This window comes from Chroicocephalus ridibundus, chromosome 6, assembly GCF_963924245.1.
Source record: "Chroicocephalus ridibundus chromosome 6, bChrRid1.1, whole genome shotgun sequence".
NCBI classification, from domain to species: domain Eukaryota; kingdom Metazoa; phylum Chordata; class Aves; order Charadriiformes; family Laridae; genus Chroicocephalus; species Chroicocephalus ridibundus.
The window spans coordinates 38,871,459-39,933,957 of record NC_086289.1 but is presented as its reverse complement, the minus strand read 5'-3'; the positions used below and the strand labels follow the sequence as shown (position 1 = coordinate 39,933,957).

Genomic DNA, 1,062,499 nt, shown 5'->3' with positions numbered 1-1,062,499 from the left:
TTATGCTGCTTTCTAGACAATAAATGCTCCCTCACAAGTTAAATAACCCCCGGATGCACGCAGGGACCATTGTGTTTATTTAGGTTTTGCTAAATTCTAAAAACCGATGCAACTTCAGGCAGCAAATGCTCAAACCAGGGATAAAAATATTGCAGGATATTTGCCAGCGACCTCACCGAAGCTCTCATCCTTTTCACGGGGCGGTTGCCAGCTGTGCTTGGCTCAGGTGCAGGGACGGTACCCACCTGCCTGCGCGGAGCTGGAAAACCCAGCGGGGAGAAACAAAGCAGGGACTGAATCGCCGGGAAAGATGCGCAGCATCATGCAGGGGAAAAACCAGGCTTAAAACAAAAAAACAAAACAAACAAAAAAAAGGAATAGGTTTGGGTTTCTTTTGGGACGCATTCCTCCCAAAGCGGTAATGTATCACCGAAGAGCAGCATCGGCTCTTTAAATACGAAGCAATGGATATCACATTTTTTTTATATTGATACTTTTTAAAATTATTGGTTTATGTTGATTTCGTTATTTCCTTTTTTTTTTTTTTTTTCAAATATCATTGGGTTTTTTTCTCTATTTCTGCTTAAAAAAACCCAAAAGCAAGCAGCCCGTTTCCATTGGGCTGCCGGGGCGGCATCCTCATCTGGGCGGCAGCTCCTCGCCGCAGCCCCGCGCCGCCCGACTCGCCGGCCTTGAAAGGCGCTGGCGGGAGAGCTCCGACTTCCTCCGAAAAGCCTTTGTGCGCTCCGGCGAGCCCATAAATCAGTCCGCTCACGCTGCGTGACCTTCTGACATGACCAGCCGACAGGAAGATGGGGAGTGCGAACGACAGCGCCGCTCAGCAGGTGACCGCCGGCGACGGAGCTATAATTTAAGCGCCCGATTAAAGAAAAAAAAAAACAAAACACAACAACGAAACGTCGAGATGTTGCACAGGGGAAATGAGATGCTGCCCTTCACAGCGTCTTCACCTTGCTTAGCTAGAAAACACAGGTGATTATTATTTTTTTTATTATTATAAAGGTTTTAATTCAAGGTAAGACCCTACACACCGCATGGACCAGATGTAATTCACATTGGTTTTCTTGCTGGCAGCAGCTGGGGAATTCATTGACAGCGACACCCAAAGATTGGCAAAGCTGAGAGCAACGCTGGGGTTGTGTTGCTACTCCAAATATTTGGAATTTTACCTCTTTACCATATTGCTTTCACCCCCAGTCATGCCCCCTCCATCTCTCCTCCTAGGCACCGAGGCTCCTGAGCTTTTTCTCAGCGATTTTGGGCTGGAAGGAAGGCAGAAGAAGAACTTCATAAATTCTTCCTTAAAGAACCATTGCCTATGGAGAGACTGCTCCACGTCCTGCAGCGTCCCGGTGGGATTGCCTTCAGCTGAACCACATGCCGAAATTACAGTGTTCAGATTGTTCAGAAAAGCAATAGAAAAACAAACCTCAGTTTCTCAGTGCCTCTGTTTACACTTTGGCTCTCCATGTTTTGTTTTTTTTTTTCCAAATGGGAAAAAGTCCTGCATTTAAAACCAATATTGCCCTACCTATGGGCAGCCAGTCACTGCAGGTAGCTCAGGTGCATGCACACGTGTACGTTCAGCTCCTATTTCCACAAAACCCCTGCGGGAGGGTTGATTTTTTCTGTTGGAAATGGCATATCAAGGCCAGGCATCTGTCTCTGAGTTTTCCCAGTAAATCCGGGTCCGGGCAGCAGCCGTTCAGCCCATATCGTGGGCAGCATCCTCACCCCACACAGAGCATGCCCTGAGCAGCGCCGTACTTCCCTTGCCCTGGGTTTGGGGAATATGCACCATTTTTGGGTGGATGTCCCCCCATCGCCAGCTTCCAGTGCTGCTTGCGGACATCAGCAGTGCAAAGGCTTGTTCCCACCATCGGTCCCCATTGCTTACCTTTCCCGCTCGGACGTTAATGGGATAACGTTAGCCAAGTGCTTTGAAGACGAAGAAGAAAGACTAGGCAAACAAGGGCAGATAAACAGAGTGCTTCATCTTCTGCGCGGCGCTGGGCGAAGAGTGCTTCCAATTATTTTTCCCAGTGTCTCCACGTACTGGAGGACAGGTCACAGCGGAGCTCTCTTTCCCCCGCAACCCAAAACATACCATTTGATCTGTCCCTGCAGGATGCTGCCGTGAAGCACACACTGATGCATCGCTGGAGCTGCCGGTTAATTCAACAGCCATTAACCTAAGTAAAACTATAACCCGCTGAGTAAACATTTCCCTATTGTTTCTGGAGATTACTGTGCTGGGAAGTCATTAATAACCTGGAAGTACATTCAATTTATCTTTGTTTATTAGCTGCTTTTGTCAGACGAGAGGATCGTCCTCCCGCTATTGAAGTATCACACTATGACATTAGCCCCGACTACAGCCTCTGTAAAGTCAACAATCTGATATGGTCATTAATCTCACACTTCAAAAGGGGAGGCAGGAGATTGAGTAGGAAGACCTCACATCTGCTCTTCCACTTGCCGATTGCTGCGGCCTGACATCAGATAACGGCTCAGTCTAGCATCCTCCTCGCCTGCTAGACCCTGCCAGGATCCCCAGATTTTCACTTCCAGCCAAAGCAGACCAGCAGATACGACACAGGATCTGTAGGAGACCTGTATCCTGAGCAATAGGAGCTGGAGGTGTTCCACATGACCCACATCACCTCAAACGACTGCATTCAGGTGACCAAATCCCATCCCTAGTCCCTAAGTGTAAAGCTCCATGGGTACTCCCATAGATACTTCCATCTCAGTTTTGAGCTAAAGCCAACGCACCTTGCCCCAAATTCCAGTTTGGTGCAATGGTCCCTGGTGGGTCCAGAGCCCATCACTGTGTCTGTGGGGTCAGAGAAAGCTATGGCTCACCACAGACATCCCAGGAGCTGAGGGCAAGGGAGGACCTCAGCTGTGAAGGTCCGTCACTGCAAAGGTTAAATGATAAGCATCGCCTCCTCCAACTTAGTGTGGAGCCATTCCTTCACCTGTTTTCCAGCCTTTTGAACAAAACAGAGTTAGAAAACCAATGGGCTTGCTGGAGGAATGGTTCTGCATGTTGGAAATGGGTCGGTGTAATGCTTAACCCCCTTATTATTTTGGAAGGAATGACTCAAAACGCTGTTAAAATAATATATTCTTTACTAATAGCAATTTTTTCATATGCTTTCACTACAGCTAATGCTGCCACATGTCTGGGACACAAGTTATTGTAACAGATGGAGCAGGAGAAGCCAGTATGTAAAGTATCCTCTGTGGTTAAAGCAGTGGCACATTCAAGCCATCACAGCCAAACCAAACCCAGCATCATTTTTTCTGGGCAGTGTTTCCTAAACCATAGAATCATTGACTCACAGAATCACAGAATTGCCTAGGTTGGAAGGGACCTTTCAGACCATCTAGTCCAATTACCAACCTAACTCTGACAAAAACCATCACTAAACCATAGCTCTAAGCCCTATGTCTACCCGTCTTTTAAACACCTCCAGGGATGGTGCCTCAACCACTTCCCTGGGCAGCCTGTTCCAATGCTTGATAACCCTTTGAGTGTAAAATGTTTTCGTAATATCCAGTCTAAACCTCCCCTGGCACAACATGAGGCTGTTTCCTCTTGTCCTATTGCCTGTTACTTGGGAGAAGAGACCCTCTCTACAATCTCTTTCAGGGAGTTGTAGAGAGTGAGAAGGCCTCCCCTCAGCCTCCTTTTCTCCAGGCTGAGCAACCCCAGCTACCTCAGCTGCTCCTCATAAGACTTACTCTCCAGAACCCTCACCAGCTTCATTGCCCTTCTCTGGTTTGGGTTGGAAGGGACCTTAAAGAACATCTGGTTCTAACCCCCTGCCCTGGGCAGGGACACCTCCCACCAGACCAGGTTGCTCCAAGCCCCATCCAACCTGGCCTTGAACACTTCCAGGGATGGGGCAGCCACAGCTTCTCTGGGCAACCTGGGCCGGGGCTCACCACCCTACAGGCATTTGCTTGCTGAATAATTTCTTTCCTACCCAAGGAATTGCTTCATAGCACAAACCACGGATGATAAAGCTTTGCCCTCTGTGTACAGAAACCACCCTTCGCTTGTCCAGGGAATGTCACTGGCAGCTCTTTCATGAGTAAGAGGAGTTATTTAATAGCATAAAAAAGAAAATTCGTTAAAAATGAAAAGTTCATTAAACTTTATGAAACTTCATTTAAATCCTGGTTTCAACAGGATACTATTTTTATTTACTTACCTTTGGGGATAAAATTGAAGATGCCAACCTCTTCTTTGAAAGAATGACTTGTATGACCTACAGGAACACTATTTTTCTTTTTCCTTTTCATTTTAAAGAGAGGTTTTTGTAAATTTTATTTTATGCTACCCAGCCCTCTAGGAGCTGTGATGTGGGGCTGAGTGGGTGTGGGGGAGATCTCTCCTCCAAGCCAGCTTGCCCAGCTGCCTGGACACTCTCCTGATCTTGGAGATTAGGTCCAAACCCCCTCCAGGCAAGGAGGAACTTCAGTGTGTACCTCCCACGTCCTAAACGGATGCTTTAATCACTAAGATACTGCATAAGGAGAGGGAGGAGGCTGCCTTTGGGAAGAAACGATCTGGGTTTTTTTATTTATTTATTTAAAAAAGGTATTAGGGCAGCAGTTTCAAGACCTCCTGAGACCTCCAGAGTGACGAACCCTGCCTGAAAAGGCATTTCTTTGAGCCTTAACTATGCTTGTCTTTTCACCATTTTCTCCTAGCTGGTTTACATGAGTCTTCATCTACTCCTCTCCAGATGCCCCAATTTTGGATCTGGGTGCCTGCTGAGGTGGCTGGTTGAGGGAGATCCAACTCCTGTAACACCTTTGTCGTAATATCAATTTTTTTTGTTTGTTTTTAACACTCCGACACTTTTTTAATGATGGGCACCTCTACGTAAAACACATTACATACCATTCACGACTTAAACACTGAGAGCTGCAGCACGGCTGGTAGCAGTATTCACTTTTATCACACACTTCATACATAAGCTAAAGATGTTGTTTATAAAGTCGTATTTATCGGTAGCTATTGCCCATGCAGATGCAGGGTGTTCCATACCATTGCAAAGGAGAAATTAAAATAGTCTTTTGATGAAAAACTTCTTATGTTCTTTTGTAAGATGCTCTGTGTGTCTGTGCATCGCACTTTTCATACCTGTCCGTGGAAGACGCTATTTTCACAGCACTTGTTCTGGGCTTGGTCTGTTGTGCAGGACAAGATCAGTCAATGGCTTGGCAGGGCATTTTCAGGAAAAATCAAGCAGTGTCCCTTCCGTCATGTTAAACAATATGGTTTCGTATTGAGTATCCTTCAAAATTGTGGTTGCACACAATGCAATATATTTGGAATCACAAGCCTTGGAAGGATTTTGCCACTTTCATCATAAGCTTATGTGGGCAATTTAAAAAACATTAAATTGCTGTATGTCATCTCCATCTTGTATGAGAAAAGGTTTCCTCTCCCACCCCTCTCCTAGATTTTTTCTTTGGGGAAATGACCACGGACAAGCACCCGACCTTCACGCGAGCGTCATTTAACCATTTGCTCTGTAACTGGGGAAAGACTTGCACGGGCCGGAGAGGGCTCGGTGTCTAAACCCTGCCACTAGGTAAGGGCAGAAAGAAAGGAAAGCGAAATCTTTGATCTCGGTGAGGTGCTAATTTGTAAGGTTTGGGGGTTGTTAGGGCCTTAGGAAGCGAGGGCCAGCTCATACAGCAGGGTGCTTATCTGGCAGGGGATTAATGACGCATTACTATCTCCACACTCGGCCATTTACCCAAACGTTTGAAGACAAGCCTACGTGTCAATGAAGGCATTAGAGGGGACACCTTGAGCCCATCGGGTTTATCTGGCCACTGCTGACAGGAACAGTAGGTGACACCGAGCCAGGCAGCAAACTTCAAAGTTTTTCAGGCTGAAGTCTTGCACCGAAGACAAACAACCTTTGCTGCTGGGGCCGGGACAAACAGCCGGGTGGGGAGGGCAGCTGGGAGATGAAAGGCTCGTCTCCTCATCGTGTTGGCGTCCGCACCGCCCGAGCTGGCCTTCATTTAATGGGGGTGGTGGTGGGTGGGTGGGTTGTTTTAATGGAAACTTTCATCTCGGCCCTCCTGAAAGCAATAGTGTTTTAAAAGGAGGAACAAGAGGATTTGGAGCGGACGAAGACCAGAGAAGTCACCTGCTGCTTGGGCAATCACAACATCCAAGAGCAGGGACAGTCCCTTGATGTTGTTGTTGGGGGATAAAACACAGCATTTATTTCCAAAGGATGGGATGTTCTGTACAGTGAGCCCACGGGAAGGGAATAATGGAAGGAAAAGAAAAATATGAGAAGGAGAGGCAATTTGCCCAGCACTTCTCTGTTCTTCCAAATCTCAGTTTCTCTGATAGATGCTGTTGCCTCTGCTACAAACCTCACCCCTTCTACTCCTGCAGACCTCTGCGGTTACAACAACCGCTACTAAATCTTGCAACCAGCTTGAAAACATCACCGAACCTAAAAACTGTATGCTAGCTTTCAAAAATTTCACTTTTAAATAAATGAGATGTTTGTTTAAAAGGCAGGGAGGTATTATTTTCATGGTGAGGTAAAATGCTGGTCACTGAGGCTAGGATTAATGTTTGAATCAGTGAGCTTAACACCTTATGGTTCGTCTCCCTGGTGTGATTTTGAGCATCCCTGGGATGCTTGCAACCCAAAGATTTCTCCAGCTAAAGCCCAAGTTTTTTCTCTTCAGTGCCAGTCATATTATTAACAGACCACACCATTTGATTGCAACACGCTGGGAGTGGGAGAAGCAACATGATGAATGTCACACATTTCCAAAGGCGTCAGATAAGGTGCTGCAGGGCTGGCGGCAGGTACTGGTGGGTCCTGAAGCCACCTCAATGCCAAGTTGGGTTGGAAGGGGCACCTCTGCCCTCTTCTGGGACAGCCACAGCCTAACTTGACCTCCACAAGAACTTAAAGCCCCTTTGATACACAACATCATTTGTGATGGTTGGAGGAGGACAGCAGCTATGAAGCTGTGTCTGTTAGAACTTGCAGCTCCTGCACAAGACCTGGACATTTAAATCTGACCCGGGCTCTGGGACTCGGCACCTTTATGGGGACACTTGTGGTGAATGCTGAGAAGGGGTCCATTGCAATGTGTGAAGTCCCCCTAAAGCAAGCGCATCCTTCCCTGTGGCAATCGGCGGACGCAAAACTCACTCTTTGGCGCACGTCTCGATCTCTCTCGCTTGTGGTCCGGGCTTGCTTCTTTTTTTTTTTTTTTTCTTTTTTTTTGGCTGCCTTTAATTTGTGGCCATTCAGTAACCGCTAGTTGCAGGCCTGCTGGGCTCAGCCCCCTTTACAGAAGCTGTTCGCTGCAACCACAACCATTTTAGAAAAATCAGGATGTGATGGAATATTTACTCTTTGATTGTTTAACAACATCTGAGAATTCGAGCAATTCCCGTAAGACCCCGAGGAATGTGGAGCCAGAGGAGGGAAAGCCGTGCCAGAACCAACTCCTTTTCATTTCTTTTGGACTGCGGAAACCGGAGCCGAAGAAAAGCTGGGATAACGAAGTGTACGGTGGTTTTAATTAGCTGCAAGCTGGCGCATTTCTGGAATGCGGGGGTTGATTGTATTTGTTTAATGATGAATAAATATGGAACGGTGTGGGTGGGTGTAGAAGATAATACATAATGCCATAATGCATAGGGAATACAAGGAATGTCGCTGCAATATCACAGCATGGTCACATAGCCCATGGAGCTGTGCTCTTCCCAAGGGAAATCCCTTTGCAGGGCATTTGAGGAAGGCTCTTCGGGTTTGTTTCACATGTGCCAGGGAAGGAGCTCTTTTGGAAGACGGTATTGCCCATTGTTGTGCACTTGCAGAGGAGATGAGCACAGGGCTGGATGGCTCACCTGGAGCATTAGGCAGGTGGTTTGCCTGGTGACATGCTGCACAAAGCTCCTGGGATGCTGCAGGGTGTTGACACCCTCTGTGTTTCCCCTCTTCCATTGGTACAGCACGCACCTCTGCCAGGGCTGAAGCAGAAGTATTCACCACCACATTTAGAGAAGCAGAGGACTATCAGCATGAGACAACGAGCCCCCATGGTGAAAGGCTCTCTAAGAAAGAAATTGGTGCAGGGAACACCCGCCCTCCATACCCCAAACACTCCCTGCCGGTCAGTACAAGGGACCGAAAGTCATGAAATTCTGATAGTGTTTTGATCCCCAAATTAGCACGAGCAGGACAGAGCCATTGGGCCATGCACCTTGCCAACAGCCCGTCTCTTGCTGGTACTACAGAGGAGGGCAAAACCCCAGGCAACCAAGCTAAGATGCAAAGGATAGGAAAAACTCCCAGTCTTTGCTGAGTGGTAGACATCTGGGATTAATACAATGTGCGCACACATATATTTACATATATATATGGCATAATAAACAATAATCAAATCTTATTTGGACCGTGCCGGAGGATATCACAAGCCACACACACCAAGAGCCCAGCTTTAACGTTGATCTGCCGGCCCACCCTCCCTCCAGCCGCACGTCCTCTCCCGGATCAAGCGCGGGTTGGGAATGGGCTCTGTTCCTTGCTCCCAGAGCCATTGCAGAAGACCAGCAGAAAGATTTTAGAATTGCTTTGTTTAATGAAGTTTTACAGCTGTGATTACACCGTATTGGATTTCTAGGTGTTATTGGTAACGGTAGCTGCTTTCTGCATGATTGCACTTGATTTAATGGGCAGTTTGGTCAAGTGGTGAATGTGCCTGAGATTGAATCCTGCATCCAGGGATTTCAGCAGGACCATCAATGGGCACTCTGCGGGTCGTGCTGTCCTCTCTGCCCCATTGCTCTTGCCTTGCTAGGCCTGCCTGAACCATCTGGAAACCCGCTGGACACATCAGTAGGGAGGGAGGATTTTGCATGTCTTCCTTGCCAGCCACCTCTGAAGTGTTCCTGGTACAACAATCACAACTCTGAAGCATACGGCCATGAGAGCTAGTCTTGAAAATATGCTGGAAAACGTGCTAGGTTGAAACCAAAATGCAAAAGCACTTTTGAACTGTAATAAAAAGTCTTTCAGATACAAAGGCACACCAGATTTAAGGCAGGTTTCTAAAGCTTGGTTACCGATATGATATTCTTTTAGTCTCCACGGGACACAGTTATAGTTTGCATAAAATGGATTAGACCTAAAATCTTGACCTTCCTTTTCCCATCTCAGCCTGTTTTATCCTGAAACTCATGGCAAAGCCCATCTCCAGCAGCACGTTGGAGCAGAGAAACTGCTGCTCGTGTGAACAGGAGCGGTACACGCTCCCCACTAGTGCTGGCTGTTGTCATCAGCACGTGAGATTGCAGCCTGGAACACTAGACAGGCCCTGTGAACTGCAAACCACCACCGTGCCTCAGCCTTGCAATGAGGTAACCCCATGGATTTCAGTCATCATTGCGGCTTGAGGAGGTCAGAGCAGCCACAGGTCCCATCTTGCTTGAAGATGCAACAACTAGCCTCGTACCTTCAGCATCATTTCCCTCTCTGGCCGCATCACTTTTAAATTACATAAAGAAATTCCCTGCCGTGGTGAGCCAGTCCTTTATTATCCTTTTCCTTTCTGCTGCAGCAGCCAAGAACAAGAGTCGAGTCCACCGTTATGGGTCTCTCTGGAAACTCGAGCATCTGGTGTTGCATCTCGTGGCATCCTTTCAAAAGATGAGCCAGGCAGCTGCCAAGCACATGTGCAAAGGGAAAGCGCTGCCTGTTAGTTAAAGCGGCGCTATAATAAGAGCATTCACTCTCAGCAGCGCCGTTGTTGCTGGGGGCGGCTTCCTGGACCCTCCAAGCTCTGCGATTTCAGTGCCGTATAAAGCAGCTCCCACACCAACGGTGAACGTCAGGCTGAGTATAGGGGCGGGGGATCATTTTGTTCCCGCTACAGCACAATGAAAGTTTAGAAAGTCACTGAAAGATGGAGATGCTCAGATTTGTGGTTGTGCTCTGAAGTATTCAAGCATCAGATGTTGCACTGCCCGCTCGTAGGTCTCCATTTTTGGGTAGAGAAGCCAGAAGGGTATGGCAGAGCTTTGGTTTGGCACTGCCTTTATAAAAAAGGATGCCTTGGAAGTGCCCAAGTCACGCTAATGTCTGGAGAAACAGTTACTCAGGGGGTGTGGGCAATGCCTGGCATAGCATGTCCACGTAGGAGCATGTTGGGAAGCACTGCACCCTGGGCATTGCCTCCTGCCAGCTGCAGAAGAAGGACCTGCTCCCCTCACTGGGCGCAGCGCTGAACATTGGTAGATGCCCCCAAAACATCAGGACTGAGCCATGGTAGCAGAGGTGCCACCCTGAGCTTCTGAGGCAATGCTGTAACAGCTTCTAATGTTAGGCTGCAAGTTGGGCTATCTGGGCCAGGGAAAACCCCATTTTCTAGGTGGGCACTATAGCTTCATTTACTGCATTTTCTCCTTATGGCTTAGGACATTTTTTTGGCACATGAATACAGAATCACAGAATCATGGAATGGTTTGGGTTGGAAGGGATCTTAAAGATCATCTAGTTCCAACCCCCCTGCCCTGAGCCGGGACACCTCCCACCTGACCAGGTTGCTCAAAGCCCCGTCCAACCTGGCCTTGAATATCCGTCTTTAGTCCCAGAGAAATCCGAGATCTTCCTGGAGATGAAATTACAATGTTGCATAAAAATTATCTCCTCCTATCTCCACTGCGGGTGGCTGATTTTGGGCAGGAGGGGGAGATCATCCCTGTCCCCCGAAACAGTCCAGAGCATCAGAAGTTCATTACATCCCCCACTTGCTCCGTCCCACACCCACCCACCCGCTCTGGCCGGCACTGAGATGACTGAGACGCACAACTACAGCATCATCACCCCTGTGTTTCTGCGAGTGGGATGATGCTGGGACACACAATATTCCAAACACAGGGCTGTTGCATTCCGGGGGAAAGCTAAACAATACAGTTGTGAATGCTAGATTAGGTATCAAAGTGCTTTCGGACAGAAACAACTTGAACGTGTGGGAAGATTTTGGATGTACAAGGGCAGAATATATCTGCAGTAATCCCAGGCTCGATTACCCAGCTGATATGTCTAAATACAGCATGTGCCTCAGAGAAGCGCTGGGAAGGCAAGGTATGCTTCAGGAAGAAGCTTGCATTTGCTGAGAGCTTGAGCTTTGCATCTCTACCAGGGCTGGGAACATGTCGATGTGCATCTCACTCCCTTTCCTTTGTCACTTTTCCCAATTGAACGCTTTCCCTGTTCCCCAGCCCCGGAAGGACAGAGCACACCCAGGGCGTACAGCAGCCAGGAGGGAGGCGAAGCCTGCAGGAGGCAAACAGCTCCCGCAAGGAGAAGACCTTTCCTTCCTTCCCACATATGCCCACGCGCATCGGTCTCTCAGATGAGCTGATATCCAACTTCCAGCTCCACAGAAGCGCAGGCTGGCCCAGCTTTCTCCGGGGTGACGGAGAAAGCGTTGCCATTGGCTCTCCATCCTGCAAAGGGTTAGACAGGGGCGAAACCACGTTTTCGCTGGGGGCAAGCGGTGCAACGCGCAGGATACACGGTTAAGCGCGTGCTTCAGCTGCTGCAGGATATGGGGTTTGCATCGCCAAAAAAAAAAAAATTAAAAAAATAGGAAGAGAGAAAGACTGGAAGTCTGCTCTCTCTTTCGCTGGCTTAATTCTCATGGCACTAATTTCGGCGACAGCAGCCCTGCTTTAGCCCAGCGCTTTGCCTTGCACGAGTTATTCCCCCGAACCCAGTATCTCACTGATGGGCAGATACGGTCCTCCCGTCCTTTCGGCTTCCTGCAGTAGGGGGAAAAAAAACACTACCAGTTTGCAAATGCTTAGCACCCCGACCCAGCCGAGTTTAGGATAAGTGCTAGAACTAATGTAAACAGAGAATTACACTATTACAGCTGCATGTGGTGTTATAATTACACAAGAATGCAGCTCAGCCGCTGGTGCATCATATGCGCCACACTGTCGCCAAATTTGCAGATGTTCAGTCTTACTTTTATTAAGCATGACAATGCCCAGCAGGATCTATTTTCTCTGATTATACTCAAATGGAGAGGAATATTAAAAGGCAGGATAATTAAAAATATATGCCTAAACAAAGGATGTGTCTACAATTCTTTTTCCTAGCGCTTTGAAATAGTTCAAATTTCTCGGCTGGCTCGTGTATACAGGGAACCAAAAGGATGTCTTAAATTCAGACATATGTCTTCATTCTGTTTAATGTGCCAGAACAAAAACATAGCTCGAGACCACCATGAATTGATTTTTAAGTGGCGGCTCCTCGTTCCACTCTGCCAGACTCCAGGGCAGATTTTGCAGCTAGGATATAATAGTTTCCTACAAGAAAAGAAAAAAAAAGATAGAGCCTATCTGCTGAATTTTATGGTGGGGATGTTGCATGGGGAGTGTGACCTCAGTTCAGGTATTAATTCTGTATTATTAAACATCAGTTTTTAAAACAGATGCTCAGAGGAGCACAGATGCAGGGATGCTAAGCAGAAAGTCTTTGTGAGCGGCATTTCACTAAATTGTCTCCGACACTTAACGGCAGGTCCCAAAATAATCATCATGCTCCGAGTTGGTTCGGAGGATGCGGATTTGAGGAAAGCAAACAACCTGATTTGGAGGACAGCCAGCTGGCCGGTCGCAGGTCAGGGGATGGGAAAAGTAAAGGCACTGATGTAGCGCAACTGGGAGCTGGGAAATTCAGAAACGGTGTGTTAGAAATGGGAAAGGGGAAACTCAGGCTGGGAAATAGATATACAAAAAAACCAAAAAGGGCTCAAGTTAACCTTTCCAAACCTTTCAGGATGCAGTAAAGTGAGGTACAGAGAGCGAAGGAGCCGGGAGCGACCGGGTGGTGGGCAGGAGCGGTGCTGCTGCCTTCAGAGCAGGGGACAGTGGCAAGGACAGCTGGTAGGATGAGGGACGAGGCGCCAGAGGACGGGATTTCCAATAGCTGTGGCTCCGTGGGTGGTGCTGGATGCTGCCTGCGGAGGGAGAGGCAAAGCTCTGTCTTGTGTGAATCCGCCTCCACCCCCGAGAACCAGCCACCCCAAACCAAAACCAAAACCAAATAATTCAACCGCTGCTCTAAAATAATTCAACCTCTGCTCTATCTATACACATTCCCCAATGTCTTGCCACCTAAAGGAAGCCATGGCTCCTAATCAGCTTGGACATTTGGGGCAAGGAGGGAAGAAAAAAATGGCAAAACTGGCTGCTCATGGCAAAACTGGCTGCTCATGGCCTGGATGAGCATATGATCTGCTGGATCATGCACTGGCTGGATGGATGGTCCCAAAGAGTGGTGGTCAATGCAGTTAAATTCAGCTGGCAGCCAGTCACAAGTGGTGTTCCTCAGGGCTCAGTGTTGGGACCATTTCTGTTTAACGTCTTTATTGATGATCTTGATACGGACATAGAGTCTATCATCAGTAAGTTTGCAGATGACATGAAGCTAAGCGGGATTGTTGATCTGCATGAGGATAGGGAGGCTCTACAGAGAGACTTGGATAGATTGGATCGATGGGCCAACGCTAATGGAATGAGCTTCAACAAGGCCAAGTGCCAGGTCCCGCACTTGGGCCTCAACAACCCCATGCATTGCTACAGGCTTGGGGCAGTGTGGCTGGAGAGCTGCCTGGTAGAAAAGGACCTGGGGGTTCTAATTGACATGAGGCTGAACATGAGCCAGCAGTGTGCCCAGGTGGCCAAGAAAGCCAATGGCATCCTGGCTTGTATGAGAAATAGTGTGACCAGCAGAAGGAGGGAGGTGATTGTCACCCTGTACTCAGCACTGGTGAGGCCACACCTTGAGTATTGTGTCCGGTTCTGGGCACCTCAATACAAGAGAGATATCGAGGTGCTGGAGCGAGCGCAGAGGAAGGCAATGAAGCTGGTGAAGGGCCTGCAGAATATATCTTATGAGGAGCAACTGAAGGAGCTGGGACTGTTTAGTTTGAGGAAGAGGAGGCTGAGGGGAGACCTCATCACTCTACAACTACTTGAAAGGACATTGTAGAGAGGTTGGTGTTGGTCTCTTCTCACAGGTACTTAGCGATAGAACAAGAGGGAATGGCTTCCAGCTGCAACAGGGTAGGTTTAGACTGGACATTAGGAAAAAATTCTTTGCAGAAAGAGTGGTCAGACACTGGAATAGGCTGCCCAGGGAGGTGGTGGAGTCACCATCCCTGAATGTGTTTAAGACTCGTTTAGATATGGTGTTAGGGGATATGGTGTAGGGGAGACCTTTGTACAGTGGGGTTGATGGTTGGATTCGATGATCCCAAGTGTCTTTTCCAACCTAAATGATTCTATGATTCTAAAAGTTGCCAGAATGAAGGGAAAAAAGCCCCAAACCCATCATAACTTCCCTCGATTCAGCACAGCCTTGCGGGGGCTGTGGGGACCTGGCAGCATCCTGAAGGTCGGGGTGGAAAGAGAAAGGTAGAGTCAAGCTGCCTGCAGGGAGGGGTCAGTCATGATTTGCTGGGCTATAGAGGATGGTTGGCACTGAAAATATCAAAACTGTTTTTTTCCTTCAAATGCAGCACCCCCACCGCTCTGCAAAACCAGATTTCCAAATCTTTGTTCAAGTCGTGGCCTCTGTTTTTAGCAAACCTTGAGCGGATGAGCCCATGTGTCCCCTGGTGCCTCCACCTTGGAGAAGCCACTGGAACACTTCACTGATCAAAAAGCTAAAATCAGCTTGAAAACAGGTCTCGGTGCCTAAAGTGGAAGTTGGGCAGCATTTACATGCTTAAATCCCAGCCTCCGGCCTTGAGAATCCCCAGCCTCCTGTTTTATCTAAGGGGACCTAAACGCTGCAGGCACCTTAGCTGTGATCTGAACCCCCGCAGACACCCCAGCATCGGGCGAGGGCTCTGTATTCCACCCAGCCACTCTTTGGTGTCAAACATGCCAGGAGCCCTCGGGGTGGGAGGCAGGATGCTCCTCTCCCCCAGAGCTATGCCAAAATAGCCCAATAGTCACCGTGCTTTCAGGTCTTGTCCACAAAATAGATTTTATGTAGCGAGAGCACAGAGCAGCTTCCCGGGGGGGCAAAATTTAGGTGCGTGGCCATTTGCCTTGGTGACGGAGGCTCAAAAAACTAGTTTTGCCTTTTGGAAGTGCCTAGTGCTGTCATCCCCAGAGGGCAGCAGTGCTTGTGGACCATGTTTCTTTACTGTGATTTAATCTGGAAGAGTGCAGCAGCTTCCCGACGTCTCCTCATATAAATGGGATTGCCTCATCCCGCGGCAAGCCCTGTATTAATCTAAGTTTGTGTTTCCTGACGTTTTCAATACTTAAGAGTCTTACAACATCCCGGCAGCGATGCCCAATTTAATGATTTTACGCTGCCTGGGAATGGCCTTGCTCCTCCAGACTCTTTGGGCCATGGATGCCCAGAACGGGATTTACAAATGACATCCACTGTTTGTTTTCTCATCCACTATTTCTTTTCTAGAAATAGCCATTGCTCAGCATTACCAATGCTTTAGGGGAAGGCCGTATGCTATGTAATCGGAGGATGCAGTAAGAGCGGCAGGGGAGGCCTGGGGAGCTGTGAAATGGCCTGGGAAGGTGAGGCTGCCCGGGCTGCCAAGAGGAGCGGGAAGGCGGTCTGATATCCAGCAGCAACAGCTGGAACTGCTCTTGCCTCTCCCATGGCAGAGCTGTATAGGATGCTGAGGGCTCCCCCCACCCGAGCAACAAAGGAAGCGAAGAGAACAACAGCAAGCAAAAAATAGGTTATGCCAGGAGGAAGTCTGGATTAAGCAGCCAGATTTCCTATACATAAATCTCGCTGTGAAATGACTCATTAAAACACAAGCTCTTTCCCCGCACTTCCAAACACATCTCTCACTCAGAGCGGTTCCCCGGGACCATAATGAGCTTCGAAATGTTTGCAGCCCCTTCTGGACAGAGCTGCTGGAGCTTGGGGAAGGAACTCTGCCCTTGCCCGACCCTGGAAGCCCGGCAGCCTCACTCGGCTCAACCTGGTGGGCACGCCCCAGGAGTGAAGCGGTGGGTCTGTGTTCTCAATTAACAAGTGGTCCTCGACCTTCTGGGACACCCCGCTTTCAAAGGCAGGACCCATCCCCAGAAGGACCAGGCAAACACAGAGCACCGTTTGCAAAGCCCCGGTCGAAGCCGTAAGACCTCATGTGGTTCCTGCTTCTCAATTTTCAAATCTCCTTTCAGGACCTTTGGCACCTCATTACAAAGGTTTGGGGTTTGGGGTTTTCCTTGTGCTTCTTGCAACCAGCCTGGAAATAGTTTGGCTAAGATGGGTTCATTGTGACTGTCCTGAAGTGAAGCAAAGCCGTGTCTCCCAGGGTTGCAGAACACACTTCTCGTAGGGTCAGTTTCCTCCCTCCATCCTCGCAGGACCCAGCCATTATCATGGACCAATAACTATCTTGGCACACATACGTACACACATATATATATATATGGATTTCCTATACTTTTTTTAGACCGTATCTATTGGTACACACTCAATATATGAGATCAAGGAGAGGAAAAAAACACAAACGAAACCAAACACAGCCCTTCATGCTTTGTTTTCTCCCACAATCGTTAAGTGTTAAACCAACATCTGGATGCTCTATAAATGTGTTATTTAAGGAGAGAGAGTTCCCCAGAAGTGTTTATTTGCAATGTCTTCGTCCCTGTGGCAGAGTGGCTTTTTGACGTGAGGCTCATTGGCAGCTCATTGCATTGAAGTGACTCTTTTGTAGTCTCAGTGTCTGTACAATTGCCAGAGCCAGAAGATTACCACATTAAAAATACACGTCAGTCTCATTAAGGAGCGGTGTCTAGCAACATCCGGCGGGGAGCTTGCTGGTGGAAGCCTTGATTTAAAGGCAGGATTCACTCGCTCAGACAGGGAGGGAACTTGTGGGATCGCTGGCAGAGTTATCCCTCTCCCTTTTTGTTCGGTGGCCAGTATGGGTCTGCTTGGCGAGGGAGGAGGGATGCTTAAGGCATCTTTTTCTCCATGGCTTGCTCTGGTCCCCAGGCTCTGGCACGACTGGCCCAGCACAGAGACCCCTTATTCTGTGAGGCGATGGGGGGCAAAATGCTGTGGTTGCTTCAAAAGTAGTTAGCACGCTGCAGGCTTCTGCTGCAGGCCCTTTGTCACCTTGAAAAAGTGACCCCGGTGGCATGTCTCCAGGGAGAGCCAGAAAGCTGGGTACCACCACGCCTCATCGCATTCATGACACCGAGGGGTGGATGTGGGGTGAGGAGGTGCAGGGTATGGCCCCGCAGGTGGGATGCAGGCAGGTTTTAGCTGCTTATCTCCAGTACAAAGATCCGGAAAAATCTGTGGATTAGCTCTGGTTGGTGCCTAGTACTTGTCAGACCCCTCCTAGCGTGAACATCCGTTCCCATGGCAGCTTTGAATTGTCTTGAAGGACCTCCAAGCCCAAGGCTGAGTGACAGGCTGCAGCTGAGACACTATATAAATTGCAGTGAAACAGCACAGAGAGAAGCCTGTCCTTCCACATCCTCCTCCATTTCACCATCTTATGGAGGGGAAGAGCAACGATGCTTTCTCCAAACCTGAGAAACGACTTTGCGGTGCATAAACTGCATGGTGGGAGATTAAAGATTAAGCATCGGTGACTTGCAAGGCAATAATTCTCCTGGACATCATATAAAACAAATTGACAAGCAAAAGAAAATAGTGTAAATGTGGTGCACTTCTCCTGGTGCACTGGAGTAACATTGGACTTCAAGGAACGGCAGGACAGACTGCTGGGAAAAAAAGGAAACAAGTTGCATGGAAGAAACCAAATGCAATCACATTGCTGTGAACATGGTTCCAGCTTAAAATTTACATCTAACTTGAAATACATGATTATATTTTCTATCGCCAAGTCTAAAACTAATTGAAAACATGTCAGCTCCATTAAACTGAAGCTGGGTGGCAAGGGAAAATATGACGTGCTGGATGGAAACACTGCTGTTAAGCACGGCTGTTTACAGGAGATGAGATGCTGCCGTCCTCGGTCGGCGATATTTCGTTGAAAACCCTACGGGGGAAGGAAGCAAAGCAATTAGCAAACTGCAAACCTTAAGAGAAGAGGTTTAAAATAAGCTCGAGTGTCCTGTTTCCCCCAGTGCTCAAGCTGTTGATGGGTTTTGGTTGGCATGTCCTTGCTGTGTGCCAGGATGGGGTGAGAGCTGCTCCTAGCTTGTTGCACTGCGGGAAAATCTGCTCTCTGCCGTTCGCTGCCATCAATACAAGAGGAGGAAACAGCTTGTGAGTCAGGAAAAGGTGTCGTTTGTACAACAGGCGTGGTTTGTCCTGTAAATAATAATAATAAAAAATAAGCCCTCCTTAATTAGTCTTAGGCCAAGAAGTTGCACAGCGTCAGGGCTCATGCAACGCACGCTTTTAATTATCTCCTGTGCAGACCATCTCCATGCTCTGGAGAGAAATTAAGAAAGGAAGGAATTTTGTGTGATTGGATTTTATTTTGTTTGTTTGCTCCCCCCCCGTCCCCCCCCAACATATGGGAAAGCACATAATTTTGCAATACCACTATCATATATTTTAAAGCAGCCTAGCTACAACCAGATGTGCTGCCGGGAAAGGATTTCTGTCATCTTCTCTTCTCTCTTGGCGTTGACTTGAGAGGGAACCTGAGAAAGTCAGCCTCATGGAGGGAATGCTGGCCTTTGTGAGTACCCACCAGTCTCCTGATGAACCTCCTTCATCAAGCAACTTCCCTACAGCCTTTCAAGGGTATTAGGTATGAACAGACTCACCATGAATAGACTTGGTTTGGGTACTACATCCAACGTAGCTGTTGGATGTAGTACCCAAACTGTGGAGGCTTTATACAAAAAACTGTTGAGGATTTGAGAAGATAGGTAGCCCATCTCAGAGCTCAGGATGCAAACCTTTGCTTCTTTTCTATTCCTAGCAGCGCCTTTGAAAAACGTTTGACTATAAGAAGGCTATACTACGTTGGCAACAGATGCAGTTCCAGCTGTAGCTTTGATGGCGTCTTTGCAGGTTTAATATCATTTAAGCTGGGTTAAATCTGCACAGTTCACACAGGAGCAAAATTCTGTCCTTTCTGCTGAGAAAGCTGGAAGCAAGTGAAAAGCTGGTGAGCTGAAAGCTTCCTATTTGATCAACATCTTTCTTCCATTTTGAGATTTAAGCAAAAACAAATGAGAATTAATAATACGCTTCTGCTTCTCCGCTTTTTTTTTTTGGTCGATTTTAAATGCAACGGCATGTAAGTTGTGTTTGTGCAATTCTGAAAGGAAAGCCCTCAGCAAAATTTAGCACAAGCGTATTTTTTTTAACAGGAGACATTACATTCCTCCAGGATTTCCAACCATCTCTAACAATCCCATTCAAGTACAGGAAGGAGAATTTCATTCTCCTAATAACTTACCACTAAGACATTTCTAGCATAGTTAGCTATCCCGAACCCCTTGGATACCCTGGCATTTATTAAAACTGCAGCCAGCTGTAGATGGAAAATGAGTCTGCTCTCCACCTCTCCGACAAAGTAATCTGATAAATTTTATGACGTGCTCCCCATTTTGCTTTCCTACTCAGCATTTCAACGGGATAATACGTGTCTGCCAAAACTGCAGTAAATGACCAGGAAAAAAATATGCATTCCCTTGCTCCAGGTGTGATGCCTCTATTTAATTCCCAAAAGCACCATGTTTCTTTTTTCTCCTGGAAATAGCGAAGTAAAAAAAAAAAATTCAGCTCAGGCCACTGCTTTACCTTTATTACTGGTGATCAACGAAGTCAATGAGCCTGTAACTGTCAAGTATTTATTTTATAGAATCGTAGAGTCATGGAATCTTCATGGTTGGAAGGGACCTTTGGACCTTTGAGATCATCGAGTCCAACCAACACTGCTGGCAAGAAATAACTTGCCAACAAATGGAGCCAGATATATTAAATTCCTCCTGTGCTCATTCACACCGAGTGTTATATCACGCTTCACCCTCTGCCACAGAGGCAGCGTTCAACAAAGACGGGAGCTGCGACTCTGCCACTTTACTCCCCAAACTGGCAAGTTACACTAATTCATGGCTCTTTGCACTCAGAGGGTGAAAGCTGGAGGGGTAGAAGAAAAGTCCTCCCGGTGGTCCCTGATCGTCTATCCTTTAGTGCTGTGGCATCATTTAAACAGTCCCACGTCTTTGATGACTCTTTCTCCTGGGTGCATCTTAGACACCATTTTGCATTATTGGCATAAGGATGAACATGGACGGGGGTTCAAGCGCTGGGATTTTCCAGCTCAGCAATCAAATGGCTTAAATGCGGACAACAAGATCCAACTAGAGGTAACAGTTTGAAAAACACATGATTTGTGAGAGGGGACAAAACACACAATGGGGCAATGCCAGCTTTTTTGCCCTCGCTTACTTTCTATGACCTATCACGATTAAATGGGTATTTATAAGTATACATTTTCTTAATGTTAACATTGGAGCAAATTTTTAAGCATCCACGGTCTACCATGCTTTGGAAAGGATTTGAAAGCAAACAGCTTTTCGGTAAAATTACATTTTTATGCATGGTAAGTGGTTTAAGAACTCCTGAAAGACTGGCTCAGCCCTTGCACCTCTTTGGGGCACCATCACTTGAATGTCATGGTTTTGCTGCAGCAATTTAGTTTTTCTAAATTGTATCTTTGATCAAGTTTTAAATGAAGATAACAGATTAGCTGCTGTTAAACTCTCAGACCTCTTCTACCTGCAGTTCTCTGCTGCCAAAAGCGTGGTCTCTTGTCCAGTGAATACGTAATGACTTTGTGAGGACATGAAAAAGAGCACATTTAAATAGTGAGTCCTGGGCTGGACTTCACAGCGACAGTCAACGTGTTTTCAAACAACCCAAAAGAAGCCTCTCATTTCTTCCAAACCATTGATTCAGCTCCTTCTAGCCACGCAGTGCCTTGAATTTTCTATCAGGTGTTACCGCTCCGGTGGTGATCTCCTTAAGCCAGAGCCAGCTGCTTTATTGCATTAAACTTAAACTCCGTTCCTAAGGGGCTTCTAGGATTTTCACGCTTCCAGAGCCTGCAGACTCAGCCAAAACTCTGTCGACAGCCCAACGCTCAAACAGTATTTCTTCTGGATTGTTTTTTTGAAACTTCATAGCTAACGGAGCATACCAAAAGTTTCCCCTGATTATCTCTCTCCTATATTCAGTAAATATTCATCTTTCTAATACCCTCCCAGATCTCGGGCTTACGCTGCACCGTTCAAAGAGCCCCTTCACATGGTCCTGGAGCTCAAGTTAGAGGTGGGCAAACTTTGCGGTGTTTGAGGTTTTGTGAATTTGGCAAAGTCTGTTTCAGGTTCACGGAGTTTGCTTGCTAATTTAGGGTAGAAAAGTGTATTTCACCACCATTTCAAATCATATTGTTTTCGTCCAAGGTACACAGTCTACAAAAAAACAAACATATTTTTCTACCTCGGGGAGAGCAGAACATCTCTCAAAGTGCACAGCAGCACAAACAGGCGCTCTATTTATTGACCTATGTATATATAGTTCCCCCCCACACTTTCTAAAGTGCATGTTTTTTTACTTCACCCGTTCTCTAGGTTTTTTCCTTACTTTCCCCACCTTTAGTTTTTCAGAATTTAAGTGAAACACAAAGTGAACCGCATTTTGATTTCAGTCACTAGACAAGACTGAGCAGATTCTTGCTATGGGCTACATCCACTATCCTGCTTCATCCCCCAAATATTCCAACTAAATTAAATGAAGATAAGCTCAGGTACCTGGGAGTTGCATCTCATGAAGAAAAATGGAGAAAATAAAGCATGATAAGCCTTTAGGGATACATTTTTTTACTCAATGTATCCACGGAAAAAGTAAAGCGCATGAGGTTCCCCTGGTAAAAAGTCAGGGCTGGCTCAATTAAGATCATGGTTTGTCCTTCAGGTACTTCTCATGGTTTGAGAGCCTGCCCCGCAAGCCCTGAAGGCAACCGGAGTGACTCTAAACCCCATCCCTAGTCACACCACCAGCAGCACTCGTATTCAGCGACAACCATTAATCAAGGTAAATGCCACACGCCTTTTTTTCCCGCTCAGAAAATCATCAGTCATTTCAGGATCTGGAAGGCATGAGAGCCGGACCAAGGATCAAGGTATCTTTTCACTTGAATTCGATGGTGGAGATGGTCCCATCCTGCACCACTGCAAGGGAGCAGCCACCCCAATGGTGCGGGGGGGACACGTACCCGCTTACTTACCTACAGTCTGTCTGAAGAGTTGCCAGGCCTGTCATATTTATTTGCAATGTTCACAACCAAAGGATTTACCACATTTTTTCAGAAGGGAAGCTCCTCCAGTGGAAGTGGTGTGAGACGGGGGGATGATTCACAGCTTTATTTAGGCGCCGTTGTTTTCACAGTCAGCTCTGCAAGCAATATATCATCTCTTGGCTTAGATGGAGCTGTGTCCTCCCCTTACATGAAGTGTCTCCATTTGCCTCGCCTTGTGTTTTGCCTGCCAAACCCTGGCCTGTCAACGGGAGCAGAAAGTAATTAAGCCAGAGGGTGGGAGCATTGCATTCGTTTTCCTCTTCAAGCCAATTTGTCTTTCTGAACTGACCAGTTACACCATGCGCTGTGATCTCAGTGCTGATATGAGCTCAAGTTGCTTGCAGAAACCTGTGCCCTTTCTTCAGAAGATAATAAGTACCAGACCTCTGAGCATCTGCTATAAGGAGGAGAAAAGCTGCCGTCTGCTCCCCTGTCCCCTTGGGTGCCCGTGTGATCGTTGAAGAGCAGATGGACCACGTGCAACGGTCCACACTGCACGATGGCACACGCTGTGTCGAGGGACGCAACGTCACAGCAGCTCCTGAAGGGCTGAAATCCCTGATAGAGTGAGGCACTCCCATCCGAGTCATAGTCCAAGGAAGTAAATGCCTCAAATTTGCCATTTGGGTCATTAGTTAAACTAAGTGCAGCTATACTCTCTTTAATCATTTTAATTTCTGCTTTAGTGGGTATGGATATAACAAGCTTATACCTAAGCCTTACCAACATTACCTAACGGTTCACATTCCCAATGATTTCGGTACTGGCTCTGCAGATGCTGCTATTAAAGGAGATGGGGGGGCAGAACTCGCCAGTAAAGATTATGACTTGTCCTTGGAGCTGGCATCAGGTAGAAAAGTCCTTTTGGAACAAAAAGCTAAGCATTAAAAAAATGTTAAAATGGGGGGAACGCCCCCCTCCCCCCATTATTCTGCTTTTTTCAATTGCCACAAATTGTTTGGATAAGCTCAAAAATACATTTTGGATGGGAAAAAAGGTTCTGACAACAATATTATTTTTTTTTTTTTTAGGTTTCTAGTGATGCTTTCACCAATATTCTACCACCTCAGCTTTGTGAATGCTTGCAATTGAGCCATCCTCTCTGAAAACACAAAATGTTCTTTTTCCCATGTTCAGGATTGGGCTACAGCTGGCAAAGGAAAGAAAGGCAAAGGAATAATGTATTGTAGGAAACACGATGAACCTACTGCTTGCAGAAAATGCGACGAGCCTATTACTTAATGCCTCCACACTTCTTCCTGCATGCTGGCTTGCACCCCATGGAGCCCTTCTTGCCTGCATGCGGCAGAGGGGAGGATTTCAGCCTGTGGACATGACATCTTTCTTAAGACAGTCTTCAAGTGTACCGATAAAACATCAGTGGTGGTGTCGTACCGTTCTTTCAAATCATTGGGGAATGTTAACAAGGGCGTAAAAATATATACATTCCTAGTTCCAAAATAATTACACCGACAGTAAAATGGAATTATCACTGTGGACTTTCATAGAACAAATACCCATTTTAGCTTTGTGATAAGAAAATGTGTTTTCTCCTTAGAAATGTGTTGTGTACCTTCCACTTCCACCACAAAATTTCTCAGTAGAAAGGGACGAAAGGTTTGTTGTTCAAGTTCAACAAGGGCAAGTGTAGGGTGCTGCACCTCGGGAAGAATAACCCTATGCACCAGGACAGGTTAGGGGTTGACCTGCTGGAGAGCAGCTCTGCAGAGAGGGACCTGGGAGTCCTGGTGGACAACGAGTTGACCATGAGGCAGCAATGTGCCCTTGTGGCCAAGAAGGCCCATGGTCTCCTTGAGGGCATTAAAAAGAGCATGGCCAGCAGGTGGAGGGGGGTCATCCTCCCCCTCTACTCTGCCCTGGTGAGGCCACGTCTGGAGTTCTGGGCCCCCAGTTCAAGAAGGACAGGGAAGTACTGGAGAGAGTCCAGCGGAGGCTACAAAGAGGATCAGAGGACTGGAGCATCTCTCTGATGAGGAAAGGCTGAGAGACCTGGGGCTGTTTAGCCTGGAGAAGAGAAGACTGAGAGGGGATCTCATCAATGCTTAAGAATATCTAAAAGGGGGGGTGGTGTCAGGAGGATGGGGCCAGACGCTTTTCAGTGGTGCTCAGTGACAGGACAAGGGGCAAGGAGCACAAACTGGAACACAGGAAATTCTGTCTCAACATGAGGAAAAATTTCTTTCCTTTGAGGGTGGTGGAGCACTGGCACAGGCTGCCCAGAGAGGCTGTGGAGTCTCCTTCTCTGGAGATATTCAGAACCACCTGGATGTGTTCCTGTCCAACCTGCTCTAGGTGACCCTGCTTTGGGAGGGGGGTTGGACTAGATGATCTCTGAAGGTCCCCTCCAACCCCTACCATTCTGGGATTCTGTGTTTGGTGAGACTTTCTCATCTAGTCTGAACATAAAGCTGAATTTTCTGCTATTTTCCATCAGTAACTTTCCTCTCCTGTGATTCCCTTACATATGCATTGGGGACCAGGGTCCTCTCAACAGGAAACTCTTTTGCCATTTCCTAAAAATGCTTCTGAAGATAGACAAGTTTTGGCTCTTCCAGTGAGGCCTCTTGAGGCAACAGCGTTTGGTCAGATGAGAGTTGGTACTGTGCTAAACGTGTGCTGGAGAAGTCAGGAAGAAGATGCCCTCCAGTTGAAGGCACAGAAAATACTAATCGACTTTAACAGGAATAAAACCAGATATTGATTTTTCTGCTCTAGTACAATTTGAAGTTTGTCTCATAAGCGAGGCTCCCTCTCCTGCAGCTACAGTTACTTGAGTAGCGGTTCATTAGTATCTCTGCCTGATACATGATGCAAGTAACATAATTACAGCTCGAGACCTCATCCTGTATCATTAGCAGGAGCTTTTGCATTTAACGCTGAGAATGATTCAAGTGAAGAATTGCTTTCTGTGACCTGTCATAAATAAGGGACCATTACAATCAAAACCCCAGCCTTGATTTATACAGGCTGTTTGCTCAGGCTGCCAGGATTGAGCCTCTTAATACCTATTGTTGCTGAGGGATTTTTGGGGAAGTTGATCTAGTTTAATCAAAGACTCGCTGCTTCTAATAAGCTTTAGAAAAGCAGCAAGAAACAAAAGCAATCCTGTCTGAATGGATTTCTCCTACTCTTCATGTTTGCTCCAGTCTCGGATTATTAATTGCTATGACTGTGATATGCTTTGATTTATTTAAATCAAAGCATGCTTCTTTGGCTTCGGTTGCTCTCAGTTTAACTTTAAATAGACATTGATACAAGACATAGTGATATAAATAACATCTGGTTTTGATAAATGACATCCAGAGATGCATGGGACTACTGAATGCAGAAAGTCCCCAAATATCTGCAGGTTGCTTTGCATCATAATACACACATTTATTTTGCTTACAATACCAATAGCAAACCAAAAGAATTTAGTACAATTTCCACATGAGCACCTGGACAGTGTAAGAAACTAAAAAGGTCTCTCACAAAACTTTATTAAACAATGGGGAGGCCGAATCTCACACAAACGACTGTCCCCAGATACTACTCTGGCCCTGCAAAGGACACTAAAGTATACATAATTATGGTTATATTGAAAAGGAGCATAATTGTTCATACTTCCTCCTCAGTTGGCTGCAGTGAAATGCAAATTCCAAACCACAATATTACTTAAAATATATGGAAAAATTATTCTCTCTAAGGAGGAACCCTGGGCAGCATTTTTCTTTGCTGGCTCTGCAGCCTTGGTGCAACACTAGAGACAGGACACACTCCCCAAGATGTCTAAGGGCTGGGCTGCTCCAAGTGACTGAGAGGACACATTTTTTATCTTCTAAATATTAAAGAATATAACCCTACAGACTGAGACAGTGGGCTCATGGCCAGCTATCTCCCACACTTCAGTGATCCCTCACATGCTTTAGTGTGCCTTTGGCTTCCCCAATGCACAATGCAGCGCTGCACTGTTGAGCTAAACCAAAAGAGGCTTGGTATTTTGTCAGCTCCAGAGCTACGTCCAAATTTCCAGGGGTGGGAACTGTGACGGACAGTGGGAAGCAGGATTTGCTAATGATACTGGAGGGGAGTCTGGGTTAAACATGGTCTCAAGGCCATATATTTCTGGCTTTGTTCCACCTTTAATATATTTTTCTTATATTTGTATGTTGCAAAATGCTAACCAGACACACAAAACTTTGGTGAAACAAAGACAAAAAAGATATATTTGATACACCTGATGTTCCTCTCAACCATATCGGTTATTTTCTTTGCTTTATACCAAGCAACTGGTTTGGAGGAAAATCTATCAAACAGCCCAAATGGTCAGTGTTTCCTTGATTTTAGAACTCTGAGTAAAAGGGTTAAGTTGTGCAATGTTATTGGGGTGGAATTTCTAATCCATAGCATTATTTCCTTGTTTCAGGGTCTCCTGGGTCCAGGAGCTGGTCACTGCAATAACGTAACTCAAATACCTTCCTCCTGTCAAGGCAGAAGAGAAATGCAGAAAGTGGGACACTTTGCAGAAGCAATCCTATATGGCGCTGGCCAAGAATGATTTTTTTTTGCTGAACAGAAACAACAACTGTAATCTGCAGGACACAATCAATAATGGATAAGGATCCCAGCAGCGGGACAGGAAAGTCCCGTAAGATAACTCTGGCAGTTCACAAAGGCAAAGGCTGCACAGAGAAATAAAACGTGCCGTAGGGTTCACCGCCCATCACCCGATTCTCTCTGAAGTCATGGAGCCTCTGCCTAATCAGTTGACCAGATCACGTCCTGGAGAGCTCTTCTCGTTTTGATGAAGGCATTGGTTTCTCTGCAGATTGTTTAGTGTCTGAACTAATTAGCCTCCTTTATAAAGTTATTAATGCTATAAGCAAGGGGAGCTAAATTAAAAGCTGGACAAGCTAGAGATGGTTTTGCCGCAATCCATGGCAACATATTATCTTCTTCCAGGTCTGAATGTGGTTTGTCATTTGCAGATAAGGTCAAATCCAAAAAATAACGCTTGGCTGTTTAGAGACATAGAGGAATTAATAAGGCTGAGAATTTGTCTAACACGAGGCCCTGGGATACAGGGAAGTGCAATACCCACAGTTTGCCAATACCCAAGATCTGCTGCTTAACTTCAACAGCTGTCAGCCGTCCTTGGCACAGAGCTGTCATCCCAACCGGGCTGTGATCTATTCCCTGTCATCCCATGTCTGGAGCCTCCTCTCTGATGCTGGAACAACTTCAGAAGCACAGCTGAGGACACAAATTAAAAATGCAATTAATAAATACAAGGGAAGCAGAGCACGAAAACACAGAACACGTTATTTCTGCTCAGATGTTTTTACTGTGTCTTTTACAGCATTACAAATATAAAAGACTACATTGTATAAGCACTTGGGTACTTTTACCTACCCAAACAAATTCAGCATCGTTGGCTCAGTGCAAGATTTTGTCATTTAAGAACAGACAAGGGACCAGAGTGCCTTATTGATTCTGTCCATCCCACAGCGTGTTCTCAAGTATTTGATACCTGTTGTTGTCACACAGAAATGTTTCAGGACACAAAAATGTGCCAGAAGGGTCAGGCCATGTTTGGCCAAGAACAGTACAAGGAGTTGGTTTTGTACTTTCAAACCATTAAAACAAAACCACCCCATACGCTTAATCTAGAAAATAAAGAGGGAGGGATCCATCTATATTGGAGTGACTGAAGTCCCTGCCAACGTAAGGGACTCTGAAAAGGGTGTTGCAAAGGTGATGAGAACAGTGTCAGGTTATGGTCATAGCGGATGGATTGTGGTGGGATTGTCCTGAGACAAGGAAGCTTCACATCAGTAGGAAACACCATCTGTAAGACCCTGAGACCCAGGAATTGCCCAGCAGAGGTGGGCGACTGCAGCCTTTGAGAACAGGCTGAGCTGGTGTGGGGGCAGCTCCAGACCAGGTAACTTTCTGGGGTACCATGTACCTTTGTAAGTCTGGGGCAGACAACATCCACCAGCCCTGGGCAAAGGAAGGAGGATTCTCATGATCTTGTGCATTGCGTGGAAGAAAATCCTTCCCTGACTTTGAAGACGGGCCTGTGGTGTGGCTATTTGCATGTACATATTCAAGGGGTTTTATCCAGCACAGATATTTATTTATTTTAGCAGAAATCCTGAATCCCAAAGACTAAGACTAGCTTATCTCACACCTTTCAACCTATTCCCATTATTTCATTGTTCAGAAGTATTTATAAATCTGGGTACAGAGCCACACCAGCAAAAGCTCAGGTGAAATCACCTAAGACTCTTCCCACAAATGGTAAAAGGAGGTTATATCCTGTGAACCCCAGCTTATTTCCTTTGCTAGGGGATTGTTTGGGTAGGTAAGGATTGTTGAAGATAACCAAACTAGCTAAGTGCATGCTTACTTAAGTGCTTTGCTCAGTCAGAGACTTAATGGACTCAGCAGACCTAATACTATTTAACCCTTAGTATACTAAAACTAAGGTCACGAACTGCACCAGCCAGGTTTTAAGATTGCGGTAGCGAATGATCAGATGTCACCGCCTGCTGGGCTGAGGCCCCAAGAAATGGGCCACAGTCTGGATGAGCAACTTCTAATTGAGTTTGTGCGGCAGTCCCACACATCATTAATTATCTGCGCAGCAGTCCCTGAAGGGCACACTCCGAGTTAGAAACTGATGCTACCAATTTGCTTGGAGAGCTGGGAGCTGTACTTTAAAGATACACTGCAATGCAATGCAATCTCTTGCCAGAAGATTTGCAGGTGTAAGTGGTTCTGAGAGTCATATGTCTGATTCCGAAAGAAGCTGTGAGCTGATCCCATCACAACCTCCTCATGAAAGCACTAGCTGTCAGTGGTCTTCTCGCACCATCACCATGAGCTGTTTCTCTGCCAGTGCTTTCAAAAGGTGTTAGCCCTGTAAGAAGCCCAGCTACGGCAATGCTCAACGTTGCAATGTTGAGTAGTATAGTATTTAGGTAGGACTGCAATGAAGTCATATATGTATTTTACCAAAATGTTACTATGTGAAATACTTTCCAACAGAAGCTGTAAACCAGGTCTTCTGCTATTGTGGTGCAGACTCTTCAGCCCTGCGCCAGCACACTTCTGAACCCAGAAAATGCTTTATTCTTTCCAAGAGGAGGGAAAAAAGGAGGAAGAGATGGTGAAATCGCCTATGCCTATAAGGGATGATGAGCAAAACAGTGCCCATTGCTATCTGCTTAGGCAAAAAAGGCAACTTAACCTGTTTCCCCAGACCTGAGGAGGATGTTTGTCCCTTGGGAGGACTACCTTGTCCAGTGGTCATCTTTTAAGATGAAGCAGAGCTCAGGAGAGCATTTTCTGCTTACTGTATTTGCCAGACGTCTCAGAGTACAGCACCGGACAGTTGTTGTGGTTTAATCCTGGCTGGCAGCTAAGGCCCACACAGCTGCTCCCCTCCGGTGGGATGGGAAAGAAAATCAGAAATGTGAAAGTGAGAAAACTCATGGGTTGAGATAAAGACAGTTTAATAGGTAAAGCAAAAGCTGCACTTGCAAGCAAAGCAAAAGAAGGAATTAATTCACTACTTCCCATTGGCAGGCAGATGTCTAGCCACCCCTGCAAAATATCCATACAACGTCCTTTGAGTTCACTTAGTCCATGTCTTCAGCGTTATGGTGTTCACTCAGGACAGGAGGAACGGTCTGTTACGTGGTGTTACTGGGCACCAAAGCCAGCTCAGGCTGGGTCACTGCTGTATTTGCACAACTTCTTGCAACGCTTGTCCTCCATTGGTTCAAGTGGTTCCTGCAACTCAGACCATGAGTTACAACAATGTAATGGTATATCCATTACTATTTCCACCCTTCGTCCCTTTGGACGTGGCCATGGGGTTTAACATTGCCCCTGCTCCGGCGTGGGCTTATCCATGGGCCACAGTCCCTTTGGGGGGTATCTGCTCCAGTGTGGGCTTATCCAGAGGTCACATTCTCTGTGACTTGGTTTCACACTGGAGTTCCAGCCGGTTCGGTACAGCAGCCCAGGAACACCAGCAATGCCCTGGCCCTGGCACCTGGCCATTGCTGTTAACAAAATATCCTCAGGCACAGCAGAGAAAGATGATAAGCAGCACAGCAAAAGCCAAAAGTGGCCACTAACAAGCACTAGACTAATACGGAATAAGTCAAGCAAGCCCCCTGGCAAGGGCAGCAACCTGCCAATTGGGAGCTAAACAGCTATCACAGCTGGACATTTGGTCTAGCACACTCCAATCAAACCTGTTGTTATTGCAAACCCTTTAGGCCCCACAATGGGTGCCAAAAAGACTGTTGTGGGTTAACCCTGGCTGGCAGCTAAGCTCCACGCAGCCGCTCGCTCACTCCCTGCTCCAGTGGGACGGGGAGAGATGGGGTAAAAGTGAGAAAACTCATGCATTGAGATAAAGACAGTTTAACAGATAAAGCAAAAGCTGCACGAGCAAGCAAAGAAAAATCAGGAAATCAATCACTATTTCTATAGGCAGGGAGTTGTTTAGCTGTTTCTGGGAAAGCAGCGCTTCATGAGGCCTAGCAGTCACTTGGGAAGATAAATGTCATAACTCCGAACTTCCCCCACCCTTTCTCTGTCTTTCTCCCAACTTTAATTGCTGAGCACAACATCATATGATACAGAATATCCCCTTTTCACCAGTTTGAGTCAGCTGTTCCAGCTGTGACCCCTCCCAACTTCTTGTGCACTGCCCCCCCTCGCCCCCGGCCTACCTCCTGGCCAGGCAGGGTGAGAAACAGAGGTGTTGATGCTGTGTAAGACCTGCTCAGCGATCGCTGAAACAGTATGTTATTAACAGTGTTTTGGTCCCAAATCCAAAATATAGCACCATACGAGTGGCTAAGGAGAACATTAACTCCTTCCCAGCCAAAATCAGTACAATCACCTTCTGTGATGAAATTAATAACTCGGTAGAAAAGGGAAGAGTAGTGGATACGGTCCACCTTGACTTCAGTCAGGTTTTCAACACCGTCTCCTATAAGCTCTTCACAGAGAAGTTGCTAAGGCAAGTGGATGAGCAGACAGTGAGGTGCATGGAAAACTGGCTGAATGGCTGGACCTGGAGGGCGGTGAACAGTGGCATGAAGTCTAGTTGGGGGCCAGGAATGAGTGGTGTACCCCACTGGTCAAAAATGGGTAAACTCCTGTTCAGTATCTTCATTAATGAGCTGGATAATGGGACAGAGTGTACCCTCAGTAAATTTGCTAATCACACCAAACTGGACATGAACCTGCAATACACCCTTGCGGCAAAGAAGGCTGATGGTATCCTGGGCTTCACAAGGAGGGGTGTTGCTGGCAGGCTGAGGGAGGGTATCTTTCCCTTGTACTCAGCACTGGTTAGGCCACGCCTGCAGTACAGGATCCAGCTCTGAGTTTCCCAGTACAAGAGAGATATGGAACTACTGTAGAGAGTCCAGCAAAAGGCCACTAAGAAGATGAAGGGACTGGAGCATCTCACCTATGAGGAAAGGCTGCGAGAGCTGTGACTGTTTGGCTTGGAGGAGAGAAGGCTCAAGACACAGGCCAGTGTCTTGGCTCTCGGAATACCCCATGGGACAGCCTGCCTTGGTCCCTGGGCACCTGCTGGTTCCTCTTGTGTGGCCAAGAGGGGAAGTGGCAGAACCCATCTGGATTTCTGGAGTGACAGGGGCATACCAATAGTTGTCTATGTTGGAGGCTGAGATGAGCCCAACAGAGGACAAGTGGCAGAAGCATCCTATTGTGACCAGCCCAGAGACCCTAGACTACCTCAGGCCGTGGGAGTACTTCAAGGACACAAAAGGGTACTGGTGAGGCTTTGGTGAAGCCACCCTGGATACAGAGAAGATGAAGCCTTGCCCAGCCTCTCAGAGGATCCTTCTGTTGTGGGGTTCCTGCATGTTAAAGAACAGCATGTTCTAATTGTTACCATGATGGAGCACCAACAACATCATCACAACAACTGAGACTCCTTGGTTCCCATCCATGAGCTAATTTGTTGACTTGAGGGACAAGGACCAATCAGCAAGGTCACCCTTTAATAGTCCCATATGGCCAGTGCAAAAGTCTGGCCCTTCAGAGTGCCTTCACCAGGCTTTGATAGGGTCCAGGTAGGGCTCCCGGTGTCCTCCAGAGTGAAGAGCCATGCAAAACATGCTCCTTACTGCATCCAGGAACATGACCTCACCTAGAGCCTGTGGCAGAAAACACCTGAAGAAACCCAAGGTTGACCTCTAGGGTTTTGGAGCTGGGTTACTGAGGATCTGAACTGCACTACACCCCAACTGAAAAAAGATACTAGCAGTGTATGAGGGGGGTTTGAGCCACTTCAGAAGTTTTTTCAGAAGCACAGGTCTTGGCACCACGACTCCTGTGCTGCACTGAATGTTCATGGTCCCCTCTACACATCATGCAACCAATGCTACATGGAGTAGGTGAATAGTGTTGATCACACAATGGGTTCAAATGGGGAACCCCAACTGCCCAGGAATCCTGGAAGAGATCATGGACTGGCCAGAAGGCAGAGATTTCAGAGCATTGCCCGAGGAGGTGACTTGTGCCCAAGAGGCTCAACCACACAACCTTATCAGAAGGTGAAAAGGTCCTGTGCTCTGTTTACTGACAGATCCTGTCATGTTATAGGAAACCATTGGAAGTGGAAAATTGCTGTGTGGAGTCCACCCAATGAACATCAAAGCTGCCAAAGAAGGTGGTGAGTTAAGTCAGTTTGCAGAAGTGAATGCCATCCAGCTGACCTCAAGATTACTGAACACGAAAAGTGGCCAGTACTCTACGCTGTCTCTGTATTGACTCATGAATGGTGGCAAATGTCCTGTGGGCGTGACTACAGCAATGGAAACAGACCAACTGGTAATACAGAGGTAAACCCACATGAGCTGCTGAATTGTGGCAAGACGTCATTTCCCAGGTAGGAAACATTTCTGTAAAGATATGTTATGTAGATGCTCCTATGCCAAAAAACTGCACTACCAAAGAACATCAAAACAACGAGCAGGTAGACTAGGCTACCAGAATTGAAATGGATCAGGCGGACCTGGACTGGGAATGTAAACGTGAGTTATTGGTAGCTCTGTGGGCCCATGAATCTCGAGAGACGTGAAACATACAGATGGGTTCATGATTAAGGGATGGACCTGACCATCTAACAAGTCACCCATGAATGCGAAACGTGCCACAATCAAGTGATCCATGTCAGTATAGTCTCCCTGGAATAGAGGGTGATGGATAGGATATCGACATGGTGAGACCAGCCAAATTGACTATGTTGGACTGCTGCCACAAACTTGTCAAGGCAAATACTATGTGCTCACCATGGTGGAAGTGACTACCTGGAGGCTGGAAACATGTAACCATACCACCACCCGAAACATCATCCTAAGCCTTGAAAGGCAAGTTCTGTGGTGACATGGTACCCCAGGAAGTATTGAGTCATCTGATGGGACTCATTTCCAAAATAAGCCCATAGACTCCTGGGCCAAGAAACACAGCACTGATTGGGTGTATCACATCCCCTGTAAATATCAAGAGGATACTTAGATGTATAGCTAATGTGGAACCTGAGCATGATGCAAATGGTACGGTATAAGGGGTAGAGATTGTACTGTCTCTGAATGGGATGGAGTTATGATGTTAACTTTCTTCATAGCAGCCCCTATCGGAGCCCTGCTTTGCATTTGTGACTAAAACAGCGTTGGTAAGACAACAGTGTTTTGGCTACTGCTGAGTAGGGCTTTCACAGTGTCAAGGCTTTCTCTCTCCTTCCCACTCCAAAGTCAGTAGGGTGTGGGCAAGAGCTTGGGAAGGGACACAGCTGGGACAGCTGACACAAATTGGCCAAAGAGACACCCCATACCATATGACATTGTACTGAGCAGTAAAAGCTCATGGAAAGCAGGAGAAAGGCAGTGGGACACATTCATGGTTATGGCATCTGTCTTCCCAAGAAACCACTACACATGCTGAGGCCTCACTTCCCAGGAAGTATCTGAAAATCTGCCTGCTGATGGGAAAGAGTGAATGAATTCCTCTTCTTGCTTTGCTTGCATGCACAGCTTTTGCTTTTCTTATTAAACTGCCATTATCTTGATCCATGAGTCTTTCCCCCTTCCATTTTCCTCCCCATACCCTGGGAAAGGGGAGTGAGCAGAAGGTAGGGTGGTTGGTTGCTGGCCAGGGTTAACCTGCCACCCTGGCTGTGGACCCATTGATCTGCATCCTGACCGTGACTTGCCTGTGCCTGGCCTCAGCCTGTCCCCACAGAAGAGCCTGATGTCCCCGGGCTGGGGCCATCTCCGGCCATGCTACCCCTGTTGGCTCTACCTCAGTGAGTCCCTGGGTTGGGTGAGACCAGGCAGAGAAATGACAACTGCTTCAGTTCCCACACATCAGCTCTGTTCAATATGTTCAGTTGCACAAATCTGTCTGCTTAGCTGTAAATATTTGGGGTAAGGCATCTGTGTTCACTCAATCTACATAATACTCAGCAGTGTTCAGTGATGGAGCTGCTGCCCAAAGCTATACAGTTGTTAAACAAAATTACGGCAGCTGTATTTCCAAAGTGAAAATTCACTTATGGCACTGCTAGAACAAAATAGGCTGAGACGGGTGGACCTTAACAGAGAGAGTATTTTGATTCTACATTTTATTTGATCTTTCTCTTGATTTTCTTTTAGCATAACATCTTTCTAGGAGCTATTTTTTTTTCCCTACTGAACTTTAAGGCTCTGGTCTATCACTCTGACCAGGTGTCAAGCAGGTGCTGTTCAACTTCACAACAGGTTCGCAGTCCTGACACACTACAGTTCAATCTTAGTACAGTATATACAACATATATAAATACATACAGTTCACAGACAATGAAATTCAGGAAAAAGGTGGGGACGAGCACCTGCGTCTGTATTCATTAGCCTAAGGCATTGTGTATTATCAGTCAAGCAAGTGTCTGAAAGATGCTAAGCAAGCTGAGAGAGTTTGACAGCTTCTGTAGCCTCATCTGCTCTTTTCAAGACGATATGAAAGCCATGTGATGGAAGATGGATCTATGTCAGAGAAGACAGGGATGTGTGTAAGTCAGCTCTGTCTATCCTTTGTTCTCAGCAGTGCTGGCCTCAATGGCTCAGAGGTGCGATGTGTGCACAGGCAGCATAAAATTGATGGTCACCCCTTCAGCCTGTCATGCAAACCCAAGGTCACAGAGGCATCAACGTGACATTCTTGTTTGGCTCTACATTTATTAAAAGACGTTAGAAAAAATATTTTCACTCATCATATGGCATCATCCATCTGGGACAGCTATTAGGATCCAGCAGACTTAGGTGAACTTGATAGCTGGCGGATGACGACTCCCTCTGACTGAAGTTTGACTTAATAGCAGTTCATGTGGCCCCCCCATTTTATCAGCAGCTGCTGATAAAATATTGGCTGGGATGATGTGCAGGGAATGAATGAGGATGCTAGTGCCCCGTCATGACTGCTGGGGTGGGCTGTGCCTGCTCACGTGGCATATCCAGCGGACTGGGAAAGGAAAGTGTGCTATAGGGGCCCCAGCATTGAAAAAGGAAGAAGTTTTCATAGATTGACTTCATGAAGAACATCACCACAGCAGCTTTAACGCTGGGCAGGCAGACAGATGCACAGTCAAATGAGTATGCAGGGGTAAAACAACGGTCAGCAAAGACAGGGTGCAGGCAAACGAGCCCGGGCAACATGGTTTTGCCCAGGAAAGGCAGACAAAGGAAGAGGGCTGGCTCCTTCAGCAATGTTAGGAGCATGGGGCCTGTGTGATCAATGGGGGATGGCTGTGGCTATAGGTCAGCTGGGCATGTGGGACTGGCAAGGGCCAGCTGAATTTGCTGATTATTTAATTAGGGAGTGGAGACTGGAGCCAAGGGGGTGGGTCTGCCTCCAAAACAGGAGAGAATAAAAGGGTGGTATCTGCCTAACCTGGAGCTCTTTGCATCAGTTTGGACTGAGGGGCAGCTCTGGTGAGAACCTTGTAGGAAAATACATGTGCTTCAGGTCAGCTCATTTCTTTGCATGCACTTGCTTATTATGGGTTTGTTTCAGCAAAGCTTCATCTTGTTTTGTTGCTAGTGTAGTAGGGCTACAGCAAGGGGCAGCTGATGCCTTAATTGCTTTCTCAAAGGGGAAGCTGAATTAATTTGATCCTTTAAAAAATAATCAGAGCTTAGAAGAGGTATCAGTCCAGAGTAGGAAGCCCCTGGGTTCTTGCCCAGGGCTCAGTGTGCATGGTTAGCAGTTGAGTCTTGGGGGATGAGGTGCTCTGGGACCTGAGGATGGGGCTGTTCCCCTGGGACCAGGGTGCTTGGGCAGCTGCAGACCAGATAGACATCAGCCTCCCTTTCTGTGGCCTTGGTGGCTGGTGTGGGGCAGCCCCAGCCCTGCATGGCCCCTGCTATGCTGAGGAGGGGGAGCCTGATGCCGGGAGGTGGCTGTGCTGGTGAGGAGGGGGGACCATGCTTTCCCTTGAAAGCAGCATCCTTCTCCTGCACTGAAGGAATCTTTGGGGTCAGGATGGGGGATGAGTGATGCTGGTTGTTGGCCCCAGGAGAGCCAGTGAGCAGGCGGCAATGCCTGCCAAAACAAGTGTACTGACACAGTACAGTGTTGGGTTGGGTTTGGGGGAGCTGGGGACCCCATGGATACTGATGGCATGGTGGGGAGCAGGGATGTGCTGGTGGTTCAGTGCTGGCTGCTAGGCAGGAGCCCTGTGGTTGCCACTGTCCCTCAATCACTGTCTGTCCCTGCTGTGAGGCCCAAGGGGCAGCAAGTGCTGGGGCTTGTGGCTTGGCCAAGGAGTGGGACAGAGAGCCTTTGTGATGGGGGACTCTGTGCATGGGGAATGGGCCACACTGTAAGTGCCCCAGGACTGGGTGCTGGCGCTGGGGATGGCTGTGGAATTCGGTGAGAAGCCAGGGAAAAGCTGCTGTGCTCAGGGGAGCTCCTGGTTTGGGCTGTCAAGGAAGATGTTTCTGATGTTCAACATGTCTCAGAGTGGGACAGGTATGAGCAACACAACTGCAATAAATAGATGACAAATCAGACTGACTGCAGTGCCAGGGGAGTAGGATGTGCAGCTTTAAGGGAAAGGGTGAAGGCAGACCAGTGCAAGGAGCCTGACAGATAAGACGGACTGTAATACCTGATATGAGATGCTAGCCTGGGTACAGTCAGGCTCTTGGACCTCGTGGAGGGAGGACACTCAGCGGAAAAAGTAGTTGTCAGGCTGATAAGTGTCCAGGAGTATCACAGAATGGTTTAGGTTGGAAGGGACCTTAAAGATAATCTTGTTCCAACCCCCCTGCCCTGGGCAGGGACACCTCCCACTAGACCAGGTTGCTCAAAGTCCCTTCTGGCCTGGTCCTGAACACTTCCAGGGATGGGGCAGCCACAGCTTTCCTGGGTAACCTGTTCCAGTGTCTCACCACCTTCATAGTGAAAAATTTCTTCCTAATATTTAATCTAAATCTACCCTCTTCCAGTTTGATGCCATTACCCCCCATAGTAGAGGCACGCTGCATGGAAGAGTATGCGGCCATATGTCTGAAGGAGGCCTATAAGCAAACTGGAGGCTGCTCAATATCTACTGTGTTACAAGCCCAGTTAAAGCCCGTGCTACAACTGAAGAAGTCCCCTGTCCAAGAAGCCCCTGCATGGTTTATCAGGAAAGCTCAGTGTTCAGTAATGGGAATCGGAACAGGGATCTCCAAGTGGGGCAGGCCAGGTGCTAGCAAAACATGAGGAGGGCTGGAAAAATTTGCAGAGCACCTTGGAAAGGGTGATCAGGTGATGGCAGACAGTCTTGCATTCTTCAGAAGCAGAAAGAGAGCCTGGGAATCAGTAGGACCACTCAAAAACAAAGGTGTAAAAGAGAAAATCAGGCTGAAGCAGAGAAAATAGCAACTGTGTCACCTTCTCTCTTCCTGAAAGTACTGGAGGCATTACATGTGTGCTCTGTAGCAGACCAGCCAGGGGGGCAAGGTCAGTTTGAGTGTTACACCAGAGAGATGTGATTAAGCTCCAGGATTAAATGGCATCACCCAAAAGTCCTGAAGGAATTTATCTGTGAGACTGCAAAACTCCTAGCCAGGATGTGTAACCTGTGACTGCAAACTGCTGCTGCGCCAGGCAGCCAGAGGGAAGGGCCGAGTGGGTTCCCTTAAGCTGTGGAATAAAGGCAGGCCTATTGATAACTGGAGAAGGAAGCAAGCAGTGAACTTCCCAGGTTTATGGATGACACTGAGCTCTTCTGGATAGTCAAATGCTTTGCTGATGGTGAGAAACTCTCTAAGGATCTCCCACCCCAGAGTGAAAGGGTAAAAAGGAGGTAGAGGATTGTCAGTGCAGATAAGCAATCTACATAAGCAATGTATTTAAGGACAAAACAAACCAGAGCCTACTCACCTAACGCTGAGCTCTGAACTGGCAGTAACAGACAGAAAACATCCCAGAGTTAACACTGATGGCTTTCTGAAACCACGGATCAATTTACAGTGCCAGCCAGATAACAAACTCCTGAGACTTGTTGCCACCGGATGCAGCATCAGCAGGTTCAAAAAGGGTTAGATGAATCTGTGATCGAGTGCTTCTCCCCAGATACTGTGGATGGACCTTAAAAGTGCCCGGGCTCATGTGCTTGCCATAAAGAGGATTTCCAGTGACAGCACCCTGATGGGCTGCCGATGTGAGCACAGCATTTTCTTATGTCTCACTGGCACTCCTAAAGGCTCCTTCAGCTTTAATGAGGAAATTGGCAAAGCATAATGTACAGTTAGTTACTCCAGTACCTCGTCAGGTCAAAGCAAAGCCCTGTCTGGATTAGTAGTAATTTCTGACAGCAGTTGACAGCAGACACTGTTTTATTTGTGTTTGGCAAACTCCTTCCAGTAAGCTTATGCATAACAAGTGTGATATCTAAACTCTGATTTGGGAACCCTGCTGTACTAGTGATGAATTGCTGGGAGTGTGCCATGTTAGATCATTTAAAGCTACATATTCTACTGGGAGCCTGCAAAAGCACAAGAGAATTTGATGGAACTGAACACAGATCATATGCATATAGTGAAATATAAGTTATCGTGTAAACTGACGTTGCTAGATGGTTTCTGTAGACATTAATTAAACCATATAAATCCAATTTTGCTATTATAAGGACTGTACCAAGAATTAATTTCAAATGCATTAGAGAAGGGTGCCTGTATGAGCATGTAGAAATCCATAGGCAGTACTGGCTTGAATTTTTCTTTAAAAATGAGGAGGTGTCGTCACGGCCAGTTTGTTCCCTGGGAAGTGACCTTAAATCAATTAATTTTTGTTTCTCTGGTCTGAGAAAAGCTTGGTAACACTCCTAAACAACCATACGTGTTATAAATTACCTAAGTTCTGGAGAAAGGTTTCCTTCTTAAATCATCTAGTTTCTTTTTTGCTTATTCATATGTGCATAATAAGACAAACATAACGTGGCATGGCACTTTAACTTTAAAGCAACATTTAAGTCCCTTATCAGCTACTTCATTATGATAAATAATAAAAATTAATAGCAGCTATAAGACCTGTAATTGCCATAACTGCTGTAAATTAGCTCATGAACTATAACTACCAATTCTTAGGACAGCCTTGAGGAACACATGAATAAACTGTGCAGCATAGGAAATACCTGAACATGTCTCAGCAGTTCTTTGCAGATGTTATGGTACCAATATGTTTCTTTAATGCTAATTTGCATATAGAGAAACATTTTATTTAATAGGGAAAAAAACCTCTTGGGCTGAGTCAGATTTTCATCTTGTTTCTTGTGTAACATCTTGTATATTCAGTGGAGCCTACACTGCATACAGGGATATCCTTATGTAAACTTCCCCTTGTCATTTTTTGGGAATTGGTCTGACATTTCACCATACAAGCGTTATGCAAGCACAAAAGCCATGTCTTCCCTCCCTCCTCCGTAGCTTCCCCACCAGCTATGATGGTGTGGAGTAGCATACGGGCTGATGTACTGCCAAAGGTCCCGTGGGCTGTATGTGGTACTCTGTAGGACTGATGAACTAGCTACAGCTCATTTTATCACTGGTCCATTGCCCTGAATCTCTGTGGAGTTGCAATGAACCTGTCCTCCTTTCATTATCTTTGGGTCCGCTTCTAAACAAGGCTTGTGGAGCTAGAGAGATGACACCTTTGATCTAGGTGACATCTAGGGAGTTACTGATACTCTCCAGTGACAATTTCTCTGAAATATCATGCTATCTTTATTGTGTAAAATAGCTTAATTTTCACAATAAATTCAAACTACAAATTGTAGAGCAGACGTAGCAAGGAAAGGGAGGTGATGTCTGACGAATACAAGCACAAAAAATTCTTAGTACTTTTCCTCTTTCCTTTCACATGTTGCTAAAATTTATACTTCTTGTAACAGACTTTTTTATAATAAGCCCCCAAACTAAATAGAAGGAAAGATTACTTCTTTTCCAGATTTTTGCAACAAGTGTGGACTGCTGGACAAGAGACAACACTCACTTATTTGCAGGATGTAAACTCTTTAAAAGGAAAGAGTTGCATACAACAGCAGTATTAATTTCTTATTGTAAATGTACAGCACAAGATACAGCCTAGGGCTTGGAAGATGTTCCAACTTGCAAAAAAACAAGTGAGAAATAATACAGAAAACATGCTAGTATCAGAGTCAAACTATCACGCAATGCTCTGTATATTTGTGTATATATAAATAGATGAGCAAGTCACTCACTTTTGAGTGTAAAGTTTCTCAAACTTTATGGCTTTAGATCTCTATGCTTACAAACAAATACCAAGTAAAAATCAAATACTTGGCACAGGAAGAATCTGTGCTTGTACTTACTAGCTGATTACCAGTGTATCATGCTGCCCAATAAACAAAACCAGTTAACACTTCAAATCTAAGTAAGGACTGATTTATGCTTCCATTTACCTCAGAGGCAAAGTTTCTTCCACCTTCAATGGAAGTGACATTGGTTCTTCAATGTTTACATCACCCAGGCAGTGAGGCTGTACTTTCTGGTGCTGGCATCAATGGCAATGGAATCAGCTTGAGAGCAGCCATGTGTTGGTTCTTCCAGCGTGGCATGTAATGATCGTCTAAAGGCCCTCCAAAAGGGGACGAGCAAAGCTGCCAGAAAAAAAAATTGTTCTTTGTTTTATCAGATGGAGGGGGGAGGAAACATGATTTCTAGACTTGTTAACGTGCAAGATACTTCATTCTGGGTCAAATGTATTTGGTCTGTAAGGAAGAAATGTGCTGGTTGTGTTTCTCAGCTCTGCCCACCTCCCATCCAGAGGCTGTTTTGGAAGGAGCAGGAGGGCTGACCAGCAAGGGCCAGCTGGACCACATGGAGGCCATCAGAGAGGTGATTCTGCCCCTCCACTCTTGTGAGACCCCACCTGGAGTACTGTGTCCAGCTTTGGAGTCCTCAGCACAAGAAGAACGTGGACCTGTTGGAACAGGTCCAGAGGAGGCCATGACAATGGTCAGAGGGCTGGAGCACCTCTGCTATGAGTTGGGGCTGAGAGAGTTGGGGTTGTTCAGCCTGGAGAAGAGGAGGCTCTGGGGGGACCTTATAATGGCCTTCCAATACCTAAAGGGGCTCCAGAAGAGATGGGGAGGGACTCTGGATCAGGGAGTGGAGCGATAGGAGGAGGGGTAATGGTTTTAAACTGAATGAGGGGAGATTTAGATTAGATACCACGAAGAAACTCTTTACTGTAAGGGTGGTGAGCCCCTGGCCCAGGTTGCCCAGGGAACTTGTGGCTGCCCCATCCCTGGAAGTGTTCAAGGCCAGGTTGGACGGGGCTTGGAGCAACCTGGTCTAGTGGGAGGTGCCCCGGTCCAGGGCAGGGGGCTTGGAACTAGATGTTCTTTAAGGTCCCTTCCAACCTAAACCACTCTATGATCTCCGGCGGCAGAATGCTGCAGCCCTGTCTGAAGCACCGAGGCCACCCTTCACCATCTACGTCCTCTACCAACAACAGCATACACAAACAGCACCCTCCTCGCTGCCCAGGCTAGATAATTGTCTCTACCACTGTACAAGATTCCTGTAGGGATGGGGCAAGAATCCTAGTATAAGCTGTCTGATGGGGAAAAGAAATCTTGGCTACAAGTTACGTTTTTAGGGGTGTCTCTATAGCATTTTTCCTTCCCAAAACTGCTTTTCTACTCCAGAACACCAGTGCTGTTAGGGTGAGAGACACGGTGTTGGGGAGAACAAGGGAGGATTTTCTACAATTGACACTTGAGATTCTGCATATGGACATGAATGTTAAAGAAGGAGATTAGGTCAATTAAATAGCATGATTTTTATTGTTACTGCTTTCTTTTCTTGTAGCCTGCAGTGCAGACAGCGAGCAATCGGAAAGACCGACTGGCAGTGAGAATCGTAGGGATGAGAGGAAAAGGAGACAAGGAACATTTAATGCTCCAACGATCCTCCCCACCTCCAGTGTGGGCTTTTCTTGGTCAAAGTTCCTACCCCACAATATATTGTAATTTATGTGTGTTGGAGGCATACAATAATGCTGAGCTAATGTGGTTTTGTACTTAAGTAAACATGTTTTCAGAGTTACTAATGCATGACAGAAAGTGCTGGGTTGAAGTCTCTCCTGAATTAGGAGAAAAAAGAAAACCAGCTGTATAAAAGGAGCAATGCCTCTCTCTGAGTAATGGATCAGAAAGTGCAAATCAGTATCTTAGTCTTTGATAAGGAACTATTTTTTGTAATTATGGGGCTGAGAAGCAGGCATCCCATTATACCTGGGCTCTTCTGCAGAGCACGCAGCTACTGCCTTGGAAATTCTTATCCTGTTTCTTACAGCAGTAAAAGAAATACTCCACCTCCGGTCTTGGGTCTGTAAGACACAACCATCCCAAATGGGTTTTAAATGAGGAAAAAGCACATCAAAAAGTTTACCTTAGTTGACCATGATGCACATTAAATACTACTACTTATTTTTCTATCTAGTGGAGTCTCTGCATTTTTAAAATCTGACTATGCACCATCATTAAACTAAAAAGACGTTATTTCTCATGCTAAAAGAGCTTTTTTATAAGATTTCTTTGGAGACCTATTTGGGTAGGGGAGTTTATCTGCTTACAGGGCAACACACAAAGTCCAAGTCCTTATCACTGGTGGTGCTTTCCTACCATTCCCTTAATATGAGAGTGAACTATAATAACAATTTTGTTTGATGTATTTTTAATGTATGTTCTAAAGGATCTCGTCTGATAAACTATCATGAGAAACGGACCTTCCACAGCATTTCCTAATACAGCACATGGTTTTGATCTATAAAGTAAACCACAATAAGAAAACCACGTGTTAACAGCGTGGGAACACCAAGAAGAGAGACCTTTCTTACTGTGTTTTGAACATGATGAGATTTCTAGATAGTTTCGTACCACTGACGTCTCTTTCATCAGTGAGATAGATCCCAGAGCCTGGTCAGAATAACAAAAGCAACTTGAACCAGGAAAATCAGAAAATGGAGGCAGGCAGGCAGTGAACTGAGATAAGCTGGTAAGCTTTACAGATATTTCATAGGTTTATGTGAGAGGATGCATCATGATGGAGCAGTTTGAAACTCAAATGCGTATGTATCCCACAAATCTCAGAGTAGAAACCCAAGTGGCAGGAGCTCTACTTCCACAGAGTTATGACAAACACTGGATTACATTAAGGATCCAGATATCCAGACGCAGACAGAAATATGCGCTACAGACAGTACCCACAATACCTAAATGAAGCACTGCTTTCTCCGTCTTGAGTAATGCCAGCACTTGCTCCTGCAAGCATTTTCACTGTTGCCAACTGAACTACTCAAGTGAGAGTTTCCTGCAGGAAGGAGGACTCTTAATAAGGAAAAATAAATACCTGGGAGGGCAGGAGATGAGAGTGCTCAGCGACTGCTTGGGTGGCACGGAGAAGAGGAAAGGAGAACTGTAATCTGCTGTCTCATGCCACAAAAGCCAGGTGGTGTCACACAGAACCAGGAGACAGCAAGTTCAAAACAAGCCAAGGAGACGCTCTGTCATACCACGTCCCATTAATCTGTGAAACTCCTTGCTGCAAGAGCGGATGCTTGAGCTCTGCATGCATTGAAAAGCATTAGACTGTTTCCAATAAAAGTCCACCTCGTGCAAAAATAACATTGCTGGCTTACGAAATCCTTCAACCTCCCAATCGCTGGGGAAAAGGGAAGAGTATTTTGGAGAACTATCACTGTATGCTCAATCTGATTTTATGTTCTTCCCTAGGCACCCACTGCTGAAGGCAGAAGAAATGGACTTGACAGACCCTAAATGACTCAGTAGGCTGCTTTGTATCTTTTCTCCTAAATGTAATTGTGAAAACAAGCTACAGCTCAAAATTTGCAGATAGGGAAGAAAGGGGCGTAAAGAAAACGTAGCAGGTGATGGCCAAGACAGTGTCAGCTAGAGCTTCCTCAACTGCGCTCCTGATGCCAGCTGTGAGAGGTAATAATCTCATGACAACATAAAACGTCATAGTCACAGAAACGGTAAAAGTACTTCCTAAACACACATACACAAAATACAATCAAACCATGCAAGTACACGGACCACAATATTTTCTGCTGCTATTGAAGTGAATGAATTCAACAAGTTTCACTACAGTAAATAAAAGTATCTCAATGTAAGCACACGCTTATGTTTATTAAGGCACTTAAAATGAGGTGTGTGCTCAAGAGCTGTTACTTGCACTGAGAAGTGGGCTTAAAGCATTTTCCTGAGCTGGGACTTTGCTGCATTGATAGTCAGCCATGCAACTGGAGAAAAGAGGAGTAAAACCTAAAATAGATGCATACGCACACAAAAATGCAGAAAGAACGTTTCTTTTTATGTCTGTCTGCTAAGCTTAGTGGGCTTTCTTGGCTAAGTCTGAGCTAAATATTACTGAAAATAGCATAGTACTATAGTTATTTCAAAGCACTGTCTGTATTTGTTCTGTGCACTGGGTGGGCAGGAAGCTTCATTTCATAAATCACTTTCAACGAGACAGTAGGCTATAAAAAGGGAGGGTTTTTTTCCCTTTAGTGTTTTTAGTTCTGAAAGTTCTGAAGTGGCACAGCCTACATACTGTGAAAAGTTCAAAAAAATATGTTTCTCACTGCTCTGCAGACCTTCTCTTGCACACAGGAGACGCCGGGCAGGCACCCCTATGCTCGTAGGTCGCCTGGGTCACGGTGCATAGACTGGGTTAAAACATTCGTCAGCAAAACTGCTAAAGCATCTTCTCATTCCCAGCCCCATGCAAAGCCCTCCGCAAGCAGTTTCACAGAGCGCTGCCAGCCTAGGGAACCCGTCTAGTGGAATAATTGCCCAGAAAATAAAATGGGTTAGTGTTCAGGGGAGTCTTGGGGTACACTTTTGGGTACAGTCATGCAGGGATGTGCAGCAGGACAGAACAGTAGAAGGAAGGGTGTGAGGAAGAGGGGAGCAATAAGCAGGTAGAAGAGCCTACTTACTCCAGTGATTCTGCTTAAAAGATACTTGTTAAAACTTTGTTAGATTGATCTTTACACTCAAAAAGGAGCTAACTGCAGATTAGGTTGCTCCCTGTGGTAGATATTAGGAACAACAGGATAGGAGAGCTACAGGGAGTCATCTGCCCTCAGCAAGGAAAAAGCTGCTGTCTGGTTCAACTCACTGAATCACGACTTTTCCCACTTACATTATAAAAAAATGGAGTTCTGCACACCAGTACCTAAAATGTGCCCTGCAATTTTGGTGCTAGCTGGACATGGGCTTCTAAAATACTACAGAGGAGTAAATGTCACTGGGTGAGTGTTTTTTTTTAATCTGGGTTGGTTGTTTCTCCGCAGCATCAGCAAAACTTGCACAAACAGGGTTTAGGAAGCATGGGAAGCTCACACCTGCTAGATGTCATGCACTGAACATAGTACAGAACAGCTACACCGAGACAGCCCTCCCGAATCATCTGCTCTGGCCTCCGTTTCAGGCTGTCCCCGGCACGGAGGGCCTCAATCAAACATGACCAGCAATTTTAGCACCAGTCTTTCCCCGGGCTGCCCTCCCAGCTTTTGGCGCTCCAGAGCTTAGCAGCTTCCTGATCTAAGGGTTGCACACAACTGGCTCACTGCCTGCAAACCCACTCCCTTGTAGACTACCTCACATCTTCCACGTTTGCAATGAGCCCCTGTGCCAGGTCAGCCTGATCCACTGTCTGACATGAGAGAACCACTGCAGCCCTGCTCTGCATTCGAAGAACTCGAGGCTTGGAAATGCATTCCTCGGCCACAGCTTCTGTCTCTGCTTTTGCAGTTCTGGGATGAAAATGGTTGCAAAGGCTATACTCTGATCAGGGTTAACCTAATTTTTTCTTTTTTCTATAAAAGAATAGATTGTTCTGGCTTTGGTGGAAAAATAGCAGCAAACATGTAATGATTTGTTTTAAAAGCAGGAGTTGCCACTCTTTTTATGCTACAAACCCAGCCTATGAAAGGGTAAAATATGGTTGCTTAAAATAGTTGAAAACACTCCTCCAGCAGGAACCAACCTGATGGACTGAATACATATGCAGAGTGTTAGTTATGATACTATCCATATATGAGAGAAGGAAAACTAATTAAAATTCCTATCTGAGGCTACGTCCAATTTACTGTGAGAATTACATGTAGGATTGCCTTTTAAAACCACTGCAAGATTGAAAGATGTGTTTTAATCCAAATATCAATTTTTAGGACAGTTTTAGATGGGAATTTTGGAACTGGTAAGCAAGACAACCCAAAACACTGTCTGTGGAAAAACAGACAATATTTCTTCCCCTTGGGAACACTGACTTTGCAGGCAGCCATTTGTATATACTGTTTTGTGGACATCAGAACAGAAGCAGTAGCCAAACGTTTAACCTAAATTCTTTTCAGTTGTGCTGATGCAAGTATGCATTCTGCTTTTGCTACTTGACACTACTCCAGCATGTAAAAGATCTTGCAGAGAGTTTATGATGGTGGAATTCATGGCAGATTATGGCCCTTCAAGTTCAGATTAGTGCTCCACATTATGCATTGGAGGAATAATTCTTAAAAAAACAACTCCAACCAACATTAGCAACTCCAAAGGTTTTCCCAACACGTGGTGGTACACTCTGACCCGAGCCAGTATTTCAGTGGTTCTCCACTGTGGTTCGGATTTCACTCTGTTGTATTAATTGATACTGCCTTAGAAGAGAACATCAAATGCTGGGAAGGCGTCTTTTATAGGCGGATTAAATCTTTTAATTTTCCATGGTAATTATTAAGATGAATCATTAAACTAAAGCTGCCAGCTGCGCTCCGTTAGATTGCAGTCTCCCATGTTCAAAATTCTCTAGCTGATTTTAGCTCAGTAAGTAAGTTTGTCATTGGATTTCCATGAATTTGCTGAGTGTTGAAGTTTGCTTTGAAATTCTCGCAATCATGCAAACCACACAATAAGGCTAACCATTGTAATTTGATTTACAGAAAACGAAAATGAGCTATCTGGAAAGTAGTTCTAGTGGTGCTATATTGGCTAAGTTCATTGTGGCTCATTTTGTATCACTTTGATCAGAAACAAAACAAAATCTTTGCAAATTAAGGCCAGAAAATGTTTGACCCAAACCAAGACTCTGAAATGTATTGGTTCAAGCTGAGTGATAAGTGGCAAAAGTTCTCTGGTTTTGCTATTGTTACATATTTAAAGCTAAAACTTGCTATATCTATATATCACATTTCAAAAAGAGAGAGCTCTGCATATCAGACAACAATATTTCAGCTCTTCTATCTTTTAGACATGGATTTCAGGCCACAAAGGAATAGATGCCAGACTGTAGATAAATAATACTTTGCATAGTAAGTGTACGCCATGATCTTGATGAGTGGGGTGTGTAGCTGTTTTTTCCACTACTCTCCCCAACATGGTACAACAGTGGATTTACAGTCTGAATTTCCATGTGTCTGTAACATCAGGCATTCATCGTACCCCACAAAGCTGTCATGTTTCAAGATGAGGACATGCTACACCGCATTCTGTTTGAACTCAGGTTGGCCGTAACCCTTCTCTTAAAACCACCACTACCCGAAACATGTTGCAGTCTGGAAAACCTACATGTTTTATCTTTGATGCATACAGGGGACTTCATCAGAATTCGTGTGAATAGCACAAACCTTACTGAAGACCTTTAAAACAGCACCGGTGAAAGTTGTCTGCCGAGCCAGTCTCACAAGGCACATCGATTGGAGATGGTGTTTCTCAAATGTTATCAAGCTGCAGCTTTTGCCAGCCAAATTACCTGCATTTAAAAAATAAAAAGCAAATCAAAGAGCTGATGCTAAGGGAGCTGTAAATCCTCTCCCATCCTTGGCTCACCAGCAGCAACAGTACCTGTAATACATGTATTTTTAGTAAGAGAGCCTCTAGGCCAGGATGCTGTTGAGACCTACTGCAGTGCACCCCATGCTTTTAGGGTTTGGTCCAGACACATGTTGGAGATGTTGACTGATGCTGGAAGACTGCAGACAGATACAAACCAAGCATGTGAAGACACTTGGCAACTGGTGACTGGAAACTTGGCCAAAGTCTTGCAAAGAACTAGTGTGTGAGGAGAAGCTGGGGACCCCAACTGAAGGATGGCGTGGGATCGCAGGGTAAGGTGCCAGGAGAGACCAGCTCTGAACAGTGAAGTGTGCAGCGTGGGCAAGCTTCCATCAAGGAAATGTGATTTGAGTCCCTCCACAGGACAAAACATCTTCTGTCAGGGAAAGGTCAAGAGGATTACAGCTTTTCTCACACCTTCTCTGCCCAGGAAGGCTGTAAGGAAGCCGTCGTCTTTTTTTATGAGGAACTATGAAATGATGCTACGGAAGCAATTTACGGAGAGAAGTTCCTGGGCTGTGGCTTCAGGAAAAAAACCATCTCTCCCATGCAGGCTCCAAAGGAATTGTGTTTACAAGCTGTGCGCCGAGCTCCCCTCTGGCTTAGCTGTGTGGAAGAAGATGACCAGTCTGAACACACAGTAAAAGGAGAGGCATTGTGTTGCAGCGTGTAGCCTGTTTTAGGCAAGACTGATTAGATGAGGTGGACAGAAAGGTGACACGGCTGGCTGAGTGGCTTGGTCATCTTTAAATCTGTATTATACAGCTAGTTTTTCCAGAACCTAAGAATTTTTTTGAACTCTTTCTAAGCTTGATATAATTTTCCCATAGAAAAGTGCTCAGGACCTAAAAAGGTAAGAGAAAGGGCCTCTTAAATCATCTACATAATTCATTCTGTAAATGCAGGACTGGTCCATAAATCTGCACATTTCAAGTCCGTTGCCCATTTTCTTTAGTTTAGCACCCGCTGAGCCAGCATCCTGCTCTTGATGCTTAGCCCAGCATTTCATACATCTCAGGAAGACCCCAGAAAACTTCCATTTTCATTTCAACCCTGTTTAAGCTAGGTATAAGCTAGATATAATTAATGAAATAATACCTCTCTCCCTAAAAAGATGACATCCCCCAGGCATCTCTAATCACCCACATCTTTCCTAACAAGTGGATCCTAGTTCAAGACACATAATTACACATTAACACGTCTGCTGAAAATAAACTCACACTAAACAAGCTTTTCAAAACCACCTCTGGCACTTGGGGCTTACATCTAACTAACTTCTAGTGGGACTTGGGAGCCAAATCCTTCAGATAGATAGCTTAAGAACAAAAAATCTCCATCTTAATAAGCGTTCACTCCCTTTTTTATTTTATTTTTACCGAACGGAGTGACCAACAAGCTTTAACGTGCTTCATAACTTAGCTTGGTTCGCTTTTCTGATGAGCTAGAAGATCACCATTTCTTTCTTCTGCAGCGTAGCAGTATTTTAAGTGGAGCTAAGTGCTCATTAGGATGAGTAGATGATAACCTAGCTGCTCGCTTACATTTTCTCACAATACAAAACACCACAGTAGCAACCTATCTCTTGTATTTCCTTCTAAAACACATGGAGCCGTTTTGGAAAGAGTTAATGCGAACTTTAAAGTTGCCGGTACTTTTGGAAGCTGCTGATTCTGCTCTGGGCTACAACAGCTTATGAAAGGAGGACGACAGAGACCAGAGCAGAAAAGAAAGGAAAAGGACAGGGAGGTGATGGAGAGATGGAAGAGCTGTGAGGCAACACATTCTGTAAACTGTTTCCTTCTGCGACTTGCTGGAAGGTATAATCAGTCATCTGCTGCTGGCTTTTGTGTGTATGGTGTGTGTGTGTGTGTGTGTGTGTGTGTGTTTTTTTTAACTTCCTTTGCAATCCCCAAAGACTACCCTCCTGGTTTTACTTTTTTTGGTGGTGAATAGTGTATGTTTGTGTAAGGGGTGTCAGGGGACTGAAATTGTGATACCAACTAGCAATTTGGGTGTGTGGGTGAAAATTAACTGTTGTAGTTGGTTATTTTATGGGCCCAAAATATGGCTGTTAAAAACCCCAACATTCACCATATGAGCTTTCTGTATCCAGACCATAAAATGTCTGGGATACATAGATGGGATCCAAGCCGACTTCCTGCCATGAAATTGTGCTTCACTAATGATCACTCCAGCCTGTTTTCTAAACTTGGAGACCTCTTGTTTTCCCCAGAGGATATTATATTGTTTGTCTTTGGCAAAAAGTGTTTGTGTGCTACAATTATGAAGTTTATAGAACTTAAAAATTCACCTGAAATGGGACTACTACTTTACACACAGTTCAGCTTGGGTACAAAAAGAAAAAAGCTACATTTGAAAGCTGCAAGAAAGTACAAAGGTAAGGGATCATTTAAAAAGCTAGTTGTCTATCAAAAGCTATATTTAAACTCAATACTGAAAGTTCTTTTCTGGGTGGGGTTCTCTCTCCTCTCCCTCATTGTCCCCAATTCTTTTCTCAAGTGCAGAATTTCCCTGGCACCCCCAAACACTGCTCTTCTAATCACATTTTTAAATAGAATATATGCTATTTTTTGTATCAGGGCAGGTTTTGGTACTGGTCAGAACTGTTCAGTGAGCGTCAGTAGAGAGGCTTCTGAAACCGTATCTCCACTGCCTGATGCCTCCCAACAGAAAGATCCACGTTCAGAGTACTCATGCTATACGTAAAAAGACTTGATACAAAACCCCCAGACATTAAACTGAGATGCGATGGAAAGAAATGTGCATTTACAAAGTTCACTGAGAAAGGTGTTTTTATGTTTCACCATCACCCTGGTTAGGACTAGTTTCTCTGAGCTGCCTTTGAAGAAAAGTCATTTTTAGGTGCATGTGCCTGGATTACTGTGGAAGGCTAATAAATGTGGATTTGAAAGAGGACAGATTAGTCTCATCATCAGGGTACCTCAAAGATGTCATTACCAGCATTTCAGGTGCTACCTAAAAGCTAACCGGTCTTTTAATCCTTTTGATGAATCAGAATGTTCTTCTAGAAGGAAAAGTAAATATGACTTGTATTTGGACTTCAGCTCAGTGAGGGTTTTGAGGATCAAAGCTGGGATTTTTGGAGTTCTTTGGAATGGAAAGGCAGTGTGATTAGTGTGATGCGTGCCTGTGACATACTGACTATTGCAACGCAGAGCAGTAAACACGGGTGACACAGCCACACTGCATGAACTGCAGAAAGGAAAAAAAACCTTCTTAATCCCGTTCACAAATTTAAATGTCACTATTTGAATTGCATTGGCTCACGCGTGGGAGTGTGAATGTCAGCCTCACGCATGAGGCTCAGTAAAACACAGTCCTGTTTAAGATAGTTCCCTGCTTCCCAGGGCACATACACTTGAGGAACAAAAATGTTTACCAGCAACATATAATTCAGAAGCAGTTTAGATGGGATTTCTAATTTGGTCACTCCCTCTACTGGAAGCTTTTTGCCTAGGTCTCAGGCAGTGATCACATTACAAATTAATTAATTAATCCTCATAGGCTGTTTTTTTTGTTTTGTTTTGTTTTTTTTTAATAATTTCTTTTAAAAAGACAAACAAAAGTGCATTTAAATTTTGTGGGTTTTTTGGTAGCTTCCAGAGCACAAGCTGTGCAGGGCTGGCAGAGCTGTACGTGCAATGAAACACACAGCATAATTGCCATGCAGCCTGTCAGGACTCCGTCCTAATACATAGTCATACAGGGAGGCAGTGAAAGATGGTCCATGCGAGTTAAGAGAAGTTTGAGAGCATGCTTTCTCTACAAGAGTCTTTAAAACAGAACCTTATTTTTAGCTTCCCAGTATCTGCTTGGGGGGCCACACACTGTCGGGATGCTAATGTTTACTAATGGGATTTTTAAAGCCAACTCCCACGTCCTTTTAAGTACTGTTTCATAAGAACCTGAAAATTGAGAAAAGGGCATTGCAGGATACTTCCCAGTAGGTTTTAGCTTAAGGAGCAGAGGTGATGGGATCACTATGAATTTCAGTAACCTATTCAACTTCCATTGCATAAACCCAGCAGATTAAGAGTATTGCTTTGAAGGTTTTACAGTGCATGCATAATATTTAGTTTGGAGATGGGTCTGTAAATAGTAAAAGCTTAGACAAAGGGTAAGAAAATGTAATTCCAGCATATTTTGCTCAGGAAGATTAATAAAATGCAGCAATAAGAAAAAGCTCCATGAATGGTCAAGATGCACCTCAGTAAATATAATTCATTCCTAGCTTCACTAAGCGTAATCTCAGAAGCAGCATGAGACTGATGCAAGAACTTTTTCCTGCCTTAATCTGCTATTAAAATGGAAAGGCTAGGGTAATTAATGAAAAGTTTTGCTGGGAAGTGATTTCTTTCCATTAATTCAAGTCCTTGTCAATAGCAAAACACAGCATTTCTGCTGTCGTGATGTATTTACATTTTTTTTTTCTTTGGTGGCTCTCACTACAACACTAACCATGCTCAGAAATTGCACGTCTTGAGCACCGCAAGCTTTTCTTAGCTAGGTTTGGTTAAGCAAGGACTGTGTTTAAGCCAGGGGCCAGCCTCTGTTTAACACGGGCATGCATTCCAAACTCTCTTGTTCTCAGATTGCGGTGGAAATTTTCATCTCTCCTGTCTGGGTTTTGTTCAGAGCTGCCTGTCACAGTTCCTATAAGATGGAACAGTTTTCAAGCGGCTGGTGAAAGTCCCTTTGTTTTCCCCCTCTACATCTCTCCCATTTCTTCTACTGCTACTCACTCTTTGATCTGGTGGCACCGTTACCTGGGAGAGGTATTAGCGAAAGGCTGGGTCATCTAATCAGACAGCAACACGCTTGGGCTCTAACAACTTCTAGGAATGAGCTCTGTGCAGAGAGACCTTCTCTTGGTGAAGACACCCTGGTATCAACCACTCAGCTCAGTCCCATCTTGAATTTAGCATCATTTTGGAACACCACCCTCTTGGAGTGGAGGAAAGTCTTGTATTGCGTGTATTGTTAAATTTAATGCAGCCAGCCTCAAGTTTGAAATTAGCAATAATTCAAGTAAAAAAACTAGGCTTTGTTGTGCAACAACATCAGGGGTCACTACAGAAACCTGTAATCTGTGAAGTTTACACTGTGTGTCACAGGCTTCTATCTTGCCTGAGTCACAGGACACTGCAAATATTAGAGTTTCACAGAAGAAATAGGGGATTCTCACATTTCTATTCAATGCAGGATGTAACCTGGTGTGGAAAATTTGGGAAGAAAAGGTAAATCTGTGCCTATGTTCCCGCTACCTTTGGTTGAGAAAAATCTCAGAAATTAGGAGTATGGGATAAGCGTTTCTAGTCAACTAAGCATGATCTATTACACATCTGAGGTTAAAATGCAAACTCCCAAGTGAACATTGAAGTGTTCAGAATATCATGAAGAGATGGCTAGGGGAAAGAAAGACTGAAAGTGTTGAAAAATAGGAAATGCTAGGGCAGTACCGCTATTTTAAATGACGTCTAGCAAAAAGGGTATGGTATTTTTAAGAGCTGTTGAACTGATATTTTTGATCGTAGCATCCAATAACCCAAAAGTTCTGAAATTTTCTGAGAAAATTGGAACCCGCTTAATTCTTCTTGATAGCCATCCAAAAATGGCTCCCTGGCATGCTGGCCTTGAAGATGTTTGTTCATGCATAGTTACAAGAGTAGGTGGCTCAAGGTGATTGAACAGCGTAAGATTTTTCCAATTACACCATGATTACAGCAACATCCCAGCCAAATAACCTTCTGATGAATCAGTGTGAAAAATCACAAGGTCAAGTCCAGGCCTGCTGTGCAGGTGGAGCCCTGCTGTGTGCTGACATCAAGCAGGAATTTGGCTGCTTATCAGGCTGGTTTGTTGCATATTTAGTAGCTGCAAAACATACAGAAGTTTTATGTTAGGACACTTGAAAACACCACCTGTACTACTTCATGCTGACTACTGTAGCTTTAAAAAAAGCCAAACAAGCTTTAGATAAAGAGAAGAAAAGCTCCAAGTAAAACACAACACAAGGCACAGTAGCATTGGACTACCTCAAAATGATGTCCTAAGTCAGAAAGACAAATAGCAGAACCCCAAGTAGCGTGGGGTCAAGTCAGATTGACTAAGAGAATCTATGGAAGTGTCTTTTGAAGTCTCCAAGTTTCTCTTGGGAGCCGAAAGTTGATTTCTCTACCAACAAGGGTATAAAATGCTGCACATTGTTTCACTGTCCGGGTTGAAGAACATTGCCTGAGAGCACGTGGTGTGTTCAAACAGTATTCCCCCTTCCTTGTGCCTGAAATCACGGTGTTCTTACCTATGAAGGAAAGCAGCAACCCATGGGCTCTGACACACAAACAAAAGGTCAAGAGAAAATTTTCAAGGTTCCCTCAGCTTTTATGATCTAGCTCTACCTGTTGCTAACAAAAAAAATATAATCAAAATAGAACGAAAATGCAATTTCTTAATGTTTCTGTCTCCTGGTTACCCACATATGTGTTACAGCCCCCCCCCGCCTTCCCCTAGCTAACAGCATTCAGATCAGACATGGACGTAAAGCTCAGCCAGCATATGAGCCAACATTGCCAATCACATGCAGCCTTTCAACATCCACAAAGTTACAGAATAAAGATATTTCAGCGTTGGGTTTTTGTTTGCTCCCCTCCCGCAACTTGTTGAGAATCTCAAACTGAAAAAGTAGGAAAGAGGAGTTGTGAACTATCAGGCCTAAACATGTCTGTAAATCCCAGTAAAATGGATTAAGTAGACCTTCCCCTCCCCCCCCCCACCCCCCCCACCCCCATTGAAATGAACTCTCTAGGCTGCTGTGGATTTTCATATGTACTTCCTCAATTATAAGAGTTTTCAGGCTCCCTCATCTGTTCCCAGCTACATCCTGTAATTTCCAGTGCTGCACTCTAAATCTGGTCAGCACAACTTACATGTACTTATCAGTGACTCATCCACATATTTGAAGATCTTAAGAATGAATCACATCTACATGTTTGCTGAATTCCTTCTGCTGCCTGCGAAGGAAGGCTCACACTGATGGACTGTAGAACAGAGCTCAAGACAAGAGAGACTTTGATGTTTAGGGACTTTAGACGAGTGTGCACTCTTGGAAGAGAGGATTTAAATCAGTTTATTAAATCATGCTGACTTTGTTGTCAAGCTCAGGCAGTGACACCTCAACAAAACGCATCCTTCAATTTTTGAGGCAGTAACTGAACAGGAGGTATAATTAAAATGTTTGTTTTTGAATCTGGCATTTAAAATATGTTGTTGCTGCTGTTAGAATAGCTCTCTGTCAAATCAGATCAGAGGAGGAAGTGTCACTCAGCACAACAGGCCACAGTCTGCGCATATAAATTGCCTCAAATCTTCCCTTTCAAATGTCAGCTGACAAATCAAAATGAGAATAGGCTATGCAGCATAAATACCAGTTATACATTAAAGACTTAACACAGGGCTCCTGTCTACTAACGTCTGAGAGCTCCAAATGCAGAGAAACCACACAGAGTTAATGATAATTGATATCATATGGTCTTTATCAAAGCTTCCTCAAGAAAAGCAGCTTAAGGGAAAATCCGTAAATGTGTGTCTTGACCACAGTCTACCAATCTTCTTCCGCATTGGAGCCTTTAACTAATTTGTTGGTTTAATTACTGAGGCACTGGAAAGTTTGCAAGAGTGATAATTGCACATTCTTTGATTGCTGATCATTACATCAAGTGGTCTTTATGAATTAAAAATAAACCCTGAGTGTAATATGTGAACCTGGGAAATCAGTCTGTGCCTAAATCTGGAAGTGTAAGCCTACTACTCCTGTCTGACAGGAGCAAAAAAGCAAAACAACAACAAAGTCCACAAAACCTGAAATTGCTGTGACAGACGCTTAACTGCAGCCTACGAAAATTTGGGATTCAAAGTGGGTCGAGCAAGATCAATGAAACTATGGGCTCTCCTTTGAGGGGGGTTTAGAGGCTTGTTAGGTAACTTCTAATGTGCCACATACTTCTATCTTTAATTGGAGGGGGTAGGATAGCCTACTGCATGGTTCTGAACTAGCGCCGGAGGAATTACCAGAAGGTCAAACGGAAGAGAGAGGCAGGGGGAGGAGGAAGTAGTAATTGAAGAGACAAGAGATGATTGTGAAAGTACTTGGAGGAGTCTGTGTGTCTGGCAAGATGCAACGGGCCAAGCTACAAACAGGAGGCAAGGCACTTACTGGAACAACCTCTTTCCTCACTTCCCTCCCAGCCTAGAGCAATGCCGTCGCTAACTGTCCACAACAGCTGCCGAAGCTACAAAGCGCAGTAGCAGCTAATTAACTGCAGTTATCCATCCCAGTGTAACAACAGAAATATTGGCCATACATACACAGCTATCAAGCATGTAGCTACGGATGCCTCTGCTGAAACACCTCCGTTTTCCAGAGATCAACTATTGACGACATGTTTTTACTGTCATCTTCTCATTTCAGTTAAACGGCCTTCCTTCTGTTCTAGCTCAGTTTACAGTAGGTCTTCTATCTCCTTTTTACTGTTTATAAAATAGAGCATCTTACAAAAGTTTGCATCATTCTGCAATAAAACTTGGTCAGAGCTTACCTAGGAAACAGGCCAGGTCTTCAGTCATCAGCATAGCTTTCCACGTCCATGAAAAACTAAACACAGCTTGAAAGATAAATTCAGAGGAACTGTTCTAAGCAAACTGACCTCCTTTTTATTTTTATTTTTTTTAAATAGCCTATCAAGAAGATAAGAGGGTGACAAGTGGTCCTAGGATGGCACTATGGACATAATTGAAGGAGTTCAGAGTAGAACCTGAAACGCATATGGGAAAGAGGGACTGCAAGTGCATAAATCAGGCCTTGCGTCACAGACAACTCAAAGTGCAAAAGCCTCATAGGCAAAAAATGATTGCACTAAAAAACAGGGGTGAGAGAAGAATTTGGGCAGTAACATTACAGATTGTCTGAGGCACAGAGGTGGTAAGATAGCCCAAGAGACATCAAGAGAGAAAACGGCAGCCCTTACAATGCTGTAGGATGACACAAGAAACTGCAATCGAAATAAGAGACATCAAGAGTCTGATGATTACAGTTCATCAGACCAAAGAATAATGAATCCAGAGTAGGACAGATCAAGGAAGGGGTCTGAATAAGGAGAAACCACATGACTGAATCAGTCACGTGGAGAGACAGAGTGGATCAGGTGCTGATGGTGGCTTATAAAGACACTGGTTTTATTTCAGATGCTGAATAATCTGTCTGCCTGATTGGGAAGGAAGCGTTTGCCTAGGAGGAAATCTGGCATGTTCTCACCCCACTTTTACAGCAACGCTTATTATATATTTCTTGGATTTCAAAGAACTCTCTTGCAGATTAAACGGACTCAGTGTTTTTATCAGTTTTGCTAACCATTGTTTACTAGTGTTACCTTATACCTGAAAAAGGTTCTTTATAACCCCTCAAGACATATTTTTTAAATTAGTGCAATCTCCAGACTATGTAGTTAAAATACTTCATCTGCTCTTTAGATTTTCTCCTCAGATCTCCATGCACCACCTTGTTCTTATATATATACACGTCCCCTCTGAAGAAGCTATTCTGACATGCAATAGTAAATTTGAGATGCAAAAACTGTATAGGGAGAGAGAATGCAGAGTTCCTTACGCAGCACACCAAAACTTGATTTGCAACATTTCGTTATTCGAAAGCTTCAAGAAAATCGCAACAGCATTACAGCTCAAACCCCTATACTTTTTGGATTATTTTTTTCACCTATAGTCAAGGAGGATGAAATACATCAGCAAAAAACTCGTTACTTGAACTTTTCTGATAGGTGCTTCAAGATCAATTTCAGTTTTCAAAAAGAACATACATTCATAATTAATACATCATCTGTTTTTAATGAGGATTTTTTGGTGTAACATGTACCTTCAATACAGCTACAATATATCTTTATAATGCACACCATTTGCCAAGACAGACATTATAATCATAAGGAAAGCATCTTAAAATGTTTGTGTAGTATTTTTAGAGCAGTATTGTGAAATGCAAAGCCACAACAGTTTATCATTATAATTCAAATTTAAAGGCAAGAAAATTCAATATTAAGTACTTTCTTCTGCAACTGCTCCGAGACCAATGCATTGATATTCTGCTGCATAAAAGTATAGACAGTACTTCAGCTAATGGGCTTTTAAAGTATGCACCAAACCTTAAACACTTACAGACATACCAGCTTTTTGCTTGTGATCCATTCCACTCTGCAGTGCCATCACTCACGGGCAAAAGGTATTGGCAGACCGAGACCAAACTTGGAGATCTTGATCAGAACTTGGACACCTGGTTACAAAGGGAAAAAAAAAATTACGCTACTGAACAGCTGGTCTGCAGTCACCCTCTTTGCGACACTCCTTATTTCATATAATTCTAAAATATCTTCCCAAGCGTTTTTCCAGGCTGATGAGTCCTCCTATTTAGTCATTGATGATACAGAAGTCACACCAGACCTCAGATTACCCCATCAGCCTCCTCTAGGCTTTTTCCAGTTGCCCACATCCTTTCGGGAACGAGGGGACCAGAACGACACAGACTGCTCTATACCGACCTAAACTAGATTCATTGTGTTAAAATCATCCTCAATCCTGACATTTGATTTCCTCCTTCGACTGCTTTTGCACTCAGACAGTGTTTTCATGGCACTATTAGCTACAACCAAGATGGAAAGAGTCAGCTTAGAGTTCTAAGTGTGAAGGTGAGAGCGCTTCCCCCACAGCCTCTGTCGTACTGCCACTTTTGCTGCTCTTTATGTCTTGTCATTTAGTTCCAACATCTGTTTGCAGCCCATCGTAGTTGATCCTCAACCCTATTCCCCTGAAAAGCTTGGTATCATCAACAAACTTTATCACCATGTGGTTCTCCCACTCATTTCTCAGTACATTGAACATGAACAAATCCTTGCACAACCTGCTGGTGATCTCTCTCCTTTCTGACAGCTGATTACTTACTCCTGCTCACTTTTTCCTGTATTTTAACTAATTACTTACCATGTAAATACCTTCCTTCTTATCCCAAAGTGTCTTCAACTGCCAAACATTTTTTCGAAATCTGTAGGAATTGGGTGTTGCGACACACACAGCAATGGCGTTCCCTCAAAGAACTCAAAAAATTTGAGACTTGACTTGCCTTCGCAGATGCCCCGTCGGCTCCTCCCAGATATGTGATGTTTATTAAAGCATCAGCTAAGTCTGGTCTAGAGCACAGTCCCTCCTTATTTGCCCAGTTCTTATGTTAGTCTTTCCAGCCTGCCGTTCCCTGTAGCGCTGCTTTCCCCATTCTCAAAACTAGGTGCCCTTACGTCACGCCTTTGGAGCTGCCAGAAAGACAAAGCTACTTTTCAATGACCGTTTTGTAAAAAATATAGTTCCCCTTTTGATACTGAGTGCAACGATAACAGATCTGGGGATATTTGCTGCACGTACAAGAAAACTGAATTAACCTGCATTATAGTTGCTGCTGAGTAGTTTGGTAGTGCCCTGGTATCCTTCAAGGTTTCTAATATTGGAAAGGCTTCAAAATTTTGTGAGCAATTCCATCCCTCTCCTCACTCTCCTACTCTGCTGTCGTTTGTGGGTCTCCAGTAGGATGCAGTCTTTTTCTTACTGGCCCCAGGACTTGTGCAATTACAAAACTGTAAGTATTATCTTTTCCCTTTCCTTCATTTCTATTTAAAGGCACCATCTTTCCCCTTCCTTTATGTTCCCTCCCCTCCTCCCCGCTGGCAATTTGTTAAAGATCCTGGTTAGACCTTTGTTGTTTTACTGTGGAACAGCCTATCAATACCATCTGTTGATAACAGGACACAGGGGCTGGAAGTATTTTGTTTTGGTATTTTTGATGTTGAAGTTGAGCCTCATCGGCTCCTGGCAAACAAAGATCTGGATGTTGGTTTCACATCTTGTCTATACACAGCCCAGAAATCAATGTGACTGCTTCTCCCAAATCCATTTGAATATGTTGGAGAACAACAGGATCACAGCTGGTGGAGAGATTTCTTAGGGCCTCACAAGTTTCATGCTGGGCCCAAATAACTCTTTCAAATGTAATGGTAGTGTTAAGGGAGCCAAACAGTACTTACACCCAATGTAAGAACCATCTCACAAATAGTTTATGTGCACACTGATATGCCCTAGCTGTATTTGAATGGTTAACCTTATTCAATGTACTAACAAAATGATCTAAGCAGAGAGATGAGACAGTCTGCTAACGACACTCAGCAATTTAAGATAGTAAGGGCTGATGAGAATTGTTGAAGGACCATATGGGACTGAAAAACTGGGCAATGAAATGTCAGATCAAGTTCAACACTGATACATGTAAAACAATGTATAAGGGAAAAAAAATTTTCTAACTGCATACACAGAAAGACTATAAGACTATAGACCTCAGCTCTCAGTAAAGAGGTCCACAAAAACATCATCCCAGTGTTCACTAGAGGTCAAAAAGCAATTCAAACATTAGGAACTATGAGGAAGGAAACAGCAAATGAAACCAAGAACATCATCATGCTGCCAAATCCAACCTGAATACTCTGGTCTCCTCATCTCAAGAAGGCTGTAACAGACAGTCGCGGGGGTGTAAGTCAGAGCAGTTTATAGAAAATTCAGAACAGCTCCTGGACAAGGAAGGACAGTGTAGACTAAGACTCTTCAGTTTGGAAAAGAAACTGCCAGTCATCCTGCAGGAGCCCACCGAGGAGATCCCTACAACGAGAGGAAGCTGTACTTGAAACCATCTGGTAGTGAACAAACTGGAAGGTGAGCATTAATCTAAGCTTTAGTAAAACATGCACCATCACGCATTGGTTTAAGCTAGCAAATACTTCCATGTTTCGTTTCTCGGGTGTTTTTGTTTTTTTTTTTTTTCTAAATGCGCTGCCTAGTTGCTTAGTGACTTGGGTCCTGCTTGTTCTTTTGCAGAAACAGAGGAAGACTGGCTCACAATCCTCACACAAGCTGTTTCTTTCTTTTTAGCTTCTATTGTCTAATCTACAAATTCTTCTCCATTGTAATTCTCTGGCAGGGCATGGCCAGACTTGGATGCCCTGAATCTTGGCAGAGCAAGAGGCAAGAAATAGGGGGGAGGGGGATTGGGACCAGCTCAGTCTCTCTTAATACAGGTCTCCCGCAGTTTGGAGATGGAAACACAGGGCGGATTACGTTTTACAGCAGCTCTCAGCTTTTCCTTATTTCTTTGGCTTTAAATAGCTCTGCCACCTGCTTGAACATTTAAGACAGCTCATCTGAGGAGGCAAGATAGACCATCTCAGCCTGCTCCACACCAGTGGACCCCTGGCAGATCACAAGCTGTGCTTCTGACACTGAATTTCCATAGCCCATAGTCTCCATAGGGGCAGACACACCTAACCATGGACCTGCTGGCTTAGGAGGCCGAACATAGTTATCTATGAAGAAAGGCTTCCACTACTCCTTTAATGCAGTTTGATCTCCCTGGCACTGCCAGGGTAGCATGGAGAGGGCTTCACAAGAGGTAGAAATTGAGCAGGAGCATTTTCCATGTGTTTCAAGCTTTTTCATCTGCAACTGAACCACTAGCTACATGCAAAGCATGCTTCTGATGCTCCGCAGTGGGTATCCATAAAGACTTGTTGCTTGTATTACCACAATCTTGTTTACCTCATCCTTAAACGAATTCAGTTACATGAGCCTGCCAAGGAGGTCTGAGTCTGAGGACTCTGCGTTTGCAACATTCTAAATGAACGTTCTAAATGGACCCGATTTAAATTGATATTCAATGGAAGAAGTTAATCATTAATGATATCCCTACATCTAAAATCAAGCACAGACTGATAGGCTCCCTATTTCAATAAGCTTATGCCATCACAAGATGGCAAACAGGGCTGTAAGTGGGCATAAATGTAAGTTAAAAGAGAAAAGTAACTTATATGGTTTAGCCTATGTACCTACCCGGGCAAAACTGAAATGCTTTTCATGCTGTCTAGCCTGCACTGTGGAGATGAACATCTTCATCCCCCACATAAAACATCCTCTTGATATGACATATCTAATGGGGTCCTGAACACAAAAGAGGACCAGCTCCCCGTATTCCTGCAGATTAAGAAACAGACTAAAATCCCGATGACCTACTACCATAATCAAAGAGCAAATATTTTCCCAGTATCTCCCACCATTTTCTGCAAGTGACGTGCTTTCTGTCACAGATAGGATAAACTTAGTGGGCCGGATGCCAAGTGCATGCAGCAAGATAAAGAATTAGCTCAGTCATAGCCAGCACTTCACTCTCTAAAGGTGTTTAAATTGAAACAATATGTAGCAGGAATCAGGTTTTCTTAACAGTATTTAAAAAAAAAAAACAACCCAAACAAACAAACAAAAAAACAAACAAAAAAACCCCAAAAAACCCAGCAAACAAAAAAACCAACCCAAACCAAAACCCCACAGCAAATACACGTATGTTTGATTTTTATCTTGCTGCCCCTCGCAAAACTGCCATAAAAATTTAGTCTTCCCCCCACCAAGCCATTTTATATTGAGCCAAACACACACTATAAATGAACTCCTGCTTCCTGTTTGTACCCAAATACTGATATGACATTGTTTCTGGAAAGAAACAGTCCCATTCATCTTTTACATTAAATTGATTAATTGTTTTTCCATTTGTATTCTTTGTGATGTTCCTCCAAACACTCCACAAATTATCCAGCCCTTAGAAAGCCAGAAGTTGTTTGGCTTCCCCCCCCCCCCCCCCTTTAAACTTGAATGCAGCTTGAGAGACTTAAGATCTCACATTAGTTTTAACTGCTTCACTGTAGACCTGCTGGCACCATTGACAAAAAGGGAGGGCTCCGACACACCACGAAGATGCGCTCATTTCAGTGGCCAACAAAGAGCCAAAGGCGACCCCTGTTATTAGTGCTAGTGAGACTAGATTTACCATATTATTAATCATTAAAGTCTGACTCAAAATTCAGGCTGGCTTGTACTTACTCCATGGGTCAGGGAGCTTTACCAGAGCTCATTAACTGCGCTGGGCTACTCATTTACTCTTTCTGCAACAACCATTTTCCTAATGCATGAGGGGAAAAATGAAATACAGGTGATTTTTCTGTTTGAGGAGTGTTTACTGCTTGATCTCAACAAATAGAAGCAGCAGGAGTATTTTGCTTGTCAAGAGGACAGTAATTCTTCAAATCCCTCTAAAGAGATAATGAGTGGCAGCGTAATGCTTTTGATCTGTCATAATTATAAAATAAAAGAGAACGGATGCAAAGCCCATGTGCCACGGGAAGGTCACTCACTTTTAAACGTCTAGGATTCCCTCTGTGGCTAATCCCAGCATGTCCCGAATGCGGGCTATTTTTAGGCACGATAGAGGGTCCGTTATACACCCTGTCCCTATAAAATGAGTGCCTTACTGGTGATTCTCCCGTAGGGCAGCTAATAAGTAGGTAGGAAAATGATGTCTCTCTACTCTTGACTTGCATGCTATTGCAAGGAAGGACAGCAGGAACGTCTCCTCTCTGGCGTCAAACAGTCCCCCTGCAGCATACATGCAATTTAAATTATTACAAGGCAATGTTACAAGTATGAACCCTGGCACAAAATAAAGTAATTACATTTAATTAGGCAGCCCAAAAAAGTGATGGCCTGAGACTCACTGCCTTAGATGTAGCCTTTTGTTGACTTAACACAGGACAGGTAATGAATGAAACTTCAAAGTGTAAGCAACTAAATTGCTACTTAATTAGTGGAGCCCTAGTCAAAAACACAGCAAAACAAAAAAACAAACCCTCAATTTTCTTTTGTCAAAGGAATTCAGACAAAGATCCCACGTCTCAGAGAGGCCCTGAAATTAAGGATTATTCTATTAAGTATGCGTTTGTGTTCAAAAGCGAGTTTCTGGTTTTGTTAATGCAGAGCTCCCAAAAGGTGCTAGATGGCAGGCCCGGAGCCTGACACTGCCCAAAAGGGAACTCAGTGCAAACAAGTTACTAGCTCACAAATCTCACTTGCCTGCTAAAAGCATCAAGTACAGATATTTAATCCTTTGAGTACTCTGATCTGCTGGTACACCCCACACTAAGCAACCTTAAAGCAAGACAGCTTTCAGAAGGCAGAAAAAGGAAAGCAGGTATCGTAACACTAGATTTTTATGTACAACCTCTTCTCAGTTTTGCCGTTTCATAGCCAGGATTGCACAGTTTGCCAGAGCCCTCTCTGGAAGACTCTTAAGCTTCCATAAGTGTCCTGCTGCTTTCTCATACAATTAAATCTGAAAAACAAAAGTGGGTCTGAATAGCATGATGATTTACGCTAGTCTGTCATCTCTGGGCCAGCATTTTATTCTAATTTCAATCAGAGATGAAAACAAGCTATTTACTGTTCTCATCCCATTCCTCACATGCTTAGATCAGACTGTAAGTCTCCACTCCCGAGAGGTACTCAGGATGGATTGGCAGAAGCCACAGCAGCTGAAGGAGCCTTTATTTCATCTGTCTGCCTACAACCGTGTATTTACTGGTAAGAACAGCTGGAAGGTAAAACAATATCTATTATAAAGATTTCTACCTGGCTCAGGTTTTCCCTCTCAGCCCTTTTAGTGCAACACAGTGCAGGGCAGGAAGCAGTTCCAGGAAAGCTTGACTTGGTTCATTGGTTCGAGTAGGGACACCAAAGGAAAATGCACAGTGCAGGACCTCACAGTTAGGTAATACAACGTGCTTACGGCAAGCCTCGCATTGATTTGGCACAGTTCTCTCTGTTGAGTGAAATTAAACTTAGACATAAGGAATACTTCCAGCTAAGTACAAGGGTCTTGTCCATATTCAACTCTCAGCTGCCCAGCTAATCTCTTTCACTTTATTATTTATGCGAGTTCAATGATTTGTAAAGGTTATTTGATCGGAATGATCTTGCACTATCTTCTAACACCAACCACACCAACTGCTTTTCCTTTAGGCTGTGTACAGCACTCATGTCCTCTTCTCCACTGTTTCCTACACTAATATCCACTGAGACAACAGCATTTTTGTCCAAAACCACGTCATACCCACACCCACCAGTTTTTGGTTTTGCTGGAGATCAAAACTTTTGAAGGAGGCATGTCCTTCATTCTCCACCTCTCACCGAAACACTGAACGTGGACATTACTTCCTGCAGGAGTGATTTAAGGATCAAAACCACGTGCTTGGCCGTCATGTGTGGTTTTCAGTAGAAGGCACAGCAGCACTCGATCTGCTCTACAAAGATGTAAAACCTATATCTACAGTAAGCAATATTGTATATTCAGTGGCCTTTTTCCTGTCACTAGGCTCAGCACTATGGAGTGCATTAGGCTTACTGCTTTATCTATTAATATACCCTTTTGCCAATAAAAGCGGCAGTTCTGAGATAATTCAAGTGTTTCACTGAAATCAATAGGACTATCTTGTAGTCCTCTGCACTGTTCCTTTTTAGGACAGTGTCAGAAAGAGACCCAAGTGTAAAATAGAGAGAAGGGAAGAAAAGAAATTCAACAGAATTTCATCAACTTTTGGAAGAGATAAGCAAGCACCAGCGGGACACTAAAAACAAGCATGGGCCTGCTGAAATTGAATTTAAATTAGATTCATATCTTTCAACAATACATAGAAATGATTGTTTTAATTATTTAAGATAGATTCTGAAGTGCTATTTGAAGTTTTGTTTTCCAGATATAATTAAAATGCAAATGGAGGGAGAGCGCATGCACACTTCTGCCTCTACAAATCTGTGTTCACTGAGGAGCATTGTACTTGCAAAAAGAGATAAGAGGTTGGAGCAGTCCGGCCCTTTTTCCCCCAGAGTCACTGGAATAGCAATAGAAATAAATCTGCTTGGACAGTGCACATTAATGCACAGGCTGAGCTGCGACATGTTAGAGATTAAGAAAAATTCAGAGAATGCAACAAAGAATATTTTTGATGACTTGTGCTTTTTAGTATCTAGCTAGTGTCAAAACCTGTACGCCTCAAGGAAATCAGTATGTCACCACCTCACTGTCTTTCCAATGGCATGCAGCCATGGGCTCTTCTCTAAGCTGTTGATTGACTGCATTTACATTTATGAATTACATTTGCAAATAGTTACAGACCAGCTGCTAGCTATACCATTGTTTTGTCTAAAAATAGACTGAAATATTAACGGTAGCATATCAGAAATCTTTAGTGAAAGAAAACATACCTGAATAAATCAGAAATTCTCTTTCAAATCCATTAATAATCCTCTCAAATCTGTGCATAAAGCTACAGAAGCACGTCATGTATCCTATGTCTTCAGGCTACTGTTATGTCAAAGTATTCCTGATTCTGTAGCCGTTATATTTCTACTACCTTTCTTGATAAAAATCTCATTTTGCAAGGCAATACTTTCTAGAGCTAAATACATATAAACGTCAAGTTCCCAAGCTGGTCTCTTGAAGACACAGAGAGCTTGAAGAGGTCCATAATCTCCCAGCCTAGTCATCATATCTGATTAGTGACAGATAAACCTGAAGACCTTTCAGCAGAACCAGTCCTGAGCTTTCCAACATGGGATAAAACTGACTTTTGCTGCTTTGGGGAGGAGGGCTCAGGGACATCCTTCCTGTCCTGGGAACAGCAACAGTGATATTAGAAATTTGAAAGACCGAGAGGCAAACACCCTTCACCATAGAACTTCCCATAGGCCTAGTGTAGAGCCATTAGATTCCTTTCATATTAACAAATTTTATCCTCTCTCAGTCAGCCCCTGTGGTTGTGGCACCTTACCTGCTCGGAGGCATCTGCTGGATTAAAGGAAATACAGATATAATTGCTCCTCGCTGAATAACCTAAAGAACACTAATCCCAAAGCAAGACACAACAAACTCCCACATTCATACTTCCCAGTTTCTGCTTCCTCCTCTCCCCAGGGCATTCATCACACAGAGGATCCTTACCCCTATAGAAGTCCAGCCTTTTCTGCATAGTTCAGAGCTCATTTTCTGAACAGCGGCAATTTTACAGCTCACTTTTCTTTCTCCTAACCTTGCTCCGGCTGCTCATCCTTTCGCATTTCTTGCCCAAGGCATTCTGGCATTTGTCTCAACTTTCCACGCAGCTCCCAGTTCCACACCAGCCATATCAGCCTTGTGACCTTCTCCCCTCCCAGAGGTGCCACTGCGCATTACTTCTTCCCCATCAACAAACCTGGCCAGGCTCACTTTCACAGATTCCTGCTAGTCCACTGCCTCAAGTGGTTTATTCTTTGACAGCCTCCCAGCCTCTCTTCCTGGTACACACAGAGCATTAAAAAAAAAAAAAAAAAAGACACAAAGCTCATTACAGAAACAACAATTTCATGAATAGGACATAGCACGCACAGGTCATTTGCAAGTAGATCCCAAATGCAGATGGGATCGTCTCCAAATGTATTTTTAAATCAAAGGCTATCTTCCTTTTTTAACACCATGCCTTTGGCTTAAAAGCAGCTATGACTTGTCAGAAAAATAATGTACCTGAAGTCGTGGTTTCTGAAGGCATTCATAAATACAGTTATTCTAGAGCACACCAAGATATTTCATGCACTGTCCCATAAATTTCATGATTAAGTTGAGCAATTATATGTACATTTTCACAAGCATTCAGCTGAATCATCTGTACACACGCACGCTCCCAGAGGCCAGGCAGTAAAAGTTTCCACCGTAAGATATTTTGATGAAGGCTTCTAACTTGCTTTAATTTTTATGCTGTAACAGAGGTAATAATGCTGTTGGTTACTGTAAAGAAACATAAAAACCCAACATCTCTGCTCTTAGCTATTTATAATAGCATTAGAAGATGGGGGAAACTAATACTACTCTTTGAGTGCCACCATTATAAATGGGGATACAGAGACAGTGTCTTATTTAATCACACATGGCACAGCTAAAGAAAAAAGCTATTTTTGGTGTTTACTGAAAATAACTGGGGAGAAATCCAGTTCAACAGGCTTCTTAGAAGCCTGCAGAAAATGGGACTCTCAACAAGAGGTGGTTTCTGGACAAAACGCGAGCATTTCAGGATAACAACAGTAATGTTTTGGGCATTCATAGTATCCTAGTGCCTCTCTGACACTGAGCCTTGTTGGAACAGTTAAGTGAAACATTTTGCATGTCAAAAAGACGAGATGTGGCCCTTCTTATTATGTCTTTATGAACGACAACTTCCATCAGTGTTGCCTTCTGCATCTCTTTCAGGACCATAACTACCTCCTCAAACACAGTTTATTAACTGAACCTGCCCTTTCCCTAAGAAGGCCAAGGTGCCAGTCAGGCAAGATTCAAGGAATCACCCGCAAACCCCAGTAGTCTCCCTTTGCTTTGCTCATACCTAGTCCACATGCAGGCTAGAGGAACACCCAGCCCCACAGGAAGGCTTCACTTCCAACACAACCTGAGAATTGCAAACCAAGGAAATACTTTGATACTAATATAACAGGCAAATATATAAAATACCAGAGGAAAAACTCACAGCAAGAAGGAATGGAAAAGAAACAGAAGCAGAAGTTTGCGTAGAAATAATCTTTTCCTTGCGTATGATAAATTTTGTGATATGTCAGGGTTAAAAAGAAGGCCCCATCCTGAGAGAGCAAAGCGCTGTGATCCTATATGCAGCTTTAATGAACAGATACACAATTTAAGTTAGGGGGATTTCAGTTGTTGGAAATCCACTGCTCAGCACTTCAGGGTGGTAGTAAGATAACTGCTTTGCTCACATTTATTACAGTGTTACAGAGAATGTTTTTGTCTTCTACTACGAGACATTTGTGGGGGAAGAGGAGGTTTGCAGCCAGGGAAGAGCTGAACTGCGTAACAGCAACACCAGTTACAGCCCACGCATAATCTACAACGAAAACCTAATTCCTTTCACAGCCATCAGCAAGCGTTAAGCCAGCCTTGTGCTTTAGGGAGAAGAAAGGCTTAGATCACGTCAAGGACAGGAGCAACCTCCTGGAAACACCTCAAGAGACATCCTGCCAACAACACAGAGCCATTACAGAGCCTGACTCTCATTTGTCAGTACATCCACACTGCTGAAGGTGGATCAATACCACCAGGGATGGATCCATGTCTATCAGGTGGAGGAAAAAGATTTTACGCAAAGCTATCTTAAATAAAAATTACAGTAGCCTGTCTCACTTCTGTCTCAAATATTTTTTTCTAGCTTCTTTACAAATAAAATAAATTAAAGGTAGCCCTTTTCTTTCCTCTCTGCCAGCTTAACTTTCAGCTAGGAAAGGTTACGTTCTACCATGAACTATCACACTGTATCAGGGAGATCTCTGCCAGAGCACAGTATCCTGTATTGCACAACACCCTTCCTGGAAGGTAAGAATCCTCTGAAGCGAGTCCAGAGTCCTGTGGCATCCATCTGGAATAGCCAGACTCATCCATTCCAGGGTACTCGGAGAAGGGCTAGACAGAGGAGACACACAAGAACAATCTTCAAACTGATAAAAAGCCACTGCAGGCGCCAAGGAAACAGACTGCCCATTCTCTGGATCTGCAGTGGATAGGGTAAGAAGTAACAGAGAGGTTAACAGAAGGTTTTTAATTGAGAGGTAATAAAGGGAGAATGTCCAGGAACTGTCTTGCAACGGAAATGATGCAAGAATCTCACAAGAATGGCTTAGCTGTAATCATTCTTGACTTTAGGCAAGGTGCTAGACTTACCAACCGCTGGAGGTCCCTCCCAGCAACTGTTCTTCCGTAATACTATATTCCCAGTGTTTAAAATTTCCAAGAACACAGGGAAATACCCACATCCAGGCAGAGTCACACCTCAAACAGAGGGTATTATGTGGAACAGCTTCCTTGACACACAAGGGAGACTTCAGTACTGAAGGCATCTCAGCCCCAGGGGTAAAGTTCAGTTTTGCTTCCGCAGCAGTTGAATGTATACTGAAGGATGCAGCAGAGGTGAGGAGAGAGCACTGGGATTAAAAGCACAAGGGAGGAGGAAAGCCTCCTTCCCATCACTCACTCTTACCCTCTTTCCTTTGTGGGATACACCAGTAGTGCCCTACAAGTCCCCTACCTGCTTCTTCTACAAAGATCCACTTACTCCACCCTGACCTCCTTAGCACGAAGGGATGGGTCAGAAAAATGAGAACAGAGTCCCCTTCCTCCTCAACATGTAAGAGATGAAGGACAGAGCTGAGAGGAAAAGCCATCAGCAGTATTGCACAGAAGGGCATTCCCTACTCCTGCTCCTAAGGTAGGAGGGCAGCAGCTGCTGCTGTCCTACCTGAGCTCTTGCTATACAGGTAGGACAGATGGTCTTGCATGGGTATCGTGTGAGTAGTCAGGCACACACAGTAGGAGCTGCCCTTCTGATACTTGGAGAATTTGGTTTATCTCTCCCCCCTGAGTATTTCTATGTATTAAAAAATATACAGACTCTCTTGTTGAAGTAGTGAATCCCTTTGTAGATTAGCAAAGCCAATGCTACGTCAGAGATGAGCAGATGTTTCCAAAATGATCTGGGTACTTGCCAGAGAGGTGCAGACAGGGCACAGGCAAAGAAGCAGGGAGGTGGCGTGAGCAGCTTCCGTAACAGAAATATTGAGCAAGGGATGCTGTGAAGTTACGTTAAAATACATCATCACAGAAAAATGTGTCCTAAGCACGTGACTTTGGGAAAGGTTATTCTTTGATTCCCCAGTCCACCATAACACCACCTTTTTAATCTTCCTTTACTTCTTCCTAATCCAAATTTCTGAATGTGGGACACAGCACAAGGTATGGTTGCTTGGAAAGCAAGAACACAGGAGCAGATGTTTTCAGTGAATCAGTCCTCCTTCAAAGCCAGCCCAAAGGCATCTTAGCATAGGCCTGTACGAGCAAGAGGGAATGATTAGCAGCTCAACCTGCCCTCGGAGCAGCCAGCTCATGTCTTCAGCTGTGGACAAATACCGCAGCTTAATTCCCTATCCTTTGCTAAAGCCAACTCTGAGCCTACTATCAAAAACTATGATTTTCTCTTTGCAAAGAATACCAAAGCATACTTAGCTCTGAAATGCAGCAGAAGTCAGGTTTGCTAGGAAGGAATGAAGCATGGAGGTAAGAGCATGCAGACGGCCAGCCTAACATTCCCATGTAATTATGGATCATTTCCTTCTTCCCAAGCAGGTTGCAGAGAACATGCAGCAAGGCGCCTTTGAGGGATGATTTCAAAAGGTGTTTTCCCAAGCTGCTTGTTCTAATCGCACAAGTATCCTTTCAATCACGCTTGCTACAGTGAAGAGTTTGTTCCAAATAACTGACAGTTTTAACATTTTACCACATTGCACTTTTGGGAAGAAATACACCTCTGCCGGAATTTGACTGGTATTTACAGCTGTGATTACAGAACCAGGGTACTAATAAACCCCTCAGTGATACTTTATCACATTACTGCAGACTATCTCTTTTGTTACTACAACATGGAAAGACAGAATTAAAGCGGTGGTTTTAGAAATACTTCCTCACTCAGGAAAAAGCAAGGAGAAGAAAGCAGGTCTCGGGAAATATAAAGTATATAAAACAAGTATTTTCAAGTTATTGCAAGGGGAAACAGTCCAAACCGTGCCTTTTAAAAATAGCTTATTGCACCTTTGAAGAACCAAATTAGAGCATTTCTCTAAAAGCAGAAAACAGAAAACTACGTAAGGTCTCAAAGAGGTACAGGAGAAAAGCAAGCAGCTAAGTGGAAAGCCAGACACCACAAACTCTTTTAACATTGCAGACAGGGTACGACAATCACTTAAATACAACCCACGGTGTCAGAAGCAGGTACTAGAAGAGACAAAGATAAAGAGGAGAATGAGGCTTTTCAAGCTACAAAATCCAGAATAGCTCCTGTTCTCCACCATAAAATTTAGAGAGGGGCAAAAAAACTTAGACAGACTTTGTAGATTGAAGACAATGAGCTCTCTGCTGCAAATCAGGACACTCTTTTTTCATTTAATTTAATATTAGAATTAATTAATTGTTTCCTTTCAAGCATTTCTGTGGATTATGTGGTTTCATAGGCTTAACAGCCCAGATTTGTTAAATTCTGAGTATTTCATAGCTGTCATTGCACAGCTGGGCTACAGCTGTGAGCAAGCATATTTTGAAGTAATTAGTCTGAAACACACCTGGGACTTGCCAAATGAAATACAAAATAGTCATTATTAAGAAAGATGTAGCTATACTTTCCCACTCTTAACCTCAGCTTAAAAAGTTAAACACACACATTTGTTCTTTGAAACATGCACGGTTTTATGACCACTCAATAATCCTGTTAAGAGACATCTTACCATTGCTGCAATAACAATGAAAATACAGAAAATGCAGATGGTATACCACAAGAAAGGGAGCTTGCTTCTTATTGACCAGTGAATAGTCTCCATTGAGATAAGACTTTAACCAGGCTGCCACATTATTATCCTACGCAATTACTTACCAAACAGAAAAGGTGATCACTTGTGTCAAAGACCACTCCTGAGATCTACCAAAACAGACAGCCTGTCTTGTAGAAACCAGAGCATGTCAGCTGGCACAGCCATCTTGGCCGTGTGGAAAGGCGGAAAGCAACAATAACAAAGAAACCAAACACCTATAATATCCAGGCATTTCCCCCCTACATGGGCACTGCTACAGAAACTTCTGGAATGTAGATTTGGCTTTTGCAAGCCAGCATTGTGCCCCCACACACTCACCTTAAATATTAATTTTGATTTGCCTTATTTGAGTATAAAGAACCACACAGCGGAAACATTAAGAACCAAAACCCTAAGGTCAAAATTCATTTTCTCCAGCCAATATTTTCATACCGTGAACCAGTACTCACTGAGCAGGACAGTATTTGGTGCTTGCTGCTCCCATCAATTTCAACAGCGTCCTTCATACCAAGCAATTTTTACCCAATCCTTGTCTCCTGCTCATCAGATTAAATACAGGTGTTCTTGCCTGGCTGACATCATTTGGGCAACCCAGGTGACTCATTACTGCTCATACAAGTCCCCAAAAGCTCACCAATACCCACAGAACAGGGACAGATGAATACCAGTTAACTAACATTCACAGGCCACTGGTCAGACTTAGGCTGCCATTGATAGAGAGATGCTGGAGCTGCCTCCAGCTCTAACAAAACAGCGTCAGGGGCTGAGATACAGCACTCTGTACCCCTGGGAGTATTTTAAGGGCCTGCTCAGATTTACCAGCAGAGTTGCAGCAGCTATTCCCTCTAGGAGCAGCACCAGTACCACACTCCCAGGTGCAGGAGCACCAATAGCCCCGGCTCAGGCTCCCCAGAGCCAGCACTGCAATCCAAGCTTCAAAGAGCATCGTCGCTGCAGACAGGGAGTTGAGGGAACTTTATTTCTTCCTTCACTGACCATCTTACAGTGCACATGAAACTTTTTGCTGCTACAGGAATTTGAACATGGATGATACTTTCACCCCATGGATGCTGTATTGCTGAAGTCTCAGCTGCGCTATCCCATCGTCTAAGACCAAAGGTCATGGGTAGAGCAGCCTGCCACCCTTTTTAATGGGACCTCAGAGCGGTGTCTGCATCCGAGATGTGATCAGTCACATTCCGACTGCTGCGTTGCACCTTTTGCACTACAAATTTGGTACAGCTTCCACAGAGCTAGGGTTCAGTTTTGTTTCATAGTTTTTAGCAGTTTCATGCCATAGAGCATGAAGTCCAGCCAGAAGACATGGCCCCCTAACCAGCAGATGGGACCACATCAGTGTTTTAGCTGTCTGTAGTGAAATCTGGATCAGACTGAGGTCTCTCACTTGTTCTGTGCCCTAAAGTCCAGGCTAACAACAGTGTCCTCTCAATGTATGACTAACATATCTAATTGATACCTACCCGAAGCAGAGCAGGTTGGGAATATCCATGGGGATCTCAGAGCGCTGTTGCTAGTCATGCATGCTCCACAGCAATGGGCAGGAGGTTATGCATTCCTGCAGAGGATCTGAAAGCTATGATGGAGCTGCTATTATCTTTAGCTACAAGTGGTTGTGCAACGCCAGTTTTTAAGCACCAACAGAAACAAAACAGCCCTGGCCAACACATGCGCAGAGCTAGAGATTAGGAACCGCAGGAGTGTGCAAGCCATAAAAGGAGCACAGAAATGCAACTGAGGTGATATTGGTCAGCAAGGTAAATTGCTTTGCAGCGGCTGCCAAACCACTTGTTTTGCTGTTTGCATATTACAGCAACAGCATTCATCACCTCCGCAAGCTTTACAGAAACACCTCAATTTTCTTTTCCCGGACGACTTCTATTTTTCTTCTCTCTCTCTCTTACACACTTTGCCTCATACTCAAATGACAGTAATAAATTATTATGTGGGATCTTCATGCACATCTTTAGACATCATGGCAACAAAGACACTATTGACAGTCTTAGTGATGGATGCAGCTAAACTTGAATTAGCTCCCAAACAGAAAAACACGCAGAAGTCTTATCTGAGAAGCTGCAGCACCTCTGGAATAACAAATCGATTCCACAGAGCAGAAGTGTGTTAAGTTTCTTGTTGTCCTAGGAGCATTAATATTTAGGCCTTCCTGCCTGAAGCATTTGGAAAGTCTGATTAAAATTTGTTGAACAAACCAGGCTCCACAATGTCTGTTTGGAAATCCAACCATCACAGCACAGGAAAATGGCACATGGGGCAGAAATGTAAAACTTACTTCAAAAGGAACAAATGAGTTTTTCACCACACCACCACCCCTCCAAACTGAATCCGCAGCACATGATGCACCATGATTTTCTTGCCAAAAATAAGGAGAAAGCCATGGCACCAATTAACAGCTCTGAAGTAGCAGCACGGGGCATTCGTGCTAAGTTTACATGAAAGTCTGGTACAGCAGCTAAGAAAGATGTAGCTTCACAGCCTGCAGTTTAAACAAGGATTGTTGAAAGATGTGTTATAGATTGCAAGGGTTGGTAGAACACAGTAGTAGGTCAGTCCACCTTAATAAAGATCCTTATTCAGAGCAGCAAGCATTTTTGGCCTCATCACTGCACCATAACAGCCACAAAGACCCTTCTCAAAGGCTGATGTCTCACTATGATGTATCACTGAGCATTAAAGAGGTGATTTATACTAAATCGGATCATCAAACCACAGAGCTTTTACTATGGCAGCTGGTAAGTATAAACACACACACCTCTGGATCCTACTTCAACCACAGGATATTAAGTAGATATTGAGACCTACAGTTCATCTGAAGAATGGGGAGGGGGAAATATCAGACTGGAAATTTATTTATTGCAGTGGGTCATCAGAACCAGGAAAAGAGCTTCTTCATCACCAGGAGGCCTGTTGCCATTGGTAACTCTTACTTATATTTCACCCACTGAAATGGCTGCCACTTTGGCTCACCGCTGCTCTCTATGGAAAGCAAAACACCAGTCTGCATAGTAAAACCTCAACTTTTTTTTTTCTTCCCATCAGTATCTGGGTCAAGCATATAGCAAACATGTCACTTTTCGCTGAGCTCCTCTCCCTGTGCTACACAGGAGGCACCCAGGAGGATGGCCATACTGAGCCTGGTGAGGTCCACATAGTTCAGTACCTTGCCTCTGCCCACAAGGCAGAGTGACCATGTAATGAAGAGGAAACAGAGAACCTCCGTACATCAGCATCCACTGGGGTATTACTGCAGAGAAGGAAAGTTCTGCCTCGTGATAAGCACAAGCTGTATAAACAAACACATACTTTGGGCACACTCCTGTCAGCTCTATCAGCTCTCCCACATGCCAAGCATTGTCCGAACACTGCTTGAAGGAGGACGGATTTCTTACAGGATGCGGCTCCCACAAGTTAAGTAATGTGCCCTGGGTGCATGCAGAAAGCACTGAGGTCCATCTCATGTGTCTACAGCAACCAAACAACTGCTTCTTTCCAATGCAGTGCTCTCATAAGTTTCTTCATTTAATAGTGGGGTTTTTTTTAATAACAAAGTAAAACTCAAGTGAAGCAATGGATGCTTTATCTGTCATTTCATTTTCTGAGATCTCGGTTCTATGCAATGGACTATGCCTAAGCAAAGAAAGCTTTGCAGTTTCTCTAGTTATTCTTTCCTGAACTGTTCTCACAATACCCTGACGTGACCATGGCAATGCTTCCCAAATCACCAGTAACTGAGCCCTGGTTCAGGAAAAGCCCCCCTCACATTACAAGTTTACACATCTTAGATTGTCTGTCTTCAACATCGCACCCAACAAACTCTGCTTTAACTTTTGCTTTAGGCAACACTAGTTGGAAATAGAGCAGAATTTCTATTCAGAAGATGACAAAGAGATCACAGAACTGGCATACGAATCCCAGGTAATTTCCTCACAGATTCAGATACCTGAGTTGGTTGCATTTACCTTATGTTTTTCAAGGTTGCTTTGGACCAAAGATTTTTTTTTTCAAAGGAATGAGAAAGAAAGAAAACCAATGCTCTGGAAAGCAACACAGATTTTTGAGGCCTGTGAACAAACCTTGGAGTCCTATTTATCCTTCCTGCAGCAGGTCATCTCTATCTTGAGGGACCACTGACCTACATAATGCCTATAGAAAACTAATTAGGAGGAAATTAAGAAAGTGGATTGCATTTAAAATGGATCCCATTTCAAAATAATCCAGTGGCAAAGCCAGCCATCAACATGTAGGAAGAATTACTTTGTAAATAGGTGACATTTGCTTTGTGCTGTAACAATAAAATCACAGTTCATATTTTCTATCAGAAAAGTATAGTTCTGCTGCTTTGCCTCTAGTAAGTTAATGATAGACTAACGGGGTGTTTGGTTGGTTTTTGTTTGTTTGTTTCAGGAAAACAAAAGCACCTTATTGAGTAACTTTCCAGTAAGGGTGAAGGGACTTTACTGAAGACCAGTGAGAATAGCTGTGAAGACCACCAATTCATGCAGCCTCACTGCTCCTCTCTTGCAGTTGGCAAGCTGACTGCAGGCATCCAGTCTGACAAGACGTCAATATTTTTGCTGGGGCATGGTCGCAAGCACTGTATCAGACAAGTCGCCAACATCCCTTCCTGGAAAAGCCTCATCGTTAAGAGCTGTAATATCATGTATGATGTTCTAACCACATCCTGCTATTATGATTTTACAAAGAATATGCAGTTGGAGACAAATGGACAAAACAAGTTCTTGTTAGGAACACGACCTGTAACAACCTTGGTGTCTCAGCATTAGACAAAATAGGTAGGTGCTAGTAACTGCATTTTATCAAAGTTAGACTGTTTATTAAATTATTAAATTATAAACAGTGGTTAATTTTACATCGACCATTTACATGAAAACTGACCAGTAGCTATCCACATGTGTTTTCAGAGGCTGACTACTCATCTCATACCATAAAACTATTTTAATCAAGTTTATTAAAATTTTTATTATTTTTCTTGCCAGCTAAGACAGTTGAAATTTACTGATAGCTTAAATAAAGTTGCAATTTTACCTTTCCATTGTATACAAGCTGGACTACAACAGTCAAAAAGCCTCATTGCCTTCTTTGAATGGCAGTGCAACAGAGTGCTACAGCAAATTACTTCATCGCAGAACTGACTATCAAGGTCAAATTTAACCTCAGGATAAGTGAAGTATACAAAAGTGAAGTATACAATTCAAGTCAGGCAATATAATAGGCCTGCTTCTTGTGTGTTTTCTTTTTTCTCCCTGTGCTCCTTCACTGCTGTAGTTTCCTCTAAGAAAACCTGTTACTCATTTCTGAAAATATTGTCTTCACAGATAATCTTTTAAAATGTTTCTGCAGGTTGTTTGCGAGCAGAACAAATAATTTTTTTATTAAGATAGACAGCTATCACAGTTCTAGCCTATAATTTGGTCCTTATAGGAGTTGTTAATTTTTATTTGTATGCTTGTTATAAGGGGCTTCCTAAATTTGCCTTTCTCCTGGTGATTCACACATCAAGGACAAGCAGCATGTGGGAATATTTTGGAACTTTTAAACAAGAAATACGTGTCTAATTCACCAATAAAACATGAACTTCTGCATGTGGTGGAAGTAAGCAACTGGTTGTTCAAGTAACTTTTTAACCAGAAGTAAACACAACAGTCAGCCTAGAATAATCAAACTCAAACATATAAACCTACTTATCAGCTAGAAAACTCCCAAAACCCAACTTAAACACTAGTATTGCCAGCTGGGTGACAGTCAAATAGCTGAAGCCTTCCTTGTCTCTGGTCTCTACAGCTGCATGGTCAGACAAACCACTACAGAAGCAATTCAGAGGCATGGGCACAAAACCAAACAAAATGGGAGGCTAAACTTTACCTCTCATTTCATTGTAAATGAAAATAATCTCAGCAGTTCTGCAAAGGAGAGCCTCATGGCTGAGAAACTTTACACTGGAGTTCAGAATCACAGAAACTCATTAGGCAGCAATCCTTTAAAGCACACGGGTATAACATCCCGATCTAAAGTTAATCAAGAAGAATCATCCCCTGAAAATATAAAGACAGCGAAGAGGTAACGTTGCAGATACTCAGACTAGTTTGCAGAGATGGCAGACTCCAGCAACCAAGATTCCCAACCTCTATACAGAAAAATAAAAAGACACAGATGGTGCCTAGAGTCTTACATCCATGAACGTGAGGTTGGCTTCAGCCATACCAAGCTTCTGCTCCTGCAGCCCTTCAGCTGGCAATTATGTGCCAATAATAGCCAGAAGCCTGACTTCCAGTGCGGTTTTCTGCTGTGTCTCCGTTTTGCACTGTTTAAGATGGTACTTCTGTATGTCCTTGCAATACTTCTCCAACCCTCTCAGCTATATAATACCTGCTCCAAATCATCACGCCACACTTATTTGGCATCCTAGATACACAACTTAATCTAACCTCTTGGCTGTGATGACAGCTTTTTGATCACTACAAGACTGATGTGCTTCAAAATGCTCTTGAAGTTTCCATCCTGCCATTTAACAGGACACGAGTCCATGCGTTAGCCGCACAGGAATTTGGACAGCATGCTCTGCCACCCAAACTACAATCAACCCTCTTAAAAGCAGGTTTTGTGGCTGTACACAGCTATTGTTTTTGCTACCAATGCTAGCTTGGGTACCTCTATGTATGCATTATGCTGTCCAGCCATATTCAGTGTACGCACAGGATCCTGGGGAAGAAAGGGGAATTTTTTGCAGGTAAAAGTGGGGATTGAGACCAAGCCTAACCAAGACTAACATTTCTCAGCATATAGCAGCTGCATCAGGGACTTCCATGCACACATGGGTTGCTGTTAACCTCATTGAGACTGTTTGTGTAAGTGAAGTCTCATTAACAACACGGTAGGCTCCAGCATCTGGCCACAAGAAAATCAATTAGTTGCCTACCAAGTTATCCAGCAGAAAACAAAGGCAGACTTCCAATGTTCAAATGAAATTGGTTTGTAAAAGAACTAGGCTACAAGGTCATGCATTTGGTGCCAAGTCTATTCTATGTTCACCAGGTTTGCTATCGGTCACAAGAAATAGAGGAAACAGAGGTTTGGCTTTCTAACAAAGAAACATCCTTTGGGACCTAAAGAAAGAAAAAACATTTCCTGTCTGCCAGTTAAACTGAGAATACAGAGCCGGTCTTGAGAAGTCTATATCCTTTCTCTAGGAAAAAAAAAGACACTGCTATACTTACTCTTCCTTGAAATATTACATCTTTCTGTATTCAATTTCCATAGTTTCTGATTGTAGACAGCTCTGCTGAAATTACTGTAATTGAAAACAATACAAAAGGAAACACAGAAGAATTACATGAAAGTGGTATTGTCAATCAAAAGCCCTTCAACAGCTGTGAGTACCTCAGAGATATTTGCAAGCCTCATGAAACCATTGTGAGTTAGATGCATCAAGACTGATTTTTCTTAACAATAGGGAAACTACCCAAGACAAAGAGTAATTGCAGCAAAGAAATGAGCTGAACCTACTCCTGTAGCCAGTGAATTAAATTATTTTAGTTGTTCCTCTTCTCTGCCAGCAGAATTGAAATTCAGCACTGGAAGAATTAAAATCCATGGCCAAAGGCTTGACCCCAGATAAGTCACTAACACAACTGCCATGATTTAAGCAGGCATTGATTTCATTGCACGTCACCCCCCCGCTATTGTCTGATTCCTCTCATACGTACTGGCAGCAGGATTTTTGGTGAAAGTGGAAAGGGATCCCAATAACAGCTTTGGGAGAAACAAGTGTGATTTTTGGCCCTGGCTTCAATGGAAGAGAGACTGCAACTTTGAGATTCACCAGAAATGTAGCCATAGTGGCTATTTAAGAACTCTTTACAGCTAAGCATATGCTGCATTATCCAGATTCATTGGGACACATCATCTTTTCCAAAGGATGTTTTGTCCATATACAGGTTGCGGGCTTGAGACATTCAGATGACCAAGATGATCAGCAATGTCCCCAGAGCAGCCCACTGCACAGTTGTCCCCACAGCACACGTGCATGACGCGTGCCCAGCACTGACCAGCCATACAACATCTGCTGCCCACGTGCTGCGCAGACGGCCTACGCGTGCAGAGCAAACCCAGGGCATTCAGGATGCATCAGCTCTGGGTGCCAACTCCCGCACATGGGAAGGCCCAGCTGTGCAGCACATGGGCAGTACAGCCAGCTCATCCCAAGGCACCCTGGAGCCAGCCCTGACCCCCACCAACCGCTGCACAGAGTTTCCACATGTCTGTGCATCTCTCTGCCTAGGGGATGTCAGACAAACGTTGCCATACTGTCCCTGCTTATGACAAAAAACAGCAGGAGAACAGCATCTTCTTCAGGTTCTTCCTTGAAACCCCACTACTGGCCATTGCTAGGGATGAGACATTGGGCTGGAAAGACTTTTGCCAAATTTTGTAGCTTTCTACCTTACAAACACTAGTGCAGATTCAAACTTCTTTCTGATTTGTGTTTTTATTAATGGCTGATGTTCTTGCAATTAAACTGAAGGAATTAGATTAGGTTTTTAAATGAACTTGTATTGGCGAAGTTGGGTTTCTGTAAGGTATCTTTGTGTATTTTACATAGAAAATATTAACAGAAAACTATTTTGTATTCCACAGAAAATTGTTTTTAAGCAGAATTATACAGGCAAATTCAATGAAATTTTGCTTAATCATACATAAGCCTGAAGTGAGAAAAGTAAGCCAGATCCAGGCTGGCTGGGCAAGTGCTGGCAGAAACATGCCAAACACTGAGCAGAAGCTTACCCAAGCAGGTCCACAGGAATTCATTCGGGACTGATTAAAAACCATGGAGACTGAAGTAGGAGAATTAGTAAAAACCAAAGAAAGCACAAGCCAGCGGTCAGCAGCTCTGCCAAGAAGCAGAGACAGGCTCCCTGTGTATGCACCACCTGGAAAGGCAAGACTGGAGGTTACGAGCAAGGAAACAAACTACAGACTGAGGGGATCCTGCAACAGCAGCCCCAGTCTCGCTGCTGTGGGTAAGATAGTGGACCTGAGGTAACGGGTGTTAAGATCCAAAATCAACACCAATGACCTAGCAAACACACTCGCAACACAGTCCTATGTTTAAATCAGAATCAGTTCCATCATTCTTTAGCAATTACAGTTTTTCTACCTCAAAACAACCAATGCGTTTGGCTCCTTGGTGGTAACCACTAGTCACGCTGCTGTATATGTGGAAAGTTATTCACAAACAACATGGAAAAGGGGATAAATAGTAACTCACAAAGTCTAGTAATTATGTTATTCAAGCTGGTAAAAAGAAGAGCAGATTGTAAAGAGCTGCAGGAGAACCTACAGGACTGAGTAACAGTGTTAAAATGACCGATCAGCTCCAATGTAAAGTGACACAAGTGGAAAAACAGCCCTAACTTCACAGATACAGTTATGGGGAATGACCTGCCAATTTCAATTCAAAAGTGAGATTTTGGGCTTAGGCAGGATATCTAACACATCAGCACATCAGTGCAGAGTCATCAAAAATCATTCAGCATTCTTAAAAAAGGAAACAGACAACATCATTATGCTGCTGTCTAAATCCACATTTTTGTCCAGAACTTGGACAATTTTTGCAGCTCTGGTCCTTCTCACCCATCCTCAGCAAGATTGATGGATACTGGAAAAAGTTCAAGGAGGGACAACAAGGATGGCCAGTGGTCTGAAGAGCCCAACACCTTCATACAAAGAATGACTGCATAAACCAGGACTTTCTCATCTAGAAAAGATGATACAGGAGAGCAACAGATATCTGTAAAATCATGAGTGGCAAGGAGAGGCTGAGTGGGGGCCAGCTATCTGCCTTTTCCAGCACAAGACCTGAGGGTTATGGAATGACACTAGCAGGTAGCAGGTTCAAGAATACACATAAGAACGTATTTTTTTCATATAATACTCAGTTAAACCATATAATTCCTTGCCACAAGATGTCCCGGATATGAACAGTTCACATGTAGTCAGGGCGGAGATGTACACGAACATGGAAGAAAAGCTGAACAAGCTTCTTTAGCACCTAGAAACCATGTGGTGCTTAGGAGGTTCCTTGAGGTGAAAATGACTGGAAGCTGTGAGACTACATTTTTTTCTCAGTATTGCCCTTCTTATATTACGTTCTTACAAAACAAGCATCATGAGGACACAAACCTATATGTAACAATCAGCATCCATGACGCATAATTGAAGTTACTTCTTTTTAGAGCACTTGAAACTGCAAGTTCTAAGCCCTTCGACAGGTAGCAGCCCCAAAACATACTTTTAATTAATGCCACAAAATCTTGAAACTCTGTACTGGAAACAATATTTTACTTTTGCCCTCCTCAGGGACGACCAAAATTAAGCTACTATTTTAATCTTTTCACCTAGAAAACTATTTTATGTGAGATCACGGCATATTTCCAGCCACTAGTTAATTAGTTCAGAATTTGAGACATTATATCAGAAAAAAAAATTACGTCTCTCACTAGATTTTAGTCCTCTAGCTTGTATTTTGAAGGTATTGTAGGAGCAAAAGACCTCTCAGCATAAATCATGAATTAAGCCGCTACTCTTGAAAATTATACCAAAATAGGAAAGTGGACCTATTTTGAAGTGCCATTGCTTGGCAAGAGAATGACATTGTAATATAATTTTTATATTACATTATATTATATTGCATGAATGTACTAAACTGCTCCAGCAAGTTAAATTTATAAGATTTGCTAAAATAATAATTGAATAGCTCATGGGCCTGGACTGCTTCACCTTGCTTATACGGTTTTAAGCCACTCATGAACTAGCAAGGTCCCACATATTACTTGACCAGGGTCCCTTTTTGGTTCTAATACTGGCAAGTAAACTCAGTCTGCTTAAAAGTTTTCCCTGGCTTCACAGAAGATCACGTGTTCCAAAACCCAGCACTAGCAAAAATCCCAAGTCTACCACCAGAAAATACAGCAGCCTCACAAGTTCTGATCCTAACTAGTACACATATATAAAAAGGGCAACCTAATAATTGCCATAGGGGCAATTTGTTTCATCATCCAGGTTGCTGATGAAGATATTGAATGATATCAGCCCCTGAACCAACCCCTGAGGTACTTTACTCCTAACCAGCTGCTAGCTTGACATCTGGCCTGTCATCACTACCCTTCAAGCCTAGCAGCTCAGGCAATTTTCAGCCCATCTGGCTGTCTGTTCTTCAAGCCCATACCTTCCACAGCTTCCAAACGAGAATGCTGTGATAGACCCTGTCAAAAGCCTTTCTAAACATCAAGGTAGTTTGTGTCTGTTGCTTTCCCCTCAACCATACAATCAGTCATTTCATCAGAGAAGGCAATCCAGCAGGTCAGGTACAATTTGCTCTTGACAAATGAATCCCTGATTAACCTCTTGCTCTTAAAATATTTGGAAATGGAATCCAAGAGGATGTACTTTTCTAGGGACTGACGTGAGGCTGAGCAACCAAACAGACAGTCTAGGCTGTTGTTACTCCACTACTGGCTGTCCCACCTTCTCAAACACAGGGAGGTCTGGGCTCATGTGAATCGTATTACTCTAACGGGGAGGCAGCTTTTAAATATGTCCAGTTCTCATTCTGTTAACACAGCTAACTCTCTGCTGCATGGAAAGTAACAGGAAACCATTGCTCAGAAAGTTATCAATACAATCTGCTGGAGCTTCACATTTTTATACATACATACAGTTTGAAGTAGTTTAAGGATTATATATTTTCATCCTCAAGTGCAAAACTAGTTGCTTGTCAAGCAGTGTCACTGCTGACTTCTAGCCCATTCCCTGACCTACTTTCTGTTCTGCTGTCCACAGAGAAGCCAACCCACTGTATTAATATGGGCTCCAAATTTTACCTTAGTAACAGCATACACCACTGGAAATGTACAGTTCCTCAAATGTGAAATGATGGCACAGCCCTCTGGGACATCAGATTTCTGAGGGAACCTCTGTGTGGATTTGACTGGATGCTTCTTTTAAGTGAGCTTTTTACAGACTTGCAAGAAACCCTCAAAGTTCAGGAATCTGTGGGAAAAAGACTTGCATGTGTTTGGGTTGCACATTTGCATTGCTTTCATGCCTCCTGTCTTTTCTCTAGCACGAAGGAGTCACGGTTTCTGAGACCAGCCCCTGTATCACAGGATGAGAACATGGACTAGAGTTCAGCTTTATCAAAGCCAAGTGCTGGCAGAACAGGGTTTCATGAGATATCTATTAGAAGCCTGTCACCCATTTGGCTTTGGGCTGCCCTGGAGATGCACATCTAGAAGTGTGTTTTGCAGCTGATAAGCAATTTTGATTAATGTTAACTAAGGCCATTTACATAGTGGAAAACATGTAACATTTGCTGTCTTCACAGAAAAAAAAAAAAGCATTTGCATTCCAACATCTGATAGTAGACTAGACAGCTAGAATATTAGCCTATTATTTACACATTGAAGTCTATGTGCCTGTTCCTTGCAGAGCTGATAAATCTAGGTGCTTTGTTAATAACAATGCAAGCAGCCCTCATGTTAATCTTGGAAAAGGAGCTATTCAGATACACAGAGATTAATTTCTACATAATTACATACAGGGGACAGATGCCAAGGACTTAGAAGGACATTGCTGTACACAAGCCATCAAAGATGAGGGGAAATTTGAGACAACTCCTGAGGGAATTTGATGATGCAAAAGATGCGCCACTAATGAGCCACTTAAATGGAAATACCTCAACATGAAAGACTTATGTGAAGGACTGCAGGAGGCATTTCACCCAGTGATTCATATGAACGCTCGATACAGTACAGACATCTGCGCCAATAAACCCACTTCTACTCCGCTCATTAATCCAGCTCCAGCTTGTCCAACCACTCGGCTGCTTCCAGCAACTGTAAGTTTGGCAAGACTTGGGCTAATGGTTTGGGGTTCTTGTCATTTTCATAGAAAGAAGAGGGAAGGGATTTTTTCCTTCTCATTACAAATACCCAGTTCCGTTCCTTTTTCTTAGCTCTCCCTATAAATCATATTGATTTGGGGCAGAAAGGAATTTCCATTCAGATATCGAGGCATTTAATTAGGTGAGACTTTTAGGCGAGACACTTAAGTTGGCTGTATCAATTACCCAACTAAAAGTGGAGTTGTATAGACTTGAGAAGAAGCATTTCCTACCATCTCCTCTAGTCTCTGCTAGGACCTAAAATAGTACACCCAAAAGTTTAATTTTGCCCTGGTTATAAAAATCTGGCCTGGCCAGTTTGATTAGAGGCCACGTGGTGGACATACCTCAGAGCAGTGTTCTGTATTTATCAGGAAAAAAAAAAGAGGAAAAATAACAGCAATAGTTTAAAACAAAATCACATAGATAAAAATACAGTTCAAGATCTATGGCAAAAATGGAGCGCAGTTCCATCTTTTCAGCTATAGTTACCTTTCCCCCCCTTCTCTCTCTCCCCCTCCTCCTCCTTTCTTTAGATTTAATGGACTTTATAGACATTAGACTCCTATAGATGGATCTCTGGTCCTGCAGGTAGCATTTCCGGCTTGCATCAGCTCAAAGACAGAAAGATTTGTGCTGGCACTAACCCTCACATAAAACACCTGGCATAAGGAAAAAACCTAGTTTTTGTAATTTGTAAAGCTGCTGCAACAAATGCTGAAGTCATTTAATTTATTTTGCTCAAAGTTTTCTTTACATGGGAAAGCTTATGATTTGTCATTAATACTTCTGCCTTTCATATTCAGTTTACTTAAGTAATAGCACAATATACTTTTACTTTATTTCTTGCGTCCCCATTCCCCAAAGTAATAGAATTTGTAACTTTTCTATGCTTGACAGAGAAGACAAAAGTGACAGGGTTAAGCATTAGGGTTTGGGTTGAATCCTTTTCTTTCAACAGGAAGTGACTGAATAATTGCTTGCTTTTATTAAAAAAAAAAAAAAAAAAGGAAAAAAGAGAAAAAGGGAAGGTTTTGATGGGTTCTATTCTACCTCTGATTGAAGATCTCAGAAGTCTTGAGAACTTGACGTTTTCTACAATTTAGGATCACGTGTCAGATTTGGCAGCTCTAGTCCTGAATTTGCTTAGCCAGCTCCCAGAGGCTTCTTGCTGCCTGTAAAACACCTCCTCCTAGCCCAGCTACTTCACTTTTCAACATAGGCCACAAGATCAAAGCATGAGTAACAAATGGAACAATTTCGTTACAGCTTCAAGATAAACCTAATTTGCAGTAAAGCTGGAAAAAGCAATGAATAGCCGTACACTTGGTTTCTGCACCAGGCACAGCTCAGGAGATGCAAGGATATGATGTCACGTCTGCACGACCCCACAGAGCAACGTGGGGCTGAGATGAGCTATAAAGCAGCACAGCACCTTTCTACCAAACCTCGTGTCAGATTTCAGCAGGTAAGTTAGACTTAGATACTTGGGTGTTTATACTTCTGGATTTCTAATCTCCAGCTGCTAGTGACAGGATGAAATTCAGTACAGAGGAACAAAAGATCAAAAGATATATAATCTGCCTAATTCCAGGTTTTCGCTCAGGATCAGCCACAGGAGCAGAGAAGTCTCAAGTCAGCCCTAATAAAGCAGTTCCGGTGGTCAGTTCATATATTGACGTGTTAAGGAAAGGTGGAAGAAAATTTACCGCATCTTTGGGACCTGCTATTCCAGAAGGAAAACAAGTTGCAGGTGAGGCCGTGGCTACCAGGTGTACTAGATGTACAGGATCTGGACTATGAGGAAACGGGATAAAATTGAAAGAAAATGGAAAAAACCCCATGTACTCAGAAAAATCTCCAGATGATAAGAAGGCAGAGTGCATATAACAGGTGCTGGAGGTTGCTTTTCTTCAGTAGCCAATACATGGTCGGGCCATCTGCTCCTGCCCTCACCTCAGTTGCTCACAGTACCACTCTAGTTATCTCCTTCTGCCAGTAACATAAAAAATCCCAACCCCGAACCAAATCATTCATATGAACACTATGGCACGCAATATTCCAGGACCATTAAAGGAGAAGGGAAACAGCCATCAATAATGCACCGCAAGTCTAAGTCCAATATCAGTAGACAACCCCTCATATTGTTCAGGTTTATACAAGGCCTGCCAGAGATGGTGCACCTCATTGGCATTATTGAGCCCTTCTATATACACACATTTCTTTTTATCCTGCAATAAAAAAAGCTCTCTTATTACAACACAATCTTTCTGTCAAGAATTTGTGAACAACATTTATATCTTACAGCACTTGGTCTGTGAAGGATTAAGGGGGAGGCACTTTATACCTACCTGATGTTTTACTGACAAAGTACTTTGGACAACATATGTATTCAGAATGAGGTACTTTTACTAACAGGCTTGTTATGGGTTTTGATACATTTCCACAGTCCCCAGAAAATACTACTCTGCATCAGATGCACATATACACAACAGGACTGTAGTCCTTTGCATGGAAAAAAATCACCCTGTTTGGCTATTTTACTAGGAGGGTTTTGTTTTCAGATATCATCTAAACACCATTAACATTGAACATTTGTAATATCCTTTCCAGGACACAACATTTCAGCAAAACATTCTATTCTGTAAAGGTCCACTTTCATTCTCTAGCTTTACAGGGGATTTTTCAGCACCTTGTAACTTGTGGTTTCCTACAGGACACGAAGCCAAAATCCATATGAATTCCATTACCTGGAAAAAAACCCCACACTATAGTTCCAGTAGTGCATTGGTTATTATGTCATTGCTATTATGGAAGGGAAACATGGAACTAAACACAGCACTTATGACCATGTCTCTACAAGGGAATATTGACCAACGTTCAATACAATGTCACAGACAGCAAATCGAAGGTCATTCCCATCAACACTTAAGGCATGTGGCATATTGAAGAGTAAATGTGTCTCAGTGAGAAAAACCTCAGTTAAAATCTGTTCACCTTTCTAATCTGTTCAACAGCACAGTAAACATTAAGAGAACAGTTAAGCACATATTTAATCGATGTTGTATTATGTCCTACTGTTTGCAATACTGTTCTGAGTCAATAGCATATTCGTTCTGTTTACAAGTAACCCGCTAATCCTGTGATATTTTAGTGTCCCGGACACGCTGGCAGGCCAGGCACTGAAATAGTGCAACTGGTAGCTCTGAGAGCACTTCTTTTAGATGCTTAGAACATGGATGGAAAAGAACAAAATGTTGTCATATATGTAACATTTAGAATGACACTGGCTTACCACAGCAGGACTGTTCTGTTGTTCGTAGTATTCATGACACTTTGTCTTATCAACAGCAAACATGCTGACACATTAAGCACAAAAAAAACATTGAAGAAACAGCCCTAAACCGCAGAAAAATGTATAAGATTTGATTAAGTAACTTCTCACTCAAAGAAATTGCTTATGTGCGTGTATTATAGTTGCATCATGATGTATACTACTAACTGGGCTATTTTACCCATATGGCTCTTGTTCATTGCTGACTTACCTTTCCCACCTCTTCTACATTTATGTCACATTTAAGATTGGGTCATTACCATGAGGAATCCACTATTTGGACCTCTCGTATCTCTGTATAGAGGTATGTGGTCGCCATTTGTGACTATTTGAAAACAGAATGAAATTTTTGCCAAGATGATAAAATATGAAAAGCCACTCCAAAGGCTTTTAAAAAAGCTCATTCTATTGAATCTAGGACCGCAAGCTGCACAGTGAAGGAACTGAGGTCACTCCATGCTTCACATATACTCCATACATTAAAACCAAAAAATAAACATAACCCAAGGTTAACTTCCTCACGTGCCTTAGGCTTTTTCCCATAGTAGATCTCACTTGGCATCCTCTCAAAACTATCCTCAGCTTCCAGCCTACAATTGTGCTGCACTGTCTGCCTGAAAAACAATTTCAGCACCGTCTTCCACCCCCAGCAGCAGAAAAATGAAGAAATGTGGTATTTTATTGCAAAAACTAAAAAGCATGTGTATTTCACGAGCCCCCTCTACTGTCTTTTTCTGGAAATATCACTATGGTTAAAACAGCTCTTGAAGAAGCATAGCCAGACCCTGTAAACTCATTCCTCTCTCACTAGTCTTTTAAAGAAACACACTTTACAGAAAACAAGGACATTTTTAAAAGCAAACTGAAATTATTTTCAATGCCTGGCACTGTATTGGGAGAGAAAGAATTCCAGACCAACCCACTAGTACCACCACTGTTATATCAAGCATGATTCCATACTTAAAAGCAGGTTTACCAAAACGTTCACCAAAACCAGTGAGCTAGCTTAAGAGAGAGGTTGGTTTCTTCCTGGAACCTGCTGCCCACCTGCCATGTAACTTTGCAATTCCAAACGCATTTTGACTCTTTTATCTCTCCTGGAAATGTAAACGGAGTGCTACAGACAGTGCTCGTCCGTTACCTGGGTGGCACAGTGACTATATCCAGCCTTTTGTACGCAAGCTGTTCCCAGCCACCATTTCCCACGCCAGGTCTTTGTTCCTACACTATATGAACTAGAATAAGCATTCTCAAAAAAAACCCAAACCAAACCCTGCCCCAAAATTAAACCCACATTCGAAGGGAAGGTGATCTTCACCCAGCAGCAATCTAAAATACCAGATAGCAGCAGGACTGCTAGTCACTACTCCTGAGAAGCCGAATACAAACCTGAACTATACAAATCACTTTCGGGTAGGTCCTAGATAGGTTTGTGCATTTGGTCTTTCCTGCACCCTAGGAGAGAGGTTCACAAAGTGGAAGGTACACTACTGCCAATTAAACAAAGCTCATCCTAGATTAAGTTTTACACATCAGCAATTTGATTCTGAATTCCTATTATTTTCCTTTTCTCTTAACACATTTTTCCTTGGCCTTTACAAGTCACCTTGTGGGCTTATGTAACTCAATGATACACTTATCCTGCTCCAATTTCTCATGTAACCTTCAAACTTCTTTTCCTGGGGGAAGAAGGTGTTTGTTCTGAGCAAACCAGAGTGAGAAGTAGGTGTGAAACTTCAAGCTTTGGATTTACTCAGGACAGGAAGCTTTACCCACTAGTCTTCATAGACATTCTAGCTTTATGTCCAGAACTAGTCTTAGCATGTACGGATTTGGATATAAACCTCAACGCAGTCCAAATCACAGTTATATCACACTGTTTTGGACATGAATTTTATTCTATTCTTTATGCTTAAATTTTTCTCAGGCTTTACATTTACTAGGTGTCTTCAAGCCTAATAATAATTTTCATGATGTTGTGGGTTAACTGATATTTCCAAGGCATGCCCTCTGGGAGCCCTGCCTTTCCTGACCTTGCTAATTCCAGTTTAAATTCCTTGGATCCGCAGCTGAATTTGAGTGCTGCTGGCCTTGACTCCTGGCCCTGAAGTACGGTCTCCAGGCTTCACAGTGGGAGTTTTGTGTTTGTTTTTGAGAGCCAGAAGTTATCAGCATACCAGTTCGCCTACACAACAGACAAATCATAGAATCATAGAATACCAGGTTGGACGGGACCTCAAGCATCATCTCGTCCAACCTTTCTTGGCAAAAGCACACTCTAGACAAGGTGGCCCAGCACCCTGTCCAGCTGAGTCTTAAGCGTGTCCAACATTGGGGAATCCACCACTTCCCTGGGAAGATTATTCCAATGGCTGATTGTTCTCATTATAAAAAAGTTTCCCATTGTGTCCAATCAGAATCTCCCCAGGAGCAACTTGTACCCATTACTCCTTGTCTTTTCCATGTGACTCCTTGTAAAAGGGAGTCTCCGGCTCCTTTATTGTTTTGACATGCACAATATTTGGGCTGTAATAAAGAAATCAGAGCTCACAGTAAGCATTTCTAGTGATGTCACCAAAGAAGGCCATGTGAACTACATCACACTAATATCCCTTTCGTAGAGGGATATTACGCATAACAAGCAGTTCCACACAAAGCGCGTGTTTTTACCTAGTACAGTATGAGTACACACAATAGTAACAGCATTTAGATTGCTCCTTTATGTTACATTCAATATATGCAATAACCAGGAACCCTTGAAATACCTGTTTACAGAGAACTGCAACATCTGAAAACGCGGCCTTTCCTACTTTTTTGGCTCTGTATAGAATTGAAATTTTGTGACCCCACAGTTTTAGTTTCACTAAGTTCATTAAATCTCAGTACACATTTTTATGTCTATTAATGTAACTTTTAAAACATATCATCAAGACCTCTACATGTAGCCTGTATCTGATTTCACTCAGATTTAGACGATATTCCAAACATAACATTTTTACAATAGGCAGAGAAGTCCGGAACTTAAACTGAGCTTCAGAACAAAAACCACCAACAACAAAAAATCTGCTGCTTCCATACGCACACAGTCTTTCAATAGACACCCTTGTACATCAGCATATAACCACCTGCACACCAATAACCCTCCTACCACCCTTTAGTGCAACTTTTCCCCCTACATCTTCAAATGAGGAGATGAAACAGCAGCACCAACAACTCCAGAAACAAAACCCCAAGCTACCTGAACTTCATGAAGGAGGCGAATCACAATCAATACTATTTCTGGCTGCTGAAAGCTCTCACTCTAAAGTCTTCCACGGAGAAGTCTGTGATTCCCCAATAGCATTCGGCTGCAGCCTAGGTGCCCCGCAGTTATGTCTGAAGCCATTTATGGTCAACAGTTACATCTTGAACATCACAGGAAATGAACCTCTAGACTGTGGCAGAACATCAGCGTATGTCCCCAACCCTCCTTGCAAACATCAGCATAGTGGCCAAATTCGTGGTACTGTTAGACACAGACAGACCTAATTTTGTTTCATGCATATTAGTGCAGGTTAAGAACTGATGTTTGCTGGGATACAGCAACGCCAAAAATCTGCATGTATATGGGAACCTATACAATACTAAGACACGTGGGATGGGACAATCAAAGTAAGTTTTATTCAGTTATCTGTCAGATGACTCTTCCCTCCATGTCCCCACAAGTTCACACACTTCCAGGCTTTCCTCAACTGTCTTTCCCTGAAGCTGAAGCTGCAGGAGCATTCATGGAGATTTTCAGCCAACACATGGCTCCTCCACCTTGTAAGCCATTTGGAAATTGCGAAGACATCCAAACATTTAGCAACTAGAAACAAAGTCCTTATTGACTAGCACTGAAGGTGGGTGGAATATACTTCCATGAGTGCGCAGCACACCACTTACCTAAGCAACCAGCAGAATAACACTGAGCATTTTGCAAACAAATCTCCATACTCCTTCCCCTAACTAAGCCTTTCTAGTGACAGGCTGAATCTGCTACATTACTTAAATAACGTGGCGGGCCTCAGGATAAACGACCCTTGGAAATATGACTCGTCTGCGCAGAGGTACAAGACTCTGCAGATAATGTGAATTTTACAAATTAATTCACAACAAAAGTGTTACACCCGCGTTAGCTCTCTAAGAAGGGAGGGAAGGGATCATTTAGGCTTCGCCATGCCTCTCCGAAGCCAGACAGTGACCAGAGAAAACACCAGGCCTCGCCCGCCGCCCCCACAGCTCCCTCAGCGGACCGAGCTTTCCCCAAACACCGCCGGTGACCCGACCCGCCTTCCCCGGGCACCGCCGGCCGCTGCTCACGCAGCCAGCCCCGCGTGGCACAGCCCACCCGGCCGCTTCTCCTCGACGCCCTCCGCCGGCAACTGGGCCCGGTGGCGGCCCGGCCCCGCCGCTCCCCTCAGGCCGCCCCGCACGCGCTGCAACCGTTACCTGGCAACCGCTCGCGCGCCTCGCCTTCAGCCGCCTAACGGACCGTTCCAGCTCCCCCCCTCCGTCACAAATGTCGCGACAGTCGCGGTGTTTGTCGCCGCGGAAAAGGCGGGAGGCAGCTTTTAGCACCCGAGGAGTCACGGCTCCGCCAAGGAACGCGGTAAGAGGGGTGGAAAGGTTTCGCTTTCCCGCCCAAACGTTGACTGGGTCGGGTCTGCCCCGCAGCTGGGTGACCCATGTTGGGGACTGGGCTGAGGCAATGGGGCCGAAGAGACGGGCCCGGCTTGCTTTCTTTTAAAGCTAAAGAGGTGCTAAAGCTGGCGGACAGCCGGCAGCGAAACCCAGAAGTTTGTGAGGAAAAAGTTCGGAGGGGGGGGGGGGGTGTGTGAAGAAAAAAAAGAGTATTTTCACTCTGAAAATATGCCAGCTCTGGCACCAAAACAGCCCCCAAAAGCATGTCCTTCAGAGAAAAACTCCCAGTACCAATTCAGTTACTCAACACTTGTGCCTTTGCCCAGCCACTTCTTGGGAAATGAGAGATGAGATTAATCAAAAGAGAGGAAAAGAGGCAGAAAGAACTTTTTAAAAGTTATTTTTTCTTCAAGCCAAGTCTTACAGAGTCTCAAAAAGCTGCCCTTCATGATCCCTCCCCTCAGGCTGCCCCTCTTAGCGCAAACCATTTTCACCTGCTCTGGCACCAGAAACCAGTTAAATTTCTGCAGATGGGGGTGGGGGAGGTTTGCTGAAGCCTCTAGTTATTTTTCCAAACACTTTTCTACTACTCACCTTCACATTGTTATGGTTTTCTCTCATGCGAGTTGTGCCTCTTTGTTTTTTGCTAGTCCTTACAGACCTAAGTGACAGGACTGTGCAAGTTTTCCTCCCACCACCTCTTAAATTCTCAGTTTGCCTTTGTAACATCTATTCTAGTTCCCTGACACAGAAACAAGCTATCACTAATGACAGTTCAACAGCATTTGGGGCACTCGGATATAGGCTATTCTGCAAAATCTTAATTGGACCTGGTTTCACTAAATCTGGCACAAAATACACTCCTTTTTGGACAGACTATATTTATTCAATAACACTCCTGCAAGCTATTTAGCCCTTGCTAAACCCTTTCTTCCCCTGACGCTGAAATCATTGTACGTTATAAATGATCAATTCCATGCAAGAGATGGCAAATTTACCTCATTTTTTATTTCAATAACTTCACAGGGGAACTGATGGAGTGACTATCTTCTGGGAAGAAAAAGCAATTCTGGCTTGATTGTGTTAGTTCCTTCAAAATATATTTTCAATGCTAATTTAATACTCAGTTTGTATCATTTATACCTGTTATTCCATTTTTTTAAATGGTGTGAAGTATAATAGAATCCCTCAACTTGTTGTACGATTAGCTGCAATTTCAAAAGAACCAAATCATTCATTATATAAATTAGTACCAAAACAGAAGAGCCAGAGAAATAACCACCTATACAAAATACAGTTAGACTATTGAATATCTTTGATGATTCCCTATAAAATTACTTCAAATTCTGCCTCATCCATTACTTGCAAATGAAACTAACATGCTGCCAACCTGCACATCTGATGATAAAGGATCAACTCAGGAGAGTTATCCTAAAAACCAGTTATGAAGTTCGGAAACCATTTTGCACCAGATACGCAAGAACACAATGAATAAGATCAAACCCATGGTTTAAAGCCACGACAGAGGCCCTCGAAAGAGGAGAAAAAACATTTATCTTCTCCCTCATACTGAAGATACAGGATGATTTCCAAATTGTAACAGCTGCCTTGCAGTGCCTTATATTATCTGGAGTTAACTCTTTTAAATGACTTTTAAATGATTCGGATCAGCACCTTTGTAATCAAGCCACATAAAGGGTGTCACATAAAGGGTGTTTTATTGCCAGGTAAATAGGCATAAAGGGGCGTTAGCCCAAGGTTAAATAATGTTATTGCATCTTAAAGCTGTGAATTTAATTCTAACTATAGGAGGGGGAAACTACCTCTCTGGGAACCTGTAACCACCCTCCAGAGGCCTAAAACATTGCACTTGATCAAGGGCTGATTACATTTACAACATTGATAAGGAGCTGCAGTTATCAGCGAGTAGTTGTCAACATTTTGCCTAAGATCAAGACTTATTCTCACCTTTGTGAAGGTCCTGTGAAAAGGATGCCTCTGTACGAATGAGTAAACCTGACACTACTTTCCCAGTGGGAGGAACAGCATGCGCAGTGAATGCTGTCATGCAAGAAGGTGCTGCATCACCACACACTTTGTAGTTGGACATTTTATAGAATTCACAGTCCAGACACGTGGCTGACTTCAGTTTACAGTGAGGCAGGTCCTCCTGAGCAAACCCCGATAAGTAGGTTTCCTACAGAGCCCTCCTGACAGGTCAGATCCTGCTGTTCATTTCCAATGCAATCATCTGACCTGTGAGTTAGAGTGAGTGACTGAAAGCCTCTCCTTACCTGCCCTGGGATTCCTGTGCACTTGGAGGGTTTCTTTGCTCCTTATCCACAATGAAGCTAGAAGAGGAAGTACCTTCTCCTTTATGCATTGCCTAGTTAGGATCCTCTCTTTGGTCCCCAGTCCTGGTTTTTCCATATGTATGCTGTCCTGAAAACAGTACCAAACAATTTAGCATCAGTATTCCTAACTCTGTATACTTTTAACCACAAATGTACACATTAATCAGTATAATTACAGTGCAGTGCAATTATACTGATTAATGTGTACATTGTGGTAAAAAGTACACAGAGGTTCCATATTTGATAGAAAATGTTTGTTTCAGTGCTGCCAACCCTCATGATTTTGTTGGGATTAGGGTTAATGAGGTAATAACAATGGTGTTAGATTTTCACTGTTCATTAAAAAACAAAAAGTAAACACAGCCTTGTGCGCAGAGACAAAAAAATACATGCCAGTATCACTGCAACCTTGAAGCATCCTGAACAGGCTGTTCACAGCGTATGATTTACAGTTACTGGGGTTGGCAGTGCTTTTCTTTTTCTGTGTCTACACGAGTACCTAAAGGAGCTTTAGAGGAGCCCAACTCACCTCTGACATTTGAAGGGCAGAACAGACAGTGGCTCACCAAGGCTGGCTGCTGCAGTACTTCGCTCACCCACATCAGAGTCTGACTCCTGTTTGAACTGTACTGTTCGCTTTCCTAAATGGTCTAGTCTCGATTTAATACCACATGATGTGCTCTTTCCTGTGACTTTAATTAAGTGCCGCAAATGATTTCGCAGCCCCACTGCTGAAAGTTAATTTTATTGATTAAATTTTTGACCCCATCAGAATAGATTTCATACTTGCTTCGCAAGAATTATTTTTCACAAAATGCCTTTGATTGGTGTTAATTATGTTGTCTTATGTCTTTCACTGATTGCATCCAGCCATATCTTTCCAATATTCAGCCTCAGACTCATTCTCAAGCCAGCCAGCCTATATTGGCCTTTTTAAATACTTTAAATACTAATTTTTCTTTACTCCTCTAAAACTTGTCCAGCATGATAAAATTCAAAAGAAATCAGTTCTAGTGATTTAAAGATTTCCTTTAAATTTGCAGGAAACTTTATAACCCCAGTAGATACAGTTTAAATCTGTCACTTCCTTAACATATTTTCTCCAAATAATACCAATATCTTCCTCCCAGAAATCTATTGATAAAATTTTCCATGTAAAAAATAAATGGATAAATTTAAAGTACATGAAGATGCTATGTAAACAGGGAAACTAAAAATATCTAGCCAGACTGGCTAATAACAGCACCATAGCCAAGAGGCAAGAACAGGTCAGATTATATGGTAAACATTTACATTGTAAACATAATTCTGTTTGTATAGCTCCCAGTTCTATATATAACCTTTTGAATTCCCACATTAAGTGTAAGAAATGCCCTTAAGTAAGAAAATACAGTATAATTTATTGCAGCAGAGAGTCCATTTGGAAGATTTGGGTCTGGTCTCTAACTCCTTTAAGTCAATAGCAAAAGTTCCACTGAATAAACACTGTCAAGATCTTGAAAAAAATACCAGGATTTAGAGATAAAGCCTGCTTACCTTTTCTGAGGCCCTATATTTCCAAAACAAATGCTAATTTCAAATGAAATTTAAAGACAAAATATTTAGATATGGGCAGATAGGTAACGTACGATGTCATAGAATCATAGAATTGTTGAGGTTGGAAGGGACCTTTAAGATCATCGAGTCCAACCTTGTCAGAATTCTGGTTTTTGCTGTGGTGGACTAGAAAGCTGTCAGCATAACACAGGATGCTCATCCAGTAAGGAAAAGTCAATTATATGAAAACACGAGGAACTCATTCCTGAAAAGTGTATTTTTTAGACACACAGCAGTATGAGGCCTCCTTGGATGTACTTGCTTACCTTTGCACAAGACAGCTCAGCTCAGCAGCAGAGCCCCACTGAGCTGGGTCCTCATGGGCAGACAGCACAGCTGCATGCACTGCAGCCAGACAAGAAGACACATTTTGCCCTTAGTAAGGAAATAAACACCTGAGGTTGGCACCTAGGTCTTAAAACTGCCAAGCTTTTACAGCTTTTCTTGGAAAAGGCCATTGCCATCTTACACAATTGCTAGGGAGGAAAGTATACGGCACTCCGGAGACATTTGCATGACAGACAGAGCAATTAACCAAGAGGTGGATGTGTATTCTGCAGTTTGTACCTACAGCCAACCTTCACATTACACTGAGGTTATGCAGGGTAAACTGTTTGGAGAAACAACCAGAGAACAGTGAGCATTGGCACATGCCAGTGCCCCACTAAAGCAAGTACAAACAACCCACCCTCCTGTAGAGAGCTACTGTGGCCTTGCATATAGGGCTTGGGCCTTTTAAACTGAGGCCACCTGTAGAAAGGGAGATTCCCACACTGCTTTTGCAGGAGCTGACCCTGTGCTATCCCTTTTCTCACTTCCAGCACTCAGTAATGTGTTGTGGCAGGACTGGCCAAGAGCGGCTTTCCCAGTAAGCACCAGCTGATAGCTCCAGCTGTAAGGTCTCCAAAGCTGATTTGCTGTGAGGCACGGGAAAGGAGCCAGAAGCTACATGTGGTGCTGGAAAAGCCAAGGGATCACAGGGAGAATGTGCTCAAAAATTTCTTCAGGATAAAGCCTGAGAGAGGCACATGAGTCTTCTGTGCTAGTCTGACCTGGGGAGAGGGAATATGTCTTTAAGTTTCACCTAAATTCAAACTGTGGGGTAATATAAATACACATGTTTGTGTACACATCTACATATAAACATGTATATGTACACTTTTAAATATATACATGCGTGGGTACTTATGTATATGTGTACAAAAACATAAGAGCAGATTAACATTTTAATCCTTTTTCCTACAAAAGCAACACATTGCAAAGTATACAACAATCTCAAGCAAATTTCACTTCTGTGGCATTGCTGCCCTTAAGGATTCAACTATGCAAATGATCTGTAGATTTCTAACAGATAAAAGTCTTTCCCCCGCCCCCCTTTCTTTTTCCTAAAGTATTAATTTCTGGATTTACAGCTACATGGCTCAATTAAGAAAGAAAATGAAAGAAGCAGCACAGCAGAAAGCTCACATCCGAGACAAGGCTTGAAGAATTATGGAAACAGTGTGCTGAAAGGAAACTATATTGTAATTTTGCTCATCCACTGCAGTATTAGATGCTGGTATTAAGTTTTTAAGGCATTCAAAATGTAAGCCTTGGAAATAACAGCTGTGCTGTCCTCATGCACACATTTCACCTACACACCTTGGCAAGTTCCTTTATGTATATCACTGTCACCTGATTTTTTCAACCTTGATTTCCCTAGCCAATATAATATTCTTTTTTAAATAAGAGGGGCTGAAATCTTTCAAGTAACTAATTTCCTCTGCAGATCTTGATGCTGGAGTCTGTTTTCCTTCTCCGTGGACATCATTGCCATCTAGTGTGATGATGCTGCAACTACACTATTTTAGATATAGAAAAAAAGGGTAGGAAGATGGTTATTAGTTACACTGTAAGTCAGTAAAGATGCTGTCAGCATAGAATGAAAGTACAGTATTGAAACATGAGAGTTAAAATTACAATGAAGCTAAACTGAACAGTAGTTCAGTGAACTACAATGAAACTAAACTGTAGCAGCAGTTATCAGAGAACCACTTCAAAGGCAGATAGTTGAAACAACTGATTTTGCAATCCAACAAGGACAACAGCTTTAACTAGGTGACTGAGTTACCATACTTTTCACCTGCTACATTTAGCTTCTAATTCAAAATATTAAGTTCATACCTTTGGACTATCTGTGTTCTTCCTTTTTTTTTTTTTCTTCCCCCCCCCCACCCCCCCTTTATGCTAGCTAGGTAAAAAAGAACCCTCAAAAAAAAAAAGGGGGGAAAAAAAATGTGTTATCCCATTCTCCAACTTTTGTCTGTGTTTCGTTTTGGCTAAATTGTGCATCAGTCAGTCCTACCTACAGGCCACAGAAGGCAGAGCCTCTTTCCTGCCCACAGTAGGCAGCACCATCAATCAGGAATCTCATTAGACACTTATTTTGCCCTTATTATCTCATCCTGACTGCCAAACACAGATGTGCTAGTATGGCTGCAAATTTGGAGGGTATGCAGGCACTGAGAGCAGGCAGAGCTAATGCATGACTGTCTGCACTTGACCGAGAAGAGAGGTGCTCTTCATGGGAATGTGGTGAGATCAGAAAGTGGAGTCTGAAATTCTCCTCTGTTGTCTCACAATAAAGACCTCACTCATCAGGGTATAAAATGAGATAGCAAATACTTTCACCTAATCAGCAGTGTATAGAAAAGGAGAGATAATCCCATAACCCCCAAAATTGATCGATTTATATTCTTGCTGGTAACCAGATAAGGAGAAAAATTATTTTTTCAAATGTTTGAGATGCTGCAAGTATTTTCAGTGCATGAGAGAAGACTGGCTTGATTTCCTGTGCACTGGTACATAGTTAACAGAAGAAAATGGTGCCATAATGACTCCACCACAAAGCATGTGAGCAATTACGGCTGATCAGATAACTTAATTTCTGAAGCTGAATCCTTGGCTTTGCGGCCCACCTGTTTCTTTTAACACAAAGTTTTTCAATTTGGCTTGTCCTCCAAAATTATTTGAAGTGGGGACATGTATTTTTGGGTTTGTATTTGAATGAAATTCTCCTTTGCTGCACAAGCTTTTCTTTGCTGATGTCTGTTACAAAAGCATTAGTTAGCTTTGGAAAGAATTGTCAGGGATGTATATATTGAGTCAATCTGGAGCTATAGATACCATTGGGGAAAGGCTCTATTTATAAGTATTAGTTATTTTTAGCTTTTATTAATATCTTGGCCTTTTTATTTGCTGCAAGTTTGTGCGCTGGTATACAAGCCTGGTGAATTAAAACATCCATATGGATGAATGTGGGCTGTGTACCCTTGAAGTGCCTCTATCAGGAACTGTATCTCTCTGTCACCTTCTGCCAGAAAGGGTTCCTGTGCTGTGAATTTATTTGCACAACTGCAATATACCCTGAAGACCTGCTAACTTGGACTGTGCATTTCCAGGATGTCCCTGACCTTCCCATAAAGGCTGTGCACAGCCTCAGGCCCAGCACAGTGGCTTGTGACGGTGTCTGCTTGCAGCACTGGATTAGTCTTAAATTAGAGCGACCACAGTGAGTTGTTACTTTGATGGGCTCTCAAAACTCAGCTGACAACGCAAGCCACAAAATAGGAAAAGTTGTATTTGAAAGCTATGAGTCTCAGGCCTAAACACAGGAAGGAAAAAAAAAATCACACCCATTGGGACTCTTTCCCTGCTGCATTGATAAGGCTTGCTACAAATAAAACGCAACTTTGCTATGGCTCAAAAGTAAATAAATAAATAATAGATAGATAAATAAATAACTTAAAAAACTGAACCTAAAAAAAAAGCTCACAACTTTGTCCATTTACAAAGCATGTGTTATTAAGTAACTGTCCCTGCACCTCACGTGTGATTTGAAGCCTAGGGGACAATCTGCTTGATGTTAGCAATTTTGCAACTGCCTGAAAAGTAATCTGTTTTGAGCTGTCCTATATTGAGTGGCTTCTCTTGAGATATATTTTTATTCAAATAGCACCAGTGAACGGAACACATTTCAGAAATCAGGTCATGTTACAATGTGACCCAAAGGATGGTGGTGGCCCGGAGGAATGAGGTGGAGAAACAGGCAGCAGCTGTGAGTTGTAAGAGCCCAACTCATGATTGCTTTTCTTACAGCCTGCAAAGTGGGGATATGCTGTGTTGAAGGCAGCTAAGGGATGATAGCATAGATAGATCTAAATCTTTTCTGCTGTAACTGAAATGTTGTGACAGTTTTGATGTGCAAACTTGGAAAAGGGGAGTCGCAGGCATAGCGTTAGGGACAATGTGCAACATACCTCTTTCTTTCAGCATGTAACATAGCATATACATTTCTTCCATTATTATGTTCAAAGTCCTAGTACTCCTGGCAAATGAGAAATATAACTCACTGGGAAATATTGTAGAGATTGGGATTTTCTACAGAAAAAAGCAAGCAAACCTGCTTGAAACTACTATGTATACACATGGCAATTTTTGCAAGGTTCTGGGTAGGATGAGTTTTACACTCTGATCTTCCGGTGGACTAGACTGGAGACTCAAGAGTTAAGTAAGTGCAAGCAACTAAAATATATCTGAGCATACAGCTGCAGAACTCATAAAGCTTTTGTGGATGCCTGTGTCAGTCCCAAGTGGATTGCTTTGACACATCATGGATATACTTGTTTGCATCATTTTTTATACGCTGACTTTGCAAAAGAAAATGTTGCTTTATTTATTTGTGCATCATTGTTATGTTTATAAAATGACCCTTTAGCTTTCTAGTAAAAATGAAAAACTTGCTAAACTTATGGCAGGAAAGAGGAAATGAGAGGAACAGCCCCAGAGCAATGGAAAAACAAGAGCAGGACACTGCTTGTTTTTAATAAACCCACTCATTTGACCATCTGACCACTCCTTTTATGGAGAAAAATGAGTTTTTTCCCATGACTGCTTTTGTGACTGTTCAAAAATAGTCTTCAATTTTGTCTTGTAAGTTGCTTATAAATATCTATTACAGAATGCAAATCTTTACCAAAAAATCCTCCCCCGAAAGAAGTGTTGCAAACACTACCACACTTTTGTCTTTTCTCTTACCATAATTGTGTTAATGTTCATCTGATTATTAAAAAAAACACCCTAAAACATTTTTCTAAATATAAATCCAGCAACAGAAACCCTAGAGGTTACTTGGGCTGGTTATTGCATAGATCTAGCACTCTCCTGTAAGATTTGAGGCTCTCTCCTGCTTTCCTACTGTCCTGTGGTGACATCTTCTGGGCCTTATTCAGACTGCACAAAACCACCTCCAGCGACACTGGTGGAGGACAGCCCAGAAACCCTTCAAATTCTGGGCACTGAGAGGTTTCTAAACTGGACAAAAAAAAATCTCTCATCTGTTTTCCCACAAGCATTATTATCCTTTCATCCTTAGAGATTTCTTGTCTGGCCAAAACCCCACCCAAATAACAAACCCCTCCCTGTTCCCTGACTCACTTTGCTGTTTTTATTTTGCACCACTATTAAGCTGTAGCAAAAGAGGGCTCAGATTAGGGTCTGGGGTATAAAGCACCCCTCAGCTTCACGAGTTTTATGTAAAGGCTACTTCAACTTCCAGAACTGGCTAGATCCCCAAATAAAGCCGCCTTTATTTTCAGGCAGAACAGGAATGCCCTGTCTATATGCGTTTTTAGGGGAATCTAAGAAAATTACTCCAACCTTTGGTCTGCACAGCTCTTTCAGGAAGTACGGAGGTCTTCTACTCCCAATGCCTTCACAGCATACCTGAGAGGTGGTCTGACCAAGAGCTTAATGCCCCTGCCTCACCTGATGCGATGGTTTGATCCAAGGGTTTGCCTTGTCTTCACACGGACGTGCGTTACAGCTGAATATTGAGCAACTGCCCCTCAGAAGGAGCAAACAGATTTGGCCCAAGACACATGAGCAGGGAGGCAGCTAGACACCAACTCTGCAGATGACCTCAGGACAGCCCCACAGGTACCCTGAATCACCCAACTCCTCCCCAAATGCCCAAGTGACTCTAGAAAAATTGCATTTCTCCTCCCTCACCTTGAAAGACAATGGCCTTGCAGTGTCACAGACTCCTCACAGGAGTCCAGGCCTTTTCACTTGTTAACGCATGCCCTGAAACAGCCACCCGATGGGGTCCTGGGCTGCCTTTGGGCTCAGCCTCTGGGCATGTGCCCCAGGACAAAGCTTTCTGCCCATGCAAAGCTGTACCTAGGAACCTTGCCAAAACCCAAGGAAGCTGCTAAATGATGCTACCTGCCTCCGGGGTCACACGGTTGCAGAGTAGGAGGTTTTTGCAATATAGTTTTAGAGTTAGGTCTCTTATTTCTACCATTTCAGTTTACCTGCATCCTTTTGAAATTGGGCCTTTCTGGTTCAGATGATCAGTAATTATTCACTCAGCCCTCATCTGCTGTAGCCTCGTGGATAATGAACTGGAACAATGCAAACACAGAGGTGAGGAGTCCAGTATATTTAACAAGTGAATACACACAACTCTTTCAGCACCTTCCCATTCAATTAAATAAACCTGTAGCACAGGAAATAGACTTCACAGTACATAGAGAAGTCAATGATAATTTAAAAAGTGGTTCTAAGTGCTGCTGACTTGAATACAAGTCTTGTCACACAAAAATGATGTCATGTAACCGAATGCCAAATTAGCTGTTTCCTGGAGAAGGGAGCATTAGCACAGATAGTCTGGTATTCAGTTCTGTCACAGGGCACTAATTTTTATCCGTTTTCCTCCATATCAAGCCAAATAGCTTGGGCTGGAAGAAAGGCTGTTGGTCATCTGGAGAGTGTATCATGTGTGTCCTTGCACAGAGGAAAATGAGAGACTGAGCTGCTGCTCTCAGACTGAGCCGCTGCTCTGCACTGACCTGCAGTAAGCATGGGGTGGTGGGAAGAAGTGAAAAAGGCCCCATCCATTTTGCATCTCAGATCTGGCAATTGGTCAAGCATACACACACACAAAAATCACCTCTTCAGTGCAGCCATACTTAAAATTACAATCTTCCTATAGCATCACAGACAACTGTCCAGTGGTCTCATCTCAGTCTCCCCTCTCTTCCTACTTTTAAACCCTTTTGACAATTTTGCATCCAAGAAGATGCAAAATTTTCTGCACCCTGCAGATCAATGAATGAAGCCTTTGGTTGGTTTCTGAATGCAGCCCAACAAATACTTGTTTATTGTTTTGTTGTTTTTTTAAATGGGAGGTTGACAAGATGGAGAAAGCAAGAAATCTTAGGTAGTTCTTATGGTACCCAAATCAGAGAGCCAGATAGGAAAAAGTTATGGGACCATTACATGCCCAACACGAGGCATTCCATGGAAGGACTTTACCCATAAAGGGGAGAACATTACTTGCTATAGACTTCCCTCTTTTAGCTGATCAGGCAAGCCATGTCGGATGCCTCCCCTGTTCGCACAGGGAGGTAATTCTGGGTGTTCATATGCTCTCCAGCGCCTTGGGTACATCCAGTCCACTAGAAATCATCCAAGCTGCAGCTTTCTCCTGGTCACCAGAGAGTATCAGACCAGGCGTCCTCCCCACCCCATCCCATGTGATAAATTGTCCCAGGTGAAGGGAGAGACCAGGTATCCTTACAAACAACTGCGTGTTTGATGAGTTAGGTTTATAGCTCTTAAATGATTCCAGAGGGTCTGTGTGGCCAGCCCTTGGAGTGGGATGGTTTGCTATCCTCAGTTTAATAGAAAGGACATCCCTTTTAAAGAGCACCCTACTTAAAGTGCAGAATTCTTGCATAGTTTGGGCCTCGTTTTTTGTTTTCTCTCACAGTGCACAAACAGTTATAATCAAACTAGGCTTTACCCAGAAATGCTGCTGCATCTACGTTGCAGGGTGTTAAGCCTCTAAGCTATGAATTCCTCCTTTACTGTGCATAGATAACAAATGGACATGGGAGCAGCAACTGCTGCAATTGAAAAAAAAAGAAAAAGGAAAAAAAAATAGTGTGGTGTGAGCCCTCAAAGGAGAGAGGAATTCTTTTCATCAGTAGGTAAGACAGCCTAAACATTAATTCAACCTTAAAAACATTCTACAAAAACTACAGTTCCTTCTTCCTACCATCTGGAGCTGAATGCACCCACACTTGTGCTGGGGACAGAGCGACCTGACAGAGTCAGAACCAGCCGCATTGCCAAAAAAATCACTGAGCTCAAGAAAGCCCTCTGCCTTGCGAGGGAGATGGAGCAGCCCACAAATCACAACTGCCCTGAACAGCTCATTAGTGGTAAAGTTATTAACACAGCCACAATGCAGGAGTAAAACAGAAAACACATTATAAGATGAACAACATGCAAATGATAATTCACAGCTCCATAAGCCATCCCACGCAGTACTCAGGGTTTTGTACACTTCAATAAAAATAAATTTGAATACATTAGAGAGAAGGAAAGTGGCAGTGACTGGAAGAAGAGATGCTGCACCTTCTCCCAGAAGACTAAGGGACAAGTTCATTACTGACAGCCACACTGAATAGCTCTGATCTTCCCAGCACCACTGGGATTTCTGGAAGTACAGTCCCACTGACTTGTTTCCTCTCTCTGACTTCAACTTTTCAGACTTGAGAAAAATCCTGCAAAGTGCCTTCTTCACAGCTTTCTTACCCTCTGCGCTCACCTCTCCAGTACTGCATTTTGCAGAAGCCGTGATGAAGCCCCCAGCTGACAAACTGCATTTAGAGCTGTGATAAGTGGAAGAAAATCAGTCTCAATGTCTTTACTTTCTGGTGTTCCAATACCAATTGCAAAACTCTCCAAGAAAAAGTCAGGGCACACTGTGATTTGTTAATATTTCCGATCTAATAGAGCACTATACGTTTAATCTGCAGACCAGAGGGCAAAAATAGACCAGATAAAATCACAGTACTGCCTGTTGCTTTTATGGTATATACCACAAGGGGGACTCTTCTACAACTTTATAGGGCAAAAATAATTTCAAAGAGAAAGGAGAGGATGAATAAATCAGTTCAGCATCTGAATGTGCAGAGATCATTTTAGGCTTTAACTTTTTAAGCTTGCAAGAGCTGTTAATCTGCAAAATTCATTTGCAGGTATCAGTTTATGTTCACGTCCAGCTGCCATTCTGGCTCCTTTCATCTCCTGGTTTTATACTGGAAGTTGAAAATTGCAAATATCCTATTAATCTTTTTTTAACAGTAGGGAATTTAAGAGATTTTTGTTGATCCACTAGATAGAAACCACAAACAAAACCCCTGACCACCCATAGAAACCTCTGATTATATTCCAGGGCTGGGAGAACCTGCTGGGCTGTGAGGCCGGACGCTGGCATGTCCGCAGCGGTGCACAGTGCAGGAGAAGATGGAGGATGGCATAGGTGGAGGGTGCAGAGAAAACCTGAGACAGGTACAGGTGCGGGTTGGGGTTTGGGCATCAGCGCGGGAGAAGGGGAGTACACCATTGTAGAGTGGTGGGAGGGAGGGAGGAGGTGTGTGGCCCAGTGCTAATGAATTTGAGCCATCCATGGAGTCATGTCTGCCTTAGAATAACACATTATAAACTGCCAGAAGAAGAACAAAACCCACAATTTAAGGTTTCTGGTAACATGCACATATGTAACCGTGGTTTGCTGTAGTGCTTACTAATGCTCAGCGGTCATGAAAGCTTGATATTGCAGAGCTGCATATGTCACTTTCTACCTCAGATAATTGTTCTTACTCAACGTATTAAATTCCTATTATATCTTCAAAACATGAACTAAAACCAAAAGTCAAAGGTTTTTAAGTCCCTGCTGGAGGACAGTGCTTGTAATGTTCTGCTAGTCAAAGTGCAACAGCAACGAGCACATTGGCATCTCATGGCAGATGTACATATCAGACAATGATGACTGGCTCTTTAATGCTTTTTAAGATCTCAGCTGTGTATCACAGTAGGAAAAGAAAGTAACTTGCACCGTGAGTGAAGAAAGTATTTGGATTTCTCCCATCTGTCCCTCTGCCATTCACACCACAGTCACATCAGGCGTCCCAAGGCCACCAGGACACCCCCAGCGGTCACTGAAGAGCCGGGTGCGTCCTGGCTGGCCATCTGCTTTTAGCCAACTGAACGGGTAATGGCTGAATTCTCGTCTTCCTCTGGGGGCACAGAAACATTAATTCGCTTCTCACTTTCCTGTACCCAGCTGTCAATTTTCCTGAAGCTTGTGGAAACTTAATTAATTTGGAGACTGCTAACCCTCCTTCAAATTTGGATGAAATTGGTCATTTCGTTCAGAAATTATTCAAAGCAAGAGGGACAGGTGGGTGGGCACTGCAGTCACACAAGTATTTTTTCCCTAGGAGATCAAACTGAAAACAAGAGAGTAACAACAACGTTAGAAAAACAGAGGTCCTCAAATCTTAGGAGAGCTAATTAGTATCTAACAACTGTTTGAGGACTAATTGTTGATGGACTGGGTATGTGGGATGTACCAGGTGATAAATGCACATTGGTGTAGTGATGCTGCAGTGCTGGCGGTGAGCACTTCCCACAAGATATGGGCATGACTATGGGTAATAGAGCTCTTTGCCAAATACAAAGAATGCAGTCAAATCTGTAAATAAAACAATCACCTAGAAAAGAACCTGAACTCCTGAAAGTAATGGTGATCATCAGCAGCTAGTTGAAATACTGGCCAGACTTCAGCTGTCTGTGACATGTCACAAAACCAAAGCTTTTTAATGCAATCTGGCAAATTTCAGGACAATAGAAAGAGGGCACCACAGAACCACGCCTTAGAAGTGATGAAGCAGGAAGTCAGTAGGAATGATATTTCTTAAAATCAAACTTGGAAGGTTTTCATGGGAGGAAATAGGTGGTTTGGACACTGAAGCAGAGAAGCAACAGTAGCGATCATGCCAAAAAAGAGTATTTTTATAACTCTACCTTTGAAATTTAAAACTAATGAGAAGTGCTATTTAAGAAATCTTTTTGTTTGGTTGGTTTTGGAGTTTTTTAGTGATCCTGTAAGATCAAAACTAATGCTACTGTCTCTGGATTCAGCTAGAAAGAGTCTGGAAACGTGTTACTAAGCAAGACTGTGAAACTTAAAAACTTCTTTCCTATACCTTTTTCAAAAGATAAGTCTGCAACTTTTATTATAATATAGAGTAGGAAAGAGAACGAATCCATTCTGTCTGGTTTGCAAATCAATAAATTCACAGGCTAAAACTAGCAATGTTAACACAATAGTCTGTAGAGGTAGGGTCATCAGCAGAATGCTTGCTGAGGCTGAACTTTTAACAACATGGTGTTTAAAATGGAAAAAAAAAATCAAACTACATTATAGCATATATCTTTTCACAAGAACTTCATTAGCCCATGTAAGCAAAGTCACTTGCAGGAGCACATGAGATTCTTGCTTCTATTCTCCACACCTTTTGTTGCCTCAGTTTTTCCCTGCTGGGTTTGGGTATTCTATTTGCCTCTTCAATTCAGCCACACAGAGCTGCATGCAACTGTAAATAAGATCTCCCCAACACTACCTACCTGACCAGACATTTTATTTTATCTTTTACATATAATTATAAACTTTCCTAGAAAGATGGAGAGGGTTTAAAGACCAGCAAAAGTCTTACATTATTTATTGCTAGAGTGCTAGGAATGTCCCATATTTGAACCAAATGTTCAAATACAAATAAATGCTACTGTCACCAGTAACAACACAGAATCCCTGTCCACAAAATGCTGTTTCACTCCATATTGTGGAATACATTTAAAAAAAAAACAACGAAACAACAAACACAAAGCAAACAAAACCAAATAAACCAGTAGTTTTGGATAGTCGAATGCCACAATGATGCTGAAGTACTCCAGAGAAACCTCACAGAACTGAATGAGTGGGCAAAAAAGGGAGGTAGGTGACTTTCAGCAGAGATGAATGCAAGGAAATGCATCTAGGGAAAAATAATCCAAACGCTACCTGCAAGACACTGAACTCTGAAGCAATAGAAGAAGAGCTCCTGGAGTCATCACTGACAGTTCTCAGCAATTGGGGCACAGCACAACATCTATCAGTAACCAAAAAGGGTAAAAATAATTGGGTATCTTCAGACAGGCCATGGCAGAGACGGCATTTTTCCAAATGAAGCTAGGAAAGGCCAAACACTCCATCCATGCAAATTCTGCTGCAGAAGTTGTTTGCAAAAAAGACAGAGAGAAGACTGCCGTGGATGGTGAACCTTCATTAGAAAAAACACCTTTCACTGAAAACTCATCTTGTTTATCAAATGTATGCTGTAGCCAGGCTGCTTTACTAGCACTAACCAATATTTCTGCGTTCCGGTTCTGGCATTCAGTACAGATGATCTGCTTTTAAATCCACGTTTATAGAAACGGCAGTGAATCAATGCCCATAAACCAACCTGCCAAAAGGGAAATGTGAAAACAAGAGTGGGACCTACAGCGGGGAATCAACCTGAGAAGTTACATATTTACACTTAAACATAATATGGCCTTAAGCCCTGAGCTCTGCAATACAGAACTAACATGGCTCAAGCTAGCTATGCATGAAAAAGACCAGTTGTGAATAGCTTCCATAATGAGCTTACTGTAAAAAAAGCACTTCAAACCAAGTCCCATGTTACAGTGTTTCTCGTAGTTATTTCAGTGCATTCATGAAGACAGTCTCCTTTTATAAATCCAGGTAGCATTTTGCTGCTTGAATAAAAGGAAGGTTCCATATTCCAATGGTTATAAACCTTTTCATTTATTATTAAAGCTTTTAAAATATGTATCAGTAATAAGAGCCAAGGCCACATTCTTATATGAAATGGCCTCACAGAAGTCCCCTTTGCTAAGGCTATGTAAGAATTGATTTGTCCCTGGATGGTTTTTTCTTCTGTGCTTTATCGAAGATACCTACTCCCCCATTTTTCAAATGCAACTAGAAACCTGCTTTTCAGCAGCAACAACAGCAAGCATTGGAGGCATATTTTTCATTAGTTCCTAAACCATTCCTCTTCTTGGGTGATGGTGTTCCTGTAACACACTTGCCATCAGTCAGAATTCATGTTGATGCAGTGCAGAGGCACATGTTCCTATATGGAGGTATAGGAATGGTTGGTGTGCGCGTCCACTGAGCATCCTTTGATTTTAACATCAGTCCTGCTCAGAAACTGCAGTGCTACGGCAGCTACTACATTTCAAAGACTTTATCGCTTTAACAGCCTGCACCTAATTGACTCAGACAGAAAAGATCAAACCTGAAGTACTTGGTGATATTTTCTTGTTAACCTCCAATAGCTAATTACTGCTTCTTTAAGCCAGCCTTTCATTTTCCTACACATCCATATATAGGTGTTCAATGTAATCAATGCAGCTGCTCAACAGCTATCAGAGATCTCCTGGACAATGGACAAAAAGAAAAAAAAAAAAAGGGAAAAAAAAAGAGCAGTTAGCAAGAGAAAGTGGGTATGATGTTTGGAGGAGAAGATAGGAAGGACGGGAATCAAGGGTGGGCTGGCAAAGGTGCCAGCGTCCTGGTAACCTGTGCCCTCTATGCAAAAGGAATCACCACATTCCCAGCGATCTGCAGCGAAACCAAGACTAAGGCTCAGCGGGCAAGTTGTACTTGGGCACTTACCCTGGCTACATGCACGCAACAAGCTTGGCCCTCAACTACTATAGTATACTACCAGCACAAAATCCCAGCGCATGTTAAATATATTCAATACAAGTTTATGTAATTCAGGAGATGGTTTGATTTTAATCAGCAAATTTACACCTTTTTTTGTCCAAAGCAGGAAGCTTCCTCAAGACAGACTTAAGGTCTCCCTTCACAGCCTATCTGCAACTAACTACCCAGGCCTCAAGTATCAATACCATGCTCTCCTCTCCCTTTTTTAAAAAAAAATAATTTATGAGCAGTCTATAGATCAGCAAAGGAAGGTCTAACATTTGGAAAAGATACACACATACAGCTGTAGCAGACACAGTTTTGCACTTCCCTGTGCTCAAAGTCCTGCCAACAGCGGGGTGGTGTGCTTACATACCGGCAAAGTCTCTGCTCTTCAGTGGCCCTTAGGAGGACTGTAGGCCCAGCTGCTGTCTCATATGATTTATTACATTTTATTGCCCCAAAATTGTAATAATAGAGCATATTTTCTATGAAGGCTAAACTAGCATCGCTCAGATGAACATATATCACAGCCTAGGATTAATTCATTTCTACAACCTCTCCGCCAAAATTCCTAAAAAGCAAATCTTGTCCTCATCTGATTTCTCCTGCAGCATGGCTAGTGAATGGATGCCGGGACAAAAGCACAAGAAATCAAGGTGACACATCCTGCAGTAGCAGCAGATGGGGTGTTTCATTGTACTTGCAGCCTGTTACCTTGTTTTTAAATCTCAGAAGCTTTGCTGTCTTTTCTTTTTATACTTTTTTCCTTTAGTGACTACATCTTCATTAGTTTGAGGACGTGGAGGTTATCAGGAAGGCTGGAAAGCTGTGTCATAAACAGAGCAGCTGCTGAAATCAATGTGACTTTTCTGCTTGCCTTTGTGGAGCCTACAGCTGAGCACTTTGCCTCCTGCTAACCCAAACTCATTTGGCACAAGAAGCTATTTAGCTGTGTTACCTTCACAGTGGCACAAGCAACGTGCTCTGGCTTCAATGAGAGCTACGCCTCATGCCCGTCGGCACAGGGCAGCAGACAGGCAGCGCTGGGTCTCTGTTTCAGTCACAGACAGTCAGCTGTGCCCAGCATGTGGGACCAGGAGGGAAAGGCGCTGCACCGCCATGGCACGACTGCTGCTGCAAAGTCCTCCCAGTGCGCACCACAGCACTGAAGCCATGTGGCCCTCCCCACTTCCTGAGCTGCCAGGGTCTGGTGGTCACAGTATTGCCCAGTGATAGCAAATGCTGCATGTTACATCATTTTGCTCTTTCTCCCACTCCCCTTTCAGATATATTAATTTTTTTTTAATCACAATTTCCATCTTTCGTGAGTCTCCCCTTAGCCATTAGCTTGTTTTAACAGGAAGATCTATTTTATCTAATAGTCTATGTCGTAGCTATACATTTATAGTCGGAAAAGGATGATAGACAAGTGGGTGCATGTGTGTGTACAGATACACAGGCGTATGTACACAAAGAGTGCAAGTCCCCTCCAAGCAAACAAGGGCATGGCTGTTCTCTAAGTCCAGAAAACACGGGACTGCAATTTGTCATCTTGGCAGGATAATTAGCCTGGGCAGCACAATGCCCAGCGTGGCTGTAGTCTGGCAGCCGTGCTAGACTGGGTATCTCTCCGTGCACTGTGCAGAGTCCTGTCTCTCCTGTCCTTGCTCACCTTTTTTAAAGAAATAAAGAAGGAGTCAGTGGCCAAACCAAGTGTAGCTTCTGAACGTGAGATGTGGGAGCACGACTTCTGTTCTCTTCCTGTGCTTCTAACTCACTTGGACTTAGCAATCCTTTCCACAACCAGGGCTTCACCACATTGTGAAGGTCTTTCAAGGTGCCTACAGGCCACTTTGTGCCCTGATGTCTACTCAAAATTCATTTATTTATGCATATTGATAGAGTAACTGTGCAGATTGTTCAGACTGCAAGAGAAAAACGCGTATCACAATTAAACTGATGGGAGAGACAAATATTTACTATTCTCACTTGGCTTGATGATATTAAGTTTTGTAGTTTACTGCATTCTTACACTTTGTGTTCCTATTTAAACAGTGGTGATTAATCAGCATTCACCATCTTGTTTACCGCCTGTTCTACTAGCATGCTGTGGTAGCTTTTTGTAACTAAATCAGGGCAGACCCTGCTTAATATTTTATATATTTTAAAATTGCACTTTCCTTTTTCATTAAAACAGCCTCTTACCAGTATTTCTGAGGTAACAAGCTAAAGTAAAATAGCTCTTTGTGAATGCTGTTAGAGAGGTGCTGTCTAGGTCTAATTTCTAAAATGTAATACATTAAAAAATAATAATCTTTCTACCTGTGAAAAATTAATCAGATTAAATAATGACCTTAATACAATTTCCCGTGGTGACCTTTATTGAGGAAATAAGAAATTCTTTCTTAGATACTAAAAGTAATCATGGCAAAGTAGAGTTTCTCTAAACCCTCCTGTTGGCTTTCTGCACAGACATTAAGGAGAATCTAAATCGTTACCTCAGCGAGTAGCAGCTAAATCACAGCAGTGCTGAACGCTGTGGTTTTGCCACATTTTTCTCAGAAAACCCAGTAACCCACTGCTAAATTGCATGAGGGCACGGCTCCGAACAACTAATTATATCACATAGCACATAACTTGCCAGTAGGTCCACAGGAACGGCTCAGTCTGACAAATGGGAGCGTGTCACAGAACGCGGTACCTGCGAGAGGTTGGGCTTGACTCTCACACGAACGAAATACCATCAGCTCCAAACCACATGACCGGTGGCAAATTACGGCGCTGCAGGGACCACTTCTAGCAGACACCTGGCTGCAGGGTGCCAAACTCTTAGGAGACCACTACCCTCTGAAATGGAAACTTGCTAGCACCTGTATTTAAGGGACCATCAGTTAGTTGGAGACACAATGTGAGACATTTATATGCCTTCAGAGACAACAGATAATCTTCGGGCAGCCAGAGATGATGCACACGCGTACTGCAAAGCTAACTGGTGAGGAGAACCAACAATGGTTTTCACCAATCACCCATTAACTGTTACTCTCAGCAACCCTGATATAGAACACAGCTTTGTGGCATTATCAGTAAAAGGCTTATATTCTCCCTGAACTCTTCAAACAAAACTAAACCTTCCTCCAGTGTAACACAACATTCAGTTCTGCACCAAAGCTGCCATTCTCTGTAAGCATCCTGTCCCCGGCTCCCCAAAAATCTCCCCCAAACCCTCTGACTGGACTTCTGAAGCACTCACAGGGCTGCCAGGAACACCTCACCTGGGAACAGGCACAAAGTTTCTGATAACTGCTGCAATGAGATAAGCCCCATACCTGCCTCGGATTTGGCTTTGCCAGGTACCACGCCCACAAACTTCTAGGAGTAGAGAATAAAGTCTCTACTGCACTAAAAAAGGCTAATTTTACCTCTGTTGCCTAAAAAACATGATGATATTTTCTGTTTTTTACGCATTTCAGCAGAGCTTTGAGGATGATGATTTTTGTTTGATGCAGGATCTTGTCCTCGCTCGTTCAAGAACTGCAAGAGCCTCTGTACAGACACGGTTCCTTCCTCAACGCACTTCTGAATACAGCGCAAACAACTTACCGCTGTTATCCGCTCCAAGCAAGGTCAGCCTGTACAGCGCTAGAATTTTAATGGGACATCCTTAAAGGCAAATAGGCCTACACAAAGCACGGTGACTCCAAGGATCTCCACCACATTTCTGCCCACAGTGCCCCGGTGGATCCACTGCCTGCGCAGTTCTATGTGGTTCCCCCAGCTCTCTATGGAAACTGCTGCTTCTTGCCAGGGTGAGAGTATACAAATTAAGCTTCTTTGGGATAGAACCACTTAATATTTCCAAGTAGCCCTCTCCACATAACTGGGATCGAGAGCTTGCATCCCCTTCTGTTGAACTCCAGCACAGGCCCCCCATGCCTGCTCACCCCACGCTGGCTGCTTAGACAGAGCCAAATGGCAGCTGTTCTGAATGCCACGGCCATCTATATGTTTCTATGGCATCTGTACGGGGACAGGCAAACGCTCCTCAGGACGTTGCAACTCATTCTGGGAATCACAGCAACATTGTGGACAGCCGTTGCTGAACAATGTGCTAACAGTTTGCAGGGTTGGCGTTGCTCGTGTTAGGTGGCTTGCAAAATGAACAATAAAATTTTATTGTGTATTGGTAACGAGCAACAATCAGTGCCAGAAAGATAAATTCCTTTCCGGCTGTCCAGGCTGGTGTCACCCTGCAAGCTTCAGTTTAGTTATGGTGAATTACCTGATTCTGCTCATGTTTGCTACACTATTGACCCAGGCCTGTGCTACAGCTTTATCATTTCATCATCTGGGCTTAGTGCTCCTAGTCCAAACAGTGAAATCACTGAAACTCTCTTCTTTCAATAATAAAGAAAAACGGTAGTATTCCTCAGTACTCCTCTAATGGGCTTCTGAGAACCAGCTGCCTTCAAAATTCATTTGACAAACAGCACCATTCTTTGGCTTTATCAAACCTTGTGGTTTATCAATACTTTGTAATAAATGCAAGCCTTTCTCAGACTATAAACAGTAAGACAGTCAATGGTAATTTCAAGTTACTATTTTTTGTGTGCACCATTTGAAGGGTCAGCAAGCAAGGGTGTGCTGAGCAGGAGAAAGCTGTTGCCCTTTTTATTTCTGGCTAGCTGTGTGTCTTTGCACAGCCAGGAACTAAGGCTTGATGAGAAAGCATTCAAATTTATACCCCCATTTGCAGCACAATTATAAATCTTACAAGGTAAGAAGCATTTATCACCATCCACCAGCTGCAAAACAGACTTGGTTGTAAAGTTTTGAGTTACAACTGACATTTGCTGGAGGCAAAGAAATGTAAGAAGGATAAGCCACTTTCCAACCACTGAGATCATCACACAGAAGCAACTTGGGGGTGACCACCACAAGAAACCAGAAGAACCACCATGGCTGTGATCCATTAGACTTTTTTAACTATCAAGCTGTATTCCCTTCGGAGTGTGTAAGACTTTCCAGGAAGCCCTTTCATGGTTGTGACTGGCCCAAAATATCTGGTTCCCACTATGTGTTTTTCCACCACGTAAGCTGAAATTTGTGTAAGAGACTGGTGCTGTTCTCCCATTGCTAGTAATTCAGACTTTTTTTTTTTCCAATCTCTTTTCCATTTTTCTGAGCGTGCAAGTTTTCCAGCTACATAACCAGGCTCTGGAAGGGTTCCAGCCAGGGGATGCTGAGTGATCATGCTGCGACATCACTCTGCTGGCAGAAGGCACCAAGATACACATCACCCACCACAACCACATTGTCTGTTCCCCGACACCCACTCAGGCAAATCCTAGGTGCAAGAACTACCTACCATTAATGCATAAATATTTTAAGCTTCTTAACAGGTCCTCAACAGATCTGCGGGGCTTTCTTTGCAATCTTGCTCATTCTAGTATACACCTAAACAAAGGGGGAAAAAAAAGAGTTTCTGTTTTTTTCCTGACAGCGCTTGTTCTGCCTCACAGCGGGCATTACACTGCTCTTCTACAGCCACAACGTCGGTCATTTGATCCTTGCTTATACTGAAAACGTAGCAGATGCCATATTAAACCACAAAACTATCAGTGCCTGCTTGGAGGAGTGTACAAATTAAATCAATGTCAGGAGCAATGATTGTCACCTTGATCGGTCAGCCAGTGAGTAGGTCTGCCACCCAGGGGAAAATGCTCATGCCTTGCATCAGCTTTACAAATCACAGTGGTTAAATAGCTGTAAATTATATCCCAAGACCCAGATACTTTATTCTGCTTACTGTATCCACCAAAGCCATGCTTAATACTTCACTTCCCAGCGGAAAAGTAAAAGTGAGCTTTTTTTATTGAATCGGTCTGTACTGTTATTGCTGTTGGTTCTGGGACTACTACCTGCTCAGTCTAAAATCTGTATTAATTTACAGTATGGCATCACCCGAAAATAAAAATTTGAATTCTGTAGTGATTTACAGTATTGCATCCACAGAAAATAAAAAAAAAAATATATACCCCCAAATCTTCTGCACCTGTGAAAGATTCCATGAAGCCCTCTCTCTGCCAACGGTATTCACAATTTTGAAAGTCACTACAAGTTTAGCTAAAATCAAGCTAGATTTTAGATAAACCCCACCCATTGCTGAAAAAGTGAAATTTCTTACGCTCTTTGCACTGTGGGAAAAGTTTTGAGCACTTGGACAGCACAAAGGGGATGGTATCGTCAAGTTTTGCCTTTGACAAGCGTACATACAACTACTGACTGACCACCAGTTTTAGGCCTGACAATCCTTCGCAGAGCTAGGGCTGAAGCTGGTATAGCTCTGAGTCTAGAAAAAGGAACAGGTTTATTTTCCCCTCAGAAAATTGAGAGAAGCTGGGACAAAATGTTTCCCTAAAAAGCACGTGCCCTTATTGAAGTACTCAGGAAGAACTAAACTGAGAGATCTTGCAATAAAAATTATGTAGTCAAATAATAACAGTATCTTAAACAGGATTAAAATATAACATTTTACTAGTTATTTCAAAGAATAGATTTTTTTTTTCTTCCATCATTCTTACCTATATGTTCAGACTCTAGCTAAACTCCAAAAAGCTATGTTGTGTTAGGTACCAAGTGCAAATATGCCAAGATAATAGAGTTAGGAGAAAGAAATACCCGGTCTTTTTTTTTTTTTTTCCCTTGTGTGGTAGGCTACATAGCAGTTCTCATGCCTAAAAACAAGCACTGTCTTTCAAAATATTTGGTCGGAAACCTCAGCTTGAAAAGGAGGTATTTGACAGAAATGTCACATTTACATCGGCATAACACGCGAACAGCTTCTAAAGACAAACATTAAGAGGAACCTCATGGAGGAGAACCTGTGCAAAGGGAAAACAAACACAATCACAGTTGCGGAAGTCCATTTCCTGCCAGAGCAGAACCAACAACCATCGCCATCCAGATCTTGTGGTGAACCTTCAACTATAGCAACAGGGAAAGAATGAGGAATGCCAATCATTTCCTTACTAATTGCACACATTTATCTGTCAACTCTTCCTATCTTTCGAGAGGTATCCACATTGTTCAGCAGGTTTATGTTCAACACTATTGGAGTGGAATGGTGGTTGTACCATTTAACCCAACAGCAAGCTGGGCTTGAAAATGTATCCATCCCCTTCCTATTAATTACTCTTTAATGCCTATTTCTATCACACAGACCCATGTATCATCCTGGTTTATTTCGGAGGAATATAGCCATAGGATGACAATTATTGATGGAGCATAAAACCTGGAGCTAAAGACCGTATATAGTTTGATCTTATCCTGAAAAAAGAGTTTGTGTGATACAACAGGACACTTTTCTCATGTGAATATGTACCTTCATTTTTTTCTTTCCTCTATCACATTGGACAAAAAGACTTTGCTCTGTATTTTAACGTCTTTTTGGTGTTGGTGACTGTGAACAGTGGCATTTCTCAGCTCCTTATTCAAGTTGTAACACAACAGACTCACTACTTTGAGGTACAAAAAGAAATTATAAGCAGAAGCCAAAATTTACGTAGTGTATTTTCAAGTAATGCTTACTTCAAGTTTTTGGAACAATTCTGTGTGTGTGTTCTGACACCCTTTGCCCTTCACAGATCCGTTTATGCATATTAGCCTCGTTGAATATTCACTTTTTATCCTCTTCACCATGATCCATTTGTCTTTTCAGCAGGTTTACGTTCAACGCTATTGGAGTGGAATGGTGATTGTACCATTTAACCCAACAGCTAGATGGGCTTGAAAATGTATCCATCCCCTTCCTATTAATTACTCTTTAATGCCTATTTCTATCACACAGACTCGTGTATCATCCTGGTTTATTTCGGAGGAATATAGCCATAGGATGACAATTATTGATGGAGCATAAAACCTGTAGCTAAAGACCGTATAAAGAAGAAAACAGAACTGATGTGGGAAGAGAGGAAAAGATGAAAAATTGACTAGAGAAGAAAATTGGAATGAGCTAATTTACAAAAGAAAATGAACAAACCATGGCCAGGTAACTCTGAATAAGATTAATTGCTAGCCATTTCCTTCCTCTTTGCAATTTTTATCTTATTTAATCTTCTATCCCACTTTTCTATGTAGCACTGCTATACTCTTATAAACTCCAATTCCACTCTTGCTTAAGTTTGGTAGCTGGGCGTTGAGCGAGATCCTCTGTTTGCATAAACTGGTATATCACTATCGACTTTGGTATTGTTACTTAAATTTAAGCCAGCCGAGGATTTGCTCTGTTGACTTTCATGGATTTATTTTTAATTTATTACTCTGAGTTCAGAATCAAGAGCTCTGGATATAAATCTTGAACATAAATAGACAATTTCCAAATCTAAACAGTATAGCCACAAGTACCATACAGAAAAACAAGCTAGGCATGTCTGAAAAGTTCATGTCTGAAAAGTTAACCAAATGTTGCTGTGCATTTATTAGTAGTTTACTGTTTATTAAACAATAAATCGAGATCCAAAAAACCTAATTAATTTAAATGAAGTATTGTTTAGTGAAATGGGAGCCTGTCAAAATAGTTGTTGGGGAGGACAATTAATTGGTACAAATGTGAGTGCAAATTTTGTTTTTAAACTTTAAAGCGTGTCATTTGTAGTATACAACGTATGTGCACAATACAAATTTCATACATTTTCCTCAGTGACAATAAAAAGCGCAGTTTATTATAAACTGAAGTAAAAATTAAAATAAAAAAAAATAAAATCACAGTTTTGTCATTGGTATGTGAAGGTTGTTCCAAGGGCCCATCCAGAGCTCCTCTTCATCTGACTGTGTGTGTTCACTGTGCGACTCCAAGGGCTCTTTGACATCCTCGTTATCAACAACCGATTCTTGCTCTTCTGTGCTTTTCATTTTGGAGCCCCCTGGCTTTGTTGCTATATTTTCGGCCCCTGTAGTAGAGGAAGCAAATGAGACACTGCAAGGTCTTGTGTTCATTTTATCACTAGAAGATGGTCCCTTTGACAATGTGTTCAGTGGGACATTCTCCTCGTGCGTCACTGCAAGCTTGTCCAGTTTCTTGAATTGTTTCCCCAGCCTCACTGGAGATGTGACTTTTAAATTATTACCAAGGCAAACGCGACGGGTTCTGACAACAGAGCCATTCTGTGCAATGTAGATGTTACCATTGATGTTGTTTTGAATATTCGGGTTATTAAGACGATTCCTCTGGCTGGAATCGGGAGCGCTGTCTTCTCCAGTGGAGCTGGTCTCATACTCTGGGTCGACTATCAACTTGATCCTTTTCTTTCTGGCCCACTGTTTGACAATAAATAAAAATGTCGTTAAATCTCAGCACTACTTCTTACATTTTCCTGCCCTTTTTCTATCTATCTTGTCTTTTATCTAGACACTCACATAAATTTTTATTAACTCGGTCTTTTGTATGCTTCCTCTTAGGTTGTACACAGATATTTCTTAGTTGTTTTGATTACCACTGTGTGCCCCTATCATATACCTATGCTTCAACACGCAAACAATTCTTTGTACTAAAAAGTTCTAAGACAGATAAATCCATTTTAGTTCATGAACTGCATATCGCGAGTCAGCTAGAGTGTATAAAAACTGTGACGTTTTTCTTCAGGTTTGATAAGTAGTGACAAATTTGGGTTGGGTTTAGTTTTTTTTGGCTAAAGATGCATTCAGCCGTGCTCCCATTAAATTGAAGTGCACCTTCTTTAGAGAATCCTGAGAATGCAGACGTTACTTTTTGAAGATTTACTTCCGTAAATCACGATATTGGTAAGCCAGTCATATTTTGATAAAGCAATCTCTCTTACACAGAGAGATGAAAAACAACTAGATAAATAAACTCCTTCTAACAGAAACTGGGAGGCACTGACGACGAAGCCACTGCGTGATACTTCTACGAAACTACTGTACTAATGGGTAAATGCTAGGAAGGCCGTAGAAGTTTTCTTCCAGAATACTACTACATTGTAAATTCAGTGCAAAAATGGCACTGAGCAGGTCTGGTTTACATGCAGAACACATCAAGCAGAGAAAGGTCTCAGGACCTGCACAAGGGAAATTCACAGGCATGATGTTGGAGAAATTGTCTGGTTAAAAAAAGAAAAGCTTTGATGTAAGGCTTTGTGCCAGTTCCAATCTAGTGGGATCAATGGAGATGCTTTGCTATTAAATGGAAGATGGTGGAGAAATGAGACTTTAGATTTTATATCGTTTCTATTGTTTTTAAAGACTTAATGCAATTTCCATGTTGCTGTGACTTTGTACTAATCGTGATTACACAAAACTCATTACGTATTTTAATTTACAATTGGTGTTTATAAAATAACTGCCTCCTTCCAGTACACTGAAAAAAGCTACCATCATTCTTGAATTAATAATGAAAACGCTGTTATTTCACTAAGGCAGCAGATACCACCATGGTTAACTCCCACTGCAATACATACGCATGCATGCAAGAAAAGCCAATTTTGAGAGAAAGAAAATCATGCAAGGTACAAGCGGGTGATGATTACTCTTAAGCTTTTGAGAAGTTACACTTTTACAAATTACTTAAATGCCTATTCTTTTATTCCTGATAAAGACATACAATTTTCTTCCCACAGATACATTCAGGTGGATGAAAGGACTGACTAATTTAAATGGGATTTACGTTAAAACACTATGTGCAGCTACAACTTTGCGCTATATGGGAATACAAAAGTAGGTAAGTGATCAGAAATCTAGTTCACATTTCAACTGGAATTAAAGACAGTAGTCAAAGAGTTAGTATCACACTGTGCACCTCAACACCAATTGTCCTGCAAGGGTAACTCCACAGCAGGCTCAACTATCTTAAAAATTGGAAAATTTTTCTCTCCTCCATCTAACAGAGACTTCCTGGCAGACCTTTGGCGCATATGCCAGAATTTGCACTAGCTTTAAAGTACTCACTCACAAGACTAATCCAATACCGGCTCAAAGCTTTAATTTTATTTAGGCTTCTTATGTCTTATCTGGATAAATCTAGTGCTTAAGAAACAGCTCTGTGGGTTTTGATGCATGGTAAATAAAGCACACACAGCCTGTGCGTACACACAGCTTGCACACTCTGCATGCTGACAGCACAGATAAGAGCTCCATGAGGAGGTACATCATGCCGAGGTTGCTTCTTACAAGAAAACACAAAGGCTACTTGCGCTGTCAATAACAGAAATCCTTCCTATGGAATCATGCTCATTCTGAGCGGAACTGTGCTAATGAAAGTGCTACAAGATTTCTCTATTGAATGATATCAGCTATTAGAGGTTATTGAATTTTAAAAGGCAGATAACAAAATATAGAACACAGGTGATGGTTACCTTCATGAATGCTTTGCTATTAAGCATCTCAAACTTTTACATAGATGTTTAAAAAAATAAAATGACCGCACTGTTAGGTGGGAAGGGCAGAAGTTGGAAAATGTAATCCGTTTCCTTTTCTGACCAAGTTCAATTTGTACACCTACCTCTGCATTCCTGTCTCGTACATCCCTGGTACCTGAAACCCGAATCCCATGATCCAGAAAAAGTTTAATCCCAGCACTGCTAGTAATACTCTGCAGTTTTGGGAGTGTTGCTTTGCTGCAATTTCAGTTGTCCTCCCTGAAAACAGGGCTAAAGTTTACAGCAGAGAACTCATTTGAAGAGTAGCAAATGTTGTATGGTAGGGGAACATAAGGTGAAACCATGTATGACTTCTAAGTCTCTTCATCTTCATCAACATTCCTGTTCATTCCACGTTTTATCCTTTTTCCTTCCTATCCATTTCGTGACAGACATAATCTGCACAAACATAGGGCCCTTAATAGATTTGTGCCACCAGGTTTGTCGAGCTATCCATCACAGCCAATGCAAAATGCTGTGTTACTTCGCTTCACAACGTGCATAATGCAAAACAGATTAAATCTAAAAATCAACGCAATGCCTCTTTAACTACATTACTGAAATTAGCAGAGAAAAATAAGTAGTCCTTCCTGCCATCGCTCAATGAAAACTAATCTTTCTATATCCACCACTAAGTATACCTGAGTAGTCTCTCAGAAGAATTATGTTAGTTTGGTTTTCTACAGTTCTATCCTTAAGACAGTATAAAGGGTTCAAATGCTGAAGCAGAAAGGTTTGACATTTTCTTATTGTCTGTCTCTGGTCAAGTCTGTATTGCTTAGGAAAGATCACACAGAAGGCACAGCAAACAAGATCACTCCTTACTGCAAAACGTCCACCTACTGTTGCTCCTTTTTAAAAGGATGTAGAATCACCAGTAGTCTCTGACTCTGCAACAGCAGCATCCAGGGTCTCATCTGACTGAGACTGGCTGTTTTCCTGGGACGTCTTTTTTCTTACTTTCTTTCTTTTCACGTTGGTGTCAGAACTTTGATTCTCAGTATCAGGGGAAGTAGCATTTTTACCAGAAGTGGCACTTGTTGTGCTTTTTGTCCCTTCAGTACCTTTGGAGGTAACACTGATTTCACTTTCCAGGCAAGAAGATTCGTTCTTGCTGATAGTTTCTTCCCTGTCACTAGCATCTGTACCAACCTCTTCTGTGCTTTCCTCCGCACTATCATCGCCATTAATAGCTGATTTTCCTCTCTTGTCTACTTCAGTAGCAGCAGTTTTTGCATTGGCAGATGTTTCAGAAACTCCTTTATTTGAGTTATCTACTGTCTCATCGGGGCTTGCGCTGACTTGCTCCGCATCCTCTTCTTCATCTTCTTCTGACACCTCTTCTATCGTGTCTTCTATTTCCAGGCTGGCAGAGGAGGTTTTGCTCTTATAGCTGGATCCTGAAGTTTTCCTGTAGCTCGTGTCCCTGTCACTACCTGATGCATTAGAGTTAATATTTGATTTCTGGCTGGACCGCCTTGCTCTGCCACGAGAGCTACCTCCCTGACTTTTTACACTGGACCTTTCAGTGCTTCTTCTACTGCTGGATTTACTAGTTCCTGATTTGCTGTATGAACTTCGTGTAGATGAGCTCTTTGACAGGCTACCATCTTCATCACTGTCAGAGTCTTCCTCATCATGGTCCTCTTCAGATGAGTCCTCCTCTGATTCACTGCTAGAGCTGGAGCCAGATTCGTCATCAGAATCCCCAAAATCGTGCCCAGATTCTTCATCCGAGTCCACAGTACTTTCAGTGGCTTCATCTTGGTCCAGAGTTACTTTCAGGTAGTCTTTATCTTCCGACTCTGAGCCAGAGCTACTACTCTTCGTGGATGATTCACCTGAAGTGTATTTTCTTCTCTTCTTTTTCTTCTTCTCATAATCACTATCCTCATGTTCACTCTCTGCTGTGATACTTATTGAAACTCCTGATTTTGCTTCATCTCTTTCAAATTCTTCCTCTCCTCCTCTCGCATGCACTGAATCTTTCGTAATAGGCTCTTGAAATTTTCTGGAGACACTAATGCGCTTTAACACATGATTTAGTTTTCTCATTGAAGGTCTGTCATCTGTCGATTTCTGGAAGTAACTTCCCCTGATAATCATGCTTTTGTCACCATCCGCTTGGCGAGCTGACATTAACTTGGCGTAACTGGAATCCTTCCTACCGCCTTTCACTTTCTGCAGAATCATCGGGAATATCTTTGCTTTCCTCCATGGAGAACGAGCAGACTCAGTTCTTCCTACTGGTTTGTGAGCACTGACTGCTACGCGACTTAAATGCATTGCTGCTTTTAGTTTCCTTTTTCCCTGGCTGGTCCTATATGCTCTTCCAGTACCATGTCTTAGATCCATCCCACCACCTACAGGTCTACCTTCTATTTGAGCCCCTGCTCTCTGGCTTATACCTCTGCTTGAAGGACCTCTGCCTTGACTCATCCCCTGCAAATTATGAAAATGGAACTTGATTACAATTTGAAAGGTAGTTATTGTGAAAACTCGTACCCTAAAATAAGTCAGTAGGAACAAATGCGACATTTTTTCCCAAAAGCAAAACTAACTTACCTGTTTTAGAATAGCTTTTTACCAAAATTATGGGGAAAGTTCTAGAACAGGCTGCAAGTGCACAACTACCTTACTCCACAACAGGAAAAATGTTATCTCTTCTCATTTAATTAAAACCCATGTGATGGATTAAGAGTCTAGTATCTCTGAAAATTAGATTTAAAAAAAAAAAAAAAGGAACATTTACATCAACTTTCTTCTGGCTGCCACTGACATTTTAAAATTTCTTTACATTCCGTTGTGAACTTTATGATAAATGAGTTTAGGTGACTGCTTTTCTCTGTAGAAAATCACCAGTTATAGGCTGAATATTAGTAATACCCTATTTGGTTAACAATATAAAATGGAATTACCTAAGGCTATGTAGATTTTTCTTTGAACTAGAAATCTACATTGAGGGAAAAATAGATGTGGATATTAGAAGAAACTTTGCAATTCCTTTTTATTTCTAGAAAAAGGGAAACAGGTGCTGACACAAACTTTATCGGTCATCAGAAGGGCAAACAATGATTAGCATTGGAACAGCTGCTTATTTGATCTATACAGAAAACGATACTCTAATCAATTACAAAATACATTTGACAAGGTTTAATGGTCCTTCCTCTCACTGCAGAGACAGAATCACCACAGCAGAGACGCTTACCTCTTCTGCTGTTGGTCCATGCGGACTATAGTAGTAGCCACCGTCATTCTCCACGACGACTTCCCCATACTCATCGTACATCCCCGAAGGAGACAGCAGGCGGCGGCGGCTCCCGTATTGAGGCAGTTCATACCTGGCAAAAACACCATCGTCTCCTCATAACGTGCACTGGTATGTCCACTCATGTCTCCGCACACAGCAACAAATGCACATGCTCACACCCCAAAGGGACAAGGATTTCTTTGCTCTCTTTTTTCTCTACCTTTGAGGAGATTCTTTTTTCCTTAGTGGTAACACAATACAAAACCTCTTCCTACTGCAATTGGCTGCAAGCCCGTTACAACTGGAGGGCAACCAGAATTGCGAAGTCTCTGGGATCAGTCAAGAATGCCCCAAGTGCAATGCCCTTCTTTCCAGGTACCTGATTTTTTTGGGGATCTTTTTTATAACTAGGGAATGAAAGAGCAGGTTCCCTGGGATCAGTTCTGGAGAATCCCTGTGAGCTTCTAAGAACAGCAATCATCCCTGAAGTGTTTGCAGTCAGAGGGGCATTATCAGAACAAGGCAGAGTGATGGTTTTCTAGGTGAAGGTAAAAGGCGAGACACTGGCTGGGAACCGTGAGCAGAAAGTATCAGTCACTGAACTCAGGCTGGTGAGCCACAAAAGGGGGGCAGATGATGGAAATTAATTTCCAAGACAGCAGAAATATGCAAATAAAAAAGTGAATACAAAACCGGCATGATAGATGGGAGTATACACTCTGCAAGCGTAATAATTAGATTTCTAAAGAAGCAGAGAGTTATACAACGCCCCTTTAACTTTTAAAGAGTTTTGTTGTCAGCACACACTTTCATGGACACAAAGATTAAAGTAATCCTGTGGTGAAGGGAAGTCTCCAGATTAGATGCTGTAATAATAAACATCACCAACCTGGAAAAGCAGCATATTCAGAAATATATAGGAAAAATGAAAATATACCCATGCTCGTAACTGTAGTAATCTTGCCCATAATATTCCTGCCCTGGATCAATTCCAGACTCCATACTTAACTCCTGTCAAAAGAGAAACACTGATTGAAAGCAAACAGTATACACAGTAATGATGCATGAAAAAGGCACAAAGAACAGTTTCTCAAAGTGCAAACAAGCAAAATAAAAAATGATAATAATTTGAGGAACATTGACAGCTGTCAAGAGCCATGATGAGAAGCCAACAGGAACTTTAAATGACTCCTTCTCTGATGTATTCCCTGAGAGTGACTGTTCTAGGTCAAATAAATGCAGATGCTGTTCTGGTGTGGGACATCTCACTTATCCTGTACAAAAGCCTTACTCAGTAAACTGAACTCACAGCAAATACGCCGTCACTTCTTGCGCCTCTCTCAAAGGAAAAAGCTGTGTTGAAAGATTAGGGATATTTCACTTACAGTGGCTGTCTTGTTTTAATGTTTTCTAAACCACCAACAATCATGAACAGCACTGGAACAAGCTAAGTACTTGTCTGTATCCTACAAAAGCGCCAGTGTGTCTATAAGCTCGTTTCATGCACTGTTTGGTATTAGGCTGCTCTGTAGAAAACCTCTGAACTGCAGAATGGACACAGAGCACCAGAGCTTGGGTTTTGGCAAGGGATGGCATGTTGTCTCCATCTCACAGCCTCCTAGAGGTTTTTCTCCTTTCCAATGAATTTAAAGTTGTGTCAGAGCATCTCATTGTAATTACTTACACAAACTATCACTATTCTGTGCTACAAAAATACCATTGATAGCAACGTCTCACAAAAGCTACATTTGCTCCATTGCTTATTCTGGAAATGATAGTGCACCTAAAAGATTTGAAATAGTAAGCATTGGGTTTATAATCCAGAGCGGCCTTTGCACTTCATAGCAGTGTGCTAATGCTTTCATTACCTTGGCAGGCCAACTGCTTGGTTCATCTCTTAGGTACAATAATCACTTATCAGTTGACTGACATCTGAAAAAATAGATTGCGGTTGGACAGCAAGGAAATTATTCTCTCTGTGAATCTGGACAAGAAACTAGGAAAGCTTTTGGTCTGTGTGATGAAGTCCATGGGAGCAACTAAAAGATGCTCAAGGGGAAAATACCAAGATGCAGTAAATTTAAGGTATTTAATTAAAACAACATAAATGGGGCAACAATGTCAAGACTTTCCTTTTCATCTAAAACAGTCAGAAGGAAAAATATTACCTACGACAGACAAGGAAATTATGTAAAAGCCATTAAAAAAGTTACAGAATAATTAAGAAATGAAAAAATAGGGGTACCTCTGGTCTGAGAAGAGAAGGTCTCAGCAACTGCTGTTGCTACAAAAGAAAATGAGAAAGGGATTAATTAGGCAGCAACAATTAAAGTGCAGGTCATTTGTGTTTGAGTTAAGATTGGAAAGAAATCCTAAAAACACAGGTCCCTTCAGAGCCTTTTGTACGGCAGCCACCTGGATACTTCCACAGTCGGTGAGAAGTAGAACACTGCTAAGCACCTCATGTAGTAAAATCACTTTACAGTCCACTATTTTGTTTGCCTAATATAAAAGCAAATTTCCAGTTTATCTGTTGATTCTCTAAATTATTTAACTCGAGAACTTCTGTCAGAGCCCAAGAACACTATAGTGTGGTGTGTGTCGGAGACGGCAGGGAGACAATGGCAGACAAAAAATGATCCCCACTAGGTAGAAAGGAAATCTATGGGAATCTGCAATAAAGTCTGTGATTCAGCTATTAAAAACCTGACGTGATTTGATTTCTTATGCTTCTACTGCAGTATCTTCGCTTTAATTTCTATATATTTATATACTTCTGTGGCTTTTAAATGTGTAGTTCCCAACCACAAATATACTTTAATTCACAATACCAGTAAGACAGAGAAGAATTCTCTCACTTGTTTTCTTTACAGCTTATGTATGATTTCTTTCTGTATGCAGCATGCAGTGAGAAAAGCACGCTGATGTGAGGGAAAAGACCCTGGGAGGCTGCACAGAGAGGACCGACAGGACGATATGGCTCCTCTCAGGTACGACACAGCTAAACATGGGTCATTTTTGGTAAGCATGTTGTTAATTACTCTGCACCTCCAGTTTTCTGCAAATGACATGCCGATGCACATTGCTTGCTGTTTTGTAAATTGGGATCAGATTTTCTCAGAAAAATCAATACCTTTGTCCCCACGCTCCTCCCAAAACTTGGTGGCACTATTTCAGCCAAGTTTCTTGGCCAAAACTAAACCCTGGGAGAGGGGGAAGTTCTGTATCTGAATTAAGAGACACAAATCAGCTCTGCAAAGGGAGGAAAAATCACAGCAGAACAACAGAAAGATTGCAGTTTGTAAAACACCACTGAATAAGGAGCAGTAAGCTCCAGATACACACCTCAAGATTAGCAAAACCGATCTAGTTCTCAGCAGTAAGTACCAGCCTTTATGATAGAAAGGTATTTTGGAAAACTTTCTAATTATTAAATGAGTTCGTTCAAGTTTCTGGAGGAAACTCCGTGTTACTTGTTGCTGGAGAAAAACATGCTGCAAGAACAGATTACAGTGAGTTGTAGAGAAGGTCTGTGCAGTCCAGTGCCAGGCCCACGGCAGTCAGCAGCGGCAGATGATGAGACGTGCCATAAAAAACCACAGCCAGTGTGGAGGGAAACTGGTTTTGGCAGTTTGTCAAGCAGCAATCTCCTAGCCTGGAGGTTCCCTTTGTGCCATGATGGTTACTATCCCCCAGTGAATCTATGCCTCGTGAACTTTTTGAACTGTTTCATATTTCTGGCCTCTAAAACACCCAAGCAGCAATGAGTTTCACAACACAGGTTGTATGGGAAAAGTATGCTGTAATTAATATTTCAAACATAATTGGGGAACAGCCTTACCTCTTGCTGTGCATATCCTCTCCTAGAAGTCAGAAAAAGAAAAAAAATAAATTAGTATACTTCTCTGAGACTATATAAAGATGCACATTGCCATTCTTTCTGGAGAGAGGTGAAAAGATAATGTAATTAGAAATATTACTAGCAAGAAAAGAAATACATATCCACAATGCAAAATATGTTTTTCTTTAGATTTGCTCTGGACATACGAATTATTGCATGAGAAAGGCTAGTGAATCTTTGGGGTCTTTTCTTGCTTTAGCTTGCAAATGAATGAGAAGAAATCCCCAGTCCCCAAAAGCCAGAGAGCCAGTGCACCCAGTGGAACACAGCAAAGGGAAAGGGGGTGGATGCTGTGTTTGGTTTTCCTTGCAATCCCGTGAGAGAGGTCTGGCCCAGTCGCCTTCTCTTTTGCCTCAGAGACCATCTACAAAGAGACTCTTACTTCACGCATCTGCTTAAGCAGTGAAACAGTTTCTCTTCTACTTCTGGACTTTCTGTAACCACTCGGGACTTGCCAGAAGTTGGCCTGGAGCTTCTATTCCTAATTTCTTGTGACAACATTATTATTAAAACTACACATTTCTTAACATTTCCTCTGCAGAGGGGAGTTAAATTCTTTTGCTATCTATGATTATTTTGCCACAGGCTTTGTGTTTTTGATTTTATTGAATTTTTTTTTGTTGTTTAATTCATTTTCTTGGAGCCATTCCTATGCATGACAAATGCACTTATGTCTATCAAGTTCTCTATTTTCACATTTTGTGCCAGAAAATTAAAATGGTTTAGACAAAACTAAGGAAGAGCAATTTAGGTCTTACCGTTATTATTAAGGATAAGCCTGGATTTTTTTAAATTTCTTTTTTTAAGATGGGAAGGGTAAATGCTCAAAATTACACTGAGCTTAAGCTGGTACACAGACAGGATAGTCTAGGGAAATTCTTTAATTACACTTGCGCAAATAATAAAGAACAGAGTAGAAGTCCTTTTAATTCTTTAATATCACCATCTATAAAGTTTTTCTATTAATATTCAACACATGGAATTGATTATCAGCATTAAATTAACGCTGTTGCCCATATAATAAAAAAACTAATGAACAACTGAAATGAAGATTTATCATCAAAAGATGATCTGTGACTTTTCAAAGCCCACTTGAGGAACGCTGTATTTAGTTTCCGTATCGCCTACCGCAATCTTCAGATAAGGAAGGTCTTGTGTTGCACAGAGGATAAGTAAGCCTATTAATCTTAATTGCTCTCGAGTAGTCACTATATTGCAGATTAAAAGCGTAATGTAAGTAATTCTCATTCAATTTGGAATTCAACTTTCTTAAAAATAGCACCATGCTGTGTTTTGAGAGATGCTTATACTTCTCTTAGAGTTTTGTGTGGCCATGATTAGAAGAAAAAAAAAGCCCCCAAAAGACAAAAAACATCCATTCACTCAATACAGCACAAGGATCTATTCTGACAAAAAGGCAAAGGTCAAAACAACATCATTTGTTTCCAGGAACGGATTAAAGCTCTCCAGCGAGGGAGGAATTGCTTCTGGATGAACATTATCAGCCAGACTTCACTGCAGTCAGTCAGAGAGAAATCTTCAATGCAAAATGGGAGGCAAGGACATAGTGCCTATGAGGATGCAGGATAATATGACAGCTAGTATGTGCCGCTCGTACTTAATGTGAAAGATAAAACAAGAATGAATTTACATGTACAAAATATGTCAACCTTTCACAGGACTGCATTGCTAACATAGGTTAAAGGAACTGTGATTTGCCTAAAGCAACAATTTCCCCAATTACTGGCATCCCAGCAGGCATTTACTATTTCATACTTTATAGCTGTTTTCATATTAAAAGCAAAAGCATTATAAACCCCAAATACTACGGATACTACTCAGAGAAGGCAGCTGCTTATCAGTTTGCTCTCACTCTTAAAATTGAGGTTTCCTGCCGTTCATGTCTGGAACCAAGGAGAAAGAATCTGGAAGGGAGGCGAGTACTGACGGGCTACTGCTCGGTATCAGCTTTGCAAACCGGTTTGCAAAGAAGCAGTCTCCACTGATGCAATCTCTGCTCCTGCTCAGAACTCAACCCAGTCAAGCTGATGATGAAAGGATGAGACATGTCCAGGGTCACTTCTGACCCTAATTAACCCAATAAGACAACCTGAAGAGGAGGCAGTAAGTTTACACATGCTCAACTTCTTACCAACTAATATATTGGTTAAAATACGCTGTAGTGCTGCAGAACTGCAGTAGCATCCAGACATCTCAATGGGACAGAACTTCCCTGGGGTAGGTTAAAAATACGTGCTATTTGTGTAGTTTCTTTCCTGTTCTAATAGAATGATTTTTTTTTAAACAAAGGCTAGCCAAAAAACCAGCAGGAGAACAAAGGTTACATTAATTCCAGACCAAATGAAACTAGGTTTTGTGAACTTTACCACTTAATAAAGGTTTCCTCATTACTGAAGAGCTGATTACCATGACCCCCCCGAGACTCTTCTGAGACTGACGAAACAAAATATTTAAAAAGGAGCTCCTGTGTGATGGCCATTCTTTCTGCTTAAGGAATGCCACAAATAACTGTAGCCAGATAAAACATTTGGAGTTTAAGCTGTGAATAACTAAACACCTGCATCTTTGCTGCATGACACTAGAGACTGCAAAATGAGGTCCTATTTGTCTAATATTTCACTAATGATGTCATGAACTTCACAAAAGCATCTGTTACGAGTCTACAAGCTCTAAAGTGGGATTTGGGTACTTAAATTCAAATCTCTGCCTTGAGGGTTGATCCACTCTGAACACGCTTAGCCCAATAATGTCTCATGCTCATCTCCGCACATTTTCCACTGTCCCACTCTCTCCATGCCTGGACCATCGCAGACACACTGAAGCAAGCAGACATGTAAGCCATCTACAAATTCTGACCCTTAAATCTGAAAAGTTTCTCTACCGAACAGCTGCTGAACCTTTGACAATTCGCTGCTGGTGTTACCGTCGTGCCACTCTTGGAGAATTTAGCATCATCAGCAGGTATTCTACATGCGTGTGTCTCGTAAATTATTCCGATTCTGTTACAGCAAAAATCAATAATCATTCCCCTCACCCATTTAGCAACGACACGTGTCTTGGAACTACAGTCTAGCCCAACAAGAGTTCTAAGCAAAGAGAAATTCTAATGTATCAAGCAAAAGTTGTGTGATGGGAGTTCATGGAGTTTGGCTCTGGGACAAAGAAAGAGAAACTACCTTCATCAGTTTCCGACTGAAGCATCCATACATGTCCTAACTGCAGATTAAAAAAAAAAAAAAAAAAAAAGAAAAGAGAAAAAGCCAAGCACCATGGAAATGCTGAGTAACTCCAGACAGTATGATAAATAATTTTTTTTGCTCAGGCTTACAACATTTGATACTGAACTGGGAGTTTAGTTTTTCTTCATTATGTAATATCTGCCTTTCCCAATATGTTTTTAAAAATTCTCATATTAAACACAAATATTTTGAATTTTGGCAGAAGACTAAAAGGGACCTGGCAAGTTGAATGAAACTAACATTCATTGAAATGCCAGAACTGCTTTTACTTACCATTCTTCTCAAAGGACAAGCTAATTTACTATAATTGACATATTTAATGTAAAGGTCTGATTTAGATGTCTGTGAGCAAAAAAGCCAGTAAGTAAATCCATATTACATGGATTTTTACAAGTACGCGAAAAATCTTCACTTGGTGACACTAATCAGAGTGACTTTATTACCATTTAAGATAAGCAAGATGTTTCAGCTGTAAAGCTCATGGCAAACTAGCATGAAAGATAAAGAGAGATGCCAACAACAAGCACATGCAAAATAAAAAACAAACAAATGCTCTGTACATTAAAGAAATTTACAAAATAAAAACTCTTAACATGCAGTTACAATATAAAAAAATGCAATGGAAGGCAGAACATAGGTAACAGGAGGGAAGACGGCCAGGTTTACTGACAAATCAAGACAAACCCCTTCTTCTGACTTGAGATGCAAATGTGAGCTGAAAGAAAGCGTGCCAGCATAGCAGAGCGCTGCGTCACCTCCCACCGAACACGAAGATGCGTTACTGCAATAACTCCAGCTCACTGTCGCTGAGCCCGCTTGCTACCAGTACTTGCTTTCTTTGACATCCAATATCTGACAGTAAGATTCCTCCCAGGTGGTACATTTTAGGGGCAAAGCAAGAGATTCCAATTACAGCTGCAGAAAAACCACTCTGCTTACTGATAGTAGTACCTACAGTGAAGGCTGCTTAACATAAAGCAGTATCAAGCCCTCTGCCGTTTATGACCGATCCTTGGGTAAAAATGGACAGTTTCCCCCAAGTCTTTTTGGTAAACAGACTAAGAACCAGCATCATAGAACAGTAAGATGTAGCTCTGAGAAAACAACTTGTAGAATTATTATACATTACAAATTTCCGAGGGAACAGGAAAGACAATGTCTCGCAATTTGGGATTAGGACTGAATAAGTAGTGATATACAGCAGAGAAAGGGAAAAAGGTCTGAATTTCTAGAGAGTCTGAGGCAGATACCATGTGCTGCATTAGAGTCATCTCACTCAAAACATTACATGCAGAAAACATCCAACCGTAAATATTACAATGCTGTCGACTGAGATGGAAAGCGTTTCTCAAGCTCCTCCACAACACAGCTCAAGTTGCCATTCTGCTGGTTGGGCTCAGGCAGAGGTTCTGGGGTTGGCAGCTCTGGTGTTGCAATTGGTTTGAGCTTAGAAACGTGCTTGGGCAGGACGTGGTTTTTGTCTATTTGGCTGTACATGTTGGCCACAGACTTTTCAATCGCCGCTAAATTCTGAATGTTTTTAAGAATACCTTTCAGCTCCCTACGGGGAGGAGGCTCTGGCACTGTGGCCGGTGGTGGTACAGCTGGCTGTTTGGCAGGGGATTTTGAATGCTTGGCAGGAGAGAGGTGCTGGGTGGTAAAAGGAGATGAAGAAGAAGAAGAAGAAGAAAGAGAAACTGTGGGAAGAGGCGGAGGATGTGGTGGCAACAGAGGAGGGGATGGAAGTGGTGGTGGCGGTGGAGGTGGCAGCAGTGGAGGTGGGGGTGGGGGAATTTTAGGTGGATCTGGAATGCTTCCTGTAACTTCTTTGGTCTGAGGAGCTAGAAAACTTTGGCAAACTGATTTCTTTATCCTAAAAGATGGAGGAGTTGGTTTGCGCGTTGGTGGAGGAGAAAGTTCTTCTGGATAGTCGTGGTGAGTGACGACTACAGAGGGGACCGCAGAGGCCTCCGGTTCAACTACTTCAGCACAAGGCGTTGGAGAGGACAGAGGAGAAGAGCGAAGGCAAGGAGAAGCAACCACACTTTTAGGAGACTGCTCTAGTACGTTCTCTCCTTCTTGGAAACAGATGCTGTGTGTTGGTGATCGGATGGATTTCACATCAGGAGATCTCACTTGCTTCATTTCCTGCAAAGCCTGCTGCTCAAACTGTCTGGCCTTCTCTTTTACAGTTAACTTGGGGCCACTTAGTTTTTGAAATAGTGGACTGCTAATATCAACACTGCTATGCTGATCTTCGGTTCCTTCATTCTCTGCTTTGAGTCTCTCCTGTTGCCACTGAATGGGGTCCATGATAACTGGCCTACTCAGAGAACCAGGCGCATGTCTCTTAGTAACGTGAGTTGGTACCGTCCACGCACGGTGACTGCCTCCCAAAGAGGCATCTCTCAAGACTAGTCCTGAAGGAGAGAGAGTATCTAGAGTATCATTTCTTTTCCGTAGAAACTCAGCAGCAGCGGGACTTTGAATGACACCTTCCACATACAATGGGTTTTGAGTAGTTAATGGGTTCTCATCAGATAAAAAGGTAATGTTACTTGAAGATTTGGGGAGATTATTGTTCAACGATCCATTGATATTAGATTGCTTGTGAGCCTCAATAGCACGGGAAGCAAAGCTGCTTATAACTCTCTGACGGTCTCCTTCTTCTAAGACTGACTTTTTTCCCCTGCTTTGTTGGAAATGGTAGAGAAGAAAAAGACTTGAAAGAAAAGAAGATAATCACATGTGAGGAAACATGCATGGACATAGATACTTATGAGAGAGAAAAAAATAACTCATGATATGAATCAGAGCCATTAAATTACTTCTAGCAAGCTACTACTATCCAACAGAAAGACCACATTTACTAGACTACTGGGCAAGACATTTACTTTTACATCTTCTTTAAGGGAGAAGGACTTGAGGAGGGAGAAAAATTGAAACCAGTTTTCAGCTATTCAGCAAGTTCAAAGATAAGCTAACCTCTTTTTTTAAAAAATCCCTTAGATTTCGAAAGTATCAGTCAATACTGTACCCTATCTCCCCAGTGACACAAAATATCAGTGCTACGTAGTTATGCGATGCGATTTATCTGTGAGATAATACGGATTCATATGTATACCATGAGTCACATATACATATATATACACACATATTTATATATGTATGTGTAATTGTGTCTCCATCATTCAAATGGCAGTGGCACTGTGCTGCCCTGCACACAGCCAACACAGAATATTCGCGGGGATTTTTATGTTAAACATATTCTATAATAATTGTGCATCTAAACTCTGCTATTCTATAAACCACGTGTACGATTAGGCAGTCTTTAGGTGTGCTTGCATTGCCTGTTAAGGACTGGCTGTAGGTGACACACAAAATTGGGACCGTGGTTTGAGCCGATGGTGAGCCTGGAACTGCGTCCCCAGGAGGAGCCAGCGGTGCACCCGGGCACACCTGAAGCACAGACCTGTAGGGTTGCTGTGAGGTGGCCAACAGGAGCTGAAGCCAGTCAGCTGAGATGCACGTCAGACCCAGACCATTCTCCTGACACTGACTGTTAAAGAATTACCAAGCTGGGCTTTTTTTCTTGCATTGATGATACGTATACTGATGCAGAAGTATCAATATATGTATGAATTTCATCTCTGCACCACGTTAAACTAAATGAAAAAAACTCTGCAGCTGGATAACACTGAATTTCTACACAAGAAGTAGGAGGTCTCACCATTTTCTGGAATTTGTCTAACACCTTCAAGTGCCACATTAACCTACCTTCCTCAAATATTTTTAATACCATCAGCTTCTGAGCAGATTTTAAGATAAACAGCATTTTAAAATCAATATCCCCAAACCGCCTAGTAGAAAAGTATGCCCTTAGAGCCCTGTTTTTAATAATGCTCACTTGAGGCTGAAAATAAATTTATTTCCCCCCAGCCTGTGAAAATTTAAGACATTGGCCAATGTCAGAGCTGAAAACAAAACCCTTGTCCTTTCAAAGAGATTACCCTCATCAGCAACGAGATAGAATCAAAACGCATTTCCATTGCTGCCATATACAAATTAATTGTAACTAAACAGACGTGCTGTCTAGCATGGGGATGCAAAAAAAACCCAAGTCAAAAAAAGAGTCTTAAAAAGGACACCTACTCTAAAAGCTCTCTGAAACATTAAATGCATCTGTAAGACAGGCTACGATGAGAACACGATGGCGTAAGGGAAGATAATGGTAGAAATGGGGTATAAAGACTGAGTTCCAGTTCTGTGCAATTCACTTCCAGCTTCACTGCCTCTGCCTCATGCTGGTCCTCTACATTTTCAATGCCCTACTTAAAATCTTCCTATTTCCTGCAGTTAAGCAACTGCAGCTAAAGTATAGCATGAGTGGTAACGACTTCTACACACACATGCAAATCAAATTACCATATAAAACTACTTTTAGTGACTTAGTGCTGTCCAATAGTTTCAAAAAGCCTTCTCAGTTAAAAACTCTCAGTCTTGTCTTACGAAAATTTGAGTCATATTCTTTAGAATTTCAAATAAAAAAGGTTAGGCTTTATTAACAAAGGAATAGGGGGAAAATTACATTTTCCACGATTACATGAATGTTGTAAGACAAAGTTTTAGATCTCATGGCCAGATCGTTCCATCTTTTTTAGTGTTGTTTTTTCATATCTCAGAAAATATTACCAAATCTAAATTAATGGGAATTTAACCTCTAGTGAATAAATATTCTCTAGCAAAACTGGAAGAGAAATTTAAATAACTAGATACTGGACAGGAGTTAATTAAAAGATATTAAATCCCCTCTAAGTTATTTAATATGTAAAAGCCCCCCAAAAGCCTGCATTTGGTAATGAAACACATTTGCTGCTTAACTTTTGTTTCTTGTTTTGACTGGGAGATCACCCACACAGAGGTACTAGAGCTTCCTAATGGTCACAGGGACCTGAGAGGAGGGATGAGAAGCATCACTGCACTGCAGGGATCGCTCTCCCTTTGCAAATAACACCCAGCAAAGCCATGAAGGGTTATACCAGTGAATAAACTCTCCCCAAGCACTGCAGTTCTCCAAAAACCAGCATGCCTAAGGCTTGCCTTTGGGCAGAATATAACTGTATGAAAAACAATTGAATTCACACTAATAATAAACTAATTCCTTATTCTAAAGCAGCATACTTGGAGGTTGGTCAAGCACCCTCAATCTATTCAGAGGCGAGAGAAAGAAGTGATGCTGAACTTGAAGGAAACCCTCCAGTAGAAGGCTCATGCAGGATGACATAACCTTTATGCTACTGGAACAGATTATTTCAAAAGCTTCTCAGTTCCTTCCTCGCTTCACAGGATGGCTCTCAAGGATGAGGTTATCCTGCAATCTTTTTCTGTTTATATATAGGTATTTTAATCAATGAGAAACACCAGCTCACCAAATTGAAGAAAAAGTCCTTGCCTTGCAAGGAATTGTAGACAGCAGACAAGAAAGATTTTGCTTCCATCCCATCATGAGATCTTAAATCTATGAACTGAAAGCAAACCTCTGTGCGTGCACTCGGTGGTGGTTCTGTTTGGCTTTTCTAAGGTAGTAGGACTATTTGGCTTTAGAAATAATACCATTCAAGTTCAGTAATCATACTTCATCTCTACTTCCAAGAAAAGGATAAAGAAGCACAGAAGTATTGAAACTTCACAGTAAATGTCTTTCCTGTACTTGATCAATGGACAAATAAGCTATGAGTTACAGACTGCAGGGTTTAATGGGAATTACTGAAAGGAAAATTAAGTAGCATTTCTACTAGCTACAAATACTCAGACAATGAAATGAGCTTACTTACTGATGCCTATGTATCCAAAGACAGAGAAAAATGAAAATTATGAGACAAGGCAGATTTAAAACTGAAGAGCGTAGTTCCATTTCATTTGCTATAAACACCAAATTAAGAAAACAAGAGACAAGGCAGCACCGCAAGTGAACGATGACTATCTTAGGACAACTAAAGACAGAAAATACTGTACTAAAATTCATGAAAAATGTTAATAACAGGTATTTCCCAAATAATAATTTCCTATGGTTTACCAGTGCTTTGAAATCAAATATTTGACAGAAAAAAAAAAAAAAGATTATTTGTAATTATTTTAATTGAAGCATGTTATTTTCTTAAAAATCTTAAGGATTTTCATGTATCTTGTAAGGATTTTTACTAGGTTATGTTTAACCAATTCCTTAGCATGATGGTTAGATCTTAGCTGTATGCAAAGACATCTAAGAGAAAATATTCCAAATACGGCATCTTCTTTTCTGCAATAAAGCCTATTTTTAGTCAAAATGGACATAAACCTAAGCCTCAAAATCAATACTGCAAATCTGTATATTTGCAGCTATATGTTGCAGTACTAAACATAAAAAAAAAATTTGCAGGTAAAAACCCAGCAAAATGAGGCTTGTTCTGGGTTTAGCATAAGGTATTCATCAGTACAAAACGCAGAGTCATCCGTTGGGATATTCAGTTCCCACAGACAATCAGCTTAGTATCACTGCCAGAAAAATTAGTAGAAGCGAGTCATTAATTTCAGTAGAAACTGAGTTCAAAAGAAATGGGAATTTTTTCCAGCAGGGTACCTCACTGCATGTGTAAGTGTGTACAGCTGTGATCTCAGGTGGTTCACAAGCAGATACGCTACTGTCAAACAAACGTTTTTCCTCCCTTCCTGCCCAAGCAGTAACACGCCACGAAGGTTAAAGGCACAGGAGGAAATTCAGGAGTCCTCCCTTCACATATAGCACCTCTATTTACACAGAAAAGCTAAAGCTCCGGAATTATTTCGAGCAGAGGCTGCACTCAGATGGCCAAGAGTTAAAGCAGCAGTGATACGTTCTGTCATGCCTCCGTAACATTTTATAAACTCTATCTATCCAGCATCTAGAAAATTTCAACTTTCTGAGCTAAAGAAATACTGCTTGAAAACAGAGCAGGAGCTGGGCAACCCTCAACACCACCAGCAGCGCTCTCTCTACCTGCCTCCAAACGTATTATTAATGCTACGCTCTTCAGCGTTACTTGGCTTTAAAATACGAACTTAGATGAGTAAGTGTGGCAAGCTTATCAACAAAACCCCCCAGGATGATATGAATGTTAATTGGCTATTCTCCGCTGTAATATTTTCATACTGAGAGTTAAACTGTTATTGGAGTCCATAAACTTCAGATTTACGGAAGCATGAAAAAGTAGGCATCTTTGCCATATTATCATTTCAGAGCATGTAAGAGGAAAAAGATACCTTCATTGCACTGCTAGTGGTTTCTCTATTTTGATAGTTCCTTTATCTTTAATTTCAATATTCAGACAGTTTCAAATTTAGAACCAAAACCCCCCCACTTTACCCAATAGAATATTTCTTACTAGAGCAAATGGGGACTTTGGGGCAGCAATTTCATTGGATGTGTTTAGTGAACAGCTTTGAAAGCTGTGGCAACGCTGGCCTGGATCTGCCAAGGCACTGAAGGAGCCCAGTCCTGGCTCACGCTGGCAGCAATGGCCTGCTGGAGGCTCTTGCTCTAGGAAAAAAACATCTGGTTATACCTTGCTTTCTGCCAACCTAAAACCTGTTAGAGATTCCCCCATGCGCTACAAGAAATCCCCGTTAGCAGGTTAAATGGTTTTTTCTCTCCTTACAGAGTCATCCTATTTGTTTTCTGGATATTTGAGAACCCCAAGCAGCCGGGGAAAGACCCCTTCGGGAAGAAACGCCTTTTGGACTTAGACCGCATGAAGCGATATCCCTGGAAAGTGAATCACGGCTTCTTCGCTCACTATCAGTTTTATTAATGTATCACAAGGAATACTCACATGGTGCTGTCGCCAAGCTCTTCGTAGAGGTTATTGGCAGCAGTGCTTGCTGGTTTGCCTGCTGGTAAAGCCATCTGGATTCTCGCAGTCTTTGCACATTCAGCCTGTCGCCTTTGGTAAGCCACGTAGGGAAGGAGAAATACTCATTAGAAACACTCTATACACTAATGCAAGACGTAAAGTTATCTATGCTTTTTCCTGCAGTTTTCAAAACATGTCATCTTCGAAGAAAAGTAATAATGTGATAACCTTTTCCTGTCTTTTTCAGCTCTCTGTTATTTGTTCTCTCTTGATGGAATCACAGAGCTTCCCCCCGGACAGAAGCCCCCTGACCAGCAGCATGTCACTGCTGCAGAAGGTATTTCCCAGGAAATAATGTATGTGCGAGCTTTGACACTGCTCTCATTAGGAAGTTTATCTGTTCTGGCTGCCCAAGACTAACAGTGGAGAGAGTAAGCTCTTGGTCAAGTGCTTCATCCAAGTGCCAAGAAACTGTAATTTTAAACACAAAGAAAGTCTCTGTCAAGGTTTATCACTTACAACTCCTTTCTCATTAGAGTTGGCTGGGCAATTTCTGTCTCAATGAACAGCCTTCCTGAAAAAAATTATTTTCACTATCACTATGAAACAAATTTCTATTCTCTGTCTAGAAAACAAAGCCTGTGGTCAGTATGTGTAACCTGGGGAGCGCCACTGAGGTGTCCTGACTGATGTACCTCCCTTTGCTTTTGAGGCTGGTCGATACCTGACCATTTGTAGGGAAGTTTCTCCGTGTGCTCTAGCCTGACATGCACTCGCTTGCTTGACAAATACCACACACACGAAAATATCTGCCGTTTTCTCTGCAGGGAACAGGTGATTTCCTGAACCACGGTATCCTTAATGTGTGCTAGCATGCAGTAATAAAATACACTGAGTAGCCATAGAAGTAACTTTTAACCTCGCCATACTGGGTGTTCAGGAACAAGCTGGAGTACAGGAAGTAACTCTCACTGAATGTCAAGTACCCCTTCTTCTTAAAAATAAAGACTGGCAGGTTATCAATATTCCTATGCAATCTGTTAGAAACAAAGCTGAAAAGAAGTACTTACTCTTTGAATCTGTTTTGTTATGCAAAAAAAAAAAAAGAGATAAAAAGGAAGGTTAAATGAATTCTGTTTGCAACAATTATCCTAAACAGTGAACCTAATAGGAGTAATAAACTAGATGCTACTTAATTATTCCACACATAAAATTACAGAATTAATGACATGTTTAAAGAATCCTCATTTCCAGAGCTGAGCAGTGTTTAGCTTCTATTTGTGATACTCTTGAAACAATTTTGCAGTCAGCATAAACATGAATTGCAGCGGGGAAAACTGCTCTGGGCGCACAGAAAACAACTCCCTGCCACGCACACGCACAGAGAAAAGAGTAAGACGTGAAAACTTGAATGTACCTCACAATATTTCTTTAACAGGTGGACATTATTAGGGGGGCATTTTTATAACTCATTTTAACGTGTTTCAAGAATGCTATAGAAAACATCTTCAAGAGTGAAGTATTACTTTTGGTTTTATTTAGACGATGCCGGTCTTTGTGATTAATTATTTATAGTTACCTTATGGGGTTGTACAGGATGGTGTATTTCAAAGACACTATTTAATAGAAACGTCTAATGATAGTTTCTGGCTTGTTTACAAATCATAAATGTAGGCACTGAGCTGCACTTTAACAGTGATCATTTTATAAATTAAATGAGTTTTCTTTTCAGTAACTATTATTTTTACAAAATTTCGTAAGCTGATCACTGTATCTGGAAAGCACTGAAAAATGGACCTACTGCCCATAAAAAGGTTTAACAGTGAGAAAAATCTTAATATTTCCATTATATGTGCTGTGGGTATGACAGTTACATTTATCCCACTATAATCTCGACACTCGGTGGCAGACTGGAGCACCTACTTTGACAGAATGTTATCAGGAAAAACACCAAAACTCCTTTTGAAAAGGAGGAAAAAAGGCTGTAATGCAAAAACAAACCATAAGACTCAGGACAGGCTTTTGGTGTTGATATTAACACTAAAATTCTTTTTATTTTCTTTGGCACTCTTCAGTAATATATTTTTCATAAAAGTATAGTTTATTCACATTGATCTGCTATAAATCCAACTCCAAGTCATACTTCTAGACAATAAAAATGTGGGGTTTTTTTGATGAAATGAAGTTAGGCAGATTCCTTAACGCTGTTAAAAGAGACTGATAATCTGTTGATAATCTAACAGATGCCAAGGAAAAATAGTGCTATTAGATTTAAAGAAACAGGCAATTTGGGTAACAACAAACACAAACTAACTGTCATTTTGAGATGCACTATCATCCCAATGGCGCAGAATTTTGCCAAGCTCTTTCAAACACCTTTAAAATTTTTATTCCTTTGGCCCAAATTGTTTGGAGAAACTGGGATGTAAATATAATCCAAAGTACAGTAACCATCAAGAAATGGCTATCCTTGGCAATTTTTGCGATGCCAGTACACAGAGTGCTCGCAGGCAGGCTGCTGTTTTTTCATGTAGGATATGCTTTTTAAATGATGACTAACACAGCGCTTGGCTAACTCCTCACTGCAGTGCAGAAAGGAAAACTGCACCGTTTGAATCTCACCTGGAGTATTGTACCACATCTACTGCAGCATTCGGACTGTAATCGCTTGACCGTAACACATGTGTATCAGCTCTTCCGTGCCCTCTCCTCCCACAGACCGATGCAACACTGCAGCAGGAGTCTGCAGAGCCACTGACACCTTGTTGCCCTCAACACAATGAAGGGAGGAGATGCCACAGCATTTTTCATAGAAACAAAACAAGCAAAAAAGAAAACCAACCAAACAAAAATCCAGCAGGGCTCTGGGTACCCCTTCCCACATGGTCCTGTGGAGCAGAGGTTTTCCAGGATGAGGGCACATTACATTCCAGCTAGTTCACCAATTTTAAAATGAAGTTAGAAAGATAGCGTGGTACAGACCGATATATGCAGAAGTTGAATGTAGCCATTCACTGGGGAAGATGCACAGAATTATTTATATGTTGATTCTGTAATGACTGTTAATTCTTTGAGTTCTCAGAGCATGCACGTGGAATTAGAAATCTTCCATGAGAAGAAATTAAAGAATAAATATACAGCCTTTAAGTCCAAATGCATTGATTTTAAATATGAGTGGACCTGAAAAGGCGTAGTTGAGAAGAACTTGTTAGTGATGTTGATCCTTTAATTAGTCTATTAGCCCAATTACATAAACCTCTTGAGTCTATGAGAGGTGAGTGGAAATATCAAGAAGGTTCTCTCTGGCGTATGCTGCTTTAGATAGTGCTAAAATGGCACAAAATCAATTCTTCATGAAAGATTTGCAATTAAGAAGCATACTGCTAGGGAAAAAAATATAACTGTGAATATTGCAGGATTTAAACAAAAAAAGTCGAGTCCCCTTATCTGGCCCGAGCTACACAATTTTATTTTTGATTAATTTATTGAAACAGCACCTTTTTCCTCTTTTGTTTTTTTTCGGCATGGAATTCAGCTCCAAATCTACACTTGTGTTTCAAACTTCTGGCTTTCAATCTCGTGTTCTGGCACGTGTTCTAAAACTGCACCACAACTTCAGAACGACGGCAAGATGCACTTCCCATGCATTTTCTCTTTTCATGCACCGCCCACATCGAGCATTGACCAACTCTTGTGGCAAGAGGGAAATTAAAAATATTCCCCTGTATAATAACTTCCTTGCAATGAAGGATCATTTTCAAAGCAGTTCTGCTAAGAAGTGTAGCATCCCTACTACAAGGCTGCTACCAGAGAAAGGAGGAGGAGTACTTACTGTCTGTAGCTGACCATAACTATTAAAATCGCTGGCATACAGCAAAGGATGATTATGACGGCCAGAGCGAGTAACGCGCCTTCCGTGTAGCCTACGGCTTGTGCCTGCTTCTTGACGTTTGCCACCACGTCTGGGGTGCGGATCTCCAGGATGCGCCCCCCCTGCCCCAGGTACGGCTGAAACTCTTTATTGATATCCAGCAGTTTGCCATCCAGGAACCTTCAATGTCACAAAAGAAAACTATTACAGCCAAGTTCATTAACTGTGTTTGAATTGCTGCATAGTTGGGTTAATAACTGTAGTCTGATAAAGCACATACCTCTTCTTTATGTGCTTAAGAATATTAGTAATGCCTCATAATCCCTATGTCAGTGATAACTCCAACGCACTTAATGCCAGAACACAGTTTAAACACTGAAAAGGAGAGGTGAGCTGAAGCTTATCCTCATTTCTAGGGGCAAAAAGTTCTCCATGCCATTGAGAGCAGCACGGCAAACCGCTTGCTTTGTGCTTTATCCTTCAGTGGTGTGTTGCAGAGGATTAACTAACCCTCCTGCACGTATCTGTAAAGACCACTCCAGCCTAAACATCAATTTGATCCTACTCTAAAAGCAGGTAATTATTAGAGGACCTTCCTCAGCTTCTCAAGGAAATTCTTCAACTGGAGGGATATCCTACAGTTTGTTCCCTTTTGACTTCTCTTTCAATATTAAAAAGAACAGGGATTTGGAAAATCCCTATTAAAAAGAAAAGGGATTTGGAAAAACTATGCTTTTATTAATATCTTCCCCGCCACCAGCCGCATCAATTCTGAATGTCATTCTCCCACCTGCTCTCTCTACTCAGCCTCTGTGTCTCTGCTGTTTTCTTAGATTGTAATGCTGGTAATACATATTGAATTATTTGAGTATGACTTTTCTCTCATAGCATGGGCTGTTTGATGGCAAGAGGAAAACACAGAACAGTGATCAGATGAACTCCTCTCCAGTGGGAGTGAACATCAGAGCAGCTGAAGGATGTGCCCTCTTAACGTTTGGCACAGTGCTTGAGGGAGTTTATTCACTGGCTCCCGGCTATCTGACAGCATCCTCTCCATCACGGGCAATTTTTGGGTGGAATCTGTAGCAACCTTCCTGAGAGACACAGGACAGTTGTAACAAGGAAAACGTAACATTTTAGAAAATGCTACATCATCTGTATTCATTTCCTTAAAGTCAAAGTGGAGGTCACAACAGATGACAGACTGAGATTACTGTAAACTGCATCCTCTTTTTCTTATTTTGAGAAGATGGAAGCCATTTCTTCCAGAGTTTCACACATCTTCTAAAAGGAAAAGCACTAATTGCTTAGACTAAACTGTAATTTAATCTTCAGGGACTCTCCAAACACTGCCAGATACCAGAAAAATCTTGATAACGTTACTAATTACAGGAACAATAGAATATCTATACAGCTATCAGAAAAACGCTGGCTTCAAGTAGGCCTACACAGGGCACAGTGTTAAGACAGAGTTAGGTCCTAGGCAAAAATAGGGTATTAGCTAACGAGGAACCGCACGCTGTTGTCACTGCTTGCAACCGATAGTAATGCCCATCTTCCGTTTGGGCATCACCTAGGAGGGGAACTTGGAACAACGCAGTTACCAAGCACAGGACTGCAATGGCCCCTGAAAAAGCAAATGCAGTGGAAGAAGTTCAGTATCTGATCTGATAATTGGCCATTTAAAGACAGGTAGCCAAATGTAAACCCTAATCAAATGACCTAATTTCCCAGATGACGGAAAATTTTCTATTGGATGACTTTTTGATAGCAAACAGTATGTTTGCTTAGAAGCTTACTTTAGGAGTTTGAAAAAATATTTTGGCCAAGGCTTTATTTGAAAAAAGGTACTGGCCAAGGCTTTAACTTCCAAAGGAAAGTAAAAATTCTTGGATCACTTTTGAAGTGAGGACTGACTGTCTCACGAGCTGCCAAGGAGTAGGCTCCAGCTCTACAGATCGAAGATGGAGGCACCCATTAGGATGGAGGAGGATCCTGCTGGCTCTTAGCTATAGCAGAACCCACACCCTTACCTCTACAGCAGTTCTCTTGGAGAAAGTTAAGTGAAAAATACTGAGCTTAAAAAAAAAAAAAAACCCAACCAAAAAAACCAACAGCTAAAAAAATACTCTGAAAGGACTTCTGCATATAAATTCTGGATGTCTAAAAAAAAATCTGAAATAGCTTTTATTTCCTTAGTCTGATCATGAGACAGAAATTACACTCCTAAAAGACCATTTCTTAAATGGTGTTCATTTCTCACAATCTATTTCCTCTCAAATTAATTTACTGATAAACCCTCATAGCATTGTTTGTCCCTGGGTGTTTTTGAACTTTAGGGAGGATGCAGTCTGACCTGTGCATGTAACCTATTAGCCGGATCTCATAACAAGCAGAACAACTCTGCCTGAATGACGAAATGGTGCTGGTTTCGTGATGCTAACTTCAAAGAGCAGCAGTGGCTGCTCACTCCCAGACCCACACGGTCACAAAAACCAGCCCAAGGTGTTTTAAGGAATAATTTCCCTTTGTATTGGCATGCTCTGCTGATATTCACAACTAATTCCTTGATTTCTTCCTTAAAACATTTGCTGGATATTTGAGCAAAAATCCCTTTTCACAGCTTAAAGACCTGCAATGATGGTTCACAGGACATAAACCGAGCTCTGATTCTTTTGTTGTACGCTAGATGTCACTGGTGCGTATTACATGTCCTTTGAGTTGGCAAAAGCATTCAGGTAGGACAGCATTAAATCTCTGGAAGACTTTAACAATCTCTCCGTTAAAATTCTGTTAGCATTTTCTTGACAAACCCTATTTTAACAGGTTCGTAACTCAACCGTGCACATTTACACCACGATGAAACATGACACATTGTGCAAAAGATTCAGAAGGGGTAAGCATTTTATTTTTAATGGTGGACATTTTCCACTTAATATATGCAGGAGAAATTTCCTGGATTCAATTGTTTTTTATGCTCCAATAAATCAAACCCTCTTTCATATAAAAGATAAAAAAGAAGGCTGAGCGTTTCAGTCTGTAAAATTATCTAAGTGGCCTCAAAGTCTTTCAGGAGTTTGTGGTAGAGGGAGAAAACGACAAAGCACAGTTACTATTCAGACCTCTTTTTCTGTGTAACCAGACAGATTCCTGATTAATAAAAATGTCAGGTAATCAGTCATAACAGTCCTAAGGAAAAGTATGAATCTCTTGTTGCGTATCAGTCTTACGAAGTACAGGACAGGGAAAAAATCAGCGTATCTTGAGAGACACATGGGTTTTTCCCAGCTGGCAGTGAGGAACACAGCACGGCTGTTATGTCCATGACTTTTAAATCATGTCTTTGTTTTCCAGCCAAACAACTTACTTGAATGCAAATACATGGGATTGGGCTACTCGTTTGGGACTCCTGTCCCATTCAAAACAGCCGGGTAGTGAGTATGGCACCATCTGCGCATGTGCTGTCGCTGTGAACATCAGCATAGGTCCAGCATACCCAGAGCACACTGCTTTTCCTTCTGTCTCTTCACTTCATAAACGACTCTTGGACATGACCTGACGCATTGGAGCAACATCTCCCAGAGGTGATTATTGGAGCCTCAAAAGTTAGCCTTGGTTTAGTGGGGTTTATTACTGGTAGAAATGCAGCTCTGCAGCTAGTCACGAGTGTGACTTTGCTCGGCTGCTGACGGGCATTAGCTGTCGTGACTGTCCCTTCCCCCAGCTCTGGTGTAAAGCCGAGCACCTTTGGGACCCCAGCGCTGCCCTGAGTTGTGCCTGGCTACCAGCCCCAACCACGAGGAGTCACAAGTGACGTTCGTCTGTGTGCTGGCAGCACTCCATCTGCAAAGGCAAACGGGTTGCTCTGCTCCACTCTGTCCTCAACTTACCCCCACATTCCTTAAGAGACCTCCGCAGATATTGTTTTCAAACAGTGACAGGTTTAACATAAACTCCTTTAAAGTCAGGGCCTGCACTATGTTTTGTAAGCAGAAACACAGCAGGGTGTTCCCAAAAAGCTCATTTAAGAAAAGCCACAGGTATCTTCCAATACACAGTCATTTTATAAGTGGTGTTAAAACCGCAACTGGCAGAATTCATGGGTTAAATCTGTGTTGGTACCGTTCTCTCTTTGTATACATCATGAAATTTTTGAACACTTGGAAAATACCTTGGCTAAATTTATATTCCTTATTCCTAATTAAATTTTTAAACTGGGGGGCTCCATCTTTTTCTGACTTTCTAACCTTTCTCCCATTGTATCCAACTTATTAAATGATCCTTTCTCCTATTGATCTCTTTTCTGCTAGGATCTGGAGCAGATTCCTGGCTGCCAGAAGGATCGTTGTGGCTCTTGGCAATCTCTTCCCAATAAGGGGACAACCATTGCTGCTGTGTCCTGTGACCGGGGCAGGAAGAACATTGAGCCGTCCCTCTAAAGTTCAAAACTCCAGGAAAGATGGTCACAGAAGGAATTTCTTTTTAGACTTGGGTAAGCACCTGAGCTGAGCCAAACCTCTTGAGGGTCACCCACTTGCTAGCAAAGACGTGTTAACTCAGATGTCAAGCTACAAAACTCTCACTTCATCTTCTCTCCTTACTTTAGTAAGCTGACACTTACTCACCTCTACCCTCAAGCCATGAAAGCATTCCCTGGGATTTTGCTGATTTAAATATTTAAAAGCTTTTGAAGAGAGAAAAAAGAAGGAAAAAAAAGCTGAGTATGCAGGCACATGGAGCATTTTAATGAGTCTGCTTCTAAGCCGACACCCCATACATTTTCAGACCAGTCAAATGAATAACCTTCCCTTCACATTTGAAAAACTGCTTTTTAACCTATCTTAACTCTGCTCTATTCTGTGTCTGTCACTGGACACACAAACATCCCTAAAAAGACATTCGTGTATTTTTAAAGGGCACCAAAATGAGGACAGACACATTTTCTGTCTATGAAGAGAGTCTGCATCAGAAAAAGATCCTTTTAATGGAGTTGAAAGGGCTAACTGCCTCCATGCACGGATACTAGCTCACTTTCATAAACTAATAATAGTAGGGTTGCAGAGAGCTTTACAGAGTGAGGAGTAAAAGGGCATCAGGATTTTCAACTGTCATTAAGGTCATATAAATTTTCTGAACCTGGACAGCACTGAATACTGTCCTTTCGACCTTGGGCATTTCTAAGGGGATCCCACTTTGGCCATGCTCTAAACTGGCTATCACTGGAAGAAAACACAGACCTTAAAAAATTTACAGACGGCAAAGGTGGAAAACTAATGATAAAGAAGGATCAGTAGGTAGCCTGGGTAAGGTGGTTAGATACATTTTAATAAGACTAGTTTTGAGAGTGGGTTGGGGAAACAACAGTCACTGCAAGCAGGTTAACTGGCACTTTTCCTTAGAGAGAAAGGAAAATGGTTATCTATCAGGGGTTTCTGCTCGCTTCCTGCCAGGTTTCCTTAATTTCACTTCCATTCCTGAATGAAATCACCCATTCTGGGTACGATCAGCAGCTCTGGCAGTGGACAAGTGAATACTATTTCCCGGTGCACCACTGAGACCTAAAAAGACAGTATGACCATGGAGACACCTACAAACGGCAAATGGCCACCAGAAGGAAGGAGGCTGTATTGACACCGCTCTGCAAGCCACCGCTGCTAAACTGCAATCTGATTTTTATATTCCTAGTTCAGAAAGTGATGCTGAGAGACTGGAGAGGGTTCAGAAAAAACTGTAAGTGATTGAAAGAATTAAAACATAGCCCAGAGTGCAGAGGTCAAGGGACTTCTCAAGAAAACAAATTAAGAGGATGATGTGATTGTAAGCCTAGACCTTGGTGGGAACCAGAAATGAAAAGCACCGATTGGATGCTTCAATCTAGCCCCCGAAGTTATAATAAAGCTTTATCACTGAATCTAGACAAATTAAAAAAAAAAAAGAACTAATTTTTGACAGTAAAAATAATTACCATGCAATAACAACACAAAGGTTGTAGCTGATTGGATTATCTTGAGCAGTTGCTTTGCTGAAAGACATGCTCAAAGCAGAATTAGTTTTGGAAGTTCCTATGGTCTTTATTATACTAGGTCAGACTGATCACAGTGATCTCCAACCTATAAACTCTGAATATATGCAGAGCTTTAGTATGCTATAATTCATCTGTTCTAAATTAAGAGCTCAGAAGAACAAGCCCTTTTTCAATCACAGACCACCGACATGGCTCACAGACGCTTGCTATTTAGGCCGCTGACTGACATGCTGCTTTATACCATCATGGAGCAGTTTGGTCTAGTTTTCACTGAGATAAAAAGCAAACACAAAGGTGAAACTCATGCAAAAAAACCCCAAAAGATAGTGGCCGCTTTATCAGAAGAGCCTGATTAGCATTTTCATTGGTTTGAATCATATGCAGAATGCTGAAACACAAAAATACCGTTTCTAACAAAATGATTCTACAACCATATTGATACATCAGCAACTGAACGGGTTGAGATACTAATTCTGTCTTAGAACCTACTTGCCGCTAGTGATGACTCAGAAAAAACATGTAGAGAGATTACCTTAATTGCATTTCCTTACCCATGTAATCTTTGGTTTCTCTTCTTATTGCAGGCAGAGAGCAGAGTTACCGCTGGCTCCCAAAGCAGCAGCTGGCCAGAGTGATACCCCACCAGAGCTCTGCTAAGGTGCAAAAGCCCAGGTCCCCTATCAAACCGCTCTGCTGCAGTGATCACAGCTGGCCCATTCATTGCCAACATGCTGTGAGTATAATCAGGCAATGAAAAGCCGTCTCTTATGTTTTATGTGACACTCATTGTATGATACAATTTAACTGCTAATTTGGAAGTCAATTGACAAGGCAAACCAACATTGAATTATGACTATAAGTGGCCTGTCTACTGCTGTTCACCATCTCCTCTAGCAGCTGGTGGGATGCTCACCCACTGGGCATCTGCACGCACTACTGATTTCCTGCATGTAGGTGCACACCACCTCTCTTCCTTCCCCTTCCCTTTCTTTTTCTCCTTTGGTCTCCACAAAAAAGAAAAGAGAAAGAGATATGCTCCAAGTGGAAACTGCAGAAAGCCTGAAGGTCAACGACTGGAGCACCAAAGCCTTTGCTTGGAGATCACAGAGAAGTTCTGGTACATTGCAAATAAGTTCCTTCAGAGGCATTCAAACTGGAAGCTCCTCCACAGGGTAGACAAAATGTATTGCAAGCTCTCATGGTGACAATGTCTAAATCATGCGTTCTGGGGCCACTCAGCTCAAGGGAATGGGCTGAAGCTGGTAGAGCTGTAAACTCCCAAGCTGCACATAGGGTAGGTGTAGGGGCATGCACTAACTGCTTCAATAGGTTTTTCTGTTCCTTATGTATTGAACCACTTGCTGAAAGAGACAGACCAACAGGCTTCCAGTCCATACAACTATGGGAAGAACAACAAATAATATACTCACTTAAACAGTTCATTCCTCATTATAGCTCTGTTTGTTTGTGGGTCGATTGCGTAGACCATGAGGTCAGACTTGGTGTAATCCTCTTCAGAGTAGCCATCCCCAAACCTCCGCGCACCAATGGATTCCACCACGACTGTTGCACCGGGAATCTGATCTTGGACGTAGCGTTCCAAAATCCTAAAGATGAGATGGAGCCAGAAAGCTGCAGTGATTTATTTGCGCTTATCAAGACTGACAACAGCCCAAGCGAGATACTAACAGGCAAAACCCACAAGCTTAGAAGGATGTTAAACTTCAGAGCACTTAAAAAAAAAAATCTCTGCTCCAATATAACCTCTTAAATGGTGAACTCTTGGGAAAATCTTAGCAGTGTTAGGAGAGGTCACCAGAAATAGCGTCCTTAAGTTCAGCTCTTTGTATTTATGACATCAGCTGAGTTTTAAATGGCTCACGGGAAACACCATCTATATTTCACAAAAAACCACTGTCATCCTTTTAGTTAAGCTATATGATTTCAGAACTCTTCAATTCCAGCCTTACACAGGGTGCATACAATAAATTCCCACGCACAGAAACAACTACTTCAACCATTTTCAGCAGGATATTTCATCTGGCCCTCCAACGTAGCACAACATATCAGGTGCCAGAACACCTGCTACTCCAAAAGGCATGAGCAAGTTTTAAAGCCGGAAGAAAGTTGAAATATCCATCTGACATATTTAGCACAGGAAAAAAATAAAATAAACTGCAGAAGTTCTACAAGCAGAAGAAAGACAGTTGATAGAACTGAGCAGCAGCTATGCCCGAGATAACAACGCCAAAACAACAACAATAAACCAAACCAAATCTGTTCTTTTTCCAAAAAGAGGGATTCACTACAAGCAGCCAGAGCACAGAACGGCACACTGTGTATAAGTATATGCATCACAATGTGTTAATACGCGAGATAAATGCAATTCTGGGGAATGAAGATTTATTACAGAAGATGACATTTATAGGTAATTTTATTAATTCTTGTAATGTGACCAATTTTCTTCATTACTGAATGTTCTTTCCTCCTTTTTTTGGCAACTGAATGTCCACAGACATCTTAGTATTGGAAGCCTTTACTCTAAATTCAAAATCTCATATTTTACTTCAGTTTTCCACGCAGAACTGTTTATGGGAGAAGTCCAAATATGTGACGTTATTCCTAAATTGTTCAAAAAGGCAAAGGGAGAACAGCTGTTTGCTGAATGTCCCTCCAAACAAACAAAAAATGCTTGTGCCTGTGGCAGGTTGAAACGCCTTCAGCATGTCTGCAGAAGCACCAAACCTATGGTGAAGAGGACCTCACTGAGCACCTCAGAAGGTTCTGCACAGACAGCAAGCACACTTGTACCTCAGGTATGGAGTGTTTATGGGAAGTTATAAGCATAACTCACTACTACTGTTACAAATTGCTTTAGGAAAGACAATATCTTAATAAAGCTTTAAAAAAATATATTCCTTTCCTTCCTCCTTGTCTGGACTACTGCTTTAGTGGGGCCCATGAAATCTCCTGAGCTCCTGTAGCAGGAGAAGTTCTCTATCTGCTGCACTGTGGAGGCAACGAAAAAAGGAGGTTTAGAAGTATTTTACAGCTTGGCTGGATGACCTTTAAATTACGTACGCGACAGGGAGAGCCGGTACTGCCACTGAGACCTTATCTGGGGCTGGCAGCCAAGATGGTGAGGACCCCGACTCCGGCAAGAATGGATAGAGCCAGAACGAAAATGGAAAGCTGCATAGACAGTGCTATGAGAAAAGCTTTAACCGCAGCTGCCGGGCAAGAACAGAACACATCTCGGAGAAAAGGGGAAGAGTGTTTGCACACAGACTTGCTAACGGCAGGATGACGTTTCCAAACTGGGACAAAGAAGGGTTCAGTTAAAGCCCACAAAGAGTTTTATAAACAAAGGCATAAAAGCAAATATCATCAATACTGGATACAAGGGCAAAAAACCCATGGAGGAATAAACAAGAGAAGCTGGAAGTCTAAACACTCCATCAGAACTATGAGTTATGGGAAAACACAAGATTTTCTGGGCTAATTTATGTGATTGGAACATCAAATCAAAAAGCAATAGCTGAGTTAGGAGGCAAAAGCAAGGGAACGAGAGGGAACGTGCTGCCTGATACATCAAGGCTGCACTAGGGCGAGAAGAAAGACAAATCTCATAAAAAAGGACATCAGTGACTTGAAGAAGTCATTGCTGTTTTAAACAAAATCTTTTGCAGTTGCTGAGGTTACATTTTGCTGTTTTTTCCTGACACAACATCTACGAAGTGAAGTAATGCTGTCAAAGCAGTACCACTATCTCATAATTTTTCAAGACCACTGAATCACATTTACCCATACCGTTCCTCTGCTCTTTGTGTGAAAGTTTAGTGTGCCCTTAAAATAGAAGCTTTTCTATGAGATTTTGAAAGATCCAAATCTGTCAGACTCAGCTCCTAGCCTAGCAGTGAATATATACTCTTAGCGCAGAGCCATTTCTGTAGAGAAAATAAGAATAGCTAGATTGTCTGACACATTGTTTGACTGGTGTCCCCTAAACAAGCCCTCCTGTTACTTGCAGATATGGTCAACTCTACTCATCTCTGCTTCTGGCACGCGCTTAACTGGCAGCTAGGGTGATAACCTGTCACAGGCGCCTCATTAACAATAGTTCTTCCGGGTAAATATGCAAATTACTATAAAACAACTATAAGAAACCATAACCATCTTTAGAATGGCATTTTGCACAAGGATTCACACGGACCAAATACATAAAAGATCACACGGACCAAATACATAAAAGATTTACCTCCCTAATTAGTATACAATCATCGTCTGTTGCTGCAGGGCAGGGATGCTCCTGTCTGCTTGCACAGAACTATTATTTCACCCAAGACACAAACTCCCTGTAAGGCTGGAAGGTTATAATGTAGGGTCATTTTTAGCAGCACTAGTAACAACGTACCCTTTTCTCAGAAATTCCTGGCATGGCTTTTGCCGGAATTCATTGCCTTTGAGAGTATCTTTGTCCAAAACGTGACTAAAATCAAAGAACAAATAGCATACTACTTTCTGACATTGCAAAACCCACCACAAAGTATAGTGGAATGACAGTAATATTTCATCTGAAACACACAAATTGCATGTTTTAGGTGGAAATATATAATAAAACTGCACCGAAGACTGAAAAGCAGCAATTAAAGAATGCACCTAAAAATAGGGCAGTCCCCCATAGAGTTATTTTAAATAAGTCATTCAGCTGAAGTTGTGATGCTGAAAACACTGTAGCGTTTTAGAACTCTCCTGGAAGCGGCCACCTGCTTGTAGTACTACTCACAAGAACCGATTTTTAATATGCGTACTTCAAGTAGCAACAGCGTCTGCAGTTCTACTGCATTTATCAGCAAAAGTTAGCTTAAAATTAGTCTGTCACTTGTTAATGCAACGAGGGTAATTACCATCCTCCCAACAGCGTTGTAGTTAAAGGTGGAACCAGCAACTTAGCAGTCGATGAGACTTTCCTCCTGCTCTAACTCCGTGTAGCTCTGCAGACCTAATGTAATGAACAGAGATGCCTCCAGTGCACCTTCATTACCATCGCTTTCCGAATTGCCATCAGTGACCCATCAGTGACACCACTGAAATCAGATGAAGGACAAGAGGATTCTTCACTGTCCTTGAGGGCATAATGTGGCCCCAAATATCCTGAAAATTTGGAGATGATTTTTTTTTAATCCTTAGATGCAAAAGAAACGGAAAGGCAAAAAAATACAGGTATGTTGGTTTGTTGAGCTGTCCCTTGGCTGGTGGCATTCAGCTTCCCAGAACATTTCTGAAACCAGCAGACCAAACCCCAAAATCTGGGATAAGGCACCATGTTCCTGGGCTACTCTCAGTGCTGTGTCCATGAGCTGATACGTGCTCCTGAGGCATCACATCGCATGGCCGGGCTGAGGCTGCTGCACCCTGTTACAGGCAGAGAAAGACCCTGCTGAGCACAGGACTAAATTAGGGGGTGTACCCTGGCATCACAGCATCGTGCTGCTTTCTCCCCACAGCTGCACGAATCCGGCATGCCAGACGCATGCCCCAGGATGGGATTCATCCAGCATGGGAAAGATGCAAAGGACCACTTGGAAGCTTCTCTGTAAACTAATGTGAAAGTCCATATGAGTCAGTTAATTCACCTCAAAATACGAGATACGGAATCAGCCGCATGAGAGCCCAGCAGCAATGGCAACTCAACTAGACTAACACTCATCCTGTGAGACCTGGGAAGTCAACAGCAAGGTTTAATGACCCTCCCTTGTCTCTGGCGGAGAAGATACATGACACGGCCTGAAAGAGCACTGCCAACGCTTCAGTAGTTTTATACCCTTGAGCTGAACTGCGAAGTTGTGTGCGCATCCTCTGAATCAGCACTCAAACAAAAGAAACAATTCAATTTACAGAACATTTTAGATCCTCACCTGGACCCGAATTTAATTACTCCACAATTTTCTTAGCAGAAAATTCTATGGGGAAAAAAAACCTTTTCAGTTCTCTAGTAATTTGATAGCCTGCTGTGTTTGTGGAGCACATAAAAATATTTTAAGAAAGAAAAAAAAAAAGAAAAGAATCCATTCTTTCTTTCAGGACTACAAAGTAACATAGACTTGGAGCTACAAGTGTTGAAGACGAGATATCCTGCATAACTTTTGGCTCCTCCTCTGAAAATTCTAGTTCCCCAAAATAACTGAGTAATAATAATGAATAATGAAACATTTACTAGTCAGCTAAGTTGGCCTGCTTTTGCTGCAATGTAGAATAAAAAAAGGCATAAGTAGGGGTTATTTCAAGCCTAAGACTATTCCTTCTTTATAAAATAGCCTTTTGACAAAGATTATTTCTACTTGTATATCACACGCAAGGCATGTATCTAGCAGGAAGGAGCACCACTGAGCCAATTTACTCTGCATACAATACCAGCTAAATTATTTAGAAAACAACCCAGAGACAATGTCCATACTTACCCTAATCCTATAAAAGCATATTGGATTGCACACCATAAAGGCAATGTGCTTTCTCACATATTGCTAAAGTTTCTTTTCTTCTTTTTGCATTCCTCACGTATAAGCCTGTCCTCCCAAAAACCTACGTGCACTCCAACTTTTTATTTCAGTATCATTTTTCCCACTCGCAGAAGGAACATTACACCACACTCACCCAAGAGTAATATGCAGAGACAGCCTGACTTCGACCCAGAAGACCTATCTTCAGATCTCAGCACAAAAGGGCTTTTACTGCAATAGTAAGCAATTTCTGAATAAAGCAGGAGTTTACAGCTTTATCTGAGAAGCCACGCACTGCGTTACAGTGCTTCAGAGAAAGTGCACGAACAGAACAACGTTTGGAATTACTGAGAGGAGGGGGGAGAAGATCGCTGAACCAGTGCTTCCCAGCTGGCAGTGGAAGTAGCAAGTGGAAAAGCTGGAGTTGAATAAGCTTTGGTGTGTATTACCTAACTTAATAAAGGTAGCCTAATCACGGAATCACGGAATCTTCAGAGTTGGAAGGGACCTCTAGAGATCATCTAGTCCAACTCCCCTGCTAGAGCAGGACTGCCTAAAGCACATCCCTCAGGGCTGCATCCAGGCGGGTCTTGAAAATCTCCAGAGAAGGGGACTCCACAACCTCCCTGGGCAGCCTGTTCCAGTGCTCTGTCACCCTCACCGTAAAGAAGCTTTTCCGTGTATTTGAACGGAACTTCCTATGTTCTAGCTTGTGCCCATTGCCTCTCGTCCTGTCGCTGGGAACCATTGAAAAGAGCCTGGCTCCGTCCTCCTTAAACCCACCCTTTAGATACTTGTAAACATTAATCAGGTCCCCCCTCAACCTTCTCTTCTCCAGACTAAAGAGTCCCAGCTCTTTCAGCCTTTCCTCATAAGGGAGGTGCTCCAGTCCCATAATCATCTTGGTTGCCCTACGCTGGACTCGCTCCAGTAGTTCCCTGTCCCTCTTGAACTGGGGAGCCCAAAACTGGGCACAGTACTCCAGTTGTGGCCTCACCAGTGCAGAGTAGAGGGGGAGAATGACCTCCCTCGACCTACTGGCCACAGTCTTCCCTATGCAGCCCAGGATGCCATTGGCCTTCTTGGCAACAAGGGCACACTGCTGGCTCATGGATAATTTGCTGTCTACCAGGACCCCCAGGTCCTTCTCCTCAGAGCTGCTTCCCAGCATGTCCGCCCCTAACCTATACTGGTGTTTGGCATTCTTCCTTCCCAGGTGCAGGACCCTACACTTGCTTTTGTTGAACCTCATTAGGTTCTTCTCTGCCCAGCTCTCCAGCCTGTCCAGGTCACACTGGATGGCAGCACGGCCCTCTGGAGTGTCGGCCACCCCTCCCAGCTTGGTATCATCAGCAAACTTGCTGAGGATATACTCTGTCCCCTCATCTAGGTCATTAATGAATATATTGAACAAAATTGGTCCAAGTATTGACCCCTGAGGGACACCACTCGTTACAGGCCTCCAACTAGACTCTATGCCGCTGATCACAACCCTCTGAGTTCTGTCACTCAGCCAGCTCTTGATCCACCTCACTGTCACCTCGTCTAGCCCATACTTCCTCAGCTTCCTAATGAGGATGTTATGGGAGACAAGTGTCAAAAGCCTTGCTAAGGTCAAGGTAGATGACATCTACGGCTCTCCCCTCATCCAGCCAACCCGTTATAACATCATAGAAAGCTATCAGATTGATCAGGCGTGATTTGCCCTTGGTAAATCCATGCTGACCACTTCCAATAACTTCCTGTTCCTCTACGTGTTTGGAGACGACATCCAGAATGAGTCGCTCCATTACCTTCCCAGGGACAGAGGTGAGACTAACCGGCCTGTAGTTCCCTGGGTCCTCCTTCTTGCCTTTTTTGAAGATTGGAGTGATGTCTTCAAAAATGTTATTAATCATTAATGTTATTAATGTTATTAATCATTCTGATTACAGAGGAGGGAGCTAAGAAATGGAATGGGCTCTGTTAAACGCTGCACAAAGCGGGAACTACAGGACATGCATTCTCCAAGCAAAGCCAAACAGAGGGTAGATAACGAAATACGATGCAGCCGGTTGGTGGGAAATGTCCCTCTAAACTCATTATTTATTTATTTGCTAATTTTGCAATTGAATTTAGAATCAAACAATGCAGTGCAAAGAAGTGAAAGGGAAAAAGGCAGAGGGGAAGCGGACCAAAGGGCCAGGTGCAAAACGAACCCAAACAACAGCGTCAGAGAGCGCTGAGGCAAAGACCAAGGCAGCTACAGCAGTACCTGCGACTAACGAACATTTAATAATGGGGAGGAACGTAAGTGCTAGCTCTGAAGAGTGCTTAAATGGCAAGTTCACTGCCACCACCCTGATATGCAGAAAGTCCAGTCACCTGTAATTTGGCTTAATTCAGTAATTATGTGGCAAAAATCATAAAGCAAGCAACAGAATGGTACTTCCCCTATGGGAAAACTAACGAGTCTGAGTGATTTAAATACTGCACCTACATCCAGCAGGAGAGACGCGCTCATTTTCTACAAATTCGTGGCTGAATATTTTAAGCCTGTCGGGAGCGCTTGCAGCAGCACTGCATTTCCAAACCGGTGCCTCTAAGGCGGCCCATCCGAGGGGCAGCTGTGTCTGGCTTTGCTGAAGGTACCGGGAACGCTGGAACCCCAGTGATGCCTCGTAACATCTGATTTCATTATACACAGCCACAGCTTGATAAATACGCTACATTTCAGAGGCGTCCACTCATCCTCCCAATTACTGAACACACCGGCATTCTAACGAAAAAGCAAGCAGGAAGAAATAAATAAAATACAATGATATACACAAGTACCATGTAGAGCACTTGTGTCAGCTGTCCCTATTAAATGCCACCAACTAGCTTCTGCACCTGAGATTAGAAAATACCATTTGCTATATTGTCAACAGCCAAACACAACTGACGGGAAATCATCCACGTTCTGAGCCACTTCCCTAAAGAGAGGGCTGTGCATTCCAGCTCCTATATAAAAAATAGATTATCTCATACACTACAATTATACATAAGATTATATATGATGTACAATGTACATTTGATGTGTATTATGATACATAATTTATAGCAATATATATTACTATAGTGTATATTATGACATTTCTTTTAAGTGGACCACAGTTTCTAAGCAGCAAAGCAGAGCAGACACTCCTTTGAGAAATGATGGCAGTCAACTTTATATATGCAAACTAATAAGTCAGCAGGATGAATATTCATATGCTTAGACTCCCTCAGTATATATCTGAGGATCAGCACTTGATTTTACGTTTGGAGTTCCTAGTAAAAAACCTGCCTGGTCACTTGTACATCGCATTAGAGTTTTGAGTGTGGATTTTCTTTAACTATGGGACTGCTTCATTCTTTTATAAACGTTAGGGTATTAAAGGAATGCAGCCTATAACAGGCCAAAATACGCATGAAGAAAAGTTCCCTGGAATTGTCACATGTGCTATTTCCAGTATTTTTGTCTTGAAAAGTAGGGAACAACCTCTATTAAGATACACACAATACACATGAACATCCAGAAGACAGATGAAGTTGCTACCCAAGAACATTTGCACTTGGATTCCACATCGAGAGGTGGGTCTGGCCAGGAGGCTGCAGGCACCCAGATTCCTCAGCCCGGGAAGGAAAGGTGCCAGGGCGATGCAGAGAGAAGGCAGCTCAAAAGCCGACCAGATACAACTAGTCAAAATATATAAAAAGGGAATCCCCACCGAGACCACACCGAAAAGACACGAGACTACAGAAACTTCTTGATGCGGGAAGTCAGGATTTCAGTGTTTAAATTATGTAAGTTGTTATTAAATAATAAAGTAATTACCTATTGTTGTATCTGTGTACATTTATCAGCAGTATGAGGTGATTTCGATCAGACCCTCTTTCCAATGAAAGATTCCTACACCACCGTTAAAAGATTTTCTTTATACGGATGGAGAAGAAACTCCCTTTTCACTAACGGGACAAAAGAAGAACATGGGACACCTCGTATGATTTTTGAAAGTGAGGAGACAATCCTCCTACCACCCTTCAACAACTCCAGGGCAGTCCCAGTGTAGCTAAGTAAGTTTTCTTTACCCACCTGGTCGGCTCAGAAAGCACACACAATGCAGAAACCATTAACATTGAAAAAGATGCCCAAATGGTTTTGGCTAGCTCTAGTTCAGGAAAAAACAGAGCTCCCCGAGCAGTATTATCTCAATTTTGTGGCATTTACAACAGCCTTTTCAAGAGGAATATCTATGGAGAATTTCATCAAAGCGCTCATTTTGAGCCACTCCATTATTCCATCTCCGAGAAAATGACGCGCCATGTGTAGAAGTGCATATAGAAGAATTTAATTCACAAGATATTTCTGTTACCTATGGGATGAGAAACACAGGTCTCTCTTGGCAATGTGGTGTTTCTGATTTTACCTGGAGGCTTAAGTTTGCAGTCACGTGAAAAGCAAAGAACTAAATGCTCTGAGCATGAAGCTGGCTATTTTATTCCAGTGAAGCTGTTCCTTGCCCAACAAGGAAGCACTCACAAACATTGCTGTGTTTAAAGAACACTCTGTCGTCCGCCTTCACCAAGTTTTCTTGAAGGAGAGGAACACACACTGAATTTTCCACTAAGCCTTGCTCCATTTTCTCTGTCATCTTCCGTAGCAGACATAAATGGACCTATCTGAACAGACATAATTAGAGTTGGGGAGAGAAATGGCAAATCTGACATTGATGTGCAGTCCAGAGGAGCTGAAAAGCTTGTTGATGAAATGAAAGCTGTTGGAGGAAAAGCGAGGTGCTGACAGAATGACTGCAAAGCATCATGCCGCTATCAGAAACGTCAGCTGAAGACATACCCATTGTAGCCCTCAAAAAGCCCAAACGCCTAAACCAAACAGATAATGATGTTTTAAATCTTTTCTTCTGTGGTTTGCTTCCGTTATTTGGACCATTAAGCAATATACATCTCAGTGCTATGCTGAGTAAGCCTTTCCAGTACGGAAGAACTGAATTAGATATTTCTTAATACCTTGTACCCACTCTCTAGTGAAAATTACAGGCAGCTGGGGAGAAGCTGTTATAACTTGTTGCCTGAAGTTGTTTAAATCACTATTTATTTTATTGTGAAAAATCACTATAATTTCAAAAAGTAACCCAGCTGCCCACTTCCCCAACGTGCCCCATCACCAAGTGTTGCAATTGGTGGTTAAATGTTGTATTTTCAGAAATTAATATTTACCGTCACTCCAGTGCCAAAAAAAAAAAAAAAAGAGGAGAAAGAGCCAAATAACTTCTGTAGTGACTAATTTAATGACATACTCTTTTTATCTGTTAATGAATTATACAAAGTGTTCTAATTTTATACATTAGTGCATTATTTGAAATGGCTCAGAAACCTCTCTGAGTGAAAATACTTCTGCCAGAGGTGGTCTCCAAATTATATGTTTTCCCTTTGCCTGTGATTATATCTTCTGTATAGTGCAGGAAAAATCACAAATTCCTATTGTTTTTATGTCCTGCCTGAATTATTAAAGCATTTATAAAAACAAGGAGATGGCATTCTTTTAAACTTTAGGAGGAAAATCCAAGAAATTTGAAGATAGCAATGAAACAAATACATTTCCATGTGAAACAGACAAGTACACACATGCAAAATTTATTTCTGGGACTTCTGCTCTCTGCAAGTATTTTCAATAAAGGATGCGACAATTTTAAGACAAGCTAATGCAACCTTTGCTTGCAAAGTTTGTCCTTGGAAGCCCATCCTCAGAAGTTAAATTCTTCTGCTATACTCATTTGCTGGCCTCACGGTGTTTGGGAAGGTAAAGGCTTCCCAAGCTAATTTTGAGAATTCAAAACCTGGCCATGTTTTCTCATTTTCATACTCATTCAAAAAGCTTCATTCGCTGTGAAATATTTACACATCTGTCAGAGACTTTCATGCGCAAGGGCCAGAACAGCATGAAACAAGTTTTAGAAGCCTCCAACCTGGCAGAAAAGAGTTTTTTGGAGCACGGAGACTGAGGAATGTGGCTCTGGGCCGTTTTCCAAGACCGTGGCAGGATGTGCCAGCTCCGGGCCCTGGAGGAGAAGAGTGAGGGTATGGTTATGGTACGATTTATTGTTGAGGCACTGAACACCGCGGAGACCTGCTGGGGGCTGGAAACAAGCCGCTCCTGTGTTTGCAAAAGGAGATTTTTGCAGGGATGCACAAGGGTGAGACGGTACCTGCTCCTGCCATTCCTGCCGTGCCACCCACTGCAGCATTCACTCCCTCGGTCCCACAACACGCGTGTCATGCATTTGACACTCTTCATTCAAGCCAGGCTTGTCCTACCCTGCTTTCAAACCACCTTCTGTAAGAGCCCTCTGCATTTTGCTGGTGGCCCCTTTGGCTGCAGGACGGTCCAAAACCGGGAAGATCTCAAACACAGCCTAAGTCCAATTTCACACGAGCTCCGTGCCAGGTCATGTAGAAACACAGTACTGAACATATCTTCGTCTTCTCCACTCAACAAAACAGATGCCCAGGAAGGCTACACATTACTGTGTGAGGAGAAAATTGTACAGCGCGGCATGGTGAGGTGAACTTGAAGGCTTAGCAAAGCAAAAGCTAACTTTTCCTATTACTGTCACTAAAATATATATCTTTCTTCATCTCTCCAGTCCACACCAACACCTGACCCTTTTGGAAAGCTAGATCTTAAGTGGTAAGCAACAGACTTCTTTATTATTCTTAGCTCTAGGAAATGGAGTCCCTGTAAATACAGACTATTGCCTGAAAAACTTAGTGTTTCTGACTTTAGAATCTATCAGAGCTAATTTACACCTGGCTCAAAACAGAGAGAGAAACGTGGAACATGTCCTAAATCTCCAGAAGCAAATTCATCGATATATTTTCCTAGCCCAATGAAGACGCGAGCCATTTGGAGACAACACACTTCTTTTTCAGTGAGCGATTATATCATCAACTCTAAGGTATTTCAATTTCCGAGAAGTAAGGCATGACAACTCTCAGGATGGAACGGACATGTTAAAATCTGAGAAATGCCATTCATCACTGATTAAAGTGACAGAAAAGTACAAAGATTGTTTTTAAACAGTTTCCTATAGTATTTTCTTTCCCGTGTGGTCTAATTCATGGTTATATATCTAATGACACCAAGTATAAAAAATTGTCCTTGTCTTACAAAAAGGAGCTAAAAGTGAAAACCTGACTCCTGGAAGCTGATGATGTTGTGGTGAATGAGCGCTATTAAAACATTTTTTACCAAAAGGATTTTAGCTGGCTTCCAGTATGATAAAATACATCACTTCTATTGCAAAGCATTAATGTTTCCCACTACCCACCGTCCATCACAACATTTTATACCTGCTAGGCCTGAATAATGACACCCTGCTACCAATTTTTTGCAATTAAAATTTTATGTAATGATGTTAGTAGCATTAATTGTACCAGTATAAATTTTCTAAATTCTGCTTTCCCTTACAGCTATGTCACCCAAATAAAACAGCAGTGAAGCAATATGGCTCACTGAGACACAATGCCGCAGCCTTTCGGAGACATGCTCTATGCATTTCACAGCCTGGATTTTGACAGATGCAGGTTCTGCGCTCGCAGTTTGGAGGCTCCACTACGGTCTGTATTAGGGGCAGCTCGGAACCTAGTTTCAGGCCGCAAAGCGGGCAGATGTGCAAGCAAAGAAGTGCTGTACCTCTGCCTTCTCCAGGGGAAGGGGAAAATCTGGATTGGGGGCGGGGAGTGCAGTGCTGTCACTCAGCCAGTTGTGCTCCTCGTCAAAACACCCGCTTGCTCATTTTCAAGTCTTTTGGCAAAAAAATGGGTCATGGCATAAAGGGAGCCCTCCTTGTGGAATCTAAACACAAACCAGTGAATTGTCTGATATTTGTAGAGTAAATAAATGTATTACCCTATGAGTTGATCTTTATTTTGCTCCACAAGGGTGGGAGGAACATTAGAGACGATGACTTGCATATCCAACTGATTGACCACAGAGACCTGGAAACAAAAGAGTGAAATTGAATTGGCACTCCCATGCATAACATCCTCCCCAAACAAAAAAGAATGGAATAATTACTTTTCTCCCTTCATAGCCATGCCCTGATGTACGGATTTCTCATTTTAATTCCGAATAAGAGAGCTGGGAAATCTTGCTTTGCTTGGTAGCCAAAACCAATAAACAGCAGGCAAAGATTTAACTAGAACTGTAATTGCAGGACTGCATCAGAATTAGAGATTTTTCAGAGAGTGACTACAAAACCTGTTCTTCGTAGTTTAGACTGTACGTGCCATATTCAAAATCACTTATAAGCATTTTAGTATTTTTGATGACTTGACAGGAAAATCCAACCTTGGAAATATGCAGTTTGCACCAACATAAATGCAAATACCAGATTAATTCAACTAAATCAATGATACTTTGTTAGAAAATCTCAAAGGAAATTGTTCATCTATTTTGAAGTCTTGAGTGTTTTAATCTCCAATTTTTTTTTTAGGTTATCTCTCTCTGCCATAAAATTGCATAACTATGTGCATTTTACCATTGCACTTTTATTTAAAAGGACTGGAAAATGCCTGTTTAATGCACTCAACACTTGTGTGCTTTGTTTAAAAAAAAAATAAATATCTAGAATTCCACGAAAGAACTGACTGACCTCAGAACAAATCTCTCACATTAGCATTTTCTGCTGCAAAAGCAACGTAACTCCTCTGTTTCTCAGCCACAGGTTGGATGGTCAGGGAGCAGAAGGAACTACACGCGTGCGTCAAATTCAGCAGAGTTGGCAAACTCTGCTTCCACATCTCCTGATGTAGTCTCCTCCAGCTATTTTTATCCCAAGAAAAGGCTGCCTTCCAGTAAAATGATTGCATGCTTTTCCCTCCCTTTTAAATGATTTTGCATTTGTAATAGCTCTTTCTCCACCAGCACAGACAAGCTCCCCTTGGGTTGTGAACGGAACAGTTACTTCCCGTACCGGTGGAGAAAATAAAACGTTTCTTAAAACTTGCCTCACGTCCACATAGGCATGACAGCAAACGTTATACTCCAAACCTATACTCCCTATGGAGGATTCTGGAATTAAATTTGGAAAAGTAGGACAATGTTAAACCCAATAAATTTAAAAATCAGAGTTAGCTGATTCAATTCTGAAAGAAAAAAAACAACCCCTGATTTTCAAAAGAGAAGTCTGAGCCCTGTAAAGCCCTTCAGCAGACAAGCCATAATATACTTTCACATCAAACACCGATTCACCAGCTTTGAAGCTTAATTCAACTTTAAATATTTAAATGTTCTTGAAATGTCATCAGATGCACTGATCAGCACGTACAGACTACTGTGTAAGAAAAACACAATTATAATGAACTCAAAATAAATTTTAGACTAAGATCATTGAAAGGAACTCTAAAGCAACAAACAGCGTAATAGAATTAACTATATTAGCCAAGTCAAGCAACCACTCTGCACCTAGGTACTGAGTACTGCACAAATGCAACACTTAAAAAAGGCAATAGTTCTTTTGATATTCAAGGAAATCACAATTATAACTAATTGTTCGAATACAAAAATATGAATAAACATGCATTCATGACAAGCTATAGTAAAACAATGCTGTCGAACAAAAAAATCAAGAAAAAGTTAAGGTTTCCATAGTAACATTAACTTGCTTGCTATCCACACTTGTAAAAGCTTCCATTTTTCAATTATTAAAAATAGCATTGAGTTGAGGAACTGAGTCCAATTTAACTACATTGTAAGAAAAGCTGTAGGGAGAAACTGTTCCCTTCCACTCGAGGAGAGATGGAAACATGCTGGGGGCAGAAGTGGAAGGTGTGTGAAAGCAAAGGCTCTTCCTGAGGCATCACCGTGTTCTGGAAGCATTTTGGGGCAGTTACCAGGGATCTTCCGACCCACCGTTCCTTAGAAAGCTTTTGCTACTTCCAGTCTACTGAGCAAAAATACAGCCAGGTCCCATGATGCTAATTAGCAGGCACCAGCCTAAATTACAGGGCTGGAAGTCAGCGTGTTCAGATGTCTCATGTCCATAAGTATCTGAAGAATACATTGCTAAAAACGAGTGAAGCTCCAGGTTTAATCAAATTAGCACAAACTGGAAGCTTGCAGCAGAGGCAGGGAAAGCATATGATTCTTGATAACCACTAGCACATAAGCGATACCCCTTTGTATCCCATGCTTCATTCACCAGGCACTTTCCAATTTTTCAATCAAGCAAGGCAGAGCCCACTAACAGTCTTGTTCGTTACATGGCACCAACGGATTCCCGGCAGTAGCTTATGCTGAGAGCTGAATGAGGAATGGGCCGTGGAATCCCCCCAAACCCCAATAAACGTTTGATTAAAGATCGTATCATAGTGAATATTCACTGCCCACATTTACATAGTACCTTTAAGTGCTTACTTGCAGCAAACTTACTTTAAAATGTAATTTGTTATTTCTTCTTTTTCTCTCACAGAGGCTAAAAAGGGAAATCCCATCACATGGAACCAAACCGTAGACCTAGGGATGTCTAACTTGAGCCATCCTGCCAGTCCCCACCATCAGGAACAGACTGGTATCCTTCACATGGACCATCCCCCATGGCATGAAAACATTTTACCGGTGCAGTCGGCAGCTTATGCTGCTCCCAGAGCTGTGCAGCACTCTGAGGAAGCATCCTGGCTCAAATTTTGGAGGATACCTTGCTCTGCTCAGGTTCTTTGCAGTACTGTCCCTCTGGTGTTGCCCCACGTCTTCTCCCTAGACCTCCTTCCAGTGCAATCCTATCTTCTTCCCCCACATCTTATTCTCTTGCCCGAGAGTAATTAAATTCATTTCCCTTATCTATGTGCACTCCTTGAGCTTGAATTGAAAGGAATTAACACCTCCCTGTCTCAGCACCTGAGACCACAGTGTCAGCAGGATAAATTCTGTTCAAATCACGAAGCCCAGGAACAGCTTAGTTTAGTTAGAAAGGATCTTCACATATGGATCACGCTTAGAGCAAACCCAAACTTTCATGGTAGGATGGTGTCAGTCTGTAATTGTATCTGCAGCTACTCTTAAGCTTTCACATCTTGCTCAAAAACACCGTACTAGAGCAGTCATCACTCACTCAGACAACCTAAAGATACCTCTATAAATTAATGAGACATACTTCACTTTCTAATTTTAATGTCGATACCTTCTGGCTATATTTTAATATACTATTACTGCATAAATTGCATGCGAATGCCCTATCATTTTGGGAGGTCAAGCATGAGGACATCATACATTATGTTTATTTGCTGAATTCCTGTATAACTCAATATACCAAGTATTATGGCTATCATCTGTATCATTTGACAGCGTTCCCATGAACTAGATAATGCACTTCATCCCTATGACATTATGCTAATATTAATCCAATCCATCACGTTATATAGGCTTTAAAGAAATTTAGCTTTGATGGTTTCTGTGACTGGACTAAGTCAATGTTCTTTCCTCGGCACAAAAACAGGAGCTCAAGGCCTAAAGCCGGTGCCATTTTTGAAACGTCGCTTCCCTGAAAACTTAAAAAGTACCGTCTCAGCCCAAAATTGTGTCTCCCTTCCAGACACGTGCAAACAAGACATGGCAACCTCGGCTTTCCCCACTAAGTCAACTGACTCGCAGCTTTCAGGGACTGTTTGCTCAGGTAGTTGCCTGCACCTCAATACACCCGATCTAACTCTGCCCCAGCAGCTGGGTGCTGATGTTAACACAGAGCACAGCCCAAGTCAGGAAGCCTTCAGCTTGGCTTATTAACCAGGGTTTCCTCCCATGCTAACGCTGCTTCACAGCTCCGGTGTGGGAGCTGGCTGCGCCTGGCTGGCTTGGAGAGCAGGTGGAGATGATCTCTAAATACTTGTGTCCGACCACACAGGTGTGATCTGCTTTATACTTGTAACGCACAAAACCAGCACCTTTTTTGCTGCCGTCTGGGTCCAGAAGACGCAGAACATAACCTAGGGTCCATGTCTAATGCAAACAATTAGGATCGAAATTGAACCATTAACAATGGCTCGTTGAATAAATAAAATACTGAACATCATGTCTAGTGTGCTAACTGAGATGAGGGCTCTGCCATGAAACATGAACACGTTTCATATGGTCACAAAAGCTTTTGGGTTAAAAAAAAAAAAAGGTTTATTTCAGTGACTTAAAAAGATTTAAGTACACACAGTTTATGGCGTTCCTATAGGTCTGCCTGGAAATAAACTTCATGTAGTGTTTGAATTTCCTCAGGAATTATTCCATGACGATAATGCCTGGCTCATACTTACAAGTACTTCTGCTTTGCTGCTCAGTCCTTTTCCATAATCGTCAGTTGCAATGACCTGAAACTTGAAATAGGATCTTCTCATATTTTTGAACAGCATAGCAGTTTTTATTAGCCCTGTGTAAGCTTCAATCACAAAACCTTCTTTACCATCCTTGATTGGAGGAATGATGAGTCTGTATTGCATGGCACTGTAATTCCCAGTGTCTTTATCATCAGCCTAATAGGAAAAAGAAAACAAGCAAAGGCAAATAAAGTAAACATGCATGCAAAGAATCATTAACCTTGTCCTTTAAATAAAGTTGCAAGTTGGTCCAGCAAATTTCTTCCACTCTGACGTTTAAAACATTAGATCCCAGAGAGCAGATATTACTACTACTTTAAGCGGTTCATTTAACCTTGCGGCATACAGTTTTGCTTTTCCAGCAATTTCTTTCTCCTGTGTTGGCACTAAACTGCTCAAAAAAAAAAAAAAAAAAAAAAAAGAAGAAAAATATAAATGGACTTTTCAAAACTGCAACAAACCGAACAGGTAAGAACAATTTAATTCCTAGAAACCTCCACTGCCAAATTCTTGTTGATAATTAAATAGGAAAGAAAAAACCCCCCAGCAACGCATTCACAAACTTACAAAACAAGAACATTCTCCCTCTTCTCAGCGATATTCTGCACCCTCACTGGTTGAGCACATATATTTTTGGAGTAATTTAATCCTTTTTTTTTTAAAATTATAATAAACCAATTAATAAATAAATAAAAAGATTGACTGGCATTCCTGCAATGCTGCACCATGGACGCGATGTACAAACCCAGCGTGGGACACGGAGCTGCCCTGGCATACTCTCATAGCTGAGCTGCTGCAGAATTCGGACGCAGGCCCGGCACTGATGAGGCAGCCCCGGGAGCTACGTTATTTGGCCTGCCTCGTGCCCGACACCTCTGCCTAGCCCCGTTCTGGCCTCTCCAGATCCACTCCTTCGCACCAATCATGCTCCCGTTCAAAACACAGGACCCATACCCAGATGGGAGTGTTTTTAAGGACCGTTATAATGGTTTTCACGTGGCCCGTCTAGGAAGGGGTCAGCGAGATGGTAGCTAATTACGGCCTGTACCTTTGCCCGCTCATTAGACTTGAGCACTGCCTCAGCACCTGGGACATCTCAGCATCTATTAGCAGAGTTTTATCAAAACACTGGCACAATTTCTTCAGCCTGTGGCTTAAGCTAACGTTGGGGAAAAAACACCCTTAACTTCAAAAACGTGCAGGTCTTTGGGTAAAATCCATACTTCACCAGGACTTAAAAACAATAATCACAGCCTAGTCAGGGCTTATGGCAGAGCAGAGTTGTTTACCAGGATACGCCACTGCCATCTAAAAAAGCATTATCTGTGCAAGGTCATTAAGCCTTCAACAGATGACCATTAATCATCATTACCTGCTTCCTCACCATCAGCGAACAAGATCTATAAGGTGGAAACTTTTACTAACTCCTCTTTTGTCTTTATTTTCTGCTAATTTGGAGGGAATACCAATGAGGAGATAACAAAGAGCAAGTCTCTGCAGCACACCGATTGCATTGTGCACCATCAAGAGATACCGGTGCCAGACGAATGATCCAGGTACTCAAAACTGTGTGTGCTTTCCATGCTGCTCCAACTGCTACCAGTCCAGAGATACAACTACACAGCGCTTAAGCGGTAACACCTGGGCTGCTTTAGCTAGAGGCAGGAAACATGTTTCACATAGCACACCAATGTGCTGCAGCCGCCCAAAAGATGACTCCCCCAATGACACTGGCTGCCACTCATCCCAGAGACAGGACTGTTTAAGATGGTCCTTGCATCCTTTCTAAATGTTTTGTTTTCCTCTAAATTGACAAAGCTTTATCTGGCTTGGCTACGAAAAGCATAAATATAAAATGTGTTGAAGTGCTTTTGTTCTCTACTTCTATGATTTTTTTTTTTTAAGGCTTTTAAAATTTAGATTACTACCTCTTGGGTGATCTCAAAGCCTTTTATTAGCATTTTTACGAAAGATGGGGAAGGTTAAAAGCTTTCTGAAATCTACCCTATTCTGTCAGTCAAAAGGTAAAGACAGTGATGAGCTTTTCCAGAGCACTCCTGCTATCCAACAGGCACAGGTAACTGCAGCCCCAAAACATGCCGGAGCCAGCAGACAGGAGCTTGACAGGTAGATTTTCAGGACCAGGCTCATTTTTGGCTTTCCTTTTGACAAGTAAATTGCTGAAGGAATGAATAAATGAAGGCACAAGGAAGTGAGGAAGTGGCTGGACCTAAAAATCAGGTTGATAGGCAAGTGCTAACAGCCATCACTGTTGGAGCGCTAAATGCCAGCGCTCAGCACCGAGCTCAGCCCAGCCCTTCTAAGAAGTGCATAAATGCCCAAACTGCACAAGGGGTCACCTTCATTGCTCCAGCAACCGTGCCAACAGCAGTGACCTCATCGGACACTTACTCCCACCACTGTTTCATCTGAGGTATTCTCAAATTAGCGTGTTGTGGTGGGTTGACCTTGGCCAGCTGCCCGAGGCCCACCCAGCCGCTCTCTCACCCACCTCCTCAACAGGACGGGGGAGAAAATAAGATAAAAAAGCTCATGGGTTGAGATAACGCCAGGGAGTTGTCAGTCACCGTCACAGGCAAAACAGACTCAACTTGAGAAAAATTAATTTATTGCCATATAAAATAGATTTGGATGAAGAGAAGCAAAGACAAAAATTAAAACCCTACCTCAGCTGTGCCTGGGTGTGGGGCTGTTGGAACCGTTTGTGCCCAGCCCAAGGCAGCACTGGCCTCCCCGCACAGAGACCCCTCGGCTCCTGCTTGGGCACGGGCACCCTGTACACATCTAAATATCAAATATTTCATTTCAAGTACCTGTTCTTAACCAAATGCAAAGGAAATCTTAAAATGACAACTGAAAGATTCCACGGGATTACTATTACTACTAAAATTATTCTTACTAAAGAAACTTTTAAAACCAGCATAACAGCAATAGAACATCCTTGACAATATCAAACTATAGGTTACAGAGACATTCAAAGTATCTTCTGTTGGTGCTTTTTGGATCAATTTTGCCTACATTCTCTAGGAGAGCTTTACATCCTCCATGTACTCAAAAAAGAGATCAGGAAGCGTTTGCCTGTAGGAGCAGGGATAACATTTGGGACAATCCAACCGGAAGAGCACCTACACGCTGCTCGACAGACAAGAAGGAAACCTCTTTGGAAAGGATTTCATGGTGATGCAGAGCAGCCAACTTTCAGAAATAATCACTTCTTTGCCTCATAGCTAACAAGTCACTGCGTGGGTGCATCTAAGACCAGGCAAATACAGGTTGTACAACACAGCTCAGTTCAAAGCCATGAACAACAGAGAAAAGACTGGTTTGACAAACCCCACTAGCTTATCCACGCTCAACTTTGCATGTTGGTAATGGAGCTGGGGAAGACAAAAAAAAAAAAAAAAAAAAAGACTAATTCCTGTAACAGCATGTGTTCCGGCACATGAGGCACAGGTAGCAGAGCACTATCTGATCCGGCTCCTTTGGGGACTTCACCGTAGCGAGACGGGATTTACAGAGACTGTCCAGCTAACTGCCGCAGGCTCTCTGGAGGTGCCCTGCCAGATGAGCACTACGCCCTTTCAATAAAAAGCCAATTTCATTCTTAAAATGGATTTATTAGATTGGTTCCGCTGGGCCGTAAGCCTATCATTTTTTTAATATCAGCAAATTCTATCTCAATAGAAAGATATGACTTTTAATAGTAGTTTGTTTCAATAACAACAGAAATCAATTTCACCTTCAGTATTTCACGCTTGTGTATGTGTGCAACTGAGGACAGCCAAAATTTGAATCCAAATTAGGGTATCAATATTGCAGGCAGAGACATTAAATAAAGTCAGCCGTTCTGAAAAAATGTCAGGCTAGTGTAGTTGCTCAGAAGTAATGGTACGATAAGTCTTGCAGCTGAGTTTAATGCATGAAACTCCAGTGAAAGAGGCATTTTGAATTTTAAGCATGCAGCCTCTAAAATCCTGCAGTTGAGATGCCCAAAGCTGGTAGACAGGCTGCAAGCTGATTTTCAGAAGTTCTGAGAACTCAGTGGCACCCCCGAGAAACTGATGGCCTCGGCATCATTACAGCTCGGGCTATTTCCATCCCAGAAACCATCTACGTGCAGACGAGCAAAGCCAGGTGCAAAATGACCTGAGGAACTTGGGAAAACCATCAGATTTCAATTTCAAATATTTTAACTTTGTTGTTCCCATTTCCCCCCTTTCCACCGCTATTTATACTTTGATCAAACCTAATGACGCTCAGCGTAACGTTCAGCTTTGCAGGACCACCAGAGAGAGCCTGTGAGCTGCCGACACTAACGTACCGACTTCCTTAATACACAGTAAGAATGTTTGCTATTCTTGTAATTTGTCCTGAAGGTAAATATTTTTGACACTTCATTAGGAAGAGATATACGACATCTCAAGAGTTGCGTTATGACTGTCAAAGAAGAGAAAGAGCTATAGTTAATCTTAATATTACAGCAGTATATCTTCCTTTTGTTATGTGCAAGAAATACAGATGTCTCCTAAATTCTGCTATGATTGAGTACGGATAAATACGTAGGATTTTAGGAACTACCAGGCCAAATTCAGCCCTCCTGGAACTGAAGGTAAGTGTGCCCACACAAATGGTGTTTTGTTGGCATTGCTGTGCACCGCCTCCAGCCCTTACCTGTCCTCTCCCACGGGGAAAGAGGCGCAACTCTTGGTGTCCTCCCTAACCCCACCATAATAACACACCACACCAGCCAGGCATCAGCTGAAATACACTGCTCTAACATTGAGGGTATTTACTGCAAAGTCATTAACAGTTATTTTTTTTACAACTTTATTGGCAGCTATCTCTCCTGGAGCAAAAAGACCAATAAGCCAAGTGTCCTCGGTGACTACATCTCCTATCCATGGGTTGCCAACAAAACGCGCAGCAAGTCATTAAGAAACGTAAAAATTCCTGGCACAGCAGAGGCAGCAAAGAGACGGATGCTGTCAGCGCCGGGTTCCCTCTCAGATAAGCGATGTCTAATTCAGCCCAGCACTGCAGAGGCAACGGGATGAAGGGTACAGCTGCTCTCCTGCCAACAAAAAGTGCTTTCAACACATGAGTTGCCTTAAAACAGAGAGGGAGCAGAAGGGTACTTTGTTTTGTTTGGTTTACAGCTTTAGGAGGATTGTGAGGGGAAAAAAAGTGTAGCTTGAGTATGGGAATATATAGGACTCACTAGAGGCGAGTCAAACTGCATGTCTGGAAGCCAAGAGATGAAAATATAGGAGCTGAAAACTGTCAGTGACAGAGATCCCTTTAGTGGTGCCTCTGTAACCAGTTACAGTTTGTCCTGGTATATATGTTTTTTTCTGGTGTAATTAATTAACACAAGACTTGGGTTGCGTTTGAGCACTTCACACAGCAGCTGTCCCTACCGGCCATTCAAATTCTTATGGCTAAGAATCCGGTGGGAAGAGGTCTGTAAAGGACGGTGAGTTTGAGGAGCAGATGCCAGGAGATGCAAAGCGATGGAATTCTGCGGCAGCTTGTGGCAAAAACAAGCTGATGACCCTGAGTTCCAAAGTGCTAAAGACAGGTAACCATGTAAAAAAGCACAGGAGTGAAGAAATACAGGGGAAAAAAAAAGAAGAGGAAAACTGCAATAGCCACAACAAACTCACTGGCGTAAGCGACTGTGAATCACAAAGCAAAACCGCCTCTAAAACAGTACAATGGCAGATGTGGCTTCAGAACTGAAAATATTCAACAATCTGTAAATTCCTACTAGCAAAAATGGTCTGGTTCTAAAAGCTATTTTATGTACCAGCATCTAATTGGAAACAGTTGAACCTGCCATCTGCTTAGTGGCACTAAGCGAGGGAGAAGGAAAAAAAAACACCCGGCCAGTCCCATTCGTTTTCCATACCCCGTTAGCATCCTCGGGCTCGTGATTAAGGGTGACCCTGCTAGGGAGACTGGAAAACATTTAAAATTAACAATTGCATTTAACTCTAAGCAGCTAATTTGAATTTAGCTCATGCTGAGAATGATATTTTTATGTATCGCCTCATGATTATGCAATAGCTTCAGGAGCTACAGTTCATGAAGATTTTAATGCTCATCCCAAACAAGCCACCACCAAACACGTCAGCCCCCGGGCAATTTGGTGGCAGTATCAGAGTGTCACTGCCACATGGCATTGCTTTCACAAGTCTCTCTGGGTGAGGGGACGTAATGCTGTGATTGTGTGGCCACACAGATGTGCCTCGCACTACAATATTCCCTGTGGAAGTGTGCAGACTTCAGAAATGTCACATACTCACCTTTCACAAGGGTTGCAAGGAGCCAAAGATTAATTAATTTATCCTTTAAATGCATTGTTTATTAGGTGTGATTACAACAAAGATGAAAAGAGCGGACTCTGCTAAGCGTATCGCTGACTGCTGCCCAGCCTGCTCCAAGTAAGCCCCAGCTCCACAGGGACTTCTGAGAAATACAGGTAGTAGAGAGAAAAAAAGTAAGTGAGAATTATTCACTTCTTCCTCCAGTGGTGACAAAATGGTGCCATGGTGTGGAAACATGGATCAAATTGGATAGGCTGTCTCGTGGGAAAAAATGTTGAGGAAGAGGTGTTCCCAAACTCGTATTCTGAAAAAAAAATGTTGATTTTATAGCATTTTCCTGCTATGCCAATAGCAGTTACTGCTCGATATGGTAGGTTTATGTGAGTGTGCTGGGAGAGAGTGCAGACCATGCAGCTGATCCGCCATGGGATGGGAATGATCCAGCACTGCCAACACTCCAGGAATCCTCACCTCTTCCAGCTCCTGCGGGAGTACTTTACCCTGGAAGGCACGTGCAGGACTAACAGTCTTAAAAATGTTAGAAAATAACATACTAATTGAAATAATCTAATATTACATTTGAAAAAATCCCAACGGGTAGTAGAGTTTTTCTGAACATGGCCAAAGGAAAACAATCGTACTGTTTTTTATAGTAAAATGTTTAGTAAGCCAACATATTATCTAGAGGTATGTTCTTTGAAAGAAATTACCTGCGTGCTTGGAATTGCTGCAATATTATTCTTAGCAGGGCAAGCAGCTTCCTGTCAGAGGCCAGATGTTACAGCAGCTGCGCGTGTTTGAGGGTGCGCTGCTGTCACTGCAAATAGGCTTCAAAGTAGATTTTTACTTCTACCAAGTAAGTTTTTCCCCCTGCAGATGACTCTCTGTGATTTGCAAATCCTGTTTTAACTAATACAAGATTGTGACTGGCAAAGCAGTTCACTTTTACACAGAAGCTGTTCTCTTGTGTAACACGCAAAAGCAAACTTAGAGAAGGGACCGCTTTGTCTTTCACAGCAGAAAGCCCTCTCAGGGTGCCTAGGGTTGAACGTCACTTCTATAGAACTTGCCACTCTGAAGATTTACTTGTCGTCCCAAGGGAAAAGGAAATATCGCAAGAAATCTAGAGGTTATGGGCATGAATAGAAAATAACTGGAGATTAACATGGAGAAATGCATCTGGGCAAAAAAGTAATCCCAGTATTCTCTCTATATGTAACACACATCCATAACCGGGAATTTTAGACGTGTTTTATCAATTGCTTTAGATCAGTATGCAACTCCTAAGATAGACTGCTTTCAAGGATTATGGTTAAGAGTAATTCCTGTTCTCCTGTGTGTCATCGGGGTAAAAACCTGTAGCAAAAAATGGCTTCGTTTTATTTTGCAGTTCTGTACATTTGAGATATTCAAAGAGCAATAAAGGACGAAGTTACGTTATGAAGCCCATCAGAAAGGGGCACAAAATGCAGGTCCAAAATCAAAATTTGATCAACCGTGTTGTAAGAACAGAGTTTTCTTCAGGATGTAACTGCATTTCAGCCCCTCCGGCTCCCATTAGCACCATCAGCCCGCTCTGCTGGCTTCAGTGTGAGCCTCTTCTATCAAACACAAGTCCAAACACTGGCATTCGCTGGCATTTATTTGGCAAGCTGCCTTCTCTGCAAACATTTTCAGGACAAAAATATACCTTTATAAACTGAGCAGTAATTTAGGAAAAAACTCTCCCTTTCTGTACTTGACTTAGCACCTCTGATATTTCCTCATTTAAATGCACTTCAACAAACAAAACTAGAGAGATTAATATAGTAAAAAAAAAAATGTTTAAAAAGAAAGGGCTAATAATGCACCATTATAGCAAAAAGTCAATTCCCGCCAGTAATTTCCCTAAAGATTGTCTTGATTTTGGTCTTATTTTTATAGAGCAGATTGAAAATAATTGTGCTTGTGGCTAAAGGAGGCCTGGCGCTAATTCTGAGGGGAAAACCAGGAGTTACATGAAAATACCAGTGGCAAAGCAAAGGAACTAATTCTAATAGAATGAAATGCAAAGCAAATCTCAAACCACAAAATTCATAAATTAGTAGTTATGAGCACTACATCTGTTTTTAATTAACGTATTCATAACAAAAAGCAGGAGAAGGCCTTTCATCATGCAAATGGGCTCTTATATACATTGAAACTTGTGGAAAAAAAAAAAGAGAATTGCAGGAAAAGCAAGAGAATAAAAGGTTATTGCAACACCAATCCCCATCAGGACTGTCCAACACCTGAAGCCTTTTTCTGAGCACACCAGAACTGTAATTAAAGCCATTATCCAGGTTGCTGTCCCAGCACCGCAGGCCCAGTGCAGTGGTCGCAGAGTGACAGGAAAACCCAAATAACCAGGAATCCGGATGTCCTGGAGCTTCCCACCCCCATGGCTCTGCCCACCCTTTGGCCTGGCATCACATCACCAACCGGGACTCAACCGATCCCATCGGGGCATCCTGTATCTTGGATAGGCTTTGGGGGGAACGAGTAGGCTAAAAAATACGGCGGTGGGAAATTGCCTGTGGATTTGAGATGCGATAATCAGCCTCCGCTATCTTTTCAAGAGAAATGGTATTTAACACAGCTCCATGTTCCCTGCAGAGCTATTAGCAATCTAAACATGGTCTTTAAGACGCAAGGACTAAAGCCTCGGTCAAAAAGTGCCATTTTTTTCTTAGAGACATTAGTCCTTAGCAGCCTTCAGATGACACTAACCCTAAAACAATCATATTCACATAGAATAATGCATATGGCATATCATTAACCAAATTAATTCTAATTGAAAGTGACTTTTTGCTTCACAAAACATTTTTCAAGAGGGGAAGAACTGGGCTTTGGTGGGAGGGGGGAAACTTTCTTCAAGCCACAGAGTACACAATGATTTAAGCAACTGGAGTTAAACATACAGAAGTTCAGCAGTATATTTGTGACAAATTTGTCTAAAACTAATTTACATAAATTGCTATATTAAAAATTAATGACTAGAGCAAATCATTAAGTACTGTTTAAAGAGGAACTAATTGTGGTTACTTTTTTTTTTTTTAATTTGGAAGCCATAGTTTTTGCATAGGGCCATAAAGCTTATCGTCTCATTATTACATAAATTACACTCATCAAAAATGAGCCGTTCTTACGTAGAAAGACAGAGCGCTAGTTGGGAATAACTGAGGAAACACCAGGATGAGACAGCACCGGAGGGCTGCCGCAGCCTGAGGGGGTGTCAGCAGGACACCCATTCCCCGGGGCAGAATCTGCCCCTCAGCCCCCGGTTCCCTCTGGGGAAGTGCCGGGACGCAGCTGGGCAGGAGGGCTGTGGGCACCGGGACACCCGCCTTGGCCTGGGCCGTTGCTGGAAGAGGCCACCGCAGATCCTGGTGTGGCGGGATGACGTGGAGGTGAGGATCCGGGCGCTAGCAGAGCCGCTGATCCTTTCCTGCCATAGAAGCACCTCTCCCTATTCATGCCAGCGCTGTTCCAACATTTCAGACTGTTTTTCTTTTTGAACTATTGCAAAACTAGATACATTTAAAAAAACTTAAAATATTGTTTACCTCTTGCTTATTTTAACCCATACACTCTGTGAAATGAAGACACAGTGAATTTCAACCCAGATTATAAAGTAATTTTGAACCTCCTTAGTATCTACACTGGTAAACACCTGTAATTAGTACTTCCTAGCTAACGTCTCTCAGCTCATCTTCTCTATTTCCTATTTGATGAAAAGGAAAAATTATATTAGCTTAAACTGCCACTAAACGGTAACTGCTGGCAAGTGCCTGCCACTGTGATTATTATGCTTAACGAATGTAATTACAGCAATGGCAAATAAAAGCAGGCATGCCCTGTAAATCACATCTAACTGCTTGAGCCATATCAAGATCTAAATACTGGCCATTCCCATTACTGCAATTAACCCACCCATCCAGTGATCTTTTCCCACGGTTATTCCACCAATGGCGACTGGACAAAGCAAAGGCCGTCTCCAACCTCTCACAGACAAGAGGAGCCGGGTCAAAGCAGCGCCAGGGGGTCCAGAAAGACCTGCCCACTTGTGAAGCTGCCCCAGAGCTTTGGCAGACACATCTCTTGACCGGTGCAGCCGCGCTGGTGCCATTGCCCTCCCAGCCTCAGGAATGTGTTGGAAACATCAGGAAGCTGAAACTGAAGATATGGGAACATAACAAAGAACTGTGTGGTGGTCATCCAAACCCTCTGCTAAAGCCACCAACGGCTTTGACCTTGAGCTTTTAGGAGAAAGGAAAAGTTTCAGGATGAGTCTTGGATTTCTGTCATGATACTTTCCTCAAAAATGGATGCATGAATAAACGGTAACAGAAACCAAACCACTGTCTGGCACTTGGGCTTTAGATGGAATTCCAGACTCTGACCTTCCGATGTAAAAGGCTGAAATAGATACAGGCACCCAGAAGCTGAGTCGTTACCTCAACTCAAGTATGATGTACTTAAGCTCCCCTTTGCTTCCAATGCAAATAAACTCGCAATGACCAGCTTCTTGCCATAAATCTCACCCTTATTTTCAACCAACAATATCTCCTCCTTCTGCCACACCAGAAAAAAGACATTTCCCACTAATGGACACAGCGCTGGTGTTTCCAAAATCCAGGCTTGCAGAAGCAGCATCCTCTGCCAGCCCGTCAGAAGGCCCTTGTTGGAGAATTTTATGGTATCCATTGAGGCAAATCAAACACACATTTGTGCTTACAATATAAAAATATAATTAATGAATGTGATTTATTTTCTCTGAAAGTCTGCTATAATACTGGTATCTCGTAAATTCTGCTATAAAACTTGTGTTATACATAACTTTTTGCTACTATATGAAGGCAATCAAATAGAGTGCCAAATGGTTGCCTGCCCTTAACACTTCCAATGCTTGGGCAAGGAGGTCACCTCAAAAAAAGGAGAACTTTGCCATATTTTATCACTTTCACATGGGAAAGGAAATGTAGGTGCTCACAATGTGAGTTATCTTCACTTGTGACTTAGATATCCCTTTCCGTGATCTATACCAATTTATGGTACATAATGGTTACACAATTGACAAGAGTCATGAGAAATACATCACCGTTAACTTGAGTTGCATTTTTATGATATGAAAGCAGAAGATGGATCCTACCTCACTCTGATCAAGTGGGGTTTTTTTTCTTCTTATTCTCTCTTCATTGAATTATAGAATCATAGAATCTTCATAGTTGGAAAGGACCTTTGAGGTCATCGAGTCCAACCATTATTAGGAATTAGGTTGTCCTTGTTTCTCTTCTGATACACCCTGCTGCTTTACAGATCTCATGTATCCCCTGTGCAACGTCTTAAGCATCTCCCCTCACTTGGAGAACCAAACCTTGACAACTGCCTCTACGTATTGACAGCACAGTAAATGCCCCGGTAGAAAACCATGTTCGGACTTACAGCAGCCCTGTCCATGGGTGCGGGAACTGACATGGGTCATTAGGAGCATGGATAGTCCCGTGAAGGGATACAAAAATAAGGGACCTGGAGAAGGATAAGTAGAAGTTCGTATTAAACATAGACACACACACACACGGTGACTGATATGGAAAAGGTGGTCCGGGAATTTTGAAACATCTGACTTGACTATCCAAATCATCCACTACTAATAGAAGTCTTTGACTTTTCGGTTTTGAAGCAAAATCTGTCACATGCAGATAAAAATCAAGAGAAAAAACCAAAGAAGCTAGGAGTTAATCAACAGAGTCCCTGCCGTACCTCTAGAATGCCTAATTTTGTTAATACAAAGAAAACACTGGCTCAAAGTCTATTCTTTTTTCAGTAACAACAATCTTACACTTTAATTTAAAATAAACACTTTCTCCTTCCCTCAGGATAATGGAATGTACATAAGAAACCAATTTAAAAGTTAACGTCACTGCTACACATTTAGTACCTATTTATTGCTGCTATCTCCTTGAGGTACAGGGGAAAAACCGGCAAGTTTGGGTCCTAGTATGCAGGAAGTCTTGTGTACGTTTTACAGCAGTGACTGCATGGCATTGCTGTGACAAATAACATGACACTAGTCGTAATCAGAAAATGTTGGTTCGCTCTGAGATCCAATAACAATGATTTCAACCACGTATAATATGCAGTTTTACATCTTTCGGTCATAAACTTGTTTTTGCTAGTCCATGTTCAAGGACCATCAAAGTTGTTGTCAGTGGCAGAATGAGAATACACTCAGAATATCAGTTTCTTCTCAAAATGACTCAGATGTCGTGAAAAAATTTAGCAACTGCTAACGAATGCAGAAGATGAAAGCAAATGCATTTACAACTCCTACTACGGAGGTTTTTATTACAATAAAAATTTGAATAATAATGAAATATAAATTCTAATAATTTTTATTACAATAAAAAATTGTATCATTTCTATGCGTGTACTTTATTAATATTTTTTAAAATTTCAACTTGGAAAACTACTCATTTAATTCTACTCACCTGAACTCTTCAAGAATAGACACTAATTTGATTAATTCTTCTTAACACTAATTGGAATGGGTATCATATTTAACTAACAGAGCAATTATTTTTTTTTCTAAAGGACAGAAAATACAACTGCCGAAAATGCTTGGTGCTAGAACAATAAATTACAGCCTGATTTTCTGCGACAAGCACTTCTTAACTGTTTCTAATTTTACTTTAACTAAGCATGCAGTTATGTTTGATGCCATCCATTAGTAACAACCGTCTTATACCTTCTTCTTTTTGCTTGTGAGCAAAGTCAGGGAGAATTCTGTCGTACGTTTTAACAGAAGGAGGTTAGAGACACATAACTGTAATTTCTTTTTTGTCGCCCTTTTCTGTCCTCTGCTCACCTTTCTTGAGTCAAATGTTTCTGAAGGGTAAAAGCGGATTCCCCTCTTCACCCCGAAACATCCCTTGCCTGTGTGGCTGCTCTTTTTCACACACTTCTTAATTAATATCTGTGCCAAAGAAATCACGAATGCCTCTGTGAAAACCAGGTGGGATTTCACAGTCTGTTCAAGTTTTGCATGATCCACTCAAAATGTAATTTTACATTTCTGTCTTAGGTTTCATTTGCTTTCACACACATACCACTCCTTGATCTAAGTAACTTTGTTATTCACTACTCTTTATCTACTCCAGCATATTTGTGCAGTTCTGTATCTTCAGCACTTCTAAAGTTTATGGATCTGACACAATTTTTTATCTCCTATTTTTGAGTGTGCCAGAGCTTCAGTTTAAGGTTTGTAGCCAGAAGCAATAACTGGCAAAATGTCTGGAAAAAGAGACGTTAAGGAAAATACTACTTCTGCCTTCAAAACTCTGCTCAATCATGGTCTCAGATCACCCTAACAGCGACACGACCACAATGTCTTTCATTTGTGCATCTAGAATTTCCTTTTCATTGACTCAAGCCCATTATACAGTTATATGTTAGCATCTATTTTGCATAGAGCAGAAATCTGGTGTACCTTCAAACTTCAACATAGACGCTGGATGAAAACAAAGTGATAAAAGTAAATTTCGCGATTCATTTTCTGCATGCATTCCTTCCAGCACACAATGCTGCTTTATTATGCACTTTGTAATTTCGTTATTCGTGTGCAAGTAAATCTTCAAAGTAAACACAGGCGTTGCACATGCTAGAGGACTTTTTTTGGCTTCATTTACAAAGCTCGGACTCCATCTTCACCTCGAGGTTGAAGCTGACCAGCCCCGTTCGGCAGGTCAGTCCCTACCTGCCTGCAGAGGAAGCTGGGAAGAACTGGTGGAGGGCAGATTCAGACACTGTAATGTTCCCTTTCCAAGTTCTCTTCAGTAAATTCCCTGCTGTTTACTCCGACTGCTGCTGTATGCCTTTCTAGAACAGACCAATATGGACACTCTGGGGACAAAAAATTGCCTACGATAAGCACTGTCTTAGAACAAAAAAAAGAAAAAACAAATACTCTGGAGGAGTGCACAAAGTAAACCAATTTCATCTACAGAGGCTTCTATCCCATAGTCAGTCCTTAACCACGTCCCACTTTTCTGCCATTTCTGGGCTTAGTTTGGGAAGGACTGCCATAAAACAAAAGCAAAAGACAACTTTAATAAGCTCTGATATTCTCTATTTCATTCCCAGGGCTCTAAACACATCAGGAGGTCAGAGCAGAACTCTTAGCAGGTCGTATTTCTGTGCCCTTTCATGCATAAGGTAGAATCAGCAACTTCCAAGCTATTCCGCTAACACCTGAGGTGAAAAAAAGCTGCAGGAATCCTGCTGAGGGCAGAAAACACAGGCAGAGGAAAGAAGCTGACTTGGAAAGTCCTGGCAACTCAAGCTGTCTCTGGCACGAAAGATTGCGTCACAAAGCGTGTTACAGAAAACAAACAGCTTTCATTCTAAGCTATTTTTCTGTCTATACATTTTATATATTATATTTCCTTGAATTTTCTCCTGGTTTCTTTTTTTTTTTTTAATTTTTTTTATTTTAAAAACCCCCAAAACCTACGGGTAGTCAATTTCACTCACAAATTGCATCACAGTGCACAGACCTCAAACACAAACTGGTTTGTTTTTTTTTTAAAGCATAAACAGGCTGCTGCCCAAGAGGCAGCTGAAAGAATTTAAGGTAAAAATTCACTTTGAGCATAAAAGAATCCTCTAAATATTAACGTCTCTGAAATGATAGCTACACATCTTCAAATGAAAAACCAGCTCATAAATTCAATAGAAATAAAACCTGCAAAACTCTTCTAAGCCCAAAATCAACCTTGCACCAGTAACTGCTGGAATACCGGAGTGACGCGTGTCCATCATACACACACGAATGCAAACCATCACAGGCATATTCATACTCAACCACTGATTCTGTGAGAAGAATTACTCCTTCTGTGCTCACTATACTCGGTTATAAAAAGACAGAAAACGGAAATTACTGCCCGTGTCTGAGGAGCTCAAGCAGTTTTAGGACAAACCCATTTTGTAACCTCCTGTGAAAAATCAAACCAGTGAGTAAATATTTTCCCACTGCACGTGAATGGGATTTAAAATACATTTCAGTCTTACCTTAACTTTAAGCACAGAAGAAAACATTTTGGCATCTTCAGACACTCCTCCAATGTACATTTTTTTGGTGAAGACAGGCACGTGGTCATTTTCGTCCTTTACTTCAATAAAAACCTTGGCTGTATTGCCTACAAGAGCAAATGAAAAGTATACATAGAACATTTGGCAATAAATCTTTAACACCCACTGGAGTTCAAACATTTACAGTCAAAAGGAATCATGTAAAATAAGTGAACGGATAACACTGTAAAAATAAACGCGTTAGAAATAATAGCACATTTGGTATGAGAAGCATGAACTTGAAAGAAGTAAAGAGATTTCATGTATTCTTTTTTGTCACTCTACCTTCATCTTTTCTGCATTTGCCATTTTTTCTGAATAAAAATCCGAATCTTGAGCTGAAACTTGTACATTTATGGAAAATGAGTCCCATTAGCTGCACACCTGCACTTTGCTATAAGGACGATGTGAATGTGCCTGTACGCAAAAAGCTGCCACGGCTTTCTTTAGGAAGTGAGATATTTGGGGAAAATATACAAAAAGACCTGTAACTAATTTTTCAAATAAATAGAAAAGCACAAGCAAGACTAAGAAAAAAAAAAAAAAAGGGCTAAGAAAAGACAAGTAAGACTCCCCGGTTCACGGAGGACAGGGAGCTGCTGGAGAGGGGACAGCAGAGAGCTACAAAGATGATTAGGGGACTGGAACATCTCTCTTATGAAGAAAGGCTGAGGGATTTGGGTCTCTTCAGTCTGGAAAAAAGACAACTGAGGGGGGACCTCGTCAACACTTATAAATACTGAAAGGGTGGGTGTCAGGAGGATGGGGCCAGGCTCTTTTCAGTGGTGCCCAGGGACAGGACAAGAGGTAATGGGCACAAACTTGAGCATAGGAAGTTCCACCTAAACACGAGGAGGAGCTTCTTTCCTGTGAGGGTGGCAGAGCCCTGGCACAGGCTGCCCAGAGAGGTGGTGGAGTCTCCGTCTCTGGAGACATTCCAAACCCGCCTGGACGCGTTCCTGTGCCACCTGCTCTGGGTGACCCTGCTCTGGCACGGGGTTGGACTAGATGATCTCCAGAGGACCCTTCCAACCTCTACTATTCTGTGATTCTGCAACTAATGTACTTCAATAAGTCAGATTTTGGTCACTTCACATTGGTACACTTCACATTTGGTAGTTCACGTTGCAGGTCAACACAGCGTTTTCTATCCCTGCCTGAGCCATAAAGCACAAAGATGTGACGGGTCTGACCACGCGTGTGCTAATCAGCCGCAACACCTAACGAACGTACTGCGGCAACTCAGCGCATGCCCGAGTCTGTCTTCATGGCAAACCTGGCCCAGGGGAACTCAAGAAGTGTCACCTCCCCCCTGAGAGGTTTGACACCTCTTCAAGCACAATACAGCTGTTAATTTGTGGTTTATTAAACAGTTACTGATCCACCCCCTTGAACATCTCTCTCCTGCAAGGAAAAAACATCCAGCAAAAATTACGGACCTAGTGCAAAAAAGACTCAACTGTGCAGTAATTGGTACCAACATCTGTTTGTCTCTTTTGGAATTGTATAATCCAGAAAGATTGCTGGAAATGATGCTATCCAGTTCATTAAAACCACATTTTCAAATCATAAATTGCCTCATTTCAGAGTTGGTTTTCCCAATGTGTTTCAGTGCCAGGGTAATTTAGATGTTGTGCAGGTGCCATGCTGATCCGAGGTAGCTTCAAAACGCAGTCTCATTTAGGGAGAGCTTTGTAGCTGTATCTTTAGAGGACAAAAAAATTAAAACCCAGACTATTTCTTAGACTGCCAAAGTCACCACCAAAGATACTCTATATATCTGATGGTCCAACTGATGGGAAACAAATGAGGATTTCATAAAGGTAACTGAAATCTGAGAAAAACATTTAAAATGCCATCCAATGTATGAGAATGGAGAGAAGAAAAAAAGAGAAAGGAAAAAAATAAAAGGGAACTACACTTCCTCAGAGGAATAATCAATTATTCACCTTCCCCACTGATCTGTGCAGATCTGTTAAACAACTTGTAGGTGCTGTTCCTTCATGGGAAAATGACTTCATGACAAGCTCTCTTTTTATGGATGTGAAGAAAAAGCCATAATCCAACATCTAAATGTGTGCAACATGGCCATAATGGTCTACTTGTAATCATCTCTAGTTTGCTTATGTTCATTTTAAGAGAACGCTCCTTACCTTGGCTACATTATTTATTTACAGCAAAGCAAAATTTCAAAGAGGTACGGTGAGGTCCTATGAATAGTCAAATCTCTCTCTTGCTAAACCCGATCCATAACGTTTCTGGCTGCAATACCAAGTTACAGCTAGAAACTGCAGCCCTGTTGGGATAAATGAGATTCCCAGGGAGGCTTTTTCACCACAGCTGCAGCCTTTAGGGAAGAAGGCGATTGAAGCAGGATTACAGGCACCGTGGGTAAGTGGCCTTGCCCTGCTGAGCTAATAAACAGTTCCATCAATGGCTGGCACCAGAGGTCCTAACTGGGGAGATCCTAATTGTATCACCTTTGGTGCTGGTAGGACTAGGCCTTTCCTAATCTGCACTAGCTCTCTCTAATGCAAATTAAACATCTTTTGCATGGTGCTCACAATCTCCCTCATTTTAAGCCCGTTTTTGGTGAGGTGGCTTAGCCTCGCACAAAGTTTGCTTTGCAATTTGCTGAAAGGCATTTGTTTAATTTGCTGGTAGTTCTCTGAGCTGCCAAAACGCCAATTTGTTTAGCCAGGGTTGAATGCTTTGAAAATGAGAAATGAAAGTTATGAAAATGAGAAATGAAAGTTATTGCGTTAAGCATGACGCAAATTAAATAGCCTGCATATATGCATACTAACACTAGCATCGCTAACGTTAAATTAAACATATACCTTCATTTTATCTTAGTGCCTGATTTTTACACACAGCTTCTATTTCATTCCTTCTGGTGGAGGGAGGGGAAGGCGGCATCTGTGAACCCCTCACTGCCGCCTGCTTTTCATTCCATTCCAGCCCACTGCTGGCCATGGCGAGTGACTCCCAGCCCGGCACAGCCGTCGCCCGACTCTCATATTGGAAAACCCTAAAAAGCACATTGAAATCCCTCACCAGAAACCATGCCATGCCTGTGAAGGTCGTGCCAGAACCTTTGCTGTGGGGATGTCCCCAGCCACTCTGCTTGGCTCAGATACCCAGCCATCCCCTGCCCGCGGGGCACCGGGGGACACGGGGCACGGTGCTCCTGCCCACCCCCTGCACCACCACTGCCTGCCCAACTGGGAAGCCACCCAGCCTCAGCATGTTCTTACAGGCTGGTGCAGACTCAAGCACTAGACTCTTTTTTCCTTCACATTCCAGATTTGTTAATCTTGTTCTAAATATTGTTTGTGCGTGGCTCTAGCCCTCTCTTCTGGTGCCTGAAGGGAGGCAACAGCATCCACTCTATAATGCGCACTGTTACTGATAATCCCGCAGGTAGGACAGTGAACACCAAAGGACACCAATATTTACAGTCACCTTCCAGAAGTGAAATTTTGTACCCCCATGTATGTAAAACCTTGCTCCGTTGATATTCTAGACCTGGAATCCAGCTCCAGTTACATTCTTTTTTATGGATTCCAGAAGCCAGAACCAGAATTTACTCTTCTGTGGTACTTCTTGTGAGACCTCATGCCATCAAAGTATAATTCTTATTACTGTGACTGAGCTACCTAAATAGCTGAGCAGGTGAAAGAAGAAAGCGTCTTTCCCTGGACAAGCAGCACAGGACTGCCAAGGTGGCCAAAAGGGGCAGAGAACATTGACTGAGTGCTACAGCTGCCTTCCTCCAGCTGTAATGGAAATGCTTCTCTGCACACAAGGTATGCAGATAATATTTGATACGCAAACAGCTTCTTTAGTTTTACTGCATATTTTTATTGCTAAAACATGTGTGTTGTCTGGATTTTTCAACACTGATTAGTTCAACAGCCACGGAGGTCCAGTCAGCCCCCCAGACAACACACCACAAAGGAATTTTCTGCACCACCATCTCCTGCAATGTCTCCTGTGTCCCATTTGCCTCTGCTCGTCTAGACCCCCCTGAGCTGAGCTGCAGTGTACACACTATACAGAACTGCAGTTGCTTCTAAGTCATCTTCAGAGCTGCCCAGAACCGAACACATTGCATGCACTGCTCCAGATAAACAATCATTCCCAAGAGCAGAAAATGAGGCATTTGGACCTTGCAGCTTCTGTGATTTAGTTAAGGAGAGTGAAAACATCCTGAAAGCTGCTCTAAAGGAAACCTGGGGAATGTCTGAAAGATCATGAATGACTAACATAGAAACCAAAAACCACAACAAAAACTCCAGGGAGCTGGTCAGAATTGGTGTGTACCAGCACTTCCAGAGGTTCTTCCCAAACACGCTTGTTGAAAACTCTTTCCCAGTATCGCTGCTTACCTAAGTCGTGCTGATAACGTGCCCGATTCATGTGAGTCCGTAGCTTCTTGCCAGACTCCGAAATTAAGCTGAACTAAAGCAATGCTTTTGGAACACTGAGATGGCGTCAACTACGCTTTCAGTGTTACCAGATTTGTTTTACATCATGCTTTCACCAATGATACTGCACTTCTGTAATACTCCGAACCAGCCATTGATACAGCTGCTCTTCATCCGTCGGTCAATTTAACAGAGAAAAACCACATCCAGCTTAAGCAGGGGCTGTTTGCTCTGCAGTAGATAACAGCAGAGTTTTCTCTTTTAAAAGTTCATTTTAATCAGACTGGGAATGAGAATTATAATTCGACAGGGTTCAACAGCACTTTGCTTTACTACTGTCTTACAAGTCTGTCGAGCAGACTTTGTGCTTTGGCAGCTAAAACAAACTGAACTGCAGCTGCACTCCATCTCGCCTTACTAAATTTGGCAGAACCAAATAGGAGTCAGCACCGAATATTTTTCAATGGCATTTTGATCTAAATCAGCATGTGCCCATAAAGCCTGAAGAGGCTCATATGCCGCAGCTGAGCAAGAACAGTGCAAAAGGAAGCTTCGACGAGACGCAAACAGCAATGTATTTGGAGCAGCACTGATCCCAGCTCCGATTTAAATGAATATAAACCATCTTTTTCTCCCAAATAATTAATTGAAAGGGAGCTCACATTTTATGCAGTCTCTAAAATACATTGCTTTGGTGCCCAGAGAAATTTGCAGTTGGTCCCAGTGGCTTCCAGGGGACCTGCCCCTGAGCCACGTGGCGGAGGCGGCAGATCGGCAGCACTTCAGGCTCTGCAGCGCGTTGCCTCCATGCCACATCTCCCGGAGTCAGGGGCTGGGCACGGCAGCAGTTTATGAAACACCAACAGCACCAACTTTTGCAACATGTTTGAAACTAAAAATGTAAGGCTACTTGGGTAATTATTCAGAATTCATTTTCATATTTGAGTCAGTAAAACTATTATTCCCAATTAGGGTGGGGCAGTTGCAGAATTTTGGTGGCAAAACTAGTTTTACCCCTTTTCGCTTTATGATTCCCAAAGGTTTATTTTGTGATTAGAAACCAAAAACCACCACAGGAGAGACAGAACTGTTCTCCTTTGACCCTCCAAAACCCACAGCAAAGCCTCACAGCCAGGATTAAAGAAGCGATTCAATAACAGAAATGTCCCTCCTCAGGGCAGAGCCTCCGCACGCGTCGGGGGAATTGGTCTGCACCACTTCTTAATTGGGGCTGTGTCAAAGGCCAAAAAAATAGTTCTAACTGAATGAACAAACCATGTAAATAATAAATTGAAAGGTGCATATTTGCTTAAAGATCTGTCGATACCAAAAAAAAAAACAAACAAAAAACTCTACCAAGTTCGCATATTCACACCTGGCAGCAAATATAATATTTAGGCACAGCTGATTGAAATGAAACAATGTGGAAGTGAATTCCCCCCTCAGCTGGTCTAACACTACTGAGATACCTTACCTCCTTCTCATTGAATTCTAATTCTAAGTTGATTTTTAATAAAAATTCATGCTACTCTGAATTCTGCAGCACCCGTAAGAGTTTGGAGGGACAGCTTGTTTCAGCTCTCCCCACTGCCAGGCTGGGCACAGACACAGAGGGGGCACTTGCAGTCTCTGAAAAGGAAATCTGTTTATCAAAACAGGGCAAGCGCAACTGCAAAACACAACAAATTCATCGTTTGCGGTGCTTTTCCTTTCTTTTGGATTCCTCTTAAAAGGCAGCAAAGCCCCCACATGGTTCTGTCATTATTCTTGCATCTCCAGGAACGGGAGATCCGTGCTTGCTGCTCTGCCTTTCCCTACTCTTTAATTAGAGCCCATCAAGTCAGCAAGAGTGTAAGAAAAATTAAAGAGGATGCAGGAGAGATGACAGCAGGACTAGGAGTGATGCCAGAATTTTTGTAACAAAGATGCAGGTGACAAGCTCAGGGATGTGGGGGAGAGTTCCACTGCATTTACAAGTCCATGACACAAGAAACCCCCCCCCTTTCACCCCGCCGCGAGAACACGATGTACTTGGGAGGCCCAGGCATCTCACAGACGGTCTCAGAGACAATCAAAACGAGACAAAATCTGCAGTAGAGCAACCTGCAGTCAAAAATACTCCCTCCGGTCTCCCTCTCAACAACCCACTGAGCAAGAAGTTGTGAACACAGGTAACTTCTAATGAAGACAAACCTTTCACGCCGCACTGTGCCAACTGCTAACACCTTTGCCTGAAAGGTTTTATTTTTAAACAATCTCTTTGCGTCCGGGTCCATTTGCAGACAGACCCCGAAGAGCCTGGAGGTCACCTGGCTGAGCCGGCACAGAGGATGGGTGAAGCTTTGCGCGGACACCAATGGGAACTCAAGAGCAAATGACAACTGCTGTCGGCAGTGATTCAGTGCGCAAGAGCGCGGTGACAGGCTGGAAGGGTCACACGTAGGGAGTCGGGGAATGAGAAGATAGGCTTTTCTCAGCTGCTGGAAACTGTGAACACCTGAAAACACTATACGGAATCCTCCACTTCCATAGTCAAAGGAATTTGGGGGGCCCTTCTGTCCGTGGTGTTGAAAAGCAAACATATTCTGGCTCTCTTGTAAATACACCTTTCTTTCCAGATCCAAGTGGGAAGCCCTGGTGTCTACCACCAGGGTCCATGTTTCATCTGTCTGGCATGGATGCCCAGATGCCCACTAATGCTTTGATTCTTTAAACTGGGACTATGCGTACTTTGGTGGTAAAACCCTTTCTTTGCTCCTTCTTGTCTATACCGCTCCGTTGCTTGCTCTTACTGCATTTGTCAGCCCTTCCTTTTCGCTGCTGTCTCTGGTTTCCCGTAAACCCCGCTGCTGCCTCCTGTCCCTTTCTTCCTTCCCACAACAAGGTTATTCCTCTGACTGCATTTCCCTGGGCATCAAACTGCAGGATGGTGAGATGCTGATGAAAACTTTGTGAACAGCTGACAGCGTTCAAACGAGGCAAAAGATGATGTTCCTCCTGTTCTTGTTCAAGGATTACTTCTGGTTTAGTAAATGATTAATTGTACTGATACATTCCCTTCAGCTCACTAATTCACAGCTCTTTTGGGAGGATGGAGCTGCTGGCTCTGTGATAGATCACAGAGCAGCACCTTCCAACTGCAGAACACATCCCAAAACCCACAGTTTTGGGATGTTCCCCTTATGTATCAGTTTTTCTTTTTTTTCATCTAATCCATTGATGGAGAACTGAAAGCTTCTAGCTGGAGGCTAATAATCACAACCCTAATATGATTTACCGACTACTAGACTACGGTCTATTGTGCTAGACAATCTAAGAAGCAAAGAGCCAACATTAAAAAAACAACAGGCTGTTAAATTCAACTGAACTGGAGAAGTCCATTAACACTGAAGGTCTTTCAGGGCTCAGCATCACCAGCTGATGATTCTTCAAGCCATAATTCCAACCTTTTAAATTCACTATCATGAGAAAACCTAACTCTTCTTCCCTTCAAAAGAAGTAAAAATGCACTGCAACTTCATATTATAAAGCTTCAGTTAAAGTAACTCATTTAAGGAGTTTGATTTCACTGAAAGTAAGAGTGTGATTTCGCATGATATAGCATGACATTTAAAAAACCCAATTTAAGTCACCAATTTTACGTTCTTATACTCGAGAGGACACCTCGATTTACTTTCTCTCCTCATTTATTTATTCAGCTATTACTAGGCTATCAGTTGGCACTATCACTGAATGACAACCTTAGTTACACTTAATGCAGTATCATCCACATTTCCACTGCACAGATGAAAACTCAAACTCCGACTTGTATATCATTATCTTCTATAATACCACATGGTTAAAAACAATTTGGTACCTAGTTTCTGAGTTTCGTAAAATTCAGCGCTGTTTTGTGGCTGAGCAGTTCGTCAGTGCTGCGTTATTTAGCTCCAGCAGGGCTCATCATTGCAGCTTCAGAGTGGGTCATCAATTCGCTGCCAACAAATTCCAGAACGGTTCACCGATTCAGTGGTATCTTACATCGGAACTGGCAGCAATTCATTGCCATTGAATGTCAGAGCAGTGTATTAATTCAATGTCACATAATTCTAGAGAAGCGCATTCGAAGTCACCTCTCTCCAAAGTGGGTCATCATTTCAATGTCACCCAAGTCCACAGTGGTGCATTAATTCTGTCTCGTCTCCTTCCACTGTAGTTCATCAATTCAGTGCCCCGAAACTCTGAAGTAGTATTTAACCTGATTAAAACTCATCAAGAAAGAAAAAGGTGTAGAGAAAATGGAAAGACATACATCTCACAAATGTACGAATCAAACCTAGAGGTCAAGAGATTTCCATTATAGAGACATAAGGGATTTAGTTAGCCAGATACTTGTAAAGTACTTAAAAAATATACATCTACCAAATTCTTCAGCTATCCATCCAGCATAGTGCATATTCAAACCCTAATACACACGTGGATATCCAAACACATACAGTAAGTGCGTGTCTTCCTTTCAATCAGACCAAATTCAAACTCCAGTCATTATCAAGTAGCCCTGAATAAAATAATTCGGCCATCACCTTTTTAAAACTGCTGCCCAGTTGGAAGAACTGGTCTAGCGCAGACTGCGAGGAAGAGGGACAGAGAGGCCACTGCTTCCCTGAGCGGTGGAACCTGCTGACTCCCTCGTCTGCTCATCCATGCCAGAGAAGGACCTGAAACAGGCTGTACGCTACACAACGGCCTCATCTCCTCGCTGTGTATGGCCTGGCCGCGTCATACAGAACCGAACCTTACCTGGACCTCTCCCAGACACAAAGAAGTGCAGTCAACTGGCACTAGCTCGCTCTTTCGCTCCCTCCCCAGATACATCATCAATGGTGGCTGTGACAGCATCTTACATGGCTTTTAATACAATTCAGCTTCCGACCACTGAATAATCCCTACATGTTACACCACACACATGCTCAGTTCTTTCTTAAAGAGAAGAAATATCCACGATAATACACACACAATTTCCAAAAATCTTCTGCTGGTTACATGGGTAGTACTGGAAAGCCCGATGAATGTATTTTAAGTGCCACCCCCCGCACAATGTCTCAGGCTATCGTCAATCCCCCAATTTTATGGCATGCTCCCAAATACTTAAGCCCATCAAGTCTAGTATCGTTAAAAAGTTTAAAAATCGGTAAGCAAATTTTCATGAAGTACCAATTTCAGTATCACAAGCAGGTTCTACAGCAGTATCTTTACACAGAAGAAACAGACTTACGTCCCGTTTAAATTACTATCCTGAAAAATCTGAATTTTGATCTCTACTGTATATACAATACATTAATGCTTTAAACCGGCACTGAAATAAACTGGAGATGTGTTCCCTAATATCCATGGCTATTATTGTATGCATCAGAACAATAATTAAAAGACTAATTATAGAAGGAGGACAGCAGAATCAGCCCAGTTAGTTAAGGGCAGCCCTTCCTTTGTCACTCTCAGACTATTCACTCTGTGGATCACAACCTGCAGTGTGGGAAAGGCTCTGTCTGTCACAGAACAACTCTGTCAGCATTGACAATAACAGGGTGGTGGCACTTTTTCTCTCTGCCTGCCAACGTGCCAGCTAAAGAGCCCAGAATGAGGAGGAAAAGCAAGAAAGCTGACACAGCTCCCTTCTCCCTGCAGCAAGGGAGACAACGGGGATCACGCCAGGCTCCGAGTCCTAATTTGCTCAGTGCTCTCTGTGCCCGGCCACAGAATTCTCTCTTACTGAGGGCAGGTGGAAAGGTGACAGTCTAATATTAGTGACAGATGGAAATTGTTTTGCCCCTGGCTTGCCATGCAGCCCTCCCTGGGAACAGAGATCAACCCAAAATCCGGGGCAGCACAACCCCTACAGCATCATACTGCCAGTAACGCTTTAATATAAACCAAAATCACTCGTTATATTACTGGCGGCTCCCAAAAATTGTAAGAAGGTTTTATTATGTATACACGGATGTTTAGGAACAATCTGGTACTGGCATTTTGTGGATGGTATCTCCCCCCACCCGTCTCCCTTGACTGACAGGTAACTAAATACTGGTTATCTGCATAAAACTGAAGTCTGAAGTAAATTTGACCTCCATTTGTACTCCAAGTACCAACGTGAGGTCCTTTATTGAGTGAATGATACACACACACCAATAAACAGCAGGTAGCCAAAGCCTGGCCTCCTGGGGAGGCCTCAGCTCACACAAGGGCAAACACAATGAGATGGTGCAGCAGCATCTCTTGGGCAGGCATTTATAAATGAAAGAGGCTGAGGTTTTCCCCTCAAACTATTAGATCATGGGCTGGTTTTGGTCAGAATGAGCCTGGTTTTTTTCCAAATTTGCTCTACAATTAACACTGGTGGAAGTGCGGAGGAGAAAAAAGCTCCAGCCACCTGCAAGAGATCTGGCCCACAGCTCATACTGGAATTACTGTGACTGCAGATCAAATGGCTTGAAACTATCTTATATTCAATTTGAAATGAAAGAAGGTAGTATTTTTATAGCCTTTAAACAAATGTTCAATTCCTCGCTGCCCTTTTCTCAGTGCAACAGTCCACCGCCCTGGGCTTATTTTCATTGCATCCATGATGCTCCTCAGCTACAGCAGCAAAAAACTGGGACTCACAGAGACCAAAAACACAGGGAAAAAAAGCTGAGACAACAAACACAGTCCGTGTAAAAATGTGTAGCAAAATGCTTTTTGGTACAAGATTTGGGTTTCTTTTTCACTAGGGCCCAACTGTGGCTTAAATAGGAAGTGTTAGAGGATGGGACAGGACTCAGAGTGACACCCAGACCTTTTCCTTACAGAGAGGATGATAAAAACCATCCAAAGACCCTTCAAATTACTTTTATTAGGAAAAGAATTAAAGGGAAAAAGAAAACGCTTACAATGAGACAAAGACATTCCCCCCCTCAGGGGAAGTTCAGATTAGATATTAGGAAACATTTTTATTTTTAAAAAGGGTTATCAAGCATTGGAACAGGCTGCCCAGGGAAGTGGTGGAGTCGCCATCCCATGAGGTATTTAAAGGACGGGTAGACGTGGTGCTGAGGGACATGGGTTAGTGGTGGTTTTGTCAGTGTTAGGTTGATAGTTGGACCCGATGATCTGAAAGGTCCCCTCCAACCTAGACAACTCTGTGATCCTATAAATAAATTCCTTCCTGCCTTGAGATGCTGCAAAGAATGTTCTTGTCTCTGTCAGAGCAGGCCCTTGCCTCCAGTTTGCTCTCAAGTCAGGGTTGCAATAAACTCCACGTAGACCTTCAGGGCTGCTGAAGGAGTCTTTTTCTTCCTCTCACCCTCGCTGTGCATCTGTTCCCCATTCCTCTCCGTGTTGTCCCAACACTTCCCAGCCCAGCAGGGAGGAAGGCCGTATTTGGGCTGTGCAATGTGTTTATGAAAAAGTGACTGCGACATTCCATCACAAAACCTCCTAATTACACTGAAAATGTTCAATTTGTGTCATCAACTCTCTGTTTATATACAAACACGCCTTTTGGGTGTTTCAGTGAGACCTACAACTGTGCAATATCGACATGATTTGCGAGGGTTTAGCTCAAGACTGATCCATGTATGGAAGGCAAGCACAGAGCTCCACAAATCCACTCTCTGCTGCTCACGCGCCATCATCGCCTTTGTATGTCTGGTAACAACACAAGGTCACTAGCTACAGCGCAGTTATCCATAGCTTCAAAAAATAACAACACGTATGTGTATTAAAAGGAGACTTAAAAATAAGTGTTTTTAAACTCACTTTTGGAAGGGACACGCAGATTGGATCGTACCACTTGTAAGGAGTCCGCTTGAACTCGAAGCTCGTAACTTTTCACGCTTTCATAATCCAGAGACTTTTTAACTGAGATCACGCCTGTTCTGTTGTTAATAGCAAACACACCTGAAATCCAGCAAAAACAGAATTAACTTTCTAAGATGCATAAACACTTTTTTTTTAATGCCCAAATGCTTCTATTTTGGTGATGACACTATTCTCCTACACCATCTTCAGAAATTTGTTTCCCATCCCTCCCTCTGGCCTCTAAAAGCCCAGGGAACTCCTCTTTGAAGCTGTGATGACCTGGTAGGGCAATAACCAACTTGAGGACACGTTGGCAAGAGCAGACAAGACAAACAGCCCTGTCTCATGAAAAGGAGGATGGGATGGGGAATTATTATACTGCCCTCCAAATAATTTAGCGTCATTTGGGTTAGAGGTTTCAAGGTGGATCACGGAGAGTACCCAAGAAGGATGCAAATGGAGGAATGATGTTTTGTTCAAATATCAGGCTCTACTCTAATACTTGTGGCTACAGCATGGCAAAGTCTATAATGCCTTAAAACAGATATCTAAGCAAGAAGTGCAACTCCATCAAAGCTATTTATATTCTTATTCCAGGATGCCATGGATTCACACCATGTGGCACCGCTGTGAATTTTCACATCAGGGAAAATTTCAATGTATTTTTATTTTCAGTGTAATTCTGCTAACCGATCTGATCTTTAGCTGATCTCTAAAGGCTGAATGATGGCAGACCCTCCTGTTCATACACGTGAGGTGGGATTTCACCTCAGCAGCTTTATTTCTAAGCCCTATTTCCTGAAGACTTCTGATGCACACACTAGGCTCAGCAGAACCACTAAGGCTGAAATATTAGTACTTACCCTCTTCGTTTCCCGAAACAATCGAATATACGATTGTCTGGTTCAAGGCGGCCGCTGTAACAACTGTGACCACGGTTCCTTTCGGTGCACTTTCACTCACTGGCGGGGGTCTGCAGAATTGAACAGAAGTATTTGTGTTACCTTCCAGTTGCCTAACCGGCAGATTACTGAAATTTATTCCTCAGGTTAGCAGTTTCATCCATCGATTGGGCTGCCAAAGCCAGGTGATCTGTTATTATGGAAAGACATATTAAAAACTTCTGCAAATGCAAAAAACTGTAAGAAGTCTAACTGACAAGAGGTGACAACAGAAAAATATAACGGTTCTTTGATATGAGAAGTGGAAAAGCAGGGAATAATGAGTAGAAAAGAACAGGAGCACAAGAACCACCACAGATTGATGAACTGCAAGTAAAATTCAGAACATAATAGCTCCTTTATAATACTCACCTCTACTAAAAAAGCTCAGTAATCTATCAGAAATGCATGCAGGAAAATTCATTCATAGGTAAACCTCTAGCATTTAAACGGTGAGCTCTTTAAAGCCACCTCCACAGGACTTTCTACCTTTCAGAAAGATCAAAAACATTTCCTGCAAAACCATTTTGGTACTAAAAGCCAAGATGCTTTTCAGGAAAACAACTGGAACCCAAGTACACATACACATCTTCTAAGCGTTCAGTAAATTGTTTCTGATTCACTGAGCACTGGTTTGTGTAAAGAAAGAAAAAGAAAAAAAGATTACGCTGCTAACACATTGGTATCTCATGTTCTCCATACCCTGCAAACACTGAAAAATAAGCATCTCTTATTCAGCATAGTTTCATCGTGTATAAATAACGAGTTTCCTCATGAAACACAGCAAAGAATTACTCTTTCTCTCCTGTTGTTCAAACGTGATCAGAAAATGTGATGAGGACCATTTTGAGATGCTGTTTCCTCAAGGAAACCGTAACTACTTCAGAACGAACAAAGAGCCTGTGCTAATGGATTTAAAGCAGCAATCTAAACAATTTCAACAAGGAGAAATGAGACTCTTGAGCTAATCTCAAATCAAACATTCAGATTTTCATCAAAGCAAGTAAAGGCTGAATTCAAGCTGAAAACTATTCATGCTAGTGAACAAATAAATTGGTAAGGGAATTTTTGCACTCATCCATAAATGCAGATACATCTTTGTTAAAACCAGCATTATCCAGATATTTTCCGTTCTTTAAAAATTACACTCATTTGGTATATAACGAAATAAAAAACAGACAAGGATATGTTGAGATAGGCTCCTAAATAGGAGTGGACTTTAAAGAGTATTTCAGTTGTGCACTGATCTTCAAAATTCTGGACAGAATCTACACCTGCTTTCATTTCAGAGAATATTTTATGACTTCCCTCTTTCATCCTCCAGGTATTTTTCAAATACTCCTCCCCAATACCATGTTTTCCCATTCCAAGGGCAGAAAGCCAGGTTGCAGTCCTGACTGTTGAACCCAAACCTCTGCCATTGCGTACCACGAGACCAACAATCCGCCCTTGAGCTCTGTCTTGCAAACATTTTCTTTGGGATGAATATGGGTTCGAACATCCTAGAAAAGTGCTAGATAATGACACTGAATATAAAGTTTAAAAGTTTCAGTGGGTAAATTATTCGCTATTGTTTAAAAAAAAATAAACGAACCCAGAAGATTTGCTTGCCTTCATGCTTCGCAGCTTTCTGCAGCAACTACCTTCTGCCTACCCAAACGCTGGTCAGAAGTTTACCTACCCTTCTGCCTCTTCCCTCGAGTTGCTATTTAGACTGACTTCACCCCAGCCCTACATTCTCTCTCCACTCCCTTACTTTGCCCTAAGGGCTGTAATTCTCCTGCTCTTCCCAAGTTCTTGCTCTCAGCTTGATCCAATTATGGCACCGTACTGCTGGCTTGCTGCATGCTCCAGATCACACCACCTGTAAAAAAGATGCCAAAGGCAAACCACATCCATGGCCCATAGGGCTAAGATGCTTCCTTCCCTTCTTCTAACATCTGCCATTGCTTTATTTATTTGGTTTGGTTTGCTTTCTTTGGAGGGCCCCGTCTCTCTTAAATTAATCCACTGTATCTCACTTAGCTTGGTGAGGTATTAATTCTTCTGAGCATTCCTAGGCCTTCCACTGTACAAATAATGGGGAGATAATCCCGTTCCAGGCTGAGCCACACTGGATCATGTAGTAGTGGCTGTACTGAAACACAGACCTCCTGATTTTTTCAGAGAAGATGATGACGGTAAGTTCGCTTTTACTCAAACACACAGGCACAGACCAGATCACTCTGGCTCCTGCCCTTCTGCCTCAAGTGTGCTATCAGCAGTGAAATAAAATTCATTATTGCTACCTGATTTATTAAGCGGCAAAACCAGTGCTATAAAATGCTTATCAATGTGCATTTTACAAATGCAAAGGTTAATCCTAGAGATGGGGGGAAAAAAGGCTGTCAAACCTGAAAGTATTGCAAGCTGTAGCTCTTTTGATGAGGTCAGAGATGCGGGACAGCAAGGAAAATAAAGACCCATTTTATGTTGCATTATCTATTACTTTCTTTTCTTTTTCTTCTGAAGGCACATAATTTGGACAAAAAACCCTCATGACTGTGTACACACAAACCCCACATTTCATCCAAAGCACACTTTCAGTATATTCTTTTAATGGAAATGGCCTTGTAACTTCCCCTCTGACATAGCCAAATTCAATGAATTGACAGATCAATATCAATTAGCAAAGGGCTTTTGTGTTGGCTATGAGAGGCGACAGAGGGAGCGGGCAGAAAACCGCCACAGTAATTGTATTGATTTCATTTCCCTGATTTAACTAAGGTGATCAGGTTCAACGGGAGCAATGCAGCAGCTGAATTAAAACATACAGCCGGTCTCCTAAGAACATTTTGCTGAATTGTAGAGAAGCGAACCAGGAAAAGACAACAGTATTCAGCTGACAATACACTGTTCTTTATCCTGTACTACAAGCTCTAATAAGCTTTCTTGGGGGATAAGTTCATTATTTTTCAATTTTTGAATGACTGAGATGTACAACAGTGCTTTTTTAATTTTTTTTTTTTTTTTGGTACGTGGTAGACATACTATTTGAAGTTGTTTTAGGGGACAGGCAAGGGCATTTTAATGCAATAATTTTGCATTGCTGGATGATAAAGGCTGGTTATTTTTGCAAGGAGACATGACACCAGCAAAGCGGCGCAATCCAGCCCCAGCCCCCCAGAGATGGCTCAGGAACCCGCCAGCGTAGTGAGAGGGAAGGGTACTGCTGTGACTCCAACACATCATTAGGATTCACAGCGTCCGCAGGTATTTTTGTCTGGTAATGTTTGCAACGCCTTATTGAGCCTCTGAGTGCAACTGCCAATACGGTGATTACCCCGCCAGCCCCCGGCTCTGACCGTACCTGACAGTACATTTCTGTCACTGTCACCTGCCTGGGACTGGCACGCCAATGCCCGACGGTCCAGTGCTGACTTCTTTGAAATACTTCAAATAAAACGCTCCCTTTCTGCGCTTCTGAACAAAACATCTTCTCAAATATGTAATTTCTGATCTTCCACCCTTCCCAATACTTCCATGCACAGGTACCCCTGTACATACAGTCACTGAATGTAAGAAAGCCCCGAGCATTGACACGATAATCCACTCGCACCGCATAAATCTTAGGGTGAAACAGGATAAATAGCAATTAACACATACTTCAGCTACCTCAGCTGCAACTCAAGTCTACCCATAGTCTTAAATCTCCCCTCCTAAACACTTTCCTTCACACAACTATCTTTTGCCCACGGCAAAACAAATAAATTTCTACACCAGTGTTTCATTCATTCACATGGGACTTTTCCGTAACCGTCACCGCAATGTGCATATTTAGGTTGGTCAATCTTCACTTGACTGTTTTCACAGAAATAGTGAATGGTATCTTGTCAGCATCCAGGATGGGATGGATACTGGTCCCCATCACCCTGGTGTAATGAAAACCCTGTAGGATCCCTGGAGTCAGGGTGAAGCCACCCAACTGCCCAAACCCTTCCTGAGAAGCTGTGGTGGGAACAGAGGACATGAAGGCAGCAAAGCGTCAAAAAGGAGCAGCCTCAATCTCTTTGGGCCACGCTGAGATAAGATTAGTATCTGATGGCCTCCAACTTGGATTTGGGAAGAACAAAGTAATTTAAAATTGACAAAATAGATGTTCAATAACAAGTCTTCTGTCCCACTCTTCCGATTTTGTTACCCCTGAACAAGTTGAAGATTTGCTGGTGTTTCTTTGAGGCCCCTACTGCATCGCCTCCTGCTTCAGAATGAAACCTTGCCACAAAATGTGTTTGCCCCTCAGGAAAAAAAAAACAAACAACTCCAAACTAGAAGAACAACAGGAATAAAATAAAGTCATTATTTACATGCAAAAACACTGACAAAGGATACAAATCATAAGAGAACAATATCTTTTAATTAGGTATCTCTCAGTTATCTGTATCTTGATCAGAGGGGGAAATGGAGACTGAACACATACCAAATACATCACAGGGCATAACAATTTTTAATGTCCAAACCGAAACTTTAACTTCTCCTCTCTTCTTTTCTGCTTCTTTTTCCCCTTCGCTAAACACGTCAGACTCTCATCCATTTTTCAATTTGCCTGATATCCAATATACTTTAAATTCACCATGAAACCTTTCTATCTCCAAAAGCATGAACATGAGATTTAATCAAAAATTAAATTTAAAACCAGCAAACCCAATAATAAATTGGAAAATTGGTTTAGTGCTGAAGTTTAATAGTGTGATGTGTATGTACTCTGTATTAGACACTTCAGTCGACTCTATTTTGCGGATTACATTTTAGTTCATGGAGGTCCATAAGCATACCTCAGAACTTAAATATTTTATTTTTTTTAATTACATTGCTAGGATTCTTAGCTCAAATTGATTAAAATGTCATTTGGACCTCTTCTGGTAAAATCATCTCCTTATTTTCTGTCACATTACAGCTTCTTAAAGTGTTTTGGCCTTGGCTACTTTTAACTCTCAAGGGTATTTTACCTGAAGCTATTCCATCCTCTTCTACCCGAAACACAATTCCGAGCAGTGCACCCATTCCTGCACACCCTCTTTTCATCCAGCTCCTCCTGGGAAGTCATTTCGTTTGGCTTTTCGTCTGTCTGATGCTTCACATTAAAGAGAAGCTACATAAGCCATTAAAACCAACTGAATTTATATATTTTTCTGCAGAAAAGTCAAGCGTAGCCAGAGCACTCCAGTGTCTAAAATGAGGTGAGCTCACGGTGAAGTTACACGGACAATAAAATTGCTAATAAAAGCTCTGCAAACAGACACACTTAAATTGGTCTGGCTATGCAGCTGAGTTTTTAAAATTCTAAAAAAAACCGTACAAGGTTCTAACTGGCGTAGCAAAACAAAAAGTAAAGAAATAAGGAAAAAGTAAACATTGTGATGGCAGCTCTTTTAATCCTTTCACCGACACAGCCAACTATTTTTGGATTCCTGTCCTTGCTCAGAAAAAGGAGGACTTAGCCACATTTTAGAGCAATAATTGATCAATTTTTCACATTTTCAGTTTCCTGTATGTGCAACTGTAACAATCTGAACAGTTTGACAGAGACAGTGATTCTTAATTAGACATATTTTTCAAGCAGTTTATCTTCAAAGTGTCCTGAAAAGGATACTGTATTCCTTACTGTACTTAAAATCCTCACTTTCTGTCCCAATTCTCAAATTGGTCCAAGACAATATGACCTTTTCACAGTATTTATCTCTAAAACAGATGACAAGGGAGTCTGGATGTTGTTACGGTGGGCCCCTGTCATAACCTATTATCTTTTCAACCAGATGTCAAATTTTGTTCCCGTGATCTCCCTGCCATCGGGCATAATGCATTTGTGTGATCCCACCAATCTTCCTAAATTAAAGCAAAGGACATGAAGACATGAAAATTTGTCAGGATTACTACAGAAGCAAAAAAGGGAAAAAAAATAAATTCCCATCAAGCAGAACGTAGGCCTCACTCCCATACTGGAATCAGTCAGATGGATGGGCATGGATAGGATCAGTTCTAAGACCAAGGCTCTGCACTCTCATAATACACTGCCGATAGGGTTTAATACTACATTTGTGTAGTATTTGTATTCCAGATTCACATTCCCAGAGTGACGCGGTTCTACGTTTCATTAAACCGCAACACAGTGTTGAAAGCTCTGCCCCAGTACAACAAAGGCAGTCTCCCTGCGCGGACCTGGACCCCTCTTCTACTTTAACCAGGTAGCATGCAGCTAGACTCATTTCACTGTAAGATTTCATCGAAAAAAAACCCCACATAAAATCAGAGTTTCCTTTTCATTTGGTAAAAAGAAGAAGATTTTAATAAAATGCAATGTATCACTCCTACAACAAGGAAAACCAGAAAAATAAGGTGATCCTTCTACTACACTGCAATCATCTGCTAACTCGCACGCTAATTTTTCCATGGCAAACCATGCTTTAATTTCCTAACTTTTATAAACCATATGCTTTCTTAATTTTTATTACAAAGCCAAAATAAGTACCAGGAGAACGCCACCATAAGACATCAATTCCAAAGGCAAAATCACACATATTTTCCTCAAGCCAAGCTGCCTCTGAGTTAAAAACGCATGTTGTAACCTACGCATCATTCCCCTAGCTTCAATTTGAGGAAAAATATTATTTTTTCCCCCACCTCAGAAATGCTGCATCAAAAATGTTGCTAGTATTGCACTCTTTTTCGTGTCTTTCATTCATAAAATGTGAATGTAAATTCCATTATGGGAAAGGCGGGAGAAGCAGCAGTAAGACTTGGATATCCTGGGAAAAGGATTACCCAAATGGATGCTCTAAAGCTACCACCATTAAATAAAATACTTTTGAGGGATAAAAGTAAACCCCTGTGCTCTCTTGTTACAAAAAGGGGGAAATGACCCCCTTATTGAGCACTAGTTAAAATGGCAGTGAGCTCTAATAGGAAAGAAAAGAGAAGACTTAAGTCAACAGAGGCTTAAAGAAATACAGATCACGAGCCGCCTGAAGAAAACCCAACTGCATCGAAGGCCGAAGTTTATATCCTGCCACTTTGGGACACAGTTTCATTTAGGAAGCATCTTGATTCCCTGAATAGTACCATTTTACTTACAGGAAACAAGTTATGACTTCTCAAATTACTTCTCAAAGCAACATGTCAGAGACAAGTCAGTCAGTCAGTAAGAAAACAGCTTTGGAAACCTCATTGTTGCCCTCAACCCAAAAGTGTTCCCTTCCCCTCCAAATCCCTGGTGTCCCCTGTTTCCCCCCTGTGCTGCTCTTGGTTTGAACAAAGGACATTCTCAGCAGCTGTCCTCATTTCTGAAGAGAACTTACCATTCCTGATGTTTTAAGACATGCATACATTAACCTTTCCCTCTCCCTGGAATAACTCCTTTCTCTTAATACTTGTCTTTTTCTCTCCTGCTCTGTAAAGAAGGATGACCGAATCAGTAGGATACTCATGATAAGAAAAGCACAGTTGCTTCTATGAGGCCTCAGCTGTTCACAATGTTGTGGATGCTGTTCTGTACCAAACGGCACCTTTTTGAAGGAGGCACCGAATCAGAGAGATTTCAAACATGAAATGCCCCCCATACCCTCAGTGCCTCTGTGCAGATTCCCCATTCCCCAATGAGAATAACTGTCTGACTGAACAGCAGGAAACCAGAGAAATGGGAACAGCCTCTCGGAATAACGCTTCCAACTGACACCCGATATGCCTCCATAATTTTGTTCTGTGAAATCCGATGATACATAGCTATTTGCTTGGATGATATCTGCCTACAGTGTTGATGGATTTAATTAAGTGGAAAACATTACATCGTATCTTCTGCTGAGCGAGCGAGAGGTCCACATGTCACAAAGTCTCATTTTTTAACCAGAACACATTTTCACAGCAGAGTGTTGTTGCTAGTAGAAAGATAAAATGCCACACTCCATTTACATTAAGCAATATCCTCAAATTTGCAACTTCACATTTTTCCTTATAAATTGGAACCAAACTTCAGATTACCGTACAACTGGACACATATTTTCGAACAGGTTGGGGACCTATAATGCAATACTAACAGAAGCTAAAAGTTTTCAGTATTTTCCTTCTTCTGCTATGAAATGGCTGAACACCTGTTTAATGTGCCCACAGGCAATAATTAGGAACCAATGACGCTGTTTTCAGTTAACATTTCATTTCCTGCTACAGCAGCACATTGCTATTAGCAATGACCTTCTCGTTGCAGAGAATGTGATATTTATTAATTAACAAAACAAGAAAAAGATCCCAAGTCCCTTTGAACTTTTACTTTTTTAAAATGAGAACCTACTCATGAAGGGGACAGGCTTGCAAAAAAAAGAAATAAAAAATCTCTTTATATTCATCTGAGGTTCACTTCACATCTGGTCTTCGCTGTTCCATAGCGTTACTAATTATGATCTGTTAATTAAGAAATGAAAGTGCTGCCATTACCTGTTTGGAAGAAATGGAAACTTCTGGATCAATGACTTGCTCTGGAGTTCAATCAAGAGGTGACCTGGATGGAGCCGTCGGGACAAGAGAAATAATAGCTTGGGAAGGGACCACTCAAAACAGCCGATCTGATTTTCCCAGGCAAGTGATTTATTGCCAGAGAGGTGGCTGTTCCGCCAGCACTAAGCAGAACAAGATCAAAGTCAGCATTAAAAAAACTTCATAAACTGTGCGAACAGCCATGGCCTGTTTTGGGCAGTGATGCAGAAAGTCTCACATGCTGCGTGCCTTTCGTCATCCCCTTGCTGTGCCCAGCACCCCCGCGGCCCTGCTCTCCGGGCTGTCACTTTGGCTGGAGAGGGGCAGTGGAAGTGGCAGCTCAAGGCCTTCTCCGAACACTGCTGATGACCACCCCGTGCGCCAGGTTCGGCACACGTGCCTCCTCCTGCCATCAGCACTCTGCAGAACCAGCAAAGCCTGACTGCCTGCCGTGCACCCCGTGGGGAGATGCGGCGAGAAGAGCAGCACAAGCAGTCTCCCTCCCTGGCAGCAAAAGGTCAAGCAGGCTCAGAGGTGGACCAGCCATCTACAATTAAATGTCTGCATGTTCTAGGCCTTTGATTCTTTTTGATTTTTGCCTCTTCACACTTTGCGTTTTTGTGGAATGAGCAAACAACACTTGGTTTGGAAAACACTTGGCTTAGCCGGCACTGCGGCTGTCAGCTCTCTCAAAGACATATTTAATATCCGTGACAAGGATCGAAACAGAGAAGGATGCACATTGCTAACGCAGTTAAACTCTGCAGCTTCACAACAAAGGCCCAGGCCAGGAGCACAGGAGTACCTGCAGTGCCAGCTGAAGTGCGGTGAAGGCAGTTCGGCTCCCATCTAAGGATACATGAGAGAGAGATCTGTGAGAGTTGCAGTGTATCGGCTTCCCTAGAAGACAGTCACGTTCAAGGAGCACCAGGAATGGATCATCTGGCCCTTACTGACTATGCTAACGGCCTGCGAGCCCCTCAAGTGGCGTCTTCACAAGCCGCTGGACCAGATCCTGCGGAGCTGCTGGACCAGATCCTGCGGAGCTGCTGGCTGATGCTGCTCTGCTCCTAAGAGGGTGTGAGCGCGTGGAGGAGGAGCGTCCCACAGCACGCTGACCCAGGCTGCTGGGATGCGTGGCCTTGACGTGCTACTTCCCACCAGAAGAGCTGACTGGTTGCAGCAGATATCTCTCTGATGTACTTTCACGGTCGTCTACCTCAGTCATTAGGAAGGAACTATATTTTATCACTCATCACAAAGTAACAGCTCCATGTTGTATTTTACAGTTCTCGGAGCTCTTAGCTTCCTTTTGCTGTTTTGTATGTATAGCGCAGCAGCATTTAGAAGTCTCCAGCATAATTTACAATCCAAACAAAGAAGGGGGGGGGGGGGGAGAGACTAATTAACTTGCCCCAAATTATGGGATAATGCAGAGGGAGAGGCAGTGAATAAAATGCAAATTTCTGACTCTCATCTACTTGACTGCTGCCTCCTGTGGCATTCACTTTAAATCATGGATACTAATCAATCAAAGCCTCCCGGAGCCTGGACAGGACTGCAAGTAGATATGCTGGTGTCCTTCTGAGAGAGCAGGGAGCTGCCAGACCCACGGCTGAAGGCAGAGCTGCACTTTCATCTTCCCGTCTGCCTACCACGGCTGGGCCTTTCTGATGGTGCCATCTGGCCCTCTCTTTCCTGTTTTTTGTATTTATCTCTGATTTGTAATACATGCTGCAACTGCGCAGGTAGCTTTATTCTGTAAAACTGCTCAACTGTGACCTTTTTGAAAATACACAGAAATGAAGTTTGTAAAACAGCTAGAAAAAAATCATCCTGCTGGAATCATCCAGATTATGATAATTATGCAAGCAAAGATCAATACTAATCCACTCTAAGGCCACTAATTCTCAATTCCGCAGAAATTCTAGTGTCCACATTCAACAGTTTATCATTTTGCAAGCAGCACCATTACTCCGTGCTGACATTTACCCTGAAGATATACTCTGTCACCTGAAAAATAAGGTTATATGAAGCCTGCCAGTTTCGGCTCGCATCACTGTCAAGAAACCAAACACGAAGTGCAGTTTGCAGAGTGTGACAATCCCTGAAAAACCTTAGGAATCAAAACTAGTCCTGCTCCAAAATGTTTGAGAGGCTCAGAGCTGAATCAGAAAGTTTTAGGGTTGTTCTCATTTAATTTCTGACATTGAAGAAAATGAGTAACTGCCTTTACTGCCCCCAAAAGATTTTAAGAGTTTATTTTACTACGGTGTGCATGAAAGAATTTACCAAGAATGGAGTAGCGCTGTTTCTTTGGAAAGAGAAACTGGGCTATTCAGCTAATCCTGATGAGTTCGCAAGGAGGAGAAGGTAACATGGGTTATTCAGTTGTCATCTAAGGGTGTTAGGGGATATGACCCGCTTTTTACTTTAAGCTTTCTCCATTGTAGTGAAATAAAGTTCCCATAAAGAGGCCTCAGGAAGCGTGAGCTCAGTTCACTTTTCAGAAGGTGATGCAAACTCCACCTGTGCTCCTAAACGCTGAAGTCTCTTCTCCCAATCCTGCAAACAAAGACGCTGTGCTGGTTGAGGTGAGAACCGCCAGATCCCCCTTTTACCTCGCAGAGGTGGAGCGCAGCGTGCCCTCAGCACTCCTCAGGCTGGATTTGTTTGAGGCACTGTGGCTGCGCTGTAGCCTCTCCCAAAACAACGGATAGCCCAGAGCGTGTCACGCTGCTAAGGGATCGCATTTGTCACCAGGTAAGATCCAAGGACAAGCTCCTTAAAGGTGAAGGTCATTCGGAAGAAAGTTATAAAAGAAAAAGGAAACAAAGTGCACTCCTAAGTAAGCCCTTAGCAGTGACCCCCGGCTGGCTCCTGAGTCTGGATAAATTACCTTTTATAATTTACCCCAAACATGGAGTATCTTGGAAAAGTCTTATAGTACCGTATTTTCATGTCATTCTGTTAAACATCGCTAGACATTGTTTTTTCCTCACAGCTACGTATATAGGACCTGTTCACTTTTTTTCCTGAAAACAGTAATACAGAAGGTTGCGTCTGTTACAGAAAGGCTTTAAATATTATTCAGAAACCGTACGCTTTCCCACGATAGCTGAAGTTATAGAAACAAATAGAAACATTTTTATTTAAAGGCCTACCTTCTGCTACATCACCCAAACTACACCTCGTACGTTTGAAGATATCTAATAAAATATAGGGAGCAGCAGGAATAATCTCTCTTAAGAACATTTCTTCAGCAAAGGATTATCATTTGCACTACCATTAAATGCAAAGTTTTTAATTTTGCACTGTTCTTTCAGATTTCATATTTCTGTTTCAACTTTAAATACAAAATTAGTATTTTGCCATTTTTCGTTTTAACGTACTCCTTCAAAATGCTAATATCCTAATCGTGAGGAAAACCAGAACGCACTTCATGAATTTTTGTCTAAACCCCTTAAAATAGCCGAGCAAGTCCTCTCGTTAGGCTCTACTGAGGCCAATAACGTTCCCTCCAATTTCTGATTTCCTGCAGTACTTAGCTTTAGAAATATTTGTACAAAATTATATTCTGATACTGATTACGTTGCTCCATTTGAATCACAACCACATATTGCCGCAAGGCTGTGACTTCTAGATATCAGGAGGCTGCGTGCATTGATCCTGTTATTTCCTATTACTGTACACATAGCAGAAACCATTTATGAACTAATTCTGTGTAACGAAATTTAACAAACTAATCAGCCTGTGTACCACCTATCTTTTTTTTAGCTTAAGAAAATGGGGTTGATTTTATTAAATTGATTTTATTACATTGTCATGTAAACTTCATCAGCCCATGACTCTGTAATAGAAATAACTATCATCTGACCTTCTAACACCAAAGACGTCAAGCCTGAACCCTCTCATGTCCCACATGACTGGTGTATGGAATCAAAACACACTCAAGCAGACCGGAGGCAACTTAACCTAGAGGCCCGGTGATCCCAGATACGACTTCAATGCACAGAATTTTTGTTTATTCATATGACTGACATTTTAAACATCTTCCAAGAGGGTAATTTCAAACCAATCTCTCCTCACCGTCATCGTCACCTACAGATCTTTTCAGTTGGAGACACTGGAGACCACCTGTTAAGACGGTATAATTGCACCACTATCGGATACGACTAGGGAATGGCTGGCTGCCAAATAACTTGTTATTCTAAGAGAAATTTTATTTATCTTCTTTCTAAGAGAAAGAAGCGGCTCTGAAGTATTTTGCCACCCTCCCTTTTTCAAACAGGAGTGCTGTGGAAAAAGTCCTGCATGTAATTTCACACTGTCATGCTTGTGGGGGACTTGAGCGCTGACTGCTCTCTCCTCAGAGCAGCATCCGATTCTTCTAAAGAAGAGTTAACATCAGTAAATACGTTATCAGCTCTAAGTACACAAGATTTTTGGTGCTTTGGTTCAATCCTAATTTTTGTGCCTTATTTCCTTCCGTGAGCCAAAGTGAACAGCGGAAGGAACAGAAGTTGAGGTATACACAAGGGAAGCACTTCCACACTGACAACAGAGTATTTTTGTAGCCCACATATCTCAGACTAGCATTCAAAGAGGAACTTATTTCAACTTAAAAAACAACAGTTACAATGTGAATGAATAAATGCCTTACCTGTATTCATCCTGTGTAAACCGTGGAATTACTGAAGGCTGCAGTACAGCAATTTCTACGGTAGTGGTGTTGAACTTCACAGGATCCCCATCATCATATGCGATGACCACTAGCTATAAAAGATACAGAAAATCACTCTCTCAGTACAGGCAAAGGCATTTTTTACGTTGACTTGCATGTTGACTTCTTGTATTTGCAGGGTCTAACAAGTCAGACGAGATTTTCTTTCACTGCACATCATACATTGTGTAAGAACAAAACATAGAGGAAAAAGGCAACAGCCATCCACAAGTTGAACCATCTCCCAGAAAATGTAGAGAAACACCTGAAACGGGACTTCAAATACAACAGCCTTCTACAAATACCTCTCCAAAACACCCTGCTGGCTTCAGGTACATTTTTCAGGGGATTCCCTTCACACCTAACCACGCACAGTGCTTACTCAGAACTCCAGAACCAATTTCAACTGCTTTAACAGTATATGGTTCAGTTCTACATTTACACGTTATTTATTGAAAAACCACCTAAAACTCCCACTAAAACAAACAGAAAAAGTGCTAGCCAAGAATTCTGTGTTGATGATATTAATAACTAAAACCGAGGTCTGATATCAAAATGAAAAAAATTAACATTACCTCCCCTCCAAAAAAAAAATCCTCTTAAGAAAAGAGATCCCCTGTATGCTAAAACATGGACAAGACCAGAAGACCTTCTCCAAAGGTGGCCTATTATAAATCTTTTGATTATCTGATTTTTACTGATGTCTATTTGCTTATTTAATCTGTGCTTTCCTAATGCAACAAAAAGGTTCGCCTGTTTTCAGCTTTCATATGAAGGTAAGCTATCTGCTAGCAAAAGGATGAGAGATCAGCCCACTGAAGAAGGAGTAATGGACAGTCTTCCAGTTTCCTATTTCTCTAAATCTGTCCTTATTTCGAGAGGTCACTAAATGGAGCAGGTCAGCACCTCATTCTAGTACAGAGTTTTCAACTCATTCCTGCTAGTCCAAGCTATTCTCAGAATACGTCGGTGAAGAGACAGCTTAAAACAAAAGAAGACAATTTTTCAGCCAATATAACGAGGAACTCAGCAGTGCAAGATATCATAATTGCAGAAAGTATGAGTGGGTTAAAAATTGACTGGACAAATTCACAGAAGATTCAGCGACAGATACAAGCCCAATGGTCTAAATGCAAATACTAACTCAAAGTCTCCACATCACTGATTTCTGGAGTCTTTTCTGCGCTTCTTCCCTAAGCACCTGTATTTTCTGAAAAGCATCGCTCTGCTAAATTTACCGTTGGTCTGCCCTAATATAGAGCCATCTTCATATAGAAAAGTAGCTCCATGTCCACATGCACGTCACAGCTGCAGAAAACAGCCACACAAAATAATTACACTCCTGAACGACCATACAGAAGGCGGGCTGCTTCCAAGTAGGGAAATTACATATAAACACCCACATATTACAGATACTTTTTTTTTTTTTTGCTTAGTGACACGCTTTAATTTTAACTTTTAACTGCCCCTTCCACTCATGGATGTCAGAAAGGAGATCTGTCCCAATGATTTTCATCAAAATCGTAACTTACTCCACATTAACTACACTTGAGACCCTTCAGCAACAATAACACCACAATAATAACTTAAGTCTCCCGAAAGCTAATGTTTTACATTATAGCACTTGCGAACAGAACGTCCCCAACTATCCAACTGCGCAGTAACTTTCTCTACAAGATTTCTTGCCATTCTTATAAAGTTCTCAGAAAATTGGGACACTGACAGCCCCACTAAAACCAAGGAGATCAGCAAGGTAACTTCCAAAAACTGAGGTTCGCTTTAGCTGCCTCCCTGTTTCTCCTGCCCTTGTAAGAGCCGCAATCACAACCATTCGAGATACTCCTGAAATCAAAAAGGCATGACACGTGCCAGGAAGAAATTAAAGAAACAAACAAACAAACAAAACTTTCACTTCTTTCTATGCAATGTAAAGCAACACGGAGAAACACAAAGGTAAAAGGAATTCTACCAAATGCAGTCAATATCTACTGACAATGTACAGCTATAGGAGTTCATACCTTAAACACCGTGCTTGGCTCTTCATTGAGGTTTACTCGGGTTACTACACGTCCTGAGTTTTCCTCCACATCAAAAATGCTGGCACTGTAAGGGAACTGGACAACGTCGACTTTGTATCGGACTCGACTTGCTGGTGTGCCCTGCAAGGCAAAAACAAAGCAACTTGCATACTTCTGTCTTTTTACACCTCTCATGAAGTTATTCAATGATTAAAATGCAACATTGCTAAACAGACCACCACAAACAAAACTTGCAGTTTACCTTCCTCAGAACTGGGTTTGTTACTAAGCAGCCCCCCTGTCACCCCCCCAAAACACCTTACAGTGACATCCAAGAGGTCCAGTAAGAAAAATGACTAGAGGTTTGGAAAGAAGAAAGCTGAAAAACCCATCTACTGAAATACAGACAGAACCAGTGGTCTGTTTTATAACTACTGCCATTTTTAAATGACAGAAGATGGACACGGCTTAAGGCTGGTTACTCAGTTCTCAACAATGTTTTACAAAACCTCCTTTGAAGTTCAAGAAACTTCTAAATACTCTAAAATCTCCAACACTTATTCAGCTTGTCCTGAAAGTTACAGTGTCTTGTTCCTGAAGATGGGAATATGTACGTTGTATTATTTTCTGAAGAGTCGGAGTATAGTTCTGCGTATACAGGACAGCGCAGCCTACGGGTCGTTCACAGGCTTCTCTTTTAGAGGAGACGAGGTGAAAACAGCAGTGTTTTGCCTGGGCAAACCCACCACGCAGCCTAAATGGGCTGGTTTACACTGGAGTCAAGCAGCAGCATGTGAAGGCTTCACTTTTCACCAAAACCAAGTGATGAAGAACCGCCACATTTCAAAATCCCCATCTCTTAAGCAGTAAAACACAGAGATTACGTGTTTGGAACCCACTTCCAAACATATTCCAACACAATGCTCTTTCTGTGGCTGAGCTGTACAGGGTTTTAAGTAGCCCTGTGATGAACCCTCCCCACTGTTCAAACCCTGTTCCAGTGACAAGGAACAAGCAGAGACAGCCCACGCACATGTCAGAAATTGTCTGCGTGCATATGCACCCTGAAATACCAAATTAAAAGGGGAATCAGAAGAGACACTGCCAGAGGGTATAATAGGTGAGTTTTTCAGACCAGTAACTCAGCATTTTCTAATAGAAGGCTATTTACTTGATTTAACTCTTTTAACACTAACTGCCTAAATAAATAACATTTATTGTGAAGAATTAAGTCTCTTCAAGTATCCATTATATTCCAATGATGAAATTGCAGCAGACACCCTCCAGGGACCTCCTGAGGATGTGGAGTAACATCATGCCCATAAGCACAGCCTAAGAGACAGCTGCTCCTATGTCGGAGATGGGAGGGCCCTGGCAGCTTATGGTGACCCATGTCAGTCCCAAAAAGCAAAACAGGTGGCAACGCTTGTCCCTGGGATGCCCACGGTCCCACCGTTCCCTGGTGGCACCCCAGGCCCTGTTCCAGCAGCCGCTTTCCCGCATGCGTACAGAGGAGCTTTCTCTGGTAGTGGTGGGATGGTTCATGGCACCCACCTAACTTAAAAGCAGCAGACACTCATGGAATCACAGAATCACGGAATCTTCAGAGTTGGAAGGGACCTCTAGAGATCATCTAGTCCAACTCCCCTGCTAGAGCAGGATTGCCCAGAGCACATCCCTCAGGGCTGCATCCAGGCGGGTCTTGAAAATCGCCAGAGAAGGGGACTCCACAACCTCCCTGGGCAGCCTGTTCCAGTGCTCTGTCACCCTCACCGTAAAGAAGCTTTTCCGTGTATTTGAACGGAACTTCCTATGTTCTAGCTTGTGCCCATTGCCCCTTGTCCTGTCGCTGGGAACCATTGAAAAGAGCCTGGCTCCGTCCTCCTTAAACCCACCCTTTAGATACTTGTAAACATTAATCAGGTCCCCCCTCAACCTTCTCTTCTCCAGGCTAAAAAGTCCCATCTCTTTCAGCCTTTCCTCATAAGGGAGGTGCTCCAGTCCCATAATCATCTTGGTTGCCACTCCTGGCAGGAATCACCCAAGATCTTTTTTGGGTGAGATGAATTGTACCCTCGACCAGTTACAGAGGATGTCTGGGAGGCATTACGGTTTAACAGGTTACTTGCATTCTCGGCGAGTGTCCCCTCACTGGTACTGACAGTAACCCACTGTTTTCAAAGATTAACAGGTGACGTCGCAGCACATTATTAAGCAGTGAAGCCTTAAATAAAAAACACGTACTAAAGAACTGTGAGAAAAAGGGGGAGCAAAGAAAGGCTTTAAAGCAAAGAAAGGGTTTTTTGCACACTGATGTCTGAATAACTATTTTTCAGCAGACCAAAGTCTGTCTTACCTGGATACGTAGGCACCTGAGACGTTTCACAAAATTCAAACTAGGTTATTTGTGAAATATATTTAGGAGTAGATTCAGAGAAGCACTTAGAAACTCAGGTCCTATCATTGGTATGATTTCAGTTTCTTAATGCTGCTGAGGTTAGACCTCAGACTCGGTTTTGATCTTTGCATTGTATTTAAACAGATAAAATACCAGAGCCCGCAGTTCCATTAATAGCAAATTGGCAACTTTCATCTGTATTCAATAACGTGGTATAAAGCAGCTTTATTGTTATTGAAAATATATTCAATGTACCCCGTCAGCTACTAACTACAAGGAAACATTAAATTTACTTTTGTAAACAGTAATAGAAACAGCTACAAAAGTGGCTTCAGCTCACTAACTCATATCAACATTTTGTTGATACCACAAAAAGTGCACTGAAATGCTCAGTCAAAATACACCGTCTAAACTTAAAGATTTACTGGAACGTATTTAGCACAGGTATTTCACATCATGCTAATGCACGCTACAGAGCTGTTGAACATAGTGTCACATTTTGCCACGTTACCTTCTGATGAGTAGTAGGATTACTCAAATAATTAACTATACTTCAATGTGAGATAAGTGACCCTTCAGCGAAGAATATTTATTTGAATTAAAAATTATAGGTCGCTCGTAAGAATTTAATTGGTGGTATCAATTTCACAACTGTTAAAAGGACAAGAATACTTAAGTCTAATAGCAAAAGAGTAAGACAGAGGACAAGGCAGCCAGGCCACCTCAGCCCTCCTCCCCATCAACCCCTGCGCAGGTAGCACCTTGCGCGTAAAGAGAAGCGAGGCAGGGCTGGATGAAACCCGGGCACTCGCAGACTTTGCAGGGAGACGCGCAGAGCTGCTCCGCTGGATGATGGTCACTGCAGCGGCCACGAGGACATTGCCTCTTCCAGCCCTCCAAGGAAATCCAGCCCAGGAAGGGTTTATTAGCCAGTACACTGCTCCAGTGCCGCCAGCAAGCCAGCACCTTTAATAATTCAAGAACTGGGTCCGCCAGATGCATTCTGGTGTTCAGTGAATTAATCTGTGAAAGGCCACGTTAAGAGTTAAAAGTACAAGACCATGCATACTAACGAGTGCAAATCGTGAAAACGTGAGAAATTTCAGAGATCATAGCATAACAGAGGTGATTATACTACTTTCCCTCTGGCATTCTCCGATTCAGTCATTTTTCTTCAACGTTATAATTAAGAGGAAATTGCCTGCTGAAATCCACCCTATTTGGTCTCCGAGTAATGGTCCTCACATTTGCTTGGAAGACTAAAAGCTATCATCATCATTAAACCTGCACACACCAGGTAATTTGTTATTAAATAAACAAAAATCTCATCAGGTTATTGTTCCTGGTATGACTATCAAGTATGCTTTTTTCCCTGTCATTTCTGAAAATAACAAAACAGAGATTTATTTTTTATTTACTATATTTTGGCACCAATGTAATTAGAAAAATCTCCAGAGAGATTTCCCAGGGAAATCTATTTAGAAGCAAGTTTTAATTATCTCGAATATTAATCATCTTTCGCCTCTGTTCTAAATTAATTTAGATGCATTCCTATGTCTACAGCAATACTCGAATATAGCAGGTAATACTCTCAAAAAAACCATAGAGCAAGGATTGTATTTGGCAGGAACCAGCTCATTCTTTCAAACCAAAGTTTTTCTGGGAGTTCAAGCCTAATATGAAACTTAGATGTAAAGCTCATCCAGCTTCAATTATTTCTTTTATTGCCGCATAGTTCCCTAAGTTTCCATTTGCTCTGGGGGAACGCCATTTCATTTGTGACACAGCTGACAGGTAGGAAAATGTCCCCAACGTTTCCACGAGACGATGAGGCTGCACAGGAAGGCCCTGGGCAAAGAGGCGGTGGAGGCTGCACATCTGCGCTCTCCAGATAACTCTCAACTGCCATAGACCGGCTGCAGAGAAATCGGAATGCGAGAAAGCAAGGAAAAACGGTGAGAAGTGTAACACAACAACAACTTCTGTAGGTTTTCACGTATCTCTCGGCAAGCAATTCAAAATGAAGCTAGGAATCGCTACTTCTACTATCCAAATGAGTAACAGAGGTACAAAACCAGAATGATCTGGCCCAGGGAAGAGCGGGGAAAAACTGCATTTCACTTTCATTTGCAGTCTACTCGTGAAGATCCCAGATGTGCATCTGGTAAATGATCTGGATTGTACTAGTTTGGAATAGCAGCCTAATGAATACAGACTTATTTATCAAGTCCACTTCCCGACTGAAGTCGGAAAACTTCTGAGGGTACTATAGATAAAATGTGAAACTGGTAAGGAGTTTAATAAATTATCTCTATCTGTATATTTCAATGCAAATCCAAATTATCTGCATTGCGAAGAGTTCACTAAGGCAAATTTTGTAAATTCTATGAAAGAAATTGGACAAACCCCAAAATTTACAGGTGGCTGCACATGTTCTTTGTAACATGCTCAAAGTAAAGCAACCAAGAAAGACGGGTCAGACCCCAGAGTGGTGGAATGATGTTGGTGGGTCTTATACCAGCTCTAGGTTGTGAATGGTGTACTCATGTACGTTCACCCTAAATTAACTTCTATAAGCTCTAAAATTTGACATATTTTATTCTTTAGCATGTAACTCAACCAGAGGGCCTGAAATTCTGAATTACTAAATATGGAAATTCTGATTTATTAACTGTAACAAGCTGAACACAAGAAGAACACGAACTTTTAAAGCTATGAGATAAAATTACTTTAAGAACTCTGAATTTGCAGAGTGTTTCCCATATACAAACCTCCAGCAGACACTATGAAATCCAACAGTAACAGGTTTTAAAAGATCAAGCTGTGGACTGCCTGAAAATGCTTTTATCTCCAATTAAGTATCTGTGAAATCTCTAATTAAATATCTGTTAGCATCTTTCTTTTAGTGGGTGCCTGTAAAACAATCAGGACAATTACTCTCAATTTCACAAAAGGGCTCCATTGAACAAAAACCTTACAAGGTGTTAAGAGATTGGAGCAACCATTAAATTGGATGTTCTGGAGCTCTGGAAGCTGGCTGCTCGTTAAAACTAGTGTTCTGCATCTGTTTCTATTGACATTTCAAATCAACAAAATCAGAATATGCAGGGGAATTGCTCATGGAAGAAATACTCAAGCTTTTACAGCGATAAACCATACAAAAAAAAGGCACAGACAGGAAAAGCAAACATCTCAAGTTATATCAATCCTGGGAATATTCACCTTCTGATAAACAAAGCGAGCAAACTAAGCATCTATCAAATCGCTCATGGTGCTCTCCTCTCAAAACACGTGGAGGGCTAAGAGCTTCGAGAACACAGCCATAATCATCTGGTGTCTTTCATCACCACGCCACTTCAACAAAGCATAAACTGTTGACAATGAAAGAGACTCCTCTTCTCTCCAAGGATGATCTCAGGTGTCCCTGGATGGCTCAGGTGTGTGTACAAACCTGCTGAACAGAAGCACAGGGAGCCCCTTTGCCAGGCAAAAAAGCAACCACCGTACAAGTCCCTCCACACGCCATTGCCTCATTTCGCATACAGATTTGTAAATTTTGCTACATAATAGGAAATAAACCAGGTTTAAAGCTCTTTCTCGTCACCAAAACCTTCCCAGTCTTGAGACTGATCAAGCTTGACCTCTAAAGTTTCAGGCAAACCACTGATCTGCTGTGCATTTGGTTTGATCGTTCCGCAGAGCCACATGAGTCCTTTTGCTTTCCTTTCTCTTGCTCCCGAAGTGACTGCCCCTGCCATTTTAATTCAGACTATACATTAGTTTGCACAGGAAACGAAGACACCATGCCCTTTTTTCAGGGCCACGTACAATATGGGTTAGCATTTAGTTTTAGTTTGAGTTAAATCGAAACCCAAGTCGAAGAGCAGCAAGAGGAAAGCAGTTCAGAAGCAGTTTCAGCTGGGTGTCCGTAGAGCTGCCGAGTGCAGAAGCAGGGACTTGCCCGGATGGCCCAAGCAGGGTCTAGACCCCAGTTCCATGCGTTTTCACTTGCCACTCCTGAAGCATTTTAAGAACTCTGCTTCTAGGCAAGGCCACTTGTCATTCTGTGAGAGCTAAGCTCTCAAGCTGAGCACTGAGAGGGGAATTACTATAAACAGTCCTGAGGCCTCTTAGAGCTAACCGACATTGAATTGAGGGATTTATGCATCTGTACCAACCCTGATACAGGCCTCAGCTTTCTTCAGCTACAAAGGATCATCTATTTGCCCAAACAACAGACAGTGACAGATGCTGGCTGGGGATACTCCCATGAGTCCTGCGTCCAGCTCTGGAGTCCCAACATAAGAAGGACATGGACCTGTTGGAGCGAGTCCAGAGGAGGCCAAGAAGATGCTCTGAGGGCTGGAGCCCCTCTGCTATGAAGACAGGCTGAGAGAGTTGGGGTTGTTCAGCCTGGTAAAGAGAAGGTTCTGGGGAGATTTATTATCTGCCTTCCAGTACCCTAAAGGGGGCCTACAGGAAAGCTGGGGAGGGACTCTTAATAAGGGAGTGAAGCAACAGGACAAGTAATGGCTTCAAACTGGAAGAGGGGAGATTTAAATGAGATATCAGGAAGAAATACTTCATTGTGAGGGTGGTGAGCCCCTGTCCCAGGTTGCCCAGAGAAGCTGTGGCTGCCCCATCCCTGGAGGGGTTCAAGGCCAGGTTGGACAGGGCTTGGAGCAACCTGGTCTGGTGGGATGTGTCCCTGCCCAGGGCAGGGGGGATGGAACTAGATGATCTTTAAGGTCCCTTCCAACCCAAACCATTCTATGATTCTATACTAACGACTGTGCTAATAAAATTCAGAAGTGTCTCGATGAGAGAGTCGGACACTAACTTCATCCAGCCTTTGGGGACTTGAGGTATCTCTCCCTGTGAAGACTTGAAAATATCTCCGAGAGAAACCACAGCTGCATACACTTGTGTTAGCTACAGCAAAACAACACCTCAAAAGAAATATTTTTCTACAGGATATTATTACATCTACCTTAGTTGCTAGAAGCATTTCTTTGGCACCTCCATCAGAGAGGCAGCATTTCTGTGGTTTCCCAGGCACACAAAACCCTTGCAAAGTTATGCACCTCCCACAGGATGGATACCTGCTTGCACCTTTCACCATTTTTGACTTTGTCTTTTGGTCGCATCACGGTCTTCAACACAAAAGAGTCGGTGGGGAAATTAAATAGGGTCAATGGAGTACTTCCAGGAAAGAAAGCAAGGAGTTTGTAGTGGAAAAAATCATCCCTCTCGCTTAGTTTTATCGTGTTTCTGTCTGGGATTAATCAGACACCCGATTACACTGTATGCAGCAGGGCAAACCCATCTGGGATTCACTGGAGCCACTTTGGCAGCCCTAGGGCAGCAGAGCCTGCTTGAGCGACTCTGCACACTGGGAGCTTGGGAAATCCGAGCGCATTTTGGAGGCACAGCTTCACTGCACAGGGCTCCAGAATCATCCTGAACGTGACACTTGACCACGATGTCCAAGAGCCTAAACGAATCCACTCCTAGATACCAAGGAGCCCCGGATAAATAGACAAAGCCCTTAAGCTCCAGCTGGACAACACTTCTGGAAAGAAAACTCAAGATAATAATGAGGGAAACCCTCGACACACAACCGTCTCTGCTGTTTCCGACCTACAACCTACACAGCGCAGCCTCTAAACCCAGTGTTTTTCTCCTTTGAGCTCAGTGTGCCCAGTGGCTGTGATGCCTCACCCGTCTGCTTCTTCACCATTACCGCCCAGGCAAACGCTACAACTTTTCTCAGCTGGTCTACCTTCCAGCTGAGAAGCTGGAAGCTTCCTCCCTCTCTTCTTTCAGATTTCTGCACAACACAATATTTGGAATATATCAGTACTTATAACTTAAAGGGATTATTCAAATGCTGAAGAGAAAGCATGCTCAACTCTCTCAACAATTTCAATTGCGATGTTTGTAAAATTGAAGATTTTGATTTTACTCAGGTATACCAGTTATTCAAAAATAATTGAAGATGTACTCAAGCCTTTCCTTGGCAGCCATATAACCATGGCTCTAGTCTATTACCATAATTCCCTCTGGCTCCCTTGGCCTGTTTTTGTTGCTTTCTGCTCAGTATTTTCTTACCCTTTACACGTACCATGCCTGGAATTAAATGTAAGCTCTTCTGGGAGAGACAGGGTGAACAACTACAGGATGTACCACGGAATTTGAAAAGTCAGATGCCACATAACTATTTTAAACCTGTAGAAAAATATAATATAGACTGTTCCAATAAAGCAGAGGGCAATATGTTGATTTACCATATTCTATGAAATACACGTAAATCAAAATTTACCAGATTTCAATGACCAGAATGGTATTTCAAATTAGACTGTTTTAAACAAATGTAAAAGTAATTTCTGAAACATAGCCTATATTCCCAGTCACTGCAAAAAAAAGTGAATTCGAACTGGAAAAGAAAGGAAAGCAATGGAGAAACTGGTAAGAAACTGACATTTGCTCAAGACAGCCCTTCAAATCCTGCTCCGGCCTTTAGTGAAAAGCACTGGTTTCTATCTTTTAATTGACATTTCACTAAGGACCTGAAGGAATAACTATCAGATATCTCTTACGCCTTTAGGCCATGATTTTTTGACCACTTTGAAATCCACGGGTCAGAATAAAAACATAATGAAATACCAACTTGGAAGCACTTGAATCTAGCATAGATAATTTTTGTTTTGAATTAGTAACTGTTAACGGTAACCAGAAATCCATAGGTTTTTGCAACCAAACCAATCCTATTATTAACAGTTGCATTCTAATGATGGCTTAATGGTTTAGGCATTAGGTTTGTACAGTTAAATTAAAAAAATTACACATCTTCATTCCGACTCAGCTATTCATTTGCTCACATATATACATTCATACATGTAAGATACACTGAGTCGCAAACAATTTACTGCATGGAGATTTGATGTGTTGGGGTTTTTTTAAACGAAAAGCCACAAGATAAACTTTAATCTACATCTCCAATAAACCAATCAAACACTTCTTCATTTAAGAGTAAACGCTCACTCTCACTCCTTGTGACTGTTTTGGAAGCATATCCTAGTCACTCGTAGCACTTCCATATCTATATGCTCTAAGTTTCTAAATCACTCGGGAAATACACTGCTACTGCAGACCACAAAACTCCATGTCACAAGTCTCTTCCAACCTCTCAATCTTTCACCTATGTTACTTTTTGTACCCTTGCCACCCTCACTGACCATTTAATCCTTGCATTTATATTAATGACTTGTCCTTTAGAAGTCAAAAGCTGCAGATAAAGCCATGATCTTTTCTCAGAAACATCACTGAAAGAGCACTTTCACAGCCAAAAAATAACACAGTAAGTAAAATACCTGGATATTTTGCTACAGATGATGACTTATTAAGGTTGGCCTTCAGTGGCGTGAATTTTTTTTTCTACCACTCACATGGCTGTCACCTTTGCTGTTGAAGGACCAGAAGGAACAACAGGGCAACACCAGAACAGCCCCAGTCCGGCAGCTCAAAGGACGAACGAGCTGAGGATGGTGCCTGTGGGCTGAAATGGAGAGCCAAACTCCACTGGCCCCACGAGCTTTTCAGTTTGGATTCTCAGACCATCTATATTAATTTGACAATGCAAAGCAAAGTTGGGATTTGCTGAGAACAGTGGCAGTCTCTGAAGAGCTGATTAGGTCTGAGCAGCTTTTATTGCAGACGATGAAAAAAATCTAGCTTGACTTTTATTCTGAGCGGAGTTCAATGTTGACAGAGGAATAGTCTACGTTACTTGTAAAATGACAACAGAAAAATTCAGGCTTGAATACTTCGAATTATTTTGGCTCTTACTAGACCTCTCCTGATAATGAGACGTGTTTTAAAGCTGTATGTCTTTTTTTCTTTTCCTGAACTGATAAAATAGATCTATTAGGACTGGGGAAATAAAATTCCATCAGGTTAAAACACCCAAAAAACCCAACTAAAATATTGATGATGATAGCAAAGAATAGTCTTTCCCTTAAGGCAAGTTTAGAGGAAGACACTCTTGCTGAACAGAGAAAAGGTTGTGTGTTTTTTAAAACAATATCTGGTGAATTCATATGAAATACTTTGTGACACCGCTTAATGCCAAAGCCAGATCCAAATAAATAGGGATTTGCCAGTAGCACAAAACATCTAAAAAGGTTGTCTCAGTCGGAAAAAGAAACAAAGTCATTTATGCCTAATAGTTTTCTCTATCTTCTTCCTTATTTTAAAAGTAAAAACCATCAGCCATTAGTTTGAAATAAAATACCAACTTTCAAAAACTATTTTAAAAGCTTTCCTCTGTAGGGGGCTAACTTTTATGGCTACTGTATTCATTAAATGCCTAAGGGGAGTTTTATTTTTAAATCTTCATAAAAATCAAAGAAATGCAACAGTTGATTTCAAAGAACGTTATCTTAACATTACTGTCATATGCATTTATGCCTGTTATAACGGTAATAAACAGGATCCCACATTCAGTGATTTTGATCTCCGTCATGCATGTACCTTGATTTCTCCACAGAAGCGATCCGTACATCTTTCAAATATAAAACACTCAAAACCATATAAAAGAAATTCATATAAATATGGGAGGAAATCACAAGAAAGGAACCTGGGAGACATAAGCACTTTCGCTAGGTTTCTATTCTCCCATTCTTATATCACCATTATTACCCACTGTAGAAAACAGCACATAAGCTTATCTGTGTCTAGTTCCTACATTTATGTGTTTGGGTTCTTTTTTAAATGAAAAAGGGAAATAACTTTGCATTAGAAAATGCTGATTCCACAGGATTAAGAATTGTTATAAATCTACATTAATCAGTTTCTGAAGTATTTTGTTTCATTCAGTATCTCAGGAATATCTTATTCTTTAAAATTTAGACACTTTAAACCTAAGGATTATGAAACGGAGCTTATATCAGAATGGGCAAATACTGTATCAACACCAAAATATCTTGTTGTCAGGCAACAGATACTATTAAATAAAAGCGGCACAAAAACCAAGTAAAAAGTGATTCTCTGGCACCAGTGAATAATTTTTTTTTTTCTATCTTCAATAACCCATTTACGTTGAAATTTCCACAGAACAAAAATTCAGCTTCTTGCCCAGTTTCGTTGATCCTAAACATCCTTTTCTGCAAGCTTTTCTCAAAGGTCAGTCTGATAAACCGGCTAGGAGCAAATCCGTACTGGTGCAAGGGGCAGAGACAGCTCGTAGGATTATGACTAATGAACTTAGTATTTTAGATTTCTACTGCGGCAGACAAAAAAACTCACACAGTTTCAACAGTCACGCACAGCCAGTTTTCCCCACTCTCCACTGGCAGATCACTCTGAAGTGACTCCACTCGTGATACGGGCAGAGTGTTCCCTTTTGAATTATTTGCTGTTAGCTGCTGAGGATGAGAGCTCTTTAGAAAAATGGTGTTTCCTACCTCCATGGTTCCCAAGTCATTCCTGGGCAGAGCATCAGAGAATCTTCTCCAGCTAAGAAGCATCTGCTCATCTCCCTGAAGTGCTGAATGCAATTCAGACCCATTAATGTGAAGGCAAGCTTTACTAATTTGGTGGTAGTACTCCAGCAGCACAAGTGCTTTGTTCAGGAAGAAATGCTAGCAAAATGAGCTAATGCCTTTGTACAAAGTATAGCATAAACATAACCCTTGCAAACTTATAATGCCACCCAGAAACTCTGCCCACTTTGATCTCAATTTCCAGTCTGTAATTGCTAGGTTATTGTGCCTGACATATGGAAGAATAAGACATTCATGAACCGTGACAGTAAAAGTCATCCACAAAGTGGAATTAAATAGTCTTAAATCAATTTTAAATTGTTTTCCAGCAAATAGCTATGAGATTTGAGCAATCAAGCCTTCTTTCTTCCGCAAATCTCTGTTTTAAACATGATGGTGGAAACCCAGGCCTGGTGTGCCCCAAGGAACAGTGAAGGAGGTCCGGCAAAAGCACTAGAAGTCCCACAGAGCAAAAATGCAGTCAGAGCAAGAGTGTAGGTAGGACACAAAATTACGAACACTTATGAAGCCTTCTGAAGGGCTACAGTAGGCAGCTCTACATTTTAGACTTCCACAGTGCTACTAGAGATATATCCCCTGGCTTAGGTGTAATGGTTGAAGACCAAAAAAGGACCAGGTGATGTGGGTACAAGTCTGGTTGACCTTGTAGGTCCTTGACCTCCACAGGTGCTGCAGCTTGTTACCTTTATAGCAACTTCCTGGCTTGGAAGGCTTCCACACACCTGTAGATATGCCTCAAGTTTGCCAGGAACTCTGGCCTTTCCTGGTAGTTAAGATATTTTACATGGAAATAGAGGTAAAGGTTTGAATCCTTCAGTCAGAGGAAGGAAGGCATCCCAGGCCTCTGATATCCCACGGAAAGGCTTTTCTTAGCACAATTAATATAGCAAGATGCAAAGGGATGAGAGCAGGCACTACCACAGCATCATCCTTCTCCCGCTGCATGCTAAAAGCTATGAGTGCACGCGGATGGGACTTTGAAGGGGAGTGTAGGTGCCTGCCATGAAGCGAACAGTCCCAGGCTACACAGTTTTAAAAGTATGTCTAAAGCAAGACACTAGAAATTCCCTCTGGGCTCTACGGATCAGTCTAACACATACATGTGCCGACTATTCTACTTTTAATTAAGCAGATTTGTGCTTACCACGTTGGCTGGTTGGGACCCTATTCTAATGTGTCTGTGCTCTATGGAAGGAGCTTAACACACATCTCGGGCTCCGTTCTGCAAGCAGAGCACCCCAAATCAGGCACAAGCATCTCTTAATGCTCCCCTTCAAATTGCCCAAGACTCGACATTAAGGCACAACTCTCTCCAGTTCTTTTGGTTACTGCTCAAATAACATTTATGTCCTCTGCTGCTGCGTTCCTTAAATACTCTGTAGCACTAATAATTGATAACTACTGCTATTCATTACCTACTTGACGATACTACTGTCTTTCATATAATTTAAACAAACCATAGTCCAGATCTGCAGCTGTTATAAACTACCTTAAAAGCCTCCAAGCTCAGTAATACCCTACTGATACGTATCACCTGCAGGGGATTTACTTAACCTTTGTGTGGTAGGACTTTTTACAGGGGACAGCAGGACTGTCCTTACAGAAATGCTGCTTTAACATTTCTGTCCTTGGGTGGTAAATAAATTACTACGTAGCATATTTAGCTAAGCTACAGTTGATTTGTGTCAAAGCACCGCCATCAGCTTTTCATGTGCACAGCACGTTCTCTCTGAACCCTTCTCCCTGAGGATTATTCTCCTTAATATGCCAAACGCTACCAATTAAAAATTAAACCTGGCTGGCAGAACATCTTTGGCTTTTATTGTCCTCAGTGTATCATCTGGTCACCAATGTTCATCAACCTCTGATTACAAAAATTGATATTACCCTTCAGAATAGCTAACAAGTCAAAAATATGTGCCCAGTTCTGTCAATCAAGTGCTTCACCAGGGAACAGCGATAAAAGTCAGTGGCAGAAATAAACTTTATCCCCAAAACAAAGGCACTCGGTTCAAATGCTGCAGATCCAATGGGGCTGGCTGCTGAGCTGCACATTTCCACATGACCCTGGGATGTCTCAGACTGGAAATGCACAATGACTGCGAAATCAAGAAAGCAATAATCTTACGAAGTTGGGGTTTGTTTCCTCTTTAAACTGCAGAACTCTACCAAAGACAGGCACGGCTTCCCTTCCTGCCTATTCCTCCTATTTATCTACACTGTGAAGTCCAATAAAGAGCTTTCCAAAAATCTTCCTGAGAGAAAGGAGTGGTATCATTGATTTGCCAGCTTCAGGAACAATCGTAAATGCAGCCTTTGTCCAGAACGACAAAGGACAGGCCGACATAAAAAAGGTATGAGTTACTGCTCTGCAAAACTCATAATAATCACCTTCGTTGTTAAGAGAGTTAGGTCACTTATGAGGGTTAAAGATTTTTCCCTCTTGGGTGCAGACTATTAATAGAACCTTTTTGCTTACCGGAGGATCTTGATCCTCAGCTGAAACGGTGGTGATAACGGTGCCCTTGACTGCGTCGGGAGCAACCATTCCCCTGTAGAGCTTTTTGCTAAACACTGGAGAGTAATCATTCATATCCTGCAAAACATAATTAAGAGTTTAGTTCTGCAGTTCAAACAGAATTATAGACGCATTCGAAATAATTTTCTTCAAACTCTACCCAATCACTCCTTCCTCATTAGGAAACCTATTTGCCATTCACAGTCTCTCTCGGCGCTCAATTCCATTACCACCGCACAAAACCAGCACACAAGGGGAAGGTGCCAAAGTTTCAAAAAAAAAAAAAAAACCAAACAACTTCATGTGAGGCAGATCAACAGAAGGAAATTCTGCAAAAAACCCACACAGTCTCACAAGTAAACAAAGCAGAGATTTCCATGACACCTGCTTCTCAAGCAGCGGGCCACACATGGCTTTGCTAATTTTCTAAAATGAGCGAGCTGCTGTTGCTTGACAGTGTTTGTTACCTCTAATATGCAATAAATGGAGGGAAAATGTAATATCAGATTAGTATCAACACCTCATGACAGCCTAAGAAGGTGTTCTTCAGACTGTTGTTGTCTAAAAGAAGCTTCAAAGGCCCAATTTCATTGACACAGTAGTGTATGGGTGCACATACGTATACTTTCACACCTATACAGAATCATAGAACCATAGGGTTGGAGGGGACCTCTGGAGATCATCTAGTCCAACCCCTCTGCCAGAGCGGGGTCACCCAGAGCAGGCTGCACAGGAATGCATCCAGCCGGGTTTGGAATGTTGCCAGAGTTGGAGACTCCACCACCTCTCTGGGCAGCCTGTGCCAGGGGCTCTGCCGCCCTGTGTGTGCACAGCTATATGCATATATATATATATGTACACCTCCTTGTGTGAAAGATGTAACCTCACCCAAACACCGGGCTGTGTGGGACTGTGTGAGCCAGCACCAAAGTAGATGCAGCAGTCAGAAGCACGCGGCTCTCAGTGACATGGTGCTCCATGCATCAGGAGCCATGGACATTTAGAAACCCAACCAGCATCACAGGTTAGTAAAAAGGCTTTCTTTCTGACTGTCGTAAGTTCTCTCCCAGAGAGTTCCAGAAAATTTATCTGGATGTTCCTTTAAAAAAATTAAACACACATCTCTAAATCACAATCTTTATTCTACTTATAAAACTGATTTCCTTTTTTTTTTTTTCTGTAGAGCCACTGCCTTAGCCTGAATTCCATTGAGAACAGATTTATTCATTTTTGTACACTACCATTTCCATTGTTTTGCACATATGGATAACATTAAATTTTCTGGTTTTTTTTTTCAGAACAAGTAAGAAGCATCATATGCCTTCAGCACACAAGAGTGACTTTACTGAACCACAAATGAAGAGCAGACATTTTTTCCCCAGAAAGCAGAATGTGTGCCTGAACTCGGGAGGAATGCAGGTGCCACCCACCTCTTGGGTAACCCACGCACAAAGTTTATGGAGTGATGCCTCTGCCTGTTGTCACAGCTCTTCCCGCTGAAAACGCAATATGCTGATACTGGCTAGCATGCTATATTGCACTACCACTTCAAACATTCATCCATACCTCATCAGAGGAAATGACAGTATAATAAACATCTATGAAAAAATAATTTCCCGTTACAAGTCCATGTAATAAATGCCTGAATAATTAAGCATTGTGTTCCGCAGAAAGGTCTGCAATTTAAGTCTTCAAGGCACTGGAAATGCTTTTTCTCTGATTTTCAGATTTTCAAAGAGACAACTGGATCATCAAAAAGTGACTCCTAGGCAATTCAAACTAGGAGAGTATTCAAATGAAAACATTTTGGAAAAACATTTGAATTCAAAGAGATTAGCATTTTTGTGTGGAATTACAGGCATTGAATGTTGTCATTTCCATTTCTTGACCTGTTTGCAAGAAAATAACTTGCTTCATCTGAGAATTTAATACCCAGAACTATTTTACATAAACAATCTTGTTTCACATGACTCTTCAAAGTGTTATCGTACTTGTAAAATAAGCTATCCTTTGTTCCGTTTTACCCCCAGAAACTCCATGCTAGAACAATAGATCGCTGCGGCAAAGAAACCAACATCGTAATCTCAGACCATAAGACTCCATTCACAGCCGATCTACTTCTAAGAAAAGATGGGGAATCACTTTATTTGAAGCAGACATGAAGCAGCTATGAGTACAGAAATCCTAGGCATTTAGGGATGGAATATTAAAAATCATCTCCGGTATGAAAGGAGCTATGAGTACAGAAATCCTAGGCATTTAGGGATGGAATATTAAAAATCATCTCCGGTATGATAGGAGAAATGTGATAAAACACTACATGCACAGGTCTTACAACTGTGTAAATCACCGTGTTTGAAACTTTTGGTTTGTAGACCAAAGTTTTCCAGTGGGATACACGACCTTTCACAAACTGCATGCACACAGAGAAGACACCTTCTCTCCTTCCATATGAGGTCTCCATCTGAGGTAATGACCCAATACTACGCTTACGATAATTTTTTTTTTTCCCCATCTTTTGTTTCCCATGATCTGGATGCTTATGGTCACCTCCATGAAGGAGGTGAAGTTTCTAGAATAACCCAGCATTTTATCTGTATTTATGAATTTTTGAACCCATCTCTCCCTGTGCACCTGCAAATCCACAGCCGTATCTGGTCTTTTCTCTTTGGCGTAGCAGCAAGAGATCACATTCTGCTATTTGCTCGCTTGCGGGGTGGGGAGAATCACCGTGTGACGTTTTTGTTACCTTTTGAATACCTTTATGTGACCTTAGCACCTGAAAATCTGTGACTTAAGGTACTGGAAAGCGTAATCCTGTTTAAAGATGATATATTACATCCTCTGCTATAAAAAGTGATTAAGTCATCCTACTTCACACGCCTACACGTGGATCAGTACAAAATACACAGGAATACAAAGCAAAGCATAAAGTAGGACAGAAAACCTTCTGCCTCTCTAACTTATCTTTTCTCTAAGAAAAGCTTTATGCACAAAATTGTGCCTCATAAACCTCAGCCGAGCTGACCGAATAGGCACCAAATGTTTCAGTCATAACTAGACAGAGCAGCTCCACGGACTTTTCTTCCTGGCTCATCTCTTCCTGAATCCTACAGCAGCCACTAAGTTTTTATAGCAGAGTTCAAGCTTCAATGTTTCCACTTTTATCCAAATAAAAGTTCCCCGTAAGAATCACCACAGGTCTTCTCATTACGCAGCTGCAGTAATGAGAAAGGCGATCAAGTCTCGTGTCCTCATCACAAATGTCTACCACGAAAGCCTGCTAGAAGCAGAACGGGGATTTTTGCAAGCAGAAGGTTTACACGCAAAACATGCCGATGACATAGAAATGGGCTTTTTTTGTTTGAAATTACTCTTCTGGGCAATTCCTATAAGAGGAAGTAGAGATTTTGTTAAGAGACATGTTGGAGAAATTCATATATTATCATCTCCTTCAACTGGTATAATTTCTCTTTACACATTATGGGCACCTAAAGGTACCAAAAAGGTCACAAAAAGAAATTACTGATTTTCTAGCAAAAAGCACCACCACCAAGGATGGAATACAGTCTAGATCTGATTTTGTTAGAGCACAGAATGAAAGCACGCTCGCTATTTTCTGCGAATAGCTGAAGAGACCCAGCCCATCCCACCCCCAACACCTGCGCCCCTGTTACTCAAGGTCTCCAATCCAATTTTCTTCATGGAAGCGGACTTAACAATGAGTAGTGTTCAGCATTCCCCGAGAGATACAGAGACAGAGTTTTCAGGTTTTCATCACAGAGAGACTTTGGGCAAAAAGAGGACATTTAGAGAAAGTACTGGGCTTCTGTCACGACCAAAGACCTAGACGTGTTTTTGCACAGCTAAATGAAATAATTTAAGATTTCTCCATACCTGACGGCTTCTGCTTAAAACACCTCTAAATCTGACTTTGCATAGACATGGATGCAGCAGATGAGTGCAATCCTTAACCACGGGTCAGGAATAGGGCAGTAACCTTCCTCAAAGTGGTAGTAAGCAGCAGTGTGATCACCTTTTAAATCTGGGGCATAATCCTACGCAGGCTCTTGTGGCCAAACTGCAGCATCTTACAACCCTTCACAGTTCATTGCTTCACTCACATAAATCCAGGCTGCTATTAACTATCAGACACACACACACATATGTAAATGGCTAATATTGGTAATGAATTCTCTAGATATCTCACTTTAAAATACTTGGGCTGTGTGTTTTGACAGTAAGGTAATAGCAGTCACGTATTTATATCTAAATACACAACAGCCTTTGTATCGCTGCTCATCTAGCTGCAGATTTATTATATTTTTAAACATCTCTGTTTACAAAACCCCCAAAGCTTTGTCCCTGTCACAGATGCTTCTTATCTACCACTTCTTGTTTGGTTTTGTTTCATATTGCTCACACCGGTCAGCACATAAAAGCAGAACAGGACAAATCCTGACATCTTTCCCTTGCACAAAGATTAGGAATCAAGCATGAAGGACGCACAACATGGAAGGGCTGCTCAAGTATTATTCTTCTTGAGAATTCACATTAGTACCTTCAAAAGCAAAGACAGATTACGAGATTTCTTGATGCCAACTCATTTGTTAGCTCAGACGTCACCCTTAGCACGTGAAGGATCCCACTCCCTGACAAACTTCCTGACCCTCTGCACAAGACACATCTCATTCACAGGATTTAAAGGGTTGTTATTTACCAAACGGTTTTTAGGAAACAAATATTGACCTGTCTGCAAAGATTATGAACAAAAATGTCGGTGAATTAAGATAGTCATCTAGGAATGCCAAGGCGGAGAAACAAAGCATGGGGGAGGAAAGGCATTAAGGAGCAAATCAATATGTAATTTAAAAATCATTAAGACAGTCGCTAGCGGTACTGCATTAATACTAAACTAGGTGCTCCTAGACAGGTGGTGACCGCTGACGTGGGAGGGCGATACATGACTAGAGCAAGAGAAAAATACCTGCAGTACACTGTTCCCACCATAAAATTAACTTGTAAACTTAAAGAGAGTTCAGAGATTCAAATATTTCAAGTATTTTTGATTTCTGGGGACGCCAAGAGACCTTTGATGCTTGTACTCCACTAAGTTAAGAATAGAAGCATTTCACATCTGGGTGAAAGAATCTCCCTCTTTGTCCTCGCTCACTAATCTGGGAAACATAGACATTGGATTCAAATGTCTGCCTTCTTCCGTGCCCTGTAACTTCAGCTGAAGTGCTACAGCTCTGGGCATGCTGCGTACGCCCAGGCTACCCGAACTCAGCCACTGTGGCAGCTCCTGCATCCCAGAGTCACCAGGATTTACGACAGTCTTCGTCACAAACTGAAGCAGTCCCCAGTGCTCCTCCCTGACTCCGCAGTGGATCCTGCAGATCCACCTCCCAAAGGACCGAGAAGCGTGGATGAAAATAAAATCCCACCCTTCCAAACCAGCAAAGCCGGGGGAGGTCACCTGCACCAGGAGTTGCAATGGTGGCTCTAGGATACTTGGAAAACCCTGCCCGAAGGAAGGAGCTGGATACACTGGGATTACAGCTCCTTCCTGCAGGTTGCTGAGAGCAGCTGTGATGAGCTCAGGATGCGGCCCCGTCTCACTCCAGTGAACTAAAGCTGCAGCTCCTGGCTGTCACCATGGTTCAATTAATAACACGCAACATCACTACGAGTGACAGACTTGTCTGATTCGAGTATTACCACTAACCTAAAGACTTTCTGAAGAATACTACTTTTTTTTTTTTTTTTTTTTGAAAATGTGTTTCGGTAGAAATCTTGTTTTGTATGAGAAAAACAAAGGGCAAAACCTAAAGTTAGTTTTTCACCAGCTATCTCCACGCAAACAGAAGCAACTCCAGCTGACACTCCAATATATCTGATATATATTTACATGTACATAGATATATTTATGTATACACGTCTATATCTATCTCAGGCACAATAGTTTGTGCAAACGCCCTTTTATCCTCCAAAGGGAGCCCTTTTACTGCAGTGAAAAACTGGCTGCCTTTAGCCTGCAGTGCACTAGAGGGCAGCCCTGCCAAAGGGGAGCGAAGCTTCTCCTCCCCAGCACCCACAGAAATCTCCCCATTTCCTTCTTACCAAAACAGGGTTATACTTTTTTACATCTAGTCATCTAGGTTTTGGTTTGGGGTTGTTTTTTTTTTCAGCTTATAAAATCAGTCTGATTTCTTAATTCCTGTTTTTTTGCAGATTGAGACCTAATTGTAATCAAGTATCGATTCTTTATTAAAATAGCTGTAATTCTGTGACAGCAAAATCTAATTATTAATCTGCTGAACAGCTCCAGAAGGACAAAGTCCTGTCAAAGAACACCAAAACCACAGATTCTGTTGATTTATCTAGACCACTAAGAGAATCACACTCTTTAGATAATTTTTACCCTTATCAATAGAGTACGCGTGTCGAGGTGCCTGCCTCACAAATGCAATTTTGCACAAAGCTTCCCTTTCTTCTTGCCTCCCTCCTCAACTGCTAAGCAGAAAGCATCTTATCACAACCATTCTAAAAGTCTGAGGAAACGTTTTACTCCCCTTTTTCTGACCTGTTGAAAAAAAAATTTTAAAAAATCACTCATTAAATTTGTTAGCTTCTTAAATATTACATTTTCTTCGTTTGTAAATAGTTACAGAAAGAGTTTATAAGCACATCCATGTGTTTTTCCTACCGCTTTAGGACCGCACTCTTTGATTATACCTGCTGATACCAAGGTTTCTAGTCAACTCTAAGTGGAAACCAACGTCCCCTTGCTATAAAAACCAGCATGACTGAACACCCTCTGAGCTAATAAATGCATATTAGGCATTTACAGCTCCTTTTGCTGTCTGCTGGCTTTTATCACAAGTGTAATAAATAGGAAAAAAAATGTATTTTAAAAGCGATCCCTCCTTCCGCTCATGTTAAATGTACATAACATGATCCCAACAGAGGGAGAAAGTAAAAGGGTTTACTTCAAAGCATCGCATATGTCACACACTGAAATTTTCAAACCTTCCCAATCTTTTTCTACAACTGCAGATACGTATCTGCAATTTTCTGCTGTCATTTTGTTTTGAACATCTGCCACTTAAGTCTACGTGCACATTACCAGAGCTGGTGCCTTCCCATCTGAGCTGCCTCCAAGTGTTTAATAATCCCCTGCTGTTTGGGGACTTCGAAGGGCACATTTAACGTTCCTCTATGATATTTGTGAAAAATCTCTTCTACAGAAAGGAAAGGGGCGTTTTGGTAGCACTGTACTTGAAAATCATTACTCCTCTTGGGCATTCTTTAACCATAGAAAGATGTCATTCCGCAACATATTTGAAAAAAAAAAAAATCTAAAATATTTTATTACGAAATAAGCAGAATGAAAAAACCCTAAAGGCCACAGGATATCATGGCCCTAAGGGCATCCATAGTTCAGAGCAGCCTCACCCAGGCCCCCCAGCACCCTGCCCCTCGGCCCAGGAGCCCATTTCAGCCCAGCCAGGACCCCTGGTCCTGCTCCAGTGATGCCATAGGACACCAGTCTCCAGCCCTGCTTCTGGCCCCATCCCCTCACCAAGTCTGGGGCTGTCAATGGACCCTGTTGGTGCGTTCCCACAGGGACAGCACTGCCCATGCTGGGTCACCCTCAGCTCCCAGCTCATCCCTCCATGCGGAGCAGTCTCGCTCACACTAATCTCTCACAGTAATTTTTAATTTCTTCACCTGTTAACTACCAGTTCATGACAAAAGCATGAAAGGGGGAAGTGAACCCTTTGTACCAAGCAGCCAAGGCCCCACAGATCTTTGACCCTTGCCACAAGGCCTCACCTTGCCCTTTAACAAAATGGTTTTTTGGGCCCAGATGAGCAAGTGTTTTCATTTTGATGCAACTGTGCTTTGCAATGGGTCCCTGAAGCTCTGCTCAGCTCTAAAGGAAATGCCAAGTGGGGGTTATCACTCGGCAGAAACCTCTCCAGCATGGTGCTCATTGATGATCGCACAGGATGAGATCTTTGCTACCATCACGACATTTCAGCTACAGCATCTCTAAGTGCCACACTTTCTCACCATCCCTTCCCTCTGGTCCATGCTAACTGGCAGTAGCCCTCTAGTGCCCTCAAGTCTTTCAGTAATTTCTCAATTTCTGCAAATCCTCATTTGGGTATATTTCTATTATTAAACTTAATAAGTTTCCTAAGCCTTTCAATATGATGCTAATCAGCCTTTTACAGAACAGTACAAATTTACAAATTTAACGTTAAATACTAAAATGCAAACTTCATATGCTTTTATGCCATAGTCTAAAAATAAGTTCTAAAGCTCTACTGAAACAAGGTCTCTGGATTTGGTGTCACAGACTCAGCATTGAAACAATTGAAAATTTGAGCTGTGACTTCAGAAAACTATTTTCTCAACGGGTGAATTTATTTATCTGAAAGAAAACCAAAATGTTATTCAACTGTAATCCCTTCACTAGAAGATTATCTTTTCTTTTCCGCTTCCCTTAAATGTCTACCATGCCATGCACACAGCAACAGCAAAATGCAACTTACAACAGATCTGTACTTTGAGCCAAGAGTTGATTGAGAGAGAGATACATATATATTCATGCGTGAGTGTAAACTGTCTATTCTTTCACAAAACAAACATTGATGCAATCTGAGAGGATACAAGATTATTCTCCAGGCCTTAATAACCACTAACAATCCCCTAAAGGACTATTGTAGGCAGTTAACATACTATCTAGAACTGGGACAATAACCAGGATCTTAAGATTTCAAGCAAGCTCCCATCCTTCAGCTAAAAGACTGGCATTATTACCTGAAATGAGTGATTCGTTGCAATTTACCCAGATAATTCTGTGGAGTGGTTCACAGCAACAGACTATTACACATCCAAGTATATCTAGCCTTTTAAATTGATTGCAAAGGGATTAGGAATGAGTAACTGTACAATGGCTTAAAATCATTGAGGTAAAATAGTTTTCTAAAGATATTTTCAATTTTGTTTCCTCTGTAATTCGCGCTTTCATTTCATCAGTCAGTTTCTGTGATTCATACAAAGAAGGTGAGCACAGAACAATTTATACTTCCTAATGAATACGATAACAGTAACGGGGAAAAAAAACCACTTATCTCACTGATTCTTAGCTTTAAAACCGTTTCTTTTACAAATGCAGTAACAAGTTAATTTTAATATCAATAACCATACATGTGATAGAAAAACTACTGTGATTATTCCCACCTGAAATTACTCACGTAAAAGAGTGCCGTCAAAGTTTTGACTCATGAAAAATGCAGCCGGCGGGGAGGGAGACAAGTGAACTCATTACATGGCATAATATAGAAATACCTAATTTCACCAGATACTGGAGCATCAAGAACTTGAAGTCCTTTCTCATCTTAATGTAATCTCTTGGCCTCTTATAATAAACACATACCACCCTTAAAGGCCCTCTCCTTTAAGGTTCACGTGTCTCACCAGCACATTCATCCCCCAAGATATACAAAAAAATTTGCAAGTCAATCTTTCTTTGTGAGCCTGCATTTTGATCCGCCAAGGTATTGTTTCAATTTTACATTTACATTAAGTCCACTGAAGTAAGCCACTACTTGAAAACCGCTCCTAGCTTTGCCAGAAGTATTTAAAATACCTTTTAGATTTATGTATCAACGACAGTGACTAATTTAGAAGGACTGAAGTTATAGAAACAAGCAATTTTGAGTAACTTTGCGCAGCAAGTTCAAAATCTTTGTGGTGATGCTGACAAGATAATGTGACAAACTGGATGAAGCGGCACTGAATTCTGGCTTTAATTGGGTGCAGAGCTTCTTTACACAGGGCTCTTTGTTTGAAACTATACAAAATACAGGCTTGTTACCATGGTATAACTGTCTCTTTTTCATATTTAGTGCTCAGCAAGCCCTAAAGTAGCTCATCATATAAATTAAGGGATAATATTCACAGTGAAATATACGAGGCAATAAATGACTAGCAGATGATTGAACAGATAAGTTGAGACTGGAAAAAAAATAGATCTGTTTACTGGCACTGTAGTCCAACACCATGCCCTTTATTCATTTAATGCTACTAAAAAAGAAATAAATGAGCAGTAACATTTTGGAAGCAACACAGCTAATTTTTTGAACTTTGGTGTAATTTAAGTGCTGCTGCGCTGGACCACCCTGTTGTTCTTTAAAAGGGAAATGGTTTTTGTTACATGTTAGAAAGGAAGGATTAACTTCATGGATGTAAATTTATTGAAAAAACATAACTTAAACTTTATTTCAGAAATATTAGAAACTGATGACTTGTTCAACCTTAACTTAACTGATGTCTTTTATCTTCCATGTATCCTTTATTACCTGCATAATTTCTGGCAGAAAATCTTCATTATTATTGTAATTAAATCTCACCATAACATGAAATCCCACCATAATGAAGCATTGATGTATTCCTGCGCACCTGCTCATTAGAAACAAGACTTGAGTGAATTTCTAGGGAACACCTGCAGGAAGAGAAAGCAGTGGCAGCTACACACACGCATGGCCATTTAAACAGCTGGTGGAGCAGGGGTTGAACCAAAATGTGCCCCCCTCTCCCTAATGACAACCTGTGGATCCCTCTTTTCCCATTTCTCCTAGCGATAATTTAAGCATTTTATAGTGACGAAAGCCCCCAGCACTCTGCAGCAGTACAGCAAACGCGCTCTGTGAGAGGAGAGGGTCCTGCAGCACCATTTTATTCCAGCTGCCCCAAATTCTAGGTTCCTGCTTACTTTCCCGAACTCACTTTTATTTTCTTTGCTTTACTATTGGCTCAAATTGTTTGGTTTGAGAGGGTGATTCATCGACAAACACGCAGCTGCTTCTAACCCTCCCACCCTGGAAAAGCAAACAAATTCTATTTCTCCGTGTTCCGACTGAAGGTTTCGGTTGTCAGAGAAACAAAGGGAGCAGGTTGGAGATCTGCACGGCTAAGAATCATTACAACGAGATCCTGCCAACTTGAATATGAAGGACCGCAAGAACGGGGTCATGTCGATGAAGGACCATTCAGAGGAACCAGGCCAGAGATAAAGCTTTAGCTGTTACACATTTTTGCATGGTTGGCTTGTTTCTTTTATGCAAAGTTGCCAAGGAAGGGAAGACTCAGCATAGCGAGGATGAAAGATTCCAATTCACCCCCACAAGAAGTACCACTCAACGCATATAACGCCCCATCTAAGGCATATGATGACCTCTAACTTCTCTTGGAAAACTAGTTTGACAGCTGCAGTTTGTGTACTCTCTGATGACAGCGATATCTTTACTGATACTCATGTGTAAAGTCAGTTTTACTATATCTGGAAATTTGTTGTATAATGTTTATAATGGTCCACTGCGATTAAGGCACTGTAGGAATTTTATGAAATATTTGGTTGGCAGTCTCATAATATGGCATTGCTAGAAACATAGATATGTTTGTATTTCTTCTTGTTGCTCTATCCCTTTGACTCATCAGACAGAGATAATGGCCTTCATCACACTACACACTCTCCCTGAAAAAACTGAAAAGAAAACCAATCCCAGAAGGAGGAGAAAAAGCAATTATAACAAACAAGAAAGAGACATAAAATAATACAAAAAATAATGTTGGTAATAACAATAAGAGGAGGTCACAGCATAAAATATGCAAGTACCTTACAGGCCCCATGATACAGAAATTCTTATAATATGTATTTAGGAATACATTACTCATTTAACAGCAATATAAACTGGAAAAAGGTTAGTTCTCTTTCTGTTAAGAAGCTCTATTACCATAGTAATTGTTTCCAAATGCTAAATCCTAATAATAAGCACACCATTTGAACAGTAATGACTTCACTTCTTCCAATACTGGGAAACATTTATATTGTGAGGGGATGGTTGTGCGTCCTGCAATATGCACTACAGGCACTCTTAGGTTTCAGCCCCCTCAGACACCGAGCGAATGCAAATCTCTGCCATTCCCATGGTGAGAGAAATTACGCCTTGACAGTGGCGAACCACTGAAAAATAGCACACAAATTGTTTATTGGAGTTCCAAATGTTTCTATCCCTTAAACTGTGTTTTCAAGACTGATAAAATTTGCTATGGCTAACCTGTATAATTATATATCTATCAAAAAAATTCCAGATGAAATAAAAAGTTTTGTGTTCTTGATTACAGAACAGATTACAATCGTCAGTCCTTCTGGACAAACACTTGCGCAATCTCCCATGCCATCCCACGACAAGATGACTCATTACCACTTTCAGGTTAAGGTGAAAAGTTATGAAAGCAGCGAGAGGGATCTGAGAACAGGGGAAAAAAAGAAAAATCGCAGTCCATTTCAGGTGGTTTGCATCTTTCTGGCAAGAAATCAAAGCCACTTACACTTTTCCTCCTCAGTAATGCTAGAAAGGATGCAACAATTTAGTAATTTACCTTTGGCTTGCTTTGAAGGAAGAGCCATAAGACATCCCCACAATGTAAAGGCCATTTGGCTGCAGCAGTGGCCAATAATCTATTTCAATACTGACATGCAGGTAACGGATTAAGTTCTTTTTTTTCTGCCGTGAGTATTCTGTTATGCAATCTGTGTTTTGATCAAGTTCAGGGAAGGTTAATACAAACTATTTGTAACTTGTCATGCCAAATGCTGAAAGCGAGAGTTTAAAGAAAGTCACTGTGTGTATCCACCCTCCTCCAAGCCCGAAAGATCAGTGTGATTATGGGGATACTGCACTGCTGCTCATTCAGTTTTATACCACATAAACGATGTATGACACCATCAGATGTTGTCCGTAGCTGGTAAACAGAATCCTATTACACAGTAAAAATTACAATGCATTCGGTTAAAAGCTGAACTGGGGAAAATGACAAACGTTAACAGCATAAGCCCCAAAAGACTCGAAGACCTCTGTAATACAAATAATGCTGTGAGTATTATAGGGTCTGAATCCCTAACGGTGACGTGTATTCCCTGCTTGGACCCACCATTGCTGTAATGCTTGCTTCTGGCTTTCTCTAGTTCAATTTTGTGTTTTTGAAGACTGCAATCTGCACAATTTATGTTAGGGCCTCCGGTGTTATCTGCAGTTGGATTATTTCCTATTTGGGGGTCACAAACACCGTATTAAAATAATTACTCTAATATCACCTTCTAAATCAAGTGAAAGCAGTAAGATGAAACAGACACATCCAGTTCCTGGTCCTGAGCGGGAGCAGAATATGGGCTGTGTGGGAGGGACCAACTCCTCCAGAGCCATAGAATCACAGAATGGTGGGGTGGGAAGGGACCTCTGGAGATCATCTAGTCCAACCCCTTGCCAGAGCAGGGTCACCTAGAGCAGACTGCACAGGAACGCGTCCAGGCAGAGATGTACATCCCCATGCAGAGCCACCCTGTCCCTGAACACAGGCTCAGATTTGGTAGATGGTCTGGCAGAAATCGTTATTAAAACCCCTTCCGTTCCCTGTGCAGACATCTTAAATAGCCAACAAAAAATTATAAATGACTCCCAAGAAACAGTGAACATGCTCAGCAGGAGTTAGCTATTCAGCTAAGCCCTAAAGCTCGGACAGTGGTTAAAATTGCAGAGGAATAAAAGCCTGGAATCAGGCAATACACTGTGCGTGAGGCTCCAGACTGCTACATACCACACGCCATTTGTGCCATCATGCATTCAAGACCTAGGGCCGGATTCAGTGCTCCGCAAACATCCTCACTGAGCTGCTGGAGAGAAACCAGTTCCTTCTGCCAGATATGCTGATGCTGGCCCTGAACAAGGGCTCTCCCCTTGCGTCTCTTCCATTAAGAACAAACCCAAGCTGCATTGCAACACACTTTCTACTTCTGTATTCACCGCCAAGGCCTGCTCTTCCCCTTGTTCTCACTCGGCTTCCAAGACTACGCACCCCTCTCCTGCTACTCTGTCTCTTGAATCAACCATTCCAGGTGTCCTCTCATGGTTCCTTCTCATCTCAGGTAGGGGTAACACAAGGCTCTGATTTCAATCTTCGCTTTTGCCCTCCACACCCCACCCCCCCCCCCCCATAAATTTTGTATGTGGAAAGTTCACCTATAAGCTCGAATTAAACCATTCTTTCTATTCCAGACATCTCTTGTGACCAAGATTCTAAGTTTCTTCCATCTGACATACATCTGCCCAACAAAATGAGGTATTAAAAATATTTTTTCCACAAGCCCTCCCCCATTCTCTCAACTGCCATGCAAAATGCAGTGGCAGTTCCACCTGCCACTCAAGGCTGGAACCTAAGCATCACCTTCATTCAGCAATATATATATAACATCTAATTACGTCCACTGATCTGTTGAAAAAGTCAGCCTGTCACTGAGTACAACAATACTCACTTAATAATTTACTTTATTTGTTTTCTTTCTCATTTGAAATACAAGCTGCTTGTCCTCGCTTTCAGGCCCTGGTCTGCCCCAGCCTAACACCTTTTACTGCTGAAGCTGTTACTCCTGGCGCCAGCCTACAACTCCAGCCTCTTACATTCTGCCTTTCCAAACAAGTATCATCACGCTCCTTTTGTTGCTCGTGTATGGGAAGAGCTTCCCTGGAAAGCAAGAAAGGTATTTTTTGGATCCTACTAATCCTCTTCTTAAATTCCCTATTCCCGCACCACTTCCTTTGACAATACACAAGGTGCTGTTACACTGAGGCCACCAAGTGGAACTGTACTGCTCCTCTGTACCCCGTCATCAATTAATACATTAATTAATATGTCAAACGCACAATTGTGCAGCTGGGTCAGCCCTGGGATGCAACCGACACCTTTTCTCTGAATACATCCCTATTTGAAAACAAGTACCTTTGAAAAAACCAACAAAAACACCCAAACAAACCAAAACTCTTAATTCTTTCAAAAATTCACTGTGCTGAGGGAAAAGTTTCTTTTAGGAAAACAACAGGTTTCAGCAACTTCCTCCTTAAAAGTATGACAGAAAAGGCTCGGGGAACGACGTTAAAAGCAATGTTTTTCTTTGATTCACTCAGAAACTGCCAGGGAAGCGCACAGAGTATTAGCAAACTGGTGACCTGCATCTCAGTCTGAGAAATTTTGCAGAGACAGAGAGGTATTGTAGAAGCCTTCTTACATTGTCATCGAAGCTAATAATCGGAGACATTTACTGTCCCTAAAATAATTCTGAGCTCACTAGAGACTGACAAACAGAATTACTCAAAATCATGTGGCAATTCATAGCATCTGCAGATACACAGTGAGCTGAACACAAGACTGATTCATATATGCTAAATACTTTCCTCAGACTTACATTTAAACTGAAGTTGCCAGATACGAAGTTCACATTTGTGAGCTACGCTTTTGTTCCTGCTACAATTTCTGCTTCTTAGCTAAAATACGAGTAATTAAACTCTCTTCTCTCCCCCAGCTCACAATTCTTCACTGACAAAGTCAACAAAAAAGAAGCAACTGCGTAAAAGGACTCGACTGCCTGGCTCCAGAACTGCACCTTTGTAAATGCAAGGCGGCATGATTTAGAGCATCTAAAACATCCTCTCCTCTCGGACATGAGTATGTCAACCAAATTAAGATGGGTAAGTGCTAATGTTTCAGCTACAAATGCTTTTCATTTGCAGATCTTTACCAAACAGAATACCATTATCCCCATGTTACCGGTGAGATAACCAAGACCCAGAGGTGATGCTGTAACTCACTGCACCAACTCATGGTGCTAGACCACTAAATAAGCCTGTTCCTTTGCAGCTCTGTATTTCCAAGCAGCAGAATCTGAAATACAGGATGCGGTGTGCCACATCAGCACTCAATACACCTGAATGGTTCATAAAATTACAGTTTATGAGAGCTTTAACTAAAATGTGATGGTGTCATTATTGCAAACAATTCCATTAGGTACTTATTTCTGCCTTTCAGGGATTCTAAAGGACTAAATGTTTATGTATGTCTCAGGTATTCTTGTACTTCATAAATCTATGATCCAAGATTTAACTACGCAATTGCATATAGCAAAGAAATTATTAGCTGTTATAAAGTGCATAACTGATCAAGTTGCTGTCAGAAAAGGGCAGCAGGTTCGTACAAGTGAAAAAACAGGAAGGCAGACATACTGCTTCCGTGGTCTGGTGTTTCACCAGGACACCTGTAAGAGTTAACGAAGTAGTTTGTAACAAGAAGGAGAGGATGCTATTGGCTGGCAAGTTATTCCTCTTACCTTTACTCTCACTGTAACGGTAGTGAGCCCAGGAGGCATAGTGCCCTTGCTGTCGAAGGCTTCCACAAGGAAGGTGAAGGTTGCTTCTGTCTCAGCGAATGATTCATAATCCAAGGACTTCAGAACCGATAACTCGCCTGTGTATTTGTTCAGAGCGAAATATTGTAGTGCTTCCTGTGTCCGTATTCGATAGTTAACATCAGCACCAAGATCAACATCCTTCGCCTAGAGCATGCCATACAGAAGGAAAAAAAACAAACCACTTAAAACCAAATAAAATGCATTTTCACAAAAAATCCCTACCAGATTTCAAGAACATAGAAAAGCAAGCAAACAAATTTAATTTTGTTATATTATTCTAATAGCAGTTGATGTACTTAATACTATTGCACAAACACCAGGAAGGCAAATCCACTTCAGGTTATAAAATCCAGAGATACCTGCCACAGGAAATGAGCGCAATATTCTGGGCAAGAGTCACTGGAAGCACAATGTGTTCTTGTTCTCTTCCCTGGGCACCTGCTATCGGCCACTGCCAGGGAGAAGATGCTGGGCTAAGCAGATGTTTGATCTCACCCCGATACGGCAGCACGGATGTTTTAATTTCATACCAGTATTTAGACAAAGAATATTGATTTTCATCAGGATAAGGAGTATTGTGTGATGGCTTTAGCTGTAATTTGACATTAGATTTCTCTGCAGTCAGGTTCAGAGAAAGCCATTCTTGTTCAAATTGTCTCAGGAGAGATTCTCCTCATTAAAGGATGCTGACCAAAACACCAGGAAGATATATAGACTGCTTGCGGGAAGTGAATCTCAGCTGTCTTCAGAGACCTAGCTCATCCCTGAGCAATTAACTCTCACTTGTCTGAGTATCATTTATAGTCAATGAAGAGAAGACAACGCCTCCAGGTGCCCACTTTACTCCAGCTATCTTAGATGATGATTTTGGTATTGGATGAATTGCTTGTCCAAGCAACTATTTATCTCCATTAACTATAACGTGAGGTTAGACACCTAGGTTTGACTTAAATGTCTGAAGCAGTTGAGAGCTCTCTCTTCCTACTAATGTAAACAGGTAGGAGCAGTATGATGAGTTTTCAAAAACAAATCAAAAGTAAATGTGTACGATATTCCAAGAAATGACAATAGTAGTGTAGTTTTTGCTGTTTGTTTGGTTTTTTTACTAATTACTCTTATTTCCAAATGAACCTCAGCTTCAAAGTATTTTTATGTACCTGTCTAAAGGCCACGCATTTTTCGATCTGTTAAGTGTTATAACTTCCCCCACTCCAGTTCGCAACCTTTTAGTGCAGTCGCGCTGACAAGTTAAGCAAGAACATGCTCGATATTGCAGAACATTTACAAAACATCTTCTTCCCTCTATAACACTCTCCTACCTCTAATTGTAGGAAGACGGTGCCTGGCGGTAGGTTTTCTGGCACGCAGACAGTGTAGGAAGCATTAGTGAAAACTGGGCTGTTGTCATCGATATCCAGCACCTTGATGGCCAAAGTTAGCGTTGAACGGCGGGGGTCCACAGCTCCGTCTGTTGCTTCAACAATAAGTTCATAATAGTCCCTTACTTCTCTGTTGAGTTTAACTGCCGTATAAATGCTACCGTTTGACGTGATTCGGAAAAGGTTGTTGAAGTTTGCCAAACTGTAATGAACTTGACCATTAACACCAGCATCAGGGTCTGTAGCCTAAGGAAACAGAAAAAAGAACCATGTTTTAATGCACATTTTAAATATGAGGGACATACCTACATGGGAGTAACGAGGTAGACTGGGTAATATTCTACAGAGTACTAATGCTTGTGTGGTTATTCAGCATTTCATGTCTACAGCAGCTTGCTCCTCTCCGATATTTCGCTGAAGGTAAAATACCCTACAGAAACAAACCTCTGAATTTGCAGTGACAGAAGGCAGGCTTACTGGATCCCAACTGGACTTCAGGAGAAAAGACACGTTTAGTTGCTCAGCCTTGGACAACTGTGCACTTAAGCAGAAGATAAACGAGATGCTTTTAAAGTCAAGCCCTCAGATAATGCTGAAGTACCTTCAGGGTTAGGTGGTGTCTGGGGCGAGTTGTTATTTTACGCTGTTTGATTTAGGTGTTCCATTGCTGCCCAAATCATTCTGGAATACATACTTACATGAAAGATGGATGCAGTCAGCAGATAGCTAGAATTGGACACATTAGTTGGAAATTTTCTTTTCACTTAACATGTTTGTCACATTTCGTGATACTTTAATCATTGCTCTCTGAAGAACTACTTAACTTTCTATAGTTTATGCTGTTCTTCAAAACCAAGTGTTATCAAATTTAATCCTTATTCTTCTACACTCAGAAGAGGCAGATGATTGCGACAGAACACTGTTTAGATTTTGTTCAATTGCTATCCTTGTTCTCACGTACTGAACTAAGTCTCACAATTTCAGTATCAGCCAAATAAGTCTTGCTATTCCATAAATGCCCTTACAGGGATGAATAAAATCCGTATGTTTTTTCCTAGACCTACCAGGCCCTCAATATAGTCTGAATGCTGACCTGTTATTTTTCCTCCTCTTAATTAAATTATGGCATGATGAATAAGGTTATGTAAATTAAACAAAGGGCATTCTGCGAGCAAGGTATTTTCATTTATTTGACTTCACAAATGAGGCTACAGACATCTGGGAAGATCGTAAGAGATTTTCATGTTTTGTTATCAGAACGATTGTCAGGAAGTTTCCACGAATGTTTAATTCCAGTGAAGCTGTTCATTGTAAGACTTTGTAATAAGACTATTTATCTTCCTAGAAATCAATTAGAAGTTAATTAAAATTGTTAATAAGAAAAATTGCCCGGTGCTTTCCCCCAGCACTACATCAATGTGCTAAGTAGTAATGGCTACAACTTCATAATGACCAGTTTACGGATAACACATCCTTTTCATCGACGGCTTTCAACATATGCTTGATTTGCTCAGTTTAGAATCAATTCCTCTGTAGAAATAACTGATCTGGGGCAGAAAGACCTCCTAGATGACACGCTGGCAAACCACCAGAAAGCTAGTCAAGGAGAAAAGTTTAAAGTATACAGTAACAGACACTTAGCCCCACTGCAAGAAAAGCAGAGCATAGGAAACGCAGAGTAAGTTGCAGAGATTCTGGATAAGACGCTACCAGCACTACTTACCTTCACAGACACAGATCTCCAACGCACACATGAGGTCAGCCCTTATACTTAGCCTCTAATTTAAGCCAAAGCCGTATTATAGCGATTAAATTGATGCTAAACAGCTGGAGTTAAAAAAACAACCAAAAAAACCCACCAAACAAATCCCCCACCTAACAGTAATCTGAAATACCACAACCATTGGAATCCATGAGAATAAACCAGGTAACATTTTTATTTAAGATTAATTTGGGGGAATGTTTTTGAATAGATAAACTTATTTTCTAGGAAAGCAAATTGAAATTACTTTTCAAATATGCAGCAGGCTTTGCTATTTGGTTCCCAAAACCAAGACCATGTATGTAGTAAACTCATTTGTGTACATCCTTGGGCATAAACATCTTTTCCATATTCTGCAGGACTGATTTGTTCCCATGCGGAGTAGCAGGCAAATCATCTTTATTAAATCCAATTAAAGTAGTTGCTATAGTACCACCATAACACTGGTGAGCAGCCAGCCAAAGACACGTGAAGACAAGCATTAGCTCTGTGCATTTTGACCTGTCTTAGTCCTGTGCTTCCACAGCACGGTGCAAAATCAAATTTCAGCTGGATGTTCTGACTGAACCATCAAATTGCACAAACAAAAGTTTGCTGCACTTGGTCCACTAAAATTTCTCCCATATGGATTCTCTGATTATCTATTAGGTTAAAAAAATCAGCTTTGCTCCCAACTCCCTGCTCTATCTTTGGTGTTACACCAGAGACAGCTATTGCCTATTTACAACGCCGCCATCCCATTGCTCGGGCTGCGCTTCGTGTCACCCATTGGTGACGAACCCCGGGCAGAAGCCCAGCCGCTGGGGAGAAGGGCAAAGCTGAGAAGTTACAAGTTGTACAATCACTGTCCAACCTACCTACAGGCGGCTTTGTGACCCCGACAGAGACTTGGGAAGGCCAAACGTCATATGTGGTGGCTAACAAGCCCATGCCAGGGGCTGCCTTCTCCAGCCCAGCCTCCCCTTTGGCAGAACAGAGGGACTTTTATGTCCCCTAACAGCTCTTCCCTGTGCCACCATGGTCTCCCCACAGGCTGCAAGGAGTCTGCTCCGGTGCTTGAAGCTCCTCTTCCTCCTCAGTGCTTGCAGGGCTGGTCCGCACTGCTGGGAGAACTTTTGTCCTTTTTTAATTCGATATCCCAGAGGCATCACCGGCATCGCTGAGGGGCTGAGCTGTGCCCTGTGGGGCCACTGGAGCCAGCTGGAACCAGCCCTGTCTGACCTCTCCCCATAGAGACCCCTCACCCCGCTGCCAGTCCCAGGCACCGGCACCCTGCACATGCATTTGTGTGTTTAAAATTGAAGTGCATGTTTTTATAGAATCAAAATGGATTTTATCGTGAAAAAAGCCTTAAGAAAACGCTGTTATTTCACCAAATTAGATCGCTTTTACAGTTTAAGACCTCCATTAATTAACATTTTATCACTACAAACTTGAACAGAGATAATGCACTCTTCACGAATATGAAAGAAAAGGTGTTTAATCTGTTTTCTAAAAGAATCCTATCTCAAGGGTATACAAAATTAACTCTTCCGACATGGAAATAATTCCACAGAGGCTCTTGGAGCCTGTGGGCAGCAGCTCCATGGAAGGACTTGCTGGAGGCATGGTTACTATCTGTTCCTGCTTGCAGCTATTGCTTTGTGCCAAAATGGATGACTTCAGGTCATCCCAATTTCATCCCCACACTCTGTCTCCAACAGACATGCAGATGTTACAAGCCTTGAGCAGAAGGTAAGGGAGGAGGAGGTCTGTACGACAAGGAGCTGGGCTTTCAGAAAGTCCTACTTCAAAAATCAGCCCTGCTTGGACTTGTCACTACCCTTAAAACAGAAGCCAGCAACATGCCAATAAATTTAATAGGATTTGCTCATTACCAATGCTGAGCTGAATTACCTGGGTATGCAGTTACCAGAGGTGGAGAGAAGCAAGCAAACACTTCCATTTCTATATTACTTGAGTCCCAAGGAAAGCCCCAAAGACAAAGTCAAGGAGACTATGGCAGGCCTAAAAGAGGTAAGAGCACACTCGTATACCCGATGCATCATGCAAGGCTTTCAACCACAACTCATCCTCACTGATTTGCACATAAAAAGCATGGTAAGAGTCTTGAAGCTTTAGCTGGCTAAAGGGCCACCAGATGATAGGAGATCTTAAAAGGAGCTATAGGTCTATTTACAGGCAGAAATGTCTTCACAGCCTTGCAGATGTTGCTCATACAAGAAATGCAGGCTTTGTAGAGGCAGCAGAAGCAGCAGGTGTGATGGCTGTAGGCAACACAGCCCTCAAAGGCCACAGGGGAGACAGATATCATAGAAACAAACAAACAGAAAAAAAAACAACATGAGGGAACCAGCAAAATGAGGGAAATTTCAAAAGCAGCAGAAAAGATCCCAAGAAGGGACATCTTCATCACACATCAGTGCATCTCAAACACTCGAGGTGGTGAGAATTAGCACCACTAATGGCTGAGAGGATCTGAGAGACAGAGCTACGTGTGCTGCTTCTGTCATCTCTGCTACACAGTACTGCATGGAGGGGAAGACACGCATAGGACCTCCCCCTGGATATGAGTGAGGATGAAAAAACATCCCACTACAAGAGCTTCATGGAGGTACACCATCTGCATAACCAGATGAGCACTGAGAGGAGGAGAGGGGAGCTGTTTGGGGTGTGCATGTCCTCTCATCGAACCCCTTTGTTTTATTGCCTTGAGGTTATCTGTTCCCCAACTAGTCTCTGAGCCACATGCCCTCAGCCAGTCGGTCAACCCACAGCAATCTTGGACCACAGCAAGTCTCAGGCTTGTTTCAGTTCAGACCAAGTTTGGTGGTCCTGGGATTATGACACACCAGGCCCTGTCTGAGCTTCTGCATAGAGACATCACGGGTATGAATCCAGGCTTTGTGGGCAAAACTGGCCGTGCCAAGCTTTCCAGAAACAGACACAGAGTACCTGTTTAAAGTACGAATCTCTGCAAGCTAAGCCACAGAACACTACAAATTCAGATCAAGAACCTCTCACTGACATCTTGACTTTGCCATCTGCTCCTGACGTTTCTTGTCAGTGCTTTGTCCAATTGCTCCAAAAATTTATCTGCTAGGAGGTATGAAAGGTTGTCAGCTCTGGGGTCTCTCCAGCAACCAGTTGTCCCTTGTCTGTTTTAAGCTATAACAATGAAATACAAATCACAGATACTATTTTTCTCTGGGCTACACCAACACTGTCAATAATTTCTTCTATTAGGCAAGGTCCACTAGGAGTAAAAAAGATCAAGGCAAACACTGAGCACAAAATCAGCCAGATTTCTTTCTATTCCCCATAGGGAAATCTCTGCCTCATCCCCGCTTCAAATGCCTACGCATTTCATCTTGCCTCTACGTGTAGGATATGTGCAGAAGACATTTCCCCCCTTTACGATAACCAAAGCTGTCAAAGTTGAGGGCAGCACAAGTGACAATCTGCATTTCCAAAGACGATCCCTCACTCTTCCACAGGGGGATGTCAAGACCAGGCAAATGAAGAAAGAACGTACTCACTTCTGCCTTCTTTTCCTGCTAGAAGATTTTTTTGTTGCATCCAGCCCTAACTCAAGTCCTCCTTCCCCTCATCCATACAGTGGTCAAAGGGAAGGAAAGTATCAGCTCAAGTGGCTGCAGAGGCAGGGCTGGGTGACACGCAAGAGAGCCAAGGAGCCTGAGGCACTCCCAGCCATCACACCAGAGCTACTGCAGCACCTGAGATCCCACCCATCGCATTACCCCAAAATCTGCCAACACACTCAGGTGTTTAATCACTCGCAATACACTTGCTAAATTTGGATAGGAAACTAAGCTGATTTTGCTATTCTGCGTAAAAGAAACATTTGGAACCACCCCTCTGCATGCTCAGAGGTTTTCCTCTGTTCTTATTGAAACTGGTTCAAGCAGCCCGTTGCTAAATTTTCTACACCAGTGTTACACAACTGAAGAGCTCATAAACTCCCTTAACACAATGTGGCCTAACCCAAAGGGATTTTGTCAGGACAGAGGAGCCTGCTTTACATAGGTCTAAGGTAATTTATTTTCTTTATACTGAGAGCACCTGCAGGAGTATAAATTAGACTGAAAAAATGGAAAGAAACAAAACAACCCCATGCTGACTGGCTCTTCTTGGCAACGTTGCAAGAGATGCGGAAAGATGAGATGCACATTTCTACCATCTCACTATGTTTATTCGGACTTAGGAAAAGTATGTTCCTCTGAAGGGTCTCTGGTAACTACTGCTGTCATTCTAGTAACTCCTCAGATCTACGTGACTGCTCTCATTTCCATCTCTCACGGGGCTAACTTATAAAGTACTGCACGATAACACAAATCTGGAAACCTAAGAATATAAATTAATCATTACTTTATTTCCTGAAAAATACATCCCACATTTACTGGAGACACCATAATTGACAAGGTGATAGCCTTTATTTGTGGTGGAAAGTTCAAATTTGCATTACCAACTATGCTTCAACATTACTAAGAAACCCTCATAAACATAAACCGACAGCGTTCCAGAGTAACAAATTATCTTCCTCCATCTCGAACAGCTTGAAAATACAATTCTGGGAGATCTGAATTACTAAAATATCTCTTGAAGGATCATTAACTCTGAAATATAATGACAAGTGCTTAAATGTCAACAATATTAATTATATCATTATCATTCTTTTCAAAATAAACCTCTTGCTAATATCCACCACTCTTGCTCACAATGGGTAACAACAGGATTTAGGCAGGTTAATTGAGGGTTTATGCTCGGACTGCTGGAGCCGGAAAACAGCAAAATAAGGCAGCGTGTTGTTATTCGTACTTGTCTATAAAGCAGAGACAAACATGCCAGGTATCCCCTCATTAAAGCTACAAGCTGAAACACTTCTGAGGGACCACTTTGCCACCAATTCTGAGGGACCACTTTGCCACTGAGGGACCACTTTGCCACCAATTCTGAGGGACCACTTTGCCACCAATCCACTTGCCACCAGCTTCCCTCCAGATGAAATCCGTCAGGCCTTCTTCAGGGACAGGAGTTCCCCATGATCCATACCCACCCCAACCAACGCTCCTGATCTCCCACAGCCTCTCCAGTATCCCAGCAAACCCTGTGGCTTAGGGGAGGGATGGAAAGCGTGCGAGAGGATACAAAGGATGCTGTTGGTGGGAGTTGGGTTATTGTCTTCATGGATGATAATGTCATTTTTCTATTATTATGCGTTCAATGTGTTTATTATTATGGGTTTAAAAGATTCCCAGGCCCCTCAATTGTGTCAAATAGCAAATCAAGTGTGGGTGGGAGTGCTAAATTGGATTTTGTACTTGTTTTTCAGGGAGATTAGTCTTTGGGCTCATAGGACAAAATTAACATCTCCCAGATGCAGTAAGAGGCCACAGATATTTGAAACATTTCTGACCTCTTGGTATTTATTTAAAAATATTTTAAGAAGGGAGAATCATTCATCCACAGAAGTTTGGAATTCTTCTGCTCTACATTTCCGAAAGGCTTTTCTACCCTCTCTTTCATTTATTTTTGCCTGCTTTTACATGGTCTTTCATTTCCCTATTTCATTCATTACATGCTCCAAGCAAAGGAAAATATTAGATGGTACCAAGAGTTTAGAAAGATTTCTGTCAGCTGGTCTCAAAATAATATCGAAAGAAGTAAGAAAACAGGAAATACTTTCGTCCTCCCAGTGTTGTCAGCAGTTTTGCACACACTTTTCTCATTTCACGCAGTTAGATCAATAAATCATGCTCCTAAACATACGTGTCATCACTGTATACCCATTACAGATAGTTGCAATACTCCCTTCTAGCCCCCCAAAACCCAACAAGAGTTAATTTCTACAGAATTTCCTACAAAACTGACATTTAAATCACATTATTCATGTAAAGACAAAAAAATTCATTTACAGACTTGCAGGATTGGAGGACTGCAGGGTTAGTACAAGTTTCAGATAAGAAATGATACAATGCTTTTATTCTGTGCTCACGCTCAACCAAAAGTATATGGAAGGCTTTTCAACTCACTTGATTCTGCTATAGAATTCCTGAAATGCCACAAAACTTCATATTACACTGCAAGAAGAGACAGAGGCTTAGTTACAATGTGTGATAAATCTTTTCTGAATTATTTGCCTGCATAAAAAAAGACTTGATGAAGAAAGATGATAAAAAGAATATGCAATAAAATTGGACGCTGTAGCATCAGGGGGCAACTTCAGTGATGTGTCACTGGCTGGGGCAGTTCAGTCTAGAAAAATTGGGGAGGCAAAAATGAAACTCAGAGGCAGCACCCTCAAATTTTGACTATCTTGAAATTTCAAGGCAACTCCTACTTCTTTCAGAGAACAACCTAATGCCCTACACGCAGATGCTTTTGAAAAACACTGCAGGTGTTCTCTATATCCTCCAGGAACTTTTCAAAAGGAAAAATACCTTACTGAACTACAAGTCATAACAGCTCATCATTTTTCTCATAACTACTCCAGTAATTTGTTAGGGTAAAAGGTAGCACATGGTAAAATTTCAAATACCGACGTATTTTAGCCATTACAAAAGATGAGAAAAGGTTTGATAATTACTTTCATAGTCAATCTAATTCCAGTGCATCTGGAGGGTTAGTTCAGAAACCAATTAAATGTGACTCTAAATAAAACTGTGCAGTAAGAACATTTAAATGCTACAAGCAAATATAAATTACAATAAATGAAAATCGGAAAGCTCATGGCTGCAAAATCATGATTCAATGGACTGGTGAACCTCCTACAGAAGTTAATCACCTTGTAACACTTAAAAAAAGACAAGCTTTCTTCAGCCTGGCACACAACCAAATCCTAAATTTAGAGACTTGCACTGCCTGTTTTTATTTGAAAGATGATTAAAAATTCAGCTTTTATGATGAGTATGTTCTTTGGCAATGATACGATCAAGCTATTCAGAGATTAAACCAATTAATATACATGATAGCAAAATACCCAAAGCTTTCTACGTCACAGATGAAACATATTTGTATTGTTTAAAATCTCCACGTTTAGCTGGGCTCCCAAACATTTCTCTGATACGGTAATCCATTTTAAAGTTATTTTTGTCATTTCTGTAGACTGCTGGCTCTCTTCATAAGCCCACCTAATTAGAGAACGTTAGAATTAGAATCCGAGCTGGATCATAACAGTCAGCATTTGGACTTGAAACTACTTATCTCACCAGTCAGACTCTTAAAACGCTCTCGGTTGTGTCCTGTTGTCTTCTCTTGTTCACAGAGTAATACTTAAGGGAAATTAGTTTTCTTCTATCAATTACAGACATCGAGGTCACAAGGTCTGAATATTTGAAAAAAAGTTAGACAACTGATATGTAATCACAAGAAAACTCCCCAACTTCTCCTTCTACCAGGCAGTCTTCAAAAAAGGATCATTAATCTAGACGATTATTCAAGTCACAGAAGAATATCTATAATGAGAGACTGCAGTCAAAAGTTAGCGGGCCCAATATCAACCACTCTAATTTGTGAGCTCGGCAAAACCGTAATTTCTTATCCCAGTGACAGAAATCTGAACAGCCAAATCTAAACAAACGGAATCAGCCATCAAAATACGAAATGGGCATGTATTAGAGACATGAAACCACTCATTCAGAAGATTTAGTATGGCATCAGGCTGAAATAGATGAGAAGGCTTAAAAACGCACTGGGATGCAAGGTGTCAGGCAGACAAAACCAAGTATTTCTTTCATACAAAAATCCCTGGACTCTCAGTGATCAACTACCGTCAACGTGAAAATGGTTGAAATGTTTCTCTGATAACAACTATCAGAATTTCCAGTGCATTAAAGCACAGATGTTACTATTCTGAAGACTAAGATGTAAATTAATGCATAGACAGAATATCGGAAACAGGAAAACCAAGAGCATAGCTTTTGAAATCCATTTAGTTTAAAAAGTCACCCCATTTACCACGTTATGGGTGGCAAGGAGCTTTTTAAAGCCATTTGATGTGTGCCTTAAGCTCACCTAAGTTCAAGGAATGGCTGTAAAGCAGAGGGAGCGTAGCTACAGCCACAGGCAGTGAAATACCCTCCAAGGAATGATCTAAGCCCTCAGGGGCGTCAGCAGAAAGAAGCTAATCCTGCCTAGCACTGCTGGTAAGAGGGGAAAAAAAATTCACAGATCTACAACCACATTTATTTCTTCTCATGTCACAGGTTTGGACTTGAAACCATGACATGTGTCTTGTTTTAAAAAGCTGAAGGAATTTGCTGGTTAACAAACAGGTGAAAATCCAATTAGAAGCACACGGAATGACAACATGGACTTCAGCAATGGCTGTCATTTCATTACTTCTCACCGTCCAAGCAGAGATGCAGCCTTTAATAATTATTGTGACAGCTATTTATAAAATCTGAGAGACTATAAGGGGAAAGAAAGATAAAATTAACTTAAAAGACTTTACACTAAAGACTTTAAAATAAGTGAAGACTATTCATAGAAGTTACCGTTTTCTGCATTTCTCATCCTTCTTACACATCCCCTTCCAGGTCAGAATGAAAATATTCCCCAGGACTTAGCATTTTGAGGAACGCAAGGAGCATTTAGCTTAAACCAAAAGCAAATCCTGGCACCTCTTCCGTGCACGCCTTTAAGCAGAGTCCAGGCAAGCTGACATGAGCTGTCACGTGCACGCAAAAGATGAAAGGCAGACTCTGCGGATGCAGTGAGTCAGAGAAGCTACAATTCTTCCACCCTCATTAGGTAATTAGGTCCTGACAAAACTGATACGGGCTCGGTGAGAAGCAAGAATAAAAGCGCTTGCAACAGGACTTGAGCACACCCATGCCCTATTGGAAATACTCTCCCCTCCGCACACCTCGTCTGGTATTACTAGGGAAGTCTTCATATCGTCAGCATCTCCAGAGGAGGATCTTAAGGGAGACGGTGCTGGAAGCCTTACTAAAGGTCTCTCCAACCTACCACGTAGACAGCTTTCTTAATAAGCATACAAGGAAATGAAACCACAGAGATCCTATTGAAACGACCTTGTGATGATCCCATCACTTACATTTTATGGAAGTTACAGAAATGAGCACAAACAGAAGCTCAAAACTAACAGTTTAATAACGATTTTGCACTGGAAGGTCGCACCTCATTCCTATGCACACAGATACAGTGGTGGTTACACCACTAAATGGTAACAGACACATTAATGATACAGATACACACATTGCAACCAGAAAGTCAGAATTTCCTCTGGTTGTGGTCCATCTCCCATGTTAAGATTCTCCGATTCTAAATTCCAATTAATTTTTTATGGATTCTTACTCCAAAAATCCTAGCTGCTTATATTGTTTTTACATATATTAGATGAATTAAAAATATGTTATTAGGTAATGTATTATGCAGTGAGCAATAATCATGGACTCGCTGCGGGTATTTGAGATTTACTTCTGAGGCCATGATTTTACTCTTCCCCAAAGGTTTAATTCCTTTCCCTCAAAGACTGTCCTCTCCTGCCAATAAATGTCCCTCTTTTCTGATCATGTCCTTTTTCCTCCCCCTGTAATTTTCCTACAAGTTGTCTGAAGGTATAGAAGACCTGAGAATTTAATTTCAGAAGCTGGTATTTTTAATGCAGGTGTAAGGTGTAATCTACAGTGCAGGTTGTGGGAAACCATACCCTGTTCTAAAAGCCTTCATGCAGAAAACGTGACAATGGTGATTTAGGTAAAGCAAGATTCCTTTCCAGGCTTTTAACAACAAAATCTTGTAATGTAACACCTCATCAACATTTGAAGCAGTTTTCCTGTACGCAGAAAGACAGAATCATGTAGTTATAAGGGATCTCCAGAGGTCATTTAGTCCAACACAATAAGCCTTAATGACATCCTTTAAATTTAAACTGGGCTTTAAATCATGAGACTCGCAGGGTTTACCCCCTTAGGAATTTAAATAAAAATAGAAGCTTCTAAGAATTCACTGATGCTCACAGACAGAAAGTTCTGTTAGGGAACTGGCATCATAATTAAATTTCATCAGCACTCAAAAGCGATAGTTTGCTTCATTACACAACACTTCTATACCATTAAAATATCTAGAATCAGTAGACTGGTGCCTTACAGGCCGCCTCTGTCTCACTCGTCTTACAGTTTTGCCTTGCTTTGTTCTGTAGTGGACAGATGCTACTGGATGTATACGGCAGGTAGGAATTTGCATTTATTACATACATAGGAAAGAAAATATTTCCATTGTACAGTACAACCAAAGGAAGTTCTCCAGAGCTCGCTTTTCCAATAGGCGGAATGGCTTCATCGTAAAGAGCCGTGTTGCCATCCAGCATGACCTAGACAGACTGGACAGCTGGGCAGAGAAGAACCTAATGAGGTTCAACAAGGACAAGTGTAAGGTCCTGCACCTGGGGAGGAAGAATGTCAGGCACCAGTATAGGTTAGGGGTGGACCTGCTGGAAAGCAGCTCTGAAGAAAAGGATCTGGGGGTCTTCGTAGCCAGTAAATTACCCATGAGCAAGCAACGTGCCCTTGACGCCAAGCAGGCCAACGGAATTCTGGGCTACACAGGGAAGAGCGTGGCCAGCAGGTCAAGGGAGGTCATTCTCCCCCTCTGCTCTGCACTGGTGAGGCCACAACTGGAATACTGTGTCCAGTTCTGGGCTCCCTAGTTCAAGAGGGACAGGGAACTGCTGGAGAGAGTTCAGCGAAGGGCAACTAAGATGACTGATGGATTGGAGCATCTCCTTATGAGGAAAGGCTGAGAGAGCTGGGACTCTTTAGCCTGGAGAAGAGAAGACTGAGGGGGGACCTGATTAATGTTTACAAGTATCTAAAGGGTGCGTTGAAGGAGGATGGAGCCAGACTCTTTTCAGTGGTTCCCAGTAACACGACGAGGGGTAAAGGGCACAAGCTGGAACATAGGAAGTTCCGATCAAATATGAGAAAAAACTTCTTTACGGTGAGTGTGACAGAGCACTGGAACAGGCTGCCCAGGGAGGTTGTGGAGTCCCCTTCTCTGGAGGCTTTCAAGACCTGCCTGGATGCAGTCCTGAGTAATGTGCTCTAGGGAATCCTGCTTTAGCAGGGGAGTTGGACTAGATGATCTCTAGAGGTCCCTTCCAACTCTGAAAAATTCCGTGATTCCATGATTTCTTCTCTCATTTAAAAAAAGCAGCAGATGACAGAGGTATCACACACACTGTTTACAAACCGCTTTCATTAGTGGAGTTTATTTATACTGTCGCCATTTTAGGGAAGATCTAAGGTCCAGTGACACTTGAACATCTGATTAGGGGTTGGCTTGTCCACTGCCCGTATTTTCCTTCTCATTCCCTTTCATGTCCCTACCTCCCCTTGATACCAACATGTTCATGTTGGAGATGTCAAACTGTGCTGATCAGTGACACAAAAATATGCCTACAAGAAACAAATGGTGTGTGTGTGTGAAAGAATCTGGGTAAATATAGGAAACAGATGAATAAAAACTTCAGCCAAGTGGTTTGTTTCCTCTCCTGGGCCCCATCAGGTCAACAGCTTCTCATTCAACCACAGACTGCATTTTTAAAGTCTGTAACAAACTACTCAGGACTGTCTTTTACTGAAGAAAAATGCAGACCTTTTGCAGATTTTACAGTCGATACATCGATCCCCATGTAAATTTCTTTCCACTTTTTTACCCCCTATGCACCTGGTGTTGATAAACAGCACACTGTACAATGGAAATCATTCAGACACCCCGTCTTCGGCAGGACCTCAGCTGGTTTAGACTGCAACAGGCAATAAGGTGCCCGAATTTCATTTTCAAGCTTCCCATTTGAAGCTTTTTCTTTCCTGTTGGTCCTTTGTAGAGAACTTCGTTTGGCAATTCTCCTCCTGTCTTGCTGGGGGATCCCCATGATCAGACATGAAAGAACAGCAGGGAATCTAACACACTTCCGACTGCTCCAATTTAGACAACACTGTGTAAAATAAAAGGGATTTGAAATACATCCGCTATACTTTTAGCCTTATTCTTTCTAGCTTTTGTTCTTTTAATCTTCAGTATGCTCCTCGAATCCCCACAGGCACCACTCCTACACTGGGTCCTTTGGGAGCTCCAGCTGGCAGAGCAGGAGCTATCGGAGTGGCAGAGGGCGAGCGCACTTCAGAGGGGGAATACTGCCTGCCCCAATAACCCCTGCCTTTGCCAGAAAATCTTTCATCGCCCTTGTTCTGCCTCTCCCTGGCAAACTAATTCCCAAACGTTACTGAAGCCCTTATGGGAATCCCTTTTTAAGCCCAACTTTCCCACTCACACCAAAGTAGAGCACAGAAATCTCTTGTCTGTGGCAAGAGTTATTCATGGGAGTGCTTGACCTCATTGTTTTATATCCCAAATTGCTTATAACCTTACCTTTATTAGGGGAGGGGGAAAAACGGAGGGTGTGAATGGGATTCATCACTTGTTTACAACAGATGAGTGGACAAGAGACACGAAGCTTTGCAGTCTCAGGAGAGGAAAGAAAGATAAAGCCCATGTAGACAGTCAAGAATAGGAAAAACATTCCAACAGCTCTTCACATGTTATCTAGACTATTTCTAACACTTTAATAAAGGTACTGATAAATTTGTTATGGCTTTACCTTTCTACTTATTGACATCATAGAAAATATACCCAGACTTACCAGCATTACTACCATGTCGGCGGCCAATTGTAAAAAAAAAAAATTTAAAAAATAAATAAAAATAACAGTAGCTGCTGCTAATAATCCAACCACCTAATAATTGGTTTGGGTGGATCTTGCATGAATAAAATAATGGATTTCACTATAAAATATATTCAAATAGTAAGCTGATTAGAAATAAAATAAATTCCGTTGGGAGGGACCTCTGGAGGTTGCTTCGTTCATCCTTCAGCAGCCAGGTCATTGATTATGACTTATTTCCTTAAACAGTCCATAACTTCATCAACTTCTACTGCGGGTAGTGCCTTCCTTCCCCAGACTGACACTGGGCTCAGGCAGCTGATGATCCTGACGCTAAACCCTACCACTAAAAAAACCCGAGGCACCAAAGTAGTTGAGCACCTTTTCCATACATATCCTTCGTGCCCAGGTCCCCTGCCTTAAGGAGCAGCAGGGCCTATATATTCTTAAGTCTTAAGATAAAAATCTCTTGCTATATTTTTCCTGAAGCTAACATACAAAAGGGAAAAGGATACCACAAAAACCTGTTTATTTTTGTTTGTCTATTATTTTATTTTCAATCCTCTATGTCACTGCTTACTCTGGTGGATTTCAGGTTTCTGTTGGAAATGAATACAGTGAAAGACACTCTGAAAATCGGGCTTGCCAGCCAGAGGCTTAGTTCTTGGTAGTGGAAACACAAGACAATAAGGGCTACCTTCTTTTTTTACCAGGCTATTTTCGTCTAAAATGGGTCTTTGTACTTTAACCACATTACAGCCTCTATACCAAATGTATTCCCATAGAAACGTCTCCCAGACCTACTGCGGTTCTAATGTACTGTGAAGCACAACACCACGACAAAAGCTACTGGGGGTTTTTAAACAAGAATACCCTCAAACAACATAGCTACACCTAAATGTTCATCATCCTTATTTCACCAATCTCACTGAAGCCAGAAAAAAATTCCAAATACCAACATCACTCCCTGCTATACTATCTATTTGCGACTATGAAACAGTGGAAACTACGTGCAGTATTTGTGCTATAAAGAGAAAGCTTTTTCCGTCCAGAGACCAGGAATTAGGACTGGTGATAAACACAACAATAAATGATATAACCAGTTTTGCCTTTCCACAACCAGGAATAAGCTATCACAAGGCTTCATTAAATATTTTCATTTCCATACAATTTAGAAATTATACTTATTTATAAGATAGAGAGGTTCTGTTGCAATGACTTGTTTTATTTTATAGTCCCATCTAAGCTAAAAATAGAGCAAATCTAGTGTTTGAAAAGATTATTGCACCTTGAGGGCACCCAGCAAAATACAAAATGGATTTTAAAGATATATTGTACTGATTTGAAATATCATGTCCCTACATTTTAGGATGCAAAATGAAAAATGACCACATAAGATGAACACAATGACAAAACCCAAAGCAATAATTTATCAATTTACAGAAACTGACTAAGTTGCAGGGATCCTGATTTCTGTGTGTCCAAGGCTTCAAAACAGCCTTTGACGTGGCTGATATTTCAGTCTAGCATAACAAAATTAAGCTTTAGGAAAAGTGTAACCTTCACCAATGCTGACAAAAGTTATTTCCCTTGAAAATTAGACCTGAGCTTGGCCAGCTTCCGAGCAGTACCCACCTTTAATGATCCCAGGTTACATGGCAAGGAGAGCACAGACACATGTAGAATCACTTCGGTATAAGTGCAAATGAAACTGTACTGAAAAAGCCTACAAAATGTAAAGTATAACTTGGAGGAAATCAAACTTCGTGAATACGTAATGAAATCGGAAAGAAACAGAAACCTATCCCAAAGAAGCATTTTTTCAATTTAGAAATACCAGAAAACAACTGAACTTCACACGTAAAGAACACAAAATTACCAAGAAAGGTGACAGACAAGAAACACCGATGAATGTCTTACTGAATAATATGAATTTGGAAAGAAACATGGTTATTATGGTTATATGCTACCCGATATGGTTCCCACGCTACCCAAAATGTCCAATTTTCTGAGGGTACCGCTAATACGACAGTTAAGGAGCTCCCATTTTCTACTGATATGGTTGCCACTGGAAAGAAAGGCAGTTTTTTCACCAAAATTCCTGAAAAAACATGCTCCCAAATTAATCTTTTAGCTACAACTCATACTGCATCCAACCTTTGTGCTAACTCATCACTGAAGGAAGCATGAAACAACACACTAAACTATTAGTTCAAAAAAACCCACCTCACTCATTCTTCTTTCACCTGATGTTAGGAAAAACTGACTTTGACCAAAAAAAAGTGATATATGTTTCAAGTGACTGAATCTGCATTCGGTAGTCCAGAAGACCCATACACATTATAAAAATTTACACAGCTTCAAATCACTCAAATTAACAATACCCCAAGCATCATCTGTTTTTATGACACGTAATCAATTATTTCAGTCAATAGTTTAACTGTTTTTCCTTTTAATGGCCTTAAAATTTTCTATATGCGTGACAACTTTATGTACTTATGTGTCACCCATTCAGTATTTTAGAAAAATATTTTAAAAGAAATCAGAGTATAAAAACATGGCAATAATGTTGTAACATCGTAAATCTGTTATCAGCAAGCTTTTACAGTGGTGCGTGTCTTCAAAGACAGTTTTTTAAGAGCTACTTTTAAATGAAAAAGCCTTTTTGGCTATTAAGCATAGAAAAGAAGAAAATCAATTCTATATTTTAGAGTCCAAAAGATGACTTTGATAACATAAATGCATCTGACAGGAGACACTTTGCATTTAAACCCAAGACGTTTTGATGTGAGTTTGTCTAAGGTACAATTATTTTGTGCTCTTTCCTAATAGTCAGGACAGTTTGGGTAATAAAGAATTTAACTCTGCACAGTTAATAACTTACCCGTACTTGACCAACAAAAGCATTGGCTTCCTCTTCCTGTACGGATAGGTTTTTAGGTAGAAACATATCAAAAATGGGTCCGTTGTCATTTACATCCGTCACCACTATATTAACAGTAGCAGTTGAGGTCTACAGAGAAAGATAACATTATGAACAAATTACCTTCATTTTACAATTCCACAGATGACAACCCATCAGCAACCTTACTGCTGTGTATTACACCCATCAATACAGAATCACAGGTAAACAGATTATCGATTACTTTTTCGCATGTTTTTGTGAAAGAGAAAGCATTATTCATTTGAAGAGTATATTTTTACAGTTCTTATAAGACAAAACAGGCTCGAGACTGAATAACATATTGGAGAGGCACAAAGGACATCAGGTATCTTTTTTCTTATATGGTCTTTTAAGGATGTAAGAAGTAAGTAAGGAAGTAAGAAAGTAAGAACTTGCATTCTGAGTGGGGAAAAGGCTAGAAATACCAAAATTTGCCAGAACTACAAATTTGCAAAGAAACTACTGATTTTACTAACCAAAATATGCTAGTGTGATGATTAGCGCAGATGGTTAGTCAGCCTCTTAGCTGGCACAATCATGCTACCACAGCTCTGTGGTGAGCTCAGCGATCTCGATCATCCTTCACCCACATCACGCTGACGTGCTATTACGCATTAGCACATCAACTTTAACAGAGAGGTGCCTACTGAGAACAGCATAATTAACTATATTTAACACACAAAGAATTTCAGCAAACACGTCTGTGCTTCCTACTGAATTTTTCTATCCAAATCAAAGCAATTGGAGAGTGAAATACTTTGTCTGCAGATCTTCACAGCTTGAGTCAGACCTCTTTTCACTGCTCCTACATACCAAGCATTTCAGACGCAAACCACCATATTGTTGTATTTAATACATTATTGCAATTATACATTATTGCATTTTAGATCAATTCGACAAATGCTAACACCTTTGCTATCAGAGATATTTTGATTCCATAAACTCCAACCCAGCAGAGCAGCAAGTACCATTGTGAATTGTAGCTTCAGGTTTATTACAGTTTAAGATTGTAATAGAAACAGATACATCAGTTAACACCAGCTACTTCACGCAGTTAGTTATTGCAGAATATGCCTAAGCATTGGCATCTCTTAACTTCTCCATTTCTCAAGTTTCACAGTTTCACATTGAGGTGAAATACGTCAGTTTGAGCCTCATGAATTTAAACATTGTGGCAAGAGCAATAGAAACCATGCCTTTGTTTTATACCTTATAAATATAACAATGGAAGAGCTGAGGCCAATAATGCAAGTTTCTGTGGCCGGTGACACGAGTTGCAAAGAGAAGGAATGAACAGTACTCTTCATCCACCAGGGAAAAGAGAAGCACTATTGGGCAAAACCCACAGTAAGGAAGATTGTAGTTTTACACGAGGAAAGCCTTTCATCGCAAGAACAGAGAAGCACGAGCGCAGACAGCGCAGGGAGGCCACACCATCTTCCCCAGGAGCAAGAGGCATTGGTATCTGTCACGACAGTTGCAGTGTAGGCTGCTGCAGAGGTGGAGCAGGGCACGGGAGACTGACCTGGTGTTAGAACACTGGGTCATTGTCTATGAAGGCTTCTTTCAGTGTTTTATTTAGTTCACATGCAAGGAAAATAAAATTATCTTATTCTATAAATACAGCCTGTTAGACAAGTATTCTAAGGGAGACAGATGGTAGAAAGAGACACACGTGAAGTTTAATACTGATGCCTCATTGCTGCAGATTGCTAATGATGGCTGTCCAGGCTCTGCTTTGTACTCTTCCCCCAGTGAGAGTAATATTTGTAACAATGTTTATGCTGCAGCCACTACTGCTGTGAAGCGCAGTGTAAAATCAAACACTGCAGCAAATCGGCTTTCCTGTGCCATATCTAGATGCCTTCTGATACTGAGCTACTTTGTGTCAAGCTATGCTGGGGGAAATCTATATGGCATTGCACAGAATCACAGAATGGTAGGGGTTGGAAGGGACCTCTGGAGATCATCTAGTCCAGCCCCCTGCCAGAGCAGGGTCACCCAGAGCACGTGGCACAGGAACGCGTCCAGGCGGGTTTGGAATGTCTCCAGAGACGGAGACTCCACCACCTCTCTGGACAGCCTGTGCCAGGGCTCTGCCACCCTCACAGGAAAGAAGCTCCTCCTCGTGTTTAGGTGGAACTTCCTATGCTCAAGTTTGTGCCCATTACCTCTTGTCCTGTCCCTGGGCACCACTGAAAAGAGCCTGGCCCCATCCTCCTGACACCCACCCTTTCAGTATTTATAAGTGTTGATAAGGTAAGGTCCCCCCTCAGTTGTCTTTTTTCCAGACTGAAGAGACCCAAATCCCTCAGCCTTTCTTCATAAGAGAGATGTTCCAGTCCCCTCAGCAACTTGGTAGCTCTCTGCTGTCCCCTCTCCAGCAGTTCCCTGTCTTTCTTGAACCGGGGAGCCCAGAACTGGACACAGTGCTCCAGGTGCGGCCACCCCAGGGCAGAGCAGAGGGGGAGGATGACCTCCCTCCACCTGCTGGCCACATTCTTCTTGATGCACCCCAGGATGCCATTGGCCTTCTTGGTCACAAGAGCACATTGCTGGCTCACAATTACAGTTAACAGTACTTACACAGTGCGGATGTCACCCCTGAAAGAGCCCTTTGCTTTAGGCACAAGACTAACCGATCTGTTAGGAAGTGGCACCTCACAGGTTTCATAGCAAAGCCTGTGAACAACCTCCATTAAAAAACCAACCAAAAAGTCTGAAGGTATTCTGCATCTTTTCTGAAGCACCTTCTGCAGTATGTCCCATGAACAAACCTCAAGCAGATTTACACCGTCACAGCTCTGTGCAGTAACTGCCCACAATAAATGCAGAATATCGTCTAATTTCTATTAAGGGGCAAGCTCCTTGTATCTGACACATGGGAAAAGCACTTGCAAAGGACAACTAATGCACTCAAAACCTACTCCCTATCTTAATAGCATTTGGTCACGCTTTCATTGCTGTGGCGCCAGTTCAATCTGATAACTTACTCTCTGCAGAGAGATCCTGTAACAGGTCAATCTCCTTCACCTTCCAAATCCTCAGGCTTGGCAAGGGGCCCAGTTGCCGGTACTGGAGCCAGCCGCCTCTCTTCCCGGTTGTCAATCTGGCTGGTGCGTTTGCAGGGTCCCAGGCATTCAGTGGGGTGCTACCTGTGCCAGCAGCCTTCCTTGGCAACCCCTCCTGATACCCACACGGCAACGGGCAGATCCCAAACGCACACCAGTGGCATAAATAACTTCCATGCACCAGACAGCTCTTTCAGAGTGGGTTTTTCTACAGCTTTTGTACGGAGGTAAATGCAGAAAGAAAATCTGTTCCACAATAAGCAACATACAATAACTTCTTCATATTTAAAAAGTAACAAATACAGAATATCTTGAAACAAACAAACAAAAAGATGCTTTCAGGCTGGCTTCTTATCATAGAATCACAGAATTACAGAATTATATTATATATGATATTTGCTTAGGCTCAGTTATTTGCTACTGGTTTCTGAAACTGCCATTCTCACGTTCAACTTACATAAGGAAAATGCACTTTACAGTTTATGCCTCATTGTCAACACAAAACACAGTCCAGAACGTTTGCTATGATGATGTGCAACACACACTGAATGTAAATCAATCTCCTGAAGCTAACTTGATTTTACAGAATATAGGGTAATAAAAACTCCTAGATTTAATAAACTGAGAGAAATATGTCTTAAAAAACACTGGTTTAAGACAGTGAGTACTTCTCATTTTGAAAAACATTTCCATTCAGGAGAATTTTAATGGGATGTGCCTGATAATCTGCAGCGTGGTTACTCCTGCCGCTGCTGAACCAAGCCCCAGCAGCTCTCAGAGCAGCCGCCAGAACCCGGCTTTGCATCCGGTAACTTCTGAATCAAGTGCTGGAAGTCAAATCACTGTTGTGAATTACTTACACATCTAGCTTTTGGCCGTAAGTGCGTGCCAGTGGGGAGGGGCTCACATACTTTTTTTAAATAAACGTAGCAACACGTTACAAGGGACTCCTATGAGCACTTCTCCTAAACAGCAGTGTTCTTCTAAAGCCAAGCAACTCTCTGCTCTGCAAGCATGCTATTAACAACATGACCCTGCAGCAATACTTTTACATCTTGAACAAAAAAGGGAACTTTTCTTGCCTTCAAGCCTTCTTGAAACCCAATCATTATAATATTATTAGAAATACAGAGCTTACTGAAAAACTGGAATGAGTCTAGAAGGGGTTATTTGAAGATATATCAAAGGAAACTCAGGTTTCTCCTAAAAGCAGACCGTGGCGGCAGCAGGGAAGGCTGCGCTCTGCTTAATACAACCTGGATTTTAAGGTGAATTTTAAGATCCTTTCTAACATCTTTATCAATGATTTAGAGGAGGTAACAAAGCACAGTCTCCTTAAGTTTGCAGGCGACATCAAGCTGGGGGTAACAGCCAATATGCTGGAGGACAGGGCTGCCGTTCAGAAGGACCTCAGCTGGCTGAGACACGGAACCCCGTGACGTTCAGCAAGGACAAAAGCCCAGTCCTGCCCTGAGGAGGAAAGAGCCCTCGGCAGGGGCCCTGTCCGGCAGCAGCTCTGCGGGAAAGGCCTGTGAGTGTCGTCAAACAGCGAGTGGAGCAGGAGCAGCTGCGTGCCCTTGGCAGCAACATGCGACAGCAGCTCCTGGGCTGTGCGGACAGGGGACCAGCCTGGAGACCCAAGAAGGGGACTGTCCCCTCTCATCAGCCCTCATAAGACCTACATACTCAGCAGAAAAAATGGATGTAAACTGAAACAAGAGAGGTTCAGACTTGGGCACAGGCAGTAGCTTCTTCCCACTAGGACCAAAATGAGAGTATTTCAGCATGATGAAGCAAAAGTGTTTCCTATCCACTGTGCTCGAGCTTGTTTTCACACTGTAGACAGGTACTGGGAACCTGCTCTCAGCACGTCCTGGATAAGAACATGAAGAATCAAGTCTGACGCCTTTTTGTCATTAGATAGGGGTTACCCGAAAAAAGCAATAAAACAACTACCAGCCTGACTTATGCATATGAAGGCTAAAAGCTTTCTTGAGTGATTCTTCAGGTTATTCTGCGACATGCAGTAGGAATTGTCGTTGGTGCTGAGGGATCCCAGGTCAGACTAAATCCCCGGACTAACAAGAATTGGAAAAATTGCAGAGTTTTCGCTTGGCTTAGTTTTGCAAGAAAAAAAAGAAAGTTTGTGGGGATTTTATAAGAAGGAAGAGAGGGAGGAGGTAGGGGAACAGACATTTGGAATTGTTTCCCAACTCTTCAGTTACCTAAGAATTTTAGTATTTTTCAAATTGATAGCAATATTCGTATTCCCCTTAAGCATCCCACCTGCCAGCCAGCATGGCCACACAGGACAGTGCTCCACTTGTTATAGAGTCTCAAGTCATACTTAAACTTTCACTCATGAATTTAAAAAGCAGTATTTTTGCAAAGGAATGGTATTTTATCGACACGCCAAACAGGAAAATTATTTTATAAAATTAAGTTTCCTGTTCTTCCTAAACTTCCAGGGGTACTAAAATAAGATCCTGTAAGAAGACCAACATTTCAAATAATATCCTCATTGTTATATTAGTTCCAACGTACCAAACTATCAAAAGTGGATACATTCAGTGGCAGGATCACCAAGAGGAGCATTCGTAACAAGCTCTGGGTTAGCAGCAATGCCCTGGTGTTCTCTTCCTTCAAATCAGTAACAACAAACTCTGAAACTGAGAAAGAATATCCCACTGACAGAGCAATGCCAACCTTTTATATAAAGTGGTAGTCAGTTGCCTACCTTCCTTTCTTTGAGATGCATAAAGCAGGAGTTCTGCCATTAGCATCAGAAACTGCTATAATCAAAGATGATTAAATAAAATCAACATTTTTATATCCCCATTAGGTGGCTCCAAAGATTTGCTTAAGCTGTGGCTTGCAGAGAGCTTAAGACCGACATGCTGTTCTGAAATGGCCTTTATTAGACAACTAGAATAAATGACAGCAGCTTATTCACAACTGCAGTACAGGGCAGTATTGGTAACATCATGATCATCCGTCCTGTGGATAATGTAAAAAGTCACCAGCAACACTAAAATCACATTGGCTAAATAATCATTGCTTAGAAGTTATGTTCAGGGCTAGCCATAACCTTTTTTTCGGTCTGTCACTGGAACAGAAAAGAAGAAAGCCAAGTAGACTATGGGTCATGGCCGTTCCCACAGCAGCCAAGTTAACTACCTGGCATGCTAGTCAACAGGCGAGAAGGACCACAGGTAGTGAATGCATGCTCTGAGGATAAAAGGCGCCCCGCGGAGAGGATAAAAGGAAACACACTGAGAAAGGGTTGCTATATTGTGTATGAAGCTCAGTTTCTCATACTGTTAGAGAAGCCTATCATTTCTCATTACCATTTTCAACTGCAGGTAGTGGCAGCTGCTCCCACTGTCACGTAAACGGCACTTCGTTTTCTTTGTCACTAGCTTAAGTTTTTCCGCCAAGGAAACCTCCAGCAGACAGATGGAGAGGTGGTGATGCTTTTAACTTTGTCACAACTCATCACATTGAAATTTTTAAATCATTAATGAAGAGCGTGAGGAACTACAAGAGTAATTCTCGCCTTTGACTACCAAAGCAGCAAAAGTTATACTTAATGACAAATTCTGATTGGGTGCCCATTTATTTCTGCAAAGCCAGCTTTCTTGTCTTGTGTGGGGAAAGAGCTCTATTTCCACATCTCATAGTCTCAAGATTAGAAAAAAAGATTTAATTTCTCTTCATTCACTAGTTCTCATACTTCCAAATGCTGTAACATATATCTGGAACCCATGTCCCAGCTCCCTACAACATTACCGTCCTCTTCGTTTAGCTCTAGTCTCGCACCCCTGCCAGGTGACCTGCATTTGGCAGACTAAAATTAAGAGACAATGCTTACAAATACCAGCAGCACAAAGCAAATTTTTCCTTGCAAAGCCTGGGGAAAACAAATAGAGAAAAAGATGATATTTGAAGAAAATCAGTTGCCAATATCATCTTTTAATTCTCCTACTTGATTGTATACATGCTATTTTGTTCATTACATACTTCAGAATGAAAACAAATAGTATCACAGATTTCTTAAGGAAATGTGAAAAGTTGGAGCGTTTTGTAGAGAATCCTAAGAGAGAGAGTAAAACAGCGTGCTCTCATGAAACAGAGCTGCTGTTTTGCTAAAGCTCTTGCCATATGTTTAATTACCACTAAAAGTCTTAAAACAAACTTGAGTGGTTCCCCAAAGTAATGAGAGACACCTAGTTCACAACCGGTTTTGTGTATCAACTGAATGGATACTCCTTGTGCAAATACCAAGATAATACAGTTAAGAATACCTAAAGAACTGCCTTGGCTGCTTTAAAACTAGGCATTTCTACTAAAGATTTGTCAAGTATGGTTCGGAAATGAGAGTTGAAGCTATTACCAGAAATTCACGCAGGGGAAAAAAGCAGTAGAGCCTCACATCAGGCGTTTCCTATTTATTACTGAAGCTAACTGTGTTTACTTCTCTTTTATAATAAACATAAGTCAAACAAAAGATCAACAGCTGCAATTTATAGTTTTCTTAGGGCCACTAAAATAGTTCTTACATATATAATTCTTCCCTTAGTAATAACTGTAACATTTACATCGCCTCCACAAATATCTTTTGTCCTAAGCATGCCAGGGTCTGACAAATGTTATGGAAGATAAATTTGAAGGAAATTTCACTCCTGACTTATTTTATTTGTACCCTGCCATTTAAATTGAAGTTGGGAATTGATGAGAGCATTCTACGCCTTGGAGAGGAAACATTCTTAGCTCTAATGTCAAGCAAGTTTATTAATTTAGACAAACTCTAAGACAAACGCTATCAACTCTAGATATAACTAGTTTGCAAATAATAACATCTGAGGGAAAGCCCAAGGCCTTATTTCATCAAAAAAGAAACTGTAAGTAATGCTTCTGATCTACGTATCAGGACTTGTCTATAGTCAATTCAAGAAAATGACACTTAAATGATGATATCCAAAACAAGAGCTATTCTTTACCAAGTAGAGGAAACAGCTGCTCAGATCTTAAAATACTGGGAGTGATAAGGACCAGAATCAAATACACATGAACTACAGAACAGGTAAACTGCCATGCTGTCCAAGCTCAGCGCTCCAGGAGAGTGACAGCCTGAAGAGTGACGTTGCTAACGGGAATCTAATAACGGCTGGTAATGGAGGATGACAATCAAGCGCCAAAGTCAGATAAAATGATGGGTAAATGTGCACAACTGGTTACGGCCTTGGTCACTAACCTTTTTGAATGCAGAGAAGCTGCATAAACCACATCCACCAGGCCATGGGGAAGGAGACCATGTTACTTTTTTCCGGTCTGTTCCTATCAGCAAGGCTGCAAGCCTCAGGTATTTTCAGACCTTGTTTCCTTCCAGTGCAGGGCATGAGAACTTTAAAAGCCGTATCTATCGACCCTCTAACACCCCTCCAAGTTATAAAGAAGTAGCCAGCTGGACTGCAAAGAAATTTAGGAGAGAGAAGAGACTGAGGCTGAAGGGAAAGACAAGGCTGGAGCTTGTCAATAATTTCATTAATGAAAAAAGATCAGAAAAAGCCTGGGGAGGAGATAAACAGAAAAGCTGTCAAATACACAAATGCAAATCCCCAAAGGAAACCCTCCAAAACCAAAACCTCACACATCCCAAAAGAAAATAAAAAAGATGAGAACTTCAGTGGGAAAGGAAGAGAAAATCATGAGCTGTCAGTGTGCACTAGCAGCCCAGGAAGCCAATTGTATCCTGGGCTGCATCAGGAGAAGCATGGCCAGCAGGTCGAGGGAGGTGATTCTCCCCCTCTACTCCTCTCTCATGAGACGCCACCTGGAGTACTGCATCCAATTCTGGAGCCCCTACTGCAAGAAAGATACGGACGTGCTGGAGCGTGTCCAGAGAAGGGCCACGAGGATGATCAGAGGGCTGGAGCACCTCTCCTATGAGGACAGGCTGAGACAGTTGGGGTTGCTCAGTCTGGAGGAAAGAAGGCTCCGAGGAGACCTTAGAGTGGCCTACTGGTATCTTAAGGGGGCTACAAGAAAGCTGGTGAGGGACTTTTTAGGATGTCGGGTAGTGGTAGGACTAGAGGGAATGGATTAAAACTAGAGATGGGACGATTCAGATCGGATGTTAGGAAGAAGTTCTTCACCATGAGGGTGGTGAGACACTGGAACAGGTTGCCCAGAGAGGTGGTGGACGCCCCATCCCTGGAAGTTTTTAAGGCCAGGCTGGACGGGGCCCTGAGCAACCTGATTTAGTGGGAGGTGTCCCTGCCCAGGGCAGGGGGGTTGGAACTAGATGATCTTTAAGGTCCCTTCCAACCCTGACAATTCTATGATTTTACATTGACGAAACGTCCTTGACAAATGGATGGGATTGATGGGAGAGGTCTCCACGCTTATGCCGCTCACTAGCCATGTAACGGCCAGGGCTATAAGCCTGCGTGTCTATTTGAGGAAGAGGAAGAGTATTGATCTGCGCTCCGAGCAGCTGAAAAGCATCTCAGTATTACAGGAATGAAACATTGCTGTTTCTATGGGATGAACCAGCAGTAGCTGGTAGCGTACATCCCAGGCTACATGGTTCAGGCTAAACAACCCAAATTTAGAGCATCCTGTGTGCTACGCATCACCTACCACAGTTGGAGGCTAACGTACAAAGTAGCCTGTGTTTGCCCTGCAGCCCAGCAGGGACAAAGATGCGGAAAAATTGGTCTGCATCTAAATGAAAAGCTCAGGATTCAGTGTCTTACTCACAAATAAAGCTGTGGCAACTACCAATCTTTATACCATAAACCAAACCTGAGAATTTCGGAACAGGTGAGGAACATGGACTGCCAGAGCCTTCAGCTGCAACTCGCCTAGCATTCCTGCATGGGTTATCGATATACTGGAGACCACGCTGCTGTAATAAAAGGAACAGAGGTTTCTCTAACCTGCAAGACCCGTCTGAGAGGCACACTCAGCTACAGAGGGGTTGAAGGCAAGGAGCTTTAAGAGGTGTCTGCTTTTGAGCTCTCTTTGCACATACAGTCCTGGCTGAAAAAGTCTGCCCAACTTACGCTTTCCAGTCTAACTAGAATTCATGGCCATGGTATTTACTGTCAAGACTGTGCTATTATGGAATATACACAGTAACATAACGTATACTCAGTGTTACACTATACATTACTGCTATTGTGAACTCTCCTGCAAGATCTATTTTAACATGGTTCTCCTTAAGCTTATTTATTTTGGCATACAAAATGCTTCAATAATCCTTGGTGCAGAACTGTTTCTCACCTTAAAATAATTGAAGTCATCCTTCAAAACGGAATTACAATCTGCTTAAAATCCTTGATTGAAAACTGTGATGAATCTTTTTGTTTATGAGGATTACTTAAATCATCCCTTCCCTCTTAGCATTTGAAATCAAAGCCTTTATGACGAATATTGAGCCTTTATGAGGAATTCAGTTTGGGAGTCTCCTAAAACTTGCCCTAATAACAGAGGGTGCACGGAGATGCCAAGGCATGGAGAAAAGCCTTCTCTCACAGAAGGGGAAATCTGGCTGGACAAATTCTTCTCGTGTAAACTGAAATGTACAGATCAGCTGGATTCTTTAAGGCTTTCTCATGTGAAGTACGTAACTTTTCAGGGAAATAGCAATAGGCAGTGTTTCTCTTTAGTTACAGTTTGTAATCTTGAAAAGAAAATAATTTGAGGATGAGTTCTTTAGAGGAGGAAGTACAAAATCATTTATCTGTTTATATCATTCCTTTTCATGTATCTAAGAACTATTCCTTCCCACTGCACCAACAGATCAAAATTAATGCTACCTTAATGTAGCACGTTTAAGTTCCACAGTATGAACGGATGACATTGATTTTATTTTTTTGGGCAATCTTGTTTTACAGTTTACAAAAAGGTCAGTTAAGTAGAAGCCTTTTTCAATACAAGCCTCTTTGTACACAAAATCTCTGTTCAGTGAGTATGTACCGAAAGAGGCACGCATGGTTAATCTTGATAGATAATGGAACTGATGTGGAGCAGATATAAGTAATATTTACAGGAGTAACAGAAAATTTACTGTAGTTAATTAATTCTCTGTACGCAGCTCAAGCAGTAAATCTTTGTCTAAATTACCTTGATCTAGTGCTACCTGTTTGCTTTAAGGAAAGTAATTTATTCAAGTGTCATGGGAGATAGATGCTCTAAATTATTAATGATCTTCTAAGACGACTGAAATACCGAAGTCTAACTTACACTAAGCCTAACTGCAGCCAGGAATATGGTTTTCAGAGCTTCTAAATTCTAAGCCCCACTGATTTAAGCTCCTGTACTGAGTACGTTGCAAATCCTTGAAGGTTTTAACCACACTTAAAGGTTGAACATTGCAGCGTCTCACTTTTATGCACCAGACATCGCAGTGGAATTTGGAATCCAGTGCTGGGTACCCAGAACCACATGTAGAAAGCACAGAAAAATATTTAACATGTCTTTAAAAATGCCAATTCAATCCCAATTTGGCACCCAGATGCTCTGGGCCAGCCCAGACAACCAAGAAAACGGTTCTCTTTCAGATGCCTTTCTAAGGGTTGCCTGATGGTGCCTCTGTCTCCTCAGGAAACATGGCTCCAAATCAGTTTTGGGGTCTGCAATGCTAAAATTACTCCATTTTTTTCCATGAAGTGTTCTTTGCAGAAGAAATGGTCACAGTCTGAGATTAACAGGCAAGATCAAACCCTCCCAAAGCTAGGTCGCCTCTGATCTTTCCTACCAGCAAATCTCAGATTGAACAGCACAACTTCAAAAAAGCAGACGGACAACAGCTATTTCTGGACTTCCAAAGTAGTTCAGTGGCCTGGTGGTTAAGACACACTCTGGGAAAGCAGGTTAAGTAAACCTTGAGTCTTCTAAGACCTAGAAGAGAATATGAACCTTCATCAGTATTTTCTGGGTGCCACAAAGTGAGCGTGACAAGGGACATCAATGTTGTTGCTCTCCTGCAGGAAGGCTGTAGCTGCCTGGAAGGTTGAGAACAGCCCTCCTGGATGACTGACAATTTTTAAGAATACCTAATTACTAGTTCCCAAATGGCTTTGTAAGCTAGGCACTGAGCTGCTCACTTTTGCAAAGACTTGGGCAGAAGCACATTTCTGAAGCGCTGGGTGAATATTTTCAAGACTAGGCATCTGTATTTGGAGGTTTGAATTCTGCTTAAATCACACCATACACACTAAGACAACACAATGGAGCTTCCTGTTTTATCTATATAAATGGACTGACAAATACACTCACACAAGCCAAAAATAAATAGCACAGAAGTCTTTTTCTTTCTTCTAACAAAAGTCATGCATATTTATTTCTAACTTCTCCCTCCGAAATGCAAAGACACAAATTCTTGCTTTGAAATCCCATCCAAACACTATGATTCGTGAAAACAATTTGAGCTCGACGTGTTTTTTCATTCGCGTCATTCTTCTGCCCATCTACAACTAAGTCTCATTACTAGGGAAATAAAAATATTTTCCTGACTACTCAATTAATGCGTACTTAATTGTTTGTTGTGTCATATTGTTAACAGTGATGGGTGGTAGGTCACGTTATTCCAAGGTCAGAGAAAAACCACAAGCCTGTTAATGCTCCAGGTTATAAATCAGACCAACAATAACTTGGGAAGCATAGTCAAGCATTTTAAACAATCAAGAGCATTATAAGGCATGCAAAAGTGATGAAATGGTGTCAGCCAGGCCACGCGGCTAAATGGAAAGCCATATTGCTTGGTGAAGGCATAAGTAGGTCTGTATTAATTTTGATGGAATAAGCAGTCCCCAAAAGTCAAAAGGCGTCAATGTGGCTGTCACCGCACAACATTAGGCAGTTAAATAAGCCTTGGGGCTTAGAATACAGAAACCTCGACTACTTAGTGCCATAGCGACATTGTTAAAAGTCTCTTTGACCCTTTATTAACGACACAGGAAAACGAGCAGGAAAAAAAACTTCCATTAAACCACCAACAATTTAAGGTGTGTGGGACCACAGCCTTTTCAAATGCAAAAATGTGTTCAAAAGACTTCATGGATGATGATGGGGAACAGTTAGTTTTCTGTCACAAAACAGATAGAGAACATTGCAGGTAAAAAAGGAGGGCCAATGCTGTATTGTATACTGTGTACTAGGCCAGTATCTCATGGGGTTTACAGCAGAGTGTGGGAAGAGCGTCAGTCCCTAGAAGATCAGGAATCCGGTAACTTGTGGGTTTGGAAAGGTAATGATTCATACCGCTATGATTACGGGAAAGGCACCCAGAGGAAACGTTGCTCCCCAGGAGACTGGGGCTGGAGGTGCTGTACCAAAGCAGAAGGGTGATCCCTTTTGGAAGTGTCCTGTGCCCAATGTGCTGACCTCTGAGCTCCTGGAGGTGCCAAAAGTGGGGAAAAAGATCCATTTTGGCATGTCTTCCCAGGCCAAAGAAGACTCTTGTCAGGCCTGGAGATGGCAATCAGTGAGTGAACTGGACCAGTGTTAAAGGCAGGAAAGATGCTAAATCCTTCTGGCCCTTTCTTTCTGTTTCCTTCAGGTGAGCTGATCCCAGAGACTGCTGACTCGATACTGAAATACAGGCTTCACAACGAGCCTTACTTATCTCTACGGAGAAAAACATTCTTAGTTTTAAGAGAACAATGTTGAAGAGACAAGAGAGTCATCACCTTGAGACAGACAACTATTTAAGCAGTGTGGGATAAATTTTCTGAAAGCTTCAACAATTTGAAAGCACAGCAACATTTCCCATCTGAAGTACTCCATCTAAAATGCAGTACTTTATACACTATTATTAATAATTAAAAGAGCTGAAGTTACGCCTCTTTGAAACCTATGTTATAATGGCTAAAAATCTTTATTCACAACAGAATTTAGCTGAAAAATATAATCGATACTGAAATGTCTTGAGTGCCGTTCACAGTTTCTAAGCAAGTTCACTGGCTGAAATCACAAAGACTGAACTTTCTCAGATCCGTATGAAACACCAACAAAAACATTTTATTTTTTCCAGTATGTAAGAGTACTCACATGGCTTTTTATGCATCTTTATACTTGAAGGCTGTGGAATTAAATAACCTGCTCCATAGTTAAATGGTCAGTGCAACCACAGCTGTCTGTGCGTGAGAACAGGCTCGAACTACATCACCTCTTGAGATGCCATGCAACCTGAATTATCCTGCAATCTTACGACTGTTGTCCATAAAACCTAACTAATAAAATGACCAAACGCTGTATTTTCATGTTGTAACTGAAGAGGAAAGCTCTAGTTAAAAAAAGTTTTTAAAAAGTCAACACCACCACCCCCCCCCCCCCAAAAAAAAACCAACCCACAGTAATAGTCTTTTCCCTTAAATGCCTTTCAAATTTTACAGAAACAAGCAAATACAGAAAAGGCTGTACAGAATACAAAAGCTTATTTTAAGTATATTTGACTCTAATAGCTAGTTTCCAACAGCCCACTGTTGGATGGAAAGAAATCAATTTTTATATGTTACCAGCTAAAATATGTTAACGTCATTTTAGTTAAGTTGTACCTGCCTGTGGAATTAACTTTGTGAGTTTAGGGAAACTGAAACAAGTTCTTCAATCAGATAACCGGTTTTCTGTAGGCACTAATCGAATTGTTCCAAAAAGCAAAGCTTGATGACAAGTGGATGGTGAATTATTTGGGGAGCCGTAGTTTTGTAATTGTAGGGGGTTTATATTTTTTTTCCGTAATGCGACACCATTGCTTTCTGATAGAAACTAGTTAAAAAGAAAAGGTCCTCCATGAAATTTCACTGACTTATTGAAATAAACATCCATGCCCTTAGAATAGTTTGGCATCTTACCAGCTAGCAACTTTAAATGAGTCCCTGACCCAGGAGGAGCCTGTCAAATAGCAGAGTAAGTCGAAATGAGCTGCAAATCAAAGCAATTCTGCAAAGATGCAAGGAAGCCTGGCAAATTAGTCAAAACCACTGTTTGCTGGCACGGGAAAGGCATAGAGATTTAATGGGTTGAGCTGCCCTGTTTCATCTATTTGTAAAATAAAAGCCGAAAAACTTATACAGCCTCATTTGTGATACTGGCAAACCAGGCCAAGTCCTAACCTTCATCTACTGCCACCAGAGGCTTAGGGTGCAAGAGCAGTCGCCAGCCACACTGCTGGCCAATTTTAAGAAGAAAGGTGCCCCACCGCTGGCAAAAAGTATCGTAACAGAAGAAAACAACTCCATCCAGGTTAAGACAGAGTGATGAGGACTCCAAAGCAAGGAGCAGTAAAGAGAACGCACACAAGCTAGAGAGTGTGACTACATTTCATCATGAGGACAATTAACACGCACACCTGCAGAAACAAAACTCCATGACAAAACCTGTATGGTATTAAGGGAAGAAAGCAGATTGTAAGATAAAAGGGAAGTGGATTTTTAAGTGTATATTGTCATTACAGCAGCAACAACATGACAACACCATCCATCAAGAGCATTCAGTACCAAAGAGTCAAGTGACCTGCTGCTGTTTTGCTCATCTTTCTGCTTGTCAAGCACCTGCTGTACCAGTAAGAACTGCTATGCTTATTGAGAAATGATGAGTTTTATGTGCCAGCGCTGGGAAACCACAAATACCTTTCATTGGTGTTACAACAGTTCTTCGGGCTCTAATCATTTAGTTTCCTTGTAGGATACTCTTGATACTTTAATTAAAAAAAAAAAAAACAAAAACAAAACACTAAAAAAATCCTTGAAATTTGCATATTGTTGCAATTACTTTTGAGAATGCTACTGTTTTATTTGTATTAAAACACCTGGAGAAACCGCTAGCCCTGTCTTCACTGGGCTAGGCAATGCATGAAGAATAGGACAGTCCATTCCCCCAACAACAGGGCCACTTCTTGCTCCAGCCTGGCTACTGAAGTGCTCGCAGACTGAAGCACCAATGACTTCTGCTGCAACAGGCAGTCCACCTTACATCAGTATCATTCAGAGACAATGCTAACAAAGTCCTCCACACTTCATTTTTGTTGGTTTTTACACAGTTGAGCTTCAAAAGCCATATCTCACCTTACATATAAATATTTTATGTTAAGGAGCATGCCACAATTAAGTGGATTTCTATTTAAAAAGTAACTGTTATCTTCTGAGTGTTAAAATGGATCACATATCCAGCTAAGTTCCAGGACGAAGAGAATGAATCTTTAGATGAAAGGAAGAGGAAACATCTTTTCAGTGGCCTTTCTATGCCCCAGGTAGCAGCATAACATAGTCTGAAACAGAATGCAAGTCTTTTATTTGAATCTTCACGTTTCACAGCTGGAAGTTAGAGATGAAAACAATTGAGCTCATAGTTATCAGGAGTGGAGAGCACTTCACAAATAACAAAATTACAAGTATTAAGATGAATTACTGAAGATAATGGTAACCAGATTTTTAATGGTAAAGGTGTAGGCTCTGTTATAGTTATTCCATATTGCCACAGAATTGTATAAAGGCCCTAAAACTTTGTCAATACTTTGGGGAAAAAAAAAAAAATCTAAGTAAATACTGAGCAGGAAGGCAAACCTTATACACTAAAGAAGCTAAAATAGGGAAAAGCGCATACGACAGAAATAATACATAAGATTTTCTTCTGCTGTGGTGAAGACAGGGTAGGGAAGGGTTCAAACCACAGAGCTTTCGTGACTGCTCCATAGCAAGCTGTCAAAGGTTTCTCTGTTTCAATCTCAAAGCTGAACACTGCCTCCTAGAACAGCTTGGATAATGTGCATATATTATTCTAGATCTGCCCTTATACACTGTAATTTCAAGGTCCAATACATAGAGACTTTTCCTCCACCTACGCTATCATTCCATGGCACAAGTCCACAGCAGAACTGCTGCACTCCCATTTACCTCACACAATCCAACTGCAGTAAATTCCCCCTGCTGGGATTGCTGCAAACTTTCAGAAAAACTAATTCTATTGCCTCTGCTTGATAAATAAATACATATCCTTAAATCGCCCTCCAATTAATATGGAAATTGAAAACCACAATTTTGTTACACTAAGCACAAATGTGAGCAGTGTGTTGGTTTGATTGTCGGGTCCGTGCACGCCTGATCAGTGCAAACACAGAAGACTTAGAAATACCTCCTGAAAAAAAAAGTTTTATTTTCTTAAGAGAAGAGCCATGGACACTTTTCCAGATTTTTTTTTTTTTGAGAGCTTAAAAAAATTGAAGCTGGACAGTGCTTTCATCTGTCAATTGTGAAAAGTGCACAATGCATTTGACTAGATAAAGTACAAATCCATAATACAGCTGCCCAGATAGCTGATCTTTAGAAGGTAAGAAGGAAGACTGGTTATTTAATAGCATGGAGAAGAAATAGTAAGAAGACGCACATATCTGAATACGGCAAAACCTTGACTGCATCGGTTCTTGTTGAAGAATAACCAAAAGGCAGAAGCAGCAGTAAAGTCACTTTGTTTCAAGATCAAAGGACATTACCCCAGTGATACAAAGGCTTTATCTACACAATCCATCCGGAGATAAAGGAAAATTGTTGCAGATTACAGATATACTTGGTCAAGACCCATATAAAAGACACTCCAGTCAGACTACTTCCAAGTGCCTAACTACATATTGTAACAGCCCATATTCTTAAACTTTGCCAGGAAACTCACCCCATCTGGTCTGCCATCCGAGGCTGTAACAATCAGAATATAGCGATCAGTGCTCTCTCTGTCCAAGGGCTTTCCTAAGGCTAGCAGTCCAGAACTAGTAACAAAACAAAAACACAGAATGTTATCACAACAGTTTCAAGATATCTACAAGCACTTTTGTTCCACTACTTTGCGTTACACAACTGTTTCCCTTTAAGCAAGTTATTAAGCTTTTATGCTTTATTAAAACCGAAGGCACCTTTTGTGTAGGTAAAGGCTAATAAAAATGATGAGCCAATTTCTAATGCTTTCCGCTTCGATATGTGTATAATTTAGGCATAAAATAACAACCTAGTGATCTACAGGATTATACAAATACAGACCTGCACTGAACACAGGAATCTCATTTGTTAGAAGGCTACACTGCCACAATAAAACAGAAAAGGGAATGACAAGCAGTCTGTTAATCACAGAAGAGTCCTGATAGCCCCGACAAGATTGCAGCAGTAAAATCTGGGAATAAAATACACATCGTCTTAAGCAGGAGTCTGCTCAGAGTTTCATAGGGAAAGGCTACTATCTCGCACGTTGTGTAAATTCAGGAAAAGCACTGCAATGAGCCAATGCCCTTTCAGCGCAAGCACAGATGTACTGTATACCCTAATAACACCATAGCAACACAAGCACAAAGGCTGTGCAGAATAAATCAGGATATTGTGATTATTGATCCTTATTTAAAAAAATATAAAGAAAAGAATGAAGGGCAAGCCATATCCACAACAATGAAAATAAACAGAATTAAAATAAAAACACTGCTTCTTAAAAGTGTCACAAAGTCCTGTAACTGCTGACAAACTAAAAAAAAACCCTGGATTTTGTCTCTAGGATGATCTAATTTCCTCATGCAGGAGTCTGGAAGCCACCTGGAGGTGTGCTGTAGCAATACAGACAAGATCCCACCATGGACTCATTACTTTTCTATTAGGAAGCATCAGAAAAGTACTGTTGAGTTGACAGTCCTGTCAACGTATCTGAACTGGCCCAAGCGGTACTTCCACGACCAGTGCTGAAGGCCCTACACTTCATTTACGGGATTTGTGTGTCTACTGGAAAATGGCCAAAGATGTAACAAATTGAGATGTCTGTTAAATGCCACCCAGTCCTTAGGCTATTTAACAAAGATGCACCAAGAAACATGGATCCAGGATATCGTTATCCTCTTGTCACAGGCCTAGGCAGCTTCTCCCATGAAACTCCACCAAACGTGTCACAGTCTGCTTGGAACATTTTAAGAAAAGCGTAACAAGACATGATTTTGCAGTGCAAAATCCACACGGGCTGGGATCTTGGTATGCTGTGAATTTCCACGTGTTACTCCATTTTTAATGGACACATCAGACATAAGCATTCGTGATGCACAACTCTACATTTTGCTGGTTGAACCTACATTTTACATACATGACCTAGAACCTAAACAGCTACTTGCTCAGAAAGAGCTTTCATTAAAACAAGAAAAAAAGTGAAAGCCAAACCAAACCAAAAAGTCCCACGAAACTATGAGATCTCCTTAGCTGTACTTCTTCAGAATGCCTGGATGTATATAATCTGTATATAATCCAATGATGTTTCTTCCCTAGACTATAAATTTCTGCAGAGTTTCTGCTGTAACTTCTTATTCTCAGAGAAGAGCTCAGCAAACTGGTTCCAAGCCAAGACTTTTTCCAACGTTATTTTCAGCAGAGACAAATACCAACACTTCCCTGCAAGCTGTTACCGCGAGCAGTTTCAACTAATTACTGCAGAAATAGGTGGAAACAGTGAATGGGAGCATAACTCTTGCTTACGGATGAAAGGTTGGTAGGTAAAATAACATCCAAGCTCAGTAATGAATGAAAAGGAAATTTCAGGAGATGCTACGTTCAATCTGCCTCATTGCTAAAACACAGGCACATGTTATGTTTAGCTTCCCCAAAAAAGCAAAATCCAGCAACTTCATGGTACCTGGACTACAACATACGTAAAAACCACCACATGCAGTAAGGTCAGATGTAAGATAGACTTGCACATAGATGGGGAGGAGCATGGTACAGAGCATGTTAACAAACATAAAAATGACTCGAAATGGATCCCAGAGCGAGCAGAATGAAACCACACTCATCCCAGGGCAGGACTTCAGATGCTGAAAACTCAGCATAGACCCCTGCTGCAGAGGAAATTACTGCCATGAAGGTCCAACGGGAAGGTGGCAGGGTAAAGTGTAACAACAGAGCAAGGGACAGACCTTAGGAAGTTTGTGTATATATTTATAGATGTTTTTTATATATGGTCATATATATAGTAATATAAATATATGTAGCTACACACAGCTGTATGATATACATGTGTACATATATAATCATACACATAAAAATGTTAAAATTACATATATACATAAAAATTACATTATGCATATTTTATATTTACATATATACACATACTAAAACATACGTCTATATGCGATTTTACCTATTTGCATTAGTGTCATAACTGGACTACTAGTAATTGTTTGATTCAATTATTAAGGTTTTAATTAGACTTTGCATGCATACATGGCCCACAAGAAGGCAATGAGTGTAAAAGCGGTAGGATTTCCAGCAACCTAACCTGTAATTTGTGTGTGACAAGTTAACAACACTCTGTAGCTCATTTTTGCTTCCAGTCTCGTGTACTGTCTTCTGCTAAGGAATATTCAGCTGAGCTCAATTAATATTATTGTTATATTACTAAAGACCATTTAACTTTTAAACTGAATTTTTTATAATTAATAAATAGCAGATGCTGGAACAGCAGTGACACTACTGAGAAAGGCATTAACTTCCTTTGAGGGCTGTAGAAAAGTCAGATGTATCATTAACTGACATGAAACAGTAAACCATGCTCTGTATTTTAACGATTCCCTAATTTTCCAGTGTTTCTGCAAATCAATTAGCTATCACAATAGATCATATATATTTTTCAGCATTTGTTCTAGACTCTGCAATAAAATATGAACAGAAGAAATTTTTAGGAAGGGAACAATGAATAAAACATAAAACACTTATATGGTAAAATATTAATTCACCCCCCAAAAATCAAAGAGGAGCTAAGAATAAAACATTGACAACTGCTTTACTAATGCTGACCTTTAGCTGCATAGATCCATTTAAATTTCTCCAATACTTTTGCACTATTGTACCACCTTTTTCATCTCCTCCTTACGACCGCTTGTACAATTGCAATCTACTGTCTCAATTTCAATAGACGAACATCATTCAAGAGACGGGCCAATTTATAAAAACTCCCATGTTTTACTCAAGGACGCAGCTGTACTTGTGTTCTTCTAAAACCCTGGCTTTTAATCATCACTTTCCCTGGGGAACATAAGGAGGTACTGAATTACTACAGATCATGCTCAGGTTGTTTTGCCAAAGAAAGGAAAGAACAAAACCATCTCATAATCCTCAGACTGAGGATAAACGAGACCTAGTAGGTAGATGTAAAACTGCTGATACTCAGTAGTCATGCTGACAGTTAGGAATTACACAGGGATTAACTGACATGCTCCAGGATGCAAGAAAATAATCCAGATGAGAAAAAGGAAGAGACAGAATCATGTTTATGGTCTCTGCCTTGGCCTTAAAGTATCTAAAAATGTATTTACGTAACCATCAAGATAAATTCCTGTAGCCTTAATATGCCACTCACATCAACTATATGCTTTGTTTAGTATTAATCCTACTTTAATCTCCTATCAAGATATTTCAGTATCTAGAAAAAAAACTTACAAAAGGCTGAAGAAAACTTTGCACAAACAATTTCCAAGAAAACAAAGAGAGCAGGAAGGAGAAAACACTTCAAAGAGCTCTCATTTTTACCAAAAGGCAACAGATCAAAAAGGCAAACAAATGCCTGAGTTCGTATGAAACCCTCACAATGTGCCGTGATGCTCAGACGCCTGTGGCGTGGGTGGGAGGCTGGGGGTGGTCAGGCTGTGCATGATGGACCCTGGAGGCTGGGCGGGATGGAGGAGGACTTCCAGCCACCCCTGACATGCCTGAGAGGGGACACCTGCAACTGCCCACGGACACACCAGGGTGTGCTGTGCCCGCAGCCTTCGAGAGCACTCCAGAGATTCCTTGTTTTCAGACTGAATTCACAGCTGTGAATTCACATGCCAACCTTTAAGAGCTTCACTTCTGGGCATCGCCACACTGTCCACATCCAAAGAAGGACAATACAGGAGCTGCCTAGGATCTGACTTCTGGAACACCTTCACACCATGGGTTTGTCAGGCCAGAAGTTGGTCTGAATTTGCACACATTTTTTCATATCTCTCGTATGGAGAACTATCAGGATTTTTACGGTGCGACGTGAACAGCGCTGTGATAAGCACAAACTATACAAAACAACCCACCTTTGGAGCATCTCTCACGTTGCCAGGCCCACTCCTCATTATTCCTAAGTTCTAAAGGCCACAGAGTAGGTCAGGCCAAATTTTGCTACGGCTTGTGCAGAACACCCTACAAACCTGCGCTGTGCTGGAGCTACGACTCCCAGCGCTCCCCCTAAGCTGATGAACAAAGCAAACCTTCCCCGATTTGCACTGAAAACTCCAACCCACAAGCAGGACTAAAATCAGCAGCTCAACACCATTTCCTGCTCTTGCCACCTCAGTGAAACAGCCTCTTCTCTCTAAACTGTCCCTTCCCTTGCTTGACACGTCTTTATCATTAGAGGGTCCACCAATCTTGGTGGATAAGAACATCAGCATCTCTTGGGATCTTCAAGGATTTTTTCATGTTATTTCATAAGTGATTTGATTCTCCGTATATGGGAGATTTATCACAGTGAGTAACCTAGAGCTTACTCGGAATATACAGACCTGTTTCATACAATCTCCCCCTTGCACTGAATTAGAACAATTTTTTGCAATTATACCCACACCATGGACAAATAAGCCCCAGGTTACTTTTGTCCCATTGCCTACCATGAGAAATCGACTCACCACCCTCCCTTCTTCCTGCAAAGAAAAAAGATACTTTGGAGTTTAAATAATAGCCACTTGGGTAAAATAAAGAAGGGAGCAGTGGGACAGGCACAAAACTACCTGGTGCTTATAATTTCACAAGGTACTATCTCTTCCAAACTCTATTTAAGTTAGTATTCAATTTAAGGAAAAGAGATTTTAAAAGAATGCTCGAAAGACTTTCCACTACAAACTAAAACGCTCGAAGGCAGGAAACTAAAGCAAAAATTGTCCCCGTCATTATTCAAGAGCTGACATGTATAAGGTTTTTAATTAATCCCTGGTCACATCTTTTAAATAGAATGTTTCCACCTCAGTGAGTTTCACCTACTAAAGTGTTTAAAATAAATAAATAGTCCCCTGTGAAAAATTCCAGAGTGCAATATCATTCAAAGAGCTCTCATTTAATGTCTAAGAGCCAATCTAAGGCACAGCTGAATATGTCTGATTACAGGTCTTTTCTTTTGCTCTCAGCCCACATATTCACTTGACTAAAAAGTTACAAGTCTATTTTCTAAGGGTTTTCCACTTACCTTTGAGAGAGATTAAAAACTTGTTGAGGATCTCCATTCTGAATGAGGTATCTTATAGGGTCACCCTCTCTATCAAAAGCCTTTAGGAAAAAAAGAGGAAAAAACGAAGTCAGTTACAAAGCTTTTCTTTTCCTTTCTTCAATTTATAAACTGGAAAATTAACCCCTGAAGTTCTATTAAAGTTATCTACAGGAACGGTGCTGATCTCTCTATTTCTAAGGCAACAGTGATAATTACAGATGGGCTACTTAAAATAAAGCACACCAGAATTCTTATGCTACAGAGAAGTAACAATATCCTGAACACAGACTTTCACATTACTACTGCACAGAAACACACATCATCACAAGTATGAAATTCAGGCTTTATTCAACTACTATTTTCGTGCAGCTACAGACTGATTAGACTGAACATTATGTTTCCTTTGTTCATATTCTTTATTTCCACTTCTTATCCAGATTCTTCTTTCTGTTAGTGTACCAGAATCCCAGTCCTTTTGCTGATGCTCCATTGAGCAGCGTGGACATCGCAGCACTCACCCGACATAATAATTTGCTTTTGGGGGGATGAAGATCAGGATGAGACCTTCAAGAAGGACTATTAACAGCACCAAAACAAACATATTCTACCTACTAGATGACAAAACAGCTTTTCAGAAGCTGAGTAAACTACTTTTGAAGTTAAACTTCGGCTAATCTATTTCCAAAAATGGCCATGTAATTGTTACTTTTTGCCAAGTTGACACACACCTTTTCCCTAAAAGCCCATCAGGTGCTTTTCAGAGAAAATACCGTCTACCAAACTGCCTCAGTTACAACTACTTAGCATTCAAAATCTAAAGCGATTAAGCATGCTAACGCAGGAAAAACAATAAAAAAAACTGCTATGAGAATTGCAAGAAGGCCAACCAACAAGTTCAAAGAAGGGCAGATAGGGTTTAAGAAAAGACAGGTCAAAATTAAAAAGAGGATAAGGAGAGAGTATTTTTGTTTTGCATCTTTCAACAACCATCCTTTTTCTTATCTATTTCCATAGGCATTTCCTGTAGACCACAGTCAAGAACTGTGTGTATCTTTGGGCTGACCATCTAAAAAGCAGTTCTTAAGACAAAACAAGAAAAAAGAAAGAAAAAAACAATACCCACCCAACCACCCCATGCTCCCCACCATGAGGAACAGAAGCACAAACTATTCCAGTGTGCAGGCAGAACAAGGAATCTAGTAAGAGACCAACTTGCCTTAACTAAAGGAAGCACATAGAAAATAGGGGTTAAATCGAATGAAGAGAACCAGTATAAAGAAAAAGCAAGCACAACTATATGGGGACAAAGTCAGAAGTATTCAAGGCAAACCTGTAATAGAAACAGAAAAGAATACAAAGGATAACAAAGAAATGCTTAAATTACAGAGGAAACTTGAGGAGCGGGGTGCCTTGCCGCAGCATAAAAGCAGAAAGGATGATGTGGAGAAGGTCAAAGAGCTAACCCTCGAGTTTCAGCTGCAATCATGCAGCTAACAAAATTAACTGGCGCAACAAAGGGGTAAAATCTCAGATGAGAAGAGGGAAAGAATAAGGCAGAGAATATGTACATAAATAGAGCATCTTTAAATCATCTGCTGAAATTAAAGCCTGATGAAATTCATCCTAGTATAGAAAAACATGGGCTGAAGCAATCTCAAAGCCATTAGCAGCTTTCTTTGAAAACTCACAGAGGACAAACGTGCTGAAGGGCAAACACAAGGTACATCTTTCACAAAGGAATGAGCCAGGAAATCACAGACCAGACAGGTAGAGCTCAATTCCCAGAAAACTACAAATAATCAAATTATTTGTAAGTACCTGCGATGACAATATGGAGATGGATAACACAAAGCTAAATTTCCCAAGAACAAAGTATGTCGAAGCAATCTAATCTTCTTTTACAGCAGGACAACAGGGCTTGCAAATAGGGAAAAAGCTGTGGAGGTAATAATGCATCTCAGCCACAGAAAGGCTTTTCACACTGCCTTCTGTGACATTTTCACGAACAAGTTTAGACAACATGGTCTCCAAATGTAAGATGGGATAAAGCAAGACTAAAAATGATGATAAAAATGAAGGTCAGACAGCAGTGGATAGCATTTAGTATTGACTGAATTCTGCGAAGGTGTGTATATTCATTCCGATACCGATCAATATTTTCATTAACAACATCAGTGAGAGAACAGAAAATTTGTTCGTAAAATCCATGGGTGGCATGGAGTGACAGGAGGAGACGGCATCTTAGAGGGTGCGAGTGGAATTCCGATGTTCTTATGCCAAAGATATGAATGGTCAGTAAAGACAAGTGAAAAATTGTCAGCCAAGAATACGAAACTATAGAAATACTGGATGCAGAAAATCTGACTAGCTGGCATCTCTGAGGACTATCAGAGATTCTAAATCACCAGAATCACATCGTTGCTTCTATCCTTAGTGGTCCTTTGTATTCTTTTTACCTTACCTGCCCTCACATCACATTTAAGGGTATCACAGAGGCTTGTTTATGGTCTACATTCATCTGTAACAAGTCAGGAGACTTTCAAAGAGACAGGAAATAAAAGACTGCTTCTAGTTCATTTCATTTTCTCCTTACGTCCAAAAAAACCCAAAAAGCACCTGTCAGTCAACATACTTAAAAAAACAGGGGAAAAAGGTTATCATTGTTTTAAAAAACTTCTGGTTTCTTTAAAACCGAAGAATAGCAAGTTATAATGTACATAAGAAAAACACTGACTACTTGCACACAAGAAAGGCGCGATCTATACCTACTGTTTTCCAGATCAATTGTATACAGTGAGTTCATAATGATTCCATGTTGCTTCCTTGTTCAGCACGTAACTGGACCCTGATAATGGTCCTATTTGTTTTGCAGACTCCCAGAAAAATGACACTATTTGCATATTTTAATTAATAATGGCTGGCAGAACATGAAGCAATGAATGCCTCCCAGGCATGCAATAAACTCTGAGGTTTATTTACAAACTAATGCTGTGGAGATCATTTAATATTGCATTACTTTATCTCAAATGTTGTTAATTAAAACACCAGTCACAATCAACTGGGTACATAGAAAATAAATAATAGTATAAGAAAAAATATAACCATCTATCATCTGCATGAACAAATTTAATGGAAAAGGAGAAAGTAAATTTTATTTTTAGAACAGGTATTATAAAGTCTAATAGGCAAATTTAAAAGAGCTGCATTTGCATTGCTATTGACACCGATGTTTCACAGATCTTCAGATTTGCTAACTCGGGAATATTTAAACTAACTTGCTTGCTTTCTCCCAGTTTTGGTAATCCTCATGCTGTGTGCAACACTGACAAAATATTATTAAGAGGGAGTCACAAAAGCATAACCTCTTGACCCCGCTGCACCAACCCAAAACATACCTTCAAGTCCAAAAGACCCAATGTATTGCTACTACTCATGAAAGAAAAAGTCAGTGGGAAAATTTACACATGAAAATACTTGTTAAATATCTGAGGTCTGGTAATATTCCATACGACCTATGGAACACAGGCAATACCTTAAGCTATTGCTAAAATTCCACAAAAAAAACAAACCCCAAGATGAACCAAGATTACTAATTGGTAACTTTCTGTTTGCGTGGAAAAGACAGCACAAGATTTCATAAGCTTAAATACTCACTCTATGAATGTTTAAAATGTCCTGGCCAATTTTACACAGGGAATAAAAAAAGATGAAGATGGAAATATACTCCACACAATGAAAGTCCTTTAATACAGACGGGCATATTAATGCAGAATGAGGCAGCTGAACTTGCGCTACAAAGGCAATGCATCCTCGTTTCAGGTCCAGGACCACCAGCCCCACAAGAGATACAGTCTTGGACTCCTCCCCAAGAGATGAAGCCACGCATAATTGGGATTTAACAATTAAGCATTCTTCATAAAGAGAAACTGTCTAGCCGAATTCAAGTCATGCATAGCACACTGGTAATATAAGATAAATCTACCCAGCAGTAACACTAAGACGACGACAACATTTTCTGGGCATTTCCAAAGCTCTTAAAATTAACTGATGCATTTCACTCTTTCCCCAAGAAATTTGGGGATCTTGGGCACGCAGCAAGAGAACACGCATCGCTCTACCACCAGAATGGTCACCAGCATCCCAGCTAGGAAGAGAGTAGCTGGCGTGACCGTTTTGCGTGTCCCCTACCCTGCCTGGCACAGGCTCTCTCTCCCAGATTTCCTCAGCATACCTTACCGAGGATCGTTGGAAAAGGAAACCAAAGCTAGGGAAGATGTTTGGGGTTTAGTGAAACATTAAAGCAGACAGATCATTCCAACAATGAGGTTCGCTTTCTAACCACATTTAAATTGCACAAAATCCTTAAATACTAAAACCTGCTAACATTTTTTCTGCCTCCAAAGGCAGGCCTTCAGCCATATATTCCAGCACCTGTCGAGTAAACACAAATGTTTCTGTCTCTCAGCATGTTCCTGGCTCCCGGTACTCTTTGGGGTTTCCAAAACCAAGCGTCTCCCACCAGTGAGGAGAAGACTCCTGAGCAGCACGGCTCTTCAATTCTGAACTCACTGCAGGCATTAGAGACATGCCAGAAGTTAATTTCCAGCACTGAGCTAAATGAGCCATCCTCCCTTGGCGCAGGTGACCGCATCACCTTAACCATCCATAATAATCTTAATCTTTCATCAGCAAATGAATTTAAGAGAAACTTATCCATTCACCTGCATTAGTGACTCAATTAGAGTTCCTTTATTTCACAGACTTTGGTTTGCATTTTTTTCCCCCCCGTGCATTTACTGAATGTGCAAAACCCAGAGAGCCACACACTTCAGCTGATACGAAGCGACCTAATTCTACCGAGTTCAACAGCCTTCAATAGAGCTGCACTGCCTTAAAGCCGATAAGGCTGTTGCTTTCTCTGCTTTCTGTTTAGCTCAGGTATCTCCAGCCTTCTTTCTTTCAGTGGCTTTATACAAAGTTTGAATAATGTTATAGTGTTTACAGGAACCGCGCTCAGGAGAGCGTGCTGTACTGACCTTATTGCTTTAGACTTCAGGCCATAATTACTTCATAATAATATTAAGTTCCCAATCCCTTAAAAAACATCTAAAGAGTTGTAATTTATCTACCTATTTTGCACAGCTGGCTTTCAAGACACGTGGGCAGAACGCAGTGCAGCAAAAGCTCAGGGAACAGTAAATAAGCTAGGAGAAAGCTAGATTATTTATAAAATAAAGCTGAAATATTAACAATGCAGCAGCACACAGAGAAGCAATCTGGGTCTGCAAACTATGTCAGTGCAGCATTATTTATCAGTGATACCCGACTAATGTGCTTTCACTGCTGTCACTTGCAGAGCGATATTGGGTGAGCAGTTAGTTCAGGGACCTCTGCTTTTTGTTAGCCCGTTAACAGCAGTTGTTACATACACCAAGGGGAGCAAATATCTTCAGATGCTTTTCAAAAACGAAAGGCTAAAGAAGGCCAAGTGCCAAAGATCTTGCTGAAATTCCGCGTGAATTAGGCACGGAAGGTTCTAAGCTCCTCTGATTTGCTGGCAAACGTATATAGAGAAATTTTAACTTAAGAAATCACAGGTCTTTCATGAGCCATTCATGGAGTTTTCTTCTCATATGTAGTCTTCTTCTCATATGTAGCTTCCCATATGTAGCCTATAGTACCTTTTAGCACATTGAACACAAAAAAGAAGTTACAGAAATATATAAGTAAGCACTTTTCCTATACAGTCCATGTAAAAGGAGCTATTTATCACAATTATGTAATTTTCAATTCCTATAAACTGCCCTTTCCCCCTGTACACGAGGACTGGGTTCTGCAAGGCATGGGCACAAACAGAAGGAACATGGTAAAAGCTTACAGGGAAGCATCTGTACCTGCAGGTTTAACAAAACGGCTCCAATTCTCATGGCCTCACTGACTTCAAGGCTGTACATCAGCTGGGGAAAGCGGGGAGGGCTCTGGTTGTTGGGTGGAAGGACCTCAATGTAAACAGTAGTAATAGAGCTCCTGTAATGCAGGAAGAAAAAAAAATCAAAGCCAGTCAAAATCAATAAATCAACAAACACAAGGCAACCAACAGTATCTATTTTCTACACTGTGTGTTCTCTAGCTCTAACAACCTCCCTTTGCTCCTTTAAAAGCTTCAGGACATATTTTTCATTCTGTATCGAAAATAAAGCAGGCTGCCACATTAACAGAAGAAAAGCTAAATAATTTCTTTAAAAGTAGCCCAAGTGTTCTTCGAAAAACAAAGCAGTTGGGTATCACTGCACGTTCCACATACAAAGACGACTCATAATCCCCCGGTGATACTGTGTCCTCTAGAAGAGTATGACAATTCTGAGATGGTAACTGCTCCTGCCACGCACAATAGCCACCCCTGGAGCATCCCTGCTGTTGTTCGGTTTGCTAAGCTTCTTTGGAGAGAGGGAAGAGAAAACAGAGAGGATAATGCTGGGAGAAGACTGATGTATACAACTATATAACAGGCTGCATCAATACTGTAGCTCACACACAAACACACCCAAGCCCACTTCAGACCAGTGAGCTGCGGCAATACAGAAGACCACAAAACCCACACAGGAAACCTGCAAACCCTTCAGCTGCACTGAACCCCTAACACGAATATACTGCAAACAGCACTCCAGTTTGAAGCTTTTCTGAGAACACTGACACTCACCACAGACCCTGCAAAGCCCATGCTGTAGACACACTGGCCTGGCTATTCAACTGCGCCAAACTGAGAAAGGGAGCCAAAAGTCTCCCTGAAGTTGAAAGAGAGATTTAAAAAAAATCTGGCTTAAAGGGACCTTTCTCTTGCATCTTTGCTCAGTTACCCCACCTGCCTTCTCTCCTGTATGTCAAAACAGCATCCCTGCCCCAGAACAAAATCCTGAGGAGAGCATGTGTCACACTGCAGGCGCAGATTTCCTCCACATACGCCCTTTGACAAAGCTGGTAAATCTCAGGCTTTAAGGCTGCAGGAAAGAAACCTCTTCAGGACAAAGGATTTGTCCCCAATTTTTATTGGGGGGGGGGTGGGGGTGGGGGAATAAAAACATGCCCACACAATGAGCTGCTTCTTCCAGGGCTAGCAAACTCAGGGCATTTTTAGAGACTCCTACCAGAAATCACCAGGTATCTCATAGTTGAAACAGCTTCTGTGTTAACTGACACAGTTCACTAAATACCAAAACAACATATCACTGATCGATATTTTTAATTAGCTGTACAGAATTCTGACGAAGTTGTGTTACAGATGCTTCACACCGCCCTTTGCCAGCAAGTTTTGTAACTCTGTGCCACTGATTGGAGCTGGGCAGACCATGGCTGCAACACCGTGAGAGACAGCTACGTTGTTGGGGCTGTGTCACGCAGTGGGGTGACCATGCTCTGAGATAACGAACCATGAACGCCCCTGGCCAGAAGGACAAATCCCACCCATAGGAAACTGCTCCATACATATGGCCTGTGCCCCACAGCCCACGAGGAAGGGATTAAACCCAACCCAGGGCGTCCCACCTTTCACAGCTCAGCTACACCTCTTGGCCAGCTTGGAGCATGTACCCAGAGCTGCTTCACTGCTGCCTGCTTCCAACAGGAGACAGACATGTCTGTGGTCATTGCTCGTCAGTGCTACTGCGCGGGGTGCCCGGGGGCAGCAGCGGGGCTGAGGGTTCTGCGAGGAGGAGCCCAGCCCCTCAGCCCCAACAGCTGTGCCTTTGGGGAAAGGCATTTAAGAAAGGGGAAAAAAAACCCAAGACGAGAACAAAGAGGAAAAAAAGCATGAGCACCAAGGAGAAAGTGGTGATGCTCCAGGCGCCGGAGCAGAGACTCCCCTGTGGCCTGTAGGGAGAGCTCTGTGGGGCAGGGGAAGGTGTGGGGAGGAAGGAACAGCAGAGTGGGGCTGTCACGGACTGACTGTCTCCCCCGTTCACCATCCCCTGTGCCACTAAGAGGCAGGGGTGTTGGGAAATGTCGAAGTGAAGTTAAGTCTGGGAAAAAGGGAGAGTTGCTGTTTTAGTTTTTATCTATTTCTCACCATCTAAATCTATTTTAATTAGCAATAGGTTAATTTTCCCCAAGTCAAGTATGTTTTGCCCGTGATAAGTGAGCTCTATGTCTTTATCTTGCATCCTCATCTTATTTTCTCCCCTGTCCTGTTGAAGAGGGAGAGCGAGAGAGCAGCTGGGCAGGTATCTAACAGCTGGCCAAGGCCAACCCACCACCTGTATATTAACAATAAATACAAGTTGACTCTAATGAGCCTTCAACCTTAAACCGCTTCACTGCTAGCCATGTCGGGACAGTCTAGCAAGCATCCACCAGTGCCCCAAACCCCTGGCTACCAGCTAGTCCAGGGCAATCCCGAGCTTCCCATGGACTGCAACGCTGGGGATGCTACCTTGCCACAGCTGTGTCTCTCTAGAGCAAGTGCCGGACTCGCTTCCATCTAAAAATACAGCAGATGAGGATCTTCCTGCTTTGAACGTAACAGGTCCTTATTTGATTTAATCACCTTTTAAATAAGTACATAACTTGCACTGAAACGCACCGGTGAATGGCAGAGCCTTACCATCTATCATATACTTGAGCATCTAAAAAGCTGAATTTGCAGATGACTGACTCAATGGATATAAACAAAACCAGGGTGATCAGGGGAAGATGGACAATTAACAACTGAAGTTGATCATTCGGTGTTGATTACCTCCTTATAAACTACAGTCCATTTCCTCTCTTGTCTATTTTAAAATACTCCCTCATATCCCACTAATCTTTCTGAATCGATGTTCCACACTTACAGTAAAATAATAATACCATCACCAAATGCTCGACAACAGACGTAATGAATTAGCAGACAAAATATCAGTTGAGCACTGCGGCTGCATATTTTCTCAGGGTGGCTGCTGTCTGTGTATGATATACACATCCCAATAGTTGCAGTTTAGTGTGCATTTTTCTTCCACTGCTGAACATTTAACAAAAATATATTGTTCTCTATCATTTTTTTTCTGACCCTGCTACATCTTAATAATACTCAAGCTGATTTATTGTCTATCAAGCTCTAAAAAGAAAAAATAATGTTTCTGTTCACCACAATAGTAAGCAAATTTTCTTCAAATCTTTAAGATAAGATCACAAAAGTAAAGCACTAATAGTCTGCAAACTAAAAGCATTGTAACACTCAACAGCTACATTTTTTCATTTCCAATCCATTTTTGATTAGCGCTTTGCAATTTTAACCCCTTCGTTCTGTGTGTTATATCCAGACCATTTACGTGGCTGGAAAAATCTCCTTTGGCATGGGAAAGGAAAGGAGCCAAAGCTGAGCCTTCTAACAATTGCAGTTTGTGCAGAAACTGATAATCACTATATGCTTAACTATAACTTCAGTTCTAAAAGCTAAAAATTCATCTTTAAAATGTATACTTTGTATAAACTTAAGTATACTTAAAGTACTTAAGTGTACTTAAATATGGCTCGATAACTTTCGTTAATGATGCCTGCCATAGATAGAAACTTTAATAATACGCAGCAAAATACCTTGTTTCACGCACAGAAGAATTTAATGTCATACTATGCAAAAAAAGATACACAGGATGCCTTTAATTTTAAATTTGCGCTAGCAAAGGCTACAGCGCTACAGCTCCTGAGCCAGGTTTAGTAGCTTGGCCTTGCTTTGTGCAGAAGCGAGGGGAGACTTGAACCCCAGGCAGTTTACACATGACTGCAGTTCGCTTGGTGTGCCCTGCGGCAGAATCCAGATTGGGAAAAAAAATGCTTAGTATTTGCAATTACATCTAAATCATTTATTTATTCATTTATTTTACAGGGCACACACCTTCCTGCCTGCAGGTACATAATGGCTGGCTAGACCTAGCCCATTCCTAGTAGTCTCAAATACTGGTTACTGCCTCCACCAAGGCAACGTGACTCACCTAACCCAACATGACAACTTTGCATTAGAAGGAGCAAGAAGCTCATACAACTCCAGTTGTGAGATACTGACCACCTCACAGCCACAAGGAAGGAACTCAGGAGATGCAAAAGGACAGTTTTAAAGACCTCTGAGCTGTACTGCGCAGGAGCTCTGCCTGGCTTTTCTCTGTGTAAAACCACAGGAGGCTGCTTCAAGCACCACCAGTTCGTTTCTGGGTTTCCAGTCTTACAGAAAGAACGTCAGGAAGGCAGCAAAATCTTTTTCTCTAAATGTACCTTACCAGACAGTAAGAGTTGTTCACATTCTTTCTCCATGGCACCTTGCTGAAGGTCCAGTGCCCCCCCCCCCCCCGCCTTGGTTTTTTAACCATCATAGACACAGAAAAAACAGCTCTGGGCCCCAAAACCGCCTCAGTTCAAGACCAGCTTGGTCCTGGGGCCACCTACTGCTGCTACAGGAATACTGCTTAGATGGAGTGGTTTTTTGAACAAATATTAAAAGCTATGAAGAAATTACATGCTATAATTTCATAAAAGGGGAGACAAGCAGAAATGACAAGAAAGGAGAGCTTTTCCACTTTTGAAGATTATTGCAATAAAGACATTTTCAGAGGAGGAAGCGCATGCTCCCAACATACATCATCAGAAGTATATATTTTTAGACAATATAAAGATTTCTCAAACATAAAAGGAGCTGATGGCAATCAAAGCCGTATTGTAGGGGCTACTGTTGCTGGGGCCACGCGGTTGCCTTCTGATTTCATTTTTGATTGATTTTTCTCCTCCACTTTAATACTATGCTAGTACTACACAAAAGTAAGCGCATAATAGTCCACAATCTTCTCCTCAGCACTATTAACAGCCTACTATCAGCCACCCTGAGAGGGCTTATCAAGAAAGCAAGCAACAGAGGGAAAGGAGAAGAAAATTTAACTAAAAGACTGTGTTACCAGATACTAGTTTTATGAACAATATAACAATCTGAATACTCCAGTGATTGGAAAATGTAATCATAAAACATGTGCAGAGCAGTATGAGCTGCTTTCTTGGAGACACGACAGAAACAGCAGGTCCTGAAGAAAAGTCAATGACTGAAATTCCACTTTTGAGCAATCTTTCCTTCTTACATTGCCCATTCGCAGGAAAGAGAAAAGCTAGTGGGAGATTCAAATATTGGAGACTACTGTTCCTCTCTGCCATCCTCTCTGGACAACAAGGTTGTCACATTATCCATACCATCCCAGAACATGAGAGACACTTTTATGCACCCTCCTACCTCTTCATGAAATGACAACATTTGTGCACAATTGCCATATGCAGAACACAAACCCAAAAGAAGCAGGTAAGTGGGACTCGGTACCTTTATTTTTTTGGAACGTGACAGCGTCCAATTCTAACCGCGCTAAATTTTCAGGCTGCTCTTCTTTATCAGCTGGTGGAGAACAGAAATAATTCTGCCAGTGAGAATTTAGGTCTCAGTGAGGGCACTGCTCACCACTGGCACGGCTTGTCAAGTACATCCACAGCATGCCAGGCCTGGATGACCCTGCACACCCTAGACGTGGAGAGAAGGTCTCCAACTCAGCAACCAGACTATTCCCAATCCTTTCTGCATCACACCAAGCTGCATTCTGAACAAAAAGCATCTCCATTCTCACTTGCTTCCTTCCTTACAGCCCTTCACTTCCATTTCTCTTCACAAATGGGCACGCACAATGACAGCACAACATGTGAACTTTTAAAAACCAGACCATTAGAAGCAAATGACATAATGAAAACTGTGTACTGTAAGGAAAATGTAAATAAGGAACAAAAAGTGAAAGACTTCTAATATGACACTTTCCCAAAATGTGATCCTTACACCAAACAGAACACATTGAATTGTATTCCAGTGTGGAGTTATAGACATAAGGGTGTGCCACACTTCTTATGCGCTGCTAAGGACTGATTAAAAAATTAGTTTCATTATAAGATTAATTACCTTCTCTGCGCAGGAGGAGCACTATCAGATGCTTTGACAGTGAGAGCATAGGATCGCCCCACTGACAATACAACTCCTGGAGCAATGGTGATAAGGCCTGTTCGGTCATTGATGATGAAGTCTCCCTGATCCCCAGCCAAAATTTCATATACTATCTGTCCATTGGGTCCCTCGTCCGCATCTACAGCGGTGAGCTGCAATTCAAAACCAGAATGTCAGCACGCATGGTTCAGTGTTGTATTTTAATAGTTTTTTGTAAGGCAACTCGGTAGGGGTAGAGGAAGTAGAGGGGAAACTTGGAACACCTGTAACATATGCAGTAATTTCTAATTACTGTACAACAAGGATACAATTTCAATGAAGGATAATAGGCATAAAAACATCACGAAGCAGAGAAAAACCGCTTACCTAATATTACAAGCAAATTATTTTAAGATATGAATTAAGAAAACTAATTAAGACCAAGTTTACTCTCTGTGGATTGGAATTTATAACCCTTCCTATGAAGGGGGCAGGGGGAAAGAAGATACTTACTGTGTTGCAAACGTTAACAAGAGAATCGTACTTAATTACTGAAAGCTCACATCCCTCTCTACACATTTCAAGTGACAGCCTTGCTACTGTCAGAAATTCTAATATCCCAGTCTTGCGTTACAAGTCCTTGCTGTGTGGAACTGGAGAACAGTGTTTGTATTACTCACGTGTGCACGTACCGTAAAGGAAGCTGAGTGGAAGCGAAATAGCAGCTGTTCCCCTATGGATACACACGTAGGAAACACAACCACACACATCACAGACGTGTCAGGGCCATTTCACATGGCAACATGACACCACCTACCTGAAAGGTTGTGTTTGGGGGGACGATCTCAGAGCCGTGGTATAAACGCAGCTAAGCACATACTTCTGTACTTTGTCGCCTCCCTACCATCTCTCTACTCTCCCATGCAGCGTTTCTTCTATGTAATGGTACAATTTTGATTCTAAGCATGAATCTAAGGCCTACTATTTTAGATACAAATTATAATGATATACGTAATGAAACAAGGGGGTTCTTATCTTGCCCTTGGGAAAGATAACGGCTTTATCCCACTTCTGTAGCATGCCATGCTAAAACAAACATTTACACACACGGCCAGAAAATACAGCTCAGTAATCATACATACACAAATCAATTGTTTGCTTTTAGCCAAGCGTCAAGTACCAATGACTCTGACTGCCATGCCATAAAGCAAATAACCAGCAATCTGAGATTTCAGATCATACCCCTGCCGTAACAGTCAGAATTACGCACCCACGCCTCAAGTCATGACAGACGACAGCCCCATGTCCTAGCTAAGCCCTTTCACCTCTCCTCTTCCTCTATGCATATGTGGAATAACACAAGTTATTCTACATATGACATATAATCACACAGCAAACTGTGCACAGTGCCTACCACTTGACCTGTATTACGACAATTAAAATTGCACCTTAATTATCACCATATTCAGAAAACAAAAAGGAGCACAGCATTTTGTTACGTTTAGGGTCGAGTCACCAAAGTCCCACCAAATACCACCAGTACCTCTGGGCTTTCGAAGGTGAATTTCTTCCCATAGGGGTTAGTTTTCTGATAAACACACCGCTTTCTCAATTGGCTCGTCATTTTCTATGTATTTTGTATGTATGTATTACCTCAAACAGCGCACGGGGTGACCTAAAGCAGTACAAGCAGTACCTGAACACCGAGGCAGCCATGGCCGCAGCAGGCAGTGGCAGCGCTGCCTGTGCACCCAGTTGCCCGGTACCAACAGCACCAGAGTGGAAACGACAGGGAATGATGGCACAATGGGCTCCTGCTGCTCCCAGCTGCAGCCGAGCAGTTTGAGGTGGGACACAGCAAGGGGCACCGGCAGGTACAGCAGCAGAGCCTCCCCCCCGGGATGTACGAAGCAATAAGAAATCCCAGCCTCAGAAATTATTCCCTGCAGGGCCACTAAAGTGAGAATGAAAAGAAAATAGACATGTAGCTTCTTGAAAGGCCTCCACTGGCCTGTCCACTTTGGCTTTCCTGCTACAAACACTCATGCCAGTGGGCAGCACAGCACATCGGACTGCAAGTACAGGGTTTAAAGGTACCACACAATGACACAAAACCTTAGCAATGACTGTGAAGCCGATGGCAGGATCAACAGATGTGATCTCAGGCAGGGCTAAATGCCTGCCTGCCAGACAGCCTTTTCTCATCCCGGACACTCTGGAAGTTGACAGCATTTGCAAGAGGTAGAGGGACTCACTGAAACTCCTGCTACATTAGGATGTAATGTAATCTATTAATCAATATAGCATCACGCTCCAGCAGGTCATGGCCTTTCAGAGCACTACCTACAACTTTCAAATCACCTTTCCCCAAGGATAGCTAAAGAACGGGAAGAGTAGAAACCGAACCTCGCAACTAAAAGAAGAAGGGAGGTGAAGAATAAAACCCAAAGCTGTAGTATTCAAGTTAACCACATTTGCATACAACATTAAACACCAAGGGGAGTATATGAAAAACTCAGGGATCTAGCTACTTTAAAGGATAATCTCAATTCTTTATGCACATAGACTCGGCAAAATATGAGATTTCATATCTAGTACGAAAACCAAGAACTAAGCCCACAATAGCTTAAACGGAATAAATTAAATGAAACGCTAAAAGATAAGCGATTTAGATATATTAATGGAAGTTGGGTTTACCTTCTTTGTTAGGAGTGCAAGCTATTACTGCTGTTGAGGACTGAGCTACTTTATGGAGGAACAACCTTTTTTAACATGGAATAGGTTGTGTGCAGTACTCATCAACTGAAAAGCATGGTAGTTAAATTACTTTTCTCATGAAGTAATCAGTGTTCTGCTTCTTTCACGCACAACGGTGATCCAAAGCAAATTTCCAACACTGAAGTATTTAAACTTAAATTAAAATCAGCTTAGATAAATTAAATTTCTTTGTCATAGATGCTTCCTCCCAACAATCCAAACTGAACAATGTTGTGCTAGAATTAGCATATCTTCTTAATTCATCCTCCTATAGTATTTTGAGACATCCCATAATATATCAAACACAGAATAAACACTTGAAATACCACGAAAGAAAATCATCAAGCAGAGATCATCTCCTCTTACAAGTTTAAAAAACAAATCGACATCCGTGTCTTATTTTTGGAGAACATCTCAATCTCATTCTATATTTCCTTTTGAAATTCTGAACACATAATCCTAAAACTGCACTTCTGTAATGTGCTTTACATTCCATCCATACGATGCCTTGGTATGCCAATATATAAACTTGCAACGATCAGAGGCAGCACACCAAAACTCAGCATATAAAACAGACTTTCTACACCTTCTTAGGATTTAGAGCTTAAACCCCTCAAACTCCCTTTCCTTCCACTCATTCTACAGTCTCCATGCACAACTGGATGCGGTCATTAACCTCGCAAAGAGTAACTATCAAACTAAGTGATATAGTTAAGAAAAGTGCTGTAATTACCTCCTCTACTGAACTTCAGAAGTAACACACACAAAAAGGTAAATAAAGGCTTTATGCAAAATACAAGATCCTAAGGACTTAATGACGGGATTTGGACCAAGGCCATCTTTCACTGTGACGACATGAAAAAGGAAATTAATTGACTACACAAGTACATAGATTAAGAAGGTTAATTAAACTTAAAAATATTGAATGCTTGAAAAGATAAGTGATTTAAATAATGTTTTGGGGGCAAAACCAGGAATCAAACATAGAATTAAACGGAATTAAAGTTAAAGAGCTGCCATAATATATGGTTCTATAAATTCCCTCTCCAGCTGTCCCAGACCGATAGAGCTTCATAGTTAACAAGATTTGCAAAACACGGTCTAAAATATACAGAAAGAAGTAAAAACAAGAGTTATTTTACTTTCCTTAGAAACTTTTTGCATCCAGCAGTATCAGCTTCATTACATTAAAATTTAATGTATTGAAGGTTTTGCAAAATAGGTGCATATTCTGCTGCAGCAAGAAGTGGGGTTTTTGGAAGGAAAAGGAAACTTTCAACGACGGCCTTACAGCTTGCAAAGACACATTCCTCGTCACTATATAAGCTCTGTTCAGACTCACTTTGTACTTGGAGGAAACTGGGCTTCAACATTTGACCTGCAACCTTTCCGCAGCACCACTTTTAGTGACCTTGCCCTCAACAGATGAAGTGATTACCAACCTTTCCAGTAGCCCTACATTTGTCAACAAAATGTTCAGCAAAAGTTGGTCTGACTCATACTGACCTCCAGCGAATCCTGCAGAAACCCCGCGTCACGCCAGTTCGCCTCGCAACGCCTAGCCTTAAAACAGGTGCCCACTCAAGGGTGGCTCCAGAGCCACGTTCAGTACACATTTATGTTGTATAACGCTGTCAAGGAAACAGTCCAGTTGCTCTCCGGAGCAGTACACCAGTGAGAAATGCTGGGCTGCCACAACTTAGATGGCAACTACACACCCTCCCCATCCTTCTCAGCAGCACAAGCCAGCCATTAGTTTCACCAGGAAAAGCAGTAATGAGTTTCTACATGTCAACAGCGAACGGGATTGTGATGGAGATATTCCTGAACCTGAGCCAACAAAAGGCAACACTAACATAGAGCAAGTCAAAATACTTTTTCAATACTTTCCTCCAGACATTTCATTAAGTCTCTATCCATTATATTTTTACTTAAGTATGTAAGTGCATTTACTGAGAAGTGCAAACATAACCAGGTTTTCTTTTCTGCTTCTGCTAATAATGTTTACTTTGTAGTTGGAAATCAATATGCTGATGGATTGAAGGCAGAGGGTTGCAAATAACCCCGTAAATAGAACCCTAAGTGTGGTTTAGAGATGACTTTTAAAAGATTTCCTCTAAATTGTTCTGTAGCTTTATAGCAAGACGCGTGTTTAAGAGCAGTAAACCACGAGCATACCTGCCAATCTGCAAATACTCAAACATGTCTCTAAGACATAACTTCCTGTGTGTCTGTACGCAAGGATGGCTCCGGTCACATGTGTGTATTTGCAAGGAATGGAAAGAAACTGTTTCAAAGAGACAAAGCGATTCAGCACTGAGAAGCCGCATTTGAGGTAATGGCAGAAGAGTCCCAGAGGAGGCATTTATTTAACGGCTCTAAATAAAATTTGTCCCCATGTACAACTGAAAGTACTGTTACTGCTCAAGACTAATTCTACCGTGAGCAAGAGATAAGTGACAGAAACTTTACTGCCTGCAGTTTTACTGTGTTTTATCTTTCTGCTTTCATTTCTGACCTTCAGCACGAGGGCCGTTTATGCTGCGACGTGTGAAGGTAAGTGCTCTGCGTGACCAGGACGTATGGCAGGACCTCCAAATCCACTTGCGCTGCTGATCTTAGGCAGAATTGCTTCAGCTGGCACAAGGTGACCAGGTAACGTACTAATCCACTGCATAGCTTATTTTCAATCACGAAGTTATTTAACTGTTGTTATAAAAGAGCCCTTGAACATGGCTCATACCTCTGCAACAGGAAATTAGGTAGAAATTAAGATACACAGAGAAACTAAAATAGGTTCTTTTGGTTTTGTAAATTTAAAGGAGAGTGAGAATAGTATATACTTCTTAAGGCCAGTTCACAACTTCTTCCGTAAAGAGAACATACACAAAAGCTTTTCATGGGCCAAGGAAGTCTTTGACCTTCAGGCAAATTTACAGAAAGATTTAGGTGAATAATGTTATTTGCCATCCTTTGTCCCTTCTCAGTGCTCTCATTTTCCTGCTCAGTATTCTCTGTGCCCTGCGTAGCTTATGCTGTATACAGAAATGAGAGATGTCTAAAGAAACAGAGTGGATTTAAATTACTTGTGTGAAATATTACCGCATTATGGCTGCATACTCCAATTATCAACGCGCAACTAGTTTAAATCTGAGTCACAGGATGAAAGTACTAATAGAAAACTGAAAAACAGAAAAGCAAAATTATAACAACATAAAAAAAGATTGAATTAAGTACTTTAAACTGTTTATTAGTAATCAGTCTTTCTAGTGATAATTATTTGCAACATAGTTATCTGTTTTAAATGACAGATTCCTCAATCAGCTATTGCCGCTCTCAGGGAGTGCAGTAAAATACCTACAAAAGCAGAGGGAAAATTCAGATAAGAAATTCTCAAGTTGAAAGGGACAGAATATACAGATGTATGAATTCGACTGAGAAAACATTCTTCTCGATCAAGGCCTCAAACAATCTTACAAGTACTCAGAGTAGACAAGTGAAATACAAACTTCCCATATCAATTGTTTTCAGCCCCCCAATGGTACTGCCATAGCCCCTGTCCAAGAAGGCAGGGAGCAGAGATTTCATGTTCCACTCTGCATCCTCAGAAAGTGGAGGGAGGTCACTGCTATAAAGGGGACAAGCTCCTCTGTCATGAAACGCTCCAACTTTCTGAAAACTATACCAAAAGCTACACAAGGCTGCACCTAACACATACAACTGGAAGGCAAAAGGTAGATTACCCACCGCCACCGGGCTCCCAGATGAAACCAATGCAACTCAGTAACACACAGATTCGTTTCCACTGTTTTGCTCATTTCTCTTAAAGACAACAGGGAAAGGAGGGAAATGCCTGGCTCTAACCACCCAGAGGGAACAAAAACATTTGAAATTAATTTTTTTTTCCCCCGATAGCTGTGGTTATTTTCAAGCAGAGCCTAAGTTGTTTGTTTTTTTTTTTTTTTTTAATTTACTGTTTTTTAAGAGTATACCAGACAGCAAACACAATCTAAACCATTAACTAATATGTTTGGGTTTTTTCCCAGGAGTAAAATCAAAACAATTTCAGACAAAATGGGACAACAAGCAAGTACAAACTGGGATTATTTGTACATTTTCACACAACTGCACTTAGCAAAAAAAAAGAAAAAAATCTTAATCCCTTACTACCTTCAGGATAAGAAAAGCAAAGTGCCAGTGACATGAGAGCACTTAACACTGCTATAGCAGAAATTTGTATTTTTGTAGAAAGATTACAGGCTTCATAAAAGAAATACTTTCTTGATCATCTCTGAAAATAAGTCCGAGTAGAGAGTTAAGTGCAAGCCAGCACTTACGTGTAAATGACTATGAGTCTGTACAGACTCACTGAGGTCAGTGTTCTTTTTCTAACCTACTTTCTCCGATTAGAGAAAGTGGTTTTTACAGACTAATCATATCTGACCTGGCTCGTTTTCCCCTGGGAACTATCACAGCTGATCATCACCTCGCAACAGAGAATCTCAAATGATTCTTAAATCAATGATGAGACAGGGTTAGAAGATGAGTTTGCTCCGCATATAGAGAACAAGCTAAGTATATCATCAAAATCACTGTATTAGCAGCTAAAAAAAGGGGAAAAAAAATCTGTTTTCCATTTGAGAAGGCATTTATAAAGCAGAAGCTTTATAAAGCAGTGATAAGGCAGCACATATCCATGTTCCTGGGCTAAGGAAACCCATGGGTATTTGTGGCCCCACAGATTCAGTGGCCACTCAACTCTACAAGACAAATCCCATTTCTCACACTCCTGTAACACTGAATGAAAGACTCAGTACCTGCGTCCCTGGCAAAATAACAAGTTGAGCAACTTCCCAAATACCCTAGCAACCTGAAATCATTATTTACTGGCATTATCAGTATGCAGAAATCTTAAGATGACTTTCAGCTTTTTTTTGTCAGTTTGTTTAGAAACTCCAATCATCTGGAGAAATAACTCCTCTCCCAAAATAGCCAGAATTTTCCACCCTCCATATCTGACTGCACTATAAACTTACTAGTCTGAAAGTCATCACGCACTGACCTTGCAGACAAGAAGCGTGGAGGAGGGAAAAAACTCACTCTCAGAACTCTCACGTTTTCCAAAATAATTTTAATTTTTAGCAAAGGCAAGTTTAAGGCCTCACTTCCACACTGCTCATTTCCAACTTCACAATGTCCTTCTAGCAGGGACCCGTTCTAGATCTACTTCAGGCTAAGTTCAAATGTTCTGCGAAATATTTACATTTTAAATTTTCTTCTTACCATTTCTGCTCTTGTGCTTTTTCATCCTTGCAATGCTCCTAATCTGCATAATTTCATTGATCTGATTAATGCTCTTTATGCATGCAGTTCCACAGCATCAGTGTGGGAAGGCAAAAGGTAACTGCTGCAATGGGCAAGGGAAGAGGAGCAGGACATAACAGTCTCTCAGACCGAACTTGCTCACAGAGAAGTAATTTGTGTCTCCGCTAAGCTAATTCTGGTGGCACAGGCAAACGCAGATGGTCTTGCAGAGCTGCCCTCTTGCTTTTTCCCAGAAAGAACAACTTACTGAGGAACTTGCACTCCTGCCCTTTGCATGCCTCCAGGGTCTGAAAATATTCGCAGCTGAAACATCAGAAAGTATAAACCCTCAGACCAGCACATTCCCTCTGAACACACAGGTACTTTTGCACTGCAGCTGGTTTAGAAAAGCAGCGTAGCTGCTCTGCTTCATTCAAGCCATCAAGATACAACTCAGGCAGCTCAGAGCATCCTTAAGGCCAACCTGCGGTATCAAACCCATTCTTTTCATACGTGCTGCAATCTCATTCAGCAACAGCTTCCGCCTCATGTTTCCTGGCACATGCACCTTTAAGAGGAAAAATCACTTAGACAGACAGGTACTTTAAATCCATAGCACACTACACTCTGCCTGATGTCCCGCACAGCAAAGGCCATGTAATAACCCGAATTATTTCTTTTTGAACTAGAATGCTTATGCTTTAGGAAAAAAACCCTTTATTTAAATTTTTTTCAGCACTGTACCTATCTCTGTCCATTAAATACCAAGTGAATGCATTGTACTCACAAAATCCCACGATTATACATGGAGTTAGAAGCTTATGAGACATTGCAAATACAGCTCCTGATGTCAAACCCTACGCACAGCTCCTGAGCTCCACCTGCCTTTTGCTCACTCAGGACAACAGTATTTGGTCTCTTTTTTTCCCCTTTTGCACACAGCCTCGTGCAAAGCTTGAAGGAACTTAACTGTGTTTAAAACTTTTATCTTTCCCTCAAATCTTGCTGAAAATGTCCTCATGACTCTCACTGATACTTTTAAGCACTTGTAGCCCAGACTGATGAAAAGACAAGATTAACACTAATGAACATCCAAAGATAACAAATGCAGCAAGTCAATACAGTTCAAGTAGGGCCTATGCCAAAACAGACACTGAACTCTCTCCTAATACTGTTAAATCACTGCTGCCTTCAGATGCTTAGTTGCTGATTATATTTCAGAAAATGGTATTTTATTACCAGTCAGCTGATGAATTGGATTTTTTTTCCAGTACTCCCACTGCCTCTACCACCCTTGAATGCCGACCTCCACTAACAGCAGCTTGTCTTCTCATCCATCTAGACTGGAAGCACTCAGAGCACGGCTGAGATCTTGGAAGAATTACCACCCAAAAAAGCCTTTTTCCATTAACTTCAGTGCAACCAGGATTCACCTCCAGTCTGCGCTGAAACATTAATCAGTGCTCGTAAACTTTAATTAAAACTGCTTCTCTCTCTGGGCCTGTGTTCAACACTTTTTTCACTGCTCATTTGCTCTACAAACAGATGACTCTAGGCTTCTGTAAAAACCAAAAGGTTTTATGACATAGTAAAACATTTCTGGTTATGTTCTACTGAACTGTTTACCTGTTCTCCCCAAATATTTTATTTCTATATCCTGCTAATACAGGAGAATATTATTTTTTTCTTTTGAGATTTTTCAGATGAAGAGGTTTTGTCAAATTTCAGATGAAACAGGTGAACTGCAACTATACATCTAAGATAGGCCTATCATTTAGTATTACCAACTTTTTAATAGTTATGTAACTAATCAAGTGGATGGAGATATACAGACTTTATTTCCAGCTGTTTTCAGTACATTTCCAAGTCGTGTAAGACCATCTACTGCTATCAAAGAGCAAGTTAACAAAGCTAATAAAGAGGCCTTGAAATTACCTTTATAACGCCTTCCCCAGGCCTCATATCTGTATAAATCTTGACATTGTATGATATGTTGGAGAAGGTTGGAGAATTATCGTTTGCATCAATCACCACGATGTTGACTGTCACTGGGACACTCTCCTGTACACCATCAGAAGCTGCCATCTTCAGGAGGAGGAAAAAAAATAAAGCAGAACAGGAACATATTTTAATGGTGTATTCTTCACACAATTCCAGCTATGAGAAAATACAGTATGACGAGTACAATTTCATTTTTCATTTTTGTCTATGCTTGTGAGTAAATTACAGGAGGCTTCAGCTGAGCTTGAGCCTGCAGTGTGCAAGACTCAGGGCAAAAGTAAAATGAAACAGTGCCTTTAAAACCTACGGTGTCAGATTAGGAGGAGAAATGAGAGGGAGTAACAGTGTCCCAGGGTCAGGGTGAGTCCCGGGCTGGGATCTGAGCTGCAGTCCGTGGCTGGAAGGACAGAGCCTGTCCCCAGTTCTGCCGAACACCCTCAAGGAGCAGGGCCTGGCCACAGCTCACAAACCCGTCTGACACGCAGCACCGCCACACACAGGAGCTGCTATACATGTGTTAAATCACAAAGACAGCCTTTTAAGGTGGGACTTTAAGAGCTAGAGGCCTTCTTATTTCATAGAGGAAATCTGAGCTCTCCTTTCAAATGCTAAACTGTTAGAAAATACAGAAGCATTCACTGGGAACCCCTGCAGAGGAAGAGAGTTTCCCTACAGCACTTTTGCAAATTGCTTTAGGGCTGATAAGATGTTTACTAACGGACTAGGAAATGCCTGAGGGAGTATTAAGTTCATTTGAACTTTTTCTTCACATTTTTTAAATACTGCTGGCTGGGGTATATGTTAGCTTACTTTTTTAATTTGTACAAAATAAAGCGGAAAGGCCATTACAGGTATCAGGTTGATAGCTCAAGGGTCAAGAAAAGGCAAAGGTGGCCTCAAAGGCCATGCCAGGTACAAAAGAGAAGAGTCAGACTGTGTCATGGGATAAGCGAGGAGCAGGATACAAGCCTGGGACCACAGAGGTGATGCCAGTAGGCAGTTCTAAAATGTTCCTATCAAACCAAATACACGCATTTTGGAAGAGCACGCTACCCCAGTTATCAAGCCCTCCTCCCCTAGTATTGCTGCTGCTCATCCTTCACTGATTTTCTTCTTCTGCGCCATTTTAATGATCTACAACAATGTTATAACTAATGATTTTTCAACACTTACTCGGAAGAATGCGAAATATGCCTTCAAGTGCATTTAGCTTACCGAGAAGGTGTAAAGCTGCTGGACTTCTCTGTCAACGGGCTGCTGCAGGGTGAGGTAGCGGGTGATGCCACTCTGAGTCACAGTGAAAAACGTATTGTAATCGTTCAGAAAGAGATGGAGCTGAGGATCCTTCGTCTTTAAACAACAAAGAGCATTTTATTATATATTCATATATACCATTGCTTTTCCAGTTATTCAATGCAAGTGCTTGTTTTAGTTGAAACCTAAATAAGCAGAAAGTACAAATACTGCAACAAACTGAATCTACAAAGCTGTAAAAAAAAAAGTAAAAAATAACTCTATCTTCTGGATGAAAAATGTATTAAAAACACACTTTAACCTACAGAGTAAGTAAACTCAATGGTAAACAAATACCTGTATCTGCTAGTTTTAAATGATGCTTTTTTCATTAAAACAGTAATTTTTAAGCCAAACATAAGTTACCAATGTAAGAAATTAGATTCAAGCATTTGTCTTCAACCATATTAAAAACAAAACAAAACTTATCTTGATTAATGGAGTAATAAAACAGTTGGGTTGATGCAATGAAATAAGATAATCACATGTGTTGAAACATATCGCTAAATAGATGCTGTTCAGAGATCCTCTTTACGTCTCGAAAAGAAACAAAATATACTGACGCAGAATTATGAATCTCTCAGTTCATCAGGTGAAAACCACAGTAAAGCAACCATGGTATGATTTTCAATAGGAAGTTATCATTTTAAGGTAAAGAGCAAAAAAAAAAAAGGCAAGTCAAGGCATTGTGAATTTGCTACTCATGACTCCCCTAAGCAGCCTGCTGGGAGCACAGAGATCAGGTTTGGATGGCTCCATGTACAACTGGGCGAGCACCAAGGGCTGCGCTGCAGTTCTAATGCTGCGTGCAAAAGCACAGGACGTTATAAAGACAGGGCAATGCCTGAGGAGATATCCTGAGCAACCAGTCCGGAACTCATCCTTCCGTTTCCGTCCTCTCTGCCAGCACGGTTGGCAGATTACAAGAGTGTGGGGAAGAAGAATGAAATGTTCCCTGGGGAAAAGACTGAAATTAATTTTGGGGCAAACAGAATCTCAGCTAACAGAAAGGGGAAGACTGTTTCTGCCACAGAGTCAGAAGTTATGACTACATTCACAAGCAATACAGCAGATTAATTAAAGTCCAGAACCTCAAGCCAGTTCCTTCCAATGTGAATTTACCAGATGGATACAAAGCTGCAAAATGGATTTCCTACCCTTAGTCCTTACCCTGCAGTCTGCTGGATGCCAGCACAGAGCAGGCAAAAAGGGTGTTTAAGCTTCATATGCCCTGGTGGTTCTAAAATGCCCCACAAATTAAGGCACTTTTGTGGGATGTCCATGTTGTTGAAATGACAGAAACGTGATTCATGACCAGTATGAAATATCCCAACATCTTCCCCATCTCTTTAAAGATGGTATTGAGTTATTAAAGTGATTAGACTGCAAGGGTCACTCTATATTCCAGTTAAATTTTAAAATAAATTACATTATCTTTTACTGCCTACAGTATTCCAACAAAGACTTCTGTATTCTTGTGTGTAATCTGCTTAATTTGACCTGACTTAATATGCTACTCTTAGTCATTAGTTATTTCTGTTATATGAGGCGAGGTTACAAAAGAGGAATGCAAATGTGATCAGGCAAAACACAAAAGGCTGGGAGACGAGTCATGAACTGCCCCAAATAACACAGGGATGAGAAATCAGAGGACTAGTACTATGAATAAAACATAACAGAAAATCCAGTGGCTGCAGAAGGCATAACTTGAAAAGTATTTTTACCGGCTACTTTCCAACACAATTCTATGGAGCGCGCCCCATACAGCGTAGAACGCCCAATGCAGTCAGAAATAGCAGAATTCAACAAATTATCCCCAAAAGTAGCATGATGTTGTTCTTCCCTGAACATTTTCTCATCCTGAATCCCAAATGCTTCTAGAAGGTTAACTCCTGCCCTGTCGTTATTGTTATTCCTATGTAATTAAAAAAAAGAAAAGAGGCCACTGGGAAGCTCAGCAATCCCTACAGCAGAGCAGGCAGGAACACGAGCTGACTCTACCATGCACCAAGTATCATAATGAACCTCTACGAGGACAGATTAGCACAACAGAAGGAGAAAGAGAAACTTATTTTAGCAATTCAAAATACTCTAAAGCACACAGTTTGGAAGGCTAAGATTATACTATTTAAATGACAAACAATTTCAGTTGCTGAAAGCTACGTGGAAGAAATATCAAAGTGTTCCAAATGAGTGGTTTCCTATTGCCTAAAGCTTTGCTGCAGCTATGCCAGCTTTCAGTAAAATTAAAATTCATTTTACAGCTAGCAATGCAACGGAAATCTCTTTTTTCCATGAAAAATTACAGAAGGTAATTGCCAATAATTGTTCACTTTGTAGACACTACAAAGTCGGTCAAAAATTTAATTTACAAAAACCCTGGTTAGTTGTTACACTTCTTGCTTGTCATGCCATTTTGAACACTAATAAACAGTATTTTTCCCTAATTTGTTACTGAGGAAAACCAATGATAGAGATAATATTCGCTCCCGAGGTAATCTGTCCTATTCCTTAGCTATTCTTTTAATAGAAATTTTATCCTAATGTGTAAGTTAAATCACCTTTACTGCAATCGATGCCTATTTCTACTAGCTTCTGTGCACGTCCAACCTACAAAGCAATTTATTTCCTTAATCTTGGCATTGCTATGCTTTTACATTTTTATCACATTTTATGCAGGAAGAAAGTCTGCTCAACTTAACTGTGAACATTTTATGTGGCAGATACTGTGAGAGAATACAATTGTGGGGAACAATCCATCTATGATGCCAACACTATTTCCAGTTACTTTATATTTTTTAACTATTATTTTATTTTGGTGTCTGGACCTAAGCATTGTGATTTCTGACTACATTACTGGGTCACGTAGACTGGTTTGTCTCTGCTAAATTGTTTAGCATATAATTTTAAGTAGAAAACTATCAGAATCCACACAAAAGAGTATACATGCAACCTGCAAGGACCAATTCAAGCACGCAGTTCAAACCTGATACAGTTTACGTACTTCAAACTGACTAGTAGGTACATTTGAAATTTACAACAACCCAACTTTTTGTAATACTGAAGATTTCTATAAAGATATATAATTATTAAATTAACATAAAGTAATCACATTGTGACCACGGTACAACTTTATGCCCTAAATGAATTTGGTCCCATGTGTTTAAAGGGCTCTTTGCAGGCTTCACAAACCAAGCGACAGTCCCAGTCCCAAATAAACACCAACAGGGCGGAGAAAAATGAAGGAGGACGGGAGAAAGAAAGAAAGAAATCACACAACGCAATCAAAAAGTAATTTTGCAAACGTAATACCCAATACCTACAGGAGTGGCACCTGGTGCAAGCTACAAAGAAAAACACGACACAAAATGAATATAGGTAAAGAAACACAACCCCCATACTGAGGGACATCATAAAACAGCACATTTGGGGAAAAAATGGTTACAGACAAACATAAAATGAAACGAGATGCAGAAAGTGCTCCAATATTCTCTTAATAAACAAAGCCTGGGTTTGAATTTGTTCTACTTGAAAATCTCTGGAGAAGTTCTGGAAAGTTTGGAAGCCTGTGTGGATGTCAATGTTCTATTTCTGCTGCTCCTGTTCTCCCACGAGGGCTTACAGCTCTTCCTAAAACAAAGAGTTTTCTACAATTTACTAAAGATTACACCAAAATTACATGATATGGTCAAAAATGAGCAGACAATGACACATATTCTGTATGTGTTTCAACATCCCCAAGGACCTTTTAGAGAGAATGTATTTGGCTGTCAAATTCTCCAGGGTCGCCAGAACAAGCTCCAAGAGCATCAGAACTGCTCAAGCTTCCCGACTGCTAGCACAGGCTTGTCTCCAAAAAGAAGTCGCAATAACAAAGATAATTTAATGACACATCTCGGTTTTCCAGCATTCTTCATGTAGAGGACGATCAGCACTGAAACACCCACGGATGAGAGTTGTTCTGTTGAAGAGATGTTTTCAGCATTTGTCCTCCTCATTTCTGGGTGAAAGTAGAAAATCTTTTCCACGCAGGTCTTTTCATTGAAAAAAAAAATCCAACATTCACAGTACTGCAGAGCTGAAGCAAGTGAGATCCCCAGTCCCACTGACAAGGGGTTTGCAATCAGACTGGGTTGGCACTGGCCTCATTGCTTTTCTCTAACTCGCATGAGACTAGTTCTGCACGGCCTGATGAGATGGTCCTCCAGGTTCCCAATAGCTTGGATGGAACAGACAAGGTAGATGCAGCAGCTGGAGTGAATTTCCTGCATCTTTAACATTGCCATTAGATATCAGAAAAGCAACCTCCTGAGTTGTCTTCATGCCTCCTTAGCTTCCTGAGAAGTCTTCAAGATGGCTTTAGTTGCAAAACCGCTTGGATCAACAGAACCCAAGGAGGAGAAGAAATCAAGCCTAAATTCTCAGCAATTAAAAAACTGAGGGTTTTAAACAAGTCTGAGCAGACTTTGTCCAGCACACCCTCTGAATAATTTTTTTCTCCTTAAACACTTTTTTCTTTAAAAGTGAGTTCATTTAAATTATATTTAATTGTACAATTTAAAATAATAATAAAAAAGCTCTTCAACATTTACATCATCTCCATTTTGTAGGAAAAGATGTCAAAAGACTGTTAAGAGAACAAGGATGGATGCTCAGCAGTGCTTGAATTCTGAATTCTTTCACTCACCACCAAAACATCTCCAGCCCCTGCACAATGCAAGGGCTGAGGCACAAGCACGACTATAAAGTCAGGCACTAAAAAGTGCTGCAATACTTTGTAGACTTTTCCCAGTTGAGGTGCAAAGGGCCATGCCCCTCCCTCAATGAAAAGCCCACAGAAAAGTTTTGAAAAAAATCATCTTCTGTTCCTCATGCAAGGGAGCCACTCCTGGGAGAGGGCTACAAACAAATATCAGCATCTTCCATGCTTCCACTAATTAGCAATAGCATTTGTTTAAAATGGCAGATATATAAAAAAAAGAAATTTCTTGAGGACTCAGAGGAACTCAAAGACAGAAGAATAGCTTCAGAAGGCAGAAAATATTAGCTATTCATCCTACACAAATTAAGGAAGATATACAATGCTACAGTAGTGATTCGATGTTCAGATTTTTATTTTTCCTTCTTAAGCAGAAAGATCCAGAAAAGCAAAAAAAGTCTCTTTATAAATCCCAAAGAAAGAGAAGCAGCCTTTTTGCTTTGCTTTTCCCCTTTTGTTTGTTTTAATAATGATATTAATGGGCTTTTACATTTGGGAAGAATATTTCCTGAACTATTATTGTGTAACATGACAATCAGCGTCACAGAAGTGCTATACAGGGATAGCAGTATTATGAGAACTCTCCTCTTGAGAGGATACTGGCTGCAAAACAAGTTCAAACAATATACAGTGAAAGATAAAAGCAATCAGGCAAATATTAGAGAGAAACGCTTCAGTATTTAAAATGCTTCAGTACTCCTGGTTAAAAAAAAAACATTGTTTTTCCTTATCTGGATATATCATTGAAAATCCATAACCTGCATTTGTAGTTACATTTAAAAGTTATTGTACCCACTAATTACTCTGTCCTCTCAGGTTGCTACTGAGAGGCCTTTATGTAAAATAATCATTCTTTAAAATTTCCCTGCAAGTTCTCTGGAAATACAGGTGTTGAGCAACCATCGACTTAGTTTGACTTCAACTTCATAGACAACGGAGGCAGAAAACAAGCAACTGGTCTGGCAGAAAAGGATCTGGAGAGAGGAACCGATGGGACGTGCATCATATCCCACTGTCTGGGGATGCTGTCCTGGGCTGCAGGCATCCGCAGAAGCATCAGGCTCACTGCACAGCTCCTTTGCTGAATGTGTGCTGCAATGCGTTAAACGCTTTGGAACACATGCTGGCACACCTTATAAACATGACATCAATTTTGTGTTCTAACGAGCAATGCACAAATTACCCTACACCCTGAGTTTATTCATCAAGGCACTGCATGTGGTATCGGTAAACACCTTGGCAGTTCAGTAGGATGTAATGGATATGAATGCTGATCAGCTTCTTTCAACTCCCAAGTTAAATCCTGTGGTTTATTTTGTTTGGTTTTGTTGTGGTTTTTTTTTTTTTTAAGAGAGATTGAACAAAATCTGTCATACAAGGTGGTAAGGTGGTAACTGCATAGCTTTTTTATCAACCCTAAGCACCAGAGCAGAAGAAATTAGTACTCTCCCCTGGAAGCAAAAGAGTAAGGAAGGAAGTGGCTTGGGAAGGCTTATGTAAACAGCAATCAGATCATACTGTTCAAATTCCTCATCTCAGCTTTGGTTTACTCAGGTCTTAAGGTACTCGTGTGGCTTAATTTAATTTATGCCATTTAAACAGACCACTTAATTATATCAGCACTTGGCAGTGCTGCTCTAGTTAAAGGTCTGTTTGCAATGTCACTTCTATAAATTAATTTTTGGAAGGTTTATAGCAGGACCCTATTATAACTCCCACAAGGTTTAAATCTAGAATGTGTTCTGTTTTTTTCTTAAGATCCACAGTGACGATGACCGCTTTCTTCATGCATTTATCCGAGGACAGAGACATTTTAATAAGAAATATAATCTCAACGATTTGTCAATCAGAAGACTGACTACGTTATGTTTCGCCAGTGTCAGTATCGGAAAGCACGCGCACAAGCACGTAGAGGAGCTACGTCGACTTCTCATCAGCAATCCCTACTTACTAAATATATTAATTGACTAAGATACAATGAAGCCATCAGAACACTGAGACCTGCCGAAGTTAGTATGCATTCCCTGTGCTTCCTAACCCACCCTGAGCTACCATCTAGAAGGTACAGGTCATTTTAGTTTATTTGGCTGTTTTTTGTACGAGTTACATGCAATTGCTGCGCTCCCAGCCTTCCTCTGCTGGAAGTCTCGTGCCCACAACAGGTTATAAGTTTTGGCTGTGCCTCGTTTTGTGTCATGTGACTGAACTAGATTTTCACTAACTTAACCAAACTCCTGTTACTCACTAAGCAATGAAAATGAAAACATGATGTAAAACAACCAAGTGTTAAGTTCACTAGGAAATACTTTTGGGCCCTTGCATGGTCATTTCCTGTGGATATGAAATGTCAGGTCTACTCGTACTGAGACACAGAAATATTTAACAACTTCTAAGCAGCTGCCTTAAGCAGCTTGTGTTCAACAATGATAAACTTGTTTTTCATTGTCTTTGGACACAGATTATTTAAGCTATGTCAGTGCTCCCAATTGAAACATCTTCTGCAGATTGGACAGATGTATTTTTTTTTTTAATTATTAGTGATGCAATTAAAACCACAAGTATTTGGGCCACACCTACGTTGAAATTTTTAGTGCAAACACAAGTATATTAATGAACCGCCCTAGTCAATATGCAAATATTAATATAACTTCTTGGGAACATGCTGATGTACTACAGAGAAGGCTCAACAAGAAAACGTTGGCCCATGGTCAAACAGCTTGTGATGAATTTCAGAGCATCCCTCAAAACTTGAGGTACTGAACTTGTACTGACAAAATCAGTAACAGAAAGCACTTTTAGTGGGGAATATAAATACCAGGATTACATTACGAACCTCATGAAGTAGTTTGTATTAAAGGAACAAATTACTCTTCCACGCAGAAGTTCTTAAAATTAAATATTTGCAGTTTGCGAGTATACAAATATCGTGTGCTATACTAACTATCTGGTAGTTGCATGATTCATTCAAAGAGTCAGCCCAAATTAATGATTTAACAGTTCAAAGTAATCTTAATTTTCAGTCTCGTATAGGATCTAATATGTAGTTACATCAAAGAACCTTGTATTATCAAATCTGCCTTTGACGTCTTGTGGGTAGAGTGGTGCATCTGCCAGGGAAAGGTTAATCAGAGCACTACTAACTCCAACCTGAAAAACCGCTGGAGGTTAATGAAATCCAAAGTCTTTCTGTCATTCCTTTAGTGTAACAGTATCACCTACTAGAAAATAGGAGAGAGTCCCAAAAAACCACCATCATGGTAAACTGCCACATAAATTCAAGTGTCTGAACTAGGAGACTGAATTCTCTTTAATTAGAACAGTTTTGAATTATTTCAAGCACAATGGATTCAGCCCTTCCCTCACCAGCCGTGCTGTCTGACTTCTTTTCCCACTGTGGACTTTCTATGCACAATAGGAACTTCTGAGGTCGTTGCAGTTACAAAGCCTTGCGGGCAAATATCTCAGTCCCTGGAATGTTGGTGGACTTGCAGACAAAGAAACACCAGCAGCACATTGTGGATTAACAGGGAGATTTTTGTACTATTTTTAGCAGTCCATTGCCCAAACTGGCAACGTAGCAACCCAGGCAGAAAGGGTTGACAACAAGTTCTCCATCTTGCCAAAAACTCAGTTCTAAGTTTCAGACCACACCTATCTAGAGTGCAACTCTATCAGTCTCACAGACAGACTTGCTTGGTTCCAGTCTTCCACCCTTCTGGTGATTAATAGCCTCTCTTTCCGTTTTTGTAAAATTAATATGCAGTCATGCATGGTATAAGGTGGGCATAATAAATAGTGCCCTAAAATTCCAGATTTCTATAACAAACAAATATGAACCGAGGCATATTTGAACCAATGGATTTTACACTAGTACTTTCATAAAGGTGTGGATAGAACAAAATAGACAGCAACTTGCTTAGGCTAAAACCATCTAAAAATATCCCCATTTTTTTTTGATTTAATACACATTAAGGAACACAAAACTAAAAGCAGCCTTCCGAGAAAAACTCTCAAATGAGTAGCTTAAAAAGGACTTAGAACTGTGGACACTAACTCATACAATTTGATTTCTGTTGTGTTCAGGCTCACGTTACACAGATTTTATACAACACAATCAGACAATGTATTGTAAGTATAAACACACACCTGATGCCTGCACACCCTTCTTATTAAGCAACCTACAAGATCCCATTAATTTGATCAAACAAGAAAACCACAATGCTTTTAACAAAGGCAATGCTGAACAAGAGTGTTTCACAAGTAGTACAAGCCACCAGCAATGTCGGCTGATGACTGCCACATGCACTTATTCCATACTTTTTGTCCAGCCCCTAAGAAAGCCAGATCCACCCACCAGCTGTTTCCACTTGCCTTCCAATCGATTTTTATGAATGCTGTAAATTGACTGAGATACTGTAATGGATAGGAAGGAGATATTCTACGTGACTTTGGGCTTTAAAATAGCTTCTTAGGACGATACATCACTCTAATGCAGACAGCGATGTAGAAAGCATCTTTCAGTGACAATGACCTCTCCTGTTTCTCAAAAATAATGAATTTACCGATGTCAAAAGTGAAACTTTCACAAACAGATGATTGTTTTCAGACTATCAAGTGAAGAACTTTATTAAAGAGTATTGGCATATACTATAAATATTACTACAAAACTTAAGCCTACAACTTAAGTTTTCCTTATGTATCTGAAGATAACAAGAGAATGGAAGAAGAGAAACAAACAGGAACACAGGGAACAACTGGAGAGACAAAAGTAATTAGAGGAAAAAGAAACATTATGAAAAAACACATAAAAGCAACAGCCTTGGTGAGAACAGAAGAAACATTAGCCCTAGAGGTGCAGTATTGTTACTGTGCGGTTACTATTCTTTTGTAGGGGCCCACTTTTTACTACGCGTCATGTCAGTATCAGAATCTGGGCAAAGAACGGACTGAACTTTGAGCCTCCTGCACTCCTATTCCTTTTCTTCCGAGTTTGTTCAAACTACTACTGCCTTCCACTTTGAGCTTCTCTCCCATTTCCCCACGCTGTGTGGCAGATTCATCCTTCTCACAAAATGCTTTTTTTTTTTTTTTTCCTCTTCGCACTAAGCATTCATCATCTCTAATAGAACACAATCTTATGGAGAGCTAAGTAAAATACAGATTAGTTTTTCAGTTCAGACATACTTTCAAATCTATTTGAACTCAGAATGAAAATGAAAAAGAACCCGTAACAATGACATCGGGATTTTTTTATTCATTGATCAAAACAGTTTTGCCTCAATAAAAAGAAAGACAAAAAAACAAACTTTGAAAATAATACAAATTTAAACACCAGTATGACACTATAAAAAAAAATGAAACATACCTCCTCCACATCGTTGTCCAACACGACGATTTGTAGCGGTGAAGTCAGATTCTGGTTATCAGAGATGGTCGTTCCCACTGGGGAGGATTCCAGGATGAAGCCCTCATACGTAGATCTTGTGAAGTAAGGCTTCTGATTGTTCTCGTCAAGGACTTCGATATGCAGATTGGCAAAGGCAGGAAGAGGGTGGCCATTGTCTTGTTCAGCCTAAAAAGTTTTGGACAATTGAGTCAAAGGCTCTCAGCCAAGTAAAACTACGAACAGTTACTAACTGTTTTTGGCTTATATTTAAGAATTACAACCCGGTTATACAAATGAGTAACATTGTACAGATCACCCTATTATGAAACAGCACCACGAAAAAAAAGAAATACCAAACAAAAATTAGCTAGGATAGAAGAACAAAAAGACTTTCCATCACAATAACCTTTTAAATAGTCACAATGAAACTCAAAGCCATACAGCACACATGCCAGTAAAGTTCCTTAAAACATCACTATTCAGAGTTTTGGAAAATTTTCAAAGGATGAAAGAAAACTGGGAACTGCTGATTGTACAACAGAACCTACACCCACACCACCAGCAAGAGAGTTAAAACCAAAATGACAATTGTACACATGGACATACGGTACTTGCTACAGATTACTGAAAGAGCACATTGCCCTGGATACGACTCTTTCTCCTTCTCCCCCAAAATCCATCTCTCTAGTATTAGATGAATGGGACTGTAATTTTGGTTTTGCCTGTTTTTGAATGTCGAGAAAAACTCTTTATTTCAATTAATAACACCAACTTTTCGATGGCAACACCTCACCTACCAAGACTTACTCACTGATACCGTTTCACCTGATTTTTTCTTATTTTCAAACTTCCTAAATAGAAAAGCACTATTTGCCCATTCCAGTGTGCTAATCCAATATAAATGTATGATGCTGCTTTCTTTTTTTTTTTTAAATTTACTACCTATGACTAATTAAAGTAAAATAAACAAGGGAAGTAGAAGACAACAAGTAATTTGTTCTTTAATTTATAAAGAGCAAACCAGTTTTAATTATAGTCCTCCATGTGTCCCATGTAGCACTGCAATCGTACAGTACTGTAAAACAGTCTCCTATTCTTACGGCTTTCACTGCTAAAAGCTGTAAGCTCACACACCCTGGACTGCAACAGTGCACTATTACCTTTCCGCACATGTGGGAAGCATAGCGTGCAATAAACTTCTCAGGTGTAAAAATATTTCAAGAGAGAGACAACAGTACCCAAACTGTTGCTGTTAAGAGTACTTTTGGTTTGCAGGAATTTTATTTTCATTCTGGTATTTCCCCCATTTCAGAACAGGTAATTCCTCATTTTTCAAATCTAACATCCCAGGAGCCTTCTTCTGGAAACATGCCATTTTGATTTCATCAACCAGGTTTTTTTAATTTCCTCTGTAGACCCATTTTTTTCTTCTGTCTGCAAAATGTTAATTCTGTATAAAGCTTTACTTTGTCTACCAAGCAACAACAATATGCTGTTGATGATAAGAACTTCCATTTCAAGGAAAAAGAAGTTAAACATCAACATTGTGATTCTGTTCAAAGTAGGTAGTGACACCTTTAGTAATTCATAAGGAACTCATTCAAGACACTCAGTTCTCACGAAAGGCGAATTTTCCTCTTTAAATACACCAGGATTACTCCCAACTAAGAGATGGGCAGCAGTGATACTGGCACAGATTTAAAAGCAACCATGAACCTCTCTGCTTGTAGGTGGTTGTTTTCTGACTCATGAGGATAAGGTCAGATCGGGAAAGTGAATTTACGTAAGCAGGAGCTAGTATCTGAAATTAATAAGACTTTTCCCAGGAGATTAATTTTAATGAGACAAAACTCTCTTGAAGAAATTGGGAATTCTGCTAGTTAATTAATTGGCACATTAAGTTTTCAGTAACCAGGGTGCAGGAGGCAACATATTTAATTCCTGCTGCTTTTACCTGCTTCTAGGATACAGGATACTACAAGTGATCAAACCTGTAATTGCCTCAAATAATTACTATCTTATTAAGTATGAATTTTTTTTTTTCAGCCAGCTTCAATTATACATATTCAAATAAAACACATAATAGGAAAATAGTACACCAGGCCCCAGTCCACCTAAGCAGACCGATGCTTCTGGGTGATCCCAACCGATTTTAGAGAGATGTGCGTTAGCTGAGAAAGTTTGCCTTCACACTGGTCGTTGTAAGAGAATCACATATATCAGGTGTATCAGCATTTAATTAGAAATCTTCCAGTTGCACGGAATTTCATTCAGCAGAGCAGCACTCCAAACATCCCTGGGGAAATCCTGGTCCCGTGGAAGTTAACTGCAATGTATTTCAAATCCAATACAGCAGTAGCTGGCGATAGCATTGGAGACTGGGTAAGTGACTCCCAAATGCTGAACGTAATCTACAGAAGTGAGATTTATTTTGGAGTTGATGCCCTGCTGAATGAAAATAAACTTCACATGTAAAAACTAATGTCACCAGGATTACTTGGAAGTACTCTGGCTACTGACCCAGTAGGATGAAACTTCAAAAACATCCCAAGAGTTTTTGCCTAAGTTAATATACTGAAAGCATGACAAAAAACATCAGGAACAAGTCTGCTCTGTGAGTGACAAATACACACTTATCTGATTATCTTTTATAAGCAGATCTATGGCTGAGCATCATTGAATAATCTGTTCCATTTCAAGAAATATAGGCCTCTTCACAGTAAAAAGTTTACACACAACTGCTGCAAGTTTCTTCACAACAAACCTTGATGTTCCTTGCAACTGCTACAAAGAGATTCTAAAAAAAGGAAAACGCAAAGAACAGAGGGTGCCAATCTTCTTAACAGCTTGAACTGCTGGAATAATGGCCTTGCTTTAAGGCATAAGTGAGCACAGACCCCATCCCAGGTTAAAAGAGGAAATACTCGTTTATGCAGGGTGTTTACTACATCATCGCCACAGATCTACAGTGTCTTTCTGAAGGAAGACAGTGCTCTACATTACAGACGGCCAAATACAAAGAACAACATGTGATCCTAAGATTGGACTTCAAATTTTAGGCCCTGGAGACCAAAATTACAATGAAAAGTATTCCTTCCTCGGTGACACGTCAACTCAAAAGCACTGCAGCTTTGCAGGTGCTTTCCTTTTTGTTCCTTTTGTACCCAGGCAGGGTACACTGGTCAAAATAATTACCTTTGGGCAGAATTAGGCAGCTAATCCTTCAGAAAGTCACAGTCACTTCCCAGCTGCTTGTTGCCAGCAACAAGCGTTTCTTGCAGCACCAGGACACGGCATCAACACTGCACCGGGGCACAACTCAACTTCACTCTTTCACTTCCTTAGCAAGCACTCAACTTCAAGGCTACCATGTGAAACCCCACACCCAGCTCGTCTCTTTTGCCATTTAATTAGGTTTTGTTTCCAAAGGCACCTACATCTGGGGAAAAAAAAAAGCAAGCTTTGGAAACCAATGATGAAAAGTGCCTCTTTACTAATCCACAAATTGACCATCAGGGTAGGACTGGAAATTCCCAAAGCATCAGAGCTTGGCTCTTGGGGTTCGGTGCTCAGGCACAGGAGGTGGGACAGGTACGACTGCACTCACTCTGCTGCCCTGCCCACCTCACTTGTCACCAGCACCAAACAGCAAACCCCAGGGCCAACCTCAGGACCTCTTCAAGGGCCAGGCAGAATTAGGAACAGCCGCATCTGAGACTCAAGGAAAACAAAGGAAGGTGGATGCTTCCTCCAGAGGCAGCAGATCTGCAGACTTGGACAAGAGCTCAGTGCCAACAAATGGTGCTGCAGGTGGCTGGCCGGCGTGGTAAACTGAAGGAGGGGTCTGAGTGAAGGGGTTCACACTGGAAGCTGACTTCTTTGTTAGCTATTTAATAGCATCATTCCATGTAGTCTGCAACTGCAGCAGGAACTAACCTGAGAAGCAACTGTGGAAACCTTTTAAGTATTTTGAGAGTGCCCATGATGAAAAGGAGTTATTTCAGTATTTGCTCACCCCTCCTCCAAAAGATCTCACCTGGTCAACATGACAGGATAACACCTGACTACCACCTAGCACTTGGGAAGAACTGACATTGCTCAGAAGGGATGAGATTTCTGTAGGGTCGAGGGGAAAAGTGAATGTATTTTACATGAAATCCTGTTGGAATGAAATTTTGGGTATGTTCCCTTGAAATAGCTCCCCTAAAGACAATTATACAGCAGATTGACTTATAAAGGCTCACATTTCATTTATCCTTCTGGCTGAAGTGATGTCTACATTAAATAGGTGTTTCAGAAAATACAGAAACACTCCTGGGAGCAGACTAGGACCTCATCTTTGCTGCTTTAAATATATCCTCACAAGGATCGCTCCTTCCTTGGTATAAAACTCAAGCCTGAAGAAACTCTTCCTTTTGCATGAAACCTTTATCAGGCCTGAAAGTCTCTAGATTTTCCTCCCGAAAATGCCCACTCTAGTAGGTGTGCACACACAAAATCTTTAGGTCTGGAAAAGAAAAAAAAAACACTGTCATATTCCAAGAAGCAGCACTAAGTTCGTTCACCTTTCAGTCAATGTGGGGTTTAGAATTTACGTGTCCGTTTAAGCATGCTGTTAAAAGAATTACACCAAACTTTACAGCGAGAAAATACCAACGTAAACGAGACAGAGAAAACTCCTAGTAGGACTAGAGCCTCTCTCACAGAGAGCCACTGCCTGGTTGACAACCATCTTTGTGCACCCTGTAAGTTACGTCGGGTTTTCAGTCCAGTTACCTTTTCACACCTATCCCAACAAGAACCATAAATGTTATAAATGCAGTTGCTGTAATTGCTTCCAGTCTTGCACACATCTCCTTTCCAAAGATCACCAAAATCCTCTGTGCTTCCCCTGCCATTGGATTATACCCTAGCATTTCAAGAGATCCAGTAAAAGAAGTAAGGAAAAGCCTCTGGCAAACACATTTGATAGCTCACTGAAGGAGAAGCAGTATGGGAGAACTGCAGGCAGGTCACTTCAGATTTTCTACTTAATACAAGAACAAGGGAAGAGCCCAGAACTTCAGACACTCGACTTCAAGCTGCAAAGAAGATGAAAACGTTATATAGTACTTAAAGGAATGTAATTAAAAAAAGAAGCAGTCAGCAGAGATACAGAGAAGGAAGGTCAGGTCTGACAAAGTTGCTTCTTTTAAGCGCATAACTGAATGGGGAGATAAAGGTGAAACTAGGGACATAATTTATCTAGATTTAGGGTAAGCTTTAGGATTGTATATCACACCAGATTAATTTATAAGGTCAGAAAGTACAGCATAAGGAAAGAACTACTGAAATGGATTCAAAATTGGCTTACGGACAAGAAGCACAGAGTATCTTTAGAACACAGAAGAAATTTGACTTTACCGTCAGTGAAGCCTGTGATGTGGCAGTGAAATTAAATTGGCACACAATGTGTCTAGACACTATGCTTAAAAAAACCCAAATCCAAAACATGCATTTTTTTCCTTCATCTATCAAGGGTAAGTGACTTCAGGATCAGTAAGACTTGTGATGCTGTAGTGAACAGTAGTACAGCTGCCCACCTCTCCAAATAATGAAACTCTTTCTTCTTCCCTTCAGTCAAAGAAAATGCCAACTATGAAGTCATTATGCCAAGTTTTAAGTGACGGATGTTTCAGTTGTAAATGAAAATCTGTCTGTTTATTACAAGAAGAAAATGCAGCTATTTCTGTAAATAAAGGACATTACAGAACTTGCCATTTATGGATTTTAATATTTTTGTTGCTCTGTGAGTGATGACACACAATTTAGGGTCAATCTTAACTCACAGTCACTGGTCTTTGTAACGTGTATTTGTGACAATGCTCTAAAGGCAATAAGAACATTTACCATGCTGAGATGCTGCTAAACACAGGAAAAAATTGCTGTTTTCAATATGCATGTGATAACTTTGGAGAAAGACTGATATGAAGAAGCATTTTATTGATGTGTAGGAGGGGGTTTGGTTTTCCTGCACCTTTTTTTTCCCCCGTCTGCTTATTCACAAACACGAGACCTGTCTCTGCACCCAGATTTTCAATTCTACATCAACTCTCATCACTGTATTAGAAAAAAAGGCTGCCTCAAAGAAAACAAATTTCCAGACTATTTGGACTAGGTACACTTCTGTGACAGTGATAAACCAAGAGAAGTAATTGAATACTGAGTTCACATAAGGGATGAACATTTTGAAAAGCCAATTTAAAAAGCAGTTATTGTACTTAATGCCTACAAGAGATGCACAGTAGTTCAACCAAACTAATGATTTTGAAGATTTCATCATTGTCAGGAAGTGGATTGAACAACTATTTAATGAAAATACATTTCTCCCATTCTTTTTCTAATCTGTCACACCACGAGTATAAAACCACTCTCATTTGTTCGATTCATATTCTATTTTGAGGCAGAGCAATCACCCTGTTTCGCACTACAGCTGATACATCTCTACTATTGTGCAAGACTCAGTGTTGCACAGAGGAGACTATCTTCATTTCAAGAGAGACACACAAAAACAAAGCAGTTGCAGAACAAGCGTGATATATTTTTGGAACTTGTCATACTGGCTATATTTTATTGTCCATGATGCACTCAGAGGAATTTGAGAGAAAACACCAATATTTAGGAAGATGAGCTTTTTAACATTCAGGTTACTTTCTAGAGACCTTTTCAACAGCAATCACTGTGAAGTTTTCTTAAAGTTCTCGACAGCAGCAGCCCAGATGAACTTCAAACTAGTAAATCTCTATGATGTTGATTAAACCAAATGAATGGGGCATTACTGTTTGTGCTGAAATCCCTATTAATATGGAATTTGGCCTGGCCGATACTCAGGCTCAGTCTCTACATGCATACTCAAAACAAGTACAACCAACTTATTCAAACCTCCTGTGCCTAGTCACAGCCAATACGGCAGGGAGAAGCCTTTTAAAAATTGGAAATCACACTCCATTCAAAGATTCAAGACTGGAGAGTAAACAGTCGATATTACTGCTGGAAAGTTCAACATCACTTCTTGCAGAATGGGACCCCAAACCAATGTTCTTGTAACACTGGAATTTCGAACAGACTGTTCAACCCTGACACACGGCATTGACCTTCTGTTACCACCTAAACAATAAGGAAACACAATCCTAAAATAGAATTGTTTCTATGGTATTATCTGTCACAAGGTTAATGCCAGTCTGACTGAAACACCATTTGGGGCTAACAGATTTTTGAGATAGGTACATGAGATACGGAAAATACTCTGTAAGGATATTCTTCAAAATATTCTGCACAGCTGCGGCACAGTGTTGAAGTACACTTCTGTCACCAACCCTGTTGGGAAGGCACCAAAAAAACAAGCAGCTGTGACACAAAGCAATTCTTTTTGTAAGAGTCTATTCCCCAGGAGCCATAAACCTCTCAGATCCAAGGAAAAGTCTTATTAATAAAGTCAGGCTACAAATGTTATTTGAAGCTGAGAAACTTATCCCCCCTGTCCCCCCCTTTCTTTTAATCTAGTGGGAGTTTTTATTGAGATGTCCAGCTTACATTAATCTTTCCCAATTTCCCAATGGCACAAATACAATCCAATACAACAGCCAGTCGTTTAAGAACCATACAGGTTGTATGAAAACCTACTCTAAAACTTCATTATAAGTTTAATTTCCCCAGTAAACAGGTGTCCACATGAGATTAACAAAACATTCCTCTGTTTCTCTACCTCATGTTCTAATACTCCAAGTATTTTTAGTCTTTAATACAAGTATCCCCATGCCATTAAAAATGGAAAATCAATTCTTGCAAAAGAAATAAAATTCCTACCCTGATTTTGAATCTGACATGCATGCATTTTCTTTACACTGGAGAAAATTTGGGGTATTGCTTGTTCTAGGTAAAAACCATAAGACTAGTGAGATGCAACCATAACGTGAAAAGGTATGCCTATATTTCATCAGCCTCAAAGTATTTCAAATCTTTTTTTTTCTATTGCAACTCCTACAGGTTTTATAGCAATCCTGAATGAACGAAATTCTTGCTTCTTCCTTACTTGCTGGATACCAACCCATGGCAATACTGATGTGCTGGAGAACCAGAGCTGACTTCTGGCATATATTATCAGCTTTTTGTGCAACAGTTGTTCAGAAAACACTTTCCCTACCTCCTTTATTCTGTATTACTATTCATATTTTTAGTAGGACCATCTTGGGTCTTAACAGAGTTGACAAAATTTATGTTATCATATTAAATAACAGGACTATTTGTTAATTTAGAGGAGGATCCCTTTTAGTTTTGCAAGACAGTGAAATAATCTAAGAAGTCACGATGTTTTTAATTATTTTATAAAGCAAAAACTAGTGACAGTTTCTCCCCCAAACCTCCACGCACGCATTCTTTGAGCCAGACTGACAGCCCTTGTGGTAGTGTAACTCCTTAGCATCAGCCTGCTCCAAAAGCCACATCAGTCCTTCTGAATTAAATTACTACTCAGCATGAGGGATTTTATCAAAATCTGGTCTCTTACAGGTGTGGTAAATTCCTCCGCACTGTAACACTTCCATTCATTAGTATTTCATTGACTGTGTAAGCACACCAGCCTTCAGAAGCCCATCCACTTTGCAAATTGATTTTAATAGAACTGTCAGGTTAGATTTTGTCTGATTGATAAATAACCAACGTTCAAATTGGAAAGGATCAAAGTGCATCAATTTGATTAATTCTTCTATTTGTTTCACAATACACCCGCTTTCAAAAAAATCTACAAACTCACTGACACTTTTTAGACCTAGTAACAAGAACGTAGTCTCACGTCTACAGTGCAATGGTCATGGTTTTTCCAGAAAGGTGATCAAAGCTGGTGCCATTTTCTTCAAGCAGCTATATCCCCTTCTACAAGTGAAGAGGTATCAGAGGTGAAGTTAACTCTACTGAGGACTAATTACATGCCTTCCTGTTACAATCATTGTCCTCTAGGAGAAAGATAGCTACCGTAGTGACAATGCTGAAGAAATGGAGTCTTAATAGGTTTATTATTTTATCGAGAATCTCAGATGTTTCAGCAAAGCTGCAGATCAAAGATGTAATTATTTTTTAGCCTTTGAGGTTGCTGAAAGTGTGCTCCCTCTCACTGTAGCTTTGGTTTGATTTCTCCAGCAACTACCCCCTGTAAAGCAGGTCCGTCTGCTCCACAGGAGATGGTTCTCTCTCCAAACTGTCTGCTCTCCAAAGAGACAGGCAAGTCCCTGCTTTTACGGAGAGAAATCTTCAAGCGACACACACATGTATTTATAAATAAAACTTACTCCAAAAGCAGGAATTGATTTCAAAAAAGGAATTAGTATTATGGGGTGTGGTTTTGCATCAAATATCAAATCATCATCAAATATGTTCTGGAGATAGCAGGGAGGCTGAAAACCGGCATTTCTTATTAAGAAGTTTAGCTTTTTCTGTTGTCTACCTATTTGAGAATTCAGCATTTATCAGCAATACAGTTTTTATACCACAGATGAGCGCACCAATTTCTTCTCCGCCTTACTTCACGCGTTCTAAATATTCATGTATTGACTTAACCAACTTTTCCATTTCAGCTTTTTCCATAGTATTTTGGCAGAAAAAAAATTTATCTCCTGATATCAGAGGGAATATGTTAAAGATTAAACTTAGTGAGTCCTGCAAATATAGCATATTTTCTGTTTAAAGGGACACGTCACACATTGCTCCCTTCCAGATAAAACAGAATCAGATTCAACAACTTCAGCACTGCAAGACATGCAAACTTGAAAACATACAACACAAGAATCTGAAGACTTGATTCAGTACAAGCCTGAGACATTATACCAGTTCAAAAGGTCCCTGAACAACACAGCATTAAAACTTTTATTATTCTAGCAGGTGGCATATTATCATTCTTACAGACTGATAATTTTCCTTATTATCCCCTTGACTGCACATATAACACAGCAATATGAACCTAATAATGCCTAGAAACATTTCCATTAACAACAGAGCTTGCTATTTAGGCACACAGAATGTGGTACCAGACCAGTGTAATTGATTTTTTTAATTGATATATTATGCTACTGTATATGGCTGCTGAATTTTGACAGCAACAACAACAAAACCAAACAAAGTGCTACAGGGCCTTATCCCGTAACTTCTTCGTATATTTATTTAGATATTAACCCACCTAAGTTTCTTCATCTGCCCGAGTGACAGCAGAACTCCACAACAGGAGGTAAACTCAAAGCCAGATTATTATAAAAGAATCCAATCACAAATTATTTCACTCTAAGCGTATATGGCTTTGTACTTTGATGCACACACAAGCATTTAAAAAGGTGCTGAGCTATTAAAAATTCCTATACGCTGCAATTTTATTTCATCTTCTGTCATACTATACTCACAGTTAAATTCATCAGAAGATACAGAAAGGACCTATATATTAATAAACTTATTACCATAGAATCATAGAATGGTTTGGTTTGGAATTGGTTTTGGTTTGGACCTTAAAGATCACCTAGTTCCAACCTCCCTGCCCTAGGCAGGGACACCTCCCACTAGACCAGGCTCCTCAAAGCCCCGTCCTACGTGGCCTTGAACACCTCCAGGGATGGGGCAGCCACAGCTTCTCTGGGCAACCTGGGCCAGGGGCTCACCACCCTCACAGCAAAGAATTTCCTCCAAATACCCAATTTAAATCTCCCCTCTTCTGGTTTGAAACCGTTTCCCCTCCTCCTATCATTACACTCCCTGATCGAGAGTCCCTCCCCATCTTTCCTGTAGGCCCCCTTTAGGTACTGGAAGGCTGCTGTAAGGTCTCCCTGGAGCCTTCTCTTCTCCAGGCTGAACAACCCCTTCCCAGAGAAACTGCTGTCCTCTCTGAGGTGCACAAAGGGAGCCTGCAAACCTGCCCCTAACTCTCCTGTGCATAATTAATGCTCAGAGTTAGTACAAAAAAAAGAAGAATTCCTACAAGTTACACAGGTACTAGCCACAGTCAACTTTTGCATTGCCATGCACAGGCACAGACACAGTTGAGGACCCAGGCCGCTCTGTCACACCGTATTTGTATATGTTCCTTCATCCCTCCTTATTTCAAGGGCAAAAGTATGTATTGTTGCTCCGCTCACTCCCAAATGACTGAAAGACTGAGTTTTGCTTCTGCTCAGAATGAAAAAAAAAAAAAAAAGGACAAAATCCTACTCAAGATTTTCCCTGAGGAGTAGTAAACATTTAGGTCTGACTGTGCGACAGATCAAAAGCACTGAGGCTGCGAGCCAGCAAAACTATGGCACATGATTCCGAAAAGGTTCACAGACCAGTAGAGAAGAAGGAGCTCCTCTTGCCAAGGGGACTGCCTGCTGCCAGTGCCACCATTAACACCCCCCAAAAAAATCTGGAGGGGGAGGAGAGGCAAATAAATAATTGTTACCATACAAGAGCAACCCTTGTATTTAGGAATAGATTAAATACTACTAACATGAACAGCTAGACCTTTATGACATCCCTGCATTAAAACACACTGCAGTTTGGAAAGCCCACTCTCTGTTTTACATAAAATACACCAATAAATACATAAGTGATCAGCTACTTTAAAATAGAGTACTGAGATTTCTTTCTTTTTTATTTGTTCCTCTGCTTACCAGTAAATACAGCAAAACCTATACAATTTTCCGTTCTATTAGACAACAGCTTTAGGGACAATTCCAGACTGTGTCCAAAAGAACCAAATGTAATCCTACTCTGTTCTCATTAGAGACCATCTTTAATGAACTGACTTTTGCAGTCTCTTCACACAAATTTCATCTGCAGCAAATCTTAAGGCTTTGTCAATTTTGCACAAAGTAAAATTGATACCTTACTACATTATCCCAAGTTTAGCAATTAAATACTGATATCATCACCTCCCATTCTTTTCCTCTTAATCCTTGAATTGGCAAAGGCAGCAACAAACACTGAAAATATTTTATACTTGCAAAACTGGGACTCAGTAACCAGATGAAGGATTTATTTTGAGATTTTCTGTAAAGACACACTCTTCACAACTAACTGATATGTGCTTTGATCACTTGGCTCAGTTAAGAACTGCAGCCTGTTATCGAGTCAGACTATAAAATTAAGGAGAGTGCAGTATGTACAAAAGAGGAAGGAAGCCAACTCCCCTCATCAACGGCAGGAGCCGAAAAGACCAATCCCACTGAAGTGGTTTTTGCCTTTTCCCAGCAATAGGAGATGAATGAGATCAGCACTGGTTATGTTTCAGAAGGTTTCTTTTTATTCAGGAGCAGAGCTGGAGCGAGCTTCCTTTTTTTTTTTTCCTGAATCGTCCCTGAACCAAAAAAAATTGTTACAAGATGTAGAGATGATTTTTTTGTTCTCCTAATATTCAGTACTCAGACAATTATCTGTGTCTATACGACTCTCCAGCACGGGTTGTGAGCGGGAGGAAACATGAAATATAAACCAAATGCATTCCCAAGACAACTGGGTTTGTAAACAGCAAATGTACAAGTGGTACTTACAGTTTGTTCATACAGTGTCAGTATAAGATGAAATATTATAATTCTACCACATTCATTCTCTTTTGAAAAATACTTCACATCTTTCTTCACCATGACTGTGCTAACTGATGCCTGACAGGTTAAAAAATAAAAAAGAAAAATGCAGGAAAAACAAGCAATCCCACCCCACATTTTCTCCAGAGCTTTTTGTTACTAAGCAGTTTTCAAAAGCATATGGAAATAAGAATTCAGTCAAAATTACCTTAATAACCAAGTCAAACTTCTGGTGTAAATCCCTGTTTATTGGCTTGAGGAGTGTGAGTACAGCTGTTGTGAGATTCATGTGGAAATACTGTGGATAATCCTCAGGAGTACCTGTAAAAGACGACACTGAGGTTTGAACAAACGCTGTTTCTGAAAGGTCTAGTTAAACAATATATTTATTTTACTCATTAGTCATCAAAGGAACATAAACTAATCCTCCTATTATAAGGATAAAATAATGCATCACGTGTACATGGAGCTTAATGATGCTACTAACATTATGCCTTTAATATTATCATTATTTCCTTATTCTCCCGAACCATGAAGATTCTTCTGAACTGGGAATATCCCTAAGTACTTAATAACAACAGGAGTACAAATACACCTGCAGCTGGTGGAAGTTCTGCTTCTCAGTTTTCAGGAGACATGTAAAAAATCTACGCAGATAAAAGGACATATGGAGAAATGAGCTTTCACTGCAAATCATCTTCCATTTCTATCTACCACAATTCTGAAACTCAACTCGCTGAACGTACACCACTGAGATTTTCTCTCTTCCCCTTTGAAGTACGTTTTCCCTGAGGTATCACTGGACATATGCTGACATTAGCCATGAAGCAAAGAACACTACGAACCAGTTTTTTAGTGCACCTATTTACACAAAGAAAGTACACAATGAGGTGATGTGACAAAGATGTTACCACTAAGTTCATGATAGCCACGTTATTGCTCACAGATGATGCTTTCACATTTGCAATTTAAAATGCACATTTTAAATATCTTCGTTCTTGTAGCCCTCTGTTGCATCTATGGGCAAGCTCTTCAACGCATTATTAATAACATATACATAAGTAATAACAACAGATATGTTACTTTAGAAATCCTAAGAAAAGAAGTTTCTCATCAGGGAGGAAGCACCAGATGAAACCTCATCTGTGTCTAACAGCTTCCATTTATTATCAGCAGTAAATAGCGTCTCTATGGCTGTAAGTTTCCAGGATCCTCTCCAACCCAGTTAACACAGAAGCAGTCAGAGCCTGAACAGATTTGTGAACCCATGGAGATCCAGCAAGGACTAACGCAAAGGATGGAGACAGCTGTGACCTTGCTGTGCCTGGCCCCTAGGCTGGCCAGGGAGGCAACTGCAGCCCAAATACGTTCCCATGGTACGGTGCTCAAGCCAAAAGGCTCCAGCAGCATAGCCTGACACAGGAGGAGGTAAGAATTATGCTACAGTGATTTTGGGATGCATGACTCTCAAAGAAAGTATAGAAAAAAGTAGCAATAGTGGAATATTAATTGCCAGGGTAGGATGAAGCAATACGCACATGGGATTCTAATCAGCAACAGTCTGTTGCCTGTCAGGGAATAGAGGCTATACCACTTTTCCTAAAAGACAAAGGGATGTTCTCTCCTAATTTGTGTGGCAGAAAACTGTGTCTGCCTACTCTAGTCTCTGTGTCTCATCCCAGTTTGTTTCAGTTTAACTGTCTGACTTCCCCTGAGCCAGCCCGACTCCGAGCTGGGGAGATGCGAGAGCACAGATCTGAACAGAGCAGGGCTCAGAAAGCCAAAGTGTTTAGAAACAGCATGAACTCTGGCATCTCACAGCTTATCAGTATTACTTGAAGTATCCGAAGAAACCAAAATACAGATTACAAGTCTAAGATCTTGAGTCATTTTAGGTCTAGGAATAGTCCTGTTTAGTAGCTGAGAGTCAGAAAGCACTCCTGGATGATGGTATAAATGCCCCAATAAGTTCTCTGAGCTCATGAGTTATGATATTTTAAAGCAGCCATGACAGCAGGACAAATATTGCCAGGACAATATAGTACAACAGGGCACAAGATTCAACACAAAAAAAGACCACTTTTCTGATAAATGATGCTATTATTTGTTCACCTTTCAAGTGGAATGATTAGAAACTGCTTTTAGGAAGTCAGTAGCTATCCCAGGAGATAGATTACGGTCTAAACTCACGTGCAATACTTTAATTTGCAACTCATCATATGACAGCCATTTGTTATACTGTGTGTATATTGGGCATATATATATATTTGGCGTATATATATATGCCCACTGTACATGTTCTGCAAGAATCTCTGTATACGTGTATGCCATACACCCAGAGAGTAGTAATAGGAAGAACCGCTATCAATTATTTTTCCTATTATACCACCAACATAAATGCAGAGTTTCTAGCTCCAAGTCCTCCCTCCCCTTTCCCCCCTTTTAATTTCAACTCCTAATTAACCGATTTAATTTTTTAAGAGCACTAGGCATCCAGCAGGAGCTCCAAGCTTTTGGCAGATAACAGACTGCTGTAGTCTTAGGAGGCTTTAATCACAAGGGCTGATGCTGAAGCTAAGAAAACTCAAGAAATGAAGGACTAAATGCAAAAGGAAAACCAACATGTTCCCCGAAGGAGAACAAATACAAAGGGGAGGATGGAGACAGCTGTAAGAGGCACAAAGTGATCTACAGCAGGGAAGATGAAGCTCATACTGTGTAAAGATGCCATGAAAGAATCCACAGGGAAAAAACAACAACCAAAACCCACAAAACCAAACAGGTAAAGGAGGAAAAGACAGCAAAGAGGAAGATCAGGAAAGTAAAGATTAGAATACAACAGAGCTGGATTGCCTGACTCCTAACTGATGATGCCTGCTCTGTTGCTGCCTACCAGATGAACAGCCCGAACTCCAGGATACCTTAAATTCTGGAAGTGAAGTTTTCCAGGAACAGAGATATCTGCTTCTGCATACACAAAAATGTTTCTATTTTGACAGAGCAGATCAACACTCAGTCCACACTGTTGCCTGATCTGCCTCTAGAAAGGAGGAATTTCCTACTGCAGCTATAACTACGTGTCTTCCAAATGCATTGTCTGCATGTTAAAGATGAGCACTACTGGCCAGAGAACTGTTCACACCACCCCTACGCTTCCAATCTCTCATGAGTCCAACCTGCAAGGAGACATAATCCAGGAAAAGCAGAGAGGCCTAAAGCTCTATGGGTGAGCTCTGAGTCTCCTGCTTCCAGAAATTCATCTGATCTGCATGTTTGGAGGGATCAAGGGTATCAAAAGGTGGTAGGCAAGCACGCACCAGTGGGTCCGTAAGCACTCTTGAGAAAGGAAGACAGCATATGAAGGGTGGCAGGTTGTTTCTCTTCTGAATTTCAACAAGTGGAGATGAGGTTGCACCATCCACACCAAAAATGAGCACCGAGTGCTCAACAGACGTCTGGTTATACTCTTTTGCCCTAGGCAACAGAAGCAGCGAGCTGACAGCCCAGGAGGGAACATGATCTCTTCTACACCTTGATGACCTTACAGCAGAGTGGAATGCCCACAAGGTGAAGAGCAGTCTTGGGTTTGCTTTAGTCAGAGCCAGAGGAGGGCCTTTTGCGGGGCACGTCGCCTGCCAGGCAAATGCATCAGGGAGCTCACAGGACCGGAGAGAAACCCCCGAAAAGGTTGTTGCGTTTTGGTGACTTTTCATTTAAATATCAAACAAATAGAACACTTAATTGTCCAAAACTGGCAGCAGAAATCACAGAGGGTTCCAGGGTCAAAACCAGGAGCTGTTGATTTAAAGGAAAAATTGACTTTTCCTAAGGACCAGCCCCAAAGAAAAGAAAGCCTTAAAATTAGTAATAAAAATAGCTAAGGAAAATCTTCGAACAGGGCTGAGCAGCAAGTACAAGAGTAGCAAAGGGCTGTGATGTAGTTAGCACTACGGAAAAAAACAGGGTGAGACTGCAGATGAAAGAAGGTGAGCGGGCTTCTACTCCCTTGTTATTGCACACACATTACATACAAAGGGAAGGGTACAGCTTACACACTTGTGTACGCCAGACACTATATGTGAGTCTACTGCAACAACCCAAATATATTAACATTCCTCAAAATTAAGGATTGGAAAAATTAGTGCATGAAAAAAAATTTCCAAACATCATGTTTCCAAGTGTAAAGATGTTGGGCATTTTATAAGAACTGAAATATTACATATGGCCCCAGTTTAATCATCTGAACAACTCTACTGCACTTTGGAAGGTAGGTCTTTCATCATGTACTTTAGCCAATACTTTAAATAGAAGACAACAATCCCAGTAGTACTATGCAGTAACTAGTTCTTTAATCCTAGGATGACCCTCAAGAATATTTAAGACCTAATATTCTATCATTGTGTCAGTATCAGTCCATAGCTACTTGAACAAGTACATCCACACGTCTTGATATATCCTTTGAGAGGACTATACTCAGAATGAGAAAGCAAGCAGAAAATAATGGGCTAGTAACACACTTGGGCTATTTCTTCATTTCTCAAGTGCCTTACCCTCAAGTTACTTTTCTCTTCAGCAGTGCTATGCTCAAGTGAATGTGCAACAATTCAGGCATTTATCGTTCCCTAAAGGAGTGAGTCTAACTCCTTGCCAATGAACTGCAGGAGAACCTGTAGTTGGTGGAACTGGAGAGGTTCACTCATACCCTTCTCATGGGAAAGATCACTAGATTTGGCGAAAGCAGCACCGAGGCATTTACCTGAACGCTTGAAAGGCTAGTTAGCTTGAAAGCATGACAGGTAGCGATCTTTATGGGCACTTAGGGATGAAGTTTGTAAGCCACATCAAGTAGAAGTGAGTTATTGCTGCAGTGATGCCAGGCTTTGTTAAAAGAAGCGGATCTTTACAGTAGATCCTAAAGTCATCGAGAAAGATGCACAGATTTCACACATAAAACCCATAGTGCCCAAAGCATATGCCAGGACTTGACTTGTACAGGTGTGCAGTGGGAGGAAGAAAGCTGGGTAAAAGAACCACCAAATTAGAACTCAGACAAATCAAATAAAATTCAAAATCATTCTCATATTCAGTAAGTAGCTTATTCTCTCATTCTATGGGCATAGTTCAGACCTTCCAGTGTTTAAAAAAAAGACATATCCGAAGATATAAAGAACTACCTTTAGATCTAAAGCAACAGAAAAATCCATATAACGAGAAATATCTGCAAGGCCTATTTCCTGTGAAACTATTTAATATTTTCTGAGGTAAAGGCTAAAATATAAATAGCACTGCATATTGGCAAAGATGAAGACAGACTTAAAATCTAAAAAGAAATCCTTTTGAAGACCTTGGGCAGAAAAAAAAAAGATAACCTTTCCATCGAAAAATTCCCCAAACCCCCAAAACCAAATCAAGTTGCTACAACACAACTTTCTGAATTATTTTTTCGAGGTCAGAACAGTCATTTAAACATTGAAAACATCACAGGTTAGTGAAACACAATTTTTAATAAGTTCACTCCTGAAGAACTTTGCAAGTTATGCAAAGAACTTTAAAAAAAATGGATTAAACGTTGCACTAGGGCATAACTGTCAACAGCAGAATTGCCAAGTCAATTTTCAAACATAAGACCAGCTACTATATTTACCCTAAAGTATTTACAAATTTCCTTACAAAACAGCTTTGTGGAAGAGGACTACTTGACAGCAATGCACCTCTTGGTCTGCCAGATTTGAATCCAGTTACAACAGCCTGAAGGAATCTAGCTTGCTCCACAGCTCTCCAAACAAAACCTGATTTCTTTTCTGAGAGGACAATGAGGTCTGTCACGCTGAGGCCGATCTGTCACAGCCACATCCCTTGCCACAGTCCTGGGAGTAGAGCCCTGGAAATGCCTCAAGACCAGTCTGTTGGCACCGAGCAGGTTCAGGCTCCTGCATTTTGCACACAGAGCTCAGGACTTGCACGTTCAGTACACTGGTACCTGCTACAGTAGCAATTCATTTGTACCCTCTTAAAATGGCAGACATATCAAACCTATTATTTTTCCCCTTCCACAATGGAACTATAATATACGTAAGCACTTTTATTTTTTTTAAGTGACAAGCAAAATGTGCAATCTGCTCATTAAAATCTTTACTTCCATCTCTCCATGGGTGAGAAAGCCACGTAGCTGCAGTTTAACGCAGCAAACGTGAAAAAAGATGGGATTCCACAAAACGCAGAGTTTTCAGTTCCCACACTAGTCACAGGGCACAGAAATTACTGCAACATCAGTCTCTGTACCTTGAGAAGAACAGGGCAGGCGCAGGACTGCAACTGCACACCGCTGCCTTAGGCCTTTCCATTATCAAATCATACAAGCTAAGCAATTGGAAACAAATGCCAAACACAGGAAAGTAGCAGGAAACAAAAAAACCAACCACAGCAGAATACAAGAAATCCCCCAGCAAAGTGGGTATCTCTGAGCTCTTGCTAGAGCTGCATTCCCCTCTGGCCAGAAAACAGCATAAACTAAACAAACACTAAATTACATGGGAAAACATGCAAGCTCACAGGCAGCAAACTTAAAGGTGGATGCAGTAAGACCCTTTAAGTTGCTCTGTGCCAGAAGGCTTTTGGAAGGAAACCTGCTCTAATTTGCCTTTCTTTAGCATCTTTCATTGCGCCTTTGCACCTGTGAATGAAAAATGCATGGCAGGATAGCTATGAGCAGACATGGAAGCCTTTTTGCTTCCCGTGTTGCTGCATTCACTAAACAAGGCACTTCTGAACCTAATCTGAATAAATAAATAATGCAACCACCTGAAATAAGCTTGTAACTTGCAATTAAACGTAAACAGGTAGAACTATGATTTCAAACATCCCACTAACCACAATATGAATTTTTATTAGGTTTCCACTCTCCCAGTCAATCTTTCTCTGGCTGGTCATAATAAAGCGACTGATTGTGAGTGATAGGAAGAGTAGCAGACACCAACCAACTAGGATGGAATAGAGGATGCCCGGTCGATCAGAAGGAGGCTGGATGTTTCGATCCTGATCTATGGCTTGTATGGGTGGAGTGACACTGATGGGATTCACGTGTGCCTGAAATGAAAAATCAGACAGATTTGAAACAGAAAAATTAGAAAGCCAGCAGGCAGATCTTTAGGTTTAACACAAAAACATCCCACTGAAAAGGATATTTGCTGAAATTGCAGGAGAAAAAAAACCCTTATTTAAGAATAGTTACAGCACAGGTCCCTTCTGAAATCGAAATTAAGTAGGCAACATATATATTTCTACAGCAATCTCCTTTCCCTTAGATACATTTTATACTATAATAGTATCTTCAAGGAAAGGAAGCTCGCAAATGTTCAAGCAAATACTTGACTATGCTTCTATAAATAGTGCCTTGAATCAGACATTTCACACCATCATAGCAGTGAAATACAGCAAACGCTTTAAAAAGGGAAATAAAAACAAATTGAATCTGAGAATCATTAGGAGCTAGAGTGGCTGTGATACACGAATACAGACTGCAAAAGAAATTCAAGCCACAGTACAGACATTTCAAGGATAGGTACACGTTTGAAGAGTTTGGATAGACATTGCAGTAATTCAACTATTATTCAGAAGTGGAGTATCTCGCATGCCAAGCATGGGAACAGAAATCCTGAAAAAGCATTGCAGGCTCTCACCTGACTGCTGCTTTGAATATTTTCTAAAGTTTTCCGATGTGGTAACACCAGAGCCGCCATTCCCAACTCTAAAAGAACAGTTTCAGTGACCTTGGCCGCTTAATCAACTAGAAATGCAGCTACTCCGTGAATGTATGTGCAGCAGTCTTTTCCCTCCCCTTGGAACTTTTATTTGTGTGGCCAAAATGTTTAATAACCTCTATGAAAAACCAGACATCTTTTTTCCACATACAACTAAATCCTGGCAGCCTTTGCTTTGGAAAGCTCAAACGGTTCATGTTCTGCAAGAGCAAACTTGAAATTTAGCATAGGAATAGGAAGGAGATAAGTCCACGCTTGGCCAAATTTTGGCACAGCCTTTAGAAATCCCCCTGCTGAGACGCGGAAAAAAATCTGCAAGAGCTTTAGTGACGCCTGTCAATAAACCTAGAGGGAAAAGAGCCAGGAACAAGACAGGAATGGATGCAATGCAGTTTGCAAGAGCGGAGAGGTTAATAAACCCTTTCTTCTAATTTTGGATACGTAGCCACAATAAACACAAACTATTCTGCCCACGGTTTGCCCACCCAGAAGTCATTTCCTACAGGTTACTGAGGTCCGATGGGGCCTTTCCAGGCTCATGAGCCAGGGCTTCCAGCCACACGTGGTTACACAGCTCTCAGCTTTGGGTGCAGAGCATCTGTCTACCAACACGGGACTGGTACCTCCCTACTTCTGCCTCTCTGCTCATGGCTTTTTCCACCGTTCCCAATGAGCAGGCGAGGTCCTTTGTCACACGCCTGTTTCCAATTTTGACTGCTTAAAAAATTAAACTCTCAAAAGTGTAATGAGGAAGACGAGCTCAAAATAGGCATAAAGAAAGAGAGAAGAAGATATATTTGACATATGTTTGAATTTTTAAAATGATTTAGGACTGCATAAAAGTTACATGCTGAGAGATAAGATTAAAACTGTCCAAGACTAAAATGCTATTTTTAAACTTAGAGATCAATTGAAGCACTCTCAGACAAATCTGCATCATAGTTAAAAACATACCCACAACAAAAAAGTCTCACTTGCTAAGAGTGCCTAGGTTTTAAATTCACCGTTACGATATTGCAGGCCAAGCTGAAACCTCCAAGTCTATGCTAGAGCAACAGCAATGGATCTAACCTTGTCAATAATGAGCTGTCAGCTGTACCCGGCCGCCAAAACTACACTAAAATAATAACTGTTGGATATATAACTCGGATCGCAAGGACATGTGCTTTACTTTCCAATTCAAGGATAAGCTCGAGAGCATTTAGAAAAAAGCCTTTAGAAAAACTGCATTTGAAATTAAACAGGTTCTACTTGAACAATAAATATTTTATTCCACACTGCCACCATTACACTGACTCCTCAGAACCAAAGCAATCAATTGAACAGAAGCAAGTGGTATAAGAAAATGAAGACACACAAGAAATATAAAAATGAAATGTGAAATCCATTAAATTTTGATTCCATGTAAGTTATTTTTCTACGTAGTGTATGCACCCTGAAACGGGCTGCTCACATACTAGAGGATATCATGCAACACTATCAGTCCACAACCCACTGAAACGTTTAGGGATAATTTAAAGCTGTTTTGAATTAAATAGGCTGATGTGCTTCGAAGCAAAACTAAAGGTGCTTTCATATTGTTTTAAGAATACATAGATAATGCAAATATCTTTTTCCTTTAAACTTAAACTATGAAAACATAATTGCACAAAGAAGCAGCCATTAAGTGAATTTGTAAAAGCACACGTAGGATTGTTTCAGAAGGTGTACGTATAGTTTTTATGAAAAATAATTATTTTAAAAATTCATAGTCAAAACATGCTTTGATCAATAGTTGCAATAACTATGATCACATAGGGATATTTCTTTCTTTCCCAAGTGCTTTAAAATATAAAAGGCACAAACAGGTGCTCACAACATCCCCTGGGTCCTGGGGACACGGTGCAATTTGGCAGAAAAGCTGTCAGGGCTCCTGGGGCCCGAGGCAGCTCCCCGGAGCCCATCTCGCTGGGACGGGGCCCCGGTCCTGCCCCCAAAACTGTTCTGCGTATCATAGTTTGCAGTTGTTGCTAGAGATGAGCAGATCGTGACGATACAATAGCCGCCGCCATCCTCACCAGAAGGTTCAAAAAAAAAAAGATGAGGATTTGCTCAGCCCTTTGAGAGGGGGGCCACAGTCATATACACACAGAAGGTGGCTCCTGAATTAAGCAGAGGAGGTAGAGCATCCTCACAGCTCAGCAGAGCAGGCAAATGTTACAAAATGGGGTCTGTGACAGCCACCAGCGTGTATTAGATCCAACACAGAATTACAGAATGGTTTAGGTTGGAATGGACTTTAAAGATCATCTAGTTCCCACCCCCTGCCCCGAGCAGGGACACCTCCCACCAGACCAGGCTGCTCAAAGCGTCGTCCAACCTGGCCTTGAAACACCTCCAGGGATGGGGCAGCCACAGCTTCTCTGGGCAACCTGGGCCAGGGGCTCACCACCCTTATACTTGCAGAAGACAAAAAACAACCCTACACTGTAATTCTCAGAATCAAGCGAGCTCTGTGAAAAGATAGAGGCTCATTAAAAGGAAGGGAAAACAGATTTCTGAAAGAGTGAAATGTTTGCAGGGTCCACAACTGTTTAAGGAGACTCACTTGGAGGCAAAGAAGCAGCACATGGGGTTTTATTGAGACAGGCTTGAGAAAGGGCAAGGCAAGTCGGCACGGCTGCGCAGTGGTACAGGGAAGGTTACTCAGGATAAAGAGATGGCCTTCAAAAACCAGCCCCTTCAAAGTGAAGAACCTAAAAGGGTTCATAAGCTCTGTCAGAAGCAGGTGATTAAAAAACAAACAAACAAGGAGATCCTGTCAGTTCTAGGGTAAAATATGCAGTAATTTATTTACTTTTTCCTCATTAGGGAAAAGATCTCTCACTTATTGGTTTTGGTATTAATAGACTTCCAGGCACCTCAATATAGCCCAAAAAAAAGAACCCAAACCCCAACTTGCAAATATTATCACAAGTACTAATAAATTTAAAAAAATAAATCCTTCAAACAGAACTGTGACAGGAAGCCTGCCGGGGAGTCTGCCAGGCCAAGAGATGATCAAGGCAAAAAGAAGTATTTAAAAAAAGCTCAGAGAGAATAAGGTAGCAGCCCAAAACCTGATTGTTTTTTTTTCCCCTCCTTTTGTGTTCACCATTAAAGGACTCAAATGGATCCCCATGCCAGCACCTTCTCCATGTGGGATGCCCTGCAGGTCCCACAAAAAAAACATAGTATTCTGAAATATTATGGAAAGAACTAGACAGATGAAGAGTAACATGAGGCCAAGAGCAGATGGATTTCTAAAGGAAGGCAAGAGTGAATCATATGAACTTGCTGTGCAATGTGATCTCCTGCTTAAAAGTGTTCTGGTACCCAAGGAACAGCGGGTGGCAAACGGAACACCAAAATTAAAAGGGTCCCAGGGTGACCCAGGGGAATACCATCATGAAGCCTGAGCCTTTTATCAGGAAAAATTAACAGATGAAATTAGACTAGCACTCTGAGCAAACACATAAATAAATTACAATACAGCAGGGAAAGTCTGGGTTTCTGCAAAGGGAAATCCAGCCTCTCAGATTTACGGCAGCTCCCTGCAGGAATCACGGGCACATGGCTACCACAAAACCATTTAATATAGTGCGTGTAGATTTCCAGCCAACTTTGACAAGCTCCCTCACAAAATGCTCTTCTGAAAATTTGGCCTAGACAGAACACAAGCGAAGACCTGTGTATCCCCAAGCAGGTCAAGGGACATGGGGCAGAGGAGGAGTAAGCTTTCCGTTCCCCTCGGCAGAAAAAGGAGAATCCACAGTGATCAGCGCTGGTACTGGAGCTGCTCAGCTCATTCCCGTGTCACCTCAGAAATGCTGTGAAGAACACAGTAAGAAGAACTGCAGATTATTCTAAATTATTGAGAGTAAAGAGCATAAGGGTCACCTGCAAAACACTGCAGTCTTAAGCACTGAAGGCTATATACTTAATGAATTACCTCAAGTTTTTTCACATTTTCCTTTTACATATTCAGTTGTTTTATGAAAAAAACACCAACCAAAACTCTCAAAGAAATCTTCTCAGCTATGTTTGGGAGGGCAATGAGTCAAAATGATCCTCCTTTTCTATGAAGGCAAACAAGACTTGACTGCTTAGGGGCTATGAGGACAGAGCACTGGGAATCTTTCCCTCAGCTTTTTTCAATAGAAAGTTCTTTTGTTATTCATTACAAAATGATGGTGAATAATAAAATGTTTATTCACAAATATCATAAAATAGTGCCATTCACCTACCCCAGTCACCAAATAATACACACTTCAGAAAGCAGGATTATCAAGTTACTGTCATGGGAAAGATGACTGGAAATTATCTGGTTACTGTTATAAAACCCAAAGGGCTACGAAGAAAAAAAAAACCTAACAGCAAACATTCATTCAAATACTTTGTCTTAATGCATTTAGTGTAGCTGGAAAACACTTATATTAATTTGCTATGCTCTTTTTATGTCTTGCTCTTTGACCTGAGTGGTTAGCCAAAATTTGGCTGCAAATTGTTTCCCTTTTGAAAATAAACCGATAATGGAGGCAGGTCTGTTTTAAACTAATCCTGCTTTTTCAGAAAGGCAAAAGCCACATTTCCCTGGAGAGGAGAGAAACTGAGCTTCCAGACACAGTACTCCTGCTTACATCTTTGAATGTACTTCAACCACAAAAACTCTCTTTGCTTTTATTCAGGAACTGACTACCATCACCACATCTGAGACTGTCTCTGATGTTTCCTTCTCTGCCTGCTTTTCTGTTTCAGCATGCACACCTTCCTAACTCAGCCAAACTCTTTCACTTGTTATCTTCACTTCAAATGGTGACATGTGGCTAGAATACAGATGTCTAAGTGGGACAACAACATGGTAATATGATAATAATAAAATAATACTGACTGCCATAAATTTCCCTATTTTTCCTTACCTGAAAAATACATTAAACAATCTAAAGACTCTTTAGCCTGGAGAAGAGAAGGTTGAGGGGGGACCTGATTAATGTTTACAAGTATCTAAAGGGTGGGTTTAAGGAGGACGGAGCCAGGCTCTTTTCAATGGTTCCCAGCGACAGGACAAGGGGCAATGGGCACAAGCTAGAACATGGGAAGTTCCGTTCAAATACACGGAAAAACTTCTTTACGGTGAGGGTGACAGAGCACTGGAACAGGCTGCCCAGGGAGGTTGTGGAGTCCCCTTCTCTGGCGATTTTCAAGACCCGCCTGGATGCAGCCCTGAGGGATGTGCTCTGGGCAATCCTGCTCTAGCAGGGGAGTTGGACTAGATGATCTCTAGAGGTCCCTTCCAACTCTGAAGATTCCGTGATTCCGTGAAAGCAAAAGATCTTTAAACCAGCACATCACTGACGTTGTCCCAAAACTTGCAAAGTAAGCCGTAAACCTCTGCATGCATTTTTGCAAGTGTTTTAGGCTCCTACTAAGGATTGATGTTTTTTATTTATTTATTAACACAGAGCTTAATATATTTAGGACTACAGCTGTATTCAAAAATCCAAACAGGATCCCTAGGCATCTTCGTATAAATGTGTTTTCTAATAAAAAGGGAATTTACAACTGAGTTGCAGAATACACATTTTGTGCTTTCAAGCGTAATAAAAGAACATAAAAGGGACTTTTTTTTAAAGTTAAATATTTTCCAAAGATTTTGTATGTATGTTATTTTATTTTAAACATTTTAGAACGCCCACAAATGCCAGGCTTTCAATAGAAGGATATGTACAAGGTCACATGTTTGAAATGTAATAACTCAATTATTTGATTAAAAACTGAAACTGAGGTTTTTATCTTCTTACACAGACACTTTTGATTGCTTTTCAAATGACTGACACCTGCCTCCTCCTCCTCCTTCCTTAGCTATACCCCCTCCCACCATCCTCCTTCCCTGAGATTTTTCTTGTCCACTTTTTGGGGGTAAAGCATTGCTTCTCAGCACTGCACAAAGTCTTTGGAAGAAATCAGCTTGGACCTTGCACCTCTGGGAAAACACTGGTGATGATTTAAAACCAGCATGTTGCCAAAAAACCCAGAGGGTCTTTTTTGCTAAATAATGGTTAATAAGCAAGAGAAGAGCAACTTCAGGAAATTAAAGTACCTTCCCAAAAGAAATGCCTTCCTTTCTTTATATGTTCACTTAAAGGTCCCTTCCAACCCCACACATTCTATAATTCTATGATTCTACTCCTGATTTTTCATGCCATGCAGGTCAGAAATACTCTTCTTGAAGTTAATGGAATAAAAACCAGTTAAATCTCTTAGGAGTGAAAGCTGAACTCAATGCCGCGTATCTATAGTCTTACTCAGATACCTCCCCGGAATACAGCAACTTCATGCATTATTAAATAGTAGCTTTTAAGTGACTTAAAACCTCTCAGGTCAATAACTCAGTTCTCCCTGCATCTAACACTGTTCTCTCGATATTATTTGTTTGTTAGTAAATAACTACAAGTCAGAGTCATGAAATACCAGAAACCTAACTGCCACACCTAACAACAATTTAGGATTTCAAATTAGCTACCCATGCGGTATCACATACAGTGCTATGCTGAATTCCAGTTGCCACTGGCTCGTTCAAGGCACTGATTCCATCAAGTACTAAGTATTAAATGAGAAAGGAAAAGCACTGATTGGTATTTGCTATGAGTTTAGAGATCTTCTGTTTAAAAACGGGACCATAATAATTGTTGCACGACTGATACTGAGGATAGCCCTGCTTTAAGAAAAAAATATTTCCTATCTTTTCCATGGCCTACCTGACATGCAAAGCTGAATTTGCAAACCTTATCTATTTATGGAGAACTTCTTCCTCTAGGGAAGATAAAAAGGAAAAAGGAGGAAATGACATGTTTTTAGAGTGATTTTCTGCACAGAGCTTCATTTTTTTGGTTGGTTTTTTTTTTTTTTTTTTTTTTTGCTTATTACCACAAAAATAATTGTGTTCTGACAAACTGAAACAGTTAGCCTTACTGACCTACGATACCGCCTATTTTTGAGCAGTTACGTTATTAATAAGAACTATCTTTTTACACGACTGAAGACAACAGACCATGAATCAGCCATTGGTTTATGAACTGGGGTGATGCCGTTTTGATGATGCACTTCAGCTCCCCCCCTGCCTGCCTTTAGACGCTCCCAGGAGTCAGTGGTCAGGGCCGCTATGCAGGCAAAAGTAAACATTACCAACTGCTGTAAAAGATAAAACCATACAAAAAGAAAGAGTTCCCAAACTTTTGTTTACATTCACCAAGGTGAGCTTCCCATCCATAGCATTCCTGTGTCTATTAGCCTGCATGAAATCCAGTACCCAAAGGGACAAAATCTACATCTTTAGAATTAATTCAAACATGGTGAGACATTTTCTACCCACTAATTCACATGGAAGACTAAGTTATTAACACATACACAAAGACTGGCTGATACATCACGGTGCCTTGAGCAATAATCCCCTCCCCCAAAAAAGGACGTCCACTTCCATTAATATTTCAATCTGCCAGTTTGCTGTGGCATTTCTTAGTCAGACACACAGTTAACTAAATCATTGTTACTAAATACATTGATTTTCTTTGAAAATAATTTCTTAAGTCATGGTAAACCCTCTGTTACCTATTCATTTGTCATAGGAGCTCTCTAAGGTACTCGTATACACACATACGATCTGTTCCGCGGAGGTACACGGGACATTTGTAAGATGATTAATGCTGAACAGTTAAGAATTTACTCCAAGGAGTTCAATAAATTGTCTAATAGGGAAAAATCTGAAATGCCTCCCCAGACATTTTTCTCTACGAATGTAGGAGCGTATATCCAGTTGTGAAAAGAGCGTACCTAATCCTGAAGACCAGTTTATTCTAAATTATTCAGATTCAGCAGATTATCATGTTCATTAATATGGCGGGGGAGGTTAAGAAAGATACTTTTTCATATAATGGCAAATAAGTATTTTGATCTGCATCAGCTCAACTGACAGCGTTGCAACAGAGACTTCTTCCAACACTAGAAGACTGATGACGTTATGGCACTTAATTGGCAACACATTATAAAAAGTCGCCTTTTTCCCTACATTTCCAAGTACTTCTCTCCCTTTTTGCTTTTCTCAGCCTTCATATTTACTAAGTGTCAGAGTGGCGACCCTTCCTGCCTCCCTATCCCACACCCCCATCCACACTGGCACCCCCATCAACAATTACAAGCACACCCAATTGCTTGCCCTGCTATTTTCCCAGCTGCCAGTAATCCCTGCTGCCACTTCCAGATTATCCATCACCCCACAATGCCTTGTGCTGCCTTCATGTCGAATTGCACGCATTGACACCCCCAAGGAAGACCAGTATTTTTGTTGACTGGTAGCACTGAGTGCAGTTCAACTATAAGAATTGAGGATGGGGGCTTATAAGCCCCAGAACTCCCCCCAAACTGTGGCCATGAAGCCAGTCAGTCATCCAGATTTCTAGCCAAGGACACAAGGAACTGAATTCTGCACCGATTAAGTGGCTCACTGATTTTCAAGGAAATAAGACCAGTGTTCCCTGCCCCTCTATTTTCAGGTCAAAATATATAAAAAGAATTTAGCAAACCGGATTTAGTCCCTGAAACACACAGGCTATTTCTTGAGTTTGACAATTTATAGCCTCTACTGCTTTGAACAAAACTAAGGAAGATGTGCATAATGCTTTGCAACATCCAAGTTGTATGAACATACAGATACAGCATTCTTTTCCTTCCCCATATGGCATCACATTGTTTTCTAGGAAGTGCTGGGAACTGTAGATTATTTCAGAATGACAACTTTTACTGACAACATGAAATATTCCAAAAGAAAGCAATATGCATTGCATTTAGCCATCATTTTTTCTTGGGTTTCTTTCACAGTGCAAAGCAATATAGATACATGTATTTTGTTAGAAAAGGGTGGTCAATATTAGCACCATTAGTCAACATAAAACATACCATGCTAGCATTTTAAACCCTGAAAAGCATTTTTATTTTCATCTTTCCCAGTTAGGAAGCTGTAACTGTGCTCAACGGACTTCAAGTAAAGCCTGTAGGCCTTCGATATACATCACACTCCTAGCTTAGCTGATGAATTCACTGATCAAGGCAGCAGAATTCTCACCTCTATGCAAACAAGGGTGAGAAGCTTTTTGCTGGACAGAAAATATTAGCAAAGCAACACACTACCCTGTGCTGACATCCAGAACCCCTTCAAAGAGAGCCCTACAATATTAAACCAACAAAGTTTTTGATGAATTGATGAATCATTATGGTTACACTGGTTCTCCTTGTACTTTCTTGAGAAACACATGAGGTTAGAATACAAGCTGTAAATTGGAAATTAGTTAAGTGATATCCACGCTGTGCAGACATACATAACACTATTGCCAACACGCAGCAGGAAGAACTGCAAAACCATTCCAACATTGTTTCTTGCTGCTGCTTCAGATGCTTTGCCAGTACAACAAGGGCTGTGACAAAACACTAATGATCACAAATCCATCACTAAGTACTTGCACGTCAGTAAAACACAGAAAATATTTCAATAGAGTTATCCAACCACAAGTGAAGTAAATCCAAAAAGCAAGAAACACCGTAGAAAAGTATAATCAGCTGAAGATACTACAAAAACCTTGTCGTTAGTTAGATTGAGTATGTCACATCAAATCTCCTATTTGTAGGATCTCACCGCTCTCCCTCTCTTCTTGCCGCCTTGCTGATAGCTACAAGAGCCTACAGAGGCTCCCTTTGATCAGTGAGCAAACACAGGGAGAAGCAGTGTCTTGCATCAGGTGTTTGCAGAATTTCCTGTGCTACTCTTTGAGGGCTACTGCGATACAAAGATATACAGGAATGCAGGTGAATGGGATTTTCTGACCCTCCTCCAACTCCTCTGGAGCACCAAATGTCTGGGCTAAAATCTCAGATGAAAGCCAATACAAAGAGAGAAGAAAAACCCCGAGCGCAGATTTTAAAACACACTGTGAAGCTGAAACAGCGAACGGAGAGTAAACCCTCTGTTCTGATCAAACTGTCACAGGAGCTACACAGGTTTATATGGTAAAAATTCTGTGCCTCAACAACTGCTCTCCAAGAAAGGGCAAACCTACATGAAAAAACCAGCTCTTTCAAAATCTACATTGCTCAACCCTAGAGATTTGCAGCCAATTCACCTAATCGATACTTCTTACTTGTTTGCATCTGTTAAAAATAATACTTCTTACCACTAGTGATGTTGCAGAGTCCAACCAGACTGTGTGAAATGTCCACACTTGATATGAAAATAAAATATGAGCAGCATTCCTGGAGATTAGCTTTGCTGTGTAGCTCTTGGGTGAAAGGGAGCTTTTACCAATACCACCAGTAAAACAGGAACTGTGTTGTACCAGTCCACCCAGAGGAATCTAACTATTAACAGGAGGTAGTAAAACTGGTATTATGAAATCACTGTTAAAAATTCCTCAGTTCAAACACATGCATATGCAGAAAGTAACAATAACGGGGGTTGATTTGCAAGTTTAAAATAAATCTAATTTTTCTATTTATTTATTTTTAAGAAGTTAACCTTAATTTCTACAAGCTACTGATAAAAAGTGACAGCAGATAATTTATGCAACTGACATGTCCGAACTAACCTCTCATGTCTTCTCTGGGGTACAAGAAGTGTTTTACTAACTGATGGGAAAAACTAAGACACAGGAATGACTAATAAAAAGGGACCTACTTTCTAAATTCAGCACCGTAATGGTCAAATAGTTTTTACACCGTATTTAGTTGTTCAATATGATCTATGGTTGCTGTGTTCTTTGTTTTCTGTTGTGTCCAATGTTTATGCAGTTTACTAAAATGAAAACTGTAGAATTCAAATATCCTGACAGATCATGTTGTTAACAGAGTAAGCTGCCAAAAAACACAATTCCTTCCATTTATTTGTAAAAACAAGCCACCTTTGAGGGGGAAAAAATATTTTGAAAGAGCAGCAAGATAGCATAATGAATCAGAGCAAAGAGGAAAATAGAGACTATTTTTATCAATGATGTCCTCCAGGAACAGCAGGTCCAAAAAAGAATTGAATTTCATCAGGATCTGATCACAGTGCTTACTAAATTGCTTTTTTCTGTATCTGACATGCTTTATAAGAAACGTCTCCAACACAGTATCTGTGCTGGAGACTAAACGAAATGCATTATGCAATGGGCCTCCTGCCTTGGCACCCAGGTATAATCTCCTGTGCAATTCAGGCAAAAGCAAGAATTCAATCTGGAGGTTCCACTTGTTCCAATCTGATGACAGTGATTAAAGAACAATAAACGTTTCCTTCTTGACATCTGACTTTTTTCCATATAAACTAGGAAGTCTTATTTCCTTGATTATCTTTCAAATTCTTGATGGTAGGTTTACGATGATGATTTCTGTTCAGGATTCAGAATGTAGCAAGAGAACAGCTGCAGAAAAGCAACTTGTAAAACAAACTACTTCTGCTTCACACAGATTCACAAAAAATAGAAAATATTTAAAGATTGGTGTAACACTACTGTCATGACTTAAAGTTTACTTACTTTTTAATTTCTAAGAGCAATTTCATTACAATACAAAAGTCTCTGAAATATTGATCCCATTTTGTTTTCTTTTAAATGCGCATTTCTTTCAGAGGGGAAAAAGGAATGCAGTGGTCTGCTGTGTCAACAGTTGCTAATTCCAGCTGAGTTTGCAAACACTTAATCTTGATACTGTCAAGGAGAAGAGGCTGATGGCTTCTCTATGCCTTTAGAAAAATTATCCACAATATAATGTACTAGAAAAGGCATGAGACGTTATGATCAAAGGTATGATCAAAAGCAGAGGGCAGAGCCTGAATACATACAGAATCTGGCTTAGCAAGTACCTTTCAGCCTGAAAAAAAAAAGACCAAGAAGAAATACATGAAAGATCTATAAAACTGGGTGTTACAGAGAGTGCAAAGAGGATCAGCTGCTCGCTGCCCTCCTGCAAACCAGCAGCTCGAGAATGGCTAGCCATTGAGCCTGGTGGGAGGCTCAAAACACACAGAACAACAAGGATCTTCACCCAAATACAGCCATGCTACAGCACTCCTTGCTACAGGCACCATAGGTGCTAAAAGTTTACCTTGGCTCAAGTATCAGACAAGTTTGCAGAACAAAAGAAAAATAAAAAATATATCTACTATGAATTTTTAATACAGCGCTTCTAATTGTGACATGGGAGAACCCTTTGGGGAAGTACAACCCGTACCACTGGTGGGACCTTTATGAAACTAGACAGAAACCCCACATGAAACAGTAATGCATTTAAAATTCAAAAAAAGGTAAACGTAGAAATTAAAACGTAGAAAGAATACAGGTCAGTATTTCACCTGTATCCTTTATGTCTTGACTTACTTGTTTTACACATATGTTTTATTAAGATAAGGTTGTTGGGTTTTTATTTATACATTTAGTATCTTCCTTCAGAGAACTTTATTTGATAGAGCCATTTTCTCACCTTGAGGAACAAGCAAGTGCAAAAGTCTCAAAGGAGAAGAAATTTCGAAAGTACTGTATCTGCAGTCAAGCAGCGTTCTCCCATGGGTCAGGCTGATACAGGAGTTTAATGTTTGGGTTCAACGAAACACCACTAGGGATCACCACTCAGCTTTGTGGAAAAAAAAAAAAAAACAAAACCAAAAACATTTACACTTTCTTTACTGGTTTTTATTTTTTTTTTTTAATGCTTGCAACTAAATGGGTACTTTTCTAGTTCAGGCATGTGAATGCCAGCTGCCAACTACCTAGCAACTGACTTGATTCAAACTGTATCCACCACTGTCCTTTTCTCATTAAAGTTTGTCACCCTGACGAGATTTTGCGCCCAGATCCAGCTACAAATTCTGTATCACCATTATTATTGACTGCTTTATTATGCTGCTTTAATGGTAACATTAAGAGTGGCATTAATGCCACTTACATTGAAGGTTAAAGGAAAAATTACTTTTCCTAGGTGTATTTCAAATGCTTTAATTTTCAATAAATTTGTGCAGTTATGCAGATATATTGTATACAATCTGCAAGGGTCTCTTCATCCATAAATTCATCCTCACATATTTTTATGATATAGTGAAATGTTACTCCTACATTTAAAATGCTTCTTTTCTCAAATCCCAATGCTCTTCCAGAACAAAATGTGGGAATTATTTACAAAGCAAACTCCTACCTGTCTACCCATAGAAGCTGCTTTCAACTTGAGCACTGCTGTACTGCTAGAGGTATTGATGCAGAGCCAAATTCAGACTAATGACATTTTCTTGTTTCAGAAGAGGGCGTTCCAGCTCACCGTGAATTTCCTCGTGCTCTAGAGGAACGACTGTTACGATTTAAGCAAGTTTTTCTAGAGAAACACTATCAATAGCACAAAGCAGAGGCAAACATAATGGCAGTGGCAATGACGGTGTTGGGCTGCCCCCTCCCTACCCTACGCTGCATCGTGCAGCCCGTGGCTGGAGGCAGGGAAACACTCTTTGGCACAGCACAACACATTCTCTTGGGCTTCTCCACATTTTAGACAGGAGTTCAGGGCACTGAGGATAAACCAAGCTGCTGGGATGGGATGTCAAGGCTCCTTTGGCTGCTCCCTCCCCGGTGTGATCCCAGCCTGGACGGCACAGCTGGAGGGCTGCTGCCCCTCAAGGGCGAACACTGCCTTGGGAACACGACAATAACAAAAAGCAGAACATGGGCACATCTGTAGCGTAGCCTGCAGTGGGTCAAGGAGACTCCCAAGTTAGCCTTAAAAGACCAGGGACAACCAAAAAACTACCTAACACAGACAAGGTGAGCTGTGAGCTGCCATGCCCACATTGCTATCAAGAGCCATACTGCGAATGCCAAGCCTGGTGAGGAATTCTGTGTGAAATCACGTACCCACAGGTGTGTAACATCACACAACTGCTGACGAGGAGGTGACAGTGAATCCTGCTGCCCCGTTTCTGTGAGAGGCCACAAGTCCTGGTGGTGATCAAGAGGGAAGCAGCGCTCAGACTGCCGCCCGCAGCCTCTGAGAGGGAACGCTTCCACCCCAGAGAAAAAGCTCTCTCTGCTACTTTATTTCCCATTACCTGCAAGTATACTTGCACATATCTGAAAAACCTTAATCGATGAATCACTATTTGATTAATTAAAGAACAAATACAATCTGCACCCTCTGCATTGTGACAACAAGCTGAAAAGAGGAATCTTTCTTCCTGACCCTTAATGAACAGCTAGTTTATAGTTTAACAGGGTAGCCTAGCTATTGAAATGATAATTATCACTACAAGGATCAGTGTTATGACATAGATGAGAATTTTTCTGAAGTGAAGTTCACTGAGAAAGCATCACTGCAAAAGTATTTTGTCTAAATGTTAACATTTAAAACCTTTAAATGTTTCTAAATGACATTTAGGAATCAAATAAATTAATACATATGCTTCCTCTGACAATAGCTCCACTTCACACTGTAACAAACAGTTTTACGAAATAGAAAACAGACGTGCATATTGTGAAAGTGGCTTTTTTGTGATGGCAAATATCCAAGACAGCAATTAAATCACACAAGGAGTTGATTGTATATTCAAGATACAGCCGGAGCTCAGAATAAGACAGCAACGGTGCTTTCTCTGGCACTCTTTCCTCTCCTGAAGCTCTAGTTTTTGAGGAGAGAAAGGCTCAGTCACTTCATATCTGAAATTCCTTAATGGCATCAGAGAGCGAGACAGGTTCAAACCCCAGACTGTGGGATATCTCGCAAAAGTGAGGAATCACACTTTTCTAGAAAATCATGTAATTATTCTTGCAAGCTTTGTGATCTCACACATTATGCTAAAGTCTTCTTCGTTATGAGATGGGTGGTTTTTTTTCTTTTTCTTCTTTCTAACAAACTATAAAATGAAAACTGGAGAATGAACAAAGAATACAATAGGATGAAACAGCAAGATCTTTTCAACTAAGACTGGGGTGTTTGGCAGTGTTTGTACTTCATTAATTGAACAGATTTTTGGCATTGGTTCTGCCATACAACACGAAGGTGGTTTATGGTAGTGAACCTGTAATACTGCACACATCAAACCCACCCGGGAACCCTGTCGGTCTCTCTCCAACATTTTACATATCTGGCTTATGCGGCTGATGTGCCAGACTAAAGTTTGAATCAAAGCAGATAATTTCTGAAAGGAAATGACTTCTAATTACAGCTCCGCAGTTACTTCTTCCAAGCACAATCAGAACCCATTTTATTGGTACCTTCTGACAAAGCTGTAAGAATTTAACGTTTTCCCATTAGTGTTCCCAGTAAGTTACTACCCATGATGATAAATATCACACAATTAATGGAATATTTCCATATCTGGAAAAAAGAAGAGAATTACACATATGATAAAATCAGTCATTTTAACCAGTTTATTCCCCTCTCACTCTTGATAATTGAATGCATCAGATTTGAGATTAACTCGCTAAAATTTCACTTTATAGCTTGATAAATACCTGGAAAATGCGCCTGTTTTCACCATTAGCCAAATATCCAGCCCAGACCGTGTCTCTAGTGAACTACCAGAGTTCCCGCTCCTCCTGCGCCAGCAAGTGAGCCCCATAGCCACTGTGTATCACGCGTCACTTGCCAACCCACTCCTGGCAATAAACAAAATGTGTTTTTCTCACCCCAAACAAAAGTTCAAAAATTATCTTTCATGTTTGAATATATGTTGTCCCAAATTCTCCATTTTCAGTCAAGCTTGATCCATTTTCCCTTAGAACTTCCCCTTGAGCATTTTAATAAAGATTAGTATTAGTGAAAACCTAAAGCATGTAAATCTTGCTCAATCAATTCTCTTTTCACATTATTAAAAAAGGCCATGTGTCTTCCTGTTCTAGCTTTCAATGAAATTCACTATTCTTCCACTCTTTTCCGGTATGTACCAAACATACGAGGTAAAATCTCCACCACAGTAATCCCACATTTAAAGCAAATTTCCTGTACTCAGAGATAACTGTGACATATCATGTTATTCCTACCCACAGACATCAACTCTATTTCTGAAACACAACTTGGTTAAAATCACCAGCCAGAAAGTAACTTTCAGACTATATTCACTCATTCTGCAGCCTTGCTATAATTTTCTCAACCAGAAACAGTATTTTCAATAACTGAAACATCTGGTTTCTTTAAACTTTCATTATATTTTAGAAGTTAAAAGCCTGGTTTTATTTGTTCTGGAAGTGAAAAGCAGCCAAGTTAACTTCTCTATCTGAAATACATCTATATTTAAAATCACAAGTTAATCTTAGATACTGAACAGTGACTGCCCTGCCTGATCAATACATCAAGCAAGTGAAGTGCTTGCCTGCCAGCTAAGAGAGATTATAGAAAACAATTCTCAGTATTCACATACTAAAGCTACCGACAATTCCTTTTAATTAGCCATGCTGTCTTGGTATACTCCCAACTACATAAAAATTAATTACCTGTAACATCACAATCTTTTTAATTTTAACCTTTTCATGCTTCACTACTTTTCAGTGACATTTCCTCTAAAAAAAAGGATCTACTTACCAAGAGATTGCATATGGGAGACAGACAATCAATCACAAAACAAGGAAAAGCTAGGGACAAATCATAGAAGACGACTTAAAAAACCTTTTATGACTCCTTATCATGCACTAGCAGATAATCAATAGCTTATCAAAGCCGTCCGTTTTGACTTTGCTGAAAGAGTAATTTCCTTACAGTTAATTCAAAATCACTTATATCAAGTTATAAAAAACCCCATGCTAGTAAATCTACTGTGAACGCTACTGCTTGTTTAACATTGTCCATTACCTTGAACTTACTACCTATCTGGTGACCTCTGTATGGCTGTAATTAAGAGTGAAAAGAGTGAAAAAAATACAAATTAAAAGTTTATTCATGAACTTTAAAGGGGAAACTGCACCCAAGAGAGGATTTTATCATTTCCTTTGAATTGCTTTCTGACTTCGAAAGCAATTCAAGACCGCCTATCAGTTCATCATGCATCTATGCTTAAATTTAATTAGAAAAATTGTTATCTGCTCCTCAACTACGCTGCAAATAACTTGGCCATAACAACTTGCCTTTTTCAATAAAAAATGCACCAACAACCGCAAAGGTGTCACAGCAATCAATCTTCATTTTCCCTTTCCTAATCTGAGTTTCAGGTTTTACCTAAATTGCTAATGAAAAATTAATACCTGAAAAATGCGTCAATTTGCTCATCGTTCAGCCAGTGGCAAAGGGACTATTCAAATCTTCAGACAGCAGAGAGATTCTTCTCTAGTTTATTGAACAAGCAACAACCCAAGAACGTATAGATACAGCAGTATGGCTGAAGTGACACCATTGCCCTGTCTACCAAATAATTTTTGGGTAGCAAATACATAGGAACTCATTAATTTTACAGCTCAACGGTTGACAGCAGATGCCATCTTTCACCAAGATTTTAGTCTAACACCAATCACCAGGAGTTTCTAAATAAATATTTTAAGATATAATCTACAGTACCTTTTAGTACTAAGAAAGTACCTTTTAGTAGCAAATATTGATTTGCCAGTGCTATTTTGTCTAACATTTGCTCAGAAACAGAGTAATTGTGGAAAAAAAGGCAAAATGATTATGGCATTAAATATGAGAATGAGTTTATACACAAAGTTGGACAACATGTGCATACCGTAAAACCAAAAAGTTAACAGCCTAGTCTATAATGTACAAGAGGCCTGATTTTCTATGCTCTGGAGCTACTACGGTTGCAGAAATGTTAAACAAAATATAAACTGTTACTCTAATCATTTGTCGCATAGACTGTATAGAAACTCCGAAATAACAGCTCTTAGAAGTTGATCTTCTCGATAAAACATTTATTTAAAACCAAAGCATGCTTATGCTTATTCCTCTTTCCTATCAAGCCCTGAAATCATGAGATACAAACAACCCATGGGTTCATTATTGGTAAATGTAAGAGATCTCCTCAGGCAGCACGAATGCAGTTAAAGTCAAAGACGAACACAGCACCGATAATAAGGAATTTGCTGCCTTCCCCTGTATTGTTTCCTGAGAAACACATATCTGAATTCAAAGCTAAGATCAGTTCCTAACATAGCAAGAGATAAAGAAACAGGTGGAGGGAAAAAACAACAAAAAAACTACTGCGCGAGAGAGACAGAGCATATCCACTGGGCAAGGCTGCGAGACCTGTCTTTATAAACAACCCATCTACTTTCTGAGAACCCCCCAGCACACCTCCAATGTCAGCCTAAGTCTCAATGCCAGGTACCACTGCAGAGCTGGACGCTGCCTATTCAAAATGCAAAGTCACTTCTTTCCTTAGCAAAAATATTTGTATAAAGAGAAACATGCAGTTCTAATGATGAAAGCCCTATTTTCTCTGGAAGCTACAAACCCAAGCCACACTTTAAATATGCACTTATGCCAGCGGACATAATTGTGCTCAATCATGGTGTAATTCCAGGATGAAGTGTAATATCATCCCCTACAAGAGCATTCAGCATTAGTCGCAAAAATTGGATAGCATCTATTTGCTGAGAAAAGAATAATTAGAAACAAATTAAATCTCAAATAATTTCCTGATGCTTGATGCAACTAAATCAACAGCACAGCTCATAAGACTATACAGGCAGAGTAAGCCAAAGGCTTGCAAACGTCTTTTACCATGTTTCAATTAAAGATTCCAAATCTTAGCAAAAATAAGGCACAGGAAAAAAAAGGCATATTGAAACACAACTGCTTCAGAAACTAAGAGCTTCCCAAATTAGCCATGAATATCTGCAGTTTTAAATGTATCATATCTAACCAAGAAAAAAATGATTTGGCAAGACAAACTGGCAATCTAACCTTATTTTTTAGCTTTATGCAGTTTGATTGTCAGTACGGGTGAATTCACCCCCATGCACATTTGACTTTAAGCAGTCAGGCTTACAAGAAAAGGCAAGAAAGAAACCACTTCCATCAGGGATAGGCATTCCTGCTTTTCCGTGAGATTTTACACTTCACACAGGTAAAAGAGGCAGCTCCCTTACACATTGAAAGGTTTTATTAAAGTTGATTTAACAACACATCCTCACTTTCAACTCAGACTAAATTTTTCGTTTGCCAAATTATGAAGACTGTGTGTTTCAGTGCCATAAAAATCTTACTTAGCCTATGTACTGAAGCTCAGGCTGAACTAGCAAGTTTCTCTCAAACATCAGGGAAAGTTACTTGGTTTTAGTTTGCATGGTACATGCCTAGATAAAATGTCTTCTGTGCTTATGTCTTTCCCACAGGAAAAAAAAATACAAATAAATAAGTAATAAAAAACCCCTAACAATACAAAAAACCCCTCAGAACATTCTGATGATCTTTATTCTTTGATTAATAACTGCCTTTATAATTAAGATGGGGAGATGCTGTTTCCAGAGGTTTCAGACATTACTTGTTTTGCAGCAAGTTTTCTATTAATGCGTCTCTATAAGAAAATTTCCAGGAGATTTTCTGTTTGCAAGGAACTGGGATTCGTACAGTCAGATGGCAAGGAACTGCAATGAAATCACTTTAGAAAGAATTAAGTAGTTGTCACCCTCAAGCCCAGAGGTACTGAAAAGACAGCACATCCTCTGCAATGTTAATTAGCTATCAATAATAAGCACAGAATTGATTTGTACGGAACTGATTAAACCTGGTTACTTAGGGCAGTGTCCTGCCTTCCCAGCACCTGCCTCACCCACTAATCAAATTACTTCAGTCCTCCACCACACTCCTTTTTTCTTCTTCACTGCAACAAAAGCAGCTTTTCCTGTACTGTAACCTCAGCTCCCTCCTGCAGCATTTCCACTTCTCACACCCAGAGAATAACCCATTTCCTCCACATCCCACACCCTCCCTGCTGCAATACGCGATGGTGCTCAGAAGGTACCATAAAGGGTCAGTTCCCAATTCCCCAAACAATAAATGCAAATAACTGCCAAACAGCAACACACCAGGGAAGGTGGTATGAAAGTTATTTTACTGCAACTGCTACAGTACGTGACCTTGTGATGGTGAGCTAGAACACTGCAAGGGAATGGGAAATGGCTGCGAGAAAAACTGTTGCGATTGCCTCTAGAGTTTCAAAAAGAAATGAAAAGATAAAGTGCAAGTTTTTAAAAGCACCTGTCATTTTTGACGTAACTATCAGTCTGATGCAAAACACACTTTTCACTGCTAACTGCAAACTTCCTGAAGTGACTCTGGATTCCAAGTAAGATGCACTTTCTGTCAAGATATATTGAGGATTTTATTTGAATTTACGGTATAGCCCAATTCTTAATATTATGATGGTTTGTTATGCTTTGCATACATGAAACTCAATGAATTTTTTGTCTCTTGCCATGAGGTATTCAAAACCTTTCTCCTTGGGGGGGGAGGTGGGGGGGAAGCTTGTTGAAGTGATCAGAAAAGACCTCACTCAGTTTTAAACATAGAATATATAATGACCTAACACTGCAATAAAAAAAAATAAAAATATTGTAATGCTTGATTTCTGTGGCAGTAGAGCAAAACTGCTCATTTCACCTTACCATCAAAAGTCTGCAGCTTCCATAGTTTCAAAACTATTTGTTACAGGACGCGTGCAGCGCTCTTCAGGGAGGACTTGCTCCCTGACTGATCAAGCAAGGCTTTTACGCAGCAGGATTACAATATCACCTCTTAAAAGTTCAGTTTTCTTCCCCTGAATCCCAACTAATCTAACTAAAGAGGTCCTTCCTGATAATAAAAGCTTGAGGGCTTCTAAAGGCGCTTCCTGCTCTTTGATGTCTTTTTTTACCCCCCCTCAATCACACTGCTCTTTGGAAATATTTATTTTATTTTAGCCTTTCATCTAGCAGTCCTCTGCTCAGAACCATCTCCTTGAGTGTATCGTTAACACAGCAGCTGAGCCCAGAGACATTGTAAGGTCCCTGCTGACACAACTCCTAAGGATATCGAGGATAATTAGTACAAAAATAAATACTTTCCATGTAGAAAGATACATCAGTGAGGCATTAATAAGTAATATCTCATAATGCAGCTAGGTGTTTAAAGCATTGAATCTTGAATTAGCACAAAGAAAGCCTTGTAGGTGTCATGGAGTACATTAGCGTTCATGTGGACTGATAATTACCCTGCGGAACCCGATAATGACTCAGTTTGTTGCAAAACTAGTCCAGTAACTGACTAAATAAACCTAGTCTATATTTTGCTGCTAATTGGCTTTCCTTCTTTGCATGATGATGGAAAAAATTGAGTATAGGAATGGACAAAAATTCCTAAAGTAAGCATGACAGGTATAGACTGAAGAGGAAAGAAGGAGGAGAAATTACCTCTCCAATGTTATGAGATGGTTCATGAGGTTCTATCTTTTTTACTCCATTTGATGACGTGCACATATTAATAAATGCTAACTTACTGAGGTCTTCCTGAGACAATGAAAAAAAAAAATTACTTACCAGATTTGATCAGACACAGAAATATTAAGGCAAATCATAGAATCATTTAGGTTGGAAAAGACCCTTGGGATCATCGAGTCCAACCATCAACCCCACTCTACAAAGGTCTCCCACAACGCCACATCTAAATGAGTCTTAAACACATTCAGGGATGGTGACTCCACCACCTCCCTGGGCAGCCTATTCCAGTGTCTGACCACTCTTTCTGCAAAGAATTTTTTCCTAATGTCCAGTCTAAACCTACCCTCTTGCAGCTGGAAGCCATTCCCTCTTGTTCTATTGCTAAGTACCTGTGAGAAGAGACCAGCACCAACCTCTCTACAATGTCCTTTCAAGTAGTTGTAGAGAGTGATGAGGTCTCCCCTTAGCCTTCTCTTCCTCAAACTAAACAGTCCCAGCTCCTTCAGTCGCTCCTCATAAGATTTATTCTCCAGGCCCTTCATCAGCTTCGTTGCCCTCCTCTGTGCTCGCTCCAGCACCTCGATATCTCTCTCGTATTGAGGTGCCCAGAACTGGACACAATACTCAAGGTGTGGCCTCACCAGTGCTGAGTACAGGGGGACAATACAAAACTATGTAACAAAAAACCATCCCCAAACCAACCAAAACCTAACAAACACCACAGGTTTTCTCAGAAACGGAAATTTAGCTAACAACAATAAATTCATTCCTAGAGAGAAAGTAGAACAGTGACAGTTAGGGAAAAAAACACACAGAGGTATATGGACCAATTAACAGACACAGGGAGTTCATACGTGCACCCTTTCATCTCGCACAGACACCTCTCTCCTTTTTGTTACAAGGCAATATATTTGGCTTGTGGAACTTGAATTTTGAAAGGTTTATGCTAGCTCATTGTAAGACATCACTGAAGCCGCACTTTGCGGCTTCAAAATGCAAAAAATCTGCACATGTATTATGAGACAGAAATTCAGACAATGATTTTAAATGCTCTCTTATCGTGGGCTTTGGTGTCTTCTCTGAAAGATAATACTTTTTGCAATGATTATTAGAGGACTCAAAACTCAGTAGATTTATTTCTTTTCCCTCCTAGCCTGGAACTTGTAAAGCAGCTTACTCCATCACTGTCACAGCCACTGAACCAGACTCAACAGGTAGCACTTTGCAAGCAAAGTACTGCCCAGGGAAGCAATACATAATCTAAGGTGTGGGTTATGGGCTGATAACTTAGCTCTGTGTCCAGGCTTCAGCAGTGGCGAGGCACTTTAGCCCTCACTCACCACTCACTTACCAAAGGATTAAGCATCCAGAAGAGCTAATGTGCTATAAAAACATCCAAAGTTTGCTCACTGTGAGTTTCTGCCTCCTCTTACAAAGTTGCAAGAGCACCTCACCAACATTCAGTATCAGAGACATTGATGTTTATATGACCTTAGCTATGATCATAGACCTAATGAGGCCATCGTAGCAATTAATTACAGTAGCTCATTGCTGGCACTGCAGAAGTGACACCTGCAAAACCAGGCAACCATCGATGAAGAACATCACACCTTGTGGCAAAGCTCAGTTGGTCACAGCACCCAGCTGACCCAGAAGGTTCTCTCACAACATTTCATTCTACATGCACACCCAGAGAGGACCATCAGATAACCTTTGGCTTCGCTTGGAAAATCTACAGCTTTGGGAGAATTTACACTGTCTGTGCAAACAGCAGAAATGCAGAACAGGTTTTTACAAGTGTATAAACAGTAATTATACAGCCCTCTGGCCTGCCTGGAGCAGATTTAATAATATTATTAATACTGCCATGAGTCAGACCAACTCTCAGAAGGCATAGTGTAAACCTTGATACTGTTCTTCAGGAAAATAAATTGCTTCGCTTCCATCTCCACCAGCCAAAGCCCATAAACAAAGTACATGGATTCTTCACTGCCAGTGTAATCCAACTGCTTTAGAGCATCTAAGAGAAAGAAACTTGGAAAGGAAATAAGATTTTTACCTCAGTAAATTAATAGGTAAAGACCAACTAAAAAGCACAGAATCACAGAATGGTTTAAAGATCATCCCGTTCCAACTCCCCTGCCCTGGGCAGGGACACCTCCCACCGGACCAGGCTCCTCAAAGCCCCATCCAGCCTGGCCTCGAACACCTCCAGGGATGGGGCAGCCACAGTTTCTCTGGACAACCTGGGCCAGTGCATCACCAACCCCACAGTAAAGAATTTCTCCCTGATATCTAATCTAAATCTCCCCTCTCTCAGTTTAAAACCCTTACGCCTCGTCCTATCACTACACTCCCTGACAAAGAGTCCCTCCCCATCTTTCCTGTAGGCCGCCTTTAGGTACTGGAAGGGGCTATAAGGTCTCCATGGAGCCTTCTCCAGGCTGAACAGCCCCAACTCTCTCAGCCTGTCCTCACAGCAGAGGGGCTCCAGCCCTCAGAGCGTCTTTGTGGCCTCCTCTGGACTCACTCCAACAGGTCCATGTCTGTCTTTATGTTGGGGGCCCCAGAGCTGGACACAGGACTCCAGGTGGGGTCTCACCAGAGGGGAGGAGTGGGGCAGAATCACCTCCCCCACCCTGTTGGCTACGCTGCTTTTGATGCAGCCCAGAAAGCAGGTGGCTTTCTGGGCTGCGAGTGCACATTGTTGGCTCATGTTGAGCTTCTCATCCACCAATACCCCCAAGTCCTTCTCCTGAGGGCTGCTCTCAAGCTATTCTCTGCCCAGCCTGTATTAGTGCTTGGATGCAGGACTGTGCAGTTGTCCTTGCTGAACTTCATGAGGTTCGCACAGGTCCACCTCTCAAGCCTGTCCCAGTGGATACCCTCTGGATGGTATCCTTTTCCCACCAGTTTGCAACTGCACCACACAGCTTGGTGTCGTCGGCAAACTTGCTGAGGGTGCACTCAATCCCACTATCCATGTCACCAACAAAGATCTTAAACAGCACCGGTTCCATTACCAACCCCCGAGGAACAGCACTCATCACTGGTCTCTACAAGATAAGTAATCACGCAAGACTGAAAAAAAATATGTTATTCTTAACAGTTACATTAAACTCTTTACTTTAGGGGTCAGCTGAGTAGGCATCTTGCCCTATAACGCAGGACTACTTTTTCAAGCTACTGCTTCTGAACAATTCATACTTGAAGGCTCTTTGTTCCAGATTCATTAATATTCCTTCTCATATTCATTGAAAAATTAAGAAGCAAATAAAAAATTGACAACGTTGGACTAAAAACAGTCCTTTAGCCTATGTAGTAGGCTACATAATCATAGACTATGATTAAAAAACTTCAAACAGCATTCTGTTGTATTTTCTACACCCACTGGAAGATTCAACATCTACAGTACAGTAAAGATTAATTTAAAAAAATAAAACAACCCATCCAAGAAACTTCAGATAAATCATTCTGAGGAGTATATTGGTCACTATCAGCTTCTATATAACCTGACAATGTAGTTATAGCCTTACAGCATTACAGACTCAGATGGGTCTTGTCTACGTGGTGCAACACAACAGTTTCACATCACGCAGAAATCTCCAACCTCTCTCTGAAAGCGGTCCCCCTGCCCCGTCTGTTTTGCCGGATCACAGCACCACCTGAGTTCACTGCTCAGGCTAGTCCAGACAGCTCAGGCTTCTCTATGTTTTATTATTCTGCTGTTTGCATGAAAAATGTAATACATATGTCTCCTAGCTGAACCTTTTTAGGTACCATTCGTACTTTCTAAATTAATTATAATTTAGAAGTCAAGTAAATATTTGAGGTACCCAAGGTAAACTTTGAGTTCAAACATCCTTCTTCCACTTATGTTTATCAAAACAGCCGCAGTGCTACAAACAGATAAACAGCAAATAGCTGGTAGTTCATCAACAGAACAGGTTTCTCATTTCACAGATCAGATTTCTCAAGGTGCAGTTTGACGCAAAAAAGCCAAAAACCAAACAAAAAAAGCTGACACCTGAACAGATTGTAGCTTATGAAATTGAAAGAATACATTTTGCACCTCAGACTGATTTGCAGTCAGATTTTTCCTAGCCTAGACACCCTCCTTGGCAGACACCGCTTTGTCTTCCAGTGCAGTGTATATGCCTGACCAAGGGCAGGAGCGGCGACTGAGCTGGATTCCTTCCACCTGTGAGAGCCGTATCAGGAAAATCATATGACTCCCATTACACCTTAGAATAACCAGACAAAAACCAAGGTAATGACCAAACACTGGTTATTCATAATTTCTGCCTCACCTGCCTTTGTACAGGGAACTCTATCAGATCTGTGCAGATAAAATGGAGTCATTCTGTCATCCTCCTCAGTTTGGGTATCCCAGTAACGCTGATGAGGTCACAAACTCAGACGGACAATAACTTGTGGTTGCCCAGTTACCTTAAAATGACACTAAGCCCAAGCCAAATTTATGTAAGATTTAAAGTAAATGGCCTTATTCACAAAGTTCAAAACAGGTATCACAAAGGGTTATCAAATACCAAAGGTGTAAAAGGTGGGAGGGGTGTGTGCGTGTTAATCCATGTAATAATGTTATATATGGAACATCTTTTCCCTTCCATCTCACAATTAATTTGCTGTTGTCACAAGCTGAATATCAAGGCTCAAGTCTTGGTACACCTTACAAATCAGGCTGCAGTTGTTAGGAAGAGATCCTCTGGTAGAGAGAAATCGCCTCCATTGGAGGTGCATGAGCCCTTTAAGACCCTATCTTCTCCCAGAAGTTTGCCAAGGGGTCCAGACTTACGCTACCTCCCTGAAATTTGTTCTAGCTCTCCCTTATTCAGAAGGCACACTAATCACGCATCTTGATTACAATAAGCCTCATGTCACCTCCTTGAGATTGTACTGGTTATTAAACCAGAGCCTGTATTGTTAACGTGTGCAGAACCCATTGATCAACTGCCATATATTAGACTCAACTGTAGCTGCTCCTGAAATGGATAAAACAACTGCGAAAGACTTTGAAACTTGCTAAGGGTATCATCTGAATCAACCAAGCAGGGTGGCAGCAGTGCTTGTTGACCCAGCTCAAGTGTATTTGCAGTAGACACCGTAAAATGTGGGTTGGCAAAAGACTATGAGGCACAGGATGAGAAGATGGATAAAGCAAGGAACAGCAGGAACCTCCACACTTACAACCTCAACCTCTCCCATCTCCTTGTTGGAGGAAGCAGGACAGAGAGTGTGTCCTGCAATGAACACGGGAAATCATGATCTTAATGTCAATACTCAACCTTATCTTAATGTCATCTTAATGTCAGTGTCAATCGGGTGGGGTAATACCCTGTGATTCAATTGGTTCTTCCTTTTCATATTCTTAAATACAGGAATCAAAGGTCATACATCAGTATCAATTAAGAAATTCATTTTTCTGTCTCAGCCACCAGAGATGCACATCTGCATTATACCAAGCAGCAGTTCTTCTGCAAGGAAGGGGAGCTGGCACCATCTTGCATCAAGAAATGATAAAGCTCTCACCTCCTCCTCCTATGATTCGTTGCACACATTCCAGTGCAAAATGAGCCTTACGCTGACCTTTATCCCTATCCTAAAAGATGTATTAACCAACACACTTAGTACAAGACCTACATGGGATAAACACACGCTACTCTTTAGTGCCTCTTGATTGAAACCAGGTAACAGCAACACATAATCTTTTCAGGGAGTAGTGACTAATGCTTCCTCTTCCAAAAATCTTTCTCCTACGGTCTGTAATAATACTGAGTAGAATAACACATCAAGACCCTTCTCAAAAGTGCTTCTTCAGGATATTTCAAGAGCAAAACATGGACGGATCAGGAAAAGCAACTACACAATTTACAGTATTTCATCAAGACTCAGCCCTTGTAGTGAACGAGCAGTTTGCCATTGCATCTAAGCTAGAATTTCACCATCTATTCCTACGTATATCTTACCTTGGCTTTCTTTTGATTAGGACATAAAATGTGGCATAAAGCCTATGTGACCTTTCTAGCTACAGTTCTCAATTGTGTCTGCAGAAAGAAGATAACAGTTGCTTGCAAAACAAACATAAAACTCGCAAAAAAACAAGAGGACTTACAGGATCAGTCAGTTCTGGCAAGCTCGCTTGGTAGGTGAGAGGTCTACAGTCACGAGTATTATTCACCAAGACACAAGGAAGAAACATCGGTCCCAAATCGTCTCCATCAAGCACGTCTACTGTCAGGGTGGTTGTACTTGTCCTTCGCTCATTAAGATTTTGGGCTCGGTCCTGTGGAGCAAATGAGTTACATGTGGTGAGACTTTCTGAATTCAGAATCTACAAAAAAATTAAAGTTAAAAGCAAAACGTACAAGAACCATAATTATCCAGGTTCTAGGAAATATTTAATTACAGAAACTTCAGCATCAGCGCTACCGCCTTTGATTTCATAAAGGCTCAGAAATACAATTAAGAGGAAAAATTTACCTCTTGAATTAACAAATACCGTGAGACATTTATCACTCAGAAATAATACCATTTTGAGAAATTAATTCTCAGGAAATGTGTGAAATGAAGATACGTCTTGTTAAATCTATAAAAATGCAGCCTATTTGTATAAGATAAAAAGTCCTTCGTGCCTTACATATCATCTGAAATACACTCTTACACTGCCTTGTGTAGTTCTAACAAATCCTACCTATAAGTAAAAGGACTTTCACTTACAGAAATGGAAAGCATAAGCAGTAATAACTTTTTTTCTAGTTGCTACTGGAAAGGCCCTGGACTGTAATGCTCAATCCACTTCCGCATGCTACAATTTAAGAAACATTTAGCACTTCCCTTTCCCCCAGAAAAACCAAACAGCCAGAGGACAGCAGTGAGATTGATCCAAGATCTCCAAACCGTACTCCATGCGGAAAGCTGATTTGTCTAGAGAGTGAGTTACACTGCTCATGTTTTAAAAGGTTGAAGAACACTTCTGTCCACAACAAAGCAGCTACAATGCTGCACCCCAAAAAAGTCTCCATGCTACATGACAGGTTCTTCTCAATATATCATGGTTTTGCTTTTTACCCTTTTTTTTTTTTTTTTTTAAATCTTCGGGTAGACAAGACACCATTGACTATTGCAATTTCATTATTGTCTACGTTTTTTCATTCCAGATGTTACAGAATAAAGCTGCACCTTCCTGAATCATGGGATCCACCCAGATTATTTTTATACACTGAAAAACGTACACACTAGCAACAGTTCACCTTTTCTTTCTTCTTTTGTTATCATAGTGAAGAAACACCATGACTATCCAAAATTTTTGTAAAAAAACAGTCAAAAATATATCTGTTTTCACAGAGGAACTGCTGTGATAGCTTTTCCTTACAAAAATAACATCTTGTGGAGGGAATATGGGCCACTACCTAAGTCTTGCCCTCCCATCCTAGGATAACATCGACAGAAAAGAAAAAAGCCATTATTTTTTTAGAAGTATTTATCCTGTTTAATATCATCATAATGTGTAAGAAGAATAGGTCACTGCTCTAAACAAGACTGGATACATATTTTTTTTCCCTACTTTGCAGTCTACTCAGTTCTGGGAACCGCTTTACATTTACAGTTACTACATATGGGAATTTCTGAATTCAGCTTTCTTCATGGTCAATGATGAAAAACAATACCAGCTGCAAGAAGCAGCCTTCATCCTCAACTATTCTTTTTTACATTCCCCCAACATGTGCCTTTGAGTAATATCGGATCAAGGCACAGATACAGAGTAATAAATTTCAGGTAGTACCTTCAGGATACAAGAAAAATAAATGATCACTGCTAATGTAATCAGTGGAACAGAAGTATGAATGCATAGTACGTACAACAGAGAATTAAATGCAGCCTGCAATATTTTGTAAAAAAAAATAATATAAAAGATACATAAAGCAAACTCCTAAAAAAGATCATCATCAAGATTTAGTTTCTCACCTGCGATCACTCAAAACTTCAGTGAGCTCAGTTACCATTTGGGTATGTTTACCAAAACATACGGCCTAGCCAGACAGTTCAATCACGCACATTGCCCCATTACGTATAAATATGATACAGAAGCTATCAGCACAGCTCTAGTCCCAAACCTAGTACCACAAAAGTGACAATTTACTGTGTAAGGATGTATATTGGAAGGAATGGACAAATTAATATGAGATTGCTTTATATTACTGCCGCTGTGCATTCCAAGCCGTGCCTTCATCAGTTGTTCCTGCAGCGTGACAGGCTTCCCTCCTCACGCGAGGTGTTTGCGCTACTATACACCACGCCTGTCTCTTGAAAAACATGACCTGCACAGCTACCCCGGATATTTTTCTAGGAGCGCGGTGTCTAATGAAACTCACAGCTCTGACACCAAAGGAAAAGAGCTGTGAATATGCAGTGGTGATTTGTGGAATAAATTATTGATAAAACAATGAGCCAAGTCAGTTCTGAGCCTTCCCGTATTCCTGTTCAAGAGATCAGCAAGTTATGTTACCCAGGTAAAATGACTTGTTCTACCAGCCATAGCTGTGTGGGCCAGAAAGCATCTCTAGATACATCGAAGCGCAAAAAGCATGGAGACACCCCTGGAGCCTATCTTCTACTCGGGAAATGCTGAACATGCCACAAAATATGTAGGAAAGTAGACTGTAAAATGTATTTACAATTTGGCATCAGAAAGATGACAGTAATATAAACGCGTGAATTGAGGAGCAAGCTATCTTAAAGTTGCTTCAGAGCATTCTCGTTTTCCCACAAATGAAGTAGTATCACAACAGAGGTAAACAGCAGAGGAAGAGTTTTAATTTCAGGTATTATCAGAAGGACAAAAAGGGAAAAAAAGCTTTCACAGCCTTCAAGGGCGCCAAAAATCTTCTCTGATGACAGATACATTAGATACAGTTTAAACATCACTTTTCTTCTCAGTATGCATTATCTACTGCCTGCCACTCTGTAAAAACCTCTACATACGCTTGCAATATGACTTGAACGAAGCATTACACCTCTTTATAGAAAAATGCATTTCAAACCTGAAGGATACAACTAAATTGTATCCATTAAACTCATTTGAGATCAAATTAGCATCACTAGATTTGTTAGAAAATGAACACTTAGTGACACTAGAATGCACTTTTCTGCATGAGCTGTACCTCAAATTTGCAACTTGTTCCTTGTGCCAAAAAGGTTGTCTTGTTACACACACTGAACAGGCTTTTTTTAACCAGTAATAATATGTGTAAGCTTTCAACGACCAAGACAGAGCTTAAATAAGATCTTCAAGAGAAGAGTGTTATCAGACCTGGTATTTCAACGACTTCCTTTCCTTGGAAAAATTTAAATCTGCAAACAAAAACCCCACCTAAAACAGTCGTATAAATGGCCTAAGAGATCTATACTTACATTTGCTTGAACAATGACAAAATAACGTGTCTTTTCTTCATAATTTAGTCTTTCCCGTAGAACTACTGCTCCGGACAAAGTGAGCGGAATATCAAAGGTCCTGTTTGAAGTCTGCAGAAGTTAAAATAGCACAACAAAATTGAACATGCTTCCAAGTTAAATGTTTCAAACAAGCCACAATGAGATGATCTATTGGATGGCATATCAAAATTGCATGTGCTTGCCAGATTAGAGATTTTAAACAGTTTTCTGTATTTTATTTTAAACAGTTTTCTCCCTACACAATTTACGCCTTAAGAACCCCACAATAAATAATCTGTACGTAACAAAATTCTCTGATTCTTTGCATATGCATTATTACTTCCAACCACAAACTGAAGTCCAACTATCCTGCTTCTTGCAGATTTGCCACGCTGAATTTGCAGTAGTATGTTCAGAAAACTTTTCCCTATTTGTCAGCTGAGAATTCCAGTCTTCAGTTTCTACAGTTCAACTTGCCTTCATCTATTTTTTTCTTGTTATTGTAGAAAGTATCAAGTATTACGCACATCATTATACTCACCTTCTCTTTATTTGGCTTTCATGAGGGCAATGAAGTAGTAAACACGTGGAGAACATCAACGCTACACACTTAGGTACCAGTTATGTACATGCTTGTACACTAGTAAATTCAGATTTCAGGGTAAATCATGTGAAATTAAATTTGTCCTGCATATTTGCTTAAACAGATTCAGATTGCAAAGGTGTGGCATCAAATGGCAGGAGGGTACTGCTGGGGTGCACACACCTTAAAAGGATTCACTTTGACTAATGACCCATTTTCGGAGGAGGATTACAGGCACAGACACAGGTTTCTGAAGTGAGATTTTGTTCCAGTTCCGTTATCAAATTAATCACATAAAAAAAAAATATCTTTCTGTGCTTCATTCTATGTAGAATATAGTCAACATTTAAGTAGGTTGAATGTGTAATAGCAATACAAAATTCCAAAATCTCTCCACAGAAAACACCGCAGAGGTAGAGTACTATCCTCCCCTTAGATAAGGAAGACCTTTTTTCCTCTAATAGTTGAAACATCTGCTTATATTGCAGTTTGTTTTCCAGCAAATAAATGATAATGATTGCTAAATTCACCATGTTGCAGACACTTCTGGCATGCAGGAAAAGAGAATTGGAAAGTACATCACAGACTCTGCTAAATAACTGCAGACACTGTTTGCTTATCTCTCAGTTTGGCACTCATCTTTTTGGAGAAAAAAATACATAGTTCCCACTGAAAAAAAAGTAAAATAAATTGATTACCATATTTATACCGAGGCAAAACAGGAAACTAGAACAGACTCTTACTGTTGGAAGAAGGAAGGACCAAGGAGGGTTGGGTTCACTGCTTTTGTCCCCCCTCTTCCTTTCTTTTAATGGTATTTGCACAAAACAAGCAAGCAGGTTGTGACCTATGCGACTAATGGGTAATATCTTTGACTGCTGTACAAGACGACTCCATGTGCGCGCGCATGCACACATATATGTGCCACTTCTAATTCACAAGGAAGATCCTCCTAACTACTTTAGCCCACTTATCTCTGATTTAAAAGGCCAGAAACATCTGGAAAGGACACTGCAGCTGAGAAACAGCCAAGGCACCCCCAAAATAACCGCCTTGTCCTTGGCAGATCTTGCCATGAGGATGCACTTAAGAGGAACTGTACAGTCTAAACTGTTAGGAAAGTTCAGCACAATTTCAGCAAAAAACTTTAACCTCTTCCCAAACTGCTTTTATCTGGAGCCCCCTCTTGCTCCAACACAGCACAGAAACGCAGTTGTTCGGTGGTGATTTAAGCTGTAACTTCCAAACATAGGTTTGTGCCACAGCTCCTGGAGGTATCACATCAGATCAACACTGTGATCCCTCTGTAAACTCCATTTATTTCTGCTGCAACCCAAACTGTAATGAAGCTCCAGGGCAATTAAAAGATGTGCACAACACCATCACATCTCAGTAGCATTTCCATCCTATACTGAAATGAGCCAGTGCATGCTGGAAGCCAGGAATATCAAGACACTGTTTTGTCACCTGCTTACTCCAAGAGAACAAAACTGGTTCTCCTTTCACTTCAAAATAGAGACAACAAAATGCTTTTGTACAGCAGTCTTCATAATTCCGGACATTTTTAGGCCCACAATCTTGAATGCGGGCCAGTGAATTTAAAATGGGGAAAGTCACTGGGATAACAATTCAATTTACTCCCCAGAGTGATACGTGAAAAATCAGTACAGCAAAAGCATTATGCATATTCCCTAACTCCAGATAAACTCAAAATGTTTAATTCTGAATCCTCACCAGACAAAATCCAATGAATCTCAGTAAAATTAGCTAGTAAGGACAGAGTCCAGAACTTGTTTTGAGGATGCCTTTGTCTTCATAACCTTCAAGTATAATTAGAGCCCTCAGAGATCTAAACATCTACTCAGCATTAGGAGACAGAATCTTTTTGGCAAGTTAATTGACTTGATCCTTAGCTTTTAACAGCTAAGAGAAGTTTTATAGCATTCCTTTAAGTGATAGCTAGAGCCCAGCCCTATGCCAAGTATGATTTGCATTCATTTTTCTACTTGGCTTTTATATATCTTCCCTATGAAACAACACAATAATTAAATTAAATTGAATTTCTAGAAAAACACCTCTTGGTTTTTACAGAGTTTTTTCCAAATGCCTAAACTACTCTCCAATGAAGCTTATGAGCTATTATCAGTCTGCTTTTATCCAAGGCGGAAGACTGTATCATAGGTGCCAAACACTACATGCATCTTCATCACACAATAGAGATGGATCCTAGAAGCAGGAAAGGTTGAGAGGTTGAGGTTGTTTGGTTGTTTTCTTTTCTTTTTTTTTTTTTTTTTTTTTTTTGTGAATTTGAAACTGATTGTCCATTCCTGTCGCTCCTTCCTGCCTTCTGTTTACTTTTCAAATATTTGTGGTAGCAGAATAGCATTTTTTTATAACACTGCCATTATGCAAACACATAAAAGATGGTGTTAGCATAGCGTTTTAGTACTCACTATTTCCACAGAAAACCCTTGTCTTTGTTTATAAAGTTTAGGAGAGAAACTCTTCAGTCATACATATTGCCAGTACAAAGAGCAGCTGAGAACGTAACACGATGAACCCACACACTGTGCGCTAATGATTTTATTCATTGAAGTAGTCTCACTGAAGTATGTATCATAACTTGAGACTGCTCAAGTCTGCACAATCAATTTAATCTCTCAGAAACGACTGCAAACATTTAAAAAATGAAATAATTCCAAACATACATAAAATACAGAGTCAGCAAATTTCCTATCCCCCCAAAACTTAACATCACAATTCCACTTTCGTCAAAAAAACATTGCCTCTTTGCAAAACAATGCTCCCCAGAAAACATTGTGGCTTAAGGTGTTGCAAAGTTTCTCAAGAAATCATCTCTATCTAAAGATATGTAACCATAGTAGCCATGCAAAGATCAACAACAATCCCAGTGAAAAGTAAAAAAAGTAGGCTCTTATATCATTAGTTTACACTGAATTATTCCTTGATATTTTCACTATTCTACAAAATCCTACCTCCTAAAAAGTATAAGTACTAAGTGTAACTCTGTCGATACTTAAACTGTTGTTGACTTCAATGGAAATAGGACCGAAGCCCTTATGATGTGTACAGCTTAAATAGTGCAAATTGAAACAGAGCTTGTGTGCCTACACTTCTAATTAAACTGAATATCAGATTGCTGTTTTCCCACAAAACCATTTCTGCTCAAATTCCCTTGAAGTAAAGGTAGGGAATTTCAATGAGAGGTTACTAAGTCTATATACTCTATGCTTTCACCCAGAAAATCTTTAACATCTATGTCATCTTTGGGATGAACACATAATCATGTTAACCTGCTTAATAAATTACCACAACAGCTGATCCACAGTAACTGTGCTCCTAGCCCATGGGAAAAGATAGCCTGCTTTGTAAAAAACAATTGCTAAAATTACTTTGAATTTGCTACAAAAATGCGTATGGGACACTTCACACATCATGTACATCATGTACAAAACCTTGTTATAATAGAGAAATTCACACATCGGACCCTAAAGAGAATTAATGCTTTAAGCTTTTTGTCTCTAAAATTATGTGTTTGCAAAGATAACAGGTAAGGACACTAGTGATTTATTTTAATAATATATATCTCTCTTTTTTAAAAAACAGTGATCTTTAAACATAACTCTAATGTCTCTTCTGAGAGTAACTTAGCCATGCCTGTGACTATCTCTCAGCTGTGAATCCATTAGGTATAAATGCGTAGGAATAAATACAACTACCTATCACAGACTAAAAAGGCATGCCAAAACCAAGATGAAGTGTGTGAACAACACTGGAGAAGACAGGGGATTATTAATGATTGATACTGAAGTAATGCAGCTGCTAACAGCATGGCATGAAGGTACATTCAGCTGTGTTTACACGGCAAGCAAGGTTCATAAGCAGAGAAGGAAAGAATTTCTTTATGAAGTCCAACAGTAACCTCTTGTTCATTTGCTGTTTCACACCTGAAAGGAAAAAAAAAAGCTAAATGCACTTACCTTGTCATTAGGATTGTACTGGATGACATACTCTATTTGGCCATTTGGGCCATCATCAATATCTGTAGCACCATTGTTTCCAGAAAATCCTGTAAAGATGGTCGTTCCAACTGGAGTTAACTGCAAGAAGAGAGACAGACAGATACCCATTAAAACCTTAAGATATATGAGAATATTCCATAGTTCTGGTGCAAGGTTAACATTCTTTCCTCCCCTTTGTTTGGCCTGGAACCTGATGTGCGAGCAACTATTTAGACACGATGTACTCAGACCCTACTTCACTGATACCAAGCATCACATACAGAATGAAAGCAATCTCCATTTTTATTCCACTGATTGTCTGCATCAGGACAGAACCCCATTTGTTTTAAAAAAGATGAAAAAAAAGTATCTTAGAAATGAAAGAAATAATGAAATAAATATAAACAGATTTAAAAAAGGAAAGCTGCTTTTTCAGACTCAGTAAGGAAAATAAAGATGAGCTGCAAAAGTAAACAGAACTTATTTAACAGTGTCTTCATGACAATTTGAATAGCGCCAGATAAATACTATTACATGCAAACACAGACACCCAAAGAGCTTTATGGCTTTAAACAAACACAAGAACAATGCTCTTTCTCCAATATTTTGTTGGCAGCAATTGAATACCCATAAAATTATATTTTGAAAATGTATCAATTCATAATTATCCTAGCGTAGATAAATAACATGAAATCAAGACCCATTGAGAGCAAGGACAGAAGCCCAACTGACTTCCTGGGAGTCATCATTTCTGAATTTTAATAGCCAGAAAACTTTGTGAGCAATCAACCCTAAAGAGAAAACCAAATGAACAAACAGTTCTGGATTCAACTTAGACATTGCTCCTAGCCATGCCTCCTGCTGCTGCTCTCATCACACCCACATTTTTGGCCCTTGAATTCACAGGGAGCACCGAGCCCTCTTCTTTCCTCCAAATTTTACATTAAGTTGTTGCACATCTTAAATCTGTAGGGTCTAAAAAGGTTTGAAAGGCTGTAAAAATAGAAGGTGTCAAAGGACAAAGAGTTATTTCAACATTTGTTGCAAGTGTGGATGCTACTTCATTTTCATATTTTTTAGTTCACACCATAAAGCAAATAATTAACTGCCCATTTCCTCCTGTAGTCATCCTTTCTGGTATGGTTTTATTTATAAAGCTGCTAATTACTTTAAGAGTTTAATGGCTGACAGAGTTCTCAGAGAAATATTTTCAGGGCCGAGACTACAGAATCTTCGAAACAGAAACCAGCAATTCAAAGCCTTTTTTATGATAAACTGTGTGAGGCTTAATTTACAATACTTACATTATCTACACTTACACCACAATAACTATGTATGTTTATGTTTTGCTACAAACTTGACTTGCTTATTATTGGCATAGATAGTAGAAGTGCCACATGTGGGTGTAGGAAGTTGACTGCTGCCTCATACTGACTAACTGCGAGGTAATTACCTCACGGAGAGTCTCTGCCTTGTACCTCTGGTACAGCAGCAGCCTTTCAAGAAGTCAGGAGAGCAATGGCCTCAGAAACACGAGCCTTGCCTGACGGTACAGAATCAGACTCCACTGTCATAAACCAAGGAGGGTTTGGTTAATGACAAAATGGGAAGAAGGGGTTTTTCCTCACGTTTTTGTAAGGGGACAGAAGAACAAAGCAACCTGAAAACGAATTTGAAAAATTCAGAGGAGGGTTTGTAGTCTTTTTTCCCCCCTCTAATGGTGGGCTGCCCTTGGCTGGCTGCAGACACTCACCCAGGCACCCTCTCACCCCGCTCCTCAGCAGCACAGGGGAGGGAAATCAAGGGGCAAGACAGGGAGATCACTGACCCATTACTCTCACTGGCAGAACAGGTTTGATTTGGGGAAAATTAATTTAATGTACTGCCAATTGAAAATATATTTGGCTGGTGACAAACACAGGCAAAACAGCACCCCTTTACACAAGCTTCACTCCTTCGCTCCCGACTCTTCTCCTCCTCACAATTTTGTCCTCAATCCTTGCTGCCTGGCAGCACTTTCCCCTTTCTTAAATCCATTTCCCTCAGGCACCACCGGCCTGGCTGAGGGGCCAGGCTGTGCCCTCTGCTGGGGCCCTTGGCTTGGAACTGGCTGGAACCAGCTGGAACTGGCTGTGCCCAGCCTGGGGCAGCCCCGGCCTCTCCTCACAGAGCACCCTCAGGGCTGGAGGCCCCCCCCCCCCCCCCCCCCCCAGGGCTGGAGGCCGCCCCCCCTCAGGGCTGGAGGCCCCCCCCCCCTCAGGGCTGGAGCTGCACCAGCGCTCACAGCTGAAGGACACCCAGAGCTCTGGTGCTGTTCAGAAGCAGGTAAACGCTCCGTTTCCACTGAAGTCAGCCAACAGCTCCGCTCAGCAATAGTCATTTGCTCTATTTCACCTGTATCAGGGTCTTGACAGGGTGCAGATAAATGATGACTAACATAAAAAGGCTCCAGCACTGTAAAGCACATCATTAAGTGATAACAAAAGAGACAGTTGTAAAAAGGAAATAGCGGTAAACACCAGAATTACAATTGCGTGTTCTTACTGTAAAAGTCAAAAGCTGAAGTCTTGGATTTAGTGTATTACATCCAAAATAACTGACTGCAGACTTCATGAATCTAATGCAGGTCTATGTTATCTACATTTTCTTTTACACAATACAAATGATATTAGAAAGGGCACTGAAAAAAAATCCCCTGCCACTCCCTCTTCCTGAAAGTAAGGAAAAAATTAACTTGTTTCACTCAACTTTCCAGCCTGCCCAGGATCTCACATCAGAGATTACCACAGCCTTTGGAAAAATTCAGATGAGCGCTTAACTGAATGCCTCAAACTCCACTTCTAATCATTCAAGAGGCATTCAGCATATTCGATACACAATACTTTTACACTGAGATCTCAACATTGCAATGATTTACTATTAGCCAGCAACGTGACTTTTACCCACAATTTGTGAGGGCTTTCTAGAGACAGACTGCTGTCACCACTCACTTTATTGTTGGAACAAAAAGGAGGAACTCAGTTCACCTGATAAAATGTGACTGGATGTAGCATATAGATATACTGTTCTTCATCAACATGAATAATCCCACTGTTCTTGTTTAAACAGGGATTAATTATGTGAGCATCCTATGAGGAACTACATTCCTTGGAAAAAAGGCAGGTAACATGGGACTGAAAGGCATATTCTTCTAGTGAATATCATGGAGGTATCTAAAACACGTATCCAAAAGCTAAAAGCGCAGGCTGAAAGACTGGCTTCGATCTCACACAGACATAAAATGGGCATGCCATTCGAATACAGGCGTGTGCAAGCACAACAAACCGGCTAATCAGATTTTTTGCACTGGTGAAAAGCAGAACATTGATATGATTTTGTATTATATACTATATAATATATGTAATTTCTCAAACCAGTGATCAAATTCATTCTTTAGTAGATGCACACACTCTCTAGACAGTAAAGACTTACCTAGAGTTTAACGCCCCCCCCCATTGCTGTGTCAACTTGTAAGAGAGATTCTGCACAGCGCACATTTTCCCACCATTTCCAACCCAGTTCATTGTCTGAAAAATCTTCCACCACCAAGACTTCTGGCAGTCGGGGGAGGTGGAAATATGTCTATGGAGGGGTTCTTGGCTTCTTTGCTTTTCTACCTTTCAGAAGGACCCAACAATGGCTCCAGAAAGTGTTGCTTCAGCCCCACTTGTCTCCTTCCCATTCGACATGCTTCCTTCAGAGAGTGCCTCTTTCGAGAGGAATTTTGCCTCACCATATTAAACTTTAGTATCTCCTACAGAAGGGGACTGACGTTATGTAGTAAACTGTTTGACCATGCTGTGTGTCTCACCTTATGCAAGATAAAATGTTAGGAATTGTAAAGAAAAAATTATAATGAGTGTTAGTAACAGTTTGAGGATAATAATCTCTGTTGGAATTCAATGTGGTGAAAAAGAACCGCAGTGACAAGAAACAAGTAAGATTTCAAAAGAATGTAATTAAACAAATAGAGAGGAAATGCACACAATAAATCTTACTCTTCCACAGTCAACAGCTGTAATGCTTAAAAATTTCCTTCAACGTGATTTATGTCTATTAGAAGTCTAGATGCAGACAGGAACGTTCAATGCTTTCATAAAAAATTTTGAAAATAAATTTTCCTATTATTGCCTATTTACAAAGTTAAAAATGAATAATTTTTCACAGTGGCCCCGAACAACAGAGCAAAGCAAGATCTACAGTTAATCATTCTGAGCTAATATTCTTTTGATGATGTCTACCTGCAGAGATTAATTATTTCAATACCACAAGGAAAAAGATATGAATAATTACACCAGAAGCAATGAACATTCAGCATGAGTTGTAATTCTCAACAGCCCAAAGCCAAACCTTTAAGACAGCTGATGTTCAACAAACACACTCATGTTGCAAAGGATTCCCATCTCTGCCAATTTAAGGCGGGGCGGGGGGTGACACTCGAAAAAACAAACCAGCTGAAAAAATAGTGGTTTTCAAGCAGAAAATTCTCATCAGGTATAAGGTTATGTATGTTTAATAAAATAAACACTGACAGTATTCTAGTAACTCCACTACCATTTCCAAAAAAATCCTGTTGTTAAATGCTCATGAGTTTACCAACCCCTCTGTAGCACTCAGGTAAGGCTCGTGAAAAATTAACACAAAAAAAGTCAGTCTTATAAAACCCAGGCAATGCGGAATTAGAGTTGTATTACCCAAAATAAAATTTGTTAAGATAAGTTGTGTTTAAGACAAAACACAGACAACCACAATTCTGTCTTAGTAGTACAAGTTTTAGTTTCTAGTCCCTTTGTTACATCATACGTATTTAAAACCCTTGTGGCAGTACTATAGATTTTCCTGTAGAGTGTTAACAGAGTTGTAAAATTCTTTTGAATTTCAACCTAACTATAGAACTTTGTTTTAATATACTGCAATAACTCCTATCTTTAAGTCACTAACACGCATGGTCAAAGTTAGCCCCAGGCTAATGTTGTTTTGTCAGGATGTTTTTCTAAATGAATAATGATGTGAAGTTTTCATATGAATACAAATATATAATACACAAAACAAAGGAAATAACCCTGCGGACTATTTCCAATTATCACAAAAATTTTAACATCAACCTTAACTCATTTTTACTCTTATGAGGAGATTCATAATGCTGTGGACAGCAGTTGGATTTGCTTCTGGACAAGACACATTCCTTGTCTTGAAAAAGCATGAGAAAGGGAAAATGGAAACTTGCTCCTAAATGGCAGCTCCCCTCTAAAGGGCTTCCGCACTTGTGCTGCACTAAGCTCCTGGTGAGGCCGGAGCCTGCTCTAACACAGATGAAACACCTGAAACCCCATGCTCCTTACAGAGCGGCGGCACTGGGCCAGTTGTGGCCCAAAGGAAAAGAGCCCATTTCTGTCCCAGTACTTGCCCACGCTCCCTGGTATGGTGCGCACAGCAGCAGCCTCGGAGTCACCATCAGTTTAGTTACTTCAGATGTTGGAACAGCATTACTTAGGAGTTGGCTGAATTACGTCCCAAATCTGTCTCATAACCCAGGCAACTATAAAAAGTCCATAGGTTAATTACAACCTCATTTTCTTGACTATAGCTTACGCGCAAAATGCCATTTAATTTTAAGCAGGTGGCTATTTTGTGTCTGCATCAGCCCCCTACTATGACTATTGAAGACCAGAGACAATGGAAACTATTTATACGTAGGTATGCATACACACTTGTGCACATAAATATCTATGTACACATAACACACATGTAGGGTGTTTCCTTTGCTTGCGCACCACCCACCCCAGAAAAGAACCCAAAAAACCATGGTGGGTTTTTTCCTATTAACTAACTCTAATCACAAATTCAATTTATAAATGCTCAGATAATCACACTTAGCTTAAAAAGCACATAGTTATTTTAGGGAAATGGACATTCTATTTTTATACTTTAAACTAAGAAATGGAACTTTAAAACCAATTTTAACTGTAACTTAGTGTGAATACCAGCACTGCCACTCAAAGCAAAGCCACCAAGCACCACAAACATCACAAGCTCCATCAACATTAACAAGTACAAGAATAATCATACTGCAGTTACATATAAAAGTCCACACCTTTAACAGAATAATTAAAATCCTCCTGAAAAAAAGTACTTCTTCAATAAACAAGTAATGATAATTTTTATACTTGGATGCAAGAGAGACATTTTTCAAACCACACATGTGCTGGAGGGGAACATTAATTTCCCTGCACATTTTGATTTTGGATCACCTTATCCAAGGGTCTTCTATTCGTACAAGTGTGTGAATGACAGAAGAAGAAATTTAAATCCCTAAGGATTGTTTGACAATATGCAGAATAGATCCAAATTCTACAGACACTATGCATAAAGAGTTCTCAGGATTTTTAGGATCCAGATGAAGATATCTGAAACAGTAGAGTGAGAAATTATGGTATTTCTCATCTCAGGGCCTGAGATGAGACGTGATGTGATGCAAAAAGGCTATACAACACTTTGTGTAAGGAAGGAAGGAAGGGACCACAGCTTTTTCGTAAGAGAGGCTGCATAGTTACCAGATTAGTAAGTGCACATATTTTGAAGGATTTGGAAAGTTTGCCTTAAGGCACAGAATTTGCCTTCTTCATGCTCATGCACTCAAGGAGGAATTTAGAGGTAGAAGAAGAGAGACTGAAGGGAGTATTAACACTCAGAAATACCGAGGCATCTGCAAATAGGTGTTAGTGCTAAAATTCTCTACTCCTGAAACAGAAGGATGGCTTTGAAAATCAAGTAAATGCTACTGTGGTGTTTCTGAACTTACACCCATGCGACTTCTGATGCTGACATAGATGCCTATGACAACATGGAAAAGTTTGATACAGATTAGTCAGTATTTCTTGTATTTTAATATATACATGTTCACAAGCAACTGGGAAAGAAAAAAATGGTCAAAAGCTATTACATACACTGCCTTTGGTCTAACATATTTTACAGCAACAAGCAACTGCAGCTTGGGTGAGCTCATTAGGAAAGCCCCGCTCCTTGTTTCCCAATCCTTACGCTCTCCCTTGAGCATCTTCAAGGGCCACTGACACAGCAGATACACTGGATTAGGGGAACTTTTGGTATAACTTAGCACTGACATCCTCCTTTTCTAACCAGTCAAGTGTAACAATTGACATACCTTTTGGAAGAAACCAAAACACTACCCTACCAAATCCATCCCATTCTAAGCCTCCTGGAAAAATATGGGCTTAATTTTAAACCACGTCTTTTTATGTGCAAATGGAAAAGACCCATGTGAAATGAGGATTTATGTTGGTATTACAATTACCCTCACTACTTCTACAAATTAATTTCAGTACATTGTGCACAGTTGAAATATAAAGAATACTTGACGTAAAAACCATTCTATTTCTCCAAAATACAATTTTACCCCTTGACATTTCTGAAACCACCTCATAAAGTAAAATCTAGCTACAGTTATTTGTCTTGTATTACAGGTGCCAATAATTATACAATAATTTTAACTACTTGGGAAAGTCTTAGCCCTAGAACTTCACTCCCTAAAAGACAGCTGGGGGTAATTGCAAGGCTGAAACATATTTGCCCAGGATTTCCTTACAGCAGGTGTACATAGGAAGCATCATGCTATTGGGAGATATTACAAAGTGCAACCACTGTCAAGCTGGTTGGCACAGGAGTTGTAAATCCAGATGTGCAGATGGATTAAATAGTATGAGTGGGAAGTCCACCTGATGTTTTGTATAAAGACCCAGTGCACATGTTCTTCACCCCATGTAGGACAGCCAGGGAGAAGCACGGCAGCTGATAGGAGAAACTGCCAAATACAACCCTGTAAAGCACCTGAACGAGTCAGTCCTCAAATTGAGACAGATGAAATTTCGTGGCTAGAAGAAGTAGGTATTTGTGATGCTCACATGGATGGCAGCTGTAAGTAATGACATATACTTGTCCTTTGATTTGCTTTATCTTACTTATGTAATAGAAATTTCTGTACTTCTCAGTTTACAAGCAACCTAAAACCAGAAGACCAGAGGCAATCAAAAAATAACCACAAAAGCCTCATCCCAGCACATTCCTCTTGTTAAACTCACTAGAGGCAGTGCCAATTACTAGCAGAATAAACTATCATTAAAAAATGTAATCACTCACTAAAGCCTTTGAGAAAGTCTGAGATGCTTTGTGAACTTTTTTTTGGTTAATTAATGAGAGCATTAACCCACTGGGTACTGCTGAAGGGCACAGTGGTGCCATGTCAGAAGCTATAAGCATAACGGTGATAAAATGAAACAAAGCAGCTAATTAAATCAGGACTGCAACTGGTGCAATGAGAAACCTTGCATTATGCCCAATAGTAATGGAAATAAATGATTGCACATACTTGGCACATTGCTAAATTTCTGAATATAAATAATTTTAAATGGTGCGTTTTTCAATCTACCTTTTGGACTTCTTTCTAATTATGGAAAATCCTTGTTTCCTTATTATTACAGCACTGACACACTACCTGCCTTCAGTTTTACTGCACAAATTATGCAGGTCTTGGAAGATCTGGGACCCACATCGCAGCCCGTACAGGCACTTCAGACTAATGTTTATATTGTCTTTACTCAAGACCAAAAGCCCTTCTGCAGCAGGCCTGCAAAAACATAGGAATTACAATTACCATGTAAAGGACAACTTGAAAACAATTGAAAAGCATAAGGAGGGCTTTAATGATACTCATCCAGATGGTACTTTGTGACCTCCAAATTCTGGTGGAAAGAAACATCAGCAGATGGATTACCGAATGTTTGTCTGAAGGGAAACAATCTCACTTTAAAAGGTGTCACCAGCCAGGAGACCAGGAAGTTGAGGTAATGGCTTCAACTGGAAGAGGGTAGATTCAGACTAGATATTTGGAAGAAATTTTTCACTGTGAGTGTGGTGAGACACTTGCCCAGAGAAGCTGTGGCTGCCCCATCCCTGGAGGTGTTCAAGGCCAGGCTGGACGGGGCTTGGAGCAACCTGGTCTGGTGGAAGGTGTCCTTGCCCAGGGCAGGGGGTGGGAACTAGATAAGCTGTAAGGTCCCTTCCAATCTAAACCATTCTACGATTCTACGAAGTTTGGAAAACCTGCATATCCTTATCTCACTGCAGGTCTCTACTCAAAAATAATGTGTGGGTTTTGGTTTTTTTTCCTCTGTACTTTTGCCTTCATTAGGCCTAAACCAACCAGCTCTTCAGCTCCTTTCCTGGGGCCTGTGAAATCTCCTGCACATCACCACACGCTTGCGCACTTAGAGCAATGTAGTGTGATTGTTACAACACGCAGACACACTGAAAAGCTGAACGTTCTAGACACAAAAAACTATGGATTTATTTTTTTTTTTTCTGAAACAGCAAATCAATTCTGCTAAAATCAAACAAGATGAAAGCAGTTACTCTCTTTCATAGAAGAAAACACCCAAACCCCAACAGGGACACAACGCACACTACATATTCAACAGATTTGTTTTCTTAAATGCAACTGTAATTCTTCCAGTCTTTACCTGCGGAAGATTGACCCATCTTTCCATTCTCCTCCTAGTTTCAGCGTGGACATTTCCACTTCTACATCTAAGTTCCCAATTACCCTTCTTATTACTAAATCCCCAGGATACTAACTTACTGAAAACACAGCTCCTTCATACTGGTTATTAGCAGATTACTCAATCCCTACTAGAGGTGAAATGAAGTTGTACCAGCTCAAGAAAGAAATGAAATTTTTCCTTCAAGTAATAAGGAGAGGTATAAACCAAGTAATATGGAGAAGGAAATAAAGTGAAAGAATTCCATTCACAGACATCATTGAATAAAGACAAACAGCAACAAATCAAAACTGCAGTTTGCCAAGCTTCAATATTGTTAATAAAACCTTTTGAACTAATTGCTTTACATCTGTTTTCCATAAATGCATTTGTTTTACTTCCAGGTTTGTTGATACAACTGCATAATGCAGTAAAACATTTTGTAAATTTCACAGAAATCAATGCTTCACTCATTGCGACATAGCTTCACGTTCTAGTGTCTTCTGCAATATTCCAAGCATCCTGATGAAAAGTGTGCTCATCGTCTTACTCATTAAGAAAAAGGAAGAACAGCTTGCATGCTAAAAACTTAAGTATATTGTCTGTGCTGTGTTTTTCCATAGGGACAGGACTGGAAGGGATTTTAAAACAACTGAATTTACTGGATTTTGAAATGGTAAGTGAAAGAGCTGAAAAGCTAGCATTTAGCAATGATACCATACAAAGAAGAAAAAAAAAAGTTAAGTGGTTCTGACCTCATTTACTGCCACATAGTATCGCTCCTGCTGGAACTGAGGCGAGTTATCGTTCCTGTCTCTCACCACAATCCGTACTTCGTGGTTGATAATGGTGCCCACCTTTTTGTTAACACACTGAACTTGCACCACGATGGACTGAATGGACATTGGTGGCTGTAAGTGAAAATACATTTTTATAATACATAGTCAAAATCTGAACTAACAGTTAAATTTTCCACTGATGTTAATATCGCTCTCGATTCACTTATAGCCCATCAGCCTGCCCGCGTTACATTTAATACTCCACGTCTGGATTAAAAAACTTCTCTAAGGGTGTCCTGACTACAACCCGTGCTGGCAATATTTTAAGTAGACCTAGATCTCAAAGCTGTATTTTGCAGGCCGAGCTTTGCCTGCTCTACGTGCTAACACAGAAATAAAAATCCCCACAGCACGATTAGCCCTTCACACTTCCTTTGAGAACAAAAAAAAGAGCACATCTTTTGAACATCTTCTGGTTATTGAAAGATTCCTAGAAAATGTCACACATTTTAACCTTTGGTTTATGAATATTAGAATTGAAAGGTCAAGTCAGAAATAAATTCAATATGCTACCACTTACATTTATGAAGTAATTTAGAAACAACTTGGTCACCTTTAAGTGTAGGCAATCCAGAGTCCAGCTGGTTTTACTCCAGTGAACATCAAAATATTCAAATAAATATATCCCCCAAGCCTGATGAATGGCTAAAGAAATTTAAGCTGGAAAGGCTCCTATTACTTACCTGAGTTAATTGAACAGTTCAAAGAAGAATAAAGGAAAAGGCACCTTTGATTGCAAAGGAAATGCAGAGAGGCTGCTATGGAAATAGAGCATTCCAGCACAACTTCTATTCACAACATTCGCACCACCGCAAGTGCCAATTTACATATTTGAAGCAACAGCCTAGCATGTAAAGTATTGACAGCAAGTCTATTTGGATTTTGTATCTAACACTCAGCAGAGAGCAAGCAAGCATAGGAAGGGACAAAATGAAAAAAAAATATAAATCTGTATTTATTAACCTCAAAGTCTTCAGAAGAATAAACAACTCAAACCCTTAATTTAAAGATGCCTATACCATACTATTCTGTAAAGTAAACACAAACAGGTTTTTCTACTGAGATTCTGAGACTTACAATTATACCATAATTATACATCTATGTAATTACACTTTCACTCATTCTAAATGCTACGATTTCTTTGATTGATTGATTTTTTTCCAGTTTTGCTACAGTGGATTTTAGAACCATATGGCTTTCTTTACCCTTCAGACTTTGTCACTAATCAAAGAGTCAGACAACTTGGGAAAAGAAGGGGGTTTTATGGTGGTGTTGAGATCTAGTGAAATATCTATTCTTCCCTAAACATTCACCCTCAACTTTCTCCACGATGAACTACAGCATGAGCTTTTAACTAAAAGTCCATTCTCTTTGCTGTAAAAATCTGCAGCCAGCTATGTGGTTCTACTCTTACGGAGGGAACTTCTAGCACAGGTAGGAACGTACCAAATATCACCTGTAACTTAAATTAAGCCTCTAACATTATACTCTCCATTTATTTTTCAAACTGGGATTCTTTGCAAAAGATCCAAGACTTTTTAGGCCACCGTTAATAAACTTCAAATGCCACTGAGTTTATCTAGATTTATTAGCAATGCCCAAGAAAAACATAGTTTTTCACCTAGGGTAAAATGTGAGGGAGTATAAGGACCAATATTATTTTGACATATGTACAATTTCTGCTGAGTCAGTGCTGAGATTTAAAATCAGGTCTTTAAACTCATCAATCTAGGCATTTATAGACAATAAACATAAATACATAATAGCACAATGTAACAAACTGTTTATGATACTGGGGACAAATTATCCCAACACCTTTTACGAATTCCTCTTACCTTCAGTTCTGATTTATCGCAATTCATCCTTTCTAAGTACCTAAAGTTTTGGAAGAAAAGTCTGGAATTTTCTTTTTATCTGATTTTGTTTGGAAAACATACTGTCACTCTTAGTAAAATCAATCAATGGAATCTAATAAGATTTTCTTCCAAGAAAAGTAATAAAAAAGAACAGGATCAGGCTAACTGAATCAGCAGGGAGTTGACAAGCAGGCGTATCGGAGAGAAAAATGGGAAGAGTATCCAAATATATTGAATGCAATCATATATGCACCATTTGTGAATCAGAGAGTACAATTTTCACTCTGTAATAAAAAATTGAATTTTAAGGTTCAACTTAATAAACCCACCGGTTTTATTGGTACTACTAAGTTTCACGCGGTTTTAACTTGAAAGATGAGAAAAATAGTTTACTTTTTTGTTAAATTAAATTAAAAAAAAGAAAAGATAAAAGGAACCACACAGACTCTCAGACTCTTGAATGATTTTGCATTTTAGGGGTTAGTATAGCTCTGGTTCTGAAGGCTGGAAGCAGCCTTTAGGTAAGAGCCATATTAATCAACTCCACAACATAAATTTCATATTTCTAGTCAATCGAGTGGGGGTTTTGCGGGTTGCTTTCATTTTCTTTGGCTTGTGACTTATGGCAATTCACTGAGACCACAAAAGGCGGCTACAGCGGGGCTCACACCCAAAATCTTAAATACCTTAATTCTCAGATTTTCTTTTCATATCCCAGTAAACTTAAATAAACACAAATGAGTAATTTTACCCAGCGCTACAGGACTAAGGATAAGCAGTGTTACAGTTCCTAGTAAAAAATGAGGAAATAGCCCCTTTAAATACCAATGTAAAAACACCGATATTATCTATATATAATTAGGAAAATGTACACCCTCCACTTCCTTCCTTATGACTTAAGTCTACTTCTTGCAAAGAGCATCACTGTAAAGTGTCTGTATGTATTCATAATAATGTAAAGTATTTGTGAGTTTAGTTAGACTGTTACTAAGATCAGAAATCAAATAATTTGACAAGGTTGTTTTAGTAAAGCATCTAGTTAGATTCAGGTAAAGCAGCTCAGATGAAAAATCCTATAGAGAGAAAAGTGTCACTAAAAGAGGCATTGAAAAAATTATTACTGCTAATCCAACAGGAATTAATTTTCTTTCCTAATGACATACGGATATGCAGACTTGTGCGTGGTGAAGAATTGAACCTGCGCTTCCTAGAGGGGTTCTTAAGCCTCACCTCCCATTTGGGGCTCTTGCTTTTTGCTCCGATTTAAAATAAACCTGAAAAGCCAAAGGTGTTCCAGCGCCTGCCTGTCTCCTCAAAGGCAGCCGGCCCTTTGGCACCTGAGGAAATGCCAACTCTGCCGACGCACCAAAAAGTCTTTTGCCACCATGTCCCTTCTGCCATGTGTTGCACTGCACACCTTTGCTTCACACATGAAAACACTTTGTGAATTAAAACCAAATTAAGAACAGCTGAATTCAATTAGCGCTTTTAAACTAAAAATGGAAATGAAGAAAATTTACGTGGTGTTTCTAGTACTTATGAATGTATCTCAAAACACATGAAGACCATAAATTAATCAATCAAGCTAATACAAAACAAACTTCCATGCACTCCAAGGAGAAATCCTGCTCTTTAAAGCACTCTTTCCACGTTGATCACAGTCACTTTTGAATCAATTTTCCTTTCAGATTCTGATGAACTGCAGCAATGCTGCAACACTGTGAGAAAACATCTCTATTTTTAAAGCGTTCCTCTTCAATGCAATTAGCATAGATGACAACATTCCTATTTATTTTGTGCTTTTAATCTATTTTTTTAATAAAAATCAAACTTAGCCTGAAAATATTTCTTTAATCCTATTAGGAACGAGCATTCCACACAGATTTTATGCTGCCTTAAAAAAAGAATCTCGACTAGCAGATTCTCCATTGAATATGCCAAGCTTCGTAAGCAAATTGTAATATTCCTAATTCCTTTGCTCACTCTCACATCTTGTAAGTCGATGTACAGAGTTAGAGTAGGCTTTTAATAAGTGTCATGGGACATGAGGTCAGCAGTGCTTCTTCCCGACAAAAGCAGCACAGCAGAATAAAAATGTTTTTAATTCAGTAAACAACTCAAGTTTGGCTTCCTATATATTTTTTGCCAACCCACGCATCTATTTGTTCGTCTTTATTGTTGTGTTCATCCACACGTTAATAATTATGCACACGGTCAAGTTTCTGCATGCTCCCAATAAGTCCTAATAAAGAATCAAATTAACTCTGTTCACATCCGTCTGGGGACAAAAGACAGACGCAGCTATTATATTCTTGTGTTTATGGTCTTTCTATGAGCATACACAGATTTAGAAATTAATGGAGAAAAGAAAACAAACAGCAAAGTCCCCACTTACATCTCTGTCCAGAACTCGGCCAGTGCTATTTAGGTATAACCTCTGGCTGATGGGATCGAGGATCACCCAGTAATCTACGTTGTCCTTTAAGGAGAGTTCGATGGTGGGGTCCGGCCCTCCTGCGGTCCCTTTGATCAGCATGTTGTCAACCAGGATAGTGCCTGCAAAAGCAATAAACACACAAGGGAGAAATTTATACGGGCATCTCCATTTTTATGTATTTTCCTAACAACTGCAACACTAAAAATACTGTTTTCTAACTAGGTTTCTGGTATTTTCTGTTTTGAGGGATATTTAAAAAGTCTGAATCTTATTATCTGCAATGAAAAACTGCCTCTGACACTGAAGCTATTTCAGACAATAGTAGAAGCAGCACTTGCAACACACAATAATTTATGTTGACGATGAGACCCATCGTATAAAGATATCTATTTAACATTATGAATTTTTTCTCCACTGAGCAATCATCACCCAATCTCACCTCAAACAAATGAAGGCACTCAAATAACAACCAAAACCAGAATAAAATTTTCCACAGCAAGAGTGACACATCAAGGTGAGGGGGGGAAAAAGAACAGTTACGTAAAGCTCTCCAGGAAAAAAGAGGTTTTATACCTTGAGTTGCTCTGCAACAGTGAACCATATTGCAGCATAAAGAAATTACACCTCTATCTACCAAGACAACGGTAGCACTTAATTAGGACCAGCCATCTATTCAACATATATAACATGCTTTTTTGTTTTCTTGTCCCATCCTGTCAGTGAGAAGCCTTGCCTAACAGCTCCGTTAGTTCACAGTACCCCCGATGTACAGAATTTCCTGTGTAAAACACTCCAACTCACTTTCCAAATGTCAAGCATTACTAACTACCCTAAACCTTGCACTCTGGTGCCTCAGATTTGCATGCAGAGGGTATATTAACACTTCTTTAACATTTCATTATTCTGAAAAATTAACACTACCCAGTTTTCTCAACGCTGAAATATTAAAAGAAATGATCTTTGTTCAAGTTCATCAACAGTTACGAAGAAAATCCTTGAACGTCACTGGCTGCAGAACATTTAAATTTGTTAAAAACATTTATCACGTAACCTCCTGTATTAAGGGCCCAAATAATTTATTCAAAAGTCAAGAGTAAAGTTTCTTTACACCTTAACTTTGTAACAACAGCAACTCTGTATAAATACATTCATCTGGGGGCAGGGGGGTGGTTCTGGGTTGAGCCAATGCTTTTTCTGGATAAGACAGTAAAACTAATTACTGGTCTTAATCACAGCAAACTGTTTTACAGTCCTATCGAGGAAAACACCACAGTAAGGTTTTTTCAATCATTCATTTTAAAACTACTTTTTATAACACAATAGAGATGACGGAAAGAAATACTGCCAAACATCCATAACTTTGCATCAAACACCGGTTTCAGGTCAGAGGAGCAATACCCTCTTAGCCACATGAGAAACACAGTTGCTGCCCGTGTGTTTTACAGTTATCAGCACCGTTTCTTGCGCAATACTGTCTGTACACCCCAACCGGCACACAACTTTGGAGCCATCACCACTACTTTTAACATAAAGAGGATTTCACCAGGAAGAACAAGCCGATTGTCAAGTCTGTGACAGCTTGAAGTCTTTATGTCTAGTCACCGATGCCTCTAAAATCTGTAAAATCCACCAGCTTCTGTATATTGCCCTCATTATGGTGCCTCAATGATGATGTAAAGAAAGGTCAGTAGTACAAGTTTGAGATCACTTGAACAGAAGGTGCCCCAAGAAAAGCCACCCTGGGAAGACAAAAAAACCCAACAGGGTAACAAACCCCACAGCCACCCTAAAGGCTTCAGGTGTTCTGATTTCCTCTAGTCTTGTTCAGATCTGAAGGCTACATCTCTGCCAGCACTAACGCCAACAGAAGGCTCTACAACTCCACTGGCATGACTCTCAAGGGAACGAAAAATCTGCAATTTCCACCTGTAAACAGCAGAGCAGTAGGCGTGTCTATAAGGTACTGCTTTATAGAAAATACTACATGTACAAATTCTTGCTGGAAAAGGGGGAGCTGAAGGGATGAAAGAACTGGGGCAACTGAAGGAACCAGATGACACAGAAAAGGGAATAGGAGAGGGCTGTGAAAGTAATGGAAAACTATACTGCAACAGACAATTAGGAAATAGGGGAGGGAAAAAGCAGCAGCAGCAGCTTCTGACTTCTCTCCCATGTTGAAGGCTAGTAGGTCCATGAGGAGCAGAGGGACCACAGCACAAGTTACCAGGACACAGAGCTACTGCAGCTGCCCACCAGTACAAGACTTTAAGACGCTTATGCAATCATGACATATAAAGAGAGTTTCTTCCTTTCCTCAGAAAATTAAGTGTTTAATAAAAAAGAAAAAAAATAGAGATTTTCCTCTAATGAAAACTGGCCCCTGGCTTCTACAAAACTCAAGATTATAAATATAATCCAGCATTAGTAGGTTCTGGTTGAAGCGACAGTAGCAAAGGGTTCAGTCCCTTCAGGTTTAGCAGTCGCACTGTAGAGAAACCCAGCGTATGCAGCACTGAAGGAATGAGACCAAGAATCGTGGCAGAGCTCTGCTAACAGAAGAGTCAGTGGGGCCGTGCCGCTGGGAACGTATCTGTTACCCTTTCCATGAACCGCATACAAGTAATCAGAGGAAAAAATGCATACCTCAAAGGCACGCATAAATTCCTCACGGCACAGTGTGCATTTGGAAGCAGCAAGACACAAGGGCCATAATACCACAAGCATTTTCCACATGTTAAGGGTTGCAAAAAAAGAAAAAAAGAAGTTCAATTTTAGACTGAAACATCTACAGCAAGAGGAAAGTGCTGCAAAACAAGTCAGCAGTGGTTGTAACAGTGTCCGTGTGGGGGCATACACCAAATATTGTACTACCTGGCGTCTACAGGCAGCTTTGGTTCAGGACAGGTGATGTACACCACAGGTTGGTGCTCTTTGTCGAAGGAGGCTTCGTCCTCCCTTGCCTAGTTTGTAGAAGATTGACTTTTGCCAAACTCAGCCTTCTGAGAGGGCTAATGAGCTCACACAAGTCAATTTGCAATTAACCCGAGAATAAATGATTGCAGTTACATACTTTAAAAAAATATATATTTGGTCAACTTAAAATCTTGATGTGATGATGGATTTTGTACAGCCTCCAGTAAACCACTGCGACTTAACTGACCTCACTGCCCCGAATTCTGCATCTCATTCCGCTCCCCTCTGTTGCACTCTGTAACAGCTATCTGCTTGATTTAACAAAGCGCTTCCGTTCGGGTGGTTTTGATACAGCGACTCTTTTGTTCTTAAAAATGGACTGGTTTTTCTTCAGATATTCATGAGGCACTTGTACTCTCTCTTCAAGAGACAGCAGTTTGTAGATAAGCATTTTAATAGCCACCCTTAAAATACTATTCTTCTAATTTACAAAGAATCTGACACTGTCGGTCTTTTTTTTTTTTTTCTGTTCCCTTTAGATGTCTATTGTCTTGTTCCTTACGTCCTGCCTCTGTCCTTGGCCTGAAGTGCCAGGGAGGTAACCTACTAACAATACATCTGAATACATGTAGTTCGATGCAAGTACATCAACAGTCTGTCCATTAACTCTCCATCCATGTGAGCACAACAAACACATCCCTCAGTGCTTGCAATGCACTAATACAATATGTTTAGACAATTTGCTTTTGTAAGAAGCTCAAACAACACTCTAGCTGAAGTGGAATCTTTTACCTTGTTATAAAAGTTGCATCCCTTTTCCTACAATTATACTGCAAGTTCAGTTTTACAGTACTGGGGGGGATGAGGGGTTGGCCAAAGCCTGAGGGCACGTGACCAGAATGCTGCCACCCATGGTGAGGAGAGAGGGGGTCCATGAAGCTCCATGTTTCTTGTACTCAATTTCTGGGACGCTACACTCAAACACCCAAATGTTCAATAGCGTTTCAGCACAATATATTCCCTGCGCTTCTGTCCTACATGTGCAAGACATGGAAAAGGGCACCAGGGACTACGATCAGTGATACTTTTTCCTGGCCAATTAAAAAAAAAAAAAGACTGATGTGAAAGTTTGACGGCACATCAACACAAGCAGATTTTAAGAACAGCTTTTCGTCTTGTGTGGAGGCCACAATTTGGCTGCTTTTCCACCTTCACCCAAACCTGATCACCACTGAGATGCCTTATGGAAAGACCGTGCCGATTTTCAAGGGGTTAGGACAGAAGAAGCCTCAAGGAATCAAAGCCAAGCAAGTTGTTTGGCTAAAAAAACAACAAAAAGGTCAGAAACCAACCGACCGTACAAGAAAGGAAAGATCTCTTATTTTCAGGGGTAATAATATTTCTTCTGAAATTAATGACATTTACTCAGAAATGTTATCTGAGCTTGTTTGGAATAATTCAACAAATAGCTACAAAATAAGACAACAAAAATAAAAATCATAAAGCGCTGTAAATATTATAAGAATAATTACGTGCTAAACTATCCCTTTGAGAGGAATCCAGATGCTGAAAATCTTCATTAGCCTGAAATAGTAGGGGGAAGGGTTTGGTTTTCCAGATCAGTCTTGGCAGAAGGTGAGCTTTTTATGGGAAGGGCTTTATTATGAGGGACTTGAGTGCAAAAGCCATGAAATACGGAATTTGCAGTTCATGCTCTACTAAAGACAGCAGACCCTCAGTGCTCAGTGAGGACTCACTTCTTAAATGATTTAACACGTCTTGGGATTATTTTAGTTGAATGTTTCAGCAGAGCTCTTTTTTAAGGAGTCAGTGATTTACAACTGGTCTGGGAATAACCCTTATGCCGGCACATGAATCAGAAAACAGTATTCTAGCAGAATGACACCCGCAGCACTTTATTTTTAGGAGTTAAGAGGCAGTCGCGGTTTCTCTTTCTGCCATCACTGAGCTCAAAGCGTGTGCACGTCCCACCTCTGATTGCTTTATCAGAGGGAGGTCAGGGCTTCAGGAAGGTCTCCACGTGCCAGTCCCACCTTCGTCTGCTCAGGACCATTAAGAATGTGCTGCAGAACCCGAGTTCCACCTGCACAAAGCCCATAGGGTCCCCTCCACTTGGTCACTCCGGAGCAACACTTACAGAGTGTCCAATACGCCAGATTTCTTTCAGACAGTGCAAATGCGCATTAGAAAAAACACCTATATCTCTGTACCGCTCTCCTCCACCTGCTGTAAAGCAATTTGAAAAAGGGGATTATTTTCTTATAGAAAGGCATTAGATGGATCAGTTGAAATGGTAGTTGCTTTTTTGATATTCTACAGAGTTTTCATAGCTAAACCTGGATCATAAACTTATTTTTCTACATTTGAAGATGTATGTCTGTAGAATAGGATGGATTAAACATCAATAAATTAGAAATCAATAGAAAATAAAAGCCTTATTGCAGAAGTAAATTCTCAACATTATCGTGAACTTACTTAGTCCCATGCTGCATGTTCATACACAAAACCAGGATAATTCTACAAAGCCACCTCCTGGATTACATACTTCCTATTCTCCTCCTCACATCATCAGTAGGGATCCCTGACAAGTTTCCAAGGTTGTTTCAAGATTGTTTTCCTGTTGTCCTGACCCATCTTTCTCCCATCCTGCTCCGTCTGCAGCCACAGCCTCCAAGCAATTATAGAGCATAGCTAGAACCAGCCCATTATTTCGGCCAAACTAGGAGTTTGACAAGTTCACGTTTAAGGCTTTTATTCCTAGTCCTCCCGCATGGACCTTATGCCTTCACACCCTCAGCCACTGTAAGAATTTGTGGGAAAAGGTCTGCTCTTAAGACATTGAACAGTACCAGTTTGGGTCCATTGTAAGTGAAGGTCACCCATTTTCTTGTTTCAGTGCTTCCCAGCCAGCACAAAGACAGAGACTTAGCACTAACAACTCCTGCTCCAGGCTGAAACGATGGAGCAAGGTGATGGAAGACATTTTAGAGGCAGCTCCCGACTGGGGAAAAGCAGAAGCACTGGGATCACCGTCAGTTCGGAGCACACATATGCCTGTCCTGCAGGACATTAAGAATCACGGTCCTTCCTCTCCTCCTTCCCTCCACATCCACAATGGGACCAGGGTCTCATAAAGCCATACAAGCAGCACCTCAGTACGTCACATACAAAAATCAAACAGGACTTTGAAAAATCTGACCCACATCATTTACACTCTACATCAAAACATAACAAATAAGGATGAAAAGAAACCGGAAGAAAAAACACTGATGGTCAAATGCTAACTACTAAATTCACTAAATATTCAGTACTTGCCTTCCTAGGTGTATAAACCTAGATTAATGTTTTTGTTAATTTCCTCCTTTTAAGAAGATAAGCAAGAGGTGAACAGATAAAACAGTGACTGTGGAAAGACAGAGATGGATGCCCAGGGGAAAGCAGAGGGTAAAGAGGAAGCAGAGTTTAGGTCACAGAGCAGCACTGAGAGGAGCAGAGATTTAAAAAAGCCAGAGGACAGAGCAGGGATACAGGAAAGAAGAATTCAGGCTGCAGAGACTATACTGTCCTAAACCAAAAACCACTAAGGACTGGGGAGGCCAAGGGTCTAGCTGATGACAAAGTTCACAAGTTGCAAGTTTATTCTAAGTCCCGGGTCGTACATTATTCTGCACAAAGCCCCATGCTGTAAAATTACAGTAGCAAAGGGGCATCTTAGACAAAAATAAGCACCCTGTCCTTCCTTGCACACTTACGACAAAAAAACCCTGAAAATGATGAATACTAAAGGCTTAAAACAGGACAACATGAAAACAGTTGTTCAGAAATCCTTTTTCAAAAATAACTTTTTTTTAAATGCGCGGGGCAGCAGCAGGGTAATTGCTTTGTTCACAGAAGGGTCCTCGTGTTCCTCTAATGTTTCACCGGGAGAAGGTCACCACCAGACCCCATGCTGAGGCCACTGATGTTGCTCTTGTATTCTCTTTCTGGAGGCGCTTCCGACAGAAAGCCTCTTTGTGCTGAGGAACCTAAATTAAGTAGGTAAAGTGTACCAGTGCCCAAGGACTGACTCAAGTGTGTTGATTTTTACCATACCATTATTTTATTTCTCCACATCTCAACAGAACCCAGGACTTTAAGATTAAGTATGCTTGTTGGATCTCAACGGCCCACATTCCTCCACCATACTGTGACAGACTACACAATACAAAATCCAGAGTCCTACTCCCAATTATTACAGCAGCAATCTAAGGTAAGTTAGAAAGAGATGTAGCTCCCTCCCCATGGTATCAGAGCCATGGCCGCACTGGCTGCTTCCTCCCCACTCCTCCAGCAGCCACATTTATGAGACCTTAAACCAAAAAGGACCCTTTATGTAAGGTTCTTCCAACACCGCATTTCTCTTTCTGTACCCAGCTTGTGAGGTGCGCCGTGCTGTGCCTGCCCACCCTCGCTGCTGAGAGCAGCACACCTCCCCTCACCCCCCTTCCCTCCAAAGCTGCCTGCTCCTCACATTTTGCCCTCCCTTTCGCTCAGCACTGGTTCAGGAGCCAACATTGTTGAACAGAGCCTCTAAACATCAAAGGCGGCTTTTCACTATATACAGCAGTATTTTTGCAACATGGGACCACAGGAATGTCTTTGTTGGATCAGAATGCGGTCTGCTAAATCCTTTACTAGGTGGCCAACAATACTCTGCATTGCAAGCAGCAAAGCAAAACAGAACAAGTCTGAAGGAGATAAGGCGAGAGAACCCGCCATTTCATACATGAACCTAGGACGAACTTTTCTCCCTGTGAGGATCACATTACATTTCTCATCTGCCATTCCGTCCTAGTCGCTCCATATTAATGTTTGCTGTGTACTCCTTCCCCCAGCCCCGCCTGAGTTTTGCTTTGGTTTGGGTTTTGTTGTTTGTTTTTGTTTTTTTTTAAATTACGCTGGACAGCATAGCTGGCCAAACCAAACCAATCATTCTACTTCTAGAAAACTTGTAAGCATGCTGAATAACACAGGTCTTAGCACACATTCTTGCAAGAATCCGCTGCTGACTTTCCTCTACTGTGAAAAGCAGCCATTCTGGTTTGGGGTTTCTTTGGTTATCAACGCAAGAATCCTGCCTGTTGTGACACTTCTTTAAAGAGTCTTTGCTAAAGGAACTCACCAAACTACTTCTAGAAATTAAGTTTACTTTATCTCCCTCCTCCACATGCTCCTTGGCTCCAGATCTCCCCTGTCCACAGGCTTATTGGCTTTACAGGTTAAAAAAAAAAAAAAAAAAAAAAAAAAAAGACATTTGAGGCATTTAAAACCACACAGGCTCTTCTTCAAAAGCTTACAATTGCATACACTGAGAGAAGGCATCAATCGTATTTTGCTCAAGGGACTATTTCTAAATAGCTAACTATGCATATGTTCAAAATGTATCGACCTGCTAACTGAAGAAAAACTAATAATCTGACCTCTCTCCCAGTCAGCAGACGTGGATATGCAGAGCAGCAAAAGTTCTCTGAACAACTGGAGGGGAGGTCAGGGTTGTTGGCCGTGGGGCAGCCAGAAGGACTTTCCCGCAAGTCCAGGGGCTTTTAGCGGCCTCCCCAGCCCATCTGCTGTTGAAGGCTCTCGAGTCTTTGGCAACCCACAAGGGCAAAATAGCTCCTGAAATAAAATTTGGAAAGACTTTGAATTGTGAGATTCCTCTTATTCTTGGTTTTAGCAAACAGGACCAGAAATGGAATGCTAAGGTTGACATAAGATTCTCCATTATCTATACAAAAAGCTGGCAATTCTTGAAAAAAATATTCCCAGATTGGGACTCTGGTAGCAGATAACAAGTACAGACACAAAGAAAATTACCATTAACAAAAATATTACCTGATAAAGTACCCACACTGACAATGGAAAGGCTATCATGACAAGAAAATACACAGGCTAGAATTTCTGGGAACATTTCAAAAAGAAAACATTCCTCTTACCAGACAGCACAGAAATAATAAAAATGCACACGCTACAGTCAGCGGTGAGATAAAAAGTCTTCGGGCCATTCCAGCAAACACTTTGTTTCTTGTCTCATTTCCCACAAGACCTTGGCACCAGCAACTCTTGAAGGTGATTTAAGATTTTAAGACATACAACAACAAAAACAAGGATATGCATAAAAATAGGCAGAATGCAACAACTTTTGAGTTAGGCTTTTCTGGGATGGAGCTATCTGGAATTAGAGGAGCTTACTCCAGTTACACATCCTTTGATAAAGGAAATGCATTAGCACCATTAAGTTTCACTGTACTTAAACAAACTCTTTTGCAAGGTATAAAGAACAGCATAGGAATTATCCCTGCATTTCATCTGGGTCAGGCGATGAGGGAAAATGTTTTCAAAATGACTAAAGGCCGTGGAAAAAAGGAAAACAATGCTGTACAGGAGAAAAAAGAGCAAACGCAATGTCCTCGCCTAAAAGGAAAGCAAATGAACACATGAACCTGTCGGAGGTTGGAAAGGCAAGTCAGACAGTGAGAACGGAGGGCTGAGAGCTGGTAGCCCTGGATTCAGGAACTGGATTAAGAGCTCCTCGCCTAAATCCAGGAATGATCACGAGCCTTCTGAGAGGAGGAGACCTTCAGCATTGGATGTCTTAGGAAGACATCAGACAAACTTTCACCAGAACGCATCCCCACCACCACTTCTGGAGCCAGAGAAAGGGACTCACAGTTCTTTTTTCTGTCATCCTGTTATTTTCAGAGACAGAGCAGAAGCTCAGCAAGTTTTACTTCCATTCACGTACTGGACCTCTTCCTGAATTTGGCCCAGTTTATGAAAATTGCAACTGGAAAGCTCTTCTCTGCCTTATTAAATGCTCAGAGATGAGGGAGAACCAACACAGGGAAACCTGGGCGCACAAGGGACCGTGGGAACATGAAACTTCACACAATTCAGGTTCTGGAACAGCAATGTTCTGCCATGATTCGCAAGGTAGAAATCACCCCAAAGTAACAGGCATTGCTTGCCACAGTAGTGAATTCTACAGACTAGCTTTTGCACTGAAAGTTATCACTTCTGAGAGTAAGCAAAAGCCATGCTGAAAACTCCTGGGTTTATTTTGGTACCTTAGGGAAAATAAATATGTATATCAACAAAGTTCATGTATATTCCAGGCCAGAACTGAGCTCCTGGGAACACCAATTCCCTGGGTATGTGCATAGATTATTAAGTTAGGTACCTGCAAACCAAACGATTTGCATTTAAAAGGAGTCATGTTCCCAGGGATATCCAGGACTTCCCATTTAAATATATTATCACAAACCCAATCTCATTTCTATTTCAGACCTGTTTTATTGAGGCCATGTTAATAAACATTAATAAATGTTATATTTACTCTTCATTTGCCAAATATGTACCAAGCCAGGACTGAGCTCTGATGGTCTCCTATCTTTAGTAGAGCATGAACTGCAAATTCCGTATTTCATGGCTTTTGCACTCAAGTCCCTCATAATAAAGCCCTTCCCATAAAAAGCTCACCTTCTGCCGAGACTGATCTGGAAAACCAAACCCTTCCCCCTACTATTTCAGGCTAATGAAGATTTTCAGCATCTGGATTCCTCTCAAAGGGATAGTTTAGCACGTAATTATTCTTATATTATTTACAGCGCTTTATGATTTTTATTTTTGTTGTCTTATTTTGTAGCTATTTGTTGAATTATTCCAAACAAGCTCAGATAACATTTCTGAGTAAATGTCATTAATTTCAGAAGAAATATTATTACCCCTGAAAATAAGAGATCTTTCCTTTCTTGTACGGTCGGTTGGTTTCTGACCTTTTTGTTGTTTTTTTAGCCAAACAACTTGCTTGGCTTTGATTCCTTGAGGCTTCTTCTGTCCTAACCCCTTGAAAATCGGCACGGTCTTTCCATAAGGCATCTCAGTGGTGATCAGGTTTGGGTGAAGGTGGAAAAGCAGCCAAATTGTGGCCTCCACACAAGACGAAAAGCTGTTCTTAAAATCTACTTGTGTTGATGTGCCGTCAAACTTTCACATCAGTCTTTTTTTTTTTTTAATTGGCCAGGAAAAAGTATCACTGATCGTAGTCCCTGGAGCTGCAGCAAGGCTCTACAGGCTTCTAGGTTCCTCCTGCCAAATGGGGGAAACTGCAAGTTCCCAAAATTCAAGGTAGGGGGAAACAGCTGAGTTGGAGCAATTAAGAGTTTCCCGGCTCTTTCCCTACGGATAAGCCTCAGGATCTTGGAAGTTGCATGTGAAGCAAAGGCCCTTCTGGTTCCTCCTCCCTGACCAATACTTGCTACACCTGGGCAACAGCTGCTGTATGTACAAGATGCATGTGAATTGGAGAGACTGGTCATTCTGTTTAATTTATATTTTTCTGAGAGGATACCATATTTCTATTTCCATTCTACAGAAAATAGAAAAGAAATCTAATTTCCATTCTGATTCTAGGAAAATGACTTATTTGGAAATACAGATTTTTGTCACTCAGGAAATGCCAAGCTTTGGCTGGGTTTGCCTCTCAAAATAGAAACACATATTTCAAAGTTAACCTCAAATACATCTCTAGGATTGTGCAGACAGGGTGGGACTTGAGCTTTCAATACAGGCAAGCAAGATTGATAACAAGGAGATAGGCATGTGCGTGGGGGGGTGTCTCTGACCGGCGAAATTCTAATGCGAACTATTTTATCAAAATGAGTGTTTCAGCACGCAACCCACTGAGATGGAGTGCAGGGCAGCTCTCCATTCATCACGTTTCCTCGGGAAGACGGCATATTCAGGTAATCTGTTTTGCAGTTCTTGGGCACATTTCAGAGCGTGTCATATCACGAACGTATATTAAAAACTGGTTTTGTAAATCTTGCTTGCTTTCCAATTCCTTTAGCCGTTACTCATGCAAATCAACAACGGGGTTTTAATGGTTCTCTGTTTAGAAAAGTCTAATTTACACTTTAAACACTCAAGGACTTATAAATAATGGAACAGATCAAGCATTTATTCGGGAACACCGTGATCAAGCAATGGCCATTGAAGGTGCGAATTAAATGACTTGAATGTTTTCACCTTAATTTGGAGCTATCCTAGGGCTTGTTTGCATACCGTTCTGAGCGGAGCAGCAGGAGCCTGTAACACTCTGCTCTAAAGTTGAATTATTAAAATTATAGGTCTCCCTAAACATTGCTCATGGCTATCTGCATAATTTTTTTAATATTTCCTAGACTTCTGCTGTGCAGTATAACCACTGCACGTATCTGTTTTCTCCTGATAAAGGAGGCGAAAAAGGACAACTTTCTGATGCTTATCCATCCTCTCTACTTTCTACAGGGAAGTATCCCAGGAAAAAAAAAGAAGAAAAAAAGAAAAAAAAAAGGAAGAAAAAGAAAAGAAGAAAAAAACCCCAAAGCATTGCCAGCAAACCTGAATTTTCTGGGTGCGCTTCATTCAATAACAAAGGCAGGAAAATCAAAATCAAAGCCACATTTCCCCCAATGTGATGACTTAGTCTGAGCTTGGCTGTAGTCTCCCAGCTGCAGACGTCGGGAGGCCACAGACAACCTAAGCCTTGAGAAAAGGGAGTAAAAAGGTGAGTGGGTGGGAAATGCAGGAGAAGAGCTACGATCACACATCATCCAGGCCGAAAATATTCCCACAGACCTAAACTTGTATCTTTAACTAGATTTAGATATAAGTCTTGTTAAACAATAATTCTGTCTTACTGTACGCTTGCTACAATATCTGTCCTATTTTCAGAGGCAAAAAAAAATAATCCCTGAGGTATGTAGTGGAGCACTACAGATGAAGTGCACGCTGGACTTTATACCAGACAGAAGAAAATCCACAGTTTCTTGGAAAACTCCTCGTCTGTTTAAAAAAGTGGGAGATGTAATTTTTCAGAGAATGAAGGTGTTTCTTGTGATGCCTCAGCAGTGGCAAATAAAGGGGGAAGTACCCCAAATGAAAAATGCCAGGAGACTCCAATAGCAGGATGGAGGAAGAGGAGCTTCTGCCTTTGAAATTCATTCTTCAGTGATCCGTAAATAGCATGTTTTTGGAAGAAGGATGCTTTTCTTTTTTTTTTCATAGCCAAAGCTTTCTATGCATTACTGCCTAGCATTCCCCTTCTATGAAGAAAGCATTCTCCATGGGGAGAAAGAAATCCTTTCTTTCCTGTGAATTGCTTTATTGCAGAAATAAAAGGCATAAGAAAAGGACTTTACTATCTAGGATATAAGAAAGATATATAAAGAAAAGGACTCTATTATCTAAATCTAAAAGACCATTTGTAACCTACAGTTGTGCTTAAGCTTCCATGAATCGAGTTCACGTCAAGGAATCAGAATTTCAAAGAAGTGGCAAGAGCGCGGTTAAGAGTCACACCACCAGTTTTGGAGTAGAATACAGAATCAAGCAATTCAGATAGCAAACAGAAAGAATCATAGAATCATTCAGGTTGGAAAAGACCCTTGGGATCATCAAGTCCAACCATCAACCCCACTCTACAAAGTTCTCCCCCAACACCACATCTAAACGACTCTTAAACACATTCAGGGCTGGTGACTCCACCACCTCCTTGGGCAGCCTATTCCAGTGTCTGACCACTCTTTCTGCGAAGAATTTTTCCCTAATGTCCAGTCTAAACCTACCCTGTTGCAGCTTGACGGATTACAACGGACAGACTGATAAAAATATCAGGCCAGCATCCTTCCCTACTATTCTATTCTCATCACACTAATATACACAAAATCTAGCTGATTTATGTCACTGGTACCAACTCACAGTTGTGTTTGCAGACATACAGAAGGAAAACCAAGAAATCCGGAAATACTTGGAACTACATCCTGCCTAGAAGTAATTATTTTTCCTTGTTGAGGACATTCAAAAGCAAGTTCTAAGCTGTTTTGCTGCCTCTGCAACCATGCACAGGATTTGAGTTACGAAGAAGCCAAAGTCCTTAATGCCGCTAAAATGCTACATTTAGTGGGGGGAAAGGCCAAACCTGTTATTAAAGCCACACTGCTCCCCAGCCAATTATTTCAGACTTCCCTGACTTGAGTGTCAGGGAAGCAGAGAAGACGTATCCAGCTTATGAGTTTAGCATGAGGATCAGGTCACTGACTTTGCAAATGATGATTAATTTTTTTTTTTTTTCCCTCAGCTAGACCTGCTCTTTCTTCAAAGGGAAATCCCGCTCACTAACAGGCTATCGGAACAGGGCTTTGCATAAAGCAAAAGTCATCGAGTGAACAGAAAACAAACATTTGGAAGAGGCTGCTACAGAGCTCACAGCATTGGATTTTGCTTGTAATCTGAAAGTTTTCTTAAAAAAAAGAAAAGCCAAGTTAGAATAAAATATTAGACTTGTGATTAACTATGGTTTTGCTCTTCTGTTGTGTGCCTTATGGAAATGAAAGTTTTAGGCATTTGGCTTTATCAAGCAGTTGCAGCAAACCCTAAGAGGAAAAGAAAAAGCCTTGGCATGTAATGAAGTAAAAAAAAAAAAAAATCACTGAAATGATAAAACATATTAATGATTATATACATGCACAATTGGTACCACCTGACTTGAGCCTCAGCCACGCTTCTTGCTATAATGCTGCTGAGAACATCCCAGTGTTTAACTATCTGAGCTCACTTAATAAAACAAGTGTTGGCTTAAGACAGTAATTTTTAACAACAAACCCAGCTGAAAATAAACCTCTTGCTCCTCTTAAAGATTCTTGCACCTTTTAATAGTTCTGGATTATCTTTTTCAGAGCAGTAATTTGAAATGAAGCGAGGTATAGAATCACGTCAGGGATGGGCCTTTTGACACCCTATGGACATTTGCCCACATGCACGCTGCTGAAGAAAACACGGTTCACACGTGTTCAGATCAGAGGACTTGGGAATTGAGCAACTAGAGTATTGGAAAATGTACGCCATCATCTCTGAGCACACCAGTACCTCGTCCCACTCCCCACAGCAGCTTGCTCACACGCCAGCCCCCAGCAGGCATTCCTTTTACAAACCCCAGGCATTTAACATGCGTGAAAGATACTTTATTGGTGGCTTTGGAGGCAGTTAGTTGTTGCATTAACCAGAGGAGCAACCTGTGCCTTAGGTTGGGAAGGGATCTGAGCCTTCTGATAGTGAGCAAACGCCACTTTCTAAGAGAGAACCAACACATCTCCTTAAGAGCCACGGTACTATGTAAAAGGCCATTACAAAATGATGCATTTTAGACTTATTTAAAAACAAGCAGCAGGAGTGGAAAACCATCAAAAAACCTATTTTAGCAACTCCAGAAAGAAACTCAGTTCCAACAAAAAGTTTCAACAACCAGAAACATTTCCCATTGCTTCTCCAAACAAAAATTACAATCCTTAATTACAATTTACAATCCTGTTATTTCTCATTAACACATAAGAGGCCGCACTGCTACAGCTGAGGAAGGCAAAGCTCCCTGAAGGAGAGGCCAAAAAACAGCTACACCAAGCACATGATTACAAGTAGCCAACTCAATGCACTTAAAAACCAAAATATCTGCCCTAGGCAAGATGCACTGTGGGTTGGCAAGCACGGGTTCCTGCCTTGCAGCTGAGGGATGGTAATCACCAGATGAGGAGGGCGAACTTCTTAAAATAAATTAACTGGATAGCATGCCAGCCTGCATGCATGCTTTAATCCTGCATAGGGACAGTGTGACTTGCCGGTTTGGGCGCTACCATTAATTTCTTAAATTGCACCTCCGGGCAGGCGGGGAGGGGGAGGAGCCCCCTGTGCATCCGGAGCTCTCCCATTGTTCATTTTCTGAAAGAAATTCACGTGGGCTGCGTAACCCAGGATTACATGCATGTTATAATTAAACATACAACTGCCACACGTGTCTACACAGATACAGGCTATTTCCCATTGCAAAACTCTTAGAGCAGCTAACTAATTTCTCTGATGTTACTCTTTATATGCACCTCTGAGACTGCCTTTGGAACAGTCTTATGGTTACTGCAATTATCTTCTCAGGTGAAAGAGCTACGAAGCTCTCTCGCCTCCTCACTTTGATAACGTATCACTGCAAAGCTAACTGACTGTCTCTTCCAGAGCCTGTCACCACTTCACCAGCTCTAAACTACAGCTCTCCGGTGGCTCGTATTCACAAGAAACCCTTTACTGAAAACATCACCAATTTATTAACAATCAGAAACAAAACGGCCACGTTATGGCAAAGTTTAATAGAATTTCTCATTACATGGAAACTGAAAAATTAAGTGTTCTTGAATACTAAACAAATATGCAAGTAAAGCTGTTGACAGCCTTCAGGAAGCTGTTAACTTTCAATACCATGTCCCCCAAACTTCAGCAAGTTGCCCAAAAAGGCACCTAAAGAGAAGTTACTCGCAGGCAAGTTTGCTGGAGGGAGAGAGGCTTCGGAGCTGGAGCTGTGAAACCACCACTCCAAGTGCAAGAAACCTGCGGCATAATTATTGCTCACCACAAACCTCTTGTGCCTGCAGAACCAGGTGTACGAGTACAACAGGGAAAAAATACACCTTCACGCACCTGACTGCTGTAATGAGACTGTCGTAGGAGTTCCACTCGCACTTCCCCGGCATCCCTGTGCAGATGCTGTGCAAACGGACCAAAACAAAGCATAGAGAGAAAAAGCCCAGAAAGCAAATCAGATGAAAATGCAGGAAAATTAAAGTTACTGGGTTTGGATGATCTACTTAGACCCGTACAGAAGTGGTTTAAACACCCCCTGGTCTCATCCCCAGCTGCTTCTGTTTCATTTGAGTCATAGCTGCCTAATTTAGAAGAAAAAACAATGTCAAATTAACCTCTTTAAGATGAAGCCTTTTCATTATGCCTTGAGAGGTCGATGGTTGGACCCGATGATCTGAAAGGTCCATTCCAACCTAGGCAATTCTGTGATTCTATAGAGAAATACCTGTAACTGAATACTAAACTTTGGGGTACAAGATCCATGGATACACCAATTAAAGGCTCTGTTGTAACATAAAAAAATTACTCTAACTTCTCATTTTCAAATAAAAAGCAGTTTTCAGAGTTATTGTGTGCCCAGCATCAGAGAGCATGTTTTAATCACTGATTCTACAGTGCAAAACATAAGATTCTACTACCGGGGCGGGGGGGAGAAGTATCGAATAACTTGTCTGGTTTGTTTGGTCAATGCAGGGGAAAAAAGTTGAAATCCATGGGTAAAGGAGAAATATAAATGCACTTTTAAAAAACTGGAAATGACGCAACTGCTTTAGCCTGCACAGGTAAGGGCTAATGGTACCTGTTATTACCACTGAATAAACAGCCAGCTTCTCTTTAAACTTTGAAAAGTATTTGACTGGAGTGACGTACATGATAAATAGCCTCACACAACTTAACTGTATTACTAAAAGATAATTATATTGCCATCCCACACTTAGGAAATGTGACAAAGAATATCCCTTTCAGAGGACGGAGTTCTGAGCACGACAATGAAAATGAATTTTCTGTATGAAAAGATACACGTGTGTATGTTTTTCAGGATAAATACATTAAAAGAGTAATTCCATGTTGGGTTGACTTCTAGAGCCTGGAAGTCTCATAGCAGAAGGCTGTCACATATCAGGACTTCCCACTGAGATGGTATCTTGATTTTAACATCTTTTCAGGCAAACAGGATGCAGAATGTCAACAAATGCTCAGCTGCTGAAGGCTTGGGGGGAGGAAAGCGGCCCAACGCTTTGATGCTCTCTCATCCCAACAGAGCTGTTCAATGCAGAGTTCCTAGCACTCCGCTCTTTTCCTCCCATTGCAAAATTTCCTGTATTTTAATAGCCCAGAATAAGAAGAATTTCTACAGATTTATACAGTTACCGCACACATTGCAAGGAAAATCACGTGAATCTTTGTGAGCATAATTTCACTCATGATTTCAACATGAACAATGTTTTACTGTTGTCAATATATGTCTGAGACACTTCGCAAACAGTAGTGAGAAAAGTTTAATTCTACTCCTGAGAGATTAATACTGTAGGAGTGTAATCGCATTTACGTACAGAGTAGAGCCACAACAGTATTATGCCCAAACATCTCAACAATTTACTTAGTGTCCCGCTCAGTATTTTCCCAGCCCTTACTGCTCTATGTCCCTTCCCCCAGGTGGAAAAAGTATCCCTTTCTGTTCTGTGATTCACTCAATTTTTCCGTATACTAACTCGCCGCTTTGGTTTTGGCCAGATCTTAAATGGACATTGGCCACATGAAATCAATGCCCATCCCGCTCTCAGATTCCCTCCAGAATAATGTCAAAACTCCTTGGTCTGTTTCAACCAAATGTCTAACATGGCTGGAAATCTCAAATAGTGCTGCTAGAAATGAGAGATTTGGGTGGAGGAGACCGTCTTCTCCGCAGAGGCAAAGCCTTGGCTATGGCAACTGGAGCAGGCAGCTTGGGAGCCCATCTCACACGTCGCCCTCCTTTGGCAGGGGACAAGAGGAGATAAAATTAATGACAACGGGCAAATATGTACAGAACAACCTGTGCGTGTGGCAGATGTCACGCCAGAAAATAACCTGTCGAGAGAAGATACCTGCACAGCACGTATTCCTGCTGAGGCCCAAATGGGTAACAAGTTTAATAGCATTTTTGCAGAAAACCCACAAAAGAAGAGACGGTGGGTACACAATTAACGCTTCTTGGAAGCGGAACCAACCTAAGCATGGAAGCATCCGCCCAGGCCACCAAGCTTCCAGAATACTAGCAGTAATTGGCAACTGCTACGGCTCTTATATGATTATTGTTTTGCATCCAATCTAATTATGATCTGGCACAGTTTATTGTCAGCATTTGCTGATAAAAGTTGCTTTGGCAGCCCTTAAAATCTGTTAATACTTTAAGCCTGAGGAAATGGGACTTTCAGTGAAATCTCCCTTCACACACTCATTTTCTTCGTGTTCTCACAGCATTTGTTCTGAGCCATGAAACAAAAGCACCTATGTTTTTGGACTTCTGTTTTTTAAACAAAAATAACACAAGCCACAATAAGAGCTTCCAATGGAAGAAAAAAAAAATACTCAAAACCCCATTGATATTTTCTGCTGCTTTCTCAAACACAGCATGCTTTTATCTTTACACCGAGCAATTCCAGCAACACACCGTAGGAGCAAATTATTTGCGCAGTCGAGTATTTCTTTCAGCGGCATTTCTCAGTTTGTCTTTCCTGAACACACGCTGCAATCTCCTCCTTTCTTTTGACAGAAATACTGAACAGCACAGTATACAAAGCAGATTTCAAAGCTAATTGAAAATAGAAACATAGAGTCTAACAACATTAAATCAAAAAACCTGTCAAGTTTAGCAACAGATCGTTTGCATCTCCTTTATTTTGTTGTACAAGTTCTTTGTTTGCATAGAAAAAAAACAAAATAGATGTCAGCTTGCTTTGTAAATGGCTGATATCCAATAAGGATGAAAATAAGTAACTCAAATGCTAATGAAGCATCAGCAATATTTGTTTGCCAAGCAAATTACTGAAAGGGAAGTCACTCTGACACCAGCAAGAGGGAGAAAAGGCACTAAAAACTGACCCGCTTTCCAACCTTCCCACAGCAGCTTAGTGGGTTTTTTTGCTGTATTAAACAGTGCCACAGCACAGACCCAAACACTGGAGACCACAACAGTCAGTGGCTGGTAAATGGTTACCACCATCTCCAGGACATTTTTGGCCCTGGCCAGCTAGTCCTCGCCCAAACAGTGTCCGGGCACAGCTTGGGAGGTGCCACCACCCAGGCCTGGATGCAGGTACTGGCTTTGGAGGCCAGGGGAGCCTAGTTGTACACACATGGTCGGACCACGGCAGTTGGCTTCAGGGCCACAGACAAGGCCCTCGCTCTGCTTGCCTTACCGGCATAGATGAGCCTGAAATAGCTCAAAACTAGCAGCACTCCAAGTGTAAGCAACTAATTAAAACTTTGGCTTTGTCACTCAAATTGCTTCCAGGTCTCATCACTCAGTCACTGATGACTGAAGTGAATATCCGGCATCATGTGCTGGAATCCGTGTCTATAGAATTCTCTTCCTCATTTTCTCCATCTTTCAAAGGCAAGGCTTGAAGGAACACGGGAGAAGAGTTTAAGGTTTTAAATGAAGTTTAGGCTTGATTTTATTCTCAGACCTGGATGCAGCTGTAAGTGCATCAGTACAGAGATCTCCAACACAACAGAGATGCAGAGATGGTAAGTGGACACAGAATACAACAGCTGTGCTTCACACATCCTCCATGAGCGGCACTTTTATCGTCCAAATAAATCCAGCAATTCACTAACCAGTGCAGAAACTGCTCCAAAATCAGTTCTTCTAAGAGGGTAGCGCAGTTGTGCTGCACGAGGAGCTGCAAACAGCAGTGCAGAATCAGTCCCCGCTTGCCTACGCATTTTACCTGAGACCGTGCTTCCTTGTGGAGGTTTCTAGTCAAACCCTTTCATAATTGCTGATATTTTATGCATGACATTGACACAGCTGGTTTTTCTGGCATTTTGAATTTCTAGCTCAGAGAAGCGAAAAGGGCAATTCAAGAAAGAGTTAACGCTTACCAACAGCTGAAATTTAGTTTGGACAGTTCTGCCCAGTTAATCCTCATTTTACCTTTTTATTGGGGCAGAAGAGTCACTGTTCAACCAGTATTTGGTTTCCATTCTGCTCCCAACGGGGAGCAATAACGTGCATGTGGTTGTGTCTATTGAAAGAAGCCAAGAAAAACAAACTCCTTCCAGTCGTTCAAACCTAACTCAAGCAAGTTATAAAAAAGAAGGTGAACTTATCAGTCTACTCAGAAATTATTGGTATTGTTTTGAATTCCCTTTGACATTGTCACAACGTTTTGAAACAAAATGATTGATAAGCTTTTAACAAAGAAAACAGTTCATGGTATTAAATCCATTTCCTTATAAGAAAATACTTCTCACCTAAAAATATACCTTGGTTCATCTCCAAATGTAAAACATCTGAACCCATTAAATATCCAGCCTATTAAGCCACACACATATTCAATAACACATTTGTATTGGTTTCTCAAATGCGATGAAGAACTGCTAACAAATTAAAGAGGTGTTTTTAAAGAGTAACTTCTCTGAGCAGCTACAAACTCACATGTGGAATCCATAGTTACTCCAAACCTTAAGCTTGCGCATTTTTCATGGGAAGCAGACCCAAAGCATTCAAAGGCTGCTTGATACAAATGGAAAGTATCTAAAAAACATGAGACATAGTCCATAGTTACAAAATAAGACACTCCTTGGAGTGCATCGCTTCTAAAAACATTCACAAATCATTGTGGACAAGCAACTCTGCTCGCCCTCTCAAACGGTACCATCCTTAGAGACGTCACCAGGAGCAGAGAGAGAAGAAGCGGGGATGTCAGTTTAACTCTGCGCAGCACACCCCTCAGCCTGCAAAAGGGACTGCAGTTCTCCTGTCTGCTTGTCAGCAAACTCATACATGGCAACGGATCCCGTAAAGGAAAAAGAGAGCATTAGTGCGTAAGTGAAAGATCCGAATCAGCCTGACTATGGGAAAGAACAAGAACTTCATCCCTCTACGAGCATCACCAGAAGGTGGAAGGATCAGTTATGAAAGGTACGTGTTAGAGGAGAACATGTCCAAATGCTAAAAACATATAATTAAGGAACCAAAAAAGAGAGAGGGCAATTAAAAATTGAAATGAATCACTAAGGTTAATCAAATACAAGTGTAATGTAGTAAGCATAATGCCATTAAATGCAGTGTAATAAGTAGGTATTACCCCTTAAAGTATTTTTTTCAGATTGTATAATTATTACTGTATTATAACGTTACCCCTGCAATCCAGAGGTAAATGTTAATTTAATAGTCTATAGTACGTAGGTCATGAGAGAGATTTTTAAGGTCCATTTTAACTCTGAACTCCATGAACTTACTTACAGCTTACTACCTAAACCTGCAACAGCGCTGGCAGAAAGAGCCCTTTCTTTCATTCCATCTGTTAAAGTGTCTCTGTTTTTCACTTGTTGAAACAAGTCACAGAATACCAGAAGACTTTTTTGCTACTACATTTTCTTATAAGTTACTAAGACCTTCAACAGCTCCAGCAGACTTTTACTTATGTAAAACCAGAAATAACAGATCCCATGTTACAGGAAGGAATTCTGAAAAACACTGCGCTGGGGTCAAAGGCACCACTCCAGATGAATGTTCCCACATTCAAAGGATGAGAATGTTTACCTCGTTTATCTGGTGTTTTTTTGATTTGGGTTTTTTTTTTGTGCTTAAAGGAATTATAGCCATTTCATGTAGCTAACTACATACTGAGATAGACAATTAATGCAGTTAATATAAAACAATCTTTATAGGTCATTCAGTTTTGATCATCCTGAAATCTTTTCAGCAATTTTCCTTCAAACCCTAACTTGGTAACCACGCAAGGACCAGGAGCTACAGGACGGTGTTCATGGGAGGGGACAGTGAGGGGGGGCACTGAGGGCTGGAATATTTAATTTCCCATATATAGCTCAACCCCCTCATAAACTGTTAACCAGAATCAAAGAGAAAGAGCTGTCTGGAATAATGAGATACCTGATATAGCATCATTATTACTATATTCTACTTTCCAAAATTCATTTTTTAAACCAAGCGCAAATCCACCAGCTTTGACACAAACGAAAATCTCGATTTTTTAAAAAAAATACCAGAGTCAGCGAGTTTATATAACAAAAAAAGTACTTCTCTTGGCTGTCCTTTCTTATCTGCATAATTTCTTACAGCGACTTGCAAATTACATCTTTTGAGTTATTCTAGCCTGACTCCAAACAAACAAAAATGAGGAAACCAAGCTGAAGAACAGCATTTGCAGTGGCACTGACTTGCCGTGTTTGACACCCCCCCGCGACTCCCATCAGATCTCAAACCAGTGCTCAACCCCCTTCCCCTGAACTGCAAAGAACCCCCGTTTATCCTTTTGGGCCACAGAGGGAGTTTTCACACAGCAGGGGAAGCCCAAAGCAGAGACGGGGGCAGTGACGTGCCGAGAGCAGTGTCCTCCCCAGCCCAGCCCTGGGAAGCGCAGGGAGGCCGGGGAATCGGCCCGAAGAAATCTCCAGGGAAGGAGCTGGCAGAAATCCCGACTAGTTTCACAGTTACAAATGATACAGCCATCCAGCACCGCTTTGATGACATTTACTACAGTAACAGTATCATAAATCTATAATCCTTTCTCTCAATAAACTATACTGACGTACAGTATATTAAACTCGCTCTTAATAAACTGTGCTACTTCCCCTCTTACTTACCTCCCAAGCACATAAAATAAACATCTACGAATGGAAATGATTTATAAAATGAAGCGCATTATTTTTTTCAGAGAGGAAAAGATAACACTATACTCAGCCATAAATTTTATGCTTACAAGACTGCCCCCTTCCCCCCCAGTTTTTCTTTCCTGCAGCATCGTCACCATGTCATCTAAATGAATTTGCCTACCCCCGAGCAGTCGGCATTGAATATTCAGTGCGGGTTTCCGTTTTGACATGTTGTTACAAAGGATACTCTGTTTAATATTTTTTCTCAGCTTGCGTAAGGCTATCCTTGAAGAGGTCAGAGCATCCCAAGGGAAAACCAGTGTCATTTGAGAAGCACAATAACAGCTGATTATATAGGCAAATAAACAACATTAGAGGTATTCTTCATGGACATTCGAATCCTTTAGCTTTTTGTGCGTGTGTCTTCTTTATTATAAAGGGTATTGTCATTTCCCATACCTTCTTGCAATAAAATAGAGAGGCTGAAGAACTAACTGGTATTTTGCACAGATGAATATGACTGTAGAAAAAAACATTCCATTACGGGAAGTTAAGGACTGACCTCAGGGACTAGGCTGAGCCACACTCAATATGAAATGTTAACTTTCATAGAATCACAGAATGGTTTGGGTGGGAAGGGATCTTAAACACCATCCAGTGCCACCCCCTGCCCTGGGCAGGGACACCTCCCACCAGACCAGGCTGCTCCAAGCCCCGTCCAACCTGGCCTTGAACACCTCCAGGGATGGGGCAGCCCCAGCTTCTCTGGGCAACCTGGGCCAGGGGCTCACCACCCCCACAGCAAAGAATTTCTGCCTGAGATCTCATCTAGATCTCCCCTCTTCCAGTGTAAAGTCATTACCCCTAGTCCTATGGCTCCCCTCCCTGGTCAAGAGTCCCTCCTGTAGTCCCCCCTTTAGGGACTGGAAGGGGCTCTGAGGTCTCCCCGGAGCCTTCTCTTCTCCAGGCTGAACCCCCCCAGCTCTCTCAGCCTGTCCTCAGAGCAGAGGGGCTCCAGCCCTCACAGCATCTCTGGGGCCTCCTCTAGCCCCGCTCCAACAGCTCTGTGTCCTCCCTGTGCTGAGGACTCCAAAGCTGGATGCAGGACTCCAGGTGGAGTCTCACAAGAGCCGTAGGGGGACAGAATCACCTCCCTTGACCTGATGGCCACTTTGTTCCAACCCTTCTTGTTTAGCTTTTAAAACAAATTGCATTTTGAAATCTTGCTTTAACCCAAAAATATTTCTATTCAGTGGTCCAAAACAGTAAGAGCAAAATGCAACTAGTACAACTGTTCCTACCATTTTTCTTTGGTGTGCGGTTCTCTACAGTCTTTATTTGCCACGCACGTTTCTCTTTCGTTATCTTGGATTGCCAGCAGCCACGCTGTTTTGTTTCTGTTCCGCTTTAGCTTTAGTCCAGGCACTGAAGAGAGGGGCTGTGGGAATGGAGGCTGGAAGGGGCTGCTTTCCTACAGAATCAGTCAAGGCTGGACATCCCATTTTCTGCTGCACCAGCTGCAGTGCTGGGACCTGGCAGCAGCTTGGAGAACAACTCTGGGGAAGAAACCCCTTCCTCTATACAAGCACATTTAGAAAAAGGAGCTAGGAACAGAAAATTTTCTTCTATCTCCATGCTGAAGGTACAAAGACTATTTAGATGCATCACTCCTAGCTTTGCTGCCGTTCACCCCTATGCCAGTACTTAGAATTTCCTTCTTTACGTTCACTTACATAGACATTATGGAGCTCTCGTGCCCCAATTTTAAGCTATCATTGTCACCGTTCCGGGTTATGGCCAAATCAGTGGGATTCAGGGGCTAACCACAGGCTAGATTGGAGGGAGTCTCCGCAGAGAACATGACTGACCTGCCACAGAGGTGTGCGAGTCCCCGCTGGGATGCAGAGGTAGCCGGTAGGCAGGTCCCTCATGGCTCCTGGCTTCCTCATGGGCTCCCACCACGGCTGTTGGCCGGGGACCTCTTGGTCAAAACTACCGCTAATGCTCCACCGCGTTCCACCTCATCGTCTCACATCACCGGCTATTCTGATTAGTTACAGTATTCACAGCCCACACTCTTGCTACTGACCTCTGCATTTTTAATGCAAATTTAATGCTGCAAACTGTTTTAATGGGAGCACGAATGAAACCAAACCACACCATTCAAACTGAGCATTTAACTCTCCCCAGAAAATCCAGCCGTGGGCCTTTAACGAAGACTTAATGACAGCATTTCCAGTTCAGATCACAAGTGAGCAACTGCATAGTAGTAGCTGCAAATAAAAAATGTGTTTCAGTTTCAACATTCATAACCCTGTTGCTGGTGACAGATACCTGTCACATTCCAAATGAGGCTAGGAACAAATTTTATTCCATGTTAGATAAATCAACGTCTTGACTCCCAAACATTTCAGTAGTAATGGAAGGCAATGATGCCTCCAGCTTGGAAGACACGTGTAAAGACACCATTTCGAACAATAGCCAACTTGATTTTCAGAAGAGAGAGTGATAGGATGGGATAAAAAAATTGCCAAAACCACCAAAGCAGACTTTTCAGTGCACTGGATGCAATACTTCAAAAAAACTGCAAATAAATATTAAATAATGAAAACCTCTTGGCAGTTGAGCAGTACTTGTAATGTGCCATGAAAAGCTATTTACCTAACGGACGTTTGGGCTGCAAATTGATCCCACAGTCAGAAGTCTGGCAGAAAAGCTCTTGATCAGCTCTGCAGAGCTGAAAGAACTTGCTCAGCTTAGAACCGACTCGAAAAGCACGTTCAGGAATGAGATGAGTATAACCGACATTCATGCAAATAAATTTACATAACCTGATTTGACTGAATGGCATATGGAGGAAGTAATAATACAGTTTATTACTGACAATGGCATTATCTGAGAACTCTGTTAGATTAAATTGAGTGAAGGAGTACGCCCGAACATGTTAATTGAGATGACGAACAGAATCACTGATATGATGTTACCTCACGGGGGCATATACCATAAAAATCGCACACGTGCCATTAAGGCTGAAGGAGGCTCACTCAAATGACTCCCGAGCCATTTATTAGAAAGAATAAAGATACAGTAAAGGAAAGAAGGAGATTTGGTGGTGGGCAGCACTCTGAAGCCTGTTGGAGTGGCCAACTGTGCTATCTGGGGGAATTCCACCAGGCTTGGTGTGAGACGGTATCTCTAAGCCGCAGTTTAGGTTTTGCACTGATTAAGATGACATGAAAAGTGAGAAATGTTAATGAGGCACTTTTCCGCCTGTTTACCTAGATCCAAAGGCATCAATGCTATTGTCCAGAATAGACAAAGCAAAGCGTTATTTCCTGTTTATATAGAAAAAGTCACAATTTTTAACCTGCACACAGGCGTACAATAAATTGATTCAAATTCTAACCTAGAAGACACACCAATCAACCAAAAGCACTTATACCGAGTCATTCTTCAAGCCAAGAAATAGCTCAATTCAAACTCCCACCAGGTGGCTTCACTCACTGCAGAGGGGTGTTTTCCAATCACTGCCATGTGTCAGGGCGCCAATTCATCAGCATGAAACACTTGCAGCATTAAACTATACAGGCAGAAATAAAACTGTGGAGTTTGTTTGGTTTGTTGGGGTTTTATTTGTTCGGTTTTGTTTAAAATGTAGTGTCAGCCGAATAAAAAAAAAAAATCCCAGCCTCTGTAGTAGTTCTGGTCAGCCTAAAAAGACTATGTGTAAGGTGGGAGGGAAAGGAGGGGAGCATGCTTTTGAATCTCAAAATAAGAACATTTCGTTCTGCTGGCTGAAAATTTGCATTGGTTTCTTTTTTTTCAGTGCAAGGGCAAAAGAAATAACTTTGTTTCAGATTTTGCATCACTTTCAATTGAAAAGTTGGAAAATTCTTTCAATACTATGTGAGAAGTTCAGTTGGGTTTGGGTTGGGTTTTTGTTTGGGTTTTTTTTTCTTTTGACAAAACAGTTGTCAAATTCTACCCACACATTTTAAAAAAATATATATTATTCACAGGAAAATCATGTAATTTTCCCTGTCACTTTTAATCTCACTATGTCTGTGTCAGCAGCGCTTGCAAAGAGATCTTTGCTACTCCCTGCCACAGACTCCCCAGGGAGACTTTCCTCCCGAAGGCTTTATGCAGCTCTGAGTCTTTTGCTTAGGTAAAAATACAATAATCTCCAAGAGGAATAATTTATCCTGCCTATTCTGAAATCTGCTGTGGAGTTAACCGGCCTGTTTAATTGAAGCTGCTAAATCAAGACACAGACAACCCACAGGCTAAAGAATTGCCCTCTTCAGCAATTGCTGTAGCACGCACCAAAATGCTCCACAATAAACTGGGGATGTTTTGGCTCCACGCTCGGCCACAGGGAAAGCGAAAAGAAAATGTGATCGCAGGGAGCAGCTTTTTCAGCGAAGGTTCAGCCCAACTCAAGGCAAGCCATTCCACCAGCAATCGAACAAACGAAGGCTGCTTTCTCTGCAGATGGCTTTCTTTTGAGTCACTTTAACTGAGTGAAACCAAAACGCAGTAGTAAACCTTCACCGATGCTCTTTTGCTGTGAAGTCCTTTGGCAGAGCGGGTCGGCATGCAGTGGTGTTATCCGTGCTCCTCTGACGCAGGATGAAGCAGTCTTACCTGAACACAACCCAGACGTACCATGGCTTTTCGAGTCAATATTATTCACCACAGCAGCTGTGATCTTAAGTTTGCAGATGACCAATATACCAGCTGGCTGCTCTTCTAGCCTAACTGAGACTTTTTTCATTAAGGAGAAAAAAAAAAAAAAAGTATCTCCGTCCCTTCTGCCTCTCTGTCCAGCTTGCCAGATGCCTCTCGCTCATCGTGAGCTGCTTTCACAAACATCCAGAGAAAATCTTGCCCTTCCGTAGGTCTGACCACTCTTTCAACAGCATTTTCCAGCACGCAATGAACAGTTCCAAGAGGAGAACTTACTTGATGCCCTTTAATGTTGTCTTTTTACAGTATTTCCCCAAAGCATATGGTTCACCTATTTTAAATTTATTTTTTCCTGCAGCCTGCTCTCCCTATCCCTAAGTACATTTACCTAAAGCTTTCCCCTCTGTCTTGTGATATAGAAGAAGAAAAAAAAACAAACTAATTTTTTTTTATATATACATGAAAAGAGAGACACTGCACTTGTTTGTCTTCCTCTGCCCCTACCCATTCAAACGTAAAGGCTCAGCGTCACCAGATACCTACCTCAAAGAGAACTTATGACAGTGAATATGGGCAATGTCCTTTTATATCCAGAGGAGCAAAAAGGAGCAGCTAACAAGTTTCAAATTCAGAAAGCATATTACAAGATGATAACCCTTTTGTATGGGCCATCACTTGGCACATGCCACTGTCTGCCAGGCCATGTATTTATTATGAATTAAAGTTTAAACTTGGTAATACCGTGCCACAGATTAACTTGGACACATGAAATGGGTCCACGGTAAGGAGTGAAAAATCCATACTTACAGCTATGAAGCACTGTTTTCACAACCTTATTTTTGTTTGAGTGCACAGGTTCTTGCAAAAGGCAAAATATATACTGCTAGCTTACTGCATGCAAATAAGGAGCTGTAAGGTTACGGATCACCTTTTCTGTCCTATTAGTCAATGCACCAATGCCCAATAAATACAGTACTTATATCCATTATAAAACCCCTAGAGAGTAAAAAATATGAAAATTTCACATAAATTACATTATTTCACCAAAGCAGTTAAGCTAATGATTTCAACTACACGCTCTTTGTGAAATTAAAAGACACACTATATACTTACATATTTTATACATTTAACAAGCAACTAACAGCCGATTGCTCATTGTCTATTCAGAGCTTAAAATTAAGTGCCCAGCTGTGGCAGTTAACCATATTTTCCATTAATAGAAGGGTGGTTGTTTTTATTCAACGGTTCATTTTCATGATAAGGAGAAGGCAAAAAAGGAAGTTTGCCAAAAGCATGAATTTTACCAGAGTGTAAAGAAGTGACTAGCAGGTGGTCCTGGGGCACAATCACGCTAGATTTACACATTATCTTGAGTAATCCTGAGTTCTGGCTATGGCAGCTGTAATTATTTGGCTTTATCATGGTATTGGTTAGGAACTTTCTGTGACATACCCATTCATTTCCAGCAGAAATTTACCATACGTACTTCGATGCACCACAACTGCTCCTACTTATGTTTTTAATTTAGTATATTTTCATCCTCTCAGAGTTTGCATTTATGTTCCCTCTTGAAAATATAAAAAAAACCCAAATAAACCATCCCAGCAGTGTCAAACATATTTAAAAAAAAAAATACAGTTTTTTCTAGTAAGTAGAATTTGCATTTTATTTCTTCCTATTTTCTTCCTTCTCCAACTCTTTCTAAGGAGCTGCAGATTTTTTTTGTTGGTCCATTCAAGGGATCTAACTGAGCCATCAGGTTCTATTGACCTCTTTACAGCATGGTCCCGTAGCTGGCCCAGAGCAAGGTCGGGCACACGGACCTCACCAGCTCCTCTGCACAGGCAGGTTACGGCCAGGTTGAACATATTGGTCCCAGCAGCCTTTCTTCAATGGCAACTGGGGGTGAATATTAGGAGAATATCTGACTCATTAACTACACACGGGGGAAACTCTTTGCCGTACTTTCGAGGTTCCTACAATCACCAGTTTGGAAAAATCCAGAGCCAGCAAGAGTAGCTGGGCCATTATATTACAGGGATCTTAAAAAGGGCCTAGATATACATTTTTCCATGACTCCCATTCCTTCTTTTGAGCTCACTCACATTTCAAACCCTCTGCAGCAGCGTGTGTCACAGTTTGATGAGGTACTACAGAAATGTTTTCCTTGCATTATCATGCAACCTAGTAATTGCATACAGTAACTCCTATTTCTCCTGCTAGGAAAAAAAAGCGGAGCTTTTCCTACCATATCTTACCTTTCAGACCTAAATGACTATTCGCTTCTATAAGGATAACACTAAAGAGTTCACTAAAGCCACTATTAGAACGCGGCATATTGACAGTTACCACCTGAACGGGACACTGTGCCCTGCTCAGGAGGCCACGGGGACAAAGGATGGCATCTCCATCTCGCCGCCGCAGGACATGGGCTCTCCCAGCACCACGCTGGCCCTTTACCACAGACTGCCCTGCCTTACTGCGCCGCCTCAGCCCCCCAGGCCGCCCGGCTGCCAGGTAGGGCACAAATATTCAACTTTTCCTTTTCAGGCATGACACTGCAGCTTACGGAAATGCTATTGCCTCTGTTGCCTTATTTCCCTTTTATAAATCTGTGCTTTCTTTAGGGCTCCGCTGGAAACAAGCCACCTTGTTATTCTTGTCTCATTTGCTCTTGAGTGTAAGAATCCCATCAGTTCTCTACCTTCCAGCAAGTTTCTGATGCATCTGTTACAACAGTAATTTCAGATGTCCAAAGCACACAGATTTCAGTATGCTGCTATAGTTTTTAAGACTTCAAGCATTAGTATAAAAATCTGCATATTTGGTCTTGGTCTGGTTGCTTGGCTAGTCTAATCGGAATAAAATCTTACTTCCCAAGGCATTTCTTCATTGTTTTCTACCTGAAGTTAATCAAATTCTACCTTATCCCTGTGTAAGAAAGCGGAGTTTCAATGATTCCCTCCACAGAAGATGAATTCCCTCAAACTGCTCATTTGTCAAAACCATTCATTCCTCAAGTTCCCTACAGACTTGTAGCTTCAAATGGCATTTTGGCTTAAATGAAATCCATCTTAAATGGCGACTATAAAAGAGAGCCGTGAAACTTCATGAAAACCTGGAGGCACTGCTAAGCATGTTATTTACCTCCTGGTTAGCTACCTTGTTTTATTTATGAAAATAGACCTAAATGAAAACGTACCACGTTTAGTCTTTACATAGTATCAACCTACCATTCATACATGCTGGCTAATGAACATAAACAGCAATTTTACACAGCTGAGGAAAAAAAGGCAGTTTTATCCTACTCTCTGGAAGCTTAAAAAGTATCCGAAACGCACAACTACCAGCCTGCTCCATTTGATCACCTCTTTTTCAGCCGTTTTCCACCAGAGCAACGGCAGAAAGATGCAGAGCTGCAGCTCCTCCGCTATTCCAGGCCCCTCATCCCCTTTTATGAGGGCAGTATTTGGATCAAGGAGCTCAGACAGGGTGCACAAAGGGGTATTAATCACAGCTTTTCCTTTCTTTTCTAATTCCATTCTCTTTTACTACGCCACAAAGTCCAAGTCTTATCACTGAATATACTTTGTCAACATGGCTGTACCCACAGCAGCCTCCTCGCTGATTTTTGTAGAGTTCATTTTGGCAGCAATTTTGAAGATCGCACAGGTAATGGCTCGTTCCGGCGTGCTCTGCACCCAACGATAATAATGCCACTCTCCATTTGCCGCAAGAATATTTGCCAGACAAATCTTGGACAATGCATCACGGCCTCAAAGAAAGTAATTCCCAGTTCTCGCTCTGCCAGTAATGATGGGCAGGTCGCACAAGGGCAGCGCTCTCAGACTTGAACCTAAATCCTCTGTGCCGCAACCAGGCCACTCCATTTTCTCTAACAACAGGGGGTTAGCAAAGAAGCTTGTAAATCAAAAACTAATCACGAAATGGAGCCAGCTTTTAGAACAACATTAAATGGCAGGCATTCTTCCACACTGCATGAGGACTGAGCTCCAGACGCCCTTTCACCTTGCAATCCTATAATACTGCTCTCTAAGTACTAGCACTTAGGGAAGAAGTTTGGCCACTGCCCTAAGCAGCGCAAACGGGAACTCCAAAGTTCTTATTCTCAAAACCACAACTTTAAATGATGTTTAAATACTCCTAACAGAGAACATTCTCTATTTTCTACCAGGAAAAAAATATTTCATAATAGATCCAATTAAGATGCAATCAATTTTAACTGGATGTGTTTGGAGTAGGCATAAATATTTCTCATAAAGGAAATTGGTAAATTTGATTGATATAGATTAATACGGAGAAAGTGAGTTATATTACAAACAGCAGGAAATTAACTTTGTCCTTCCACATATGAGACAATACCAAAGGTCTCTCAGCCTTCAATTGCAAGCAAATCAAAGAGGAACAGGAGGTTTTCAAACACAGCAAAAAGATCCACGTGGCACAGCAGGAATTTAAATGCCAGTCTGCTAACAGATTGCTACATTTTCCTACTAATGACCTGTCAACTTCGAGTTTCAAAATACAGCTCTCAAATTAAGTTGGAAAATGTCCCATTCCGTATTCATGTCTTCGCTTCACATTTCAGTCAGAGACCTCTTTCTGGTTTGTTTCACCCATTATTAATATTATTTTAATTTCCCATCAATTGTGCTAGATACATTTTTTTTTCTTTACCAGCATTGCTACACACACACCCCGCCCCAAGTGCTTATGACCTTCTCCTCCTTTCTATCCTGGCTATTCAATTGTTGCTCATTTGGACAGCAAACAAGACTACAATTGAGAGTTTGCCAACCCAAACCAGGAGTTTTTACTTGTCTCCAGTTGCAAAATTAATATACTACATGGAAGATTTCTAAAGATGATGATTAACATGAGGAACACAAAGACATTCCGTACTAGAAGATGAGTCACTTTGAAGACTCCTCTCCTTGGTGAGATGAAAATCTACTACCAGCTTTGAAAGAAATCTAAATCTCTCCCATCACGCTGGCTGTACCAATGAGGAATGTTGCTTCCAGTGTAACAAAAGAAAAGGGAGAAGAGTCTTCTGCAGGGTACAGTCAACACACAAAACACAGACACACACACACACTGGGGGGAGGAACTCCAGCTTAATACAATTCTGCCAAGCTCCACGCGAGCCATTTCCACACAGGTATTAGACCTCGGAGTTGCAATCAGATTCTATCAAAGCACCAGTCCAGCATGTAACAGGGGTCACATAAAAAAACCCAAAACAGTAGAAACCATTAGGAAATGGAAAAAAAACCTCAAACATTTTGCCATTATGGGCTCTTCCGCAGCCCTTCATCTGCAACACTGTTTGTATTTCTACCCATCACACCGCTATGGAACGTTCTCTGCGTGCTTCCTCTGGGCAGAACTGGGTTTTCCCACTCCTGGAGGCAGGATACCCTGGCAGACAGCCCCTGGCATCACACGCTGCGGCTGTTTGGGTCCTTCCCATCAACTATAACACCTCTGCAGATGACTAGTTGCAATTAGTACTTTATGTCAATAAGCAAACTGAAGCAAGGCCTTACCATAGGGGAATGATGACAATCCCAGCTACGTTTTCATCCTACTAACTGGGCAGCCTGAACTACCCCGTCCACTGAGTCACATCGGCAGTTTAAAGGGAGAGGAGATGCATCTCACTTTGATTTATTTTGGCAGCAACAATCCAGATATCGGTAACAGAGCTGGCTGCCGTAGGCAGCTTCTGCAGTCACACTGGAGACTTCATTGGTATGGACAGTGGTGTCCATGGCGCACTACATCTATTTATTTTACCTTTCACAGACCTTCGGCATATCGTCTTCTCTCTGTACTTCAAGAATCTGAAGATTTTTTAATATACGTTGCTATTGATTTTTCCCCACACTTCTAACAATCTCCATTAGTCATTTCTAATTCAGCTGTATCTTTCACTGACAAGGGATGACCAGAAAGAGGACAGGACTGTCACACTTGGTTAGCTGCCTTTGTCTTCTTCGGCTTTGCATCCCTTTTGGTGTCAGACTTGTGTTTTCACCTCGCTCGAGAGGACAGAACAACTCTTTATAAACCGTTTGTCAAACTGCTGCTAAGGTTTTTCCGATCTTAGTTATGATCCTGTTCACAAAAAGGTTTAGTTATAAAGGCAAATTCAAGTTACTTCGAAAGACAGACATGGGTAAGATGCTTTACATGGACTGCCACAAACTTCAAATGCCAAACATCTCTATACGACCATAACCTTAACGTTTATTTCACCTTAATCTTTAAATAGAAATGCAGTAATGAGGGGAAGAATCTGCTCTGGCTGAAGCTACTGAACATGCATCTCGGCTGCTGCCTGGAAAGGGAATGATTAGACATCTGAAGAAACTTGATCCTTTTTGGCAATATATGGGCTTCAACTTACCACCATGCTGTTGCTGGTGAGGTGAAACACATTTGACTTGTGAACTTGCACCAATGCACACCATCAGCGTGCCTTTAACAACTTCTGGTAGCAAAGCAAGCGCAGTCTTCCCTTGGGTTCCTGTCATCAGCAGCGAACAACAGACACCTCTCATTAAGGTGTGTTTTCCACTTAATTTTAAGAGGTTACACAGGCACGTTACCCTTTAGCTCAATTCCCTCAAGGTAGCGTTGGCTAAAAATAAACTAAAATCAACTTGATTGGACAAAGCAAACAAAGAAAAAAACTCCAGCAAATGGAAACCACTGAATGCTAATAGAGGTGAAGAAACTAATGTGAGACAGAAGTAACGCTTCACAACATCGACAAGGGAAACAAAAGACGCCAGGAGAAACCTGTGACAAACCAAGTTAAGCCCCTGAAAGCAGCTTTGAGATCTTGCTTTGTTATGTTCTATAGAAAGCAAAAAAATCTGAACCCTGGTGTTGCTTAACATCTCTGTCCACATGACAGAAAAAGTCAGAAGCATTTACTAAACATATGGCCATTTTTCAGCAGGAAAAAGTGATTTGGTCACAAGACGCTGATAAAAAACTTATTATTTACGTTGTAACAGAGGACAACGTCAAACAAGGGTAGATGTTTTTGTGCCTCCGGACCCAGCATGCTGGTGTGGAGGTGTTTTGGAAGAGGGAGCTGAGTGCTCATGTCACTTGGCAATAGTCCTGAAACACAGGGAAAGCAAACGTTGTGCCATTCTTTAAACCCAGTAAACATACACCTCAGCTGAACGCTGGTGCCAGGAAAAACAATTAAAGTACACATATGAGGCTCCATGAACGCTACAGGAATATAACATAACTATGCCTATTAACGGAGGCTTACAGAAAAACATAACTTTGTATTACTTTTAACTAAATTACAAGCCTGGACAACAAAGGGAGTGTGACTTACTAAGTTTAAATTGCCATGGCCTCACACCACCTAAGCTGATTACAAAACTATGAAAATAAACCGGATGAAAGTTAAATAGATTAAGGAAGTTAAATGGATTGAAATGCATTTGAGAGGTCTCAAAACACAACCAGGATGAAATCACTGCATTAGCCACGTGTAAACACACAGGTCCAGGTCTGGAAACATCTTGGAAATGCGGTGTCCTGACCAGGAAGGATCTTGGCCACAACCACGATGGTGCAGAGCCCCTTGGGTACCTCTTTCCTTTTGAGATGAAAACAGTTGACTTTGAGCCTACTCAGGGCACGTATCACACAGGCCCCCCCCAACTGCTGGAGGCAGGACATTGTCCACAAGGGCTGATGCAGTCCCTAGTAACCCAGAGAAGATCAAGGATGCCCACGGATGTTACCGCTGTGTTTCGTATTAGCACAGCCAAGCAGGAACACTGGGTCCATAGCCCTGTAGTACATAACTTACAAAATGAAATCAATCCGCATCCTTCAAAAGGAGTCAGAGAAAAGATCAGGTCAATGACCAAACTGGAGAGCCTTTGGTATTTCAAGAAACGCTTTAAAACTCCCCTCTTTCAACTTCATCAAGCAGAGATTGAGGAATGGACCCGATCAGCCTTGCGCTGCCCCAAGGCACCAGGCCAGAAACCACCCCCACTGTGGGGAACAACAGTCCAGCAAGGCTGGATTTCACCATGGGAACAAGGAAAGGGTATTTTCTTTTAGAAGTGGAATATTTAAACTTTCCAACAGTTTATCAACAATGTGAATGGATTGTTCATTAACAGAAACGTTGTTAGATGACAATTGGAAAAGCAGAACCTGGGCTGTGTGAGGATATTCACATACCCTGAGAGACAAGAAGGTTACAGCAACCGTATAATCTATTCAGCCGGCTATAGCACTTTCTGATTTTCCAGTTCTCAGTCTCATCCTTGCACTCATCCAACAGCGAGGTTTATATTTTGACTTGAGCTGGAAGAGTGTTCTCCTTAGCTAATACCCTGATGTCTTTGATGGGATGAAGGAGGAAAGGGCAAGAGGCTTATCTCGACCCAGCTTTTTCTTTCTTCTACTTTTCTGTGGGTTTAACTTAACAGATAGCAGTCACGGACACAAAATTGGACCGACGTCTAGAACTCATAAAATACATGGAGCTATTCCACAGTTGTCACATTGCTCGTCCTGCTTAAATGCTTATGAGAGCTAATAGAAAAGGTACAAAAAGTTTCAAGGCTATGCCCAGCTACGGAATGAAGAGGACAGAGCAAATCAGTACTGAAGGGAGAGTAAATATGTGCTTTCAACGTATTTTCATGTTTACCAATCCAGCATACACAAGACATGAGATACCCAAGAAGACAAAAGAAGAACTAGCAGCTAAAAGGAAGATATGAAATAACTGCTCCGACCACTGCTTAAATTGGCTGCACGCAGAGTATATGCACCAGGGGATAACCAGATCTTTTGAACGCCATTTGCAGGCCACAGAAACAGCACTCGCATCTACCTTTTCTCAGACAAATGAGTAATTATTCCATAATTACACTAAAAAAAATAAAATGTAGCCCTTGGATATAGGAAATTAAGTCATATACTACATTTGATCCAGAACATGCAGGTTCCCCCCTTCTGACTCCACATTTCTCCACACTCCCAGGAACCAAACTCTTCCCAGCTCAGCCCAAGCCCGGGGCAGACCTTCCCTCGGCGTCAGGGGAAGCGCAGCCGCTACCGGCCATGAGCTCAACTGAGGATCAACCTGTAAGTTTTAGAATGATCTTTTTTCAGACCGTTTCACTCTTCTGACCCATAACTGGCACGCAAACATTATCTTTTAATTTGAGATATTTACAGCTGACAACTACCAGGCATGTTTGCGGATATACAACTATCCAAGCAGAAAACTAATATAGATCTTACCACAGATTACAAAGAAATAAAACAAAAACAAGGCTGCATCCTTTTCAAATTAAGGTATCTTACCACCCCCCCCCCCCGCCCCAACTATGCCACACCATATTTCAATACTTAAAAACCCCCTAAATTTCAGTGTGCTGCCAAGTTGGGCGAAATTGCCCTTGAAAAACAGCAGCTATCATTTCCCATATGCCTACAGAATAAAGGATTAATGAAAGGAAATATCTTATTCAATTTAAAAATAATGAGGCATCAATATGTAGCTGCTTCAGCTCTATCAAATTGAATTAACAGTTCATGGTTATAAAGGGTTTTTTTCCCCTCAGTCTCCTCCAATGTTTGTCTTCTTTCAATACAATTGATACTAAAAATCAAACAACCTACAATCCCTCGTCTGTTTACAAACAGCTAAAATTTACTAACTTCAGTTGTACTTAAACTAACTGAAGTGATAGTCCGACTTACCGGCTACGTTTTTGAACTCTCAGCCCCAAACAGGGATCGACTGCGCCCAAATACAAGGAGGACTTGGGCCGTTTGGAGCAGAAACCTAGCACTGCTCCTCTTGACCATAACGGATTCAGCTGATTAACATGAGATAATTCTAACTGTATCTAATGTTAGAACTACTTAAAATCCCCAGGTGATACAGAGAAACTGTTGGATAAAGATCCTGGATTTCAGGGAAGCACAGCAGTCATCCTGAACAAGCTGTAAAACCCACAGAAGGTATCTTTAATCTTATTATCTCCCACTGAAAGAGCTACAGTTCATGTAGTTTGAACAAGTACTGTAAAACACAAGCAGGCAAAACCCCATGCAATGCTATTAACATACAGTTTTATCATCGGTTTCCTCTCTACCCTCCCATGTTGACTGAGTAAGGCCAAATAAAGCATATATATTTTGAATCAACTATGAAAAACATGTCCCAGTAATACACCTCCCAGGCTGGCATTTACTGGCACTCAGCAACTGTTTGTCATCTTGTGTTTTAACCACTATCAATTATCCTAAAAAGGTTGAAGTCTTCACCTACTGTTTGATAAATAACGCATGAGAGAGCTCTCAACAACAGGCAAAAAAATATCATTTCCAGATCTTTAACACATACTGCATAAAACAAGCAGTTGTCTGTAGGGACCTGAACAAAGTGTGTTCTTCAGTTGCAGAGTCCGGTCAAAGAAACGTGCTCTTCCAGTGCCTTTTACAGGACTTGTCATTATCCTAAAGGTAACTGAAAGCCTACGGTTTACCACGAGATGCTGTTAACAGAATAACTGAAACAGCAGCAGGTAGTTTGAACTAGTATCATACAATATTCTAAAGGGGAAAAAAAAAATAATCAACATCTCAATAAACTGAAAGCTCTGTAAAGATGGTTACTGTATGCATTGTTTAAACATGCATTCTTCTTATGGAAATACATTTTGCAGTCCACTGTTAGCTGGCTTTTTTTATTTTATTTTAAAATAACCATAAGCAGTATCCCTCAGGCCTGCCTTCAAGCTGCCCGACAGAAGAAGAGGAGCACATCCTTCTCTTTCAGCTCCTCTCAGCCATGGATGCTTAAAAGCAGGGGCACTCCCTGGGAGAGGCAGAGGTAGCGTACACACGTGTTGACAACACATCTGCACCAGAAATAGTTTCTCAACCCTGAGATTAATTAAGTGCCTGGAGGGGCACCTCAGAGCCCCTGCGGACTGAGGGACCACACTTCCAAAAGCAGCGTTGCTTTGTGATGCTTCAACGGGAGCATTAATGCTTAATAAAAGCATGAAACAAACTCCGTATGGTAGCTTTGCAAATTTAACGTGTTAATCCATTACAGCTGATGATACTGATGTTGCTTGAGCTGTAGTGAAAGAGTTCTAATAAGCCAGGGCAGCACCCTTGTGCCAAGCCAAGCCCGCAGGCAGCGCTGGAGCAGGCAATGCCTTCCAGGAGACAGGGAAGGATGAGGAGTCCTGCTAAAACACACGGCCTGTGCCTGCTGAGAAAAAACTGCACCCAAGATCGGACAGCTTTTGCCGCATATGCAGGTTCACAGAAAAAATGCAGATGCCTTTGCATTCACAGTCTTATCAAAAGTGCAATGTAAGGTTAGTCAAATGTTGTGTCAGAGACAGATATCAGATATCAAAGAGAGATACGAGTTTCTTCTTTAAAGGCCCTTCTGCAAGAGCCTTGCTTTTACAAGAAAAGTAGGAGAAATTAAGCTCAAAAGTGCATTCTTTCATAGACAAATCAGGACAAGGACAAGAGGCTAATGGCTTCAAGGACTCTTCCCATTTAGATAGACGAACACTAACATCCTATTGAGGGTGTAAGGTCCTATTGGGAAGCAGTCATTAAATTATGAAAGCAGTCTTAATATATTTTCTAAATAGGACAAGAGAGAAAAAAAAACACCAGAAAATTCCTTTGCTAAAAGCAAAGGAATTCCTTTTGCATACGCAAAGCCAAAACTGCTGACAAAAGGACTTTTGCTCATCTGATTTAGAAACAAAAAAGAAAACCAAAACTCTTTTTCTTTCCCACAGAAAAGAAGCTCAAGTGGCAGCACATGAGCGTGTAGAACGTCACATTGTGGACATCAACCATTTGGTCTTATTTTTGTCTTCCTTCAGTCAGCAACATCTTACTATCGGGTAAGATATAGCTAACAAAAAATTCATTAAATTCTAACCCTGAAAGACCAATATTTCATATTTTGCCTTAAATGCATGGCTGAAAGATCTGGAAACAGAGTCAGGGTTCTTGCTCTCAACACACAACTGCAGCAGGTCTGACACCTGCAGGTCAGGGCGTACCAAGCGGGGCCCAATCCTATGTACTTGGAAGACATCTTCAACCAAAACTGAAGACGGAGAAAATGCATACATCAGTGCATACATCACACTGAAGCATCCAAGCTATTCAACAGCTGTGCTGGAGAAAGACAAAATCCGGAGTAAAAGACTTCATACTTCTTGCAGACCGCTCAATCAATCACGGTTTATCCCCAGTCCTCAAGCACATTGCTAAGATTATTGTATTCTACTCAATCTAGAAAAATTAAATTGCATGAATCATCTAACAAAGTGTTTAAAAATCCCACAGAGTGCACCACCATTAAATAAACCTGTTCCCTTTGATTGCTCCTCTGTGTAGATAAAACTTTACATCTATTTGCTTATTGCTGGAAAGCGTGACTGTCATCACCCAAAGAAATTGCCATGCAATACAGAGAAGAACCACATAACAAGCATAACTGACTGGTCTTTGGTAAAAACATACTGATACAGTGACTAGATGCTTCTGGAGATAAGCAAGCTTCATCTGTCAAACCTCAGAGCAGAGAAAACTATTTGGAATTAAGTAAAGCCATATTGCAAAAACCTGAAATGGGCTCCCCAGCAACGCCAGCAGTCCCAGCCACAGACAACAGTCCAAACAGAGTCTGAGATCTATGCAACCTAATTCACACAGGTAAGGAGGGTAAATCCCACTGAGATAAGTCATTGTCATCTTGTCATAACGTGACTCCATGTGGACAAGCAGACCCAACTTGTTATTGTGACAGCAAGCTGATCAGTAAGCTCCAGGGAAGAGTCCACTGTGCTGACGCTTCAGTTGTGGCCGTACAAAATCGCTGCTATAAACTCCAGAGGCTGCACAGGAATCTGAGGAGACCTCTTTGATTGTCACTAACAAAAAGGAATACATTGCTCGCTAAAGGAGTTCATACCCACTCGAGACAAGAGGCTGATCTCTTCTGCAAAGCAGCCCGAGCTGTAGTGGCCGGATTGGGAGCATCAAAGTTTGCCTAAAACCTGTTGCAGCCAGACGATTCCCAGCCACCAGGGTCAGAATTAGAATTTTATATTGAAAGACCAAAGAAGGATATGTTCTGACACTTACGAATATATCTTATTACGAAAGCTGTCTGATACCCTAAGTTGCAAAGTAGCAGAAGAGTGAGCTGGCATCTGTGGAGTTCCCCCATGTACAACTGATGTAAACTAGATGCCCTTTTAACCAAGAATTTCAGCTTTCTTACAAAAAAACCACCAGGTGGAATTGCGTCTCGTACTAAGCAGGAACGCAGACTCAAACATCTGGGTTTTTACCATTGTGGATGGCATCACTAAAAGTGACCGGCCCCAACCCAGATCTCTGCCTGATCCTCCTCCCTTCACGAGCAGCGGCGGCTGTTGATTCTGAAACTATTTTCTTGCTTCGTCCACAATTGTGCACATAACCTAACTTTTCTTAAACTGTAATTTCTTCTCTAAAAAGTCATAGACTGGTGTCACATCTGGTATGGAATGGTATATTCATTTTACCTAGATTGTATTTACTGGCATGCTTATACTTTTTCCTCACATACTATTGAAAATCAGGTCCTGAATAATTTCTGTTCCTCAAAATAGTATATTTGTTACTGTTGAGCCAATACATAGCCAATATATTTTCCAATCATATGTTACTGCCAAGCTTGAAAGATTTATTAAAATCCTCACTGTCTCATCCGTTATTTCATGCGTCAGCTCTTTCACTGTTGTGGGATGAAAATTATCTGCTTTCCTTCCCGCTCCTCCTGCTTTGAGGACAGAGAGCTTCCTGATTTCCATTCAGCCTAAATACAGTCCCTTCCACTGCTTCCATACATTTTCAGCAGTGGTCTTGCTCTTGCCCTTAATTTCAGCGTGGTCCTCCCTAATTACAACCCAGACAATGTGCGTATTTAGGGTCGAGGCAGTATCTAAGACCATCTTTAAGCTTTCCTCTCTCCCTCAAGCACAGCCATCCCACTTCATTTACACTTTTTCTTCTCTTTGTTGAAAATTGTTTTGTTTTTTTTAATATACATTTCAATGATTTTGATAGCTCTCAGATAGCATAGATTTTGATAGCTCTCACCTCCTGATGTCCTGATCAAAGCCTTCTTTCTTGACTGAGCTCTTTTCTCCATTTCCCATCTACATCCCAAGTGTTTTTCAAGAATCTAATTTACCTAGCTGGTTCATTTTTAGCATCTCCAGTTCATAACATCTTATTTATTTCTTAAAGTAGACTTACTTAAACTGTAAAAAAAAAATCAAAGTGATTAAATAATGACCTATGGATTTAAATTCAATTGGTCTATCTTGAATTTATATATATATTTTTTATATATTTAGGTCTATTGAGCTATACTGCCATTCATGATCCCGAACCCTTTCAAATACCATCTCTCTCCTCCACCGCGATAAAGAACATCCCAGACACTGAACTCTGCTTGTCCCATCCCTTTTGATAATTTAATTTACTATCCACTTCAAATAAAACAGAACATCCAGAATTTATAATGATTTTTGCCTGGAGGTTGCTGATCCCAGATACCTACAGCACACATCATTCGTGTGAACGTCCTGCATTAATATAGCAACACCCCAAACGTGTAGAAAAACACGCATATAGAGGGCTCAGGTTCTTAACTAATTCCCCAAAGCTTTTCTGAGCAACATTAAATGAATAAATAAGAGCTTGAATAAAATGTTACAGAAAATGGTCTTGAGTTAGGGCTAAAAGAGCTGTTTTGCCTCTGTTAAGCACCATTTGCAAGGCTTCCAGTCAATCAGAATTGCCTTTAATAAAGAACAACCCTCAACTACGCTTTAAATGGGAAAACAGCATTTATGGTCAACGTGATATATAATCACTTGGTAACTTTTTGGATTACCTAGAGAACTCATCAGCCAACAAGGTGGCTGTTACTGAAATTCCTGTACATTTCCAAGGGGGTGCCGTCAGTCCTCTTCCAGTAACTTTTGCTCCCCTTTTCTTTTCTAAAGCTGGTATTCCTGTCTAGCTAAGAATGAGCTATAAATCAGAAGTTGAGAGTTATACAAATCAAATCAGCAGTAGCTAATCCAGCGCAAGATGCTATGTAAAGTCAACGGCACCTTTTTTATTTCAACCTAAGTGTCAGAGTCCAAGCCCCTCTGTGACCCCCAAGCAAGTGCTTCATCTCGTGCACAAAATACTTCCCCCAGGCATGGAGCTGCACGCAGTGTCATCACAGAAGATCAGTCCTGGAACTGCAAGGATCTTTAATGAGAATTATTTCAGCAGCAATTATCTTGCTCTTTTTCTTCTTGATTCAGTACTTCAACTCTCACCTACCTCAGCAGTGAAAAATGATTCACTCTGATTTGTAACAAAGGGCAAAGATTAACTATTTCCAGTTGTCCTCTACAATCCACAGCATAACATTTTGGTGACGTCCAGAGAAGCTTAACAGCCACAAGATGTGTAATATTCAAAGCTACTGCACAGAACATCCTAAAGTTTCCCTAAAAATCCCTGGTCATTTAACATATCAGAACCTCGTCTAATACCCTGATGCAGAGACTTCCAAGAGAGCTTAGATAAAACAGGAGCTACTGTATTCAGAGATATTTACAGAAACTGAAGTGTAATACATCTCAGTATTATACCAATTTCAATCTTAACAAATCAGGAACAACAAGGAGGAAAAAATGAGTATTACTCCCTTACAGCTGTTGGTTAAAGAGGAAAGTAAACAGCAATCAGACAATGAGCACACCATCTCATTTATTTTTCTTTTCTTACTGATCAACATAAGAGACTGTACAGTGTTATGCCCTGAAAAGATGCAAACAAGTCAGATAAATTTGCATTACCAACAAACCATCCTGCACGCTAATTATGCAGTTTGCAGTGTATGCCCAGAATCATAGACTACGTAAGTTTTGAAGGCATCACCGGAGGCCATTCTAGTCCAAGTCCCTGCTCGAAACCAGGCCAGCTGCAGAAAGCAGGAGTAACCTTAATAATTTCAGCTTCAGCAATTCATAGCTTTTTTCCAGCTTTCAGTCTAACAGAAATAACTTATACGTAGGTTACCGAGGGAAAAAAAATAAATCTGGTCCAGAAAGCTAATTCCTAGCAGCACGTACACAGGGTTCACATCGTGTCAAGAGCCCACATTAACCAAAGTAGTTTACAAATCTCATACTCAAGAAGAGGTCCAGTGATAAGCGGATAATAAATATTCCTAGTAAAACTGAGGATAAAAAAAATAACGTTAATCTCAGCAGATTAATGTTAAATGCTGCAGCCACTGAAATTCCTAGGAAAAGGGACAAACCCCTTTTTGGATGTTTTGTCTCTCATGGATGAACCTTTCCAGAAAGAGAAAGTGTGTCTCCACAATCTAGACAGTCTTTAAATGGCAAACACAATTTTATCAATTACACATTCACAGCATCATACACCCGCAAGTATTTTGACTCCATAAACCAAGACATTTCTCAGAAAAGTGAGCAGCCTTGGCTTATACCAGCCAGAGACTTGTTACCGGTATTTTTCATAGCCCGAAGGCAACTTTACATACAAACTGACAACTGTCTGCCTGGCTCATGTGCCCAATGCTCTTGAAAAGCTCATGAAACCCAGTTACCCCCACAGTCCGTAATGTGAGTGTGAGTTCAAGGGCTCGTCTTTCATGCTTTCAGAGTCACGACTGCTTCACTGAGAAATAAAAGGAAGCTGTGGCATAAATACGGCATTGTGCTAAGCTGCGCTGAAGAACAAATCCACACAGAAAAAAATTTTAGAAGTGGAAAAACAGTGGAATGCAAAACTGGAGTACCAGTACCTGTTCAGTTTCTTACCTTTATTTTAAAATGAATAAACTGTATTTAATTTTTGTAGAAAACTGGATACATATATAGTAAAAACGAGTAATCCTGAGCTTCAGAAGAATCACCACCTATATGACACTCAGCTGTACCCAATCTGCCAATGGATGCATTTCTTGGACACATGACTTCAGCTGGACTTCCCCAAATTTCTCCTGTTTTAACACGCACAAGTAGCATCTCTGAAGCCAAGTGCAAAGTTCTAAGGAAGAGCATCATGATATAAAACGTTAAGTGTACTTACAGCATTTTTGGAAAAGAAAAAAAAGGAGAAGCAGCTGAATGAATGCATTAAAAGTAACAGCTCAGAAAAAAGAAAATAAAGCTGTCAGGGAGGATAAAAGGAAAACAGACCTCCATTGATTTAAGATCTGTTTGATTATTTTTTTTTTAAAGTGGCAAAGAATCAGTGAAGTCAGATGAAACCCGCTAAACATTTCCTTAAGAAAGGCGAATTTCATCTTTGAATTTTTTCTTTGAAATTTCTATCACTTCGAAGCAATAGAATTAAACCACAGAATAATTAGAGGGAAGAAAAAAAAACCCAACCCCGGCAGCTACGTCAACACAATGCAAAAGGGAATCAAAGCACGGGATGAGTAACAATCTCTGGTAAACTGAATAGAGAGGAGATTAAGGAAAAGCCAGAACTGAATTCCCCAGGGGTCTCTGGTTTATGGAATAAGCAGAGGTAATTCTGAAAACTGATAAAAAGTGACCTTTGACAAACAGATATGGGGAGCAACCTAGAGGCTCCAAAACTGCAAAAGAAATTAGGCCATTTGGTGGTTAATTGCAGAGAGAAAGTGTAATTCACAGAAGGATGCCCAAAGGGACCTAGTAAGATTTTTGCTTGTAAAAGGAATGAGACACAAGAGGCATTAACAAAAATGAGGAAACAGGTGAAAAGCCAGGAGGAAGCGCGGTGATGAGGATTATTGACCACAACCCATGGGAGAGGAGAACAACCAGCGACCTCCGTCCCAGGCTGCTGTGTTTGATGCGCCGCATCCTCTCCCCCCACCCCGTCGTACTCTGGGTGGAACTATGGAAAGGCTCGAAGGCATAAAACCGAGGGTGGGGAGCTGCATCTGAAGGGTTATAGCACCAGTAATCAAAAAGAAAATAAAAGACCAAACAAGAGAAGCTATCAAAACACACAGACATGCTTGAAAAGTCAGGTGGTTCTCTCGGCTGCCGGTTTCTTCAGGGATGCCCTTTTCAAAAACTATTAATTCCTTGTGTGGAAGATAATTTATCACAGAACTGCTCTTTTAAACTTCACCTTGTTGTGACAGTGACAAAATAATAGGCCCAACGCAAATGCTCAGTCGCGCATTTCAGAAGCAATATTTGCCAGATTTTTCATTGGTCTCATAAACCATCCTGAAAAATAAAACTTAATGCGTGGCAGCAGCCACGCATAATTATTCTTCTGAACAGAACCAATACACATTTGGGCTGATTTAGAACTTGGCATCAAATAATTAAGCAAAGCAAAAAAAAAAAAATTATGCCCAACAAGCCTCACACTCTGTAGAAGTTAGGTGCCATTTTTATTCTGAACGCATTCAGCACGGCAGCCATGGCCCCTCCGCTACGGTACCACCACCAAGAATAAAACACCCGGTTTATACGCAAAAGAGCTCCATCCCCAGGGGCAGTGAATCCAGACAGATCTTAAAACAGCGCAGGCTCATCATGGAAAACAGCATAAAAACACTTCAGAGTTCACAGCCGCCGGCAGCCCGACTCCCCCAGCAAACACTTGGATCAAAAACATCTTGCCCCTTCAGACCACACGGTTGATTGTGGCTCCTTAAAAATCTACAGAAGGAAGGACGGGCTTATCAGGGGAAGAAAATCATCCTTAGGAATGTACTAATGGTATAAATTAGAGGCAGATACCTGGAAGGTTGAGACTTGATGACTTATTTTAATCGGGCTGTGTTTTCCTAAACAGTTGCATCAGTAGGATAAAATGTAGAATACCACACAGTAATGACGAAAAACGGTAACGGAATAAAGGAGAAAAAAAAAAAAAAATCAGAGCTGTGGAGGATAACGTTTGGCTTGATTAACATGACTCTGAAAATCTAAAAGGATACAAGGAATTTGCACGTGAGACTATGTAACAAAATAAACCAATGTAATTTAGGTTTGAGCCAAGCAAATCCGTCATTTATCAAATTATTTTACTATTACAAGCACTGTACTGTTCCAAACTAGTAGTAACTTCAGTGTTATTCTTACTAGCATTTCAAAGTTGGAATAAAGCTAAAATTACTGGTTTTCAGAGCAACTTGCTTAAAAGCACAAGGAATATGGAGAAAAATATACCCTGAGTTCCTGTACAGTCACCTGTCCTTTCAAGATCAAAGCAAAATAAATATAATTAAAGGAAGCTGGGGCATGACCAGATTATTTTTTTTTGCACCCATTTTTTGTTTTCTTTTCATTTTTTAAAGGTATTAATGCTTATGAAAGCATTGAGAACAGCTCATTACTCACCCGGTCCATTTTCATACTACCAAAAGCCCTTTCAGGCATGTGTTGAAGAATGACAGAGACAAAGCAGTATGTTCTCGTTCAGGTGCAAAAAAGTATTGGGGTTAATCATTCTTTTAAATGAAAATTTAGTGGAGGTTTCCTAGGAGCAGGGAAATTTTCAAAAGCATACCTAGTTTATAGAAAGCCTCTCAGAAAACTAACGTGAATTTTGTTCTGGGGTACAGACTTTCAAAGGTCCTCAAATGTCCCCTGAACGAGACACAATAACTCCAATTTGCCACTGGAATTTCTATAGATTTCTGTATATTTTGATATAGGAAAGAATAAACGGAGCAGGAAAGGTACCTCTACCTGGACACTGTCCTCTAGATGACACTAAGTTGTCTGGACAGCAAGTGGAGAGGACCATGTCCACCTTTCTAAGAGCAACTCAACATGCTGAGCTCACCACATGGTGGGTGGCAAGAAGAAACCATGTAAACTGGGGCTCAGCAGGAGAAGCGAGAGGAGCAGGCCTGCAAGCACTCTAACCTTAAAGCCCTACAGGCAATTGAAAGCTTTTCTGGATCATTCAAGAAGGGCCTGGGCACAATTTTTTCCCCCCAAATCCGGGATGCTAGCCAAACCTGAACGCTGTTGGAAAGGACACATGCTGTGCTTAACGCGACAGGATTTGCCCCAGGGAAACCCTCTGTCAGTAGCTCCACAGTCCTTTTGCTTAGTGAGCTATCATTTTTAGTTCCGCTTTGTGCATTTTAATAAAATACTTTGTTTTCCAACAAAGGTAAAGCGAGCAATTCTTTCAACACAGAAGAGGAAGGAAGGAGACCGATTTGGGATCTCATCACAGTGTTAACCATGTCACCTGGTGTTACCTGGACTTTGAAAAGCACTGAAGTGGCTGAGATCCCCTGACTACCACTAAAACCAAGTAGGCTTACAATCCTAACACGCTTAATCTTTCAGAAAAGCTTTTCAGATACCCATCCACAAAGGTGTGTTTCACTAAATAACATCAGCTCTCCACGCTTAAGTATTCTGGGATGCATCCAAATCACCTGGGCCAAAGAGATTCCCAAAACTGAGATTAAAGTGAGCATACTGTAAATCCGCCTGACACCCTACACTGCTCCAGTCCACACAAGGTTCGCAACATCCCCTTGCCCATGCGTAAAAGCAGAGAAAAAACTCCCTGTACTCTTTGAAGGCGTATCATAAGGACTCCTAAAATTAAGAGGTAGTAGTTCAAAAGGCACTGAATATCTTACCTGTCTTTACTACCATGGAAACAAGATTCAAAACCAACTGTTCAAATTAATATTTTAAGAAACTTATTATACGCAACCAAAACATGTACTTTCATAGATTAGAGAGAATTTTTACTACAGCTCTGCAACAGTCAGATCATTTTCTCATTGAAATAAGTTACCTGGGGTAGAGGGGGAAGTGAACTCAGAACAAAAATACATTTAGAAAATTAGGAGCAATGCTAATTAAATTATGATGGCTATTTAAAAGAAAAAAAAAGACAACCCAAACCCTAAGCTACACAGAAGTTGCATTCAGAAAAAATAAAAATGTAAAAGTAAAAATTGGTAAAACAGACATTTTAGAAATTACTCTTCCCACAAGCATTCCTATACAAATAATGTCTCTATAGCTCTATATAAAACTCACAACTGGCCATCTAACAATCTCAAAGACTGATGCCCTCTCTACACAAAAAAGTTACAGCACCAAAATGTGTTGTAAGCTTCTTCACAGCTTAACAAGAACTTACTAAGACTTAAATTTCTTTCTTTCAAGACATTTAAGGAAAGATGACAACTTCACCATCATCATGATTCAAGCTAGTGCAATACTGAATGACACCCTCTGACTGGTGGTCATTTCAAAGAGTTACAGATTATTTACCATTTGTACCATGGTATGGCCAACGTGTCCTACCACAGAGTCATGCCCTATGTTTCTTTGTCAGAAGCATACTCATCTCCAGCCTCACCCTCTGCTGTTCCTGACTGGACTCCTCACGTGGACCTGGACCTGCTCCATCACCACACTGTGCCCGTCACTGTTGACTGACCCCGTTACCACCACCCAGGTCCTGTGGGACTGTGTCCTGGTCAGTGGGGACATTGCCCCACCACTGCTGGGGTCACCCCCGTCTCAGCCCCACCACACTGCTCACTGATACAAACACTAATAATAGCTAACACTCCTCCTACACCTAACAAGCTATAATGGGATGCAGTAAAATAGGAGCATCACTGACAGACATGATGTAAAGGCTCCCTGAAAAGCAAAGCCCCACCTTCAGAAGATCTCACTCTCATGGGCTTCCTCTGGTCATCACCTCTCTTCAGTATTTGCAATCTATGACATGTCCCAAGCCACCAAGAGAACCTGAGCAACATGGATCATTTCAACTCAAATCAAGTGAACAATTCCCACGGACTGAAAATACGTTTTGACTGTATTAGCAAAAAAATGCTAACAGCTGCAGCTTCTGACAAGTCCAAATTTCATCTTAGTTCACATGGATAGAAAAAAAAAATTAACTTATGCTTTACACTGGATTAGTTTTAAATATTGCAATTCAAAAGTACACAGAAATGAGTAACCTGCTATTATCTTACGCAGGACTGAGTCGACCAAGAGGTGAATTTAATGTGAGCTGCTGAGTAGGCGAGGTCCGACTCAACAGAGCCCGAGCGGGTGAGAAGAGATGATTCTGGGACCAGGTAGCTCAAGAGCACAGGAGCCAGCAGAGCCAGGGCTTTTAGGAACAAGAGCATCTGCCTGAAACAAGAGCTCAAAAGAGCTGAGTGAAGAAGGAATAACTGATTCTAAGCTGCAGGGTAGGAAACCTACCGTTTGACACCGCACACAAGTAAATAACCTTTCCTTGTTAGCTCCAGCATCACTGACGGGCCTTTGCCAGTGGCATTAAGAGGAGACCTGAGCTCTCAACACTGCAAGATCTCTACGATATTCACTACGCTCACACTGCCTGGGGCAGGGCCAGGTAGGAGAGATTCAGAACAGACCCAGGTTTGTGGCTTAGATGGGTTCACCCCTACCTATGAACTCTATATTCCTGCTTCTGACTCTCTTTCGTACAGTTTTTGTAGAACTCGGCAAAAACAATTCTTCCCCAACCTCTTCCTACCAGATGCTTAAATCTATTCCTGGCTCTGCCACTTGTTTGTCTTGGCGTTCGCATAAATGCTACCAATTCCCACATCAGGGTAAGAGAGTTGCTTATAGGAACAGGCAGTGGAGAATATAAAACATGAACGGCTGACTTGTTGGTGGGTAGTGGAACAGTAATAGATATCCATTACAATGACAGTGACATGCTCCGGGGAAGAGATTTTCTTCCAGATGAGCAGCGTGCCAAATGTAAATTGTGTTTCCACAAGAGGAAAGGTTTCACGAAAGGAGAACCCGGCAAGAACTAGTTTTGAGCCATGCCAGAAAAAGCAGTATTGCTTGGCGAAAATAAGGCTGATAAATATTTAAATGTTTCATCTAACTTATTGGGCTGACCTACAACATGCCACTCTTGCTTCTGAAAGGGTTTTCACAGCGCCCACTTTCAGCCATGACAAAAGGGAGGGAGATGCGCAGCTCGACATGCAGTTTGTGGAAAACAGTATTCTGTATTCAAAACCATGCCATGGAAAGAAATTCTGCCTATGTTTTGAACACGCTGTGAATGGAGATTTCAAAACAAGTTTCTTTCAAAGTTTGTCGGTGCCCCCTCTTTGCTTGCAAGGAATAGAAAAATTGAGCTCTCTGTTCACCTCCTGTGGGTATATGTGTTAGTTAGTAAACAGTAACTCCAAAAATAAAGCTTCAGAAGCACGACATAACAGTTCTGGCAATTACTACCAGAGGATTGATCACAACAGTCACCTCCCACTCCCTGGAGGAAAACTGATGTTAAGCAGGTTTAAAACCTATTAAATACTCCTATTCTTGCACTGCTTTAGCAGAACTGTAAAGAAGAAGACAGTCAAAGAATATTGCTAGTAAAATGGCATTCAATGTTTCAAAATTATATGAAAGAAATAAATTGTTGAAATATGCAGTTCTTCATTTGCAAAGGTAAACTGACAACTCGGGAATATGAATGGACCGAGTACCATAATTTGAATAATTTATTCTAAATACTCAAACTGTCAAAGATGAACTGCTCAGAAAATTTTAAATCACTCCGAGGAGAATTTCCACTAAAAAAAGTAAATCTCATATGCATTTTGAAAAGGCTTCAGCATTACAGAGTATAATCATTATTCACAAAAATTATACCTACCTCAAAATGGAGTTAAATCCCACATTTTTGTCATTTTAAATATCAATACCAGGGAAGGGCTGCGGTCTTGCCTGATGTGCTAATTACTCCTACAGTTATTCAATATTTAGTGAACAGAACTCCATAGCTTGCAGCTGAACTAGCCTGTGGGTACACCGAGACAGTTGTAAGTTGTCAGCACAAGGAAGGTTTCAGCAGATGCAACCTGAGCCAAGACGTGACGCGTGATCGTCCACACAGACAATGCCATGGAAAACAAACAGCTGTGATGGCCACACACAAATCCTAAGAGCATACAGAGGTAGGTAAGACAGTCAGTGATGAAAATAAGGGGGAAAAGAACTCTCATCCCTGAAGGTAATTTAAGGACTTCTATTTCACACCTCCCCAAGGGCACCAATACCAAGTTAGGATATTTTTTTTCTAGACAGCTGACAGCATAAAAAGATTTTAAATAATTCCAACTTTATCACTTACTAACTGTATTTTCTATCCTCAAGAATAAATTAATCCTTTTCTAAAAGGATGGCTTCTGTTCTCCCCTACTTCCACCCTAAACTATCTCCTGTTTTCTGGCACTTCGATATTTTTCTTAAAAGATATAATTTAAAAAAAAAAAAAAAAAAAAAAAAGGAGAATTGTAGAGATCTTTAACAAAAGCTCTGCTTAAATACCAGCCACCACTGATGTCTGTGCTCATGAATAAAAGTAGAATAATAAGCTCATCAGTTTTACAGCTTCTTCAGTCTTTACACATTTGTCCTCCATGAAAAATACGTGAGGGTGAATTTAAATCTGTGGTATAAAGATAGCATGAGATACCAAATTGTTTCATGACTTTTCAAATCGTTAATACCAAAATCCTAAGAATGTCTAACTTCAGAATGGAAACGAACAAACAGGCTTGAATGAAACAAAAATATTTTCCATACATTTAGGCCTCTTCTTCCATCTCGTGAAATTATGAACTACATCAATTTTTCAGCTAAGAACTGATCCTTTCTTGCAGTAGTTTACCTTGTGATTTGAACAACTTGAGACAGCGAGCTGAGCACCAACACGTACGAGCCAGCTGCTAACATGAAGATCGGGAGGAAAACCACAAATACATGTTTAAAAAAAAAAATAATTCCATATTCCATCTTGTTGAAGACATTTATTAGCCGAGCATAATAGAATTTTCTAACTTCTAGTTCTTACCCTTTATGTGCTCAACTTTAAGCCTTCTCACCTGACAAGAACAGCAACTACACTCTTCCAGGCAATTTACCTTTTCTTGAAATATATATTTGCTATGCTCTGATAATATTCCTATTGTTGCATTGGATAATGATTCCTGGGACAGCTGATTAAGACCAAATAAGCCTTAGTATTAATTGTCTGCATCTCTGAATACAGAAGAAGGCAATTTCTATCTCTGGCAACCAAGCAGGCAAGTCATGACAGAAAAAGAGGAACAGTCCGAAAGTACGCTGTTAAGCTGTGGCATATTAGCCGATTTTCCTCCATCATGAAGAAATTTGAGGACAATACTTGGACCAGAGCACTCAGAAAATCCTTGAGTGTCAAGTAAAGTTCTGCCAGAAGAATAAACCAAGTCAGCTACAATCGGGTCTCTCTAGATACCCCTGCACTTGCACCCCGCTGCGCACTTCCCACCCCAAAGCCAAGGAGCGCAGCAGAAGTCACTATGTCCCTTTCCGATGCTATTGCTGAAACTGTCCTGGATCATGCACTGTTCCCAAGGGATTCCTATGGCCCAAACGAACCCCTTTCTCCAAGTCTAACCAACACGCTCCTAAATAGCAGTGATGTCCTGAGCGATCCAGAACTAGAGCCAGTATTTGCCAGGGCCGTGAACACCAACTGCGGGCTCCTTTTTGGGTGGTCTCAGCATCTGACTGTATCTTCAGAGCCACTCTAGGCTCCTCCAAAACCAGCCCGTGCAACAGCTGGTTCAATCTGGATGACTTAGAGGAGCGTCAATAGGAAACACCCGCGCTCGCAAATGAGCCTGGGCATGGGACGACGGGGTTGAACCATACGGCACTCTACAATGTGGTAAATTCTGTCTTCAGCCCTCAGCAGCAGCCCTAGCACCGTAGAGCCACATGGCCTACACAAATCAATACAAATCCACTCCTCTCATTAAAATTTGTCCAAAACGTTCTGAAAGGGTAACAACTTCTGACAAGTTAGTTAATCTGGCAGATATTAGATCTAAGGTATCATTTTTCTTCCTATATAAAAACATAGAGCCAGAATAAACTCCATACTGCGTTCCCTAATTTGACAAAATGTTATTATGTGCCTGGGCCGGATCCAGATCAGATTTGCATTGCTGGCTAATCTAATGTTGCACAAACCCAGTATTAATGAGCACAGAACAGCATCAGCACGCACAAATTCAGCAAAAGGCTACTGACACTCAACGCTACAATCATTTTAGTCATCTACACTGTATTAGCAGCTAACTGAACTGCAACCCTCGGCCGACAAGTATCTAGACTTATTTAAGTGTTCTCAGATGCACATGTGGGACCTGAGAAAGTGGCACTATCTGTACAATAAGAGCAAGTAGTTTTACAGTTGAAGAGAAGCCAGTGGTTTAGAAGCAAAGTTGACTGGACTCCTCTTTCCCTTGTACAGCATGACAGTACTTCATTCAAAAACTTATTTATTGGCTGCAATAATTTTATCATACATATAAACAACATACCACATCTCTGTTGCTATGGAAACCGGATTCCAGTTTGGTGAAAATTCATTTGAAAAGGAATACTTTCCACAGCTGGTGAAAAATGTTCACAAATACTTTAGGCAGCTGTAAGATTGTCTAAAGATGTGAGAAAAATCTATGTGTGGACACATAAGCATATAGACAATTGCACAACTTAGACTGGCATTAACTGAAGCAATTGAATGAAAACCTGTTAAATGCTATTTTAAACCAATTATATAGCCTTGGTTGACGTTCAAAATTCAACTGCAAAGCCAAAAAATTCTCAGATAAAGGAATTTCAAAACAGCAATAATGTCAGACTGTTAGTTCTGTATAAAAGGTGTACTTGAAGAAATTAAGATGCTGAAGCACCTTCTCATCCTTCAAGTCATTAATTCATCCTTCTTCTGCAACAGCAAAGTAGGAAAAGACCGTAGAGCCACAACTCTTAAGAAATGCCACTCTCTATACACCTGCATTCAACCACAGCAACTTTCCAAATCAGAAAATGGCTGGAATCAGCATACAGATCCACGCAGGAGACGGACAGCAGGACCCTTCATCTTTAAGGCTCATTAGTTCAATTGTAGCCCACACAGGTAGTCACTGAAAATTGAATTAAGTAATGGCTGTTGGGAAGCCATCACACACAGTACATAGGAAATGTATTAGTACACTTAAGCCCGTCTCAGAAGAGAGGCTACAGATTTTGTGCCTCTGGAGACATTTTCTTCAATCCCTGTCAATTGCCACCGAAAAACAAGTTAAAATAGTTTGGTATGGCACGGAAATTTGCAGTGACATTGTCATTGTGCTTTAGTAATCAAGTCCATTCCTCCAGCATTACATACAATTAAACTGAAAACAAATTCCTCCAACAGTACCAGGAAAAAACCCAAAGCCTGGGTTCCTGTGTATTTGTGTCCTATTTCCCATTTAATCCCCCGCTGCAGGGAGTTACTGATGGGGATTTGCAGAGCAATCACAGACCCTCTGCCTCCCCAGGACGCGAGGCTGACCAGAGATTGCTGCCAAGATAGCAGGAAGATGAAAAGATATGAAAGTAATACCATACCCACCTACAGCCACGAAAGCTCAATCCCACATTTACTTGTGTTTACACAAATACCAAACATCCCCAGTGAGGATTACAGAGATTTATGTATGGAGAGGAGAAAGAGATCATGTAATTTGAGGAGACGGTCCAACGATGGTCTACACCATCATAACGGTGGGAGGGGGGAGAAACAAAAAGACAAAAATAAAATCAAAAGCAGAAGAACATTTACTGATTTATGTAGGATAGGCAAGAACACAAACAAAATATTCATAACTATAGAGTTTTTCTTATGAACGCATTACCAAGACACCAGTTCTTATTCTTCTTCACACTAGGGTAGATCTTTTAGAGTTGGACTGATCTCCACATTGGCACTTGGCCAGCATACTGGCTATTAGCTAAGTGTAATACTTATACCCAAAGCAACTATCTGTAAAAATTTGAATAGTACTTGCCCATATTCTATTAACTTTGTAGCTACCCTGAAATAAAACACGGAAAGGCAAATATCAAGCAGAGGTGACACAGAGGTAGAGCTGTCGTGTCTGCGCACTCACGTTGTACGCGAGGCCACCCAACGTCCTGCCAAGAAGCTGCATCACTGCTTGCTCTCTCGCCCCAACCTCTGCGTTTTGTTCCAAATCCTATTCAAACCAGTCATATCTAGCAGATTCTGATTTTGCCTCTTTTAGAAGTCATTTCCCAATAGTCTACTTTCCATTAAAAACCCTTTTTAAAGATTCAAAGCCTTTTAGTGTTTCAGTATGCTCATCTTAAGGAAAAAGGCACAGGCAGCTCTTCATGAAGGCCCCCAAAAATTTGGGGTGCAATTGCAATGAAAAAGTCTGAAGTATGAACTAGTCTCATTTGTTAAATTTCTAAAACAAGTTAAAACCAAGACTCAGATTCAGTAATTAAAAAAAAATAAATCCATGGGTGAAAATAACTCTCTGCCTATTAAAAAATCCCTGTACATCTAGAAAAGTTAAATTTTTGCCATTAATATGATCTCTAATACTATCACCCATTCAGTTAAACAAAGGAAAAATGAAAAAAAAAAATTCATTTAGACCTTAAGAAATGTAAAGTGCATCCCTTCTAGGATTCTTCACAGGAACACAATGATAATCTAACATACTATTGTACCTGAATTACTTGATATAAATATATTAATCCAAGGGTGGGAATCTGTCAAATTCTAACATCTATGCTGATCGCTCAAGGAGATATTTAAAGGTCAGACATGCTAACTGTGTGTCTGACTTAAAAAACAAGGAATAGTTATTTTGTGAAATATTTTTATTCCCTGAGATTTGCTGGTCTCCAGACTTTTTGTAAATTAGAAATGAGTGAACTCAGTATGCCAAGTGACATTCCACACAGTGAAACTAAAAATAAACTTCTAAAAGCAGGATTTTCTGTTTATTCAGTTGCCAGAAGTTGACGAATATGTGCACTGGATGAAATGAAACGTCCCACAGAGGCGTTAACTCAGTTACTGTTTGGAGATCCTAATTCTGAAACCTTAGAAGAGACAGTCCAACATCAACAACAGACCTTTGAAAGCTACACTGCAGAGCAAGGAATTAAAATAACATGATTAGATTTCATACTTTAAGTGATCTAGTGACATATTTCTATATATGAGAACAAAAGTAGGTAGACTGTTTCTCTGCATCTATTGGCAATTTCAGTACAATTTGTTTGTTTGGTCATTGGAAATGTTGTATAACATATAATCCGCGTACCATCCAAATCTCTCTCACTACAGCTTCACTATCACTTTAACAGCTATATACTGCTGATTTTGAGGCTGAATGGCAAATGATTTGAAATCGTTTTTCATAAAGTATTCTAGTGAATTCACATGCACAAGTAAACATACTCACCGCGTTGATCCTGGCATTGATATCCGTGATTTTTACTTTTAGGTTGCAAGCCGTATAACACAGCAACATCCAAGCCTTGTACCAAAGCTCCCAATGTATCAAAAACTGCTCTTAAAACATTTACTTATCACAATACACTGCTTTACCTGACCTTCCTTATTCCCCATTATATCCTCTTTTTCTTCCCTTCTCAAGATTTTTACAAAGGTTTTCTGGTGGCAGAGCTACTTTGATTTACATATAACCCTTTACCATTGATAGGGATCCATCTTTTAATGCACAGGAAGGATGAAAGGCTACAAGAGACGAGCTCTGGTAACCAAACCATTTCCACTGAGTGTAAAAGAGGTCATTCTGTAAATCCAATTGAGGCCCATCATCTACTGGTGATGACTCAGCTCTCTGCCTGCTTCTTTCACTAGTCATTTCAAGCTGTAGCTCTAGCATAAAACATGTAAGGAAACCTGCCGAGGGCAGTGTTGTAGAGCACAAATTGACACCATACCCAAATGGCAGTGACCCATCAGGGTACAACACTGGCTTGCCTAGAACCAAAACATCGGCATATTAAAAGAGCACAACTAACAATAACGTATTGATATTTTGCATAGTCAGACCCTACTTATAAACATATTCTGTAAGCACATGAACATGACCACAATAAGAGGCCAAAAAAACCCAACCCAAGAGATGGGTGCAGTTGCACGCAGGCAGCACCAAGTGACAAAGCATTACCTGATCAGTGAGTCTTCTAATCCCCCGATACATATATGCGCGTGTGTGTGCCCATCTGCACACAGGTATGTGCTCATACACGTTCAGTTGCAGCAATACCCATCATCAGCACAGATTCAAACGTGACTCTAGCAAGATAAAGCATTTGCCCTGAACCTGAAGACACGCACAAAGCTGGAAAACGAAATCTGCTGGTAGCTGCTCCGTACCCTTTGCTGTGACTACTTTTCTATTTTGAAATACCTACATTCACTTTAAGCAAGACTCGTGGAAAACCAATTATTTAATATGAAGTACACGAGTAGTAGCATCGACTCAACCGCCGACCCTCTACACTCTACCGAGGTTTCACCTTCATTAATTTCAGTCACACATGGTTGTGGGGAGGACACAACTTACCACTTCAACAAAGACAGCGAAAGGTTTAAGGATATTTCAACTCAAGAGCTGCCTTCCCAGGAGACCCATTTACTTAATGCATATTGTGACTTACAGATGAGGTGTGTCGCTTCCATTAACTGCAATGCGAATTGAAGTTTCTACTTCCAGCTCCACTTCTTTAATGGGGAGTTAATGGTTCATAAGAATTCATAGCAAAATAGATAATTTTAAATCATTGCAGACACATGCAAAGCATTAAGGAAATTCATACCTCTCCCCGCCACTCAATTTAACCATCTTTCTTGCAGGACTGGCTAGTTTGAACAGAAATTTTAACTTTCCAATTTTTATCAAACATTGAATCAAGCATTAGAAAGCTGAGAAATAAAGTTTATTATGCCGTTCAATTCAAGTGCTGCAGGTTCTTTATTTCTCTAAATTTTTGTTTATATTTCACGTGACTGTACGGTCAGCATCTAGCCTTAGTTTTGGCTGTTGTTCCCACCACATTCTCCAAATAAATAACTTGAGTGCTGATAGCATGTACGAATAAAGTGCTATAAAACCCGCCAGTACTACCTATGTATAATCCAGAATATTTGATGCCTTCCCAACAAGGTGCTACAGATAACAATTATTTCATAAGCATCAAACCCCAAGACTCCTTCTATAGCACATACGTTGAAAAAGATACAGAAAAAACCCACAACATTGATTCTGGACCCCTAAACTATTTAGGTACCAGATATACCAAACTATTTTAATGATAATTGACTAATACTGCACCACAGATTACACACAGACGTTCTGCTATTAGAGAGTAACACCTATCATATCATGGATGTTGTGATCACACACCGTTTAAACACTTGAGAAGAAAAACACTTGGGTTTTTTTCACTTGATGTAAGCATGATTATAAACATGATACAGCTTTCTACTCTAAATTAATATTGCACCGTGCAAGTTACTTTTATGGCACTCAGGCTGCATTACAAAAAACCAAAACACACAGGAAGAGTCCTGCTCAGTATGTGGCCATGACTACCAGGGGGAATTTCATTTTGTTGAGACCAGTCATCAGTTTCTAGTTTCAGCAGACACTACTGCAAGAAAATTCAGCACAGGAGGAAGAAAACAGTCTGTTTTTAAAAGTTACTCCAGTACCAACTAACAGAGCTGCTTGTGGCTGGTTTCCTTACCAGTAAAACCTGCACACCCTTATCTATCTGACTTGAGCAACTGCAACAGCAGCTCCCCCAAAGCAGAGGGGTTCCACCAGCGTGACCTGGACTTTCTTCACCCTTACAAGCAGCCGTATGTGATAAATCATGTCCACACGCAGCACACAACTGTGCCTAGCTTATGAGGTTAAGAAAAATAAATAATCACAAAATAAAAATCAGGAAGGAGTAGTAACTTAATATCAGGAATAAAAGCTGCCTGTGCAAAGTGTTGACTCTAACGGGGTTAAAGCACTTCATCACGTCACAGAACGCTGCATAAATGGACTACAGATCAGCAATTAGAGAACAGTATCATTTGAAAAGAGAGCTAAAAAAAAAGACATTAATTTTCTTACACATTTTCCATGACTCAGTGCAGGCAGGTTCTGCTATTTCAGGTATTCACAAACTCCTGTTACTAAACTTCGAGCAAAACAACAAGCAACCTTCTAAAAGGTGTATGTGAAACCCAGAAGACAGCAACATTATCGCTCCCATTAAACTTCAGAGCAAGGAGGTTTCAGCTGTACCTAGCCACACCAAAAACAAAGACTGGCCACGACTTTGCCTTCGGTAACATCTCACTGACATAACAAGTTAGACAGTAAAAACAAGTTGGCGTATTAGCAACCAGGGAGCTAGACTACTGCTGTATTACAAATAATTGTGGTCTACATACTTGTTAAAACTAAATGCGTATTCACAAGCGCTGTCTGGAGTCAAAGACCAAGTCATCAAAATGTATCGTTTTAAGGGAGAAATGACACATCTCAGCATTTTGGGCCACTGTCACCTTTCCACCCGCAATCCCCGTTAGTTAACAGGTTTTCTGGGACCGGTGCTCACTGCTGCGCTGGACGCGGCCACCCAACTGCCCCACGTGCTGCTCCACACCCTGATCAGCCAACGCGGGGTAACTGAAGGCGGCGCGTGGAAAACCGAGGTGCACTCACCGTTACGACTTTCTTCGTCAATGGGAACTATTGTGGCTGGAGGACCTGTTCTGGCCAATTTGCAATCTATAAAGATGAAAAGAGAAGTTATTTCTAATTCCAGAAGAAGGATCTTGGGGGTTTTGTTGCTGTTTTTAAAACAAGTTGGCATAATCAGTATACTGAAGACAAATATTCACTTACATACGATGTATGTAGGAGCTACAACTGTTCACTAAGTTACACTCACGGAGGATCAAAATCTGAGCTGTTTGCTCATCACTTACTCAAACTTTATAAAGCACGGGAAAATCTGATGACAAATGATTTAACATCTCAGATGCTGATCCACATTTAAAACAAACACTTAAACAGCAAAAGATTAACATGGTTTGTTCTGTTCTCTCTTATGCGAGCCTTCCTTTCCACGTCATGAACACACACGCACACTGAATCGTCGTGACATACCACCACAATACAGTCGGATGGCTACACTATGAACCTGTTCGTGTCTTGCTCTAGAGATACCACCAGGGATCTCTGTGAAGGACAAGTCCTTCAGGACAGAGAGTATACGATGGTAATTTAACCCAAAGAAATAATAAAGGAATGATTAAAAGCTATAGATCGTAATTAAAAGCTTCAGAACAGAAACAAACATAATCTGTATTTAATTGCAACAAAAGGATCTAATTAAAGAGAGTGAACAGAATTTTAATAATGTTCTAAGGAAAATAAAAATTAAAAACAGACGAGCAATGTTCAGGAAGTTACATTTTGCCATCTTACCCTCATATTGCCAGTCTGGAGTCAAAAGTTTAGAGTCATCAATGAAAGCAGAGCAGAATAACGAAAGAAAATAAGTAAGATTTGGTTGGTTTACTCAAAAGATAGGTTCAAAGACATAAAAGCAGTACATGCAGAGCTAGCAAATGCATAGGTGTATCAAAGCATGTATACTACATGTGATGACTGTACTTTGTGAACAATTTGGTTTTCTACATTAAATAGAAGAAAAATATTACCTCCTTAAAGCACACAGAAATAAAAGTTAATTAAGAAGCGCTTCTCATTTTCAAAGAGCCTCACAGTACCACTGAAACAGTGTGATAAGAGACAACCACTCTCCTTCCCATTTCACCCTGGAGAACTGCATATGAGACCGCAGCGCACATTTGGGACACCCCTCTGATCCTCTCGACACGGCCCCGGCCACGTGGATGGCTACACCCCATTTGTAAGAAATGACAGCAGCTAATTAGTTTCTAGCCAAGGAAAGAAATGCTGGAGTATCACTGTATATTTTTTTTTTTTGAGAGAGAGAGCGCTAAACACTTTACACAAAAATCCCAAAAGAAAACCATCTGTAAATTGAACAAAAGAGCAAGCCGAGGTAAAATGCTATTTCCCAGCTTACAGAAAAATTACACATTCATCGACTTCAAAAGAATTGCGCTGCAGCTAATTACAGACTATGATTACCCCGGCACAGACAAGACCTACGAAGAAAGATCAAAACAGTGAAGGATTTATTCAGATCTCTGCTTAGGTGAAGCCTCTGAAGGACAACTCCGTGGCACAGTAATTTCCTCCAGCAACAGCTTTGCTATTCAGCTCATGAGTTCAACCGCAAGACCAAACTTCTAAACACCAAGGGTAAGGACTGGCAGCACACCATTCCTTGAGGCTGTTCATATGCATGAAGAGCCTGAATGACACCTGAATTAATAGTAATGATAATACAGTCACACTCTAATAACTTTTTTTTTTTTTTTAAAAAGACAAACAGGCAAACCTTGTTCCATAGTTAAAGCACAGAGAGCTTGTGTGGGTACTCGCTCACTCTCCTTCGCCACCGCTTCTAGAGTCTCCCAAACCCACTTGGGTTTGCTATCCTAAGCAGTCTAATTTAAATTATTTAATGACCAATTATCAGTACTTCTTTCTTTTATTCTTATATGCTCTAGTTTGATACAGAAAAATAGAATATTTTCTGTTGATGACTTTAAAGCTTTTTTGTTTGAAGGCATTAACAGAGCAAAGAGATCATCTGAAAAACTGTGTCTTTCATTTCATTGTAGTTTCCTACGAGCATTTCATGTGGGGAGATAACCAATGTTTGCATATCTGCATGAAATATGGATTTATTTTTTTTCCTTGTTCTTATTTTTTTCACTGGATGCTATAAAAGTAATAGGACCATAACAGACACAACTCTAACCTTTTTCCAGAGGCATGCATTAAAATTTTCTGGAAGTTTAGGATTTGGCTAACTGAATGACCCTTCAACAAACTCTCTGTTAAGGCAACGAAGCTCACCCATACAAACTTTTACTGAGGCTTTGTTTTCATGACTGGTTCTGCTATTCACCGTTGAACAGCTATCACCGCACACACAACCAAAAAGAAATCCAAAGCAGGGACAATTTTTATTTCTAAAAATTGCATATGCCTTACCAAAAGGATAAGCATGATTTTTATTTATTTTTAAAACTGAATGAGCTTTCCCCCCATTATTATGTTTCCATAAAGATGTTTTCTCCTTTCTGGGTGTCTCAATGAAAAGTTCACCCAAATCAGGCCAAACTCTAGCTCTGTTCTTCAATAAGCAAATTTTCAAAATTACAAGTCTAGCACATGTTAGCAGCATTTTCACAGGACCCATTTTCCCAATACATCAGGATTTCCAGAATTATAATCAAAGCAGTTATTCAGTACATTTATAATCGATGTTCAGCACTGAAATCTGGATAAGGAGAGTCTCAGAGAAAAGGCAGACTGTACAGTTTAAGTGCAGTGATTTGCAGAGGATTTATTGCAAGTGTGAGCAGGTGAAGCAATAAAATTTATCATGAGGTACATTTCAATGAAAATCAGACCAATAGGCAAAACTATTTCTATATCTAGGGGAGGAAAAAAAAAAAAACCAACCAGGATGTGTAGTATAAGTCTCGCTGTGGATTATCCTCATGGCACCAATAAAAAACTTCTGAAGAAATGTGTAGTTTTATTGCATAGTTAAGCGTTTAGAGATTATTTCATTTAATTTCAACCATGGCAGTACTGGCCAATTATCAGATTGGTTTTTTAAGATGCCTGTCACCCCTCTCTCCCCTTCTCAAAGGCCAAACCTAATAATGCCAATGCCACAGCCTTAGTTTCACGTTCATCACCATACACTGAACAGATAAATTAAAAATGGTAGTCTTACACAAACTCCCATTTCAAAGGGAGACAATAATTCTAATTAAAACCTTAAAGATGAGTAAAAAGTTTAAAACCTTAAAAGTTACCTAAAAAAAAAAGGTGATACCTTTTTTTTTCCCCTTGCAAAACGCAATCAAGCAGCAGCAGCAAGACCTCAACAAGCAATACGCTCAAGCTCTGTGTTGTATCACCAGGCACCAGCCAGACCCGGTGGGAAACACTGGACACATGAAAAAGGACATCTTTAGACTGAGCCAGGCGCACAGAAAGGTTATTCCCATCGTCAGGGGGATGGAGAGCCTACCCTATAAACACAACAGAGGCTTGAATTATTTAGTCTAGGAAAATGAAAGCTCTCTAGAACTACACTTGGGTAACTATCAAGGAAGAAATACAAGTTATTTCAACTAAAGAGCAATACCAGGCGCAAAGAACACCATGAGTGCGAAGGAGAAATGGCTGCACGCTGCCCACAAATTTAAAAAGTACATTTCCAGCCTGAACTTTCTTTTTCTTTTTTTTTTTTTTTGGACTGGCAGAGAAGGTAGATCCTGGAACACTCTTCCACAGCAGAAACAGCACAAAAATGTGATTTTGGCATTTTTGGAATATACCTTTATTTGCTTATGAAAGGAATTACATGAAATGCTCCTCAGCAATATTATGAGATGTTTTTTCTCAAGTTCTATTTAAACGTCTTCAACAGAAATTATTTTAGCAGTAATAGATTGCTTTATTCAATATAAACAGGCACGGATAATTCCAGCATCAAAGGTGACTTACGAAGGAAATATTTACACGAGCCTTTGCTTCCCTCTTCTTTTGTTTTAAAGTGTCCGATTGTAGGCCTCGGTATAAATCTATTAGATATTTTAACTATTCCAGTTTCACGCTGCAGATTATTACCAGAATACTGGCACACATCTAACTAACGATTCAAATTTTTAATAGAACTACCACAATTGCTATGAGAGGATGGTTTCCTTCCATCACACGGTTTCTTTGAAGGCCTCGTGCCCCATGGAAGAGAAGCCAGCCAGCAGCAGCAGGAACACCACGCAGACAGCGGCTGGTGGCCTTGGCTGACTGATGGAAGGAACCTGGAAGCTCAGGGAGAAGCCACACACCTAACCATAATCTATTCTTTCTACGTTTATTTGCTCCAACTTTCTCAACAAAAAGCAAGCTGCCCTCAAAATTCCTGGGCATATGGAGTAGGCATGGAAGGCAAATCATGCTAAATCAAACACGCTTTAAGAAAGGTAGAAAAGCCATTAGATAAATGAGCTTCTCGATCTACAGTTTTCACAATGTATTTTATGTTAAAGCAGCAGCACTGAGAAATGTAATTACGATGTAGCAGTGTCCTCCACCCCGGCCCCAAGCACCTTACAGAAGAGGCACTATGCATCAGGCAAATAAAACTTAGTAAATAAAACAACAAGCTATGAAGGCCTTCCTAAAAGCTTGCAGAAAAGCATTTTTGTTCCTGTCGTTAACTTCCATGTAACTAGTGCATTTGCTTTACAATTATACGATCAAGCCAAAGGTAGATAAATGAAGGGCCTGTCTCCTTGGGAGCAAAGTAAAAATCTATTTAACAAACTTCATGGAACAGTTAAACGGCTGAGATCCATTTGGTTTCTGATGGCTAACTTTCATTATTTTAACTTCTAATTATTTTTAATGAGATGGCTCAGAGGAAACCCTCAATCATTGGTGAAGGTAAGATGCTTGGAGAGGTCAAACAGCCTGAGCTGAAACAAACATAACTTGAATAATCCCGTACTCTGCCAAGGGAAAGCTGCCTGATCCTTTCACCTCGGCCTTGCCCGCTCAAAGCCACTTCCCGTCCAAGGGTCACATTACTGAGAGGAATTCTCTCTATTTCAACTTCACAGCTAAAGTAGACAGAAACATCTATAAAAATGAAGGAAAAAAAAAAAGAGGTTACTGAATTAGCTAATAAGAAACTTCAAGTGTGGGGAACAGACATGCAACACAAAGAGCCCTAAAGACACTGGAGTGGTGACATCCCGCGACCAGCTGGGGTTTAACCCACCTGACAGCCGAAGGCCCCCCCAGCCTGGGGGTTTGCAATTCACAGCAGCGGGCCGTCCCCTCCCCAGCTCTCTTCTCCTCGTTCCCGCCATCCCAAAGGCCGACTGCATCCTCACAGCCCTTCTCTGCTGCGGGGGGGTGGGTCTTTTTCTCCTGCCGTCTCCTGAGAGACCAGGTCCTCCACAAAGGTGTTTTCAACCTGCTCCAAATCACTCGATACACCTCTTCGCCACTAACTGTAGATGGAGTTTACGAGGCCACAGAAGCCTTTGCAAGTGTCTCCCTAACAACATTTTCCATAGGCCCTGTATTCATACACTTGCAAAGATGGCTGTAGCCTCACGCACATTTAGAAGCCGCCTGACAATACAAAGTTAGAGCTAGTTGCAGTGATCAAGACCGGCCTATAACATCCCTCTACTAAACAGAATTACTTGGAAACCCAAAATACCTATTCATAGCTTGTATTTCCCTAATTTCCAGTTAAATAAAACATTGGAATTAGTGGGGAGTTGTGTCTGAAGGCTGTTCTGACCATTAAATCATATGACTGCAGGGCACACAATCACACTGACTGCTTGAAAGTTTAATAATGAAAATGGCTTGCCCCATGAAGCCTTATAAATTTAAGTGACTAGAAGCAGAAAAAGGTCTCTGACAACATTTGAGAGGGGCTGTGTGTTCCCAGTAGCACAGTACGACTTTAAGAAAAGATCAACAACTTAGTCCTACCACAATGTGAAAGGCAGAAAGTGTTTTAGCCTGACAAAAATAAGAAGTGAGCTGCCCTGCAGTGAGTACGGTACACTCACCTGGAAAACAAACAGCCAACCTGAACCTTCCTGAGGATGTTATTCTGCGAAATAACTGTCATCTCCTGCTAAGTAATCCTGAAATTAAAACTGAAAAAAACCAAACCACTTCAATATGCTAATCACCAACTCTTCTTGCAGCTGCTTCAGAAACGCCCAATTATTACTCTTAAGTTATTCCACTTTTTCTCTTATATTCAGTTTTGATTTTATGTATTCAGATACGTAGTTCTGTTTGTTTTTATTTAAATAAACAGACGTAGGGAGTACAACAGGCAAGCTCAAAAAACTGACTCAGTTCCTAGGAGATACATAGCCTGATTTGAAAGACTTACTAAATAAAATTCTACTAAATACTGAAATTATTTTATCTGGTGGCAGAATAAAATTTCATTCTTTGTCACTGGAACAAAGATCAGATTCTAAACTTTATCAGTGATTGCAGAAGGCTCTATTCCTCTGCAGCATCAGCGCCTTTCTTACCTCAGCCTTCTCCCCCAGTCAGAAAAATCACACCTTGCAATTACTCTGTATTTATGTTTCAGGCACTTTTGTTCTGTTAATGAACTTCAGAATATTAAACTTAACAATTTCTTAGTATTTGCCTGTACATTTAATTCAACGTTTGGAAAGGTGATGTGTGTCACGGTTACAACAGCTTTCCTGCAAATCTGTGAACTCAGAGGACAGAATTAAGGCCTGACAGCTCTGAAACACTGAATTAAGCCATATTCGTTCAACAGGAAAAACTCAAACCTATCTTCAAGCACAGCCTACAAAAGTAACATTCCAATAATGTTAACTCTTAATTGATTTTTTTTTTCCTATCTGTTACTTTGTCCAAACTCTTCCTGAATCCATTAAAGTGTCTAGCATCTCCAACATCTCAGAGCAAGCTTATTTTGAACGTAGTCACTGCTTGTTCACATGGTATCACCTCATTACGGTGCAGGAAGAAATAGGCTTTAATAGGTCCCTACCTGACCCTCTGTCTTCAATAAACCACGTTTCCAATAATTTCAAGTGAGTTCAGGATTCTGGCCCACTTCAGTGACTATGAGGTACACATAACAAACATGCTAATATGGAAAATTTAATATTAAAATTAGTTGCCATTTTTAAAGGAAGTCATTGCAGCACTGGAACCTCTAGGCAAAGAGCCCTGCTGATGCCTCAGAATCACCATTAATTACACTGGGATAATTTTTAAGCCATATGTGCAAGTGTAACAACAAGGCACGTTAACAACATACAGGACCAGTCAGCTTAACCCCTCTTTAAAACAGATGAACACAAGGAATAGTTTTCAGGCTACCACCACGTATATCAGAAATCCTGTGGCACTTTAAGATGTCACTGTGCCCTGGCAGGAGGAAAAATCATCCCTATGCTGACCTGGCAAAGCACATCAACCCTTGAACGAAGCCAGCTCATTTTGTCCTGAAGTCCACAAGGTGACGTGTGTGGTCTTTTAATTTGTCCCGATGGTTTGAATAAGAGCAGCTGACGATGAAGCGGTAACAGATGACTGTCAAGTGAGATGGGAGGCTTTGACACCTTTGTCCACCCTTGCAGTTTCTGAAGCAGCCACAGCCCAAACACATGATTTCTCTGCATACTGGAATTACAGGCCCAGCTGCCTACCTGTGCTCTACGCCAAAGGAGACACTAAAGCCACTTTATCTGATACACACATGATTATAGAGAATATCTTGGATAGTTCAACACTGAACGCTGGGAAGTCAACTTGAATAAGGATGAGGCATTGGCGGCAAGTCATTTGGTTCTACAAAACACCTGACGGAGCAAGCAAGCCTAAACTACTTCCAGAACCAGGAGCGTGGCAGCAGAGTTAGAAAAAAGCCTAAATGAACAGAGAGGAGTCTTCTAGTACCCTAGAGCAGAGCTACAAGTCTAGATTTTTAAAGTTTTGTTTCTTCCCCTCTGGATTCATACTCATTTTAATTTTGCTCTGTTGACAATAAAACAAAGCAAACGCTCAACATTCCACAACACTCCTCAGCTCAGTGCGAGCAGTGAGCACTGCGCAGCAGTCTTCATTTCAAGCACGCTCTTTTCTGCAACTCTGACTCTTTCCATTTGCAACTCTGACTCTTTCCATTTATGTTGAGAGACAAAGAAAAAACAGCTTGTGAAAGAAGGTTTAGGAAGTCAAAATATTTAAAGCTTTTTTCCCCTCCTCATTTCTTCTGCATTGTTAAGCACATAAAACACTTACATAAAAGTCTTAGAGATATACAGCGAGAACCACTGAGGTCCAATCCTCTAGCCTGAGCCACTGATCATACTGCGGCCATTCTAAATAATAAATTAATGAGAAGCCACAAACAAAAAAGCAGACACATGATTTCCACCTGATCACTGAGTGGAAAATAAAGGACAGTTTGTGGACGCGCCACGCAAAAGACGTCCGATGGAAGAAAGCCAAAACACCTGCACTAACTGATGTACTAAAATGTTGCCAGAACAGCAAGTGCCAGGAGGGCAGGTTCTGAACGGCCAGGGAGGCTGGAGAGGGTACAAGCTATCGAGAAAGCCTGTTTCAAGAGAACTAAGTGGTTCAGAAAACAGAGTATCAATGAATACAGTAAAACCTCAAGCCCCTGGGTTTTATAGACTGAAATTCCCAGCAAAGTGCTTGGGAGTTTGCGAGGTGCAGGGAAAGTGATAGTGTGTTTCTCTGCTTTAATTGGAGATGGAAGAAACGAAGGAACTGAAATTCTAACAGTCTGTGGCACTGGCTGAGGTTAAAGCACCTCACAATTAAATCTGCCGGAAAAATCTACTTTGGTTTTCAGATGTGCTTTATTCTCAGAAATTAAGTAAACACTCCTTTGAAAGACCTTGTACTTACCTCCACGGTTTGTACTTCCACCGCTCATTCAGCAAGGAACACTCACACAAAAACCCCATGGAAGAGTCTCTCTAAACATCTCGATTTACAGAAGAAGGTTCCTAATAAAGAGCTACATAGAACCATACATTGAAATTGAGTAACTAAGCAACCCAATTTAAGGGGAAAATGTCCTGTCTTGTTTCCTGTGTGACTGAATGCAGAACTACAGCTGTGCAATTTTGGATAAGCTTGGCATAACCTTTACATTAGCAGGCTTGTACTACAATTGCTCTGTATTGCAAATAGCATAAGAAGGGCTTTCACAGACTATTTTGAGCTCTTCCTGACAGACATCTCCCTAATTGTAGAAACTGGGAAGGAATGACAGCGAGCTTGAGCTTGGTTCAAACACATTTGTGATACTTCTCAAACCTACACTGAATTTCTGTGCTTTGATTCAGGCGGCCTCTGTTAAGCACTACTCTAAAATTCATAGCTCAGAAATTCAAAGACTCAAGTGAAAGATGACTTAAATGTTAAAATCTGACTGTAGCTGAATCTGGGGTTGGTTTTAACTGGACAAAAAGCCAGGCTGAGGGATAATCAAGCACAAAAAGGACATAAACCAAATAAAGAGTATTATTGTGAGCTCTTGTTCCCACAGCCTCAGAAAAACGTGCTTTTATACAGAATATGCAACCTGAACAGCTGATTTATTCTGTAGCTTTATTTCTCCATTCTGCCAACTCTTTGTACAGAAATAATATCTGTAAAGGGTTTGGTACGTGAAAATTGCTCTGCAAGTGCTGTGGATTGCTATTTTACTTTTACAGCTTTAGTAAAATGCAGTACCATCCCCATCCGTGTTTCAGGCAATATTCTTTTAGATTGAAACAACTTTCCATTTTGCAAGCAGTTTTGGAGTCGACAGAGTCTTTAAAATCATACTTGTGCCTGAAAACACTGTAAAACGCATAAAAATATGGTACTATGCCAAGCAGCATCTAAAATTGGTATTACCAAAAGTAATTTTTAAGACCATTAAAATGCACTGGATGACTCGACAATAGCTGTAATATCTTGAGAAGTGCTTAAACTTCAAAAGTTGACTAAACCTGCTTTCAACCATTATTACACACTGAGCATTAAAATTTCATGCCGTTTTCAATATTTTCAAAACTGCGTTTTCCCTATTACCTGTGTGATGCATTTAAGACAAAAATTTCATACAGGAGGATGAAAAAACGTTTAATATTTGGAATTAAACTGAATTCAGGTACTATAAGCAAATTTTAAGTCGCAGCAATTTTAAATGCTGTATTAAAAGCAGACATTTAACCACTAGCTAGTACAAGCAACTTGGAAAAAGCAGCTGGAGATACTTGTAACCTTTTATATTGTTGAAACTTCTTTACATGCAAATAAAAAGGGATTAGCACTTATTAACTGCAACATGGGAGTGGAGACAGCTAAACTGCCTATAGATGACCTAATAATATTCACCCTTCCCCTGTTCCTAAATGGTAAATTCGTGACTTTGAGGCTCAACATTAGGGTTCATTGACACTGAAACCACATTTAATTATCAGGCTTCTCATTTTCCCCTGAACAGCTTCTCCTATTTCAGTCCATGGTTCTTTTTGTACATTACAGACGCAAAAAATGTAAGTTTGTCTTCCACAAAACTGATTGAGATTAGCCCAAACAAAAGAAAGATGCATTAAGAGGAAATTTAAGATTCCTAAATTTAGGAAAAAAACCTCCATGAAATTTTGCTATATACAGAGGAATATTTTCATTTTTTAAAGCCAATGTAAAATTTTAGAGTATTACATTACCATATGTGAATACCATTGAACAGTATGCTTGAGACTATGGCTTCAGCAACTTCCTTTAAAAAGCAGCACTTTATAAAGTAGACTAGGAAAAGTTATATTAATACGAAACCTCAAACTCCCTTTGGATTTTTAAGTTTATACCCGCCCACCCAGCCCTTCCCTCATCCTAAACACCAGCAACATTCACGTGTTATTGAGCAAAAAACAAGAGTCAAGTTGTCAGAGTCCTTCGGTGGTAGAAAACAAGAAGCTGTTTTGCTCCTCCAAAGTCACCCTTCCCACCCAGAGCACTAGGTGCTGTCAATATTTAAATAATTCCAAAAAATTCCCCTGGGTACCAGACGTGCCAAATCTCCAGCAGGTATCCCACGCCTACCTCCACCGAAAACAGGCTGCGCTAATTAACCTGCCAGTTCTACCATTGTTTGTGTTTCAGGTAATTAACTAGCAATTCTGTGAACATTTACATATTGTGCCTATAAATATCTTTCTCGTGACATCTCTAATGAAGTCAATGTTGATCAACATCTTCCTGTAATTTAATCAAGACGTCAAGCAGCAGCGACAGAAGGTGAGGAAGTGGCGTTGCTGCTCAGTAAAGCGATAGCCCGCTGCGCCCTTCGGGGAAATGAAGGGAAGCAAGACAACTCCTTGCCCTCAAAGACACCCGACTGACTCAGCTCCTTGAACACTCACTCAAACACTGCTAAAATTACCTGGTCAAAAGAGACTTCCACAACTGCATCTTAATGACAACAACACAGTACAAATATTCTCCCTCTTTCTCCATGGCAAATGCAACCCTGTTCTGGGAGGACAATTTAGCATGTCCTACAGCCACGGGACTCTGTTGGATGAGGTGGCACACACCAGGGTATGCCCCACTCCATCCCCGCAGAAACAACCACCTGCGCCACTGAGGACTGACGTGGAGGTTTTCACATTTGAAATATGGACCCTGATAATGTGTCTTAACTAAATCATGATTTAATTGCCATTGAACACTGTCTTGAAGTAAGACAGACACTGTGCTTTGGTTTCAAAAGCAGAAAGGTTTAGCTATTTCAAGTAGAAGACATTGTATCCAACATTAGAGACCAAAAAGGCCATAAAAAGGGCCCAAAGCTGTTCTTAAGCGTCTTTCCAAGCACACACATAGTAGCAGAATCCATGAAATAGCACATAATGAACTTACTACTTACAGTCAAGTTCCTGTGGCTTCATAAAGTTAACTTATTTTGCACAGAGGATGTTGACACATATTCACAGATGTACAACTCAATAAGGCAAGGACCTGGAAAATGCTGCCCCTGCAGCCGGGTGAAAAGGTATGGAGCTGCGAGCAGAAAGCAGGCTCCAAAGTTGCAGGTAGAAGGTCCTTCCCCAAAAAAAAGGTTAAGGCATCTAAGATATTGTGCAGCTTTTAAACGCCACTTGACTGAGTCACATCCATTTGCATGTTCCTCATCCATGAAAAATGCAAAGTAATAAGACTTCGCAGCAAGTGTCATCCTTTGAAGTATCTGTTTAATAAATTATGGTCCAATGGATTCAATAATTGAAGTCTCAACTGCTTTCTGCCCATCCATAGATCTAGTCTGTGTCTAAACAGCCTGAACCTGAGTTAATTATAAAAGCAATAAGGACTTTAATGTTGAATTGCTACAAAGAGTTATTTGTTTTTCTTCTGGTTAGATGCACACTTTTGATACCTATTTTGTTGAGCAAAAAATGATACAATCTTAATTTTACAACTGATATTCTTCCCATCTACAATAGTAATCATAACCCTTCTTACACAACTTGTACTTTGTCTTCCTGGTTCCACAGTTTATTATTTACACTTTCAGGTAAATTCACAAAACATCTCTCGGTTCTAAACACAATTTGCCTGAAAAAATGCAGGACGGGGTGGGGGGGGAGGGATTATGTATTTTAAAAAAAACCTTTTGGTGGAAAGTGTGAAGGTATAACTTGAGCTTCTTTTTTGAAGCTTCTATTTAATAAGCAAACTGCCATCTGAGATGAAAGAACAGGTTTGGGCATCACCTGTTACTCCTGCTAGATTTTCCATAATTAAACTCATGTTTGGAAAGCTTGGGCCCTATTAACACAAAAGAGATCTGGTAAATGCAAAATAGTTACAACTTCTATTTGTCCTTGAACCAATTTAAGATATATTTTAATAAATTTAAGGTGTTTAGGTCTCTCCCCTGTAAAACAATTCTGGTTTGCAACTCTGTGAGGACTCTGGGATGAGACAAAGGAGCGTTTGACTCGGCACCCTTCAGCAGACAGCGCTCGCTAGCACCCGTCTGGAGAAGACTCCCAAAATCTGCCAAGCTCTCCCAAAACACGGTGTTGAAGCCAAGCAAACCAGATGATGCCGGTGCATGGGCTCTCCAAGCTCTAAACACTAAAAGATTTATTCCAGAAACTTACACACTTTAGACAGGATGATTTTTTTTCATGTTTTTTTTTTAATAACACTAGTGAAAATTAAGTCCAAGTATGGTACATCTGCTGTCTGAAGCCTTTATCACCAAACAACAGATAAACTGCAAGAAGAGTATCGATACATTTCTGCTACATTGGAAAAGACATTTCATATCCCTTGCAATCTGACTCCAAACCCTCAAAATATTTACTTCTCAATTTTTACCTCCTTAGAAAGCAGTTACAGAAACAAACACCGTATAGGACATACTGATTAGCATCAGAATCCCCCTCTATCAGTAATCTCTGGGAGAGCTGAAGACGTGGAAAAAAATAATATCTTTTCCTAAAACAGTCACGAGGGTGGTACCTTTGTGCTTCCCAAGATACCAAAATAGCAAAGCAATATTACAAAAACAGTTAACAAATCTACTGCTTCTGGTGCTAATATCGAGTACAGGTAAATTAACATAAAACACAACTTCAGCTTCTTATTGAAAATACTATCAAAATTTCAAAAAAAAAAAACAAACCCCAAAATAGGGTATTTGATGTCAGAAATTAAGGTCGTTCATCTGTTCTTGTACAGCTAGAGCTCTCCACAGTGTTTCTGCTTCCATGAAAAACCAGAAGTGCCAACGGAATATCAGCTTCTCCCCTTCACTGGTCTCTCTCTCCCCTCCAAATACATTCGCACACAGAAACACTTTTCAGAACAGCACTGGACTAGAAAGGACAACTATTAGTACTTGTTCAGTCAGTCCCACCCAAGTGCGTGTTCACGAAGTTTCACATCCGCAAGAATGGGCAGCAAAGATCGTTTTTTTCTTAAATCACAAAAATGTAGTAACAATTTGGACCCACAGGCTACAGAGGCCATCAGCAGAAGTACAGAAATGATGCCTCCAAACCGACTCAGCTCCATCTCTACAGCTGGAAATACCAGGATATAGGGGAGCTTTCAAATACTCCCTGCAAGATTTCCAACTACAAGAGCACTGAAAACAACCCTGCGGATGAGACCACGATTGCACAGACATTTCTGCAGGTTTAACAGGCATTCTTTGCATTCAGTACTGACAGAGACTGTTCCCCTCCTAGTCCCATTCAAACCTATTATTTTTTTTAATTGTATTTAGCACGCAGGCACTGATAAAGTAGCACACCTGACACAAAAGTACTCAGCTTCTACTTTGTATCCAGGCTGACTGTAATGGAGAGGTTGATTAATTTTGTATTAGCCAGACGCACAATTGAAAATAAATCCCAAGCCATTGATTATACTGGAAGAACAAGCAGATAAAGGCATTTTCTTTTCATACCTCTCATAATTATACAAAGGTTCTGCCCACAAGGACTGTAAGAAAACAGTTGAGCACAACTATGGGACTTCAAAATTATTATTTTCTCTGTATGGTTGTTTATGTTCTTTACGTACAAAATTAATATTATTTATTTTGCGTAAGATTCTGGTTCATTACAGGTTTATTTCTGGATAATGAAGAAAAGAGTAGTTTATCCAAAGCCACTCACTCAGTTTATCTTTCTGTGTCTGTATGTTCATAACTATTTTAATTATCAGAAAACAGCAGGTTCACTGATTATTTGGAGCCGCGTGAAGATCGCGTCTGTAAATGTCTGCCTTTATCTGCAGTTTGTATACTGAACAATTCAAAGACATTTAAAACACAGCACTCTCCATCACGTTCCTTTGAGCACCCAGAACGTTATTAGCCAAGCAGAGACTCATCACCTGTTAATCACTACCTCCTTAGCAGAATAAAAAGACTAAGGCCTGAAGACAACACAAAACCAAACCGCTAAGCCCTTGGAGCTGTAAAACCACTAGCCCGTGCCACTATACCCATCGGTGTTATTAACTAAACAGATAAAATTGTAGATATAAGGAGCAATTGACTTGAGCAGCATCCCAGAGGCAAGCTTCTGTGTCTTCCTGATTAGCTTCATTCAATTATGTCTTCTTAATTGCTCATGTGCTAAAGCTCATTAAATGAAAAATAATATTGCTTCCTGCAGGTTGTGCACTTGAGATTTGAAAAACGGACACTGCTGATGTACCTTTGAGACGCTGCCAGGGAGATTTCAAACAGCATTTACAGCCGACCAAAAGCAAAGCAGACCGCTATTTTTTGTGGCTGCAGGATCCTCAATCTTCTTGTGAGCTCAGTGACAGACTACTTCTTATTTTCTTCTAAACTACTGGTAAATTTTCACTTTAAAAATCATTCAACTTCCCCCCCCCCCCCCCCCAAAAGATAACCAAAATTTTAGAGTTAAGGTCAACACAACAGCTCATAATTTTAACAGCACCAGAAAGCCATACAGATCTATGGGCTTGTCTTTAGCTTCATAGTGTAAACCTTTAACTAATGGAGTCCAGAACGATGAAACACCACAACTTCATAAACCTACACTGGACAAGCAAAGAAGAGGCAGGGCTTTCCATGAGGGGGTTTTGGGGGGGGTTATTTTATTGGTTTTGGTTGTATTTTGCCCATAGAAAACAGACAAATAACTCCCAAGTTGATGCTCTTTAACCCCATCTCTATCAAATGAAAGCATCTTCTTCACATACAGTGTTCACTACGCTCAGCAGGAATTGCAGATGCCCTGTTTAATTGAACAGGAATAGATTTCCTATCAGGACAAACATACTTTGCGAGTGTCTCGTAAGAAATGTATCTAACAGAACGTGGCATTTTAGTGAAGAAGAAACTGTAAACAGAATCTCTATCAATAAAGACTGTAAGATAACATCTTTGACTGATTAATACGTCCTACTGAAACAAATTTAGGGCCGTGAAAATTTGCTACAGTTGCATATGTTATAAAATATCAGATATACCGCGTGTTCAAGTACAAATGATGTACAAGTGCATTTTTTTTCTCCCCCTCAACCCAAACCCAACCAGTAATGGGTCAATGGAACAGACAGGTCACAAAATGTACCCACATTTGTTGGTTTCAAGTTGAAAAGCTTCAAACTTTCTCCTATCATTTACAAAACAGTGCCTACCAGATGAGATGGTATTTACACTATTTAAAGAAAAAAAAAATCGTCGTATTTTTTCTGCTTTAGCTAATCCTGCACTGTAGCCAAGCCGGAAACAGGGCTCAAATAACCCTTAAAATGCTTCTCAGAAGGGAAGCATCACAAATATCTCTCTAGAGCCTCTTGCCAGAAAAATTACCAATCTGCATTTATAAATACTACTTCTGTTTTATATTCGCATGAAACACTTCATAAAAAACTTCAAATTGTTAGAAAGCTAATAAAGAACGGTGCCCAGATTTTTTCAATTAATTTTGCAATAAAAAGCAGTAAAGGAAAATTTGGAAGGACAACCAAAAAAAAAGCACTGAAGAAAGGGAAACAGAGCTGAAGTTTCTGGCTTGTGTGTCTGAACCTTTGCATACTAAACAAAACGGTCTATGCCAATGGCTCAGAAAGCCCTTCAGCACCTCTTACCACAACATTGAAGCCAAGCTTTGGAGAAAATCATAACACAGCCTTGAAGATACTGGTTTTCATCGTTATACATCTAAAAACCTTGAGATAAAACACCAGAAACCATGGAATTACAGCTAATAATAGCGGCACAAATCTTGTTCTAAATTCTAAAGTAGCCATCCTAATGAATCATGGAATGGTTTGGGTTAGAGGGGACCTTAAAGATAGTGGGACTCATTTCATTTGAGAGGGGACTAATTTCTCTGCACCGACTGCGGAGCGCTGACAACCACACTCACGTCACACAACCACTGAGGTGTGAGCCTGGTCACAGATCACACCAACATTGCAAGCGAGATTTATGTGGAGCTCCCCAATTTACAGTCAGGTGGCCTATATTTCATCATTATTATTGCCAAAGAAACACAGAAATGATTTAAGGAAATTTTTGAAAGGTGTCATTTACTCCAACCTCATCTAATACCAGCCATTATCACAGAATCACATTTAATATTATAATGATTCATGTGGCAGAATCCCAATCATGTTGGGGGGTGGGGGGGGGTGGGGGGAGAGTCTGATGAGTGAAGAATTATTTGCAAAGATGAGTAAAACCTATTGCTTCTATGAAAGAAGATGGGAGAGAACAACATAATCACCATAAACTCGTAACATTGTAACACATTAACTGCTCTGTCATCCAGTATCATTACTGGCTATACTACGTGGAAGAAAAATAGTTCACTGTTTTCCTTCAATGTCTCCTCTGAAATCTTTCAAAAACTTACTATAGTATTTTTTTTAGTAATTAATTTTTGTGCTGTATAATCCCTTTGCCAAAAAAAAAAAAAAAAAAAGAGAGAAAAAGAATTTTAAAAAGCCCAGCTATTTCTCAAGAAACATGACCAGCCTGCATCGGCTAACTAGTCTTGCATTGGCCAACTAGTCTCAAAGAAAACAGCAGAACTACCATCTCCAGCAACATCAACACAACATCAGGCAACACCAGGCGCCTTGTTTTAAGCTTGGACCATGTGGAGGTTCAGATGAAACTTTTAACGAGGGAGGGCCCTAGTTGCTTACAATTGCGTGTTCCCTTTTAGGACCCAACAAATAAGTCTTGTTTAAACAACTGGAGTTAGAAATAAGACGTGAAATTAGTCTCATGCAAGATTTGAACAGCAGGTCAGACAATTAACTCCTGTCCCATTATATATCCTTAAAGTCAGGGAACCACTTGGCAGTAACAGAATTATACGTAGCTGCACAAGCCTATGACATTCCACATCAAGATGATACTACTAACAGAAAACTCTTCTTGTCAGTATAATTGAGCAAACACAAACAGCTCATTCTAGCAGATGAAGAGAAAAAATAATTATTTTGGCAATAACTTGTGTTGCTCAACAGATAGTGGCACAGAGCAGGATTTGACCTATTTTAAGGGACAAATAAATCAAGTATTTAATGTCAAATCAATACTGCAGGCAAGATAATAAGTAGCTTAAAAATCAGTGACTAAAACTATAATACTACAGGATCAAGCAAAGCAAACAATGTGAGCAAGGTATTTAGTGCTCCATAGGAATATGTTTAAAAATGCCTAACGGTCTGCAACACCTTTAATAGAAACCACATTTAGAGGTTTCTCAAATGAGAAGCAATAATGTTTATCACTATGGAATTCAGAAAAAGAACACTGAAATGGCATTGTAGGTAAACACCCTCAAAATCATACCACAACACTCATTCTTCTGTGAAAATTGGCTTTCTAGGATAATGAGGGCTAGGTCTGTTTAGCCTTCATTTCCAGAGAAATCCCATTTATCTATACATCCAAGTTAAGAACACGACTTCGCCCCCTTGCTTCCTTTTTTACCTCCTCAGCCCTTCACTTTGCAATCAGGCTTAACTAGGTGCATCACAATAATTTGTCATTATTTAAATATTTGACTTCTGCTCATTGTAGCCTACGTATACGAAGTATTCATCTCCACACCAATTTAAAGCTTGCCATGCCTCACTACACTGTCTAATAAATATGCAGTAAAGGACAGATTGTTTCTCACTTTTTCTTTTTTTTTTTTTAAACTGGACTCAGCAAGACCCTTGGACTTCTTTTTTCTTTTTTAAAACCTTGTATTGCCGCCTTCTGTTTACCAAAAAGTTTTCCTTTCTCCATGTAAAAAGAAAAATTTTCTTATCTTTCACCAGAGATTCCCTAGATGAGATGAGAGAGAGGGTATTTGCCTGGGAGGAAACCCAGGGATCATGTTTGTGCATAAGGGCAAAAGTCTTCAAGACAAAAATCTTTCAGAGTCCGTTCTATTTGCTTTATTTAAGTTTACATTAAATATTAACATCATTGTCTTACCTGTTGCAAAAGTCAAAGGCATTTTTTCACCTGATGCTACAGGCAAATAGAGTTACAAACTGCAGTTATTTCAAAAACTACAGCAATATTTGTGCAAAAGTGGGGGAGGGCGTTTGGTTTGGGGTTTTTTGGTGGTGGGTTTTGGTGTTAGGTTCAAAATGCCAGATGTTTCCTCGCCACAGGCATTCCATATAAAACCCTAGCAATTGCCTGAGTTTACATGAGCTACAGTCAATAAAAACACTGTCTATATTTAATGATAGACAACAGCTGAACAGTAACGATCCCCTAATCTGAAAATGATTACAGTAAAATGAATGCATTAGGATGAGCTGCGAGAGCTCATCCTTTACGGTTATTGCCCAAACGCAGGACTCTGCTCCCACTCCACACACCAGAGCAGAGACACTGCTGTCTGAGGCATCAGCTCAGACCCTGCAGAAGTTCAGGCCTTCCAAAAGCGCCAAAAAACCCAGACCCCTGTTGTAAAGCCTTCCTGAGTAGGAGTCCACGCTTACCAAGTTATCAACAAAAAAAGTCAATATTTCCTCTGAAAAAAGATTGCATGCTTTTTTTCACAACTTAATTACAGTACTACTGATCCTTTTCTATACTAATTACTTAAAAATTCATATTTATTGCTATTGTAATTGGAGGTGTCCTTGCAATAACCCACTGTTCAATCACATCTTTGCCACATAATAAAACAGAGAACTTATGCTCGTTACCGATGCAGTTAAGAATGCCAACCTTAACATATAAATTAATTGAACTGAAGAAAAACTGGGCATTTGAAGCGATTCAAACCCAATTCACGCTATGTCAGTGCACCATGCCTCATGGTGAAAAGGAATTAATTTCAATGGAAGTGGTAAATTTGTTCTGTGAAATCTGGATGCGAGATGGAGATCACAAACACATACAGTGTTCTAGAAAACTTGACTTCTTACTCTAATTCTATGTCAAAACACTGACTAAATTGTTGAATAAAGTTACACAGATGCGTCTCTCCGCTCAAGACTCTTTCCAACATTACCACTAAAGCACAAGAATGACCAATACGGGGTTGGTCTGCTTAACACACATGCTTTACGGCTATAAACCTACATGTAAACGCACAGACCCAACTGTTACTAATTTTTAGGAGCTCAGCCCAGTGTCACAGGAGTTATAGTTTACTCTATGAAAGTCCCAAAGCACAAGCCACTCTTACACAGGGAACACAAGCTGTGCCAGCGTGCTTTCACAAGGGGTTTCTGCTTTCCCTGTGCTAGGCCTTCCCTTCCCAGATGTGAATCTCACCTTAAGAAAGGGCATCTTGGAGGAAAAGCTCAGTATTCACAGCTTTCCCACACCAAGGGATGGAGGGATGGCTCAGGTCAGTTAAGTCCTAGGTAACTCAAAGAACATCGATGCTTCCAACCAGTCAACCCAACACACACCACCTTGTGTCCCAAAGACTAAGGCTGAGTGGAAAGAACTTGGTAGACCAGTTCCCAGAAGAGGCTCATTCCTAGCTAGATCCCACAGTCTGGTTGTTCCAAGGATGTTGGGATCTGGGATTTGCTGCTTGCCCACAAGCAGCTTCCTGCCATATCCGTCCCAGCACCATCACAGGGAGCATGCAGGGTACTTGCTCACTTCTGCCAGGAGACCAAGGGCTGACATTCGTACATTAACTAAGATGAACCTTCTTTCCAATGCCTGTATTTCATGAATTTAACTCACCTTTTGCCAAAGGGAAATCGATCTGCTGCACACTCAAGGCACTGCTAGTGGCACTTCAAGATGTCCCACCAGCTAAACTTTGAAGAATGAAGCCCTTCCAGAGGAAATAATAGCTGCACTACAATTCAAAGACATCAAGGACAGCTCTTTTCCCTTTAGGATCGGAGTCAAGTGCCAGAGTTCCCAACCAAAAGCAGCAAGTTTCCACAGACCAAATGGATTACTTCTGTTTTGAAGAACGGAGGCATTCCCAGGCAGCCCTTAGGCAAGCACCTGTCTGCATTTCTCTTCTTTCACTGGACGTGTACGATATAGGGCTCAGGGAATGAAAAATGAGCTACATGTATTCAAATATGCTTTTTCCTGAGTTAATTTCCTGCCCAACAGTAATACATCAAGATCTGAAACTATTTTATTTTGAAAGTAGCCTCTTAAAGTGATTTGTAAGGCCCTTTACTTATTGAATTTTTGTAGCATAAGACTCTGTTAGACTGAATAGAAGACAGTAGCTAACAGAAGTTCCCGTTAGTTACTAATAGTAACTAATGCAGCAGAAAAACAGCTGAAGGAGCTTATGCCTGAACAATGCCGGTGGCAAAGGTGAATTGCACGGTTGTGTTTTCCACAGGAAAACCCTTATTTAAAAAGCAATCTCCCACCCAGGGTAAAGACAAAGACCATTTAAATGGCTATTCCTCACATTCTGATAAAAAAATATCTGCTTAACCCTTAGGAAATACATATCTGGATAAGTAAACATTCTGACTAGCCTCAATTTTATTTCACTTCAGATGCCAGCACTAACTATAGATGGACTTAAAGAAACCTGTTTCTTTCTGGCTGGCCCACACGCCTTGCAAAGTCCAAGTTTAAGGATGCAGTGAGGACACAGTTTTACATGATGCCTCACCTGGAAGCTGCTATGAAGCCCTTCCAGGCTTGGTATCACCCTCTCCTGCTGCCCATCCAGCAGTTACGCAGCCGTAGGACGAGTCAGCTCAGCCGATTGAGCCAATGGAAAATAAACCCAATGAGCTCTAGTTGCTCATGTTTGGTTTTGTTTTTTTTTATGTGCAAAAGGAGTCAGGAGTACGAATTTCTGTTCTTCCGATACAAAGGCCAAAACCCTTAATGCCAATAGAAACAAGGCCTACCTTTAGTCTACTTTTAAACCAGCCATCCCCACGCAGCCTCCTCTCCATGGCAGTAGGAAACCCAGTAGCAGGGTGGTGCAGGAGGAGATCACTGGGGAGGGGCTATTTATCAGGGAGTAGAGCAATAGGACAGGGTGTAACAGTTTTAAACTGAAAGAGGGCAGATTAGATATTAGGCAGAAATTCTTTGCTGTGCGGGTGGTGAGCCCCTGGCCCAGGTTGCCCAGGGAAGCTGTGGCTGCCCCACCCCTGGAGGGGTTTCAAGGCCAGGTTGGACGGGCTTGGAGCAACCTGGTCTGGTGGGAGGTGTCCCTGCCCAGGGCAGGGGGTGGCACTGCACGGTCTTTAAGGTCCCTTCCAACCAAACCGTTCTATGATTCTCAAGCAGCAACTTTAGCACAGCCAGGCAGATGGTTGGGCTCCCCTGGCAATCTGCTACCCCAGGCAGCTTCCCACATAGCCAGCTTTGCATCCAGGGTAAGAACCCCATAGGTGCTTAATGTCCCGCACAACCCTAATGCATACACCAGGATGGGATGTATTTGTGATACCTTGTGATCACTGTTTTTCCACTAATTCCCACTGAAGTCAATTATTTCCTCAATTTCTCCCTGCTGCATATTTTATCCGACAAGTCTACACCCCCCTACAACAACACAAAAAAAAAAAAAAATCCATCTTGATCCATGTTGATTCAGTGCTTCAAGGGGATGAATTAGCTTAAGGACAAAAAGCAGTTTCTACTATCTTATGTTTCAACTCAAATGAGACTGGTTTTTTACCCTCCATCTATATGGTAAGTTAGACTGCAATAAAAACACTAAGGTGTATTCCTTCTAGCTTCCCAAACGTGAAATCTCCATCCTGCAAACATAATCCCTGCTGGCAAACTCTATACTCTGCGAAAAGAGCCAACTAGGAGGGGTTAGATGGTCACTAGTAGGTTAGTCAGTGACAGAGTGACATCTCATTCCACAGTGCAGATGTCAGTGGCACACCTCCTGTTCAACAGGCTGGAGTAGACAAAAGTGAGGAAATGAGCCTGAAACTAGAAGATCAGAAAATAACATCATACTGCTTCGGTAAGTCCAAATTCACCCGTATGTTTGGAAAAAAAATGTTAAAAAATCAAAACAGATGATTCCTACTTTACCATATATGACGCATAAGTACTGGTTCCATATAAAATGCAAGCGCAATTCAAGCACTGACATTTTTGGACATCACGTGATAGGGTGGTAGAACAAGTCCCCAAGTCAGGTGAGAGGAAGTGCCATGCAGGGGAAAACGTGCAGCCTTTGCAAGCCCAGACCTTCCCCTCCTGCCCCTCAAGGACTCCCTAAAACACCATCCAAGTTTGCACCTGCACCGCAGGATGACATAAGGACAAAGACGGCCTCATCTCTAAGTGTGTTAATTGAAGACTTTTGTCAGTATTCTTGTTTTACAGCTAAAAATCTTCACGTGAAACATAAGGGACTTCTCAAACCTTTTATTTGTGTTTTAAAAAAAGGCAAAACAAGTCACCTTCAGGTTAAAAGCAGCCCCAACAAACTACTATCTTCAATAATCCTTCAAAGATGCCATTATGTTAAACAGATCATCAAATTCCCAATCCCATTAAACACTTCTGAAAATCCTAGTAAGAGAATCATTGCAACTTTTGTTGGTGGAGCTTCATGTTTGCTTTTGGGTTTCTTAAACAGTGATCAGAATTATTCTTGCCTTTCTTTCATCTTTTAAAAGCAAATCACTGGTACCCCCAAGTTTGCAGCTATACCCTTCACGACAGGTATGTACTAAGTCTAAATGCTGAAGACTATTAAATCTGTTAATTGTCCAATGATCATTTTTGCTGGATCGGTTTGGCCTGGCACAAAAGAACACACAGACAGCTTTTAAATTCAGCAGCCTTTCTGCGACCAAAAGATCGCTGCTGAAGTGTTTCTTCCAGGCACATACATTGCATTGAAGGAAAAAAAAAAGGGGGGGGGGAGGGAAGGAATTGCATCCTGAGTTTCCACCTTCCTCCTCACTCCTTCTTTTAGCTTGAGAGTTTGTCTCTCAATTTAGTAGAGTAGCACTGAAAAAATAAAAGCGACTGTAGCTGACCTAATTTCACATATTGCAAGGTTATAACTGACTTTTCTACTTTTACTTAAGCTAAAATATTACTGGAAAAAAATAATATCTTTGCAGTCTTTCTTCTTAGAAAAGAACTAACTAGGGGTAGCAGAAATTGTAAAACCATAAAATCTTCCATTTTAAAAAAGAAACGCAACAAAAACCCCCACGTTACCCACAGTCTTACATTTATTCTGGCACACCATATGACTGAGCGAAAGAATAATATAAAGAAATCACTGGAAGAAAACACTGAATGGGTTCATCAACAGTACAATGAGACTAATGTGGTAACTCTTTAACAAAAGAATTGGGTTTTTAATATTTGGGGGCAGGGGGGGTGGTGTTGCTTTTTAATACTAAGGGACTACAATAGATATAAAGTGTTTGCATTTCATCAATAGATTTTTACATGCTCCCCAGAGGAAATGATCAAAATGGAAAGGCGGGATTACTACGAAAATGGTAAGTACCACCTGAAGAGTAGACGGCTAAAACGAAAGGGTCCTTTGTCCTGAAAGGTGACAGAGTTCTCTACAAACAAGTAGTAACACATGACTGAAATCTCAGCTCACTGAAAACTTGGAACAAGAAACGCAGGACACAAATTTATTAGTGGCACGAATGGAAATAAAACTTGAGCACAAATTTGACATTGCTTTGCACATCACTTAGACACTGCTGACCAAAACATGCTGGGAAAAACAAAATCCTTAAAGGATTATCAGTTACAGGTGAGGACAGAAGGCAGAGCTGTACGACATTACAGCACAACTGCCAGCCACCAATGCATCAAATACACTTTTTACTGAGTGGAAGAATTCCAACAGAGACAGCAAAGCACAGCTGGCATTGCGAAGAACTGTCAGGATGTCACCTGGACACAAAATACAAATGCCAGCCACTGTGCTCAAGAGAGGAATTTGGTCGAACGAGGGTCACAGCAGGACTACCCGGATCATGAGGGGAAGGAGAATCTCCCGCGCAAGGGCTGCCTACAGAAACGTCTTTGTTTAGTTTAGCAAGCGAAAACCAAAAGGGGGAATTTACTGCTCTCTAAATGTCCCTTTGGCTGGGGAGCAGGAATGCCAGTGATGGAAACACATTACCTGAACTGAAAGACTGCGCAGGCGCTATCAGCTAGGCGTGAATAAATTGGCCCGTTTCTACAAGACAACGGCATCGAGCCAAACGAACAAATGAGATTCTGGGGAAGCTTTCTACTAAGTATAGGAAGAAAGCAGCCTATTTCCAAGGCAGTCCTTGATAAAATTTTTAAGGCTACCCTATAAAATCATTAATTACTGTGGCTGGGGAAGATCTGATGACTCAGGAGGTCAAGCAAAAAACCCATCTGAAATAGAGAAAGCATGAGCTAATGGAGCAAAATGCAGTGAGAGGGGCATGCAACTAACTAAATATGCACAGCTACAACCACGAAAACAGATAATCTGCATGCGAGATGCAAAGAAATAGGTTATCATTTCTGCCATAATTGATTTTTCTTCTTTGTATTCATGATTGGTCTGCTGTTAAAATAACTACACCATTTTTAAACTGCAATTGCTAAAAGAATGCATCTTTTATGTTATGTGTTAGATTACAGATTTTGTTATTGCAAATGAGAACAACTCTACCAGTCCCAGGCATGCCAAAATACTTCTCTGCAATGATGTAAGTACAGAACAGAGTTTTCTACTTAGCTGCAAGAAATACATTTCAAAGTAATTGTTTTTATAAGCATTGCCTCATTTAGCTGGGTGGCATTTGTTGAGTAACTCAGTACCCCACCCTGTCTTAAATTAATTTCCATATAATTTTTCCTCTATTACAGTATTATGGAATTTATGTGAAGTACCTTGAAGATATTAGAAGCACTTTTAGCTAAATTTACCCTTTCCTGAACATGGAGGGGGGGAGGAAAAGAATTTCATGCTCGAGTTTGTGTCCAGGTGCTGCATATTCCTCAAGCAACAGCATTTCTGAACTTTTCCCCCCAGTAAAGTAACAATACTCTTGCCTACATGCATCAAATTTCTGTTCATTGAAAAGCAAAGCTCCTCTGCTCAGACTATGTATGAGAGCATTATCATTAAGGATATAAACAAGTTTGGGTTCTGCGCTAAATAAAATGGCATGAGTTAGGACAAAGGAAAAAAAAAAGGAAACAAAAAAAAACCCACCACAAAAAAACCCCAGGAGATGTGGCCACACCAGCGAGGATCCTGTAAACTCATCTGAAACAGTGGCTTCGACATGAAACACAGAATTTCAAGAATGCCAGTTAATCCACTAAAAGAAAGTCTGTAAAACCCTGACACTGTCTGAATACCGTCTCCAAAGCTGTGCGTGTCTGAAGTAGGTACATTGCTAAGTCATCCACAAGATTTAGATCTGCCTTCAAAACATCCTGTATTTTCAGGTCTTCTCCGTTTCCTAGTGTCACAAGTGAAAGTTTTATTGGCAAGTTTTCATAGAATTACTGCAAACATTCGATATAAGAAGCAAATAAAAAGTCAAACTGGTGCAAAGCAATTTAAAAAACAAAAAGCAATCTAATTAGGGGAGTTTCTGCTGCCATTGCTGTCAGTGATGCCATTTCCACCCGCTCAGAGTATCTCCTGCCACAGAAGTGAAGAAGTTTCACGGACTCTCTCCTACCACGTGACCCCATCAGGCAAAAAACAGTTTTATAGACAACAGGTCACCCACTGCAACTACCTGTTTACAGCCTAAGTAAGGATGTTGCCCGACATGTTGAGTCACACTGTGATTAATGAACAATCGCTTTACACATAACTGTGGCCAAGCAGCTTTCCCTTCCTCAAATCACCTGTAACAAAAAGGCACCATCTGCATAATTTTTGAGACAGGGACATTAATTAACATGGAAGTTTTTCATTTATGAAGTAGAAAGGAACAAGACCCAAAGCCTGAAGAATCTATTTTCCTGTTTTAAACATCAAACTGTAAAGTACTATACCTTCTGGGGCATCTGTGCCACATGTTTTGCACACTTCGTTCATGTGTACCTAGAAATCAGTATTCAACTGAAATTCATAATGTTATTTTGATCAAAGATGTCTTTTTTGGATGAATGTTATGATGTTGCCTGCATGAGTGCAAACAAGATCACAGTAAAAAGTACTGCTTTATATTTTTAGCCTACCTCTTCTCATAACCCCCGAAGGGATACAGCCCAGCGCAGCCCTATCATCCTGCTTCCCTCCCCCTTTCCTCTTATTCCCATTGCTCCCAGCATCCACCTCCTCCTGTGGTGCTGAATACGCCAGGGGACATCCCCGCTGCCATCCAGCCGCCCCTCCCTCAAATCGTGCATTTTGTGGCTCAAAGACCATTTGACAGCCATCGCGAGTCCAACGTTGCAAAGCCTAATGGCCCTGCTCCTCTGCTATAATAAATGATTAAAAAGCAAGCTAATTGTATCCAAGCATAGATCAAGTGTCTGAAACTCGAGCAGCTCATGCACTTCGCTTCATGTCAAGAATGACAGCTATAATGACAGTGTATAAAAATAGATAAAATTAAATTAGTTTTCTTGTATATTGCAAACATCAAATACAATGTAGGGTTGAGCTGGGGGATGGAAGGGAAGTAAAAGGACATTTGGAGAGCAATTAATAGAGCAAGAAAAATTAAATTTCTACTTGACACTGAAAAACCTAAACAAAATTCAAGTAGGATTGAAGACTTCTCATTGAAGCAAAACTACTGTACTTTGTAACTGCCAAAATAGAGTTTTCTAAAAGAAAATCCAGCTGCAGGAATAAGTCATAAATATGTACTATTACAGCTTACCTACATGGAAGGCATAAGCACCACTTAAAATAAACACCTTCATTACAGACATTCTGAAATTGTACTCAGTTTTTACTTATCCCCCTCATTATTCTTAAGAGTATTTAAGAACAAGTCTGCCAAACTCAGCTTTTCAACTTTTATAAGTTGTTGAAAAGAATAAATCACCATCAGTTACCTAGGTCTGTAATTTTTTTATAACTACAGCTAATTGGCAGAACACATTGCTGGTATCTCTTAAATCCAACAAAGATACTGTGCGGATGAACAGGAGCTACTGGCGCCATGTTTCAGGATTTCTGAAGTATTGTTTCTCTAGAAGACCCTCAGTCTGGATCTTTGCTCAAGTTTTTGGTCAGAGATGCATAGAGCCCATTAACAATCTCTCTGAAACTCCTCTTACGAGTGCTGTAACTGTTGATTTACAAATAAAGCAAGGTAAAGTATTTGCTCAATGAATAAGAGGAAGCAAATTTTAATGCTAGAGTCCAATGCTGAATAATCATAACTTAAGATTTCACCTTGCCTGGCAAATCAACAGCTTTGTAAAATATAAACATCGGCAGATGCTTAAAATCATGAAACACGCCAGATCTTTCTTTATTGTAACCTCCCTTTCCTGCCAAGTATCAAACTACTTTCTCAAGTAATAATTCCAGGGGTGGGGAGGTGAAATAAAATGAAATCACAGAATCATCCCACCCCTCCCATGGCTTCACCCCCATGGCAAAAACCTTACCTTCGTCATTCTGGGCCAAACCGCTCACTAAGATAGTAGCAACTGCAGTTCCTACAGCTAACCATTTCCAGAGACAAAACCGCTGTAACATTTTTTGTCAAACTTCACTCAAGGCAGATCTGAAAAAGAAAGATTTGATACACGCATTAGTCAAGCAACCTACGCAAAGGTGAGCGATTACAAACTATTTCACAGGTAACTATAGGACTACATATGACATATATAGTCTACAAGAGCACAACATTGCGCCTGTTAAGACAAGCTGGGGTAGTCCCATTAGCATCAGTACATACTTATAGACTCATTAACTTGATAATCATGTATGCAGAGGCCTCCAAGTAAAGAAAACGCAAGTTTCTTGCTTAAATCAGATCTAATTGCCATAAAACAAAGCATTTATGTTATTCTTCCTTCTTTAGCCTTATGTTTTAAAGCACTTTGCAGAAGTGACCATGTCAAGAGAAATTCCACTTATTAGAACTAATGTTTGACTGCTGAAGTCAGCAGGGACCCGGTTTCAAAGACATGGCCCAGCAGAACCTCTCCCAGCAAAAACGTGAGCGTGTCCCTTAGATGCCCTTCTTTAATGAGACAGGCTGTTGCTTCGTGCCCAGCAAAGGAGGAAAAACAAATAAATAACCCCAAAAGCACCAAAAAACCAGGAGAATAAACCGGCCAAGACAGATCTGGATGAACTCCAGAGCATTATTTAGAGTGAGTAACAGTAGAAAGTTATCTAAAGCTCTGTTTTATTGCTCCAATAAAGAGAATTAGCATATTTCTGCAGCCCAGAACGGAATTACTTAAAAATATTCCTTCACATTTAAAAACATTGTGACAAATACAATGGACTTCCTAGCAACAGAAGCATGAAATGGAGAGAGACTTACAGCAGTATAAAAACAAGCTATTGTATAAAAAGGGTTTAAGTGCTGTCAGTTTTCCCAGGCAAAGCACTTGACTCTGATTTCATTGCCACTTTCTGTGTATAACTTCCTATCCTGGTTACAAAACTGCTGTATTTCATTCCCAGTCAAACAAACAGACTATTACCCCCACTTAACAGCCTCAGCATTAACGCCAGCTGATCGCCCATCAGCGAGACATTGTTGAAGACATGCTATCAGTTTCCTTCCGCAAACCCAGCTTGGAGAAAACACAAATGGATGGGCAGCATCTAATTCACACCACACAAACAAAGTATCAGCCTAGGGCATAAAAACACCCTTTCAGATGGCTCTCAAGAGTTATCCAAGCTACAAGGAGGTGGGGTTTCCACCAACAGAAATAGGTGGTAGCTTCATTAAGTACTGGACAAGCCAAGAATTTCTCAAAGGTCTGAATTTATTCAAAATCTACCACCTTGCAAAACATGTTGATTAATATGAAGGAACCAAGGCTATGATGTAAATAGTGTTATGATATAAAAAAAGACAAAAACAAGTACCCATTAAGAGTTTTGGAGAAAAAGGAAAACAAGCATTTAATAAACCAGATTGAGTAGCCCATATTTACTTAAATATATAAAGTTCCTAGGGTGGGTGACACTGTATATATTTAGCCTGCTTCCCAGGGCGACTCGCAGAGGTGGGATCTGTGAGGCTCCCTTACTCAGCAAGCAGAGCTCCGTTTTTCTTTACAAAGGCATGGATCACAGTTGACTTTTTGCCTTCCAGTGGATTATAATACCACCTATTTCAAACAGTGCCATAAAATAAAGGTGGGGAGCCACAAAACTGTTTGAAATCCTACACTACACACACTGCTCCACTTGTCATTCTGGGGTTAAAGATGAAGAGAGGCTTTTCCAATCTCCAGCTTCGTTCAAGTAGGACTCTTCCCACCCTGTTCAGCAGCGGCAGGTCACTGCAGGCAGTGAGTTGCAATAGGCAGCAATTTCAGGAGGAACTTAAATATTACACATCAAAACAAGGAGGCAGCCTGCGTCTAATTGAAGTGGCAGTGCAGATCTCCAGGGACTGTTCGTTTTCTTTTCAGCTAGACAAACGTCACTCTTGACAAGCTCAAGGTTACAGGAATTAATGAATTTAAGCCACGCAATAATACCTACGAACCATCCAAAAGCACCTGTCTTCCTCCTCCTTTGCTTCCACTGTCACTTCTACAAGTTTCTGTCCTTAACTCCAGCAGAGATGCTCAAATGACAATTTCAGACCCTTCCTAAAGGGCCTATTATTCCTATACATGTGAGGAGACCAGAATTGTTAGCAAAGATCCCACCATCCGTAAGAAAAAAATATTTAAAAACTTGCTACACAGCTATGAAAAGGAAGCTTCAAGCTCATCAAATAGGTTACCAACAACTTGACAAGTACGTTACCCGTAGAGAAAAGGAACAGCTAAGTTCTTTCTCAATTCCTCAAGGAAGCCACCAGCTTGCCAGTGTTGCTCAAAAGTGGCTTTTTCCTCCCTTCTACTTACCAAAATGCTAATTTGATTACTGTCGCCTATCTTTCCACTTAGCCAATTCAGCAGTCATTTGCAGCGGCACCCTGAAAAAACAGAAATTACTTCCACCGTAAGGTATTCTAGTTGACTACCTTTAAATAAAGGCTGAGCGTCTCCACATTGCCCAAATGGATTCAAATGAATCCACTGTCATTGTTAGACTTTGCTTGGCTTCCTAGGAACTTTTGAGGACGTGGACTTCTCAGTATTTCACCAGTTTTTCCTCCCACATTAAGAGGAGATCTGAAAAAACTGGGCTCTGCCGTGTTTTCAGTTTAAGCAGACAGCGTTATTACATTAGGTGGCATTTGCTGTCAACTGCTTCCAACCTTTTACACCTCAAAACCAGGAACAAGTGATTCAGGAGACTATCTTAGCTTCTTTAGGTCAGACTAAGATCACATCCATATGCAGATTACACACGTTGTAAGACCTTGAAAGAAACGCACATACACGCTTCGGAGGCCTCTGATATTTCATTTTACAACCCTGGAGAAAAAAAAAATATCCAGTTTTCCAATCAGGATGTTCTATTTTAGAAAGTTATTCAAAGCTCAGCTGACATACTTGAGTTGAGTCTACTCTGGAGAGATTTTAGGACAGAATCTTGGCAGATTTATTTTTGATTTTGATGAAATGTCAAGTAACCCACGAGGATACCAACACTGCTGCTCCAAGAATAAGCATCTCTATACGCAACTGTAATACAGCAAAATGAAAATTGCCCCCCTCCCCCCTTTTCCTCCAATTTGTACCAGAAAAAACTAGCATGAAGCATAGAAAGCAAGAATATTCTTAAGTTAAACAGATTCTGCTAACTAAGAAATAGCTCACAACAAGCTACAAGTTACTAAAAGTCCCCAAAGGTAGATAATCTGTAAGGAATACAGCGCTGAACTCTAGATACACAGTCTGCCAGGGCAAAGGGCAATTATGAACCAATGCTAGAAGGAAGATCTGTAAAGTAAGAACATACAATATGTCTACAAGTCTCTGCATTTTCCTGGAAAATATTCTAATGTTGCTGCAGCAGTATTTTAAAGTTGGATGTTACCATGGGCAACAAGAAGTTATACACTCAAGGCACACAAAACTTTAAATGAAAAAAAAAAAAAAAACTTTAGGGGAATTTCACTTCCTGGCACGTCTGCATTTAAAAGAAGAAAAAAAAGTTTCAATAATGTTCTCTCCGGAGCGTTCCCTCTTTGACTGTACAGCTGTATTGAGAAACAAAAATACACAGAGATATTCCCAGCGGAGCGGCAGCAGGAGCCGATCACTGGAGCTGTTTACAGCTCGATGGCAGCAAACCAGTGTAATCACACTCCAAGGAGCAATCATGTCTCCTCCTCTCACTTCTGCCTTTTTTTTTTCTCTTCCCCTCTCACCAGCATAGCTACTGAATGAGCCAAAACGTCAACCAGTTATCAAGACGTCTATATAGGAGACACTTCAACAAATTCTAAGAGGGGATAAAGTGAATAAAAAACCCCTCAAAATATCAAATATAAGTTGTCACCTTCAAGCATCTTGAATATATTTATGGCCCAATGATATTACAGTAACTTTAAATACTTATATACTTTAAGATCAGGTGGTATTACAGTACTTAAAACGTTATATTCATTTGAAGCTGAGGGGGGAAACATGGACTCAGCCATGCACTGTTGGGGTAAAAAATATTTTTAGCTACCCATACAGAATTGTTCTCATATGTAAATAAAAACAGAAGTTACAAAAAGTTTTTTTGAAATCAGGTACATGCTAACACAGTGTAATGCTACATGTTGAGCGGAACTGATTCTTTATTAAGTTAACCTCAAAGACAGGTAAGGGAGGAAAAAAAAAAAAGGCAAAAAGAGTCACTGACATGGTTAGGAGACAACAGAGTGAAAAACTAGGCTACAAATACCCAAACCCTTGCAAACATTATCCACATTGGTCTCCAACAAACTCCTAACTCAAAACTACAGCCAAAATTGCAGCAGCACATGGAGTTTCAGTATTATAAAACACTCAAAATAATCCAATTTGAATAGAAAAATCTGAATTTTGGACTGAGTTTGCAGCAAGCCAGAGGCCACTGGCTTATTCAGAGCAGAAGTGACCTATACACGCCCCTGGTTTTGTATGAAAGGCGGAATATAGCAGTGCCATACCACAAACAGTCACGCACCAAGAACTTCTTACAAAACAACTGTTTTCTTACCATTAACAGCTAATCTGAAAACAACTTTGAGGCAAATACTCTAGCCCATTGTAAGAGGAGAAAGTGCATACTTAACTACATATTAATTCAGCAGACATGTAAACAAATATTTGCCATTTAATATAGATGTCAAAAACAATAGCTCCTGTGAAACCACGATGGTTGGATGAATAATACGGCATTTAAGAAAACAATTAAATTCCCATTTATATGTATGCTATGAATTTACACAACCAGCCAGAACTCCTTCAAGCATCAGAAGTTACACATTTTGCTTAGTGGTGGTGTTTTTTATAGATTACAATTGTGATAAAACATCAAAGCATACAATAAACTGTTTTTTAAAGTATAAGGTATTGAATTGTTTAAACATAGGAAATATTATAGTGGACAGTTTTATTATGAGGCTCATCTATATTATTACTGATCAGATGAACTCTTTTAAAGATTGAAGACACAAAACCAGGGAGTCTCTGAAGTGCAAATGCTTATTTTGAGAGAACGGGTGCCATAATAAATCAGAAATGTCAGCAGAAACAGAAAAAAGTCTCTTCTACAAGCCAGAAAGAAGATGAATTTGCTTTACAGTCTGACAGTGTTGCTGGCTTGGTTAAAGCTACGGTCCATTAAACCATATGTCCCAAATGTTTTATTGTTGCCGAAACAATTATGTTGAACTGTCAACATAAGAAAAAAAACCAAACCAACTTCTAAAATATTATTTAAACACAAGAACAGACAAAAAAACCCAAAACCCCTCTGGTTTGTCTCAATGCCATTCTTAACTAATCTCACTTCATATGGTAGGCAGCTACATCTGGCTTAACATATGTCCTAACCCGGTCAGGCACCCCAGAGCGCCCACCCAGTTACGATTTTAGCTCTTCCCAGTGTCACCCAAACCAAGTGTGGCACCTACACTCCCAACCAGAGACCAGATCGGGACATGTATGGTGAAGTCAGTGCTGGGACCTGACATCCACACTAAGTATTTTGGTAGGGTTTTTATTTTCCATTAGCTGGGTCCTGAGGCTGTATGGCTGTTGGAGCATATCTGGAGCACAGCAGCTGCAAAGCTACAGTGCTGGAAAACACCCCCCCACACACACTTTAGGCTTAACCGGAAAAAAAAAAAAAAAAAAAAAAAATCATTCTGGCTGATGAGCCAGGGACCATTCGAGGTAGTTCAGGGCATCCTGGAAGGCTAAAGGTCAGCCCACAAACTCCCATGCCCAAGTGCCGCTGAGCCCATCTCATAGCACCTACTTATGATCAAGAGACAAGCCAGTGAAGGAAGAGTTTACTTTGAATTAAAGCCATATAAGCTATTTTCGGCTCTAACTCAGCAGCAAGCGTGAGTAACTCCGTTTACTGAAGGCAAATAACTGTTTAAACGCTTTCCTAAAGAAGGATTTAAGCACAAGCAAATATTTGGCTGAACTGGGGTTACAATGAATAATTTACAGTGCAAATACAACCCTTTCTCCAATTTAGGATGTTCCAAAAACAACCAGAGCACCACTACAGTTTTTATTTCACTAACACTGCTTGAGCACTTCACATGTAAATATTTCAGCCTATGGACTCTTGGATTTACTCAACCCTATTTCATCCCCTATAGGGCTTTCATGCTATAGAATCAACACAATCGGTATGCACTTTGGTTACCCTCCTCTACTTGGATAAAACCTTTCAGTAAGATGAAAATTTTTAAGAGCAAGTTTCAAGATCAAACATGCTCACAACTCCATCCCCTTTTCCCAGCTAGCAGATCTGTTCTTATGGATCTAGTCCACATCAATAAACATATTAAAAATATAGTAGCATTGACGCTGCATTTGTGGCTCTTCTCCTGTTCTGTGCTTCCCAAGGTCCAGGGTTTTTAGGCTTACTTGGGAGAGCACATTTTCAGAAAGATTTAAAAAAAAAAATCCGATGGCAATTTATACAAAGATCTGAAAATATTTTAATCTGCAAGTTAAATTCCTCAGCATATCCTTTGTATTTATGTTGAAATGATTCATACGTTCCTCCTTTGCTCATATTCTTCTAAGGACTACTAATTTCAATTATTTCCTCGCTCAACTTTTTAGACCTATTAGTTTCAGTGCCTTTCTTACAGAAATGATCACTTTTCCACCAGCTGCATAGCCACTGTCACAGCAAGGTGTTTCAAAGCCAAAGTAGAGCATCCCGTAACACAGAGTTACTTGCCTCTGCATTAGCTCAAAAGTAATTGAAACCTTCAGTGACAGCACTTCATCTAGGTGCAGCTGTCCCTGTACCTGATGTGAAAGATGCAATTTAGAAGCTAACAATTAAAGTCAGAAATTCCTAAGTTTATTTCAATACTTTGTCACCCAAAACGAAGTAACTGCTATTTTCCCAAACTCCATCAATAATAAAGTTCTTTATTTTCTATCTCTATATAGCAATGGGAGCCAACGTGCATATGGCCTGATTCACAGTAGGTGATGTCTTGAGAACACTTTTCCAATCCCCCGCTAGCAGAACGCACTATAAATGCTCTACATTAACACTTGATGTAGCATACTGCTAATTTCCACAGAAGAAAGAAGATTGCTAAGTATACGTAAGGTTTGCACAGAGAAATGCCAACCATACTACCAAAAATAGAAACAAGCTTTTATAGAATAATTGAGGTGGGGATGGAGAAGGACTTTCGTTTCCTGCTTCCATCACTAGCTGTGACTGATTTATTTTCTGTATTTTTAAGTAATCCAGCTATTAGATGGATTAACAGTATTACCACCTCTCAGTCATGGGTGGGTAAAGAAAGTAGACAATTCATTCCTGTCTACAAACCCGATTTTTTAATGCATCATATAGATATTCAGTTTCCCAACCCTTCTGCACAGACTTAACCTATAAAACACCATTCCCACAGAAGGCTTCGAGTGCTTAATCCAAAGAAGTTCATAATTTTGGGCTGCATCACCCCGGACACATGAAACTCCTACTTTGCAGAGAGTGGCTCTGGAAAGAAGAAAGATATCGTAAAACTCCTTAAAATCAATGCCAGAGGACTTCATTTAAAAAGTCATATTAACTGCTTTAACATAAAACCATTAAAAGAAATATAATCTATATTAGCCAGAAGTATTTAAGTTAGTTCTTCGATAACTTTTGGCTTTACAAAATATGCACACAAAGTTAAATTAGACATTAAAGTGCGGGCTATTTTGCTGGTTAATAATGAAAATATATTTCAATATAAAAGTACAAAGTAAAAGATCAGTTTCATTGCTTTTACTGCAAGACAAGTACTGGATGGCATCCCAGAAACCTCTCTCCCTTGCCAGAGCTGTTTCTCTCCAAGCATCATTCCTTTGGCTTATTTAATATAGAGGAGCGAATCAGAGCCTTCCTTAAAGTGAAAACCAAGAAGATCTTGCTGTCACTGCAGTGGAAACAACGCTGGATTTTTGAAATCTCAGACACTTTGAAAGTTTGGGTTTTTCCCAGCTCCCACCCAAGTTCTCAACAAGCGAAAAGATTCTCAGAGAGGCAAAACGCACGAATCACGAGGAGGAAGAAAAAGCACATTCAGACACGCAACTCTCGGTTTGTGCTGCTGGGAAGCTATATCAACGCTACTGCCCCCAGATTAAGGAACTGGCTTTGGCCAGGAGAGAGCTGCTGTCACTGACGGCAGCAAACGGCAAAAACAGAGGCTGGAAGGCAGCCAGGTCACTGCTCCACTGACGGCTGGGGGGGGACACGCCACGGCCCAGCTCCAGAAAGGACCTTCAGTCCCCAGCTGCAGCTATTGTCACGCAAGTACCGAGGCGTTGTCAGGGGCGTACAACAAGCAGCTGTACTATGCCGTTCCCTTAAAAAAGATGACCCAGTTAAAATGGTTCACTCTAAGCATCATTAGAGGAATCAAATTTCTGGGTCTAGATACCTGTTCATCTTTCTCAAGATGACTGATTCTTTAAAGATGAGCCCAACTTTAAATGTTAAAGTCGAAACATCCAAATCTACCCAGCTCTACCCTTAACTTTTCCATCCCTGCTAGAGCTAGACCAGGCAGATGCCACCACAGGCACCAGTCTCTCTCCAATGCCAGGAACTATTCTGTCTAGAGCCCCTCTCAGTATTTGTTGTAGGAAACCACCAACTGTCTCAATACCTTAAGGCTTAAAAACTGACTTGCATTATGGCAATGGAAATGTCCAAAACTATGCTAATGTATTTCATTGAAGAAAATTACATTTTCTCAAGTAGAATTTATATGCTGCAGCTTCTCTTCTCTGAAGTTTTATTCAGATTTTGTAAAATAAATACATCAAACTTGTCAAAGCAAAGCCTACCTTTCTAGAAAATGAGACCTTCTACTTGCCTGTTAGTCATTGCACATCGAAAGTGGTGTTAAATACATCCTGGGCTAATTACAGGTTTCTTTATTAGCTCTGTTCAAATAGTTCAATGCAATGACATTTCAGAACTAACATGCATACACATAAATATACACATAAATATACACACGCGTGCACACACTTAACAGACATTCTAGTCAGCTACTTCAACGTCAAATTGAAGATTCCATTATTACACATTGCTGGGCCAGAAGCTTTAAAAATAGTCCTTGATTTTGAAGTTATGACAGCTTACAAATAGCAAGGCTGATTAAGCCAAATAATTATCAAGAGCTGGTTTAGGTCCACACTCCAAGTTACATACTAAGTAAAACTAAATAAAGTTTAGAAGGTTTAGAGATGTTTTCTGTTGTCATTTGTTTCTCTGGAAATTACTATTTATAACAAATCTTGATAAAAGAAACCCACCAAGAAAAGCCCTTGAGAGCTCTCTGCAGCCCCATTTCTAATGCTGCTCCCAGCAATCGTGTTCCATTATAGATCCCAGTGCAGACAGCCCAGCTCAACGGCCTGCCCCATTCTACAAGTTTTGTTCCGATCACAGACAGTAAAACCTCCACTGCTGCTGCTTGTTGGAGTAACTCCATCCCCTTGAGCAGGGCGCTCAGCTACACACTCGCCTGCCTGAGACATCTATAAGTGGTTGCTGGTAGCAGCAGGACAACAGCATTACAAAGTCCTCCAAAAGCTAATGTGTGTCTCAATATTGTACCGGTGAAGGAGTCGGTTCAGCCTGCCCTCCTTCACACCCTTGGGACGCTCAGTACCTGCTTCTCCTCATTTCTCAATAAATCTCAGACACCTCTTCTCTCACCAGTGCCTACCTGCTATTAACCTCCAATACAGGGGTGACACTCCAACCATGGCTTTTACCCTCCAGCCACAGCTGACAACAGGAGAGAATCCCTTTCTAAACTCTCCGGAGAGACCAGACTCCTCAGGCATTGCTCATCAAAATTAAGCTACTTAAAGATTTGAAGTTTCTTCTCTAGAAAAGTGCAGTAAATAGCAAATTTCATGTTTACCAGTTCCTTGTTTACTATGTTTCTCAAGGCATTATCCGTTACTATATTCTGCTACGCACTTATAATCAAGGAATTATTTACGCCATAAGCCAAGTACACAAGCAGGCTTTAAGACATTAAACGTACTCATATATTCAATTACACAACTGTTACATTTAGACCGCTCTCATACATCACCATGGTTTTGTTGGGAAGCCTCATCAGTCTGGACAGCTGGATTTATGACTCTGCTAATCAAGTCACATGCAAGATCTCCGTTACTTTAACCACATACCTGCTGTTAATTACCCATGCTATATTTCAAGCCCTGCACAGTGTTACTTTTGCCTATGCTCGCCAGGCCTGCCCTTCAGTTTCCCTCTGCTCCCATCTAACAGCAATCCCAAACCAAAGGAGTCCTGTCTTGCCTTCCTCTACCTCCTTCGCTCTGTCAGGTGCCAGTTCTGCACATCAAACTTGCTCTTCATCACCACTCCTATGTTGCCTCTTCCAAACTTTCAGTTCTGCTGCCCCTGCTCTCATGCCCCTCCACTCTCCAAGCTCTTCCATATCTGACACGTCTATCAATCCTCAAGTACTCTTTCACTCCTCCGCTCTGTGATTTTCCCTCCTAATATTTTGGGGGGATCTTACCTTTCAAAAATCCCTCTTACCACTTCTTAATAAGCAATAAGTGCATAATTAGACATGATTGCTTGTTTTGATTATAGTTTGATTGCTTTCTCAGCTTGTTGGCCATGAGGGAAAGGAGGCAGTGAAGTATTTGTTCATGTTTTCACATATTTATTCTTTTCCTTTTAAAAGAAGTTTTCACAGAAGCTGGAATCACCTTCCTCTCTGCATTTGTCCCCCCCCTTCTCTACCTAACCATATCACCTTCTAAACCTCATCACTCCAGCCGCCCTTTTAGCCCTTTGGCAAGCATGTATATCCATCTCCAGAACCGCTGTTTCTCCAGATACCTGTACGCCTCAGTACCACATCAAGCCCCGACACTCACCATTTTACTTTCTACATTTCCTGGATTTTGCATATTCCTGCTTTCCTTAAACCAAAGAACAGACAGCTCTCACATGCCCAGGTTTCTTTGGCTATTCCAAGACACGCAGTCTCTGTGTCTTTCAGGTGAATCCTTCTCTTCCAACCATCAAGAATTTGAAAAGCGCTTACGCAAGAGTTGATCTTGCATTTGTCAGCTTCTTTGTTCAACTGCACCTGTCGGTGATCCACGGGTTGCGGAGCTGGGGTTTCCGTGCCAATGCGTTGTGACGTTCTGATATGCACAGGGCCCTCATTCGGGGACCTCTGGCGACAGAGAGCCTACCAAAGCTGCTCTGCACCTTCGGGGGGGGGGAAAGGAAAGATTCTTGCATTTCTTTAAGAAACAGTGTCCCCCATGGGAAAGCACTGCACCTCACCACAACAGTGTGCAGCAGAGACAGTAACACACCGTCACAAGCAACTTTGAGGTGGACAGAACAAAGCACAGCTGTGTCAGAAATGATGCAAAACAAGGACCTCACCGCAACATTCAAAATGACTCCAGCAAATTTCTTTAGTGTAAATGCAGCACGTACCTAGGAATAGGTTAAACAGTTTTGTTGAACACAAGACTTCTAATAGCTTACTTAATCCATAGCTATTGAATTAGTGATTATTTCCAGAAGACAAAGTTGTTCAGCCAAAATGGGCTTACAAACATTTATCTTTAACCAACTATTGAAATAGTCAAGTAAAAATAAGATACTTAAAAGAAATCCAAGAGCACTACATATTACCAAAAAAAGGGGCTTTCACAGCTTCTGTTTTAACACAACAATAATGTATCAGAATAACACTTAAAAAGAGGGCTATGTTATTACCAAATTTCAAAAGACGTCAAAGTAAATAAGATCATTGAAACAATTTCCTGTAACATATCTCATAAAGGAAAAAACAACCTTGTTGTTTGACAGTCTTTAAACTAACCGTATCCTTACACCCACACAAGGTCACTGAGCCCCACCATTTTGCCTCTGACTGAGGCCTGCTGTGGGAGAGCGGGCAGAAGTAGACAAGTGAATGTGTTCTGAGATGCAGACAGTGTTCAAGATGTGGATAGCCCATACATGTCACAGGTAACATTCTCTCCCTCTCCTACTCACTTCCAGCATCCTACTTGATATTTGCATTGTTACTGAGCTGACACTTCCACGAATTCCATAACAATCAGTGTTCAGAAGTCATCAAGCTGAGCCAGTAAAGTTGAACTGAGTCTGCAAACGGCCAGCACAACTTTGACACTCCCTGACCTCCACAGAACACAGGAATGAGTCAACGCAGATCAACTAGGGTATTATCAAAAGTTCAGTTGTGAGATAATAAACCAGGCTTTAGAAACCAGGGGTTAAGATACCTCTTTTACCTGGAGTAGTAAAACTTGAGCCAAGGTTTAGCAGCAGTGGCCCCAATATAAAACCTCGTAGACCCTCACAAGCAGACAACACCATGCAAGGAGACTCGTACCCAAGTCGCTCAGGTGAAAGACAATATATAAACAAGTTCATGATGGACAGCTAGGCAACGGCTTGCCATACTCAAGGAAGACTAAGTAATGCCAATTCGCCTTGGAAGCTGCTCTGACCACAACACTTACAAGAAGTAATTTTACTACCCAGGAATTTGACAACAGTGAACCTGAAGAGGCCAGTGCAACTCTTAATGTTCCAAACAGCAGATACTCGGAATAGGTAACACACAAAGCACAGGGTCCTACTCACTGCTCAAATCAGATGACAATGAAGAAAGGGGAATGGACTCAAGAGTCATGAATTTTCATACAGGTGAGAGTGTGGGGCTCTGGACATGGTCCCAAGAGTTATACTTTGAAGCAAGGGAAGATGCATTTATATAGTTTGCATCAAAAAGATGACCTGTACACGAATTATGGCTAAATAGTGCCAAATGAAGTGATGTACCTTGATCCTCCTTGCAGAGTATCCTAAGGCTGTCAAGATTGTAAGGTACAAAAAAAGCCCCAGCAGCAAGAACATAAAAACAGAATTACAGAAAACATTCATCCAAAAGATAAAATTAGAGGACAGTCTTCATTTAATACGAGAAGAGAGATACCTTTCAATGCAGGCAGATGTTTCACGAGATAGGCCACACTCCTGGGATTGAGGGATACTTTCATGCTCCTCCCTCAGGTTTTTTTGGGTTTTTTGGGATGGTCTTGTATCAAAATGTGTAGAGACACACATGGATCCGGTCTGCTTTAGAAGGGAAAGCAGCCATAGTGTATGAGATTAGCTGTCCAAGATGAAATACCGAACTGTAGGAAGCAAAAGTTTTAATCAGACAAATTTACTTGTAAACACAACAGAAAGCCAAGAGACGAGATGAACTGGGCTGGCCCCCGTGGTTTAGTACTGTTGGATGAAGGAGGTGTAGGTGTCGTACTGGAGAGTCAGTGGAGCAGCGTGGAATAAAGAAGCGCCAACTGCAAAAGTATGCCAACTCCATGGAGTTCCGCCATGGTTATTAACAACCGCAGAGGACTGTGAGCAGCTCTGGGATTCGTACCTGAGCAATAGCTTGGGAAATGAATTTCCATTTGGACAAAAATTGCACATTGGGACAAATAAGATATTCATGCATGCAAATAGGGATTCTGAATTTGTCAGCTTTTTAGCTGTTTTGCCCTTCGAGGCAGCAGTATAGATAGCTGCTGTAGTGTAATGGGTACTGAGCTAAAGTAAACAAAATGCTTGGGAGCATTAGAAAAGATAGAAATAGGATCTAAATTATAATGACATTATAAAGGACAATAGAAAACCCCTGGAGCATTAAACACTGGGTTTGCTGCCGTAATTTCAGAAAGAGACACCAGAGAAGGAAAAGGTCTCGTGAAGGACAACTCAGCTGCCTTGAAAGACAGTGGGGGACCTAACCTTCTTTCTCAAACAGAACAAAAAAACAACCTCCACCTCTGAGAAAGAAGCCCAAGGCTTACTTATCACAAGAAAGAGACTTTACTGATATCAACTGAAATCTTGGTTACCAAAACTGTTGTGGTAACAAGTTTGTCACTCGACACTATAATATTTCTATACTACAGGAACACAGACCAAAATAAAAGCAAGAATAAATATAAAAGAATCTTCTTCACACCAGATAAACATTTGGGCTTGTTCAGGAAGTCATCAGGAGAGGAGAGCAGCTGATTCTACTCCCAGTTAAGTTACCTTTCCAAACAATATTTTTAACTCTGCAGATTAAGTAAGGATATTCTGCGCTTCAGGGCTTTTGCAAACCGCCTGCAGGAGCCAAGGGAGAATACCCAGGTAGTGCTGTATGGCTCACCTCAGGGGCACTTTTTGCTTTCTCCAAAACGCGCACTAACAGAGGACTATACGCTGAATGTAACAGATTAGTGGCTTCATTCCATTGCCAATTCATATGTCTGAGGTTTTTTTCCCCAGATGTGTTTTATAAATTTAGTAAAGCATATAAACCCAAAAACGAAGCTCAATTTTCTTGCGCATTTCTACACTTATTCCGAGATAAAGCAACCATCTGGAATAAGGAATTTTCTTCACCTTCCCTCTTTTGCTTTACTTGCACTGCTTCAGCCCTCAGCACACAGCAGAGGAGAGAGAAAGTACCGTACCTGCGCATACGGCAGCCAGCTTTTGGGGAAACTCAGGCTTAAATCCAGCTGTTTCAACAGGATGCTTAATTCATACCAGCTGTAGATGGTAATGTGACTGCAAGTGAACACACATCCCAAAGATGCTCTCTGATACCTCTTTCTCTCCCACATAGTGTTTCAAAGTAATGTGATCTCAAAATGCAGTTTGTATTCTACAAAACAAATATTTAATGAAATTACACGACCTGACCAATCTCTTCTGTTTCCATTCAAAGAAAAAGAAATATCATTTTCATATTTGAATCTCTTATTGTAGTGCAATGCTGCAAAGCTGGAGGAGAAATGGGTTTCCAGCCTAAGAACAGAGGAGTTAAAATCCACTAAACAAAATACAGCAGAGCAAGGCAAAAGAAATAATCCACACATTCACCTACTTAGATTTCAACAAGCAAAGCAACAAGACTATTTTCTTTTTTGAAATGCATAATTCAACTTAAATCTATTTCCTGTTGGCAAATTATATGTGCGTTTTGTCGTCCACACAGACAACAGAAATCCAAGATCTCAAGATGCTGAAATCAGGGTTATGTCACGTTCCTGCAGAGAGCTGCACCTACTGAAGCCCTTAAACTTGCACCAATCCATTATCACACAATAATGAGAAATTAGAGGGACAGAAGGTCCCAGGTAGCAGTACTGGTAGCAAACTGTCCTACCACACCAATGTATGCCTGCTCCCCAGGCAGCATTTCTGACTTCACGTGGCTCCAACTCCACAGAGACCACTCTGGGCTTTCCTCCCCAAAATAAGCATTAGAGTAAGATGACCTTTTTGTCCGCTCTCCTCCTCCTGAGTAGACTTCCAATTTTTGCTAGTGTATAGTGGCTTTTCCAAAGGGGACTCCCAGCAGTGCCGAGCAGCAGGTCTCTTGATGGCAGACTTCTGGAGGCTGGAGCATCGCTACCTGCCTCAAGCAGAGCGTGCCTGGAGGGTAGGACTCTCGCCACTGCAAATTCTCCTCTAGCCTCCAGCGCCGAGCCTAACCACATCCACAAAAGCAGCCCTCACAATATTTTAATAGCAACGCTTCTGAAGTTGGAACCAGTTAGATTTCGCTAGATTATTTTTTTTTTCCTCCAATATATATGTATCATTTCAAGACCAACTCCAAGTCAACAGGTGCCGGAGTGCCATTTACAGCACATAGTCCAGTACTTCTCCTCGACACACAATTTAAAGACAGACTGGAAAGAAATTGTGAAGGCCTTTTCTTGGCTAGCAGGTAGCTATACAGATTAGCTACATCATCAGCTTCCTACGGCCCAGACTGCCTTCCCATAAGAGGGAGATTTCTGCTTTATGGCCAGGGCTCATTTGATTAGGAAGCTGTGTGTCTTGCTCTGAACACACAGATATATTACTGCAGTGACATGAACTTTTTCCTGGAGCTAGCTCCTAATTTGTACAACAACTGCAATGCGAGGTATTCCTCCCCAAAAAAGAAAATTGGAAAAAATCTCCTTCAAGACAAAACATCATTATAGCAGTAAGGAGTTTTGTCTTAGAGGCAAAGCCATCAAAATCAAGGCAAAAATCTATACGGATGTAGAACCAACAGAGACCTTTGAGAAATTATACAAAACAGGATCCATGACAGAAGCACTGCAACTTGTCCTGAGGATACAGTCAACCTTAGGTGGCACAACTAAGTAGAGGACATCACAGTAATGACACGAATGCTGCTGTACAGCCTTATCCCATTTTTGAAGTTCAAATTATCAGTGCTCGCTCATAAATTGCATCGGGAAGGTATTAGATGGTTTCAAACTTGCTGAGATTAGATTTTTTTAAAGAAACAGTTTCCATAAGGTAATTGCATTGATGGTGTTAAGTAACAGCCACTACATGCCAGAACTTCATTTTTTGCTACCCCCCTTTGAAAGGCAGAGGGGAAAAGAAAGAAATCAAAATAAAAACGAGAGCAAAAAATGCTTTGAACTTAACACTGAAAAAAGGTCGTGAAGACCCAGCTTTGGCTAAACCTCCTCACAGGCCACTCATACAGGGAACCTACTCAGATCAGAAGGCAGCAACTCTTCAAAACACCCACCGATGAGCAGACGTGTCCTAGCACGACTTGCATAGACAGCTAGCTCAGGTTGCTATAAATCACTTTAGAGCTGGCAATCTCAATCATGGCTCTAAAACATATTATCCTTTTATTGATGCTAATCTCGAGACATCTCTATAGAGAGCCTTCTACACCTTTGCAGTTTTCAAGTGTTTTCAAAGTTCTGTTGAATTTCTCCTCAAATCTTTTATGCATGCACCATTTCCTCAATGCTTTAATCATCATTTATACCTTTCTCAGAACAAATGCAGAGAGGCAAAAATGCAAATATATGTATTTTTAGGTATCACTTAGTGTGCAAGCATAAATACTCCCTATATCTGAAAACACATCTGATGGAGGCAGATTGCAAAATCTGGTTCAGCAGACGTCCCACCCCGAAAACCTCAGGGGGCTGAAAGTTATGCAAGTGTAGGATGGTTTAATGCGCTACAGTCCTCTTGTAGCATCTATTTAGAAATAAAATCCTATTGGTTCTGTTTTGTGCCCTTCAACATAAACCTCTCAAAAAAAAACCTCTCACAGGGAAAAGTCTTCCCCTGATTGAAAAACCATCTAGTGTTGCAATGTTTACTACATTTAAATATAAGTGAACTATTATTCACAAGACATCCTGTTCTTCTACTGTTACGTACAGGTGGTGGTAGAGTAATACCACTTCCAAACCACTCAGTTTTATAATGGAAAGACATAGGAAATTCATCTATGCCACACAGCTCCTCTTTGGATCGGTACTGTACTTTCACCGTCATTATAATTGCTCAGAAAAATAATTTGTGATTGAACCGATTTTTTTAAATACACATTTAAAATTTGTATTTTTCATCTTGGTTGCCCCCCAAACGTAAGTATTCCTCAAGGTCTGCTGAAGAACAGACCTTTCAGTATGAAAAATATTGGCAAAAAATATTAACCACTATTTGAATGCAAGGTTTTCAGAAGTACTCTGTTCATGAGATTCCACAGGCTTTGATCCAAATTGGAAGTTTAATGAGATACATAATTTTCACATTCATTAGGAACACAAAATTACCCAGCAGTGGACTACTCTATTTCTTAATGGCTGCTCTATATTTTTCCTTTTAACTCAAATTATACTTATAAAGTTTTTAAAGAGGGAAGGAAGGAATCAGTGCTCAAAGAGTAAGCATTGTATTTTGGGGGAAATACCTTGCATTCTTGATAGGAAAACTAGGTTTTTGATCCCTTCAAATTCAGAACTGGGCTCAGGTAAGGAACTACCAGCATTGTTCTACAAGAAGAATATTTACAGCGTACAAAAATCAGAGGATTAACCTGCTTAATATAGTTGAAGGAGTTCAAGAACACAAAAGTTTCCCAATGCTATTTGCTGAGCTCACCACATCTTACCTCCTCACTTGTCACCAAAAAATCAAATTCCGGTCCCATCTGCTTCAATTGTTATCAATTAATACTCATTTCTCCCTTTCCCTTCTGTTCCCTCAAGCTGAATTTCATAGAAACGGATCCTCATTAAAAGATTATTTGTCCTCTTTGAGAATCACTAACACAGAAGGCCTCCGATACCAATCCAATTACCAAAAGTCATGGAGAGCTGCCACTGTACTAACGAGAGGCGTCCAAGTGAGGTCACTCTATTGTTAGGAAAAATAGAATCCAGAGGACAGAAAACCTTTTTTAAGATAAGGGAAATAGCAGCTGAGACAAGCTCAGGAAGCTGGGCTTGTCACTGGAGTGAATTTGCAAGAGATCAAAGGGGACAAGCTACATTCCAACCAAACGATCAGCTGACAACATATTTAGGATATAAACAGAAAAGGTCTTCTCTAAATAGATCAGATCTTTAATGCCTTGGAAGGCATTGTTTGCAGGCTCTGCCATGCAATAAATTGATTTAGCAAAATGTCAAGTTGGAGGGAGGAGGCAAGAACAGGAGTTGAATTCTTCCCAGAAGAACATAAACTATATAACTGTACTGAAAAAGGCGGCTGAAGGATTTACTGATCTGCTGGAGTATTTGATAAAATTATTCTCATGAGCATAGTCTTTATGAGCTGGATCATTACTATCTCTCCCCCAATAATTTGCTCCCTTCTCATTATGCAAAAAAACTTCACATCAATACCTTCCCACTCATCATTTCGATCACTTGTACAACTGGAAGACTGCTGTGTAAAAAATCATCTCACACTTCCACTTCCCTGGCATAATCTGGTTAAAAATCTGTAAAATCCAAATCTGAGCATCCCAACACACAGACAGAGAGTAATTTTGTTTTGCGGCAGGACATCGAGTCCAGTCTTATTACTCAAGAAAGTTTTGTATAATCTTTAAAATTAATTAAATGTCTTTTCTGATCATAGCTTTTGTATTCTATACTAAATTCAGTCCACCATCACCAAACATAGCCACAACAAACAGCTGAACTGTAAAACACACAATTAAAAGGTGGGATCCCTGAAAAACAATTCAAACTGAATTCTGACTTCGGAGAAGGCAAAGAAAAGAAATAAATCATCAACTGGCTACTAGAAATTTTATTCCACAGATAAGAGCCCCTTACGTTTAAAAAAAGTTTACAATAAAGCAAAATTGTTGGCTTTACTTTTTAAAATTGTTGACTTTACCTATGCTTGAATCGTCACTTCAACATACCCCAAAACACGATCCCTGCAGATTTTTATCTTGCCTATCTGAAAGTTCCCCGAGGTCAGAAGAGACTGGAATACGCCGTTAGCAGGGGTCAGGCTTGATTGAAAACTCCTGAGCTTTACCATTTACCATCCAGTGCATGCTGCTGCTGAACTCCCAAAACACACACATGTATTTTTTCAAAGTTTCTCTGGAACACAGATGCACCATGTACCCAAAATCCAGCAGGAAGGGAAGAGGTAGCGTCTATCTGGAAGGGAACTGCAAGTCACACATGAGAGCCTTCTGCGTTGCCGAAGCAGTACAATTCCCATGTCTGACCTACTGGCCACAGGCCCAGGTCCTCCTTACAGCACGCAAATTCCCCATGTACCTTTAAGTCTCCATGACCCTTCAGAAAATAGGAGTTTGAAGTAATTAAAAGGAATTTATTCTCTAAAGTGCTCCTTTGATAAAAGCTGAATAAAAGCCACCAGCGTGGCCACGTAGCTGGGACGCTGTATTTCAATGTCTATGGATGAACTTTCACCCAGCATTTGTGTCCACCACTGCATTGTCAAATATCCACCACACTTGTCAAATATCCAGCAAGATACACTGTCCCCGTTTCATCCCTGATTTTTGCCCATAACTGTCTCTCAGTACCATTAATGCAACACGTGAAAGGAAACAGCAATCTGCAAGTGAACGCGTGGAAGATGCCCAACTATGCCACGGACGCAGAGGCTGCATGAACCTCTCACTTGTCAGCAGGTACAGAACCAACACTGAGTCAATAGGGCCTTCAAGGACACGTTAAAAAGGGCTCAAGTAAAAGTAGTGGTAAACCGTGATTGTAACAAGCATCCTTCCCCTGCTTCCACTGAGAAAGGCAACACAAAAAGCACGCTTATTTAATACAGCAAATCCTCTTAGAATGAGCATGGAACTACTAGGAACGGTTCAGTGATTACAGACAGAGGAGGGAAAGGATTCATAAGATCATACATGGCAAGAAAGCCAGGCTTATCCAGCATTTGACAAAATGCAGACTGAAGAAAACTTATTGTTCCCGTTTTAAAATTAAGTCCCTCTCTTACCATCTTTCCTCTTCCTGCTTTATTCTTTTCGCAGTTAAATCATCTCAAAAAGAAGAGGATGCTACCCACACTTCTACTCTTCTAATGCATATAAAATACAGTAAAAAATATTCAAGAGCATGAAGAGCACTTCAGCATGCACTACTTTTCAAATTTCAGAATTAAAAACACCTGAAAAAACAATTGTTCAGCACACCACCAAGAAACATGACAGATTTAAGCAGTTCAATATTACTTATTGCAAAAATCTGCAAAATTATGTTTTGCGATTGAGTGCACTTTTACAGCGTCTTGCCAATGTGAACATTTCGTCTTGCTGGAAATAAGACACCTGGTTTAGTTTACAGTAGAAAACGACTATCTCTCACAAGGCATGACAAGTGGAGACGCTAGAACATAAATGAGTTTTGTGCAAACACAGAAGAGAGATATGCCAATGCACTGATAGAAGCAAATCTGGCCTCAAGCACAAGGGAATGAAGTTTGAAGGCAATAAACGGTCCGCCTTGAGTAAAGGTTTCAAAACATAACCTTTCCACCAAGGGGGCTAACAAATACACAAATACAACCTGAGAATCCTGATATTTGGAGGAGGGAAGGGGTAAGGTCCACGAAAAAAGCAAACTATTTCAGTTACAGTAAGGAATTTATTTGACTTATAGTCTTCATGTTAGTATTAAAAGATGTTTTATGTATAGAAATGACAAACTCTGCAGATCAATTTTCTTAGGCGATCTCATATGGCAAAGATTTGGATCAAAAGAAATTTCATCTGGGAAGTGATGGGCCTACAGCAACCTTCTCAAGAACGTGGGAACCTCCAGGTCCCTCAGGATGGCAGAGGCAGGAACACGTACTGAGGAGGATGCTCTGGCTCAGCTCCGGCTCCATGCCTTGCTGTGGGGCAGCTACCCGCAGGGGGGAACCGACAGTTGTAGGTGAGACAAAGAACTGACAAACTGATTACTTGTCACCTGCAAAAGTAACATGGCACTTTCCATTAAAAAAAAAAAAATAATTAAAAAATCAGTCTGTTTGTCCAATTTTGCATCATATTTCAATTCTCCACCTTTTTTGAGAAGAGTGACCTGTGTTGGTAAAACTGATTACATGTCAGTGGCAACAAGAAAGGTCTCGATCCTTAATTCATTAGTTGGGGAAAGTATTGTTTTTTACTTAAGAACAAAATCCTTTGTTGTATTCACAGTGTACAGGCAAAGTATTGCTACAGAAGAGCCAATAAAGGAAAGACATCCATTTATAACATTTGACAAAAACTGTTAGCCTTCAAAACAAATTTAACAAGTTTCTGTACTTTTCTTCACTATTTTTGAAGTATTTTCTTTGTAGAATTAGATAAGCCCTGATAGAGCGTTAATACTTTGAGCATATGATTAAGAAACACCTTGTAGTTCACTGCATATCTGTACTGAAAACGTGGGAGGGTAAACCCAAGTGTTTTGAGATCTTCATGTGTTGACGTATTTGTCATTAGAGAGGGCAGTTCCCTAGATTGAATCCATGGTCTTAAGAGTTGAACAGCTTTAGTAAAGTTTCCCAATGTTACTTTTTCAGGAAAAAAAAAAAGCAGAGCGAAATTCACCCTGCACCTTTCCCTGCTGTGGTCTCCTTCCTCCCCACAAATAGACTTCGGGGGGAAATACTAAACAGAGGGCAGTCAAACGAACACAGGAAACAAATAGAGGTAGACAACTATCACTTAATTTTTAGAGCAGCTAACACACACCGCTATCAATTCTACAAGAGGATAAGCAGCAATATCCTTTTTCTTACATTCATAAGAGAACAAGAGTTTTCATATTGGCTATGTAAACATTAACAAAAAAAAAAAGAAACCACACCTCTGAAGAATTAAACTATCAAATTGTTTTTTCACCCTTATGAAAATAAAAGGTTATCAGTCCAGACAAACCTATGGCTGACCAGGCATAGCTGCTTTATCTCCAAAGAAAAATATCAATGGGAAGGATCATTAGGAAGACAAAATAAAGCAAAAAAAAAAATTACAGGAAAACCCCCATAGCAACTACTTTCATGCGATGATATCCCAGTGCTTGCACTGTAAGAGATGGGAACTATCTACCCTTGCTCCCCTTCCCCTTCAGTCATGATTATATACCTCCATCACATCCTTGTTCTGCCATCCCTCCTCCAGGCTGAGAGTCCCAGCCTACTTAGTTATGCTTCACAGAGAAATTATTTATACGTCTGAAATTAGATCTCTGCTGAATCTGGCCTGGATTTCATGAAATCTTAACAATGGAGGAAAAAAGGGAGGACTAATTCCAAGGGAAAATGAAAAAAAAATGTTTTTCTACCTCCCATGTTTCAGTGAAGAAACTGAAAAGTATTTATATAAAGCCCAAACATTCAGGAAAAAGAGAAACAGTCAACACACCACAAGCAGTGATGGGGAAAAAGGCAAATCCCAGCTGTCAGGGGAACTACGGGGCACCACAGCTGGGCGTCACAACCAGGACCAGACTCGTACCTTACACCTCTGTCACCACTGGGCCTCTGAGGACAGAGAGGGGAAAAAAAAAACCCCAAAACAAACCCAACAAACCCCCCCCCCCCAAAAAAAAAAAACAACAAAAAAAATCCCAAACCACAAGACAAGTTCCATGAGTTGTTTGCTCTCAGTTGAACATTCGTAGGTCAGTCTTTGTGGCTGCAGGGGGGTTGGAACTAGATGATCTTTAAGGTCCCTTCCAACCCGAACCATTCTGTGATTCTGTGTGTCAAATGGTGATCAGGAAAGAAACAACGCACCGCACCTTAAAAATCTCTACCCGGCTACGGAAAAAGGACTCGTATTTTTTGCTAGTTGTAGCTTTTTCTGTGATCATACGAGTGCGACCTTAACTCAGGTCAGGAGTCGGTTATTACATTCTTGTCTGCTCCCTGACCCAGTCCTGTTTAAACACCAGCTCATTTCTCCCGCCTGTGCCCTTTCATCTCTTCCATTGACTCACCTCTCTAACCTTTCCCTGATAAATCAGTCCTCCAGTCACTCTCATCTTCAAGCAGCACAGACAGCATCCGAGCTTGGAGAGACAAGACACTCCTCTTTTCCCTACGCACCCGAGAGAGGTCGTTAATAGCAATGGAAACACAGAGGAAAAAATAATTACAACACATTATGTCTAAGAGTTTCAAATAGCTGTTGAGCTAAATCTCCGTATCAGGCTTATACTTATATATCACTGGGATGCAACAATAGGAAAAGGTTTTGCGTAGAAAGAAGACTTGTAAATCACCTTGTAACAGTGACAGACCGTTAGGATATTCCTCAATGGGTACCACTCATTTCTCTCTACGACGGACTCGTTAAACACCAGTGCTCCCAAAGGAGAGCAGGAATCCCTTCATACCCCACTTAGAGGAAGCACATTGTTGGGGTCACATGCAAAAATAATCGAGACTGGCTTTCCTAAAACAAACACTAAAAAAAACAGGCAGAGAGCATAAAAAAGGAGAAACAAAACACTGTGTCCCATTTGTACGTGGTTCTGCAGAAGCAGCTGCTGATTATAACTTATTCGCATGCCAACCTGAAGGCAGGCAATTAAGACACCTTCAAACCCATGCTAAGCTAAGCTGTTGCCACCACCATTCCTCCTCAGGTCTGACTTCAGAAAAAAACCTTGCCCTTAGAGAACAATATAGAAAAATAGAGTGACCATGGTCTTCTACCGTATCCCTCCTCCTCTTCAAAACAAGATGATGTTTGATCATCTCTTTAACAAGAGATGATGAATGCAAAAGCTATGCAGAACATTAGGTGAGACAGCAATACGCTCGAGGCACACAAGTGTATTTATATATACTGGTGAGGGAAAAAAAGGTACTTTTAAAAAAGTCAACATTTAATAAAGCAGAACAACTGCATTTCATAAACCAAATCCAAAGTTCTGCTACACAGACATATGGCACATAATAAAATGGAAATTGGTCAGAGCTGCTGAAATACCATAGCATAAATGAAACTATTTTCTAACAGAATAGTTCGCTACTGGGAACTTTTCCTGCCTTTGTATACCAATTACTGCTTAATTACTGTCAGGCCACCACACTTCCCGAAGTAACACCAGAAGGTAATTTATAATACCAGTAAATGAAACGTCTGTTACATCAATAATAAGAAGCATAACTGTTTGTTAGAAACTTGTTTTTAATTCAATAGATAACAGCCAGGAAAATAGCATGATTGATACTGTTAGTTACTAAATTAATCATCTAGCATAATCTAATAATACTTAATAACAGAAAGATTGTTTAATTCTTATGGATGAGCAAAGTGCTGGAAGAAAGATTCTTCGCCTAGATTACAGAGCGCAAGAAGGGTGATGTACTACGGCCTTAGCAGCTGCCTCGTTACCTGCTTGCGGCTGGGCAGATAAACAGTCAACCATCGGAGGCAGAGATCTGCTGGCTTTAAGAGCAACGGCCTCCCAAGTCTTTGGTGGGGGGATCATTTCACTGCAATCACACAAATATGCTGAAGAAACAGAATGAGTGTTTGTACGAGCCAGTGGTTTCCAAGGCTTTGAATCCCCTCTCCCTGACAGACTGAAGTCCCATGCACAAATCCACCCCAATAATTTTGCAATACACTACTCCCTAGGGACAATGAAAGCCAGAAAAAATTCAGAATTCCAGAATTTATGTGAGCAAACTCACTTTCAAAAAAAACCCATGGTATTTGGAATACTTGAGTACCTTAAAAGATTGATCCTCAAATGCTTTTTAGAACTATTTTCTCTGGTTTTGGTACTCTCTTCCACCTCATAGCAGGACACACCCCATTTCCTATCTGAAGTGAGAGAAAATTAAAATTTGCTGAAACCTAGAGCAGAACCAGAGAAGAAAAACTCATCCATTTCTACTCAGAGCTGTCTACTGCAAAGCCCCAGGCTTCAAGGACAGTCTAGCATTTAAGGAAAAATGACTTAATTTTATTCCTCAGACGATTTTAAGCACATGTGATAAATCTGTAGAACAGCTTGCCAACTATGTATTCTAAGGAGGAAGAAAATCATGGCATTAGAGGAACAAACTTCAGTAAACATATTAATTAACTTCAAATCAGGGATTCTGAAACAAGAGCCACAAGGGTCCTCCTCCCTACGGACCGATTCATTGCAAACTGGTCCTATGATCCACAAAGCCCAGCATTGTAAAAGCGACCTGACACGAAGCTCTAGATCCATCAGTATTTTACCCAAAGTCTTTAATGGGATGGAGTAAGTCCCAAAAAAAATAATAATAAAGGAAAAATCTGCAACTGTCAGCAAAACATGTTCAGCGTAGCGCTGGCCACATATGCACTACTTTTTTATAGAGATATATATACACACACATACAAATATATCAATCTGCATCATCAGCATATGCAGTAGAATCCCTCAATGCTCATTGTCAAGATCGCTCAGCATCGTGAAAACCACTTAAAGGTCTCTCTTGATGGTCTGATCTACGTGATTTGAAATTTTAAAATTAGGGCACCCAAACTCTTAACCTAATGGATAATGGCCAAAACCAACTTTGAACCATTTGATCTAGGCAGCAGGAAAGACCAATGAAGTGTTATAGCAATTTGGGAATTCTGATTCTCTAAAAGCAAGTACCATCATTTCCAAAACAGTTTTCCCCGTATAATTTTACTGGTTAAGTTATCAGGATTCCTTCAAATTCTTCACTTAGGATGCTTCTTTCCTCTTTAAAGTAACTTCCATGGTAGTGCAAAACGGAAGATATTTATCATAACCAGTGTCTCTTGTAATTCTAATCGACCAGTACCTAAACTTCACTATTTAATTCTCATTTTCATGTACAAGCGTGTTCAGTTGAAAGAGTTTAAGCCTTGCAGTTTCATCTGATCATACAGGAAGGCACTGAAGTATCAAAAGTGGAAGGTGTTGCAGGCAATTTAGCTTTTAATTAATCTAAACTTGGAACTAAAAATTATTATATGCAATTTAATTTTATGTTTTAATCAGTCTTTTAATATAGCATTTTAATCTCCAGAAGCATGCACTCACATTTGGAGGGGTGCAGTATAAGGCTCATCTAAGCTCTCCACATACTTGAAAACAGGCCCTGAATTTTAATTAACCCAAGAACAACAGGTCAAACGAAGCTCTGCACTAGGGAGAACTGAGGGAAAATCCCAAAACTTTGCCTCACTTAGAACAAAGAAACCTAATTTTCCCAAAAGTCATATGAAACAACATTAGAAATTAAAACCTTCATCACAGCACTTATAAATGCTAAGGGAAAAAAATTCTAAAAAATAGTCAAATTGGAAAGTGAAATACTCTGGCCTTGCTTTTGGGCTGCACTTGTTACCTGCCCTTCTCAAGTGAGATGTCTACTGCTGAGATTTCTTTTAACTGATCACATTTGCTTCACTTTGGTGACTGGACAGTCATCATTAAGACATGGAGAGTGAGAAGACAGGTTAACGGTCGAAACTCCAGAGAATGGAACCTTTACTCAGAATTGCAGAGAAGCAGAAGCTGATCTACTCATACCTCCACCTGTCCCCATTAAGAATCGGCTTCCTCTGCGCCACAAGTACTTTCTTGTGTCTCTCATTTAAGCACACAGTTGCACACTACTGAAAGTCTGCTGCGCGCTATCAAGTAAACATCTCCATCCTGGGAGAAATTTTAGATGTGCAAAACAAATCAAGAAACCCTTCTTGATTTTTATACACAGTTCAACAATATATACCAGCATAAACAAGCAACAACAGCTCAAACATTTAGAATTCCATGTGTGTCCAACATGCAGCAAGTTTTTCCTGCTGAAATGAATACCAGAAAATCAAGAACTCTGAAGGTTTTAATCATCAAGGTGACTAAAAAGGTTTTATTTCAGAGGCAACTTGCCTAGATTTGCACCTGATGGACACCAAGCAACACAAAACAGAACCTGTAACACTTTATGGTCTACAAGGTGTGAAAGCTCCTTCTCCCTGAAAACTCAAGGTAAGTTCAGATCTACAGTGCTTCTTACTGGTCAGCTTTCAGGGGGACAGGGACACCAGCAATGTCTTCTAATTTAAGTAAATCCAAAAGCGAATGGTCCAACCATACACACTTTTATACTAAGAACATGTCAACTAGGTGCTGCCTTCAGGCTCTTGACAGTATGCCGAAGTGGTGAACAGTGGTGGACCTCTCGGGCACACAGTAAATAATACTGTCAGAACAAGAAAAATGAATAGTTGGAGTGTGAAAAAAATTTTAATTGAACTTGATCTGTACATCAATTTAGCCTCTGGGGCAAACTAGAATTACTTGGCTCTTACTAGCCTAGAAACATCCAAATCACTGTCCAGTGCAATTCGTGCTCTGAATCATCTGAACCAATTAAGAAAATGTAACTCTCTGATGTTCTAAACCACCACCACCTTTGGCCCCCTTGAACCAGTGACGCTGCTTTGAATCTCTGTGGATGCAATGAGCGAGGACAAGAGAAGAGTTCAGCCAAGTCTGCTCAAAAACTTAGTAGCTTTTTCCTTGTCTCACAAAAACATGGAGATAAAGGATCTCCATTGCAAGCTTGCAACAGCAGAATCACCTTGTTCAACTAAGTGGGGGTAAACAGAAAAGAGAATTTACTGGATTCTGCAATCTACGAGAAAAAAAAAATCCAGAGTAGCAACAATAAACAAGTCGAAGTAATATCACTCCATCTGAGTTGGAAACGCACATTCCTACAGTTTCAAATTGCTAGGAATTTAAAAGGTGACTTTCAGGCTCAAGTAATAACACCAGAACTACCATTCAGGCATTCCCTAAGCAACATGTACAGCTGGAAAGTGAACACACTGCTCCATTTCTTTACATGCAAATCTTTCTCAGAAGTAAGTAGACACTGAATGACAGACACAGAAGAAACTGTGAAACAGACATCCCTGTGTGTTCAGTTATTTCCCACTAGAAGTTTACAAATAATTTCTCCAAACTAGTCACGAGCAATAAGGATTCACAGCTCCCATTAGTCAACAGCAATTGGTCTTAATCAATAGCCAGCAGTTCTTAAAGAACTATCTCACCCTTAGGCAAGTTATAGTTTTAATCCAGTCTCCCTCAAGATCAGATTCCCTTTACCTTCCCCATACGACGCTGACTCCATAGCTACAGGCAGCACTTCACCTGTCTAAGCAGATTTAATTTTGCCCTCTTTCTGCCTCCCTTCCTATTTACCCCACACCAGGAACTGCAGAACCAAATACACTGAAAACACTTCGATATGCCGAACTTCACTTATCTTCCTATCTAGCTTATGCATAGCACAATAAAAATTCAGAGTTCAAAAAAATTAAAACCCAGCAAGGCAGGTACCTAATGTTAATCTGACAAGTAACAAATACAGCCTTACGGGACAGCCACAAAACTGTTTATAAAATGTTAACCAGGGATGACCTTGGAGAGAGGCAGCGAGACCGGACAGAGATTTCCTTTGAGCAGCAATTGAATATTATGTTGTCCACTGCCGAAAGATTCATTAATGAACAACATGAAAAAGAGTCTACATTTAGAACAGGTTTCACAGTTCAGCAGGTAATGAAAACATGAGAGGTTTTCCTCTCACAGTGGTACAAGAGTGCGTGAAAGAACAATGTTGACATGATCCTTCAAACATCTGACACCCAAGAAGGAACAGGTGGGTCTAATTACACAGTACAGGTTGGTCTTACATCTTCCCAAGGAGCAACCTATTTGCTAAAGGCCACCAAGCTGTCTAAAGTAATATCACTCCCCCAAAAAATGATTCACAAAACTAGATGCCCTGCTTCTAACCCATTTGCTTTGAATTCTGGCCATGACTCATTCCAAGAGCAGTAGAAAAGTCACCAATTTAGACACATCTCTATCTAACTGAAAAAATGAGGGAATAGAGATGACAACTGTCATACTTGAAGATTATTATCTGTGAAAGTTAGATCTTTGCGCAATTTTTATTGCTCTTTTCAAAAGTTGATGATTCAGAAAGAACTGGCAGGAAAGACTGGATACTCAGCAAATGTGGCTTTGCTTATTTTCATCATAAAGATTGGTAGTAATCATATTTGCAACAGCGTGAGCAGCTCCCTTCCCAGGAACGGACCACATCACCCTTTCAGGCCATGCTCTGTAACATTCAATATATATTCCACTGTTCAGTGGTGAGAAATACTGCAGAACAGGGTGTCGCAAGGCAGCCAAATCCATCCATTTTCCTTGTAATTCTGGTGGTACTTCATGCATGAGTACACGAGGGAAAACAGCCAAGTAAAGCTCAAACAAAATAAAGTGGGGGCAAAGGAGAAAAATTGAGTATATTCATTTGAGACACAGCTGTCCTCATGGTCTCTTTTCAGTCGGAGAGAATTGTCCTCTGCCTGCCAGCACCAGTGACCACAGGGACACAACCTCCAGCCAGTTAACCCAGTCCCATCTAGGTCCGATCATGATGATTTGCATGGCTTTCACACTTGATTTCTGCAGCAAACTGCAGTTGTGAATTAAGATGAAGACCATGACAAGCCTCAGGTGAGTTACAAAGTAAGGCTGGTACTTGCAAGTGCATTACCCAGCTGCTCTGTGCAGGAGAACAACTATTTCATTCCGTGTTCTCTTAATGAACATTATCTCAAGCTTCAACCCACACAACAGGTTGGACACCACCTCTCCCCCAGGCCTCCAAGCACCAGAAAATAGCAATTGGTGTCTAAACTAAGAGAGACTGTAGCAGAGAACACAGGATTTGGCTTGCTTGTAAGGCTTTATGTGTGGAATGTTGCTTCAGTGGAGAACAAGGAATTAAGTCTTATAGCCATTAAGAGAAAAACACAGGTCTCCTCTGGCCTCCACCAGAATCACTGACCATGTACCACCTCAAACTTTTCCTTACACGGGATTAGCTCTAGGTCAGACGTCTCCTTTCCTTTCCCCCTCAAAAAGCTTATTCCATAGGTTCAGAGCGAGATGTGCAGAGCTGAGCGCTTGTGGCACCACACACAACAGGCCAAAATCTTTTATTTTGGTTTGTTAATATTGTAAAAAGAGGTTTTGATTTTAACTGTTTCTGTTCATTGGCAACCTCCTGAGTACCAAGGGAATTCCCATTATAAATTTCATGGTTTGTAATCAATGGTAACCTGCAGATGTCACAGATTTGTTGTTGCTTTGCATTAGAACATTAACACAGCGAGGCTCGTGTCACTTTGGGCTGTCCACCATCTTTCAGAACTGAAGGTATATTAACATAAACTCCACATGGAAAACAACATTCTGCATTGTTTTTTTCCTATAAGCTTACAAGTTGTAACTTAATTACACCATAACAGTCCAATTCTTCTACTGAAGATTCAAGTGAATTCCACAATCTTTTTTTCAAATGAGTCAACATATAAGAGGAACAATCCACTTGCAGTCGATGACTGTATGACTTTAGAGAGCTATTTGTAATAATGTATTTCCAGAGTATGATGAATAGCCTTCAGCAATTTAGTCAACAAAATTCTTCCATTTGACGTCCCTTCTGAGAAATTATGAAACAAATACTAAACTCACGTTGGCAAGCTGTTCACAAACTACTCCTAAACATGGATGCAACACCACTTAAAAAAACCCTCAACTAATCAACATTTAAAAGTAACTGCTTCTGGCATGTATTATCATCCAAACTGCTGTTATTCTTCCCCTCTAAATCAAGACTCGGCTTGCAATTCAATACGGTATTTGCTGTACCACTTCCGTAGTGCCCCACGTGAAGCACCTTCCTGAACCCACCAAAAGCCAATACGCAAATATTTGTTTGTTTTACACTGGGCCCACTCGCATGGCTCTTGCATTTTAATGCCACACAGACCATTTCCTTCCCATCATGCACAACATGGGCAATTTTATTTAACTAAGCAATGCCCACAGTAACTCCAACTAGCTCTGGCTCAAGCATAAGATGTCTTTAAAAAGATCTCTCGTTATGAATAGTTTCAAAATGACAGGAAATATATAACATGGATTGCTAATTTACTTCAATCATTGATTACCTTCAGTAAAATATTTACAGCTTGTTTACAATTTGAACTTTTACAATTTTGACTTCCAGCCATTATATCTTGCTAAACATTTCACTGCAAGAATAAAGGCCCTCTAGCACTAAAACCTGTTTCCAAACAAAAATAATTAATTTTTAATAGATCTGTCTTTATTAGAAGTATTAGCATGAGAAGAGAATTTACTGGAGTCTAGGAAATATGTTTGCATTTATTGTCTTGGTATTCTGGTTCCCAGCCTGCTACAGAAGCTGGCTCTGCTTTTTCCCCTCACAGTTGACATGTTTTTACGCAGAGAAGTGGCCAACGTAACTTCATTACGCAAATAACAGCTGGACCAAAACCCCCTCCAACAAGGCAATGGGTACAGGGGTGCCGGACACCCAGCAGCTGAGCTGAACTCTACCCAAGGGCAGCAAGGAGGGACACAACTCAGCCTTTATCAAAAATGTTACCCTACAAGTTATTAATTTTCTCTTTTTTTCCTATCAATTTTCTTTCTCCTTGTGTAAAGTGCATTGGTGCTACACAGCACTTATTTTAAAAACTTTAGTATTAAAATACACTCCTTTTAATCTCAATTTTCAACTTCAGAGACTCTGTATAAGGGCTACAATACTGTGAAAGTCAAGGGTATACACAGGGAGCTCCCAATATGCGATACGCCCACTCCATCTGGTTCTTTACCTTTTTCATATGCACAAACCATACAATTTTGATGGCCCAATTTCCAGTTGCTCCTCATCGCAACAGACTGATGATGAGTTTGGCAAGCAAGGGTTGCAGCAAAACCACTCAATCTTCCCAATTATTTGAATTTTACAATACACTTCACCTGGAGGACATTTAACAAATCCCAAAATAGTTCAGAAGCTGCCACCAGAGCTGCTTGAAACTGGCCCAAGCAGGTAAATTACAGGCAATCAGTGATTATAACCAGGCACTTTGCACTTCCAGCCACCAAAATTTAGCTCTTCAGTAACTATGGTCCAGGAATTAACAGAAATAATATGGTTACGGTTAACTTGTGGGAGGGGTAAGGGGTAGAAAACCAATGCATTGTTTTCTGCAGTACCTGTCTCTTAGTAATACAAACTGAAAATAAATTCCTGGCTTTGCCTTACATTAATAGAAGGGTCCACAGTGAAGCCACTGAAAGATGTTACTACCTCCTCTGGCATCAAATCCACCAATCTTTAGATCATCAAAATAAACTATTAGTTTATTTGTCTCCCTCCAGTGCTTTGAAGGACCACAAGAGATGCCTCTCCATTTGGAAAACGCAGAACTTGCATTCTGACCGGCTAAAGCGAAAATGGAGCTAAGAGCAATGCACAGAACAGGGGGGACCCACGGGCTACTCTTGGTTGATTGGGGGGCACCAGATAAAGAACAAAAAATTCATCTGGCCTCTACCTCGCCCCGTGAGAGCCACTGATGTGGCTGAGGATACAAAGTGCTGAAGATGGAGCTGCTGGGTGCAGGAAGTATCATGAACACTGCAGGAATGCTGGGGGGAACACAAACCTTTATGCAGATAAAGACAAAAGAAAGGGGAAGTGTCCCCTCAGCAGCTGTGATCCACTGCTCACCACTCTTAGCTTTCTTTATATATTCCACCTAATGCACTGTTACTGTGTATTTAGTAACTACTGACACGCACAAGTTCTTTGCTTCACATAAACACGTCAGGCTACAAATATTTCATCACAAAACATTCGTGTCCAGGAGCATTTTCATTGAAACCAGTTCAGCCTATGTCAGGAGATTAAGTCATATGAACTGCAGATGTCTGCTACTATGATCCAGTTTTGCCCAAATATACACAGAATAGCAAAACACACTCAAAGAAGCTCCCAAGAGATGGAAAACGTCCCATGTGTTATAATTCTGCATCTCAAAGCACAACATTAGAGGAAAAAAAACCAGAAAGAAAACTTAACACACTGTCATATTCAGCATAAATCCAAAAGCTGGATGCTTGAAGGAGGGAAGAATCGAGAGAGCCTTCTTTTCAGAAAGAGAGAACACTTCTGAGTATCATGGGGCCTGCAGTGAAAGCAAGCTCTTTTCTGGGTTTCCACAGACAAAACAACACACCAAGAAATATGAAAACAGAGGTGCAAGACAACAGAGATGAATGTCAGGCATATCACAAGGTTGTGTTTTCTCAGTTTATTGTGGTTTTTTGTAGCTTTGCAATCAATCACATAACTCCTCACCTTGTGGAATAAACAGAATTTTCCTTGTTAAGCCTTCAAGTCAAGTGGATGAATCTGAAACACCTTCCTTGCCCTGGAGGTACAGAAACTAAACCAACTGTTGCCAAAATATCCTGCAGTCTGGGTCCCTACCATAGCAGTATATTCTCCACCAAGATGCAGGAGTCTTGAGGAAGAGGAGGATCAGGAAAAGGGAATACAACTCTCCTGGTGAGCATTAACCAGCAAGGACAGCAAGGAGACTGGTGACAACTTCAGAGAAACCACCACCATCGCACAGTGCCCTGGGACTTCAAGATAATTCAGGCTGTCTGAATGCACCTCCAATTAAGCAGCTTATGAATATAAACACCCAAACACTCTCACAAAAACACCAAAGCAAACCCAAAGGCTGCAAGAAAATTAAAACCACTGAAATTAATAAAAGTATTTGTTGCCAGGAATCTGTCTCTCCCTCACAAAAACTTACAAGTATGTATTAATTGTAAACAGCATATTTTGCACTTCAAAGATGTGAAAATGACACAATTTTTCGGGTCATAGATGTTCTTGCATCTTCTCTGAGGCTATTATGTAGAAATACTTCTCCCTGCCCCAAGTTCTCAACTGCAATGCAAGAAAGTATACGCATGCATAAAACCATGAACCAGCGACACACACACAAAAAAACCTGTAAAAGGATAATCCCTTCCATTTAGTTTCCAGTTTCACCCATTTCCCCCTCCTTACCATGCATCTTCTATAAGTCTCCATTTTGCTCTCAAGAGAATCACTGAGAGATTATTCATACGCCGTATTCGACCAGCAAAATTCAAAGAAAAAAAACTTTCTCTTGGCAGCAGATGTTTGTGGATTTCAGAGGTTTAGGTGATGGTCTGTAATTGAATTAAATAATCATAGCTCTAAAACTTTTTATGTTTGGGTTAGATGAGTTTTCCCCATCTGCAAAAAGAAGAGCTTCAAAAGCATGAATTCTCCCTCGCTTTACTTGCGAGTACCACTACCTGTAACATATCACAAATCATTAACTGAAAATGCGATATAAAGAGCAGCTGACGTTCTGGGTTTTCTAATTAAATGCCAAGTACACACTCGTATCTGCTGTGTACACTCACAACAAGCCAAGAAGAGAGATATAAAAGAGGAACAGATCTTATCCCCTTCCACAAGGAGCACTCCAGTTGATATGCAAACTCCTTCTGGAAGAGATACGCTTCTGATGAACAGAAAAAAAAAAAAAGAAAAGGATGGCTTCCTGTCATTCTTACCTGCCAAGGACTCCTACACTGCAACAAACATAATATGTACTTGCTCACTTCAAGCGTTACCACTGGTTAATTTGTGTATCATCTACATAAACAGCAAACAAGCCTTCAGAAACCTCTCTCAGGAGTGTGGGTTATACATTTGCTTTTATGAAAATGACTAAAAGTTTGGACTTCTCCATCTCTGCTCTTTCCGTCGTGCAGTGAGCAAAGCCAGATACGCTTAATTGATCCTCTTGTCAATATAGATAACACAGCAAACGAACATGGATTAACCTGAGGTTAAGGCACGTACTTCTGCATTGGTGCACAGCTGCTTTTTCAAGGGACGGTATCTTCCTAAAAATAACCCCCATACATTTTTTTCCCCCTCCTCTTTTTTCCCTTTTCCCAGTCACCTTACTGGGAAAGTTCACAAGAGACAGGAGCCCTAAAGCGAGAGAGTCTTAAGCTTTTTGGCTCAGGAAAGACAGATCCATATGACCAAGGACAGTAACAGGATGAGACCCATAAAACACCTCAGCCCAAGACCTGACGCAGGAAGCACCCACGTGGCTGAGAGCTCACGGCAGCACAAGAACCTCGGGAAGAGGTAAGGGAAGTAACACAAATGAGTACTTAGGCAGACATTCTTCACAAGGAAATGCAGACTAGAATTCAAGCAGAAAGGCAACTCAAGGAAAAGAAGAAATATTTATAGTAAAATTAAGACACCTGGGAAAAGTACTGTAAAAGAACAGCAGCTGGGTATGATATAATTACAAAAAAAACCCAACCTGAGCAACTGTGTTGAAAGTACAGGATGATCAATGCTGTAGAAGCAGGACAACAAAAATCCTGAGAAGCAGCCAAATGAATCTGTGATAAGAAGGAAGCATTACGCTCATTTCTACAGGTAGAAGGAATATCCATTTCAAAGATTTCCCAAATACTAGAGACTTCGGAAGAAAAGGGATCTGTACCTTCACATAACACTTCTTGAACACCCCTGACTAAATGTGGCACCTACTCAAAACCAAATAAGCAGAAATGCTAGTTTTCAGCATTCTTGTACTTCACATGGCAGCTACAAGGTGGCATTTGAAACAGTGCGTCATTAAAACTGTTGTAAAAAAGCTACACAAGACATAAGCTGAGGAAAGAAGTTATTTTAGTTCTGCCTTTTCTAGAGCAGTACCTTATTTTCACAGGAAAGAAGATCCAAAAAGCAAATCCTAGTTGGCACTGCTATACTGTTTGCAGTATGACTATGATTACTTTAGACTAGTTGCATGAGATTTAAATTAGCAGATACAATTACATTTGTGCAAAATAAAATCCAAGACAACTACCATATGGGCATTTCCTTTTCACAATGTGTTATTCTCACTAAAACCAAAAAACCTAACCCATTGATTAAAGTAACAGACTATTTGAAGATTGCGCTTTATTTTTAAGGCAAACTATGTTACTCCTCAAAGATACTAATTATTTCTTTTTTGTGAGAATGCTGGGGGTGAACCCATACACATGTCTAATCTACGCACTTCAGGTTTCCACAACTCGCTTGCGGCCTCATGCAAGCCCCAGTTTATTTCATCAGAGAACAGTATTTCAATGCACTTTATTTTTTTTGTCATAAACCTAAATCACCGTATTTGACACTCCATTTCCAAATCAGTGGCAAGTATTTCATGGGGAAAACAGAGAAATCTTAAGTTGCAGAGACACCCAGGAGAGTAACAAATATTGTAAGCAATAGAAAACGCATAAACCAGCTTGTCTGGCCAGTCACTGGCCATCAGTGACCGGGCCAGTGTTGCTGCAGATACGCTAGCACTAAAATAGAGAGCTCAGAAAATTCTGGCTTGGGTATGAACACACAGGGCCAGTCCTGGCTCTAAGGAACAGTTCAGTGCACCCAAACTAAGAAGCAAACCCCACCAGCAAAGCGTGTCACATCACAGACAATGAAGGGAGACGCTTGTAAGCCTTCCCCTTCTCATCACCAAAAGTACCGTGTAAATAGCCATCACCTCACACTTTCCTGCTCTTCCCTGAAGCAATGATGGATGTATGTGGTAGTATTGCCCAGTTTGTCCAGCAGCCTTTAAGTTCCCAAATTTCAATAGTTCAGATCAACCTGTACAGACTACAGACTCTTCCTGAAAAGAGCAAGGACTGGCAAAGGCTCCAAAACATCCTGGAAAAACTGTGCCCGAAAGCAGCATCCATACAGCTCTAAGGCACATCCTGGCTTCAGCGAAATTTGACATTAAGAGCAGTAGCGTGAAGCCTCAGTCTACTTACAGGAAGTCTCTTACGCACAGCAGATGGCCATGCCCAAAGGACACCAGGTATTTAATAGTACTGCAATGTCCAGGCTGTCTAGCCCACAAGAGCTCACTACAGCACGTTCCATACACAGAAGCAGAAGTGACACCTGCTAGAGCTGCCTCCTCTTCCTTTGGTCTCTTTAGAGAAGTCACCATCTGGGCTGCAAATAAAGAAGCCTAGTGACCAAGAGCCAGCAGTGTCTTTTCCATGAAAGAGTGAAAAATGCAGGCCTGGCCCAGCCGCTTCCCAGCTCTTCTGGAGCTGCGGTGCCCTGCAGTTCTAAAGCCACTGCCTGGGGACAATGGAGCAATGAGAAGTGAGGGAAACACACAGACACCTGGGGAAACATTTGCCAGTGAGAAAGGTCACTAAAGAAACTAAAGAGCCAAGTGCGCACACACATTGAGGCAATGATCAGCACAGCAGCTCTTCAGCTACAGATGCCTCCTTACCTCCATGGAAAGGCAGCACTTGAGCCCCAGTGAGTTTTGCAGTCCCAAACTGCACTCTACACCATCCAGGATGGGATGACAGATGACCTCTTGAGGTCTTCTCAGAATATGTTGTTATTAGTATCACTCAACCCAGTTACTGCATTTCAGTAAGTTATTAAAAAAATGCTCAGAAGGAAAGGACCATCACAGGTTCAGGGTTTGTATCTTTAAAGAACAGTATACGAGGAAGCAAACATGGTGAAAACCCCAACTACTTGAAGCCAAGGTTAAAATACATCAAGCTGCCCATCTGCTGACTTTGACAATATTAATGCTAATACAAAAATATTAAGTAAAAGGCAAACTAATAAAAAAATATATTAACTGGAAGACAATACCTTAAAATACAATCTAAAAGAACAGGAAAAACAAATCAGCTCAATAAATTTCATGTCCTTCTCCAAATCGTTTTCTTATTAATATGACTAATAAAGTTTGGGTAGAACAAAGCAATAATTTGTGCATGAAAAATGGAAAGTATAAAAACAGTTATTGTTTGGAGAAATAAGGGTGAACATACACACACTTAAGAAGCCCACAAGAGCAAAATAAAACCTCTGTTCACAACAAGAATACTAATTCTGAATTAATTTATTGGGTTTTGTTTGTTTGTTTTTTAATATCCCTGGTAGCTTTAGACTAACATTTACGATATCTGAACATAAAACCAGGTGCGTCAACTACTCAACACTATGTACTGAGAGTCTGCGTAGAACAGAGATTAACCCTTTGGTAAATGACGATAAACCAGCAGATGGAACAAGTATTTTTTCCCTTTCAAAGCAAAGCATTCATGCACAAACCCAGCCCAACTTCAGCTGCCCAGCACCTTCCCAGACAAGGTACTCCCAGGGCTCTCAGACCCAGCTGGGAACACAGTGCCATCACCCACTCTGCTTACAGGCATAGTCCTATGCTTCTGCAACATTGTGGTAAGTTTATAAACATACATACGCGTATGTTATACTGAACAGATTGCACTTCCTTCAGAACATAATACAGTATTTCAGACAGACAAAGAATACATACACAGATTTCCTGCTATTACCTTGTCATCTCTTGCTTGTCACATTGATAGCTGCAGGTTTGAAAACTACTTAGAAGAAAAATTTTGATATGAGTTCATGAATATATTATCTAAGACTCACCTAATTAGAATCATAGAATTGTCTAGATTGGAAGGGTCCTTTAAGATCATTGTGTCCAACCGTTAAGCAAACACTGCCAAGTCCACCATTAAACTATGTCCCTCAGCACCATGTCTACACATCTTTTACATACCTCCAGGGATGATGATTCCACCACTTCCCCGGGCAGCCTGTTCCAATGCTCAGTAACCCTTTTGAAGAAGAAATTTTTCATAATGTTGAATCTAAACCACCCCTGGCGCAACTTGAGGCCGTTTCTCCTTGTCCTGTTCCTTGGGAGAAGAGACCGACCCCCCGGCTACCCCCTCTCCTTTCAGGGAGCTGTAGAGAGCGAGAAGGTCTCCCCTCAGCCTCCTTTTCTCCAGGCTGAACACCCCCAGCTCCCTCAGCCGCTCCTCATGAGACTTGTGCTCTGACCCCTCACCAGCTCCGTTGCCCTTCTCTGAACACGCTCCAGCACCTCAGTGTTTTGCAGAAATTCTTGCAACTCTGTCCTTTAATAAACTCATATTTCCAACAGTCTCGTACAATGTTCTTTGAGAAAACTTTAGAACTACACTGCTGAATTACACTGTCGTACTTTTGGGCAATTTACACATGTGCAGGTTGCACAGAGGTGTATGTGCTACTATTTAATTTCTGAAGAGCTTGGCATTTCTAAGACTTAAATTACAGTCAGTTAACATAACCACACATGTAAAAATTAAAAGCCCTGAGAAGGTTTTGATACTAATACTAGTAACTTACCACATTTCATACTGGCATCAGGACTAGTTAAGATGACAAATTATTACCTACCAGGCAACGCCTCTCCAGCTTGTCTGTCTTTGTGCACCAGTCCTCCTCACCCACATCAGGCTTTATGCCACTTGTTCACAACAGCCTTGAAAGGTAGTTTCACAGCCTAAGAAAACAGGATGGAGGTCCTGTCAGCTGAAGCATTACCTTTTTGCAAGTTACACCCACCATCTCAGTGTATTATGATCAATTTAAGCTGCTCTTCCTTCCAAAGGAACTGAAGTAACCCTGTTGCCACCGTAACACCCGAGGCCTTCACTCTGCTCTGGAAGCAGCTTCTTCACACCTGGCAGCACTGTGAGGTAACAAAGGGGGTCGGACACACAGACTGCCGGTAACACAAGCAACACCCGGCCCGGCGTGTACACACCTGCGTGCCTGTCTGCTTAATATCGATGCATGTGTGCCCCTGTAAAATGTGTGTGCACACAAAGAAAACAGTCACTGTCGTCAGCAAGGCCTCTGCTATTCAATTGGTCATTGAATCAGACCCTGACAATCTCTGGACTTCACCTATGTGTGAAATACAAGCAGAAATGCCCACAGAACTTGCATACAGGCAGACGGTCAGAGCCAGGCCGGTCCCCACAGAGGTGGGTGAAGCCTGAGGACAAGAGGCTTCTCCTGCCCCTGACACAACACAGGGAGAGGAAAGTTTCACCAACTCCAAATACACGAGTTCCAGACATTACCATCATATAAGAACCACGAAAGCTGCCCCTTTCTCCCTCAAATATGGGGAAAAAACCCTTAAGTTAAATATGAGCTGAGACTGGAAAAAATAATTTTCATAGGATGCATTCATTTGGCTTTAAACCAATTGTTTATTAATTAAACTGTAAGCAGAGAAAGCAGTAGTCTCAGAGACCCACTTTAAACTATCTCTTAGTTTTTCTACATCGTACAAGCGCTCTGTAAAGTAACATCCCAAATCTGCTCAAAACCACACAAATTTTACAATAGCTACACGAGATAAGCACATCAAGGACTGAAGAAAAGGTATCTTTTAATTGTTCCTGCGGTTCTCCAATTAAAAAAAGAAATTAAAACATGCTTGCAATTGAAGTAAAAAAAAAAGTTTGGAAACAATCTAATTTCACTCATTAAAAATTTAATCCATGCTGCTTTAAAGTATGTGCTATACTATTTCAGGTTGTGAAGGGACAGAATGAAACAAATTTGCTGTTGTTTTTTTTTTTTTTTTAAACCAGTTCTTTAAGCAGCATTTAAAAATTCTAAATGCAAATTAAGCTAGGCTGTTACATTATCTTTACATTTCTATACAAACATCTGACTAGTAAATGGTAGAATAACAAATAATACAGCAGATCTTAAGAGCTCAAGAAAGAAAACGAGTAACACATACCTACATTCCAAGTAGCCTGCAGCCAGAAATCTTACACTTCCATTAAAAAAAAAAATCCGAGCAATTCCAACTCAGGTGAAAATAGTAGTGGTTAAAACTTCACTTAAAAAAATAAAAATAAAATCTACATTCCCCAATTTTCTCAGACACACATGCAAAATTAAAAGCTGGAATCTCTTTCAAAAGCTACCACTTCTTTCTCCTCTCCTGTCCATTACAGTCCTTAGCAAACTCTGCACCTTACCCAAAACCAAACCCTCCAGAGTTTTAAAAAAAAACCCCAAAACTTTACATTTCCTCATGGCAGCAGGAATTCAGGTTTCCCAGTTCCTGGCTCTGGCTTTCAAGAAGTGAGACTTTCTTCTCCCTTCTTCCAGGCTAAACAGGCAGCCCTATCAAGGCTTACGCAGCACACATGAGGGGTTTTTCGGGAGGAGGAGAGTGTTGGTGCCACAGGTGCACATCGTTCCCCCACTCAGGCACAGCTGCGGGTACCTTCTCACAGGGCTCGGCGGGTTCACCACCAGGGGACACAAATCTGCCCTTTTATTCACCATCGGTCCCTTCCTAAGAGCAGTTTATATTCCAGATCACGTTTGCTACAAGCCGATTACAAAATTACATTCCAATGGCTCCGGATTTCATGTGGCTGAGAAGCAGCTATGCTTGTAGTATGAAATATGGAACTTTTTTTTTTTTTTAATCTATGCGAGTTTTTTAAAAAAAATTAAAAATCTGCAGAAACTGACCAAGAAAGCTTGATTAGGAACCGGAAGAATCAACTATCAGCAGACAAAAACAGACAGATAAATCGCCTGTCCAAAAACTGGAGGCACGTGTGTGAAACAAAACTTTGATGGTCCTTTGGCAGCATTAAAAGGCATGGAGGGCAACTTTACCTGGAAGCTCACCCTCTGAGCTGTGCCCAAAGTCTTTTAAACCATCTTGTTGGTTTTATATCAAGAAGACAAGATAATGACTGTGACAAATGGCAACATTTAGATTTTCGAGATTAATTTACTTGTAAGCATGTCACAGGTCTGCCACTTCTCTCCCCCACGAAGGCTGAGACCTTACAGTGCTTGAATTCAGGTGAGGCCTTGTTACACCTCTCTATATACGTCACCCCTCCTATTTCACTCTCAAACACTCTCTGGCCAAAGGCAAAATTTCCACCTTTTCCCTCAGCCGCACTCATGACAGAAAAAAACGCAAGTATTGCCTGTGCGGCTTTGTTGTGTATTTCTGGCCTAATCCAAGCTGGAAAACATTGCCAGAGTTAAATAGAGGAATCCTTCTGTCAGTAAAGCTCGTACATTTATTCCAGCAGAAAGCGCGCACAAAGCAATTTTATCTGGATTTCCCAGATACACCTACATAACAGCAGTTTCTCATTTTCTTAGTTAACTGCTGCCGAGGTTTTCATGGGAATCGGGTCCATTCTCTAAAAACAACGAGTACTGGAACTTTTAGTCTTTTATGAAAATGCTGATATTTGCTTTATTGGTGTTTCTAGGTAACCAAGTATTAGAAACGCTTAGAGGCAGCTGGTGGAACTTAAGAGCTCAGAAACCAGAGAAAAGCACCAAAAGAGTCCTTACCAGACCCCCCACACTGGCAATCTGGATTTTATTTTGAATTTGTCAGTGCATGGCTTCGAATTGTTGAATTTCCCAGAGGTTAAAAATTCTGCAAAAAATACAAGAATACAAAGCATGATTTTGCAGACTCTAAATGCCAAAACTATATATCTTGAAAACCCATAATCTGTTTCCTTCTAGCCTTTGAGAATTAACAGGATTATTAAATGCAATATATCAAGAATGAGAAAAGTTTATTAAGACTTCATTAATTTATGGAACAACTGATTAAGTAATATTGCTCATGTCACTCTACAGACTAAATCTGCCTCTGCAGTCTTCCTAGAAAGAGTCATAAATTGAGGTTGATGTCATTCACATAGCATAGCTTGGTTTTAAGACGTGTTTTCCAATCAGTGCCTAAGACCAAACAATAGCAGCCTATTAAATGTAGTTTAAAAAAAACCCTCCAAAATGGTAAAGTTTAAAAAAAACCTTATCATTAACCTAGCATACTTGTAAAGAATCTGAAGCTAAATGCAACTGTATCACCACCTACTGGGCAACGATCAATAGGGGCTTAGCAGTGGATCGGTCAAGAAAAATTGAAGGTGACATTCTGTGATGAAGTCTCCGACAGTCTCTAAGACGATGGATTATGATGTGCAATTTATATCAGCATCAGCCAGTCATGACATGGGAATGCAGTCAAAAAACCCTGATATTCTGAAAAGGCAATATGAGCAATTAAATTAATGGCACCACCATGATTTGGCTCACTTACAGCTCCAAAGCACTTTGCAGCAATGACTCCAATAACCAAACTGGAAACAGCTGAGTCACACCTGAAGCTCAGCGCTGCACCATCAGACTGAAGCTAATACATCTGGTGAAGCTTCAAGACTTACCCATCTTCAGGAACCACCCCATGCCTTTGCAAATTTGTTTTCACTGAGAATATACAGAATTACAAACCAAAATAGCCTCAGGCAGAGAAAACACTGAGTCACCTCAAGGAAGGAGGCATCCCCAGGGCACCGCAGTTGTGTCACTCTCAGTAGCTAGAAATGACTGAAATAGGAAGGGAGTTAATCTTCCTTACCCAGCTTTTCAAGTTTTATACTAATGACAGGCTACAAAGTGCCCCTGTGAACAAGAGAATTGAAGAATTTACAAATCACCTCCTGTAAACACTTCACGGAATGTGCAGCCATCCCTTACAGTACATTCATCCCTCATGAAAAGAAAGAGATCTTGGATCATGCAGTCCAAAATTAGAAGGTACTCCACTGATCAGTGGCCTCAGAAACCCCAAAATAAACACATGCTTCCACATCCCTGCGTCCTCAATAACAATTACTAACTGACAAAACAGGTTTTATTGAAATACCTGTTTTGTATGTGGCATCAACACCTGACTAAAGCCCCCACCCCCCACCCCCCAAACAAAAAACCCCAAAAACCCAACTAAAACCAACAAAAACCAAGTCCAAACCAAACCAGTAACTGAACATATAAAAACTTCCATTTGTTTACCAATAGGTTGGGTAAAAGATCTGAGAGATGTGCATGCCTTCTCGTTTCAGAAAGAAAATACTCTAACAGCAGCAAGCATTCACGGGGTTTATTTCTTTTTTTATTTTTTCTTTCTCCTTTTAAATGCAGTCCCCACTGTCTGAGAAACATGCACGGAGAGAAACATGAGCTTGCTTTTGTGACCCAAGCGTGCAGAGCAGAGGGAAAACGATGGCTTCACGCGGTACAATTTGAATACTAATCACAATTAGGGGGAAGATGAGTGCATCTTTACCCAGTGGGAGGATTCACAACTGCAGGCATGGTATGTGATTAGCAACTGTGATACACTGCACTTAAGACAGTGCTCATTTTTGGAAATAAATTAAAAAATTCAAAAAAATAATTTTGTTAAATGTAAATATGAATTAAAGTAACTAAAGGAAGGAGTCTCTGAGCTTGAATTTAAACATTATATTGCTATGAATGTAGCCAACCCAGAGCTAACCCACCACTCAGAGCAGGTTTTAGAGAGGCAGAACAGGGAACACAGGTAGATGGCACAGGAGATCTGCAGTGCTTAATTGGAAGTGCAATTTGCACTCAAAGCAAGCCATGAAAAATAGCTGCTATAAATAGGAGTCCACTCCTATTTATATTGCATAAACTGCACACAGCTCTGAAATCCTGAAAGGAAGCAATTGTTGTTGTTTGAGCTTAAAACCATCTCAGGGAGAGAATCTGGGCTGTGCAGAGCAAAGGGAAGAGAGGGGAAAGCAAGATAAAGGGGTAAAGAGCGTCAGCACTGCCGTGCTTGCTGTACCCTTCTCATTCTCATCCTGGGGGAGAGGCACATTAAGTTCACCAAAACAATTTTCATGCAAAAGCAGAAGCCACATGGAACAGGAGACAGTAAAAGAGAGCATTAAATAGCAGAAGCATCTCCAAATGAGCTTCCCACAGATTGCTGTATAAACCTAACGGGCATATAACAAGTATTTAAAACCCTACGTCTTCCACTGTAAGTCACAAAGCCACTTGGCAAGGTCTGTATAGAAGATTTACTCAGTAACTTCATGTATATACAGAACCATAGTACTTTGAACAACACATACTGCCTTAAAAATATGTATCAAAGTTTCTCAGAAGCTACAGGGCATGAAATTGCAATGGGAATATCTGAAAGCAGGACGTGAGACTACAGAACACCTCATTTTTCTAGACAGGAAAACAAAACTCTGTTTGAAAGGCACCATCAAGCTGTAAACCAAAATGATTTCTGATCTAATTTAAAGGATTACCTAAAAACCTAATAATCTCCGATTGTAATTAGATAAATGGCATACTCAGATTGATTAAGCTTGTCATTTTACAGCAGGAGTACACATTCCTCTTCTCTATAAAAAGAGAGAAACCAGAATGCTCAACTGGAACATTCTTCCACTGAGAAACACCAGTTAGTCAAAGCTAAACAGCCTACGGGAGGTGCATTTTTAACACCCAGACACCATTGAAGTATTTTAAGTTGGCCTGAAAAGGTGTTTTTGCAAACCACTGATTTATCTTCTTTACATTTAAAACAACAAACCTCTTCCAACTCCAATTTCTAGCTAGTGCTGTTTTCCCATCCCACACGGAGGCACGTACAGACGGGCTGAAAGCATGGCTCGCTGCTACAGGTTATTGGTTCAGGCAGATATTGCCGTGCTGCATCTCATTCATCAGCATGTCTTGCTAATTTTAATATGGAACAAGCAAGCAACTGCAGGAACAACAACAAATGAAGGCCACACACTGAGCTGTCACCTTGACCGATTCCAGTTTCCACTCAACTCTTACCACCTCAAATATTCTCATCTTCCCCAGGCACTTCCTCAGAAATACAAATGTCAGATCCTCCCCTGAGGTACTTGCAGGAGCATTCTCAGCAGCTTTGGAGAAGAAAAGCGGCGAAAGAAGAAAAAAGTAGGCAAATCAGTGCCAGCCATGGATGGCATTGTATGTACATATTCAACTAAAGCCATCATAAACATATGCATTACTTTCATTAGAATTCTGAAAATAACAAAAAATATACACAGAAAGACTTTCAGTCCGTGTAGTTTATGGACTTAGTGCAGGCATGTGTGCTACCATCCCCTATAAATATCCATGAATGTGACTCCAGGCTATTTCTTTAACAACTAGGGCAAGTTCTCTGATGAAGTCACCACCCAGACGTTGCAGATGCGTACAAAACATTAACCTTAAGAATCCAGAAAGAAAAAGAAGTAACGTATCCAAAAAGCTAAGATGCAAGAGAAAGAATCACACCATGAGTCACATTAGCACTGCTCAGTTTAGACGAGACAGGACAGTACAGTAGGACACAGAAGCCATTAAGATATGCCTCATGCCATAAAGACTGAGAGAAAGCATGCGCTTTCAAAGTGAAGGATTCCTATTTCTATTGAAAAGCCAGAGGCTCTACAGAACTTTAGGATCAGCAACCTGCGGTTACTTGCCTCTCGGGAAATGTTTAACTTATTGACATTGAAAACAATTGCAGAGAACTCCTTATAAAATAAGACACATCCAGTGACATCCGCCCTGGATGACCGGGATTCTTCAGTTTGCTTCCCTGGGTTAGACAAAATGTCAATAGCGCAATAATAAAAAGTTACTTTGGGAGCAATGCCTTCTCTCTCGATTACAGTAAGTGGAATGATTCACGGGAGTGTAACAGCTTAGAGACAGCCACTTATCCTAGACCTACCCTTCCAACAACAACAACAGAAACTCCAAACCTCTTCCCCCTCCCCAAAACTGTAAAAAATCTTAAGCATAATACACGCAGTAACAGGCTTGCAAGACTACTTATCACAAAAGAAACTACGTTTCAAGGTACATATTCTAAGATGTAATTTTAAATCAATAATGTTAAAGTATGCTAATAACTTAGGTCAACGTAAAACATCCGAGCAAAAAAAACCCTGCATCCCTTCTCTACAATCACTTACTATTACTATTCTTGTCATGAGAAGAAAGATGCGGTTTTCTTCTTAAATTTAGTTGGCCTCTCAAAAACTTGCTAAAGCACCAGCTTTTCTACATTTATTTTAAAAAATATTGATCACCAAATATGACTAATTAACTGTAATACAGAAATTTATAGCAAGTTTATGGCATGTAAGAAAAAAAAATGCAATTTTATTGGCTTCTCCTTTCCCATAAGCTCATACTTATTCCTATATGTTCTCAAACCCTCAATATTACTAAAAATCATTGTATTTCATGGAGTTTATGTCTATTTAATGTTATTTCAAGTTAATAATTGAGGAAAATGGGAATCTTTTTTAAGAACTAGCAGGAATTGCTCCAAAATCTTCTTCTGGAGAGCAACGGATGTTATGCTACTTCCTGTAACCCACATTTTGCAAGAAATAAGTTTTCCTGGATTTTTATAGGGCTTTTTAGTACCAAGATGCAGAATGCAACCCTCCTCTTTCCCAAACTCCTGCTAGAAAATATGACCAAGTGTAACATAAAACCAATACTGAACCAAAGCTCTCCTTCCACCAAACACAAAGAACACTCCAGTTCCCAAATTATTATTCTCGAGACAGCGAGTAGAGCAGCTGGTCCATGCACCAGATGAAGAAACTGTTAGAAGGACTAAGTAAGAACCAGTGATCACGTGGCACTAAACAGTCAAAAAAAGCAGTGGGTATATCCCACTTTTTAAGAGAGAGACGGGTACAACAATGAATGGTTTTATACTTTTTCCCGTTCCCTGGAGAAGTTATTTCTCTATTTACGGCATAAGCAAACCCAAACGTTTTACGTAACTTCTTTCTTCTTTCAGCCAGGTTGTATATAAAGGAAAATTAATTTTTATATATAGAAATACCATTTTTAAAAAATATTGATATTTATGAAAAGTTATAGATCCAATATTTTAACTCTAATACTTCAAAATCACTAGAGTACTCAAAGTCAGCTGATTTGGGTCAATACCACAGATGTATTTCAAACCTGTTCAAGCATAAAAAAAACCCTCTTTCAGTTACCCACAGACAAGAGTAAATACTTAAGCATGTATTATACCTATTAGACACTGAACATTGAATTTCCTTTCCACTTCTTATATTAATGCAGTCAACACATTCAAAGAAATTGCATTAAAAGGATAACATACTGCTCCACAACATAGCGTGAGCTCTATGGCTTTCCTATCATTTTCGAAATAGATTATGAAACAAAACCATTCCAATTAAGGGCAATTCTCATACAGCTTCCAGCTGCCACGCAGAGCCGAACACTGTGCAGCTTCTCCTCACAACATCCTTGTGGAGGAATAAAATACATTCATCTGGCCCAGCCTGCTTTTGTCTTTGTTCACAGGTTTTACTTCTCTTGCTCCCCCTCACCATCCTCTATATTTCTCCTCCAACATGACTTATTTTTGCATATTCTACCCATTCCTTTCACACCTGTTGCCCTTCTCTTCATGTCCTCCTGCTTTTGTTCAAGCCAAATCCTTTCACGGTTCTCTTCAAGAAAATATGAAGAAAAAAAATACCAGATCCTTTTCTCAAATTGCAGCTTCCTGACAGAAAGGATTTGAGGTCGTAACTAATAGAAACTTACGGACCTTCTGAAAAGCAAGCACACCAAGTCCATGGAAAATGCAGTATGTATGCCCAGTACTTGCAATGTCACCTACAGACCAAAACAATCTTCGTCAATCCACCGTTTCATATCCAATCTGACCAGAATTATGAAAAACCACTGGGCTGCATTAAAATGTCATATTGCTTAATGAACCTAGTCTGAGATACTGAGGAGCTGATCCGGGCTCCGCACAGAAGTGTTCCAGAAGCTCTGACTTATGACACAGGCACAGATAAGACTTCTACTTTCATACTGCTGGAGGCCTCATCATTTTTTGACATTATATTTCAAGGTGCTGTTAATTCCCTCCAGTGACTCTAGGAGAAATGGTGCAGCACTGCAGTAATTCCATCTGGTCTTTCCTAAAAGACGCAATGAGTGGGGATACTGATCCCCCAGAGTTTGGAGGGATGGATCTGCCATCTTTTAGTTCCCTTTGCCATTGTAGAGGAGCACAGTGAGAAATCACAGGCGGAGATGCCAACATGATGATGCCAACTCCCTATACACCTCTGCTGTACAGCTAACACAAGAATATCAGCGCATTTCCCTGCTCCAGGAAGAAAAGGAGCTCTCTAAAGCACAACACAGGCAAAGAAATGCTGGCAAAATGATGGGGAAAATGCTTTTCAAGATCATTTGAAGTGCCCTCCCCTCCTCCTGTTGAAAACACATAGTATCCTGTTCAGCTAACACATGCAGTATCTCAGATGATCTCGCTCTTCACGAAGCTCATGTGAATTAACTGGCACCACTCATGATTATCTCCCTGCTTCTAGCACAAGGGAGAGGCTTCGGCCACATTCTCACCTCTAGACTGGAAGAGGATATTTCTGAAGAAAAATCGTAGGACAGCCCTAAAGGTTCATCTATTACAGGATGCAACTTGCATTTGAACCGCAAGGCCATTGACTCTGGTCTTCCCATTAGCCGTAACTACTTCCAGTAGGTTCTTTGCTCAAATCATTGGGAAAACTAATGAATCACACTTGAGCTGCAGTAATGATCACTTATCCAGATCCAGATCAGTAAAAGCAAGCATTAAATGCTAAAGAATTGCAGACAAAGCCCCCCACAATACAGCTGGCCTGGCTGAAGAAAATATTTTCAGAGAAGAACAGGCAAAACAAGTTCTCTCTTCTTCTACCATGGGAAAGAACAACCTGTTCCACCTGGTACAGTGATATTCTGTCTATCCAAGCGCCTTTCGATGCTCCAAAAACATTTATTCAACCCTTAGAAATAAAAAGACACACACATATCCCAAAGCAGCCCAGAATATGACAACATATTTTGGGAATATTCTGGGAAGTAGCAGCAACTGCCTTGTTACATGGAGTCCGGAGAGTCTACCGGGGTTTTGGCAATATTGAATGTGCAAGTCTTAATGAGCTGGTTATGGTTCAGAAACTCCTCCTTCTACACAAACTAATACTTTCAAAAAATGTTACTGGAGTTGGTATTACAGTGCTTTGAAAAATGTTCATTGGATTTCTCCGAATAAATACAAACCCCTGTTAGTAAAGATCCTTTTTTCAACTGCTAGAGCACATACCCTTCGTCAGCTTTGAATTATAAGGGTATTCTGAATAACTCCGAAATCTGACTGTAAAGTACAGGGTATTGAATAAACTTCTTGCAAATATTAAAATAAAAGGAAGCCTTTCTCAGACAAACAATCCATACGGGTTCAGTGATCCAGAATCGGAGAAATGTCACTCGGCCACCTCTCTAAAATAACAGGGAAAGCATTCATTAGCTGGGCTTACTATTACCGTGATGCAGTTCATTAAGTATGCTGCTTTCTTCATTCCTACAGGAAACGGCTTATAATTCTGCTGGACGTGCTCAAGCTTCCCTTTCACTAGGGCTGGAAATGAAAGAAACTTCCAGATAATGAAAGCCAAACATCTGGCACATTCAGAGAACACTTGCATCCTAATGACGGTGGGAGAAGTAATATCTCTCATCAGTTCATTTCATAACAATCATGTAGGTTGTGTGCTGAGACAGTAAGTACAGAAACCTTTCCTTACCCCCCATCAGGCACTCAGATTTGTCTCATTTTCTGTGTGTATCTACTGCCACCCCAGATGTTTGCGAACTAGAAACCAAAGACTACATCAGCACTGCTGCTACTTATAATTGTGCGTTCCCGCAAGTCTGATGAAGTGAAGTCACATTTTTCAGGGGTTATATGTAAATGTTTGCCTTAAGAAAGAAATGAAGAGTCTGATTTCCAATCCAAGACCCACTTCGTGCAGAAAAAAAGAGTTAGACATTTGCTTGTGCTACCAACGATGCTCAAGCTTCACACAAGCGTGTACATGCCATGGCAGAGACTCTGGCACCACCTGGCCCTCCGAAAGCACTGGATGCTGGCCGCTAATGCTGTGAAACCTCCTCAAGTGCCTGGTGTCTGGGAAAGGTGTGACTGAGCCTAGGGCAGGAACAAGGCTGGAGCTGCCCCAGGGAACGTGAAGGCAATCCCAAGGGGATACTGAAGGCAACCCACAGAAAACACTATGTGGTTTAGGTGCCAGCGAGCTGAAGGCACAGAAGATCCCCTTCGGCTCTGCTCCAGGACATGCAGCCAAGCCAGGGCTCACAACTCACTGTGAGGTGAATACCAAGGAGCCGCTGCACTCAACCAAGAGGGGTAAAGCCAGTCCCCCTCAGCAAGGCCATCAGGACCCAGACGAGGATCGAAAAGCAATACTGTTGCTGATGAAGAGGGGTGCAGATGGAGGTCAACAACACAGCTGGGACATGATGCCCACTAAGACAAAGAGCAATCCCACTCTAAAGAGGGTGACCATCCCTATGAGAGACAATAACCTTTTGAACTGTAAGGTAGTCCTTGATAAGAAGAACAAGCAGCTCCAAGTGTCCCTCAGCATGAGGAGTAGCAGCGGACACTGCTGATACACATGCTCACAGCAAACAGGGCACTAGTTTGGATTTATTGAGAGGTAGCCATCTTCATAAGCCTTCCAAGAAAAGACCTTGAGGTAAAAGGTAAAAATGAGTTACAAGGCAAAAGTGGGGGCTTTCTCCCACTAACACAGTGGCTGTGGCAACTGTTCAAGGCATGGGTTGGAGAACAAAACGTCCATCTGCAGGGAGTCTCACAGACCCCACTGTGCAAATCTCAACTGCGAGTCATCTTACAAGAGCAAAAATACCAGGCAGGAAGCATTCCAGCTAACGTGACATTACTTTGCCTGGCTTTACTTCACAGTGGGTTTTAAAACCCACTTGCAAACGAACAGAGCAGTTTCATATAATACAGTGGAGGCAAAACAGCACTGAATTGGGGTTAAAGCTATATGAACAGAGACTTATTCGAGGTATACTACATGGAAGTATTTTGCATTGAGCTAAGTTAATGTCAGTAGGGAAAAAGAAAGAAGTTATACCAAAAGATAAGCAACAGGTCCACCCATAGGATGCTTCATGTTGCATTCTCAGGTCTCTGATGTTGATCCAAGGCCGAAACAATGCTAGGCTTTGGATCAATCCATCATCTTTCCTCTGGAGAGCTCTGTACGCACTAGCAGCAGCTTGAGCTATGTCTAGTGTGCAACTCATCAGCTGAAACAAGTGTAGTAATAACCATGGTCTACCACAGCTCATAAATTGCAACGTGGGCTCCACTCTCCAGCTGATGCTGGGAAATCTGGGAGATCCTAAGCTATTAAATTTTAAGCTACAGGGCCATAATTTCTTATCCTGCTCCCTACCTTTAAGGAAAGCATTGCCTATGGTGCGTTCAACATTCCAGTAAGTCAGAACCATCCAGGAACAAAGAACAGGAGTCAAGGTTAACAGAGAAGCACATCTTCTCTACTTGTTTACAGGTACGCTTGGGACAAGCAAGTATACTAGACTTTTGGCTGCATTTCAAGCAGTATGTGTAGCATAAAGATTCACTTGCAGAAGCAAACCCAAGGCCCACCTTCGCTATTTAGAAAACAAACTAGACGCTGCCTGGGACTGAAGGGTCACGACAGTACAAATTAGACAAGACTGCAATGGTCCAGCAGCAGCAGGCTAGGGCTTTTGCATCTCACTTCCACCACGCACAGCAGGGCACACTGTGGCAAGCTAGCACGAACTCCACTAGATCTGAAAAAGAGAGGATTGCCAATGCAAGCAGTCACATCACTTCATCGACATACCATCTCCCTTCATATCCCCTCACACCTTAGTTTCGTGCGAAGTAGACTATACAGAGCAGGTCACCTTTCAAGGATTCACAACATTCATCATTTGTGCAAGCAGCAGCTCTTACAGTTTGCTCTGGACTGACGAATCTTCTACATCCATGCACAGATACCCTGACAAGGATCAATCAATTCAACATTGCATGAGATGGCTAGTAGCTATATCCAGGCCCACCTTAGGAGGAGTCAGGTCCACCACAACTGACAGCTTGGTGGCCACTTCACTACATGCTTGGTTCAGAAGTACGGAAACAGAGAAGGGTTTTGTCTAGCTTACTTCCTATGAGGTTCATGACTTCAGAGGCAGGTCAAGGTACACTGTAATTCACCTGGTTTTGTGACTGCAGACCAGGAATGGTAAGCTATCCAGCATGCTGTCTACTCAGCAAGGACAGTCCTGAACAGTTTTTTAACCAATTTACAAAGAATCCAGGCCAGCATGGTGCAGTGAGCTTACCTGGTTAGCAGTGATTTCAAAGGTGCAGTACTACACTCCCTGGTGAGAACGCACTGTAGCACGCAGAAAACTGAACTTGAGACATAGAAGTGGTGGTGAATATAAAGTTATTCCCAATACACAGTACTTTTAAAGCAAATGCTCAGTAGGTTGAGCAGAAAACTTCTAAAATAAGAGTCCCCAAAGCATCAAGTGTGCTGGAAGCTCATTACAAAACTGTTAAAGGAAGGATACAGTGTGAAAGTACATAGTCAAATTAAAATTAAGTGTCTGATATTTATGAACCAAGGACGTAAATTTATGGACCAAGAACAGCTCTGTTATCATCAGCTTCTGACCTGTTGTGTCAAACAGCAGCTGTTTTATTTGGCTGTCCCCTGGTCTGTGAGAGCTGTGATTATGACTGTACTCAAGGTGGGAGTACAGTGACTTCTCAGATTTTTACCGTCTGCTAACTTGTAATCAAAGTCTGCTTTCCCAGGACCAGCAGCGTAGCAGGTCCAGCATGCACCTTCACAGCTTGAAATCATGGGAGTACTTTGCAGTGAGACTAGAAAAGTAGTAAATACAGTAAATCTCTCCCCAGAAAAACCCTCCTCCCTGCCAAGTTCTTCTACCAGAAGACAGAAATCCCATGGCTGGGATTCAGTGAATGTGCACAACCTACAGAGGGTGGCTAGATCAGGAACTGTCACTTAAGGAACCTAAATTCTTCTGCAACCTAGGCGCATCCTGGCCTCAGTACATTCAAAAGCAAACTGTAACAAACCGTATTTGTCCCGGTGAATCATCAAAAATTACATCTCCAAATCCTCATGTACGATTTGATCGTCACAATCTTGCTCTACTCTTTCCTCACTTATTTGATCTAAGACAGTGTAAGCGCTTAAAAATAGTAAGAGCATTTATTTAATTTATAATCCAAAGTGTGCCGGTGTGCTGGGAAGGAAGAGAGTACTACAAAGCAATAGTAATTTTTTTGAAATGCAAAAGGTGTTGTAGCATCTCAAATGTCACATACAAAGTAGATTCAGCTTGCACAGCTTCAAAGCGAAAAGAGTGAACAATTTCTCTCAATGAGAGAGAGAGAACAAATGAACAAGTAAAAAAAAGTCATCGCAGAATTTCACTTTACAGAAGGTGTATGATGTTAAAAACCACTATAAAATTTCAAGAGACATTCCTGTATATCGTGATACAAAGGTTTTATTCTTAAAAGCCTGGATTTTGGTCTGGATTTTTGCACTGAAACCTTGCAGATATTTCTCCGCCAAACCAACAGTTAATATCTACCCGTGGATGGACTTGCTGGTAATTTAGCTGATGGCTACTGCTCAGTGGAAGAGGAGGTGCACTCAGCAAAAGTGGAACTTACATTAAAACAAACAGGGCACCACCGAAACAAGGACTGGAGCAAAGACACACCAACTGCTGAAGCACAACCCCCGAATACCTGAAAACTAGACAGTAGTTACTATATACGTAAGCACACACATTACATATGTGTCTGTATATATAGCGAGAGCGAGCGCACAGTCAATTAGTTCCAAGCACAACAGTAGTGTGGATGGAAAACCGTCCCAGCTGGAAGCACTAACGCAAAGATTTGAACCTTAGAAATAGTGTCTTCACTAGACTTCAGATTGGGTTCTGAATTATTGCAAAGGACAAGCTTCAGGTTTGATCGTGGCCGCTAGCTTTCTTGCATCACACCATCGTATCTGTAAAACTGTATGATGTATATCCAGTGTGATCACTCTATGTTGGGGAAAAGAAAATTTTAAATGTCTTCTCTACAGATGGAACAGAAAACAACACTGGTAGCGTCTGAAGGAATGCCTTGAGAGGAACGCTTCTGCTGTGCCAGGACTAAGCTAACAATTTCCACATTCATTGCAGTCTCTAGATGAAATAACCACTCTTTGATTATTCAGCTTATTACAACAAAGCGTGGTAGTCGCAATTAATGACAAGGTTGAAATGCTGATGCTGTTACCATGTGTGGCTTAATTTTGGGCAGGGCTGTTCCACGAACTGTGGCTGGTTCTCTTGGGGTGCGAATTGCTGCTAGCAGAAAATAACTGTTTGCATACAAATGCCAGGAACCCGAGTAAGAGAACAGAGAAACCGACCACTGGTGCAACCAGCTAACTTGATCTTATTATTTCTCCAGACACGAGCAGAGAAGATATTCTCCAAAGGATTTTATATGTGAGACAGAGATATAAAGCCAGAAGAGCACCATATGTTAAACTTCAATATCGGTTTTGATCAAAATCGCTCTGGGAAGAGCTGATCCCAGTCAAATTGCATTTGGTTGCAGTAATGCCGTAAATCTTGAAGCAACACGTAGATTGCTGTAGTGTTCTTAAGAGAACTAAGAACTATATAGAAACTGCCACTATTAGATAACTTAATTTTCCAGATACAAAGAGCAAAGAATACTAATAGTAGTGTAAATTGTACGGTCTCATACATGATTGATTCAGTGGATAACCTTTATATCTACAAGAAACAAGGTTAATCCATACTCGATTTTTTGAGAGAGTTCACTCACAGAAAGTAAACTGGATTTGAACGGTAATAAGCTGATTAAACGAAATGGAAGAGGAAAAGAAAACAGGTTTGTAATTAAGGGTTATCAGCATTTGTTTTGAAAAAAAAAAAAAAAAGAAATTAAGGGAACCAACTAGAAAACTTAACTGAATCAAGGAGCTCAGCTGTCCGAATATGAAGGAGGCCTAGAAATCTTCCAATTCCAGGCATCAAACCCTTCAGTATTCCAAGGAAGGAGAGGGAGAGAAAGACTTTCATGAAGACTTGCCCTTTTATTCTGTGTGAACGTGCACCTCACAGTTAACTGCCTCCACCATTAGAAGGCTTTTAATGAAAACACATGGATTTTTAAAAAGCCTAAACCCAGACACAATGAGAGGTCAGGAAAAGAAAAAAACAGTGAGAAATGGTATAACAGAATCTCAAGAAGATCTAAGTTCAAACACAATATTTTCCTGGGTTTGACGTCTTTATAAAGATTGGTGGGTGCTCTCAGTAGGGAAGGATCAGGAAAAGGACAATTTGGGTTCCCGTGCAGCAAGAAGGGTGTTTTGGGAAGGATAACTGAAGTGCCAAAGGAAATTTTTGACCTTTTTTTTTAGTAAAGGCATTAATGTCTCATGTCATGAGAGGAATGGGGTGAAAGGTAAAGAAAAAATGTAAGATACACAAGGGTACAAAAGAAGATATCATCATGAAGTGAAATAAAAACTTTAGGGGCCATTAAACAGTCAAACCAAGAGTTTTGAAATAAATGGTACGCAACTGAACATCACCAAGACATTTCTTTTAACTAGGATACTCCATACAATTAAAGAATAGGAAATAAATTATTCATGGTTAAAGTAAAAGAGAAGGTTTATCTACAAGCCTATAAAACTTACTTCAGAGGCAAAGAGACGAACTATGCTTCCCTTCAAATTTCCTTCGAAAGACATGAAAGCACTGGGAAATGTGACCAAATTTATTCTGGGTTTAACACAGGGTACCTTGTGACAGGCTAACCAAAGAGATTACTTCATCAGATAACATTCTCCAAATGCTGTAGATCTCATTAATCTGGATTTTAGCTGAGCATTCAGCAGTGTCTCATGGGAAACTGTTAGTTAAGCTGTAACAAGCAGCGGCATTTAGGGGAAGGTGAGCATCTGGCTCAAGGGGAGGCAACAGCAGAAGTCCCCAAAACTTAAGTGATTATTAGAGGGTCTTAAGAATCGGTCTTGGAACTGATCTTATTAAACATTTCAACCAATAACCCTGTCGTTAGTATTAAGAAAGGTTGGTAGCATGTAATACAGCAGGGATACCGGTATCAGAAGATACAGATCTTACACAGAAATAACTAGGTGCTCTGAAGAACTACAGTAACAGAACCAGGACAAAATGCAGTAAGGCACAACTCAAGGTCATGTACTCAGGGAAGGAGTACAAGAAGTTTCCTGCTGTGCTACGCGCTTCCCAGTGAAAACTGCAAAGGAGGAGGACCAGGGAGTTTTAGTTAATTACAACATAATCATAAACCATGAATGTGATCCAGGTGCAAAAAGGCAAATGTGATCCTTGGATCCAGAACAGAAATATTTCCAACAGGAATGAGAAAGCAATGGTATCACTGAACCAAACGCTGGTAATGCGTAAAAATTACTGCCACATACCATTTTGATCACCACGTGAAAAGACAAATGTCAGATAAAAGAGGGCCTCAAAAAGACTGGCTTTACTCTGGAGATCAGGAGAAGGATCTGAGCGTCAGGAGCTCCAGATTTCCAAGGCAGCACCAGTGAAAGGACAAAAAAACCCAGCCATACCCTTGTTTTTAGATGGGGCTCAATAAGTACACCAGCGACGGGATGGTATTAAGGCTGCAGAAGCAAGAACCACAGTAGGAGATGCAGATGGTCTTTTCCAATCAGAAGCTCCTAATACATATTTAAAATTATAAACTTAGAGCCAATGGTGCTAAAACTGGCTACAAATGTCAGTGTTACCACATCTCAGCCCTGTAAGTTCAATATCAATATTACACTACACAAACGCCCTTCACAAGTCCACTCTTTGTGAAAATTTGCATGTTTCTTTTCTTGTTTTTAAAGGTAGTGCTCATGGATAATAGACATTCACAGACAAATTATTTAAACATGCACAATTTAAAAAGCAGAAATAAAGTTTAAAACTGGACATCTCAAACCGAAGCCTGCAGGACGCAAGGAATCAATTCTCACTTCATACCTTTAACCCTTACAATCTAGCTGTACAGCAAGTAAAGACCAGAATCCAGCATGGGCACTTAATTTTATTTTTAACCTTAACAGCTTAAATTTCACTCATTTCATGTCATTTGAAAGTATTTGTGAGCAAATGTTTCTTCAGCATAAAGAGCCATCTACTATTGCTAAAAAGATGTTATCATCAGAGAATCCGATACAGCCATAAATCAGTAAATCATAGAGAAAAAGGGAAAAAAAAGAATGCCTTTAAAAAAAAAAAAAAAAAGCCTCTAACAACCCTCTCTACCTTTCTGAAGACCATTAAAAACTTTGCACCACAATTTTACAGGCGACTGCTTTTCTGGCAAAGCTATTACACCTGAGCAAATATGACACAAGGTGACAATACAATTATTCCAACCAGTGATTTAGCACAAGTAGAAAACCATAAAGAAGATATCGAGCCCCAAACTTCTTTACAGTCTGCATATTCACTCTCCAAGGGTAAGGTGTGAAACACAGCTACTGGGGGTAACTTTCTTGCTTCAGCAGCTCAGCACAACAGCTGCGAGAGGAGCACTTCATCGTTAAGCGGAGCAGTCCTCTCATTAAATTGCGCTCTTATTTCATAGGGTTGTAACTGCAAAGCCATGTGGATTATGTTCCTGAAACCTGAGTGCTAACACCGACAGATAAAATGCATCAAATAACCCCTGGCAAACCATTCTTCTGCCTCCCCGGGAAAAGAAAACCAAAAGCAATAGCTACATTCAGATAAGAGTAACTGAGAATTCATACACAGGGGCTCAAACTCTCTAACACAAAACTCAGTCCCATGAAAGCCCACAATACATTATATATTAATATCATTAATTATTTCCTATATCTCCTATACTATTAGCTTACCAGCTCCACCAATCAGCTGACTTTATAAGAAGTAATGAAACATGGACCCAGAGTTAACGTTACACGGGAACCTGTTATCCTCTTCTAACAATATAGCGCTTCTAATACAGCCTTCCTACTTGTATATAAATGTACACACACATATTCATTTTGTCTTCGATTGATATGTAAAGTATAATAAACTTGTTTATATTTCACCAAAATAAATGGAATGCAATAATCACTAAAATTTACCGATTTTTTTTTTAACCTAAAGCAGTGTCTTTAGATCGATAGTAGTATTGCAGTGTACACCGGGCAAGGGAAATGCAGAAATCCAAGGACAGCAATTACTAAAATAATACCAAGCAGACAAAGTAACACACAAGGTATCAGTTTAAAAAAAAAAAAAAAAAAAAAAAAAAAAGCTATGTAGTAAGAGGAGTTAAATACAAAGAATATTCAAGGTATGACCAAAAAAAGTTGATTTTTTTTTAAATTAAGCTTAAGTGTGGTATGAGAAAAGGGGGATGAAGGAGGGAGAGAGTAACAGAAAGTACTAACAGAACAGTTACTGCTGCACCGAGTTTAGAGGAACATCAACAAATTAGCCAGGTACAAGCCTTTAAGTTTACTAAGCCTGCAAAAATTAGCCAAAATGCATAGCATGTTAGCCTCTTACAAGCACTTCTCTGAAAATAAATTCCTCTGAGGAAGAGAAGAGCAGCTGTGGAAGGTATACTTTCCAACAGACAGGAATTTCCAGTACAAATGATGACAAGCAAGCGTTAAGATCTTTCCTATGTCACTGCAGGGAAAGCACGCTGATGGGAAAGACACAGACTTCAGTTTCACAAAGGACATTGTGCCTAAATAAAAATTAACCACTTTTTCACTGACTCCCCCCACCGTAAATCTAATGGATGAGGGGGATTCACAGTGACAGATTTTTCTAAACAGGTGAAGAAACTACTAATTCTAGGGGCAATTTTACTTTGAGTTAAAAGGAAAAAAAAAACAAAACAAGAAGCAAACCTAGCTTGACTTAGTAGTTCAAAGTTTGCTGCTTTGGGTTATGCAGCAAGTTTCCCCCCCGCCACGTCTATGCACAGAGTAACACCACAACAACCCCTTTGCCACTCTACGCTTCCAAAATAAACCCCGTAAAACCCAGAGCAACAGCGATTCCGACGCATCGCACGGAAATTACCGAAGGAACGGGAAGGACAAGGAAAATACCTTGGCGTTATCAGACCAAGAGGCGCAGGATCGCTCTCCACCTTCCGCTCTGCATCCCAGCGGCTTCGGGCTCCGGCGGGGCTGTGCCTGCCCTCTGCCTGCAGCCGGGGACCGGCAGCAGGAGCGGGACCCGCCCGCCGTGCGGCGCTGGCAGCCGTCGCCGGGCGAGCGGAGCGAGTGGCCGGGCTCAGCCGAGCGCTCCCGGGCGACAGGCGGCGGGGGACAGGGTCCCCGGGGCCGGCTCCGGTTCCCGTCAGCGCCGTGTGGTTTCCTGCTCCGCGGTGGCTCTTTCTGCCTCCTCAGCGGCGAGGGAGGCAGCAGCTTACGCTTGTTTGCGAGATCATTTGACAGGACAGGAGTAATCTCTTCAAAGCCCTTCTCAACACAACAATGCTGCTAGTTAAGTCTGCGTTACCCGAAATAAAGGCGCCCGATACGATTTGCTAAAACATAACTTGGCACCACGTTTTGCAAAAATATTTCACTCTTTTATTTATCTTCTTTAAATTTAAACAGCATTCATCGAAACTGCCTTCACAAAAAAGCCCGCACAGGCTCACAATGCAAACCCTGTGAGAACACACAAGCATCTAATCAAGTTTATTGGTAATAAAGTTGAAGGATTCATAAGAAGAGGTGGGATTTCACCCCAAGCATCAACCCTCTCCAGAGCCTACACCTGTAAGGAGCAAGTAAAGCCTGCCCCAATTTGGGCTTAGCTTTACACAGTAACATCTAGAGAAGTGTAATTCCTGAACTTGCCATGAAATGGAGAAAATGCTGGGATGCTGTTTCGGACCTTCTTGGAGAGGGATGGGCGCCAGTTGCATGTGACTGGTCCAGAACTAAAAGCTGGTGGTTATCTTCTAAAAGGCTCTTGGGGCCAAAGTGAAAGAACTTCAGAAGTTCTGGGCCCATTTCCTACTGCATTGTTGTTCCTATTACAAAAAAAGGCAACTTTTCTCAAAATAAGGGTATTATTTGTCAGGTTACAGAGCAAGACTGAACAGGAGCTCACAACAACAGATTTGTAGGGTAAAGTAACCTCAATGAAATAATACCACAACACATCAGTTACTTGAAAACCTGTGTTGGGACTAAAATTGCTCATCAGCTCTTTTAAAAAAATATACAGAATTATCTTGCAAAACTGTCTGATGCTACCAGTTCTCATACACGAGCCCTACTCACCAATAAGACTTACCCAACAGGACTTCAAATCTTAATTTATTTCACGAGAAACTTACCAAACCATAAATTGAGACTAATCAGAATGAGCGCTTCCTTTGTCCTATGAGACCTAGAATATTATTGATACCTGAACGCTGAAAACTTGAAAAAAAGTGTATATATATAAATAAGAACTGGGAAAAAAATAGTAAAAAACAGGGTAATTACTCTTTCCCAGTGTAGGTGTGTGCATTTAGTGTGTTCCATCATCTATTAGTAAGCTTTAGCTTTCCTGTGAGATACACCCATCTGTAGCATAAGCCACAAACATACATTTCTGTAACAGTATTCTCAAAACACTAAGACCAGCTCCCATTAGATCACAATACAGGACCTTTGAGCCAGAATTTTGCTTTCCCCAACACCGAAAGAACTCCTATATGCGGAAAGGACTATCCAACAGAAACTGCCGCAAAGCGAGAGAAAAGACTTCAGTGCAGACATGTCTATTAAATATTTAATATGCTACAAGAACGTTATTGTTGTCAGTCTCAAATTTTCTCAGAACCTTATCAAAAGGAACTAATTCACCTTACGGTCTACAATATTTGGGTGCTTCGCATAAGGGAGTTATTTTGGAAGCATGAAAATCCGACAAAAATAACGATGATTGACTTGAAAGGTGCTCATTAATTTCTTTACCTTCTGTGAGGAACCTGTATCTCAACAATGACTATGCCCAAAACATATCCAGGGTCATCCTTTCACAGAGGATTTTCCCTGCAATCAATTCATGTGCATGCCAAAGTCTTCTTGAAATGTTATAGCGCAGCACGGAGAAGATAAAAATACATTATTGCCAGACTCAGAGGTGTATTTTTCTGCACTCAGGGATAAGGTGTCTGCGAAAAAAAATTCTGCTCTTGTAAAAAGAGGGATCTAAGGTCCCCCTAGAGCCTTGCTTGACCTTATCCCCACCTACCATTCCCAGGAGGGTGTACCTGTCCTAGGAATGCAAGTTCAACCCACTACTGCCCAAGATGGACAGATGGATCTTCTGACGTACTGCAGAACTGTTGCATGGCTCCAATTCTACTCACAGTTATCTGTGGATACAACGGGTTCTTCAGTTCAGCCTTTTAAAAGATATACTTGTATAAAGTTACATTCCATCTCCCAGCTATTTTAAACACCTTATATGACATGAAGATTATTTGAAATTATGGAGCTTGTCCTCCTAAAACACGTTTCTGGGTATATGAAGGAGAAGAAGGTGATTGGGATCAGTCAGCCTGGATTTACCGAAGCTAAATCATGCCTGACTGACCTGACTGTGATAAAATTACAGAAAAAAATCAAGTGACAAAAAGTGGATGAGGGGACAGCAGCTCTCACTTCCCTTGACTTTCTCAAGACTTCCAACACTGTCTTCCACAACATTGTTGTATCCAGGTGAGAATGGCATGGTCTAAACGACTGAAAAATTGAAAAACAGGTCAAAAAACTGGTCGAATGATGGGGCTGAGATGTGGCAGGAGGAGAGACAACAGACATAAGTTGAAACATGAGAGCTTTAGACTGGATATAAGGAATAACTTTCACCCAGGAGCAGAGGCAAGCGGGGCAGCAAGCTGCCAGCGAGGCTGTGCAGTCTCCGTCCTTGGGGGTTTTCAGGGCCTGACTGGACACAGCCCTGAAGAGCCTGGTCTGACCCCAGAGCTGGCCCGGCTCTCAGCAGGAGGGTGGACCACAGACCTCCCGAGGTCCCTTCCAACCTAAATTTTCTATTGTTTCTACTCTTGCCTCTAAGTAAGTTACATACTCACGTAAACAGGCAGCAATTTCTGTCCTATAGGGAGTTGGACTCAATGATCCTTAGGGATCCCTTCCAACTTGAGATAGTCTATGATTCTATAGCTGAGAAACAGTAGCTATTACTTCGGAAAGAAATGCTGTATTAAGTCTTAAAGTTACCAACATAGGTATTTCCAGTTAAAAGCAAGACCATAACTGTACAAAACAGTTAAAAATATTCATTATTTTAAGATTTTGTGCAGTTTAGTTGCGGCAAACAAAACTACTTGAAGCTTTCCACTGCACTGCTTTCCACTTACATTTTGCAACGTAAGGAGCAACACAAGCAGCGTAAGGAGGCTGTTGGAATTACACCAGACAAAATACAGCATCATTCTATCTATGGCCCAATGCAACATTTATACTATCTTCCTGAAAAGCAGAAAGTTTGCCGCTCTAGAAGGCAGACAATGCAGATGGCAACTCAGTAACTGCAATCAAACTGATTTCAGGGAGGGAGGAGAATTAGAAATTGCTCCAGGCTTAGTTCTTATATTTCAATTTAGTTGGTTTGAACCCGGAGTAAAAGATTTGGCTGTGCTATAATTCCCTGCAAACAGGAGTTTATAATAAAATGCTGACCACCTCTTAACTACAGTAATAGTAGTGAGCTCATTATAATGTGCCACCGGGCATTCAGAAAAGACCATTCTTCTTCCACGTGAAGAGATTTGAAGTAATAGGTGGTAAAAAACCTAAACACAATTTGCACAGAGGCACATTGCAACCATCCTAACTCATTCTGCTCGTGCCTTTTCCAGTATTTTTGTCACCAAGAGGGAAGGTGTAAAGAAACACGACCACAGCCGACCGTGGAAGGAGCTGGGAAGGCTGGAACATGTTCTGCAAAGACCCGCAATCTGCCCATCTGTTCACAGGGAGGGATTACAACAAATCCCATTGAGCTTTCATATTCACAAATCCAGGAGGAGCAGTAATTGGTTTACTGAAGTTTGTTAGATTCATAATTTTATCACAAATTCCTCTCAAGGCAAGTTCATTCACGGTATTAATTTTTCTCCCTTTTCAACGGCTCATTTGTTCTGTTGCACTATAAATATTATGTAAATGAAAATCACAGGAAATGGCTATTCTGTGCTCCAGTGCTTTATTAAAAGATATCTGTTTAAAAAAAAAAAGGAAAGAAAATCATAAAGCTAATTATATCTGCGTTTACACAGCTCCTTTCAGAAAGATTATCTAAGACTCTTTATAGAGCATCAAATCACAAACCCACGGCACTGACTATATGCAAACAATCAGATATATTCCATATGCAGCTGTGAAGACTGCCATAAACATTTATATTCATGCCAGTTCATCTGTGCTAGGATTAACGGAGTGAGAAAAGCTGGCCAAGGACACCTATTTAAAGAACCATGAGGTTTAAGTAGATAGAACCAGCACAGTAACTTCTCATCTAAAGTACAGCACAGCTAATGACTATGTAACCTGTAGTTCTTACTGCAAAAGCAACATTTTGGGCCCAATCCCACCTTGTCCTGCCAAGGAAATTGTGCTCAATGTGTCAGGAGCCCTTTTGGTGCACGTCCTTGGAATACCTGCACAAAACCATCAGGAAAAGGAGTCTGTGAAAACATGTGGGGGCTTTGCATGGACTAGGATTTGGCCAATGCACACGTGCCCACAGCCTGGGATGGATGAGACCCTCATCCCAGCTGGGAGCCTTGGGTTGGCTCAGGTGGGGCAGAGTGGAAGAAAAGCCCCCAGCGCAATGCAGAGCACAACATCACCAGCCCAACAGTCCTGAACTGAAACAAGATTTCAGGGAAATACGTGGAATTTTCAATGCCTAAAATCAACCTGCAGATGTTGATCTTTGCCCTCTACAACTACCTGAAAGGAGGTTGTAGAGAGGTGGGTGTTGGCCTCTTCTCCCAGATGAATAATGACAGGACCAGAGGAAATGGCCTGAAGTTGCGGCAGGGGAGGTTTAGATTAGAGATTAGGAAGAATGACTTTACTGAAAGAGTGGTCGGACACTGGAACGGCCTGCCCGGGGAGGTTGTTTGAGTCACCATCCCTAGAGATATTTAAGAAACGTCTAGATTTGGCACTTCAGGGCATGCTCTAGTGGCAGAGATTGTAGGGGTTTTTGGTTTGGGGTTTTTGTGTGTGTGTGTATATGGTTGGACTCGATGATCTCAAAGGTCCTTTCCAACCATGAAGATTCTATGATTCTATGTGAAATGCTCCTCTTTCACATAGTAACTCTGTGCTGCTGGAAGACTGTGGGTATTGCTGCATTTCAACCTTCGCATTCCCCAGCTGTCTGGAGCTCCATCTCTGTGCAGACTCGGAACTGCCTTAGTCCCACCAAGGCTGAGAAACTCAACATTTCCCACCTTAAGCCAAGTGAAATCCAGAGACTAAGGGCCCAGAGGTATAGGCTTCCATACACATCACCTCCCACGACCTGACCCGACTCCCACATCCCACACCCTTCACAAAATTACTGCTCCAGCTTTCTATAAACCTCAGCAAGAGAAGGGACAGAGATGCCTATCATCCTCCACACAGGAAATGAAACCTAACTCGAGCTCTTCAGGACCAGAAGAAAACAAGAAGATACCACTTCTGTTTTGCAGGAAATCATTTTAAGCACCAGGATAGTAAGAATTCTGGCGGCAGAGACGCTCCTCACCTCTGCTGCTGAATCCCTGCCAGCAAAGCAGGTTTTACTGGGCTGCAAAGCCAGATTAGCAGATAACTCCTCTGTAGCCTGGTGATCAGGCTGTTCAATGTAAAATGCAGAGAAAGTCCCAGGAGAAGAATCCCCTTCTGCTGGCATGTTTTAAACAGAAAACGTGAGCTCTGCTTAACCCTTGGAAGAAAGAGGATAAAATTCTATCCCCAAAGCAGCAATCCAGTGGGCAGGCAGAAAGCTCTCCTTTCTACAACCCTGATGGAGAGGATGCTGCCCCCGTACGCTCATCCTCTCTGGGGTCACCGTGTTGTGGCACCTGATATGTTTACAATACACCGCGTCATGTAGCAAGGAGACTCTGGAGCGGAGCAGGCTGCCCAGGGCAGCGCGGTGGGGGGCCAAGGCTGACTGCAGCTGCCAGGGTTATAGAATCAGGCATGGTGGCCATCCTAGCACAGCTACGTGCTTTTAGGGCCAGCACATCCTAGCGAGCCTCACTGTCTCACACGGCATCTGGGTTAGGATGCAGGGGCCACAAAAGATGCAGACGGGTTGTTAAAATTAGTATCTGAAAGGGGCAGAGGAATATAGCAAAGACAGCAAATATATACAAATATATGTATATAAACACAAATATAAAAATATGCAGAGATATATATACACACATACATATGTATTAAAAATTGACATATGTATTAAAAATTGTACATTTCACTTGGTGGTGTAAGAGTTCAGCAGCTCTCAATGCTTGGAAGCACCCGTTTCAACCACTTTAAGCCTACCCAAGTTTGGAACACCAAACGAGATCCAAGCTCTTCAAGCACAAGACAGTGCCAAACTACTGATGTCACAGTCAGTAGTATAAATAAGAATTACAATTCTCTCTCTTCTTTCTCTTTCTGAATGCGATGGCTGTGAGAAGTGTGTCTGAAGAGCTCTCCTTGGTAACACAGTAGTGACAACCCACTGTAACACACAAATGTCATGGTCCTGTCCTAGAAACACCTCTGTGGTTCAGATGCCCCTGTCCCTCAGTTACTGTCAACAAGCAGGCAAGAAAATATCACCTTTAAAACCAGTTTTCTTCTGTGAACAACTGTTCACCAAACCGTGAAAGCAACAGCTTCACAACCAAACGACGATGGCCTGGCTTCCACTCACTCCCACAGCAACGAGGATGGAAGTGGCTGAGCTACAGATAAAGACCATTTTATTCCTGTCCCACTCGAACCCAGCTTGCGTGGGGTTGCATTCTGCTTCCTTTTCACTATGTGAGCTGACAGTAGGCAGCAAGGGAAACAAACAAATAAAAAAATAACCCTCAAATGATTTCTCATCCTTCAGCAATAAAAGGACAGAGAAATGCATCACATAAAATTAAACACCCTTTGTAGGGAACGGGCATTTTATATCTAAATATTAGTTCTTATGAGAGATCTGACACCTCCTCAACTAGCTATTTTTGAAAAGCTGTAATCCTGTTTGGGAGGTTTCCCTAATTGCTCCAGCAATAACCCAAAAATTGCATTAGGACTTTTTGGCATATTTGTCTCTCGCTCTGGTATCTTCTCCCACACTCTGTTCTCTGTTTCCAGCTGCCACACTCAATGCATTTAGTTGATTATCTGCTTTTCACTACCTGGGAACTTATTCTTCAAATGGTTATTCTTTATATAGCACTCCTGAATTTTGTGAAAGGCTCTCTTTGGAGAGACTGCTTTACAGCCCTGCTCAAACATCAGAAAGCACTACAACACAGCATACTACACATACAGTACAATATACAGTGAATTTACTTCTAGTAAACTACTACACAATGGTTTATATTATTCTTGTTTTCACAGTTCACAACCCATAGCCCTGATCACTACATGGTGAAGATTAAATATAATAATAAAAAGAAGTACTTATTGCTATCCAACCTGCATTGATTTCCCCCCAGGACACAACAGCAACCTCTGTTCCAGCATTGACAATTCTGGTTGGATCCTCATATGAATCCCACTTCAAACAAGAACCGCTTGGTTTTGGTCGTCCTACATACCATATACCTGCAAGTTAACTGAGGACTCTAAGTCAACTGCAGCTCCTTGTCAGTCAAGGCTAATTCCCAGAGATTAGAGAAGGAAATCCTTACACTCTCCCAGGTCCTAAACCCTACTGTTAGGGAAGAGCATTTTGTTTCATCCTAAATCATCTTTATAGAAAAAAAAACCAAAACAACAAAACAGAATTGCCTGTTCATTCTTACTATCTGCACCAAAAATATCAGAGGAGATGAACTAAGACCAATATCTGACTGTGAATTAGTTCCCAGGCCACCTGCTACCAACGCCATGGTGCCATGCGTGTTTACCCAGATTAACTGAATGGTCACGTGGGTACTTGTTGCCAGTAACAAACCCACAGCCACAAATCCCTCTCCCCTGCTTTTCTGGAGTCCTTATGCCACTGCTCTCCAAGGGACGCCGAGGAATGCTACTCTGAATAGGAGGTTTTGAAACTCTGTGAAATACGGACAGAGTCAGAAAATCTAGATCATTCTTTTGTTCTTCACCACAAAAGGAAGATTTTCCCTGAATCCAGAAGTGTATTTGCCCTCCTGATTGCTTAGTGCCTCTAGACAAAGGCTTGTTCCCAAAGCCCACGGGCACCGCTTGAAAGGGGTATCCCTTCTGTTACTTGAACAGAAGCCTGAGCTCTCCCTGTTAGATTTTGTCCATACCTTCTCCACTTCTTCACCTACTTCACTTCTTCCCCTTCTCACGGTTTGTTTCTCCCTCAGAAGACAGAGAAGTCTTAAATCACCAGGGAGAGCTTCCAAGAAAAAGATGACGGCAAAAAAGTGCTCCTTTGCCCACCCCAAATATACACAAACTGCAAACAGCCTATCAAACACAGCTGCCAGAGAACCGGCAGAAGAGAAGAATTACCCACTTTGCTCCAAACCCTCTTTCGCTCAGAGACGGATAAAGGGCAAGTTTCAATATGCTTTTATCAGCCTTTCAAAAAAGCACTGACTGATGTGATTCTGAGGCTGCTCTTCTCCTTCCACCTTTGGACCACAGTGTTTTGATTTACCTTTTCTTCTCTGAGTAAGCGTGAATATTTAGGGTAAGAGTCTTAAAATACATCCAGGAGTTCACAGTTGTGCAATTCCGAGTCTCTACTAATATTAGACTCTTGAGGATTGAAAGAAAAAGGAGACTTTGCCATCAGTTCAACACAATGGCAGCATTACCCTTTTTTGCGACGCTGAGGCACGTACAACAAGTGAGCAGGGAGCAAATAATTACCTTGCTAGTGCCAATGAGCTTATTGTGCACGTGGCTGGAGCGGATTGACTCGAGCTAAGACAGCAGAAAAGATGCAGGCGTTCTGGCTCCTCCACAGCGCCCATAGCAAATCACAGTGCACTGCATTTCCACATTTTCCCATTCTTTTCTGAAATTGGCAGTATTTGCTTCTTAAAATGCTCTGCACAGCTGGTATTTATTTACTGTTGAAAATTCTCAATTGTTTGGATATCTATGGTGCAGTAGAAAAAACGTACAATGTGTATATAAAATATTTTTCTTCGCATTTCTTATCCAGTTGAGGAAGGAAGACTGTAACCACTCGATGCCTTCAACTTCACCTCTTGGAATCATTTCTATGTTAATATGTTATTACGTGATAGACTTTGAGCAAGGGTCAAGTAGCTCTTAGAAATAGGAACACTGTGCAATATTGTGAAAGTTAATGGAAACATGTTAAAGTATATTGAAAAGAACAAAGGTGGATTAAGAATACCTTTAAGTATTCCCCAATTTCATTTTTATGTTGATTCAGGTCTTACAGGAAATCAGATAAAATATTTCAAACGGACCGGAGATTTTTTTAAGTATTATACAGAAAAGACCAACACGATTAACATTCTATTTTAAAATCTTTTGCAGATAACAAAGGATAAGTTCCTGTTCCATCTCCATGTGTTGCTTTCCACCCCATTCCTAATTTTTATGCTGAACTATTCCAGAGCTGGAGGAAACTCCTCCAGAGAAAAGCACAGCAGTAAGCACCGTCAGTGTTTGACTGAATCAAATTACTTGTTAGGAACAACTACTTCCACAATTAAGATAAATTCGTCTCCAGATATATGCTGAGCCTAGCAAAGGAATAAGAGGAAAGCAGGTTCTCCTTATGCGTTGGTGATTTTCTGCCTGAAACCTCAATACCTGCAACCGTGGCACAGGTTGTGCCAACAGAGAACCACTGCTTAGAAACATCCTTGTTAGACCCTCTTAGATGAGACAACAAAAGGAAGGGAAAAACCTGTGACGATGCTCTAACAGCAGTGCTAGTTTTCATCATCAATTTACCCTTATTTTTGCATTCTCTCGTATTATCAAATGTATGAAGCCACTTCCACAAATTTACTTGCAGAACCACTACACTGTCCTCTTCAAACCTCTCCTTCACTCTCCTGCTATAATGGCCAAATGCAAGTAGATAGATGGAGAACACAGTTTTGTAATACACTTTTTTTTACTCATTTTTGTATTTTATCATGAAAGTAGAACTCAAAACATGGTCCAGACTCAACAATGCCTTTTCTCACACCCTTCTAAATGCTCACATAATTTGTCAAAATAGCTTCCTTGCTTTAAGCTGAATTCTTTCTTTTCCACATTGTCTCCTTCCTTTCCAACTCTCCTGGTACTTCCCCTTCTTAACTCTTCCTTCTCCATTCTCTGTGTATTTGCACCAATCCTTCAGCTACTTCCAAGTCTCAGTAATGCATCTCTGTTCCTCCTTCCTTGCCATTCCCCAATTTTCCAGCTCCTGACTATTTCCTCTGTTCCTACCCACCAGTTCCTACCGCTTGCTCTTTTCTTCCTCCTGCCTCCGGAGCACCTCTTCTCTCTTGGAACCTCCTCACATACTTGGATGATCCGATACTCCACTGCCCAAATAATATCATGCAATAATCAGCTTTTCCAAAATTTACAGACTTTCCAAACTTGACTGACAGCCATCTGTTAGCTTTTTGACATCCGTGTTTTTCCACTAAGACACAAATACACACTATCCTTCCGAGCACACTGTTCACATGTATTTCATTCCTGGTGCATTTGTTCCTCTTGTGATTCACATCCACTGAGAGAAGCATCTATGGAGGTTAAACTCCTATCACAAGTGTGCTGGCATGTGGAAGCAGCCCCATATCTGCCTGAGGGAGGTCAGGGTTCCCACATCCCTTTTATCAGCACAGATTCCAGGTGTTTTTACATTCTGGGGAAACAGGTACTGAGAAAAGAAACCAGAGGGACTGCTGAGCTCTGACGCATCTCTGCCCTGAACCAGTGTTCACCACCAGCTACCTGCTAACAGCAGCAGAATACTTCAGAAGACCATTTTCAACCATTTGTTGAAAAGCATCCCAGAAAAAAAACCAAACCAAAACAAAACCCCACCAACCCTGAAGAGAACAATCCTAGGTATATCCCTTACTACTTTGCAATGTCCGGGCTTTGCACTGCCCAAGATCCGATCTTGTTACTTGAATAGCACAAAAAAAAAAAAGACACACTTGGTGTTGGATGCCAGGCTCCAGTGTGCAGCTGGTTCAGGATGCCTCCTATCCCACCTCCTTTCTCTCCAAATAAAACAATTAACAGGGAGAATAAGGAATAACCCATGAGCAGGCCATGCCCTAAGCACAAGATGAACCAAGGCTGAAGATAGCCTCTTGGAAGAAACCAGGACTTGTATTTCCTAGGGGATGCACACAGGGACACAAGGGCGCTGGGAAGGCTTATGGTCCCTAGTACCTCCTGCTCAACCAGCCTGAGTATACGCCCCAGGTAAATCTAATAATAACCTTGGAATGGAGTCAGCCCAGGGCACAATGGTAATCATTTTAATGCCCTCAATATGCAGTTCAAAACAGAGGAATTTATCTAAATAATGTACTTCCTCGACTTGGTTGTATCTATAATGGCCATGACATTAGCAGGTCAACATCGAACACGGAACAGTAAAACCACCTCAGCTACAAAAGAATACAGATGATCCTGCAAATTTCTCTGCTGCTCTGCTCATCTATTACACGTTGTGTCTGATAGCAGATTAAGAATAATGACAAATCATATTCAATAAACTCAAAATGTGAAACACGAACTATTTTGCATTCTCGCTGATAATTATAACTTATCTCAAATATCAGATTGTTACCAATCTTCATATAATGAGACAGCAGCTCATTAATGAAGAAAAATTGAGATTTTGTTTGCATTGTACTGAATTATCTGGAAATAAATACTCTACTGTTATATGTTCAGAAGCAAACATAAATTTGACGCAATGTCGCAAAGCGCGAGGTAAGAAATCTTAAACCCTATTTCTTACCTCGCACCCTTTTGGCTAAAATGTCACATCTGCCTTTTTGAGTCCGGGAGGTACATTTCATTGTCAAATAGAAGCGTTAGTATGCAAGTGAATTTTCTCATCTGAGATCATTCCGTGATCTATACCTAATTACTATTTTCAAGAGACAACAGCACTTCATTTTATGATTTATACATGTTGGATATCCAACATTTACAGGCAGTGCAACTAAATTTTATTAATTTTAAATCAGAATAATATTAGGAAGTGGAGATCCTGCTGAGTGTAACTTGCTACAAATAAGAAGCCATGCTTGTATAAAGGAACTATGAACATAGATCCATTCATGATAGTCCTCATTTCTGAATATCCACACACTTTTGGTAAGGGAGAGGGAAGAAATATTTTCATTTCTTTAAAAACAACAAAAGAACTCTCACAATACTAAGTGAAATATGAGCCTTTGCTTTGCAAAGCAACATGGCAGAGTTCAGCTGGTTTTGCCTAGGGACGTTTATTTATACTGGGGAGATAAACTATTTTGGTAATTCAGGGGAAAAAAAAAAAATAACAACACACAAATTCACTTCTAGGTTCAGACAAATAAAGAAAAATTTCAATCAGGAGCACTGAAGTAGTACACCTCACCAAAGATCTACATCTAATTTTGACTATAGCAGAACTTATACTACGTCATGTGTTGTTCGAAGCTGTTAAACTTCATTATGACAATCTTTTTTTTTTTTTTCTATGAAGAACTGTATTCCCATTCTAGAATATGACATGACAAAGGCAGGTTTTTCCTCCTTTCCCCTTTCCCCTGGGAATTACCTTTGCCATAGCGGCACCCATGAGTACACTGTAAGCAGAGAACTTCCTTCTTACACCCACAAGGTAAGTACCTCAGTGACACTGCTGTCATTACAGGTAGCTAACTTTTATTCATCATTAAAAAAAAATGGACAGAAGTGTTTTCTTTCCCTTGCAAGAGCAATCGACCTTGCCCAGTGATGCCTTACTGGCTCCACCAAAATCTTTGGCTGTTTTGACTAGATGATTTATATTAGCTATTGCCTGTTAACTTGCTCATAGCTTTGCTGTTCACTAGCTGGAACCCATCAAATTTTCTTCCCCAGTGCTGTTTTATGGAGCACTCAGTTTCACAAATCAAAGACAGTAATACTGAAGAATGAAAGTTGGCTTTTTCCCCTCCCTGGAGAATAACAAGTTCTCTTTGGGAGGATTCAAAACTTCCATCTTCACAAGATAAAATACCAGTGATCAACACAGACAGAAAGAATATCCAAGGAAGTTAAATGAGATCAAAAACAGGACGCACAAAGCTTGCCACAGCTAGAAAAGAGTGAGCCTGCAGGGGCATGTGTATGCTTGTATGGAGGCCCTGAGACCTCCCCAAGACTCCCATTGACTCCTCCTTTCTTTAAGGACCAGCTGAAAGTTTGCAGAAACAAGAGTCTCCATTCATTTTGCCAGCGTCTGTATTTATGCACTATTTTTCATGTGCTAACATGCAATGGGAATTGGTTTGTGAGATCTGATGTGCAACAACTTGGCACCCTCGCAATTCCCCACTGTTATCCCCTTCAAAAGAAACAAAAACACCCTAAGAAATTCTTCGTGTTTGCAAAGAAACGCAGCATCCCCATGTAAGGATCTTGAAACAATCCTCTGATTACTATTAACTTTCAATGTACATCTTTCAATTTGGCCAAAAATAACATTTGTAAATTGAAGGCACTGTGTAAAAATAGTCGCAGCAATAATAACAACACTAATAATGAGGATGGAGATCTTTTCAAACCATGAACAAATTTTGATTTTACACTAAAAATAACTTGTGAAGAATGAGAGCATTTTGTAATACTTATGTTCATTGTTTACTTCCCCTATTCGGCTTTCTGGATGCTATTTATAAGAGGAAAGAATGAATCACTGTCTTGTCTTGGGATGAGACCTTGTACAGTTATATGCAAAACTGGCACATATAGGAACTTGGGGGCAGGTGCTTTTCAGCAGACAATGACAGCAACATCCACCAATTAACAATGAAGACTCAATTCTACATTTAAATATAACATAAGAAAGAAATATGCTTAACCACAGGAAAGACAGACTTGATCAGACAGTGCCCCTCGAAGAGAAAGACACCCTGATAACCCTCTGAAGGACTTGAGAAAGGACCAAGAGTGGCTTTGTGGCTGCCGAAGGTTTGCTACGAGAGTGTTTTAACTCATGAATTTTATTTCCCTACAGCCATTAAGTGCTCAGTCTTTCGAGAAAATCCATACGGCCTAGAGAAAATTAATGCCTGTTGCTGAAAATTGCCCACAGAGTGTCTCTATTTCTGAGCTCATTTAGTTTTACCTCCCAGGAGACCATGAGATAAGCAAGTGTGCCTCAGCTTTTAGGACCACCTTCAGCATCAAATAAACCTGGGGCCGTAGGGCGGGGGTAAGCTGTGGCCAGGATGGGTTGGGTGGGAGTTTTCAGGAAGTTTAAAAAAAAAAAAAAAAGAAAGAAAAAAAAGGCTACAATATGAGGAGGAAAATCTCATTTGTACAAATGCCTGACAAATCAAGGTCACAGCTGTTAATACAAAGTCCAGGTTCCAAAATACATTTTACCCTGAAATATGAACAGAAACAGAAGGTTTTCTGATTTATAATTATTGTTGCTTTCTTGAAAAGTTGCAGCTTTGAAGACCTTGCCATGACTCATGAAGACAAAAAGGAGAATAAACTATATAGCAATTTATGCCATCTATTTACTTACAAAAGTAATAAATTCTGTGTACCTTGTACAAAGAGCCAAAAAAGCAGAGACACCTCTACGTGCAGAAACCCTGAATACACTACCTTTTTCTTCATCTCTCTGCCCAAAACCCAACTCAAACGGCAAATGGTGGCCCCATTGCTTGTGGCCTTCACCTTGAGGGCAGCACCCTCTGTACCAGTCCCACCTCTCGGTCTAGAATTTCACAGCTCCTACAGAACCCTGCCCCAGCCCAGAGCAGCCCCAACAGCTCCCACAACCATCACCTGCTGCAACCTTCGGCCCTCTTACAATTAATGACAGCTCCGAAGGGGATGCTGGTAATTCACGCTATGTGTTCCGTGTCACTCGGCACAAAGATAACACCGATTTTTTTTCTGAAATCCACACAGTGTTTCACTAAATTTGGAGGTATTTAGTACACCGTGGTTTTGGAGGCCAGTTAATAAGGATCAGCAGAATAGATTCAGCAGGCTGGCAGTGCAGAAATTCAAGTTAAATTTCCTCACTTCTCTTCATATACAAACCAGCAAGCATTAATATCCCACACAGACTCAGGGATTACAGACACTAGCAGGGCAGATTTCCTCCTTCTCTTTTATGTTCAATATAAAAGGCTTTAGAAGCTTCAGCACCGATTCTAAAACATACTGAAAAAAAACCCCATGTGCATAGTACGCACTACTGAAGAGTTCCTCGTACAAAGAAACTTTATCTGCATTTTAGAATATCTTTCCTTTGCACAATACAACCCTGAAATTGCTCCAGGACATCACAGCCACAAAAACCTTTTACATGGACCTTCTGCACCACCTCATTTGCTAATGTCTGCTGTTAAACTGATCTAAGCCTGGCCTCAATCTTCTTTTAATGAAAGAGAAGGAAGAGGATACTTTAACAGCTATTATTAGCTCTTAGTACCTGTCTGCAGAAAACAAAATAATACAGAGCCTTTAATTCCCCAGGCTTTCTTACAGGCCCAGGGAGACGCTTTTCAGGACAATCAGCGTATGTAAAAAAACTCAAAATGCATGAAAAACAATGTGGTGTGCAGTGATTTCTTCAGCATACGCACTGGGGAAGTACCTTAGATTTTACATTTACACTTAGAAAACCAAATTTTAACACATGTACCTTTATCTGAGGCTTTGGGACAGCCACCTGTTTTTCCTAGGGTAGCGTTTTTGCGCCAGCTGAAAAATCTATACGCAACATGAGCACCTTTTTGTTGTCCATAATCTCTGCATGATGCAATTAACGCTTTTATCTTATCACAGGCTAAAAATGTTGCGCTTCCTTCCAGAGTTTGGAGTTTCAGAGCCATCAGTTCCTGCAGGGCTGACAAGACGTCAATTCTGTCACAGCCACAGGTTGTGCTCAGCACAGTATTGGGTTTGGAGAACAAAAGAGATTTCAGGCAGTTTATCAAAGAGAAGCCAAGAGGCCAACAGCAAGGAGCGGACCAAGGACCTTTCCTCATCCTGCAGCAGAATGAATGCCGCGAATGTTCAGAAATTAAGAATATCTGCTTCCAGTTCTGAAAATGAACAATGATTTCCCGATGTCTGTATTTTTGTTAACATGCAAGGAATCTGATTTTTTTTTTTTTTTTTAGTAATTAGCGAAAATAAGCTTTTAGGTCAAATATTTGCTAAAAGATTGCCTAAAATGTTTGATGACTGTGAAAAACGGTAACATATGTGATTGCTTCCCTAACTAGATAACTTGATAATTAACTATTACAGGGTAATTGATATATACGTAAATGGATTACGTGCTTAAAGTTCAGACTGAGTTGGTCAGATAAACTAGTTACATACACTTCAAGTACAGCACAGATTGTGATTTCAGCTTGATTTTACTCATATTCATTATGAAGCCTGAACAATTTAGAAAAAGAGTGATTCACGACCAAATTCACAAAGAATTTTGAAATATGTAGGAATGCGTGTATTTAAAGATCTAAAGAGATCTAGAAAGAGAAAAAAACCCTGCAACACTTTTGTGCAATGTTAATTTAGGTTTACTTTTCCCCACTTCATTCATAATAAGTTATTAAGCCTCTACTTTTATAATTGCCTAATTAAATAAAGGTAAATGAGAAAATAAGGAACTTTTCCACAAGCAATCCTTCGGTCTCAAAAGAGGGGCATTATTTTTACATAAAAACAATTTATTCTTGGCAGAAAAACAAGTTTTCTAAATATATTAACACCTAGTGCTTACAATTTACACTGTGAATTACAAATATCAACAATTTTCAAATAGCTGTCTCTTGGTAAAACACTAATTAAAACCACATTCTGTAATAAGGCTGGCTGTATCTTACTGTCTCAGAGTCTTCAGTGTCTTTTACATCACTGAAAGCTGTTGAGGGGGAAGGATTGCTACTCTTTTCCATGAAATAATTGCTAAATTAACCCCACATATGCCCCAAAAAGGAGGCTTTATGTAAGAATAAATACAAAAACCTTACTTTATCCAAGTCGTTTAAACTTTTCTCATTTCCATATCCAAATTCATATAGGCAGCAATGCAAAGACATATGTGCTATGACTTTTCTGTCATATTTGTCCTCTACTCTCCCTTCCGGATGTAGCACTGTATACGCGTTCATGTGCGTTTCTCAATAACAGTTTAAATGCCAAGGGGTTATTGTTATCGAAGATAAACTACAAATGTATTTATAAAGCAAGAAACTTGTTTCTCACTTTTACTAAAACAGTTACAGTCCTTTTTGCTGTAGCGCTTTCGGTAACATTAACTCAGTATTTTTATGATTAAACTTTTTTACTGATGATTGTTAGAAGTACCACAACATGTGTGGTAGGTAAATTGATTTAATTGCCTTGGATATTTAATAGCATTTGTTTGTGTTCATTGGTGTTGAGGGTATTATTGTAGCCAAAGTTGCTTTACAAACAATTCAAAATGCAAAAAACTTGGAACACCACAAGATAAACTACAAAAACGTATTTGGTTCATGCATTTGACAATGACAGTGCTCTTTTTTAAAGGAAGTTTCCACCTACCCACTCTGATTTGCAAATAACTTTTCCTCTGATATCTGGGAAAAAGAATAAATCTCATAGCGTGGCAAGAAAATAATTAAATCAGGTTCAGTTTGCAGATGAAACACTTCCGTGATGTAAGAAGTATTGCAAAATACCCTTTCTGTAGCCCTTCTCATTTAAGGCAAATAAACTTTTACTTGATTATCTCAATGGATTGCCAGAAAAGGTAGTCCTCTATGTTATGTCTCCATTTGTCTCATTTGAAGGAAACGCAGCTTGGGATTCATGCAGAAAGCACCAAACCACCACAGAAAGTTATAGAGCGCCAGCGTCCAGCTCCAAACATCAAACTCCCTTTCATACGGTGATGTCGGTGCTGTATCTAAACAAACTCAATCCAAAGCAGGCCTCAAATAAAGCATGCCGCAGTGAACTGGTGTTGAGCTGACACAGGTTGAGGTCTCTGGAAAGGCAGGTCTGAAACACAACTAAACAAACAAGGGAAAAAAAGAAAAATCCCTGCCATAGTCAAACTTCAACGCAGAAAACTATCCAAATTGCCCTACCAGAAAGCTGCTGTATGAATATTAATGTTTCCTTACTTCTGGAGGAAGTTCAACTTCAAGCTCTGTGGTTCTTCAACAACAGCAAAGAAAATCTGAACACCTCCTAGGATGTCTTCGTTAGCATGATGTGCTTACTGCAGGCGTTGGAGAGTTTTTCACATGGATTGCTCCTTCAGCACTTCAGTTTCTCAGTTTTACCCTTCTAGACACTGAAAAGAATTTCTACTTCTATGCTATCTTTAATATCAACATTCACCACCAATAGTTTTTCTCCTTTTTTCACAATCCAGGAAAGGTAGGAGACTGAAATACTGTATGCTGGGATGAAAAGAAAAATGCCAAAAGAACATTTTATTAATTCCTGCATTTACCTCCTATCAAGCTTGCTGAGACAGTACCAGTCACATTTTCAGACTTGAGGAAAAAAAAAGATGAAAAAAAGCCTTTTTTTTTTTTTTTTTTGGGTATATCAGAGAGTAAACACTAAAGGTCAGTTTACTGCATCTTATGAGTTATGGGGTTTTTTTCCCAAACAGAAGTAAGAAAAGCAAGTGTATAAGTATGTACCATGATGAGGCTTGCTGCAAGCACTGTCCTCGTGGTGAACCCAGCAAGGTTTTTCCCTCCTCAGATCCAGTACGACCCTCCTTATTTCAATTTATGACCATGCAGACTCCTAATGGAGGCTCTTACTGCCCTCATTCATTAAGTAATGTATACTAGCTGTTAAGGTACTGGTTAGATTTCTGTTAATGAAACCTTGGCATTATCTATGTTTTATCTTACAAATGACATCCACATCCGTGGCCTCAAAACACAAGACAAAAGTTAATACCATTCTACTGAGACAGAAACACGTATCAACCCTGTTTTTTCAATGGTGAAAATGAAACTCATTGTAATGAGGTGGGAGGGGCAAAATTCTCTTTGGCAATCACTCGCAAAATTCCAAACAGACATGAGGACTATGAGATGGCTGTGCATTAGCCTGGTACGGTGTTATAGCCTACCACATAGGAATGAGAAGCTAATGCTAACACACAAGCATGAAGATGACGGCCCTCTTTGTAAACCAAGTTGCTTCCAGATCCTTTATCCAAACACCACCAGCTGCCTTCAGATGGCAAATGTTAACAGCACTTCCTAAATGCATTTACAGATATTTATACAAGCAAATATAATCGGAGGTGCATGTGACCACATACAGGTCAATGCCCCATCCCTGGATGTGTTCAAGGCCAGGCTGGATGAGGCTTCGAGCAACCTGGTCCGGTGGCAGGTGTCCCTGCCCAGGGCAGGGCGGTGGAACTAGATGATCTTTAAGGTCCCTTCCAACCTGAACCACTCTGTGATTCTGTGATAAAGGAAGACTGAGCTTTTGTAATGAATCAAGTTAAAAATAGAAGGTTTCCACAACCAATATTAGTTATTTCTGGGACACAATGTCTGCTGCCAGTAGGTTAAAGCCAAGTTGTTTGTAATACGCATTTTTTGCTATTTGCAAAACTGAAGAGGTGACAAGGAACAGCTGTGAGCTAGAAAAGGGGAGAAAGCAAATACTGAAAGCAAACGTTGTGAAAATAGGCAACACAAGAAACCCAAGGGAACATCCAACAATCGACTTGAACACTTGCTTATTCATCCCATATCAGCCTTTCTTTCGTCTGTTTAAATATGTAGTACCTACAGCACGCTTCCCCCAAGCATCATTTCCATACGGGAACACCTAAAACAATCATTCTAAATAAAACATGTCCTGCCTTGTTTGTGCATCGTTTAGTTTCATACACTTCAGGGAAAATTGCAAAAGTAGAGTCACCCTGCCAGGTGACAGCTTGCCAGTGAAAATAATTGGCATCGTGCTTTGAGGTACACGGAGTGCGAGGCACAGGGTACTACATCATGTGTTAATAGGGAAGGCTCACAATCAAGTCACTCTAATGCTGTCAGACCTCCAGGTCAAAATATTACCATTCCTACCGAAACGGAAGATCTGGAGTTGAATGCTAAGTAATACATTTATTATGATAAAATGTGTTTATTGTGATTTATGGTATGCAGGAAAAGGCTGACTCTCGACGCCAGCTTTTGCGCTCACACTATTTTGTCCTAGAGCTGACAAATGTTTCCAGGCCACGCAGAGTTTCAGGATGGGGTAAAGAGATCTAACTGTCTTTGCATAAATGCGCATACAAAAACTATGCAGCAGTTAGTATAAAGTGTAACTTAATTTGAAAATATCCCCCAAATTGTCACAATTTTTAAAAAGATAAGCCATGCTGTTCTTTAACGTGTACTGCCTATCATTCTAGTTTTCTAAACACTTTGCAGTAACATACCCTAAAGCAAAAGCTACAGTGCAAGTAAACAAAAAGTTCTTCATTTTTTCCATCCATGCAGCAGTTCACACGCTATTTTTTTTACATTTTGCAGTAAGTATTTAAGAATCAACAGTGGCAGAGACATAGTAAGAGCAATTAGCAAGCAGGTTGCCTGGTGCTAGATTATTAACATATTCATGTGCAGTAAAAATATCCCATACTTCTGGATTTACTAACAGCTCGCAGGCAAACTATCCCTAAGTATGCAAACCAAATAGGGAGAGAGAACTCAGGAACAGAAAGCAAAATCTAGAAAGCAAAGTAAGAGGGATTCATCTAAAAGGCAGTCTGAAGGTGAAAATCAGCTAACTCTGATGCTCAGCAGTTCTTCCAAGCAGAGCTACCTTAGACAAGGAGATTAAGCTGGTTTTCCAGAAGGTATTTGAGAAAGACAACAGCTGCCAAATTCCTATCATTTCTCCGTCATTCATCGATAGGAAGACCTTCCCTTTTATTCCAGAGCAGCTCAGTTTCTCTTGGAGCCTTTGGTTAAGAACCACACCCAAAATTCAGCTGCAGCTGCGTTTCTTTGTCCACAGGCTTGATGACAGCTCCAAGGAACTGCAATATGGTTGCAAGGAAGGACTCATCTTCAAGGAATGAGCTTGGCAACCAGCTCAAACTTCTCCATAGAGATACAGATGCAAAGTATTCATTCCAGTTTCCTGTTCTGGTCTTATTTCCTCTGACTGTTCCTTTTATGTGTCTATAAATCATCTTAGAAGCTCTGTGGCCAGCTTTTTCCACCTGGTGTCCTTGCAAAAGAATTTATTCATTCTCATGCCTTCCTCAAATTGTTCTTCCAATTCCTTCTTGGCGTGCCTTAACTGTTTAATCTGCCAGGTATTGATCTTTTCTATGGTCTTCACTTGGACATAGCCTTTCTGAAGACCTCTTGTACTTCTAGCAACTATCCATTCTTCCCTTCTAGCCAGGGAAGATTCATTTTGGATCTTCCCCTACCTCTTTTGACAGCATGTTCAGAACATGCCTTCAAATTGTAACCATGCCATCTGCAAGAATTTAAACAATATTCATCACTGACGCCATCACATTTACATGAAAATAGATGGCTTTGTTCTAGAGGATATGCTGTCAGTAGATGTGCAACACAGGGAAGAAAACCTGCATTCAGATTATATACGAAGTTCTTCATTGACTGTACTAGCACTATTGAAAATCCCTTGAAAGTCCAGACTCTTCAGTCTGGTGTTTGCATTCGAGAATATTACAAAGATAGGAAAAATAATGGATATGGGCCAATAGCTTAGGAAATTAAAGAGCACAAGAAACCTTTGTGTGTTTGCAGGTTGTTTCTTCTTGGTGATGAATTCATGTTTTTTGACGGACAACATATGAACACAAATAAGAGATAAATATGGATTGAAAGCTTCTTTTCAACTTGCTGTCAGTAGCTGAGGTTTACATAACCAATTTTAAGTAAAAAAGACTAAAATCTCAACCAATGTGCAGGTTTTGTCAAAAAAAATCCTTTCCTTCTTGGGATCTCCCATTTCCCATTTAGTCCAGGCTCATCACAACGTGTTTCCATTTCTGTTTACACACAGTTCTCCTGCTTGTGTGCATAGCAATTGGATGTTCCGCATGCCATTTCAAAAGTTGCATCAAATACCATGTTGTGGGGTTCAACATGTCTGTGTTGACCCGTGGTAGACCAGAACACATTGCAGTTGTTCATGAGTGCAAATTCTTGGACGAAAGGTAAGTTCTGCTGTCTCACCCAGACAATGCATTCATTTCCACCCCTAAACCAATCGTTCGGATCTACAGCAACTAGTGACACTCTGCAGGGTGGAGAAGCCAATGCACTGAGTAACTAGGTGAGAAGGGTAGGACCCTTGATGCTCATCACTGTGTGGACGCAGCAAAAGGTATTTCATGGCTCTAAGTCTTACCGTATAAAACCCAAGACTTTATGGAAGCACCTGCTAAAGAGGGCAACTTGCTAAAATTTGAAATTTCCAATCCCGATTTGCCATGTCCTCTTCAAGGTGTCAATTTAGTCCAACTCAACAGAGTTCGCTCTCCACATCTTTTTAATTCTTGGCCTCCCAGCTGTTCCCGTCAGCGTGATGACTGCCAACTGCGGTGCTGGCAGAAGCCCAGTTAGGTAACAACAATCACATCTCATTTTTCATAATTATCCAAAATGCTACGCAAGGATAACAAGTTCTCACCATTACAACGATCTCAATGACTGAAAGCAGTAACTTAGAAACTTCACATTCAATTATTTTCTTTTCATTAAGTAAAATTAACATTAGAAAACTATTTAGATACAGACGTTTTATAATTTCTTTTTTAAATGGAAGTTATAAAATTAAAGCCAAATTACAACACAAAGGCAATTAAGGGAAGTAACTTAGCTAAAATAATACCAGTTCTTAACTGACTGAGAATTTAAATGAAGTATTAGTCAAAGACAATACTGAAAAACAGAACCATCTTGTACTTTATCTCAGTATCACTAAAATTCTTTAGAAATTGATTAAAATGTTTGAAATGTGCAAAGGCAAAGAATTCTACCTTTACAATATCACTGAACTTAGGAAAAGTCCAGGGCCAAGAGACAAGAAACTATTTCGTAGCTATCGATGCAGACATTTCTCCAGACAATTATTCTGCTCTTACTTGCACAGAAGAGATGTTGTGCATGTTACTGACACAGCCCATGAACAGAGCCACTCACCACCCCGATTTTATATTTTTTTCATTCTGTCAAGTAATGCCTTATTCTCTATAAATCCTGTTTAACAGTTCTGCCAAGAAGATAGCTATTATTTCAGTCAGCTGAAATTTACATTTTGCCAGAACCGTTCTATGATTCAGCTATTACTAGACTAGTTGTATTTGGTCTTTAGCCAAGTGTCCCAATGAGGTAACTCCTGGACTAGATGTTAGTTGACAAAAAGGGAATATTCCTGGCTAAACTACTCACCATATACTCATGGACTTCCCCTACAGTGACCATAGGTATTCCTTAATTGCAGAAAGTGCTGAAAGGGCCAAAGATCAGAAGTGTGATACAGGCACATTAGAAAGGACAAGCACAGAAAATTTCATAACGTCAGTAAGGACGGGTCCTTAAACAGTCAAGCAAAACAAATCACCTCCCACACAGCACATTAATCCCCATCTTCTACTAGTCTTTAGTTTCATGCATGAAGATTGTTCAATAATACCGTTTTGCCTCCCAAGTTGATGATATGTATTTCCATCACTCTCTGACTCCAGCCCATCTCCTCGCTCCCACTGCTAATTGTTTTTCATGCCCAAAACACATAGGCAGAGTTTCTTCTCCTCATCTTATTCCAGGCCTTGTCATCTCCACATGACTTTCTCCGAGTAGCGAGGCAAATAACTCATCAATCCACGTCTTGCCTTTCAGCAGCTGCTTTTCTGTTTGACCCCACTGCAAGGTGCTTTAAAAAGACTTTGGATAGCTGTGGATAAGTCTTCTTATAGTCAGTATCCCCCAAAACTTCAGTCAAGGTGTTTGTGCTTTGCTGTACATTGTAATATGCTTCGGAAAAGCACGGGCCCGATCTGTTGGTGTCCAAGTGTAGCCTTACAGAATGTGTTTTACACTGCCAGAATAATGTTCCATCATTTCTTGCCTTATCTTGCAGTATACAGCTCTAAGGTATTGTTTGTTTTATCACTGCTAGAGGAAAGAGCGCTGCACAGATAGCTTTAGATGTGCTTTTCAGTTATTATCCCAAGCAGACTTTTTTATTTGATGTGCGGCATTCTCTTTTGTATTACCAGATTTATGATGATTAAATCTTCCTAACACAGACCATCAGAAACTTGGCCCAAAAGCTCAGACTATCCAAATAATTTTAAACATGCTCTTGACTGTTACTTCCTATTTGTACCTCTGTCAATTATCAACAGAAAATCCACGTTACTTTGAAACTAGGCACGATATCAAGTCATTCAAACAGAGAAGCAGCCAGAGGCATCCCTGGTGAGCTGCTGTTCTACCACCACTAAATATGTCCCAGTTTAATCAAAACAAGTCCTTCATCATTTCATTACTATACTTTTTATCTTGCACGACTTCACAATATTCAAGTCCTTGATACCTTCCCAAATGAATTTCTAATCACTGTAACAGCTTTCCCACCTATCACACTGTACAGGTGTCAAGCTTTGAGCTACTGTATTGACTCGTTCCTTGCTTTAATCCCTATCTTCTACTGAATAAATCTGCTCATTTTTCAAAATCATCTTATAGATTCTACTGCTAACAACGCATTCATCGCTCTACAAGAAAAAAAGACAAACTTAAGCTACAGCTTGAAGATCCTTGGTAAAGATTCAGAACTTGTATATACTACATTTATTTGCATCAATTGCTCTATTAAAACATAAATGTAGGACCAGCTGCAGCAGCTCAGAGAAGAGCTCTGCCCACCCACACTGTGTCTTTGCTGGGCACCTACAGCACGAACCCGGGGAACAGAGGAAGAGGAAAGCACATAGTGGGCCCTCCCAGGAACAATCTCCATCAACTTGCTAATAAGACTTCCAGAAGCTGAGGTTGTATTCTCACAGTTACTGACGGATTTTCTCTTCGTGACACCATCCAGGTACTTTCTGAAGTCCAACCTGGATAGCACCTATCAAGGCAAGGAGCTCTGCAAAGTAACACCACACGGGGAGGAATGACTCTTGTTTATTTTGACCCTGTCATTTTATCTCCTAGGTTCACTGCATGCTCCTTAACTCTTGTGTTGAGAATTTTATGCTTCTCAGTCACATAACGTTCATTTTCACTTTTCCAGACTCAAGGGTGCCAGCCTCTGCTGTCATTCCTTGTAAGCCCTTCCACACTTTTGATCGTCTTTGCTGCCATTGCTCTCTACCTTCAACAGGCCTTCAATAACTAATTCCCTTTGAGTTGAGTGACCAAAACTGCACCACATACACAGCTGAATGCCATTATGCTTTCTATCTTGCTTCCTGTTCTTTTTCCATTAAGTCCAACATTTAATTTTACTTTCTTCACTGCCAAAGGACAGTGATGGCTAAGGCCATCATTTTTAGCTAAAACAAAATTATCCACCTTCATCCTCACGTTATTTCAGCACAGTAGTAGTTCACTGTTTTATCTGCACTGAATACCACGGCATTCGCTGTTTCCTCACACAGATGCCCAGGACCAAAAATTCCTTCTGCAATCACTATCCTAAAAGATTTAGCATTGACAACAAACTTCAGAGGAGCATGAGATCCTGTGGGAATCCACAAGCAACCACCCTCTGCCCTGAAAACTATTATTCTTACCCTCCATTTCTGTCCTTTAACAACCGCTTTGTGTCCTTGTCTTGTGTCCTTTGTGTGTCCCCCCGCTCCAGCCCACAGCAGTGTGCCATGCCTCTGGAATTCCCAAATTCTGGTCTCCTTTCTCCACTGGTTGTTGTCTTTGCTTCCAGAGACTCTCTTCGTGCAAACAATTTCTGTTATACTTAATGTCTAACTTTGTTCTTTCTTATTAATTAAAGTATACATGCAGCTAAAAGGCAACGACAAACTAATACTGCAATCCGACCACTTCTGTGCTACCACGTGTCACTGCCAGGTGGCCTTCCCCATTATCCCTTGACCATTTGTCAATGGTCAAATACTTCAATCACCTTTCAACATACTCGCTTTCCCTTCAGAACACAAAAATGGTTTTCATGTAAAATCCTGTTTTATCTCCTTTAGCCACCTCTGCTGTCTCAGTTTCACAGAGAACTGACAAATGCAGGGAGGACCTGACATGTCTTTGGTGCCATTCAAACCCATTCTTTGGAGATCAGCAGGACTGAGCTCTTTGAATGAGCGTTAATAGGTTGGGACTCTGCTGACCGTCATGATCCATGGTCCTTTTACTGCTTTCTAGCTAGAGTTTAATTAACTACTTCAAAATGTGTTTCCTTCTTACACTGTTTCCTGTTTTCTTTGCTAAACTTTTCCCATTTGTAGCGACATCTGACTGTGCCTCATTCATCCTTTTTTCTTCCTTCAAAATTAATATTCATAAATCAGGAATCAAACCTGTAATAACTCATTTCCATTACAATGAATACGGCCCTTTTATATTTGTCCTTCTCACCCACATGCCTGTATTTCTTACTTTCTCTTTTCTTTGTGTACTCAATTTTGTCCCTTGAAATGTAGTTTTAAAACTACCTTGGAGCGCTGCCTGCTCTTGCATGAGTTCTGGGATTTCTGATGGAAGCCATCCTATTGTCACACAAGTGGTGTCTCCAAATTCTGACCAGGCTCCAACAAAGTCAACCCCTCTCTGCCATCACACGCTGCCTTTGGGATGTACGTTAAGGTTTGCAGCCTGTTGTGCTCCCCTCCTGCTCCCTAGTCCCTAGAGGAGCTCCCCTACCACCACTTCTCCTCCTCCTGCTCTCAAAGAGCAATTTTCAGCTAGTGTGCACACTGAGAGCACCAAGAAGCCAAACAAAGCTAAATTATTTTGATAGCATGACTCAGACTCTTCATTACATCTGACGGCAAGCTCCAGCTTCTTTTTTTTTTGGCTGTGTATTGCTGTCTGCACCAAATCTCCTCACCATGGGGAAACCACTATTATTTTTTTTGCTTTCCAGTGAAGATGGAAATGTCTCCTATTTAGAAGGCTGTAGAATAAAACAAACTAACTGTGTAGCTTTCTATAAATCTAGTGGAAACCCATAAGCACTGGGGAAATAAATAAAATATCATATAAATAAGATGAAAAAAGTGTTTTAAAAATTGCTACTATTTCCCTTAAAATAGAAGCTATCCATCCTAAACAGCCACAGAACGTATACAACCCTTGCTATTATTTCAGTGCTCAGTACGTCACATTCTTATCAAGACAACCACTCCCAAGGAAAAAGCGCCTCCTCCACAGCTTCAAAGAGAGAATAAAAACATTTGAAAAACAAAATCAAGGGTCATAAACTGTCTAGAATGGTCCTCTAGTACATGCATCCTTTCACTTTCTACCAAGGTATAAGCTGTGCAGGGAGTATTTGCCTCTCTACCTTCCAGCACACTACTAATAGCACGAATAAAATGAAAGTGGGTACAGCTCTACAAGGCCTATCACCAGCACCAGTTAATGGACTTAAAAAACAAAACCTTCCCACATTTTTTTTTTCGGTCAAATAGTGGAAATCCAGCACAGAATAAATTAGATCTTCTACTTACAAAATAAAAATCAGGCCCTCTTTACACATCAACAGGGTAAGATTTTGTCACTAAACATCTTCCTACATCCAGAGTACAAAAGTAAACCCTAGTCTGAATATAACTGCGGCAGTGCTATAAAATCATGATTTGCTGAAGTGATGCTTTTTTCTTCTAATTAAAACAGAATTACATAAATGAGCCCTTCCATCTGATACCCCGAACGGTTTAATCATCTAAAAAAGGAAACCTGAATACTGTAATTATTTACTTTCGGGGGGTCAGAAGTCCAAAAATGCATGTGGAAGCTATGCAAAAAGGAAGAGAGAAGAGCTGTGAGACTGAAAGCTGCATTTGCCAGGCTTCATTATTCCCAGCAGAGCACTAGGAAGCCAGGGCAGAGGCAGCGGTACGCTCCGTAGTCAAGGGGAGGTAGACGTGACATTTAGGAGGTAATAGCTGAGCACATTGTGAGGGACTCCTGATGAACTTGTCCTGCCCGAGTGACACAGCTGCTATAAATAAACCCATTTTTTGCCATAATAACTTTACACGGATTTGTACTATTTCTACCGGTTGCCCCAGGGCTGCCTGGGACACAGGTGGCATCTACAGGTCGTCAGTGACCAGTACTCACGACTTTCCTTCAACTCCTCTGAAGCTCAAGGTTGAGCCTTCTTCAGGTCTGCTCTCGGCCACGAGGAGGATGATGGAAAGTGGGAGGTGGAGGAACTCTGCGTTCTCACAGCACTGCTCCCAACGTGTAACCACTTTCTGAAAGGGAAGCCCAAGGGGGTTTTTCAAATCTCTGTTTTGTGAAAGAAATAGCCAAAGTGGTGATGTTGACTCTTAATCCTAGGAAAGGTGAAATATAGCCATAACAACCCAAAAAACACTTATAATGCTATAAGCAAGCCTGCAGCTGTATTTTATTTTGATTCAAACAACTGGTAACTACAGATAGGCTAAAAGGAGGGGAGGAGTAAAGAATTTAAGGCACAAATTGCAGCATAAAACCCACAAAGACGATACAGCAACAGGAAACCAGTAAAATCTCAGGGCTAACAGCTAATGGGAAAAAAAGAGGCCAGAGTTTTATTTCTCTTCTACATCTGGAGAGTTTGGAATTAAATATATTGTTAAGCCAAAGATTTGGGAAAAGGAAACATTCACCTATGTTTCAATATTTAGAAGAATATGCAGAAGTGTCACAATATCCTGGCATTTTCAAACACTCATTAACGTTCAATTCTGCAAAAGCATAGCCGTTTCTAATTCTCTTTGTTTGTCCAGAACTGGTAAATGCATTGTTATCCACCAGCAAAAATGCTGCTTTCAACAGTGCCTTGAAACCAAAATACACTAAACAAATGCAATCATCACATAATAATATACATTTCATTGTATTTATCAATGCAATCATCTTATTTTAACTCCAAAATAAACCCCGTGTTTCCCTATTTACATATGGGTGTTTTCTAAGGCCCATGCTTCACCCCATCCTTTCACAAGAGAATCTAAAAAGCTGCTTTCTGCAGCCATTCCCGCAGGAAAGCAGTATTTGGTAATTTTCACCAAGCCCACACAAATCTGCCAGTCACCAAAACACAAAGCAAGATTTTCCTGATACATCCTTTTCTTTAGTGTCCAAGAGAAAGCTGCTAGGTTGATCAAGCACTTCTCAACAGATTTTTAGAAGTCTTAAGTTCTATTATTTATATTATTTTTTTCCTTTGTGTGTTAAAGACGGTGTATTAGAATGGATCCTATCTTTACTCAATCTCCCTGACTTTCCTTAGCAACGTAAAGAAAGAAATCCATTAACTGAAGACCCCAGCTCGCTGGAGTGAATAAAACTGGCTTACATCAGACGAAAATCAAAAGAAAGGGAAACACAAGTATTTAAAAAAATAAAACAGTATCTGTCAGCACCAAAACTCTGATTTTACTTTCATGCAGGATACCTGTCTTTCCTATTTCTCAAATCAGCTGCAGACTCTCTTGCTTTGATTCCAGCTTCAAAGAGAAATTTGGTATTTATTCTCTGAGGAAGGAAAACTCTGTATCGTGCCTCTTTGATGTCTTGTTACACAACTAAAAAAACCCAACTTTATGGGGGTATAATTAAATAATATCATCACCAGCAATCTATTTACCAAAAGAAAAGAGTTTACTAGCAGTGAGCAACATTTGCGCTGGATTGAGCATGAAAGTGGCTAAGCCTCGGTTTATATGTAAAATTAAAATATCAAAGAACGCACTTAGGATTTTTCTTAGAGAAAGAATTTGGTAGATATGACTTTCTCAATATTTCTTTCAATACTGAGCTCCATAATATGAACCTTACGTAGCGCAGGTCCAAACTTTTGTCTCAGTAAGAGCCAGATGTATGTAAAATGGAGCAACGATGTGTTTTTTTAGTGTGGTAGAATATAAAATAAAGCACCAAATAATGAGCTCCTCTGATACGTTTCCTACATTTTGCAGTGAATGACCACCGTTTATGCCTACTCACGGATTTTACAAATATAGCAAGTGAGGTCAATAAAGGGGAGGAGAAAAAAAAAAAAAGGCAGCTAAAGGTGTGCTCACTTTGTAAAATAAAGCTCCTGAGTGAAAAGCTCAGACTGAAATCCTGGCTTTCACTGAACTGCAACAGCAACAAGCCTCCAACAACCAACCCCCAGCTCTCCCCTTCACTGCACGGTCTCTCTGGAGCGTGAAAGGTTCCCAGCACCAATACACCACTTCAAAACTGGCAACTAGGATTAGGAAGGGAATCTCCACCTTTATATTTTAAAAGAAGAAAGAGTATTTTAAAAGATAGGAAATTCAACCCAGTTCATTAAAGGTTCTCCTGCCTGCCTAATTTCCAGTGCTTTGATTCAAATAGCCAGGCTCTTACGCCAGAGACCTTGGGGAGGGGCCGGGGGGCAACAGGTTGTTTAATGTGTTAAGCCACTGGGAGAATTAAGTTTCAAAAAAGACTAACCTACCATCAGGAGGTCATTTTCTTTTTTTAAATTGTGAGTGATATAAGGGAAAACCTCCAGAAAAATAGTGCTTTTGTAATCAGGATTGGACCAGGAAGACAAGCACGTTAAATACACCACGGTTATCACTTCTATATTGAGGCCTTTATATATATCTGGGAGGAAGTTTGCATTTGGAAAGACAGCACAGGTTAATGGATCAGACCTAGTAAAGGCCAAGGCCTCCAACAACAACAATCCCGGCCCGTTTTGTTCTTTATGACCCCGGGGATGCTCTACCGGCTCCACACACATCCCCAGGCTGCCACAGCTGCTCAGTCATAACCGCGCGGCAGCCTCATCCCTTCGTTTGGTTCTCCCCCCATACCAACACGTGCACAGATTAATTACCCAACACTCATTACTGATAAAAAGGCAAACTCCTGCCTTTCTCCTACGTGAAGTGGTTTGGTTTGTCTTTAAAACACGGCAGCCACTCCACACGTCACTTGATTTTCCCCAAAACGCTAACTGGGAAAGTTTGCACAGATTCAGGCAGAATGAAAGAGGAACTTCAAGAGAGCCAGGCACAGAACGCTGCTGTAATTTAATCCTCATTCCAATACGTTCTCAGGTGTTCAACATGAAAAATGAAAATAAAATACTCACTAACAATAATAAATTAGAGAACTTAACATTAGCCTACAGGAAATTGTTCCTTGTAATTTCTAGTAAAGAATTACTAAGCACACTAAATGCCAACATCAAGAAACAATTTCCTTGATTTACTGAAACTATAAAGTTGGCTACATGTAATTTAAGAAAGGTTTTCTTGCCTTTTTCCTTTCTTCCTTTACCCACATAAAGTAATTATCATTAGAAGGACTTCATGGATTTTTCTGGTGAAGAGTGGGCCTGAAATAGTTTATTAATTAAAACTCAGCTTTCTGTTTGAGGCTTTAAATTTTAATTGCATCTTGTCAGTGCTAGATAGATTGACACACAGTGAATGCAGAAAACATTGGGGCAAGAGAAGGCAGGCAGTGAGAGGGAAGCAACTGGGACAGGAGGGAAGAGGAGCCGATAGAATCCAATCCTCTTCCTGCATGAACAAACCTGGGGACAAAGTTAAACGTTTATCTGCAGACAAGTGTATAAAGACCAAAGTTACACTGTCCCATCTTGAGCTGCAGAGAAAAAAATAAATAATTTTTGTGCTCATTTATATACTGCCGTTACTGCTAAGACTTACAATACAGGTACTATTTGTACCGGGAATATATGATAAGCAGAGCATAGACTTCACCTAGACACCATTAAGAGCTTAAAACACCTGGGTCACAGTGAGCTGTCAAAACATAATAAATAGCCACCTGTCTTGCTCTGAGTGTTGCAATTAGGATTAGCAATGCTTTGTTTTTAAATGGTGTTTTTCAAACAAGAACAATGTAATTTCTGACATTGCAGGAACTGCGAGAACTGAGGTCCAGAGAAATGCCACGATGCGCGAAGTCCTCGTGGCGGGCCTGCGCTGGCAGAGCCGGCAACTGAAACCAGTCCGAAGCTCTGCCCAGCTGCTCGTGTGGCCCCATTCATTAACAATCACCTGAAATAATTTATCCTGCTGGCACTTCTTAATGCTTTCTGAAAAGCGTTAAGGTCTGAAAAACAATGGCTATGTAATTTGAGATGCAAAACGATAAGAAGCAAGTTTTTGCCAACTCGCAAAATAAATATTCTACTTCAAGAAAGGACTCTTTTAAACCATGCAGCTCCTGAACCACATTTTATTGTACAGAGAGAAGCACATAGTATGAGAAAAATGTTTGGAAAAAATATACCACAGGCACAAAGTATTTTGTTACATCTTTCATAACTGTTTGTGCTGCATTCAGCTTTTTTTTTTTAGTAACCAAAACAATGCAAAAAGAAACTAAAAAATAAAAAAATTTGAAACTTGCCCTCTAAAAACTACACATCCTTGTTGACTGCCTCATAATAATTACTGAAAGAAATGTTCGGCTGTGGAGAAATACAGAGGTTCTTTCATATCCGTCACAAACAACACACTTTGTGCTTCACAGGTGCAAAAGTGAATAGACTGAATACATATTAAATTCTAATGCCGATGAATTGTGCAGTACAGAATTACAGTCACAGTTTTTTGAGTTCTTTATCAAATCAAGGGAGTCAGAAGTTTTACTCCAAGGACTATGCTGAATACATTTGTCATTTCTTACTAGAACTACAAGCTCTTTTCCATTCTCTTTCTCTGGTCTTTTTTTTTGCCGAGTCATTAACACTTACGCACAAATAAGGTATTTAACTCATTTAGCTGTTTTAATTTATTTAAAATGGTTGCTCTGCTCAAACAACTGGGATCACCTTGCGGTTGAAAGACAGATTTCTTGGTTATTAACATGAGACACAGCTGCATAACCAAGGAGGCAGGGAAAGCAATGGGACAGAGATGTTAACAAAGCACGCCTGCAAACCAGCCAAAACAGGAGGATGGGGTGGGCTGAAGTAATGTCACCACTTAATCAACACCACGGGTTTATTTGGAATTGCTGTAAGAGACAGAGATAACCAGACTCGCTGACATCTCCTATCCTGGGGAGATTTACTTCAAAAGGTGGATAGACTATTTGCAATGTCACTGTCTCATTACGTTAAAAGATCTAACAAAGACTATTCCTTAATCACCATCTAAGGATGCTATCGTTATCCCATTACTTATGCCATTACTGATAATGAAACAAGCTAAATACATTCTACAGCCTAAACCCAGTAACAAACATGGAACCAATATACAAACTCCCCTGCTCACGCCGCTCCCTTTTATCTACCCTCACAGGCCTCCTGCCTTCCAGCAACGCCTTTTCCACCTTCATTCAAAGAAAACTTTCGCGACTTGGATTTGATGAAGTTCAGGAGACAGACTAAGCCGATGAACCTCAGCTTCTTTTCAGATACTTCTGCCTGCAAAATCTGAACACTTAAGACTTCTCAGATTCTTCCCCAAGTATGAATATTCACGTTTAGATTCTTTTTTACTTTGCTGGAGAAATCTAAGTTGGGATAGTCCTATCCTTTTGGTGCCAGGCCACCAAAGTAGATCTGTAAAATAAGTGGTGGCAAAAGGTACACAGAAAAGCAAGCTAGTCCAGTGTACGCATTTTTGTACCTAATACCATTCTTCCTTGGGTTATATGCTTGTAGCGTCTCTCCTGTTCACATATATCTATATATCTATATACACACACACAGAAGGAACTCTAAATAGCATAACAAAATAAAATGGGAAGGGCTATAACTTACACAATGCTTTGAATCTGGCCCATTCTTTTTTGAAGCATCTCCTTAGAAAACAACTATTGCTATTTCCTCTGCTTAACCTCCAGATTAAAAAAAAAAAAGAGAAAAGCTAAAGAAATAACAAAAAAAAAAAAGTCAGTACAGGAGTATTTTGTATCTCAACTGCCAAAGCACAAAGCAAGGAAGCTAGACAACATGTATCGTATCTCAGTACTTGTCTCTCCCATCCCTATCCCTTGAATTTGAGACAGTCTGCAGAAAACATTGCTTTGTGCATTGGAGCACTACTCATCTCTGGGGGCATGTTTAGACAAACTGATATGCAGTAAAAGCCCCTTGTTAGTCTAAACCTCCGAACACCTTATCTTCCCCAGCTTCTCACTAACAGGAAGACAATTCTGCACTCATCCTTCCAGGCTTCCAAGGAAATTCAAAGACATTGTAGGAGGGTGGATACAAGAATAATATTCTTGATATTCATGCACTCTAGTGGGAGAGTAAAACAGGCTGTCCCAGAGGTTTCTATGGAAAGATTTTGGGGTGACAACAGCCCTCAGGTGCTCCTGGCATTGCACTGGGGGTCTGGGTGGGGAGATGAGCAGGAGGATCTCGCTTGCAGAAGAGCCACAGGCAGGAAAGGCTGATAAAGACCTTGAATGAACTCATCTTCCAACTGCTCCATTAGCCAGTCCTTGTTCCTGCAAGTGCCAGCAGAGCAAAGAGCATTCATTCGATCACCATTCAGTCCCACTCTCCAATTTATCAGGATATGAGGCTGCAGAAACGGTTGTATGAGCACTGCTCTGCGCCATCATGTGCAAAGTGCAGGGGAGAAGCCCCAGTGGCTCGGCATTAAGTGCTGGACGTGCACAGCCCCAGCCCATCTGTCCCTGCGAAACGGTGCAGTCGGAGCACATCACTGCTCCTCATAACATTAATGCACTCCTCCCATTTCCACTCAAACGTAGGATGAATTCCATTGTACTGTTCTTCTGAACCCAACAATCTGCCTTTATACCTCCCCTGTCCTCAGCTGTGTGAACCTTCAGCATTTCACTGGCAATAAAGCAGTGTTTGAGAAACATCTTGCCCTCTTGTCCCAGTCCTCTTTCCTATAGCAAAACGTAAACTGTATTTGTATACTACCACCACCAGGTGGGTGCCACTGAGCTTCAGCAAAGACACAGTATCTTTCCATTTCAATTTAATACCAAATGCTTTTAAGTAACGGTTGCTCAGCATTGCATATATTTTTCATGTCTGATTTATACTTTGAAACTACACGCTTTCTTAGATTTCTGGATACTCAATGCTGTTTCTATAACATTTTTTTTTTTTTTACAAACAGCGATTAATGAAGAACACTTGAATGGACCAGTTTCTGCCACGTTGTAATTCCAAAGTTATGTTGCCACCTATGGACAGCCTGGTGTTACTACTGCGTACCGCAGGTTATTCATGCAGGAGACCATCACACTTCCAAGCCAACGGACAGAAATGCAGCAGCAGATGGCTGTATCCCTTCTAAGCTAACAGCTTCGCCTAACAGCCATTTAGTCTGAGCAATAACTTCGAAGAGTTATGAAAATATCCGGCCCCAAACTATAACACTAAGCATCTGCAGCTCCGCACAGCCTGCGATTCCTGCACGCTTTCACATTTGAGGCTGGCCCGAATATCTGCAGCCAGCAGCACCTTTAAAAAAAGACTGCCGAATGAATTGTCCAAGTAAATTATGTGTCTGGAAATACCTATGACATTTTCTTACCAGAGAAATATTACTAACCCTGTCTTATAATGTAAGATGACCTCCAAAGTTTCACCCAGCTGTCCCTGCTAAGCTGGCTGCACTGCACAGCCTCTTCAGAGCTGCTGCTGTTGAGGGCATACAGGAACAAGTGATGGATACAAAAGGACCCAAGTCTCCAGAACCATGCAGTCCTTAAACTGGCCGAAACCCAGCAGGATTGGTTTCTGAGCTCAACAGGAGCTGGAGGCTCCCACCTTGCTGTTTTGCTGCTAGTCAGTATTGTGCCGCTCTGGAGAAAGCAACTCTGATCTTCAGTTACAAACAGGAGAAGACCCACTATCATGCAGCAAATCAGGCTGGGCTCTCTGCTATGTGCAACGGTGTCCAACAGCTCTGGGGGGCTCTGGAGACAACTGGGCAGGTAGTGCACAGAGTGATGCTGGCAAGCAGCCTCCTGGGCTCTGCAGAACTTCCCCTCAAAATACCTCGACCACCTGCTGTTCTGCCTCTGGGAGCTTAGGCAAGGCTGCTCCACCAGGCCTGCATGAACCTTGGGATGACGGGGATTCCTGATAAATTCCTACAGCATTAAAAATGGAAAAACCAACCAAACAAACAAAAAAAAACCAACAAAAAATCCCAACCACCCACAAAAACCCCCAACAAACAAAACCCTCCCCCAAAAACCCCAAAACTCCAAACAGTTGCACAGAATCACATGAAAGCGGGCACGAATCATAGAATTGTTAGAGTTGGAAGGGACCTTAAAGCTCATCCAGTGCCACCCCCTGCCCTGGGCAGGGACACCTCCCACCAGACCAGGCTGCTCCAAGCCCCATCCAACATGGCCTTGAACACCTCCAGGGATGGGGCAGCCACAGCTTCTCTGGGCAACCTGGGCCAGGGGCTCACCGCCCTCACAGCAAAGAATTTCTTTCTGAGATCTCACCTAAATCTCCCCTCTTCCAGTTTAAAACTGTTATCCCTGATGCACTGAACTATTCAAATGCTGGACTTTCTTACCAAAACTCTGCCAAAATGCAACATAAGCACTTTGAGCTGCTGCTGGGATTACTGGGCACAGGAAAAGCACCCATCCCAGCCTGTTCTCCCAGAATACAGACCATTTCAAGATTCCCAAATTGCAGGAAATGCCCAATGCCAGTTTGGTAATCTCCACTGAATTATTGATGACCATAACAGTTACCAATGTTGCACGTACTAAGTGACAATTTCACTGGCAATCACGGCCAAGGCACTGAACACAGGAGCACCAATTGGGGAGAGGAATCAGTGAGTGCTGCATTCATTGGAGCCACACATAAAGGAGGGACTGAATCAGGGAGAGAAAAGCTGACTTGTGAGAAAATCAGCCTCGCTCGAATTCTGCTCCCGTTTAGGTAAAAAATAAAACTCTCTTTGATTCTAGACAAATCAATTCAGCCAATACTCAGCTCTGAGAAATTGCTCCAAATCCTTGAGTCGTTCAAGTAGTCTAAGGATTATCTCCATCCCCATCAAGGTAAACAATCCAGTAGCATTTTTAAATACCAATCAAAGAGAACTCATAGAAAAGCAGACCTTTAAAATGGCAATGAAAGACAAAGAGGTTATTCAGATATAATCCCATTATATTTCAGCTCTAGTACTGGGAGCTTTTTGATTTCTGACTATGCAAGCGCCGAGAATAAATGAGAGACCAAGCGAACGTCCTGATACCTGCAACTGCTCTGCACCCACCCAGCTGAAGGTCTGTAATGGACCTACTCACAGAAAATGGGCCACAAACAGCCAGTCGCTATTTTGCAGCTGCATGGTGAAGTTCTTCATAAGCTGAGTGATCAGCGAAGGGTAACTGCTTTTACTCTACCTCTGTTGTATTTTTTATGAAAACTTTAGGATTTATACTACCCTGTCATTCCATATAGGCACACAGAGAGGGAGCTGTAAAGGAAAGCCATCTGCAGGTATAATTAACGTTAAAAGCAATATATTGTGGGAAAGGTACTTCAACTGAGACAATTACCTGGGGAAAATGAGAGCAAAATTACACCTTCCTCTGCTAACTGCAAAAGTAAGTTCTGGTCCAAAAATCAAGCAGACTTCACAGACACTAGTTGTTTGGCCCTGCTCTGGCTTGAAGTTGGGTGTGTTACTGGTAGGCCCTTTCAGGTTGATGCTAGCACATAACAAAATTATCCACCTCTCAACATTTACCCTCAGAAAACTTGACTACGTTTGTGCAGCAACAAAAAAATGAAGACACTTCTTTCCAAATATCGGGATGGTCATCGTTTGGATGAAGGCAGCGCATTCCTAACTGATGATGGGAAACCCAGGCATCCAAATGGCGCTTCAAGGAGGCAACCTAAAGCAGGACGAGAATTTGGGAGCTGATCTTCCCTGGAACTGTCAGTGCATGGGGTCAGGCAAGGAGCTGAGAGAAGAATCTGCCAGTCGAGCATCTTCCAACAGCAGCTGCTAAGGAAAAGACCAGGCATATGGGAAGACACTGAAGACAGGAAGGAAAACTCTTTTCCTGTTCTCCCAAAGGGTCTATAACTCATGAGCACAGACCCCTCCCCTCTGTCTGCCTAAATGTACCGATCTGACATTTTTATCTTTTCATATTATTATGACCCATAGTTACTTGGAATAATTCCCCATAGGTATTTTCCACTTCCCTCACAGTAATTTCTGTGACCATAAGCTTCTGTAAGGCAGCAAATGCTTCAGCGCTCCTTCCTGTTTAAGTCTCACGAATCTCATCAATAATAAAAGATTTTGCTGTAAGTGACAATTTGCAATGGCTTATTTGCGCTTCAAGACTTTGATACCAAGAAAGACAAATTCATCTGTGACACACCAAATCCCCAATCAACTGGAAAATTAAGCAGAAGAATGCAAAGCTGCAGATCTATGTAAATTAATTTTCCATATCCATCATCCACAGCTAAGTTTCAAAAACTGCTAACTAATTCTGGGTGCCCACTTTGACACCAAGCACTGGTGAACAGAGCCAGCTCTACCTATCTCTGTGGCTTTACTTGGGCCACAATACAACTGTGATAGCTGACAAGGTTTCTCTCCTTTAGGGAGTATAATTTAGGAACAAATTCACTTTGGGGAGGAATGGCCCAGTGCTGAGATACAATTCAACTAAAGCTCAAATTGCAAAGTCTATAGAACTATCTGTAACTGCATCTTGAACAGGGAAAATAAATTTATGGATGTACACAGGAGAGACAAATCATGGAGATAAGTATCACATAAATCTACAGAGGCTACATAATTACTGCATCAGAGATCCATGATTAATATTATTCTTCTGTTGAGGACAGAGATACTGATACATCAAGGGTGTCTCTATGAGAAGTACTACAGTTCAGGTCTGACATAGACTTCTGAAGCGACTGTCCGCATCCTCCCCACTTTCCTGCACACCGGTGTGCATTGCAGAGGGGTCTGGGAGCACAAGAACTGGATTCCTGGAGGATAAAACTATGAAATCCAGGAACGATGCAGCCGTTCCAGCTGCTGAAGGCCAGACACTTCAGGAGAGCCAGTCTGCACAAAATCTCTTGGGCATGCTGGGTGGATTTTGGGTCCCCAGCACTAACTGCTTCACCCTACAAATGCGTTTTCATTCGTGCAAAAATTTCCCCCACAAGCTCCTCGCTGGTTGTTTGCACAGCAGCACCCCCTGTGCCAGCACAGGGCCCTGCCAAAGGCTGTTCTTCCCTGCGTCTGGCCCTCCTTGGCCAGCGGAGGACACGGACATTGCTCCAACCAGCTTTAATTTGCTTCACACTTCAAAGATAGAACACAAAGTCTTAAAGAACATCTCACAGAAGCACGCTTGGAGCAGTACAGAACAGTGTTTTCCTCAATAAAACACAAAGCCAGGAAGTGCTGCCATTTCCTCAATTAGCTAAGCAATGGGACCTAGGCATCTCTGCTGAGAAATACCCATGACAACTGCCAGTGAATAAAGGGTGAAAGAGCTAAATATGAATTTATAATTATTTCTCAGACTGATCCGAGCACCAGTGGGTGAAGCAAAGCTTGAACTGAAGTCCTGCCATATTGTAAAGACAACATTTCTATTCTTTATTTCTTGTATTTTTCCAAGAAGCGAGGTTCACCTAATCATACCACGCCACTTTTTTGTCCTTCCCCAAAAAATCTTTGATAGCAGTATCAAAGCTATTAAGATGCAAATCACGTCATGAAAGCAGGCAGCCAGATAGAGGAGAGCAATTCCCAAACATCCCTACAAGGGGACGTGCTGCAGGTTACGCTTCCATGTTCACTAAATATAAGGGAAGTCCACTGACGAGACAGTTGTTCCGACTCTCCAGAGAGGGAAATGCCTTGCAAGAGCCCCCAGAGCCAACCTGGGAGACACGGAGCCATAAGGACAACGGGCCTCACCCATTCTGTTACGAAGAGCAAGACATTCAGGTTCAGAAGCATTACTGAAGTTCACCTATAAAGATGATCTCTCCCTAAAAATATTTTTATAGAGAACATATTAAAAAAGAATAAAGGGAAAAACATTTGATGCACTGATAACTTTATGCCATAAGTCTTATCACCTGTAAGAAAACAGGCAGGCTCTTACAGAGGAATGTCATGCAGCTGCTTTTGTACTCAAAAGCTGGTACTGCCAGTTGCTATGTTAAAACCTGAACTGGGCCCACCTTAAATATTTTTTCCCTTCCTAGTGAGCGTGGAAAACAGCATTTAGCTCTAGGAGTATCTATGCAGTTATTTTAAAACATTGTATGAGCCAGTGCATAGCGGCACCAGCCAGGGACACTCAGTGCTGCTACCTTATTTTCCTAGTCTAATTTCATTTGCAAGACCTCTAGAGGGCAGTGAATAAAAGAAAATAAAGTACCAGAAAGAGCCATAATGTTAAATACAAATTTAAAAATTGGGATCTCGTCTAATTACTTCTTTGTATTGAAAGTCTTCCAGGTAATTCTATGGATTAATGGATTACTGCAATAGGATTTTTCCAAGACCAAATCCTACGCTCTCTGGCAGATTGCACTGACAGACTTTACAGCAGTGCTCTTCCCCTGTGATTTATTTTTTTCAGCCAGAAAGCTCTTTCTTGCACCTAAGCTAAAATATGCAGCAGGCCATCTGACTTCTGTGGTGCTCATGGGCAAACAAGATTCCTCCCCCCTCCCCCCACGGAAAGTCACATTAAACCAAGAAAAAGGGAAAATACAGTTGAGTAAAGCTGACCGTTTACTCCATTTATAACAGTATAATAGCAATGTTCAAGTTAATATCAAAACAGCCAGGACATACAGCAAAAAGTGGCATCTTGGATAATTCCTTTTTGGTTTTCATGCCTGTATGGGACACAGAACCAGGCACGCTGCTAATAACTTCATTATATATTTGACTACGGCATATGCAATTAACTCATTACTTAGGGAATATGTAAAGTCTAGGATAAAGCTTAAATTAGACACAGCAGACAGAAGCATTGCAGTAGATACAGTATACTAGGTCTTATCTTGCACATAAGAGTATCAACCAATACAGCACCAACCCATACGACAATATAATTTCATCTATGCTTTAGTAAATACTTAAGACTTCGTAAACCTTGTGCAATTCTGAAATGGGCTGTGCAATTACCACAGGCAGAGCTGTCCGCACCTTAAAATTAATGCCGTGTTTATTTTTGGAATGCAGAAGAGATCTGCAAATGCATCTAAAGCCACCAGGAACTGAGAGCACAACAAAATGCTAGAAAATTTGTGCATTAAAATGCGATGCCAGGGCTCCGAGGGCACTAATACACTCAAAGGCCCTGTGGGGGGGGAACGGTGAGCTGCCCCGGCCGCCCCAGTGAGCCACTGGTCCTTGCTGTGCCCTGACGCTTGCTGAGTGAAAACCCCCTCCAAAAAAAAACCAGAGAAACCAAGAACAGCAAGTCAGCAATCCATTAGCGTTCTTTCTAGACTCCTGGGTGATTCACGGCTGTTATAAATTGTCACAGCTCCCAAGAAGTCAGACAATGACAATTTACCTGCTGCTTTTTCTTAACCTTGTTTGTGAATTTTTATCTTTTTCCTGTCCCTGCAATCTTTTCATCCCTTTTCCAGTGTTTCCTGCTGTATCAATTCCCTCATACCTAAAAGGGCTAGAGAGCTAATGGCTGCTTTTGTGATTCAGTTTTCAGAAGATACACACTTACATGAACTTCTGAGCCTTCTTCATACTCCAGCAGTTTGCTTCAGTGTCACAGAGCGATATCCTATAGGGATGAAAAATTGGGAAAATGTTATTCATGCTCTTTTAACAGAATGCAACTAAACAATTCTGCTACCGCCCATTCTATAGCTATCCATGTGTCACAACAAGGTGGGGACACTAGCATGTTATACTACTGATGGAGCCTGGAGGAACCTCTTTTCTCCCAGGAGAAGTCCTCCACTTTTGGTGACGGCACTCTACTTGTGGACTTCTCCTTTCTGTAGAAGGAAATAAATAAGGCAGAGCAAGAAAGCAAGGAGAAGACAAAAGTGAAAACATAACATAGGTGCAAACAAGAAAGAACAGCAAGAATATATCATGATTCAAAAAATGTGATCTCAAAAAGGGGCAAGAAGAAGAAATAGATGGATGGAAAGGCCTTGGAGTAGTGGCTTTGGATAAAAATGGCCCCGAGCAGATGATAAATATCGTTACATCTTCATCAGTCAGTAAAGACACCTACAGCTGTGTCCACCCACAGAATGACATGGTACCCATCATTAAGGAGTGTACTCCCTGTTTTTTGAGGATGAAAGCCCTGCTAGTTCAGCATCTTTCAGAAGCAGTATTTTTATTCTTTAAAGCTAGAATAGGTTATATTGCACTCTTCACACTAGCTGGATTGTACGTCCATTTGGCAGGAGGTAGCTCCTATTTTACTATGCTGCCTTTATACTGATTTCTCAGTTGCGGATAAGTGCTCTTCAAAAAGATTAAATCGAAGTCCATCTTTCAAACAGCTTGAGAAATTCTTCCCTCCGAAGAACAAAGAATAAGAAAGGGATGAGAAGCTGAAACCCCTGTTTAAGCAGGAAGGTCGGTGCAGTCCTGACTAATGAACCCCAATCAGACTCTCTCATTACAGACATGGCCTGTCTCAGATGTAATCTAAACCACATACAGGTTGCAGGACAAGCAGGACAAGCACAGGACTGTTACTGAGATGAAAGAGCCCTCGAAAATCTGGGAAGAGGTGCGGGAGCAGCATCCTGCCCGTCCCCGCAGTGAAGACAACCCTTATTGCAAACTGGAAGAGGAGGGGGCGTATTAGAGGCACAACAGAGGAAGAATGCCTCTGCTGGTGTATAATCTCAATTACAGGCTAACACATAAATCTTTTGCTCAGGTGTGAGCCAGTAACTCCCTGCCCCGGGCACACAGACTTCACCAAAACAAAGCAACTGCCTAGGTAAAATTAAAGCACCCTCTACAAGCAGATTAAGGAAAGCAGCCAGACGCGCCGCAGAGAGAATTGTAACTTTTCTGTCTCTCCCACTGGAAAATAGCCACGTAATTGAATACAAACTAAGAGAAGCTGGATTTTTTAAAGAAACTATTTGCTTATGGTTTGCTCCTCTGGGAGTAATCCAAACGCCATGCCGAAATTCATTCCAGCATTCATGCAACAGAGGTTTGCATTTTAACCAAAGAAGCAAATATAAAAGGATGTGTCTCAAACTAAGACACAATTTTGTGCAAAACCACAAACCTAGATGTAGTTATGGCTTGTTACAAAACATTATCAGTATAGCTGCCTGCAGCTGAAGGCACTGTGAGGCTTTGCTTCATCTGCCTTGCCCCTTCCAAACACTCCTACTTGTGAACACACTATTTGGGAAGAAGAGAAGGGAAAGTCTCTGCTAGCAAGAGTGAGTATACGCCAATTTATGATTTCTACCTGGCAATAACTATTTAAAATTATGCGAGATCAGGATGATAACAGTGAAGAACAGAAAACAGGTAAACAAGATCACTGAAAAAATTCAGTACAGAAGCAAGGAGCTCTGTGGTGCCAGCTGGGAAGCCGACAGACAGACACTACGGCACAGGAGCCCTCCCACTGCAACACCTGTAGCCATGCTTCTTCCTCCCCAAAGTTAGCACTTCTCAGACCGCGCTGGTGCTCAGCATCCCAAGGAATAAACCCCATCCTGATCTTTATCTTCTTCTGCACAGGTTGGTATTTTTGGAAGCCATTATTGCTGCTTGCAACATACTTTAAGCTCTTAATAATTTCCTTAGAGAGCTGCAGAGTTTGATGCCCAAGTCACAAGTGCCTTCCTTCTCCCCAGCCTTATTCATCTGCCCTGCTACAGAGCTCCTCTTACACAGCAGAAGTAGGAGCTGGAAAAACTCAGAGGTATTTGCTTCATTTCATGGTCTTTCACCTCAAATTTCTTGCATATGCAGAAAATTTGGTAAAAAAAGCCCCAACTACAGCAATAAAATTGCACATAAGCAGAAAACAATTTGGCTGCTTAGGCCACTGGCAAATTAGAAAATCTTCTGTGAATCTACTGTTAGTATACAGAGAGGGAGGTTAGTCACTTGAAAATAGAAACATTTAATCCAAAGATTTCTAAAAACAATCCCAAATCTATTTTCATTCTCCCATTGGCAAGTACAATGAGAAGCTCCTGGTAAGCATAGCCATTATGCTCATTAAAAATAGAAATAAAAAACTGGAAAATACAATAGTTTAGCATTCCCATCCTAAAACTTTAATTGGAGCAAAATGAACTTCTGTCTTCATACACCATCATTTACAGTTGAAAGCAAAATCCCCTGCATATTTGTATTCAAAATTGTATGGGTACCTGGGTGTACTACTGAGTAACCTGGTGATGTCCTCTGCAGGGATAAAGCATTAAGAAAATCTCAGTTTAGCCAAACACTGGAGTATTGGTGTCCCTTCGCCTGCCCACCTTCTGCTTCAAGGGCTCTTTTGGGCAGCATTGGCTTTTTTTCCTTCTCACACAGATACTCTTTTCCTCTCTATGCTCAGTGTGGTTTGGGTATGTTAAGACAAAAGCAGAGTCAGGGCTTGCATTTTAATGACCTCAGAGCAACCACCAGGTCGCCTGGAACTTCAGCAGGTCATCAGGTCCATTTCCATGCTCAGATCTTTGTTTCATTCCCAATCCATGTTTATTTAAAGACATGGACATTTAACTTCAGTATATCACCATCATATTCTACATTGCTTTCAGGCAACTTATTCACTACTTGGACTGTCAATGCTCTAAATGCCTCCCCAGATATCTAACATGAACCTTTCTTATTGCAATTTACACCCATTAATTTTATGCCATCTATTATGGATAAAAAGAATAAACTGTCTTCCTCTATGAAGTAGCCTTTCATGTATTGGAGACCGCTTTCATTTTGTCTTCATACTGAATAATATCAATTTGTCACTGCAGGGCATATTTTCTAGACCTCTGGTTGATTTTACTGTTCTCCTCTGGCTCTCCCAGCTGCCCCACAGCTTTCCCGTAACACGCTGCCCAGAGGAGGACACAGACCCAGCTGGGCTGCCGCTGCCTCTGTAGAAATTAGAACACTTGCTTTGCCCCTGTTGCAGGTTATGCTCCGTACATACATCAGGACTATGTTTGTCTTTATTTTTTTTCCCCATCGCAATGGCACTTTTCATTCATTTTCAGCTTTTTTTCACCATCATTTCCCCCTCCTTTCTCTTCCAACATAACCCTTAGATGTTCCTCACTTTTTATTTGCTTTAAGGGTGAGATTTTTACTGAATAACATCCTTATTTTTTTCCCTTTTCTTTTTTTCTTCCAAGACCATTTCTGTAATGAGCGTACACTGCTTTAAAAAAAGCACCTGCTCATCCCAAGTGCTACAAAACAGCACATGGGCACTCTTATAATCAGCCCTACTTTGTTCTTTTAAAGACTTGCTCATATTAACCCCAGAAGAAAAGCAAGGTAATTTCATTGCTGCCTGACTCTGGACTCACCTCAGCTGATTTTGCCCTGGTTTCAGACAGAAATTACATTTCCCATCTCTCTCCAAACTGGTACCTGGACTGGGCCAATGACTTTAAGAAGTTGCCTGTACTGTGAATGGCTTAAGGTGAATTTTTACCCTTTTTTTTTTGGTTTTTTTTTTTTTTTTTTAGCGAGCTCTCATTCTTGCTCTATCTTTCTTCAATTAGGAAACAGGATAATTATCATAAATATCAACTGAATGAAAAAGCAGAAATCTGGCATCCTATTGAAGGCATTTCACAATTTAAAAATGGAATCATTTAACTTGGTCACATTCAGATTTTGTCACAGTATATTATCTATTTTCCTGACCCAGAAACCATGTGGGAGACCCTGTACCTCAGATGGCAAGTGAAGGAGGACAAATGCAAAGGACCACATGTAAGAAGCGGTCAAATGTGCAGGTACAGTCTGGGGACGGACTCGCTCAGCACTGAACAGAAAGACTGGGGAGACCGCAGAGGATCACAACTAAATGCTGCAATGTCATCCCAAAACCTGGCTGGAATCCTCTCTGTGAGGAACAGGACGAAATTCTGGCTCTGTTCTGGACTGTTGCTCCCCAGTGAGACAACCCATCCAGATTTGGACACTGCACTTACATACGCAGGCAGAGGGGAAAACACTCAAGAACAACAGGAGTATTAAGAGAATTGTAAAATACAACCTGTGAGCAAAGACTGCAAGAATAACAAAGATGTAATAATAATCATCGCATTCAATCAAGCGTGTTATAAAGTGTTTGCAAAAGGAAGTCATTGGGAATAGCAGAACAAAACAGATTGGCAACCTGACTTCAAACAAAGGCTACGAAAGATACAAGGCAACCACGCTGGCCTTACCTAGCGGAATTACCAGGAACCCCCAGCCTGCCCACGGCGGGCCACAAAACTGCAATACCACTTCAGATTAAATTTGCAGCATTTCTATCAAAATAAGTAAGCAGAACAACCTTCTTGTTTTGCCCAAGCTGGGATTATTTACACATACCTTGATTTTAGCCCCTGGTTAGATTCGAGGTTTGCTTCGTTATTTTAAATTGGAACACAGAGCTCGCTTGTTGTTTCCACTGCCTCTACAGGAGCAAGCAGCTCCTCTGGCCCCTCCTAGACATGGGAGACACAGCCTAACGATCCACCTGGCTTTCAGACCTTCCAGAAAAAGCAGGAGATTCACTTGAAACAACCTGGGCAAGAAAACCCAACCCTCCTGTTGCAGCTTTATAAATAAGACAATAGCACTGACGAAATTTATGCCCATGTATGAAAAAGGGAGCAAGAAGTATAAATTGCACTCATACTGGAATTACAATTAACTCAATTCTGGTGCATTGGTCCTACTCAATACATACAATACCTCTTGAAACTAAGAAAACATAAGTATACAACAGTAAGTTAATTTATTTTAAACTCTATTCTAAGAGAGCTAATGTCTCCCTCTTTCACCAGTCATCATCCAAAGTATCTAGCCCTACTTAGGTCTTCTCAGAGGCCCTGCTGCAGCTGATGGCAGGAAAGTAAGGGACAATCAGGAAGATGGCAAAGAGGCAGGAAGCCAGTAGAAGGGTGAAGCTGATGACAGCTGCGCTGCTGGCTCAAAAAAAAAGTTCAGAACCAGCAATCTACATCCCAGAGAGGCTGACGGGCAAGACCGCTTTTATGCCTACAAGGTTTTATCCCGTTTAACTGAATAGTGATCCTGCCTTCCTTTATCCCAAGCATGTAAGAAAAAATTACAATTGGTGCAGATCGGTTATATCTGTTCAGCTAAAATTATGGTTTATCCTAAAACCAGTGCTATATATCACTCATTTATATTGGAAGGCAGAACCTTCCAATAGGACTGGCAGAAGCGTGGAAAATATAATTTGCCAATTGCTCTTTGTCACCTTCAATGGCAATCATGTCTTTAGGCATTGTATTTTTTAAAGCGTTTTCTATTCATGTTTTGTTTTAGTCTAGTTTGCCTTTTAACATTTCAAAAGCTCCTGAAAATCTGCAAGGATTTCCTGTTTCTTCAGGAACAAAAAAAAAAGATGAGAGATTGGAGATTTTTCTTCTTGCATAATTTTTTTTGTGATCACTTATTTCTCTTTAAAACTACTTGCCTGGCTGAATCCTAGTTCCAGTCCTAGCGGAAGACATGCAATGCAGTTCTAACACGCTGCTTACAGCGGCAAGCGGTTACACATTTTAAGCAGGTGGCTTAAGTTCTTTCATGTCAATGTTTCCCATTGACAATCACCATTTAGAGCGTGAAAACGTTCTTACAATGATTAGGTGCAGATGGCTTAGGAGATGCTCTGAAATCATGAATACACGGTTCACGGACAACTAGATTGATGGCTTTCATAGCTTGAGCAGCGTTTGGCCTCTGAAGCTGAGCTTGTAGACCAGAGTTACTCCATAGGTTTACAGTCAGTGGACATTATATGATCCTTAGAAACTCCAACGTCTTTTAGATTGATTTTTTTTATGGCTAATACTTGACATCTGATGGGTCTATAACCTCACAACACAGCTGCAATCTAATGTTAGGTCTGTTAACCGTAACTGTTAATGGCCAACAGTTTCATTGTTGCCTTTTTCCATTTAGTTGTGTTTATTTACACATTCAAAGGCAGAAGATAAGCTTTTTCTCCTCACAGCAGGGACTCACTCTCAGTAGACTTTAGTGCCCTTTGAGAAATCTTTCATTGATCCTGAGAGTAACTACCAAACTACCAAAAAGGAGAGTGAAAATTTTAACTTCATGAAATCAACTGGCTAATTCTTGGCACATGTTTGGACCCCCAAACTCTTAATCTACATGATAGTGAAATTAAATTTAAAAACTTTCCCACTAAGCTAGTTATTTTAAACACAGTATCACCCATTATAACATGAATTGTACACTTAAGCAAAAATATGCTGATGTTAAAAAATCATCTTGTTTTCAAATGTTACGTAGAGTAAATAAAGTATACAGGAGAACAAGCAAATTCCTGAACGTAATGCCTCTTGCACATTTGCAGCTCTATGATTGCCATACCCTCCGATTCACCTCTGAAGGCTGTTTGGGACCATAATAAAGATGCACCTTTGAAAGTGCTCTAATTAGGAAGCCTGATGCCACAACCTGATCGTTAAAGGCTGCACTGAGTTCAAAATTCAAAGGCAATGCAGTCCCAGGTAGACTAGTTTCTGCTTGCAAAATAATACACTGGTATCATAAAAACAACTTGTACATAGAAAATAAGGAAGCAGCCGCTTCGGGGGCTTTGATGTAGTTTGTGCAGCAAAAGCACAGTTAAGATACATTTTATTTCAGCCCACCAAAGTTTAGTGGCTGAGGCGGATCCTCACGGTTATCCTCCTGAAATCTCAATGCAATTGTCTGAGCTCTGCTTGCTTTTAAAGGCTGCGAGTTGGTCAATTCTCCATGCAGCACAGGAGAATAAGATGCTCTCTCATTCCATAGGACTGTTTGCTGCACAAAGGATGAAGGAGGTTTCACTGAGTTCCTGCACACTAGAAAGATGAAGCTTTTAGCTCAAGTTCAAAAAGCTTAGCATGAGTACAAGGCAGGCATACGCTGTCCCCATACATCAGGGTGGAGCAGGAAGGGAGTCTCTTTATGCTTTAAGGCAATTAATTACTGCAAATACTAAAGACGAGCTAACTCAAGCTGGAGGGAAAGTTCAGGGAAGCAACCCTTAAAACCACAGTGAAGCAATTAAGTACATTAGCTTCCTTCAAGGCTAGTTTTCCCACAAAAAAGTAGCGATAAAATTACTGTTTTAGAATCGGTTTTCTCTTTACTTTCTTGATGAGGTGCCTTCATAGCAACTATTCATCACTGTCTTTCTGGGGACAGCATAGATATGAATTCTCATTTATTCTCCAGTTCCTAAACTGTATATTGCTGAAGGCTCTGTAAAGTGAAAGGCGGGGGGTGGAGGGGGGGTTCAGACACCGCCAACATCACCCTGAAAAGCCAGTGACCTCCAAGGAAGTACCTGTTGTTTTAAGATGCACCTCAGTGGAGAGGTCACACGTTTCTCTGGAGGACAGGAACAACACATTCAGTGTATTACTCAATAAAGAATTGAATTACCGCTCTCCCAACCTTGGCATTTGACTTGGCTGTCAAGTGCATAACATTTAATAAAAGGCAGTGGGCTGTTTCACTCTGCTGACTTGCAGGTCTTGGAGACTGAAGGAGATGGTGTTGGCTTTGCCTTTATATTTAGGACAGAGGCTTGCCAATAATTTTAAAGCAGATGAATATACATGTAGTCTATAAGGCTCTTTTTCTAGAAATTTAATAAAAAGTTCCAGGGTTGAGGTAGGGACAGGGGACAGATTGGATAAATAAAAGCACAGGAATGTCTCAGGAGGGCCTAACGTGTACCTAGCAAGTGTACTAAGTACTACATCGGCTCTTTTCTGACATAAATAGTAGTCTCAAGACAAGGGCTAGTAAGTAATGGGTCAGTCCTGGTAGAAGTTCAGGGCTACCTTTGGAATTAATGTAGGATATGATCTCCTCAATACCCGTCCTTATGGAAAGACAGGCAAGGTGGCCTCACCAGAGCCTGGTATCACTTGCTTTGTGAAGGGACAAAGCCCCAAACACACACCATCATGCCGCAGCAAATAACATAAAAGCAGTACAAGACAAAGTTCCGAAAGAGTTTGAAGAGGGAGCTAAGTCTGAAGGCTTCAACCATGAGAAGTCTGTGTTGCAGGTCCGGCCATCACTGCTAACTCCTACAGATGGAGAGGCAGCAAAGTTGCCAAGGGCAACGTTCTCACACATACAACCCATGAGAAGAGCATGGGGAAAGGGTTATCAATCATAACGTCAAATCTGCTGCCTTGTTCAAGCAACACTCTGCATTGCCAAGAAAGATGAAAGGCTAGCACTCCTGTCTTCCAATATATACAATTTCAGAAATACCATGTTTAAAGTCATCTGGGATGCAAGAAAAATGGTATGCTCTTATCTCAGCTTCAGCTTGATTTGGACAACTTTCAGTACAGACAGGCCTGTATGTGCTTAAGAACGCGTAATAACAGAATACCAGTGTTTTCTGAGCTCTATCCACGTAAGGATTAAAAATTTGTTGAACAGATCAATGAAGGCAAACTGTGGTTGCAAAATCAGGCGTTGCAGTGACCACAAAGAATTCAGAAGCGATGGGTCTTACACAGCCAGTATGATTTTATAAACAGTCACATTAACGAAACATTTATTCTGAATTAGTCACTGGTCCTTAAGTGTCAGAAGCATAGAACAAGCTGGGAAGCCTCTAAATATTATCTGCCCAGAACAGCAATGGCGGGCATAACAACTTGCCCCTATCTCCAAAAAGAAGATCTAGTAATGGCAAGATGGAGAAAAACACAGTACAAGATTGTTCAGTAGGGTCACATTGCCATAACTCATCAACCTGGTGAGCTGAATCAAAGCCAGACTTGTCACTCTCCTAATGGCGCTCTAAGTCTTGGTGCTGAAGGCTCTTCCAGTGACTGAGGTTTTAAGCATTACTCTTATGTGTTGACATTTACAGTAGCAAAACCTATGCCAGCACTGTAGAGTGTCGCATTACAAATGATAGATCTGTTCACATCTCAAGAAACCAGCACCATCACAAAGGCTGGGATCTCGCGTTCCTCTCCTCATCTCAACGTCATACAAGACTGCCACTTTCCTCTAGCATTTCTGCCGTGCCCATGTGCAGAAGCTCCTTGCAAAGTTCTCTGGATCCTCAGCTGCCCTGCTCCTAAGTTAAAACTACCATCAAATTGAAGCCATGATAGGTGTCAACCAGTGATTCTGGTTACGTCGAAGACTTGTGGAAGACTTGAAAGAAGCTTAGGCTAAACAAAGAACCAGGAGTGCAGGCTGTTTGTTTGTGGCTATGGGTAGTCACAGCAAACTGTGGACCTTTCTATCAGAAACGCGTATGAAAAGATGGAGGGTCTTCAAAGAGAAGTGATAATAAGAAAAAACCCTCTTTTTTCACAATTTTCTGTATCAGATGCTAGCACATCTCGATTAGAAATCACGATGACTCATATTCAAAGGTCCGCTTCTAATCCCTAAAATACTATCAACACACATAGCTGGTTGCAAAGATGCTTTAAGGCATAGCTGGCAAACTCCCTGATAGGCATTCTCTCTTCATAAAATGTAGCAGATTTTTCACTATTTTAACTTTCTCTCCCTTTCCACACCTCCACACTGATACATAACAGCAGCCATCATTTAAATTACACATTGATGGTGAATTTATATATTATCCATTATATTATATTAAACAGAAAAAGTGGACTCTGCTATCGTAACTACAGAGACTGTTTTTCCTTCCGTGTTGATTTACATTCAAATAATCAACATGTGAGTCTGCAATGAGGCAAGAAGCTGTGAAGTTCTTACACAGACGCTCTCCTTGGGACTGAAAGGTCGGTGTTTGTATTATTTATTCTTATAATGGAAATACTTTACTCTTAAGTTAGGGTGGACTTTCTCACTATCCATGGAAATAATCATTGAAGATTTCAACTATGAAAAGTCAGACTACATTCACAGAGTCACAAAATGGTTTGGGTTGGAAGGGACCTTAAAGGGGATCATCTAGTTCCAACACCCTTGCCATGGGCAGGGTCACCTTCCACTAGACCAGGTTGCTCAAGGTCTCATCCAACCTGGCCTTGAATTAAATGTTTTTACATTCAGAAGAATTAATGTTGTTAAAGTGCAGACAGAAATATATACAGAGAATAAAGTCAGTAATGTAATGGCATCATACTCAAAGGAGGAATGCCCATTTATTCAAGCAGCAAGCCCAGATTTGGCTGCCAACTCTTCTTGGAGAAGTCAAAACTACAAAATCCACTAAGGTGGACTCTACCTTCCATGTAGGAATCTCTCTTACTGGCACCTATTTTCTGCCAATTTTAAATGCTCTTAAAAACGTACTTTCCTTAATACTTCTCTGTCTTGCTTCTCTTCTTGTAAACCCCAATAACTACTTCCCCAGGGGACGTTTTATAATCGACATTATGGCAAAGACAATAATAAAATGTCTGTAAAACTACACAACACAAGGAGGAGGAAAAATCCAGATTATCAGAGAAGTCTTACATTAGTTCAGATTCCAAACAAAACATGAACAATCCTGGTGAAATGCTACTGAAAGCATGAGGCTTCCAGTTTGACTACTCCAATTAGACCTGCGGTCGCTTAAGTGAGAATATGTGTAAACTGGATTAGCACTAAATAATGATCCTATTTATGTGCAAAAGCATGTGTTTGTAGCATAACTATTGGTGTACATGAATGAGTGTGAAAGGCATAAATAAGATATGTAGCCATTTAGCAAGCTCATGATATCACATATAAGAATATAAACTGTTTAAGAAGAGATGTCTAATAAACTTTAACTGCTGGCGCTGCTGGCTGGCTCCCACTGTGATGCTATTTGATCAACAGTGTAATCAATGTTTTGTTCCTTATGGCATTGTTTTAGTAGAGAAAATGTAGAAGATCACTGTGAAAATAAGGTAAATTTGTGGCCAGAGAAGTCAAGCTTCATGGTTAGTTGGAGATACAGATGCAAGTGCATCCATCAGCAGTAAGATGACAGCACCGCAGGAACACAGCATTTTTAATGTGCAAGAACCACTGCTGTGAGTGAAGCAACGGTAGTAATGCAGCTACTGCTGTAAAATTAATATTCTTTACTTTTTAAGAATAAAGCCATTATTGTCATAACAAAGGACAGTCTTGCCCTTAAGCTCCCTAGAACACAGCGGTCTGGCTCCTAACGTAATAGATGGACAGCACAAAGGGAGGTCTCGACCTTCAGCTCCGCTCACGTAAGGAAGCTTAAGTACAGCAAGGTTTGCCGTAAAGAATACTGAAATCTTGTGGTGATGGGCACCGTGTTAGAAACAGAACAAAAATAACCCTAGACAGTTACCTGGTGTTCCTATTCCATACTTCGCTAAGCATTCCTTATCTCAAAAGAGCATGAATGTACTTGAGAGCACCTAGTAGCATAGGACATGGTGGCAAAACTCATTCCCAGACCAGCCAAATTGCCAGAAACTAGAAAACAAAGACATAGCCTTTTTAAGAAACAAGTTAATTCAATTATGTATGCTAATTTTTTTCGCAGTAGTATGGAAACTTTTTTTTTTACAAAGCCAGGCAACTTCACTAGATAGGAGGTTTCACAAATGAGCCGCGTGTTGTTTAAAATACATTTCCTCATTTTGCACTGGTTTTTAGCTTATGGAAATGCAAAGTCTGCTCCCTTCTCTGTTAATTAATGTGAATTCTTTGGTTTATGACATACTTTTGCCAGCAACATCACTCTTGCATCAAAATCCTATCAGAATATTTATCAGTAAGCATGTTTATCATTAGATAAAATTTAATAACATGGATTTCTAAATCAGTTTCTCTAATTTCAGTATGTTACCCCTGTAATAATATGCGAGAGCTGAAAATTAACATATATAGATATTTTCTTAGGTAATGTATAACCGCACAGCTGTGATGCAAAAAAGCAAGCAAGGTATTAAGGGAATGGGAAACAATACAGAAATACCATAATGCTGTTGTGCAAGTGACTTTTATGCCTTCCCACGGCTATACTATTTATAAAAAAGGGAAAGATCATAATCAGGGAAGGAATCTCTTATGGAGGTAGCCTACCTGACTACATACAGGAGGAGGGTCAAAGAAGTCACCAAGTTAAACTGGGATTAGACTTGGAAGCACCGTTAAGGTTAGCATCACCTGGCTATATATTAAGAACTTGGACAGGCTACAAGTACTCAGAGTAAGGTAGGATATGGCCCATGGTCACTGGGATGGCAAAGGCCACCTGGGCTGCTGCAGAGCATGGCAGCTGAAAGGCAAGAACTAGGTTCAGGAAAGCAAGACCATATTTATTAGTGAATCCACAAGGTGCACCTGGGTTAGGGGTTAAGCTGATGAAGAAATGCTTTGAGGATTTCATGTGGAAGGGGTTGCAAGACTAGATTTACAACTACCGGTGGCAAGAGGTGTGCCCTTGGTATAAAAATTAAGATGGACAGCTCTGAAGGTAATACGATTAGAGATAGATAGATAGATAGATAGATAGATAGATAGATAGATCATTTTTCAGCTACTGGAATATTTTATAATTTCATTATGAAAACAGTTCTAAAATAATTAGTGGAAAATACTACACAAAAACTGGGAAGTTGCATTCATGTTCAAAAGAAGGGCAGTTGTATTTGCTGGGAAAAACACAATTTTGTCTGTCTTTATTCAAGCTTCTGGTCCTCAGTGTCCAGTGCTAAATTCTTTTCTCTTCATGTAGCAGAACAGCAGGCAATTTTGACACACTAAGCTTCTGCTCATGAGTTCACAGTTTTCTATTTCACTATCAGCACAATTAAATCAACTCTAACTGCTAGTGTGTGTTTTCTCTCTACAGAAAAACTGTATCAGTTGCTGCTTTGACATGAATATTTCCAGAGTTTAGCTGTTGGTTTATTAAAATGAACAATCCCCCAAACTATTTCGATGCTTGACTTTTCTCAGCAAAGCACTCACCCCGTTCATTGGAGGGGCCAGTCTCACAAGGAGACTGTCTTTGTTCCTGTTACTCCGCCAATGAAACGTCCTTTGTTAAGAAACAACATCCTCGGCTGAAAATAGTGGCCTGCCAGGCCAATGGTGTACGTGCCCGGCAACCCAGGCATTACATTATAACGGAACAGAAAATACGTATCTTCAGGATGATTCTGTAAAAAGCCTGAAGTTAGTGCTATTCTGTGGCTGGAGCTTTTTCTGGGATGACTCTTTTTACTTTTACCCGCCTTTTATCACTTCATACAGACTCACACATGCAATAACCTTCTACATCCCCTCCCTCTCCTTTCTCCTTTATTTATCTTCAAAACAGGTTAAAGGATTCAGCTAGGATAGAGCTTCCCCAAATTAATGCATGTTACAGTACCAGCGAGGAAAAAAACACTGTTCAAAAACCAAATTCTGCAAATGAAAGTCTTTGCTCTTTACTGGAGCCCTGACATTGCTGTTGCAAATGCCCAGGAGGCTGGCTGGCTCCCTTCCCTTCCAGCAAACCTCACTGCAAAGCGGCTCCATCAGTTCCAAATTGTTCAGAATGCAGAAGCATGTTTGTTTCCTGCTTTGAACAATCAAGAACATATTATGCATTCCCTGCATTATTTATATTGGCTACTTATAAGTAGTTTTTTATTTATTTATTTATTTAAAGGTTCCATCTGTAGGTACTGGCTACATTTTAAAATCTCCCCCTTCAATCATGTTCTAATGGATATCTGTTCTCCCAGAACATCTGTCCTTTAGGGTCCTATTACATGTAAGCTAACAGTGACACAATTTTTCATCTTATTATACGTGTACAGTTTTCTGTTTGTTGTTAAAATCCCCAGAATCAACTCATAATATTAGAGCTTCCTTTCATAGCAAAAATTAAAACATCAGTTTCAAGTCTTCATGACTTTTACAGTCCTGGCAAAAACGTTAACACTACACTGACAGACCTCAGGATAGGGAAATATTTTCCACTGCTCTATATTTGTTATAAAAACCAAGCATATGAAAATGTGTTAGTTCAGATGACTAGGGGTGTCACATTCATAACCTCCTTTTAGTCTCTCTTTTTTATTCTTCCATCTAACTCTTCTACTAGAGTAAGAGATCTCCACAAGATTATTTATATAATTAAGGTGCTTTAAAATGACAGAATATACTTTGAAACTTCCAGGATCTATACTGTATATGGCTCCAAATATTTTAGATCCTAACATATCTAACATTGCTGTGTTGGGAACATAAATTCAGCCTGCTGCATCAAAGTGTCACGATCTGCCTTTCTGTTAGAAGGATTTGCCCATCTAGGCACATCCAGAGAGCAACATGAAGGCATTAGCAGGCTGTGGATAGGCAATACTAATTTATCTCTAGCTTCCACTCCTAGCTCTATCAGTAAAAATACGGCAGCATGGGTTTCTACAAGTACAAGCCTAAAGATTTGTTGCCCAGTGCTGAATATCTTTACTATAACTTTATTAGTAGTATATTGTATCTTCACTATTATTACGGTTTGCTACAGGAAATGACAGCAAGTGCAGGTACATTCCGAGCAGGTCTTACCCTCCACGTGGTTTTAATTGCTGTGTTTTAACAGTAGCTCCAAAGAGCCACTGTAATCTATACAGAGCTGATGGATTATGCACAAAAGTGTATGTATTATTGTTTACGTTGGCTTTGTTAAGGTAGCACCAGATTTACTGCTGGCATTACAGTTCAGCTGCTGCACTGCCATCCCACGTGTGCCTGGGGGCTCCAAAGCCAGTTGTGCGCTTCCGGAGTTGGCAGGACTGGAAGTGCAGATGCAAGAGATTTATCCTCTGAGGGAAGACAGTTCTTCAGCTACTTTCAGATAAATGCTAAGCGCCTAAGCATTGAATCCAGCTAATGAATTCAGTGTGTGCACCAGAACACAGGCTTGGAAAGGACCACCTGGGTCACCAATCCCCACTAACTGCAAGCAATCACATAATAAATGTTAAGAGCAAAGCGTCCTGCAGGATATCATAGTCTGCCCTCTCCATTTACTGCATGCCATAAAGTAATGTTCTTCTAAACCACACACCTTGATCAAATTATGATCTGTAGGAGATGAGCAGAAGAGTCTCAAAAATGACAGTATATGACAGGAAAAGTGGAGGAGGTAAGGGGAGGGGACGACTGAGCACTCTGAGATGGCTGAATACGTAACACAAAAACAATCCATGAGACTCGCCAAGACCAGTCCAACTATGTTGGAGGAAGGGAAACATCACAGAAATCAGTAAGCATCGAGGCAAAAACATCCTCCTGGACTGCTGAGGTGACTTGTGAAGTCCCAAGGCCGAGGAATAATCACATACAGTATTACTGTGCAACAGTAAATACAACTGACAGATAACTCAAGTCTGTTTCCTTCAGTGCCTGGGGACACCCACAAATTGGGCGCCCAGCTCCCAGTATCGCAAGCCATTACCGAGAACTGCAGGTGCACTTCCACTCAGTCATCTCATCCCTCCCATAAACTTCATCGTGAAAACCCAGTGGGTTTGTGTCCCAGCTGTGTTTGGAAAGCCCTTCTAGAATGTCACTCATCTCTCTGGTTAACATGTCTTTTTCTAATTTTCAGTCTAAACATACTCAAGACACACTTAAGTCTACTTGATTTTCTACCCATATTATCATGTTCTATTCCCTCAATCATATTTGAACCCTCAATGTGTTTTTAAAAAGAAAACATCTCTATTGCTACAAAAGCGAGCAAATCCAATCAGTCCTGCAGCAGGGACGTACAGAGGCACACCATGCAATTACTCATCCTTCTCTACAACTCTCCAAGTTTAAGTAGATCTTCTTCTGATGACAAGTAATCAAAACACATATGATAGTTTCAATGAGCCTTGTACAACTGGGCAAACACTTCCCCATTCCTGCTTGCTAGGCACAGCCTGAAATCCCTTTCAGCAGTTTGGGTTTTTTTGGTAGCTCCAACACCAGTGGCTTCTTGGTCTCATCATTTTAAGCTCCACAACAACCTATGAACTGCCCTTCGCAGTAGGGTCCATCAAGCTCAGCAGTCCCCCCCTGACAGCAGCAGCCCCCAAGGGAAGAGCAGAGCCATCCTATGGGAGAATTTCCCACCTGACCCCCAAACACTTGCAGTTCACTCACTTCCTGAACAAAAACCAAAATTTTTATGTTTTTCAGGCCCTGGTGTGCTTTCCTTCCATAACTCTGTCCTGTTGCTGTCTGCATCGATGTGAACGGCTAGCACTCACCTCCTGCCATAACTCTGACTCCACAATAACCACCACCCGCTAGGGAGCCCCCTCCCCTCACCACCCTCTGAATTCACTCCCTGCCTCTGCCTCTGGCAAGGAGAATGACCAGCAGGTCCCTACTCACTCCTGGGGAGTTGTTCAGGCCTCCATCTCCTTCCCATGTGAAGGAATACTACACTATTTAATCATTCCTTGGAAGAAATCTGTGCCACACTTTCCACCCTCCAAACTGCCCTAGCTCCTACTATACCTTTTTGAGATGGCGAAACCAAACCGCACACTATTTAAGATGCAAGAGACACGCTTACAGAGTAACAATGGGACATTTTCAGAACATTTTTGATCCCTTTCCCATTATAATACTTGCTTTTATAACCACTACTGACACTGAAGTAATTTCCAAAACTCAAGTTAACATTCTCAGAGAAGCACCTTTTATATTTCACAGCTCTAGCTATGCCCAACATTTTGGTCATTGAGCGGCAATGGTCACCTCAGCATTCGTCACCTCATGGGTGGGATTTCTGTCGTCTTCACTTTGTACCACCTCCAGTGAATTTCCCCTGCCATCACCTTGCCCAGGCCCTTTGTTTTGCATGATCCTTCTGCAGTTTTTCCCCAGTCAGCACTCATCTTCAGTGCTCTGAATAAAAGCATCACCAGCACACTCTGTTGTCTTTTCCAGTTCATTTATCAGTGGAGTATCACAGGTTTAAGCACAGACTCTTTTGAGACCTTACTGCTGCCATCCTCTCACTCAGAAAACTGATCAGTTAGTCCTACCTGCTGTTTCTTATCTTTTAACCAATTTTTTGTTGATCTGTAGAGCATTCCTTTTATCAGATGAAGAGCAGATTCTTAAGTGTACAGTGACAAAGTACCGCTTTCTCATCCTTTTGGTTTGAATGACTAATCCTCAGAGGGTTAGCTAGAGTACAGCATACCCATATTTCACTGGGGAGGGCCCATTTTTGGGTTCATTTGCTCCTTTTTACCACCATGACATGATTTTAGTGTGACTCTGGGGCTGCTGCTCTGGAGGTAGGATTGTCCTAAGACGCCCCGTCTTTTTCTTGTCAGTTTTAGGGTTAATTCAGCTAGAGGAAGGATTGTCGAGAGACGACCCTGAACGTAGTGTGTCGGTGAACCTTCCAGTGTTCCTGAATTCCTGCAAGAAGCTGACCTTGAGGACACTGAGCTCTCCTCCTAGCCAGTATACGCCTGCCAGTGCCACGTAAGGCAGACACTCAATAGATTTTGACACACACTTTAGTAAGCTGGACCGCCTCACCATGTGCTGGCTCTGACTGTAATTCTCCTGTGAGGCAGGATGAGCACTGATCACATTTGTATCAGGTTGATCTGAGACGCAGCTAAGTGTTTTGTGAGCACTGATCGCATTTGTAGCAGGTTGAGCCGAGATGCAGTTAAGTGTTTTGCTGCCCTCCACCCTCCCATCTCCAAAACTGTCCAGTTTATCCGCCAGCTACCTCCTGGGCCTCACCTTCCTTCATGACAGTTATTGCTCTGCCTCCAGCTTTCTGTCTGTGGCTGAGCTTGTGCTACACCTACACCCATCCTAGATGAGGTTTCCTACCTCAAAGTAACCTGACTGCTCACTTAGTGCCTGAGATTTGCGCTGGCTTGTTACCAGGTTTCTGGTTTGTTTTGGAGGGGATTTTTGTAGAGGAGGAGGCAGATGGGCTGGTTATATGAAGATCAGTTGTCAGCTCCTACATAAGTAGTCTGGCAACTTCCTACTCCTAATGCAACGTTAGGGTTCACACCTGCAGCTACTTTGAACTTTACAGAATAAGGTTGTGAACTCGGTATTTAAAATCTAAGATTTTATTCTATTAAAATTTATAGAATTTGAATACCTAGGCTCTAAACTGTTTAGAGTAAATTGCAACTCTTTGGTAAGCATGTGTTCATGAAAATTATGTAGATTATGAAAGCTTTAGCCGTGTGCTACAACCAAACACATTTTTTAAAAAAAGTTGAACATCCATATGCTGAAACTCTTGTTTATAGCAACCCACCCTGCTATTAGTCCCTAACAGAATGGCAGCGTGCTTTTTATTATTATTAAATTTTGGCCTGTCTTTATTATACTCATCCACTAAGTCAACAGAATTCTTCCATATAATACTTCTGTCCTTCACAGCATAACAGGAGTTTAAAAAACTGTATCGAAGACCTTGTGCCAAGGTTACTAAAGGAATGTTGCAGAGACCTGTCCCTTATGAATACCTCTAATACTCCCCCTGCAACCCAGTAACTCACCTCTCGGTACATCCTGTCACAGCCCCCTCTTTTCCCAGCCCCTTATCTGCCTAAGACAGCTTCGTATAATTCCTGTATTAATCTGCACCATCTCCACTTTAAATAATAATTTCCTTTGGGAACTGTATTGAATGAATGCTTCCTATAAATCTAGACAGCTTAAGCCCCCTGCATCACTGTAGCCTGAGATGTTCACTATCTCAGAAAAAAGGAACACTAAGTCTGACAAAATCACCTTCTGATCAGAATTCTGCATTTTACCCCACTTTTCACTTACGATGATGTTCTTGATTACTCTTTGTTCAAAACCTGTCCTAAGATATTACACAGTGTTGAAATAACCTAATTTGCATGTACTTTTCAGGATTTCTTTTCTGCTCTTTTTGCGTATATGTTAGTATCCATCAGCCAGACTGCATTATCCCCTTACTGAAATAAACATTAAGAGGTTTTACTAGTAGACCTCTCGTGACCAGAGGTAAAATCAGAAAAGTAACGTTTTAAGTTTCTACAAAGGAGGTAACTAACAAAAACGAGAGCTTTCCTATCCTTTACTCAAATAAATCACGCAGACTCAACAACAAAAACTCCCAACAGAAAGAAGACTGGTCATTTAGTATTCCAGGATGATTTTACAGCTTCCTACTCCAATAGCAATATTAAACCAATAGCGGAAGATTCAGAAGTGGAAAGGAAATACTGCCACAATAAATGCTTTGGCAAGAATTAGTTCATGTCATTTCAAAACAACTGTTTAATATTGTTCGTTAGGTTTCTAATCTGTTAGCACTACTGTGCTGCCTTGTTCATATTCATGTAGGAATTAAAGTATTTTTTTTGCCTAAGTTTACAATGACATCGAAGTTCAGTGCAACTTACCAATGAAATATTGCCACCTTCTATCTTGCTACTCTTTGTTTGAAGTCCCAGCTAGAAATTTACAAGCGAAAACATGACTTGAAGAAAGATAACTCTGCTCATGATATGTGTATTTCCAACAAAACCAACTGCCTTTTCCCTGTGGTACAGCAGAGTTGCTGAGGCGATTGCCATCTTGTGATTCAAATCAACAATTAAATTCTTAGTGCCGTGGAGCATGCAGCAAGCATCATTCCAAAAGCCTCCTATGGATAGATTTTCTATCATTTCCCCACAACATCTTCTGAGTTAGTATTTCAAGGACACGACCTTCACTTGCAAGTGTATCATGTAAGCGTTATTCCCAGCACATAACTCTATACAGATCTTAAAACATTTGTTACTGAACTTAGAAAACGAAAAGATAAGGAATATAAGGGAAGAATTATGGAGTTTTCAGGAAGTGCAGTGGACAAAGCGGTAAATGAAAAAACAACCCATCCAGAGGTGAACAGAGCTTCAGGGAATGCAGGTTATTAAGTGGATTATTGAAGACACTATTTCAGAAATCACTTTCACCAAAGGCGTGCCCATATTAAAAGGGAAATTACGTTACCTTAATTGCACTTCTCAGCCATAGCTGTTGAGATCGTATGCTGATCACCTGGAAAGTAGAGAATAGAAGATGAATAATATTGTTCATATTTTAATTACTGATTAATAAGAGCAACTAATATCAGATATTTATCCTGTATTAAAACAGAAGTTTTAGCCTTCTAAACAACTAGAGAAGAACAGAACATATAGCTTTTGATATCTGCTATTTTACACCTGACAAAGGCAGCTTCGAGTAAGAAAAATAACAAGAAAACAGTGCCTGAGGTTTTCATTGAAGTAATTTACATATTTTCATGAAGGCTGTCATCTCAGAAACCAAGCAAAAATTCATAAAAACTTTAATCCTTATAAAATATCTACCCTAAAACATAGCAGGCACTCATCTGTAATTTGTTTAGTCTCAAATAGCTTCTCTGCCCTTCCCCAAGCTAAAACATTTAACAGTAAAATCTCCAAGTGGTGTTTTACAGCCCTTTGTTACGCACATGGAAGTACCTCCCTGGGATGAAGAACACAACTAGTGGGTGTAGGAGTATTTTGGGGGCCGTTTCTCATGCGTTTACCCAGGTGAGACTGTGCCACGGGGAAACTTGGAATGCCCATAAAAGTTGAGGGATTCAAGAAACATTTGGAGGTTTCACCTTTCTCACAGCTCCAAGGACCTCTACCAAGGAATGCTTTCTGGGGGACACAGGGCAGAGACCCCAGGGCTCCAAATGGTGTGAGACCTCAGATAGCAGGGGGCATTAGGAAGCCACTGGGGAAACTGGGTGGTCACGGGCTACGCTGCCATTTTTCCCCTCCATAGGTGCCCCTCTCGCTTCATCCTGGTAACATCTAGTGACAAACTTTTGGCAGTTACCAGCATAGTGGTACCTACATCAATGAATACTGTTGTTTGGGTAGTTCACCGACTCATCGAGAAAGTGTGACTGCAAGTTACCCATATTCAAGAGAATTAAACCTAAACCCAGACTGCAGCTCAATGTTTCCAGACTTTAAGGTTCTATACAGTCTGAAAATGTCATGTGAAGTTAAAAAGACGTATTTTCAGACTGGACATGCAGAATGCACCTAACCCAAACCCATTTCAAACCGTTCCAGCATCGAAAGGCTTGCAATGCGCGAGGCACAAGTGCCTGCTGCAGCTTGGGCCAAACTCTGCTTGCTCCATACAGCAAAAATCTCAGGGATCAAACCAAGTTTGAAACTGTATCTGAACAGGATTCTTTATTTTGGGGCAGAGATTGTAAGTTGTTATTGGTTGGCTTTGAAAACGAATTGTACAGTTGTTGGGCTCATTTCACCTGTTTTTTTTGGAAAAATCCAGGTCTTTACTAAGAGAGCATCTGTCAGTATTATCTTCGGACAATTTCACATGAAGCAAAGACATTTTGCAGGTTGCTGCTTTCTCTATTACTTTAGTATTCGTAAGTTATCTACATGATAGGACTCAATTGTCCAGAATATGCAAAGAGCTATGACTCAACCACTAAAAAGAACAAAACTTATTATCAGGGCTGTTAATTGATGGCACAGAAGCAATTTGTTACATTGAAGTTAGCCAGCTTACCATGTTCTTAAAGCAGAAAGCGGATATATTTAGGTACACATGGCTTAGTTTGCAACAGCTGAAACTGTTGGTTTGTTCTGAAGTGGAATAAATACAGGGTAGGTTGGGTAGTTAGATTTATAAAATAACTCACAGCTTTTAAGGCCGATGGAAATTTGTGGAAATAAATGGATGTTGTGCTGACTTCAAACAAAATTATCATGTAAGGGGAAACAACATGGTATTTTATTAGCCTTCAAAATAACTGTTTAAGTGAAAATTGGTAAGCTTCGTAAACAGGACACCATATATGTGTGGCGATATGTAACTTTTCCCCAGAACAGGTCTACTCGGACAAATAATTTCTTTCTACTATATATATATATACACACACACAAAAAGAAAAAAAAAAACAACCAAAAAACAACAAACAAAGCCCACAGTACAACGAGGCAAAAACAAGGAAGAAACAACGTGCAGTTCATCACAGAAAACATTTGTTTGTATTTCTGAAGAAATCAAAAAATTTTACCATATTTTTTTCAGGGAAAAAAAAATACGGTTCCATCATACAAGCATATTACTGAGGCTTACTCCTGAAAGAACTCCAATTTTAGCCTTCAAACAGAGTTGGTATAAAACCAGGGATGGGACAAGAGCTGCTCATGGAGCATGTGCACTGGTCTCTACGGAATACAGGCACGTTCTACCAACACCATGGTTACCACTGATTCAACGTTCCACCAAAATAATTATGTATTTCACCCACAAAAATCCACAGCAGAAGGGCTGTAATTAGTTTGTCCACAAAATGCCCAGTCTTCCATGCATGTAGTAGAAGGAGAGAAACAAAATTAATTGCATTGCCATGGGAACAGGGTTTACTACTTGCTTTACTAGATTAATGCTTATTGTCAGCAGATTTTATGATAAATGATCGACATTTAGCATTTTTGTAACAAAGATGCATCATGCTGTGTGTTGTTCACACACTGTAGAACCCTTTTCCTCTAATCATCAAGGCTTTTAGTTCTGTATATTATTTTACAAAAGCAAAATAGGCTGTTTAGATTGCGATTGTTTTGGATTTTAACATAAAAAAAAAAAAAAAGAGACAGACACTTCATCTCTGAGTTTTCTACAGCACTAGAAGATAACACCACAGCTATGGCCTGTGGCTGTTACATCAGCCTGTGATATGGTGCAAGAGGAGCAGATAAAAGCAGGGAGCGCTGTAGCCATTTCATCTCCACAATCTATAATTTTGGGTTTTACTCCAGACTTTACATCCCCACCATAAACGTGGTTCAAAGCTGCCTGCAGGATTCGTCTCTCAGTTGGACCCTCACACCCCTATTAGGGGGAGCGGAGCACTTTGTGCCCACTGGAATTTCAGTGCCTTCTGGTTTAGTTGCCTCTAAAAGGAACCTCATTCACATGCATCAAAACACTCCAAATTGACCCAAAACACAATAAACAGGAAGGATCAAAGGATTCACTTCAAAACCATGCTACTGCTCCAAACTATTAACTATTTCTATTCCCAGGAGGAAGTGATTGGATATGTTAAGAAAAAACACACTACCATGGTAAGGGTAAGGTAAGAATGTGCTTTTATACAGTTTGGTGCCCTGTCCTAGCCCTTGTCTGCAAGCATCACGTGATATCAAAATTCATCCCAAAAGGCAAGAACTGGGGGGATCCTGCAGTCAGCGGGGATGACATGGTTATCTAGTCAGCAACCGCTAAACCCCTCTATCTATTAAAAACTGGACATTTGGCCTTTTATTTCTTTGCTGTCCTTTCAGCGATGGGAGACTCGGTGAAAGGTGTTCTGACACTCTGCTGCCATGTTTCCTTGTAACCAGCAGATGTATACGTTTATTTTAAGTTAGAGAGGAAGTGCAAATGGCACGTTGGTATAATAATCTCAAAATATTGTGCTGACTAAATACACTTTCAAGGCTGTAATTCCAGACTAGCTTAATTTTTCTACAATTGATGACTGCCTGAAAACCAATCCTATCATTAAATCCGAAACATTTTTGGTATTATTTCAAAGATCCTGTTTTTTTGAGAACAGCCTTCTCCTCCTTTCTTATTCATACAATAAAATATTTCACTGAAAGGAGAAGAAAAGGCCAAGTGTGGGAAGAAGAGGTCTCTGTTCCTCAGAACAGCCACGAGCAATGTTAAAGCAGGTTCAGTCTGTAGCTCTGTCCAGATCCTCGTAATTTTTCATTTTCTGAAGACTGAAGGAATTGCTGGGAAAGTACAAATACTAGAATTCCGAGCACTGGAACAGGCTGCCCAGGGAGACTGTGGAGTCCCCTTCTCTGGAGATTTTCAAGACCCGCCTGGATGCAGCCCTGAGGGATGTGCTTTAGGCAATCCTGCTCTAGCAGGGGAGTTGGACTAGATGATCTCTAGAGGTCCCTTGCAACTCTGAAGATTCCGTGATTCCGTACATAAAGGATTCATTTCTGAGTTTTCCTGAAATGGGTTCCTGACCTTTTGCAACAGACATCTGCTGACTCTCCCGGTATGCTGCCATTACGAGCTTGCAATGGCTGAGACCTGGGGCTGCAATCCAGTGAAGCTGATTATATTTTAGTCAGTGTTGAAGGACCCAATGTCTCTGTGCATCTGCACTCACCCAGTTCTAATTGCCAGGTCTAGCAATGGCTTTGGTATGTCCTGTTGAAGACTGGTAGTACATTTCTAGCGTGAGGCTGAGCCTGAGGGTCTCTGCCTGAGGTTTCTGGTTAGCAGAGATGGTATGGGCCAGATTTCTTAGTTAGGGGTTTGGATTAGGGCTAGGATTAGGGTACCATATCACACTTAGGGATCAGGGCTAGTGCTCTGGGTAAGGGTTGGGGTTCAGCTTTAAAATAGGATTTGGTCCAGAATCAGAGTAGGGGATTGGGGTAAGAGCCAGGGGAAAGCTTTAAAGTAAAGGTTAGGGCAGGTGCTGAGACAGACGACTCTTCACACCAGCACCCACATGCCGCCCTGCCGCTTCTCCGCCACCCCCAAGCTCTGCTCCTCCAACACAAGTGACCTCACAGCCCACCCCCACCATGTCACATTTACCTACACCTCACTTGAGCTCAGCTCCCTTCTCCCCTGCCTCTGAGCAACCCTCTCCTACCACGGCCTTTCCCTCCGGGCCCTCCCAGCCCTGCCCTCCTCCTGCTGGCCCACAGGCTGCCGAGAGGCAGAGGGGAACAGGGGGTGAGGGCTTAGGGATTCAGGTCGACATGCTGGGTTGGGGCATCTGGTGAGGATGTCGCCCCTGGGGCTCTGGGGTGAGAGCTACGGGTAAGGCCAGGGATGAGAGCTCACCTCCTGGAGTGAGGGATCAGGGATAGGGATTAGGGCGAGTGTTTGGTTTTCTGGTTAGTGTTTAAGGCATGGGCAACCTTTTTTGTTTAGGGGTTCAGTTTAGTGGGAGAGTTAGCGTAAGAGGTTATGATTTCGGGCTTCAGCTCAGAAGTGAGCATCCGGGGTTAGGAATGGGGTTAAGGGCTAGGTGTAAGGTTTAGGTTTAAAGTTAGGGCTTCAGGATAGCGATTAGACATTGGCTGAGGGCCTACCTGAAGAGGTCTCGCAAGCAGTCTCCCGGCCACATCACCTTCACCTCAGCCCCCCTCACCTCCACCACCTCTGCTGGCCCGGCTCTGGGACACCCTTCATGTCCTCACGTGCTGCCACGTGCACTGGCCTCTGCCCTCCCTACGCTCTGCTCCTCTACGCTACCCCTGACGGGCACCACCACCTCACAAAGCTGCCCGCTGCTCACCAATCAGCTTCCTCCGATGCCCGTGACCTCACAGACACACGTACCGCGTCACCTCTGCCTGCAGCTCCCTCTGAGGTGCCACCGCCTCTGCCCAGCCCCTGGTCTGGGCTGCAGCCCCCCAGACGCGCTCCACGCACCTCCTTTCATACCACCCCCTTAGCCCACGAGCGTATTTATCACTGACCATTTCCACTAGAACAAGGTCAGAGACACACACAGGCTATTGTTAATTAGGAACTTAAAAAAAAAGAGTGTTTTAATTAATTTCTTCTGCCTTCATCTCAGCAGCCAGTCCGGCCCAAACCAAAACACTGATTTCATTTATTTCTACATGAAATTTACTTTTTTTCAGTCCAGCATGTTCTCCAAACCTTTACTTTTACTTGGCCTCTTCTCTCTTCCACTAAAGTGACTCATAAGGACTTAAAAAAAAGATGTTAAAAATCAGCATGAAGAGCAATATTATTAAAGGTAAGGAATGCAAATTCACACTTCACATGAAGCAAGAATCCTAAATCTCTCAGACGTCTTTGAAAATTACCGCCTTTATTTTAATTAAGCAAATGTTACTTATAATGATTCTTACAATATGTACATTTTCACATACCATGTGCCAACAAACTCCATCTCTACACTTCTCAACATCTGATCTTGAATTTCTATGCATTTAAGATATACTCCATAAACTCAAGAAATTAAAGAACACTGAACAGGCTCTTTAAATAGTCACGTAATTTACCTTCTGCAGAGACTAATCACTACTTCTTTTTGGTTGCTTACAAGGAAAATTCATGAACCAAAATCACTAAGTAGCATTGGGGTGGGAAGAGCAGAACTCCTTTGTGTGCAAACATTTTTTCTCCTCTGATGTAGAAAAAAGGGGGTTGATTCTGCCTGAATAGTATGTTAAGTAAAAGTTTTCACCAGTGAAATTACAAATGCAACTATATCCTCAACAACTAATGAAGCTTATCTGTTACAGGTTTGTGAATTATGATGCTTACTTCCTAGCAAGCAAAACTTACAGGTGGTGTCCCTAAAATCTCCCAGAAAACCACCATCTTCCAAAAGTCTCCATCAACGAGTATTATTCTGGCCTTTTTTTATTACTATTATTTTTGTTGTCAAATTGGAGCAATGAAAACTTGATTTACTGCAATCCACTTCTGGAAAATCAACTCAGTCACATTTTTCTTGGCAACAGAAAGTAAACTTGATTCAAAGTAAGGGATTTGTTCTAGCATTATTTCTTGCTTTCTGTATACCTTTCTATATATTTCTGTCTGTCTCTGTTTATAATGCATGTAAATGCTGGTTTCACACAGCTGGTGGAACCTGGCTGACTGAACACAGGAGCAGCGATCAAATTCCAAAATTACAATCTCAGTTCTGATTATTTTTTTCCGGTACTCTGTGCCGCACAAACTCACTACATAATTCAACTGCATGCAATGTGCATTTAAAGAATTTGCTGTTTATAATAAAATAAAACCTCCAAACCATTTTTTTTAAAAGTCTTAGTGAATTTTTTCCTAAAGGCGAGTCACTTAAAATTTCACAGTGCGTCAGAAAATGTTTTACTTATAAATCAACAAGGGATTGCGTCTTTATTCCATCTATAGAATAAATGAACAAAATGAACTCTGCTTGTTCCATATTCCTCATCTGTACCACTTTATACTGCCTCACGCCTCAATTCTGCAGGCATTGCTTGTTTTAACCAGCTGACTCACTGTATGCACTTTAAAAAAATTGTATAAATAAAATAATCTTGGCAACCAACAGCCATATTCCATCGTATCTAGCACTTGTGGTAGAAGATGCTGGGGATAGCATTACAAATCACACTGGATGAAAAGACAGAGATATCTAACAATTGTTCCATTTAGATTCGATGGAAACAAGATGCACGGTTTTGAAACATGTTGGTACATTATCTAAAATGAAGCCCACACAATTGTCTTGTAACTTGTAAACGGGTCAGTGTAAACAGAAAATCCAGCTCGAGGCATGATTCATCCCATACACCAGCCTGTGGTGAAGGGGGGAACACCAGAAGTAGACCCTTGTCAGAGAAGTCATTGAGATGTCCTCTCTCCGGCTCCTGTGCAGACCATCTGTGAAATCCCTGGTTGTCTTTACAGCCAGGACATCGGGCTGTCTATTCATGCGAGGCACCAGCTGCCAAACTGAGTGTTTTTAACTCAGCACAGTTTGAAGCCCTACCTGTATGTAGGTAGTGCTGCGAGGAAGAGCAGACCTCAGCTCTGCAGAAACCCAGTTCTGACACTGCATCTACTGGGAGATGAGTGGGAGAGAGATGGAAGATCTTCCCTAACCACAGCCTGACCTAGACCTTCCCACTGTGGAGACAGGCAAGAGCTAGCATTACTTTGAAAAGAACAAGTTTAAACTTGGTAATTCAGCTCTGCTCACACAAATATTTTCCAAAAGTGGTGAATTACTACAAGTTCCAGTGGTTTTAAGACATCCAATCCCACTCCAAAGGACAAGTCATCTCCGCGCAAACTCTTCCTTAAAAACAGCCGATGTTACGAAGCTGGCTCTGGGACAAGCTAGCCAGTGTGGCATCTCAGAGTCCAGAGTGGCTATCTGTTAAATCAGACACTAACAGAAAATAGAGTAAACCTGCACATCGAACTTTTCAGATTTTTGAAAAGTTGAAGCGCGGAGGGTTTACAGCCCAAACAACAGATGACACTGATTCACTGCTGCAGCCTGGTGTCTTTGACAGACCCGCAATGGGACTATTTGAATTGTTTTAGAAACACAATAAAGGAGAAGACAGTAAAATGTTCACAGAAAACATTAGAAAAGCATGCAGAATTTTCATGACATTCAGAATGTCACCTAAAGGACAGACAACTGAAATATATATATACACATATACATAGATGATTTAGCTATAGTTTGTCTCTCCTTTGGTTTCTCTCAGCTGATCATCACTAGTTCTTACAGAAAAATCTACTTTAAAGCCCTCCCATCCTGGTTTATTCTGGCATGCTCACAGGACCTTTCTTTGATTTTCTGCTACCCCAGTTGCACAGGTGGTTTCCAAGACAGTACTCCTCTTGTACACTGACCACTTCTCTCTTTATAGACTGAGATACAAGATAACTGTACGCTGCGAGGATGCAAGTAATCTCTTGCCTTTTTAAATAATTCAAAAAAAATCCTTCTCTTCCCATTGCCAAAGCTTGGACTACAGATTCTCCAAACACATCCAGAGGTAGATGTATTTCCCAAGCAACTGAGGCGAGTTCCTTCCCTATGGTCTCTCGTCACACCGTAGCAGGCTCCAGCCAAAAAGCATCACCAGCAGCATAGCCAGCAGCCTACCACCTCCTCCCTGTGTACTACATCTGCAGTGCCATGTTCAAGAAATTGGTTGTAACCCTGCTGTGGGAACACATGAAGTGCCAGTACCGTTGCAGACCAGCAGCAGAGAAGGTCTTACATTCCTTCAGTCTCCTCTTCTGCCCTCACCTCGCTCAACAAGGAAACTGAGTGCTTTCACAAAATTTTCTTTGCTGCGTATTACAGAATATGGCATTCAGCCAACACAGGAATGCTGCCTTGTTCCTCCAGCTTCCTTATCCCACCCCAGTCTTACTCCTTTCATAGTTATGTCTTAAGGCATAAGACAGATGGATCCTTCAAAATGCAAGATCATCCCAATGGTGTGACATGAGGAGAGGAGAGATGTAGAAAATATCTTTTATCTTTCTTTGGCTTATTCAGGCTGAAAAGGCTTTAGCTACCTTAATACTGACTTTTATAAAAGCAGAAAACATGGTGCCAATCCCTTCCTATGAAATGCTCTTATTCGTTAAGGAGTGAAGTTGGAGCAAAACCTAGAAAGAGAGAGACTGCAAATACGTCCTCACCCAGCTCCAGCTCTGCCAAGTGAAAAGCTGACGGGGCCCCCACGTCTCCCAGCCCACGTCCAGCTGCTCCTCACTGCTCTTCTGGCAGAGGCACCCACTCCCCCAGCCCTGCCGGGAGCACGGGCCGCCAGCTCCCTCGCCAATCTGTTTCCATCACAGTGAAACAAGTTTAAGTGACAGGTTGTGGTTCATTTGGCAAAAAAATAGTTTCAGAAAAACTCCTTGAAGCCACCCAGTCATGAGGTTTGCAGAGGTGGGAGTGTGGTAGGAGTGGCAAAGAAGAGCAGGTTGACCTCAGCAAACACAGCCAAGGAGAAACTGGGTAACAGCCTTTCCACTCAGGAAAGACGGGGCACACCCCAACGGGCAGTTGAAAATATTACTCCTTGAGGGAAGTTCGGTCTGCATCAGATTCAGAGTTCAAAGAGATGCATGTATTTTGCAGTTACAAAGTGACAGCAACAGACCTCAAATGCAAAATCTGCATGAGAGAGAAAGGATTTTGGATTTTGTCTAAGCAAACACAGAGCTGCAGCTGCTCCCAGACCATAAAAAAAAAAAAAATAAAATAATGTTGTCATTTCAGCCACACACTCCACATCACGAAACCTGGGCAGAACCGGCAGATGGACGCTCCCAGTTACAGTCCCAGACACAATCCCTCGCTCACACTCTCTGCTTTCCCTCTGTGTCTTTTTATAAAGAGTTCTTAAATAGGGATGGCACGCACTTGTATGACATAATTCCACTGGGCTTCTTAAACAACTGATTGCTCTTCCATGTTTGTTCACATTCATCCCTGTCCTCCTGAAATCTCCCTCCCACCCTCCACCTTAATAAGGTTCAGGAACTTTCGAGCAGCGTATTCTGGAATAAAAGCTCCCACAGTCTTTCATTCCCCAGTCTGTGGAGTATTTATGTTAGCCCTTTTTAGGCTGTGTTTGGCTTGGTTATTATTTCTCCCACTTACACGGAACTATTCAAGGAAACCTTCAGCAATGTATAGATTTATGGTTCTGAACACATATATTCCTAGCTCTTTTTCCTCCATCAGCCCTCCATCCACTGGTAAACATAACTAAACACAAAATCATAAGCTCATGCCCTTTATTCTTCAAGCAATACCCTCATCTGCAAAAACTTTGGTACCTGAAAGCAAACGGGTATCTACAAGGCCACTGAAGCTGAGGATCACACACGTGCAGTTACATTATGTACATGAATTCCCACGAATCTCTCCACAGCAGTACTGACACCGTAGCAAATGCATTTGCACGTTCTCATATACTTATTGTGTGTCTATATATAACACACAAGACAAAAGGACAGAAACTGTTGATTAACCAAACATTAGTCACACTGATTTATTAAAACACATCAAAAAGTCCACTTTTTGCCTGAGAGATTGAAATTAGAAGTCTAAGATATTTCAATATTTGTAACAAACTTTTTTTTAGCAGCCTGCTGACTTAGACACTTGGGTTTCAATTTGTACTTACACAGGGTCTATATTGTACTGATTTGGCACCTACAGCATCATTCAACAGCAAGCTAAAAGCATAACCATTTTAGGCTTTGGAGTAAACTTGAGTAACTTACTTAGGAAAAAAATAGTGTATTTCTAGAGCATCTGTTTGTAAGATAATCAAAACAGTTGATTTTAATTCTCAGTAGGTTCCAAAATGATACCAAAACCCCAGATCTATTTAGAGGCGTTTGTACATTGCCCCATACACAATAAAATCCCAAGGCCGGAGCAGCATTATAAACCTTGGCAGTCTTACTGCTAGGTGTTTTCAGATGCTGCTAAAACTTGTTTTAAATTACTGTAACGTATTTGTTCTTAATCAAATTTGATCCCAGGTCTGAAAAAGTTATAAAATATTTCTGTATCTCATACTGCCACCAGCCCCCATGGTCAAGCACTTTGATATCACGTATTTTGTATTTCTCTGTTTAATGCACAATGATAAATGAATGCCTGCGGGATTCCCAGAATTTGTGAACCATCCAAATCCAGCAAATCATTTAAGCATGCAAATAGTTTCATACATTTCCTGGCATTCCTGCAAATGAGAACAGAATCTGAGCTGCAGCATTAATACATCATACCCAAATTAAAGCTTAGCAATGCATAAATTGTTCGGATTTGTATTCAAATAAGACAAACAAGTGTCAGATCTGGAGGAGGTCTCGAAGCTGACATTAAGTTTTACTTTTTAGATTTTTCCGTGCATACTATAAGTATTGGTTCAAGGACTTTGCTTCAATGGTCACTTACGAATATCCAGCTTAAATAAAACCCCATGTTTTTCATCAGAGGAGTCTTTTGAATTGAAAAATCATAAGGAATGCTCTTCTTGCCATATTTCCATTTTTGAAATTATCTTATTAAATACTAATTTCAGCAAACTCTTAAGAAATAGTTTACATAAGCAGCTTTTTAGTTGATGCATTATCACTGTCATTTTTAAAAAATTCATGTGGTTTGTTTATGTTGCTTTGTTAATTTTATTGTAATTTAGTATTAATAGCTCTGTGGTTATAAAGTGTTTAATCAGTTACAACTCTTAATTATGGCACAGCGTTGCTTAATAAAACAATACACTATTGGGATTAAATCAAATTAATTAAATTAATCTGCTCTCCGCTTTTATGAGTAATTTATTGCACGATAAAAGCAGTCGTGAAATTGTTTTCATGGCAACCAGCCTAAATAGACTTTGCATCTATTCTTTCTCACCTGAGCTACAGAGAAAAGCCATCACCAATTGGAATGGTTCTCTACAGATTTGCACAAGGATCGTAACTGTCTCAAAACCAGCTGGAGTCACAGGAATTCAGTAACGGAACGACCTTGTTTCTGAACTGATGCTGAAACAGAGGTAACCATCCAGCTGAGAAGCCTGTCCCTGAGAGCAGCCTCTAAAATGCTGCTTTAGGACCTACCGAGACGGAGATTACACCTTTGCCTGGTGAGGTCATGGGAGAATTTTTCCTCCATGAAGTTTTCAAATCACGTCTTGAACCCAGCTAAGCTTTTGCTCCATGGCAGCGAGGAGTTCCACACACTTAGTGCTACATGGGAAAGCACTCCATCTGCTTTTTTAAAATTTGCTATGGGATAGTTTCATTTAAAATATTCTAATCCTACTTCTTGTATTATGAGAAAGAATTAGTAAATTGCCTGTAACCACTTTTCCCCACTTTGGAGCTTTTATCCCTCCATGAGGTCCACGCCTCAGCTGCATGTCTCAGCCTGAAGTGTCCAAATCCATTCCGTGTCTCCTCACACAATGCTACTCCATCCAACTGCCCCTCTCTAGGCCTTTTTTTAGTCCTATTAATTACGCACAGCCATTTATTCTGTTTGGTATTGCCTAGCACTTGTCATGACTAAATTAAATCTTAATTATTTCAGATCATGTGTCAACATCATTTAAAATTATAATTCCATCCTTGTTGAAATGCTTTCAAATCTTTCTGAAGCTGCTGCATCTGCGACTTTCCAACTCCAGCCTATGATATTGCACAAGTCAATGAGGAAAGACATTAAACGTGACAGTCCCGTGTTTAGTATTTGTCACGAGCTCACGACAGACTTGAAAACACTTCCCTGCGTGTGAGCACAAACATAAGACAAGGATTCCACATTCAGCCATGACCGCGTTACTGGTGACCTACCCTCGATCTGATTTCCAATGTTTGCTTGTAAGAACAGCACATGGAAAACTTCTTAAAGAACAACTGAACTTGAAACAAACTGCAATCCTTGCTCTGTCCCCATCTATCTAACCACTCATTTATGCAACGAAGTTTCCCTCGTCAGTCCTCCGGGACCTCTCCTGTCACCCGTCAGTCTCAGGTATGGGTCAGGGATAATGGTTCTGGGACCGTTCTGGCCAGTCCTGCAGACAGTTCAGGGTGAATTTCATTAGTCTGGTGACTTGAATACAAATAATCTCTCTAATTATTTTTCTAATTTAGTGTATTCCTCCTTAGATCATTGCGTTATCTCCTTAAATTAGTGAAGAAACTCTCATTATATTTCCAATGCTTCTCACTATGGGAGGAAGCATTTAATTAAATATTTGTAGAATATACTATTCAATACTTCATATCTTTTGGAAAGTCAGTGCCATGTATTTAAAATAGATAGATAGATCTTAAGATAGGTATTTTACTGAATAGAGTGTGAAAATATTCACACTCCAAGTCCCAAAGGTTGGTTCACCTCTTCTGATTGCGATTGCTTTATGTTAAATGGATGGGCGTCATCTTGCATCACAGCCCTCCGACAGACTGGCAGAGATGGTGCAAAACTGCCACAGGTTTTGGAGGAAAAAAGTTAGAAAAAGGAACTGTTCAGCTATAAAGCCTAGCAAAGCCTAGCAGTGTTATTTTGAGATGGCGGAGCTGATATGACTTCTCTGCACCACCACACAGTTGTTTAATAGTTGATAGGGTGATACCTTTGTTCTAATGTTTATTTTAGATTTTCCCTCCCCAGAAGGTATTTGCAGAGATGAAGTTTTATGCCTGAACATAAGCACCTCTGTATATTTTGTCCCTTTACTCATTATTTACTTTTGCAGTCCACGGGGCTTGACTGCAGTGATGCCTTAACAGAACTCACACACAAATTCAGGAAACAAAAGACTGAAGATCACTCAACAAACCCGAGGCTGGGACTGGCCTTACATGGAGGTCTCTACGCTGTACAACCTCTTTACATCACGGTTTATACTTGAGGCATTACTGACCTGACTTTTTTCCCAGGACTCTTCTTCCTCCTAAACCCACTGGTTCTGGTTTCTTGTGTTTTCTATAGAATGAGGAATTAGTAAAGTTTTACCTCTATCTAAGCAATCAGCTGTCACACGAGAGGAGCCCATGGGATGTAATTATATGAATCTGCACCACAGTTCACTGAGGTTCTCCTGGAGCAATGAAACTACTACTGCAAACTATGTGTGTCTTTTTTGACCATGGGAAAAGATTTGTGCAGGGTGGCCCGGAGCTGGCCGCTCCACCCTGACCCACGCTGACCCTCAGTTCAGGCTAGGTTTCCTGCCAGCATCTCCATCCCTGGCCTTAGAAACAACCCTTAATGTACTCGCTGGTGATTTTCAAAGGCGAGCGCGCCCCAGTCACTTCCATGCTTCCAACTTCGTAAGGATAAAATGCCTCCACTGAAGAATGGACGTCCCGAGGATGCCTTGTGATTGCTAATTGAGGGGGAGGAACACAGCCGGGTTCTGGGCTGGTCCCCATCGCCTTTGAAGCACAGGAGGAGGAGGAATGCCTAATGCTGCAGAAAATCAGACAGTAGACTTGAATCTGAAAGGGGACCTCCCTGGTGACACTCAGCAGTGTGGAAAGAAAATCCCTACATGACTCAGGCAAACACAAATGCATGAGAAAAATATGCTCTTCAAACAAAAGCTCTACCTAGTGCCTGAGGGGTAGCTCAGGGGAGACATATATATTTGTGCAGCTCAGCTGCAACCTCCCATCTGGCTCGCAGACATCTTTCTGGGGGTTCATGCATAGAGCCACTCCGGCTATTACAAACCTCTAGGATCAAAGCAAACAGCTAATTGCTCCTCCAAGAAATTCACTGCCCACAAATGAACATGCTGGTGTGACATTTTAACTTACTGACTAAATACTAAGACTATTACAAGCACTTTGCCAAAACAGTGCATCTTTCCTCTTCTGGGGAACTTTATTGCTACAGTGCTTTCTTATTTAGCAGGTAACGCTAGGTCAAGACTTAGCACTAGTATCTTATAGTCTATATGCATTCTATAGAGCCACGTTTGTATTTTTGTCCTCTGTTGGTAGGTATTATATGTTTTAGTACTTTCCTGATGGTTATGGTTACCCACTAAAGGTTCAAAAGAGAACAGTTAGGGCATTAACACATTTTCTTTCTGTTACTCTCCTAATTTTTCCTTTACATTCAGCTGTTATGTTTTATTTGACATAAAAGAACACAACTTGCTGCATTCAGGCGATACATGTAAATCTTGAAAGTCAGCTCTTGAAGCCGTTCCGTTTGAGCGCTCCTGGTATCGCAACTGCGCCCATACGGGGCTATCTATGTGTGCATGTACCAGGGGTGAAACTGCTGAGCAGGTCACAGCTCTCAGCCTCTTCCCCACTCCCTCCCTTTCATCGCTCCTCCTCCTAGCACATACATACGATGGTTAGAGCGCGTGGGATTAAGGATCACCTGCCTTCTTCCCTGGAAAGCACGAGGAAAATCCCCAGAGCTCTCCATACTGCGCTGTGCACAAGGCAATGCCACTCAAAAGTCACGGAGCTCAGTCGAGAGGGTGAAAGGTGCTTCTAATGCCTTTCACAGCATGGACTCAAAAAGTACGTAAGTCCAAAAACCAGAAGACTACAGGGAGATACCATGGTTTTAAAGGTTGAGAGAGAAAAAGAAAAGAAAAGCAATCAAACAAGTGGGTAAGAAGATACAACACATAAAGAGCACATATGACACTAGGGAGGAGCACACCACAAAGTAGGTGGTTTCCAGAGAATAACCTGACATTACACTCAAACATGGCCACCCACATTGATAGATCACTCGTCTCCATCACAGTAATTATTCAGAAACATTTTAGAACTTGCCATCATCACTAACAGCTATTTAAATTTGGGATGCACAGCAGAAAGCTGCATAGTGCTATACCTGTCCTGTCCCTCATTTGGTACAAAATTAGTCAATTTTGCCATGAAAATTCACATGTAAAAGCAAATCTTAAAGAATAGCTTGCAAGTGTTTTAAGCTTCAAAAATCTGTTTCTGTAAAAGCCTAATAACAGCTCTGCATTTCTTCATGCCATGGCTGCAAGTTCCAAGAAAACATAAAAGTCACAGCTCAAGCAAGGTAACAGGGTAAGGTATGACTGAAAGGGCTCCTGGCTGTCAGGAGGAGACCTCACAACTGAAAAGCAAGAGAAAAATAAGGCGTAGTGAAAGGAAAATTAAAGCAGTGTTTAGTCTTTCCTTTTCAAAATTGCATCATTATGATGAAGTATTTATACCTCTCGTACGAACACAGCCACCTACACATTCTCCAGTGTATGCAGCATCTCACACTATCTTCCACAGACTGACAAATGAAGTCGGTCAAGACAGAGAAAGCATGCTTTCATTTCCACGAGAATTTCCAGAAGAACAGACTGACATGGCTTTAACGTATTCTTACACCAAAGAAGACTTTGTGAAATGTCCCTCCTGTATGCTGTGAACATGAAACTGCCTAAAATCCTCTGTCAGCTTCAAAAGTTGCCACTGCTGTAGCAGTCCGTCACCTGGGCTTGATCCTCACCCACCTTCACGTAAAATGCATCTCAGTGTGTCACCTTTTAACAATGTGGCAGAACTTCATACAGCTGCAGATAGAGACGATGTCTCTCTCTGGTAACTCCAGGTGGAAGACTAAAAATTGAACATCCAATCGACATTTTTGCTCTGATTGCCTGACAATGGCCAAAAGGCAGTTCAGACCAACAACCTATTTTACAACTTTTACGTGTAATCCACTTGTATTTTCCCCCTCTCCATTTCCAGCAGGTCAGCAGATGCTTGTGCCTGAAGAATATCAATCAGAGCTGTCTCCTGGCTAGCTTAACACGACCAGTAAAAAATAAAAATAAAAAAAAAAAAAATCTTACATTCCTCAAACACACCAACCTCATCCAAAGAGTTTTTTTATTTATTCATTTTGTTTTAAACACCGATGCTAAAGAAGGTGACACCTCAGAGAGCTCCACTCGGGACAGAGTTACTGACAGCATCAGAGAAGACCCAACATCCAACATGCAGTGTTTAGAAAAAGAGTGAATTGATCTTGTTATATCAACTTTAAAACTGCCTTCTGTAGCACTCAGAGAGAGCTTGCCCTTCAGGCAGGTTTTTACAGGCTCTCACGGCTTTACTTTGATTGCCGTTGTAGCCAAAATATATAGCTTTAGTACGAAGGGATTATCTGTTATCCTACCCTTTGGGAGAACCTCATACTGTGACAAAGACTTTTCTCTGCTTAATCTCTTAAATTTCACAAAACTAACAAAAGTGCAGCACATCTAGCTTTACATTTCTTCTTCTAATGCCCCTCAGCCCCTTGAGGGCTAAGCAATCCTTGAACGGTATTTAACATCACCATATCTGACTCTGAATTCACTGATAAACTGAAGTTTGATGACATTTTTGGGTTCATAATCTGAATTGCCTAGTGTCCCATGGCTCAATATGGCCTTTTTCTACTGTATTTTAGGGGAAAGAACAAAGCCAGAAGGGGCTAGGTCACAGCTCTGGAAATAAAAAAAAAAAAAAAAAATAATTCCACACTTTAGGATCAACTAAGTATGATCCTAAAGTATCCTCCGTCAAGCCTTACCCACAAGGATTACCCCTTGGTATTAACTGAACCATTTAATCCCTTGCTGTGATTTGGTATATTCTCTCCTGGCTCAGACAAATCTTCACCAGCAGCTACCTTTTCCTGAGAGACTTAATATCCTGCTAGGGAAAGGCCATTACCCTGTTTGAACACAGATCACACAAACCAGAGTTCTTTAAAGAACAGAAGCAGGGGCAAACCCAGAGGGTTTATGCTGAGCTACGTGGCCCATCCTCAGGCAGTGACACCTTCAAAGCCCAAGGGCTCAAAGGAGAAGTCAGGGCATTGCTTGTCCGGAGTGCTGCTGGAAAATTTTGGTCATTTATCTTCACAAAAGTAGCAAGTCCAGAAAAAGCAGGAAGCAGAGGTCCTGGGCACTCCAGTGCGATATGGGTTTGTGGGAGTTGTTTTTTCAGCCAAGAACCGTCATATGCTACCGTCGAGATTTTTAATTTATCTTAAAGGCAAGGACAACTAAAGATCTAAAGGTTGTAATATTGTGTAATTAATTAGGCTTGTATTAAATAAATCACTAGAAGTAAGAGTAAACAAAACTCTTCTCCTCCCACTTCAATTCACTGGCTCTTGGATTCGAATATGCATATAAATATAGGAGGTTATACCCTAATTCATGTTTTCTGACTACAAGAATACGCTGCAATGCAGAAGAACTTGAGCAGTCACCACTGATTCTTCCGTTTTACCAGAACCACTTCCAGGGAAAAACACCTGCATTCATACATGGAAGGTGCCTTCTTCATACCCTCCCAGCAATGCCCACTCATAAGCAAACAGCCTTGGGCACTAGTAAGGATTATAAGGAGTAGAGTTCCTCCTTAAAAGGAAACATAATATTCTGTACCAAGTGCTTCCTTCTGAACACACTCTTTCTACAAGTGCAAAGCTGAGGAGGCAATACGAAAGACTGCTTGAACATTAAAATAGAGAATTGGAGAGAAAGAGACAAAGAGAGTATTATATAATGTGATATCTGTAAGAATATCTTCATTGTGAACAGGTTCACTAGGTTACATAAACTAGGTTGACCAAAAATTACACAGTTCGCTCGGTGCAACTCCACAGCCAGCGTTAAACAAAAGGAAAGGGAACTTCACAATAGTCCCATCCATCCATAAAATCCACAAACCTACTAACCTTAAATGAACAAACACAGCAATCCTGACACGCCCACAACTCCACACTGGAGGCAGAATTCACACCAACAGAAGTCCCTAGGCAGCATGCAGGAAGAACAGCAAAGATCAGCTGTGAGCCCAGTGCCTGCTTTGCTACTGCACAAAACCATCTCCATATATTCACCTTCCAATTTTGTTTCGCTTTCATTTTCAGCGGTTAAAAGGACCTTGCCAATAGCCTTTCTAACCCAGCACACTCTTAGATGAAATGTAAACCAGTGATAATACTGCTGAAGGGTGAAAGAGCACCTTGCCAAACCTGCAAAGATTTTGAAAATCAGAGACAGCAGACTTCTGCCAGAGGACACACTACAAACCACGAGCCACTACCTGAATGTGCCTGGAGATCCTGACAGCAGAAAGCTGGATGGGCACCTGTGCTGGAAGATGTGGAGCTTATGAATCCCCTACCAAGCAGCCAAGGACCCTCTTTTTAATCACAGCCCAACTCAGGGGTCGTTCATGCTCACAGAGGTCCCCTTTGGCACAGCGCTTCCTTACCTCTTCGCAGGCCAGGAGAAGAATACTGAACCTGAAACAGCGAATCAGAAGGGGATGCACAGAAGAGACTTAGAGCTGCTCACTTAGTGTTTCAGTCTGGTGAAAAAAAAAGAAATTGGGGAAATTATACATTGACTTTACAAGACAAGGATTCTTATTTAGTTTTTTGGTTTTTTTTAGATAGTTACTATGCCTTTTCTGCTTCTTTTCTTGTATTCTACGAAGCTAGCTGTACAAAGGAAATGTTTTTGTTTCAAGGCATTTTTATACTACTATTTAATTTGCAATGTTTGCATGCCACGGAGAAGTGATCCGACTGTTAAATTCTTTGATCTGCCCTATTAGTAGATTGTTAAAAATTAAGATTTTTGCCCTGCTACTAGATAAGCAGGAGACGAAACTTTTTCATTAATTGTGGTGAGCATCACATTAATGTTGCCTGATGCCCAGTTTTGACCTTGTTGATAACAGCAACATCCTCAGAATACAAAGAGGTCAGTCTTGCAGTTCATCCACAAGCAGAGAAATCTGCCTTGACCTATGGCAAATGACAAAGAAGTTCTACATGGAAGTTATTAGACAGGTTTTTCTCTCCTTTCTTTCTGCCCATTAATTACAGGATTTCATTCCAGAAAAGTAAGTACCTGCATTATTAACAGGCCTGTTATTTTCTAAATAAAATTCTATTTATTTTATAAAAAAAATAATAGAAGCAGGGAAAATCTGGGAAAGGAAATGGCAAGTCCCAGTGGATAAAAAGATGAACAAGAGGAATTTTAACGAGACGACTATAAGAGAAAATTTGATTTTTTTAAACTTCAAGAGTGAATATAAATTTGAAGCATAATAAAAACTGAATGCTTGTTTGAATAAGAAGGAAAACTAATCAAAGAAAGCAATCATGTAGAAAACAATCCCTTCCAATGGCAATTACACCTCTATTCCAAACAGGCAGCCAACGTTTGAGACTTTGTGCAAGCTAGGTTTTTGTCTCAGCGTTATCATCTGCTCTCATTCAAAAATGCAACCACTGCTCCAGGCAAATCATCACATTGCTTATGGCTCCATCTTGGAAATGCAGTTGAAGATGGAGAGTGGAATTATTTCTGAAAAATGCTGCTGAAGAACGTCCGAATGCACGTGACAAACTCAGGCAGAGTTAGCTCCGAGAATGAACAGGAAGGCTGCAGTTTTTCCCTTCCTATCTGGTTTGCCTGTATCTGGATTCAGAACATGTTCAGGACGAATGCTCTTAATTTTTTTTTTGTATGTAGCAATTAGATGTTCAGCAAAGCCTATTTTTATACCAATTCCACTCCTTTCGTGTGTCCCCCTTTAACTGATCTCATTTGTGTGCCGTGCAACTTTTCTGATGTTGATGAGAAGTGTCATTTCTTCTCATGCCGCATTGGGGAAACTGTTTTATGATCTAACTGTGCTAACTTATTTTCTTGCAATGAAGTCTTTATTGTTGGCAAACATGATGCTCACACTACTTGAAAGTTAAATAATATCTAGTTTTAATACAATATTTTTCATCCCTATCCTTGGAGAAACAGATCTCTGATACCATCCCTATCTAAATGAAAAATGGAGTACTATGACCCTTGTGTAGACCTTTTTCCTCTCCTCGTACTTAACAAAGTCACAATGAAAGTAAATGCAGAGAAAAATATTTCATTAGCTGAATCAGAGTGTCTTTCCAGAAAAAGTAACTAGATTCTGGCAATTTAAACATTAATTTTCCCATTGTTAAATCACTCATTAAACCTGTGAACAGCCTTTCAGAACTCATTAGCCTTTGCAGGTTAAGAAGCCATAGAGTAAGATAACATCAAAATACATACCTTGTGCCAGCTACACACATGCTCGCCTGCCTTAGCCATAAGCAACAACTGAAGAAACCCCTAATATCCAGAGCCTACAGCTCAACTACACACAAGACTTTCAAAAATCAAGACTTCAGAGTGGCCAGTGTTAACGTGTTTCTATTCTTTTTTTTCCCCTTATTACAGCATTGAACAATGAAATACTACAACTGCTCTTCAGCAGGCTAAGGGGTGATAATTTAAGGACATTGACTATAACGTAAAAAATGTGGCTTTGACTTAATAATAAACAGAATAGTCAAAAAGAAGGACAATTTTTCTGTGAAGTCTCTCTTTTACCAAACCACAGTGTGACTCTAAGCCTTTGCTACTGGCAAGGAATAACTATTTTCAAGTACTGAGGGTTTGTAATAGCATTAATTTCCACGGACATCTGAATGCCATACAGACATTTTAATTAAAAAAATCAGCATTGCTTTAAAGTCTGGATGGTTTTGCTGTTTTTGTTCTAGAGATCACGGCAAAACATACTTGTTCACTTCAATAATGGGCGCTTTTCTCCATCCTCTTCATCGTTCAGAAACACTTGCCAGGATTTCCGTTCCACCCTTAGGTCCCTGCAGCCTCAGCACATGGCATTATGCCTTAACACAAGCCCTTTGCCACTCCTGCTCTCCCACCTCTTCTCCCACAAAGCTTCCAGAAATGCAAGCTGCCCTCTGTGACACTGCACAAGAACTTGTGATGCACTTTCCAAGCCTGCGCCAGCACAGATCCTTGGGGAACTTCATTGCTTCCCTCCCTCAAATGCCAGAACTGCCCATGTTCCCTCATCCCTCGTTTCCTCTGGACATGACTGACCTTGCTGAAGGGCCTCAGTGTTCTCAAGGAAAATACTTGGGGAATACTATGAAAACTTCTGCATTCAGCATCAGAACAGTCATACTCTACAGCAATGATTCACAATCAACATAACAAGGATTATTTATTAAACTAATAAGGCTGATATTTCTGCTGCCGTATCTGCAGCAAGGACCGCTCCATCTGCATCGCCCACCTCCCCATGAGCAAGGAAATCAAATGCTTTAAATTGGCACATTCATGGTTAGTACATAAAACCTTTTAGGTTTATATTATTCCTGTTTCCACGTGAAACAGAAAACCTAGATACACATTTACTTAGTCACAGTGGTCTCAACATAAAAGAACTTAAATTCCGTCCACATCTCAAATACAACAAAATAACATTATATGATTTTTTTTTTTCTCCTGTAAGTCATCATGTAGTGAAACTGGAAACCAAGCATACAGCGGGGATACCACGGGGATTTTCACACTGCCTGCTTGTTTTGTGACAAATGAATACATTATAGACAGGAAGTGATTCAGGCTGCTGCTCCTCTCTAATTCAGAGGGAAAAATACTCATTTTACTTTTCAATGAAAGAGAATACTCATTGCCCACATGCCATACAAAAGTAATTTTATGAAATGCCTGTAACTGATACTGCAGAGGGACGCATACTGGCTTTCAAAATCCAGCAAACCACCTGAGCAGTGACCAGCCGAACAAATTTCACTGTAAATTTCAGCGTTCTCTGAATAAAACAATTTGATCCTTGTTACATTCATCTGCAGACTGCCAGAACTGGCAATTTGAAATCAAGTTAATTAATAGTTTTAATTAAACCATGAAAAATACCACACATTAAGTGTACTGATATACCAAGCTGGAAACAGGGATGGATTCATACATAAAATGCTGCAAGGTATGATTGCATATTATGATTATTAAAGCTTACAAATCAGTTACAACTATAAAACCATCACTGAGAATAATTACAAGCCCAAAACAAACAAGTAATTTTGTTCTCATATCGTGAAAGTTCTTATATTAATCTGTGCTTTTTATCAAAAAGAACTTACCTTAAAGAGGCTGCACTAAGGAAATCACACTCAAAAAATCTAAAAATACAGATTACTTTTTTTTAAATACAAACCTAATAAGATGAAAAAACCTTGAGTAAAACGGTACGATTTTTTTAATTCTCTACATAACGGTAATGTTATGTAGAAAATATAGGAAAACCTTCAGAACCACAACCACTGTGAAAAAATCCAACCAAGTGAAAGCATCAATGTCATCACAAGGCTGAACACGGGGGGGAACAAACCCAAGTTGTCCGTAGGAAATAACGCAGCTGTCACAAAAGGAAAATGGGTAGCCTTTGTAACTGAAAAATATGATTTCTAAAAATGTCTTTCCTAGACGAAAAGCAACTTTATTAAACTTTTCCCTCTCTTTGCTGCTGTATTCCTTTTACCAGGGACACGTGAAAGTATCAAATTCAAACACGCTCACACGAATTTTCCTCAGTGGACGTGAGAACACGTGTGACGTGCTCAGCTAACCTTCACCTTAGTGATTCTGTCCCACCCCTTTGACGACTAATAAAAGAAACCAAATTCCTCTTTTCTGTCCTCACAACCACCCCTTACAAGTTTTCTACACAACACATGGCCATCTCTTCTCAGACCATGTTAACTCCTGGCAGAATAAAATGAACAACTTCTAGAGGGGAACAATCACCTTGGCTCGTTCGGGTCAAGTGGACTACGCTGTATTAATGAGCACACTGCACCCATATCTGCCCATAAAAAGCTTCCATTTTTCAGGCAAGGTGCTCTAAAAATGCAAATACTGTCTCATTTATGAAGGACAGCAGCAACCACGGTGTCACCACAGCGATCCCTTGCCACGTCTCTTTCCCCAGTGTTTGCCCACCCCTGTTAACCCAGCCGTGCTTGCGTGTCCCTTTGGAGCAGTGACAACCAAAGTGCTGGATCAGCAGCACAAACACAACTCTGTTTCTCCATGCACCATACACCAAGGCCTTCTGTAGTTATCTTGGTTCTCCAAATTCCCCAGATTCCCTCTTCAAGACAAACCTCCTGCGTTATTGCAATTTCCTCGGTATTTTCACAAAGCTACTTTGGAAGCTACCAAAACTGTATGTAATTCAGAGTTTGTTTTTTAAACTCAGCACTCCTAACACTCACCTTCTCGCCTTGGCATAAGGCCTAGCAGAACTGAAATTATTTGTTTATACAGCGCTGAACATTTTCCATATTTCTTCAAATGATGAGCCAAATAGAAACACAGGTTCCACACAGCATCTGATTATTATATTAGTTCATAAGGTGGAGATGGAGAGCAAACCTCCCCAAATCAAAATCATAGCTTAACAGGGAGATAAAAACAAGCCCGTATCAAATTACAACTTTGAAGTACATTCCTGCGTAAACAGCATGAGCTTGGAGATGGGAAAAACTGCCACGCAAATCATACTGGCAAGGTGTGTTCTTTACAAAAGTATGATATTCTGATACATAAATACTGTGACTTTCTGCCAAAAAAAAAAACCCCAAACCCAAACTATTTTATAGCAGTGTGAGCCTTACAATTCAAAATAGAGTTCAGTTTTAAAACATTTGACATGGACATAACACAAACAATAGTGCTGTTGTAAACTTACAGATGCAATTTCATACCCTTCTTCCTCTGCACAATCCCACAGCATCAGATTTACTGTCACGGACTTGCACCGAAGCAGAGGCAGCTTGTGTGGGAGAGTACGAGCAAGCCAGATGAAAAGAAAAATAACTCGCATTCAGGCAAATGTGACGACTTCACCTTCCTGCTTGCTACTCTCTACTATGCTTTACTCTCTCTGGAATAACAGGTAACACCTACTACCACTGTCCTTGCTCCTGTTCTGAGGGAAGCCTCAGACAAATGCCACTGTCCTCCACATCAGCTCCTGTTCCCGGGCGTGGGTTGAGGCTTCTGCAGCTGAGCCGCCAGCGCGCCCAGGCCTGCTGCCACTGTGTGGGGCAGAACAGAGCTGTTCGCTCCCAGTTCAACCAGTGCGATCACATTACACATTTCCTGGGAAAACCAGTAATTTGGCTTCAGCTTACCTTTTCTGTCCCACTTACCATGCAAGAAAATACATGACTTTCAGTAGAACAAGTGGTTTCTGCATATGCAAGAAGACTTGTGTCGGCAAGATGCAACCAAAAAACTTTCCTGATTTGGGGAAATTTTCCTGTGCTTGTTTTTAAGATGGAAGTGCTGTTATCTTGGTTTGATGATACGTAACAGCCTTCTACTATCCAAAACATAGACTTCATTTTAAAGACCCAATAGCTCAAAACGCCCTATTTGCTTCTGACCGAATTTATGGTTATGTTTTCCAAGCAACGTGTGGGAGGAAAGCACACCAGCTATTAAGTAACAGCATTTGTATAATACAACCTTTGGGTGGATACCCTTATAGAACTCCAAATCATTCTCCATGGACTCGACATAGTTTATGTGGGAAGAAGCATCACCTGTCCTTTAGGATTAACACTGCACTGTTAATAGTAGTAATAACGTGAAATAATTCCTATATGAAGAAAAAAGAGCATATTTTAAACTTAAAAAAATAGTAATTTGTCCAGGGAAATTACTTACAATTGACAAATACATTATGAAACCCAGAAACTTGTGAAGTGCTATTTTGCGATGATGCTCCACATCTGCAATGCTTTGCAACTAATCTTTTAAAATACGTGAGAATAATACACCAAGGAAGGTATCCACAACTATCAAAAAGGACGTGGAAGAGGTCACAAGTGTAAGGATTGGGCTTAGTACTAACATCGCTGTATATTTTGATGAATGATACTAGATAACTGCATTAAGCATGTTTTATGTACAGAAACTACTTGGGTAAATCAGTCAGTATCAGGATGACCGTGAACTAGCACCTAGTGTGACACAGAGAAAGGCAGACATAATCCTTGAAGGTCTCCAGAAAAGGGGAATTATATCATTGTACTGGCTAAAGATACTCCAAAACACTGCACGTGTACTGAAAGAGGTACACAGGAGGCCATTGAAAAAATGGGGGAAAGTGCAGCTCTATTGGAAGAGCACCCCAACTCCAACACCAGATTCAGCTACTGGATAGAAATACTCCTAGATTAAACAGCACAGAAGAGGAGGTGCTACTCGAGCTCACCTTTTCTGTTTATTTCCCACAATAACAAACAGCTATAAAGCAGGAATGATTCCACCGAGGCTGGAAATGAGAAAGCTAACCACTTAGGGCTAAATTTACAGCTACTTCAGAAACTGTGAGCTAAAGGAGAAAACAAAAAAGTTTAAGATACATCATGATAATTTTATGAATGACAGACCCAAGCAGTCTCTCACCACCCTGCGTGCACAGTTTGTAGGCATCCTTGAAACTGTTTTTCTCCCCCTTAGATGCTGGAGCAGGAGAGCAGCTTTCACTGCTGAACTTGCAAAGATAATGCTATCTGCTCTGCTGCTTAGAAAGACACCAAGGTCAGACATTAATTGTATATACTCTCAACACCAACAACATCAAATAAATCTTTATTCCCAGGGCTGACCGCAATTTAATTCTCCTCAGTAGCCTACGAGTGAAAATAAGTAATATCAGCACCTACCTAGTCCCAGGATCCCTAGATTTCCTTTTGCACATGCTTGTTCCATACCCAGCTTCCCCTGTGCACGCAAGAGTCTTTACCAATCTCAACCAAAATAATGTGTAAGAGCTGGGATAAAAATAAGAAGATAAAAGGGGAAGACAGCAGGATCTGTAAGTATAGTGGCTATAACATGTATAGCGGCTATAATATGTATAGTAGCTACTTCTTACAGCCTTAAAAGAGAGCTATGTTTACAAACATCTGTTTTCACAAAGGTAGATTATAAAACACAATTTGAATGGTTTCACATCTGCTTCAAAGATTTGTACAGAAGAAACTTCAAAAGACAAGGATACATCATTCTGAAAAGAGAACTGCTATCCAGTCACATGAACGTTGTTCATTCTCCCCTGCAGAAATGAAGACATAACTCACCCACAGTGGTTGACTCCTAGAGAGGAACACCGTAAAATTTTTGATACTTTGCAGGGCAAATGTCTGCATGTGCAAGACAGTGTGGAATTATGGTATACGTGAACCTTAAGCAACCTTCCCATTGATGATGATTAATTATCTACCACACAACTATGGCCATCCAACCATAAAACTGCATTGATCCGCTGAACTTCGTGTGGACAGAGGTCAGTTAGAACCCTTGCAAAGACATGAAGGGCAGGCCTCCTTGGACAGCAAATGTTTTACAGCCAGGAGAATAGTTAATATATTTAACTATTATGACTTAACAGCTATGAAGCAATGCACTTCCAACGAGTTAATGCATTTGATCATTCCTCCTTCGACAATTTCAGGTTTGGGCAGCTACTATTATTAGGTGTTATTTCGGGGAGGACAAATGCATATGCACAAAAATCCTAACATTAAAACCAGTATTTCACAGCTGACTCCTAACAGAGTCAGGAGGTAATTACCTTCAGAAGATTTTGTCTTACATAATATTTGTTCATTCATTTTCAGCCCTACTGCTTTACAGCAATGTGCTAACCCTTTCAATGGCAAGGCATCTCAACCCGAAACGGCCGTGCCAGGATGGATCTGGGGTGAACTAGTGGCAGGGCTGACACTGAGCCCCCTGCACCTCTGGGGATTCTCAGTGTTGTGCAGGGTGAGGATTTGAGGGCGAGGGGAGGAGCTGCGCCCCAAGCTCTCCGCATTCCACACAGTTCCATTCACACCATCCCACAGGCGCTCAGGGATCTCTGCTGCGCTTCAAGCTGGTTTACGAGGAAAGCAAAGGAATTGCAGCAATCATGACCTCCTGCATCATTTCAACCAAGCTAAGGAGAGATCACGTGGCACAGATACAAAAAAGAACCCACTCAAAAATCATACTGTGATAGATATAGTGAAACTGAAAGAGGAAGATCTGGAGGTCAAAAAGCACACACACAAACACACACAAACAAAAAGAATCCTTAATGTTGTAATGCTATCTGTTGAGCAGTCTTATAATCTCACGAAATCCAAGAATAATTCCATGATGTAGCGCCAAGGCCAAGAGGATATGTGCATACAGTCTTTACAATGACATCCTTTTTCTTTTTGTTCACACTCCAGGGCACTCACAATAAGCTTGACAAAAGTTTTCAGATTACCAAGGACTGCAAAACAAGGTTCCACTTTCTATTTTCTTTTATATATTTTCAAGTAAGATGTTGAAAATATAGGTAATTAGAACTAAAAGCCTGTACTTGTGGGACGTTTTCATTAAAAAATGTGCTGGTGAATTCACACAAGATGTTTCTACTGTATGAAGAAGTATCCAAGACTACTGTGTGTACTGGTCAATGCTTGCACTGCAATTTATATATATGTATGTATATACCCATGATACAAAACAAGATTACATGAATGTGAAAATTACATCTTTTCTCACAGCACTTAATTTCCAGCAAATTAAACATGGCACTACCAATAACCTGTATAATGGGTAAACTTGGTGTGAAATAATTCAGGGTTTTCACAGCCTTCAGGAACAATTATGTTAAACTTACGGTGATTTAAACCACTGAGTTTCTAAGCATGTCTTCACAAGCCTTTACCCACTTTCCTGGCCTCAACATCTTCTGCTGGCAGCCTTGGTCACACACAAAAACTCGCTTGTTCATCCTGGCAACTGAAAGCCTCACCACATTCCCTGCAGAGACATATTGCTGACTGCAGGAAGCCACGATGATTTCTCTATTAAGGAACTCTGGGAAAAAAGCTTGCTGAGAGCAGAAGGCAGGGTAAGTGCATGTTAATGCAATGCGGTCACACTTTTTTTTGGTGTCTGGCTGTAAGAAAGAGCCAGTGGACACCAGCATTATATCCTCTGCCATCTCTTTCCCTGCAGCAGCACATTCATTCACCTTTGGATCGAAAAAGGGTGAGTAGAGATTTCATTCCTAGCCTTGCTGCGGTGTTTTATCTTCGCCTGTGACCTCAGCAGAGGGCTGAAGGAAGTTCTGTTATCTAAGTAACCTTCCTGTTCCTCCTCAGGTCATGAAAATTAATCTGTACCTTAGGGTTTGTAGTGGGGTTACTTTTGTTCCTCCAGCAAAGAAATTTCTTCAAATTTCCACATCACCTTCATCATTGCTAAAAGATCAGGATTAGTGTTGCTCTGTTTCTGCTGGAGACTTATGTCGAACAAAGACTCAACATCCTTTGGGTTTCAACCAATAGCCCAGTATGAACAACTTCTGAACAATATGCTGTTAATTTCACAGTTTAGTCAGTTAGAAGAGGCCCAGCTAAAAAGTAAAATTACAAAACAGAAAATTGGTTCTGTTTTACCTCAAACCAGGACAGATGCAGTGTATGTGGCAAGTGGAACAACCCACAAAACGCAGAGGCTGCTCCCTGGGTATATTCCAGTTTTCTCACAGTAGGAATAAGGCAGTTAAAGAGACAGCAAACATGGTAAAGTACCAGAGTGAACCGCCTCTGGGACACACGTTGTCTTGCACACCAACTCAACCATCGTCACTGCTCTGCTGCAATACTGATGCCATTCCTCTGGTCCCAGTGGCTCATGAAGACAGGCTTTTCACAGGCATGCAAAACGCGTTATTATCATTACACCTCGCCAATGCTGATTCTGCTCACCCAGGGGAACGCAAGAACCATGGGGCCAGTTATCTTTACTATTTCAAAAGCCAGCGATAAGTTGCTTCCATCTTTAAACTGACCTGGATTATACTTCTTAGGGATGCACAGAAATTTAGCACTGTTTTTCCCAAAGCAAGATTTGTTAGTAATCTGCTATCTGCATCTAGAAAGAGCCTGAAATCTTAATATGTCCTTTGGGGAAAAAAAAAACCAAACAAAAAATTTAATCACCTCCCCTGTATCTCCACAGTAAGCCCATCTAGTCAGCAGAGGATTTCTAGTGCTATCAAAAGTACTGACCGCTGACAAAGCTGCTGGTTTAAGACTAATGAATCCACGCTGCCTCCCTGCCCATGATATTCCATCTGCTCCTCCTAAACCATTTCAGTCCATTAAGTTCTATTTATTTTTTGACTAGACTTTTGCAATAAGAATCTTTCCCTCCTATTTCGTGTTACAGGCACTAGATCATTTCCAACCTGTGTTTTCTGACACCACTGGCAGGGCTGGGCTCCCAGGCAGCCACTCGAGGATGCTTCCAAAGGCAGCTACCCGCCAGTTTCTCCAATTACTCTCTACAATGACATGCCATCATAATGAGAAAGAGCAATGAGATGCCATTCAGGAGCCATACGGCTTTGCCCACAGTGAGAAGGTTTCAAAAGTAGATATCTTTTGGATTTTGGATTCTCCACCAAATAGACAGGTAAGCAGACAACAACCATCAAGCACATATGAAGTTAGACAGAAATACAATTTAGGAAAAACATTTAGAAATGAAGACACTCTGTGTAAGGTGATGAAATGTGGGCATCAGGCCAGGCGATGAGGAATATTTATTTGCATATGGCTGACTTCCAGGACTCCTGTTTAGGACGTGGTGCTTTGGCCAGCAACGGAAATTTGCATCCAGTTTGACGAACAAGCTGCCTTTAGTGCTGAATGCTAAACCCAGCTTAGATACCTGTGAGGAGGCACTACCACTGAGTGACTCCATACATCCTCTACAGTACAACAGCAATAAAACATTCATAAAAACAGATTTCAGAATCACACTTTAGAAAGTTGTTATTATATACTAACTTGAACTATAGCTGTGAAAAATAACCAAATAAAACAGTATTCTTAATATTTCTCTTTCCTACTTTTAGAACTGAACTCCCATTCAACCTTCAGTTTAGCAATTACTGAACAACATCGAACAAAGCCACATAAAGCACTCCAGGTTTTCACAACATATGCGATTGTTTGCATAGACACTGTTCAATCAGTAACAGCTGTTGCTCCGCATCTAAACTTCTTTTAGTATAGAGGAATCATCATCACCAAATAGATGAAATTAATCTTTAACCTATTAATCCTGGTCTTATTTAATAGTATTAATACTGCATAATAAAGCAACTGACTGGGCCACACTGAAAGAAATGCAAACAGGCACTAATGTTCCCAGCTGACCTATCGTGTCTCAGGGTCACGGTTTCAATATAATTGAACGTGGAGCCACACCACCTATTTAAATATATCAGTGATTACTATGGAAGTAGGATTAATTCTATAAACTATCAATCTCTAAGGATAGGACATATTTTTCAATAAGTAGTTCTCATAAAGTTATTACATTCTCTCCAAAATTAAGGCATATTTCAGGATTGTATTATTACAATATACAAAACTGCGGTTTGAGACGCAGGCGAATACCAATGGCCTGGGGAGAGTGTAGTGACAGCGAGCACAATTCAACAGGAACTTTTAACTCCTCACATTTTATCTTACGGAAAATATGTGGCATAGAACCTTTTAATGAATACTATAATAAAAGCAGTACAACACTAAGTAGAAGCACTTATATAAAAAGACTACTTGATCCTGTCTTTTAAGGTCTGCTTAGCTGACAGTTGTTCTCCAGCTCTGCCTCTGAAGGGCCAGCGTGAGACTCTGGTCTTACAGCCTGCAAGGAAACACCAGGTTTCCTGTGGTACTGGTGTAAAACAGCTTCTCTCCAGAACTTGGATGCACTATTCACAGTCCAAGTCCTGACTTAACTCTTCATTTTGATAAGCCTGCTCTATAACATCAGGACTGACACATCAGTGAGACAGACAGACACAGGGGATTTTGATGATATTGGTTCAGATATTGTTGTATTGTACAAATCTGAAGTAAATGACAGAAGAAAAAGGAATAGATAGCCAGAAAAGCAGCCTGCCATTTCACTCCTTGGTCATGGATGTGAAAGTGCCATGGACATGTTAACTCGGTACAGACTTCTGGAAGTCAGGAAGCTCAATGCACATGTTTGTGACATGCCAGCATGCATTTCTTGCCTTAGAGCAGGCTGGGGAAACCTCCCAGAACTGCTGCAACCACAAGAACAAGAAAAGAAAAGGGTGTTAAGAAATACTGCAGTGATGGAGTTACATACCAGTGCAGTGCAGTAACCCCAGTTACTTCAGGTGCAAGTGTGTGCTGAGAGAGGAGGCAATTGCAAGTGCAAACCAGCAGCAGAAGCACCTCCTTCCCCGTCTGGCCTGACACATGACCCACAGAACACATTGCAGCACAGCAGCTCAACTTTTTGTGGTATTTGGTGGTGGCTTCTTATAGAGACAGTTACAGTAATATCTCCCCTTTACAGGGAAATATAAACATGTGACTCTTATTAGAGCATGTATGTATGAAGAGCTCTCAGGTTCTGAGTTGGATTTTCAAGGTACCACTCGATGCTGTTCAGCCAGTCGTTTCTCTACAACCCATCCTGATGGAGACTTTGAAGTCACTGAGCCTTTATTTTACTCCATTCTGTGGAAAAGACTCAAAGTATCTTCTGTTCTCTGTAGTTTAGTCCTTAATTAATATTCAGCGAATTACTGAATCGTTGAGGTTTGGCGAGACCTGGAGATGATCACCACCTCTGACACAGTGGAAAAACACCAGAAGACAATGTAGTTTTTGCCCATCTGTTTTTGTTACAGACGTGCATACACATCCCTTTGCAAGCATAGAAGGTAAAAATAGTGATCATAATGTATTTCTGCATGTGTATGTTTTAACAGCGGTACCCGTACAGCAAGGCAATGTCTTTTAAATGAACATTTCAGCAGGTGATGACCTCTGCTCTGAATGATCATAATTTAGTGGTGCCAAAGAGCTTTCTGAATTTGACTGTTTGGTTGCTGAATTCTGACGTTTTCCATATCACCATTAGATTGCAACTACCCTGGCTGCTATATAATGTGCCTAAAATTATACTCTTCAGCAAAACTCACACCAAACAGTCTTATTATGTGTCATTACCATAGACAGTATGTCATTCCTAGTTGTATACCTGTTCGTTGTGAGATCACATGTAAAAATCAGTCACATCCCTTATAAAATTATTTCTGGATAGCTGGAATAAGACCCAAGAAACCATATTTAACTTTTTGTAGTATACATCAGTCTACACCAAGCACAGACTGATCCTCTACCATTGCTGAATTCTCACCATAGACGGTTTTGTTTGGCAGTCTCAAAAAATTTACATATTTTCTTCAGCAAGTACATCCTCAAACACAACCTTCACTTCAGCTTCATAGGCTCCTGACCTTCCAAAATACTTTTCTCCAAAACTAAATCTGGGGCAGGGGCAAGGGCACTTCCTAGCTCCCAGGTGGGCACCCCGCACACAACTGTATTGAATTCTCTTCCCAACCTACTTCCCTTTGGAAGGAAAATCAAGAGCATGCAGGGAGCCACAGGGTGCTCAGAACGGCTCTCCAGGCTATATCATCAAGGGACCAGGAGTGGGGGACACACCACGAAGTTCAGACAGCATATCCTAGCATCAACAAGTACTCCAGGTCTAAAGAGAGTCTCACTACTGGTAAAACTCAGTAGCTGCAATATAAATTGACTTGCACACTTGCTCCTTCTTGCCATCAGCAATTGCCTTCCCAGAGACAGAATTCTCACTTAAAACTTTCCAAATGCTTGTCTCTTCACATGTTTATGGAGTGCTCTACCAGTACCATGGTCATCCGCCCTTTATCCACCCTTTCTATTCCTATGTCTCTACCTGCACTCTCTTCTTTCTGCAGCCAGCCCTGGCCCTGTGGCATGTACTGAAATGGCAGCCATCAGCACCTCCCAACTGCAGCAGATGCACAAACCCAGAGCCGATAAAGGAAGGCAGTGGCTCTGAAACTCACACTCAGATTGAATGACAAATGCCCGAAGCCACGTGGATTTTAAGTTTCAGCCACGGAGCACAGCTCAAGTGCTCCAGCACTGAGAAACAAGCTTCCTGCTGTCCGAGCAGGGGCTGCGAAGGGCAGGAGGGAAAAGACCAGGGACAGACTGAGCTCCTCTTGCAACAACAGTGGTTTCTGCCACAACCCATCCATCTTCCCCTTTTGTCAGCCAAGTGCTCCGAGAAGTGTTCTCATGCTCCATTAAGCCAGATAGAACTGACCCGCTAATGCAAAGAAACCATACTACTCTAAAAGGTACCATTTGTTACAGGATTGTACACAGGCTGGCAAACCATCCAGTATAAGAATTACACCCCAGCTAAACAATGATTCCCACTTGTTGCAGGGGCTCCATCTAGGCTGCGCAACAGCAAGCACAGGAAAATAAAGTGGTGCCGGAAGATACCAGCAGCTCTCAGTACGTTTGTGCACGTAGCTACACGAGGTCCTTAAAACAGTTTAAATAGTGCATACCGACAGTCAGCACATCATTGTGCAAGAGCGTGCATGCATGTGTGAAACTGAACTTTTTGGACTCTCAAGCAGAAGCCTTTTACTTGCTATCTGTATCAGTATCTGTATCAGTAAATTTTGATAACACTGGGATTAAACAGAATCAACACATCCTGAATCCTCCTATTAATAGAGAGGGGTGAGATGGAACCACAAATTAGGAAGCTGATCATGTGTGCTTTGCACATAGCCTGTTTAGGTTGGGAAAACCAGGGGTTTGGGGCCCGGAAAGGCAGTGGCAATCATCCTGGCTGGAGGAAAGACACTGACAATGCAGGAAGACCCTAGAAATGGGGGGAGATCCACGTAGACAAACGCCATGGGACGCCCAGGGACCTTGGATGGTAATACTCAAGACTAGTAACGGAGCAACAGCAGAGCACGAACGAAGGGGACTTTCTGCCCAACCTTCCCAGCCAGCAGCAATCTGCCAGATGGGAAAGAAAGTCAAGAAAGTCAAGATAAAGGGGATGCTGGGCTCAGGGTGGCTTACAAGGGTGAGTGTGTGAGAGAATCAAGTAGGGTAAAACCTCTAATCTCATTAGGTTCTTAAATAAGCCCCTGTATCCAGATACCTGACGGGCTGCTGTTTAAACTGTGATACGTCCAAATGCAGATTTGTTCCTCCTCATTGCCACTTCACACCAGGTTCAGCATCATAAGCCTGATGATTCTCCCAGACGCTAGAGAAGGAATAAGCCACCATCTGATAGCAAAGAGGAGCCACATGCACAGACTGACCCTTACGCCAGGACTGCCTGGAGCAGCACGACTCCCAGGGATGCACAAAGGAGAAAGCATCATCCCTGAATCCTTACACTGTAATGCGGCCCTTCTCCTTTTCCACCCTGACCGACCAGCTTTTCTGCTTTTGGAGTCTCCTCCTCCCTTCCTGATGCTTTGCAGCTGGCACAGCTACTCTGCACAAGAACAGAATGTGACCTCTGTTTCTCCCTACCAATCTGCAGCTCCAATTTTGAGGAAACAGTATGTCCAGAAACTTATTGCTCCTGTGGTCACTTGTGATCCTGCTCCTAAATTGCCTCCCTCTCTTTCAGGGCCATTACTGCTAATGCCAGGGGAATCAGAAAGAGCATAAAACCACTTAAAACAAGTGGAAAGAACCAGTAGCACTGGAAGCAACAAGGCTGGACCTAACACTAACCACAACAGCACTAAGTACCAGCACCACTATTTACATAGACAACAAAGTTCTGTTCTTTTCCAGGGAGCCAGGGCGCAGGCAATACTTTCAGTAACTTTCAAGGAGCAACGGCAGCTTCGCTTTGATATTAAAAGCAACAGCAACTGTGGTATCTCAGCAAATAAGCTGAGCAATGGCAGAAGGCAATCAACAGCACTTCTGGCTTCTTTGGGCACCACAGCACAACTCAAAAATGTTGTCCTTCACCCAGCTGTGACTCCATGGCCCCGCAGAAATGGAGTAGTGGTGCCAAAGCTGCCAAGGCAACCGATTCAGCAATGATACTAGAAATCTCTATTTCATTAACATTAAATTATTATTTATTATTTGCTGTGTTTCTATGTAGACCAACCAACCCAAAACATCAAGCGAGAGGGGAAAAAGGCAAGAAAAAAAAAGAAAAAAAAAGAAAAAAAAAGAAAAAAAAAAGAAAAAAAAAAGAAAAAAAAAGAAAAAAAAGAAAAAAAGAAAAAAGGAAAAAAAGGAAAAAAAGGAAAAAAAAAGAAAAAGAAAAAAGAAAAAAAAAGAAAAAAAGAAAGAGAAAAGAGAAAAGAGAAAAGAGAAAAGAGAAAAAAGAAAAGAGAAAAGAGAAAAGAGAAAAGAGAAAAGAGAAAAGAGAAAAGAGAAAAGAGAAAAGAGAAAAGAAGAGAAAAAAGAAAAAAGAAAAAAGGAAAGAAGAAAAAAGAAAAAAGAGAAAAAAGAAAAAAAAAAGAAAAAAAGAAAAAAGAAAAAAGAAAAAAAAGAAAAAAAAAAAGAAAAAAAAAGAAAAAAAAGAAAAAAAAAGAAAAAAAAAAGAAAAAAAGAAAAAAAAAAAAGAAAAAAAAAGAAAAAAAAAGAAAAAAGAAAAAAAAAAAGATGGCACCTCATGCTCTGGGCACTTTCGGTCACTGCACGCCCACCTCAGCAGAGCACACGACAGAAGGGACATGCTGTATTGATAAATCTTTTGGTTTTCCCAGACTTTCCTAGCAAAAGATATCTGCCTCTCTCCTTTCATTATTTAACATATTTAGCTGAAAATCCTGCATGGTGATACAAACATCTTGCATTTAAATGGCCGACAGGTACCTTCACAATATGAAATTTCCATGCTTATTGCTTGCCATCAACCAAATATAGGTATATGATTTCCATGTAACGCATATGAAGTGCTTCTAATACTTGGGTCCAGCCCTGCCTGCTAGTAGGATGTTAAACACAGCCACCACTCTCTTCCAGCTTTTATCTACCTTTTTATTATTCTTTTCCCTACAGCACGTAAATGAGACTGAAGCAGAGACTGCCTGGGGCTGCTGCAACCTGAGGTTGCCTGAACCGCCTGCTCACTCTGTCAGCTGCATAGCAACAGGGGAGAAAAATAATCAACAACTCCAATATTTAACTAACATTTATACAGATACATTCACATTTTTGCTTAAGTACCTAAAAAAAGAGGGCATTGTTAGGAAAACGATCATGAATGGAGGTCATGGCTGTAGTCAGTTTCACATAAAGCTTTAAAACTAATTATTATAAGTAACTGGGGAAGGAGACAAATTGGGATAAACTTCAGAAAAAATTGAAGGCATTAAAAAAATTTAGCATGCAGAAGACCAACTATTGTTATTTATCATTGGTTCAGCACTACAGAAACCCAAATGTCATTATTTATTAACAAATATTTTGCTTAGCAAAGTTATAGATGATACAGTAAATTATAATAACCTCTCTTAAACTGTAATTTCAAGTCTTGTCTCAGAGTACGTTGTAATAAGAAATAACTATCCTGCCAGGATAATGCTCATGTAGCTTTTAAAGAACCAGTGTAACAGCCTATAGAAACACATACGTTTAACTCCAAGTTGTTATAACTTTTATCAAGACTTGTCAGAATTAGCAACTCTTCCAAATGAAAGACAAGAAATAATCAAGTTTAGCAATGAAAAAAAAAATACTCTCCTAGCGCCCCCAAAAACCTCCCAACCATTGGCAAGGCCCATTTCAACTTGAAGACAGCCAAATCTAAGCTCAAGTGGCAGAAACTATCAATAAACAAACTCCTAACAGCGAGTTACAGCATTTTCAGCTTTATGACTTATTTAGAGAATATTCATCTTCAGGCAGCTGCACTAGACAGACACTATTTCCCACTCCACTCCAAACTAATTCTCACATCTTCTCTTCTCCTGCATGTACTGGGACAGAAAAATGCGCATGTAGAAAAGGCTGATTTGCAGAAACATGAGCATTTTAAAAATCTACTAAGCTTAGTACTCGCTATTATTTTCAAAAATAGCATCTCTGTAGAAAAGCACTAGCCACATTGACAGAAACTGTTAAATATAAATTTGTCTTTTATTACATCCATCTTAAATTTGCCTATTTTAATTACACTTTGTGGTTTTCCCCAATCCATTGGCAGGTTGTAGTGTCCTTACTCCTCCTTGTGTTCAGGAAGACCTGACAAAGTCGGGGGGGGGGGGGGGGGGGGGGGGGGGGGGGGGGGAAGTTGGAAAAAAAAAAAAAAAGATTTTAAGAAGAAAGTATAAAGAATGCTAAATGAGATTAACAGGGTCTGTGTGGTCTACAATTTTGCTGCACAAAAGACTGAGACTAAGCCAACTGCTGCAAAAGGAACACAAGATTTGACTGGTTTTGCGAAATACTTCTGTGCATGGAAACAAAACGTGCAGCAGTTCCGAAGCCGCTTTTATCCATTACAATGCTGTAAAGTGCTGAATGTTCAGTGGCAGCTTCAGGAACCCAGTTTTAGACTTGATCCCATTTTACCCAGGCTGCTAAGGCTGGAGTATCTTAATCTTACATTCTGCCTAAGGGCAAAGTACAAAATCAGAGGGTCAGAAAGAAGAGAGTTAGTGTCCAACCCTGTAAGTAACAGGAAAGACAACTTTCTCTGAAACTGACTGTGTTAACATAGCACTGTGTTTAACATAAGGCTGTGTTAACATAACATTGTAAGTGTTATGTTAACATTGTGTTAACAGGAAAGACAACTTTCTCTTAAAGTGACTGTAGGGTAAAAAAATATTACGAAGAGAAATGCCTTGCCTACTTTATTCTTTTGGTAGATTTTGCTGTTCAAATCTATCCTTCCCCGAAAATAAGCCACCCTGCTTCCTCACTTGCAGGTGCTCATTGCAATCTCACATTTGTTTTCATTCAAATTCCTCTGACTTAAAAAAAATATTTAAAATTTTCCAGCAATAATTCATACTTTTAATTAAATAAACTGTTAATATTTTTGAGGCATGAAACGAACACAAGACTCACTTAAGTATTTCCTCTACTCAGAAGGCCACAAGAATTTTCACTTTTCCATGAAATGAAACAAAAGAAATTCTATTATTCATTTGTGTTTCCTGCATAGAACCTTATTCAAAGTTTGATCAAAATAGGCCTCTTTCGTATTTCTACATGTAAAATGAAGGCAGAATATGAGCCTGGGGTGACGACACCCATGTCCCACACACCTTCTTGTGTGGGGCACTTCATAAATCTCTCATTTCTTCTTTGAGTTTCAACTCATTAACAAGTTAATATTAAAACGTTACTTTTAGTCCAGTTGTTATTCCACAAGGCGAGCCCTTGGACCTCACCATCTTTTCTCACCTGCAGGGTCCCTGTGACCTCCCTCAGCCACAGACCAGGGCACTGGGCTGCTGCTGTCAGGATGAGCAGTACGCCCCCAGCGGGATTTCAGTGCCTGCTGAGAACAGGTCAGGAGAGAAACCCAGCCACACACTCACGGAGAGCGTCACCAGCTGCTGCTTCAGCAAAGGTCAGAAGTATTTGCTGCCCTTGCAGCCCACAGGAACAGCAAATACATCTCCTCAGCACCACGTGAGTCCAAAGATAAGGAGACAGCTGTTAATTGCACACAGCTATTTGCTGAGAAGTCTTTTAGCAGCAGCCACTGAGAATTACATGGGGTAAACTAAAAAATTACCTTTTCCCCAAAGGAAAAAAAATGAATATTGGATCCAAACACTAAAGATGTTCCACTCTGTTAAAAAAGTTTAGAAACAAACGATCTCCAGAACCTGCTAACATTATCTCCTTGCCATCTATCGCAGTGGCAAGGCCACCCGGGAGCAAATTAAGCAAAGGCGAGAATTGCACCCGCAGTCAAATATTGAGGAAACACAGGCAGAAAGACTTAGAGATATGAGTACGCTTACAGAACCAGTAACAAAATCAAACCTTATATAGCCTTTAAAACTAATGATACAGCTGTGTTATATGTCTAATCCACACTTTACAACTGGTACAGACTGCTGCAGAAATAACAGATCCCTTTGCTTGAACACACCCCAAAGGAATTAAAGCTCAGCTCCTGTCTAAACTGCACCCCATGGTCACTCCTGGAGACAGGAGCCAGCTTTGGCACTCTGTGTGTGCAGTAACTTGACCATTGCTATAGTTGCCATTATGCCATCACGTGTGAGATGGGACTAATGGATCTCCAAGTCTTTGCAGGAGGTGATGCCTAAGCCTCAGCCAGCTTTGGACACTGCACGTTCTCAAAAGAAGTGTAAGGTGAGCGAGGTCAGCAGGTTCTGGGTCTGCCAGCTCCCCACGTCCAATGTTAAGGCCCAAGAACATGAACACAACCTGGCACACGCAATTGGGAAGGAAGGTGTAAGAGGAGGAAATTTTACTTTGCATTCCTGAAAAGAAACTGATGATCCTATTTGCTAGCAAATGACTCAAGGAAAAGACGATGGCGTGCTGCTTTCACAGAATTGTGCCCCTTTACATGCAAGGAGAGCATCTCGGAAAAGAGCGAACTGGAGGCGGTGAACCCAGCTTTGAGAGAATCACTAAACATATTACAAACTGTCCTTAAACAACAAAGTGCTGAGAGTTGCATTCTTCTACAAAACAGCAACAGGAACAGTAGTGGGAAATTGTCTTCTCTTCTTTCAGCGTGCCAAAAGACAATGAACAGTTTGGAATGCTGAATGCAGAGGTTGGCATTTTAGTACATTAGTAATACCGCAGATTTTAAACACATTTGTAAATATTAAAATGTTAAACCAAATAAAGGCCAATAAATCAGCTTGTTTTATACAGCGGTTCCAGGATTAAAACATGGCAATCTATCTTTGTAGAAGGAAGTTGGTTTGTTTTGTTTTCTGGGGGGAGTAGTTTTTTTTAATTTTTACGTGGAAGGTACTTTATGAGATTTCTATTATAACTGTCACTATGAAACAAATTCCACATTGGAAAATACGCAAAGAGACCAATACATCTCTATGTTAGTGAGCAGCTATGCCTGCCTTTGACACAACTACACAATACTATCACATCTGCTTCTGCAGTGAGACAATTATTGGACAAGGCATCAGTCTGCGCATCACCAGGAGTTTTTACAATTTTTTTTACAAGTCACTTTTGTAACATAAAGAATGCATGACTTGCATGCCAAGCTTCCATACATCAAGTATAAATAAATATATGTTTAACTTTATTATCTGAAACGTGGTACTGGTGGGAATGAGACCCTCGCCTAAATCCAAAATTAAGTTACAGTAAAAAAACAAAACAAAACACAACAACTTATGGGGCTGATGAAAATGGAAGGGATGGACAGGAAAATAACTGCACCTCTCCATTCTGGATTCCTGGCCAAGTTTGAAGCAGTCAGCTGGATGAAACGAAGTTTCTAAAGTTCCAGCAACTTTCCGGAAGCAGCATCACCTCTCTCAATGGCATTTCACTTCCATTATATGAAGGTATGTGACATGACTACTTAATACCACATACAAACATTGAAAATATGCAAATAATTTGATCCCTTCAGGGAAGCAAACATTTCTTATTTATAAGAAAAAGCCCCACATGAACTTGTGACACCAGGTTATTTTTAATAAATAAAAGTAACAGATTATTACCAGCATTGCACAACCAGTTCATTCTTAAATGTGAAAAGAGGTGAGATGAAAAGCAAGAACAATAAAAAAACCTAAAAGCCAGCCAAGTGGGACTCAGTCACAGGGTGCTCAATCATAGGGTGCTAAATATGGGCGTTCAGTTCTACCGGCTGAGGAAAACAGATTGAATCAAATGCTGTCACTTACAGCTTTAAAATAGCTACACCAGAATGCACCAGCAAATTCCTCAAATGGTTTCAGATCTATCATTTTTATGCAGCCTTTCCAGAGCTTCCTTATAAATTTCTCCTTAAACACATCAAATACGTTAGCTTCAATAAAACTTCCTCCTCAAGTAACTACCGCTATACAGATGTAACAACAGCCAATCACAACTAAATCTGATTCTTCTAATAAAAGAAAAAAAAAAAAAGGAGAAAAATCTCAGCTCATGTAATCTAGAACTCAGGGACAGGTTAGTTATAGAATTAATCACCACTGTCAAGTCCATCTCCAAGAAAGCAGACCATAGCAGCTGATGCTAATAGTAGATTTACAAGGTGCAATCTAGCCAGGGACTGTTCCTGCTTTTCTGCTATAACCTCTGAAAAAATCTGTTACGACATTCCATGAAATGGGTTTTGTTAGTACTTTTAGAGAAGTAGTCAATATATGCAATATCCCTCAAAATATAAGCCTTCACCGCTAAGATGGGGAAAATTATTACTGCAAGAATTCGCATAAACGAATAATAGACTTACAAGTTTCCAGTGTGGTTCAAAGCAATCCGAGTAATTATCATTCTTTTTGAGAAAATAACCTCTGAGGAAAACACTGGTTTAGCCTTAACCAAGATTTCACCACATTATTTATGCACATTATCAGTTGGGAAAAATGCTCACTTTATCAAACCACAGTTTGATTTACAGACATCTCCTTCAGGTTATCCAGGGTAAGTGAAAGCCAAGAACTATACAGGCAGATCAACCATTCATTTAACATTACCATGATCTTACCATGATCTTTAACAATCAGCAATCTCAAATAAGAAAAATCTTTCAATTGCATGGGATGACAGTTCATGGATTAATTCTTCCCTAAGATTGGCAGGATCTTTCACTTGTGCTGGCGTTCCTTGGAATTGCCCATTACAGATGAGGATCTTATTCAGAAGTTTCTACCTTCCAGATAAAGCTTTTTTTTTTTTTTTTTTTTTTTTTTTTTTTTTTACAAAAAGACTACAAAGCAGCACTTCTCTCATGCTATCTTAAACCATTCTTCCTCAAACACTACACTAGCAAGAATTTTTAACTGGGCAATGGGTATTTAAGGCTTTAAAGGTCTTTAAGACCTTTAAGGTCTGTACTCTCATGAAAGGCAATAGGATTTTTGCTTATTTTGATAGATCTTCCAAGAATGAACCACAATTCATACTCTACTGCAAAGAGAGAGAGAGAGAGAGAGAGAGAATGAATCCTGTGGACAGATTTAGTGCCTTGAATTCCTCTCCCAAGGGAAGATGGATACAGTCAGAAAATACTAGAGAAAACCAGCAACATTAGACCCTCTGTTCCATGTTTCTCTTTAAAAATACACATATTCTTCATATTTTCAGCCTCCACCAGACAGAGGAAGAAAAAAAGAGATGGCTCTGGTCATGACTCTCCAAGACAAGGGCTGCTGCCAGACACACTGGTCAATCCAGCAACTCCGGAATTTAAAAGCCCAAAGTGTAATTGCAAGAGTTACCTTCATAGTGACTGCTGAGCTGGCTTAGAAGCAAAAAGGAGTGTGTTCGCATTTTTAACTGGTTATACATAACGCCCTGCCAAGAGAATCCTGAAAAATATTTTAATTTTACAGCAGAGCTTTAATCCCCACCTATAAATGAACTAAACAGCAATAAAAAGCATACATAAAGGGATGGGGGCACTAACACTGCCAGATTTCCCATGAGAAATGAAATATCATGGGAAGAAAAACAATGACACATTATGAACTCTACTCTACTCTACCTTCCTCAGGCAGGTGAATGATGTTATTGTTCTGTGGATTACAGAGTAATATATAACTTAATTTGCTACACTTTGTTAAGTCCATAGGAATTATCATACAGTAAACTGCACAAATCCTGTAACTACTTCTGCTCATGTATCTTAAACTATTTTGGCAGAGCCACTCTAAAGCCCTTCCACTTCAAGCCTGACTCCAAGCAATTTATGGGACTTCATCACCTTTCTCATGTACCTTGGTAAGATTTTGTAGATGGGAGATGTTCTCCTGTTGGACTGCCTGGCCCAGTCCCTTTCCTGTGCATCTCCATGGGATACGTTCACCTAAGCCCTCTTCCTACTGACTGTCCCATGGAGTGAGCTCCTGCCCCTGATGACTTTCATCCATTAATTTGTAATAACTGTGACTACACGTTCTGATGCAAACAACGAGGTTGCTGCACAGAAGGTGACTTACCAGCATCTCCTTCAACATTTCAGGAGTTCAGGAGTGTGTTTTCTCAGTCAAATAATGATGGGAGCGGGCCAAAATTCTGGGGGACAATGTATCATAGATCCATAGAATGGTTTAGGTTGGAAGGGACCTTAAAGATCATCATCCAGTGCCACTCCCTGCCCTGGGCAGGGACACCTCCCACTAGACCAGGTTGCTCCAAGCCCCATCCAACCTGGCCTTAATGTAGGGATGAAAGGACGGAGAACTGCTGATTTGGTATGAGAAAGGATTCCGGCCCTTAATAGCCAGTGAACTTTTCTTCCTGCTCTCCTCAGACAAAACCAATCTTTTGAGGTTCCTAGGTTTTAACTTTGAAAGAGAAAAGCAGTACTTGTAACTAGCATTGGGGCAATTATACGCCCTTCTTTAATATGAACATACGCATTACAGATAAAAATAAAAATTAATGCTAGTGACTATAATAAATTTTTTTTTTACATAGCCCTACCAGAAACCTAAGAATGCAAGGAGACTCTTTGAGCAGGCATAATTAATTATACATACTAAATCATTTTACTACAGAAGTATAAAAATAGATATACATGCTCTAATTAAAACGTTAAAACCCTCACACCAAGCTAACCACTAAATATACTACGAAACCAGGAAAACAGCATTTACTTCTGGCATACTCTCCCAAATATCTAATGACGTGAGAACTTAATACAATTAAATTCCTCATATTTTAGTAAAGGCTCTTACCTCAGCATTTCACCATTCTGAAGCTGCTGAATGCCGAATTTGCTAAAATTAATAACTGAGTCTACTGGCACTTAGCAAGGCCTCTGGCTACACACAGTCACCAGGAGGGGAAAGGTAAAACAAGTCTCATCTCATTAGCAAGCAGAAAATGCATCAAACTTAATTTCATGATGAAAAAATAAACTTCTCTCTTTAAAAACTGGCACTGGAAAACTCATTTGAAAGTATGGACTATATATCAAGGAAAGTAAATGACGTGTAGAAAAAACACCTGCAAGAGACTGCATTGCCTCTGACCTTCTGTTATTCCACTTCTGCTTTTAACTTCTTATGGAAGTTTTGCACTTCAAGACTTGATTCTTTGAGTGCTGCAGATTTAAACTATAATTCATTAACTCTGAGGGGTTTTTTTCTGTATTTCATATAATTAGAAACACTGTGATTATAACCACGGCACACAAAAAAATCTTAAGTATCACTTTTTCAGATTAACCTGCTCATAGCGTTTCAAAAGCCAAAAGAGAGCGTGCTCTCTTGGATGATCTGTGGATGCACTGTGGAACACTTTGTACAGATTACATGTCACCTGAGAAATCCAAGCATCACAGAGAAAAGCAGCAAGGTGCTTTTATGTCCTGCTGTCTGAGAGGCGCCAGAAACATCTGGCCTGCTCTTCTTGGAGCCCAGCAATGCACCTCACCTTCTTCTTTCCTATGTAAGAGCTCACTTAGCATACTAAAAGGCTCCTGTTCTTGTGGTTCACATTATGCAGGTCATACTCTACTCAATGGCTCCTTCTCATCATCAGTAGATACTCAGCTGCTCCAACCATCTCAAGGAACGAAGACGCTACAAAGTGCTGGGAAAAGGAACTTCCAGCAATCCAACACCCCCAATCCCTATGCTACAATAAAAATACATTGAAGAACTAGATAAAACATGACCTCCGTCTAAAAGATCTCATCCCGCTGCTTTTCAGCCAATAACATTAATCCCACCCTGATGTACGTCAGGGCTCCCACTTTGGACAATGCTCTGAAGGATCTTAATTTCACTTCATGAGAAGCCCAGGAAGCCTGGGGGGCTTAGGCCCCCGACCTGGGAACTACAGGGAAGCAACTGCAGCTCAATTACGTGCTTGGATACCTCATGCAGAGCAGGTCCCAGGACTTCCTAAATAAGAGGGAAAGATTTACTTAGTATATGCAAAATGCCTTCTAGAATCAAACTTCTCCAGTCTTTAAAAATTATGATACCCTGCTCAAATATGAAATTATTTTTCATAACTGCCATTTATTTAATTACACATTTTCATTGCTTTATGTACTTGTTTCTAAACCTTTATGGTTCATGTTTTCAAGGGTTTTATCTGTTTTTGAAAGACTAGAATTTCAGTTTTGTAGACAATTAAAAATGTTATGCCTTCTTGTATAATTGTAGTGTATATCTTTGAAATGCTGTTAAAAAGAATGAATCCAATTTTTAATTTAAATACATGTCAATTAGAGAAAAGGAGACAGTCTGTTAGAGAAACTATAACTCACTGTTAGAGAAACCAGTGAGGCAACTTACTGGAAGTGGGTCTAATTATTTTAAAAAACATAATTCGAACAAGACAAAAAGAATTCTGAGATGGTTTGAAGTAATTCTGTGGCAAGCTGAAGCAATACTCCCTTACTGCAGAAATGCTAGCTCCCAGGAAATCAGTTTGCTGGAAACAACCATACAAGTGCTGGGATAAGCAGACATACAAATCGAGATATACAATAGAAATTAAGGATTTTTGACTTGAAAGAAGCATCCAAACTGCAGGGAAAGCCCAGCAGCTGGCAACACTGCTCAGGTGAGCAGTCGAGTTTGTGGCTACTGCCAGGGACAGCCGCGTGGCCAGCACTCACAGACACCACTGCTCCGCTGCCTGGATGCAGGAAGCAAAGACGAGTTTTCAACTGATGGGAAAGTTAACCTTGACTGAACAAACAAGTCTGGAGAGGAAGTTTCAGCCTTTGCTTAGAGAACAACAGAAAAAAAGCATAAACCCCACCCTGCACTACAGCATAAGGGTGAGATTTGGAAGAAAAACCTGCTGCAATGATCGGGACTGCTTCACTTCTCTTGGTTAATCTCATCACTGCAGGTTCTTCGCTCGACACACACCAGCTATTTTTTAGACAATCCAAAGGCATATTTTAAAGGAGAGATGTGCAAGTTAGATGTTCTTGCACATGAAGTTCATTGCCAGTAACGTAACCGGCTGCCTCTGCCAGTAAAGCACCAAGTGATGTGTATTATTCCTCAAAACGGCCTGGAAAGTAACCGAGTCTCTCTTGAAGTAACAGCAGAAATAAATGTCCCATTCTGCTGGGGTCTGGGTAAGGCCAAACATCCCAGCAATCATCTGTCTCTGACAGTCCTGCAGGACAGATGCGGTCCTGCTACAAGGAAAGGATCCCAGCCTGCTTGTGTACCAGAAGTTAGGATCCAATCCTACTGCTATTTTGGGATGCCTGCACTGAAGTCCACAATGCAGGTAGATGTTAGAAGCAGGTTTGAATTTGACGCTGTTGCCCCTAAGGCAGATACAGCTGTAACAATGTGTTTGAAATCAGAAACAATGTGTTTGACATTAGAAACAACGTGTTTGAAATTAACTCAAGTTTCATGATAGCTTCTGCCAGACCCAAGAACTGAAGACATTGGAAAGTAAATACATCAGGAACAATCTGGCAATATAGGCTTCTTCACAGTGACATTTAGTATGGAGTCTGAGAGATCAAAACTCTCCTACAGATCTCTGTTGTTAGGGAGTCTGCAAATACCACCTGGCCGGTGCCAGCCGCTGAGACCGCTGCCCACCACTGCAATGAACACCATCCTGAAATTCCCTGAATTCACGTCTCATCTCTGGTTGTAGACTGCAAACTCTTCTGCGTTTCTCAGATCTGCGTTTGAGCACTACTCACCCTACCCTGTCACTGCTAATGGATAATAAACTGCAGAAAGTATTAGGTAACTTCTTCCGCTCTGTGCCCCAGTAGGTTATCCCTACTCAAAACCAGCGAGTTCAAGGCAGGCTATCTAGCTTACTTAGAACATTATTTTCCTCTGGAACTAAATTACTATAATATGAGGAATCGCAAAGGTTACGCAATGTAACATCAGCAATGCTGGACTGAGTTGAGTGCCTATTCAGTGATTTAAACCAGCTGAAGATGTAGCTACTCCCTTTCAGATTCAAAGCACTTTGAAATATGTCCTAATTTTAAGCAGGGGGATCTCCGTTTTCCCCAATACACTGTCCAGACACGGTGAAGATTCCTGCTTTTCTCAACTGGAAAGATCTCATTGACCTTGCTAACCGCCGGAATTTCTTGGAAAACACAACCATCCTATGTAAAGCATCGCTTTCAGTCTAAAGAAACAAATGAGCATTTCAAAATCTTTTTCCACTGGCAGCTGCACTCTCTGCAACAACCACGTAAATATAGCTGTATAAAAATTGTCTAAGATAGCTATCTGGTAATCATCTTAATTCACTGTAACAGCAAAGTTTTACAGTTTATTTCTTTGTATGTAATTTCAAATGACTCTTTCTTATTTTTTCTTTTTGTTTTAAAAAATAGAAAACTGAATGAAAATGGAATTCATAGATACATGAGACAGTATATACCTGGCACAACAGAAAGGATTAGTTTGAAGAGAATATGGGTTTAGTTCTTAAATTTGTGAACCATAACATAACAAATGCATCTCATTTAACTTTTAAGGCAACCTGAATAACATGCTATTTTTTTAAAAGCAATTATTACCCATACCACTGGGATGACAAGAGATTTGCAAGGAGGAAATCTATGCTGCATAGGAAAGGTCCAAGTCCGAAAGCAGAGACTACACTGACCAGCTTCATCCTTCACCACTTCACCCTGTCACAGCTAGAACAAGTCCTAGTTATGTTTGGTATTAAAAGCACTAAAGAATAGAGCCTTGGGACACAGCTGAACTTTTATCTATACAGTATATTTAATCATTCCTGTAGCCGGCATTTAAGAAAAATGAGGTCTTTATTCCATCACGTAACCTTAGATCTAACTTCCCAACCACATACACTATTGAGACATGGCTACTTGTCAAAATGCTGTTTCAGGAGTCACAGTCAAATCAAGAGGTAAGAAAATGTATGTACATACATATAGCTTTGGGGAAGGAAGATTTTTTTTTCTTCATACCATGATTTAACCCTTTTACCATACTCCATGGAAAGCTATAGAAGAAACAAGGCAATCTCTTTTACAGTTCTGCCCAAAAACGTACTACTATTTGCTTCATCTTCTCTATCCCTGTAGAATTAATCGAATGCTAAAGGCAAAAGCTTTTTTTCCTTCCCAATAAACGAAGGAATTAATCTCAAAATCGCCAATGGTCTTCTAGAACAATAAAATAAATGAAACAATAGCAGACTATGCACTACAGAAACTTTTGAAGAGCATCACTGGAATTTTAATTACTCAAGCAAATTTAGTAAATCACTCTCAATAATCCATTTTCAAGTACTTTAGTAAACTCTCAAGCCAATTAGCATTTACACATTTTCTGCAAGCAAATCTCCACAGTGAAAAATGATTTACCATGAACTGGCACTTACCAACTAAAGAAAAAAACACCCAATTGCTAAACCAGGTTACTTGCCAAGAGAATCAGATGAGGAACTCCCAAGTACACTCCGGCTGAGTTCCCGTACATCCAGCACGACTGTCTTGACTTGTCATGACTAAATATGAGCATCCTACATCCTCCTCCTCCTCTTATGTCATTGAACTTCTTGTTAACTCTCTTTGGGTTTGAGTTCGCTCCTTTGTTAAAGTCAGTGGAAAACTGCTAGCAATAGATTTCTTTACTTGAGAGGGGAGACTATCTTGTTTCTCTTTCCGTGTCCAAAAGCCATCTTGTTTGCTGTTCCTAGAGCGGAAAGTTGCCAGAGGTCTATCCCTGTTTTACTTTTTTCTAGTACCAATGGAGGTCTCTGGATCACAAACTGCCTTTTCCTCCCTGCTTACTACGTATCTTCTTGATTCACCCAGTCTAGTATTTTCTTAAACTACCTTTGAGAGTTCAGTTCCAAGACTTTGTATTAAAACAACAGATTATTTCCTTTTGTTTTATAAACTGCAATGCATACACATTGTGCAGAAAAGGTAAAATTGCAGCACAATAAGGAATACATATGTAAGAAGCACTGCATGCAGCTTGGTACTGCATTTGTCAGGCACAAATATTCAATCACAGCAGTGCACCTCCACTTCCTCTGGGAACTTTCATCTTCTCTGATCCCTGGACAAGGGAATACTTCTGTACTACTAAATTTTGTGAAAGTTTTCCTGTTTATATCTATGTGTATGTGCTTGATTATAAATATTTCCTTTTTAAACAGTCTACTGACAAGATGCATTAGTGTTTTCATCACTTGTTTGTATTCATACCACATCACAATCTCTCATTTATACGGTACGCTTATTTGTTAGCAATTTGATATAAATTCTATAATTAGAGATTTGGGTAACAGTTACTGGCTAGTCTTAAAAAGTTTCTCTGTGAGAGAACAGCTGCAGATTGCAATGTTGCTATTACAGCTATGCATGTACAGACCAAATAAAATGATAAAAAATGTGAAAGCATTAACTGTAACTCATAAAATGTAATGAGGTATTAAAAATGCAAATACTGGAGCAGTTTACAACTTTGCCTTCTACAGAATTCAGCATCATGAACATCAGAATGGTCAAACCTCACGGAAACTTTTCTTAAAATCTAAATTCACACATTTCTGATAAAATACATGCCATAAACTAGAGTGCAAGTGACAGCAAGCACAGGCTGCATCCCTGCATTTCTAAACCAACTCCTGTTATTCTTTTGCTTTTTTCTTCCAAAACTTCCCAACTACGAAGCTAAAATCCAGTTTGGATCTGGAAAACGGCTGCTTATGGCATTCTCCCCACCAACATGACATTAAAGTTTGGTTCAGCCATTATTATTTTTAAGTAGAGCAGGAATCACTACATGTTCCATGTAGAGTGAGAGTGTGCATGTACACCAGTTTTGTCTGCTTCCCTCTCCTCTGCTGGGTCCGTATTTTGGCCATGTCTCCATAGGATTGATTCATCATTCACTGATACACCTCAAGCCTCAGGAGCTTGCTTTTAACTGCTTATGGATTTTTTTCTCTTTAAAAATGAATATAAAATATTTACTGGAGAAGACGTACTCACATCTACTACAAGGACACTTAAAGCCATTTAAAACGATTTTGGTTGCTGTAAGGAAAAAGCCACTGGTGTAACAGCTAAATAGCTGCATTGCTTCCATACCTAACCCAAGCGCCATGGATCTGTGGTGCAAAAGGAGCAGCGATCTCCCTTGCACTGTGTATTGCTGATCACACGCACAAACCCCGTGTCTGCTGCCTTCCCTCTCCTTTCTCCTCCCTCCAACCTCAGTGTTTCCTTTTCTGCACTTTGCATCTCAGGATCAAAGAAGTTGACATATCCACTTGAAAAAATGTACTATTTAAAGCTGCTTGCCTGCCGTGTGCTTTGTACTACAGAGAAATTTGTTCTGTCTTCTTCCCTTGTGTATTGTGTCCTATAGTGTGAAGATCATCATCTTTGCACAGAATAAAAAACTATGCATTTTCTGGGAAGAGCTGCAAATTGCCCTTCCTCCACCTCACACCTAACTCAGTTTAGACTGGAAAATATCTTGTCAGGTTAGCCGAGTATTTAAGCAGATATTTAACAGTGTTCAGGGCATGCACTCCATGTCCTCCCTACTCCACCATGTGCTTGTTATTTCATTCCCAGTTTTGTCTTCAGCAGGATTCAAGCGTGTGCTTGCAGTTAAGTGCATATACGAGTGCTTTGCTGAACCCAATCCCACCAGAGGTGGGGAGAGTCCCCATAAAACCAGGAGCAGGGCAAGCAAGGCATTTCAGACAAACAAAAACTCAGAAACAAACCCAGCTGAGCGAAATCGCAATCTGAATTGCCTTTTTTCTTTAGGATAGATTTTGTTAAGGTCTGTTTTAAATTTATTAGTGGCAGTAACAGAAATGGGTTCTGCTGCCACTACATCCTAAGGGGTGGTGCTTAGAAACGCTGCACGTTTCCAACACAGCCCACAAGCGGAACACCAAGGGCCTGACCTGCAAGGGGCCGAGTGCCCGTAGCTCCAGACAGGGTAACTGGCAGCTCAACGTGACCGTGACTTTGCCATAAAATCCTGTGCACCTCAGCGCAGAGCTGACAAAAAATTAGGAAACCTCAATTACTGATCACTTAGTAAGTAGATTCTCAGTGTATTACTGCCCACAGATGGATTCAGACACCTGCCACTAGGTACTAGCAGTTATAAAAACCTCATTTATAACCTTGGCATGAAAATGTGTGGTAGGGAAAAGGGATGCTTAAAACAAATCCACTTTTTTCATGAACTATGCAGCCTGCTGAGTGCTGCCTAATTGCAAGAGCATTCCTCTGATGCAGCACTGGCTCTTATACAGGAACATAATATGCGCAAACCATGTTTTACCTGATAATAAGTGATACTTTGGACAGCACTAAAACAGTTAAACGCATGTAGCTGGCTCTGCCTCCGGCGCTCTCACTTACTGTGACTCAGGGCTTATCTTTTTAGCCAGACAGATAATTAATTTTGCTAGGTGTTTATTATCCACATGAAACGTCCTATTCCTCTGGTATCAAGTGTTTTATATGTGTGGCTTTGCCTGTGTGAAATCAGTGAGATGACCAAAGACCTTGATATTATCCCGATGTTATTACTCAATATGACATCTCTATGCCTTGGTCCCCTGAGCATAGTAAAAGTAGTTTTATAGTCAATTTTGTTGCCAAATAAATCAAGCCATAATCCCCTTGCCCCTCCAAAATCCCTGATTTTTTTTCCTGGGTAGTCTGGGCACCAAAAGACATACTATATGACTGCCTACTAAACTTCAGACTTCCAAAGTAGATGATGAATTGCTACAGTTTATTAGACAACTCAACTTACTATATATGCCAAATCACATAAAATCTTGAGATCTTATTCTTAGACTGTCTGCAATTTGTGAGAGTATGCTCTTTTCCTAAAGACCAGGCTTTTAATGTTAAAAGCTAAGTATGACAGTTTTATCCATTAAGTAACGTGTAAATTTTGAGACAAGTGGCAGGTGGCCATATGTCATATTAAATTGGTAGTAAATCTTTCTTTTTTCCTGGCACACTCTGTAAGCTTTGTTAGATATGGATACCTTCAGAAGAGCAAGTATAACAGCACAGCAATGTATACTTCATCTATACAGTACAGATTCCTTTTTTTTTTCTTTTTAATACATACTCTTAAGAACTTCTTCACCTGTAGCAAGGCGTCAGTCTCTGAGAGCTGCCACTTCAAATACCCTAGCTCAGTTACAGCTTAATTTCACACTCTTCCTTCATGTTTCTCCCAGCATAACTGTGACCCACCTTTGTTAGCATCTAACTTTTGCCTTCTATCAATTGCAACAATGTCAAGGGCAATTATGGCTTCAATGCCATCCAGCACACTCATACTTTGTTTCCTTCTCCCTCTATTATTTGTGTCAGCTATAAAATCCCTTTTCATTTGGAGGCACTGTTCAAAGAGAAGTAAATGAAAGTATCTGGATAATTCTGGAACTCGATTTGTAGCAAAACTTTGCTTAATGTTGTTATTCTTCTCTTTTGTAATCCTTTTAAATTGAACAACGTTGCAAGGAGGGCTTCAGCCCACATGGAACATGAAGACCGAGAACTCCATTTATGACAATGACTGGTTTCCTCTCCCAGAGGACAACATTTGCTATGGATTTAGGAAACATGCTATTTAAACATAGTATGATAACAATTTAAGTTCTACAGTCAGACACACATTTAATGCTTAGGATTTGTGAGGAATAACAATATTTTTGATCCTCATGGAGCCCACATACCTATTCCACCTCCTCTGGGAACTGGTCTGTGTCCATCTCTTTAGCTTTACGACAGCCTCACTCACAGCAGCCTTACATTGCATGGTCTTGACTTTTCCTGCACTGTGGATTACGCAAAGTCTGATCTTTCACCTTCTTCCTGTACCCAAGACAGGATCTGCACTGATTTCAAAGAAAAATTCCATTTTCCTCTTGGATGACCAGGAAGTAAATATACTAAAATTTGTGTGAACTATGTGAGTCCTGAGGAAACTGGCTGATAGTAAAGAGACAGGATAAGTAGTAAATAGGAAGGACAAAGGAAGCAACTGGGGAAGTTTGAGTGTGCTGGAAATGCTCCAATTTGAAAGGAAACTGGTTTGAAGGCACAGAAAAGTGCCACTAAACAGCCCAGAGGATTTGGCTTTGAAGTCCGAGGCTCTCCCTGCACTGCTTCTGGTGAGACACGTCCACAGGAGCAAAGGACACCAGGTAGTAAGCAGCCAATTTGCACACGAGTGGTCACACAAAAATGTTTAGAGCTTAATAAGTTGAGGAGGAGGATGTAGAATGGGAAACCGGAGCTGCATGTGGCAGACAACTGCACCCAGTTGCAAGGAACAGTGCTCTAACAAAAGGAAGCAGCCAGACTCGGACGTGATTTTTCGCTCAGCTACAGTCGCATCTCTACTGAAAACCATCATCGTAAATGCAATTGCTTAAGTAGTCATTTCATACCTCAAACAGCTTTTCTATTTCTATGAATATACTTTAAAAACCAAATGGCAAGTAACTTAGCTGATACAAAAGTAGTGTTGTGCTTGTTCTCAAATGCAACTTTTGAAAACAAGGAAACTAAAATGAAAGAAATATGCAAATCGAGCCTTATCTCTACACCCATATGCTTACAATGCATACACTCATTTGCTTTAGTATTATCTACAAATGTCCTCCAGTAAAGCTCTAAGCTGGTGACACACAATTAAACCCACATCTGTTAAATTTTATACTCTTTGTCCTTGATAACATCATCCTTTTAACACTATGCTTTTATTTAACCATTTGTAAGCCCATAAACAAACCCATCTGCCACTTAATTACCATCAGTCAGGCGAAGGTCCATTCTCACTAAAAATGCCCCATGTGCCCTGTGAGGAGCTCAAGACAGACGCACAGATTTTCTCCAGCCATGTCTTTCGACCACAAAGATAGGAGTCAGGCAGAACAGGAGTTATTTTCCCCTTCTCTTTGAACCCTCCAATATCCTCCAAACAAAAAAGCTACAGCTCTGTAAGCATCCCATAGCTAATCTCAGGGTAATTCAACCCAACAGTCAACTGCATGCAAACCACAATTTTAATCTTCCACTGAGAACATTTGACAAGGCAAGGGCCTAAATTAAAAGGAGCTGCCAACATGGAAAAACACGGCGCTGTGTAATAAACTGAGAATGAAGCAAGTAGTAAACTAGCTCACAAATCTGGTATTAATTAATTGACAGAACTGACTTCTACACATCATCTAAAAATCAACCATCTCTGAAGATATATTAGAGAACAGTGAGTCTGACTGTTTTTAATTCTTGCATCTTGTAGCAGAGATTAAAAAGGATGAAATTATGATTAAAAATTATTGTCATAATATCAATGACATAATGATTAATGTTATAGCTACTTAAGTGCATAACAGAACAGCTTTCTTCAGAGAACTTGCTTTTTGTAAAGAGTGGTTTTGTGAAACCAATCTAAATATTTTTGTCCTTGATTTATTACATAGTTTTGCATGAATACTAGCACACAGGAGCCTTCCAAAAGGATTCCGAAGCTTCTGAATCAACTGCTATGAAACAAATGCTTTCATGTAGCTTAGGCTTATCCTAATGAGCCAGCTCTAATGTCCTTTACATAATAAATTTCTTATCAGTTGTGTTCCTCTCTTCTGTAACAGCGAATCATGATACTGGAAAACTGCCTGTTTACTTGCCTTTTCTTGCAAAATAAAGTATCAAACACATCTTAGCCTCATTTTCTATGCTATTGGGAAACATTCACTCCAGAAAAGGAAGAGGAGAATATGACTTTGGCCTAGGCATTGTCCAACGACATCCTGTAAGGGAACAGTCACAGAGGGCACACAAAATGAGGACATGAATGCAGCACAGAGAAACTTTTATATTTAACCAGCTCTGAAAATGCCAAACACATGGGTAAAAGAAAGGTCCTGAGAGCAGGCAAAAGCTAAACAGCAGTGAAGTTTATTTTCCTTTCGCCATTTTCTGGGTGTATATGTATTTTTTTAAAATAACTAAATAAATTTCACAATTTTTATAAACTTCAGGCATATGAAATTAATCAGTCTACAATCTACAATTCAGCAAAGCAGGCACAACCCACTGCTAGCATATGGGTTGCAAAATTCAGTTATACAAAACCCCACTAATTTTAATAACCTCGATAGCAGTTATTATTTAACTAAAACCAAAGTGTCCTCAGGGGAGGCACTTCATTTGTCTGACCTGCAAATACAACTCTCACTTGTCCATTTTAGTTTTAATTGCAGACAGTCTACATGAAGAAGACAATGTAACTCCCACGACTGAGGAAAACCCACTGAGAAGGTTTTTTATAGCTACTACCTTCAAGGGACAGTCACTCCACGAAGTAACTTTCGCCTCTCCCAAAAAGTATGTGATTAATGGGGAGACAGTCATAAAAAAGATTCAAGTGGAGTTAGCTAAGCTGATCTCTATCATAAATAGAAGGCATACAACATAACCAGAACTCACAAACTTTATGAAGCACCTTGACCAAATAGTTTATTCCCCTAGGTGAAAGACTGCCATTGCTCACGTAAATAACGAAGAAATGAAAGCCACAATATAACACAGACTAAACCTTTTCCCTCCAGAGAAAATCAACTTTGTATTAGAGTGCCTCAATTCCTATAAATCACCCAATGACTTCATAATGTAAGAAAGTACACATTATAGTATAGTCTTTACATAGACTATTTTAAATTTCATAATGTGAAACTTAGCTAACATCTCAGGCTAATACACTCTATAACTGACCTTTGAGTAACTTTATGCCTGAATATACATTTTTCATACATCGCATGAAAAATTATGTGAAAGCCTAGTGACAAAATAGAAGAATTTCAGAAGTTTAAGTAAATCTAAAGCAACACTATGTCACGCACAGTGACTTGACAAAATTATTCCTCATGAGAAATCTAGCAGGGAGGAAAAGAATGTAACCCTTGAATCCCAGACGTGAGCAAAGGTTAGGACCATATAACGAGACAACTTACACATACCTATTTCTGCAAGAATCCTTGTAGCAGTAAAAACAAGTAATCCTTGCAGGGAGTGGAACAGAGACCACACCAAAGTGCAAATAAAAGATACAGAATGGAAAACCATAGCAATGATAACAAAGGCATGAATGAGAACAACTGTGCAAGGGAAAACTGCCCTTTAAACCTTCTCAAAGCTGTTAACACATGAAAGACAAGGGAAAATCCTTCTCCAATTTAACCGTACTGCACTTAAACAGTAGAAGCAGGAATAAAATCTCCATTATAAATTTAGTGTCAAGTAGCAAAGATAAATCGAGAGAAAATAGTGCTCACTGTGTATACCTAACTGGAGTCTCTCGTTTTTCTAAATAACTGGCATATTTGACTTCTCCCAGCAGGAGAATGTGCATCAGTAAAATAGAATTTTAGCCTACTAAAAACTACAATGTTCAAAAGAACATTGCAAATACTTTACAAGTGCAGCAAAGGCCAAGCACAAGTATTCAGAGGTTTGTAGACTGAGTCACATAACAAAAAGATTAGGAGTTGGCTCCCAGCAAGGCAAAAAAAGAGATCAAGTGGAAATCGTAATGACCTGAACCAAATGCTGAAGGAGAGGAGTCAGATTAACGTGAATGCTTTTAGAAAAAGCAACTGACTGAAAAACAAGAGGTCATGTGTTGAGGTTTTGAAATGAACCAACCTACAAGCAACCGCATATTTTTCTCATAATAGATGGCTAAGAAAAAAAAAGGACCCCAGTAAGAGAAGGATGCCATGCCCAGCACTGCTGTGGAGGGCTGCACACCTCTGTAGACAACACAACCTGAAGGGACAGGCTGCAACTCAGTGTCTTCTGGTTTGGAGGACAATAAGAGACTAGGCTGCTCAATCTTCTCTACCCTAAGCTCCATCTCGCACCTCTGTACATGAAGCATGACCTTTTGATAGGAAGGGATGCTGGCATGCAGCCAGTACTGAGGGGAAAATGTGGTACTGAGAAAGACATATAGCCTATAGCAACACATGGCTATGGCACACAGTGAGCCCATAATAGAGCTTTTTTATTGCAGCCTAAAGAAATGGTTCAGTATGTACACACAATACTATAGTATGCCGCTTTTCTATTCTATACGATATCTGTAGAAATAGAAAAAATAATCTATGATTCCTTTTTCTTATAACAGAACATATATGAATTTTCTAAACTGTATTGACAGCCGGATGAAGCTCTTGCTCTTGCCTAGTAGCCCAATATCTGGTTTATAGTTGACTATCACACATGACACCAAGTAAGAAAGCTATACAGTGCATTTCATAAAAAAAAATAAGTGAAAACTAATACCCTCATCTTTACAGAGATCATGATCTTCCCCCAGAGGGATTACTGAATTGCCCTATTTTATCTTACCATTTTCACTTTTTAGGACTTGACAAAACGTTCCCAGAAATTTTTCCATTAACTTCCATGGAAATTGAGTTGAGACCTATATCGTCTTGTATTTGGAGGTTTTGTATTCTCTGAATCAAACTGTTCCTGAAATGAATAAAAGCCTATTTGGACACAGGGAAAAGCGTATTCTAAACGTTTATTTTCTTGTGAGGTGGTGGTTGCTTGGGTTTTGTTTGTTTGTTTGGGTTTTTTCCATCAAAAGAATTGTCATCTTTTAAATAAATTTCCAGTTCAGTATAACAACAACATTGAACTAATTAGCAGTATTGCAATATCCAAATCTGATTATCAGCAAAGATAAGGTACATGGCCTCCACTTTTCCTGCTGTTTTCAGGGTAAGGCACTGTACGTGACAGAGCGTAAAAGATTGCCAAGCGCCTGTAACAGGCAACAGCCAATGCATCATCCCAGAGCAGACCGGCATGGAATAAAGGATTGGAACAGACGTCCCAGGACTCCCTGTGCAGTCCCCTGCCACTACTCACCATTCATCGGTTAAACACTTCCTAAATTTATCAAACTATATACTAACACACAAAACATTTTCTGTTCCTACGCTTTCCCCAGCCCCTCCTGAAAGTCTGTTTGCAAAAGTTCATTTCTGTGATGACCTGCACATAATTTCCACAGTAAATGACTATTTTCACTAATTTCAAATAAGCTGTTCCACCTCTGGAAGTTCTCTTCCTGCCACACCACTATCACTGCTTCAGCCAGTTTCCTACTCCCTGAACAATACTCGACCGTTATCTTTTGTAGTTTTATTAGTAATTCCTCATTTGAGGTACATTTTGAAGTCCAAATACAGTAGAGCAACAGACAAGACAGAAATGGATGTACAGGGCTGAAGTTTGTTTTTCTTTCATTTGTTTTGGAGATCAGCATTTTCCAACATCCAAAAATACCACTTTTTTTTTTTTCTTTTTTTTTTTTTTAACTGCTAAGTCTCCATTTCAATTCCTTCAAGGCTTTCCTTACACTGAATATGCTTTTGAGGTGGTAGTCCACAGAGATGCCTGGAAATTTACCTTCCTGTTCTTAGACTGCAAGTTAAAAATGGGTTTTCATCTCTAACCTAAAGAAATTCTCGTCCCCTCCACGTACAACTTCATTTGATCCCTTCAGCACAGGTCCGAATTAACCGATGTCCTCAGGTGCCCTGAATACAACACACATAAAAGGAAGACACTTCTATTTTTAGATGAAAGTAAAACAAAACAAATGAAGAAAAAACAAAATCCAGGAATATTTTATTCTTTACATTCGGTGTTTCTGCTTTGCTTTCTCTAGTCTAACAGACGCAGAGGAGTAGCAGACATGAGATGCTGGGGACTGTGTTTGGGCACTGTACCTTTACAGAAGCTTGTTCTAAAGAATCTCCTATTTCAAATACTTCCTTTTAATTCAGGCAAAGTGTTTAAGCGTACGAGCATACTCTGTCAAGGAAATTTGCTCCAAATAATGCTCTCAACACAGAAAAAACAGAAGCATATTGATAATGATTCAAACAGAAAATACAAGCACAGAGTATAAACACAGGAAATATAAAGTTAGAAAGCAAATAATTTATATCAGAAATTTTACAAACCCTGATGACAAACAGATTTTCTTCGGAACCAAATTCCTCAGAGAAAGATAAGTGGACAGGGAAAAACTGTCTATTTTCACTGTTATTTTCATAAACTATTATTTTCATAATAATCACTATACATATTGTCAAAAAATGCTGGCACATTTCTCTCTGCTGTTTTTTTTTTTTTCTTGACATTATTTCAACATATTTTTCCTAATTTCCAGTTGTTTTCCCCATTCATTGACTTTATACCTGTTATTTCAAAGCCATTTATTTGACGTCTTTATTGGAAAAAACCTGACATGAAATGCAGGTGGAGTGTTCATGTATTTGCCCAATCATTAATGAAATGCCACAAGACAGAGATGAGAAATAAAATTTCTTGGCGAATTCCCAATTCTTATATGCGCATTCAGACAAAAAGTAGTGATAACCTCAGTTGAGAAAAACTGCGTAACCTAAAGGTCAACTCCTTTTTATAATTTTAAATCCAATTACTGCAATTGTTACTTATGAACAAGTGCAACATGATGAATTATATATAAAAGGTTTACTGATTAGTATCTGAAATAATAAATTTACTTCATTAATTTGAGGTCTACTTTTATTCATTTGGAATTTTGGTAAGTCAAAGTATTTTTCTCTATTCTTTAAGAGGAAAACAAAAAAAGGACAACATACTGTGCCAAATGCAGCTTCTCCTTCACTGAAGGTATTTCCCGGTATAAACCTTCTGGAGTTTCCTCTCCTTAGTTTCTCAAATCTAAAATGAAATAAACCACACTTTTAAAACTTAATTACTAGTACTATTGTAACATGTCCTTTGTTGTATTCTGCAAAACTTTTCATCATTCACCCATCTTGTTATAAGCATGTGTGTGAGAAACTTTGAAACGCTGAGACTGTTTCAGAGAAACAAGAGGAAGTAAGATATACGTTCTTCTTCAACTAATGATGGTATTATTTCTTTCCCAGCCCTAGCTTTCCCATAGTTTCCCCTAACATAATAATATGTTTGGGTATGCAGAATATTGTAGTAAAATATTTGATCTAAAATTGTTTTCCTTCAAGGGCTGCCCTCAAACATTTTTGTCTTTGCATATTTGAATATTGGGATGGTAAGGAGAAAAGGAACACAGTATATCAATTCTATAATAGACTTTTAAGTACGTGTGTTTAAGAGAAAAATAAGTCTCACAACTAAATCTAAAATCATATTATTACTAAATTATTTTTCTTTATCCTTCTGCATACTGGACTACAGAAGTTACTCACCGTATACAAGAGGCCCTGATACCAGTCCCCTTTTAAAACATACTAACAACTGCATTGAAGTATTTCCATCTCTCTGTCAATATTCCATAGACAGGAAAGGACAACATAGCAACTTGGCACCTCTGGTTCTGAAAACAACTCTAGATTTCACCCACTTAGGACAGGGTCCCTCCACATCAGGGAAAGTACCTATCTGACCCTCACAGAGGTGCTTTTACAAATTTGGAAATTCTAGGTGATCACATGCAGAGGTGTCCCTCACTGTTTATCTGCATTTAACATTCAACCTTCTCCCAGCCTGCATGGCCTAACCCTTCCCTGTTGGGATGACCTCAAGTAGCCAAAGCCTTGGAACTAGGTCAAGAAACTATCTTTAAAAAGATTCCAGAAGTAATCTCTTCTTTCTCTTGTCAACGTGAATAAGGTCTTCTTTACCTCCTGTGGCTTTTCCCCCTGTAAGAATTTTCTTTCAGCCTGTGTCTATACCATGCTTGGAACACCTGAGCTAACAGAAGTCTAAGCGAAATCCATCCGTATTTTCTCCTGACTGGCTCAAGCACAGTGCAGACCTGGTGTAGCTACATTACGTTTAGATTTACCGTAGCGTACGGCAGTGCATGGGGATACAAAGGCTTAAAGATCAAGGATCCACTAGCTCTAAATTACATTCCCATTAACAGCAGAGGCAAATGACAATTACATTGGGGAGGCAAGGGCTGCGCTGTCTGGATTTCTGAAGAGCTACCTGCTCTCTATTTTATTGTGTGTGCTGAGATTCCAATCCATCTATGCTCCACTGGGGCAAATTTTCATCATCGAGGCATTTATTTCTTTATGGGCAATTCTATCACTCCTCGTACCAGCAACAGTCTATCATACTACAAAAGAGAAGAGTACTTGGGAGGTCATCCAGTCCTTCACACCACCCTGAGAGGAACTATGTAAGCCACGGGCAGTTTGTGCAAGACAATACAGAAAGCAAGTCAGAAATGAGTTATTCTCTTCAAAAGAGTAACTGTCCCCATACCAGCTTTAATGAATCTTATCTGAAACATGGCTAGCATTTCTTCCCAATAACAGAAATCAGAGGTCTTTCCTCTCCCCAATTCTTCCTCTCCTCTTTCCAGCAGTTAAAGGAAACTTTCTTCCCACCCCCTCAGTTTCGCATGTACGAAGATCTCACTGAAAGGAACAAAACCAAAATGCAATTGCTGGCTGTGTTTCCAAAAGCTCCGTGTCCAATTTGTGCAGTCTCAAGATTTACAACTTTAACCAGGCTTCTCAAACCAGTTATTTAAAGGGATTTTTAAAAAGTGCCTGTTTTGTGAAGGTTTTCAGAAAAGTTTCTGAAGGTTTCCTTGGAGAAACACACTGGATTGTCTAATTAGCATACCGCTCCCTAAGTCATGCTCATCTGAAAAGCCAATTACCTGTTCTTAAGAGTATCCTGCCATTTGATTTAGTGTTCTTGATCCTAACTGAGAGCTCTGGAAACAATAGCAGTGAGGATATGAAAAGATATTCAATAGTCAAGCCATTTTAGACATCTGGAACAACAGCTGTCTATACATGTTTTCACAGCAGTTTGCATTTGGAGATTTTACTTATTTATCACTGTATGCAACACAAGCTTATTCATGCAATTCTAGTGACTTCAATATTGCTCCAATTTCATTCTATCATGCTAAAAACTGCCTTACTAGCTACAGACCACACACATTTCACGTATCTTTCTCTTCGCAATCAGGCTAACAAAGCTCCCCTTGTGTATCATGCATACAAATAACCACCCCAGGGATTCTCCTCTAGGGTAGTTGTCCAGGCACTACCAACCTGAAACGCGAGTTTAAGTATGATTTAACTCTACTAATGCTTCTTTTCACCTCTTTTTTTTCTTCTGGTGGTCACACACCTCTCATTTCCAATGTAGCTCCCTTGTCACTGTACAACACACAGAGAGCTTTCACAAGCTACAGCTCAAGCTTGACTCTAACCTCGTCACAAAACAAGACGTCAATACCATCAGAGGACTACTAGCTTTGTTGTTTTTCTCCTACCATGAAGGCCTTCTTTCTTCAAAACTGAGCACAAGTGACATTACACAAATCTAAAGCTGCCAACATTCTTCTCTTTTTGCGACACTGTGTCATGTTTAAAAGAGAGATTAGTAAAAAACAAATACGTAGAGAGGAGGCTGAAACAAAGGCTGACCACTCAGTAAAGAAAGAAGCAGAACTGGTATCAGAGACACCACTGACAGCTCTGGCTGAACACTTTCTGAACAACCTCACCACAAGAAATAACCTAAACAAAAGGCAAAAATCACAAAAATGTTATTCTGTTTTCCTCTATTTTTCTCCTCTTCAAGAATTCAACACCAATCTGTCTTTAAGTATTACTAGCTTCTTAAAGAGACTAAAAATTATCAGATGAGATAAAAATCCATGTACACCTGTTCATCCATCCACGCAGCCCCTTCCAGTATTTCCCAGTTATTGAAAAAAATGTAAACAGTTATGCTCTACTCTTAATAGTATGGATTGTGGGACCTATTCCTCCTGTAGCTTTTCGGAGCCTTAAGGAATTACATTTTCTTTGAGTAACATTTAAAAAAAAAATTACTATCTTTTTTCACCTACTATGAAATTGAGGATATAAAAAGAATGGCTCATGAAATATTAGCATGAAAAATCTTTTATCAAGAGCTAGCTGGCTTGCTGATAAACTGTCTTGTGTAACCCAAATACTAGCATCTCCCTGTGGTCTCTCAGCCCTGCTGACACCCATAACGCCTTCTGCTCCCAGCATCCCTCCTCCAGGCTCTGCACTTCCCGCACATGACGGAGTCTGGGGGACGCCCAAGTGGAGAGCAGTAATGGATAGTGACCACAGAGGAAGAATAAGGAAAACAGCAGTGTTTGTAATTTCACTAGTAGCCATAGGTGGCAATCGCATGTGACTGTATGTAAGAAATACGTTCCATGTAGCAAATATGAAACGCTATGAGGCACAAGTTTTCATTGCCGTTACCCGAGGGGCTGACGGGATGGCAGCAAAGACAATGCCAGAGGAGCCTAATGTAACTTGCCTGTAGGAGACCAAACCCAGGCTGGCTTTGACACTTTTCTTTAGCTTGGGTATCACTCATCTATACTCCAGTCTTCAGTGCAGAGACACCTAAGTATTGCCATTACTACATTCAGTTCAAATTTGACAATTTCTTTTACAACTCTGAAGGTAATAAATTTAAAATAATAAAATCTTGATTTAAGGTACTCTGAACTTTCAGGGAACCACACAAACGTATCAGAATGCCTGGATTTCCTCATGAATTAGGTATATATAATACTACCTTGAGAGCACTTTCTGAATGCAGCATCTCCTCATTTTCAAAAAAACTGAAGGAAGAAATTAAAATTAATTAAATCTGCTTTTGTATTAATCAGGTTTTGTAGACTGGTTTTTCCTAAATAACATTATTTCGCAAGTGTAGTAATGAAAGCACCTCAGAGAGAAAGCAAATGGCACTAACTGTGCAGAGAAGCCATGAGAAGAAACATCCAGCAAGCTTACAAGATCCTAAATGAGAAAACTTTTTCTTCAATGCCCAACATACCTAGTCTAATTTAAAAAAACGTATTTACAGAATTAAGATAGAGAAGCTTATTTTAAGTAATAAATTCTCACTACACAATATAATGACCACAAACATTTTGAGGTGGCTAACTTTAAAAAATAATTACCTAATTCTAAAGTCACAGTCTGCAGTCATTTATTTTTGGGAGCGTGGTTGTAATTACATATATCCTTTTTTTAAAGTTCTCGTAGATTTGATAACTTAGCTTTGCCTTGTCAAATTTCAACAATGACCCACTGAACTTTTAAATACTGAACCCAGGAAGCACGTTCTCAATGCCAGCTGCTCGTGTGATCAATGCTGTGATCTATAACATCAGCTCTGTTTTGTCACTGTAACAGAATAACATTGCAGGTGGTTTTTTTCAGGCAGGGTCAATTTCACACCTGGTTTCAGCTCTGCTTTCAAATCATCAATATAATTTACATGGAAACCTGCCAGCGCAGAAAGCCATACTTGTACACATTTCGGTAAAATATTCTGTGGCTTATTTATCCTTATAGACATAAATACATAAAGACAAACTTGAATGGCTATCACTGTTGAGATGTCTCTGTACTTTCAAAGAAAGCTAAATAACGTAACTCTGGACACCCCCTCACCAACACCCTCCCACCCCCCAGTTTTTAGACACATCACTTACTAGGTTATTTCCTCTTCACTTAACAGATACGATACAACTTGCAATGACCTCCTCTACAGCACTCATGACCATGAAGCCTTCTTCCAGTCCTAGAAAAACATTCTGTTGACCTGGTTCCTTGCTCATTTATTCTGACGTGTGATATCAGGACAGCTTATTTTCTCATTTCAGATAACACACACTCTTAGAATACGTTTTCATGACGAGTCATAATCACTTGGGTTTGCATTTGTTTTCTACTTATAGTAAGGAGTGTGGCACTTTCCAAGCTTGTCACCTGTGGATATACAGTTCTGTGCACATACAGCACACAGCATACAAAATACAGCTTCCTTGCTGTGCTTGCTGATTAAAAGTTTAAAGGCTGTTACTGGTATGGGGGGTTGGAAAGAAAGATTTGCCGTAATATAGAAATAGCAAAATGACTGGAATTAGCCATATAAAAGCATGCTTTCTCCCCCCATTTATAACATTTCCAATTGTACTCCTGAAGCTTGATACTATAGGTAAACAAAGCTGTAAAATATTAACTACATTCATTAGGGCACACAGAAGAACGTTTCATATGACAGGCCAACTAAGCAAACGGAATTGAAATTTCACCTTTAAAATGCAGCAGATGCTGTGTGCTACCGAAACAGATCCACAAGAAAATTTCATGCTGGGAAACAGCTGGCTAAAATTCCATAGTTGTCATCTTTTGTAGAAAAGTTTGCCTCAACCAGCAGATCGGAAATGCACTCAAACCTACCTAAGCTGCAAGTGTTAGTTGTTCACATTCAACTCAAAGAGCTGCAAATGGATGCACCCAGCTGAAGAAAAAAACGCACAGAAATCAATCCTCAGTACTATCTCTAAAATCCTCTCTCCATTATAAAGCAAACCAAATCAAGCCATGCAAATCAGAAGTTGGAATAATATTGTCAAAATATCATCTTGCAGAAACACAGACAGTATACAGCTGAAATGCAGAGTTTTGATGCTACAATCAAGATTGAGGCCAGGACGCACACTCTAGAAAGTGTTTTCACAGAGCAGATTACCGATATACAGCTAACATGACCCAGTCTTTACCGAAGTTGTTCAACAAAGCATAACACTAAACCAACAAAAATAAAAATTGCCTTGAAATGAACAAATTGTACAAGCAGCCTTTCTCCTCCTTCACGAATTTTTCAGGGAAGCCAACTGAGAGAATTAAGCGTCCACACATGCCAGCACCCACCTGCAGTCACTGCTGCACTGAAAGGATCTTCTACAGCATTTCCACAGACTGAAAACAGTAGGTGTTTTTGTTACTTCAGAGTCTGAGCTTTCCGGCTCTTTTTTTTTTTTTTTTTTTTTTTTTTTTATTAACAGAGAGTACCTAAATTACAGAATTTCATTACAGTACTTCTATTTTCAATGAGATCAGTAAGTATTCTCAGACTCCTGTGATTAAATTTAGGAATAGCATAAAATATTTGAAGTACTCATTCTCACAATGTTTTCTTCTATATCAAAAGGAAAAATGATGAGTTCAGTGAAGTAAATTTTATGCAGGTACACTAGAAGGCCACAACATTTAAAGATGACCTTTGCAATGGATGAAGAGCCAAGATATCTGGATTCTGTTCCCAGCCCTTACAGAGATGAGGCTTCTGGCAGCTCTTATTTCATCTCTAATTGCCTGCCCACTGTAAAAATTAGGAAGTTTTATTTATATCTGGTAAAGCACTAGTACTACCTGCCCCAGCAAAGTACACGTAAAGTCACCTGAAGGACTGTCTGGAAGATCCATAGAGGTCCCAAATTTCAAACCACTGCAACTTGCCAGGAGCGAGGAAGAAAAACACTACAGGAAGTAGGACACTTGTAAAACACTTAGTTAAAGGTCAGGTTTACAGAAGTCTGTAGTACTAGGAAGACAAACTCAAAAGTGACTTCCTGAAAACTCCTGTAAGTGCTAGGCAGCAGCCACATGGGCCTGTGTCTCATAAGCACATTATTTTATTTCAAAGTGCTTTCATTGCCTACAGCTCTATCACATCCCACGCCTCAGGACACGTCAGTTGTGACTAAGCTCACAGATAGGCCCTGGAGAAGCAAAACTTGAGATCCTTGTGTGTCTCCTTGAGATGATCAATCCTGTCTTTAGAAAGATTAGTGTGTAGCTCTACAATCAGGTTCTAGAGAAAATGCACTAGTATTTGACATTTTGTCTTAAAACATTGCTGCTCCTGAGCCTTGTCATAGGGTAAAAGTAAGACTATCAGAGCCTTCTCCCAGAAAGTGGAAGACGGGTTCAGTTTCTCATTTTCCCTGAAGAGGTTCAAAGGCACAACTCCCATTCCCTTGTCAGTGAAGCCACCTTCAACGTTTCAATTTGATGATGTCCTTATCACTATAAAGCGAAATCTTCTGCTCAGGAAATAAAAAGGGAATGGAAGAGGGAATATGGGTTTCAAGTAAATATACAAACCCCTCTCCTCTATTTTGATTGCCATAGCTTTCACTCAAAAGTGATCTTTTCTGTTTTGCTGAATGAGAAAAACAATGGAAAATAGGCACATGTTCTATCTTAAAAAAAAAATAATAATCAGAACCGTTAAGAGTGAGTGATTCAAATAGCGTAACAGTCAAAGCTGAATTGTCCTTCAGATGTCTACTCAAAATTTTCCCAACAGCTTTCATTTCTTCACAATATTTAAGATGAAAGAAATGCAACAAATTGTTCTTATACTGACAGGGAAAGAGAATACGTCCTGAACCACTCGCTCAGTAATAAAGTGGGTGTGACAACCTTCCCATCCCCTCATATTTTCCACTTTTTCTTGCAATGTAGCTACATTTTTTTTCCTCTACTTGAGCTTCTTTTTGGCTAGACAAACACTTTGTTGTGAAACAAAAAACATGACTAGAAAGGACTATCACACCACAGTCAATGTCTCCTAAGCTAAACATATGTAACCTCCAAGGTGAAAACTGCCCATGTTACAGAGATTTCAGCTTTCCAAATACAAATACGCCAATAAATGCACATATTTCAAAGAGAACCAAGCAAAAAGGATGACTGCCACGGGTAAGAAACACAAGAAACACAAAGTTTCCAATACACTTTTTGCAATCACTTCATTTTAACCAGCCAGTATCTCTTTTGCAGAGGAAAAGAAGAAAAACCTACAGAAATATCAACCTTTCACAAGCGTTACAAAAGTAACTTTCTAGTAACGTGCTTCAATGCCATTTTTATTGACTACATCCTTTAGAACAGGATTCTCCAAACAGCAACCCAACTCCAAGAGAATTACACAAACGTGTAGGTAGCTTAAAAGAAAAATTAAAAAATACAGACCGTATCGTAGGTCCTGACACAAGCCTGCATAGCAGAATTCTTCCTAAACACATCATGTCAGGTTTTTTTTTGGTCACAGGTTCCCAAATATTCCTGTTTATTTCCCAGATCTGTTTTTAAAAACTACGCACTCATCTGAATGCAGCAATTTTGCACAGAAAAGACTTATCTCTGTCTGAAATACTATGCTAGTCCTTCCAGCAACAACTGCATGCTTAAACACAGCATGATTTTATCAAACACTGCCAGTTTTTAAATAATTATACTCTGGAAGAACCTTGTTACTATTACACTACTCAACCAATTTTAAGCAACATAAATGTTAAAAATGAAATAACCACTAGATTTTAAATTTGCAGCTGATTTTAGATTTTTGCATGGAGTGGGTGCTCCTAAATTTATGAACTGCATTTATTGATTTCAAGTATACAAAGAACCAAGCCTCCTCCCTTCCTGCTGATATTCATAAAACTGCATTCAGGATCTCCTTTAAGTCTGCTTATGTTGTACAACACTCTTGCAAGGCAACTCTTTAGTTCCCTCTTTTGTCTACAGAACAATCGATAGAAGATTCCTGGAGGGAAACACTGTGAAGTAAAGGCATACTTTTATGAACGCTCGTTAAAGCTGGCTGTGTTACTACAGGAGATTTCTTATGAAGAAAAGGGAAAGAATATTATTGCTCCCTATCTGCAAAGGCAAAATGTAACCTTACGAGGGTATATAACAAAAGAAACGATACAGATATTCTGAATTTGACCTGTTAATATCCAAAGTTCAAAACGCTCAGTTAATTTGTCTCACTTCCTCCCAATGCAGAAGTACCCCTGTTTCTTTTAAACCAAAGTATAAAGACACAGAAATTCTGGGCTGGCAGAGTCTTAAGTGACTGAGCAAAGGAGCAAGAGGCAGCGCTGCTCAGCGGATGAGCAGCTTTGCCTGCGACTCTGCAGAACACCTTGCCCCCACGTGCCTATTCACAGCCTGCCAGTGCACATCCTGATTCAAATCCTACTAAATGATGATGAATGATCAGTCTGGGTCTACACTGTAAACAATAACAACAACTGAAAAGGAAGGATACCACGGTGATGAGACCTACATCACCACGTAGCCAGGACAGTGCTGTCTCCAACACAACTGTCCACTCGAGGCAGAGAGGTAGACGGTACCCTCCATCCACCAAGCTCAAAATCTTTGATAAGAAGCGTAACTTTTACTGTCTGCAGGTAGCTTCTGCTACACTATTCTTTAGCAGAAGTACTAGTACATTTTTCTTCATTTTTTCCTTCGCTTACAATGTCCCTCTTCTTTTCCTGCGGGGATATAGCTCTGCTAGTACATTTTCATTTACTGAGCCCAAGTCAAGGATTGCTGAGACAAATGTATTTAGAAATAGAAAGTGTTACTCTATTCGCCATTGCTAAAAGATCAAGCACACAAAATATACACACACTTAGCTTTTGAAGGTACACCAGCTTCTTGAACATCAATGTTATTGCTTAAAATTGCTGCACTTCCTGCAAACCCAAGAACCAAGACTGGAAGAAGTTAGCAGACACAGTTTTTCCCTCACTGGTGTACCTTGGGCTTTTGAAAGCATAGTGCCTAGAACTGGCACCGAGACTACCCTGTAAGATCAATCAGGCTCTGATCCCACAGGAACAACCATGCATGGGCTCTGCTGAGACTGATAGGAAAAGGAAAACACCTAAATCAGCTCCGATTCAATGTTGCTGGGTCGCCCTGGGACCAGAACAATGACACTCACAGACCCAGCCGCGGAAGGAACAGACTCCCACTGTGACCAGGCCAAGCCAGTATCACCACCACGAGCAGGTGCCTTGCACAGCACTGTGTCATTGCCCCATCTACATCTATCAACGTGATGCACATGAAGAAACGCTAACCCTGGAGGCTTAACTGGCATCAGATACAGCACTGTGTGGACAGAAGGAAGGATGGGAGATGTTTGTCAGTAGTGTTTGCAGCCCAGAAAGATGAGATTTTTCTCTAGCTGCCCCCTCAGGCTGCCCACTCTCTCCCCAGCACATCAAGGTTCACCTGTAAAAAAAAAGACGCAGGATAGGACAAGCATTAGGAATGGAAGTTGTGCCATCAGGGTACGTTTCCCAGCCCTATTTAACAAGATTAGGCTGGCCCTATGCATGTGCTACTCCTGTCCCCAAGGACAGTGCGATCACAAACTTTACATTTGTACAGCCATCACTTCGCTGGCCACAAATTGAGAAAACAGAACTCAACTCACTGCCAAATTAATCACAGAACACTGAGGCAGCGTGTCAAAACAAACAGACAAGCAAACAAAAACACAGACCCAATTAAAAACAAAGCAGAACACTTCAAAATCACATGGAGCACATCCAAGCCGCATGAAAGAACTACTAAATACGTATATAAAGGTATAAAATGAAGTTAATTTTACTTAAGCATTATTAAGAGCACTTGAATTCAATTTTATTAGCACAGTGTCTTGATGGACATACACTAATTTACTTACAATTTACATTACTATCAAAACTCTTGTATTTTCTTCATGCAATACTTTATTCTGCTAGTCAAATAGCAACTTCTTGATGCATGGACACATAGCTTATACTAGGTTTTTGTGTTAAAAAGGATATTTTTTACTATAATATTTTTTCTTTTATAATAAAATTGCCTAAAAAAAAGACAGCAGAAGAAGAAAAAAAGAAATCCTCAAGGACAGTAAAAAGCATTGTGGTCACCAAGGTGCGAGTAGGAAAAAGCAAGGCTACCGGCTGTCATGCTGTCGGTACCAATGGGAGTCAGCGCTGAAGGAAGAGCACCTCTCTCACTTCAGCTCTTCCCTGAAACCAGCTGCACCGTTCCACAGCCGCGCTTCCAACATCCAGTCAGGCTTCAGGCTCCTAATATTCCTTAAATGACCGTGACAAGATGCTGGGGAAGAGTGGACCCCATATAGTGAAAGATGGAAGATTAAAAATAATACATGCCTTTTTTCCTCGACATTATCGGCAGTTACGTCTTTCAAAGCTCATCATGGATGTCAAACCAGAAGATACTTCAAACATCCTTGACTGCCTTTTGGAAGGTAATTAGGCTGATGTCTTACGAGAGTAACATATTGTGATACATTGCTAAATGCACAGCTCCACAGTGGTGTGCGGTCTACAATGTCTTTCAGACCTGCCCTGTTTAGTATGAATTATTTTCTGTGCTCTGAAGAAAAAAAATGGTGTGGGCTTTCCAGCTCATTAGCAAATTGGATTTCTGTGAACAACTTTAATTGTAAGAATTTCTGTATTCCCTTTGCATTTCAGTATGCCCTCACAATTCACCTGTTTGTCAACCTTGTTCACACAAATGAGAACACACGTACGCTGTTAACATCTATGATCATCTGTTATAGGCACACAACTCTGATGCAGCAGCCACAGTCATCAAAATAATAAATAATAAAGGGAGGAATAATAAAAAAGAGAAACCAAAAACCACAAACACACAAGCAGAAAAAAGAAAAAAGGGGGGGGGGGGAAGGAAGGAAAACCATCCTGAGAATAACAGGTTGTTTACCACAGTAAAACGAGTGAAAAAAAAAGAAAAAAAATCCACTATTTCTGCCTATTGGCTTCAATTACAGGAAAGGGAAGAGAGCACTTGAGATCTTGGAGCTTCACAAAATGTTCTAAATATCAAGATGATCAAATCGACATCCATGCCAGGTGTTTTGCCACAGCTTATTTTAGCCAACATTCTTCTAGAAACACTAAGAGGTGATGACCCTGATGGTGATATACCCAGGGGATATCAGAGAAGCATGGTTTACTTCTGTAACAGAGGCAGTTTGGAAGAAAATACAGTACTGTGCAGGACTGCACAGAGAACAAGTAGGGAGTGACAATTCAAGCCATGTACGCTCTGACAGCTTAACACAAAATCCTCCAGTCAACCGCTTTTTTTTTTTTGCATAGAGAGAGAAAGATTTGAAAGTGTCACTTCAAGTTGGATAAATAGAAGGCAAAAAATATCCTGCTTAGGACAAGCTCCTTTTTGGTTCAGACAAAAATATTGCATCATCCTCTTCCCAGAGGAGCAAACGAGTCAAAAGCTTACCAGACAGATTCCTTGGGATTCTACACCTCTGGGATAGCAGCAAGCCTTCACAGCAGATCCGTCACCTTCCCTGCTAAAAAAAGAAAAAGCAGGGCAAAAGAGGGTGAAAGAAACAAACAAACAAAAAAAATCTTGTCTCGAGTCGACCACATGTGGTAAAACGGCTTCTTGAAGCCCACAGATGTCCTGAGCCGCAGCAGCAGGCCCTCTTCTGCCCAATGCATTGCAGAGGAGGAAGAAAAGCCCAAACGCTGATGCTGAGAAAAGATGTTGGGAGCTGTTTTCTCTCAGGTGATTCAGTGTATTCCTGTACTGCATGGAAGGTGCAATGCCCCCTGCTCATGAAGGGAGGTGGAGCTCACATATCTTCCTCCACATGGGGCACAGCCCTTCTCTGGGGCTCTGCAGGGCCTGTTTGTGACAGAGGGTGATAACTACCAACACCAAGCTCCTGCTCGTATTATTAAAAAAATGCCTTCTGTTGTTTTGCTGTCAATGAGTTCCTTCATACTCCTAAAAAGCATTTGTTACTGACAGGAACAACCAAATGCTGGAAGATGAGAATTAGCTTTCATGAGTGACTCTTGTTAGGAAGAATTTAATTATTTGTATCGCAAACACTCACTTAAAGAGCACCCAAACAGACAACTCTGAAATCCCAGACACTTCATGGGGCTAGAGGGAGCAAATGCAGGTTGCTTCACTCGCAGTGGGGAAAACCTGTTGCAGATCTGCGTCCCTCTTTCATACAACGAACAAAGGAGGGAAGCAATTCAAAGAGACAAATATAAAAATATCGCTGAATTGTATGTGACATATTTCAAGGCTCAGTCAAATCTCTTTTCACTTAGGTATAAAAAAACCATAGAGAAATTCTCATAATCTCAAAATGAAAAACCCAGTGTTATCATGTTTCTTGATCACCCGTGACATTCAAAAATGCTGCCTGTTTGAGATCCCATCAAAAGTTTCTTTAGCCTATATTCTTTCAAAAGTACACTTCAACATTTAGTGGCAGCTTTATGAATCTGAAAATTTTATCTGTTTTCGCAAGCTAGCCATTTTGAAACAGAAATTCCAAGCACACTTTTGGGATAATATCAAATGTGCGTAATGAGTTTAATTTTATGAAGTGATTCCTATTTATTTCCCCCCTCAGGAACCTATAATTTACCAAAACCTTTCTTCAACCAAAGTCTTCCATGTCAGTTATGTACAGAGATGGTCGTTAATCTTCTATACTGTGTGCCAACAGACCACACACTCATCACTGACAAAGCGAGACTGAACTTTAACAGGCTTTCAGCTGGAGCAGAGAGGATACTATTCATTAATACTCAATACTACCAGAGTTACAGTCCCTATTCACTATAGTTCAAAATGGATGTGTTGCTCCGAACGGCAGAAGGAAACATCACTCAGCACCTCCTCCCCAGTCCAGCTCTGCCATGGCAGGCACTTTCCCGCAGCACCAACACTCATTGAGTTTCTTCTGCAAGGCTTTTGCTACCTGACCATGATTCACCTCTGGGAAGAACTGGAACAGGCTTGTGTTTTCATCAGCATGGTAGTGCCATGGCATGCAAAGGCAAACAGAAACTTTTCACAGTCACTCCTGAATGTGGAAGGCGAAAATTCACAGCACCTACTCATTTGACAGCGTTTGGATCGTCTCTCCACAAAGGTCCATTCCAAATCAACCAGTCTGGTTATGCTGGCACAAAATGTGTATCTGTAATTCACCAAACCCTCAGTTTTTAACTTGTAACTAAACCCTTATTACTTTTGGAAGATTCCTCCTCCCCCTCAAATATTGACTTTTTGAGGGAGCAAAAACAAAAAATACATTAAAAGAAATAATTTATTAAAACAAAAAAAATGCTACTCACTTAATGGAAAAGACCTAAGCCAAAATTTTGAGAAACTTAAACGCACAAAGGTTCTTACCTATGTAATTTGAAATTAAATATATCACCTAACAGTGGCAAACACCCTTAAAAGTATTGTGTTTCAGAAGTGCCCAGCACGTTGCAGTAGCAGCCCCAGCTTTAATACGGTGTACACAAGTGAGACAAATCAAACCGTGTCTCCTATAAGACTGCTGTATCTTGCCATGAATGCAGAGGATATATTGGGAGAGCATTTAATAAAAGGACTGTTAAGGAGAAAAGGAGGTTGAAAGCAGAGGAAGAGTGTGTATCTTAGGTATCAGAGTGTATATCTCGGCTCTTTCAAAGGAGGTCTGTACATTTTATCAGTGCTTTCAGAAGCAGCGCTTAACTTCCTTGGCAAAGAAAACCCTATTTGTCTCCGGTAGTAAATACACTGCAGGTTCAAAACTGGTTTTGGAAGTTTGTCCAAGTGAAGTTTTCCGGAATAAAAGGCATCAGTAAAAGCTCAGCAGCTTTAAAAGAGCAATGTCATTACTTTGCACGTGCAAGGCCTTGTGCGATGTATGAGGATTTACCCTCAAATCCTACTGACCTCACTCGATTCGTATACTCTCTGTAAGGGTGGGTATTTTGCACCCTCACAAAGTAGTATCTACGATACACTGTGCTAAACTCGCACAGAGCTTTCCTAGAAAAAACCCAACACCTTCCAATTAGATGCCCAACTTTTTTTTATTACTGCTGTTTCTGAAAGCTTTGCTAACATAATTTTTCCAAACCATAGCTCTATGGACATGCACCAGAATGCAACAGCACAGCTTCGTACTTTCACATATTTAAGTAAAACTAAGACATTTAGAAATTAAGAACTGAGCAAGCTACAATACACAAAAGAAATCCCTCTGTATTTACACATAAAGATGATTTATGCACACCTGCATAAGGAACACACACTGTGTAGTGATCAAAGCACCTGCTTGAAAATAATCCATTAAGGAAAAACGTCAACTGCAAAAAAAAGATGTTACAACTTCGCTTTACGCGGCCATAGGCCGAAAGCATCAGGAAGGAGCTGTGAAACACAGCTGGAGGTTTTTATGTAAAGCAGTGGACCATCTTTACATTTTGTTCCTCAGAAAATGATGAAAGGTCCCAAGGGGACAAATGCAGGCCTGGAACCCCACTGCCACCCCTAATGGGAACCGCATGGGGTCCCTCGAACAGCAGGGAAGTGGAGAACACTCACTGCTTGCCAGGACCACAGCTCTGCTGCCTGCAAACCTGTAGAAGGTGACTCCTCTGCAATATTTTATTGAACTTCATTCAAAGAATAATTGTGACTAGTAACTTTTAAGCAATGCTACTTTGTAAATCTAACTGGCTTCAGATGAATAGTCTGCATTTCTCAGTAAATGGCAAGGTCTTTACATTTTTAACTTCAGCATCATCAGTTTGCTCCCGTTCCCATTTGAAGTCAATTTCACAACTGCCATTGACTTCAGCAAGAATAGAATTAGATCCTAACATATTTGCATGTCAAATCTCTTTTCTTGCAGTTACAGTGTTTTCATCCATGACATCTGCAATTTAATGGTGCATTTTCTATGAAAAAGCAATGCCACATTTCTTTGAAAGGCAGCATCAATATAATAACATTGGCCAAAATAAGGGATATTAATACCAAAAAAAAAAAACAAACCCTACGCTTGCAGTAATGCAACTCTACAAGGCTTTCACTGATAATGAGAAAATAGTCCACACAGGGTTTTCTTTCACAAATTTCGAATAAATAAAATACTCTGAAGCCTACTAGAAGAACACTGGGAACAGGATACAGGCCAAAAGAAGTACAGACTCATGCACAGAGGAAACTTTAGGCGTGCTTCCAGCTTTGAACCTGTTGTAATCCCAGAGCAAGTCAACCAGAGACAGAATATTACTGTGGCTCAACATGCTACCAAATACCAAGGATATCTAACCCGAGCTACTGCCACTGCAGAAAGCAAGCTGGGAGAGGGCACCTAGCTTGGTGGTATTACCATAATGGAAACTATTATGATGCTGTAGGTAAGTGAAGTTAATCGGGTTACTTCATCCCCTGGTTTGGACAAAACACACAATACTTTTGAAATACACACACAACCTAAAACAAAACAGAAGGAGTCTTCCTTGTTCACAAAGAAATTAAATCACTTGGTACTGAACAGGATTCAACACCATTTCCAGTGTACCAGTTTCTTCATCAGAAACTTGGTCTGATCAGTTTAATTCATAAATATTGTAGAAGCAGCCCTTGAAGCATGCCTGAAGGGGAATCAACACACCAGATTAAACGAGAGCAACAAGTCACCATCATTGACAATGTGCAAAGTCATACATGTAATCCATTCATTTGAAGACATAGTGTATTTTAAATTAGTATGAAAAAAATGCTTCTGTTGCTTATGTACTACATCTTTAAGAAAAACAGTCATTTAAAAAGCTGTGCTAATTCATTAACTACCCATGCTTTCATGGCTAGAAGTCAAAACTTTGAGAGGCCTGTGCATGTATGTTTAATCTATCTCTCCAAGTTCCAGAATTTAGGAATGAATTTAAATCAGTTTGACATAGGGTTACCTCAAAACTATTTATTTTTTTATACATTAGCTTATTTTGTAGATTTACTTTCCTCAATCACTGAAAAAGTGCATCTGATTTGTCAGTGGTTTCCTCCTTCTACCTTTCCAACTAACCCCAGTCATTGCCTTGAATTGTAGAGGCACGCCACAGAACACCTCTTAAAGCAATTCTGCTGTTCATCTGAATTCACATGAACCATTTGCAAGATTAAAAATAAAATGTGAGATATTTCTGGATCACATATTGATCATTTAATTATTTTCCATTTTAACTGCATGCTATTTTTGGCACAGAATATTTATGTTGGCTGAACATCACAATTAATCTTCTAAAATATCTATATGTCAAAAGTCAATTATTCAAGTGACAGCATTAATGCTTACTTTCTTTTTTAATCATTATTAACTCTGAGGTTCTGATTTCAAAAAAGATATCTGAAAGCAGTAATATAGTCTTATTCACCAAAGCAATTTTCATCTTAGTATCTGTAGGTTGTGTTTTGATCCACTTCACAGTAATAAACGAACATTACTGTGCTGTTTATCAAGTTATACACATAAAATACAGAAATTCTCACAGTACTAGTTCTGAAACCCAGTGTACTTTAAAAGCTTTCTCCCCCTCCCATTATTAATATTACTCTCTATGTTTCTTCCTCACAACCTTTCTGTATAGGTGAGGGTGTCAGGCAGGCAGTTAAGACATCACTCTGGGTTATTCTGCTTGTTTCACCAGGATTTACAGCTTTGCAATTAAACCTGAGACAAATTATCTATTTAAAACTTATTTTCTCAGACCAATTCCCCATAAATCAGCAATACATGATGGGGAGGGAATTACCTGATTATTATGTATCCATAATCTGTTATCTAAACTATGTTAACTTTGGATGAAATTTAGGAAGTTTATTACTCTGATTAACAATTCCTTTAATTTCAGTCAATCCATGCTGCTTTGTTTTAACTACAATTATGGTATTAGAATGTCTTCATACACTGTGTGAGTGAACTGAAATAAATTATAATTACTACCACAGACAGAGCAAGCCTCTATATCCAATCCGCTTGTTTTGCATGACACTGATAGCACAAAGCAGGTGGAAAGTCAGTTTGTTCGGCTGGCAAGGGTAGGAGCAGATGGCATGCAAGGAACAACCAGAGCAAAAGGATCCTGCTACGGCGGTACCCAACTCTAACAGCTGCCAGGTCTCTAACAGCTGGCAGGCAGTACTGCACCTAGATAAGACTTGAAGAGGTCTTCTGAGACACATGGACTCCTGACGAGCCTCAGGTAAAGCAGACCACTAGAATTTCATACTGGCATCTCTGCTGAGTCCCTCCTCAAGCTCTAATCCTGACAGTTGGCTAGTGAGACCATAAGGCTCTTTGTGCTCAAGCTGCAACACCCACGCTTACACACAACCAACGCCTTACGCACTGCAGATCACAACCTGCAGTCTTTTCTCCAAGTTGTATTACTTTCGCATACTCGTTTATATAAACAAGGTATTATTAGAAATTCAATAGAAATTACGTAGGATCATGGAATTTGCGAGAACCAAATGATGTGATGCAAGAGGAGAAAAGTGGTGAGTCAGTGAGGAGAAAAAGTGTTTTTGCAAAATGTTCACTTTGTTTTTCTTCCAAAATGAAAGGCTGTGCTAACAACAGATATCCAGGAGGGAATGGAGGAAGATTCACTACCTGAACGTGAACTCTTAGGGGTAAGACTGAAAGGTAAAAAAAAAAAAATAAAAATAAATACATCTCATGTAGATTCTCAGTTCCCCAATATCTAGGATCCCATTCCACCATTTTCATTTGTCTCACCGTACTTTAAATGGCCAAATGTAGAACCTGAATCCAGATCTGACCTCTGTCAGTTCTCTAAGCACAGGGCAAGTGTGTATGTTATTTATAAAATATTAGAAACACATACAACAAACCACCAGAGTGTGCATAGTTTGGTTTGTTTATTATGGCTTAAAATATTTTGTGTCACTACAGCTAATTGGCATGTTTTCTTAGCAGAGTAAATAGACATTCAGAAAACTCATAAATCAGACTAGCTGTGTTTTTAAGCAACATTTCCAGATCAGACATTTTCTGTTTTGGTACAGAAAAATCAAGCTGTTGAAATATCTAAACCACAACTGCACTCACCCGTGGTTGGGTGAGACAATGTTCAGATAAAAAAACATTATCGCTTCTTCTAAGACAGAAGCTGTGTAATAGCTAAACACATTTCTCAACAATTCAGCTGTCTAGCTAAAAAGCAAGGGAAATATTTTCTAAGGTAGAAACGGGTAGTTAGGCCCCCAAATAATTTCTCTGTGAGAAGTCCATTTCTCTATCCATTTTTTTAAAATTTCCTTACAGGATTTACGCAGTCATTTAAAACAGCCACAGTCTGAAATTTCCCAGACAATAACTACAGCAGTTTTCTTAATTCCAACAAATATCACTTCAACTTTGAGGTTTTCCCATGGAGTTGAAAAAGAAGCCAGCATTCGGTGGGTGAAAAGTCCAAATATATGTTCACTACGAGGATTTACCATCAAAGTTAACCACTGCGCTTAGATAGGGAAGAACAGGGCAGTGCCAGAAATGACGAGCTCCCATAGAGGGAGCAGAAGATCATAACAGAACAGGCTAATTTTCTCCAAGACTGGACTGCAGAAAGCGCAAAAGAAGTAAAGATGAAAGCAGAGAAGAACATCTTTTACTTTGAATTCCTCAGCAGGTACAGGTATGTCAGAGATAAGTATAAGACGCAAACGAAATAAAACATGCCCTACCCCTCAACCAACAGCTGGGACTTGGTAGGGCCCAGATGTTGCTAATGAGTAACTCATGTCAGAGGACCAGCCATCTTCAACCTGTTATAACACTCAGCCTGAGATTTAATTCTCACTATAAAACATCTTGATTTTATAGTGAAATCTAGTGTATCTTGACCTAAATGATTTCCAGCCCCCAAGAGGTTTGGTTTTTCCCCCCCATTTGAAATATCAAATCCAACCTAATGGAGAAGGTGTTCCAAACCATCAGCACACATCTTTCCTCTAAAGTCGCCTGCCCCTGTTTGGTTTTTTAACTGCAGTTCATTTTGCATTTCAGTAAACTTCAGTGAATTTCACTGCTAGTGAACTATATTCCTTTTTTTGGTGTTTTACCACAAATACATAGTTATCCAGCAACAACTACTGTCCCATTTGGGATTTACCCACAATGTCATTACAGAAAGGAGATTTTTCAGTAGAATTTTCATGAAGACTTAGTATTCTTTAGTTTCAGTAATTCCTTATCCGTGCATGCAATGGCTACTATCTAGGCAAATGCTCACATCTGGAAATGACAGGTTACGCCCACACTCCACAGAGAAAAACAATTCCTATATGCACACAGAATGGCAGCTGATTTCTGTACCTCCAAGAGTCTGCCCACACAGAGCCAGCCAAGCCTGAAAATCCGGCCTTCCCAATGTCATGCCTAGATAGTGCCGCCTCAACACACTGCATTTATCACGTAATTTATATATATAAGAAAAAAATAGTATTGAAGCCCAATGCTACAGTAAGTGAAGAACAGGGCTAAACACAACAGCGAAAATTAAGATAAAGTCAGTTCTATTTACTAGCTTTACATTCATTTAGGTGGGGTTAGACTTCAATACCAGGTAAGCATTTAATCTGGAACTGGTTTTATTTGCAGAAAATGATAATATCTGGAGTGCTTGATGAACCTTTCCCTCATAGTATTACCTTACAAAAACGCAATGTCATTGAAAACATTAAAAACCCAAAACTTCTCCCTAAGAGTTTCAATGAAAAACACTTGCCAAAGGAAAAGGACCATTGTTCCATTGAAAATCTGTGCATTACTTTCATTATGTGCTTTAAAACCTACTTTCTGTCTTCCTTGGTATCTGGATTAACTGAATTCTGCTATTAATATTCAAAATAGCACTCCTTTCTTGAAGCAGTCATTTATACATTGATGCAATGAATCAGTTTATATTCCTTAATCCTGAGAGATGAAGCCATACTTACATTAAAACGGAGAGTGCATTAGACGTTGAGACCTCATGCCGAGCCCTCCAGGTCAAGGGCACTTGGAGATAAGACTATAGCTTGCAGCTCTCTCTACCACACACACATATGGGGAAAAAAAAATAATGAGTCTTCACTCCCATTTAATAGAATAGCTTTCAGTGCCAGAAGTTTATACCTTGATCCTTTAATGCTCTATTATGTAATAATTTTGCCAACATTTTCTGGCTTCAATCTCAGTAGTTCATAAACAAATATAAATGTAAATACAGTCACCTGTTGGTAGGACAGAAATTACACTTCTGTTTAGTGGGATGCATGCACCTTACTAAATAAAATTGCCAGCTGCTGTTGCATATCCACCTTTGATGTGGTCATCTACTGTAACACATGTCTGAAATGCTTCTTCACAGGATCTAGCCCTTAGTTAATTAAAAATTCAGTCTAGCAAAGTTTAAAGCTTTTTTTGTTTTGTAGGGACATACAGTGTCCTACAGCAAGTTCCAGCATTCATTCTTCTGAAACTTCATCTGTCCAGATGTGCCACAGGTGTATAATATATATACAGCAGAATGTTACTTGAAATGTCTTGAAGAAACTTGTCCCTGCCCTACATATCAGTAATTAGGCTACTGTAGAGAAGGGCACTTTTTACTAATTCCACTGAAGATATTCCAGCGTGCAACACAAAAAATATGATTTGTAAGACTGCAGAGAGAAAGGAAATGTGTGAGAGAATAGCTGGCCCAGTGGTTGCAGCATGTATCGGGAATCATACAATGCGGGCACCTGGAAGACCTGCTGCTGGGGCTGTTTCAGTTTCATCTAATAACTGAGTGACTTTGTGAATTTCCATGCCGTACTGTCATTGCAAGCTAATTAGGAGTGTGCTGTGAAATCATTTATTATTCTGCACCTCCTGCAGAGTACAAGAACACATTGTTTATTTAAGAAGGGAAACATTCTTCTTCCCATCTCTGCATGTGAAGTGCTACGTGTTTTTAGGTAGAACAGCTCTATGTCTGATAATTACTGGAGTCCTGGATAATACCATCCATGCAAATCTTCACGATATCCATACCATGACATTATTCTGTAAATCATTACTAGTGATTGAAGTACAGCCTTTTCCTTTGCAGGTATGCCACAATTCCTTCCAATTAAAAATGAAAGAAAAAAAACTGCGAGGAAAGCTGCAAATCTAGCAGAACTCCATCCGTCTCACCACCAGGGGACACTGTCATGTCATTTCAAAAGTATGAGGAAACAAATTTTTGCTTTAACACCACTAAGTCAAATTTAGATGGATAGATGAACTCTTAATGTGTTACTTGCATGCTTCCTTACAGCAGAGCAGTAAATATGATAAACACACGCCCAAAATAACATAGTATCTGAGAACTGTCTTTGAGCCTTTATATCACACACACATGCATCTTCCAACAATCAAAATAACAACATAAAAAACATAAAATCTCTGTCATCCTCAGTGTAACATTACCATAGCAAGCTCAGTTCTGCCTACATAAGCTAGTGCTGCTCCAGTGCTGCTGCTGACAAAGTACCGAACTGTCTTAAAATCTCAACCGCAGCATTTACAGGAGAACAAGTTCTGCCAAAGCTCTTCTCAAACTGAGCAGCACTTCACATCTCCAGTCATCTCTCTAAATTCAGTGGCACTAATTAAGACGACGACAGCAGAGAACTCCAGCACAGGTAGCAAAATCTAACTGATTCTGGACAATGAGTATGCTCAAGACTCTGTCCACATTTTATCCATTACTGAATGTGACAAGACAACGAGCACGCCTTTAACAGATCACTGGAAAATGAATGCAAAATTAGTTATCACATAACCAGAGAGAGCTGTCACCTGGCACTAGAAGATGAAGATATATTTAAACATCTTATAGTCAAAGATAGCCAAAGAAAGAAAACTGTTTACACTGGTTTTATCTACTGATGCTGGTACTTCTTTAAAATGTGCCAGGTGATATTTACTAAGTCCTTATTTGATATACGTTTCCATTTAAATTAATTTATACATCATCTATGATTACCAAAAAACAAGAATCGCATATCCACAACTGCTATAACATGACAGCACATTGTGTAAAGCAGGAAGTATGTTCTCCAATATTAACAATGTGGAACGAAAAAAACACAAGATAAAAGGATGAAAACGAACATAGAAAACAGGCAGATGGATTTATGAGTTTTTCTGTTTCAACCATATAGTTTTGCTTCATGAATTAATACTTTGTGCTGTTTCTGTATGTGCTAAAATAGGTAAACAGATGTCTCTAAACACTTCAATTGTGTCTTGAAGGCTATACATTAGTACTATGCTGAAAAAGGTTAGCATCTATGTTACAGTGAGACAGAAGTCCCTTTGACAGGTGTAGACTTACTTTTTCAATCAGTGATTTAGTTTAATGCAGTCATTTTTTGAAGGCATAGGGTTTGTTCTTCTTTTGCAACTCTGGTATGCAGTACTTACTTCAATAAACTGGGTTCATACATTAAATGATTCAGGTTATACAAAATCATTAAGTGAACATTCTAAGCAATATTTTACTCATCATCTTGGGTGGCTCAAGATTCAAAATTTCAATTGTTAAGCTTAAGAGTGCACTTGAATTGCTAAGTACATAGGAAATTGTACTTAGGTCAACTACAAACCCAGGATATTGCTGTCTAGAGCTCAGCATGTCTAATGTAGATATTAGAGTAATTGAGTAAGAAATAAGCACTAGTTCTGTGTATTCTGTACAACTTAAACATCTGAGCTAGCTATAAAGATCACATCACCTCTTGGAAGTTAAAACCACTCTCCTTGGCTTCTCTTACAGCCCTGTCAGACGACAGCATCAACAGTCCTTAACCACACCAGCACCCATGACCCATACTGTGCCTATTTCAGTTCTCAGTCTCACCAGAAGAAGGGATCAGTCATGTTTTCCTTTACTGCTATTTTTTTCCCCAACTACTGTTTCACTTCAGCCTCCCTGGGCATTTATCAACCAAAAGCAAAAGTGAAGTATATTCATTCAAAAATATACATAGAGAGTGAAGGCTTTGGAAACACTGGAAAGCTGAGATTTCTACACAAAACTGCCATGAGATCAAAAGTCTTATAGATAGGCAGTCAACAGTTATCATTCAAAACCATGAACGACACTAAGAAGAGGTTGCCAGTGGTTCCAGAAAAGCTGAGAATGTACATTCACTAGTAAGTTAACAGAGTTTACACTGAATTTTCTGTGGCATTTGAGTTTGGGCCACAGAAACTGCCTGGCTTATACTGCATCTGCCTGGCCTGAGCCAAAGCAGCAGGGGCACAGGCTCTGAAGAGGTTCCAAAGGCAGAGGCACAGGCTCTGAAGAGGTTCCAAAGGTAATTAAGCACGTCCTCTCAGGGAGCAGCTGCACTGGGGCTACGTATCACCGTCCCCTGACACTTCTCAGCACTTGTCATCTGTGAGCCAAGACTCCACAGTTCTGCGATATGAAGAATGAGCCCTACTGAATTTGCTTCAAGGCCAACCAAGTTAACTCAGGCCTTTACAGAGCTGTTCCAGACTCCTCTGGAGAAGTCCCCAGCAAGCTGATGTAACTGGATCTGCTTCAGGCAGGGACTGGACTCAGTCTCCTCCAGAGTCCCTTCCAAACTAAGCTGTTCTACAATTCTGTGACCTTTCATTGTTTAAACCAGCCCAAGAGACTAAAAGAAATCAGGGTGTGTGTTTACAAAGATGGTATCCCCCAGGAGACACACACACACCAGTGTATAACTGGCGTAACAGCTGGAAAAGAGAAAGCCTGTGCACAGCCTTGGCTACTGTTTTCCCATGTATTGACAATCCCATCTATAAAGCATTTCTATAACGTGATCATACCATTTACAGCACACTTTCAACTAAAACTCTACACTTAATGTGAACACGGAGACAAAAATTAATATACACTGATTAAGACATTACCTAAACAGAAGAGAAAAACACTGGTATCACAGATGTCTCATGTTTGGGGAACTCTGAACATTCAGGTAAATAATGTTATTTACATTGCAGCTATACCATTAATAATCTATACTGTTAATAGGTGGTGATGCTAACTTTGGTAAGAATATATTCTTAGTTATAAGAACTAGAAAACAGGAAAATCATTCCTCAAGGAATTTTGCTTTACTGGTGTTTCGGTATTACTGGGTTATTGCCTTCTCTGGAAGAGGAAGCAGAGATCAGACAGGACAAGCCTATTTAATATTTTTAGATTTTAAAGGCTAGAGAAGAAAAAATGTTGATGGTTTTTGATGGATTTCTGATCCACGCCTTTTCTTTCTGCAGGCAATAAGTACTAAAAATTGGATCTCCTGCTGTGCAGCCCTGATGCTAACAAACGCTTTCAGTTCTGACATTTCTGTGACACTTCATGCAACTGTCAGTGGGCCTTATTCAACATATCAGATACCCACGCAAGCTTCTGTCTCAGTGAGATGGCATTGAACCATTCCAAATGTCTTTCATATAAATCAGCAAAAGTGCCTTTTCCCAGCACCTCTTTACTATGCATTTCACTGAAAGGGGTTGATTAAGTGTTAAAGAATGATTAGCCTGTTTTGCAATTATAAAGGATTGCACTTGACAAGATCTGACTGTATCTCAGGCTAATCTCAGAGCTACACAATATTTGTAAAGCTGAAAATATTGCACAAAAAATTATTTGAAAAATCATTGAAATTAACAATTTTCTTAAACCATGAGGAACAGAAGCTAAAATTCAGGCTAACATCAAAAATGTATTGCTTAATGACTTAACCTATCTTACTGAGGTGGACCAGTGCCCAATATCCTTCAGTCTGCTCAGAGCTATTCCTTAAATGCTCATACCACAGGTACATTCAGTCGTGATGTTATTACTCATATCTGTGATGTGGACGTAGGCCAGGATTATAAAGACTGATGCAGAACTAGCTAATGGCATCAGCCTCAACTGAGACCGCTTAATGCCGGCAATGAAAAGTAGGGGGAAAACAATCCATAACGGATGCATGTGATCGCAAAACGCATTCTCAGAGGAGAAAACTTGCTCCTTGCTTCTACAGTCCATCAGCTGTGCCCAAACACCAACAGGTTACAGCACTCACCTCAAGCAGACATGCACAAATTGAGCAAATGGTTGAACAGCAGAAATTGTCCTTGTATTTTTATTTCCCTTGTGATTTAAGAAATTAATGCCTTTGACACATGCTTAGAACACCGTGTATAGCACTGAACACATTTAATAGCAGGGTGGCATAGAGAATACCAGAGAAAGAACAAAGACTGTACTCTCAGAACCTGCCATCTGAAGCCACTAATGGACTTAATGCATTAAACAAGCTAACAGAGCCCTTTGATTATAAGCAGCACAATGTTACATCCAAGTTGCTCTCCCTACAATTTGAAATAGTTTGGATTACAGCGTTTCGTAGCAAAAAACCCAAAATCCCAAACTCAAGTAAATCTCAGTAAAATCAAAATTTTTCTACAGTATCATTACTATGAATTTCAGAGTTGAAAGCACTCCAAATTCCCGTACCTCTAAACACACATTACGTGGATGTTCTTACATAGCTTTTTTAAAATGCCTATCATGTAAGGACAATAGGCAGCGGGCACAAATTATAATACAAGTACAATTAAACAGAAGAATAATCATTTTTGCTGCAAAGACAACTGAACACTGGAATGGGTTGCCCAGACTGATCGTTGAGTCCCATCCTTGAAGATGCTTAAACCCAACTGGACATGACCCTGAGCAACCTGCTCTAGGTGACCCTCCTTGAGCAGGGCGGTTGCACTGGACGTCTCCAGAGGTGCCTGCCAACCTCAGCGATTCTGTGGTTCCGTAAGTAAATCTATTGTCTCAAACATTTGTTTGATGAAGTACCCAAAAACCCCACAGACAATGGAGAGTTCTAGTTAAATGTCGCGATTATACACAATGATGCTCCATCATAAGGAGGCAAAGGACAACACGGAGCAGTTCTTCATTCTCATATGAAATCTCCCCTTTATTGGGAGCAGCAGTAACTGGGCAACTGAATCACCATGTGCCCAGTCAGCACAGCATGAGTGAGCACAGCTGTGTGACCAGAAGCACAGGCTCCCCAAGGCATGCAGAATCGCACTTCAAACCACGAGCAGCACTGCCTCCTGCATAACACCACTCTGACCTGACACAACTGCGCTTGGTCTCAGTGACATGCTTTACTTCAAAACAACTGTAGAATGTGTTCCCATATTTGATGCATTTTGAGCCACGTACCTTATTTATTAAATAAATATTTACATGCCACTCTGTTTGTTTTTTAATGTTACTTAATACTGTGTTTCTGCTTTACATAAAATCCTTTCTAAGCTTGATAGAATACTATTTGGGTGCAAACAATTCAATTTTTTCCTAAAGTTACACTGCACAAGGTACCCTGATCTAAAAGCAGGCCAAGACCAAACACCAAAACGGTTTGCATTAGTTTCAGCATGCAGATAGTCCTGAGAGGACGACTAAAATCCTTAAAATTTCAACACAGCTAAGCTTTTTGTTGGGTTAAGACTAGAAAAGATACTCTGGATGAAAGTCTTCCTCAGAATACCAGATGCTTTAGCATTTAATATCATGCACTGTGATGCCCAGTAACTCAGCACAAAACTATTCATTTTTCATATAGCAATGTGTAGGTTTGTAGCACGACACTAAAATCTATTGTTTTTCTAGAATGGCTAGTACAGCCCAGACACACTCCCTTTGCATTCAGCGATTTCTGAACACATCAAATCAAAATGAAAACTATTAAAAAGTAAAATCTCTCACCTGAAGCCAGAAGCCTTGCCAGGGATGGGCTGGGCTTCTTCTATGAATCTGTGTAAGACAGAAAAAAATCCTGTAGATACTGTCACCCATACAAAAGCCTGACTTCTTCACATATTAAGTTACTAAAATGAAAACTGACAGAACACACTTGTCAGCTTCATTTAACCAGATGCTACCTGACAATTTCCGCATGGAATTGGGGAACTGCATCTTGAAGGGGACGTAAAATCACAAAAAAATGAGGAAGAACTTGTCAAGTCAAGTAATATAGGCACAGACCTCATAAAGGAAAATGGGTACATTTATTAAATCAACTTTAACTTCCACAATAACTGAGGCAATCACTCCAGCCACTGCCCCTGTCACTTTGACAGCAATGCAATGTCCGCGTGGGAAAAATACACTTCAATGCTTTTAAAATACCTAGAAGTGTTGGCCAATGTAAAAATAAAATCTTTCCCTTAAAAACCTTCTTCTTCCACTTAGTTATAGCATTAAGGAAAGGTAAAAGCATGAAAGAAGAAATCAGTATTTTCAATTGAGGTACAATACTCCTGCAATACCCTGGACTGTTCTAATGTAAACTTTGAAAACACTGGGGAATACTAATAATTTCCCAGGAGTCTGTCAGAGGAAAAAAAGATACAGCTTCAACAGGAATTATTTTAATTACTCATTTATTTATACAGGAATTATTGGCTGTAGATCTTTAGTTCCTCTTTGAAGACCTGAAGCTAAAGAGAATGAGTACTTTTCCTTTTATTGTGCAAAACCTGTCAGAATTTTTATCTTCAGAGATACAAATATTCCCACTAATGCAACAGTGTTTCATAAAATTTAGATTCAAATTGCTTAGCTTGTGCAAGATGGGCAGTTGATTTCTTGGGGATTTTTGCCTGCTACCTTTCCACTTACTTCCTACACCCAGGAAGCTTACTATGATTTAATCTGAACCAGGTCAGCATTTTAAACTCACTTAATTAACACCTTTCTCTTTCAGCACAATCTAGTTAATCTGAACAACGCAGCACTGCGTGTATTTTAGTTCAGATCAAGGGTGCATACACTCACCCTGCTTCCGCTCGCAGCGCACACCAATCTCACAACACACAAACTGGACTGCTTTCAGACGAAGCTAGATTGAAAGGTCCTCCTCAGGACTAAAGGAGATCTGAGTTTCACTACTTACAATACCACGGATGCTTAAGACAATATTTTAACATGTAACTTTGTAGCACAACTAAAGCAGGTATTGTCTGATCACCTCTTACACGCCTATTAGAGAAATAATCAAATGTGTAAGAGAAAAAGGCCCAAGCAGGGACTACGTCTCTGAGTCAACAGCAAGAAAACAAACATCATGAAGATAAAGATTCTTCTCCATTCTTACGCCTGACAAATCCTAGCTATACACCAGCTGTTCATCAAAATCAAGAAAATTAATATTTTCAGCTATAGGGAGGAGAAATTAATAGTAAAAAAATAAAAAAAGGAATGTAGCTTCTAATGATCAGGAAAACGTGAGGAAGAAAAGAAAATCAAAGGGTGAGAATCCTCTTTTTTGCCCACGTCTCAAAAGATATTTGTAAGAGCTCACACCAGTGAAAAGAGGGTAAAACTTAACTGCGTGCTTGCTTCCTTGTAAAATATAAAAGGGTGTGTCCTGCTACCAGCACTTCAGGATTTGAACAATGTACACGCAACTTATCTAACAAAACCTTATTTTGCAGGTTAAGCAGGAGAAAGAATATCTCCCTTAAATAACTAAAAAGGTTTATCAACTAAAACGTAACTAAATGTAAATACATATAACTACCAAATAATATGCAAATAAAATCCACTATAAAAAAAAAAATCTGCCTTGGAAAGCCTCCCAATTAGTGGAATCCTGCTGCTGGTGCAAGGCCACAGGGCATGGATGGGCACGCTCCTCTTCCCTATGTCCTTCGGGCTTGATTACATGCTGGGTCTCAAAACAGTTGCATCCTTTCACCCCAAATTCATGGCACCCCCATGATGAAGGGGGCGTGCAGCATGCCTCGCAGCTGGGGAGGGAGCCACAGGAGGGCACATCCACCACACCCAACACTCTCCCTAACAGCTGAGCCTCCCCCGTGGAGTCCCAGCACAGAGGGAAGCCAGGAGCAGCACTGAGCTGGGCTGAGCTGCCAAACACACCAGATGCGGGCACTCTCGCAGGTGACTGTGATGTGGGGCCCAAAAGAGTGTGCTAACACATGAGCACCTGACAACCTACATCTAATTCAGGCTTCTAGGGGGCCAAAAAGAGGATCAGGCTGCCAGCCACCAAAGCTCAAGGGCACTCAGCTTACTGCACAAAACACCAGCTGCAGGGCTTACAATTTATTCTCCATTTAGCTACTCCTACTGCAGGGACTTAAAGTAAATCTGAGTATGCCATTAATCTGAGTAAATCTGGTGAGAATGCAAAACCCACAGCCTTCTCCTGTGATGTCTGATATAACAGCCAGAAGCTCTGGGGGAGGAGATACCACCAGCTGGGAAAACAGGGAGAGAGAAGTCCTTCTGCACCATGCATCAACAGCAAGGCCGGATCCTGGAAAACATCTCCAAGGGAGTTTCTTGCTTTATGACCAGGGTGGAAATAAAATGAGAACTGGAGCCAGAACTGGGTAGAGAATTGTAGCCATTTTTCTTACTGGGAACAACAACCACAGAATCTCTAACGTGTAATGGGATGGGAATTCACTTGGCAGGAAATGGTGGACATACCATTTCTCCAGAGCAATTTGTGCCCTCCTCTAACCTCCAAAATTCATTTCTAGAGAGAAACTACATATATTAGTCAAGCTAGAATAAATCATTAATCGTAACCAAAAACTGCTAAGACACTCAATTGAAGCTTGAATCCCCAGCCCTGCCAAGTATGAACGTGCATCTGAAGTGCATGCCTCTCCACTGCTCTCCTTAGAAGTCTGTTATTCCTGTCCTATCAACACAGTGTTACCAGCGTACATGTACTAAGTGGAAAACTTCCTTGCTGATGGCTGTTCTTGCACTCCAAAAGTTCAACTGCAACATCATGTCTGAGTGGAGGACATCAGTTCTCATGTCCGCAGGCTTCTGCATTCATATTGAGAATCCTTGGTCATATTTGAGCAATGTTTTCTCCAGTCAGAGCATACAAGGCTATTGAATTTCTCAAACAAATATCAAGATAGTGAGAGATTTCAAAGAAAAAGAATCTCTATAGCTCACCAGCCCTCTCCAGGCACCGATTCATTGCTCAACCATGAGTTGATCGTATGAAGACTTATCTTGTCAATGCAGACAGAAGAGATCTCAACAGATGATCGAGCAAGTAATTCCAAGGTTCATTCAGCTTTCAAGAAAGGGGAGTAATTAAAGCTATTTTTACAGATGGAGACTCCCAAATGACGCATGAGAATCCACTCTGGTGTTTTCCATTCGTTAACACTAAGAATTTTTTCACGACATCTAACATTAAACATTCCTGCAGTTCAACTTGTCCTGTTCACCAAGGATACAGGAGAAAAAAAAAAAATAATCTATTTATAGTAATACATCCTGCATTTGTAGACTGTTATGTTCTTCCCACTACCCAATCCTCTCTGGTTCATACATGTACTAAAAGTTACAGTAGTTTATATACCAAAACCTAAAGAATCTGCAATCAGCATTCCCAATCCATTTGCAGACTGCCCTGAAGAGTCATTATGCAATTAGTGCATTGGACCCAATGGCACAGATACTGACACCTGCAGTGTCTCACAGCAGGCATCTCCGATTCCTATCCAGCTGGTGAATCAAAAAGGCTTTCTCCAGCTCCTCTTAACATGACCTTTCTCTGCTAAGCTTCAATTGGCTTCACACAGAGGCAGCAGACAGAGAACCTGGGGAAAGCTTCCTATTAACGCAAACTTTCCCCACGCGTTCAAAGCCTGCTGCTGAGCACACCCACTGCTACTTCTTTTAAATGTGCCTGGATTTTTTGGATAAATATGCCCTTCTGCAGTCCCTCCCCCCACATAAACACATGCAGACTGCTTTTCTCCAATTCAAACTTAAAAATCAACAGAAACCAATTACTGCAGTGCTAATATACGCATTATACTGGATCTTAGTCAAGGTACCTGACACCTCCCAGTTCTGGTAACCCATGTGTTAGCCATTTTTTAAACTTTTCTCAGCACATTTGGCATTTCACCGCTGCTGGAGTCAATCACTGCTGTGTTCTAGTGCTCCACAAATTGATCCTATTCTGCTTTCCAAAGCACCTCCTGAAAAAGCAGTCCAAAAATTCTTATGACCTTCATGCCCAGGGGATTTCTCCACATGTCTGAAGCACACGTCCCAATCTGATTAGTCACACAAAAAATTAAAAGACAGCACGAAAGGTATTCTTTACTTCAAATACATCATGCACCAAAATAGGACTGGAGGATGAAAAGTAACAGCCCAGTCTTCCTTTTGGTACATTTCAGCATCCTACAAACTGGAAACCCCGGAAATACTTATCCAACATGGTTTGCTTACCCGCTGCTACCTTGGCATCGTATTTTTCTAAAGAAAGAACAACTCAACAGAAAGCACCCAGATACAAATTCCTCAAAATGTGCAGTCCGACAAACTCCTGTTCGTGTGCAAGTAAGTCCAAGATAGCAGGAGTTTAATAAGCTTCTCAGAACTAAAAATTCAATCCCCTACTAGGAAGTTCAGTAATGAACAGGCATCTTCCTCCTTTCTTCATTAAAAATGAAGAAGCAATCCTAAGTAAAAGGAAATGTATTCACCTGCTACTGGAAGGTAGTCATCACTCAATTTGTCATGAAAATAAGTGTACAGTCCATGCTATTCCTACTAATTAAGTCAAATTAACAGCTGAAATTAACGTCCTTTTAGTAATATCTCATAATATTATTTCACCTCACCACCTGGGAACTAGTGCTTTCAGGTAACCATGAATATATGTAGTTATCAAAATGTTAATGTTGTCCATGTTTTCTGCTTTAGAGAAAATAAATTCTTGTTTCTTAGTTGTTTTATTGTACTATGCTCAGATACATGCCAATCTCTGGCATTGCTAATCATCTTCATGTCCTTCATAATTCCTTTAAAACTCAGTTTCTCACATTTTGGTCCTAATACACACCTTTTTAATATTACTGTTTTCAAAATGTCAAATTAAATGTTTAACAATCTTGTTTACACCCAAATGCTTTTGAGAAAGATCAGATAAAATGAAGCTATCTTAGCCTAGCATCAATCTCAAAATGTTACTAGTTTTACTTTGCACTTCGTGTTTACACCTTAAATATTAACTTAAGCAATTAACAGCCTTTTGATCTTCAAAGGCTTCTGGTGTTGGGGTCAGTAATGGTCCCTGAGTATCAGTGCGACTTCTGCTCTTGGACTACTTTACCAAAAACCAGACAACTTCCACTGATTTCATGGTATCTTCTGCATGAAATACACCTGGACTTTTTACCAAATAGTCAACATGAAAGACAACAGTAAAACTTGGTTTTGTCTCCCCACTGGGTTTATAAATATTCCACAGACTACATAATATTTTAAATAATCAGAACTATTTAGCAATCTAAAATCATGCAAACTAATACAAAGGTCCAATAGTCAACAAATGCTCAGTTTTCCAAATAATGGTCCCCCTTTCAGGGACTCATTCTTCTTTTAGACAAGATTTGTTGAAAGCTGAATGGTGACGTTTCAGGTGGCAAAATGGGAGCTTTCCAGCTCCAAAAGTTGAGCCAATCATTTGAACACATAAAGTCGATTTGTTAAGTACTGAAACCCTCCCAAATTTATCTCATATGTGATTGTGGAAAATTTAGAACACTAAGTGTAATTGAAAATAGAATGATACCATACTCTATTACACTGCATGTGGTCACAAATCACTTAATTTTGTTTGTATTGTAATAATATTGCTTTATTATTCACAACTTACTAAATTGCTTTGTTGCTAACCTCTTATTCATAAGCGGTTTAAATCCAATATCCAAGGATCAAATAGCCCTGCACACACCACCTACTAAATTGAAGTGAAATGCATATTGAATATATGAAGGCCTTTCATACCTCTAAGGTTTATGTTGTGTCTGGACAAGACAAATGAGAGTAGAGCAGCCATGGTTTATAATTCCATTGCTCACATATCATGGAAAGCACATTGTGGTGGCTCCATTCTGCATGAACCTACAGCGATATTAAAAACAGATTTTTACTCAGAGGGACACATTTCTGAAACAGTCTCTCAAAAACAACAGTTGGGTAATACTAACCACCACTCAGATAGAGGTTACTTTTCTGCAAGGAAGTGCATGGTGTGACTGCTTAAAGTGAAGGTAGATGGAAATTCATGGTCCTGGAGATTCCTGAGATTCTCATAGTGTTTTCCAAGAAAAAAAATACACAATCAGTAATAATTATTCAAGTACTTACGGATACCCCAAGTATTTCAAGAGCCCTGCCATTGAAATGGAGGTATCCATAGCAAAATGAAAATTTCAGTTCAGCAGGAGGGAAAAAAAAAAATACATTGGGAATGATAAATTCTGTGCAAGATGAAGAGTAGTGCAATAGATGAGAAAACAGTAGTATTATGCTGAATTAATTTCATTCAAAAGCAAAATATATAATTTCGTAAAGCCTTAAAAACCTCTCAATTATTCACAAAGAGTCAAAGAATACACACACTCCACATGTAAACTACAGACAGCTCTTAGATTGCAGCATGATTCTGTTACTTCACTGCTGCTTCCCTGTTATTGTACTACTCTTTCAAGTCTCACAAAGTCCTGGCCTCATAAACCAGTGATATGCTTCTAATATATTAAAGCCACCATAATCTGCTTATAAGCCTTTATGATTCATGCTCACTTAAAAACAGTTTTCGTATTTGCTTGTATTGACAAGACACAAATTTTGCCACAGCGCCTTTTACTACAGGCTTCCTCAGCACTTGGTCTCAATGGAGGATGTCTGGATACCACCCTAATAGATAAAATTATTAAAAATGAACATTTGACCCTGAGGAGTCTCTGTTCAAACCATTTAACCTAAAAATCACATGTATTGCCTTTCCTGTGCATATGGTACTAAAACTGTAAAAGCTTGTAGACAAAACAGACCTCAGAGAATACTCAAAAAGTCTACTCATTTTTTCTTTTATTACAGAAAAAAACGTTAGTTTCTCTCAACAGAATATTTTATAACTAATGATTCAGGTTTTCTCCTCTAACTGACATTAAGTAGGACTGTGTTCTGTTACGTTTCTTTCCACATGTAAACACCTACCTACATATACGTGCAGGTATTCCAACTATGAAGAAGTATCTCCTGACATAATTGTGAAAAATTACAGTAATAGATTTTCTTCTCCTGTTTCCTCTTTTGCTTCTATTTTAAGAAATAAAATAGTATTTGATCCATTTTCTTGATATTTCATGGTTTGGTTGAATCAGCTGGTTTTGGCTCACAAAGCTAGAAATTGCCATTAAGTGATAATAGAAATGGATAGAACAAAACTATTTCCAAAAATTCAGGTCAAATTTAGCTTTTAGTTTTAAAAGCTTTCATCAACTTTTTATTTTATTAAATAATCAAATACTTTTTTTTTATATTTGCCAAAAGAAATCTGAGCGTATTTGGTACTAGTATCTATTAAATGTAATTTACAGATACAAAAAGCACTGATTTTCATTTCAGAATTGGCCTATGTATTTCAAACAGACTGGATAATTCTCAAAAGATTTAAAACATTTAGTTTTAAAATAAAAGGTAACTTGGGGGTTGAGCCGAAAGTGAAACTTTTCAAGAATATCTCATTTTGCGGAAGCATCTTCCATATTTAATTGAAGCTGCAAAGTTCTCATCCCAGTTTTTCATACTGCCAGTAAATAAAAACTTCACTCATGTCCATCTTTAGCCTGTCATAGGAAAAATTAAACCCCCCCTATGCGTTCTCTGAAAAAAAATCTGATAGAACACTAACTTTTTGCTGTGTATGTGATCTTGCTAATGCATAAGGAGCATCATACAACTACACATATCTTGTAGGCGCAAGCTGAACAGGCGGCTCTACTGTTTTATTTGCTCCCACAGAGAAGGGCAACATGGGACTGGTGTGCCAAGGTAAGATAAGTGAAAGGACAACCTTGTTGGATGCTTTATGCTTTACAAAGGGAAATGCCCTTTGTTGGTACAGCACAGATTTGTCACTCTAAAAAGAGGAAAGGACCATTCAGCCATTTGTAGTGTTCTGCTGCCCTGGGCCTTCAATAGGTACTATTTTCTCATTCAGCTGTGGATGGTCCGAGACACACGTGTAAGGCGTGTCCTAGTGCAGGAGCGTCCACAGCAGTGTGACTTCTCAGAAAACTATATGCTGAGAAGTGAAGTTACACAGGAGAGGCAAAAAAATATTAGAAACCATTTCGCTTGAGAAGAATGTGATGGCAATACATTTTGCAAATAGTCAGAGAGGTTGCTATTTGTTACTTGACAGGGAATTAGGTATCAAGAAGGTAGGTATCGCTGTTTCCTGTTCAGCACAAAAATATACAATTGCTCATATTTTCTTTTCTGAAATGGCTGTCTGTTCGGTGATGACATTTGTCTTAATTGCTCTTTAAACAAAAGAAAAAAGTTACAATGGATGAAAGGGAAGAACTGAATAGGTGGAGAATGCCATTTTCACTTGTTATGCTATTATCAAACACGATGAACAAGTGTGTGGCTTTATTAACAGAGAATCAAGAAAACAAAACAAATAACAAATTAATTATTAGGATAATTACCAAAAAAAGTTAATCCATAGCATGCTAGTCCTATATTTCCTTTCATACCTTTGTTTCAAATATTCCACTATAGCATTTTCTCTTATAGTGCACGGCAATAAAATTGATTTGTTGTTCCGCAGGCTAAGGACAGCTTGAGGACTGAGAGCCACCCATCTCCAGAGAGCCATTAAATGAGGAGGCAAAGTGCCAATCAGGAGAACTTCCAATGACAGAACCATTTCCACAGTGGATTCACTGACAAGGAAAGACATGTCCAGCAACCCCTAGCCCTCATCAAGAGCCTCTTAGTATTTAAAATAACAGTAACACCTTTAGACTTACAAATAATCTACAAGAATTTTGAACGCTGCTGTTAGCAACTCAACGCTGATTGCTGAGCTTCAATTCCATTTCCCTCAAAAACCAAGAACCCAATACTCAAGACTGTCTGAAGCTAGTGAATCATCTGCTTCAAAATAGGATCCGTGTATGTTCACCTATCCTTGTAAAATCAGGAATTATAGCCGACTTCCAGGAGGAAATAAGTAAGTCTCGACTTATTGTTTATTCCTCCAATACTAGTAAAAACAAAAAGTTAATCCAAAAGCTGCAACAGAAAGAAATTACAGATTTTACGAAACAATTTTTCTTTTGTTTTATTTTAATTACAGAAGACTGTTATGCAATTTCAATGAGAGTTCCTACTTCTCTTTTGACAACTGCAGCATGCACCTGCTTGTAATTCTGCTGCCACATTAGCAAAATGTCCAACGACACAACTTCTGTCCTTGGCCTTGTCCTCGTTTATCCACCATCTTTACGTATGTTTCTCTAAAATGCTCCCAAATTGCCTAAGTTAAGGAATGTACAGTAGAGGAATAAAGATTTGCAATTCTATTTGAATTGTTAAGCACAATGAAACCTCACCGTGTCAGTCTGCGGAGAGTGTAACACAAGCTGGAAAGAACTAACCATGGAGATGGCCTAAGTGACACTGCTGATAACAATGCACTGCAGCAAAGAACAGGTACCAGATACAGAGCGAGGAAAACGGAGAAAGAAATCTTGTGCACATCAACAGAAACAGACAAGTACTCAAAAAAGAATGGGGGGAAAAAAAAATCCAGCTGGTTACACTGGGAGACAAAAATGGTAGCGTGAAGAGAAGAGAGGAAACCAGGGATGATTTTGTAAACCTTGCATCTGTCTTTACTAGAGGACTTGTAATAAATAAACTTTTTGTTTATTTGTTTACCAAAGGAAAAGGATACAAATACTTCCCAAGACAATAATCTTTTCAGTTCACTGAAATGTGTCATGTCAGGTGAATATGGGAGAAGTGTTACCAAACTGTTGTTTTAACGCACCACATCATTTGCTTCTGCTATTACACTCAGAAGCATGCAACTAAGGACAGGGTGAAATTTCACATTTGGCGGAATCTACCATGATATTACCATTGAACTGGAACAGTCAGACAACCCAGAGCTGGAGACACTTAGAGATACAGTCACTTATCCTTTTTGCCATTGCTAAAATCCATAGCAAACCAGCACAATGAACTTGGCTTTGAAATGCCAGCTTAGTACACCAAATACCACAGATTTCTGGCTGCACCAGAGTACCCATTTGCCCCCTGTGGTCTGCTAATGTTTTTTTCCCTTTCCCAGCCCTCCTTCTCCTTCAATTCATTCCTTTGTGAAGGAGGAAGCCATGTCATTTCCAGCCATTCCTTACCCCAGACTTGAAAGTATCTGGCAAGTTTGCTGAAAGGGGCCACCTACCCCAATCCTTTAGGATACCGGCACGGGGGCAGACAGGAGAGGGGTTCCTCTCCAGCAGCTCAAGTTTTACGGGGACTGGTAACAAGAAACCACTCTAAGGAACACACACAGATGGGTAATTTATACACCAGGGGTGTGTGGAACACCTAGTGCGAAGGATTCAGAGGTGCTTTTTGCACTTGGTAAGTCTGACAGCTGGACGCCCTACTGGTTAGGAAATGACAAATTTTGTGGCATGGGGAGATGGCACAGAGCAGAGGTACATTCAGTTACCTGAGTGCATTTTACCATGAAGAGATGCACTTTCATATTTATCTTTTATTCCCGCTACTTGAATAGAAAGGAGAATTAATAAACACTGTACGACTTCTGATTTCTTGTTCTGGGCTGACGTGATCATCCATTATTTCTGAGGAAAAAAGGGAGCCAACTAGAGCTCACACCAGGAACAGGACTTCCTTGCTATTCCCAAACACCCACAGAAAGCACTTGCACATGGAATAAGGCAACAGTACTTGAAATACTGAAGACTACAACCACAAAATTCATAGCTACAATCTAGTTCCACAACAGAGTGAAAAGCTGGAACAGTTGTTAAATCTTTCAGTATGGGCATTATACAGCATTGCTGCTGTCGAGAAGTTGCTGCTCTTTTCTTACTTCATGGTAATTATTTTGAAGAAGCAAAGGCAAGGTTCACTTGTAACTGAAATGCCAGACCACAAACTGAATAGCAGACCCTCCAGAGAAGCGGCATTTGCTACCCCCGTGGTGCACATAGCAACAAGCAAACTGACTCCTAGACAATACTATCTAAGGATCAGCAAGCCTCAGCTTCAGAAATCATGTCACTTATCTGGACTTTCTTGTATGAGTGTTAGAACACAATCTGCCCTTAGTCTCTTCAGTAATAATCGTTCAGAACACTTCTGAATCACAGCGTGACGCAGGCTCGAAGGGACCTCAGGGAACCTACAGCGTGACGCAGGCTGGAAGGGACCTCAGAGAATCTCTGATCCAATCTCCCCCCAGCCAGAAGCAGGACTAACTTCAGAATTAAACCAGGCTGCTCAGGGTGCGCAGACGAGTTTTATACCCCAAGCTGGCAAACGCACAACCCCTCTGAGCAACCTGATTTCAGTGTTTCACTAACTTCGTTAGGAGATTTTTGTCCAACACCTAACCAGAATTGCCCTCGATGCAACTTGCAATTTCCCCAGCTCTCTTGGACTCTTACTCCTTAATTTCAACCAGTAAGGAAAAACAATAGGTTTTCCATCTATATTGCTGGCTACCATCAATCTCTAAGATAATTTCAAACTTGAGCACCCCTATAGTAGTCTGAAATACAAAGAATCCACTATAGTCAGACCGAATACATTATTAGTTATGACTCCAGGCATTTGAAGTTACTGTGAGTTCAAATTCTGTATGTCTAGGTATGCATTTGTATTATATGTTTAACAATACCTACTAAAAGAAAGAACTAATGGAAAAAGAAAAACCCAAATCTGAAAATAAAAAGAAACTAGTGCTCCTAGGAGAAAAATAGAAAGGCTCATAAACTCTTGTCATTTACAAATAAAAATACAATAAAGCAGGGCAATTAAAAGTTATAAAACCGTATTTGCAGAAAAGCTTAGTAATCTTTTTTCGAACAGTTCATAAGCAAAAAAGCTTGCCAAGGAACCTGTAGAGCCAACAGATCATCAAACCATAGAAAAGTTCACAGAATAATGCTTTTGCATGTACATTTGAGACACTGAAATTTGGAAAAGCAAGAATCCTTCTTGACAGACAACTTCTGAAAGGATCTATCATAACTGCTGTCAGAATGGGCTATATGATAAATCAAAAAATACTAGTAACAATAACAAATCATTACAACCAGACAATAGACAGTATTTCTAAAAGACCTCACCAGTGAAACAGTTAATTACCATTTCTAAACCCGGACTTAAAAATGCTCCTGTGTCAAAGAAGTGAAAGGTAGAAAACATGGTATTAATTCACTTTTAAAGGCTTTGTCGAGACCAAGAGAGCTACAGATCACTATGTCTGCTCTCTGCACCCGTTAAGTTTATAGGAATAATAGTGAACAACAGAATCAGTGTACAAAGGGACAGAAATTCAGGGAAAGACAGCAGATGGTGATCAAAAGAACGAAGCAGCACACAGAGAAGTGACAGCAGCATGGACCAGCACTACTCAAGGTGGGAAAGGGACAACTGAGAGGAAATACAAAATATGTCTATAAACAAGGATGCCACCACAAATAGACTAGGGCACAACAGTTCCCTGCCTCCTCCAATTGACACTGACTATTATGCAATAGTAAACTTTTCTTTTGTTTGGCAGACATATTCAGAAAACAAATGATTTTGTGCTATTCCAGGATTTTCTTTTATAAAAAAAACATAATTCCAAGTGGCATCAAATGAAATTACACGGTGGTAGGTTCAAAAGAGACAAAAATTTATAGTTCCTCATTTACCATGCCATTAAGCTGGAGAATTTTTTGAGGTAGGATACCATGGATACTAGAAGTTTATGCAGGCTCAAAAAGCAACAGGGAAAACGTATGGGAAAAATGTCTCCTAATAACCAGGCACTGCCTCTGGCTCAAAACATCCCTGAGTCAAAAACCGCTGAAAGCCTGAGGAATATCCTGGAGAAGGATAGCGCTATGTGCAATTGGTACTGCTCCTCTTCTCAAGGCAACTTGTACTGTTTGCTGGTGCAGAGGGATTCTGGACTTACCTGGATGCTTGATCTGACCTCATAGTTTCTGTGTTCCAGGTTGTTGAAGGCTTTTATTTCCTGATAAATGCAATTATAACCAAGACGATGCCACAGAAGTTTAGGATCAGCTGGTTTTGTTTTGTTTTTTTTTTTAAAAAAAGGCTTCACTATACATTATACAGGTATTAAGTCAGTTGATGTAAAAATTTTAGATGTATAATAAGTTGATATAAAATGTCAAAGCTAGTAGAACTCCATGGGCTTTAAGTCTGGCAGAAATCAATGCGGTTTTTTTGGTTTTGTTTGAATCAAAGGTTAAATTAGAGAATTCTGAGAGTTTTCTGACCTTTAGATTTATCAATGAACAGTAAAATAAACCATATGAAAAGTTCTTTAAATAATATTAAAAAGACTAATATCCACATGTATAAATAACATCTACCTAATTATAACCCTAATTGCTAGTTCAAAATTCAGCCTGGATATTACACAACAAGATGCTGTCCTGGGCATTAAGACTTTTTTCCTAATAATTGTTCTGGAAACATCTAGAACAAAAATGTTCTGGAAGTAAATCAGGATTTCCCTTATGGAAATCCAAGGAATTAGTTGAAAAAACAGAGAGAGAGAGGTTGTAAGTTAGACTTCTAATTTACTCTTGAGCTGGTTCTTTGAACGTGTCTTTTGTGAATTTTAATACATATTTTTCATTCATCTTTTGAAAAAGGCATCCAGACACAGTGAGGGGGCAGGAGGGTGCAAGACACTGAGCATAATTGTGACCAAGTCCAACACAATAAAAAGACCTTTTCACACAAACAAAAGATCACAAGAAAAAGCGTTATCGAAGCAAACACAGACAGAAGAGTTGTAGGAGTAAAAGACTAAGTGTATGCCCCCTCTTTGTAGCTTTGAATCAGCAGAGTTAACCATTCATAAGAATAATAAAAACCTGGCCAAGAGCCCAGGACTCTACTGCTGCTACAGGTGACGACAGTTACCTACAGCTGCAGGAATTATAGATAAGGAGATGTCAGAGACGGACCAGTTATAACCCCAAAGAGAAAACCAGCACTAGGAATCAGCCAAGAAATATCTGCCACACTACCAGATAAGAAAATCATGCTTGTACAGAAGGACCCTAGCAGAGTAAGTCGACATGAAGAATGGTTCTCCCCAGCTTTTTCTCAGATGGTTGAAAGAGAGGATAAAAACCAGGAAATGGCTGGCTGACAGCACAGCAGCTGTAAGAGTATACTGCTCTCAATCCAATCTCTGTCTGTTATTTTTTCAGGATTTAATTTAGTTTATACATACATGGAATACCAAAACATCCATGCCAAAACAACCCATCACCCTTATTTCAAAATAGTGATATCATCATTCCCGGATGCTAACAGAAAAAAGAATTCTAGATAGATATGCATTCTAGATCAATGTTATATAAAAGAAGCATGGAATTAGCTACATAACAGATTCGTATTTCAGTTCACCATTCTGCTCCTACAAATGGAAATGCTACTATGAAAATCAGCCCCAGTTTTGGCATAAGCACACTTCTTATAATGTAGTGCAAGTGACATGCTTTCCAAATAGGTACAGTATGTATAACTTCCATCATTGTAAGGAAAAAACATACCTGCAAAAGCTTCTCAAGCACCAGGAACCAAGACTGGCACCAGGAAGGCTTTAAGCTCTTATAGCCAGGCCAGTACTGGATAGACCAGCACTGCACGGTTATTTACATAATGGTCTGTCACTCTGCATCTGCCCATCAGATGTGCTCTGGGGCTAGGAAACTGCCCATCCTTTAGATGAAGACCCCAGTCATGATTGACCTCCCACCCCTGCCTTTTTTTTTTTTTTTTAAACTTTTGCTTTAATTACAGTTCAACCACTGCTATAAATGAATTCATTAGGAGTGTGACACAAGGAATTCCCGCAACATGAAGTCCCCTAAAAATAGGGCTATGCTCCAAGGATGAATACATCAGAACAAGACTGATTCTCCTTAAGACACATCTGTTTGTTGGAGCCTCCTGTTCCGAATCAGTGTGACTTTGATAATTTCCATAGGAGCCAAATGGATGAGGATTAGCCTCCATTTGGAAGCAGTCCTGTTTGCTGATCCCTCCTGGTAATGGAAAGGCACTCTAACTGTATGGGTCCAGCCATGGCCAGGAGATGACAACTGACAGCTGAGAAATAGCATGGTGTGACTCATCCATCACTCATGCACTCTGCAAGCTCCAGCTTTGGCATGGCGAAGCTTGGTCACCTCAAGCCTTAGGGACCAGAGTGTTTCTAGATCAAATTTAGGGAATGATGCAGTCTGGGCCTAAGTGTTTAAAATGAAGAAGCAAGGAGAGACACAGACTCAGCCCCAAATCTAATGTACAATGTAGAAAATGGCAAAGCTGTCATTCCATGTATTGACAAAAGACATTCTAGATAGAGTTTGCTTTTTACATTTGGGGGAGAGGGCATTGAATTAACTTCCAAATCAGTTACCTATAAATGACAAAATATTTTAAAGTATTGGCATATATAAAAATCTCATCTTCAGTGCTATAGGTCATCACACTGCTTTGATTTCTCCTGTTGCCTGCATTGCCTGTAACAGACTAAGCAGGAAAACACATTATGAGGAGCAACCTAGTTTCTCTATCTAATCAAGACTTCCTAACACAAGGCAAACAAATCTAGCAGTGCATTTAACACTCTTTTGAACAAAAATGCTTTGAGAGAACACTTACTCTTCTTTATCAGTTTTTACAGGGATTAAGGATTGATTCATGTGACTTCTCTGCACATCATTGTCAGTCATGAATAAACAGTGAGCTCTCAAGCTTGACCTCTTGAGAAAGCTGCTTAGGATTTTAGTAACTACATAACAGCTCTTTGTGATGACAGAAGTCTTGATGTGGGTCTCCAACCCATCTTTATGCCATGTGAATGGCAGAGATGTCTAAATGCTACTTATTTATTATTACGTTATGAAATTATCGCAGAGTATTATGGAGGTTCAGCTCTCAGGATTAATATTTATGCATAATTTGTAAAGTGGTTTGTACTATGAAGTTTTTATTGGCTTTCTAGAAGCAAGAACTTGATTAAGAAGAGAGTACCTTAGGCTGAGAGTGGAGGTGTTAAATACTGGCTTACCCATTCTAATTGAAATTTAGGTACCATACACTTTACCACATTAATTGAAAGGAAGGTGGTTATAGCCTGTTACATCAACTCCAGAGAACAGCGAACAGTCAGAGGTTACAACAGGATATATTTGACTGATAGTCTTAAATTTCTACCATTTAAATAATAAAGCAACAAAAGGCATAAAAAAATATTTATAGTGCTTGTGCAATTTCTGTCTCTGAGCAGCTGTGCCCATTTTTTAGGTTCGCAATGGAAATGTAGTATTGGAAAATCTGTAAAAAATATGAAGTCAGGTGATAAATCAATCACCCCCATGCAGTTATTAAAAAAAAAAAAGTGCTTTTCTAGCTGGGGGCTTATTGGTTTTGCTGATTAAAATCCTAAAAGTTCTCAACAGATCAACTTTTTCAAACTAGCTTTCTTTTAAGTTTCTTTTAAATTAGTGGTATTACACAAATAGTGTCCTAAAAGGTCATACTGATGAAAACTTTCATGCGCTGCTAGCACAACAGTCTAGGTTGTGAGTGGACTTCAGCAGACTTTGCTGTAGTCTTGTAACTCTTGTAAAAATGGAGAAACGAGCATGGTGCTCAATTCCAATTGAGCAAGTAATTCCCTTTTTTGTACTCACCACTTTCTCAGGATAACATCTTCTAAGGACTCCAACTTTGTGTAGCTACCAATGATAACGTTACTGAGCAACAGTAAAGTGGAGGTTTCTATTCTAAAGACCCACAGACATAACCCAGCTCTTTGACACTACTCCACTTTATTTTGTCAAAAGCCCTAACTGATGTTTCCAACAAACAGCATAAAAGCATAATGTTTATCAAGACAATTAGTTCACTGGAGGAAATTATGCCTCACTATTCTTCCCTGCCACCATCTTATCATGAAGGCACGAGGAAACGGAATTAATGAATCTTTGAATACCCTTCTCCCAGAGATCATATTAACAGTGTGGTCACTGTTGCAAAAAATAACCTTCCAAGAGCCCTGTCAAAGCTATTGACAGTTCTACAAAGTTTTAAGAGCATCATGCTGCTGTGTGTTGAGAAAAGAGAGAAAGTATTCATCTTGTTAGAGATCATTAATGCAGAAGATCACACTAGCAGCTCATTCAATACTTACACATTCAGTGCCCCAAGGTAGATTTCATCAGGACACCTTACAACATGCTGCTACACAAACTTTCCATGAAAAAGTTTTTCTCTTCACACTCAAAAAGCAGCCTAAACCTTGGTTTAATAGACCTGGGGCGAGTACTCTAGTCTCTCTGTTGATGGATAAAAAACATGTAGGGAAAAAAGGAGAAAGGGAAGCCAGGAAATATTTAGGTTGAAGAACCAGTAAGTATTACTTGCACTGTATCTGAAAGGTGTTGGAAATCATTCACAGCCAGCACTAACTCATGCAGAGACAATATATCCAAATTGGGTACTTCTCAGTTGTATCATTGCCCAGCCTACAGTTTAAGCAAGTTTTCTCAAGATCAGAGTTCTTTACTGATCAAGGTTTTGGACAATTAAGAGTATACGCCCACACTATTGCTCTTAACTTTAAGAACTACTGAAATACACATTTCTCACACCTCGCTTTACTAGATCCCACTGAGTCTTAGAGAATATAAACAGAACTAGACAGATCAATATTCAAGTCAGATGTTGCTAATAATGTTATAGTTAAATTCCTATGAGATGAATATAAAGTTTAGAATATGCAACCTGAGTTGCTGTGATGTTTTAAAGGTATTAGCCTACCAGATTCATAAAATTTTTGGAAGAGCAATGAAGCAAAACTGTATATAAAGCTGAAAAAAAATTCATGTTAATCTGTGTTTCAGAAAATATATGCTGCAGTCAGCATATCCACTGATCTCCTGTTATTCACACCCAATTGGCAGTATATCTTCATAATGTGTGACCCAGCGATCTCATCTACAGCACCACCAAATAATACTTACATGTCCACAGAGCCGGTATATAAATTCAGCCCCTTGTACCACACATAGAAGCAATACAGTCTGTGAGAATTTGAGAGTTTAAAACCAGTGTGCTTACACATGGGTTTCCCTGAGAAACAGAATCCTTCATGTAAAACATGATGTTAAGAAATGATAGGGCTGTGACATGACTCTCAAAAACCAAAAAAAATCTGATATGGTTCACGTAACAGCTGATCCTCAGTAAATCATCAAAGCTTCAAGGGAACTATCTGCATTTATGTTAGCTGAAAATCTCATCCCTTGAGCCTTAAACCCAGTGTGCAAAATAAGAGAACAGAGATTTAGCTTGAGAATAAAGTCGGTTCTAACACTGAATTTCCTATCTTCTCGACGGGCCAAAATCTTAATATTATCACAACTACTATTCTTTATATAATTCGCCAGAATCCTTATGACATGTAAGCAAGCATACGGAGACAGCTCATCTCTGAAGTGGGAGATTCAAACTCAGAGTGCTTATACAAGTGAGAGAAATACTCTTTATCATACACTCCAGATTGCCTTTTGCAGCATGAGGCAGTCTGCTGCTGCTGCTCCTGTATCCTTAGTCTCACATGCTTCTTTCACCCAGAGGACCATTGCCCTGCTATTCAGGCACTTGTGACTGATCTAATTTTGATGTCTACTGCTTACTACTTGTGTATAAAAGTTCAAGAGAGCCTCACCAAGTCACGGACCAGCTTTAAGAGGCTTTCCTGCAAAAATGCACACCTTTTCTCCATATGCATTCATTCATCACACAGGAGTTGCTTGAGCATTTATACCCTTGGATTGCATGTCCACACCATCGCAACTGCGTGTATCAATGCTTCCATGTGTTGACTGCACATCCACTACAGGCTTTGAACAGGCTTATCTGTTCCTAACATCTCAACTGGAGTATGGAAGTGGCAAGAAAATCTGTCCAGCAGTTACACAGATCCTCTGTACAACAGCCAAATTCCACCACTGTTTAGCAGCATCAAAAGCACATCATTTTTATATATCTAGAAGTAGTCCAACCAAACATCACACTAGCGTTCTGGAAGCCAAAAGGTTGTTTTCTTTGTCAATATTTGATGACTCAAAACATTCTCAAGTGAAAGCGACAGCACACTATCTTCCACAGACTGCTTGACAGAGAAGTCTGATTCCAGCAGTGCTCCCCCAAGCAGCCAAGAGGCCTGTCAGGTGAGGACAAGTCTGACTGGAACGGGCACCTGCACGGTTATGTACATACAGGAGTCCCTGAACAGTGCATCTGACATCAGGCTCTGAACGTAGTACAGTCCCTCCCTTCTGGAACTATGAAAATAAATACCACTATATAAAAGTCACCTGCCTTACACACCAGTGCTGTATAAAGCTATTCATATGCCTTCAGACACTTGCTACTTTGACACTGCTCCTCACAATGAACTGCAGGGTTAGAAACCTGCTGTTACTTTCTACTATTTCCTTTGTACTTTCCACTGCGGAGCTACCTCAAACCCTCAGACCGATTTGTGCAGCCAAGTTCTTCCCTAATGCATCATGTTTCAAGTTAAATCTAAGAAAGAAAAGCTTTTTCTCAGATCAGTAAATGCCAGGATCTTCAAAAAGGCGGCGTCCACATTAGCCACTATCCATGCTTTACTGCTTCATACCTCTTTTAGAGTAAGAGGACATCCTGAGGCAGGCAACACAATCCAACACACACTTTTGGTGCTACAGTGAGAGAAGCAAAAGGTTTCCCAAGGCATACAAATGCATAAGCCAAAGAAATTCATGGGTGCAACACTGTTGCTTCCCTTAAAGTAGTATTTTGTTTAACCTTTTTTTTTTTCCCCTTTTTGTTGGGGGGGAGGACAACAACATCTATCCCCTTGATCTACAATCAACATTTCTCATCTAAACAAACACTCCTAATTTTACTGCTGATTTCAAGGTTTACATTCGTAACGCCAATTACTTTTTCTATTACTTTATGCATTCTGTTATTTAGCTACTGCTTTTTTATTTACACATTTGTTTTACATATAAAATTTCCCTTAAGCAATCCCTACATAAAGGCCTAGGTCCGTTTTCACTTCACTTTCCCCTACTGTTTAAGTGACTTGGATTTTGACCACAGATAATTGGGCGAGAATTCTTTCAATGAAAAATTCTTGTTAGAAAAATCCTGCTGTTTCTCCTAACAAGCTCCCAGCTTGCAAAAGTTTGCCAGTCGGCAACTTCTTGGGGCAGAGGCAGTTTCTAGGTATTTAATAAGTTAGTATTCCATAACCATATGCAATTTCCCCTTATATCCACATAAATGCCAGCCAGTACAGTCACAGCTGATTGTGTCAAGAGCCACCTCCTTTTGTTTGTTTTGAATCCACAAGTCCCAGTTTGTCTTGTAAGACACAGGCAGTGATCACTCCCTTGTGCTGCCCATAACTTCTTAACTTCCATTGTAAACACACTGAATTGTCACTTTACCAGCCTAAAGAGCCTACGACATATCCACTCTCTACAGAGAAGCCATTCTATGATTTTGATTATCCCCACTTCCCTTTTCTGAACCTCCTGTAATCCCACGGAGTCTGAAGACACACACGAACTTCCCACAGCAGAGATGCACTCTGCTTCATTCTCCACTCTCCCAAATAGTCCCTGACGTTGTTTATATTTTTTGATAGACTGTCAACATTGAACTGACATTTTTGTCAAACCATCTAAAATAATCACAAGCTCTTTCATTCCATCCTAACATTGTTCTTATAAAGCTTTGTCTAGCCTAACTGCTCTTAAAATGCATGTGTCTACTGCTATTTCTATTATACTTTTGCATAAGAAGATATATATTAACATTTTTTTTGGTTTTGTTCCCAGAAGCAACCTAGGTAACAGTTTAGACTATCAATGGTGTTATCCATTATTGTTGCAAACTCTATGCAAACAGCTTTGAATGATAAGGATCAGTCTCACAAATTTTTATCGCTGCAGGAAAATGTTTTTGACCATTTTTTCTTTAAGTTTTCCCAAAACAAACAAAAAACCCCCCTTTGATTACCTTTTCTAATCTTTCTTATGCCATTTTGTCACCTTTGCAAAACACTGCCTCATCTGGAACTTGTGACTGAAAACAAGGTACAATCAATAATTGCAACTGCTACATTTTACATTTCTGCATGAAGCTTTTCCAGCTCTGTTTCATTTTTAGGACCACTGGTATCTGAAGTAGTGCAGGTTAGTTGTGCATTAACTATGGATATTTTATCTCTTTACCTAATTGTAAGCAGTATTGCCTTCATCATATATTCTGATTTTACGTCCCCTCCCCTTCATGTTTCCCTTGGTCTCTGCCTTAGTACTATTAACTCCAGGGGTCCAAATCTCAACTGTCAGATCACAAAAAAAGAAAACGATTTTGAAGGAAAAAATTCTCAGGTTTGAAATATACTGGGATTTTTGATTTTTCTTCTTCTGCTAAGCCTTTTGGGATTACAGGCTTAAAGCTGTTGCTCTTCTTTGCAGCCATGCAGTTTGCAGTCTTGCTTATATTTTTTAATGAAAGCCAGGTTCACACATGAAACTAGCAGCTACTAAGGAAAAGTATTTTAAAACTTTCTACAATACAATTTAATGAACATTAAAATTGTATTTGCAGTATTTTTAGGCTTTAAAAAAAACCGAAAAATCAGCACACCCCTGGTTCTGTGGTCAACTGGTGCACTTTCATTCATTAGTTACTGCTTGCTTTTTTTCTTTTTGGAAGAGACTCAGTATCAAGGAAGGAGAACAATTTTGAACTCCTTCACAAAGCTGCATCTACAGTACAACACAGCAAGGTATAAGAGTCTGACAGTCTACATGCCTATTTAAACATATGAGAGTACACTGAGAAAAGTACAGGCCATTCCTAAAACTCTTCTGAAACTAAGCAATGTTTTCTTATTTACAAAGCGATTACTGTGTAAAATTTATTTGCAGAAGGCCTGAAATAATCTTGCTCTTCTAGTCACCAATGCTGCCCCCCAGTCAGCCTACCAGCAAGTCTTTCTCGTGGTTCATCATTCCCAAAATGGCTTTCAGAAAAATAAACCGGCCCTTAACACAGACCTTACAGGTCAGCAGATAATTGAGCACGCATCATCAATAGCTGAGTATTTGTCTTTAGACACAGTTACAGGTATCATCTTTTCTATAACATAATATTTATCCTGTGTGGCCACTGCTAATCACAAATAATTTATCTATTAAACCAATTGCAAGGGTCATGTTTAAAGGTATATGAAGGCTTTTGGTATTATCATCCAGATTCTCCTGTTCACTACTTTCTGAAGATTTCTTACTGAGCCAGAAACTTCCCACTCTTGTTTCCTGCCTCCGTATAAGCACTTAATAATCTCCAAATCCTTCTACTTAACATCACAAATCTCATCTATCAGAAACATTTTTGTGGACTCAGGAAACCTACAGCAAATCAGCTAATAATGGAAGGTTAGCTTTACACTAAAGATTTTTAAATGCTTCGGATAAGACTAACGTGCAAAACAGCGACATCTCAGATGGATTATAATAAGCATTTGTGATCTCCTGAAACTATTAGAATCTCTCCCCTACCACTGCGTACTGTGCTGGAGTTTCCAGGGAGCCTTTACAGTTTCCTAGCACTCAACTAAGAGTTTATCAGACTTGCATAATGGAGCAGCCACATCTAGACCTCACTCATCTGACACCGAGACAAGCAAGGAAAGCGCACTGCATGCCAAACATGCATGTTGCCATGACTGTGTTATAAAGTAGAGCAGTGCTGAGACTTTTCGTCATTCATCAGAGCAAGAAGGACATTTTCTGTACACTTCAGGGTTCAGGACAGTTTAGAACATCATATCTTTCTGTAGTTCAATTCCTAATTAATGCGATGTTCCTGTTTTAAAGATTTATTTATTGTAGAACCAATTTTTTTTTTTTTACCAATACGCATACACAAACCTTAACACATAGTTTTATATGTATGTACTTAGCACTTGTGTGTGATTTAATAGAATACAGACCTTGTTAATAGTATTGAACGTTGGAGGAATACTAGAATTCTTGTGTTTCTCTTCAGAACTTTTCCATCAGTAAGTTCACTCTCTGCAAGAGTGAAGACTCTGCAAGACAAAACCACTCACACAAGCGTCTACTGATGTCACAAGACACTCAGATATAGAGATTAAATAGGAAGAAATAGAATCCCAAAGGTAAATAAAAAGCATTATAGACTCAGAATAAATTATTGGATTTAAAATATGATAGCTTATCATTAGAAAAAAAATGAAGTAAGATGAAGTAGTCAGATTTTTAAAAACAAATAAATAATGCAACTTGCTTACATGATGCAGGTACATATTACCCAGGCTCCTTTCCTGACACTGTAATACCAACTAATATTCACAGTCATGTCACCAAAATCATAAGCCCCAGAAAGTACAGTCATTTTAATCGGTTTCTGACTTAAACTATCTTGAGTCATTTTCAAACTTTATCAGAAAAGACTAGATACTTGTCACTTTCATTTCTTTGAATCCTAAGACTCCTGTAATCATTTCATTTCCTTCAAAACTGAGCTCTTTATTAAGCAAAATACTGCAAGACAGCTAAAATTTTTTGAGTTAGTAATGCTGAGTCACACTTATGTCTACAGCCAATTATAATTTGTTAAATGCCGTGAGATGATAAAGGGAAATGTAGCACTTATTTTATAAAATAAATTTTCCAGAAACAAACCAGTTTAAAAAAACAAAACAAAACACCAACAAACCCACCAACACACTACAGTGAAAGAAAGAGAATGCATGCATGAGCCGCAACTGAGATTAGTAGATTTGTATGCTATTCCTATATTAGTAAACTAACCTCTTAATTTTTCAATGTCTATTTCAATGTCTACTTTAAGATTTACGTGTTTTTATGTTGATGTTTTACTACATTTAGGTAGATTTAAGATATCTAAAGACATAACTAAAACATAGCCTAAGGTCAAAATACAAAACTGGCTGTATAGCTGCATTTGATACTGTAAAAAGCAGGGAGAAATAATACTCCTGAGTGCAGCATTTCTATTAAAATTAGCTGCCAGTGGGTGCGGGTCAGATTTGCAGAGGAAAATGACCATGCACACAGACACGGCTGGGACGTAGCACAGGCAGTGGTACAGCCTCAGCTTAAAAGCAGTTCCCTAGGGAAAGAAGGGGCAGGCCCTCACTTCTAGCCTTCTTCACAACAGCTCATACCAGCCATGGAGCTGACCTTGGACTTGGCCAGCTAAACTCTAACTTTGCCAATTAAACTCCTACAGGGGGACTGTGCTCCGGGTCCTGACAATGACTGAAGAGGTCATTTGCCAAGATGTTTGAGAATTAAATTCTTTACTATATTAAAGAACACACAGATATTCCCCCCTCCATTTTTTTCTGCTCTGAGTCTCCTTTACAACATTTGCAGTATGGACATATATAAGCAACTCAACTTTTCTTGTTAAAAAGCATTAAACCTTTTAAACCTCCTCTTTTTTCAAGCTATTTTACTCCTAAAGCTTTTTTGTAGTACAAAAGTTGTTTAATAATTTCTGATCCTTCTATTTCAGACTGTTAAAACAGACTATAATCCACTAGTTCAGTGGTCTTCACTGAAAACAAAACATACTTGGTGACAATAGTTACAGTTTCTACCTAAATACAGAGTTTCTGCCTAAAGAAGGAATTTAGTTTTCCCTTTGAAAATAGACTCACATATACAATCATTTAATCTAGATAAAGTTCCACTATAAAGATGATGTAATTAAGCATATGCAGATCTTATTTACACACAAAAATATTCATGCATGTGTATATGTGTAGTTTACATTGACACAAATGTAAATCATTGATGGTGTAATTAAATACACACAGCAGATGAGTGTTTAAATCAACTTCGCAGCTTGACACGTCTGTATTTGAAACACATTAGAGCACACTAACTGCACCGATTTGGCACTAGCGGATGTAAGAGCATGGGAGTAGCTATGAACAATCATGAAAAAGCTTGATTCACTATCACTTGCTAACCAAGATAATTTAGGAGAAACTGTACAAAGTTAATATGTTACGTTACTTCTATCATCTCTCCTCTGCAAGACCACAGACCACTGCACTCTTTCAGGAAAATTGTGCAGCAGGATGGAGTTACTTACCTTAAACACCCTGGTTCTGCCCCAAAATGCTACATGGGAACTATAGGTATGTCTGTTTCATACCTCTTGATTTCACTTCCTGTAAACCTTGATTAACTAGTTGACATACAGACATATTTTTGCTTGTTTATGGAAGCCATCTGTTTTTTCAGGTGTTTTCGCTAGCTTTCATTTCACCCTTTGATAGCGTATCCAAAGACTGCATGTTTAGGAGAAACTGGCGATGAGCTCATTACCCATACAATTGATAAAAGTTATTTGCACTTGAACTTTTCTCTACCTACATCTTTCAATAGAAAATAGTTTGGAGTTAGAAGACTGTAAGCTGCATTGCACCCATTTTAAAAGAAAAAACAGGAAAAAAAGTTAGATAATTAGGTATTAGTTAATGTAATAAATAGAATCATGTTTGTTAATCAAATGAGGCTTTCTTAAAGGCTGGTGAAAACTTACACTGTTTCGACTCTTCACATACTTAAATCGCAGGCATCCAGCGTGCTATCTGGTGCACTTTGATACCTCAAGGCCTAAATCACAGGCATCCGGTGTGCTGTCTGGGGCACTTTGACACCTCAAGGCCTAAATCACAGGCATCTGGTGTGTTTTAACACTTCAAAGGGAAGAGCTAAGTTGTGAGATAAGCTGAAAAGAGTCTCCCAAAGGACACTGATAAAGATGAGGAGCCTTCAGCCTCACCACCATCAGGAGGCGGGACAAGACCGACCCCCTAGCAACACGTCGCTCAGACACGGAATATACCAGGATTGACACATATACGGGAACCAGAAGAGTATATAATCAGCTACTTTCGGGAAGTGGGTGTGCGCCGTTGGCGGAGCAAAGACTCCCCGGCCGCCCAGCGCTGTTTTGCTTACTGCCGCTTGCTTAATAAACTAATTTGATTAATTGGACTGGTTCCTGTCAATTATTGGGCCACAATCTATAACAGTTAATTTCTCCTCCATTTTCAATTTTAGATATTTAAATATTGAGTTGAATGTTTTGTCCATGGACAACTCCATGAACCAAGGTAACACTGCTGTTAACCAAATTTTCACTGTTGCCTTTTTTTAGGATGGGTTTTGTCTGCTTTTATTATTTTCATTACTTCATACTTGCTTCAGTCTCTATGTTAATACACCAACATGACATGCTTGCTCTTTTATTCCCTGTCATCAAATTTTTTTAATATAATGTGGTATACCACTACTTTTTTCTAAGTGAATTTTTTTCTTGATCTTGGGAAGTATCTTCTTGCTCCTGTCTGTAAACCCAACTGTTGTCAGGCTTAACATGATGAGAATCACGATTTACTGGATTCTGAGCTGCAGCCTGTTCTGCAGCCTGCAGAACCTGGACTACTGCTGAATAGGTTGGGTTTTTCAAATAACTTTTGCAATCTCCGTCTCATCTTCTGACTAGTTATTTGCTTACGCCAAAAAATAATGCGTAATTTGATAAAAAGATAGGTATTTTTCCTAGACAGAAAAAAGTAGATAATGTACTTCAGGAAGAAGTTTAAGATTTCATCATTCATACTAGTGAATGTTCCCCCATAAGGATTGCTGCAGTTAATACCTGGCTGAATGAAGTTCTCCACAAGCATTCAATGCAGTTCTCTATGGATACAATTTGTGTCCCGTCAAACTTTGTGAAAAAGAGACCACGGATTAATGATGCTGGGTGCGTAAAGGACTAAAAAATGCTGGGAGAACAACTGTAATGCCCATGTAGATTTAAAAAAAAAAATTTTAAAAATATTATACTAGCAGTGAAAACAAATATTTAAATATAACATATTTAAGTTCAAAAAGAAGCCGCGAATTCAAAAGAAAGCAAGCAAGGTTTTTTCTATTACACTGTCTTCACCCCTTTGTTAAAAAGAAGAGTGAAAGAGGGATATATTTATGCTGGGTTTTGACAGATTCGTGTCTGTGATAGAAACCAAGTAAATAAGTGTAAACAGAAAACATGACAAATATAAAATCACATAAAGTGCTATCATACTCACATGAAGTTTAATCTTAAATATGAAGCAAATTGCTCCAATGCAAAAAATTGAATTAGGAACTTAATGAAAAAAATGTACGACTGTTAATGACTGCTCAAGCAACATATTACCACTGAATGCATTGGCAATCAGCTCTCTTAAAATGCTAATTTTAAACAGATAACATTAATTTATAAATAAGTAGTTTTAGCATTACATCTAATTTCCCTCTTGCTCACCATACAGCACACAGTAATTAGAGCTCTTGCGAAACCATTCTTCTAAAAATATCACTTTGCTAGGCACAATTAGTTGATTGCATCAGAAACTAAAGTAAATGCTTGTTCTCAAAAGCAGTATTTCCAGTAGCTTGATCACTACATCACTTGGGAGTTGTCCAGATTCAGTACCTGTTAAGACTTAGCCTGCTATTTATAACTTTTACTTCTTAGGGTATGGAAATTTGTCTACATCAGAAATTTGGAGGGAGGGATGGCTACCCTAGTGCAGACACCGTGTACCAGCTGTTTCACACAGAATCACAGATCAGATTACAGATCACCAGTGATCACCAGTAAGGAGAAGAAATTAAATCAAATGCAGACAGCTTATGTCAGGGCATACAACGCAACAAAAATGTGAAGGATGAGGTGTCTTTCTCCAGCTCTGATACCACAGATGTGAAAAATTAGTAAACCCCAAGCTGAGACTGAGGAGACGCAGAAAGTTTCACATTGTATCACAGGCATTGAAAAAGTTGTTTTTCTTATTTGTCTTTTATAAAAGCTGGGACTACATTAATTTTTAAGTCCTTCTCTAAGATACCAGGACAGGGAGTCAGAGTTTATACTGTCAGTACTAGTTCAGACTCTCTACTGCAAGACAGTGTAATGAAGGAAATACCAGCTTCACCCAAGAGCTCAACTACCCTAGTGGTTAAGTCTCATAAATCTTTTTCACTAGATCTGTCTGCAAATTTGCCTTGGGTATGATGTATGTCTGCAGAATTTAGGACATATTATTCACAAAATTCTGACTTTCAAACACAAGGTCCATACATCTATTTCATCACAGGAAAAACAATTTATTTTCCAGTACATCCTGTCACCACTGGGTAACAAATGAGTATGTTGGGCTAGCACAGCTTGCAGTAGTCTTCCATGTACTTGTACAATTAGGTGGTGGTCAAAACTGAATACGGACACAGTACTCACCACCTTTTGTCTGTCAACTCAAAATACACAATGGGACATAGCTGAGGGAATGTTTTGAACGAAACCATCTCTGTACTGACCTACTGCCGTAGTAAACCATCAGGAATAGGTCTGAGATGACAATTCCTCTCTGGCATTAGAATGGCAATAGTCCTACAAAGCCCATTTTAGGCAATGAACAGAAAACCACTGATGAGCAAGGGCCTCAGTGTGGCTTCCATGCAACCTTCAGGCTGGTAGGAGCAAACTACAGTTTAGAAATAAGTAAGCAACTAATCACAGGAATTAATATTTTGCAATATTGATGCATTATCTGAATGGATGATGGATGTGATTAGAGATCAAGTTCTATAAATGGCATAGCCCCTAACTAACAAAGCAGGAAAAGATAAATATATGTTTTAAAATATATTTGTCAGATTGAGATAAAATAAAATACAACAGAAGTGTTCAAAAGATTTTTATACTAAATGACCATCTCTATCCATTGTAAAATAAATCCTCAAAAGTGAACCGATTGCCCAGTTTACTTAAATCAAAAATAAACAAAATTTAACTGATCTTTGAATTGCATAACGTAAAAAATTTGCATCCAATTTTAAGAAGGTTAAGACAGAGTGACTTATACTTTCATGGCATGTTCGTGTAACCTTGAAGGAATCAGAAACACTTATTACAGGTGTTAGAAACAGGTCTTTTTTTAAATAGGTTTGATTATGCAAACTTGTTGGGTTATAAAAAGAAATGGAAAAGCGTATCTACTACTCCATGCAACCAGTCTATAATTATATGGGCAGCACTGTATAAGCAGCATATGCAGGAATGCCCCTCCCCAAAGAGGCAAAATACATACCTTGCTCAAACAACTGGGGACAAATAAAAAAAGAAAGGAAACAATTTTCCAGAGAGATGGATCTGTGAGGAGCTTCAGAAAAAGACAGATTTATCCACAGGCTTGTTTTAAGTGTAAATTATTGCAGTATGCCATACTGAATGCTTGCCAATGTGTACATCTGGTTCACCTGCTATTCCCTGGCAAGACTGAACCCTAGATTAAAGAAAACTCAAATAAAATTAAGAGATGATTAAGATGTAAAGCTGACAATATCCCAAAAGGTGGGTGTTTCCTTACTTCAAAGGAACATGAAAAAACATTTTAGGATTTTTACTATTAATCTCATTTCTGGAACTGTTTATTTTGCTTTTTAAAAAACACTACTTGTTTTCAATTCTGAAAACCAAACTCATCATTACCACAGAAGCACTACTATACATGCACAGAGTTTCCACAATCTACTGTCCCACTCAAACTTTCACCAGGAAGAGGATAGTAACACAGCGAAGCTTTGGATTGTTCAGAATGATCCACTCTTTCTATTCTGAAATATCACTGGGGGAAAGGGAATATGCTCCCTTCCTCCCTAGCTCTGATATTTTGCTTTGGAAACATAAGCAGCTGCAAAATGATTCCATGAACACAAATATAAGAGGATTAAGATGGTACTGTTGCAGAAATGCTTTGTGGGCAAACAAAGAAAAACCCCAACAGCTAGGGAGAATTCTCCACCCTGTTTGCAACAGATAGCAAACACCCTGGCAGAGCAGCAAGAGGACCTTCCTGGCCCACACACCCAAGGTAGCACTCTCCTAGCTGAACTTCAAGGGTAACACAGTATAATTCCTGAACAAACAACTGGCCTACACTACAGATTTCTGCCAGTAAATCTATCTCAGTGCAGGATGTGAAAACACCTTCTTTTTACAATCCTCAAGGCATAAATGAACACATAGAACACCTCTATTGCTTAAGTCTGTGTTTTCAAAGAGCTGGTATAATGACACAAACACCACACATCATATATTTCAGTTTGTCACAGTACATTTGCAGTAACCTGAAGAAAATGGATCATTTCATTAGCAGAGTGAATACACAAATGTAAGTAATTAATGCAATGTCATCAAAGATGAAAGTGGTTAGGCCTTAAATAGTGATTAAAGGCACATCTGGGAGAGGGTATCATTTTTGGAAAGAAAAGGTGCATAGATGTTATTTTTAGTATATATCCTGCACATCACAAACATGAGAAACTAGAAAAGAGCAAATGCACACTGATGGCATTCAAGTGGAAGGCCTATTTTATTGGATAAAAACGACTAGAAAGCTTACCTTCAAGGTAAGTGCTACTCTAACCAAGAAGCCAAAAGGCCCATCCCTGGTTACTTCCACAAGGAAGAAACCTGATGATAAACAAATCTCTCTGACACCAGCCTGCTTACAAGTCCTCAAAGGCACAGAAATGCAGCTCCACTGAACGAAAAGCAAGTAAAAGAACAGTCATCAGCTTCCTTACAATTTCCAAAGCTGTCTCCTCAACAAGGTACTTGAGAGCTCTCAAGGAGTTCTGCCAACCTCACCATCTCTCTCTGCTGGATTCTCCCTCAGCTTGTGTTTCTGATTATCCTCTTAAATCTGCAACCTAACAATATACCAGATCCCGCTGGCTATCAACTGTCAGAGAAAAGCTGTGTTACTAATACAGTGGTTGCTCTTCTCAAACTGTGTTGGTTGGAGGCTTCTATTCTTCAGCCAGCTCACTACTGAACAATTCTATTCTTCTTTCCATTCAGCATGAATACACAGCACACTTCATGCAGTTGGCATTAAAATCTGTCCTGACAACAAAGTACTCTCACATAGAGCTATTAGTACCTTCCAACTTAAAATAATTACACTCTATCAGCTAAAGAAACACCCAGGATGAGGATAGCAGTGCTGAAACCTTAACATTTCGCATTCAATTGAATACATTCAAATGACTAACACCGACTGAATGAAAAAAATCCCCCTTGCAAACCAACGCAAACCAAACCAACACAGACCAAACCAAAAAAACAATTACCTATCCCATGCTTTCTCTTCTTATCCCAGGTAAGGGTTTGAGGACCATGGGTTCAGCACACAGATAAAAGTACCACTACTGAGAAAGTCTACCCGATTTAACTACTATGGGTTCCCAGTTTGAGATTAGCATCTCATTTTCATCTCTGCCACACAGACATACTGGAAAACTAAGAGCTCCGATCACAGTGTCAAAATGTGTCAAACATTAACCTCCACATCACGCAAATGATCTCTCAAACAACCCATAATGTTCAAAGCAAATTTCAGAAGAAATTAAGATGAACAATGCTCAGAATATTCCAATTAATTTATTAATACAAAAGCTGAAATCAATTTTCAATAACATTGTTTTCGTTTTGTTATCAAAATGAACAGAAGATGTAGAACAGGTTTGAGCATTTATTTATCTACATGTTAAACCCGTCGTCTTAAGAGGAGCCTCTTTTGAACTGGCTAATTATAATGCAGCAACTTGAGTAGAGGTTTTAAGACACAGCCTACAACAGGGACCTGCATAGCTTTCTTTTTTCTCTACAAATAGTTCATTGGATTGGTTTGGAATGCAAATACTAGTTGAAAGAGACGGAAAAAAATTCGTTTTATTCCTAAAAATGTAGTTGCCCTTTGATGTATTCTTACAGTCCAGCATCTACTAACATTAATAATCAATGTCAGATGGGCTTTGCTCAGGATCAACTTCTGCTCTTAAACGCAATATAAAGTCTTCATGTACCAATGTGGGGCAAAGCTGTCGTAGATTTTAGTCACATCAAGAGACTTTTATAGAAGTAGGAGTAAAGTGTTCACACTGGGGTTTGAGGAAGAACTGTTGGCCAACAGAATAGAAGAGACTACCTCAATACCAGTTCTGCAGTCAGTCCTACCACTCGCTCTTTAAAGGTGCGGTATCTAAACAGTGTGACATGTATGATCTTGCTTAGTCTTTACCCCTTTTTTCATCTGTGACAGGGCAGTCCCTGAATGCTTCTTTCTTTGTGAGTTTTGGTGGTGGTTTTTTTTTTGGTTGGTTGGTTTTCTTGTTCATCCTTGTGCTATGTTCCTTTAAAAAGGTTGAGGAAAAAAACTGAGGTGTGGAGGGAGGCAAGCTCCCCCAGTGCAGGCAGCAGTAAGTTACAGCACAAGGAGCTGAGAACCTGCTGCATAGGGAGCGTAGGAGAGTGCCGAGAGCAGCGGGTGCAGACAGTCAGGCCTTGCAGGCAAAGGAACAAAACCTCCTCAGAATCAGCAAGGACTGAAACATGTTTGCTATATCTCACCAAGTTACTGCGTGGCTGAAATCAAGGACCCATTATGAAGTTCAAGAGCAGTATGAGGTAAAACGCTTAGAAATCCTCCATGTTTCTTTTCTGTTACTTGGAATTTTCTCTAATAACTAATCGTTCAAATTTTTATTCTATCAAAACCTGGCTTTGTTTAGTATTTAAAAGCATTTCAGCCACCTTTGAGAAACTCACTTTAATGAGAAGGCTTAGGCAGATCCCTTCAAGGCTCTGCCTGACTTTGGGGTGTCAGCATAGCACTACACAGCATCTCAAGGGCATTATGTATACAGGCAACAAGAGTATCCATGTTCACCACCTTCAGTGTCAGGAAAAGCTGAAGCATCACATGACATACGTTATTAATTATAGCTTAATAATATATTAATAATTCTGATGTTTCTCTTGCAACATATGAAGACCAGCACTGCAAAATGACTTCAGCACCTGCTACGCTATACGATTTCCACGGGCAGTATTTTCGCTGAAAGCATGGGTGCAACAGACAGCAATCACCTCTCAAGTTTGACAGACCATTTCATGCTGCCTTCTTTCACGACTCCTTCTTCTAACCTGACTTTGGGCTGGACCTGCAGAGTAGCAGAATATTCCCTCCAAAGCTGGAATCCCATAAAAAACTCTCACGTGCCACTAGCATGCAGGCCTTGCTTGAAAATGTCATTTCATATCAATTAGATATCCATACAGAAATCAGACATTTTAATGACATTATCTTCATCCAGATTTGCCACTGTCACTATACACACACAGGGCTAGTTGGCCTTTCAGTACTTAAAAGGGGGCCTACAGGAAAGATGGGGACAAACGTTTTAGCAGGGCCTGTTGCCACAGGGCAAGGGGTAATGGCTTTAAACTAAAAGAGGGTAGATTCTGACTAGCTACAAGGAAGAATTTTTTTACAGTGAGGGTGGTGAAACATTGACACAGAGAGGTGGTCGATGCCCCATCCCTACAAACATTCAAGGTCAGGCTGGACGGGGCTCTGAGCAACCTGATCTAGTTGATGTCCCTGCTTGTTGCAGGGGAGGTTGGACTAGATGACCCCTAAAGGTCCCTTCCAACCCAAATTATTCTATGATTTTATGAGTTTTGAGATCATTCTAGCCTGAAATAAGATCAAGCTAGCAACTTACAAGATTAGAGGAGAGATAAAATTCTAAATTATACTTAACAATGACACATTGCAGTTTGAGAAACTCAGTAACGTAAATTAATACTAAGATTCTGAGCAAATACACATCTTGACAAGAGCAACCATCATATAATTACATAAGCAAATGAGAAATATGTTCATATTTTAAGTATTTGTATACAATTTGATATCACTTGTACTTTAGAAACAAATAATTAATTTACAAGCTAATTTGAGCAATATAGTCTGCCAAATTGAGCCTGAAGCTTGGAAAACAAGAGTTCTGCAGGAAGAAACTAGTCCTCTAATTTCCTGCATGAGTGGAGACACAAAATTAAGACAAAGTGTCATTTTATTAAGGCTCAGAAAACATGCTTTTAAAAACAAACTGGTTTTTCATTCTTTAGCTTCCACAGCTTTTAGAAACAAACACTTGTTTAAAACATCTCAGTGACAAGGTTTAATGGGCTGAAGGCAATCTCTGTTAATGGCGTCTACTCTGGAACAGAATGGATTTTTTTTCTCTCAATGTCTTTAGCTTGGAAATAGCTAAAACATCTTTCTCCAACTTATTATTAGTAATAATTATGTGGACGAGAAATTATCAGACCAACTTAGACGTCATCTTATTTAAACTTAAGACTATTTGTGTGCTCTATGGAGTTTTGCTGTTGTCCTGAATGAAACAATTGTTAAAAGGTACAAACCCATTACTCCTCTAATTATGCATTTCACACATTGCTAAAACTCCTTAAGAAAGTGGAGTCAGTATTTTGTGGCTGACATTATCATACATGTGGAAAATTAGTGCGTACTCTGGTGACTCAAATGAAAAACTATCAGGCTGAAAACTCCTGATTTTAAATAGGTACTGTTATAACACTAATAATACCAGATAACGTACAACAGAAGGTAGCAAAAGGCTTCCTAAGGTTTTGGAAAAACAAACCAAGCAACTCCATTATGTTCTATGTTTCCTCAATATAACACATTTCAATAAATAGTTATCTTTTAGAATGACTGATTATCTTGAACTGATTTTTTAAAATATTTAAAGAAAACCCCTCTAGCTCTGTGAGCTATGCAGGCAGGTAAAACCATGTTTCTCCATGTAAAATCAGAATAGATATATGGCAACAGCTCTACAGAATGGTCTTGACACTTGACATGAAAAAAATGTTTTGTGAAAATGATTGCCTTTACTCAGGGTGGATGAAAAAACACACACCTTTCAAAATGCAGAATACTGTATCACATTTCAGTGCTACATACATACAGACTTTTTCATTTATTTATATATTACAAATTGAGAAAAATCACTCAGTTTATGCCTGTAACTATGATTGATTTCAGTAAAGCCGAACTCCGCCTCTGACTGTTGCTTTCTTTTACTTTCTGTCATTCTTTTTCTTAACGCAACTTGACCATCTTAATATTCTTTTAATCATACCATGTGTTTATACCAAAGGTACAGTTCTATCCAAATCAAAAGAGAGCAGAAAGAATCAACACATACATATTGAGGCAATTCTTCCTCCCATATAGTTATAGTCTAGAACAAAAACATGTACTACTTGAGGAGTTTCCATGCTTCTTTCTATTGGAAGGGGAAAACTAAGTATCAAAACATTTTTTAATTATTTTTCTGATGACTGTTTCCCTGAACATAACTAAAAATAAAACAAGACCACTGCTTTGTTCACTATTTCCAAACATCTTCCCTGGGCAGCAACCCAACATCAAAATATTTCACCATCTATTTGTGCTTGTCTGGCTGCTCATGACTCCTTGCTGCCCTTCTCCTTAGAATTCTGTTGTGTCTAGATACAGCCATTAGCATAAAACTACCTTAGTTGTGGCTTGTCTCTAGTGACAGCATAATACGTAAGTAAAAGCCCAGATGCTGACCAGCTTGATGAGGACCGGTGTTGACACAATGGTTCCCTTTGTTTCAACATCTTTTACACTTAAACAAATTGTTTGAATATTTTTTACCTTAATTTTAAAGTTCAATGTCCATCAGTTACAACAGTGCTTCATATGACCTCTCCTCCTATACATTCAACGTATCTCATTGCTTATCATACTTTTAGCAGTTCATTCTGAGCTCATACTCACTTCTTTTCTTTCCCTCTAAATACAGTATACTAGTTCACCACAGGCTGTGTTTACCTTGTTAGTCCCCAACTTTGAAAATAAATACAAGCTCACACCTTTAAGTTTATGTTTGTGGCAACAGCAGATCAGCGTTTGATTTGCCATCTGCCTTGAGTAACTCTTGTATCATCATTTCTTCAATTTATATTCACTACAGAACACCTGTAAAATCGGTTACCCAAATTATTCTGTGCCCATGTTGTACCCCCAAACATGTGAAACCACTACTTGTGCTATCAAAGCGCAAGTCTTGTTTGAGAAACACAACATAAAAGACTGATTTTCATCTTGGAAATGTCAAACTTCTGCCTGTAATGCTCAGCTACATTTTTCTAAAACAGCGAAGTTCAAAAAGAGCCATAGACCTGACAGATCTCCGACACATCATGATAGATGTGACAGGTCTACTACTTTACTGCCAGAAATGTCCTCCAACAGAACGAGGCAATCAATGAAGAATAATAAATCTATCCCAGCTCATAGAACTATTTTTTGTACATGCATAAGAGAAGAAACAACACATTTTTTATATCTCTGGGGACTCCTATTTTAACACACTATTACACTGCCTTTTTTTAGTATTATACGATATCAGTTACACTGTTAAATCTTTATCTGGTTTATCTGTTCAATATGTCTCCATCTAAACTCCTAACATGCATTTTTTTTTTATTATTAAGCTAGCAGAGGAAAAAAATAGAATTTGAAACACGCTTTCCTGTTAAAAGAACAAGTTTTTCTTACCTTTTTTTCTGGTCCCTCTATCAGCCAGGAGAACAACAGCTGCTCCAAATGTATCTCTCGAATTACGTCCCCATCATCCTAGAAGACATTGTTATTGATTAATACTGCATCAAATTTTACCTTGAGTGCATAGTGTGAATACATTTAATTTTCCTTTTTTGAAAATTCCCGTATTTGAGATAATTTACAGCAAGTTTGGAAAAGTTAATTTGACATTCATAAATCAAACCTTTCTAGAGAAAGAATTGGTTTGATTTATAACTAATGCCTTTGAATGTATTCCACCACCTACCCTTCAAGTAACAGCCTTGACTTCAACAACGAAGGGAATATACTCCAAAATACGTATTTTCTGAAGTCATTTGACCACAACACTAAGAAAACAAGCTATGTCAACTCAGACACAGTGATTTAAAATACACTTCTTTTTTTTGTGGTAACATGAGTACATTTAACATTTGCAGTAAGTAAGCTTAATAAATCTAAAAACTGTTGCACGATTAGATTGATGATTACTTGTGCCTATGTATGATTTCAAAAATACATCCATGCATCACCATCATAATTCTATTTCTTCTATTATTTTATACATTCATAGGCGCATAGACAATCATTTAGCTTTTCTTAGACTGCACTTCCAAAGGAAAAACAGCGGTATGACAGAGTAGGAACATTATGGCACTCTTGTCTCCTGAAACGGCTGCCTTTATAAAGAGGCTGAGTAGCACCTGTGTAAGCAAGAAGCAGGGTTTGTTTTCCTTTTGCATAAACATTAAATAAGCAAGTATATAAACAAGATGTGCAAGTCAGACAGACACCTGAAATGTACCAAAAGTGTTTGCCTAAACCTAGATAACTTCAGGCTCCTACGTTTAATTTGGTATTTTATTCTTTGAGAGTATTTCTTCATCAGCTGTCAAGGGTTAAACAGATGCAGTGCAAGGGGTCATTCAAACAAATTCGAAGCTCTACCAACCCAAGCTTTGTATCACATTTCGTGTTCTTAGTTATTCTTTCACACCCACACACACCTCACCTTACAAGGGATCACCTAGGTTCCGGCCCAGCCGAAACTCCGGCTTCAGCAGCTCCTTGTGCCCCGGCTTCCTCCTGCCTCAGTCTCTCAGAGACACACAGAACGGTCGGGGTTGGAAGGGACCTTAAAGATCACCTAGTTCCACCCGCCCTGCCATGGGCAGGAACACCTCTCAGTCCTCGATCTCTCCTCAGCAGAGGCAGGCCAAGCCTTCCCCAGACCGCCCCTTTTCTCCCCCCACCCCAGCACCCTCTGCCATTCCTGCCCCCTTCCTCAGGCATCCCCCAAACCCACTCCCCTCAGGGCTGCGGCCACCGGGCTCCTCAGCAGCTGCCTCCAGGCCCCTCAGGCAGGTGGCCTGGGGAGGTGCCCCACCTTGTGATTGGCCCACCTCTCCCCAAGACACCCCCTGATTGGCTGCCGGGAGGGAACTCAAGCTAATCCCACCCCCAGCGATTCCAGGTTGTTCTGGAACATTCCAGATCACTCCTCCACCCTCAGTCACCTCCCTCTTCGAGCACCACAGAGATGGCTCACCACATTTCCCTTTTAAAGGGCAGAATTATAAATAGGCCAATCAGCCTGATGGAAAAAAAACCCAACACCTTAAATTTTGCCTGAAAAAGGCTCAAACTGCAGCAACTGCCCCTCAACAACTGCCTTTCCTTCAGCTTTCGGAAGTCTCCCCAAGATGGATTCACCCAAAAAAACTAAAAAAAAAAGCAGAAGAGTCATCTGCCTTAAGGCACAGTCCACCTGCAGGTAAGTGAACAATCTTTACCACAGAGAATTTCCCCCACCCATTTAAAAGTGGTAGCGACACCCCGCAAATCTTACCTCAACCAGCCCTGGCTCTGCCCCATTGCTAAGGGGACTCTGCTGTGAGGAAATGGTTAAGAGGCAACGTACATTGGTGGCTCCTGACGCCATTTTGTACTAGTACTTTGCTAAAAGGGGTGGCTTGCTGCTCCTGAATAGGCTATGTATAAGCAAAGGGGAATAGGAAATGTTAAGTGCAGAAACTAAGAACAAAAAGCATTTTTCATAATTGCGTGTGCACGAATCCAAAGGAATCTCAAAAAAAAAATTTCTGTGTGCAGCCTTATGGCCGTCTGGCTAGACACGGTTTCATTCTCATGGCTCCTGTGAACAGCATGAAAGTAACACATTTTCATAGTCCACTTGAGGAAACTGAAGTACAGTAATATTACGACAAAGTTGCTAAGAATTGTAAAACATTCCCATGATAATCACACTCATCTGTGCGTCTCAGCTATTTCTAGCAAGGACAGTTTGGTTTTTTTGCAGGTGAAAACAACGATACAGTATCTGAGGAAAACAAAATTAGTAGGAGCTGTGCATCACTGCTTTGTAGTTGTTTCTGCTAATTAATAGAAATTTCACATTAAGTGCAGAGGGAGAAGACAAAGGGTAATACAAACACTGGTATTTCTCTTCAAGCTTGGTAATATTTTTTTCTACAGTATTTTCTCTGAGATCAGCCAAATGCTCTGAAAATACCTATCTGCATAGGTAACATTTCACTTCAAAACAAAACAATAACTCTAAGAACTTAAGTTGTTTTTTTTTTATAGGAGCTTAAATAACATTTGGAACGCAGTTTAATTTTTAACAATAGTAAAATACTTTGCATTATAATGAAGTTGCTTACTTTGTATGCCTGAAGCTATTTTTGAATTTTTCATAACCAGCATAACAGTTCACCTCATCATCTCTAATTTAATGTCATCATACTAATTTCTGATATAAACATAAGTTTTAAACAATGTTAAATAGATAGCAAGTCTAGAATCGGTAGAACTCCTGCAGCATTGTGCCATTTTTTTCTTTTTTTGCCATCAATAATAGCAGTAAAACTAGGCTTTCCAGACTTTACACTGAGATGCTTATCCCTATTAGTAAAATCACTATACTGCTCCTCCCATGTCATAAAAATAGATAAATCAAATCAGTAAGTCAGTTGGAAATAATTTGTTTAGTCTTGGACTTCTTATTCTTTATCTTGCAATCAAAACCAACAAAGAATACAATAGCCATTGTACCCTGATAGCAGAAACAATGAAGAGCTGTATATACGTTGTACCCCAATGGTAGTAGATTACTGTATAATGTTCAGTCTTAACAGAGTGAGTATTTGAAAGCATGAGCTTTGACTGTTCACTTTCCAGGAGAAACTGTTCCTTCGCAGAGTGTTGGTATTGCACATTTTTCACATGTTGTTTGAGCTGTGAATTGCTACCTTTCTTTCTTCAAAACAGCTGCATTTATTTACATTTTAAAATAATATGATTTTCTACATATGGTACAATCTCTTATCACACTGCCCATTACGCTAGGCGGGAAAAAATAAATCCATCAACCACCCTCTCTCTGCCTAACTTTGTTATTGGTATGCTACTGAGCACAACACTATGAACTGCTGGTAAGTGTGTAATACAAAAAAAAAAAAATGAACATCGACGTGCTAATGGCAACAAGCTGCACTTGGTGCATATTATTAACAGGAAAAATCTAAGAGCAGAGCAAGTTGTGATTATGATAACCTAGACTTCAAGACTCCTGGAAAGGTTCAGGGTTCTTCATGTGGGTGCCTGGGCACACACTCAGAGATGTAACAAGTTGTGCCCTCCACAGCTCATCCCATCTTGATGGTAAAGACAAACAATGCCCAGGTTGAAACAGAATGACTCAAGCTAGCTTGCTTCATTGTTCTTTGCTGAGGGTATTAAAGGGCTGTAAGGGATTGCCTTACTGCAGGAAAATAAGAAGTTTAACTAATAGAGGGACGTGTGCCTGGAGTTTGCCATCATCCCAAAACATAGGCAGGGGGGTAATCCGCAAACTGGGGCGAAATGTAGAGTCAATTGTGCATAATTATAGTTGGAAAAACAGACCATGGAAGAAACTATATGAAAATACTCTGTAATACAAAATGATTCATTTTGAATTGCTATTCCAATTCCAAAGCCTATAAAGGCTCACCAGATCTAGCTTTTAGTAACAACATACTTAACTACTTTAACTTGATTACGCCAATATTTTGTTAAAATCTTTATTGGTAGCACAACTTAGATCTTCCCACTTGTTCACTGTTCACAAATGTTCTTAACAGAGGAAGGAGTATTATGTGCAGAAGAAAAGGAACAGGGCAGCTTCAGTGGAGACACGGGCCTTCAGAGGTCAAAGAGAGAACATCAAATACTGAAGAAAAGGTGAAATGGTGCAGTTACCCTAAGGTAAACATATTTTCTCCATGCAATACTCAATGTGACAAGAGGATACTGAAATGGCAACAGTAACTACACATTGAGTCATAGGAAGGACCTTGCATTACAATTCAGTCAAGGTACAAGCCTCCTATTCCCATCAGTCGCTTCCCATTCATGTGCTGCTACCCTGATCTCTAACCCTGCACCAGGGACCTTAACCACTATGAAATACATATATTGTTCCATATAAAGAGTAAGTCTGATATCTGAAGCGAATTCAATCCCATAAATACACTGCTGTTTTCTGCAAGAATCACCATCTCAAACTAAGTTACCATAGCTTGTTGCATACCAGATCCCCGTTTTCTGTCTTCCTTGGTCTTCTCTGGTTACTCTTCAGTTCGTTATTGCATATCCACAAGACACAGGAGCAGGAGGTTCCTGCTCTTCCATGGGCCTCAAATCACATACCTTGCATTTTAGCCCTGCTCACCTATAGAACAGTTACTTCAGACTCTCTCCATAACACTCTCTGCTAGCTGGGTTTACTGATCAACAGTTCCCTGGGTGAAAGGAGAGCCTATCTTTGAACAACTGAGAAACACAGATGTATTCTTGTGTATTTATTCTCGATGTGTTTAGAAAAGCACAAATACCCTAGCTTACATATGTCTATTTTTAACCCTTACTACATAACAGAAACATGAGCTACCATCTTCCAGCCACCTGATGACCTACTGACCTGATTTCCGTGCATAAATAAGCTGTAACAATTTAATTACAAAACCAAAGTAACAGAAAGCAAACTTATTCTTCAGGATATGATTTAATGCACTAATAGAGACAATACCAATATTTTACAATACAGTATTACAACACAATACAGTATTTTTTTTATACCTTTTTTTAAACATCAGAAAGTCAATGGCCAAAATATGTTTATAGCAGCAGGAGAAGGGTTTTGGCCCATGTTGGCTGCTAGTTGTCTTCCAGTTATCAGTGAAAGCCTTGAGATTGTACAATGGAGTGCAGCCCTCCCCTCTAACATCTACAAATTAATGCAGTTTTGGGTTGCCCAGATATCATCATCACCACAACGAAAGAATCAGATATAAGTAACAGTTAAATCTCCATGGTATTACTCTCTTTGAAATGCTGCATTCTCAGCCTGATATATTTTATTTTCAATGTACTTCGACACAAAGTTCACAAAAAAAAAAACACCAAAAGTTAATCTAAAGGAAATGCTAGCTTTTTTTTTTTTTCACCATAGTTATAGGCTTTCTTCATAGAATCACAGGATCATAAAATATCCTGACTTGCAAGGGACCCGCAAGGATCATCAAGTCCCACTCCTGACCCCACATCGGGCAACCTAAAAGTCAAAACAGCATCTTGATTTAGCGCCTTTCACTACATTTTGCCTATTGTGAGTCTGAATGCTGCTAAGATTCAGCTCTAAAAAATGTGTCCTTACAACTCCAGCAGAACTGACAGTCTGACCTTTGACTCTAATTTGTTCGCAACAGACATGGCTGTGTTTTGATAAATTAAGAAAAAAAAATCCAAACAAAACCCAACACCTGCACTGCTGTTTTCTAAAACAAATAAAAAGGTAAAAGTCCTCCATTCTACTGAATATAAATAATAAGATTAAAACCAAAAATAAACTCCACTAAAATGGCTTCTCCTTCAGATGTTTTAAGAAAGGGGCTTCTTCCACAGTGACAAAAAGCCCCCCAGCAGAACTACACTAACAAAGCTAAATTGGTTCTAATTGATTGAAGAATAGATGCCTCCATTTCATTATGTGGTTTGCCGAAAAGTGGAAAGTAAAAAACGGTTTCAAACTAAAAGTAAAAGTTTTCATATTAAACTAGGGCAAACAAGATCCAAAGAAGTTCGGCATAATTTTCACAGTTGTAGTTAATTTTATCTGCAAAGTAAAATTAACATTTTCTACTAAAACCTTCTCAGAACTTACACTGCAGGTAGCGTGGGGACCTCAGGATCATCTTTCTTTCCTTTAGCTATTGCCATTGTTTACTAATGTAAAGTCAGCTAAGTCAGTATTTAAAAAATAAACTAATCACCAAATTAATTCAAGACCATAAGTATTGAAATGTTTTTCCTGATGAGATTAAAATATAGTCTATTCTGGGTCAGCCATTTTCTAAAGGAAAATGCATTTCTTTAGAGCTACAAATAAGAATAGGAATAAAATAGTATAGGAATTCAAACCAGCACTCTTCCCAGACCAATGTCACTTTACAGATAAAAATTTTTCACTGCACATTAGATTAGAAAAATAAAAAAATAAGAAAACCTTTTACATCCTTTAAGCACAGCTTATATGGCTTCATCAAGAAAGATAATCTATTGCTTGGATAAAATAAACAAATCTCAATAGAGCAAGGGCACTGACTGAACAGGTGTGTCTCAAAAACTCCACGAATACCTATCCACACATGAAATAACCAGCTCTTAAGGCAGTAAATACAACCCATCCCTTCCCTGGGTATGAAATACAGAACGCTAAGTAATTCAACTCCCAAACAGTAATTACACGACACTGGAAGCGGCACCCATCAACCCCAGGATGCTGATGCTTCCACCTACTACACTGCAAACTGGAGAACTAGCACCTGCTTTCAATAAAGATTCTGTGATGCATGTCCCTCATGCATGGTGGCTTTATAAATAATTTCCGGTATTCTGAGCCTAAAATGGTTGGGAGCCAAGACAATTTTCAAGAGCATACTGAAATCACCTGAGGAAATTGTTCCAGTTCCTGCTTGCCTTGCTCAGGCAAGGATTAATTCTGTTGCTCCTTGCATGTCAAAATCACCTGCAAGAGGGATTCCCAAGCCACATTAAGCGGTACAGTCTGAGACAAATAAGTACTAGATCTACGTTATACACAGCCCACCACAAGGTCACAAGCTGCCAGTCCCTGCAGACACTGGTACCTAGGCAAGAACACTTAGCAGTGCACTGCTGTGTAGCTAATAAACGTATGAGACTGAGTTTCCAAAGAAAGCACAGCACAGCTGTTTACAACAACTTTATCCCAAATCAAGCACGATCTCCATGCCTGAAGTCCTATGTTTCTTCGGATCTTTTTATCACTCTTGCAGCTCACTATAGTAGTAACAGATCCAGGATACAGTAAGTGGCCAGGGACTGGTTTTCTGCATTCTCTTTCCTAGTTTTATCTGTCATATAATCAAGGGAGTTCATTGTCAGGACAAGATTTGGTCACAGAGAACAATGCCCACCTGGAAAGCCTGAGAATCACCTTAGTATGGGGTGAGCAGTAAGGCCCTTCAGCGGATCTCTACCCAAAATGTTCTGGGAGGCCGACCCATCCACAGGTCAGATAGCTGAAAAACCCCTTGAATATTGTGTACCCTGCCGTTGGCAGAAATGCAGGTGTGTTGGTGGTGTACTGCAGGAAAAGAATGTCTCAGAGCTCCTCTATTTTCCATTAACTCCCTGTAAGTAGTGTCTTAAAACCAGTCACTACAGTTTTCTTCTTTGCTGTTCTTAGAAGCCTCAATTTATCTCTCTGTATTCAGGCACAATACATGCAAAAGTAAACTATGATATACATAATTGTCATAAAAAAATAAGTATAGCTATCACTCTACTGTACAAAAAAGAGTGTCACAGATAAAAAATAGGTCTAGCAGCATGTCTGTGTTATCAGACTACCTTAAAAATGTGAAAGATCAAGTTTCTCATAAGGCTGGCTGAAGGTGTTTGTAAAACTCAATGTTATACATACTGATTTTAGAAAGTATTGTTCTGCAAGCCTATGTATCTAATCAAGCCTTTCCAAAGGCATCTCCTTTCATTCAGGGCTTTTCATATCTAGCCCATATAAAGAATATATATTCCTTTAAGTGGCACTGATTTCTAAGTGATACATTTCGAACTGATTTATGTTTTAAACAGTGTATATAAAACTTGACAGGAAGCTCGAAATTGATGACTATTCCTACCTTGCTCTTGCACTGTTTTTAAAAGAAAAGAACAACCCTAAAAGGACACTATTTGTTTGAATTTTTAAAACGAAGAGTCCCAATCTTAAGAGATTGCAAGGACTGAAGAATGCCATTCATGTGGTGATAAAGCTTTTCTTTAAAGTAAACAAAATTACTGGGACATGTATGCTGAAATAAAAAAAGTTAACAGATAGGCTGCTCTCAGTGGCCAACACTGTCTCTGAAATCAGTGTGTTCCATTGTTAACAATCCAATAATATCAGTAACTATGACAATTATTTTGAGAATAGACGAAGGGAAGTCAGTTTAGCCATCACTGCTGTGAAAGGCAACTTGGATGTTCAAAGGTGAATTAACATACTTACATATTAACATAACAGGGAAAAAAAAACCCCAAACAAACTTGAATTAAGAAAATAATTATTTTTTCTTTTTTTTAAGGGAAATACTTCCTCAAAATTTTCTACAACATATTTTTTTTTCAGCATTAGGGACACCTGCAGCCAGAGACAAGTAGTCAAAGTACCTTGCAATGACTCAGACACAGTAACTTTTCTTCTCCAAGCTAATTAAAGGGTTATTCCTCTGTGCCTGAAGCTATCTAATCATGCAAGAAGTATTCCCCCATCATTAGAGATTACTCTCTGGAATTAATTTTGCAGTATGATGCAGACTGAATTTAGTACCTGACTTTTTAATTATAATAGTTAGATGCAAATCTTCCTAATTTTCAACATAAACCTTAAAAAAAAAAACAAAACAAAACGTGATGAAAGGAAGAGGCTAACATGGTTACAGATATGGTCCTAAAATCAAATACTTAGACACAAACGCTCAAGGCTCCCTGAAGGTCCAGATAATGTTTGAGGGATATCTATAACTCACTGAAAAATTACAGGTATGAATTTGAATATAAATGTATAGATCTAAACAGCAGTTCTGTTTATTGCCTCACAACAGATCAGTTCTTCCAGTAGAGTAAGTGAATAATGAAATCTAATTACGGCTACAGAAGTGAATAATTACCCTACTGCTCTCAACAAACTTAGCTGTTACACATCATAAGAAGTTCCTGGCTCATGTGAACACTTGCAGAAGTCATTTCAGACTATTCCGATTCCCACTACATAAGTTAAAACTAAACTAGCTGCAAGAACGGAGGTCATTAATAGACAAGCCAAAAAGAGAGGAAGTGGGGAGGATCACTGGAGAAACGTACACTAGCCAAAGGACTGAGATATACACTCATGTTCTGAACTCCATTCTTCTGTGTACATAACAACATAAAACGTAACATATAAAAAATGAATAACGAAGAAAACTGCAGAAAAATGGTGGAGAAAGCAGAGTTGTTTTCAAGGTTAGTTAAGACTTATGGTGTGATTTTTAGTTATATCTTTTACCTTAATTGTGCTAACATAATATATTTCCTCCTGGTTCTGGCTTCAGGTTTAGCCTAGCAAGATTTTGAAAGCTTTTTGTGATTAAGTCAATTTCAAGCCAAAGTTGCTTCTGGATGGGACAGAGTGTGCCCCAGAGCAAATGCAGACAGGGGTAAAAACAGTATCCATCGCCTGGTGAAATGTGGGTTTTTTTTCACTTCAATGTGACAAATATTATCCTTTTCTAACCCAGTACGTAAGGCAGATGCACACACAAAAAGGTAATGCCATGGAGGAGTTGGACATGTGCATTCCAAAGAATGCTATATTTTTGTGCTAAGCTATTAAAGAATTATGCTTTGTGCTGGAAAACAAAGACCAAATCACAAAGAGAAAACATTTCCTTTGTGTTGCCTGCCATTTGCACTCACTGTATTATACATTAGCCAGCAGTCAAACAAGTTAGCTGATAAAACTCTTGTAAGTCATCATCTCATATTCTCAGCTGCCAGGATTCCTTCTAAGAGGCTCAATAACAAGTCCTCTGTTTCATGTCATGATGTTCTTCTCCTTAGGTTCCGCTTTCCTTTGCAAAACAATGAAACAATTCGCATTGCCATACTGTGTCTGAAATAAAGATTTATGAATGCAAGGAATACTATGTTGCAATATACTTCACTGTTTTGTTGTCTGTGTGATTATTCTGAAGCTAATAGCAGAATCTTATTCTAATCAGCGCAGCAGGCTTCTTAAAAATGACTGAGATGTCACTCTCTTTTGTTATTTATAACTGGAAGTAAACTGAGCAATTTTGTTTTCACAAAAAAGACAGGCATAATCCAAACGATTAAATGCTAGAAGTCCATACATATCTTACATTGCTAACCAAGCAGACTATGTAACAGTCATGCCTGAGATAAGATCTGTATATCATTTCAGCAGCCTTATCGTGGTTTTTGGTTTTGAAACAGGAGCAATTGTAAAGGGCCAAAAATCTTTCAAGAGATCTTTTAATTTCCTTTTCATTCTTCATAATAAACAGAATAAATGTGTCATCTTTTAATATGCTGATTTGGACAAAATGCTTTAAAACACAACGTTGGCTGTTATCAATATGAAGATAGCAGCATATCCTTTATCAGTTTCAAAGTTCTTTACACACATCTTTCCAAACATTGATTTCTGGAATTATTGGCTATTCCAGGACAAAAAAAAAAATCACAACACATTGCAGTCAATACTTAGGTTGCAGAGCACATTCCACTCTGAAAGTTTCTGTTTTCTTGTTTGTTGTTTTGAAGAAGGTCTAAGAGAGGCTGTTATCTTCTCTATACCTTTGAGAACAGAAAGGGACAAGGCTGCAGGAGATGAAATAGAGGTTTTTCTCTGGAGTTCCATAACTCAGCTGTGAAGAACCAACCATCTTCTGGTGTTTTTTGAGCTGATGGCTTATTTTCATTGCTGCTATTCTAAATAAATCCAAAAAGGATCATTCTTACCTGATCTTTTACTGCTTGCCCTCAGCAAAATTGCATTTTATGGAGCATGAAGGACCTTCCAGTGAAAACAGGGAAAGACAGAATCTCCTATTACCCCAACCTCTGTTCTGGTAGATGGCCTCAGAGGGCCTTCCCCATCAGAAAAGTGTTTTCTCTCCTGATGCTTTCCAGAACACGAGGAAAGAGACCAAGCAAGACTCCAGGGCCGAATTCGTTTCCCATTTCTTATTTTCAGAAACGAGATGGTGACCACCAGGCTGTTACCAAGCATTTCTCTAACTCAGGCATCACAGCTGCTCCTGCAGTAGCAACACTCCCGGACTGAAGAATGTCCCTATGAAACACAAATGCAGCACAAAAGAGTTCAATGCTGAAGCTCTGACAATGACTGTAACGCTCCTTTTTACTTGGCACTACAACTGAACAAATGCAAAATACTTTGTACACGAGGTATTTTAGTGCAGCTGCATTGCCTCAGCCATCAATGGAGAGGACTCGTCACAAAATGTCTTATCTGTTGCGCACTTCAGGGCACTTGTGGACCTCTATCAGCAGTTGTTGCCAGCAGGGCAGCAACAGTAAAGAATTTATGGAAATAATGTGTTAACTAAATGGTAGTAAAAGAACAACTGAAAGAAAACTGATTTGGCAACTTTTGTCAGAAATTGTAGAGGTCAGAGCAGCCTGTGCTTCAATTACCATCAACAACATAGTGAAATATATTAACAACTTGTTCCAGTAAAGGGGACACCAACAATAGAAGTAAATGCTCAAAAAAAAGTGTTGTCACTTTCAATTTTATTCGAATAAACTCTTTATCAGATGGGCAAAACCAGGGAGGCCAATATAGACTTCTGTATTAAGAAATTCTTGGAATAAATTAATTTAAGCTATTCACATACACGTGACTGGAAACTGACTTTTGCAACTATGTCCAGAAAGCTTGGAAAATACAGCAGCTATCTTGTTACCTTATGTTTCTATTTATAGTCCATCTAAGTTCAAACCAGCTGTAGGTCTAAATTCCTTTTGAATTTTTCACAAGTCTGTTCTCTCAACAGATCACCAGACCACAAAATCTTGCAGCCTGCCGTACAATGAAAAGTCAAGTGGAAAATCAGGCAAGGAAGATGCAAGGAGGGACCAGGCTGCAATGCTCTACTTCAAGATGGAGAGAAACCCTCATGGTCTGCTTTTATGCTGATACAAAGAAAGGAAACAACAAGGTACAGTTAGAACGGCATGGGGGGGAGTGGGGTCTTAGAGGGACAACAAGGAAACAAAGATGAGACAGGCAGACTAATGCAACAACAAAACCATAGGGTGCAGAAGTCATCATATAACAAACATCAGGGTTTAAATAAACTCTGGAGTTATACTTCATCAAAAGGTGTTTCCTACAGGTCACAGGTGAGAAACAGAGACCATATTAGGGGGAATGTCACCCACCCATGCCACGAACAATCCTGGTTACACAGCCAAATGTAGCTTTGGGGGTAACTGCAATGGGAAAACAGTAAAGCTTTCACACCGCCAGTTGCACGGACCCTTATCTTCCCACACTTGGGACCTGGATTAGGGTCTTCTTTCTACTTCTTTCGCCAACAGAATATCACTTTAGCTACATTCAACATTAGCGGATCCCACCATATAAACAATCTCTTTCTCAGAAACACTTTTCCTTTTGTTTGAAACACCTAAACATTCACATTGTTAGCAAAATTGTGGTACCTGAAGTAGGTTATGTTTAATTCTGTCTCTTAGGCTGAACATCTTGCTATATAAAAGTTAGAATACACATCCTTCCTCAAAAAGGGGGTTGGTACTCCTTCACAGAAGGTGAAGGATCAGTGTGAAGAATAACTGCAGTTCAAAATACTGGTCAAGAGAAGATCAAGGCAACTCTGTTGTGGAAGAGCAAGAAAATTTAAAAAGAAAAAAGAAAACCCAGATAAGAACAGCTTACTTTAAGACACTAGAGGGAAACACATGCATCTGTTCAAAAAAATCTCATCTTGAAACAGGAATTAATGCAATATGAAAATTATTTAGTGAAACTGTATTTTAGTAAAAGTCATTAAAATAGTAATTTCAGTGATAATCAGCAATAGATATGAAAAAGTTTCCATATAATAAGTTAAAAATAATAGTCCATATAAGATATTTGAACCTTTGTCACAGATACTTTTGTGGACTAGGTTTTGATCTAACCTAGATTAAAATCCAAGAGGTACATTTAAGAATGAAAGTATTTAATCAGTTTAATCATCTGTACCAGTTTAGAATAAGGAATAATTGGGACAGGCAGGAGTTCTGTAAAACAGGATCCAGATTATACAGAAGATCCATATTCAGGCAGACAGATTATTTTGACTGCTTTAGGAGTAATTCATCCCAGCCTTGTGACAACAATTTTAGTACCAACCCATTGCTCCTAATGCACACAAAGAGACGGCCACCTGCTTAAATCTAGTATACTCCTATACACATAATTCCAAAACAGCAAGTAAAAAAAAGTTGTATTTAAACAATGAAAATAAACTAAAATTACTAATACCCTTATTTTGCACTTTTACTAAATACAAAAAGACATTGACGAGTGTTCTAGATGCATTTAGCAATGGCTATTAAAACAGCAAAGTTGATTCTGAGTGTATAAACACACTTACAAAAGCACAAATAAGGCTAAAATGTCAACCCCGAGAAGCACCGTCAAAAAAAGGCTGCTTGTACAACCTTATTTTGGGTATGTTTTCTATGATTTAATGTGTGACTGCATTGGGTCTCTTCCTCGAGAATTTTACAGGTTGGACAAAACCAACCTAATATATTTGCTCCTTTAGAGTGTGATTCTAGATTTTGTTCACTGCACAACACTGAGAAACCGCCACGCTAAAGTAGATACTCCGTCGTGAGCTGTTCTGTAATGCTCACCACGAGGAGGGCAGCGCAGAGTCTGAGTCACAGGCATTGGCTGATCTTCCCAACACGTGGGGAGCTGCTTTCCCCACTGGACAGCCTAAAAGAAGAGCATAGAGGACAATAAGAAAAGCACAGAAAGAGCAGTAAAGATTTTCCTGGTTTCAACAGTCAATTAGAAGTGTCCCAGTTTTCAAAGTAACTAGCTCTGTAGCATGCCGAATTTACTTGCATTTCTGAGTTTCTACAACTCAAGAACAATAGAATACAGACAAAAATAACCGAGCAGTGCCGGTTAGGCCAGCTGCCCGCCTTCAGTAAATGGGGCTGCAGCACAGAAGGAGGGAGAGAATCCATTTTTTCCAGTGCAGTGTTCAGGAACATTGACAGACATGCTTTCCTAGACCTGCTTCATGCACAACACATTTTGCAGTTTCTAGATAGAAGAGGCAACAGTCCTGTGGAACTACATGGTCTGAATTTGGTCTCTGTACCAGAGCACCACGTACTACTGACTGACATACGTAATTTGAGAGAAAACACGATATTTATCTTTACAATAACAGACTACTTATTAAGCAACCTGTTACAACTTCTGAAGGCTCCACTCTACCTCAAAGAATTATTGCAGAACATATTCTCGGTTACAACATGTGATTTGTACCATTGGCACTGGAGAACAGCTAGGTAGATGATCAAACCTCTCCTTCGCAGAGGCTGCACCAAGCGCTTATAAAAATACTCAGCATAACAGCATTGCACATTTCTAAGATCAGCTGTCATATAAGTGATATTTCCAAGCTGTTCATTTCATGAAGTTTCACTGCATTTCATAAAAATATTTACCCTTATATATATACACGCACCAATTTTATGTATCACAATATACACCAAAATGCAAAGTGCACCAGTTCAAAGCACATCTGAAGAGAGGCCTAGCGGTAAACTAAATTCCAATCCAGGACATGCACCAGGAGCACTGAGGTTCATCAAAACACTGGAGCCAGATCTGCGAGCAGCCGTGGCATCCCTTCTAGTAAGGCTAGAAAAAAACTGCTGTACTGAGCCTATGAGCACTTACTCTCTGAACTGCTTGCAGTGACAGGCAAGTCCCCACAGACTGAAGAATGAAGTCTGCAAAAGCATCTGAAGTGTCAGATGTAAATATTCTTGAAGTATATTTGAATGCTTATTGTGCAAGAGGAAAGTTGAAAACTTGTTGAAAGCATGTCTTGTCTTGATATATTTCAAATATCTGATAAAAAATAGTGAGATTATTAAAGCGTACTGAAAACCCTAACTTTGGCTGTTATTTCCTGATTCTGAATTTCACAAACAGATGACTAGCTAGCCTAGAAATGTCTTGTTAGTGCTATGGAGCGCTCTGCTCTCAGCTAATAACACGCAGTGTAAAAACACACAAATATTGTAAAAAGGAAAAAAGTTAACCTCTGAGTCAAGTCATCAAAGGCTCAATCTAACATATTTTTGCAGTAACTTCAAACATCAAATGAAAGTGCCTCTTCGATTGCAGGCAAATTGCTTTCACACTGGATTCCTTAAATCCATTATTTATCAGTGGAGAGGCAAAGGATCAGTCCAGGGGGGAAGAGGAAGATACTCCTGAATGACCACAAGGGCCCAATGTTTAAGATTAACAGTGACTTTTGGTTGGACAAAATAGTTCACAGAAAAATTAATCTGAATTTACCACTGAATGAAAATAAATAAATCAGTCTATATGATCAAATTATATGACTGATAAAATAAAAGCTGAGCAGAACAGCTTCTGCTGTTTCTGTATCTTGCACACCAGTTAAAAATGGTGTTCTACATTCTTATTATTAAAAATGTTAAATCATAACTTAAATGCCATGAACTTATTATTACTTTACACACATATAGCAAGACATGCCAGCTGCGTAAGTGATTTAACAATTTAATGCCTTCTTTCTGCAAACTGCTTGCACGTGAGTAATTTTTAAATGCTTTTTTAATCATGAGCTCTTCTACTTGTCTTTGCATAGTTGATTTTGCCTGGTTTCAGGTAGAGCTAGAGGACTGCTGAGAGCTGGAGGACTAACACCTGAGGTCAATACGACCTCTTGTCCTGCCAATGTACTTGAAATTAAATCTTTTTCAAGTGCACAGGAGGTGAAAAGTAGTACACAGAATTAGGGAGGGAGAAATACAAAACAAAGGCAGGACGGGCTTAATTTCTTAAATCTGACAGAATGAAGGCCAAGAGGATATATTGTTACTTTCTACATACTACTACACACCATGTGAAGGGCAAGCATTAAGCTAAGCAAAATGAAACTCGTTGGCAGAAGCATACATGTGTATAAAAGAGCTGTAGGTAGTTTGAAGCAGTATGTTCAGAACAGCCTCGCTGTAGGAAACACAGGAACAAAATGACCTACTCAATTTAAGACCATCTTGATTAATGTGCAGAAGGATTATCTGGCACAGCTAGCTGGAAGGGCAGCCGCCTGATGGCCTCTCCAGTCCAAGGGCCTTATGTTGGAACAGAATCTGTAGACGACACTGTGAAAACCCATTAAATGTTTGACTCGGCACATCTGGCCAACGTGCAGCAGTACCAACACATGCAAAATGCAATACGCCAAATGTTCTCCGACAGTGCTGGCAGCACTAGCATGGCCCTCCTGCCTCAAGGACCTGCACACTCGCTGTTCCTCTGTGCAGTGCCACACACCCACAGCAGCTTTTGGAAGCTGTCTCACCCAGTCACACCACCACTTGTAGCGCTTCCCTCAGCCAGTTATTTAAAACAGACCCAAGCAAGCATTGCCCAAGGGTGCAGAACCACTGCAGTGAGAGCATAATCCTCAAGAAATGCGCAAGTTCCACCTCTTCGTGCACACTGACATCACCCATATTTAAAGCATATTCAGGGTGATGGATGGAAAAAGGCTGAAGCTTTAGTCTGCTTGTATTGTAGCTGTTATGTTACTGGTTTTCTACCATTTAAACATACACTGGATTTTTTTACATCAAATTCTAGATATATTAAAAATAAGGAATTCCACCTACATATTAAAGACTTCTAAGCAGTCATAAGAGAAGCACCAGCTGCCAGTGACAAGCAAACCAATGCAATAAAAGCCTTTACATTCATGGTCAAACTACCAAACTGGGATATTCTTAGAACAGAGAGTTACCAAAAGTCAGAGAAGAGAGGATGCATCCCTCTCTGTTCCCTTGCACAACACCTTCACTCCACGATAAACCTGAAGAAATTTCTGAATTGTACTTACACAGGCTAGTAAATGCAAAGCATTTCATTATACAGAAAATACAGGGAGTTAGCCTTGAGAGTTTTCTCTACTACACAGCGGAGTTCAGATAACAAGACGCAAACACAGAGAAGGGTTATTGCTGTAAATCCAAAGAAAGCATTCACACTTACACTGGAACAGCCCCAGCAAACTGCATTTGGCTTGTCAGCCCTGAGGTTTGTTTCCTGATGGCAGCGTACTCAAGGAAAAATTTAGAAGGAAAAAAAAAAAAGCGAATTTTTGCTAGATGAAATAGGCAGGTATTTACTGGCTCCAAGAAAACATAAAAGTATGTCAAAAAGAAGAAATCACAAAGAGCTAGAGGCTCACTTTTGTGGAATAATTACTAAATTGGCCAAAAATACAAAAGTACAGCATTGTTCACACATTAAGGAAAAGTATAAAATCAAGAGGCTTCTGAGGTAGAAAACAGCTGCGTCTGGCGTGCAATGCAACATCTGTGATTCTCTGTACAATGCTTAGATATGGGACGGAAGACAATTATTCCGTGGCCTTGTCTTATCCAGATACAGGAATGGGATGGTACCATGAAACAGACGAGCTGCCCATTAGCTGCCTTCTTGCTGCTCTGAGCCAATATTGTGTCAAATTTTGATGAAATGCTTTCCCTTTGTGTGAACTTTGCTCATTATAACGTCATTACAATACCAACACACACCTCCATCCCAAAGGCTACCCGCCTCCAAGGTGCGACTACTCCTTCTTATGTCTGTGCCCTGAATTTCTTGTAAACTATGCCTTTAAATGTGAAGCAAGAGAATTTTACACCAATCATAATAAAAGTATGTATGACTAAAGTCAGTCAAACTCCACGTTGAAGATAACAAATAGTATAAAAATAGCCCGAAAGAGGGGGGGATATCAGGGAAGATACCATTGCAAAGAACTCCATCACTGACTTCTGGGATCAGTCGATGGGCTGAGCCTTTCTCCCCCTGCATAGGGATGCCTTTGGGTGAGACTTAGATTATACCGAGTGCTTTCTCAGGAAACTTAGAAATTTCTCTAGAGAACCTCTTTCCTACATTTATAGCCAGGCTGTACCATTTATAACTTTGCCACGCGTTTAGTATATGTAACAATACTTTCATTTGCGTGTGCTTTGCAGACAGTGTATTTATCACTGGCAATCCTAAGAACCTATATACCTCTTGTTTAAGTAAACTGAACTAAGTAGCTAGTCATTTCGGTTTCTCACTGAACGCGACCAAAGACTCGAGAGTGGCCGTGGTAGTTCAGGAGCACGACTAGACTGAAGGTGCAGTCCACTATTACCGTATCCAAATCGTAATAGTTTAATACATATTAAATGTGATTGGACTGATAGTGCTGAATTGGGCATCACTCAGAATTTAAACCTAGCCGCACCTAGCCTCCCACCTCGGTGAGGAGCGTTAGAACGCAAGGGGGTTTATTTTCTGCCAAAACCACTTGGCCCCTTTTCACGCAACAACTTTCTACAAAGCCTAAGCCCAAAATCACTTCGTTGATAAAATGACTGTACTAGTATCAGCACAACAGTATTAATTTGTGTGATTACCAAGGAATGATTCAAAAGTCACACTTCATCATTACCCACCCAAGTACAACTAAATGCAGAATCTGGCCCAATTAACTTAGAATTGTAAAGACTGAATAAGGATGAATCTTAGAGACACTAATTAGGATCAAAGAGTAAAGCAGAAAACCAAACCTAACACTGCAGTATAAATATAAGGATGGAAACATAAACATGTCTATTAATACCTAAACAAAACAAAACCCACAAAAAATTTAGGCCAAGACCTTTTAAAAGAATTTGACCAGGTTATCGCTTCCATTTCAGAATTTTCCTTTTACAGCATCTCTGTTCCCCCCACACACACACATTTTCAGTCCTTTCTTTTTTCTTTTTATACAACTGATTATTTTTATTCTATTAGGTATAGTAATCTATAAATTCCTTTCCCGCTCACTTGCTGTTGGGACTCTTCTAAAGCTCAGGTATCCATCAGAAACTGTTACAGGTACTCCTGCTTGCTGCAAAATCCAGCCATATGTAGACCGTATTTTGGTGGAGATGAAGCTTAGTAACGATTAGTGAGAACATAATGCCAGAAAACAGTGCCTTGTATGCATACTAATTTACGTCATTGTAGCAGTACTAGCATGTTGGGGTTTTTTTATTGTGAAGATGCAGAGCAATCCTACCTTTTCCTATTTTTTATGGGACAGGAGGAGGATTATGGATATTTTCTTACTTTATTGGCTGATTTATTGTAAGTAAGAAGCTTCATAAGGGTACAGTTCAAGGAAAAAAGAAAATAAGTATTGACTCAGCTCCTGATTTACAATTATTGCAACCAATTTTAAGAGGCAGCACAGAGGGAGGTAGCATTTGTTCCCAGTCCTCTCAGGAAGTCATGTAAGCACAGAATCGACTAATTAACGGAACATCTATTTCCGTGCCAAAGCAGCAATAGCTTCCATTCATATACGTGTTGACAGAATTTCAGGAGCAGAAACACCATTAATATATAGCAAAAAGTGCTGTATATAGACCTTTAACACCTCCTCTGAATATTCAGCAGAGCAAAAGGAGGCAACAAGGCTTACTCAAGGTAGCTGCAACTCCCAAATCCATTTGCCATTTTCAAAGAGCAGGAGTATTATGAGTCCAGACAACGTCAGTGCTGCAGCAAAACATAACACAGTCAAATACAAAGCACACTACTTTGGGGTGTCTTGTTTTGGTTGATTTTTTTTGTTGTTGTTGTTTTGGGGTTTGTTTGTTTTTGTTTTTGTTTTTTTTTTAATTTTATGATTGCTTCTAAAGAAGGAATCTAACTTCTATTTAGGGAAAATCGCTATAAGACCAAGTACTCTATGATCAGAATACAGTAAACAAAACGGAAGGTTAAAAACCACCACTATTGCATGCTGTTACAGCATCTAGAAAACAGTTGTTAATTGGTGCTTCTCCTTCAGGCTTTTCAGAGTCTGTAATATTGTACTGAAAATGTTTACTAAAAAGAAATGAAATATCTGGCAACAGCAACTGGCTGCTAGCCAACATGCCAGGATGCTGTTCTGGGGAAACGTGCTGGCATGCCTTACAGGGTTTACTGCCTAGCAGGCCTTCTTTTCTGGGCAGTTCCTTGGCAGAAATGGTTGAACAACATCTTATTTACTTTTTGTTATCAACGGTTACCTCTTTTAGAGCAACTGTACTCCTCTAAATGGGACAATATTGTAATAACCATTTTCAATAGTTCTTGAAAATGCATGGGGATTCACGGACTGCTTGTAAAAAGTATGTGAAAAGTGACTATGAAAAGCAAGTATACGGCCGCCCATGTACATGAACAGAAAATACAGAATTATGGGCCACTAGAAAATACTTCCACGTCCACAAAGCCAGTGATCTATTAAGATCAAATTTCTGCATTTTATCATCTTAAATGCATTGAGTACCACTATATATATGATATATTGCTGCTGCCAGCTATTTAATTATTGTTAAGTTAACAAATACAGTCCTTAAAATTCAGAACTTTTCTTCTTAACTCTGAACTGAAAAATTTCCTAGTACAACATAGCATAAGAAGTAAAAAAAAAGAGTTGGGACAAATAACGATGTAAAAAGTGTTTTCTTAGAACGGTCTGTCTGCATTAAGAAAAGAAACAGTACCAAGAATTATGATGTGAATAAGGGTTGCAGATTTTGTCATGTGAAAGGCTGGAGGTAGTCAGGATGGAAGATAAACACTTCTATCACATATTCTACTTGGAGCTCTCCTCTTAGGTTTAATTCTGAAAATCAAAGCAACAAGTGGAAACAGACATCTCTGGGGTGCCTAAACCTAAACACACCTAGAATTAAAGTGTGTTTGTTGCATGTAAGAGCAGCTGTAGTGGACCATGCAGGAGTTTCATCTTGCTAAGGGGCGTGTCATTAGCCATAGTTAGAAATGGGCTAGGTAAGGAAAAAAAATAAGGATAGGGAGTAAGAGTGTGATTTTGCCATTATCCATCTTCTAAGCATCTGAGAAACTTAAAGCCTTAAAATTTCTGCTCCACAAAAAGGACTCTTTGCATGCAGTACTTCCTTGCTGCTTTTTAACCTATCTACAATCATACTCAATACCACCTTGAAGGTACTGAGGGAGTCTTAGATCTAGAAGTACTTAACTTCAGCTTCAACTTAACTCCAACTTCAGTGTTGGATTCCTCTTTCCTCAGTCTCTGCATCACCCCAAAAGTATTCCTCTATGCCCAGAAACAGAAATATAAGCTTTCCCCCAAAATAGCACTAGAATTTGAAGTTAAATTGTACTGGTGAACCTATATAATGTTAAGAATTAGCTTGATACTGATTGCTTATGCAATGGTGTGATTTCTCTTTCTCAAGAAAAGAAAACTTAAATTTTCAACTCTTAAAACCAATTTCCAGCCTTCACATGGCATAGCTTGGCAGGGGCGGCAGGCAGATGCAGAAATCTGGAATGCATTTTTCTACCAGATGTTTCTGGGTCTTTCCTGGTCTTATCAGCGACCTTGTGGGGCACATTAGTGCTCTCTGATTTGGCAATGTAGTGGTCAATGCGGGAGCCTAATGCAGAGGCAGTTTTATTCCCTGGAATTCTTGCTTCACATAATGAAATGCTTTTCTGTACAAGGATACTCTTGTGATTTTTTTCTAAATTTCCTCCAGCAGCAGCACAAGACGTAACAATTTTATAACTGTAGTTTAAAACTACAATAAAGTCCATTTTATATATACACACACAACTTCTAATGCAAGACATTTCACTTGACTAAACAATCAATGTAAAATAACTTTGAGTATTTTACAATAGTTTTAGGTTTTGGCATTTGGGTTTTTTTGAGGACAGTCATTAAAATCCATACTCTGAGCATCACCATGTCTCATTCATTAGCAAGTGATATTTCCAGCCTCCTGCAAACTTCTGCAGCACAAAAAGGTAAAAATTAAAGCACATTCCAAAAGTGTGAATTGAATGTTCTAGAATTAGAATATAGTTGTTGACCCCATGAGACTTCTCACCTTGTGATTGTGAATATACTAGAAGCAGATCACTGCTTGCATGTTTTCCTTTCACAGATGTTCGTTTTACTCAAGAGGACTGTAAAACATACAGTCTTTATTTCCTGGTATTAAAAAAGCTAATTAAATAACCTCTGCGACTTCTGATAATTTTTATTTCAAAACAAACAAAGTTTTCTCCAGGGCAGGCATAACACTGCTCAACAGTAGAGACAAAATTGAATTTTACTGCCCCAAGGATCTTAACAAAATAACTATTTTTTTCTTATGCCCAAAGAAACAGCGTGTAGTTCTGAGATGACAGTGGACCTCCAGGCTCCATAGTCTTCAAGAAGCTCAGGGTTAGAACCTCCCACACAGGCTCAGCCCAGACTTCTCCATGGCAAATACTCACGCCCTCTGTATTCAACTTTGCAGCCTCTGCTGCCTCCTCAGTCCCAAAGTCCTGCCTGTTTGAGGTTCAGCTGGTCAAAGCAACGGCTGGCCTAGCATTTTTCAGTAAATCTCCATTTCTTAAACACAACAGGCTGTTTCCCTTTCTTCAGAAGAGGCACCCTTAAGAAGTCATGGAAAACTACACTTAAATTAAGAAAGCTAATTTGCTGCAATGCCTCCAGAACAAAGTGTATTCCTGCAGCTTGGAAATGAAGAGAATTACATAAATTGCACGCTAAAGCACAACTGAGCCATAGTAACCTGAAACAAAATGATGAAGAAATGCTCACTTCAGCAGCTACCGAAAATGATATACTAAAGTACTTGGATAAGGAGGCAGTGGAGCAGAAAGTCATTCGATTCCATTGGTACTTTTTAAGCTGCAGTGAGGACAACTGCCATTAGACCCAGGCTACAATACATGTCATTCAGGGACATCGGAAAACATAAAATAGCTGTACTTTTATGGAAAGCAGTGTCAAATAAAGTCTCTCTTCTTTTAGCACAGAAGCGCCCATTTCATCTAGAATTTTCTGGGCTTTATGTCCTGAGATGTTCAGGGTGCCAGCAACATCTGGGTCACCTGACATTTACTGAGTGAAATAAAAGATGGTTTATGTATAATTAACACATTCAAACTTCCTAGTTTCTGGCATTCACATGAGATTAATTATGTATAATATTTAGAGTGCTCAAATTTAAATGCTGAGCAGCTTTTGATTCTCATACTTAAGAGCACTAATGAATCAGACTTTCATCCCGTTTGGCTTCTAAGCAGATAGGAATTATGTAAGAATTAAAATGACCCACAATACTAAATCACAGACAGCAACAGGTGGGAAAGAGATTTAAGTCATCACAGTGTACCTCACTCTAGAAAATAACAGCAGCTCTGGCAATAAAATTTGTTTTAAAGTTCAGCTATATGAAACTTTTCCCTCATTCATTACACGAGGATATTTTACTGAAGTGCTGTCAAGCAACACAGAAAACACGTATTTTCACACTGTGTATTTATGACCCTAAGGCCAGTATTTTACACCTATTGCATGTTTACACATTCAAAAATAATACTGTAACTTAACTTTCCAGTTAAAATAACCTTGCAAACACTTCCAAGAAATCTACTTCTACAGTACTTTTATAAGTTAGCAAAAAGACAAAATAAACACATTGCACAGAGTGTCATGATCTCCCCATTCTGGAAGGCATTAGATTCTCCTTACAGAGCACCTGCAGCTGCCAGGCACTACCCCAGGCATCACGTTTAGGAAGCAGAAACACAGTAATATTATACTGACATACTGCTGGGTGGTCCTGCTGCAAAATGTTTACCATCTACAGAGAAATCGGCAAGATATACAGATTTTATCAATTTCCAAGTCAACACTCGTCTCTTTTCTTTTTCCTACTTAGATTTGAAAGATCTTTTCTGAAAGATGGAAATAGATTGGGTCTCTGTGCAATCTCTCTCTACTATACCCTGTGCTCGGCTCTAGTACACCTTGGTATTGACAAGCCAAGTGCCAGAAAAATAAACACTTAATCAAAAATACAACCACAGGAGATGTCACGTGAAAATCTTAAAAGCAAACAAGTTTACAAAAATAAAATCCTTCTTTATTTTTATTCAAATAAGCATCTTAAAAATCTCAGTCTCATTGTACATTTCAAGCATATTCCTTCAACATCCTTCTATTACTTAACAGCCTACCCAATCCAAAAGCTATATAAATTCCATCCTGTTCTGTTACGCACGATGATTTCTTGAATCCTAACCTTGGAGAACTCAGTGTACAACTAAAAGGTTTGACTTCTCACCCACCAATTCACAGCACCGAGACATTTCTCACTTAGAAAATCTAAGTTCATCTTTGCACCGCCTCTGATAGTAGGCAACTATCAGTACAAAGAACCTACAGTATGATGTTTCATGCATTTGAACTGATTAAAAGCTATATGCTGCATTTCACTATAGTATGTTACCTAGGTTGCCTAGATACTTTTAATATTACTACAAAAATTAAGTGGACAGTATGTATTTATACTTACATTTATTACACCAAACATGTCATTAATTCATAACAAAAGGTGAACCCTAGCAAAATAAGGACAGGAGAGAGGTAGAAATTAGTTTTAGAAGAAAAGATATACAGCGCTGGTTTTATTTTCACACCCTCTCCAGACAAGCCCCTTTACTATCACCACAGCTATTTACAGAATACTTCCTTCAATGGCTGTACCCTTTCCACAAGCTACTTTCCAGTAGAAGTAAAATTAAAATAAAATTAGCCCAGGTAAAAATACTTCTGAGTCTCTGAAGCAGTAACTTCTGCAAGGTACTTCAACACAGACAGTTCCCTTGCACGCACACTTCATGTTTTCATATGAAAATAAAACACTGAAAAGTAGGGTCCTTACGATAAAGCAATGGAAGTCTTAACCTGCTACTTACCCCAGGAATTATCTTTTTCAATTAGTAGGACATCTGAAGGTAACTTTTTGTTTGTGAAAAGGTAGAAGAAATACAGGCAAGAAAGATTTGGAAACAAAAAAAGAAGAACTTGGTATACAGACATTTTTCTTTGTAAATCACATAAGTGCCCTACTCCAGTCTGGCCACGTTCCTTCCTGCCTTTAAGGTTTAAGGAAAGTACAGAGAAGAAAAGAGTAGGGAAGAAAAGCAATATGCAGTAGAACTAATGCAAGCTAATGAATAATTGTTCCCATCTTATTTGTATTGGTCCCTACAGTCATCTTTCAATTTAAATGACCAAAAAGTGCAATATGTAAAGGAGTATTTCAAACGTGGAAAAAAAAAAAGAAGTTATTCACAGAATTCTAATTTATAAATTTCATGCACAGTTAATCTAAGTTAGAAACTATTTTCAAAATGAAAGATTTTCTGTTTACAGTTGAGAGAAATGCCAGCATAAACATAAAAGAAAATCGAAAAATAAATTGAAAGATCTCCACTTAAACTTTGTCAACATTTGCACAGGCCTGCCTATCTGCACTATTTTATGTGAGTAAATCTATGCCCAGTGACAAAATTTATCATAACTATAGAATTCATGCTAAAAATGCATTTCCATCTTTTTAGCAAAATTTAACCGCCCAAATCTGATATCAAGCTGCTGACCCAACAATATTCACACAGCAGGATAAAGGAATGAATTTAATCCCAAAGTAGTTCTTCTGTTCCAATTATCTTTCCATTACAAAAACTGTGAAGCATATCACCCTACATAAAGGGATTCCGAATTTGAGTAGAAAATTCAATGCATAGAAAAAGTATTTTTGTTTCACTGCTACTGATACTTAGCTCAACTGCAACCCCCTCTTACTTCTAAACCTTCAAGTGGATTTTTTTTAAAATCCCTACTTGTGGATTTTTTTTTTTAAATAAACTTAAACCCCAAACGTGTTCCTTTATGTTACCATCTCAGTCATATCTGCTTTAAGATAAACCACAGAACTACACAGTATAGCCCACCACACATGTGAGTAACCCTTAGGTCTTCAAAGAACAAAGACTGAGCATCACCAACAAAGTGGAGTTTTCTGCGTTCCCTCTTCACCAGTTAGACGTGAGCACTACACCAATATTATGACTGAGGAGTTACTTTGGGCAGATAAGCCTGTGTGTAAACAACAGCAACACCAGCATCCTAATTGCTATGCGACACGCAATAAGTTCAATGACACGCCGTACAGAGCTGTAGTAACTAATTTCACTTACCTTACAAGAACTGGTAGTGCAAAGGCTATTTCCAATATCCAGAAAAGGGAAACGAATCAAAATGATTTTATTCCTCAGTCATTTCAGAACCCCAAGAAGTTTTTGTGTTGTACTGTGGTTAAAAGCATTCTTTGAATATTATATATATAAAACTTATCTTATTCCCACTAAAGGGTAAGCAGGAGTCATATTTTAATCCATCATAAATGTTCTCCCTCCAGAAAGGGATGTGTAAAAAGCTCATGTAGTTATCCAAGGCTCTGTAATGCAACTCTTGTGAAAGGAACTTGGGAATTCAAGAGTCCCTGTTGACCGTTTGCTCCTTCTCCATCACTGGCTGAGAACGACACGATACATTAATTTTCTGCTCCAGTGCCTGCTGCTCTTTGTTAGACCACGTTAGGCAATACAGGGACAGATCTTCAACTGTGATAAACACGTTATGTCAGTTTAGCCCAAACAAGAGCCCAGATGCAGGTTCCCATGCTATCTTCAAAACCGCATTTTAAAATACTGAGGAAGGGTACATAATTTTTCCGTTACCTGCCCTTAAAATCCTGAATTGCTACAAACATTTTCTCTTAGTGGTATTTGAGGTCCTGGTCACCAACTGCACTGTGTTAGGTAGGACACTATCTCCAGGGGCTTGATATCAGTACAAGAGACACACAAATGACATACTCTGCAATCTTACTGCCCATTCCATGTTGTCCACTACATTTAGAGAATCACTTTGAATCTAGTACAAATATTTAGCAGGAAACTATTAGTTAGCAGACACATAACATCCACATGCCATGCACGCATAATGCCACCATTGTAACTAATGCACAGGCCAGAAGAAAACTTCTCTTGAACTAATCCTTTTCTTTGTGTCTTAATGGCCCAACCTCCTGCTAAATACAGTTCAACTTGAATAGTTTGCTCAGGGCCTTGCTCAGTTAGGCTTGAAAATCTCTAGGGGTGGAGCTTCCTCAACTTGTCTGGGCCCTTTTTTCCAGTGTTTAGCCACTCTTATGGAAAATTCCAGTATCTAATTGGAATTTCTCATCTAACCTCTGCCTGTTCTCAGGTGGGAAGAGGCTTGACCATCTCCTGTATACCGCACCACCAGGTGGTTGAAGACCTTTTATTCCATGAGGCACAGAAGAGGTGCTCACCGTGCATTATACTTTACTAATTGCCACCAAAACCCTCACAAAACCCAATCCAAAATGCCAATGGAATACAATATAATGGTCTAAGTGCCCTTCATATTCCAGCTGTTTTTCCTGCTTTTCTTAGTCTTTTATTTTTTCTTTGAAGAGCACTGTTCCTGTTTGACATTGAAGAAGGCCTAAGAATCATTTCTTTAAAGTGACTACCACATTGACAAAAGAGGGGAAAAAAATCAAATAAAATGCAAGAGGGATTACAAAAATCAATCGATAGTTAAATAATTCATTTACTGAAATGTCACAAAGTTTGCATCTTACAACTTTATTCACCTGGGTACCACAGACTCTAAATATAGTATTACACCTCTTTAAAGACTCTTGAGACACTTAGCTCCTGCATCTTAGAATGCAGCTTCATTTCCTTTCATATATTCCTCATTTTATATAGTTAAAAATATTTATAGATAAATAATACTGGTCTTCAAACGAAAAGCCCTAACTGATACTCAGTCCTGTCAGTAATCTATTTATATATAAACGTAGATGACTGTCATAACCACAAAATAAGTAACACCTGCTCTGTACCGAAAGAGGAATGGTAAGGGACATTTTATAGGTTATCTGGAAGGTTAGTAAGTCTAAAGCCATTAACCATGAAAGGAACTGGGATGCTCATGGATATTACTTCAAGCCTTTGCTGCTCGAGTCCCAACCTTCTGCCTGCTTCTGGCAAATCAGGTCACATAGCACAGAAAGAGGGACAGACTCAGATTAAATGCCAATACGTATCGGTGAAGGTATAAAGTAGATTGAAAATAAAAGTGTAAAACTCACTATCCTCATATATTCTGTCTAAAGCAATATGGGACTCCTGGAAAAAATGCTTTTCAGATCAAATACACAAAAGCAATTTTCAGGACCAGTAGAGAAAGACAATTTGAAGGTTGAGACTGCTCATGGAGAATGAACTACCCTTTTATTTCTCCTTTTATTTTTAACAAGACAATTCTGCCTAAAGTATGCCTTCTTGTCGCAGTCACCGCTATATGGCACAAACTGCTGCTCAGATAGACCCTGACCTCTTCAGGCTTTGGAGATCACTTTCCAAAAATCACAGAGCAATAATCTAACACGTCTGCCATACAATTTCCCATATTAGCATAGGAGATAATCCAATTTTCAGCATCTTTAGTTCCCAGCTAAACTGAAGATGACTCATAAAAGGTCACTGAAGTAACATGGAGTCAAGGTGACAAAATCATAAACTGAACTTACTGAATTGCTGAATGTCAATAATAATTGACATCGCATCTATCTCCTCTGAATTCCGCAATAGTGACGGTCTTTTTGTAGCAAGTCTTTATTTTCTTCTGTTCTGTGTTTAATTTGTTCTATTAATTTGACTGAGGTGTTGAAATGAAACATTTTCTTTCCCCATAATCATCGAAACCCGGAATATTTCAAAATACATTACTTGTGGATGTAAACAACACTAAATAAAACTTTCCTAGAAGATTAGAAGAAAAGCAGCAACCCAAAAATATGTAACACGTAACATACTTCAGAAAAAAAGGCAGAGTAGCAGCTTATAAGAAAAGCTGGTATTTTTCTTCGGAAGTGCAAAAAGGGAGATTACTATTTGTAACAATATAATCTGAAAGCTCAAGAAAATTCCTAAGCTATTCCTGATAGTTGCATGCTGTCATGGATGGAGTGATGCACTTCACTCATAAGAGAGAAGCAGCAATACACTTATTGACATAGAAGAGCAATTTAACAAAGTCTGATAGTAAATATGACAGGGGTTTAACAAGATTCGATGGCAAGGTACACCTGGTTATTTACTGCAGAGGGGACAATGTCAGACAAAACTCTCAGGGAGACCCTCCTGTTGAGTCGAGGTTTAGAGACAACCCCTTTGCTTTCTAAACTCCTTCTCAGGGAAGAGTCTCGGTGCAGCTGGATCCAATCCTAGTCCCAGACATGGTCAATGGTTTATGTCTAAAGGATTGTATGTGCACACTCACTCCAAAATATAATCTTAGTGAAGCTTCAAAGTTTAGCAAGCTATCAGCAAGTCACTTACTGAGGATCTGTTGTGGCAAGGAATCTCTCAGCCACAAGGAGTAACCTTGAGAGACGTTCCTACTAAAGGGCAGGGAGATGCTGAAATGCAGCCGCTGCCGTGCAGGAGAGCTCAACGAGCTCTTGGGCTGTTCACTATTTATGGGGTTAAAACGATTGACTTATGGTGATACCTGCATATCAACCACAGTACCAGCATTGTGGTTAGGTGGCATATTGATCAAGTTAGCCCTTGGCTATTGTGTTATCTGTCTCCCCCAAATCCACTTTGAGCAAGATGAAGCCATCACAACCAGACGCACCCATTATGACCACCACGGATGGTTACTGGTTATGGGAGATAAAGGTCAGGTTGGGGTGACGGGGGGAGCACACCGTCATTCGTGACAGCATATTAGCGTAGGCGTTTCCTTCAACAGTGAGACACTTTCTTTAAACCTCATGAAATTTGGATACAGAAAATTGATATAGTAGATACAGAAAACCTTGTCAGTGTTTTTAATATAATCCCATATACAGCTTTGCAGTTTCCTTATATCTTTTAGAGGAACAGCAAAGGGAAGACACCGTACTTTTATACTGACCCAGAGCTGCTGTGCAACTGCAATTAAACTCTGCTATCTTCTCTAAGAATTCATTTTAACCAATGTTAGAATTCATTTAACCAACAACATCCAAGGGACCACGACTATATTCAGAAAATTAACATGTCATCAAGTTAAGAATATTAGTTGCAGAGAAAGTAAATTTAACTATTGAAGTTGATCCTCTCTCTTACTTTATTCCCTAAAATGAGACACCGTCATTTAAAAACACAATTCCTCCATCTCACAGTCTTTAAAATAGATAATGTACATATTGGGTGACTGCTTTTCACTACTACATGCCAAGTTCAAGCAACCAGTTTGCACCAAAATACCAACATTTTCCAAATACCTTAAAATCAACATAGCTGAAATAAATATTATTCATATACGATGTGAAAAGGCAATCAAAAAATAAAGTTACAACCCACCCACATCTATCTCCAACTGTTTCCATCCATATAGTCCCCCAAGGAATTCTGTTCTCCTGAGTGCAGACCACTACAGTGATTGATTTTGGCTTTGTCCGATTGTTGTAATTATTCAAGTGACAATTTGATGGTGCATTGCTCTTAACAATCCCTTACTGGCCACAACTTCTACATAACAACGTTCTGATGACAAGAAGAGTAGGGAGAATAAAATGACGATTTTTAGCTGATAGGTTTCAAGATTTTTTAACGTAACATCCATTACGTTAATTCCATTTCAACATAATCCACACTAGTGATCAAAGTGTTTTTAACCTGTGTTTCCACTAAGCACGCTAGCTAGCCAAGTCAAGTTTCTTCTCCTAATTTATTCAGGGCCTTCAAAAAATTCACTTGTATAGCTGTATTCTTCCAGCTCTGCTGTATTTATATCAATATTTAGAAGAGGCAGCAAGGAACTGAAAAGCCAATGAAACTACAGACAGAGTTTTTGCCCCACCCCTACAGGGCAGCAAGAAAAGAACCACCCCAGAGGTGGAACTCTTAGGGGAGCAGGGAGATGAAGCTGCTGAGCAGACTCCTGCCTGAGGTTTCTCTCACTGAACAGGACGCGAGACAATCTTTGAGTCATGACAAGAAAAATTGTCTGCCATGGCAGGTAAGTGTGAGAAATGACAGAAGTGACTGTGACGTGGGGCAGGGTGGGACTTCGTGGTGGTTAATGGAGACTGATGGAAGAAACAGCAACAGTTTGCAGAAATACATGTTGGGGTACAGAGGCTTCAACCTAGCATCGCTGTGCCAGTGCCCTTTCTGGGTCAGATGAACACCTTCCTGACAGATGTCTGTCTACATTGGTTTATTTAAACCACTTTGGTGCTGCTGAAGACAGAAATAATCCTGTACTTATGCTAAGACAGATGGAAGTAGGAGGGGAGGACACTGGCTCATCCCACCCAGCTAAGTACTATCAAAATGACAGTGGATGCTATTAACATCCAAAGCAGACCCAAAGGTCAACACATGCAACTTCCAATTTTCTTTTCCTTGTGTTGTGTCAGACATCTGTAATTCTTCCACCTACAAATAAATAATATAAAACAACCTATACCCAAATGTTTGTAGCTGGGCAAGAGCTTTCCAATTAGCTAGTAACCTACTTTGATCCTGATGAAGGCCATATCCAGACAAGCACTCCTCTAAAATGAAGGCTTTAGAGCACCAATTCATCGAGAGATGGATCTATTAAAAAAAAAAAAAAACTTTCTGATTTTTTGACCTGAGGAACTGACTCTCAAAAAAAAAATCCCTGAGAAGAGACCCTGAAAAATAGAAAATTAAGGGATATCATTTGCAGGTACTCCAAAAATGACTTCTGCTGCAAGCTTATTTCCAGTTCTGCTCAGTATGGCCTGTTATAACAACATAAAATGTGCTCCTCCTTCAGTGCAAATTAGCAGTGCTTGACTCCTCACTCATCCCTCTCCTTGTTCCACGTAACCGGGGGCTGAAAGCCAGAGCTGAGGAATCAGAGCAAGGCATTTGATTAACTTACACAGATCATGACAGTTATTATTTCAAATACATCAGTTATTATTTCAAATATGTCCTATGGTCTCCCTTGTTGTTTGTGGTGTGTTTATCTGTACTGGATGGAGGATATGCTTTTTTTGTCTTGTTTTTTTTTACTCACGTATACATTTACAAAGCAGTGCCTGATCTTAACTGCAAAACTGAACTACAAAATAACAGAAGGGTGGATGAGTGGTTGAGTTTTGTGATGTTCGTGAAAACACTCAGTTACCCACATGCTCCCAGCTGCTGTCAGACTGAGCCTCTGCCAAAATACATGAACAAGGATCAAGAACTGAAAGCAGCCCATGGAAGTTAAAATTAAAAAACATTTTAAAGCCATTTAAAGACTTTAGACACTTTATTTTACACAAGTTTATTTTAGCTATTCTTTTTCAGAAATGAGCAAGGTCAGCCTGTTCCTCTTAAGCATTACATGAAGCATAACAATACTGTGCGGTACTGAAAGAAAACTCATCTTGTTTGGCAGATAAATTATGGTAGATTCAATTTCACTTCTTCCATTAGCACAGCACAAAAACAGAGAAATTTTGCTTGAAATCCACTGAGACAGGAAACAGACAGACAAATTGGGATTGTGAGGTTCTGAATGGCATATATACTGCTCTAAGTCCTGATATTTATTTTCTAAGTGAAGCAATTACTGAACAAAAAGATAAGCACGGTCATTTCAGTCCAAGTGACTATTCTGCAGTTATTTTAAATTGGATACTGTTGTGTAAGTTTCTGATTCCACAGGGATATGGTATCACTAGGAGATCTATTAAACTTGTAAACATACACCTCCACATGCATAAGGTACAGAAGATTTTCTTTATGTTATTTAAAATTGCACAGATAAAATTCTCCTCCTTCTCCAAAATCAAGTCTTCACAGAATATTTATACCAGTAATTGTATTTCCAATGCATCTCACATCAGTTACTGTTTTATCATTACTATTTTTAGGATAGAAAGTTGGATGCCTGTTAAATACTATAATGATTGTAAATTAACTTCTCCCAAAGATTACATTCTCCCACTCAAGGCCATATTCTCCTTTGCCAGAATGGGGCAATATGCTAAATTTCCCAAAGCAAGGAATATCAATCTTTGGCTGCTGACAAGGAGCGCTGGGCTTACTGCAGAAGCAGTGAGCTTCATCAAATGCCACGTGCTTTGTCTTTACGGGTTCCATCTTTAAAGATGGATGCAGGAACACGTGTTTGGATGGGCACCATACTGAGCTCCCGCTAACACCAAGTCATGCGAAAAGCTGGTGAACAAAACCGCTTGATTTGCCCTATCATTTCCCATTTCTACACCGACAGCATAACTCATGCTCCTAGACAATACCTACATAATCACCCATATTTTGCCTTTCATTTACACATTTCTTTACATGCCTGAAGTTAAGAAGTCATGAAAAACCCTTTTGAAATTAAAATTTCTTTCTGATTAGAAGGGGCTCTTTCCAAGCCTAATGTCTCTCAATGTGCCACACACTGTTTTCAGGCAATTTTGCAAGCTCTCCAACAGAAATTTCTAGGGAAAAGAAAAAACAAAACAAAAATTAACCAAAAATCCTTCTTGTATCAAATTAGTCATCTGCAGGGGAAAACAACACTGCATAAATGCTCTCTGCACATGTGGCATAATAAATATAAGCTACAGAGTACTGGCTAATATACATATATTTTGTAACAATATGGTCCTTTATTATCTTGCTTTCACCTTGCGAATTCTTGCAATGTGAAGAATTAGATGAATATGATCTGTGCTCATATATACAACAGCCCACATGTAAATGATTTTTTTTTTTTATTTTAAATTTTGCCAGAAGTACAATCCTAGGGACAAATCCAGTGATTAGACGAGTCCATTTGGACTCCTGAACTGTGACCTGTTGCAAGGACAGCAAGCTCCTGATGAGAGCAAGGTGTAAACACAGCTAGGTATTTCTGAGACAGTCAGTTATTGTGGTACTATGTTATTATGCATTCTTAATTCAAAGAAAGACATTGATAAATCAACTCCTGTATTTTGAGCAAGGAGTCTTTTGATGAAGTAAAGGAATATGGAAGCACACAATCTTATTCGCGTAACTTCAACCAGCCACTTCCATGCTACACAATATAACCCCCTGGCTGCTGCATTTTAACAACTGAACTTTACAATTACAATGAGTCCTTAAAGCCCAAGAGAAGATCAGATGAAGCTGTATTACTGAAGTAGGACTTCACAGTACAGCAGAGAATCAGCAGCAACTATAAAACTAACTGCAAATTAGGGAATATGCAGATCAGTTGCTGACAAACATCAAGACGGTGTTCCACAAAATGCAGGTTCGTCAACCACAATGATGGCAATGACTCATTGAAATTTCATATAGATAACACTAGTAAATTTTTGGTAGTAATTTTCTTAGCAGATGGACTGGACAAATGTATATCTCAAGCTCTTCCATGTAATGCTTTAAAGAAAAGGCAGTACTTTCAGCATGCCACAGTAAACACACAGGTCAACAGTCATGTGCTCACAACCTTTAGGCATACCATAGAAAACTTTCGGGTTCTAGCAGCCTTAAACAGAAACCTGTGACATTTCATATAACAGGTCCCAGACCAAGTCAGTACATCCACACACAGGCTACAGATTCCATGACCTAGTTAGTTTATCATTTTGTTTACCAAAAAGAAACTGCTCCTCTTCACACTTGCAGCTGACATAAAAAACAAGAGGCAGTATTCAGGCTAGAATGATGCACAGTTACAATTACAAAAGACATTAAGTGAGCAGAACTGAGTTCAGCAGCCCATTTGATGGTGACGGGATGATCTACAATAATGGGGAGAGTAGAATTAGACTATTCAGATCAATTAATCTAGACTTCTTGAAGAGGTTGCTAAATAAAGAGCTATTTGACCAAGTGCTGGGTAAGGATTATCAGACACATTAGCTACAATACAAAGGACTTCCCTTTCATTCTTCATTTTGGATTCTCTGAGTTCTTACTAAATGAGACACCTTTTCCTAGCTTTAAAAACTTTAGGCTTCAGTGTTCATTCTTCTAAGGAAGAGTAGGCTGACCTTCAATGTGCTCCTCCACTGAAACTTAATTAACTGCGGGTAACAGATTCAAGCACCACTACATCCTTCCTGCCTGTTCACCCCTGTGCTGAACACATTGCTCTATAGGCCGCAGTCTGAGTTTATATTAGATACAAGGTAGTAAGATAAAAAAAAAAAAGATATATTCATAGACTTCACTGTTATGTGAGCTATGAGGACATTAGGCTAAAACATTCTCCTCACATTTTATGAGAATTCAAGAAAAAAAAAAAATATCACTGCACATGGTAATGGGAACAGTTTGCAGCAGCAGATAAAATCACAGCCAGTCATTTCAAAAGAAATTCCACCGTATATTTGGGGGCTGATAGGGGATAGAAGCAGAAACTGAGTTAAAACAATTCAAGAAAAGTACCTCGTGCAGGATTCTTCGATTATTGAAGGCCTTCAAACCATCTCACTTGACTGGAGGACTGTTAATAATAAATATACAATCAACACCTTTTTATGGATTACTTTCAAATGCTGGTTTCTCTTTTAATTTGAAACTTTTTTCTCTTCAATCCTTTCCATTTCTTGTCTTGCAGTTCCTTCAGGTGTTCTGCAGTTGGAATCATAGATCCATTTAGGTTGGAACAGACCCTTAAGACCACTGAGTCCAACCGTTAACCCAATGCTGCCAAGTCCAACCGTTAACCCAATGCTGCCAAGTCCAACCGTTAACCCAATGCTGCCAAGTCCAACCGTTAACCCAATGCTGCCAAGTCCACCACTAAGCCATGTCCCTCAGCACCATGTCTACACATCTTTTAAAAACCTCCAGGGATGGCGATTCCACCACTTTCCTGGGCAGCCTGTTCCAATGCTTGATAACACCTTGAGTGAAGAATTTTTTCCTAATATCCATCCTAAACCTCCCCTGGTGCAACTTGAGGCCACTTCCTCTTGTTCTGTCACCTGTTACTTGGGAGAAGAGACCAACCCCGCTGGCTACCCCCTCCTTTCAGGGAGCTGTAGAGAGCGAGAAGGTCTCCCCTCAGCCTCCTTTTCTCCAGGCTGAACACCCCCAGCTCCCTCAGCCGCTCCTCATGAGACTTGTGCGCTAGTGACTCAGGACCATTCATAAAACCAGGTGGAAAGGAAAAATTAGTGAACTTCAGCTCAGGTTGTAAGTGCTACTATAAGTCACTCAGAGGTCACCACTTAAGACTGGACTTCTGTTCGGAAGGAAGAAGCGATACAGGTTTGTTTCATTTCTGTTACTACTTTTCTAAGAATTTTTTTTATAGCACTGAGTTGTTTCCAAGTTACCCAGATCATTCCGCATATCTAACGGCAAACAAGTCTTTTTTGAAAAGCAGTATTAGAACAACTTCACACACGCACTGAGACTTAATATAGACATTCATCCCACAGCTACTCCAAACACACGTAGACAGAAATGATACGCAGATCACTACAGACACTTGCAGAGGGTTTTCACCTCCTCCCTATTCTCTGAGTAACCCCTGTCTTGAAATTCTGTTCCAACCTTCCAGACACTGAACAGTTCAAAAGGTTTGCACTGAAATAAATATGACACGTCATGCAGCTCCAGAAATATTTATATACCCTCAATGCAAATAACGATTTTCTGAACAAAAATATCCCAGGATACAAGTGATTCAGTGCTAGCTTTTGAAGAGTATTTTTTAAAAGTGAATGTCACTTCACCATCTGAGCCGTAGGAATAACCTATTGCTAGACACAGACTTTGTTTCTAATGTCACTGGAAAGGGATAGTTTCCTACAGGTTGGGGAAACGGGCTGGCAGCAACCCCGTGAAACTTTTGCCCAGGAGCAGAGGCAAGCGGGGCAGCAGGCTGCCAGCAAGGCTGCGCAGTCTCCGTCCTCAGAGGTTTTCAGGATGCAAGTGGACGGAGCCCCGAAGAGCCTGGTCTGACCCCAGAGCTGGCCCTGCTCTGAGTGGGAGGGTGGACCACAGGCCTCCTCTGGTCCCTTTCTGCCCAAATTATTCTTACTCCCATCCTTAGTTTCTCACTACCACAGCACTCATCCTAGAAGCTGGCAAGACGACGAATTCTGTGCTGTGAAGGTCTTCCTTAAAACTGCTTTCTGCAGAATCCCTCCAACTTCCACTCAAACTGGTGGTAGCTAAAGAATATGGCTGTACAGGAAGAAAAGCTGGAAAGTGCCCAAGTGACGATTAAAGAAATGCCTATAATATTTGCAAAAAAGGATAAGAGAATATATAATAGTGCATTGTGCAACATGGGTGGCCAATTTTCCTTTGCAGTATAGATACGTGACTTTGTCCGTGGCAATGAAATTATATTTTGTTTACCAGTCTGAGCAGATCATAGCACATTATTATCATGTAAAACTAAGATAAATCTAAACAAGCAGTAACTTAGCACATCTAGCTGGGTCTCTGAAGCAAAGTGACAACTGTGTACTTATTATCGCACCATTACAATGCAATTGAAAGTACAGAATTAATAATTAAGAACTTCTACAATTCGATATATCTCACATAAATATTCTCACCAAGCACTTGCAACAAGCACAAAACAACACACATTTTATCACAGCATCTTGATCCTGAGTGAACTATTTTCACTTATATGATCTCTAGCCATTATCACAATACTATCTTGTGAGTTTGGCATGAATAATGTTTAAGATTTGAAATCCCTTTTCATATCAAGTCTGCTACTTTTAGGTTTAGGAACAATAAAAACAGCACAGTGCAGAGTTGGCGAGCTTGCCTATTGCATTTGTAAGAACTAAAATCAGAATTTTTAAAAGCCATCTTGAACTGTAAAAATAAAGACAGACACAGCAGAGTTACACGGCCACAGACATCATCCACTTTCAGCTCCTTTTGAAAAAAGATGCAAGGAAAGCTACTAAGTGAATTTTCTGGCCACACTCCTTAATCTCTGCAGCAAGAGATAAGTGACACAGATGACAACACTGTTATCTATCAAACCTCTGCTATTTACATACCAGCATTTGCTGTTTAGAGAATCTCTAGAAGTTGTTTTATATCCTGCGTATGGTTTATTTTAAACAACTGCACTGTAATACAGCACTTCTGTCGGCAGTTGTAAAACATTATGGTTTACTCCTATTTATTATATCGAAAATGCATTTATTTCATTTGAAAACACCACTCATCACAGTGTGAGCTGGAACCATGGGTTAATGAAATCTGTTTATGTTTCTTTTTATTTAAAGAGTCTGAATTAAATTCATAAAATATTAAAGGTGTATTAAATTACGCATTTTAAAAAGTACAATACAGTAAAATAATAAAACCTTAAAGCATGACTATCAGTTAGGACAACTGCAGTTAAACCCTGAAACACACAAACTAACTTTCTACGGTATATAGCTTAGTCAGCAACGTACATTAAATAAAACTACTAAAGTACGCGGACTGATCAATAAAATTTGTGCTTATACCTATAAAGTCCAGAAACTACTGCACAATACACAGATCAGGAATTTTAGTACATTAAAAAACTCAACAGCATGGTACAAGGCTCAAGTGGAGTGTGAAAAGCTGCAGTCAGTCAACTGTGAAAAGATGCAACATCAGTGATTTGTTAAGTGTGTTAAAAGTGAATTTTAACCACGTTAAAGCGTAAATGCTTTTCACACAGTCTTGCTTAACACACACAGTCAGTTACAAATGTGCAAACAGAAAGGATCGGCTGTTGTTTAATCCCTAAGAAACACAGAAGTATAATGAGTGAATTAGTATTTACGAGCAGTCCTTAAATGAAGTTAACGTAACTAGGGGACCTGCTGTTCAGCACAGGCTTCCAAGCTGAGGAAAAATGAATGAAGAAACCTACTCAGTTCAGAAGAGTCCTGAATTTATTAGTAGATATACACACTACACTAGTAATGCTCTAACTTCTCAAATTTTCCTTAACCTGTCATACCATCAGAACGCCTTGCATAGCCATTTAACCTTTTTTAAAATAATACTGAATTAACGTTAATAAAAACTTAAATCGAATCCAATAGAGTCTTTGGACACAAAAGGAAAAAGGGAGAACTGACAGGCACAATATCCTTTATGGGGAACATGTATCTCATATACACTCTGTCCTAGAAGGAAAGAAGATCTAAGTACCGAGGTAGGCAGAAACTAGCAAAAGGTTTGAAAAATGCATTGAAAAGACTGGAATCCATCACAATTTTTGTGTCCTATTACGTTTAAACCTCACCCTTTTAAAGCCGCTACTTTTTTGTTACTAAAGCCATACAGAAGCAGCATATTCAACTTGGCAGTCAAATTCTGTTCTTAAGATTGGAAATACTGTTTGGTAGAGCAATCACAAGGAAAGTAAGTAAAAGAAATACTTCTGTGAAGATGAAATATATCCATCAAACTGATCATTGGACAGTCATAAAACTCTGAGTCTTGGTATCTTCTTCTCTCTTCCTCCGCCAAGAATTCAGAAACATTTCAAACATCTAAAATGTTATCAAAACTTGCATGCTCTGCAAATATAAATACAAATAGAGTGGTTAATGCTCACCTTGCGGCTAGAGCGAAAAAGGGAACATGCTGCAGGCAGACAAGAGCTTGCTCTGAATTATTGTGTGAGCCCATCAAAAATTGCACAAATGATAGCACAGTTCCATGATTTTGGTGATATAATTCACCACTCTGCAGAGCTTATTAGCCCAGGTTCACAGCCACGCTAACTGCTTTTAGTTTTCTGGAGCGCAAAGAGAAACTGTCTTTCCCAAATATGATGCCACACCCAGGCTAACGTTACAATCTATAAAGACAACCCAATGCGTATCACACATATATATGACTAACTATTTCTCCTTTTCAAATGCTTTGTTTTGAAAAGATTTTGCTAGTTACCTACAGATTTTTTTTTATGGTGAATAAAAACTGCAGTGGTGCTCTCAGCACAGCAGGATCTCTGCTTACAAAACTTCCATTTAAAAGTACAAAGAAAGATAACTTGACACAGATAATCAAGGTAAACACAAGACACGTCCAAAGCCACCACTGTGTTATAGCTATCTGACTTAGAATAAGACAAAATCCTATAATAATTATACTTACCACAACCACTACTAAGGTCAAAGATGCAGAGCGTACAGATTTGGGGGCTCACATCATATAGGGAGACTGATAACAAACCACGAGTCTCTCACGTGTTTCCAGGACAGCATAAGGCAACCTAAGGCAGCACCTGTGAACTTCTTAACATCACAATATCGGAAACTTGAGAGAGGTCTCCGATTTCCCCATCTTCTGCTGTTCATCTCGACTGGTAGTTTTGCTGCTTTTCTGCACTTGCTTGCCCTTGTGCGAGTAACAAAGCAGGGCAGCTCTGAATTTCAGTTTTAACTCAGGTAATTCTGTTGTCTTAGATTCAAAAACAGAGGTGCAACGATCAAAAAAGCTTCAATTTTTATCACTTCCTCTCATGATCTTTTTCCCTCACATCAATTCAACCAGAATTTGTTATATGTGTGAGTGTCGTGCACTGTTCTGTGCAGAATAAATAAAACCCCTGACCGCTGCCCTCCAGCTAATACTCACATCCCATGCAAAGGCATCATCTAACCTTGTTATTTCAGTCCCCTGTGGCCTTCTGTGTGGTATCTTGGAAACACAGGAAAGTTTACTTTCCTCACAGCTTTTCTGGAATTGCATCTTCCCATCACTTTAAAACTAGAAAAGTTTTTTTGGCCAGAAAGATCTTTTTTAATTACTGAGTTCTCTTACGCTGGGAAGATTCCTACGAAACTTCAAAATCAAATCATACATCACTCAGAGCTGAGTATTTTTTAAAAGCCACATACATTTGCCTCATTTGTTAAGAGCTCTTCTGTCTCATCTTTCGGTACCTCACCAAAGGGTACGAATAAGATCAAGTGGGGAAACATCTAATGAAGATGAAGGATGGAAACTTGAATTCCAAGAGCATTTTGATTCCTGTCTGTTAAAAATCTGTCTCATTCAGTGGGTGGTGGTGGACTGATGTGACACTGAAGCAAATCTACCCCCTGGCCCCATCACAGTCACTAGTTGTTTCTATGTTAATACATTGACATGTAATGATCAGTGTTCTTCAGCATAATCTAAATCTTTCTTACCAATGAACTGATAGCAAAATTTTACACTTGAAGTGCTCAGGTTTGCTGTCAGGTCTCCCCTGCTTAGACTTGCATAAAAATCTAGCTTTCTCTCTGAGAAAAGAACAGAACAAAACCAAACACCAAACCCACGACAAGCAAAATATTCTTGACTGCCTCTAGCAACTCACACCACAAAACCTTCTCCCAAGTATATCGCAGGGACTTGCCCTGTTTGGCAAAACCACACCTCACCATTTAGGGTTGTTTTTAATCCATTGGGGAGCACTGGCAATCCCTGAACACAGACACAGCTCCGGGACCGGGCTCCCCTCTGAATACTATCAGCAAAATACTAACTCAATCCATACGGTTCAAAACCTCTCCGAGGATGGCTGCTGTTTCACCTCACAGACTGACGCTCTGAGCCAGGCAAGGATACCGCCCAGCATCTTACCGTGGAGGTCTTTCTAAAACCGCACGTACTGCACCTGATATTCAGTGATAATGACTAAACCTAGTCCTAACTCACATTTTAATTCACATGTTTATTTAATGTAATCTATCATCAGGATTAATGTAATCACATATTCAGGATTCAAGATTAAAGTATTCTGGTGGAGAAAAACAAGAGAGATGGAGTAAAACAAACTATGCTGTGTTCTGCCAGAAAGCAGGGCACCATTTTCATTGTGAAGTGCTATATTGAACTCTAATGGTCTATTCCACCATGTTTCTAAGGAGCATATGAAATTGTGTATAAATAAACTACATATTTAAAAGTCTATGGCACCTTTAGACCAATACACACCTCTTCATTGCTCAATGGCTTTCCAATACAAGCTGTATCTGTATTAACTGATACCGGAAGAAGAGTCCTAATATACCATCAATTTTCCAATTATTAAATAAAGCCCACAAAACAACCCAGGAAGACGCGTAAGATTTTAATTATATAATACGTGTATATATCCCAAATATAGACATATAATCTATTTTTAGGCTTCATTCTAAACCTATTGTAATAACTGCACTCCAGCTCAGGTAATTTAATCTCATATTCTATCAAGAACATACCACTGGAGTTTTATTTAAAAGACAATTATTCTTTTGAAGAACTTGTAAGACAGGATAATAGAGTTTAGAGAAATCCTTTGCCCAGGTGGGATTTCTTAGGAAGTTTTTAGAAAGCAAATCAATAAGTGTTTGCAGATTGAAAATCTGATCACATTCATGACAGTCCCAAGAGGGAGCTGTGAAATTGTCATTTCAGTGAAAGGATCTCAGCAGAATTAGTTATCTGTCCCTGAAAATTGCTAAAAGATAGGGGACAGCAGTGGGTGTAGCCAAGGCAGTCAAAATCAATAGAACAATACTGTGTGTTAATTGCACTAGCAGGCCTCTACCTTGTGATCTCTATTATAAGAAAGGTTAAAATTTCCTTTATTCTTCAGTAGAATATTTGAACGGGACTGGATGATTATTTAGGGAGGGTCTGAGGAGAAGCTTTTGATAACTATGATACTGTAATATGAAGAGTTTTATTTCTAGTTCAATCAGATCTGACTTTAGAGAACCGACACGCTCTGAAAGCTCTTGGATTTACTTTTTCTAACACCCCATGCCCACCGCTCCTGCCAAAACAGTTGCTGGTATCAAAAAAAAAAAAAAAAAAAAAAAAAGAGTTAACTGCTCATAAAGACCACGACTTGATATTTCTACCAGTAAATGATGTATAGGGATAAAGCTGACCTTACACAGAAACAAAGCTGAAGATCAGGTCGGTGAAAGCCCTTTTCCGGAAGGTTTCAGAGACCCCAGTAGAGAAATTCCGGGATGATTACTATCCTGTATCTTCTCCATGGGCACAGGAATATCCAGATGCCATCATCTCTGAGAGATTTCACCTGTGAAACTATACTCAGCTTGCTGAGACCTGAGAGCCTCATTTTAAAGGACACCAGTGTTACAGAGAGCTGCGTCAACCAAGTGCTGTTCCAGCAGCTTCACCTTGGAACAGTGACAGGCAGGAATAGTCACAGAGGCAGAAATCTAGAATGTACATCTGTAACCCGGCACCAGCCAGGCTCGAGGCAGCCGGCTGCTCACAGCCACCTTTGGCATCTGTCTCTGACTCTCTCCATCAAATACGTTCATTATTACCGTATGACTTCAATTTTTTCCCTTCTCTCAAGTACATTTGGGTTCACGTTCAACCACCATTCATAGCCAATCAATTCAGCTCAGATACCAGCAGCCATCTACAACTATCCCTTAGCCATTCTTACAAAGCACAGTTTGGTGCATGCCAAGTCTGGCAACATCTTAGGGCTTTTCATTTTTTCATCAAGAAAATGACATGCCACAATGGAGCCATATCCCATGCACACAAGGAAATCAGGAATGTTAAAAGAAAAAAAAAAGATTTAGTTATGATATATTTACCAAATAAATGCATATATCTTTCTGCGTGCCTTCTTCACCTCTATAGAGGAAACAGAAGAACTGGCTTTCTCCAGTTCCATTTCTGTAGGAGTACATGCAATATTGCACAGAATGTTGCATTTTAATCACCCACAGAGAGGCTGATAGACATTTTGAATTTACCCCAACCTGTTACAAAATCAGAACAGAATCAATTAAAACAATAAAAACACCCTGAATTTCCATATCTGGCCTGAGTATGTAGAAATGCTCTCCAGGAGGGAGTGGGAGCTTTTTAAAAAAATCGTTTTTCTCCTTTGTTCATTTTTTCTCTTGAACACTTCCCCATCTCCCCTATTTTTACTCCTACTATGTGAGCACGTTTCATGTATAGTAGGAGCAAAATATTAGCTAGAACTGAAGCCATAATTCATGGCTTTAAGCCAAGTCTCTCCAGTGGGTCCACAAGACAGCACAAAACACTCATTAAAACCGGACAGACGACTAACATTCTTGTCATGATGACAAGACATGAAGGTTTTGTAGTTGATGGGCAATTTATTCTTTTATTCACGTTGCTTTCTCTCACTGTGGTAGTAATTTGTCCCTTCTTGGGGCATCAACACTGGATCTTCAACAAGTGAGAGTAGACCCCAAAGTTTCACAGGTCAGATTAACAGGGAAGGTAGATAGCAGTAACGTATGTATCGTTCCCATCCCTGCCAGTAACATTCAGTATGGGGTTGCCCAAAGGGGAATAAAACTATACATCCTCTCCATTCAGGAATCTCTGATGAATTCTTGAAGAGCAATCCCACCTCCTGCTTCCTTAACATACACAGACAAATTTGTGCAATCAAAAGATCTCTCACAGAAATGTCCTCTAAGACTAAAACCTTGCTCAAACTTGAAGGAAAGGCTCCCAGGGGAAGAGAGGAGACAAGTACTGATTGGCAAGAACTTCACAAAAACTGGAATGACAATTTCGTGATAGTAATGAAAATAAACATGAAGATATTTTCTTTTCAGTTTGATCTTGTACTGAGAGGAATCACAAATACTTTTTGTGGTCTCAGAAACAGGTCATCATTTTGTTTCACATAAACAAACAACTCTGCACTGAATGGCACCCTACGAGTGGCCTGGCCTGAGAAGGACAAATGAAGATGTGAAAGCACAGGGAGAGGAAGGAGCTGTAAAGTAGACATTAATCACCAAAGCCACTCCTCAAAATAAAATATATCACCTAGTTAACCATCAGGGATATATGGTCCCTTCCTGCATACAGGACTGGTACGGCATCTGCAAAATACGTGTTCTTCAAAATACCATGTGGAAAGGCCACTTCCCCGGCTGGGACCGTTCCCTTGTGTTACTTGTCCCACACTGCACCATACCCCAAGGGAAAAGGCACCCTGTCTCAGCTAGATACTACGCTGCTTGTTCTATAATACAGCTCACAAATATCTTAAAAACCAAACCCACCACACACATAAATCCTCAAAAGCCTTTCCAGACACTTTCATTCCAATTGATGCCATTAAGTCAATCTCAGATCCTGCAGACTCCTGTTGGGTTTCAGGTCTACTGTGCTTATGATAATCCCAGGAACCAATTTCTGAATCTGTATACTGTTGGAGAAAGATCTAAAGTTTAATGACAATTTCCTTTGTAGGCCTTTATATTATACTGTGGAAAATAACAACAGAAATAAGACAATTAAGTAGCTGCTTGGCCAAACTTCAGTGAGAACTGTAGTCAAGCTCTAATCAAGCTAATAGGAAAGAGAATGACTGGAAGAACATGAGGAATGAGTAAAAATAAATGAAACCTGGCTTCCACTTGCAGGAATCAGTAAGCCAATGTGATTGCAGACATATCTGTTACCTCATGCAGAATAAATCTGTCTTATCATCAGATACACATTTTACCTTTCACAGATACACATGTTAAGATGGCTTTGTACTAGTGATTATGAGCTCTGCTGTAAGGCAGTGTTCCTCTAACACTGCACCAGACTTCCTCATGAAGCGACAATTTACAAATGCTTTTTAATCTTCTCTGAAATTTATTCTCTGAACCTAGATGAGCTAGGCAACAACGGCCTGATGTATTTGTAGCCTGTGAGTGTTCTCTAAAAAGAGCCCTAAAAATCAAATAACTAGCACAAAACTTGGCTTGTCCCAGTTTACCTGCTTAGTTGCTTATTGAGAACTAACTCAGGTACCTCTCAAGGACAGCCATTATAGATGTAAAACTGACAAAGGTGAAGTCGTTGAACATCATCCTTCTTTCCTTGGAATTATTTGCTGGTGGCTGTACAAGGGAAAATGAGTGCTGCCAGCATGCAGGGACACTGGCCCCTTGGAGTTACAGAGCTGCTCGCAAATAGGGGAATCTGTGAAATGCTGTAAAAGCATGGCTACTGTGAAATGAAGCTTTGAGCAGCCTGGTTTAGTGGGAAGTGTCCCTGCCCATGGCAGAGGGTTGGGACTAGATGATCTTTAAGGTCCCTTCCAACCCAAACCATTCTATGACTCAAGCTAGCACCTGAACTAGTAGTAAAAGAAATGCTCACTGAGATTACTTCCTTTGTGCAACACCTCTTAGGGAAACACTCTCCATATTACAAAATGGCCCCTTTTTTCTCACCCAAATCACCATAAAGATGTTACCACAAGACTGAGGAACAGAATTTTTCTCCCTCTAGAACTTAGGAAAACTTGTCATATGCTCACAAATTATATACTAAAAACATTTGTTAAGACCGGAGGTAAAAGAGTGATAAAAGAAAGCCCTTTTAAAGATATTTTCCTGAGGAAAGTATGTAAATCCTCATCTGAGGAGAAACACGGAAATTATGAGAACTCCTCTACATATTTCTGAGAGCCCAAAAATCTCCTATTGCCTTATAAAACCTGCTACAAACCCATCTCAGTCCTGCTCAGTGTTAGACTTTATTTAATCTCTCAGACCATCTTCACAATTGCCTTTAAACTTTTGCTCCACGAGTCCAATTTTAGACCATAGCGAGATTTGCAGGAGTTGAATGGAAGACACATGCCTCCAATCTGGAGCTTTGTGTAACCGCATTCAGCCACGAATCCTTCTGAAGTCACAGAGCCTGACCAATAAAAATGAAATTAATTATAACGGCTGTTTTAACATGAGTATGTAGGTTATGCAAGTCAGAAGAATAACTCAGTTATTTTAATGGGGGTCATCGCTATTCAGAGAGACATTTGAGAGAATGCTCTATGTGGTTTAATCATTTGAAAAGAAAGGTTTCAGCAATCGCAAGAGTGATTTTTATGTTTTCTATAGAACAATGTGTCTTTGCTACCATAAAACAAAGAAGACAACAGAAAACATCAGAAAGAAAAAGGAGAGCTCTTCTCACCACCTTTAAGTTCCTGCTGTGTATTGGGCATTTAAACTGAAACGGCCTCTTTCCCCAAAGAGAATTTTAAACGCTTTTCTTAACCGAGCACGTATTAGCCTTAATCAATAGGCAGCGAGGGATCAAATCTTCAAAACCAGGCAGCACCCAGCAGTTCTCATTGTGACCTGAACGTCCACTTCAGCAGACATTCAAGCAACCAGAACAGTTTTGGGACTTGAGATCGACCCTTTTCATAGGCAAAGGACAAAATGTTTGGTATAAGCATAATTGTTTTGTGTCCCCCCTACCATCCTACTCTGAAGAAAAAGCACTCCTGGTTCCTGGACACTAAAAAGAGGTTCATAGAACTTCAAATAGATCAAATTCCTTTTGTGGTGTTGTTTCAAATCCCCACCAGTTGTAAGGTATCATATTTTGCATTCAGAACTGCAAGAAACAAAGCTTCATTGAGAGGTTCTCATATTCCCATTCTCAAAGCACAGGCTTTGAATAAAAATGCACTTTATGTTGAGAGTATGTTTCCCACGTCATAAAAACCTGATTGTGACAAGTCACACATCCCCATAAAAAAACCCCAGCACTCCTGAAGTGTACAGGTGCTGAGAAAAGTCACCATAAAACTTAGTTAAAAACTCCAAAGATTAGGACCTTGCAGGTATGCTGATACATTTTCATACACTTTTTGCCAGGACTTCCCCTGAAGTTGCACAGCAGACCACAGCTAGAAACGGAAACAAAGACATCATCTGTCTCCTGTCCTCAGTGAAAACTCCTTCACCGGCAGTGACACCAGCTAGGAAAAGAAGGTATGTGAAAGGAATGCAGCAGACAAAAAGCTCTATGTTCAAAGGACAGAGTTTGAAACAAACGGAGGCTTTAAGATTGGTACTGAATGAGAAGGGAAGAGAGTTACAGCCAGCTGAGACAGAAGACACATATACGTGGCACTACAGGCAGGGTGACAGAATAAGGAGACAAAGGGCAAACAGGGACTGAGAAGAGAGATGGCACAGAGTACTCTTAACTATCAAATCTAAAGAGCCTCAGATTGGGCTATAAACTGAAAATATTGTGTTCTTTATTTACAAGGATATTAACAGCAAGCAACAAAACCCAAAACCAAACAAAACCCATCCAGTCTCTGTGAAACATAAGATAACACAGAGATAATCAATGCAGGGAAGTCCATAAGTAAATGATTTAGTCTCACAAGTAGTATTTCAGTAGCACACAACAAACAAGGAATGATCCACAACCTGATCAAAACAGGCCATACGACAGTGAGGTAAACACTATCCACTCCGCGCTAGGAGAGGTGCTCTACAAAGGAAAAACAAGGACTATGTGACTGTTCATGGAAGACTAACACACATGCAAGAAAAACAAAGCCATACTTTTTGCACGTTCTACCTTGAAACAAACCTTATTTCATTCCTTTACATATAAGTATACTCATTTTGCACATACAGTAAAGCCAGACCAGACCATGCTAAGTCATTAAAAGCAATACTGAAACTTGCCCCCTCAAACCACTATTCTCAATACATTGTAAAAATTTATTGGTATTGTTTGTGGGTCATTCCAGAGCAGTATCACACAGGAATATTCTCTATTAACAGCATTAGTCAAAGACAGAAGTACTCTGACAGCTCTTCGACCCTTCTGGAGCTCCAAGATCAGCGCATTTCAGACTTCAAAAACTAAATGCACACAGCACACACCAACTTGTACTCTGCTCTATCACCCAGTTCCCTCTTCCTACGCACATACACTCGCGCATTTGGTATTTGCGGGAAGCGCGGGTCACTCCTGGAATCAAACAAAACACAACGTGTTTTCCCTGCAGAGCCCAGCCCTGGTTTGCGCTGATCTACTTCTACTAGTACACCTCCCCCCACAAAGATACAACTCAGTTTCCTAGCCCTCTCTCCTCCCTTTATATTACTTTCAACCATCAGTCGTTTAAATCCCACTTACCTCCCCCAGCATTGTAACCACAGTTGTTGAAACACCTCCTTCTCCAATAGCATCTACAGTTTTTGAGAAAGGCAACGTCCAACTGGGACAGGCTCAAAGAAAGGGTCTGATACTAGTCCAGAAAACCCTTTCATAAGAAAATGAAATGAATGAAAAGAAACCAAAATGACGCTACTTTATTCTTCTAAAATGAAGAAGAGAGGAGACAGGATTGCCTCTAACCATGACAAGGCAGATCAGTCCATTTTCTTTTTAACAGGAATTAAATCAATTAACAAGTTGGATTTTATGGTAGTTTAGTGAAGACCACCAGACTCAGTGGTCCTCTATGTAATTTATGAACTGACTTCGCTGCTGAGAAAACACTAGCTACTGCTTTTTCCAAACCAGACACCTACATAAATACGTACTGATAACACAAGGGAATAGTCATGTTTTTGTCATGTGTTTCAGAATAGTAGCAAAATCCATCATCTTGGGAGTACTGAAGAAGGGAGAAGAATTCTGTAGAAACTTTTTCATGTCAGAAGAAACAAAATGTTTCTTTTTGCAATATGTTGGGCACAAAAATCTCAGAGAAAATTTGAGAAAACCTGTTGCTAAGTTTGAGGTTTAAGCTTCTAAATGTACCTGAACCCGGATAGATTCCAATAGCGTTTTATGACAAATCCCTTTGCTTTCTATAGCACACTTCTTCATTGAAAACCCTGGCATAAAAGTGTCACCAGGGAGGTTTGAGTTTGTGCTATTCAGTGGTTATGAGGTCAAGAGTGCTCAGCCTGTATATTAAAATACAACTATTAATTATTATTAATTAAACAAATCCCTGAGGTGTAAAACCTGGCATACTTAGGGGAAAGGCAGTCCTACCGGATTTTTAATTATCACGCATTACTGTAATTGGTTCAACCAACCCGATTACAGCCTTGGGGACACTCATGGGCAGCTCCACTGACCAGGCGTCACTGCCTGGAATTTGGTAATTCCTTAACGGAGAAGGAAGGGGGTTAGAAAGCAGGTTACAGAACAGGGGGGCAGAACTGAGATTTTAATAGGAAAAATTATCCTGACTTCTTCAGACACACCTCCGTATCAAACTCTGACATCAGACACTTCTTCTATGGTTCACTAAAGATTCATGCTTAGAAAGGAGGAAAAGCATAACAACTTTAACAAGTGCTCTAGAAGGTTTTCAGCTTCATGTGTTTTAAACAAAGAAGCGTGTGGTACTAATGTTCTTTTTACTAATAAAAATTCTCTCTGATACAGTACTTCACTTATTAATATCTATTTTTATTCAAATACTAAAAGCTATGTAAAGTTGGAAAAAATAATCAAAAATTAAACCCTGTGAAAGTACTTGTGCAGCTCTAGTCTTCAGGGAAGAACAGGAACTTTCTGCATTAAATAATTTAATCTCTATAAGCAGCAGCAACTTACACACGCAGCAGAGCTTTTGACAGGCATTTCCTGTAATTGCAAATGCTTCAATAAGCACAACGAGGACTGTTTAAGTTACCAATGCATTTTTAAAAGAGAGAATTAGAGCTATCCATTCCAGCTCATTACTCATGGAAGCCAAGGAGATTTCCTACTGCTACAACAGGTGGCTGCTAAAGAACTATACCCTTCACCCTGGGGGGCATACACACCCCCTCTTATTATTCCCTCTGGATTATCAAATAAAATTCTTTATAAGTGAAAAATAAACCTGATTATCAACATGTCTTTCTGGACTGCACAATGCATGTTTGTAATATTATTTTCTCTCAGTTGAAGGTTCAGGAAATCCAATTTCCATGGGCTTGAAATCTGTTCCCCTTTCATTCTGCCTAACAGAAGTGCAGAACTGTTTGTTCATTGGGGTGTTTATTATTAGAATGTCTAGCACAAAAAGGGAAAAACATCCAAAAACGCTCCCAGCTACAATTTTACTCTGAAGCTACATTGATAGCAGGCAGTATTTAACACATTTGAATGTCATCAAGCTCCCTTGCCGTAGAACATAAAGGAGGAATGAGTAGGAGCATTGTATTCCAAAATACGGATCTTCACGGGGTTTCACCCCTGCCCAAAGGATGACTTTTCTATACTAATGTGAATCCTCTTTTGTACCCAAGAAGTGTTTTTCATCTGTGAAATTTTTCATCGTGTTTCCTCTGTGTTTTCATAGATGTTAAAAAAACAAATGGAATGAGATCTTTCTCTAAAGAAAAAAGGAATTGTATTTTAATGGTCATATATGAAGCACTGACATATCCGAATCCTGTCGCTTCTACTCAGTAAGCTCATTTCTATTAGTCACAGCACACCTTTGACCTCAGGACTGCTACACTATCTTTTCAGAATTTTGTCAGAACCTTTTTAAATGTTTTTTCCCTTTTTCTAAAATCCTCAAAAGGAATTGTTCTCCAGAAAGAAGGCGTGCGTGCCGTTTTCTGGCTTCCCTCTTCTGTGCAGTGTCGCTTATGCTGCACAGCCATTTAAGGCCTACATAAGAAATAAGCTTTGACCGTCAATTCCCTACAAAGGCATAGGCTGGGCGACCTCAAGAAACTGCAGGTTTTCCTCTTCCTGTCCAAAAGAGGAATAATAAATTAATTTCTGTATCTTCCTTCAATTAAAAACAAGCAAAAAACATTATGAGCTGAAACATCAGAAATTTGTAAGAGAGAAATATCATTTGCCCTGTACACCCACTAATAATAGCCTCGTTTCATCAGATTAAAAAACTCCATCAGTCGTTTATTGTGAGTAACTAATACTTCTTGGGGGCAGCATGATGACTAACAAAGTAAGAGCAATGAGAAAACTAAATGAAAGCAATTATACGCAAAGAATCACCAGCTTAAAGGAATGAGCATCAACAACTGCAAGCAAAATTGATGGGAACACAAGCACTGGGCTTGTACACAACGTACAACAATCAAGCGTTATTTCCATGTTGGTGGAAATCAAGACTATGACAGCACAGCCAGCTGGCTGAGGGAGGCCAGTGTCCCGCTCTGCACTGCACTGGTGCGGGCCCACCTCAAGCTCTGCGTGCAGCTTTGGGCGACTCAGTAAGAACATCAGAGTACATCCAGAGGAGCGTGACTAAGATGGTGAAAGGTCTCGAGAGCAAGACTTACCAGGAGCGGCTGAGCTCACTTGGCTTGTTCAGCTTGGAGAAGAGAAGGCTGAGGGGTGCCCTCATGGCGGTCTGCACCTTCCTCCAGTGGAGGGGAAGGTGCTGATCTCCTCTCTCTGAGACCAGCAACAGGACACGAGGAAACGGAATGAAGCTGTGTCAGGGGAAGTTCAGATTGGCCATTAGGAAAAGGTTCTTCACCAAGAGGGTGGTCAGTCACTGACACAGGCTCCCCAGGGAAGCAGCCATGGCACCAAGCCTGTCAGAGCTCAAGGAGCATCTGGATGACTCTCTCAGTCATATGATTTAGTTTTAGATAGTCTTGTGAGGAACAGGGAGGTGGACTCCATGATCCTTACGGGTCCCTTCCAACTTGAGATATTCCACGATTTAAGAATCTCAGCAGGAAAATAGTGTACATGGCTTAGAGAAGAGTCATGACAATACAATTAAGGCACAAAGGTGCTCCACCTATTGTGGAAGGGGTCACAGCTCAGAGAAAACAAAAAACTCAGCATGATATCAGATCCTATACAGCCGCTCAATTAATGCTCTGTCCTTAAAATAATAGCTGTATTACAGAAGGCAAGCTATTAGGAATAAATAATAGCAGGCATATGGCTTGAGAGACAGCCTGCCAAGAAGTGAATTGAATATTATGAAGTATTATTTAAGAAAAAACACTAGGTACGATTCTTAACTGTGTACCTTACAAAGTAAAATAATCTTTAAAGTAGGAGAACATGTCATGTTCCCAATACATTGTTGGAATGCCCTGGTGCTTATGCTACATCTGTTGTTTAAGAGAATCCATGGTTTCGTTCCATCCTTGAAAATCCATATCTGCTCCTAACTTTTCCTCAGTCACACCAACTTACTGCCCAGAGCAATGCCCCCAAAAGTATCTGAAAATGCATATACACGCAACACTTTTTTTTTTTAAGTGATGTTTTTTACTGTATTTTGAAGAGTTTGTGTCTTTGTTTATATTAGTTGTGACTCAGTTAAATCAAAACTAATTGTCTAAGCACATATACCACGGACCCATCCTCAAAAATGCTTTTATATTCAATTTCAAACTTTAAAACTTAAGCCATCCCAGCTTTTAAAGCAGTGAAATGGTGCTCATGCAGGTAACATTTCTTAAATGGAAACAAAAACTCCTTATTCTTTTTTACCTTTGTATTGAAACTTCCTAAACAAATAAATAAGGTAAATAATAATTTAAAAAAATAATTCTAAAGTCTAGCCATGAAAAAAAAAACAAAACCACAAACAAGAATTTGAGGGCTACAAATATAACGCAATTGAGACTTTAAATAAAGGCAAGGTTGTCCTCTGCTGATAGCTGAAAGACAGGAAGGAACCAACCACAGTATCACTAGAAAAATCCAACTTTGCAGTAAGTTCTCTTGGGAGAGAGGCAAAGCCAATTCTCAGTGCAACATAATGATGGCCATAAATATTAGATAACATATAGGCATGTTTGGAAATACCACCATATTGCAAGTCTGGATTGTGAATAAGGTACCACTATTTCTGTGTCAACATACTAAAAACTGTATTTTTTTAGAAGCATTTCTTCTAGTAACAGCCATTTAACTATTTGCACCAGCAACGAAATCTCTCTTTCCAAACACACCTATGACTTACTGTTCTGTGGCTGCCCATCATCACTGACAGGGTATGAAACATTTTGCACTACTAGTCGCATGGGGTGGGAATATATGCTCGGGAGAGTACAGTCCCATGTATTTTAAGTAATTTTTTGTGATTCAGTGCTAACTGAATTCAAATCTGTCTGCCTTCTCAATAATGTACAAACTCTGTTTTACTATTTTATAAATTGGGTATTTCAGTGACTTTAATTAAGCAAACACTCCATTTGTACCAGTAAGTCCCAGTCAACCTAAAGGAAAGCAGAAGCAAACGGTTGGATACTGAAGAAATCTGGCACAGTTGCCTACTGTCACTTCATCTCTTCTGACTGTTCATTGAAAAATTAATGTGCCCATTACTACCTTTGATGATTATAAAGATGTCATTTTACTTGGTCTAAAGTGGATGTCAGAATATACGTTGTCTGATGACAGCAATAAAGAAATAAAAAAAAAATCACTGCAGGAAAAAAGTGATTAAAATTGCTATGAAATTCCCATTACCTCTGGACTTCTGATAAGAATCATGACCTTGGCAATCAGCACATCTGAACCAGAAGCAAGTGAAGTATTAACTAAGCCACTAGGAAAAGGAAATCGACACTAAAGCCAGCAAGAAATCATCAAAAAAAGAACTGAAGACTGGATTACACTTACAGGTTAACCCCAGGGAAGTAGGAGATGATTTGGCCCAGACTTCCTAATGTTATCCATTAAGTAAATTTGGCAGGGACCATCCAACATTTATCTTTCTAATCGTGATACGTTTTCTTTCACCATTGTATGCTGTGTGACGCCACAATTTTAAGAAAGAAAACCTTCCCAAATAGGATATTAGAGCCACAAAGCATCACTTTTAATAATGGCATGACTCTAACCAAACTTACTCCCTGCCTTACTTGAGCTGTGATGCTGGTTTTCTCTCCCCTGCAGACAGTGCTGTAAAGCCTTAGTGCTGCAGGGCTTGACTGGTGCACACATTTGTGTTCTCTTTGACCTCTACTGTTTTTTTCTGCACAAAAAACCATTCTCTTATTTTGGTTTTCATCCCAAAGTAAAAATGAAAATTCAAAGTCTCTGAAGTTGCCTCTGGAAGATACAAAAGCATACTAAATACACGGAGACTCTCCTATGTATAGCGGCTACCGACTAGACTGAACAACACAATTAAGTAGTGTTTTTACTGATTTTTCTTTCCCTATTCTTACCACAATATCCTTCTCTAAAAATAGATGTAGTCCTTCAGGTTCCTGTTTTCACTATTTGCTTTCATGGTAATTCGGTTGTGTACAGAAAAGGTCACTTATTCTAATAAACCACAAACTTTGCGCCCATCTCCTCGTGGAGTGGAACTAAGCACCGAAGGTTCTCATTACAGGAACACTCTCCACAAAGTTTTGCGAATATATGACACCCGTGTACTTCTCCTGATCACAGGTTCTAGACAGAAAGAAAAATAAACAGAGACAATAAATTACTGCAAAACCTCTTTTGAACTGCAAGCTATAATGCAAACACGCATAGGAAAGCGCCTCCTTTACCTGAGTCTTTCCACCTTTACACTTTAAAGCTATATATGACCACAGATACCACAATAAAGTGACAATTCCAGTGTAAATACAAAGGCAACAATCCACAAAAGATTTCTAAGAGGCTGTTCTTATCTGTTTATGTATTACCCACAACTGTACGCTGCTTCAGCTTTTTGTATGGCAGTGAGAATTGTTGACGCTGGTACAATTGTGTGGTTTTTTGCATTGACAGCACAGGTAATAGAAAGGGCTTTTTTCCATTCCTTGCTTGCCAACACCACTAGAGCTGACGTATGCTGCCTGCTGGATCACCATCATTACAAGAACAGAACACACCACAGATTTTTATAACCTCTAAATTTATAGCAATCCCATGAAATAACGAACTGTTCTTCCCGTTTCATGGAAGGGGACTGGGGCACGAGGCAGAGAAAACTGTTTATTAGAAAATTAACTTTATGGTTGAGCTGGGAACCGAATGCATTAGTCTAATTTAGTTCAAGCACACGCTATGTTTAGGAGGCAGGGACTGAGAAATAACAAGATCAGCGTTGCAATTCTGATCAATTATGCGTGGATAATTTAAGAACATTGTGTGATAACCAAGTGCTAAGAAGCTGAATTGATAACTTCGACCCACTTGCCAGACTTTCACATTCTCATCCAGCTTGTCTCCAACAATTGAGTAGAAGTTATCAGTGGACACAAACTGACATGACACTGGCCTGCAGGAAATCATCAGCCAATCATTGGTTCTTATATGCTTAAAATACACGCAGTTTTGGACTGCTTTATTCTCCTACCTTTATACGCTGCCTTTTCCAAACCTCATCCTACAGGGAGGCACACGTATATGACTCCCAGACTGCTGCCAACTCCATGGCTCTCAAGAAGGAGGCAACTGTCTCTTACTCTGCAGGTAATCCAGCACATGTCTCATCTTCATTAGGGGCTCTGGGTCCCTAATGATAGCAAAGATGCTCTGGGCCTGGTTAAGTCCTAAAAGTTTACAAGTAACAGGAAATTCAGGACAGAAATAAATAATAAAAAAACCCAGACAGATTCCAGATTCTTGAAGGCTGAGTGACACTGCTGTCTGACTTCTGAAGGTGCAGTCTTCTAAACTAGGGTAGGGGCGGTGTTAAATAAGTCATAAAACAGCCTGGAACTTGGGCTATGTCTGGGTACAAGCTGTTCATGGGAAAATGAAGGCTACATGCCATAGACTCTGCTCTTTTGCCCTCTCCTTCCTCCCCAAAGTGAAGTGACAAAGATTTAGGATGATGTTCTCAAAGTCAGAGGTTTGTATAAGATCTGGAAACACAAACTTTCTGTATATAAATGAAGAACCATTAGACATACGATCCTTATCCAGTCAGACAAGGAATCTCAGAAAAGCCTTAAAGGCTTTTCAAAACAACAGCCACCTCAACATTGCTTGTGAAAGAGTATTGCTACACTGAAACAGAACCACGTACAGGAATGTTCTTATTCAGATTTTTTTTTTAATAGGCAATTTGTTTTCAGAAAATAGTAACACAATGTCTGCTGATACAAGCACTTCTGAATAAACCTCATTTTTCATATCCCAACTCCATACCAACTGACCTAAACACAGCATTCCGAATCCGTATTGATGGACATTTCTTAAGCATTTGATACCATCTCTTGTTAAGTATTCTCCAGCAGGAAATGTATCTATTCTTCTCGGCAATATGCCAGGACAGCTCTAAGGACAGCAACAGGATCTACACCGTTATTGCACATAATGCTTATTTCTTATGTTGACATTCTGCTTGCATTAAAAGTGATGGAAAAAATCTTCCTGCTTAAGGGACTTCCTTTAAGCTGCCATTTATCCATCTTTCTGATACACCGAGAGAGGTCTGAGGTATACAAATAAAATATTTCCTTATTTATAAAATTAAGTATATTGAATATAAATTTTCTTTCTTTTTTAATTTTTATTTCCTCAAGGAAACAGAATTGGCAATATGGCTGTCATTTGGCATGAAAATGCTAAACTGGTCCAAGAGTATGTCCTGGGACAGATATTTCATCCAAAATTACCCTCAGACATTTACCAGGAGTCTTTTTACTGGTCAGATGTCAAAGACAAGACTTGCACTTAAACTAAACGAAGTCTGAAATTTCTCTGTTTGCTTCCAAATATAATGACTAGTTAAAAAGTCACGATTTTCTGAAGAGCAGGTATTAGACCCCAAGCATCAGAGAAGTTGACGTTTAAGAAAAAGCAAAAACCTTTCTAATGTACCTTTATTAAGCCTCCCTCCACTGTGCAGCTGTCACCTGTCCCTCCCAGGGATGTGACACCCTGTTTCACAGCTGTTCCTACGGGACCCCACACTGCTCAAGAGCCCTCCCTGCCCTGCCGCTGCAGGCAGGCTGCCTACACCCACCACGCACGCAAAAGCTCGAAGGGAAACACAGTCCTTCACTTAAGCCCCCAGAAAACAAACCAGATACACAGCTCTGGCAACAATAGAGAATTCAGTATTTGTGGAATGAATTGAAAAATAACCTAAGTTAGGGCAAATCAAATCCATTTGCAGCAAAATACCATCTTCTCCATTTTCCATTGGAAAATTTTGTATTCTATATTAATGAAATTTCTATAAGAAAAGGGCTAGAAAGACAAGATTCATCAACCTATCTAACAATAACAAAAAAACCCCAAACACAGAAGGCAACAGTGTATAAAACAGCTGCCATAAGGAATACAATTTCTCCAGACACTTCGCCAAGCAACCTAGCTCTTTCTGAGTTTATGGGGAGTAGTTGTAACCGGAGAGTCCCCTGTCCCCATGTCCGGCCCTCAAAGAGTAGCCTGCTCCCTCCACAGACATGGAGTTGCACACGGAACACAGAAGCTTCCCGCCGTACCCAGACACGATTGGAGAACACCTGATACTAACACCAATGAAGGGTTTACCGTTTTACCAATCCACAAGGTTCTTATGTCATGTCTGAAAGACTGTATAAAGCTATCAAAAAGAATAATTCATGCAGCAGTAAAGAGGTTGAACCTTTAAGGAGCAAGCAATCCTGAGGTTTTTTTCAGTATCAAACAACAGAGCGTAACACTGATTCTGCAAGTCTAAATGAGATGAATGACATTTTCTAAATGAGAGTGACTTCCCTGTTGTTCGGGGGAATTAATCTACCTACGTAAGCTTCAGATTACCTTCAGGTATATGTCAAACTGCAAACTCCAGCCTGACGTTTGGGATAAACACCAGCAAGCACTCCTGCTCAGACACATGCCTGTAGTGAATAGTCATGGAGACAGATTCCACGTCAATCAAAACCCTTCCTATAAACTGCAGCCAAACAGGCAGAAGAGATAATTATCTCAAGTCTTCATCCATGGAGCTTGAATCCTCTGGTTAGCTCACCCTATTTAAGCTCTCACTTGCATAGAAAAATTCTACGTGCATGTCTGTCCCAATAGTGCTCTCATCTCTTTTGGGGAACTTGATTAAAGTAATAAAAATGCATTTGCTGCCGAGATGGGTAATCAGCATTAGGGAATTTTAGCCCTGCTGCCACTCAGACAGATCCTATGGCAACACTTAGCACAATGCCAGGAGTTAAAAAGGCCGTACCGGGCCAGTCTGGAGGGCTAGGCCAGGTCTTTGCCTCTGATCATGTCAAAAGCACAAGCTAAGGGTGTGCAGTAAGAAAAAACACGTACGTCCTTGAATCTTTCTCCATGCCCAACCATTTCCAGATCACACAGTTGTCAAGCCACATTCAGTTCAGTTGCTCAGTAACTTGCAATGGATTGCTCCTCTAAAAACACATCAGCTCTTCCCTTCGGCCTGTGTGGACTTCCAACACCCACCACATCCCCTGGAAGCGTGTCCCACAGCTCAAACACCACTGGGGTGGAAAAACCACCTCTCCTGTTCGCATCAAGCCCTGGCTCCTGCAAACTTCAGCTAAGGTCACCTGCTTATTATACTCAAAGCAGTAGTGAACAACTGATCCCCATCTACCATCTTTACAACACCTTTTTTATTTCTTGATTTATAAATATTGACTGGACATTTTCATGAACTATCTGTTGCAAGTGCAAACTCTTGCTCCCAAATGGTAACAATCAGCTCAGAGATAAAGTCAGAATTATTATTCCCCTTGAAATTAGAATTGTTATTCCCCCACGCACATCTTTTGCCAATTACTTACATTGAATTTCGGTCGGCATTTTAACTGCAATCACTCTTGGAGGGGCTTCTGCAGATCTTCCTTGTCAGCTCACAACTTTAGCACCCCCTAAACAACTTACCAGCATCACTGAATTTTCTCATCTCCCCGGCAAGCCTATTTTCCAAGTCATTCATTAATACTCCAGTGGTGAACTCCTTCGTGAGGACTGATCCTAGACCCTTAATCTCAGTTTCCTACTTTCTAATCAATAATTTGTCCATACAAGGATTTCACTGCTGAAGTCCCAGCTGGCCTGATAAGCCACTTTAAACAAGAGGATCCACACAAACTTAGCAGCTCTAATTGGGACAAATACACTATACATGTGTGTCATTATGAGATATGGAAAAGCTGTTGTTACCATGCTGTACAACAGCAAAAAAAATTAGCGCCTTTTAGTCTCCAACAGTCTCCTGAAGCAAGATTTTTTTTTTACCTTAAATCAGAGAGGAAGAGGTGGTTATTGTTTTCTCATGAATTTTGCTATCTTCACAGAATGCTGTGATCACACCTAAGAGCCACCACATGCAGTTGAAAGCTTACAGGTATAATTAGTTTCACAGATTAAAAAAATTGGCACTCTGTAGGCTAAGGGCATGTTGTAGTTGAGTGATTTTTTTTAAAAGTAGTTATTTATTTATTAATAGTGAAAAACTTACTAACTGAATTAGAAAAAAATACCTCAAAGGACAACCTGTCTTGTCACGGAAAGACATTAATCTACACGTCCCAGCCTTTGAAGGTCCATAAGGTATCAAGAAGAAACCTTATCTCTAAGCTGGTTTGCACAACTCCAGTGAGACTTGTACAGTCATAATACCCAGACGTCCAGTACACATTTTCCAGGCAAAATTACTAACTAGGTCAAATGCCATCAGGTTGCCCTCTCCATCCACAAAGAAACATCAGAAAAATCAAATAACAATAAGCATCAGGATTATTTTAATAATATTTCCATATGTTCTATTTCTGATTATACTATGCCACAGTATCTATAAGGAAGAAACACACCCAATATCCTTTGGGAGATGTTATGCTATAACACATTCCTTGCAGTCATCTGAAAACTACTCTGGTTCGAATGCCAGACTTGAAGGAAGGCATAACATTTCAATGATTTTCAACCTGGGAGACGCAGATTTCTAGAATTAGTTGAACCATACATAAACAAACAACATCTCTAGATATTTTAACTCTATGCAAATATGCAACCCAAGTGCAAACAAATATACATATAGGTGTATACATACATATGTAAACCGAAAGTGTATGTGCTTTGATTACACCAACAGAACATGACAGCTAATTAACACCAAATCTCAGATCCTCTTCAAGTGAAAAAAATAGACTTGGGCTACACAGTTTATTGCACAGTGGTAATAACTGCCTACACGCTGTTGGCTTATGTCACTGCCCATTCCATCACAAACTCATTTCTTAATTACTTAATCTCTTGAGATGGCTTCAGGCCTGAATTTTAACTTTTATGTCCTGCATAATGAACACTGTCATTCAAAGGAAAACCAGGAAGTGTCTTCATCACAGACCAGGTCACAGTAAGCACAATTACCTCGTGTTAATACACAGCCAGTATCTTTCCCCAAAAGTTTTCTTAGGCTTCTGTTGGCAAAAATAGGTAAATAATCTTCCTTCTTAAAGCAAGAGTATTACTACAAGGTAAGAGAAGCAACAATTGTTCTTGATCATTTAGATATCATACAGGAGGCCAGAACTTCAGAGCTATCCGCATCTAATCTCTTTTCATGCAGTATGACATGCTAAATCCATTATTTAAACACCACAGCTGCTTAAATAAAAGCAGGATTTTTAATATTCCCTCCTGTAACTGATTATTTTACATATGCAAAGCACCACATTGTCAAACCAACTCATCCACATGTGTGTGGATCCTACTCTCCTGCGCGACTCAAGAAGAACCTGCAGACTCAAAACTAAAAATGGGAAGACTGAGCTATTGCAATTCACTCCAAATTTGACCATTTCAGACTGGGTAATAGTTGATAATTTTCAGCTGAAAGAGAAGACAATCCATGAAATATCTGAAAGACGAAATCTCTTATCAGTTTTTGTAACACCACTTTATCCGGTTATACTGGACTCCTCTTCCTCATCATACAGCAAGTTTCCTTAAAAGGAAAGATAAAACAGCTTATTCTGCATAGACAAGAGAAAAATGATCAAAACCCATTCCCCTTCCCTAAACTGAGTTCACTAAATGTTCTCTTTCTAAATGAAGCCCATCAGAAACAGCATTTTGCTGATCCTCTGACTTTGAGGTGGGTGGCACTGGCCACCTGCTCCTTCGCCACCCCCCCTTTTTTCTGAAGCATGTTTTTATTATGTTCTTATACTGTTCAAGGGAGCCCTAAATGGAGTCCACTAAATAAATTTGCTTGAGAAATTTATACAAGATTTGAAAGTTTAATGCAACTGCCAAAAGATTTCTGAGTGCTGGGAGAATTAATCTTACTACTCATTGAATTTATTGATTCAAATCAAGCTTCTGGACGTCAGCATAGGTGCCACTGCTAAGAAATAAGAAGTTTCCAGGAAATCTGTATGTAAATCTAAAGTGACTGCCAGCTTGGGGGGTGGGGGTTCTTGGGGGGATGGAAGAAGTGTGCCATCTATATGCCAGGAAATGCAGTAACTAATAGACAATCATCCACTACTTGGGATGCTTTCTCTAATACAGCTTTTTATAACCAACCGAAGATGAAACTACATCATTCCTCGAGCCTGTAAAAGGGCCAGTACTCACAAGAGATTTTTCTCTTTAAATTCTTGTCAAATTAAATTAAGGATGAAAGAAGTAGTAAGGAGCTTCCATATCCAAAGGTTGGATTTTTTTTTCTTTTTTTTTTTTTAATTAGAAATTGAAACTGGTTGAAAGTAGAAGTTGAACTGCCTTCTCCAGCCATGAGATCATTCTATGCTAAATAAGGAGGAAGAGCCTAATTTTGCTGCTACTTCTGCCCTCAAATATAAGGGATGGCTTTTATTTTGAGGATGGAAGAAAAACAGTGACTCTGAGTTGGAGAATTCATTTACTACATTTGGTAGAGCAGACCTGAGATTAAAAAAGCATCTCAGAAAGGATGAAAAATAATGCAAGTAATTTTATGCCAAATAACCATGAAGTATCCACTTTACAATGAGGACCACTCCCCAGCTGAATCAGAATCTGGTTCAGCTCTGCAGAGAGCTACTTCCTGGGACACAAATTGTATGGAAGAGTTATGTGAGGACAAAACCAGAACACTGAGCATACAGGTGGGGTCTGTTCTGCACTAAACAAGTTGCTATATATAAATGAAGGAACAGGAAATTTTTGCCCCCATAGTTTACAACTATAGTCAGGAAGAGAGTGAGAGAAGAAAACGGACAGCGAGAGAGCAAGCTCTCGCACCACCCATGACCCCAACAGTGGTATAAAAATCAAACAGAAGCCATGGGTCATCAAAGACGCTGCATTAAAGAAGAGTTTCCCTGTTTCTGCCATCGCTACAATTGCAGCCTATATTAGCTACGTCACACTAGAAACGCCCTAGAATGGGAACAAAGATTTCCCACCAACTGAACGGAGGCTTAATGCTGCCACAAAAGATTATAATTTGAAAATGTTGTTGAACTGCAATATAAATGTGAACGTAAGGAACAGGGATTCCACGTGACAGACTTAAGGTATTTATCAGAAGAGTGAAAATATAATTATTCTGTTTCCTGTAACTCATACTACAAACCTCCCCTGTGACGGAAGTGCTCACCACAGGTAACAGTAATGCAACCCAACAATCCATCCACAAACCCCTTTGCTTTTCTCTAATGATCATAACCCAGGAACCGATAACCTTTACTTTTTCACCCTGCAAAGATCCAGCGTTAACACTTGTGAATTGGTTCTTGGAAACAGAGCTGAGCGAATCCTGAGCACCCTTGGCTTTCTGCAACACACACAGGCGGCTGTCACTACTTCTTGCTTGCAGTGCTGCAACCTGATCCGAAAGTAACGGCCCAAGAGACCGCAGCCAGCACAGCACAACCCCGCTTCTGCCACTTTGCATTTCCATAGAAATAAAAAGCAGCAAGTTTCCTAGACTCTAGACATTCCTCTCTCAAATTGTCCAAAAATTAAATATAAGAGCAGGTTCACCATATACACACGCTTTGGAGGTTTTTTACTCTATTCTTAAGCAATAGTTGAAAACAGCGTAACCTTTAAATACAGAAAGATTCAGCTCAAGGCAGACTGAAAACAAAAGTAGTTGAAGTGACTTAAAATTACAGAAATTCTCTCGCATAGATGTTTAGGAAGTTGCGGTGACAAAACAAAAGGGGTTTTGTTTGTTAGATTTTTAGGGGTTTTTGTTTGTCAAGCTGTATCAAGGAGGAGAAGGTAATGTAAGAGCAAGAGATTAAAAAAAATTATTAAAGAAATTTAGAACAAAAACAGGACTGCCACCCTTAGGACATCTACATAGTTATGACAGAAAGGAACTGAAAAAAATCTGTAACTTATGCAGAAAGTTACAGCTGGTAAGACAGTATTTCTGGAATTTATCTCTTTGCTCGGACCAAGCTACAAACCAATAAAATAGTCGCGATAAAATAGTCACTTGTTGGCCATGATGCTTACAAGTACGAATTCTGGGCAGTTGAGTCCCAGCCCCTAAAGCACGTTTGTGATGACTCCAGAATTTGACTGTCTGAATAGATGTGCTATTTATTAGCTACACATAGAGACAGGAGAGTACGATCCATTCAATAATGAACCGAGCAACTCATGAGAAATACTTCTCATAAAAATTCCATAATTTTTTTAAATTTTAATTCAAACTTAAGATTAGTCTCCAATCCAGTGAACAGTTGGGAAATTTGATTTTACTTTAAGAAGCAAATATATAGAAAAAAAGCTCATGAGAATGGCCTTCTCTCTGTAAAAGAATACAGAAGTTTCTGGAATTGGTTGGAATGGTCCATATTTTAGGGTGGGTTGATAGTTACTGCTTAAGAGAATAAATATTTTTAAACTTTCCTATTCCTGAATGTTTTGCTTTAAATTTAAACTTATAAGAGAAAAAACCCACACTGTAATGCTAAATAGAAAATCCTCAAGTAACTTGTCGTAATTCTCTGAGGTTTGTAACTTTGCCCAACAAATATATCCTTGATATAGTTTAATCTTAGTCTTTACAAAATCAAGTTAAATGTAAAATATTAATGAAGATCAGCCTGTTCTCTTTGAATTTTCCGTTTCTTGCGTCATCACTTGACTTTGCAAATTAATGTAATTGAGACATGCTGCTAAACCAGTGACATAAAAAGCAGTCTAAAATTTTCTTACTACATCGATTCTAACCTTGCTTCCTCCACAAAAATAATGAAATTTGCTGCCTAAATAATACCTAGCACATTAACAAGTTGATGCTGTTGTCTCATAGGTTATATTTCATATACAAGCTCTCACTAGTTCATGATGCTGAGAAGGTGTTGCTGCTCTACTCCTGCCACAAATCAGTCACAGTTGAACTACCCTTTGCAACTGAAAGCACAAGTACAATCATAACAACATCCACGGTATTTTGCTTGTCTATAAGCTAAACCGAATTTGTTCCTGGGACAAATCTTAGCAGGAGGAATATCAACTAAGAGTGTGCTAAAAGATGATAAAAATCATTGAATGGTTTGGGCTGGAAGGGACCTTAAAGATCACCCAGTGACACCCCCCTGCCCTGGGCAGGGACACCTCCCACCAGACCAGGCTGCTCCAAGCCCCGTCCAACCTGGCCTTGAACACCTCCAGGGATGGGGCAGCCACAGCTTCTCTGGGCAGCCTGGGCCAGGGGCTCACCACCCTCACAGCAAACAATTTCTTCCTCATATCTACTCTAAATCTACCTAAGATTAATTATAATTAAAAAAAAATAAATATCTTTGTGATGTCATTTGTATGTATTTTCATATCCCACAGAGAATCAATAGCATGAAAGATAATTAATCAGGTTGACAAGGGAAATACATGTGACTATAGTAATCTTATGCACTGAAGTTAATTACATCAAGTTTTAGATGATACCACAAACAAAGCTCAGGTTGTACTACTGAGATTATCACAAACTGTAAATGTTTTATAACATTTAATAACACACGTTCCCTACAGAGCAGCGTTAGCAGCTTTTCAGGCAACACCCAATACGCAAAGACTTAAATGCCACACATAGAAAATTCCTTAACGTGAAAGACCTACCTTTTGTCAGTGGTTGCAGAAAAAGGTTATTTTACCAGTGAAATGCAGAATTAGGCCAATATTTCAGAATGGTGCCATTCCTAACACTTTGTTTCTACCTGGTGTGCTTCTCTGTGCTTTTCCATCTCCCCTTCAACACGCTGTACCTTCCACCATCAGATACCTCACAGTGAAAACATAACAAGAGGAACGCTGTTTCTCGTGCACATAAGACAATTCACAACTGAATTCCTAATGGTTTCTCTATCCTTACTGCAGCCTTCCTTCTCACCACTATTTGCCAGCTATAATTTTATACACCACAATTGAAACCACATCAATGATGCTTTCTATCAGCTTCAAACAGATAAGAAAAAGCTAGAAGGGAACACCACTTTCTTCTCATTCGACATCCCCTGCAAACCATAGTTATGTATGTCTTAGCTAGTCCCACAGTGGTATTTGTTGATTTCTATAAACTTTGTTTTAAAAGCACTGAGTAACAGGATAACTGATCTCATCTTCAAGCTATTTTTCCAATACTTTATTCTAACTCTCTTTATTATTCTGTATTTGTCTGATTTCAGCCTCCTACCAAGGATCTCGTCAAGCTCCTTTCTGTCATTCCAGTCTGCCTCCAGTTTTCAAGCATTTTATTCAGTCTCCGCACCTCTCCAGTTCTCTTCACTACGTTGTCAGGTAGAGTCATCTTGCAAGTTTTTGTTTCAAGGACATTCAATCACCAGAACTGCCCTAAACCCAAATTTTAAGTAAAGTGACAAAGCTAAAGCACATTAACACGTGCCCTTCTTCAGATAACTTTCATAAAGGTAAGTATTAAAGACAAATTACCAATTTTATTTTTTAGAAAAAAGTGTCTTCCCTGAATCCAACAAATAAATCAAAAATGAAATAAAAAACCCACAGAAAATCTCACCTTTCAATCCTGGATGAACATGGCTTCCAATAAACACTCCAACTGAATGTACTTTATCCCTTCTGCTTCTCTGAGCAATATTATTCTTCTGCAACTTCCTGACTTCTGGCTCACTAGCTGGACCTTATCCTACGTCTGTGCAGAAGAACCCAATGCATTATCGACAGAGCAGCTCATTTTCTTTTACTCCTTCTCCACAGTATTCAGCATGTTGCTTGTGGTGCTGAAGCCACCAGTAGGAAGCCCACGCATCAGCTCTGTGAAAGAGAAAGTCAGAGTAAGCCAGGACACATGGACACAGCACAGGATGGTCCAGCTTCACAGATCTCCATCACGCTGCCAGGGCGAGAATAGAAGATCAAAAGCTGGAATGATCAAGCAGAGCAGTCTGAAGAAATAAGATAACCCATGAATTCAGGTCATTACTGAAAAAACTGTTTCAAAAGCATGAAAACCTTCAGGAAGGAGAAGAAAATTCAGTAGAGAAAGCAAGATGTGGTACCAATAAGCAATTGTGCAGGGTAAGCTGGGCACCGAGCAGATGCTCAGTGCAGAACCTGTTAGCCTGAATGATTCCAAGGGAGGTGCTTTGTAAAACGATCGTTACTCTAAAGATCAAATAAAGGACTTTGCCCCTCAATTCTCCCCCAACCAAACCTCCTCCTCTCTCTTTCTAGACGTTTTAGACTCACAGTTAAGCTGTTAGGAAAATCCTTCCAATTTCTCTAGAAAAAGAGTTCTGCTCAGTGTGCTGTATTTCAGATGTGAAAACCACCCCAAAACTCTTACTACTTTTCATTAATTACAGCTTAAAACCCCGTGTTTCTTCCGTAAACCCCAACTGATATTACACAGATGTCCAACAGCATATATCAGAACACAGAAAACACAACAGGAACATTTCTTGTATATCCTCATCAGAACAAAAGTGCCCTTTAAATAAAGATCATTTTATGGAGACATTTCAAAAATACTAAAGAAAATAGAAAGTGCAAGACTTGTTCTGTTTAAATGTATTATTCTTTTTTAATGAAATGGGTAACAAACATGAAAATTTTAAGTTAAAATTTCTTAGAAATATCTGAAAAATATGCATCTTGAAACGGTAATAGTTTTATCCAGGAAAAATTAAGCGAAACACCCAATTAACGCACAGCTGATGATTTCCACTGAGCCTCAGCGCTTCAACCACATACCACAGGCAACTGGCACAGTGGTGCCCATCTGCAGTCTCAGCAGCCACAAACAGGTAAGTTGTGGCCACACTTCAAAACCACCAGAAGTGATTACAGCAAAGTTGAGGACGAAATAGCATATACACAGCATGTCAAGCGAAGCTAATCACACCTACACGTTACGTGGGCTGCGCATGAAGAACACGTACAGAGAATGCTGAACCAGGAGTTACCACAACTTGCAATTTCTTTTATAAAACACCATCACCAGAGCGCTATTTCTTTCCATATGAGGACACCACTTCGTGAGGCAGAGCTCAGACCGCGAGCGGCAGCCCCTTCCCAGGACACTCCAGCATTGGGCTTTGCCCGCCCGGGGAGCGGCAGTGGGACAGACGCCTCCAGCTGAGCGCCGCTGCACAAACAAATGCAGAAGCGGAAGATGAAAGAAAAACACCTCATTGGCCCAGTTCAATCATTTTTTCTTAACGAAAAAAAAAAATTATTTGCAACACTCCTTTCATAGATAAATAAGAAAAAGTCTTGGTCTAAATGAAGAGAGAAAGAACTGTGCAATGCTATGTCTGAAAACTTTAGGAACACAACCTATAATGAGTTTTGCTGGTCGGGAAGACGGGTAGAACAGGAGAGCTCCTTTAACCACACAGGAAATCCCATCTGAAACAGGCATTCAGCTTCCAAATTACTTCACATCCACAAATATGCTAAAACTGCCATAAACCTTCAGCAGACACTCCGGAGTTAGGTCTTTAATTCTCTGTCACAGGGAAGGGTTAATGCACTTGTTTAAGGAGCTGGTGTTCACAAATAATACTTGCCTCTGTTCAATGCAAAGAAAATTGGAGCCACTTGAGTAACACACAATATCCCTCAACCACTGTTTACATGTTTAACATTTTAATAATCATCAAGTTCAACAACAGTTCACAAGAAAACTGATCCTGCTCCTAAACATATCCAGCAGTATGTAGTATAACTTTTCTAAAGCTTCATAAACAAAAGTACACACCAAAAGATATAGTAAAACGACATTTAAGAAGTGAAGTTCCCCAGTCAAGATGTTGGAAACAACAGATTTATAGTTCCTGGTGCAATCTTAATTCACCTCTCATGTACATATTTATCATGAAACCACCTGGAATCACCTCCCTTTCCTCCAGAAGGCTCCTGCCTTAGGTTTAATACCAAAGGGGGAAGAATAAAAATAATGGTACATCCAAAACTTCTGAGTGTTTGAATTCCTAACTTAAAAATACTATTTGATGACAGCTTTTGTAAAAAACCTGCACGTACATATACAGGCATGTATCACCTCTGTATCAGATGTTTTACACTTCCAAGAGAGTCTCTCCCCAAAAAAGGCTGACTCTCCAAGGCTCACTTTCCATCAAAAATATTCACCAATATCCTCCTCTGGATATCAGTGCTCTGAAAAAGAAAAACCACCACAAACTGCACAGAACCGTTTCTCCAGACAAGTGACATTTAGCCCACTGTTCCTTCACATCTCTGGCAACCTTTCAAACCTCAACTGTGCTAACATTAATAAAAAATTTTAAGGTGAGTAAGAACTCCTAGAAATATGTCAAGGACTGGGGGAGAAATGCGGTATTAGAGAGGAAAATCCATCAACAAAAATTAAAAACAAGACCAAGTCAATTATGATTCTCAAATTGCAGGACTACCAAATTGCCTTATTAAAATTGGCTGGTAAGAAGAAAAAGCAAACAAAAAGAAAAGAATTAGGAGAAGTGGAGACCTTCCCAGTATTTCTCCTGACACAAAGTATCGAAGTAGCTGAAAGTCTCCTTTAATTCAACAAACATATGTTTCTTTAATTCAACAAACAAACTTGTCTTCTGTTTTCCAGAAAAGTATGTGTGTATGCACGTGTGTGTGAGGGAGGAATGAGAGGCTGCAACACAAAGGCATTTGTTCAAAAAGTTTCTTTTATGCCCTATTCTCACCCACCAGACTTCCCATTCTGATTCTTCTTTTCTTCTCTACCTGTAGGCTCAGAGGTTTTGTTTCAGGCAGGAATTCGTCAGGCAAGGCCTCAAATACTCACCCTAGAGCAAGACATTTTAGGAATCTGGGCAGGAGAGAAAAGAGCAAGACCAGCCTACAAAGTCCAAAGGTTCAAAAGTTTTCAGAAGAGCAAATGCTAAAGGATCACATCAGCAAAGAAAAGAATGACACTAGAAGTTCAGTCTCTTACAAACAAGAGGGGCGACATAATTGTAGTAAAATCACAATTACAAAAAGGCTGGGAATCTGCTTCTCGGTTGACAGTTGCAACAGTTACTTGCCATGCCTGACAAGTATTTACTACCTCATTTTAATAATTTTTACTAGCGGTAACTCATTAGTTCATTTCTTTAATGCAGTATCTGGTTCTGTAATACAACAGTAGTCTACAAGAAATGGAAAGCCTAAAAACATCCGGGTATCCTGAAATCCTAGCAAAGCAAAGCTCAGACTGAATCTATAACCACCAGCACTACAGACGCCAGGGATGTGAGGACGCTCAACTCCTGTCTCTTTGGGGGAAACACGGAGAATTTCTCAGTCTTGCAGAAACTTTTAGATCTACTGCTCAACTTCCCAGAGACCTAAACAGAGTCCCATGTAAACAACTACATCTATAGGTTGTGATCTTAAGAAAAACACGAAATACTGCTATACAACTAAGATGCAAATTGCAGTCTGCCAGATCCTTTCATGTTTTCATCAAATACATGTCCAAGATATAAAGGGCTTCAGTTAATTAAATAAGGATTGCTGAAATCATGTGAAATGTCGGAAAACCAAAAGGCAGGGTCATTATTTCTGGAAGAGAGAATAAAATATTAACAAAAATCACCTCATAATGCTCAAGAGGAAACAAAAATAAAAACCATGTCTGTGTTTAACTTAAGCACTATAAACTTTGCAGACTGGGGTTCCCAAAACATAAATTAAGTGATGCTAATGAATGGGAAATACATGTGTTCAGGTATAGTTGGACCCCAGCAAATATAGTATGGAATCTTTCACTACATGCATTAATTAACATTCCATATATTAATTAGAATAATTTTTAACTAGCGCTTAACTTGCAGAACTACTACATACATTAAAAAAAACCCCACAAATGAAAACTCTAAAATTTAAGGACAGGAATTGCCAAGGTTCGTCAAAGAGTATGTTTCCTAACAACTGGCAAAAGGTATACAGAAAAAAAAAAAGGTAGTCCAAACAGCAGAAGTTATTTTTCCAACATGAAGTTAACTGTTCTAATGAGGACATTTCCTATGGGAAGACATACTATAATTTAAGCAATTTTAACGTAACAGGTTCAGGAATATAAATTACAAGGAACAACCCTATACTGGAAGAGACAAATCATCTCATTAAAGCCTGGTGACACTCCTGGATTCAGTTATAGCGGAAGTGCACACTTCAGTACTTCAGTAACCTTTAGCTGATTTATTTTCTCAGGCATTACCAACTGTAAAAAGGTTTGAAAGTTTCATAATGCCAACGCGTGAACCTCATTTGGCGAGAAATCCAGGGTTACTTTCAAATCAGGAAAACAAAACTTTATGGAATGATTTACCGAGACCAGAACAAACAATTGTTGTCCTGCTCAGATACCTAATGTTACTATGAAACATAAACAAAGCCCGTAACTTTAAAGTGGACCCATCCAGACCATTCTCTTGTAGTCAGCTGCCCAAATGTGCCTGAAAGGTACTTTAACACATGCAAAAAAGCCAAACTTGGTGAGAAAAACTAAGCTAATTAACTTCTCAAAAAGAGAAAGATCAAAGTAAACAGGGAAGGAGGAGGAAGTGTAAATAAAGTACGTGCACAAGTGTCTGCTCAGTCACTGCATCCTCCCAGGCAGATCCTTGTTTCCATGCAGTTTCGCAGCCTGTGGGCAGTGAACTCTGCCCACTGGTCTCTAGCCCTCGGGAAACTCTCCCACCTCCTCTCTCTGTTTGCAGGCAGACGGCTTCACTGAGTGAAAAGAAGGAGACCTGAGGCCCCTCCTGATTCCGAGAAGCGTTCCCTATTTCCAGCTGAGTCAGCTCACTCCTAGGAAGCACTGCTCAGGGTAGCACCATTTGGGAAAGGTACAACAGCTGGCGACTGAACAGATTTGCACCGGGAGTTCTGAAGAGGTCTTCAGTTTGTGCTCGAACACAATGGCCTGAAGCGTGAATTCCTGAACAAACCTCACCCGAGGCTTGAAAGTGCAACCTGGCTCCCCCTGACATGATACTACCATTGGCAACGCAGGTTTGAAGATGGAACGAGGCACGGGATCAAAAGAAGAACCTGTGTGACAGTCGCCAAAGCCAAAAAAGAAGTAGTAGCTACACAAAAAGAATAATCATTTTCAAGGAACAGAGTTTTCTGACTCAATTCTTCTATCTCCTATTTGTTCTCCTCTTGCAGGGTATGTTCTGGCAAGAAATCTTCCTCCAAGAACGCTGCCTGCATCTCATTACTAATACATCTGCTTCACGCCAAGTCTTTTTTCATCGTAGTGTAAAATTCTTCATTAACAGAAAAATACCAAATGATCTATTTTTCTTTAGAGGTGAGCCAAATCTGCATACTTGATTTCTTAATTAACATTATCCATTTATACCACCTACAGATTCCAGTGTCTCCTCGCCATAACATAAGCTTCTTCATCAATACTGCAACACACACTTAGCTCCCCAAAGAATATAAAAAGGGAATGTATCTATTTGATTCATGTTTGACTTACACTACCATTCAGTGCAACTATAGCAATGGATTTATTTTTAATTTTGTTGTTGTTGTTGGTTTTTTTACAACTCACCAACAGTAGCTGTATTTTCAGTCAATATAGCTAAAATAGTTAGCTAGGACCAGCATATTTCTAAATAATCTAGTTAGTAATTGCCAACATGGAGATGATGTTGAACTGGGAGCTGCAGAAAGGGAGCAGCTCATGCAGTAAACAGCAGCCAGCAGCAGCTGAGACTAGGCAGATCCATTATTTTATTTCTTCTGTTTTAACCCCAAGACTAAAGCCGAGCTTTGTAACTACAGCTACCGTCTACTCCTTGAGCAGAACACTGTTCACAGCCCTGTTACACATAGGAACACTTCTCCTAACTTCCACACTTCCAAAAATAAATCTCACTGGCAAAATTATCATCAGGAAATTTCTGAAATTCCACAAAGCACATTATACATTATGAAATTACTTATGAGAGGTAACGGTTTGAATTCTGGCCCTAGCAGAGATTAGGAAACCAGGCCTATACTAGAGTAAGCTTTTGAAGGTCTCTGTTGAAAATTACTGTTTTCTTAATTGCACAACCAAAAGAGATCCTCAGATGAAACACCAGTACTAAAAAAGCAAACTGGAAAGAAAAAGAAAACACCACAGTGGCTACCAGCAAGACACTGAGAAAGCTCTCCACAATCAGCCTGACCAGTCGGCTTGAAATAAGGGATGCACGTAATAGTAGGCCGACGCTTCATCCTACCTCTTACTGCCAATCTCCTCCTGTGCCACCAAGACACATATAAAGATATGCCGTATGGAAATACATAATCCATAGCAGTATTAAAAACATACTGTGTTTCTATGTTGCCTTGAGGCAGATGTTAAATCAGACCCCAATAATCCCATAAATTGATGTATTTAAAAGTCTTAAAGTGACAAAGAAAGCTTTCTACTGCCCCCTTTTTTCAGGATCCACGGTCCTGTTGCTGTTTCTCTGTGTATGATGAGACACATTAGAAAAAAAGTGAAATGCCTCATGTCTGCTTAAAGTGATCTGTCACAAGCACGTCCTTCAGATAGAGCAGATAATGCCACTATCATTTATTCCATAAATTTATGAAAGTCTTCATGGCCTTTGGTTTTGCTCAAGACTAGTAGGAAATAACAAACTAAAAATAACCAACTCCGGTCAACCTATTAACTTACGTAGGACAGGGGTACATGACTTTCAGGCATAGCTGGTTTTCAACACATTCTACATCTGAATATCTACTCATGTTTTAATCTAAGTCCATTGTACATCATTTGTTTCACGTTTTCAGACATTTCTGTGAAGAACATTGAAATGCCTTACAGGACAAGCTTTGAGACACTGATGAGGTAAGTCGAGTCATGTACCCATTTTACAGACAAACTCACATCAAGAGCTGTGAAGCCCCACACACTTCCCAAGTGGCATAACCAGCTCTCTGGCTTCTCCTCCAGCCACTCAACGCAACTGCCTTTGAGAACCGTACATTACACGTCTCACAGATTTTCTGCTTCACAAATAGCAATAAATTACAGTGTTTCAAAAAGGCAAACACAAAGACACAGGTCGGCTTATATACCTAAATATATATATGCTTGTTTTGTCATGCTACCTGACCATCTGAAAAACATCAAAACAAGTAAAAATTAAGTTTTCAAGACCAGCATGAAACGCACCACAAGTATATTCGGTATTTTCTCTGGTTTCCTTGTTAAACACATTGCCTGACAGATTTTGTGTTCCACATATAACACAAAATACCAAAGTTATGTCAGTTAAAGTTTCTATGGAAATCTAGAAGTTGGACTCCACCATTTTTACTGTATTCTACTTGAATTTAAACTTTGGCATTGGTAATAAGATTAAGAAGTATCTTCCCATAGTTATTCCAAGGAAGAATGCGTACTAGGTGATCTCCCATTTCTCAGCTGAGTCAGCAATGGCTGGCAAACAGAGCAGAAGCTCCGCAGATGCCAAGCAGGGAAAACTGAGGATGTTACACCTCTTTACAAGGCTGTTGTCTTTAATCTGACAGTTCTTCGACTTCCACACATTTTATACAGAGTAACACCACAGGTGGAAGCTGTTTAAAGAAGCAAACCTTCCTATTAGTCCAAGCACCTGGTTTATCATATGCATTTTTGACAATACTTGGGCTTAGTCAGATAATGAACGCTTCATACAGTCAACTGGGTGCAAAGAAACAGACAGTTTACCTCTGATATGATATTTAACTTGGATTTTACATTTCTGACAGCAATAATCAAAATAAGATTATTGAAATCACCCTTAATCATGGGTAGAAACCGACAGTTTCTCAGTACTTCTGACCATACCAGCAATTAATATACCCTATGCTGAGTTGATTCACCAGGTCGAGAGACTCTAAAAATATACCAGTGCTAAGAACGATGATTTATCCGTCTGCTGCACAGACAGCTTTTCTGCTCACTGTCTTCAGGGAATCCTCTGGCCGGTGCTTCCACATTTCAGATTCAAAAAGAGATTTCAAATAATTTTCTGGCATTTCTCCAGCATTAACTATGACTAAATCAATTCAGCAGAGAAATGCCAGACTTCATATAGCTTCTGAGTGGGTGGGATTGACAGTACTTTGTTAATAACCCTCCCTCTCCCTGCTTTTATTACAAATAATTTTTATACATATTTTCCTAAGAAAATTTGATTTTGTCAACATATCCAGTGGGCTTACAATACAGCTATTGTTGCTGGAAATGTCAGTACTTCAAAGGTGATCCTTGATGTAGCTCTCAGAGGATACTGAGAAATAGCCAAGTAAATTTATTCTTTGTATCTAAATGTCAGTTTTCGTATAAAAAAATTAAATATCATGAGTGGAAGAGGTATGTGCACCGTATATCTAATGTGACAACTTGGACAAGAAACAAAATTAAATCTCTTTCATATGAGACTACTGTACATAACAGTGGAGGATGTCAAAGGCCCCTCTATAAATGGAAATGTATATTACAGATAAGAATATTTTTACAAGACCCTTTTATTGTAATCATAAAACCTAAAAACATGATGAAATCAAGACATATTAGAGTTTAAAAATAGAATAAACCAGAAGCTATTATGTCCCTAGCATACTGGGTATTTTAAAGGAAGACATAATCACTAAATAAAAAGTTATCTTACATCAATACTATAAGAACTGTATTCTTAGGAGACAGCAACTCTCCATCTGAGTCCCTCCACAAAAGTCAACAATGGCTCCATTTATGGAAATGAAAAAATACTGGAGAAAAGATAAGAGTCTTTGCATGGATAAATGATTGGTTACAAAGATAGGAAACAGAAGGTAGGATTAAATGGTCAAAAGTTTTCACAGGGGAATCAGCTCACCAGGGGCGTCTTGCAGACAGCCGAATGAGGACCTGTGCTGTTCAACATATTTCTAATTAATCTATGAAAAGAGTTACTACGAAGGTGACATTCTGTGGGTGATACCAAGGTATTTAAGACTGCAAAGATGAGGACCACCTGTGAAGATCTGCAGATGGACCTTCCATGTTTCAGTGACCGAGCAATCAAAATGATAGATGGAATGCAACAGGAATAAATGTAGAGTGATGTACCCGGGGAAAAACATCCTGGCTTTACACACAAAATGATGGACACTGTGCTGAATATTAACATGCAGGAATGATAATGTGGGGCTGCAACTTAGTTCTACAACAATATTGGCTCCGATTCCTTGACAGTCAAATGAAAACTGAAATAATTAGAGAAAGAATAGAAAACAACAGGAAAAAAAGTGTTTCTGTATAGAACACACAGTGCATACTTCTTGTGCCTAATTCTGATTCCCACACCTCAAAAAGGGTATAATAGACTTACAAAGGGTTCAAGGAAGGGCACAAAGGCCGAGGCCTTTCAGTCAGGAAAGAGATGACTCAGAAGAGGGACAACAGAGGTCTAGCAAACCCAGAGTGAGATGGAAAGGGTGAAAGCCTAACCTGCTGCTCACTGTCTCGCTCAGGATCGGAGCTAGAGGGGCATCCGACAACCGTTCAAAGCAAACAAGAGGCAGTGGGTTTTCTTCAAGAAACTTTGCTTCAAGATCCTGTGGATATCAAAAAGTTTACAAGGGTCTAAGAAGAGACTTAAAAAGTACATGGGAGAAAGACCTTGGACTGTACCTCTGGTTCCCTGACTGCCTGAGCGCATGTAGGCTGCAAGAGTTTTCTGAGAAGTTTTATTACACACTTGCTCTAAACTCATACTGCAATACAGGTATCTGTTTTTCAACTGAAGAACCATAAAAATGATGGAAAGGCACAAAAAATTCAAGTGGCATCCAAGAGTAGGAGAGAAGACCCCTCCATCTTGAGCTTAAAATGGTTGTGAGGCAACTGCAGCATTCAATATGAAATGTGAGTACATAAACACTGGGAATGTAAGAAGGAGGAAAAAAAAATAGTAAAGATCACACTCTGCTTTGCAGTTTTCCTTGATCAGTCCCAACCCCTGAACAGAGCATTAACTGGAGAACTGGTTTGTGACTCCACCGGTGATTTTCACCGCCACCCAGGGCAGGAGGATCCACTCAGGTGTTCTGCGGACACAGCAGTGCTCCAGACTGATGCTGTCTGACTCCTGCAAGCCTGAGACCTGCTTTTTAATCTCTGGTAACAGCTATACCCGATTTCTGCTCCCAAAACACCCCCCAGCCTTGCTCCAGTCTTCACCCAAATGCAGTGGACTGGCACATCCCCTCACCCTTTTTGGCAATCAGATTAATTCCCTGCTCACATCAGTGATCACTGCACCAGAACACCTTTGCCCAAGTCAGTGACAACAGGATGGTATGAACATGTGAATGCACAAGTACATGAAAAAGAATAAATCCTGAGTACACGTGAAACAGAGACAAATTATCTGGGGATGTGGGTTCCTCCCTTTCAGGATACCTGGCTCTCAAAGCCCAGCATCTAAATTCTAAGCTTGGCCAAGTCCAGAGGTCTAATTAATTTGCTGAAGGTTACAAAGATAGCTTTGGCAGAGATCAGAGTCGGACTCCAGTCTTGTGTAGTATTTCAATTGCAAAGTATCACCTCCACAACCAGATTTATTTTTCTTGGTTCTATTCGACTATAAATAAGAAACCTTCCTCTGCAACACCTGAAAGCTTACTGTGTGCTCCAGTCAAACCGTTCCTAATTATTAAGTTATCTGATTATGTTTGCCCTTTTGCTTATTTGAGCACCTCAGTGTCAGAGAAAGTATTAAAGCTTTTACAAAATAGGTAAATAATTTATTTTCACATCTCAACAGAGTTCGTTCTGGTCATTTACTGTTTCATATTGCATATTATTATATGCAATATCTCACCTGATTTACATGATGTTGCCACTTTCCATACGAATGTCTGAGTGGTCAATAATACCAATATATAAGTTAGGACTTCTCTTCTATTTAATAGAAAATACTCTTGTTTGGACATGAAAACCCTGTGCCTGCGTGAATATAGATACCCACCGAATGAAAACTTGTTCTCTGAATACTTGCTAAAACAAAAACACATCATAGATGCTTGCAAGGAGCCTGAGCATGACTGATAAGAAAGCAATATAAATCTCTGGCATACATTTGCCAACTCGATTCTAAAACATTCAGCTGATTGCAACTGTAGATTACTGATTTTCTCCAACCATCCACATTTTCATCTTCTGCTAAAAATATCCATTTACACAGACCAGCAAAGCAGCGGTCCAAGACGCCCAAACTTCAATAAATCACAGACATCTACTTAATCTCACGTAAATGAAGCTTCCCATTGTCCTTTTAAAATAAACAAGGAGGACACAGAGGCCTGCACATAATCACTAAATTACAAAGAACAGATGTGAAACATTAACAAGGAAACACTCATGCTGGCAAGGAGAAAACACTATAAAACAGCACACACTGTACTGAGCCAGATTGGCTTTTAAATGACTCATGCTTATGACATTACAAACAACAAGGAGCAAAAATAAAATAGTTCATTTGACTGGGTCTAATACACTTTAGTTACTTTAAATTAACTGCTAATTGTACCATTTCTTTCCCTCGTACTTCTCCTTTTGACGTCTTGGTTGAAATGCCTTTGATGGAGGGGAAATTACTACAAAACCCACCCAATTCATATCTAGGCATATGCCTATCATAAATTCATTATTAGTGCAAGCGTTCCCCTCAAAGCATGCATTCACTTCACTGAAAGGAACGCTTCTCTCTCATTTGCCTGGCCAACATGTTACTACACCAAGTATGCATATGATAAATTTTTCCTCAGTTTTCCAGATCAGTTCTCTGAAGTTCTTAGTCCATTCATCCCACGTGTTAAAAAGCCCATTTCTCACCTGTCACTGAGAGAGAGGAGAGAAAAGGAGTCACTTCTCGCAGTGTCAAAAAGGAGGCTGTTCAATGTATCCCGGAATGACCATGCCATGTGAAGTTATTCAGGCTAACAGAGATGAACCACCACCATGAAGTGCGGGACGATGAAAGCTAAAATAAAAATGGCAATTGAAATACAGTGTACTCTAATTAAGATCTTTTAGCAGTTATGGTATTTTTTTGGAACAGGCTTTTTAACTATGTTGCCGACACTCACACATACACGTTTTCTATTCATATGCCTATTCTACAAACACTCCTTCATGTTCTGAGCAGCTTTATGGTTTATTGGCCAGGAACAATTTAATTGGCTTACCTACCATGGTACACTAAAATATGCCATCTTTGCTTGAAACACTAATTTGTGCAAATTCTCCAAGCCCAGATGTACCCTAACCAGTATCTCCGACATTCACGTGAGATGATAGAATGGTTTGGGTTGGAAGGGTCCTTTATAGGTCCATCTAGTTCAAATCCCTGCAATGAGCACATGAGATATGTCAAAAGAAAAGGAATCTGAATTTTCTTATCCTTAAACAAGGATGTCAAATCAATCTTATACTTCCAAAAGCCACTAAAATACCACTGCCACCAGCCACTGTAACAAAAACTTGAAAACAGTGCATAATAACAGAAAAAGGAGGGGGGGGAAAAAAAAAAAGACAAAAACTTTGGGTCAAGACGACACAACATCCAGCGGAAGGAAAAAAAGAAAGTTAAGAAGGGGCTCACATAATTGCTGTTTGGCCACAGGCCTGCAATCGTATGTGCAAGTAGGCAGTAAAACTCCAACTTCTGACTGCTGCTTGAGCTAACTCAAACTCTATGCACGAATTATTCCAAAAAAGGGAGTACTTTGGTGCAAACAACACACTGCACCTTACGCTCTGGAGCTAAGCAATACTGAGGGAAGAGAAAGGGCCTCAATGATCCCCGTGACTCGGGTTGCAAGAAATGAAAAAGAATTTTACCTTTGTAGAATGACGTATCAGGAAGATTCCTTGCTGAGTACATACTAGATTAATTGTCATCTGGTCACTTCACATAAATAAAGGCACATATATAGTACGGTCGGATTACTGTCCATCTGTGTTCATTATGCCAGTGAGGAAGCACGTTTCATCTCATACAAACAGAACCTTTCTACTTGGTATTTCTTTATCACAAGTACTTTAACATGCTAATATTATTTTCTATTGTTGTTCAAACTACATAAAAATTAACACCTTAACTACTTGGTAGAAAGGAACCAAGCAAGATCTACACATTCAGTTTACAGAGAATCATAATAACGAAGACGAAGTATGCTGCGAAATTTCTACTGCTCCAACTAATGACAAATGGATCAAATTTATTTCTTTTCTCCGTATCTCTTGTAGAGATACCTGTATGCATGGTTAAAGCAGAAGTTCTCATCATGACCATCCTGGATTAACTTCTCAATAGCACAGGGAACACATTCTCTTCCTATTTTCCACTGGGAGAGGGAAAGAGGGAGGCAGCGAATGTCTTAATTTCTTAAGATTTCCATTGGTGGAGAAAGCAGCACATCCTTTGGTAACCTCTGTCAGCGATTATTCAAGCATAACTGTTAAAAAAAAAAAAATCAGCCTTTATTTGCAATCTGAGTTTCTGTAGCTGTAGACCCCGTTTAGCAGGGCTTCTTCGGCATTCATCTAGCAGACTGAAGAGTCCTTAAGTATTGCATAATCTGTAAGTATTTATGCAGACAGAAGGTGCATTAAAATACTCCACGTCTTTTCTTCTTTGAACTAAACGGACAATTCATTTTTCTCTTGCTGCAAATCAAGCTTCCTCGGCTCTTCCTGCACCGACTCTATTATCCTTTTACAATGTTGACACCCAAAGCAGGTTCTCCAGCCTAGGAATGATCTTACCACTACTTCACATGGAAATACCACCACTTCTGAGTCCAGGCTGATAATGCCCTGTATTTAATATTATTATTATACGTATCCAGGTAAGTCTGCTCTTTAGTCTAAGACCACTAGAGAAAATACAGACAAATTTAAGTGGCTGCAGCCTTTAGCCTTTTTATACAAATGTATCAGTCTATTAAAAGATTATTACGTTTCTTGCTCTTTGCAAGGAAGAGTGTTGAAGCAGCTAATCTTGCAGAAAGCAGCTGAGAGCTGGAGAAATATTCCCTTTACAAACCCAAGGAAGCAGCAAATAGAAGAGAGGCTTCAGAAGGTGATCAAAAGAAAAGAGCAGCCAGAAACAAAAGCTGAAGTAAGGAAATTGTTTTGTTTAATGGTTTAATAACATTTATATTGAAGAATAAGAACCACCATCTCAGAGAGAGCCCAATTATGGCACTTGTGAGAAACTCCACTTATACTGCAGAAATGCATACATAGTCTTCGTAATCCAGATATTTATATTCGTAATCCAATTTTAATAGAGTTGTAAAAACTCATTATTCCTGTTCAAATTTCTAAGAAAATTTGAACTAAAATGGCAAGAAAGAATACAAGAAAGCAGCCTCACAGCTATGGTGAACTTTAAAGCTCAATTTCAATGCCAAGATTTTATTTTGTTCGAGGCTAAGGGAGCCTGAGCACTTCACATTTCAGTGCTTATGCAGCTACCGTCACATCTAACCTGAGGAAAAATGCAGAGGATCATCTGTATTATTCAAGGCACATTTCCACTATTACCAAAAATGCACTGTGGCATTAAAATTAAGACTTCATATCAAGACGGCAATTTTCCAAAAATCACTCTTTTAATCTTTCCCATCCGCTTGACAGAAAAAAAAATTAAAAATTGAAAAAGAGAATCACTATTGGAACAACAGCAACAGAGCATTCTACCTGTACAAGGAGAATCAATGTACAGAGAGCAATGGAAAACATTAAAAAATAAATAAATAAATAAAGAGAAGTTTTACAAAACAAAAAGGTGTACAGGGCAATAACTTTAAGGGATCAGAGTATTTACTTTTCCCACTGAAGTGGAACAAATATTTACAGTCGGTTGTTTCTTCAGCACATTGAAATCATTACGCATCCAGCAAAGCACAAGCCAGGGTCAAGTAGGTATTGTGTTCATCAAGGCCACGTGCATGAGCTGCATGCAATTCTTTCATAAGGCATTAAAAATGTAGTGGTTGAGACACCAAATTGTTAATAAATATCCCTTTATATTATTAGATATCAGGAAGAACTACAAAGTCACTCATGAAATTACCCAGGGTAGGCCCTGAAAGTCTCATATGAGTATTCCTGAAGCGGAAAATAGATGCAAACTTGGTTTTGCTGGAATACACCATAGCGTTTGAAAGAAAAGGCTCACAAACCACCTGGTAGAGCAACACCTGCAAGATCTACCTGGAAAGTATTCACAATAAGGGACGTTTATCTTCAGGCAGACTAGAAATCAGTGCAAAGAACTGGACTGGCAAACTGGCTCGGTTCTGTCAAGTTCACAGACAAAAACAACCTGTGTGTCCGCTTCATCCATCTTTTCCTGCTCTGGAGTCTAGAATGGTTCCAGGAAAAGACAAGTAATATTGCTGAGCATGTGAACTTTGAGAGAAAAAACTGCTAATCACATCACAGCTAGGGGGGCACACGGTAGAGATTTTTCACACCAGTGACACATTTAACATCAGAGAATTAAAGGAGACAGGTCTTTAGAAGCGTTACTCTGCCAACCAACAAGGTCCATCTCGCCAAACATGCAGCTTAAGCCCAAAACCTGACTTTGTTTCTAAGATACTACTTCCAGAGAGACTAAGGAGCGTCTGATGTACCTCTGGCACAGACCAACAGCACAGGTGACAGACAGAACTGTTTCAGACATTAAGAAAGGCACTGTCTTATCCCTTTCACATGTTTTTAAAGCAGTGATGGGCAAGGCCCTTGAGACAGCCAGGAAGGAAGGACACACATCTATCAGCCCAGGGTCAAGCCTCTCTGGCACAGAAAATCATGTGTCCTCAGTGACCAGCTACAAGGCCTAAGATAAAAACATTGCAGCAACTATTCCTCCTCTGTCATGGCAGCCTACTTTTTAGAAGTTAACAGTGAGTTTCTTGCCGTTGCTGAAATATGTGAAATAATCGTGGTTACCCTTTGCCGAGGGCAATTTTCATAGTCTGAAACACAGCCTTCCTGTGAATTAGGTGGTAATTAGATTCTTTGCTTATTTATGTTCTTCTCTATTTATTCTTGTTAGAACACTACCAGCATGAGTAATTCATCGGGGTTTGAACAGTGGAGTCAGAACAAGAAGCACTAACAGATAGGAATAACAGGTACAACAGACTGACACATTTCAGCTCCAGGATAAGGCTATTCTTAGATCAAGTCCATGCAGCCCCAGATGATACAGCAGCCAAGCATCTGTGACAAGCATCATACCGGGGGGCAAGAAAGAGAGCACAAAGCTTTTTATGTTTGCAGTTGACCAGTCATAATATGAATTCTTGTATAACTAGGGGCAGAAGCAGATTTTATTCAGACAGAGTCCACTCTGGGTGGGTAGCAGACAGGTGGCCTTAGAGCTCCAGATATGAGCTGCCCCTTCTCACTGTATCTTCTTCCTGTCAAACGGTAACTGAAAAGACCAAAATCTCCCCTGCCCCAAGCAGGCTCTGGCCAGGAATAAGGCAAATTTTCCATAAACTCTATTGCTTGCAGTGACACAGAGTGTTATTTCTCTTCCTTCACCTCGGGAAAAAAGGAAAAGGCTGTACAGCACCCATGCTGTTACCTTCTGCTTGGCCCTGCCTCTCATCAACCAGGCATCTAGACACAGACGTGAGCTCCCCACAGCCTTTCCTCTGCTGTATTATTCCCTTGCCATTTTCTGTGGCTAGGTACAGCACCGTGAAGTTTCTGAAGTGACATTTTTCTAAGTTACCTTCCCTAAGAAAAGTCGTAGAAGATGGACAGAATATGTAAAGAACAGAATTTGACAGTGGACAAGTATTTATAATACTGCAGCAAATTCTGCTCGGCTGAACAGCATGTGTCTATTTGCCAGATCAAATGTGGATCCCAGTCACAGCACTGATCTTTATACACCACCTTTATACATATTAAGGAGGAAACTGTTCGATACTCTCTCTGTCCTGGTTATTTCTTTAATGATAGGAATGATGCTCATCTTAGCAATCAAAATAGGTTCGAGATTACTGACAAAAATGAAAACGTGATAAAAATATTTAACCAAAACTAAGAAACAGAATTAACACCGAGGAACAGAAGACTAAAAGCACACTTCCTTATACTTCTACAAATAGGAGCAAAGAGCATGTAACTTACAGTATCTGCTGCTGAAAAGGTTTGTTCTTAGCTACAGTCCTGCACACCTACAGCTCACTGCTACATACCCAAAACACAGTAATTCTTTCCTAATTAATATTACTTTTCAGAAGTGATGAACAGGTTTCACAGCTAGTGTAAAACAGTAGTTGAGGACCTGTTCTGTGCTTTACCCCAGGTTTGGACAGAATGAAGGCTGTATCACTACATTCTTCCTTTCTGGCCGCCTTATCCAGCCTATGCCAGCCAAGATCTGTCAAAAGCAATGTATAAATTACAAGATCAGAGATACATCTAACACATCTTTAAAAAAAAAAACAAAAACACCCCACAAAACCAAAATAAACAAAACCCCACCTACCTCACTTTGTGCAGTTCAGGCCCTCTACAGCTATGCCTGTGTGCAAACCAGCAATCACTTTATTTTGTTTGAAAAATCAGGTAACTGGAGGCAACTAGACCCAAGGGGCAGCCACTGGGCTGACCAAGCTCCTCAGGCCAGGCACTGGAGGGGTCCCCAGCATGTGGGAGCAACTGGGGAGACTGGGATCCAGGGCCAGTTACTGGATAGATCAAGGGTCTCAGGCCAACTATGGGAGTGAACGGCACTGGACAACTTCCCACCAAGGGGCCTTCTAACCCATACCCTGCTTTCACTTCCCCCTGCCGCACTGCCAGCCAACCCCAGGCAGAGACACCTCGTCCCTCCTGAGTGTTCCCCCTCTGTGTCATCACAGAAAGAACCTTTCAAATACTGTAACTTGACCTCACACCAGTCTGCGTATTTTGACTCTGATAAGTGGCACTGGCAAATACTGCAGCAGAAAGAAGTCCCTTTGGAAGAAAGGTGCTTGCATTTGACATGCCAATTGATCAAATACAGCAAAATAAACCTAAAGAACTGCAAAGTTTGAAACCACCTATCTGGTACTCCTTTTCTTTCTTTGCTGTTATGCATCTTCTTTCTTTCAGTGGAGAAGGTAACATCCTTGCCACAGAATTTTTTTATTGGAAACCTAACAACTACCATTGAAGGTTATTTTAAGTTATGTTAATACCACAGTACCTCCCTTACTCCAGTTATAACATTTATTTGGTAAACTATTCACAGGTACCGCTACATCTGGATTGAGTCCCAAATTTCAGAATAAACTTCCTGGACACACCGTTGGGTTTCACATAACGTTTATCCCCCACCAGACCGATGAAAGAGAGCTTTTCCTGTCATCTGAAAGACACATAGGTTTAAGACAGCCTACTTCACTTCTGAAGGCACAGACAGCACTTGAAGAACCACCTCAAACTGTGTCAGGTCTCAATGATCTGGTTTCCGCACACAAAACTGTGACTAAATTGCGGCAGCTCCAAGATTAGTTTTTGCATGCCAGTATTAATAGCAAGCAATGCTGACAGTTACTCATTGTAGCCTGTGGGGAAAATTTCTCTTGGGCAGGAACTACAGACATTGCTGAAAAATCTGAAATACTGCACACAGCATGAAAATATTGAACTTACCTCTCTTTCTGCAAACAGACTAAAAGGAATTTTCAAGGACTCCACTGGCATGAAACAACAGGCTGTGATACACAATGCCACAGGATACCAGATAGTAACAACAGAAGAAAAAGAAATCTGCTGTTTGCTTTCATTGACCAGCAAGTCACTGAAGAGAAGAAGTGCTGAGAATTTTAGCACTGGGTTTGTCCACAGTGGAACTCTACATGCAAGTCAATGAGAACCCGGCATAGATAAGACAACAGATAAGCCATTGGAGATGTCACCTAATCATGGCTCTCCAACAAGGAGAGCTAAGGAAAGCTAACCAGACAGAAGGCAGGCTATGGACATTTAAAACAAAAACAAGCCAGCCAACCAACCAAAACCACCCAAACCAAAACAGCAACAAGAAAACCCCCACCACACATCAAAAAGACACCACAGGCTTTCGACGTTAGCGAGACTGAGAGCAAGCAATAAAAGTGCACAGAGCAACCCCATCTAAATTTGCTGCAAAACTACCCCCATTGTTGAATTCAGAAAATAAAATGTATTATTTACTATAGAAAAGTATGACTTTAAGTGCCCTAAGTGATTCCTCAAAGAGAGTTAAAGGCTACTCCAGAAGCAAACTTGTCATTCACTACATGCTGCTCTCTGAAATTCTTTCTGGCTGAAAATTCCTGTAAAAATGATCTGACACGATTTTTTTTTTTTTGTCACTTATCATTATAAGAAAATAACTTCATTTTTTCAGATATGCTAGAACAATTTTTCCTATCTTTGTTGCAACATCCACAGATTCAGTAAATGGAAATTTTCAGCAGCATGCATTCAGCATAAAAAGCACAATCATCCAATAAAAACAGACACCTAATGATGAAAATTGTGTAGTATTAATTCCCCTGTGCAAAGGTGCGAAAAAGACTTTTTGCCAACAAAAATGGCTAAAACCGTATAACCAGCAATCAAAATTTTGTGGACTAACAGATGTTTAACAGATCATAAAAATCAGGGATATACTTTATTACCATTGAAACCGCCAATGCTTGAAGAGCCGCGATGCTTTTACAAGACAGGATCCTTCCCAAACGTGCTCCGGGAATGCCTGTTTAGATAATGGTGGAGATTAAAAGCCCATCTCCCTCATTGCAATCAAAAAAATCCCACTGCCTGGGACACGGGCAAGCCGTTAGGAAGAAGCATAACATTAGCTCCTGGAGGCGATTACTGCGGGTACAGCTACAGAGGCAGTAAAGACTTCCATGGCTGCGCATTTATGAACTGTGAAGTTGGAATTAACTTGATGTCCTATAGAAACATTTATATGAGCCTCCTTGGTTTAACACAGCAATCAAAATACAGAACTTACACTGGCCAAAAGAATAAATTACACTTGTTAACATCGCCTTTGGGACCCATAAGACCAGCCGCACATTTTGAGCCTGTTTCTTCCCCAGTGAAGAACAGTTCTTGCAGTGCCAAATTAAGGGAGGGAGAGAGAGATCTGTAATCCAGTACTAAGTCAAGCTCGAGATCCACAGGCAGAGGAAAAAGACAGCATAAATATTTTATTTCCATGTTTGTATTTATGAGCAAAGGTAACTAGCAACTTAGCAAGCAGAGACTACGGGGATGGAAGCCATCAGTTCGGATCAGTTGTTCTGATGCAGCGGTACTGCAGGACCCTTTTTCCCCTCCCTCTCAAATGTTTACTGAAGAAAGAGCATCAACCTTGAGGTCACCAAACCGATTCCCAGTCAGGTACCTCCAACTGCAGAAATTGCTCCGTTAACCTGACCCTGCAGGCTTCCTTCTGTCCACGGGTCACACGTTAGGAGATCCGGAACCATTCAAAAATGGGAGATTTCCTCTCTCTGTGAGCCACGCTATTAGGCACCGCAGCACTTGAGGTAAGGACTCGTCTTTCCCCCCATCGACTGTTCAGGGAGAGTATGTAGCTGTATCCAGAACAGACTGAGAAAGCAATTCTATACACATGCAAATCGTCTTAAAAAGAAAGGATGAGACAAAGATTAATCTTTTCCCACCCTTTCTGAAGCCTTAAGGACATCGTCAAGTGGAAATAATTCATGAGAAGACAAAAAGATGAAAGGATGATTGTTTTTAAGATGAGGACAACTACAGAACACGAGAACACCTTTCAAAGAGCTGACCAGGAACGGTCCTCTCTCCAGAAGCTCAAGCATTTCTGTATTTACCCCACTGTACCTCTGGCCTGTTACTCTGCTTTCTGCAAAGGGGGGCAGATTTCCCTTTTCTAAACAGATCATACTGAAAAAAAAAGCACATTAAACTTGTGCCTGCAACCCGACAGAACCTGGAAGGTGCAGCCTAATAAATTAAGATTTTGCTATTGCTGGTAGACATCAGAAACTTATCATCACCCTAACAGTGCAGGGTTTCAGGACTTGCCAAAATAAGATTCACACCGAGAAATATATTTTTCATAGAGCATTTAGCACAAGATTTGACAATGAATTACGTGACACTAAACCAGCTGCATGTGTAAGAGTGAAAAGAGTAAAGGATTGAACGTTAAAATCACCTGGGACTCTAATAACATCACTTTTTACCCAGATGCCTTTTCTCATAAAACTCAGTATATCAATTTCTGAAATTTCTACCTTTCTGTCAATTCTGGTTAGAAATGTTCAAGATATTCAAAACCTGTTAGTGCGAGGGAGAGAAATGAAACGAGATAAGCACACACAAGAGCCTGGATGATCACATAAGCCTTATTGCCACAGATAAACTAAAGTAGGAACGCATGAGGGAAGAAAAACAGAAAGACTACAGGGAAAAGAAACCGGACAGAAACCATCTCATTACATCAGTTTTGTTATGAAGCGAGTGAGCATAAGTCCTGTTGAAGCGTGAGACATATACCATATACTTATTTGAAATTGAGTCTATACATCTTAAAGAATGTATTTGAATGTTGTGTTCTGCCAGTCTAAAAAAAATTACCTTTTTCTGGGTTCAGATTCCAATGAACCTACATTATTAACTGTCAAGTTACATCAATTCTATTTAAAAAAAAAAAGCATCAGAAGTTTGACAAAATCAAATCAGATTTTTATGCCTCAGCAATTACCTTAATGCTCAACTGAAGATTTCTTCTGAAGTTTTATTGTCCAAATTTTCATGTCAAATTACCTATGGCATGGAACTGAGGATTCAAGAGAAAACTGCAAGGTAAAACATTTGCACAACTCAGTATAAAGCTAAGCACATCAGTACAGCAACAATGAGCAGCAGTCAGACTTTCCTTCTCCACCAAAAACAGATTATCTCCCTTTTCAGCTCTCAAATGGAAGACAAACTCCTCTTGCAAAAGGAAAAAGTATTTTTTTGCTACCGCAGGAACCGATGGCTCGCCTTCAGTCGGCTACAGCTTCCCAACATGCTGAAGCCAGAAAAAGAGTGTCAAGAGAATCCAGAAATGAGTCTTCTCAGAAAAGGTACTGATTCCCTCATGTACGGACTACATGCAGAGTAGATTTAACACAGATATGTATTTATTTACACAAATACAAAGCTTGTTAGTCAAAGATGCCAAATCATAGCTGGGAAATACTGGGCTATACAGAAGTAGCCATAGACTGCTGGCAGTCAGAGGAGCTTTTACCTTAAAGAAAGTCATCAACTTGCCTTACCCTGAGCAGCCCCCTGCTGCAGAGGGTGAAAAGAAGTGAAAGAGTGCAGAGGGTGAAAAGAAATGAAGTATTGGAAATTAGAGAACAAACAGACAGAAAAGTATTATTAAATCCTAAAGCTAATAATGGCTCGCTTTCTTTTAATTGAGTCAAATTTCTCCCTTCCCCACCCAACAAAAAAATCCTCAAAACATTCAGAATGAAGGAAAAGAAAAAAAGAAAAGGAAAAAAAAATCTGAATCTCTTAATTATGGATCTTTTCCCATAGACGTCAGGAGAAATAGCATAAAATTTAATAATGCTTTTTGTGGTTATTCTGTTTTCCCCCTTCTTCATGCCTCACTATGTATGTACACATACCATGTTTTGGTTTTTTTTTAAAAAAAAAAAAAAAACAAAAAACCAAACCAACAAAATAAACCAATAAAACCTGCTGAGTTTCCAGGAGCGTTTATACTACAGTCTTATTGGTTTGTGCAATGCTTCATATAAAAAAGGACCACAATTTATACAGAAGGTCCATAGGGGCTACCACTGTGACTCATACTGTCTACTCAAAAATAATAATAATAAGCAGCAGCAGCTTTAAACATCTCTGTCTTGAAAGACAGAGGAAAGCCCACCAGCCCTCTTCAAGAGCAGGTAATAAGCAAAACAGATGGAAAAATGACTTGCAAAAGAGACCAAACATAGTTCCAGCAGTTTGGTTCTGATAGACAAGGCATCAGTTTAGCAAACAGGTTCTGAAACATACTTAAAAAAACATTCCACGGAAACAATAAATGATCAATAGTATCTGTCTACATATGAATGTCTTATTAACGTATTTATTATTAACAAAGAGCAGGACACCTATTTTTTCATCCAGGAAAAAGGGAGCAATTGCTGGGATGCTAAAAATCACAGAAGGTGCAGTCTAAGTTTATGTAGGTGTTAAGCCTAATGCTGACTGAAGAACAGAGACCATCATTCAAAATGAACAAGAGACCATCGTTCACGGTAGCCAAAATTCATCTCAAGTGTTTTAGAGGGCTAGAAGACAGTATCAAAATGCCAGCAAGACCAGGGAAATCCAGCAAAGGGATCTGTAAGAATCACCAGGAGGGAAAGAGTCTGTGTTTGGTTTCTACAGCAGAGCTGATCATGAGCATTTAATCAGGTTTTACAACCTTTTCCAGAGTAAAATTTTAAACACTCTGGACCCTTCTTGTGTATCCCTTTAATATGCTACATTGCTAAAGTCCAGACAATAATACATATTCTTCCAAAACAAAGGCAGATTTAGAAAACTACAAACTAAGATTTATTTTGAAAAAAAATACGTCCAAGTGCTTCATCAGCTTAAGTTACAATTCTCCAAAGCGTATACATTCATTCAAATCAGTGAGCTGCCAAACAGCCTTTTAGGCTAATTAAAGAAACACTAGCGTGCCAAGAACTTCCCCGTCTCTCCTGAGACTAAAATACCAGCTAGTCCTCTACGCCGCCTCACCTCTATTTTATTACACAGAACCAAACTGTCTTGCTCTCCTTTACCAAGGAGACCTCCTTCATTTGCCCTAGCGGCTAACAGTACCACCGCAGCAACTCCGAAACGCAGCTCACCAGCGTCCTGGCTGCTGCCCTCCCTTCTAACGCCACGCGGCAGATGCAGCCCAGGGCAGGCAGATGGCTCACCTTGCACGTTCCTTTGCCAACCTGCAATTATCAGGGTTCATGACTATGAGTAGAAACAAACTCTGGAGCAATGCAAGTACTTACTTACATATTACTGAGGGATACATACCAATTCTGGGTAGTGTGGGGCTCTCAGGCTGTGATCACCTACCTCTTCCTCAGAAAAACCCTTATTTATAAGTCAGGTTAAACAGCAAACATAGCATAGTGGACAGAAAAAAAATAATTAAAAATCTTTTCCACAATCTAGAAAACCATCTCTAATACTGGTCTTGGAGCTTGAGATCCAATACAAAAAAGTGCGAAGTAGGACATCAGATTTTTGTCTGGAGGAATTGGACAGCAGCTTTACTAATCTGATCAGAAACTAAGTTTTAGGAGTAGTTTAAGCCCTTCAGACAGCAAACAGTATCTGAAAAATTTGGTACTTTTTGGCTCATAATTATCTTTTGAGTTCAGTTTTCAAAAACCTATTCCAAGACTGTTCTTCGGGACAACTTGCCATCAGATCTATGCTAGCGCTCATCCTCCCGCTTAAAGAATGTGGCTTTTCTTTGGCTCTGCGAACTTTTTAATTTTCTAGAGTACAGTATTTTTCTCCTCTACATTACCACTCAGACTTTTTAAAATAGAAACAAGAAAGATATAAATACTATGCTAAGTATAGGTATGATTTTGTGCAAGATACTTTCCCTACATACCATTTTTATATCTAAATGTATTAAGCTGTCTACATAACAACCTGGGGCACTCAGATCATGGCTCCCTCATGGCATCCCTCCAGAAATAACAGCAGAGCTCCAGCTCCCCTCCACGGCTTGTCCAAGATTTGATTAAACAGGAGGGGAAGCGCTTGGGCCTCCAGGCCTGCCCCAGGCTGTTCCGCAGTGAGCCTTCACAGGAGGAACACAAACACCACTTACAGGCAGTTCTGGGCCTGAAAAGGCCCATGGGGAAGGGTCTGGACACCAAAAGGGAGAGAAAAATAATCTGCACTGCAAGAATATGGAGGAAACTTTCCAAATCAGTAGTGAACTTGAGGAGAAAAAAAAAAAAAGTTAATTTTGTGAGAGTTCTGAGATGGCTATAACAGAGGCAACAAGGAAAAGACCGACCAGCGCCTTCCCTCTATGGGCCTTCTGCCAGGAAACCCCTTCTTTTCTTCTCATGAAGAATGGTGTGAGGAACCCTACCACCAAAGCACACACTACACACACACATTCACTCAAACAACATTCCAATCACTCCCCCTGAGCAGTTAAACAGGGTGCAATACCCAGAGAGGAGTGCACAGACACCTCAGCAAACTTACTGTCCGGATTTCAACAAAAAAGGTTGCATTTCCTGAAGTCAAGAGCGGTCACTATTCCAATACTTCTTTCAAACAAGACCAAGTCCTCACTCCTACTACAAAAACGTTTGCAGGCTCCATCCTTTCCGCACCTCCTTCTCAATAACTTCAAAGATTCATTTTAGGTCTTCTCTCTGCACAAGCTGACAAAAATTCAGCCCTGAGTATCTCCTGCCCTTCCCTAATAGCTGTCGCTAACCTTTGAGAGACAGGATTTTGGACCAGAACAGAGCTCCAGAGATTCATTTGCTCTCACCTGGCTTCAGTAAAAGCTTTTAGGTACAAGCCCATAAAACTACTTTCTTGACATGTACTGCATCCTGGACCTAACAAACATTACCTCCTGGATTCCTCCCACCTCCACTCAATTTGAAATAAATTACAAAGCACACAGACTGAGGACGTCCTTTACTATTACAGTGGAGAAAAACCCTCCTATTTTCTTTTAATTTAAGGGGTTGTTTCCTTTCTGCTGGCACATTTTAGGACTCCAGGGATGCATAGAACTTACTCCCAATTTCAGTTATGGTACCAACGTCTGGCAAGATAGCGTTTTCATTCAAATGCATGGTTACAACCTGCTCTTTCTGGTTTATTCTCTTATTTTAAGTTAATAAGGAAGCATTCTGTGGTCTCTTGACAAAAATATTCATACTAAGGTTTGGATTCTATTCTTTGGTAGTTTCCCTTTTTAACTTATGACAAGGCCTTAGCTGTCACAACACCTTCTTACTCCTTTTTAATTCATAGTTTCTTTAAAGGTCACTAGCAATACACATATAACCAAAAATACTCTGTAAAGATTACTAACACAGGTAACAAATGAGGGTGGGGAGAAAATATACGGTTCGTAGCTGTTTTACATTACAGGGCTGCAGCTGGAATTTACCCATCAAAAATGTTGCTGTGCCTGCGGACTGCAATTCTAAGCTAAACTGAGAAAAGGAAGTGATTTATTTTCGAGTAGAGATTCACAGACTATGTTTCCCTTCCTTAGTAGGAACGTTCTCTTGTAAAGGAGTGTACTTTTCTATTTTGTTTGTTTAAAAAAAAAAAAAAGAGAAAGACTAGGAAACTGAACAGACTTTACTCTTCAGTTCAAGAAGTGCTGGTAAGCACGTTTTCGTAACAACACATTGCATCAACATTAAAAAAAAAACAATTTTCTCACAGCAAGTTCCTCAGCAATGACCAACATGTTCAAACTATTATTTTCATCAAACTCACAGTTCTCTGATTCCTCAATTATGCGCAATGAAAAAAATTTTCAAACTACTAAATAAAGCATATGGTAGGAAAAGATTGTGAAAGACACCTCTGCATTTATGCATTGCTGTGATAGCATAAAAAGCAAAAGGATCAGATTGCAGATAACATCTCTGTGTTTAAATAATTTATTTTCTTGCCATGTACTCCTTTAAGTCAATGTCAAACACATAAAAATGCAAAGAAACTGGTGTAGCAGCTTACTGTACTACTCAAGCATAAATGTCACTGCTACACAGACCTTATATTATCAGCTTGACTATCAAGGTTAGCCATTACAAGTCCTCCTGAGACCCAAAATTTTCATCTAGACCAATATCTACCAGTAAACCTAATCAATGCTGAAAACCTCTTTCTACAAATATTCAACACGCTGTTTCCTCCTGAATTCAATTTTACTACTTGCCAATAGCTTATCTAGGGTTTTTTTTCAGCACTGAAAAAGGGATGCAGATGTCTAATTATCATATCGAAATTTCTAAATTTGTACACCTTCAAAACACGCAATGTTTGGAGCCACTATATTTTTCTTTTAAAAAACAGGTAATTCAAAGTATTTCAAAAGAGTTATAAACTCAAAATTAGTCAGTCAAGTAACACTGGAGCGATCCATTATGTTATTCTTACTTTACTTATACTCTTAAATGTCTTTGACAGCTTTTCCAAATAAAATAATAGATAAACCTACCTAGGGTTTGAAAAGATTGCCAATATCGGAATCCCTCTAGGGTTAGGGAGGGGGAGCAGATGTGAGAACTGGTCTCCAAAAAAATTCACTACAAATAAAATCTTATGCAGCAAACAGACAACACGAGTAACAAACGAGCAGGGCCAGATGCCATTCACCCAGGAATTGTTAAAGAACCTGGAGACAGAAGAGCCGGATTATGAACCAGGAGTTAAACCACTTGCTTCAACCTAGCCTCTGGATGTACCCATGGGAAGGTGATAACAAGAGGCCAGTGCATGAACAGAGTGCGTGGGAAAGCAGGTCTAACCCGGGGTTCGGCAAACTGGCAGAAACTGCTGCAAAGAGCAGAAACAGTGGGGAGATGAATAACTACAGCATATGGGGAAGAGTCAACGCAGCTTTTATCAGGTGAAGATGAACCTCTCAGATCTCCTGGAGTTTCCTGAAAAGGGAGGGAGTGGTGGTTGAGAGAGTCTAATTCTACAGGTTTCAACACTGTCTTCCAGCAAGACTCCTACAAAAGCTGTGCTGCCGTAAGCTACGAGGGAAGGCCCCTGCCTGTCTCTCCAAGCAGCTTATTAGAAGATGGTAAAAATAAAAGGTAGGATCAAGTGGCCATCGGACTACATCAGGATCTGCACTCAGGTTTGTGCCATGCAATGCACTCCTAAGATAACCCGGAAAGGGGGTGGGATGGTGAGATGACAAAGTCTGAGTTTATACGCGCCTGGAGCTGACCCACAGAAAAACCCACCAGTTTCTACTCAAACCTTCGCAGAGAGCAAAAATGGGGAAAATTACTGGATGGCTGTGGGAGGTAGACAGTGGCACTGGCATATGATGGAAGGGGAGAGGAGTACCCATTTGGTGGAAAAAGATTTAACGTTTCAACTGTTTTTCTCAGCAAATCTTCCAGCTTTACTCGTTGTCAGGTATTAATGCTGTTATATTCATGAAACCCTAAAATCCATCCCTAAGTAGCTGCAGGAGCAGCTTAGCTGAATGACATGAACAAGACTATCATATACTAAGTAACATCTCAGGAAAATAGTTTGAATTTTATAATGGAGAACAACATTAACAACCTCTAGCCCAGGAAGATTTTTTTAAAAAAATACTCCTTCTCAAATAAAGTACTAGTATCTACCTCCAAACAGAGTAAATTTTTTTTTTTTTTAAGCTTCGATAGCCTGTTTGAAGGAGAATTCACAAAGCACTTTCACTTAACTCATCTCTCTCAGCAAAAATGTTTCACTTCGTAACTTGATACAGGAAAAAAAAAACCAACATATGAGGCTAATACAAAACCTTGGGTACTCCAGTACTTCTAGAATGCGAGCATCCTGTCCTTATTTTGAAATTCCAAGGGAGTTAGCTTGCCATTTCGAAAGCTAGCCTAAGGAACCAGGCCATGAGATCCAACACCATTTGTTGTGCAACTGCCAGACTGAGGTTCTGAGCTAACAGCAAGCTGACAAGGCTCAAAATACATTTTAAAGACTGAAAGAAATTATTTGTCTTATTCTCCTCTTCTAATTAATTCAAAGTAAAATTTTTACTTCAAGGTAAGGCTAGCCACCGCATCGCTGGGATACCGGATTTTTGCTGCCAAAATTCAAGACCTAGCACCAGAATAAAAGCCACGTATACTTCTAGCTTTATTTTGCAGCTTTACATTCTATAGCCTTTATTAAAATACTAACAATAAAAAAGAGAGATTATTTCCTAGTAAGCAATGCTGTTCAAGATTTGTACCTTCAAACAGCAGATGTGTATGTGCCCCACCTTGCAAGAGCAGGAGCATTGCTGTCCTGTGTCCATTTAGGTTGTGTCTGTGCTTCTCAGCTGAAACGTATACACCCTCTCCTTTGGCGTAACTCTCAGCTTCCACTTGGTAGACTACGTATCTTCTTGTCTTCAGAAAGAAAGGAGAATATCGTACAACCAAAGCCAGTTAATCTCCATTATCTGCTTTCTCTGAAGACATCCCTTTTTCCTGCCCTTTTTGCCTTGGAGAGTCTCTTTTCTACTAGAAAAACAAACCAAGTATTTCTCACGTTCCAGAAAAAGCACTCCCTCAGCTACAAAATCACGGCATCACATTAACATTTACATTTGCTAATGACTAATTTATTTTTTTCCTGAAAGCATGTGACATGCCATTGTCACAGTTCATGTAAAATGACTGTTCCAATCCATACCAGCAAAAGAAACCCATGCTTCAATACTCCTCATGCCAAGCCCTTCCAGGCTAAAAGGCAACATGAACTAAATACACTACGCAATGCTGATCACAGTATAGGATGCTATAAGCTAATTAGAATAACATTAGTGTATTTATAAATATATAAATACAATCTACCATAATAAAAAAGCTGAACCTTATTTGCACCTTTACCAAATCCTTAAACTCTATCAAAAAGAGGCCAGTATGGGTTTTTTTTCATTTATGATAAATTAACAGAGATAATGCAGAGGTAAAATATTAACAGAGCAGCACTAAGATTGCCACAAGCATGTGAACAGCTCACTCAGATTCTAGTGTCAACTAGTGTTCACAACTCTAAGTCCTGCCGACTCGCAGCAGCACAAACACCCTGACCTCACAGGATACCCGAGAATAACATGCCGATATCTTAAAGATGAGTCAAACTGCACCTTAGAACAAAAGCTCTCTGAACAAAGAACTATCAATACAACCTGCAGAGACTCGATTTTGACCTGCAGCCTTTCCTCTCTATTTTAATTGTGAAACTGTGCTTTCAGGGTGTAAATCCATTCCTAATCCTCTCCCCAGCAAGAGAAAAACAGGTTGCACAAGCAGTGGACAGCCTGCTCCCATGTTCACCTGTTTGTGGCAATCACAGTAAGACAAACATGCAAGCTAAGCAGCTTTGAAAAAAGAAGTCAGTCAGTAAGCCACAGTTACCTTCCCTCCCCTACAGCTTGTATAAAAAAATAATGTAAATCCCAGTATTAAGCAAAGAACCTCCTATAAGCAAGCATATTTAACAGTAGACACGCTCACTAGAAAATGTCTTGAAGAGTACAAGAAACAACATGGTTTAATCCCAACTATATAAGCCTGACGTCACAAAATGTGATACCTAACTGCTTACCCCAATGTTCCTGTCCATAGGTCCAACACTGAGCTTTCACTGCTAACCTGCATTTTGTCCTGAGACGAGATTATTTAGTGTATGGAATGTTCAACTGAGACAGACACAGGAGGAGGAAAAAGCTGCACACTTGCAAAGCTGTGGAACACTCAATAGTGGTATTTTCATGCAAGTCTTTACTTCAGACAGAACTGTACATCCACCTACTGTAGTTTATCTGAGTCTTTCAACCTCAGATGTACAATTTAGCCATTCTAAAGCAAACTCAAATAATCGACAGATGAAGAAAAGCTTTTCATGTAAACATAAATCACGACACTGCTGTTTCTGATACAGCTGCACTGACAGTTAATCCGTTACATGTGCTTAGAGTCGATGAACCCAAACATGCCATTCAGTTCGTGGCTGAAGAAATCATTAAGATTAGATAAATCCTCCCCTGTGTCTTTGACCACAGGACTGAGATGCGGAAGCTCGTTCCATCCTTGTTGTTTTGCTTTTGAAGCAAATCAATTCCAGCCAGTCTGTGACAGGAAGCACGATCTCCATCAAAGCCATCCTGCCATACCACTCACTGTCGTGTCACAAACGATGCGATTGCAAGAAAAGAAATTCAGTTAGTGCATTTTGGGTTACGTCTTCCAGTAATACAGGCACTCAACCCATCATCTTCTTCAGATATGTTTATATTGAAGTATATATTAGCATCTTCTCTTGTAGAATGCATTTTCTAATAAATCAATACCTCTTTGCACATTAAAATTGACTGCTCCTACTATCTAGACTGAGCTGATTGAGAAAAATGAAGATTTCTATGCAGATGAAACATACTCCAATACAAATTAAACTCCTAAGGGCTACAGTTTAAGTTCATCATACAGCTTTTGATTTACAAACCTCTGACTGTCCTTTCTTTCTTCAATTAATTCTGGATTACATGCTGTCAAGAGTATAAAACTTCGGTTCACAAAGTCAGGATGCACTAAGAGAACATTCCACTGTATTTAAATCCTGCTTCAGCAATTATCATCTAGTAAAATTCAAGAAGCAGTTATGTTTCTCATTACAAATCATTCTGATGCCAAGTTGCCACACTCACTTCTGTCATTCTCTTCCCTTTTTTCTTGCAATTTTGCCCATATAATACACTAGCCCAGAAATTTAATATTCACTTTTGTTTTCCTTCTGCTTACAAGTAGTCTGACTAGATTTATTTTACTTGTTAGGATTCTATACCTTCAGTGAAAGCCTAACTGGGGAATGAAAGAAAAACTAGCCTAAAAGAATGGAATCCAAGAATCTGAGATAAAGGAAGAAAAAAAGCCCAAGAAACTGCACTAAAGTACATAGAAGAATGAAAATAACAGACTAACAAATAAATAGACATCACGTGTATCAGCTGACACTTTATTACGCCAATGACAATGCTGCCAAGAAATAAGAATGACATGACAAAGGAAGACAACGGTATCACAGACAGGCACAGCTGATCTAGAAAGCACAGGCAGCGGCATGTGCTGCCGGGTGTCACACAGAAAGCACGCTTGTTTGTAGCAGGAAAACACAACAGAATTATCGTCTAGGCAGGACACAACAGTAATTACAGTTTTAAATAGCTTTTAAAAAGCAATATAAAAGGCTCAGGCCAACGCACAAGCACAACAGCAACAACGCTGCCCCCCCCAACAGGCTGCAGAAGTTACCAAGAGACCCACTAGCTCACATCTCATTTTAACTAAGAAGGAACTAGTAGAATTCTAAAAGCAAAAGTTGCTTGAAAGAAAAGCAAACATTACTTGAATCAACAGAGGTTTGCCAAAATATAAAGGGGAAATTAACAGCCACAGAACAAACCCAGGAGAACTACACAGCTAGAAGGCACCTTCAGGTATTTATTTATTGCTTTTTAAAAGTAGGGTAAGTTGTGTCCAAAAAGCCACTCCTGACAAATATTTGTCCAACACGCTATTTGAAAGCACCTATAACAGAGATCCCACAGTTGCGATCATTTACTTCCAATGCTTAACACTTGCCTACTCTTACAATCTTTATTTTCTTACCTCTGTGTTGTAATTGAACGCCTACTCTTCCCCCTGCTATTTCTTTTTTTGCCAAAATAATAGAGACACCTACCTTCCAGGACAGTTTAGCCTATCTAACTTCTCATCTTTTTTTCTTCTAACTAGTATACCCAGCCACTTCTTACAGATTCTCCAGATTTCGTATGGTTTTTTTGCTGACATTTGGTTTTGGCAACTGCTTGACCACTCACTTGCATTAGTTTCATTCATTGTTTCTCCAAGAGTTTTTACTTGAAACTGATGCTTCGCAGCCATCCACCAAGTACATTTCTGTGGACTGTGTTTGCCCAGGTTCAGTGCATTGCCCACATCCCTCTTTATTTATATCCCATTTATTTCAGGCTACTCCTAATTAGTGAAAATCCTCCTGAAGCATAAGCCACACTTTGAAAACACTTCCAATCTCTTCCTTCCTTAACACTTGATATTCAAAAATGCAGCAAGCATATTCCACTAGGAAGGATTTTAATTAAAAAGCTGAATAGGACCGAACCAAGAAAAGACACTCTTCACCCCCACTTTGCTGTACATCGGCTGTGAACTCCTGATAACTGCTCTGAATATCTTCCAGAAGTTGCAGGCTGTGAAGCCAACAGTAGTTTCACAAGGCCCGGTATTTTCTCACTCCCTGCTTCCTTGCCACCAGTCGAGATCCACTCCGTCCTCCTCATTATCTTATCCCTTTGTAAACGTATTGGAGGGGAAAAATTTTTTACCTCAGTTATAAAACTTCAGTGGTTGAAAATTCCTGACTCTGTAGACTTTGGAAAACTATAGGGATACTGGAAACAAGCTGAGGAATAAAGGAAAGCAAAAAGGTTAGCCATTCCTGAAGGGGACTGTACAAAGGAGAAGCCAAGCAATTCCAATTCAAGAAAGGAATCCCAGTACAAACACCAGGGCAGCTTCATAAGGACCTAAAAATAAATTCCTTCTAAAGAAAACAAAACCAAGACACATCAGCAAATGATTGGCTGCATTCTCATGTCACATTCAATCCAAGTGGGGGCTGCCACCAAACAGGGCCATCTGTTGTTCCTCCACCACGCACCGTCCGTCAATCCCTGCTCCCTTCCTCTCTTGGATCTAGTGATGATGCAGCTGCAGGATGAATTAATCAGCTTATCAATGTGAGGTGAAAACAATCTGCCAAAACCCACCAAAAGATGAAACCAAATTGGTTAGTCTTGTTACACGAACTGGAGTTAACCTAAAGAATGGGCATGGAAATCTGTGGCGTTCTGCCCACCGACAGCACAAGCACAAAGGCATAAACCCAAAAGTCTAAGGTACAAAATAAATCACAAGGAGCACAGGATGTAAAATGCAAAATGACAGCATCTTAAGTACTGCACAAGTAGAGACAAAGGAAAGCACTCATGACCACTTAATGGGGAAGATAAATAATCCTGTAAGCGAGTCTGAAATGCTCACACCTTTTTAGTGTCATTCTTCACAAATATTAGACATGACCAAGTATTCAAGCCAGCTAAACAGGGTTTAGAAGCTCAAGTCCCAGAGGTTGGGGAAAAAGCCAGCTAGAGAGTAATAAGTTTATTAAGAATTATTCAAATCAGCAAGGCTAGGTAAAAGTTACTTTCAATTATCTTAGGAACTAGTAGAAGCAAACCCCAAACTAACAGAGGACTCGTGATGTCCCGAAGGACTAGAGAAGGACAAACCTAGGACTATCTTAAAAATGGGAGGAAGAAGGACCTGAGGAATTAGAGATCAGTAAGCTTAACTTTGCTACCCAGGATGATACCAGGACATACCCTTAATCAATGTCAGGCACCTAGGGGATAATAAAAAGATAGCAAACAGCCAGCAGGAAATTTGTCAAGTACAAATCATGTCAAACCAACCTAATTTCCATCTCCGAAAGAGTAACCAGATTAGTGCATAAATATGAAATGTCTTCACTAAGGCCTCCACCAGTGAGGTACGTTTTCTTTAGAAAAAAGTGAACTCAGTTTCGCAATTAGGTAAAAAGGCACAGGAGCAGCTTTTAAAACGTTCTCTTTCAACCTGAAGGACATTTCAAGCACAGTTCTGAAGAGATACGTCCTGTGTTCTTTAATATCTTCACTAATGATTTAGAAGATGAATTATACAGTAGACTTACAAAAATATGCAGAACATGGCGATGAAAAGGGTAAAAATAACTCTGGAGAACAAGATCAAAATTTGAAGCTATCTTGGGAAACTGGATGAAAAGTCAAAAAATCTCATCCAAACAAGCCAATAATCCACACGGGACAAGTTACATCAGAAGCAAAACGACATATTGGGGACCCCATGGCAAGGGGACAATGCCGCACAGAGACTCAGGACTGTCTATAGCAGCAAATTCCATGTGTGTGTGATAAAGTAACGCTGCAAAAAGAAGCATCTCACTCTGGGCATGGAACGTCACATCCTGGAAGCCAAATTGCCACCTCTGTTTCGTACTCGCAACCCCTCATCTACAATGTGCATCCAGATCACGACACCACACTATAAAAGATGACACAGATTAATTAAAAAAGTTCAAAGGAAAATAGTTCATAAGCAAATAAGTTTGTTTCTTCTTAAAAAACAAACAAAACCTGGCAGCAATTATACCACTTAAAGTCCTCAACCATATAAAGGTTATTATAAAGAAGAAAAAATCACCCCACTCCTGACTTTTGGGAAAGAACGGGCAGGAACAGGCTCCATTTTCAGCAGAGATTATTGAGGCTGGAGTTCAGCAAAACCTTCTGCACACAGCGCCAGTGCAGCCCCAGTACAAGGTACCTGGGGAGTTTGCAAATCTCTTCCATAAGAGCAAATTTAGGCAAACATCTGTCAGTGCACTTGTTCCTGCTTCCAGATTGGGAGACAAATGATGATGAACTCCCAGAGAGCCTTCCCATCTTAAACTAAGATAACTCCCTGGGACAAAAGAGCACAGGGTTTCAAGAAAAAGGAATACCTCAGATTAATATTTCCAGGTGACTCACTTGTTTTACAGGATAAACCAGTTAAGGCCTGGTTTGCGAAGCACAGCTATTCACGAGCTGATACACAGGGAACACAAGGATACAGGATCAGCTCCTCCATCACTGGAAATGCCTGTGTCTTGACTAAAACTCCTACTCTTATTTCAGCTTGTAAGTTATAATAATACAAATGTGCAAGCCAATATAAATGTACAGGAAACACACAATAAAGTAGCAGAAGTAGCTACACTGCTTTTTTTTTTTTTCTTTTAACTCTGGAACTACGCTAGAGAGGATCTTTATGTTCAAGGCTTTATGCCATTTTAACTAGCTGTATGATCTCACTTAGCTTGATGCTGCTCAAAGAGGTCGTGTTTCCTCCCTTTTTCCTCTGAAAAAGATGGAAGACAACAATCAAAGAAATTCTCATGGTGTGCTGTATTTTGAGATATCATTAGTAAAACGCCGAAGACTGAAAATACCACCTTTTGAAAACTGACACCATGTTGAAGAGCTCACCTATCAAGAAGGGGGAACATTATCCAGCTCCTTCCTCAGCCTCGCCAAGTTTGGTAAGGCACGATTTCTCGGGCACTTATTAGCACCCATGTGCAGTCTGGCTGACTGCTATTATTATCTTCTGATGAGAACACAGATGTCGCATAATTTCTTTTGGATCAGAACACAAGCTTTCAACTCTACAGTTTTTATTCATGGATGTTTATTAAGGAACTTCTTTCCTCTCTGAATACAGGATGTACCATTGATTTGGTTATATGCAAATGTAGTCTAACAGAGTAACTCTTTCTGAGAGCTATTTTCATTTTTCCACATTAATCTTCATTTTTTTGAATGCTGAGGAATCGCAGCTGCAGCACAAATTCCTTTTACAGTCATCTAAAATGCCAAGGTAAATATTAAACATAAAATAAAAAATTTAAAAAAATCAAGGGTCTGGGATTTTTTCATTTGTAGTTACTTTTGGCTTTGTTTTTGTTTACCATTTTAGGTTTAATCTTTCAGTATAAAAGTTGTTTCTTAAAAACATCTTAGAGGAACTGACTTTTTTCTTTTTCTTTTTTTAATACTTGCTGACTCAAAGCAGTTGCAGCTATTAGGTGGAGTGCTAAGTGTACACAGACAGATTACTACTACTAATGGCACTAATGGAAATTGTCATTTTCTTGCCATCTCTAATTCAGCTCTAATGCAGTGCTTGAATACATGGACTTCTGTCAACTTTTTTGTTCTTCCTTTCTGAAAAGGTAAGCAGCTCTTCAATTGTGTATCATAAATCCAGGAAGAAATTGTCTTTAGAACCTAAGCACTGACTTAATTTACCAAATTCTGGTTTCCAGCACAATGGTGAGCACAATCTGTCTACATAAAATCTCCCTGGCTTGAAATAGGAGCAAAATGCCAGGAAGGCCTCCACCATCCTCAGAGGCACCAAGGCTCAAGAGGTTTGCTTAAAACACAATACTGACTCCAGAGTGTTGTTATTTTAAACCTTGATTATTCATTGCTGACAACAGTCCTTGTTGCATGAAGTAAAAGGAAACCAAGGTAGACACATCCACACCGACTGCCAGTCACCGGTCAGCGAGGTTCAGGAATGGATTCGTGCCATGTTGCGGTGGCTCAGCTCAAGCAGGGCTCACATTCAGTTAAATGCTAAATGTTAAATACGCGTTTCCTTCAATCCCAGCGTTTCCCACATTGCTCCATCATGGACCCGTACCAGGAGGTAACCAGAAACACGTGTGCGTCACAGCCTCGCCCAACAGTTTACGCACCAGCAACAGGAGCACACAGAAGGTGACTTAACACTAAGCAAACAGCACGTGAAGACTTGTTACCCCACCGTGATTCCTTCCTGCACGCTTGTCTCCTCAATGAGGCAACTGCTCCAAGCACACAGGCAGGAGAAGGAGCAGCCATGGGAAACAATAAGAAAATTGCCAGCTGGAAGGAAAAGTTTTGGATGACAGAGATGGATGAAGTTTCAGACCGGTTCATGCATTCAAAAAATACTTTGCCCATCCTGTTATGTTAAAAATATAAGTACAATAACAGTGGTTTTCAACATTAGCCTTACTAAGCAAAGGAGAAACAAATGAACTAAGTCTATGAAAGCCAAGACAAAATAGTTCAGTCACCCAACATGATACTGGGACAGATAAATTAACACTGAACTGACAAATAAAAATACCTGTTTCTAAACTGTTGTCAGGAATAATACAGTTATTTCAACACACACAAAGGGCGTCTTTTTTCCTCATAATGAAAAAAATATTTGAACTTTTCACTGAAAAATGAAAATCCCATCAAAAGCCGCTCCAAACAGTTTCTTTTGGCACTGATGACAAATTTTCTAATGTCGTGATTTCTCAGGGAAAGCCTGCATTTTGCACAGCAGAAAAAAGAAAGGCATCAAATTCCCTAATTGCGCTGTGCCCACTGCCATATTCTTCTGTCATGGTTCTGGTTTCTGGGACAAGTTTAGGAAAACAAAGCTCCCGGGAATGAGCCAGTCAGTGATCCTCTATGACGGACAGTATTAGCAGCCTGTGACACTTCACCTGCAGTTGTCCTGGGCTTGCCATGTCCTTCCAGGCCCCCGAGCACCAGGTGCAGGGCGGGCAAATGCCACCCAACTTGCCACAGCACCCAGCAGCAACAGGATCAAGGAAAGCTCCCGTAACCATCAACAGAAGAGGTCAGGTACTGCTTCGTTAATAACTTCAGGCTACTCCAGAAATATCCTACCCATATGAAGAGATTTCCTTACATAAACTTAGTGGAACGTAATGTGATTTTAAGAGAACAACAAAAATACCAGTTTAACGATATAAAAAAAAAAAACATGTTAATGTATTCTATTTAATTTAGCATGCTAATTATCAAATTACAAGCAGATGCAAATTTTGGGACTGTATTTAAAGAAGATAAACTACTTGTTCCGATGCGGTGATAATACAATGATTTTCATCTACCCATTCATTAGTTGTCATGGTTTTAATTTGTTTGCTTTGTTACTTTTAATTTGTTAGCTCTGCTAGTGGTTGCTCCATTTTGTCTCTGCTTCAAACACTTGAACTTTTAACCTTAGAGAATGACGACTACAATGCAGAACAAAGCCTTGGATTTTACTGTCACTTAAGAATATTTAAAACTACATTTTTGGTTTAAATCACTAAAAAATTTCTGGCTGGAGTTCTTAAGTGTAAGAAGGTACAGGCTCCAGAGCATGTCAGGATTCCTTTTAAATACACCTAATATTGTAAGTGGTAGAAAGCCACGCCACTACCTAGAATATTGTTTACATTAAGACGGTTAAGGTAAGAGCTTAACTTTAAGATTTAAGAGCTTGACTTTTCTGACAACTTTTACAAGCGTTCACCCTCTCTTGCAAAGAGAAATTAGTCTTTTGACATAGGGAACTATAAAGAGTTTTCTTTTCAATAAAAAACTCCAATATACAGCCATATAAACACAGAGGCCCAGAACACATATTAGTAAAATTATTTCCCAACACGTACACGTAGCTACAGTTTGGACTGACCTGTCCTGGCATTGTCCAAGGAGGGGGGAGGACAATTCCCCTTACCCCCTCCGTCTGGGTGGTTCTGCGCCACTAATTGACGGACCTTTTTCTGAGTGCTCAGAGCCTGGGTATCTCTCAGGAGGAAACCAGTGGGGAGCTAAAATCTCAGCCCCTCACACCAAAACCCCGTCTTCCTTCTTGAATTTGGGTTCCCACCATTCACCAAGCATCAGTTCAGTGATCCGTTTTCCAGGCTTTCACTTTGACAGTTTGCACTGTGTTTCCAAAATGCATCATTTATCAATACATATTGACACTCTTCTGGGGCAGGGGGGTGGGGTGGGTGGGTGTGGAGAAACACAAGCTCCAAACAATACAAGATAAAACTGTATTACAGAAAAACACTCCAGACAGAATGATGTAAATATGCGAGCCCTGCTAGAGCGAGCCCTTTCTCTTTTTCTATTTAGGGAAAAGAAAACATCATTCATTTTCTCCCTTCCCTTGACTCCTGTCTAGCTCTGGGAGCTACATCACATAAATAAAGCATCAGGTAGCCAGTACCATAGGAAGCTAAAGTTAAAGAAATGTTAGCTCCAAAAAACAAGACTGCGATTGCAGCTTCACTTCAAAGAAGAACTGAGCTAATTCACATATTAATGATTTCATCTAGCCGCCGCATATAACTCCAGGTGCCAATGCAAACGTGGGCAGAGGAGAACATTCACTCAGTTGTGCAGAGAAAGGGCAACACAGAGAGCGCAACCCAGATGATGCCCCAAGGAGAGGAAAATAAAAAGCCATCTTATAGTTTTGCACCAAAGAGTAAAAAAAATACTGAGCCTCAGTACTGTAATTAACTCTAACACCCATCTCCCATTGTAGACTATGAAATGAGAAGATAATAATGTTTGCAACCTTGTGCCCATCACCCAGGCTTGGCAGGATCAATGCACCAAAGCTTTTCACCAGAGCAGATTTTGGAAACCAAATGAGACACACGTACATACACAAAACTCTTAAAACAAATACAAGATTTTCTAAAAGCAGCTGAGATCACAGGATCAGTGAATAACATTCAAGACATAACATTAAGTTTGAAAACATCTGCAGATAGTTTTTATCAGCACCAAACCTTTTTCTATAATTTTCTATTTTCTATAATGCTTCTCTTCAGATGATGGGCAAGTAACAAGAAAAAAAAAAAAAGATTGCTTTATGGCTCACATTCTATTCCAGATAAAAATTCAAGTCCCACACATAAAAAAAAGAAACCCGTCCACATTGAGCAAGTGACAGAGGCAAAGCATGTGATCATTTAGTGAAGCACCTGCAAGAGATATGAGAACACCAATTAGCAATAAGCTGAATACTGATAAACACACCTTAGAGCCCATCAGAACTCCCCAAATCCAGGTGTTGAAAAATACCCACCAGCAGTAAAATCAAATGTATTTGTGTAAAGACAGCAACACAAACAGTGATTCTGTAAAGTAGAAGTATAAAGGCAAAAGAGCTGCTGAAGGGCAGATCTTCTTCATTAGGCATTACCGATATATTAAATGGTGGCAAGGGAGAAACATAAAACAAATCTCCAGAAGATACAGCAGAAACAAATAATTTTCTGAAGGACAGAAATATAACATATATTAAAAAAAAAAAAAATACAGACTTCACATCCTGACAGTATTCCACCCTACAGAAGACTACCAAACGTTTTGGAAGAAATCTGGCTGACTCCTGAGAATAAAGTGGAAAGACAAATACATTCTCCTCAGTCCTGATTCCTGTGAGATGAATGAAAAGAAAATAAAGAAATAAGCATGAATATGGGAACTAGTGTTTTGAACGTGATCCTCAAATCAGTTAGGGAAAAAACGTAGCATTCTGTGAGCAATGTGCTTTAGCCAAGTATCATAAGAAAAAAAAAAAGCTGCAGAACTCTATTTTTTTAATCCTACAGAGCAAGCTACCTAAACAAAGGCAGAAGGGTGTCATTGCGCCATCCCATCACACACTGAAGCACAACGACAGAACAAGTACTTCTGACAAGTCCAGGATTTTTGTCCTCACTGCAAAGGCCACGAAAACACATCCTGTATATGTTACATTTGAGCTCAGTGTGCTTTACTAACGCCCCACTCCCTCAACCAAGAACGCTGACCCTGATGTCCTCTAGGTTCAGCTTCATCTTACTTCTCCTTATTTTCTACAGAGACCACTGCCATATCCTACCCCATCTTCAAGCTCTTTCTCATTCACCTCCTTCTAAAACCATTTTTTAATCAGCAAAGTCTGTCATCTGTGATAGCCAAGTTAGTTCTGCTTTAAACACATTTCTGATGTACATAACAAGACAATCTTTGTACTACCAGCTTCCCCATCACGACTTAGATTCTTAGCTCAAGTTAGAAGTTTTTTGTGGATAGAATTGCACCAGTATTTGCTTAGCTCAACTTCTATTATACTACAAGCTACTGTATTTGTAATGTGCATAGCTTTTATAAACAGCATATCCAAAGGGAAAGGTACAGCTAATGTGCAGAACATACGTAACACACAGCCAGAACACTGAGCAGAAGCATTACTTATCAGTCCAAAGACATTTAGCAGGCTTCCTTGGCATCTTATTTTCCAGCAGGATGCCATTAGTGGCAGTGGACAGATGCGTGGCTGCTACACAACCTCCTCCAAGAGTTATCTGCCTCACTGTCACTTGATAAATTAATGTTGTTATGAATATGCATGGAGTCACGCTGTTCTACTGCCAAAGAACCTAGTGATATTAAAGGAACAGCATAAATCAACAACTGCAGAACAGCAGCGAGACCAGCACCCCTTTCGTGAATCACTTAAGTGGAATGGAAACAGAGAGATCCAAGGAGGTGAGCGGCACCTTGGGTTTCTCCTTCAATCTCTGCCACCAAAGGGGTTTTCCAAACACAACGCCCTCCTCCCCAGCACTGCAGTTACCACAGATGACTCTTGCTCAGAGACTAGTCTCAGGCTTCTCCCTTTAAGGCATCATTCTTCCCCCTGGATATCCCATGGCAGGTACTCTCTTCGGGGCTAGAGCAAATCCCATCCCACCCACGGCATTCCACATTTTCAAGCTCTATGAGCAAAGTGGTTTTAGTGGCTTTGAGCGTGTACAACACACAGCTTTTGCTTTTACGGAGGAAATAATTATTTGTCACGCTTGACCAGTAAAAGCGGAAAGTCAGTGAACGGTTATGGGCCCTTTCATTCCCTCCAGTCCAACACACACCCCATGTCCAACATGCTGCTCTTGCAAAAGTGTAACCCCCCGCTACTGTTAGGTGTCACCACTTGCAGCAAAGACCCCAACACTTCCCACCCAATAAGCCAACTCCTCACTACCTCAGGGGCTTAGTGCAATAATGCTATGTGAAACGCAAACATAACATCTTCTATGGAAACAGACAAGAAATCTTTAAGACTACAAGAGCTCTCTCTACCTTTCCTTCAGCTACTATACATTTAACTGAGCTACAGATTAATTTATTAATTAGCTGATGATGGCTTAGCGCATGTACACCGTTTTTCTCAACTCTGTAAAGTAATGACGAGATTTAATTTTCTCTCAAATGGCTGGCATGAGAAAGAAGCGCATCAGATGCCATATCATTTTACCTATAGAAAGCTGATGAAAAAAAAAATCATCTTTTTAACTCAAGTGTAAGAAGATTCAGCAGGAAGTCGGGGTGTTTTTTTTTCTTCCCACCGTGTTCTTGTTTTCAGCAAAAAGGTCTGATCACATCTTGCTTACAGCTGCAGTTTTTACTACTGCATAATGCTACAATTGTATACATGAGCTTGATCGTATATTATCTGTGTGTCTCATCTGCCACTATTCTCTCAGAGTTGCCTACGCAAGTTTGCAAAAAAAAAAAAAAAACCATATTAACGATGGGTTTGGTATCAAAAGAGACTTTGTCATTTCTTCATTTAAGATTTGTTGATTTGACAGTTCAAGTCACGAGGGAAAAAAAGGCTTGTGGTTTTCATTTTGCATCTTCTGTGGCTTGCCTTCTCCCAGCTCTCTCTCTCAAGCACAGAGTCTGCGGCTTCACGGCCATCGCCTAAGTTACATACTCTAAATTAATGGTGCTTGTGAGAGTCCCCAGCAGCTCACCCCACTCTGGACAATGGATTCACAGCTCTAACGAAAGATTGCCAGCAGAATGGGCCCCTCATTGCCAAATGAGTATTTTCTTTGTAAAGGCACTCTACTACATGATCAAATATGAATGGGCAAGAGAAAGATGTATTAGGGTTTTCTTTCTTTTAATTAACGCTGTATCTACACACAGAACTATTATTGCCTGCCTTTGAACGCTATTTCAAATCATGTGACTAAGACACCATAGAAGAGACTGTTACAGAAATGCAGAACTTTCCTGATTAACTCACCATTATTTCTTTGCCAGATTCTGTCATCACTTCTCATTAAAAATCATTTTATTCCACAGCTGTCGTATTGACTTATGAAGTACTAAAGGATGTAAGAACCTGGCACAGTATACCTTCTTCAGACAAAAATACAACTGCTAGAATTCAATCGTTTTATTTTCAACTCTTTCAGTAGGCTAAGTTATTACCTATCACAAAGATTCTACCGGAAATAGTATACCAGGAGCATTAGAGACAGAAAGTGCCTGGGACATCAATCACACTCCGGTTAGCAAACATTAGAAAGCGTGGCAGGCAGCGCAGGTTTAGCACAGCTTTCGCTGGGCTAATGGGAAACGAGGTGATGGGAAAACGGCAGAGGGGACATTCTGAAGGCAGAAATGAGTCAGTGTTTTACACTGGCCAAAGGTTAGAGAAGCACCTTAATTACAACCCAGGCAATAAATGCAACTTTTACCTTATATTAAGATGATTTGAATTCCATCCTGTTACTTTATACAGATAAAGACAGTTTTACATCAGCAGTAAAGAAAGGCTGATAAAAGAAGGATTCTGCAACAAAACAGTGATCTTGTAACAGGGGTACAGCTATTGTTATCTGAACACACTCCAAAGCTTTCACTGAAAGTTACTGTCTAAGTTTAAATAAACAAAATATTCTGTCCCAGAAAATTCCCTATTAGTGTTCCTTAAGGTAATGTTTGACTAAATACAGACTCTTTCTTTCAAAGTTCATTTTTAGTCTCATTTAGCATAAGATAACCTGCAATCGCCTACCTGGGAAGTTTGTGTAGTAACATCCAACTTGATACCCATATAGTACTGCCCTTTTCTTTTTTTTTTTTTTTTAAATTATTATGCAATTTAAAATGCACAGAGTTTTAATTTTCTAATAAAAGAGTTACTCTTTGGTTCAGGCTCCCTGAACAGTTTTAAATCCCATCATTTAAATCCCATCTGGAGGTGAAACCTGACCAGAATGTAGTATTCAAACCAAAGCAAAACAAACCAACACAGCAGGAAGTTGTGAACTACTTTGCAGCAGCAGGTTTAAATAACATCATCCAAACCTGGCCAACTAAACCCAACGGATCAGAGCAATGCAGCATTTCTATTAAGCTGCAGAAGTTACCTTGTGGTCTCCTGATTCTTGAGAACAAAATCCAAACAGCATACAGGTGGCTTTACAGTCTAAGCCATAATTAACGTAATTTGCTGCAGGTTGAACTTCTGAGAGGGGGGAAAATGAAAAAACAAACCCACCAACCCCAAGCAGGCCATCTCCTCCCAAAATACTCTTGAACAGAGTGAAGAGGCAACTCTCCCCAAGGGAGGCCAGCCTGGATGATCTCCCAGGGAGTCGCAGACAGCCCAGCAGCACGCTGCGGGTACAGCGCCAGGACGTGACAGGAGCAGAGACTCAACAGCCGCGGCTCCACGAGACGAACAGGCAGGGGGCACTCAGCCAAAAACAAAGCAGAGCCCAAGGAAACAACTGCTGCTTAGTAGTTTTTAATCGCTTTCAATAGCTGGGAGAGGAGCTCAGCCACTGTCACCTCTGTCAGCCTTAACTACACTGCCAGATCCCCAAGGCAGGCTCCAGCTCACTTGTGTTCGCTTGTTCCAGCAGTTATCACTCTTCCTCCCAAAAACGGCCAAAAGCCCTTTTTGTTGGACATGGCTGTGGGCACAAAGCACCAGGAAGAGGAGGCGGCCACTTCGCCTACCCTCAGGCAAACTCTCCACCGCACTAAAATCCCACTTTCATCTCAATAACAGCATAATTTGGCCCTACAATTATTTGCACTGGAGTTTTTGCTCTATCGAGTAGGAATGACTGGGGTCACAAGAAGGTGGCGGGCAGAGCCAGAAAGGGCAAGTACCAACAGAAAACTGCACTCCCAGACACAATCAAACGACTGATGCTAAATAACCTGGACAACCCCCACCGACTTGTGAGGCTCTGCCCCAAGCCAATGTCTTCCTTCTTCTAAGGAAGGATCCCAGAAATCCTAATGCAAGGAAGCACAAATTCAATGCTTAGATGGAGATAAATGAAGTTAATGGGTGACCTCCATTTCAGTTTTCTGCAGAGATATGCACCAGGCACAACCCCTATAAACTGTAAGACAAGAAACACGACCAGGCAGGGAGGGAGCTAACAGAAACTAGGAACTTAGATGGAGAAACACAGGATGGTCAGTCTTCAATTCAACCTCTATATTCCTTAGAAGAGCTTCTAGGACAAATTTCAAGCCAGGTGATACAAAGCAGGCTGTGTACAAAACTCATCACCTTTGGAAAGAGTATTTCACCAAAACAGAACAAAGCTGAGGCCTAGAGAGGCCAGGAATAACCACTGACATATTTAAGACTTTGTGGACCGCAGCAAATCAGACATCTTTGGAGAACAATGAAGAAAGAAACCAATTTCATCATTCAGCCTTAACCCTAAAGTCCTTGCACCTGCATTTATCAGCATTAACCTTCATCAGAAAGCACAGAGAACTTAAGACTTCACGGGATGGTTCTAAAACACTACTCTCACTTTCACTTCAAAATTCCTTTTGAGATTTCCTACTTCCTTTTCCCAAAACTGCAATTTTGCTGGCAGTGACCTGTGTAAGAACGGAAGCTACCCCTCTCTGAAAACATACTTTCCAAAGGGGTAGGCTACATAAAAATTGGTATGATTTTGCAAAAACTCACATTAAATTTACTCTGAAGCAAGTAAATAAATCTCTTTCTGTAGACCACCATTGTGTGTTACTGGACACAGCTGCCTTTGTGTGTTTTTTGGCAGACTTCTCATGCAACAAATGTAAAAATTTATTTGGCAGTTCCAAGCTTAAAGAATAATAAGTCTTATTTTGGTTATGTGCTTCAAAGTGACATTCACACACTGTCCCCATCATGGGCATCTGGCATGCCAGCAAAAGCAGTCTGATGCATGCTGGCAGCCAAAACACATTGCTTGTGCCCACACTAGCACTGTTTCTTGTATGTGGTTTTTTGGTGCATTTTTTTGTTGTTGGTGGTGAGGTTTTTTTATATATAATAAACATGGGGATTTGCTCCCTGTATAGGAACTGGTTGGCAGAAAGCCAGTCACACCATTCCGTACATTTTGCTGTAATCCTAGTTCCCCCCGTCGACCTAACACACATGTCTTTTCATATGGGCATAACAGAGATGAAACTCACTTCTTTTAGCCATCATTCAGGTTTTGATGACACGAAAGCCCTGTGTGGCAATACTGCTCCTGCAAAATTCAATAGCAGGTCCCCTGAACATGGGCTGAAAGCACAAATGTAGAGTCACGTAGTTTAACGAGCACCCTTCTGGGAAGCACTTGGACTCTACCTCCTGAAAGGCACAGTTTGTTTTTCAAAACGAGTATAGAAATAAAGATGAAAAATCTGATAGTTAAAACATAGTCACTTTAGAGCACATTAGTAAACGTATACAAAGAAAGTGCTTTAAACTCTACAACAGCTCAGTAAACATTTGGGAAGTTGAACATCCACATGCACCAAGCAGCTCCAAACTGCTGCAGAGCAGTTACACCTTTTCCCCAGTAAATATGTAACCAGTGGCAGCTTTTAGATTGGCTCCTAAGTGATAAACATGTTATATACATTTTAAAATACAATGGTGCAAATTTTCTTAAAAGTTACTGCTGGTTTAGGGTTAAAATTCCCCATTCAGCTGCATGAAAGTTCATGGTATTGCGCGTACATCAAGTGTAACAAGAGCTGTACAAGAAAAAGTTAAATCCAAGGCAGCTCCCTATAGTTGGCTTTGTAGTTTGGAGCCAATAGCTTCCATACTACTGTTTCCTCTGTAGTTAAGATAACCAGTTTTTTTTCTTCAACATGCTGGTAAATTCGCCATAAGGAAAAAAGCAAACAAGCAGAAACCCACCGGCTCACAGGCAGCCACCTGATGATGCTATGGACACGATCACAGCTAAGCAACAAGCCATGCTTCAAGCCTTTACAAGCATTTCAGTTCAGAATATTGCATAAAATTAACCACGGTTTACCTCTATTATTAATTTGTGACTTAAATGAACCCGTACCTGTGGTATTCCCTAGCGGGGTATTTGTACTATTGACTTGAGTCTCCAAACGTGTCCCACACACAGCTTAAAGTCTTGGCGTGTGCAGTACTACAGAGCTAATAGGATCTGAATGGAGCTTATACGCATAAAGTTAAGCTGTCCCGGCTTAAATGTTTGAGTAGATAAGAGCCAAAATATTCAGCAGTATAAAGCAAGCACAGTTGTTGTGGTGGTTTTTTGGGGGTTTTTTTTAAATGCTTTTACATAAACAATTTTGAGTAGCTTTTGGAAGTTACCTATACTTCATATACATGTGTAGTTACTTTTCATTATACGCTCTCCCTAAGGAAATACATTTAGAGAGTAAAAGCCTCCACAAAAACACTGAAATGCCAGCAGTAGACTAGGCTCCAGGGAGACCTTATACCAGCCTTCCAGGATCTGAAGGGGGCCTACAGGAAAGCTGGGGAGGGACTCTGGATCAGGGAGTGGAGTGATAGGATGAGGGGTAATGGCTTCAAACTGGAAGAGGGGAGATTTAAATGAGGTATCAGGAAGAAATTGTTTGCTGTGAGGGTGGTGAGCCCCTGGCCCAGGCTGCCCAGAGAAGCTGTGGCTGCCCCATCCCTGGAGGGGTTCAAGGCCAGGTTGGACGGGGCTTGGAGCAGCCTGGTCTGGTGGGAGGTGTCCCTGCCCAGGGCAGGGGGGTGTCACTGGGTGATCTTTAAGGTCCCTTCCAACCCAAACCATTCTATGACTTCAGGTCGGAAAATCTGGATTACAGAAGTAATTAACAACTCATTTTAGGAGCACAGAGTTTTCAGCAGAATCTCTTTGGTCTCTAAAACACAACAAACCCAAATTTCATGCATTTGCCCTCAAAACCCCTTCCTTTAGGTGGACTTGCCACTAGGTAATTATTGCACATGATACTCACGGTTAGCCGGCTGCCTCCAAATGTACCCCTCAGCTCAGGTGACAAGATGATACACTTGGAGAATACTTACAGGACTGGTTACAAGGGAAACGGCACACACAACCTTCACAGCCAATAAATAACACAGCCTTTTAATGGTGTCACATTAGGATAAAATTAAAAATGTTTGGATACTGGATTTTACAAATTAGAGGGGCTCATTTGCAGTACCCTCTGTGAAAACAGGAGGCAGAAAGCTGGGATTTCATCAGTTACGGACAGATACCAGCCCATGCACCTCTGACCAGTCCCACATTAATCACAGCCTTGTTTAGGACTCAGGTCCCTGTAGCTATCAATTTCCCTGCAGAATTAGAAGAGTGACAGGCTTATTACATTCCCACCCCAGAGCTCCCATCTCCCTCGGTAACTGCACAGAGCTTGCAGCAAACTCGTATTTCGGGGACTTGTTTTTTTTTCTAGTAAGAACAGCCTTCCTGCTTCCTGCATGTTCCCAGGGCAGAAGTGGCACATCAGCCCATCAGCACACAGCGGTGCTGCCAAACAGGGACCTACAAGGACATAACAAAAGCCTGGCTTTTTGCGAAACTACCACCAGTGGGAGAAAACAGCCACTTCCTAACGTACCCATGGCACCAAAACCCCTGGTTTCTGTCAAAATATAGCAGCTTGTAAAATTAATGGGTTTGTACATAGAGCCAGCCATCCTGACTTCAACAAGATGACATTCCTGGATGTTTAATAAACTAAATTTCACACCTGGACCCATATATATGCACATACACATGCACATATACGCACACGTGCCACATGAACAGTGCGTATAAATGGCTTCACTCGGGAAGTGAGAACCCGCAGAATTGTTTTGACATAACCATCTCCCTGTTATATTGTCAGTGTAACGCAACAGAGTTTATTAGCGGCTCCTCTTTCTGAAGGAAAGGATATTTTAATTTCATTATCTCCTCATTAACTGAGAGTAACAGAAGCACTGAGTCAGACTAACACAGACAGTCCTACAACCTGCAGCTGCCCAGCACAAATTCATGAATTGCAAAGAAAAATTAAGGTTTTGAGACCACAATCAAGCCATATGAGAATGCTGCGAGATGAATATTATAACTATATATAGCGGTAAGCATGATGTGGCCCTGTTTTTTAGTTTTATTGTGGTTCCTGCAAATAGTTAGATACAGAAACTGACATGAATAATCTGTTATGGCTTCATCATATTAAAACATCCATTAACCACTGTGCTACACTGTTCTTATGAAAGCTGCAACAGCATTTTTAAATACATATTTTCTTTATTTTTGTCCCTCAAGTGACAGTTTGTGTCACTATTATAGCCCTTCACTCCTCCTGTTCCAACCACCACCCTTCAATCCCCACATGAACATAAAGCGGAGATGCCACATAATACCCATTAGCACACTCGGTTCTCAATATAACTTAAACTTTGTTTTCCTTCCTGAAATTTTTACTGTGTGGCCTTTTCACTAATCCAGGACTTAATAACAAGAGCTGGCAGCTGCTATTTCTGCAGCGTTCCGAACAAGAGCATAAATTTCATCTTGTATTGACTTTATCTCCTACTTAATATTATGTCAATGCTATTTGGCAAACATGCAAAAAGTGAACCGTCACTCTACTTACTTTCTTACAACTGAATCGATCCAGAATCAAACAGCTATCAACAGATATTTTTAACCAACTTTAAGACTATGTATTCACTAATCACTGGTTTTCCATTATAATAGAATCACATCAATTAAGCAGTATCCTAAAAATAACTGCCAAAAGAAATTTTTACATCTGCTTTGCACTAAAAATCAAAGAAATAACAAGATCTGCTCATTTTTAATGGGCCCCTTCACTTTTAATCTTTAACTTTTTCTCATTTTGGTTTGGACACCAAAAATAGGAATTACAAATTGTTCATTGCCCAATCAAGAACCACATCCTAAAGCTGCAAAACAGCCTTGGATAGCCTTCCCGGAGTAAACACTAAATAATTAGTTACCCATTAAGCGACGAGTTGCTTGCAATGTCAAGCTATGATCACTGATGGTAACCAAGGAGCCCAGTGTTTTGTAGTCTTCCTGCGATCAACATCAGACATAGGCAAGGAACACAGCAGGATCATTTGCTGTTGCTACCAAAATGGACAAACGGAAGGGAGTACATCTGTCCGGCCCCTCAGCAGTGCTTCCTGAGGATGCTATCTGCCTTGGTGGCCATGACAGTCGGCCACTTCTGCAGTAGGGATTAACGCAGAACATGAAAGAGAAGTTGTGCTGTATTATTTTGATTAACAACATAAAAGCAAAAATATAATCTAAGAAACAAAAGTAGGCATATATTTCTCATCCTTTTCTTCCCTGCAGTTTCAAATTCCTGGACACTATTACATACTCTTTCTTATGATTCATCACTAATTCCTAACAAATATATGGTGGTTTTTTCCCACTCAGAACCCATAGATGATCTCACATCCAAATCTCCTCCAATTTGGCACCAGTGTGGCATAATGCGAAAAACTAACAATTCATGCCAGTAAAGTGGAGAATGACACCTTGGATCAGGTTATCTTTTCATATCAGACCTCTCTTGGGTACAGATGCAGGCACCCTGACAGCCTGTGGGACTGCCTGCTGCTTTGCAGGATTAGCTGACAGAGTAACACAAGCATTTGCGCCTTGCTCGTGCGGAATATATAATACTTCATCTGGCTACCTCCCACATCTTCCAAGCTAGCTCCCTGCGATGAGCAATCTGGCACCACGCAATCTCGGTCCACATGGTGGGCAGTACCAATACCAGTGCAGTTTTGACACAGCTGATATTAATAGTCTATGTAAGGAACTAAATTAATTGCACTTCACCCTAAAGGTACCTCCATCAAGGTTCAAATGCCACATAACAGCGTGAGAAACCATAGCAGTGCATACAGTGCCAGACCCAAGTAAGGATGACCGTTCTCCTGACCTAAGAAATACACTGGAGTTCCTTTTTCTGGGCAGACACTACCCTAGACATCAACTTAAGCATATTCCCTTGCCTTTTCTAGAAATATTCCCAAACTCATTTCTAGCTTCAGGGCAATTATGAGCGTAGCTCAGTGCCCTCCAGCAGAACGAGGTGGACCTGCCGAGTGTGCATAGCCAAGGGCAGGCTGTCCCTACCTGTCCAAAGCTTTCCTGCTGGGGAGGCCACAAGCACCAGCAGTGTAAGGCTCTGGGTAATGCATGGCTGACCTGCACTGGAGGAAAAGGATGCAAAACTCCATATGGCTCCGTAAGCAGCAGGAGGGACGTTCCCATTACCAGTAGTCCCGAACTGTACGTAGCTTGGTAAGTAAAGTGATCAGTAAAGCACAAAAGTCATCAGTGAACTATTCCTAATGGGTCTGGAGAAAAAAAAAAATGTAGAACTAAAAGATCACTTTTTAAAGCAAGAAAAACAGGACAAAATGTCGGTTATTATTTTTTTCCCTTCTTTTCCTGGTTTTACAATTAAGAGAAAGAAAGAAGTATCAGGTTCATCTGCACACTGACTGCACTGCAACTGCAGCAATGGAAACCCACCACAACCCTGATTTAACTGTTTGGTTAAATGTATTTACATACTCGATATAACAATGAATTTGTCCACTGTGCTTTGAGAGACTGCATTTTCTTTACAAAAATAGTCAACCTCAGTTTAAGGAAACCAACTGTATATATTATTTTGCTACATCAGTAAAACCGAGAAAAACAACATTCCCTTAATGGTCATAGAAAGATCTTCTTCCTTCTACGTACAGGAACGTATAACATTGTGCTAGGCATGTCAGAATAAATGCAATTCTGATCAGTCTTACATAGTGGAATACTACTGTGTGACATGTTATAAGCTTCATATTCCTTCCAGGAGAATATGCAAACATTTATTTTCTTGACATTTTTTACATCGCCAATTTTATGGTGCTCAAAAACATCCCAAACTCACCACATAACACTTGGAGGACTTGTTGACTAATGTCAAGAAGTGTCGAAGACTATTTCAAATATCATAGTAATGAAAACTGAAATGTCCTTTTCCTTGTGAATAGAATGTTCAAAACCAGTCTCTGAAAGGGACCGAAGTACCTAATCTTGAAATAAAGAAGATTAGGAGACTTAGCTGCTTCCTTCACTCAAGATCTTATAACATCCCCTACCCATTTACAGATGCTACATGAAGTGAGCAGATATTGAATAGTATTCCAAAAACTCTGAGAAATACTTCCTTCAACAACCAAGACCTGGGCCACACCTTGGGCCAACAGACAAACCGCAACTCGCTGCTGGCATGACAAGAATAGCAGAAGAGGAGTAACATCTGTAGACGCTTCAGGATCTTAAAGATTTTGAGTTCTACAATCAAGAAGGTACTCATGGGACTGTATCTCTGTCCCTGAACTGCCTGCTGCTGGTGGAGTGCTACAGTCGTCATTCTTTTACATGCTTAAAAACAACACACAACTGTTTCAAGCACAAAAGGCTGCCAAGTCATTTCTACGAACAGCTAACACCTCTCGCTGACTGAGGCTGCATGTGCTGCAAACACTACTTTGACTTCTGTACTGCCTGGGCTATTCCTATTATCCTCAGATGCTCCCGGCTGGTGCAGGCATATTTAAACACACAAAATTCCATGCAAAATTTGACTGAGGGATTTGGCAGAAGCGTAACTGCTAAATGAGCAGCAATCAAGTAGTTCACCCAATCAGTTTTCTAATTCACCACAACTGCTATAAATACTACCCATTATTACTGAATGTAGCTTTTAGAGGAAAAATACATGCAAACTTCCTGCAGTATCTAATCTATATGAAAATTATACAGAACATCACATTAAAATCTAAGTAAACACTTTGGCATACTCCTAATGTATGTGCATAGATTACTTGGGTGTACTTCTAGGATAAGTACCATTTGATGTTCAGATTATTGGTGGATATTTAAAGTTGATTACCCTAGAGGTAAGATATAATTGGTAAACAAGGAACATACACAGAACAACAACATAACAACCACAAGTTGTATTTATTTCACAATTTATTCCTACACTCAGGACAATAGTTCAGTAAAGATACTAATTATTTTTGTTAAACTAACAAAATGGAGTCAGAAAGTACCTAAAGCATCATTTTTCATGATATTGCTTTATGAGCTGAATGGAAGACCTTACCGGACTTCACTTTTACTTTGAAACTGGAGCTGCATTGCAGACCCAGCGGCAGAAGAGGTGCTCCCAACAGGCAGAGCCTTCTGGGGCACTGGGCATACTCACAGCGAGCCCCGTGCTGGGCATCCTCCCAAGAGACAATCTTACACAGCCCAACAGTAAATCTCAGGACTCCACTTAAGACAACTTTTTATCTTACAGCACTTCAAGCAAGGAAAACTCCACTGGTCATGGCAAAGGCTGGTATTTATTTCAGCAGCAAAGTGCTATAGATGGAAGAATAAACATGCAGCAGCAGATAATAAGAGGAGAAACAAAATGGATGTAGGTAATAAAAGAACAAACGAACAGAGAGGAGACACTGATGTGTTCACCAGATTACTGAAGAGATCAATCAGCTCACAGATGTGATGGTGGGGACATGTTCACTTGGCTAGCACATATTTAATTACCTATATTATTTTCCCTTTTCAGTGTAGGCACCTTGTCTAGACTGTTTGATTACATCCATCTGTAATCTGCTTCTGGCTCTTCTCTCTCTTTTCTCTTATTTTGAAGATGGGTTTCACTACATAACATGGTGCAATTGCAGTTCCCTTCCAGATTTCTGCCTCCTTATCACTGTGAGGCACCAACAAATTGTTGTTTTGTTTTCCCCACCGAAGACCTGAATTAGCCACTATCAGGCAGAGCAGTGCTAGGCCACCAGCCTCCCTGGTTGTTGAAGTCACACCGCCTTCTCAAGATGGAGACTAGCTCCATTTTCTGGGTGTGTGGGGTGGTGAACTAGAGACAGGTCCCCTCATCCCCTCCAACACCTGATATTACAGCTGGCAGCCAAAGGGATTATCCGAAAGCAAAACCTAGGGAAAAGACACTTCACACTGAAAGCATGATTGAATAACGCAGATAATAGTAAATAAACCCTAGACAAATAAAGACAATTATCAAAAAAAAGGAAGGCTATTTCGACACTGTCCTATGCAGTTGCTCATATTTGGGGTATCTGTTAATAAACGCACAGTCTGACTGAATTTGTGTACAGGATATGTCAGGAGCTTTCCTGGACACTGCGCTTCTTCCAGAAGTGTGTGCGCCCAATACCAGCCCAGATCAAACCAGTTTCAAGCACCAAGCACCGGTCTTCTAGAGGAAAGTAAGTGTTGTGAATCGCTGCTGAAAGACAAGGTGGGAATCTCACAGACACCTCCCTGACAAGCCATGCACTAAAAGACCTTGGAGCAGCAGTCTGAGCATCCTCACGTAAAGACAGGACTCCAGCAGACAGACAGATGAGGCAATAAAACACTCAGGAAGAGGGAATGGGCTCTGGTTAAATCCTACCCAGAGCAACCATAGAGGAAAGTCTCACTAAAGACCACTTCGGCACTGATGGAAGCTGTGGGAACGTCCAGATGCAGCTGTGAAGCACGAAACTTTATTCAGCATTAACAAATGAGCAGGGAAAGAGCCATAAGCTGGAAGAGTGTGAAAAAAACAGCAATGAAACCTAGAATTGCACAGTTCAAGGACACAGCACCAAGAACAAAGCGTTTCGCAACACATTTGTCAAAAACAACGGCATATTCCAAGCTTGCATTTCTTTTAAAGATCTGGCACCAATTTCTGGAACACTTGTTGCCTGCAGGTACATTGTGGGAATAACCCTGTTAGCAGCGCCCTAAGCCGGTACCAACTCCGGGGCTAACTTTCTGCCTGCACATCTTTCCACAGAATTTGTGTGGGCTGTAAAATGACTGCTCCCTCTCCTTGGAGTGGCTTTCATTGCAGAAAAATATTGTTCACAGAGTTCGTAAAGCACTTTTAGAACAAAGTCCCTATAAAAACTCATATGTGGCGTAGCAGGCAGGGTGAGGTTTCCCACCCTGACTTAAGAATGCAGACCTTGTCGATGAAAAAGCCCTCTGGCAAGCTGCACTGCCCATATCTCCAATGCAGACAAAACCAAAGAATACAAACCTCACCCTTCCATATGCCAAAAAAAGGAATACAAATGCAACTCTGTTAGCAAAAAACCGCACCTACCACCCTGGATTTACAGATGGAGAAAGAAAATGGAAAAAATTACTTTAATCACTTTACATAAGAAAAGATGTAAACCAGGAACAATTATGTTTTACTGGGGACCTAAATACTGATTTTAACAACTTCAGAATCTCACGCATGCTTTTGTCTCCTCATTATTTTGATTTCATAGGGTATTAAATAGAAACCTTACGTGCTTCACTATCAGGAGAGGAAAAATGTTTTTAATAAGCATTAATTCTTTTGTTGTATTTCAGTGGTAGCGAGCTGTCTTAAAAGAACAGAATTTCACAGTGCTATTCTAAAACAGCGTTAGAAACACAGGCACACTGTTTTCATCATTACTTGCTTTTCAAGGCAGTCAAAGGAGCTGTGCTCCAGGTAACAAATGTTTCTAAAAAGCCTGTAAGCATTTCAGTAAGAGATATTTGTAATTCAGCCATGAAAATCTTAAAAACACTTAATGCCACTACAGCTGAACTTGGCCAGGTGCGGTTTCTAAGCTGGTCCATAGAAGAGGCATAAAAAAAAAAAATCCTACCGTAACACAGCTTTGCCAATAGCTCATTCTTTCAAATTACTTGAAATTATGTCGCGTATGGAAGGCTTGCAAGAAATATGGAGAGATTCTCTGTTAAGTACATGACATAATAATGGAAACCAATGTAATCCAGAAAATCCAGTTCTGCTACCAGAATATAAGGACAGTTATCTTCCTAAGAAAGATAAAAACAGACAGCTCAAGAAAGAAATAGGAAAAAAAGTCTTTATTATTAGAGAACAGTTTTCTGATGTATTTCAAGTACTGAAAAATCTAGGATTTACTTAACAGCTTTGCTGGCAGATCTGAGAGTCGCTGAACTCAAAAAGATTATATGAAATAGTGCACATCAAGTCAGTTTTTGCATAAAAACATCCTTGCCCGTGTCTAAGCACAGAAAAGGCCCACTGGTCAACTCATCAACCACTGTGTTAAATACAAATAAAAGCAGGTACAATCCCCTATCTTTTCTCATATTATTAAGCTAGGGAAATACCATTCGCACTATAGTTCTTCAGTGGCTGTAAGATGATGAGGAAAGTTACCCACTGAAAAAGATTCCCAACCACCACCAGTTTCTGTTACACTAAGCAGGCTTACATAGCAAGCACATGTAGGCTCAACCGGAGCGACAAGAAAATTGGAGATTACACGCTCAAACAACTCTCCATGTTTTTGAGATGATCAGTCGAAATAAGTAACTAGGTAACACCTCACAGCATCGTATTGTCTGTCAGCTCACCCGCATTTTAGCCTTTCAATTTTAACTGCAATTTGTCACTGCATCATCACAATTAAAAAACAAAATCAACCCACATTCTTTTTATAATACATAGTTCTTTTCAGCAATCTAAACCATTCAAGCATTCTTCTCCTCAAAAAGAATATTCTGAGATTATCCTTGTAGATTTCCTTAGCTTTTTTTCCCCCCGAGAAGGGCAAGAGTCCAGCAAGTAATAGCAAGAAACAAAAGCTATGATGAGGGAGTCCAGAGAAGCTCTACATGCCTTGCTTGATACCAAGGACGAAGGGTAGTCTGCTCATTCCCCATCCCTCTCTTTTTACCATAGCATGGATTCATAGTGTATCTCACTGCTCTCCCCGTCTTGGCTTATGAAGGAGGGACTCTCCATCTCACCCTCTAATGTTTCTGCTCCCCGGTTCTCCATGCCAACAAAAATTCTGTCTGTTGCTATTTGGCAAATGTTACTTATTAAGTCAATATTTTAACTCGTACTGGGCAGGTATAAAAGATGATGCACCAACAGGGATGCTGGCCAACTAAGATCTCTGAGACTTACAGGGTTGACCAAGGATGCAGCAGACACACAGGGCATGTGACACTCACAGAAATTCCTCTGAGCTTTCCGGAGCGCACACCATGATGTTTTTCTGTCAAAAGGCACCTCAAACTTAGAAAGAGATTAGCTGTGGAATCCAAAAGCAGCAGCAGTACAGATGTTACTATACAGAACCTGCGTTTGTGTTTAGCTGAGGCAATCATTCAAAGCAGCAGCTCATCAAAAAGACCCTCAAAGAAGAAGCCTAAGCTCTGTAGCTCTTGTTGACAAGATCCTGCAGAAAAAAACACAGAAGTGACGAAGAAAAACTTTTCTAACTTTTAGCAGCAGATCAATGGAATACATCAGTACATCTCATCTCTTAACAGGTAACTTTTGGCGTCATAGAATGTGTTATTACACAAAATTAGTACGAAAACATCTCCAAAGCAGAGTACCATCATGGTGCAGCTTCATAGATAATTGTGAATTCTGACCTATGCCAGAGATTTCTACTACAGAAAGATCTAAAAGTTGCTCACAGAACAACTGCCCTGAAGTAAAGGTTTGCATTTCTCCCACAGTCACACACTTAAGGCCTAACTTCTCATTCATGTCTAATCAGCACATGAGAACAACGCAGAAACAGGTTAATCAAACCGGTTTGTTTACAAGACATTTGTCTTTTGCCTAATTAACATTAAAGGCAAAACTGACTTTGGGTGGCTTGGAAAGATAAAGGAAATTAAACACATTTGGTCCAGTGGCCTATCGTAAGTAACCTCATCGCACTTGAGTGCTCTCAGAGAAATGAGAGCAGTGTATTTACACGTGGCTATAAAAGCATGTCGCATAACATATCCCATTGAAAAAGGAGTCGCTTCACTGCTTTCCTGGAGAAATCAGTGTCCAAGACCAAACTCTACCTTTCCCCCGGCTCTCTGGAGGCAGTGGCGCCCCAGTGCCTGCGCAGCACGGCTAGTAATTGATAATACAGGGGGGACTCACAGACCACTTCCGACAGCACAACAGCCAGGCTTTGCCTCCGCTGTGGCACCAGAGCTGCTCTGGGTGACCCTGCTCTGGCAGGGGGGTTGGACTAGATGATCTCCAGAGGTCCCTTCCAGCCCCTATCATTCTGTGATTCGCCTAATTATTAAGTTGGAAAACATGAACAAAGCCCATGGCTTCAAGAACCCTGCCTACATTGAAAACGTCACCTCCCTCAGGTTAAGCACATCTGAAAATTTTCATGAAGGAGCATCCTTGATGGGAGATGTGCTCTGTGGCAAGGTGAAAGGCCGCCTCACCTCACACGCAGGGACACACAGGCCTTTCCTCTGAACCTTAACATGGAAATGTAGAAAGTAGCCCAGCCTTAAGAAGGGTGTGTACATTTATAAGCAAACTGCAGGGGTTTTAAATTACCGTCCAACACGAATTAATCAACAGAAAAGTTGCAACCCTGGTCATAGCCCTTCATCCAAGTTCTGGACTAAAAGCAGAGGAAAGCAGCTCTCCAGCTTTAACACCACGAGCTATGTAAAACAGAAAGATTACCTTAAGGATGAAACCAAAAGCTTTCTTAAATGATGCTACAATTACTGATTTTTGCTTCCCCACTTAGGAATAGGTCTGTCTCTGCCGCTCACACACCGACAGAGATGTCTGTTGTTACAATACGGGATCAATGAGCATTGCTCACTCCTCCTCTCTCACACTCAGTTAAGCACTAGTTAGATCAAGTTGTGTTTCTTCTCCCCAAGCACAAGCTCTAGGGGATATAGGCCATTATTGCCTATCCTCATGGGGTTTTATACACAAAGTATCTTTCCTTTTAAAGAAAAGAAACCTTTTCTGGGGAGTAGTAAAAAATACATTGGTTACATCGTCATTCTTAAAATAATGAAATCATAGCGGTATTTTGTTTGACAGTTTAGAACATAAAATTTTACTGGTAGAAGGGAGAAAGGTTTTCATGCAATCATAAATGCTACATTCCTAAAATAATCACATCACTTGAATACACCCTCAAAACATATACCACTTTATTATTACTGGTACAAAGGGATTTCTTTCCCCATGCTAGATAAAGTGTCAGGTGTTCAGGATCACAATAATTCTTCTCCTTTTACTCCCACTTTCAACCCAGCAGTAACATATCCCATTATCTGTTTCACGGTAATTAGCAACAAAAAAAATGAGCTATTTTAACACAGATCCTCTTTTTTTATGTGAAACAATATAAATCATCATGGGCAACATAACTTACTGAAAGGATGAAAAGAGGAGAGAAATCCACAACCTGAGAAAAGTGACTTTAAATTCTGAGTTTCTGAATGGAGGTAAATTTCAACACCTGTGAAAAAGGTATAATAACGCTTCACATGATCAAATAATTTGCCTAGCTACATGGGAAAAGTGCTATCTATCCAGACAAAGACCAAGAGAAAACCCTAATTATTTATTAGTACATTTCCTTGAATCTTGTATTTCACTGAAACATTAAGAGGAGAAAAACTGTTCTATCAGACCCGCCAAACAGTACATCTATCACAGTTAATATTAAAGCAATTCTTGGCAAACTTTCTTTTCAGAAACCAGAACATTCCTATAGATGCAGGCACTTTTTAAAAGGTAAATAACAAAATAGTAGGTCAGAGCAGTGTGGCAGGCTTGGCAGCTTTCTCTCTGGAACAAGTTTTTCCCACAGTTTGACACTGTGGCACACGCTCCATCACTTTTAGCGGTGAGAAGCTGCCCGGACTGGGTCATAGCCTGTGCAACGACCTTGTTAGACCCAGACCTTCACTGTTGCGTTGTCAGTGGCCATTGTGCCCTCAAATATTAACACTCACTATAAAATTTAACGTACTTTCTTCTTTCCCAGGTTTCTATAACCACATTATGGGGGTTTTCTAGCAAACTAGAATATGTTCATCATTAGTAGAACAAATGCTAACTAATATTTTCCATCAACATCCTAAGTCCCATCAATTTGGGAGCGCTGGCTCTGGCCTGGGCTTGCCTGCTCTGCAGCAGGCGACAGAAGGCTGGTCTGGCAGGGGAGAAAAAGAGAAAAAAAAAAAAAGAAAAAAAGAAAAAGCATCTATCCTTTCTGTTGGGGTCCAGCAAACTGCTTCAGAAGTGCTCTGCTAGAAAGGACAGCTGAAAGACTGAGTGCTGCAGCACTAGGTAAGATGCACGTAGGCAGTAAATGACTAGGGACATCGGTTAGTGGTGAACTCAGCAGTGTTAGGTTTACAGTTGGACCCAGGGATCTTAAAGGTCTTTTCCAACGTAAACGATTCTATGATTCTACTCTAATTACAAGAAAAAAATGTCCAATTATCCGGAGTATAATACAGGGCAACATCCAGAAACAAAGGCAGCTGGGGCGTCCCACCACAGCAGACAACGTGCCTCAGTAAGGGCTGCAAAGCTGAGGCTCTGGAGACAAGGCTGACAGCCCAAAATCGTGGGCTAATTAGTAATTCCCAAGTTGAACAAGGGGAAGCGTGAAGTCCTGCATGTGGGGAGCACGAATTTGAAGTGAAGACCTAGAAATACACTACATGTTCACAGATCACACGCCTACTGAAAGATAAACTCCCAACTTTCAAGCTGCCAAAAAACTGAAAAGAAAGTCAATAAAATATTTCAAGTAACAGAAAAAAATATTAGCAATTCAAACCCATTCAATAGTTCTTTAAAAGCATCTCTGTTCACACCAGCATCCAAAAGCAGTGTGTCAGAGTGGGGCCAGGCACACACTTAAGAAAAAGACTCTCAGAAGCGCTCAGCCATACGCTGTTACTAATCTATATCCACTGGCATTCACGAGCCAAACTGGCTGCTTAAGGGGACCATTCATCAAAAATAATTCAGAAAATGAGGAAAACCAGAAAAGCGCCATTTTAAGGATAAGTAGTATTTATTGCTTCAGTTTAAAGGTTGTGTTATTTTGGTAATGCTGCTTGTGAAGGTAGATTTACATGCTATGGCACAAAGTTAATAGCTATGAAAATAGACAGGCAGTTCAATCAAGAGTCAATTTCCCTTCACACTCATCAACTAAAAAAAGAAGTTAATGTTTTCCAAGTGATGAAAAATCAGGATTCCAAAACTTCGGAGACCTGCTCCAACCTTTCCCTGCAATATCACCAGCTACCCTTACGATCCCCATCAATTTATCTGATGCGATATTCTAATTTCCCCAACACATCTCCTGAGCTCCCTCAGTGTAACCAGTATTCTCCCTGCCTCTGACACCCAGAAATTGCCACTGGTTAAGAGGTGGCATAAAGGGTGGCTGATTTAGAGCCACACATTCGGAATGGTCAGACAGAAGTCAAATACAGCCAGCGAACTGTTGAACCCACACTGCAGTTTCTCTCTCATTGGAGATCCTAATTTGAGTATGTTTTCTACAGCCAGCTGCAATTTTCCTCCAAAGTAAGTAAATGAGCTTTGAGATCTCTGCTCCTGTGTCAAAACTGATCAGAAGTGGACGACAGGGTCAAAAATTACTGGAGAGATGCTGAAAAATGAGAAGGAAAAAAAGGCATTTAAGACTGCAGTGAGAACCCTGACTGAAAATGTTGTCAGTGCCATGACCAGCAGCTTTGTTCATGATACAGCACAGTAGGAAAGTGAGGTTTCACCAACCTGAAAGCTGAGGTTTCAAAGACTGATGATATCTCAGATCTATGTTCTTCTATGCTCTTTCCTTTTACACCATCCACTGACACACGCAAGCTGAGTGCCCTCCAAGTGTAAGAAGGGAGTGCACACTACCGCACAACATCAGCATATTTTGTGCTGGTTGCCAAGGAGCAAAAATTAGACGCTGAAAGACACCAGTGATGTCTTTATTTGCTACTATAAAAAAGATCCAAGAACATCAATTAGAGTATTCATAACTTTGGAACTATCAGCAGACCATACAGGCATGCATAATGAGAAGGCTTTGTTCCTCAGGAACCGAGGAGGTCGTTCCAACAAACATAACAAGCTTGTAGATGTGCTTCAAGCATACACGCTCCCCTTGTTCCACCCCACTGCGGCACGACAGAGACAGCCAGGTGGCTTTTGGGGACATTTGAACTGGAAGAGCAGAGGAAGGCTGTGTTAGAGGAAATCAGCCTTCTCCACATGAGCTTTTCTGGCACATCGTGTACCTGAGCTGGGTCAGCAAAACTGCTTACAAAAATATAGTTAATGCTGTGAAGGCAACAAGTACTTACTCATCCTTGGGGTTTTACAGACGCTTTCCAAAGCCAATCTAGTTATATGAACTGAAACTCCATACAAGATGCAGCACATTTATCATCAGATTATCAAGATGCAACATGAGCAACCACGTTAATCTACACACCCTTTATAGCGTTCAAACAGTACATGAACATGGAACATCTACTGCCTGAAGTGCTGAAACAAATTCATTTGCTTAGGACACTACACAGTAACACCTCAAGTTCAGTTAGCATCAACTTTTATGGCCAACACATGTCACATGAGGACGATTGCTCTGATGTTTCCACCAAAGATGCTGTATCAACACTCTGATTGTTCATTCACTCTATGAATTAATTATACGCCCAATGATCTTCACAGTTGGCACTTACCAACAGCTGCTTTTCCTTCCCAAGCAGCTGGCAGACAAAGTGTACCCCGTCATAATTCACATCCACGTTACAAGCCACCAGCACTGCTCAAGGTTGAAAGCTGAATTTGTGCTCTGGTGGTGCCACAAAAGCTGTCCTCTCTACCATCGTTTTAAGACCAACTATTTTGGTAGGTAATGTAGTTCTAAAAAAAACAAACAACCAAAACCCCCAAAAAAACACAACAAAAAAAACAAAACCCACAACAGCAGCTAGCATTTTTAACTGTCTGCCCCTGCAGCGATGCTCCTAGGTGGACCTCCATTTGGCTTGTGTCTTGAAGGCACTGCAGTGCAGCTGAATAAACTTCTGAAGTTTGAGTTTGCTCTGTGCTGCTGAGCACATCAGTCAACCTTTCTATTTTTTCCTTCATTTACAAAAGGAAGATAATGGTACCAGCTACACCAACTGCACAGCAGTGTTGAAAGGATTAATTAGCTAATATCTCTTCAGTCTTAAGCATGCAGAACACCACAGATGCACAGCGTAATTACTGTTATTAGGGGGGTAATTTCTTTGACTCATTGGGACAACACACATTTTATCTGTCATTTTTTCATGGCGCAGAAGCCTACCACCAAATATCCTCAGTTAAAAAGAAACTCGAGTAATACGCCATAAACTATTCACTGCAGGGCTTTAATCACTTATTAATCTGATAGAGTCCTCCTCCTTAGGGTAAACTGACATGGCTGAGATCAGTAACGGTACTGGACCACCAACCAGATACAGTACATTGGGCACACATCGTGAAGAATGCCATAAAACTTAGGATCTCTCTTCTTCAGGCCTCGGTACATAACATCTATAGTCTAAGAGCTTTGAGACCTCCTGTAATGCTCAACGGCTTTCCTTAAAGAAACCAGAGAATAGAGGAAAATCATCATGCAGAAGTGGAGATCATAATTCCTAAAGACTCAGAAGCAAGATAAGCTAAACTAGAAGAAAGGGGACAAGAGTTTGGTTTTCATGTAAAATCTGGGGGAAAACCTTGGCAACAAAGGAGCTGAGAGGAGTGTGAGAGAACTGTAAACTCTACTTGCATGCACGTGCCAAGTATGATGTTAACGCAATGTTGGTAACTTCATACTGAGAATAACAGATGATTCTAGGACCTTGACATCCTTTCTCTAGAGTAAAACTCAATGCTCTTTGTATAAATTTCAGTCAGCACACAATGACAGACACAAACCTCCTCAACACACATCAAGTATCAGTAACAGTTTAAAGCAATGCTAAACCGAACAGCTTAAGAAATACAGCAGCTATGTATGTATTCATGTCATCAAAGATGTCATCAAAGGTCACAGTAAATGGTCACTCTCTTGTAGATTTGCTGTTGGGTATACAGTGCCATGAATCTTTATTGTTCTGTAAGACAGACACAGTAACACAGCTACTCGAAGTAACACAACTACTTCAGGCACTCACCTACTAAACTGCTCGTGGGTCCTTACATTAGTTATCATCCAGCTATAATAAAAACCTAGGAGGTTGAAGAACTGACACTGGTTATATGGGAAACCCCACGGAACATCACCTGGCAGACCTTCATTCCCCAGGATACGTGCACGGGGACTAAGTAACACTGCATTCTCACCATCGCGGGCTCACAGACGGATGCTTCTGGTAGCAGCCAGCTGGGATCATTTAAATCAGCTTCAATCGCAACGCTGCAGTGCAAAGCAGGAAAGCACAGCATTGTTCTCACAGCTTCATGTTTTTACCAATCTGTCACCCACAGAAAGCTGCTCACAGAGCCTATCAGTCACAGCTGAAATTCTAACCCTCCATGATTAGCTACCATTAGCTAAACCAAATCAATGGCTTGATTGCAAATTTGCCAAAACAGAATTGCAATATGCATGCATTAGAATGATTAGACAGTTTGCAACTTCATTATCTCCTCTAGAGATACATGAGATATTACTCTATAAAGTGGCATACATATTTTAAGTAGTATTGAAACATATAGCTGTCTTCCCCCCCACCGAAGACTACACAATGATTAACAGCTGACATACTGAGGCAATGACTGTCATGCCAGCCCCCATGACAGCCTTGACCGCACCACCATTAACCTACCTTAAAGTAAAAATTCAGAGGAATTTTTAAATCACTTTAAATAGCACTGTCAAACCTTGTTTTATTACTGCTTCATCGTTTGCATCTCCTAGGAACAGTAGATAGGTAATTAGTGCTTGACACATTATCATTCTCCCTGGGCAAAATGTCGGCACAGATGCTAATTGTACGAATGGAGTGACAAATCGGGTGTGCCAACAGAGTTGACTTGATCACCGTGAACAAAAAAAAAAAAAAACACACAGGAAAGACCAGCGTCATGAGAAACAGGAACCTTATCTTTGGCCAACAGCTAAATAACTACATGGAAGGAAACCACGTAGCTGCAGAAAGACCAGTATTTTCAGCTAAAGCAGTTTTTGCATAAGTTTTTTTTGAAACTAAAAGCAGTTTTTGCAGACAGAAAATTATTATTCTTACTCACCACTTGTGAGGTGAAAATTAGCGGTTACACACAACTCTAACCACTGCATGGTTGTTTACGAAAAACCTCTGGCTTTTACTTTATGTAAAATCCATGTCAGAATTGAGACAAACTGTTGAACTGGTCTGCAGTCTGCACATTAACCTGCATTTTACTAAACCACTATGCTACATTTTTAACGACAGCTCTTCTGTGTGTCCTCCTTAAATTGACACTCCACAAAAGCAGGGGAGCTTCCATACATGTCGTATATCGGCATTCAATAATGGAGCAGACCCCTGGCCTGCTACGTGTCACCCTGAAACTCCAATATAGTTGTATGCTGTAGAAGTAACTACAATTACAGCTTTAACACTTAAATGCAAAGTAAAGATGTTCACTTAGTTTAAATAATTTAAGGGGGAGAAACCCAAGCACTTTCCCACATCTAAAACAACTTGCAAATACCACGGCTACAGCAGGCAAGCAGGGAACTACAACCGCCCTACGTAGCCCTCTTCTAGTCAGTACCTACACATACGCCAAGCTTTAAGAACACAAAGCATACCAGTGCAGGGAATGCCCTGCACTTAAACACCTACCTATGTGTTGCTGAACAGTAATTTTATTTATTAAAAAAACAAAACACAACCATAAAATCTTCCCAAAAAAGTTGTACTCCTACAATTCATTTATGCCTACCTGTAAGTAAAAGATTGTAATCTAGCTTATAGCAATTAGGTATCATTACACTGCTGTATTTTATGATTTCATTCATTACTGCTAATGAATTGATTTCAGATAGCAGCAACTACAGTGCCTGCAAAATTTTAACAAAAAGCTTCCACAATAAAAAAAATAATTCAAGCTAATAAATCCTGACCAAAATCCCCCTCCCAAACGCAAATTACCAATTAAGTACCATTAGGAAGATTTAAACCTGAAGCCTTAATGAAATCGATTTTAATGTTTACAAGCAAAAACACTGGGAAGAGCAGATACAGATGCATACAGCTTACGTACTCCAGAGAGGCTCCGGCAATCCGCCCCAGTAGCTGACACCATACAATACTGCCCCGGGCAGCCAAGCCAGCTAGAAAGCACCTGCAGACCACCAGGTAAAACAAACCAACCTTTGATACCTGTGCAATGCCACGCAATTAGGTTAATGCCATTGGACTGATGAAACCACGAGATGAATACTGGCAATGAGTATACCCGCACTCTTACTAATTTGTAACGGCTTTCTTAGCAAAAGTCAAATTTGTCAGCCCTTCTGCAGCACCACAGCTGTGTTACAATAGTTGTTTTCAAAACAACAATAAAAGAAAGGAGTAACTTGGACCCTAATACTTTGGCTTGTTTGAAAAAATGAAGGAAGCAGCTAACACTATTGATCCTTTGAATCTGTTTGACAGTTTAAAACGTCAAGAACAGTAAATGCATATGAAAGGTCTGCAATTTGCAACTGCACTTAACTCCAGCACAGAACTGTCATGTTAGACACTCACACACAACTTCTGTAATTTACTTAATCAAGATATTGATAATTCAAGGTCAGTTCACACAAACTACACTAACATCTACTCCTCTTATATTTCCCCACTTCGCCATACTGCTTTAGATGCCATAAAAAGCTGTTTCATTTGTCTCCTAAAAATTCAGACCCACAAGTTCTGTCTATTAACACCTCCAAACTGCTAAGTCCAAGCAGATGTTAAAAACATTCACAGAGAACACAAAAAGAATTATGATTATTTGTTACCACAGTGTGAAACAGGCTTCTTACACCGTATCCACATTACTTGAAACTACTGGAAGAAACAGACTGTTGCTGCGGAAGCAAACAAGAAACAAAGTAGCCCAATAAAAGTAAATAAATACTTGCAGTATGACCTTAAAAGAGAGAGAGCTGTCTTGGGCAGGGGCTGGAAGATCTGCAGAACTAGGAGGAACACCACCATCATCTGAGGCACAGCTGCATCTTGTATATTGTGTAACTGCTTTGGCAAACGAGCATTAGAGGAACCCCTACGTAGAAATGAATTGCCTCTTAATGAAAATAAGTTCAGACACACCAGTTACTAAGACACCTAGTTGCAGTTGATGAAAACTGCAAACTGCATATCGTGATAGTGTAACACTAATACCATAAGCCAAGTAAAATTTGGAACTGGCTACAGGCAAGTATTATAGACAGGCTGAAATCTAAGCACAGAAACTGCTGGGGAGAGCAGGCGATTCTCTTTCGAGGCTGGGGGTTAAAAAAATAAATAAAAAAATTTGAAGAGGTACTTAAATCAAATACTAATTCAATAAAGTTGTAACTGTGCGTAATGTAATGGTCTGAAATAAACCAGTAAGCACGGAAGACCTAAGAGTTCTCTTGTGCCATGTTATGTATGAAGAAAGCTTTTAGAAAACTATTGGAGGTGTTTGTCGTGTTGTCCCCCCCCTCTTGGGGAATAAGAGAGATCGATGAACTTTTCCAATTTTTCAGTTTTATAGAGTTATAGCAGTACTGGTTGGAAGGGCCATCTCTAAACCAGCCTCCACCCCGGCCAAGACCAAACTAGGTCATTTGTCACCTTTTTCTAGAGAAGTCCTTTTCCCTCGCCTCTGTCAGAGCTAATCGGTTTTGCAGCGGGGGAATCTCTTGGTTTATGTCCCCTGGCATAGAGATACAGAGCAAAGCATCAAACACAGATAGGATTTTCTTACCTTAGGGTATGAAATTTTGAAGAAATTGCAACTGTCACATCTTTGAACTGATAAAGTACTTGCCTCTAAAAATGTCCTTTGCATCTCATATTTACGGCTTGCCTTTGTTGTAAACTCTTTAGTAATGGCCTTATGATTCTGTTTCAGATGGTTTTGAGTAAAAAAAAAAAACCCACAAAACTAGATGTTTGTGTGCTCTCAATATTTATAAAGGCAATAATTACTTTTTCTTAAATAAAAACAACTGATGACCATGACCAAATAAGTTTACTGAAGCTACATATTTTAATCTGTCACAGGTCAAAGTACCTACGTTCACACAGGAAAAATTATGATAAATTTTTCAAATGTACATATAGGAACTTAAGTGAGATATTATTAGTGCTGATCACAAAACAAAAAACAAACCATATCACACAAAAAACCCAACAACACAAAAAAGCACCAATCAAAAACCCCAAACATTTTTTGCAGAATCCTAGAGCTCTTACTAATTCCATACATGCAATACAGTAAAATAGTATAGGCTGCCGGACAAAAAAAGCCCATAATTTTTCAATTCTGTGATTCTCTAACGGCTCTTCCTACAAGAAACTGTAGTCAAAGAGCAGTCAGACAACACGTACTTTGTATTATGAGACTTGCTCTCTTTAACAAGTGGTAGTCAATGGCTTATTAAAGAAACAGATCCATCTAGTGGTAACAGTCGTTTTATGCTAATGCCTGTGTCAAGCACAAGCAGGGAGGATCAGGGGCTAAACGAAGCGGCTGCATTACGCCATCAGAAAGAGCCCTCGTACTCAAAGTTTCACTCTGAGTCAAGTAGGGAGAACTCTTCCTCCAGTGAAGGTGCTGAACAAGCCTTTTCAAATAATTTGGTTTACAAAATATTAGCACTTGTAATCATTCCGAAAAGACAGAGCCTCACTACTCAAACTTGTCAATCAGCACCAACATCAGATTATTGCAGAAAAAACTCAAATGCATGAGCCAGGAGAACTGCTGGAACACCCTTCAGAAACTGTAATTTGTGTTCAAAATATCCTAAACTACTTCAAAAAGAATTTTTATACTATAATGACTGAGTACATCGCACCTAAACAATCTTCAGTTCTGAGCAACAGCGTGCTTTGTTCGTTTGGTCTGGTGTTGTCGCATATGACAATTCTGAGCAGGAATGGTCCCAGGGGAGGAAAGAAAAAAAAATTCAACATGACAAAACCTGAAAGCCATGCAATTTTAGGCTTGTCAGAGCATTCCTAGTAAAAAGTGCTAGAAAAGCTAATAAGGACTCATCATATAATGAATTGAAAATGACAGTAAAATTAGCATCACTGGTCACGATTTCATGGTAAATAGATCTTGTCAAAATAAATCATTATGCAGTTTTTCAGTGGGAATCTCAGACTTGGTTTCTTGGCACCCCAGGCCATCTTGATTAGAAAACAACAGCACTGCAACAACATAATAAATGGATTAAAAACTGTGATGGGCCTCAACATGCGTCTGTAAAGGAAGACAAAGATGCACACGTTGCTCCAGGGAACCAGCTTCCCACCTTGCCCTAACTCCTCTGTCCCCAGGTCTGCCAGGGTACTGGAGAAAACACAAAATTATCAATGACAACCTTTACAGGTAACGCACACACAAAAAATACAGAGTATTGCAAGTAGCAAAGGGAACAATTTGGCTTACAACTCAAGTGAATGTGGTATATTTTGTTGAACAATCAGCTGAGCAGAGATCTACCTTGATTCTTAGGTGCCTTAAAATAGAAAAATACAAAGGACAGTTCAAAGGGAAAGGAGGGCGCTGGCCTCGCCTAGAGCGACAGCCAGTTCCCAAATTTAACTCAATCCTGAAACCCCTCTGTAGAGCCAGGAACCAGAGGGCAAAAAAGAATTGGGAAAAAACAGGGATGGAGAGGTACAAATGGTGCAGCAAAGAGAGCAGCCAGCAGCTGCTTCAATAGAGAGGAATAGCTGGAGGCAAGGTCCTACTCGCAAATTTGGATTCAACTGAGGGAGAGAAAAATAAAAGGAGAGGAAAAGAGCAGCAAATCCATGTCCCCACACATAACCCTGCCTCCCCCAGACCTCCACCACGCTTCACAGGTCTACTCCACAAGCAACAAAGAAATGACTTTTCCTGCCTTGCAAAGAAAACAAACATTCATGGGTCATCTCTCAGACAGCAAAAGCCTCCAAGGACGATTTCAGAGAAATCCTAACAGTACGGTAGGAAAAGGACTTCTCCACATTTATAATGGTGATGTCAACAGCCCCAGCAGCAGAAGCTGGGCTCCAGAGGGACCGAATTCACGCTCCTGTCCCACATGAGCTGCAGCTCCTTGAACTTGAGCACAGACAATACCTGCCCCAGCCCACAACACTGCACAGCTGGTTCTGTTACCTGACAGAGCAGAAAACCTTTTGATGCCGGGGGTGCAAGCTAACGAAGTTGTTAGGGACTAACTATAGATGCACTAATTTAAATGCAGCAAGCACACAGGTGTCCATGTTGGTCACAGCAATAGCTTTCAGCTCTCCCCTCTCCAATCCTCCCAGCAAGAGAGCAGAATTTTATCTTTGCACTGAGGTACCACTTAGTGTTCATGCATTTACTAAATTGTTTTTTATTTGGTATGATGAATATGCCCAGAAGCATAAGATCTATGATCTTATCAAGATCACAAATAACAAATCGGTACCCAGTTCAAGGACTCTACAAGTCTGTATCTTTTTGGATGCTGTGAAGTTACAAATTTAGTTACTGGAGGAACGGGGAGGGAGCCACATCCTCACTCAACTGGGAGTTTTCGTTTCAAAGTTTAGGCTTCTCCTAGAAAATTGCTCCCCAGGCAAAGGCAGCAGTAAGGAACGCAGTCTCAACCCCCGAGCACTCTTTTGGTCCCTGGGACTTTCTGAAAAGAATACAAGCAGCCTCATTGAGAGTAATAAGAGGGAGGCTCCCATCAGAAGCTATCTGACAAAATTTGTCTGCTATAGAAATATTCCAGTTGAATTGGAGATAAATTAAGTACTCAAGTGAGCCCGAAGGAAAATAAAAATGAAATCAAGCAACTGAAGGTAGGACAAGGATCACAATCACACTTTTTCGCAAAGACTGATACTCCTAGCTTTCACTGGTAAAATCTATTGCCAAAATTACTATCTCTATTAGTTTTTTCTCTCAATAAAGTGGTGTAAGGCATCAGCGCTGGAGTTAGCAGAGCTGTGTTATTTATTCATACACAGCTAATGCTCACTCCGCAAAACAAGAACTAGAATCCCAGTGCAGTATCAATTCTTTAACTACTTTGAAACTGAACTTAGGAACTTACACGACAGCATCTGTGTTATCAAACCTGGATTCGATTATTTCCTTTTTCTGAAGTGTCACTCCCACTTTAATTTTTAAGCATCTTTTGTAACAAAATCCGCTGATAAGTGGCTGGTATTGTGATATTTACGTGTCTCTTGTGCTAAGGGGTGCAACAACTGGAGAGGTGGATTGGACCATTATGCAGACGAGTAAGCGTGCACTGATCAAATTACAAACTCTCAAGGACTAAACTTAAATCAGGTTACACTATAATAAGACTGCTAAAATTTCTGTGAAGCGATAACTTTTTAGTGCAGAACTTTAATATTTCAGAGAAAGACTGGATTTATTTCTTTCCTGTACTTCACATGACACAATCCCTGGTAGAATCAGCTAGAGACTGTAGCAGGAAAAAATTAAGCAAAAGGAACGTAGTTGGTTAGCAGAAGTAACATTAATACATGATAATAAGACAAACTTTATCATACCTACAATTATACAGGATAGAGTTAAATGAAAAATGGATTTAACATGCCTGTACACGGCACTCCACTGGGACTCTAGCATACTTTTGGAAGTAAGCTGATGGGTTTGATTAAATCAAATCAAAAGCTGAAGAACTTAAATGACAATAAAGGAAAAAACAGCCTTATAATTCAGCACAAAAACAGAGCAGCAGAAGGAAACCGCTGAGCTGCAAATTGATTGACATAAGCTGGTGAAAACCACTTCTGGGTCACTCGCCTGCCGCTTTAGGAGTTTTGAAGCACCCTTGCTGTCTGACTGTAACTACTCACGTACACGGCATCTAAGTGGCTCCGATGCTAATCACGAAACGTTGGCTGAAGTGCAAAGATGCATATGTTTTGAAAATTCAGTGCAGGAGAGCAGCAACAAGAGCATGATAAAGGCCACCTTTTAGCATAGCTGCCATTAACATGAAAAAAATTGGAAAAATAGTAACAAACTGTGGAAGGCACAGATTCACCTATCGCTTTAACCCTGGAATGGGGGTTTGGGGCACCATCTGACCTTCTCGCCAGCCAGAGCTCAAGCACAGCACAACACGTAACAGAACATGTTAGCAGCGGAGCTGCCAAACCACAGCTACTCCTCACAGGTGAGAAAAGAGGAAGGCTTCTGAAGCCGGGAAGCTAAGTTGCTACTGTATAAATTTTATATATGCATACATGTATGAATAGACACACACATTCAAATACTTCAACACACCCAGTAAGTCAAGTGCACTGCAGGCACTGGAAAGAGCTGCTTTCAGTTGTTCCTTCTATTTTCCTTTTGCCCGTACAGCAGCTGCTGCAGTGCTTACGTATTCAGTAATCATACTGTGATTCATTTTGATGTGCGTGGAAGGTCGCTTCAGAAGATTGAGAACTCTAGTCACAAAGGCGACAGCATAGCAGATGGAAAGAGTTTTGGGGTTTTGGTTTTCAGGTTTGTTTCTTTTTAAACAGACCAATCAATTGTTATGAAGTAATGTCTGATTTACAGTAACTTAAGAAATAGTATATTTGATGTTTTTAAGCTCTGCAAGCAGACTCAACAAGCAGAAATCAGGCAACGTGGATTTTTCTTCAGATGAGCAAAGGGATCCCTTTCATTATCCTTTGTGTTTAGCAAGATGAAGAGATGGTACTGACGTGCACAGAACTGTTTCTTTCCTCTGGAATTGAACTGACATCCATATTTAATATGAAATCTGGAGACGTAAACCAGGGTGCAGTAAGGTGTAGATGCATCTGTAAGGAATTTTGATGTGAAAGCAAATGGTGTCCTTTAAGAAACAGACCAAGAGTAAGTGCAGCAGCTTCTTGATTTTGCCCTTGAGCCTGTTGTCAGCTCCAGCACCTGCCCCTCTGTGGGCCACCCCTATAAACCCAGCCCTTTGGAAGCATTAGCTGTAGAGAGTGCAAGACCAAGAACCCTTTATTAAAGCCCACATGCCAGCACTTATACTGGGGCAGCTTGAGCTCTGCCAGGTCAGGTCCCTTATACTGGTACTTATTTATTGCCATTTGATCTCTGAAAGAACGTTAAACCGGGTGGTACTAAATCACCATCCTCAGGATTTAATGACACTCGGCAGAAGAAATAAACTGAAAAGGTGCCGGGGAACACTGAGGAAAAAAAAAAATCTTGTATCTAGTTCAGATATTTCTTCTAGTCCTACTTAACTTCACCTAAGCACAAAAGAAGGTTCCACTTTTTCTGAAAGAGTCAGAGGCACATAGAGCCTCAAAACGCATCAAGATTCTTAATTTCTATGGGATTTCCACACAACTTCTTTGGAGAGCACACACTTGTGTACTCAGAGAACAGTTTAAGTAATACACAATACAATAAGTGGAGACTGTAAGACCAGGGATGACTTGTAAACAAAAGTTCTGTGTATTCCTCCCAGAGAAAGATTGCTGCTTCCCCCTACCCTGCCCTTTTCTTTTTCTTTCTGCTCTTGTTAGCCAGTAGGTGAAAAAACACTGTGTAAGCTCCCATTTGCTTTTGCCTCTGGTCTCTTTGTGACAGAGAGAAGAACAGGTAAGAGCGGTTCACTTAACTCCCAAGGCTGGGTATCCTCTTCAGGTGAGAATTACTTTCCCCTTCCACTTCTCCTCCAGGCTTAAGCATTTGCACTGCAATGGGATCAAGCTTTATCCTAATAAAGGAAGATGTCATTCTAAGTAAAGCTGGAATAGTAACCCCCCTGCATCAAGAAGAAAGTTAAAATTGGCACAGTATCATCTGCCGTTGATAAACCAGTGCATCCACAGACATCTTTAATTCTTACCATTAAACCACTCTGAATACACTGCACTGCTTCGCCTAGCTATTTGAGGCAGGGGAGCTGCAAGAAAAATGCAACATCCAAAGCAGACAAGCCTCTGATAATGGAAGTAGTGAAAAGAAAAAAAATAATCATCTCAAAACCAGTAATTTCACATCTCCCATTAGGATCCCATCCCGGTTTTAGAAGTTTCTATGCCCTTTGTTGAGGTGACTTGCTCGGCTCTATGCACATACGGATACACAGTGTGCTAATTGAATCCATGTTCTTTTCCCAGAGTTCCTTTCCCTTCTTTTCTTGGCTAAACAAAGGATAATACTGCAATATAAAAAGTGGGTCACAAAGACAACAGGAAAGAACAACAACAAATACTATAGCACCATTTCTACTTTTTTTTTTTTAAGAGGGGAAAAAACCAAACAACTTTGAAACCCTTCAGGGACAAAAAAAGAAATAAGTAATACAGCTCATTCTATATGAAAAATCATGTTTCATCATTTCATCTCCAAGCTAAAGGACAGAAAAAGTCCTTCTTTGTAACTACTCACAGATAATACACTTGTTCTCTCCACCACACAGTGCTGACAACTTCACTAAAATACAACTTCGTTGGCAATTTAGCAGTATAAGAATTTACAGTTACACTAGAAATTAGAATTCATTTCTAGGGTATCATTCATTTTATGTTTACCAATACACATCATCTACTCTGCTTCGCAACTCAGAATTATATTTCCTATTGATAGCATATTCAACACTGCTTTCATACCTCTTATTTAGATGTAAACAGGGTGCATTTTTGTGTGTGTTGTTTCGGGGTTTTGTGTTTGTTGGGGTTTTTTTTTAGGTTTTGAGGTTGGTTTTTGTGGGGGTTTTTTTGTTTGTTTGTTTATTTGGTGGGGCTTTGTTTGGGGGTTTTTTTTGTTTGGTTTGTTGTGGTTTTTTTTTTCTTTCCTACTTTGTTTTTCCACCTTTGTAAAACTACCCTGCATAGGAAGGAACTTAAGTTACACAAAATCATTAGAGTGTTAGACTTGTCATGAAGGAAAGTCACAAGCCACACGTCAGATAACTTATTTGCCTGTAACAAGTCCTACCTTCAGCACACCTTCTCAGTACCCACTGTGATAATTTGAGATGTTTGCTCTACAAAAATTGATTCAGTAAATAAATAAAAATCAAGCCTTTAACTCTAAAGTTGCCATTGACGGATGTGAGCATTGGGCATCATGGTTAAACATTCATCAAGGTTAAACAACACAGTAATATGTCTCTGATTGTCGAAATATAAGTAGCAGAGCAAAACTGTATTGTCCTTACACCTTCAGATAAGTTACTAAGTATTAGTATTTGAACTTACAGCTGTAACATACTCTGATCTAGTATTTCCCCCCAAGCAAAACTACTGCTGATCATCTCTTGGATAATTATACATGATGAAGATCTTTACATTAAAAAAACATTAAGAACAAAATTAGAGCTATTACCTGCTCAAGCATCCTTAAAACACCAGCACTAGTCACAATGATCAATCTAAGTACTTTTAAGAAATACCACAACGTCATAAAGAAAACCTTAAAGTAACCATTCTACTTTTTGCATGTCAAGAAATACCATCTCATCTTTGCTCCAAAAGATGGAACGTACTGAAAGATCCCACACAAAAAGCATGAGGCACCCAGGAAGTCCCTGGGAAGTAAACTCACAATCACCACAAATACTCGTTTATCAAGATTTCCAGAAGGGAACAAGTAATTTTGATGTCTGAAAGTCTTTACAAAGTCACTCCTTTTTACTGAACACCCCGAGGGTCACCCACAATTACACGTCACTGCTGAAACTTTTGCACTCTTTATTTCCCCCAATGCTAAAAAGCATTGATCAAATAGAGAACCTGATACATTAGGAATGTATTATATTATATATATATTATATTATATATAATTATATTATAATTATAATCCATCCAAGTGAGAGCTCTCTTTATGAAACTTGAAATTTCTGTTACAAACACTGCTACCAGTATGTGTTATTTTACAGTTTCTCCAAGAAATAATGCAGTTCACCTTGCAATCTTCCAAAACAAGTTATAGCCAAGCAGCATGTGTATGAGTAAGAAAGTGGAGTAACCAAGGGCACGAACAACACAATTGAAATTCACCTTCACTCTCTTCCCTTCCAGTTCCTCTCCCCCAGAAGTTTGGGAGTCTTCCAAAAGACAGATGGAAAGCAACAGAGCATTCTCCCCCATCCCCAACACACAAAAAGCACTACAAAAGTGAACACCTTACACACGAGAGCCAACTCTTTCACCTGACTGCTCATGAGGATGACTGCAATCCCAGAGGAGAAGAAGGGAGGGACTTGGGGCTTCTGAAGGCCCAGAGACCACATCAAAGGCATCTCCAAAAGATGCCAAACCCAACCCAACTCTTTAAGTTTCCTCCCTAAGAACTCCAGTGGAAAACATTTAGGGAAAGGAAAGCCTGCAAGTTTCTACTCAAAAGACAGCTTAAAGAAAGCACCACCAATGTCAACAAGCATCAACATCTTGTCAAGGATTATTTGTTTATCACTTTGGACGCAACTGAGAGCATCTGTCAATTTCTGAGCAGCCTTCATTCGGCATTATGGGAAGATCACATCTCTACAGCAGAAAGTTCTAACTGTGTGGTTTTTGTTCTGTCATCGCTTCGGAGTTCGTGCTGCCTATTCTTCAAAAATGTAAATGCCAGAGAAAAATTGACAGCCATAATGCAGTACCAGTCTTAAGACATGGTATTAGATCAAGACTATGAACCACACACAGAATTCAGCGTGGAAGCTCCCTCTATCCCAAAAGGTCCTCGTAATCTGCTCAGAAGACTGCAGATATTTCCTACCAGCTTTGAAAAGGAAATTATTACCTGTTATTTTCCATTATTTTTGAAGAACACCACCACAGAAAACAGGTGGGATATGTGATTTCATCTTTGATTAAGCATCAGAAGATGAAAAAAAAAAAATCACATTATGTGTGCTTATCAAAGAAGGGAGGTTCAAAACTTCAGCGATTCCTCAAAAAAGCAACAGCAAAACAAAACACAACCTAAAATAGCCACCACCACACCAAAAAAAAAAAAAAAAAAAAAATCAGACTATCCAGGTTCTGACTTTTCTCCCAAAAAGAATACAACTTGTCATCCATCTTTCCCACTCTAAGATGGTATGAAACTCTTAATTATGAAAAAGACAAGAAAACAAATCTCTCTACTCCATATGAAAGCTAATCACATCTCTTGGTGAAGTAGAAAGTCTGGTACTCTGATAGTCGATCCTGAGGTTCAAAGAGGCTCATGATTTGCATTTATTTTTATTCTCTGTGGACAAGAACTGAGACCACAAAAAAGGCAAATTAAAAGGCATGAACACAACAAACTCCTGAATACTAAGCGCAAGAGAAGACACAAGACAAAAGATCCAATTCTGTCACGTCAGTGAAAGAATCCCACTGAAAGCACCACGACTCTCCCTGGGACATCAAGGCTCTACCAGAGGCAGAGGCTTGAAGGACCCTAACGCAGAAGCAAACCAACCAACTTAGGAGCGTATAGGTATTTTCTGGTTTTGTACTTCATTATCTGTTGACATACATTTGAGATGGGCGCTGTACAAAGACTAACCTCAATCAACTGCACATACAGAGCTACCATCAAGTGACTGTGCTGCTTGTTCCCAATAGAAGCTAGCAAGGAACAAAAAAAAAAAAAAAAAACCCAACCATCAAACCATTTTGTAGCCTAAAAATGAAACCTGAATAAGATAAAGAAGTCAAAGTTCAAGAGCAGAGGCTATCATTACATTTGAAAAAGGATGAGTCCAGGTGCAAAGTCAAATGAGGAAAACAAAAATAAACAAACAAATAGAAACACCACAAAACCCTGGAAACCTGTGATCTGTTTTGGTACGCACATTTATTGAGGTTCAGCTCAACAAGAAAAGCTTATTAGTTAATTCTGTGCCTTATTTTCTAGAGTTAGTTGTTGTTTAGGCACAAAAATATTGCCACAGAGAAACATGGTTAATTAAGTTGCTTACAAAAACCAACCAAAGGTTTGGACATTTTCTTTTTGTTGGTTTTCTTTTCAGTTTGGGAAGTTGGCTGGGAAAATTGCGTAGGACCTGCTTTTGCCAGGGTCTTTAGCCAAGAGTCCCCATGAATGAAAATACACCATTACCCGAACGGTATTAATTAACAGGAGAAACCCAGGCCACTCCCACAAAGGAATACATAAAAAAAAAAAAAGTAGGAGACACCAGGTATTATAAAAAACTAGAGCTGGAAATTTTCCTTTACTACACGCTACTCGTTTGTTTGTCCTGATTATAGGCAGTTTCAATCTCTCTTGAACTGCTGCGATTTGTCTAATTTACCCCACGAGTAAATGGAAGAAATAATGAATATCAAGTATCCAAGCTTTTAAGAAGCCAAATGTTCTCCTTAAAAACAAAAAGGAAAAAAAAAAGAGAAAGGAATGACATTTTTAAGGGGAGACTATAAACACAATATGGTCATTTTCATATGGCTGTCCATAGCAATTACATGGAAGAAAATGGTACTTAAATGAACTAGCAGAATGTAAAGCACTGCATTTTTTCCCCCCTCATTTCCTTCCTATAATAGTACTTTGAAACAAAAGTGTTATGCTTCATTATCTATCTTCATCTTCAGATGGAGAAAGTGCCTTTATTTTGGCAACACAGGACATAGAATCCAAGAAGCGCACGACAGAAGCCACACTAACATGCATAAAAAAGCATTTTTCTTATTTTCCTGTCTTCTTCCATATTGCATTTCATTGATTTGCTTAATGAATGTTTTAAGATTAAGAACACGTGCAGTTAGGGGAGTCCAATGTTGTCTACTGCAATGAATTACTGGAATAATAATAATTGGTATTAAAGAAGAAACCTTCTGCAAGGAAAACAACCATCATTTAGAAAGAACAGAAAGGGACAGGCTCTTTTACATTCTACTGACATTTTTATCAGTCTTTCAAGATGTGAAAGATATTATTAACTAATAACTCCTTTTAAATAAAAAACGCTTAGCAGAGCAGCATAAAGCATCTTGAGCTAGGTCCACGGAACTATGACTACAGGCAAAAAGTCTACCATCAACTGAGGAATACAGTAATTTGATTATTCACTTGACAACCCCCTAATGGTATCATTCCCAAGTTTTCTCAGACAGTTTTTCAAAATAATAAGATGTTACAGCTTTTAACTTTAATAATTTATAACACAAAGTCCAAAATCCCCATTAGCAAATAGATTTACTTTTGGTATCTCTGCCAGTACTTAATCACAGGTCTTAGAATTGAGTTTCAATTCTCACATATCTCCAATTCTTTTCTTGTGCGCTTCTATCAGGTAATACCTGACAAAATAAGATTGTCTGCATAGAGATCAATGGGAAATAAAGCCTGTTTCTTAAGAGGAGGTAAAGTACGCAGATCACTGCAATGGCACCGAGTCCAAGAGAAAAATATTTTATTGTCAGTTCAGAGAAGTTTCAGACCTAAGTTTTTTTTCCAGCTTAGTTTCAGACAACTACAGGTAAGAACAATATGTTACAGCAATAAGTTGCATTTTCAAGACAGAAAACGCTTAGAAGATTTTTAGATTCCATGTGGGTCAAATACAAAGTACTTTTCAAATACTAATTTAAGATTTCTTTTCCCCCATTAACATTACACACATGCAATGAAACAGACCTTGGAATTCATATGAAATTTATGCAGTAACAGGTTTTGAAGTATGAAAGAAAAAAAGTCGTGTTTGGAGAAGTAAAAGGAGTCAGCAGAATGAAGAGCATTAAGTGAAAATTTGTAAGAAAGCCATTGGTTTGGAAAGTAAAGAACTAATAGCATAAAAACACAAATACAAGCCAATCAGCATTTCATAAACCAAGAGTAAGAAGAAAAACAAATGAGTTACCACCCATACTATTTATATTCTAGCCTTCCTGCAGGTGATAGGCCAAAGGAGAACGCTTAAAAGAAGAAATTTAAACCAAGAGACCTTTCATGGATGTATATGGGGAGATTTTTTTACCCAAACACTGTGGGGCAGAAAGGGCTTCTGCAGGGGATGAGGACCAGTACCACAAACCACCAAGAGGCAGTCTCCCTGTACAGCACAAGGCATTATTTATAACACGCGTCCTGGCTGTGAAGGGTCTCAAAAGAACCTCTAAGTTTATTTTCTTCAAGCTGTAACAGCTCTAATGTAACTGATATATTATCAGTTAAAATATGCGACATCAAAGTGCAAGTTATTTACAATGGCTGCCTTAAAAATGTCCAGTCCTTAGAGCTTAAGCCTCTACATGTCCCACAAAGGACCAGGTTCTTGTTGATCAGGTACACATTTTAGAAAAAAAGACAGAAAAACACCCATCATTTGTTACAGCAAAAGAGGATGACAAACCACAACAGCAGAGTTCCTCAGATCTTCACTACATCCCAAATCCATACAGGTATATTTGCTCTTTCTCCAAATATTATTTATCAAATATTTTTGGACTTACAATATAAACAGCCTTCTGAAAGATACAGAAGTAGGACCACTCACATTACTTCTAATTTATGGTGTTTGAATTCCGTGAGAAAATGAGTGGCAGACTGCTCATTCCCTCAGAGGAAGCCAATTTCTATCAACATCTTTCATATTCTCAGCTTTGATAAGATCAATGGTTGCAGCTAAATTATTAAAGTTTATTTTTAGTCTGAAATTCTTTAAATACTCTCAACACTTTATAAATAAGCATCCTCTATGGTCTTAGAAAATTCAAACTACCAATGTGCAATAACCTGCATCTCAGTATCTGCAAGGCAGAGGTATCCCTGGTATGTTGTTTACAACCACTAAATCAAAATTACGTTCAAAGATTCAGTATTTCAAGACCATTTGCTATGTAGGTCAACAATGCCTGTATTGAGAAATCTTGTCTGAATTACAGTACAGATCTTGTATCTTTGAAAATGCTAGCAAGACCAAGAAATACCGTAATCAAAAGAAAAAGTGAAACATGGTAACAAACTATGTTTAGGTAAGTTCATAGCCATAGAGAACTTCACATCATTATAAAGTTTGTCAGTTCTCTGCTATTAAATTTCATTCAGATTTCAATGACAACGTAGGCAATGAGTTAATCTTTGATTACCCCCTAACAGTAATTCCTTGTAAGACTCCTGGACAGGTTTCGCTCATTCGGGAGATCGCATGCCAGCCCCAAGTACTCTGACAGCACACCCAACATGTGTGACCTTTTCAGCTGCTGAACAGCAGTGACAGGGGATTACTGAATTTTAATTTGCTAAAAATCACTCCCTAGCCCTCAGGGCGCCTAAATAAACCTATCAGAAGCTTAACACGGACACTAACCTGAAAGGACTTTGAGAATCACAAGTGCTGAACTCTGACCCCAGCTTCCCAGCAGACTTCAGTAACCACCAGTAACTCACTCCACCTCAGGGACAAATTTAAAAATGAGTTTGTGCTTCATAATTTAGCATTATCAAGTGGTATGGCCCTAAACATGCTCTCCTCTATACCAAAATATGTTTACATTCTTCCCAATGTAATAGCATAGTTGACCATTTCATGAGATCAATCAACATCAGTTAGAATTTTTCCCCTTAATTTCCAGTGCAAAGTATTATTGCAAATTAAAAAGAGGTATTATGGGAACAGTACACACAATTTCATCAAACTCTCAGGGCAGCCTCTTACACCAATAGATCTCAAAGCACTTTACCAGAGAATCCTGTATCATTTGTCCAACTTCAGCAGAGCACCGAGCGGTGAAGGGCTCTGTTTCCACTGGAGTGGCAGACCTGGGTTTCTCAACTCCCATTCAAACCACTGAAGAAAGAGAAAGTTTTTCACTCAGTGAAAAAGCACTCTGAACTTCAGCTACTTGGGGCACTCTCCAAGCAGTAATGAACTTTTATCAACAGCAGACGTTCCTCTAGGTTAGAGGGGCCATTTCCTTAAGATAAGAAGTATGTCAGTAGGATGTGCTGAAGTCCCCCCAGTCAAGCAGTCAGTGCAGGAATAATCAGCTAACCTCTGACTTGCCACCTCCTCCCAAAAGCCAGAAGGAGAATATCATCTGGAAACATGGTTAATAAGCAAAATAGTTATGTGAGAAGGTCTTGGGTCATGCAACTGAGGAAGACCAGCGGTATTGGCCTGAATCAGGCCACCAGACTGGGAGGAAACAACCACTCTAAGATAGATTAGTTTAACTAAACCGGAGCCTACCAGCACAAGATACAAATCTGTGAGGACACCATCAACATGTTTCGTTGAACCAAAGCTTCTGTCTGATGCTGCCAGTACCTTGCAATGTTAATAGTTAACCTTCTTTTTCCTTTTTTCTATTTTATTGAAGTGTACTTGTTGCTCATGAACACATGGTAAACTGTGGCATGCACTCATCCAAACACCTAACCAAAAAGGTCTCAAATCCCCATACACAGAGAGACTGAAAAATTAGTAATTACAGCAAAAACAGCAACAAAACCCCAAGCCATTCTGTATTAGAACTGAGCCTTTAGGGAAAGGAAGCGTTAACTGTGAAACATATTCTAACTACAAAAACAAAGGACACAGCTGCTGCTGTAAAGCAGGTTTTGCTCGCTGTGCTTCCAGAACTAAGCATTTGTGAGGATGATCTCTGTTACTTAGTTTCACACTACTAATTTTTTTTACTTACTTATTCCAACTGTAGCATTACTGTAACAATTGCACTGCCTACTTCTACTTTGGATGCAATTACAAGTTTCAGCTGTTATCTTGATGGACTCAAATTTACGTTAACTGGTAGCATAACCATAAAAAAAAAAATCTTATTTTTCTCGAACCAATGTTCCCAAGCCTACAAAAGATCAGAAGTAATCTCAATTTATAAATCTTTAAACTGCTTGGGCCTGCCACCAATTGCTCATTATTCACAGTACTTTCAGACTCCAAGCTTGTAAAGCTTTGGATACAATACAGTGCAAAAGTGGAGAAAAGCCTACACATGGAAAAAGAACATAAAAGAGCTGCGAGGCAAACCCTCTCTGAGCTCACTAGAATGCCATAAAACTCAGAATCTGTAAAACTATTTATGGTTTTATCCAGCTACAGGATTACTTAAAAAATAAACAAACTTTGTCATCCATGCCACTGAAAATTCAGACCTTTGGCAGGCGCGCTGAAGAGCATTCTTCTACTGAGGGCAGGCAGTAAGTATCTGTACCTAAAGACAACCCGGGAGGACGTATCAGTCCCAGATCTGGCTAGAAAAGCAATATTTCTGAAGGTCAGCTCAGAAATCCCCCAAGGCCAAGGAATGATGTAGTCACATAGGAGATACCTTGATTAATCTAGCTCGATTCTGCCAGAAAACCTGGCACCTTGGTGTCTTGTCCTGTGGTGCTGCACACCTTCTTTTCCTGCCAGCACATTGGCAAGGAAACCACTATGATCAGATCACCTTACATTTATGTCCTTTACTAACAGGGGCTAACAAACAGCTTGAGAATTGGTGACCTGCCAGCTTATTTCACAGTCCTGAGAAACATTCTGCTATTGCATAAACATTAACATATTCCTCCACAGGCACATGGTGTTCTGACCAAGGGTTAAATTTTGTTAGAGTCTGACTGTATCCACCTGTAACGTTATTGCACTTGACTTTGGCAAGACTGATCTTTAAGATAAGTGCAAAAGAAAACGGAACACTGTAAACCCTTAACAGGCTTCTCTTGAATCTCCAACATTTATAAAAAAGGAAGAAATCTGATCCCAGCAGTGGCGAAAGAGAAAAAGTCTCTTTGGAAAGATTTCAGAGGGTCCTTCAGGTACCAATAACTATGACAGGACTCCTAGAAGATGGGCTGATACCCCTGTGTGGTTTTACATAAAGCTCCACAGCTTCCTACATAGCTATAAATTCAAATACAAATCACTTTTTTGTTTGTTGACTTTTCATCTTCAGAAGGAAGGGGAAAAATAATCAAAGGAGTTGTGGATTAATTTTTTGTAACCTTTAGATACAGGCTTGTCCCAAGGGTGGCTGTCATCTCAGTAGCAATTTATATAAGATAGCAAGGACTTCAGGTTCATCTACACTAACATCAAACATTTCACAAATATCTTTAGTGTTATGAAGAGGCCAAATCAGGGTGGCATGTAATTGCAGTTAGAACCTCTTATTGGGTATTTAAAATACCTTCTATATGAAATAAGAGTCCAGAAGATAGAGACTGTTTAACAGCAGCATGGATCTATGGTTTGACTTAACCAAGGCAAATATGAACCTCAACTTTTTCTTGTAAACTAATATGTTTGACTGCATCAGTTCCAATAAAAACCTTCACTTTGTTTTTGCAAAACATTATTTCTGCAGTATTCCACTGATTTCTGCAGTGTTGAAGCATCCTTAATATTCTAACAAAGCACACGAGCAGCCTCTGAAAAGGGCTGAGAAACAGACAGTACGTGACACCTTTCTATTTTTCAGGCCCCAGTGACAGATTAAATCATCCCAGACTTTAACCAGGCCTCCTGGAGGATTGATAAGGAGACACAGTAGGTATAGATGAACTCATTCTTTGAAACTACTGGCTATTTTAGGTGGCTCAAATTTCCTGACGTGAAATACACACTGATCATCTCAGCCATGCTCAAACTTTGAACCCCATTCTGCTTTAAAGCTGGAGTACAGGACTCCTGAATTCCTCACTGTCCAGTTGGAAAAAGTTGCACGGGAAACATGAAGCATGGGAACGTTCTCAGTTGTAACTGCGATCACACTAGAAGTATTTACTATCGAATGACGAGCAGATCTCCTTGTGTTCATGAGCCCCTTATGTCTAGAAGTCATATCTTCATCACGAGGGCTTATTTGGAAACCTAAATTTAGATGTTGTAAAGTTCCTAAATTTACCTTCAGTAATGAAGGCTAATTTGGTCTTTATTTTGGGGAAAGCTCTCTAAATTTAGATTTAGGAGCTCAATGCAAGTAATTGTTCTTTGTTAAGAAGTTCCAGCAACTGCCAATTCTCCTTTGCATGCTGATACAGAAAAAGTCTTCCAATCAGTCTTCTTTCTCAACTTCCTTGTCTTTTGACGTCCTTTTGCTGACTGTCTTGGATGGTCATTCACTGCACTGATAATTGGTGACCATACAGCTAAATACATAGAAAACTGCCTGAAGCCCTCAGAATGCTTTTGGTAGCAATCACCTGCTGGTTTTGATGCAGATGCCAAAAAAGCAAGCATTGAGAGAGTAAATTAGCTAGCTTTGAAATTCCCTCATTGCCTCATAGCACAACATGTCCAGGAACTTGTGAACATCATCAGAATCTCTAGTGTGTTAATGGCTGTTGCCAGCAAGTCCTGCCTCTGCCCCAGATGAGACAGAAACAGCCTCATCAGAGGAGGACAATGGACGGTCCCTGGCAGAGGGTGATACTTTGTATTCAGCTGGCAAAGAAACAGCCCAAACTAAAGCTTTCACAATAGGAACAAAGGGGGGAGAAAAAAAAAAAAGAAAAAAAAAACCACTACAGTTCTGAATTGGGATACAGATGCTGGCCTACTGGCGTAACACAGTTATCCCTGTGCTGCCAAATTAAATCAAGGTTACATGAACACAGAAAGGGCAGATATCCAATTCAATCTTCAATGTTCTTAGAGAAGACAATTAAAGGAGTATTTGCTTTTAGTTTCTTTATTTAGTGCTACAAAACTCTGCCCTCTACTTTCCATCCCAAGAAATTCCAACTGAGTAAGGTACAAAAAAAAGCATCTTGGGAAACTCCTTCAGAGCCACAAAGAAAATGAAGTCTCCTTTCCAAAAACGTACAGCCACAGCACCCATTGCACCTCATGGGTGTTCAGCTAATGCTATGGCTTGTGAAAACTAAAAGTGTCCCGAGTACCAGAATAATCACTCTCAGTACCAGAAGGAAAGAAACAAGGAGAAGGTCGGGATAACAGATGGGCTGGAGAAAGCTGAACAGATCCAGAGGTACTCTGAAGTCCTACAGGGCTGTGTTGTAAGCAAGCCAGCATGGCTGCTCAGATAAGCCACCTCACTCGCTCAGAAATGGATTCAACTCAACACACAAACTGCACGACATACGTCATCACATCCTCCGTACGTGGATTTTCAAGCACGAATAAGCAAGCCTGGTCCTGGAATCCCTCCCTCTTTTCCAAAACAATTGGTTAAAACCCCCATCAATATTATCTTGTACAACGTACTCAGACAAGCACTCAAACAACTGTGTCTGTAATGGAACAATCCAAGTTTCCAGCATATACTAAAAAAATACTGTCAGGACTTCCCCCCCCCACCCCTGGCCCCTTCCCAAATGCAAAGGTATGTTTTTTCAGGATTACATTTTGCAGTGGAAAATTCCTTCTAGTCTCTTTCCTGCAGCTTCAAGACCAGCAGTCAGCTTAATGAAGTTGCATTAAAACTGCCCTATTTCTTGGGAGCAACCAACTACCATCACTGCCAGCAGGGCTGAAGGAGATGCTCTTTGATGTTGCCATTGTCTCTGCGGCGTGTTTAAGCACTTGCTCTGGGTGGAGCAGCAAACAAGGAACCACTTCTCTGAAGACAAACTCAGCTTCTATGCGAGTGGCACAATTTCAAGCTGTTTCCAGCATCTCTGTTATTTTTCCCTAAGTGAAATAGTTTTCTTCATTCTCCAGTGAAAAGCAAACTTTAGTTTAAGAGTAATCGCTCTCCATTAGCGGAAGCATCACTCACAGAGTGCCAAGTGTCTCCTGGGGCAACATGATGGACCTCCACAGGGAGATGTTGTGGCCCTATCACCAAGACAGCATGAGCAAGCCAGGATGCAGACGGACAGAACATCAGCCATTCTGCATCGCCCCCTGCTACCGTATTCCCCTTCCAACGCACCCCCTTGTCTTTTTTTCAAGCTTGAGAAACAAACTCGGGTCCCATTTATGGCTGGGTACCCTGAAGTCACATCATACATAAGAACAGTTACCCTCGGGCAGATGATGCACACAAAGTCCGAACGTCTTCTCATCCAGTGACAGATTTTTCTTACTCCCAGTCATTGTTTTGCTATCTCATAATCACAATTTTAACCTGCAAAAATGCCTATCACCTTAAATTCACCAGACAGTGAAAATTTCCATGAAGTGCAATTTTTTTAGCATGCAAGGAGTACAAAATCAGCCTGCATTGATTCTAATGTAGCTCAGAAACACAAATAATAGTGTTTCAGCAAGTATCTGTTTCCTTTCAATCAACGATGTTACTCGCCTTCATTCCTTATTTTGGCTTAAAGAAAGTCTTAAACTTTTTACCAACCTCGTTCACTTCTCTTACAGGTATTTTTCCTTTCAGTGCCTCATCAAGGCAAGGAAGAAATATTTAAATACTCCTGCATCCCATCCTCTGACAAGTTTTCTGATCGTAGCACTAAATCTTTTTCTGCATGTTATTTCACATCTATGCTCCAGCAACAGCAGAGTCGAGCTTCATTTCAAACCCCATTTTCAAGTAGCTGCTGATAGTGCAGCACACAGCACTCAGCAGCCTGCATAGCTAAACAGCTTCAATCAAGCTGTGGTTAGTCTCATGTTTTACTTCTTAATCACACTGATCCTGTTTTACACATGCTAATTACTTCTTTTTTAAACATGCATTTAAAAAAAAAAAATCAAGAATGATTTTTTCTTTCTTTCTGCTAAGGCAGACAATTCTGATTTGAAAACAAAAGAGAACAATTCTGGTTTCATTAGTTAACTTTTACTAACTCTATCCCTATTCCAACTACAGTATGATTATAAATGCATTTTGGACAAGATTGTTATTGAGCTTACATCTCTTAATTATGTTTTTCTTTTCATATACACAGCTTTGGCCTTTGCTGTGACAATTACAGATTTGCTTGGACTTCAAACCAAAGATGCACGCATTTATTTCCATGGGAGATTATTTTTTCAAAAATTCATTCCGCATTTGAAATCTAAGCCCTTCAGTGCTGACAAATACGTCTCAAAAATTAACTAAATTATTTCTAAAGGCATTTTAAAACCCACTAATCCTCCATTTTCTACTACTTTCCATCCTAACCACCCATTGTAATGTCCCAATCCCTATTTCTATTGTATCTGTGAACTGTAGCTCCAAAGTGTAAGAGACAGTAAAACCAGGAAGTTTTATCCTTCTGCACAGATAGCTGAAGAATAGTAACACATCATCTTCTTTGCTCCGAGTTCATTCAGCATTTAATTATAAAATGGCCCCAGTCACTGGAGTTTTATTCAGTTTTTGGTTCATTACATATGAATCCCACCATACAGGCAGAATATATATACTGCAATTTCACACCAGGAAACAGATACTTCTAAATTCTTACTTGGAGCAAAAGCAACACCCCCAAAACAGTGACTTCAAATGAATTCTTTAACAGGTATCAAACTACCGCAGGACCAGAAGGAGAATTCAGGTTCTTTATAACTGGAGCCCTTAGAGCAGGCACTGAAATCAAGATTTATCCACCAACAGTAAAAACTACAGATACCTCCCTGGAGGCAAGTAGGAAACGCTGGCAGTTTATGCAATTAAAATTTGCATATAGGAACTTACAAAAATGCCAACAAGGCAAGCCATATTTATCACAGGTATTCAAGAGAACACTTTTTCTGGTTATTACATGGTTTTATACACACGTAACAATGTTAAGTCACCTACAGTCAAGTTTTCAGACATGCTCACTGCTACCAGGACTCTACTTCAACTGGTCCCATTTGAAATTTCTGCTTAGAGCCAAGTGGTTATTCAAAAATTCCTGCAAAACTCTACCATTTTAAAGCTCCTGTACACACAAGAGGATGGGTGTAAAGAAACACACACTTACCTATGAGTTTTAAAAACTCTGTTCTTACATTAAAGATACATTAATTGGGATACTGATCTTTTACTTATGAAGTAAATATATTGAACAGAGTTACGGTGATGAACTCCCAAGATTTAGAGAGTTTCTCTCATGGGGTCACAGCTAATACACCCATTGGACCAGAAAGTCCAGACTACCACAGAGAGCAAGAGGGAAGCAGATGGCTGTGGCTTTGTCACCTTTTCAGTCTCTGTACATAAGCACCAGGAGAACTGCACACATGCCCAACTTTGACAAGCAATGTTAGTTAAATGCATAAAATCCGGGAGAAGAGGGCACATGTGCACTAACGTGACATCAATAGAAAGAAACATCACGACTTGAAACATATTTACAGCAGGAATGGGATCAATGGCAAGAACTGCTACCAAAGAAATGATTCCTGTGTTACGGAGCCATGAGTTTCCATCACTCCAACAGAGAAGTTTTTACTTCTTCACAATTGATACTGTGAAGGCAGAACACCATTGACTTGAATATTTTTATTTATTTTTTTAATACTTCATATCATCTTCTAGAGGCAAAGCAGAAAACAGAGTCTACAAGCTGGTATCTGCTGACTTCAAAACCCTTTAGATCACAATAAATCTTTACTGCGCTCATCTCACACCCCAAGCCGTTCAGAAAGACCCAGACTTAAGAAAAAGATCACACACAAAAAAATCCGCACACTTAGTCATGCATTTGTTCTCTGCGTGCCTTCCCTATTCACACCGATCTCTCCAGATTGCTCCATTCTCCACAAGGTAGACAACATCTAGTCCCAATGCAAAAAGTCTCAAGGTAGTTAGCGAACTACTTCTACAAACTCTCAATTCTGTATAGGTGCCTCCAGCAAAAGAGCCAGCTGCTTTAATGCAGATAAGTACAACATATCTGTTGGACACAGCAGACAAAAAAAAAACCCAAAAAAAAAACAAACAAAGAAACCATGTTTCATTATACCTTTCCTCCATGCTAAAATCCGTTATATTGGGAAAGTGCAAATGTGTAAGTCACTTCTCATACACCTCACTAGAATCTGCCTTCACCATGAGCGTGACAATACTAAGTGATAACAGACAATGAGACTAACTTCCTAAGTGATCTCACTAATTTAGCCTGGGACAACTTCAGCCATCCAGAACTTGGAAATCATTTTTACGTAAGGGGACTAGACCCCTCTAGCACATCAGATTGTGCGTGGTTTTACAGTTTTAGGATCCTATGGCAGTATGATGCCTCCAGCACTGCCCCTATATCAACACCAGAAGGGGAAAAAAGTGTGCTGGCTGAGCAAAGAAGGCAGAAACAGGAACTTTTAGAAGTCTCTTCTGTCAGAAATAAAGGATTATACAGAGAGGAAAATGCTCCTGTTCACAGCTGGGCAGAGGAAAGCTCAAGGTTCTTTATCCATCCTGTCGCTCCCCATTATTTCACCTGCCTCACCCAATTTGGTTCCCACACACAGTAGTTTTCTAAGAGAAGAGAAAGATGATAAAAAAAATGCAAGGTCTTGTGGAAGTTTTTAAACATGGAAAATTACTTTGGCCTTTCAAATTCACGTTCAATAAAAAAAATTATTTCTCTTAAAACCTGGCTTTGATGTCACAGAACCCCAAAAAACTGGCATTTACTTTGTATGGAAGATCTCCATAAACGCCTGAATTAATTCATGCAAAGGGTTGGGGTTTTTTTCTGTTTTTGAAGTTTCAATATCTGCATACAGGTTCAGTGAAGAAAAGCATCTTCTGGAGCATGGTCTTGAAAAGAAATTCATTTCCACCAAACCTGAAGGAACTGAGATACGTGTGAGTGCTTCTCTGAATGTCGGCCAAGGCCTGCAAAACAGTTGCAGGGGGGTAATAAAACAAGGCTTCATTCCATACACACATGTGTAAGATGTATATAGCTTTCTTACATAATGTAACTGTTCACACTTCGGCACATGCTGATACGGCCAGAAATTTACCTGCCCTACCGTAAACACATGGGAAATTTCCTGCGCAGCAATTAGTAAAAATAAGTTAAAGCAGTAATTGTCACTAAAATATATCTAGATCAATAACGTTACTCATAGTTACACCATTGTGTAAACTCTTTTCCTCTAAAGGATACGGAGGAACTTCAGCAACTGAAAATGATTTCTCAGGTGGAATATGGTTGCTCAGTTTCCTCCAGCGGTGTCAGTAAGGGAACAATTACCAGGTTTTCCTCTCCTGAGAGGTGAAGATGGAAAGTAGGAAACAAAAAGAACTTCAGAGCAAAAAGCCTTCTTGGGCAATGACGCACAGGAGGAATGTCAAGTGACACCATCTCCACAAGGTCTCGAGCATCAGCACCACGTCCCAGCTTGTGAAGACTGTGTGGATGCTGCAGAAAAGCATCTTCACAGAAGAAAGAAAACCTTAACTGAGCCGTTCATTAGCCTACAAAAACGACACGACCAGACTTCAAATGCGTGTCTGAAAGTACTCTGGGTGAGAACGTGCATTTTTAGACAGTTTCTTGGTGCACTTTTTTCTAAGTTTTGTCTCAATACTGAACATAATCACACTTTTCACTACATTTGCTGCTCCCCCTTGATCAGAAACAGGGCTGCACAGCCAGTTACATTCCCAGAAAAGGTTTAACGGGCAGTAGTACATATCTAAAAGAGAAAGGAACTGTATTGCGGTGGCACTGCTATCTTGAATGAACAGTTATTAAGGTCTGAAGTAAAAAAAAAAAAAAAAAAAAAAACACCACACACAACATAGGAGGAAAATGAAGCTCCATTTTGGCCTTGACTACATAAACCTACGTAGTTAAGAGTAAAAACCGAACCCTCAAGTGAAAATTTAAAAGCACCCTCAAATTCAGACTCAGTGTGTTGAGACCAGTATCAACAATTTTGTTATTGTCAGCTAAAATCTGCATGTAGGACAATAGCTATAATTTCCTCCTTCCTCTATTCCAGGTAAAGTGAACTTGACAATGACAATATGCTATCTTCCGCATACACTGCTAAGCTGGGTCTAAATTTGCATCAACCAATTGAGTAAAAAAGCTGCCCAGAGTCCAAGAAGGAGGTTACCACATTCCCATAACTTACTTACAATTGTCTACCCATAAATAACTGTTCTTTTACTGATCTCTGTTCCACATGCGCAAAAGAAATAAATGAGTCTCATAACCTGAAAACAGGACAAAAAATTCAATTGTTCCATTCTGGGTTTTTTTTGTTCCGTTTGGGATTTTTTTGGTGGTGGTGCCTTTCTTCCTCACAGCTATAACCTGCAGAGGGGTTTCCCATTCCATGTATCTGTCACTTAATTCCTGCAGTTGTAAAAATATTTTTCTGCTCGAGTGCTTGTGGCTTGTACGCTATTCTACTCAAGTGAACAGTTTAGGACATCATCCCAATTTGGGATAAAAAGGCAGGTAACTCTAAATGAGAGCGAGTTCCAGTCAGCCAGAACAAAACGGGAATCCAGAAAGAACAACTGAAACCCTAAACCCCATTCTCTTCAGTCTCGCCCCAATTTTTAAGGATCAAGCTAACTCGAAACACGCACAGACATACATATCTATATCTCAAATTGAAGGGGCCAGGGGAAAGTCCCTAATTATGCAGTATCACAGTAAAAGCGGTCTTCCTGACCAGCTTCATCTATCTTGTTTTCTGACAAGCTAATTATTTCTACTTGCTTCTAGGAAAGAAGTTTGCAGAATGATTCTATAAAGATAAGTACACGCATACTCTGCACCCATCACATGCAAGTAAATTGGATGCAGATTTTTATTGTACCTTATTGATTCAGCCCGTAACTGCTATATTAGAAAGTCCTCAAGTCAGAGTTGTAACAGGAGGGGTTCGTTGTTGTTGGGTTTGTTTGTTTTGTAGGGTTTTTTTGGTTGGTTGGTTTGTTTTTTTTTTTTAAAAAGTTAATATTTTTTCTCACTAGGCTGCAGACAGCTGAAACTCTTCTCCAAAGACAGGTCACATGATAAACAGTTTAATCTGAAGAATACAAGACATTTTGAAGCGATTTCAAAAGCAAAATACTCCCAGTCTTAAGGGACGTCACTTATCAGGTTGCAGTACACCCTTCCACTTCATCTTCCAGGATGGGGACTGTAACATGGAATAAGGGCAAGGGGAAAAAAATAAAATAATTAAAGTAAATCAAACAAACCCTTTCCACCTATTCTGAAGATAAAAAAAGCACCTAAACCTCTTACTGAGATCTCATTACCAGCACTAAAGATTCTGAAGATTCTTATTCATGAAGTAATTTCCCTTCTTTCCCATCTCATCTTTCATCTCCCCCATTTGAAAACAATGGCTTCCAAGTCCCTTGTGCCGCCTCTGCCCAGGTGAGTGCAGTGGCTACAAAGCTCCTTCAGAACTGGTCCATCCTTCTCTGTGCAGAACCTCATGATTCCTGACCACACCTTGACCCTCAAAGCCATATATAAGCTTGTATTTCCCCCACGTATTTTGTCAATGAAAGATTCATAACAGAAACCTCAACTTGCTGAGAACAACTGAGCTCTTCCTGCACAGCTGGTCCTCTCCTGGGCATTGCCACACTGATTTGGCTGGAATAAAAAAGGATGAAGATAGCCCTTGCTCTCCTCTGATGACAAACATTATCACACAGTTGATGTTCCACTAGCAGCAGACATAGATTTTATTTTTTTTTTTTTTAATTCCACAGCAGTGTGACTTGCTACAGGGAAAGCGAGCAAGCACGGCAGAGTAAAAGGATGATTTGGGAAAAGAAAGCATGGCACAATCGTACTCTTCTTTGCCAACAGTAATAAAATATTAATTTAAGCATCTTGCTTTTTTTTTTTTCCTTTTTAAACATTCCAAATATAGAAGGTCATTTACAATAACAAAATTTTTTAAAGAATTTTCATGAGATCCCCTGCTGTTTTAATTAGGAGAGTTTCAGAAAAAATTACAAAACTTGATACTGTTACTATGGAGTTAACTATCCCTGGAGGACTTCCCACAGAAATTTTGTTAAATTAGCCAAGCTAGTAGTATTATAATATTCCAAGGGAGTTTGGGAAGCAAACCTACTGTTTGCTACCTGTTTCAGCCATCTTTCCTTACATTAGCTTATGGAGATTAACTATGTCAAACAAGAACCCTAGGAAATCCACCCAATGGGAGGGTATTCTTCAGGAAAATATTCAGAAATATTACTGCTAACTATTTGAGTCACATACTCGGAGCGCCTCCCACGTTTTTAAACATTATTCTCATTTGCATTCAGCACTGCTTACTTAACAATTAACTAGGCAAAACTGTATGTTGTGCTGCATCACAGAAGTCTCTTCCGTATGCAGGAGCAGTCTCTCTCTGCCACAGCTTACAGCCCTACACTTCAACATGTAACGCAAGTGCAAATCCAACACTCACACGCGTCTTCTCATAGAGAAATGCAAGGTAAGTGAAAGATGCTTTTTCTTTTCTTTTTTAAAATAAATCTTCAACATTTTAGAACTGCCATAACACGGTACTTCTACACCAAGGAAAAGCCATGATCCAAGGGACACGTTAAGCCCACAGAAATCCTTAACCAACACTAAAATCTAAAGCTAAAATCTCAAGTAGAAGCCTCATGTGTTACCAATTTTATTTCAAGCAATGCAAAGCCACCCTTCAACACTATACAATGAAGTTGAGAGACACACACAAAACCTGACTTCATTGTTTTGATACAAAAGCTACAGTGTACAAGAAAAATTTTAGGAGATTGTGTGCTATTGTCGACCCTTCCCAACAATAATTCACATTTCCACCTTGCTTCTTGTTTTGTGGTTGTTTTTTTTATTTTTATTTGTTTTCCTAACCAAGTGGAGTCATTTTTAAATTATAGTGCAGACAGGAGACTTCACTGCAGCATCCTGCTGAGGACCAACGCACCAGCCTCACAAGAGAAGCTCTCTGCATTTGCTACTGGAGTGCATACCACTGAAAAGTCCTTTCACCCTGCTTGGCCTGAAGAAATCTGAGCAACTTCCCACACTCCATCTACTTCCCTCCCCCTCCTCCCCAATTACATTAGTCGGAAAAATATCAAAGGGAAAAATTATTAAGCAAATCCAGTGAAGAGCGCTAAAGCAAACACTTTCATGCTCACATTTTACTTCTGGTACAGCAGATTTTTTTATTTTTTTTTTTTTAAAAAAAGCATTTGTGACTCACTGAGATGAGTATACAACTAAGATGATTCGAAACGCAGACTGCGGTTGCCTTGCTGCCAGTATCAGATGGTAGCTACATATGTCTTTGCCTACTGTGCATCTCTAATTATCCTAGGAAAATGGTAACGATGCCAATCAACACTGGCTGGGCAGTAGAGAACCAGTGAAGCCTACGCTTCCATCAGCAATTCCCTCAAGACCACTTGTGTGCTATCTCTCCACACAGGAAGCATTTATGAACTGTTTCACTCAACAGAAGGATTTCTGAAAAATCGTAGCTGATACAAAACCACTAAAAGAGAAATTACTGCAGTGGCTGAACCAGCTACTGCAGGATTTGTCACTTAAGAAAAAACTTCAATAAACTTCTGCTACTTAGGTCACTGTTTCTAAGAGGAGAAAAAAAATGACATCTTAGATGCCATATAAATCGATCTACATGAAGATGATGCAAGCAAACCTGAGCAAAGTTTTACTATCAATTAATTCCATTGTTGTAACTCTGGAGACTGAAATGCAACGTCTGCAAGACATCTTCCAAGCAAAAAATATGTAATTCATCTCCATGTTTATTTTATTAACTTACATGGTTTTATCACAGTATTCCCCATGGTCAAAAAGTATTTTTTTTCTTTTTAATTTCACAAACCACGAATAACTTCCAGTATGCTCTATTTGGACACCAAGAGTTCTTCTTTGTGTCCAGCAAAACTAGTGCTCTCAAATTTTAGCTTGAGTAAGAACTCCTGGGTTCGGTTCTTTCCTTCTCTCCATGGCTGCTAGAAGCCCTCTATTGGTTCTTCTTGCCAATAGTTAAAGCAAGATGAGGAATATGTTTAAGACCAAGTATCAAAAGGAGGAAGCAAGTCAGGGAAGTCATGAACATCTGTGTTTAACCACCTCAGTGAATTTTTAATTTGTGCATTTGCTTTCACATGTGCATGAAAGCCTGACTTCTTCCTACTCCCACCACCTCACAGCAGAGCCCCAGAGCACACCTGCGTGGGGGGTGAAGAATTAATTCCTGTTGCTATTTTGAACCCTTTAGTTTCACCAGACACCCTCCAGGTCCTCTCCAAAAAGACACCAATTCTCTACTCACCTGCTCCACATCACTCATAGCATCGCAGACCTCTAACACACTGCTTTCCTCCTCTCCCCTGTATTTCTTTTCCGCACTGACAAGTATAGCCTGTTTAATTGTGCTGCACAGACACCACTCTGTATACAGATGATGCCTTTCATCCATCTCTGAATTGCTTCCACTGCTACTCTTCTTGCGATTGGAAGGATGATAGCTGTGCAAAGATACAGGCAACGCATGGATTTATGCAGTCATATAGTGCTCCCTTCTGTTTTCTATTCCTTTTCTAATAATTCCCAACCCTTGAGCCGGCTTTTTGACAGCTGCCAAGCAACAATCTGATATGTTCATAGAACTCTCTATTTTAGCACAGAGATCTCGCTCCTAAATTATAACAGTCAGTTCAGAGCCCAGATCTCATATGAAAATTAGGATTCCTACGTACACTACTCCACATTTATCTACACTGAATCTCATCTGCCTTTTTATCACCCAGCCACTCGATACTCCAAGGGCCTTTTGCAGCTCTTCAGTTAGCTCTCATTTTTCTTTCTTGAATAGTGATCATCAACGTACCACTACTTCTTTCTTCCAAGGCAACAAGGAACAGTAGAACAACACAGGTCCGCTAGTAACCTCCCTGCATTCTGAAAGTTGACTCTCTATTTCTAACTTTAATTTATTACATTTTATAATCACCTCTTACCAGTGCAAGAACCTTTGCTCTCATTCCCCTTCATTCTATAACAGCCCTAGTTGATCTCTTCAACAGCTTCAATAATTACATTAGGATCAACTTACCACTACAAAAGTCACACCGATTCTTCCTTATCTTGCTCAGTTTCCATACATCACCTAATTCTAGTCCTTTCTAGTTTCAACCAACTTGCCTAGTATTGACATAAGACCTGTTGATCTGTATTTTCATCCAATATTCCTGAACTACTTCAAGAAGAGCCATCTTTCTTTTCTCAATTGTCTCTTTCTTATGTTCCCGTTTCCCTTTTTGACATCAAGTCCAGCTGCTGTGGATTCGTGGCTCCGACTCCTACAAGTGTAATTATGGTCAACACAAGAAGGCCTCTGGCGGCAACATTAGTAATCACACCCTCTGCAAAGGAGCTGTTTCTCTTGTGAGGTTCCGCAAGTAGCTACTCCTTGCAGCAGCCGCAGCACTTTAAGTCCCTCACCTTATTTCTTAGGCTTTAAGACATCTGTCCAAGTGTCCATTTCATCATACCCTGTTTAAACAGGGTGCTTTTCAAACCTCACTATCTCCTATTTCAGTTTTACAACATCTGCCACATTGTCTTCTGCTGAATAAAGTTTTAAATACACCCCCCCTCTCGGACAGTGCTTCATCCCTAATGCATGTGGAACTATGTGGAACATGCATTAGCTTTCCAGCACTTTTCTTTTTAATACCCTTCACTCTCGATGTCTTCTTTAAGCACCAACAATCAGTTCCGCTGCTATTTCGACAAAACCATCTAAACCTGCTATATAGGTCTCCCCTGTTTCAGACATTTCCCCATTCCCCAGCTCTTTATATCATTTTTCAACCATCTTTTTCACTTCTCTGGTCCTGCACACAACACGTGCTGCATTTCAGAGGATGCTGAGGTCCCTCCCTCAACAGTCCAAGTCCTAAATCACTGATACACACGTGGACCGTGACCACTGCCTCATCCCCAGCCCTAGAGTCTGTCTAGACATACAATGAGGTCTAAAATTTTTTGCACTTGCCAGGCAAGTTACCCTGTGAACCCTAAAAAGGCAAGTAGCCATACAGCTGAGAATCAAGCCCCTGCACTACCATCCTCTCTCTTCCTCTTGGCTGGGATCCCTGTCACTGAAGGGGCATTCTTGATGTAAGTGCACACGCAGCCATCACTTGATGGGGAGGGCGTTTTTACAGAACCATTCCTGCCTTTGCTGCATTGATGATCTCTTGCACAGTGCTTTTCCCCTGCTCAGCAGGATCTATGGCTGCTACCCTAGAGATGAGAGTGTCTAATACAAGAGCTGTAGAGCAAAATTAACAGCGCATGGCAGAAGAAGATTGAAGTTCTGAATCAATTTCCTACACATCAAGTTGGTCAGTTATTTTAACTAAATTGTGCAATTACCAAATAAACACCAGAAAGCGGTGAGAGGAGCAGACTTAAAACCTTTATACTGTTAATTTCTGTGTCTATTAAACTATAATTTAAAATTAGCAGCTGTGTCACACAGATACAGCTGCAGCCATCATTTATCATTGAGAGAACAAAGATGGAGAGAGGGATTGCCGCTTAGATAAGCTCAAACCAGCAAACCGTCAGCTGTTCTCGGCACACACACATCTTGGATTTCTTGCTACAAAGGGCTCCGTGCACAGGTTTTACCCATATCTGCACACTGCTAAAGCAGATACAACAACTTCCCCATGCTGGCTAGTTTTATAGAAGTTAAAATTGCTCCCCATAGCAAAAAAGGGATCCTTTTACAGCACAGTATACGGATCTTGCATCCCAGAAGATGCAACTGAGAGTTTCCCTAATTCCTCTTTTGGAATGAAAGTTAGCTTTATTCATAGAGACACTGAAGGAAGAGAGATGGTTACAAGAACAACAAGAAACACAAAGAAAAGGAGTTTTAAAGTGTAGTTCTCGCTGTCATTTGTAGATAGATACAAAAAACCCCTTACACATGCACATGTAAAAAATGTTTGCCTCTTGGATATTAACATGCATGTAAAATATGATTTTGGTGGGAAAATCTCTTTTAAAATTAAGAAGGATATCTTAAACACCCAAGTTATGTGAAGTTAAGAGTTTACCATCTCTGGAACTATGTTGTCCCACAACTGTTAATTACCTGAAAAAAAAAAGAGCTCCAGACAAAACGCAGTTGCTACTAGTGGCAGAAAAAGCCGTAGTTGCGAAGTTCCTGTTTACCATTTTGCCGGATTATGATGCCATAACAGAAAGTTGTCTCACTTCAGCACCAGTAAGATTACTGGATAACTGAAATAACCTCCACAAGAAAAAAGCTGAAATCAAAAAATTTCCAAGTTGCAAGGTAGTGTATTACCCATTTGTAGTATGCTACTATATGTGTATATACATATATAGATATGATGTATATAGTTATAAAATCACTACAGGAGTTGATAGCAGCTTTTGAGAAAAGCTTTCTGAAGATTAAAATTTGAGAGGAAAAGCAAAGTAAGAAGAGAAGAGATGCTTATCCTCGGAGGAAAGAGGGTATGAGGTGCAAGGCGGGAGAACAATCAAAATACTGTACAGAATTATGGTACGTGATGTCCCCAGACCCTCTAGCTTGGCAGAGTTTATTTTGTTGTCTCTGCCGATTCATTCCCTCACACACATGATACATCACATCTTTCAACTCAGCAAACAACTGAACGGTGCGGGCAGATGATTTTCCTTCCAATATACTGTACTGAAGAGGGTTGGTTTAGTTTCTTTTTGTTGCTGTTTTTTTCTTGTTTTGTTTTTAATATTGTGTTTCCTCTAGAGAGGATCTTAAATAATACTGTATTGGAACATATTTCACAAGGTAAAGTGTTGTAGGTATAAATCAATGACAGGGTATTTTTGCTGCAACTAACTGGCCTCCCGCAAAGCATTCGAGATACTGGGACATACAACAACAAATGCGACATCATTTATGATCTTTTGCAAATTAGCATATATAGGCAACTAAACTATTCAGTATCTAAACACCCAACTAGGTTCCAGGAAAACTTTGCAACCCTTTCATATCTCTAGGATCATATTAGTCTCCCTACCTTGACATCACAGGCCAAATGAAAAAAGAAAAAAAGTGCTTAGCCTTTTCAGAAACAAGCATGACAAGAGCCCTCAGCTTGCACAACAAGAAATTTTGTAATAATTAAGACTACATCAAAACAGGATCAACAGGCAAGAATTTGGACAAACTCGTTCTCTTCAGCTTGAATCTGCTGGTGAGAGCCCAGCCAGCAGCTCTGGTTTCTGTAACACGTACCCAAATAAGGAAGGCATTGGTCACACCTCTCTACTTAGGCTCAAACTATATTTTACACTTCCAACAGTGATTCAACATTTCTGGATAAAGCCATCCTCCTTTGGGACAGCACTTGTTCATCATTTCCAGAGCATTTATGAATAGACCATTAACCAGTTGAGTTACATACACCGTAACATTTATTTCAGTGGTGTTGCAAGAGGAAAGGATGTGAAACAATACAAGCGTGCTGCACCTTGGACTACAAAGCTTCACCTATAAAATCATATTGCTACTCTAATAAGACACCAAAGCACAGATATGATTATTCAGATGTGTTGGTGTACATAGTACCTTTAAAGGTCATTTATGGCAAATTTAATTATTATTATCAGGTCTTTAACCTGATTTTACTTATTGCTTAAATGATGCAGCTGGGGATCTCTATTAGCAGGCTCAACTATTTCAACAGGGCTTCTCCCATCCATGCCAAATAGCAAGAAGGTATGAAGGAAGTTAGTACTACATCATGGCCTCCATCTATATTTTACTGCTTCCCCTCTCTCCAGTTTACACAAAGTATTCAAAGGAAGGTATGAAGTCGACCGACAACATGGTCCAAGACATGACCAGCACTCCGTTTCATACAGACTTTTTTCTTACAAAAATGAAAGTTACCAGCAGTGGAAGCACCGCCCGAGTTCTTCTGGGCTATACAAAAGGCATAACCACTTCCTTGGCAAATACAGACACAGCAATTGCCTTCAGCAGCTATTCTCTCCAGATACTGAAGAACAAACCCAGACACCTCCACTCAGTGCTTCTGGATAAAACTGCCTATATGCACTGTGTCCCCCAAAGTACAACGAGGTTTTGATATTTTGTCTGACAAGTCTCAGGCCAACAGCACTACTGGAAATACTGCGTACTAGGAGAAAGGAATAGGCTCTGGTCTCTCGCTTAACACAGCTGTGATTTACCCTGACCTCCAGATCAAGGACTTTGCCTTGGGGAACACACAGAACTGCTCAAACGCGTCTTTGCTCTTTCTGTTTAGTGGCTGTACCGCTGTGCAGTGTGGTTCATGTCACCACTGAAAGCCACCATGATGGCAGGCTGCAATACTCTGCCTTGAAAAGGGCAGAAAGTACAAATTAAAGTAGCTATCTTCACAGGTGAAGAAGAAAGCATGCGATACCCTGATTGTTCATGAACACGTATTCTCGGGAAGCCTCACAGGGGCAAGAGACAAATAAGTATCATACTGTCTCTTGAGCATGGTGGGTGAACACAGATTAAATGGCTTCCCTGCTCTCTGCCTGTGGCAGACCATCAACCCTGCTCATCAAAACACTCTTGTCTGGATTCAAGTCTTGACGCTCACTGCAGAGCATCTGGGTAGAGGAGAAAGCTGTACAACACACAGCAGGTCAGGCCAAGATGATTTGCAAACTGTGAAATTCAACACCTCTGTTAGCTCCTCAGGCTGCTTCCCTCTTCGGCTCAGGATCAGCCATTTCAATTCTCTGGACAGGACCCTTGGACTAGAAGCATATGGTCTTCCTGCTAATTAATGCTACTAGTCTGCCCAAAATTTCCATGGAATGTCTGATCTCTCACATTCATATCTTAGCAGCAACACCCCTCAGGGATGCAAACTGCATGGACAGCAATGAGCAATAGCAATTTAAAAAAGAAAAAAAAAAAAGAAAAAAAAAAAGAAGGTATGAGCTGCCTGTATGCTAACCATTACACCTAGTAGATCGATCATTTAGCAAGAATTATACCCAGGATTTATTTGCAAAACTGAATCAACTGAGAATTCATTCTGCCTCACTCCACCGTAACATTGCAGAGGTTCAAATCAATCTCATTTAAAGAACATTTCCCTGTGAAGATAAGTACTATTCCCACAGTAAACAGCCAACCCATTTACTAGCATTTACATAATTCTTAATAGCAACACTGCACAATGCCACTTCTCACATCGCATCACCAAACAACATATTCCTTACCCTGAAAGCAAAGGGCCAACGCCCTTTAAACACAAAGCACACATTTCCCAGTATATTGTAGGAAATTCTCTTTTCTTTCTGGTAGGGCATTTCTGTTATTTGCTTCCGTACAGTTCAATCTTGGCTGTTTCACAGCTCAAAACAAGTTCAAGAAGTGTTTAATTTTAAAAGGCCCAAATATCAGTTTCATAAAAACTACTAGTCCATTACATCAGAGCATTCTAACAATTATATCTACTTCAGCTCTAATAAGAAATGATTCCATATACCCTTTACACAGAGAAGTTTATGTCAAAGAAAATAGCTTTCAGATATTTTACAACACTTTTATCCACAAAAGAATGCCAGAGGTTTATGAAAACACACACCTCCAATGGGAAGGAACAACAAAAAAAGCAAAACTAATGCAACAATTACATTCCCCAAACTGGAAGTGCCAGCCAGATACAGGGACTGACCACCTCAGCTGGAAAAAGCAAAGTGAAAGCATATCTCAAACATTCACGACCCTGGAGTAAAGGTGGTCCCCCTGCACAAACTGGGCTCACTGAAACCAGTGGCATCCAGGACTCTTCCAATAGCCATCAACATCTTATCTGCTTGGCAATATAAAACTTTGGACTTAGGACTAAATTCCTTTCAACTCACCTTATGGTAAAACATACAGGAAATGCTAACTTGATCCCTTGAATAAGAGTGTGTCAATAATGCCTGTTCCAGTATCATTTGCATCTATAATATACAATTCTGTTACTTTCTATTCAACCATGACACTCAGTGCAACATAAGCAGGTTATTTTCACAGCAAATAAATATTCCCAGTCATCAGCAGATTTGTATCATTAACTGATAAAAGTGCAAGAGAACATAGATTTTTCTGTGGGTCTTGCAACAAAGTAAGCTTTCTTATAGTCTGTTCACTACCGAGTAATGATTTATAGGCCCATCGTATGCAACCTGGCATATAGTCTAACTCCTATTTCAGTTGACTTCAGCACTTGATTCCATTCACACAGCCTTATTTGCCACTACAAGTCAAGTTTTATTGCCGCAGACCATGTAGATATTCTTCTTACACAGGACATAACAGCAGTGAGGTCCAAAGACACTTAAAATTACCTACTTGCCCTCCTCCAGCCTGAAGCTCTTCTTTGCAAGAACTGGCCTTCATACAGAGACAAACTGCAATTTCATTAGTTTCAAACAGCAAAAGCAGACAGCTGTAGCTAACCGTGACACTGGGACAAGGCAGTTGTTTTCCAGGATTTTCTTCCATTTTCCACTTACAGCAGCACTGGCCAAACATCTCACACAAAGCGCTTTCATTACAAGAAGCTACAATGGAGAAGGAAGAGGAGAGTGCTGTGTGACATCTACGAATCAGCTTTATCATCAGTTCAAACTGAACGTTTCTCACCCAGCACAAAGCCAAAACAGAAGTGTCACAGCTCAGCTTTAATAAAAAATAGAAAAGCCCAGTATCACTTACTCTTCTGTAACGGAAGAGCACTGCTTGGGGTTGAGGGGAGGACAGAAACACTGTTGATCCTATTAGCCGATAAGCACATTTTAAAGCTTGCTATATGGTCCTGAAAAGCCTGCAGTTATCCGATTTAGTACTTGGGTGACAAATACCTAGGAAGCCCAGGGCAGGCACAGATGACTTCCAGAGCAGCTGCTGGAACCTGTGCTTTGGTAGAGCAGCATAGTCGATGGACCACGTGTGCTTGTCCAGGAAACATCCCAGCATGCAGCCACCACCTCGGGAACTGCCCACCCATCCCAAGGTACCAACAGGCTGCCCACAAATCCAGACACAGCAGCAGCTAGGAAAGCCTAGCGAGATAGACATCCTTGACTTCCCAGTGTGCATACCCAGAAAAGTCGCTACAGAATTCAGCTGCATCTCTACTGTAGTCATTTACTCTATTTTTTTAAAGACAGAAGTATTTCTCAAAATAGAACACTCAATACCATCGTTCTCAAAAGTGATTATTGATTTCTGCATAGACTTAACAAGATATTTGACTTTCTGAAGCTGTACTTGATTTCTTTGTCACCATATTGCCTTTCCCTGATCCTAACATTTCTTATTATAAGCATCATTTTTCTCTTTCTCTTAACCGTGTACAAAGGTGAAAGTGTTCTGCATCTGGAAAGCCATTTCTGGAGAAACATGACTGTTTCCAAACTCTTTTGGAAAGGAACATCCTGAAATATAGACAGATGTAGGGACATAGCTTACCAATCATAAATCAATCCTTTAAGAAAATTAGCATTCTGTTTTAAGCAACTTCGGATAGCTCAACAGTTATTTCATTCTCAAGCAGCAGGAAAAGATTTTGAAGTGTTTTGATATTAGAAGTGCAGCCTACCTACTTCCTCAGAAGTTTACAAAACACTGCAATCTGCCAGCACCCACACATTTTTACGTAAACTAAGCCAGCACAACTTTGAAAAACAGAAACACAAACATAAAAATTAGTTTATTAAAAAAAACCCAAACAACATTGAGCCTGTATTTACACAATGCCTTTAAGTAAGAAACAATGTAGAAATCCTGACTGACAAGTCAAAACAAAGTGTGCCTTGCTAGTTTCGTAGTTAATTTACAGGTAGTTTCTTCAAACTCAGTTATCTGTTAAACTAATAAACCTGTACTAAGACAACAATCTGTTTTGGAAACAGGCTAATGTGGAAAGAGATCCTTTAATATAGCTTGGATTTCACATACAACAAGCAATGTAAGAAACCACCCAGTGATAAAACTGGGAGGCAGAGACAGAGGAAGCAGCTGATCGTGCTTTGGCACAAACATTATAAAACCATTATACTCCAACTCATACCTCATAAAACTCCAATGCAGCAGCAGAAGGTTTAAGCAGTAGGGAATAAGCTTAGGGTTATTTTTTTTTTATATAGATATATTTTCCTAAACAATATTTTAGTCACAAGAGACTTTACAAGGTAAAGTTATATACTGCAAGGATAAATGAATCCAAAATTGCTTTCAAGGAAAATATTTGCCTGAGCTCAGAAAATGCAATATAATCAAAAAAAGAAGGTAAGCAGCATATTTCAGAGCATTCTACCAATGCATTTACTGATGGTTTATCCTCTTCCATTTTATTCTTTCATTTAGACAGTATTATTCACTGTTATTGCTAATTTATATCCTTTTGTTTTCCTTATGAAGCGAAGGTCAGAACAAATGCCTGACTGTTTCAAAACCAAAAAATCCAGATGAAATACGCGCATGAAACTGCTTTATCAAAAGATAAAGAGAATTAGTCCACATACACCTATGGGACAAATTCTGCCTGCCTTCTCGCCTCCAAAGCGTAACAAGCTAGAAAGGTACAACTTAAGGGAAAGAAGCACCTTCAGAGTGCTGTGCGAAGAAAAAAAAAGAAAAAGGAAATAGATGTTAACTGTTGAACTTAGCTCTTCACTTCCTTCATGGATGAAGGAAGAGATTAAAAAGATGTTCCCAGTAAACGAAGGGAATTTTTGACATCTAAAGAACCGAAAGGGAAAGATCTCTATGCACCAATGCCTAAGCAGCAGTATTTAAAAAAAGAAAAAAGTTACTACATGTGAGGGAGTATGTAAAGATTAACAGGAGCGTCCTTGCAACCAATGTTTCACTCATTTTCAGTATTTCATCTTCTCCTCACAGCTAAGGGAAGAACACAAAGAATTTAAGGGGAGAAATACAACTGGAACCAAGCAAATGAATATCTCTAGCACAGACATTGTGTTCCTCATTAGTCCGTAGCTGAGGTGTTAATGGTCCCTCCAATTGTTGCTTCTTGTGGGTTTTAAAGATACATAGGAAATTAAATGACTGTAAAAAATCCTTGGCTCTTAGAAGCAATAAATGAGAAAGAGCTCAAATGCGCTGAGGGAACCCTGCTGTTAACTGGTAATATAATTTAAACAGGAAGGTTCTGCAGGTCCTGTGTTCCTCAATCTGTCCTATTTGCCAGGCTGTAACTGCCATCCTGGAGCAGTAAGAAGCCAGAGGAAAGCATACATCTGGCTACAGCTGTCAAGCAAGAGCTTTTTAAATTCCAATTATCACCAAAATTGTTGGGCAAATAGCAGTGTTCTCCATATTATGGTTCCCAGTACAACGGGTAAAGAGCAAGCTACTTCGATTGCACACTGCTTCTTAAGTTTCAATTACCTCTTCTTTTATTTGATGCAATCTTCTAAAACAAAATCAAAATTAGTTGCGATAGCCATATCCACATCTATGCACAGGAATGTGTGCCAAAATACTCCCAACACTTCTGTGGTGTTATCACTTTCAGGCATTTGCTTCCACCTTTTCCCCTCCCCTTCTTTATATGAAGGGAAACATGTCACCATGTCATGTGGCAAACCCCTGAAGTTAGAGGAAAACGAAACATTAAACCTGAGACAGAAAGAACAGCAGGTAGAGTTGAGGTGTCTTTTGCTTATTGCAGAGTTGCAAGCAAAACAACTAAATAGGAATACACATTTTAGACGCGAAAGTCCTGTTCCATTTCTGTGCGCTGAACCAACTCAGGACTTGAGTGAAGGCTCTTTAAGGAAAAAGGGCTCTGGAGTCACTTGTTAATGATTTACAGCTCAGCACACCCCATCACTTACCACCAAAATTTGTTCTCTCCTTTCCTGGGACAAATGAAGACCAAGGTCAGAAGCGCAGTAAGTGAGCAGCTCTCACCAAAAGCACTGGATCAAGAATGAGCCATTGTCTTTAACACCTCCCAGTAACTTTAGAAGAGTGTACAATTAGTTGCAAGAGCTCTTTCTCAGAGATTAAGAAAGCACAGAAATACAGTGAGAACCACCAACGGTCAAGTTTGGCTACGTATTAGGCCGAGCAGTAACTATACAGCAAAAACATCTTCTGCCATATATTACAAGCAGAGGAAGAAACAAAGCCATGTGACAGCAAAAGAAAAACCAGGTAAGAGAAACAAAGTGCAAAAAAACTGGGGGAAACACTTCTTATGAAGTATTGCACAGTTAAGACAGAAATTGAGGGTACACAGATGGTAATTAGTACAACTACTCAGTGGAAGACAAATTGAAGAGGTTCAGGGCATTTGAAACGGTACAGGCAGACTGACGGTCTACGACTGCAGAAAGCTCCACCATAAGAATTGCACATCCTGCTGTTGCAGTAGCTTCAAACATTTCAAGTCAAGAATGGAATCATTAATTACAGAAAAGGAAATACAGATTTTCAGTTACAAAAAAAGGGTAAAAAAAAAAGAGATCTAAGCAACTAAGCTTGAAGTCTGTATCCAATGTCTACAGAGCCTTGGAAGGGAAGATTACACTAAAAGATACACAGGTCAGTGAAGAACTGGCAAACACAAGATGAGTTCACTTCTTAAGACCTACAAGCATCAAGCAAATGCAACAGCTTTTCAAAATATTTCTACTAAGGCAGCAATAAGCAAAGCAGATATGATGCCCTCCCCATCAGAACTATAGTGATATACTTGGTAGAACGTCACAGGGGAAACTATGCCAGAGAAAACCAGAACTAGAAGAACCAGTTTGAGGAAAGACAGTAACAGAATTGGAAAGGAACAAAGCCTGGAGAAGGGATACAGCAGAGTTCCCACAGCCAACATTGGAAAACCTGCATAAAAGTCTCGGGGAGTGTAAAGCAGCCAATTGGGTGGTTGTCGACCCAAGAATGGAAGTCATACCTAAGTTCATTGCTCTGGAGCTCCTGACTTGATGTGCTTCAGGTTTTTGGAGGGCTTATTACTTGGGTACACACGCACCTCAAGCTGGCTCTATGTACTCAAGCAAAGCTAAAAGGATCCTGTCAGGCTTTGAGGACACCCGAAGAAAGGCACAACACAAGTGCAGGTATGATCAGGCTGATTAGCTCCAGACACAGCCCTGACCATGATGGACCCAGGCTGGTTTTCTGAAGCCTCACCAAGGTATTTCTACATCATATTCCACATTGCCCCAGATAACAGGAGGGCTTCCTGACCACACTGCAGACACCAACCACTGACCCATGCACTCATGTGGCACTGCAGCCAACATGACAGGCCTGCTCAAAACCAGACATGCCTGGAGATGCTCACCCATACACAGCTCACATCAGCCCAACAGAGATGGATCTGCGCCTGTAACAGCAACTCCCACAGCTTTTTACTGACTTGATACGATGATAAAATACATTTGCTGGTCTTGCGTGCAACTGGGCTGGATGTGCAGGGTGTACCACTACCTCAGGCTCTGTGCCACACAAAAACATTTACACCGCCCTGAACCTGAACTAGGCAGAGTTGCAGCATAAGTAGTTCTGCCCCCCTTTTGTCCAAGGAGGAAAAGAAAGATTGGCTTGGCTGGGGACAGGAGAGTTGCTCAGTTTTCCCACAAAGTCCCTATATTTTGTAAGCTGACTGAGGAAAGAAGGAAGAGAGGCTATCAACTCTTACTAGCATTTCCCTAGACGGCACTATCCTCTGACAATGCTCCCTCAACCATTAGAAGCCATGCTTTCTCCACTGCAACTCTTAAGATAAAAATCTCTATTTTTAATCCTGAGAAATGGCAAAATTGCATACAGCCTACACTGGGTCAAAACCACCGACCAAGTTTTTAATTGATTTAACAAGTTCATAAATGCAAAAAATCCTCAAACTCCTAAATGGAAGCTAAGCTCACATCTTTTAAGATGACACTAGGAACAGAACAGATCCTACAGGAGAAGAGCGGCTTGCTTACTCTGGGAAACAACAGGCAAAAGGCAATGTAACCACACTCTCTACAAAATGCTTTGTGGAAGACACCAAGGAGGGCAGGAAACCACTTAAGCAAAAGGACAATGCTGGCACAATAAAAATATGAATATATGGGCCTTAAATAAGCATAAATTATAAGTGAGAGGCACAACAATTTGAGCAATCAGCCTTACACTGAGAAGAGAAGAGGGAATATAAACCATGACATGCTTTGCTTTTCGAAAGGGAGTTTTCAGTGTAGCAGTAGCAGGCAGATTCAATGATCCAAAAGGTCCCTTAAAGCATTATATTCCTATGAGAATTTTAACAACAAATCCACCTGGATAAAACAATTTTCCGAACAACCACTCAAGAGAGACAGAAAACAAACCAAGCTTAATAAGGAGTACAGTACAGGTGCACAGAGCAGATCCATCAGCAATGCATTTATGGGAGTCCAGGACAGGAGTCTGACTAATAAGAAGTGATTTTTTTGCAAAGGCTCTGACAAGGCTTTGGTTCGTATTTTAAAGGTTGTCTATGTCCAGTGTTCCCTGTTTACTTTTTCATAGTCTTGTTGCAAAAATAGCAGGAGGTTTTGTTTAAAAAATGCCAAGAACAAATTCAGTTTCAGGTACTTCTACGAAAACAAAGTGAGAAACTTGCATTACTTTAAAGAGTAGCATAACCCTTACGTAATAGAACATTAAAAAATGATGCAACATAACGTTGAAAAACAGAAACAGCACAGAACATGGAGAACGAGACTTCAGCCAATGACCTAACAAGATATTTGAAGAGAGCAGATCTATTGTTCCTAACAGTTTTTTCTCCTCCTCTCTAATTCTACCCATTTCAAAAAGGAGTCAGAGCGCAGAGCTACCTCAGAGCACATTTTAATCTAATGAACAATTTTTTGCCATTAGCCATGCCTACCCAACTTAAAGAGCTGACATTCAGCTTTGCAGTTGAGAAGCGCTATTTTTGTTTCTAACAACTTTCAAAAACAATTTTCCAGATTTTGAGTTCCACATTATAAATTATTTCAGAGTCCAAAACTCATTAGTTGTGCTTCACCAGCTCCCAACTGATACTGTTACACAATATAACCAATTCCTTCGAGCTCTGACACTTCTCTTAAGTATAGGAGGTAAAAAAAGTGGGGTTTTTTTCCTTCCTGTATAATTTGACAGCAGTGGGACAATGCACCAGCTACTGGTTGCAATAGGATTGAAAAGGGGGAGAAGCTCAAACGTATGAGCAGATCATATCAGCAAAGCTTACTCCGTTGCTATCAAAAATTCAAGTACATGGCCTGCCTGGAATCATATAAGGGACAAACAGACTGGGATACCTTATTTAATCTAAAATACCCACATCGCAGTTCATATTTTTGTCACAGTTCATTACCAGCATGATTATTTCTAATTGTACATCATTTTGACAACATTAAAAGCACTCATACCACACAGTTGTTTAAAACTTCTTTGCAACAAGCTACCACCAGTACGTATCTGCTGCAGCCACAAATCCTGATTTTGTAGGGTTCCCCTCCGCACCCCCAATTCCACATTACTATAACACACCATTTAACACCACTGTAGGCAGCCCCCTACGCAGGGAGTACTTTCCTTTAGTTAAGGCGCAGTAGTACCCTCTCCTGCTACATAGAGTTTGCAATCTCCAGATCGTAAAATGGGGCTACAAAAATCTTTTCTGTCCACAACTCTGCCCTTTCAAATTATTTCCTCTGTGTAACAGTCAAGGAGAACAGTAAGCACAGATAGATGTTAAAATGATGAAATACAAATGCATTATACACACCTGCTGCAGAGAGTTTAGCATTTGTTCTAAAAGCAGCATGGTAACAGACCAGTTAAAACATCTAACTAAATGGTTCCAACCTAACCGCAAGATCACAAGCTGCCAGCAACTCTCTGGATCTCATGATTTCTGAAACGTATAGATTTTATTTTTTAAGCAGCTGCATTTGGATGCATATTTGTGAAGCAGATACACTATGTTTTACTCAACCTCTAAGTCTACTTGACAGACATGATATTAGAATCATAGAATAGTTTGGGTTGGAAGGGATGGACCTCCAAAGATCACTGAGTCCAGACCCCCTGCAACAAGCAGGATAGATCAGGTTGCCCAGAGCCCCATCCAACCTGCCCTTGAATGTTTCCAGAGAAGAGGCATTGACCACCTCTCTGCGCAACCTGGGCCAAGTTGTTATGATGAAATTAAGAACTAGATTTAAACACATATGCAGTTATTGAAAAACTTGCAGCAGGACAAGACTGGTGTACAGCTCCCCAAAAGACGTTGTGGCAACCAGACTGGGGAACTAATAATATCTGAAAACAAGTCTTTACATATATACAGTAAATGTAGATAAATCCTTCTTGCGCTGGTATTGGCAATGCTCAGGGCAGCTACACTCCTTCAGTGGCTGCTTCAGATTTCATGTATCAAAACTTCCATATTAAGCTGTTCCTTTACATGCAACAAACTCATCATGAGCCCAGGAACGCCACCATTTTGCAAGAAAACAATAAACTCTTGAATATACATTGAGCACATACAGGTCTATCAGCTCTGATTTGAGCACAGTCTGCAGAACAAAAAACTAAGAACTTCTCCACGGCTTTTAGAGGGATCTAGAGACCATCTAAGCGTGCATCAGTGGATGCACTGTTGGAGCCCTTACTGCACCTCAGCCTCTGAGGCACTGTGAACGAGACACTGCACATCTCATCCCTGCCCTGTTTCCAAGGTCCCCAAACACCCCAGCCAGCTCAGCAAGGGAGGCTGGTGCCCTCTGCCTGCACTATCATCCACCTTTATCCCCCCACCCCGGGGGAAGAGTCCCCCCCTCAGCACCCCACCAAGCACACATCCCTCAGTCAGACCCATGGGGGTGCTCCCCATAGCCATCAGTCCAGGGTGTACAGTGTAATCCCACGCTGCAGGCTCCTTCCTGAGTTCTTGAGCCCCACAGCCTCATCCAAAAATGCCATAACCAAGCGCAAGAAACTGCTTCAGCAAGCGACTTAAGTGCATAACACAGTGTGGTTTGCTTCACTGGGCTCACTGCACTTCAATACGTGATGGTACCTTTTCTTCTCAGGGTAAAAGGAAAAAAACCCAACCCAACAAAAACCCCTACCACTCAAAGGGTAATGATAACTTCCCAAGACTACTGCTAGGAAACTACATGGCACTGCTGTCACTGCATCAAAACAATCTATACCAACAACAAGCAGCACGTTGTTCTTAATTCTGCAACATTACTTATGCTAAAAACAACAAAGGGATGAAAAATGGGCAATCTGTTAGTTTCTCTGGTATTATCTGCTACCAATTTGTGGATTAAAGCCTTTACCCCACCACTCTAAAAGCCTAAAACAGTTGCAGCCAGCCGTGATGAACAAGACCTATGTGTTACAGTCATCATTTCTTAACAGTTCCCTTCTAAAATCTCTCTCACCTCAGAGTCTACTGCTTTGAGCGCAATGTTAATTCAAAGAAAACGGAGCAATGGGGAAAAGGAAACAGTGTTTCTACAGATGTGAATGTCATGTAAATGTCAAACACTGTGTTAAAATTTGATTAGGAGACTGAATGAGAGGGAAACAGTATCGCTATAAGTAAACCAGCACACTAACAATAATCTCAGCCTGCCTGCTCACAACATAACCTTAGTGATGGATTTCATTATTCTTATTTTTCCATGTAATATTAAGCTGTAATTGATTCTGCTAAAAGATCCTGTACAGCAGTACAAGAACTGCAAACAAATGTTTGTTGACAAGATGGATCTACTCAGTCTTAATACTAAATTCCTTGTGTGCTGTGCCTACAACTACACTCAGTCAATTCAAGAAAATTTTCATTCCTTTTGCATTACAAGCAAATGCCCATCTACTTAGAAAGACCAGGAACGTATGCACCCATTCATCTGTATGTACCTGAGTCATGGGAAACAGAAGGCGGTTTCACATTAAAGCCCAAAAAGAAGAATTCCAGCAGACACTAAATGGATACAGATAAATTTTTGAGACAGATTCATTACCATTTTGTCTCGGAAAGGTAATATTTTTCCAAGACTGCACAACCCCAATTGCCACACTTCTTGATGCACCTTAGGTACTAGCTGCTCCTGTCTCAGGAACTCTCTTCCTGCTGAGAGATCTCAGTTCAGCTCATTTCAGGAGGCTGGACACCTCCTAGACCAGCTCAAGTACTTCAACAGCCCCGGCAACTTGAAGATGTTACTGCCACAGGAGCAGAGACATATTTCTGCACAGAGGCAGGAGAAAGTTGGTAGATGAAGTAGAACTATTGGTTTTGACTACAAGCTAAACACTTGCTTCACTCTAAAATACTGAGATAGGAAAATTCTACAGTAGTATTTATACTAGCAAATGCAAAGTTAGAATGAAAAAAGTTTTCCAGCCACGCAACATTTCTTCCACCGGCTTTACATGCCCCCAGTGAATCAGCACCACCACGCAGCACATAGGGACTAATGCCAGCACAACCAGTGCCAGCCTCAATTCAGTTCAGAATCAATCTCAAAACAGGCCAGCTACTGCTCTGAACTGATTACTTTCTAGCCAAAACACAAATTCTTAGCCCCAACTTGTCTCAGGTGTGTGTATCCCACAAAGGATTGACTTAGCTAAAAAGTCGAGGTTAGTGCAAAATTATCTGTTGTGCCATCAAAATAATTTGCTAATTTCTTCCACAAAGTTATACAAGGACATCTTCAGAAAGAACTTGGAATTTCATGCCCCAAATGACATCCTCTGTGGTTGACAGTCCAAGCCATAAACTTGTCACTATCTTGATAATTGGTGGGAGGGCAAGAGGACATAACATCCATATCTCTGATGGATGGCTCCCTTCAGTTTGAGACTCCCTTAATAGTTAGAAGATTATTTTTTTTTAATCTGCCTTCAAAGATATTAGAACAGGAACATTATCAAAGACTCAAAGGGAGACCATTGTCCACCCAAAAAAGAGAGTTATTATGGGATTTCAATAATCCTCTGTCCTTTACCTTCAACAAGGCAAACCTAGGCACTATGATCCACTTCTTTACTGCTCTTTGAAGTTATAAGCAGGAAGAAATAAAGCAAAAAGGGAAGTGGGTTGCAGTGCCACTGGACAAAGCTTCAATCCATTATGAATTTCATCAGTGGTCTGCTTCAGCTATTCAGTAGTTTCAGTCCCACCAGTGCACTTCAGACTACCTTCCTAGATTAAAAGAGACCCCTGCAACAGTAGGTCAGCTTTTCTGACCTTCCTGTAGCTGCCACATTGTTAAACTCCCCTTAATCCCGATAAGCCCCTAGATAACCGTAGATGAACTGCTAAGGAAAGGAGAAACACCACTCACCACCAGCCTTTCACCTCCCTCTACTTTGCTTGCCGAGTTGGCTGCCAAGCAGAAGGATTCCATATTGTGACAGAGGCTGCTGTAGAATTCCTGGAGGCTGTACATTCCGCTTCTGCTCCCAAGCGTAGCGGTGACTATGTTTTCAACAGGAGTTAACAGTATCTTTATTCTCTGGAGTTTTTCAAAATACAAAGAGATTTTTTTTACACGCTGAACTTCTGCCCTATGGTTCACCAGTTATAAATCCCATTTTATTACAGAGTTTACAGTTAAAAAAAAAAAAATAATCTGGAAACAGCCACAATCTGAAATTCAACAGGTGCTTTTATCCAGATCTTATTGTTGTAAGTACTTATGTAAATAACCTTGTTTCAGATTAAATGTTAGAAGATTATTATTTTTTTTTAAACTAAAAACTTTTACTCTCTTGAAATGCATTGCGCTCAGATCCTGATAGGAAAAAAAATAAAATTAAAGAGAAGTAAAGGAAGGCTGCTGAATAAGATTATCTACTGCCCTACGACTGATTTGGGCACCTACAGCGGAAAAAGAACCCTCCAACTTAAGTAAAATGAGCGAGTACTGGAAAGTTCCTTGATGATGAAAACTGCAGCAATTTTGTTGTTATGAACAAATTCATACTAGTAGCTATATGAGTAACAGAGTTCAGACTGTTCTAGGGAGATTTAAAAGAACCTACTTGTGATTGTTAAGTAACTTAAAGCTAAATGGATTCAGAAACCAGTTGGTGCTTCTTCGAAGGCAACTAGCACTACGCAGAGTCCTTCATTAGCAGACAGGTTAGTTTATTTCAAAACAACTCAGATATTTTGAATTTTACTTTCAGGTGTTTTAGGAAAAGGCTGAATCCCACTTGTGGACTTGTATCACAGATTGCATTTACATTCTATGTAATCGAAGACAAGACTTTCACTCATATCACGCAAGCAGGCTTCAGTTAAACCTATGCCAGGTTTAACTGCATAACACAGAATTTGTTTGCAGCTCACCATGACCCTCACGCAGCACCTCATATACAGAAAGGGTTCTCTTAGCAGAGTTCCTTGCCCCCCAAGAAACAACAGGCCCAAAGGACTGTTCTGAATCAAGAGAGGAACAATTACTGCCTTAATAGATTGCACGAAGTGACATTCCACAATTGCAAGAGCACATGAAAATTTAAGTACTACATAAACCAAACCTTTACAGTGCAGAGAAACTAAAACCAGACTTTCATGTTTCTACAACATGGCAATTAAAAATATTTCTTTATTAATCCTTTAAGACTATGCAGGCTTTCATTTAGTGCATTTAACTTCTGCTCACCCATCTACCAGTTTTCTTTGAATTTTGTTTTTATTTTTTTAGTCTCTGACAAAGGCAACCTTGCATTTCTGCTTCAACTTGTTCATTTTTCCTTGTCATACACATGGCACTTAAGCTGTCAATACGTAATTCCATTAGAGTGTGGGTTTCATTTCTAGCTTGCGCTTACACTCATCTTATCTGTAACAACAAAAATAAAATATACCATATTCTAATTACTTTCATTGTGCCATCTCACAAATATTTTCTTTCCTCAAACTTGCAATCTCTGTTTGCAGATGACAGCAGAGAATAAAGACACAAGTTGCACTGTTGGATACACCACGAGACACCAAAGGTATCCAAGTAAGTTATTTCAAGCTTTGATATTACCCAAGTGTAAAAACAAAGGAAAAAAAATTAAGGAAGTCTTCATAAGCTATAAATTCAGTTTGCTAGATGAAGCATGGGACTGCTCAGTGGAGACTCCTGGGAATAAGTATTTGCCACAGTACTCAAGAATTCAAACACCATCATAGTTAACCAGTACATACCTATACAGGCTCAGCTATGTAACTTGAATAGCGCCAAGCGAAGCATGGACTAACACAGAACTGAAACGCGGCAACTTTACTGCCATTCACAAAGAAACTGCTGGCCCAGCACTTGCAAGGCCTTTCCCAGCTTCAGCTGAAAAGTTCCCCAGCTCCTCCCCATACTCTCATCACTCACCCCTCCCAAAGATCTGTCCCAGCCAGCCTTACTGCTACTGCATTTCAGTCAAACAATATCAGATTAGCTTAAACAGCTACTCTGGAAGACCTCCTAACCCAGAAGAATAGTCTCCGAAGCTGTCCCTGACAAACCCAGGAGTTAACTATGAGGTTTAGTGTATTCGTCACCATTATGTACCAGAATGGCCACGCTCTAAGGTTACACACTCACATATATGTTGTTTATAGAAAATGCAGTTAGAAGAAAGCTCAATCAAAACCAACAAGACCAGATCATCATAATACTCAAGTGTTGGCTTGGGTTTTTTTAAAGCATCTCTCTCCTACTTCTGACACGGCATACTTAATTTCTCTGTTTAGAAGAGATTTATTTTCTCCACAAGAGTCACGAAGAACATCCTTCACAAAAACATTCTGCCCATTACTCTCAAATACATCACTCTGAAACGTTAACAGCTCTTGTAGCAAGCAACATAGAGTGGCCTGCTCTTATTACATTTGCTTGTCTCGGGAAATACTCCTAAAAACAAGAAAAGTTAATACTGAGGTCTGCAAGAAGACAGCACAATGCTGCTTGCTATCGTCCCTACACTGCTGCTCATTAGCCAGCAAAATCTGGAGCTGCTGGTCCAAGCAATATTTAAATAGAACTGTTATCTTTGAAATAGGGTGGCTCCCCCATTCAGATGGTACAGGATGGCTATCAGGGAAATCTGCAATCATACAATGACCTGGTGGCATGCAAGTGCTGCAAGATGGCACAGAGCTAACAACGTCTATGTGCGTGGTCCCTGAGTTGCTGCAGGTGAAGCCAGGAACTGGCCTCATGGAGGGTTCCCATGGGATAGCCCACAAGACACCCAGACCTTACACAAGAGCATCTTCCTCTTACCAAAAGCAACCAAGTGCCAAATGGAAGACAGCAACCAAGACAGAAGCACTGTTTCTCTAGATACAATGAGGTAGAAAGTGTAGGCAAACAGAAATGCTGTAATCAGCTATTCAAAATGCACTTGCATGCTGCGATTAATATTTGTTTTGTTGGTTTTTTTTAAAAAGCACCATGCAAAATTTAAAAACAAAGTGATAAGACTGCAGTTCTACATCTCATCCAAAATAATATATCACTAAAAGTCTCCAATGGTTGTGCACTGAACCACAGTTTAAATGGAAACCAAGACAGAGTATCTTTGTTCTGCTTAAAATATCCGACAAGGAACCACATGAATGAAGTAAATGAGACAACCAATAACCTGGCTTTGCAAGAAGGCTCCTGAGTTGCCACAATTAAAAGTCTGTAAAAAGGACATATTAACAACCCATCTCACACAGCCTCCCCAGATCCTCAGGCAGTGCAATTTACAAGTTCAGTCCTACAACCTGGGTCTTAAGCCACTTTCTAGAGAAAACGTTGGTTGGTTGTTTTTTTTTTTAAGTAGAAATGTGTGCTAATATGTGTTTCTGGAAAAAAAAAAAAGCTGTTTTATCCACAAATTCTTATCCAAATCTGACTAACAACCAAAATAATAAATAAAAGCACTGACAAAAGTAGTGGCCTGTATGTTTCTCTCCCACTAATTGAATTGCTTCAACAAGAGCAGCGTTTTAGTGCTTAAACAGGATCTTCGCATTAGAAAGGAATTACTACTGTGTTACTAACAGGGCTCCTGAAACTGTTTTATCAGGAAAATTTTTCTCCTTACATCCTTCCCAAACACCTTCTGAAATTTTTCTACCAGCTTTCATCAATCAGCTTTGTCTTTTTACTCAGTTTCTTCTCTGGATATCTCAAATGGTTTGTTCAGGTTAGAAAATGAAACATACAAACCAAAGAAAAAATAAGCTAGTACTTCACCAGTGACAGAAAATAACCACAGTCTTTGTGGCACTTTACTTTGAACTTTCCTCCGTTTCTCTTTTTTCTTTGCCCTTCAGACTGCACTGTTTCAGAAAATTCATTTTAACCAAGACTGTGTCTTTCTATGTTGCAGGGCATTCTCTTGATGATAGACAAAATAGGCTGGAGAAAGACAGCAGTCCATGGCCCTTCCCTAGGTGAACATCCACTGCAGCAAGGCTTGCTTAAGTTCCAAGAAAAATTAGTAAAAAGCCCAGGATTCCTCTGTTCACCTTTACACTAAGATTCCGATCTTGATGCTACTAATGTAAACTTCCAGTAAGGGCATTACTTCAGAGCAGCTGTTCCCAGTATGAGCCAGCACAGCTGAGGTAGGAGTTTTATACGCAAGGTAAGAGTGCCCGACTGGTACCTGGCTCCTCACTGCTCAATGCTGTCACCGCGGCTGCAGCATCCTAATTGAGATAAACCTCTGGTCTGCTTGGTCATTAATTGCCCTCAAAATCCCCTCCAAAGAGTTATCCAGCAAAGACAGAGTTCCTCCAAAAAAACCCAAAACACAACAAAAAAGCCTCCCAATGACAGCCTTCATCCGCATTTCCAACCCAGGCTAGAGAGCAGAGGGGGCTGGCTCCCTTCCTCACCTCTTTGCAGTGCTGGGCGTTTGCTGCATTCTGGCACCTCCAACAAAGCTCATGAACATCAGCCAAGGATTCAGGGCAGCCACACCGACCAGGTCAAGTTCCCTGAGAACAGGGGACTCTATAGAGGTCCAAGGCAAATGCAGCCACGCTACAGCTACAGGTCACCCTTCTCAAATGCTCTAATGGCTTTTCCCTTGTCAGGTGAATCCAAGAAGAATACCCTTCTCTCCCACACCCAAAGCTATATGTTTTGTGCATATATAGGTGTCACACAAAGATCAAATAGATAAGATTTTTATATATACAAAAAACAGACAGCGTTTTAAATTACCTTAGCTCTTACTCAGAGATTTGCCACCAGTGATTAAAAGTACTTGTTCTAACCTCTTTTGTGTTACAGCTTGAAAAAATTCAGTCAGGTATGCAGTCAAAGAACAGCGTGTAATCCTAACAGCTAGAAAATACATAAACCCACTGCCAATAGGATTATACCAACTGCCAAAAGACAAATCAAATCCAATTACTGCTGAGTTGGTATTTATTGTGAACTCTCTTATAATAAACCACGTAAGCATCCAAAGTTACAGGAGCATCTTCTCCCCCAGAAGCCGGCTCCCTCTTACAAGCTATTTAGGCACTCAGGGTTTCCTTCCCCAAAAGATTTCCTATCAACAAACGCATAAAATAAAATGCTCTGGCAGCAGCAAAATGAACAATATATACCTGCAAGGTACTTTTTTCTCCTTCATCAGTTGATTAGTTATTTTTAATTAAAGCAGTAAGCTCTGATTGCAGGATTTTGAGCAATAATCCTTTTCACTTTAACTACTGTTTTCTGTGGTTCACGTACTTAATTCTTAAGCTATTAATAGGACACAGCTAGGAAACCTGGTTTAAAGTCTCAAGCAGTCTTTTGGCTCAATCCAGATGTCAAGCTTGAACTAGTCAGAGATACCCATCAGTATGCTGTAAGTACTGAGAAGAATACATTCATTGGCTATTAGTTCAGTTTTCAGCCATGCACTCGAAGTTTGGGAGAGAACTAGCTGGTTCACACACAAGCAATGCCCTGTTTCGCCGGAGATCTCTGTTTCCTTTAACTTGAAGTTTTGATGAAGATGCAAAAGCCACCTTCACGGGGCAAAAAGCTTTGGCTTGCTAAACCAATGGGTTTTCTGTCAGACTTACTGTTACACCTGAACCAAGACCAGAAATTACCTTCCTCTTTTCAGATTTTGATGCTTAGCTGGATAGAGGCTCTGATGCAAGCACAAACATAAAAACAAAACAAAAAAGGAAAGCTAATATCGTACTATTTTTCTGTTTAAGAGTTAACAACAAGCAGCTTTAACAACAAATTATGCCCTGTGTTTGAAGCTGTTCACATACGACTTAAATCACAGAGTTCAGTGGTAAATCTCCATGCGCGTCAGGCTGCTGAGCCATGGGAAGAGGGAAAGGAACAATAAGCGAGGGAGACCTGAAGGATCCTACTTTGTAAGAATGCATCCCACTAAGTACAAGTATGCTCCTGAAGCACACAGGTCCCAGTCGCAATACATGAGGAACTTATGGAAGGTTTATTTTTAAAATTGAGGAAAAAGAACTTGGGCCAACTTCCAACTCCTGTCTGATACCCATGCTCTTAAATCAACCCAGGTAAAGTTCTACAACCCCTAATTCAGTCCTGTACCTGCTTCTGAAGCCCAACACTTAACTCAGTATGGTTCCCACGCACCCATCCGGCACTACAGTGTAGCTGTCCCTGCAAACAGACACCAACACGCTGACAGCCCCAAGCTACCCTGCAAAGTAACAAACGCACATACATCACAGATACAAAATGCGGCAACTCAACAGCCTTTGTGCTTCAGAATTCCATTAGAGCATGGAAGAAATCAGTGCCTAAAGAGCAGATTTAAGATATCCACACATACATTTACAAAACTGGTACAATGCTTAGTTAGTGGATGATGGATCAATAAACAATAGCTATGTTCTTGAAAAGCTGACTGAACCCTTTATCTGCAAAATACATATTGGATTAGTACTCACCTTTAAAGATGTTTAGGAGGTTGCTCTAGTAACTATTTCCATCTTAACAAAGGAATCGGACACTCTCACACTTTTCCAGATACAAATACATATTGTCATTTGAAAGTTACAGAAAAAGTACTTATCATAGCAGGATGTGAAAGGCTGCACTATTAAACTTCGAATATTAATTTAAGCAGCCTGATTTGACTCTAACTATCCCTTTACTGGTCTACGGTTTTTCTCTTGTAAATTAAGTATGTGTCAACTACAGTCACTGTACCTTCCAGAGGGTGGCATAAGGGGACTTGCCAGATCAACAGCAGCTGAAGCAAGCGGGTAGAAGCAGTAGTCCTCGATTCGGAAGTAACCTGCCTCAGATTCTGTGAAGCTTTGCGACACAACAGAAAGTTTAAAGCAGGATGGATTTCCACATCATTACTGTACGCGCTGGGTTATGCATGTGACCAGACTGTCACTCCTGCTGCAGTACCAACATGTTCCCACTGCCTCTTTAGGAGGCTGAGAACAAGCACCTCATTTACATTAGGTGATTGACTAGCCATGCAGATTGGGCTTTGCTGGGATGCGGGAGGAGATAACATCTTTCAGAGAGAACTGCATTTGGAAGAGGTACAGAGCAGGAACAGTTTGCGTTCATTCCCAGCTTGCTACGTGGGATCTTGAGAACGTTTCCTTTACCACTTCAACTATACAGTCTAATTTTATTTTTAAATCTCTCTTTTTTTTCCCCAGTTACCAACCATCAGAAAGCAAAACAGCTCTCAGCCAAAGTGAAAAACACATCCACTTAATCCGCAGGTTTCCCAAAGAGCAGTCCCAAGAATTTTACATGTCACGAACCTCCTCCCATCAGGGGGATGGGTGGGAACAAACAAGGAAGTGTTTCCACTTTAACTTTTAATGATGAGAGATGGAAGCAACCTGCCCTGCAAACACAGCGCGTTCCCCCCCACCTCCGTGGAGTCTTTATGAGTCAATGTAAATTGACTTACATCTAACCACCCCTCCAACCACCACACACCTTGCTCTAAACTGACATCCACACACTTGTCATTAATGGCCACTGCTGAAACACGCAAAGGGTCTGGAAAGCAGACCCCCCAAGCGTGTGCCCCCAGATGATACCACCCACATGCCTATCTTGTTCTTCCAAAGGTAATCGTGTATTCCTCAGGCTCCAGCCCACAGGACTGACTTCACCCGGCATCTCTCAAGTTAGCACAACATTTCAAACACAGAGATCCGATCAGCCACAGGGAAAGATAAAAATCACTGGGGTGTGTAAAAGGCAGGCATCAGAGTCACATCACCTACCAGGAGTCACCCTGCTGATTCCACTCTCAGTCCACTGCTGCAATCCCACTCCTAAAGCATTCATGGGGCTTTCCGAGCCCAAGGTGTCTCCCCGCAGCTTTACAGTTTTGAGGCAAGGAGCCTCCCCACTCCCCTCCGCAGGACCCCCCGATGCCTGAAGGGCTGAGGCACTTGGGAAAAGGCAGCAGACAAGGCATCCAGCATCACTCCGCTTCCCCCAAATGAGCTCGGAAATGAGATGTAACAGCAGCCTCTCTCCCACACCAAGTATTACAGGAGTGGAATACTAACTGGTTCGTTTATTTTACTGATTACCACACAAAGATATCAAAGTCTAAACATTGCATTTCTTCCACTAGCCCTTTCAAATTAACCCTACATTTTAAAGCAATACGACAATACTTGAGGTCACCGTTTCCCTGCGTGGTGGCAGGGACCGATGAGGAAGGAAGGGAGTGGACGGGCGTGTGTCCTCGCCGGAGGAGGCTCTCCCGGCTCCGGCAGCGGAGCCCTGCCCCAGAAGGGTGGGGAGTCTCCGGGCTGGGGCAGCCAAAAGAGCCTCGGCGGCCCAGGTCCAGCCCTCTCCGCGGCAATTTCACCTGCGCCTCCCTCCCCCGCGACTTACCCCCTTCCGCCGGGAAACTTTCCGCCACGGCGGGGAGCGGGACGGTGCCGGGAGCGCTTAAGGCCGAGGCCGGGGACGGCGAGGCCCGCGAGGGCGGCTTGTGCTGCCGCCGCCGAGTCCGCGCGGGGAGCGGGGGCAACGCCGCCGCCGCCGCTCTGCCTGCCGCTGACCAACGCCGGCTGCAGCGCTGCGGTGGGGCCGCGCAGGGCCGGGAGGAAAACTTTGGGGCTGGCACGGAGAGCACGGAAGCGGCGGCGCCGGTGCCCACCCCCCCCGGCGGCGGCTCACCCGAGCGGCGGGCGCTGCCGCCGCGGCTCCCGGCTGGGGGGGGAGCACGGTGAAAGCGTTACGGCGCAGCTGAGGGGCTGCTCATGCCCGCCTCCCCGCTCCGCGCTTTATGGATCAGGGGAAAAAAAAAAAAAAAAAGAGGAAGAAGGAGAAGGAGGAGGATTGGGGGAGAAAAGGGAAAAACGCCAACACCGAAGCAAGCATTTGCGAGCGCTCCGAGCATCCCTGCCTCGGCAGCCAGCCCTCTGCAACCTCCTCCTCCAGGATGGAGCAACCTTGTCCCCCGCAGCCCTGCTCCCCCGGCCAGGGCAAGCACACCCAGGGAGGGAAGGGCACGGCAGACAGGGCCGCCGGGCGGGCTCAGTTCGGCTCCGGGGCTCCCTCGCTCCCTCCCTGCCGCCCTTCGCTCCCGTTCCGCGCACCCCGCCTCGGCCGTGCGGGAAGATGCTGCGCCGCACCTCCGTCGAAACCACTCTCGGCACCCACCGATCCCAACTCCGGACCCGCAAGCACACCGACTGCCAAGCCTGTGTATTCGCTGGTGGTGCCTTAATTCCCAAATGCCACCTGTAGGCCTTTTTCCTGGGAGAATGAATGTCTCAGCTGCCACTCATCTGAATTCAGCACAGAAACTTTCAGGTGGCGAATCAACACCGCGGGGACCTGTTGGCTGTCCGGTCTGTGCTCGGCGGTGCAGGGTTAGCCCCGCGGGGGGTCCCACTCCTCCCCCGAGGACGTCCCACACAAACCTGTGGCGAATTGCATCTGCTGCAGGAACACGGGAAGCCCTGCAATGGCAAACCTCTGGGTGTTACCTTAAAGAAGCACATACCTTCATTTCTTAGCAAACAAACTCCAAACTGATTCAGCCATTTAGCATCAATGCAAGGGAAAGGCGCCTCACAGGTGAGCAGCAGCTAAAATACTGCTGGTTTCAAACACAAATGTTCACTTTTTTCACACTATCCCCTCTACTCCTCTCTCAGATGGGACAGGACAGACACTCCTGTGCCCCCACACAGCTGGAAGAGAGCTTTCCTAAGCCACACTGACCAAGTGAACACAACACCCGAGTTTGCCTCTTTAATCACACCAAACTCCCCTGCCCTCTTGCCTTCAGCTCCCTTTATTGGGTTCACCTGTGCTCCTCCCTCATTAAACTGCTGCAGGCAACTCCATCAGCTAAACCACCAACAGCTTTCTGTAAAATCTTTTAAAAGAGGAAAATAGTAACTCACGACCTTTCAAATGAAGATGACCATGTAAATCTTTACTGTCTCAACGTCATCTCAGATCCAAATGTTAAAGTAGATTTATGAGCCACAAATTTTCTGCACAGAAGCTGAATAAAATCCGAGTTTCCCCAAGGATTTTGAGATGAGCCTGCTAAGTCGTTTGGAATCCTAATAACTAAACCCAGCCTTCAGAAGGAATCAGACTAAATTTCTAGAGTACTCTGTAGCTTAAACACGCTGGCTATTAGAAAAGGAGCAAAGAGTTTAACGTGAGGTCTCCCCCGGCAAACGGGATGCCGCCAACTATTACTATATTTAAGTGCTTCTCCCCTGGACGGCGCCATTTAAGCAGCATTCACCCCCTCAGAGCTTCTCACCCCAGCCGCACTCGCTGCCCCCAAACCTCCCGGTACGGAGCTACTTGGGCAAATGACTTTACTCCTTCCCGCGCAGGGCTGCGGCTCCCTAAGCCGGGCGAGCTCGACATTAAGGTCCACTAACCCCCCCCATCCCACCCCGCGCCCCTCACCTCCGCCTCGGTGCCCTCCGTCACAGCCCGGGGCGGGGCAGCGCTTCCCCGCCACCGGCTCCAGCCCCGCCAGCGAACCCGCCGCTGCCTTCCCGAGCCGCGGCCGCTCCCGCGGGGCGGCGCCGCCAGCCGGCGGACCCCGGCCGGCCTCGCCCCCTCTCCTCCTCCTTCCCCGCCGCGCAGCGCCGGGCCTCGGAAAGCCGGGCGGGCGGGAGGCGAGCGGTGCCGAGGCGAGGCGGCACGGCTGTCAAACGCGGGCGGATTGTGCCCCCCTCTTGGCTCGGAGGGCCGGTGAATTGCAAGCGCCGACAGCGAGCTCCTGCAGCCGCCTGCCTGCCTTCCCTCCTGCCCGCCCGGCGCAGCGGGCCCCGGAACTCCTGGTCAGGGCTTTAAATACCCGCCGTGGCCGGCGTTTAAGCAAGCAACACGTTTCGCAGGCGTTAGGTATGCTTCCTAACCTCAGAGGCTGAGCCGCTTATGCGAGCGTACAAAGACTACACGCTTACTTTAGTTTGCGTTGTTGGGGGGAGGGGGGGGCAAACCCTGCAAACTTAATTGAAACAGAAAGAAACAGCACTGAGCTGCCACAGGTACGAACCCTACGAGTGGGATTAGTCTGGGGATACTGGCATGGGCTGGGAAGTTAACGAGGGGATGATTTTCATGAAGTAAAAATGACTTTTAATTACAGGAGCTGAAGGGGGAAGACAGTGTCTGCTCATTACCAGAGGGGGTGGTTAGGCTTCTGCCAATTGTATTTGCACATTTGTTTTTACAACTGAGAGGTATCTGTAGAGATCCTCATGCACTTCAAGAGAAGCCCATGAGCTCTCCTGTAGCAGTTCTGTTTTGCTTTAAATATGAGCATTTCCTTAATGCATGAGCTTTGAAGGCTTAAAGGTAAGGTTTTTGGTAAACTATCTTAAGAAAAATGTCAAACCGGCTGGACTGGCAGCCTGTGGAATCGGGGGCTCAGCCATTATTAATTTTTTACTTCAAGATTGATGACTTAAACCACCCACACTGAATTTTTTCCCCTTTCTTTGGGGGAATATTAGCTTCAGCCCATGATCAACACAGGAGCCAGGCCAGGCTCCTCCACTCAATATGGTATGCAAGGAACAATTATTTAACAATAAAATCCCAAGAAGACCAATGTTGGCCAGAGACTGCAGCAACCCCAATGCTGTTTCCATTCCCACCACACACACTCACATGAAAACGCGAGGAGGGCATCACTCAGAAAATGAGTTCTGTCCAGTTGGCTCTTTTTCAGGGCTGTCTTAAGAAGCCAGTCTCCCATGCCACCATGGGGAACTGACTCAGGTTAAAAAAATATAGTTATTATTTTTCCTGGATTGAGTTTAGCATGGATCAATTCCCTGATCGCATTTCTTGCAGTGGCCCCACAGACAGACCATTGCAATGGTGCAACTGCAGAGAGCAAGAGACACAAGCGGGAATATGGAATAGCAGCTATTTAAAGTGACTCTGCTTACCAAAAGAAAAGTTCTCCGAGCTCCAAAGCCGCATTTTTCTGCTCTTTTCCTTGCAGCGACTTCGCTTGACCCCATGGCATGCCAGTTCAACTCATTAAATCAGCAGAAAGCAAACCTGGCAGAGAAAAGCAGAGTTTCCTTCATCTTTACCAAGCGAAGTGGGATCACTAAGGAGTCAGATAAACAGCAAAGGCATTGCTGAGCAGGTCAGGAACAAGCAGACCATGCAGGTAGGGCAAGAATCATCCCCTTCAGCTGCCAGGAGTTAAAGTTGCTCAGCCACGCCGTGATCCCTTCTTCTCAGTTTCACCTGTGTTAATCCAGATTAAATCCCCCAGCTGCAGCTCAGTCCAGAATTCCATCCCACCTGTTCTCTGAAGTCTAAAGCAAAACTCCTATTGATTTAGATGGGGTGTTCTTATGTTCCACTCCCCTACAAAAGTGACAAGAGCATGAATTTTAACCCCTGTTACATCCTGGTGCTTTACAGGAATCCTGTAAGTATTTACATGGCAATATGTACTATGGAAATAAGCTCACGGTTCATGCCTTAGCATTGTTTGCAAAAACACATATGAATGAAAACCTGTGTAATGGCTTTTATTCTCTCTCCCCCCATGCCACACGTCCCTTCTCTCAGGCTTTTTAAACATCCAAATTCCTCAAATTAACTACCGGAGGAAGAAAAGGAAGCACAGGGAGATTGAGTATGAAGAAAATACACGGCGACATTCGAGAGCACTATTGCACTAGCCGGGTATTTCTCGCCACCATTATTAGATGAGTCAGAGATTTTAGCAGCGAATCTTGTTTGCTTATACAGAAGACCTACAAATTTGAGAGCTTGGGAGCTTCTGTACTAATGCAGAATTCAGAAGTACTTGTCACAATACGCAATCTTATTTGAAAAGTAATGCTTTTAATTAGACAGAGATTTAATTTCTACTTCAAAATTTGGTGGATGATTTTAATAAGAGTAGGAATTACAAGCTAAGGTGTCAAGACCCTGTTAATTAAATATTTGCATACGCTTACATATAATTTAAACGAGACTGCCATTTATTTAATCTTAAAATTCAGAGTGGAAGAGCAGATTCGTCACCGTTTGTTTAGATATGGCTACATTCACTAAGCTCGTGCCTTAAGCCTCTGCTTAATCTGTTTTACTACTCAAAATAATTGCAAGCAGGGCAATACCTACTATTACATCCCTACATTCTCTTCTCTTTTAAAGAACAGTTAATCATAGGAAGAATGTGCAGAGAGGCATTTGCAACATTTCTAATTTTTTTTCAATGGCCAGCTGTACTGAGAATTTGTTCAAGGATCAATGTGCGTTTTACATAAATACAATTAAAGTTGTGAATATAATTCCCCAAAGCCCCAAATTAAATTCTCCTAATCCATCATCTCCTAGTGCTTATTGAAATGAATGGAAATTTTGATATTGATTTCAGTGAAAGCAGGCGCAGCTCCTTTATGTGCTAGTCCATTTCAGGCCATTTCCTTGTCTGACATTTACAGGTATAAATCCAGAGTAACTCTACTGACACATTGCAATTGTCCACTAGAAAGATACACTAACGTACAAGACTCCAACCCTCGCTCTTAATTATGCATTCCTATTTATTTTCCTGTAATACCATCTGAGTCCCATCCTGCCTTCTTGAAGTCAGTTAAAACCATTGAAAATACTTGCAGATGAAATGCAAGGAGTGGCTGAAATGGCCTCCACTAGTTAGTCTGACAGCTTCACAGAGCTGGACAAAGGGCGATGACTCTACCCGTTCACTAATAAACACTCTCCTTAACCCTTGAATTACGAATGGTATGTATTCAGGAAAAAAGAGGTATTACCCAGCTTCTATTTGGGAATCAAGTTTAAGAATACATTTTCAAATACATTTATAAATCTGTAAAAATAAAAGCATTAAGCAGTGTAGTCAGTTGATGACTGGGAGCTATCAAATGTGCTGAGTTGGAAGAGGTCTTGTAAAAAAAATTAGTTAGACCTCATAACTGGAAGTTCATAAAGGCAATCTAAGTAATTGCTGTTCTGAACTCCTCTATCATCAACAGAAAGATACCTTTACATCTACATTTTTTAAAATGTACACAAACAAATCCATCTAGGGATGTCTATGTGTGTGTGTATACATACATGTGTGTGACGTGTATACTGTGTACAGTATACATCTGCATGAATACCATATCCTCATTACCATCCAAAATCTGATATGCATACAAAAGGTATTAATTTCACCCATGTTATTTGGGGAATTTTTTAGCAGGAGTGTCTCACAGACATTAATTAATCTACATTTACTGCAAAATGTACTGTGTCCACAACAGAGACACAAAGACAAAAAAACCCCAACAACCCATGCCAGAGGCCACACTGCAAATCATTTGCAGAGGAAGGGCTGGCACCCAGAACCTACTATCCTCCCACGTGCAGATATCCAATCCACTCTGCCTTCATTCCAGAAACGCTGAGTGACCACACTTCTCATTGATTTCGTTTGCAGCTGTGAGCGCTCAGCACTTCTGCACATTAGGCCTGAGGGGTTGAGGAGATGAGACAAGCAAAGAGTAACCACAAAAGGTGTTTTGGTTGAAGTGGCTTGCTCAGCAACACACACAAAGACTGCAGCAGAAACAGGAAGAAAAGAGGAATTCTTCTCATTCACCTGCCTTAGTCATAGGATGATCCTTTCTCTTTCAACAATCCCCCTCATTGTTCTCTTCTCCATGCACCTTCAGATTTCTACACATGAACTGAGAATCTTCCCGACACACACATACATATACATAGATCTAGATACTAATATGTGAGAGAGCTGGCAAGAGAGTTAAGTGCCATAATTAAAGATTACATCATAATGAATATGCACACAGAGATTGAATTAAAAGGTTACACCGATGACTGTCACTCTGGCTTTTCATAACTTTCAAGTGCCTGACTCTCCAACTGAGGCAGCTTTTAACACAAGAAAACCAATGCAAAGAGTGTTCCCCCTGTCTTTTCTTCAAGTGAGAACCAGGGGAAAGAGAAATCACAACAGTTCCCAGTTATCTATCACCAGCTGTGTACAAACCCCACATAACAAGAGTAACTACATCACCTGCCAAAGAGAAGAGATTTTTGTCCTGACTGGGAAGTGGGGTATTGAGGTTATTCGTTGGTTTAATTGTTGGAATAGGTAAGACAATATTTCATTAGAAGTTCAGTCTACCCAAGACTCTTCTTCTCTGCTCCCTGTAGAGACTGTGTCCCTGCCAGTGTGAGATGCTGTTATTCCTGGCAGCACAGCGCGCCAGGTTACACTGTTTATGTTTTGACAAACTGCCAGCATTTTGCGAAGAAATCAAGTGCTAAAAAGAGAACTTACCAAGTTTAGAACTCTGCCAGAACTGAACAGAATTTCATAAAGTAATAAATGCTTTTCTCTGGTTTTGGAGATTTTCTTCCCTGCCAAGTTCCGAAGGATCATGGAAAACATAGGTGCTTCAGCCTCTAAAAAACCATTGTCAGAGTCTCTTACAAGGATAAATTCTAATCATCTGAAATAAATATGCTGTGCCCAGAAAGCATCATAGTTTGAAGTAGAAAATAAGACTGGATAATAGCAAATATAAAACCTTTTGTACAAAGGAGAAGATATTTATGATTCTTAACAAGTAGAGCACATAGTCCCACTTTTCCAAAACGTGATACTGCCCAGAGGGAGGTTTTGGAAAGCTCATCTCACATGGGATACACTTCACTCAGAGCTTCTGATCCCTCTCCCAGAAAGGGCTGATTTGCACCAGTGACCATTACTTCCCTACTTTTCTGTAGCACCTAGGGACAGCTGTCAGAATCAGGTGTACTTTTTTGAAAGTTAACACTAATAAGGCTTCTGTTCACACGCGCAGAAAATACTGGAGTCAAGAGCTGAATATCTCTGGCTTGTACTAAAACTAATAACAGCTAAGAATAATTAGCAGCCTCCAGGACACACTCAGCAGTTTTTTTAGGGCTTAGTTGTTAGCACATCCATCAAGAGTGATTACACCTTACCAGTAACTAAATTACAAAGTTAAAACACAAGATGTAACAACTAAAATGCCAACATACTCTTCGAAGTCAATAGAAGTTTAGTGCTTACACCATTTTACTATCAATTGGTAACTTTTCTCTATCTGTGTTTCATAAACACCTCGGTATAGCTTTTTAACTTACGTACTTGCAAATAAAATATAAGAACTTCGAAAAATATTACCCTGTTTGTTTAATATTTTGAAATTTGTATTCAGTATTTTAAAACAATGCCTAGAAACACTCAGGATCACCTACTGAAGTAATCATTTCCACCATTATCTAATAATCTACTCAGTTCTGCCAAGCTTTCTGGAAAGCCCAGAGACACACAGCAACTTTCACCCTCCAGATCTAATGACAGAGGGGTAAACACGTTCCGATCCATCACGCTCTGAGTGTGGGGCCTTCCACTTGCTTGCCACCAGAATAGGTCTGTCCGGTCACTTAAGAGAGCTGTGTTCCACTGTTTATTTCAATATGGTGACCCTCACCTGCCTTCCAGGTTGTTCTTATGTTTCAGAGTGGTTTTAACATATTTCAGGATTATTTACAGAAAATGTAAATTTTTCTCTTCTCTTTCAGAAGCCCTTTTTATGCACCCATTTGGTGTTTGACCTTTGCAGCTCCCTGCATATGGTATATCTAGACTTGCTGCCTTTTTTAATGTTCCACACATTACTTTGTACAGAATAGGTTGAATGTTATTTTTTCCTATCTTCCATACCAGCCTTGAAAGGCTTCTAGGGCGTACCTGGGATAGTCTATGCTTTCAGTACCTGGCAAAGACACGTTTAGCTGCCACTATCTGCAGCATATGGACTAACCCCTCTAGTTAAGCAGATGGGAAAGGAGCAGTCCTAGGAGGAAACGCAAGCACAGACACAGCTGAAATTTCAACAAAAGCTTTTCCGTATTTCTGTTATTTCTCTGTTAGCAAACCCAAAGGTAGGTAGATTCAGGTCAGGGAAGAAACCTGCGTGCACGTCTCCTCCACCTTTAAATGCAGCAAAACTTCTGAGTTGTAACACGTGAGCTAAAACTGACACAAATTTAAAAAGCATATGTTTACTTACCTGAGGAATTTACTCCAGTGTAACCCAAATATCATTCCTTCTTGTAACCTGAAGAGTACATCCTGACCTACACAAACAGGAAAGAAAGCGTTCAGCTCATTATAATCTACTACAAAATACTCAGAAATCTTGACATGAGGTCTAGCACAGCATTTGGGGGTGATGAGCTATCACCAGAATGCTGCCATCTTCAATTATGGACAGCAAGAGAAGTAAAAACTTTACTATAATATAGAAGATTGAAAAGGCTACTGTACTGGGTTTACGTGGCAAAGTTTTGATAGTGGGGAGGATGCAGTGGTAGCTTCTGTGAGAAGATGCCAGAAGCTGCCCCCACCTCGGGGGCACGTTTATAATCATGAGAACCATTTAACAGCAGCAATATGGCATCATTGCTTTTCATGCAGAATTTCTTGTAACATGACCAGTCTTTCCCCACTCTGTAAGTGGGAACAATAAGTAAGAGCCCTTGATACATCTGGAAGAGATGGACGCCCTGTAGCACCCCTCCTGTACACATTCTTCTCATTTCCACATTATGTGTAGGAGGAATTCTTTGTGAACAGAAAGAACGTCCTTTCTGGGAGCACTCCCACGGATCCCAGGAGAGGATCACTTGGCCTGACAATACTCGTAGCAAAGCATTAGCAGCCTCACTGGCGTTCAGTGAGTCAGCAGACTGAAGCCATTTCACAGAGATGAGCCACAGAGAAAGAGAAGTCATTCTCTGCTGAAGACTGTGATCTGTCTCTGAGGCCACTGGACAGAGTTATTCAGGTTGGGGACTCAGAGGTGCTAGGACACGAGTACTCTTCTCCTGTGCTGTCAACTGTAAGAACTGGCATCTCTTAACCATAGTAACCAAAAGGCGCAGCTAGGTATGGTTGCGCTTTTGAACATTTTCTAATGCATTTGTCAACGCTGCACGTTGTTTATTCAGCATTTTGCTCATGTGTTTTTTCACATTCCCCCAAGACAGGGCAAGAGCTGACTAACTTTTACAAATTTCCTGCTTCAACACAGATCTGTATTTTGAGATTAACAAATACATCAAGCAAGAGAACACCTGCTCTCAATTTTTTCTCCCTACTGAAACCTAACCATAAATGTACCTTCTTACTTCTTCTCATCTCCTACTCAGTTTCTGGCCCAAAAGAGTACTTTGTGCCTTGCACTGTGTTGATATAGTATCTCTAACAGCCTTCTGGAGGACAATATGAAGGGCCCCTTGAATACTTAGTTTAATTAAATCAGGTGTTGCTTCTACATCCCCTACTTCACTTACATGGCTGGAGAGCGGGGTGGCACAGTTATGCCTTTGTTGAATCCATCCTGGCTAGACCTTTCATAGAAACTATTAACTATTCTGAGTTAGCATTTTGTCCTGTTTGCCAGGTCCAGGTGTAAATCTTACAGGTTTCTAATTCCCCAAATCACTATTACAACTTTTTTTTTTTTTTTTAAGCACACAGTTGCTGTTTTAAATGGACACCTCCTTCCCCATCAACTGTTTTTGTTTTGGTTTTGTTTTTTTTTTTTTAATTAGCTGACCTACTTCATAATTCAGCTCCTGTAACTGAAGCAATTTAGTACATTTTCAAACCAGCATCTTTTTCTAGTATCTCCTTATCTTGCACCTCAGTTTCTGGAAAACAGCCAGCCTTGAGTAGAACATGCCTACTCTTACCAGTAGCAGAGAGTGATGATCCAAACCACTTAGCTGCTCAACAATGTCATCAAGTTCTTGTTTCCTTTACATTTCAAATTCTATTTCGTTGTGGTCTTGCAACTAGTTGCACCTCAAATTCCAATTTTAGTCCTCCTAAATTCTTTTCTTTTTGTTTGCTCTAAATCAGACACTATAGTACCAATGCTGTGTACTTCTGAGGATCGCTTTACACATCTTGCAAACTGTACTTCTTTTTATATACCCCAGTGTGATTTCTTTTTCTGGAAGAGCACAATATTGTGTATTGATCGCTGTTCAACTTACGATTGATTGTTTCCCTCAATTCCTTTTCTATAGACCTGCTATTTGAACAGTTATCTCCCAACATCTTTGTGCACGGTTAGTTATTCCTACTTGGGTGTTACATCATGCCCTTTTTAATTTCACCCTATTTTTCATTAAATCCCTCAATTTATACAGTAATTTCTTATTCTCACCTTGTCTTACAACATACTTGCAGCTCCTCCTAGCAAATAAATATAATATGCATGCTGTTTATGCCATCACACAGCTCTGTGATGAATACACTGAACAGAACTGGCTCCTGCACAAAGCTCTGCAGAACTCATGCACAGCACACTTCTCTTCCGGTAGTGAACTGGGGATAACTCCTCTCAGGTATGGCTATCTAACCAGGTTTGCATCTATTCTTTGATAGTGTCATTTAGAGGATACTTTCCCATAAGACAAAGAAGAACACCTACTGTCTTTGTCCTACCCACAAGAATTGTTTCCCTGTTTCAGGAGAAAATTATATCAGCTAGATGTGATTTTTGTTCCTCAAGACAAATCCCTTCTGGATGTTGTAATTCTAGGAGCTTACAAGGATGGATGGCTTGCTCCAGCATTTTCCCAGGAATTGAAATAAAGCTTGATAATATTGAAAAAAACTGAGGCAGGCACTTTGTAGGAGAAAAGACGGAACCATGCGCAGACAGACTAGACATGTTTTGTGGCCCTACTCCCTCATTCCTAACAAGACACACACAGACAACTGTGCTACAGGGGCTTTACACTTACGGCAGAGACGAGGCACTTGCAGCTTTGGTAATAACCTTCCCCTGGCTTAAGCAAATGCAATCTCATTGCTTGCTACACTGCTTTATGGAAAACCACAGGCAGTCTCTGTAGAGAGACTCGTTAGACAAGGCCATTCAGGCAGGCATGGGAAGCTGTTAGGGTAGACAGTCTACCATTTCCTCCCAGAATCAAAATAGGTGAATGGCTCAAAAGCATACCCTCTGGGTGGACAAGGCTGCTCTTCTGTGCTGTTGACGGAAGCTAGAAAAAGGTGCACTAAAAATAAACCGTGACTACGGTGCCATAGCGCCAAATCATGTCCAGGGCTTCCCAAAAGATATAGTAGAATCTCAGTTTCTCAGCATTTTGAGATTTCTGTATTAAGCTATAAAGGAAATCACATTGGTTTACAATCTTTATATATATATATATGTTTATATATGGTGCAGGGCTGGACTTATGCACACAAGGGTTGACTCACTATTGCCCTGTTCCATATGAAGTCATCTATATTCAGAATCAAGTAAGTTATGAAATAGCTAATAAAATCATACTATAGTATCAGGATTGTAACAATCTGAATTCCCTTATTACGTAGGGACACTTCTGCACAAGGCGCAATGCCTCCTGCCAGAGAAACCTGGAAGAATATCAGATCCTCCATCTGCCCTTAAAGGACTGTAGCTTTGAAATCTCCACTTCTTTCAAGCTGCCTACCAAGCTGTGAGAAGAAATCCCAATGTCCTACAGCTCGCTGTTGTGGAGCACACAGCTGGCGCAGTCTAGCACAGAGACCTCCGCACCAAACAAGGGAGAAAGCACAGTTGGGAATAAAGTCAAGTTTTTACGCTACTGGAGTGTGTTGGCCTAACAAGAAGGGTGGAAGTCAGGCAAGTGACTCTCACAGACAAGAATCACTTGCTATTGCATAGCTATAAAAGGTCTAACAGATACAGGACAAATTCTTTTAGATGGACATCCCACTGAAGTCAAAACGGTTTCCAAAAATATTCTGCTGAAGACCTCGTCAAAGGCAATTATTCACCAGCAGTAAATGTCACACAATAGTTTCTACCCAGCAGTTTAGGACAGGAAGTAAAGACGCCCTTAGCCACTAACAGAAGCAGCTGAGAAGCTAGAATAAAATTATGCAAAATAGAATTCTGCCAGGACCATGAAGCTAATAACCTTTACTCTGAGAAAAGTGTAACATTTAATGGCCAAACAGGGGAGTGTCATTCCTTTGCTGACTTCTTCACATTAGCCTGAGGGAGAACGGCAATCTTTGGTATTTATCATATCACTCCCAACCATGCTAGCTCTGCTCTACTCCAGCCATGCTTTAAAAGCACTCACTGTCTTCTTCCATAATTATTTCTCTACTATTAAATGCTGAACACCTTTGATATAAAAATTTGAAACACAACCCATGGCATTTTCCCGTTATAGTTTGATGGCCAGATTAATACTGATCTTTGTTTATATCAGAATAAATCTGTAACAGCCTCACTGAAGTTATGCTTCATTTATATGGGTACAACAGAGGTAAGAGTCCAAACCAAAAATCTAAACAGGTAATTTATTGTTCTAAATCAAGAGAAACAGAGATAGGATTTTAGGTGCATAAAACAATTTAAACAATTAATTCATTTGGGAAACTACTTTTCACGGCCTTTAAGAATCTTTTATCACTACCATTGACAACCGACCACAACCCTGAAGAACCCTTACTCAAGAATCTTCTTAAACTAACCGCGCCACTGTCCCTAATGCCTACTAGGCTGGCATGTGTATTTCTGTCACTTGTGTATTTGCAACATGAGAAGATAGATTTTTCAATGTTATCGGATTGACCTTTGAAGACTTGCATTACGTATTGATGAGTTACAAAGCTGGATGTCAAGAATTGGCTAAATCTTGTCTAACTGAAGTATCCAGCTTTCTCACCGATGCAGTAAGGTACCTGGACAGGCTCAATACAAATACATCAGCTCAGCCTGTCTCAGGTAAGTTTAGACTGGCAGAAATTGTTAGGGGATGCAATATTACTGTCTGAGTATCAAATAGTTGGTTTGGCCTAAGAACAAACGAGACAAGATAACAGCACATGCAAGTGTAAGCAAAATAAAACAGAAATTTGAGGGTAAGATAAAAACGTTACAGTTAACTGGTTTTCTTTTACAGACAAATTAGATATGAAATCACCCACTGTTTAGCAGAGATAGAAAAATATTTACATACACCATGGGGCATGCTTTCTTTGCCTTATCATGCCTGAGAGCCTTCTAAAAATGCAATTCAAGTTGTCCTCTCTCTCAGAGACAATGCCGATTCTTTTCTTGGTGTGAGGTACCACACATCTCCTGAACCCTGGTAACAGCACACAAATGCAGAGGAGAGCATGCACGTGGGGCACTATGACAGCTCTATTTCTGCACTGAACATTTGTTCTCCTTCGCTGTCCTTGGGATTTCAGGCCTTGAACTCACTATTACAGTCAGCATTATCAGCTCCCCTGAGAAAAGGGAAAAGCAGTTATGTAGTGTCTGAGCACTTTATTTGTATCACCAGAAGAGTACCCACTCCTATCTCTGCCTCTTCACTCACGTTTTCTGGAAAACAAAACAAAACTTGCAGTAGTAGTTAGCTCTACTTAAAAATTAAAAGAAGATGCTGTTTCCGAGAGAGTGACAGGAGAGTTTTCACAACTAATCATAAGGTCCAAGTACAAGGTGTTTGGTATTACAGACCTGAAGTTCTGCTATTGCATGTACTGTCTATGCCTCAATGGGACTAAGAAGTTCAGCGTTAGGTGAGAACCCAGTTGGTCTATTCAAACCAGCGTGTCCCCATATTTAAACTTCCTGGAAGTTGTATTCTGAACCCATTCAACAGCTTCAATGCTGGCAAGACTGAGTTCACATACACGCATAACCTGAAGCCACTTTCATTAAACATATTCATGTTAAGTGTTGATGGTGACGGAAAGCTCTTTCTTATGAGACAGGCCTGTGGGAGAGCATAGCTTTCTGCCCAACTTATTCTGAAAGGGTCCAAAATGACATCTTCCACTTCCCCTACAGAGAGGCTGCACAACTGTCCTACAGCTTCCAGGTCTTCATGTTGAATTCATGCCACTTCCATGATGTTAGCAAACAAACACACAAATTAGAAAAAAAGAAAAGGGGAATTTAGAATTGAGTGATCCACAGAGAACAACAATACATAAGGAAGTAGACTGCTCACTAAACTGGGGGAGACCCTGCACTGTAGTCCCTGACCCAAGAACAGTTATTACATTTTTTGTTCAATGTGAAGTGCTAAAAACAGGTCCATCATCTAGAAAGCCTAACTCACAGTTCTCTCTTCCTATAGCTGTTTCCTTATTATTCACAAGTTTGTCCTCCGAGAGCTTTGGTTTGTTTGTGTCTGAAATGAAGTAAGGTTAAGCACCTCCAAGAATTCCAGCCCTAGTAAGACACTACATCGCTGATTAAATTCATGAAGATGGTTTAATTATTGTCATAATTTCTGGTCATTCCCTATTAAAAAAGAAATAGTGGGAAATGATACAGCAGTAAGACATCACAGAGAAAATTAAGGAAGAATGACAGATTAGAGATATTTAGCTAAAAGAAGAGACAAACACAGGGGAAACAAAGATACATAAGCTAATGAATGATATGAAAACAAAATTGGTCATGGCAAGATACTGTTCTCATGACAGGAGAGCAAGGGATCACTGGAAGCAATTAATTTGAAAGTGGCATAAGAGAACATAATTTTATATAACAGAAAGTTAGTCTGAAGATTTCACAGTGGAAAGACGTTCTTGAAAACAATGTAGCCAATTCTTTTGTTTAAATTACGTTTATATGAAAATGAAGTTACATCAGATCATAATAAAATCGCAAACATGAAGACAGAAATCTTCATGCTCCAGGAAGTAAACCAAGCACCACCAAGTAGAAGCTGGAAGAATGGACAAATCACAAGGGGAGTGCTTTCTGCATCTCTCTTAAATGCATCTGATTCAGCAAACTGCCTGAGACAGGATTCTGGACTAGAGGAACCGTTAGTCCGATGTAATACCACAATTCATAGATTCTTACTTTTGATAATTTTAGCCCAAAAAGATAAGTTCCTTAACTGTGCAATACAAGCAGGCATATTAACTCGGAAACATTTTCCTCCGTGTTATTATACTTGATGGGCAAAGCGTGCAATTCTATTTATTTCTTAAATTAAGCAAGACATTTATGCTACGCCAATGAAATAGTTCTTACTGCAATGCTAACTCACTGAATGATGAGCGCAGCAGTAAACCAAAACTAAGTACAGTAGTTGGGTAATTGCAAAGAACCACTGAAAATCAGGAAATTGAACTCAAAAGTCAATTAAAAAAAAATCCCAAAACATAATAGGGATTCAAAATTGAGAGAAATACATTTTCATAAAACTGCTCTAATACAGTGGTAAGCTCTTTGCTAATTGAGTCTTTTGTTAAGGTTCATTAAAGACTTGTGTTGTAGCCAATAAATCTGGTTGGACAGCTAGAAAGAGTTAGGTTTACCTCTGAAGAGGAGGATGTTTCAGCCCAGAATGCATAGCTTCTTTTCAGCCTGTGATGCTTGAAATGGTATTTATTGCTTATAGTCATCAGATATGTTTGGTTTTATTATTTTAGCTATACTAATCACTAAAAATCATAGTTGTACTATACGCATTTGAAGTAACTATACTACTTTCATGTGCTGTGCTGGGTCTACACAGATCACAGCTACAGTTTATCTGTTCTAAGCATTTAATTTACATTACTGTAATTTAACAGTCTATTTTTTCATGTTTTCATTCAAGCTTTGTCTTTAGAACATCAAACACTTTTTAGGACTCAATATGTTTCAGTCTATGTGGAAATGTGAAGTTCTTATCTATTTACAAATGTTATGTTTTATTATCTAGGAGGAACAAACCTTGTTAACTTACAAGAAAATACTCTCATAGGCTTCAGTGAAATTAGGCACATAAATATTGTAAGGAAGTATATGGTAAGTAATTTTTCCATGACTATGTGTAAGCATTAAATAAATACTAATAATGCCGGACAGAAAATAAAGGTAGCATTATACTGTATGAACAACATAAAACTCAACAAAAAGAGACACTAGCAGGATATTTTCAATAAAATTTATGTAACAGAAAAATCCTTCCTACCCCATATATTCCAACAAAGTTGCCTTTGCTGATTTGATTACTGATAATTTTATTAGTTTGAAGATGCTTCCACTAGGTATCTGGCTTTTCTTTTAGCATACGTAAGCATGGGTTTACTGGTTTATGGAGAGGGAAGAGTCCAGTGCTTCCCGCAGTCCATCACTACTACCTCACAACAGGGAAATGTTTACATGGCTCTCTTTCCTCCCAACAGTATCCATACTGCATCCTACCTCTTTCATAGTGTTAATTTATTTAATGGTCATCTTTTATTCTGAGGCAACTGGCCCAGCTTCAGAGGAAGCTTTCAGCAAACTCTACACTTCTTGGGAAGAGCTTAACGTTCTGTTCCCTGATGGTGTCTGTGAGTTCAATCAAGTATGTCGGTCAAAATCTAGTTTATTGAGTTCAGTAAGTCAATAGAAGCATTTATTATCCACTCAAAACACGTGCAGAAAAATCTGAGTAAAAATTAATATATAAAATGGGATAAAATACTCAGCAGTACTCCAAAGTCCACAGAGACAAACAAAAAATAAACTTGGTCAGGAAATACATTCCAAATTGCCAAGTCCTTTTTATCCCATTTTAAAACTGTCCATCACAGGTTTGGTCCATCTAACTCTTAGATGTATCACTCATCCTCAGAGAAGTTGATACTGATGGACAAGTATCAATAGATCCAGCTGTTTGTTTATAGCATACCTAAGCTGTTGCCTGACACAGTCAACCTACTAAGGTACAATTAACAGTTGTTCTGAGAATGCGACCTTTTGAAATATCTTAGTGAAAAACAAAATCTTTTTTTACATAGCAACAGACAGCCATTCAGACAGGAGACAGTACTTCCCAGTACTCCAGGCCACCTTTCATTGCTCTGATGAACTCTCTCCCCATTTAACCAAATAAGACTTTTAATAACCATTTACATTCTCCTCAGTCTGAAATCTTCCAGACCTCAATGACAAATTTTTATCAAGGCCTCTCTGTGTTGGGAGATAAACTGCTTACTACGCAACCCAGAATGCCACCTGAATGATCAGATTCAAATATATGAAGTGAGACTCGCTGGATTGAATTAATATCTTGGGCCAAACACCACTATCAATTACCGTTATTGAACTCAGTGGGTAAAGGGGGTTAAATGTTAGCAAAAGATCTGACTCACTGATCCTAATCTGTAAGTAATTAAATCACTTTGTAATAGTTTCTATTTTTCTGTAACCCGAACAGAAATCTTTTCTACCAGACCTGTTTGTTCTCTTCGTTGCAGCTGTTCCCTAAATTGTGTTCATGTCCTCCAACCGGCAGGAGAACAAGCAATACTCTTGTTCTGCAGGGCTTCCTGACAGACAGCCTGCCGGCTGGGTGCAGAGGTTAATTTTAGCCCTCATAATCCTAAATGCTTCTCTGCCTTCATGGGGCTGTCATCTGGTCTGTGAGAAGTTAGAATTAACCTGCACACATTCCGAGCGCTGCAGCAGTCCATCCAAAAAGGACATTCAAGTGCAGTTAAGCGGGAAAGCCTCTGCCAGCATCAGCTTGGCTCAGCTGCTGTGGGTCAGGACAACTCAGGGCACAGCCGGGGCTGATTCAAATACATGAGGAACCCCCGAGGAAGCTACTGCCCTGGTCATGCTGAGCACTCTGGTGACCAAAGTCTTCCACAAACCTCTTCACGCCCTGGGTCCTTTATGATTTACCAGCTGCAGTGTATGCTCACTGTAGAAAGAAAGGATGAAGGAGCAGTCACTGAGTTTAGAGCTATGAAGACAGAAACAGAAATTCCCATTAAAAAAAGAAAAGGAACCCTGAGTCCTCACAGTGCCATAGCTGCTCTAAGCGGCAAAATATCCTGGTTTCAGAAGATGGTGTCATCATCACAATGTCAGCACAGAAGAGCTCCTACTTCACTCCACACTGCTCTGGCTTATTACAGATAAGATTACAATAGCCCTTCCATTTTCTTTAATTCAATGGCATCCCATGATCTCCTTTTGCTTCCAGCTTCAAAGTCTCTGAGCAATTTGTGGGTTTTGCAGGAGGAAGATTAGGGGTAGTACTCATTCAGCGTGGAAACTTCCCTGAAGGGAAAATCAGGGGAGATTTTCCTTTTCCCCTAAATAAATGAAGCTATAACATGTTCTGAATGAAGTCTGTGTTTTCAAACTAGCCAGCACAATAATCAACCCAGTATTTAGCGATGCAGTTAAAGAACAATTTAGCACATCCTTCTAACATTCAGACCGGTTGCCATCTGTACTTACTTAGGTATTGAAAGGTAGTGTCTGAAATACTGTGCCCTAGAAATACAAAACTCAAATAGTTTTAATTTAGAACAGAATTGGGATCCATGCTGAGTTGTACAGTCACATCACTGTTCTACAGCTTGATACCTACAGAGACAACTATAGACAGTAAAACAGTTTTCTTAAATAACGCAAGTACCATCACCAAGCCTTAAGAGTAACTTCCATCTGTTACTAATAAAGCACTGATATAGCAAACGCCTACTTAAAAATTCAAGCTAATTCCTTACGTTGTTTATGCATGTAACTTTATGGATAATTTCAATAGGACTAATTCAAGGCGATCTGGATGCAATGCAGAGACCAGGTGGGCTGAGCAGCATTTATTTCAACATACTGACTCTCATGTAAGTATAAAGCAAGGTAAGTCCTGGATCTGTTAAGGCCACCGAGGATTTCGAGCTCCACAAAGTTTCGTGGTAGTACAGAGGTCTGAAGAAAGAGATGAAATGCCAGTCCTGTAAGGCTCAGTGTCCTTTTCCCTGGGTATCCACACTGGAGGTGACTTTATGTTTAGGCTTGCTATCAGCCAGCAGTGACCTGCAGTAGTTTCTCTTCAAACGCATTAATTGAGAAGAACAAAACAAACTGTGCGTCAAGGTATGCAAGTTTTAGATTGACTTTTGCAAAACTAATTACATGCTGGCTAATGAACAGTTATATGCTAAAGGGGCAATTTAATTTCTAAATGAAAAGCATGCCATTGTTTGTTTATTTTTAACATTTCACATTCATAGGGAAGACCTACAGGCAAGAGAAAACAGAATGAAGAAGTGAAGTTCTTAAGAAGAAAAGTGAGAAAAATGGAAAAAAGAACTAGCACAGCCTCTGAACATGAAAAACACGAATTAATAAGACCCATCTTTTGTTCATATAGGATGTTGTTTTATAAGACTGAAGGTCCAAAGGCAATTATTTAGCACATTTTAACGTTTGTCTATGTAAACAGGCATTTCAGTAAATTACTGGCATTTCAAAATATAATGTATGCACCTACCCACATGATTACACATAAAATTTTGTATTCAAGCCTAAAATGAATTTAGCAAATTTTATTAGGCCATAAATATAGGTATTTTACAATCTATAAGTTACTTAGCTCAAATTATATTTCTAAAAAAATGATTCAAGACATGCACTATAGTGTGGTAGCATTTAAAAACAGCAAGGCTATAGGAATGTGTGTTTCTGGCAAAATACAATATATATGTATAGACAGGGAAATAAAACAATTGTATTTACTATAAATGCCCTCCCAACTACATCGACTATCCATCATCAAGGTATTAGCATCATTCAAGAAATGGCACGCTCTGAGAGAATCATGATAATCCATTCAGTAATCCGTATTTCTATGAATATATGAAAAAAACCAGACACAATTTAGGTGGGTTTTTTCCCTCCCCTCTCTCAACAGAAATTTTATGGGTTATTTCCAGGAGGGAAATCTATACTGCATTAAAAATGTGTAACTAAATTCACACCGAATTAATAAACTTACATTTATACGGTACCCCCCGACACATTCACGAGCTTTCCAAATGCACTTTACAAACGGATTTGCTAAGTACATGCCTTACAGGACTAATTTTCAGCCCCTCATGGGAGAAAGACAGCTAAAGTTTACTATACACAACAGCAATATGCAAAAGTTAGTAAGAAGTGAGAGAAAGATGAATCATTTGCGATTGCCAAGACAGTTTTAAGTGTACAGCATAACTATCAAAACTAGAATTGGACCAAAACAACAAAGTTAATATTCTTCAATTATTTAGCTCGAGTAACACCGATGCAACAAAACCAAATATATCTTTTTCCCATCTTTTATATGCAATATGCACAACTGAAAAAACAGGGAGCATGTGAAGCAGAGGAACGACTTATGGAAAACAAGACAGAAATGGCCATATCGGCCTCCGGACTACTATCCCACATTTCCTTGAAATTCTAAATCGTCACTTACTCAGAGGATGTTGTCAGAAAAGTGTTTAATGCAGCTTCTTTTCTTCCTTTTGTGAAGATTTCTAAAGCAAGAAGGCTTCGTAGGTGGGCACGGGATGACTTCTCTTCCATTGAAGAGAGTTTGGTGAGATAATCTGGTCTGACAAAAGGGTTCTCTTACTGTTTCCGTCCTGTTTTCCAGAAAACTTGTAAAAAACAGGCATTTAGTGTTCCATACAATACAAAAAACGTAAGATATGAATCATCTGAGTCAAAACATTACAAAATATGAAATACTAACAGCTTCTTTGATGCTAAAGAACTAACGAATGCCTACATCTTGGCCTCAGATCAGCTCTTAGGCAGGTGCTTTCAGGGAAGGGGAAATATGCTCATGAGCTTTCCAACGATTAAAAATTAATCTATATTCTTAATGGGCATTTCTACTGAACTATTTAAACAAGTAATAGATCTCACCTTCCAAATTCTTGAGTTTAAATAATGCTTAGAGGAGACTCTTTCTTTCTGACTCCTGTCCCTTATGACATTTTACCTGTAGGGAAGAACACCCCATAGGCCTTTGAAACCATCAGCTCACCAGAGGGAATGATGTCCCTGAAAGGCCTAGCTGCTGGTACCAAGATCTTCTGTGGCTGGTAGTCCTGGGGATCGTTTATTTCTGACAGTTTTCAAGTATACTCCTGGAAATACATTGGTTTTAATTGCACACTCAGTGAGAAGGAAAAACATCCCTTTCCCAATAGTTTATGGCCAAGGAAGTCATACCACCCAGTGGGATGCATTTTAAGGGACACCTGTGACTCGGAAGTCTGCTTGTGTCTAGTGCAGGGTTAATGCCCTGCAGAGATGTAGTCATTTAGATAAGTTTTGACACAGCTACAACTTTGTAATTTCCATTTTCGTTTGGAGGCTGAACCGCACACATATAATCTAAATCAACAGAGCGACTGACTAGTACTGGCTGAGCTGACAACTATCCCCATGAAGGAGAACAGAAGTGTAACTCCCTTCAAGGCATTCTAGTGAGAGTTAGTGCAGTCCCCTTGGTGGACTCCCTAAGAATAATATCCTAACTTTTACATCTGAAGTATCTAAACACTTTAATTACTTCTCCGTATTAAGTTTCCTCCACTGCTGTTTTGCTTTCTTCCCATCAACTGACAGACTGACGCTTCTGTGTCTGTGAGCCTGAAGAGGCGGACTTGCTCGCTGCATGGGTACCAGGGGAGTGGTTTCCCCGGCAACAACCATCACGTGAAAGCCCACTGGATATCCAGCTACTCCTCCGACTTCTACTTTAGCTATGTGGATAGCCGAACTGGGTACTAAGTATCCAAATCAAATCAATTGCAGTAGAAGGAGTGGGGCTGAACAGAAAAATAACAAAGATGTTAAGGTTCTTTTATTTCCTGTTCGGTTTAAATGAAGACAGTTTTTGCAGATATGTATTATCTTAAAGCAACTTTTTTCTCTTTTAAATTGGTCTCAGTGAAGTAATATTTTCTTGAAATGTAGAATGATCTGTATTTCTTCTGTATACGCAGTTTCTTGGGAATGTTTTTCTTGAATGCAAGTTTAAACTGTACAAAATTTTACATTTTTTCTGCCTCTCAGAGGTCATACATATGTTCTGGTTTTGTTTTGTTTTTGTTTTTTTTTTTTTATAAGGCTCATTTTAACAACACTTTTAAAATGAAAGAGATCAAAATTTTATTATTTTTTCCCTAGTGGGTTTTGCTAGTAGAAACCAGCTGATACTGTTTCAATATGTAGAGCTTATTTTGCTATCTGATATGAAATGTGAAAAAATATACAAAATTCAAATATTGCGTTAATCTAATGAAATCTTTGCTGATACTTACTACATATTTGGCTGATATTTGCTTGAAAAATGATCTTTGCTCCTCTTAGTGCAATAGTGATCTTTTTGAAGTATCTACTAGGAAGTCTTTTCACACCTTTTGGGTTGTTTATAATAAAAGAGCAGTGTATTGCAAATAATACAGTAAAAAGAGTCTGTCACGAGTCTGTCACATATGTACTGCATTTTAAAACAGTTCTGCACCTCCTACATTTTCTTTGTATTTAACTATGTTTTAACTTTGGCCAAATAAAAAAAAAAAAAAAAAAAAAAGAGATGCACAGCTGATCTGCATCAGATGAAGACCTGGCCCATCAACTTTTTGATCCGGTCATACAGCTGTGAACTTGGATATGCCCATTTAACTCAGGGAAGATCATATGCCTAGATGAAAACTGTAAGCAAGAAAACATGCCCATGGGGCACAGGGGAGAACAAATCATGCTTTCTAGTACAGCAACATAGAGAAGGAAAACAGAAAAGAAAAAGGTCTGTATTTAACTGTCCTGACCTACAATGTAAGTCCATGTCTGTTCATTCTGTAATCTAACTTCTTAAACTGGACTTGATGATCCTTTATGGGTTCCTTCCAACTTGAGGCATTTTATGATTCTAACTTTTGGCCACCAAATTTCCCTGTATGCCTACAAAACTGTTGCTTCTACCCAGGACTGACGTAACCCCAGCCTAGAGGGCCTAAATGTCTCAGTGAAGATCACTGACAATGCACAGCCTAGGCGTTCCTACAGCTAAATCCTGTAAGGATCAAGACTGGTAGGCTTGGTAACCTATAAAATACAGAAAATCTGCCTACAATCAAGATGCACATTCCATGGCAATTTACAAGCACTGGCCCCACTCTTGTTAAACTATGTAAGAGTACAGAAATTATTTGCTCACCTTAACATACAAAGGTTGAAGCTTCTCTGCCTAGGAAAATTTTGATCACCTCTCTTCTTTCAGCTGAAGACCCCTTCTAGTATCACTTCAGAGAATAAGCCTAGTCAAAATGGAGAGTCTCTGCAGGTCTACTGAAGCTGCATCACTGCACAGAAGAAAAGGAGAAAGTTAAATAGTTGTCTGAATAAAATGTATATTAGCTGCCTATTTGGGAAGAGTTCTCGCATTGCGCTTCAAGGAGAGGCAAAGAAACTGAGCCAGATTTGTGGGTCTACCAAATATGCCATAAGCAGTATTTTACTTACTAACAGAATCAGCCTTTGTGAAAATGCTGACTTTGCTCTCAAAAGATAATTATTTTAAAATTTACCTGTTTGCCAAAGATCTAGGCTGTTGTCAGTAGTGTCTTAACATTACTGTCACCTTCTTCATCACAGCTGTCTCATGCACTGAAGAGTCATTTTTGAGCAAAACAGGAAAGAGCTTTTCCCCCCTCAACCAGCTTAGCACTGCTTTTGTAGCTGCCATCCAGGACCCGGTGCAGGACACCTCCCAGAGCCACAGCCAGTGCGATACCATTAGTACCACATGGATTGCTTTTCACTTCACACTTCAAGTGAATACAGCGCTGTGGTAGAAATTTAAACCTTCCCTTTAACGTAAAGGCCTTCATTAGCCTTAAGATCAAACTAGAGAATAAAAGCAGAACACAGACAACATTTCTGTTGTGGCACAGGCACTCTCTGAATCAACATCACCACAGCCTGTCTCAGTCTGTCACAGATACAAAATTCTTCCGACTGAGGAAGTTCAGACTCCCTTTCTTCACCTGTGTAACTGAACCTGGACTATTCTACATTATAGGAACAATCTCCGTCACTCACCACCTGCATTACCTCACAAAATATAAAGGAATTAATGTCCTGAAACTGGACAAAAGAACAGCATTCCTTAATTTCAGATTGAATTCTTAAACTATATTAATGTATGAAGTGCAATGTATTTACTGAAATCACTCTTAATCATAAGTTCTCTACACCTTTGTTTTTATGGAACTCTACTCTTTTATGATAAAGATTTTTAGAGGGAAAAAAAAAAGTTACTCTAGTCCATATAAAACTTTACTAAGTTCCTGTATTTATACCTTTTATTTCCTAAAGCAAATTTGTTCCATGCTTTAACAGAAGCACTCTAGTACTGGGCTTACGACTGCAATTCTAAAGGAGTATACACATGTACTGTTACTATGAAAAAGCAAATATTGATTCTAAGAGAATATAAACTCCAAACGGTTCAATAAAGTCTTTTTCAGCACCAGTAATAAGTCATTTCCAATAAAAATTAATTATTTTAAATACATTTACTAAATATACGTTCGCTTATTTGAGCTCAGTTTGGCGATTTGTTTCACAAGCAATGGAATTAGACAAAGTTAATTTTTATTACCATAATGTCAAACAGTATTAGAAAACTTAGATCAAATGGGTTTTTGGCAGTCAAAACCCTCCTTTGAGAAATTATAAAGAACAAACATATATTTTGGCAGACAGGATTATAATATCTCCCACGGGTGGAATTTTGGTACTTTTTTGTGATGTTAAACATTCAGTGTTTCAATGAAGAGTACTTCAAAAGCTAAGTTTAGCAATACTGGCACAGAAAGGGAGGTTTGTTCATTATTTTCATGCATGTTCCTTTTGCCTGACACCCACCCCCATACTTCGCTATAAAAGCAGAAGCATGCAGAGGTGGTGGTGTAGAGACAGCCACATGCAATTTCTACTCGCGTTTCCAGCAGAAGTCACCTGGAAAGACCCGACTGGATGGAGAAATGACAGAGGAGGCTGCTGCACCATGGCTTCCTGGGATGGTGAGGTGTGTGGGGAGAACTAGAAGGAAGGGATGTTGTGGCAGCTTGGGAGGAATGGCTGAGAGAGACAAGTCACACAGCACTGAAAGCATGGAGCCAGGCCATACCGCAGCTGCAAAGGGGATAAGGTTCACAGCATTTCAGCGTCTGAGTTGGATTCAATGCTTCAGAGTCCGGTATGTCATCCAGAGACAAATCCCAGAAAAGTATTAAAATGCTATTACACCCATTCAACCCCTGGCAGCCATGTAGGCCATTTTCTGCAGACAAGACATTAATATTATGCTCTTTATACTTCTTTTTCTCCTTAGTTTGTATGTGTAGAAATTAATTCCCTAGTATTCGACTGTGGGGACTCAGAGGTACCCACCCTGTAAAATTTTGAATTTATTTGGTTGCACTTTAGTGTGTGTGTACACGGGTACACACATGCATCAAATACATAAGCTTCTCCTCTAAAAACACTATGCCACAACATACAGACTGCAGTGTATTTACTGAGAACTACTCCTTGCCATGACCACTATCTCAGTTTCAGAGACAGCACTGGTAATACCAGCACTGCCTTTAAGAATGCAGAAGATTTAACAAATGGAGAAACAAAGTCAAATACTGGAAACTTCACCCAACAAACCCAGCTAAGGTGACCTGATTTATTTTTTTAAAAACCTAATACAAGTAAATACCTTCCTAGGAAAACCTACGATCTCCCTAACATCCTAATGCCTAAAAGAATTCTCATAGTTTATTTTTACAGCATTTTATATTTCTGACTGAAAATCCACAAAATCATACATGAGCAGAAACTTCAACATACTTCTCCCGCAGATAATCAACACATGCTCACTTTATATAAAAGCCATAAAAACCATAACATTATCAGAACGGGAAGTTCATTTATGTCAATGAGAAGCATGTTCCTGAATTCAGAACAGTTTCTGTTTTTTAGTCTGGATGTCTGTCCGTAACTGTGCTATCGACTTCAGATGAGGTAATTCAAGTTACAGCTCTTCTAGTAATGTGGGAATACGAACTTCTAAATTACAACCCTCCCAAAAAAAGTCCAGAACAAAGCCTCCCACACTAGAGGTAAAATATTTTACTAGGAACAGCAGAAAACCTCTAATCCAAATGCCCTCATTGGTAAACCATTCTAAAGAGCAGACTATGTCCAGGAAATACAAGAAATTCAGCAAGTCTGTCTTTTTCAGATGGCCCCAGTGATTGCTGTTGTCTCAGTGTGTTATGATTTATCGTTTAATCATTTAGGACTGGCAGCTTCTGGAAGGTAATAACATTAAAGGGCACAGGTTAGCTTGTATACCATTGCCGAACGCTGTTTACACTGCTAAAACTTTTGTTAAAAGTGTAAATCATTTTCAGCTTGTAAATGTCAAGACTTCAGCACTCCTGTACTACAACCTGAGCAGCAGTTTGTAAAATTATCAGCTGCACCCCTGGATGGCAAAATTAATGCCTTCTAATTCACTAGGCTTCAGAGAAAATACATCAAATATGAAATTTATGATATGCAACAGCTCAAATTGATGTTATATTTCTCTTAAAATCTGAACTCAAGCAATTTTGAGAAGGGAAAGCCTATACTAGAGAGCTTTCAAGGACCAGTCTGTAACTTCTCCGAAGTTTACTGGTGCCTCACCAAGCTGTGGTGAGAAACACACAGGCAATCTTGAAAAGTGTTTGTGAATCTCTTCCTGGAGATTAAGGTCACACATAAAATTTAAAGAGAACTGCATTAGTGAGCAACTAAAATGATACAGTAAATTTTACACCTTTTCATTATTAGTCCAAAAGCAGTCACAATGCAGAGTTATGCCTAAAAGCATGGGAACTGCCACATCAGACATACTGATGTCTAACACACAATCACGGTACAGAAAGTAAATTCTGATGAAAGGAGTTAACTTCTCCTCAATGCACCAAGTCAACAGGGGAAGGTGGAAGAAACACCTTGTCATTGCTATGGCACTCCTAGGGGAAAGTGTGGTAAACCTACATTTATCAAAAATGAGCGGATGACACAGAGTTTTGGGGTTTTTTTTCTGTATAAACAAGCTACTCTAAACTCCCTAGTCACGTCCAAAACCGAAAATATCCTTCTGCTTCACAGTTTAAATATGGCTTCTCAACTGTTGACATGACATAACACTTAAACTTGATAATCTCGTGTTTCTGTTGAACTAGTTTTTTGATCTCACCAAAATACTGTGAGTCATGAGGAAACCAGGCAAAAGCTTTCAGAATGGACTAGTTCAGAGAAGACCAGAAGCAGAGCTCCAGCCACAGCACAAAACCTATGAAAAATGGATGAGCAACCAGCATGCATTCAAAGGCATGACTAACCACCAACAATCTCTAGCAAAGATACTTATACATTTTAACCTTTGTGAAGCAAAATCACAGAATGAAAGGCTCTCACATTCACAAACCCAGGACTCATCACCTCAATGACTTTAATAAGGACAAGCTTTGCTGAAGAGTTCTCCTCTCTGTGCTAAACACAAGGAACACATTTTCAGAAAAAGAGATTCTAGATACATTTTTGATTACCTAAGAAAATCCCAGCTACCCAAATTTAAGTCTCATTACCCAAAATAAACAGTAGCCTATAATCAAGTCTTTGCTTCGCTAATGAAGGCTCTGTGAATACCGATTTCAGAGAGTGATGAAGTTTAATAACTGTAGTGGTTTTATAACTGCTATAATGATCCCATTCTTACAGGAAGATCCTCCTACCTTATTGGCTGTCTCACAACACATATGACACATTACTGTCTCAGCATGGGATAGAATCTGATGGAAAGACCATTTCATCAACAGGCAGTGGCCAAAAGATACGACTATGTAGAAATAAGTCTGTATAAATCTTGCTGTACAAAATGTATTGCATGAACAAATCCGTAAATAGTATAAGTGATACCAAAATCACTGTGCTTCATTAGTTTTGAAAAGGGAATGCATAGGAGTCCTTTGGGATTGAGGAAGGGGCAAAAAAACACAGAAGAAAAAAAAAAGAAATTTACAATGTACACCACCACAGAGTAAAGCAAACAGCAAAGGAGCTTCCGCAAAGGACCATTTAGAAAGAGGTCATAGTAGTTGCAGGCAGCTTAGGCTTTAAAAGTGTTTTCCCTTCTGAAACTACTCTGAGTTGGAGAGCCTGAAAATACTAACAGATTCCAGGATTTGCCTTGTTCTGGTATGCATCATCGTTACTTCATATCAGCATAACCCGTAACCTCGCATTTCACACCACACCATTACATTTTTTGTCTCTATTGACCTGACCTTCAAGTTCAGCCAATGCCAGCTGCCCTGCATTCAGGATGCTATGCTTTCTCTCTCTCTCCTTACAGTTAAGCACAGAATGTAAGTTGCACAGGTCGCCATGTCTGTATACAAATACTCCCTACTAATACAGCAACTTTGTACTTCAAACAAGAAAACACAACACATTTACTTCACATTCCTTTATTTCCTAGCCCATCATTAACAGCGACTTGTGTAATTGTTAACTTTTTTAACTATTCAAGCAATCTAAATGAAATGGGTTCAAGCAGTGGAAACTTTTCTTTTATTTTGTTCTCTAGATGGAAAAGAGAATTGAAACCTGAGAATTTGAGGTCATATTAGAATAACCAAAAGATCATACAGCTTCATCCTTTTGCAGAGGTTAACTCAGCATTTGCAAGCACATATTCTGTGTTCAAAATCTTTAAAAGACACAAATAATGGTACTGCTACTTTTTTTTTTTTTGAGCTTTTTCCACAGCATAACGTACATCTACATGAGTGTTATCTATAAGCACACTTAACATATAGGAAGAGTTGAGAATTTTGATGGTACATGTAATGAATTAGTATTTGAGAATATGAGAGGTAGTGATTAAATGCTGAAGAAGCCAACTTCTTGGATGGCAAAAGTAGGACATGTGTTTCTTTGCTTTCCAGCCTGATTTTTTTTCTGTCAATTCATAGCATTTTCTCTGCTCCATCTACAGCATCCCAGTTTTTCCTCCTTCCCTGTAACCATTTCAGCTTGGCAACCTCCTGCCATCCTGTCTCTGACCACATTTTAATTTTGCTTCCCTAACAAATAACACTTTGGCGTTGTTTCTTCTTGTTCCAAAATATGCGTGTTTCATTTCTTTTTCTTTTTTAATGGGGATTCTCCATGGGCTCAGGGACCACTGTGAGCTCCTTTAAATTTACTCAGCAAAGGCAGAATTAGCACATCAGCCCATGTGATTTATAATAACGATATGGTGGAGTAGAGGCAGGCAGAGATCTGATGCAGGGAACACCTCACATCTCTTTGATACCAAACTTTTGGTTTAGTGTCACAAAAAGTACTCGTATTGCTGAAGAGACGCAACAACACACGCTGCTAGAAGCTACAGCACACGTGAGTGCGTCAAGCTAGCAGATGTGAAGGTAACTGAGCCTTGAATAATTTGAGATGATCCAGTTGCTCAAGCATCCTGGCAAGGACTAGCTGGTTGGAGGGAACATGCAAGTCTGCAGCATGTCTGAGCCACAGAAAAGCCCCAGCATCTTTGTTTTCCTTACAAAGAAGCTCTTCCTCCTAGCAGAAGTTAATCTACCTGTTTTACAATTCAAGACTCAGCATCTCAACCGTTATAAAATCCAATCCAGAGTTCCCATTAATAACCACAAAAGAACGCAACAGAAGGTGCTGTAAAAACAAATAAAAAGAAATAGACTGGGAGCTTTTGGAATCAAAATCCATAGTTATGACAAATATGTAAACAAATTAAGAGAGGAGAGAGAGGTATGCAAAGAAGCGGTAAGTATGAATATTTTTAGTGCTCACTATGCTCAAACTGGCCCCAGCTTTCTACCAGTCCAATATCAAGGATGGATAACAACTGCATGCATCAGACAGAAACACTTTTTGTAGGGCAACTATGAAAGAGAGAGGGAATGACATGGCACAAGGATGGTGTAGGACAGAAATTCACACTCCCAAAGCAGCTACATATAAAAACCCCACAGAAGTGGTGGTGTGAAAAATGTGGGGAGAGATCAGATGACTAAGACACACAGCATGGGCACAGCAATAGTCACAGCAATGATCTCGGGACACGACATCGCAGAATTCCTCATCCGTGCCAACAGCTTGTAAAGATGAGGACAAAAAGACTGCATTTTTACATGGGAAGAGAGACAGAGGAGAGATTTAAACCACATTGCAGGGTAAAGACAATGACAAGTGATGCTGGAAAGTCCTACTGGAATATGACTGACAATCTAGTATGTACAATTTACGTTGCTGAGGTAATTTCTTTCCAAGAGAACAAAATGTTCCAGAAGCAGAGTAAATATAGCATGCCTTTCATTAATGACACAAGACTCAAACAGATGTCTTCTTTCCAATTAACACATATCCTCTAAAATTATTCACATGTACCACTTCCTGGGATTGTTTTCAAAGAAGAACAGGTGAATGATGTCTCAGATTAAACAGTTTCACATAATATCCTCTTAGTTTCTGTACTCTCAGCCACACTCACCAGCCCCTGTTAGTTATGCTCCTCTTTATACTGGCAAATCAATCAAAATCAATTAAATTCTTATACAATCTTAACCTTGCCACAAAAATATTGAAGAATCTTCACTAAAAAGATAATCTGCATAATTTTTGTATTAGAAATAGGTTAATAAAGCATAGAACAGATAACTTTCCAACACAAAAAGAAAAACCTGCAATTACAGCTACTTAAAAATCTTCACTGTTTAAATATTTAGTCAATGCCATGCATTGTTACAAAGTTAATGCTGACGTCAGACAAGTATCAGTAAGTACCTAAAACGTAATTTATGGTAGTATTTTAGGACAGGTCTCTCTACTATCCTGTGAAATGGAACTCAGGATTCTCTACCCAGATTATAAATCAAGACAGCCAATTAAAAGATGCGTACTGAATGTCTGTTATAATTTGAACTTTGGTGAGCTTAAAATACTGTACACTCTTTTAATTGAAAAGATGCAGCATGGGTAAGAGGCTTTGTTACGAGCCTCAGATCAATAAATTTATTTTAGCTCTCTTTACAGACATTCCTAATGCAGCTGTCACTTTGAGATCCAACAGTATTTTGTTGTATGGGCAGAAGAAAAATCCATTCAGATTGTCCATTTTCCCAATTAAAGTTATTTCTCTTTTGCTCACCAATTAGCTGTGTGAAAACAGTCTCTACTTACATTTACACCAGGTGAAAGTAAGCCTCCTCTCCCTCAGGCTGGGGTTTTCCCAGAAGCTAGTGAGAGTTAGAGCTGTAAGTGGGGCCAGTTTAGTGATCTGCAGGCTCAGTGCACTAGATGGGGTAGGCACAAGGTTACAGAAGTGCCAGATCTGGCATATGGGGTGTCCAAAAATGTGCGTTCAGGAGCAAGATTGGGACTGCTTAGCCTGGTGTGGGAGGAAAAATCATGTTCAAGAGCTCTTTCATCATTCCATGACAGCAGAGTATGGTGCTCCACCATTCCTTCTCAAGGCACAAGCCATGTGTGCAATGAACATCAGACTCCTTCCTCTTAACAGTTCAGGTATAGAAGAAGGTGTAGGATCTCCTGCCTTTGAATTTCAAAACCTGCTGCTTCCAGAGCAAAGCAGCACCTCCTGACAAGTTGTTTCCTGCTTTATTTTATTCTGTCGGAATGGGTTAGTCTAATGCTAGCTTATTAAAAGTACCCTTCTTGGGTTTCTTCCTGCTGCTCTAGCTGTCAATTTTCTTCCTTCCTATTTATAAATAATGCTTCCTATTTATCCTAAACAGCAACTCATTCTGCTTTCCAACTTCACAAGCTGTCAATTGCAACACTAATACAAAGCCCAGTGTCTTACAGCCTAAGAGATAACTGCAAATTAGCCATAATGCATCTAACAACAGCTCTGCAGAACTCTCAAGTGAAAATTAACACTTCGGTTGCTTGATATCAGAAAGCTTGATAGAAAACCTTGCCAGTCATGCCGCCACCTCACCATAGACCCTGTGAATTCAGTCGTACCATTAATGCAGAGTGAGGAATAACAAGAGTATCAAGTATCTGTGCATTAACTCTCACGCAGAGCCTGCCTGATACAACAGCAACTACTTGAAGACCACTGCTCAGTCTGTGAGTACTGGACTTGGAGCGCATGAGGTTTCCGTGCAAGATTGCTAATATCCACGATTTTTTCAATACCTCCCTGTAATTTCTCTGAACGCAATCTGTGCTACGAGCACAGCTCTAAACATCATGCCTGTGTCACCTAACACGGTGGGTGAGAGCACACTGCACGCAAGACGCTGCCTTTCTCTGCTCACTGGGAGGATGCTGAAAGTGCCTGTTAGCTGCCTCAAACAACGCTGATCATTGCCCCAAACAGACCCAGCTGGGACTGCAAAATAAGCACTTGGTTGAAGAAAAAGCATTCAGCAGTCAATACTGTAACATAAAACCCTTGAGAATTTAATCCCACTTTGTATTTATTTGAGCAGCTTCAATGAATGGAAAAGGGTTACTTGGCTGAACAACAATCCATTGGTGAAAGGTTTTCATTAAACTTGCATTGACAAAGTCAGACATGCTAAGATAGGCGGGTTTTTTTAATAAAGTACAGGATCAACCACAAAAGTGACTTACAGAAAACAATGACTAGGATAAACTGGAGCACGAGAAATTGTTTTAGTGAGACTGAACGCGTCACTGAGGTTTTTCTCCCATTCTGCTCTACGCAATTCATACTTCATTTTCCCATGGCTACCTGGACCAAATATACACCCCATCAACATGCACACCATCAGCACAGCAACACACCTGCCTAAGCTTTGTTAATATCATGCCTTATAGCCCAGGCTCCAGACAGGCCGTAGCCCAGAACAAGCCTCTCAAGCACCAAAAAAGCCATTTCAGGTGGATCAAAAGTATTTGTGAATACTTTACACTTGGAAAACAATTCTTGAAAAAAAATCCACAATAAGCAAAACATTTTAGTTTATCAATTTCAAGCATCTTGTCTCAAAAGCTAGCTTCAGCCAGAAATTTTGAAATTAAAGTTAGTTTAATTTTTGAAGGCTAAACCAACAAAAAGAAACCCCACCAAAACAATTCTTCATGTTTTTCTTAGGCTGAAGGGGGGAGAGAAGAAAAACAATGGCTTGGGGGTGGTCAGAAATGTGAATTTTGACTTTATTTTTCTGGTTCAGCCATAGAATTGGGAAAAAAAGCGCTCAATTTACAGTTTGATTTTTGATAAGAGGCTCTGAAAGTAGAATTCAGATATTAAATAGCAAAATAAAACTTAGAAACTAATAGTAAATAAGATTTTGTCCTTTAAGACAAGCACAAGGTGAATAAAATGTGAAAATAATTAGAGGAACAGGGTAAATGTTTATTTCCTTTCTGCATCCCACTTGCAATACTTGTCATGAGAAGGGATTGTTTTCGCCCCTTGTTTCAATTTTTGCTGTTTGGAAGGTATCTGAATGTTAATACCCGCAGAATGCACTGAACCACAGTGTTGTATAGAATCGCTTTGACCTTTTCAATATTCTACATTTTGAAGGACTCACCCTTTCAGCAATGCACCAGCTTCCCCACTTACAACCTCACCAGCCATGGGGGAAGCAAGGGAATGTCCAGTGAAAACTGAAAGTGCCTGTGAAAATACACTCCAAGAAAAAGAAAATCTACTGAAGAAGGAATATCCAATCCATTCCTGTGACAAAGATGAAAGAAGAATGGAAAATGTCATAAAACTTATTCATTCTCTTGAGAAAGCCAATAAGGAAGAAAAAGTGTCTTGTTGGATTCCCCTGCTTGTAATTCCCCTAGACCTGGCTTGGGTGCTCCAATAAAATCAGCAGAATTTACAGCCTTTTGAAAAATCTACTTGTAAATCAGCCAGGCTTATGATAACTTCCAAGGATTTTAAGTTACTGCTCAAGAAAAATGAAGTATGACAAAGAACCAAACTTTCAAACATTCTTTATGTGCACTGTTTTTAAAAGGACATACTCGAGGTGAGCACGGAAGAAGCACAGCTCCTCTGAGGCAGGGACTGGGGCTGTCACAGTGCCCTTTCCAATGCACAAAGTACTCACTGGTATGGAAACTAACTGCAGGGGACAGTCCTGCCAGGCAATACAGATGCCATTGTCACCTGTTAGATTTGAAGGCAAAGGTCCAATTAGTATTTTATAAATAACAGAAAGCAAAACACACTTCCCCCTCCACCATCTTCCCCATTCTCACAGATACAGAGCAAAATATTCCTTAGTACAAAAGGAAAGAGCTTCAGGTCCTAATTTGGAACATGATGAAGAAAACAAGCACAGTTCACATACAGCTAACTACCTCATTGTCAGAAGCAACTGAAGCAGATCAGAATCAACTCTCAACCCTACTAAAACCAGCAATAACTGTAAAGGAACATACAGGGTCTAAGAAGGATGCTTATATGTAAAGGCTGGCAACCCATTTCTATTTTACATGCAGCAGCCTTTGCCTCAAGCAGGGGAATTGCTGGGAATCGTGACCTAACAAAGGCCGCCCTCTGCTTTCCCTGGGAGGTGCCTAGACACTGGGTTACAGAACCATTTTCTCCTGTTCTATGTATGTCTGTGGATTTTAAACTCTCTTCTTTGCAGTGGCACAGCTTCAAAGCCAAGGAGTCCCCATTCCACCCTTTTTTTCTCATTGTTAGCAGAGCCGAAACATAGTGCCCCCATACTGAAAAGTGAATTAATCTTTCCAGAAGATGTAACAATTTTGCACCTCTAAAGCAATTATTTATGCTACCTTCTCTGTTTCCTGGGATTAAAGAGAGGTGGCGCTACAGGGGAGATCAATTTCTGTAAGAAAGAAATATGGACTCCTGGCTTGAAAACCCATTTTTGTTTCAAGGAACTGGCAAAATTCCATTTAAAATCAGGATGGAAATGTTTTACATGAATGACAGTGAGCCCAACCAGTAACATGCAAACAGGTACAGATTTCATGAACGCAGTTCACAAGCTTATGAAGAAAATATGCATTTTCACTCATCTAAACATTACAACCTTTTATTTGCTATACCTATTAGAATTACTTCACAGTTAAAAGGTCAGGGAATCCCAGTGCCACTACGGCATAAAAGTTTATGAAGTCTAAGCCTAAAAAACAAGGAGATGTGAGTTTACTTAATTCTTTTTGCTTGCTGTTCAGTGCTTGATGGACTAGTATTTTTCTTCCAAATGGTAATTTCTGTGCAGATACAAAGCAGCCATAAAGGTTTTCGAGATCCTAGGCTGAGACCTTTTCAAGACTGCACAAGCTAAAGTTATGTGGTTATTACTGCATTAGAGCAACACGACTAAGAGCTGTCACTGCCTGAGGATGTTCCTCTCAGAGGTGACACACAACTTGTCTCTCCAGAGCAGGGCTTTGGGTCAGCACGCGACAGCGCTCAGGGAAGCAAAAAATCCTGCCTGTGTGTGGGATGACAGGTAAAGTCTGTATTAGTCAGGCTGAATGACCCAACCAGATATGCGCCAGAATCAGCTAGAGAGCTAAACAATCTTTATGCTTTGCATCTTGCTGAAGCCAGTTTTATTAATACGACTTATCGCTTAGTACCTGTGACAATCCCTATGTGAGAGGTCATAGTTTCCTCGTAACGATTTGGCAAAAGGCAGTGAGTATTCCCTTCTTCACCCCATCTCCACAAAAGGCATGCATGCTCACTGCCCACATCCCATTGCTGGCTCTCCACACCCCCTCAATGCTTCAGGATTAAGAAACAGAGCCACAATAAGGACCTGGAGGGAGTTATATCCACTCTATTAATCAAGAGGGTCCTCCAGCCTTCCTCCCTCCTTGAGACAACCAAACAGTCTGACCTCAAGAGATACTGCTGCTTGGCTCCTTCCTCTCCAGCCTGCCTACTTATTAGAAAATTAGCTAACCCCTCACTAACACCTTCTGGAACACACTTGCTATGTTTTTTTGTAGGCATGCTTCCACATCTAGGCCTGACATAGGGCAAATTAGTGATTCAGATCATTATTCATGCACCTTCTGGGAGCTCCCTGGGATTGCTGCTGCACCTCATACTAGTCAAGCTCAGCACAACAGCCAAACTATTCAGCTCATCCCAGTGAATCACATCCACAACATTATTCTTAACATCATTCTGGAAAGAGTTGTATTTCTTTATACAGCTTCACAATGTAGTATTTTTAATATTTAAAAGCCAGGCTTCAGTGTATAGCTGGTACCATGTCTAACTAGAGCATTTTCATCACAAATTGACAAACTGTCCAAAAAGTTCACTCCCTTCTACTTGAGATCTCCTGTTCTCAGCACTTAATTTACACATTTCTAAAGTTAATTTTAGAAGTTACTGCCATTCTCACCCTACCCTTCGAAGTCTCTTTCAAGGACATTTTTCCTTTTTGTTAACAATGATCACGCCTATTTACATCTTGATTGCAGTCAATTTTCTGTTACAAAAGGTTTAAATAAACTCCATTGCAGTCTTTATCTTTTTCTCCAACCTGCCTGCAGTTCAATGCAACTGTCCATCTTGCCTTTATGTCTCCATAGTGTGACAAACAAGACTCTCAAACCTAAGTTTCAGAAATCTAAAATACTTCAGTCTTTTTCTACCCAGACATTTGCAATAACAAGACCTGTATGTCCCATGAAAGGCCCTTACTATAGCAAATCACAATGGAAAGGGGGAAAAAACCAACCACACAACCCTCATCACAGGATCCACATCCCTCTTTTCGCTTTCTGAAAGAGAATTTCAATTGCTGTCCTCTTGCTTCTAGTACTATTGCTTGCCTCTTTGCAGCCCGTTCTCTTTAAAATGCCCAGCTGAGCCCCTGTTTATGGATTAAGTCCTTTTCAGCTGCACCTGTGACTTTTTCCTCCTGATGCAGTAATTTTAATTATCTGTTTTTTCTCACTTATTTGCACAGTCTGTGACTATAACCAAGTCACTAATGCATATACACACAGGCAAGCATCCAAAAAGATACTCTGTTTCACAGTATGTTTCCCCTGTGAATGTTTTTGTTCTTAAAGAATACCTTGTTCTATTATCACCACATTGCCTGTACAAGGATGATGCAACTCAGATTCTCCCGTTTTTCAGTCAGTCAATACTAAAATCAATACAAATGTGACAGTATGGCAGAAAGAGCCAAATAGCATATGAAAATGGACTGAATATCAGATTTGCCTCATTCCTGGACTCAGTGATTTATAAAGCCTGTAACGAATGTAACATCACAGACTTAAAATGGGCAAGGTATTTTGATACCTCCTTATGTTTCGTGTCATTCCACATAAATTTTGAGGCTCCAGCCCACTGAACAAAATGAGAACAAATGCGATTTAGAAATTGTTAATACAGAACTGATCTGATTAGAAACATCATTCTGCTAGAAGAAATGCACTTTCCGTATGCCAAAATCCATGTAACAAAACCGAAGCCCCCCTCCACCCTCAGGTAAGAGAGGAGTAACAAGGCGTAAGGCCAAACGCGCTGCCCATTTCCACAGCCATGTCCAGAAGCAGACGTCTACCTGCTTCTCCATAGCAAGAGGGTCCCTCCTGAGGGAAGCTGAAGAGGGAAGAGCATATTTCAAAGTAAAACTCACCCTGTGCTGGGCATAACCGGAGAGACTTCGAAGGCAGCGTGAGCTGTGAGGCGGCAACTGGGACCCGCCTGGAGCCTATCACAGCCGGTTCCAGCCGGCTGGGTGCCAGACGGCACTGCCCCGTGGCACTTCAGCCAATCAGAGAGGGGCACCTCTGCGCCCTGGCCAATCAGAGGAGCTTGTGGTGCTGTTGCTGAGGTAAGGGACGGCGGGCGCCGCCGGGGGCACTCGCAGAAGGCGAGGAGAGGTGTGGAGGGGACACTGCTGGTGGCCGCTCCTGGAAGGAGGTGGCACCTCTGTGGGCACTGCAGGGGATTCCCTGAGCTGAGACTCTTTTGCCTCCAGTGCATCCCGTGTGAAAAGCCATGGAAGGGACCCCTTTGGGGCTCGCCTCTGTGGTAGAAAAAGAACAGCTCAAGCTGAAGTGGTTAAACAAATATTTGGAGAATTTAGCAGCTCCTGCACGCCTGTCTCCTGCTTCCTTTTACAAACCAACCATTTTCTATACATTCCCACCTCTTCAAAAACATCATTCCCTCAACTTTCACCTAAGACCAAAATTTCATGAGTTTCAAAGCGGATTGATTTTAAAATAAAACACATCTAAATAATTTTTGTTTTCCTTCTCTAATAGAAATCAATTTATTAATGCAATATTAAGGTGCATTTAATTATCTGAACATTTGTCTTTTTCTGTTTGGAAAAAAAAAAAAATAATTTTCCGATTCCAAGATTGACTAAGAAAGCATGACCACTGCAGCCTCCTGCAGTTCACATCTGTGTGCAGATGGGAACAGCACAAGAGTTCATGCTTTCGTGGCTGATGTTCATCATATTTATCCCTTGCCCCACCACAGTAAAACCAGAAAATGCTAATGAAGAACCTTCCAAGAAGTCAGATTCAGGAAGCTTTCTGTACCCTAGCAAATGCAATTGTCATCACCCTATATAAAGAAAATGGTGAAGGTATGAAGATAGACATGAAGAGACTCTAAAGACACACTACATTTTTTCAGTAAGTGTCATTTTCCCTAATTCAAGAAGCGTAACTGACTTTTCCGGATCAGTTTATTTTGTTATCAATTTCATACCATGCCAGGTATGACAGTTTGTTCAAAAAGATAAACTGAGATGTCAACATATTTTCCAATTTTGAGGGTGTCAACTGTAAATATTTAATGAGCAGATTTAGAAACTTGACTTCTACATCTGTGTTTGATTTATTTGCTAATGTTGTCAGTATGTTTTCCTTATACTTCCTATCAATGCATTGAGCATCCTCCCTCACTCTTTTTTCTTCCCAAATTTTTTCACCCTGACAATGCTAGGACTAAGAAACCTCATCTGTAAAGTTTCAGGCAATGGTCAAGAAAATGAATGTCTCCTCTCCCTTCCCTCCCTCATGCTAAGCCATGACATTTTTGTCTATCTCAAGGTAAGTAGAATATACTTCAGTAAAACAGCTTTGCAGAGTATCCACATTAAACTTGGAAGGAAATCTTCCTTAGACCTTTGTTTTTCACAGAGCTGCATAGAGTTCTTTTTCACTTTTTAAACTAGACTGGACATTGCTTTTTAATGCATTACACTAAGTGAACACTCTTCTTGATGTTTCAATTTTATGAAAAAATCCAGTGGCTACATTTCAAACACGAAGACATTAATTTTTCAACCTGCTAAATAATCCTAAATTAAATTTGCGATAACTCGCTAAGAGCCAGAATGCCATTTTGCCATTTAAGGTAAGCACAAAAAGCTGGGCAAACACAGCAAAGTGACAATAATGTGATCTGCTGTTTCAGCCAGTTCCTCAGTCCGTTACATGACAGCACCACAGTGCAATTGTGCGTGATGTCCTCATGTAAGCTGTGGCTTCTGGCCACGCCATTCAGGGCCCACTTTGCCTGACTAGCCAGCAGGGCTACAGAGCATGCCACTCAAAGCCAAGACTTCACTTTAATCTTCGCAGACTAAAATATGACTTGGGATGTGTCAGAGTACCACAACTGTGATGTGCACAGGTGCAATGAAACAGAAATTAACAAATGAAACAAAGGAAAAAGAGAAGGGACCCTTCTAATTTTTCTTTTAGCGTTAGCACAAATAAATGACACCTTTCTCAAGGACAGATTACCACCTCAGCACCAAATCTTCCAGGCTTACCGTACTTATTTGAAGAAGCTTCAGCTACAATAAAACTGGTATCTTGAAAATTTAGGTTATGCATATTTTTAACAGTTGGAACTCCTGGAAATAGGATGCATGTTTGATATTCTAATCAGTTTGTTAATGGAAGCTATCTGTTCAAAACTTATTTGCTTAACTATACAAAATATTTAAACAAACTATTTAGTTGCTTGCAAGAGCTGCTGAAGAAATGACACAATATCCTTTTGAACTCTAAAACACAAAAAGAGCAGCTATTGAAGCAAACTCCCCATCAATTACTGGCTCAAAATGACTGCAGAAAAAATTTCTCTAATCTCCAGCAGTATCTTTTATATAATGTGCTTTGTAAAAGTTTAAAAATACTTTAAGTAGCACATCCACAATTCCTACTTCCAACAACACAAATCATAAGACTGGCAAATACCTTTGGTGGCACACTGAGAGCTGAAAAACTTAAGCATTTGCTAAAATGGCTATGCACACACATGAAGAATACTTCTATGGGATATATAGTTTTTTAATAAACGGTAGGACACATAACAACACAGATCCTAGAGCACAAAGCACTGAAAACTAGAGACAATGCACTGAAAAATACTGCTGGCAAAAGCACATTGTTTGCCCTGGCTATTAGCACTGAGGAGAGATTCTAGGCACACAGGATTTTGATAGAAATAATCCTAATAGCCATTGCCCAAGTCTCTACATCCATATTCAGTTTCAATTTAATTCTTAAGAGTGAAATCCTGGCACTGAAAGGTCAATGGAACAACTTCCGTTGGCTTCAGCAGTAACAAAGCTTCGCCCTATATCATTAATCTAGAATATCATTCATTATCATTATAATTCAGAACAACCTGTCAGGAAATGGGAACAAATCCTGTAAACGCTTTTCATAAACTGCGCGTTATTTCCATGTTCTTCATTGTAGCAAGAAATTCAGGATCTGCATTTTAAGAACACAGAATGTACAAACCGGAGGATAAAAAAGACAAAGAGAAAAGGAAAGGGGAAAAGAAGCTTCACATTTGATATTTGTCACTATTATGCAAGTGCTGAGAGAGCAAATGGTTAGGAATATTCAGCAAGCAGCTACCTGTGAAGTTTATTTAATTGCATGGAAACAGGGAATGATAAAAAAAAAAAGGCTCTCTCCAATCTTTAGATGTACGTGGTTTATTTTTTCTGAAGTGAGCAATGAAGAATATAGATAAGAATGTTTGTACAGCATTTTAAAGATCTTTAGTGCAACACAATGCAGAGTCCTACCCCAAACGGGCAACGACATGCAGTGAGAACACTTCTTTCAGACTGAGTGACTGGGACTCATTAGAAAATAAATTATCATCACCCACATCAAACAGATGGTTTTGATGACCATCGGGCCATTATCATCAGCAGGAATCACCATGAGACTTTACATAGCTTGGATGTTGTCTCTGTGTTATTATCAGTGAGCTGGGGGTGAAAACCGAAATAATTAGTGACAAAGTTTGAGGCTGACACAAACAGTGGTGGAACAGCAAATTATCAGTGGATGAATCGCTTGTAGAGAGTGTCCTGGATGGCTTGGTAAGCTGAGGACAAGGAAACAGCATGCTTTATAATACAGGCAAATATTAAGTCAAACAAAGATCAGAAAAACGATGTCTGACTTCCAAAATGTAGGATTCTATCTGGAGAAGCAATAGCTTTGAAAACAGCTTGAGAAAAGTGTTGCGAGAGCATAGGATTTCTGTATTTATTTTTAGATGACAGTCAAACGAAAAATTAAAAGAAATTTTGCTCAGATGAACTCATAGTATTAGCTTAAACCCAGTCTTCCTTTAGATTCTTCAGTTTTTCGTGTTTGTTTTATCCCTTTTTTAACGTTAAGTCAATCTCAAAATGCAAAAGACCTTTTAAAAAAATCCCCACCCTTACACCTCATCATCTCACTTCTTTTTCATATGAACTATTCACTAAATTTATTCTGGATTTGCAAATAGTTTTAGTGCCCTAAACTTTCTCCATTAAATTAAAAAAGTCTTCAGACAGAAAATACTGCTGTGTACTATTCATTCACTTAGTTTATCAAAGGGAAGGTGAGCATATGGGGACCAAAATACAGGCCTGAGACGAGAAGAGCCTTGAGAATTGGCTCTTCAGTCTAGAGGAGCAGCTGATGCACTCTCATAAAAATGTCAGAGAAGAGCAGGCAACAACATTAATGTAATAGAATTGCTGAGAATGGCCTGCTTTCCTCTGCAGCACACATCTGTTTAAGAACACACAGCAATCACTTCACTTTTACTTGAATTCACCAACACAAAAGCTGTGGGTGACTTGAGATCTCTCTCTGCTTGTTCCTCTGTTATGTTCTTTGCTGTGCTCTTCTATTTTTATGCGTCTCATTTCCTACATGAACAGAAGCATTCTTTTCTTCTCATTCCCTATTGCTTTCATGGGTTACTGAGTCTATTACTTGATTGTTATACTTTCTATTCCTCACGCAACAGTTTCTTGTATTCCTAGTATGCAGCCCTTTCCTTGGGATCCTCCACACTGCTCCTCCTTTCTTGCAAAGTTCATTTCCTCCTCTCTTCCCTCCTGAAACCACTTCATTCAACTTTTGTTTTTCTTCCCTGCTCATCACCCCTTCCCTTCTAAGGGCTCCTGCTCTTTGTGGGAAGGATTGACCCAAGTGCCCAGACCGAACTAGGAGCTTCCTTTTTGTCTGTCCTTCTGGCTTGCCTGCTCTGTAGTTGCTTCCAGCCATGCTCCAGTTCACCTTTACTAGGTGTTCCCCAGAGAGTGAAAAAGCAAAACTGACAAGGTATCCCTTGAATTCTGAATGCTTTCATACTTGAGGAGTGTTTTGATATACCTGAGATTTGAATTTCAGGGATGCTGAGGGCCCGTTCAATTCCTCTAAGCAAGCACTCAATTTTTTGATCATATAAGAACAGAAAAGAGGAAGAAAATGATGATTTATTTTTATGAGTGAAACACAATTACTGGTATATGAAATGTAGCTATAGTAATATGTTTTTTCTTATACGTTTATGAACTGGCACTTATTCATGTCAAGAGAAATATATTATCTAGGCAAAAAGATGAGGCACTCTAAGCATCAGTCCCAACTTCTTACTTAGGGATCGCCAGCAAACTGTGAGCAAAGCAAGCAATCTGTGTGCAGAGAAGGAAGCCAATTCCTTCTTCGCAGCCACTTTACCTGAGTAAGCAGATACAGCATGTTTTCACAAGAGCATCCTTCAGCTCCCTTATCTTTCCCTTGAGGATTACTGTCACTGGGCTATATGTTGCCAAGGACAAAGTAAAAGCAAGGTGGTATTTCGAACGGCAAAGCTGTCATGGAGGACTTGCTAGACAACATGTGGGTCAGGCTGAGGCAAATCTTATTAGAAGCCAAAACAATTTAATAAAGCTACATTCCAGCCATAGAACGTAATTAAAGAAGAACAAGAGAAAAACGCTGAATTTTGAAATCTAGAGTATGTGTAGCGATTTAGAAGCAGCAAGTGGGATAGGAAAATCCTTTCCATTTCTTCTCCATTCCAACTCTGCTGCAGAAAAAAGGTTCAGAGGCATCACGTTGTCACACCTACAGCAAATAAAACATCGCTGTCACAAGCTATAAGCATCACAATCTGTATCAAAATAAACAGTTTCAACTTTTTTCTGCTTGGTGATTCTATTACCTGCTCTATTTTAGCATCCAGAGGCTTTAATTGAGATGGAATCTATCTGCATTAGGTACGTACAAACCGACAGAGAGTGTCTAACCAGTAGCACTTAAAGAGCTGAAACAAATGGCTGGAAACACCACAGCATATTTGCACATAGTTGAAAACAACTGAATCTGGTTTGTGAGATGTTGGCAGAACCATACAAAGAGACTTCAGAGCTATCTGCTCACACAGGGCTATCTTCAATGCTTACTACTTGGTCTTGTTTGGAAACCCAAAGTTCTGCTGTGGTATTAACCCCTCTCCTACGCTGAGAGACACAAACAAAAAAACTCCTACCTTAAAAGCAGCGAATCTCCTGGAAAGGACACAAAACTATAAAATTGGAAAAAATCAACTAAAGGCCACCTCAGCTTCTCATGGGAAATGGTAGTTCAGCTTAATAGGCTTTAGTAATGATTTCTTTAGGAATTTAGAATGATGCTTTAAATTTTTAATTACAAGAAATACTGAGAAGTCAGATCTGCAGGTAATAAGAATTCACAGCTAGAAAGTATCCATTTTTCAATTCATTTAGTAGTTTGTTTCAAATATCTCCAAGCTGTTATGACTTGCTCACTGCTGACATACAGCTCTGGGACAAAAATGCACTACTGTCATTTAAAAATCCTGCTGATATCACAAGATGCCCATTGAAAGACAGTCAATACAAAATCTGCAAGAAAAGTTTTGGGCATTTTCTGCACATCATAAATGTGTTTGAAATGCTCCCTTGAAGGTTTGACTTATTGATCATTACACTGAAAGTGCTCTGGAGTTCAGTGTTGGAGAATCTGCAGCATTACAGAGTTGTAGGGTTAGGACTGACTTTGCTACACCATCTAACCCATTCTTCCATCCAGGATCAGCTATCCTGCGTCTTTTCTGACTAATATGCTGAAAGATCAGCAGCATCCCTGTTGGATCGACCCCTAGATAAATTAATTTTAAAATTAAATGCAGTATTTAATTTTCCTCACCACTAAAATACTGCTCCTGTTTCAGGACTTCAACATCTAGACAGAAAGGCTTGCTGGTTCCGTTTTTTCCCAGCTGAAATAGACAACCAGCTACCATTAAGTTTCCTTTGTATTACCAGTGACTTGACAGAGCTTGTGACTTGTTGTTTTAAGGTTAACTACAAAGGCATAGTTCCTTCCGTTTTACTCTATGCCATAGTTCAGTCTTGCAATTTTTCTCCTGTTCAGCCAGGAGGTAACAGCGTTAGGTACAAGAACTGGACATGAAATCCCCAAAGAAATCTAACTTCTAGGGTATACAGATATACTATCACCTAGACCTAACTATATGAACTAGATCTGGCTGCATAAACTTATCTGAACGGCAACCAACTTTTGCCATCTGTGTATTTATTAGCAACGCCATCATGCTTTATTCAAGAAGAGTACTACAGATAGTATAAAGCATTAAGAACAGATTTCTTAAAGGGATGTCATGCATCATTCAGCCATGCACTTTACAACAGTCTAAATAACTTTGTCAGCGCCATTACTTTTATCATCTGAACTTGTAATCACTTCAAAACTCACGCCAGATTTGTGAGACAATATTTTTTTCCATAAAACTTTTGATTGGCATTAATTATGCTCTCCTGCTGTTTCAAAGGAGTATTTTAACATTAAAATATTGATACTTTCTATTTTGGATATCTGTTTCAGCCAGTTTCACAGCAATGATCTGAAGCCCTACTATGCCAATGAAGCTCTGGATGCAAAACCAAAGTTCATTGTGTATAAATGGCAATACCCACTGAGATATAACAGTAGGGGCTGAGTGATCAAAATGGCACACTATCTAAACACATTCTGTAGATTCATTCTTGCAGGTTTCCCTAAACAATGCACAAAAATCTTTTAAAATATACCTATTTAACAAAGGATGCTGTTAAATTCCCTGCCACACCAACTCTTCTGCAGGAAAATCATAAGGAATTTGCCGTTATTGTTCCTCTATGAAGTGAACTGTAATGGCTAGAGAAGAGGTCTCTGACAGATATTGCTGCTGTAACAACTCTATAGCTCGACATTTTGCCATTAACTATCACAAGTCCATTTACTTTACAATGCAGCTGCTGCAGACACTTGGGAATGCTACGAGGCACTGATTCAGCGTTCATCTGTCTGACATTGGCCTGGGGCAGGCTTTGATAACAATGGCTTTTTCTCAGAAAGAAAACATTGGATAATACTTTCCAAGTTACCTAAACTACTAAAGACAATCTGAAGGAGTTTTTAAAAATGGTTCGTTTTCCAACTTTGATATAATTTGTTTTTTTAACTGGGAGACTAGAAAAGCAATAGTTTTAAATTGCTCTACCTTGACATGAGTCCAGGGGTGGATTTGCTGAGGTGAGGGCAGTGGAGGAAGGGTGAAGAAGAGTGTAGAAGAACCAGTGCTCGGCTCTTCCATGATGAGTGCCGCTGCAGCGCAGTACATACCCATCCCCAGAGCCCAGGAACAGCCACCCAGTGCTCACCCCACCAGGAGCACAGCACACATTCCCAACACACAGGCCAGCAAACTCCTCCTAAGTACCAGAGAACGCATGTCCCTGAGGCTGCCCAGAGGGGAATCTGGATCAGGCCTCAAATGTACCAAAAGAAACTCTAAGAAAAAAAAAAGGAGTAATAAAAAGTAAACAGTCTGTCTGAATGCACAATTAATCCCTTGTGGCATCTATTAAAACAAGAAAAGCACGAGAGGAGAAAAGATGAACTGTGGGCTAGTATGCAGAGTACTGCAGACAGGCTTACATTCAGAAAAAGAAACATCCTGAAAGGGGAAAAAAGTCTGCCTTTCAAAAGGAAAATACTTAGTGTGCTTTATTTGTGATACTGTTATCTCCTTTTGCTTTTAGGAAAAGCACTGCACTATGTTTATGAATTCGAGAGTTTTATAATACTTGAAGTATGGGGAAAAACATCTTGCACTCCTGATCACTAAAAGCATCATTATTCTCTTGACAGAACAACTTTTATGATTGCTACCGAGCTTCTCAAAACTCCTGGTCTCTCACCCATGGTTTCTTGAAGAAAAAGTCAGATGCTTTGCAGTGGTATGTCCAACTGCCACCTCTCTCAGTCATATTCCCCTCACATCCATCACATCCCTGCTATTCTTTCCATAGTCACCACCATTTTCTTCTTGTCCTCAGCAAAACACTTTGCTACATACTATCCCTTCTCTCCCTGAACATGCAGAAAAACTCATGGGTTTTTTGTGTCAAAGACACACCATCACAGTGGTCAGTGGCTGCTTGACTTTACTTAATCCCAACATCTAATTAGACTGAACTATAATACAACAGAGCAAAGTTTATTCATTAATCTTACCATTCCCTACACAAGGAAAAAATCTGAAATCAATACTAATGGTGGAAAAGCTTTGTGTAGAATACTAAAAATATCAGTTTATGCCAATATTTTTCAATACACCCATACAAATCAGAGGAAAAAAAGTTGGATATACCCAATATTCATGTGTGGCCAGGGAGTTCATATATAAAAAAGTAAAAGATTGCTACAGCTACTTTATTAGAATACACTTTTCTGTAGCAGAGACTAGGATCTTTGTTATAGTCCTTGTTATAGTCTCTGTTTCCGAAATACGTATGGTACAAATGGCCAGGTGCATACAAGTCATAGCAATAGCTTGTCTTGAGTGTAGGTGTATCTGGGTTGCATCAGATTCAGCACATCAAAATTAAGAGAAAACATTTCCAATGAGATTCTTCCCAACAAGTCTGACGAACATTAGTTGGATGAATCAACTACAAGGTGAGGGCAACACCAGTGGAATAGCCAATAGTCAGTTAGCAATGATCCTCGTCATAATGAAAACTACATAGTTTTAATAACCAGAAAGACTAGCAGATTTCACTACAATAAGAAATGGGTTTAGAATTCAAAATCATGAGAAATAGTCTGAAAAGTAGTCTGAAAAGAACTGCAGAATTCTATACCTGAAAAAGAATAATCATCTGTAGAAATATGCACCAAGGAGCTACTGGCAAGGAAGTACTTTTGCAGAAAAGAACCTATCACTAGTCTTAATATTGAATTGAACGAAAAGTCAACAGTTTCATTCCTTCGCAAAAAAAGGAAGATACATTCAAAGGAATATAACTTACACTACCTGTTAGCTAATCCTTCCACTGTATCTAGGATTGATGCACACACAGTTAGTATGTTGTGTCTTACTTTATGCTCTGCAGGTCCAGAAAACAGGCACCAACCGAACAGAGTCCAAACAAACCAAAGAACACGAACACGTATCTAGATGTCGTGACCTACGTGGAAAGACTCAAAGAAATGGAGACACTTTTCTAAAGAGAAAAATCATGGGGGAAGGCTAGCCACGTACATACCGAACTGCAAAGAGAAAATGGCAAAGATGAATAATCTTTTCTCCGTATCCAGAAGCACAGGACAAGAACAGACTGACATCAAAGACAGCAAGAAAGTCTCTGTTTAGATGCTGGAGTAATATTTTTAACCACAAAGATAGCAAAGTACTAGAATAGAGATGCTGGGAAGACTGTGAGATTTCCACCGTTCTCTCAGGAATGACAGAGGCTGAGTAGATCTGACATGGAGATGACTTAGAAAACCTCTTATTTTTGGGTAGTGCTTTTCTACAACTGCAAAATCTCTACATCAAAAGAGCTGCAAAGGAAAGCTGCTTGCAGGAGAAGAAATCTGCCAAGTATCTACGCTCCTAGAATCCATAGCAATGCAAGGGGGTTTCATTTTTTTAGTTTCTTTTTCACTTTCCATAGTTTTCCACCTTTACAGGGCAACTTTTCACAGCTCATTCTAAAAATTATGCAAGACCAAAGGCATCTCACATTAGTGTCTATACTGTTTTAACACAGTCTCTGTAGTTCTGGTTTCCAAAGATGTAGTAAATTTTCAGAGGAATACTTAAAAAAAGGACAGTATTTGCTAATATAGTTTAATGGCAAAGATGCATTCTCATGTTTATACATTAATTCATGAAAAAGACAGCTACATATGGCATCCAAGAGAACTGAATAAATTAAGTTTCTTGTTTTGACATATTTTTGGTGTGAAAAGAAGGAACCGGTATCTTTACAGAAAATAATTTGAAGTCAGGAGATACCCACCACTAAGAACTCAATCCTGCTATCCTTGCATTCCCAGTGCCTCCTTTGAAGCTTCCATTCACCTTTGAAATTCCTCTATCAAAGGAAAGTTTGTATCTTAAAACACCTTCTTCAATTATTCTGAAACTTAGTTAATAGAATCACCCTCTCCTTCCATCAGCTCAGAACAGAGACTGGCAATACAGTGGCACAGCAGGAGTTTAAGGGTTGCTGAAACAAAATTACTATTCTAATGATGATTACTTTGCTGTTATATCTGTTAACAAAATGAACGTTTGGAGAGCCCGATGATCCTTGAAATTTGTTGTTTGACTGTTATTGGAGTTACCAGAATGACTTGTAAATGTGGGGTCATTTTTCACTATTAGTCATATATAGAACATATGCCTGAAGTTAAATGTACAAGAAAAAAAGTCAGTTAGGAATTTCAATATGTTATGATGTCTTGGTTGAGAGAAGAGAGGAGACAAGAGAGACATGGATATTCAGGATCAAGTGCTTCTCAAAACTGTCACCTCCAGAACAAAAACAATCTTAAAGTACTGCTCCAAGACTTCAAATGTTGGAACTAAGCTAAAAGCAAAAACGTTTGTTGTCGTTCCACATATGAAAATGGTAACACGCAGCTTGTTTACTTGGAGGCCACCATCACCTCTGGGACAGGGCTTCAACCTGCTCTGGCTGTGTAGTACCCTCTGCCCCACCTCTCCATGGGCCTCCTTCCCCCTAAGGTCACGTTCTGCTCCCCATTATTTTCCTGCTCCAGTACTGATGCTCCAAGCTACACATTCGCACTTTCAAAGCCTTGCTACACTCTTTCATTGGCAATGGCAGTGCCTGAACGCAGCATTCACAGCTACTATTCATTGTGGCCACCTCCCTGCTGCAAACAATTCTGCTCAGACTCAGACTTTTTGTTTGTAATGATAAAGGTGTGTTTTTTTCTTTTTCTAAGCCCCAGAAGTCCCGTGTGGGGTCTTTACAGTGCCGCAGCACATGTGAACATGGCTATGGTAACCTCAGCAACTGGCAGCCTGGCTGGCACTTGGCATAGCAGTGAACTGCCTGTTCGTACGTTTTGGAAAAGCATCAACAATTTGAGTGGACTGAATATTCCCTGCGAGACCACTGTGCAGTTCACTCCTTGTTTATTGATATTACAGGTTAAGAGGAAAAGCGTGAAGACCCCTGCTATGTGAGAAACATTTGGGCCTGGGAAAAATAAGGGAAAGGGGGGACCAGAAAAGGGCAAAAAGCATTACAGATAACAGGCCAAAGATTCCTGTGTAGATTACAACATGGAGGAAACCTTGGGCTGATTAAGCAGCTGTCTCTTTTGCCTGGCTGTCTATGCACCTGGGAAAGGAAATCTGTGGGGAGAAATTTCTGCTTAATCTGGAAAAGGTGTCTTTGCCCATCATCAAAATGCCTTTCATTGATGTACTGTGAAGACAACTCCTCTGAGCAGGGGTGGGGATTGAACAAGTCAGTAGGTGACCAAACCTAGCCAGAACAGTAGATTTTGTCATGGATGAAAGGGATGGGCCACACCTGCGTTTGACACTGATGGCAAGCTCTGACTGCCAGAGCAGTACTAGCGCTGGTCTACCAGGATCTAGACTCCAGGGGAAGGGAAACAATGTTGAGATGAGCAGAGTCTTACCTGGGAGCTGGGAAAGACCATGCTCTTGTACCGAAACATTCCGAATGAGATTTTGGGATATTTTTTCAAGTTGTCTAGGCTCCTGTTTTCAGACATATCTGGAAAAGGTCACAGGACTGCACACATCTGATGTGAAACTGAGACGGCTGCTATTCCAGAACCTGTAGAGCTTCTGCCCTAAAGTACTCTTTCATTTCTGTCAAGGCATCCGAATGGCGCTTAGGACATTGCAGGAATGTGGCATTCCCCTTTCAGCACCTGTAGCAGACTGCTTATCTTCCTCAGGGCAGCATCTCAGGCAAGAGGAGTGTGGAGAAAGATGAAGATACCTGTTATACCTGCTGGCAGAATTCCACTGACTGTGCCTCTGTCTTAAAGGCATGGGATATTCCTTACCATACATGCTGTAACAGGGCTCTTGCATGTGCCTTTTCACAGGCAAGGCCTGCAGAAGAGGCAAAGGTCTTAGCAGGAGGGAGTAACAGTAGACAACACTGAAATGAATGGCTGTGCATAAGCGGGGAAGAAGATGTGAGGGGGTCAGAGCCTCTGACGGCCATGAGCTTGCCTAAACACTTGAGCTGGACTGAATACAAAAGAGGCTAAAGAGAAAGGACTCATCTGACAAAGTCCTCCTTATGGATTTTTGAAGGTTCTCAGTATTACCTGGAGGAGGAGGAACGACAGCCCTCACAAGTGAACTGCTGATTAATCAGAGAAGACAAATTCCAGCCTTAATGCTGTAATGAAGAGAGCCATCTTCTAACACTTTGCCCACACACTTGACACTTCCCATGGTACTTCACGCTGACAGGCCACAGGCTGACTATGTTTTTGCAGAGCAAACATCAATACAGATTATCACCTACCAAGAGCTGTCACGCACCAATACCAGATACAACATCCTCATTTCTGGCCTCAATGAGAAACAAGCTGCTAAAAAATTGTTATCTTGTTGAATTTTTAAGAACAGATAGAAATTAAAGCTATATACACAGCTGTAATTACAAACACAAAAAGGGAAAGTGTGAACCTTTTTGTTCACCTAATGCTGACGTAAGTAAAGGCAAAAATTAAGATTGTGATGATGGGAAGGAAATATTTAAATACTGAGCAGAGGTGACAAGTGTGATTCTTGAATCTTCAAGCGTATCACCTGGCAAGGATATTCTAAATGATCTGAATCCCGTACATATGATGGCAGATAAAGAGTATTTTCCAGAATGCAATGGAAGCTCTTGGCTATAAAACAATGTGTCCCCAGTGAAATACTTTTAGACTTTTTTTCCAAAATTTAAAAGACTAAAAGAGAATTAATACACTATTGTGAAAGATAGAAGGTATACTTCAAAACCAGCCTCTTCTTCTCATTGCCTACATCAGCTGACTTCCTGGAGTGCTCCATTTGTCTTTAAGTGTACTCTTAGAGAATCCTGTTGAAGACTTAAGAGCCCTCTGTACTACCTTTTCATCTTCTTACCCTGCCGCCTGCATCCTTCTCAGCATTCAGGTGTCTACTCATTTCTCATGCAGCGCATCACCTTAGACTTTTTTGAGTTAGAACCTAAAGCGCCCTTTTTTTTTTTTAATTCTACAATTACATAGTTCAACAAACAATTAAACCAAGATGGGAATTAAGACCATAAATAATGTGTGAAGCACCAGTAGCAGCAACTACATAGCCTGAAATTCCTGGCGTGTGACCCCAAAGCTTCGATCACTAAGCCATAACATCCTGGAAACAGTGGTGTGGCCAAGCACATGGATCGGCTGCCTGCTCTCTGATTTACATCCCACGTGCATCTTCCCCCAGTGCAGTGGGACCTTTTCTCTGTCTCTTCCCATCTGTGCCATTGATGGTTTCTTCTCACTCCTTTCAACCATTTCTGGAACTTACTTATCTCTCCTCTCCTTCCCCTTCCTCGCTGTCGTGCGTAAGAGCTCACAAAGAACAGGGAAGGAAAAACACTGAGATGGGAAGAAGAGGCAGAGACGGGTACCAAAATGATGAGCTGAAGAAAAGCACCTGGTTGATCCTGCCTTGATGAAGTAACAGGACCAGAAGGAAGTTTAGGAAAAGGCTTCCTGGACTCACTTCTATCACAGCGCTTCGAGACTGTCAGCCCTGCAGCAGAGAGCACAGCAGGAGCTACTCAGCTACAGGAGGCCCTGTATTTTCACTGTCTATTCAGAACATTATTTATTTCCCTGGCCTAAAAGGAACCATTACACTATTTAATCCCTGACTGCAGAAATATCCACAGGTGCTCAGGGCAAGGCTGGGCTGTATGAAGGTTGACTTAGTAGAAGGGCATGTAATTTTTTCAGGCTTTGACTGTTACACTTACAGTGATGACTGGCTATTAATCTTAAAAGCAATTCATCTTTCTCCTGCTTATTGATTAAAAAAATGTAGAGTACCAGACAGCGACATTGTTATTGACCTTGGGAATTCTGTTGTCATTGCCAAAAAGGCAAAATAAGCCACATTTGCCTACAGCTGTTTTGTCAGGAAGCTTAACTTGACTCCCATATTTTCTTGCAAGATTTTGATTTTCCATGATAGCATGGAAGAAGAATTAGCGTGGCTGGCACAGCACAACCAGAGCGGCTACAGTTGCCTTGCTGTGTTTCCAGGTGAGTATTCCTGTGAAGTTGTACTACCTTGAAATAAATGGAATTGCCTGCTGTGTCAGAGATCTTTATCTCTAAGGAAAGTTGCTTTTATTGGAAGAGCTGAGCACTCTCATGAATTTGAGAGTGGAGATTAGACTTGTTGCCTTTAGATTAAACCTCTCCTAATTAACCTTCCAATTAACCTCACATCACTCCTTTGAACAAGACCGTAAATACAAATGATACTACATTCCCTTTTATCAAAGAACAGATTTTGCTAGATAGAATTATGATATATGACCATAATCTACAGAGAATTATATTTGCAAGAGTTTCAAACTCTGCCATTAGTCACCAGGCTGAACAGAGGAGGCAGAGCTGCTATGACAAGCACAAAAAGCAAAGCAGGAAATTCTAGAATCAAAGTTTTCTTTTGCAAAGAAGCAAACTCTGAGATGCAGGATTACTTAAAAATACTGGTTACATTTGCCAGGTTCAAAGAAAACTTGAGTTGAAAACTATGCCATCAAGAAATTAAGGAAACAAACCAAAACCTAACCAACCAAGTGTCCTTAAGACAGGAATCAATGGATCTGCAACAACCACGCAATGCTCCAAATGAAATCTTCCTCTCATTCAAGTGAGGAAGAGCAGTTCTACTCCAGAAGATTTTTTGCGTGACTCCTATTATGCTGAAATACCACCTTCTCCTATCTCCGTCCTCACTCAGAACAGTGCCTATCTTTTTGCCTTCTCAAATAGTGTTTTTTCATGTGTGAAAAGTTCTTTCAGTTACGACACAATGTTCTGCTGAATGCGTAGGTGGTGAGAACGGAAATTGTTTAAAAACTGGAAAAAGCTCTGTGGAAATTTCTGTTTACAAACTACAACTCAGTACTACATTTCCTTTTCTCACTTTTTTGGCTGCATATTGGTGCCTTTGTATTTGAAGGATTTCACTGTTACATGACCTTGCTGAGCAACTTAGAAATCTTTCTTGTGCAGCTCGTTTCCACTGGACAACAGTGGTTGCCAGAGACGCAAAAAAACCTGGGGTTGGTTACCTAGGCACTAATGAGACCTCCCTCTGCTCAGTGTACATAGCCAAGTACCAAAAAGTAGGTCCAGCTCCACATTCTCCCTGATGGACAAGCAGGATGTGGACAAGGCTGTCTGCCACACCTACCTGAACAAACCATAAATGTCATGCCTTCCTTAATATTGACCTACTTCACCCTTTGAGAATTCATATTGCTCTGCTAGAAGGCTTGATGGAAACACAGGAAGATCTTTCATGCCAGATTCTTGTCAAGGCAACACATCCTTCCCAATTTTATTGGCCAAACCAAGAGCACATACCCCAGTTCCGGCACTATCATCTTACATTCTTTCTCTGTTTCTGTTGACTGTATCTGTTCTTTGTGCTGTAGCAAGATGCAAGCCATGTTTCCTCAGCTCCATTGTTGGAGCTACCCCTGGTCTCTTGGGTATAAATCTCTCCTTGAGAAGTCGCCTTTCTCCTCGCACCACTTTACCAACTTCATTTATAGCCCTCCTTTAGATTCCCATGAGCTGCAAAGTGTCCATTTCATTGAAAGGCTGCTAGGAAGTATGTCTCTTATGTGTCACAGCAGTCTTTTCTCAAAAGATTTATGTTTGCATTTGCTTTTATTAACATGTATTTGTATATACATGTTTCACTGCTCTTCCAGGACTAGAACTAGGAATGCCAAACTCTTACCAAGAAAAGACATATGTCTCACTAAAATCCATCTCACTGAAATGTTCAGCTTACTTTCTAAAGCGAAAGGAACTAGCAGTGCACAGAAGTCTACAGAAGAATTTAAATATTACTCAAGCTCCAGGAAAAGGTAACAATTTTTAGTTATCTCACTGATTTTTTGGGCAGCGCTCTAGCAATAAGTTACCTCATTTGTTTTCCCACACAGTAATTCAAAATGTATGAGTGTTTTTTCTTTGTTTTCCCTAGCCTACAATTCAAGCCAGGAATGTTGTATTCCAAAAAGCAGTGATGCTAGCACATATTACTGTGCTGCCACAGTATGGTACAAAGAACACACACATATATGTAGTATGGTACCAACAACACATACATATACATAGAAATAACCACCTTTACACGGGCTCTGTGATTTTTGAATACTAGGATAAAGCTGAGAATGACGAACAAGAACGGAAGGAGAAATAAGAAAATACCTGTTTTACTATGAAATACGATCTTTTTTTCTTTTCTCTTCAGTAGAAGAAAAGTTTTATACCCACTGCAGCCTTAAGTTCTCTGATAAATTTGTGTCTCTGGACTGAATTCTGAACAATAGGGCTACATTTAACAACAACACAGCACTATTAAAACTGTCATAACAGCTTGAAATTCAGACTTTTCAAAGAACATATGTAGTTCACCTGACAAAAATAGCTATCATGGGGAGCTAAAATATTTGAGAAATGGAAGAATATCTGCAGTTGAACAAGCTTCCTTAGTCCTGTGCTCAGTACTAGAGCTGAATGCAAACAGATGCCAGAGAGCTGTTCTCCCATGGTATGTACCATGCAACTAGTCACTGGGGACCCTCCTCATCCTCTGCATCATCATCTATCAGCCATTACGGGGAAAAAATAAAAAGACCATAAAAAGCTCATGAGTGTGAACACAGGCATTTCTGTATTTGTAATTTTCAGGATAACATGTTTATTTAGCCTCCAATTTTCTATAAGCAAATTATATCTGTATTGCTGAACTTACCAGATCAAATTGTCTTACAGTATACAAAAAGCAAAAACCTGCTACAACAGGGATTAAGATGGAATTCAAGGACGTAACTTCAGAGCGCATCTCTAAATATTTACATCTGCTCTTTCAAGTTCTGACAATTAAATAAAATGGCCAGAAGTAAAAGAAAGTTTGGGTGTATTTTTAGGACATTTAAATTCCCAGAATCAGAGCTTTGCAGGGAGCTCCAAAGATACCTACTCATGATGCAAACAACATCCCATCAGATTAACACTTGCAGAGTATCAAGGGAGAGGGTTGAACGTTCTCTGAGAACAGATGCAAATGCATTCCGTTCAGCCAAAGGAAATTATTTATTGTCAGAACAAAAACCAAGCAATCATTTAACCGTATACATCTAATTAGTTAGCAAACTTTCCACGGGGGAAGATTTTTGTCATTCATTAGAATTTAGTTAACTTGGGGCATTTTAAAAATGCAGAAAAACAAATACAGAGGAAAAAACAAGTTTTCAGTGGGACAGAGGTCCTTCAGGATGCCACTGTAACCAAGTCCAGAATTCTGTGTATCCTATAGGACAGAGGCTAAGCCCTGGCTCTTGCTTCTCAGAACCACAGATTATCAAAAAAGGGTCTCTGTTATTTAGCTCTGGACTCTGCCCTTGTGAAACTCATGATGTACTTCTGTATATAGACAAAAACATGCATCCAAGCTATGTAAGAGTGTGCACAACATCAGCTACTGCCAGTATTTCAGCTCAGTCTTTCTCAGTCTTGGAAGTCCTCTTACAAGGCTACTGTCTGTGTAAAACTCTTTCACTCCTCCTTACTGAGACTATTTTTGCATTTCTTTGTAGGTTCTCTCTAATCTTAGTCTACCTCTTGGGCTGAAGGCTTCACCTGATTGCTTCTCAGATGAATGGACTATTTGTGTTTAACAGATAAATGATGACCATAGATAGCTACTTACCCACACTGTGTGAGCAAAGGTCTTACTGTAAACGCAAAGCACTGCACCCCAATTTGGACTGGATTAAGGACTTCACAATTGAAGCAGTTTTCATACATTTTATGTATTATTTTTATGGCTATTCATTATCTGGACATAGTTTTGCTAATGCTGGTAGAGAATAAGATCACTAAGCCAGTTCTGTTACAAACAGAACTCCTGTGCTCAAGATCAAACAGAAATGAAATAGTTCTTTTTCTTTTTTTTAAAGGACGACTGCAATATGTATTGTAAACATATATAGCACAGCCAATGGGATACTCAGGAGAAAAAGCAAATGAATTTGCCTCTGTTTCAGCCAAATAAGGAGAATTCTAACTTTGTTTTCTACACAAACAAAAGGGAAAAGAGGGAAGGTGGTCAGCATTTTCTGAGCTTTTATTTCCACAGTACAATACTGGCCAGTCCTCAGACCATGTAATTCTTGACACTTCCCTTTAAACCATTTAATGGCTTCCTGCTAAATCAGCTGCTTCTGAAGTAAGATTTTCTGTAAGACTAAATTACTACCAAAAAAACTTCAAAAGACAGACCACCACACACCCCCCAATAAAAAAAGTAATGCTCTAGTACCCAAAGCTAAAATACAGTAGAAATTTAATATATAAGGAAGTATTGTGTGTTCTTATGAAGCTTTTGCAAGATCTGTTAACTTGTTGAGTTTAGGATTCAAAGGAATACTTCTTTATTGAACGAAATTTGAACAGACTTACAGTTTACCACCTTTGAACTCCTTTTAAGTTTTTATCATTGACCCCCATGTTCTTCCATCCTGAGGCTCAAATCCATATTCATCTTGGAAAGCAACTACTGGGCTATTCCCAAGTGAATCAGGATATCACCTCTGCTCATTCATAGCAATGCCTGCATCTCTGGTCATGATAAATAACACTGTTCCAAGCTGCAATTAACTCTACCCTAGCTGCCCGAGGTAGAACTGGGAAAATGGCCTTTAAGTGTCTTTATTTTTAACTATACTAACATTGACCAACCTCACTTGACACAATATGGCATTTTCATAGCGTGAGGAGAAAGAACCGAATCCAACATGCCTGTGTCCCACCTCAGTGCTTTAACCCAAAGTCTACCTACTCCCTCTGGCTTTGGTGGGCAGAACGTATCTAATCACAGAGCAGGTGGCTGTACACTAAGGATGGGGGAAGAAAAAGGCTCCATTGTTTAGTCTGTGAGCTGGATCAGAAATAGGTCTCTCAACTTCTATTACCTCCTACAGCCTTTGGAGTCGAGTCAGGAATCCCAGCAGTGAATAGGCACAGAGATATCTGCAAGCTCTCACATCCCGACAGCTCTGGACATTTCTCAGTTCTGTTTCACATCAGCATTTTCTGTGAGGAACTGTTTGGAGAGAGAAGAAGAAGAAAAGAAATGATAAAAACACACAGAGGCTGGTTGTGTAGAGAGAAAGAGCAAAGATGGTGGCCAGAGGACCTGGACGAGTGGATGTAAACTTAGCTTTATTACCTCATACGTATACTACTTTAATACAACATAAAATCTGAAACGCATGGAACAGGCCAGGCTGAACCAGTACAGCCATGAATACACAAGCCAGGAAGAGAAGGACTTAAATAATGAAGGAAGAAGATCCACAGTCCCTGCAGGCAACGTGACTGCCTAATACTACTGAAACATCTTGGAGGAGAAAAAAAGGGAGTTACTCTGTATTATTAACTGCCATAATAGAAAAATCACATCTTTCCAGTTTAAAATATAATTTGTTCTACATTGGGTGTGGATACAAACAGGTTGAGGGGGAAAACTAGCAAAAATTGGACATTATAGACACAAATATATTTAACATGGACCAAAATATTTGGGTCTACAGCACCATACTACTTTACCTTTCTGCCCTCATCCCTTTTGCTTCCTCTGCCAAGCTTCATTACTATCAAAAAACTACAGCAGGCTCACAAGTTTTTCTGTTTCATCTGTAAGCGTTCTGGCACAGGGGTTTTGTTTTCCACTGTTTTTGATCTTCCTACCATAATTTGGGCTAGCGGAAAATAAAATTCAAACTGAAACTCCACAACAGGTTGTCAGCATGAGGGACCACCCAGGTCAGTACATTCAATAGCACTGTTAGGTGCTCTTTCACCACCAGAATGACAATAAAATAAGCAAAATCAAGTAACAAGAACATTTGAGAGAGAACCTGAAAAGAACATCCAGGGAATAAGGTTAGCTTATTATTTCATGTATATACACAACATAATACCACAAACTCTCCCATTCTCGTGCATTACTTTGCTATTATTATTCTTGTTTATTTATTTAAAGCCTTGACAATGCTGTATTAAATACTCACTATGTATGGCTCTACTAGAGGCTGACAAAGTGTGCTTGGAAAGAACCAACTCTGTCAACATACGGACCCGACATTGGAATAGTAGGAATCAGTCCAAGCTGTAGTTGTGTGTGACTCCGGCCACACAAGGGACTGGAACTTACTGCAAGTGAGCGCTGAATATAGTACTCAAAGGAAGATCTATATCTTCTGCATCTCACCATGGGCTGTGGCTTTTCTGGGGATACCCAAGATGGTGGTGACACAGCCAGAAGGGAAGGGATGGAATGTAATGGGGCCGCGCACAGCTGTGTGCACCATGCGGGTGTAGGCACCCTGAGTGGAGAAAGGAAACTGCGCTCCTGCAAGCAGAAGAGGACGGGGCTTGAGTTTCAGACGTGATGAGCATCTACCACACAAACTGCGTCCAAGAGGTTCTCTGGATACTCAGCCCATCTATACACCAGGACATACACACGGTACCCAGCGCTCTACAGATTTATTAATATTTCATCCTGATATGTATTTTTAATCAAAAGATCTTAAAGTCCAGTAGAATTCCCAGTTTATATATTCCAGTCCTTAGATGCTTTCATTACTAAATAGTTTATAGGATACAGACCTTACACAAAAAATTCAAGATTTTAATGATTTACATGGATTTCTAGGATGATGAAGATTTACAAAGATAGGCTGCGTATCTTATAACTCAGTACCAAAATGCAATTCACCATTTTAGAGAGACAGTTACAAGTGAAAAAGTTTCCATAAACAAGAGATATAGTGACATTTTAATAATTTATATCCATTAGACCATTCCAGCACTCCCCTTATATTCAAATCCAGACTGGAATGGAGAAGAAAAATGGAGAAGAAAACAAAACATGTAGAGAAGAAAGCAAAACACGGGTAGTTTTCGAGGGATATTTCTCAGGTTGAGACCAGACAGAAGCCTTGACTTTCAGACCACCAACCTGCCTCAGGGGATCTGTACAGCTGATCACGCTGGAGAGAAAAGTCACAGCATGAGCTTCACATACCAACTGTGAAAACACACTTAGCTCTTCCTAATATATTTTAGAATTATTCACTTGTTGATTCAGACTGACTACTTGACAACTCATAACTGCAGTCTACAGGACAATTACATCAAACAAATTGAAAGAGAATTCCACGTGACTGCCCTATTAACGTTAAAAAAAAAAAGGTAAAAAAGGGCTACTCTGTGTAGAGACAAATCAATTTAAATTCTAGTATGGAAGGAGGAAAGGATTCCAAAGTGAAAAATTAAACGCTGAAGGCAGAATCATTGAAAAAGATTAAGAAAGATTTTTGGTTTGGTGTTGGATTTTCTTTGTTTGTTCCTGCTTTTTACTAGTTGTATCTGAAATAGGCTCAGGAGATCAATTTTTAAGCTAGTGTCCTTTGCCATATCAGGAATCGAGATGCCAATTCTGTGCCTTGGTCACTTTCTCTGTGTGACTATGAGACATTTAACAACAGATATCTACAACAGACTAAAGTGGATGGAAATTACTCCGGGAGAAAAAATAAATAATTTAAATTTCCTAAAGGTCCTTTAGATGCTTTCAAATCTTTCCTGTCTTCAACTACCAAATAAATAATTCAAATTAACTGAAAATTAACTCACAATTCTGGATTGTTGTGGTTAAGGGCTCAGGAAAAATGAAAATAGATGATATGACTTTGAAGACCACAATGCCTCCCTTGTCTTGTATAATAGGTGAGAGAGTCTCAGCAAGGCTTCCGAAAGCTCTGCTTGACTCAAGTCGAACAAGTCCCTGTTTGACTCCCAGTCCCTTGGAGCTGAACATTTGGCCTTTTTCACTGAAGACAAAGGCTTTCATGCACTACACTTGAAAATATGTATATTTTGAAATCCCCAAAGGCAGATATTTAAGACTGTGTGAGTTACTGTATTCAAACTGTCTGGATTAAATATTTCAATGAATAATGTTCACACTGAAAATTAAACTGGCCCATAGCAGTCTATGTATGCATGACTAACCAGCGTACCAGTTGTTAATTTTCATCCCAGACTGAGTATGACAACTGTTTCCATTCTGCGTATCAATTTCTACTACATTTACGGAAGGTAATAATTAATACAGTTAAATCAAAAAAGTTTATAAAACCATGTGAACTTGGCTTCTGAAGTATTCTGCCACTTGATAGATCAGGTTACTTAGTGGATTTTTATTATGCTTGACAGTATTTGTCAGTAAAACATAATTCTTACTTAACAGCAATGTATTGCATACTAGGATGAAAGAAGTAAGGCATTTTTTGTTAAAGAAAACCTCTCCAAGCTTTACCAAGTTGCATTAAGGTACCTCGAGGCTGCTAAGAGCAGCTGTGCAGCAGCTGTACAGATGGTGGCTTGCAAGACCGATCGAAAATCGAGTGCCAAATAATCAATTCCAAATGCAACTGATATGTCAAAGCTGGCAGCAAAGTGAAAGCAGACACTCATGGGGCTGGACACTGGACTATGAACAGGAAAGACAAAAAGTTCCAAATTTGGGCTTTTGCAAATACATACATGCTCAACAGACAGAAACAGAAACTACTCAAAAAAAAAGAAAAATCTCTGAAACACACTATCAAACAATAAACAAGTCTTTACTTTCTAATAAATATTTGTCTTCCAATAGGTTCTTTGAAGCCTGTCTGGACTGGAGGAAGCCAAGACACACCACCGGAGGGGCACCTCTTTAACACACCACTGCTGTGCTGCCAGTCTCCTTCCTGGCAGCACTGTGCCTGGGAAAGTCCCTCTAGTATTATTATCTACCATGTTAGTATTGAAGAAAAAAAGCAAATTCGCTGCTTTTATTACAAAAAAATAATTTTTTTGCTTCCCTTGGTGATTTTTTCTTGTGGCACGAATACTACCTGTAATCCTGAGTCTTCACAGCATGTTTTCTCTCAAAGAAAAGATTAAGTTCATAACTGTTTTGTCTGTTGAGTACATAAAAGGTATGCTTTTCTGCCATATGAAAGACAAATATTTGAGTTCCTGCTCTATCCCCTTCAATATTTCAATATTTCCCAAGGATGTGCCCTATCAAGTGGGCCAGAGGCTATTTCTCTCGTACTTGGATTCTTCATTTGTAGAAACTGTTACAAGGGTTTTTTTTTTCCATAAAGAAACAAATTATTTGGAAATCTGATTAATATTGATTTAAAAAAAAAGACAACTCATCAGGCTTATTTACCTGACCCCAGGCACCCAAAACTGTTCCAGTAAGATCCAGATTTTAAGTCACAAATCTTAGCATCAGTATCCCAATTTGCTCCTCCTGTTCTCTGTGGGCAGTGATTGCCTCATCTCAGAGGCAAACAGGTCCTAGTTTGCTACCTGTAGATTTCCAAAATCTTCATCTCAGCACTTTTTCTTGTCTAGCTTTTCTACTCACCTCCCTGGAAAGCACACAGGTGAAAACAAACAGCTAGGCAGAACCAGAGCGATCACGTATTGTCTGAAAACAGAAACTCCCACATACCAGCTGGAGAACGTTTCCACAAAGTCACTACCTTTCTGTCTGCCCTCTCAGATCTTACCTTTAAAGGAAGCCAATGAAAAACCTTCAGAAGCCTAGGAATTACAGCTGGATTAAAAAATAAATCAATCACAATCAATAGTAATACAAGTTCTATAGTACTACAGACTTCATGCTTTAGCCCCTAGTAACACCTTTCTATTCCACATATATTAATTAGAGACACAACTCATCACCTCTTTCCACAGAGAACAGTTTCTATTGCAAGAGCCAGCTATCTTTTTCCTATCGAATTTGTCTCAGTCAGCACTTGGCTTGAAGTTTGCCGCTGTTGTGTCTGATGAGGAGGCAGCGTGACCCAAAGCTCATCCGCTATTTCCAGATATAATCAACTGGTCTAATAAAACATACTCAGTATCTCTTCCTATAAATCTTGCACCTTTCAGACCTCTGGGCAAACACAATTACAGGCTCACTTTCAATAGTTTCTTACCGCAGCACGCTTCTCTTTCAGTATCAAATAGAATTAACTCTATTCAATCTCTTTTGAGGTTTGCTGCAATAATCAGGATGAAAAGTCCATAAAGTTCATTAGCAAATGCTCATATTTAGTATCCAAGTTGTATTTTCTACGTCTACCTCACTCACTGAGCAATGTCTCAATGTTTAGATAATATATACAACATATGTAAGAGCCACCACAGCAAAGGCATGCTGGAAAGCTGCTCTGATGTAGGTGGCTTATGATTATCTGATTTGATGCCCACTTTATACACTCTTACTGAATACAGATTCTTTTTCTAAAGCTGCTTGCAAAATCTAGAGAGTATGAAACATGGTTTACTCCATGCTGGAACCCTGTGGCCTGGGAAGAAATTTCTGTCTCTAAGTTCGGTGTCCTATTTTCACACACAATTTATTTTTGCTGTCTGTGTAGTATAATGACTGCTTTTTATGCAAAGTTTTGTGATGAAAAAATCTAAACCCAGTCATGCTAGGAATGAACAACTGGCAAATATGGTAAGCAAATGTGTTCCTTCAAAGATAGGAGTAGGCTTTTTGAAATCACTTGAATGAGCTATCAGTCTTCTTGTTCAAATGCAAACAGTATACGTGTTACTCCCCTAGAGTCCAGTTCTTGTTGTTTCCAGACTTTCCAAATCTGATTTTTGACATTTTTTCTGACACATGTCAGGGTGTGCGAACTGATCAGCTGAATACAGCGCAGTACTGCCATGAACAGAGGAAACGCTCATCTGTCTGCACTCGTTCCAGAAGATAAACTCCATCGAACTCAGGAATTCAGAATGACCTTTATCACTCTTTGGAAGCATTTCAGCATTGTCTGAAGTTTATCCATCTCCTGGTACTTCCTTATATCCTCAAGGTGAACAGAAGACTGCGTACAGCATCTGACTTGCCAGTGACTAACACAGAAATGTTCACTGTAATTGCACATAAAGAACTCTCGAGTTCTGCATTGAAGAGTTTTCTTCTGACCCCTGGAGTGCCAGATGCCCACACTTGCCTCTCAGAGAAGCAACAGACCATTAAAAGGGAAATCTCACACCGCCTGCAAGTTGTTTCCTATGGAGATGATTTAACCTTGCCAACAATATTCTGCTGCCGCTTTGGCATCCCCTTCTTGTTCACTACTCTTAGAGAGCAACAGATACCTAAAAGTAGGTACTGAAGTACTACTAAAAGTAGTACTGAAGACTCACAAACAATACAAGGCTGATGATCATCTTGCCAATCTTTCTCCAATATCTTGGGAAGTTTTCTTCTTGGATAACTAACAGCAAGAAGTCCAAGACCCAAAAGAATTTTTACAGAGGCCAAACTCCACTACCTGATGATAAACAGCTGTTGGGAGGAGAGAAGCAGCAGGACAGGAGATACAGTGCTACTGGGAGACTTCCAAAGCCCCTGATAAACAGTTACACTAGGAAAAATGAAATTTTCTCACTCTGTCACTGGTTCTTTCAAGGAATCACTGGTTAGAGGACCCTAGAAGAGGTCCCCTAGGCGAAAAGTACCTAACTGTTAGGAATGTACTCCAGGTATCCTGGGTCTGCTGAATCATGGGTATTGCCGGACACAGGTTACTGTGCTAAGTATCTTGTTAGTATGAATTGTATGGTGGTCTTTATGTTCCTATATTTAATACAATGGCTCCAAGAATTGAATACATAGCATTGCAACATTGAAGTGTGCAAATTCTGCAGCTCAGAAGGTTCTTTGTCAATGTGGTGGTGCTCTTGCAGGATAAAAGGAGACAAGAGTAGATGGGTAGCTCTTGCCAAGATCCTAGCATGACATGATGCAAAAAAGGAAAATGAACTTGCTAGGGAAGAGCCACTTGAGCAAAGTGTCTGCACACTCTTGGAGGAAGGCTTACATTTAGGCCTGGAAACACTATTTAGCCATTTGCTGTGGGGGACTGGGGTAGTTCTGCAGTGTGAACCTCAGGCTCCCATCCTCTCTTTGCAGCTGTTGAGCAATCAGTGCAATAATTTGGTTCTGCACACCTCTCTGGAGGACTTGCTTTGTCGTAGGTCTACTAAAGTCCCCCAGATGTTAAGCTTAATTATCAATTGGTTATCATTACCACCAGATAAAGCAGCATGTGATCAACTGAGTGTGTCACACACAGGGTATGCTACCTACCAATATTCAGTGGAATAATTCATGTTAACACTGGAACATGTACTAGATGAACTACATCCATTCTCATTTCTGTCTTTCTCCTTTATGTTGAAGAAGAAAGCACATACTCTCCTCTGTGACATCAACACCATGCTTTTACCTGCCCATCAGTATCAAACATGGTTTTATATTACATTTGTGATTAAACTGGCATTTGCACACAAGACAAAAAGACTCTCATAGCATTACAGCCTTTCAAGAAATTTTGCAGATCAGAAAATACTAAAAAACTAGTTCTGTCTAGAGGCAGGAAAGAAACAAAAGGTGTCATAGTCTGAAAATCAAGCCATAACACTTCAGCAGTTGGCAATAAATAAAAATGAAAGGAGGAGGGAGAAAAAAAAAAGAAGAAAAAAACAGCCCCCAAAATGAGGTACTTAGTATGACAGATCTGGATTAGCAAGATCCTTCAAAACATACGAATGTGAGCACGAAAGAGACCAGATGCTGTCAGCATCATAACATTTATTTTATGAGTTAGAACATTATCTGTAGAGTTCTCCAAAGAATACCTGTAATCTGCACATTTTCCTCAAAAAAAATCTGCTATTTAAGATCCCCTTCTCTTTTGATACGCGACATGGATGTACACCATCTAAGCATGAATGCAGTCAAAGATCCTTTTATGATACTTTACTGCAGTTCAGACTGTAATGGAAAGCCTGGGTTATGCATCTAATTTTTAGCTGTACTGGATACATGATTGCCTTCTTGAGTGGCAATCACAAATTATTATCAAAGGGCAACATAAATGGCATTCCGATTTCAGTGACTGAGCTCATTACGACACTTAGAGCACTTACCGCTTATTGTGAGTTTTGCTGATTGCTGCTTATCCACAGATTGCAAATATTGCAGAGTACCTTAGACAACCACAGCCATTTTCTTCCAATTCTACTTATCCCAGCTGACACCTCACTTTGTAGGTAATTTGACAGCAGTCAGCAGAGCTACAGGGAAAAGCCAGGAGAAAACTGAAGTTAGCTTGAGTTAAGCGTGACATCAACTGCCCCACCACACACAAAAGTTGAGGTCAATTTACATGAAAGGAGATGCTCAAACGCTACAGACTTCTTGAAGGACTGAAAGTCCAAAGGGTCCCATTTTGTCACAAATGGAATCCAGTAAGCCATTTCAAACCTTCTCACCACAAGAGAAGTATGAAGGAGAATTCAACTGAAGTACATTTCCTTGTAGGAACAGAAGCAAAGATGAAAGGGCTGGAGCCTTGCTGCAGGGCTGTAGTTCTATTCCAGGCCAATTAAAATCTAACCTGTTAATCTCTTTCCGTTTAGAGATGAAAAAAGTGACTGTACAGGTTGAGTTAGTGGGGTGTGGGCTGGCTTTGTGGAAAGCCACGGTCAAATTCCTCCTTGCTGATTAAGCATCACTCCAAGTACAGTCAAATGCTGATATGGGTATTCACCAATTACAAAATCAACCAAGTCGTGACCAGAGTGGATTTGTTCCACAAGGCTGGTTTTATTTAAGTCCCTGCCAATGCTGGTTTGTAAGCAGTGCTCTGTGTGTGTTTGAGAGGGGTGAGCACCTTGGCAAGACCTGCTAAGTCAGACACAGGTTTGGTCAGGCCTTTGAGCTTCTGTGAGTAGAGGACTGCAGGTCAGCTATCCCTTGCGCACTAGGAATTCTCACTGACAGTGTCATAAACTACTTCACATATCATTTGCCAGAAATTTTTTCTGTAACAGGCAAAATATCTGTAAAATATCCATCTCACTTCCCTGACCATTAGCAGCTTTTCCTACCAGCACAATCAATGGTAAGTGTGCTCTGAATATTCTGCATTGTTTGCATGTGTCCTGTTCACTCCAGGTTTAATGTGATTTCCCTGCTAACTTCTTGGTGTTAGCTAAAATCTCTCAGTGATAAAGCTTCTCAGATAATGAAAATAACTGTGTTTAATGTTTCAGTGAAAGCGATCAGTAGCTTTCCAAAGCAGAAAGGCACTTAAAATCCTGTTTACATCTTACGGATTACAATATTTTGAAAACACACAGTAATACAGGAATCAAACATTTGAAATTGTAGCTTTGCCTTTAATCTAAATATTCCTTCTTTCTTCCTTACCTTACCTGTTTCCCTTCGTTTACCTTCGTACCTTAATTTGTATTTTCATGTAAAACCAATCTCAGGAATTCATCAATCCATACCCAGTTCTAAAACAGGATCCTCTATACTCATCTCTCAGAGAGTTATAGTTTTAAAGAGCCTCAAAGATTTCAAAATATCCATAGGAGAGCTATTACAGTACTTTTCTATCCTCTATATCTATCCAAAGTCTTCCCTGCTTAAAAGTCACAGCCACAAAAATGGAGGAAAACTTGTTCACTTCTTTCTTCTGTCTTCTATATAACTTCATTAAGTGCATATTAACAGTAAAACAATGTCCTTTTCTTAGTGACATTTTTAATCTACCCAGTGTCAAAACAGTTTGCAAAGCAGACACCAGCCCTTACCCACATTTCTTAGACGTGTGAAATGAAACATGGAGAAGCTGAGGATCCCAGAATCCCAGCCCAGAGACTTCTGTGCTATGGTCGCGTTTGAGTCCCCCATCATGCCAGAAGTAATCAAAATCTACCAATCACAATTCAAGTTTAGATCATGCACCAAGATTATTTAACTTTCTTAGACAACTTAGTAGCTAAGGGAATGTATTAGTGTTGTCTACGAAAAGCAAACAAATAACCTTTGCCCCAAACATTACCAAGTATCTTGGACTGAAGATAAAGCCAATTACACAGTGGAAAAAAGTTGGCCGTGTTGAACTTCCTTACAACCATCACAGTGTCTGTCTGCTAAGTTGTGACCCAAAGTTCAAGACCATGGACAAGGTAAGAAAGTTATAGCTTCTTTTTTCAGCCCTACATGGTGTGTACGTGTGCTTCAGATCATGTTACATGGAGTAGCCACACAGATAGGTAATCTCCCAAAGTGTTTTTTTCTTCTTCTTTTTTTTTACCTTAACCAGCTGCTGTACACCTACTACCCTAGAAGGTAATGCCATTTCTCTTCAACTGCTTTGAATTTCTCCAGCTCCACCTTCTAACTATTGCCTTTGTCCACTAGAGTCACAGTTTTTTCTACAGCCTTTAATACCCACGCAGATCACAAGGCTTATTCCCAAGTTACGCCATAAACTGCTTTTTTGGTAGACTGTCGGTGCTCCCTCTCTCTCAGACATTTCCTCTGGTCCTGCAGTCCTTGCAAAGAACTGCTCTCCAGTTCACTGTACTGTGTTGGGATCCGTGTGGTTTATTCATCGATGCACTTCATGGCACTCAACTGTATCAAACTGCAATCCTTACAGTATGGGGCAGGGGGGAGAAATACAGCTGTTCATTCAGGTCCATGGGCATCACATGTTTGCTGCAGTTGAAGCTTTTGCCTTTTCACAAGTGCTCCTCAGCAGCTCTGAGGAACTGCTGCAACAGCAATTCTCAGTATGGGCAAATGCTTTTTCCACAGACAGAGCAAAACTCTACTGCCAAAAGAACAATGCACAAAACCTCTGATAAGATCTCTTGTAGAGATTTCCCCCTCCCAAGACACCAGCTATAAGAAGAAATGCATCGCTCCATTTCGCCTGTGAAGGGGAAATCTGTCTGTATATTTTGACCATCCAGCTGCTACTCAAAGATACAAGGATATAGTCAAAGACAAGTTCAGCAATTAACTACCCTGGATGGTTTGCACTATCCTTTCTTTCTTCTAAAATCTCATTGCGTTTGTTTGTCAGAAGAAATAGGATGGTCTATGTTTCAAGTTCTTCCTGAAAGTATTGGTAGTCACAGAGAAGACCTGATTAAAAACTGCTCCTACCATGTTGCCTGCTCCTCTATCACACGATGCAATGATTTACATTAATAACAGTAGAGTGCAGAGAAGACCTGCTGAGCCTTTAATAAACTTCCTTTTTCCAATCACTTAAAATGTTCTTTAAAGTTGCAACTGAAGTAATACAAAGCCTGCATAACAGTATACTTGACATTTACAATCCTGGCAATAAATCTGATTTTTGCTTTTACAATGTCTGCTTTTGATTAATTGTAAAAAGTTTACTATAAATACTTTAGGAGAAACAGTGGAATGGTTAATAGACTGCATTCTGCATGGTAATATCTTAAATTATAATGGAGTAAATGCCTTAAACCGTGTACATTAAATTCAAAGTACTACAAAAAGCCAAATGCTCACAAGTTCAACTTTCATTACTATTCTCATTAGGGAATAATTGTGAGGCACCCTGAATTTCTTCTAGCCTTGGCATCTATCAATGTAGTGCATAATTCTGTACAGGTTTTAAGTTAAAAGCTCCACTGTTCAAATGTAAGCAATGTTTGTAATGCATCCTTAAACCCCTTATTTTTCACAGTACAGCATGATTAAGTTAGAACAGCAAGAGATTGTAATCGAGACTTGAAAGTCTAAGAAAAAACCCCACTATTATTTTTTAGCACGACACAAATGGAACCCAAGAAATGCAATTATGGCAGAATTGTGCAGCAGAAAAGACCTGGCAGCGAGCTGTGTGGGGTGCATTTTTATCACTTGAGGAAACTGTCTAACCTGCTACTCATGGGTCCTTTTCTGGAAGGGTGCCAAAGCTGAAGGGTAATACAACTATAATGAACAGCTCCAAATTAAATCATGCTGTTGTAATGTGGCATTATTTGGCATGAATGATTCCACTGCAATTAAGAAAACAGATACATAGCCCACAGCAGGTGGTTGGTGATGTACTAGCACCAGATAAGTTGGCCTGCCGACAGAAAAAACGGCAAGAGCAAAGATGCTGCATACAGAAGCAGGTCTGCTATCCACTACAATAAACATAAAGATGCATTATTAAAGGAGTAACTGTTATCGCAGAGAATTAAAATAAATACTGTATAAACGTTTCTGAAGTGTTTGTCTGACTCCATGCGGAGGCCAGAACCAGATCTGTGTACTGTTCAAAGCTCATTAGTACCTCACCAAATAGGTGTGAAATGATGGATGTGCCATGATTTGTTATCTGCCCAAGAGTTCACTGTTCTCCTAATAACTGCATGCATCCAAAATCAGCATTTTTAGAAGCTCATTTTGCTTGTGATACTGCCACTTGTAGACAGTCCTGCCACCCTCAACAGCTGAAATAAACCAGACTTCGTAACAGCTTTGAAGAAGAACAACCAAAAGTCACGTTCCCAACACCTTCCATTCTCTCTGGTGGTTTCTGGTTTGAATTGTAACTGTAATCTTTAACACACAAAAAAGTTGCTTTTGTTGATATGGCTTTGCCCTAATTGCTTACGAACTTGTAACATTTTAAGATCAGCCATTATCATCAACTTGAGACAGATACAAAGTGCTGAACTAGAGAAGAATCAGGTAATTGCTCATTACAGCTGAATACAAAATAAATAAAGCGTGTGTCTTCCAAAAGATCACTAAGCCTGCTTCATCCATTCATTAACACACAACGCAAATGCACTTCACAGCTCTTTCCAGACGCAACTGAAAGCTCTACACAAACACATGCTCTGTTATCTCACCCCGAGGGCCTTGCAGACAGGTAACAGCACAGCACAAGGCAACAGAAGAGCTCACAGAGGGCAAGTCTTCAGGTGATATAAAAATCTATACAGCCCCAGCGGACAACTTGCTTGCATGCAATAAAAGTCCTGCAAACAGACAAGGATGAACAGAGATGTCGGAGGAGTCCATTCAATGCAAATTCTCCAAGAATATGAAAAAAACTATTTTTAAATTCATATAGATGTACTCGAAGTATTTATGGTGACTCAAAACAATGCTGAAAACTAGCCCAAGCCTTGAGAAGTTTTATATGTTTTTTATTTTCCCTAGAGATGCTGAATTGTGAGAGTAGCTTATTTTTTAATACTGTTGCTCTTGACTGAGATATGCTGCTCTGTTCCCCACATATCACAAAATTATGCTTCTCATCTTGTTTGCCTTCTCTTCATCACATTTCTACAGACACGACACTACCACAAGCTCTCTTAATTTCAGTCTGTCTAATAATTCACTCCCCAATTCAGACCAGAAATAAACAGCCTCCAGGTAGATGTTTTTCCAGAATCGTGCATAGGAGATTTTCCCAGTATCCCTCTGCAGAGCCTGCTATCACCTGCCATTTGAAACAGATGAGAGGAACTCTGGCCTTGTCCAGTTTGCAGTTCCTCTGTCTTGGGAAGAACCCATTGGAGAGCAATAACATGAACACCTCATAAACATCAGGGATTCACATCAGTTGAAGTTCTGAAGGCAAAGCTGCTTATGTTTAGTGCTCAGAACTTCCACAGTACAGCTCTTCTCAGGCCTTGAAGAATGTTTATTCACAAAGTATTTAAAAAAGAAACTAACAATTGAGATGTTGACACTGTTTTATCCCACTGCTACCACGAGACATCACCTTCACCATTAATACCAGAAAACATCAAACAAAACCAGGAATACCTAATGGTACAAGAAACTACAAGAGAAGTTAAAGTGGCCTAAGACTGGATTCTAATTAGAAAAACTTTTAATTAGAAAAAGCCAAAGAAACTATTAAACTAAAGAAGAGAATCCCAAAAAAGTTACAAGCTTCATACTCTATGGTTTCCCAACTCCTAGGTAAAATAAACCATAAACATATTTTTAACTATCAAGTGTTGGTGTGCAGAAGCTGGTTCTCGCTCCTCCTGCTATCTGGCCCTGCCTCTTCTCAGATCCTGTTTTTGAAACCCTCAAGAGCAAGGCTGCACGAATTTTCTCTAAACCTCTTCACATTCTGATACCATGACAGCTCCAGCGCTTGGGGACACTATGTGCATCAGAAATGCAGTTACAGACCCCAGAGGGCAGGAGGCTGAAACTCCTCTAAGAAAAGCTCCTGACTGTGGGAACATAATCCCGGATAAAATAAAAAATGCAGTTTTACCCATGCCAGCTTCAGATGAGACTGTGAAACCTACTTGTTAAGGACCCAGGAAGGACATTTCAGTTTCAGTCTCCTGGGGAGCGTACCTTTCTGAATGCTGTGCTTTGGCTTTCCATGTCAGACAAGCAAAGCCTTTTAGTACTCCTACTTTACAACTCACTCCTGACTTCAACACCACAGGTCACAATGCTGCAGTTCAGAGTGTCTTACAAGAGCACCAAGCCACAGGAAAACAGCAGAAATTTGTAGTGGCACAGAACAGCCTTTTTAAATAGGCAGGAGCCTGCATCATGAGACAGGCTCATAGGATAACTTAGGTTGGAGGGACCTGAGGAGGCCTCTAGTCCAATCTCCTGCTCAAGGCCGGGCCAGCTCAGGGGCCAGACCAGGCTGCTCAGGGCTTTATCCACTCGAATCCTGAGAATGTTCAAGGATGTACAACCTGAAAAGAGGTTATAGAGATGTGGGGGTCAGTCTCTTCTCCCAAGTAACAAGCAATAGGACAAGAGGAAACGGCCTCAAGTTCTGCCAGGGAAGGTTTAGACTGGATATTAGGAAAAATTTTTACACTGAAAGGGTTATCAAGCATTGGAACAGGCTGCCCAGGGAAGTGGTGGAGTCACCATCCCTGGAGGTATTTAAAAGATGGGTAGACATAGTGCTTAGAGATATGGTTTAGTGATGGTTTTTGTCAGAGTGAGGTTGATGGTTGGACTCGATGATCTGAAAGGTCCCTTCCAACCTAGGGGATTCTATGATGTAAAACCCCTCCACCCCCTCAGTTTGTTGTCATTCCCAACTCTGATTGAGCACTCCCTCACCTCCGCCAGGTCAGACAGAAATGTTAAACGGAGTGAGTCGCAGCACAGACCTCCCACAGTACTCTACTTGTCACTGGCACCCATTAAGTTAAAACATTAGGTTAGAGCAGGAGAAAAGCCCAAAGCAGACAGAAGTACTGGCAGCATAATTCACTGACAGTGCCCTAGGATTGTGGCTTTGCCTGCTCTGCCCTGACACATCAAGCCAGCTCACCTACATTCTTTTTTGCTTCAAGATTCAATCAAGCTACGTTCACCTTGGACAGTATTCGGCAAAAATCTGTAATAATTAGCTGTCAAAGTCTTTCCCTGCTCCTCCACAGCAATCTTACTCAGATACAGCAGTTCCTGACAGATCATGCCTCACCCCCTATTTCCTCCAACAAAGAATAATCTTTTCGAAGGTAATGAAAAGGCATCATACGTATATATTATTTCCATATGTAGGTTTCATTAAAACGTGTAATACCTTCGTCTTCTCTGCAATAAAGAATCATGTGACAGATAGTTCAGTAACAAGAATCCCACAAATACAACCAGGGAAAAAATAGAAAGAGCGAGTCTTGTGCTCACTGAAAGGTCCGTATTCCACCCCAATAAACTCAGATATTCCTCCAGCAGCAGTGCTGGCCATCCCTGGTCTGTGTTATAACCAACCTTAAAAAGGAGGGATTACTTTGGTTCTCCCCAGGTCCTGCGTCTGGTTCCTCAGGTTGCCCTGCGAACTTTCAGGAGTGGCGGTAGCACAGCAGCACAAACCAGAAGAGCTTCCCCAGTTGTCACTGGTGCCTATGGGAACTGAAACACAGGTGGGATCATGGCTTAGTTTATGACAAGAACCATTACATAGATAAATTATATAACAGAAAGCAATAACAACTTCGTATAAGCAGCAACAATCTCCTTTAATAATGATGATGTAAATATTTCTTCTATTCAGCCTATATTCAAACTCCAAACCGAGTTTTAGGCAACAATATCAACATTACACATTAAAAAAAATACATATATATATACACACACTGGTCCCTGAAAGAGAAAGCAATGACTAGGTAAGTCTGTGCATCCTTCACATACCCTCTGTGGCTGCTGGCTGGTTAACCAGTGCAAGGATTTTCATTTTCCTCATGGCGTCAGAACCCTGCTGGGTGAGGAAATTAAGATACAGAGGAAAAGAAAAGGCAAATTTTGCTGCATTTTAAAACCACTACCACTTTTCCAGATACAGAGAAATGAACAGCCTGGATATGGGAGAAAAGCTTTATTAGTGATAGGGTTTTAAGGGCTGCCATCACTTCTGTTAGGGCATTACTGAAAAGTTGAGTATTTCTCAGCTCTGATTTACTTTCCTCTGATTTTTTACTCTGCCTTTTCACTTATTTATGTTCCTAAGAAAGATGAGCCAGGGGACTGAATGGCACAGAATGCGACAACCAATGTATTACGGAGGTTGCTGATACTCTCTTACTAGTGCCATTAGCCACTTGCAATTAGTCCAATGAGTAGGAGCTCATGTATTTCCAGCTTAGTTTGAGCTGAGCACCTTCTGCTCGTTGTTCCTATTGCTATGCTCTAGGCTTAAAGGACCTTGCTTCCTTGTGATAGGGCGCTCTCCACGTAACGTCGCAGATCCTGTAACCTGTGGTCTGTCCTGTCAAGCTCCCTTACTCTTCTACTCCTCTATCATGTTCCATTCCAGCTCGACAAGTCACCCTCAGCAACCCAAAAATAGCCTGCGTTTTTAGGTTAGCTCGTTGGGAGTCTACAGTGCAAACAAAGTAGTGCTACAAGCTTTGTGAAGGAGTTTCCAAACAGAATTGTTTGTAAATACTGAATATTTTTGGCGCATTTGGTAAAGTAACAATGACCTCCTCATTCTGCCCTCTGTGACACCCCATCATACTTGCTATCTGACAGAAGGACAGTTGACTTCCCAGAAGTCAGGACAATACTAGAGAAACATCTTAAGAGCAAGTGTTTTTTAGAGACTACTCAGGCTGTCTTTTGTATGATAATTCATAAACATTCATTTCCATTTGAGGCACCAGAGGTCTGTGGTTCCATCCTTGACATCTGTTGATACAGTGAGACCTCTGTGACACCTCTAAATTCACCAGCAAATGTCAGTGGTATTAAGGTGGTAAAACACGAACACCAGCGATTTCTTGATAATGTAGGTGCCTCTCATCCAGCTACTGTGCTTGTATATCCTCAGCTTTGTAATTCCTAACACTTATCCAGCTTCAGACTCCATGTTTTTTAAGATTCTGCAATGATTTTAATTACTAAAGGAAGAGAATAAGCAAACACACTCCTTCCCTTTACTATAAGCAAACTGACTTTTGCTGCTGCCTTTGCAATGTTCCTGGCATATGCTTCCTAAATAGCCACCATCAACAGAAAGAGCAGCTTGCTGGAGAGAAAGCTGGCTTAGTCCCAAAAGCACTGTCACATCCCTACTTCCTTTCCTCAGAAAGTGCTATTTATTAAGAACTTGAGGAGGAAGAAGCATTTTACAGCACTGCTTTCTCAAGCTCAAGAAAATCAGTTTGTCCAAGTTTCCAGAATGTTTGCATCTCTCCATCTGCTGCAGCTAGTGCTGGCGTCACCAAATACTGACAGCAGGGATCTGCCAATTGCTGTGACTTGCTATTTTTTGTTTTTGCAAAAAACAAACCGTGAGAACACATTGTTTTTTTAAAATGATGTCACAACATTAAAAGGAAGTTTGCTTGCAAAGCGGTCTTTCTCATTCCCTTTGCAAAAATCTCTCTCTTCTTCCAGAAAATGACAAAGAGAAAAAAAAAATCCCATTTGCTGGTTGCTCAAAGCTCCTGGGTGTATTTGCCTTAGGCCTTGCTGAAACCCCTCACTCGAGCCAGCTGTGACTCCTTCTGCACACCCTGTGGGGATGGGATGTGGATCTGCCACCTCTCTCTCCTTGGTGCAGAGCCACCCAGGACTCGTGCAACAACCAGCTCAAGGGCAGGTAATGTTATGCCTGGCAGGGAAAGCCCTCAGAGCTAGGGTAAATCAAACATGTATTACAACACCTGCTTGAAAGGTGCAATTTATGCCACTCCGCAGCTCATCTTGGATCTGGTTCTTTAGCCTTTGCACTTTACTACCTCTTCAGATGAACTGCTTTACTAAAGCATCCTTGGAGTTATGGATGTAAAATCATTTGCTCAGTGGAGGTTACAGAAGCTGGGGCACCGTGACTGTTCACCTGAAGAGCCAATACGAAAACCAACGCCTGCTCCCGGCCACGCTGCAGCCTGTCTTCTGATCCTAGTCAACCTATGCCCTACATGACTGCAGCTTACTTTATTATCTCAATATTTTTTTTCATTCCTATTAACTGTCTCTTCCCTCTCCTTAGTTACTGACCACCTTACTTCTCTCTGATCTTATCAGAGACCACAACAGTAACAAAGCCCTTCAAACATGCGGAGGCAAGACTGCTTTCCAGAACCTGTCTGTAGTGATTGTGTATTGGATAGAACATGACACCAGTTGCTTCCTTCTGTAGGACTGGAGAAGAGAAGGCTCTGGGGAGACCTTTTAGCCACTTCCAGTACCTAAAGGGGGTCTACAGGAAAGATGGGGAGGGACTTTTGATCAGGGAGTAGAGCGACAGGACAGGGGGTAATGGTCTTAAACTGAAATAGGGGAGATTTACATTGAATATCAGGAAGAAATTCTTTACTGTGAGGGTGGTGGGACACTGGCCCAGGTTGCCCAGAGAAGCTGTGGCTGCCCCATCCCTGGAAGTGTTCGAGGCCAGGTTGGATGGGGCTTTGAGCAGCCTGGTCTAGTGGGAGGTGTCCCTGCCCATGGAAGGGGGGTTGGAACTAGATGATCTTTAAGGTCCCTTCTAACACAAACCATTCCATGGTTCTATGATTCTTGACCTAAGCTCATTGCCACCAGTCTCCTCTTTTTGACTACCTGCTGGGTTAACTCAGATCCTCATCCTTACTGTACACTGCTACTGCATGTGAAGTAGCAGCAATGACTGCCTGTGCATCATTTCAAAAAATAACTATATATTCATTAAAAGAATATTACCCAAGCTTAACCATTTACATGAGAAAAATTACATGAAATAAACTCTGAATGTGGTAAGACATGGAAGTATTTTCAGCTATTCCAAGTACTAAAATAAAGTTAAACTGTTATTTTCAAAATACTAAAATAAAGTTAAACTGTTATTTTCAAAAAACATCTTAAGCAGCAAAATTGCTCTACATTTTGCCTTCATTGAAGACAATTTGAACAGCAATCTAATTTGTGGTCGGATAGATGAGCTGTCATACTCTGGATACGCATACACAAGGTTTTCTCTCATATAATGTCTATTGTACTTTTCATTTTGTGGATAAAAATAACAGTCACCATGTTTAAAAAGTGAAAAGAGGTTTTTCTGGCATCATTATGCAGTAGTGAGGTGTCTAAATAGCTAGTTTAAAAAATGTTTCTAAGATGGTCTAGTCCCAGGTTCAAGGTTTTGGAATGTTTTGCTCTTAATGGCAATGAGACATAACAGCTATTGAGCGAGACTAAGGGAGCAGTAGCCTCTTCTGTGAAGTCTGACAAGATGAACTGGAAAGGAGGAATCACAGGAAATTCCACATAAACATGCAATCTCCATGCTGACAAAGCCTGACATTTAAATCCCGAGAACCGGGTGACTAAGGCAATGTTGTCTTGCACAAGAGATGCTGGAGCAAAAAAGGCAGTTAATACGTCATGCTGTAAATCTGGGATCTGGTTTGTCAGCAAAAAACCAAAAAGTGGAAAACGTGTGAAGTTCAGCAGTTCCACTTTTCATCCGTGAACCCCCCTCCTTTGTGTTCCACCCTGATACAGCTGCCAGGGCAGAGCAGCGATACTCACTGTACTGCAGCCTTCCTTGCAAACCACTTGTCTTCCCAATGCACTGACACTGCCCTGCTCAGCAGGATCTCAGTCTGAGCCAGAGTCCAGAGGCAATGCCGCAATACCCATGCAAAGACTAACCAAGAGTTGTGCCATTAACTGCTTAAAGGCAAATACATCAGACACAAAGAAACTACATACAGAATTCTGGCCAATTTAAGTGACACAGAAAGTCTGGCTGCAGCAGGGATTGTCTTTTTATTACATGACGTAAAATGTCCCACTCAGAAAAGCTGAGCAAGAAGTCAAGGTGTAACGCAAAAAGAACGCCACTGAATATATTAAACAGTGAGTTAAAGCCTGTTTTGAGTAAATAAATGGAGAAGATAAATGTGTGCACAATTGAACTGAGCATCACAGATAAGAAGCAGAACAATTTTTAACTTGACAAAAAGAGAGGAAGAGAGACACTTCTCCAGAGTTTAGAATTTTGTATTAACACTGACATGTTTTTGGTAAAAGCAATTTTCCTTCTCTCTCCCACTGAGCCATATTTGTCCCTGCTGCTACTATACTGATTTTAACAGAGGATCATCAGGAAGAATCTAATAACAGCTAGTTCATCGTTACGCTTCCCCCAGTACCAAACTAAAGCATGCTGTGTTGCGAGTGAATGTGGTGAAACACTCAAAGACAGCAATTAGGAAAATGGAAAATATCACATCTCTTCCCATTCTAGAACTGGCAGTTTGTAAATCCATATTTTATGCTGTTTGATCACTAAGTAACTCAGTTCCCGTCTCAATTATTTACTCTAATATCCAAAGAAGTATTTTTTTAAATGCTGGCTCCTCACACTTGAATGCAAAAGTCAGTATATTAGATACTATGTTGGAGGTAAAGGACAGACAAACTTATAGCTGAAGGCTGTGGTCTTCAATGTTTTAAGTCATGTTAAGGAAGAAAAAAGATAATCAATTTTGGAAACTGTTCCAAAGTTTTTAACCTCCCCCAAAGAGTAAATATTTAATTTCTAAGTGATCAGGTATTTAGAAAGTGCTGAGAAAAAAGAACATAAAAAAGGACGAGCTGGCTTGAATTAAATGTTAACAAAAGCAAAAAAGAAGACAGAAGGCAAAATGGTTTGAAAATCCACAAGAATATTACAGCTCTCCCCTTTGTTACTCACTGTGAAATAATTTAAACAGCATCTGTTTACTATAATATTTAATGAGCACCGTAGAGCTAGGATAATCCCAGCACAGGTATTTGCACAAAGCACTTAATCTTGCTGTAGTTCTGACTCTGATAGATCAGCCCAGAGACTTGCAAATGTGGGAAATCACTCATGTGCAGCACTCGGTAGATCTCTCTTGGCTGCCTGGCTCCTGAAGGAGGTTTGCTGAGCTTTTCCAGAACGTACTGTCACAGAAAATAAGCAAAGAGCAAAGGAAATAGGTGAAGATGCTGGCCTGAGAGTTACGGAAACTAATGACAGGGCTGTAACATGGGAAAGGAAGGAACAGGACAAAGAACATTAAGTGAGCCAGAAGGGAAATTAAAGCCTTTCTGGGCTAATGTGAGTTATGAGGGGGCTTCTCATGGCATAAGCAGACAATTCATCTTCCTGGAAGAAAAATAAAACAAACCTGGGAGAGTATCTAGCTAATTATGCAATGACTTTATAGACGCTGCCTGAACAGAAAATACTTTTTCTACGGGTTGTTTCCTCTGCATTTTCTGCCTGTTTGCCCATGTAACAGCATTCCAAAATCTTCCCTTAGACTGCACTGTGTCAAAGTGAAAGAGTACCAACGTTATAATCTCAGTGAAAAAAAAGATTTCCTGCTGTGGTCCTAAAATCTCTTATTTCTCTAACATTCCTCAACTAATGGCTACGGCAGCAAGGGACTGCATTAGAGAAACTCTGCTTAGCAGTCCCAGTAATGCCACTACTGCCCAGTTTAATCTTTCAATCATCAGCACCTAAGCAAGGAGTCTCACTGTTATCATGAAAGTAAATACCGTGTTGCAGCTCTTCAGAGTGGTACAGAAAATAACATTCCTCCGTAAGAGCTGAATGCTCTCACAAACAGCTATGCTGGACTGCTTTAGGGCTCATCAGAACAAGACAACTTTGTCCAGAGATGGTTTTAGACTCCCATAGCCCGAGTCGTATTTATCACCAAATCTTTTGCTCTGCTTTATTATTTGGATACCAGTCTACCAGGACTCAGGTCAACAACTGATTTCACGTAGTCCACAAAATGACTTAGAGCAGGTTTGCCACTTTCCTGACATTGGTTTAGTCTCTATTTAGATTAGTAATCTCAACTGTAATCTGGATGACTGATCTGGTAAAAATCTCTACAGACAGCTGCCAGTCTATTCAGGAATAAAAATCTGAATAGAAATTATATACCTCACAGGTATAAAACATCAGAGAAGAGCCATGACAAAGGGCACCCCTTACGTTGGAAAACTGGAGCAGTGAGACAGAAAAGCCTGCTGGCTTTTTCCTGGGCAAACATGAGGATGAGAACGGCTGGAGGTTAATTAATTTAGGAGTGGAACTTGCTGACTGTGTAAGATGATGTAACATTTAAAAAACCAAGTTTCCTGGCGTGTAAAGTAAGAAAAGCCACATGTCGATCCTCTAGAATGTGGATGCAAAAAGTTGTGATGGGGGAGAATCCAAGTCAATAGGGTCACAAGGGTGTTAATCAGGACACCATTCAAATCAATGAACATGGGACTGCAGATAAGAAAAGCAGTCCTAGTCTTCAAGGGAAAAAATAGCTGTATCAGAGCCTCAAACAATAGCCTGAGAGGTGAAAATGTAAGATGATCTTGTGCTACCACCACTCTGTATTAAACACTTTCTCTCCTTCCTCTTTTTTATCTGTGATCCGCACTACATCTATCCGATAATGAGTCAGAAATGTCATATAATTACACTTCAAAGAGGCTAGTGTAATTGATGATCATTGAAAGCTGGCTTTCCTATAATTTGCTAAAAGGAATGAAGCCCCTTGTGTGCTTTTGGGGGCACCACTAGAGCAGAGATGTCTAATTACTACCAAGTTCAGTTCAACAGATGTCAACATATCAGCTCTAATAGCTATTTCATGAGGACAAAGATGTAGTATGGACTGAAGGAGCTCTTCTACACTTGTAAAATTTCATTCTGCCACCTTCCCCAACTTTCAATAAGAGCTACTAAAGAAACCCATGAAAGCCCTAATTCCAGCTGTAGTTTCAGCAGCATTCAACATGTGCTAAATGATGGTTTAGCCAGAGCATTGTTGGTGTCAAGCTGGAAGGGCGGGAAAGCCTGTTGCATGGCTAAATGTTCTTTTCATGTGAAATGTCTTGGCAAAAAGCTGTACAGTGATGAGGAGGAGTAGAAGAAAAATAGGGATATTATTGTTATCACCGTAGTTCTTACAAGGAAAAGTAACTCAGTAAAGGTTCAGGAATTTGTCCCATTGAAGAAGCCCATCTCCAATGCAGTTAAGATAACTGAGGAGAAAGAATGAGAGGTATCTTGGTGATGAGCAGCCACCAGCCCTCTTACAGGCAATATGTCTTTGGTGAAAAACTAACTTTTGCACCATTTTCCTTTCTGCCAGCTCTAAGAAAACTGATGATGACTATTTCACCAAAGTCTGACCTTATAACAACAGAGGGACATACAACAGTAGGCGGAACACTGCACGATTTCACACTCCTTGTGCTTTAACTCACTAAAGTCATTAATGATTAAAGAACAGACCTGAGAGCACACACCCCAAACCTGAGGCTCCTTTTGAACCCACCCAAAAAAAGACTATGATGTGCTGGGCTACCTCTACTGCACAGAGCAAGTGAGAACATGACCGTCCACAGAATTTCTACACAGAAACCCACCACCACCATTTCTCTAGTTACTACCCCATTTTTCCCCAACTCTCTTGAAGAAGATATTACCACTTGGAAGGGAAGTGTGGATATATAGAGGAAACTGCATTAGGTGGTAGTTACAGAGGAAATGAGATCTGTGCCTGTGCTATTTGGTCTTATTGTGAGGACAAAGTACTCGAAGTAGAAAAAACCGAAGCCTGACCTGCAAAGCAAAGCGTGCATCTCTTTAGTATTAGTCCCTGTGCCTTGGCACACAAGCTGAGCTTTTTTTAGCCACCACCACCTTAAAGCTCAATTAAAGTAAGCGCAGGGCTCAGTGAGCTTCCTGAAGAGGTGAGCAGTCACCAGGGTTTTGAGATACTCTCCCTTTCCTCTGGGCCTATTCTGAGGAGAAAGAAATCATTAAACGGAACTTATGTATTTATACCTATCATGTCTGAGTGCTCTACCCTATGCAGAAGCCCTGTACCAATCCTGTATTAAGATAAACAAAGATATGTTTCTATTAATTCTCTCTTGTTATAAGATTCCTAATTTAGGAGAATAATATCTCTCTAGCACAGAACGTGCCCTTCATTAACATTTATCTGCCTTATTTTCGAGCTAGGACAACATAACGAGGAGAATTTAAAATTGTGTATGGCACTGTATCTGGCAGTGTTGCCCAATAGCTGTCGCCAGAATGAGACAGAGGACTGTCTAGGGTAGTAGCTGCTTCTTTTTCTATTTTTTTTTTTATGGATTTATATTACAGTGTTAACCTTCTCCTAATAGGGAGATAATACGGTATATTTTAAAAGTATCCAGTGGCTATTCATACATTATTGAAAAGCTGAGTGTTAAAGATTAAAGGCAACAAGAGCTACACAGAGAAGCTGATTTTAATTTCTTATTTCTCTCTCTCTTCATTCTCCTCTTCACTTACCCCCTGCAACACACACACACACACGCGCGCGCGCTCCTCTGCTGGCCACTCGGTGTTTTCACAGAGATAATTCAAAATAATCTTATTGTTTCTGTTTATTTCCATGGCAATTCTCTGTTCACTACAGGTTTATGCTTTTTTAATCTGTTTATTACACCCTTCCAGCTTGATGTCCTAATCCTCTCCTGTTCTTTCTATTTTTGATGTTTTTAAACTGGGAATGCTGCCTTCTTTCTTCCTGCGAGGTTTAAATGAGTTCTTTAATCATACCAGCAGCAACACGTACTCTCGCATGCTGCACTCACCTTCCGAGGAGCCTTCCCTGACAAAGTTCTTCCTCCTGATCTCTCTTTCCAAGTCTTGCTTACGGAATACTAAAAACTTAAAAAGTAGCTAACAGAAAGAACAGACAGTAACAATCCCCAACTATTATACAGCATTCACAGGCACCAGAGAGAGAGGAGTACAAATGCACTCATGTACAGTCTTACACTGAGAAATTTCACAATAAAGGTAAAAAACCCACTCCAAGTTATTAGTGCAAGGGGTGCTGCCATGAGGAAGCTTTATGTACTACTCCGGCACTTCCTAATCCTTGTAGCCACACACTCACTCTTAAAGCAATCCTCAGGACACGACCATGGCCACTCTCCTGTCCCAGTCTTACCCGCTTAGCGTAAGCCTTGTGCATTTGTCCTGTTAAACTGCAAAGGTACGTCAATAACATTCATCAAGTGAAAACAAAAGCTCTCATAAAAGGCCTGATAGGACAATGTTTTATCCTCATTTGGCAGAGGTGAAAAATGGCAATGCAAGCCCATGGAAATATAGTCTTATGTACCTACGGAAATATAGTATGTATATATATAGACTTTTTATAAAACATTTTTTCTTTATTTTACCAGTGCGTGAATCTGATACAGATTCAACTCAAATTATATTAACCTTGTAATACTGCAAGTCTAAATAACCGCAGACAGCAATGAATATTAAACTAAAGTAATTTCAGAAACAAACCAAATGACAATGTTACTTCTTCTCAAGATCAGGATGCATCGATATAACTTTTTTTGTATGTTGAGTGTGCCAGATTTACAGGAGATGCGACTATACTGTTCTTGCTTTCCTTCTCAAGTTGATAAATACAACTGTGAAGAAATGGGGGTGGTTTCTTTCTGGAGTAAAATCCTGCCACACCAATGGCCCAAAATAATCAAGTGATATTATTCAGTCTCCTTTTCATCTCCATAGAGATTAGCAATACTAGAGAGGGAAACACAGCTTTCATTAGTCTGCTCACAGAAAAGGAAAAATACATGATGGCTCTTGCAGATATATCAAGGGAAAGACATAAATCGCATCTCAGAAGGTGAACAGTAATTTCCTCCTGGATCTCAGACTAGGTAAAATCCATTATACTACTTAAAGCCTGTAGCAGAATAGCTACATGCTTGTGACTTAACACTGTGAGAGTGTTTCTAAAATACATGTACTGATTTCTCGGTTTGGTGAATATCAATATGTGTAAGCCAAATAGCTACTGAGGCAAACTTTAGGCTGCTATTTACTGTGAAGGACAATCAATCTTAAAATTTACCTTAATGTAGTAAACATCACATGGTTCCTGAATTATTAAAACATGCCCCAAGCACGAGGTATTTCTCTAACTCCAGGTTAGCTCAAGCGCTCAGTACTCTTACAGACCTTGTACCACACCTGACATTTCACTCGCTTGCCCCTTTTACCTGTGCACTGGTTCAGCGAAGCTAAACTTTACAAGCAGGTATTTCAGAATCTGCTTCTCTGGAAAAGATACCTCAACCTCTTCTTCAGGGCTTAGTGTTTGAAACAGATACACCACTGCTGCTTTCTAATGCAAATCCGAATTCCCCTATGTGGAATGTGATTAGCCTGGGCCAGTCTCCTGGGCAGAAACTCTTCAGCCTGCAATGTTACGGAGCAGATACAGATGACTTTTGACAGAAAAGATCAGGATGAATCTGTTAAAATGGAAAGTAAAGCACACTTAATGATGGGATTCAATATGTAAGACACACAGCCAGGGCAAGGATACAGAAAGGCCCTGAAAAGACAAAACTGTACCTGAACTTACAGGGAACCAGTGTCGCAGTACTGCTGCAATGGGGGGAGAGAGCACAAAGTGCCTTCGCTTTCCACACAAGCAGCTTCACAGAACAGCTCCATCTCCAGAGTGCACTTGGCACAGTGCAAAGCTACATCTGCACGATACATATCAACCTTCTCCTGGGGGTTAGGAGTGCTGGAAGCGCAGTGGGTTTTGCTCATCAGCCTGTTAGCACGCCTGCTTCGTGCAAGAGCAGAAGTTACCAGAGGCAGTTAGCCAGCAGAAGAACTCCTTGCTCTGCAGCTGCAGGAGGCTTCTCACGCCAGCAATACAACTGGCTAGCACGCTGCACCCGTATTTTGCTCTAAGGGTTACATTTGGCCCTTAATTACGTTGCGGCATTTAAATCTATGGAGACCTGAGCAATTAGATGTAAAACTATGACAGTTATGAAGTCCTGAAATACGATCACACGATGTGACTGCAGGACTGACAGAACAGCCCCAATTATAACTTTGCATGTGAATGGTGCTTTGTACCATGAAGCTGCTCCTCAGCTGTACTGTGGCATCTGCCTAGAATGGTTTGAGGATACAGAAAACATTTTTAATCCAAACCAAAGTAACTTCATTCATTACATAAATACATTTATAATAAGCGTGGCTCTACCAGGGCTCACAGGAGAGAGAACGGCGCCGCTTTCATATGATTCCAGCAAAACTACATTATGGAAATGGAAGAGCACAAAGGGAACCAAATGCACACGGCCTATAAACAAACAGTAATAAAACAGCATTATTAAGGCAGTGAATCCAAGCCCTGGAAAAGTGAGGAGAAGCCAGAATTCAGCTTGTTTTTGTGACGACAATCTGCCCATGCCTCCTGCATATATGTGGTCCAGGAGTCTTCACCACATGAATATTCACTTTGTCCTACAGGATTCCTCTGTCTCTGCGAACGGACAATGCTCACTGAACAAGCAGCAATTCTGTATTTTTGCCTTCTCCTAGAGATCCAGTGCGTCAGTCTATGCCTTATTTACTGCGCGTTGCTCTGAAGACAGAATTATTCATTTTTGCAAAGGGTTTTCTCTGGCACTGACAATGTAGGATCTGAGAACTTCTCAAATATTAATGACATCTGTTTGCATGGCATGCCTGTGAGCTGAGACGATGTGTAAGAAGGTAGCTTGTTTCAGATCGGGCAGCAGTCAGCCTTTTAACAACCTTATGAGCTCCAGCCAGGAGAGCAGGAGGTGCTCTCTATGAAGAGCTGAGAGTGAGACAGATAGACAGGACGAGAGCCTTCAGCTGGGAGAATGAGGGAAGAAGTGTCTGTACTAAGGGTGTGGGGCTGTGATAAGGAGGCAGTTTTGCTTGAGACTTGCTTGACTTTTGTGAAAAATTAACACTCAGACAAAAGAAAGCAGAGGGTGAATCCCACCCTGAACTGAAAAGCAATCCACCTTGCTTTATAAGCAGCTAGACAGGTTGTTACGGCCCACTGTCACTTCATTTTTCACATGTAGAAACTGAAACACGCTGAATTAAGGACAGATAGTAGCCACCGGTGTAGCATATGCAATTTGGCACCTGGGTCTTGATTTTGGGGAACACCTGCTGCTTCATAAACCATTATAATATTCAAATTGTAGCATCTAAATAGCTCATTTTCAATTGTGAGAACACGGTGACTTTGACGTGCAGGCCCCAGGGGTTCCAGGCAGGTGACTGGGGACAAGAGGTTAGCGACTCTCTCTCAGATTTCTCATCTCACCTACTCATGCCTCTGGCAAAGGCTGGAAACCCACAGCAGGGGCGGCATTCAATGGCCTTGAATGTGAGACAGCCCTCTAGCGGGCACCCATCACCCACTACACCACCTTCAGGTCTTGCACCAGAAAAGCGCAACAACAGTGGAAACTGTAGCCACAAATGAGGCAGGGACCTGTCGCACAGCAGCAGCCATGCCGACAGCATCAGGTATTAGAAAAGAGAACGTGACACTGGCCACTGTAAAGTTTGTCCTACACTGTGTGCTGCAATGGATTAACCATCACCTTAGATTACTATTAGTAAAACTAATATTGAATAAGCTTTCCTTTAAATTAAGTCAAAATGTTGGATAGAGACTTCTCCCTCCCATGTCCTCTCAATGAAAACCTTTCCTGACAAATGTTTTTTCAATCTGAGCTGTCATCATTTTCCACAGCACAGTGATAAATACCTTAGTTTGCTTCCATTCTTGATAAAAATATAAATTTAGCATTGTTTCAGTAATTACACAGATATAATGATATCAACTGATTTGTACAGGTCAGTAGTACCACAGCCATCTTTGACATCTCCCATGGGTGGAAGATCCCATTCCCTTGCTGAGACACAAACTACAGAAACACCTCACGATTCTCCATGCACCTGCTAAAATAACCCCCCTGTTACAAAGACCACCTCGTTTTCAAGAAATAAAGGAAGATTTCAGCTACTGCTACAGAACCAAAAGCCTCCCATCCTGGGACAGAGAAGTTTGATAGTCAATAGTCCACTGTATTTGGGATCCGACAGGTTTTAACAGGATGGATTTAGGCTCTGCTTCCTTACACTTGTCAACAGAGTGAGTGCATGCGGAAGGAAAGGTATTCAAGACAGAGAAGTTCACAGCAGTCACAGCATCCCAGGCTTTTCTCCATCTCTCTCAGGGACAAATCCCGTTTAATTCCTCCCAACAGCAACTCACTCCTGCCTGGATTCACTCTCTTTGCCCAGCAAGACAGGGGAGACCTCTCTGCTGCGTGGTAACACAGCCAGTCTCATCACATATTCACATCAGCTCTCATTGAAATTCGGGAAATAGCTACTCAGTATAAGGACAGCATAACTAATTAGAAGGTCATGTAGTGTATAGCAAGGAGTAGATTTTTTTGAAAGGAAGAGGGCACTTATATCAATGTGTAAATACCTGCCTTTCTGTAGTTGGAGGATGCTTTTTTTTTTAAAAAAAAGGAATGAGTTAAGGCTGGTTACAAAAGCTGATGTATCCAATTTTTCTTACACAGAGAAAACCAACTGTAATTAACGGGTGAGTGACCACTACTTAATTGACAAAATTACTTTTTTTATGTACAGGGTAATTTGTCAACATGAATTTCATTGCAGGGAATAGAAATTGCATGAATAAAATAATGTAGGGTATTACAGGATTTTATTCCTCTTTTAAATTAAATTTTCCTTTGGGGTCACATCAATTTGCTTGTATTCCTTTAAATTCAAGGACAAGAGTACTTATATTATGCACTCTACTCCTCATAGTCTGGCAGGTTGCTGGCTAGCAGCTGTGAATATACAGTACACACATATACACACACACACTGCATGCATAGTGTGTATACAGAGTATATATACGTATAATGACAGATCTTGCATAGGGCAAGAGGTGACGAATAGTCACTCACTGAAAAATCTGAAACTGAAAACAAACTACAAGAATAAACTTTGTTATTGTAAAGAGTTTGTAAAAGCAGCTGAAGAACTTACTTGCATAACAACCTTGAAGTGAGTGCCTGTAAGATTTACTCTGGATAAGTAAAGACCAACGAAAGAGCTGTGAGGTAGGTTTAAGCAAGACATCACTGTTAAACTGTCTTGTTAAACAAACTACCTGTCCTGAAAGCCTTCAGCTTCACTGACAAAAATACTGAGAAAAAATCAAAGTCCACCCAGCTGGAATAATCAGCTGAGAGGACTCAGAGGAGACCGAAGCCAGACAGGCTGGATGAACAGATGCCTTGAAAAATTACATGTAGGAAATAGGTAAGCGATGGCGAAAAGCAGTGGTGCAGTGTGAGTCCCGGGAACTCATCTGAACACCTTCATAAAAGCATTGCAGGCACGGCTGGTTCTATTAATGAAGCTTTTTAATGATAATCTCTACATTGTGTTTCTTCGCTCTGTGTGAAGGTCATTCTATTAAACAGTATAACTCGCCAACAGATCTTGCACACAGATTTTGCTTTTGCTTTTCTTTCCCATCTTTTCATTTTGTGTATAAAAGTGTAACAGCTGGGTGACTCACTAAGTGGAAATGGATGAGAAGAGTGATCTTTTCTCCTCCAAAATGCAATGCCAGAGGAGTCACTTGAGTGCATTGAAAGAGTAATGCTGTTGGAGACTTACCATCAGCTGCAAGTTCCTTAAAAAATGCTTAACTTTACTTAACTAGTAAACAATCAGGTCAAAATAGACACAAGGCAGCAACTCTCCCCATTCTCCACAACCCCAAATCCTCCAAAGGTTGGATGTACCGGGGAAAGAGGTAATAGTCTCACTGAAACCTTTTCTGTTGCTTTTTGGGGGAATCTGAAAGGGAGTATTGTAAGTAAAAGTTGGACTATTTTTTTTTGTATTTTAAATGAGAGGTTGTTATCTATGCAGGTAACATATTTAAAGAACTTCTTGTTCAAAAGAAAGCTATTAATCAAGAATTTTTTTCCTCCTCTGGGAAGACAAAAGAAATAAAAGGTTTATTATTTCATAGCCCCCAGACATCTGGAGAGTAATGCATACAGTGTTAAACGTACCTGGGGCAGTTGGCTGTGTGTAATGTTACTTTATACAATATTAGGCCCAGCAGGACGAGAAACAGCTAATTGTCCTGGGCATACGACTTGCGTTTTGATGTATTTTCAAAAGGAGACACAGCAGCAAGTGCATACCTTTTTAGCTTGAAAAGGTGGCATGAACCTGAAGCACCTGGGGTTCCTGGGCTTTCTGGGTATGTAATGCAGTCATGGGATGGTTATTATATGACCATTAGATATATAGATATATATATACATATATATATATAAAAAATAAGGAATTATTGCTTAGCAGTTAAGTAAAACGCAAGATTTTGTGCAGAGTTGTTTAAAAATAAGAATGGATAAAGAACAGTTTCCAGTTTACTCTGGGGCATCAATATATTTTGTTTTCTCTTCTAGAAGGGAGTGTCATTACGTGCGGAATTATGAGCAATCCCCCAGGAAGAAGCATCCAGTTGAAAAGCTAAAATAGCTTTTCCGTGCATGTTAATTCCCTCCTCGAGCGGGAATGCAGGACAGGGAGCACTTTAGAAGAAACTTCTATTTACAAGTTCTAATAGTTTTGTACACGATGATTTCTTTCATGAGACATCTCAACCACTTATAATGTATTCTTACATTTTCAAATATCAAGCAAAGTAGTGACAGATGCTGCAAAGCAGCCGAGGAGATAGCTCTCTCCCCATGATTGAGTTATTATGTATTCCATTAGATAGTGCTGCTCAGCTGAGCTTTTGAAGGTGGAAGGTAAGATTAACAGAGGAGGAAAAGCTTCTTATTAATTAAAGTGATGCACTGCCAATTGTAAGGGCAATCAAATATTGGTTCAGCCTTACCACTGCTGCTTACTTTTAATAGGTATGAGTATATTTGATAAAGATGATGGAACTGCCCAGCAGAGCAGAGGCTGGATGCAAAGTCCCAGCCTCACCGCTCACCTCGTTTAAGAGCAGATTTGTGCAGACTGACAAGACAAAGACTTATGAGGAAAACAGTTCAACAAGTGCAAAGAGACCATGGTATTGAACCTGAAAAACAAAACTGTTCATTACTTGAACAGTGTAACAAGGCAGTTTATAAGCAGTATGCTTATTTATTGTAAATGCTGCAGCTAAGCTAATGATTTTTGTTTTAGTTGGAGTTCAGATTCTCACTTTCATCAGCATTATCTTGCCATATATGTTCCCAAGCTTATTGTAATTTAGGATTTGACACTAGTGATTGCCTTTTTTTTCCCCTCAAAGGATGAATTAGCTCACAATAAAAGATGCATATTAGGCAATTTATTATGCTAATGACTTGCCGAAAAAAGCCAAATTACCTTGATGGTGGATTATATTGAACAATAAAAAGCCACACTCGTTGCAATTCTCAGTGAACGCATAGTTTAGTGGTAGTTAGCTACAGGAAGTTTCCTGGTAATACTACCCACATTAGAGACAGACAGACATGCACTAGCAGGAACACATTCATAGTGAAACAATGCAGACATATCTCACTCAGATTTGTAATTACGTCTCATTACCCTTCAGTAGTCATTTTTAGCTCAGCTTGGAAGCAAAGCTTGTGTGATACAGCATATGGTGCATGCGCTGGCATTTCCTACCTGATTATTTTAAAATCTATCATCTGATTTCAACCAAACTGAAAGAGAAGTTGAGACTCAAAAGACATTAAGGTTTGTACAAATTTCATGCAAATAGGGAGTCAAGTAGAAGAAAAAGATTACATTAATGCTCCTCATTGATACTGAAGCCTGGCCCGAAAATATGAATCAAGAGGAAACAAAGTGTCCTGCATTGCTCCCAGAACTGTTATTCACTTTGAACTGTGAAACATTTCCTATCATATGCAGTGTGCCTGGACACTTTTGCTGACCTCCCTGAGAACTGGGGACATACACATTTCAGGGCATGGGGCTATTAGTCAACTGGAAAAGTAGGAGAGAGAGTGGCTGCGCTGTAATACCTACATGTCATTAAGCTTACATAGGGATAAGGATATTGGTGGAGAGAAACATTTTCAATGCAATCTTGATTTGACAGATGGATTAACATTCGTAACTTCAGTAAAAGCAAGACTATACAAAAAATTTAGATGAGACTATCAAAATTATTCTTTCAAGTTGGATCAATAACAAGATTCAATCAGACACAGAAAAAGTTGTTCTGTGATAATGGCAAGAAATAAAATAATAAGTCTTAAGTGAGCAAGAAAATCAATGTAACTGGAGGAAAAGTAGAAAGTGGTCCGAACACTAATCCTGCACCAATTCTATCAAACATATGAACAACCTAAATCAGAGGAAAGCAGCTCACACACAGACTGTTCCAGCTTCTCCAGCGCTAAGAAAAGCCAGCAGCAGCATCAAAAGGCTACAGTGCAATGAGTTTTGACCACATCTACTTACAAAATGAAAACAAGCCCCTTTTAGCAGATGATTAGAGGGATTATTACCAATAAGAATAAAAACAAATGCCACTTCAGAATCTGGTCAGTTGAGATTTCTCAATGCACATAATCTTGGGGTTTTTTTCTCAAATCACTGCAACTGTTACCTAGTACCTCTGAGTTAACCGCCCTGGCATAGACATTGTGCTTATTTTCAAGTGAGTAATTACAACTCACTTTGTATTTGCACTTATGTAATCTGCACTGCTGAAATTAAACTTTTATATATTTAATTGGTATTCATTTCCCTGTTTGGGGAAAAAATAACTTAGTCAAAGCCTGCATCTTCCTCCACTGGTTGTTGTGCATACACAGACCTTATTGCTGTGACATGGGTAGGCAATGCCAGCACACAAAAGGCAAGGACAATGCTCTGGAGTTGGGTTAGGGACAAAGGTTTGTGTTAGCAGTGAAAGTACAGTCACTGTAATAACATCAAAAGATGGAGCTGCAACTTACTGGTTCTGAACTAGCACATTACGAAAATGAGCATTTTCCATGTGTTCTGTAGCAGGAAATATTTTATCTGCTAGCAAAACAACAGCTTTTGTAAATGACTAAACTCTCAAGCTTCTTTTCAGCATTTAACAAGCTGTGAAAGTTGTTTACAGTGTTGGATATACGGCACCATCGCTTTTATCCTCCAGTGTAGTGACAAAGATACAACAGATATGAAACACCATCTTCTTTTCCTTTGTATCATTGTTCTGCACTTTGTTAAAGCATGCCATATGAAAAAAAATCCATGAGACAAATAATTACTTATGACCAATTTAAAGTTCAACATCAGTTTGTAGGAAGAAATACCTATTTCTTTTGTGATTATCATTAGTAGAAAAGCTGAAAACACTGAGAAAAGCAGCTGCAGCATTAGAGTGAGTAGGATTTGGGGAAAGCTGTTCCAAAATGCATCTCTGAGTAATGCTAAGGCCTGGTCTGCACAGGGTAGGTGCATTTTCCAACACAGAATGTGAGTTAAGAGGGATGACTTTTTCACGAGTACGAGCCTTTTGACCCCAGCACAGCAGCGTTCACGTGGAAGGAACTTGCCCAGCCAGCACATGTACTCTGTGTTAGCAAAGTACTCTTTGACCAGGGGAGATACATACCTGGAGATTTTGCTATTATGGGCAAAACGCATCCAGTTTGGGTACACCCAAAGAAATATTTTGCAGTCTAGAAAAGAACTCAGTTTTGACAAAGCTTCATTTTCTGCTTTATGACAAAACCCAGTAACTGATAATTTCATGATTTCCCTAAATCCTACTCCATCCCCCCATTTCAATACATGATCTAGTTACTTGTGAAACAATGATTAATTTTATTATTCATGGATATGTCCATATCTTTCACACGAAAAACCACAACACAGGCTGAAGCATATACTACAATGAAAAAAAATGTTTAAAAAATTCAATCAAAAACCACAAAAATACTAAGAAGAAGCTGTGACTAAGACAACAGGCACAGATTCAAGCCCTCAGCGTCCTGCTCTCAATACCGCATGACACCAAGCATGTCATTTGAGCATGCTGTGCCTGGTTTCCCAAATCTAAAACAAACACAACAGGCACTAAGATGCTGCAAGTGTACGTGGAGAGATTATTTGGAAACCTGCTTCCTTTTCCACCGGTTTCCATGGAAAATTAGCATCTCCCTCTGCTAATGGTGCTCATTTTGGTTAAGACAGGCAAGCTCAGTGAAAAACGAAAGAAAGTTCAGGCAAGAAAGTTCATTTTCCTGTGTACAAAGAACAGAGAATATGGGGTATGAAGGATAAATGCAACAGTATGTTTGACAGGCCAGGCCAAGGGAAATGGCACTTGGCTGCAGCCACTCCCTGCCCTGGCACGTGCCTGTGACGGGTGGAAAGCCTCCCTCACACTTCCCTGCTCATCTGCATTTCTACACTGTCTGGCACTCAGCTCTTCCTCTCCCCAGATGAGCTGCTCGCAGCCCACAGCTCCTACCACCTCCCTGCACCCCTTGTTTCCAGCGGTGGAGGTTCTCTTTCCATGCTGCAGTGATGCCAGCGTGATTTTCCTTTTGTTAACAGTTCCCCACTCATTATCACGGGTCAAGGCTTACCCAGAAAGAGGCATATGAGGGTTCAATTGCACATTTGTATGGATTTCACTCCTTTCCATAAGCACATCCATTCTGCCTTACTCTAGCCATCTATAGATTAAACATTTGTCAAAACTGCTCACTTAGACTTGCTCACTGCCAAATGGAAAGGGCAACTCAACTCACCTGACTTAGAGAGAACAATTTTAATGTGGGATCAACTGTCCTGTAGAAAAGTTACCCTTCCACTGCCTACGGAGGCTGCCTAGGGATTAATTTAAGACTTTATGTTTAATGCAGGTGACATGGACTATGAAATTATTTTCTGGCCCTGTATTTATTGCCCTTTTGTGTCAGAGGTACAGCATATTTACTCTTAGGCAATTAGGGAGAAGATTATTCAACTAAATGTACAAAACTGGGTATTCAGAAAGTTAAAATACGATGGCACATCATGGCAGTCACACAGTGCTATTGGTAACAATGGTCTTGAGTTTTGATAAAAGAGTACTGAAGCTGTGCTTAAACGTACTATTCTGAATACAGCATCTGCTAAGAAACGAAGAACACAAGAGCAGCTTGTATTTTTTATTTAGGGAGGCTATGGGCCATCTAACACAACGGCACATTTATAGAGAATTTGGAGGTCTCTATATTTCAAGGAAACATGCCTGCCTTGTCTGTCCATCTGTACTTTCTCTCAGATCTTGCTTCATTCTCCTTTCAAAGGACTGGTCATTCAATCTAGGAACACACATTAAAAGTTTTACAGAAGTAGATCCATGCTAAGAAGTTCTAAATACAGCTGAAAATAGCAATATGCCACACTGTTCATTTAGTATGACGAGTATGTGCCATGATGACCACTGATGCATTTGTATTTTTAATATAAAACAAGGCCTTTATTTCACACATGCAGCCAGACTTTCTCAGGGCAACATGCAGAGCAAGCAAGCATGTTGGAGGCAAAAGGCCTCAAAGACAGCCAAAATCCAACCATTTAGCCTACAATTCAGATCATCACAACAACTACTGATGGTTTGAACTCTCTGAGCTTTTCCTCCATCACCACTAGGACCAGGGAAACAGGGAGTTACCAAGAGGAGACAAGGAGACTTAGCAAAGTGTCCCCTTTGGTAACATCAATAGGTGTGGCACGTATTGCCACAAGGCAGGATGCTGCCACAACCCCACGGCTGCACAGCGTGCTTCCCCTCCCTGGCATTTAATTCAGAGCTGTATCCACCTGAATCAGAGAGGTCCGTCTGCTTAAAATGAAAGATGACATTTTCATGAAACCAAATAAACCCAGGAATGGCAGATGGTGTGTATGTGCAGGCAGGGAGGTGGAGGAAGGAGAGAGTGGTTTAAAAAAAGTACCTGCCCCAAATACAGTGCAAACTACAATCAAATTACAAGTATTGGGAAAGTGAAGGGAAGAGAAGGGAAGGAAATACTCCTCTGATAAAGGTATAGGGAGAACGCTGGAGTGTAATAAATGTCATTACGGTGTAACTCTGTGGATCCAGCAAGCAAAAAAGAATCGGATAACCGGGTAAAATGGCGCATCCAGGGACTATGCACTTCACGGTTCATATCCACCAGAGAAAACGTGCATGAGCTGCGCTTTCCAGAAAATCTCCATGCAGATTTGCAGCAAAGCTTTCAGCAGGACAAATTACAGTTGATAAGCCCAGAAGCAGCAGTCATCAGATGACATGTTTGCCTTTTGAAAGCCTACCTCAATCAGATTGCCTTCCGCTCGCTCTCTTTTTAAATACCCGCTCTCATTTAAGCGGATGAAACCCATTGACAGTCATAATGTCCAGGCTACACTCAAAAATACTGACAGCGTTCAAAGATCCTAGTAGTTAAGTTGATTTTTTTGGGAACATGTTATATAATCACAGCAAATCCATCAGTGTCTTGGAGATCACCATAGAAACAGGCTGACAACTCTCAGTGCAGGAGGAAGAAGCCCTGATCTCAGCTTGGAAAAGATGCTGATGTGACGGGTCAAACACAGGGACCTCCCTCCCTCATTTCCAGCATCGTGGACTCCTGGTGCTCACTCACTCTCAGCCTTTTAGCTGCAGGATCAGATGGAGGGTTTCCCACTCCACAGAGCAATATGTAAGATACCGAATCATTTTCTATCAAAGAGAATAAGACACTGAGGCTCTATTCCAAATTAAAGATCACAAAACAAAAATAGCTAACTTGATATTTCTGTAAGAAAAAAGACTGCTTTAACTATCTGAATTGCAAAGCAGTGGGGCTCCTGTGCACTTGAAGGTGCAGTGGTTGCTGCCATTCCCCCTTTTCTGGTGCTGCCTGGTGCATCTTGGGCCACAAGAATAGAGAGAAATCACACAACCTACGAGGCCCGAAGCTAGAATTGCTCTGCTGAAGGGGTAAAAAAGGGGAGAAAGAAATGCTTCAAGTTATTCAAGGGGCCATGTACTTACTCGGGACCTCTTACAGCTGCTCAATGTCTTTATTTTTAGTGTTGAACTACAAAAGTTTCCATGGGCTTTGTTCCTTGCTGAAGTATCTTCCTGGACAAGAACCCACTTTTCAGTGGCATTCACATCACGTGAAGTAGGAAAGGTGTGTGTTTCCACATAATTCTTCAAATTAATAAACAAAAGATGAGTTGATTGAATTAATAATTCATAAATACTAATTGTATTTGAATGGAGACCTATCCAACCATTGCCCTGTTTGACCTGAAAATATATTCCTCAGCTTGAAGTATTTCTCTAAATTTTGATTTGATGACAGCAAATCTTTTAATCACTCTCATAATTTTACGACTTTAACTTAAAACCACTCTAATCCTTCAAAAAGAATTGACATTTAGTCAAACAAAATGATGAATTTCTTTGCATTGCAGTAAGCGCTCATATGCTCAATATGTCTCAAGCTTAAAGATTTCTTAGCCAAAGCTTGACCCAAAGTGAATTCAGTTTAAATATGTATTTGCACAGTAATTATGGCTCAGTACAACTTAAACTCTAGAGAAATATACAAACATATTAATGGGTGGTACTAAATGCCAAAACACAGCACATTTCATTTTGTTTCATGTTATTTTCCATGTTTCACTGTGTGGTCACAAGCTCAGTTTAATCATATTTCACACCACCATCCTTGAAATGTTTATTCTCTGTACATTTAGTTCTGTAGTCCCAAATTTAAGCATGTTTTAGAATAGTTACCAATGCGTCTACAGCAGAGGTCCACAGAATTCCTCGGCTTTTTTCCCACATCATTCTACTACAGCCTGTGATTATGCTTATTGTGCTTAATGATAAATTAATGTTATAATGCAGACACAGTGGTATATTTTACTTAAATATGTTGCTACATTTGATTTCTTTTAGTGAATTTAAGTCATTTAGGGAGGCATGCAGAGGCCAAGGGTTGAAAAACCTAGTTTTTGTGGAAATGTTTACTTAAGCTATGGCTTTAGCTGGAGAAACCTTTGGGGAAATCACAACATAAGCAGACGACTTTCAGTATTTATACAATAATTCATTACTACAAAATAAGAACTCTGATTCTTTCTCAATGAAGCTGTACTATGTCCAGTTTTCACACAAACGTTCCTATTCCTTTGAAAGGAAGGTCAGTGACCAACTCAGTCACTGGATTTAACCATTCAGCATGTTACTAGTTGTTCACCGTCCCTTCAGTTGAATGTTTTATTCTGTTAGCACCTGGAATTTTGAGAAGAGGGAGGGGGTGATTAGGTAGGGGAATTTGGTAAGAGTTTGAATGCTGCTATGGGGTGTGGAGCAGTGTTGCAGAGATTTAGGGTTAGCACACACTGTTTTGATGGGTGGAAGTTATTCCCTCTAAGGCCCGTGTAGCCTGGTATCAGAATGTCTTTCTGAGTTTATTGGTTGACTGAAAGAGCAACCAAGCCTACTGTTCACCTAGGTTAGGCATTCTGTTTTCACCCCACTGTTAGGGTTTACTATTGATATGTAACACAGAGTTAATGTGAAGTTTGCTAATGAATTCACTGCTCATTATTCCTAACTGCTCTGGAAACATGAAGCAAGCTGAAGTAGAAAAAAAATCATCTCCCCATATGAACCATTCCTACACACGGCCATGTTGAATAACAGCTAATGCTACTGGTTCTTCATTTCATATGGTATGGATTATTTAGAAGTTAACAGTATACTAAAACCAGGTATAGTCCCCTGGATCTCTGAGCAAGCCCATATAGGGCTCCACGCTGTATGTGGAAGAGCAAACAAGTATGAGGTCCAGAGCTGCAGATTTCAGACACAGTGGGGTAGGAAGGCATTATTTCTGAAAGCCGCTTCATCTTCACCCATTTCAAACCTCAGCAAGCCCAAAGTTTAGTGGTTTAGAACCATCAAGTTTAATAACTGAACATACATGTTTCACTGCTGAAAAAAGCACTCCTCAAGAAGGTGTAAAAGTTAATCTATACTCCAGTAACTTATTTATGAGAACAGCAATGGTAAAATTGATAAATCTTATTGGAGCAAAAGCCCAACCTCCATAAACACATTCTGGAAGATTATTTTGCTTTTTGCCTTTAGATAATTTTAACATGAAACAAAATAAAACAACCATATGAACATGAAACTATCCTTCTTGTTGTTCCCTCACAGCTCAGAAAAATGTGTCAGCATGGTAGTATACAGTACTGATCTAAGTGTTCATTATAGCAGTTATGATGAAACCACGTGGGCTATCTTGGCTGGATCTGACACAGCAAACCAGGTCATCTGGCCTGCAACGCGTTCCTTGCTGGCCTTTTTATAATGGGTGGTTCTGGCATAAATGAAGAACAGATAATAGGCTTGACGGATTCTTTTGGATCCTTTCTCAAGTGCCCTGTACCTCTTCCCCTCTGCGTGACCAAGAAAGCACATCTGGTAATAAAATGCCAATAGCTTCTTGTCGTATCATGAACTGCACCCACGTTCATCTAGTTTGTCACTGGGGCACGTTCTGTGTCCCACAAAATGACAGATGCAACAGGACATGTAGGCAGTTTTGCCTAATGAAGGGCAATTCTTCTGTCACATGAACAAAACTGTCCTTAATTGTACGACTGAATGCAGACTTCACAATTGGCAAGGAACAACTGCATTTTTGACAGGGCAAAACACTTGCAATCACGCGGCACAAGAAAAACTTGAAGCTTCTTTGAGAAACAATCTCCATTTTGGAGGGTACAGAGATGTGGAAAAAATAGTGAAAGCAAATAAATAGGGAACCGGTTTGGTGGTAATGACAAATTGTGTTATTTTTTCCTATAAAGAGAGATGGAAAAAAAGTATTTGCTGATACTTGTGGCAAGCAACTTATAGTCTACTATGTTCAATTTGATTCTCCATATGTCTTAATAGGTCTGACTATGGATATTATCAATGGCCATAAATATTAAACTAGTCTTATCCTAAGAACAGCAATAATATTCAGCAATAATGTTCAGCTCTCACCCTGTCCAGCTGTGAATTTCACAAGTTGACTATATAGAATCATAGGGTTGGAAGGGACCTCTGGAGATCATCTAGTCCAACCCCCCTGCCAGAGCAGGGTCACCCAGAGCAGGTGGCACAGGAACGCATCCAGGCGGCTTTGGAATGTCTCCAGTGACGGAGACTCCACCACCTCTCTGGGCAGCCTGTGCCAGGGCTCTGCCACCCTCACAGGAAAGAAGTTCCTCCTCATGTTTAGGTGGAACTTCCTATGCTCAAGTTTGTGCCCGTTACCTCTTGTCCTGTCCCTGGGCACCACTGAAAAGAGCCTGGCCCCATCCTCCTGACACCCACCCTTTCAGTATTTATAAGTGTTGACAAGGTCCCCCCTCAGTTGTCTTTTTTTCCAGACTGAAGAGACCCAAGCCCCTCAGCCTTTCTTCATAAGAGACATGTTCAGTCCCCTAGTCATCTTGGTAGCCCTCTGCAGTACCATCTCCAGCAGTTCCCTGTCCTTCTTGAACCGGGGAGCCCAGAACTGGACACAGTGCTCCACGTGCAGCCTCACCAGGGCAGAGCAGAGGGGGAGAATGACCTCCCTCGACCTGCTGGCCACACTCTTCTTGATGCACCACAGGATGCCATTGGCCTTCTTGGCCGCAAGGGCACATGGCTGGCTCATGGTCATCCTGTTGTCCACCACGACTCCCAGGTCTCTTTCCACAGAGCTGCTCTCCAGCAGGTCAGCCCCCAACCTGCCCTGGTGCATGGGGTTATTCCTCCCCAGGTGCAGCACCCTGCACTTGCCCTTGTTGAATTTCATAAGGTTCCTCTCTGCCCAATCTCCAGCCTGTCCAGGTCTCTCTGTATGGTGGCACAGCCTTCCGGTGTGTCAGCCACCCCTCCCAGCTTTGTGTCATCGGCAGACTTGCTGAGGGTGCACTCCATCCCTTCATCCGGACCACTGATGAATATATTGAAGAGGACTGGACCCAGTACTGAGCCCTGGAGAACACCACTCGTCACTGACCTCCAACTAGACTCTGTGCCCCTAATCAGCACCCTCTGAGCTCTGTCTTTCAGCCAGTTATCTATCCACCTTACTGTCCATTCATCTAGCCCACTCTTCCTAAGCTTCCCTATGAGGATGCTGTGGGAGACCGTGTCAAACGCCTTGCTTAAGTCAAGGTAGACCACGTCTACCGCCCTCCCCTCATCTATCCATCCAGTCATGCCATCATAGAATGCTATCAGATTAGTCAGACATGATTTCCCCTTGGTGAATCCGTGTTGACTACTTTTGATAGCTTTCTTTTCCTCCACATGCCTTGAGATGACACCCAGAACGAGCTGTTCCATCATCTTTCCAGGGATGGAGGTGAGGCTGACCGGCGGGTTGTTCCCCGGCTCCTCCTCCTTGCCTTTTTTGAAGACTGGAGTGACGTTGTCTTTCTTCCAGTCCTCAGGCACCTCGCCTGTTCTCCAGGACCTTTCAAAGATGATGGAGAGCGGCCCAGCAATGACTTCCGCCAGCTCCCTCAGCACTCTCGGGTGCCTCCCATCGGGGCCCATGGACTTGTGAATATCTAATTGACCTAACTGATCCCTCACTCGATCTTCCTCAACCCAGGGGAAGTCTTCCTCTTTCATCGTTAACTTTCTCCAAAACCTGGGACTCCTGAGGGCTGAGCCAAGCAGTAATACTCGTAATAATACAGTAATAATACGTACTCTAAAGAAATACTCCTTCAATTTATCTTACTTTACCTGCCATCAATTATACAGAATTATGACTGATTCTTCTAATACAGTATTTTTTTTCTTTCATTCCGTTCAAGACAAGACTTCTAACAGTGCTCACAGGTAATTAAAAACATAACATTAGCCTTGCTGTCCTCTGGATCTTTTCAGAATTATTTCTGTATTTTTTTAACAAGGAATTCACATTCCAAACAAAGGCTCATGAGTGTCAGTGACAATAAAATCTTAACTTTCTCTGTATTGCTTTCCATTTCCCTAATGAATCGAAGATCTAATTTTTGCTTTTTCCTACTGTTGACATATTCTGGAGAGATTTTTACTTTGCTAGTTTACCAGTGACAATGAGAATTTCTTTTCTCAGAGGAATGGGAAAGTTTAAAGCTCAGCAGCATGAGAGGCTTGGATTGTTTTTGCCAGCGTACATTACCTTCAAATTTATGCAAGCTGAATCTCCTATGCCAAGTTTTTAAAATTAATCTGGAGTCTCTCACAATTCCCTATGGTTTTCACAAACTGAAAAGTTTATGGGCCAAACTGTTGAAAAATGCCTCTGGATTTCTCTTCTGCTTTGGCACATGCAAAAAGCATCTGCAGTTACCAACCACTTTGTTTCAAAATCATGCCCACCTTCCTTTGTGTATGATAACCGTGAGAAGCCATGGAGCTTTAACTGAGCCAAGGAGCTTGAACACTGGCAAGCTGTAATCCACCCTCAATCAGCACTCTCCAAAGCAGAAATATCCCACATAGTTCAGGAAGGGATAACAACATTCAAGCAGCTTTTTCATTTACATTATCAGGTCGCCTCACTTCTTTTTTTTGAAGGAAATCTTTCGGAAAACCTTTTTTTTTTCCCCAGTCTTAATGGATATGTCCATACCACTCAATGAGAGGGCTAAGGAGTGAACGCAACACCGCAGCCCTTGACTATGCAACTGATTGATTGTCCCTGCCCCTAACTCTGGGCTGTTCCAACCACCTCTCCACAACACCTGGGCAAATTCAGGTGTTAATTTAATGATGGATCACTCCCAAAAGATGGTATAGGTAGGAATACATGACATTTAAGTCCCTCTGCCCTGCACAATCCTCCAATATGATCTGCACACCCTAAAACTCCCGCAAGTCTTCAGGCCGCACCACAGTGCAGGCAGCAAGTGCTCTTGGCATCGTGCCCTAAGAACACCCTGGCAGACTACAACGTCCATCTTGCAGCGTTACAGACACTGAACTGAAACACATAAAATAAGAATTAGCATTACCTCAGAACCACACGGGGACAGCCAGAGCAGAATTCTGTGCAGCGTGGACGTGGACAGTTTGCTCTGGAGGCTTCTTGCCCTGCACAGCAAAGACACAAACTAGTTCATGCCTGAGAGCCCTGGTCCAGGAATCGGTCCCTCATCTGTTCAATTTGCTACAATCTGCACAGGAACCTTTGTTTTAAAGTTAAAAAAAAGTCTACTATTTGATAAGACTGTCTTTGAAAAAAATTTGTTTTCATATGATAAAGAAATAATTCAAATAATTCCTTCAGAAATTCTTTTAAGACTGAAACTAGAACTTGACAGTGACTCAAGAGAATGTATTTTGACATTTATGAAAATGTTGAGCATTATGCCTCGATACCTTTTAGGGATATAAGCATAAGCATCCTCCTAAACAAAAGTCTATTATTTATACACATTTATGTCTTCTACATATGGGAAAGTTGCAGTTCTCTTCTAAACTGGAGTGTTATAATTTCTAGATTAGAAGAATAAAAAGTATTTAGTGATTCGAAACATTATGAAAGTCAAGCATTGCCAGTTCAAGATGAAGAATCAGGCTGAGTATTTTTTTCTCCAGTACATTCACCAAAGCACACAATTTACACTGCTCACGCTCCATCGTTAAGTCCAGCAATTGCATTATCCTCCTCGCCAGCTTCTTGAGGAAACCCTCCCAGTATGGTCCAGCTTCTCAAATGACTGAGGACTACAAAATATAAGGAATGATGAACAGCAGCAATGGAAGGGTTATCTTTTGCTAGTTATTCATGCAAAGAAAGTAATTTTCTGTACAAAGAATCCTTGCAATCAGTTGTTTATAATCTCACATAAAACTTGAATAAAAGACACAGAGTGGTTTTCTCTCACAAGTTATGGATTTCTAATTATTTTTCTTTCACTAGTTTCTTGTAATACTATTTACAGTTCACATCAGAAAACTGAGGTGGTGTTCAGTGTTGACTTGACTGGCATTTTACTTTAAGTGTGCCCATTTTTCTTTCCAATTTGGATTCTGAAATTGAGTTCAGAGTGGTACTGGGTGAGCCAGGCTGGCTGTGCTGCCTGATATTCATTGCTCATGTGTTGCAGCTCCCTGAGACCTCCCACCGTTACAAGTCTCAGCCCCTCAGGTCACCTCTCTACAAGGCTTTGGTTCACCTGTGCATTTGCTGTCATCTCTGTTGCTTTTGATGATGCAGATAATTTCTTAAATAAATCTAACAGTGAATTTGTAATTTGAATAATGTAAGAATAAAATTCTGCAGGGTAGGATTTGCATAGGGTTTTTATGCAAATATCTGTAAGTGTTTATGCCTTCAAAACACTCACGCACTTTAGGTTTTTTCACTTAATGACTATTCTCTGCTGGACTATTTAGAGATCACCTACAAGCATCTTTGTTTACAGAGTAAGTTAATTAATACAGCTAATACACCAGGGCATAGGTGTGAATTTTTTTGTATCTGCTCCAAACACATTCAAGGGTCTGCTGGTGTCCAGTGGTGTGACATGGCTGAAAACCAAGGCAAGTTTGTTGACAAAGTAGCTAAGGTTCACAAACCTTTCAGATGAACCTCCAGCAAATTTTCAGTGAACTTGGGCTGATACAGTATTTCCCTTCAAGCAATGTGAAAATGGCCACTTTAAATCCCTTCAAACTACAACTATGTGAATAAATTATTTTTAAGGTTCAGCTGTAGTTAACAATATTCCAGGTTAACATAAAAAAAGCAGCCAATCCTCCCCCCTCCCACCCAAGCCCTGTTTTAGTTCAATTCCATGCATTTTAGTAACAGCAATAAAAATTACGAAAGAAAAGGCCTTATGAACATTCATGAAACTACAATCCTCTCCACAGGACTACGGACATCTGGCTCATGACCAAACCCCTGGCTCAAATGCCCTCTTAAGGCTGTGGAGCAAGATTTAAACACTGGTCTTCTGCTTCCCAGACAAGCGCCCTAACTCCCTGGCTACAGCTTACAGTAGAGAAGGACTCTCAATTTGTCTTGTCAAAGTTGCTCCAAGATTAAGCTATGATAAATAGGTGTAGTAATGCCTGCACTCTATGACAGTCAGCAGACCCAATTAGGAGAGTGATATCTTGATTACAGCCCCTGTTCCACTCACTAATCCTTTACAGATAGTTAGAGCAACTGGTAAACAAATGAAGAAATAAAATACTAGGGGAATGAGCACTGAGTATTTATAGCTTACTCTGATACAACTAACAAAATTAGAGAATAGTATTGATGACTGATTCATCCAGGGCTTTATGCCATATACCAAACACAAAACCAATGCCAGACGCCGTGAAGCTCATTAATTATGATTTTCTTAAGGCTCTTTGCCACTTGCTGCAGTATAGCTTATTTGGAGTGTGAGGGTAACACATATCTGACATACATTTAGTTAATTAGTATAAGTTGGAATGCAGTTTTGCACTTCTGCCTCTCTGAACATTGGTACCTGTTAAGACTGGAGAGTAACCTTCGGAGAACAAGGTGACGAAGTGCAGAAAAATGCTCTGCTCCAAGGAAAATGAGTGTGAGCAGCCTTCAATTCCAGCAATGCTACTTGACAGGCCAGTAACACCTCTTACAATTTCAATCCAAACAATCTCATTAGCTTCTCTGACAGAAACTATCAGAGATAACATTTCTCTTGGCTTCACAATACAATTAAGGTGGGAGGGGACCTCCAGAACAGGCAAAGGCCCCATGGGAGCAACGCTGACTCTAAGAGCTCCCTTAATATGCAAAAAAGGAGAAATATTTCCATAATGCTGCAGGCCATACCAATGTCTATGGTTAAGGGAAATTCACTTTGAAGAATATGGATTATAGGCAGCCATCCAAAGCCACGTATAGAATCACCTGATAAAAGTCTAGGCTGCAAGACACAATATTCTGTTAAACTAAGAAAGCTCAGCATTGTTTTAGCTGAGTACAGAGAAAAAACAAATTAGGTGCTGATATTCAAAACTCAATAAAGACCCTCATTTGTTTATTTATAAAATAAAATGGCATCTAAAAGACAACTCCATGATCATTTGCTGAGGATGTGGAAAACATTTTTTTGGTGTTTTGTGCAATGTGAATAAAGCTTTACCTGCTTCTGTCCTCATCTGTTATAAAGAGCTTTCATCTGCAGTGAGGGCCCTTGCAGGTTGTGGTATTTGCTATTGTTGGAACCTCTCGTGAGAGTCCTTTGTAAAACTGGAAAGTGAGCCAAGGGAGCTCATAATAAATATAGAATAGCAAAGCCCTTTCTTAAATGAATGAATGAATGAATAAGTGAATGACTTTTTATGGTAAATACAAAATATCTGAATACTGAATGCTTACCCTGAATGCAATTCCAACAGAAACATTTTGTTTTACGGCTACAGTTCATACTTAACTCAAAAAATCAAAAGGAGGCTATCATTGGTGGAAACTGGAACCACTTTTTATAGATCCTCACAGATGTCTAAATATACTGTCTTATGGTAATCGCAAAACCAAGATTATTTTTTTTCCCTTTTTTTGACTGATTGCTTTTCAGGTTCTGAGTGGGCCTATCTTAATTAATCCCAAAAGGATTTCTAAGATGCACCAGCTACAATCCTGCTCATCTAATGTCTCTGATTTCAGAGCACTAAAATGCCACGTGTTTGGCCTAATGACTTTTAATCATACAGATAATCACTAGGCATTCCTCCACAGTATCTGAATTATTGAATTCTATTTATCTAGAAAGAAATGGTATAGGTTCAGGCTGTACTGTTGTTTCACTACCAAAAAAAAAAAAAAGTTAAACTAAGCAAAAATAATTAATTATCTTTGAACTAAAAGCCATGTAAACGAAAGACTGTGTTCCCCATCCTACAGCCCTTTACTCAGCAGCCTCTTTCTTTGTGTGATAAGCAGCACACACAGACACACAGAGCACATGATGGGAAAGCACACTCAGATATATCCCCACCAAAAAATATATCCCACAGGAGTATCTTAAATCCTGACTTTTCTAAAAAGGAGAGCATTTTGTATCTTTTGCCTAATCACCACTGTTAGAATGTTTTAGGTGAAATAAAGACATTTGAAAACCCATTCAGTGCCACTGCAGGCAGGGCACCTTACCAGCTATTGAAGGTGTCTGGGCCCCTGGGAGGGCAAGAAGCTCTAGAGGCTAGCAGCACTGACAGCTAATTTTATTGTCATTAGACCCTGAACGCAGTTAGCTTTCCCAGGGAAATAATATGACTTTTCTTGCATTTAATATTTAAAATGTGATTTAAATGTTAATAATTGATGTGAGACTACTTTTAATTTCTATCAGTGAAAGAATACACTGCAGTCTATTCCATTTTCAGCAGGAAGAAAACTGTGGGCACTGTGGTCTTTTGTTATTAAAGCATTACCGTAGCAGTGTGAGTCTGTACAAATGTTAATTTGTCACCATTTTCTCATAGGATAATATTTACAGTATTTCAGAGTGTATGTATGTGATCAGCATTTTGTACCCGCCACACTAGCAACTGCCGCAAGGTTTGTTCTTCATGACAGATTTACAACTGCAATTCAGAGTGTATAAGGTTTGCCTTTGGGCAAACCAAAGGTGCCAAGATCTTTGCTTAATGATGGTCACCACTGTTTTTTTAAAAAAAATCTGGAGACATATCAAAGCAATACATGGGAGGAAGGAAGGGAAAGGAAGGGAAACTGCTAAAAGAAAGTCAAAGAGATGGGGTAAAAGGCTGTACTACATCATGCACAGGCTTTCCTCTGCTCCCTCACTTTTCTGAAACCCAGCAGAGCTGAAAACAGTATGCTCATCCACTAGAAGACCAGAAAAGGTGACAGAGAAAAAAAAAAAGTTAAAAAAAAAAAACCTGCACAGATAAAGCTACCACAGAAAAATTATTAAAAACCCCACAGCTTTTAGAAACGCTTAACAATTTTAATAGCGCATAAAAGAAACTGGCAAAATACATTTCAAAGAGCATAAAAGAGAAAAAAAGAACAACTAATCTAGCACCATCATAAAAAGCGAAACAAAAATGTTCACTCTAACAGACAAATTTATATTTTTACAGAAGAGAGATGAAAGAAAGGATGCAATCACATGGATTTTAGAATAAGCTATTTCAGTGTATATATAATGTATTTGAAAATGAGTGTCTCTCTGCAATGAAAAGGGATGGAACACAGGAGATGCTTGAAAAGGCACTTGGCCTATTCCCCTGCTTTAAGACTGGACAGACCGCAATCAGAATGACTCCCGGGGAACGTTTCTTATCCTGTTCCTAAAAATCTTGATGAAGACTTCTTTCTAACTCCTTTGCAAGCCTACTCCAGTGTTACGTTACTCTTTATCACTCAAAGTCTTTTCCTGATGTCAAACTTGTATCATGTTTGCTGCATTTTATGCCCTTGTTACTAATCTGACAAACTGTGGACACTGAGAACAGAATCTTTCATTTAGAGTAAACTTTTACATATTTGATGGCTTATAATGGCTTTTGTCAGCCCTCTCCTGACTAAACAAACCACTTTTCCAAACCTGTTGTCATTTCCTTCATTCTCCTCCGTTTTTTCCAAATGCCCCACTTCCCTGGCGTGCATGCCCAAAACCGAGTGCCGCACTCCAGCTGATGTCTTACGAACACTGTGAGCAGCACAGAAAGATCACGTTATCTGTCTTGCAGATCATGCTGTGCTGAGCGTTCCATCGTGATGTTTGCCTCTCCTGTAAAAGGCTGACATTGCTGAGTTTATACTCATTATACCCTCCAAATTCTTTCCGCATATTTGTAGCTTACTGTTTTTCCCCTCGCCTGAATCTGAGCAGGTGATTACTCCTGTCCAAGAGCCTACACTTCTCACTGAATCCTATTCTCATTTCAGGCCAGACAGTTTTTCAAACTCGTTGAGGAGCTTCTGAATTTTAATCTTCTAGCCCCTTTAAACCAGTACTGTCTGCAACTGCCTAAACATGCTATCTAATCCAGCATACACGGCATTCATGAAAATGATACAAGACTAAACTTTGGAGGAACCACGCTTACAAGAGGCCTTGCATTTTAGAAAAGAACCACAGACAGCTGCTCCAAGCATGGACACTGCATTCATCTTATATTAATTTATCTATGTTCTTTTATTTTCCTTATGGGAATGCCATATGCAACACTGCCAAAAGCTTCACCTCTGCTGGAATCTAAGAACAGGACTTCATTTGCCTTTCCTCTAGGAAGGCCTTCTGTGTTATCATTGAAAGAAATCAGATTGTTGTGATTTAATTTGCTTTTGACAAAACTATACTGCCTCTTATTGATCACCTATCAGAGGTTAATTGTCTCAGAGGTGCTCACAAGTAGTTTATTTATGCCAGTATTTTTCCAGGAACTGAAGTTAAGCACACAGGCCTGCATTCTCTCCTGCTCATGCATTCCCTCCTTTTATGACAGTCACTAGACTACCAATATATTTGTTTACTGGATCTCATCCATTAAGATTTCAAACAAACTTACTAATGGATCTGAGATTGCTTTAGACACTTTAAGAAATCCTTTTTGATTAAAGCCATCAGACCCAATTAATTTCAGATCACTCAACTCAGCTACATGTTTTTCTCCTCAGCAGCTTGGTCAGCAATTGGCCCCTTGTGCAATGGAGTCCATAGGTGGTTTTCTCTTTGAAGCAAAGATCTACATGCACAGGAGAAAAGATCATACTGCCTTTCTCTTTTCTCCACTCTTAACAGACTTCAGAGTAGCCTCCAGACTCTATAGCCCCCAAATAAACCAACCTCGCATAAGGCAAGAAAATCAGCATAATCTTTAAAAAAACCTTTAATTTAATCAGAGGGCTACACATGCTCCAGCCAAGAGATTATTGAAGAATTTCTGAATTTGGAACCAAAATAATTTTTGAATTTGCCTTCAAAACAGTTGAGTTTAAGCAACCACATTCAGCTGAGATACTGGAAATGTGTATCTAAGAAAACCTGTCCATCAGATGCTTTGAGAAAAGCAAATAATCAAATAATGATTATTTACAGAAAACTCGTATGCTGTCTGCGACGCTTAATAAAAGAAATAACCTGTACCATTGGCCAGAAAACACCAGAATATTTGCAAAATTAAAAAAGGAAGGAAGCAGCAGCCAATATTCTGCTCAGAGGGTGCAGGCAACTGCAGAAACATGCATTCCTGAGACTGCATTCCTCAAACAGGTGAAGTGATGCTTGACAACATGAGTCAGAGCAAAAAAGTCATCAACTTCCCCAAACTTTGACAAGATTATAGACTTGCTGCGAAACCAGCTAGCATGTACTGTGGGAGCCTGTGGGCTACTGAAAGTGATTTCATTAGCTGACAGATGGGAAATGAAGGGCCCAGCCCTAGATCCTGCGAACCTTTCTTATTCTACATAGCAGACACACTAGCAACAGCATCAGACATGAACCTGGTTCTGACTAACTGATTATCTTTTTGCTGGAAGTGACATGTGGGCTGATACGTGGTTTATCTCCTGTCATGTGTATAACACAGCCTTTAAACAAATCACCTTCCTCACACATTCAGCAAGGCAGAGGGAGTGCCAAAATAAGGTATGGGAAAGCAGTTTCACAGCATTATTACACAGAGCATGTAACCCTTCCAGACTGCTTTGTATGCAACTACATCACACACCATAAAACAAATCAGTAATTCCCATCTCCAAAAAGAAATGTATCTCTAATCCAACATTTACCTCAATAAAGGATAATACTGCAACTACACAGCTGTGAAGTCAACGTGCCATAAATCACTACTAAAGCTTTCCCCTTTCAAAGAGTATTTTTTCTGTGAATTAACTTAAGAGAAATAGAGACTTAATAAGTGAATCATACTTATCTATTGACTTAAATAATTTCATGTATGTTAAGGGATCCTTGAATATCTACAGTAAGGTAAAACTTGACATCATATGCTGTACAGAGATATCTAATATTGACAGAAGGCTTGAAATGCTCATGTTTGAGTAAAAGGTGAGAAGGTTGGTTGAATTATCTGATGGTAATGCCCAACCTTGTTACGGGTTTTGAAGTTCTCGGTATGCTGAGGAACACACTTTCCTCTGCAGCCTCTTGCTCAGTTGAAATAACTGGAAGAAACTTAAACTAATTACCACGGGTGAGATTGGATCTCTGCTCCTGGAATAACATTATGCCACTTCCACCACTGCTTATACGTTATGCTTCACTTCTGACAGCAATGAGAGGTGTGCTGCACTCGCTCCCTTTGGATGATAGACTGAAAAAGCCACAAGGAAACTTGCACTTTTTTAACACTGTGAGTTGGAGTAAAAAGCCTTCCCAAATAGCAGCAGTAGCTTTCTATTCAATGCAATTTAACAGCAAAATCCACAAAGTGCTTCCATGCAGACTCCAGCATGTGAAAATTCAGTATATAAATGACTATAAACTATCATAGAATCTTCATGATTGGAAAGGACCTTGGAGATCATCGAGTCCAACCAAACAACCTATATTCTCTGTCACTAGAGCATGCCCTGAAGTGCCACATCTAGACGTTTCTTAAACACCTCTAGGGATGGTGACTCAACCACCTCCCTGGGCAGGCCGTTCCAGTGCCCGACCATTCTTTCAGTAAAGTCATTCTTCCTAATCTCTAATCTAAACCTCCCCTGCCGCAACTTCAGACCATTTCCTCTGGTCCTGTCATTGTTCACCTGGGAGAAGAGGCCAACACCCACCTCTCTACAACATCCTTTCAGGTAGCTGTAGAGGGCAATGAGGTCTCCCCTCAGCCTCCTCTTCTCCAAACTAAACATGCCCAGCTCCCTCAGCCTCTCCTCATATGACCTGGTCTCCAGACCCCTCACCAGCCTGGTAGCTCTCCTCTGGACACGCTCCAGCACTTCAGTGTCCCTCCTGTACAGAGGGGCCCAGAACTGAACGCAGTACTCGAGGTGAGGCCTCACCAGTGCCGAGTACAGAGGCACGGTCACTTCCCTGCTCCTGCTGGCCACACTATTCCTGATACAAGCCAGAATGCTGTTGGCCTTCTTGGCCACCTGGGCACACTGCTGGCTCATGTTAAGCTGGCCGTCCACCAGCACCCCAGGTCCTTTTCTGATGGGCAGCTTTCCAGCCACTCTTCCCCAAGCCTGTAGCGTTGCTTGGGGTTGTTGTGACCGAAATGCAGGACGCGGCACTTGGCCTTATTAAGCCTCATACAGTTGGCCTTGGCCCATCGATCCAGCCTGTCCGGGTCCCTCTGTAGAGCCCTCCTACCCTCAAGCAGATCAACACTCCCACCTAGTTTGGTGTTGTCTGCAAACTTACTGAGGGTGCACTCAATCCCCTCATCCTGATCATTGATGAAGATATTAAACAAAACTGGCCCCAAAACTGAGCCCTGAGGGATACCACTAGTGATCGGCCGCCAAGAGGATTTCACCCCATTAATCGCCCGTTTCCTGTGTGGCAGACTAATACAGACATGTAGTTTGGAAAGAAAAACTCATAGTCAAGTTTGTCCGTGGTGTTCTGAAACCTGTCATGGCACTTGAGGAAACAGCCTGGCTCCCATTTTTTTTAGTTCAGCACATCACCTATACCACCAAACCTGAGACATGCACACAAGAGGATATGGGATGGAAATACCAGGACAAACTATCCAATCTCTGTTTTGGAAAGAAAGGCACCATCGTGACAAACACAGGTACTAACAGTAACTTACAGTAACTTACAGAGCATGACACAGAGAGAAATAACAAAGAAACATTTCAGCATTATACAGCTCCAATTCAATGCAATTTGGAGCATGATGATAGACTTTATTCTTGCGAACGTTATAAAGCATTAAACCTGTATATTAGAGTCAGGCCAGTTTCAGCACTAAAACGTTGCCTTGGGCAGGTTTCCTACACGAGGAGAGGAAAAAGCTGATCTGCCACTGGCTTTTATTGCTAGTGAAATGAAACAATAAACAGGGGCAGGAGAAAAAGAACACATTTTCACAGCATTCAGGTATGCTGTAGGTCAAAAGAGCTGTGTGGAATTGGTCTGTGCCCCCAAATGAGTCCTCTTGGAAGTCACAGCTAAGAATTAGCCACACAATGATGGGGGGAAATACATTAAGAAATGTAGTCTTTAATGCATGAATAAATATGCCACCCTAGATATTTCAGATTTATACTGTAATTTCATTATGACAAAGAGTAAAACAAACACATCAAAAGACCTTAGAAAAGCCAAGTCTGCAGAGGACTCAAAGACTGAATGCAAAGATTGCCCCACAGAGTCCTCACAATAGGAAGTAAACGCTGAATACATTCAAAATACCTAGTGTGTTGGGGATGAATTCTTGGGTGAGATTCCAGGTTGGTGACTCAGCCTACTTCTTATGGAAGAAAAAGTGTGTTTAGAGGACAAAAACCGATACAAACTGAAATAATTCTCTTGACTCAGCAGGTTCGGCACATTGGCACAGGCACCTTGCACTGTCTCCGAGCATCCCAGCTCCCAAGGCCAAAGGCATGGGGAGAGTTATTGCTCAGAGATTTTTCCGGGCATGAATGCTTGATGTTCGCATAGCAAATGTCTCCTTCCTCTCTGTGGCACAACCTTGTACCAATGATCTATGCCTTAACTTTTTGTCATTTTAGCTTCTTTTTTCACATTTCCTCCTTTGACACACAGTCATTTCTATTGTAGTCGTAATAACATCAACAGAACAAGACAGCGTTAGTGGCATCCACAAAATCAACATACAGACATTTGAAAGAATTTAACATGTACAATGCTGCATGGATCTGTTTGGTGATTTATGATAACCACATACCGTAAGCGCTGATCTTTTACCCAATTCTCTTGTCATGTTCTTTCAGAACACAATAAAAATACTTGTCCCTGTATTTTCTTGCAATGGTATCCATCACAAGCAATGATTTCACCAGGCATTTTCCAAGTTACCTGACCTGAAAGATAATATTTTTATATGCTGCCATGATCGTAACACCTGAGAACCTCAGAAAAAAATTAATGAACAGTCTCTGAAGTATAGTCTTTATCTTACAGACATAGATATCAGTTACAGAGAGCTTAAGGGTGGATTTAGTTTCACCGAACACTATCATGTAAGAAGACAGGCATCTACCCCAAGCCAATCATTAAAGCTCCCTCAGAAGCTAATGAAGGGAATACACTTCCAAAGGTCACTTAATTACATTCCAAAATGCCTAACAGAGGTAGGATGAACTACCTGCTGGAAGTCAATCGGTTTCTCCTCTTATGTGGAGGCCTAAATGCAAGTTTAGGCTTTGTATCTTATTTCTGCACACTTAGACTACAATTCCCCACCTATTTCAGGACACCTGAGAAGACTTTTCCACATCTGAAGCACATGATCATTCTTCCTTCATCCAGGAAAGCCTTCAGTCGTATGCAGTGTACCTTGAAGGGAGGGAGACTCCACTGATCACAATCCAGCCTATTAAATTTTCCATTAAAGCACTTATGATGAAAAATTGTAGAAAAGAAAGAAAATTAGAAGGTGCAGCATGACTTGCAGTTTTAAAGAATTCCACTTTTTCCACTGGATAAATGAATGACTTAGCTAGTTAGCAAATGTGCAGATGTCAGCCTGACTACTACCCAGATATTTTGTGGTATGTCAGCAGCAGGCAGGCTACCAGGACGCTTAATGTTGACATTATCTATGTGTGACAGCTTCAACAATGAGATGTTAGCTGGGGAGGGAAACACCACATACATCTGTTCATCAATCCTGCTGAACACCAGGAAGCCTCAGACACCATGACTGAACTCATGAATAACCTGAAAGCACAACAGAAACCTGTTCTGGATTTCCCAATTTTAATCAGGCCCACCAGATTTGGCACCAGATCCAGTACAAAAGAATGCAAAGCACAGAAAAGCTCATGCATAGGCTTTTAATCACAAGTTGGAGCTTTTTCCGACACCTTCCACTTCAGTAGTACAGCATCATCCTGGGCTGGAGTTTGTTGTTGCATAAAGCGTACTGTTAAAAAGTTTACTAGTTATTTTCCTCCTATTAAATCAGATTCCCCCCTCTCCCTCTTTTCTCCCTCAATTATTTTTGTTTGTGATACTTCTTTCAGTGTTATAACACTCCAAATTTGCATAATAAATTTTATCTCACTCCTACTCTTTTTCTAGACACTTTCCTGCCCTTATTAAAACCTCGTAACAATGAAACAATGACATGCCTCAACCTTTGGAAAGTGAATTCAGAGCATTCTGTAAAACTCAAAATTTAACTCGCTTGTGCACCTAAAAGCTTGAACTTAGAGGCCCCTCTGTGTAAGACGCAGACACATTTGTTAAATATGTTTTTCCAGGAACCATAGGCTTAGTTACTCTCATACCATGCAACTACAAAAAGGGTAGGCCAGAAGACATTTGCAGAGCAAGTTATTTGTGTGTTTATTTGTCCATGCATCTAAAAGTAATGTGGGGGATTTTAATCATCTGCTAGCAGCAAGTATTCTGAATAAGAAAATGTTTTTCCCCTATCATATCTCACTATCTGCCACACCTTCCCATTGCCTTTTTCTCTTAAGTAGGCTGCAGCCTGAAGAGTAAGGATTAATTTGGCACAACTTTCTTGACGAATTTTTAGGCTCTAATCCATTTTGGCAGCACATGCGAAAACTTTGTCTTAGTTCCCAAGGAAGCCCTATCTCCTGCTCTTCAGAGGACCTCTCCTGAAAGTTTTGGGTTAATCACTCCAACATAACTCAGGTGCTGAAGGGGAAAGGAGGAAGAGGGACCAGAGATATGCTCATTCTTCACTAGCACTGTGGAATTTAGTGATAACTTGAAATGTGAAGGGTTTAACTGCGTGCATTAACTAAGTAGAGAGAAGTGAAGCTGTCATGGACCGAGCACTATCCAAAATTCATGCTCCTGATTGCTTTCTCTCCTACAGAAACAAAGAACAGAGAAAAGAGATCTCTTAAAAATAGATGAGGAGGGTTACGCAATCTCCGATGAGAAATGAAAAGGAAGATTGTGTTCATGTTTTCTGTGGTACGGAGTCACATAAAGCATGACCCAAGTCGTTTAACCTTGCTTTTGTAACAGTCAACAATACTTTGACTGGTAATTAGACAAGGTTTTATTCAATATATACAGTGGAAAATTAAGTCTTTAATTTCAAGTCTTCTATAAAAGGACATCTTTAATGCTCCCTCCTCCCTTACAGATTGAATTTATATCCGCTAAAGCAAATAACATGTATCTGAGTGAAAGTAGTGTGCTGCTCATGAAGAAAATCTAACCTGAAACAGCTTTTCAGAGATCTTAAGGAATGTCTGTAAATACACAATTCGCAAACTCTTAGATTGACTTTTTTGTATCTCCATCTACACTGCACAAGTTACAAACATCTCCAGACACTCTGGCATTTTCTTAAACCCAAATGATGAAGCACGTGCTCCACAAGGAAACAACTGCAATGCCAGCATTCCTCCTTTACTCCACATACTCTGAAACACCAAGTTAAGAGGGAAAAAAATCAAAATTCAGAACACTCTGTGCTGAATTCAGGACAAGTCTGTGCTTTTGTCTGAGCTGTGGTGAAAGCTGAATCCTAGAGACATATACCCTCCACAGAAATGGCACAGTCCCTGTGTCCAGTATTAAAAGGAATTTTTGAGCGTATCAGCTGATTTCAGTTGTTTTAACAGGACACTAAGTAAGAGCCAATATAAAGCTATGTAGAGTTTTAGAAACCAAGGACATGTTAAATGATATCCTGAAGTGATCAGGAAACTAACATCTTCTGTGGCCTTCACTCTGGACCAAGATTAAACTATTAATCTAGTTCTTGGGTGGCTGCCTGGGATATGAGGCACTTTTACATTTTGTACTTAGAATAGATTTCCCAGGGAGGTCTGCAACATACTTATATTAAACCACATTCAGTAGGTAAACAATTTATTCTTCATAGCTGGTTGTCACGCTACTGCAATCGTAACTAGATAGAGACCCATTTAGTAGATGGAGGATGTGATAGAAAGAATACAAACTTTGATAATGTAATTTTTACGGGTGACATTGACATAGTGATAGTTTCACAACCCTAGAGGCGTATGAACAGTATTTACAAAAATCAGAACCTTACACATGCTGGGTTTCATCTCTTGGTTTTCTTGTATAAATCTGCAGGAAACAGCTAAGTCAAACTCTTTACAATACTTAATGCACCTCAGTATGGAAAGAAGATAAAGCAATAAATAAGGAGGAAGACCTCCTGTAGAAAGTTTGTGCACCTCATTGAAGGAGGATGGTATACTGACAGCTATTACATCTAGTACTAGAAACGCAACCTCCAGCTCCAGACACCTCTGCAGTTCTGATGACCAGAAACTGGAAAGAAGCATCAGGAAAGGATGACTTCATACTTGCCTTGACTCTTATGCTCTTTATTTAAGACTCTTCAGAGGAGATAGTGCCTCAGTTAAAGCAAATACACCCAACTCTATATAGTGTGGAAGAAATTAAAATTCATTCCCTACTGGTCTGCTCCCTTCTATGTATATTACATTCACTTTAAAATTGCAAGGGGAAAAAAAGAGTGGATGGTGTGAATTAAATCCCATCATATTACAAGAACAAGTCTAATTCTTTTTCAAATCAAAGCTATCATGTACACGCACAGAAAAGGCACTCCTGGCACATACTGGGACATATTCAAACTTTCCAGGAGTATTTTGTCTGACAGATACATTATAATTAAGTTAACCAAAATACATTGCAAGGTGCCTAAGTAATAAGAAACCTTAGTCCTATAAAGCAGCCACAACTTTTCAAAGCATTTTCAATCTTTTTTCACAAACTATGTTTCCCACACTTTTTGGATGATGGCATAGTGCATGGGGGAAGTAGAGATTCTTTTGTGCCCAATCTGAAGTGCAAGTTTCCCACACAGATAACATCTATGAGAACTATATAGGCTTTGGGGGATTTTTTTTTTCCTTAAACAGTCAAGACAAACTGTATTCTTTCACAGCTGGTTGCTGAGTCCCAGTAGATCTCTGTCTGCATGTAGTGTGACTATTTTTAGGCCAACAATGAATCACCAGCAGGAGGACAAGACAAGATGCAGAAGCGCACATTCTCGGTAGTTGAACTATAGAACAATCTCTATTCAGTAATTTGGTTATTTCTGGAAGAAATGAACCACATGAGCAGCAGGTGCGTATGCTAATAGAATGACTTTATGTTTTAATTAAGCAGTATCTCCCTACAGAGTCATTACATATGTTGTTTACTCAACTTTTTTAAAGACCCTTAAAAAAAACCTGTAATCTCTTTCTTTCACAGGCTATAGATAAAAGATCTCAAAAGCCTTACAAAAAAAAAAAGTGTCAAACACACTTAGATCCTATACATACATGATAAACAGCTGATAGGAACAATTTCATAAAGGAGCTTCTATAACAGATGGCGTTATCTAAACTCCCATGAAAAAACTGTTTTGGCTCAGGTAATGCCACTGATTCTACTGAATGTAATGTGTGATGAGAAATTTTACGTTGACTGCCACAGATGTAAGAACGCTAATCTAACCCAGTAGATATTGTAAAGTACCATTTGAAATAGGGACTACAGAGCCTGAAGAAGAAAAGATTTAATGAGACATCAAGTTTCTAAGCATAAGCAATAAATACAGGATTTTCATAGAATCAGAGAATCTTCATGATTGGAAAGGACCTTGGAGGTCATCGAGTCCAACCAGACACACACACAAAAAAGCCCCTACAATCTCTGTCACTAGAGCATGCCCTGAAGCGCCACATCTAGACGTTTCTTAAACACCTCTAGGGATGGTGACTCAACCATCTCCCTGGGCAGGCTGTTCCAGTGCCTGACCACTCTTTCAGTAAAGGAATTCTTCCTAATCTCTAATCTAAACCTCCCCTGCCGCAACTTCAGACCATTTCCTCTGGTCCTGTCATTGTTCACCTGGGAGAAGAGGCCAACAGCCACCTCTCTACAACATCCTTTCAGGTAGCTGTAGAGGGCAATGAGGTCTCCCCTCAGCCTCCTCTTCTCCAAACTAAACATGCCCAGCTCCCTCAGCCTCTCCTCATATGACCTGGTCTCCAGACCCCTCACCAGCCTGGTAGCTCTCCTCTGGACACGCTCCAGCACTTCAGTGTCCCTCCTGTACAGAGGGGCCCAGAACTGAACGCAGTACTCGAGGTGAGGCCTCACCAGTGCCGAGTACAGAGGCACGGTCACTTCCCTGCTCCTGCTGGCCACACTATTCCTGATACAAGCCAGAATGCTGTTGGCCTTCTTGGCCACCTGGGCACACTGCTGGCTCATGTTAAGCTGGCCGTCCACCAGCACCCCAGGTCCTTTTCTGATGGGCAGTTTTCCAGCCACTCTTCCCCAAGCCTGTAGCGTTGCTTGGGGTTGTTGTGACCGAAATGCAGGACGCGGCACTTGGCCTTATTAAGCCTCATACAGTTGGCCTTGGCCCATCGATCCAGCCTGTCCAGGTCCCTCTTTAGAGCCCTCCTACCCTCAAGCAGATCAACACTCCTACCTAGTTTGGTGTTGTCTGCAAACTTACTGAGGGTGCACTCAATCCCCTCATCCTGATCATTGATGAAGATATTAAACAAAACTGGCCCCAAAACTGAGCCCTGAGGGACACCACTGGTGACCGGCTGCCAAGAGGATTTCACCCCATTAATCACAACTCTCCGGGCACGGTCATCCAGCCGGTTTTTAACCCAGCGAAGAGTACACTTGTCTATGCCATGATTCGCCAGCTTCTCTAGGAGAATGCTGTGGGGGACGGTGTCAAAGGCCTTACCAAAGTCCAGACAGACAACGTCCACAGCCTTCCCCGCATCCAGAAGGTGGGTCACATGGTCATAGAAAGAGATCAGGTTGGTTAAGCAGGACCTCCCTTTCCTAAACCCATGCTGGCTGGCCCTGATCCCATGGCTGCCCTGCACTTGCCGTGAGAGCTCACTCAAGATGATCCTCTCCATGATCTTTCCTGGTTTCGAGGTCAGGCTGACAGGCCTGTAGTTCCCCGGATCCTCCTTCCGACCCTTCTTGTAGATGGGCGTCACATTAGCCACCCTCCAATTATCTGGTACCTCCCCTGTCGACCAAGACTGTTGATAAATGATGGAGAGAGGCTTGGTGAGCTCTCCCACCAGCTCCCTGAGTACTTTTGGGTGAATCCCATCTGGCCCTATAGACTTATGTGCGTCTAGGTGCAGAAGTGGATCATTGACTACTTCCTCCTGGATTATGGGTGGGTTGTTCTGCTCTCCATCCTTATCTTCCAGCTCAGGAGGCTGAGCACCCTGGGGATAGCTGGTCTGACTATTGAAGACGGAGGCAAAGAAGGCATTAAGTATCTCAGCCTTCTCCTCGTCCTTGGGTGCAACTTTCCCCCCTGCATCCAGTAAGGGATGGAGATTCTCCCTGATTCTCTTTTTGTTGATGTATTTATAAAAACTATTTTTGTTGTCCTTTATATTAGTGGCCAAGTTGAGCTCCAGCTGGGCTTTTGCCTTCCTAAAGGCAAAAAATCCTTTCCTCAAAGGATTTACAATCTCTAGACCCTCTGACTACCATGTGTCACTCCAAAGGTGGTCTAATAACAGACGAGATCAGCTGCTGCACAACTGGCCTTGCTTCTGGCCTGAGTCCCCCACAGCTACAACTGCTATTGCCATTATTTAGCGATTTAACAATTATTCTGTATTATTTGATAATACGTTCTGTTGTGAAAAAGCGGTACTATGTTGGCAATATTAGGTTAATATTACAGAACTGAAAATAATAATGCAGCCAAAATACACACGCTATTTCTTAAAGTATAATCACAGATTTATCGTTGGGCTTTGCCTATTCACTCCAGTTGAAGAGAGAGAATTGCAGGGGAAAGAAGTGAATTCCCAGGCGGTAGTAACCCTTAGACCTGCAGGCGATTTAGCCAAACATAACACTGACATCTAGGAATACAGAAACAGAAACAAACAGCCAAATTCAGAAACAATGTGTGCAATGCAACTCCGTTAAGACCTCTTCTCCAAACTGTGCTCAGACAGTGCTTCTGAGCTCCCTCCAAAGAACACAATATGCTCTCTGCACAAGAGACTGCTATAAATTCCATCTTTGGAAAAGAAACTTGTTTCATGCTTAAAGAGAATAATGCAGACCAAGAGATGTTTAAGAGAAGGAATATTAGGCAGCTTTTTTCAATCCTTCTTCGTGCAAAATTATACAACTCCAAATTCCATTGCGTCTATCTTAAATGTAACTCCACTAGAGAGACTTATTTCCCAGAAAATAAAGATGGGAGATCATCCTATATTACAGGAGAGATGTGTCAAGTACATGTCACATAGCTATTAAATTGAAAAATGGAACTCACAGGAAAATCTGACCATGTTTTGGAGAGCTAAAAGCCTCATTTTCACTTGCTTTTCTTATACAGCCATAACTTTCTTATAATACTTCAATAAGGATTTTATTTTTTTCAAGATTCTCTCTGTCCATTGTCCATGTGAGATTTGTGATTTTCTGTCAGTGTAGCACTTCTGCTGCATCCTGGAAAAGCTATTTCAGCAACTTTCTCAGAAATGAGGAGAATATATAGGTAAATACTAGATATGGATATAAAGCAAGGTTTGTAAAGAACACCTAGCAAATACAGCTGACAGTCCAGATGCTGGTCTATCTGTAATCTTAAAAATAAAATAATAAATAATATATTCAAAGCACCTGATTTGTCCAGAAACAGGCAGAGATCACGAAAAGAGAACAAGAAGGACTTTGGGGTTTTTTTCTCCCTTACAGCAAAGATTTGATTTTAGAAGCACACTTATAAAAGCCATCTAGTTTGAATCTAACTTACTCAATGACTTTCCCAGTTCCTCAAACTAGCAAAATAGCCGATAAGAAAATCTATCTTGAGAGAGAATAGTTATTCTATTGGTAGGAATTGGCACAATGGGTAATTCTGCTAGAATTAATCAGAGTCACGATGGAGTCTTTCCGTACCTATGTAAATGTCAATGCATTTGAAGTTTGTATTCTCTTTATAGCTTCGTAATGCGTTACTATTGCTTGGGGTTTACTTGCTCTGTGTATTTGAATCTTAACCCTGAACACTCAAAACACTGAAGATTTTAATACCCAACCTATTGAAATCACAATGAACTTCACAGGAGGCTTTCAGTCCAAAAAATCTATAAACACGCATCGGGGAGGGAAAATGCCCTCTTTTGAAAATCATACTTTTTAGAAAGACCCCAACAATCACAATATAATATTCCAAACATTAGCTAAACAGAAGATACAGTACTCAGAGAGAATAACCACAACCAAATATCTGTGGTCCAACTGTGTAAGAGATGGAATATGAGTTTTTGAGAAGGGTATTACTTTTAGGTTTATCATATCCTTGATCAGTAAACTTCAAGCAAAATTGCTTGAACATTACCTCATGTTCCTCTTTTCTCCTCTTCTTTTTCTCCTTGACATTCATATATTTTTACAGCTAATTCTCCTGTCAATGCTCCTAAAAATTTCAGATTTGAACTCAATTATTGTTCATTTAGAATTTTATAAATTAAGTGATCCTCATATTCCATGATTGACACTGACTGCAAAAAGATGCAGAATATTAATCAAGAGGAAGCCAGGCACAGTTTACCACCTCTGACCACACAGAATTTATCAGAAAACACACGCAGCAAGTAATGGATTTTGCCTTACCATCAATTATTGTTCTGCATGAGCTCTATAGTCTAGTTATATAGAAGATTTAACAGGATTATAACAAGAACTCCTTTTGCCTTTATAATTTCCAATTGAGGATGGTTACATGGCTAAATTACTCATCCTCGGCACAGCCTGATTCTGCTCTGAGAGTTGATAAGTGAAAAACAAAACAACACAGACCTTCGATTCTAGCTGAAATGAGTTTATTCTCAACAGAAATGTTATTTCTTTTTAAACGTGAAATATGCAAACAAGTATTATGCACTTTTGCTTGTTTCTGTCCTATTTAGCCTCCCAGAGCAATGGCATCAATTCTCAAAAGGATTTAGCTAGATGACATTTTAAGAAATTATATGACACTGACTTTTTCTTCCTAAACTGAGACAAAATTATGTGAGAAAATTAAGACTGCAAAAGCAGGATTTTTGACAAATTTTGAGAACTTACAGAAATACTCTTTTTTCCTTGAAAAATACAGTACCAGTTTCAAACAACCAAGACATTGAAGATTACGCCAGTGGAAGGCAATTTTAGCCTTCCTTATGGAAGAAATCTCAACTTACTACAGCCTTAATATACACGCATACACATGATGAGACACACAAAATAAATTGACTTCCAAACAAAAATTTACTGAAAAAGAAACAGAACAGTGATGTATGTCACTGAACGTGCACCTGAAGTGCTAGCTGCTCAGAAAACGCTTCTGTGTACAAGTCACCTAATATCCTACCTTCATAACAGTTTTTCTTCCATATTAGGAAAGAAAGTTGTAAATCTGATAGAACTCACTGTACAGTTGCCGTGGAAAAACACCAAATTCAATCTTTTTTTTTTTCCCCCCACTTCTCCTGGCATTTACTTGGAATATATTTCTGACAAGTTTAGTAGCTAATCCCCCTCGTCTTATTTCTCACTAAGTCACTTAAACATTAAAAACTGATATATTATTACACATACTTGTGAAAATATTCAGAATTTGAACGCTGCGCTGCTCAGTAGAAAATTCAATGTACACACATTGGGGCTTTATGATCCCCCAAGTCCAAATTTACAAAGCCCAATGATGCCATTAAGAAATATATGAGCTTGCTGATGGTAGATTTTTACTTCATGAAACGCAATTCCTTCCTCTTGCCATTTGAATGACATACACTACACTGTGTATTTGTTTTTGCTGGAAAAAATAATTTCTTGAACTACACAGGGTCTGCCACACCAGTCTTATGGATTTTCTTGCAATCATATTTTGTGCGTATTATCTTATCTGTGCTAAAATAACAGTCAGAATTTATTGGAAGAAGAAGGTTTGCAAAACCTTTCTAGCAGAAATAGATATATTCCAGCTGAAGACCTTTAGTATTACTCAGATTTTTTGAATCAGACAGATGCAATTTCATTTATTGAGTGTTTTCTCTCTGTTTTGCAGCAGGATAACATCAAGAACAAAATGAAAATGATTTATAACGTAACACACGTGGAAACAAAATGCATTTAGAAATCTGATTTTATGATTTCAGTCCAGGTAAATTCAGAAACTTCAAGACACCAGTAAGAATTGATTGCTGTGGTGCATGGCGATATTTGATGATAAAAATCTGCCACAGGAACTGTGTAACTTCTTTTGGCTTTTATGTGCATGCCCAGTTTTTAAAATCTGCAAGAAAACCCAGAATGAGGAAAAACTCATTTAAGAATATTTTGTCCCTCATCTGAGTTGGAAACAAATTATCTGAACAAACTTTTGAAACATGGTCTAGCAGAAACACAACTGATGTCTGCCTTTGGCAATACTGCTTTGGGTGACTACGTTTACAGTAAGTCACTGAAAACAATTAACAGTGTTCCACTGGACAACCTACTGTGGGCAGATAAACTACGCTTCCAACATATCTCTCATGAACAGTGAAACATGAAAGCTAGGCTCTTTCACAAATCTTTTGGGACCTGCGTCAAAGAGAAGGAGAACAGAAAATGTAAGGTACAGGGAAGAAAAGTCCTTTTCATACCTCTTTCTTGCTAGCCCCAGTACACTTTAGGGTGTAACTTACCAAACTTCAGTGGCAGCTCCAACTTGCAGCAGCTTCCCCAGACACACTTTTGGTGTCTCTGGGATTAGAACAGAAAAGGTAAAAAACATTTCCCTCAACCTTCTGTTCTGCACTTAGCATGTCTTTACAAGAGGGATGAAAAAGGGTTCCGTATGGTCCATTCCATCCTGAAGGATCAGCACATAGGCCACAACACTCTCAACTCAATAGCCACATTAGAGGTGTTCAGCCAAACCACAGGTTCGCCTGTGGGTGATAGGCTGGTATTCCCAGCAAGTCAGCCCATGACTTAGACAGGTTGAATGTCCTCTGGTCATATCTCTTCCGCTGATTATCAGGGAACGCAGACTGCTCGTTTAAAACAAGCACCCAACTTTTAAATAGCTACAGTTAAGTAGGATAAATTCACCTACTGTATTGGAGAAGAGGGTCAGTTTGATCCAAAAGCTGCACTAGTAGCTTTAAAACACAACCCATGAGAAGATAAGACAGACTGAGTCCAGGAGGAAGAACAGAGAAGCAAATCAGATCACCAGAAGCAGCAGAGAAGTGGCTGAGTGAAGATGTGAAGTTACACCAAAACTTGCTGCCATGCAAAACAAACGTCTATTCTAGCATTTGGGACCAACAAAGGGGAAGCAGATGTGACTGTGTAACTCTGTGCTGTTGCTTACTTTTTCTCTCTACCTCAATATCTTAGGATTGGAGCTGGAACACTGCATCCTCCTTTTTCATCCCCCCTGAAGGTCTGGGGAGCAGCTGCAATGACACAAGGCACTGCTCGCAGGGCTCAAGTGGATGCCAACTCAGCGCGAGCTGGAAAGCCTGAGTGGAAACTGGCAGTACCCAGAGCTGGACTGGAGGACTGCATCTGAAAGAGGCTTATACAAGAAGCCACTGTAACCTATTGTTGAGCTACAGAAAAGGTGATTTTCCACAATGATGAGAAATTAGACACTGTAGGAAGCAGACCTCTTGTAACATTACCTAAGAGCAGGATTCATCTCTTTAATCGCCCCGTTTAAGCCAGTCATCTGGACTCTTGCTATAATTGATGGAAAGAGATAAATACCACCAGAGGTGATTCAGCCCACCAATTTTAGATAATTACCTTCGGATGATATAAGCTATCCTCTGGAGGTGCCTATTCTTTTCTATTGATTATCGAGCAAGCCCAAAGCACTTGCCAAGGCCAGCTGCTAGATGATAATTAGGTTTGGTGAGAATGAACAGCAATTACAGAAAACAAACTGGAGACTTGTCTAGTTTAGGAATTGGTCCCATAGCCTTTTCAGAGGTGTAGGAGGTATCGACAAAGATATCCGGCACAGAGATTTCTTTTTGCTGAAATAACTTCCGTATTTTCTTTTTCATTGCAGAAAAGCAGAAGCAAGGTCATAGGAAAGGCATGCCTACGTACTTCTTCAAAAGACACAGAAACCAAGACTGATCAGAGAGGAAACATGGAATATGTTTATGCACCAACCCATGCCTCCAAGACGTCTCTGAAAAACTTTTGCAGGGCCTTCCACATTGTTGTGCCTTTTTTCAGAATCTGCACTTACGATCTGCAATTTATTTATTTATTCAGAGAGGATATAAGGAGAAAGAAATAACACTGGCTTCAAGATTGATAAACAAGCAGTTCATGACACCTTTCAGTCAAGGACATATGTAACTGATCACAAAATATTAATGCATTAGCATTTCTAAAGCTTCAAGTGGTATTTAAGTTATGGTAGAAGCTTTTCATTCTTGGGGGGGGACACTCTTCTGTGGGAGAAAGGTAGACTCCTCTAGTTAAAGTAACAACAAACACAAGAAAAGAGCAGAAACATAAAATTGCTGTGTCCATGAATTTAACATAATGAAAGAAATAAATGTAATTTTATTTCTAAAACTCAAACCTTGTCCACCTGTGTTTACATTCACACACACATGCACATACTTGCATGTTTTCTGCATAGGTCCTACAGCAGTTATAACCTAAAGAGTTCAGTCAAAGAACTGCCACTAAAGGTCAGAAAGGTGACCTTAAGATGTCACCTTGTCTAGGTCCCTGCCTGAAGACGTACTTCATCCTCGCTGCCTTCTCTAGCCAGCCCACTCCTGCGGGTCTCTATCCCCACAAGCTCTCCTGCTGCAATTTCAACCCAACACTTCCCATCATGTCTGCAGCAAACATGCAGAATATTTTGTTACCTCTCCTCAGCATTCCTTTTGCGGGGTGGGGGGGGGAGGTGTCTAGCCAGCACATTTCCATCTCTTCGTTAGTAAAAGAGCAACATCCTTAAATACAGATCTTGGGTAGATAATGTTCTAATTCATATTTAAGAACTGGTATCCAATACAGATAAAATTATTCTGATATTGATTAAACCTGTTTTGTCCATGTAATTGAAAAATGTTAACTACGTACAGTCTGTAAATGAAGGCCTGTGTAACTTTTTTAGGTTGTTTTATTTTGTCATCCAAATTTTAAGTAATTATATTCTAAATCTCTCTAGCTCTTCTGCCTCATCGCAGCAATTATTTGCAATGAAGTTAACGCCACTTGAGAGATGGTCAGTTTCTGATTCAGAGTGAAGTAATTGCTAGTTATAAACCACTGCCCGAACAAGTGAATTATGTGTCAGACTTACCAAGCCCAATCGACAAGGCTGGTATTTTCCTATATTCTCCAGTCAAGTTCTGTATTAGATTTATGGGTATGTCTGTACATACGTGTGTTGGGCTTGATTAATTAACCTGTGACTTTCAGCTATGAAGGCTAGCTTGTGCAGTGAATTCTCCTAAAGGGTAATGTAGAAATATCACATGGAGCCATTAAAAGCAATACGTTTTGCTCTCTCACCTCGTGCTCACTTTGGACCAAATGTAATCACTTTCAGCTATTTGTCAGACAGCTGTGCCCTGAAATTCTGACCCTTACCTGTTGCTGTAAATTCATCTTCCACATGCCTGTAATATATGAGCAATGTAAAACGGTTTTAGTTTTGTTAGACCCTGTTACAAAAATAGGAGCAGAGGCATTATGCTCAGGAAACCAAAAAAACCTAAAATGGGAACAAGACTTGTTGTACAAGAAACAAAAGAAAGAAAAGCAAGGAAAAATGCAAAACTAAGGCATTGATCATGTATTACAGATCCATTCAACCAAATATGGCATCACTCCAGCAGGCACAGAGTAGTGCGAGCAGAACTTTAAATACAGTTGTCAAACAGCAGTCCAGAGCTTAAGTGATTTGCTGGACAGGGAACTAAATAAACCAGATATATTATTTCATTTAAAAACAGATTTGTTCCATAAGGCCTTCCTGTGAAATATTCTAGATCATATGAATCCTTAGAAGTCAGCATTGATTTTCCTATCAATGAAAACTAAGTGAGAAAATATGCAGTGAAATGAGAGGGATCATCCAAATGATTCATGGGTTATGCAGCGATTTCAGTTATTTACAAACTACTTCACTGTTTTTTCTGGAATTACTTTGTTTCAAGTCCTTACTGCAGGCCACCCGACTGGTATGAACATCATGAAAAATATTTTCAGTCTAAATCACTACTAAACTGGCAGAAGTCATGCCTGAGAACAGAAAGCATCATCATTTCATCAACAAACTTCCTCCCACACTTTAATAATATCCTTCTTTAATTTTCTACCCTGCTTCCATAAAGCATGTACTTCTCATTCCTCTATGCTGAGCATAGCAGACGATGGGCTGACGGTGTTCACTCTCTGAAAACTCCATTAAAAACGCATTAAGATTGTGATACAGAACAATAAAAGCAATGGAGAGCTCAGTTCCTGGAGAAATGTACTGTATGTCCTCTCACACGTACCCAACATGGCACATTATGCAGTTGGGGTGCTTAATAATGATGAGGTGTTGTAGATATGCAAAGACAGAGTGCGAAGCCCAGAAGTTAAAATAGGGATTATTAATGTATTTGTTACTATTATGTGTCAGATTCATGAATAAAGCACGATAATCTGTGATCTATTTAAAAGGAAAAATATAAAACTTGTCTTTTGTAATATTTAAATTACAATGCATAGTGAGACAATACTTAACCCTATTATTCTACTGAGGACTAGGCTTTTTTGTTCTTATTTTCCCTTTCCTCTCCACTTCCCTGCCTACTCTTTATTCAGTTATATATCTATTCACATGTATACAACAAAGTACACAACTGCCAGCACAGGCTTTGGTGAAGCTGAGAGGAACTTTATTGGACACTGACTCTTCAGATGCTGACTGACCCGTTTGAAAAACTGCATCACGCTGGAAAATGCAAACACCGCAGTCGTTAGCAACCTACATCTTTCATCAAAAATTCTGCTTTCCTGTTGCCTGCTTGCTGAGACAAGCAGCTTGTGACCATGTTTACAGCAAGCTTTTGAGAAGAACCAAGCAGAAATGTGGGCTCTAGTGGTCACAGTCTGAATTTCTCCTCCTTTTAGCATAACAGTTAGCAAAGTTGGAAAAATAAGTATTGTAAATAAATCCTGCAATGAAGACAGTCCTCCCTTTGGCCTCTGAGATGGCTTTAATCTACTTTTTAATCTTAAGAAATCACTAAAAACCTCAGAAGAGAATTGTCAAGGCTACTTATTTGCTTCTGTTCCTGCTGCGTGCAAGGATTGTTCAATTCCAAATGAAAGAAATGGGCCAAAGCTGATTTACTGAAGTAGCAATAGTTGGGGCTCAGAAGCAACACCAAAACTCATTGCCACTGACCTCTGTGGTCTTGCAGCAGGCCATTAGAAAACCTCAGCTCTGTAAACAGTGAAAGAAAGGTCCTTAGGTCTCAACACGGAGCTCAGAAGGAAAAGCCACAAAGGCAAACAGTGCTAGTAAACCAAGCAGCCTTGGACCAAGCAGTAGGACCATATCAAGGTCCTACTTAAATAATCTTGACCTATCACTGCTTTTTATGTGGATGAAATAAAGACTGGGGCTGGTATTTTCTAACTGCCAACATTTTGTCCTAAAAAATGCTTTTCAAATATGCCCTAACTATATAGAATTACAAACCAGGAACATTTTAAAAATATACAGTATGTGGATTGATTTGTACTTGTCACATTAAGTGATGTAAATTACAGACCCATGGTTTTGTAAGTGAAAAATTACAACATCTCTCAAAGTACATTTCATCTACAGATTTCAAAGTGTTCCACGGAAGTCAGTAAGCGGGCATGTCTGTTCTCCAAAGGGAAACGCAGTGCAGAGGCGCAGGAGCCAGCTGAGCTGGTGTCACGGCTTGGCACAGGACTGCTATGTGTTGCACGGCCTGCCTTGCTGTACCGGCAAACAGGCACTGCCTTCAGACCTGAGCCAGCACCCACCCAGCAGGTGCCCGTCCCTGCCCCACTGGCCCATGGCACTTCCCTACCTCTCCCCCCCCACAGCACCAAGCTGAGGATTGCCGTGGCTTCTCTAAGGCTTCGCAGCAGGCCAGTAAGTCAGGTCATTCAGAGAGTGCCAAGAGGAAAGTGACAAGAAGAATCAGTGGGCTAAGAAAGCACACGCTAGAAGGAAAAACTAAAGATTCTGGGATTTTTTTAATCCAAAATGATGTGAACCCTCCATGATAACAGCTTTCTGTTGATTGCTGTCAGGGGAAAGGAACAAAACTATTCTTCCCAGGATAGGACAGGAAGGGTTAAACTGCAGCAAGGGAAATTTAGTTTAGACATTAGGGAAATCCTTCTAGCTGTCAACATAGTTCAGCACTGAAATCAATTGCCAAGGGAGAGTGGAATCTCAATCACAGGAGGGTTTTAAGAACAGGCTAGCTAATTAACTGCCAGGCATGGTTTTAGGTATAATTGCTCCTGCTGGGGCAGGGGGCTGAACTCCCTGACCTCCTGAAGCTCCCTCCAGCTCTACCTGCATTGATCATAGGATCTCCAGAGTACCAGAATAATCTATGTCCCTCATAAATTATATATAGGCAGAATATAAAAAACCCAAACAAGCATAAAAGTTAATTACAGATGCTTAAGACATCTAATGCTATTTTTCTGTTATCTTATTATAGAATTAAGTCCATAATATTACCTCAGTAATAATAATATACTATCAACACTTCAATCTTATACAACTATGGATATTTGAGTCCTACATTGTAATGTACAGCACAGCCTTATTTTTATATTCCATACAATTACAGTATTCAAACTTTTCATTCACAATGTATCACGATCATATTTTTGTAGAAACTCTAGCAGGACCTGTGTGTTTTACATGCACATTATCCCTGTATGGATACAGAACTGCAGGAAAGTGCACAGGGAAAAAAGATGGTGGAAGACAGTTCTTTGTAGCACTCCATTCCGTTCATCGCACAGAAAAACATCTATCAATAACGTGGTATCTCAGAGAGACGAGTCCTGACCCAAGCACTCCTGACCAGCTTCAGCTTTGTTTCCAAGTGGCACATTACAAGAAATATTCTTGCAGGATACTTCTTCCACTATTGCACTATTCTACATAAATGAAAAATTCAAAATCATGCAATTGAGACTAATTTGACACAAGCCCTTTCTCTACCTCATCTGTCCTGAGCATCGCTGTCATGCTGCTATATTCCGCTGTTCTTTTTTTCCTACAGAAAACGGTTTAAATTTGTATTTCTTTCATTCCTCAGATCTAAATGGTTAAGAGGCAAAAATAAATTAGCTCCTTTACTTTAGGAAGTCCCATTCTCTTTGTTAATTGGAATTGCAAAGGAAAAATTATTTAATAGAACTAGTTTTTAAAAACTGATTAAACTGAAATATGCAAAAAATGTCAAACTTTCTATGAAAACCTGGAAAATATTTCTAAGAATTCTGCACAGAGTTCTGTAGTTAATTCAATGACTGGAGGGGGCTATATACATTTGACACAAATCAGTGGAAGTAGATATTGTTGGAAGAATTGCCTAAACTCACTTTATAATTCTAAAACATGCAATATAAGCAATAAAGTTGAACGAAAATCAGTTATACAGCTGGAAATAATGGAGCGAACTGTAACCGTACGCCATGACTCAGGTCATAGTGCAGAACTTGCAGTACTTTCACCAAAAATGAAAAAGTCCTTTAGTCGTGTCTAGAAAACTACTTCCACTAACAAAGGAAAACTCACTTCATTGCGAGGTCACAAAGCCAACCCCCCAGGAGGATGGAGACACTCTGCTATAACTCCAGATCACCATGTGTTACAGATCCAGTCAAACATCTACAATATTTTCTACAAAACAACCACACTCTGCAATCATCCCTTACGCATTACTAGTGTGTGGTATGCCCCCCATTTATCTCCATTACCACACACAAAGGCCATCAGAAAAAGACAGCCAAATGGCAGCACAGAGATAATTAAACTTGATTTATAGGAAGATCAATAATTCTGCATAAAACAAAGTTTCTTTGAGCATACCCACAGAATTATGTTATTTTATGTATCTGTGTTGAAGGGGTTCATCACCAGCAGCACTTCAGGCAATGGCAGGCAATGCTGCTGTACTCAAGTACGGAGACATTTAGGAGTGACGTTACACACAAGCATACACAAGCGGTAGCTGGATCTTAGGAAGCCTGAGTGTGATCGTGGCAGAGGGAGACACATCACAGCATTTACACAAACAGTGCTTTGGGGGCTGCTAGACCCCACGCTAGGAAGTACAAAGACACAGATTCTTCCCCCTTCTGACAGCCAGTTTTTTGACAGTCCCCACAGGAGAAGTTGTGGTCGCAAAGCTGAAGCTTCATCTCGCAGTGAGTCTCAGGCCAAGTCAGGGTGGCAATCTCAGTACACCACCACACCCAATGGCACCAGGAAAGCTGGGTGGAAGAAAGTCAGGTCCCCACTTAAAAGCCTCTATCCAGTCTCCCTGTATAGTGGGAAGAGCCAGACCTCTCCAGGAGGTTGCGCAGAGATCCAGGACAAGTCTTCACTAGGTTCCTAATTGCTTTTTTGAAATCACCCTCTGGAAGCATCTCTTCCCCTACATTATACAAGCTCCGTGGACAATGCAGACCCATAACTTAACAGTAAACAAAGCTGTGTAGCAGGAATGCCTTTCTACCCAGAGAAGCCCTAAGTGCATAAAGAAGTTATCCAGATTTCACGACTCAAATTATATACATCTTGTAATACCATTACTTCTTGGCAGTTACTTCTTCATTTCTCATGTTATATGCCATATTGGGTAATAACAGTTCATATTTCTGTTTATAGTTTCCATTTAGTCCTTTAATATTACAGTCATACTGCTGGTTCCAAAATTTTTTTTTTCCATTAGTTTTTAATTGGAAAATACTGGTTACAGGATAAATCAGTCATTTGAGTCAAGTAAAGCTTTTTTTGTTTTGCTTTTTAAAATAAAATGAAGCATAGAGCAATACATCAACACATACATACTGTCAAATACTTGAACTAGGTATTGAAACTTATAGAAAAAATACTAATAATATTAATTTTTACTCAAGCCTGGGAATTTAATAAAGTAACAAGGGAAAACTGGAATCAAATTTAGCTAAATCCCAAATCACTGTAATCTCTACTACGCGCATCGGTAACCAGTAGCTGCCTCTTTCTTGTCTTCTCTTTTCAATTTGAGACTCTGGGTACCAAACCAGAATATCTGACAAGCTCTGGGTGCCGTTTTCCTTTTTATTGTACCGCTCTGTTCTGTATTTTTAATTTGTTAAAACTGCGCAAATTTTTTCTTACATTACAACAGCAATTCTGAAGGCTACTGATCCCTCAGTGAATACCAAACATGAAACAGGCTGCAGTACATTTGTCAGCGAAATCCCTATAGCCTTTTATTTATCTGAGAAAGCTTTTTGATAAATATTTCAAAGAACAATAGATGAAGACATCTTGAATGTTGAGTCCTTATGCTGTAAACAAGGTATTTTTTATTTCAAAGCAAATATTTGTTTTATGAATTAAATAAAGTACTTTCAAAAGTTGTTTTCTTTCCTACGCTGTTCTTAAAAAAAAATATAATTAATTTCTAGGATTTCACTTAACAGTTGCTACCAAAACAGCAGTATCAACTAAATACGTAGCTAGCAGCTTCCATGTCCCCATTTAGAAGTACAGTAACTCCCTATTAATATATAATCATTTCAGAACTTCCGCAGTGCTACAAACAAGGAAGATATGAAACCATTTATTTGGAGTTGCAGCTTTCCAAGAACACAACTGAAAGGTTTCATATTGTACACCACTACTACGTAATGGACATGATAAAAGGAACATGAGTGTTTACTGCTTTCTTAATGAAGGAAAAAACAACTGGCCAGTTGTTAAACCTAAGACAGCGTTTATTAACTTGTTATTGTGTGCTTCTATAGGAAATACAGCTGTACTAACACAAGATATTTTATCTAAGGCTATGCTATACTACCTTGGTGGATCTGGTTCACAAGAAACGTTTGTCAGCTTAAGGGTGAGAGACCATAAAACCTCATTGTGTTACTCTGTTTTTTAAGCTTCAGGTATATTTACCTAAGTGCTACAATGGCAAGCCACTAGAAAAAGAGAATTCCAGACAGGAGAAATACCATTTATTCTAGTTCTTTAGTGACCATGAGGATGGATACAATGATCTGGATTAAACAAGAACCACTACCTTCACTGAGATGTTGTATGTAACTGTACAGTCTTGTCCGGACTTCTATTTTCTTAGCGCTCTTAGATGTGGACAGGTTAAATGTGACAGAGACACAAAACACCCTGCAAAGGGCCACTATGACTGCTTCCCTTAACCAGGAACCACTGGTTCCTGGTTATGGGAGATTCTGTCCTTGCAACACAGCATATGCAGTCTCATCACACTCTACATCGCACTCAATCAAAATCACCGAGCAACTTCTGAAAATTGGTAAATGCAGTCTTTTAGTATCAGTAGTTAAATGCATTTGGGCAAGGTTGATGAAAGCTCTCTAGACTAAGAGAATGGTATGTCTCTAAGTGCTATAGTTTATGACCTTTTAAACAATTGTAACAATTTGGATAATCTGTCACTCCATTTGCTTTGCTGTGAAGAAACACTATTAAATTTACTGAAATTACATTTTTTACATGAGGTATATTTGAGAAAGACAAACAGAAATTATTTCTGACTCACTTTTAATGAGTGCTTTCCAGAATCTGACACATATGAATTCAACTCTGAAGGTTAAATAAAAAAAAGTACTGTAGAATCAGCAAAGTTTGAGCATCCTGAACTCACCCCAGACTCTTTATAAAGCTAGAATTGCAAGTATTTCTGGCAATAATTTTAAGAATTAGTAAGAGAGAGGTATCACTATCATAAATTGCCAAATTGCTGAACTCAAACCTATAATATGGAGCATTAAGTCTCTTGTCCCATCATCCTTGTTTGACTGAAGTCTATCATTTTTTTATTCCAAAGGTCTCTTGCTCAAAAGAGTTTTTTGTTTATCTGTTTTTGTCTTTAATTGATCTTTATTGAATGTGGTCAGGCTGTGCTTCACATCATCAACCTATGGCACTATGGCTCCTGCAGAAATCCAACTGTCCTGCTGAGCATTCCTTTGTAAACTAAGCCTTAAGCAAGTCCACAACTCTGTTTCTTACCAAGTTCACAATCACTCTACTGAACATATGGTCTTTTAGCTCACACCCTCACAGTGGTATTTTTGGTTGTTCTCTGCATTCCAGGTTACTGAGCAGATCTTTTATCTTCTCCTGGATTTGTAACCTTTGAAGCCTTGTCACGTAGTTAGAGGCTCTAACTGCTGGCGTGATTACATGTGTTCTACAAATTCTGCATTAGCTCCACAAATATTTATTTCCCCGTTCTTGCTGTGCCACCAAGGCTATGCACAGACCATTAGTGTTTCCTTCAAGAGAAAACATGAAGCGCAGTTCTTAATCCAGCATAAATACTGAACAAATGCACTGAAGAGCAATGCTTCACCAGTGGCTAAAAGAACTCTCTCCGAGGGAAGAAGAATGCAGGATAGGGCTGCAGTACATTCACTGCCTCTGCCCTAGCTTATCTGCCCGAAGTCAAGGGACTTAAGACTAAGGACTTACATCCAAATGAAATTCGCATTTTTACAAAGCTCTCAGTAAAGAAAATATTAATATTAATAAAAATAATAAACACATAAATGCACTGGACTTAAGACATAATGAAACAGACTTTGACCTAACTGCTTCTTAATAGTTGACAGACCAGCAGTTGCTGTAGTTCTAGGATGTCCATTTAAAATACAGAACACAGATTAGATTAATTATATGAAAACAGTGGAGTTGGAAAAGAATTTGCTGAAGTATGTTATAAAGTTAGCAATTAAGATAACTTTCTATTAGTTTCTGTTACAGAATCAAAACCAAAAAAGAGTTTTGATTCCATAAATACGGCTTACGAAGTCCCTGCCTTCCCCACTCATTCCAGCTCTTAATCTGCAGTTCACTGCACTCCAACTGTGCTGAGATAATTTATTACAGGCATGTGCTATAAATCAGATAAAGAATAACTAAATTCATGGGAGCAGATGCCATATTCTGCACAGACTGATAGATGGATAAGTCTACATTAAATATATTAAGGTAGCCATCTGAGAGTCAGTCAACACAAACCATTGGGTCTCCCATTGTATAACACTGTGAATCAGCCACACAATGCAGCAAGAAACTATAGGTATCAGACAAGCCAGGAACATCTCCAGGCCCCAAACTGTGAAACACACTGGTCTTTACGTGTAAAGAAAACAATAAATGCATGGGCAGTAGGGTCTTACATTGCTTTGAGCTGAGCACATAGCTGAGACAAAAAGCAATCTGCAAATTATAAAGCCAAATTATCAATTTTAGAACATATTAACTGCACGATGGCTTTTCCATACAAGGAACAACCTTGAAAATTTTATAAGTCAGTATTTACTGGATTTATATAGATCACATCAGGGTGATATATTAGTACGGCTCAAGATAAACGGAAAGGTTATGACTGCAAATGGTTGTAAGATCCACTTAAACCAATTTAACAGACATTCAGTCCAGAAAGGTTTGCAGAATGTGCCTCTAACCTACCTACAATGAGTACAAAAAAAGCTCTCCAAATCCCTGTTGGGAGACGAGGAAAGATCACAGGCATTGTCAGGTCCCAAGGCCCTGACAGATGAAATTTCCAGATGCTCCTTAGAAACAGACCATTCCCCAGACTACAGAGCAAGGGAAAACCCCAAGTGGTCCTTGACAAAAATGATGTGAGAGAAAGATAGCAGCTAGTGCAAAAAAAAAGTTACTTTGTGGAGACAGATCTATGGGGAATTCCGTACCAGCAAGGTTACTACACGTTAGAATATTGTTTCAGATGGAGCTAAGATCAGAAAAGCCTCAAAGTTACTGCTGACTACTGTTTTCAGCTGTAGAAAGTTACTAATTGCACTCCATTTCCTATGAAATAGCAATCTACATCCTGCCAGTGAAGGAGAAGCTATCAAACCACGGTTTCAAATTCACATCAAAAAGATTTTTAAATGACATCGAGTTTTTTACATTTGATCAAGCACAGGAAAATCACCTTCATTGCTAAACATTTTGTGGAATGTCTTCCCTACCTTTGGCAACTGAGTTCTTTTTTTCCTTCTTCCTCCAATATTGCATCTCTCTGACTTCTGCTTTCCCTGCATCGTCCACTCTCACGGTAACTGAAAAAGCAATTTTATTATTGTTGCTAATTGATTGCCATATATATCTGCATTCAGATTTAATTCCTTAGCCATATTATGACAAGTTTGAATGTCCAATTTTAGACTGAGAACATCTGAAATCTTGTCTCATTTAGTCTAGCCCATAATCCATCAAATCTTTTGATTCTCAACCTGCAGGGTACTGTAGTGAAGGAACAGAGCACTATTGATGTTTATTTCACAATTCTTCAGCCTGTTCTCTCTCTGAATTAATGCTCTTCATGTGACATAATTCTCTCTGACCACCTTAGGTTTCAGTGTGCACAACCAAGATTAAAATCCACATTTAAGCACTTTCATTCAACATGGATGTACTCTTATCGCTCAAATCTCTGGCTATTTCACAGCATTAGATACCAAACCATTTACACTCACGTCATAAACATCAGCAATCACTGACGTTTGAAAGCAGTGATAAAATGCATTTATGTTATCTGCTCTGCTTCTGGAAAGCTGTGGGTTGCTTTTGTTTTACTTTTCTAAACAACACACGATCTTTAAGCGGGACATGCTGTGCAAGGGCCATGCAACTGTGGTGAGTGGGCCTTGGCCAGCTGTCAACAGGAGAGGGGGACAAAGTTACCTCATGGGTCGAGATAAAGACATGGAGATCACTTACCGATCGCATGCCAATCACTATCACAGGCAAAAATGACTTTACTTGGTGAAAAGAATTTATTTCCAATTGACATTGAGTCCCACGGTGAAAAACAAAAACATTTCCTTCCCCGCCACCGCCTTTCCCAGGCTCAACTTCACTCCTCCATTCCTGACTCCTCAGCCCACCAGAGCGGTGCAAGGGATGGGGAATGGGGGTGATGGTCAGGCTGTAGCCCCACTGTCTCCCCCCGACACCTTCCCTTGCCCCACCACGTTCTCCCCACAGGCCGCAGGGGACTCTCTGCTCGATGTCCCAAGCACCTCCTCCCCCTCCTCCTCCCCGCTCCCCCCCTCCAGTGCTCACAGAGCTCTTCCTCACACTTTTCCTCCACTTTTTCTCCTCATTCCTCTCCTTTCACGCATTTTCCTCCTTTCTTAAATCCGTTTCCCTGAGGTGCCACCATAGGGGCTGAAGGGCTGGGCTGTGCCCGGCCCTGGCTGTCTGGAACCGGTTGGAACTGGCCCGCCCACCCAGGGCAGCCCTGGCCTCTCCTCACAGAGACCCCTCAGCCCCGCTGCTGCCCCGGGGTATGGGCACCCCCTCCAACAACATTATTTTATAAGGTATTTTTTACAAGTTCTGTATATATTAGACAGCTCTAGGAAGCATTTAAAATAAGAGATATAGAGGAAATGTAAATAGGAGGGGTCTGATCTAACAAAGCACCTGGAAACATACATGAGTCTTGTACAGGACCGAGATCCCGCCACTGAACATTACTCAGTTCTTCCTCAGAGTGAAATGACAAATGAAAATACACCGCTATTTCTGTCAGCTAATGCACTAATAGTACTGAAGGACAATTCTCAATTCAGTGGCAAAGGCTGTAGGTAAGCTGCTGGGGAAAGCTACAGTACTGTTCAATTACCAGGAGCGCTTAGAGAAAGGCCAGACTGTATTTCAAAAAACTGTAGTAAACACACCCCATAAATACATTTTAAGAGCTTTAACCAGATCTTTTTTGTCAACAAAACAAAACCAACTTGCTGCTTTTTGCATAGCTTTATGTATTTCCTCATTATTTCACAGGTGCCTCTAAACATAAGACCTGATGTCTATATTTGCCTTAAAAACCATGATTTGAGACTTGTTATTTTCAACCACTAGTGATTTTAATACTACCTGTTGGATTAGCATTATAATCTGTTCCAGGTAATTGCTACATAGTCACAGGATGAACTGTAAAGCCACCGAGTGACCATTCAAAGGTACCACTGGCGGTGGAGGCCATTTGAAAGACCTGCACACATGACCTTTGATGGTTGGATTTGATGATCTGAAAGGTCCCTTCCAACATAAACAATTCCATGATTCTATGCTTCTATGACCTTCATGCTCTGCGCTTTATGACATGGTGCCAGTGAAGCCATTCTGCCTTGGTAACCCACAGAAATCCCAAGGGCAAACGAAGAGCCCAGTGGAATAGGGAAACCAGACTTAGCGGGTGACAGCCACTTCTGTTCTAGGTCAACTTTAATTCTCTTCTGCCCATTTGCAGTTGGAGCAGCTTCTCTCCAGGCAAGAAAGAGCACCAGGCAAACAGCCTTGACAGGGCTAGGGAAAAACACTATTGCAAATTTTGAAGGTATTTTCCCCTCCTGCTCACCCAAATATCTACATACTTTAAAACCCCCATAGATTTTGACCTATAATTAACTGTCACGTGATTATGACAGTTATTGATTTCTTTCTCACATCAGAAGATCAAATTTAATCCCCGCATTTACCACTGCCGATAAAAGCAAATGCGTGCAGGTCTCAATTCAATCACTTGCTTGGCTCCAAACACATTAGATCTGAAGTGAAGCACACGTGTACAGTCCTTTGTAAGATTAGCTGTTGTCCATGTTCTGAAGCAGTTTTTTAAGTTGTGTCACTAGGTACTCGTTCCCTTCCAGTGTGACCACACACAAGATGCTCTGATTTACAAGTAGCTGAACACAAGACCAACTTTACCATTCATCTTTTATCCAGGAAAACCTAAAAGCCTTCCATCTCCAGGAGCAGAGTCACAAGAAGATACTTTGGTGGTAATCCAGGCACACACTCTTAGATGTCACTGGATAGGTTGTGACCCTGAACTAGCAAAAACTCTGACATGAACCAAACGTTAACCTTCAAGCAAGATTCCCAAAATACCACCAGAACTTTGTTAACTCTAGAGACATGTTTCATTAGGCCACAAACTACAACAATTACGTTTCTTCAAAAGAAAAAAAACTCAGAGTAACATCGAACAGAAATTAAAGTTGTCTGCTAGGGAATCTCCCTCTGTCCACTGTATCCTTACAGCATGTGGTCTTTTTTCCAGCCCTGCTTCCATTTCAGCAACATGTAAGGTCTTTCTGTGCTGTAACAGACACACATCACCACCACACCACTCCCCAAGTCCCTTTGGGCCCACCAAAATACATTTTCTGTCTTTGAGGTCTGGTTGCACGTCTGCCTCCTGCTTTTCTGCAGAGTCACCCTTTCTCCAACAGTGCCATCAGCTTCTCTCTTGCCGAGTCAGCGAGTTGCCCTCTACATGCACAATCCTGCTCGGTCGGTCTGGCAAACCTCCCTCCCCTCAAGGAAGGATGCAAAAGCGCTGCCAAGGAAGGAGCAGTTCCTATCCCATCCCATCTTCTCCACCTGCAGCAGTCGGGACGGTACACTGCCATCAAGCAGCTGAGATCTTTTTCTGTTATCAAGACCTTTTAAAACAATACAAGCTTCATTAGCAGATACTAAATCTGCACACAGCAGTTAACATCCACTGCACTCCTCTTACCATTGAAGATTAAGAGAAATTACATGACAACAGGGGAGCCATCAGCTGGTGCTACAGGGCTGAGCAGTGCTGAGTGATGCTGATCTTGTTCAGCTGAGCCTGGAGATAGCTTTATCTTAACCTTATTTTAAACCCTAGAGAGATATTGGGGGGCGGGGGAGAAGGAACAATGCCACCTTCTTGAATGACCACAGCTTTCAGGGGCAAAGGTATGTCCACTGCCCCAGGGCCAATGCTCTCTGCTTGCTGTATTCCTCCTCTGCTGCCTTCCTCCAAAGGCAGAGGAGGCAGGGAGCAACGGACCACTGACACAGCAAGCACAAACTACCTGCTACCATTGAAACCACTCTGCTCTGGAAAAAGGGTGAAACAAGCTGGTTTACTCTAGAAAAAGTGAAGCTGTGGTGTAGAAGACTTGGCAATTGCCTTGGTCTGGGAGAGGTCAGAAGGGTGGCAAGAAGGAAGGAGACAAGGGAGATGGCAGGGAGCGCCCAGCCTAGCCACCAGGGTGTCTAATCCTGGCTCTGGTTCACATAGACAACAGCAGTGTGTAGTGCTGGGGCAATGACATCAGCTTCACTTAAAGGAAAATAAATCAGTTAATA

At 40.7% G+C, this 1,062,499-nt stretch overlaps 1 protein-coding gene and 2 long non-coding RNA genes across 25 annotated transcripts; 2 read left to right on the top strand and 1 right to left on the bottom strand.

The window, feature by feature from the left end:
• Positions 1 to 118,500: 118,500 nt before the first annotated feature.
• Positions 118,501 to 929,615, bottom strand: PCDH15 (protocadherin related 15). Of its 22 annotated transcripts, XM_063340174.1 has the most exons (46): positions 921,615 to 921,759; positions 796,817 to 797,073; positions 729,639 to 729,716; positions 698,645 to 698,751; positions 664,794 to 664,875; positions 623,333 to 623,428; positions 603,950 to 603,997; positions 583,452 to 583,511; positions 523,457 to 523,544; positions 520,490 to 520,595; positions 480,586 to 480,704; positions 452,754 to 452,768; positions 451,986 to 452,051; positions 391,205 to 391,365; positions 386,870 to 387,025; positions 376,501 to 376,620; positions 371,896 to 372,006; positions 368,597 to 368,767; positions 340,262 to 340,370; positions 333,493 to 333,605; positions 320,689 to 320,895; positions 310,487 to 310,621; positions 309,206 to 309,355; positions 299,189 to 299,382; positions 293,142 to 293,274; positions 287,227 to 287,306; positions 281,671 to 281,764; positions 263,867 to 263,995; positions 246,452 to 246,757; positions 245,052 to 245,276; positions 228,779 to 228,895; positions 214,339 to 214,479; positions 212,261 to 212,373; positions 199,018 to 199,127; positions 198,113 to 198,253; positions 185,850 to 185,977; positions 170,356 to 170,571; positions 165,965 to 166,053; positions 152,962 to 153,138; positions 145,468 to 145,686; positions 141,615 to 141,725; positions 130,448 to 130,469; positions 128,852 to 128,890; positions 127,544 to 127,617; positions 126,565 to 126,697; positions 118,501 to 121,242 (listed from the first exon to the last, which is right to left on the bottom strand). In XM_063340174.1, the coding sequence occupies exons 11-46, from the start codon at positions 480,674 to 480,676 to the stop codon at positions 120,688 to 120,690; spliced, it is 5,151 nt and encodes a 1,716-aa protein (XP_063196244.1). In that variant the 5' UTR covers positions 480,677 to 480,704; positions 520,490 to 520,595; positions 523,457 to 523,544; positions 583,452 to 583,511; positions 603,950 to 603,997; positions 623,333 to 623,428; positions 664,794 to 664,875; positions 698,645 to 698,751; positions 729,639 to 729,716; positions 796,817 to 797,073; positions 921,615 to 921,759; the 3' UTR covers positions 118,501 to 120,687. The 22 variants fall into 22 exon arrangements, with proteins under 22 accessions (XP_063196244.1, XP_063196251.1, XP_063196246.1 ...); XM_063340181.1 differs by lacking the exons at positions 623,333 to 623,428; positions 921,615 to 921,759 and adding an exon at positions 929,549 to 929,615; XM_063340176.1 differs by lacking the exons at positions 623,333 to 623,428; positions 921,615 to 921,759 and adding an exon at positions 922,893 to 922,977.
• On the top strand, positions 244,129 to 297,555 carry LOC134518011 (uncharacterized). 2 transcript variants are annotated; one of them, XR_010071812.1, is made up of 3 exons: positions 244,129 to 244,170; positions 244,251 to 244,416; positions 297,101 to 297,555. It is a non-coding gene; the product is annotated as an uncharacterized LOC134518011 (long non-coding RNA). The 2 variants fall into 2 exon arrangements; XR_010071811.1 differs by lacking the exon at positions 297,101 to 297,555 and adding an exon at positions 277,565 to 278,316.
• Positions 297,561 to 309,198, top strand: LOC134518012 (uncharacterized). The gene is made up of 3 exons (XR_010071813.1): positions 297,561 to 298,549; positions 304,491 to 304,522; positions 308,542 to 309,198. It is a non-coding gene; the product is annotated as an uncharacterized LOC134518012 (long non-coding RNA).
• Positions 929,616 to 1,062,499: the final 132,884 nt, after the last annotated feature.

Excerpts from the sequence above, each read along its gene's own strand:
- PCDH15 (XM_063340196.1), bottom strand. The coding sequence starts at position 480,676 with ATGTTACAGCGGTTTTGTCTCTGGAAATGGTTAGCTGTAGGAACTGCA. Across the intron at positions 141,726-145,467 it reads GTTATGGTCAGCTACAGACA|GCGACAGGCTGAATGTGCAA; the intron begins GTAAGTACTCCT and ends GGCTTACCAAAG. Across the intron at positions 126,698-127,543 it reads TACTACAGTTACGAGCATGG|GTATGAACTGCCTCAATACG; the intron begins GTATATTTTCAT and ends TGTTTTTGCCAG.